The sequence below is a fragment of the Ranitomeya imitator genome, chromosome 6 (genome assembly GCF_032444005.1).
Source record: "Ranitomeya imitator isolate aRanImi1 chromosome 6, aRanImi1.pri, whole genome shotgun sequence".
Lineage (NCBI taxonomy): Eukaryota > Metazoa > Chordata > Amphibia > Anura > Dendrobatidae > Ranitomeya > Ranitomeya imitator.
In genome coordinates, this window is record NC_091287.1 from 97,038,340 (window position 1) to 98,191,772 (window position 1,153,433).

Sequence of the window (1,153,433 nt, forward strand, 5' to 3'; positions counted from 1 at the left end):
GGATGATCCCTCTACATTGTGACATCCCATCGTGTTGTGATGGTGGCTCTGGTTCTCAAAATTATGCCCCAACGGTGGGTCTGATGCTGTAGTCCTGTTCTGACTATTCTTTTGGATCTGTACATATGTACTGATAATGGCTCATAATAATAATGCCGTATTCAAGTAGTAATATTGATTCTATAATAATAAATAATAATAATAATTCTGGTGTATCAATCATATCCTGATTGTGACTCTGATGCTGAATTAATGTCCGGCAGGACCGGCGATAGGGGCAGGCAGACCAGGCAGCTGCCTGGGGCCCCCACTCCTCCAGGGGCCCCCAGCTAGCGGCAAGTCACGCAGCTGCTATGGGGCCCCTGTGAGGCAGCGCCGACTCCCCCGCCGCATTGAACTATACCGGCGTCTGCCGGTACAGTTCAAAGCAATGATGGAGGAGAGAGCATCACCTGACACTCCCTCTCCCATCATTCCTTGCTCTGCCTGACACAGCGGGTGCGCGCGCGCTCACTGTGACCCAGGCAGTGCGGCGGCAGCTGCCGACACAGGAGCAGGGAGCAGCGCGGGCTCGAGGAGAGGTAAGGAGCTTGTTTTTTTTTTGTTTTTTTTTTTTTACTGGACTGTGCGGCCTTTCTTGGGAGGAGAGAGGCGGGGAGGGAAGGGGGGATGTGAGCTGTGCTGTATACTCCTGTGTGCTCTGCTGTATACTACTGTGGGCTCTGCTGTATACTACTGTGGGTTATGCTATATACTACTGTGGGCAGTGCTGTATACTACTGTGGGCTATGCTGTATACTACTGGGCTCTGCTGTATACTACTGTGGGCTCTGCTGTATACTACTGTGGGCTCTGCTGTATACTACTGTGGGCAGTGCTGTATACTACTGTGGGCTCTGCTGTATACTACTGTGGGCTCTCCTGTATACTACTGTGGGCAGTGCTGTATACTACTGTGGGCAGTGCTGTATACTACTGTGGGCTATGCTGTATACTACTGTGGGCTCTGCTGTATACTACTGTGGGCTATGCTGTATACTACTGTGGGCAGTGCTGTATACTACTGTGGGCTCTGCTGTATACTACTGTGGGCAGTGCTGTATACTACTGTGGGCTCTGCTGTATACTACTGTGGGGGGCTGCATTATATTCTATAGGGGGGTTACATTATACTCTGTGGGGGGCTGCATTATACTCTGTGGGGTGGTGGCTGCATTATACTATATGTGGGCTGCATTATACTGTATCGAAGACTATGGGGAATACGTTATACTATATGAAGAACTATGGGGTGCATTATACTATGGGAAGTGAATTGTACTACATGGATGACTATGGCGGTGCATTATACTTTATGGAGCACTATGAGGAGTGTATTATGCTATATGGAGGACTGAGGAGTATATTTTAATATATAGAGGACTATGAGGAGTGTATTATACATTTTACAATATAGAGGACTGTGGTGCACATTATAATATATGGAGGAGTATGGGGTGTATTTTACCAAACAAGCAAAATGCAGCATATTCATTGGGTGATTGGATTGTTTATGCCGGAAAAAAAATCCTTGTTCTCAGCAGCACATCGCCGCTGTAAACAGTAGATGTACTGCTGATAACATGATACTGTATGGTGATCTGTTAGTGATGGTTCTGTCCCCATCATTCTTTCTCAGACGGTGGAAAGAGGCCGGGAAACAAGCGTCCAACGACTTCAGTATTGTCGATCACACTCGTTTAGCGGCCTGAGATCAGTGCATGTAAGTACAACCGAAATGCTTCTGTGTGATGTGCAATATATTAGCATTTGGGGCCCGTATTTAAACTTTGCCAAGGGCCCCACTTTGCCTAAAACCAGCACTGATGTCCGACTATGGTTCAGGTGTTGTATTCATGTTATCATTTTGATACTGGCACTGTATTCATGTACTAATGTTGGTTCTGTTGCTTTATTCATGCACTGATAATGGGTATTTTAATATAGTCATGTTGGTCCAGATGTTGTATTAATGTACTTATTTTGCTTCAGGTCTTGCACAGTTACAACACACATTAGCCATCATTAGTTTGTCAGAGTTAAAGATTACTACATCTGCATTTTTTGTTAGTAGCATGAAAATTTGTATTTGGTAGGGGGAAGACAAAAAGATGGGAGTCCAACTTTGGTGTGCTGAGTAATCTGTGTATATTTTGTAATTTTGTGAAATAATGCTTGTTCAGACAGACGTATTAAATGTCTGTGTGCTGTTTGTTTGCAATTCCGATAGCATGCAGACAGCACGAGGACTAATGCAACTCAGTGTGGTAATCCACATGAACATTTTAGCACATGGACTGATGGTCTGCCAATAAAAAAAAATCGCAGCATGCACTGCTGTAATCAATGTTACAGAGTAAAAACTTGCCTGTTATAAGTCAATAGTTGCACAAAAAACTATTGCATATGGGTTACCATTCGTATGGCACTCATTAATCTGTAAATTGTTTCTGTAAAATTGTTCCTGGTGAAACTGCATGCCCTGAGGATGTACAAAACCGAAATATGGATGGCACACGGGTATAAAAGTTAGACACATGAAAACTGGACATACAAAATACAAAAATATCAGATTTTCTGGACAACAAACGAATGCGTTATATACACTGGTGTGAACCCGGCCATACTTGTATAACCCTACTATTGTACATTATTAATATTCAAAGGGTTATCATTCTTAGCCTTTATTTTAATTTGTGTAATGGCGACATAATATGGTTTGTCTGCTCTGAAAATAATCAGTATTTTCCTTTCCTTGCATTATTGTCCTAATCAGAGGGGTTTTGTTTTTTAAACATAGACAACGTGGCAGGAAGAACTCTCGAACGATGAACGCTGTCGCCCAAAACATTACAATCTGCTAGGTCCCCCCCACAAGTGTTTCCCCCCCGGGGAGTTAGTACTTTTTTATGGTGCACAGATTGGAAATGTGCCTAACAGAGCTGCAAGTTTAATTCTCAGAGATCATTATGGGCTCAAAGGGAGTGCTGTATAAACAGAATTTTCCGCTGGAGGTGAATGATAAACTGGAAATGAATATTTTTTCTTCCAGCAGATCCTTTTGTGCTTTTTTTGTGAAGGTGAGGTTACAAAGAGTTCAAACCTAATCACTGAGCCCCGTTTATTATATGTCATCCGTGCAGCTATTCTGCAGGTAATGTTTATTTCTAATTGGCTCCTGCTTTTTTGCACACACTGTGCCATTGTGGAAATGTCATGTATAATAGAGATGGCAGACAGTCATTTATAGCACAAAGCGCAATCCTAGGCTCGGCAGTGGATGTGGCCTTTACGGGGCACCACTCGAATTAATCATTCCGGAAGGGAAACAACTGTGGTAGAAGAAAGTTGTGTCGTTGGCTTTCTGGCGAGTTAAGAGATCAAAGCTTCATCCCCCAGTTTGCTTTGTGATCACATATTTGCCTATGGCTGGAAGTAGATGACAGCGAAGTAGGCACCAGGGCAAATATGCCAGCCCCTATCGGCTGGGAATGAAACAGCAGCATATTATAATGTCAAAATATAGGGGGTCTGAAGCTACTAAGAACTGTTCTTAGCCCAGCACAAAACCTTCCCAATCTACAAGATATTTGAATTTGATTCTTGATCCTAATTGAGGACATAATAAAATCATTTACATATAATTTTTATAAGTAATGAAATCTAAGGCTGCCTTTATGCATGAATGATGATGTGATGTGTGTATGTGGACTCATGATTAGATAGGCTTGTCCTTTCATATTAGGACGCTATATGTCACTAACTGTATTCTACACGGAACAAAAATATAAATGCAACACTTTTGTTTTTACTCCCACTCTACATGATCTGAACTCAAAGATCTATGACTTTTTCTATGTATACAAAAGGCCTTTTTCTCTCAAATATTTTTCACAAATTTCTATAAATCTGTGTTAGTGAGCCCTTCTCCTTTGCCGAGATAATCCATCCACCTCACTGGTTTGGCATATCTGATTAGACAGCATGATAATTACACACTTGTGCCATAGGCTACTTTCACACATCAGTTTTTTTTGTTTCAGGCAAAATCTGGTCAATTTTTGAAAAAACGGATCCGTCGCAAATAGTGAAAAACTGATGCGACGGATCCGTTTTTCTACTGGATCCGGTTTTTGTTTTTTAACCCGGGGATAACTTTCTGTTCCGGGGTGGAGGAGAGAGAGAGAGAACGAACACCCCAGAATGGAAATTGTGCATGATTGTATGGAGGATGCATGTAAAACCGAATTCGGAGGGGGGATTCATCATTTCACATGTCCGTTTCATCCGTTTATCGCTGGAACCGTCGCTTGGCATTTTTTTGCTGAATAGAAAAAACGTTCCTATCGTTTTCTCCGGCTGCCGGAAAACTAATTTTAGACAGATCCGGCAAAAAATGGATCAAACGTGTGGCCATCAGGTGCATTCCGGTGCTAATACAACTCTATGAGAAAAAAACGGATCAGTTTTTTTCAAAACTCGCCAGATTGTGCCTGACGGCAAAAACCTGATGTGTGAAAATAGCCTTAGGCTGGCCACAATAACAGGCCACTGTAAAATGTGTAGTTTTACAGTCCCCTCTCCAACGTGCCCGACACCATTGTATGTGAGCATTTGCCCACTCAAGTCAGTTACAACGAACGAACTGCAGTCAGGTGGAGACCCCGATGAGGACACAACCATACAGATGATCTTCCCTGAGATGGTTTCTGACAGTTTGTTAAGACATTCTTTGGTTCTGCAAACTGATTGTTGGAGCAGGTGTCCCAGTGGCTGGTTTCAGACAATCTTGGACGTGAAGGTGCTGGATGTTGAGGTCCTGGGCTGGTGTGGTCACACATGGTCTGCGGTTGTGAGACCGTTTGGATGTACGGTCAAATTCTCTGAAACTCCTTTGGAGATGGTTCATGGTAGAGAAATTAATGTTCTATTGATGGGCAACAGCTCTGGTGGACATTCCTGCAGTCAGCAGGCCAGCTGCTCCCTCCCTCAAAATTTGTGGCATCTGTGGCCACATTTTAGTGGCCTTTTTTATTCTAAGGCACATCTGTAATAATAATCATGCTGTCTAATCATCATCTTGATATGCCACTCCTGTGACATGGATTCTTGGAAAAAGAGAAGTGCTCACTAATACAGATGTAGACAAATTTGTGAACAATATTTGAGAGAAAAGGTCTTTTGTGTATATACAAAAAGTCTTAGAACTTTGAGTTTAGCTCATGAAAAATGGGAGTAAAAAAAGTGTTGCGTTTATATTTTTGTTCAGTGTAGAACCAGGGTTCACTAGGACGTACAATACTCGCTAATAATGGCATAAAAGAAATAACAACCATGTAAACACCGACAAGTGAAGAACAAGTTTATTGATAAACATAAAAAAATGCAGTGAGCCAGCAAATCTAACCAACCAGTGGTCATTGCTTCCCGTACAATATTTATAGATATATTTTAAATTTGCTTCAAGCTTGTTTAACTCTAGAACACAACAAAACCATAATACATTCTGAAAGAAACTGATCACAATACAGCATGGTACATAAACTGTAGCCCACCGGGAGGAAACGTCCCAGAATTTACCTTGATAAATACATAGTTATATACAGTACATTACTAATTCACTTACCATGTAGAATGGCAATGCGATGGCACTGCAGCAGACCTGAGAGCCATTCAATGTGCTAATCGTCTCCTTCAAAAGAGCTCTTAGGCTATTATATGTTGTTGATGGTTCTTTTTATTGCGTTTCAGCCAATTATGTCTTTTCAGCTCGACAGTCAACAAATCAATAGAGCTTTTTTCCACTTGTTCTAAGGATCCCAGTATTACTTTGTGGTACAGTTTTTTACATGTCACTATTTCATAACAGAATTGTGCTTTACATCATGTTTATATGTTCATGGCAACAGATGTTACAATCAAAGCCAAGGCTATACGTCTGTCCAAAACCATTAGTTATGGCATGTTCCTGATATATCATGCAAATAGCATAGGTGCCAGATATTTTTTGGCACCTGATACTTACATTCCTTCTCTTAGTCATGCATTGATTTGTCACATTAAGTTTACTGGCTGCCCTGAGGATTAGATGATAGTGATCTGAGCACCATCACACAGTGTCCTATAGGAAATCTGTGGCCTATTAAGTCTGTACATTATATGTATACGTTATAATGGCCTTTTTATTATCACACAGCACAGTAGGATTTCACTATAGGATCATGTCTATAGTCACTGCAACTGGGGTCAGTGATAGTGAATGTGATTGAGGATAAAACTGGTAGTGAAGATTACAGTTACCCACCACCATACTGCTAATGCATAGGTTGTGCCAATATTAAGAAATGGCAATGTACAAACCTGACATGTTTTTGGGAAAATGCTCAAAAAAATGGAAGGTTCTAAAATAAAATTAACTTGGACTTAGGCAACTGACTCATTTATGACCCTGAGAGATCACGATAAATGATGGAAATATGGAAATATATAATGTATGTAGATAGATAGGAGATAGATTGATAGATACAGTTAGAAGATAATAGATAGATAGATAGATAGCAAAAAGTGTGAACAGCATACAGTACATATAGCAACGTTTCGGTTGCAGGGCCTCTCAGGCATATAATCCCCTCTGTGCAATAGGATATAAATTAGGAAAAAAAGAAGCAGCACTCCAGTATTTTCAAAAATACAGAAGGGACTTTAATAGCCTTGGTGGCGTGGTGACGTTTCGGCTACAATGAGCCTTTTACAAGCCTTGAGAAAGGCTCATTGTAGCCGAAACCTCGCCACGCCACCAAGGCTATTAAAGTCCCTTTTGTATTTTTGAAAATTCTGGAATGCTGCCTCTTTTTTTCTGAATTTAGATACGGTAGATGGATTTATGACAAAACCACAAATTGTGAAATGATTTAGTACATATGGAGAATTTCATATTTAGTTTGTGTCTCATATTTCAAGCCATGCTCTTTTCTGCGTATGTTTACAGATCCAAACATTTCTGTAAATGTATTTTTGTATTACTATACACTGCACAGTCTACGTTACCCTTTTATGTTAGAAAGGTAAAATGTTGTTTATATAGGTAGACACATATAAATAACTTGTACGTACTGTAGGCATATTTTTAAAAAAAAAATCAGGTTTCATACCGGAATAATCAGAGTCTTTTAGGAAATTTTGTTTTGATAGGTTATTTAACCTCTTCTTTAACAATCTACGCAGAAGTTTAATGGCGTTATCCAGGTTGTCAGATTGTGAAAAAAATGTATATGGGCACTGGTAAACTAAATTATAGCCGTAGTGAAGGTATATTACCTGCAAAATTCTCTATATTTTTTATCAATTAATTTTATTTTTATAGAACCACATGCAGCAACTCTTCTTCATGAACTTCCGGCTTGTGGACATGTTGGAGCGCCAGCTGTGAGCTCTGAACTAAGTTTCCCATAATTCCTCATCTCAGCTATCCGCTACTCAGCACTTTTTGTCCAGCGCACCTTCGCACCTTGGAGAGCCTGCCTTGGTATCCCGTACACACATTTCTTCTCTAGATGCGCAGTGTGGACAGAGTGCTCGCTCTGGCTTAAGTAGATGTTTTCATTAGTAATTACACATGTATTGGGGGTAGAATAGATCACAGGTCTGATGTATGGCATGTAATATAGAGACCCATGGCTGTTACAGCTGATTGTCAAAGGTTTCTGAAGCTGTAATTCCTTGTAAATGGTTATTGATAACTATCTTGTTGTGGTTGTGTTGTATGACCCAAGTGCTTATCCAAGTCACCCTGTAGCTGAAATCTGACTATTCACAAAGAGCTACGAGATCAGAGGAGCAGAAATATGGAGCCTTTTTCTTGTGAACATTCTGTTGAATACAATAAAACTTATTCACTAATACTGTCCTTACTTAACCAGGATAAAACTAGACCAGGCAGGCAGAAGTTATATTAAATTACTCACAGTGGTGCCCATTGTATGGTAAATGTGGCTCATCTTGTTCAAAATGTTGTCTCCTCCATGCCACCTCTTGTGCTGGAGAACATCATAGCAGTATTTTGAACCCAGATAAAGTCCCAAATCTGGTGCATTTTTGTATTATCTCACACTTTTTTTTTACATCTGCGTAATGAGAATATGTGTCTGAATTACTACATAAATTTAGTGCACACCATGTATGCCACGTTTTTGGAACCAAAAGATTGTGTAAAAATTCCAGTGTATGTTGCTTAGTTAGTTCCCCCAATATGTCCACGATAAAATAATATCCCCCCTCCTTCCCTCTGATTGTCTTAGATGGTAGGTGGGAATTTTGTTATTATTTTTCCAGGTAAAACTTATTTTCTGGTAAACAAATTTTGATCTTTTCTTAAACCCACAAAATGTTAGTCTGTTATTCCCCTATTTCCACTACTAGAAAAATAACACAAGAAGCATCCTAAAGATCATGCAATTGCAGTTTTGGGAAATAAAAAAGCAAATTACATTAAAAATACCGTATGTTTCCAACTATAAGACGCACTTTTTCCCCAAAAAAATTGTGAGGAAAATGGGAGGTGCGTCTTAAAGTTGGAATGCAGGCTTATCGGCAGTGTGGCGGTGGCAGAGGTGCGGGGATGATGAGCCGCGGTGAGCGGTATGGCATGAGCAGGGTCCCTTCCACAGGTGAGGTGATGCCACGGCCCGGTATTCAAGGCAAGCAGCAGAGCTGGGTGAGTCACGACTTTCTCGGTGGTGGCGGCCATCTTCCTGAGGCTGCGCGTGTGCAGATTGAGTTTTCTGCTTCCTGGGGCTTCAGGAAAATGGCCGCGGGAGGCCGCGCGTGCTCAGATTGAGATCGCGGTGGCCCTTTTCCTGAAGCCGAGTTCGTAGATTGAGATCTCGGCTTCAGGAAAATGGCCGCCACGATCTCCATCTGTGCACGCGCGGCCTCACGCTGCCATTTTCCTGAAGCCCTGGGAAGCAGAGTACTCAATCTGTGCACACGCGGCCTCTGGAAGATGGCCGCCGCCACAGAGAAACTGGTGATTAACACAGCTCTGCTGCTCACCTTGGATACCGGGCCGAGGCATCACCTCACCTGAGGAAGTGACCGCACATCTGCAGCTGCCACAGCACTGCCACAACCAACTCCATGGACTCCAGGCCATGGCGTCGCCCACTCAAGCAGGAAGGGACCCTGCTCAGCTGCACACCATACCACCCACCACGCCTCAGCATCACCGCACATCTGCTGACACTATGCCTCCTGTGACCCTGCTCTGCCACCGCCTGCCCTCAGGTAAGATATCTTAAATTCGGACAATAAGACGGACCCCCATCTTATAAAAAATCTTTTTTTCTGCAATTTTCACCCCAAATTTGGGGTGCGTCTTATGGTGCGGTGTGTCTTATAGTCCGAAAAATACGGTAATTTTTTTGATGGAGATTGTGGGATGTAATATCCTAAAAGATAATTACTGATTGAGGTGCCTCTGACCTGAGACTTTAAGGGGTTTTCTCATCTCCAAGATCCTATCTCAATATGTAGTAGGTGTAATAATATTATTAGCAAATAGCACCAATTATAAATCTTGTATAGTTCTGATTTGCTATGCCTCTGTCCTCATGGGCAGGCATTGCAGGACCTTAGGTATCCATGGTTACAACCACTAGCAATAAGCTGTCACTATATCAGTGGTTGTAACCATGGATAACTAAGGTCCTGCAATGCCTGCACATAAGGAAAGAGACATAGCGAATCAGAAAACCTATACTACATTTCTAATTGGAGGTATTTACTAATATTATTATTATTATTACACCTACTACATATTGGGATAGGCTATTGAAGATGGGAATAGCCCTTTAAACTTTTGTCTAGAAGATTAAGCTACCTGTTAGTTGAATGTCTTTCCAGAGCATGTACGGTAATGTTTCTGTATTCCATACCAAAAATATATACATATAAAAAAAATTATAAAGGGAATATATATGAAGCAATTTTATTGTCAAATTTTTTCTCATCTATAAATGCAAATATCTCACTATAACATTGATGCTTTTGGATGCTTTTCAAGTAATAAAAACTAATTCTATAGGTGTGTATTACAATGTATAACGTATTTGTGCCCCTTTTATATTGTGAATTGTTAATTAACTTAAAGAGGTTGCCCACTACTTTTACATTGATGACCTTTTTGCCGATCAGCTGTTATTGGTGGCGGCCAGAAGTAATCAGTTGCCGAGCTGCTCCTCCTTCTCATAGTGGCCGGCCCTGGTAATGCACATCCCCCTCCTATTCAAATCCAAAGGCGGCAGATGGGCAGTACTCCACCACCGACACCGATAACAGCTGATCGGCGGGGATGCGGGTGTCAGACCCTGTATAAATACAGAAAATCAATAGGCTCCATAGAATATGGGACTTAACTGTGGAGATCACATTGTTGAAAATTTTTCATATTGAATTTTACTTGTTTGTCATTGGTTTGAGTAAAGCAATAATTGAAACTGATAATAAAAGGCTCTTTTTTTCTGCCTTTTGGAAAATGTTATTGGAAGCTTTAATTCTAACAAAGTCCTCCTACAAAGAACAAACACAGTATGTGCTATAAGGCTGCATGTAACAATAATTACCGATTTCGGTATATCAGATAGCTAAATCTTTTCAATACAGAATATCTCTTTGTACAAAACAGTAAACAAAACTATATCAAAATAATATGAAGTGCAACTATATGCAAAACGCTGCATACAAAACAGTTCTGAATTTCACCTGTGCAGATAATTTAAGCATTCATATATCTATATAAATATATCTAAAATGTGATGAAGCAGGAAACATTACACGTTCTTTTATTCTAAGCTTTTCAATATTGCTAAGCCTGTACTAGATCATGGAAATTGCGGCCATGTTCTAGGGATGGCTTAATAAATAAGTCCCAGCTTTTGCTATACTACCATCCTCAGAATCATCAGTAAAATTATATTTCTATAATGGCGGTTGAATGTCATTCAATAGATAAAGGCGTATAAGAACACCACATCTGTTCTGATGATGCCTATTACTACCTTAAACAGTTACAGTTCTGCCCCACCTGCTGATTTTATCATTTTAACCATTTGGCAAAAAGACCTTTGTTTTGATTGAATGGTGGGTTCTAAAAGCATCTAAGATGTTTGCTTTTGACTACCAAGAATGCAAATTTCTCTCTGACTCTTGCTACCATAGGCTCATTAAATCTTCAGGACATCATAGTATAGAAAGAACTGACGCATAATACTCTGCATGTACATCATCAGTGTCTCAAAGTGATCTGTAAATCTTATAACAGGTCTTAATTGGTGTCCTCAACATTGAGATTTCCCATTAGTTGCGTATCGACATCACCTTCGACTGCACTGTCCTCAGCTTGCTTTCTACCACTTACAACCCCATCAGATGACTCTTCTTCCATAGTCTTAGTCCCATCAGATTCTTCATTCTTTATGCTTTCAGTTGATCCTTCCACTAATGGAGAAGGATTCTCTTTAGGCAATAATGGGGTTTCTTCAATCGCCTCATTATTTTGTTGGGTTATTACATCCTCCTGAAGACCATCAGTCTTTTGTAAGATATTGCCATCTAACTGGTGGTTCCCATGTATGTCTTCTGCATCATCAGCTTTTGTCTGCTCTTCGTTTCTCTTGTTTCGATCGGACTCATTGTCTTTAAAATTAACTTTTCCTTTTGCTTTCTTTGAATACTTGCTGCGTTTTTCATCTTTGGAAAACCTCAAGTGGAACTGAAATGGGCAAGCAGAAGCATAAACATTAATGGATTAAATGCCCCGTATTATATTAGGACTACAATTTGTATTGAAAGAACTTAACTTCAATTTTCATCTGTGATAAGCTACTAATGAAAGAAATTATGGTATATCATGATCTCTACTCTATGGTTATGCCATGTATGGTAACACTGTCTGTCAATCTTGGCTGGATCTAATCTCACTGTGCCAAGAGACATACTAGACGCTGGCTGTGCATTTCAATTAACAATACGACTCTTTGAAGATAGATCAAATTTGCTGTATGGATGGTGGAATTATAGAAACCAGAGATCAAGGAGTAGCGCTAATGAAAAGTGATCATCTCCATCACCAAGCCTTGGAGGAACAAGAATTAGCTTATTAAAACTAGATAGTGTTTTATCTCACTTTTAACGTTGACACTTTGACTAATGTAAATAACCCCAAAAAGATAAAACGTAAAACCAAGTGAATCTATGATGTGTTCAGAAATAGGTAATATACATGAATAAGTCTATGCAGCTTGAATTTCACACAAGGCTTTTGTGCTAGTTTAATGTTCTGCATATATTTCATGGAAAGGCAGGAACATGAATGCAATTTGCAAACCAAATGAATACCTCTTTAGTAGGAATAAATAAAAGCACAAGTTTTAGCTTCTCATATAAACAATTTGATGAGCAGTTAAAGGAATAGGCCACTTTGAAAGAAACAAATGATGGTTCCCTGTGTTCTTATTAAAAACATGAGAAACTAAAATACTCTTATTTCTGTCCAAAGATGTCCCGATAAAATCCTTAGTCCTGGCAGCTCCACTCCAGGCCCTGTGCGTGACACAAGAGATGATTGATGTGTTATAAGCTGAAATTTTTAGCACATTTTTTATACTGAAAAAGGCCCTTCAGCATATACTCAAGTGAGGGTCCACAAGATGGAGGGGGAGCAGCAGGTCACAGGCGGCAGGAGCCGGCGGCTGCGGCTAAAGCCTGTGCCCGCTGCTAAAGAAAAATGAATATCCACTGCGCTGGCAGTGAATATTCATCTCTTTTTAATATCGGGCACAGTAGTTGCAGCTGCTGGCTTCCTGCAGTGGCTTAGCGATCACGTGTGCCAGCTACTTAAGGGAGTGAATATTCACTGCCCACCACTCCCATGGGCGTGGAGGGCAGTGAATATTCATTCCCTTTAGTAGAGGGCACCCGTGAAAGTCTGGTTGCTGCAGGAATCCGGCAGCTACTACTACTGTGCTCACTAATAAAGAGCAATAAATACTCACTGCCCTCCACGCACATAGTCCTGCTGTGGAGAGTGGCGAATATTCCGGCAGCTGTGCTCTGCTTGTAGGCAGTGCATGACGTCCCTGCCATGTCCTGCTTACAAACAAATATACAGCAACTGCTGGCACCAGAACAAGATGCAGCGAGGGAGCGAAGGAAGGTAAGTAGGATGGTTTAATTTTTTGTAAGTTTTTCTGATGGGGGGCCATGTAAACCAGGATAGGTATGAGGATGCCATGCATACAAGGATAGGGATGAGGAGCCATGCATACCAGCATAGGGATGAGGAGGCCATGCGTAGTAAGATGGGGATGAGGAGGCCATGCATACCAGGATAGGGATAAGGAGGCCATGCCTACAAGGATGGGGATGAGGAGGCAATGCATACAAGGATAGGGATGAGGAGGCCATGTATACAAAGATGGGGATGAGGAGGCCATGCATACCAGGATAGGGATAAGGAGGCCATGCCTACAAGGATGGGGATGAGGAGGCAATGCATACAAGGATAAGGATGAGGAGGCCATGCATACCAGGATAGGGATGAGGAGGCCATGTATACAAAGATGGGGATGAGGAGGCCATGCATACCAGGATAGGGATGAGGAGGCCATGTATACAAAGATGGGGATGAGGAGGCCATGTATACAAGGATAGAGATGAGGGGACAATATGCACCCGGCTTATATTCGAGTCAATACGTTTTCCCAGTTTTTTGTGGTAAAATTAGGTGCTTCTGCTTATAATCAGGTCGGCTTATACTCAAGTATATATGGTAATGAATTTAATTATTCACTTTGACACAAAGTAACACCTAGCTTCAAGTGATTCATACAGAATAGAAACTACAATACTTTATATTAACAGTGCAGCTACATGTTCATCTCCAGGTATAAAAAGGCAGAATTTGTTCTTGTAGGTGCCATTATACATCTATATAAATACCTTTGGACAGTGGTTGCCTATATTTCAGAATATTAACAATATCTGATAATTCTGTTGTATTTCAATGTGAGATTAAAGGAAATAAAAGCACAGTTTGGGATTTTTGCTATACAGTGTAATTTTGCTATTTTTTTTTAACTCCATGTTTGCACATGACAAAAGAAACTCTAAAAATTAGGAAGCTAAATGATTAAAGGGAGTCTGTCAGCAGGTTTTCTGAGAGCACAATGATGTAGGTAAAGAGATCATAAATCCAACGATGTATCACTTAGATTACTGGGTGCAGCAGTTATGATACAATCAGAGTTCTTAGGTGCAGCATGAAGCAAAAATCAGAAGGATAACCCTGCTCACTCCAGGCTCTCTATGTACATTGTCTATTGACAGTGAGCTGCTCATCACAGGAGAAGCGGAATAAAGGTACCTTCACACATAACGATATTGTTAACGATATCGTTGCTTTTTGTGACGTAGCAACGATATCGTTAATGAAATCGTTATGTGTGACAGCGACCAACGATCAGGCCCCTGCTGGAAGATCGTTGGTCGCTGAATAAAGTCCAGAACTTTATTTCGTCGCTGGACTCCTGCTGACATAGCTGGATCGGCGTGTGTGACACTGATCCAGCGATGTCTTCACTGGTAACCAGGGTAAACATCGGGTAACTAAGCGCAGGGCCGCGCTTAGTAACCCGATGTTTACCCTGGTTACCATCCTAAAAGTAAAAAAAAACAAACACTACATACTTACCTACAGCCATCTGTCCTCCAGCGCTGTGCTCTGCACTCCTCCTGTACTGGCTGTGAGCGTCGGTCAGCCGGAAAGCAGAGCGGTGACGTCACCGCTTTGCTTTCCGGCCGCTGTGCTCACAGACAGTACAGGAGGAGTACAGAGAAGCACAGCGCCGGGGACAGACAGCGGTAGGTAAGTATGTAGTGTTTTTTTTTTTTTACTTTTACGCTGGTAACCAGGGTAAACATCGGGTTACTAAGCGCGGCTCTGCGCTTAGTAACCCGATGTTTACCCTGGTTACCGGGGACCTCGGGATCGTTGGTCGCTGGAGAGCTGTCTGTGTGACAGCTCTCCAGCGACCAAACAGCGACGCTGCAGCGATCCGGATCGTTGTCGGTATCGCTGCAGCGTCGCTTAATGTGAAGGGGCCTTAAGTCTAGTTAGCGCGTGCCAGCTAGTCACAGCAATGATAATGGCCTAGTGATAAAACTTTAACCCATTACTTGCCAAATTAGCAATTTTTTTTTTTCAATGACAGATTTTTAATGATGTGGGTCCTAATGAATCAGAAACATAATTTGCAAAATTTTTACAAGTACGGATTTTTCAGAGAAGGGCATCCCAATATTCAATTAAAAATGACAATTACATGATTTCCTATTTTGAAACATTCATTTTACAAACACAACACAAAAAATTGGACCTGATTATAAAAATTATAAAATCTTAGTTGCTAGAAGCTAAAGATTAGGCGTCCCAAAAAAAGAACATTGGTAGATAATGGGTTAATTGTAAGTAAGCAACAGCACACAGCTTTATAAGTGACAAATCATTGAAATCTGTGTTTTAGCACCTACCTGATGCTGTCCTCAGATTACATAGAAAAAATATGCTGACAGATTCTATTTAACCCCTTCATGACCTTGGGATTTTTCGTTTTTCCGTGTTCGTTTTTCACTCCCCTCCTTCCCAGAGCCATAACTTTTTTATTTTTCCGTCAATTTGGCCATGTGAGGGCTTATTTTTTGCGGGACGAGTTGTACTTTTGAACGACAACATTAGTTTTAGCATGTCGTATACTAGAAAGCGGGGAAAAAAATTCCAAGTGCGGTGAAATTGCAAAAAAAGTGCAGTCCCACACTTGTTTCTTGTTTGGCTTTTTTGCTAGGTTCAATAAATGCTAAAAGTGACCTGATATTATGATTCTCCAGGTCATTACGAGTTCATAGACACCTAACATGACTAGGTTATTTTTTACCTAAGTGGTGAAAAAAAATTCCAAACTTTGCTAAAAATAAAAATTGCGCCATTTTCCGATACTCGTAGGGTCTCCATTTTTCATGATCTGGGGTCGGTTGAGGGCTTATTTTTTGCGTGCCGAGATGACGTTTTTAATGATAGCATTTTGGTGCAGATACGTTCCTTTGATTGCACGTTATTGCATTTTAATGCAATGTCGCGGCGACCAAAAAACCGTAATTCTGGCGTTTCAAATTTTTTTCTCGCTACGGCGTTTAGCGATCAGGTTAAAGCTTTTCTTTAATTGATAGATCGGGCGACTCTGAACACGGCAATACCAAATATGTGTAGATTTGATTTTTTTATTGATTTATTTTGATTGGGGCAAAAGGGGGGTGATTTAAACTTTTATATTTTTTTTAATTTTTTTCACATTTTTTTTACTTTTTTTTTTTTACTTTTGCCATGCTTCAATAGCCTCCATGGGAGGCTAGAAGCAGGCACAGCACGATCGCCTCTGCTACATAGCAGCGATCTGATGTTCGCTGCTATGTAGCAGAAAATCAGGTGTGCTGTGAGTGCCGACCACAGGGTGGCGCTCACAGCTACCGGCGATCAGTAACCATAGAGGTCTCAAGGACCTCTATGGTTACAATGTACAAGCATCGCCGACCTCCGATCATGTGACGGGGGTCGGCGATGCCGTCATTTCCGGCCGCCCGGCCGGATGCAGTAGTTAAATGCCGCTGTCTGCGTTTGACAGCGGCATTTAACTAGTTAATAGGTGTGGGCAGATCGCGATTCTGCCCGCGCCTATTGCGGGCACATGTCAGCTGTTCAAAACAGCTGACATGTCCCGGCTTTGATGCGGGCTCACCGCCGGAGCCCGCATCAAAGAGGGGCTTCTGACCTCGGACGTACTATCCCGTCCGAGGTCAGAAAGGGGTTAAACAAAGTTGTACCTAAAACTATAGTGCTAATAGGTAGCTATTCCCTTCTATTTTGTTCCTATCAACATATTTTTATGTAAACAAAACAGGTTTTCACATGAACACCAACCAGAAAAGATCATTTAGACATCATAGAAGTGGCTTCTATTTGGGTGATACGCAGTTTTCTTCTACTACGAGTATGTATTTTCTTATCTGTATGACCATCACATAATACAACCAGCACGCAACAGCCCCTGAAGAATGACATGCAAAGTGATCCACAGCATTCCCCAGCAAAATCAGCGGTTACAGGGGATGTCCGGAGCAGGACCTGTAGGGAATGAAATCTAAAAAATGGTTCTTTGGCAAGACCACCACTCTATGTCAGAAGTGATAACAATATACAGGAAATTAATAATATTCGAGTGACTTTATTAGATGTAGCTGTATATCATAGAAAACAAACTTCTAGGTTCGCTTCCTTTTCATTGCAGGTGTAACACCGACCTCACAGCTCTGCAATGTAGACTGCAAAACCATCTTAAAGGAGGTGTTTCTAGTGAACATCAGCTCCTACGCAGTGGCGTAAGAAGGGGGGTGCGGGCCACCCCGGGCGGCACAATGCGGGGGGTGGGTCACCGGGCCGCGGCCAGCGCTGCAGCTGTTTAACGCTATTGACGTGCGGGCCCGCGCCCGCACGTCAATAGTTAACAACAGCCGCCAGCTAATTGGAGGCTGGCAGCCAAAGTCGGCCGCAGCGCACACGTCGCCGGCGTCTGACGTCATTGTCAGTTGCCGGCGAGTGTGCGCTGCTGGAGGGAGCTCGCCGCCTGGAGCGCTGGTCAGGTGAGGAGACTCTGTTTGTTTTTTTTGTTTTGTTTTTTTGATAAGCTAACGGTGGACACACTGGGGCAATGCTGGAGACACTGGGGCAATGCTGGAGACACTGGGGAAGATTGCTGGACACACTGGGGCAATGCTGGAGACACTGGGGCAGATTGCTGGAGACACTGGGGCAGATTGCTGGAGACACTGGGGCAATGCTGGAGACACTGGGGCAATGCTGGAGACACTGGGGCAGATTTCTGGACACACTAGGTCAATGCTGGAGACACTGGGGCAATGCTGGAGACACTGGGGCAATGCTGGAGACACTGGGGCAGATTGCTGGACACACTGGGGCAATGCTGGAGACACTGGGGCAGATTGCTGGACACACTGGGGGCAATGCTGGAGGACACACTGGGGCAATGCTGGAGACACTGGGGCAGATTGCTGGACACACTGGGGGCAATGCTGGAGACACTGGGGCAGATTGCTGGAGACACTGGGGCAATGCTGGAGACACTGGGGCAGATTGCTGGAGACACTGGGGCAATGCTGGAGACACTGGGGCAATGCTGGAGACACTGGGGCAATGCTGGAGACACTGGGGCAGATTGCTGGACACACTGGGGCAATGCTGGAGACACTGGGGCAGATTGCTGGACACGCTGGGGGTAATATGCTGGAGACACTGGGGCAGATTGCTGGACACACTGGGGCAATGCTGGATACTCTGGGGCAATATGCTGGACATACTGGGGCAGATTGTTGAACACACTGGTGGGAAATGCTGGATACACTGGGGCAATGCTGGATACACTGGGGCAATGCTGGAAACACTGGGGCAATGCTGGACACACTGTGGGCAATGCAGGACAATTGGACATACTGGGGCAGATTGCTGGACACACTGGTGGTAATGTGCTGGACACACTGGGACAATGCTGGACATACTGGGGCAGATTGCTGGACACACTGGTGGTAATATGCTGGACACACTTGGGCAGATTGCTGGACACACTGGGGCAGATTGCTGGACACACTGGGGCAGATTGCTGGACACACTGTCTGGGGGCAATGCTGGACACACTGGGGGCAATATGCTGGAGTCAGACACTGGGGCAGATTGCTGGAGACACTGTCTGGGGGCAATGCTGGACACTGGGGCAATATGCTGGACATACTGGGGCAGATTGCTGGACACACTGGGGGTAATATGCTACACACAGTGGGTAATATGCTGGACACACTGGGGCATATTGCGGTACACACTGGGGGCAGGACTGGAGGCATGGGCAGAATGTAGACACGGGGCATGATTGGAGACATGGGGCAGAATGAAAGACATGGGGCAGGATTGGATCATGGGGCAGGATGGATACGATGGAGACAGATGGGGCAGGATGGGGAGATCATATGGTGTAGAATGGATACTCATGAGTGCAGGATGGGAGAACATATGGCTGGAGCCAGGAATGAGACACACGGGGCCAGGGTGGGGAATATTATTACCATAGGGGCTAATTAAGGGATATTATTACTGCAGTGATGTATTTATTTTATTTTTTGAGTATACTGTTTTAAATGGGGGGGCGGTCCTGTTACTGTGCAGAGTGACACTATATCGCCTTTTTTTCTCCATGTGGTGTAATGTAGAAGTTGTGAAAAATTAAGTAATGTGTTCTGCAAGCAGAGCTCGAGATAACTGTGTTATTTCCTGCAGAGACAAGTCCTGGCTGGAAGAAATGATGGCGGTCTGTGCTGGATGAAAGATGAAGGACTTCACCTAGAGACGTCACTGGTGAGTCAGTGTTACCTATACACTGACACTATACACTGTATACTATATACAGAGGTCCTGTGTACAATGTCACCAGTGATCACTGTATAACCTCTACACAGACACTGCATACTAAGTACAGATCTCCTGTGAATACTGACACTTATAGTGATAGTATTGTGTTTTGTTTTGTTTTTTTTTAATTACTGATGAGTATTGTAGTATTCAGTCACTATGTGGTGGTAATATGTGGTCTGGAAATGGTGTTGTGGTATTTGTCCCTTGAATGTGGTATATGGTCACCAAGCGGTGGTAATATGTGGTCTTGACATGGTGCGGTGGTATTTGTTCCTTGTATGTGATATTATTGGTCAAAATATACCTAAATTGTATTGCAGATTTTAACAAATATTTAATAGGTTACAGTAGAGTAGGGCCTGGCCATTTTTCTGGAATAATCTGGTTCGGGTATAACATGACCCCCGTCACATGACCTCCGTCACATGACCCCGTCACATGACCCCCGTCACATGACCTAAATCAAGATCACGATGATATTAATAAGGAAGAGTTCCTCATTGAGAGAAAAAGGCTTAAAAGTTTTCTTTATGTTGCTGTTACACAAGACAAAAAAGAGACATGGAAGGAGGACAGTCCGCTTGAACTGTTGCAGTTTATTGTAAAATACAGTCTAGAGAACTCAGTTCCAAATATTGTCATACTCCTTCACATTTTTCTTACTATTGCTGTAAGTGTTGCTACTTGTGAGAGGAGTTTTTCCAAGTTAAAGCTGATTAAAAATTACCTAAGATCCACAATGAGCGCCATGCGTTTAGGAAATATGGCCATTCTGTCTATTGAACATCAGCTGAGTGAAGAAATAGACTTTGATGATGTTGTCAACGATTTTGCAAACAGAAAGGCAAGAAAAGTAAAATTCTACAACATTTGAAATCAACTTTACTCCCAAAGTGACAATTTAAAGTTTCAGTTAAACAATAAAGAGTTTTGTTTCTGTACGTGTTGTCCTGACTATTTTTGGTAACCTTTGTGTGTATTGAGCCGGGAGGGAGGGGCGCCAAACTCGGGAACAGCCCCGGGCGGCAAAAGCTCTAGCTACGCCCTTGCTCCTACGCACAGTATGATCCCCCAACTCATCGTTCCCTGTTCCCATGATGCTCTGCACACTATGTGCACTGATGCTGCACTCAGCAGATGCGATGTAATGACATGACTGCGACAACACTCAGATGCACATGCTGAATGGTGGAGCTGGGAGCTGACGACTCCCTGTTACATCATTGAATTCAACCTTATTTGCATACTGAGGACGAAGATATCATTGATATTGACACACCAAGGGAGAGGCATTTCAGGATTGCCACTATTAGTTCATCGCATCATACATCAAATCTGCACCATTTAAACTTAATGCAGCTGCATAGAAATAAAACGCTTGATGCCAAGCTCTTCTATAAAAAGATCTCAGCAGTCTAACATAAAGCCATTATCCAAACTAAACAAATCCTTTATGGAGCAAAGGTGCTCTGGAATATTGCTTTATTTTTCACTTCTACATTATTTTACAGATCTATGGTTCTTATGTTGTTGTTTTTTCTGAGCATGTGAAAATTTCCTTTTATAAAACTGTAAACTTCTGTAAACTGGAAGCTAAAAATGGCATGGTTTCCCAGCACACTATTTTCAAGAACTGACTGTGCACTTCTATGCAATATAACCCACTACTTGACATATGTCATTGTAACAGGATAATCAATGTTAGGGCTCTTTAGCAGAAGCATAGGTGCCAGGCTCATTCACATAGAGGGGTTCACCTGGACCAACTACCGCTATTAACTGTACTCACATGCACCCATGGTCTCCCTTCCCTACCACTCTACATTCTGCAGTTCGCAAGTTGCTTTAGACCTGGAGCTTACAGAATGGCAGGAGCATGCCCAGAAAGTCAGGATCCCAGCACAGGTGGAGTGTGTTGTGAATTCTGTGGCTGAATTCACTCCTGTGGTCACAAGTGGTACTGCAGCTTCTGAGCTTCCTCCCTCAGGTGTTCTGGTGAGCTCGTTAACTGCTTCATTACTTAACTCCGCCTGATGCTGCTATCCTTGCTCCTTGTCAATGTTTCAGTGTTGGATCTGAGCTTCTCCTGATTGTTCCTGTGACCTGCTGCTCTGTATAGCTAAGTGCCTTTTGCTTTTTTGTTGCTTTTTTTCTGTCCAGCTTGTCTTTTGTTTTGCTGGAAGCTCTGAGACGCAAAGGGTGTACCGCCGTGCCGTTAGTTCGGCACGGTGGGTTTTTTTTGCCCCCTTTGCGTGGTTTTGCTTTAGGGTTTTTTGTAGACTGCAAAATTCGCTTTACTGTCCTCGCTCTGTCCTAGAATATCGGGCCCCACTTTGCTGAATCTATTTCATCCCTACGTTTTGTCTTTTCATCTTACTCACAGTCATTATATGTGGGGGGCTGCCTTTTCCTTTGGGGAATTTCTCTGGGGCAAGTCAGGCCTATTTTTCTATCTTCAGGCTAGCTAGTTTCTTAGGCTGTGCCGAGTTGCCTAGGTAGTTGTTAGGCGCAATCCACAGCCGCTTTTAGTTGTGTTTAGGATAGGATCAGGTGTGCAGTCTACAGAGTTTCCACGTCTCAGAGCTCGTTCTTGTATTTTTGGGTATTTGTCAGATCACTGTGTGCGCTCTGATCGCTAAGCACACTGTGTTTCTGGATTGCCTTCATAACACCTGTCATTAGCAAACCTAACAGTACAAGGAGCCCAACTAATGATTCTCAATAGAGGGAAAGAAAAAGTTCTGACATCATTTTTTTTTTTTTTTCTGCTCTGTGTTCACTTTTTTTTTTCCCCTAGACATTTGGGTGATTCTGGACACAGGTGTGGACATGGATATTCAGGGTCTGTGCTCTTCAATGAATAATCTCGTTATAAATGTACAAAAAATTCAAGATACTATTGATCAGAAATCTATGTTAGAACCAAGAATTCCTATTCCTGATTTGTTTTTTGGAGATAGAACTAAGTTTCTAAGTTTCAAAAATAATTGTAAGCTATTTCTGGCCTTGAAACCTCATTCTTCTGGTAATCCTATTCAACAGGTTTTGATTATTATTTCTTTTTTGCGCGGCGACCCTCAAGACTGGGCATTTTCTCTTGCGCCAGGAGACCCTGCATTGAGTAGTGTCGATGCGTTTTTCCTGGTGCTCGGATTGCTGTACGATGAGCCTAATTCAGTGGATCAGGCTGAGAAAAATTTGCTGGCTTTGTGCCAGGGTCAGGATGATATAGAAGTATATTGTCAGAAATGTAGGAAATGGTCAGTACTCACTCAGTGGAATGAATCTGCGCTGGCAGCTTTGTTCAGAAAGGGTCTCTCTGAGGCTCTTAAGGATGTCATGGTGGGATTTCCTATGCCTGCTGGTTTGAATGAGTCTTTGTCTTTGGCCATTCAGATCGGTCGACGCTTGCGCGAGCGTAAATCTGTGCACCATTTGGCGGTACTGCCTGAGGTTAAACCTGAGCCTATGCAGTGCGATAGGACTATGACTAGAGTTGAACGGCAGGAATACAGACGTCTGAATGGTCTGTGTTTCTACTGTGGTGATTCCACTCATGCTATTTCTGATTGTCCTAAGCGCACTAAGCGGTCCGCTAGGTCTGCCGTCATTGGTACTGTACAGTCCAAATTCCTTCTGTCCATTACCTTGATATGCTCTTTGTCGTCGTTTTCTGTCATGGCGTTTGTGGATTCGGGCGCTGCCCTGAATCTGATGGATTTGGATTATGCTAAACGTTGTGGGTTTTTCTTGGAGCCTTTGCGGTGTTCTATTCCATTGAGAGGAATTGATGCTACACCTTTGGCCAAGAATAAACCTCAATACTGGGCCCAGCTGACCATGTGCATGGCTCCTGCACATCAGGAAGTTATTCGCTTTCTGGTGTTGCATAATCTGCATGATGTGGTCGTGTTGGGGTTGCCATGGCTACAAACCCATAATCCAGTATTGGATTGCAATTCCATGTCGGTATCCAGCTGGGGTTGTCAGGGGGTACATGGTGATGTTCCATTTTTGTCGATTTCGTCATCCACCCCTTCTGAGGTCCCAGAGTTCTTGTCTGATTATCAGGATGTATTTGAAGAGCCCAAGTCCGATGCTCTACCTCCGCATAGGGATTGTGATTGTGCTATCAATTTGATTCCTGGTAGTAAATTCCCTAAAGGTTGATTATTTAATTTATCCGTGCCCGAACACGCCGCTATGCGCAGTTATGTGAAGGAATCCCTGGAGAAGGGACATATTCGCCCATCGTCATCACCACTGGGAGCAGGGTTCTTCTTTGTAGCCAAGAAGGATGGTTCGCTGAGACCGTGTATTGATTACCGCCTTCTTAATAAGATCACTGTTAAATTTCAGTATCCCTTGCCATTGTTATCTGACTTGTTTGCTCGGATTAAGGGGGCTAGTTGGTTCACTAAGATAGATCTTCGTGGTGCGTATAATCTGGTGAGAATCAGGCAAGGAGATGAATGGAAAACTGCATTCAATACGCCCGAGGGTCATTTTGAGTATCTAGTGATGCCGTTCGGACTTGCCAATGCTCCATCTGTGTTTCAGTCTTTTATGCATGACATCTTCCGTGAGTATCTGGATGAATTCCTGATTGTTTACTTGGATGACATTTTGATCTTCTCAGATGATTGGGAGTCTCATGTGAAGCAGGTCAGAATGGTTTTTCAGGTCCTGCGTGCTAACTCTTTGTTTGTGAAGGGATCTAAGTGTCTCTTCGGTGTGCAGAAAGTTTCATTTTTAGGGTTCATCTTTACCCCTTCTACTATCGAGATGGATCCAGTTAAGGTCCAAGCCATCCAGGATTGGATTCAGCCGACATCTCTGAAAAGTCTGCAAAAGTTCCTGGGCTTTGCTAATTTTTATCGTCGCTTCATCTGTAATTTTTCTAGCATTGCCAAACCATTGACCGATTTGACCAAGAAGGGTGCTGATTTGGTTAATTGGTCTTCTGCTGCTGTGGAAGCTTTTCAGGAGTTGAAGCGTCGTTTTTGTTCTGCCCCTGTGTTGTGTCAGCCAGATGTTTCTCTTCCGTTCCAGGTCGAGGTTGATGCTTCTGAGATTGGAGCAGGGGCGGTTTTGTCACAGAGAGGTTCTGATTGCTCAGTGATGAAACCATGTGCTTTCTTTTCCAGGAAGTTTTCGCCCGCTGAGCGTAATTATGATGTGGGCAATCGAGAGTTGCTGGCCATGAAGTGGGCATTCGAGGAGTGGCGTCATTGGCTTGAAGGAGCTAAGCATCGCGTGGTGGTATTGACTGATCATAAGAACTTGACTTATCTCGAGTCTGCCAAGTGCTTGAATCCTAGACAGGCCCGTTGGTCGTTATTTTTTGCCCGCTTCGACTTTGTGATTTCGTACCTTCCGGGCTCTAAAAATGTGAAGGCGGATGCTCTGTCTAGGAGTTTTGTGCCCGACTCTCCGGGTTTATCTGAGCCAGTGGGTATCCTCAAGGAAGGAGTCATTGTGTCTGCCATCTCCCCTGATTTGCGGCGGGTGCTGCAAAAATTTCAGGCGAATAAACCTGATCGTTGTCCAGCAGAGAAACTGTTCGTCCCTGATAGGTGGACTAATAAACTTATCTCTGAACTTCATTGTTCGGTGTTGGCTGGTCATCCTGGAATCTTTGGTACCAGAGAGTTAGTGGCTAGATCCTTCTGGTGGCCATCTCTGTCACGGGATGTACGTACTTTTGTGCAGTCCTGTGGGATTTGTGCTAGGGCTAAGCCCTGCTGTTCTCGTGCCAGTGGGTTGCTTTTGCCCTTGCCGGTCCCAAAGAGGCCTTGGACACATATTTAGATGGATTTCATTTCTGACCTTCCCGTTTCTCAAAAGATGTCAGTCATTTGGGTGGTCTGTGATCGCTTTTTTAAAATGGTCCATCTGGTGCCCTTGGCTAAATTGCCTTCCTCCTCTGATTTGGTACCTTTGTTCTTTCAGCATGTGGTTCGGTTGCATGGCATTCCTGAGAATATTGTTTCTGACAGAGGTTCCCAGTTTGTTTCAAGGTTTTGGCGAGCCTTTTGTGGTAGGATGGGCATTGACCTATCCTTTTCCTCGGCTTTCCATCCTCAGACTAATGGCCAGACCGAACGAACCAATCAGACCTTGGAAACATATCTGAGATGTTTTGTTTCTGCAGACCAGGATGATTGGGTGTCCTTTTTGCCGTTGGCTGAGTTCGCCCTTAATAATCGGGCCAGCTCGGCTACCTTGGTTTCTTTATTTTTTTTGCAATTCTGGGTTCCATCCTCGTTTCTCTTCAGGACAGGTTGAGTCTTCGGACTGTCCTGGTGTGGATTCTGTGGTGGATAGGTTGCAGCAGATCTGGACTCAGGTAGTGGACAATTTGATCTTGTCCCAGGAGAAAGCTCAACTTTTCGCTAATCGCAGACGCCGTGTGGGTCCCCGACTTCGTGTTGGGGATCTGGTTTGGTTATCTTCTCGTCATATTCCTATGAAGGTTTCCTCTCCTAAATTTAAACCTCGTTTTATTGGTCCGTATAGGATTTCTGAGGTTCTCAATCCTGTGTCTTTTCGTTTGACCCTCCCAGACTCCTTTTCCATACATAATGTATTCCATAGGTCGTTGTTGCGGAGATACGTGGCACCTATGGTTCCATCTGTTGAGCCTCCTGCCCCGGTTTTGGTGGAGGGGGAATTGGAGTATATTGTGGAGAAGATTTTGGATTCTCGTGTTTCTAGACGGAAACTCCAGTATCTGGTTAAATGGAAGGGTTATGCTCAGGAAGATAATTCCTGGGTTTTTGCCTCTGATGTTCATGCTTCCGATCTTGTTCGTGCCTTTCATGCGGCTCATCCTGGTCGGCCTGGGGGCTCTGGTGAGGGTTCGGTGACCCCTCCTCAAGGGGGGGGTACTGTTGTGAATTCTGTGGCTGAATTCACTCCTGTGGTCACAAGTGGTACTGCAGCTTCTGAGCTTCCTCCCTCAGGTGTTCTGGTGAGCTCGTTAACTGCTTCATTACTTAACTCCGCCTGATGCTGCTATCCTTGCTCCTTGTCAATGTTTCAGTGTTGGATCTGAGCTTCTCCTGATTGTTCCTGTGACCTGCTGCTCTGTATAGCTAAGTGCCTTTTGCTTTTTTGTTGCTTTTTTTCTGTCCAGCTTGTCTTTTGTTTTGCTGGAAGCTCTGAGACGCAAAGGGTGTACCGCCGTGCCGTTAGTTCGGCACGGTGGGTTTTTTTTGCCCCCTTTGCGTGGTTTTGCTTTAGGGTTTTCTGTAGACTGCAAAGTTCGCTTTACTGTCCTCGCTCTGTCCTAGAATATCGGGCCCCACTTTGCTGAATCTATTTCATCCCTACGTTTTGTCTTTTCATCTTACTCACAGTCATTATATGTGGGGGGCTGCCTTTTCCTTTGGGGAATTTCTCTGGGGCAAGTCAGGCCTATTTTTCTATCTTCAGGCTAGCTAGTTTCTTAGGCTGTGCCGAGTTGCCTAGGTAGTTGTTAGGCGCAATCCACAGCCGCTTTTAGTTGTGTTTAGGATAGGATCAGGTGTGCAGTCTACAGAGTTTCCACGTCTCAGAGCTCGTTCTTGTATTTTTGGGTATTTGTCAGATCACTGTGTGCGCTCTGATCGCTAAGCACACTGTGTTTCTGGATTGCCTTCATAACACCTGTCATTAGCAAACCTAACAGGAGTGATGATGTCACTGTGTCACTCAGTTTGTGATTGTACCGTGGAACGCTGACTGTGCCGATGCACTATCCAGGAACCAGAGTTAGATGAATATACAGTATTTATTTTCTTCAGTTAGTACTTCCATGGGCTGTGGGGTTATTATATTTTATGGAGAGGACTGTAGGGGTCATTTTACTATGTGGAGTGGTATGAGAGCACCATAGTGTGTGGGGGCAGTGGGGTCCATCATCCTGTGTATGAAGGGTGTTGAAGGGAAAAACTTACTGTATGGGGGGCTCTGCAGACGACTTCATTCAATGTGGGAGCCTTCAAAAGGTGTGTGTGGAGTATTTGTAGGCTTGTCATACTATGTGTGAGACACTGTAGGGGCATCATACTCTGTAGGGAGGGATGTGGGGACATCATAATATGAAGGAGCTGTGAGGCATCATACTGTGTGAGGAGTACTGTGAGGAGAGTGTCTGGAGGTCTGTGGGGCCATCACACTATGTGGGTGTTGTGGAGGCCATCATACTAAGTGTAGGGGTGATGTTGGCGCCACAATACTAAGTGGAGAAGGCTGTAGGGCCATCATCATACTGCATGGTGAGAGCTGTGTGTGGATGGCTGTTGGGACCATCATACTATATGGTAGTCTATGAGGGCCATAAATCTGTGTTGGGGCATCATACTGCATGAGGGAAAAGTGAAGGCCATCATTTTGTGTAAGTATGTAGGGTGCTGTGGGGACATCATACTGTGTGGGGTCATTTTACCTGGAAGGGCTGTGGGTGCTATCATACTGTGTGTTTAGATTGGAGGCCATCATACTGTGTGGGGCTGTCATACCACGGGGGAGACTGTGGGAGCCCTCATACAGTACTATGTGGGGATGGCTGTGAGGGCATCATGCAGTATGAGGAGGTCATCATACTGTGTGGAGATGGCTGAGGGGTGAGACTGTGGGGGCCATCATACTTAGGGACATAATACGGATAGTGTGTGGAGAAACTGTAACGGGCATCATACTGCAATGCAGACAACGCCCACATGTGTTGTGGCTGTATAACAGCCGTGAGACATGCAGCCATTGGGACGCGAACATATTATTCAAGCACTCCCAAGATACTCGGATAGCACCGAGTATGCTCGGATATCACCTTCTCCGAGCACGTTCGCTAATCACTAGTATCTACCACTATACGACGACATATGGTTTTGAGTGTTGGTCGTTTATAGTCATTTACACTTAAGTAACAGCATGGTCAGCCGCTGAGGTTACTTTTTCTCCACTATCATCAGGCTACACTAGCACAGTTGTAAATATGGCTACCTAGATTAGGGGCCGACTTAGATGTGTTTTGACAACCCTGTGCTGAATCCCTCATTACATCTTCACGTTGGTGTATGTGGAACAGGAACTTTTGACTTCCTTGTACACCAAGACGCGAGTGTCACTGCTACCCTAATATCTCTTAAAGCTATTCCATATCTATGAAAATATTAACTGGTATCTGTTATGCTATGGTACACCTTCTTATATTCGCACAATGTCCTAAATTAACTTCTATTACCTTTGGTTCCTTCTTCTTGTTCTTATGGGGCAGTGTTGGTCTCTGCATGAACACAATTTGCTTGGTAGTCACATTGCCATCCCTGGAAAAAGAGATTAATGAATGAATAAAATGTTTTATCAGTCACCACAATGCAAATGTCACCCAGCCGTTTGCCATTAACCATATGTCATGAATTTCCATTTATATTAAACTCATACTATGCAGAAATGGTGACAACTGGGATTGAGATAATCCTCCAGAAGGTTACAAGTGGAACACAATTTATTTCCAAAATGTGTGCACAGATGTATGAATCCCTAGCTATCTATGCCAGGATCCCATTATGTAACAGGTTACCCTTGAAGGAAATCGTAATGAGCATAACCTATTCCTCTGACTGCCATGTCAAGTATTACTCAAATATATAAATGAAATTTGAAGTAAGAAGTACCATCTTATTTCCTACTCTGACATTGTAATTTATAGATCACCTCTCATATGTCAAACCAACACATCATACTTGTCTACAGCCTAAAGCAGGAAGCACAATGCAAAACTAGAAGACCAAACACGACACACACATAGTTTTTTTTTTTGCATAACTGACCATGTACCTCTCCTTAGAAGGTGTGGGGATAGAGTTCAAATGCTCAAAAAAAAGATTTGATGTGGATTTCTATATCTAATACTTCAAGACCTAATGGCCTCAATGTGGAGCATATAATGAATTGTATCCTATAATGAAGTATTTGCTTACTCCTATCCAGGGACGGACTAGCCATCTGGCTATTGTGGCAAATGCCAGAAGTGCCTGTCTGATCGTGGGCTGCCTTGTTAGCAGAATTGGTGTTCTCAAGACACCCAAACTGCTAAGAGTTGTGACGGAGCACAAAGTTGCAGACTCTGTCACTTACCCCAGCAGGCCACGGGTATCATTAGAAATATTGTTCTTGTAGTAAATCTTGCTGTTACGATTCACACCGTGACCATCACCCCTACGTCACGGATCAAGGTGACTTTAGGCCAACAGACAGCTATCACATGTGCAGGGGGGCTTATCTTAGTTATCCCTCCACTGCTACAAGGTGATGAAAAAACACACACAAGGCTATTGACCTCTTAGTTTACAGCAGGGGCTTATTTTAGGTATCCCACTGCTCTTCAATATACCACGAACTGCAGGGATTTTATGTATATTCCGCTTTACAGTTCCGCTTGAAAACTTGCAGCTCTCTGGCACCCCCCTCACCCTCAGGTCAGACTAGGTACTGCACCTAGGATAATTAGTCGCCAGAAAGGCTGCCTGCTATGTACTGGCTATTGGGCACGCTGCAGCGAGGCAATATAAATACTCCCACTCAGGCAGGAACAATAATTATCAACGCTGCAGTCGCTACAACGACTCCCAAAGGCACAGCACACGGTATGCTGCCACCAGCTTCGATTAAACGGGTCCGAAGCTAACCCAAAACAGTAGCGTAATTCCCTTCAGAAGACTTAGGGTACGTTTTAGAGCAGGAAGAACAAAACTAGTAATTTATATATTTTACTCCAAAAGTTTAAGGCAGTGTTTATAAAAAGGCATATAAAGATGTTACAAAAGAGACAATTGAAATATGTACAAAGTAATTATAAAATAAAGGGATTAAATGAGAAAAGGTAAAATTCACATGTTCTCAGGTCATTTCAGGCAAAACCATGCTGATAGGCAGTGCTCCCAAATACCCCAATGCATAGTACAGCTTTTCAGGCAAAAAACTCAGACTAAACTCGGACTGAAGGCTGGGTTAAGGGTAGAGACTTTTAAACCCCAGCCTCGTGACCTCACAAAAGGGCTGGTTAATAATATTCAATGAGGTCAGAGATCTTTACGTTCTCAGACCCTGGAGACAAAGAAATTCCTGACTGAGAAGGGAGGGACCGCAGGTGGCTTTGCAGGATTGGTCACCTGCAGTTTAAAGCCACACCCTGCTGACACACAAGCTTCAGGTTACCCAGTGTCTGCCACAGGGCTGGTTTGTTGTATTCAGGGGGGGGGGAAGAGAGGGGGGTTTTACAGCTGCCATATGTTTTTCAGGACCATGGTTAGAAGTGCAAAAATCCCTCAGCACGCCCACCCTATATGTGCTGGCAGGGTAACTAAAACTTATATTATACATTTTCCTCACACTTGCTTTCCTCTGTCCAGAGTAAGATTCATAGTAATATATTCCATTTGGTGTTTGGGGACGTGGACAGCATGGGCCTGTGTGATTTAAAATGCCAGGGCTGAATTTCAGCCCCAGTCCATGCCTGCCCCTATCCCTCCAGTTACCTCTATCCCTCTAGTTAACCTTATTCTTCTAGTGTCCCTACTTGGAATTGTGTTTTAACATCACATACAGGTGCTTCTCACAAAATTAGAAAATCATCAAAAAGTTAATTTATTTCTGTTCTTTAAAACAAAAAGTGAAATTCACATATTAGATATAGTCATTAAAACAGAGTGATCTATTTCAAGTGTTTATTTCTGTTGATGTTGATGATTATGACTTAGAGCCAATGAACACCCAACAATCATTATCTCAGTGTGAGGAGATCCACAAGGATGCTGTTGGAGTCATTGCTTCAAGAGCCACCACACGTACAGTACAGAGCAAAGGTTTGGACACACCTTCTCATTTAAAGATTTTTCTGTATTTTTATGCCTATGAAAACTGTAAATTCACACTGAAGGCATCAAAACTATAAATTAACACATGTGTGATTATATACTTAACAAAAAAGTGTGAAACAACTGAAAATATGTCTTATATTCTAGGTTCTTCAAAGTAGCCACCTTTTGCTTTGATGACTGCTTTGCACATTCTTGGCATTCTCTTGATGAGCTTCTAGTCCCCGGAAATGGTTTTCACTTCACAGGTGTGCCCTATCAGGTTTAATAAGTGGGATTTGTTGCCTTACAAATGGGGTTGAGACCATCAGTTGTGTTGTGCAGAAGTCTGGTGGATACACAGCTGATAGTCCTACTGAATCGACTGTTAGAATTTGTATTATGGCAAGAAAAAAGCAGCTAAGTAAAGAAAAACAAGTGGCCATCATTACTGTAAGAAATGAAGGTCAGTCAGTCCGAAAAATTGGGAAAACTTTGAAAGTGTCACCAAGTGCAGTTGCAAAAACCATCAAGTGCTACAAAGAAACTGGCTCACATGCAGACCACCTCAGGAAAGGAAGACCAAGAGTCACCTCTGCTTCTGAGGATAAGTTTATCACCAGTCACCAGCCTCAGAAATCGCAGGTTAACAGCAGCTCAGATTAGAGACCAGGTCAATGCCACACAGAGTTCTAGCAGCAGACACATCTCTACAACAACTGTTAGGCCAGGGTCACACTAGCGTATTGCATCCGATGCGAGAGCATCGGATGCAATATGCTAATGACACTCAGCTCCTGCTCGCAGCAGAGCAGGAGCCGAGTGTCATGCGTCTGTGCTCCGATTCTCTCGCACAGGGAGGATCGGAGCACAGCTGCGGAGGAGGCGGAGAAATGAATTTCTCCATCTCCTCCATTGCTGGGGTCCACTTATACCGCACATCACTCGGATGATATCCGAGTGGTGTGTGCTGTCTCACTCGCACCCATAGGCTTATATGGGTGCGAGTGAGCCGAGAGTTTTCCTCGGTCCGAGACAATCGCAGCATTGCACTTGGCCGTATTACGGTCTAGTGTGACCCCGGCCTTAAGAGGAGACTTTGTGCAGCAGGCCTTCATGGTAAAATAGCTGCTAGGAAACCACTGCTAAGGACAGGAAACAAGCAGAAGAGACTTGTTTGGGCTAGAGAACACAAGGAATGGACATTAGACCAGTGGAAATCTGTGCTTTGGTCTGATGAGTCCAAATGTGAGATCTTTGGTTCCAACCACAGTGTCTTTGTACGACATAGAAAAGGTGAACGGAAGGACTCTACATGCCTGGTTCCCACCGTGAAGCATGTGTGATGGTGTGGGAGTGCTTTGCTGGTGACACTGTTGGGGATTTATTCAAAATTGAAGGCATACTGAACCAGCATGGCTGCCACAGCATCTTGCAGCAGCATGCTATTCCATCTGGTTTGCGTTTAGTTGGACCATCATTTTTTTTCCAACAGGACAATGACCCAAAACACACCTCCAGGCTGTGTAAGGGGTATTTGACCAAGAAGGAGAGTGATGGGGTGCTACGCCAGATGACCTGGCCTCCACAGTCACCAGATCTGAACCCAATCGAGCTGGTTTGGGGTGAGCTGGACCGCAGAGTGAAGGCAAAAGGGCCAACAAGTGCTAAGCATCTCTGGGAACTCCTTTAAGATTGTTGGAAGACTATTTCCGGTGACTACCTCATGAAGATCATCAAGAGAATGCCAAGAGTGTGCAAAATATTTAGAACTGATAGTCCTCAGTGATTGATACCTTTTAATGGCTAACTGAAAAGATGATAACAAATTGCAAGCTTTCGTGACTACACAGGTCTCTTCATCTGGCAAAGACTAAAAACAAATTCTGAAGAATCACATATTTATGCACAACATAGCACAGAGGAAAAAAAAGGGGGGGGGGGGAAACCATGGATAAGACAGGTGACATGAAGCAGAATTACCATGAGTGATAAACAATTATGTTTCTGTGCTATGTTGTGCATAAATATGTGATTCTTCAGAATTTGTTTTTAGTCTTTGCCTGATGAAGAGACCTGTGTAGTCTCGAAAGCTTGCAATTTGTTACAATCTTTTCAGTTAGCCATTAAAAGGTATCAACCACTGAGGACTCTCAATTCTAAATATTTTTCTATCTACTGGCTAACACGGTACCAAGATATTTATCTTTCCTGTATCAAGAGTGTGCAAAGAAGTCATCAAAGCAAAAGGTGGTTACTTTGAAGAACCTAAAATATAAGACATATTTTCAGTTGTTTCACACTTTTTTGTTAAGTATATAATTTCACATGTGTTAATTCATAGTTTAGATGCCTTCAGTGTGAATTTACAATTTTCATAGTCATGAAAATACAGAAAAATCTTTAAATGAGAAGGTGTCCAAACTGTTGCTCTGTACTGTAGATTTTTCCAGGACATGGGCTACAAGTGTCTCATTCCTTGTGTCAAGACATTGATGACCAATAGACAACACCAGAAGCGTCTCACCTGGGCAAAGGAGAAAAAGAACTGAACTGTTGCTCAGTGGTCCAAGGTGTTGTTTTCAGATGAAAGTAAATTTTGCATTTCATTTGGAAATCAAGGTCCCAGAGTCTGGAGTAAGAGTGGAGAGTCACACAATCCAAGCTGCTTGAGGTCTAGTGTGAAGTTTCCGCAATCAGTGATGGTTTGGGGAGCCATGTCATCTGCTGGTGTAGATCCACTGTGTTTTATCATGACCAAAGTCAGTGCAGTTGTCTACCAGGAAATTTTAGAGCACTTCATACTCCCCTCTGCCGACAAGCTTTTTGGAGATGGAAATTTCATTCTCCAGCAGGACTTGGCACCTGTCCACACTGACATAAGTACCAATACCGGGTTTAAAAGCAACAGTATCACTGTGCTTGATTGGCTAGCAAACTCGCCTGACCTTAACGCCATAGAGAATCTATAGGGTATTGTCAAGATTGTCAACAGGTGCCATTAGGTGACACCATTCACCTCTCATGTCTCCCCTTTTCCCCATAGTTTGTAAGCTTGCGAGCAGGGCCCTATTCCTCCTGGTATCTGTTTTGAACTGTATTTCTGTTATGCTGTAATGTCTATTGTCTGTACAAGTCCCCTCTATAATTTGTAAAGCGCTGCGGAATATGTTGGCGCTATATAAATAAAAATTATTATTATTATTATTATTACTACAGGTAATGAGTGGAGGACAGAGGACCCTCTTAAAGAAGAAGTTACAGGTCTGTGAGAACCAGAAAACTTTTTTTTCCCACTGAAGATCACTCTGCTTGTAATGACTCTATATAATACATCAGTTTCACTTTTTGTATTGAAGAACTGAAATAAATTAACTTTTTGGTGATATTCTAATTTTGTGAGGAGCACCTGTATTGTGATGACTCATCTTATACAAGGAATGTTATTCTTTGAAGAGTTACTGCCTTCTCAATAAAATATTCTATAGAACATGTTGTATCTATGGCCACATCACCCTGAATATGCCCGATCTCATCAGAGCTTGGAAGTGAAGCAGCATTGCACCTGGTTAGTGCAAGAATGGGAGACCGCATGTGAATACCAACAGCTGTTTGGGATGTATGCCACCATTTCCACTTTTGGCTATTAGAATTAATCCCTTTATGCTTAGTTTCTCTAAGTACTCTGTGCCCTTTATGGATTGTGAGTGGAGTGCTGTGTCTTTAATAAGATTGAGCCTTCCTCACATATTCTTTTATCTCAGTTGTACCATCTCTAGCTTCTGGGGGGTTTCCTGGGATTTTGCTGGGTAATTCCTATATTTGCCTTGCAGCTTGGGATCTTTCCTGCCTATCTATAGGGTGGTGCTGTTATTGTCAGTACATTTGCCCTTTAGCAAGATGGCATTTTCAACACTGTCCTATGTGCAGCAATGCATCTGGTTTCCTTCATACACTATTATGTCAATTCACATTCTTTCATACTATTGAATAAGTGCGGACATGTGCACAGCCCTCACTAACCTTTTCCAAGATGGTGCCAGTTACTTCAATTGTCACTGTGCATATGTGAAATCACATTGCATGCCTGCCTTTTGTTCTGACATGTGTCTTTTATTATATAGATGATCCTGTGACTTACAGGGTGAGACATCTGAGCTATATTTAATTATTATATTTTCACCTTGTATTTGCCTGCATAATAGAGCACTCTTGCACTTTACCTTTACAATGTGATACTATAATACCTTCACTTACAGTTATTTTTAATGTACCATATGCACATGATCAAATATCTGTATATTCACCTTTTATATGTATTTTTATAATATTGTATAATCACCTTCCTAATCACTTTGCCTTTAAATATATGGTATTTGCATCCTATCACTGCTTGAGAAAGGTTTATATATCAGAACCAAAACACTGCCGCTGTCATTATGGGCTAATAATTTTTACTTGGTGTGCTGCCTCCATATGTTACTATATACTAAAGCTGGTGTTGGTACATTTCTACTGACTCTAAAGCGCTGAATATATATATGTTTTCCCACCTACAAGGAATGGAGAGGTCTGTCATTTTTATTAAATGTGAGAGACAGAATCTAAGGCTGGTGTGACACTTGCAAGCAGGGCCGGCGTCAGCACCCGGTGCACCTGGGCAAATGCCGGGGCCCTGGGAAGAGAGGGGGGCCCACTCACGCTATCATAGATACAGCTGGGAGAGCAGAGCAGGAGAACATGCTCTCTCCGCCCACAAAGTCACACTGGCTGAGTTCTCTTAACCCCTATGTGCCAGCTCTGACACAAGCATCTTCTCACTCAGTCAGTGCAGCCAGGCAGGCACACATAGGGGTTAAGAGAACGCAGCCAGTGTGACATTGTGGGTGGAGAGAGCCCCTGGCTGGCTGCAGTGCTGCTGAATTTATTATCAGGCAGATTCCGGAGGAGCTCCTACCAGTGCCTGAGTGAGTGCAAACTAAAGTATCCAGCAGTGGTTGGACTTGTGGCTCAGTCTGCTGCTGTCTGTCTCCGCTGCCTAAAAATGTGGGTGATGTCTGGAGGAGGAGATGGTGGAGAGCAGCCTGCAACCTGCAGCCGCCCAGCTCACCCAGAACCCCAGAATACATGCATTCCTCACCAACCTGCACCAGTGGGGTAGGAAGCAGCTTAACCCCTTCCCATCTGTATGAAGGTTATTGCTGAACCTTAAAGATAACAATCCGACCCGCATAAATGGGGTTAACCAGATGCCAGGAGGAAGGGGAGCTGCTGCCATGGATAAAACTGAGCTGTGGGCTGTATGTTGGGGCCCTGTGGCCCCAGGCTGGTGACTGGAGGGACTCTGCCCAGTGCTGGCATGTGGGTGATTTCTGCGTCTCAACTTCTCTCCTCCAGGTCACACTGTGCAGTCACAGCAACATTGGTTGTGTCTGTCCAGGTCCCAGCAGCTGCCACTGCTCCCACCAAGGACATGGCATCACTTAACCCTTCCCCTGCGGCCACCGGCAACAAATCCACATTATTCCTTGATTAAATCAGGTTCCAACCCAATAGAGGAGCAGACATTTCCTGCTGCCATTAGGGTCCGGGAGGGGGTGACATTGGCTGCCCTGCTACTCTGTAGTGGGGGGTGACAAGTGTAACATGGGGTAACGATGACAGAGAAATGCACAGGATAATAGTGAGAGCGACAGAGGGCAGTGTATGGTATGGAGCAGTCAGGGGGTGGGCTGCAGGATCCCCCCATACTGTACATGACTGCTCGGGACAGGGAGGCGTTTAATGAGCTTCTAATGACAGGGCACTAATTGGGTCATTAGGGTTTGTGGAAAGGATTCAGTATCAGGTCCCTCATTAATGCCCGAGCCGCCTGTTACTTTGTAGCACAGATCTGTTGGGGCCGCAAAACCAAACAATGTTGTTTATGTAGAAAAGTCTTTGTTTCATAGAAAAACTCAAAACAGAAAAGCACCTCTCCTGTATATATACAATGCACAGCACCTTTCCTCCTGTATATATACACTGCACAGCACCTCTCCTGTATATATACACTGCACAGCACCTTTCCTCCTGTATATATACACTGCACAGCACATCTCCTGTATATATACACTGCACAGCACCTCTCCTGTATATATACACTGCAGAATTTACAATAGCTGTCACTCATGTAAGAAGTGAAATCTGGCATTGTACTATACATTTCTCTGCCGTATCTGGGCATCATAAATCGGGGTATGTGTTAAAGGGGGGGGGGGGGCCCACTGAGACTCTTTCGCCCAGGGCCCTCAAAAACCTGGAGCCTGCCCTGCTTGCAAGTGCAATGCGAGAAACTCGCACGAGTCTCTCGCCTCAATAGCTGGCACTGCCGCCGACACTCGGGACCGGAGTATTCAGCTTCATAGAAATACATGCAGCCACACACTCTGGTCCCAAGTGCCAGCGGCAGTGCCGGGTATTGAGGCGAGAGACTCGCGCGAGTTTCTCGCATTACAGTTACAAGTATGACACCGGCCTAAAAATAGAAACCAGAAAATCACACAATATGATTTTTAAATGATTAAATTGCATTTTATTGCATGAAATAAGTATTTGACAACTTGCCAACCAGCAAGAATTCTGGCTCTCACAGACCTGTTAGTTTTTCTTTAAGAAGCCCATCTGCTCTCATTACCTGTATTAATTGCACCTGTTTGAACGTGTTACCTGTATAAAAGACACCTGTCCACACACTCCAACCTCTCCACCATGTCCAAGACCAAGGAGCTGTCTAAGGACATAAGGGACAAAATTATAGACCCGCGCAAGGCTGGGATGGGCTACAATAGACAATTATTAGAAAACTAGATGGTAGCCCGATTCTAATGCATCGGGTATTTTAGAATATGTATGTAATTTATTGATGAAGATTTTAGAATAATACATTGAATACACAGGATTGGACTGCGCCTGTCGCTGATTGTTTGTGGCCGGCCACGTAGTATATAGCACAGCCACGTAGTATATAACAGCCCACGTAGTAAATAGCACAGCCACGTAGTATATTGCACAGCCACGTAGTATATAGCACAGTCATGTAGTATATAGCACAGCCACATAGTATATAGCACAGCCCACGGAGTATATAGCCCAGCCCACGGAGTATAAAGCACAGCCCATGGAGTATATTGCACAGCCCACATAGTATATTGCACAGCCCGCGTAGTATATTGCACAGCCCGCGCAGTAGCACACACGCAGTATATAACACAGGCTACATAGTGCATAACACAGGCCACATAGTGTATAACACAGGCCACGCAGTATATTGCACAGCCCGCGTACTATATTGCACAGCCCGCGCAGTACATTGCACAGCCCGCGCAGTACATTGCACAGCCCGCGCAGTACATTGCACAGCCCGCGCAGTACATTGCACAGCCCGCGCAGTACATTGCACAGCCCGCGCAGTACATTGCACAGCCCGCGCAGTACATTGCACAGCCCGCGCAGTACATTGCACAGCCCGCGCAGTACATTGCACAGCCCGCGCAGTACATTGCACAGCCCACGTAGTATATTGCACAGCCCACGTAGTATACAGCACAGCCCACGCAGTATATTGCACAGCCCATGCAGTATATTGCCCAGCTCACGTAGTATATTGCCCAGCCCACGTAATATATTGCACAGCCCACGTAGTATATAACACAGCCCACGTAATATATTGAAAAGCCCACGCACTATATAGCAATGTGGGCACCATATCCCTGTTAAAAAAAAGAATTAAAATAAAAAATAGTTATATACTCACCCTCCGTTGGCCCCCGGATTGAAGCGGTTACCGACATTCCTCGCGCGCTCCGGTCTGAAGAGTGCATTGCGGTCTTGCGAGATGATGACGTAGCGGTCTCGCGAGACCGCTACATCATCATCTCGCGAGACCGCAATGCATGGAGCGGTAACCGGGGCGTCGCGAGGAGCGGGAAAGGCCTGTTCCTGATCCGGGGGGCCGACGGACGGTGAGTATATAACTATTTTTTATTTTTTCATTATTTTTAACATTAGATCTTTTTAATATTGATGCTGCATAGGCAGCATGAATAGTAAAAAGTTGGTCACACAGGGTTAATAGCAGCGTTAACTGAGTGCGTAACACCGCGGTCAATGCTGCCATTAACCCTGTGTGAGCGCTGACTGGAGGGGATTATGGAGCGGGCACTGACTGCGGGGAGGAAGGAGCGGCCATCTTGCCGCCGGACTGCGCCCGTCACTGATTGGTTGTGGCTGTTTTGCCAAGACCAATCAGCGACTTGGATTTCCATGACAGACAGAGGCCGCGACCAATGAATATCCATGACAGACAGACAGAAAGACAGACAGAAAGACAGCCAGACAGACAGACGGAAGTGACCCTTAGACAATTATATAGTAGATGGAAGAAACACAAGATGACTGTCAATCTTCCTCAGTCTGGGGGCTCCATGCAAGATGTCACCTAGTGGGGTAAGGATGATTCTGAGAAAGGTCAGGAATCAGCCCAGAACTACATGGGAGGACCTGGACAATGACCTGATGAGACCTGGGGCCACAGTCGCCAACTTTACCATTAGTAGCACACTACACTAACATGGATTAAAATCCTGCAGGGCATGCAAGGTCCCCCTGATCATGCCAGCACATCTCCAGACCCATTTGAAGTTCGCCAATGACCATCTGGATGATTCAGAGGAGGCATGGGAGAAGGTCTTGTGGTCAGATGAGACCAAAATAGAACTTTTTGGAATCAACTCCACTCACCGTGTTTGGAGGAAAAAGAAGAATGAGTCCAACCCCAAGAACACCATCCAAACTGTGAAGCATGATGGGGAAAAAATAATACTTTGGGGGTGCTTTTCTGCAAAGGAGACAGGATGACTGCACTGTATTGGAGGGAGGATGGATGGGGCATGTATTGCAAGATTTTGTCCAACAACCTCCTTCCCTCAGTTAGAACATTGAAGATGGGTTGTGGCTGGGTCTTCCAGCATGACAATGACACAAAACACACAGCCAGGGCAACTAAGGAGTGGTCAGTAAGAAGCATTTCAAGGTCCTGCCAGGACCTTGTCAGTCTCCAGACCTGAACCCAATAGAAAATCTTTGTAGGGAGCTGAAACTCAATGTTTCCCAGTGACAGCCCCCAAACCTGAAAGGTCTGTATGGAGGAGTGGACCAAAATTCCTGCTGCAAGTGTGTGCAAACTTGGTCAAGAACTAAAGGAAACATCGGACCTCTGTAATTGCAAACACAGGTTTCTGTACCAAATATTAAGTTTTGATTTCCAATTGTATCAAATACTTATTTCATGCAATAAAATGCAAATTAATTATGCAAAAATCATACAATGTGATTTGGGGGATTTTTTTTTAAGAGTCTGTCTCTCACAGTTGAAGTGTACATGCGATAGAAATTACAAACCTCTGCAAAATTGGCAGTGTATCAAATATATATATATATATATATATATATATATATATATATATATATATATATATATATATATATATATACAGTGGGGCAAAAAAGTATTTAGTCAGTCAGCAATAGTGCAAGTTCCACCACTTAAAAAGATGAGAGGCGTCTGTAATTTACATCATAGGTAGACCTCAACTATGGGAGACAAACTGAGAAAAAAAAATCCAGAAAATCACATTGTCTGTTTTTTTAACATTTTATTTGCATATTATGGTGGAAAATAAGTATTTGGTCAGAAACAAACAATCAAGATTTCTGGCTCTCACAGACCTGTAACTTCTTCTTTAAGAGTCTCCTCTTTCCTCCACTCATTACCTGTAGTAATGGCACCTGTTTAAACTTGTTATCAGTATAAAAAGACACCTGTGCACACCCTCAAACAGTCTGACTCCAAACTCCACTATGGTGAAGACCAAAGAGCTGTCAAAGGACACCAGAAACAAAATTGTAGCCCTGCACCAGGCTGGGAAGACTGAATCTGCAATAGCCAACCAGCTTGGAGTGAAGAAATCAACAGTGGGAGTAATAATTAGAAAATGGAAGACATACAAGACCACTGATAATCTCCCTCGATCTGGGGCTCCACGCAAAATCCCACCCCGTGGGGTCAGAATGATCACAAGAACGGTGAGCAAAAATCCCAGAACCACGCGGGGGGACCTAGTGAATGAACTGCAGAGAGCTGGGACCAATGTAACAAGGCCTACCATAAGTAACACACTACGCCACCATGGACTCAGATCCTGCAGTGCCAGACGTGTCCCACTGCTTAAGCCAGTACATGTCCGGGCCCGTCTGAAGTTTGCTAGAGAGCATTTGGATGATCCAGAGGAGTTTTGGGAGAATGTCCTATGGTCTGATGAAACCAAACTGGAACTGTTTGGTAGAAACACAACTTGTCGTGTTTGGAGGAAAAAGAATACTGAGTTGCATCCATCAAACACCATACCTACTGTAAAGCATGGTGGTGGAAACATCATGCTTTGGGGCTGTTTCTCTGCAAAGGGGCCAGGACGACTGATCCGGGTACATGAAAGAATGAATGGGGCCATGTATCGTGAGATTTTGAGTGCAAACCTCCTTCCATCAGCAAGGGCATTGAAGATGAAACGTGGCTGGGTCTTTCAACATGACAATGATCCAAAGCACACCGCCAGGGCAACGAAGGAGTGGCTTCGTAAGAAGCATTTCAAGGTCCTGGAGTGGCCTAGCCAGTCTCCAGATCTCAACCCTATAGAAAACCTTTGGAGGGAGTTGAAAGTCCGTGTTGCCAAGCGAAAAACCAAAAACATCACTGCTCTAGAGGAGATCTGCATGGAGGAATGGGCCAACATACCAACAACAGTGTGTGGCAACCTTGTGAAGACTTACAGAAAACGTTTGACCTCTGTCATTGCCAACAAAGGATATATTACAAAGTATTGAGATGAAATTTTGTTTCTGACCAAATACTTATTTTCCACCATAATATGCAAATAAAATGTTAAAAAAACAGACAATGTGATTTTCTAGATTTTTTTTTCTCAGTTTGTCTCCCATAGTTGAGGTCTACCTATGATGTAAATTACAGACGCCTCTCATCTTTTTAAGTGGTGGAACTTGCACTATTGCTGACTGACTAAATACTTTTTTGCCCCACTGTATATATATATATATATATATATATATATATATACACACAGCTCAGGCAAAAATTAAGAGACCACTGCAAAATGTTCAGTTTGTCTGATTTTTCTCTTTATAGGTATATTTTTGAGTAAAATGTAAATTGGTCTTTTATTCTATAAACTACTGACAACATGTCTCCGAATTTCCAAGCAATAAATTTTGTATTTTTTTTCTGAAAAGGAGAAATGGTCAAAATTAAAAAAACAGGGCTTTCAGACCTCAAATAATGCAAAGAAAACAAGTTCATAATCATTTAGAAACAACAATACTAATGTTTTAACTCAGGAAGAGTTTAGAAATCAATATTTTGTGGAATAACCATGATTTTTAATCACAGTTTTCATGCGTCTTGGCATGCTTTCCACCAGTCTTGCTCTTGGCGCAAAAATGTAAGCAGTTCTTCTTTGTTTGATGGCTTGTGACTATCCATCATCCTCTTGATTACATTCCAGAGGTTTTCAATGAGATTCAGGTATGGAGATTGGGCTGCCCATTACAGAGTTTTGATTTGGTGGTCTCTTAATTTTTGCCAGAACTGTATATATACACACAAAAGTGGGGAGGCTGCTCTAAAAGCGATCAGCCATAGATAACTGTGTGTTACTTTCTGGAGAGAAGTCATGGCTGGAAAAAGTTATGGCGGTCTGAGCTTGATGAAGAAGGAAAGCGCACATAAACAACTTGAACTGTAGACGTCACTAGTAGTCACTGTATTAACAGTGCACTTTTTACAGTGCACTTTGCTCAGTAACAATATGGTGATATTATTACTACTTGGACTATTATTTAGAAGAATTACCATATATACTCGAGTATAAGCCGAGATTTTCAGCCCAGTTTTTTAGGCTGAAAGTGCCCCTCTCGGCTTATACTCGGGTCATTGTCCCAGGGGGTCGGAGGGGAGCGGCAGCTGTCACATCATACTCACCCCCTCCTGATGCGGTCTCTGCACGAGTGGAGGCGTGTCCATATTCATTACTTTAATGAGCGGTACCACGTGATCGCTGAACACAGGTACAAGCTGCCAGCGCCAGGGAGACCATCAGGGAAACAGGGACTTGCAGAGACCATGCCGGAAGGAGGTGAGTATGACAGGGGAGTGTGTGCCATGCGATATTCACCTGTCCCTGTTCCACCACCGCGCTGTCATCCGCGTCCTCTCGCTGTGACATTCAGGTCAGAGGTCGTGATGACGTATTTAGTGCGCGCCCTCGGCCTGAACAGTCACTGCAGAGACCCAGAAGACAGTGGCGCGCGGCGGTGGAATGGGGACAGGTGAATATCGCAAGTGCCAGGGGCTTGAGCCATTGGCGACAGCGGCACCTGGCCCCCATAGCACGCCGGTGTCCCCATCTGCTAAGGACATAGGCACCTTGCTCCCAGCGACGAGAGAGGAGTATGTCATTTTTTTATTTTTAATCGCAGCAGCATATGGGGCATATTATTCTATGGAGCATCTTATGGGGCCATCAACCTTTATGGAGCATTTTATGGGGCATATTATTCTATGGAGCATCTTATGGGGCCATCAACCTTTATGGAGCATTTTATGGGGCATATTATTCTATGGAGCATCTTATGGGGCCATCAACCTTTATGGAGCAGCTTATGGGGCATATTATTCTATGGAGCACCTTATGGGGCCATCAACCTTTATGGAGCATTATATGAGGCATATTATTCTATGGAGGTATTCTTATGGGGCCATCATTAACCTATTATGCAGTATTATATGGGGCATATTTTAATATGGAGCATCTAATGGGGCCATTATTAACCTTTGTGCAGCATTATATGGGGCATATTTTTGTATGGAGCATCTTATGGGGCCTATCATGAACTTTATGGAGCATTATATGGGGCATATTTTGTATGGAGCATCTTATGGGGCCCATCATGAACTGTATGGAGCATTAGATGGGGTTCCTGATTCAATATGGATATAAAAAAACATTTAACCTACTGATGCCTCAATTAATTTTACTTTTATTCATATCTATTTTTATTTTTGAAATTTACCAGTAGCTGCTGCATTTCCCACCCTAGGCTTATACTTGATTCAATAAGTTTTCCCAGTTTTTTGTGGCAAAATTAGGGGTCTCGGCTTATACTGGGGTCGGCTTATACTCGAGTATATATGGTACTTAGAAAATAATCTTTTCTGTGAGATTCATATATTTTATCTGTATTCTCTATTTTTTCTATGGAGGGGGTTGAACACACGTCTTTATGGGATTTAGAACCGTACAGGGGCCCATATATCTAAACAACATATTGGAGAGGGGGTCATGTCCAAAATTTGCCCTGAGCCCCAAAGGACGCTTAATGGCATTATGTTAGCACTGATAACGATAGTAAACTGGGTCCCTATTTTCTATGATTCTGGGCCTATATCTAGTACATCCCAGGAGGATCACAGTATATGTGATTTGACTGGAAGCTGTTCCAGCTGGGTATGCAATGTGTGGACCTCTTTGCCTTAAAACATCCTCTCTCTCTCTCATTATTCTGGCATTTGGCAAATAATAATCATGATAATCCTACTTCACCTAAAACTGGAAAGGTTTCTTCTGATTTCATGTCAGATATTGAGAAAACATGTATATGTGTCTTTTTATATAGTGTACGTAAACTTCTAGTTTCAACTGTATATACATACACTTATATATACATATGGTACATACATATACACAGATACACACTTTTTTGGGAGCTACTTTTTGCCTGCGTTATACACAGTTATTACACTGCATCTGCTTCATTCTACCGTATTTATGTTACACAAATAATTGTGTCAATTCCGTTATCGCTTATAATTACTCTGACATTGCAATGAAATATATTAGCTGTATGCAAAATATCTACACTTATTCTTCTTATTAATAATAATAATAATAATAATAATAATAATAATAATAGCAGTGAACATTTAAAGGGGTTGATCCTTTTTCAGAAAACTTTTGCAGACTGGCTCATTTAGTTATAAAAAAAACAAATCCTGCTTTACTTAGCCTACCTGGGTCCAATGCTGTGTCTCTGATGCCACTCTGGTGCTTGTGTATAGGCTGCTGTGGTGGCGTCACGTCAACATTGCTTCAGCCAATCATTGACCTCAGAGGCCCTGCCAAAGTAATTGTCTGCAGCGCTGTCGATGTAACGTCAAGTTTACAGTGAAACAACAGAGACAGGGGTATCATCAGAGACACAGCATGGGGACCTGGGCAGGGTAAGTAAAGATTTTTTTTTTTCACAAAGAACTGAGCTGGCAGGGAGAAGCTTTCTGAAATGAGAAAACTCGTTTAATAAAATACTACAAAACATATGGAAGTGAAAATTTTCCTAAGGGCAGTTTGACATATCCAACATTCACAATCTGCGTACGGAGCACAATGTCGGGTCCAGATACGGTCCTGCTGACCCAAACTGAACAGCCTAATAAGCAGCCACGAGACTTGCGGCCAGTTTGGACATTGAGGTCTGTATTCGGAGCAGGAATATCAGACGTGTGAGACTTACCTGAGAACCTCTTACCTATCACATAAAGCAAATATAAAGATAGCATATTCACAAATGTTTATCTTACAATCTAGATCAATTCTAATTATTCCGCAGGGGGGAAAACTAATTCACCAATGGCTTGATATCCATACGAAACAAAAAAAATCAAAGAAATGAGCCAGAACATAAGTTGGTATATGTGCAATTTGTAGGAGCACATTCACACTGTAGCCATGTAACAGACCATGTAGTAAGTAAATAGTAATAGTACATGTAAATAACATAGGTTAACACTATTTTGATAAAAAAAGCGTAAAAGCCATGGCACCGCAACAAGGTGTACCCCAATCTGGATGGTCCTCTAGTATTAAAACCTCACCTTTTTTCAGCCAACCTCAATATAGATGGATGGCGTTTACACTTCTTCAATCAAAATAGTGTTATCTAAGCACTATAAGTTATTTACATCTACTATTATTATTTACTCATTACAGGATGTGTGTGTGTATATATATATATATATATATATATATATACACACAGGGTGGGCCATTTATATGGATACACCTAAATAAAATGGGAATGGTTGGTGATATCAACTTCCAGTTTGTGGTACATTAGTATATGGGAGGGGGAAAACTTTTCAAGATGGGTGGTGACCATGGTGGCCATTTTAGAGTCGGTAATTTTGGATCCAACTTTATTTTTTCCAATGGGTAGAGGGTCATGTGACATCAAACTTATTGAGAATTTCACAAGAAAAACAATGGTGTGCTTGGTTTTAACATAACTTCATTCTTTCATGAGTTATTTACAAGTTTATGACCGCTTATAAAATGTGTTCAAAGTGCTGCCCATTGTATTGGATTGTCAATGCAACCCTCTTCCCCCACTCTTGACACACTGATAGCAACACCGTAGAAGAAATGCTAGCACAGGCTTCCGGTATCCGTTGTTTCAGATGCTGCACATCTCGTATCTTCACAGCCTAGACAATTGCCTTCGAATGACCCCAAAAATAAAAGTCTAAGGGGGTCAGATCGGGAGACCTTGGTGGCCATTTAACTGGCCCACAACGACCAATCCACTTTCCAGGAAACTGTTCATGTAGGAATGCTCGGACCTGACACTCATAATATAATTTTGTTTTCATGTTAGGTTTTGTCTGTTAAATGGCCACAGTGTGCACGTGCTCCTACACGCTACATGTATACTAACTTGTGTTCCGGCTCATTTCTTTGGGTTCTTGTACTTTGTACAGACAAGGGCATGACTCTCCCTTTTTGAGATAAGCATTTAACCTATATAGCTTCCCATGAAATGTCTGAACAGTGGGGCCTGGGTCATGCTCTGCCTTCATCTATACTTACATTTTTTAAATCAAAATAGTGTTAATTAAGTACTCTATGTTATTTGCATGAACTATTACTATTTACATACTACACAGTATATGCTCATTTTACTTTTATATTATGTTTTGTCTATATAAAGAAAATGTTCATATGTGCATTAAAGCATGTTTCTATTAAAGGGTGTTGTCTGATATAATTAAAATGACACAGACAATACTACGCCTGGCTATGGGCTGTGTCTGTTCCTGAAGCTCAGTTTCCATCAAGTGAATGGGGCACAGCCTATATACAGGATGGTGCTGTTGGGGCACTGACTGTTTTTTTGTATTCTCATAAACCCCTTTATAATTGATGTCTAGTTTTAAGGGTTGAACAAATAGTGATTAGAACAAAGCCTAAAAAACAATTATGTTCATGATTTTGTGTTTCTTGCAAAATACATTCACATTTACAGCAATTCAAAGTTTCCAATACAATGTCATTACTACGACTACATCAAGAACACAATGCAAAAAAGAAGTAGAATTTTTCAGAAAAGGTAATATCTCAATACATAGCTTTAGCTGTCTGTTTGTAAAATGGTTAAATGTGAGTTTCAATTACTTTTTTTAAATAATTTTAGACCTTTCTAATTTCATGCTGGATTTTCCTTCATTATTTGTACCCAGTGGGCTAAAGCAAAATCTGCAGTTTTACAATAAATGCCTACTGATACTAAATGAGGACAATATTCTTCTCTTATTTTAGCTGAATGGAATGGATGTCTAGCAGCATCTCTCTGTCCCTGCTTGGATGCTTAGAAGATGGAAATGAAAAGCTTAAAAATGGTAGAAAGTCGTTGTCATATGATAATGCTGATATGTTGCCTTCACTGATGTCACAATGTCATGATAAGTGATTGAGGCAGCAAAGTTTTATTCTGAAGGGTTATTCTCAACATAGATCATCAGGAGCACACCTGCTTGTCTGTCTTTCGCCTTCCTGATTGCCGGGAGGCCGATGTTCCTGATGATTGACAGTTCTCTGATGATTGTGCGTTCTCCAATGCGGTGAGCAGAAGTAGCTTGCCTCTGCAGCATTGAAGAAGCAAAGTGGTCCTGAAGGTGGCTGGATCTGACAATTTCAGATGAGTTCCTTACGTAGGAAACAATCTACTGATAAGAAACTGCAGAGGTGGCAGGTAACCTAGGCAATCAGTAGTAAACTATAAAAGTCAAAACCGCCACCTTAGGATTTTTAATAATTGGTAATTTGCAAAGTTTATTGTTTTTACAAGCACTTTGCAATTTTAACTATTTCCAATAATCCTATAAGAGCATGGCACTATTGGCCCAGGGGAAGCATGGGCTTTGAAATATAATCATGTAGCATATCTTTTTTATATCAATTCAGATGAGTTGCTTAAGCCAGGTGTCACCATTACAACAATAAACTAATAGTTAGATAAATGTTACAAAATAATCTATTATTAATTCAACTTGATACAGTGCTCAGCATAAATGAGTACACCTCTTTTAAAAAGTAAGATTTTAATCAATATCTCACTGAACAAAAAGAACAATTTCCAAATTTTTGACGAGATTGAGTTTTATAGAATACTAGCTGGTGGCCCGATTCTAACGCATCGGGTATTCTAGAATATGCATGTCCACGTAGTATATCGCACAGCCCACGTAGTATATTGCCCAGCCACGTAGTATATTGCCCAACCATGTAGTATATTGCCCAGCCACGTAGTATATTGCCCAGTGATGTAGTATATTGCCCAGCCACATAGTATATTGCCCAGTCACGTAGTATATTGCCCAGTGACGTAGCATATTGCCCAGCCACATAGTATATTGCCCAGCCACGTAGTACTTTGCCCAGTCACGTAGTATATTGCCCAGTCACGTAGTATATTGCCCAGTGACGTAGCATATTGCCCAGCCACATAGTATATTGCCCAGTCACGCAGTACATTGCCCAGTCACGTAGTACTTTGCCCAGTCAAGTAGTATTTTGCCCAGTCACGTAGTATATTGCCCAGCCACGTAGTATATTGCCCAGTCATGTAGTATATTGCACAGCGGCGTAGTATACAGCACAGAGCCACGTAGTATACAGCATAGACACGTAGTATACTGCCCAGTCACGTAGTATATTGGCCAGTCACGTAGTATATTGGCTAGTCACGTAGTATATTGCCCAGCCACGTATTATATTGCCCAGCCACGTATGTAACAGGTTAAAAAAACAAAAAATAAACATATACTCACCATCCGAGGGCCCCTTGTAGTCCTGGAGCTTGTGTGCGGTGCACGCGGCAGCTTCCGGTCCCAGGGTTGGTATGAGCGTAAGACCTGTGATGACGTCGCGGTCACATGACCGTGACATCATGGAAGGTCCTTCTCGCATACCATCCTTGGCCCCCGGAACCTGCTGCTTGCACTGCCGAGGAGAGGACGCGATGGCGGAGGGTGAAAATAACCTTTTTTTTTTAATTATTATGATTTGTAACATTAGATCTTTTTACTATTGATGCTGCATACACATCATCAATAGTAAAAAGTTGGTCACACAAGGTCAATAGCTGCGTTAATGGAGTGCGTTACACCGCAGTCCATTAACACTGGCATTAACCCTGTGTGAGGGCTGACTGGAGGGGAGTATGGCGCGGGCACTGACTGCGGGGAGGAAGGAGCGGCCATTTTCCCGTCGGATTGTGCCGGTCGCTGATTGGTCGTGGCTGTTTTGCCGCGACCAATCAGCGACTTGGATTTCCATGACAGACAGAGGCCGCGACCAAAGAATATCCGTGACAGACAGACAGACGGAAGTGTCCCTTAGTCCAAGAGAAGATGAACAGCGCTCCAGTCGGGTGTCGTAATTTCAAACGAACTTTATTAAGCCATGAACATGCGACGTTTCGACCAGTACCCTGGTCTTTTTCAAGCACTATTTGGTATATCCAGGCTGGTTCCCTGGACAAAGAATGAGCGCCCCCTGAGTGAGTGCTGTCAGCCCTACCTTTTTTCTACTATAGGAAGTGACCCTTAGACAATTATATAGTACATTTGTTTCACTGATAACATGAAAATAACTTTCCTTACAAAATCTTTAGTTTTACTCAAATTGGCTTATGCAAATATGAATACACTCCACATCAAAAACTACTTTTGATTTGCTGATTAAAGATATTTGGAATGACACATTTCTTTATTGTTTTCTATTATCGTAGAACCCCTTTAAGTGCAGGGTTCTGTTACTAACCCTCATTTTGTTAACGTTTTATAACAAGCCCCGAGGACGCGTTCACACAATCAGTATTTGATCAGTATGTTACATCAGTATTTGTACTCTACTCTCCTATAAGAGTTAATGCTATCCAAAGGAAGTGTCTTGATTTGTCCATAGGAGAGTGAAGCCAGTGCTGACTAGCTGCAGGAGTAGCATGACATAACAATGTCACGCGATCCTCGAGAGAGCCAGTGCTGACACCACTGCAGTACTGGCACCGGAGGTGAATATAAGGCCATGTTCATATGTTCAGTATTTGGTCAGTATTTTACATCAGAATGTGTAAGCCAAAACCAGGAGTGGAACAATCAGAGGAAAAGTATAATAGAAACATATGCACCACTTCTGCATTCATCACCCACTCCTGGTTTTGGCTTACAAATAGTGATGTGAAATAGTGACCAAAATACTACTGTGTGAACGTGGCCTAAAGCCCCCGTCACACAAAGCGAGATCGCTAGCGAGATCGCTGCTGAGTCACAAGTTTTCTGACGCAACAGCGACCTCAGTAGCGATCTCGCTATGTGTGACACGTAGCAGCGACCAGGCCCCTGCTGTGAGATCGCTGGTCGTGTCGGAATGGCCTGGACCTTTTTTTGGTCGTTGAGGTCCCGCTGGGTAGCACACATCGCTGTGTTTGACACCTTATCAACGACCTCATGACAGGACGTCCCTCATTGAGGTCTGTTAATCGTCATGAAATAGCTGCCATGTGACATCGTTGTACAGGTCGCTACAGGTCGCCGCATCGCTGCTGCGTCGTTGGGGAGATCTCACAGTTTGACATCTCACCAGCGACCACATAGCGACGCAGCAACGATCCCTGACAGGTCGTATCGTTGTCGGGATCGCTGTAGCATCGCTAAGTGTGACGGGGCCTTTACACTGATGACATTTCAGCTGTCTTCCACGTTAATCAAGATTATCTCAAGATAATGTCTTTAATTTAGATGTTTTCGTGTACAGTATACACGCTGCTACAAAAATAAGATAATGTTCCCTTTTCACATTTTAGAGTACCAGCACGATGAAAAATATCCTGACAATTATTCCTTCCACTTATAGACGATGGACTTCAATTTACCACGTGCTCAAGCTGCCTACGGATGTTCCTGCAAGCTGACAACTCACAAATGAGTTTAATATGACCTCTGTCTACCAACAGCAAATTATTCACATAAATCTGGAACTGTAATAAAATGCGTCATCTTTATTCAGCAAGGATTATTTTTCTTACAGATTTAGTCATGAAAAATATGTATTAAATGAATTTAGTTTCTACAAGAACAATATCCTGGCAGTGAAAATCTAAAACTGTCTTAGGTGTCCATACTTGTTCTTGTCATCAATGACACTTTATAGCAGAGAGATAACAATGTAAACCTGTTCAATGATCGGTCCAAATGTATCCATTACATTGGGATGACATGGGCATTAAAAAGGTTGTCAGTTCTAAAATGACAAGTCTGCAATCACTCTATGTGACGGCAGATTTGTGAATTCTCACATAGCACGCACTGTGCGCTTTGATGATTCCCTTGTGTCAGCGCCAGGAACGGCAAACTTACAAAAAGAGAACAGAGGGCACCACTGTATATACATTCGGTATCACCTGTAGCATGCCATAGGAACATATGAAGAGCAAAAGAGAAAGAACATGCTACACAAAAAGGATCACCATAATGAGATACTCAGAAGAATTTTATTAATGTAAACTACCAACAAAAGTTAAAAAAAATTAAACGTCACACATGTGACTAAACACATGCCAACCAAATGAGGGTGACGGGCCCTGTCACATAGTACACATGTAATATACTTGCCTAATAGTAGTTAACATAATCAATTATAATTGCTGTCAGCTTTATCATGGCTTGTTATCAAGAATATAGGGGTCCCCACAATGTTTTTTAATTATTTAAACAAAAAATGTAAAAAACGGCGTGAGGTCCCCCCATTTTTGACAACCAGCCAAGCTAAGGAAGACTGCTGGGGGGGCTGGTATTTTCAGGCTGGTGAGGGGCTATGGATTTTGCCCCCACCCTAGTCTACAAATAGCAGCTTTCCACGGCTCTTCCTACTTGCCCTGTGGTGGTGTGGTGGCAAGTGGGGTTCATATTTGTGGGGTTGATGTCCGCTTTGCATTTTTAGGTGACATCAAGCCGAGCAGTTAGTAATGGAGAGCCTCTCAATTGCTAACCCCATAGTCATATTGTCAATAAAAAAAAATCCAGAATAAAGTCCTTTGTATTTTCTGGTGACATCGAGCCCAGCTTTTACTAAACCCATAGTCATATCGTCAATAAAAAACACCCAGTCCTTTATTTGAAATAAAAACACACACCATTTTACAAATGTATTTAAAAATAACAAACACAATTATACTCACCTTACATCCATTCCATTGAAGCCCTGGTTTCCTGTAAAAAAAAGAAAAAAAAAACCCAACAATATACCTCACCTGACATACTCTCAAATGCCGTTATCCACATCTGCGATATTTGGTTTTCAACCTGAACAGTGCTAAGATAGGACCATCCAGGCTGAAAAGCATGGGAAAATGAGCTACTGCAAGCACAGAGTTAGTAATTAACGGTGACATCATCAAGGTTACCACAGGCCACTGAGGCTGCGTTCCCAGCTCACATCAGCTGAACTGCGGTGATGTCAGTGAGATCACCCTTAGCACATTTAGAAAAAGTCTTGTGATACAGCGCGGTGCTGTGTGAGTTCACTGCAGTCCACTGTAAGAAATTTCTCATGGTGATGTCATGATTTGGATGGCGGGTGATCCGAGACCAGGCGCTCCTTCCCTGTCCATAACGCTAGGGGGTACCCTAGCTCTCCCTGTTCCCCGGGTTACTTCTGAAGGTGAAGATGCCAGGGCCACATACCTTGCCTCTGGCCGTTCCCTTCCCCCACTCAGGGAAGATGGGAGCTACTGTGCACCGCAGTACACCAACCAGATGAACAAGGCAACACGAACAGGGGCAACAGAAAAATAAAAGGCATACAAATATTCACTCACATATAACAGAGGAATGCACCGGGGGGGGTGGAGGATGGAGAAAAACCAAGGTAGGAAAAAGAAAGGAAATAGTGATGAACGAATATATTCGGTACTCGAGATTTCCCGAGCACGCTCGGGTGTCCTCCGAGTATTTGTAAGTGCTCGGAGATTTACCATATATACTCGAGTCTAAGCCGACCCGAGTATAAGCCGAGACCCCTAATTTTGCCACAAAAAAACTTGGAAAACTTAATGAGTCGAGTATAAGCCTAGGGTGGAAAATGCAGCAGCTACCGGTAAATGAAAGAAAAAGCGCGCGATCTGCGCTATTACCCTTGTCATCGGTGGGGGCGGCCATCTTCCTGAGGCCACGCGTGCGCAGATGGAGTGCTCTGCTGCACGGGGCTTCAGGAAAATGGCCGCGGGATGCTGCGCATGCGCAGATAGAGATCGCGGCGGCCATTTTCCTGAAGCCGAGATGCGCTTTTTCTTCACCTGCGCGCAGTGGATTCGGCACGGACATGCGCACACCACTACGCCACCAACGGAAAGCTGGGGAAGAAACAGCGATGTCACCACGCCCACCTGACCTGACCAGCCTGATTGACAGGCGAAAACAGCGACTTTGGTAATGTATTTCGCAGCATAGGTGGGGAATCAGGGTACACTACATACACTATTGTAACGCACAGCGCAGGCCCTATTTAACAGTATTTTTATAGCAATCTGAAAAATCGGGGTGACAGGTTCCCTTTAATCCTTTAAGAACCAGGGAATTTTACAGTTTTGCCCTTTGGGGTTTTTTCCCCTCACCTTCTTCTAAGAGCTTAACTTTTTTCTTGTTTCAATTGATGTAGTTTTGAATGACACCATTCATTTTGACATACAATGTACTAAAAAGGGGGAAAAAATTCTAATTGGAAGTATGGCAGCAGGGAGAAGATGAAGTCTTATTTTTGCAGCAGCTGTACGCTTCCAGTCATTGAGGTGGTGCAGGTGACTATAAACAGCCACCACTCACCATATTGTCAGTATGCTGTAATCACTGTTCCTGCTCTTTGAATAAAATCCCAGTTTGTAAACACATGATGCAGAGCAGGATATTAGTCAAGAAGCGTCGGGCATTGGGGACATCATTATATGGCACTTACTAATATTTAGAGAGGAGCCGTCACCAGGGAAAAAGTGGCCAGCTTTTGTTCAGATTTTATTCCCACTGTGCCCAGGAGTATTCCATTTTTCTTAAATCCGTCATATAATTTTGTCACTTTTTTTTTAGTGCTACTTTTTATGGTCTTTACCAAGAGGGCATTGCTCAGAAGATAATAATGCACAGCAGCCTAAATTCATCCCCTCCTCCCACTCAGATAATCCTGTGTGCAATACTTCCTTGGTAAAAACCAGAGAAAATAGCATTGAATTGAAAGTTCTATATGTCTGAAACCAAATGATATTTGAAATAAAAAATGTAATATTCTGCACAGCAGCGGGAATAAAATTTGAGCAAAGAATGGACACTTGTAGCTTGGTGACAGGTCCTCTTTACATATCACAGGTTGACTTCTATTGTCACAAAATGAAGTCGCAAACATATCTGTTAAACAAAGATAAAGTGGACAACCCCTTTAATCCTTTACATTTTTCCTTATAACTAAAATACTCCATGCCCTTGACAAATGCTCATTCTTGGGCTTTCTATGAACCGATGCTTAGAAGTGAACTGCATATTTCAAATGAGGTCACATTAATTCTTAATAAAATGGTAGTGTTATGTCTCGGACTGTAACTCATTGCAAGTGTAGTCACCGCTTATGGAAAGACGGTGAGGCAGGGTAGTCAAACGTTCCGGGATCAGATACCAAGAGAGTACGTAGTAAACAAAAGGGAAAGACAAAGGTAAAGTTAGGTCACAGTCCGAGGTCAGAATACAAGGATAATAGCGGATCAGAGCAAAGGGGTTGAGGAAACAAATTGTCAGAACGACGTCCAAAGTCAGGCAGCAATAGATCAATAAACAGATCACAGAATTACCAGGCAAACAGCACCACTGAGCGAATGCTACGATTGGTATAGAACTGGGTCTGAGAGCTCATCTAAACAGCAAGGTAATCATGTAGAAAAAGGGAGCACCTGCAAGAAGCTCAGCACCTCTCAGTCTCGGATTAGACGGTTGAGCTGTCAATCAATGTACAGACAGCTCAGAACACACCTGCACTGGATTGGACAACTGAGCTGTCTATGAACACACTGACAGCTCAGAACGCCAATGCACCCAATTGGATGACTGAGCTGTCACTCACTGTGGCCATGACACACTGAGTGGAGGAATTGTGACAGCAAACTGTTATTTCATCAATGGTCTACGAGAACACCAAAAAAGAGAGGATACACACTGCTTAATGGAGCTTTTCTTCTTGCTGCCTAACGTAAGACTTTAAAAAGATGTGTGTATGAAATACATATTTCAAGGTGCACATGTTGATACGTACCTACTGGTTTTAACAATAGGTGTTGAAAGGACACAAGTCAGTTGCCATCCATACACGGCCAGGGAGCTTAGGAGAGGCATATAGTCTGTGTGCACGTCAAATCCCTAGAAAAGAAATAAAACAGAAATAAAACAAATCTATAAAAAGAGTAAGAATAAGATGTTCCAACTGTAATACAAACATGTTCATACACAATTACATAACTACAAAATCTCTTTTATTAACATTCCATATCACACAATCCATCACAATTTTTCACAAATGTTTTTTCTTTCCTTTTTTAATCTAATTTCTGATGCTTAAAGGGGTCTAAAATGACAAGTTTGCAGTCACACTATTCTCTGTGGTCCGCACTGGGAACTGCCGATCACGTAGCCACAAGTATGCAATATGCATACCCCCGGCCAGAATCTGACTAGAGTGTGTCTGACATGATCTAAACAAGGGCATTGCGCAAGGCTGGAAACAGTCTAGTCAGGTTCTGGCGGGAAGGATGCATATTGCATACTTGCGATCACGTGACCGCGGTTACCAGTGCTGACAATGGAGAATCCTCACAGTGCGCAATTTGAGGATTCACAAGTCTGCAGTCATATAGTGCGACTGCAGACTTGTCATTTTATTTTAGACAACCTCTTTAAGTATTTCATCCTTAGACTGTCAGATCAGACCATCCGCCAATGTTTTTCATAAATATCTTTTTTTTATTATTGTTATTATTATCATTAGTATTTTTGGTGTTTAATTATTTCTAGGTACCGTATTTAGATTTGTTTTTATGCTATTTGGGCTTGAAAACATAATGTGAACATTTTATTGATACTTTTAACAATAAGTATACTGTTTATGGGGACCATATTGGTCTTAAATTCTGAGATTTTATGAATATTTCTGGAAATATACCAGGATGGTTAAAATTAATTGAGTTCCTTGTTGCATTTCTGCAACCAAACACAAATCAACATGTCTAATGCACTTAGTGGTTTCTTTATTATAAAATGATAATTTATCTTTTACAAAGATATCTCCTTATGCTACCACTGTATCATTAGATCACTGATCAATAAGGATTTCTAGTCATTTTATTACTTCTATGCTGTATTTTTCACCAGTTTTTTCCATTTCTCATTTACAGTTGAACCAGAGTAGTGGGTAGAGACTAGATGCTATGATGCATCTTATATATAATATACTTGGGAGAATTTTGCTATTTTGTCTTTATTTACTACATGTTTAGGAGCAGCAGAAGCAGTAGGAAGTATTTTACTTGACAATACTAAGCAATGTAACTGTGAATCCAGATTTGTGGTGAGATAAACAGCTATTATAAAGTAGCAGCACAGGTGTACTGAGCTCAGTGACTGGCTGCAGAGCTGTCAACATCACATTAGCACTGCTGTCAAAAATAGACGCTGGGGCAGTGCTAGACCTAGGCAGGGAACCTGGGGACACAGGTTTTCTGAAGAGGGAAAACCCCTATTTTCCATATTCACACATATTATGGCCACTTTCAGACAAAATTAATTTACCTATCAATTTATGTACTGCATGATTGAAAACAAAGATCCTTGAGGATGCAAAATTGAGACTCATGCCTACTACCACCTTTTTTTCGTATTGCAATTTCATATATGACAGAATCGACTAGTTCTATACTTTGCAGCCGCTAATTAAGTAATCATGTTAGTGATTAAAGTCTCCAGATCTATACTTGCCAACAGTCTGGAAGCACAGGGGTGTGGTTTGTTCAATAAAAGCCAAAAGAGGCATCATTAGTAGTTAGAGTTGAACACATGTGGTACAGGGGCTTGCAAATATGATTTAAAGGGAAACTGTCATGTGAAAAAAAGCTATTAACCTGCAGATATAGGGTTAATCTGCAGGTTAATATTGTCCTGAACTTGCCCGGCACTTAGACCCCCACTGCCATGAGGAAATGAACTTTAGTTCACCCAGTAGCATTCTGGTTTCAGTCATAGGGTTGGCGCCGCCGCAGGTTCAGTCACCGCTCGGTGTATTGAGAGTGGCGGAGGTGAAACTGACAGCCGGCCCTAATGTTGAGTGATCGGTCAGCCAGTGTTGGGGAGTGTGGTTACCGCCACTATTCTCTACACAGAGCAGTGACTGAGTCCATGCCAGAGCCACACCAATGTCTTAAACTGGAATGCTACCAGGAGGGATAAAGTTGATTTCCTCCCATCAGTGAGGCTCCAAGTGCTGGTGCCAGGCAGGTTCAGAATGCTATCAACCAGCAGATTAACCCCATAGCTGAGGTTAATAGCGTTTATTCACGTGACAGATTCCCTTTAAGGATACTAATCAATCTAGGCAAAAAGTATATACTTTGTTATGACTAATAAAGAGTGTGAGGGGGTAATAGGACTTTTTTTTGGGGGGGCACCATTTACCACCCACACTGGCCCCTCTCTAGGCAAATATTTTTATATCAGTTATGTCTGTATGGTTTCTTTATAGTGGCTATAATTGTGGTAGAAGAAGGAAATTATATAAATAAAGTAAAAAAAAGAATAAATCACCAACATCCTCTCATCCTATTCTCTTAACCTCCTGGCTCCAGCAGTCAGACACCACTGCTGCTGCTGCTCTTTCATATGGTGGACTACACTTTTCTCATACCCCAAGATCGGACAACAGAGCAGCTGGAGGCGTTGGTCTGCTCCTATCATCCAAATGTACCTTCCAAGTTATCCCCAAAGTACCCTCACTTGTATTCCTTTCCTTTGAGGTCCATGCTCCCAGACTCTACATCCCCGTTTCCATGCGAGTGGTGGTGGTGTATCGTCCTCCCAGCCCCTCTGATCAGTTCCTGGATTACATTGCCACCTGGCTTCCACACTTTCTCTCCTGTGACACCCCCACCCTCATCATGGGTGATTTCAGCATCCCCATTGCTTCTCCCCTCTCCCCATCTGCTTCTCACCTTTTATCTCTAACCTCCTCTTTCGGCCTCTCGCAGCATACTAACTCTCCAACGCATGAAGATGGAAACTCCCTCGACTTGGTCTTCTCCCGGCTTTGCTCAGTGGATGATTTCACAAACTCCCCTCTCCCGCTCTCTGATCACAACCTTCTTTCATTCTCTATCAAGAACTGCCATTCCGCTCAGGTCACCCCCACTTTCCACACTTATAGAAACATACAGGCCATTAACAACCAGAAACTTATGAAGAACTTGCAGTCCTCATTGGCCCCAATCTCCTCCATCTCATGTCCTGATTCTGCTCTGAAGCATTACAATGAAACCCTGCAAAGTGCTCTGGATGAAGCTGCTCCTCCTATACATAGAACAACTCAGCACAGATGGCAACAACCGTGGCACACGCTGCAAACACGTTTCCTGCAGCAGTGCTCCAGGTGCGCCGAACGTCTGTGGAGAAAATCTAATCTACCTGAAGATTTCATCCATTATAAGTTCATGCTAAAAACATACATCTCTGCCCTTCACCTCTCCAAACAAACCTATTTCAACACCCTCATCACCTCACTGTCCAATAACCCTAAACGTCTCTTTGACACTTTCCAGTCCCTACTCAACCCAAGAGTGCAGGCCCCAACCACAGATCTCTGCACTGACGATCTGGCCAATTACTTCAATTAAAAAATTGACCACATTCGTCAGGAAATTATCTCCCAATCCCTTCATACCATGCACTGTCCTCCCTCCCCCACTGCATCTGGTTCACTCTCTGACTTTGAACCAGTTACAGAAGAAGTAGTAATCAGGCTCCTTGGATCTTCTCACGCAACCACTTGCACCAGTGACCCCATTCCGTCACATCTCCTCCAGTCCCTTTCCCTGGCTGTCACCTCTCACCTAACAAAAATATTCAACCTTTCTCTCACTTCCGGTATTTTTCCCTCCTCATTTAAGCATGCCATCATACATCCATTACTTAAAAAACCATCCCTCGATGAAAACTGTGCCGCTAATTATAGACCTGTCTCTAATCTTCCCTTCATCTCTAAACTCCTCGAACGTCTGGTCCACTCCCGTCTTACCCGCTATCTCTCAGATAACTCTCTTCTCGACCCTCTTCAATCTGGTTTCCGCTCTTTACACTCTACTGAAACTGCCCTCACCAAAGTCTCTAATGATCTAATAACAGCTAAATCTAATGGTCACTACTCCATGCTACTTCTCTTGGATCTCTCCACAGCATTCGACACTGTGGATCATCAGCTCCTCCTCACTATGCTCTGCTCCATCGGCCTCAAGGACACCGTTCTGTCCTGGTTCTCCTCCTATCTTTCTGACTGATCCTTCACTCTATCTTTTGCTGGTTCCTCCTCCTCTCACCTTCCATTTACTGTAGGGGTTTCTCAAGGATCAGTCCTAGGCCCCCTCCTCATCTCTTTGTATACCACCCCTATTGGACAATCAGTAGATTTGGTTTCCAGTACCATCTCTATGCTGACAACACCAAATTACACACTTCTTCTCCTGATATCATGCCGACCTTTTTAGAAAACACCAGTAATTGTCTTACCGCTGTCTCTAACATCAAGTCCTCCCTCTATCTGAAGCTGAACCTGTCAAAAACTGAACTTCTCGTGTTTTCTCCCTCTACTAACCTACCTTTGCCTGACATTGCCATCTCCGTGTGCGGTTCCACCATTACTCCAAAGCAACATGTCCGCTGCCTTGGGGTCATACTTGATTCCGAGCTTTCATTCACTCCCCACATCCGATCACTGGCTCGCTCTTCTTATCTGCATCTCAAAAACATTTCTAGAATTCACCCTTTTCTTACTTTCGACTCTGCAAAAACTCTTACTGTTTCACTTATTCATTCTCATCTGGACTATTGTAACTCTCTACTAATTGGCCTCCTTCTTACCAAACTCTCCCCGCTCCAATCTGTCCTGAATGCTGCTGCCAGGATCATATTCCTCACCAACCGTTACACCGATGCCTCTACTTTTTGCCAGTCATTACACTGGCTACCCATCCACTCCAGAATCCAGTACAAAACTAGTACCCTCATCCACAAAGCACTCCATGGCTCAGCACCACCCTACATCTCCTCTCTGGTCTCAGTCTACCACCCTTCCCGTGCCCTCCGCTCTGCTAATGACCTCTGGTTAGCATCCTCAATAATCAGAACCTCCCACTCCCGTCTCCAAGACCTTACACGTGCTGCGCCGATTCTTTGGAATGCACTACCCAGGTTAACATGATTAATCCCCAATCCCCACAGTTTTAAGCGTGCCCTAAAACCTCATTTGTTCAGATCGGCCTACCGCCTCAACGTATTAACCTAACTATCCCTGTGTGGCCCATTAAAAAAAAAACAACTTAAACCATAATAGGGTTCCTTGTATCATGTTCTCATACACTTTATGCAGTTATTAGCCCTCTGTGTCTGTACTGCAACATACTTAGACAGTTAACTGGTTCATGCAGCTTTAAATGAACACCCGAGCCTTACACTATGGCTGGTCCGAATGACTAAAGCAATTGCTACTATCCACCTCTCGTGTCTCCCCTTTTCCTCATAGTTTGTAAGCTTGCGAGCAGGGCCCTCATTCCTCCTGGTATCTGTTTTGAACTGTGATTTCTGTTATGCTGTAATGTCTATTGTCTGTACAAGTCCCCTCTATAATTTGTAAAGCGCTGCGGAATATGTTGGCGCTATATAAATAAAATTATTATTTTTATGAACATCCAATTTTTCAAACCATTGCCATGACAGTGGTTCCCACTGATCCTGCAATGATGATGTCACATCCATCTATTACGAAGCTTTAGCAGTCATGCTGACATGTGACTATTAAGGAGAATAATTGGTTGCACCAGTCACGAGACTGATCGACATGATATCACCACAACATGGCTGGTAGGGAGTAGGACCACTGTATGACCATTTTTGGGAATTCACAGGCAGAAGAGGGCCGCTATGCAGTTGAACAACTCATCATATTGCACCCCATTACACGTGTGTGACAAAATCTTCATGGTGCTTTGGAGGTGGAATTGGCCCTCTTACCTCTACACTGGTTGTCCCAATGTCGACCTGAGATGAATACTCATAATATGGTGTAATTAGGAGACTAGTGCCAGCTGGCTCCTATATGTGGTGGAGATGTATGAACACTAATAAATGGGGAACCAATCAGATCCCAGCTTTCAATATTTTAAAGTTTTCTTGGGGAATAAATGCTACAATCTGGTTGATTGCAATAAGCAACTGATCCACTTTTTCCTCCGTGGAGAAGGAAGAAGTATATTTTTAGATTAACACGGCACAAAGAACAACACTGACAATTATACTAAGGCACATCAGCGGGAATAATAACAATGAATACATGGAAAGAACAGAAGTCTTTTAGAAATTTGCAATACGAGGCTGTGTTAAAAAAAAACCTGTTATTTCAGGAAAAAGAGCAAAGAAGCTGATGCTTTAGTGTGTTTCACACAAAAATAAATCTCTGAATCATAGCGCAGAATCAGCAGAACACGGCTTTATCAGAGATGCAGGTGAATTTCACCCACATGGTGTCACACCCACACATTATATATAGAAATCTTGCCGTAATGGTGACCACAGTTATCCAAACAATCACAACATTTAGGTTGTATGTGGTATATAATTTAACTGTATGATTGCATCTATTGTGGGAGCCCCCCGCTGATGACTCTGATTGCTCTTTCAAATCTTATTTATAGTGTTGGACAAGTCAGCGGTGACAAAACGCAAGTAAAGAAAAGGTTTAAATGAGTCATATGGTAGCATGTTATTATCTTTTGACACTACAAGGGAGGTAAAAGCTTGTTGCAAAATTATAAAGTCTGTGGTCGTTGGGTGACCCATGTCACGATTCTGAACTTGTTAGTGTAACAAATTATCAACGTGCCTCTAGCCATGGGCAACTTCATGACTTCCTGTGAGGCTTACACCTTCCTCCACATATACCATATATGTGTTGCTCGTTGACAGATTAAGAACCGCTGGGACAAGGGAAATAGCTTTCTGTATTTCCTCCCACACAATGTTGGAATAAGGACAAGTGCGAATGTTTTCATGTCTTACATCTTTTATGTTTTTCCTCCAAATAATAATGTAGATAAGCGACACATGAGCACAGGTTCTAAAGACGATCTCTCTATTCCGCAATGCTGTAACAGGATGAGCCTATTTACACTGCAGTGTTGTATATTATACATGTTAAATGCATTTATTATAGTTAACATTATTTTACAAAAAGGTTTGTTTGTTTTTTTATGTGCAACTGGTCATTTCACTCATTTACATTTATGAAATTCCCTAAAGGGGTCATCCAGAACTATATTATTTTTTTTTTTACTGGTTAGAACCAAGTTGGCCACTACCTGCCTGTCCTGCCTAGTGCCGTTCTCTGCTAGCACAGTGCAATTACTGACTCCCGCTGGTGATTCTGTAGCTTCCGCTGACGTCTCAACAGAGCAGCGGCTGCTCATCTGCTCTGTTCTGTCAAAGGGGCATGACTGCTGATGTCATGCTGATTGACAGTGTCCTCCCTGATACATAACTGCGGGAAGCCAGATGTCAAACAGCATGACGTCAGCAGTCACATACTATCAATGGAGCAGCTCGGAAGAATAGCTGCTCTGTTGCTGTGGAGCAGCTGAATTGCTGACAGGAGCGGTCAGTGACCCCTCTGAGCTGGCGCCAGGTAGAACATGAAGGTAGTTGCTAACTAGTTAGTAACTACCTGCTGTTAGTTTTTTTGGCTCAAAGTAAGAAAAAATATAGTCCTGAATAATAAAGGAACAATAGAAAATACCGTATTTTAGATAGTTAGTTAGGGAAGGATAGGGAATTTTTAATTCCAGTATATAAGGAAATAGTTTAGATTATGTAACTAAATAGAAGCCAGAGCTGATATGTCACTCTCCACAAGAAACCTTACCCCTTAGACCTCAGTCCAGAGCCTCTCACCTAGCCAAATTAGTTCTCATGCTTCGCACTGACGAGGGCCAACAGCCCGAAACACCGTGTCTGCGAATTGAGATACTGATTTGGCTTTTATCCTAAGTCATATTGCACGACTCGTTAAAGGGTTGATTGTGACTTGTAGGATCGCTACTTCCAACAGGTGGCGCTATAGAGTTCAAGTCCTCTTTTTCTCTGAAGAGGCTATTTGCATATTAAATAGGATAGGGATTTAGGAGGAAAACTACTTTGGACTTCAGACCACCCATTTAAGGGTAAAGAGCATACGAAGTGGTGCTGTGTAATATTTTCCATAAGTCTCCAGCATCCTTCTTGGAAGGTCTACATGTAGAATTGCCACTTGGTGTAAAGCTGGCCTTTACACATGAGATCTGTCATCAGCAGACAGCCATCTCTAGCAACTCTCCCATTCACATGAACGCTTGGCTTGTCCGAGCAGTCATTTTTTGAACAGAGAGAGAGGAGAAAGCTGCTGTCTGATTCCCATGGCATTGGCTTATCACCATTGAAAAAATAGGGATCGGACATTGATATTATAACTGTCTGACCCTTCTCTCCCCATAACATCTGTCAGGAGTGAGTCGTAGGGTCTCATGATAGGACTGTCCTGCTGAAATCGGCATTTTTGGCCAACTTTCATCTCATATATATGTAATGAATATAGAGTTTGGTGTACTGAGAGGCACAGCAACATTCCCTTACGGTCTTCGTCCACTGTTCTTGATTTTTTGTATTCTTTTATAGATAACTAAATTACACAATAAGCAGATAAAATGAATATAAAATAAAATGAAGACAGTTACTTGGAAACATGATGTCTAAATGAATTTAATGAATATGTAGATAACCAATGAAAGACAGTTTGGAAGTACTTAAATTCAGCTGAATACAGTGCACAAAACATATTAAAAGAAAAAAAAAAGATATTACTTGCAACTGAAAACTGCCCGCATGACAGAAAAAATACAATGCGACATGATAATAGAAGTCACGGGGCCAAGCTGGAAATAGTGGGGGCTGACATTTTTATGGTTAACATGTGATAAAGGTGAAGAGCTCTTCCTTAGTAGCAACCGCCACAGTTATTTGCACTGACCTGTTATTTGTGCAGAGTCTGACAGGAAATGGTTATATATAGGAGAGCTATTATATCCTGTCTGTTATATGCTGAAGCGAAGCGATCTCTAAACCTGTCAGCGCTCCACTGTCTGTAAACAGCTGTCTGGAGATGAAGCTCTGCAATCTTGCCTAACATAGGTTCCTCCAAGTTCAGAACTGCTCTACGGAAAATGTTCCTCAGATAAACTGAAGGGTTTATTTTCTTACCCTTACTTTTTCTAAAATAAAATATATACATTCAGGATTATCCATCTTAATGTTGGCAATAAGATATCTGGCTTTCTCACCCAAGTTGGTTGTGGCTTGTAAGGCCTACAAAGTTTTTCTACATACTGAGAACACAGACTTGACAGTATCAGCAACACTGTACCTATGATAAATGACTATCATACTTTACAAATAAACATTTGTCACTGTGTATAGGTCCTTATAAAGCAAGTATCATCATATAGGGTGCCATGGCCAATAATATTTAACTTGTAAGCCCAGGTATACACTCTGTAGAAAGCTGTGGCACTGGCAGAGATGGACTATATAGATTACATGTTATATGGTGATTACAGACAGCACAAGACCACCACAGGGCATTGCTATTAACATTTTGCCTAGTGCCCCTGGTCTTCAGGGGTAATTTCTCTTTAAGGTATATAAATAATATTATATAAATTATGAGGGGGGAATATGGTCTTTAAAAGTGGTATTTCGGTAAATTCTCTACATTAATTGAGTCAAAATATTCCTTTTAAAATTCTACAAAACATGAGGTGTGTTCACTTCAGGATTTGACATGTTTGTTCTAGTAAATACTTCTATTCCACAGTCTATTTTCAGAACTGTGAAATGAGATGTTCCTCCTATTTTCACTAGAAATGTATAAATAAACATTATATCCGAATAAAAAGCTTACAAAGCATCTTCTTAGATCTGGATATCAGCAAAGCTTTCTATTTTGTAGCTTTGGATCATATGCATTTAACACTACAAAAATGGGGTTTTGTATCTCCCTTTTTTACAATGGCATTCGGACTTAGACACATCCCCTCTGCCACATGGGGCTCTCGTCCCAATCCCTGCAAATAAACAGAGGCACAATGCAAGTATGTCACCTCTCACCCATTCTATTTGTCCTTGTCATTGAGCTGCTCACCACACTCCTTAGAGCAGATCCAAATATAAAGAGAATTGAGGTAGCCAAAGTACATCATAAACTAAATCTCTTCTCAAACTACATATATAACACTTACCTTCTTCATCAGCCGATGTCACATTTTTCCCCCCATCTTGAGCCTTACAATAAGCCCAGCTAAAAATGTAGCTCTCATCACCTCCCTTCACCAAAACGAATTATCCCTCTTGAAATATAATTATCCTTGTAAATGGGCCACCTCCCATCTGATTTAGGAATAAATGAACACTGTCTTACAGTAACTTGTTCCCTGATGATTACCACCCGACTGTCAGCTCCCTTAATGTACACCTGGAGGTTCTTAATATTCTGGTTTGGTTGTATTACTACAATGAAAATGTCATGGCGTCATGGCTCGGTTTAACGATCCAGTGACCTGTTGCTTTGTAGTTGATTCTTCTGTTTGCTGGGCTATTGTCCTTTTCTTCCCAGTCCAAGTGCTGATTGTTCCTATTGCTTTCATTCTCCCATCTTGGCTTACTCCTCTACAGGTGGATTTGTGCTAAGGAGTTCCAGCTCTTCAGTTGCAGGATTTTCCCTGCTAGGTAATGTATTCCTGCTGAGTGTCTGTTTATCTACCTTTCCAGCACCTTTTCCACAGTTAGCGTTCCGGGAGGTTATTCTTGTTTCATTTATTTTTGGTTCTCCTTAATTTCCCCTCTCTTCCCTTTATGAATGTGCTTTAAGTTTTCTCACACTGGGTCTTAGTTTCCACCTGCACAATTTCCTCTCCCCTTATTAGCAGTGTGTAGTGTCCTCCCCTTCTGGTTGCTCAGTTGGTATGAGAAACCCCTCTATGGCCTTTTTTAAGGAGTTAGGCTCGAGGTGGTGTTTGTAGTTGTGCGGCTATGGATTGTATAGCCTGTACAGGGACTAGTGGGGTGTGGGTGCGGCTTCTCTCTGTAATAGGTTTTCTTTATTCCTTACCCGTGTGTTAATATGTCACATTCATAACACATGGTTTCTGAAATGTCAACACTTACTTAGGATTCTTCCAGTGTCTGTCCTGATATATATCCCTTCACAATCGCCATGTGAAAGTTCTTTTTTTTAAATTTGGAGACACTCTCGACAGAGAATATCCAGGTATACCTTATAAACACCAAACTTATTGGGTGGACTTGGACTTTACAGAAATACCAAGTGGCAGCAATAGCCCAGCTAACTCTCCAACTCTCCTTCACTCAAGCAACATGACTATACTTGGGGTATTTCTAAAAATCATATATATATATATATATATATATATATATATATATATATATATATATATATATATATACACACTGTATATACAGTATCCCCTGGATGTACCATTATCTGTTGGTCTGAGGCTAAATTAAATATTATCCTACATATTCCTCACCAACATCTGGAAAAATAACGACTTTCTTTTCTTTTTTTTCCAGTGGTGGCACCGGAATGACTTCTTTAAATTATATCTTAATCTATCAAAGAATTGTGAATAACCACAATCCCAACTTTGCACACATCTCATGATATCCCTATTCCTAACTCCGAAATCTTCTGCTTTTTTTCCACAGAAGCATTGTGTTTCCATTTGTGTGTGAAGGGGGGCTGACCTTCAGAAATTTACTTTCTTTGAACAAATATGCATTTCCAACCCTCATACCTCAGGTCTTATTTCACTTCTGAATAAACTAAGGATCCACATTTAACACATAAATATGTGTCCATGGGAGCAGGATCTGATGAGGAACAGGAATCCTTTGTAGTGGGCAAAAACATGGCTGACAATATTTAAATGTTTGATCAATGTTACCTTACTGGCGTCAACCTACACAGTCTTAAAGAGGTGATACTTGGTACCTAACAGAATCATGCACTGTGTACTTGGCTACCGCTTTCCTTGTCTCAGATGTTGCTTGGAACCAGTGATATGCTTCATATGTAAATAACCAGATTCTTGGCCAGAATTTATGATATAATTCAAACTCTCATTAATGCTCTATGACGCCGTGATCCCTGGCTTGCCCTCCTACATCACAATGTACCAGAACTCACTTGTATGCAATTTCAACTTCTTACCTTTCTATTTCTGACTGCAAAACTGCACATTTATGGAAGAAAATATCTGTTCCACTACAAGTTGTCCATAATGGATGGATGTCTGATTAATGGAAAATTGTTAAGCATTTTACTAGATGAATAAGATAAATTTTCTAAATCTGGGCAGCATGGGTAGAGTATGCTAATCCTGTTCGCCCATCTTCCAAGTTGGCGTGATACAACTCAATATCTACGGTATTTATATTTTGCATTTAAGCTGCATTATGATGATGTTTACCCTGGTTACCAGCGTAAACGTTAAAAAAACAAACACTACATACTTACCTTCAGCTGTCTGTCCTCCGGCGCTCTGCTTTCCTCTGCACTGTCAGCGCCGGTCAGCCGGAAAGCAGAGTGGTGACGTCACTGCTCTGCTTTCCGGCTGGCTGGCGCTGACACAGGATGCAGGAGGAGTGCAGAGAAGCACAGCGCCGGGGACAGACAGCTGAAGGTAAGTATGTACTGTTTGTTTTTTTAATGTTTACACTGGTAACCAGGGTAAACATCGGGTTACTAAGCGCGGCCCTGCGCTTAGTAACCCGATGTTTACCCTGGTTACCAGTGAAGACATCGCTGGATCGGTGTCACACACGCCGATCCAGCGATGTCAGCGGGAGATCCAGCGACGAAATAAAGTTCTGAACTTTCCTCAGCGACCACCGATCTCCCAGCAGGGGCCTGATCGTTGGTCGCTGTCACACATAACGATTTCCTTAACGATATAGTTGCTACGTCACAAAAAGCAACGATATCGTTAACGATATCGTTATGTGTGACGGTACTCCTTTCTTAATCCCCCCCCCCCGCTTCTGCTTTATTTTGTACTATATCTCTTCACATATGTCCAATCCTGTGTACTTGGAGTCCTTCAAGGAATCCGATTTTACATTGGTTTTTGTTTTTCCCTGTTGTATAATATATTGCTTTATTTTCCCATTTCAAAACCAATTTCTACCACTCCATGAGTTGTAAGAGACAATCGGGGGAGGACACTGACAGAAGATGGTCCATGTGCAAAACCGTATATGGGCATCTGTGCAATTTGCACGAATGGGGGTGTCCACCCCTGTAGATGATGCATCAATCTAACCATGCATGCTGTCATGCTCTACAACTATGGTTAATTCCACGTCATTTTACATGTACTTTTTATAAAAGCAATAAAACATTTGAAATGTAAATGTATAAATAAACTGCCAACTGGGTGTTGTCAGTTGAGTCTTCCACGTCTCACTGTAGAGAAACACACCTTTCACAGGTTGAATGGTAACACCCAGTTGTCAATATATTCGTATATTCCTAGGAAGAATAATAGAGGAACGGCACAATGCAGAATTTTGTAAAACATGACCCAAAATTGTTATTTTATGGGGAATACGAGCATTTACTACAATAGACATGTCATGGGAGCTAGCGGTACGTTTTAAGACGGTGCCTTATAGTTTGCAGAATGCTTATTTACCAGTAATATACACTGATGCACAAACACATCTGTTACCAAGAATAAGGAAATGGCGTGTCAAAACAGATTTTCAGAATGTGATTTGAAATAGGCAGCTGAAATGACAAAAAGCAATAGACGCGTCGCCCGAGCTCTTCCTTACAGCAGTCAATTATAGAATGCAGAGACTGTGGTGTGTGATCAGACGTGCACAGCACTACCTTACAGGAAATGTAGCAGGTGCCTTGTTCGCCTCATCGCAGCCTCACTTGCTTTCTTTCTCATCAAACCACAATTACCACCTCTACAGACTGAGATGCAGGATGAGGGTTTTTAATGTTCATTTTCTTTACAATATTCAGACTGTTAATACGTTGAACAGAGGAAGAGTTAACACTTGTTAACTCGTAATGTAGGTATAGGTTTACTAAGAATTCTCTATAAGTACATCAGCTATCTTGAGGTTACATTTGACGCAGATTTTTCCATCACTCCCTATATCCAGTCACTCACTTGCTCATGTCATCTACATGTTGTGTCATAAAAACATCTCCAGAATCTGCCCTTTTATTACTTTTGAAACTGCAAAAATTCTTAGGCCCGATTTATCTAGACTGGCGAGAATAATAACAGCCTTGATGAAGGGGTGTGTTGGAGTTAGAAGCTCCTGATTCATTAAGAGGCACACACCGCTTAATGAATCATGATCATCTGTAAACTGGGATGCACGTCCATAATGACTCACTACAAATCTTACACCAGTATGGGACGGGAGTAAGATTTCTGGCATAAGGAATGCCACAGCTCGCCATGATCTTCTATGAACGCAGGCCACAGCTCCACTCCACCCACGGCTGACAAAGGCACTTGACGATTGACTAGATGTTGTGAATTCTGTGGCCAAGCTCCCTCCTGTGGTCGTGAGTGGTACTGCGGCTGGTTCTGTCTATAAGCTTCCTTTGGTGGATGAGAGTGGTACTGCGGCTTCTGAGTTTCCTTCCTCAGGTGATGAGGTTAAGTCGTTAGGTGCTGCTCTATTTAACTCCACCTGGTGCTTTGATCCTGGCCTCCAATCAATGTTCTAGTATTGGTCTTGCTTCCTCCTGGATCGTTCCTGTGGCCTCTCTATCCTGCATAAGCTAAGTTCTGCTTGTGTTATTTTTGTTTGCTATATTTTCTGTCCAGCTTGCTATATTGGTTTTTCTTGCTTGCTGGAAGCTCTGAGACGCAGAGGGAGCACCTCCGTACCGTTAGTCGGTGCGGAGGGTCTTTTTGACCCTCTGCGTGGTTGTTTGTAGGTTTTTGTGTTGACCGCAAAGCTATCTTTCCTATCCTCGGTCTATTCAGTAAGTCGGGCCTCACTTTGCTAAATCTATTTCATCTCTGTGTTTGTATTTCATCTTTACTCACAGTCATTATATGTGGGGGGCTGCCTTTTCCTTTGGGGAATTTCTCTGAGGCAAAGTAGGCTTATTTTTCTATCTTCAGGGCTAGTTAGTTTCTCAGGCTGTGCCGAGTTGCATAGGGAGCGTTAGGCGCAATCCACGGCTACCTCTAGTGTGGTGTGATAGGATTAGGGATTGCGGTCAGCAGAGTTTCCACGTCTCAGAGCTCGTCCTATGTTTTTGTTAAATGTCAGGTCACCTTGTGTGCTCTGAACTTCAAGGTCCATTGTGGTTCTGAATTACCTGTTTATAACACTAGATCAGTCATGTGTGGGGAAAGATATGGGTTCGGCAAGCAACAAAAATGCAATATGCAGAAAAGATTTCTATTACACTTTTTTGTACGGTCACTGCAGAATACATGTAAAAAAGTTACATTTTCATTTTTCCACACATGGGAACATGGCCTAAGGCAATGTTTCCCAAACTCCAGTTCTCATGACCCCTCAACAAATCATGTTTTCCAGATTTCCTTAGCATTGCACAGGTGAGAGAAACTGTGGCGGATTCTGATGCCTTAATAAAAGTGATGAGCGAACGTGCTCGTTTATGGTGTTACCCAAGCATGCTAAGGTGCTAACCGAGTGTCTTTGGCGTGCTTGAAAAATATACTTGAGTCCCTGTGGTTGAATGTCGACAGCCACAACACATGCACGGATTACCTGTTTGTTAACAACACCTTATCCACGCACGTTCCCTCATCACTACATAATAATAATTTGATCACCTGTGCAATACTAAGGAAATACTGAAAACATGGAGTGTTAGGGGCCGTGAGGACTGGAGTTTGGGAATTACTGACCAAAGGTGTGACATGCGGGAAACGGCCACGTGTAAGTTTATATCACAATTAGTTAAAGAATTAAAATGGATCTTTCTGCAGAATATGAAAAAGGACATTTTTAAACTTGGCTCCGAAAGTTAAATGACTATATACTTTAGATGTTGATCGCTGAATTTATCATTAAATTTTGTACGTTGTGAAAATTTGTTTGCAATTTATTAAAATAATCCCTCCTCAAATTAAAGTTACGGTACATATTATTAACAGGGTTTTTATGGATATTCTCTGAGCATTTTACAGTTGGACCTTGGGGTGAATATGATAGGTTGACCACTCCTGGAACGTTTGTCAACTGTCTGGAATGTTTTTTCACATTCCGGTTTTTACATTGGTGATGTCTTTCCTATATGGCATTGAGTTTAACCCCTTAGTGACAAAGCCAATTTGGTACTTAATGGCCGAGCCAATTTTTACAATTCTGACCACTGTCACTTTATGAGATTATAGCTCTGGAACGCTTCAACGGATCCCACTGACTATGAGAATGTTTTTTCATGGCATATTGTACTTCATGTTAGTGGCAACATTTCTTCAATATGACGTGTTTATTTATGAAAAAAAACTGAACTTTGGCAAAAATGTTGAAAATTTTGCAATTTTCAAACTTTTAATGTTTGTGCCCTTAAATCAGAGTCATATCGCACAAAATAGTTAAGAAATAACATTTCTCACATGTCTACTTTACATCAGCACAATTTTGGAAACATAATTTTTTTGTTAGGATGTTATAAGGGTTAAAAGTTAACTATCGATTTCTCATTTTTCCAACAAAATTTACAAAACCATTTTTTTTAGGGACCACCGCACATTTGAAGTGAGTTTGGGGAGTCAATATAATAGAAAATATGCCAAAGTGACACCACTCTAAAGACTGAACCCCTCAAGGTATGCAAAATCACATTCAAGAAATGTATTAACCCTTCATGTGCTTCACGAAAACTAAATCAATATGGAAGGAAAAAATGAACATTTTAATTTTTAAACTTTTTTTTTACTTTGGAACCAATTTTTTTTTCATTTTTACAAGGGTACCAGGAGAAAACGAACCACAAAAATTGTTGTGCAATTTCTCCTGAGTACGCCAATACCCTGGATGTGGTGGAAAGCCACTGCCATGGCAAGGCTCAGAAGGGAGGGAGCACCATTTAACTTTTTGAATGCAAAATTGGCTGGAATCAATGGTGGGTGCTATGCCGCATTTGGAGACCCCCTGATGTACCTAAACAATGGAAATTCCCCAATTCTAACTCCAACCCTAACACAGCCCTAATCCCAACCCTAACCCCAACACACCCCTAACCCTAATCACAACCCTAACCACAACCCTAATCACAACACCACAACCCTAACACCCCAACACAACTCTAACCCCAACCCTAACCCTAGCTCTATCCACAACCCTAACCCCAACCTTAACACTAGCCCAACTCTAACCCTACCCTAACCCTAGCCCCTAGGGCCTATCACAGTCATCAACATTAACCAATAGGAAAAATCTATTGTTGCCGAGCGTCGGCCAGCAGATCTCGGCGGGTGCACTGTGCATGCGCCAGCCATTTTCTTCCCGGAAGAACACGTCAAGGGCCGTAAGACATCGCAGGTACTGGGGACCCCATTTATCTCTCCTCTGGTGTGCTAGATCATATCAGAGGAGAGAGAAATAAATAGGAAAACTGCCCTTTTTTTGCGGTCACCGCTATTCCGTGAATAACGTTGATTGCAACACTGGGATCGGTAAAAACCGACCGGAATCATGTTCACCGGGGTCTCAGTTAACCCTGGTAGCTCAGACCCTGGAGATTTTCAGACACTGGGGGTGATTTCCACTTATTTCTCAGCGCCATTACAAAGCGGCGCTGAGGCATAAGTACCCTTAACTGCTGCCATTACAAGGCGCATCAGCGGTCGTTAAGGGGTTAAACACGTCTGAATGCACCAGCAAACTGCCCAAACTTCTGCTTTTATAAAGTTGGTTACACTTGGTGATGAACAATTACTCAAGGGCATTTGAATAGCACTAGCAGCACCTGTCTGCTACTTACTGTCTTATTTCCTATTGAAGTAGTAAAGATGGACTTCATTTTTCATACACTGATTCTGCATTTTGACCACTTTTTGTTAAATGAATAACACCATTATGTAATTTCTCGCACAGTGTTGTTCATCTGAGGTTGTATTTACCCAAATTTTAAAACCGTCTACGGGCCAGATGCATTTTTATTTATTATGTCCAGAAATGTAAAAGCACAGCATTCACAGTGTACTTAGTTTTTTTAATGACTATATATAGAGCATAATTTGAAAAAAAAAATACTCTTAGTAAAACAATAAAATAAAACACTATTAGAATAAATAAGGATGATTATTTTTTTCTAACCCTGTAGCTATCAGAAATTAACAGACAGCAGAAATTGCAGAACTTCTTGTTATGTAGACCAGACCACATCATAATGAAATGAAACTGCACTTATCTAATTGATTAAGATATTTTTCATGCTTTTAGGTTGTGACCTACATTCCAATTAATAATGTACATGCAAATTCACTGCTTAATGAAAACATTACGTGAGGTTACACTGAAGCACTAATTTGTAGTGCATGCCATTGACTTTTCATGTCACCACGTTGAAAAAGACCACAAAAGAACTGCTGGAATTTCAGCATTAGTAGGACGTAGTTTAGAACTTATATGGGAAGATTTTCCTGCCTTCTGTCTTTTTTCAATACTGCACACTAGTCATCCAAAACGTTCTCTTTTTTTCAGTTTTCTCAGAGTATGTGCACATGATCAGGTATTGGGAGTGCTTTGGACACAGAGCATGTCTGCTGTATCCAAAGCGCTGACGGCTATTGGACGCAGGTGAATCCACATGTGCTCATTGAACCGTGCGGATTCACCACATCCAATATATTGTACAGGTGAAATTTATCTTGCGGAGGCTCACGTCTCCACAAGATAAATAGACATACTGCAGTCTGGAGAGATGCACCTCATGTCCGTCTCCGCAGGGAAGCCACGGACGACTCTGGACACATAGTGTGCATGGGATTTCTCATCCAACTGAACGCTGCAGGTTGGACGCTGCACAAGTACATAGCGTCCAACCTGCAGCGTTTACTGATCATGTGCACCCGTACTCTTCTAATTTTCTCAGATATCTATCCTACTCTTCTTCCATTCCCTCAGCATTTAAACTGCTGAGCCTTCTCCCCATCTTGTTATCATGATTACGGTGATTAGTTCAAAGGGCTCCACATATTCTGGGTTTATCAGGCTCACAATTTATTCTTTCAATGGATTTTTTTTTCGACTATTACAACACTTTGCTCCTTTTATTGTTGCTTATATGTACTCATTTGGTTGCAGATACATTTTTACTGGATTCAAGAATGGCCATTCAGCCTACTTATTTTACTTACTTATGTAGTGCAAGAAATTGAAAAATAATCTGCAACCCCTGAACATCATTTAGTATTTATATTTGTGCTATGTGAAGGCATTTCTCAATTGTTACATTCATTCATAGGTGTACTTTAATGACACTGCAAGATGCTTGAATTTTGGATAACAGAGGGTTAGTAATTAGTGAGAGGCTCAAGGAGGAGCTTCAGCTATAGTAGGGTCTGTTGAGGCCTGGTACATCAGAGTGCCTGTAGTTACAACACAGGTGAACATTATCCAGAAAGAAAGAGTCAGTCAACCGAAAATCCTACACAAAAGTGGCAGAAGCATTATCCTAGAAGTGAGAATTTAGTTGGGAACCAAGGCGATGCAGAGCTTTTAGAAATCCTGAAACTGCTGTGGGTTAGACAAAGTCGCCTGTATGTATACAGTACAGTGGTGGCAGAACAGTGCCAACCTACTATGGAAAATTTAGAGAAGTCATTCTATTTCTTGCCTCATGGGAACATCTGGAAAGTTAAGTTGCTAAAATGGATTCATATGAATGAGATCCTCTTGGAGAAGAGATGTACACTACTGCCATGTATAACCATCTACGGCCATGTATAACCATCTGTATGAAAACTATTTCAAAACCAAGTGTGAATACCATCCAATCTGATGTCAGTCGTCTATTATGTTCTCTCAAGTTTTTCTACTTCAGTAATAGACGTTCTGTTATTAACTGTCATGACCTCTCCTGCTTCCCTGTCCATCGCCTCCACTACACTACATGACAAGCCATTGACACCGGCCTCCAAGGCAGCAGTATTGTTAGTGGGAGGAAAGACATTGTGAGTCACTGTATAACATGTTTCACTGGTAATGTATTTCCAAATTCCACTCGGCCAAATGAAAACCTGACAATAGCGCAGTTTACTTCCACAACACTTTACAGATATCATCATCACTGTCCTCAAGTTCTAAGTTGTCTATCACTTTGTTTTTGCTGTATGGGAGAAAACGAGAGCACCCAGAGGAAACCAACGCAACCATGGGGAGAACATGCAAACTCCTTGCAGATATTGTCCAGCATTGTAAAACAACAGAGCTGATAAGCACTGAGACATTTTTTTTCAAATAAAGTTATTTTATGTAATTTCAGCCTTGCAAATGTTTCTGACTGCTGTGCTTGCCAACAAGGGTTTTGCCACCAAATATTAAGTCTTGTTTGCCAGAGGGATCAAATAATAATTTCTCACTGCAAGATGCAAATAAATTTATATAAGTCATACAATGTGGTTTTCTAGATTTTATTTTTGATACTCTATTTCTCAATGTTAAAATTAACCTACCCTTAAAGGGGACCTGTCACCCCCAAAATCGAAGGTGAGCTAAGCCCACCAGCATGAGGGGCTTATCCTGCGCAGTGCAGTACTTTGCTTTGCCCTCAACAGGGCAGACAAAGTATGCCTGCGCGGGAGCAGCAGCGTGAAGACAAGAAGAGGACGTCATCATAAGAAGATCGGAGGCCCCGGCCTGGACCGGACCGGGACCGCCCCTGGGTGAGTATAATCTAACCTCTTTTTCTCATCTTTCAGGATACATCGGAGGCTTATATACAGCATTACAGAATGCTGTAGATAAGCCCCTGATGCTGGTGAGCTTAGCTCACCTTCGATTTTGGGGGTGACAGGTTCCCTTTAAAATTATAGACTGTTCATGTCTTTGTCAGTGGGAAAACTTACAAAATCAGCAAGGGATCAAATACTTATTTCCCCCGCTGTAGATAATTACTTTATATTAGACAGAAAATATACTCGGTCATTGGAGAACAGAAACTAACCTCAATGATGGTGCACTGCTCCACAACAATGGCATCGTAACGTTTTACAGTCTTTGGATCTTGCTCTGGAAAGTCTTCAAAAATAAATATGCCATCTGTAAACTCTGATGAAATATCTGTGGAGTGAACAAAAACTATTTTCAGATAAATGGTTACATGCTCAGAACATCATCCATAGTTATTAATTTTTGTAAGTGCATGATTTTCCTCAATTTATTTATCCTGTATTGGGTATGCTCAATGCTTGTTCATCATCATAAACACCTCTATACAATAAGAATGCTTTAATATCACAAGTCCAAAAATTATTATTTTAAATTGATTTGTAAGTGCACATATCACTTGGTTGATTTTACAGCTATAACATGAGCTTCACAAATTTTTTACAGGTCACTTGGTCATGAGTGTAGTTCAATTAATTTCAATGGTTCTGAGCTGCAATAATGTAAATTAATATTAAATGTAAATTTAGTGGAAAATCTTAAAGGGAACCTGTCAGCAGGTTTTTGCTATGAAATCTGAAAGCACCATGATGTCGGGGCAAAGTCCATGGTTCCAGAGATGTGTCACTTACTAGGCTGCATTTTGCTGTTTTAATAAAATCAGTGTTTTAATCAGCAGATTATCACTACAGGACAAGCTGCCACATGTCTCCTAGTCCGACCTCGCTCCAGCACTGATTAGCAGCTTTCTGTTAATATACATTGCATGCAAAAGCTGCCAATCAGTGCTGTGGGCAGGGTTATAGAGAGCTCAACATTCTGAGCTCTGTTAGATTTGCAGCTGAGAAAACTGCGATTCTATCTCAACTGCTGCATCCAGTAAACTAAGTGATTTACAGCTGGATTCAGGATATCTGTCCCATAATATGCTACTGTCAGAATGCACAGCAAAAAAAGTGTGGATAGATTCACTTTAACCACTTAAAGACTTGTCATTATTTTTTTACTATTTTATTTCTATTGCTCCCCTGAGTAGTTTTTTTTTTGTTTGGTTTTGTTTATGTTTTTTTTTTAATTCTTCATACGATTCTAGAAATATAAACCTTTTTGTTTAGTGTACTCAATATGCAAATTTTTATGGTCTTTGTACTTCTCACAGGGTAATTATGCCTAGCAGCCTAAAGGTACCTTCACACAACGATTTCGTTAACGATATCGTTGCAACGTCACACTTTTTGTGACGTAGCAACGATCCCGCTAACGATATCTTTATGTGTGACAGCGACCAACGATCAGGCCCCTGCTGGGAGATCGTTGGTCGTTGGGGAATGATCAGGACCTTTTTTTGGTCGCTGATCACCCGCTGTCATCGCTGGATCGGCGTGTGTGACGCCGATCTAGCAATGTGTTCACCTGTAACCAGGGTAAACATCAGGTTACTAAGTGCAGGGCCGCGCTTGGTAACCCGATATTTACCCTGGTTACCATTGTAAAAGTAAAAAAAAACAAAAAACCACTATATACTCACATTCCGATGTCTGTCACGTCCCCCGCCGTCAGCTTCCCTGTGCACTGACTGTCAGCGCCGGCTGTAAAGCAGAGCACAGCGGTGATGTCACCGCTGTGCTCTGCTTTATGGCCGGCGCCGACACAGTCAGTGCGGGAAGCTGACAGCGGGGGACGTGACGGACATCGGAATATATGTAGTGTTTTTTTTTTTTTTTACTTTTACAATGGTAACCAGGGTAAATATCGGGTTACTAAGCGCGGCCCTGCGCTTAGTAACCCGATATTTACCCTGGTTACCCGGGGACTTCAGCATCATTGAAGACAGTTTCAATGATGCCGAAGTCTTTCCCCAGATCGTTGGTCGCTGGAGAGAGCTGTCTGTGTGACAGCTCCCCAGCGACCACACAACGACTTACCAACGATCACGGCCAGGTCGTATCGCTGGTCGTGATCATTGGTAAGTCGTTTAGTGTAACGGTACCTTAAAGATGTCACCAGAATCCTATGAGCAATAGATAAAGACCATCAAATCTTGACTATTGGGGGATTTAAAATGAGGCTCATATCTATTTAAAAAAAAAAAAAAAAAGAATGCTCAGCAACCGCAGGAATAAAATAAAAGCAAAAACTGGCCACTTTTGACTTGTTGACAGGTGTTCGTTAACCATGGGGGGACATAGTATGTATGGAGCTCTTACTTAAAGGGGTTGACCGGTCTAAAATGACAAGTCTGCTGTCACTCTAGGTCTATATGACTAAGGAAATCTAAAAAGCAGGAAAAACAATATGTCAATCTGAACAGAGAATGCAGCAGGTGTCAAATATAGGGTGACCATATGTGTATAATCACTTTTCAGTCTCAAGTTTATAAAGTTGCTCTGTCTTCACAGAAAAAGTCCCATTACAGGGCAGTCGTCTTCTGTAACTAGGGAAAGCATATATTATAGTGAAACGTATCCTGAAGACCATCTCTTTGAGACTACATCTATGTAGACTAGATCTTTGTGACAGATTTTCCATCATGCACCATGCATACTGACGATCTTCATTCCGAGATCTTAAACCTTAAGAAGTCAATTGTTGCTGCAATTTTGGGATATTTAACTGTATATATTAAAATGAAACCGATACATCAGTGATGAACCTTCTTTTAGTACAATTTGCATTTTTTAAGGGATAGAAATGGGATTTATTTTATTTTTTTTACTATTAAGAGTTATAGTTTGCATAACTAAACAGCCAAGTAAACACCATCTAATATACTACATCTCTTTATACCGAAACATACAAAATGACTTGAATAGTGTACTTATTAAATAACTTATTGCAAGTAAACCCATACATAATAAAAATGACTAAACCTAAAATATTTCCAGTATTCAGGGATTAAAACATGTAATGTTTACCCTACATCATTCTAGACATAAAAGACAATACTGCACCACCATCATGAAAAATAAAAATTCAAATTAAACTTTAACAACATTATAAAGCAAAAAATGCAAATGACTGCATATTTTATAGTTCAAAATAATACAGATACATAATTTCAGCACTTAAAAATGGCAAATACTCCCGGGGTCCTTAAACTCGCATAAGAATAGACTTGGCTAATGATGCAGATTTATTACTGAAAGTAACAAAATGGAAAACCTCAGTAATAGCTGTGAATGCCAGAAAGCAGTGGCGGATGTACAGTGAATTTATGTGGCTTGGAATGTCATGATTTACATTATATTAATATCTACCATGAAGGCCATTGCATGAGTTCTTTGTGAGCTGCTCCAGAAATTAATCTTCATGTGCAAGTGTATAATCTGTAGTGAGTGACATTAATTTCCTCAAATTACCAAGATAATTGGGCTTTAGAGATTTTTATTGGACAGCCGGACCTACTATTCTAAGTGCAATGATTATAATTTGCACCGTTCGCCCTTTCAATGAGCAGCATGACTCCCAATCAATAAATCGAGCATAAGGCCATGTTCACAAGGAAGTAGTTTGATCAGAATTTTCCATCAGTATTTCTAAGACAAAATCAGGAGTGGAACAAATGTGAAGCATACGGTCTAGATCTAGTGAAGTAATTATCCCCCTCTACTCCTCTTTGGTCAGATCTTATCTGGAATACTGTGTCCAGTTCTGGGCGTCGCATTTTAAAAAAGACATCGAAAAACTCGAGCAAGTTCATAGAAGAGCTACTACGATGGTGAGCGGACTGCAAACCATGTCCTATGAGGAAAGGTTAAAGGATCTGGGAATGTTTAGTTTGCAAAAAAGAAGGCTGAGAGGAGACTTAATAGCTGTCTACAAATATCTGAAGGGATGTCACAGTGTAGAGGGATCATCATTATTCTTATTTGCACATGGAAACACGAGAAGCAATGGAATGAAACTGAAAAGGAGAAGATACAGATTAGATATTAGAAAAAAAGTTTTGACAGTGAGGGTGATCAATGAGTGGAACAGGCTGCCACTAGAGGTGGTGAAGGTGGTTAGTTCTCCTTCAACAGAAGTCTTCAGACATCTGTCTGAGATGGTTTAGTGAATCCTGTATTGAGCAGGGGGTTGGACTCGGTGATCCTGGAGGTGTCTCCAAACTCTAACATTTTATGATTCTATGAAATACAGAAAAGTATAACAGAAACACTAACTTTTTTGCAGTTTTTAATTGACCCCTGATGTTGGCTTGAAAGTATTGATGGAAAATACAGATCAAACACTGACATGTTAATGTGGCCTTATGCTGTGCTATGGCTAACAAGTATCAGACAGATCTGAAATTTAAAGTGATACTCCATGCAAAACCTCAAATTGCGTCTTGTGGTTTCAAACCTGTCCAAAGGCTCCGATACACATAAATCTAAAGTTTGGCAAACCCACCCATATTAGTGGATTTTATGAGAGGCTAATGTACATGGGGTTCTCTCGATTCTCCCGATAGATAATATCTGGGTGGAGAAGGATCTAGCCATTGGAATTTCAAAGGTTCATACTCCTGTTTGGCGGTCAGACAAGCAGCTGTAAGAGGAATCAGGCTGCAACTCTCACGTACAAACCACTTGACTGAGCTGACTATTCCTGTGTATGGAAGAGTCAGGAGATATAACTGTAGGCCAAACAATCTTTCAGTCAACAGCTGTCTAATATGCGAGGGGGGCTTCAGTCTTATTTTGAATATAAAGGTAGCTGACTACTAAGTACCAACCTATGATCAACCTATGATACTACATAAGAGATATTCCTTCAGGTAGACCAACTCACAAACTAGTGTTGGGTGTATTTTTTTGCTGACTTCAGGGTGGCTAAGGTTTTAGCTGAGGTCTCAGCACTGTATATATCCAAAAAGTTGGACTCAAGTTCGGAAAGTATTTAGGATAAGGGTGTGGAATCTTACATTGCAGGACATGAGCTCAATTTTCTTTTTTTTTTTTGCTTGTATCAGAAAAAGCCACGTAAAAAAAATGTGTGTGTGTTTAAAGCTTTTTTTATGTGTGCTTTTTGTTATTCAATAACTAAATTTGGAGCTTTCTTTTCAACCTCAAGAATTAATTATGTGAGAACGTAGTCTTATGGCTATGTAAAGGCAGCCCTTAAGGGAAACCATGCCTATAGTTGTTTCTTCTTCCACACTGAAAAAAACCCATGTGACTCAGTGCTCCGCCTTGTAATTTAAAAAAGCAGCATTGTTAAATTCTCCTCTTTTAGAAAAAAAAAGTTGATGGTTGTAAAATAAAGTATTGGTTATTGGTAGTCACAGACTACAGTTGATGTAGAGCCATTTCTTGCCCACAGGTTTGATGACAATGTAGCAGTGTCCAAACCATGACATCAGAGAACAGGAGCATTTTATGGGCAATTTTCTGCTTCAGAAAGGAGCTTGTACTTGCTATAAAAGAGTCAATTCATTGAAGATATATAGTGTGCACATGAAAGCTATAAGGGTTACCGTACACGTGCAACTCAAAACTAAAGCACAAAGACATGAAAACCTTGAGGTCACTATAAGTATGTATGTATCACTTCTTCATTCCACTTGTAGAAAGCAGGGTGACCAATAGCATGCCGATGCGGTGGGATGAAAGGAAGCAGAAAATAAAAAAAATCTGAATTAAGGTATTGTCGTCTTTAAAAAAGGGTCTTTTCATATTATATTTAATACATCCACTTCCACTGGTGTACAGCAATGATGAAGATGAAACTAGTACATCAATATGAGATACAGAGAACATGGCTACACGGAGTATGCAAATAAATGAATTTACAGAGGACTTGTCACCTCCTGCCCTCGGAGTTAGTATATGCTTTTATATACATGAACTAGCAATTCTGCAGCCTCCTTTCTGTCCATTCTGCATGGTGATGTGCTGTTACTCTGATGTGACTTTTGTAAATACATAAAAAAAACAAATGATTGTTACTATTCCACTTATCAATTTGTGTGTGTCCTCACACAGGTGGATTTTGCCACAGATTTCACCCACTGCAATGGATTTTGATGCAGATTGTCAATCTAGTTTCACAGCTTTCATTCACATGTCTTTGTTTTTTTGCCAACTAAATGTTTGCAAAAAGAATAAAAAATATATATCAGCTTTTGAATCAAATCACATATGAAAGTCACCCATAGAAATCTACATAAGTCATCCAAGTGCTGTCCACGTTGTACTGCTTTGCATTTGCAAAAAATGGACTGGTATTCATCAGTCTTCTACATCAGTTTTTCATTATCTTTTGACCGAAGTCAGTTTTTATCAGAAGTGTCTCATTAGTTTTTCTCATAAGCAAACAAAACCTGATGTAGGTTTCTCAGGCTTCTACTAGCAAACAGTCAATGATGATGACATCAGAGAGACAGACATTTTTTTCCATTTTTGTTGTATCTGCAATTCGGAACAAAATCAGACTTATCTCCATACTGATTTTGCTTCATGTACATTTGGTCCACAATCAAAATGGTATGCGAATAGCAGCATAAACTATAAGGTTTAGTAATTCTATCTGTGAAACACATGAACAGAACATACAGTGCATGAGAAAATAAGTTGTGTGAAAGGTAATTAAGGCCAAGTTCAGACTAAAGCTAAACTTTGCGGAATAGCACTCATCCGTAAACAGACAGGTACAGGCGCTGTCTACTATTCACATCCACTAATCTGGACCAGTCTACCTCATGCCGTAATTTTTTTTCACATAACCTGAGGTCGTGGTGGAAAACAACCATGTGCATTAGCACAGGTGAATATTGGTCTCTGTCTTCATACAGTAGGGAACCACTCTAAATGTCTTCATATGAAATAAGACTCATAATGATGTACACTAGGGCACCAGAAAGCAATATGGGAGTCATTAAAGGTTCCAACATCTTGACATTGTGCAGAGCAGCAATATATTTGTGTGAATCAGCCCTTAGGGGAAAAAAAAGGAGAGAAGTGCCTGGTATGGTATGTTATGGAGGGTGGGGGATAAGGGGTGCTCACCTAATGGAGCTGTGAAAGCCACAACTCCAATAAAAGACTTTTGATTTTTTATTAGATTATAACTTGCCAAACTCTCCCATTTTAGTGGGACCGCTTGATGATTCAGTGCGTATGGGGGCCTCCCAACAGATGATGTTGGACAGAGTTTTCATTCAAACTCCTGATCCTTTAGTTTACAAGGGAAATAACATGCCATTAGAGTTATGTGGCAGCAATTTTCTCCCCTCTCCCCATTGATGACATGAATATTCAAGCCAAGTTTCATGTACATGTGGGAGTCATAAGAAGCATCTTTTGGCTGATTGTGGTCTAAGGTATATGGGCTTAGGTCCATATGCGTGCCACATTTTGGCTCCATACAACTCATGTGTTGTAGCGAATTAACTCAGTTTATTGGTTTAGACAAATTCCAGCTGTTAATGGACTTTAAAAAATTGTCTCATTAGAAGTAATAGTTGATTGGTTTACATTGTCTATCACTGTGCAATAATCTGATTGGCAAATATGACTATTTACAACATATATATTAATTATCATTGTTTCCATTCATCTATATGCAGCAATAGAAATCTCTCTGCAGAAATATTAATTGAAATGAAACAAATATGGGTTCTGATAATATTTGAGTTACGGTACTTAAGTTACTTAATTACTAAAAATATAAGAGTTTAGGAGAAAGTCACCCACTAGATCAATGAATGAGTGAAATCTATAGTGATATCTGGAGAGTGATGGGCTCCACATTTCTTTCTTTCAAAGCAGACACCAGTAATACTTGGGATCTTGTGGACTTCATCATCTTCCAGAGCGAAAGCACAGAGCAGCAGGCGCACAATGGAGGCTCATTAAAAACATGTCAGACAAACAAGCCAGCAGCAGCTCGGGACGTCTCTCATACTGTTCATCTGCTGTCCACACCTGCCTTCTCCATGCATCTCTGTTACTACTTCCTTGGGTGATGGAGCTTAAAAATGAAATCTCTATCTGACATATTTTTTTCCTAAATTGGTCCAACGCCACTAAATTTTTTATTAAGGTAAAGATGCTGCCCTACTGTGCAGAAAAAGCTGTTTTCACTGGTGTCCATAAATATTTAATGCTTTTCTGTTGGCTAAATGCCACTTTAATGTTCTGCATTTTGATTTACAGGGGGAGTACAAATTCACATTTACTGGCTACTAAACACCAGACGTCTTGTCTTTGAAATAAGTGGAAAGTACTAAGCACATGAAGGACAAAGAAAATGCCTGCCGTAACCCAAAGCCAGCATTTGCTAAAGTGCATTCGTTCAGTTTGCACCTCGTTGAACAGGGAAGCGTCCTAAGATCATCCCCACACTTTCAGTATCGTATTTTCATATAACATCTACTTATAGCACATTTGTACTCATTAACACAGTGAAAGCTTTTCATAACAACTAAAAAGGAGTTATCAATTTTAAAACTTCATTTTTGAAATATGAAAAGGAGTTGTCACTCACCTTCTCCGGATCCAGTGTTGTCTATCGGCCACTGCTTAGGTCTTTGTTGATGACCTGCAGGGGTTATGTGAGGTCTACATCTGACTCCTTTAGTCAATCACTGGGGCTCAGTGGCTAAAAAGAGACTCCCCTATTTTTGACATTTGGGGAAAATTGGATAAAAACAAATGAGAAAATACCTTGTAGTAAGTAAATAAGTAAATATTAATAGTATATATAAATAACATAGGGTACTTTGTTGACATTTTCATCAGAAGAGCGTAAAAGCTATCCCACCGTGACAAGATGCACCCAATTAGGGAGGTCCCTAACTCTTGTAATTTACCTCGCAAAATGCCAGCAGAGCTCAAAATCAACAGGATCCAGACTGTTTTACACCTGCCCATGGTCCTGCTCTGCCCCCATCTAATTTGAGTCCTGCTGGCATGTAGTGAGGTGATCTACAAGTTAAGGATCATCTAATTGGGTACACCTTGTTGCGGTGGGATGACTTTTACACTCTTTTGATCAAAATAGCGGCAACGAAATAAGTACCCTATGTTATTTACATGTACTATTACTATTTACTTATTTACCTACTGCAGTATCTGCTCATTTGTTTTTATGCTAAGTTCTGCCTGTTAAATGACCACAGTGTGAATTTGCAACTACACGTTGCAATTTATCAACATGTGTTTTGGCCCGTTTCTTCGGTTTTACTTAGATAAAATTATTATGTTAGGTATAAGTGTTCAGGGTTTGATAACTTTGCACTCAGATTTGAAGAAGGCAACTTTCCTGTCAAGCATGGACGGTACATTTCGGTTTACCATAATTTCAAGTATTACCATAGGTTTGAAAGTATGCTGATACCTTTGCCCTACCAACCCACCTGACTTTGTGCATAGAAAGATGAAACTACAAATAATTACTGTTGGTCCCAAGCTCAAAACCCTCTGATTACAGTATGACTCCCACAGAAGCTATATAGCATACTACGGAGAAGCGTCTCTCCGAGCCACACGTCAGGTTGGGTAGCAGATTACAGGCATAGGTACACTGTAAAAAATTTTCATTGGGTTGTTTTTTTTTTAATAATGATGTTAACAAGGTTTCATATGAGTCATGCTAATTTAATAAACTTAAGGCCCCAAAACACATTAGACTAAAGATATTGGAGAGATCGGGTGACAGTCTAATTTGCATGGAGGCCTCCTGAAACTATTCCGACATTTAATTTTGGTGGAGAGAAGGATCCAACACATTGGAATTTAAACAGCTGATGCTTCCCTTTCTCTGGATAACAGCAGGTGCCCGGACTCTGTCAGAGGCTCTCTCATAGATGATAAAGAAGAGCTTGGCCGAGAGATCATGTGTCCAGAAAGAAAGCTGTCGACAAAACTATCATTTGGCTAAGAGCTATCTAATGTGTGAGGGAAGCTTTATAGTTTCCTAATTTATAGGTCATTATCATAATTGTGGCTAGGACGTTTCAGAATTGGAATTGACTTCTACTTTTGAAGGAATCAGGAATATGCCCCCAAAGTCCAACAGCTTGTCACTTAATTTCACAACACTCGGCTCAGTATCCAAGTATCAAGGAGTCCTTCCAGTGGTTGAGTGAGTAAAATTGTAGACATAGCAATTTACAAATCTCTTATATTTCTATTGCAAGTGGGGTGTAAAGACAAAAATATCACTATATTTCGACTTATGTCATTTACACTGAGCAAATCAAGTAATTTAGATTTTATTATTGAATTAAATGTAGATTTACAACTCCAGTGAACAATATTCAAACAAAACCCCAGCCAGCATTATACTATTAATACTGCACTACAAATTGTTTTATTGAAGCAAATAAATGGCCTACAGAACGTTTTTAGCTGTCCAATACCAGTACTGACAGGGTTACAAGAATTTCTTTGAAAGCTTTGGTTGTGGGTCAGCTTTAGCTTGATGCTTTATGGACACTGGACATGCATTGAGGCAAATCTTGAGATTGCTGAAGGAGCAGGTGTAGCGAGAAGTGAAAAGAAGCATAGGTCAATATTTAATAAGGCAAGCGTCTAGCCTCAGTGACTGTCTACTGCTCAGTCTGGCAATGGATTGAGGTTAGTGGTTCCTGAAGGCAGGAGACTTGGCGCTTATGCACAGTTCTTGAAGTGTAAATTGTCTTTTACAATGGTACAAGGTACTTATTATTATAAGCCATATAAGTGGTTCTCAAACTGCGAGGGGAGCCTCTGCGACACCCAACTGTTTTGATGCAGTACAGCCTGCCACCCATTCTTACCATATTCAGAAGAACTGTTCCCTTATCTTTATGGCAAAACCCTTCAGTAACGGCAGAAGGAATCAAGAACATATTGATTTATTCAGATTATTGGTCTAGAAACTGGAAGTTACTAAATATTTCAATCTTTTATAGGGCAAAAAAGAAAGATATTGAAGAAGAAAACTATGAGCACAGATGGCTACTGAGTATTCCGAGGCAGTGGGCCCACTGGTTAGGCTGTATTGAGACAACGGATTGTTTGGTGACATTCTAGCATAAAACTTTTTCAAGGACCTGAGTTATATCCACAAGTCACTACGTACAGTTATCCTTGCTTGCTTTTTATTTATGAAACTTTCATTAATATCTTTAATATCATTTCACATAGTTATACCTCGTATGTAGTTGGTTTATTGAAAGGTACAGCTTGTTTTTATTTTTAAAGGTGTATAATGCTTATATACAGAAAAAAACCTCTTATAGGCTAAAGGGAAATTTCTAAACCTGATATAGGGGGATGTACTTTAATACAGTAGTGAACTGAAATGTGACTTGCCAAAGGAGTGACCAAAAGTGGCAAGAAAAACGTAAATTGGCAAAACTTCACAATTATTTTGCAGCTTTATTTTTATTTCAATTTTGTAGCAAATAATAAACATCCCATATACTAGTATTAGGGGGTTGTTTCTTTAGTAATGGAAAAAAAATTAAGGTGAAACAACTACTTGTAGTCATGTGACTAGTAGCCCAAACAACGTTTTATGACCAACCTAGAAAACAGAGTAGAAATAAATGGGTTTTAGTTTAAGATATCTGTATACCAGAATGAAAAGAAAGTTTTTATTTTCTAGGAAATAACTAATAATAATTCTCTACATTTTAGGCTTCATAGAATCATCCATACATAACAAAGAGACCCTTATCAGTGTGGTGTAGAAATGCAAAACTCTATTCATGTTCACGTGACACAATACACTACAGCTGTATGCTTTACTGCCCCAGGAAATTCACTCTTCTTAGGGAGATCACACGAACGAAAGGTAATCAAGCATACACCTAGTGACCTCGATTTCAATAATGTATTTCTTTTAGCAGTTCTATGATCTAAACAGCTAACATAGTGGGATGCCCATTGTGCCAGCAATCGCATGTCTAAAATGCGTGTGTTTTGTTACACAAAATATGAAGATAACACGACCAACCCGCACTCACCGATGCTGGTTCCACTAATGAGAAAATGAAGCTATAAGGTTGTCACATCATCTAGGGAAATATTGAAGTGTTTTTTTTCTATGTAAGATCAAGTCAGACCCTTGTCAAATCTCTCTTTCTGTACCCTAATTATTCTCATCTGGCTCAGGTCCTGTTGGGTGTTAACTGTAACCTTGCCGAGTGATGGCACAGCAATTACACACAGGAGGTACAGGCTGAACACTAGATTGGCAGATACAACAATGGCACAGTTATATTTAAATTTAACTAAAATAAAGTTTGGGTGCAGAACTGGTCACCAATACGGCACAGTGAATACCGTATTTTTCGTATTCTAAGATGCACGGGACCATAAGACGCACCCCAAACTTTCAAAAGGAAAATAGGGAAAAAAATTAATGTGTCAAATGGGGGGTCCGTCTTACAGTCCAAATTCAGCTTACCGGGGGGATCAGCAGCACTGGTGGAGCATGGTCACAGGGGGTGTTTGGTGGTCCAGTGATATGTCTCCCATCCTAGACTGGTGCGGCAGGTTCAGCAGAGTTCTGTGGTGCGGGGCTGCGCCAGCATTTTGCGAAAGCCCGGAGGCCGGCCCTGCACATCCATTGCTGCGATACCAAGCTGGTTCAGCAATGTTCTGTTGTGCGGGGGGGGGGCTCCGCTGTCATTTTGTGAAAGCCTGGAGGCCCCCGCACATCCTGCGATGCGGTGGCCTCCGGGAATATGGCAGCCAGGGGTGGTGCATGCTCAGACTGAGATCTCAGCAACAAGATTTCATCTCGAGATCTCGGCACCGATCTTAGTTACGGCAGTGTCTTTATTCACTGAATACATATTTTACACAAGAATTCCAAATTTTGAGAATGATTGATCAGTTCTGGCAGAGAAAGAAGCAGGTTTATCCAATAAGATATATTGAAAAGTTGCTTATCTTCATGTATACTATTGATTTATTAAATAAAAATTAAAACTGTGAGAAAATGCACATGGACACCTCTCCGTTCATTCTCGGGATATATGTGATGACCTCGAAAGGGTTAGAACTCGGTTTCCTACATATACAGTCATACACTGATGGACACGGACAGAAAAGCGCTCTTGTGCAAAAACACTATATTTCAGCTCTTTGCAGCCTAAGAGCTCCTAAAAATGCAAAATTGCTTTGGAGGTAGAAATGGACCGCTCTTACCTCCTGGGCCCCTGTGCGGCTGCAAAGCTAGCATTAATGATATGTCCGCCCCTGCAGTCATAGCCAAAAGTTTTGAGACTGACACAAATTTTGTTTCTTACATAGTTTTCTGTTTCAGTATTTTAGATATTTTAGTCAGATGTTTCTACAGTAACTGAAGTACAGTACATTTATAAGCATTTCTTAAGTTATGAAATTTTCATAGTCAAATGGAAAGACTCAATATTACAGTATTGACCCTTATTTTTTAAGACTATTGCAATTTGCCCAGGCTGCTGGATATCATCTTCTGGGCTAAATCCTGACTTATGACAACCCAATCTTGCCTAATCAGTGCTTGGCATTTATTAAGATTTTTGTATTTTTGTGTGTTCTCCAGCTTTTTGATGACTGACACAGGTTCTCAATGGGATAAAAATTTGGCCATAGACCCAAAATGAATAAAGAAAACAGACAACACATGGAAACCACCTCTGTGTCATCTGCGTGCTTGGAATTTTTTACTATTTAATGAACAGAAGTATTTTTTTGTTGCATATTAGAAAGAACATTGACATACTTATAGTTAAAAGGACACACAGACCAAACACTGATGACAATCTAATCCAGCACCCTGTTGGATATCGGTTCGATTATTTCTTCGTGTATGAGAAACATCACTGAGATCTGGTTGGAGCCTTTTTCAGGGTTATCTAATTCCTTCATTTGTAAATTTGCTACCCTGCACCTAAATAACTTGACTGAGGCTAACGGTCTTGCTTGCCCTCGTCAGGCATTTAGCACCCAGAATATTTCCGCCAGTACCCACCACCACCACCTACACACCTGGACTAAACGCCAACAAACTCTTTCCTCATATGACTCCATAGACTATTTGTGGAGGAGTCCAATCTTATTATGGAATCCATTAACCAACAAAGCGAATATATATCCTATTGTACAAAAGTAATGAAGTCATACAATATTTCTACGGCCTCATTACATCTAATTTCCTGTTTCAGATATAATCTTTAAACGTACATGGCTGAAACATCTGACTAATTCATTACTGAAATCTCATTTATTTCCTGATATTAGTCATAACAACATTATTGAACTGCTTACAGAGCAGAGAAGAATGCTCAGCGGTGTATTATTTCACGTTATTGTTACTGAAAAGCCCGAGATGGATATCGGAAATGTGCCGTATCGCAGCTGTCCCACCACATTCAGACAATCTAATCAAAATTAATTTATGACTGAAGATTCTGATTTTGGTGGACACATTACGGTGAAGTCATAACTCATTTTATAAAGAGACTTCAACAAGAATTATTACATTATGCTGGATTACTTTGTGTAATTCACTCAACAAGTGGATATTATTTATTTTAGGTACTAAGAATAGGACCTGTAAGTTCAGAGGTCACGACACTCTTTTCTCTGCACAGCGCCATTCCACAATTCTCATTTTAATTCGGTTGTGCTGAAATTTTCTGAGCAATGCCTGGTCGAGAGCAGCACTGTCCAGAGAAAATCGCAAAAGAAAGGTGTCATTATTCTAGTCTATTCTATACTTATTCTATGTTTAAAAATGTGATTGACAATTTTGGAACATTTTTTGATGCGTGATGTTGCACATCAGGTCACGTTTTTTTCCAATAAGCCATTTTCAGTGAAACCAAGTCTCCTTGTCAGATAAATCACAAAAATCATAAAAATGCCTGGTACCAGTGGCGTAACTACAAAGTGAGGGGCCCCGATGCGAACTTTCCAATGGGGCCCCCCCGCGCCAAAATATTTCCCACCGAAATTCACATTTTCCCTATTCATTTCGCACACTATAGTTGTGTTGCAATGTTGTGTAGTCTGACCTAATACTGCCCTGTACTCGCTGAGAAAAATGATTTTATAACTAACATGTCCCTATAGTAATATGTCCTCCCTCGCTCTAATTCCAAGCGCACTCCCGGCGTTTGAAATCTGTGTGCTGTTTCTGACGCTGCAGTGCGTCATTTCCAGACCTGTGCAGTGTGGGGGTGTATTGGGTGTACTGGTCGGCTCCGGAGCATACGCACTGCACATTCTGATGCTGGCGAGTACACGCAATACTCCCCCACAGTGCACATGCTGGGCTCTGCCCACAGCCGTGTACAGCCCGTACACACACGGCTTCGCTCCGAGAACCCGTACACACACGGCTCTGCTCCGTACACCTTGTACACACGTGGCTCTGCTCCGTACACCTTGTACACATGCGGCTCCGCTCCGTACACCTTGTACACACGCGGCTCCGCTCCCTACACGTTGCACACACGGCTTCGCTCCGAGAACTCCGTACACCTTGTACACACGCGGCTCTGCTCCGTACACCTTGTACACACGCGGCTCCGCTCCTTACACCTTGTACACACGCGGCTCCGCTCCTTACACCTTGTACACACGCGGCTCCGCTCCTTACACCTCGTCCACACGCGGCTCCGCCCCGTACACCTCGCACACATGCTTCTCCGCTTCGTCCGCCCCGTCCACACGTGGCTCCGCTCCATACACCCCATACATACATGAATCCGCTCCTCTTTCACCCTCGGCTCAGCTTTGTACACCTCGTACACACCTGACTCCGCTCCGTACACCTTGCTCCACTACACACATACACGGCTCCGCTCTGTACACCTTGTACACACACACACACACACGGCTCTGTTACATAAACTTCCCCTCTTTCAGCACCATGACAATCAAGCACAGCAGAGTCCTGCATAGTGCATACACTGAGGCCACTGATCATGACTCCTCCCCTCCTGAGATCTCATCACAGGTCCTGTGCGCATAGAACAGGTAGGTGTGTGTTTGTGTGTGTGTGTGTGTTTGTGTGTGTGTGTGTCAGGTGTAAGCAGCACATCACTCACCAGCTGCTGCCTTCCATCTCTCCAGCTTCAGTCAGTGACACGCACAGCTCTTCTGCTAGGTCACATGTCCTTCACGGACACGCCCACTCGCCGCACACTGCTGAAAGTCTGGGGAAGCTGTGGGCGTGGCCAGCAGGATGCGTGCGTGACTTGTCTCCTTTGTTTCCCTTGCTACTTGTTTGCTGGACTGGGCGGGCCCTGAAAACACTGCGGGCCCCGTCGCAGTCGCGACCCCTGCGACCGCAATTGTTACGCCCCTGCCTGGTACAAGTCATGTACAAGTCATGAAAGACAGGTTTTTTGGTGAACTAGGAATCTGGCATATTTAGCTTGATAAATATGTCCCATTATGTTACGCTGGCTGAGACTAAATTCCCACTCTGAGCAGCACATTCGATTTCATCCCAAAAATGGTTGATTAGACTAAATTTACAAGACTGGATGGGAAAATACATCAGTCTGAATTCAGTGAATGTCCATGGGACCTATTGGTTATAGCAATGTGTTGCTGGAACATGTAATTTGCAGACACTCATTAATACTATTGATTACATTTCATCAATGATCCCTAGTATGTAAAGTAACCTATACTTTGCATATTTGTTTTCCTATAGAGCATTACCTTCAGAAATAAGAGCTAAAGGGAAACTAACACGGGCCGACCTGTGGCACAAAACAACTGCCAATCAATTGTTTATTATGCTGATCAATAGTTGTTTACTAGCCTGTTTACATATACCCGCACTACTTCAAAAGTGTAGTGAACGATCTATAATAGATTGTTCAGTGTGCATAGTTATTATTATTTATTATTATAGCGCCATTTATTCCATGGCGCTTTACATGTGAGGAGAGGTATACATAATAAAAACAAGTACAATAATCTTAAACAATACAAGTCACAACTGGTTCAGTAGGAGAGAGGACCCTGCCCGCGAGGGCTCATAATCTACAAGGGAGGGGTGAGGATACAGTAGGTGAGTGTAAAGCTGCTTGTGCAGCGGCTTGGTCTATCAGTGGTTACTGTAGGTTGTTGGCTTGTCGGAAGAGGTGAGTCTTCAGGTTCGTTTTCAAGGTTTCGATGGTAGACAAGAGTCTGATATGTTGCGGTAGAGGGTTCCAGAGTAGGCGGGATGCACGAGAGAAATCTTGTGCGCGATTGTGGGAAGAGGAGATAAGAGGGGAGTAGAGAAGGAGATCTTGTGAGGATCGGAGGTTGCGTGCAGGAAAGTACCGGGAGACGAGGTCACAGATGTATGGAGGAGACAGGTTGTGGATGGCTTTGTATGTCATGGTTAACATAGTAACATAGTAACATAGTAACATAGTTAGTAAGGCCGAAAAAAGACATTTGTCCATCCAGTTCAGCCTATATTCCATCATAATAAATCCCCAGATCTACGTCCTTCTACAGAACCTAATAATTGTATGATACAATATTGTTCTGCTCCAGGAAGACATCCAGGCCTCTCTTGAACCCCTCGACTGAGTTCGCCATCACCACCTCCTCAGGCAAGCAATTCCAGATTCTCACTGCCCTAACAGTAAAGAATCCTCTTCTATGTTGGTGGAAAAACCTTCTCTCCTCCAGACGCAAAGAATGCCCCCTTGTGCCCGTCACCTTCCTTGGTATAAACAGATCCTCAGCGAGATATTTGTATTGTCCCCTTATATACTTATACATGGTTATTAGATCGCCCCTCAGTCGTCTTTTTTCTAGACTAAATAATCCTAATTTCGCTAATCTATCTGGGTATTGTAGTTCTCCCATCCCCTTTATTAATTTTGTTGCCCTCCTTTGTACTCTCTCTAGTTCCATTATATCCTTCCTGAGCACCGGTGCCCAAAACTGGACACAGTACTCCATGTGCGGTCTAACTAGGGATTTGTACAGAGGCAGTATAATGCTCTCATCATGTGTATCCAGACCTCTTTTAATGCACCCCATGATCCTGTTTGCCTTGGCAGCTGCTGCCTGGCACTGGCTGCTCCAGGTAAGTTTATCATTAACTAGGATCCCCAAGTCCTTCTCCCTGTCAGATTTACCCAGTGGTTTCCCGTTCAGTGTGTAATGGTGATATTGATTCCCTCTTCACATGTGTATAACCTTACATTTATCATTGTTAAACCTCATCTGCCACCTTTCAGCCCAAGTTTCCAACTTATCCAGATCCATCTGTAGCAGAATACTATCTTCTCTTGTATTAACTGCTTTACATAGTTTTGTATCATCTGCAAATATCGATATTTTACTGTAAACCTTCTACTGGTTAGGGTTTTGTACTGGAGTCTCTGGGCAATGGAGAGCCAGTGAAGGGATTGACAGAGGGGAGAGGCCGGGGAATAGCGGGGGGACAGGTGGATTAGTCGGGCAGCAGAGTTTAGAAGAGATTGGAGGGGTGCGAGAGTGTTCGAGGGGAGGCCACAGAGCAGGAGGTTACAGTAGTTACGGCAGGAGATGATGAGGGCGTGGACTAGGGTCTTTGCAGATTCTTGGTTTAGGAATGCACGGATCCGTGAAACATTTTTGAGTTGAAGGCGGCAGGAAGTGGAAAGGGCTTGGATATGTGGTTTGAAGGAGAGATCAGTGTCAAGGATTACCCCGAGGCAGTGAGCTTGTGGGACTGGGGAGAGTGGGCAGCCGTTTACTGTGATGGATAGGTCTGTTGAGGGTGTCGCGTGACATTGGGGGAAAGATGATGAATTCTGTTTTGCCCATGTTAAGTTTTAGAAATCTAGCGGAGAAGAAGGATGAAATAGCGGACATTGAGGGATTCTGGTTGGTAGGGTGGTAGTTGTCATTTTTCTGTTTACACACGATGATGTGCTGTCAAACACTATTTTTTTGTGCAGTACAAAAGATCGTTTCATTCAATGAACGAGCATTTTGCTCGTTCATCAGGTGTTTGGCAAGCTGTTTAAACTGCAAGATCATCAAGCGTTCTTAGCAATGCTCATTCACAATAATCATCATGACATGAAAATAGACCTTAAAGAAGCACTGCAATCAAAGTTTTATCCTCTTAATGTATTGCAGTCATCACATTATATAGCACTGTGTACTTGCAATTGCTCATTTTGCCTTTCTACCAAAATAGATCTTCTGTTTTCTCTGCTCTATGTAGAAACAGGAAGTTTCTTGTCCTTGCATTTATCATTCCCCTCTTCAACTCCTGATCCAGCTACTCCTTTCTCCCTGCTGCGGGGATTTTTGCCGTGACTTATGACTCATATGAGGAAAATTGACCTCCTGCTCCTACATAGAGCTTAGAAGGATTCAGCTAGTCAGTTTTTAATTATGTGATGTCATAGAACTGAGAATAATTAGCTGGGTAGAAAGGCAAAATGAGCAATGGTAAATTCACAGTAAACATAAGGATGAATGACCTTGGGGAGATCAAAACATCCAACACCGTGGAGACACCATCACGTGTTTCTCAACGCAGTGATGCAGAACACTGCCCCCATCCCTTATGGGAAATATGCAAATGCATGTAGAAAATCAGCGGAGACACCATGACGTGTTTCTCAATGCAGGCAATAAATAGCCAGGTGTAGGCACTGCTCCTAATAGCCAGTTTCCTACTCCACACTGATGAGTGGCAAATACCCCGAAACAGCTGTCTGTGGATGGATACCATGTTTTGGCATAGGTGGTGAAAGACCTGGCTATTTATTGCTTGCGTTGAGAAATACGTGATGGTGTCTCCGCGGCTTTTCTACATGCATTTGCATATTTCCCATAAAGAATGGGGGCAGTCTTCTGGATCACTGCATTGAGAAACACGTGATGGTGTCTCCGCGGTGTTTGATGTTTTGATCTCCCCGAGGTCATTCATCCTTATGTTTATAGTCCTTTTACTAGACACTGCTCCTAATAGCCAGTTTCCTACTCCACACTGATGAGGGGCAAATACCCCGAAACAGCTGTCTGTGGATGGATACCATGTTTTGGCATAGGTGGTTTTCCTTTTTGGATGCTGCCCATCCCGTGGTTGTTCCTTCCCGGTGAAAGACCTGGCTATTTATTGCTTGCGTTGAGAAACACGTGATGGTGTCTCCGTGGATTTTCTACATGCATTTGCATATTTTCCATAAGGGATGGGGCCAGTGTTCGGGATCACTGCGTTGAGAAACACGTGATGGTGTCTCCGCGGTGTTGGATGTTTTGATCTCCCCGAGGTCATTCATCCTTATGTTTATAGTCATTTTACTAGGCACTGCTCCTAATAGCTAGTTTCCTACTCCACACTGATGAGGGGCAAATACCCCGAAACAGCTGTCTGTGGATGGATACCATGTTTTGGCATAGTTGGTTTTCCTTTTTGGATGCTGCCCTTCCTGTGGTTGTTCCTTCCCGGTGAAAGACCTGGCTATTTATTGTTTGCGTTGAGAAACACGTGATGGTGTGTCCGCGGTTTTTCTACAGGTAAATACACAGTGCTATATAATATGATTGCAATATATCAATAGGATAAAAACGTAGACAAGAGTGCTTCTTTAAGTCACTTCGATTAGAGCCAGTGTTCCCAATCAATGATCCCAAAATATGTCGTGAACATATAACCAACAACTATACACAATAGATGAACAGATTGATCCCCGTGATGGATCAAATATGTGTAAACTTTTGTGAAATTAGCAGTTCCAAGCAAATTTGAACACTTTCTGATTTAATTAAAAACGAAAATGCATGGTCGCCATTTTGGTGAACCATTTATAGCAAGCAAATGGCGAAATAGACAAAATAAAAAAACTAAGCCTCACTGCTAAAGTTTCTTGTTACCCTGCAGCTCGCCATCCAATCCTCTTCTTTTTGACGTCACGGGCTGCATCTCTGGCTTCTTCACTTTAGACCAAGACGTCTGGCCACCATCAGGACTTGGGAATCACTGTGATTCATAGGTTTGCAGCGACCTTACAAAGACCAATGACCAGGATGGAAGTCCTGGCTCACAGTAAAGAGGGCAGATATGCGGCGTGCGAGTGCAGAAGAAGACCTGATGGCTGTCACTAAGCAGCTGGGATGTCTGTTAAAAGTGAGCCGTAAGGTATTAGCTTCTTTTTATTTGCTTATTTTTTTTTCATCTTATATCTTTTATGCCCTAAGATCTGGGGAGACTCACAACATAATAAGGAACATTCACAGCTAATCGAATTTTTGGAGAAAATTAATCAAAGCAAGTAAGCTTGAATCCCAAACGATCCACTTATCACTACTATACATCAAAACCAGTAGGAACCTCCATTTGATTGTATCCTGTCACATTCCGTAGGAATCATGTAATTTTCATTTACCTCTGTGTGAAACAAATTTGCAATGCGCTACGTGTGGCACGTGGCATTTTTATGCCAGGTTTGACACATTCACATCCAAGTTTTTATTTTCTTATATCCTAAATAAAGCAAAGCCTTCCAGCAGCAAAAGTATTTTCCTCGTGTAAACATTCAATATAGATCATGATCAGACATGACTGTCTCGCACTCCACGCTTTGATAATCTTAGAGGAAAATAATAATCTTTGCGGGGTAAATTTTTACTGGGGTGTTGTCGCTCGGATACTATATTTAATGTACCATGTAAAACCTGTCAGCAGCTTTACAAGCAAACACATGCTGCTTTCTCTGTCACAATCCCAAAATCAATTTTCAAGCTGTGAGGTGTAATGGTGCCATAACTCTGTCATACCAGCTCAGTTTTCTAACACTTATTACAGCCAATAATTTTTACTCGTATCTCCAATCTTATTTCACCCATGGTGGCTCGACCCCTCTGCCATGAAACATGGGGCGTCTGAATTCAAGGTCTCTGTATATATCGACAGTATAACACTTATTTCAGTTGTGGGCAACGAATGGGTTAACAGGATGATCTTACATAATATGATTGTTTAGGCCCAACACAATACCATAATCACACTAATGATAAAAAGAATAGAAAATGCTTGATCATGAGTTATTTTGTAGATGAGCAGCTGCACGGAAACAGAGAATTCCCATTCTGACAACTAATTTTCTTCAAAAGAAAAAATACATTTTGGATGTGTCTTCAGTAAAAAAAAAAAGGCAGAGTTATAGTAATTGTATTATATTTAAAAAAAACTTAATATATTAAAATTCCAAAAATAAATACAAAATATTGAATAAAAATAGAAAAAAAATCTACGCATAAATATAAAAAAAATGTACAAATGCTCTGAAACTAGCCAAAACCTTATTACTTAGAATAAAATATTGGGAGACGATATGGAAAATAAAAAAGTCACCAAAGGACACACACATGTACGTAGGAATATTAAATCTTAGTCATCGTGATTCGTGACGAGTCAGACACAAACTGGAGTCACCCCGCTGTGAATATTTTGCCCATAAAGGAGGCAAATTACATTCTCCCACTGCCTGTCTATTTATCTTCTTCATATCCATATGGGAAAATTATAATCAGAACAGGCAGCCTGTTATGAGCAGATTTCGTTAACAGAGCTATGTATCAATCAGCAGGAACAGTCATCAACAGGCTACAAGGAAGATGTCATCTGATGTTACGGAAACAAACTGTGGAAGAAACGATCAGTGACACAAACTGTCTAGAAAATAAAGAACTATAGTGGAAAACACAGGATATGATCACATCACAGAATGTCCTTCCTTTTCATTAAATGATCAGAAATGATTAAAAATAAGTAAAAACATACTTGGCATCATTTACTTTCAATCTGTTGCAATTACAAGCGCATGATCTTCATTGTCATCAGTTTCTAGAATCCGATTATGGGATGACAGAAGATAAAAATGAATGAAGTAGATTACATTAGTTGTCATCAATGTAGGGCATAATAATTAAAGTAAAATGTTTAACCAAAAAAGGTTGCAAACTTAAGTTCATCAAGAAATAGCGGACAATTCTTCATCTGTATTGATCCATATACCATCCTTATACGGGGTTTTTTTTTTTTACATCAGTGGGAAATAACACACTAGACCAAAGACAGTTTCCTAAGTTAATAATGGCAATGTATCAGGAAAAATCAGATGCTATCAGGGCTATGGAGTCAGAAAGCCAAGCCACCGACTCCTACCATGACTCCTTTAATTTTCCTGACTTCCGACTCAGACTCCACAGCACTGCCTCACTATTGAGCTGTACATAAAGTGAAGCACAGATTCATCTCAACTACAAGCCGAGATCAGGAACAGAACAGACATTTATAGGAAATGTCATAACTTTACCAAATTCTTATGAAAAAAATTACAGCACATCCTGCACTGAACGACTGATCCCAATTTATTATATATTTTAGGAGTTGGACCATTTCATACTGACTCTAACTCTGCCTCCACTACAATGGACACAGACTCCGACTCCACAGCCCCGGATGCCATACGGTTGATCTGTATGTGATCCCGTCTTTTTGCCCACCCATACACTTGAATAGATGAGTTTCATCTGAAATGTGGAAGAGAATAGCAAATGCTGTGATTTTTTTCATGTGGACATTCGGCCTGAGTGGGAAAAAAAACTCAGAAGGTAAATACAATCATGTGAAAGTAGACTTATGCCAAGTTCATATGGACTTATGAAAAAAAAAATGGTTTTTCATCTGGATTTTCATCCATATTGTCATTGGTTTTCCATTCATATGCCAGCCGGGTGTCTTTGTTATGTCTATTTCTGACAGTTAAAAAATGACAAAAATTTAAAAATATACAAGGCCAAATACAGTTTCCTGTGTTAAAGGGGCTATCTGGAACTTTGCTCATTTTTTTGTTTGTTGCTAAGAACCTACCAGCATGTAGATGCTAATCTGCCTGCTCTACCCAGTGACGGTCACAGAGCGCTCCAGCAGGCGATTCCTCCTCTTCTGGTGACGTCACGTTGACAGAACAGCTACTTCTCTTTCACTTTGCTCTGTTGATGGGGCGTCCCTGCTGACATAATGCTGATTTACAGCTGGTTCCCAGCTGCCTAACTTCAAGGAGCCAGCTATCAATCATCATGATGTTGGCAGTGACGCCTCACCGACAGAGCAGATTAGAAGAGAAAGAGCTGCTCTGCTAATGTGAGGTCAAAGAAAGCAGAAGAATCGTCTGAGCCAGAACAGATTGTCGTCAGGCAGAACAGGCTGGTAATTAACAACTGCCGGTAAGTTTTTAACCCCATAAGAAAAAATAACTAAAGACCAGGATAAGCCTTTTAATAATTGCAATGAGTCCACAAAAAAAGCAGATGCTATGTAGATGATCGTTTTTTTGTGCACACCCACACACTTGAATAGGCAAGTCTCATCTGACATCCTCTTTACACACAGACACTCAATCTATTTGTAAAAACTGTCATCTAGACAATATTTTCAATGACAATGGTCAGTGTCATGTCTTTACGTGCGTAAAGCAGCCACAGTTTATACTCTGGGAAATAATTGGCAAATGTAAAATTCCATACCATTTAGCATTCCGAGATAAAAGACAGCATTCACTAGTGAGCATCCTTTTCTGAAATGATCTGTCATATATTCCAACCAGTTTGCTTCCAGACCAATGATGGCATTTCTTTCCCTTGTGATCTTCATGGGGATTTTTACTGTGTAATATTTTCGATACCTTTGTTGTGTCTTCGGTTTGTTAAAAAGAGCCAAAATCTCAGATTCTGAAAAAAAAGATGACAATTTAATTTCATATAGACAACTCAAAATTATTAGTGCAGCTTCCATACACGCACTCCAACCATGCTACAACACAAAAAGGGGCAAACTACCCTGTCTAGTCTGTAGGTTGGGCAGTTTAGTAAGGCTAAATCCCCTTGAATTGCTTACCGATAGAGGTTTCCAAAGCTTCTCCTATCAAACAGTTTGCGATGGCATCCAAGTGCTGTCAGATTATTCATGGAATTCAGGCTTTTGGCGAGTTTGATCAAAGACTCGGGTCAATATCGGTCATGTCTCCATGATTTTTGTGCAGACCACTTAGTCCATAACAATACACAGACATGTGAGCGGCCCCATAGACTCTAATAGGTGTGAGTTTTATCCGTAAAAAACACAGAACTCATATGAGAAAAACTTATTTCGGAATGAGCCCTAAATCTGTTTTCACATGTCCAATAATCAAGGCTTAAGTACAGACCGTGATGTACAGATTGGCCATGGAGCTCCTGACCTGAACTCAACAGCCCCAGACATTGCGGTTTGTTCTCAGACAGTGAATGCTGTAGGGCAGCATGAATCACTTAACAGGTCCCCCTTAAGGATTTCATTGGTATGCAGATTTATAAGTACTGCACACTACTTTGTATCTATTTTATGAATACCTGTAGTTTTTTGTATAAATTTTACAGCTGTACTTCATATAAGGCTAGGCTCACATTTATACAGTGCATTCTAGACATATACACTGGAATTGCAAAAAACTGTATTCAGACACATATGACAAAGTATCTATACAATAAAATGGCCAAGATGTAATAAACTTTCTTAAGTTTTCTGTTGTATTGAATATTTTAGGACATACAAAAAAGTAATAAAAGCAATACCTTTGAATATGTCTAAAACTTATACATTTCCTGTCTGTGCCTTGAAAAACTAGGTGAGAAAATAATGTAGAAAAAAAGTATTTAGACAGACATAGTTTGATATATGGTGCACTCTTTTTTGACATATAATACATTATATGATTATGTACAAATGTGGACTTAGCCTAAGATGTATTTTTTTAAAATACTCATTTGATGATTTTGTGGTATTTTACGACATTGTATGTGGATTATTTTTCAAACGTTTTCAGGAGCTTTCTCCATAGCAACCTTTCTTTCTTACATTACTCAGTCGTTCATCACTAAACTTCCCTGACCCTGTACTTAGGACATACAAAGGGCAAGAAGGCTTGGAAGGACTTCTGCCATTATCTTATGAATTACACACGTGGTCAATATTGTTGTTAACTGCCGTTTAATGACAGAAAAACCCACAATGGTAACAGAAATAACTTGAATCTGACAAAATTAATAATAAATAAAAGATCTATGAAAATGAACCAATGAAAGTCAGACATTGCTTTTCAACCATGCTTCCACAGAATTAAAAAAATAAAAATAAAACTCATGAAATAGGCCTAGACAGAAATGATGGTACCTGTTATGGCTGGCAATCAGGCAACACAGCGTGCAGTAATCAGCGCACATACAGAGATCTGGCAATAACCAAAAACAATAGGACGAGCTCTGAGACGTGGAATCTCTGTAGACTGCAGTACCTGATCTATCCTCACACAACTATAAGCAGCAGTGGATTGCGCCTAACACTACCTATGCAACTCGGCACTGCCTGAGGAGCTGACTAGCCTGAAGATAGAAATACAAGCCTGACTTACCTCAGAGAAATACCCCAAAGGAATAGGCAGCCCCCCACATATAATGACTGTTAGCAAGATGAAAAGACAAACGTAGGAATGAAATAGATTCAGCAAAGTGAGGCCCGATATTCTAGACAGAGCGAGGATAGCAAAGAGAACTATGCAGTCTACAAAAAACCCTAAAACGAAAACCACGCAAAGGGGCAAAAAGACCCACCGTGCCGAACTAACAGCACGGCGGTGCACCCCTTTGCTTCTCAGAGCTTCCAGCAAAAGTTAATAGCAAGCTGGACAGAAAAAACAGAAAACAAACTAGAAGCACTTATCTAGCAGAGCAGCAGGCCCAAGGAAAGATGCAGTAGCTCAGATCCAACACTGGAACATTGACAAGGAGCAAGGAAGACAGACTCAGGTGGAGCTAAATAGCAAGGCAGCCAACGAGCTCACCAAAACACCTGAGGGAGGAAGCCCAGAGACTGCAATACCACTTGTGACCACAGAAGTGAACTCAGCCACAGAATTCACAACAGTACCCCCCCCTTGAGGAGGGGTCACCGAACCCTCACCAGAACCCCCAGGCCGACCAGGATGAGCCACATGAAAGGCACGAACAAGATCTGGGGCATGGACATCAGAGGCAAAAACCCAGGAATTATCTTCCTGAGCATAACCCTTCCATTTGACCAGATACTGGAGTTTCCGTCTAGAGACACGAGAATCTAAAATCTTCTCCACAATATACTCCAATTCCCCCTCCACCAAAACAGGGGCAGGAGGCTCCACAGATGGAACCATAGGTGCCACGTATCTCCTCAACAACGACCTATGGAATACATTATGTATGGAAAAGGAGTCTGGAAGGGTCAGACGAAAAGACACCGGATTGAGAATCTCAGAAATCCTATACGGACCAATAAAACGAGGCTTAAATTTAGGAGAGGAAACCTTCATAGGAATATGACGAGAAGATAACCAAACCAGATCCCCAACACGAAGTCGGGGTCCCACACGGCGTCTGCGATTAGCGAAAAGCTGAGCCTTCTCCTGGGACAAGGTCAAATTGTCCACTACCTGAGTCCAGATCTGCTGCAACCTGTCCACCACAGAATCCACACCAGGACAGTCCGAAGACTCAACCTGTCCTGAAGAGAAACGAGGATGGAACCCAGAATTGCAGAAAAATGGAGAGACCAAGGTAGCCGAGCTGGCCCGATTATTAAGGGCGAACTCAGCCAACGGCAAAAATGACACCCAATCATCCTGGTCAGCGGAAACAAAACATCTCAGATATGTTTCCAAGGTCTGATTGGTTCGTTTGGTCTGGCCATTAGTCTGAGGATGGAAGGCCGAGGAGAAAGATAGGTCAATGCCCATCCTACCACAAAAGGCTCGCCAGAACCTCGAGACAAACTGGGAACCTCTGTCAGAAACAATATTCTCAGGAATGCCATGTAAACGAACCACATGCTGGAAGAACAAAGGCACCAAATCAGAGGAGGAAGGCAATTTAACCAAGGGCACCAGATGGACCATTTTAGAAAAGCGAACACAGACCACCCAAATGACCGACATTTTTTGAGAAACGGGAAGGTCAGAAATTAAATCCATCGAAATATGTGTCCAAGGCCTCTTCGGGACCGGCAAGGGCAAAAGCAACCCACTGGCACGTGAACAGCAGGGCTTAGCCCTAGCACAAATTCCACAGGACTGCACAAAAGCACGCACATCCCGTGACAGAGATGGCCACCAGAAGGATCTAGCAACCAACTCCCTGGTACCAAAGATTCCTGGATGACCGGCCAGCACCGAACAATGAAGTTCAGAGATAACTTTACTAGTCCACCTATCAGGGACGAACAGTTTCTCGGCCGGACAACGATCAGGTTTATTAGCCTGAAATTTCTGCAACACTCTCCGCAAATCAGGGGAGATGGCAGACACAATGACTCCTTCCTTGAGGATACTCGCCGGCTCAGATAACCCCGGAGAGTCGGGCACAAAACTCCTAGACAGAGCATCCGCCTTCACATTCTTAGAGCCCGGAAGGTATGAAATCACAAAATCAAAACGAGCAAAAAATAACGACCAACGGGCCTGTCTAGGATTCAAGCGCTTGGCAGACTCAAGATAAGTAAGGTTCTTATGATCAGTCAATACCACCACGCGATGCTTAGCACCCTCAAGCCAATGACGCCACTCCTCGAATGCCCACTTCATGGCCAGCAACTCTCGGTTGCCCACATCATAATTACGCTCAGCAGCAGAAAATTTCCTGGAAAAGAAAGCACATGGTTTGAACACTGAGCAACCAGAACCTCTCTGTGACAAAACCGCCCCTGCACCAATCTCAGAAGCATCAACCTCGACCTGGAACGGAAGAGAAACATCAGGTTGACAACACAGGGGCACAGCAAAAACGACGCTTCAACTCCTGAAAAGCTTCCACGGCAGCAGAAGACCAATTAACCAAATCAGCACCCTTCTTGGTCAAATCGGTCAATGGTCTGGCAATGCTAGAAAAATTACAGATGAAGCGACGATAAAAATTAGCAAAGCCCAGGAATTTCTGCAGACTTTTTAGAGTTGTCGGCTGAGTCCAATCCTGGATGGCCTGAACCTTAACCGGATCCATCTCGATAGTAGAAGGGGAAAAGATGAACCCCAAAAATGAAACTTTCTGCACACCGAAGAGACACTTTGATCCCTTCACGAACAAGGAATTAGCACGCAGTACCTGGAAAACCATTCTGACTTGCTTCACATGAGACTCCCAATCATCTGAGAAGATCAAAATGTCATCCAAGTAAACAATCAAGAATTTATCCAGATACTCACGAAAAATGTCATGCATAAAAGACTGAAAAACAGATGGAGCATTGGCAAGTCCGAACGGCATCACCAGATACTCAAAATGACCCTCGGGCGTATTAAATGCCGTTTTCCATTCATCTCCCTGCCTGATTCTCACCAGATTATACGCACCACGAAGATCAATCTTAGTAAACCAACTAGCCCCCTTAATCCGAGCAAACAAGTCAGAAATCAATGGCAAGGGATACTGAAACTTAACAGTGATCTTATTAAGAAGGCGGTAATCAATACACGGTCTTAGCGAACCATCCTTCTTGGCTACAAAAAAGAACCCTGCTCCCAATGGTGACGACGATGGGCGAATATGTCCCTTCTCCAGGGACTCCTTCACATAACTGCGCATAGCGGTGTGTTCAGGTACGGACAAATTAAATAAACGACCCTTAGGGAATTTACTACCAGGAATCAAATCGATAGCACAATCACAATTCCTATGCGGAGGTAGGGCATCAGACTTGGACTCTTCAAATACATCCTGAAAGTCAGACAAGAACTCTGGGATGTCAGAAGGAATGGATGACGAAATAGACAAAAATGGAACATCACCATGTACTCCCTGACAACCCCAGCTGGTTACCGACATAGAGTTCCAATCCAATACTGGATTATGGGTTTGTAGCCATGGCAACCCCAACACGACCACATCATGCAAATTATGCAGTACCAGAAAGCGAATAACTTCCTGATGTGCAGGAGCCATGCACATGGTCAGCTGGGCCCAGTACTGAGGCTTATTCTTGGCCAAAGGTGTAGCATCAATTCCTCTCAACGGAATAGGACACCGCAAAGGCTCCAAGAAAAATCCACAACGTTTAGCATAATCCAAATCCATCAGATTCAGGGCAGCGCCTGAATCCACAAACGCCATGACAGAATACGAAGACAAAGAGCACATTAAGGTAATGGACAAAAGGAATTTGGACTGTACAGTACCAATAACGGCAGAGCTATCGAACCGCCTAGTGCGTTTAGGACAATTAGAAATAGCATGAGTAGAATCACCACAATAGAAACACAGTCTGTTCAGACGTCTGTGTTCTTGCCGTTCTACTTTAGTCATAGTCCTGTCGCACTGCATAGGCTCAGGTTTACTCTCAGACAATACCGCCAGATGGTGCACAGATTTACGCTCGCGCAAGCGACGACCGATCTGAATGGCCAAGGACATAGACTCATTCAAACCAGCAGGCATAGGAAATCCCACCATTACATCCTTAAGAGCTTCAGAGAGACCCTTTCTGAACAAAGCCGCTAGTGCAGATTCATTCCACAGAGTAAGTACTGACCACTTCCTAAATTTCTGACAATATACTTCTACATCATCCTGACCCTGGCATAAAGCCAGCAGATTTTTCTCAGCCTGATCCACTGAATTAGGCTCATCGTAAAGCAATCCCAGCGCCTGGAAAAATGCATCAACATTACTCAATGCAGAATCTCCTGGTGCAAGAGAAAACGCCCAGTCCTGTGGGTCGCCGCGCAAAAAAGAAATAATAATCAAAACCTGTTGAATAGGATTACCAGAAGAATGAGGTTTCAAGGCCAAAAATAGCTTACAATTATTTCTGAAGCTCAGGAACTTAGTTCTGTCACCAAAAAACAAATCAGGAATCGGAATTCTTGGTTCTAGCATCGATTTCTGATCAATAGTATCTTGAATCTTTTGTACATTTACAACGAGATTATCCATTGAGGAGCACAGAGCCTGAATATCCATGTCCACAGCTGTGTCCTGAAGCACTCTAATGTCTAGGGGAAAAAAAAGACTGAAGACAGAGCTAAGAAAAAAAAATGATGTCAGGATTTCTTTTTTCCCTCTATTGGGAATCATTGGTGTGGCTCCTTGTACTGTTATGGCTGGCAATCAGGCAACACAGCGTGCAGTAATCAGCGCAAATACAGAGATCTGGCAATAACCAAAAACAATAGGATGAGCTCTGAGACGTGGAATCTCTGTAGACTGCAGTACCTGATCTATCCTCACACAACTATAAGCAGCAGTGGATTGCGCCTATCACTACCTATGCAACTCGGCACTGCCTGAGGAGCTGACTAGCCTGAAGATAGAAATACAAGCCTGACTTACCTCAGAGAAATACCCCAAAGGAATAGGCAGCCCCCCACATATAATGACTGTTAGCAAGATGAAAAGACAAACGTAGGAATGAAATAGATTCAGCAAAGTGAGGCCCGATATTCTAGACAGAGCGAGGATAGCAAAGAGAACTATGCAGTCTACAAAAAACCCTAAAACGAAAACCACGCAAAGGGGCAAAAAGACCCACCGTGCCGAACTAACAGCACGGCGGTGCACCCCTTTGCTTCTCAGAGCTTCCAGCAAAAGTTAATAGCAAGCTGGACAGAAAAAACAGAAAACAAACTAGAAGCACTTATCTAGCAGAGCAGCAGGCCCAAGGAAAGATGCAGTAGCTCAGATCCAACACTGGAACATTGACAAGGAGCAAGGAAGACAGACTCAGGTGGAGCTAAATAGCAAGGCAGCCAACGAGCTCACCAAAACACCTGAGGGAGGAAGCCCAGAGACTGCAATACCACTTGTGACCACAGAAGTGAACTCAGCCACAGAATTCACAACAGGTACCTGTATCTTAATATTTTGTTGTGCAACCTTTTGAGGCAATCACTGCAATCAAATGATTACTGTATCTGTCAATCAGACATCTGCACCTCTCGACAGGTATTTTGGCCAATCCTCAAGAGCAAACTGCTCCAGTTGTCTCTTCCAGACGGCATGTTTCAGCTCTTTCCAAAGATGCTCAGTAGGTCAGGGCTCATAGAAGGCCACTTCAGAATAGTCCAATGTTTTCCTATTAGCCATTCTAGGGTGTTTTAGCTGTGTGTTTTGGGTCATTAACCTGCTGCAAGACCCATGACCTGCGACGGAGACCAAGCTTTCTGTCACTGGGCAGCACATTTCTCTCTAGAATCCCTTGATAGTCTTGAGATTGCATTGTAACCTGCACAGATTCTAGACACCCTGTGCCAGATGCAGCAAAGCAGCCCCAGAAAATAACAGAGCCTCCTCCAGTAGGGACAGTGTTCTTTTCTTGATATGCTTCATTTTTCCATCTGTGAACATAGAGCTGATGTGCCTTGCCAAAAAGTTCAATTTTTGTCTCATTTGTTCATAGGACATCATCTCATTGTCCCAGAAGCTGTGTGGCTTGTCAACATGTAGTTTGGCAAATTCCAGTCTGGCTTTTTAATGATTTTTTTCAACAATGGTGTCCTCCTTGGTCGCTCCCATGAAGTCCACTTTGGCTCATACAATGATGGATGGTGCGATCTGACACTGATGTTCCTTGAGCTTGAAGGTTAATATGTTTAGAAGTTTTTCTGGGCTCCTTTGTTACCATTCGTATTATCTGTCTCTTTGATTTGTCATCAATTTTCCTCCTGTGGCCACGTCCTGGGAGGTTGGCTACCTTCCCATGGATCTTACATGTTTGAATAATATGTGCAACTGTATTCACAGGAACATCAAGCTGCTTGGAGATGGTCTTATAACTTTTACTTTTAACATGTTTGTCTATAATGTTCTTTCTAATCTCTTGGGACAACTCTTTCCTTTGCTTCCTCTAGTCCATGTCGAGTGTGATACACACCATGTCACCAAACAGCATAGTGAGTATCTGTAGCCCTATATACAGGCCCACTCACTGATTTCAAGATTGTAGACACCTGTGATGCTAGTTAGTAGACACACCTTGATTTAACATGTCCCTTTTGTCACATTATTTTCAGGGGCAGAGGTGAATCTAGTGGGGCAGCCGAAGTATGTGCCCGAGTGCAGCCGGCAGGGGGCGCAGTCGGGCCGCCTAATGCGGCGGTCCGCAGTGTCTCCCTGGCGGCTGCATTCTGCCGCCCCCCGGACTGATAGTCGGCTGTTCTCTGTGCTGACTGTGAAGCTGACACAGACAGCAGCGCCGCTGCATGACATAATCATTCAGCGGCTGGCTGTGCCAGAGAGAGGAAGGCGACGGTGAAGCTGCAGCAGAGCGGTGAGTGTGTGTGTAAATGATGGGGCAGATGGGGAGAAGGCAATGATGGGGGGATGGAGAGAGCCATGATGGGGATGATGGGGAGGAGGAAATGATGTAAGTGGTGGAATGGGCAATGATGGGGATGGTGTTGTAGGAGGAAATGATGGATGTGGTGGAAAGGGCTATGATGGGGATGATGGGGAGGAGGAGAAGATGGAGGTGGTGGAATGGGAAATGATGGGGTGGTGGGGAGGAGGAAAAGATGGAGGTGGTGGAATGGGCAATGATGGGGTGGTGGGGGAGAAGGCAATGAATGGGGGTAGTGCAGGAGAAGGCTGTGATGGAGATGGTGAAAGGGCAATGATGGGGATGATGGAGAGGGCAATGATGGGGTGGTAGGGGAGAAAGCAATGATGGAGGTGGTGGAAAGGGCAATGATGTGGTGGTGGGTGGAAAATGCAATGATGATGGTGGTGGAAAGGGCAATAATGGGGGGTGGAGGAAATGATGGAGGTGGTGGAAAGAACAATGATGGGGTAGTGGGGAGAATGCAATGATGGTGGTGGTGGAAAGGGCAATAATGGGGTGGTGGGGAGGAAATGATGGAGGTGGTTTAATGAGCAATGATGGGAGTGGTGGGGGAAAAGACAATGATGGGGGTGGTGGGGTAGGAGGAAATGATGGAGGTGGTGGAATGGGTAAAGATATAGGGTGGTAAGGGAGAAAGAAATGATAGTGGTGGTGAAGAGGGCAATGATGGGGTGGGGGAAAGGACAATAATGGGATGCGGGGGGAGGAGGAAAATGAGGGGTGTGGGAGATTGGGATGGGAGGAAGGGGGACTTATAAAGGACTTAGGAACTGGGGGAGGGAGAGGAAGACACTATTATCGCTTATTATGTCTAACACAGTCTCTTAGTATAGAGTGTACGTACTTATTATGTATAGAGCCACCATTAGTTCCATAGTAGTGGGGGTCATATTTTGTGCAGACAATATAGTGAGGGGCAATTTTTTATTCAGGAGCATTATAATGACACTTCTATCTTTAAGGGCATCATGTAGAGATTTTCTGCAAAAGAGCAGAGAAGATGGAAGTCTGCAGAGACAAGCTGTGGATGAGAAAATTCATCATGGGGTCTGGACAAGATGAAGAAAAGAAGCAGAACGACTCCATAGACAACATCTATAAGGTACCTGGATGTAAATGTTATTTGTGATACTAACTAATTCTCATGTTTTTATTTATGTTAGGAGCATTAAAGGGGTTGTCCAGGTTTGTAATGAGTCGGCAGTCATTCTTTGTGACTGCAGACATCTGACTCTCACAGTGCGCACTGCACGCTGTCAGGATTCTCTCATGCTGGCGATTTACATACATGCGATCACGTGCTGACTAGACATATGTGGCCTCACTCAATGAAAATGAACTGAGTGAGGCCAGGCACATCTAGTCGGAATGTGGCCAGAGGTATATAAATCGCATGCTTGTGCTGACATGACTGTCCACCGGCAAGGGAGAATCCTAAAAGTGTGCAGTGCATGCGTTGTGAGAATTCAGAAGCCTGCAATGTCAGGATTCAGTTCTGCACGTTCCAGTAGTCGTCACATGGACACTTCACTCATATGCGACTTTCATACTCGTGGTCCTGTGACAACGAGCTCCGCTTCCTGCTTCTCTCAGTTTTTCACTGAACATTGACAGCATTAGGGAGAGGAGCTCGTCGGTACATGACGAAGTGTGTAAATCGCATATGTCCTCGGGGTTTGCGCCAAACTGAATTCTTGCCCCAGGTGCCAGAAAACCTAGATACACCTCTGTTCAGGGGTACCATCATTTCTGTCCTGGCCTATTTCATTAGTTTTATTTTTTTTTTTAATTCTGTGAAAGCATGGTTGAAAAGCAATGTCTGACTTTCATTTGTTCATTTACATGGATCTTTTATTTATTATTTCTTTTGTGAGATTTAAATTATTTCTGTGACCATTGTGGTTTTTCTGTCATTTAATGAGGGGTACCAACAGTTTTGACCACGTGTATATTTGAATAGACAAACTCTTGGAGGAGAATCCCTTTAACTGGAACAGTGATGGTCTCCTAATGGTGCTTCTTATATCATTTTGCAATAGACAGCATTACACTACCACTGAGATTCATTCCTAATCATACAGAAAACATAAAGCTGTAAAAATGACTACAAAACAAATATGAATAGCAGATATTTTCTAGCATTACCGATTTTCAATTTATACATTGCAGCGATTCACTCTCTCTAGCAGCGGGTTAGGTTCAGCACAGACACTTAGTCTCTAGTTCACACAGGAAGATTTATTAAAGTTCATAGTCTTCCAGAATAAAGAAAAACAAACATTCTTTTCTTTGGCATAAAGACCAGCAAAGGAAAGACAAAATTGTCCACATCATAGAATGGACTCACCCGGTCAGAGTAACATCCAGACTCTCACTTCAGAAAGAGGTCTTTCTGCCTTTCACTCACAGACCCAGACTGAGGCAACTGCTTTAAATAGGCTGCTCAAAGCCTGGAAGTGCAGATATCGGTACAGCAAGTCCCACCCAGCTTTGCTGGCCGTTCCTATACACCAGACCCAATATCCGGGTTCATTAAAACCCTCTGAGCACTATCTGTGCTGGAGTCTGCTTTTCGAAGCTTCACGTCACTGAGGCTATCCACCTTGGTGACACACATCTCTTGTCCAAAACCTGTCCAGCTGACAGTTTACAACACTGATTTAAAGCATAACTGACATTTTAGTTTTGATTTCATAAATCAATAGTACACATGAAAATAAGCAACTTTGTAATATATCTTATCAGAAAAAAATTGCTTCTTTCTCTGCAAATATTGATGTCATTATCCAAATTTGCAATTCTGAGGTAAAATCTGTATTCAGTGAAGACTTTTCCATTACTGAGATAGGAGTTGGTGGCTGCTCCTGGTGAGAGTCTGTGTAAGTAAGGGGAGGGCGCAGCTCTGCCTCGAGCTCCTCCATCCTCCCATACACATAGAATATTATCTGTAGCAGCCGTCATCTCCTATCTCAGTAATGGGAAAGTCTTCACTGAATACAGATTTTCACTCAGATTTGATATTTTTGATAATGACTGATGAATTTTGTCAGATAAAGAAGCAGAATTCTCTGATAACATATAGTACAAAGCTGCTTATTTTCATGTGTACTACTGATTTATGAAATAAAACCTTTCAGCAATACATCTCAGCGGTGGGGGACACAAGCAGATGAGAGTACAGTATACGAGAACAGTACATAATCCAATATTCGAGCTATCAAAAGCTAAGATCTAGTTAAATGTTTATAAAAAGACTACATTAATAAGCTTAGAAGCCATGACTCCACTTCTGTAATCTTTTATCACATTTACACTGTATTTTGTATGGCTGTGTAATATTTACTGTTTTATAGTGGTTAAAGTATTACCTAATTTTTATTGTCTAAAGTCTAAGTATTTAGCCTATTGCCTAAACGTATGTTTTTCCAGACCCTGTTGTGACATTCAAGTATTCTATAATAATATATAAATAATCACAAAAAAGCATGTTCGCCATAAAGAAGTTTCTCTTTGTTTTATAATAATGGTTTTCTGTTGTGCCAATTTCACTAGCATATCTCAAAAGAAACGTTCAGTAGGGCGTTCCAGTAAATACAAGAAAGAAGTAAAATTTAGTACGGTATTTTCCCTAAAGTGTCTTTATTTCAAGGCTGTGTTTTATTGTAATGTTTTTTTGTCCCTTTGCATTCCTTTGTTGTGTTGTTTTGTGATGATGTTACAATGGCCGTGTTTTCATTTATAAGCTTTCTTATACTGTAGTGTCACAATGGACTATGGGGCTGATTCACCACGCAGTTTCTGGCTCGAAATGTTGCAAAACACCAAATTCCCCACACCAAAAAAATTGCTACTTTTGGGATTTTTACAACTGCCCCTGCCAGCTCAGCCAACGTTACGAAAAGTGTGAGGTGCTCGAGTGGGACTAGGTGTGGCCAAGCACGCCTGACAAATTCATCATAATTTCCATAAGTGGCATACATTATGGCGGAACTGGAAGCCAGTCTCTGCCTGGCGTATATTACTGCTCAGGGTGCACGATAATTGATAGATATGTCTTAATGAATTTGATGCATTTAATGGTGCATTATATACTGCATGAGTATAGCGAATGGGTGTACCTAGGAAGGCTCGTTCCATCATAATACTGCAGTGTAAACAGGTTGCTAATAAAAAAAAGCAAAGTAAAACGCTCGTTCGTCAGGAATATTTTTAGGCTTGCTTAAAAATAATCATTTTTGGCAAAGCGCTACTGAGAACAATAACAGCCTGTGCACACTGAATCTGTTACAGATGGTTACCTGGGCATCATTTGACACAGTCTACCTGTGCAAACAGGCTTATAAATGACTATGGTAACTATTTACAAATCTGCGATTGTTTAGCCACTTGACTTTTTATTTTTTTCTGGCACCTTATCAAAAAAATCACGGACAGACAATATCTTTTTACAGCCGCATTGGAAAATCATTATGATTATAAGTGGTACATATCTACAGCCCGTAATTCTGATATGGAGACATCAGATGCATTCTCTGTGACCTGTACAATTATAATATTTACAATAAAAATTAATCTCTATAAGTTTCTTCAGCTTAACAAAAAATCACGAGTGCCTTAAATTGTTTTTACTGACAGGGCAAAAAAGTGTTCAATTTTCTGGAATTTCTGGATGTTCGCAAGCCAGGACTAAACAGAACCTAACTCCAGTCCTCCATTTATTAAGAATAGCATACAAAATGCCAGTATTAATGACTTGGCGCCTATGTATTTAGTTATGTACTTTGTTCTGTTGTAATGGCGTCACAATAGTTACTGTCTTCATGATTAAGCAATGTTTTATCGTGAGGATACCAATCACCAGTCTTCAGAATTATTCAGTCATGTTACATTTATATGCTGAGCTCTGTTTTAGTGGTGTTTGTCTTTATACTTGGGATGTGCGTGATGTCTTCTATGTTACTGTGGTAATGTTACAGTAGCATTTGACTTTAGTTCTAGGCTGTGTTCTGTTGTCAGAAAGTCACAATACACTGTGCCTAGATTTATAGGCTGTTTTCTATTGTGATGTCACAGTAGCATGCATTTTATTTATAAAGATGAGTTCTGAGTTCATCATTTTACAATAGATTGTATCTTTACTCTCGTCTTAATTCCAAAACATTGTGTTTTATTATCATGATGTCACAATCCGGCTTTCATTTTTTTCTAGGCGGCATTCAATTGTGGTGATGTTGTAAAAGCAATTACTGTATCTTTACTTACAAACTATCTTCTATTTTAAGAGTTGTGCTAGCTCTGTGCAAACACTGCAGCAACGCATAATATCAAAGAGAATTAAGCCCCCCATACACATTAGACTAACACTGACCACACCTGCCAATATTAACAAGTTCAGCATACACTATATTGTCTATGGGGCGTTGGTCATCTGATTTTTGGCGGAAGGTATCGATCAGGGATGTTTGATTTCCAGAGATAAGCCGCCGGCAAAGATGTCTGCTTGCCTCCTTCCAAAAAGAGTACAGCATCACTCGGCTGTATGTACCCTTCTGTTTATGAAAGAGATAGCTCAGATAGCTGTCAGTCAAATGAACAATGCTTCAGCCGACAGCCATCTGATCTGTATCTGGGAATTTAGACTTCAGAGCCAACAAAAAGGTGAACTCCGCTATTGGTATTAAAGAGGCACTGACTAGCTGAATCCTTCTAAGCTCTATGTAGAAATAGGAGGTCAATTAACCCTGTATGAGTCATAAGTCACTGCAAAAGTATCTGGTGGGGGTGATTAGCTGGGCCAGGGGTTAAAGAAGGGAATGATAAATGCAAAAACAAGAGACTTTCTGTTTCTACATAGAGCAGAGAAAAGAGAAGCTGCGTAGAAAGGTAAAATGTGCAATTGTAAGTACACAGTGCTATATAATATGATGACTGTAATATAGTAAGATGATTAAAACTTTGATGGAAGTGCTTCTTTATCCACTTTACGACCAATGACGAGAACAGCACAGCACATCATGAGCGGGTGTCAGTTTGTACATCATGACGTGCTATGTCTGTCATGATTAAAAACTGTCACTGTAAGTAAACACCCAGTGACAGTTTTGTGACGACAGTTGTCATTGACCCATGCCATCGGTCCCTGCACTCAGATGGCTCTGATCGGTCAGTCAATCTGAAAAACATAAAAGCAGCAAAACATAAAAAGTAAAGTAAAACATGACAGCAGTAATATAATTCCAATATAAATCTGTTATCTGTCATGATTTATTATGGGATTTGTGGCAGCTCTGGTGCTGCTGTAATTTAAATGTTGTTTTTTTCCTTTTGGTCAACAAGAGTTAATGTCAGTCTCTTGCTGGCAGCTTCTTTTAGCCTGGTCAGCTAATGTTGGTTGGTGATCAGTCCCACCCACTTTAAATAGTCACATTACCCATCAGCTGATTGTCAGTAATACAGTTATTCTACGCAGGCCAGCTTGGAGTGAGGAGCTCTCTTGTGTCGGTGGTGTTGGTGCTGATGTGGGAGATCAGATTCCTGGTGCTGTTTTCTATGCTGCTTTGGAACTTAGCGGCAGAGCATGAAGCAGAGTATTTATACCTTTATCTTTGTCTGTCCCATGTTTGTCACTTACCATGTGTTTTTACCATCTGCAATGGCGAGGCTAGCATCCTTGCCAGCCAGTGCACTAGCCAGGGTATATTTAGGTGACAATCAGGGAGTAGGCACATGACGACAGTGAGGGGGAAGGACTCACAAAAGGTGTTAGGGGACCTTAGGGTCAGGCACATGTTGGTATAAGGAGGTGTCCCATCTCTAACTCCTTACTGTTAGGGCCTTCCTCTACCTTTTCCATCCTGTTGTATTTATATGCTGTGTCATCCACCGGACGTATCTGTGTCCAAGCGTGACAGTATCGCCATAATCGCTCTGACCAGAAGAATAAAGTCATCTAATCACTAAGGCTATGTGCACACATTGCGGATTTTACTGCAGATCCGCAGCAGCTTTCCATGAGTTTACAGTACAATGTAAACCTATGGAAAACGCAATCCGCAGTGCCCATGCTGCGGAAAAAAAAGCGTAAAAATGCTGCGGGTTACATGCAGCATGTCAATTCTTTGTGCGGATTCCACTGCGGTTTACACTTGCTCCTCTATAGGAATCCGCAGGTATAAAACCGCAGGTGGAATCCGCACAAATTCCGCATAAAAACCGCGGTAAATCTGCAGGTAAAACACAGTGCCTTTTGCCTGCGGATTTCGTAAATCTGCTGCGGAAAAATCCGCAGCCCTAAAAAATACATGTGCACATAGCCTAATACTGCACAAGAAACGTCGTAAAAAAACAAATAAAGCAAATTCTTCACCTGCTGTTGATTTGTTCATTCTGCCTCCCAAAGATTGCAGTAAAGCTCGGTGCACATTTATCCTGTGCTCTACACTGAGCTCTTACACTGGGGTTTTCATGTAAATCTCTGAAATATGTAATTCAGACAGAAACTCCAGCAAAAGATTCCCTACAATGAGGCAGAGGGAGACACTTTAGATGTACTATGATCCGGCAATGTCTGTCTTTCTAAGCATGCATAAAAACCCCCCACAGTTTTGTGCACCTCTTAAAAGCTGGATAATGCCAATCAGAAGCCACACAGAGTCCAGAGTAACTCTACTGCTCATTTTGAGTGAATGGATCACTCAGGTTTTCATCCAAATCACGTATTTTGTAGATTTAGATGGCAACCCTGAAGTAAGTGCTAATCGTAGAACATAAGATAAATGTGATCCAAATTGTTCTGTAACCCAAAATGCCACCAATAAAAGCTTCTACTCAACCCACAAAAATCGTCACTCAGGTTTGTCATCTGTTACAGAAATATATGGGGCTTCCACATTACTGGTAACACAAAGGCTCTGGAAAAGTGATGCGGCTCCAAACCCAAAGAAATCCAGCAAAATCTGCGCTCCTAAATCCACATGTTCCTAATTCACAGTTAACGTCCACATGTTTGCCATTACTGTAGTGAGGAGAGCTGGGCATAATGTACTGGGAATTACAAAGTACTGGGCACTACAATGACATATAGGCATTTTCACTAAGCAACATTCATTGCTCGCAACATCATCTCTACACCTGTAGATAAATTCCCATAGGAGTGTAATTTCCAAATTTGGGTCAATTGAGGGTGCTCTTCTAGCACTCAGGGGCTCTGTATATAGAGTTCACAAAATATTCTACAAAATTTGTTCTCCAAGAGTCAAATAGCATTCCGTCCCTCCCGAGACTTGCCATGTGGACAAATAGTACTGTACAGCCACATATGGGGTATTGCCATGTTCACAAACAATTGTGTAACAAATTATGTGGTCATTTTTACCTTTTGTAAAAATGTAAAATCTGGGGCTAAAACATCATTACAGTGGTAAAAGTTTGTGAAATGGGGTCACTTATGAAGGGTCCTGCTGCCCTGACGCCTCAGGGTCTCTGCCAAAGTGAAATGGCACTCACAAATCATTCCAGCAAAATATGTACTCTAATATGGCGCTCCTTCCCTTCTGAGATTTGCACTGTGTCTAAAAAGTAGTTAATGACCACATATGGGGTACTTTTGTACTCAGCAGACATTGTGCAACAAATTTTGTGATCCTTTTTCTCCTATATTAGCCCTTTTGAATATTAAAAACTTGGGGCTAAAACAACATTTTAGTCCAAAAATGTGACTCCGTTTTCTACGCTCAATGTTGTGCAATTCTATCAAATACCTGTGGGATTAAAATGCTCACTGCACCCCTAGAGAAATTCTTCAAGAGGTGTAGTTTCCAAAATGGGTTCAGTTGTGGGGGGTTTCCACTGTTTAGGCACATCAGGGGCTCTGCACATGCGACATGGCATTCACAACGTATTCCAGACAATTTTGCATTCCAAAAGTCAAATGACGTTCCTTCCCTTCAGAGCCCTGCGTGTGCCCAAACAGTAATTTTCACATATGGGGTATCAGTGTACTCAGAGAAATTGCAAAACATACCGTATATACTCGAGTATAAGCTGAGATTTTCAGCCCAAATTTTTGGGCTGAAAGTGCCCCTCTCGGCTTATACTCGAGTCATGGTCAGCAGCAGGGTCGGCGGGTGAGGGGAAGAGAGGACTGTCACATACTCACCTGCTCCTGGCGCTGTCCCTGCCTGTCCCATGGTCTTCGGGTGCCGCAGCTCTTCCTCTGTTCAGCGGTCACGTGGTACCGCTCATTAAAGTAATGAATATGGACTCCACTCCCATAGGGGTGGAGCCGCATATTCATTCCTGTAATGAGTGGTACCAGTGACCGCTGACAGAGGAAGAAGCTGCAGTGCCCGGAGACCATCTGTCCGGAAGAAGGAGCCGGGACTGCGCCAGAGCAGGTAAGTATTTCATATTTACCTGTCTGCGTTCCACCCACCAGGCGCCACTCCGTCTTCCCGTCCTCTTGCTGTAAATGTTCAGGTCGGAGGGCGCTATGACGTATTAGTGATTAGTGTGTGCGCCGCCTCTGCCTGAACAGTCAGTGCGGAGAGACTGGATGCTGAGGAGCAATAATGAACGGTATGGAGCATTATATGGGGCATAGTTTTATTTGGAGCATCTATGGGGCCATAATGAACTGTATGGAGCATAATATGGGGCCATAAAGAACTGCATGGAGCATTATATGGGGCATCTATAGGGCTATAATGAACTGCATGGAGCATTATATGGGGCATCTATGGGGCCATAATGAACTGCATGGAGCATTATATGGGGCATCTATGGGGCCATAATGAACTGCATGGAGCATTATATGGGCCATCTATGGGGCCATAATGAACTGCATGGAGCATTATATGGGGCCATAAAGAACTGCATGGAGCATTATATGGGGCATCTATGGGGCCATAATGAACTGTATGGAGCATTATATGGGGCATCTATGGGGCCATAAAGAACTGTATGGAGCATTATATAGAGCATCTATGGGGCCATAAAGAACTGCATGGAACATTATATGGGGCATCTTATGGGGCCATAAAGAACTGCATGGAGCATTATATGGGGCTCCTGATTTAATATGGATATTCAAAAATACTCAACCTACTGATGTCTCAATTAATTTTACTCCTATTGGTATCTATTTTTATTTTTGGCATTTACCGGTGGCTGCTGCATTTTCCACCCTAGGCTTATACTCGAGTCAATAAGTTTTCCCAGTTTATTTTTGTTGCAAAATTAAGGGGGTCGGGTTATACTCGAGTATATACGGTATATTGAGGTCTATTTTCTCCTGTTATCCTTGTGAAAATGCAAAACTTGTGCCTAAAGTAATATTTTTGTGGGAAAAAATAAAATGTTAATTTTTTCTTCCACATTGCTTTAGTCCCTGTGAAGCACCTGAAGGATTAATAAACTTCTTGAATGTGGTTCTGAGCACTTTGAGGGGTGCAATTTTTAGAATGGGGTCACTTTTGGGTATTTTCATATAGGCCCCCAAAGTCACTTCAAATGTGATGTGATCCCGAAAAAAATGGCTTTGTAAATTTGTTGGAAAAATGATACATACATGCTAGCCACCTTAGGGAGAGACCCAAGTTGGGATAAATGTAGCGGGACGAAAGAGACCGAAAAGCCCTCTACTTAATGGAAATACATAGTGGATGCTTTCCTGAAACGGAAAGTACTTGCGAGCAGCATAATACAAAGAATAGCAGGTTTACCCAGAATCCTTTGCAGTAGGCAGAGCTATGCAAATCATCTCTTTCCACCCCTGTCTAATCCACAGCGCTTGGAACCGCCAAGCGTGCAATGCTGCGGATTAGTTTCTAAATTTACACAGCCAACCAATTCCTACCTGTGGACACGTGTTTCGGGCTTTAGGCCCTCATCAGCACAGGGCTGGAATTGGTTGGCTGTATGGAGTGGGGCTCGGTGAGCAAGCGATACATACATGCTAGCCACCTTAGGGAGAGACCCAAGTTGGGCTAAATGTAGCGGGACGAAAGAGACCGAAAAGCCCTCTACTTAATGGAAATACATAGTGGATGCTTTCCTGAAACGGAAAGTACTTGCAAGCAGCATAATACAAAGAATAGCAGGTTTACCCAGAATCCTTTGCAGTAGGCAGAGCTATGCAAATCATCTCTTTCCACCCCTGTCTAATCCACAGCGCTGGAAAAATGAGAAATTGATTATAAATTTTTAACCCTTCTAACTTCCTAACAAAAAAAATTATGTTTAAAAAATGGCGCTGATGTAGGGTAGACTTGGGGGAAATGGTATTTATAGTAACTATTTTATGTGGTATAACTATCTGGTTAACCCCTTTCTGACATCGGGCGTAATAGTACACTGATGTCGGACTCCCCCTATCTCAGCGCCGGAGTCTGCACCTTTCCGGGCACATGACAGCTGATCTGTACAGCTGACATGTGCCCGCAACAGCCGTGGATGGATACGCGATCCACCCACGGCGGTTAACTAGATACATGCCACTGTCAATCTCTGTCAATCTCTGACAGCGACATCTAACTCGCGCTTACCGGAAGCGCGTTGTAAATCCTGCTCATCGGTCACCCAGTCACATGATCACGGGTCACCGATGTGTTGGCATGACAACCAGAGGTCTCCAGCAGATCTCTATGGTTGTCGTTACCAGATTGCTATGAGCGCCGCCCCGTGGTCGGCGCTCATAGCACGTGAGCATTTCTGCTACACACCGGCAATCTGATCATGGCCAGTGTGTAGCAGAGGAGATCAGAGTACCGCAGCTTCTAGTCTCCCATGGAGACTATTGAAGCATGCAAAAGGTAAAAAAAAAAATTTTTTTAACAATATTAAAAAATAAAAAATATATAAAAGTTGAAATCACCGCTTTTTGCCCCATTCAAAATAAAACAATAAAAAAATCAAATATACACATATTTGGTATTGTCGTGTTCAGAATCACCCGATCTATCATTATAAAAAAGAATTAACCAGATCGTTAAACGGCGTAATGAAAAAAATTCGAAACGCCTGAATTGCGTTTTTTGTTGCCGCTATATTGCAATAAAATGCAATAACAGGCGATCAAAAGATCGTATCTACACCAAAATGTTAGAATTAAAAACATAAGCTCGATGTGCAAAAAATAAGCCCTCACCCAGTCCCAGATCACAAAAAGTGGAGAAGCTACAGGTCTCGAAAAATGGCGCCTTTATTTTTTTTTTTACCAAAGTTTGCATTTTTTTCCACCACTCAAATTAAAAAAGCCTAGACATGTTTGCAACTTCACCGCACTTGGATTTTTTTTCCTGTTTTCCAGTACACGATATGAATGGGGTTGTTCAAAATTACAACCTGTCCTGCAAAAAACAAGCCCTCACATGGCCATTTTGACGAAAAAATAAAAAAGTTATGGCTCTGGGAAGAAGGGGAGCAAAAAATGAAAAAGCAAAAATGGAAATTCCTCTGGTCGTGAAGAGGTTAAAGGGAATAAAAATTCAAAGTTTGAAAATCATAAAAAGTTCAACTTTTTGCTAAATTTTTTATATTTTCATAATTAAATGCAAATCATATCGAACGAAATTTACCACTAACATAAAGTACAATATGTCAGGAAAAAATAATCTTAGAATCACTGGAATACATTGAAGCGTTCCAGAGTTATTAACTGATAAAGTGACACTCGTCTGATTTTTAAAAAATGAGGCTCAGTCATTAACGTACAAAGTGGCTCGGTCCTTAAAAGGTTAATTTCAAGAGCTGAGTTCACCTTTACGTTTGCTCTGGAGCCTAAAGGGAGTGCTTCTTTAAAAGTTTCTAATGCAAAATAACTTGTGCGTAAACTGTAAAATGGTGTTCAAAAGTGAAATTTTGATTTAACCGTATTCATAGTTTTATTCTATTTTATTGCCAGAGACTTCATCTGATTTTGTGTGCATCTGTTTAGGGACTTGGCCATATGCAAGCGATCACCCATTATACGGTCCTCCAAACCATGTGTACCACTGCACGTACTGGAATGTCCAGACAGCAGCTTTTAGTATCGTAGACATGGTCGCCCTCCCCTTGTTTGAAGTACCATACCATTATCACTTACATATATTCAATATGACCGGTATCTTTTCTTGTTGACTAACTACAAAATAAAGTAAGAAACTGACAATTTCTACTACAAAATCTAACCATTAGGATATATAGAAACAACATGAAATTTATACACACTACCAGGTTTTCTCCTGCCTTAGGCTGCTTTCACACATCAGGCTTTTTGTTTCAGGCACAATCCGGCAATTTAAAAAAAAAAACGGATCCATTTTTTTTTAACGCTGGATCAGTTTTTTTCCCAGAGAGTTGTATTAACGCCGGATTGTGCCTGATGGCCACACGCTTCATCCGTTTTTTTTGCCAGATCCGTCCAAATAGTCTTTTCCGGCGGACGGACAAAACGTCCACTGCAACATTTTTTTGTCCGGCGGAAAAAAACGCACAGTGATGGAATCAGGCAAAAACAGATGAAACGGAGGTGTGAAAGAAGAATCCGGCGTCCTGATCAGGTTTTCACAGTATTTTCCATGCAAATCATTGAGATTTTCCATTTCTCTCTCTCACTCGCTCTCTCTCTCTCCCTCCCCTCCCGGAACCAGGAACACAAAAAATGCATGCGCATTAAGGAAGACCGGATCCGGCTAAAAAAATGGTGCATCAGTTTTTTTGCAAAAAAAGTCAGATCCGTTTTTTACAACATTAGCCGGATTTAGCCTGACACAAAAAAACCTGATGTGTGAAAGTAACCTTAGGCTACATGATTTAAGTACACTTGTTGCACACGGTCTATTTCAATAGGAGCTGACAACAGTGTCTGGAATTTATAAGCTGCACAGTTGTAAACTGTATCAGGACATACGTATATGTCACAACAATTTATTTTCATGATCAGCTTGCACTTGAACAGAACTAAATAGCACTTAGAAAGTACAAAATCTGATCTATTACTTACAAACAGTGTGAACATACAGTACAGACCAAAAGTTTGGACACACCTTCTCATTTAAAGATTTTTCTGTATTTTCATGACTATGAAAATTGTACATTCACACTGAAGGCATCAAAACTATGAATTAACACATGTGGAATTATATACTTAACAAAAAAGTGTGAAACAACTGAAATTATGTCTTATATTCTAGGTTCTTCAAAGTAGCCACCTTTTGCTTTGATGACTGCTTTGCACATTCTTGGCATTCTCTTGATGAGCTTCAAGAGGTAGTCACCGGGAATGGTCTTCCAACAATCTTGAAGGAGTTCCCAGAGATGCTTAGCACTTGTTGGCCCTTTTGTGTTCACTCTGCGGTCCAGCTCATCCCAAACCACCTCGACTGGGTTCAGGTCTGGTGACTGTGGAGGCCAGGTAATCTGGCGTAGCACCCCATCACTCTCCTTCTTGGTCAAATAGCCCTTGCACAGCCTGGATGTGTGTTTGGGGTCATTGTCCTGTTGAAAAATACATGATGGTCCAACTAAACGCAAACCGGATGGAATGCCTTGCCGCTGCAAGATGCTGTGGTAGCCATGCTGGTTTAGTATGCCTTCAATTTTGAATAAATCCCCAACAGTGTCACCAGCAAAGCACCCCCACACCATCACACCTCCTCCTCCATGCTTGACAGTTGGAACCAGGCATGTAGAGTCCATCCGTTCACCTTTTCTGCGTCGCACAAAGACAAGGTGGTTGGAACCAAAGATCTCAAATTTGGACTCATCAGACCAAAGCACAGATTTCCACTGGTCCAATGTCCATTCCTTGTGTTCTTTAGCCCAAACAAATCTCTCCTGCTTGTTGCCTGTCTTTAGCAGTGGTTTCCTAGCAGCTATTTTACCATGAAGGCCTGCTGCACAAAGTCTCCTCTTAACAGTTGTTGTAGAGATGTGTCTGCTGCTAGAACTCTGTGTGGCATTGACCTGGTCTCTAATATGAGCTGCTGTTAACCTGCGATTTCTGAGGCTGGTGACTCAGATAAACTTATTCTCAGAAGCAGAGGTGACTCTTGGTCTTCCTTTCTTGGGGCGGTCCTCATGTGAGCCAGTTTCTTTGTAGTGCTTGATGGTTTTTGCCACTGCACTTGGGGACACTTTCAAAGTTTTCCCAATTTTTCGGACTGACTGACCTTTAGTTCTTAAAGTAATGATGGCTACTCGTTTTTCTTTACTTAGCTGCTTTTTTCTTGCCATAATACAAATTCTAACAGTCTATTCAGTAGGACTATCAGCTGTGTATCCACCAGACTTCTGCACAACACAACTGATGGTCCCAACCCCATTTATAAGGCAAGAAAACCCACTTATTAAACCTGATGGTGACTACCTCTTGAAACTCATCAAGAGAATGCCAGGAGTGTGCAAAGCAGTCATCAAAGCAAAAGGTGGCTACTTTGAAGAACCTAGAATATAAGACATATTTTCAGTTGTTTCACACTTTTTTGTTAAGTATATAATTCCACATGTGTTAATTCATAGTTTTGATGCCTTCAGTGTGAATGTACAATTTTCATAGTCATGAAAATACAGAAAAATCTTTAAATGAGGTGTGTCCAAACTTTTGGTCTGTACTGTATGTTGAAAAACTAAATGTGCACATAAAAATTTGCAGGTGATAAACGATAGAACTGTAATTGATTTTGTTTAGGGGAAGTGACTCCGCATCTTGTAAGTAGGGTCTGCCTACCAGTGACTTCCCACAGTGCTACCTAAATTATGACATCATGCTACATGGGATCTAACGACACTTGGCATGATATGTTATCTTATGTTATAATGTTATAATGGTGCCACAGTAACTAGCCTTTCAATTCAAGTGTGGTCAAGATTCATTTTACGGGTGTAGGCCTGTACATAAATATTGTGGCCCAGTCAGAGATACTTATTGGAGCATTGCCCACTCGAACATGCCTTGTCAAACTCTTTAGCTCTGTCCCCAGGGTTTGTATAAATGTTTTTTATTTCCGATTTCCCATCTATTCTGTCATCTGGATTTATTTTTCCTCTCTGGCGTAGAAATGAAATGAGCAAAAGAAAGTTTGCTATGGGATTGTTCACATTCATATGGTTCATCAGTGACGGCGCCAGACCATTTCTGAGAGCCAGATCAGATAACACTACATGCAGTGTTTTATTATCCAACTCACTAGTTTGTTTTTTTACAGTTGTAACAACAAAACAAAAACAAAATTGGATAAATCTAACAATAATAATAATAAAAATAATAACAAAAACAATGATAAATATAACCCTAATGTAATCTAAGTTTAACCCCAGTCAACACAATACAATGGCACCTAGGATTATGTCAAGCAATAGCTCGTCAGAAACTATCAGGCTACACCTACATAGTGCCACCTTCTAAGATATATACTCCTTATTACTAATCATCAAATTGCTCTGCTGTAAAGAGGCGTCACTGTGCTGTATGGCTTTATGATCCCCTTCACAACATGCAACGTTCATGTACGGTACAAGTCAGAAGTGGGTGTATGGAGAGGTGTCACTGGATGAGCTTGGTCCATACCCAGCAGGTCATGCCCCTGCCTTTAACAATGCGCCATCATGGGGGCGCATCATTCCATGCTCCAGTGGGCACACTTGTGACGTGATCATGGGTCGCCGATGGGTTGCTATGCCGCCGAGAGTCTGTTGAAGATCTCCCTGCTTGTCCTTACGGAGAATTTTGAAACCAAGCCTGTGGACTGACTTCAAAAGAGACCAAGACTTCTTCTATATAGAGTGGTGCTGTAGCATCCCTGTATATAGCACAAGCGATCAGACGATTGCAGCTTCAAGTCCCGCAAGGGGACTAACAAGAACAGTGAAAGGTAAGAAAAAGTTTTAAAAAATATGAAAAAAATAAATAAAATTTCAAATCACTCCCTTTTGCCCCAATAATAAAAAAAAAATACAAACCAGTAAACAAAAAAACTCAAGAATGTGAAAATTAAAAATGCTGCAACAAAATGTCACATCTATCCCAAAGTGAAAAATGATGAAACGTGGGTGGTGGAAAGCCACAGGGCACCACGCTTTGAATTAGGAACCACCCTGGTAAGATAAGAAAAGTCGATTATTCAACACACAATGCGTTTCAGTGACAATATGCCCCCTTCATCAGGTTGTTACATAATATGTACCATGCTTAGTGCTTTAAATAGAGAGACACTGATGTGATTGGTTGATAATTAATTGCATACAGGCTTTTTAAAATTATGAATAAAATTTACAAAATGTACAAAACAATTATTCTTTTTTCGCTGTGTCAGGGCACCTGAGCAGGATGCCATGAGCAGACGGAAGGTGCTGCAGTGCTTCAGAACCACCGTGATTCACTGCTTAGCATCAGCGTTGTGCCGGGCAACTACCAGAGTCGAGTTGAACACCCCTCTTCTCCTGCATAAGTGTTGTGAAATTCTTCACATGGAGCGCCCTCTCTTTTGGTTTATTTTCACATCTATCCCAAAATGATATCAACAAATTGTTATCTTGCCCCCACAAAAAATAATTCATCGAACAGCTCCATCAACTCAAAAAGTTACTGATCTCGGAAAATATCAACACACCTTCTTTTATTGCAAATTCAGATTTTTTTTTCACCACTAAAATAATAAAAATAACTGGACATTTTGAGCATCGACGTAATCGTACTGATGAGCGGAGTCATACCACAAATGTACACACAAAAAACAATGTAAGAATTGTTTTTTTTTCCGCAATTTCTCTCCACTTGAATTTTTTTTCCAGTTTTGAGTACATTATATAATAAAAAGAATGGAGTCATTCAAGAGTACAAATTGTCCCACAATAAAACAAGCCATGTTATGTCTATGTGGACAGAATAATAAAAGAGTTATGTTTCTGAGAAGAAGGGTAGAATAAAACGAAAACGTAAAGAAGGAAATTGACCACGTCGTGAAGGGGCTGAAGAAACCATGCTTCATGTTGGCCCATACTACCTCTAAACCTTTCTTTTGTGAAACTAATGAGCATTTGATTATAACTGGCAAGGTACCAAACTGGATGATTATGTTCTTAGTTTTACAGCATTTCTACTTTACTTTTAAGTTAGCTTTTACTCTACGACACAGCTGCATTTTATACTTACTTCTACTGCTGCAATTATCAGGCATTGTAGACTCTGGCGTAATCTTATCCTGAATGAACACATCCTCATTAGAGACACTGAAGTTGAGTTCTTCTAATTGATCTACGTCATCCAGAGGAGACGACTTTGCTTTTTGCGGCTCGATAACTTCCAGACCTTCCACTGTTTTTGACTGTTCAGCATTTTCTCTACTCTTTGCCGGTGAAGTGCTTCCATTAGTGCATTCTGACTTCTTGTCCGCTGAAGTATGATCCTCGGCATCGCTGCTTGCTTTATTGATAGCTGTGAATTCTGGAGAGCTTGTTTGACTCAGGCTATCAGACAGGCTGTATGGCAGGTCCTTCGGAATGTAGTATCCCTGTACTATTCCAGCAAACTTTGATCCTTGACTCGCGGCATCCTCAATCTGAAAATAAAAGGCACACATTTACTATGGAGCAGTGAATTCTCAGAAAACTAAGTACTTGAATTGCAGGTTATTTATAAAAGAAATTATTATATGTGGCACAATCAATGTTAAAGCACTGGAGGGTAATAGAGTTTCCTAATAATATGCCGCAGAATAAAGAAAAGCAATAACGACCTGAAAACAATCAATAATGGCTTCAGTGTAACTAATCTAAGGGCAATGCAGAATAGTCTTTTTATACAAGGGCATAAATACCACAACTACACTATTCTAAAATGCTTCAAAACTTTTGAAAATTTTTCCAGGAAATAGAACAACTCCTTAAAGAAAAATAGTTTACCAAATCGGTACTCACTTGAGAGTCCTTTTGCAAAGTTTTTTAAGGGAGAACTCAAAGATTTTGTGACGTTTTTCATTTTTTCAGGGGGATTTGGAGAGTTTCCGCTCAGTTTCTGCCCTAAAACTCCTGAAACAACTCAGTGTGCACATACCCTTAGGACACCCCTATGGTTTCATTAAGACACTGTCAAAGCTGCAATGTCTCCCTAAATGAAGCCATTTCTCGAAAAAGTTGCCGGCCTTTATCCTGAAGCACCTTTCCTGTAGGTTTTGCTGTCATTCCTATGCTGGCTACACCAGAATCATCTTTTTTCCTTTAGTTAAACTGTAACTAGAGAGTGGTTTCTACCTAATGAACATGCTACGGTACTTCTTTTAACTGCTCAACAGTTTCCAAACCTTAAAGCATTTAAAAGAAGTAAGAGAAGACTGAACATGCATAGTAATGTTGTTTTTATATCACTGCATTATGTTCATTATTTGCAGCGGTGTTGATCCGCTTTTAAAGTGGAATCCACCTGGGAAAGCGGCCATGTGAACCTACCCTTGTAATGCTGAATTTAGCAAAAGTAGAAGGCTACACAGGTAAAACCAGTGATAATGCTCTTCTGACTAAATTATGAAAAATTTACTACTATATTGCTGAAATAGATAGGCTAAAATGTTGGCATTACACATTCCTCTTGTAGACCACATTTACACAGTGTCATAAAGCCATAGTTTTGACATCCATTGGAGCTATAACACCCATATGAACCAGCATGGCTAAACATTACCATCTGGTAATAAGGTTTGACTGGTGCAAAATGAGCAAAGAATCTAATCCTATGAAATTGATTATTAAAAATGTGTTTAATTGGACCCAACAGCTCACCTAAAAATGTGCCTACAGGTAACTAATTTATAGACACCACGCCACCCTCCTCATAAGCAGGGCTGGTTTTAGGCAAAGTGGGGCCCTAGGCAAAAGTTTAAAATGGGGCCCCAAATGCTACCAAATTGCACCATCACACAGAAACATTTCGGTTGCAGTTACATGCGCCGATTTCAGGCAACTAAACGAGTGTGATTAACAATATTGAAGTCATTCGCCGCTTGTTTCCAGCCACTTTACACCGGCTGAGGAATAATGATGGGGACAGAATAATCACTAGTAGATCAATCTGTCCACATACAGTACCATCTTAGCAGCATATATGCAGTTTTCACCGGATGATGTGCTGCTGAGAACAATGATTTTTGTTGCGGCATAACCGATCCAATCACTCGATGAATATCTTGCATTTTGCACTCCCCCTATATTGCATATACACAGATACACACATATTATACGCACAGACATACACATATACTGTACATGCATACACATAGATACACACACACACTGTACATACACAGATGCACATACATACATCCACAAGCATATACATACACACATACTAATCTTGTAGATCAGGTGATCAGATGAGCCCTGGAGGAGGTCAGTTCAGTTGGAGAGGGCTGCAGAACTCACTGTGGGGGATGGGACACAGAGCAGACAGGACTGATATCAGTCCCCAGAGGCTGCCGTGCTGTCCCGTGCAGTGAGCTCCTCTTACATCTCTTCACAGTGAGGAGATGCCGCAGCCTGCTGAGAACAGAAGGGAGGGAGCAGATATACAACTTAAGTCCTGCTCTTCCTCCACTACTGTCCCTGACTTCCTGTGTGTTGTGCGGCGGGGCCCCTGACTGTAGGCGAGTACTCACCAGTCATCTGTTGTGAATTCTGTGGCTGAATTCACTCCTGTGGTCACAAGTGGTACTGCAGCTTCTGAGCTTCCTCCCTCGGGTGTTCTGGTGAGCTCGTTAACTGCTTCATTACTTAACTCCGCCTGATGCTGCTATCCTTGCTCCTTGTCAATGTTTCAGTGTTGGATCTGAGCTTCTCCTGATTGTTCCTGTGACCTGCTGCTCTGTATAGCTAAGTGCTTTTTGCTTTTTTGTTGCTTTTTTTCTGTCCAGCTTGTCTTTTGTTTTGCTGGAAGCTCTGAGACGCAAAGGGTGTACCGCCGTGCCGTTAGTTCGGCACGGTGGGTTTTTTTTTGCCCCCTTTGCGTGGTTTTGCTTTAGGGTTTTTTGTAGACTGCAAAGTTCACTTTACTGTCCTCGCTCTGTCCTAGAATATCGGGCCCCACTTTGCTGAATCTATTTCATCCCTACGTTTTGTCTTTTCATCTTACTCACAGTCATTATATGTGGGGGGCTGCCTTTTCCTTTGGGGAATTTCTCTGGGGCAAGTCAGGCCTATTTTTCTATCTTCAGGCTAGCTAGTTTTTTAGGCTGTGCCGAGTTGCCTAGGTAGTTGTTAGGCGCAATCCACAGCCGCTTTTAGTTGTGTTTAGGATAGGATCAGGTGTGCAGTCTACAGAGGTTCCACGTCTCAGAGCTCGTTCTTGTATTTTTGGGTATTTGTCAGATCACTGTGTGCGCTCTGATCGCTAAGCACACTGTGTTTCTGGATTGCCTTCATAACACCTGTCATTAGCAAACATAACAGTACAAGGAGCCCAAACTAATGATTCTCAATAGAGGGAAAGAAAAAGTTCTGACATCATTTTTTTTTTTTTCTCTGCTCTGTGTTCACTTTTTTTTTCCCCTAGACATTTGGGTGATTCTGGACACAGGTGTGGACATGGATATTCAGGGTCTGTGCTCTTCAATGGATAATCTCGTTATAAATGTACAAAAAATTCAAGATACTATTGATCAGAAATCTATGTTAGAACCAAGAATTCCTATTCCTGATTTGTTTTTTGGAGATAGAACTAAGTTTCTAAGTTTCAAAAATAATTGTAAGCTATTTCTGGTCTTGAAACCTCATTCTTCTGGTAATCCTATTCAACAGGTTTTGATTATTATTTCTTTTTTGCGCGGCGACCCTCAAGACTGGGCATTTTCTCTTGCGCCAGGAGACCCTGCATTGAGTAGTGTCGATGCATTTTTCCTGGCGCTCGGATTGCTGTACGATGAGCCTAATTCAGTGGATCAGGCTGAGAAAAATTTGCTGGCTTTGTGCCAGGGTCAGGATGATATAGAAGTATATTGTCAGAAATTTAGGAAATGGTCAGTACTCACTCAGTGGAATGAATCTGCGCTGGCAGCATTGTTCAGAAAGGGTCTCTCTGAGGCTCTTAAGGATGTCATGGTGGGATTTCCTATGCCTGCTGGTTTGAATGAGTCTTTGTCTTTGGCCATTCAGATCGGTCGACGCTTGCGCGAGCGTAAATCTGTGCACCATTTGGCGATACTGCCTGAGGTTAAACCTGAGCCTATGCAGTGCGATAGGACTATGACTAGAGTTGAACGGCAGGAATACAGACGTCTGAATGGTCTGTGTTTCTACTGTGGTGATTCCACTCATGCTATTTCTGATTGTCCTAAGCGCACTAAGCGGTCCGCTAGGTCTGCCGTCATTGGTACTGTACAGTCCAAATTCCTTCTGTCCATTACCTTGATATGCTCTTTGTCGTCGTTTTCTGTCATGGCGTTTGTGGATTCGGGCGCTGCCCTGAATCTGATGGATTTGGATTATGCTAAACGTTGTGGGTTTTTCTTGGAGCCTTTGCGGTGTCCTATTCCATTGAGAGGAATTGATGCTACACCTTTGGCCAAGAATAAACCTCAATACTGGGCCCAGCTGACCATGTGCATGGCTCCTGCACATCAGGAAGTTATTCGCTTTCTGGTGTTGCATAATCTGCATGATGTGGTCGTGTTGGGGTTGCCATGGCTACAAACCCATAATCCAGTATTGGATTGGAATTCCATGTCGGTATCCAGCTGGGGTTGTCAGGGGGTACATGGTGATGTTCCATTTTTGTCGATTTCGTCATCCACCCCTTCTGAGGTCCCAGAGTTCTTGTCTGATTATCAGGATGTATTTGAAGAGCCCAAGTCCGATGCTCTACCTCCGCATAGGGATTGTGATTGTGCTATCAATTTGATTCCTGGTAGTAAATTCCCTAAAGGTCGATTATTTAATTTATCCGTGCCCGAACACGCCGCTATGCGCAGTTATGTGAAGGAATCCCTGGAGAAGGGACATATTCGCCCATCGTCATCACCACTGGGAGCAGGGTTCTTCTTTGTAGCCAAGAAGGATGGTTCGCTGAGACCGTGTATTGATTACCGCCTTCTTAATAAGATCACTGTTAAATTTCAGTATCCCTTGCCATTGTTATCTGACTTGTTTGCTCGGATTAAGGGGGCTAGTTGGTTCACTAAGATAGATCTTCGTGGTGCGTATAATCTGGTGAGAATCAGGCAAGGAGATGAATGGAAAACTGCATTCAATACGCCCGAGGGTCATTTTGAGTATCTAGTGATGCCGTTCGGACTTGCCAATGCTCCATCTGTGTTTCAGTCTTTTATGCATGACATCTTCCGTGAGTATCTGGATAAATTCCTGATTGTTTACTTGGATGACATTTTGATCTTCTCAGATGATTGGGAGTCTCATGTGAAGCAGGTCAGAATGGTTTTTCAGGTCCTGCGTGCTAACTCTTTGTTTGTGAAGGGATCAAAGTGTCTCTTCGGTGTGCAGAAAGTTTCATTTTTGGGGTTCATCTTTACCCCTTCTACTATCGAGATGGATCCAGTTAAGGTCCAAGCCATCCAGGATTGGATTCAGCCGACATCTCTGAAAAGTCTGCAAAAGTTCCTGGGCTTTGCTAATTTTTATCGTCGCTTCATCTGTAATTTTTCTAGCATTGCCAAACCATTGACCGATTTGACCAAGAAGGGTGCTGATTTGGTTAATTGGTCTTCTGCTGCTGTGGAAGCTTTTCAGGAGTTGAAGCGTCGTTTTTGTTCTGCCCCTGTGTTGTGTCAGCCAGATGTTTCTCTTCCGTTCCAGGTCGAGGTTGATGCTTCTGAGATTGGAGCAGGGGCGGTTTTGTCACAGAGAGGTTCTGATTGCTCAGTGATGAAACCATGTGCTTTCTTTTCCAGGAAGTTTTCGCCCGCTGAGCGTAATTATGATGTGGGCAATCGAGAGTTGCTGGCCATGAAGTGGGCATTCGAGGAGTGGCGTCATTGGCTTGAAGGAGCTAAGCATCGCATGGTGGTATTGACTGATCATAAGAACTTGACTTATCTCGAGTCTGCCAAGCGCTTGAATCCTAGACAGGCCCGTTGGTCGTTATTTTTTGCCCGCTTCGACTTTGTGATTTCGTACCTTCCGGGCTCTAAAAATGTGAAGGCGGATGCTCTGTCTAGGAGTTTTGTGGCCGACTCTCCGGGTTTATCTGAGCCAGCGGGTATCCTCAAGGAAGGAGTCATTGTGTCTGCCATCTCCCCTGATTTGCGGCGGGTGCTGCAAAAATTTCAGGCGAATAAACCTGATCGTTGTCCAGCAGAGAAACTGTTCGTCCCTGATAGGTGGACTAATAAACTTATCTCTGAACTTCATTGTTCGGTGTTGGCTGGTCATCCTGGAATCTTTGGTACCAGAGAGTTAGTGGCTAGATCCTTCTGGTGGCCATCTCTGTCACGGGATGTACGTACTTTTGTGCAGTCCTGTGGGATTTGTGCTAGGGCTAAGCCCTGCTGTTCTCGTGCCAGTGGGTTGCTTTTGCCCTTGCCGGTCCCAAAGAGGCCTTGGACACATATTTCGATGGATTTCATTTCTGACCTTCCCATTTCTCAAAAGATGTCAGTCATTTGGGTGGTCTGTGATCGCTTTTCTAAAATGGTCCATCTGGTGCCCTTGGCTAAATTGCCTTCCTCCTCTGATTTGGTACCTTTGTTCTTTCAGCATGTGGTTCGGTTGCATGGCATTCCTGAGAATATTGTTTCTGACAGAGGTCCCCAGTTTGTTTCAAGGTTTTGGCGAGCCTTTTGTGGTAGGATGGGCATTGACCTATCCTTTTCCTCGGCTTTCCATCCTCAGACTAATGGCCAGACCGAACGAACCAATCAGACCTTGGAAACATATCTGAGATGTTTTGTTTCTGCAGACCAGGATGATTGGGTGTCCTTTTTGCCGTTGGCTGAGTTCGCCCTTAATAATCGGGCCAGCTCGGCTACCTTGGTTTCTCCATTTTTTTGCAATTCTGGGTTCCATCCTCGTTTCTCTTCAGGACAGGTTGAGTCTTCGGACTGTCCTGGTGTGGATTCTGTGGTGGATAGGTTGCAGCAGATCTGGACTCAGGTAGTGGACAATTTGATCTTGTCCCAGGAGAAAGCTCAACTTTTCGCTAATCGCAGACGCCGTGTGGGTCCCCGACTTCGTGTTGGGGATCTGGTTTGGTTATCTTCTCGTCATATTCCTATGAAGGTTTCCTCTCCTAAATTTAAACCTCGTTTTATTGGTCCGTATAGGATTTCTGAGGTTCTCAATCCTGTGTCTTTTCGTTTGACCCTCCCAGACTCCTTTTCCATACATAATGTATTCCATAGGTCGTTGTTGCGGAGATACGTGGCTTCATTACTTAACTCCGCCTGATGCTGCTATCCTTGCTCCTTGTCAATGTTTCAGTGTTGGATCTGAGCTTCTCCTGATTGTTCCTGTGACCTGCTGCTCTGTATAGCTAAGTGCTTTTTGCTTTTTTGTTGCTTTTTTTCTGTCCAGCTTGTCTTTTGTTTTGCTGGAAGCTCTGAGACGCAAAGGGTGTACCGCCGTGCCGTTAGTTCGGCACGGTGGGTTTTTTTTTGCCCCCTTTGCGTGGTTTTGCTTTAGGGTTTTTTGTAGACTGCAAAGTTTGCTTTACTGTCCTCGCTCTGTCCTAGAATATCGGGCCCCACTTTGCTGAATCTATTTCATCCCTACGTTTTGTCTTTTCATCTTACTCACAGTCATTATATGTGGGGGGCTGCCTTTTCCTTTGGGGAATTTCTCTGGGGCAAGTCAGGCCTATTTTTCTATCTTCAGGCTAGCTAGTTTCTTAGGCTGTGCCGAGTTGCCTAGGTAGTTGTTAGGCGCAATCCACAGCCGCTTTTAGTTGTGTTTAGGATAGGATCAGGTGTGCAGTCTACAGAGTTTCCACGTCTCAGAGCTCGTCCTTGTATTTTTGGGTATTTGTCAGATCACTGTGTGCGCTCTGATCGCTAAGCACACTGTGTTTCTGGATTGCCTTCATAACACCTGTCATTAGCAAACATAACAGTCTTCATTGGGATGCGCCATGCAGGAGAACAGAGAGACAGCAGCCAATGAGCGCTCTCCTCAGTCTGGTTAGGAAAGCGTTCATTGGCCAGCATCTCTCCCTGCATGACACGCCCCCCTTTTGAATTCCTGCACTCTGCGCGCCGCTCTCTCCCTGGCACTGGGTGTTAGCAGGATTACAGGAGGGCGTGAGAGGGGCCCGATGCTACATGATATGGGGCCTGCCTGCAGAGACCACCCTCCACCTCTCGGCCCCAGAGCAGTGGCACCAGCGGTATGTCCGCCCCTGGCTGGGGGCCCTTAGGGCAGTGGGGGCCCTAGGCAGCTGCGTAGTCTGCCTGCCCCTAACGCCGACCCTGCTCGTAAGGTGCAGAATGGCATAGATCAGATTTTCCACTGTGCTCTCTGTATGACAGGTATAGTTTGAACCAAGAAAAAGTGGCTCTAGTACTTGGGAAAGACAGAAAAGGGGAATCAAAAGCACGGCACTAGGTATGTTGTCTATGAATTAGTTATCTATAGGAAAAAAAATGTTAAACTGGTCTGGTAAGTCATTTTAAAGAAGCATTCCCACAAAATGTTTTTAAGAAATCTGTGATAGGGGAGCATGTAATGCAGTGTGAGTGTATTAATATACTCACCTACTACCGCTTTCTCCGAGATCCGGTGACGTTTCGCTCCTCTTCTGAGTGACGTCACCGCATTTTAGACTCTCTGTCTCACTCTCTGTTCGGGAGGCAGAAGTCTTTCTTACAATGTAAGTTTATGGAACCTCGTTCTGACACTGCATAGTCTTACATTGTTAAAGCCACCTCTGGGTCACACAGAGTCTGCAGAGCGGTGACGTCACTTAAAAGAGGAGCAGAATGACACTGGATCCAAGGTGGAAGTAGGTGAGAATAGTAACACACTCATGCTACACTACATGCACAAATACAGTACACAAGTAAAAACAATCTTTTGTGATTGCTTTTTCAAGTTGTTAAGACTGAAGAGTATAATGCAGGACTATGTGGGATAAACAGAGACAGACAGTGGATAGTGAAAATATTCACCCTGTTGGCATTTTACGTGTTTTGCTACCTCACAGACTGGAGTTTCACTCTTGTTTTTTCAGAGTTTGCATCAGTTCATGTAAAAACTTGCCTACAACTATGAACATTTGGTTTTCCTTTTTACTGTGAAGCAAACAACAAATAGGACAAAATAACTAAAAACTTCAGTGTGCCTAACTATTCAGCCCCTAAAGTCAGTACTTTGTAGAGCCTCTTTTTCGTTTTGGAGAAGTCTCTATGAGCTTTCCACATATTGTCACTGGGATTTTTGCCCATTCCTCAAGGCAAAACTGTTCCAGCTCCTTCAAGTTAGATGGTTTCCTCTGGTGAACAGCAATCTTCAAGTCATTCCACAGATTCTCAATTGGATTGACTAGGGCACTTCAAAATATGTACAGTGCCTACAAGTAGTATTCAACCCCCTGCAGATTTAGCAGGTTTACACATTTGGAATTAACTTGGCATTGTGACATTTGGACTGTAGATCAGCCTGGAAGTGTGAAATGCACTGCAGCAAAAAAGAATGTTATTTCTTTGTTTGTTTGTTTTTTAAATTGTGAAAAGTCTTTTCAGAGGGTCATTTATTATTCAACCCCTCAACCCACCAGAATTCTGTTTGGTTCCCCTAAAGTATTAAGAAGTAGTTCAGGCACAAAGAACAATGAGCTTCACATGTTTGGATTAATTATCTCTTCTTCCAGCCTTTTCTGACTATTTAAGACCCTCCCCAAACTTGTGAACAGCACTCATACATGGTCAACATGAGAAAGACAAAGGAGCATTCCAAGGCCATCAGAGACAAGATCGTGGAGGGTCACAAGGCTGGCAAGGGGTACAAAACCCTTTCCAAGGAGTTGGGCCTACCTGTCTCCACTGTTGGGAGCATCATCCGGAAGTGGAAGGCTTATGGAACTACTGTTAGCCTTCCACGGCCTGGACAGCCTTTGAAAGTTTCCTCCCGTGCCGAGGCCAGGCTTGTCCGAAGAGTCAAGGCTAACCCAAGGACAACAAGGAAGGAGCTCCGGGAAGATCTCATGGCAGTGGGGACATTGGTTTCAGTCAATACCATAAGTAACGTACCCCACCGCAATGGTCTCCATTCCAGACGAGCCCGTAAGGTACCTTTACTTTCAAAGCGTCATGTCAAGGCTCGTCTACAGTTTGCTCATGATCACTTGGAGGACTCTGAGACTGACTGGTTCCAGGTTCTCTGGTCTGATGAGACCAAGATCGAGATCTTTGGTGCCAACCACACATGTGACGTTTGGAGACTGGATGGCACTGCATACGACCCCAAGAATACCATCCCTACAGTCAAGCATGGTGGTGGCTGCATCATGCTGTGGGGCTGTTTCTCAGCCAAGGGGCCTGTCCATCTGGTCCGAATCCATGGGAAGATGGATAGCACGGCCTACCAGGAGATTTTGGCCAAGAACTGTTATGCTGTGCTATCAGGCAACACAGTGTGCAGTAATCAGCGCATATACAGTGATATGGCAATAACCCAAAAACAATAGAACAAGCTCTGAGACGTGGAATCTCTGCAGACTGCAATACCTGAACCTATCCTCACACAACTAAAAGCAGCAGTGGATTGCGCCTAACACTACCTATGCAACTCGGCACTGCCTGAGGAGCTGACTAGCCTGAAGATAGAAATACAAGCCTGACTTGCCTCAGAGAAATACCCCAAAGGAATAGGCAGCCCCCCACATATAATGACTGTTAGCAAGATGAAAAGACAAAACGTAGGAATGAAATAGATTCAGCAAAGTGAGGCCCGATATTCTAGACAGAGCGAGGATAGCAAAGAGAACTATGCAGTCTACAAAAAACCCTAAAGCAGAACCACGCAAAGGGGACAAAAAGACCCACCGTGCCGAACTAACGGCACGGCGGTGCACCCTTTGCGTCTCAGAGCTTCCAGCAAAAGAGAATAGCACAGCTGGACAGAAAAAACGGAAACAAAAACAAAGTAACACTTATCTAGCAGAGCAGCAGGCCACAGGAAAGATGCAGTAGCTCAGATCCAACACTGGAACATTGACAAGGAGCAAGGAAGACAGACTCAGGTGGAGTTAAATAGCAAGGCAACCAACGAGCTCACCAAAACACCTGAGGGAGGAAGCCCAGAGGCTGCAATACCACTTGTGACCACAGGAGTGAATTCAGCCACAGAATTCACAACAGTACCCCCCCCCCTTGAGGAGGGGTCACTGAACCCTCACCAGAACCCCCAGGCCGACCAGGATGAGCCACATGAAAGGCACGAACAAGATCTGGGGCATGGACATCAGAGGCAAAAACCCAGGAATTATCCTCCTGAGCATAACCCTTCCATTTGACCAGATACTGGAGTTTCCATCTAGAGACACGAGAATCCAAAATTTTCTCCACAATATACTCCAATTCCCCCTCCACCAAAACAGGGGCAGGAGGCTCCACAGATGGAACCATAGGTGCCACGTATCTTCTCAACAACGACCTATGGAATAGATTATGTATGGAAAAGGAGTCTGGGAGGGTCAGACGAAAAGACACCGGATTGAGAATCTCAGAAATCCTATACGGACCAATAAAACGAGGTTTAAATTTAGGAGAGGAAACCTTCATAGGAATATGACGAGAAGATAACCAAACCAGATCCCCAACACGAAGTCGGGGACCCACACGGCGTCTACGATTAGCGAAAAGCTGAGCCTTCTCCTGGGACAAGGTCAAATTGTCCACTACCTGAGTCCAGATCTGCTGCAACCTGTCCACCACAGAATCCACACCAGGACAGTCCGAAGACTCAACCTGTCCTGAAGAGAAACGAGGATGGAACCCAGAATTGCAGAAAAATGGAGAGACCAAGGTAGCCGAGCTGGCCCGATTATTAAGGGCGAACTCAGCCAACGGCAAAAATGACACCCAATCATCCTGGTCAGCAGAAACAAAACATCTCAGATATGTTTCCAAGGTCTGATTAGTTCGTTCGGTCTGGCCATTAGTCTGAGGATGGAAGGCCGAGGAAAAAGATAGGTCAATGCCCATCCTACCACAAAAGGCTCGCCAGAACCTCGAGACAAACTGGGAACCTCTGTCAGAAACAATATTCTCAGGAATGCCATGCAAACGAACCACATGCTGGAAGAACAAAGGCACCAAATCAGAGGAGGAAGGCAATTTAACCAAGGGCACCAGATGGACCATTTTAGAAAAGCGATCACAGACCACCCAAATGACCGACATCTTTTGAGAAACGGGAAGGTCAGAAATGAAATCCATCGAAATATGTGTCCAAGGCCTCTTCGGGACCGGCAAGGGCAAAAGCAACCCACTGGCACGTGAACAGCAGGGCTTAGCCCTAGCACAAATCCCACAGGACTGCACAAAAGCACGCACATCCCGTGACAGAGATGGCCACCAGAAGGATCTAGCCACTAACTCTCTGGTACCAAAGATTCCTGGATGACCAGCCAGCACCGAACAATGAAGTTCAGAGATAACTTTACTAGTCCACCTATCAGGGACAAACAGTTTCTCGGCCGGACAACGATCAGGTTTATTAGCCTGAAATTTCTGCAACACTCTCCGCAAATCAGGAGAGATGGCAGACACAATGACTCCTTCCTTGAGGATACTCGCCGGCTCAGATAACCCCGGAGAGTCGGGCACAAAACTCCTAGACAGAGCATCCGCCTTCACATTTTTAGAGCCCGGAAGGTACGAAATCACAAAATCAAAATGAGCAAAAAATAACGACCAACGGGCCTGTCTAGGATTCAAGCGCTTGGCAGACTCGAGATAAGTAAGATTCTTATGATCAGTCAATACCACCACGCGATGCTTAGCTCCCTCAAGCCAATGACGCCACTCCTCGAATGCCCACTTCATGGCCAGCAACTCTCGATTGCCCACATCATAATTACGCTCAGCAGCAGAAAATTTCCTGGAAAAGAAAGCACATGGTTTCAACACTGAGCAATCAGAACCTCTCTGTGACAAAACCGCCCCTGCTCCAATCTCAGAAGCATCAACCTCGACCTGGAACGGAAGAGAAACATCTGGCTGACACAACACAGGGGCACAGCAAAAACGACGCTTCAACTCCTGAAAAGCTTCCACGACAGCAGAAGACCAATTAACCAAATCAGCACCCTTCTTGGTCAAATCGGTCAATGGTCTGGCAATGCTAGAAAAATTACAGATGAAGCGACGATAAAAATTAGCAAAGCCCAGGAATTTCTGCAGACTTTTCAGAGATGTTGGCTGAGTCCAATCCTGGATGGCCTGGACCTTAACCAGATCCATCTCAATAGTAGAAGGGGAAAAGATGAACCCCAAAAATGAAACTTTCTGCACACCGAAGAGACACTTTGATCCCTTCACGAACAAGGAATTAGCACGCAGTACCTGGAAAACCATTCTGACTTGCTTCACATGAGACTCCCAATCATCAGAGAAGATCAAAATGTCATCCAAGTAAACATTCAGGAATTTATCCAGATACTCACGGAAAATGTCATGCATAAAAGACTGAAAAACAGATGGAGCATTGGCAAGTCCGAACGGCATCACCAGATACTCAAAATGACCCTCGGGCGTATTAAATGCCGTTTTCCATTCATCTCCCTGCCTGATTCTCACCAGATTATACGCACCACGAAGATCAATCTTAGTAAACCAACTAGCCCCCTTAATCCGAGCAAACAAGTCAGATATCAATGGCAAGGGATACTGAAACTTAACAGTGATCTTATTAAGAAGGCGATAATCAATACACGGTCTTAGCGAACCATCCTTTTTGGCTACAAAAAAGAACCCTGCTCCCAATGGTGATGACGATGGGCGAATATGTCCCTTCTCCAGGGATTCTTTCACATAACTGCGCATAGCGGTGTGTTCAGGCACGGACAAATTAAATAAACGACCCTTAGGGAATTTACTACCAGGAATCAAATTGATAGCACAATCACAATTCCTATGCGGAGGTAGGGCATCAGACTTGGGCTCTTCAAATACATCCTGAAAGTCAGACAAGAACTCTAGGATGTCAGAAGGAATGGATGACGAAATAGACAAAAATGGAACATCACCATGTACTCCCTGACAACCCCAGCTGGTTACCGACATAGAGTTCCAATCTAATACTGGATTATGGGTTTGTAGCCATGGCAACCCCAACACGACCACATCATGCAGATTATGCAGTACCAGAAAGCGAATAACTTCCTGATGTGCAGGAGCCATGCACATGGTCAGCTGGGCCCAGTACTGAGGCTTATTCATGGCCAAAGGTGTAGCATCAATTCCTCTCAACGGAATAGGACACCGCAAAGGCTCCAAGAAAAATCCACAACGTTTAGCATAATCCAAATCCATCAGATTCAGGGCAGCGCCTGAATCCACAAACGCCATGACAGAATACGATGACAAAGAGCATATCAAGGTAATGGACAGAAGGAATTTGGACTGTACAGTACCAATGACGGCAGAGCTATCGAACCGCCTAGTGCGCTTAGGACAATTAGAAATAGCATGAGTGGAATCACCACAGTAGAAACACAGCCTGTTCAGACGTCTGTGTTCTTGCCGTTCAACTTTAGTCATAGTCCTGTCGCACTGCATAGGCTCAGGTTTACTCTCAGACAATACCGCCAGATGGTGCACAGATTTACGCTCGCGCAAGCGACGACCGATCTGAATGGCCAAGGACATAGATTCATTCAAACCAGCAGGCATAGGAAATCCCACCATGACATCCTTAAGAGCTTCAGAGAGACCCTTTCTGAACCAAGCCGCCAGTGCAGATTCATTCCACAGAGTGAGTACTGACCACTTTTTAAATTTCTGACAATATACTTCTACATCATCCTGACCCTGGCATAAAGCCAGCAAATTTTTCTCAGCCTGATCCACTGAATTAGGCTCATCGTAAAGCAATCCAAGCGCCTGGAAAAACGCATCAACATTACTCAATGCAGGGTCTCCTGGCGCAAGAGAAAACGCCCAGTCCTGTGGGTCGCCGCGCAAAAAAGAAATAATAATCAAAACCTGTTGAATAGGATTACCAGAAGAATGAGGTTTCAAGGCCAGAAATAGCTTACAATTATTTTTGAAGCTCAGGAACTTAGTTCTGTCACCAAAAAACAAATCAGGAATAGGAATTCTTGGTTCTAGCATAGATTTCTGATCAATTGTATCTTGAATCTTTTGTACATTTATAACGAGATTATCCATTGAGGAGCACAGAGCCTGAATATCCATGTCCACAGCTGTGTCCTGAAGCACTCTAATGTCTAGGGGAAAAAAAAAAAAAAAAACTGAAGACAGAGCTGAGGAAAAAAAAAATGATGTCAGGACTTCTTTTTTCCCTCTATTGAGAATCATTGGTTGGGCTCCTTGTACTGTTATGCTGTGCTATCAGGCAACACAGTGTGCAGTAATCAGCGCACATACAGTGATATGGCAATAACCAAAAAACAATAGAACAAGCTCTGAGACGTGGAATCTCTGCAGACTGCAATACCTGAACCTATCCTCACACAACTAAAAGCAGCAGTGGATTGCGCCTAACACTACCTATGCAACTCGGCACTGCCTGAGGAGCTGACTAGCCTGAAGATAGAAATACAAGCCTGACTTGCCTCAGAGAAATACCCCAAAGGAATAGGCAGCCCCCCACATATAATGACTGTTAGCAAGATGAAAAGACAAAACGTAGGAATGAAATAGATTCAGCAAAGTGAGGCCCGATATTCTAGACAGAGCGAGGATAGCAAAGAGAACTATGCAGTCTACAAAAAACCCTAAAGCAGAACCACGCAAAGGGGGGCAAAAAGACCCACCGTGCCGAACTAACGGCACGGCGGTGCACCCTTTGCGTCTCAGAGCTTCCAGCAAAAGAGAATAGCACAGCTGGACAGAAAAAACGGAAACAAAAACAAAGTAACACTTATCTAGCAGAGCAGCAGGCCACAGGAAAGATGCAGTAGCTCAGATCCAACACTGGAACATTGACAAGGAGCAAGGAAGACAGACTCAGGTGGAGTTAAATAGCAAGGCAGCCAACGAGCTCGCCAAAACACCTGAGGGAGGAAGCCCAGAGGCTGCAATACCACTTGTGACCACAGGAGTGAATTCAGCCACAGAATTCACAACAAAGAACCTCCGCTCCTCCATCAAGGATCTTAAGATGGGTCGTCATTTCATCTTCCAACAAGACAACGACCCAAAGCACACAGCCAAGAAAACCAAGGCCTGGTTCAAGAGGCAAAAAATCAAGGTGTTGCAGTGGCCTAGTCAGTCTCCTGACCTTAACCCAATTGAAAACTTGTGGAAGAGCTCAAGATTAAAGTCCACATGAGACAACCAAAGAACCTAGATAACTTGGAGAAGATCTGCATGGAGGAGTGGGCCAAGATAACTCCAGAGACCTGTGCCAGCCTGATCAGGTCTTATAAAAGACGATTATTAGCTGTAATTGCAAACAAAGGTTATTCCACAAAATATTAAACCTAGGGGTTGAATAATAATTGACCCACACTTTTATGTTTAAAATTTATAAAAATTTAACTGAGCAACAAAACTTTTTGGTTTGTAAGATTTATGCATCTGTTAATAAATGCTGCTCTTGTTTGAAGGCTAACTTATTTGCATCTTATTATACCTGCTAAATCTGCAGGGGGTTGAATACTACTTGTAGGCACTGTACATGTTTCCCCCTTAAACCACTCGAGTGTTGCTTTAATATGCTTTGGGTCATTGTCTTGTTGGAATGTGAACCTCCGTCCCAGTCTCAAATCACTGACAGACTGAAACAGATTTTAACCAAGAATATCCCTGTATTTTGCCCCATCCATCTTCCCCTTGACTCAGTCCATTTTCCCTCTCCGTGCTGCAGAAAAACAGTTCCATAGAATGATGCTGCCAATACCGGGTTTCACTGTGTGCAGTAGCTTAGCTACTGGGGGGGTAGAGGGGGCCATCGCCCCAGGCCCTGTCACATGAAGGGGCCCACTGGGAGCCGGCACTGCCACTTCCGTGATGAGGCACAATACAGCACAGGAGGAGAGCAGTATAATGCCTGCTCCCCTGCCTGACTGAGATTCTGCACGCTGGTCGGACAGTGGCCAGTTGCAAATCTCCCTCCTGCACTGTATTGTGCTGACCGACCTCCACCCAGGCTGCAGGTTTCTTCCCTCGTGTGCACGCTGGGACTGGCTCAGGGCAGCACGCTGGGTCCTAGTGCCCACCTGCATTTCACTCACTCAGATACTTCCTGGTCCTGCTGCAAACGTCATTGGTAAGTGGGGATAAAATGCATTAAATTGATCGGCATGTCAGTCACTGGGGGGGTAAATGTGAGAGGATGGGGGTGTTGTGGGGGCCTAGGTGGGGGAGGGGGACAGGGCACTGGGGGGGGTGAATGTGAGAAGATAAGGGTATTGTGAGGTCTGAGGTGGGTGAGGGGCAACAACACAGAGGGCTGAATATTATATGGTTTTGTTAAGAGACTATATGCACTCCATCACATGTAATAGTTGTTCTCTGGGTAGGGTAAGCTGGGTAAGCCATGAGCTGCATCATATTTAAAGCATCACTGCAGCATTTTTTTTTATTTCACCGCTGGAGTGAAGCTTTAGGTTATGTGCACACATAGGGTTCTCCCGCGGGTTCTCCCGCAGCGGATTTGATAAATCTGCAGGGCAAAACCGCTGCGGTTATCCCTGCAGATTTATCGCGGTTTGTCTTGCGGTCTCCACTGCGGGTTTACTCCTACTATTGATGCTGCTTATGCAGCAATATGTAGCATCAACAGTAATGTTAAAAATAATTAAAAAAAAGGTTATATACTCACCCTCTGACGTCCCGATTTCCTCGGTGCTGCACGCGGCGGTCCGGTTCTAAAGATGCTATGCGAGAAGGACCTTCGTGACGTCACGGTCATGTGACCGCGACATCTTCACAGGCCCTGCTCGCACAGCAAACCTGAGACCGGACAGCCGCATGCAGCGCTGAGAGTTGAGTATATCATTATTTTTTATTTTAATTCTTTTTATTTAACACAAATATGGTTCCCGGGGCCTGGAGGAGAGTCTCCTCTCCTCCACCCCAGGTACCATCCGCACATGATCCGCATTACTTCCCGCATGGTGGGCATAGCCCCATGCCGGAAGTAAGCGGATCAATGCATTCCTATGTGTGCAGAATCGCCACGATTCTGCACAAAGAAGTGACATGCTGCGGAATGTAAACCGCTGCGTTCCCGTGCGGTTTTGTCCACAGCATGTGCACAGCGTTTTCGGTTTCCCATAGGTTTACATTGAACTGTAAACTCATGGGAAACTGCTGCGGATCCGCAGCTGCAGACACGCTGCGGATTCGCAGCAAAATCCGCACCGTGTGCACATAGCCTTAAGGCTATGTGCACACATTGCGGATCCGCAGCGGATTTCCATCAGGCTTACAGTACCATGTAAACCTATGGAAAACAAAATCCGCAGTGCACATGGTGCGAAAAATACCGTGCGGAAACGCTGCGTTGTATTTTTCGCAGCATATCAATTCTGCAGGTGTAAAAACGCAGGCGAAATCTGATCAAAATCCGCAGTAAATCTGCTGGGAATCCGCAGGTAAAATGCAGAGTTTTTTTTACCTGCGGATTTTGCAGAATCCGAACGGAAAAGTCCGCAAGGTTATCTGCCACGTGTGCACATACCCTAAGGGCAGTCCCACACATCCAGATAATTCCGGTACCGGAAAAATCGGTACCGGAATTATCCGTGTCCGTGTGCCCGTGCGTTTCTGTGGCACATCAGTGTGACACACGTGCGGCCCGTGTGCCGACTGGGTACCACATGCACAGTGCAGGAGACAGCGCTACAGATAAGCGCTGTCCCCCCCCACGTGGTGCTGAAGCCGCCATTCATATCTTCTCTGCAGCAGCTTTTGCTGTAGAGAAGATATGAATAATCCTTTTTTTTTTTTTTTGTTTGTTGTGTTTCTCGTGTCCTGGCCGCACCTTCTACTGTATGAGCGGTCACGTGGGGCCGCCGATTACAGTCATGAATATGCGGCTCCACGTCCCATAGGGGTGGAGCTGCATATTCATTACTGTAAATGGATCTTTATGTTAAACACGAGAAACAAACAAAAAAAAAGGATTATTCATATCTTCTCTACAGCAAACGCTGCTGCAGAGAAGATATGAATGGCAGCTTCAGCACCATGTGGGGGGGACAGCGCTTACTGTAGCGCTGTCTCCTGCACGGCACATGGACTGCACACGGACAACGTCCGTGTGCGGTACGTGTTTTACACGGACCCATTGACTTTAATGGGTCCGTGTAATCTGTGCGCTCCCACGAACACTGACATGTCTCCGTGTTTGGCACACGGAGACACGGTCCGCAAAAAATCAATGACATCTGCACAGATGCATTGATTTGAATGTGTCTACCTGTGTCAGTGGCTCTGGTACGTGAGGAAACTGTCACCTCACGTACTGGAGCCACTGACATGTGAAACCGGCCTAAGAGGTGAAGTTACAGCTGCTGTGACAAACCGTACCAGCGCTGCCCCCTATGCTTCAGTGAGGAATGAAGTTAATTTCCTCCTAGCATCGTGACTCTCAGTGCAGGCGACGCACGATGTTAGAACACTATTCACTATTATACTGTGTTTTGTATAGGGGAGCTTTAGGGGCATTATACTGTGTATAGGTGAGCTGAGGGCCCATCATACTGTGTACAGGGGAGCAGTATTGACATCATACTGTGTATAGGGGAGCAGTGGGCTGATCATACTATGTATAGGGGAACTGTGGGCCCATCATACTGTGTATAGGGGAGCAGTGGGGACATCATACTGTGTATAGGGAGCTGTGGAATCATCATATTGTGTATAGGGGAGCTGTAGGGGCATTATACTGTGTATAGGAAAGCTGTGGGCCCACCATACTGTGTATAGTCAAGCTGTACACGGAGGCGACTTAGGGGACATTATTAAATGTTAAGTGGGCACTTAAATATTATTGTTATTGGGGCACTCAGAGCAATGAGACCATCAAAATTTCATATGTGGTATTATTACTTTTTAGGGACAAAATGTGGAGGGCACTAGCACAGGGCATTAGTGTTTTCTAGGGGTGAATTTTATTATCTAGAAACCACAAAGGAGTCATTATTACTATGTAAGGGGCTCAGTGGTGGCATTATTATGTGGGGTGGCACCATCATTGTACTACACAGCAGGTGCAGTAATAGGGACACATACGGCAGCAGCGAATCAGTATTGGGGTATCAGGTGCAGTAATAAGGACACATACGGCAGCAGCGGCTCAGTATTGTGGTATCAGCAGAATGATTACCTTGTGCAGGTTGGGAATAGATATGGACGGTGCTGGAAATGTGAGACGTATATAGTTATTAAGGTTGAAGGAAGACTAAATGTCCATCTAGTTCAACCCATAGCCTAACCTAACATGCCCTAACATGTTGATAAAGAGGAAGGCAAAAAAAACCCATGTGGCAAAGAGTAAGCTCCACATTGGGGAAAAAAATTCCTTCCCGACTCCACATACGGCAATCAGACTAGTTCCCTGGATCAACGCCCTATCAAGGAATCTAGTGTATATACCCTGTAACATTATACTTTTCCAGAAAGGTATCCAGTCCCCTCTTAAATTTAATGAATCACTCATTACAACATCATACGGCAGAGAGTTCCATAGTCTCACTGCTCTTACAGTAAAGAATCCGTGTCTGTTATTACGCTTAAACCTTTTTTCCTCCAAACGCAGAGGATGCCCCCTTGTCCCTCTTTCAGGTCTATGATTAAAAAGATCATCAGAAAGGTCTTTGTACTGTCCCCTCATATATTTATACATTAAAATAAGATCACCCCTTAGTCTTCGTTTTTCCAAACTAAATAGCCCCAAGTGTAATAACCTATCTTGGTATTGCAGACCCCCCAGTCCTCTAATAACCTTGGTCGCTCTTCTCTGCACCCGCTCCAGTTCAGCTATGTCTTTCTTAAACACCGGAGACCAGAACTGTGCACAGTATTCTAAGTGTGGTCGAACTAGTGACTTGTATAGAGGTAAAATTATGTTCTCCTCATGAGCATCTATGCCTCTTTTAATGCATCCCATTATTTTATTTGTCTTTGTAGCAGCTGCCTGACACTGGCCCCTGAATATGAGTTTGTCATCCACCCATACACCCAGGTCTTTTTCATTGACGGTTTTGCCCAGAGTTTTAGAATTAAGCACATAATTATACATCTTATTACTTCTACCCAAGTGCATGACCTTACATTTATCCCCATTAAAGCTCATTTGCCATTTATCAGCCCAAGCTTCTAGTTTACATAAATCATCCTGTAATATAAAATTGTCCTCCTCTGTATTAATTACCCTGCAGAGTTTAGTGTCATCTGCAAATATTGAAATTCTACTCTGAATGCCCCCTACAAGGTCATTAATAAATATGTTAAAAAGAAGAGGGCCCAATACTGACCCCTGTGGTACCCCACTGCTAACCGCTACCCAGTCTGAGTGTGCTCCAATAATAACCACCCTTTGTTTCCTATCCCTGAGCCAGCTCTCAACCCACTTGCACATATTTTCCCCTATCCCCATTATTCTCATTTTATGTATCAACCTTTTGTGTGGCACCGTATCAAAAGATTTTGAAAAGTCCATATACACTACATCCACTGGGTTCCCTTGGTCCAATCCTGAACTTATGATGTGTCTTTGTTGTAATCTCTGCAGACAAGTCCTGGCTGGAGAAGTTCTTACGTTGCTCTGGGCCAGATGGAAAAGCTGGGAAAAAGTGAACAACTCCATAAGAAAGACCATCAGCGGTAAGTCACCATCTAAAACTGTCCAGTGATCTTTTATATGGTCTACAGGACTGGTATCTCCCACTGTATGGTCTCTATATAGGAATGTCAGTGTTCGTTTTTGTCTATAGATGTTTTTTCAGTTAGAGTGCGGTCATCTGCTGATGTTCCCCTATGCTCATAATTAGGGTGCACCACGTGGCTGTAGTCAGGGGTACCTGGTTAGGGGTCCACTCAGATTTTTCGCCCCCCCTAAGCTAAAACCCTAGCTACGCCTCTGACTGTGGGGATGGTGTTCTTGGGGTGATGAGCTGTGTTGGTGTGGCACCAGACATAGCATTTACCTTGGAGGCCAAAAAGTTCAATTTTGGTCTAATCTGACCAGAACATTTTCCTCCATACATTTGGGGAGTCTCCCACATGTAATTTGGCAAACTCAAAACAAGCCTTACAATTTTTGTGCATAAGTAAAGGCTTTTTTTCTGCATACTCTTCCATAAAAGCACACGTTTATGGAGTCTACGGTTTATTGTGGTCATATGGACAGATACTTTAGTCTCTGCTTGGGAACTGTGCAGCTCCTTCAGGGTCACCTTTAGTCTCTATGCTGCCTCTATGATTAATGCCCTCCTTGCCTGGGCTGAAAGTTTTGTTGGGCGGCCTTCTCTTGGCAGATTTGTTGTGGCACCATGTTCTTTCCATTTGATGATAATCTGAAGGTGTTGCGGGGGATCAGCAGAGATTGGGATTTTTTTTTTTTATAACCCAACTCTGACTTGTACTTCTCAACAACTTTGTCCCTGACTTGTTTGGAGATCTCCTTGGTCTTCATGGTGTTTGGTTAGTGGTGCCTCTTGCTTAATGGTGTTGCAGCCTCTGTGGCCTTTCAGAAATGTTGTGTGTATACTGACAGACCATGGGACACTTAGATGTTGGACTTCCTTTCACTAAACATGTAACTTATAAAGGCAATTGCTTGCATCAGAAATTTTTAGGGGCTTCATAGCAAAAGGGGTGAATACATATGCACATGCCAATTTTTAGTTATTTGACCCCATAAATTTAATTTATGCTTATATTTTTCTCATTTCACTAACTTAGGCTATTTAGTGTTGATGTATCACTCAGAAATCGGATTACAAAAATAATTAAACACAGATTGTAATGTAAAAAAATAGGTAAAAAGCCAAGGTGGGTGAATACTTTTGCAAGCCACTGTACATGCAAAAATCAGTGTACATATCTGATGATCTAAAATTAGTTTTGCTTACACAATACTTGAAAAAGAAAAAAATACAAATTCCATGCACAGAGAATAATATGAATTGTAAGAAACGGATACAAAAATTTGAAGCAGATATAGATATTATAGTTAGTGGAGGTTAACATTATAAAACACAGAAATAAGAGAAGGCAGAAAACCAAACCTAAAAGACGTACTGCGCCTAGAATGCTGCATGGAGTAGCAGATACAAAGTCACTTCCCTTATGAGCCGAATACTGTAATAAAATAAACTACTGATATCTCTTCATACATGCGCTACAGGCTCCTGTCCTGCCTCAGGGAACAACATATGTTTCCAAGCATTTTAATTACCTTGGTTTTAAATAGCAAAGTTTATAATAATTAGGTTAAAGTGCCTTAGGTCTATGAATATTTTATTTCAACATCAATTAAATGACTTTGTATTTACATATATTTTAATAAAGGATTGAAAATTCCATTGTAAAATATTCTTACTTTTAGGAAAAAGAAAAATGTAATGTGATCATTGGGAGTTTATCCTTAAGATACCCATAGAATAACATACAACAAATATGTCAATAGACTCTCAGACATGTGGAATTACTTGTAGTCTGATAAACGTAATAGAGAATTTCTTTGGAAGGAAAATTGAAAACAAATGTGTATGATAGATGCGGTTTTTAAAAATAAAAATGTATAAGTGCTACATTTAGGACTAAATTATTCTCAGATGCTAGATATTAGCTGTGGCTAGATATTCTACTAAAGGAATATGAATTTTTATTACAATAGCGATGGCCAACTGGTAGACCAAACCATGAAGAGGCCATCACATCAGTCCTACTCCCGGGATTATGATGTAGGGAGGCATAACGTACGGTAGCCGGTCCTTCTAGCCTTCATTCCAAGTACACTATCAGCTCAGCGTTACATTGATTTGGTCGTGGAACCAGTGGTACGGCCCTTTCTCCAAAGTGTCAAAGTGACGTTTTTCAACATGACAGCCCTAGACCACATGTTGCTCGTGCTACAGTGAGCAGCCTGCGTGGCCTAAACGTGCTACTATGATCTGCAAAGTCTCCGTACTTGTCTTTAAGGGCTCTTTTCCATTTGCGAGAAACACGTCCGTGTCTCGCATGTGAAAAACAAGCTCTGGCACCGGCATTCCAGAGCAGAGCGTGCGGCCGCATAGCAATACATGGAGCTGCATGCTCCGCTCCAAAGTGCTGGCGCCAGAGCTTGGTTTTCACATGCGAGATACGGACGTGTTTCTCGCAAATGGAAAAGAGCCCTAATAGAGCACATTTGGGGCGTCTTTGTGCAGCAATTGTATAGGGAGCTGCCAGCAGCGGATCTTGATGATTTGCCCATGTGCCATCAGTGTGGCAGAACATTCCTCATACAACCATTAATAACCTCGCTGACAGCAGTCAAGGAGTGTACCATAAGTGTGTGTATTTCTACATGTGGCACTTATAGTGAATACTAAATAAACCGAGATGTTTTGAAAATTGTATTTATATATTTTTATCATTTGCACATTGTTAACAGGTCTATTTAACAGGTCTATCCATCCTGTGGTTTCCAGAACTCCACAACTTTTCCGTTTTTGTGTTGTAATTTCAATGTGAGGCGTCTAGATATATTTATGTCGTCAAAGTCTAGGACATAGAAATGCTGAAAGTATCTAACTGCTTTTATTTAATATTTATTTCTAAATAGTAATCCCCATGCGGGAGACCAATGTGATGTCCCAATGCAAAGGCCAAAATACACCAGACACCAGTCCTGCTTGTTTTAATGTTAAACTCCCTGCCATTGAGAGAGAACAGTGACGTAATAAGTAGGGAGTTTCTATGTATGACATATCAGACAATACAATTAAGTTATCAGTTAATGATAAGGTTAGCTCGTCTAAGGGTACCGTCACACAGTGGCATTTTGATCGCTACGACGGCACGATTCGTGACGCTCCAGCAGCGTAACAATATCGCTCCAGCGTCGTAGACTGCTGTCACACTTTGCAATGTACGACGCTGGAGCGATAATTTCATGACGTATGTGCGATGTAGAAGCCGTTGGTTACTACGCGCACATCGTATGCGATATATGTTACACCATGCGATCATGCCGCCACAGCGGGACATTAGACGACGAAAGAAAGTTTCAAATGATCTGCTACAACGTACGATTCTCAGCGGGGTCCCTGATCGCAGGAGCGTGTCAGACACTGCGATATCGTAACTATATCGCTCGAACGTCACAAATCGTGCCGTCGTAGCGATCAAAATTGCACTGTGTGACGGTACCCTAAAATTAGACAGATCCTATCAGATATTGATAGGATGGAATCTTGCCTCATTCATCCTCTGATATTCAAAAATTGGCTTAGAGGGGGCTTTATATTTCAACAGAAATAGGTAAAATTACAAAGTGGTTGTAAACATGAGCATCTTTTCAATGTAGTTGTTATTACTAATCCCAGGTTACCAGCCACATCTGCAGTCTATCAGTGGTGGCTAATCTCCAAGGAAAGGGGCGCAACCTCTGTTCTACTGAACTTGTGATCACCATTCTGAAGCAGGCCAGATTGTTGGATCCGGCTGGATTCAGTGCCATGGTGCTCCTTCGATAATTGCAGCATCAAGAGTTCAGGCCAATGGCTCCACCATGCTGGTCCAAACTGTCAGTCAATATTAGACAACTCCTTTAAGCCACTATCAAATACATATGTTGGATCTTTAGAGATATAATTTGTTACCTTCATTTAGAATCCTATTCCACGTTCCTCTCTTAATATTGTTTATTTGTAGCAATATTTTATGTAGCAATATTTAAGAGCTCTTTTCCATTTGCGAGAAACACGTCCGTGTCTCGCATGTGAAAAACAAGCTCTGGCACCGGCATTCCAGAGCAGAGCGTGCGGCCGCATAGCAATACATGGAGCTGCATGCTCCGCTCCAAAGTGCTGGCGCCAGAGCTTGGTTTTCACATGCGAGATACGGACGTGTTTCTCGCAAATGGAAAAGAGCCCTAATAGAGCACATTTGGGGCGTCTTTGTGCAGCAATTGTATAGGGAGCTGCCAGCAGCGGATCTTGATGATTTGCCCATGTGCCATCAGTGTGGCAGAACATTCCTCATACAACCATTAATAACCTCGCTGACAGCAGTCAAGGAGTGTACCATAAGTGTGTGTATTTCTACATGTGGCACTTATACTGAATACTAAATAAACCGAGATGTTTTGAAAATTGTATTTATATATTTTTATCATTTGCACATTGTTAACAGGTCTATTTAACAGGTCTATCCATCCTGTGGTTTCCAGAACTCCACAACTTTTCCGTTTTTGTGTTGTAATTTCAATGTGAGGCGTCTAGATATATTTATGTCGTCAAAGTCTAGGACATAGAAATGCTGAAAGTATCTAACTGCTTTTTTTTAATATTTATTTCTAAATAGTAATCCCCATGCGGGAGACCAATGTGATGTCCCAATGCAAAGGCCAAAATACACCAGACACCAGTCCTGCTTGTTTTAATGTTAAACTCCCTGCCATTGAGAGAGAACAGTGACGTAATAAGTAGGGAGTTTCTATGTATGACATATCAGACAATACAATTAAGTTATCAGTTAATGATAAGGTTAGCTCGTCTAAGGGTACCGTCACACAGTGGCATTTTGATCGCTACGACGGCACGATTCGTGACGCTCCAGCAGCGTAACAATATTGCTCCAGCGTCGTAGATTGCTGTCACACTTTGCAATGTACGACGCTGGAGCGATAATTTCATGACGTATGTGCGATGTAGAAGCCGTTGGTTACTATGCGCACATCGTATGCGATATATGTTACACCATGCGATCATGCCGCCACAGCGGGACATTAGACAACGAAAGAAAGTTTCAAACGATCTGCTACGACGTACGATTCTCAGCGGGGTCCCTGATCGCAGGAGCGTGTCAGACACTGCGATATCGTAACTATATCGCTCGAACGTCACGAATCGTGCCGTTGTAGCGATCAAAATTGCACTGTGTGACGGTACCCTAAAATTAGACAGATCCTATCAGATATTGATAGGATGGAATCTTGCCTCATTCATCCTCTGATATTCAAAAATTGGCTTAGAGGGGGGTTTATATTTCAACAGAAATAGGTAAAATTACAAAGTGGTTGTAAACATGAGCATCTTTTCAATGTAGTTGTTATTACTAATCCCAGGTTACCAGCCACATCTGCAGTCTATCAGTGGTGGCTAATCTCCAAGCAAAGGGGCGCAACCTCTGTTCTACTGAACTTGTGATCACCATTCTGAAGCAGGCCAGATTGTTGGATCCGGCTGGATTCAGTGCCATGGTGCTCCTTCGATAATTGCAGCATCAAGAGTTCAGGCCAATGGCTCCACCATGCTGGTCCAAACTGTCAGTCAATATTAGACAACTCCTTTAAGCCACTATCAAATACATATGTTGGATCTTTAGAGATATAATTTGTTACCTTCATTTAGAATCCTATTCCACGTTCCTCTCTTAATATTGTTTATTTGTAGCAATATTTTGGCTTAAAATGATAAACAAACCTAACACAACTGCGTACATCGAAAATAGAAAAAATGCTCAGTCATGGGGTAAAGTGTCTATCCATGACATGTTGCTGTGGTAAAAAAAAAAACCCACACAATTTTTTTCTTTTATATATTAAATTAAATAATCTATATATTTAATTATCAAAATCGCATAAATACCGTATGTGTACTGAATAAATGAAATGATATGCAATAGTGATTTCAAATCTGAGATGAACAGAAATCAGTCATTTTCAGCATTAGGTTTTTCAGAAGCGCACAGTAACCACAGTAAAATCTAATAAGAAAATGCGTACAATGTAATACATTTATCCCATCAGCCTAGTTAGGAGCTTCTCGTTCATCTTCATTATCTCAAAGTCAAATGACTCTAATCTTTGCCAAGGCAAACACAGAGCTGATTCAGGAGATAAATTAATCAGAGTTGGATGATCACCGCTGGTCATGTGTTTTGTTTTATGGGATCAGCAGAGCACCACATCCAGTGCACTCCTTGCTGACATGCCATGGTTATAAGAAAGTTCTGACATTAACTCCAAAAATGGCATTATTCCTCTAGTTCAAACCGTAACCTGACAAAAATACTAACGGCAGTATTTTATTTGCGTTAACATGTTGGTTTGAGCATACTTACCAATACAACGCATCTATTCCAGATTTCAGAATATGGATTTTTCCTATTTTGCTTTAAATAGTATAATGTTTTAAGACACTGGACACTATGGCACCGATTCATCAAGACCAGCAATGTTCACGCCGTTCTTGATGGATTTTGCATTTAAAAAGTCAAATGGCGATCCTTCCCTTCCGAACCCTACCATGGCCCAAACAGTAGTTTTCCCACACATATGGGGTATCGACGTACTCAGGAGAAATTGCACAACAATTTTGGGGTCCATTTTCTCCTTTTACCCTTATGAAAATAAAAAAATTGAGGATAAAAGAACATTTTTGTGGAAAAAATGTTAATTTTTATTTTCACGGCACAACATTATAAATTTCTGTGAAGCACCTGGGGGTTCAAGCTGCTCACCACACAGCTATATAAGTTCCTTGAGGGGTTTAGTTTCCAAAATGGTGTCACTTGTGGGAGGGGTTTCCACTGTTTAGGCACATCAGGGGCTCTCCAAACGCAACATGAAGTCTGCTCTTGATTCCAACCAATTTTGCATTTAAAAAGTCAAGAAGTGCTCCTACCCTTCCGAGCCCTGTGCCGAAACAGTTTTTTCCCCCCACATATGGGGTATCGGCATGCTCAGGAGAAAATGCACAACACATTTTGGGGTCGGTTTTCTCCTGCTACCCTTCTAAAAATAAAAAAAATTGTGTCTAAAGTAAAATTTTTGTGAAAAAAATTTAAATGCTAATTTTTTTGATCACATTGCTTCAGTTTCAGTCAGGCACCTGAAGAGGTAATAAACTTTGGGGTATTTTCTGTCATATAGGCCCATCAAAGTCACTTATAATGACTAAAAAACATGGTTTTGCAAATTTTGTTGGAAAAATGAGAAATCACTGATAAGCTTTTAACCCTTCTAACCTCCTAACAAAAAAATTATGCTTCAAAAATTGTGCTGATCTAAAGGAGACATGTGGGAAATGTTATTCATTAATTAACTATTTTGAGTGACACATCTCACAGATTTAAGGGCATAAACATTTTCAACATTTTTACCACATTTCTGTTTGTTTTTTCACAAATAAACACGTTATATAGAACAAATTTTATCACTATCATGAAGTAAGATATGTCATGAAAATACCATCTCAAACTCAGTGGGATCCATTGAAGCGTTCCCGAGTTATTACCACATAAAGTGACACTGGTCAGATTTGTAAAATTCAGCTTATTGAGGAAGGTGAAAACAGGCTTGGAGCAAACAGACACAGGATACAGACACCTTGGGGGTCGATTTTGTCTTTTACTTAAATCAGGTATTTTCGACTAAGAATAATTTTTGCAATTGGATTTCTTTAAAATTTGGCACCATTTGATTTTTACACCAGAAAAAAATATTTGCATCATTTGCTGGCTGCAAAATAAGATTACGGTAACTAAGAATCCTTTAACGAGCTAGTTCTGACAACAGTGTTTTAATGAGCTCCGATTAGCTAATTTATTACCACAGATGTCAAATGAGATATTAACTTTCATTTGATCATAAATCAGTTTGAATGGGCTGACTGACATGATCTTAGCTAACTCATTCAGCAGCCAGCAATAGACAATGGGACACAGAAGCAAGGCAAATGGTACACAATTTTTAACGAAACCCAGTTGTAAAAAATATTTTCAGCCCAAAATACATGAATGTCAGCAAAATAAATATATAAATAAAATTACCACCAAATCAGAAGTACCTTTATGGTACACAATTTCTTAAAACATATTGTAAGCTCAATATTAGAACAGGATCTATCTTCCACGGCTCTTCACTGGTTCTCCCTTGGCTTCATGACAACAGCCAAGATCTATAGCATTAACAGAGATAGTTGATTTATTTTCTTAGCTATCATTAACATTCTCATAGATAATGAACAGAAGCAAAGTGGCATAAGTACCCCATTCTCAGGATTGGTCGGATCCCAGCACTCTATCTTTGTTAGTGCCATAGACTTGACACATGTAAGACCAGCTGCCCCATTCCACACCTACTGGCCACAGTCTAATGGCCTAGAATAAGCAACAGTCAGCATGGGACATAAATCCCATTCTAGTAGTGATTTGATCTAACAATTATCAACTAACCAGTGGATAGGTGATAATTTTTCCTACTTTGAGTGACCCTTTAGCACTACGGCACAGTTATGTTCTTTAAATGTTCCTTGTCATTTCAACAAATGTTGAATAAATCAATAGAACAAGTGAATATAACAAAAGTTTGCAATATATGTAAATCAGAGAACTGTGCTTCCTTCTCTCCTTATGAACAGCCTCTTCTCATATGCCCTGCCTCCTAAACTTATCATTCACTATGGAAAAAAACAACAAATTAGTCTTGGTTAAAGCAAGACAGACTGCCAGAACAGTGATACTACTATACCCAATGGAGAAGGAAGGAGCAGGAGAAAACAGGGAGATCAAGCTTCAGATTTAAGCAAATACATGTCAAGTTGCTGCTGGAATCACAGCCACACAGCTCAGTGATACTGTAAAACATACATGCTTTTGCCTGTTTGGTCTTTACAGTGCAAAGAAAGAAGTGTAAGAATTAAAATTAATCTTTCTTTGTATTGTGTATGAAACACAACATAGCAGTAATTCTCTATCCTCTAGGTCATAGGCAATTTGACATTAGAAATAGTGGGGGGGGAGTGAAAACACAGAATACTAGTCATATATTACCCAGAAATAGTGCTAGGGTGCACACGATCAGTAAATGCTGATACTTGTGCAACGTCCAACCGCTGCAAAACCTGATACCTGCGCTTTTGGTGTGTTTTTTCACCACCCATTATTTTAAACGGGTGAAAGATGCTGAGAAAACGCTCAAAGAAGTGACATGTTTCATTGTGCAAGAAAAACAAAAAAACAAGCAAAGCACAAAATACTGAGGACAAAAAAAACAAGGCGTGTGTAGATTTCTGAAATGTCATATACTTTGCTGGTACTGTAAAACACAGCTGAAAATTAGTATAAAAAACGCATAAAAAACACTGAAAAAACACCAAGTGTGAACATAGCCTAAACGTTTTAATAATTTGCATTTTAGGAATGTGCATTTCGTTACTTCTACATCTATGAAAAGGTTCTCAGTTATCTGGTTAACAACAATGAGCCACTAATACAACAATGGTAATCACAGAAATAAAGACTGTCACACAAAAATTCTCATGTGTTGAGCAATACATTGTTAATAAGACACTAGACATTTTGCAGCCGCCTATTACATGATAGATATGTCCTTGATGGAATATGATTAACTGAAACAAAGAAAAAAATCACTTGATGAAAAACTCGGGGAGCGCAATAGAGATAATGTGACAGATCATTTTACTTCAAGTGCTTGCTAGACACCGTCTCTCACATTGAACATGTGCATTGTGACAATTCAGTGGTAATGAAAGTTTAAGAACTGTAATCAATTCAATACAGATGCTTGGAACAAGGCAGTATACAGTGAAGCAGAAGTGCTCTATTTCTGCCTATTATTCAGTGAACAGTTTACAGGATCCCTCACTAAAGGTATAAGACATATGACTCACACGTACTAAAAGTAAATTATGGTGACCAACGATGAAGAATCAACAGAAAACAACAGGAAAACCCCAAGATAGGTGGTTCTCAGGTAAGTCAGGGTTAATATGGCTACATGGGTAGTCGCTTTAAAGGGACTCTGTCACCTGAAGTTGGCGGGCTCTCTGTCCGGTCCGATGGGCTGTGTTTTCTCTCCTTTCATTCACCCCTTCCTTTCCCGCTGGCCACAGTATTATCTTGAATATGAGTCTGTTTCCTCCGTAGTTCACGCGTGCGCAATGCAATCTTGCCATTTGCCCAACTGCGGGCAAAGCCAAAAAGCATTAGTGCGCATGCGCAGCCTCACTATGTCCCGGAACACAGCAAAATACTTCCGGGACATATAGTCCGGTTCACTATGTATTAATTTAGGCCTTCGCCGGATTTTTTTGGAGAGTCTGAAAACTATACATTTTTGGAAAGGTTATAGTATAAGCAATACGAAAAACAATGTTTCCATTTGCCCCGAGTCCCACGTGACCGCCATATTGGATTTGACAAAATGGCTGACGTAAAACCAATTTTCGTTAATATCTCAGCTTATAAATAACATAAAAATAAAATTTGACAGCTAAACATACATTTTAGGGCTAAGAAATGCAATATTACTAGTTGCAGATGTGTTTTAGATATTTACTACAGCAGTTTTTTATAATTAATTAGTATTGACATAATAATACATAATGACAGGAATCACATGTTTTTTTTTTCTTTTATTACAGGAGTTGAACATGACAGACAAACCACAAGCTACTGAAGTCACTTGTGAAGGTGAGGCACCTATCAACTGGAAGCTATGTATGCTCTGTCAGTCTTCCAATGGCAATGAGAAGTTGGTGCAAAATCCTCGGATACAGTCTTACCAGCGCGTTTTGGACATAGTAGCAGAGAGGGCAAGTTTACAAGATGGCAACTATGTTGATATCCATCGACGGATTAGCAACAGGAAAGACACAATCGCTACACATCAGGCAGTCTACCATCGAAGTTGTTACACAAATGCAATTAACAACGACCAAATACAACGAGCCCGGGACCGTTATGCACATGCATTAGCTACTGGTAGCCACATTACCAAGAAACGAGGATTAAAAAGAGGACGTGCTGAAATGGACGAATCAGGTTCATTAACATCTGACTCTTCATCACCATTCACGAGGTCACATACATGGCCACTGGATAAGGAAAAATGTTTCTTTTGTCAGAACGATGAGAATGAGAAGCTTTATAATGTGAGGACAGTCAACGCAGGGAAATCGTTGAAACAAGCTATTGAAACATCAGATAATTTAACACTGAAAACAAGACTGAACACATGCATTGCACCAGGGGATGCACATTCTATTGACGTCCGGTACCACAAAAGCTGTTGGACAAAGCATGTTTTTCATGGACAACGAGAACGTAGTACCAACAGAACAGACCACAAAGAACCCTTATTACAACGTGCAAGTCTGCTAGAGTTGATAAACCTAGTGGATATTCAAACACAGAACCAATCATATCTATCTATACAAGATATCGAAACCACTTATTTGAATATGCTTGGTATAGAAGGCGTGGAAAATCACAAACCTACATTCACTAGAAAGTGGCTCAAAGAAATTATAATGAATGCCTTGCCACATCTGAAATCCTGTCTTTCAAAAAACAGAAGGGAATCAGCAGTTCTTTATTCACCAGAAGCCTGTGAGGAAATCATGGTTAATTCTGCAATGGAATGTCGTAGTGATGATGCAGACAACATGCAGACAATCTACAAAGCAGCACAGTTAATTAGGAAAAGCATTGCTAATTTTACAACGGAAGTCAATGATAAAAACACCATAACGGTCACTAGTGACATAAACGACGTTCCAGCAGAATTATATTCCACTATCCGTTGGATCATAACAGGGCCGATTGACAGCCTTGAAACTCAAAGAAGGACCAAAATTGTTGACCGAGCAGCACTCACTATGAGTCAGAACATCATGTATGAATTCAAATCAAAACGCCAGGTCAACTACAAGCCAAAAACCGAATCATCAGTATTCAGACAACCCAACGCACGAGAAAACCCACAGGTCCTGGGGCTAGCTCTGACTGTTCATCACACAACTCGCGATAAGAAATTAATGAATCTTCTTAGTTCACATGGGTTTTGTGTTCCCTATGGCCGTACCCTACGAATGGAAACTGCTTTGGCTAATGCTGTTGTAGAAAACACCCGAGAGTTAAAAGGTCTTTACGTGCCACCATTCTTGAAGAAGGGTACCTTTGTGTTCTTTGCAGTTGATAACACAGACTTTGCAGAGGATACCCCTGATGGGAAAGGAACCACACATGGAACTATTACTGCTGTATATCAGCAAGTAGATGCTGTTGGAGAACCAGTTGCACCACCCTTGAAGATAACAGATGCCCACACTTTATCTGTCACTCCATACCATGTACATATGTTGCACTGTGACAAGCCAAAAGTACAACATACCCAAAGATCAGAACACTTTGTCACAAACAAGGAAATATCAGGTTCTTCCCAACTTTCACAATTTGGATGGATTGTTGCTACTGCTGTATCCAGAATGCAGCAACTAGAGAAAGCATCGAGCAAAATTCCTGGATGGTCAGGATACAACTCACTGTTGTCCGAAAGCAAGCGATTTACCAACGTTGGAGCCTTACCACTGCTACCAGAGCTAGCACACGAGTGGTCAACCTTGCTGACTGTGATCATGCAAGCAAGTGAACTGAGGAAGTTGACTGTTGGTGAAGATCATCCCACTGTTATTTCATTTGATATGGCTCTGTATGAGAAGGTTGTCCAACTTCTAGATGCAAGACCTGATCTGAAACGCACCGTTGTTCCACGACTGGGAGAGCTACATGTTGTAATGGCTGCCCTGCGCGCTCTGGGTACCTCTACGGAGAACTCGGGTATTGATGATGCATGGATAGAAGGTGATGTGTATGGGTCTGCAACAACAAGGCAAATACTGAAATGTACCCATTACAAGCGTGCTCTTCGTGCTCACACATATACATATGTTGCTCTGTATGAACTGTTGCTGGACGAGTTCTTCATTGATAATCCAGAACTAAAACAGGTGTGTTTGATGGCAACAGAGGGAATTGAAGCTGCCTGTTCTGAGGAAAACAAGAACACAAAAAGTAAGTCAGTGAAACAAGCAAGCACTACCCTACTAGAGGCCTTGACCACTGCTGACATAATCACAGTCTTTCAAACATGGGTGAAACAGAGATCCAAAAATGCAATGTTCAAGTCAATGATGAACTACCTACAGCGAGTGGAAACAATCCTTTTATTTGTTGCTGCAACCAGGAATGCAGACCTTGAGCTTCATCTTCAAGCCGGAGAGCAGCTCAGCAAGCTCTTCTTTGCATTTGACCGGATGAAATACAAGCGATTGTGGCCAAGGTATATCACGGACATGCATGACCTTAAAATAAATCACCCTCAAACATGGGAAGAAATTAAAGCGGGTAACATTTCAGTCACGAAAAGTGCTATCCCATTTGTATCCATTGGGGCGGACCATGCATGCGAGCATCTGAACAAGCTGATGAAAATCCATGCTGGCATAGTCGGCATCTCGAACAATGCCAATGCTCGTCAGAGATTCTTCATGGCCACACCTGAACTCTCCCGAGTTGTCAAAGAATATACCAGACAGTTTGATTTAGAACGTGACAAAACCAGAGAGCATCACGATCTTGGGCCAAGTGCAGTCAAGAAGTGTCATCATGTTATTGACAAGATTAAGGAAGCAATTTTGAAACATGGCAACCCATTTGCTGTTGTAGGTGACAAGTTGCACAATGTAATCACCCATGCCTACATCCCTGATGAGTATGTAAAAATGATCCTGAATGCAGATGAGACAGGTCAAAAGCTGTATGAAGACTATGTGTTGGCGCGAATCAATGGGGATGTTAGCCTATGGGCACCAGTAAAGAAGGAGAACAACAGGATGTTCATGTCGGCAAACAAGAAAACCACAGTAAAACTCCGAGACAAGACTGTTGATCTTAAGGAGACCAAGGACTTGTATGGAAGAATGATGGTTTTGGCAAGGTCCAACAGAGACATAAACCAGAAAGTGGCCATTGGGAACTACGAATTCACTCTGACCCCAAGAGCCTTTTTTGCTCCAGATGGTACAATGTTACCATGCCATGACAAATCGAAACTGATCAGTCTCCTTAACAAGTTGGTTATAGTAGAAACTCCACAGAAAGATCTGCAGCCAGAAGATAGGATGGACACAAGATCAGATGATCCAAGTCGCAAGATAGCCCTGGTAGATGGAATGGTTCTTCTGCAAAAGATGGCCAAGAAACCGGCAACACTAGTGACAGTCAAAGATCTCAGTTACTGCTTCAATGACAGGCTTATGTCTCTCACAGAAAATTACGATGAAATAATCCTTGTGTTTGATACGTATAGGGAAAATTCTCTCAAGGATGCTACCAGGGATAAAAGAAGAAAAGGAAAGGCACCAATTCAGTACCAGGTCAGAGATGAAACAAACATTAATCATATTCCAATGAACAGGTTCCTTTCACATGACAAGACAAAGGCTGACCTGACCAACTATCTTGCTGCAAAGACTCTAGAGTTCAACAGTTCATCACAAAAACTGGTCATCACTTGTTCTTCAGGGTGTACCAGGAGCAACAAAAACTTAGTTTTCGACGACAACAATCACGAAGAAGCAGACACACTGTTGATCTACCAAGCTGTCTTGGCAACACAACGAAACCCACCGGATGCAAGGATGGTTTTCTTCTCCCCTGATACCGATGTACTGGTGTTGGTCATAGCTAACTATGACCTCATGCTGAAGAATACATCGATTTCAATGGTCTCTGGGATGATCGAGATAGAGCCAATAAGGAGAGTCATAGGGGCAGACAGAGCAAAGGCTTTGACAGCCTTCCATGCATTCACTGGTGCTGACACAACTGGAAGGTTCTCTCGAATTGGCAAAGCAATCTGGCTGCAAGCTTACATGAACGCAACACCAGATGTAATCAGTTCTCTGCAGATGCTTTCGACTGAAAAAGAAGTGAGCAAAACTATGTTGTCAACTCTTGCTACCTTCGTATGTTTTGCTTACTCTCCAAAAGGCATTTTTATTAAGAATATTCCCGAACTGCGATGGCATCTATTTTGCAAGCATATGGTAGAAAGTGACAGGTTACCTCCTACACTCGGAGCTCTAAAACAACATGTCCTCAGAGTCCATATCCAAGCCAGAGTGTGGGGACAAGCTAACATTGCTTTGCAGGATTCTCAGCTGGATCCCGAGAAGAATGGCTATCACAAAGGGTTGGATGGACAGTTGAAACCAACCATGACAGATGTTCTTCCAGCTCCAAAAGCAATAATCGAGATGATTAGTTGTCAATGCAAACATGACTGTTCTTCTTCAAGGTGTTCGTGCCGAAAAAATAACTTATCCTGTACCGATCTTTGTCAGTGTGACAGCGAGTGTATGAATGACGAGGACACTCAGACCAAATATGAAACTGATGATGACAGTGATGGTGGCGATATGTAAAGACACTCTGGTTGTTCAAAAGTTAAAAACATTAACTCTCTGCTTTTCGAGTTCGAAAATTTGTTCAAATATAAACCGATACAATTTGTAGTCGTATATAGAGTATTTATTTGGATACCACTGCATTTCTTAGTACTCAAAATGTATGTTTAGCTGTCAAAATTTAAGTTTTACGTTACTTACAAGCTGAGATATTAACAAAAATCGATGTAAATCAGCCATTTTGTAAAATCCAAGATGGCGGCCACTTAGGACTCGGGGCAAATGGAAACATTGTTTTTCTTATTGCTTATACCATAGCCTTTCCAAAAATGTACATATTTGAAACTCTCCAGAAAATTCCGGCGAAATTACATAGTGAACCGGGCTAATAGTGCGGCTGCGCATGGGCACTAATGCTTTTCGGCTTTGCCTGCAGTTGGGCAAAGCATACTGCGTGTGCGCAAGGCAAGATTGCATTGCGCACGCGTGAACTACGGAGGAAACAGATGATAGAGTCCCTTTCAAATGATATTTTGAAACAGACAGGAAACACAATTACATTCCTCTAGAATTTAATAGTTTGTTTGTCTTAAATTCTATGTCATTTCCCTCAGAAGCATCAGAATATGACCAACATAAAATTGAGAGTATACCTGCTAATATATATATATATATATATATATACACTAGATGGTGGCCCGATTCTAACACATCGGGTATTCTAGAATATGCATATCCACGTAGTATATTGCCCAGCCACGTAGTATATTGCAGTCACATACTATATTACCCAGTCACGTAGTATATTGCCCAGCCTTGTAGTACATTGCTGTTGTGAATTCTGTGGCAGAGCTCCCTCCTGTGGTCACAAGTGGTACTTCGGCTGATTCTCTCTGTGAGCTTCCGTTGGTGGAGGAAAGTGGTACTGCGGCTTCTGAGTTTCCTTCCTCAGGTGATCTGGTGAAGTCGTTAGGTGCTGCTCTATTTAACTCCACCTAGTGCTTTGATCCTGGCCTCCAGTCAATGTTCTAGTATTGGACCTGTTTCCTCCTGGATCGTTCCTGTGGCCTGCTGCTCTGCATAGCTAAGTTCTGCTTTGCTATTTTGTTTGCTGTTTTTTTCTGTCCAGCTTGTCTATTTGTTTTTTCCTGCATGCTGGATGCTCTGGGACGCAGAGGGTGTACCTCCGTGCCGTTAGTTCGGTACGGAGGGTCTTTTTGCCCCCTTTGCGTGGTTTTTGTAGGGTTTTGTGTTGACCGCAAAGTTACCTTTCCTATCCTCGCTCTGTTCAGAAAGTCGGGCCTCACTTTGCTAAATCTATTTCATCTCTACGTTTGTCTTTTCATCTTAACTCACAGTCATTATATGTGGGGGCTGCCTTTTCCTTTGGGGTATTTCTCTGAGGCAAGGTAGGCTTATTTTCTATCTTCAGGCTAGCTAGTTTCTCAGGCTGTGCCGAGTTGCATAGGGAGCGTTAGGCGCAATCCACGGCTGCCTCTAGTGTGGTTGGAGAGGATTAGGGATTGCGGTCAGCAGAGTTCCCATGTCTCAGAGCTCGTTCTATGTTTTTGGGTTATTGTCAGGTCACTGTATGTGCTCTGACCTCTATGTCCATTGTGGTACTGAATTACCTTATCGTAACACATTGCCCAGCCACGTAGTACATTGCCCAGCCACATAGTATATTGCCCAGCCACGTAGTATATTGCCCAGCCACGTAGTATATTGCCCAGCCACGTAGTACATTGCCCAGCCACGTAGTACATTGCTCAGCCACATAGTATATTGCCCAGTCACGTAGTATATTGCCCAGCCGCGTAGTATATTGCCCAGCCGCGTAGTATATTGCCCAGCCGCGTAGTATATTGCCCAGCCGCGTAGTATATTGCCCAGCCACGTAGTATATTGCCCAGCCGCGTAGTATATTGCCCAGCAGCGTAGTATATTGCCCAGTCATGTGGTATATTGACCAGCGGCGTAGTATATTGCCCAGTCACGTAGTATATTGCCCAGTCACGAAGTATATTGCCCAGCAACATAGTATATTGCCCAGCCACGTAGTATATTGCCCAGTCACGTAGTATATTGTCCAGCCACGTAGTATATTGCCCAGCCACGTAGTATATTGCCCAGCGACATAGTATATTGCCCAGCCACGTAGTATATTGCCCAGTCACGTAGTATATTGTCCAGCCACGTAGTATATTGCCCAGCCATGTAGTATATTGCCCAGTCACGTAGTATATTGCCCAGCGACGTAGTATATTGCCCAGCAACGTAGTATATTGCACAGTGACATAGTATATTGCCCAGCGACGTAGTATGTTGCACAGCAACGTAGTATATTGCAGAGCGACGTAGTATATTGCACAGCGACGTAGTATATTGCCCAGTGACGTAGTATATTGCCCAGTGACGTAGTATATTGCCCAGCGACGTAATATATTGCCCAGCGACGTAGTATATTGCCCAGCCATGCAGTATATTGCCCAGCCGCGTAGTATATTGCCCAGCCGCGTAGTATATTGCCCAGCCGCGTAGTATATTGCCCAGCCACGTAGTATATTGCCCAGCCGCGTAGTATATTGCCCAGCAGCGTAGTATATTGCCCAGTCACGTGGTATATTGACCAGCGGCGTAGTATATTGCCCAGTCACGTAGTATATTGCCCAGTCACGAAGTATATTGCCCAGCAACATAGTATATTGCCCAGCCACGTAGTATATTGCCCAGTCACGTAGTATATTGTCCAGCCACGTAGTATATTGCCCAGCCACGTAGTATATTGCCCAGCGACATAGTATATTGCCCAGCCACGTAGTATATTGCCCAGTCACGTAGTATATTGTCCAGCCACGTAGTATATTGCCCAGCCACGTAGTATATTGCCCAGTCACGTAGTATATTGCCCAGCGACGTAGTATATTGCCCAGCAACGTAGTATATTGCACAGTGACATAGTATATTGCCCAGCGACGTAGTATGTTGCACAGCAACGTAGTATATTGCAGAGCGACGTAGTATATTGCCCAGTGACGTAGTATATTGCCCAGTGACGTAGTATATTGCCCAGCGACGTAATATATTGCCCAGCGACGTAGTATATTGCCCAGCCATGCAGTATATTGCCCAGCCACGTAGGTATATTGCCCAGTCACGTAGGTATATAACACTGCCCACGCAGTATTTAGCAGTGTGGGCACCATATCCCTGTTAAAAAAAATAATTAAAACAAAAAATAGTTCTATACTCACCCCTGGGATCCAGCGGAGCTGTGTGATGCGGCCGCCATCTTCCGTTCCCAGGATGCATTGCAAAATTACCCAGATGATTTAGCGGTCTCGGGAGACCGCTAAGTCTTCTGGTTACATTCGCAATCCATTTCTGGGAACGGAAGATGGCGGCCGATGCAAGCGCATCGTCCGACGACGGAGGGTGAGTATAGCAGGTTTTTTGTTTTTTTATTATTTTTAACATTACATCTTTTTACTATTGATGCTGCATAGGCAGCATCAATAGTAAAAACTTGGTCACACAGGGTTAATAGCAGCGGATACGGAGTGCGGTACCCACGGCGTAACGCTGTCCGTTACCGCTGCCATTAACCCTGTGTGAGCGGTGACTGGAGGGAATTATGGAGCGGGCACTGACTGAGGGGATCATGTAGTGGGGAGTATGGAGCGGAGCGACGGGGACACTGACTGCGGGGAGTGTTATGATCTGGTGGCCTAGGAGCAGCATGAGACGTACTCTGGAGAAGGTGGTACCTGTACTGACCGCAAACCCTGAACTTAACAGCGCAACTAGAAGCAGCCGTGGGGAGTACCTAACACTCCCTAGACCCCTCGACACAGCCTGAGAACTAACTTCCCCTAAAGACAGAAACGGGAAAACTATCTTGCCTCAGAGAAAATCCCCAAAGGATAGACAGTCCCCCACAAATATTGACTGTGAGAGGAGAGGGAAATAACATACGCAGAAATGAAATCAGAATTTAGCATAGGAGGCCATTCTAGCTAAAAAGAAAGAATAGGACAGAGTACTATGTGGTCAGTATTAAAACACTAGAAAATATCCACCACAGAAAATACGAATCACCACATCTGACTAAAGACATGGAGGGTATATCTGCATCTCCAGAGACACAGCTTGGCTGCAAAAAATCCTTCACAGACAAAGCTGGACCAGACAAAACATAAAAATGCACAGAACTATAAGGTCCACAGCAGGTGGACAGCGAAAACAAAGCCAGAACTTATCTTTGATGAAAAGCACAGCAAACAGGAGAGACCAGTAAGGGATGTGAATCCTCCAAAAACAATGGACAACTGGCAGGGACTAAAGAGTCCTGCAAAGCTATATACCCCAGTCAGTTTTGCAATTAGCAGATACACCTGTCCAATCCTGCAGTCCAGGCACAACTGCATTACCCTCTACAACCACCGGAGGGAGCCCAAAAGCTGAATTCACAACAGGGGAGCATGGAGCGGGGAGTATGGAGCGGAGCACTGGGGACACTGACTGTGGGGAGTATGGAGCGGGCGCCGGGGACACTGACTGCGGGGATTATGGAGCAGGCGTCGGGCACTGTGACTGTAGGGGAGGGACTAATCGGACTGTGCCCATCGCTGATTGGTCGCGGCAGCCATGACAGGTAGCTGCCGAGACCAATCAGTGATGCGGGATTTCCATTACAGAAGTTGAGGACAGAAAGACGGGAGTACCCCTTAGACAATTATATATATATATATATATATATATATATATACACATGCACCATGTTCCAAATGATTTTGCACATTGGATTTATGTGTCATAAAGATTTAATTGTTTTGTTTTTAAAATAAACTGGTGGATGGTGTCTCAGGGCTCAATGGATCACTGAAATCAATCTTAGATAATTAGTTTTCCAGGTGATTCTAATTAAAGGAAAACTACTTAAAAATGATGTTCCACATTATTAAGCAAGCCAAAGGTTTCAAGTAATATGGGAAAGAAAATAGATCTCTCTGCTGCTGAAAAGCGTTAAATAGTGCAATGCCTGGGACTAGGTATGAAAACAGATATTTCACGAAAACTTAAGAGTGATCATCATACGGTGAAGAGATTTGTGACTGAAACAGAGGCACAGACAGAGTTCATGCAGATAAAGGCACAATGTGGAAGGTTTATGCCAGACAAATTCATTGGATTAAGAGAGCAGCTGCCAAAATACCATTACAAAGCAGCAAACAGCTATTTGAAGCTGCTGGTGCCTCTGGAGTCCTTCAAACCTAAAGGTGTAGGATCCTTCAAAGGCTTGCTGTGGTGCATAAACGTACTATTCTGCCATCCCTAAACAATGTTCACCAGCAGAAACGGTTGCAGTGGGCCCAGACATACATGAAGACTAATTTTCAAACAGTCTTGTTAACTGATGAGTGTCGAGCAACCCTGGATGGCCCAGATGGATGGAGTAGTGGATGGTTGGTGAATGGTCACCATGTTTCAACATTGCTGCTATGTCAGCACAGGGGTGGAGGAGTCATGTTTTGGGCCGGAATCATGGGGAAACAGCTGGTAGGGCCCTTTAAGGTTACTGAAGGTGTGAAAATGACCTCTGCAAAGTATATAGAGTTTCTGACTGACAGCTTTCTTCCATGGTATAAAAAGCAGAAAAGTGCCTTCAGGAGCAAAATCATCTTCATGCATGACAATGCACCATCTCATGCTGCAAAGAATACCTCTGAGTCATTGGCTGCTATGGGCATAAAAGGAGATAAACTCATGGTGAGGCCACCATCTTTCCCTTACCTCAACCCTATAGAGATTCTCTGGAGTATCATCAATCAAAAGATCTATGAGGGTGGGAGGCAGTTCACATCAAAACAGCAGTTCTGGGAGGCTATTCTGACTTCATGCAAAGACATACAAGCAGAAACTCTCCAAAAACTCACAAGTTCAATGGGTGCAAGAATTGTGAAGGTGATCTCAAACATGGGTTCCTATGTTAACATGTAACTTGGCCTATTTGGATGTTATGGAGTGAAATACCGTATATACTCGAGTATAAGCCAACCCGAGTATAAGCCGAAACCCCTAATTTTGCCACAAAAAACTGGGAAAACTTAATGACTCGAGTATAAGCCTAAGGTGGAAAATACAGCAGCTACCGGTAAGTGTCAAAAATAAAAATAGATACCAATAAAAAAAAATTAATTGAGACATCAGTAAGTTAAGTGTTTTTGAATATCCATATTGAATCAGGAGCCCCATATAATGCTCCATACAGTTCATGATGGCCCCCATAAGATGCTCCATACAAAATACACCCCATATAATGCTGCACAAATGCTGATTATGGCCCCATAAGATTCTCCATACAGACATTTGCCCCATATAATGCTCCACAAATGCAGAGCATGACCCCATAAAATGCTCCATACAGTCATTTGCCCCATGTAATGCTCCACAAATGCTGATTACGGCCCCTATATTCACCTGTCCGCCACCAGCCGCCGCTACGTTCCCCGTCCACTGCACTGACTGTTCAGGCAGAGGGCAGCGCGCACTAATCGCTTCACCACGCACTCTGACCTGAGCGTCAGTGCAGAGGATGCAGAAGACGCAGTGGTGCAGGCGGTGGAACTGGGAGCAGGTGAATATCACGCTCTGCTTATACTCATCTGCTCCTGGAGCGGTGTCCCTGCTTCCCCGGCGCCTGCAGCTTCTTCCTGTAGTAAGCGGTCACATGGTACGGCTCATTACAGGAACAAGCTGCCAGCTCCCTATGGGACTGGAGTGGTGGTCCATATTCATTACTGTAATGAGCGGTACCATGTGACCGCTCTCTACAGGAACAAGCCGTCAGTGTCAGGGAACCAGGGACCGCGCTAGGAGCAGGTGAGTATGCTTAGACAGCTGCCACTACACCTCCCATTCTGACCCCTGGGTATGGCTCGAGTATAAGCCAAGAGGGGCAATTTCAGCCTAAAAAAATGGGCTGAAATTCTCGACTTATACTCGAGTATATACGGTAGCTTTTTGTTCAGTGAATGTGACCTCCTAATGCTGCAAATTCCACAAATGAGCATTTTCAGTTCTTTAAAACATCTCAAATGTTTAGAAATTCTACTGTGCCTAATAATTTGGAACAGTGCATTTTGAGTTTTTATTCATTTTGGAGATTATACTGTTATCTTTGGGAGGTTTCTTCAATAAAATTCGATGTATAATCTAACGGGTGATGACTTTTAGTAGACTGACTGTCATTTGCACCGACCATTTAGGAAGAGAAAAATATCATTTGCATAATAATTTGGAACATGGTGTACACACGTATATACAGCACTGTGCAAAAGTGGTAGGTAGGTGTGGAAAATGAAGTTTTACAAGTGTAAATTTGTATCAATTAATTAAATGCAAAGTGAATGTAGAAAAGATAAAACTAAATCAAATCAATATTTGATGTGACCGTCCTTTGTCTTCAAAACAGTAGGAAAGCATCAATTGCTCTAGGTCCTTACACAGTTTTTGTTCCAAACATCTTGGAGAACTCATGTGTCTGATTTTCTGCTAGTTTACTCTGAAGCAGGACAATGACCTCAAACACACGGCCAAAGATATTAAGATTTATCTTCAGTCTGAAGAAAACAAGTATCCTGGAAGTGATGATATGGCCATCACAGAGCCCTAATCTCAACATTATTGAGTCTGTCTGGGTTTACATGAAGAGACAGAAGGATTTGTGCAAATCTACATCCACAGAATATCAGTGGTCAGTTTTCCAAACTGTTTGGAACAATCTCCCTTTTGCACAGTGCTATGACTATATACTGTATATACGCATACATACATAGAGAGAGATACAGAGCATCATGCTTTAATACTACATCTTCATCTGAATGAGTAGCAAGGACAAGCAGGTCCTGAATTCACTACCAATAACTTGTTCCTACCTCCTACACATACACACATTAGAGGTGCGAAGCTTAGGAGACAGGAGCACACCGTTCCTGGCTATAGGTGGTACAAAATAGAAAGCACAGGCTAAGTGTCTCACCACAATAAATAAATAAAATAACATTTCTCAAATATACATACACTACAGTATCTTTCTGCTATTAGTGAAAAAAAAAACTGATGTTTTAACGATGTATCTAAATATGGTACATATGGTAATACATATGTGCAAAACGGAAGCTTATGCTCGGAGAAGTCAAACATAGGAAGGATAGGGCACAAAGGCCATACTGCCTAAACAATGTGCACTTCTTCTGAAATAATAAACATGAAAGTCCTGTCATCACTGTCAAGTTGCTGCATATTTCTGACTCATAAAAACATTATGCTGCATAAAATCCCACCCATGCAAAAACAACATCAACCAGAGAAATGTTTAAGCCAACATCCCATACACCCACTGATCTCTACAGAACCAAGGAAAGACCTCAGAAAAATGAAGGTGTAATGCTAGAGAAAAATGTAAAAAGAATTCTCAACCGATAACATTCCAGGTCTCTTTTTCAGAGATTAAACAGTGTTTTTTTCTTTACAGATGCTGCATTGTTCAATGCACATGTTAAATACTCCACGATGCAGAACAAGATATTGATTCAGAAAGCTTTAACTGGATACTTACAGCACAAGCTATTAAATATTAAATTACAGGTTTCTACATCCATATATCTGGCAGTATGTATGTTGGTATGTGCGTCAATTCAGGTCTCATTGGTTGCTGTAACAGTGTAACTACTCCACTTTTTGTAGCACTTTATTTCCCAACCCTTCTCCCCATAATCTGACTTTCTGACATTGTGACAAAATCATCAGCTAAATTATTTTCTAGAACAATCACTTTTATCTTTCCTGTTTTAACATATCCATGCTGGTTGCAAACACTGTATTATTACACATTATGGCTACATGTCAATATTTGTTGCGCCTCAAGATGATTGTAGCTTCGCATATTGTAATTGTCGATTTCTGTTGTGTTGAAATCTAGGAATGCAGGTAATGTAAAGTAAAAACATGGCTGTAATAGATCTGTAATACTAAATCCATTGATGCCTTTGGTGACGAAATCCACATTGTGGTTCTTCTTTAATCGCCATTTGAAGTTTTCAGCTAATTAGATTTCGGTGCACAGGGGATGGACTGTGCACCGGGTCTTCTCCTCCCTGTCTGTGATTCCCTTGGCCCTGCCTCTGGACTGTGAATCATAGGTCTCTGCTGAGATTTCATATACAGGAGGCCGATCATTCACAGACTGGAGGCAGCCTGAGTAGTTTCGAAGGCTTGCTATTTGTAACCATCATCACAGTTAGTTTCTATCTATTCACTAACACATTACAAGCATTAAGGGTATGTGCCTACAATCAAGAACTGCTGCAGTTTTGACGCTGCCTATTTAGGCAGCGTCAAAACCGAGTGGCCAACAGATACAGCATCGTGGATGGGATTTCTAGAAATCCCATGGCCACTATGCGACTGTGCGCCTGCGGATCACCCTGGGAAACGTAGATGCGGAGCGGGTTTACGAGCCGCAGCAAGTCAACTTCTCTTGCAGAGACGCTAGTCTCCACAACAGAAATTTCAACAACAGAATGTATTTGGATGCAGTAAATCCCCTTGGTTCAGTGAACACATGCAGATTTACCTGTGGGACTAGAACACAGCGGAAATATGCTGGGTCCAAAGGGCTGCTACTACCTGTTCGTGGGAACATAGCCATATTTTTGCAGTATTTTTAGTCTCCAATTGATACTTCAGTTTAGTTGATCGTCAGTGATTTCTGAAGTTTTCAATGCGAAGTGTCCACCAAAGTTTCTACATGATACACCCGTATCACAGCCTCCCAGCAGCACCATCCCTTAGGGTCTGTGCACACAACATTTTTTAATGCGGATTCTGCTTGGAATTCATGTAAAAACTGCTGCAAAGAATGAACATAATGCACAGCAGTATAAAAACGACATGCTGACAACACCAAAGTATGTAGGATATTAAAGTCTGACCTTGACATTACAATATTGCAAAACGATCTGAATAAGATTTGTGAATGGGCAAACACTTGGCAAATGAGATTTAATGTAGATAAATGTAAAGTAATGCACCTAAGACGGAGTAATCCTATTGCTGCATATACATTCAATGGGAGTTAGTTCGGAACTACAGATCAAGAGAAGATTCTGGTTACGAGTATGCTGAGCAGCAGAATTCAATGTCAAGCAGCCACGACAAAAGCAAATAAGATTGTAGGATGTATAAAGAGATAAAATCCTGCAATCCCAACGTATTGTTATCCCTTTATAAATCACTGGTGAGGCCACATCTAGAATATGGGATCCAGTTTTTGGGCTCCACATTTTAAAAAGATATTCAGAAGCTAGAATAAGTTCAATGATGGTAACTAGATTATTGCAAACGATGGAAGGCCTCTCATATGAGGAGAGGTTGGAAAAGTTGGACTAGTGGAAAAGTTTAGCTTAGAAAAAAAGACGCCTAAGAGGTGATCTCATTTAAATGTATAATTATATGTGTGGCCAGTACAAAACACTGGCACTTGACTTGTTCCTTCCAAGGACCGTGCTGAGGACTAGGGGGCAATCATTACGGGTGGAAGAAAGGAGATTCCTGCAGGTAAACATGAAAGGGTTCTTTACAGTTAGAGCAGTCAGACTGTGGAATGCTAATAATGGCAGACACTATAACAGCTTTTTAAAAGGGCTGGAAGATTTCCTTGATACACATAACATTGCTGGTTATAGTTAAATTAGTGACAAAATGTACAATTGGTGGAGAAAGGATGAACTTAATTGACCGAGGCCTCTATTCAACCTACGTAACTATGACATTTGTGTGCACATGTTCTGTCCTTTGTTACTTTTTTATCCGCTTCAGGATTTTTCCTGAACCAGCTTTGCCTAGGAAAACCTTGGAGGGTGCACACATCTTAAAAACGTCATGTGTGCTCACCCACATAAGTCGAAAGTTGTAAAACTTTGCTGCATTAAATGTCTCAACATGCAGCTTTGGGAACTTATACTACTGATTAGCATGAGTGTTATGGCATTATTTCCTGGAAACATGACAGCGCTACATCCTTCATCCCTATATGGGCAAGCTGGAATGAATTACTGAGTAATTTGTTGTGTCAGTAAAAACAACTTAACTGGAAAAGGGATATCCTGAAAATACTAGATGACCCAGAATGGAAAGCATTTACTAAAAAAAAAAAAAAAAAAAAAAAAGTTTTCCGAAAGGTTATGGGAGAAAAGAACTTTTTTTAATTTTCGAAATATTGCATTTTTCATCCTGGGGATCAGTTGAATAGTAAAACTTCTCGTTAGCATTACAGAACAGTGATATTTGTGCCATAGCTGCCTGTCAGAATTAAAACATGTTCATCCTATTTTTAAACACCTGGCATATTCACGGATCAGTTTATAATTGGCTTTGATTCAGTGATAAATTATTGCATTTCACACTCTGTAGGTTATCAAAATGCTGGAACAAAATGAAATATGATAACAAGCAATGTGGATCTCTTATGCAATGTGACCAGTAAATGACAGGTTTACTGCCACTAAAATATGTTTACGCAATATTCTACCATGTAGTTTGCATGTTTTTGTTTCCTATTAACATTCAGAAATACAGATTCTCCCAAAGAAAATTAAAAAATGAAGAAATGAGCCACTCTTTTATGCTGGTCACGACTTTTGTGACATCTGCTTTGTATTGGATGTACTGGGCAAACACCTTTAGATACATAAACCCATAAAGGATAATATAGACTAACACTACACTTGCCTACTCTTCCAGATTGTCACAAAGTCTCTTGAAATAGTGAAGCTCTCCTGTTCTCCTGTCTTTGGTCAGAAATCAGCACAGAGCAGTCCAGAAAAAGGAAGATAAAAGAGTTACATATTCCCTGTCATAACAAGTTACAGATTCGTTAGCTCATGCCGCAGCAGCCAGTTAAAAAAACCTGAAAGTCAAAAGGTGCAAACATTTTAATGAAACCTAAGTGCTATTCTTTTTTTTTATTATTCTTTGTGTCCAAAAGATGCAAAATACTTATTTAACACTTTGTAAAAAATATTTTAAGCCCAAAATATATGTAATTAAATGGAGAAAACAATGACCTGAAAAGTGTCCACATACTACAAGCTGTCCAATTATGTATGCGGTAAGCTCTTCTGTAAACTACAGACATTCAGCATTTTATTATTTAAAGTACTGCTTTAGCAATTTTTTTTGCATCTATAATGTCAACTAACCAGCAGTTTTATGTAATTAGTTTCATCCCAACTTATTTGCACCAATACTTATAAAACGTTTTTGTTATGGGCAGCTGTGCTGTGTTATTCCCATTTTGGCCACAAGTCCAGTACGTTCCGCTGCAGATACAAGGTCAGTTTCTGTCTTGCTTTGAACAACATGATGACATTACCATTTATCAAATCCCTACTGTTAGCAATCCATTCCTGTTGAGCCTGACCATCCTTGCTGAACCTGTATTTTAGTTGATGCTATGAAATAATTAGCTACGATGTAGTGATTTGTGCAGAATCTCCATGAGTTTTCTATGAGTTGCTCCAGTATGTCTTTCATGTCTCATGTTTATAAAAGCTGACAGGCAAAACCTATCACAAGCAGGAGATGAAATACAGATTAAAGGCATATCACCAAGAACACAACAAGATTCTGCAGTGTGAGTTAGGGGACAGAGAAATAAAAGTCAGGACAGAGCAAGCACAGTGTGATGAGTCTCCATGAACTTTGTCTGTGCAAAGTCAGAGGCATTATAAGAACTGAAATCTGCATTAGTAAAACTACGCTAGAAGGAAATAAAGGCTAAATGTGACAGTCAACCCAAAAATGGCACATCAACTAAAACATTTATATAGAAGAAATACAGAGGAGCCTCTACATGATTCTTTATTAATAGCATATGTTGCACTACATAGGCATAATTAAATTTCTGGATACCTAAAATTACTGATATTTAAGTAATTTATGGGATTTAGAGTTTTGTTTTACAAAAACAGAATTCCAATCACTATAAAAGGCAGATTATAAAATGAAAACAACACAATACAACAGAGTTTTGAACATACTCACAGCAAAAATTAATCAAGCTTACATCTACTTGTCTAGACATATAACAGAATGTTGTGCGTCACTACTAACGGTAATATTATCCTATAAAACTCAATATTAGCATAGAAGCAAACTTAAAAATACAGCCATAGTATAATAAAAAGTCTCAATGTCATCAATCTGATACATCTAGAAACTTATTAAAAAGGTCAATCCAGTATGGGTCTCTAGTAGTGATGAGCAAATATACTCGTTACTCGAGATTTCTCAAGCATGCTCGGGGGTCCTCCGAGTACTTTTTAGTGCTCAGAGTTTTAGTTTTTCTTGCCACAGCTGAATGATTTACATCTGTTAGCCAGCTTAAGTACATGTGGGATTCCCTCGCAACCGGGCAACCCCTACATGTACTTATGCTGGCTAACAGATGTAAATCATTCAGCTGCGGCAAGAAAAACTAAAATTCCGAGCACTAAAAAATACTCAGAGGACCCCCTAGCACGCTCGAGAAATCTCGAGTAACGAGTATATTCGCTCATCACTTGTCTCTAGTCTAAAGGGTGATGCTGAGTCACTTTTCATGGACAAGCCATGAGCTGAGATAGTCAAAGTCTGAGGTCAAAAGCCAGGAGTATAAATCATAAACAGAGGGAAGAGACAAAGTCATAGTCAGGTAATGGTCTGAGGTCAAAATACCGGGAACATAGCTGATCAGAGAAAAAGGATTAGACAAATGAATGGTCAGAACAAGGTCCAAGGTCAGGCAGTGAAATAAATCAGTATGCAAGGCACAGGCAAAACAAACCATGCAGAGATGAAGCTATGGCTGGCAGCTATCTGGGACTGTCAGCTCAATTACATAGCTGAGCAATCAAGGGAACAGGGAGCATCTGGTTAGAGCTGAGCACCTCCCGATCTCAGATTGGACAGTCGAGCTGTCAATAAAAACACAGACAGTTCAGCACGCCCCTGCACCAGGTTGGACAACTGAGCTGTCAATCTCTGCACAGACAGCTCAGCACGCCCCTGCACTAGGCTGGATGACTGAGCTGCCAATTACTGTGTCCTAAGATACACTAAGTGGTAGAATAATTGGAAGTATGACATTCTGTTTATGTTGAGTTGAATGACAAATCTATGATGAAGATTGTCTCTCCCCAAAGCAATGTTTCCTAAAAGTTACATTTCTATGGAATTTGACAGAAAAAAGGTATGCCTCCTTTTAAATATATAGGCATATAGAGGTACAAAGGAGGCCATCTATACTAAACCAAACCAAAACAAATATATAAATAAGTTGGAATATTGTGCATTATTGAATATTAATAAAAATACATTTCCAAAATAATCTTTAACCCAGCAGACAGTTGTAGATAAATCCACAGATGGACCTTAAATAAACAACTGTGAGCAATGAGTGCACATTTTATAACTTCCCCATCTCATTAGGAAGCTTCCTGTCTCCTTGCCGTGCTAGGGATGGGAAGTTCCTGCAGCTACTTGCTGCAAATAGTTGGAGTATGGGTGTAACTTAACATAGATTAAGAAAGAGTCAATGAAAAAATATAAATTGACAAAGCTTAAAGTAGATGAGTCCGTAAACTATGCAGTAAGGGCAGCACAGTTTGAGGACATAATCCTCCTATTATACCTAACTAACAAAAAATATCTGCACAATCCTAAATTTAAGGTGAAATCCCTTCTTGGGAAATAGCCAAAGATATCCTTAAGGTACACAAACAAGTAAAAAAAATTGTAGCAGCACTCTAGGGGTCCGAGTAAAAAAACCTTGAGAAAGGCTCCAGTTGGGATGCTGAAATGCTGCACACAGAGGAGATAATAAACTTCTAATATTCCTACATATGACTGATGACAGAACTGCGATCTAAACATTCAATGTAAAAGTGACAATTGTTAAAAATAGCAGGGTTATAGCGGTTATTTCCTTTGGTCACATTCATATATCAATGTTTCACGATCTGGGCATTGACCATTATTTCCGAAGCAGCCACAGGTCTTTAGACCTAAGCTTAACAGCCTCATGTGCATATATGAGAAGGATTAAGGACAGCCCTCCAGTCATCTTATAGTACTCAGTGATAGGATATTGCCCCAGGGACGGACAGAAAATGGTTTGGCTGCAATAATTACCATAGTAGGCAGATTGTTTTTTGATGAGAATAACTTTATTGTAAGCAGCCACAACTACACAAGAGATGATTTTAAAAGGGGCTGGTTCAATTGGAAGTGAACTAGTCATCCAGTCCACTTCATACACTTCTCTGGTCACATACAGGGGTCGAGTGCAGTATTGGAGGTAAAATCTTTGACTTCCTGGATGGAGCAGATACCTGACAGTGAGGGCACCTGATCTAAATAATCTATAATGCTAAGTTATATAACTTACTATGTACAAATCATGGATATTTTGGGAGTGTGTGGTAGGCTTTTAAAGACACTAAGCTAGCACTAGCCTAATCACACTCCTAATAACATGCTACCAATATCACTAAAATACCATTGTCTCCTATAGCCATACTTGCTAAACAATACTTTTATGTACCAAGAAGTATCAAGTGACAAAATGTGGCCATGTACCATGTTAGTTAGCATATCGCCGCTGGCAAAGGGTATCAGACAAAAATTTAATTTTCTACAAATAGTTGACAGAATGAGCCAAGAAAGTGAAACTTGAAGCAATATATCCTGGTTGAATGATAGTACATTATATCTGCCCACAGCAAACGCTTTCTTAAAGTCCAGAGGTTATGATAGACCCTATAAAGCCTATTGGAATAGCGGCTGCAGACGCTCAATGACAGCTTTCCTGCACATTTCTCCCCATGGAGGATGAACGAATATAAAGAGGTGGAAAAGTCCGTCACTGCAGACTACTGATAGCATTCAGAGCACAACAACATTAGTCACACTTCTCTATCCCAATTTCATTTTCTTCTATGTGACCCTTACTATTATTCGACTAGTTGACTTTCTTTTCTGCAGTCAGCCGATATCCAGCAGCTTGTGATTCACATGGAAAAAGGTTTAAATATATGACTAAGACTTTTAGATTAAACTTTAGAGGCTTTAAACCTTACGGAGAGGTATGCTTCATAAAATATGACGCCATACTGTGGATTGTTGTTAGACGTTAGCATTGAAAAAATTCTCATACTAAAATTAGGAAACATTTTAGGAAAAGACCAAGTCCTTTACTGTTCCTTTCGGCGACACTTCTGACAAGGAGTTCCTGGAAACTTAACACAAACATACATGTAGCAAAAGGTTTCATAGGCTATTTTTTTAAAGTCTTATTGGAACTCGGGAGAACTATAATAACTAGCTTCATCAGGGTCATTTGACAATGGTTCCTTTTCCTCTTTTCCCACATGGATTTAAAGGGCCAGCTTCATACAAATTCTGATGCACTGACCAATCAGCTTGTTACTTTACAGCTACATATTCTGGAAGTCAAGATTCATGGTACTTCTAGTATTTCAGCACTGATGATTCTGCTGAAAGCTGAAATCTGCAACAGCAATATCAACATGGGTTTGACAAAAAATCAGTGTCTTTGCACGTGTTTAACCAGAGAATGAATTTATTAGACTTTGAGGTCCATATTAGTCTCAAGCAGATTAATTGCAACAAAATTGTTCTAGGATGTGGACACATCACTTTCATCACCCTACCCTGGGTATGCAGTATATACAGAACGTGCTAATTAGAAATAAAAAAATTACTTTAATAACACTGCTCTATTTTTTTTTTTGCATAATGGTCTTACAGCACTTTAAAGAGTTGGAATTAAATTATTTGGCCCTGTATTTACTATTTTGCTGTTTAGAGATATGTTATCTGTCTGTGATGATTTTGCTGAAAATATCCTTGAATGTTGTGTCAAATAACTGTTAAAAGCAAAATATATATTTTGGCATTATACATCAAAAAAGAGTCAGCACCATATGCTTGACTGAGCATTATACAGAGTGAAAAGATCACAGTGATGAAATCTATGACCCCAGTTCTTCCAGCACCATCTTTATTCAATAAATTCCCAAACTTTTCAATCAAGCAAATCCCTATTTATTGCATTTGTCCATTGTCTAAAGGTATAAATCTCTGAGCAGCAGAAAAAGGCTTTCAGGGCAAGTCTGGCAAAAAGTCCGCGTCCATGGTCTCCACAGATATCAAAATTACATGACTCCACTAAATATTGGGACACATTTTAACATTACTTTGTACGGTCAGAAACTAAAGTCAACAAGTGCAGGTAATTCATGAAAGCATGACAAAAGCAGAGTTAGAGTTCATCAGGAGCAAGTGTCTGACTATAAAGATTAATGTCAAATAGAAATGTAAATTTTTTTCACTATAATCTATATTCTTGTGAGCCCCCCAGTTTTAGTTTGACACATTACCATTTACACAAATGACAGTGACACATATGACACTAGTCTAGAAAATATGCAATGTGTCAAAATTTCCATTTCTGTCATTTCACACGCTGACATATGTAATGCAAGAACTAGCCTGTGGATATTAACTTCCTGATGTCAATTCTGACGAGAAATTCTCCATTTGCATTAGGTTGCCTTATATTGGCTTCTATGGTTCAGGTTTGATTCACTGGATAATTCAGTTAAATCATTTTCCATCTTTGGGTGTATTTTATGAATTCTGTCATTTGGAAGTACAGTAAAATGTGCCACAGGCCACAACAAAAGCCTCTTTGGCCTTTCACCAGCAAACAACAAGAGCCTTACAAGAAGGCAACTAAATGGAAGACATTGGGAGTTTAATTTCCTATATCACCCAAATCATGGCAAATTGTTAAAGGAGCAACTTGAGTAAAAATAATGTGCAGGTGATGGTTTTATGGCTTTTTATTCCATAATTATCACACACTCCAGGAAAAAAAAAAAACTTTGCAAAATTGTGAAATTAAGGGTATTTTGAAATTGTAGGGAAAAAAAAGCCACAAAACCCATTTTATTTATTTTTCTCACTTTACTTTCTATAGCACTTTACAGACATCGTCATGTGACTATATGCTAACTGAAAGAGAGGAGTGTGTGGATCCCGGCGGCTGCTGACAAAGGTTAATCCAGGCCGTGAGTAAAAAAAAATTTCAACCTGTTCCTCCTTCAGGCAGAAAAGTTGCAATAAATTGGAATTGGAATTTTTTTATACTTCCTCCTGGATTAACCTTTATCAGCTGTAACTCCTGGGATCCACCACACTCCTCTCTCCTTTTGGTGTGAGCACAGTGGTTGGAGCAGCAGTCACGATTGGATTACACATCACTCTTTACGTAGTTATGCCATACACAACCTGATCGGGTGAGTGACCAGCCCTCTGACTGATCTTCACCTGTTGCCCACGGAGTTACACAGGGAGCGCCCCTTGTCTTTTAGTTCTCAAGTATATCCTAAGGGAATGATTGGTAGTATAATTACCTAACAAACTACAGTGTGCCCAACAGGCAGCATAAGGTTTACTGACATAAAAGTTTACAATTATAGGGAAGAAATAAGGGTTCTGTCTGGAAAAGAAGCATCAATGCCCAGATTCTCCACTGGACCATACTACTGTAATGTAAACTTGTGTAATGAAGTCTTCTATAAAATGTTTTACTTATATAGGTGAAGGCATACAGCAGTTTGCAATGGCTTTAAGGTCATCATCCCTATTTTTATTTTGTAAGGGCTTGTGCAGATGACCGTATAAATCGGAGGAATGCTATCCGTGGTTTGAAGGACAGCATTTGTACCCATGTAATGAAATGGGGCTGTGCAGCATGAACGATTTGCTTTCAAGAATCGGAAGCCGTTGTGTCTATGGGTCTGAGAAGATGTCAGATGACTGACATAATGGAGAAGGTGAAGAAACTTTTTTTCTCTTCATCTCCAAGAAAATCAGATATCACTCTGATCACACTCTGATCAAACTTTGATCAGAGTGTAATTAGTATAATCGGGTTCTCGTGTACGCACCGAGTATCGTGGGTGCTCGAGTCCCAGCCCTGAATGCTTCACGGCTGTTAGACAGCTAAAAAAACATGTAGGGATTGCCTGCCAAACACGGGCAATTCTGGCATGTTTTCTGGCTATTTAACAGCCATGAAATATGTGGGGCGGGGACTCAAGCACCAGCAATACTCGGTGCGTACACGAACACCCGATGCAAACTCGAGTAGCGAGCACTTTCACTCATCACTACTCTTTTCATTATCCTAAAACAACCCTTAGGTTATGTACAGATGACCGTCTTCTCTCAATTTGAGAAAATTGGTCTGATTATACTAATTACACTCTGATCAGAGTTTGATCAGAGTGTGATCAGATTGATATCTGCTCTTTCGCTCGTCACTAGTGAGGAGGATTAACTAAGCGATAATATGTTATAATCTACACAGTCGGATCTACCAACAACCCTGGGGAAACTTTAACCGAAAATAAAATGATAAGTAATCAGAGATGGGGCAGAGTAACAATGAATTAGGTCTTTCTCTTTTTTTTTATCTATGTAATATTTTTGGCTAATTAGATGCTATGAAAGATGTTTAATATTAGCATTTTTGTATTATATCTAATTATTGTTACATCACTTCTCTATTCCATTTATTGCATTTATCGTCCTTCTTTATACAAAACACTCTACGTTTCCTATTTCTATATTTCCCAAAAAGTGCAAAGACAAGAGATCAAACGTAGTATTTCCGACCCTTTGAACAAGGTGAATTACTACCAATGTCATTTTCTCGCCAGAAGTGCATATAATATTGGAGGGACAGAGGAAAGATATCTTTTTTCTATCTATGGGATTTGATTATCTCCTCCAGTGAGTCAGAGAACAGGGTCCTCCTCTTGGCTACTATATCTCATCTGCTTTCCATTTACAAAAGCACCAGTTATTTCCCATTTCCAGGTATAATTAAAGATGGTAAATGTTACATAATAACATACCAGATGGAGGTAGAGAATGAATGAATGAATGAATGAATGAATGAATGAATGAATGAATGAATAAAAAATGAATTAATGAATCGTCGCCTGCACTGATTAAATGAGCTGCTGGAATTACAGTGAGAGTGAAAAGCTTTTATTTTAAATAAACCATATTAACAGACACATTAGCAAGTCATAATAAAGTGTACCTGTCTCTCAGAATGCCATATGGCACTGACATTTTAATAAGTGGCAAGTTAAATTACATTTTAAATATCACCTTTAGGATAATGTGACTGCCTCCTCATGACAATAATGTAGCAGTCGTAAATATCCATAAAACTAAAATCTTATGTGAATTTTAAATAATATTAAAAACAAATAATAAATAGTAATAATATTAAAGAAGTTTTACAGGGTCAAACGCTTTTTTGGCCCAATGGTCCCACATCAACTTAAGGAATGTTTGTGTAATAGGCTTATATTACTGATCCGGCTCCTGTCCCGTCCTCTGACCTGTGGTCATATCCCCCTAGGAGCACTGTTGTGATCTTGTAACAATGACATCACATCAAACGATCACAAGGTGTGATTTTAGAAGCGATGTCAGCCATTTTGGCCCATTTTGGAGTGGGGTAGTGTGCTGTGTGTAACATTCAAGCGTGGACCAAGCATAATGGAGTCAAACTATGTATGCAGGCAAAAGAGCACAGAATGAGGCGTGATGTCGGGATCAAGCCTCTGGTCACCTGATTATACCCACTTCGCACCTTTAAACCACTGCAATGTGAGCCGCCAACGTACATAGGTGGACACTTTTGAAGTTGAACTGGTAGTTTCAACATGAAGCCAATACTACCGACACACATATATCATCTGAAACAAGAATTTAAAGAAGAAATGCTTTGATTCATTTGCTACATTTTTAGATTGTCTAATCTAAGTATTCGGGGTCTACAAATTAGACAGGATTAGTAAATCTGCCCCAGTGTGTTTTATTTTTATTCTGCAGCTGTAGCTCGAACATTGAAAAATATTGCTAAAAAAAAAAGTCTGGGTACAGCCTCGTCCTAAAGCCTCATTCAGATGTCCTTTTTATGTAAAAGAAATAAAGCACACCATTTGTCATTAATGTGTCCATTTTTGAACCTTAAAGAAGATGTCGACTACTTGGACAACTTCTTCTCATACCCCACGCTTAGCCCCGATAAAATAATATAACCTTTACTCATCTTCCATGTCAGCGCTGTTTCCGCGGTGTTAGCAGTCACTCTAACCGGGCTTTCGTGTGGTGTTGTGACACGTGACGTCGGCACCCGATCAACATTGGCGTCACTGTCCCCACCTTCAGACAAATCGAACATGAAGAGGAAGCCAAGGATCACAGGCAACCCGGACTACCTCTTCATGATCGATTTGTCCGAAGGCAGGGACAGTGATGCCAGCTCAGATTGGGCGCCGGCATCATGTGTCACAACACCGCAGCCCTGGTGAGAGCGACTGCGAACACCACGGGATCGGCGTCAGAACAGAAAGATAGTATAGGTTTTACTATTTTATCGGAGCCAAACATTTTGACTAAGAAAGGGTTATCCTAGTAGTGGACAACCCCTTTAAGTCCATTTTAACCATCAGTTGCATCTGTTATTCTTGCAAGCAGAAAACTAATTTTAAGTCTTTCCTATTCATTAAATAGTGAAAAAACGAAGAGCACTCAGAGGACACCCATAGGGTGAGTTTGATCTGAAAATAAGATAAAAAACAGACATGTTTAATCTTTTTTATGAATAATTAGTCCACAAAAAAACAAACAGGCATGCAAAGAACCCTATAGATTATAATGGCTGTGTGATCTATCTGTGAAAAACACAGACAAAATATGTATGTGAAAAAAGAACCTCAGGATGAGGCCTTATACAGCAATAAAAAGGAATCAAATACATCACTACAATTATTTTGCCGGGCAAGCTTTCCACTGCAAAGATACCAATGAGAGCAGAGCAAGGAAGAGTTCAATATCACAATTCGAAGTAAAAGCTGATAAAAGACAATTTTAGCACAACAAAGATCTATAAAGCAGAATCCATATAATCTGGAATCTTCCCTCTTCGTCACACATCTAGAATTTGTGTATACGACTAATAATATTACAATCAGTCCTGCTGAGACCAGTAGATCCGCCTGCAATATTGTGTCATTTTCCTTAAAGAAGACCTCTGACTGGGGTCTAATGGGCAACATTTCTTCTTGTGGAGGGTACATGTCTGATATGCCAGGGTAGAGAGACTTATGCTTTGCACTGAGGAAGGGTAAAAATCTGAAACATGTGTCTGCAAATTGAGAATTTGATTTGGCATTTATTCTAAACCATGTGGCAAGGCTCATAAATGGGCTGATATTGACTTTAAGGATTGATACTTCTAATGGGTGGTGCTAGAGTTCAAGTCTTTTTCCTCTCTGGTGTCAGGACGTAATCTTTCATTGCATGCACCTTAGCATTTAGTAGTTCAGTTGAGCTCACAGAGTAAGAAGAAATTAATGGGCCGCCAGCCATCAAAATTCAGCTGCCGGCCCAAGCACTGCGATCCCAGGGAAGCTGCCTGGGGACCAGATAAAAGATCATCGAGGCCATAAATGGCTCGCGGACCTGATGTTCCCCACCGCTGCCAAAGAGCTTGAAGAACGACAAGACATAGGGCAGCATTGTTAGACAATTACCTTTCTTTTTTATTATACCCAGAGGAATAAATTAGTTAAAAACACACAAAAATTGTGTAAAAAATGTGCCATACCAGCTTCTACCACACCCAACTTGCCCTAGGAAGAATACCAACAGACAAAACCCAGGGTTGGGAAGAAGCTTGCAGGCGTTGTGCCAGTGTGGGAATCTTCAGAGAGTGTGGGGGTAGTGATCGCTTGTGGAACTACAGGTCTCAGATGGACTGATAGCAACTTCATTGGATGAATATATGGATACAGGAATTGTGACTAAGAGGGAGGAATCTGCATAATGCGGATTCTGCTTTCTAGAATGTTAATGCTCTAAAGTTGTATTTTATCAGCAACGAAAACGCTTTTATAGCTGGAACCTGAGATATAAGGTTGCTATTGTTCTGTGATCTTAAATGTCAGACGACCAATGAAAAAAACATAATTAGCCCTCATAAAACAGGAGAAATTAAAAGGAGTAGAAATTAAAGAAGGTTCTGTGCATCTGCTTGTTCATACTTTGTACACCATGGTTCAGTTGAAGTAGCAGGGTGCAAAGAAAAATCAATCATATGTGTGAATACAGGTAGTTGGAAATAGTAATTTGCCCTCAGCCGCTGAAGCCCAGTTACAGTAAATAACTTCGGCACCGCCAACATTTCCATCAGTATATGGTCAGTTAAATCTGTAATGTGCTGTGAGATTGAAAGTCACTGCTTGTTAGAACTAATAAGATACGGACATTCATGTTAAAGGATAATTCCAATCATGGGCTGCTGCAAGGACAAGGATATTGAATGTGTTTGAAAAATGTCAAGAAATCCTGTTATTAGCATAAACATCCCTACATACACTTACACTAGGAGAGGGGTCAAGGAGCCCTCAAAACGGAAATTCAGTTTTCCTATTTTCAGAGTAACCGAGGCAAAAAGGTGCGTGAAAAGCTACAAAACAGAATATAGGCGCATATTTACAAAATCCACTGGTGTGCATTCCTACGATCTGGTTTCATGGTAGCAGCTGTGTTGGCCCATCCATACATATTCATTCTCATAATTAATGCTGGCTACATCTTTTTATATTTGCATTTGGACTGTTGGAAATATTCCACTATTCGTCCACCAACTTCAACATTATATTATGCTTCCCAGTACTGGCAAGGACGGCTCAGATTCTCAAGCTGGTCATCTATAATAGTTAATTGCCAATTAACCCATTAACATAGGTATTTGATAGGGAATCTGTGGGGATAACATATTTTTCCCCCAATATTTCTTAGTCTCTTTTCATAATATGTTTGAGTATTATGTATGTATGTATATGCACATTCATACAAATTTTCATTTTTTTTTTCATTTATTTGTTCATTTGCTTAAAAGCAAATTTAAGCAACTTCCTAAAAAGTCTGCTTTAAAATGTTTTACCTTTTCCCTGTAGCAATGTGTCTGTAAGTCCTTTATTTAGCTAAGTGATCTGCAATAATGTTACAAATCAGTCTAAACTCCTGCTCCTCACGTTTATCTCTGCTCTCCTCTTCCCTTCTCTCCGTGTTAGAGATAGCAGTTGAGAGGGGAAGGCTGTTGTGCAGAATCTCCAATGTGTAGAGGGAAGAAGAGGGAAATGAAAACAGGCTATAAAAAAGGAAGAAAGCACACAGAGTGACTGTAGACTTATCAATTTGCACCAGACAACCCCTTTAATTATTTTTTTTTTACATATCCAATTTCATAGACAAATGTTTATTTTGCCTGGACAACCCCTTAAGGAGAGTAGGAGGAGTAGAAGAAGCTGCACATAACTAGAGAAAGAAACATAAATTTCTTATACACTTGGACTATTGATATACAAGTGCTTCTCACTAAATTGGAACAGAGTTTGTATGTTCTCCCCGTGTTTGCGTGGATTTCCTTCGGGTACTCCGGTTTCCTCCCACATTCTAAAGACATACTAATAGGGAATTTAGATTGTGACCCCACCGGGGACAGTGATGATAACGTGTGCAAACTGTAAAGCGCTGCTGAATATGATAGCGCTATATAAAAATAAAGATTAATTATTATTTATTTATTAATATAATCAAAAAGTTAATTTATTTCAGTTCTTCAATACAAAAAGTGAAACTCATAGAGAGTCATTACAAACAGAGTGATCTATTTCAAGTATTTATTTCTGTTAATGTTGATGATTATGGATTACAGCCAATGAAAACCCAAAAGTCATTATATCAGTAAATTAGAATAATTATCAAAAAGGCTTCCTAAGTGTTTAAAAAGGTCACTTAGTGTGTTTCAGTAGGCTCCACAATCATGGGGAAGACTGCTGACTTGACAGATGTCCAGAAGGCAGTCATTGACACACTCCACAATGATGGTAAGCCACAAAAGGTCATTGCTAAAGAAGCTGGCAGTTCACAGAGTGCTGTATCCAAGCATATTATTGGAAAGTTGAGTGGAAGGAAAAAGTGTGGCAGAAAAAGGTGCACAATCAACCGGGATAACTGCCGCCTTGAAAGGATTGTTAAGAAAAGGACATTCAAAAATTGAGGGGAGATTCACAAGGAGTGGACTGCTGCTGGAGTCATTGCTTCAAGAGCCACCACACACAATCATATCCAGGACATGGGCTACAAGTGTCGCATTCCTTGTGTCAAGCTACTCATGACCAATAGACAACGACAGAAGCGTCTTACCTGGGCCAAGGAAAAAAGAACTGGACTGTTGCTCAGTGGTCCAAAGTGTTGTTTTCACATGAAAGTAAATTTTGCATTTCATTTGGAAATCAAGGTCCCAGAGTCTGGAGGGAGAGTGGAGAGGCCACAATCCAAGCTACTTAAGGTCTAGTGTGAGGTTTCCACAATCAGTGATGGTTTGGGGAGCCATGTCATCTGCTGGTGTAGGTCCACTGTGTTTTATCAAAACCAAAGTCAGCGCAGCCCAGGAAATTTTAGAGCACTTCATGCTTCCCTCTGCCAACAAGCTTTTTAGAGATGGAAATTTCATTCTCCAGCAGGACTTTGCACCGGTCCACACTGACATAAGTACCAATACCGGGTTTAAATACAACAGTAGCGCTGTGCTTGACTAGCCAACAAACTCACCTGACCTTAACCCCATAGCGAATCTATGGGTTATTGTCAAGAGGAAGATGAGAGACACCAGACTCAACAATGCAGATGAGCTGAAGGCTGCTATCAAAGCAACCTGGGTGTAATGACACACGGTGTGTGTTGTGACGGACACACAGATTGTGTCCAGGGAATGAACGCCAGGGGGAGTGAATGGGGAGACCGCATTAACTAATAGAAGTGTACAGCTGCTGCAGAGAGCGAGCTGCACTAAAAGGATCTGAGACACGTGATCACAGGGGGAGTGGCTGATGAAGGAGCTAAGCTCCATGCAAGGGAGAGAGAGAATGGTCAGACAAGCCAAGAACAATAGCCAGAGGGCAACGCAGTATCCAAGGGCACAGAATAAAGAATTATAGAATTGTCAAATACAAGCCGAAGTCAGAAAAGCCAGACAGGAACGCAGTAACCAAGGGCACAGACAAGGAGAGAAGTCAGAGAACAAGCCAGAGATCAGAACCAGAGAAATAGTAGAGGTACAGAATCAGAGCGCAGACACAAAACGAGGTACAAGCCAGTTCATACACTAGACAAGCACACGGGAACAAACGGTATACACAGGTATAGCAAAGTCAGCTGCTCAGCCGAGGACAAAACTATCACTGACAAACGCCCCACAGGAGAGAGGGTTAATATAACGCTCCCCAAACCAAAGGCGGTCAGCAAAGTTAATTCCATACAGCCCAGGACGGGGAAAAGAATTCCTGTCCAGAGCCAAAACTCTGGGCTTCCATAACACTTTAGCAGTGCCACAGGCTGATCGCCTCCATGCGACGCCGCATTGATGCAGTAATTGATGCAAAAGGAGCCCCCACCAAGTACTGAGTGCATTTACTGAACATACTTTTCAGTAGGCCAACATTTCAGATTTTAAAATCATTTATCAAGCTGGTGTTATAAAGTATTCTAATTTAGTGAGATAATAACTTTTGGGTTTTCATTGGCTGTAAGCCATAATCATCAATATTAACCAAAATAAACACTTGAAATAGATCACGATGTTTGTAATGAATCTATATAATATATGAGTTTCACTTTTTGCATTGAAGAACTGAAATAACAACTTTTTGATGATATTCTAATTTAGTGAGACGCACTTCTATTTAAAGTTTCATCAAACATTAAAAGTGTATATGTCCAACAGATGAAATTCATCATCGATAGCCTGCTGTGGAAAAACAAAAAGTGCACAATTAGGCTAGTACTACACGGCGATACCTCTCGAGCAACCAAGGCTAACTTAGTGCTGCTGCCACACTGCAGCATAATACAAGTGAATGGGGTCACACTGCGACCCCAAGGTTACTGAGACCGCGACAGGCAAGTCGCAAAAAATCCAACAAGATTGGACTTCTTGCGACTTGCTTGTCACAGTCACAGTACTTACAGGTTTGAAATGAAACCTTGTATTGATCGTCAGGGGAGATGTCGATTGGAGATTTCCAATTTCACACTAACGATTACTTTGTTCTCCCAAAGTTAAGCCAATGGCAGAGATGTCTGTTGGTGGCTTTCTCAAATAGAACAATGGAGCGTTCAGCTGAACAATTGCTCCTGTTTACTAGAGAGACTGTTGAGATCACTATTGGATGAAATATTGCCCAAAACCTCATTCGGCCAACAGCAATCTAATGTGTATGGCCAGCTATGGAAAATAATTCTCACTCAAATAAATGACATAAATTGTACTACAGATGCTATGACTACATACTGTGCTATACATCAAAGGCCTAGCATGTACCATACCACAGATTGAGATTTGATACATATTGATATATATTAGATCACTACTGATTCCCTTATAAAATGAAATGGTGGAATCAGCAAGAGGGAACATAACATGTACTCAGGTCTAGAATATCTCCAGCGATGCTGAATATGAAAGTGTGCAATATATTTAACCCCTTAGTGACAGAGCCAATTTGGTACTTAATGACCAGGCCAATTTTTGCAATTCTGACCACTGTCACTTTATGAGGTTATAACTCTGGAACGCTTCAACGGATCCCGCTGATTCTAAGATTGTTTTTTCGTGACATATTGTACTTAATGTTAGTGGTAACATTTCTTCGATATTACTTGCGATTATTTATGAAAAAAACGGAAATATGGCGAAAATTTTTAAAATTTTGCAATTTTCAAACTTTGTATTTTTATGCCCTTAAATCAGAGAGATATGTCACGAAAAATAAATAATAAATAACATTTCCCACATGTCTACTTTACATCAGCACAATTTTGGAAACAAAATTTTTTTTTGTTAGGGAGTTATAAGGGTTAAAAGTTGACCAGCAATTTCTCATTTTTACAACACCATTTTTTTTTAGGGACCAGATCACATTTGAAGTCATTTTGAGGGGTCTATATGATAGAAAATAATGAAGTGTGACACCATTCTAAAAACTACACCCCTCAAGGTTCTCAAAACCACATTCAAGAAGTTTATTAACCCTTTACGTGCTTCACAGGAACTGAAACAATGTGGAAGGAAAAAATGAACATTTAACTTTTTTTTGCAAACATCTTAATTCAGAACCATTTTTTTCATTTTCACAAGTGTAAAAACAGAAATGTAACCATAAATTTTGTTATGCAATTTCTCCTGAATACGCCAATACCCCATATGTGGGGGTAAACCACTGTTAGGGCGCACCGCAGAACTTAGAAGTGAAGGAGCGCCGTTTGACTTTTTCAATGCAGAATTGGCTGGAATTGAGATCGGACGCCATGTCACGTTTAGAGAGCCCCTGATGTGCCTAAACAGTGGAAACTCCTCACAAGTGACACCATTTTGGAAACTAGACCCCTTAAGGAACTTATCTAGATGTGTGGTGAGCACTTTGAACCCCCAAGTGCTTCACAGAAGTTTATAACGTAGAGCCGTGAAAAAATAAATTGCATTTTTTCTACAAAAATGATCTTTTTGCCCACAAATTTTTATTTTCACAAGGGTAACAGGAGAAACTAGACCACTAAAGTTGTTGTGCAATTTCTCCTGAGTACATCGATACCCAATATGTGGGGGTAAACCACTGTTTGGGCGCACCGCAGAGCTTGGAAGAGAAAGAGTGCCGTTTTACTTTTTCAATGTAGAATTGGCTGGAATTGAGATCGGACGCCATGTCGCGTTTGGAGAGCCCCTGATGTGCCTAAACAGTAGAAATCCCCCACAAGTGACCCCATTTTGGAAACTAGACCCCCCATGGAACTTATCTAGATGTGTGGTGAGAACCTTGAATGCCCAAGTGCTTCACAGAAGTTTATAATGCAGAGCCGTGAAAATAAAAAATATTTTTTTTTTCCACAAAAAAGATTTTTTAGCCCCCAAGTTTTTATTTTCACAAGGGTAACAAGAGAAATTGGACCCCAAAAGTTGTTGTGCAATTTGTCCTGAGTATGCTGGTACCCCATATGTGGGGGTAAACCACTGTTTGGGCGCACGGCAGAGCTTGGAAGGAAGGAGCGCCGTTTTGGAATGCAGACTTTGATAGAATGGTCTGCGGGTATTATGTTGCGTTTGCAGAGCCCCTGATGTACCTAACCAGTAGAAACCCTCCACAAGTGACCCCATTTGGAAACTAGACCCCCAAGGAACTTATCTAGATGTGTGGTGAGAACTTTGAATGCCCAAGTGCTTCACAGAAGTTTAGAATGCAGAGTCGTGAAAATAAAAAATATTTTTTTTTTCCACAAAAAAGATATTGTAGCCCCCAAGTTTTTATTTTCACAAGGGTAACAGGAGAAATTGGACTGCAATAGTTGTTGTCCAATTTATCCCGAGTACGCTGATGCGCCATATGTGGGGGTAACCCACTGTTTGGGTGCACGGCAGAGCTCAGAAGGGAGGGAGCACCATTTGACTTTTTGAGCGCAAAATTGGCTGTCGTGTTTGGAGACCCCCTGATGTACCTAAACAGTGGAAACCCCCCAATTCTAGCTCCAACCCTAACCCCAACACACCCCTAACCCTAATCCCAACCTGATCCATAATCCTAATCACTAACCCTAACCATAATCACAACCCTTACCCCAAACAACCCTAATGTCAACGCTAACCATAACCCTAATCAAAACCCTAAATCCAACACACCACTAATCCTAATCTCAACCCTAACCTCAAACCTAACCCTAATCCCAATACACCCCTAATCACAACCCTAACCTTAACCCTAATCCCAAACCTAACCCTAATCCCAAGCGTAACCCTAATGCCAACCCTAACCCTAATACCAACCCTAATCCAAACCCTAACCCTAATCCCAGCTCTAACCCTAACTTTAGCCCCAACCCTAGCCCTAACTTTAGCCCCAACCCTAACCCTAGCCCTAAAGCTACTTTCACACTTGCGTCGTTTGGCATTCCATCGCAATCCGTCGTTTTGGACAAGAAACGGATCCTGCAAATGTGCCCGCAGGATGCGTTTTTTGCCCATAGACTTGTATTGCCGACGGATCGTGACGGATGGCCACACGTCGCGTCCGTCGTGCACTGGATCAGTTGTGTTTTGGCGGAGCGTCGGCACAAAAAAAGTTTAATGAAACGTACCCCTACCCCTAACCCTACCCCTAACCCTAACCCTACCCCTACCCCTAACCCTAATTTTAGCCCCAACTGCTGTTCTCCTGCCGGCCGGCAGATGGAGACAGATGGCGGGCGCACTGGGCATGCGTCCGCCATGTTCTTCTGCCGGCGGCCAGGAGGAGCAGCAAGAGGATCCAGGGACCTAGGTGAGTATGCTAGGGTCCCCGAATCCCCCTATTTCTCTGTCCTCTGATGTGCGATCACATCAGAGGACAGAGAATTACACTTTACTTTTTTTTTTTTTTTGCGGTCGCCGGTAAACAGTTAATTACCGGCGATCGCAAAACAGGGGTCGGTAATACCGACCCCGATCATGCTCTTTGGGGTCTCGGCTACCCCCGGCAGCCGAGACCCCAAAGATTCTCCCGGTGCCGGCCGGCGGGCGCACTGCGCATGCGCCCGCCATTTTGAAGATGGCGGCGCCCACTGGGAGACACGAGGAGCATCGGGGGAGCTAGGTGAGTATTGGGGGGCCACCTGGGACCCCTTTTCTCTGTCCTCCGATGTGCGATCACATCGGAGGACAGAGAAATTAACCCCTTCAAGACCCAGCCTATTTTGACCTTAAAGACCTTGCCGTTTTTTGCAATTCTGACCAGTGTCCCTTTATGAGGTAATAACTCAGGAACGCTTCAACGGATCCTAGCGGTTCTGAGATTGTTTTTTCGTGACATATTGGGCTTCATGTTAGTGGTAAATTTAGGTCAATAAATTCTGCATTTATTTGTGATAAACACGGAAATTTGGCGAAAATTTTGAAAATTTCGCAATTTTCACATTTTGAATTTTTATTCTGTTAAACCAGAGAGATATGTGACACAAAATAGTTAATAAATAACATTTCCCACATGTTTACTTTACATCAGCACAATTTTGGAAACAAAATTTTTTTTTGTTAGGAAGTTATAAGGGTTAAAATTCGACCAGCGATTTGTCATTTTTACAACGAAATTTACAAAACCATTTTTTTTAGGGACCACCTCACATTTGAAGTCAGTTTGAGGGGTCTATTTGGCTGAAAATACCCAAAAGTGACACCATTCTAAAAACTGCACCCCTCAAGGTACTCAAAACCACATTCAAGAAGTTTATTAACCCTTCAGGTGCTTCACAGCAGCAGAAGCAACATGGAAGGAAAAAATGAACATTTAACTTTTTAGTCACAAAAATTATCTTTTAGCAACAATTTTTTTATTTTCCCAATGGTAAAAGGAGAAACTGAACCACGAAAGTTGTTGTCCAATTTGTTCTGAGTACGCTGATACCTCATATGTGGGGGTAAACCACTGTTTTGGCGCACGGCAGGGCTTGGAAGGGAAGGAGCGCCATTTGACTTTTTGAATCAAAAATTGGCTCCACTCTTTAGCGGACACCATGTCACGTTTGGAGAGCCCCCGTGTGCCTAAAAATTGGAGCTCCCCCACAAGTGACCCCATTTTGGAAACTAGACGCCCCAAGGAACTTATCTAGATGCATAGTGAGCACTTTGAACCCCCAGGTGCTTCACAAATTGATCCGTAAAAATGAAAAAGTACTTTTTTTTCACAAAAAAATTCTTTTAGCCTCAATTTTTTCATTTTCACATGGGCAACAGGATAAAATGGATCCTAAAATGTGTTGGGCAATTTCTCCTGAGTACACCAATACCTCACATGTGGAGGTAAACCACTGTTTGGGCACATGGTAAGGCTCGGAAGGGAAGGAGCGCCATTTGACTTTTTGAATGAAAAATTATTTCCATCGTTAGCGGACACCATGTCGCGTTTGGATAGCTCCTGTGTGCCTAAACATTGGCGCTCCCCCACAAGTGACCCAATTTTGGAAACTAGACCCCCCAAGGAACTAATTTAGATGCCTAGTGAGCACTTTAAACCCTCAGGTGCTTCACAAATTGATCTGTAAAAATGAAAAAGTGCTTTTTTTTCACACAAAAATTCTTTTCGCCTCAATTTTTTCATTTTCACATGGGCAGTAGGATAAAATGGATCATAAAATTTGTTGGGCAATTTCTCCTGAGTACGCCGATACCTCATATGTGGGGGTAAACCACTGTTTGGGCACTCGGCAGGGCTCGGAAGAGAAGGCGCGCCATTTGACTTTTTGAATGGAAAATTAGCTCCAATTGTTAGCGGACACCATGTCGCGTTTGGAGAGCCCCTGTGTGCCTAAACATTGGAGCTCCCGCACAAGTGACCCCATTTTGGAAACTAGACCCCCCAGGGAACTTATCTAGATGCATATTGAGCACTTTAAACCCCCAGGTGCTTCACAGAAGTTTATAACGCAGAGCCATGAAAATAAAAAATAATTTTTCTTTCCTCAAAAATGATTTTTTAGCCTGGAATTTCCTATTTTGCCAAGGATAATAGGAGAAATTGGACCCCAAATATTGTTGTCCAGTTTGTCCTGAGTACGCTGATACCCCATATGTGGGGGTAAACCACTGTTTGGGCGCACGGCAGGGCTCGGAAGGGATGGCACGCCATTTGGCTTTTTAAATGGAAAATTAGCTCCAATCATTAGCGGACACCATGTCACGTTTGGAGAGCCCCTGTGTGCCTAAACATTGGAGATCCCCCAGAAATGACACCATTTTAGAAACTAGACCCCCAAAGGAACTAATCTAGATGTGTGGTGAGGACTTTGAACCCCCAAGTGCTTCACAGAAGTTTATAACGCAGAGCCATGAAAATAAAAAAAAAAATTATTTTCTCAAAAATGATCTTTTAGCCTGCAATTTTTTATTTTCCCAAGGGTAACAGGAGAAATTTGACCCCAAAAGTTGTTGTCCAGTTTCTCCTGAGTACGCCGATACCCCATATGTGGGGGTAAATCACTGTTTGGGCACATGCCGGGGCTCGGAAGTGAAGTAGTGACGTTTTGAAATGCAGACTTTGATGGAATGCTCTGTGGGCGTCACGTTGCGTTTGCAGAGCCCCTGATGTGGCTTAACAGTAGAAACCCCCCACAAGTGACCCCATTTTGGAAACTAGACCCCCAAAGGAACTTATCTAGATGTGTGGTGAGCACTTTGAACCCCCAAGTGCTTCATAGAAGTTTATAATGCAGAGCCGTGAAAATAATAAATACGTTTTCTTTCCTCAAAAATAATTATTTAGCCCAGAATTTTTTATTTTCCCAAGGGTAACAGGAGAAATTTGACCCCAATATTTGTTGTCCAGTTTCTCCTGAGTACGGTGATACCCCATATGTGGGGGTAAACTACTGTTTGGGCACATGCCGGGGCTTGGAATTGAAGTAGTGACGTTTTGAAATGCAGACTTTGATGGAATGCTCTGCGGGCGTCACGTTGCGTTTGCAGAGCCCCTGATGTGCCTAAACAGTAGAAACCCCCCACAAGTGACCCCATTTTGGAAACTAGACCCTGAAAGGAACTTATCTAGATATGTGGTGAGCACTTTGAACCCCCAAGTGCTTCATAGAAGTTTATAATGCAGAGCCGTGAAAATAATAAATACGTTTTCTTTCCTCAAAAATAATTATTTAGCCCAGAATTTTTTATTTTCCCAAGGGTAACAGGAGAAATTTGACCCCAATATTTGTTGTCCAGTTTCTCCTGAGTACGGTGATACCCCATATGTGGGGGTAAACTACTGTTTGGGCACATGCCGGGGCTTGGAATTGAAGTAGTGACGTTTTGAAATGCAGACTTTGATGGAATGCTCTGCGGGCGTCACGTTGCGTTTGCAGAGCCCCTGATGTGCCTAAACAGTAGAAACCCCCCACAAGTGACCCCATTTTAGAAACTAGACCCCCCAAGGAACTTATCTAGATATGTGGTGAGCACTTTGAACCCCCAAGTGCTTCACAGACGTTTACAACGCAGAGACGTGAAAATAAAAAATCATTTTTCTTTCCTCAAAAATTATGTTTTAGCAAGCATTTTTTTAGATTCACAAGGGTAACAGGAGAAATTGGACCCCAGTAATTGTTGCGCAGTTTGTCCTGAGTATGCTGGTACCCCATATGTGGGGGTAAACCACTGTTTGGGCACACGTCAGGGCTCGGAAGTGAGGGAGCACCATTTGACTTTTTGAATACGAGATTGGCTGGAATCAATGGTGGCGCCATGTTGCGTTTGGAGACCCCTGATGTGCCTAAACAGTGGTAACCCCTCAATTCTAACTCCAACACTGACCCCCCCACACCCCTAACCCTAATCCCAACTGTAGCCATAACCCTAAACACAACCCTAACCCCAACACACCCCTAACCACAACACTAACCCCAACACACCCCTAACCCTAATCCCAACTGTAGCCATAATCCTAATCACAACCCTAACCCCAACACACCCCTAACCACAACACTAACCCCAACACACCCCTAACCCTAACCACAACCCTAATTCCAACCCTAACCCTAAGGCTATGTGCCCACGTTGCGGATTCGTGTGAGATATTTCCGCACCATTTTTGAAAAATCTGCGGGTAAAAGGCACTGTGTTTTACCTGCGGATTTTCCGCGGATTTCCAGTGTTTTTTGTGCGGATTTCACCTGCGGATTCCTATTGAGGAACAGGTGTAAAACGCTGCGGAATCCGCACAAAGAATTGACATGCTGCGGAAAATACAACGCAGCGTTCCCGCGCGGTATTTTCCGCACCATGGGCACAGCGGATTTGGTTTTTCATATGTTTACATGGTACTGTAAACCTGATGGAACACTGCTGCGAATCCGCAGCCAAATCCGCACCGTGTGCACATAGCCTAATTCTAAAGGTATGTGCACACGCTGCGGAAAACGCTGCGGATCCGCAGCAGTTTCCCATGAGTGTACAGTTCAATGTAAACCTATGGGAAACAAAAATCGCTGTACACATGCTGCGGAAAAACTGCACGGAAACGCAGCGGTTTACATTCCACAGCATGTCACTTCTTTGTGCGGATTCCGCAGCGGTTTTACAACTGCTCCAATAGAAAATCGCAATTGTAAAACCGCAGTGAAATGCGCAGAAAAAAACGCGGTAAATCCGCCATAAATCCGCAGCGGTTTAGCACTGCGGATTTATCAAATCCGCAGCGGAAAAATCCGCAGAGGACCAGAATACGTGTGCACATTCCTAACCCTAACCCTACCCCTAACCCTACCCCTAACCCTAACCCTACCCCTAACCCTAGCCCTAACCCTAGCCCTAACCCTAACCCTACCCCTACCCCTAACCCTAGCCCTACCCCTAACCCTACCCCTAACCCTACCCCTAACCCTAACCCTATTCTAACATTAGTGGAAAAAAAAAAATTTCTTTATTTTTTTATTGTCCCTACCTATGGGGGTGACAAAGGGGGGGGTCATTTATTATTTTTTTTATTTTGATCACTGAGATAGATTATATCTCAGTGATCAAAATGCACTTTGGAACGAATCTGCCGGCCGGCAGATTCGGCGGGCGCACTGCGCATGCGCCCGCCATTTTGGAAGATGGCGGCGCCCGGGAGAAGACGGACGGGACCACGGCTGGATCGGTAAGTATGATAGGGTGGGGGGGGACCACGGGGGGGGGATCGGAGCACGGGGGGGGGGAATCGGAGCGCGGGAGGGGTGGAACGGAGCGCGGGGGGCGTGGAACGGAGCACGGGGGGGCTGGAACGGAGCACGGGGGGGTGGAACGGAGCACGGGGGGGTGGATCGGAGTGCAGGGGGGGTGATTGGAGCACGGGGGGGTGATTGGAGCACGGGGGGAGCGGACACGAGCACGGGGGGGAGCGGAGCACTGGACGGAGGGGAGCCGGAGCAGTGTACCGGCCAGATCGGGGGGGTGGGGGGGCGATCGGAGGGGTGGGGTGGGGGCACACTAGTATTTCCAGCCATGGCCGATGATATTGCAGCATCGGCCATGGCTGGATTGTAATATTTCACCCGTTATAATGGGTGAAATATTACAAATCGCTCTGATTGGCAGTTTCACTTTCAACAGCCAATCAGAGCGATCGTAGCCACGAGGGGGTGAAGCCACCCCCCCTGGGCTAAACTACCACTCCCCCTGTCCCTGCAGATCGGGTGAAATGGGAGTTAACCCTTTCACCCGGTCTGCAGGGACGCGATCTTTCCATGACGCCGCATAGGCGTCATGGGTCGGATTGGCACCGACTTTCATGACGCCTACGTGGCGTCAAAGGTCGGGAAGGGGTTAAAAAGAGATCGCGTTTTTTTTTTTTTGCGATCGCCGGTAAACGGTTAATTACCGGCGATCGCAAATGCGGGGTGGGTTAAAAAACCCCCGAATCATGTTCTCTGGGGTCTCGGCTACCCTCGGCAGCCGAGACCCCGGAGAAAATCGGCCTTCGGGGGGCGCTATGGACTTTTTCCACAGCGCCGTTAATTAACGGCGCTGTGGTTTAAGTACCCTTAGCGGCCGCCGTTAAAAGGCGTATCGGCGGTCGCTAAGGGGTTAAATATTTAAATACATTCTGCTTGTATGTATTCTGCGTTACTGTCATATTTACTGTATGAATACTTTTTCTAAACAACATACTTGATATTGCGTTGATCCAGGGAACTAGTCTGATTGCCGTATGTGGAGTCGGGAAGGAATTTTTTTCCCCAAAGTGGAGCTTACTATTTGCCACATGGTTTTTTTTTTGCCTGGATCAACATGTTAGGGCATGTTAGGTTAGGCTATGGGTTGAACTAGATGGACTCTAAAGTCTTCCTTCTACCTTAATAACTATGTTACTATGTTACTTCTGATTTCTAGAGAAAACACGGGAAAAAAAACCAGGCAAAGATGCTTACCTGTGTAGGTCTCAAATCAAATCAAATGCACTATCATGGTGCAGCGGGCCCGAGTAAAGATGGCGATGGCCTTAATATTAACTAATACCTTACATATTTTGATATGTTCTTGTGCACTTTATTTATTTATACTTTTTGAGGTGCAGTTGGGCCCAGATGGCTTTCTAAATTGTGGACTCAGTTCGCACAGGACGCAGTACAGCTAGCACTGGGCAGCCCACCACAGGGCGATTATTAATAGGCTGTGATCCAGATGCTTTGCATTCTCTGTGTGAACACTGCCACATGCAGATTATCAGTTTGCACTGGTGTGCCAAGCGGTCAATCCCTGATTGTAGGCTGGCTGTCTCATTTGGTATTACCGCACCTGTGTAGTCGCCATCTTTACTTGGGCCCGCTGCACCATGATAGTGCATTTGATTTGAGGCCTAGACAGGTAAGCATCTTTGCCTGGTTTTTTTTTGGCTTTTTCTCTAGAATAGTGGAGGTTTTTTCCTCTTTTTTCCTCCTTTTGGGGTTTTTGCTGTTAAAGTAGGACTGGCAAGTGTGAGGACCCTTGACGTGGGTTGCCAGCTTACGTACTGTGGCCATAATATTAACTTGTACCTTACATATTTTGATATGTTCTTGTGCACTTTATTTATTATTACTTTTTGGGATGCAGTTGGGCACAGATAGCTTTGTAAATTGTGGCCTGTGTTTGCACAGGATGCAGTACAGCTAGCACTGGTCAGCCCTCCACAGGGCGTTTATTAATAGGCTGTGATCCAGATGATTTGCATTCTCTGTGTGAACACTGCCACATGCAGATTATCTGATAGCAGTAATGTGCCAAGCGGCCAATCCCTGATTGTAGGCTGGCTGTCTCATTTGGTATTACCACACCTGTGTAGTCGCCATCTTTACTCGGGCCTGCTGTACCATCATAGTAAGAGGCGGATTATAATGAGGTCAATCTGGGTGGCAGCCCAGGGCCCAGATTGACTGCCGCCATCAGGGCATTACTGCCCTGACTGGAGTATGGGCCTGGTGGGCAGAGGGGGCCCGCATAGGGCCCCGTCTCATCTGCTCACCGGGCCCCTACCGCCGCTGTGGCAGTTTAACGCTATTGATGTGCGGGTGCGCGCCAGCCAATTGGAGACTGGCAGCCGACGTCAGCCGCAGCACGCACGTCGCCGGCATCTGATGTCATTGTCAGTCGCCGGCGAGTGCACGCTGCTAGAGGGAGCTTAGCCGAAGGAGCGAGGACAGGTGAGGAGAACTCGGTTTTTCTGTTTTTTTATTGCGACCGGTAATCCGGGGGGCCTGGGCCAGAATGCTGGACACACTAGGGGCGAGATGCTGGACACACTGGGGGCAATATGCTGGACACACTGGGAGCAATATGCTGGACACACTAGGGGCGAGATGCTGGACACACTGGGGGCAATATGCTGGACACACTGAGGGCAATATGCTGGACACACTGGGAGCAATATGCTGGACACACTGGGGGCAATATGCTGGACACACTGGGGCAGGATGCTGGACACACTGGGGCAGGATGCTGGACACACTGGGGGCAGGTTTCTGGACACACTTGGGCAGAATGCTGGACAAACTGGGGGCAATATGCTGGACATACTGGGGCAATATGCTTTACACACTTTGGGCAGGATGCCGGACACACTGGGGGTAGGATGCTGGACACACTGGGGGCAGAATGCTGGACACACTGGGGCAATATGCTGGACACACTGGGGGCAATATGCTGGAGACACTGGAGCAGATTGCTGGACACACTGGGGGCAATATGCTGGACACATTGGGGGCAGGATGCTGGACACACTGGGGGCAGGATGCTGGACACACTGGAGGCAGAATGCTGGACACACTGGGGGCAGAATGCTGGACACACTGGAGGCAATATGCTGGAGACACTGGGGCAGATTGCTGGACACACTGGGGGCAATATGCTGGACACACTGGGGGCAGGATGCTGGACACACTGGGGGCAGGATGCTGGACACACTAGGGGCAGGATGCTGGACACACTGGGGGCAGGATGCTGGACAAACTGGGGCAATATGCTCAACACACTGGGGCAATATGCTGTAGACACTGGGGCAGATTGCTGGACACACTGGGGGCAATATGCTGGACACACTGGGGCAGGATGCTGGACACACTGGGGGCAGAATGCTGGACACATTGGGGGCAGAATGCTGGACACACTGGGGGCAGGATGCTGGACACACTGGGGCAGGATGCTGGACACACTGGGGGCAGGATGCTGGACACACTGGGGCAGGATGCTGGACACACTGGGGGCAGGATGCTGGACACACTGGGGCAGGACTGGAGACAGATGGGGCAGGATTGGAAACATGGGCAGAATGTAGATACGGGGCATGATTGGTGACACGGGGCAGAATGAAAGACATGGGGCAGGATTGGAGACAGATCGTGCAGGATCATGGGGCAGGATGGATATGATGGAGACTGATGGGGCAGGATGGGGAGATCATATGGGTCAGGATGGGGAGATCATGGGGTTTTTTTTTTTCTTCCTAACTGAAAGGTAAATTGATTAGATCAATGGATGTTTGACAGGTTATAGTTTAAGGCCGGCGTCACACATGCGAGTTTTACGGACGTAAGAGCGCAGAATCTACGTCCGTAAAACTCGCAAAACATACGGCACAATGATTCTCAATGGGTCTAGTCCTATCAGCCGTATATTACGGATCCGTAATATACGTCGTTCTACGGCCGTACAAAATCGCAGCATGCTGCGTTTGTCAGCGTATTGCGCAAAAAATACGCCAATGCAAGTCTATGGGAGAGCGTATAATACGGAATGCATACGGACCATGCGTGTGACTTGCGAGAAATACGCTACTCACTGGCAGATGTCCTGAACTGTCTAAAGCCCTCAATCAGGCAGGTGAGACATGCTAATTAGCTGAAAAAGCCAGACAGTGAACCCGGAAGTCTGCTGCACGCCTCCACGGAGTGAGAGATTGAGCATGGCCAGCATAATTAATGTAGACATGCTGATCATTTTGATACAGGAGAGGCCAGAAATCTGGGACCAAAGAGACCCCAACTATGCGAACAGGGCAGTAAAACAAGCTGCATGGAGGAGCGTGTGTGGCTCCCTCTTCCCCCAGTATGACCAGCAGCCACGTGCGGCCCAGCGACAAATAAGTAAGTACACCCATGTTTGCAATGTAATGTTCTTGCTAAACAGCAGGCCCTTACTACTTTGAATTGCTAAACCTTAATTTATTAATTCTTCCTGAAAGTAATATAAATCCAAGCAGTATATACATGGTGCTGGATATGATAAATGGATTTCATGAAGGTTTAGAACAGGTGTGCCCTTATTAACATTGTTTTCCAGTAATTTGTTTTTCTGGGATAGAGGTTAGCTGACTCTGTCCTTGTGGCCTTGCTTCATAATTGTGTTTTTTTGTTAAATTTCTTGCTTAATGTGAGCCACAAAAGCCTCTTTCTATGCTACCCGTAAATCTGTGTCCTCCATTACACCTTGTGTGAGCACTCTGCATAATGGTCTAAGCAATGTGTGTATTTTTTGTTGTTTCAGTGGATGATGTAACAACAAGGTGGCGGAGTATCCGTGACCAGTATAGGAGGGAGAGGCAGCAGCGGGAGAAAAGTGGAGCCGGGGCCCCTCCTAAAAAAAAAAAATACATTTACTTTGATCGGCTTACGTTTCTCAACCCCAGCATGGACCTCAGGCCGTAAGTAAAAACATCTCAAACTGGGTTAATTTTTTAATGCTGAGAGATAATTCCAAATAACATAGTAACTGTCCAAATTTATCTTTTGCAGAACTCAGTCTAACCTCACTGACAGGGAGACAGGGTCTGACTCAGAACTGGTCATTGACCCAGTTGGAGACGGTGAAGAGGTGGCTGGTCCATCTGCTGCTCCCTCCGGCGCAAGACCTACAGCATCTTCCTCATCTGGCCACCCAGCTCCAGCTGCAGCTGAAGAAAACCAAGAGGCCCCACAGTTCTCTTCTGCAGCAGCAGCACCAGCACCTAGCCAGGATGACCCTGGGAATAGCAGCAGCCCAACTGTTGCCCTGGACCAATCCCCACAGGCTGCAGTCAGACCCCAGCGTGCACGACGCAGGAGAGAGCTTCGCCAAAGCAGGAGAAATGTGGATGCTGGGGTCATGAACTATTTGGCCCGGGTTCGAGAGGATGATGGGGAGGAGGGATTCACACGGAGCCTTGCCCAGTATTTACGCTCCATAGAGCGGGAGTTGAGGCTGCGTTTGAGAGGGTGTTTTCAGATCCTTATTGACGCATGCACCCCCCCAAATAACCCATACAATCTGATGCAGATGATTGAACAGTGGCAGATGTCACCTGATAATATTCTGCGGCCTCAGAGATTACAAGGCCTGCATGCGCAACAAGGATCTGAAGCACCCCCTCTACGTCAGCCAACACCTCCACCCCAACCCACAACTAACCAACAATGGCAACCTCAGCACCATATTGCAGGATATCAGCACCCATCCCAATATGGCCACTTGTCCAGACCCAGTGCTGGAGGCTGGTCCCAACCGGGGTTTGGACAATATGGTCATTTTGGGTTGGGGTATGATTCCCGCACATATGGGCAGCAACATCAGGGTTATCTCCCAAATCCTGGCCCCACTCATCAAAGTGGCCAGCATCAGAGCAGGCAGAATTTCCCGCAGGCCACTATAACATCCGCACAGGCTGCTGGACAATTGGGCCTACAAAGGCCACCTGATGCTGACACAGACCAATCCACTTCTCCACTTCCTACGTACCAGGACTTGTAATTTTGGGTACACCTTTTTTTTTTTTTTCCAAAATTAGGTTTGGATTGGGCTTAAAAAGCAAGCTGTAATGTTTTTATTTTACTTTGTGTTTTGGTTCCCAAAAAAAAATGTTGCACTTTTTTTGGCCAAAGATTTGTTATGCCAAAAAAAAAAAAAAATCTAAAAACAAGTTTAAAAAGTAAATTTGCCGTTACTACCAAAAAAACTATGTATGCACTCTGTTCATTCTTATTACCTCACACACACATGATATGATCATAACCATATGTGAACAAATTAAACACAGCAGACATATTTTCCACATTGGTAATGCCAAAATTTAATCAAATAACAAATTACACATGCAAAATTGCCTAGTCTTGCCAGGGAGTGGCACCCTGAGGACTCACAAAATAATTTGTGAACACATCACGAACTTTTAGTCCAGAAAGGGGACGTCGCGGAGGAGGGACATATGGGGTAGGCCTACTATGATTGTTCATGACGTGATTATGCAAATTAGTAGACGAACAATCATGTATTCGGGTGAAATTATGTAGAATTACACAGGCTTTGATCACTTCATTGATTGAAGCCTCACTCAGCTGAATTGCAGACTGAAGAACCCGCCATTTGGCTACAAGAGTTCCAAAGGCGCACTCAACCAGTCTCCGTGCCCTGGAAAGTCTCAAATTAAACACCCTCCGCCGGTGGTCAAGGTTGCGCCTGGGGTAAGGCCTCATGACGTGCCTCGTCAGTTGGAAGGCCTCATCTCCAACCAAAACAAAAGGCACTGCTTCCGCATTGGAGCCTGGGAGTTGTTGTGGTGGTGGGAGGTTCAACTGGTTGTCACGTAGCCGCCGACCCATTATGGACGAATTGAAGACCCTTGAGTCTCCAGTTCGGCCATAGGCCCCAATGTCTACAATTATAAACCTGTAGTTGCTGTCAGCAACTGCTAACAGAACTACAGAGAAAAACTGCTTATAATTGTAGAATTGGGAACCAGAGTTCGGCGGCTTACGCACCCTGATATGTTTCCCATCCACAGCTCCAATGCAGTTAGGGAAGTCACAATTATTTTGGAAACCAGTGGCGATTTTGACCCAATCCTCCATTTTTGGCTCCGGCATCACAACTTCGTTAAGTTTCAGCCATATTTGGGAACAGGTTGTCCTAACAATGACTGAAATGGTAGAACGCCCAATGAGAAACTCCAGGTGTAGACCCGCATAGGACAAGCCTGTGGAGAGGAAGCTGCAAAACAAGGAAAAAAAACAAAACATGAGGAATATGAAAACAGGAAGAAACACAAGTGTCTATTTAATTTTCGCAGTCATTATTGACTAAGCAAAAAGGGTCATTTCACATTATTACTATACTCTAATATTACCCACATTTTTAGAAATGTGCTTGTGGCTTCATGTCTAAGTAAAGTAACTGAAACATAGTAGGACAAAACACATTGGCAAACATACAAAAATATAAAAGGTCAAAATACATACCGTAAGGTTAGGAGCAGACGCTCCTCAGCAGAGATGGCTTTTCTCATCCAGGTGTCCTGATAGGTGAGGCCAGGACGTAACATCTCCATCAACATGTCAAAAGTCCTGATGGACATGCGAGTATACAGGTAAAATTTGTCTGGATGGGCCCTCAAAGCTGAATAGAGTCTCTGGAAATGTCCTTTACTCTGGCGTTGTGTCAATAGAGGATGCACCCACAATCTTCGTCTCCTCCTTCGCGGATCTGCATTGACCGGATATGGCTGGCCAAAGCGACGAGACAACACCCAGTGAAGCAACACCCGCTGAGTTGTGCTTAAATACACATGGTCAGACATGTTTGTAAGGTCAAAGTAACACAGCCAAAATATGCTAGAGAACATATAGGGCATATGGGAGGGGTACACCTGTTGTCGAGGGCTTAAATAGTGTTGGTAATGATGGTTTAAATGATTTGCAGGCCTGAAAACCGTTAAATGTCCATTTTGTGATGGTGCGTGTCAAAAACGCAATACGGATCACATACGGATTACACACGGACCAGTACATGCGCAAAATACGCGACCACACCTAGGCTACGCAAGAACTACGGAAAGAGATTACGGAGACATTTTGGCGTATTACGCGCGTATTACGGACGTATAATACGTTCCGTAATGTCTTACGCCGAGTGTGACGCCGGCCTTACACAGCAACTATTTTTCTGGAATAATCTGGTTCAGGGATATGACCCCGTCACATGACCGTGGGGGCCACAGTGTCTGAACAGCCCGGGGCCCTGGCTACCCTTAATCCACCCCTGATCATAGTGCATTTGATTTGAGGCCTAGACAGGTAAGCATCTTTGCCTGTTTTTTTTTTTTTTTTTTGGGGGGGGGGGGGGTCTCTAGAATAGTGGAAGTTTTTTCCTCCTTTTGTGGTTTATACTTCTGATTTCTGTACAACATAAGATAAAATTACACAGGAGCTATTTTACAAATTGAAAATTTGTATTTGTAAAGCATAGGAGTTTCTTCCAGTCATAAATCACATGGGATTAGAACAATTTCCTAAACTCCACAGAGATCGCGCTTTGGAAGGCTGTGAACAAAAGCATTAATGACATTATAGAATAGACAGGTGTCAAGACTATAAGATCTGTACATGTAATAGAAAAAGCAACAACAACAACTATGTCTTTAGTTCACCGTAGTATATAATAAATCAGGTTTATGTTTTGCTAATATTTATACGTACCATAAGTATGATTGGCACAGCTTGCTTGACCTGCATTTTTTGCAGCTGGAATAACATTTTATAAATAATTCATTATTGCTTTCCTATATGCTCCTTTGTCCCCTTGCTCTAACTGGAAGAATAATGTGGGAAAAGTCCAATTTCCCGGTTACACAAGAGAATCTGAATTATGAGAAAGCAATATACCAAACACAAGTCAGCAACACATCCAAGAGAGATTAAAGAAAATTCAATATATTTCCATTTACTGTATACAGTATATATAGTAGGCAAGAAAAGAATCAGCTTACTGGATTCCCAGAAACACATATATAGCAAATGGCTAATGTAATAGGTTCAGGGTATATGTATGAGCAGCTAAGTGAAGCCACCTTATGCCAAAAATCGACCATTGAAGCACAAAATGAAATCTTAGTCATGCTTAAAGGGTTATTCCCAATATAGTAAGGTATCCTCTATCTAGAGAATGGGGCTCTGGAACCAAGGAGTTTGGCTCTGCTTCCCTCTTGAATGGAGCGAATGAACAACCACCACTCTGGTTTGGTGACGGTCCCGTCAGTTGGACCTCAAGTGATCAGTAAATTATGCAATATCCTATGGATAGAGAACCATTTAAACATTATGCTTTAGTAACTATCACCAGATGAATATTTTTAAGCCACTAAATGTTCTGACTTGTGAAACAGATTTTTATAGATAGCACACAATTCCTTTATTGCTGTAATGGCCACTTATGGGCCTCCCCTTGACACTTGACTTTCCTGTCCTGGTTAGTCCTTAGAACGCTTCAGTAATTTTGTGCCATTTCATGAGGGCATATACTGTAGCTGTGCCATTACTGGGTAGCATGAATACTTACCAACAGTTACACCACATACTTTGGGATGCAGAAAAACACCTACTTTTTGGAGTGGTTTGGGGGCTGTCATGCACTGTGTAGGTAAGACTAAGTGCAACACAAAGGGATGAGGTAAAGGGAGCCCACACTATAGGGTAGAGGGGAGTGGAGACCCCTAGGCAGATCTAAAGTCCTGCTTATCACCAAGCAGGAACCTAATCGCTGAAGGACGGGATAATTATTAGTCAATCCCCACTACTACTAAAGATAATTGGGATAGACAAACAAGGGGAACACTTATCTTGAGTAGACTCAGATATGTAACACGAATGTCTACCAGCAACACCAAAGAGGAAAATAGCTGACTGCTACAGCTCCAAGCCTCAACAGGGGAAAATGCAAATATCATCAGCGATTCCGAGCAGCAAGCTGGGAGTCTACAAACACCCAGGTCCAGGTGTGTCAATTAGAGCTGGAGAAAGGTTGCCACTGGGTCAAAGAGTCAGAAGGGTTAAGAAGATACCTGCAGAGCCAAATGCAGAGACCTTCTGCAGCCAGGAGTGCAACTGTCTGCAGCTTCCAACATACCCGTGAAACCCAGCATAATCGTGACTAATGTCAAGTATGGTGGTACAGTATATAGCTATAGCATTGGATTAAATGTGTATTGTGGAGCTGGCAGAGTCAAGCATTGCATCTGAAGCCCCTATAATGTGGTTGCCCACCTATGATATAATACATAATGATAAAGTCAGTCTGATTTTACAATACAGTCTAAATAAAAATTATCTGTTCATGTATCAGTTATTAGGATATTACCAAAGTTCTCATTACACTTCCTAACAAGAAATACAGTTTACTCACAGCTGAAACAGCATACATTATCAGCATAAATTATCATATAATCAAGGTCATCTGTGCGTCTATGGACGAGTCTTTTCTCGGTTTCAGTTACAGACGTACATGGCCAACATTGGTCTCGACATACATATGTGAATCATAACGTTACTCAGCCTGTTCTCTTCATAATGCTACGGAAAGGATTAGCTGACCTGTACAGGACATTGCCGCCACACATTACAAATTCACTAAATCACTTTGTCCTTTTGAATGTTCCTCAGTTCCAGCCCAGCATTATCAGCGACCTTTATTTGCCTACAGGAAGCGCCTGCACTCCAGATATATTTAGAATTGAAATCACTATAATTTGATTTAACAAATCTAGAACACACACAAGATAATAGGACAGATACTTTAATGCACAGGTCTAAAGGTACCGTCACACTAGACGATATCGCTAGCGATCCGTGACGTTGCAGCGTCCTCGCTAGCGATATCGTCCAGTGTGACAGGCAGCAGCGATCAGGCCCCTGCTGTGCTGTCGCTGGTCGGGGAAGAAAGTCCAGAACTTTATTTTGTCGCTGGACTCCCCGTAGACATCGCTGAATCGGCGTGTGTGACACCGATTTAGCGATGTCTTAGCTGGTAACCAGGGTAAACATCGGGTAACTAAGCGCAGGGCCGCGCTTAGTAACCCGATGTTTACCCTGGTTACCATCGTTAAAGTAAAAAAAACAACCGCTACATACTTACCTACCGCTGTCTGTCCCCGGCGCTCTGCTTCTCTGGTCTGGCTGTGAGCACAGCGGCCGAAAAGCAGAGCGGTGACATCACCGCTCTGCTTTCCGGCTGCCCGGCGCTCACAGCCAGACCAGAGAAGCAGAGCGCGGTAGGTAAGTATGTAGCGGTTGTTTTTTTTACTTTAACGATGGTAACCAGGGTAAACAACGGGTTACTAAGCGCGGCCCTGCGCTTAGTAACCCGATGTTTACCCTGGTTACCGGGGACATCGGGATCGTTGGTCGCTGGAGAGCTGTCTGTGTGACAGCTCTCCAGCGACCAAACAGCGACGCTGCAGCGATCCGGATCGTTGTCGGTATCGCTGCAGCGTCGCTTAGTGTGACGGTACCTTAAGTGACCCATTCTATGAAATCGATTATTCCTTTCCACAAGACCACAGCTACATCAAACAGCAGAAATAAGATTTACAAGACATATCTAGAAAACAATGGTTTCCCTGGGGTGCGAAGGATTTGACTTGGAGCTAAACTGAATAATGGAGCTAAACTGAATAATGGAGTGTAAGGCTATGTTCACTTGTCTAGTAAAAATCCGTTAGAACGGATCCAGCAGCAATCTGTTGATCAAAAGAAGTTGTGGAGACACAACTTTTGTCCTGCTAAAGAAAAAGATTTTCAACTGGATCTGGTTTTTTTTTAACATTAAAGTCTATGGAACAAGAGATCCATCAAATTGACATCCGTTTTTTTCCCATTTGAAAAGGATCTTTTTTTTTGCTTAAGGATCAGTTTCAAATGGAAGAAAACGGATGGCTATTTAACAAATCTGTTTTTTGCTTTGCACAACTTTTTTTGTTAATGGATTGCTGCTGGATCCATTCTAATGGATGATTACTAGACATGTGAACATAGCCTAAGGGACCTCTGACTTTCACCCTTTAAACTCTACACAAAGATTTGAACTTCACTGTAAAAAGTCATCAGGTTACAGCCACAGGGAAGTTTCAGTGATAAGGATACAAGCAGGGCTGATAATAACAGAAGACAATTCAGAAGTTCCTTTATGGTCTTCCTGAGGCCACGTGTGCGCAGATGGAGTGCTCTGCTGCACGGGGCTTCAAGAAAATGGCCGCGGGATGCCGCGCGTGCGCAGATGGAGATCGCGGCGGCCATTTTCCCAAAGCCGAGTTTGTTTCTCGGCTTCAGGAAAATGGCCGCCCCCACCGATGACAAGGGTAATAGCGCAGATCGCGCGCTTTTTCTTCACCTGCGCGCAGTGGATTCGGCACTTGGACATGCGCACACCACTATGCCACCAACGGAAAGCTGGGGAAGAAACAGCGATGTCACCACGCCCACCTGACCTGACCAGCCTGATTGACAGGCGAAAACGGCGACTTTGGTAATATATTTCGCAGCATAGGTGGGGAATCAGGGTACACTACATACACTATTGTAACGCACAGCGCAGGCCCTATTTAACAGTATTTTTATCTCAATCTGAAAAAACGGGGTGACAGGTTCCCTTTAAGGTTGGCTAGGCATTGGTGGAGCAAGATAAACTAAGGCTACTTTCACTCATCAGGTTTTTTGTTTCAGGCTAAATCCGGCGAATGTTGGAAAAACTGGATCCAGCACAGACTGTGAAAAACTGATGCAACGGATCCGTTTTTTGATGGATCCAGCTAGCCTATCTAGATTATTGGATAAAAAACAAATTGGAGCATGCTCAGTTTAAAAAACCGGATCAGGCCGCAGGATCCGGCTTTTTCTGGATCCGGCATCTTCCGGCTCTCATAGGCTTCCATTCTAGCAAACAGCCGGAAGCGCTGAATCCGGCGCTTCAGGCTTTTTCGCCGGAGACAAAAAACGTTACAGTAGACATTTTTTCCAGACGCCGGAATTGAATGTTTGCTGGATCCAGAAAAAAAAGGCAAGAAACGCTGGGCCATCCGGCGCAATCCGGCGCTAATACAAGTCAATGGGGGGAAAAACGGTTTTGGTTTTTATTTTTTCCGGTTCGGGTTTTTCTCCAAAGAGCCGGATTTAGCCTGAAACAAAAAACCTGATGTGTGAAAGTAGCCTTAGATGCACACTTTTTCCTTGAAAAAAATGGCACACTTGGAACCAGAAGTTCCAGAATTTACACAATGATGATGGCAACGTAACCATGCTAGGAGAGTAGGAAGGAGATGCCCGACAAGAGACCAGCCACCGCAGTGGCTGTGAGTCATCTTGACAACTTGATAACCAATGTAATTTCATATCTGATTATAATCATTTCACTGATGTGTAATTATTTCACTAATTGCTTAAAGTGTGACTCATGTTTGCAGAGAAAAATAAAGAACAGCTTAATAAGCAGCACCATAGGATGTTATCGCTAGTATCAGTCCCATAGGTCCCGGGAGAGATCCAAATATACTAAAAGAAGGCTTCTGATTCCCCATGGCTTCCATACAGTAAATAAACCCTCGCTAAATAAAAAGTCTAAAGGCTGCAGACTTGTAAAATAGTCTTCAATCAGCTGAAAAGGAGCGAAGAATAAACTAATTCTACCTGCAGTCTCGATCAAATATTAAAGGGTGAAACATGATGAGAACATCGGGGATATTTTGCCCACTTTTGAAATGTGGTTGGAAAGTACAAGTGGTTTACCATGCACATAGGTCTAATAATTTAAATAAGACCAAGTTACGCATCATTACTAGATTTGTAAGAATTACATTTACTAAGGCAAAGAAAGTTTCATGAATGGCACAGGTTTTTTAGTTCCAGACTACAAAGAAACCAAACCATGTGTAGTCTGAACTGTATGAATTTTGTGAATCTCATTCAATTATTACAAAAAATTATGTTGTTCCTGTTCTGCTGTATATGTGCACCTCGTGTTGGTAACACACACCCGTGTCATGTTTACATACATAACTGTGTAATAATTTATACTCTTGATGGAATTATAATTATTCTTTCGGCACAGAGATATACAGTATTATGGGAGCTGCTTGTTGTTATGATAGTGAAGCAACTCACTGGGGAAAATAAGTAACAAACTAAACCGCTATTGACCCTGCCAGTTCCTGTACAGACTAGAGATCCTGACCCCACAGTCCCCAGTGATTCCTGCAAGAGCACAAATAGCCCTAACCAAAGACTTTATGATGGCAACTCGGACCTATGCTGCCTGAAAGGCCGTCAAATGCTTCACGTTATTCCTAAAGAACCGGAGAGCAGAGCAGAGTGCAAATTATCAACAGAAGTGAAAGTGTGCAGAAATAGAAAGAGATCCCAGAGTGAGTAAAACAAACCACAAAATGCAAAATAAACGATTAAGTATGTATTGTTAGAGAATATTCTGCCTACTTCCTAAGAAGAAACAGAAGTTAAGTGTAGGGTAAAGAACATGAACACCAGATAAATAAACCCTAGCTGGTCTTTCACTGACTGGCTTAAACTACAGTAATATGACTGGACATCCAAATGAGACAATCACCAGCAGGGTATACCATCAGGAAAAATATATAAAGCTGCACCCAAAAGGTGACAGGGCAGACAAATGAGTAAATGAAAACACCAGTTATCCTAAAAAGACTGAAGCAAGGATAACAGAAACTAAACATTAGGACAAAAGATGTGTTTGCTGTGGCTCGTCGGACAGGGAAGCGGATCACAAAGCACAGGCTTAAGGGTTCAAACTCAGATGCATGACACTCATAGCTATTGCAAATATTACATTAAGCAGTAGTAGTCAGAACACAACAGGTGAGATCAATGTTGGATAGGGGTGGCGAGGGTCCACCAGTAACACTTACTCTGGGAACCTACTGTTCAGGTACATGCAAATTTTACATTTCCCTCATTCCCAGATTTACCTCTGCTTCTATATAATAATAAGCTAGGTACATTGTTGAACAAAATGTTGAGCTTATGCTTTTGTCTGTACATGTTGAATCAAATATTTTGGGCCAACTACTGCTCATGTTTGGGTGTAATTGGCTTTTACCTGCAGAAGGACCCAGCGGGCGATTCACTGATTCTCCTGTGGGCCAGTACGAGCCTGGATGAGATGCTATAATGCAACCATTATTAGGTATCCTACACTCACTCTTGGACCCACTAACCTTCGAAAATCTCAACACAAAATCCATTTTATTGAATGGCTACATATTTTGAGTCTATACAAAGAATTGGAATATACCTGTACAATGGTTGAATATACATGGGATACATAAAATTATCCAAAACTCCAGTTTCAAGCTGTATGTTTTCAAGATCTCAATTGTCTACAACAAACTGAATGAATATAAAAGGCTTTTACCACATTATCCTCAGCAAATTAAGTTTTTACAAATAGCAGAAAACGCAAATGTCAACTACATTATTGTCAAAAAGCAAACAGAATTTATTAGGAAAGATTTTTTTTTAGGTGGGGTGATTTATCCATATTTTTTTCGGTATCACTGGTATTTATAAACATCTTTCTACTTGACAACATTTTCAATGTATAATCCAGGACATTTAAGGCGCAGTCCCAGGAACGTCCAAAAATGCAAGCATAACTCACAAAAAAGATAGTTGTTCTGCCAAAATTAAGGCTATTTGCAAATATGTTTTCCAAAGCTGACATTCCTCTCTCTGCTGACTTTACTTCTATAGAGTCATTATCCTCACAGTAATCAAACCACAGGACACATCTTTATATAGATAGCACAGGATCCATTTACAATAGGTGATGGTCACAGCTCACCTCCTCCCCTCCTCATGTGCAGAAAATAGAATGGAAAAAAAATTACAATTAGAAAATAAAAACAAAGAAAAAAATCAGGGTTTAATTAAATGAATGTGATGCAAGTGACCTATCCACATTATCAGGTATTGGCTTCTTTTCTCGCTTTATACTTTTTCAATAGTACGTGACTCTTGCTAATGAATATTTTAAGTATGTAATAAAAATTACAGCCGTACTATAGTGAATTATATTGTCCATGCAGCACTTCTTATCAAAATCATGATAAACTATTGCTTGCCTGTATATATAAAAATAAATAGAATAGATAAATAAAAGAAAAGGCATACGTAAGCAACAGCAGCTGCACTTTTACCACTTTCTTGCATGTTACTTGGTAACAAGAGATATTAATTATTCTTAATTACCCTTAAAAACTTTTTCATCTACACAAAAGTCAGAATGAGCCTGAGAGCTTTTTGCAACAAAATAATTTCATATAAATGTAAGCAAAACGTCTTCAGAACATCTAATGTACAAAGCTCATGATAATATGAATGACACTCAGGCTTAATGACAAGTGTCACTAAAGATATGCTGTAAACAAATTACACTGAAGCAAATAAGGTTATAGAGTTATTCCCAGAATCATACTATCTTTCACAAAAGCACAGTAAATGCATGTCTATTGTCAAAATAGAGACTATGCTCAACATGAAGTTTCTTTCTTCTACCTTTGTATCTTTTTTATCTGTATCTGCCCCTCTGTGCAGACAGCTTCAAATAGCAGAATGGGAAGTCCTATCCCTACTTGGAATCCTGTACCTATGTATTTCCTAGCTGCACACTGCTTCTTCTCGGTGCTACAGGTCTCCTGCTCCATCTCCTTTGTGCTCCTGAGTAGAGATGAGCGAATATCTTCGGCTCCCTCCTTATTCGGCTGTTCAGTGTCGCAGCTGCATGTGTCGCGGCTATGTGACATTCACAACATATGCATGGATAGCCCAACAAACAGCCCTCCATGCATGTGTTGTGACGGTCACACAGCTGTGACACATGCAGCTGCGGCGCCGAACAGCTGATCAGCAGGAGCGATCTAGGTATCCGGGATCCCGCAGCAGCTTGTTCGGTAAGAGCTATAGCTTGCCGAATAAGGAGGGAGCCGAAGATATTCGCTCATCTCTACTCCTGAGTACCCCCAACTCTGAGTTTTAATTAAGCTCATAAAAGTATACAATTTAACTTATTCTTCTGTCCACTTTCTGCTCCTATACAGTCTCCAGCCTGACCAATTTTATCTTCTGCCACCTACATCAGTATGGCTGGCAGAATATAAAATTGGTAATCATTTGCTGATTCTAGCAGAGGTAGAGTTGTGTTTGTTGCCTGCTGCTCACTGTGAAGATAATCCTCTGTCTTATCAATAGGGAGACATTTGCAGTTTCACATCACTGATCTCTCAGTAGCAGGCAACAAACACTGTCCAACTAATCTCAGCCCCTTGTACACAGAGCCCCCTCTTGCAGTATATTTCTTCTTTCACCTCCTCGATATATGGCCCTCTCCTGCAGTATATCTCTGCACTCAGGCCCCTGTGTATAGCCCATTCTGCAGTACATCCCTCCTCTCAGTTACTAACACACCCGCACAACATGGCTTCCTGGTATGAGCTGTGCACTTCAATTTAGGAGGCTCTGCCCCTTCTCATCACATCATCTCTCACAGTAGACACTTCCAAAAGCACAACAATGCTGGCAGGGTGGCTCAGTGGTTAGCACTGCAGCGCTGGGTTACTGGGTTCGATTCCCATGAAGAACAACATCTGCAAAGAGTTTGTATGTTCTCCCTGTGTTTTCGTGGGTTCACTCTGGGTACTCCGGTTTCCTCCCACAGTCCAAAGATATACTGATGGGGAATTTAGGTTGTGAACCCCAATGGGGACAGCCATGATAATATATGTAAAGCGCTGTGAAATATGATGCGCTAAATAAGGGAGTAAAATAATAATAATAATAATAATAATAAAGAAAGCAAGCTGAGAGAGACTGTGCTGAGCATGATCGACCATGAGTTGGAACTACTAAAGGTACCGTCACACTAAACGATATCACTAGCGATCCGTGACGTTGCAGCGTCCTGGCTAGCGATATCGTTCAGTTTGACACACAGCAGCGATCAGAATCCTGCTGTGATGTCGTTGGTCGCTGCAGAAAGTCCAGCACTTTATTTCGTCGCTGGACTTCCTGCTGACATCGCTGAATCGGCGTGTGTGACGCCGATTCAGCGATGTCTTCGCTGGTAACCAGGGTAAACATCGGGTTACTAAGCGCAGGGCCGCGCTTAGTAACCCGATGTTTACCCTGGTTACCAGCGTAAAAGTAAAAAAAAAAATACACTACATACTTACCTTCCGCTGTCTGTCCCTCGGCGCTCTGCTTCTCTGCCCTGTGTAAGCCCAGCGGCCGGAAAGCAGAGCGGTGACGTCACCGCTGTGCTTTCCGGCCGCTGTGCTTACACAGGGCAGAGAAGCAGAGCGCCGAGGGACAGACAGCGGAAGGTAAGTATGTAGTGTTTTTTTTTTTTTACTTTTACGCTGGTAACCAGGGTAAACATCGGGTTACTAAGCGCGGCCCTGCGCTTAGTAACCCGATGTTTACCCTGGTTACCGGGGACCTCGGGATCGTTGGTCGCTGGAGAGCTGTCTGTTTGACAGCTCTCCAGCGACCAAACAGCGACGCTGCAGCGATCCGGATCGTTGTCGGTATCGCTGCAGCGTCGCTTAGTGTGACCTTAAGAGATGGTTTCAATTGGAAATAAAGCCGTGGGAGGCCATCATTAGAAGGGTGATGTTTTTGTGAATACCTCTTCAAGTTTTACTTATCAATGCAGCAGAATACACTTTAGACAGGGTAACATATAGTAGGGTCAAAATAGAAATAAAATAAATATGATGGGGAACATAGTAGCTCTGATTATAAATATTTTGTGTAAATCAAGGCAAGGAGCCAAAACTGCAAAACAATTACTTATTTGATATCAGAAATATGGATGCATCAATTATGACATGACAAAATTATAGCACTGTGATTTATTAGAGTCCATAACAATCAAATTGTACTATAGGGGATCTCATAAGAATGGCACTGTGACTTATGGGATCACAGAACAATGGCACTGTGACTTATGTGAACACAGAACAATGGCACTGTGACTTATGTGAACACAGAACAATGGCGCTGTGACTTATCGGATCACAGAACAATGGCACTGTGACTTATGTGAACACAGAACAATGGCACTGTGACTTATGGGAACACAGAACAATCGCTCTGTGACTTATGGGATCACAGAACAATGGCACTGAGACTTATGGGATCACAGAAAAATGGCACTGTGACTTATGTGAACACAGAATAATGGCACTGTGACTTATGGGAACACAGAACAATCGCTCTGTGACTTATGTGAACAGAACACAGAACAATGGCACTGTGACTTATGGGAACACAGAACAATGGCACTGTGACTTATGTGAACACAGAACAATGGCACTGTAACTTACCGTATGTGAACACAGAACAATGGCACTGTGACTTATGTGAACACAGAACAATGGCACTGTGACTTATGTGAACACAGAACAATGGCTCTGTGACTTAGGGTACCGTCACACAGTGGCATTTTGATCGCTACGACGGCACGATCCGTGACGCTCCAGCATCGTAGACTGCTGTCACACTTTGCAATGTACGACGCTGGAGCGATAATTGGTTACTATGCGCACATCGTATACAATATCGTGCACACCTTTGTTACACCATGCGATCATGCCGCCACAGGGGACACTAGACGACGAAATAAAGTTTCAAACGATCTGCTACGACGTATGATTCTCAGCGGGGTCCCTGATCGCAGGAGCGTGTCAGACACAGCGAGATCGCTGGAACGTCACGGATATATTGCTGGAACATCACAAATCGTGCTGTCGTAGCGATCAAAATGCCACTGTGTGACGGTACCCTTATGTGAAAACAGAACAATGGCTCTGTGACTTATGGGAACACAGAACAATGGCTCTGTGACTTATGGGAACACAGAACAATGGCTCTGTGACTTATGTGAACACAGAACAATGGCTCTGTGACTTTATGGGAACACAGAACAATGGCTCTGTGACTTATGGGAACACAGAACGATGGCACTGTGACTTATGGGAACACAGAATAATGGCACTGTGACTTATGGGATCACAGAACAATGGCACTGTGACTTATGGGAACACAGAACAATGGCACTGTGACTTATGGGAACACAGAACGATGGCACTGTGACTTATGGGAACACAGAATAATGGCACTGTGACTTATGTAAACACAGAACAATGGCACTGTGACTTATGGGATCACAGAACAATGGCACTGTGACTTATGTAAACACAGAACAATGGCACTGTGACTTATGTGAACACAGAACAATGGCGTTGTGACTTATCGGATCACAGAACAATGGCACTGAGACTTATGTGAACACAGAACTATGGCGCTGTGACTTATCGGATCACAGAACAATGGCACTGTGACTTATGTGAACACAGAACAATGGCACTGTGACTTATGTGAACACAGAACAATGGCGCTGTGACTTATGGGAACACAGAACAATGGCACTGTGACTTATGTGAACACAGAACAATGGCACTGTGACTTATGGGATCACAGAACAATGGCACTGTGACTTATCGGATCACAGAACAATGGCACTGTGACTTATGTGAACACAGAACAATGGCACTGTGACTTATGTGAACACAGAACAATGGCGCTGTGACTTATCGGATCACAGAACAATGGCGCTGTGACTTATCGGATCACAGAACAATGGCATTGTGACTTATGGGATCACAGAACATATCCTGCATTTATCCTAGGGACAGCTGGAGCAGGAAGAGTGGCTGAATATGGTTTTAGGCAGGGTTTAGGACTTTGCAGTTTGTTACTAAATAAATAGTTGGTGGGAAGCTGGCATGCAGAGCAAGGCCAGCAGTGCTGAGGGGGGATACAGCAGCACCGAAAAAGGCAGGAAGAGGCAGTGGGGTGACCAAAGGGAGAAGGCAGGCAACTGTTCCACAGAGCATCAACACTCATGAATTTCTCTGTCAAGGAGTCTGTGTTTTTTTTAATTAAACAGAGGTTTGAGACTAAAAATGGTTATTTGCAACTTGTGCCATGCCAAGATCAGCAGGGACCGTCACCTGAACACTAAGAGCCTAACCACCTCCCGCATAATCAGGCACATGTCATCTAAGTACCCAAGTTGGTGGGCCAAACACCTGGTCCACAATTGGTGCCAGCGGAGACACCACTGCATCTTCCCCTGTGCTAGGTGCTTGCCAATTCCCTGTCCATGACACTGACCCTGCACCTGTCTTTGCACATTCTGAGGCAAAATTATCAGGCACTTCCAAATTCTTGTCCTAGCAAAACGTTCAGATGTCCCAACCCCAGGCCTTGGAAAGAAGAAAGTTCTCAGCCACCCACAGGCCCAAATGCTAAACTGCACATTTCCAGGCTATTTTTCATGGAAATGTTGCCGTTTAGGTTTGTAGACACTGAAGATTTCTGCTGATTCATGGTGGTACTTGGTCACCAACCACCACTATTTCACCACTCGGTCACCAACCATCACTGTCCCCGTCATATACCAGCACGTGTTCAGGAACATCACCCATGCCCTTACCAACGCACTTACTGGGATTGTCCACTTAACGAACAACGCGTGGACAAGCGCTTACATCCTTCATAAATTACACTGAGATTTTTTATAAAAAACATTTCAATTTTGGTTTACTTAAATTGTTATTTTTGTAAACCCTTTTACAATTTTGCCTTATATACAAGTTATTATACAGGATAGACTGTTTCTTCACATTTTTTTCTCTTCGATTGTGAATGTTTCATTGTCAGTCCTTAAAGTGTTGTAAAAGTGTGACACCATTGTTCTCAGCAGTGATCTTGGAGTCAAAGATGCTTCCAGGTGCCTTCCTCATGCTGTTTTCCTTCCATTCAGCACTTTTTCCAACCATTTCAACATTTTCAGCCGTTTCACCCCAGACCTCTTTGTAGGGTCTGCTGAATTTTTTTTGCATTGACTCCCATTATACTTGTTTCTCAAAACAAGCATCTGAGCATTAGGAATTGCTTAGTTCCAGTAACGAGAATATGAGCATTTTAGTGCTCGCTCATTACTAATAAAAATAATAATTTTTATTTATATAGCGCCAACATATTCCGCAGCGCTTTACAAATTATAGAGGGGACTTGTACAGACAATAGACATTACAGCATAACAGAAATACAGTTCAAAACAGATACCAGGAGGAATGAGGGCCCTGCTCGCAAGCTTACAAACTATGGGGAAAAGGGGAGACACGAGAGGTGGATGGTAACAATTGCTATAGTTATTCGGACCAGCCATAGTGTAAGGCTCAGGTGTTCATGTAAAGCTGCATGAACCAGTTAACTGCCTAAGTATGTAGCAGTACAGACACAGAGGGCTATTAACTGCATAAAGTGAATGAGAACATGATGCGAGGAACCTGTTTTTTTTGTTTTTTTTTTTAAATAGGCCACACAGGGATCGTTAGGTTAATGCACTGAGGCGGTTGGCCAGTCTGAACAAATGAGTTTTTAGGGCACGCTTAAAACTGTGGGGATTAGGGATTAATCGTATTAACCTAGGTAGTGCATTCCAAAGAATCGGCGCAGCACGTGTAAAGTCTTGGAGACGGGAGTGGGAGGTTCTGATTATTGAGGATGCTAACCTGAGGTCATTAGCGGAGCGGAGGTCACGGGTAGGGTGGTAGACTGAGACCAGAGAGGGAGATGTAGGGTGGTGCTGAGCCATGGAGTGCTTTGTGGATGAGGGTAGTAGTTTTGTACTGGATTCTGGAGTGGATGGGTAGCCAGTGTAATGACTGGCACAAGGTAGAGGCATCGGTGTAATGGTTGGTGAGGAATATGATCCTGGCAGCAGCATTCAGGACAGATTGGAGCGGGGAAAGTTTGGTAAGCGGGAGGCCGATTAGTAGAGAGTTACAATAGTCCAGACGAGAATGAATAAGTGAAACAGTAAGAGTTTTTGCAGAGTCGAAAGTAAGAAAAGGGCGAATTCTAGAAATGTTTTTGAGATGCAGGTAAGAAGAGCGAGCCAGTGATCGGATGTGGGGGGAGAATGAAAGGTCAGAATCAAGGATGACCCCAAGGCAGCGGGCATGTTGCTTTGGAGTAATGACGAGATTACAGAACAATTGAACTGTGACTTATAGTATGGCAAAACAAGGTCAGCAAAACTTATTAAGATTGCAGTACAATGACTTATAGGATCCTAGAACGATGAAACTATGACTTAAGGTACCGTCTCACAGTGGCACTTTGGTCGCTACGACGGCACGATCCATGGAGCTGGAGCGATAATTTCATGATGTATTTGCGATGTAGAATCAGCAGAGGAGGTGGAGAATATCGTGCACACCTTTGTTACACGATGCGATCATGCCGCCACAGCGGGACACTTGACGACGAAAGAAAGTTTCAAACGATCTGCTACGACGTACGATTCTCAGCGGGGTCCCTGATCGCAGTAGCGTGTCAGACACCGCGAGATCGTAAGTATATCGCTGGAACGTCACGGATCGTGCCGTCGTAGCGACCAAAGTGCCACTGCGTGACGGTACCTTTAGGAGACTGCAGAATAATAGGATTCTGACATATGAAATTCTATAACAATGGCATTAAGATATATGGAATCAGAGATCACTGGCATTCTGATATTCGCAGTTCCAAAAAACTGATACTGTGAGTTATGGAAATAAAAAAAACAACTAATAAAATTATACTGTGACATGAGACCATTGGAAAAAGGTGAAGTGACATACAGTAAGTAACCTAGAGAAATGACACACTAACATATAGGAGCATAGTAAAGCAGTCTAAAAAGCCACAGGCCATTATTCTAACACCAGGACATACGGTAAATCAGCATGGCACAATATGAACACTCTACAATGCTTTTCTAACTGTTTTTATGGGAAGCCACACTTACGCTTTTATACTACATACATAACATTCTGTGATTTTAATACTGTTTCATAGTTCATTAATTCGACATAATATCAGTTATTGTGGGATAAATCAGAAATAAGATTAGAGAAATGAACAGTGAGGACTAAAGCCTGAAGCCCCTCATCTCAATCAGCAAAGAATGGATGCTGTTTGAGGGTACAAGCATTAACGACATTTTAAAAATAATTTTTGTTAGGTTTTCAGACAAAAGAAACTGTATAACCTTAGAACGGTACCCAGCCAAGAACTAAATGTATATAATTACATAAGGAACTGACATGGTTTTAACAATGCAGTTTATTCCCACTGAATTCAGTGATGGCAATGCCACACAAATACTCGAGCTATGGCATAAAAAAAAAAACTAGCCAAAAAAACAAAACTATGTAAACACTTTGTAAACTATGATACCCTTGTAGTGTGGTAATCTTATTTCTGCATAAGAATACACCTGAAGTTCTAACTTTTAAAGGGAATCTGACATCAGGTGTTTGCGCTCATGTGAGAGCAGCATGATGTATGGGCAGAGACCCTGATTTCAGCGATGTATCACTTACTTTACTGGGTACCGCAGTTTTGATTAAAAACGGATATATCTGGTGCAGATCTACCAGTTCTTTGAATGCTGTTTTTTGTATAGTCCTGCCCCCACCGATTGGCAGCTTTTCGTGTACGTGGTGCATAGGCAGAAAGTTGCCAATTAGTGGTGGGGGCGTGGTTGAACTACCTGTCAGCAGGTTTACTAGTCCTCTAGCAATAATCTCCTACTGATAAAACAATGATTTTTATACAAACTACACTAAACAGCCCAGCAAGTGACACATCGCTGAAATCAGGGTCTCTGTATCTACATTACTCTGCTCTCAGATTACATAGCAAAAAAATTGGTGAGATATTTCATTTCAATAAAGGTGATAATGTAAAAACTATAGGAAAAAGAAACATATATCTGCCATATGCTGTGAAGAAAATCCAGTCTTTTTAAATTAAAAATTAAACATGTATTTCATGTTAGTATATTTACTCAAAACCTTCTGTCCTATAAAGCTACAAAACCTAATTTACTTAGTGCCCGGGGGAATTCAGGATAAGCTAAATGTTCAAAGTATGAATGTTTGTGCAATATTGGAGCTTAAGTGGCATCACATACTTCAGAGGCAAAGATATTCCGCTTGAGCCTGTCCTGTATGATTACTGTTAATATTAACTTTGGAGTAAACATTAATTTTTATATTTTTAACTGAATTTTTTTTTTTAAATATATTAATTCAAAAAGTATACTTACTGAATTTTATCACTACGAAATACCTAATATATCGCTTTATGCTAATGTTTCCGAAAAATCACCTTTCGACTTGTCAGTGATTTAAAATACCTGCGTCCCACCTTAGAGAGAAAGAATTGTTCTCTATTCCCCTTCTGCACTCATTTCTATGGATGATGCACACTGGCGCCTGAAGACTAGTGATGAGAGAGCATGCTCGCCACTGCCCAATACTCTATCGAGCATTGTGGTGCTCAGGTACGCTTGTTACTCGGTCAATATTGTGGGTGCTCGAGGGCTATGCGCGAGGCCCTGCCCCACACATTTCACAGCTGTTAGACAGCTAATAAACATGCGGTATTGCCTACCAAGCACAGCAATGCTGTAGCCATGTTGGCTACTGGCATTACTGTGATTGGCTGGCCGCATTGCGTCATCGGGTCTCATATAAGACCCGGTTATGTGATGCTCGGCACACTCTCCTCTGGAAGCAGTTCAGGGAGAGTTGATCTAGGAGGGCGAGCTATTGCAGTCCTTCTACTGCTGCCAAAAAGGAAACAGAGAAGCACATTGCTAAGGAGAGTAAAACTAATCCCAAACTGTTCTTCAACTATATCAATAGTAAAAGAATAAAAACTGAAAATGTAGGCCCCTTAAAAAATAGTGAGGAAAGAATGGTTGTAGATGACGAGGAAAAAGCTAACATATTAAACACCTTCTTCTCCACGGTATTCACGGTGGAAAATGAAATGCTAGGTGAAATCCCAAGAAACAATGAAAACCCTATATTAAGGGTCACCAATCTAACCCAAGAAGAGGTGCGAAATCGGCTAAATAAGATTAAAATAGATAAATCTCCGGGTCCGGATGGCATACACCCACGAGTACTAAGAGAACTAAGTAATGTAATAGATAAACCATTATTTATTTTTAGGGACTCTATAGCGACAGGGTCTGTTCCGCAGGATTGGCGCATAGCAAATGTGGTGCCAATATTCAAAAAGGGCTCTAAAAGTGAACCTGGAAATTATAGGCCAGTAAGTCTAACCTCTATTGTTGGTAAAATATTTGAAGGGTTTCTGAGGGATGTTATTCTGGATTATCTCAATGAGAATAACTGTTTAACTCCATATCAGCATGGGTTTATGAGAAATCTCTCCTGTCAAACCAATCTAATCAGTTTTTATGAAGAGGTAAGCTATAGGCTGGACCACGGTGAGTCATTGGACGTGGTATATCTCGATTTTTCCAAAGCGTTTGATACCGTGCCGCACAAGAGGTTGGTACACAAAATGAGAATGCTTGGTCTGGGGGAAATTGTGTGTAAATGGGTTAGTAACTGGCTTAGTGATAGAAAGCAGAGGGTGGTTATAAATGGTATAGTCTCTAACTGGGTCGCTGTGACCAGTGGGGTACCGCAGGGGTCAGTATTGGGACCTGTTCTCTTCAACATATTCATTAATGATCTGGTAGAAGGTTTACACAGTAAAATATCGATATTTGCAGATGATACAAAACTATGTAAAGCAGTTAATACAAGAGAAGATAGTATTCTGCTACAGATGGATCTGGATAAGTTGGAAACTTGGGCTGAAAGGTGGCAGATGAGGTTTAACAATGATAAATGTAAGGTTATACACATGGGAAGAAGGAATCAATGTCACCATTACACACTGAATGGGAAACCACTGGGTAAATCTGACAGGGAGAAGGACTTGGGGATCCTAGTTAATGATAAACTTACCTGGAGCAGCCAGTGCCAGGCAGCAGCTGCCAAGGCAAACAGGATCATGGGGTGCATTAAAAGAGGTCTGGATACACATGATGAGAGCATTATACTGCCTCTGTACAAATCCCTAGTTAGACCGCACATGGAGTACTGTGTCCAGTTTTGGGCACCGGTGCTCAGGAAGGATATAATGGAACTAGAGAGAATACAAAGGAGGGCAACAAAATTAATAAAGGGGATGGGAGAACTACAATACCCAGATAGATTAGCGAAATTAGGATTATTTAGTCTAGAAAAAAGACGACTGAGGGGCGATCTAATAACCATGTATAAGTATATAAGGGGACAATACAAATATCTCGCTGAGGATCTGTTTATACCAAGGAAGGTGACGGGCACAAGGGGGCATTCTTTGCGTCTGGAGGAGAGAAGGTTTTTCCACCAACATAGAAGAGGATTCTTTACTGTTAGGGCAGTGAGAATCTGGAATTGCTTGCCTGAGGAGGTGGTGATGGCGAACTCAGTCGAGGGGTTCAAGAGAGGCCTGGATGTCTTCCTGGAGCAGAACAATATTGTATCATACAATTAGGTTCTGTAGAAGGACGTAGATCTGGGGATTTATTATGATGGAATATAGGCTGAACTGGATGGACAAATGTCTTTTTTCGGCCTTACTAACTATGTTACTATGTTACTATGTTACTATGTTACATCGCTGCTGTACCATTAAAACAAAAGTCCTTTTCAGGGCTACATACTGTCCTGTTGTGAATTCTGTGGCAGAGCTCCCTCCTGTGGTCACAAGTGGTACTTCGGCTGATTCTCTCTGGGAGCTTCCATTTGTGGAGGAAACTGGTACTGCTGCTTCTGAGTTTCCTCCCTCAGGTGATCTGGTGAGGTCGTTAGGTGCTTCTCTACTTAACCCCACCTAATGCTTTGATTCATGCTTCCTGTCAATGTTCCAGTGTTGGACTTGTGTTTCTCTGGATCATTCCTGTGGCCTGCTGCTCTGCATAGCTAAGTGCTTCTTTGCTATTTGTTGCTGTTTTTTCTGTCCAGCTTGTCTATTTGTTTTGCTGGAAGCTCTGGGACGCAAAGGGTGTACCTCCGTGCCGTTAGTTCGGTACGGAGGGTCTTTTTGCCCCTTTGCGTGGTTTTCTTTAGGGTTTTGTGTAGACCGCAAAGTTATCTTTCCTATCCTTGTTCTGTCTAGAATATCGGGCCTCACTTTGCTGAATCTATTTCATCCCTACGTTTGTCTTTTCATCTTACTCACAGTCATTATATGTGGGGGGCTGCCTTTTCCTTTGGGGTATTTCTCTGAGGCAAGGTAGGCTTATTTTTTCTATCTTCAGGCTAGTTAGTTTCTCAGGCTGTGCCGAGTTGCATAGGGAGCGTTAGGCGCAATCCACGGCTGCCTCTAGTTGTGTTTGGAGAGGATCAGGGATTGCGGTCTGCAGAGTTCCCACGTCTCAGAGCTCGTTCTATTATTTTGGGCTATTGTCAGATCACTGTATGTGCTCTGACCTCCATGTCCATTGTGATACTGAATTGCCTTTCATAACACTGTCCTTTCTCTAGTAAAACCACTGTTACCTGCAGTCAGTGTAGGTGGTGGAGCAGGGATAGCTTTGGATTAGAGGCATATAGGCAGAGTTTAATGCATTACATCCTTTTGCTGCATCCTACAAATATTTTCTTTTCCCTATTAATACTGAAGGGTTTGCAAGCAGTGGCGTAACTACAAAGTTATGGACCCCGGTGCGAACTTTCAAATGGGGCCCCCCCACCATGCCAAAATATTTTCCACCCAAATTCACATTTTCCCTATTAATTAATTCCCTATTAATTAATTCCCTACATGCCCCGGCTGCCCCCCCTAGATACACCATTGCCCTAGATACGCCTCCTTGCCTATTCCACCACTTCCATCATTTCCTCCTCCCCCACCATCCCCATTCTTGTCCATTCCACTACTTCCATCATTTCCTCCTCCACCACCATCCCCATCCTTGCCCATTCCACCACCATCCCCATTCCACCACTTCCATCATTTCCTCCTCCACCACCATCCCCATCCTTGCCCATTCCACCACCATCCCCATTCCACCACTTCCATCATTTCCTCCTCCACCACCATCCCAATCCATGCCCATTCCATCACTTCCATCATTTTCTCCTCCACCACCACCCCCATCCTTGCCCATTCCACCACCATCCCCATCCTTGCCCATTCCACCACTTCCATCATTTCCTCCTCCACCACCATCCCCATCCTTGCCCTCTCCTCCCTCTACACACACACACACACACACACACACCATTTACTTCTCTGCACATTCCCCTGCAGAGCACAACACACACACACACACACACATCACCTCTCCTCACGCTCTGCCGCAGCATCTCATTGCCTTCCTCTGACACAGCCGGCCGCTGGCTGATGACGTCATCCAGCGGCGCTTCTATGTGAGAGGAAGCAGGAAGACAGATCGCTGGGCAGCGGCGCTGCAGGGATTTCTCCCTGCCTGCCGCAGCCACTCTGCAGGGGCTCCCCTTCACCTCTGCTCACATTGGGAGTCGGCGCTCTGCAGCTTCTCTGTGCCGGCTGTCAGCTTGACAGTCGGCGCAGAGAACAGCTGAATCCCAGTGTGGGGGGCGGCAGAATGCAGCCACCGGGGGAGACGCTGTGGACCGCCACATTAGACAGCCCGACTGCGCCCCCCCTGCCGGCTGCGCCCTGCCCCCCCTAGATACGCCTCGGACTGTTGCCGTGCGGGAGGGATCTCCTGCACTGCAACATGGTGTCGGCCGGTGCCTCTGACCTGCCGGGCGGCGGGCCCCTGACCTGCTGGGCCCCGTCGCAGTGGCGACCGCTGCGACCGTGGTAGTTACGCCACTGTTTGCAAGCATATATTATATATCTAATTTAAAATGTGCAAGGTGCGCGGTAAGTGACAGGGAAGTGGACGTGTTACTGATGGTGCACACAGAGGCTGAGGCCACCGGTCTAGGTGAAACTGTGCCTGCTGCGGAAACACAATAAACACGCTCATCCATGAGACCTAGCTTCTTGTCCCATTTTGCAGGGAGGTGTAGGACACAACTCTTGAAGCCAGAAGAGTCTGGAGAACATAATCCTCACCCTCATCTTCCTTCCTCCCCCCATGGCGAGTCCCAGAAGTCAAGTGACCCCACACTAGGATACTTCAAAGAGCTCTTTAAACTTCCATTTATTGATTCAAGCCTCTCACCTTGCACGTTTTAAGAGGGACATGAGGAGATTGTGTGTAGTGATGTCCAAATATTTGATCAGCCACAGTCAAAAAAACACAACGGTGGGAAACGGCAATTCGTGTCTCAAGAGGTAGATGATGAGAGACAATTGCCAAAAAGTGATGTTTAAGGCAACAAGTCAGGAGGACAACAGTGCGGAAATGGAACATGAGGTCAATGACACAACCTGGGAAGGTGCCCTGCAGAGGGAGAACAGCAGCACAGAGGGGGAGGGATCAACAGCACCTCAACAGGAAGGATGAGGCAGTGAGATGGCCAGACAGAGAAGACGAGCATCTATTTCCCAGAACACCCATATGTGGCAATCTCCCAGGCCAAGGGATAGGTCTGTCTGGCACGTTTTTCAAGAAAGTGCGACCGAGAAAACAACAGTCAACCTGTGCTGAACCAAGATCAGCAGGGGCCTGACTACTACCAGCATGACCACCACCAGAATGCCCAGGCATGCCATCAAAACACTCGAGTAGGTGAGCCAGATGCCTGGGTCCCCAGTCCGTGTCTGCGGGTGACCCCACTGCCTCTTCCCCTGTGCTACATGCTTACCAACCCCCTGTCCAGGATGCAGGTGAAAATGCCTCCCTCCCTGCACCTGTTGTTCCACATTCACAAGCTGTCCCTATTCCAGGCCTTGGAGTGCAAACGCAAATACCCAGCCACCAACCCACAGGCTAAAACACTAAAAGGGCATATTTCCAGACTGCATGCCGTGAAAATGTTGCCTTTTAGGCTTGTGGACACTGAAGCTTTCTGCAACCTCATGATGTCGGCCATCTGTACTCGGTCCCCAGCAGACACTATTTCTTCCAGTGTGCCGTCCCTGCCTTACACCAGCACGTGTCCCATAACATCACCCGTGCCCTGACCAACACAATTACTGGGAAGGTCTACTTAACGACCAACACGTGGACAAGTGCTTGTGGCCAGGGATGCTACATTTCCCTGACAACACACTGGGTGAACCTTGTGGAGATCGGAACAGAGTCAGACCCTTAGACAGCACGCTTGCTACTGACGCCAAAGATTTCAGGTCCTAGTTTCAGGGAGTTTCTGACATCTCCTATACCAGTTCCTGTAACACCACCTCCTCTCCATCCTCCATCTCCGAATTGTGATCTCAGATCACGCCATTCATATCAGTCGCAAGCTGGAAGCACTGCTTTTATGAATCAGCAACAGGCTCTGCTCAAATTACGGTATATAATCGAGTATAAGCCGACCCGAGTATAAGCCGACCCCCCTAATTTTGCCACAAAAAACTGGGAAAACTTATTTACTCGAGTATAAGCCTAGGGTGGAAATGCAGCATTTACCGGTGAATTTCAAAAATAAAAATAGATAATTATTTCCCCATAGCTGTGCCATATAGTGCTCTGCACCGTTCATATTTCCCCATAGCTGTGCCCCATATACAGTGCTCTGCACCGTTCATTGTGCCCCATAGCTGTGCCCCATACACAATGCTCTGCACCGTTCATTGTGCCCCATAGCTGTGCCCCGTATACAGTGCTCTGCACCGTTCATTGTGCCCCATAGCTGTGCCCCATATACAGTGCTCTGCACCGTTCATTTTGTCCCATAGCTGTGCCCCATATACAGTGCTCTGCACCGTTCATTGTGCCCCATAGCTGTGCCCCATATACAGTGCTCTGCACCGTTCATTGTGCCCCATATACAGTGCTCTGCACCGTTCATTGTGCCCCATAGCTGTGCCCCATATACAGTGCTCTGCACCGTTCATTGTGCCCCATAGCTGTGCCCCATATACAGTGCTCTGCACCGTTCATTGTGTCCCATAGCTGTGCCCCATATACAGTGCTCTGCACCGTTCATTGTGCCCCATAGATGCTCCACATAAATCTGTGCCGCTGCTGCTGCAATAAAAAAAAAAAAACACATACTCACCTCTCTTGCTTGCAGCTCCCAGCGTCCGGTCCCGGCGCCTCCATCTTCCCGGCGTCTCTCTCTGCTCTGACTGATCAGGCAGAGGGCGCCGCGCACACTATATGCGTCATCGCGCCCTCTGACCTGAACAGTCAGAGCGCAGACGCCGGGAAGATGGAGGCGCCGGGAAGATGGAGCGACGCCCGGCGGCTGGAACGCGGACAGGTGAATATGACATACTTACCTAGTCCCAGCGATCCTCTCTCTCTGCCTGTCACAGCTGGTCTTCGGTGCCGCAGCCTCATTCTCTATCAGCGGTCACCGGCACCGCTGATTAGAGAACTGAATACGCGGCTCCACCCCTATGGGAGGTGGAGCCGCCTATTCATTTTTCTAATGAGCGGTCCCACGTGACCGCTGAAGAGGGGAAGACGCTGCAGCACAGAAGACCAGCTGTGACAGGCAGAGGGAGAGGATCGCTGGGACTAGGTAAGTATACCTCAGCGCCCTCACCCCCTCACCCGCCGACCCTGCCACCCACCTTGACTCGAGTATAAGCCGAGAGGGGCACTTTCAGCCCAAAAATTTGGGCTGAAAATCTCGGCTTATACTCGAGTATATACGGTAACTTGTTTAGATGACAAATTGCACACCGCCACAGAGTTGTGGAAAGGTATAACAGACCAGACAGATCCGTGGCTCTCACTGCTGAAACTACAATCAGGCATGGTCGTGTGTGATAATTGCTGTAACTTGGTGGTGGCTCTGAAGCTTGGCAAGCTCACACACTTATGATGCCTGGCCCATGTACTCAGTATATTGCTCCAGCGGTTTCTGAAAATCTACCCAGATTTGACTGAGCTACTTGTGATAATAGGCCTCATGTGCGCCCATTTCCTCAAGTCAGCTACAGCTGCCACTGATCTGGCAATGCTGCAGCAGCACCTGCAAGTGCCACCTCACCGACTAGTCTGCGACAAGACCACGTGCTGGAACTCCACAAGGGTTGTGAGCTGCAGATCGCAGTAGTTGCATTTCAGCTACAACATGTCCATCGGTATTCCAGTCAGCCTAAAACATAACCGACGAGTGTGCATGGATGCCTAATATTTGTGAGGTTCTAAAAACTTTTATGCCATAATCAGAGTAAAGATCCAGCTTCTGTATCTACTCAAACGCTTGCTGCTCACAATGAAAGAGGAATCTTGTATGTGGTCCAGGTGGAGATTTAGGAAGAAAGTACAAAGGGTGATACTACTCAACCTTATCTCGATTTTCCCTGTGCGGATTGGGTGACAATGAGGAGGCTGAGAAAGAACAGGAGATGGTTGCCTGCACTACAGAGGGTACTACCCATCCCATCTGTTCAGCATGAATGGGCTGAAGAGGAGAAGGAGATTGAGAGTTGTCCTTCTGGTGGGGACAGGGAAGTCTTGCCTGTTGCGAGTTTGACACACATGACTTACCTTATTTCCCGCTGCCTTACCCATGACCCTCATGTTATACACATTTTGGCAACACTGATTACTAGTTGTTCACCCTTCTTGACCTATGCTACAAGGAGAACTTTCCATCTCTTTCCCGCAGCTAGCAAAATGGTACAATACCAAAAGGCTTTGGCCAAACAATTCATACAAAAATGTCCATCTGACAACACTGTAGGCAGAGGTCATAGTTCATTGGGCAACCAAGGACATGTGGGGGAGACACACCAGGTCCAACAGAGGCAGGGGAACTCTTTCAAAAGGTCTTAGACAGTTTTATTGGACTCTACCAGCGCCCAGGCCCTGATGCGTGGGGTAGTCTAACAAGGAGGGAAAGTTTTGGAAGATGGTGAAGGACTACCTAGCTGACCGTACCAGCATCCTCCTTAATTCCCTCACCTACTTTATTCTCACCCATCCCTTGTAGATTGTGAGCCTTCGCGGGCAGGGTCCTCATTCCTCCTGTACCAGTTATGACTTGTATTGTTTAAGATTATTGTACTTGTTTTTATGTATACCCCTCCTCACATGTAAAGCGCCATGGAATAAATGGCGCTATAACAATAAATAATAATAATAATAATTCCTCTGTGCCGTACAACTATTGGGTATCCAAGCTGGACATGTGGCATCAAGTGTATTTCTATGCCTTGGAGGTGCTGGCCTATCTTGCATTTTGTCAGAGCGGGTTTTTAGTTTTTAATAACGGATAGGTGCATCCGCCTGTCAACTGAAAATGCTGATAGGCTAACTCTTATCAAAATGAACAAGGTCTGGATTGGCCTAGACTTCCCAACCCCACTGGATGACAGCAGCGGAACATACAGTAAAGCCTATTCAAATGTTCTTTTTTTTCTGGTGTATTCTCATGCACCTCTTCTCATCTAAAAAAGGTTTCTTCTTCATGGTTTCTTCTTTTTCTTGTCCTCCACCACCATATCAACAGGGTCATCATGTGGCCCTCGCTCCAAATTTTTAAAGGTTCATCATGCAGCTCTAGCTCATAGTTTTTAGAGGGTAAACAGGGGGCCTTTGCTCACAATTTTTAGAGCTTCATTAGTTGGCCCGTACTCATAATTCTTACAGAGTAAACAAGAGACCCTTACTCAATTTTTAGAGGGTCATCAGGTGGACCTCGCTCATAATTTTTAGAGGATCAACAGGCGGTCCTCACTCATAGTTTTTTAGAGTGTCATCATGTGACCCTCACTCTTAATTTTTCCAGGAAGAAAAATTAATTTTTACAGGATGTATATGAAGATTTCATCCCTTGCACTTAACTTTACCAGTCTACAAGTCCCACTCCTTTAAAATGGGAAAACAATGTTTTTTGAGGCCTTCCTTTACGTGTCTTCCAGGGTGTAATGCAGTCCTGCCTTTGCACTAAGTGCATAGGCTTTATGAGTCTAGGAGCCCCACTACCTAACAATTTTAGCAGAATGTGCATGAGGCCCTCCTTTATGTCTAATACAGAAGTCTCTCTTCCTTCTAATTTTTGGCAGTTCTTGTATTATCCACATAGGCTTTGTAAGTTTCAGAATCTCACCTTCATAAAACAAACAGGATGTGTCTGACCATATCACACACCACATGCCCAGTTAAGGAACTAAAATGTTACCGGTGGGTGCAGTTTTATTTCCCCCTCTACTATGCAATCTACAATAGTCATAGGTGAAATAAATACGTTGAGAACGGCCAGGCTATTAAAAGGTGGAGGAGGCGTTTTTTTTCCTCTTTTTAATTTTGCCTTATATGCAATCATTATACAGAAAAGAATGTTTCACCCCTTTTGCGATGAAGCCCCTAAAAATTTGTGGTGCAAGCAAATACCTTCATAATTTACAGGTTTAGTGAAAGGAAGTCCACCTGTGTGTAATCTAAGTGTCACCTGGTCTGTCAATATAAACACACCTTTCCTGAAAGGCCACGGAGGCTGCAACTCTATAAAGCAAGAGGCACCAGAGAAGTACAAGTCAGGGCTAGGTTATAAAACAAATCCCAATCTCTGATGATCCCCCACAGCACCATCAAATCCATTATCATCAAATAGAAAGAACATGGTATCACAACAACAACTAGTGATGAGAGAGTATACTTGTTGCTCGGGTTTTCCCACGCATGCTCGGGTGGTCTCCGAGTATTTGTTAGTGCTCCGAGATTTCGTTTATTTGTTGACGCAGCTGCATGATTTACAGCTGCTAGACAGCTTGAATACATGTTGGGATTCCCTAGCAACCAAGCAACCCCCATATGTACTCAGGCTGGCTAGCAGCCGTAAATCATGCAGCTGCATCAACAAAAACTAAATCTCCGAGCAATCACAAATACTCTGAGACCACCCGAGCACGCTCGGGAAAACCCGAGCAACGAGCATACTCACTCATCACTACCACCGACCAAAACTCTCAGCCCAGACAAGGATTTCAGTAATCAGAGAGGATAAAAATGTACTGTTCTGGCGATAAGTCAGTGTCCAAGTGGTTAGATCCAAACCGAACTATAGTCTATCCTTTAGATAGGTGATAGTGTCTTCCAGCCAGAAAACTCCTTAAATCTCCCTTCACACATCCGTTTTTTGTGTCTGTATGCAGTTAGATTTTTAACAATCACAAATACGGACACACACCCATTGTATTTAATGGTGGTGCGCACATGTCAGGTTTTTCACACAGACCGTGTATCCGTGTGAAAAACCCACAGTCAGTTTTTTTATCAGCAGCACATACAAAATGCATACTCCACACGTGCAAACTGATAACTCACAGATGACATCCGTGTGTCATCAGCGTGACATGCTTAGGAAAATGCGGTACAGTTCGTGCTGTTCCCAGGCACCAACTGCTGGAGGCAGCTCTCATCATTGTAGCTTGGTCTTCCTGAGATTAGCACGACGAGGCGACAATGATGGCAGTTATATTCAGCACCCGTTGTGTACATCCTGTGTAAAATTAAGAATTACATTTAAAAAAAGGTGTGCGCCAGGCTGTTAATAACAGTTCATAGCTGTTTGCTTAGTCTATACAGGTGAATTTACAGAGTACCCCAGAAAAAAAATTACGTAGTGTCCCCTATAAATTCAAACCAACAAATGCTAAACAGACAGCTGTGGGCTGATATTAACCCCTTCAAGACCCAGCCTATTTTGACCTTAAAGACCTTGCCGTTTTTTGCAATTCTGACCAGTGTCCCTTTATGAGGTAATAACTCAGGAACGCTTCAACGGATCCTAGCGGTTCTGAGATTGTTTTTTCGTGACATATTGGGCTTCATGTTAGTGGTAAATTTAGGTCAATAAATTCTGCATTTATTTGTGATAAACACGGAAATTTGGCGAAAATTTTGAAAATTTCGCAATTTTCACATTTTGAATTTTTATTCTGTTAAACCAGAGAGATATGTGACACAAAATAGTTAATAAATAACATTTCCCACATGTTTACTTTACATCAGCACAATTTTGGAAACAAAATTTTTTTTTGTTAGGAAGTTATAAGGGTTAAAATTCGACCAGCGATTTGTCATTTTTACAACGAAATTTACAAAACCATTTTTTTTAGGGACCACCTCACATTTGAAGTCAGTTTGAGGGGTCTATATGGCTGAAAATACCCAAAAGTGACACCATTCTAAAAACTGCACCCCTCAAGGTACTCAAAACCACATTCAAGAAGTTTATTAACCCTTCAGGTGCTTCACAGCAGCAGAAGCAACATGGAAGGAAAAAATGAACATTTAACTTTTTAGTCACAAAAATTATCTTTTAGCAACAATTTTTTTATTTTCCCAATGGTAAAAGGAGAAACTGAACCACGAAAGTTGTTGTCCAATTTGTCCTGAGTACGCTGATACCTCATATGTGGGGGTAAACCACTGTTTTGGCGCATGGCAGGGCTTGGAAGGGAAGGAGCGCCATTTGACTTTTTGAATCCAAAATTGGCTCCACTCTTTAGCGGACACCATGTCACGTTTGGAGAGCCCCCGTGTGCCTAAAAATTGGAGCTCCCCCACAAGTGACCCCATTTTGGAAACTAGACGCCCCAAGGAACTTATCTAGATGCATAGTGAGCACTTTGAACCCCCAGGTGCTTCACAAATTGATCCGTAAAAATGAAAAAGTACTTTTTTTTCACAAAAAAATTCTTTTAGCCTCAATTTTTTCATTTTCACATGGGCAACAGGATAAAATGGATCCTAAAATGAGTTGGGCAATTTCTCCTGAGTACACCAATACCTCACATGTGGAGGTAAACCACTGTTTGGGCACATGGTAAGGCTCGGAAGGGAAGGAGCGCCATTTGACTTTTTGAATGAAAAATTATTTCCATCGTTAGCGGACACCATGTCGCGTTTGGATAGCTCCTGTGTGCCTAAACATTGGCGCTCCCCCACAAGTGACCCCATTTTGGAAACTAGACCCCCCAAGGAACTAATTTAGATGCCTAGTGAGCACTTTAAACCCTCAGGTGCTTCACAAATTGATCTGTAAAAATGAAAAAGTAATTTTTTTTCACAAAAAAATTCTTTTCGCCTCAATTTTTTCATTTTCACATGGGCAGTAGGATAAAATGGATCATAAAATTTGTTGGGCAATTTCTCCCGAGTACGCCGATACCTCATATGTGGGGGTAAACCACTGTTTGGGCACTCGGCAGGGCTCGGAAGAGAAGGCGCGCCATTTGACTTTTTGAATGGAAAATTAGCTCCAATTGTTAGCGGACACCATGTCGCGTTTGGAGAGCCCCTGTGTGCCTAAACATTGGAGCTCCCGCACAAGTGACCCCATTTTGGAAACTAGACCCCCCAAGGAACTTATCTAGATGCATATTGAGCACTTTAAACCCCCAGGTGCTTCACAGAAGTTTATAACGCAGAGCCATGAAAATAAAAAATAATTTTTCTTTCCTCAAAAATGATTTTTTAGCCTGGAATTTCCTATTTTGCCAAGGATAATAGGAGAAATTGGACCCCAAATATTGTTGTCCAGTTTGTCCTGAGTATGCTGATACCCCATATGTGGGGGTAAACCACTGTTTGGGCGCACGGCAGGGCTCGGAAGGGATGGCACGCCATTTGGCTTTTTAAATGGAAAATTAGCTCCAATCATTAGCGGACACCATGTCACGTTTGGAGAGCCCCTGTGTGCCTAAACATTGGAGATCCCCCAGAAATGACACCATTTTAGAAACTAGACCCCCAAAGGAACTAATCTAGATGTGTGGTGAGGACTTTGAACCCCCAAGTGCTTCACAGAAGTTTATAACGCAGAGCCATGAAAATAAAAAAAAAAAATTATTTTCTCAAAAATGATCTTTTAGCCTGCAATTTTTTATTTTCCCAAGGGTAACAGGAGAAATTTGACCCCAAAAGTTGTTGTCCAGTTTCTCCTGAGTACGCTGATACCCCATATGTGGGGGTAAATCACTGTTTGGGCACATGCCGGGGCTCGGAAGTGAAGTAGTGACGTTTTGAAATGCAGACTTTGATGGAATGCTCTGTGGGCGTCACGTTGCGTTTGCAGAGCCCCTGATGTGGCTTAACAGTAGAAACCCCCCACAAGTGACCCCATTTTGGAAACTAGACCCCCAAAGGAACTTATCTAGATGTGTGGTGAGCACTTTGAACCCCCAAGTGCTTCATAGAAGTTTATAATGCAGAGCCGTGAAAATAATAAATACGTTTTCTTTCCTCAAAAATAATTATTTAGCCCAGAATTTTTTAATTTTCCCAAGGGTAACAGGAGAAATTTGACCCCAATATTTGTTGTCCAGTTTCTCCTGAGTACGGTGATACCCCATATGTGGGGGTAAACTACTGTTTGGGCACATGCCGGGGCTTGGAATTGAAGTAGTGACGTTTTGAAATGCAGACTTTGATGGAATGCTCTGCGGGCGTCACGTTGCGTTTGCAGAGCCCCTGATGTGCCTAAACAGTAGAAACCCCCCACAAATGACCCCATTTTGGAAACTAGACCCTGAAAGGAACTTATCTAGATGTGTGGTGAGCACTTTGAACCCCCAAGTGCTTCATAGAAGTTTATAATGCAGAGCCGTGAAAATAATAAATACGTTTTCTTTCCTCAAAAATAATTATTCAGCCCAGAATTTTTTATTTTCCCAAGGGTTACAGGAGAAATTGGACCCCAAAAGTTGTTGTCCAGTTTCTCCTGAGTACGCTGATACCCCATATGTGGGGGTAAACCACTGTTTGGGCACACGTCGGGGCTCAGAAGGGAAGTAGTGACTTTTGAAATGCAGACTTTGATGGAATGGTCTGCGGGTGTCACGTTGCGTTTGCAGAGCCCCTGGTGTGCCTAAACAGTAGAAACCCCCCACAAGTGACCCCATTTTAGAAACTAGACCCCCCAAGGAACTTATCTAGATATGTGGTGAGCACTTTGAACCCCCAAGTGCTTCACAGACGTTTACAACGCAGAGCCGTGAAAATAAAAAATCATTTTTCTTTCCTCAAAAATTATGTTTTAGCAAGCATTTTTTTAGATTCACAAGGGTAACAGGAGAAATTGGACCCCAGTAATTGTTGTGCAGTTTGTCCTGAGTATGCTGGTACCCCATATGTGGGGGTAAACCACTGTTTGGGCACACGTCAGGGCTCGGAAGTGAGGGAGCACCATTTGACTTTTTGAATACGAGATTGGCTGGAATCAATGGTGGCGCCATGTTGCGTTTGGAGACCCCTGATGTGCCTAAACAGTGGTAACCCCTCAATTCTAACTCCAACACTAACCCCAACACACCCCTAACCCTAATCCCAACTGTAGCCATAATCCTAATCACAACCCTAACCCCAACACACCCCTAACCACAACACTAACCCCAACACACCCCTAACCCTAACCACAACCCTAATTCCAACCCTAACCCTAAGGCTATGTGCCCACGTTGCGGATTCGTGTGAGATATTTCCGCACCATTTTTGAAAAATCTGCGGGTAAAAGGCACTGTGTTTTACCTGCGGATTTTCCGCGGATTTCCAGTGTTTTTTGTGCGGATTTCACCTGCGGATTCCTATTGAGGAACAGGTGTAAAACGCTGCGGAATCCGCACAAAGAATTGACATGCTGCGGAAAATACAACGCAGCGTTCCCGCACGGTATTTTCCGCACCATGGGCACAGCGGATTTGGTTTTTCATATGTTTACATGGTACTGTAAACCTGATGGAACACTGCTGCGAATCCGCAGCCAAATCAGCACCGTGTGCACATAGCCTAATTCTAAAGGTATGTGCACACGCTGCGGAAAACGCTGCGGATCCGCAGCAGTTTCCCATGAGTGTACAGTTCAATGTAAACCTATGGGAAACAAAAATCGCTGTACACATGCTGCGGAAAAACTGCACGGAAACGCAGCGGTTTACATTCCGCAGCATGTCACTTCTTTGTGCGGATTCCGCAGCGGTTTTACAACTGCTCCAATAGAAAATCGCAATTGTAAAACCGCAGTGAAATGCGCAGAAAAAAACGCGGTAAATCCGCCATAAATCCGCAGCGGTTTAGCACTGCGGATTTATCAAATCCGCAGCGGAAAAATCCGCAGAGGACCAGAATACGTGTGCACATTCCTAACCCTAACCCTAACCCTAGCCCTAACCCTAGCCCTAACCCTAGCCCTAACCCTACCCCTAACCCTAACCCTACCCCTACCCCTAACCCTACCCCTAACCCTACCCCTAACCCTAACCCTACCCCTAACCCTAACCCTATTCTAACATTAGTGGAAAAAAAAAAATTTCTTTATTTTTTTATTGTCCCTACCTATGGGGGTGACAAAGGGGGGGGGTCATTTATTATTTTTTTTATTTTGATCACTGAGATAGATTATATCTCAGTGATCAAAATGCACTTTGGAACGAATCTGCCGGCCGGCAGATTCGGCGGGCGCACTGCGCATGCGCCCGCCATTTTGGAAGATGGCGGCGCCCGGGAGAAGACGGACGGGACCACGGCTGGATCGGTAAGTATGATAGGGTGGGGGGGACCACGGGGGGGGGGGGGATCGGAGCACGGGGGGGGGATCGGAGCGCGGGAGGGGTGGAACGGAGCGCGGGGGGCGTGGAACGGAGCACGGGGGGGCTGGAATGGAGCACGGGGGGGTGGAACGGAGCACGGGGGGGGGTGGATCGGAGTGCAGGGGGGGTGATTGGAGCACGGGGGGGTGATTGGAGCACGGGGGGAGCGGACACGAGCACGGGGGGGAGCGGAGCACTGGACGGAGGGGAGCCGGAGCAGTGTACCGGCCAGATTGGGGGGGTGGGGGGGCGATCGGAGGGGTGGGGTGGGGGCACACTAGTATTTCCAGCCATGGCCGATGGTATTTCAGCATCGGCCATGGCTGGATTGTAATATTTCACCCGTTATAATGGGTGAAATATTACAAATCGCTCTGATTGGCAGTTTCACTTTCAACAGCCAATCAGAGCGATCGTAGCCACGAGGGGGTGAAGCCACCCCCCCTGGGCTAAACTACCACTCCCCCTGTCCCTGCAGATCGGGTGAAATGGGAGTTAACCCTTTCACCCGGTCTGCAGGGACGCGATCTTTCCATGACGCCGCATAGGCGTCATGGGTCGGATTGGCACCGACTTTCATGACGCCTACGTGGCGTCAAAGGTCGGGAAGGGGTTAATAGCCTGGAAAGGGGCCAGAGATATTGCCCTCCTCCCAGATTACCAATATTAGCCCTCTACCACCCCAGAAAAGACACATCCATAAGATGCGCCATATATATATATGGCGCTTAGCCTTTCTCTTCCCATTTGCTATGTGGTGGTGACAAGTGGGGTATTAGGATTGGGGTTGATGTCAGCTTTGTATTGTCAGCTGACATCAAGTCCAGGGGTTAGTACTGGAGAAGCATCTATAAGATGCCCCTATTACTAACCTCATAGTACATTTTCAAACAAACACAGCAAGAATAAAATAATTTATTTGAAATAAAACTCAACATCCCATTTTACACATTTATTTAAAAATAAAAAAAACAAAGGTATGCTCACCTTTATGCCTAAAATTGAAGCCCATGTCCCCTGTAAAAAAACAAAAATAATAAACAACCATATACCTCACCTGAAGATAATCCATACTGTCCCATGCAGAAATCCATCTCTGCTCCATGTTCTTCTCAAACTGAATGGTGGCATGATCAGGCTGAAAAGCAGGAGACTCTAAGCTGCTGAGAATGCAGCTTCAGTGATGAGGGGTGACATCATAGAGGTTACCACCGGTCACTGAATCTGTGCTACCACGCTCAGTTCACTGTGAGCTGAGACGATGAACTGCGGTGACCTCAATGAGAGCACAGCTAGGGTTTTTCCTCTAGAGGAACCACCAGGATTTGTGAAGGAGGCCTTAAGGATATTTCATCCAGGGCCGATATGCAAGGAAATAGAACACAATTTCAGCAGAAAATATAAAAGAAAGAAGCTGATTTTTTTTTATAATACTAAATATAGTTCACCGCACCAGTTTGAGTCATAACAGCAAGGTAGATAATCACCATGTGTTCCGAATCCTTGAAATGTTTGTCGTTATGTCTAACCCGCAATCTGTTCTGATTAGTATAAGATCAATTTGTATTTCCTCCTTGCATATCTGAGAAGGCACTTAAAGACTGGTATACAAAATAATCCCTGTAGGCTACAAGGATGAAACAAACATTTCCACTGTAAATTAAGACTATCATTACCATTTTTACACTTCATTATGGAAGAGGGCACCTTCTCACAGAGGCACAGTGTACCAATAGCACGTACATTACAAATCTCTCTTGCAAGTCGAAAACACTTTTTTCTTTCCTGAGAAGATTTTCAATGTAAAGCTAAATTATTTTTTGTATAAAGCTTTTCAAATCCAGACAAATCTCTGAGAATAATATGAAATCAACGCAATTTAGCTCCAAGAGGCAGCTTATCAATGTGCGCATTTAACTTGGTTCAAACAGTAGCCAAAATGAAGGTTATTGCAAAATAAAGCTGTGCTGTTTTGTTGTGAAATTGTTCAAGAGCCGAAGCGAGAAGGTCAGACAGCCCCATTTATTCGCATTTTTGTACCTCATGCCTTTGAATCATGCATTTGTATGGCTCCATCCTAAAATAGACATAATTGGACAGCTGAATAACTAAAGAAAAAATCATTTGAAATCCCTTTTTTGATAGAACCGAGATACATGATTACCTCAATCATTGTAAAATGGGCATGCTCTGAATTATCCCAAGCACTATCAAATGAACAAAAAGGCAAAGGAGAACAAGACATGCTATTGTCCATCACCGGTCTCTTATATATGACCAATTTTTCATATTTGCAGAGGAAACTAAATGGCTTAGGGGATCAAAATACTTGTCAAAATCAAGCACTGCATTGCAAAGTGCAAAATGTAATTACCGTATATACTCGAGTATAAGCCAACCCGAGTATAAGCCGACCCCCCCAATTTTGCCACAAAAAAAACTGGGAAAACGTATTGACTCGAGTATAAGCCTAGGGTGGAAAATGCAGCAGCTACCGGTAAATGTCAAAAATAAAAATAGATACCAATAAAAGTAAAATTAATTGAGACATCAGTAGTTTAGGTTAAGTGTTTTTGAATATCCATATTGAATCAGGAGCTCCATATAATGCTCCATACAGTTCATGATGGGCCCCATAAGATGCTCCATACAAAATACGCCCCATATAATGCTCCATATTAAAATATGCCCCATATAATGCTGCACAAAGGTTAATAATGGCCCCATAAGATGCTCCATAGAAACATTTGCCCCATACAATGCTGCATAAAGGTTGATGGCCCCATAAGATGCTCCACACATTATGTCCCATGAGATACTCCACACATTATGCCCCATGAGATGCTCCATACATTATGGCCCCATGAGATGCTCCATACATTGTGGCCCCATGAGATGCTCCATACATTGTGGCCCCATTTGATGCTCCACACATTATGCCCCATGAGATGCTCCATACATTATGGCCCCATGAGATGCTCCATACATTGTGGCCCCATGAGATGCTCCATACATTGTGGCCCCATGAGATGCTCCATACATTGTGGCCTCATACGATGCTCCATACATTGTGGCCCCATGAGATGCTCCATACATTGTGGCCCCATACGAAGCTCCACACATTTGCCCCATTTGCTGTTGCTGCGATTAAAATAAAAAAAAATCACATACTCACCTCTTTTCGCTCAGGCCCCCTGCACTTGCGATAGTCACCTTCCTCGTTCCACCGCTGCACTCTGCTCTGTCTTCCATCCTCTGACTGTTCAGGCAGAGGGCGGCGCGCACACTAATCGCATCATCGCGCCCTCTGACCTGAACAGTGCAGAGGATGGAAGCCAGAGCAGCGCAAAGCGGTGGAACGAGGAAGGTGACTATCGCGCAATGCTTACCTCCCCCTATATACTCACCTGCTCCCAGTGCGATCCCTAGCAGCGTCTCACTGTCAGATGGTCTCTGGGAACCGGCGGCATCTTCCTGTGTTCAGCGGTCACGTACCGCTCATTACAGTAATGAATATGGGTCCATATTCATTCCTTTAATGAGCGGTACAATGTGACCGCTGAACACAGGAAGAGCTGCCCGGAGACCATCGGACATGCAGGGACAGCGCCAGGAGCAGGTGAGTATGTCACCGCGCCGCTCCCCCCCCCCCCCCGCTGACAATGACTCGAGAACAAGCCGAGAGGGTCACTTTCAGCCTTATACTCGAGTATATACGGTACACCAAAAATATGAACCGTGTTCTTCAGAAATTTAGTTAAATAGGGTAGATATTTTTTTGCCTTCACTATGGGGAGCAGGTACAAGCTTATAATCAAACATAGCTTAATGGCTTGGACAAAAGTAAGGAAAAGCTTTACCCAGCAAAATTAAGACCCAAATTAAAAGTTATATACACAGAGTGCATGCATAAGTATTATGGGTCCAGTATGCAATGTAAGAGGGCTCCATAGAATTGTATGTGCCCTCTACTTGTCTATGATTATAGAAAAAGGCTTCTTAAAGGGAACCTGCCATCAGTTTTCATCTCTCTTAACAAAAGCCACCACCTATCTGCTCCTGTATTGCATTCCACAAATGTATATATTGTCTCCTGACTCCTCCTTATAAAACCCCAAAAATACCATTTGATTTGCTCCTGCTCTCTATTTAAATGAGGATGATTAGGTCTGTGCCACCTCTCTGCTCTGAAATACCGTCCTCTATGCCTGATTGATATTGATGATGCATTCGGGTTCATCCACACAGATGCGTCGGCGGTGGGCGTGGACTTGCTATTAGGGTTGAGCGACTTTTAGTTTTTTAGGGTCGAGTCGGGTTTCGCGAAACCCGACTATCTCAAAAGTCGAGTCAAGTAAAATCGGCCGATTATCGTGAAAAGTCGGGGGTCGACCAAAACACGAAACCCAATGCAAGTTAATGGGGGAGTATAGTCGGCAGTGAGTGGAGGCCAGGAAAACACCTACAGTGCCCATTTTAATAGCAAAAACATCCATTCTTGGTACTGAAGCTTGTCAATCTTAATTTACCTATAATAATAGTTAGGCCTTGGACATTGGGGGTCATTTGGCTAAAGTTGTGAGGTGTATGGCTGGGTCAAGTATTTAGTAGGCCCAGGAAACGTGGACCACATCACAGCAGTGGAGCAGGGAGAGTTAAGTATTTCAACTTTGCAAGTGCTGTGATCCTGAGCAAGCAGGGGGGGCCCACTCGTTCGCATTGGCACTGGCACAGGGCCCCTCAAAGTACGGCGGTGTGTTTGCACGGCGGGGGCGCCTCCCACCGGCAGCGACACTTTTGCGTACTATGAGGGGCCCTGTGCCAGTGACGTCGCCAACGAGTATTCCCCCCCACCTGATGAAGGAACCTGCACTTTCATCTGCACCTTCCTCTTTGTCCCCGTGTAAGGTGGTATAGTATGCGGGAAGGGGAACCTCACTTTCAGCAGGGTCAGAATCTGGCTGTGTAGCGTGCAAGGGGAATGTAGCGGTCTGGGTCAATGTACCAGCAGAGTCATCTAGCACTGGCTGGGCAATGGGCAGGATGAGGAGAAAACACAGATATAGTCCCAAATACAAAAGGAGGCTAAAAGCAGTTCAAAATTGGTAACAGGACTAAACAGGCGGCATTGCTTTGTTCAGTGGAGGACAACTGTAATGAGAGGCTAACACAGTGAGTAGGCCCAAATCAGTAAGTAGTCTAAATGCAGTTCAAAATTGGTAACAGTAGTAAACAGGCGGCACTGCTTTGTTCAGTGGAGGAGAACAGCAAGGAGCGGCAGACAACGTTAGTAGGCCCCAACCCAACTAGTAGGCCAAATGCAGTGTAATATTAACAAGCACTTAACGAGAGCCTGAAGATCGAAGTTCAGGACAGGAAACCAGGAGAACAGCAAGGAGCGGCAGACACCGTTAGTAGGCCCCAACCAAACTAGTAGCCCCACTCAATTTGTTCCATTTAACAACTATTTAACAAGAGCCTGAAGATAGAAGCTCAGGAAAGGCAACCAGGAGAACACCTTGGAGCGGCAGACACTGTTAGTAAGCCCCAACCAAACTAGTAGCCCTACTGCAGTTTTAAAATTCTGATAGGCTGAAAACCTGATAATTGCAGGTCATTGTTTTTTAAAGAGGACAGCTGTATTGAGTGGCACAGACAGACACTGCTAGTAGGCCTTATACCACAAAGTTGGCTCGATGCAGGTTTAAAAAAGGTTACATGGGTACACAGGCAGCATTGGTGTGGTCAGTGGAGGACTATTGGAAGGAGGGACCGCAGACAGACTTAGTAGGTCTAAATTAAAAAAAGTAGGGTCTATGCAGTTTCAATTATCTTGCAGGGGTACACAGGCAGCATTGGGGTGGTCAGCGGAGGACTAGTGGAAGGAGGGACCGCAGACAGACTTAGTAGGCCTAAAATAAAAAAAGTTGGCTCAATGCAGTTTCAATTATCTTGCAGGGGTACACAGGCAGCATTGGTGTGGTCAGTGGAGGACTATTGGAAGGAGGGACCGCAGACAGACTTAGCAGGCCTAAAATAAAAAAGTGGGCTCTATGCACTTTTAAATAGGTTCAGGGGTACACAGGCAGCATTGGTTTGGTCAGCGGAGGACAATTGGAAGGAGTGTCTGACACAGTTAGTACTCCAAAAGAATACATAGATGTTAATGTCTCGCAAAAAAATAAAACCAAAAAAAAAAAAAGGGTGGCATACTTAGGTACAGGGGTGGGCTACTCTGCTGACTTTCAGACATTGTTATTTGGCGCAAAGTATTTACTGGTGTAAATGTAGGACAGGGCCACTAAATATTTTAAGTAGCATCATACATGTCAACAAATTGGTATTGTCAGTGTCAGGCATTGAAGGATTTCACCGCATAGACTAAACAGTGGTGGAGCAGTGACAGATAATTTTGCAAGTGGTAGAGCACAGTTTGAGCTGGGGGGTGGGGGGCACTCTCTCGTGCCCGGCGGTACTGACCCAAGGCCCCTCATGTTACAACGGTGTGTCTGACGTTGGGTGCGCGCCACCACCACCAGAGACACTTCATTGTACTATGAGGGACCCGGTGGCAGTGCCGTCGACCAAAAGTGGGCACACCCACCTCTTCAGACAAACGGCACTCTCACGGGTGCTTTCACCAAGTGGCGAGACCACGGCCCCGTGGGGGGAGTCAGCCCATTTAGGGAGGTGTAAACATGTCGTATGCTGGACATACAGCATCTGCAAATGGAGAAATTGGAATACTCAGTAAGACCAGTCCAAAAGCAAGACCTTTTTAAAGGAAAGCTAGGTGTCAGACGGGAAAGGTAGGGCAAAATAATTAGAAATCCATGAGTGGTTCATTTTAATGGAGGTTAGATCATCAACATTTTGAGTAGCCAGACAAGTCCTTTTTTTGGTCAGTATTGAACCAGCAGCACTGAATACTCTTTCTGATAGCACACTAGCTGCTGGGCAAGCGAGCTCCTGCAATGCATATTCGGACAATTCAGGCTAGGTGTCTATTTTGGGTGCCCAGTAATCAAATGAGAATGACGGGTGAGGGAGAACATTGATAGGGGAGGAAAAATAGTTAGTAACCATACTGGACAAATGTTGTCTCCTGTCACTTTGAATTGATGCTGCAGTACCTGTCCTGTCTGCGGTCATTGCGAAATCACTCCACAACCTGGTCAGAAAACCCCTCTGTCCAACTCCACTTCTGATTTGTGCACCTCTAACACCTCTGCCCTGTTGCCCCCTGCAGCTCGTGTGAGAACCATCACCGGCGCTGTGTGCTGGGAATGCCTGAATCAAACGGTCAACAAGAGTTGCTTGTTTCGTTGCCAATATTTGTTCAAGGTTCTCATGTGGCATGATGTTTTGCAGTTTCCCCTTATAGCGTGAATCCAGGAGGCAGGCCAACCAGTAATCGTCATCGGTCATCATTTTTATAATGCGGGGGTCCCTTTTTAGGATACGCAAGGCATAATCCATCATGTGGGCCAATGTTCCAGTTGTCAATTCACTGCTTGTGCTGGGTTGAGGAGCACTTTCGGGCAAATCAACGTCACTTGCCTCCCTCAAAAACCCTGAACCTGGCCTTGCAACGCCACCAGTCTCTATTGCCCCCTGAGAAGCTTCCTCATGCAAAAAATACTCATCCCCATCATCCTCCTCATCCTCCTCCTCTTCGCCTGCCACCTCATCCAGTAGACTTCGCTGACCAGACAATGGCTGACTGTCATCATGGCTTCCCTCATCCTCGGCTGCAGACGTCTGCTCCTTTATGTGCGTCAGCAGAAGCATTAGGGGGATGCTCATGCTTATTATGGCGTTGTCTGCACTAACCAGCCGTGTGCATTCCTCAAAAGGGACTGTACTACAATTACTATCTCCCTACAGTAATCTCAGAAAAGTATGGCAGGCAGCAATAAAAAGGACTGCTGCACACAAAAGTGTGGACAAACAAACAAGATAGCTGTGCAGAAAGGAAGGAGCAACAGGATTTGTGCTTTGAAAAAAGCAGTTGGTTTGCATAGCGGCGTACAAACAGCAATGCAGCTATCAGGGAGCCTTATAAGGCAGCCTAATAAGCTACAGAGCTGATGCACTGAAATCTAGCCTCCACTGTCCCTGCAAGGAAAAGGTGGTGTTGGACAGTGGAAATTGCTACAGCACAAGCGGTTTGGGAGTTTATATTCCCTGCCTAACGCTATCCCTGCTTCTGACGAAGCGGCAGCAACCTCTCCCTATGCTCAGATCAGCAGCAGTAAGATGGCGGTCGGCGTGCACGCCCCTTTATAGCCCCTGTTACCAGGCAAAAAGCAAGCCAATCACTGCCATGCCCTTCTCTAAGATGGTGGGGACCGAGAACTATGTCATCACGCTGCCCACACTCTGCGTCCTCCTTCATTGGCTGAGAAATGGCGCTGAACGCGTCATATGAAACGCGACTTTGGCGCGAAGGTCGTGTACCGCATGGCCGATCCCACGCTGGGATCGGATCGGGTTTCATGAAACCCGACTTCGCCAAAAGTCGGCAACTTATGAAAATGACCGATCCGTTTCGCTCAACCCTACTTGCTATGTCGGACGTCGAATTTCTGTTTTCCGGTTCTCGCCGAGCTGCTGGTATTGGAGCATCAGCCACAAGCCCTGGTGAGTAGTCTGCTATAAAAGGACCTGCTTCTCTATCCTTTGACAATCACACCCCCCAAAGAAGTAAATCTCAAAACATGCATTGGTGCCTGCCTCTCCCACGTTTGCAGCAGGTTGCTCACTCCGCTCCATTAGGTGTCTCTGTTTAGAGAAAAAAAGGGTTACCTTAACTAGAATGTGTATCTTATACTGATTAAACTGGCTATATCAAATATATATCTATATATATAATTGCCTAAGGGTTTTTCCGTCTGTCTGTCTTTCTGTCTGTCCTGGAAATCCCGGCCTCGACCAATCAGAGACCGGAACAGCATTGACGTAGAAATCCCGCGTCTGATTGGTCGAGGCCGCCAGGCCTCGACCAATCAGCAACGGGCACAGCGACGATGATGTCATAATGGTTGCCATGGCGACGATGATGTCATAAAGGTTGCCTCGACCAATCAAAAATAGCATAAAATAGCATAAAAGCCATCCCACCATCAAGGTGACTCTGATCGGGGCGGTCCCACACTGTTTAATATTAAAAACCTTTACCATGTGTCAGAGTTGATCTCAGTGTGTGAATAAGGGCAGACAAAAGGATCGGGTCGCAACCTGTGGACACCTGTCTGGGGAAGCCTTTAAATGTAATTTCCAGCTCAGAAGAGGGAGGTCACATCCTGGCTTGCACAGAATGCAAAAATGCAAAGAAAAAACACTAAAACTGAGCTTGGTTCGAGTTGGTATACATGCAGCACATAAACACATGTTCACATGTTATAGTGGCAATTTTCAGTAACTCTAGATTGTTATGACGAATGATCGGATGAATTGCAAAAGAATACCTCGCCATGGGAATTAGCTTAATCACAAAAACCCTATCCCCACTGAATTTCAACCCTGCCCCAAAATGACCTGCATATAGCATTTCAGTGATAGTCTGTCTGTCTGTCCTGGAAATCCCGCGTCTCTGATTGGTCGAGGCCACCAGGCCTCGACCAATCAGAGACGGGCACAGCATGGCGATGATGATGTCATAAAGGTTGCCTCGACCAATCAGCGACGGGCACAGTCTGCCGCGAATTCTGGACTCATCATTGTCCATATTCTACGGGGCCATGCATATTCTAGAATACCCGATGCGTGTCGGGCCACAATCTAGTATATATTTATGTAATTGCCTAAGGGTTTTTCCGTCTGTCTGTCTGTCTGTCTGTCCTGGAAATCCCGGCTCTCTGATTGGTCGAGGCCGCCAGGCCTCGACCAATCAGAGACCGGCACAGCATCGACGTAGAAATCCCGCGTCTCTGATTGACACTTCTATATTGATCAGTCCTCCTGACACTTCTATATTGATCAGTCCTCCTGACATTTCTATATTGATCAGTCCTCCTGACACTTCTATATTGATCAGTCCTCCTGACACTTCTATATTGATCAGTCCTCCTGACACTTCTATATTGATCAGTCCTCCTGACACTTCTATATTGATCAGTCCTCCTGACACTTCTATATTGATCAGTCCTCCTGACACCTCTATAATTGATCAGTCCTCCTGACACTTCTATATTGATCAGTCCTCCTGACACTTCTATATTGATCAGTCCTCCTGACACTTCTATATTGATCAGTCCTCCTGACACCTCTGTATTGATCAGTCCTCCTGACACTTCTGTATTGATCAGTCCTCCTGACACATCAGTATTGATCAGTCCTCCTGACACTTCTGTATTGATCAGTCCTCCTGACATTCTATATTGATCAGTCCTCCTGACACTTCAATATTGATCAGTCCTCCTGACACTTCTATATTGATCAGTCCTCCTGACACTTCTATATTGATCAGTCCTCCTGATACCTCTATATTGATCAGTCCTCCTGACATTCTATATTGATCAGTCCTCCTGACACTTCTATATTGATCAGTCCTCCTGATACCTCTATATTGATCAGTCCTCCTGACATTCTATATTGATCAGTCCTCCTGACACCTCTATATTGATCAGTCCTCCTGACACTTCTATATTGATCAGTCCTCCTGATACCTCTATATTGATCAGTCCTCCTGACACCTCTATATTGATAAATCCTCCAGACACTTCTATATTGATCAGTCCTCCTGATAACTCTATATTGATCAGTCCTCCTGACACTTCTATATTGATCAGTCCTCCTGACACTTCTATATTGATCAGTCCTCCTGACACTTCTATATTGATCAGTCCTCCTGACACTTCTATATTGATCAGTCCTCCTGATACCTCTATATTGATAAATCCTCCTGACACTTCTATATTGATCAGTCCTCCTGACATTCTATATTGATCAGTCCTCCTGACACCTCTATATTGATCAGTCCTCCTGACACTTCTATATTGATCAGTCCTCCTGACACTTCTATATTGATCAGTCCTCCTGACACCTCTGTATTGATCAGTCCTCCTGACACTTCTGTATTGATCAGTCCTCCTGACACTTCTGTATTGATCAGTCCTCCTGACACTTCTGTATTGATCAGTCCTCCTGACATTCTATATTGATCAGTCCTCCTGACACTTCAATATTGATCAGTCCTCCTGACACTTCTATATTGATCAGTCCTCCTGACACTTCTATATTGATCAGTCCTCCTGACACTTCTATATTGATCAGTCCTCCTGATACCTCTATATTGATCAGTCCTCCTGATACCTCTATATTGATCAGTCCTCCTGACATTCTATATTGATCAGTCCTCCTGATACCTCTATATTGATCAGTCCTCCTGACACTTCTATATTGATCAGTCCTCCGGACACTTCTATATTGATCAGTCCTCCTGATACCTCTGTATTGATCAGTCCTCCTGACACTTCTATATTGATCAGTCCTCCTGACACTTCTATATTGATCAGTCCTCCTGACACTTCTATATTGATCAGTCCTCCTGACACTTCTATATTGATCAGTCCTCCTGATACCTCTATATTGATAAATCCTCCTGACACTTCTATATTGATCAGTCCTCCTGACATTCTATATTGATCAGTCCTCCTGACACCTCTATATTGATCAGTCCTCCTGACACTTCTATATTGATCAGTCCTCCTGACACTTCTATATTGATCAGTCCTCCTGACACCTCTGTATTGATCAGTCCTCCTGACACTTCTGTATTGATCAGTCCTCCTGACACTTCTGTATTGATCAGTCCTCCTGACACTTCTGTATTGATCAGTCCTCCTGACATTCTATATTGATCAGTCCTCCTGACACTTCTATATTGATCAGTCCTCCTGACACTTCTATATTGATCAGTCCTCCTGACACTTCTATATTGATCAGTCCTCCTGACACTTCTATATTGATCAGTCCTCCTGATACCTCTATATTGATAAATCCTCCTGACACTTCTATATTGATCAGTCCTCCTGACATTCTATATTGATCAGTCCTCCTGACACCTCTATATTGATCAGTCCTCCTGACACTTCTATATTGATCAGTCCTCCTGACACTTCTATATTGATCAGTCCTCCTGACACCTCTGTATTGATCAGTCCTCCTGACACTTCTGTATTGATCAGTCCTCCTGACACTTCTGTATTGATCAGTCCTCCTGACACTTCTGTATTGATCAGTCCTCCTGACATTCTATATTGATCAGTCCTCCTGACACTTCTATATTGATCAGTCCTCCTGACACTTCTATATTGATCAGTCCTCCTGACACTTCTATATTGATCAGTCCTCCTGATACCTCTATATTGATCAGTCCTCCTGATACCTCTATATTGATCAGTCCTCCTGACATTCTATATTGATCAGTCCTCCTGACACTTCTATATTGATCAGTCCTCCTGATACCTCTATATTGATCAGTCCTCCTGACATTCTATATTGATCAGTCCTCCTGATACCTCTATATTGATCAGTCCTCCTGACATTCTATATTGATCAGTCCTCCTGATACCTCTATATTGATCAGTCCTCCTGACACTTCTATATTGATCAGTCCTCCTGACACTTCTATATTGATCAGTCCTCCTGATACCTCTATATTGATCAGTCCTCCTGACACTTCTATATTGATCAGTCCTCCGGACACTTCTATATTGATCAGTCCTCCTGATACCTCTGTATTGATCAGTCCTCCTGACACTTCTATATTGATCAGTCCTCCTGACACTTCTATATTGATCAGTCCTCCTGACACTTCTATATTGATCAGTCCTCCTGACACCTCTATATTGATCAGTCCTCCTGACACTTCTATATTGATCAGTCCTCCTGATACCTCTATATTGATCAGTCCTCCTGACACCTCTATATTGATAAATCCTCCAGACACTTCTATATTGATCAGTCCTCCTGATAACTCTATATTGATCAGTCCTCCTGACACTTCTATATTGATCAGTCCTCCTGACACTTCTATATTGATCAGTCCTCCTGACACTTCTATATTGATCAGTCCTCCTGACACTTCTATATTGATCAGTCCTCCTGACACTTCTATATTAATCAGTCCTCCTGACACTTCTATATTGATCAGTCCTCCTGATACCTCTATATTGATCAGTCCTCCTGACACTTCTATATTGATCAGTCCTCCTGACACTTCTATATTGATCAGTCCTCCTGACACTTCTATATTGATCAGTCCTCCTGATACCTCTATATTGATAAATCCTCCTGACATTCTATATTGATCAGTCCTCCTGACACTTCTGTATTGATCATTCCTCCTGACACTTCTATATTGATCAGTCCTCCTGATACCTCTATATTGATCAGTCCTCCTGACACTTCTATATTGATCAGTCCTCCTGACACCTCTATATTGATCAGTCCTCCTGACACTTCTATATTGATCAGTCCTCCTGACATTCTATATTGATCAGTCCTCCTGACACCTCTATATTGATCAGTCCTCCTGACACTTCTATATTGATCAGTCCTCCTGACACTTCTATATTGATCAGTCCTCCTGACACTTCTATATTGATCAGTCCTCCTGACATTCTATATTGATCAGTCCTCCTGACACTTCTATATTGATCAGTCCTCCTGACACTTCTGTATTGATCAGTCCTCCTGACACTTCTATATTGATCAGTCCTCCTGACACCTCTATATTGATCAGTCCTCCTGACACTTCTATATTGATCAGTCCTCCTGATACCTCTATATTGATCAGTCCTCCTGACACTTCTATATTGATCAGTCCTCCTGACACTTCTATATTGATCAGTCCTCCTGACACTTCTATATTGATCAGTCCTCCTGACACTTCTATATTGATCAGTCCTCCTGACACTTCTATATTGATCAGTCCTCCTGATACCTCTATATTGATCAGTCCTCCTGATGCCTCTATATTGATCAGTCCTCCTGACTCTTCTATATTGATCAGTCCTCCTGATACCTCTATATTGATCAGTCCTCCTGATGCCTCTATATTGATCAGTCCTCCTGACTCTTCTATATTGATCAGTCCTCCTGATACCTCTATATTGGTCAGTCCTCCTGACACTTCTGTATTGATCAGTCCTCCTTACACTTCTATATTGATCAGTCCTCCTGATCTATATATATAATTGTCTAAGGGTTTTTCCGTCTGTCTGTCTGGCCTGGCGGCCTCGACCAATCAGAGACGGGCACAGCGACGATGATGTCATAAAGGACGTAGACATCTAGCGTCTCTGATTGGTTGAGGCCGCCAGGCCTCGATTCAGCGACGGGCACACTATCGACGTAGATGTCATAATGGTTGCCATGGTGACGATGATGTCATAAAGGTTGCTTCGACCAATCAGGGACGGGAACAGTCTGCTGACGCGAATTCTGGAATCATCATTGTCCATATACTACGGGGACATGCATATTCTAGAATACCCGATACGTTAGAATCGGGCCACAATCTAGTATATATATATATATATATATATATATATATATCTCCTATATCCCTTCTGCTATCTATTAAGCATCCATACATCCATATGGACACGGACTTAATGATTGTGACTCTGTCGAAACGTAGCACTAAGGTGTCACTGCCCTTTTTATTTTTAGAACATTTATATTTATGTTTCTTTTTTTATGCAAATTGTCATAGTAAGGTTATATATATTTTACATCATTTGCTCTGTTATTTATTTTTTTCAGTTTTTTCATCCACACAGAGCAATGTAATGTCACTCCTGTGCAGCAGCATAGCATGCGTACTTTCGCTGGAACCATAATGGGATCTTTTGTTGCTTTCACGGTGATGTTGTTTGCTCTGCCCACAGTGGGGCAAATAGAGTGCACCTACGTGGGCCAAAGATGCTACTGCACAGGCGCGATTTCGCTATTCTATGTGGATGATGCAGGACGAATCATCCACACAACAATCAGAGCCGGAGGACAGCGATTAGGAGCAGAGAAGAGGCACAGACGTCGCAGTGATGAGGCCCATCGGACTGGACCATCCTCATTTACATGCAGTGCAGGAGCAATTCTAATATTATTTTTGAGGAAATGCAGGGGGAGTCAGGAGACAATGTACACGTTTGTGGAATGTAGTACAGTAGCAGATAAACATGGTTGCATTTGTTCAGAGGCTCAAAAACTGGTGACAGGTTCCCTTTAATTGCACTCCATATGAGATAGAAAACAAATTCTGTGTTGTGCTTTTGAAATTTGTATGTAGGAAAATACCTTGGGACACATAATGGAGTCCAGTGGAGCTTGTGCAGCTGGCTGTGCCAATGTTTAAGACCTTCATGGACATATAATTCTGAATTGTATATAACCTTAAGATTATTATCATACGGTCACAAGTATACATGTAGCAGTTTACATGCCTTAGAAGTTCACATTAATTTACCACTTCCTGAATAGCTCAGTACAAGCTATGTTCCACTTGCACAGCGAATTTAGCTGAGATAAGTGCTGACTGCAATGAGAATATCCTGCTAAAGTTATAACAATGCAGTTCAGCTTTAAAGCTTTAAAAATGTTTTATATATTAATTTTATAGCTGTATTGCCTTTTGCACAATCTAAGGAATACTAGCAGACACAGAAAATTTGAACAAGCTACAACATTTTCATAAATTAACAGTTCTACATTCCCACAAGGGATTTGAAACAAAGCCATCACGATAATTGAGGTGTAGTCTCTCAACTTTAGTTCATGGGGTGTAACAAAAATATTGCATTGACAATTAGGAATTACAGCCAGTTTTGTACATAGCACTTCAATTTTCACAAGCTCAACAGTATTCTGTCAATTATCAATAATAGTTCTTATGATCCATGTGGCCTCTTTCTTAATTATTCCATGAAAAATGACAGAAATAAGGCATCTGGAGTTGATTTTGCTCTCGCTATTAGCAGCTGTATATGAGAACTTTCAACATAAGGTTCAAAGAGATGTCAGTGCAAGTGAAGAAGGCCTTCCGACAACCAATCTACTTTCCAGGAAACGGTTCATGTAGGAATGCTCGGACCTGACTCCCATAATGTGGTGGTGCGCCATCTTGCTGAAAAAACTCAGGGAACGTGCCATCTTCAGTGCATAAAGAGGGCAACACATCATCTTGATGGTCGTCTTGGGCCAGTTGAATGGCCACCAAGGTCTCCTGATCTGACCCCCTTAGACTTTTATCTTTGGGGTCAGCTGAAGTCAATTATCTATGCTGTGAAGATACGAGATGTGTTGCATCTGAAACAACGGATACCGGAAGCCTGTGCTAGCATTTCTCCTGCGGTGTTGCTATCAGTGTGTCAAGAGTGGGAGAAGAGGGTTGCATTGACAATCCAACATAATGGGCAGCACTTTGAACACATTTTAAAGTGGTCATAAACTTGTAAATAACTGATGAAAGAATAAAGTTTTGTTAAAATCAAACACACCATTGTTTTTCTTGTGAAATTCTCAATTAGATTGATGTGTCACATGACCCTCTTCTCATTGGAAAAAATAAAGCTGGATCCAAAATGGCCAACTTCAAAATGGCCACCATGGTCACCACCCATCTTGAAAAGTTCTTCCCCTCCCATATACTAATGTGCCACAAACAGGAAGTTGATATCACCAACCATTCCCATTTTATTTGGATGCATCCATATAAATGGCCCACCCTGTTTAATTACAAAAGTCTACAATCAAAACGCCTTCATGGATGTAAATCCAGAGGGTTTATCTCAACATGTAAGACATTGGTAGCAGTCAAGAACAGAAAGACCAGCATATCTAGAAAAAAATAACCACCCATTTCTGTAACTGGAATTTATGGACAGTTTACAGGGAACCTGTCACCCCCCAGGCTTTTTTAACTAAAAGAGCCACCTTGTGCAGCACTAATACTGCATTCTGCCAAGGTGTCTCTTTCAGTTCGGGTCCCTTCCACCGCTGAAAGAATCGTTTTTATAATTCTTACCTCTAGTTTGTCAGGGGGGCATGTCTTTCCCCCCTGACACAGACGTCTCACAGCCATCAGTCATTTCCTCCTTTCTTCTGGGCACCGCCTCCTCAGCGTTCAGTTATTTGCCTGGCGCCTGCGCTGTAATCTTTTTTCTTGGGCATGCGCATTTAGCGCTGCCCGTCCACTGACATCACATGATGTCTTCCTTCTTCCGCCTGCGTGGGCGAGCAGTCCGAGATCCCGCCCCGCAGTCTCTTCTGATTTATTCACACTGCGGGGCTGGAAATCTTGGGCATGCGCAGTATTTATCTGCGGCTCTCCCCCATCTCACTCAACTGATTGGACAACACTTCACAGTACAGATGGATAATGACAAAAAAAGGAATTTGATTGAGTATATATTTCATTTACTGAAAACTAACAGCCTCATAATGGTTCCATAAGGTTGGGTCCAGAGGTACTTGGACAGTGTCAAAATTTTCTTTAATGTGTTGTCTGACTTCTAAGCAACATCTCAAAGGACATCTCAAGGAGATGGATGCTTTTAAAATGATCAAAATGAGGTGGCTGCGTGCCTCCATCCACTCTAGCTATCTGCACAAAGGCAGGAAGTGACGACGTCCTGAAGAGGTCTATCACTGGTCGCAGCAGTCAGGTGAGTGGAACGGGACTTCATTGCTTCCTGTCCTGGCACATGAGCGGTGACAGTACTGAATCCATTGAGATTAGAGCCAGTGAGTATGACTTTATAGGTGTCAATTCTAGTGATGGAGGTCATCAGGGTAAATAAAACAAATTAAGCGCATCTACCAAAATTAAGGAGAGTCTTGAGCAGATGGTGTATTATTAACATCATTTGATGGAGACATCTTCATGAAAGAAAACTTAGAGCGTTCATCATCACTTCCAGTACTGGTACAGACCACAGGAGATGTCAGGAGTTAGCATCACAGAATCTGCCTCATATTATTATTTCCAATCCTTTTACATTTTTTTGTAGAAGTCTAAAAAATATGTTTCAGAATTAATATTTCATGAGGAAAGTAATCATATACTAAAACTGATACATTAGGAGAGCTAATACATGCTCCTTAAATATATATGTAATTGCAGGAAAAGAAGTAACATCTTACTATACTTTATCCTTCTATATTATTTCAAAACACTCTTTTTTGGTGATTACTTTGTATCTCCATTCATACTGCACCCACACACACAAATGATACACCATTTGAAAGGTAAACTTGCCCCATTCAGCAAGAAAATAGCCAAACAAATAACACATCCACGATGTGATCACAAAATACAGTTTAAACATTAATTTTCATAAACCTGCAGTAACGAAAAAAGACCTGCAGGTGGCACCACACTACCCCAAAGCACACTACCACAAAGCTGCTTACAGCCATCACAAACAAATCCTAACATTTGCCTTGTGGGGCTTTCCAGCTTGCCGAACTCCTTGCCCAGCCGATTTCAGGCACATTGGAGGATTGCACACTTCACTGCAGGCGAGTCACATATGTAAATACATTTGTAAACATGCACTGCCTATTCAATTGCACACTTGCTCCGTTTATACTTCACCAACACACACAAATGATACACCATTTCAAAGGTGAAATTACCTGCAGGTTGCATTTGCCTTGGGGTTTTTCTAGCTTGCCGAAGTGCTTGCCCAGCCTATTTCAGGCAAATTCGAGGATTGCACACTTCACTTCAGGTGAGTCAAATATGCAAACACATTTGTAAACATGCACTGCTTTTTCTGTGATTACTTCGCCCAACACGCACAAATGGTGAGTCACATTTGCAAACTGTAAGGTTTTAGACAATTTGCTATACCTGCTGTTATTTTAACTAGAACCTAGTTTTCCCTATCGGTCATTTTGCTTTCTGTTCTGCTGTATCTACTTTGCCCTTAACCAGCAGGGAGTTCTCAATTTCTATGTTTCCGCCCTGTTTTCTGCCACGTGCCCTTTTAAGCAGCATCAGCTGTTTAATCAGTGCTTCAGAATCAAGTCTGCAGTTTACCTGTCACCTTGCTCCTGGAAGACTTGGACTTATTATCCTAACCACCTTCTACTTCAGATCCTTGGACATGTGTGGACTCAGGAATCCCTCAGCTTACCATTAACATTGACAAGGGAAGTAGAGAGAGAGACTTTAACCTGTTTCTGTGACTAGATTGACTTAAGGTTTATTCCTGCCTGTCTTGTCTCCTGCCTGCAACTGTGTTAACGCTTACTTGTATGAAGTAATACAAGAACAATGACATATAAAGCCCGTCACAATCTGACTCCTCCATACATCTGTGACATGGTCTCCCGTTACCTACCTACACGCAACCTACGATCATCTCATGATCTCCTTCTCTACTCCTCTCTCATCTCTTCCTCACACAACCGCATCCATGACTTCTCCCGTGCTTCCCCTATACTCTGGAACTCTCTACCCCAACACATCAGGCTCTCACCTACCACGGAAACCTTCAAAAGGAACCTGAAGGCCCACCTCTTCTGACAAGCCTACAACCTGCAGTGATCCCCAGTATACGGAACCTGTTGTGAATTCTGTGGCAGAGCTCCCTACTGTGGTCACAAGTGGTACTTCGGCTGATTCTCTCTGGGAGCTTCCGTTTGTGGAGGAAACTGGTACTGCTGCTTCTGAGTTTCCTCCCTCAGGTGATCTGGTGAGGTCGTTAGGTGCTTCTCTACTTAACCCCACCTAATGCTTTGATTCATGCTTCCTGTCAATGTTCCAGTGTTGGACTTGTGTTTCTCTGGATCATTCCTGTGGCCTGCTGCTCTGCATAGCTAAGTGCTTCTTTGCTATTTGTTTTTTCTGTCCAGCTTGTCTATTTGTTTTGCTTGAAGCTCTGGGACGCAAAGGGTGTACCTCCGTGCCGTTAGTTCGGTACGGAGGGTCTTTTTGCCCCTTTGCGTGGTTTTCTTTAGGGTTTTGTGTAGACCGCAAAGTTATCTTTCCTATCCTCGTTCTGTCTAGAATATCGGGCCTCACTTTGCTGAATCTATTTCATCCCTACGTTTGTCTTTTCATCTTACTCACAGTCATTATATGTGGGGGGCTGCCTTTTCCTTTGGGGTATTTCTCTGAGGCAAGGTAGGCTTATTTTTTCTATCTTCAGGCTAGTTAGTTTCTCAGGCTGTGCCGAGTTGCATAGGGAGCGTTAGGCGCAATCCACGGCTGCCTCTAGTTGTGTTTGGAGAGGATCAGGGATTGCGGTCTGCAGAGTTCCCACGTCTCAGAGCTCATTCTATTATTTTGGGTTATTGTCAGATCACTGTATGTGCTCTGACCTCCATGTCCATTGTGATACTGAATTGCCTTTCATAACAGGAACCGCCAGATGACCAGCTCTACCCTCACCTAGTGTATCCTCACCCATCCCCTGTAGACTGTGAGCCCTCACGGGCAGGGTCCTCTCTCCTCCTGTACTTGTGTGTGCCTTGTTTTACTCATGTTTATTGTACCTGTCTATATTTGCCCTGTTCACATGTAAAGCGCCATGGAATAAATGGCGCTATAAAAATTTATAATAATAATAATAATAATAATAATAATAACTACTTAAACAAGCCTGTGTCTTCTGTTTTTCCTGGCACCCAAGCACAAGACTCTATACAGATTGTATTTTATACTTGACACAAACACATTTGTAAATATGCACTGCTATTTCGGTGATTACTTCGCCCCATATACACAAAAAATACACCATTTGAAAGGTACACTCACCCTCTTCAGCAAGAAAAGACACAAACAAACCACACATTCACGATTTGATCAATAAATACAGATTAAAGATTCATTTTCAGAAACCTGAAGAAAACAATAACCTGCAGACTTTGCCCCACACACACATGGTGAGTCTCATATGCAAACACATTTGTAAACATGCACTGCTTTTTCGGTGATTACTTCACTCCACACACACAAATAATACACCATTTGAAAGATAAACTTGCCGCCTTCAGCAAGAAAAGACACAAACAAACCAAACATTCACGATTTGCTCAATAAATCCAATTTAAATATTCATTTTCAGAAACCTGCAGAAAAAAGCAATAACCTGCAGGTGGCACCACAACCGCAAGACCTTTTTTTAGCCTCTACTTATCAAACCAATTTATTGTATTACCAATCTACATATATAAATACCTCTCTGTGTTCATCATCTCATTAAATACATTAACATTTGACCAGTTTGATTTTCCTGAAATTGCCCGCATCCCCGACAACCAATGTGCGAAAATTTCGCACGGCCCAACTAGTTATACTATATTGTAAAATAATGAACGGGCGCTGAGCATATCTGCTTAGCATTATTGGGAGAGTATACTGCTTAAACCAGTCCCTTTGCAAGTGTATTGGTTTCAGGGCAGCGTAGTGGCTCAGTGGTTAGCAATGCTTCTTTACATTACTGGTCCTAGGTTGAAATTCGTCCCATACTCCAAAGACATAATGATAGGAATTGTGAGTCCAATGGGGACAGTGATGATTATTTCTGATGAGTGCTGTGTAATTAGTGGTGCTATATACACAAGTAAACTAAAAAAAAACAAAGAAGAAATAGCCTGTGTGTAAGAAAATTAGAAGCTCCAATTGGGAAGGGACTGCCCAACATGTACATCAATGTAATGAATTCCAATGTAATGAATTAAGGTGCTACTTACCCTCTTTACCAAGTCCGGTATCAGTTTCTGGTCTGCTTGTTGGTCAGAAGACATACAAGGTTCTATTTCCAAGCTGTATTCTTCAGTTGTCTGATCACAAGTTGAGTTTCTGAGAATGGCAAGACAAGCTGCATAAGACACTAATCTCAAGTGAATACTGTTAAATAGGATTTCATTCCAAAAAAGAAATACCCGCCATGAGAAAATCAGTAGTGAGAACTACAAAGTTTGTCGTCTTATGTGCTCTTTATTTACAGATGCATTGCAGCGGCTCCTGACTTTTTTTGGAGGACATTTTTGCAGAAATGAGAACACCAAGTGCAGTCATATTGGTTGTCACTTTTAAACAATCTTCTCAGCAGCTGACGGTAAATTGCTTCTTTATAATTGACAGCGCATGCTGACAGAATGGCAGTTCTAGCTGTTGAGAAGCTAATTCAAAAGTGACAACCAATATGTCCACATGTCCTCTTGTCACTTTCTTTTTTTAATGTCCACGATGAAAAAAGTAAACAACACAGAAAATTTATGAATATGAAAGGAACATTACCAATCCAACCTCTGATTCACCAACTACGTTTCATCGTATAAAAATCAAGACCATAGTCATCTAAACTTGGTTTTTTTTCTTTTCTTATAAACAGTTTTTTTGGGGAATTCATTTTGCGTGGGAACAAAACTCGCACCTAAAAAAAACTGTCAGCAATTCAGGTTTGCTTTCAAATCTCAACCTTGATTTTCCCATAATTTTCTGTATTAATCATGTGTCATTGTTTTTTTTTTTTTCCTGGTAACAAGGCAGAGCACCAGCCATGCACCAGCATAAAGAAAAGTAATTATACAGCATAAAAAAGAAGAAAGAATTAAGTTGAGGACAAACAAAAGAACCCAACACAATGAACATCTCCGGTGAGTCTGCTTTTAATCATGGAAGATTACGCTCTTCTATAATCGCATTATTTGTCTTTGTATGGAGCCTAACAGGAGACTGCGGTGCGGGTTATACGACCGTATGTCCTGCTGAGTCCTCACATTAAATGTAAGAATAATTTTCTATTCATTATGCTACAGGCAGCTTCATTCACTGTACAGGTACTAGAGGCATGCTTAGAGCTCTTCCTGGGGCTCTAATGACCGCTTGGAAAAGATAACCACTACAGAAAAATTTACGCATCAACCTAATTACAGGTATTTAGAAAGAATATTTGTGCGTATAAACGACATAAGCATATCACTAGAAACACAGTTTAGGGAACTATCTGATCAAAACCGTGCTACTAAAGGCATGGTAAAAAATCTGCCATGGTACTATTGATGCAGTTCTACTATTATATTTCATATATGTATCCTATTAAGACAAAACAAAATATGTTGGTACTCCCCAACCACCTCTCAGCCTCCCCATCATAACTACACTGGTTGTAGGTAGTCCTTACGCTGTATGACTTTGGTAGTCAGTACAGGGTAAGGACTACAGCGCACCCATTGAAATGAATGTAATTGCTTCATTCCTCATTGTTGATGATTAGGGCTTCCAACAGCAATGCCCATAATCTGAGGCAGTGGATGGACTACCCTTATACCGACATGTTGTAATGTTATTCAATTAGTCTGCTTCTCACACATTTAGGCTGCGGCCAGGCGGCCATATGTTCTCTTGTGCAAGAGAAGCTGGCCGATTATGCAATGACACTCAGCCCAAACTCTGATCAGAATTCGAGCCGAGTGTGATATTAGTATGATATGATTCTCTCGCATGCAAAAATCGTATCACAAGTGCGGAGAAGATGAAGAACCTATTTTCTCATCGTCTCCATTGTTCGAGTCCCGAATGTCGGACTGCACTCAGATAATATCTGAATACAGTCTGATGTCTCACACAGACTTCTATGGAGCCACTCGGAGCATGCCGAGATTGTTTTCTCATGCTGAATTAGCATTGAAAAAAATAGCAGCTCTGCACTGCCCCATAGAATAACATTGGTCTGAGTATTATCCGATAAAACATAGGACATTACTAGGCATAGTTGTACGTGAATGAGCCCAAAAGGTGTTGACCCAAAGTTGCAAGTATTGAATGGAGCAGAGGTGAGCATACTTGGCCTCCGCTATATTCATTGTTGGGAATTGCCGGAAATAGTCGATCGCTGGACTTTCTCCATAGACAATGAATGGCGCATAGTTCAAACATGCATGTGAATAGTTAACCCTTCTCCAATAAAAGAAGTACATGTTTGTCCCATATCGGGCGCATTCTCTTTCAATTAATGGCATCAGCATTTAAATGGTTCTAAACTGAAGAGATATGACACCCGCACTGCCGTAATTAGTTAGACCCTTGTGACTCAGGGGTATATGCAATGTACCGTATATACATTTTGTCAAAATAAAACATCAATCGCCATGGTTCTAAATGGATAGTTATAGCACCCATGAGACTGTTGCTCATTTCTGCTATCTTGGTGATGCTACGAAGCCCAGCCCATGACGTAGTTTAATAAGAGACCATTAATTTTACTATATGCTCAATTACTAATATACTGCAGTACATAGTACAGGCACTCAAACTATTATAATTTATTTTTAGAGCACCATCGATGGTGCTGTAAAAGAGAAGGGGTTACATACAAAATACAAATATAAATTACGGTGAATAAATTGTGACAGACTGGTACTGAAGGGATAGAGCCATGCACTTGTGAGTTTACATTCTAAGGGATAATGGAGAAAGAGACAATAGCTTAGAGGGGGGTTGCAGCAGCTCTGGTGGTGGTGAGGTAGCAGTGGGGTCATTGCAGGCTGTAAGCTTTCTTGAAGAGATGGGTTCTGTCTGAAGGTTATGAGTATGGCGGATAATCGGATGTGTTTCGGCACCGAATTCCAGAGGATGGGGGATTCATGCGAGAAGATTTGGATGCGATTGGGTGAGGAGCGAATAAGTGTGGAGAAGGAGGTCTTGGGAAGAACAGAGGTTGTGTGATGGAAGATATCAGGAAATTAGTTCGGAGACATATGGAGGAGACAGATTATAGACAGGTTGTAGGTCAGTGTTAGCAATTTGAACCGGATACGTTCAGGAATTGGGAGCCAATGAAGGGATTTCCAGAGGGGAGAAGCAGAGGAGCAGTTAGGAGAAAGGTGGATTAGTCGAGCAGCAGAGTTAATGGCGGACTGGAGAGATGCAAGAGTGTTAGGAAGGAGGATATTGCAGTAGTTGAGATGGGAGATGATGAAGGCATGTACTAACATTTTAGTAGATTCGGGGTTGAGGAAAAGACGAATTCTGGAAATATTTTTTGAGGTGGAGGTGGCAAGATCATGGATGTGCAGTTTGAAGGACAGAACAGAGTTGAGGGTTACTTCGAGGCAGCGTACTTCCGGTACTGCGGAGAGCGGAGAGTGTGGTATCATTAATTGTGACTAATAGATTGGGTGGGGAGGGGGGTAAGTGAGAAGAAGGAAAGATAATGAGTTCAGTTTTGAAGGAAAGAGACAATTTTTTAGTAAAAGAGAGGGTGGTCGACTGTGATGCAGGCAGAGGATAGGAGTATAGAGAATTGTCTGTTAGCTTTGGCTAACAGACATTTTTACTTTTATTATTATTTTACTTTTCTTTTTACTTTCTTAAAGTAATGCCAATCATGACAGTGGTCATGTAAAATAGAGTATTGAAGATGTAGTAATAGTAAGGTAAGATGGGTGTGGGAGACAAATGGAATATGAGATGAGTTCTGAGAATAAGATAGACTAGATGAAGTGTTCAGCCAGTGGGTTTAAAGCATTGGGAAGTCTCTACTGGGAGGAGGTGCAGTATATCTAAAGTAATATTACTATTACAAACAGCGTGTAGTAGTGAAAGGGCTGGATCAATTACTGCTCTCACAAGTCCCTAGAGTTTTTCTTACAATAATTACATTTAACATTTACATAATCAATCTAACCTTCAGCTCCTAAAGGTGGAATCCCCTGTGAGATACTGGAAGTGTTAATTATGTTGCTTTCTCAAGGTGTTATTTTTACATTCCAGCAAGGCAATGAAGAAATACCAGTTATAAAAGTCATGTTGTTCATGGCAGCATAACCTAGCTACGGTAATATATTCTGCCAATCTCACCCATGTTCACCTGTTCTTGCTAATCGGTGTGTAAACACTTAACACTCCGCCAAATCTAAATATTGAGAAAACCATTCATGAAAATAAAGAATCCTGATACAGTCAGCAATGAGAAATCATTGAATTGGCTCCTTACAAGAAGAAACTACACTGGATCTATTCTTCATTCACAGGAGCAAGAGATGGGGACAACACTTGGTAGGGTTAAGAAAGTATGACACATACTGTTCTTCTGATTCATCTCTGAGGAGTCCCATAAAATTGACTTAAAGGCTTTTTCCACCATCAAAAAGTGGTCTCCAAATGATTGCATGCTTGTAAAAATCAAACAAAAAAAATACAGACAATACTCACCCTCCCCTGGTCCAACACCAGCCCCCTACACACACTGCTACTCCATTCTCTATTTTGGCTTATAGTACCGCTTACTATACTAGTAATCACTACTATGCACTTTGATTGACAGCCTGCTCTACACCCACACGCTGTGTAGCAGGCTGCCATTTAAAGTGCCAGGTAGTGATTACAGCGCACTCACTGTATGATCAATTTCGCACCTCTTTTTGGAAAAAAAAGAAAATAATATATTTAGGTTCATTACCAACTACAATAATGTGGCACAGGGTATAAGAACAATCCTAATGGAACTACTTGGGATTGTCCTAATGGAACTGACCCATTGGTGAGATTGTTCCTAGTCTTTATTTATACGGCATTGTGTGTTTTTGTGTCTGTAGCGCTTGGATTAAGTCCAAAAAGCACTTTTTGAATTGGTGGTAATGTTGTTGATATTTTTATATATTCCCTAATTGGGTACTTTTATTAAGTTATTAAAAGTTAAGTTTTATACCCACGTTTGCAGGATTTAACTTTATCTGAGGGAAGTATTAAATGGAGACAGACACTCTGAATATAAAAGTGTGTCACTTACTTGAACTCTTAGGGTTATTCATACTTATGATATTGATGATCTATCCCTATTCAGCTCTGGTGGCAGATGGATGTCAAACAGGGAGTGGAGCCTTTTCCATTCACAGCGTAGTGGCCATTGCTGAGTGCAGCAGTTCAACTTCTCTCCATTTCCATAGAAGCTGAGGTGCAGCTCTCTAACCAGCATGCAGTGGATGTAGTTGTGCTGTTTATGGTTTACATCCTGCCGCCAGGGCTGGAAACAGATGATCGGTATGGGAGCTTGGTGTTGGAGGACCCTTACCAATCTGATAAGGATAGCTCATTAACCTTAGACAAGCCCTTTAGGAGTCTTCTCAATGTTATGTGCAAACTATGAAGTCCTTCTCGCCTATGAACGCGTACTCCGCCGCCATTTCACTTAACTGACAGCTTTCTCTTTATTTACTCTACTAAGGAAAAAGCTGTCGTTCAAAGGATATTGGGTCACCTCGTATTTTTTTTAATTGCTCTTGAGGTTACTATAAAGTAACCATCCCACCCACCCCAGACAAACAAAACTAGAGAACTATTTGGATGATAACTTTGGCCGGTCTGGTGGCGGAGCTCCTATGAACTATGAGCAATCATGAGTCTTTAGATCTGTCAATAAAGGATTTATTTATGCAGAATAAATAAAGTAGAGTACCATGGGAGAGCAGAATGGGCAAAACATAAAAACAAAGCAAGTAAAACACAACAAAGTATAGCATGCACTTTTCCAGGCTTTTATATCGACATGCCCCTAGCACAATTAATTAGCTGGGAAGCTGACAGCCACGCAGTTTTATCTTGTGAGGGAGATTATTGAGTTTGAAAGGTGCAAGATATTATAAGGAGAGTTCTAAATAATGAAATAATGAACAGCGCAGAGTAATCATTACCATGAGCACCGGCAATGATCCAAACGTCTGTTTTATTTCTTTGTTATTACAAATTATAATGGTTTTTGCTAATAACGGAGGTCCAGTTAATTTGCCTTTGTTATTCACATCCACAACTGTTGTACATTCAAGGACAAACATGAATTCAGGACTAGTGATGAGAAAGCGTGCTCGCCACTGCTTAATATTAGCTCAATCATCGGGGTATTCGGGTGCGCAAGTTACTTTATCGAGTATTGCTGTATCCAGAACACTAGCATTACTGATCGTGGGCATGCAGCTTTACAGTCCTTATATAGGTATACTGCTGCTGCATCCTAAAAACAAAAGACCTTTTTTCAGGGCTACATATTATCTTTTCCCTATTAATACCCGAAAGTTTGCAGGCACATATTTTATGCCTAATTTAAAATGTGCAAGGCGTGCGGTAAGGGATGGGGAAGTGTACATGCTGCTGATGGTGCATGCAGAGGCCATGGATGAAGTGAAACGATTATCATTTTTAGAGGGTAATCAGGCTGCCCTTGCTCATAATTTTTAGAGGGTCATCATCAGATCGGCATCCATAATTTTTCCAGGGTGTGTATGAAGCCCTCCTCCATGTTTACAGGATGTGTGTGAGGCCTACCTCTACAATTATCTTGTATACACCCCAGGGGAAATGTTTTTCAGCCCTTGCCCTTAGTGCCTAAGCTTTATCAATCTATGAGTCCCACTCCTTAAAAATGGGGAAAAAAAATTTTCTGAGGCCCTCCTCTATGTGTCTTCCATGTATTGCAGTCCTTCCTCATTTTTGGCAGCTCTTGCACTAAGGCTGGTTTCACATTTGCGTTTAAAAATGCAGCGTTTTAAACGCAAACGCATTTAGTGCAAAAATGCGTTTAAACGCTGCGTTTTTTTAAAAAGAAAGCGTTTTTGCATGTTTTAATACAAACGCGGCGTTTTGACGCGTTTACATGCGTTTTTTCCTACGTTTGCGTTTTTGAAACGCATGATGAGAAGTGTGTGACAGCTGCCAATCATCAAAATCAACAAGAAAACCCACTATAAACAGAAATAGCTAGGGTTAGGGTTAGGATCCCTAGTAACCCTAGGGATCCTAACCCTAACCCTAAGGGATCCTAACCCTAACCCAAACCCAAACGCTAAGGGACCCTAACCCCAACACAAACCCAAACGCTAAGGGATCCTAACCCTAACACAAACCCAAACGCTAAGGGATCCTAACCCTAACCCTAACACAAACCCAAACGCTAAGGGATCCTAACCCTAACACAAACCCAAACGCTAAGGGATCCTAACCCTAACCCTAACAAACCCAAAAGCTAAGGGATCCTAACCCTAACCCTAAGGGATCCTAACCCTAACCCTAACACAAACCCAAACGCTAAGGGATCCTAACCCTAACCCTAAGGGATCCTAACCCTAACCCTAAGGGTTAGGGTTAGGGTTAGGATCCCTTAGGGTTTGGGTTAGGGTTAGGATACCTTAGGGTTTGGGTTAGGGTTAGGATACCTTAAGGTTAGGGTTTGGGTTAGGATCCCTTAGGGTTAGGGTTTGGGTTAGGGTTAGGATCCCTTAGGGTTTGGTTTAGGGTTAGGGTTAGGATCCCTTAGGGTTTGGTTTAGGGTTAGGATCCTTTAGGGTTAGGGTTTGGGTTGGGGGTTGGCTTATCAGTGTGTTTTCTTGTGTTTTTCTATTAAAACGCATGCAAACGCATGTGCTTAAAAACGCATGCGTTTACATAGACATCAATAAGATTTTTTGCCGCGAAAAAACGCATGCTTTTTTTGCAGCAAAAAAAAACGTCATTATACAGGAATGTTTCCTAACATTTTATCCTGTAAAATCCATTTTATCTTCGATTTTGTATATTTTATTGTCAGTCTGTAAAAGTGGAGTAATAGCCTGACAACATTGTTCCCAGCAGCTACCTGGGAGAAAGATGCATCCAAGGGTCTTTCCCATGCTGTTCCCATTTAATTTGAGCATTCCATTGCTCGAATTTCTCATTTACTTCTATCTTAATCAGTACTCAAGTCAAGCCCATTCAAGTGTCCGACCTGCTCGATTAGAGTATTTGAGCATTTTGGTGCACTATCATCACTATTCAGGACATTTCTAAGTTTCAAAGATAATTTAAAGTGAAACTCTGGGCACATTTTCATAATCCAAAAAATAGGGAAGGAATTGACCACACGAAACGTGCGTTGGGGTGGCAGAAGCACCTCCATTAATAATAATAATCTTTATTTATATAGCGCCAACATATTCCGCAGCGCTTTACAGTTTAACAGTTTCAAACACAACAGTCATAGGTAACAATGTTAACAATACAGTAATAAAGCAAAATAAGACAAAATAAGACGACCCTGCTCGTGAGAGCTTACAATCTACAATGAGGTGGGGAGATACAAAGTACAGGTGTGTATTTACAATGATGTATTTACAATGATGGTCCAGCCATCTTCAGGGAGTGGGGGGTAGATGGAGATACTGAATTTGCTACACACACAAACATAAGATGAGTTTGATTAGGGAACATGATCGGCCGCTCTGAACAAAGGAGTTTTGAGTGAGCGCCTAAAACTATGCAAGTTGTGGATGGTCCTAATATCTTGGGGTAGAGCATTCCAGAAGATTGGCGCAGCACGGGAGAAGTCTTGGAGTCGGGAGTGGGAGGTACGGATTAGTGCAGAGGTTAGTCAAAAGTCGTTTGCAGAGCGCAGTAGTCGGTTAGGCCGATGGCTTAATAATAATTTCTCGTTATACTCTTTATGCACACTATTTGGCAGCACTTTACACTACATGCACTTTTGCAATTGAGAAATCAAGTCCATCTATATGTATGTCTGTGTATTGGACATGTTATAGGCATTACTAAGGTATAATATGTAATATATATAGGTATTACTAAGGTATAATACGTAGTATGGTCTCCTGTGACTAACACATGGCATTGCAGCCTCTGACATTCATGCATATTTTAAATAATAAACTAAATAAATATCTACTTTTTTACAGTACATACACTCTGTTTTCTATGGTGAGTTCTCAAATATAATGCTATTAGCTGAAGAGCCCGGCGTTGCCTGGGCATAGTAAATATCTGTGGCTAGTTATAGCACCTCACTTCTCTCATTTTCCCATCACGCCTCTCATTTTCCCCCTCACATCTCTCATTTTCCCCTTCACTCCTCTCATTCCCTCCTAACTCTTGTCATTTCGACCTCACATCTGTCATTTTCCGATCACTCCACTATTTTCCCTCACTCCTCTCATTTTGCACTCACACCTTTTCATTTTCACCTCACACCTCTCTTTTTCACCTCACATCTATCATTTTCCCCTCAGTATATACATGTTTGTCATCTCCCTTATATATAATATACACCTGTATGTCATCTCCTGTATATAGTATATACCTGTATGTCATCTCCTCCTGTATATAGTATATACCTGTATGTCATCTCCCCTGTATATAGTATATACCTGCTGTATGTCATCTCCTTCTGTATATTGTATATACCTATGTGTCATCTCCTCCTGTATATAGTATATACCTGTATGTCCTCTCTTCTGTATATAGTATATACCTGTATGTCATCTCTCCTGTATATAGTATATACCAGTGTGTCATCTCCTCCTGTATATAGTATATACCTGTGTGTCATCTCCCCTGTATATAGTATATGTGTGTGTCATCTCCTCCTGCATATAGTATATACCTGTATGTCATATCCTCCTGTATATAGTATATACCTGTATGTCATCTCCTCCTGTATATAGTATATATCTGTGTGTCATCTCCTCTTGTATATACCTATGTGTCATCTCCTCTTTTATATAGTATATACCTGTATGTCATTTCCTCCTGTATATAGCATATATCTGTGTGTAATCTCCCCTGTACATAGATAGTATGTACCTGTATGTCATCTCCTCCTGTATATAGTATATATGTGTGTGTCATCTCCTCCTGTATTAGACCTCGTTCACACGTTATATGGTCAGTATTTTTACCTCAGTATTTGTAAGCTAAATTGGCAGCCTGATAAATCCCCAGCCAATAGGAAGCCCTCCCCCCTGGCAGTATATATTAGTTCACACATACACATAATAGACAGGTCATGTGACTGACAGCTGCCATATTTCCTATATGGTACATTTGCCGCTCTTGTAGTTTGTCTGTTTATTAATCAGATTTTTATTTTTGAAGGATAATATCAGACTTGTGTGTGTTTTAGGGCGAGTTTCATATGTCAAGTTGTGTGTGTTGAGTTGCGTGTGGCGACATGCATGTAGCGACTTTTGTGAGATGAGTTTTGTGTGGCGAAGTGCGTGTAGCAACGTTTTGTGTGTCAAGTTGCATGTGACAGGTTAGTGTAGCAAGTTGTGTGCAGCAAGTTTTGCGCATGGCGAGTTTTGCGCTTGGCGAGTTTTATGTGTGGTGTGTTTTGAGTATGTGCAAGTTTTGTGTGAGGCAACTTTTGCATGTGTTGCAACTTTTGTGCATGTGGCAATGTTTCCGCGTATGCAAGTTTTGCATGTGGCGAGTTTTCCATGAGGTGAGTTTTGCACGAGTGGCGAGATTTGTATGAGCCTAGTTTTGCATGTGGCGAGTTTTGCATGTGGCGAATTTTGCGCGTGGCGAGTTTTGAGTGGTGACTTTTGTGTTTCGACTTTTATGTAGTGAGGTTGGTGTATGTGTGGTGAAATGTGTGCTGAGGGTGGTATATGTGTTCAAGCACGTGGTAGTGTGTGGCGCATTTTGTGTGTGTGTTCATATCCCCGTGTGTGGTGAGTATCCCATGTCGGGGCCCCACCTTAGCAACTGAACGGTATATACTCTTTGGCGCCATCTGTTATGATCCGGTGACCTTGGAGCCGCATGGAACTTTCTCTGAGTTGGTGGAACCTGTACTGACCGCAAATCCTGAACTTAACACCGCAACTAGAAGTAGCCGTGGGGTGTGCCTAACAAATCCTAGACACCTCGACACAGCCGGAGGACTAAATACCCCTATAGATGGAAATAGGAAATCTACCTTGCCTCAGAGCAGAACCCCAAAGGATAGGCAGCCCCCCACAAATATTGACTGTGAGTAGTAGAGGAAAAGACACACACAGGCAGGAAACAGGATTTAGCAAAAGAGGCCACTCTAGCTAAAATAGGAAAGGATAGGACAGAATACTAAGCGGTCAGTATTAAAACCCTTCCAAAAATATCCACAGCAGAAAATTCAAAAAATTCCACCATCTAACTAAAGATGTGGAGCGTATACTGTATCTGCAACTCCAGAGAATCCAACAAGACTGAAAAAACACTGACACAATCTAGGCTGGACAAGAGAAAACAAATGAATAGCACAGAATTATTAAGCACACAGCATGTGTGCCACAGAAACAAAAACCAGACACTTATCTTTGCTGAATTGGCAGCAAGGCAGGAGGAACCAGACAAAGATCCAAAACCTCCCAGAACCATGGACAACTGGCAAGGACTAATGAATCCTGCACACCTAAATATCCCAGTCAGAACTGCAATCAGCAGATACACCTGGCCAGGACTGCAACTCAAGGACAACTGCATTCCCACCTACAACCACTGGAGGGAACCCAAAAGCAGAATTCACAACAGCCATCGCTCTCATTCTTTAAGTCCCCCTTGTTCACATCTGGCAGCTGCCAATTTGCCTCCAACACTTTTCCTTTCACTTTTTCCCTCTTATGTAGATAGGGACAAAATTGTTTGGTGAATTGGAACACGCGGGGTTAAAATTTTGCCTCACAACATAGCCTATGACGCTCCCGGGGTCCAGACGTGTGACTGTGCAAAATTTTGTGGCTGTAGCTGCGACGGTGCAGATGCCAATCCTGGACATACACACATACATACACATACACACACACACACACAGCTTTATATATTAGATAGAGTTGTGTATATCCCCTTAATCTTAAGAGTATTCTCTGATGTTTTCATAATACTGGGCTGAACAAGAGAAGTTGCCAAAATCTTGCCCCTTTCACAGGTCAACTGGTGCAAAAATCACCAAGCTACGACTTGCCCATTTTGGACACATCATACGAAAAGCGCAATCACTGGAGAACGAAATCATGATTGGAAGAATAGCAGGTATAAGGCGAAGAGGAAGGCCAGCAACCCAATGGCTTGATATAACCATAGTGAACCTATCTAGGCTTGCACAAGGTCACTCTTCCTATGGATAGTTCATCCATGAAGCCGACGACCATTGAATAATATTAAACAAAAAAAAAGGGAAAAAATCCAGCTTCCAAAAATGTTTCCAAATTTATTGAGAATAAAATACAAAGTCCATTTAGATGATTCACATGATAGTGAGTAGCAGGCTACGTGTTTCGAACAATAACATGTTCTTTCTCAAAGCACTATCATGCGAATCATCTGAATGGACTTTGTATTTTATTCTCAATAAATTTGGAAAAAATTTGGGAAGCTGGATTTTTTCCCTTTTTTTCTGTTTATTGTTCCTCGTGATGACTACACGATATCCGTGCTTCCCCACAACACATGCCTAACAGGTGAGCTGTTTTTCCCTCTTTTTTGATTGAATAATATTGACACCATTTCCTTCTCTGCTGCTATTGGATGAAACAGTAATTGACAAACTACCTGCTATTCCCACCCCAGCATTGACTCTACGTGTCAAGCCTAATTCAGACCTCCATTTTTCACATGCATTTTCTATACTTTTTTTTCACAGACAAAACAATCATTATAATCTATGGGGCTGTTTACACGTCTGTTTTTCGCAAACTGAGTGACCCCAAAAAATCATGGACCCATGTCAAATTTTGATCTGAGTTGCGGAAGAAAATCCCCCATACAAGTCTATGGGTCCGTGAAAATCATGAACAGAATACAGAAGCCATGTACTATTATTATTATTATTATTATTTACTCTGTTTTTAACATTGCAATTTGGAGAAGAAGCTTTGCAATTTCTTTTTTTTTCCTGCATTAAAGGGAATTACTGATGGTATAAACTGAAACACTGATCAAACTCTGATGAAAATTGTATCCAAAACACTAATGAAAATCAGACCGTTTTTGCTTAAGAGAAAGATCACGGATGTCTGAATTACTACCTAATACTGTATTATAAAGTAAAGAGGGCCATCCTATATTTTTAGTGCTATCTACATAAGGATCTCAAACAAGGGAGATTTACCATAAAGGTACAGGAGTAAAGGGACAAAGCAGGAAGTGTGTAAAGTGAAGGTACAGCCAATAGCTGTAGAGAGTGCTAACAGAACGGGTGTTGTTTTGGCAACCTCCTTTTAACGGCATATTAACCATCAACAAATTTGTTATTTCCCCTTAGATTAAGAACTTTTAGTGTAAAGAGGACCATAGAAACCAACTAAAGAAGAAGTGAAAAATCCTTTTAGGGAACTGAATGCTTGGTGTCTTAGGCCACATCCAAAAATGTGAATACACAAAAGGTCACCTTAAACCTCTTGTGCATAAACCACAAGTGGGCGATTCTTGTGGGTCTTCTGATGCCTGTTCTGAAATCCAGGTGTCCGGAGACACAGAGATAGTATCCTGGCAGTAGTGGAGTAGAACAGTGGAAGACACAGGAATGTTTGAACTGGAGAAACATTTCTTATGGGAGAAGAGGACTCAAAAACTTGGATTAAATGAATATAGCCTTCATATGTTTGAGATGGTGACTCAAAGGTGTCATTATTACTTTTGGCGAGGGCATCATTACTTTTTAATGGAGCACTAAGAAAGTATTACTATCTAAAGGTGCTCTCAGGGGGCATTATTTTCTTTAAGCGGGCCCTCATTGAATGTTATTGCTGTGCTAAGAGGCACAGTACTTGCCTTTTTCTGGGCACTGGCGACCTGTGCTACGCCGTTGCCTAACAAAAATAGAATAGGAAGCTTGAGATTGTGCCACAAATGCCTGAGGTTGGTGACCCACAAAACTGAAAGGTGCAGTTAAACTCAACTTTTCAAATATTTTATGATTGGCATGTACAAAGTCAATAGCATTGATGTGGATCAGTACATATAATATGTATTATGTTTCATGCACGTTATATGGGCTACTGGCAGTGTAATGATGGTAGATATTTCACATTCTTGCATACTTAAAAAAACTAGTGTGACACATGTCTTCTCCAAATGTACTTTTACAGGGGAACTCTTACAAAATACTGCCCAGATGTCATAGAACTCCTGAATTCTTGCACTTTTTAGGACTTACAGTGTCAAACTCTTGCTGGAGATGATGTTCTACCCTCAAGAGTATGCTTTCTCATATTGTGGTTCTGTTCTAAAATAGAGCCATTTTGGGCTGAAATAGAATCTTAACAACGTGAATTAGGTCTAATTACGCACACCCAAAAACCTGCAGGCAACCTGCTATCTCACCCTTGCAAAAACTTTAAACTTAGTAAAAATGATTTGTTGGCACCTCTTCTCGTAGCTGCAAAACACTTACCGTAAACCCCCTGCACTAGAACCAATCAACGACCCCTAATCACTCAGAATGGATAACTAAAATACATTTGTTATACCGCCTCAAAGAGCTTTCTAGCTGGAAGCCCCACACACATCCAAGTGTCTTCAAAATAAGGTCACTTTAGAAAAAGAACTTTTCTGACCCTCTATCAAAAATGACTCCCTTCACATCATACCCACTGAAAGGTACTCCCGATCCTACACATCTTGTTTTCTCCCCTAACCACTTAATAATGGTCTAATATTTTTTGTTTCATTATCCAACTTTTTACAGCTTACATTAGTGCCGACATGTATAGTATCACAACAATTTCTTATTTGTTTTTGAGTTTTTTACTTACATTTTTTTAAATTATTTTTTGTTACTTTTATATATACTGTTTCTTCCTGATGTGTATGTCAATTACTGTTTGATAAAATAAAGAAATAAAAATAAAAACGTATGATGGAAATATGGGATTTCTTCAATTAAAGTGCTATGTATACATTAAAAAATAAACAAGCAATGGCTACAGTAGAAAAGTGAAGTTTGTGATTTCGCACTTTGTGATCACGTATTTTCTGCTTGAAAAATACAGATATTAGTAGCAGAACTGAGTTTATCTGTATCTCCAGTTTTGCATGGTACTGCAAGTTAACTTAACCCATTATATTGAGTCTGACAACCATTACGATGCATTACTGATACAGCATAGTAATTTCCCAAAGACTAAAATTGTAAATTGAGCTCTGCAACATTTTTATATAGGATAACATCATTTAAGTGAACGAATACAAGTGTATTGCCCGTGTAAGTGCTCGGAGTCAGCAGATGTCCAATGTCATCTTGCTTTATGTGCTGTTAGGGACCAGAGAATTATTCTTTTTTTGATGATCTGAAGAAGACGAGCCACTCTGCACCCATTATTATAAAAATCTATGTTAATATGTGACAAAAGAGCAAAAGGTCTGATGGAAAGGCTGATTCATTACCCTGCTGTAATAAGGCACAACTTTAATGAGTCATTTGCCACCAATACTGCATTGGAAAATGACTTGTTATTTCTGCACACCCTGTCTCTAAGAGTGGATCCCATTTGTCTATAGCTCCTAAATAGACCCTGAGGAAAATAAACTACTTTGCTGATGCATTGTATCTCGGAGACAAGCAATACCCAGGAGGTAAAGAAAAAAATAAGAAATAGATAAACAGAAATAAAACTGAAGCCTAGAGAATCCATACAGAATACTTAAAACAGCTGGGAATGATAAAAACAATGAACAGATGAAATTTGCAGACGCCTGGGAAATTTCAGTCGCTGATAGAAGGGATATATAAAATAACCTAACTGGACATTACGTGCGCCTCCATCTACATCACCTGTTAGGTGCATTCCTTACTACATATTTGGGCTTCAACACGATTATTTGGTTTTATAACCAGCAATACAGTAAGGTTCATATAAATTTGGACAGAGACAACATTTTTCTAATTTTGGTTATAGACATTTGTGTGGTGTGTTGTGGCATTTGTGTGGTGTTGTGCTTGTGAGTGGGTGTATGTGTGCTGTCTGTGTGATGTTTGTATGGTGTTTGTGAAATATTTGTCTGTTGTGTGTGGTGGTGCAACCCCTCTAGCAGTGACTCTTTGGCGCCGTCGCTATAATCTGTCCCTGTCAGTCACAACTGTTGTTTTCCCCTCAGCACTTTTACTTTCACCTTCACATTTGTCCATTATACGTATAGGGCCTAACTTCAGAGGCCCCAATCTCATGACGGGGGACGCTAGCGAGGGGGGCATGCCAAATTTCACCCAAATCGGGCCAGAACTGTTGATTTGTAAAGAGCGGGCTACTACAGATTTTGAGTTTTATATATATATATATATATATATATATATATATATAGACTGGTAATTCTTTTTGCCCTTTTGCATCCTTTTATGCATATACATCTGCTTCTCTTGTGTAGCATATAATGAAGCTCCTTACCCTTGGGTTGGTTATTACATATAATACAGTGGCAGTGTCAGACTGGGGTGCCAAGGGCCCACCAGTAACAATGACTTTGGGGCCCACTTTTCACCTGCATACAAATATTACGCTACCCTCATTCACAAATTTACCTTTATCCCTATATAATAATAGATCTATATAATTATATATATATTAATAAACTAGGTAGTTTGGTTAATGAATGATGAGATGCTGCTTTTTTCTGTAAACAGTAAATCATGTGAATTATGCTAAGTACTTCCCATATAGTGGGGTTGGGGCCCATGTTTACACAGGGGCCCACCGGAGGATTCCGCTGTTCCCCTATGGGCCAGTCTGAGCCTGTACAGTGGGAATAGAAAGTATTCGTACCCCTTTATATTTTTCACTCTTTGTTTCATTACAGTCATTTGGTAAATGCAAAAAAGTTCATTTTTTTTCATTAATGTACACTCTGCACCCCATCTTAACTGATAAAAACAGAAATGTAGTAATTTTGGAAAATGTAATAAAAAAGAAAAACTGAAATATCACATGTCATAAGTATTCAGACCATTGGCTCAGACACTCATATTTAATTCACATGCTGTCCATTTCCTTGTGATCCTCCTTGAGATGGTTCTACTCCTTCATTGGAGTCCAGCTGTGTTTAATAAAATGGATAGGATTTGACTTGAAAAGGCACCTGTCTATATAAGACCTCACAGTGCATGTCAGACCAAATGAGAATAATGAGGTTAAAAGGAACTGGCCAAGGAGCTCAGAGACAGAATTGTGGGAAGGCAGAGATCTGGCCAAGGTTACAACAGAATTTCTGCAGTACTCGAGGTTCCTAAGAGCACAGTGGCCTCCATAATCCTTAAATGGAAGAAGTTTGGGACCACCAGAAGTCTTCCTAGACCTGGCCGTCCAGCTAAACTGATCAATTATGGGGGAAGATCCTTGGTGAGAGAGGTAAAGAAGAAACCCAAGATCATTGTGGATGACCTCCAGAGATGCAGTAGGAAGATGGGAGAAAGTTCCACCAAGTCAACTATCACTGCAGCCCTCCACCAGTCGGGCCTTTATGGCAGAAGCCTCTCCTCAGTGCAAGACATATGAAAGCCAGCATTGAGTTTGCTAAAAAAAAACACATTAAGGACTCCCAGACTATGAGAAATAAGATAGTCCTTTTTGGTGATAATTCTAAGAGGTATGTGTGGAGAAAACCAGGCACTGCTCATCACCTACCCAATACAATCTCAGCAGTGAAATATGGTGGTGGGAGAATCATGCTATGGGGTTGTTTTACAGCTGCAGTGACAGGATGACTGGTGGTCATTGAAGGAAACATGAATGCGGCCAAGTACAGAAATATCCTGGATGAAAATCTCTTCCAGAGTGTTCTGGACCTCAGACTTGGCCGAAGGTTCACCTTCTGACCAAACAATGACCCTAAGCACAAAGCTAAAACAAAGGAGTGGCTTCAGAACAACTCTGTGACCATTCTTGACTGGCCCAGCCAGAGCCCTGACCTAAACCCAATTGAGCATCTCTGGAGAGACCTGAAAATGGCTGTCCACCAATGTTCACCATCCAACCTGATGGTACTGGAGAGGATCTGCAAGGAAGAATGGCAGAGAATCCCCAAATCCAGGTGTGAAAAGCTTGTTGCATCATTCCCAAGAAGACTCATGGCTGTACTAACTCAAAGGGGCTTCTACTCAATACTGAGCAAAGGGTCTGAATACTTATGACCATGTGATATTTCAGTTTTTCTTTTTTAATAAATTTGCAAAAATTGCTACATGTCTGTTTTTTTTCAGTCAAGATGGGGTGCAGAGTGTACATTAATGAGAAAAAAGTGAACTTTTTTGAATTTACTAAATGGGAGCAATGAAACAAAGAGTGAAAAATTTAACGGAGTATGAATACTTTCCGTAGCCACTGTATATTTATATGCCACACATTGCATAAATGCACTCTTTTTTAGATCTTATGTGAATATATGCATAGATGGTCGCTGATTTTGCTATTACAGCCACCATTTGAACACTTTTCTGCTGTGCTGAACTATTGTGCATATTTATGGTGTTTTTTTTGTCTGGGATATACAGCCATGGATGAAAGCAGTGGTACCCTTGAAATTTTTCCAGAAAATTAAGTATTTCTCCCAAAAAATTATTGCAATTGCACATATTTAGTTATACCCATCTTTATTTCCTTTGTGTGCATTGGAGCAACACAAAAAAACAGAAGAAAAGGGGCAAAGTTGACATAATTTCACACTAAACCTCAAAAATGGGCAGGATAAAATTGTTGATGCCTTTCCAAAATTGTGGGTAAACAGCTTCAGTCCGAGCACATGATGCTCATTTAAAGTTGCCTGTAATAAGTAACAGGTGTGGACAATATGAAAATCACACCTGAAACCACATAAAAAGGGGAGAAGTTGACTCAATCTTTGCATTGTGTGTCTGTGTTCCGAAACGCGCGTTGGGGCGGGCACTGGGACCCTCCACCTGCCAGTACTTGCCTGCATACTTTGGGTGATGTATTCCTTATATTGATCTTACTGTGTTCATTATATGTCCATTTTTGCACTTTAGGCTCTATTATGAGCTGGGACGTGAGTGATTCATATGTGTCCTGTTTCTGTATTTATCTATGCAAGAAACTCTATATAGGTTTTTGGATACATCTATGACCCGTTATATTTATTGTTATTTAGTGTGGTTGCCCGGTGCCCCTGTTGTGCTTTGTTTGGTGGCTATCCACTGCTGCCACCGCTTCTGTGCCTTCCACAATAAAGCATTTTATTGAAAGACCATAGGTTATTGTTTGGAATCTTCCCCCTCCCCCCTGTCTGTGTGCCACACTAAGCATGGAGAACAGAAAGAGGAGAAGAGAATTGTCTGAGGACTTGAGAACCAAAATTGCTGAACAATATCAATAATCTCAAAGTTACAAGTCCATCTCCAGAGATCTTAATCTTTCTTTGTCCACGGTGCACAACATAACCAAGAAATTTACAACCCAAGGCACTGTAGTTAATCTCCCTGGACATTTGACGGCAGATAAAAATTGATGAAAAGTTGCAAAGCAGGATAGTCTAGATGGTGGATAAGCAGCCCAAATCAAGTTCCAAAAATATTCAAGCTGCCCTGTAGGCTCAGGGTGCAGCAGTGTCAGCACAAACTATCCGTTGACAATTGAAAGAAATGAAACTCTATGATATGAGACCCAGGAGGACTCCACAGGCTGCCCCGAAGCACAAGCAGTCTGTCTCTATGATGAGGAACATGTTTGTGCTTCATGGCGGCCTGTGGGCATGTCTTTCCTTGGTTTCTCTGGCTTATAGCAGGAAGATAAGACTCTGCCTACAGCCCTGCCCCAGAGCACGGGCAGCTCATTAACTGAAAACTTCTAACACTGATTACACAAGAACCACAAGATGGATTTCTTCACCCCAGGTATCATTTTAATCAGTATAACAGCATCAACCTGACAATGCCTGTAGATTACTTAGCAAAATCCTGCTGACAGGTTCGCTTTAAGAAACACCATAAACTTCTAAACAGTCCCAGATTTAACCCCTTTCTGCCAGCTGATGGAATATGAAATCCGGAGAAACACGGAGTATAACGGGTTAAGAACAAAAATACTTTATTAATAACTCACTAAAGTCACAAATAGTACAAACGTTAAAAACACAGACAGGATGTATGGATGATCCCCAGCACCATCAACCCCCCATATGTACAGAGAAATACTCTAGGGCAATGCACTAACTCTCCATGTCACGAGCACATGCAACAACCAAGTGGTTCTCATAAGCATAATAAATACACCGGAGCAGCGCTTACCAAAAAAGTCTGAAGTGGAATAACAGGGCTAAATGGGCCGGTGGTGCCGGGATGGATCTCACAGACGCCCCAGTCCCAGATTTAACCCCTTTCTGCCAGCTGATGGAATAGTACGTCAGCTGGCAGATCCCCTGCTTTGAGGTGGGCTCCGGCGGTGAGCCCACCTCAAAGCCGTGACATGTCAGCTGTTTTGTACAGCTGACATGTGCGCGCAATGAGCGGGAGCGGAATCGCGATCCGCTCGCGCCCATTAACTAGTTAAATGCCGCCGTCAAGCGCTGACAGTGGAATTTAACTAGCGCTCCCGGCCGTGCGGCCGGAGCTACTCGCACCGCTGACCTCCGTCACATGATCGGGGGTCAGCGGTGCATTGCCATAACAACCAGAGGTCTCCTTGAGACCTCTATGGTTGTTGATGGCCGATTGCTTTGAGCGCCACCCTGTGGTCGGCGTTCAAAGTACACCTGCCTTTCTGCTACATAAAGGTGATCTGTACTTCACCTCTATGTAGCAGAGGCGATCGTATAGTGCATGCCAAAATTAAAAAAGTGTTTAAAAATATAAAAAAATAAAAAATATATAAAAGTTCAAATCACCCCCCTTTCGCCCCAATCAAAATAAAACAATAAAAAAAAAATCTAAAATACATATATTTGGTATCGCCGCGTTCAGAATCGCCCAATCTATCAATAAAAACAAAGGATTAACCTGATCGCTAAATGGTGTAGCGAAAAAAAAATCAAAACGCCAAAATTACGTTTTTTTTTGTCGCCGCAACATTGCATTAAAATGCAATAACGGGCGATCAAAAGAACGTATCTGCACCAAAATGGTATCATTAAAAACGTCAGCTCGGTACTCAAAAAATAAGCCCTCACCCGACCCCAGATCACGAAAATTGGAGACGCTACGGGTATCAGAAAATTGCGCAATTTTTTTTTTTTTTTTAGCAAACTTTGGAATTTTTTTTCACCACTTACATAAAAAATAACCTAGACATGTTAGGTGTCTATGAACTCGTAATGACCTGGAGAATCATAATGGCAGGTCAGTTTTAGCATTTGGTGAACCTAGCAAAAAAGCCAAACAAAAAAACAAGTGTGATATTGCACTTTTTTTGCAATTTCATCACACTTGGAATTTTTTTCCAGTTTTCTGTTAACGGCATGGTAAAACCAATGGTGTCGTTCAAAAGTACATCTCGTCTCGCAAAAAATAAGCCCTCAGGCTGCCGTCACACTAGCAGTATTTGGTCAGTATTTTACATCAGTATTTGTAAGCCAAAAGCAGGAGTGGGTGATAAATACAGAAGTGGTACATATGTTTCTATTATACTTTTCCTCTAATTGTTCCACTCCTGGTTTTGGCTTACAAATACTGATGTAAAATACTGACCAAATACTGCTAGTGTGACGGCAGCCTCACATGGCCATATTGACGGAAAAATAAATAAGTTATGGTTCTGGGAAGGAGGGTAGCGAAAAACGAAAACAGCTCCGGGGGTGAAGGGGTTAAAGTACTCTTTAGCTGCCATTGTATGTTATACTATGTTCACCACATGTCCAGTAATGATTTGTCAGAACGCATTCAGCAGCAGACACAACTTTTTAGTTCATATTTCAAAAACGGATCTCTGCTGGATCCATTTTTATAACATTTAATTCTGTGGAAAACATTAATTAGCCATCCGTTGTCTTCCATTTCTGATGGATCCAGCAAGCGAAAAATGTATCAGTTAGAAATGGGAGAACAATGGATGGCTAATTGACAGGTCCATTGTTCATTGACTTCAATGTTGAAAAAAAAAAAAAAAAAACAGATCCAGCAGACATCAGTTGAGGCTCAAATCTGCACAAATCTCCAGCTCTGTTGAGAATATTGTACCATTTATCCAACCAAAAGAGCCATTTCAATACACTAGTTCAATATTTATCTGAACTACATGTCGATATTTAGCTGCAACTGCTCATCAGCATTGAGATCTATATTTTTACATTTTGATTCCAGGGAGTATCATTGCTCTTAAATGGTCAATATGCACTCTACAAGAGAAACCATGAGACCTGACATGACCATTGTAGGCATAAGCCCCGAGAAAATTATTGTTTGTTAACTGCAAACAACAAAACTTTCTTTAGTATAGTGCGATATTACAGTATCTTGTTTCACGATATTCAGAACTACTGCCATCTACAAGTAATTAGTAATTGTTTCCTGGCGGACGTTACCGATGACATGTGGGTCATAGTCAATCTCATGCTGTGAAGTTGATGGCATGCCCATGGTGTCCTGCTGTTGATAATAATGATGATGATCATCAGCCAAATTAATACTGTGATAAATGTATATGCTATAATACTGAAGGATCTGTGTAACCATATCGACAGAAATTTAGAGATAATTTCTAGTTAGTGTGGGGAGGATGAGGTTAGTTTTGAAGCTCTTGGACCACAGCACAAATATCTATAACAGAACTATTGGTGTTGTCTTATGTATGAGAAACGACTTTCGCATCCCTATATTATTCTTAAGCCATGCTTATAAATCTGTATGCCCCTACATTGTTCTTTAAATAAAATTGCCTGACTACGCACATCTGATCTGAGCACAGGTGCAGACCCATGTCTGTTTCCCTTTGATGTCTATTAAAGCGATTCCTGTACTTCTGTAATTCTGTTAGTTAAATGTGAAAACCCCTATGGTCCCTTTCAAAAGAAGAGAAAGCATGCCTGTTCACCCACTCAGCTACATTCGTGCTAATTTGAATAACAAGCTTTTCATTTTGGAATACTTGCCGTGCCAGGTGTTCAAAATGCCTGGTGGTGCCTAGAGTCTGCCTAATCTACGATGTTACCATCGGTGAATCCCTAATGCCACAAATAAATGCTTATGTGGATACAAAGATAGCATAAAATGTTCTTATTTAGCTGATTATGAAAGCAGCAATCATTAAAATAGGAAAGAGCAACAATACCAAACAACTCAGACAAAAGTGAAGCTGATTCTAGAAGAAAGCAAGTTATAAGAGATACTAGAAGTATTGACCTGTATGTTGTGCCTCCCCAGCTGCTTTTGGAGAGCGCAGTGTATAGGCTACTGACAGTATATAGACTATAAGGACAAATGTATTGGGACAGAGACTCATTACATGCACAGGAGCTTTTATGATATTCTATTCTAAATCAGTAGGGTCCATCCGTTGCAGCTATAACAGCTTCCACTCTTCTAAGAAGGCTTTCTACAAGATTGTGGAGATTGTCTTTCAGATTTTTTGTCTATTCATCCAGAAAAGCAATTGCAAGGTCAGACACCAATGTTGAATGTGAGAGCCTGGACCCCAGTCTCTCTACTAGTTCAACCCAAAGGTGTTTGATGGGGTTGAGGTTAGGGCTCAGTGCAAGACAATCAAGTTCTTCCACACAAACTCCCCCAACCATGAATGTGCAGCGCCCCTGGGTCCTGGTCGTCGCAGTGGTATTGCTTTCATCTCGGGGAGAGTGATGCTATGTTTGGAGGCAAAGAAGGATAACTGCATCCAGGTACCACAAACATGCAACATGTTCACACTCCAGACCAGAAGGGGGAGCTCTAAGCCTGTTTAAGGTGAACTCCCCTATAAGAACATCCTGATCTGGAGGGAAAGGGTTCAGTTCCTGTCCGGGGGACAGAGAGAGAGACACCATATCTGTGAGACCTTTATGTGAAGCCATAGGCAGTAAGGGACTACATCACTGCAGCGCAAGGGAAGGCTACTGATTTCCACCTGGACAAGGGGACTCTGGACTTGCCTCCAAACTGGTCGGACTCTGCCTGCCCTGTGATCTGGTGTCCTGGACTGTGGATGCTGAAGTCTTCAGTAAAGGTAAAGAGACTGCAACCTTGTGTCCTCGTTCTTCTTTGCGCCTCTCACCATACCACCATCTACTCACCGGGAAGCCCTGGGGACATACTTCACCTGTGGGAAGGTATACCATCTAGCTGCCATAACATCACCCCAGTCGACCCCTTAAAGCAGCGTCGGTCACCCTGACCAAATACCACAGGTTGCGTCACGAACACAAACTATATCCCTTTAACCCCTTCATGACCCAGCCTATTTTGACCTTAAAGACCTTGCCGTTTTTTGCAATTCTGACCAGTGTCCCTTTATGAGGTAATAACTCAGGAACGCTTCAATGGATCCTAGCGGTTCTGAGATTGTTTTTTCGTGACATATTGGGCTTCATGTTAGTGGTAAATTTAGGTCAATAAATTCTGTGTTTATTTGTGATAAAAACTGAAATTTGGCGAAAATTTTGAAAATTTCGCAATTTTCACATTTTGAATTTTTATTCTGTTAAACCAGAGAGTTATGTGACACAAAATAGTTAATAAATAACATTTCCCACATGTCTACTTTACATCAGCACAATTTTGGAAACAAAATTTTTTTTTGCTAGGAAGTTATAAGGGTTAAAATTTGACCAGCGATTTCTCATTTTTACAACGGAATTTACAAAACCATTTTTTTTAGGGACCACCTCACATTTGAAGTCAGTTTGAGGGGTCTATATGGCTGAAAATACCCAAAAGTGACACCATTCTAAAAACTGCACCCCTCAAGGTGCACAAAACCACATTCAAGAAGTTTATTAACCCTTCAGGTGCTTCACAGCAGCAGAAGCAAAATGGAAGGAAAAAAAATGAACATTTAACTTTTTAGTCACAAAAATGATTTTTCAGCAACAATTTTTTTATTTTCCCAATGGTAAAAGGAGAAACTGAACCACGAAAGTTGTTGTCCAATTTGTCCTGAGTACGCTGATACCTCATATGTGGGGGTAAACCACTGTTTGGGCGCACGGCAGGGCTTGGAAGGGAAGGAGCGCCATTTGACTTTTTGAATGAAAAATTGGCTGCACTCTTTAGCGGACACCATGTCACGTTTGGAGAGCCCCCGTGTGCCTAAAAATTGGAGCTCCCCCACAAGTGACCCCATTTTGGAAACTAGACGCCCCAAGGAACTTATCTACATGCATAGTGAGCCCTTTAAACCCCCAGGTGCTTCACAAATTGATCCGTAAACATGAAAAAGTCCTTTTTTTCACAAAAAAATTCTTTTACCCTCAATTTTTTCATTTTCACATGGACAACAGGATAAAATGGATCCTAAAATTTGTTGGGCAATTTCTCCTGAGTACATTGATACCTCACATGTGGAGGTAAACCACTGTTTGGGCACATGGTAAGGCTCGGAAGGGAAGGAGCGCCATTTGACTTTTTGAATGAAAAATTATCTCCATCGTTAGCGGACACCATGTCGCATTTGGAGAGACCCTGTGTGCCTAAACATTGGAGCTCTCCCACAAGTGACCCCATTTTGGAAACTGGACCCCCCAAGGAACTTATCTAGATGCCTAGTGAGCACTTTAAACACTCAGGTGCTTCACAAATTGATCCGTAAAAATGAAAAAGTACTTTTTTTTCACAAAAAAATTTATTTTCGCCTCAATTTTTTCATTTTCACATGGGCAATAGGATAAAATGGATCCTAAAATTTGTTGAGCAATTTCTCCCGAGGACGCCAATACCTCATATGTGGGGGTAAACCACTGTTTGGGCACACGGCAGGGCTCGGAAGGGAAGGCGCGCCTTTTGACTTTTTGAATGGAAAATTAGCTCCAATTGTTAGCGGACACCATGTCGCGTTTGGAGAGCCCCTGTGTGCCTATGCATTGGAGCTCCCCCACAAGTGACCCCATTTTGGAAACTAGACCCCCCAAGGAACTTATCTAGATGCATACTGAGCACTTTAAACCCCCAGGTGCTTCACAGAAGTTTATAATGCAGAGCCATGAAAATAAAAAATAATTTTTCTTTTCTCAAAAATGATTTTTTAGCCTGGAATTTCCTATTTTGCCAATGGTAATAGGAGAAATTGGACCACAAATGTTGTTGTCCAGTTTGTCCTGAGTACGCAGATACCCCATATGTGGGGGTAAACCACTGTTTGGGCGCACGGCAGGGCTCAGAAGGGAAGGCACGCCATTTGGCTTTTTAAATGGAAAATTAGCTCCAATCATTAGCGGACACCATGTCGCGTTTGGAGAGCCCCTGTGTGCCTAAACATTGGAGATCCCCCACAAATGACCCCATTTTGGAAACTAGACCCCCAAAGGAACTAATCTAGATGTGTGGTGAGCACTTTGAACCCTCAAGTGCTTCACAGAAGTTTATAACGCAGAGCCATGAAAATTAAAAAAAAAAATTATTTTCTCAAAAATGATTTTTTAGCCCGCTATTTTTTATTTTCCCAAGGGTAACAGGAGAAATTTGACCCCAAAAGTTGTTGTCCAGTTTGTCCTGAGTACGCTGATACCCTATGTGTGGGGGTAAACCACTGTTTGGGCACACGTCGGGGCTCAGAAGGGAAGTAGTGACTTTTGAAATGCAGACTTTGATGGAATGGTCTGCGGGCGTCACGTTGCGTTTGCAGAGCCCCTGGTGTGCCTAAACAGTAGAAACCCCCCACAAATGACCCCATTTTGGAAACTAGACCCCCAAAGGAACTTATCTAGATATGTGGTGAGCACTTTCAACCCCCAAGTGCTTTACAGAAGTTTATAACACAGAGCCGTGAAAATAATAAATAAGTTTTCTTTCCTCAAAAATAATTTTTTAGCCCAGAATTTATCTTCCCAAGGGTTACAGGAGAAATTAGACCACAAAAGTTGTTGTCCAGTTTGTCCTGAGTACGCTGATACCCCATGTGTGGGGGTAAACCACTGTTTGGGCACACGTCGGGGCTCCAAAGGGAAGTAGTGACTTTTGAAATGCAGACTTTGATGGAATGGTCTGCGGACGTCACGTTGCGTTTGCAGAGCCCCTGGTGTGCCTAAACAGTAGAAACCCCCCACAAGTGACCCCATTTTAGAAACTAGACCCCGCAAGGAACTTATCTAGATATGTGGTAAGCACTTTGAACTCCCAAGTGTTTCACAGACGTTTACAACGCAGAGCCGTGAAAATAAAAAATAATTTTTCTTTCCTCAAAAATTATGTTTTAGCAAGCATTTTTTTATTTTCACAAGGGTAACAGGAGAAATTGGACCCCAGTAATTGTTGCGCAGTTTATCCTGAGTATGCTGGTACCCCATATGTGGGGGTAAACCACTGTTTGGGCGCACGCCGGGGCTCGGAATTGAGGGAGCACCATTTGACTTTATGAATACAAGATTGGCTGGAATCAATGGTGGCGCCATGTTGCGTTTGGAGACCCCTGATGTGCCTAAACAGTGGAAACCCCTCAATTCTAACTCCAACACTAACCCCAACACACCCCTAACCCTAATCCCAACTGTAGCCATAACCCTAATCACACCCCTAACCCCAACACACCCCTAACCACAACCCTAACCCCAACACACCCCTAACCCTAATCACAACCCTAACCACAACCCTAATTCCAACCCTAACCCTAAGGCTATGTGCCCACGTTGCGGATTCGTGTGAGATTTTTCAGCATCATTTTTGAATAATCCGCGGGTAAAGGGCACTGCGTTTTACCTGCGGATTTACCGTGGATTTCCAGTGTTTTTTGTGCGGATTTCACCTGTGGATTCCTATTGAGGAACAGGTTTAAAACGCTGCGGAATCCGCACAAAGAATTGACATGCTGCGGAAAATACAACGCAGCATTTCCGCGTGGTATTTTCCGCACCATGGGCACAGCGGATTTGGTTTTCCATATGTTTACATGGAACTGCAAACCTGATGGAACACTGCTGCGAATCCGCAGCGGCCAATCCGCTGCAGATCCGCAGCCAAATCCGCACCGTGTGCACATAGCCTAATTCTAAAGGTATGTGCACACGCTGCGGAAAACGCTGCAGATCTGCAGCAGTTTCCCATGAGGTTACAGTTCAATGTAAACCTATGAGAAACAAATCGCTGTACACATGCTGCGGAAAAACTGCACGGAAACGCAGCGGTTTACATTCCACAGCATGTCACTTCTTTCTGCGGATTCCGCAGCGGTTTTACAACTGCTCCAATAGAAAATCGCAGTTGTAAAACCGCAGTGAAATGCGCAGAAAAACCGTGGTAAATCCGCGATAAATCCACAGCGGTTTAGCACTGCGGATTTATCAAATCCGCAGAGGAACAGAATACGTGTGCACATACCGAAACCCTAACCCTAACCCTAACCCTACCCCTAACCCTACCCCTAACCCTAATCCTACCCCTAACCCTATTCTAACCTTAGTGTAAAAAAAAAAAAAAATTCTTTATTTTTTTATTGTCCCTACCTATGGGGGTGACAAAGGAGGGGGGGGTCATTTACTATTTTTTTTTATTTTGATCACTGAGATATAACCTATCTCAGTGATCAAAACTCACTTTGGAACGAATCTGCCTGCCGGCAGATTCGGCGGGCGCACTGCACATGCGCCCGCCATTTTGGAAGATGGCGGCGCCCAGGAAAGAAGACGGACGGATCCCGGGAGGTAAGTATAAGGGGGGGGGGAGATCAGGGCACGGGGGGAGCGTCGGAGCACGGGGGGGGGGTGGATCGGAGCATGGGGGGGTGGATCGGAACACGGGAGGGTGGATTGGAGCACGGGGTGGGGGATCGCTGTGCAGGGGGGGGAATCGGAGCACGGGGGGGGGATCGCTGTGCGGGGGGTGATCGGAGTGCGGGGGGGTTTGATTGGCGCACGGGGGGTGTGATTGGAGCACGGGGGGAGCGGACAGGAGGACGGGGGAGCGGAGCACAGGACGGGGGAGCGGACCACAGATCGGGGGGCGGGGGGGGCGATCGGTGGGGTGGGGGCACATCAGTGTTTCCAGCCATGGCCGATGATATTGCAGCATCGGCCATGGCTGGATTGTAATATTTCACCAGTTTTTTAGGTGAAATATTACAAATCGCTCTGATTGGCTGTTGAAAGTGAAACTGCCAATCAGAGCGATCGTAGCCACGGGGGGGGGGTGAAGCCACCCCCCCTGGGCTAAACTACCACTCCCCCTGTCCCTGCAGGCCGGGTGAAATTGGAGTTAACCCTTTCACCCGGCCTGCAGGGACGCGATCTTTCTGTGACACAGCATATGCGTCACAGGTCGGATTGGCACCGACTTTCATGACGCATACGCTGTGTCACAGGTCGGGAAGGGGTTAAGGATACTTCCCTTTTACATGGATGTCCTAGGGCCACGGACCGGGTCAGCCACCGTGACATCCCCCTGTGAACCGCTGGACCCAGTACCGGGTACCCCAAGGCCCCATGGGGGCGATCCACATGCATGGACCTAAAGGGTATTTAATTGATCCCCTGTGGGCCAGTCCAAGCCTGGAAGTATTTATTCTCTTCACTGAAACCAATAGGCCTAGACCAATCCCTGAAAAATCCCTGAAAAATAACCCATTGCAGATAACATTCACCTGGCATTCACCAAACCAAGCTTCATCTATCAGACTGTCAGAGTAGTGTGATTTATCACTCCATATAACATATTTCCACTACTCTAAAGTTCAGTGGCAGTGTGCTGTACACCACTATCAGACATTTGGCATTGTGCTTAGTGGTCTAAGGCTTGCATGCAGCTGTTCAGCCATAGAAATCCATTCTATGAAGATTCCATTGAACGTTGTTTCCACTTTTTAACAAAACCACTCACATGTACTCATGGAATATTTAGCTGGGAACAAATTCACAAACTGACTTGTTATAATGGTTACATACTATTATAGTACCACACTCAAATTTAGTGAGGTCTTTAGAATGACTCTTTCTCTCACAAATGTTAGTAAAAACAGACTGTATGGCTAAGGGCTGGATTTTATACACATGTGGAAATGGGATGTTATAAAAACCTGAACTCAACTATTAAGAGGTGTCTTAATAATTTTTCTCTATTTAGTATAGCTTGTACAAGGCAGAGAATGCAGGGCAAGCGTTAGAGGAGCTAAAGCCAGGAATAAAATTAGGCTTGCAAGGGAGACCGAAAGCAATAAAAAGGATTTTGGGGATATGTCAACAGCAAAAGAAAAGTCAAAGATGTTATAGGATGAAAAGGGTGAAGTGGTCAAAAATCATGTTGAGAAGGCCGAACTTTTAAATTCCTATTTTGCATCTGTGTTCTCAAAGAAAACAATGATAATATCAACTAATCATCACGGTGTTATTGAAGGAATAGAAGAATCCACACTATCTATAAACAGAGAGCTAGTGAGGGAACACTTGCATAGTTTACATGAATTTAAATCTCCTGGTCCAGATGAATTACATCCTAGGGCACTGAAAGTTAGCAGAGAAAATTGCAGAACCACTAGTGAGAATCTTTGAAAAATCCTGGAGAACAGAAGTGCCAAAAAATTGGAGAAGGGCAAATGTTGTCCCTATCTTCCAAAAAGAAAAGAAGATGGATCCAGGAAATTAAACAACATGTATGTAAGTAATTGGATAGGAATATAGTAATTAACCAGAGTCAGTATGTGTTTAGCAAACAAGTCATGCCAGACTAATCTAATTTCCTTTTATGATTTAATCACTAACTGGGTGGATCAGAGAAATGTGGTAGATATAGTATATCTCGACTTCTGTAAAGCATTAAATAAAGTATCTCATACTATCCTTATTGAAAAAAATGACCAAGTATGTAATTAACAAGGCTTTGATTAGGTGGATTCACAACTGTTTCAGTGATCATACTAAAAGAGTGGTAATAAATAGTTGCACTTTCAATTGGAAGAGTGTTTCAAGTGGTGTACCACAAGGCTCTGTCATGGCCCCAGTGATCAATATTTTTAGAATCTAGATACAGGAACCGAAGGTAAACTAATCAAATTTGCAAAGCTATGAGGGATAGCTAACACTAGAGAAGACAGAGAAAGGATTCAGAAGGATTCTAGATAAGCAGGAACAATGGGCAGCAACCAGGGCCGGACTGGGACTAAAATTCAGCCCTGGCATTTGAAGTTACACAGGCCCACTTGCCACATGGTGACTGTATATCTTTGTACACTTGTAGGTTACAAGAAGTGAGGGGAGTGTAACACAACTATATAACATATGATTACAGCTGTATCCAGCATTACAGCTCAGTCCTATTTATTGCTTTTAGTTGCAGTACCAAGAAAAGCCGCTACTTTACCTACATAACTGGATCTCGTAGATAATGAAAGGATAGAGATGACCAAAGGCTATGGAACCTCATTCTGATGCTCCATATACTTTGCCTACAGCCACTTTTGGTTCCGCTGCGCAGCACGAGACCCGGTGACTCTGAAGAACGGTGACATCAGTAACGTCACCGCTCTTCAGATATTCCGGATCTTTCGCTGAGCTCTGCGACTGTGAAGAGCGGTATTACTACTACCATCACCGCTCTTCAGAGTCCCTGGGTCTCGCCAGGTCTGGGCTAGTACTGGGGGTGTCTGATAGACACCTCTCCATTACTTACACCAGGGATTGATAGCAGCTGACATTACGCAGCTGACATCAACCCTAAAAATCATTACACATACCAGAATTAAATACTCTGGCGGCTGGGAAAAGCAGTAGAGTTAGCGCTTTTCCTAGGCGCTGGGTGCTAACTACAACTGTCATCATCCTTGCCTGGTCTCCCGGCGAAGCATTTCTGTTGTATTTACATGCGCTCATCTCAGGCCACTAAACAAGTGTGATCGACAATAGTGAAGTCGTTCGCTTGTTTCCTGGCCTCTTTACACCAACTGAGAAAGAATGAAGGGAACAGAACAATCACAATTAGAACAATCTGTCCCCATACAGTATGTTGTTATCAGCAGCACATCTACAATTTACACCAGCGATGTCCTGCTGAGAACAAGGATTTCTGTTCCCACATAAACAATCCAATCACTCGATGAATAGGCAGCATTTTGCTTGTTTAGTATAATGCACCCGATAGTCCTCCATATAATAATAATAATAATTTTTATTTATATAGCGCCAACATATTCCGCAGCGCTTTACAAATTATAGAGGGGACTTGCACAGACAATAGACATTACAGCATAACAGAAATACAGTTCAAAACAGATACCAGGAGGAATGAGGGCCCTGCTTGCAAGCTTACAAACTATGAGGAAAAGGGGAGACACGAGAGGTGGATGGTAACAATTGCTATAGTTCTTCGGACCAGCCATAGTGTAAGGCTCGGGTGTTCATGTAAAGCTGCATGAACCAGTTGACTGCCTAAGTATGTAGCAGTACAGACACAGAGGGCTATTAACTGCATAAAGTGAATGAGAACATAATGCAAGGAACCTGATTATGTTGTGTGTTTTTTTGTTGTTTTGTTTTTGTTTGTTTTTTCTTTTTTTTTTCTTTTTTTTTAATTTTTTTTAATGGGCCACACAGGGATCATTAGGTTAATGCATTGAGGCGGTAAGCCAGTCTGAACAAATGAGTTTTTAGGGCACACTTAAAACTGTGGGGATTAATCGTATTAACCTAGGTAGTGCATTCCAAAGAATCGGCGCAGCACGTGTAAAGTCTTGGAGACGGGAGTGGGAGGTTCTGATTATTGAGGATGCTAACCTGAGGTCATTAGCGGAGCGGAGGGCACGGGTAGGGTGGTAGACTGAGACCAGAGAGGAGATGTAGGGTGGTGCTGAGCCATGGAGTGCTTTGTGGATGAGGGTAGTAGTTTTGTACTGGATTCTGGAGTGGATGGGTAACCAGTGTAATGACTGGCACAAAGTAGAGGCATCGGTGTAACGGTTAGTGAGGAATATGATCCTGGCAGCAGCATTCAGGACAGATTGGAGCGGGGAGAGTTTGGTAAGAGGGAGGCCAATTAGCAGAGAGTTACAATAGTAACGAGAATAGTGACGAGAATGAATAAGTGAAACAGTAAGAGTTTTTGCAGAGTTGAAAGTAAGAAAAGGGCGAATTCTAGAAATGTTTTGAGATGCAGATAAGAAGAGCGAGCCAGTGATCGGATGTGGGGGGTGAATGAAAGGTCAGAATCAAGGATGACCCCCAAGGCAGCGGGCATGTTGCTTTGGAGTAATGGTGGAACCGCACACGGAGATGGCAATGTCAGGCAAAGGTAGGTTAGTAGAGGGAGAGAACACGAGGAGTTCAGTTTTTGACAGGTTTAGTTTCAGATAGAGGGAGGACATGATGTTAGAGACAGCGGTAAGACAATCACTGGTGTTTTCTAATAAGGCAGGCGAGATATCAGGAGCAGAAGTGTATAATTGGGTGTCATCAGCATAGAGATGGTACTGGAAACCAAATCTACTGATTGTTTGTCCAATAGGGGCAGTATACAAAGAGAAAAGGAGGGGGCCTAGGACTGATCCTTGAGGAACCCCAACAGTAAGGGGAAGGTGAGAGGAGGAGGAACCAGCAAAACATACAGTGAAGGATCGGTCAGAGAGATAGGAGGAGAACCAAGAGAGAACTGTATCCTTGAGGCCGATGGAGCGGAGCATAGTGAGGAGGAGCTGATGATCCACAGTATCGAATGCTGCAGAGAGATCCAAGAGAATTAGCATGGAGTAGTGACCATTAGATTTAGCTGTTAGTAGGTCATTAGAGACTTTAGTGAGGGCAGTTTCAGTACAGTAGAGTGTAAAGAGCGGAAGCCAGATTGAAGAGGGTCGAGAAGAGAGTTATCTGAGAGATAGCGGGTAAGACGGGAGTGGACCAGGCGTTCGAGGAGTTTAGAGATGAAGGGAAGATTAGAGACAGGTCTATAATTAGCGGCACAGTTTTATAATGTGCACCTCAGTCCTCCATATAGTATAATACACTCCTCCATATAGTACAATATACTCCTCCTAGTCCTTCATGTAGTATAATACACTCCTCAGTCCTCCATATAGTATAATACACTCCTCAGTCCTCCATATAGTATAATATACTCCTCAGTCCTCCATATATTATCATACACTCCTCATAGTCCTCCATATATTAAAATTTCACTGCAATTCCTCCATATAGTATAATATACTCCTCAGTCCTCCATATAGTAAAATGTACTGCCACAGTCCTCCAAATAGTATAATTCATTCCTCATAATGCTCCATATAGTATAATGCCCCACCATTGTCATCCATGCATCCATGTAGTACAATTTACTTCCCATAGTATAATGCACCCCATAGTTCTTCATATGGTATAATGCATTCCCCATAGTCCTCGATACAGTATAATGCAGCCCACATATAGTATAATGATGCCACCCCAGAGTATAATGCAGCCACCCCACAGAATATATTGTAGCCCCGAGTATAATATAACCCCACAGAGAATATAATGCAGCCCCCTCATATACTGTAGTATAATGCAGCCCCTGCATATATAATATATGGTAGCCCCCTCATAGAGCATAATGCAGCCCCCCATAGAATATAATGTAGCCCCTCCATAGAATACAATGCAGCGCTCCTCATATAGTACAATGCAGCTCCTCATAGAATATAATGTAGCCCCCTCAGGGTATGATGCAATCACCCCCCATAAAATATAATGTAACCCCCAGAGAATGTAATACAGCCCAGCTCCCCATAGAATATAATACAGCCCCCATAAAATAAAATGTAGCCCCCAGAGAATGTAATACAGCCCCCCATAGAATGTAATACAGCCCCCCATAGAATGTAATACAGCCCCCCATAGAATGTAATGCAGCCAGCCCCCATAGAATGTAATGCAGCCAACCCTCCCATAGAATGTATTGCAGCCAACCCTCCCATAGAATGTAATGCAGCCAGCTCCAATAGAATGTAATACAGCCCCCCATAGAATGTAATGCAGCCAGCCCCCATAGAATGTAATGCAGCCAACCCTCCCATAGAATGTATTGCAGCCAATCCCCCCATAGAATGTAATACAGCACAGCCCCCATAGAATGTAATACAGCCCCCTCCCCCCAATAGCCCCACAATCCAGTTATCACTCATTGATATATTTTAAAAAAACCACTCTCCTCATCTCTCCTCGTGCCCCGCGCTGCTCCCGACTCCGGTCTCAGCAGCTGCAGTCTGCCCGCCCGACACACAGCAGGTATGCGATGATATGACGTCATCGCGCACCCGCAGTGTCAGAAGCAGGGCGGGGAATGATAGGAGAGGGAGCGTCAGCAGACGCTCTCTCCTCAGTCATTGCATTCAACTGTACCAGCGTCATAGACGCCGGTATAGTTGAATGTGGCGGTGCTGGCGGGAGGTGTGTCAGTGCTGGGGGGGAGTCGACGCTGGTAAGCGGCCCACTACTGCCACCATCCCTTCTGGCATTTGCCAGAAGTGCCCAATGGCCAGTCCGGCCCTGGCAGCAACTAATAAAATGTTATTTAACACGGAGAAACGCAAGATTCGGTAAGCAAAAAAAATGAAAATTACATCTACAGAATGGGAGGAATAGAATTAAGCAACAGCACATGTGAAAAGATTTGGTTATACTAATGGATCACAGACTGCAAAGAGTCAACAGGATAGGATGTATTAAGAGAAACATAAGAGTCTAGATCACGTGAAGTAGTTATCCCCCTCTACACCTCCTTGGTCATGCCTCATACTGTGTCCAGTTTTCGTCACCACATTTTAAAAAAGACACTGAAAAACTGGAGCAAGAAGAGCTATCAGAATGGTGAGTAGACTGCAAAGTATGTCCTATGAGGAACAGTTACAGGCTTTGTGAATGTTTAGCTTGCAAAAAAGAAGGCTAAGAGGAGACTTGATAGCTGTCTACAAATATCTGAAGGGATGTGACAGTTTAGCGGGATAACCATTATTCTCATTTACAAATAGAAACATGAGAAGCAATTGAATGAAACTGAACGGGAGAAAAAACTGATTAGATATCAGAAAAAAATTTGACAGTAAGGGTGATCAATGAGTGGAACAGGCTACCACGAGAGGTGGTGAGCTCTCCTTCATTGATAGTCTTCAAACAGAGGCTGGACACACATCTGTCTGAGATGGTTTAGTGAATTCTGCACTGAGCAGGGGGTTGGACACGATGACCCTGGAGGTTCCTTCCAACTATAACATTTTATGATTCTATGAAAGGCTAACAATGCTTATAACAGGCAAAAAGACGTAGTACCCCCACTCCAATCCAAACTTCTGACATGTTTCTTAATGCGGTTATCTGGCTAGAAAATAATCTATGTGGTTAGGCAGAAATAGGTCCCAATTCAATTACCTCGAGGCTACATTGTAAATTTTATAACATGGCCTCCTATCTACTATTTACAATGCTGATATTTACTTTTGTAGCAGAGGGGTCTTGCATCCAGGGACTAGGACTAGGTGTGACTGTTGTATGTATTGCTCATATATATCAATACTTCTATGCACATGCATTCACCCTTTTAGCTCATTTTTCTACTCAATCATTGTGCTCAAGATGCTCTTGAACACGATTATGCAATGTTCTTCCTTTGCGTATTTTTCAATGTAAGATCTAGTGAAGTATAACAGTTTTTCCTTCAATTGAGAACAGTGGAGATAACAATGTGAGAATTTGAATTTGTTAAAAAAAAAAATAATCAGGCTTTGAATGAATACCATTCAGCATGGAAATGAACCTTAAATTTAACTCCTTCATGTCACCATTTCCAAATAATCAAGGCAAGATGAGTCAGTTGGTGTGAAACTTACTTAAACAGACCTGTGCAAATTTTTCATCTCATTAGATTCTCACGGTTTTAAAAATCAGTTTGCAGTTCAGCAGTTCAAGATTGCATTAAAAATCAATTTCTTAAAGGGAATCTGTCACACCCCCCCCCCCCCCCCGGGATGTATAAGACCTATTAATATGGGCATACAGGTAATAGAAATGTTACACTAGTCCTACCTCTATGCCTCATATTAATGGTCTTGTTGTTGAGAAATGTTATATTCTTTCTGTATGTTAATGATTTCTTCCAGGCTCTGGGGCGTGAGGTTCCTGGAAGAAATCCCTGCCCCCTGTCTTCATTGTAATACTTACCTCCTCCCATCAGCGTCAGTTGCGACCAAAGAATCCCGCGTCTGTGCCCTGCACTCCCTCAGAAATCCATACCTCATCCTCCCTACTATTGGCACTGTATTTAGGGATCTTCTGCGATAAATTATGATAATGATAATGCTAATGGTCATCTTGCCTCAGATGCTGTTAACATCATTCCATGATGGAGATGGATCATATACTGCTCTATATGTCTTCTGTGCTGCTGCCGAATATGTGCAAAGAAGAGAAAGAAACAAGAACCCCTCCATTTGTGCGTGCTGTGTACAGAAGACATCATGGCAGCTTCTCTCCTACTACTCGATCAGAGAGAACTAAGCTTAGAGGTAGATCCTGAAGAGCAGCAAACTGGTGAAACATGAAAATGCAAGTCAGTTATATAATGGCCAGAAATGGTGTACATACATAGGACAGGATAGTCTGAAAGGTTACCTAAAATGTGTAATGTGACAATGTCTCATGATTAATCAAAAATAGATTGGTTTATGCTACGTTTCATTTTAATAGGAATTTGCATGTAAATTACTAGAAAGTTATTTCACTTTAACACTTCTATGTGCGAATATTAGATTATCTGTTCAGGAGCATCACATTTTATCTTTTCCATTTTTCAGTCTTGAAATATTGAAAAAGTGAATGGCCTCAGAAACTAAAGGATTTTTGAGAATTATATGAGAGGATTGTGCTGATGGAGCTACATTTTTAATGATCCTTTATGTACCCTAAAAATAGTTGCTTCTTGAAGAAAATATCTTTTATTATGTCCTATATGAGCACATCATAAACGGTGATCGCGCATTAAATGAGCTAGAGCAGAGGTCCCCAACCTGTGGCTCAGGAGGCTTGCGGCTGTCTGCCAGCATGGTGCAGTAGCACTAGAGCTAGTAACCAGCTGCGAAGAGCAGGTCTCCAGGTGGTGACTTTTATGAGTAGCCCAGAAGAGCAGATCTTGGCTCAGGGCAAGGGAGGAGACAAATATGGTACACTAGAGATAAGATGATACTGACAGACCAGATACTTGAAGCTGGAGCTGGACGCAACAGTGTGGTGAGTGTGTCCATGAGAATACCAAATGCAGGTAAAGTGGGAACCTTTGGATGAAAATATACTGCCTATATGAGAGGAGAACAAAATGTCATAGTTTCTGTAAGGAATCTTTGGCTATCATCACTCTGGTCCTAGTTGGTTCTATGTGTCACTACTGTGGGGGATGCTGGATGTAGCTCATAACCATTTCTCAGGGTTGAATGTGGCTCTCAAGGTAAAAAAGATTGGAGGAACGCTGAACTAGATGGTAGTTAGAGCAACTACTGCTGTGGCAGATCTGACACAACAAGGTGGACTATTCATCTGGACTGTCGCCACATAATGTTACAGTTCCCATGAAGCAGCCACTGGCAGAGGCAGCTTCTACCACAATTTTAGCTCATTACTAAGGGTCAAAAAAGCCACACCTTCAGCAAAATTGGGTTATTTTGGTAAGACCATCTCTTCAACCTCTGTAATAAAAATCTGCTCTATTTCCCTCCATGTGTGATGTTCCTAAAATATCGTTAGCCATTCACACAGTTGAACACTTGCCATGTAATGGACTCAAATATTTTGACAACCGTTAGGCACTTCTTAACATCCAGAAGTATAATAACATTTCGTTTTTGATTTGCTCTAAGCTTGAAAATGCCATAAAAAGTACACATACTGTCTGTAGGAGATAAACAGGCGCTCTGACCTACTTCTTGATAAGCTACGTTTTACTCATTTTTTCCCAATATTGTGTTATTTCCCATTATGTGGCTATTTTTTTTTATAGAGAAATCAGTTTGTAATGAGGTTTAACAATGATAAATGTAAGGTTATACACATGGGAAGAAGGAATCAATATCACCATTACACACTGAATGGGAAACCACTGGGTAAATCTGACAGGGAGAAGGACTTGGGGATCCTAGTTAATGATAAACTTACCTGGAGCAGCCAGTGCCAGGCAGCAGCTGCCAAGGCAAACAGGATCATGGGGTGCATTAAAAGAGGTCTGGATACACATGATGAGAGCATTATACTGCCTCTGTACAAATCCCCAGTTAGACCGCACATGGAGTACTGTGTCCAGTTTTGGGCACCGGTGCTCATGAAGGATATAATGGAACTAGAGAGAGTACAAAGGAGGGCAACAAAATTAATAAAGGGGATGGGAGAACTACAATACCCAGATAGATTAGCGAAATTAGGATTATTTAGTCTAGAAAAAAGACGACTGAGGGGCGATCTAATAACCATGTATAAGTATATAAGGGGACAATACAAATATCTCGCTGAGGATCTGTTTATACCAAGGAAGGTGACGGGCACAAGGGGGCATTCTTTGCGTCTGGAGGAGAGAAGGTTTTTCCACCAACATAGAAGAGGATTCTTTACTGTTAGGGCAGTGAGAATCTGGAATTGCTTGCCTGAGGAGGTGGTGATGGCGAACTCAGTCGAGGGGTTCAAGAGAGGCCTGGATGTCTTCCTGGAGCAGAACAATATTGTATCATACAATTATTAGGTCCTGTAGAAGGACGTAGATCTGGGGATTTATTATGATGGAATATAGGCTGAACTGGATGGACAAATGTCTTTTTTCGGCCTTACTAACTATGTTACTATGTTACTATGTTACTATATGATGCTCATTTACCATAGGACCTCGGCATGTTCTTGCAGGATCACATTTGGCACCACTTTCACATGTGTAGCGTATATTGTTCTCACTATCACAATGTTCAGATCCTTTGCATACATTGCGGATTTTGTGAAAGTGACGCTACGTTCAATAATTTATTTAGAGTTAATTAAAAGACATTATTAAACACTACATCACGGCTTTCATCTCCTGTTTTTTTATTTCTGCTTCTCAACAATAGCATAATTGTTTGCGGGCCCGGCTGCTGAGAATGATAAATTATCAGTGATTTGCTGAGATTACAAATCCTGCTATGTCAGATGTAAATGTAATCAGAAGATATTTCTATGCCGTATCTCTCCACATTTATGTATGCTTAGCATGCACTATACCAATTACTTACTTACTGTACTTAACAAGAGATAACGTATCTAGTGGTAAATCTTCCCGGTGGGAGATTACTTATCTAATGAAGAATAAAAATGTACTCTTCTGGCTCACAATGATTAGGTAGTCTTAATTACATTACTGAGAGCATTAAAATCGCCCGTGTCCTGGGAGGTAACAAGTACGTCAAGAAAGATCTGATATTATAACATATTAATGATGACTCCAGCCCCTCAATAACATTCAGTTCATTTCATTTCAACATTGTTGTCAGTGTCATCAGGTATAAACTAAAACTGCCGGCAGTGGTTGGTATGATTACACACTACCTCCATGGTAGCCAACCTGAGAGCCTCTAATCACTTTTTTTCATGTACCTCATGTACATGAAACCTCATGTTTCATGTTCATAGGACACGATCCCAAATAAAATCTCGCATAATTCATATATCCCTCTTTACCACACTTCAATATGAATACAGACCACACTACAGACCTCATGAACAAATACAGACTATAAATCAGACCTTTTATACCAACTCCAGAGCAGACCTCCATTTATGCAGGCCCCAAAACTGACTCAAATCTATAAAGATATCAGACCCCAATCTTTAAGGATCCCAGAACAGAGCCACCCCCACCTATACAGACCCCTGACCAGTCTCCTTTCTATACAAAACTTAGATGTTTAGATCACAATCTGTATAGATCCCAGCCCACATCCCTCATTAATACAGTTTTTACACCTGGCTATAGAAATCAGACCATACACAACGATTTATACAGAACCTAGACCATAGACACCCATCTATATAGACTTCAGAATAGACACACTGTCTATGCAGACCCAAGACCAGACACTCCATCTATAAAGACCCAAGACACCGCACCCCCATCTCCAGACCAGACACCTAATTTACACACACCCCAAACCAGACTTTCCAAGAACCAAGGGCTTAGAATTGCTCCCACCTATTTATATTGCACCCAACCACACCACCATATATAGACAGAGTTCAGACCAATGTCCTCATTTATACAGACCGTAGGATACCTCATCAATATAAATTCTAGACAAGACACATTATCTATTCAGACTCCAGCCCAGACTAGCCAATGATACAAACCTTAGACCAGCCCCACCCCTGTCTACACGGAACCCAGGGCACACAGGCCCATCTATACAGAGCCCAGACCAAACCCCTTATTTATACAGAGCTCAGACTAGAAGCCCTATTTATACACACTCCTGACCAGACTCCATGCCACTTTTAACAAAAGACTCTCCCACCAAAAAACACACAAATGAAAAAACGTACTCAGACCAATCATAGTAATCCAGACCAAGCTGATTGTGACAACCCAGAAGTCAGAGAGCATATTACTACCTCTGAGACAGCTATAATATATCCAAGCCGTGTGCCACCTATAATACAGACATCTTGACATTGGGGCATCTACAATCATTTCTCTTGGAAGATTTAATGTTGGAGCCAAATTTACAATAAACTGAACAATAAAAATGTGTCTCCATACTTTCCATCAATTCTATCACAACGTACTGCACAATGGGGGACAGAAATCTGAAACAAAAATCCACAATGACCCTTATGCTGAGGACAAGTCATCTCAAACTGGGCAACAACCAAATGAGTTTTGATGGTACAGTATCTGATTTCCTGCGTCTTATAACATTATCCCATCTTTCACTATATGATACAATCAGTAGATATCATTTACTTTCACAATATTGTGTCTGCCTCTAGTTTTCTGGTTTAGGGTACATAAAACGCATGAATTACTTATGGTTTCTCAAAGGCCAGCATATGCTAAGCTATTACTTTACAGCAAATCATCTCATATTACTAGCATCAGCTGTTCATAAAGCAAAGCTCATCTCAGAGACTGACAATATTGCGCTAAAAACCCCAGACAGTCAATTCTCCCTCGATACAAAGCCATAATATAGTCTGAGGATGTAAACATTTGTTCCAGCAATTCAATTTCCTGGAAGTCTGGCTTGTTAAGCTGTCAATCACTGTAATAAAAGAAAGATAATGGCAAATATGGCTCCATTAACCTGGGCTCCGCTTCACAATATAGTTGAAAAGTAAAAAAAAAAAATAATCTTGGGCTTAAAAGTTCTCTTGGACCTAATATTTCCAGAATGTTTTGCCACCCTCGGTATGCTAAGCATTTAACCATAAGTGTCGGTGTGTCACAGTATTTGGTTTGCGGTATATCTTTTTAACTATTAGTAAATGTTTCCCAATTATTGTGCCTATTTAAACAGAGGGCACAGTACGGGAAAATATGAATTTGCACAATATGTTTTTTTTTTCTGGGGTACAGTGGGGTTGTTATTACTCAGAGGACACAAAGGTGGCTATATATTTTACTTTATTTTTGTTTATTAAAGGGAACCTGTCACCCCCAAAATCCAAGGTGAGCTAAGCCCACCGGCATCAGGGGCTTATCTACAGCATTCTGTAATGCTGCAGATAAGCCTCCGATGTATCCTGAAAGTTGAGAAAAAGAGGTTACATTATACTCACCCAGGGTCGGTCCTGATGTGGTTCTGGTCCGATGGGCGACATGGTCCGGTCCGCGACATGGTCCAGTCCGATGGGTGTCATGATCCGGTCCGGGGCCTCCCATCTTCTTATAATAATGTCCTCTTCTTGTCTTCACGCTGCGGCTCCGGTGCAGGTGTACTTTGTCTGCCCTGTTGAGAGCAGAATAAAAGTCCTGCAGTGCTCAGGTGCCGGGAAAGGTCAGAGAGGCCCGGCAGCTGCGCACTGCAGTACTTTGCTCAGATGTCAACCGGGCAGACAAAGTATGCCTGCGCCGGAGCTGCAGCCTGAAGACAAGAAGAGGAAGTCATCATAAGAAGATGGGAGGCCCCCCGGACCACGACGCTCATCAGACCAGAACAGAACCGGGACCGCCCTTGTGTGAGTATAATTAACCTCTTTTTCTCATCTTTCAGGATACATCGGGGGCTTATCTACAGCATTACAGAATGATGTAGATTAGCCCCTGATGCCGGTGGGCTTAGCTCACCTTGGATTTTGGGGTGACAGGTTCCCTTTAAGGAGGCAAATTGTGATGCAAACTTTTTTAGGGGGCACATTTTAGGGGCATAGTTCATATTCATCGGACACATTTGTGGCACATTGTGAGACACATTTTTATTCAAGGAACCAAGTGCGATATTTTTCTTTCTGGGGCCCATTGTAGGACATATATTTATTAATAGGGTATATTGTGTGTTAATTTGTGTACAGGGGTACAGTATATGGCATATTTTTTACACATGGGTACCATGTGGGTTTTATTCATGGGTACAATGTGTGTGATATTTTTTACTGTGGGCTACAGTATGGGAAATATACAGTACAGTACAAAACAGGGCATTTTATTAAAGTTAAATTTATTCATGGGGCCTAGAGTGGGGCACATATTTATTCGTGGGGTACCATTTGGGTGAATATCTTTATTCAGGGGTTGGGTTTTCAGGATTTATTTTCAGCCAGGGGCACAGTGTTGTACATTTTTTATTTAGGCAGCACAGTGTTGTACATTTTTAATTCTGGCAGCACAGTGTTGTACATTTTTTTCTTCAGGCAGCACAGTGTTGTACATTTTTTTCTTCAGGCAGCACAGTGTTGTAAATTTTTTATTCAGGCAACACAGTGTTGTACATTTTTTATTCAGGCAGCACAGCGTTGTACATTTTTTATACAGAGGGCACTTTATGGGAAAATATTTTTAGGGTTGCAGTGTGATGATGCACTGAAAAAGTGAAGAGCAGAAGATATCTGCACTGCAAACTCTGCAGAGATTAGTCGTATGCAGCAGAAGTCGTTATGATGGTCTGATAAGTAATGTGACTCCAATCAGAAAAACCATCACCAGTAAGGTAACTGAATGCAAAATATTTTTTTGCAGCTGCAAACATAGGTTACCTGGACTGAGGGCTGTATCAGATATCCTACACACCCCGCTGTGCAATACCCTATACCCAGAATGAAAATATAGTCTGCAACAATAAGCACATATATTTTAGAAAATGTTATTTTTATCCATTTTTACCATTTTAGCAAGCTGTATGCGTCCTAGTGCTGGTGAAAACATGAATCAGCTTTCACATAATACTTTTGAATGTGACCCATGACAGCATGAACTACAAACTTTGATACTGTTAATTTGATTCCTCAAGCAAACTCCAACTAGAAACAACATGCTGCTTCTTGTAATTAAGTTTACGCGTCATTTCCTGCTCAGCTGCTTGCAGTTATGGCTGTGAAGCAAATAAACTATTAGCAGCTGGATGTGATACTGGCGGAGATGTGCAGTCATTGTAATGTGGGCATGCTGGAATTCTCGCACTCCTCTAATGCAGGAGAAGAATGGTGCTCAGCATTTGGCTTTCATTTAAAAACAGTTTTCCTCTGCATACTTTAATGTAAAATTCTGATTTATATGCGGCCGAGTTGGAAACCGCAGTCTTCCTGTATTGGTTTGATAGGATGCTCACATGTTTAATGTCTTCATCTAAAGATCAACGAGTTTTACTTATAACTGACTTTCCATGCTCTGATATAATGATTAGTATAAAACAATGAAGGGTATTAAAAGTAACGACAGTGCCAAAAATGAAATAAGCCACAGCTGATCAGATCGTTGCTAAGAGTGGTTGGACAATGATCACCAATGCATCTCATTTGACCTCAGTTAGTGTGTGCCCAACCACATGTTCCAGAAGTTCAACATGCCAAAAACCATTCCACTACTCCGCGGATGATTTCATGGATCTCTGGTGCTTTCTTAGTTTCTGCCTATGGCCCAATTACTTTCTATGGATTAGCTCACATGTGCTATCTTTATTTTGTAATTATTAGTAATAATTATTAGCAATTGCTTTAATTATTATTTTTTACTATTATTTAATTCATTTATTCCACAAATCTGAACAAGATGAAAATTGATAAGGCCGTTCCCTGTCTCCACTAGGGTTCAGAATCTAAGTGCCAAATTAACATATTAGAACGTTTTTAGGAATGTGGGAAAAAATGGAATCATACATGAGGAGAAACACTCGACAGACTGCGGTCTGGGTTCGGATAACCACAATAGTGGTATATTTATCCTGACTTTGCTGGTTCTTTCACATCTAAGGCTATATGTTCACACACAGCTTTTGCTGCTTTTTTTCCCAGCTTTTATTTTTGCAGTAGCAGCAGCCAAAACGTGCTGTCTTGGCAGTAAAAACGCTGGTTTCAAAATGCCAATTTTACGTAATTTTTGTAACAATTTTCTAGGTGTCTTTGTAGCGATTTTGGGGGGGGTTCATATTACATGTGTGCTTTGTCTACAGTCCATGTTTATCTTTCCTACTGTGCAGCGTCATAGGAATCTGACGATATCTGACGATTCCTATGACGCTGCACAGTAGGAAAGAGGCGGCGGGAGATGAGGGAGAGACGCAGAGAAGTAATAATAATTTTTATTTATATAGCGTCAACATATTTCGCAGCACTTTACAATTAAGCGGGGACATGTACAAACAATAAATTCGCTACGAATTAAGACACTTTAAACAGTGACATTAGGAGTGAGGTTCCTGCTCGCAAGCTTACAATCTACAAGGAAATGGGGGGACACAATAGTTGAAAAGTGCTTGCTATTTCAGGTCTGCCAATTTTAATAAATAGGGATTTTCATACAAAGCTGCATGATCCGGTCATCAGCCTGTGTGTTAATGTGCAATAGTCAAGTATCAAGTGCAGTTATCATGTGTATGGAGGGTGTGGAGACAGATGAATAGTAGGGTGCAGATTCACATGCAGATAATATTTGGAAGAAGGGAACAGGGCAAAGTTAGTTTACTGAGTAGTTGATGTGGTAGGCTTGTTTGAAGAGATGGGTTTTCAAAGCGCGCTTGAATAGGTCGGGGCTAGGTATCAGGCTGATCGTCTGAGGAAGTGCATTCTAGAGAGTTGGCGCAGCACGAGAGAAGTCTTGGAATCAGAGGTGTGAGGTTCGGATTACAGGGGATGTTAGTCTTAGGTCATTTGTAGAACGGAGGGCACGTGTAGGGCGATAGCCAGAGATGAGAGAGGAGATATAAGGCGGTGCAGAACTGTGGAGAGCTTTGTGTGTGAGAGAGATGAGTTTATACTGGACCCTGTAGCGAATGGGTAGCCAATGTAATGACTGGCACAAGATGGAGGCATCGGTGATGCGGCTGGACAGAAATAGGACTCTGGCTGCAGCATTCAAGATGGATTGGAGAGGAGAAAGTTTGGTAAGAGGGACACCGATCAGAAGAGAGTTGCAGTAGTCCAGACGGGAATGAATAAGAGTGACAGTAAGAGTCTTAGCAGTTTCAACGGTGCAAAAAGGTCGGATTCTGGAGATGTTTTTAAGATGCAGGTGACAAGAGCGAGTGAGTGATCGGATATAGGGAGTAAAGGAAAGTTCGGTGTCGAATATGACCCCAAGACAGCGGGTATGCTGCTTGGGAGTTATGGTTAAACCCTCCAGGGTAATTTCGATGTTGGGTAGAGTGAGGTTAGTAGAAGGGAGAAACACAAGAAGTTCCGTTTTGGAGAGATTTAGTTTCAGGTAGAGGGAGGACATGATGTTAGAGACAGCAGACAGACAATCCTTAGTATTTTGAATTAGGGTAGGGGTGATATCGGGGAAGAAGTGTATAATTGGGTGTCATCAGCATAGAGATGATACTGGAACCCAAATCTTCTGATTGTTTGTCCAATAGGGGCCATGTAAAGAGGGAAGAGGAGGGGGCCTAGGACCGAGCCTTGCGGAACCCCGATAGTAAGGGGACGAGGAGAGGAAGAGGAGCCGGCAAAAGATACAGTGAAGGAGCGGTCACAGAGGTAGGAGGAGAACCAGGAGAGGGCTGTGTCCTTGAGGCCTATAGAGTGGATCATAGTGAGGAGGAGCTGGTGATCCACAGTGTCAAATGCGGCAGAGAGATCCAGGAGAATCAGCAGAGAGCAATGACCTTTGGATTTAGCTGTTATTAGATCATTAGAGACTTCAGTGAGGACAGTTTCAGTGGAGTGTAAAGAGCGGAAACCAGATTGTAAGGGGTCAAGAAGAGAGTTATCCGGGAGATAGCGGATTAGATGGGAGTGGACCAAGCGTTCCAGGAGTTTAGAGATGAAGGAAAGGTTAGAGACAGGTCTGTAGTTAGCAGGGCAGTTCTGGTCCAGGGATGGCTTTTTAAGGGGTAATTATGGCATGTTTAAATGAGGAGGGAAAATTACCTGAAGAAAGAGAGAGGTTAAATATTTTAGTCAGGTGAGTGGTGACCACTGGTGAGAGAGACTGCAGGATATGTGAAGGAATCGGGTCACTGTTGTAGGTTGTAGGCCGAGCAGAAGTGAGGAGCTTGGAAACTTCTTCTTCTGAAACAGGCTCAAAGATCTCTAGTGAGCTTGAGGTGCGGCAGGGAAGGGGATCCAGGCACTGAGGAGATTGCGCTGAGATATTCTGATGGATGTGGTTGATTTTTTCTAAGAAATAAATGGCCAGATCCTCACCACTGAGGTTGGTGATGGGGGCCTGTACTTTAGGTTTCAGGAGGGAGTTTAAGGTTTCAAAAAGTCATTTTGGGCTGTTGGATAGTGAGGTGATGAGGGTGGTGAAGTAGGATTGTTTGGCCAGATAAAGGGCAGAGTTATAGGTTTTGAGCATGAACTTATAGTGGATGAAGTTTTCTGCTAAGAGAGATTTTCTCCACTGCCGCTCTGCACACCTTGAGCAACGCTGAAGAGAGCGTGTTTGCATAGTGTGCCAGGGCTGCCGTTGTCTGTTTCTGGTCTTTCTGCATGTAGAAGGTGCTGATTCATCTAGGGCATTCTTCAGTGTATTATTGAAGTGTGACAATGCTAAGTCTGGACAGGAGAGGGAGGAGATGGGGCTAGAGATGTGTGGAGATTTTCCACAATCTGTTGGGTATTAATGGTACGTGTATTCCGATAAGGGTGGTAAGTGGGGGTGTCCCGGGTGAGGAGACAATTCTTGACAGAGAAGGAAAGAAGGTTGTGGTCCGAGAGCGGGAGAGGGGAGTTAGTAAAGTTGTGCAGCGAGCTGGGACAGGAGAAAACCAGGTCCAGAGTATTCCCGTCCTCATGCGTAGGAGAATTAGTAAACTGTGAGAGGCCGAATGGAGAAGTTAGTGAAAGAAGATGACAGGCAGATTGGGAGAGGGGATCATTGATGGGGATGTTAAAGTCTCCCATGATGAGGGCGGGGATGTCACAGGATAGAAAGTGAGTAAGCCAGGTGGCAAAGTGGTCTAGAAACTGGTGGGAGCAGCCTGGAGGTCGATAGACAACTGCCACTCGCAAGGAGAAGGGCTTATAGAGTCTGATGGCGTGGACTTCAAAGGAAGGAAATGTGAGTGAGGGAACCGGGGGGATGACCTGGAAAGCACATTGTGATGAAAGGATGAAACCAAAACCTCCACCCTGTCTGTTCTTAGGTCTGGTGGTATGTGAAAATTTCAGCCCACCAATCGAGAGTGCGGCAGCTGTGGTGGTGTCTGAATGCTGGATCCAGGTTTCTGTAATAGCCAGAAGGTTAAGGGAATTAGAGAGGAAAAGATCGTGAATGTAAGTTAGTTTGTTACACACAGACCGTGCATTCCAGAGAGGACAGTGGAAAGCGATTTGAGAAGGTATGCACTGAATGTACCGAGCATGCCCAAGATTCCCAGCCCCCCAGTGTGAATAAATCAGAAGAGACTGCGGGGCTGGATCTCAGGCCTCACGTCCACGCAGGCGCAATAAGAAAGACATCATGTGAAGGGACATGAACTAAAAGAGCCACCTTGGCAGAATGAGGCATTAGTGCTGCATAAGGTGGCTCTTTTAGTTGAAAATGCCTGGGGGGGGTGACAGGTTCCCTTTAAAAAGCCCTGCAGTTGTCAAATTCAGTTCAGGAAAAAAATCCCAAGCATGTGCTGGGCATTTCTGAGTCTCATAGCTTTTGTGGGTACTGTAAAAGGCAGTTTTTAATTTGCATAAAAAAAAACAGAAGACAAAAAGCTGCAGAAACGCACCATGTGCACACAGCATAAAAGCTTGGACAATTCTACATAACAGCAGACATGTTTTCTTGCAGTGCCGACTACAAGGGCTTCATGGCTACTTTTAGCCTCATCAAAAGTTTCTGATGTTTCCATGTCGCTTTGTGAGACTTTAGATGGTTCCTATGGATTCTCAAGAGCATAATCAAAATGCAGGACTCTGCAGTATAACAAGTTTTCTGAATCAGTCTATTAATGTTTTTTGCCGATAACCCGCAATTCAGTCCACCCGAACTCTGTGCTGCCGGTAACACTACAGTTGGCGTCCTTCTCCTGCTGTGAGGCTACCGTCTTCAGTGCAGGAATGAGTATAGGACTTCTCATCGTTCGCTCCTGCACTGAACCCGGTAAACCTGGGGTTGTCCGTACCGCAAAATCGCTAATTAAGCTATTTAAAAAAATGAATCACTTACTGAATATTGCAGCATTTTTGAAACTCTGCAGCAAGTCAATTCTTTCAGGGTTTAGCAGCTTTTTTGCATCATTTTTTACAAATTGAAAGTAATGAGAAACTGCAAACACGATGAAAACATAAAACATCAAATAATATTTTTATTGTGGTTTTGCAGAGTTCTTGGTGAATAATTTTATTAGCATGTACTGTAGGCAAATCACACATGTAATCCGCCTTGAAAATGCAGGAAATTGCTGTGATTTATACTGCCAAGCGTATAGCAGCATTTTTCCTGCCAAGTTTTAGCTGTAGATTAAAAAAAACGCCATATATGAACATACCCTAAATCTTCCTTACAGGAAATGTAAAGTTATGTGTTAGAGTTTGTGCTATATTGCCAGCAACGTTTTTGATTTTCCTGCAAGCTGCAGAACTCGGCTTTGGCTCCAGCTAAGTTCACGCTCCCTCTGTCCATAGCACAGTCAGGAGTCAGGTAGCTCAGTCGGTACGGCATCATGCCGGAGAGTTGTTCTCGCTGTCATGTTAGAATTCCTGCCTACCTGGAGTGAACAAAATGGTCACTGGCGATTTTCTTTTCCTGACTAAGCTAGGTTCACATTGCGTTAATGGGTTAACGCTAGCGGACTCCGTTACATGGTGAAATTGTCGCAATTAACGCCATGCAAAGGATCCGTTAGTGCACCCATTGACGGCAATGTGCTAACGGATCTCTAGCGCATCGCTAGCGCATGCCATTTTTGGCACGCGCTAGCGATGTCCCGTTAGTTTCGGACGGACCGCAGATGCTGCTTGCAACGTCCGAGGTCCGTCCCTCGCTAGCGCAGATCGGGTATCTGCGCTAGTGGGATCGCCAAACGCGATCCCTTTTGGGACATTGCGTTAGCGCAATCCGCTAGCATATGCGCTAAACGGATTATCCTAACGCAATGTGAACCTAGCCTAATAATGGCTCGGCACGGCTGACAACCAACATGAATAAAATAAAACACAATGTTCTTATTCACAAAAAGAAAAAATAAGCGTTCAACAGACCACTAAGTACCGTACCCTCTATTCTAGAGATTTCTGTAGCACAAAGACATAATGGCAATGGTTTATTTATCTACAGAAATTTAGGAGGTTGTCCATTACTCTGACAACCCCTTTTGAACACCTATGTCCTTCCCCGTAAAATAACACTTATGGTTTGTTCACACTGCCGTATAACTCGGACGAGTGCTACCCAATGTTTTATCAGGTAGAACATGGACCAATGTTATGCTATGGGGCAGTGATGATCTACTTTTTTTTCTCATGGCGATTATGCATAAGAAAGTCTATGGGTGCGTGTAAAACATCGGATATCATGGGAGTACAGTCTGATTTACACAAACACAAACAATGGAGAAGATGGAGAAATTAAGTTCTCTGTCTTCTCCGCACTTGTGCTGCGATACTCTCATGTGAGAGAATCAGATCACAGTAAGATGACATTCTTCTCAAACTTGGAGCAGAGCGTCATTAATATAATGGGCCCGATTGTCTAGCAGAGAGGATATAAGATTGTGTGACCCCAGGCTTATACTCACCAGGGTCATAACTATGCCAATCAGCACTGGCTTCACTCTACTCTCCTATAAAAGTTAATGCTATCCAAAGGAAGTGTCATAATTTGTCCATAGGAGAGTGAAGCCAGTGCTGACTGGCTGCAGGAGTAGCATGACATAACAATGTCAAGCGATCCTCGAGAGAGCCAGTGCTGTCACCACTGCAGTGCTGGCACCGGAGGTGAATGTAAGGCCATGTTCATATGTTCAGTATTTGGTCAGTATTTTACATCAGAATGTGTAAGCCAAAACCAGGAGTGGAACAATCAGAGGAAAAGTATAATAGAAACACGTCACCACTTCTGTATTTATCACCCACTCCTGGTTTTGGCTTACAAATACTGATGTATAATATTGACCAAATACTGAACGTGTGAAAGTGACCTAAGTGTTGTTATTTTACTGGGGGGAAACATGAGGATTCAGAAGAGGTTGTCCGAGTAGTGGACAACCCCTTTAAGTATCAGGCGATCCAATTCCAACTAATCAACAGTGCCTGTTAGGCCGGGGTCACACTTGTGAGTGTGATGCGAGAAACTCGCACAAGTCTCTCGCATCAATACTCAGCACTGCCGCCGACTCTCGGGAGCGGAGCATTCTGCTGCATAGAAACACATGCAGCCACACACTCCGGTCGCAGGTGTGACCCCGGCTTTAGTTTGTATTGGGTTTTGTTGGAGTTCCATCATAATGGCCGTCATTTTACAGGTGTATTTATTCTTAACGGATTCTATAACAGAGACTCTTAGCATAGCCTCCAATGCAGATGCGAGCACAGACTCTAATTTAAAGATAAAATTACAGGCACCAAAAAGATTTTACTTGATTTACTGCCTGATATGACTCACAGCCACAATCAGCTGCACAAAACAGAAATAAATCACCCTGTGATTACAGAGCTCCGCTACAGTATGGTCCGAGCAGTTAATAGAAATGGGGCAGTAAGGAGACAAATAATCACATTCCTTTCTATCTCCATAGTTTTCCCATAACCATTTACCACACGGAAAAGAGGGCGAGAATATGCAGCAATATTTTCCAACTGAGGTATATATTTAAAATTGTAGATCACCACAGCTAAATGCTTATGATTGTCTCCATTACTTGTATGAGATATATAGAGCTGATTGACAGAAAATATGGTGGTGTGAATCTACTCTTAGTTTGCTAAAAATGCGGATGCTGAAATTTGCCGGCAGAGTGAGCTGGTCATACAGATTAGACAGCTGTCGGCTGAACGATCATTCAACTGACAGCTACGTCACCTGACTCGCCCATATGCAGGATTGGACGGCTGGCAGTGGCTTATAACCCTTCCAATCCTCCTGCCTCCCAACATAATCTGATAGAGGACAGGCGGGAGGCCTCCGTACACATTTAAAGGTCAGTTGACCCCACAGAAATCAATGGGTTTGGACGACTAAAACCATCATGTATCTGGATCTTACCTGGTAGCAGTTAATCAGTGTGAACACAGACTGCTTAGAATTAATTCTGGTGCCTGTTTATGTCTTCAGGGAAGCGGTAGGGCCTATGAGCTTTCTGACTGATTAATTCACAAGTAGAATACTAATGTACAATACTACTATATACTACTCTGAAAGATTTATTGTAATATAATTAACTTGTGACTGAGGGGATGGAGGGAAAAGCAAAGGAGAATGTCATATCTTAGTGCAACTGTGTCTAATGTTCATTATGATTATATTCACATTGCCCAGCAATTATTAGCAGTGAATGCTAAGTACGTAGCAGGCTTATAAAACTTGTTACCTCATTACTGACTTTGGAGCCAGGAAATAAATTATGTGTTAATCTCCTGATCCATGCCCATGCCCCTGGATGTGATGTTTTCTGCTGACATTGAATTACCGTATTACCAATATTCTACCCTTGTCCTCACCAGGACCCCTCAGCCACTGTTACTCCAGCTTTCAATGTCCACAATCGCCAAAACTATTACTTGTATGTCTAATTAAAGTCTTCTTCTAAGCAGTTGGCACTTACTTTTTGAGTTTTCTTATTGTTTTCTCCCTAAATTACCTATGTACTGACAGTACAGTAGGTCTCAAAGATTTTATCATAACCACTAGTGTAAATTAAAACTGAAATAAGCTGAAAATACTGGGGTTCATTCATGGTGAGATATTGAAAGCATACGCTTTCCCCCCAAAAAAGGAATTTTGACTGAAGCACAAAACATACTCGCATGGATCCAGAAAACAGATCTGGAAGTGCAGGATCAACGCTCTGAAGCATTGGTCTTGTTGCTGGCACTAAAATTAATTCTGGGGGGCTATTCGGTAAGGCTCTGTTCACATCTGCAACGGCAGCTCCATGACAAAACCCAACAGGTCTGATTATCAGTTAATAGGGTGAGTTGGGCACCTTTCCTGCCCATTATCGAAGTAATGCATCACATTTTAAGTTCAAACTCAGGTTTGAGCTCAGCCTTAGTGATGGGGAAACATTATGGGTAACATGCCTTCCTTCATAACACTTTTTACAGAGTAAGTAGTTTAAGGTGAAACTGTCATTACAGTTTCTCTATATAAACCATGTCTACCACCTCGCGCGAGTCTCTCGCCTGCATACCTGGTACTACCGCCAGCACTCGGGACCGAAGTGTTCGGCTGCATCGAAATACATGCAGCCGCACACTTCGGTCCCGAGTGCCGGTGGGAGTGCTGGGTATTAAGGCAAGTTTCTTGCAAGTGTGACCCCGGCCTTAAAGTAGATATCCTGTCTAAAGGCTCTGTTGAAACAATGTTTATATCTTCAGTTCAGTGTATATGCCAAGACAAAAATGGTAAACGGATGCCATATCATGGAATCTGTCACCCATAGACATCCACTATTAAGATGTATCTGTTTGACATATAGGCTTTTTTAATGGACACCATTTTATGGAGAAATGCTATCTACTTCATTATTTTAAATTGTTTTTTTTTGCAGTATATTGACTTCCCTGGCTAACACAGACAGCATATTGACTTTCACATCACTTTTGTGAAGTCCATTTATTGTACACATTTGGAAGGCTTAAAATGTGTACGCTAAGGCTATGTGCACACGTTGCGGATGTACTGCAGATCCGCAGCGTTTTTTACCGATGCAGAAACGCTGCAGATCCGCAAGTAACATAGTAACATAGTTAGTAAGGCCGAAAAAAGACATTTGTCCATCCAGTTCAGCCTATATTCCATCATAATAAATCCCCAGATCTACGTCCTTCTACAGAACCTAATAATTGTATGATACAATATTGTTCTGCTCCAGGAAGACATCCAGGCCTCTCTTGAACCCCTCGACTGAGTTCGCCATCACCACCTCCTCGGGCAAGCAATTCCAGATTCTCACTGCCCTAACAGTAAAGAATCCTCTTCTATGTTGGTGGAAAAACCTTCTACAATGTAAATCAATGAAAAAAAATGCTGTGCTAATGGTGCGGAAAATTCCGCACGGAAAAGATGCGGATAAAAAGAAGGAGCATGTTACTTTTTTTTGTGCGGATCGGCAATGTTTTTGTACCTATTCCATTATAGAAATCCACAGGGGTTAAAACGCATGAAATCCTCACAAAATCTGCAGTAAATGGACAGCAAATTCGCCACAAAATCCGCATAAAAAACGCATCAAATCCACACCTGCGTTTTCTGCCAAGAGATGCAGAATCCGCACAAAAAATGCCAGAGGCAAATCCGCAACGTGTGCACATAGCCTAAATGTGTCTATAGGGTGACACTAGTCTAGAGTAGTCTGCAGTATCATTTTGGCCTCCATTAGACTATTATTACCATATGTACACTTTTAGCATGTACAGTTCTGTTCAAAAGTTTTAGGCAGGTGTGGAAAAATGTTGCAAAATAATACTTACAAAAATAAAAGTGTTTTAGCAAATAAAAAAATGTAACGTGGGTGAACAAAAGAGAAATCTAAATTAAATCAATATTTGGTTTTCCCGCCTTTTTTCCTTCAAAATAGCATCAAAGCATTAATTGTAGATACGCTTGCACATATAGTTTTTGATGCAACTCAGCAGGGACATTTTTTCAAACATCTTGGAGAACCCCAGATCTTCTGTGCATGTAGGCTTATACAAATCTTCCGTCTCTTCATATAATCCCAGACAGACTCGATGATGCCAAGGAAGAACATCACTTTCAAGACTGCTTTTTCTTCTTTAGATTGAGTATAGTTATTGATGACATTGGCTGTATGTTTTAAGTGGTTATCCTGCTGCAAAATACTTTGCAGCCAATCAGACGCTTCCATGATTACATCGCACGATGGATAAATATCTGCCTATATTTCTTAGCATAGAGCATAGTAAGAAATGGGCAACGTTGAGGACTGTAGGCGCAATGGTTGGCAAGTGAAGCTTAGTGCAGCAGATGAAAAACACATCTTATTTCCCTTCAAAATTGGAAGGTGTCCAGCAGTGCCATCAGGTCAGAATTGTCAGCAACCAGTGGGATCAGCGAGACTAAGCTACACTTATCTACAGTTTGGAAAAACTTTCCCAAAAGTGGCCTTCATGGAAGCATTGCAGCCAAAAGCCACACCTTTAACATAGAATCAAGGCAAAGTGACTCAACTATGCACAAACACATAGGAATTGAGGTGCAGAAATATGGCAAAAGGTGCTCTTGACTGATCAGTCAAAATGTGAAATATTTGCTCTAACAGAAGGCAGTTTGCTGATTTCTTGGAGAGAGGTATGATAATTAGGATCTGCAGGCACCAGTGAGGCCTGGTGGTATTTTAGCAAAAGACTTCTTAATATGTTCAAGATTAATGGTGTCCTCAATGCACAGAAGTACAGGCAGATACGTATCAATCATGCAATACAATCAGGGGCGTGTCTGATTGCTTTCACATTTATTATTTAGCAGGACAATGACCCCAAACATACAGTCAATGTCATTAAGAACTATCTTCAGCATTAAGAACAAGGATTCCTCGAAGTGATGATATAGGCCCCACAGATCCCTGATCACAAAGTCATTTTTTTTGCTTTGAATTACATGAATAGACAAAAGGATTTGTGCAAGCCTACATCCACAGAAGATCTGTGGTTAGTTCCCAGAGATGTTTGGAACGACCTGCCTGCAGAATTCATTCAAAAACTGTGAGCAAGTGTACCTAAAGAATTAATACTTTCCAGGCAAAGGGTGGTAACACCAAATATTGATTTGATTTCAAAATTTCTCTTGTTCGTTTACTTTGCATTTTTGTTAATTGATAAAAACAAACGATTAACACTTCCATATTTTTTTAAAACATTTTTATCCTGCAAAAGGTTTTCCAAACCTGCCTAAAACGTTTGCACAGTACTGTACATCGGAAGACTTCAGAGCAAACATGCTAAAAGGACATCACAAATGTGATGTAAACAACTTACATATTGAAATCTACTGTACGTTTCTTCCTGGACAGTTACTGTATGATTATGTGTGTTAGTAGAGATTAAGTAGCATAACTCTTGAATCTACAGGTTTGAATGAAGGTGGGCTTTTATGTCCTTTTATTTATCTTTTCCTAGATGTACATTGATCTTACTTAAAGGGTTACTGCAAGATAGAGTATCGAGATATTTTATTTTCAAATTAAATGTTTCCCACCATCTATATTTCATCATCGTTAAAACCTACGCATTCCAGACATATTCCCACAAATATGTCTGAAACGCGTAACAATTTGAAATGCTAAATGCTCCCTGCATCATGCTGCTTCTGGTATGAAGATGGTGAGAAACGTTTAATCAGAAAATGGCTTGATATTCCATTTTTTATGACTGCATGCCACAAGCTACTATACAACTAAACATTCTCTACATTAAATGCACACTCAGCCATTTCAAGCATACATGTCATGGAAGGCACCACATTATCATGTAAGCAATAGTTAATTACCTTTCTGTTTTCTTTATGAGAACCACACGGAACATCTCCTCCTGAGGAATCCTCTCATTGCCTTCAGTGTACTGAACAAATGGGTGCATGGCCACCACTGTGAAGCCCTGCTGGTATAGGTCTTGTAACTTTTCAGGTAGATCACGCAGGGAGGCAATTTGGACAGCTGATGATCCTGATATTTGGACTGCAAATTAAAAGACAGGGACGTCATAAATATTTAGTCATGTACAGATAATAACACTTCCTTCCCTTTTGAAATAACATAATTGTAGCTATTAAAGGGAACCTGTCACCCCCAAAATCGAAGGTGAGCTAAGCCCACCTGCATCAGGGGCTTATCTACAGCATTCTGTAATGCTGTAGATAAGCCCACGATGTATCCTGAAAGATGAGAAAAAGAGGTTAGATTATACTCTCCCAGGGGCGGTCCCGCTCGATGGGCGTCGGGGTCCGGTCCAGGGCCTCCCAGCTTCATAGGATGACATCCTCTTCTTGTCTTCACGCTGCGGCTCCGGTGCAGGCATACTTTGTCTGCCCTGTTGAGGGCAGAGCAAAATACTGCAGTGCGCAGGTGCCAGAAAAGGTCAGAGAGGCCCGGTGCCTGCGCACAGCAGTACTTTGCTCTGCCCTCAACAGGGTCGCAGCAGGACCGCCCCTGGGTGAGTACAATCTAACCTCTTTTTCTCATCTTTCAGGATACATCGGGGGCTTATCTACAGCATTACAGAATGCTGTAGATCAGAGGTGTCAAACTGCATTCCTCAAGGGCTGAAAACAGGTCATGTTTTCAGGATTTCCTTGTACTGCACAGGTGATAATTTAATCACCTACACACATAATGATTACAGCACCTTGTGCAATGCTAAGTAAATCTTGAAAACACGCATGGTTTGCGGCCCTCGAGGAATGCAGTTTGACACCCCTGCTGTAGATAAGCCCCTGATGCCGGTGGGCTTAGCTCACCTTCGACTTTGGGGGTGTCAGGTTCCCTTTAATGGTCAGTGCAATCTTTAAATTGTTTGCATGCACACTGGGCAAACAGCTACAACTTTTGAAATTTTAGGGCAAAAAAGGATGTTTGCATTTTATTTCCTCACAAATGAGGCATTTTTATTTTGCCATTTTTAACCGAAGATCAATTGCAAATTTTTTTTTGCAGTATTGGACTTTTCAGTTAAACAAAATGTTCAATTCAAGTTACATTTTTTTAATGAACTAAAAATAAATAAATATGTTTTTTGCTCATGTTTAGTTGTATTTGTCTATATTTGCCCCCTTTTCACATGTAAAGCACCATGGAATAAATGGCACTATAAAAATATACAATACTATATATATACGGTAAATTGCACATTTTTCTCTTTTTCCCCTCCATTGTGCGATGGTTATTTTGACAAATTGCATGCAAAACTTAAGTGTCAGGAAAATATAGTGTCGGCCTCTTTTTTTTTCTGCCAATCATCGAACCAACGCAGCACAGGGGATAGTTCTGAAGTGCAGTAAGAACACTGCATTGATGACTGCCTTAAAAAAAGAGTATTGGCACCCATAATAATATATTGGGTGGTGGAAATGTCTGCATATTTTTGAAGACCGAGTGTCCAAAAAAAAATTAAAAAGTCATTTGCATTTTTGATCTGAAGCACAAAATCCAACTCAACCATTCAAATCAATAGGGTTAAAGAAAAGACATACAGCACAGGGTTGCGCTCCATTTTTTGACTATTTGATGGGTAAGTGTAACAGAGCGCTGTCAGTGGAAGGATGGCAGCTACATAAAGGGCTTCTATGGATAGGCTTTGCGTCACCCAAGGTTCCCAGGGGAACTCTTCCCTTCACCATTAAAATCCTATACAGAGACCCAGACTTATGCAGGGCACCCTGGGCTGCATCCATGGAGTGGCTGCTGGCTGGTGAAGCAAGCAGACAGAACAGTGAGGTCAATGTCAGGTCTGAACCAAGTTGTCAAGGTCAGGAACAAAATTGAGAGTTAGTCAGTCAAAACACAGGCAAAGGTCAAAGACAGCAATAAAAAGGCTGAGTCAAAGCAGAGAAGAAGGCGTGAACTAGAAAAAGTGTAACCTATAACTGGCAGCCAAAGACTGACTTCTTGTGGATTAAATAGGGAGGAATCTTGACCATGACTCCGAGCAGAGAGCTAATTATACTGACAACCATACTTCCTGTGTAAAACACAGATAAACTGGAAGAAGGACAATGAGTCCCATTTATCCAAATGCTAAACTGAAACAAGCTACTGTGACAATATCTGTAGTATCAGAATGACACCACATAGCCACAAAGGCACATTCACACAATCAGTATTTGGTCAGCATTTCACATCAGCATTTGTAAGCCAAAACCAGGAGTGGAACAATTAGAGGAAAAGTATAATAGAAACATATGCACCACTTCCACATTTATCACCCACTCCTGGTTTTGGCTTATAAACACTAATGTGAAATACTGACCAAATACTGAATGTGTAAATGTAGCTGCAGTGAGAGCGAGTTCACACACAGATATTACAGCAAGAAGAGTTTGGATTTTTTTTTTGTTGAAAAAACGATGTCACACTATAGTAAAGATAAGCACATCGGCCAAAAATGTATGCAAAACGAATCCAGCACACTGATATAAAATAATCACATTTTTCTAACAACCAAAAAGAAACAGATGTCTGAATGATGTCTGATGCTGTGAGTGACAATTGTATTTCACTCCACCGAGTTTTAGACATCCATGTATTTATTTCCCATTGCCTAAATTGTGATACCATATTTCACATCATTGTATCGAGAATGTCATCAATCAGTCCCTGTCTCCAATAGAATTAAAAAGGCAAGTATTCTGTCTCAGGCACGCACAAGGCAAATTTAGTAAAAAGACAATTTACATAGCAGAATGTTTTACTGTATAAGATGGAATCCACAGAATTGAAAAAAACAAAAGTGGGGTAACACAGATTAATGTCAGGGTGGCACAGAACACTGCAGCTGATGACACCTCAACATTATGAAATCTCAGGAATAATCTACTATAATTGTTATTTCATTACAGTAGACCTGGAAAGAAAAAGTTACAAAATGTTACTATACAGCTAATAAATAAACAATATAAAAAAAAAAAAAAAACACAGTGAGACAGTTACTTCCCGATTTAAAAAGTAGGACATTGTAATCTCGATTGACTCGCTAAATGGAAACAGACTCTACTCTTATCTTCCATTAATAGAGCTGGTAAAATCCACTGAGAATTGTACAATCCACCCATAAACATTCTTTTAAAGAAACAAATTCTCCAATGAATTCTCTCATCTCGTCGTACCGAATCCAAGTATGACAAGAGGTTCATGTCCCACTTGTGCAACATCTTTGTTTTCTGGGAAACTGTTCATTGCTCTATTTATAATGTGCATCTAATGACCTTTATTTTTTCCCTTCAACGATTTCTCCTCTCACATAGCCTTTAGATTGAATATGAAACCTCACCTAGAACACTCAGAGATGATCTGTCTGCTCTCATGATGTGTCTGGTTTAGTAAATAGATGCTTTTCACACAAAATGGTCTGGAGTATCTTTTCTTATAACTGTGTTGTGCTGTTTCTTTGTTATTCCTTCAAGAAATTTATGAGTAAATTGACAGCTGGATGTTACTAGGTAGGAGTGTGTGCCTACATGGTCTGACACTGTCAGTTTAGGGACACACTTCTTTGACAAGAGGGATGGTAACTCCCAGTTGTCAGTTTATTCATACATTTTATTTCATCCCAGTTTGCTGCATATACCGCTGTTTACCCATCAATTGTTTAACGTGACCATTGTGAGTCTTGTGAAATGCTAAATACATCTAAAATGGGCGCGTGAGCCTCAAAGATGGGCAACAAAAGGTCACTGCCTAAATTGTTCACAACTTTGTGGAACATAAGAAAAAGCTCAAGGTGTGTGACATAAATCAATTTCTCAATCCAAATTTTATTTTATTTGCTTACAGATTGGTACAGGGCATTTTGCTATCCCAAGAATTTGGCATAAACTGACTATTCAATCATTCAATCAATTTCTAATTCTACATGGTGGACCCTTTCAATCATTGAACTGGCAATAAGGCACTTCCTGTCATGTATCCTGACATTCCTTCATCCACCGTTCCAGTACGGCACTGCCCTGAGCTCCCTGTACCAACTCCTCCAGACAGAGATCACCCATCTTCAGGAGAAAACAGCAAGTCAGCCACCAAGGAATACGTTGAAGATCCCGATTTCAATTTTTCAGGTGCAGCCAAGGATTGGAAGCCATACTACCATAACTAAAAAGACTTCAATGATCTGATTATAGACCTTGGGCTCATCAAGTCCAAGGCTTAGCTTCTGGAATCAGGGCTCAAGCAATGGAACTTATTAGATGAAAACATCTAAGTCACAGATCAGAGGAGGCATCACCAAACTTTTTCCAGCTTCATCATTCATCAAGATGGACTGTGATTCTGCAACAATGTGGCCGGAGTACTCGAGGCTATAGGAATCACTCGTAACCCTGTTCATGGATAGTTCATGCAGGGGCCTTTTATCTCAATAAATATAAAACTATCCTAGACCATTGTCACAAAATCAAAGTTCATGAGCAATACTGAAAAATATTTAGAATTGAGAGTCCTCAGTGGTTGATACCTTTTAATGGCTAACTGAAAAGATGGTAACAGATTGCAAGCTTTCGAGACTACTTAGGTCTCTTCATCAGGCATAGACTAATACAACATCTGAAGAATCAGATACACAACACAGAACTGTCATTGTGGGAGAATGATAAACAGTTGTGTCCATAAATATTGGAACAGTTCCTGGATAAGGAGTGAATGTTTTGTTGTCCTCTGATTGGGGTCTGGTTTGTGTTGTGATGCCCCATAAGGTCTGAAGTGCAAATTCCTTAATTGATGTAAAAATACATAAATCCATGCAACACATTCATTCCTGCACTAAGTGTGTCAAAGGTCGCCATAAGTTTATACTCCCAGATTCTCCTATCTCTCTGAGATATGAAGTTACCTTTCAATACAAGTAATTTCAGGTCCATGGTGCTATGATCAGGCATACAAAAATGTTTGGCCATGGGTAGATCCAATCTTTTTTCTCTTATTGTATGGCAGTGAGAAGTTATCCTTGTTCTCAGTTTCTGCCCTCTCTCCCCTACAAACAGGCCCCCAGTTGGACATTTAGTACAAATAATTAAGTACATCACATTAGATGTGATGCAGCTGAAGGTACCTGGGATCTTGAAGTTCTGATGTGAATTGGGGATCTTTATCTTGTCCGTGGTCATTATAAATGGACAGGTTTTACATTTTTTCTGGTTGCAGGGAAAGGTTCCTGCAGCTGTTGGAGAGGACAGGGAGCTCTTGACAATGATGCTTCTTAGATTTGGGGGCTGCCTAAAACACAGTAGTGGGGGGTCTGGAAAAATGGATTGTAAGCGGGCATCTTTTTGTTATAAAGGTTGTAATTTCCATGCAGTTCCCCTTAGCACCTCCAGATCTGGATTGTAGGTAACTACTAGAGGTACCCGGTTATTTTCCTCTTTAGCTTTGTAATGTAGCAGGTGATTCCTTGATATTCTGGTGGCTCTTGTGAGCTGGTTTTCAATTGTTATTGGATGGTAGCCCTGATTCAAAAAGGTCTTTCTGAGGCGACCAAGGTGCTCATCCCTATCCATGGGGTTGGAACATATACGATTGTATCTGATGGCTTGGCTGTAGACAATGGAGTTTTTTATGTCTTTTTGATGGAAACTGTTCCATTTAAGGTATGTTGGACGGTCAATTGACTTCTGATTCAGGGATGTTTCTATTTCATTGTTTTGCAGCGTAATGATGGTGTCTAAAAAATTAATTTCAGTACAGGAGTAGTGTTGAGTGTCAAGTTGATGGTGGGATGAAATTGATTAAACTGTTCATGGAACGTTTTTAGCTGTGGCTCAGACTCCGTCCAGATGATTAAAATGTCATCAATGTAGCGGTAGTAGGCCAGAGGCCATGACATGACAGACATGAAATAATTGGTCTTCCTGGATTTCCAGACTTGTGGATTTTGAGAAGCATGTAGAACGTCCCTGTTCTTTGACTTTCTGGTATCAGGTCATCGGCACTTGTGGATTCGTCAGGCAGACAAGATATCAACTTGTTTAGTTCCTTGTAATAGTCCTGTGTAGGATCTGACTCTAATTTTTTGTTGGTTTTCAGAGACTGTATGGCATTTCTCTCCTGGGCATTGATGTTGGATGCTTGTCTCCTGTTTGTGTCTATGATAGTGGATTTTATCAAATGTCTGAAGGAGTCTATATATTTATCCAAATGAGGGTTGCATCCAGGTGGAGGTGTCCAGTCTGACCTCTTCTTGGCTGTTAGGATCCCTTTTCCCTCAGTCGGAGTGCTTTCTGAATCTTCTGTATCACTTAAATATTCCCTCAGGCGCAGTCTCCTGAAATAATGTTCCATATCACTGCAGAGTTCATTTTTATCCAGGGCCTTAGTAGGACAAAATGAGAGTCCTCTGGAAAGCACGGCCAGCACCACTTTGTTGGGTTTATAATCTGAGAGATTAATGACACAGTTAGATGTTTTTGTGTCTGGAATGGAGTGGTTGTCCAAGTTGACAGGTTTTGGCTTTGTTTTGTATCTGTTTGTACAGAGTCCTGAATTCAGGAATGTGCTGGAAGAACACGTGGGATCCATGGAGGCAGCACCACACTTGACAAAGGATCTGCTGCAAAAATCTCACTACCAGCTAACAGAGGGAACCTTCAGAGGTCTTGTGAAGTCCATGCAGGTGGTTTCAGCATCATGGATGATCTATCGTGTATACAGCATAAAATATATTTACATTTCAGTGTAGGTGCATGAATCTGGGGATAAAAAAATGTTTGCAATTGGGTTCTTACTAAAAAAGTTGCATCCTTTGGCTTTTACAGACCTGTTATATCCAGGCACATTCAACATGGATGTGGTCTGTGGTCATAAATTAGCTGAGAGGAGGTCAGAAAAAACTGATGGAATTAACTCCCTGTCAGACTGTAAGGTATCGTGCACACGACTGTGTATATCAGAAGATTGCTATCCTCGGTTTTGCTTGATAGCACTTGTGTCCATGTTATTCTATGGGTCTGTGCACGTCTGATTTTTTCCTCAGGACGAGTGTTCTGAGGAAAAAAAAAAAGCAGTGACATTTCCAATTTTGATCTGAGTGTCAGTTCAAAATTGGCAATGCAAGTCTATGGGTCTGTGAAAAACATCAGACGGCACTCCACTCAAGTGAAATTTTCACGGGCCCACTGAATGAAGAAAGTGAAGAAACTTTTTTTTTCTTTCCACCTCCGAGAAAAACGGATCCCACTCCGATCAAAATCTGATCAGAGTCTGATCTGCAAAATCGGACAGTTTTTCTCCGATGGAGAGAAAAACAGTCATGTGCATCTGCCCTTAGAATGCGGTGACGGACAAATTCTCAGTTAACTCATTAAGCAGACAGCAATAGACAGCGCAAACTAGAGGCTAAACAAGGCAAATGGTGCAACATTTTTAAAGAAACTGGATTGCAAAAAAAATTGCATAAGCCCCAGATACATGCACTTAAAGGGAACCTGTCACCCCCAAAATCGAAGATGAGCTAAGCCCGCCGGCATAAGGGGCTTATCTAAAGCATTCTGTAATGCTGTAGATAAGCCCCCGATGTATCCTGAAAGATGAGAAAAAGAGGTTAGATTATACTCACCCAGGGGTGGTCCCGCTGCGGTCCAGGTCCGATGAGCGTCGCGGTCCGGGGCCTCCCATCTTCTTACGATGATGTCCTCTTCTTGTATTCACGCTGCGGCTCCGGCGCAGTTGTACTTTGTCTGCCCTGTTGAGGGCAGAGCAAAATACTGCAGTGCGCAGGCGCCGGGAAAGGTCAGAGAGGCCCAGCGCCTGTGCACTGCAGTACTTTGCTCTGCCCACAACAGGGCAGACAAAGTACGCCTGCGCTGGAGCCGCAGTGTGAAGACAAAAAGAGGACGACCTATGAAGATAGGAGGCCCCAGACCACGACGCCCATCGGACAGGACTGCCCCTGGGTGAGTATAATCTAACCTCTTTTTCTCATCTTTCAGGATACATTGGGGGCTTATCTACAGCATTACATAATGCTGTACATAAGCTCCTGATGCCGGTGGGCTTAGCTCATCTTCAATTTTGGGGGCGACAGGTTCCCTTTAAGTAAAAAAAATACAACCAAAGGCGGACAGCTCCTTTAGTTACTGAGTTATTGATATTTTACTCATTTATAACTAAGAGATTTCCTTGACGTTTCTATTTCCAGAATAAATGAAACCCAGATATAGTGTTACAGTACGAGTGCATGTTCTCATCACTGACCATAAATGGTAAAGTAAACCTGAGTAGTAAACGTACTTGGATACAAAGATTTCATTGAAGTCTGAGTGTTTTATTGAGCGTAATCCCCATATTAGCAGTTCTGGCATTGTACAACACTGAGTGCACAGAGGAGAAATCAGACTGAACAGCCGAACTCCAGAGTTAATACTTGGACACCTTCCCACAAATTTACAGAAACTGACCACGATAACAAAGTTTAGCTAAAACTTTTAAACTTTTCCCCCAAATAATGGAAGAGATATTTATACCAAGTGTTATGATATTGAAATGATTTCTGGGCATAAAGTGACATCTTCACAGCTGAATCAGACATGATTTCTACAGCCGTCAATCAAATGATTGATCCATATGTCTCCAAACAGAACTGGTAACATAGCGTTGAACGGCATTTAGTAACCCTGAATGTAAAAAAGGAAAAACATTTTGAGTAGCTCCTGCTAGAAAACAGGTAAATCTGCTTACATGTCATACTGGACAGACTGGATCAGTGGTAAGCACTGTTTCCATGCAGCACTGCACACATGGAAATCTATCTGGTTTAAAAAGTGGCACAAGTTTTCAGCATGTTTTTTTGTTTCTGGTTATTTTAGCTTTATCAACCAGTATCAGTTGTGCCTTTTGGGTGCTGATTTCGTCTGCCAGGAAATGGTTCAGTCACAGCATTGTGCTTCCGTAATAATCGAAAGCCACAGCACAGGTGTAACAGAGCCTAAGGCCGTATTCACACATTGTGGTTTTATAAAATTCCATTCACACAGTTAATAGATTCTTTGGGAATGCTGTTATTTGGCTTAGAATACATTCTCACCACAAAGAAGCGACTATAATCACAGCTTTTCCATGCGCAAAAGTTCTAAGAAAACATTCCGATTACTGTTTTTTTTCTTCTGAGCTGCAATTCCAGTTTCATATATAATCACAGCAAGAAAGAAAATTTTCAGATGATCACTGTTCTACAAATACTTGAATGTTGTATGCTCTCCAACTGTTCACAGAGGACAAATATTTGCTTCACATCTGAGTAGTAGAAGGCTCTATTGTAGATTTACAAAAATATCAGTAAAAACAGTGCAAAAGGCCGTGCTACTAACCAGCCAGGCAAAACTGACAGCTGGGGGCTGCAACTCTCAGCTGTCAACTTTAGCAAGACTGGTTATCAAGATTAGAGGGATCCCCTGTTTTCTTAATTATTTCAATAATTTAAAAAACTGACATGGGGTCCCCCCCATTTTTGATAAATCGGCCAAGCTAAAGCAGATAGCTGGGGGCTGGTATTCTCAGGATGGTAAGGGGCCATGGATATTGCCCCCCCCCAGCCTAAAAATAGCAGCCAGCAGCTGCCTCAGAAAAAGCGCATCTATTAGATGTGCCAATTCTGGCATTTTGCCCCGCTCTTCCAACTTGTTCTGTGTTGGTGGCAAGTGGGGTTCATGTGGGGTTAATGTAATCTTTGTACTGTCCTGTGACATCAAGCCCACGGGTTAGTGATGGAGAGGCGTCTATATTACTTCAAAATATATATAATTAATATAGAATACAAAGGTGACATCAACCCCACAAATATGAACCCCACTTGCCACCGCCAAAGGGCAAGTGGGAAGATACAATTGATGCGCCTTTTCTGGGGTGGATGTGGGCTACTATTTTTAGGCTGGGGAGCCAATATTGATGGCCCCTTACCAGCCTAAGAATACCAGCCCCCAGCTGTCTACTTTTGCTTGGCTGGTTATCAAAAATTGGGGGGACCCAGGGCAGTTTTTTAAATTGTTTATTTAAATAATTAAAAATACTGTGTGTGGACTCCTTTATTCTTGCTGAATCAGCTGTCAGTTTTGCCTGGCTGATTATCAAAAATACAGGGGAACCCCACATTATTTTTATTTTATTTATATATAGCGCAGCCACTGCCATCCCATTAGCCACCGCCTGCTCTCGCTATTATCAGTTGAATCTCTCAACATTGCCCCGCTAGTGCTGACCGCTGCACGAGCAGGGAATGATGTTGTGAGCTGTCTGCAGCACCCAGTGCCGGGGAACAGCACAAACAGTACCACAGATTTCCAGGTGCCGGTACATGTTGCCACACATATTAAACACACATACACATAGACACTGATATCTCTGGTACTGTTTTTTCTAGTACCGGAAATGTCAGGACATGTGAAAGAACCCTGAGGGAGAGTCATCATCCCCCCCCCCATATTTCAGTGTAAATGAAATGAAATCTCAAATAAAGGTGCATGTTATATTTACAGAATAATTTTGATATTTTTTAATTTTCAACCACTAATAGCAATTTAAAAAAAAATGTGGGGAGTTTAGCGAGAGAAGGTGTGGCAAACCAACATGTGAAAAAATTACAATATTGTAAGCCAGAAAACTGGGGCACATTGTGGTTTAATTTCATCCCAATTTCTGGATCACAAACAGTCCAAACATACTTTAAATTTATTAAGAGGTATACATCTCTTAAAGGGGATCTGTAATCTAAGAGCACCATGTAGTAAGGGCAGATACCCTGATTCCAATGATAAGTCACTGACTTGGCTCTGTTTTGTTTTAATAACATCAGTGTTTTATCAGCAAGAGATTATCACTAAATGACTAGGTTTCCTGTGCCACCAAGTTAACCTGCTCTATGTATCCTTGCCCATACCTCTGATTAGCAGCTTTCTGCCAATGTACAGTGTACACAGAAATCTGCCGGCAAGGTTATAAAGAGCTCAGTATTCAGAGCACTACTAAGTCTGCAGCAGAGAAAACAATGATCGCATCAAAACATTGTAGAAGGATCATCTCTATTCTCATTTGCACAAGGAAAGACTAGAAGCAATGGGATGAAACTGAATGGGAGGAGACACAGATTAGATATTAGAAAAAACTTTTTGACAGTTACGGTTATCAATGAGTGGAACAGGCTAAAACGAGACGTGGTGAGTTCTCCTTCAATGGAAGTCTTCAAACAGAGGCTGGACAGACATCTGTCCGGGATGATTTAGTGAATCCTGCTTTGAGCACGGGGTTGGACTAGATGACCCAGGAGGTCCCTTCCAACTGTAGCATTCTAGGATTCTGTGAAAAATACACCAGTCCGACCAGCAAGTAATACAAAGCTGGAATCAAAGTCTCTGCCCCCACATCATGCTGCCATCAGATTACATAGCAAAATTCTTGTGACAGATTCCTTTTAAGAAACCCGGCGCACCCTACTCCAGTGGACTATAGCAGACCAGTTTATGACTGGCAAATGAAACATCAGTCTTAATAAATTCAAGTTTTTGATTTTAGTACATTTCTGCTCACAATCAGCTAAAGGAAACATTTTTGTTTGGAGTCATAGGGTACCGTCACACAGTGGCATTTTGATCGCTACGACGGCACAATTCGTGACGTTCCAGCGATATAGTTACAATCTCGCAGTGTCTGACACGCTCCTGCGATCAGGGACCCCGCTGAGAATCGTACGTCGTAGCAGATCGTTTGAAACTTTCTTTCGTCGTCTAGTGTCCTATTGTGGCGGCATGATCGCATGGTGTAACAAAGGTGTGCACGATATTGTATACGATGTGCGCATAGTAACCAACGGCTTCTACATCGCACATACGTCATGAAATTATCGCTCCAGCGTCGTACATTGCAAAGTGTGACAGCAGTCTACGACGGTGGAGCGATATTGCTACGATGCTGGAGCGTCACGGATCGTGCCGTCGTAGCGATCAAAATGCCACTGTGTGACGGTACCCTTAGAGGCCAAAAACTTGTACTGAGACGGTTGAACGCTCTTTAACTAATCAGAAACAAATTTCCAAGTTTTGGATGTAAACAAGAAAGTTTCCATCTACTGACATCAAACATTGATCTTGAAAATGCTGAGGAAATACAACACAAAAGAGAGAAAAAAATATGCACAACTGTTCACTATATAATAAATAAGCATTAGTTAAAGAACAATCCCAGTATTACATTTTAGTATTTTATGGAGTTATACTGTCGCAGAAAATGGTCATCCTGCAGTCTGCGGCTACCCCTGTACACAACTGAACTGCAAGCAAGTTCCTGTTACAAAAAATGTTCATCCTGCAGTCTGTAGTTACCCCTGTACACACCTGCACTGTAAGCAAGTTCCTGTTACAGAAAATGTTCATCCTGCAGTCTGTGGTTACCCCTGTACACAACTGCACTGCAAGCAAGTTCCTGTTACAAAAAATGTTCATCCTGCAGTAGGTAGTTACCCCTGTACACACCTGCACTGTAAGCAAATTCCTGTTCCAGAAAATGTTCATCCTGCAGTCTGTGGTTACCCCTGTACACACCTGCACTGCAAGCAAGTTAACAAATCAGGCTGATCTGGATACACATGATGTAATAACTAAGATAGAGTAGGCGGTGTGTTTTAATCAAAATAAAAACAGTAATGTAAAAGGTAAAAAGAGATGCCGCAGGCAACAGCTAAAGCTCATGCCTGACCTGCTGTAATGTCAACCTCTTTCTTATAGCCCATTTTATTAGCAGAGAGAATCACAGATATAAGAGGTAAAACAACTTACTCTTACTTCCAGAAAGGTTAAACTAACTAATGTCAACTACAAATAATTGAGCCAGCGGTTCTGAATATTTCATGTAGTTTCCCTTGATTTCATGGATTTAATGACAACATCTGTGACTGTTTTTCATCCTGCAATTGAAGATTTTTTTAATGCAAAAGTCACAACTGCCAAATGTCTCTCCTTATTTCTTGTGTTGTCATTGATGATCCAAACGATCTGTGCTAAATAATTCATTAGCTGATACCTTGCCACGAGCGCTGGAAATGTAAGCAAGGATAACACGACAAAGTTACCTTTTCTTTTATTCTCACTTAAGGCCAACAACTCGTGAGATTGTTGCAATTCTGCAAATCTGCCTAATTACCTGTCAAATACCCTAAAGAAAGCAAGTATCACAATGCAAGGCGCATTACTGCTTCAGGCAGGTTTTCCATAACTGAATTAATGTAATTCACTTGTTATAAAAATGCAGCAGATATCATAACAAAATTAATTTTCTCTACAGTTACAACAGAGATGGATGTATGTTTTTTTAATGGAAATTTGGGGCAGTTACGTGTCATATATTCACAATGATACACCCACTTATTCTACAGTTCAGAAGCACCTTTGGGGTGTGAAGACTTTCTGACTCAGTTGTGAAAACTTTATATACCTACGGGAATTCAATATTTTTTACTCATTAAAGAATATCTTCCTTCTGTAAAAGGTAAAGTGTTAAATAAAGTTACATTAACTATGTTGCAAATGAAGTCATTCAATTAGCATTACTGAGAAATGCATTTTTTTGTATACCCAAAAGCTGAGAGTCCAAACTTGGTGACTCAGCAGAGAGGTGGATATATGTACTTAGACAGAAATCCTTAGGCTATGTTCACATGTGGTGTTTTTGAAGGTTTTTTTTCCTGTATGAAAGGAAAAAAGGGAAGGGGAAAATATCAGCTCGCCAGTTTGAAGCAGAAGTCCTTGTATGCAAGCTTGCTCAGGAACAAAAGTCTTGATTGACTCAGAATGAAATTCACGCACAGAGGTGCCTGGATCAGAGGCGCTGTCCACAACAGAAAAAAAAGGGGGGGAAGCAAATCTCCAGCGTGAAACTTGGATAAAATTTCAATTTATTTAGACAAATCCATTAAAATCCTTGTTTCATAGTGGTACAGCAAATGATAGAGTACATGATACGACCAACGCGTTTCGACCTGTTAAGGAATACCATGAATAAGACCTTAACAGGTCAAAACGCGACACAACCCAGTCCATCGCCACGAGCCAGTCTATTGACCACGTCCGTAAACTGTGGCTCATGGATTGGATCTGTGAGCACCTCCTCTTTCCTGATGGCATAAGTGGCTCTTTTTTGATTATCCATCTTGACGCACATCATTGTTATGGAGTGATGGCCACATGATATGAAGCCAGGATAGCTAATTAAATAAAAGAGAGGTAGCCAGTGATGCCGTCAGATAAGAGATAGTTCTCACTGCTTCAAGATATTTGGAACAACTTCCCGGCCGAGTTCCTTCAAAAATTGTGTGCAAGTGTAACCAGAAAAAGAACTGATGCTTTGATGGCAAAGTATGGTCACACCTTGATTAATTTGCTTGAGATTTCTCTTTTGTTCATTCACTTTGCATTTTGTTAATTTATAAAAATAAACTATTAACACTTCTATTTTTGAAACGATTCTTACTTTGCTGCAATTTTCCACATCTACCTAAAATTTTTGCACAGTACTGTATATACAGTCTATATTAATAATGGACTCATTCATAATCATATACAATAGTATATGCAAGATAGATCATACTGGCCAGCCGATTCAATTTATGGAGTGATCTAATCGAGCAGTGATTAGGAGATATAGAGCTAAAAATCTGGTCACTGAGCTCCCATATAGTCCTTATAGGTCTGCCGATGAAGAGTTTCACCAACAGAAATGGTTTCTTCAATATTCAAGGGGTTGTCCAATACTCAGATAAACCCTTCTCAATCGCTTTGTCCCCCCTAGTAAAATAATAACACTTATATTCACCTACGGTGCTGGCACCGGTCCAGCGGTGTTGACACTGGCTATCCTTCACTCTCCCCTCCTTCGGACAAATCAAAACACCTGGAGGCAGTGAGAGAGCAGCCGCAGCTCTGGTTTATCATAGGTATCGGTTATGTTCAAAGGAGGGGACAGTGAATCGGATGCTGATTGGCGGCAGGGATCGTGTGACATAACAAGATCACAAGAGCCGCGGGAGAGCCAGTGCCGACACCACTGGAACAGCGCCGACACCGTAGGTAAGTATAGGTGTTATTATGTTATTAGGGGAAGCAGAGTGATTGAGAAGGCGTTGTCCGAGTAGTCAACATCCCCTTTACATTTACTAGACATCTATTATATGCAACCATATCTAATTATGTAATTAAATTATAGCATTATACTATTCTAACAGCCCATTAGCGTGTAATGCAAGTAAGGGTTTATGGCATAGTTAAAGTTAGCCATTTATAACCCACTGGCACTATATAATATGTAATGTTCTTTATCTAAAATGATTAGAAACAGATGCAGAACTTTACAAATAATATGGAGAACTTCAGCAGCTGCTCTTAGAAAAGTTTATTTCTGCCATAAATCATTTTCCGGACCTCTGGCTAATGTGTGTTGGAATTAATAACCCTCATTTTCCTACATGATAAAAACGGTGGAAACGTGAAGGAAGGGGGCGCTATAGTTTTTTCTTCTTCAATGCCAGTTTAGCAACTACATAGCAAGTGCTCCATTTTCTATCGCCGGCAGCAAACTCTTTTAGCTATGTGTGTGAATAATAATTGAGGATTCGTCCCCAGTGGAACATCTTTAGCTGTGTCTATATATCAAGAGGGAGAGTATGTAAATGATGCCGAGTGTGGGCAACAGGGAGAGGAAGAGATGAGACTGGGGAGAGGCAGAGGAATTTACTTATGAAAACTGTTTTATCTCTACACGAACGCCATTGACAGCCGCACTCTTAAGATGTAGCTTTTTTGTATTCTCTTACCACTTTCCCTGGTGACTTCCAAGACATTAATATCTGTAATCTGCATCTTTATCCCTTAGTGAGTTTAATCATGTTACACGATGAAAAATATTGATTTTGCTTTCCTGCGCCCAACTATGACTTCTCTGGGTGATGAACCTCGAAAAGCATTTAATGCGTATGGGCGAGATCTATGGAACTGACAAGTGTTCTCGTGGTTCCGCTCTACTTCCCGCTATAACCATATAATGAGCTATACTCAAACATAAGCACATACTCCCTTCGCCCAGACATCTATCAGCAAACATGCCTGCTGTTTTGGTAATGCTAATTTAATTACGCTAAAATGGGGTGCAGAGAGGGATATTTGACTTTTAGAAAGGCTTTTTAATCATCTCGCTTGGCAGCAGGGGTCATCTGGCAGTGGGAGTAAGAAGATGGAGGGTTTTTCTTTTTCCAAGTGCTTAAATGTCAAATAATGTTGAATTATAACATTTGGAAAACATTCCCGCGCTTCGATTATTTACCTTGCCTTAGTTCACAAAAGTGCAATTTAATGTAACTGATTGAATGAACAAAATAAATAGCAGGTAATACATTATAACGGAAAAAAATACCCTACAAATTCCAATTGGAGTTTGTCCATGATTTACTAGGTGACAACTAGTAAATTTGTGACTAAAAAAGTACTTAAGGAACCAAGTAAGCACAGGTGTGTGTATTGGGGAGCTGGGATGTCATAGTTGAAGCTTAAAGGGTTTGTCCAGCTCAAAACATTTATCTGAAATGTGCTCAAAAGAGCAAGTCATAGGACTTATTAATATACTTCATTCAATGGCGCCTTGATCTCACAATATCAATGTGGTGGCTGCTCCACTTTTAGCTTGCACGCAAGACATGAAAGTGTTTACAGTTACATGTATGAAGGGGGCTGGCTTATTGCAGTAGTTGACCATAGCAGATACTGGTTATTTCAGTGGCTATGCTTGCCCCATAAAGTCACCTTCACACACGTCATTGGTTACTTGCCAACAAAGGAAATGCTCTCCTGTGGAACCTTGGACCGGCGACAATATCAGGAGATTGTTTGTTAACTGCTCTTTGTTAGGCGCCATACAGACCACTGATATTTCCGCGTATGAGAAAATCGAATGTATTATTCTGATCTGAATGTGGTCAGAGTTTTATCAGACTGTGGTATGGGTGTCATACGATTTTCTTGTACGTGGAGAAATTAAAAAAAAAGCAAAACTATTTCTCCACCTTCTGCATTTTGACAGTCCGTGAAAATCGGATCATACTCAGATGTTATCCGGGGACAGTCCTATGTTTTCATGGACCCATTGACTGAAATGCTTATTTTGATTCGACACTGTGCACCTCTTCATGAATCAGAAGCCTCTGACTCCAGCACGTCCCCTCATCAAGACCAACATGAACAACCCGGGTCTTGATGAACCGAGCCCATAGTGTCTAGTCCAACTGTAGTGCTTATGAGGTATATGGCAGACAGTGGCCATGGCCACGGTCTGGATGGATGCTTCGGCCACTTATGCTTATCAGAATAAGGCCTCATTCAGACATCAGGGTGTTTTCACGCACGAGAAAAATTAGTTTCATGAATGATTTTCATCAGATTTTCATTGGACTTTGGTCAGTTTCATCAGTTGTTTTCACTGATGAAAAAAAGTTTCTCCAATCTAGCAGTCCGTGAAAAATGGACAGCACACGCATGGCATCTGGGTCATAGACTTGCATTGCCAATATTGATCTGGCACTCAAAGAAGTATCATACATGGCTCCGTGATTTGGCATGGACCACTTGGTCTGAGGAAAACAATCTGACATATGAAAAGGCAAATAGACTGTCATTGAACAGCTCCATAGACTGTTATAGACACAAGTACTACCTCTAAAAAAAAAAAGAAAAAAAGATAGCACTGGTACTTGAAAAACTAACGTGTGAATGCGCCCACGTTGCGGATTTTGCTGCGGATCGCAGCAGTTTTCCATGAGTTTACAGTACCATGTAAACCTATGGAAAACAAAATCCGCAGTGCACATGCTGCGGAAAAAAAGCGCGGAAACACTGCGTTGTTTATTCCACAGCATGTCAATTCTTTGTGCGGATTCTGCAGCGGTTTACACCTGCTCCATAATAGGAATCTGCAGGTGTAAAGCCGCAGGTGGAATCCGCACAAAAAACGCAGAAAAAACACGGTAAATCCGCGGTAATTCCGCAGGTAATCCGCAGTGCGGATTTCATGCAGAATTACCAAAATCAGTGCGGAAAAATCCGAACAAGATTCCGCAATGTGTGCACATACCCTACAGGTGATTTTTATCATTGGCTATGTTGCCTACAAGGTGTGGTGCTTGGTTTGAGCAGTCATTTTGTGCTGACAGATTTCCTTTAAAGGGATATGTGTGCTGCAAATTAGAAATGGAAGAAGATAAAAGAGTGCACATTAATAGATCCTGCATGTAGAAGTAACAAAACTGTGGTATCTATAGCTGTCCCCGTTCTGTCACCATTCTTCTAACAAATGTGCTGGTAAGGGCACAATTATGTGTGAGTAAGAGGCCCTGTGCCTGACAACGTGCGCTGAATATAAACACAAATGACAATAATGATGATTGCAACAATGTGGTTTCTAAAAAGCTTTTATCCGCACAGCTACCCATTGTGCTAGCATGCGAGCAACCACATGTGGGTTTCTAAGTTGTCTCACTGTTTGATTGCCTTATCTTCTCCTCGGCTGCAGGCCTGGCCATTCGCACGACCAGATACTGTATTGTTTCTAGGAAAGCCAAATTTTTCTTACAAAGCGGATTTTGTGCTCTAATTCGAGACAAACCACTAAATTCTATTCACGTCCAGCTCCTTTCATATTAGCATTACTTATTGCCTACACTCCTGCCAGCATCACCTGTTCTACTAAAAAAGGACAAAAAAACAGAGTTAAATAGAAATTAGATGATGGTGACTCATTGATGTCTATAGGCCCCCATATAAGTTAGCTCAAATTAGGTCGGTAATTCACCAACCGCCCAAAAATACATCTCAGTGGGGCAATATAATCAGCAGAAAAAAGCCAACATGAAAATAAGTTTTGTCAGTCTTATATTTGGTTGGTTTCACTGAAACATATAACAATCAGAATCATTTGTTGTGGCCGAAACATTGGGCATTTCAGGTGAGTTTGCGTGGGTTTCCTCTGGGTTCTCCAGTTTCCTCCTACAGTCCAAAGGCATACTGATAGGGAATTTAGATTGTGAGTCCCAACGGGGATAGCGACGATAATGTGTGCAACCTGTAAAGCGCTGCGGAATATGTTAGCGCTATACAAAAAAAAAAAAAGATTATAGTATATAGCACAGGCCACGTACCAAACAGTATATAACACAGCCCACGCATTATATAACATTGCCCACGTAGTATTGCCCACGTAGTATATAACACTGCCCACGTAGTATATAGCACAGCCCACGCAGTATATAACACAGGCCACGCAGTACATAACACTGCCCACGTAATATATAGCACAGCCCATGCAGTATATAACACAGCCCACATAGTATATAACACAGCCCACGCAGTATCTAACACTGGCCACGTAGTATATAGCAGCCACGCAGTATATAACACAGCCCACGTAGTATATAGCAGTGTGGGCAACATATCCCTGTTAAAAAATAAAATAAAATAAAAAATAGTTCTATACTCACCCGCTGGCGTCCAGCGAAGCTGTATCGATGCGCGCGCGGCTGCCACCAGCTTCCGATCCCAGCGATGCATTGCGAAATTACCCAGATGACCAGTATAATCTAACCTCTTTTTCTCATCTTTCAGGTTACATTGGGGGCTTATCTACAGCATTACAGAGTGCTGTAGATAAGCCCCTGATGCCGGTGGCCTTAGCTCACCTTCGATTTTGGGGGTGACAGGTTCCCTTTAAGTTATTAACAACAAGTCTTGTTCCCCATCTTATCCTACCTACATTTACTGGTATAAGACAGATTATAAACATATGTACATGTAAGAAACTGAAGGAATCTGGATCATAAAAAGCACCATGCACATATATGACACCCCAGGAATTAAGTTGTCACAGTGGTATTGCCTGCCTCCTAGGAGGGTGATGCTATGCCTGGAAATGAGAAGGCAGTGCCCAAGACAGATCATAAAGCATCAAGAACCCAGAATTCAGCGCAGAAAGGAAGGCTTCCAACCCCACCTGGCTAAGGGGATTCCGAACCGCTTCCAGGCTGCCCAGATTTCCAAGATCATCTGTAATCTGTGCCCTGGACTGCAATTTTCACCAGTAAAAGGTAAAGAGACTGCAAATCTTGTGTCCTCCAATTATTCCCTGCACTTCACCATCATCCTTTGCCAACTGCACCGGGAGTCCTGGCGACTAAGCTCTACCTGTGGGGAGCTGTACCAACTCTGATGCAATATCATCATCCCCAGTGGATCTCTTTAAGCAGCGTTGGCCATCCCTGGCCAAGTACCACTGGTGGTGACACAAACACTTATCCCATAAACTCTATTCCCCTTTTTCATATTTTATTGAACGCCCAGGGCCACGGAGGAGGTCACCGCTGCCATGACCTTCCCCTTTAAGAACTGTGTTGGCCCGGTGCCGAGTATCCCAGTTTCAATGGCATCAGATGTCGCTATATACACTGTACTAGATGGTGGCCCGATTCTAACGCATCGGGTATTCTAGAATATGTATGTATGTATATAGCAGCCACATAGTATGGGCAGCACGGTGGCGCAGTGGATAGCACAGCAGCCTTGCAGCGCTGGAGTCCTGGGTTCAAGCCCCACTAAGGACATCTGCAAAGAGTTTGTATGTTCTCTCCGTGTTTGCGTGGGTTTCCTCCGGGTTCTCCGGTTTCCTCCCACATTCCAAAGACATACTGATAGGGAATTTAGATTGTGAGCCCCAACGGGGATAGCGACGATAATGTGTGCAACCTGTGAAGCACTGCGGAATATGTTAGCGCTATATAAAAAAAAAATAAAGATTATAAAAAAAAAGATTATAGTATATAGCACGTACCAAACAGTATACAGTAGATAGGCAGAAGAATGAAAAGTGGAGATTTAGTCATAAAGTTGACCACATTGTGTCAAGAGGTTGAACTGTGCAGCTGCACTGTTTTACTTAATTATTGACAGAAAGCTTCATGAGCACTTTGCCGATCATTAAAGTAGTGATCTCGTGATGTAGCACAGCCGGTTCCCAGGATTTTGGACTATAAGACATAGGCACAAGTGATGAGTGAGTGTGCTCGTTACTCGAGTTTTCCAAGCATGCTCAGGTGTTCTCCGAGTATCTTCTGCTTGCTCATAGATTATGTTTGTGTCTCCGCAGCTGCATCATTTGCAGCTGCTAGACAACCTGAATACATGTGGGGATTCCCTAACAAACAGGCTCTCCCCACATGTGTTCAGGTTGTCTAACAGCTGCAAATCATGCAGCTGCGGAGACAAAAACAATCTACAAGCACGCCCAAGATACTCAGAAATCTCGAGTAACGAGCACACTCGCTCATCACTAATAGGCACTATTTATTAAGATTTGTTTTGCTAAAAAAGCACGTCTTACAGTCCCCCCCAAAATACAGTACATTCAATAAACCCTGCATGCCATTACAGGGTATCTCACAACCCTTTTAAGAATTTTGTACATAAATCAATATGAATTTGTGCAGAACATTACTATCTATAGAATTCTATGCTTTTCTATTTAGATTACAGGATGCAAGACGAGAAAAGCCATGAGCCAGGGTACTTATATAATGACTGCTAAAACATTGTATTATAGATTTAAAAAAAAAAGTAATAAAAGTGGATAGCGTGTCATTTTTGGCTCGGCATGGTTATGGATTTTAAGCTTCAGATGTGAGAGTTTTATGACAGCCACCATTGTGCCACTGAAATATCTGTCCATGTGCCTTTTAATGGCATTTCAAACACTTTGGCTCCTATGGAGAAATTCTGAATGCATACATTGTTACAGCGGTAAAGAAAAGAATTAAAAAGAAAACTTTTATATCCTAAAGGGCATGGGTTTTTAAAGGTCTAAGTGATCAACCTACGGAAATTATTTTGTTGTAAAAATATCTTTCAGACAAGAATTGTTGAGGCTGTAATGATGTGAAATACACAATATTACTGCTTCCTCCCATACAATCAATAAGGGCAGAAATACAGTAATGTTTGACATACAGTACTGTTGAGGGGAGCACTCCATCCATGAAATTACCCATTACACCGTGCCTATTTAAATCCATATGGTGTCCTTATAATGCGTGGGTAAGACAGGTCCTCCATAGGATGCTCGTTTTTAACATTTGGCGTACGACAGGTGGATGTCTGAGACAGAAAATCCCTTTCAAGGGAACACGCAGGTGGCAGAAATCATATGTAAGTATGAAGATAAATAATGTGCATGCTATTTTATAGTTTTTGTTGTAGCTTTTTATTTTTTGTGTTAACACTAGATTTCGGAGCCATATTGGAGTTGCACAAATCCATCAGGCATAGGCTCCATGCCCTACTCACAGACTGGTCTTTACTTCTCCTGTGCATGTAGCTCAATGCTGCTTCATTATTGTAAGCAGGCAATATTACTGAGTAGTAATCACAAAGGTGAATGGTTTTACAGTTTGGGATGCTAAGAGGAGAGAACTATTGATGTGCCAGTCTTATTACTGTGTGGGGAGAACGTTAGGAGCTGGAGATGCCTGGGCAACCCAACGCTGACTTCTGAGGTGGAAGACGAATCTATGACTACAGGGGTGATGATTGCTATGAGAGGGCAGGATTTGTGGCTAGAAAAAGTCTACATGGTGATCTGGGCAGGATGGATAGGAAAAGTGGACAGGTGCAAGCAAAGCAGACGTCATCTGTGAGTCCTTAGATGACTTTTACTGTCTGTAGACCTCATTTATAGCACTATATGGTCACTGAATGGTGGGAGTAATATTGGTCTTAATGTACCGTAGTCTTTTTTTTCTAGTAACTGCATAATAATATTCTTGAGTCACTTTGAACTGGTAATATGTGATCATTGTATGGTGGCATTATTTGGGCACTCTATAGGGATACTTTTGTTAATATTGGTCTTTGTATAGAGATTTTGACTATGATATATTGTGTGGTTAATATAGTATTTACGAATTATTTCAGTCCAGTGTACTGAATGGCAGTAGCAATAAGTGGGGGCGAATTGTCGGAGAACGATCAATAGTGATGGAATACAGCCTCCTCCCCCAGACTAGAGGGTGGAAGATGCACAATGAACCTTATCTATGTGTACAGGGCCCTTATCTTCCCTTAGCTACTGTGCACTAACAGAAAACATATGTCATCAAGTCATCCAGCCACAAATGAAGAGATTTCTGGGTTTATCCTGTGCCAATCTACAGCACAAAGCTAATAAGCAAGCTGCAGGCAACAGGAAATGACAGATTTTTGTGTGTGTCTGTAACTAATGTGAAAATGTAAGTATTTTTTGTATATGCAGTCACACAAAAATACACATATATATATAGATACTAGATGGTGGCCCGATTCTAATGCATCGGGTATTCTAGAATATGCATGTCCAGGTAGTATATTGCACAGCCCACATAGTATATTGCACAGCCACGTAGTATATTGCACAGCCACGTAGTATATTGCACAGCCACGTAGTATATTGCCCAACCACATAGTATATTGCCCAGCCACATAGTATATTGCCCAGCGGTGTAGTATATTGCCCAACCACATAGTATATTTCCCAGCCACGTAGTATATTGCCCAGTCATGTAGTATATTGCCCAGCCACCTAGTATATTGCCCAACCACGTAGTATATTGCCTAGTGACATAGTATATTGCGCAGCCACGTAGTATATTGCCCAACCACGTAGTATATTGCCCAGTGACGTAGTATATTGCCCAGTGACGTAGTATATTGCCTAGTGACGTAGTATACAGCACAGAGATACGTAGTATATTGCACAGCGACGTAGTATACAGCACAGAGCCACGTAGTATATTGCCCAGCCACGTAGTATATCAGCCAGTCACGTAGTATATTGCCCAGTGATGTAGTATACAGCACAGAGCCACGTAGTATATTGGCCAGTCACGTAGTATATTGCCCAGCTAAGCAGTATATTGCCCAGCCAGGTTTGTCACAGGTTAAAAAATAAAAAATAAACATATACTCACCTTTCCGAGGGAGCCTTTGTAGTCCACGGCAGCTTCCGTTCCCAGGGTTGGTATGAGCGCAGGACCTGTGATGACGTCGCGGTCACATGACTGTGACGTCATGGCAGGTCTTTCTAGCGCAGGCGCGCAGGGCCTGTGATGACATCGCGGTTTATTTTTATTATACTCACCCAGGGGGGTCCCGCTGCGGTGGGCGTCGCGGTCCGGTCCGGGGCCTCCCATCTTCTTACGATGACGTCCTCTTCTTGTATTCACGCTGTGGCTCCGGCGCAGGCGTACTTTGTCTGCCCTGGACTTATTTATGTAGGTCTGACTACCCATTTATTTAAAGTCCGTGTGAGGGAACACGTTCTGGGGATACAGGCGGCCAGTGGCCACGTGGATTCCTCCACGTTAAAAACATTGCCTAGGCATTTCAGGGAGTTCCACGGGTGTAATGCATCACTACTGAGGGTTAGAGGAATCGACACTCTAAAAATTAATATCAGGGGTGGACAATTATTGAAAAGGCTTGCGAAATTGGAGACGCAATGGATATGGCGCCTCCAGACTATCCATCCGGAGGGTTTAAATGAAAATATTTCGTTTGCCCCATTTTTGTAGTCCGCCGGTTTCTGTGTGTTTCCCTGTGTGTGCCTCCGCATGCATTTGATTTTATGTGATTTTAATGGGTTTTCTGTTTTCTTTCTTAGTATTGATAGTTGTGGCACGTTAAGGACGCTTGCTTGGCCGCCTACTTGAGAGCAGGATAATCGGCTTGTTGGAAGATATGTGAAGTCTTGAGCAACATATGACCAGGTTGGTCGAAGAAACCTATTGGGACTCTTTATACACATACTACGGATCCACCTGGACTATATTATATATACTATTATTATTACTTTCTCGGACATGTCCCTGTTTCCTGTATATGCATTGGTACATGAGATTGTTATCCTGTATTTAGACCATTTTATTTCGCCCAGTACCATCTATAATTATCTTCATATGTTGAGTCCTAGCAAGTCTTTCCAAACGTTTGTCTGTATAGACATCTAGTATGGTGGTCTGTATTCCGTGCATTTCATTTTCTGATATTTTTCTATTATGTTTTTTTGTGTTTTTTGTTCTTCTGTGCTTTGGTGTATCTCTAATTAGCGGGCTTTGTCGATGATATATACATTGCCACTGATTTTCTGCGATGTGTGGATTGGCGTGATAGCGTATTGTTCCATATAAGTTTTGGGGGTAATCCGCCCCCTGTTATCTTGCCCACATGTATTTTATGACTGCTATGGTTAATATGGCCATTTATCCTTATTCTTATCTTTATTTATTTTCTATGTTTGGCCATATTCTCCGCCCATAGGTGTTATCTTTGGCACCTACTAATATGGCTGAGCTTTCTCCATATAATTTTTGGGGCAATCCGCCCCCTGTTATCTTGCCCACATGTCTTTTATGACTGCTATGGTTATTATGGCCATTTATCCTTATTCTTATTTTTATTTATTTTCTATGTTTGGCCATATTTTCTGCCCATAGGTGTTATCTTTGGCACCTACCAATATGGCTGCGCTTTTTCATCTGCGCATGACCGGCCTTGGTGGTGTGGAGATAGTGTATATATAGGTGCGGCCGCTTTGTTTATGGCTGCACATGCCGGGCTTTAATTGGGTGGCCGTGCTTTTTTTTTTTTTTTTTCCAACATGGCCGCAAGCATTGTTTCCGCATGTCTGGCTCCGGTAACATGGCCGCAGTGCTGAGTAAGGATTTGGCCTACAGTTATATGGCCGCCGGATGCGATGTGCGCAGGCGCGGGCGTACCATGACTACGCAGCCATCTGTAGTCTCCATTCCCTTTGCGCATGTCAGGCTTTAAGAATATGGCCGCAGTGATGGGTATGTGTCAACATCTATATGTCCGTCCGGCGCGATGTGCGCTGTGCGGACGCATCATGATTACATAGCCATTTGCAGTCACTCCCTCTGTCCCCGGTCGCATGACGCTATCTCTTTGGAGATGCATGGGGCCCCATGTGTTCCCTGATGAGTGGCGTTCAGGTGTATTGGGTGCAGAGTGATTAGGCTCTATGTGGTGATTGGTCAGCTTGCTAATTACACCTCCACCAGTGTGTGCTGTCTTTTACTATTTATTGAACCCAGCGCTATGCTTATGTACCCCTTGAGAAAGGCAATAGCCGAAACGCGCGTCGGGGGGACAGGGGTGAGGTGCCAGTCCACGCCGGGATTCTTTCTACACTGACTGGTATGTATATTAGTTTTACTCATTGTGTATGTGCTTTTTTATACAATCCTCTGGACCTGTGTGTTTAATGCAGGTGTTTGAACTTTATTTACTTGCACAGTCACTTTGATTTTTCTGTGATACCTGTCTCGGTTACAATGTGGATATATTTATACTGTAGGCACCTGTCCCCTGCTCATGTAGGTGCGTGCTGAGTACAGCACGGGGATTATTTCCCCCTGCCGTTTTTAAACCTGGAATTATCATTAATAAAGTTTGTTCTACATATTTATCTGGACTTTATGCTGCTTCCTTTCTATTGTTTTTTGTCGATTTGAGTGCAGTGGTCCAATATTTCTTTGGTCCCATTTTTTCTGGATTAAATATACCCTATTTGGGTTCTATTACGATGCTGGTGACCTTACACTGTTCCACCTTAGTGCTCTACCTGTTGAGGGTAGAGCAAAGTACTCCAGTGCGCAGGCGCCGGGCCTCTCTGACCTTTCCCAGCGCCTGCGCACTGCAGTACTTTGCTCTGGGTGAGTATAATCTAACCTCTTTTTCTCATCTTTTAGGTTACATCAGGGGCTTATCTATAGCATTACAGAATGCTGCAGATAAGCCCTGATGCTGGTGGGCTTAGCTCACCTTCGATTTTGGGCGTGACAGGTTCCCTTTAATTTAGTTGTTCTGTGCTTATGGCGAAAGACACTAACAAACGATGAATCTGATGTGAAAGAAGCCTGAATTGGACATTTGTAACAAGGAGCAGCCACCACTTTTGCTGATGGGATGAAAATGCTCTCTCTTCATATATTATCTCACATTATAGTGAAAGGAATGCTCAGTATTAGGAGATATCGACTATTCTGAAACGACAATCTGAAAGCGTTCCTCCATTCTGTCTGATTTAAGGAGATTTCATACCTAGCTTTAGAAGTCTTAAGGGCTATGTATGTAATTACAATTTAATCCATACAAGTGTGCGGCATCTCGGGCTTCCATGCTGTGTATATGAATAGGAGACAACAGCAAAACCTGAAATATTTTTAGCATTTTGATTTGTCTTCTCGTGGTTTTAAATCGCGTCGTCTCCTTTCTTGCCATGATCCACAAGTCAACAATCGCAGCTGCAGATATTCTGAAAAGCATTCAGACCCAGATGCTGCATGGAAGTTAATCTTCCCGGATAAAGAGTGATGTATAGAGGAAGAGAAAAAACATCTTCTGATACAGTTCCAAACTTCACTCCACAATAGCACAACAAGGGAAGGATCTATTATCTCCAACACAAGTAGACGTTAATTTGAAAGCATTTTTTTTTTAAACCGCCTCGGTCGGTAATTGATGATCACTGAGAAGCAGTGTAATTTAGCAACATATGTTCTTTATGGCTGTGCTATTTGGGTATTCATTTAGCGATAGCTAAATAGTGAGAAAAAAGAAACATCACTCCATTGGAATGATAAAAGGGAGCTGGGTAAGACAATCGATGCTAATGAGAGCATCCATGGACCATCACATGTGTTTTATGCTGTCCATCTACGGTATGTGATTTCTATAATAGCATCTATAATTAATCAATCAAGGATTTGTCTATCATTTTTTTACTCATTTACAAACTTTATATGAAACTGCAAAGACGATCCAAGTTTGCATGGTGCCATTACTTTGCTAACTGAATTGTTTATGGGGAAATATGGGTTAAAGAATAATATGTAGGATTGAAAACTCAATGGCAGACAACTAGTGATGCCATTTGTCCAATGATCGAGATTACAGCGCTGCACATTTCTTGCCTTATCACTTGCTTGCCAATCTGTATGGCCTTTAATGGCAGAGACAGCCACAATATGACAGGACATGGCTTGATTTAGTTCATGTAGTTTGTTGCCTGGTTCCACTGCAGGTAGAAGTGATTATACAAATATTGCAAAGGTACAAACAAAGAACAATCAACTGCAATTCTTTAATTACACACATACAATGTGTTCATATAATAAAAATAACACACATTAAAAAATCAAAAAAGTCCTATCTTCCTTCTCTAAGACAGAGAAACCAAGAAGAGATCTGCACAAAAGCTGCCATGAAGAACAAACAGTCTGTCTCTCTCTCTCTCTATAATGAGGAACATGTTTGTGCTTCGGGGCGGCCTGTGATCAGGTCTCTTCTTGGTTTCTCTGACCTAGATCAGGAAAATAAGGCTCTGCCTACAGTTCCGTCCCGGAGCACGGGCATATCATTAACTGAAAACTTTTAACACTCATTACACAAGAACCACAAGACAGATTTCTCCAACCCAGGTATCATTTTAATCAGTTTAACAGCAAGAACATGACAATGCCTGTAGTTTACTTCACAAAATCCTGCTAACATGTTCGCTTTAAATGAAAAAAATTTGTGCCGAAAAGTGAACAACCCTTTATAATCAATTCTGTGACAGTTACACTCAGATAATCTGACAGCTATCTTGCTTTTTATGACAGATTACCAGATCAATCTATATTATCTAGATTATTGTTTAAGTATTAAAGAGAAGCTGTCACGTGGAAAAACACTGTTAACTTGGGCATATCAGGTTAATCTGCAGGTTAATAGCGTCCTGAATATGCCCGAGGCCAGCACTAAGAGCCCTGCTGCCAGGAGGAAATGAACTTTATTCCTTTCAGTAACATTCAGGTTTCAGTCACAGGAGCGGCGCTGCGGTGGGTGCAGTCACTGCTCTGTGTATAGAGAGCACCGGGTGTAACCGGGCCCCCGACTGACACCCGACTCTAATGCTGAACTGCTGTCAGTCAGTGCTTTCAGCGCGCTTACAGCCGCCGTTCTTTATACACAGAGCAGCAGTGGCGGACACAGACAGAAAAGGGCCCCTGTGCAAGAACAATATATGGGCCAAAGAGCTCCTGAAAATGCCAAATTGCACCTGCTTTGGAGACAGAAATGCGCCCCTGTGCGGCCGCACAGGTTGCATCACTGATATGTATGACCCCGCAGAGCAGTCACTGAAACCAGAACGCTACCATTCCATAAAATCCCTTTGCATGCCAAATAATGGTGCAAGTAAATTTTATGCAGCCACTTGTCACACTCATTCTTGCCCGTACAAAGATGTTCATCAGCAAAATACTATCATAGTAACATAGTAACATAGTAACATAGTTAGTAAGGCCGAAAAAACACATTTGTCCATCCAGTTCAGCCTATATTCCATCATAATAAATCCCCAGATCTACGTCCTTCTACAGAACCTAATAATTGTATGATACAATATTGTTCTGCTCCAGGAAGACATCCAGGCCTCTCTTGAACCCCTCGACTGAGTTCGCCATCACCACCTCCTCAGGCAAGCAATTCCAGATTCTCACTGCCCTAACAGTAAAGAATCCTCTTCTATGTTGCTGGAAAAACCTTCTCTCCTCCAGACGCAAAGAATGCCCCCTTGTGCCCGTCACCTTCCTTGGTATAAACAGATCCTCAGCGAGATATTTGTATTGTCCCCTTATATACTTATACATGGTTATTAGATCGCCCCTCAGTCGTCTTTTTTCTAGACTAAATAATCCTAATTTCGCTAATCTATCTGGGTATTGTAGTTCTCCCATCCCCTTTATTAATTTTGTTGCCCTCCTTTGTACTCTCTCTAGTTCCATTATATCCTTCCTGAGCACCGGTGCCCAAAACTGGACACAGTACTCCATGTGCGGTCTAACTAGGGATTTGTACAGAGGCAGTATAATGCTCTCATCATGTGTATCCAGACCTCTTTTAATGCACCCCATGATCCTGTTTGCCTTGGCAGCTGCTGCCTGGCACTGGCTGCTCCAGGTAAGTTTATCATTAACTAGGATCCCCAAGTCCTTCTCCCTGTCAGATTTACCCAGTGGTTTCCCGTTCAGTGTGTAATGGTGATATTGATTCCCTCTTCCCATGTGTATAACCTTACATTTATCATTGTTAAACCTCATCTGCCACCTTTCAGCCCAAGTTTCCAACTTATCCAGATCCATCTGTAGCAGAATACTATCTTCTCTTGTATTAACTGCTTTACATAGTTTTGTATCATCTGCAAATATCGATATTTTACTGTGTAAACCTTCTACCAGATCATTAATGAATATGTTGAAGAGAACAGGTCCCAATACTGACCCCTGCGGTACCCCACTGGTCACAGCGACCCAGTTAGAGACTATACCATTTATAACCACCCTCTGCTTTCTATCACTAAGCCAGTTACTAACCCATTTACACACAATTTCCCCCAGACCAAGCATTCTCATTTTGTGTACCAACCTCTTGTGCGGCACGGTATCAAACGCTTTGGAAAAATCGAGATATACCACGTCCAATGACTCACCGTGGTCCAGTCTATAGCTTACCTCTTCATAAAAACTGATTAGATTGGTTTGACAGGAGCGATTTCTCATAAACCCATGCTGATATGGAGTTAAACAGTTATTCTCATTGAGATAATCCAGAATAACATCCCTCAGAAACCCTTCAAATATTTTACCAACAATAGAGGTTAGACTTACTGGCCTATAATTTCCAGGTTCACTTTTAGAGCCCTTTTTGAATATTGGCACCACATTTGCTATGCGCCAGTCCTGCGGAACAGACCCTGTCGCTATAGAGTCACTAAAAATAAGAAATAATGGTTTATCTATTACATTACTTAGTTCTCTTAGTACTCGTGGGTGTATGCCATCCGGACCCGGAGATTTATCTATTTTAATCTTATTTAGCCGGTTTCGCACCTCTTCTTGGGTTAGATTGGTGACTCTTAATATAGGGTTTTCATTGTTTCTTGGGATTTCACCTAGCATTTCATTTTCCACCGTGAATACCGTGGAGAAGAAGGTGTTTAATATGTTAGCTTTTTCCTCGTCATCTACAACCATTCTTTCCTCACTATTTTTTAAGGGGCCTACATTTTCAGTTTTTATTCTTTTACTATTGATATAGTTGAAGAACAGTTTGGGATTAGTTTTACTCTCCTTAGCAATGTGCTTCTCTGTTTCCTTTTTGGCAGCTTTAATTAGTTTTTTAGATAAAGTATTTTTCTCCCTATAGTTTTTTAGAGCTTCAATGGTGCCATCCTGCTTTAGTAGTGCAAATGCTTTCTTTTTACTGTTAATTGCCTGTCTTACTTCTTTGTTTAGCCACATTGGGTTTTTCCTATTTCTAGTCCTTTTATTCCCACAAGGTATAAACCGCTTACACTGCCTATTTAGGATGTTCTTAAACATTTCCCATTTATTATCTGTATTCTCATTTCTGAGGATATTGTCCCAGTCTACCAGATTAAGGGCATCTCTAAGCTGTTCAAACTTTGCCTTCCTAAAGTTCAATGTTTTTGTGACTCCCTGACAAGTCCCCCTAGTGAAAGACAGGTGAAACTGCACAATATTGTGGTCACTATTTCCTAAATGCCCAACCACCTGCAGATTTGTTATTCTGTCAGGTCTATTAGATAGTATTAGGTCTAAAAGTGCTGCTCCTCTGGTTGGATTCTGCACCAATTGTGAAAGATAATTTTTCTTGGTTATTAGCAGAAACCTGTTGCCTTTATGGGTTTCACAGGTTTCTGTTTCCCAGTTAATATCCGGGTAGTTAAAGTCCCCCATAACCAGGACCTCATTATGGGTTGCAGCTTCATCTATCTGCTTTAGAAGTAGACTTTCCATGCTTTCTGTTATATTTGGGGGTTTGTAACAGACCCCAATGAGAATTTTGTTACCATTTTTCCCTCCATGAATTTCAACCCATATGGACTCGACATCCTCATTCCCTTCGCTAATATCCTCCCTTAAAGTGGACTTTAGACAAGACTTTACATAGAGACAAACCCCTCCTCCTCTCCGATTTTTACGATCCTTTCTAAACAGACTGTAACCCTGTAAGTTAACTGCCCAGTCATAGCTTTCATCTAACCATGTCTCGGTTATTCCCACTATGTCAAAGTTACCTGTAGATATTTCTGCTTCTAGTTCTTCCATCTTGTTTGTCAGGCTTCTGGCGTTTGCGAGCATGCAGTTTAGAGGATTTTGTTTTGTTCCAATCTCCTCACTGTGGATTGTTTTAGAAATGTTCTTACCTCCCTTCTGAGTATGTTTTCCTGGGTCGTCTTTGTTCGAGTCTAATGTTTTTCTTCCCGTCCCCTCTTCTTCTAGTTTAACGCCCTCCTGATGAGTGTAGCGAGTCTTCTGGCGAATGTGTGTTTCCCAGGTTTGTTGAGGTGTAGTCCGTCTCTGGCGAGGAGTCCATCATACCAGTAATTCACACCGTGGTCCAGGAATCCAAATCCTTGTTGTCTGCACCATCGTCTTAGCCAGTTGTTTGCATCAAGGATCCTGTTCCATCTCCTGGTGCCATGCCCATCTACTGGAAGGATAGAAGAAAAAACTACCTGTGCATCCAGTTCCTTTACTTTCTTCCCCAACTCTTCAAAGTCCTTGCAGATTGTCAGTAGGTCCTTCCTTGTCGTGTCATTGGTGCCAACATGTATCAGAAGAAATGGGTGGACGTCCTTGGAGCTGAAGAGCTTTGGTATCCTATCGGTCACATCCTTGATCATCGCACCTGGAAGGCAGCATACTTCTCTTGCAGTTATGTCCGGTCTGCAGATGGCTGCTTCTGTGCCTCTCAGTAGTGAGTCTCCCACCACCACCACTCTTCGTTGCTTCTTGGCTGTACTTTTTGCTGTCACTTGTTGCTGTGTGCCCTTTTCTTTTTTGCTTGCTGGTATTGCTTCATTCTTAGGTGTGCCATCTTCATCCTCTACAAAGATTTGATATCGGTTCTTCAGTTGTGTGGTTGGTGATTTCTCCATGGTCTTCTTGCTTCTTTTGGTCACATGCTTCCACTCATCTGCTTTTGGAGGTTCTCTGACACTTTTTGCACCTTCTGTGACCAGTAGAGATGCTTCTGTTCTGTCTAGGAAGTCTTCATTCTCTTTGATGAGTTTCAAAGTTGCTATTCTTTCTTCCAGACCCCGCACCTTTTCTTCTAAAAGGGCCACTAGTCTACACTTCTGACAGGTGAAATTGGATTCTTCTTCTGGTCGATCTGTGAACATGTAGCACATGCTGCAGCTCACCATGTAGGTTGTCACATCTGCCATGTTGCTCCTAGATCCTGCTGACTTGCTGTGTGTTTTCCTTCTTGTGTAATCTACTCAGCCAAGCTCTCTTGCAATAATGTCCTACAGGCAAAAATTCGCGCGCCGTAAGGCGCGCGGTTTGGTGATGCTTTCGAAGCAGCTGGTCCCGGCTGTACCCAACGATCTTCTAGCTTAGGGAGACTTCGCTTCTCCCAGAAGGCACCTGGAATATGCAAATTAGCCTCCTGAAGCTTGAATCCCTGGTTTGCTGATGCTTTCGAAGCAGCTGGTCCCGGCTGTACCCAACGATCTTCTAGCTTAGGGAGACTTCGCTTCTCCCAGAAGGCACCTGGAATATGCAAATTAGCCTCCTGAAGCTTGAATCCCTGGTTTGCTGATGCTTTCGAAGCAGCTGGTCCCGGCTGTACCCAACGATCTTCTAGCTTAGGGAGACTTCGCTTCTCCCAGAAGGCACCTGGAATATGCAAATTAGCCTCCTGAAGCTTGAATCCCTGGTTTGGTGATGCTTTCGAAGCAGCTGGTCCCGGCTGTACCCAACGATCTTCTAGCTTAGGGAGACTTCGCTTCTCCCAGAAGGCACCTGGAATATGCAAATTAGCCTCCTGAAGCTTGAATCCCTGGTTTGCTGATGCTTTCGAAGCAGCTGGTCCCGGCTGTACCCAACGATCTTCTAGCTTAGGGAGACTTCGCTTCTCCCAGAAGGCACCTGGAATATGCAAATTAGCCTCCTGAAGCTTGAATCCCTGGTTTGGTGATGCTTTCGAAGCAGCTGGTCCCGGCTGTACCCAACGATCTTCTAGCTTAGGGAGACTTCGCTTCTCCCAGAAGGCACCTGGAATATGCAAATTAGCCTCCTGAAGCTTGAATCCCTGGTTTGCTGATGCTTTCGAAGCAGCTGGTCCCGGCTGTACCCAACGATCTTCTAGCTTAGGGAGACTTCGCTTCTCCCAGAAGGCACCTGGAATATGCAAATTAGCCTCCTGAAGCTTGAATCCCTGGTTTGGTGATGCTTTCGAAGCAGCTGGTCCCGGCTGTACCCAACGATCTTCTAGCTTAGGGAGACTTCGCTTCTCCCAGAAGGCACCTGGAATATGCAAATTAGCCTCCTGAAGCTTGAATCCCTGGTTTGCTGATGCTTTCGAAGCAGCTGGTCCCGGCTGTACCCAACGATCTTCTAGCTTAGGGAGACTTCGCTTCTCCCAGAAGGCACCTGGAATATGCAAATTAGCCTCCTGAAGCTTGAATCCCTGGTTTGCTGATGCTTTCGAAGCAGCTGGTCCCGGCTGTACCCAACGATCTTCTAGCTTAGGGAGACTTCGCTTCTCCCAGAAGGCACCTGGAATATGCAAATTAGCCTCCTGAAGCTTGAATCCCTAGTTTGGTGATGCTTTCGAAGCAGCTGGTCCCGGCTGTACCCAACGATCTTCTAGCTTAGGGAGACTTCGCTTCTCCCAGAAGGCACCTGGAATATGCAAATTAGCCTCCTGAAGCTTGAATCCCTGGTTTGCTGATGCTTTCGAAGCAGCTGGTCCCGGCTGTACCCAACGATCTTCTAGCTTAGGGAGACTTCGCTTCTCCCAGAAGGCACCTGGAATATGCAAATTAGCCTCCTGAAGCTTGAATCCCTGGTTTGGTGATGCTTTCGAAGCAGCTGGTCCCGGCTGTACCCAACGATCTTCTAGCTTAGGGAGACTTCGCTTCTCCCAGAAGGCACCTGGAATATGCAAATTAGCCTCCTGAAGCTTGAATCCCTGGTTTGCTGATGCTTTCGAAGCAGCTGGTCCCGGCTGTACCCAACGATCTTCTAGCTTAGGGAGACTTCGCTTCTCCCAGAAGGCACCTGGAATATGCAAATTAGCCTCCTGAAGCTTGAATCCCTGGTTTGCTGATGCTTTCGAAGCAGCTGGTCCCGGCTGTACCCAACGATCTTCTAGCTTAGGGAGACTTCGCTTCTCCCAGAAGGCACCTGGAATATGCAAATTAGCCTCCTGAAGCTTGAATCCCTGGTTTGGTGATGCTTTCGAAGCAGCTGGTCCCGGCTGTACCCAACGATCTTCTAGCTTAGGGAGACTTCGCTTCTCCCAGAAGGCACCTGGAATATGCAAATTAGCCTCCTGAAGCTTGAATCCCTGGTTTGCTGATGCTTTCGAAGCAGCTGGTCCCGGCTGTACCCAACGATCTTCTAGCTTAGGGAGACTTCGCTTCTCCCAGAAGGCACCTGGAATATGCAAATTAGCCTCCTGAAGCTTGAATCCCTGGTTTGGTGATGCTTTCGAAGCAGCTGGTCCCGGCTGTACCCAACGATCTTCTAGCTTAGGGAGACTTCGCTTCTCCCAGAAGGCACCTGGAATATGCAAATTAGCCTCCTGAAGCTTGAATCCCTGGTTTGCTGATGCTTTCGAAGCAGCTGGTCCCGGCTGTACCCAACGATCTTCTAGCTTAGGGAGACTTCGCTTCTCCCAGAAGGCACCTGGAATATGCAAATTAGCCTCCTGAAGCTTGAATCCCTGGTTTGGTGATGCTTTCGAAGCAGCTGGTCCCGGCTGTACCCAACGATCTTCTAGCTTAGGGAGACTTCGCTTCTCCCAGAAGGCACCTGGAATATGCAAATTAGCCTCCTGAAGCTTGAATCCCTGGTTTCTATCAAGACATTAAAAGTATTTTTAAAGAAGTTTGGATTTTAAGAAATTCCAGAACACTGAGTGCCTAATGGAATAGCTTTAATGTAGTCTAATTATGCCAATACATTTCTGTAATGTGGACGGATATTTTACAAACACCATGCAAATATATTCCAAGTCAGTATTAAATCTATGGACCTGTATGACAAGTTCGCACAATGAGTTATCACACAATCTGGACAGTGGATAAACCGCAGAGGAAGGCTTATAAAATCCATCTCTGACATTATAAGTTGGCAGAACGTCCCTGCTGAGAGGCATAAAATCTTACTGCTATGCACGGGATTCTGGTGTTAGATTCACATCATTACATACAGCACAGAAAATGATCCAACCATTGCTGAAAATGGCAATTGTCTAATGTGCAAATAAATCTCCTCTAATGAACACTCATCTCTATTTTCACATCAGCCGTAGAGCTCATTGCTAATTCTATTTAAAAACCCCGAAGCTTTCATCATTGCTCTTAGAAACATATCTTCGGAAGTTATTGCACACAAAACATGGTAAATTTTTCATGTGACGGATATGAATATGAAGCACATATTTCAGGAGTGGAGATGAGAGCGGTATGGGTGACAGTATGACTGAGGATCCGACGCTCTGTTTACCGCAGGGCTTTCATCAATTGCATAAAACTGCTTGTGATTATTCTTTCATTATAGTAACAAGTTAAATAAACTGCAAGTAGAAAACTTACTTCTGAATATCGCTTATACAGTTTAAGTAATGGATTGGTTTGTCACACAGGATCTCATGCAATACAAAATATGGAAGAATGAACCAATAAACCCTTTGAAAACATGGGGTGCAAGAAAACGGGGAAAAGTATACCCAAAGCACATCTCGTAATTTCTGCTAAAGCTGGAGCTTTGGGAATCGCTGTATTGACTCTATGGGTCTGGTTCCCTATCTAGATCCAATGGACATGGCTACCCATTGTACATTGTCCATAGTGGACGTCCGCTTCATGACAAAACCATTTCTAACACTGCATGCGTGCCCAATGAATCGTTGTGCTTCTCTTCTGCTGAGGGCGGCATGTGACCATTGTGACCGTATCAGCATCCATTTTTTATATGGACATGCGATCGGCGCAGCCAATAACTAGCTGCAGTGGTGATTGGCTATCTAGCACTGTAGACGGTGATTGCGTTACATGGCCTTCCACCCCTGAAGGTCACCAACCTGCTATTCAAATTTTTTTGGATAACTTGACACCAAAATCTACAGATGATCTAAATTTTTTATTAGTGATGACAACGTGAAAGGCCACCCCCTAAGATATGCAGAATTAGAGCAGATACTGAATTACACGTACAGGACACTGCAAAGTAGGAATGCTTGCAAATATAATTACGATAATCATTTATTTTTATAAATCCACAAAATACAAAGTGAATAAACTAAAGGAAAATTACATCAAATCTATAATTGTTTTGACCGCCCATTGCCATCAATTCTCATAGGTACACGTGCACACAGTTTTTAAAGGAACTCTGCATCTGCAGGGAAGTTGTTCCAAACATCTTAGAGAACTAACCACAGAGGTTTTATGCGAATCCTTCATGCAATCCCAGACAAACTCAATGATGTTAAAATCAGGGCTCTGAGGTGGCCATATCATCAATCCCAGGACTCTTTGTTCTTCTTTTTGCTGAATATAGATCTTACATCGGCTGTATGTTTGGGACTGTTGTCCTGCTGCGGAATTAGCTTTTGAACCAATCAGATACCCCATGATGGTATTGGAGGATGCACTGGTGGACGCAGACAGAAAAGGGCCCCTGTGCAAGAGCAAAATTGGCCCTTTGCAATCCAATAGCTCATCAAAGTCTATATACTTTGGAGGTGGAAATGGGCCCCCTTTCCTCACGGGCCCCGCGGCTGCACACATTGCACCAATGATTTTTCCGACCCCGGGAGGATGGATAAGTAGTCGTAACTAATTCTCACCATTGAGAAATGGGCAACATAGAAGACTGTGGACGCAGTGGTTGGCCAAGGAAACTTAGTGCAGATAAAAAGATAAAAGACATAAAAGAGAGAGAGAGAGAATTATGCCGTACAGGACAGGAGAAATGGTACCATGCAATGTACATACAGAACTGCTGTGCAAAAATTTCAAGTGTGTGAAAAAATGCAAATTATGAGTGGTTTCAGAAACAGAAGAGATAACAGTTTATTTTATCCAATCACAAAAGCAAAGTGAATGAAAGAAAAAGACCTCTAAACCAAATCAATATTTGGTGTGTCCTCCCTTTACCTTCCAAACAGCATCACAACTATTTATTTTATATGACATATAAACCAACATAACTTTGCCTCTAATTGTTGCATCATATATTTTAGTATTGTCACATATTATATGAGAATTAGGTGTGACCCTTACGGCTTTTCTGGCTCATGGGATGGTTTTACAGATTACTCGATAACACTACAGAGTTTGCAAACCTCACAAGAAAATATTTGGAGAGCACTTTAAATGCCAGACCTGACTCTAAACAAAAAATGAAGTCCTCCACAAGAGCAATTTGGGTTTTATTGTGTTAGATAAGATTATGCAAGTTTCCCTTAGTTTATTTTAACATCCAGTATTTCTTATGGAAATTCCCATGCAAGTCACATTTCTGAGATGACAGTAATGCAATAAATCAGTTGCAGATGTGTTTAATGCACAACAAAATGTACATTTTTACGTCTACAGGGACTTTTTAAAGAACGAGCTATCGTTACATTTCATCTGTAGCGTTGTCAGGAAAAATATTATTTTACCAGCACAATTGAAGTTCAATAGTCTAAGCGGACTTTTTTGTATTTCCTTTAATACAGACATGATTGCCTTGTGTTTGTTCTCTTCAACAGACGGAAGCCCCAGTCATTAGAATTGCTGAACATGTGAAGTCTTGGATGTCTCCATCCTAGGCTCTTGCCATCAGCACTGCTGCGTCTGCTAGATCTCTGCTGCGTCTGCTAGGTTGGCTTGGTTCTGATCATCAGATTGATGTGTTGGCTTGTTTCTGTCGATCAGGCTGCTGCTTTGGCTTGGGCCTGTCCATCATATCAGCACTTTCCTCTTTGCACATTTCAGTACACAATTAGTCCTACATATGAAATTGTGATGTTGTCTTGGGAGTTGCTGTCAGATGGTTGTGGATTAAGCAGAATATATTAATCCTATTTATATATGTAGGATAAATGCAAATTTTGGAAAGTCTAAAAATATTTTACCCTCGTTTAAATGAAATATATTTAAAGGGAATTTATCACTAATGTTGCTTCTAATAATGTAAATTAGACACATTACTGATAACCCTTTCTTATAAATTTACGCTTTATTTTATTTTCCTCATGATTACAGGGTTAGTCACCTTGACTGGTCATCTGTTAAGGAAGCTATTCCTTTTTTTTTTTTTTTTTGCTAAAATCACACTGAAATAATGCTATAGAATAGGGGGTGACTTGCTGATCGCTAGGGGTCTGACTATTGGGACTACTATAGATCCCAAGATCGTAGCGAACTTGTCTCTGCAGTCCAATCTTGAATTGAGCAGAACTGCTCACGCTTGGACTCCACTCCATTTATTGTGAATAAGACTGTCATAATTAGCAGAGTGCTGTGCTCAGTTGCCTCCGGTAGTCCAATAAACAATGAATGGAGCGAAGGTGAGCATGTGCACTTCTGCTCCATTCACAATATGGCTGCAGAGCCCTATTCTTGCAGTTCTTGGGATTGTGGGCCCAGAGGTCAGACCACCAGAGGTCAGAACGTTATAACCTATCCAAGTGATAGGGGATAATTAGTGATGGCCAGCTCTGCAAGAGAGTACTTCCATCTGGCAGCCGCCACTGCCGACACCAATAACAGCTGTTTGGCGTAGGATTACAGCTACATACAAAAGAAGGCCTAAACGGTGGCGCTTCCCACACCAATACACCATCCAAGCAGAAAAAAGGGGAGCATATGCCAATAATACAATTTCAATCACTTTATTAATAATAGTACACAAGAAGAGAAATGTCAACAAATTAAAAAATGGAGATTCAAATGCACAATACAACTGCCCCGCCAGGTAGTAACCCCTATGTACAAGGTAAATGTCTCCACAAATTGCCAGCCATATGGCTCAAATATCACGAATAGGGTTATAGTTCATATTGCGGTATATGGTGACCATATTACTTGGGAACACATGTATCCCATACCTTAAGGGAGCCTATCCCAGCCTACAACCTTTCATTTAAATATCCTCCCAAAGAGCCACTAAGAACATCACCAATAATGTTTCAACTGAAAAGGAGACTAAAGATTTATGCAGACGTTATAATGCACAAAAGATGGCTATATATATATATATATATATATATATATATATATATACATCTCCTCAATTAAAGGTTCCACTTTGTTGCTATTTCATATCATATAAGGTGTCAGTATTCAGAGTATGTGACGTAAATATCGTCTATTAAGTAAAGTGCATAGTGCTTAATCAAAATCTCATATAAGACATCATATATTGCACATGTGCTCAAATCAATAAAATCAGAGTCTCCAATATAGCAATTATAGCAATAGTCACACCTAAGAGCAGGAGATCAGTTTAAATTTGCATAAATAAAAGGGGTGTACGACCTGGTTAGGCAGCGTGGATCCCCGACGCGCGCTTCGCATTTAGCTTCTTCCTGGGGGGGGGGGGGGGGTTCCATTTTCTATTGTTTGGTGTAGGAGTTGGGTGCTGGGCCCCGGCCAATCAGACATTGATGACCTATCTTAAGGACAGGTCATCAATGTAAAAGTAGTGGACAGCCTCTGTAAGGTTGAGTTTGTCTTTTATTTGATAAAAGAACTGGAGCTGATCTGGCACTGTGAATGAGCTGTGGGGTTCTGTTCTGTAAGCATGTGTTTTCCAGTGTGAATAAAAACAAAAACATTTATTGAAACATTCAAATTAAAATACAGGACATCCTGGGGATAGTAGCAAAAGACAATGCGTTTGAACTAGCATTGTGACCAGTTCATATTCATGGCATTTTAAATAGTAACATAGTAACATAGTTAGTAAGGCCGAAAAAAGACATTTGTCCATCCAGTTCAGCCTATATTCCATCATAATAAATCCCCAGATCTACGTCCTTCTACAGAACCTAATAATTGTATAATACAATATTGTTCTGCTCCAGGAAGACATCCAGGCCTCTCTTGAACCCCTCGACTGAGTTCGCCATCACCACCTCCTCAGGCAAGCAATTCCAGATTCTCACTGCCCTAACAGTAAAGAATCCTCTTCTATGTTGGTGGAAAAACCTTTTATCCTTCAGACGCAAAGAATGCCCCCTTGTGCCCGTCACCTTCCTTGGTATAAACAGATCCTCAGCGAGATATTTGTATTGTCCCCTTATATACTTATACATGGTTATTAGATATCCCCTCAGTCGTCTTTTTTCTAGACTAAATAATCCTAATTTCGCTAATCTATCTGGGTATTGTAGTTCTCCCATCCCATTTATTAATTTTGTTGCCCTCCTTTGTACTCTCTCTAGTTTCATTATATCCTTCCTGAGCACCGGTGTCCAAAACTGGACACAGTACTCCATGTGCGGTCTAACTAGGGATTTGTACAGAGGCAGTATAATGCTCTCATCATGTGTATCCAGACCTCTCTAAATGCACCCCATGATCCTGTTTGCCTTGGCAGCTGCTGCCTGGCACTGGCTGCTCCAGGTAAGTTTATCATTAACTAGGATCCCCAAGTCAGTGGTTTCCCGTTCAGTGTGTAATGGTGATATTGATTCCTTCTTCCCATGTGTATAACCTTACATTTATCATTGTTAAACCTCATCTGCCTCATTTTACAAGTGCTATATTTTTGCTAACTTTCCAAATCCATCCATTTCTTCCCAACTGGGAATTTCTCATCCGAGCACTTCCCATGGATCTCACCAAGAATTTGGGAGGTGAGCTGAAAACATGCATTATTATATATGTTTTGCTATGTACAATATCTACATCAAGCTGCTGATGTAACTGGTAACAGACAATTGGTGGGACTGCCAGGTGTCAGACCCCCACTTATCTGATATTGATGACTTATCATAAGGATTGGTCGTCAATGTCCTTGTCATGGAAAATATCTTAAATTATTTAAGAATTACAGCCATTTTCATGGGTCTGACGGTAAATAAACAAATTGACTGCCAAGCTGTTTCCAGGCCTGGTGTGGCTCGGGGCAGCTAGTGTTCCATCTACTCAAGCAGAGCTACTGAGCTTATTGATTGGCTGCAGCACTGTTGACATGATTTTAGTGCTGCAGACACCAGGATCAGCAGCAGAGACTCAGAGCTGGAATCGAGGGGGCAGGGTTGTGAGCACATTTTCTTTTCATTTTTTTTTTAATAAAACACAAACTGCACCAGGTGACTGGTGTTTTATGAAACCAGAAAACCCCTTTAACGTCATAAGCATACCATACCATATCATCTGACATCTGGTAAAGGCAGTGTTATTACATGGGCATATATGGCTGCCAACTGAACCAAGTTATTGGTTTAATAATGTAACCATGGAAAAGTAGCAGGATGATGTTTATAAAGGTTCATGCAAATGCTAGAGATAGATAATGACTATTAATCAGTAAAAAAAAAACAATCTAATAGCTTCTTAAGTTAAAATAAATAGTCAGAATCATCACCACGCAGCATTCTGGTAGAATTAACTGTTTCACTTGGAAAACATGGCAAGTTCGCAACCATTATTTTCATCACCACACCATCGAGGATAAGAGGAATGAACGGACAGTGAGCATATTACATGCTATTAGGATTTGGCATGCCACAGTGCTTTATTTTATAACTAATGGTCCTGACATAAATACAGATGTAGTAATCCTTAACTGCCACAATACTTTATTAACATAGCCATATATCATGTCATCTGACGAGTTATGGATTGCTACACATGCACAGGATCAGAACCATGAACAGTACAGAAATACATTACCAGAATCACCAACAGTATATGAATATAGCACTAAAACCACCAATAGTACAGGAATATATCACCAGAACCACATGAATACAGCACCAGAACTATCATCAGTACATGAATACAGCACCAGAACCACCATCATTACATAAATACAATACCAGAACCATAATTAGCACATGAATACACAGCATTACAGCCACAATCAGTACAGTAATACAAAACATGAACCACCATGAGTTACATAAATACAGCACCAAAACCACTATCATTACAAGAATATTTAACCACCATCAGTACATAAATACAGCTTCACAATTACCATTAGTAGAGGAATAAATAACCAGAACCATTGTCGGTACAAAAATACATAACCAGAACCATCATCAATAGAGGAATACATAACCAGAACAACTATCAGTACAGGAATGCATCACCAGAACCACCATCAGTACAGGAATACAGTATCACAACAACTATCTATACATGAATACAACAGAACAGTGATTAATGCATGAGTACAGCATCACAGTCACCATTGGTACAGGAATATATCAATAGAACCACCATGAGTACATTAATTCAGCACAAAAACCTCCAGAATTACAGGAATACATCACTGTAGTCAACCACAGTATACAAATACAGCATCACAACTGATATCTGTACATGAATACAACACCAGAACCAACATTAGAATACATCAGCAAAACCTGGCATCACTACAGGAATACAGCACCAAAAAAACTACAGCAGTACAGAAATACATCACATTACCAGACCCACCATCAGTATATGAATATAGCACCCGACCTACCATCATCACAGAAATAATTCATCAGCACCACCATCAGTACAGAAATAGTTCAACAGAACCACCATCAGTACAGAAATAAGTTCAACAGAACCACCATCAGTACAGAAATAATACAACAGAACCACCATCAGTACAAAAATACATTACCAGAACCACAATTAGTAGAGAAATACATTACCAGAACCACCATCAGTACATAATTATCACCAGAACCACCATCAGTACAGAACTACATCACCAGAACCACAAAGAGTACATGAATACATCACCAGAACCGTGTGCCTTCTTTTCACACTCGCTCCCCCTGTGCATACTGTCCCCTACATAACATGCCCTCACACTATCCCCTCTCTATATTGCCCCAATACTATCCAGTCTCTTTACTGTACCCCCTTAATCTTCTCACTATACTTTCACTTCGCATCCCCCTACTCACCCCATATTCTCCTTCTCCTTATACTGCCTACTCATACACTCCCCCTTCTCTCCTCTCCATAAAGTCTCTTCACATATTTCCTCCTCCTTTTCCCATGCTGTCTCTTGCTATTCTTGCCTTGCTGCTGACAACATCCTAAGGCTAGGTTCACACTAGCGTTGCGCCGCCCTGCGTCGGCGACGCAACGCGCGACGCACGTAAAAACGCGCGCAAACGCGTGCGTCGTTTTTGACGAAAATCGGACGCACAGAAAATGCTACAATGTAGCGTTTTCTTGCGTCCGACGCTAGCGTCGGAAACGACGCACGTGGCGAAAAACGCCACCAAAACAACGCACGCGTCCCCTATGTTAAACATAGGGGCGCGTCGCCGCTGCGTCGCTGCTGCGTCGCCGGCGCAACAGCGACGCACATTGGCGGAACGCCAATGTGAACGTAGCCTAAGTGACCTGATCAGGCTGCTGACGTCGCCTTGACCTGTAAGTGCAGGAAGTCCATGCTTTAATTTTACTTGCACCTGAAAGACGTGAGTGCAATTAAATGCCGCCTGCCAGCTCAGAGAACAGCCAGATTTCAATAAAGGGGGAGTGGGCGCAAAATTCAGGCATCTGGGAGACACCTTGGATCACCACATCAAGTGGCCCACTGGTCCCATCTGCCTGTTGCACCTGGGGCAAATGTCCCACCTGCTTTTCCCCCTAGCTACTCCACTGAGCTGTTGTATACTACCACAAAGTTTCAATGGCAGAGTCATCTGAACTCATCAATACCAACAAACAAGCAACAACGGAAAATTTCTGAAGTAAAGACCTGGTTAGGAATCTCAAGGGAGGTGATGTCCATGGGTTTTAGACTCCAGGCTGTAAGTAACAGCAAGATATTTGCATCCAAGTTCTAACTAGGGTAAGTGCACACATCAGGATTTCTGGCAGAAATTTTCCTGACAAAAACCGGACATTTCTGCCAAAAATCCGCATGCATTTTTTGTGCGTTTTTATTGCGTTTTTGATGGGGTTTTTTTGTGTTTTTTCCAAATGTATAGAATAGCGGGGAAAACGCGAAAAAAACTGCAAAATTAATGAACATGCTGCTTTTTTTACCGCGATGCGTTTTTTTCGCGGAAAAAAACGCATCATGTGCACAAAAATTGCAGAATGCATTCTAAATGATAGGATGCATATTGCATGCGTTTTTAATGAGTTTTTATAGCGTTTTTATCGCGAAAAAACCTGAACGTGTGCACATACCCTAATACTTGTATTTACAATCATGTTATTTTGTTGTCTTTCTATTGAATCTGTGAAAATCCCCTAAACAGTTAATTTAATATTTATGTAACCCCCTTTAAATTATAGCTTGATCACCCACACAGTACAAAAGAATGGGCATACTTAAAATGACATACTTTTTCCTTAACAGGAAAGAACAGCACAGCTTGCATTAATCAACTGCAAGTGTGAACAGAGGTTTAGTGATTGGCTCCCTACAGGTAGTAAATCTATTTTTTTAGTGATTGGCTTCTTACAGGTGCTAAATCTATTTCATTCTGTTCTGATACAGAAAAAAATAACAGCACAAAATATTGGTGTATAAAACACATACTCCCATGAAAACATCACACGGAAATACAGAATAATAGGTGTTAGCAATTTCTTCTCCAACATAGTAATTATGATAATGCAGTCATCATAAAATGTAGCAGTAATTTGGCATCTCATTTGCTTTTATAATGACTTCATTTTAACAGTTCATATTTCAATGTAATGCTTTAATGATTCACAGTTAAATAAGATTCAAAAGCAAGAAACATAGTACAACAATGTCAAGTCATCAATTAAAGGGTTACTTCCATCTTAAGAATTTATGGTATATCCACAGGATATGCCATAATTTATTGATGGGAATGGCAACCGGTTTATAGAGACTGTCAGAATTGCAAATAGTCACTTGAACCTTAATGTTGACTACTAATTGGTGAGAGTCTCCGAGGTGAGAATTCTATGACTACGCAATTAATTCAAACAATATGAATGTAGTGAGTAACCAAACATTTTTCATTTAATTATCTATGTTGAGGGCAAAGCAAATTCCTGCAGTGCGCCGATGCCGGGCCTCTCTAACCTTTCCTTGCACCTGCGCACTGCAGTACTTTGCTCTGCCCTCAACAGGGCAGACAAAGTACACCTGCGCAGGAGCGCGATGCCGGGGAGTCATGAAGCAAACAGGAGGGCGGCATCGCAAGAAGATGGGAGGCGCCGGACCAGGACCTGCGACACCCATAGGCCTCGACTGCCCTCTGGTGAGTATAATAAGTTATTTTTCTTCTCTTGCAGGTCGGATTGGGGGCTTATCTACAGCATTATAGAATGCTGTAGATAAGCCCTGAAAGGCAGTGGCCATAGCCCGTATCGGCCAAACCTGGCGACAGGTTCCCTTTAAGACAAACAAAATTGGAAAATAGAATTAATTCTGTCCAGAAGCGCTGCCCTTATTCTCCTATCTTGATCCTTAGTCCAAGGTGATAATTACAGCCAAGTATAAACAGCTGTAATAAGCAGAAGTTTACACAATTTATAATAGTGAAATGAAACATTTTACCGTTTTGAAAAGATTCACACAGGAAATGGCATGAAAAAAATATCCTGTTCATAACCAGCCTGATCGCTTTTCAGCTGATGCCGTCCCATTTCCCTTACAATCTTAATCTGACATTGTCACAACACACTAATCTTTTACAAAGTCTGAAGAATGTTTCCTTCCTACGCTAGTCTGCAGCTCGCAGGATGCACTGTTTTTAGCACGTTCTATGTCTGGCCATTATCTGAATAAGCTGTGCCTGTCTGGATAGATGAAATATAGCTGACAACATGATAATTGCATTTTAATGAAGCTGAACAAATCTATTGAAAACGTGCACAGGACAGAACTGGACAAATGGACAAATGTGACTTGGCCTATATAAAAAAAATAGACTTGCATTCAATCTTGTGAGAATGGTTTCATGGATTTATAAGCCTCCATACATACTGTACAAACCACATTAAAAACTACTAAAACAAATCCATTATATGAGATAGAAAAGCATTAAGCTACTTACCGGTAGCAGCGTTTTTCGGAGGCCCATAACAGCACCACGAGAGAGGGGATCTGCCCCTTAGGAACAGGAAACCCACAGATACAAAAGGGCGGCACCTCTCCCACGTATCAGTTGTATTACAGAGCCTGAGAGGACTACCGCAGTTAATGACAAGCATACACAAACATTATAGACAATTAAATACAATATCTTTAATAAAGTAACAATCCAGATATCACACGTGAGACACTGTTTTTTTTCTTTTATTTTTACATTCTAAGGAAGTGCAACCCCCACGTGAATAGGGAGGGAACTAAGGGTGCCATCATGGGCTTCCGAAAAACACCGCTACGGGAAAGTAGCTTAATGCTTTATTTGGACTCCCATGGCAGCACCACGAGAGATTTACAGAGATGTAAGCCATTTTAGGGAGGGACCACAGCCTGCAGCACCCTTAACCCGAAGGTGAGATCTGAGGAGAACCCCAAGTCCAACCGATAGTGTTTGAAAAAGGTGGAAGGGGATGACCATGTGGCCGCCTTACATATCTGGTCGATTGACACTCCAGATCTCCAGATCTTTCCAGCCAGGATGATGCCATGGCTCGGGTGGAATGCGCCCTCAGATTCTGTGGCGCCGGACCCCACCTGCTGTGTAAGCCAGAGATATAGCCTCCCTAATCCATTTAGCTAGTGTGTATTTTGACGCTCTAACCCCTTTCCTAGGACCTTGGAAAGATAGGAATAGTGCATTATCTTTCTTCCAATCACTAGTAACTGAAATATATTGTAAAATGCATCTCCTGACATCTAATGTATGGAGTTCATTCTCTTTAGGGTTAGAAGGATTAGGGATAAAAGAAGGTAAAACTATCTCCTGTGACCTGTGAAATTGCAATGCTACCTTTGGTAAGTAAGCTGGGTCTGGCCTGAGGATAACTCTATCCTGTAAGAATTCCGTATACGGGGGAAGTCTGGAAAGCGCCTGGATGTCCCCTATTCTGCGAGCTGATGTTATAGCTATCAGAAAAGCTGTTTTGAGAGATAACATTTTGATAGAGGCTTCATGTAAGGGTTCGAAGGGGTCTTTTGTTAGAGAAGAAAGGACTAGATTTAAGTCCCACGGTACCATTTTATTTTTACGTAACGGTCTAGCTCTACCGACTGCCTTAATGAACCTCGACACCCAATAATTATTGGCAATATTACACGAGAAAACGGCACCAAGTGCTGACACCTGTACTCTCAGTGTGCTCGTAGAGAGATTTAACTTTAACCCCTTCTGCAGAAATTCTAATATTTGGCATATCGGTACCCCTTCTTTGATGTTAAAATTTGAGAAAGTCAGGAACTTTCTCCAGGTTCTAGAGTAGATTTTTGTTGTTATCTGCTTTCTACTTTTTAAAAGGGCATCTACCAAATTTGGGGAGAAGCCTTTGTCTTTTAATACCGCTCAAACTCCAAGCCGTTAAATGGAGTCCCTTCACTTGTGGATGGAATACCGACCCCTGGAAAAGTAAATTCGGAATGTCTGGTAGCACCCAGGGATCGCCTACCGACATTGTCCTGAACTATGCTAACCAGGTTCTCCTGGGCCAGAAAGGAGCAATCAGAATGACCTTCGCACGATCTTCTCTGATTTTCCTCACCACTAGAGGCAACAGGTTCAATGGTGGGAAGGCGTAGGCCAGAGTAAAATCCCATTTTATGAGAAATGCATCCACTGCCAGCAGATTTTCTCTGGGATTCAGAGAACAAAAGTTTTTTACTTTTTTGTTGTCTCTTGTCACAAATAGGTCCACCACTGGCCGACCCCATAGGCAGACAATCTGATTGAAGACGTCTCCATTTAGAGACCATTCCCCTTGTCATAGTATATTGCGGCTGAGAAAGTCCGCTTTTATATTTTCCTTCCCTCTGATGTGGAGAGCAGTCAAAGATTGAAAATTCGGTTCTGCTATCTGGAACAGGCGATCTGTGACCTGCATCAGAGTCTCGGAACGTATTCCACCTTGATGATTTATATAGGCGACTGAGACCTGGTTGTCCGAGAGGATCCTGATGTGGTGGCCCTGGAGATACATGAGGAGTTTTTTAACTGCCAACTCAATCGCCAATAATTCCCTCTGATTGGATGAAGACGTTGTATATGGTTCCCATTGTCCCTGAACCACCATGTCATTCATATGAGCCCCCCACCCTGAGGGGCTAGCATCCGTAGTTATCACCCGGGATATATCTATTATCCTGGGAACCCCTGTCGATAAATTATCCCTATCCAGCCACCACTTTAGGGATTCAAGAGTTGCCGGTTTCAGGGTTATATTTTCTCCTAATACACCCCTCAAGATTCTGTCATTAATCAAAACATCTTTCTGAAGGGGTCTAGTATGGAATTGGGCCCATCTGACCGCTGGGATGCATGATGTGAGGGACCCTAGCAGGGACATAGCTTGTCGAAGGGTCATAGAGGGTGTATTGATTGCCTTTAATACCTGATGCTGAATTTGATCTAATTTATTTACTAGTAGGAGACACTGTTGTGTAGATGAATCTAATAATAACCCTAAAAACTTTTAAATTTTTAGGGGCTGCAACCGGGATTTCTCATAATTATCCAGCCGAGGTGTTCCAATTTAACTTTAGTTACCTCTAATTGTGACAAACAGTGTTCCATTGAGTTCCCTGCTATGAGGAAATCATCAAGGTAGGGAACAATAAGAATATTAGATTCCCGCAAATGTGCCATAACCTCCGCAATTATTTTTGTAAATACTCTAGGGGCAGAAGTTATACCGAAAGGAAGTGCTCTGTACTGAAAATGGTGAACTACTCCCCTCATTAATACTGCTACCCTCAGGAATTGCTGGAAATCTTCATGAATGGGCACATGATAATAGGCATCTTTTAAATCCACTACTACCATAAAACAATTTTTGAACAGCATTTTTATTGTTGAGTTGATAGACTCCACTTTAAAGGTATGTTTAGCCAGGTAACTATTAAGATGTCTAAGATTTATAATGGTCCTATAAGTCTTATCGGGATTCTGAATAAGAAACAGGGGAGAAAAAAATCCCTTTCCTCTATCAGACTTTGGAACCTCTATAAGTACATTTTTAGAACAAAGAGACCACACCTCTTCTTCTAAAGCTGATTGTTCCAGTGGAGAAGAACGTAAAGGAGTTAATTTAAAATTATCCCGTGGGGTACAGATAAACTCAACCATGAGACCCCGAGAAATAGTGTTTGTGATCTCTAACCATTCTGAATAGAAATGCAATAGTCTACCCCCCACTGGGATTCCTAGTCATTTGTCTTCCTTCTTTCTCTCCTTTGAGGAACGACGGAACAAATATCCTGTACCTTTTCTGCGTCTATCATCCCATCTAGACCAATCTTACAGGTGAAAAGGCACGCTTCCTTCCCTGACCAAATCTCTTCTTATTGAAGGGACGACAATAGGACCCAAATAGATTAGGGAACTTCTTTTTGTCGTCTCCTGCTTTCTCCAGGAGTTCATCCAAGGTGGCACCAAATAAATATTCCCCTTTGCACGGAATGACACAAAGCTTTGATCTCGTTTGTATATCACCTGGCCAGCATTTTAACCACAGGGATCTCCTAGCTGCATTAGAGAGCCCTGCTGCTCTAGCAGCCATTTTAACAGAGTCAATGGAAGCGTCCGACAAGAAGGCAGCCGCTTCCTGAATCACCGGTAAAGCAGTTAGAATAGAGTCCCTCGAAGCTCCCTCTTTCAACTGGGTCTCTAACTGATCCAGCCAAACCATCATTGATCTGGCTGCACAGGTTGAAGTTACCGCAGGTCTTAAGGAACCAGCAGCCATTTCCCAGGTACCTTTTAGAAAAGTGTTCGCCTTCCTGTCAAGGGGTCCTTAAGGGTTCCCATATCCTCAAAGGGAAAAGAGGCCCGTTTTGCGACTTTGGCTATTGCCGCATCTAACTTAGGGGCTTTTTCCCAATTGATGACTGCCAGGTCATCAAAGGGATACCTGAGTTTTGTGCTGGTGGTAGGGAACCTTTTTTCTCTGGCTTCTTCCACTCCTTATTAATAAGTTCTTGAATTTTTTCATTTAGCGGAAAAACTCTACGTTTCTTTTGCTCCAATCCACTAAACATAATTTCCTCCTTGGATAGTTGGGGTTTGGGTTCTGTTATGCCCATTGTTCCTCTGACCGCTTTAACTAACTTATCTATCCTCTCAAGGGGTAGACAAAAGCGAGCGGTGTCTTCATCTGAGGAAGAGGACGATGCCGCTGAACCGCAGGAAACTTCATCCCTATCATCATCTGCTGAAGAATCGGAGAACAATGGAGCTTTATATTTAGAGCTTCCCACTTGAGATAGGCACTTTATGGATTGTTTGACTTCCATCCTGACCATCTCCTTCAGGCTTGCGGCCATAGTAAGGGATTCTTCCGCTACCTGAGGGGGCAAGTAAGGCAATCTAATCTATGTAGAAATAGTGCTCTCACCCTCTCCCCCAACCTGAGACCTCCTGAGTCTGCTGGATACAGGGGGCACATAGTTTTTTAGGGCACGAATCAGGTAAGGGAATCCCGCAGATGGCGCATTCTCTGTGTTTTGCCTTACTGATGCATTTCTTCCCATACAATAAAATATATGAGGGGGAATCACGTCACTGGGTGAACTTTCACGGAGATCACTTACCAGCAGCTACCCAAAGAAAGATACCGGAATATGAGGGGGATTCTTCCTGGCTGATGCTCCAGACCCTTGTCTGGAGGAGCTTTTGCGGCCAGATTAATTACTCCTTCTGTCACGTTCCTTTTCTTTGGGCTTCTGAGACACCTCTTCCAGCAGCTGAGGCTGCTGATCATGCTCACTCTCCATGCTCACAATATATGGCCAGAGGCAAGGAACCCAGATCTGGAGCTCTTCATATAACCCCTCCTCCGGTCAGCAGATATGCCAAGCGCTCCCCTGATTTGCTGCCTGCCTCCTCCCAGGTGCAGGAGGTCATCTCCGGGGTCTGACTGCAAGCGGCGTGCATTTGCCGGTGGGTGCCCCCATCTTGGATGCACCACGCATGCGTGGGACCCCGAAACCTGGAAGTCACTGCTGGCTCCGACCCCAACATCACCCGGCTCCCAGCGCTTCCTGTTGGCGCTCAGAGCAGCGTGGGACGCCCGGCTAACCCGAAGGACACCGGGTGGTGCCACCAAATGTCATTGACATATGTCAATGACATACTTACCTAGCGCTGGTCTCGGAGACAGGACACCACCGGCAACCGCTCCCAGCCGAAAATGTCACCGCCGTGCAGCCCTGCCAGGACCACCGTGACATCTCCAGGATCTCCGCACCGGCCGAGGTAGGAGACCCCCCGCTACCTGAGTTGGCCGGCCGGCCTGGGATCCTTTTGTAAAATCTGTAGGATCCAGTCCCTTTAGGAACAGGAAACCAACTGATACGTGGGAGAGGTGCCGCCCTTTTGTATCTGTGGGTTTCCTGTTCCTAAGGGGCGGATCCCCTCTCTCGTGGTGCTGTCATGGGAGTCCGAATAAATTTGAGCTGCTCATTGGTGATGGACAACTTCCGGTAGTAGTTCTTCCTCATCATTTATTATTATAAGGATAGAACAAAAGCAAATTTCTATACACAACCAAAAACGCCTATAGCATCAACCAAAAACGCCAATAGCATGGTGGGCCTTTCCTGAATGTATAAAACTGAAGCAAAGATCAATTTAAAGGCAAACTCTCACGTTGAAAATAATATCTGATCTGTAGGCAGGATGCTATAGAGCAGGGGGACGGATCAGATTAACACATATTTTTCAGGGGAAAGTTCTAGCAAAACTTGTATTTTATTCTTTGAAATCTCTGGTATTGGTATTTATATGAGGCCAGTGGGTGGTCCTATTCAGTAATTGACAAGCTTCTCTGTATGATTGTGCAACCAAAGATAGCTGTCAATCACAGAGTAGGACCGCCCACTGAACTCTTATGTATAGGAACACCAGAGATTTCAATAAATAAAATACAAGTTTGGGTATGAACACAATATCTATTTGAGATGGATTCCGCCTGGAAGCCACCTGAAAAACGTGTTGCAAAAAATTGACATAATGCACATTCTTGTAGAAACGACATTGCTGTGCACATGTTCAAACTTTTCTAATTCTAATTTTAACTGCTTCAAAGTCTTCTAAACTAAGCCAACCACTCTTTAGAGGTGAAAGTAGATTGAGAACATGCCGGCTGTGGAGAAGCTGCAAAAAAACAACATTTCACAATATTTAATAAGAGTAAAACTACCTTTACTTAAGCAGCCTGATGGATGGTGTGGGAGGAAACTTTATAACCTAGACCTGGTAAGTTACTAATGTCATAAAATGAGTTTCCAAGAATTAAATTATTTCATCATGACGTCGTCCATGCAGCTTGTCAAGAAAGACCAGTGGCAGCAGTAGAGAGGCAGCGGTGAGTGATTAAAGCTCAGTTTACCACTTACTAACCTCCACAAGCCTATGTAGTAAAACATATATGGTATATGGTAATTCTTGGAAAGCCCTGTTACATTTTTTTTCAGTTTCTAACTCAGTCTTGGTAACTCAACCATTTCCTGTTGTCTGCTGTAAAAAAAAAGTAAAATCAAGCATGTTTCAATGTGCAAACCTTTCTTCCCTCAGTAGTTATTGCGCTATTGCATGTATTTAGCACCTTGTTCCTGTGAAATATGAACGTATGCTCACTTGCTCAGCCTATCTGAGTGTTCACCGGAGATAAGAATTGCTTTATAGAAACATCCTATTAAAATTAACCTTACAACTGATACATGCTGCCAATCCGCTGCGGCGTTTCCGAAAAAAACATGCTTTAATAGGCGCCGGGGACTGAGACCACACTATTGACTAGTAAGATAGGCGGGTCCCAAGTATCTTTCCTCTCCACCCATTGCCCTGGATTGACAGGTCTCTGCCTATATGCACAGAGACCTGTCAATCCAGGACACGACCAATGGGAAATTATTAAAGTATGTTTTTCTTTGAAACAACACAGAAGCGTGTCAGGGTCAGATATACCTGGCTGAGTTAATAAAGCCAGCGCTTGATTGGGCAGCAATCGGGCGGCACAATGCTGGGGGCGGCCGGCGCTGCAGGAGAAGAAGATAAAAAAAAAAAAAAGACGCCCCTTTAAATCTTCGGGCGGCGCCGTCCGCCACCACGACCAGGGCCAGCTCCCCCCACCCCCGGGTCCCGCCCCCGCCCCCCGCTCTAATACTCACCTCTCCTGGTTCCTGCGGCTTCAGCGTCCTCTGACTCTGCGACGTCTCAGAGCAGAGGGCGCGATGACGTCACTACTGTGCGCGCCGCTCTGCCTCTCTGTCCTGAGCGTCGCAGAGCCGGAGAGACGCTGACTGCACCGGACCTGCGCTGCGAACGGGAGAGGTGAGGATTTTACTTTTTTTTTTTTTTTCTTTATGTCTGACTGTCTGGGGCTGGGGCAATGCTGGAGACCATGGGGCAGATTGCTGGACACACTGGGGCAGTACTGGAGACCATGGGGCAGAATGCTGGACACACTGGGGCAATACAGGAGACCATGGGGCAGATTGCTGGACACACTGGGGCAATACAGGAGACTATGGGGCAGATTGCTGGACACACTGGGGCAATACAGGAGACCATGGGGCAGATTGCTGGACACACTGGGGCAATACAGGAGACCATGGGGCAGATTGCTGGACACACTGGGGCAATACAGGAGACTATGGGGCAGATTGCTGGACACACTGGGGCAATACTGGAGACCATGGGGCAGAATGCTGGACACACTGGGGCAATACTGGAGACCATGGGGCAGAATGCTGGACACACTGGGGCAATACTGGAGACCATGGGGCAGAATGCTGGACACACTGGGGCAATACTGGAGACCATGGGGCAGAATGCTGGACATACTGGGGCAATACTGGAGACCATGGGGCAGATTGCTGGACACACCGGGGCAATACTGGAGACCATGGGGCAGAATGCTGGACACACTGGGGCAATACAGGAGACCATGGGGCAGATTGCTGGACACACTGGGGCAATACTGGAGACCATGGGGCAGAATGCTGGACACACTGGGGCAGTACAGGAGACTATGGGGCAGAATGCTGGACACACTGAATACTGGAGACCATGGGGCAGATTTCAGGACACATTGAGGCAATGCTGGAGACCCTGGGGCAGACTTCTGGACATACTGGGGCAATACTGGAGACCATGGGGCAGATTGCTGGACACACCGGGGCAATACTGGAGACCATGGGGCAGAATGCTGGACACACTGGGGCAATACAGGAGACCATGGGGCAGATTGCTGGACACACTGGGGCAATACTGGAGACCCTGGGGCAGATTGCTGGACACACTGGGGCAATACTGGAGACCCTGGGGCAGATTTCTGGACACATTGAGGCAATGCTGGAGACCCTGGGGCAGACTTCTGGACACACTGGGGCAATGCTGGACACTGGGGCAGATTGCTGGACACACTGGGGGTAATATACTGGACACACTGGGGCAATGCTGGACACTGGGGGTAATATGCTGGACACACTGGGGCAGACTGCTGGACACACTGGGGAAAGGCTGGACACTGGGGCAGATTGCTGGACACACTGGGGGTAATATGCTGGACATACTGGGGCAGATTGCTGGACACACTGGGGGTAATATGCTGGACACACTGGGGCAGATTGCTGGACAACATGGGGGTAATATGCTGGACACACTGGGGCAGATTGCTGGACAACATGGGGGTAATATGCTGGACACACTGGGGGCAGGACTTGAGGCATGGGCAGAATGTGGATACGGGGCATGATTGGAGACACGGGGCAGGATTGGATCATGGGGCAGGATGGATACGATGGAGGCTGGTGGGGCAGGATGGGGAGATCATATGGGGTAGAATGGATACTCATGAGGGCAGGATACGACAACATATGGCTGGAGCCAGGAATGAGATAAACGGGGCCAGGGTGGGGAATATTATTACCATAGGGGATAATTAAGGGATATTGTTACTGCAGTGATGTATTTATTTTATTTTTTGAGTATACTGTTTTAAATGGGGGGGCGGTCCTGTTACTGTGCAGAGTGACACTATATCACCTTTTTTTCTTCATGTGGTGTAATGTAGAAGTTGTGAAAAATTAAGTAATGTGTTCTGCAAGCGGAGCTCGAGATAACTGTGTTATTTCCTGCAGAAACGAGTCCTGGCTGGAAGGAATGATGGCGGTCTGTGCTGGATGAAAGATGAAGGACTTCACCTAGAGACGTCACTGGTGAGTCAGTGTTACCTATACACTGACACTATACACTGTATACTATATAGAGGTCCTGTGTATAATGTCACCAGTGATCTCTGTATTACCTCTACACAGACACTGCATACTAAGTACAGATCTCCTGTGAATACTGGCACTTATGGTGATAGTATTGTGGTTTTTTTTTTTATTACTGATCAGTATTGTAGTATTCAGTCACTATGTGGTGGTAATATTTGGTCTGGAAATGGTGCGGTGGTATTTGTCCCTTGTACGTAGTATTATTCGGTCACTATGTGGCCTGGTCATGGTGTGGTGGTATTAAGTCACAGGTGTGGCATGTGGGGGTGACACCATTAGGCCCAGTTTAAGTTCTACAAAACAGGAAAACCATTTTTGGTAACCTTTGTGTGTATTGAGCTGAGGTAGGGGGGGTATGGGGGGGGGGCGCCAAACTCGGGATCAGCCCCGGGCGGCAAAAGCTCTAGCTACGCCTCTGCCGACCATGCTGCTGTCAATATAGACAGCAACATAAAGGAGCATCGCACAGGGAGTGAGCTCCCTGTCTGCTCCCATCATGGCATCCATGGTGACTCCTGGCCGCTAGATGGCCGTGGGGACCTTCAGGTTCCTAAAGGGAAGGTGGCCTTTGAGCGCCTGCTACTTCCCTGCCTGACAGATGCTGATCTGATGCTCTGCACTGCAAAAGAATTGCAAAGTATCAGATCAGTGATCTGTCTGTATAAGGATGATGTTCCATCCTGGGACACTGTAAAAGAGTTTTAAAAAATAGTTATTAAAAAGTGTAAAAATATTTTCTTAAAAATCCCAAAATAAAGAACAAGAAAAAATATTATTCCAAAAAATACATTTATATATGTAAAAAAACTGTGATTTATCATCATACCACAAAACATAAAGTGCAATACAACGCAATCAAAGCGCCGCCCCCTTTGTATGCGCAGTGATTCCGGATGTGTTCATTGAACAAATCCGGAATCACCACATAGTATTCATAAACTGTGTTATTTATCTTGCAGAGATAGATCGTCTCCGCAAGATAAATAGACATGCTGCGGTCTGGAAAGACGCGCCGCATGTCCGGTTACGCAGGGAGGCCGGATGCGGCCCTGCGCGCATAGTGGAGATGGGATTTCATAAAATACCCTCCACTATGCTGTAACATATGGACGCTGCGGATTGGACGCTGCAGCTCTACACAACATCCAATCTGCAGCGAATACTGAAGGTTTCCTGACTGTGGAAACATACCCTAAAGAAAGTTTTTGTGAAAAAAAGTTAAATGTTTAGTTTTTCCTTCCACATTCCATTAATTCCTGTGAAGCACCTGAAGAGTTAATACACTTCTTGAATGTGGTTTTGAGCACCTTGAGGAGAGCAGTTTTTATAATGGGGTCACTTTTCGGCATTTTCTGTCATATAGACCTCTCAAAGTCACTTCAAATGTGAGATGGTTCCTAAAAAAATGGTTTGGCAAATTTTGTTACAAAAATGAGAACTCGCTGGTTAATTTTTAACTCTTATAACATCCTAACAAAAAAATATGTTATAAAAATTGTGCTGAGGTAAAGTAGACATGTAGGAAATGTTATTTATTAACTATTTTTTGCGACATGACAAAATCAAAATCAGTTCCAGAGTTATGACCTTATAAAGTGACAGTGGTCAGAACTGAAAAAAATGGTCAGGAAAGTGAAAGCGGGCTTCGCGGTGAAGGGGTAAAAATTCACACATCACTGTATTCGATGACAGCATTATATATATTATCTTCCCTACGCAGCCTTGGGTGGATTTGAAAAATAAAGGAAACCAGACAATGTGCTTTCGGAACTGTTAGTTTACTTTATACGCTCTTGGCAAGTGCATTTTTAACCTATAGCATTACATATGTGTAGAAATATCATGTTCACGGCATCCCAATAAGTGTCTCCATGTGCTGACACTTCCAAATTAGAAGCAGATGCTCACGAGCCGAACATACGCAGCAGAACTTTATAAACTGATGTTTTGAAACGTGGGTAAAAGTTTAATTCCAAAGCTGTCTCTAAGGCCGGCGTCACACTAGCGAGTTTTACTGACGTATGAGAGGCGCAGAAAATATGGATTGCACACGGTACAATGATTCTCTATGGCCCAGCTCCTATCTGTCGTATTTTACGTATCCGTATTATACGGTCTTGTACGGCCGTAGAAAATCGTAGCATGCTGCATTTGTCAGCGTATTGCGCAAAAACTCCACCAATGAAAGTCAATGGGGGCGAGAAAAATACGGATTACACACGGACCAGCAGTGTGACTTGCGAGAAATATGCAGCGGTGTTCTATAGAAAAGCCGGCAATTCAGTGCGGTGTACAGTAAAATCACACTGACAGGTTAGAATAGAATAGCTATAATAAATGTCTACACATAGTATAGGTGTATATATATATATATATATATATATATATATATATATATATATATATATATATATATATATATATATATATATGAGTGAGACACGCTTATATATATATATATATATATATATATATATGTATTTATATTTCAGACAACGCTAGATAGCAGAGAAGCCGGTAATTCAATTGCTGGCTTTTCCTATCTCCTTCCCAAACCCGACATGGATGAACTCATATGAACTCGAGCGTGGGAAAATATTATGAAAAGTTCCCAGGTTCGAGTTTATATGAGTTCATCCAGCAGAGGGCGCATCACCGCGACTCGAGGTAACTACAGTACATTCCCCTGCATTCCATTCATTCACCAAGTTTTACAGTCAGGTGCACAGCTGCATTAGCAGAGCTCCTGGGTGTAAAATGATTTACCCCTTCAGATGGATTTACAGCGTGGGACAAGACTGTAACGACGGAAGGTATGGAATATTGTTGTTTGTTTTTTTTAACTTTGTTTCAGGTGACAAGGGTCTTCAGGTGGATTAAGAGTATAATAAAATATTAAAACACCATGTGTCTTTATTTCATTAAAATACTTTTTAATAATGTGTGTGTTTTATTAACCATTTCGTACTATTGGATTAATAATGGATAGGTGTCTTATTGCCGCCTCTCCATTATTAATCTGGCTTAATGTCACCTTACTATAGCAAGGTGACATTAATCCTTCATTACCCCATATCCCACCGCAACACGGGAGTGGGAAGAGAGTGGCCAAGTGCCAGAATAGGTGCATCTTACAGATGTGCCTTTTATGGGGTTGCTGGGGGCCGATGTTTTTAGCCAGGGGGGGAGCAATAACCATGGTCCCTCTCTAGGCTATTAATATCTGCCCTCAGTCACTGGCTTTCCCACTTTGGCGGAGAAAATTGCACGGGAGCCCACGCAAATTTTTTCCGGGATTTAACCCTTTAATTTAATAGCCAGAGCTCCAAAATTTGACACAAAGACACTTCTTACATTACTAAAGAGGAATATGTAATAAAAGAAGGGATATGAGATGGTTTACTGTATGTAAACCATATCTCATATCTAGGGTTGAGCGAAATGGGTCGGCCACTTTCAGAAGTCGCTGACTTTTGGCAAAGTCGGGTTTCATGAAACCCGACCCGACCCCTGTGTGGGGTCGGCCATGAAGTCGGCTATCTTCTGAATGTGGTATCGGAATTCCGATCCCGATTTCCGATATGTTTGCAATATCGGAAATCGGTATCGGAATCCATATTTAATGTAAAATAAAGAATTAAAATAAAAAATATCGCTATACTTACCCTCTGACGCGCCCTGGTACTAACCGGGAACCTTCCTTCCATCGAATCAGCGCTTGCAGGACCTTGCGGTGACGTCGCGGCTTGTGATTGGTCGCGCGGCCGCCCATGTGACCGCTCGCGCGACCAATCACAAGCCACGACGTCACGCAAGGTCCTGCAAGCGCTGATTCTTAGGAAGGAAGGCTGCCGGAAAGAAGCAGGGCGCATCCGAGGGTGAGTATATACCTAATAGGAATATACTCACCCTCGGACGCGCCCTGCTTTCTCCGGCAGCCTTCCTTCCTAAGAATCAGCGCTTGCAGGACCTTGCGTGACATCGCGGTGACGTCGCGGCTTGTGATTGGTCGCGCGAGCGGTCACATGGGCGGCCGCGCGACCAATCACAAGCCGCGACGTCACCGCGATGTCACCGCAAGGTCCTGGAAGCGCTGATTCGAAGGAAGGAAGGTTCCCGGTTAGTACCAGGGCGCGTCAGAGGGTAAGTATAGCGATATTTTTTATTTTAATTCTTTATTTTACACTTAAATATGGATCCCAGGGCCTGAAGGAAAGTTTCCGCTCCTTCAGACCCTGGGAACCATTGGAAACCCAATGCACTGTATTGGGTTTCGTGTTTCGGCCGACCCCGACATTTTTATAGGATCGGCCGATTTCACTAGACCCGACTTTTGAAAAAGTCGGGTTTCGTGAAACCCGACCCAATCCTATAAAAGTAAAGGTCGCTCAACCCTACTCATATCCTGTCGGGTTTGTGAAGAAGATAGGAAAAGCCGGCAATTGAATTACCGGCTTTTCTGCTATCTAGCGCTGAATTAAATATAAATATATATATATATATATATATATATATATATATATATATATATATATATGTGTCTCACTGACATATACAGTCTATATACCGTATATACTCGAGTATAAGCCGAGATTTTCAGCCCAAATTTTTGGGCTGAAAGTGCCCCTCTCGGCTTATACTCGAGTCACGGTGGGTGGCAGGGTTGGCGGGTGAGGGGGAGAGGGCGCTGAGGCATACTTACCTAGTCCCGGCGATCCTGGTGCTCCCCCTGCCGTCCCACGGTCTTCGGTGCTGCAGCTCTTCCCCTCTTCAGTGGTCACGTGGGACCGCTCATTAGAAAAATGAATATGGACTCCACTCCCATAGGGGTGGAGCCGCATATTCATTTCTCTAATCAGCGGTAACGGTGACCGCTGATAGAGGAAGAGGCTGCGGCACCGAAGACCAGCTGTCCGGGGGAAGGAGCGGGACGCCAGGAGCAGGTAAGTATCGCATATTCACCTATCCCCGTTCCACACGCCGGGCATCGCTTCATCTTCCCGGCGCCGCTCCATCTTCCCGGCGTCTCTCCGCTCTGACTGTGCAGGTCAGAGGGCGCGATGACGCATATAGTGTGCGCGCCGCCCTCTGCCTGATCATTCAGTGCGGAGAGACGCCGGGACCGGACGCTGGGAGCTGCAAGCAAGAGAGGTAAGTATGGCATTTTTTTTTTTATTGCAGCAGCAGCAGCAGCAATGGCAGAGCTTTCTATGGTACATCAATGGGGCAATAATGAACGGTGCAGAGCACTATATGGCACAGCTATGGGACAATAATGAACGGTGCAGAGCACTATATGGCACAGCTATGGGACAAAAATGAACGGTGCAGAGCACTATATGGCACAGCTATGGGGTAATAATGAACGGTGCAGAGCACTATATGGCACAGCTATGGGACAATAATGAACGGTGCAGAGCACTATATGGCACAGCTATGGGACAATAATGAACGGTGCAGAGCGCTATATGGCACAGCTATGGGACAAAAATGAATGGTGCAGAGCACTATATGGCACAGCTATGGGGCAATAATGAACGGTGCAGAGCACTATATGGCACAGCTATGGGGCAATAATGAACGGTGCAGAGCACTATATGTACAGCTATGGGGCAATAATGAACGGTGCAGAGCATTGTATATGGGGCACAGCTTTATATGGAGCATCTATGGGGCAATATTGAACTGTATGGAACATTGTATGGGGCTCCTGATTCAATATGGATATTCAAAAACACTTAACCTACTGATGTCTCAATTAATTTTACTTTTATTGGTATCTATTTTTATTTTTGACATTAACCGGTAGCTGCTCCATTTTCCACCCTAGGCTTATACTCGAGTCAATAAGTTTTTCCAGTTTTTTGTGGCAAAATTAGGGGGGGTCGGCTTATACTCGGGTCGGCTTATACTCGAATATATATATATATATATATATATATATATATATATATATAGACTGTACATATGTTTTTAAGAATATTTGAGCCGATGGATCCATCATATGTCCATTTTGCAAGCCTGCGAGAAAAAAATCGCCGTACGGAAGCCATACGGATGCCATACGGATGACACACGGATAAATTTGTGCGTAAAAATCGCATCCTCGCATTGAATACGGAACAGTGTTTTGGGACAATTACTGCGTATTACGGCCGTAAAAAACGGACCGTATATACTTACGCCTAGTGTGACGCCAGCCTAAACGTAGAATAATTTCTTGTCAAAGTTTACAACAATGAGCTTAAAGCAGATAGTACGAAAATTCGAAGTCCGCTAACTAGAAAAAAAAAGTGCTGTGAATATAATATCAAAATCATTAAATCTGTCCGGCTGTCTTTTATTCATGACATGCACTCAAAAAAGTGATTTTGGCTACTAAAAGCATAAATTTTTCTGCGACAAACTTTTTGATGCAAAATAAGGACGTGTAAGGAGAAAAATGAATAAAAATAAGCCTTTATTGGAGAAAGCATGTCAGGAAATCGTACTGCCAGTACACACAAAATCTGCCCTTTCCATTGTACACAATTTCAATAGTGCTGTCATTTCTGCAAAATATCTATGTACCATTAGAGAAATTGCCCAGTTTATGTCATTAAGTGCACTTTGGCATCAGCAATGCCAAGATATGTGATTCTTGGGCTATTTGCCCCAAGAGTTTTGCTAGTTTGCTTGATTACACATCATTTTGACAATGTTTAAAGGAAAAATTCTATTTATCATTCTCTTGACAATATGTAGCATGCCCGTGTGGACAAAGAGCACATTATACTCCATGAATTGTAAAAAATTACTTGTATGGTTCTCGGATTAGTAAGATTTAATGACTTTATTCCCTGCTGCTATAGATAATGATCAGAAAAAGGGAAAGCCTGTGAATGATCCAAAGTATTTTAAAAGTTGGATACTAATAGAATAATTCTAAAAGTTATGCTATTGTACATAGTTTAGAATTATGGACCTAAGTTAAAGGGTTATTCCAAACATCACAAGCTATGCCTCATCTCTAGAATAAAGGATAACTTGCTGATAGCTTATGATCTGAGTGCAGGGATCCTGAGATAGGGGCTCTAGAACCCCTCAAGAATTAAGGGGAGAATTAAGCTTATCGGAGTCAATGACCAGTTGAGGGGTAGAATTAGGCTGTGTGCACATGTTGTGGATTTTTTGTGTTATTTTCGCATTTTTCGCTATAAAACGCATAAAAAACGCATACATTATGCATCCCATCATTTAGAATGCATTTCGCAATTTTTGTGCACATGATGCGTTTTTTTCCGCGAAAAAACGCATCGCGATAAAAAAATGCAGCATGTTTATTAATTTTGCAGATTTTTTGCGGATTTCCCACTATAACATTGCATTGGGAAATCTCTGGAAAAAAAACAAAAAATCCGCAAAAAAACCCGAGCAAAAAGTGCAAAAAAAAACGCATGTGGATTTCTTGCAGAAGATGTCCGGTTTTGCTCAGGAAATTTCTGCAAGAAATCCTGAACATGTGCACATAGCCTTACAGTTTATCTTATGAGCAACGTCATCAACAAGCAGTAGACTGAAAATCTGAGAAAGAACCTGGGCTGTGGTGATTAGCATCCTAAGGACATTATCTAGATCATACAAATGGCATGTAATATAATACTGTAATTCACCACTCTCAGCATATCACTAAGTATCTTAAGTCATTTCCTGCACAAGAAATAAAATAGGACAATTGCTATATGAGTCACTGGGCAAAGCAGCCAAGTACTGTACCTATTACACTAATGACCATAAGAAAGACAGAATACCATATAAACATTTATGCAGCAAAAAAACAAGTTGTTGACAATGGAAAACTGCTGCTCCATCAGACAGACATAAAAAACAACGATGCCAGATGCCTCTGATGTCTGTGGACTTGGTTAGAAAAGAAATGAAACATCAAGTGAATCCTCTGTTTATTCTGGAAGTCATTGCTAAAAGTAGACAGACAAACAAGGGTCTACACAATATCCTTATGGTTGATTGTGACTTGTAGGTTCGCTACTTCCAACAGGTGGCGCTATAGAGTTCAAGTCCTCTTTTTCTCTGAAGAGGCAATTTGCATATCCTTAGGAAGACACAGACTAAAAACACCTATAAAAACAAGGCAAATCTACTGTGCCACCTGAAAGCATTCACAGGGGAAGAACCAAATATTGTAAATCGAATGTGTTTATCTCATATGTGTTTTTGACTAAGGGTTGTTCAACTGTTTTTATAAGAGTTTTCCAGTTACATGGTTACATGCTGTGTAACGGAGAGTTTTGCAATTTTCTAAAAAAAAAAAAAATTGTAGTTTCAAATCATCACGAAGATTTTGGTTTGCCAGCAGAGAATGGGTACCTTTTCTTCACCATCTAGAGGTCAAAACCAAAATATATCTTAGGGTACATTCCAAAAGGCATTTCCACTGCAGACTTCCCACAGTGGAAACGCTTCAGTGGGACGCAAAGTACAATGCAGATCAGAACATCAGAACGGGAATGATGATCTTTTTTTTTTTGTATTGTGAGCTGTTTCTTTAAGATGGGCCCATCAAAGACATCTGCCACCCACATTCTAGTAGATTGCCCTTTGCTGTTATAGTTTCTGCCTTCCTTTTTGAGACAACTTTCAAAAGAGATAAATAATGGCTATGGTTTGTTGTAGCTTAGTTTTATAATGCATTATACTGTTTTTTTTTCTGTGACATACAGTGGATGTGAAAAGCCTACACACCCCTGTTAAAATGCCAGGATTTTGTCATGTAAACAAATCATACCAAGATGAGTCATTTTCAGAACTTTTTCCACCTTTAACTCCTTTCCCACCTTAGACGTATAGTTACTAGTGTTGAGCGATACCGTCCGATACTTGAAAGTATCGGTATCGGATAGTATCGGCCGATACCCGAAAAGTATCGGATATCGCCGATACCGATATCCGATACTAATACAAGTCAATGGGACACCAAGTATCGGAAGGTATCCTGATGGTTCCCAGGGTCTTAAGGAGAGAAAACTCTCCTTCAGGCCCTGGGATCCATATTAATGTGTAAAATAAAGAATTAAAATAAAAAATATTGATATATTCACCTCTCCGGCGGCCCCTGGACATCACCGCGGGTAACCGGCAGGCTTTGTTTAAAATGAGCGCGTTTAGGACCTGAGGAATGACGTCGCGGCTTCTGATTGGTCGCGTGCCGCCCATGTGACCACCACGCGACCAATCAGAAGCCGCGACGTCATTCCTCAGGTCCTAAATTCCTAGAATCAGGAGTTTAGTGCCTGAGAATGACGTCGCGGCTTCTGATTGGTCGCGTGGCGGTCACATGGGCGGCACGCGACCAATCAGAAGCCGCGACGTCATTCCTCAGGTCCTAAACGCGCTCATTCTAGGAATTTAGGACCTGAGGAATGACGTCGCGGCTTCTGATTGGTCGCGTGGCGGTCACATGGGCGGCACGCGACCAATCAGAAGCCGCGACGTCATTCCTCAGGTCCTAAACGCGCTCATTTTAAACAAAGCCTGCCGGTTACCCGCGGTGATGTCCAGGGGCCGCCGGAGAGGTGAATATATCAATATTTTTTATTTTAATTCTTCGGCCGATACCCGATACTTGCGGTATCGGAATGCTCAACACTAATAGTTACATCTAAGGTGGGTTCCCACTCTTTCCTGCAGTCTCCGTCGGTGAGCCCGCAACTTTTCCAGCACATAATAGCTGATCTAATCAGCTGGCATGTGCCCCTAACAGCCACAGGTGGAATTGTGATCCATCCGTGGCCGTTAGCATGTTAAATGCTGCTGACAATCTCTTGCAACGGCATTTAATATGCTCACGCTGGAAGCGCGTCATTCTATACCGGCCCTTGTCACATGACCGCCACATGCTTTTGGCAGGCTCCATGTAGGTTTTAGCAAAACCTTTTGATTATTGAATGTTTTTTTTTTGGAAGAAAAGGCTTCCATCTTGCCACCAACCCCACAGGCCAGACATATGAATAATATGGGGGATTGTTGTCACGAGCAGTACACAACCAACACTTGCCAGAAATTCCTGCATCTGCTTTAATGTTGATGTAGGCCTCTTGAAAGCATCCAGGACTAATTTTCCTTTTTGTCCTTTCAAATTTTTAGGAGTGTCGAGTTTAAATTTACCTCATGGTATACCTATTGGATTGTAAATGTTTTTTTACCCTTCTTCTGACTGATAACTTTCAACAATGAGATCCCTTTGCTGTGTTGCAAGCTGTTTACAGACCATGGCTTTTGCTGTAAAATGTAACTAAGAATATGTCAGGAAAATCCAACCAGAACAGCTAAACTGTATAATTAATCGGAACAACTGTGAATGATGGCAGGTATGTACTGACTACTATTTAACTGGATATTAAATGTGATTGGCTAATTCTGAAAACAACCACATCTCCAAATATGAGAGGGTATTCACACTTATGGAACCACATTATTTTAGTTTTGTTATTTTTATTTCCCCCTGAAAATGATTTAACTTCATTTCTCAATGGTTTTGTACAGATTATGTGTGACATTTAAGGTGGAAAATTTTCTGAAATGATTCTTTTTGGTATGATTTTTTTAAATGACAAAATCCTGACATTTTAACAGTGAGTGTGCAGACTTTTTATATCCACTCATAAAGTAAAGCTAATCTGATTGTAGATGGTTATAAATATGTGTTTGACCAAAGTGTTAAGGTACCATCACACATAACGATTTCGTTAACGATATCATTGCTTTTTGTGCCGTAGCAACGATATCGTTAACGAAATCGTTATGTGTGACAGCGACCAACGATCAGGCCCCTGCTGGGAGATCGTTGGTCGCTGGGAATGATCAGGACCTTTTTTTTAGTCGCTGATCACCCGCTGTCATCGCTGAATCGGCGTTTGTGACGCCGATCCAGCGATGTGTTCACTGGTAACCAGGGTAAATATCGGGTTACTAAGCGCAGGGCCGCGCTTAGTAACCCGATATTTACCCTGGTTACCATTGTAAAAGTAAAAAAAAAACACTACATACTTACATTCCGGTGTCTGTCACGTCCCCCGCCTTCAGCTTCCTGCACTGACTGTGAGCGCCGGCCGTAAAGCACAGCGCTGTGCTCTGCTTTACGGCCGGCACTGACACAGACAGTGCGGGAAGCTGACGCCGGGGGACGTGACAGACACCGAAATGTGAGTATGTACTGGTTTTTTTTTTTACATTTACAATGGTAACCAGGGTAAACATCAGGTTACTAAGCGTGGCCCTGCGCTTAGTAACCCGATGTTACCCTGGTTACCCGGGGACTTTGGCATCGTTGGTCGCTGGAGAGCTGTCTGTGTGACAGCTCCCCAGCGACCACACAACGACTTACCAACGATCACGGCCAGGTCGTATCGCTGGTCGTGATCGTTGGTAAATCGTTTAGTGTAACGGTACCTTTAGAGTATGTGTACACATACAGGACCCTCTGTTTTCTATTAGGGATCCTTACATACTTGAACCATACATTGGCACTCCTGGATTCTGCAACAGTCGGTACACATGCTGACTTTTCCATTAAAATTAATTGTGGAAAACCCGCAACATCCCAAAAAATCTGAGTTATTTTAAAATTTGCACCATAGCTCAATTTCTGTACTGAAGATTTTTCCAGCTTGTGGTTGAGAAATGTTCAAATCACATTCATTTAGCTGTTAATATATTTTACTGTGAATTTTCTTTCTGAAAATCTGGACATAAAATCTGTAGTAAATCCAGCATATGAGAATGGGAAATGCTGGGAATTTCCACATCCCAAACTGAAAGCATTTTGAAATTTTAGGAACAGCAACATAAGACAAGTTCAAACCAAACAAAAAAATTTTTTTTACTGCTATTTTGTTTAAAAATACCTACCTCAATTAGACAGATAAAGTAGCTGCTATATAAGACTCCTTTATTTTTATTAAACAGTGCTATCTTACCTTGGGTGATTGTTGTAAAATCCACATAACGGTATTCATAAGACACATCTATCTTTGTCTCAACATGTGGCCGCTTCAGCGTTGAATATATGTTTCCAGGCCTTTTCTCATCAAATTTCTCAAACTTGTTTAATCCACAGCCCATTGTAACAGGTGCTGAAAAGAGAAATGTTTCCATTAATTAAAGCAGTTTACTAGTAACTTTCATCATTTACGTCAATAAAACTAAATTAAGAATTCTTCCTACCCGCTTGCTTATTTGAAAACAATGGTCACAACCACAATTCGTGACAAAAAAATAAAAACTGGAAGTGAAAACTAGCTCTTACAAATTGCCCAGAGCAATACTTGGGAGGAACAAGCGTACAATGAAGGAACTCCACTTGAGGTTTCATTTCTTAGACCACATTTACGAAAAGGAATTTTTAATAAAATGGAACAAAAGGGAGCTAAAACACTGAGCAATAGAGGGTTTGTCTTCTGCTTGTATATTGATGACCTAGTCATAGGTCAGAAATATAAAATGGTGGGGTCCAACACTCAACACCCCCACCGATTAGCTTTTATCATCTCCAGGGTGGACGGATGCAAGCAGTATACAGATCTTGAATTGATTGCCTATTCTAACGATAGGTCTTAATATAAAAGCAATAGGCATACATTTTGGTAGTATATTGATTTTAACTCAGCTTTCCAAGAAACAGATATACCATAACTAAATAACCAACTGTAACAACTCTGCTGGCATCACGGCATGGCCTCTCATCTCTCACACTATCTTACCCACTGCTCCAGGTCATGATGTGGCTTCTGTTTCTTGCCAGCTCCATATTCTGTGCCTCTGCTCTCTGCATGCTTCCTGGCTGTGTGTATAGGGGGGCGGCGCCTGAACTCTCTGGTTCTTATAGGAATCAGGTGCACCTGTCTAATCTGTTCCTGACCAATTACCAAGAGGCCTCCAGTATTTAGTGCAGCTCCACCCAGTGGACTGGGCCTGTGCAATGTGTAAACTCAACTAGTGTTTAGCTTCTGAGTTGCCAGGCCTTGCTCTGTGTTACTCCCTCTCTTGAGGCTTTTCTCCTTGCCTTGCTTTGATCTTGTTGTTCGCCCTCCAGGAGGCAGAATATCCTGGTCCCTGTGTCTTTGTTCTTGTGCCTTGTCTTGTTCCATTGCCTTGTCTGAACTTTGTCCTACCTCTGTCTCCTTGTCTGTGGCTTCTCTCCTTGCTGTGTCTTTCCTTGTGTCCTCTCTGTTTGCTTGTGCTCCGCACTCTTGCGGCTCTTGTGGCTTTGCCTGTGCTCCGCTCTCTTGCAGCTTTGCCTCTGCTCTGCACCTCTGCTCTTGCTACTGCAGAGATCTCTTGCTGCAGCTCCTCTCCGCATTCCTTGTGGTTCCGCTCTGCTTAGCTTCTGCTGCTACAGTAACCTCTTGCTGCAGCTCCTCTCCGCATTCCTTGCCGTTCCGCTCTGCTTAGCTTTTGCTGCGCTATCTCTTGCTGCTCTACCGCTCCTATCCGCAGCCTTGCGGTTCTCTTCCTGTGTGAACAGGTCCCAACCTGTTTCTTCATACTCCTTTCCTTCTGGCTTGTTTCCGTACCTACATCTCCTGTGTGAACAGGTCCCAACTTGTTCCTTCACACTCCATTCCTTCCTGCTTGTTTTCTTACCTCCACCTCCTGTGTGAACAGGTCCCTACCTGTTCCTTCATACTACATATCCGTACCTGCACCTCCTGTGTGAACAGCTCCCTACCTGTTCCTTCATACTACATATCCGTACCTGCACCTCCTGTGTAAACAGGTCCCTACCTGTTCCTTCATACACCACATCAACCTGCCCTGTGTCTCTGCCATTCCTGCCAGCCCTGTGTCTCTGCCGTTCCTGCCAGCCCTGTGTCTCTGCCGTTCCTGCCAGCCCTGTGTCTCTGCCGTTCCTGCCAGCCCTGTGTCTCTGCCGTTCCTGCCATCCCTGTGTCTCTGCCGTTCCTGCCAGCCCTGTGTCTCTGCCATTCCTGCCAGCCCTGTGTCTCTGCCGTTCCTGCCAGCCCTGTGTCTCTGCCGTTCCTGCCAGCCCTGTGTCTCTGCCAGCCCTGTGTCTCAGCCGTGCCAGCCTACTCATCTGAGTTTCATCCGTGCTCATCTGCGAGTCCTGCCTGATGCCCTCACCTGTCCTAGTGTTCCTGTTCTCTAAGTGGGATCAGCAGCCACAGCCAGACACCACCATGGAGTAGCACCTGGCAGCTGCCTGCCGCACAAGCCTGACCTCACCATCAGAGGCTCCAGTGAAAACCAAGCCAGCTGTCATAGTTATGCCCCTTCCAGGGTAGTCTGGTTTGTGGCACAGTGGGGCCACAAACCCCCCGAGCTCACGCCCATCAGTCAGGGCGTGAGTGTGACACCAACTTTAGCAACTTAAAGTCCAATAAGAACAAGTTATTGCCTATACAGAGGATAGGTGATAATGTTCCGATCAGTAAGTTTCCCTGCTGCGACCTGCACTGATCAGCACAACAGGGAACTTTTATCGCTTCTACAAATTGTATCAGCAGGTTGGATACTCAACACTTCATTCATTCTCTACAGAGATTTGGTAAAAGGCCAAGCACAACTCGGCAGCCCCAAAAGAAATAAACATAGCAGCGGTCGAGCATGTGCACAAAGGGTCCCATTCTGCCGATCGGTAAGGGACTCAGTGGACTGACACTGACTGATCAACAAGTGATCACCTATCACATGGATAGTTCACAACTTGTTTTCATTGCAAATCCCCTATAATTAAAGAAACATGCTTAAACAGATCGTCTCATAAATTATCTACAAGATAAATGGCAATTGTATAACTGTTAAAACCCCCACAAAACCCAAAAAGAGGAACCCAAAGTCCCATTTGTGAATGAAGGTTAGCAAGCATGTGCAAGAACTGTTCCATTTACTGGTTGTAGGAGTGGTGGTCACACATGCTCACTAACACACAGGGGACCACTGTACTTGTGATTGCTGGGTGTCCCAACTGCAAGCATGCCAGTGGTCAAACCTTTATCACACACTTTTTCTATAGGACAAACCTTTTAAATGTACTGAATAAAACTCCTTTTGGTGCGGCTTGTGGACCCACAAAGTAGTAAATAAGCATCCAAACTGGTGGTTGAAGCTAAAGATGCTATTATTATATGAGTCGTATAATACATTTTGAACCTAACAGTTTGCTTAGTCCAGGGATGAAACATTGTACTGCTCATAAAATATAAGCATCTACAAGAACTTTGATATGAATGTTTCTTTACTACTTCATAGGTCCAGAACAAAGCCAAGCGAGACGCCTTGTTTCCATTAAGCACATTTCAACAAAGTAATTCAAGAACAACTTGGATGGAGTTCTGTTGTTTAGTAGCTTGGAGACCCTTTATACTTATCCAAGGACCAAGAAGTGCACCATGGAGTTGGGCCCACTGCTTGCATAACACGCTCAGAAAGAACACAATTACTGTAATATTTTTTTAGACTGAACATGAATAACTGAGATAGTTCCCTTTGGACCCCCCACCCTTTTTTTTACAATAAACTGTGGGTCCTGTTTTCTAGTAACTCAATGAAGTGGAAAAGTCAAAAATTATAATAATTATACAAATGTTATGTTATCACCTTATTTCAATAATAAATATTATTTAACACTATTAATCACACAGCTTCAGTTGCAGCCACATTGAGATAGCTTGAGAAATCCATAAATAACTAGTGTTATCAAATAATTGGCCAAGAAACAAGGATACTGAAAAGAGAATTCCTCCAATAATCAAAATTTTCTAATAAAGTAATTGAATATTAGAACATTAGAACAACACGTTAAAAAACCCTCTTCAGAAGTCCAGCGCTCCTGACTTTCAACTTTGCTGGGGGTATGAAACACTTCTGAGGCTATGTGCACACGTTCAGGATTTCTTGCAGAAATTTCCTGAGAAAAACCTGAAATTTTCTGCAAGAAATCTGCATGCGTTTTTGCGCGTTTTTTTGCGCATTTTTAATGCGGGTTTTTTTGCGGATTTTTCCGCACAGTTCCCAATGCATTGTATAGTGGGAAATCCGCAAAAAATCCGCAAAATTAATGAACATGCTGCGTTTTTTACCGCGATGCGTTTTTTTTGTGGAAAAAAATGCATCATATGCACAAAAATTGCGGAATTCTTTCTAAATGATGGGATGCATAATGTATGCCGTTTTCTTGCAGTTTTATAGCGTTCTTATAGCGAAAAAACGCAAAAAAAAGCGAAAGATCAGCAACGTGTGCACACAGCCTGAAGATTGAGAGCCATCGTTGTGTCACTTGTCCAAATTGAAACCAGTTGGATCCAGTGATCCGGCCAGCATCAGAGCATTGTGGGCGAGCTCTAAGGCCGGCGTCACACTTGCGAGTTTTACGGACGTAAGAGCGCAGAAACTACGTCCGTAAAACTCGCATAACATACGGCACAATGATTCTCAATGGGTCTAGTCCTATCAGCCGTATATTACGGACACATATATGTATATATATTAATATTTATTCCAGCGCTATACAGCTTGAAAGCCGGTAATTCAATTACCAGCTTTTTCTTTCTCCTTCCTAAACCCGACATGATTTGAGACATGGTTTACATACAGTAAACCATGTCTTCTCTCAATTTTTTTGGCAGATTCCACACTACTAATGTCAGTAGTGTGTATCTGCAAAATTTGGCCGTTCTATCTACTAAATTAAAGGGTTAAATGGCGAAAAAAATTGGCGTGGGCTCCCGTGCAATTTTCTCCGCCAGAGTAGTAAAGCCAGTGACTGATGGCAGATATTAATAGCCTGGAGAGGGTCCACGGGTATTGCCCCCCCCCCGGCTAAAAACACCTGCCCCCAGCCACCCCAGAAAAGGCACATCTGGAAGATGCGCCTATTCTGGCACTTGGCCACTCTCTTCCCATTCCCGTGTAGCGGTGGGATATGGGGTAATGAAGGGTTAATGCCACCTTGCTATTGTAAGGTGACATTAAGCCTAATTAATAATGGAGAGGCGTCAATTATGACACCTATCCATTATTAATCCAATTGTAGTAAAGGGTTAAATAAAACACAAACACATTATTTAAAATTATTTTAATGAAATAAAAACAATGGTTGTTGGAGTATTTTATTCTACGCCCAATCCAGTCACTGAAGACCCTCGTTCTGTAAAAAAAAACACATAATAAACCAACAATATCCTTACCCTCCGCAGATCTGTAACGTCCAACGATGTAAATCCATCTGAAGGGGTTAAAATAATTTGCAGACACGAGCTTTGCTAATGCAATGATGCTCATGGCTGCAAAAACCCCGGAAAATGAAGGTAAAGTAGGTCAATGACCTATATTTACCTTCATTTGCGGTGAGGCGCCCTCTGCTGGATGTTTCTAGATCGTGGGAACTTTCCTAAAAAGCTCCCAGGCTCGAGTTCATATGAGGACAACCAGCAGAGGGCGCCTCTTATGAACTCGAGCCTGTGTGTGACGCCGGCCTAACGCATAAAGTCTGCAAATGGTGTGCATGTAGGTAACAGCCACTGAAAAGATTGGCAGGTGGCCAGTAAGGTAAGCAATAGACTGTATACTGTTTACCTACAGTAAATGTCTTATGACCTGGGGACCATATTTCCAATAGTGACAACTAAACGATGTAGCTACTGAAAAGACAAAAGCAGCACAGAACTACACAGAAGGGAGTGGTGTAACCAATGTAATGTTATTTAGTTTGGAAACTGAGAACCACACCTAGGAGATCCCAGAAGTGAGAGAAACATGATGAAAGTGTAACAAATATTTTTATTAACAAACTTACAGTTTTTGGGTGAAATACCTCATAATGAAGTGTTAGAAGATGGCGATGGTTAAGCTACGCGTCAGTATTGGCTGCAGTAATAATACAACAGCTCCAGCTAATTATAAACAGCGTGCAATCTACATGATGTGAATAATAGCAGTTCCAAATGCTTTAATTATTTAGACTTTCACTCACCTCCTACATAGAATTCCCTTCACCAAAAATATCTGTAATCTTTTTTTTTTTTTTTTTTACAAACCACATTATTGATCTGATACTTACTAAGGAGCCAACCATTTCATAACATTGACTATTTGGCTGCCTAACGCTCCACTGTGCCGTGTTAAAACACAAAATTTTTGAAATGTTTGTAGTTATTCAATGAATCAGTCATTATTAGGCATACTAGTTACGGGTTGTACAAAACGTGAAACTCAAGTAGCTTAAAAATATATATAACATGTATACAATGTGGGTGACAGACCAAGCTAAAAATTCACCATAATTCCAGCTTAATACTTACCAACAGACAGCATGTCTTACATGGCTTGCATAGAAACTAAAAACCGGAGGGACAAAAAGCGCAATAGGGGCTTATCCGGATATAAAGTAGGGAGAATGTAGACAATCGTGCTCACCTGGTCAGGTTACTCGATCATAGCTACTAAAAAAAACTTTGGCTGCAGATCCAAGGCATTAGAAACATTTCAAAAACTGGAATCGAATGGGTTAAACTGCGCTGCCAACGGAAGGATGATGAGACAGGAATCCAAGTGTGCGGTTTAATAGTCAACGCATTTCTACTAATTTGTAGATTGTCATAATGAAGAAGTTTGAAACTTAATAAACCGTACACTTGGATTCCTGTCTCCTCATAATCCTTCAGTGTAATCTAACCCATTTGATTCAATTTTTTTCATGGCGTGCATATACACATTAGTTATGCATTTTAGAAATTTTTGTTTTCGACTTGCTCAACAAAGAGACAAAGCTCATCATGATATTGTTGTAATTGGGTGTGCAAAGAGATGCAACATTGTATGCCAAAAGCAGGCTCAAATTTGATGAGCAAAGTAAGCTAACTAATTGGCAGTGCAAGCTTAGATAAGACAGTCTAAAAAGCATTACATTTTTCAAACAGCATACTTTATTAAATTTGTGGTATTGTAAGACTGTCTAGTCTACGTTTACATTGTTAGCTTACAGTTTTAGTAAGTCTCCTCCACTGTCTGTTAGGATATGAAACCAAAATGTCATGCTCCCCAATCACAAAATGGGAGATTGCAAATTAATCTGATACGCAATCATGAGTCTCTCCTATAGCAGAACTTCTTGGGATCACTTAATGGGACCACCAAAGACTGCCGAGTGATGAACTTTGCTGTCTCTAACATTTCCATAAGGAATGAAAGGAGCAAATGTGCGTATGCTAGACTCCTACTTCAGTTAGACTAAGCTCCCCAGAGCCTCTTTCTCGAGATTGGTAGGGGTCCCAACTGTCTGACCCCCAGCAATCAGGAAGTTATCCCTTATCTTATAGATAGAGGATAACTTCTCAAATTAGTATAGTTTTGTAATTTTGTATAAATGTTGATGTATATAAAAATGAATTAAAAAACTGATATTCGAATGACGGGGGGAGTGAAAATCATTTGTTTTTATTCTGGATGAAAATTGGATAACTTTTGATAAAATCATCTGAACATGACATTAGGCTGCATAGGGACACACCCCTTTGACATAAGGAATAACATCGTCATGTTGTCAAATTATTTGTAAAGTTCGAGAAGTTACAGAAGAATGGCACAATGAAAAATGCTAAGCAACGATGCTTCAGAATTGTTATTTCATGAGTAGTACAAGCAGTTACTATAACAGACATGTCTTAAAGGTTTATTAACAAAAATTAAAGTTATCCCCAATCCCTCAGTGCCTGATTGCTGGGATGCCAAACTACCCTTAGATAGGTCAGCCTTAAACATCAAGAACAGAGCTATGCTCCATCTTGAATAGCGCAGAGTTGCCAATGCTTGACCTCCCCTTCATTCATTACCTGTGGGATTGCCGGAGGACGCAGAGAGGTGTACTCGGCTATTTCCCGCAGTCACATTGACAATGAATTGAGCAGAAGCCGATCATGCTCACTTTCAATTAATTCAGGATGGTTTATAGAACCCCGCTCTTGGAGTTCCAGTTTCCCAGTCTCAAGATTTCTGGAGGTCCAAATGGTCAGACCTCCAGTGATAAGATATTATGATATCCCTTATGCTATGGATAGTGTATAACAAAGTATTGGGAATAACCCCATAACAACTACTGGGGAAAGGTTTTTACTGTTCTTTAAATGCAAGTTTACATCTTACATCTCACTTCAGCCGTGTCATTTTCTGCCAATTTTACAAGAAAACAGTGAAAATCAACTTCAAAAACACTCAAAATTACTGCAAAACTTCCAAAACATGAGTATTACTATTCTGAGACGGTATTATGAAATTGAGGGATGTAACTGTATAAAAATTCAGAAAAACATGTAATATAATATACCATTGGCCAACCAAGACGTTTTCCACTGGAACTAGGTTTGTATGAAAAGAATAACGAACCATTGTGTTTTGTATTCAATGTGTCTGTGAGACAGAGAATACACTTTCAAGCAGAAATTGAAAAAACTAGATGGCATTTTCTTGCCGAATTTGGGACCAGTGGAAACCCATCATAATGCAGAGCCTTTCAATTCACGAAGACCTAACACAACTCAGAGGAAAGCTGCCTATGTGTTGATGACTATGGATGCTTCTGTCTGTCATGCAAGGAGCGTGTCAGATATGGCCGCAGCAGGCTAGAGATGAGAGAAAAAAGGAAAAGGGAGGGAGACTCATTTCAGTTGGGAACATTGTAATTTGCAGTCGCTGAAAATCAGTGAAACTGTTAAAATAATCACAGCTAGAGCTTGCTCCGCATGTTCTCTCGCACTGCTTCAGTATTTTTAGCAAAAGAAGAAAAAAACATCCTGAAAGCAGTGATTTCCTTCCAAATAAGCATTTCAAATGAAGACGCATGAGGTGCTTAATAAATGCAATGGTGAGACAATATCGGGTAGTACATTCATTTTACGTCTCTACTAATGATATCACAAGATGTGATGGCTGCTGCATCCACTAATAAACTCACTAGAAGGTGGTCACATCTCAATTATCATCTTACTATCCAAAGCCTAAACCGACAGCTTTAATTTTCTAAAGAAAACAAACCTAAGTATGCCAAACATAACACAATAGCAAATAACATATCACTGTGCACAAATATAACTCTTAAACATATAGAAGCCAACCAAAAATCAATGGCTTTACTTGAAAGGGAATCTGGCACCAGGTTTTCCCAATATAAACTAATGCTGTCGCCTTTAACTGGATGTTGGTGGTCTGCGGTTTGCATCTCCTCTGTCAGTAGATACCGTCCTCCTGCCTTGATTGATGTGGATGACGGTGTTTCGTCATCCACAGATCACTTCAAACCTTACGCCAGCACAGTTGAAGTGAAGGCGCAATTGTCCTACCTAATAAGGTGGAACAAAGTTCTGTAATTCACCAACTTTCCTTACAATAGGTGAATAGGTGTATTACAGGACTATGCCTTTAATACGGCAGCACAAAGTGCCACTGCATAGGCGCGAGATTTTCAGGGATCTATGGATGACGTAGGACAAAGCATCCACATCAATCAAGACAGGAGGACAGCGATTCTGCTGATAGAGGAGGCTCAGACCTCGGACTACCAGCACCCATCAGACCAAACCTTGCTCAATAGCATATGGCATGGGAGATTTATAAAAGGTATTTTTTGCAATATGGAGGGGACATTGAAGGCTTATAAACAGGTTGATGGTAATAGATCAATTAAAGAGGTGGATCTCTTGAATCTAACTCTTAGGCTTTGTGCACACGTTGCAGATTTAGATGCGGATCCGCAGCGTTTTTGGCAGCACGGATTCGCATCAAATCCGCAGTGTAGTGCACAGCCAATGTTAATCTATGGGAAATGGAGATTAGTTGTGCACATGTTGCACATGTTTATTTTTCCGCAGCATGTCAAATGTTTTTGCGGATCTGCAGCGTTTCTGCACCCATTGAGTTCCATTGAGTCAGGCACATCCGCAGCAAAACAGCAGATGTAAAAAAGATCTGCGGATTTGCAGCGGATGTACCTTCGAGAAACACTGCAGATCGGGAGGAGGGAAGTGTGTGGACCTAGCCATGTGCATGTATGTGTGTGCGGGGCTCCATGTATGTGTGTGCGGGGTTCTACGTGTATGCGTGTGATGGTGTCTGCGTGAATCTGTGTCTGTGTGCGGGGCTGTGTGTGTGTGTGTCTGTGTGGTCCCATCCAGATATGCCTGCTAGAGTGGCACCATTAGCCAATGATAGGAAAGTAGTCCCATCATCCGGCTAATGTATTGAATGTTAAAAAGCCATCGATCATCTGCAAATAAAATTAAAATAATATTCAAACAATATACTCCCTGTTTCCGACGTAATCAAATAAATAACGAGTGTGCCGCGACGATCTCCTGTGAAGGGCTGTCACATCAGCAGATGCGACCGCTCTCCAGGGGCTCTGGTGATAAAATGACAGAGATAATCCTCCGCACTGTATCACTCTGCCACCGACAGGTCACCTGAGTTCACCTGTCACTTGCGGCACTAGAGCGTGAGAATTTTCTTACGGCTGTAGTGCCGTATAGTGAACTCCGATGACACACTGCGGGAGGGTGTATCATCATCTGATGTGACCACTCTATAGGGGAGATAGTCATGGGACATTCGTTATTAAAGAGGGACTACATCTGAACAGGGAGTATTTGTGTTAGTTTTTTTATTTTATTTTTTGCAGGTGATTGATGGCTTCGATTGGATTAGGCGTGGAATAAAAATTATGAAAAAATGTGTGGTGTTTTATTTCATTAAAATACTTTTTTCTGGCTCTGTTTTTTTTAACCCATTAACTGTAGAATTAATAATGGAGAGGTGTCTTATTGATGCCTCTCCATTATTAACCAGGCTTAATGTTACCTTACAATAAAAGTTGACATTAACTCCTTATTACCCCATATGCCTCATATGCCACAGCTACAGGGCAGTGGGAAGAGAGAGGCTAAGTGCCAGAATTGGCACATCGTACAGATGCGCCAATTGTGGGGTGTCTAGGTGCTGGTATTTTTAGCCGGGGGGGGGGGGCAATAACCATGGCCCCTTTCTAGGCTATGCATATCAGCCCGCAGCTGCCTGCATAGCCTTTCTGGCTATAAATTATAGGGGGACCCCACATCATTTTTTTGGGGGGTCTCCATATTTTATTAGCCAGTAAAGGCTAAATATACAGCTGCGGGCTGATATTCATAGCCTGGGAAGCTCCATGGGTATTAACCCCTTCCAGGCTAGAAATATTGTCCCCCGGCAGTCTACTTTCCCTCTCTGGCACAGAAAATTGTGCGGGTGCCCACAACGTTTTTTTTAAATTAAAGATATTGCATGCAGATTTTGTGTGTGTGTGTGTCTTAAACTATTTATGTACCATTTTATCTATCTACATCTGTTTATCTATCTATCTGTCTGTGTAGACACTATTCTTTCATGGAGTATGTAAAATAAGAGGTTGGACAAAGAAATGGCATCACAAATCTTTTTTTTTTTTAAATAATAGATCTTTATTTAGGTTACAAAAACGGATACAAATCCGCATGAAAAAAAACGCATTAAATCCGCATAAAAAACGCACAGATTTTTACCTGCGTTTTCTGCCAAGAGGTGCAGATTCTGTGCAGAAAATTCTGCAGGCAAATCTGCAACTTGTGCACATACACTTAGAAGATAGCAACAATTTATATTATTCTATTATCTCTAAAGTTTCCTTAAATATTATGGACTTTGTAATGTGGAAAAATTATTTTACATATGTTAGTGGTTACTGTTAGTTAATATACCATCATTGCAGTAAGTTTCCATATACAATCTTCATTCCTTCATTAATTTTTAACCCCTTAGCGACCGCCGATACGCCTTTTAACGGCGGCCGCTAAGGGTACTTAAACCACAGCGCCGTTAATTAACGGCGCTGTGGAAAAAGTCCATAGCGCCCCCCAGAGGCCGATTTTCTCCGGGGTCTCGGCTGCCGAGGGTAGCCGAGACCCCAGAGAACATGATTCGGGGGGTTTTTAACCCACCCCGCATTTGCGATCGCCGGTAATTAACCGTTTACCGGCGATCGCAAAAAATAAAAATAAAAAAAATAAAAAGCGATCTCTTTTTAATTTCTCTGTCCTCCGATGTGATCGCACATCGGAGGACAGAGAAAAGGGGTCCCAGGTGGCCCCCCAATACTCACCTAGCTCCCCCGATGCTCCTCGTGTCTCCCGGTGGGCGCCGCCATCTTCAAAATGGCGGGCGCATGCGCAGTGCGCCCGCCGGCCGGCACCGGGAGGATCTTTGGGGTCTCGGCTGCCGGGGGTAGCCGAGACCCCAAAGAGCACGATCGGGGTCGGTATTACCGACCCCTGTTTTGCGATCGCCGGTAATTAACTGTTTACCGGCGACCGCAAAAAAAACCAAAAAACAGTAAAGTGTAATTCTCTGTCCTCTGATGTGATCGCACATCAGAGGACAGAGAAATAGGGGGATTCGGGGACCCTAGCATACTCACCTAGGTCCCTGGATCCTCTTGCTGCTCCTCCTGGCCGCCGGCAGCAGAACATGGCGGACGCATGCCCAGTGCGCCCGCCATCTGTCTCCATCTGCCGGCCGGCAGGAGAACAGCAGTTGGGGCTAAAATTAGGGGTAGGGTTAGGGTTAGGGGTAGGGTTAGGTTAGGGGTAGGGTTAGGGTTAGGGGTAGGGTTAGGTTAGGGTTAGGGGTAGGGTTAGGTTAGGGTTAGGGGTAGGGTTAGGGTTAGGTTAGGGTTAGGTTAGGGGTAGGGTTAGGGTTAGGTTAGGGGTAGGGTTAGGGATAGGGTTAGGGGTAGGGTTAGGGTTTGGTTAGGGTTAGGTTAGGGGTAGGGTTAGGGGTAGGGTTAGGTTAGGGGTAGGGGTAGGGTTAGGTTAGGGGTAGGGCTAGGGTTGGGGCTAAATTTAGGGTTAGGGTTGGGGCTAAATTCAGGGTTAGGGTTGGGGCTAAACTTAGGGTTAGGCTTCTTTCACACTTGCGTCGGTACGGGGCCGTCGCAATGCGTCGGCCCGACATACCGACGCACGTTGTGAAAATCGTGCACAACGTGGGCAGCAGCTGTAGTTTTTCAACACATCCGCTGCCCAATCTATGTCCTGGGGAGGAGGGGGCGGAGTTACGGCCACGCATGCGCGGTCAGAAATGGCGGATGCGACGTACAAAAAAACGTTTCATTGAACGTTTTTTTGTGCCGACGCTCCGCCAAAACACAACTGATCCAGTGCACGACGGACGCGACGTGTGGCCATCCGTCACGATCCGTCGGCAATACAAGTCTATGGGCAAAAAACGCATCCTGCGGGCACATTTGCAGGATCCGTTTCTTGTCCAAAACGACGGATTGCGACGGAATGCCAAACGACGCAAGTGTGAAAGTAGCCCTAGGGCTAGGGTTAGGGTTGGGGCTAAAGTTAGGGCTGGGGTTGGGGCTAAAGTTAGGGTTAGAGCTGGGATTAGGGTTAGGGTTTGGATTAGGGTTGGTATTAGGGTTAGGGTTGGCATTAGGGTTACGCTTGGGATTAGGGTTAGGTTTGGGATTAGGGTTAAGGTTAGGGTTGTGATTAGGGGTGTATTGGGATTAGGGTTAGGTTTGAGGTTAGGGTTGAGATTAGGATTAGGGGTGTGTTGGATTTAGGGTTTTGATTAGGGTTATGGTTAGGGTTGACATTAGGGTTGTTTTGGGGTAAGGGTTGTGATTATGGTTAGGGTTAGTGATTAGGATTATGGATGAGGTTGGGATTAGGGTTAGGGGTGTGTTGGGGTTAGGGTTGGAGCTAGAATTGGGGGGTTTCCACTGTTTAGGTACATCAGGGGGTCTCCAAACACGACAGTCAATTTTGCGCTCAAAAAGTCAAATGGTGCTCCCTCCCTTCTGAGCTCTGCCGTGCGCCCAAACAGTGGGTTACCCCCACATATGGGGCATCAGCGTACTCGGGATAAATTGGACAACAACTTCTGGGGTCCAATTTCTCTTGTTACCCTTGTGAAAATAAAAACTTGGGGGCTACAAAATCTTTTTTGTGAAAAAAAAAATATTTTTTATTTTCACGACTCTGCATTCTAAACTTCTGTGAAGCACTTGGGCATTCAAAGTTCTCACCACACATCTAGATAAGTTCCTTGGGGGGTCTAGTTTCCAAAATGGGGTTACTTGTGGGGGGTTACTACAGTTTAGGTACATCAGGGGCTCTGCAATCGCAACATAATGCCCACAGACCATTCTATCAAAGTCTGCATTCCAAAAAGGCGCTCCTTCCCTTCCGAGCTCTGCCGTGCGCCCAAACAGTGGTTTACCGCCACATATGGCGCATCAGCGTACTCGGGATAAATTGGACAACAACTATTGCAGTCCAATTTCTCCTGTTACCCTTGTGAAAATAAAAACTTTGGGGCTACAATATCTTTTTTGTGGAAAAAAAAATATTTTTTATTTTCACGACTCTGCATTCTAAACTTCTGTGAAGCACTTGGGCATTCAAAGTTCTCACCACACATCTAGATAAGTTCCTTGGGGGGTCTAGTTTCCAAAATGGGGTCACTTGTGGAGGGTTTCTACTGGTTAGGTACATCAGGGGCTCTGCAAACGCAACATAATACCCGCAGACGATTCTATCAAAGTCTGCATTCCAAAACAGCGCTCCTTCCTTCCGAGCTCTGCCGTGCGCCCAAACAGTGGTTTACCCCCACATATGGGGTACCAGCATACTCAGGACAAATTGGACAACAACTTTTGGGGTCCAGTTTCTCTTGTTACCCTTGTGAAAATAAAAATTTGGTGGCTAAAAAATCTTTTTTGTGGAAAAAAAAATTTTTTTTTATTTTCACGGCTCTGCATTATAAACTTCTGTGAAGCACTTGGGCATTCAAGGTTCTCACCACACATCTAGATAAGTTCCATGGGGGGTCTAGTTTCCAAAATGGGGTCACTTGTGGGGGATTTCTACTGTTTAGGCACATCAGGGGCTCTCCAAACGCGACATGGCGTCCGATCTCAATTCCAGCCAATTCTACATTGAAAAAGTAAAACGGCACTCTTTCTCTTCCAAGCTCTGCGGTGCGCCCAAACAGTGGTTTACCCCCACATATTGGGTATCGACGTACTCAGGAGAAATTGCACAACAACTTTTGTGGTCTAATTTCTCCTGTTACCCTTGTGAAAATAAAAATTTGTGGGCAAAAAGATCATTTTTGTAGAAAAAATGCAATTTTTTTTTTTCACGGCTCTACGTTATAAACTTCTGTGAAGCACATGGGGGTTCAAAGTGCTCGCCACACATCTAGATAAGTTCCTTAAGGGGTCTAGTTTCCAAAATGGTGTCACTTGTGGGGGGTTTCCACTGTTTAGGCACATCAGGGGCTCTCCAAACGCGACATGGCGTCCAATCTCTATTCCAGCCAATTCTACATTGAAAAAGTAAAACGGCACTCCTTCTCTTCCAAGCTCTGCGGTGCGCCCTAACAGTTGTTTACCCCCACATATTGGGTATCAGCGTACTCAGGAGAAATTGCACAACAACTTTTGTGGTCTAATTTCTCCTGTTACCCTTGTGAAAATAAGAATTTGTGGGCAAAAAGATCATTTTTGTGTAAACAAAAGCGATTTTTCATTTTCACGGCTCTACGTTATAAACTTCTGTGAAGCACTTGGGGGTTCAAAGTGCTCACCACACATCTAGATAAGTTCCTTAAGGGGTCTAGTTTCCAAAATGGTGTCACTTGTGGGGAGTTTTCACTGTTTAGGCACATCAGGGGCTCTCTAAATGTGACATGGTGTCCGATCTCAATTCCAGCCAATTCTGCATTGAAAAAGTCAAACGGCGCTCCTTCACTTCTAAGTTCTGCGGTGCGCCCTAACAGTGGTTTACCCCCACATATGGGGTATTGGCGTATTCAGGAGAAATTGCATAACAAAATTTATGGTTACATTTCTGTTTTTACACTTGTGAAAATAAAAAAAATGGTTCTGAATTAAGATGTTTGCAAAAAAAAGGTAAATGTTCATTTTTTCCTTCCACATTGTTTCAGTTCCTGTGAAGCACGTAAAGGGTTAATAAACTTCTTGAATGTGGTTTTGAGAACCTTGAGGGGTATAGTTTTTAGAATGGTGTCACACTTCATTATTTGCTATCATATAGACCCCTCAAAATGACTTCAAATGTGATGTGGTCCCTAAAAAAAAATGGTGTTGTAAAAATGAGAAATTGCTGGTCAACTTTTAACCCTTATAACTCCCTAACAAAAAAAAATTTTGTTTCCAAAATTGTGCTGATGTAAAGTAGACATGTGGGAAATGTTATTTATTAACTATTTTTTATGACATATCTCTCTGATTTAAGGGCATAAAAATACAAAGTTTGAAAATTGCTAAATTTTAAAAATTTTCGCCATATTTCCGTTTTTTTCATAAATAATCGCAAGTAATATCGAAGAAATGTTACCACTAACATGAAGTACAATATGTCACGAAAAAACAATCTCAGAATCAGCGGGATCCGTTGAAGCGTTCCAGAGTTATAACCTCATAAAGTGACAGTGGTCAGAATTGCAAAAATTGGCCTAGTCATTAAGTACCAAATTGGCTCTGTCACTAAGGGGTTAAAGCCCCTAAGAAGCAGTTTGAATTTTGATCCAAACTTCAGACTTTTTTCTTGTGGTAGTAGCTACCTCAGTAATTTAGGCTGGATTTGAGGTCTGTAGGTATCCAGGGTGCCACTACATTAGCTGTATATGAACACATCTAGGTTACACTTATTTCTCATTCACTGGCTCTACTCTGCTCTCCCTGAGACTGTATGTTTTTGTCCTCTAAAGTAAACATCTGTGTACAACACCCTCCTCCTACATGCTGCTATCTCTGAGGCCGGCGTCACACTGGCGTTATAAACGGCTGAGTGCAATGCAATGCTGCGATTGTCTCGGACCGAGGAAAACTCTCGGCTCACTCGCACCCATATAAGCCTATGGGTGCGAGTGAGACAGTGCACACCACTCGGATATCATCCGAGTGATGTGCGCTATAAGCGGACCCCAGCAATGGAGGAGATGGAGAAATTTATTTCTCCGCCTCCTCCGCAGCTGTGCTCTGATCCTCCCTGAGCGAGAGAATCGGAGCACAGACGCATGACACTCGGCTCCTGCTCTGCTGCGAGCAGGAGCCGAGTGTCATTAGCATATCGCATCCGATTATCTTGCATCGGATGCGATACGCCAGTGTGACGCCGGCCTAACACTCAAAGAAGGGAGGATAGAGCAGAGAGCGCGGTTAGGCTCTGATGGATCTACATCAGTTTATCAATCCACTCAGCCAAATAAAGGACTTACAGACATGCCGCAACAGCAAAATGGCAGAAATGTTTAATGAAGACAAAGGCTACATTCCCACAATCAGCTTTTGATGAGCTTTTGAGGTTGAAGATTTTCTGCATAATTTCTGCACCTATAGTTATTATTATAGTATTATAGTTATAGTCAATAAAGTGAGTGATAAAACATAACAGAATTATCTAAAACTTGTTCCACTTTCCAGGAACTTTAAGATGCTGCGTAGTTTTGCAGCATCAAAAACGCACCAAAAAATCACCTTAGGAATACAGCCTAAAAATGTCTTTACTTTGAGCTCAAGAAGAAGAACAATTACAATAAAAAATATATTCCTGCATATATCTGACCTCTAAACAAAAAATGTAGTCAGCAATGGCGATGAGCTATGTACAGCCCAGCCAATATTATATAGATGAGGAGCAATTATATTTTGTTATGATTAACATATTGGCCATACAGAGCAAACACAAGAACACTTTCCTGTAAACCATCTCCAGCACCTTTTGTGCCAAGTTTTTAAACCACAAGTTTTTGCTCTACACCTATTCCCTGAGCTGTATTATTACATAATTTGGCATAGAATGCACATTTATTGGAAACACAAAGTTTTTATGTCAGAAGTTCAAATAAAACTTGGGTGTGCACTTTCTTTATATATATGATGCACTATAGAAAAAAAGTCCTCACTTGATGATGTATTGATGTATGAAAGATAACAGGTAATAATTCTATAATCATAATAATAATAATTTTATTTATATAGCACCAACATATTCCGCAGCGCTTTACAAATTATAGAGGGGACTTGTACAGACAATAGACATTACAGCATAACAGAAATCACAGTTCAAAATAAATACCAAGAGGAATGAGGGCACTGCTCGCAAGCTTACACACTATGAGGAAAAGGGGAGACACGAGAGGTGGATCCTCTTTAATCCTTTTTTAATCCAAAAGTGAACCAGTCCCCATAAAAATACACACACTCTACATGCACCATGTTATAGAGCAGAGGGACCTGAGCAGAATGATAGCTTTGTGAGAAAACATTTAATACAACCAGTGTTTAAATCAAATAAACCTCTGCTGTTTCTGGGACTTTTGGTCCAGTGGGCGGTCCTAACAGTGATTGACAGTGATCTTTCTATAGAGAAAGTTGTCAGTCACTGATAGGATAGCCTACTGGACCGGAAATCCAAGAAAGAGCAAAAGTTATAAGATTAAAACATGGATTATTCTGAAACTATATATATATATACGGCCCCTTGCTCTATAACATAATGCATGCAGAATGAACTGCATTTTCATGGGGACGGGTTGCCTTTAAATTGAGTTCTCTTCTTTGAGAAAATCTTAGTCCCCGACTTCTGTTTTTAACAAAAAAATGTGCTTACTCACAGTGTTCGGGTCCACTCTCTGGCACTGCTGCCAATGTCCGGTATTTGCTGTGGCACTCATGTCAAATCGACAGCCAATCAGTGAGCTCAGCAGCTCTCCGTAAAGTTACTTATATTTTGATCAGGCATGTTACCCTGGTATAGAAGAGTGACCATATGGACCCTGGTGTTGAGGAGTAACCACCTCAACAATTGGCCAATGGTTTGAAGAGATGTTCATCACAGTATGGAACCCTGTTATGGAGGGGTAACCATCTCAGGTATAGCCAGATGGTGTGGAGGGTTGACTATCATAGCATAGCCCCCTGGTCTCCAGAAGCATTGATAACTTACAGTCATGGCCAAAAGTATTGACACCCCTGCAATTCTGTCAGATAATACTCATTTTCTTCCTGAAAATGATTGCAAACACAAATTATTTGGTATTATTATCTTCATTTAATTTATCTTAAATGAAAAAACACAAAGAATTGTCCTAAAGCCAAATTGGATATAATTCCACACCAAACATAAAAAAAGGGGTGGACAAAAGTATTGGCACTGTTCGAAAAATCATGTGATGCTTCTCTAATTTGTGTAATTAACACCACCTGTAACTTACCTGTGGCACCTAACAGGTGTTGGCAATAACTAAATCACTCTTGCATCCAGTTGACATGGATTAAAGTTGACTCAACCTCTGTCCTGTGTCCTTGTGTGTACCACATTGAGCATGGAGAAAAGAAAGAAGACCAAAGAACTGTCTGAGGACTTGAGAAACCAAATTGTGAGGAAGCATGAGCAATCTCAAGGCTACAAGTCCATCTCCAAAGACCTGAATGTTCCTGTGTCTACCGTGCGCAGTGTCATAAAAAAGTTTAAAGCCCATGGCACTGTGGCTAACCTCCCTAGATGTGGACGGAAAAGAAAAATTGACAAGAGATTTCAACGCAAGATTGTGCGGATGTTGGATAAAGAACCTCGACTAACATCCAAACAAGTTCAAGCTGCCCTGCAGTCCGAGGGTACAAAGTGTCAACCCATACTATCCGTCAGCGTCTGAATGAAAAGGGACTGTATGGTAGGAGACCCAGGAAGATCCCACTTCTTAGCCCGAGACATAAAAAAGCCAGGCTGGAGTTTGCCAAAACTTACATGAAAAAGCCTAAAACGTTTTGGAAGAATGTTCTCTGGTCAGATGAGACAAAAGTAGAGCTTTTTGGGCAAAGGCATCAACATAGAGTTTACAGGAGTACAAAAATGGCATTCAAAGAAAAGAACACGGTCCCTACAGTCAAACATGGCGGAGGTTCCCTGATGTTTTGGGGTTGCTTTGCTGCCTCTGGCACTGGACTGCCTGACCATGTGCATGGCATTATGAAGTCTGAAGACTACCAACAAATTTTGCAGCATAATGTAGGGCCCAGTGTGAGAAAGCTGGGTCTCCCTCAGAGGTCATGGGTCTTCCAGCAGGACAATGACCCAAAGCACACTTCAAAAAGCACTAGAAAATGGTTTGAGAGAAAGCACTGGAGACTTCTAAGGTGGCCAGCAATGAGTCTAGACCTGAATCCCATAGAACACCTGTGGAGAGATCTAAAAATGGCAGTTTGGAGAAGGCACCCTTTAAAGGGACACTGTCACCTGAATTTGGAGGGCACAATCTTCAGCCATGGAGGCGGGGTTTTTGGGTGTTTGATTCACCCTTTCGTTACCTGCTGACTGCATGCTGGCTGCAATATTGGATTGAAGTTCATTCTCTGTCCTCCGTAGTACATGCCTGCACAAGGCAATCTTGCACAGCGCAGGCGTGTACTATGGAGGACAGAGAATGAACTTCAATCCAATATTGGAGCCAGCATGCAGCCTGCGGGTAAGGAAAGGGTGAATCAAACACCCAAAAACCCCGCCTCCATGGCTGAAGATTGTTCCCTCCAAATTCAGGTGACAGTGTCCCTTTAAATATCAGGGACCTGGAGCAGTTTGCCAAAGAAGAATGGTCTAAAATTCCAGCAGAGCATTGTAAGAAACTCATTGATGGTTACCGGAAGCGGTTGGTCGCAGTTATTTTGGCTAAAGGTTGTGCAACCAAGTATTAGGCTGAGGGTGCCAATACGTTTGTCTGGCCCATTTTTGGAATTTTGTGTGAAATGATCAATGTTTTGCTTTTTGCTTCATTCTTTTTTGTGTTTTTTTCATTTAAGACAAATTAAATGAAGATAATACCAAATAATTTGTGTTTGCAATCATATTAAGGAAGAAAATGAGTATTATCCGACAGAATTGCAGGGATGTCAATACTGTTGGCCATGACTGTATAAGACTCAGTTGGGATAAAATCCCTAGGGTCATGGCAATTATATTTTTGCAGAGTCATGTGAGCTCTGTTTTTTTGCGGGATGAGTTGACGTTTTTATTAGTACCATTTTCGGGCACATGACATTTTTTGATCGCTTTTTATTCCGATTTTTGGGAGGCAGAAGGAACAAAAACCAGCAATTCCTGAATTTCTTTTAGGGGGGGCGCTTATACCGTTCCACGTGTGGTAAAATTGATAAAGCAGCTTTATTCTTCGGGTTAGTACTATTACAGTGATACCTCATTTATATCATTTTTTTATGTTTTGGCGCTTTTACACAGTAAACGAGGGAGATCCAGCTCCAGGAAAGAGAAATAGTATCTGATAAAATCCAAAATAGCTTTATTGTCATGAAAAAATTTAAAATGTGGACTCCAATGACAAGTGGTATAACAAAGGAATCACATAGCAGCTCTCACTGCACTAAACGTGTTTCGAACACAGCTGTGTTCTTAGTCCTCAGTAAGGACTACCGAGGACTAAGAACACAGCTGTGTTCGAAACACGTTCAGTGCAGTGAGAGCTGCTATGTGATTCCTTTGTTATACCACTTGTCATTGGAGTCCACATTTTAAATTTTTTCATGACAATAAAGATATTTTGTATTTTATCAGAGACTATTTCTCTTTCCTGGAGCTGGATCTCCCTCGTTTCTTTTGTATCCATGACATTGTTGGCTGCACGCTTGATCCTTGCTCGGATTTCTTCTTGGAATTTGGACTCCATTTGGGTGAGCTGAAGATTTTTTCCCTTTTTTACATATTCTGCTTTTACACAATAACAACTATTTTATATAAAAAATAATTGTTTTTGCATCGCTTTATTCTGAGAGCTGTAACTTTTTTATTTTTCTGCTGATGATGCTGTATGGCGGCTTTTTTTTTGCGGGACAAGATGACGTTTTCAGCGGTACCATGTTTATTTATATCCGTCTTTTTGATCGCGTGTTATTCCACTTTTTGTTTGCCGGTATGATGATAAAGCGTTGTTTTTTGCCTAGTTTTTTATTTATTTTTTGGCGGTGTTCACTGAAGGAGTTAACTAGTGGGATACTTTTATAGAGCGGGTCGTTACGGACGTGGCGATACCAAATATGTGTACTTTTATGTTGTTGTTTTTTATTTACATAAATAAATGGATTTATCGGGAAATATATATTTTTTTTATACATTCTATTTTTTATTTTTTTTTTACTTTCTAACATTGTCCCAAGGTGGGACATCACTATATTAGATCACTTTGCATAGCACTGTGTCAGATCAGCGATCTGACAGGTAGTGCAGGAGTCTTTCCGGCGCCTGCTCTGAAGAGGCGCCGGCAAGCCACCTCACTTCAGGACCCGGAAGGACCCCCGCGGCCATCTTGGATCCGGGGACTCCTTCCAGGACACCGGAACGCTATCGCATTGCGTTTTTCCGGTGGGAGAGTGCAGGGAGCCCCGTCCCTGCGCGATGCCGCTCTGTGTCGCTGTCACTACTGACAACGGCATCAGAGGGGTTAAATGCCCACGATCGGTGCTAGCGCCGATCGTGGGCATTGCTGCGAGGCGTCAGCTGTCATATACAGCTGACATTCGCACGCGATCGCCCTCGGCGCTCAGCGTGAGGCCGCGCGATCGTGCCGCCGTACTAGTACAGCGGTTTGCGGGAACTCAGTTCCCGCAGAGCAGTACTAGTACGGCGCATGTCGGGAATGGGTTAAGAAATTATTACTGCAAAAACAAAAGGATAACTCTTGGAACAGTGGGCTTAGCTGCTGTACATAATATTGTTTTCTAGGAACAAAAACTGTGAATTGGTAAATTATTACAGCTGGCTACAATACATGCAGTATTTTAGTTTTTTGAGACATGATAGATGTCATTATACAGGTATTCACACTGTGGCTACCCCTTTATTATGGTTTAATTTCCGCATTCCCCATAATGGGATCCTCATTGCAGGATGTTTAGTGACTGTAGTTTTGCTTTAGTTACCGTATTATCGATCATAATTTGGTAGAGTTGCATTGAAAAATTAATCTGTCGGAGCTCTTGTATGCACAGTCTTTCCATAGCATGCAGCACTAGTTGATGACTTTATTAGATATGATTGATGGCGGTCGAGTCCATTTAAGGTATAAAATGGCCTCACTGGTGGCGGTTTAGGAGTCAGGTGGAAGTTGCAGACAAGTTAAGGTGGACTCATTTTAACTAATAGAGGATGTAAAACCTCATGGTGGTGAGCAGGCTCAGCTTTGGTGGCCAGCCTCAAGAACGTTGTAATGGTAACATCAATCAGGGGCGGGCACGATGGTTAAGCACAGGAGTGATGATAATAGGGTCATCGGTGCCCTGAAAGTTTACTGGCTCTGCATGAATGGCCCCCAGTGCGTGCCGCCCCTATATGGCTGTCTGTCCTGATGCTGTATGTCAGTCAGCTGGGGATATCGCAGTACTTGTGAATCCCAATGTATTAGCACTTCACCTGACTCCTGCTGTCATTGATTTTGTTTTTGACAACCAAAATAATGTGTTTTGTGTATTTATTCCAGTGCTTAGGTTTACTGTAGTTATGGTTGTTGTAAGGTGGAGTGAGGGCCCGTCCCATATCCAAATGTCATGACTAATTTATATCAAGGTGAAAAAAAACACATTATGGTGAAACCCCATTATGTTTGTTAGCTCATAACATGAAGTTAATGTCAATCTATACAATGCCAACCACTTAGGTAGCTGAATATACATACTAAACATATTGTGAGCAAACGACGTATGTCACACCCATGTTTTTGGATATTTTTCCATCCCTCTGCATTCTTTTTGAAAATAAGCAAGGACAAACTCTTTCTAATGTGATGTTCGAGGTGAGCTTCATACACAAATCGGATGCCTCCTGACTTTTACTCTGCTCCCCTCTTACAGAACATGCTCTTGAATCCAACTCCTTAGGGTATGTGCACACGTCAGGATTTCTTGCAGAAATTTTCCTGACAAAAACCGGACATTTCTGCCAGAAATCCGCATGCGTTTTTACCGCGATTTTGACGCGTTTTTGACGCGTTTTTTGTGCGTTTTTTCCCAAATGCATGGAATTGCGGGGAAAAAGCAGAAAATCCGCAAAAATAATGAACATGCTCATTTTTTACCGCAATGTGTTTTTTTCGCGGAAAAAAACGCATCCATGTGCACATAACATGCAGAATGCATTCTAAATGATAGAATGCATAATGTATGCGTTTTTAATGAGTTTTTATAGCGTTTTTACCGCGAAAAACCACGAAAAAACCTGAACGTGTGCCTCACTGTGAATTTTGAGGGGAGTGAGAATGGTTGCAGGCATGGTAAGGTGTGCTACTGAAATTAGAGAAACTTGCCACTTTGTCCTAGGTAGGATTCATTATTGCACCAACCATAGTAGTGAGGGATAATGTTGTACCCTGTTAGGCAGGATACAAATAAGCTGGTCATGCACATCAGATAGCTGGTTAGCTGGTGTAGTAGACAACTATCTGACCTTCCTCTCTCTCCGCCATTTATATGAAAACTTGTCTGCATTCATGTCTTCTGTATTTGGAGAGTGGAGTAATGGTGCTTTCACATTGCGTTCAGGCACCCGTTCAGTGGCCCAATCAAGGCTTATATCTGAACTATCCACAAAAAGGGATTCCAGCATATGCTCCAACAGGGCCATAGACTACAATGGTGCCAGCAAACCCAGTTTACTATGTCTGACGGTGATTTCACATTGCATTTAGGAACCCATTCAGTGGCTCTGTTGGGGTTTACATCCGAAACCCACACAAAATGGCCATAGATTATAATGGTGCCGGCAGAGCGAATGTGGATACCACTGTAGTGGCAATATAACAATGGGGAATTATTAGGATTAATAATAGCTATTTCTTTATTTGATAATATCTCTATACTTCCTACACTATAAAAACTTTTGAAAAAAATTTACTTTTTTTTTTCAGAACATTTAACTTTAATGTCAATGTAGCAAGGAAAAAATAACACGGCACTGATACCTTACACTTCCCCAAAACGCCTACTGCTATGTGCCGCTGCACAGTCCGTGAGACACCAAAACGGACATTCGGGTGCACCAAAATGAGTCAAGTACGAACATCCATAAGCAGAAAAAATAGAAGTGCACTCACCAGTCCTGTGAATTGCGAGTCTTTATTGAAAATACATGCAGGTAAATTTAAGGGAGAACGTGGAATGGACGGACGACGGACGTAGAAGTGCAGCAGCACGAAACGGCTGTCGTCCGTCCATTCCACGTTCTCCCTTAAATTTACCTGCATGTATTTTCAATAAAGGCTCGCAATTCACAGGACTGGTGAGTGCACTTCTATTTTTTCTGCTTATGGATTTAACTTTAATGCTTTTTTTCATCCTTCAAACATACAAAAAAACATACCTTTTTCCCAAATTACAGGTTATCAAACTTAGACTTTTATGTTTTTGAATTACAAGAAGAAAGCTTAGGAAAGATCTTATTATAATTTAAAAATATAGGAATGGGGTGTACATAGATCTTTCCAATGACCTTTCTACACCCAGGCCTGTAACCATGACAAGGTGGCACCCTCTATGTTTTGAGAAAATAAAGTTTCTCTATCAGATATGGGGATTCTTTACGGTAAGAGTAGTGAGACTTTGAAACTCTTTGTTACATGGTGTTGTGAATTGGGAAGGAATTCATCTTCTAACGTGCAGCAACTAGGAATTTCCTGTAGATATAACCTGTGTCTTTCCTCAACGTTATATTTTTTCTGATTTACTTCTGTCGATATAGTTTTTATGTGATGCATTATGCACTACACTCTAACATATTTGAAAGCGGTAAAGATTAAAAGCTTTTGATATTTTCTCAAAGATGAAATGAAAATTAAAACCAGCAAGCCGAATCTTAATGAGAACGAGCGGATATTCCTGCATCACCTTTAAACCTTTAATGGGATCATCAAGAAAAGTAGAGTAGCAGCCATTTCTCATTTAAATATACTGTATAACATTCATCTTTTCCTAATTAAGATCTTTAACCCACTTTCATACATGAATTCTAAAATGCTCAGCCACTAAATTAAATGTTAGGATCAAAGGGAAAGAAATTCATAGCCTTGTGTTATTTAAAGTATTTTTTTTTATTGCGAGTTTCACCTTTACCCAAATCTCCTCCCGACATTCTCCCTGGTCATTTTGTGGCACCATCTGCTCATCTCAAATTTTACTGACTAGTGTCTTATTGATTCAGGACTCTGAACACAATGGGTTGGATATCTCGTTGCACCAAAAGCACCCAATTAACAGAATCACAACCTGGGGAATGCCTTGGGAAATTATACGGAGTACTCTTGTGAAGTCACATTATTACTTGTGATTTCCTAATGCATCAATATACAATGCTCTGAGTGGCAGAAAAGGGCCCCTGTGCAAGAACAGTGTATTTGCCCTTTGCAGCCCAATAGGCATGTCTATGACTGAAGCTGCTTGCTGTTTTGGAGGTAGAAGTGGGCCCCTTTACTTATTGGGCCCCTTTAATCCTTGTGTCCCTGTGCAGAGGCACAGGTTGAACCAATGATATGTCCACCCCTGAAATATGTTCTAGTAGCACTTACACCTCTCGCGATACTGTTCCACTGTCTGGTTGGAGGAAGAAAATTCAGCTAAGAAGATCATGCAATAAACCAAGCAACAAGATCCACCTTAGGCATCCTTCACAAGTCCGTGTCTCTAGTAAATGTGTCATCCATTTTTTTCACGGATCCAACGTAAAAATAATAACCCATGAGGCTGCTCACATGTCCCTGTGTTTACACGGATCATGTATCTGTGCAAACCATAAGGAGACATGTCCGTTTTTTACTGGCAGCACGGATGGCAAGGACCAATACAAGTCTACGGCCTGTTAAAAACATATACAGCACACGGAGGGCATCTGTGTGCTGTACGTGTTTAACATTGAAAAGTATAGGAGAAGCTTTGTCACTTATTTATTTCTTTAGCCATCCGTGAAAAACACTGATAACACACAAATGGTAAAAACGGACACACGAATGTCACACAGATGTAAAACAATGATGACATTAGTAACATTTTTTCACATATGCATTTTATTTGGAAGTGTGAAGGAGGCCTTGGGTTAAGTTCCAACAATGAGTTTTAAATGAGTTTTGAGGCTACGTATTTTAGTCTCGCTCTGCAAAAACACATTGTCTTATAGTTCCGGCAAAGAGGATGGGATGTATAGAAATGTCATGCCAACTTCTTTTGTTTTTAGGCTGGTTTCACATTTGCGTTGGGCAGAGCTGCAGAGGGCTGCGTACGTCCTCCGTTAAGCCCCACCCACTGTCGCAGGAAGAGGTGTGGCAGTGGGCAGGGTTTAACGGAGGAAGTACGCAGCCCTCTGCAGCTCTGCCCAACGCAAATGTGAAACCAGCCTAACTCAGCATAAACTGTCCTACAGTGCGTGATTTATAGTCACAACATGTTAATTTTTCTTGTAGATTGTGAGCCCCCGGGGGCAGGGTCCTCTCTCCTCCTGTAACAGTCATGACTTGCATTGTTTAAGATTACTGTACTTGTTTTTATTATGTATATCCCTCCTCACATGTAAAGCGCCATGGAATAAATGGTGCTATAATAATAAATAATAATAATAATTTTTTTTGTGGGTACGCAGAGTTTTATGTGCGGATTTCCCCCATAGAATTATGTTACAAGGGGAAAATCCTCAGGAAAAAAATGTATATGCGTTTTTAGTGCGTTTCCACTGAACAAACACACTAAAAAAGAATGTAGTCTGTACCTGGCTGTATCAATAAAGTTGTCAAAGTCAAATTCCAGGAAGTATGAAAAGCAAAGCAGCTTTATTTAAAACTTAAAATACTAAAACCAGACAAAAATCCAAGCGCCAAAGACACAATAAAAACACCGAAAAAGCTAATTAATAAAATAGGTGCTGTGCGGTAGTGACTCGTGTCACAGGTAGGGGTCGCTGTGTGTTCTCCCCAAGATGTGCATGGAGACGGATGAAGTCCATAGGTGTGCATGGCAGTCACGGATTTCCGGTCTGGGTTTTCCATGTGGCTGAAAGTCACAGGTTTGTTTGTTAAAAGCCCTGTAGTAAATGGTATGGGTGTGTCAGGTGTCACGTGCAACCTTAGTGTCAGTCTGTTGTGCGCTGATGTGCAGAGCAGAGGCCTGCAGAGAGCGCTGGCTATGTGTGAAGCAGCGCAGGCCAGTGGAGCCAGCAGCTATGGCAGCTGAATAGCCTGGCACCCGCAGCGTACACAGCGCTGCAAGTCGTCCATGGTAACTGGTATCGGATGTGGACAATCCTGTGCCCGAAGGTGTGCTGGAGGTAGATGCCCTGTGTCCGAAAGAGGACTGGCATGTGTAACGATTGCACACAGGTGGCTATAGTGCCCGGCTGCTATCCGGAGGATATCCTGGGCTGTGTACGGCTGTGTGAGTAAAGAGTCTGTGAAACAGCAGTGCAGGACACTCACTGGAACTAGTCAGAGGAGGACTGGCGTGTGTAGTGACTGCAACATGTGAAGCTTTGTTTGGAGACTGTAATATGGCGTGCGGTCGCCCCCACGGATACTGGACAAGGAAAGGTTTGGCATGTTTAGGGACTGCATTCTAAAAGCCATATGATGTGTAGTGCTATGATACGGGCACGAGACGAGATGCAACTGTTTGTATTGAACTTTGATGACGTGCACTATAAAATGCTATGCACCTTTGTGTGTGAAGTAACACAGTAAAGAGACTTTTGTGTTTGAACTTTGTGGGTCACTGCTTCTTCACTGCATACGGTGCTACCACAGCATTACAGTGCATAAAATCTGACAGATCAAAACCTCAGTAACTACTCATTGTGGGAACATAGCCTTAAATGCCTGTTATATAACATATTGAGACAAAATATAATTATATCTGTACTATCCTGTTGTTCTCTAATTGAATTGTGCAGTATGTTCACACAGAGCATAAAACACAGATATTCTATATATGCCAGGTAAAAGGATTACTACTTGATGGTTAGTCACTCACCATTCCTTGTATTCAGGTCTCAGATTGCTTAGACATAAAAAGCGCAATGTGCAACGAATGAGATAAGGAATTTCTTTCCTTTATAACTTTGATTTCTATGGACGATATAGTAAATACCATGCAAATCCTTATCCATTCTACCTTTATCAGAGGTTTTAAAATGTCAATCCCTGATGGAACCAGATTGAACTAATGTCATTTACGGATCTGTAAAAATGTAAATCCCAAAGAACATTTAAAGCACAAGAAAAAAAAAATACCTTGCAATAAATGTTGGAATTTTGAATGAGTATGTTAAAAGATAAAAATGAATAAAGAACATTGAATATAGAAGCGGAATTATGTAAAAAATGAAATACATTTACATAGGGCAGTGCTGAATCTGTCATTTAAAGGAGATTACCCATCACTTCCATTTAAGCATAATGATAAACTTTAAATATCTGATCCAGGGACGGACTGTGTGGGAAACATTAGGCCAGGGGTGTCAAACTGCATTCCTTGAGGGCCGCAAACCATGCGTGTTTTCAAGATTTCCTTAGCTTTGCACAAGGTGCTGTAATCATTATGTGTGTAGGTGATTAAATTATCACCTGTGCAGTACAAGGAAATCCTGAAAACATGACCTGTTTGCAGCCCTTGAGGATTGCAGTTTGACACCCCTGCATTAGGCCATCTACAAAGCAAGGTGCAAATTGTGTTCCAATCAGGTGAAAACCAGCACAGTCCCTCTGTTCTAGTCAATTAAGGAGATCCCAAGTTTCTAACCCCCCACTTATTACATATTTAAGGCATTCCTTATACATTAATGTAGTCAGTGCTGGAAAAGCGACTTTAACCCCTTAAGGACCCGGTGATTTTTTATTTTTGCACTATTGTTCTTTCTTCCCATACTTCCATAACTTTATCTTTATTTCATTATTATTCTACACTTTACTGAAATATGGAGAAAAAAAATCCAAGTACAGTGAAATGGGGGAAAAAATTAACAACTCCGGCATTGATTTTATTCTTACAGAATTTTCAGTATGTACTAAAAATGACCTGGCAACATGATTCTTGAGGTCAGTATGACTGAAAAACATACTTTTTTATATTCTAGTGGTTAAAATAAAAAAAAAAATCAGAACTTTGGAAAAATATAGGTTTTTTTAGCCACTTTCAGAGACCAGTAACTTTTTTATTTTTCTATTGATGGAGCTTCATGAAGGCTTTTTTTTGCAAATCAAGCTGTAGTTTTCATTGATATTTTTTGGCGTACATATGATATATTGATCGTTCTTAACCCCTTAGTGACAGAGCCAATTTGGATCTTAATGACCCAGCCAATTTTTACAATTCTGACCACTGTCACTTTATGAGGTTATAACTCTGGAACGCTTTAACGGATCCTGCTAAATCTGAGATTTTTTTTTCGTGACATATTGTACTTCATGTTAGTGGTAACATTTATTTGATATTACTTGCGATTATTTATGAAAAAAACGGAAATATGGCGAAAATTTTTAAAATTTTGCAATTTTCAAACTTTGTATTATTATGCCCTTAAATCAGAGAGATATGTCACAAAAAATAGTTAATAAATAACATTTCCCACATGTCTTCTATATATCAGCACAATTTTGGAAACAAAATTTTTGTTAGGGAGTTATAAGGGTTAAAAGTTGACCAACAATTTCTCATTTTTACAACACCATTTTTTTTTAGGGACCACATCACATTTGAAGTCATTTTGAGGGGTCTATATGATAGAAAATAACCAAGTGTGACACCATTCTAAAAACTTCACCCCTCAAGGTTCTCAAAATCACATTCAAGAAGATTATTAACCCTGTATGTGCTTCATAGGAACTGAAACAATGTGGAAGGAAAAAATGAACATTTAACTTTTTTTGCAAACATTTTACTTCAGAACCATTATTTTTATTTTCACAAGTGTAAAAACAGAAATTAAACCATAAATTTTATTGTGCAACTTCTCCTGAATACGCCGATACCCCATATGTGGGGGTAAACCACTGTTTGGGCGCACCGCAGAGCTTGGAAGAGAAGGAGTGCCGTTTTACTTTTTCAATGTAGAATTGGCTGGAATTGAGATCGGACGCCATGTCGCGTTTCGAGAGCCCCTGATGTGCCTAAACAGTAGAACCCCCCCCCACAAGTGACCCCATTTTGGAAACTATACCCCCCAAGGAACTTATCTAGATGTGTGGTGAGAACTTTGAATGCCCAAGTGCTTCACAGAAGTTTAGAATGCCGAGTCGTGAAAATAAAAAATATTTTTTTTACACAAAAAAGATTTTTTTAGCCCCCAAGTTTTTATTTTCACAAGGTTAACAGGAGAAATTGGACCCCAAAAGTTGTTGTCCAATTTATCCCGAGTACGCTGATGCCCCATATGTGGGGGTAAACCACTGTTTGGGCGCACGGCAGAGCTCAGTAGGGAGGGAGCACCATTTGACTTTTTGAGCGCAAAATTAGCTGTCGTGTTTGGAGACCCCCTGATGTACCTAAACAGTGGAAACCCCCCCAATTTTAACTCCAACCCTAATCCCAACACACCCCTAACCCTAATCCCAACCCGATCCATAATCCTAATCACAACCCTAACGATAATCACAACCCTTACCCCAAAACAACCCTAATGTCAACCCTAACCATAACCATAATCAAAACCCTAAATCCAACACACCCCTAATCCTAATCTCAACCCTAATCCCAAACCTAACCCTAATCCCAAGCATAACCCTAATGCCAATCCTAACCCTAATACCAACCCTAATCCAAACCCTAACCCTAATCCAAACTCTAACCCTAACTTTAGCCGCATCCCTAGCCCTAACTTTAGCCCCAACCCTAACCCTAAGGCTACTTTCAGACTTGCATGGTGTGGCATCCATCACAATCCGTCGTTTTGGACAAAAAACGGATCCTGGAAATGTGCCCGCAGGATGCATTTTTTGCCCATAGACTTGTATTGCCGAAGGATCGCGACAGATGGCCACACGTCGCGTCCGTCGTGCACTGGATCAGTTGTGTTTTGGCGGACCGTCAGCACAAAAAAAGTTCAAATTTTTTTTTGTACGTCACGTCTGCCATTTCCGACCGCGCATGCGTGGCAGTAACTCCGTCCCCTCCTCCCCAGGACATATACTGGGCAGCGGATGCGTTGAAAAACTGCATCCGCTGCCCACGTTGTGCACAATTTTCACGTGCGTCGGTACGTCGGGACGACGCAAGTGTGAAAGAAGCCTAACCCTAAATTTACCCCCAACCCTAACCCTATATTTAGCCCCAACCCTAACACTAAATTTAGCCCCAACCCTAACCTTAAATTTAGCCCCAACCCTAACCTTAAATTTAGCCCCAACCCTAACCCTAAATTTAGCCCCAACCCTAACCCTAAATTTAGCCCCAACTACTCCACCTGCTGGCCGGCAGAATATGGCGGGCGCACTGCGCATGCGCCCGCCATTTTTTTTCCGGATAAAGAAGCTGGCGGCAGGAGGACCCAGGGACACCGGTAAGTATAGCAGAGTCCCCGAATCCCCCTATTTCTCTGTCCTCTGATGTGCGATCACATTAGAGGACAAAGAATGAAAGATCGCTTTTTTTTTTTTGCGATCGCCGGTAAACAGTTAATTACCGGCGATCGCAAAACAGGGGGGTCGGTAAAAACTTACCCTGATCATGTTCTTTGGGGTCTCGGCTACCCCCTGCAGCCAAGACCCCAAAGATTTTCCGGGTGCCGGCCGGCGGGCGCACTGCGTATGCGCCCACCATTTTTTGGCCATAACAAGATGGCGGTGCTCATCGGGAGCCACGAGGAGCACCGGGGGAGACAGGTGAGTATCGGGGGCTATTGGGGACCCCATTTCTCTGTCCTCTGATGTGCAATCGCATCGGAGGACAGAGAAATTAAATGGGAAATCGATTTTTGTTTTTTTTTGCGATCACCGGTAAACGGTTAATTACCGGCGATCGCAACCCGGGGTTGGTAAAAAAAAAACCGAATCATGTTCTCTGGGGTCTCAGCTACCCCCGGCAACCTAGATCCCAGAGAAAATCCGACTCTGGGGGGCGCTATTCACTTTTTCCACAGCGCCGTTAATTAACGGCGCTGTGGTTTAAGTACCCTTAACTACTGCTGTTAAAAGGCGTATCGGCGGTCGTTAAGGGGTTAAAGCATATAGGGAGTGGGTGGAGAAGTTCACTCCAAAAAATGGCAATTCAGGTGTTTTGATTTTTTTAATTTTAATCCTCACCTCATCCTCAGTGTGTCAAAAGTGGGAGAAGAGGGTTGCATTGACAATCTAACACAATGGGCAGCACTTTGAACACATTTTGTAAGTGGTCATAAACTTGTAAATAATTCATGAAAGAATAAAGTTACGTTAAAACCAAGCACACCATTGTTTTTCTTGTGAGAGTCTCAATACGTTTGATGTGTCACATGACCCTATTCCCATTGAAAAAAATTGTTGGATCCAAAATGTCCAACTTCAAAATGGCCACCATGGTCACCACCCATCTTGAAAAGTTATTCCCCTCCCATATACTAATGTGCCACAAACAGGAAGTTGATATCACCAATCATTCCCATTTAATTTAGGTGTATCCATATAAATGGCCCTCCCTGTATATTTTTTTATAGACATATAACATTTATCCATGACACATGCCACAGATCAAAACAATATAACTTGACATCAACAATAAATACTATGTGAGACAAAAAGACACCTTAAGCTATAGTTTGCTGATTTTTCCCAATGATCAGTCAGTGTGTCTATACAATGCACATCTGTATTATGGAAGAGACAGCCCAATGGGATTATTTGTCAAGGACTCAATGGATCCACAACAGAAGTATTACTTTGGGTGAGACATTCTGAAGACATGAAGATCCTTGAAGATGTTCCCCAGTATGGACTTGAAAGTTCTACAACTGAAAAATTGCAGATACACACTTTGTCTTTAATAATGGATCTAAAAAATACAATAATAAAAGCCCTACTGTTCACAGAGTGGCCTCCTAAATTCCAGTTTTGCCTATGGATAAGTATGAAAGGAATTGTAAACCTGCATTAGAGAGAGTTCTTTTGTGGACTAATCTGTTTTATTAGCTCAGTCCAAAGGTCACTACTAGTTTTATGACAGAGTGAATCCACTGATGTTTTTACATGTTATGCTGATATATTCTTTATTATTCCCTTTTTGTTTTCACTGGTATGCCAGTGAAATATGAGTCCTTGTAGTAGGAATGTTGAGATAAGAAGCACTTCAAGAGACCCCCACCAGTTCACAAAGTCAGACCCCTAACAATTCCCAAAGTCTCTTAACATAATCCTATAGAAAAATATTTAGAATTGAGAGTCCTCAGTGGTTGATACCTTTTTAATGGCTAACTGAAAAGATGGTAACAAATTGCAAGCTTTTGAGACTACACAGGTCTCTTCATCAGGCAAAGACTAAAACAAATTCTGAAGAATCACATATTTATGCACAACATAGCACAGAAAAAAAAAGGAAAAACCATGGATAAGACAGGTGACATGAAGCAGAATTACCATGGGTGATAAACAGTTATGTCCATAAATATTGGGCCAATTCTTAGATAAGGATTGTTTTATTGTCCTGTGATTAGGGTCTCTGTTGTGATGACCCCTCATAGTCTGAGGGACAAGTTCCTTAGTTGATGTAAAAAGACATAAATCCATGCGACACATTCATTCCTGCATTAAGGGTATGTTTCCACGTTCAGGAAACGCTGCGTTTTTGACGCTGCGTTCAGACGCAGCGTCAAAAACGCAGCGTCCAGATGTTACAGCATAGTGGAGGGGATTTAATGAAATCCTGTCTCCACTATGCATTAAAAGACGCATGCGGCAGACCCACGGAAACGGACATGCGGCGCGTCTTTTAAGAACGCAGAATGTCCTTACATTGCTGAAACAACGCAAGGACAACGCAGGTGACCTGCCAGTGACCTCAGGTGCAGATTTGGTCAGGATTTTACCTGCATAAAATCCTGACCAAATCCAATGCAATCCTGAACGTGGACACATACCCTAAGACTGTCAAAGGTCGTCATCAGTTTATATTCCCAGACTCTTCTGTCTCTCTGAGATTTGAAGCTACCTTTAACACAAGTAACTTCATGTCCATAATGTTATGATTTGGGAGACAAAAATGTATTGCCACAGGTAGATCCATTCTTTTTTTCTCTTATTGTGTGGCGGTGAGAGTTCATCCTTGTTCTCAGTTTCTGCCCTGTCTCCCCCACATACAGACCCCCAGTTGGACATTTAGTACAAATAATTAGGTACACCACATTAGAAGTGACGCAGCTGAAAGTACCTGGTATCTTGTAGTCCTGATGTGAATTGGGGATCTTTATCTTGTCCGTGGTCATTATAAATGGACAGGTTTTACATTTTTTCTGATTGCAAGGAAAGGTACCTGCAGCTGTTGGAGAGGACAGGGAGCTCTTGACAATGATGCTTCTTAGATTTGGGGGCTGCCTAAAACACAGTAGTGGGGGGTCTGGAAAAATGGATTGTAAGCAGGCATCTTTTTGCAGTAAAGGTTGTAATTTCCGTGCAGCTCCCCTTAGCACCTCCAGATTTGGACTGTAGGTAACTACTAGAGGTTATTTTCTTCTTTAGCTTTGTAATGTAGCAGGTGATTCCTTGATATTCTGGTGGCTCTTGTAATCTGGTTTTCAATTGTTCTTGGATGGTAGCCCTGATTCAAAAAGATCTTTCTGAGGCGACCAAGGTGTTCATCCCTATCCATTGGGTTGGAACATATACGATTGAATCTGATGGCTTGGCTGTGGACAATAGAGTTTTTTATGTGTTTTGGATGGAAACTGTCCCATTTAAGGTATGTTGGACGGTCGACTGGCTTCTGATACAGGGATGCCTCTATTTTATTGTTCTGCAGCTTAATGGTGGTGTCCAAAAAGTTAATTTCAGTACAGGAGTAGTTGAGTGTCAAGTTGATGGTAGGATGAAATTGATTAAACTGTTCATGGAACGTCATTAGCTGTGGCTCAGACTCCGTCCAGATGATTAAAATGTCATCAATGTAGCGCTAGTACGCCAGGTAGTGTCGAAAGCTTGCAATTTGTTACCATATTTTCAGTTAGCCATTAAAAGGTATCAACTACTGAGGACTCTCAATTCTAAATATTTTTCTAGCTACTGGCTAACACGGTACCAAGATATACCATATATACTCGAGTATAAGCCGAGATTTTCAGCCCATTTTTTTGGGCTGAAAGTCCCCCTCTCGGCTTATACTCGAGTCATACCCGGGGGTCGGCAGAGAAGGGGGAGTGGGGGCTGTCTAGTTATACTTACCTACTCCCAGCGCGGTCCCTGCAGTCCCTGCTTCTTCCAGCGCTGCATCTTTTTCCTGTATTGAGCGGTCACATGGTACCGCTCATTACAGAAATGAATATGCAGCTCCACCTCCCATAGAGGTGGAGCCGCAAATTCATGACTGAAAATGAGCGGTAACTGTGACCGCTCAATACAGCAAGAAGATGCAGCGCCGGGAGAAGCAGGGACTGCAGGGAACGCGCCGGGAGAAGGTAAGTATACGGGGAGGGGAGCTGTTGTGAATTCTGTTGTCAGGCTCCCTCCTGTGGTCATGAATGGTACTTCGGCTGGTTCTGTCCATGGACTTCCTCTGGTGGGTGTTTCTGAGTTTCCTTCCTCAGGTGACGAGGTTAATTCGTTAGCTGGCTGCTCTATTTAACTCCACTTAGATCTTTGCTCCATGCCACCTGTCAATGTTCCAGTATTGGTCTAGTTCACTCCTGGATCGTTCTTGTGACCTGTCTTCCCTGCAGAAGCTAAGTTCCAGCTTGTATTTCTTTGGTTTGCTATTTTTCTGTCCAGCTCGCTATTTTTATTGTTGTCTTGCTTGCTGGAAGCTCTGGGACGCAGAGGGAGCGCCTCCGCACCGTGAGTCGGTGCGGAGGGTCTTTTTGCGCCCTCTGCATGGTCTTTTTGTAGGTTTTTGTGCTGACCGCAAAGTAACCTTTCCTATCCTCGGTCTATTCAGTAAGTCGGGCCTCACTTTGCTAAATCTATTTCATCTCTGTGTTTGTATTTTCATCTTTACTCACAGTCATTATATGTGGGGGGCTGCCTTTTCCTTTGGGGAATTTCTCTGAGGCAAGGTAGGCTTTATTTTTCTTTCTTCAGGGCTAGCTAGCTCCTTAGGCTGTGCCGAGTTGCATAGGGAGCGTTAGGCGCAATCCACGACTATTTCTAGTGTGTTTGATAGGATTAGGGATTGCGGTCAGCAGAGTTCCCACGTCCCAGAGCTCGTCCTTTATTATCAGAAACTATCAGGTCATTCCGTGTGCTCTTAACCACCAGGTCCATTATTGTCCTGACCACCAGGTCATAACAGGGAGCGCTGCGCGATATTTACCTGCTCCTCGCTCTGGTGCTGCTCTGTCTCTAGCGTCCTCTGGCAGTGACGCTCAGGTTAGAGGGCGCGGTGACGTAGTCAGTGCGCGCCCTCTGCTGAGCGTCAGTGCTGGAGACGGAGTCGCACGAGGAGCAGGTAAATATTGAAAGCGCCGGCGTCCTGAGCAAGAGAGGTGAGTATGTGATTTTTTTTTTATTGCAGCAGCATTCCATATGGCACAGCTTGATAAGGAGCATCTATGGGGCCATAATGAATGGTGCAGAGCATTCTATATGGGGCACAGCTTTATAATGAGCATCTATGGGGCCATAATGAACGGTGCAGAGCATTCTATATGGCACAGCTTTATAAGGAGCATCTATGGGGCCATTGTTATGATACGGTGGTCTAGGAGCAACATGGAACGAGCTCTGAAGGAAGTGGTAACTGTACTGACCGCAGTCCCTAAGCTCAACACAACACTAGAAGTAGCCGTGGAATGCTCCTAACTCTCCCTAGGCATCTCGTCACAGCCTAAGAGCTAACTACCCCTAAAGAAAGAAGCAGGAAAGCTATCTTGCCTCAGAGAAAATCCCCAAAGGACAGATTAGCCCCCACAAATAATGACTGTGAGTGGAGAGGAAAAGACATACACAGAATGAAACCAGGATGAGCACAGGAGGCCAGTCTAGCTAAATAGATAGGACAGGATGGAATACTGTGCAGTCAGTATAAAACACTACAAAAATCCATGCAGAGTTTACAAAAAATCTCCACACCTGACTAAAGGTGTGGAGGGCAAATCTGCCTCCCAGAGCTTCCAGCAAGACAGAATTAATTCACACTGATAAGCTGGACAAACATAGAAAGCACAGAATGGATAAGTCCACAATCTATGGACAGAAAAGAGCAAGCAAAAACTTAGCTTTGCTGAACTGGTCAGGATAACAGGGAACTCCAAAGAGATGTGAATCCAACCAGGAACCATTTACAAGTGGCACTGGCTGAAGAAAGACCCAGGCCTAAATAGCCGAGCAGAAGAGACGATAAGTGGAGGCAGCTGATGACAGCTAACTCCAAGGAGCAGCCATACCACTAGAAACCACAAGCGGGAGCCCAAGAGCAGAACTCACAAAAGTGCCACTTACAACCACCGGAGGGAGCCCAAGAGCGGAATTCACAACAGCTCTCTCTCTCTCTTTTGTTCCAGATGTTACTAGCTTCTCATCCCCCAGTATGTTTTGGCTAGGACGCACCCGTGTGACGGGAAGGCTTGGAGGTCTTCCGGGACCCTAGAGACGCCCCTCTCCCAATGTTGCCCCCTATGTCTGCTTAGGAAATTTAAGGTAGTCAGCCAACCTATAATTAACTGTCCTGCGGAGTTCGAAGTAAGGCCTGAAGTCAGTTACTCCCACGGTGTTCCGGCCACCGGCTACACGCCTCAGTAGGATGTTGCCTTGGTCTCACGGCACGACTCCTACTGGTACTCCTTTTTGCTTGATCTCGTTTACACTGTTCCACAATATCCTTCCCTTCTTATCTCTTTCTTAGTATGCCGCCGCAGGAGGTGCAGGTGCGGCTCCGTAACGTTCTGTTCTGTTCGCTAGGCACCTGCCAGGTTCCCACGCCTGACAGGGACCCCCCTGTGTCTTCTCCCCGCAACACCCCCTGCCACGGGATGTTGCCTGAATCCAACCCAGTCAGCTTCTGACTAACTTCCTGCCCAGCCCCTAGTTTTACCAGTGTGAGGAGTGGCCCAATAAATAAAGCATTTTTCTCCCCCTAGTGGCCGGAGTGTGAAGTGTAATGTATTCTGGTGATACCTGGTCAGGAGAATTCCTTCAGTGCCATCAGACGTACCATCACTCCCCTTAGTGGCAGAGTGTCATACTGCAACGACCAGATCTCTGGGGCGCTGCACAAGCAACCGGGATAAGCACAGCCTTGAAAGGATTGTTAAGAAAAGGCAATTCAAAAATTTGGGGGAGATTCACAAGGAGTGGACTGCTGCTGGAGTCATTGCTTCAAGAGCCACCACACACAGACGTATTCCGGACATGGACTACAAGTGTCTCACTCCTTGTGTCAAGCCACTCATGACCAACAGACAACGCCAGAAGGGTTTTGCCTGGGCCAAGGAGAAAAAGAACTGGACTGTTGCTCAGTGGTCCAAGGTGTTGTTTTCAGATGAAAGTAAATGTTGCATTTCATTTGGAAATCAAGGTCCCAGAATCTGGAGGAAGAGTGGAGAGGCCACAATCCAAGCTGCTTGAGGTCTAGTGTGATGTTTCCACAATCAGTGATGGTTTGGGGAGCCATATCATCAGCTGGTATAGGTCAACTGTGTTTTATCAAGACCAAAGTTAGCTCAGCTGTCTACCAGGAAATTTTAGAGCACTTCATGCTTCCATATGCTGACAAGCTTCTTGGAGATGGAAATTTCATTCTACAGCAGAACTTGGCACCTGTCCACACTGCTAAAAGTACCAATACTTGGTTTAAAAGCAAAAGTATTACTGTGCTTGATTGGCCAGCAAACTCAACTGACCTTAACCACATTGAGAATCTATGGGGTATTGTCAAGAGGAAGATGAGAGCCATCAGAACCAACAATGCAGATGAGCTAAAGGCTGCTATCAAAACAACCTGGGCTTCCTTAACACCTCAGCAGTGCCACAGGCTGATCACCTCCATGCCACGCCGTATTGATGCAGTAACTAATGCAAAAGTAGCCCCGACCAAGTATTGGGTCCATTTACTGAACATACATTTCAGTAGGCCAACATTTCGGATCTTAAAATAATTTTTAAAGCTGGTATTAAAAAAGTATTCTCTTTTAGTGAGATAATGATTTTTGGGTTTTCATTGGCTGTAAGCCATAATCATCAACAATAACAGAAATAAACACTTGAAATATATCACTGTTTGTAATGATGCTATATAACATATGAGTTTCGCTTTTTGTATTGAAGAACTGAAATAAATTAACTTTTTGATGATATTCTAATTTTGTGAGAAGCACTTGTATATTTCTAAAGGTGCCATTGACATGAAATTCTTTCCAGATTTTTGTAACAACCGATTCAATCTACACAGGCAAATAAAATCAAACCATAGAAGTCTATAAATTAAGTTATGTGTAATAATGAGAAATTACACAGGGAAAAAGTATTGAACACATGAAAATGATTTAGATGTGAGAGTCCTCAGTGGTTGATACCTTTTAATGGCTAACTGAAAAGATGGTAACAAGTTGCAAGATTTCGAGACTACACAGGTCTCATCATCAGGCAAAGACTAAAGCAAGTTCTTAAGAATCACATACAATACTTATATACAACACAGCACAGAGAGAAAGAAGGCAATAGATAAGACTTGCCTGATGAAGAGTCCTGTGTAGTCTTGAAAGCTTGCAACTTGCTACCATCTTTTCAGTTAGCCATTAAAAGGTATCAACCACTGAGGACTCTCACGTCTAAATAATTTTCTATCTACTGGCTAACACGGTACAAAGTTATACTGTATATCTTTCCTGAACACTTGTAGAAAAAGAGAGATGCAAAAAGCCATGGAAAGTCATGACTCCAGCTTGGGATATATAAATCTTGCCACTTAGTGAAAATTAATATCAGCTGGTTCAATTGATGGCCTATAAAAAGGTGTCTCATTACCAAGGTGCCATACAAGAAACATCTCACGATGCATAAAACAAGTGAGCTGTCTCAAGACCATCACAACCTTATTGTTGCAAAACATACTAATGGCATTGGTTACAGAAGAATTCCTAAATTACTGAAGGTTCCATTGAGCACTGTTGGGGCTATAATCCAGAAGTGGAAACAACATCATTTCACAATAAACCTGCCACGACTAGGTGCTCTCTGCAAAATTTCAGACAGAGGAATGAAAATAATTATCAGAAGAGTTGTCCAAAAGACAAGAACAACCTGTGGAGAGCTACAAAACCTGAGAGCTAGAAAAACCTGGAATATGCAGGTACAATTGTTTAAAAGAAAACTATAAGTAACCTCCATGGCCTATATGCACGCTCAACAAGCAAGACTCCATTGCTGAACAAAAATAATGTTCAGTATTTGGTCAGTATTCTACATAAGTATTTGTAAGCAAAATTCAAGACTGAAACAATCAGAGGAAAAATATAATAGAAACGTGCACCACTTTAGCATGTTTCACCCACTCCTGGTACAAATACTGATGTAATATACTGGCCAAATACTGAACATGTGAACAAGTCCATGAAATACTAGGAGAATATAGTCTGGTCAGATGAGATCAAAATTGAATTCTTTGGATATCAGAATAAACACCATGTTTGACAGCCAAAAGGCACTGCATATCACCCCAAAAACTTGCCATTTTTTAATGGAAATGTTCTAATTTCTTCCTGAGTTCACACATTTCTATGGTGAAACATAATTTATATCATACCATATTTTTTTACATTCCACACTGTCGTCACAGTGAAATTATCCTGCCACAAATTACTTCTGCTGGAAGATATTCACCTGTTCTGATTGCGAGATTTCAAAATCAGCATCAAAATATCCTTCAAATTCTATCTGATTACTTTTTAATGAGTTTTTGAACCACCAACACACAACAGCATGAAGTCCCAGCAAATGCCCAAGATGGTGCAAATTACAGAGATTAGAGCAGCTTCCTGGGCCTACTACTCCCACTAGTGGCTCCTTGGTTTTTTGGCACACCCTCACAGCGAGGAAGTAACGACAAGCTTAGGAAGCTGACAGGCCAGTGATCTACGAGGCCAGGTGACTCGATTGTCCCAACCTGGATTCTCTAAATGTCTTTGAGTTCAGTGATGGTAAATGAAGCAGATCTGTATTTCTTCAGTTGGAGCCATGATGCCATGGCTACTGTTATGTGGAGTCTCTCTAAACACAGGCAGATCCTCCTTTTTATAGGTCACAATTTCTCATTCAGCCACTCATCTACAGGCTACGGTGAAGGTGGAAGGAGTCCATTCCTCACTGCTGGAGTGTTCAAACAACATTAATAGATTGTCCATCATATTTGCAGAGCACCAATGAGCCTTTGTTTCTCAAGGACAGCAGAACAATATTAGAACTGCAACACTAGGACAGATACTATAGCTAATCAGCAGCTAGTCAACAAATGACAGCCATTGAACATTAATTCAATTGACAATAAGAATCAACATTCATTCTCACATGAACTCTAGCTCATGTCCCTGGGCCTACTAAAATAATAAGTCTGGATAATTCAGAATAAATGCTGTGTGGACAGTTTTGGCCACGAGGTTCTTCATCTTCTTCCCATCACAAAACTTGGGAAGTGAGCTAATCTGACAGATGGCATAATTAGTAAAATTATGTATTTTGGCTTGGGGTACCTTCTAACACTTTCTACCTGGCTCTTTATAGCCACAGACCATTTTGATCAAATTAAGTAATTTTGACGTGAAGTATAAAACTGGAGATTGTCTTTCAATGCTAGATTATGTGGTAATTTTTCAAATCTTATTGTTTGTAGCTGATATTAACAAATAATATTTTTGGGTCTTGGACTCAGTAATTCCACAATGTAATGTTTGGTATCTGGAGAACTAGGAGATAGCCATAATTACTCAGTCACCAAAGAGTAAAAATTGGGAAACAAGAAAATCTTCCTATTCTTTTATGTAATAAATGAAAAAAAAAGACTAAGCATCACAAGCAAGACTGCATTTACAGTGGCCAATTATATCAGGAATGGGTCTTTCTACAGCATGGTAGGCTCTTGGAAACACTTCGACAATGAATTTCCTATTGGTATCAGATTATCTTGAATATGCTGCTATAACTTTTTTCACTGCACATAAAAAATACAACGTGCCACACATTTCCATATCACTGCAAATAGTGATGGGCGGACCTGTGGATATTCAGGTCCATTGGCTTTGGCCGAACGTAAAAAAAAAAGGTTCAGGTACCAGATAGATACCCAAACTCGAACCCCGTTATAAAGAAAGGGGGCCTGAACATCCGGCATTTGCCATGTTGTGATCTATATGACAGAGGAAGAAATACCGGCTCTAAACAGTTGTACATTCATTACCGCTGGTCAGAGCGCTGCAGTTCCCTTGCTGTCACACAGATGACAGAGTGTGAGCCAGCAGCTGTGACTAGCGGTAAAAAAGATACTCTCATCTTCATATGCCTGGTTTCGCTGATAGCAAGTGAGAGCAGGCATACGATGATGAGAATATTTTCCAGCAAGCGCCTGTGCAATAAATAAAATTTAAAAAATGGCGTGGGGTCTTGATAACAAGCACAGGAAAAGTTGACAGGTGCGGGCTGCCAGCGTTATCTTGGCTGTTATCAAAAATAGAGGGATCCCCATGCTGTCTTTTTTTCATTAAATAATTTAAAAAACTGCATGGAGTCCCCCCATTTTTGACAACCAGTGAAGCTAAAGCAGACAGCTGGGGGCTGGTATACTCAGGCTGGGAAGAGGCCATGGATATTGGTCCTCCCAAGCCTAAAAATAGCAGCCTCCAGCCGCCCTAGAAAGGGCGCATCTATTATATGCGCCAATTTTGGCACTTTGCCCGGCACTTACCCTGGTGCGGTGGCAAGTGGGGTAATAGTTGTAGGGTTATTGTCAGCTGTTTTACAGACGCTGACATCAAGCCCACATGTTAGTAATGGAGAGGTCTCTATCAGATTCCCCCATTAGTAACCCCATAGTCAAATGTAATAAAGACAGCGACAGAGTAAAATCCTTTAGTTTAAACACACAGACTCCTTTATTTGAAATTACCTCTCCATCCTCTTTTAGCCATTTATTTACCAAAAATTAAAATAAAAAATCAAAGTTATACTCACCTTTCAGCCGCTGTCACACTTGTAAGTGCAATGCGAGAAACTCGCGCGAGTCTCTCGTATCAATTTCCAGCACTCCGGTCATCACTCGGGACAGGAGTGTACGGCTGCATGTATTTCTATGCAGCTGAACGCTCCGGTCCGAATCGTCGGCAGCAGTGCCCGGAATTGATGCGAGTTTCTCGCATTGCATTCGCAAGTGTGACCTCGGCCTTCTGACGATAATCCATGAATGGCCATATTCCACGACGATCTGGATGGTTTGGAGAGCAGTCACATCAATGATGCGACCACTCTCCATGCTAGTCAGAACACACTGAGCAGATCGTGAGACTCTCTGCCTGTTACCGGCGGTAACCTTAATGAGGCATCTATATGGCATATACTGTATGTACTCGTGTATAAGCCGAGATTTTCAGCACAGATTTTTTGTGCTGAAAATGCCCCCCTCGGCATATACACGAGTCAATTGTCCGAAATGCTGGCGGGGGAGTGGCGTAGCAGCAGCAGGAGCCGGCGGCTGTGGCGCAGTGACAGCTACAGCTGCAGCCGCCGGCTAACAGAAGACATCATACTCACCCTCCACTGCTGCATCTCCATCCCTGCATCTCCGTTGTCCCAGCGCCTGCAGTTCTCCTCTCCTGTGCTGAGCAGTCACATGGTACCGTTAATTAAGGTAATGAATATGGACGCATCTCCACTCCCATAGTCGTGAAGCGCATATTCATTACCTTAATGAGCGGTACCACGTGACCGCTGAGCAGAGGAGAGGAGAGCCGCTGGCGCCGGGACAAGAGATGCAGGGATGTAGATGCAGGCGCGAGGAGGGTGAGTATGACGGGGGCAATGTGAGCCATGCGTACAGCCAGGGGTAGGGGGGAGCCGAGCCATGCGGGATGGGGAGACGAGCTATGTGGACTGGGGGAGCTGAGCAATGCAGGACTCGGTGAGCCATGCATACAACAGGGGGAGCCACACATACCAGGACAGGATAGGGGGAGCAACATACCAGGACAGGACGAGGGGAGCCACATACCAGGACAGGACAGGGGGAGCCACATACCAGGACAGGACGAGGGGAGCCACATACCAGGACAGGACAGGGGAGCCACATACCAGGACAGCACAGGGGGAGCCAAATACGTGGTAAGGTATAATTGTGTGGGGCCATAAACTTGCTAAATGAGGTTTTAGTCTTTACTGTAAAATACCTTTTTAATTTTTTACAGGGGGAGCCACATACCAGGACAGGACAGGAGGAGCTACATACCAGGACAGGACAAGGGGGAACTACATACCAGGACAGGACAGGGGGAGCCACATACCAGGACAGGACAGGGGGAGCCACATACCAGGACAGGACAGAGAGAGCCACGCATAGCAGGACCGGACAGAGGGAGCCACGCATAGCAGGACAGGGATGAGGGGGACAATGCATACCCGGCTTATACTCAAGTCAATAAGCTTACCTAGTTTTCCGTGGCAAATTATGTGCCTCGGCTTATGCTCGGGTCGGCTTATACTTGAGTACATACGGTAAGTCAAACCAACATCAAATACAGAATAAAGCTTTAAAGGAAATGGGTCATCAAGAACAAACTACTGTGTAAATCAGGCTTTTATGTTAAAAGTATGTTTAAACATTTTTGGTAATTTTTTTTCTTTATTCTTCATATCACAATCTGTATTCAAGGGTTTGTCCATTACTCGATAACACCTTCTTAAATACTATAAGACCCCAGATAAATAACAAAAACACATACTCACCTCCCAGACCGACATCGTTCCAGCAAAGTCAGAATTGTTTTTTTCTTAAAGGGCTTATCCGATACTGGACAACCTCTTTTCAAATGTTAAAATGCCCCAGAAATACTAATAAAACACACATCCTCATCTCCCCCACACCAGCGCTGTCTGTCTTGGCGGCTATGTATACAATAAACTTGGCACTCAAAACGGTAGTAAGGTGAAGTTAATCAGCTTTATTGCAAGTCCCAGATACAGTTTCGACAGTTAAACGTTTTCGGTCCCACCGGACCTTCTTCAGAACAATTTCCAATTTATCTGATGCAAAATACCAACAAAGGCATATAGAACAATATTTTAGTTTCTGTCTGGTTACACAATATCACATATTAAGTGCAAAAATTAACAAAAGATATGTCTACAAAAGAAAGCAACAAAAAAAATAATAAAACAAGGGCAGAAAAATATCAAACAAATTTCAAAACCAAGTATATACAAAATATACGATAATTAAGCGGATGCTACCGCAGCCTACGATTAACTCCAAGGACTAAACATTTAATGGAGATCTGACTCAGAAAAATTGGATATAGTATACTATGCTATAAAGAGCCCCTATGAGAAAAGGATATATGTTCATAGGTGAGGGGTGGAGCTCCCACGTGGATCAGAAATGAAGTGACGATATTTATTCATCTTTATAGCCTGATAAACTTAGTGCATGGTATAACGTGCCTAGGGAGATAAAGCATATAGGGTGTTGAAATCTAAACACAGACTTGAACCCAAAGTAAGACGGTTCTGTGCAGACATTTTGAGTTTAGTCCTCAGGGAGAATTTCTTTCTTTTTCAAGACACGTTTTATGTCCAGCGACAAGGGACCGCTATGGGCTCTAACGTAGCGCCGCCTTATGCAGTAGCCTACATGGCGGCCTTTGAGGAAGATTTCATATTTAATCATTCCCTTTTTCAACAACATTCTAGGATATGGCGGAGGTTCATAGATGATATTTTTTGCATATGGGAAGGCCCCCTTGAATCACTCCTTCTCTTTGATTCTCACATTAATAATATATGGCCGGAACTTAAATTCACCTTACAATACAGTGTCGACAACATCAGTTACCTTGACACTAGAGTTTGTAAAAACACGGATGGCAGGCTTTCCATTGACCTACATACCAAACCTACCGACAGAAACAGTCCTCTTCAGTACACTAGCTTTCATCCTACGGCAATAAAAAAATCTATCCCAATATCTCAATTTCAGAGGGTTAAAAGGATAGTTACTGATAATGACATTAGAAACCAAAGACTGAACGAAATGGAGGAGAAATTCTCCAATAGGGGTTATCCCAAGAGCCTTTTAGCACAAGCCAAACACTCATCCCCTAAGCCCAAAAATTCGGTCCCACGAATTCCATTCGTGAATACATACCATCCATTCTCAAGACGGGTTCAGGCCTCAATCCACCGTCATTGGAACATCCTAAGCAAGAGCTATCCTAGAGTTCCAGAATTTCAGCAACCTTTCCTGTCTTGTTACCGGCGCCCAACCAACATTAAGGACAAGTTGGTGAGGGCTGATGTAGGTTCCGACGTTCGAGTACCTAGACAGACTTTTCTACGCACTCAAAAACAGGGAACTTTTCCCTGCTTAAACTGTCTGCAGTGTAATAATGTCCAGAAGGGAGACAAGGTCTTCCACCCGCACACTGGAAAAGGCATTCCTATACGTGGCTTCTTCACTTGTGATTCCTCGTATGTAATCTACATCATTAAGTGCCCCTGCGGCCTGGCATACGTTGGAGAAACTACTCAAGCCATACGTGATCGTGTATCACAACATAAGTCGAACATACGGTGTAACAGGGACCATCTTCCCCTCCCACACCATTTCCGTACTACGGGCCATAGCGTTGCCCAACTACGCTATCAGGTATTGGAACATGTCGACCAAGGGAGAAGGGGACAGAGCAGGACAAGGCTGCTCAAGAAACGTGAGGCCTATTGGATTTTCACTTTACAGACTTTAGAACCGAAAGGCCTTAATAGAGATTTTGATACATCTAGTTTCCTCTAAGCTGTACCCTTGTATTATGCTTGAACATGTGGTTGACATTTGCTCAATAAGATATGTCAGTATTAATCATGTTTTCTTTATCTTTTTAGAATCGCTAAAACCTCTTCCCTCTTTATGCTTCCCTCGTGGCACCCTGCACTCTTCACGGTATAGTATATAGTGTATAGGATGCCACTCAGTACACTATTACTGAAGGTTTCTACCCTCAACCTCCTGCTCACAGCTTCATAGCACGCTCATATAGCTCCTTCTTTCTTTATATTGCGCTCCAGCGCGCTACACAGACAGCAGACACTTATATAACTCTCCTGCGTCTCATTTTTAGAGCATATTACAACGCTCCAGCGTTTCGCTTTATAGCACTATCTAACGTCACATTTTAGAGCAAATTACAACGCTAGAACGTCCCGTTTTTTCTGTGATGACGTGTGGCACCATGTGACCCGTCAGACTGCACTTAAACCCGGAAGTAATACCCAGGCATTCAGTGCGTCCCTCTCTGGCGATCCGGTGCCACGCATATCTGAGCTCCTCACCCTGGTAAGTCGGGCTGGTCCCCACATGCAGCGTCCTTAGATAGCGGTCTGATTAGACACGGTGGTCAGGCATTTATCTTATTGTGTGCTTCCTTATCACGCAGATTATGGGCCACAGACTCCATTAGCGACTTAGTTCGCCTAGAGCCCTTTCGTTTTCTCATTTATTGGTAAGCCCCCTGTCAACCCTCTCTTAAGGACATTTATCCCACATGCTGCATTATTTTCACCACCACTCACATTCTCCCTCTGGTAATTTTTTACTTTTTACAGCATTACTCCACAGTTTCGCGTAAGAAGGTGATTTTTCCTTCCACACGTTGTAACCAGCTTAACCAGGTGATTCATTTTTCATTTTACACTTCATTTTTTATTTATTTTTATTCATTTTTTACCATTCATCATGGCTCTTCATCCTCACTACACACTTTAATCCACAGCTTCAATCTTACCTCATACCATTTAGCACCACTACCAGGTACTCTTGTTCTATTTTCCATATATAGGTTAAGTCTGTGTTTAGATTTCAACACCCTATATGCTTTATCTCCCTAGGCACGTTATACCATGCACTAAGTTTATCAGGCTATAAAGATGAATAAATATCGTCACTTCATTTCTGATCCACGTGGGAGCTCCACCCCTCACCTATGAACATATATCCTTTTCTCATAGGGGCTCTTTATAGCATAGTATACTATATCCAATTTTTCTGAGTCAGATCTCCATTAAATGTTTAGTCCTTGGAGTTAATCGTAGGCTGCGGTAGCATCCGCTTAATTATCGTATATTTTGTATATACTTGGTTTTGAAATTTGTTTGATATTTTTCTGCCCTTGTTTTATTATTTTTTTTGTTGCTTTCTTTTGTAGACATATCTTTTGTTAATTTTTGCACTTAATATGTGATATTGTGTAACCAGACAGAAACTAAAATATTGTTCTATATGCCTTTGTTGGTATTTTGCATCAGATAAATTGGAAATTGTTCTGAAGAAGGTCCGGTGGGACCGAAAACGTTTAACTGTCGAAACTGTATCTGGGACTTGCAATAAAGCTGATTAACTTCACCTTACTACCGTTTTGAGTGCCAAGTTTATTGTATACATTGACTGACGGGTTGGAGACCCTACTTGAGCACCATCTCTCACCAACTAGCAGAGTGCCGTGTTTTGTTTATTATTTGGCGGCTATGTGTCACTGTTATGTCTGGTGCGCACTGCAGGCTATCAGTGAGTGCTGATGGTTTGCAGCCTTCACATTTCCGTCAAACAGAAGTAGTGAACAATCTATTTAAAAAAATTAGATTTGTGATGTGACACGCTGTACCCCCATTGATCAGCTGTTTTCAGTAAACAGTTGCAGAGTCTAACAGAACCGCTACATCAACTTGGAATAACTCATCAATATAAAAGTTCTCTCTCCATAATCAATATTCATTCAGGTCTATGAACCAGAATCATTATGGATCCAACCTCATGGAGAGTTTGTACGTTAGTCTGGCAACAGTCACAAACTTACTAACAAAACTTGACTCCTTGTTGTCGTACCTTGCAATAAAAAGCAGAAAATTACTAGCAGCACAAAAGTCCAACCAATGTAAGATGCAAAAGTGCCTCAATAAGGGTCCCGCTTATTTGTCCTCTACTTTCTGTGGCTGTTAAACATGTGTGTCAAGCGGATGCCGACATTCATGGTGTATGACCAAGATTGGGGAGTCTGTCAGCCCAAACTGCCAGTATAAACTAAGCACATAGTGTTGCAGGGAACATAGGCCCTATAAACTAACAAAGTAAACTTTTCATACTTTGAGCTTCGTTTGGAAGCTGCCCATTCTCTATAGTTGAAGGCATAAAAACAAAGGAAAATTCGTCAGCAAAGACACGTCAGGAAAAAGACCATCGGCTTTTACCTGGAAAGGCTTTGCCTAAGAAAACCTCAGCAGGTCCGCCAGCATCATAAAGATGTCATATGGTGTCAATGATGTCAATAGTCTCTATTCTGCAGAAACTGAAGTTTAGTCAAATATGCTAAGTAGGATGCTCAGTGCACCCTGGGTGTGACCAAGAGGCTCCGTGCACCATACTGGCTGGTTTTGCACCAGCATCCCTCACTGTCGATTAACAGTATTGGCTTCTCTGGAGTGAGCGCTGTTTGCAGAGCAAGTTAAGCAAGCCAGTTGCGTCAGTCACCAACGAGGGAGGTGGGGCATGCAATAACAGCGGACGGAACGGTGTACGGAGCATCTTGGCCACACCCAGGGTACCCTGAGCTACGTGCTCCATTTATAGATATGTACTCTATGGCCCTATGTTTACATACAATATACTAGTAAATTTAAACATAATGTTAATTATTTAATTTCTATGAATAAGGTAAAAAAAAGGAACAGATTATTCTTTCTCAAAATGTTGCTGTCCTGTCTTTTTAAGATACCATAGAGGGACAGCTGCACACTTTTCATCCGTCCCCTATGGGCAAACCCCCAGATAACGTTCCGTTCTCACATTTTCACTTTGACAAGCTATTTTAGCTGAAAATTATAATTTTTGGGCACTTTATTGTAGGAAAAACAAACAAACTGCTATTTATGCTAATTAGATTACAGGTCAGCTCCTCCCAAGGTAAGATCCCTGTGGTTTTCTGTTTAGACTGGGTAATTAGCATAATTTGCATATCAATGCTGGCAATACACAGACAGCTTTTTATCTCATCCTTTTGTGGTTTTGACTAGATAAAAGGGTCTCTGGCAAAGACAATCAAGCAAAAGACAAAAAATGTATATTATGCATAATGCTTACCGCCTGTCATAGAAATACTGCTGGACTGACACAACATAGCCCCTTCCCCAGGGAACAATGAAAAGAAAATATGGGTAAAGGCTAAGCAGTCACAACGATGTCACACACATAAATATCTGAGCAATAGGTCATTCAATAAACACAGGTTCATTAAATGCAACTTGAAGATTTACAAAGAAAATGACAGAATAGTGTGAAAAGGCATTTTATGGCTTCACATAAATAAGGCTCAATCAAGCGAGCACATGTGGTGCTAAAATGCAATCCATAAAGCTGATCTCGAAGATCGTGGGTGTGGATTATTTAATTACGCGCACTCATCAAGCAGCTCAATGGACAGACTATATATGTTACCAAGTGATGCATGTGTCTGTTCACATTAGTGTTCTAGTTCTGTTACAAATGAAATCTGAATAGTACTAGTGGATCTGTAACACAATCATAAGCATCATCCACACGTTGTCCTAACAGGGAAAACCTGCATGCAATTAGGACACTGACTACAACATAGGATGCTTTAACTCAGATATTTAGAAAAAAAAATCTGATCTGTAGTTGTTCACTTTTTTTTTTTTTATAAATCTGAGAGAATCATAATATAGGGCATGAAACACTTATTCCAGGGACGTGTCACTTTTTAGGCTGTGTGTAGTAGTTTCAATAAGAACAGTGTTTTAGCAGCAGTCAGGAAATGATCACTAGCACGACTACAGCTCATGTGACCAGCAGTCCGGCTAATCTGTGTAACCCTGCTCCCACCACTGATTAGCAGCTTGCTGACAATGCACAGTGTGCACAGGTAGTTGCCAGTCAGCAAAAAGAGCTTGCTAGGGTATGTTCACACTAGGCGTTTTTTTTTCTGCAGCAAAACCTGAATAAGCTGCAGAAAAAAGCATGTTTTCCTTGGTTTTCCTTGCGTTTTTGAAGCGTTTTTTGTTCATTTTTTGAGGCAGTTTTCGCATGCTATGTTTGTCTTATCTGCATGCTGATAAAGTTTAGTGTTGAAAAAAAGGCCTAATAAATAGAATCTGTTTATGACACAAAAAGCAACAAAACATGATACCTATGTTTTTGGTGCATTTTTTCACCACCCAAGTCAATGGGTGAAAAACACCAATAAAATGCTGAAAATGCGCTGAAAGAAGTAACATGGTCTATGTGCAAAAAAACATGCAAAGCACAAGATACTGATCACACAAAATACTGATGACAAAAAAACTGTGTGTGAATGAGATTTCTGAAATTTCATAGGCTTTGCTTGTACTGTAAAATGTAGCTGAAAATTTGCATTAAAAAATGCAGCAAAAACGCTCAGTGTGAACTTAGAATGCAGGAAAAGGGTGCAATATAATCATGGTGGCAGTTTAAGGGGTGCCTAGGTTGGTTGACAGATTCCCTATAATCTTAATAATTAGGAGCCAATTTTTTTGCCAACTTCAACATTTGGAAAAAAAAATTAAATAGGTCTTCTATAAAAAAGTAAATATCACTGAACTGATAAATGATGCAGGATAAAAAAAACAAACAAGATTCTATTTTGGAAAGTGCACTGTTTGAAGGTTATAAATGTACAACTCCTCCCTTGGTCTCCCTTCTCCCTGAGCCCGTAACTTGAACAGGTGCCTTTGTGGAAAAAATAGTGCATATAAGTGCATGTATAAGTAGAGTTTATGGATGGAGGATAGCATCGTCATGTCACAGCCTACCCACACGTGAGAAAGAAGTGAGAGGATCTGATGGGCACATCAGCACTTATCCACAACAATGACCCATTATGGTGATTTACAGCACATTGTGCCGTCTGTGTATTGTTCACCTAAGTACACTAACAGAAAACGTTTTAATATTTGTACTGTAAAATAAATTACCATATTTTTCGGATTATAAGGCGCACCTGGGTTTTAGAAGAAGAAATTAGAAAAAAAATAATGAAGAAAAAAATGTGGTCTATGCTGTACTAATATCCCCTATCTTGGAATATATGGTCCTCTCATCCCCATCCCGGTATGCATGTCCCCCTCATCCCCATCCTGGTATGCATGGCCTCCTGATCCCTAACCTGGTATGCATGACCCCCATCCCCATCCTGGTATGCATGGCCCCCATATCCCTATCCTGGTATGCATGTTCCCCTCATCCCCATCCTGGTATGCATGGCCCCATCCCCATCCTGGTATGAATGGCCCCCTCATCCCTATCCTGGTATGCATAGCCCCCTCCTCCCTATCCTAGTATGCATGGCCCCCATATCCCTTTCCTGGTATGCATGCCCCCCTCATCCCTATCCTGGTATGCAAAGCCCCCTCATCCCTATCCTGGTATGCATGGCCCCCATCCTCATCCTGGTATGCATGGCCCCCATATCCCTATCCTGGTACGCATGTGCCCCTCATCCCTATCCTCTTATGCATGGCCACCTCAACCCTATTCTGGTATGTGTGTCCACCTCAACCCTATCCTGGCATGCATGCCCCCTTATCCACATCCTGGTATGCATGGCCCCCTTATCTCTAGCCTGGTATGCATAACTCCATCCCATCCACATCCTGGTATGTATGGCCCCCATCAAAAAAAACCCATAAACCATTATACTTACATTCCTGCGCTCCCTTGCAGTGTTTTGTTCCGATGCCAGTAGCTGATTTACGCTTGTAAGCAGCGCATGGCAATGACACCATGCGCTGCTTACAATACGAGGACAGCTTCCAGAATACTCACTGCTCTCCACGCCGGTACTATACGAGTGGAGAGCAGTGAATATGCATTGCTCTTTAAGAGCGGGCACATTGTTAGCTGCAGCCACCTGCTTCCTGCAGCCATCGGGCGTTCACGTGTGTACTAAGGGGAATGAATATTCACGGCATTCCACCCCTATGGGAGTGGAGAACAGTGAATATTCATTCCATTAAGTACACACATGAAAGCACGGCAGCTTAAAGAGAAATGAATATTCCCTACTTTCCACTCCCATGAGCATGGAATGCAGTGAACATTAATTTCTCTTTAGCAGCGGGCACAGTAGTTAGCCTATATAAGGTGTGCTTAATTATTAGGCAACTTCCTTTCCTTTGGCAAAATGGGTCAGAAGAGAGATTTGACGGGCTCTAAAAAGTCCAAAATTGTGAGATGTCTTGCAGAGGGATGCAGCAGTCTTGAAATTACCAAACTTTTGAAGCGTGATCACCGAACAATCAAGCGTTTCATGGCAAAGGGTTGCAAGAAGCGTGTTGGGCAAAAAAGGCGCACAATAACTGCCCATGAATTGAGGAAAATCAAGCGTGAAGCTGCCAAGATGCCATTTGCCACCAGTTTTGCCATATTTCAAAGCTGCAACGTTACTGGAGAAACAAAAAGCACAAGGTATGCGATACTCAGGTACATGGCCAAGGTAAGGAAGGCTGAACAACGACCACCTTTGAACAAGAAACATATGATGAAACATCAAGACTGGGCCAAGAAATATCTTAAGACTGACTTTTCAAAGGTTTTTTGGACTGATGAAATGAGAGTGACTCTTGATGGGCCAGATGGATGGGCCAGAGGCTGGATCAGTAAAGGGCAGAGAGCTCCACTCCGACTCAGACGGCAGCAAGGTGGAGGTGGGGTACTGATATGAGCTGGTATCATCAAAGATGAACTTGTGGGATTTTTTTGGGTTGAGGATGGAGTGATGCTCAACTCTCAGACCTACTGCCAGTTTCTGGAAGACAACTTCTTCAAGCAGTGGTACAGGAAGAAATCGGTATCGTTCAAGAAAAACATGATTTTCATGCAGGACAATGCTCCATCACATGCCTCCAACTACTCCACAGCGTGAGACCAGTAAAGGTCTCAAAGAAGAAAAAATAATGACACGGCTCGCTTGTTCACCTGATCTGAACCCCATGGAGAACCTGTGGTCCCTCATAAAATGTGAGATCTACAGGGAGGGAAAACAGTCCACCTCTCGGAACAGTGTCTGGGAGGCTGTGGTGGCTGCTGCAGGCAATGTTGATTGTAAACAGATCATGCAACTGACAGAATCTATGGATGGAAGGCTGTGTGTTGAGTGTCATCATAAAGAAAGATGGTTATATTGGTTACTAATTTTTGGGGGTTTTATTTTTGCATGTCAGAAATGTTTATTTCTAAATTTTGTGCAGTGATATTCGTTTACCTGGTGAAAATAAACAAGTGAGATGGGAATATATTTGGTTTTTATTAAGTTGCCTAATAATTTTGCACAGTTATAGTTACCTGCACAAACAGATATCCTCCTAAGATAGCCAAATCTAAAAAAAAAAAAACACTCCAACTTCCAAAAATATTAAGCTTTGATATTTATGAGTCTTTTGGGTTGATTGAGAACATCAGAGTTGTTTATCAATAATAAAAATAATTCTCTAAAATACAACTTGCCTAATAATTCTGCACACAGTGTACACTGATGGTAAAATGGACACACGGACCGTACATTGATGGTAAAAATGGACATACGGACCGTACACTGATGGTAAAAACAGACACACGGACCATACACTGATGCTAAAAACAGACACACGGACCATACACTGATGGTAAATACGGTCACACAGACCATACACTGATGGTAAAAACAGAGATACAGACCGTACACTGATGGTAAAAACGGACATATGAACTGCATAATGATGGTAAAAATGGACACATGGGCCGTACACTGATGGTTAAAACACAGACGGATCGTACACTGATGGCAAAAACAGACATATGGCCCGTACACTGTTGGTAAAAACGGACACACAGACAATATACTGATGATAAAAACGGACATATGGACTGTACGCTGATGGTAAAAACAGACACATGGACCATACAACGATGACAAACTGATCCAAAACGCTGATGACACCGGGACCATTTTTTCATGTATGTGCTTAAACACAAACATGTGAATTAAGCTAGTGCTTAAGTTTGTGCTGTACTCTCCCTGCATGGATAACTGCTTTAGGCTAGGTTCACACTTAGCGTGTTCTTTGTCAAACACTATGACAAGATGGAGGATTTTGTGGATTTAGTCCGCACTGTCGATAATGATAAAAATCAAGGTGCCCAAATAAATAAAAGTGGTTTAATTCAATGCGTTTCAAGGTTCAAATGACCTCTTCCTCAGGACATAACAACAAGTGCCTTTTTATCATAACCAGCAGCGTGGACTAAATCCACAAAATCCTCTATCTTGTCATATTGATACGGTCTCTTGCGGACCCGTGGATCTGCTGCAGCTGGAATCCTCATTGAGATCTATATGCCTTACCAATAGCTCTATCAGGTTAGTGCAATGTGAATTGAATGAAATTTGTGTCCATTGGATAAGACCCTATTGCACTGATCTCACCTACAGTTTATTCCTTTGTCAAACACTGTCAGGATTTCTGTCGACATCCGTGATAATCTAGATTCTGAAGGAATGACCTCAACATATCCCAAACGCAGCCATTCACCTAAATGAAGCCAATGGAATCCCCTTCATCCTTCCATTACTTATCGTTTTCTGACAAGCAGAGAATGTAGCAAACCAAATGTGGTCTGCCACGCTATAAAAAGACAAGTACTGTCAGGCTCAACAGTGACTGCACTGGCTGTGAAAGGCTCCATCGGGGCTATTTTGAAGATTGCACCAGAAATCCCGATGTAGTGCTTGACGGAGTGCACTCTGCAAGTGTGAACCTAGCCTAAAACTGTTTTACGTGTACGGAGAGTATAACACATGCATTGCGCTGGGAACGCACGGTATGTACAAGATTTCAGTGCCTATTATAGGATGGTGGCACTGAATATCAAGGCCAAAGGGCAGGTGTTAGGTGCGGTGTTGCAGTAGCTGGAACTGCTTTTGGGGTACTTGCAAGACTAGATGAGACTGGCCTACTGGGCGCTGCACTCATTTAGAATGTATATTCCTTTTGACAAACTCCCTTAACCTGTGTCTTTGCAGAAACTTACTACAAAATTGGGCGCCTTTGGGTATTTTTTGGGTGCATTGGTGACCACTTCAGAAGTCATCAGAATCACCGGTCATAGTGTCTACATTACAATGATAGTAGAGGCCCTTTTACAAATGTGTTGTCTTGTGCCCCCAAACTACTTTTCCCAGCATTCCTCACTGCTGAGTAATTAATTGGGCAACTCTTAATACAGTCTACATAAAACGATGTATACTCACAGGTATTGCTTCATCTTTTATATATTCACCCTATTTGTATATTGAAAGCCTATTTTTTTATCTATTTTGATAACTATTATTATTTTTATTATTACCGTTTGGCTAATTCAAGAAGCAAATGATGTCATTCTCTGTACAAGAAGCAAATTGGATTTGCGGTCTCCTCATTAAGCAGAATTAAAGCTATTACACATAAGGAAGGGGTGGTTTGCCAATAAGTAAATGTAATGTGCGGCATTATTCTTATTCCTGGAAGTTCTCTTCCTTCTCTTTTTTTTCTACTTTAGTCTAATTTCACTCCTGTTATGTTATATTTCTACAATGAGAAATTTTCTTGAACTTTCCAAACGAATAATTAGGACAATAAGAATAGGGAAGAACAATGACACCCGTTCCATTTCTGCGCGCTATGTACACAATGGCATCGCAGCTGTTTTTATTGACATATGAAGGGTAAAACTTGGCGAGTATTTCTCTCCATCCATAGCAAGATAATACCTCAAATAATCGCCAGACTAAATATGTCACACTGGTTTCCTTTCTCAGCCACTTTCTGTGTGAGGAACATTGAAAGAGGGCAATTATTTTCTCATTCGTGCTGTAGGATTTAAGCATTAAGTGGCTGGGGTCACACAGTAGTCGGACATTTTAAAAGGATGGATTTTTCTATTTCATGCAAAGATGAAAGAGTAATAGCGCTGCATTATATAGCTTTGGAGAAGATCCCACAATAGTGCTGAGGCCAATCTGAGCTTATGCAGGTGTCTCGGCTGCAAGAAATGCTGTGCTGGTGAATGTAAATCCAGCCACATCCTGAAAGTGTAGCCTGCAATGTGGGCTCTGCAGGGAACAAACACTCTGATTAGCATATTTATGAGGTTGGCTATATCACCGGAGGGGGAAAAATCCTAATACTAAATACTCTATAGGACATCAAAACTTTCAGAAAATTGTGTATTTGCAGCCTGATTTTACATGAGTGCCAACTGCTGGGTCTCACAGCGCTGTAATTCTGTGCGGACCTTAACCCTTTGCCTGACGCCATGTGTTCGGTAGATAGAAGAATTTGCCATTTCAGTCTCTGAGGATAAATCGTTCTTTGAGCTTTGATATTATTTCTTTTATGAATTAATAACACAGCCCCGCTCATAACAATTCTAATAGTTTAATGATTAGAGAAAACAAACAGTGCTACAGTACTTTATTCTTTCATTTCGTATGTATAGGCTGCTTTTCTCTTTGTTGTGTTTTTTTTAACAATATCCTATAGTAGCTGTGATAATATCTTAGCCATAAAATTTATTTAGTGTTGGTTTGTTCATATGTAGCAACAATTGTGACAATCTGACTGTTAAAGGAGATTTCCAGCCAATAAAGAAAATGTTAAGCGTTCTTTAAACAGTTCCCGGCTGGAAGTGGTGAAAAAATTTACATCACCTCCTGGATCGGAGCCACTCGTTTGTACTCAATGCTGTATTCTCTGATGGTCTACTGTGAGCAACCCTTTTACATTTACTTATATATACCCTATAACCCCTGATGTGCCGATCCACTGGTCACCATTTTATCCCAGGCCCCTGCCGTTGTGTTTTCAGTCCTGTGCGCAACATACATCAGTGTTTCCAGGGATTCAAGCTTCAAGGGATTCAGGGACCAGGGATTCAAGCTTCAGGAGGCTAATTTGCATATTCCAGGTGCCTTCTGGGAGAAGCGAAGTCTCCCTAAGCTAGAAGATCGTTGGGTACAGCCGGGACCAGCTGCTTCGAAAGCATCACCAAACCAGGGATTCAAGCTTCAGGAGGCTAATTTGCATATTCCAGGTGCCTTCTGGGAGAAGCGAAGTCTCCCTAAGCTAGAAGATCGTTGGGTACAGCCGGGACCAGCTGCTTCGAAAGCATCACCAAACCAGGGATTCAAGCTTCAGGAGGCTAATTTGCATATTCCAGGTGCCTTCTGGGAGAAGCGAAGTCTCCCTAAGCTAGAAGATCGTTGGGTACAGCCGGGACCAGCTGCTTCGAAAGCATCACCAAATTTTTGCCTGTAGGACATTATTGCAAGAGAGCTTGGCTGAGTAGATTACACAAGAAGGAAAACACACAGCAAGTCAGCAGGATCTAGGAGCAACATGGCAGATGTGACAACCTACATGGTGAGCTGCAGCATGTGCTACATGTTCACAGATCGACCAGAAGAAGAATCCAATTTCACCTGTCAGAAGTGTAGACTAGTGGCCCTTTTAGAAGAAAAGGTGCGGGGTCTGGAAGAAAGAATAGCAACTTTGAAACTCATCAAAGAGAATGAAGACTTTCTAGACAGAACAGAAGCATCTCTACTGGTCACAGAAGGTGCAAAAAGTGTCAGAGAACCTCCAAAAGCAGATGAGTGGAAGCATGTGACCAAAAGAAGCAAGAAGACCATGGAGAAATCACCAACCACACAACTGAAGAACCGATATCAAATCTTTGTAGAGGATGAAGATGGCACACCTAAGAATGAAGCAATACCAGCAAGCAAAAAAGAAAAGGGCACACAGCAACAAGTGACAGCAAAAAGTACAGCCAAGAAGCAACGAAGAGTGGTGGTGGTGGGAGACTCACTACTGAGAGGCACCGAAGCAGCCATCTGCAGACCGGACATAACTGCAAGAGAAGTATGCTGCCTTCCAGGTGCGATGATCAAGGATGTGACCGATAGGATACCAAAGCTCTTCAGCTCCAAGGACGTCCACCCATTTCTTCTGATACATGTTGGCACCAATGACACGGCAAGGAAGGACCTACCGACAATCTGCAAGGACTTTGAAGAGTTGGGGAAGAAAGTAAAGGAACTGGATGCACAGGTAGTTTTTTCTTCTATCCTTCCAGTAGACGGGCATGGCACCAGGAGATGGAACAGGATCCTTGATGCAAACAACTGGCTAAGACGATGGTGCAGACAACAAGGATTTGGATTCCTGGACCACGGTGTGAATTACTGGTATGATGGACTCCTCGCCAGAGACGGACTACACCTCAACAAACCTGGGAAACACACATTCGCCAGAAGACTCGCTACACTCATCAGGAGGGCGTTAAACTAGAAGAAGAGGGGACGGGAAGAAAAACATTAGACTCGAACAAAGACGACCCAGGAAAACATACTCAGAAGGGAGGTAAGAACATTTCTAAAACAATCCACAGTGAGGAGATTGGAACAAAACAAAATCCTCTAAACTGCATGCTCGCAAACGCCAGAAGCCTGACAAACAAGATGGAAGAACTAGAAGCAGAAATATCTACAGGTAACTTTGACATAGTGGGAATAACCGAGACATGGTTAGATGAAAGCTATGACTGGGCAGTTAACTTACAGGGTTACAGTCTGTTTAGAAAGGATCGTAAAAATCGGAGAGGAGGAGGGGTTTGTCTCTATGTAAAGTCTTGTCTAAAGTCCACTTTAAGGGAGGATATTAGCGAAGGGAATGAGGATGTCGAGTCCATATGGGTTGAAATTCATGGAGGGAAAAATGGTAACAAAATTCTCATTGGGGTCTGTTACAAACCCCCAAATATAACAGAAAGCATGGAAAGTCTACTTCTAAAGCAGATAGATGAAGCTGCAACCCATAATGAGGTCCTGGTTATGGGGGACTTTAACTACCCGGATATTAACTGGGAAACAGAAACCTGTGAAACCCATAAAGGCAACAGGTTTCTGCTAATAACCAAGAAAAATTATCTTTCACAATTGGTGCAGAATCCAACCAGAGGAGCAGCACTTTTAGACCTAATACTATCTAATAGACCTGACAGAATAACAAATCTGCAGGTGGTTGGGCATTTAGGAAATAGCGACCACAATATTGTGCAGTTTCACCTGTCTTTCACTAGGGGGACTTGTCAGGGAGTCACAAAAACATTGAACTTTAGGAAGGCAAAGTTTGAACAGCTTAGAGATGCCCTTAATCTGGTAGACTGGGACAATATCCTCAGAAATGAGAATACAGATAATAAATGGGAAATGTTTAAGAACATCCTAAATAGGCAGTGTAAGCGGTTTATACCTTGTGGGAATAAAAGGACTAGAAATAGGAAAAACCCAATGTGGCTAAACAAAGAAGTAAGACAGGCAATTAACAGTAAAAAGAAAGCATTTGCACTACTAAAGCAGGATGGCACCATTGAAGCTCTAAAAAACTATAGGGAGAAAAATACTTTATCTAAAAAACTAATTAAAGCTGCCAAAAAGGAAACAGAGAAGCACATTGCTAAGGAGAGTAAAACTAATCCCAAACTGTTCTTCAACTATATCAATAGTAAAAGAATAAAAACTGAAAATGTAGGCCCCTTAAAAAATAGTGAGGAAAGAATGGTTGTAGATGACGAGGAAAAAGCTAACATATTAAACACCTTCTTCTCCACGGTATTCACGGTGGAAAATGAAATGCTAGGTGAAATCCCAAGAAACAATGAAAACCCTATATTAAGGGTCACCAATCTAACCCAAGAAGAGGTGCGAAACCGGCTAAATAAGATTAAAATAGATAAATCTCCGGGTCCGGATGGCATACACCCACGAGTACTAAGAGAACTAAGTAATGTAATAGATAAACCATTATTTCTTATTTTTAGTGACTCTATAGCGACAGGGTCTGTTCCGCAGGACTGGCGCATAGCAAATGTGGTGCCAATATTCAAAAAGGGCTCTAAAAGTGAACCTGGAAATTATAGGCCAGTAAGTCTAACCTCTATTGTTGGTAAAATATTTGAAGGGTTTCTGAGGGATGTTATTCTGGATTATCTCAATGAGAATAACTGTTTAACTCCATATCAGCATGGGTTTATGAGAAATCGCTCCTGTCAAACCAATCTAATTAGTTTTTATGAAGAGGTAAGCTATAGACTGGACCACGGTGAGTCATTGGACGTGGTATATCTCGATTTTTCCAAAGCGTTTGATACCGTGCCGCACAAGAGGTTGGTACACAAAATGAGAATGCTTGGTCTGGGGGAAAATGTGTGTAAATGGGTTAGTAACTGGCTTAGTGATAGAAAGCAGAGGGTGGTTATAAATGGTATAGTCTCTAACTGGGTCGCTGTGACCAGTGGGGTACCGCAGGGGTCAGTATTGGGACCTGTTCTCTTCAACATATTCATTAATGATCTGGTAGAAGGTTTACACAGTAAAATATCGATATTTGCAGATGATACAAAACTATGTAAAGCAGTTAATACAAGAGAAGATAGTATTCTGCTACAGATGGATCTGGATAAGTTGGAAACTTGGGCTGAAAGGTGGCAGATGAGGTTTAACAATGATAAATGTAAGGTTATACACATGGGAAGAGGGAATCAATATCACCATTACACACTGAACGGGAAACCACTGGGTAAATCTGACAGGGAGAAGGACTTGGGGATCCTAGTTAATGATAAACTTACCTGGAGCAGCCAGTGCCAGGCAGCAGCTGCCAAGGCAAACAGGATCATGGGGTGCATTAAAAGAGGTCTGGATACACATGATGAGAGCATTATACTGCCTCTGTACAAATCCCTAGTTAGACCGCACATGGAGTACTGTGTCCAGTTTTGGGCACCGGTGCTCAGGAAGGATATAATGGAACTAGAGAGAGTACAAAGGAGGGCAACAAAATTAATAAAGGGGATGGGAGAACTACAATACCCAGATAGATTAGCGAAATTAGGATTATTTAGTCTAGAAAAAAGACGACTGAGGGGCGATCTAATAACCATGTATAAGTATATAAGGGGACAATACAAATATCTCGCTGAGGATCTGTTTATACCAAGGAAGGTGACGGGCACAAGGGGGCATTCTTTGCGTCTGGAGGAGAGAAGGTTTTTCCACCAACATAGAAGAGGATTCTTTACTGTTAGGGCAGTGAGAATCTGGAATTGCTTGCCTGAGGAGGTGGTGATGGCGAACTCAGTCGAGGGGTTCAAGAGAGGCCTGGATGTCTTCCTGGAGCAGAACAATATTGTATCATACAATTATTAGGTTCTGTAGAAGGACGTAGATCTGGGTATTTATTATGATGGAATATAGGCTGAACTGGATGGACAAATGTCTTTTTTCGGCCTTACTAACTATGTTACTATGTTACTATGTTACTATGTTACTATGTTTCCTGGATCACTAATAGTGACAAGCGAGCGTTCTCGGATAACGTGTTATCCGTGCATGCTGGTGTCTTAATCGAGCGTCTTCGGCGTGCTCGAAAAAAATGCTTGAGTCGACGAGGCTCCATGTCTTGCAGCTGTTTGACAGCCGCAACACATGCAGCGATTGCCTAACACCCAATCAACGCATGTGTTGCAGCTGTCAAACAGCCACGAGACAAGCGGTAGCAACTCGAGCATGTTTTTTGAGCATGCATAAAATACTATATTAGGACACGAGCGTGCTCACTCATCACTAATCAGTATGTGACCAAAGCAGTGTATGTCAAATGCTATCATTGACTGTTTATTTCAATAGCTAAGTCAGCTCTCTGCTTCAATGCATACAGAGCGCAGGAGACAAGTTTAGCCATTGAAATTAGCAGTCAGCCAGTCCCCTTCATTTACTCCTATGGCCTTCTGCCGACAAGTCTGGGAAGTGCAGCGGCATTGACCAGGGACCTGAGCGGTGACCAATGGATCGGGAAACAAAACAGGAATATCTTAGGAAGCTATCTTACTATTTATTTATTTTACTCACTTATATAGCGCCATTAATTCAACAGCACTTTATACACATTATAATCACTGTCCCCATTGGGGCTCACAATATAGATCCCTATCAGTATGTCTTTGACATGTGGGAGGAAATGGGAGAACCCGGTGGAAACCCACGCAAACATGGGGAGAACATATAAAATCCTTGCACATGTTGTCATAGGTGGGACTTGAACCCAGAACTGCAAGGCAGTTGTATATGGCAATTGTGTTGCCTGCAACTTGCACATTTCGAAAACAGATATTACTGTGTGTCGCAGTACAACATAGGTCGAAACATAACACTATAGGAAATCATTATATCTAATATTGCAACATTTCACTGCAATTTCAGTGTCGTGCAACACGTCCCTGAGCAGCCTTGGGCTGTCGTCACACTAGCAGTATGTGGTCAGTATTTTACATCAGTATTTGTAAGCCAAAACCAGGAGTGGAACAATTAGAGAAAAAGTATAATAGAAACACATCACCACTTCTGCATTTATCACCCACTCCTGGTTTTGGCTTACAAATACTGATGTAAAATACTGACCAAATACTGCTAGTGTGATGGCAGCCTTAGTCTAATCCTTCATTGGTTGATAATGAGACTTATGAAAACTCTTCCTAACAAGACAGGCAGTATGAGTCAGCTCCAGCGTGACAACTGCAAGATTACTAATTTAGTTTTTTTTTATACAGATAGCGAATTGAAAAAAAATAACATTGTCAATTAAAAAAAATACTGGCAACATAAAAACATTTTTTTACTTAAACAATTGCTCATTTTCTGATGACACATTCCCTTTAAGGCCCCTTCACACTGGCGTATAATACGGGCGTATAACACGGCCGAGTGCTCTCCGATGTTTTAATGGATAGCACTCGATCCAATGTTTTACTATAGGACAGAAAAAAAACAAAAAGAAAAACCAAAGAGGCCCTTATCAAGTAAACAAAGCTAGAAAAATAAACAAAAAAATCTTTTTATTTATCTAATAGTTAGAATATTAGGAATAAATAGACAACACGGATAAACATATACATACAATGACTGAGGTCAAGTGTTTAGGAAATGGGCTCTCTAGTCCCTTATGAAGCACTATTTTAATCCCTACCTGTGCGTGGAGTTTGACACCCTAAGGTCAATGATATGGGCCCCTGCTCAATGTGGACTGACCCTAGAGGTCCTTATAGGAAACTAATCCTAATCAAGCAACCAAACATGTCACATCATGAATCTAACATATAAAAACCCCAATATACAGCTCTGGCAAAAATTAAGAGACCACCACATCAAAACCCTGTCATGGGCAGCCCAATCTCCAGACCTGAACCCCATTTAAAACTTCTGGAATGTAATCAAGAGGATGATGGATAGTCACAGTATATAAATTGTGTAAATGATGATTAGTAAAACAGGAATGCCCTGAAGCAATTTCTCAAAATACTCAAGATACAACAATCTTAACCATGCTCAATTTGAAAGTCAGAAAAAGTATTATTATTGATAAATCCCTCTATCACACAATGGCCATATAAACTCTTTATAGGAAATTATATCCCTGAATATCAGTTGATGCACAGTGACATTAATATATTGAATAAGGTATCCACTTATCTGCGTACTGCATGAGAAGCAAGTCCCGATGTGTTTCCCCCTCTCCATTCTACGGGTTCATCAGGGGGTAGTGGTGAGATGTGCCATTAGATGCGCCAATTCTGGAGCTTTGCCGGGTTCTTCCCACTTGCCCTGTAGCGGTGGCAAGTGGGGTAATGGGGGGTTAATGTCACCTTCCTATTGCAAGGTGAAATTAAACCCGGCTTAGAAATGGAGAGGTGTCAATAAGACACCTCTACATTACTAATACTATAGTTAGTAAAGGGATAAATAAACACCACACAGTAAGAATAAAGTATTTTAATGAAATCATACACCACACAGTTTTGCCATCTTTATTGTACTGGTAATCCAAGCAACGCCCTCGATCTCCTGTAAAAAAAATAAAAATAATAAACCAACAATATACCTGTCTGGCGTACAGTCAGTCCCACGCCGTAATCCATATCTAGGGGATAGACAGTTTACAACCGGGAGAGGTGCTAATGCAACCGTGTCGGCTGTAAACTACTGGGGAATGACTGATACGCAGCGGGCGCAGGGTCAGTATCTAGCCGGCATGAACTTCTGTGACCTCAGGACCATGGGAGAATGCAAGTGATAAGGTCACTGTGACAGAGCTTGAACCCTCTTGTGCCCGCTGCATTCTCCCCTGGTCGCGCTGCTTGCCGGCTGAGCAGGGGAGAATGAATGACAGCCACGTTCAGCACCAGATGCTGGAGAACAGCGCTTACAGTAGCGCTACTTCCCCGGCGGCTGTCCGTGTGGTACTGATGCAGCACACGGGTGGCACACGGTTGTACACAAACAGACACTGATATCACCGATACCGTTTTTTTCGTTACCGGAAATATCAGGACATGTGAAACCGGCCCTATAAGGCAGTGCAGATCTGTGATTATGTTCTCATCTGATCATGTGCATCCATACAAGTCTATGGGTGCCTGTGAAACAGAGACAATGAAGAGGATGGAGAAATTAAGTTCTCCGTCTTCTCCACATTTGTGCTGCAATTCTCCCATGATAGAGAATCAGATCACTCTCAGCGTTTAAGCAGAGTGTCATTCGCATAATCGGCCCGATTCTCTCGCATGAGAATATACGCCAGTGTGAGCGAGCCATAAAGGGACGTCAGACAGGTCAGCTGTTTGGCTCAGGCAGTTGCCTACCGGGCCTTACATGTGGTGTTTAATATTTTCTGCAATAATGTCCATGTATAAATGGTAATTTTGGTGATGGTTTATTCAATCGATTTCTTTACTTGCATAGTTTATTTTTCCAAAATTGGTCATTGTTATTATTATGAGAGTACAATAATAATCATAATGGGAGCCCCAGTATGCCCAATACCGGATCTGAAAAATGTCCCTTTTTACAACATGTCTCTGCATATCAATAAGATGCTTGGACAAACATTAAGATAATTGTCAAGACATCCATATGAATGGACAGAAAAGACTAATATCAAACGTAACTATTATAGGATTGGCTTATGAATACTCATAGAGCAATTATCACTTTCCTAACCCCACATAACAGGGGTGTAAAGATCCAAAACATAATCTTTAAAAAATGTAATGTAGGTGATAAAACTCTTTTAAATATAAAGTCACATTTATGCCTCAAAAATAAGTATTTGGGGAACTAGATTTACAGCAATTTCCTCTTACATCTCTGTCACCAAAATTTCCCAATTATTCATAAGCAAAGCAGTCATAGGAAAAAATAAGACAATGAAGGTTACAAGTTGGAACTTTTATTTTTCAGTAGGGCTGTATAGGAGAACAATACATATGAAAAATTTAATATTATGGAAACATAGTAAAAAATAACTAACAGGCAACAGCTGTGTTGTCTAATATGCAAAATGTGAAAAGCAGAACAAAGGTGGGACTGCAACAGTGTGATCTGTGGTCCTGTGCTGGGGGAACACTGCAAATCATATTGTTTTTATTATGTATACCCCTCCTCACATGTAAAGCGCCATGGAATAAATGGCGCTATAGTAATAAATGATAATAATAATATCACTATCAGTATTGTAAGATGTCATTTTAACAGGCACATACGGTATAGGCTCTGCTCACTTTATGTTACTTTATTTTTAACAGATTGAATTGAAAAGCAAAACGGAAGATGATGGATGCTTTCTGTTTGAATACTTTTTTGCACGCCCCACTATTCAGTTTTTGAATTTCCACAAAAATTTTAAATAACCAATAAATTTCGTTCAACTTCACATCTGTGTTGCACTTGTTGTTGATTCTTTACCAAAAATTTACATTTGGTATCTTTATGTTTGAAGCATGATATGTGGGAAAAGGTTGAAAAGTTCCACCAGGGGACCAAATACTTTTGCAAGGCACTGTATATATATATATTTTTTTTCTAGACTATATATATATATATATATATATATATATATATATATATATATAGTCTAGAAAAAAGAAGGCAGCACTCCAATAGAAAAAATAAGGGTGATTCATTGGCCCATGTGCGACGTTTCAGTCCAGGGTGTGGACCTTTCTCAAGCCTGGACTGGTATATACCTGGAAGGATTCTTTGCACCCATTGTCTTCTTTTGGTGCTGCTTTTTGTTTTCTTTATATATATATATATATATATATATATATATATATACATATATACATATATACACACTAGCTGAAGAGCCCGGCGTTGCCTGGGCATAGTAAATATCTGTGGTTAGTTATGGCATCTCACTTCTCTTATTTTCCCATCACGCCTCTCATTTTCCCCCTCACATCTTTCATTTTCTCCCTCACACCTCTCATTTTCCCCCTCACTCTTCTTATATTCCCCCCTCACTCCTCCCATTCCCCCCTAACACTTGTCATTTCGACCTCACATCTGTCATTTTGCGATCACTCCACTATTTTCCCCTCACTCCTCTCATTTTGCACTCACACCTTTTCATTTTCACCTCACAACCCTCATTTTCACCTCACACCTCTCATTTTCCCCTCAGTATATACATGTTTGTCATCTCCCTTATATAATATACATCTGTATGTCATCTCCTGTATATAGTATATACCTGCATGTCATCTCCCCTGTAAATAGTATATACCTGCTGTATGTCATCTCCTCCTGTATATTGTATATATGTATGTGTCATCTCCTCCTGTATATAGTATATACCTGTATGTCATCTCTTCTGCATATACTATATACCTGTATGTCATCTCCTATATATAGTATATACCTGTATGTCATCTCCCCTGTATATAGTATATACCAGTGTGTCATCTCCTCCTGTATATAGTATATACCTGTATGTCATCTCTTCTGCATATACTATATACCTGTATATCATCTCCTCCTATATATAGTATATACCTGTATGTCATCTCCTGTATATAGTATATACCTGCTGTATGTCATCTCCTCTATATACCTATGTGTCATCTCCTCTTTTATATAGTATAAACCTGTATGTCATCTCCTCCTGTATATAGTATATACGTGTGTCATCTCCTCCTGAATATAGTATATACCTGTAAGTCATCTCCTCCTGTATATAGTATATACCTGTGTGTCACCTGCTCCTGTATATAGTATATACCTGTGTCATCTCCTCCTGTATATAGTATGTACCTGTATGTCATCTCCTCCTTTATATAGTATATACGTGTGTCATCTCCTCCTGTATATAGTATATACCTATGTGTCATCTGCTCCTGTATATAGTATACATCTGTGTGTCATCTCCTCCTGTATATAGTATATACGTGTGTCATCTCCCCTATGTATAGTATATACCTGTGTGTCATCTCCTCCTGTATATAGTATATACCTGTATGTCATCTCCTCCTGTATATAGTATATACCTGTGTCATCTCCCCTATCTATATATATAATTGTCTAAGGGTTTTTCCATCTGTCTGTCTTTCTGTCTGTCTGTCTGTCTGTCTTGGAAATCCCGCGTCTCTGATTGGTCGAGGCCACCAGGCCTCGACCAATCAGTGACGGGCACAGCGACGATGATGTCATAAAGGACGTAGACATCCCGCGTCTGATTGGTCGAGGCCCCCAGGCCTCGACCAATCAGCAACAGGCACAGTATCGACGTAGATGTCATAATGGTTGCCATGGCGACGATGATGTCATAAAGGTTGCCTCGACCAATCAGCAACAGGCACAGTCTGCCGCGAATTCTGGAATCATCATTGTCCATATACTACGGGGACATGCATATTCTAGAATACCCGATGCGTTAGAATCGGGCCACAATCTAGTATATAGTATATATGTGTATGCCATCTCCCCTGTATATAGTATATACCTGTGTGTCATCTCCCCTGTATATAGTATGTACCTGTATGTCATCTCCCCTTTATATAGTATATACCAGTGTGTCATCTCCTGCTGTATATAGTATATACCTGTATGTCATCTCCTCCTGTATGTCATCTCCCCTTTATATAGTATATACCAGTGTGTCATCTCCTCCTGTATATAGTATATACCTGTATGTCATCTCCTCCTGTATATAGTATATAGCTGTGTGTCATCTCCTCCTGTATATAGTATATACCTGTGTGTCATCTCCTCTTGTATATAGTATATACCTGTGTGTCATCTCTCCTGTATATAGTATATATCTGTGTGTCATCTCCTCCTGTATATAGTATATATCTGTGTGTCATCTCCTCCTGTATTAGACCGCGTTCACATGTTATTTGGTCAGTATTTTAACCTCAGTATTTGTGAGCTAAATTGGCAGCCTGATAAATCCCTAGCCAACAGGAAGCCCTCCCCCCTGGCAGTATATATTAGCTCACACATACACATAATAGACAGGTCATGTGACTGACAGCTGCCATATTTCCTAAATGGTACATTTGTTGCTCTTGTAGTGTGTCTGCTTATTAATCAGATTTTTATTTTTGAAGGATAATACCAGACTTGTTTGTGTTTTAGGGCGAGTTTCATGTGTCAAGTTGTGTGTGTTGAGTTGCATGTGGCGACATGCATGTAGCGACTTTTGTGAGATGAGTTTTGTGTGGCGACATGCGTGTAGCAACTTTTTGTGTGTCGAGTTGCATGTGACAGGTTAGTGTAGCAAGTTGTGTGCAGCAAGTTTTGCGCATGACAAGTTTTGCGCGTGGCGAGTTTTATGTGTGGTGCTTTTTGAGTATGTGCAAGTTTTGTGTGAGGCAACGTTTGCATGTGTTGCAACTTTTGTGCATGTGGCAATTTTTCCGCGTGTGCAAGTTTTGCGTGTGGCGAGTTTTCCATGAGGTGAGTTTTGCACGTGTGGCGAGTTTTGCGTGAGCCTAGTTTTGCATGTGGCGAGTTTTGCGCGTGGCGAGTTTTGAGCAGCGACTTTTGTGTTTCGACTTTTATGTGGCGAAGTTGGTGTATGTGTGGTGAAATGTGTGCCGAGGGTGGTATATGTGTTCAAGCACGTGGTAGTGTGTGGCGCATTTTGCGTCATATCCCCATGTTTGTGTTCATATCCCCATGTGTGGTGAGTATCCCATGTCGGGGCCCCACCTTAGCAACTGTACGGTATATACTCTTTGGCGCCATCGCTCTCATTCTTTAAGTCCCCCTGGTTCACATCTGGCAGCTGTCAATTTGCCTCCAACACTTTTCCATTCACTTTTTCCCCCTTATGTAGATAGGGGCAAAATTGTTTGTTGAATTGAAAAGCGCGGGGTTAAAATTTCGCCTCACAACATAGCCTATGACGCTCTCGGGGTCCCGACGTGTGACTGTGCAAAATTTTGTGGCTTTAGCTGCGACGGTGCAGATGCCAATCCTGGAGATACACACATACACACACACATTCAGCCTTATATATTAGATATATATTTATACAGTTTTGCTCAAAGGTTTACATACCCCGGCAGAAGTTTTGCTTTCTTGGCCTTTTTACTGAGAATATGAATGATAACATCAAAACTTTTTCTCCACTCTTGGTTATTGGTTGGGTGAAGCCATTTATTGTCAAACTACTATGTTTTCTCTTTTTTAAATCATAATGACAACCCAATGACCCTGATCGAAAGTTCACATACCCTGGTGATTTTGGCCTGATAGCATGCACAGAAGTTGACACAAATGGGTTTGACTGGCTACTAAAGGTAACATCCTCACCTGTGACCTGTTTGCATTGAAATACTACAAATCAGCTACACATTTGTCTATTGGTGGTTGTTTAACAGCCTGTTTTCAAACTTCGCAGGTAGACCATCATAATTCATGGCAGCACATGTCCTGTTTAAAAAGACAATATGTTTTAAGCACACTTAAAAATCATTTCACCCAAGAAAAAAGCATTTGGCTTGTTCATAAGTTAATTGAAAGCCTGTTTATAGTGGTCAGTTATTGGAAACAAGTGTCCTTATGACCATCCATTCACTATAATCGGCCAGTTTAAATATACATTCAGCTTGGGAAACATCCCAGGGTATAGGCCTACTTCATTCTTCACTATCCATGGTCATCAACTTTGGATGCCAGATATAGAAATATATGTTGTCTCATCAAAATCAATTCAAGTACATCACTATGACTTCAAAAGATTGGACAATGGTGACATATTCTTCCATTTTGTCTACATGGAGACAATCCCGTTAATATTTGTTTAAAAGTTTCAAAGAAGCGAGTGACAGAAAATACTTTCCAAACTGAAGTCCAAGTGTGTTAGCAAATTGTACATTTTGATGTTGGCGGTCTATTATTTTTTACTAGATTGTGGCCCGATTCTAACGCATCGGGTATTCTAGAATATGCATGTCCCCGTAGTATATGGACAATGATGATTCCAGAATTCGCGGCAGACTGTGCCCGTCGCTGATTGGTCGAGGCAACCTTTATGACATCATCGTCGCCATGGCAACCATTATGACATCTACGTCGATACTGTGCCCGTCGCTGAATCAGAAACGTGGGATTTTTACGTCCTTTATGACATCATCGTCGCTGTGCCCGTTGCTGATTGGTCGAGGCCTGGCGGCCTTGACCAATCAGAGACGCGGGATATCTACGTCCTTTATGACATCATCGTCGCTGTGCCCGTCGCTGATTGGTCGAGGCCTGGCGGCCTTGACCAATCAGAGACGCGGGATTTCTACGTCGATGCTGTGCCCGTCGCTGATTGGTCGAGGCCTGGCGGCCTCGACCAATCAGAGACGCGGGATTCCCAGGACAGACAGACAGACAGAAAGACAGACAGACAGACAGACAGACAGAAAGACAGACGGAAAAACCCTTAGACAATTATATATATAGATTTTCTAATTTTGGAGAACTCTTTAAAGTTTTATTACTGTACTCAAGGGTTTCAAAATCTTCTTTGACAGGAGTCTTTACAGCCAGAACGTAATGTTTCTAGGTTTGAACTACAGTTTATGCCAAAATTAAAAAAATAATTTTCTCAATTTACCTCTAAGCGTTTGTCCCTTGAAGTCAGTAGACAATTAAGATAAGGCCAATATAAGTTATGCTAAACGACTTTTGTGAAAACAGCATCCTGAGCTAGGGGTCACATTACCATTACGAAGCAATGTGCAGAGTAGATCATAAAGTTCCTTCAATGTCGCAGCACAAGCAAACTAAAATACTTCATAGTCTTTACTGGAAAAGTAAAAACCTACTGCCAAATCTTGTCCAATGTTGAAAGACATCGCCCTGAAATTTCTGGGGTTAACTCTGTAAAGAATGAACACTGAATGAAAAATTATTTTCTGCACAGCCCAAGTACTGAGGAAAAAAAGAGGTTGTACTGAAAAATAGATTAAACCGTTGCTAAACAAAAAGTTCTGCATTGTATAATAAATCATACTCTGAGCATAAGGAGTGGATTACAGAAAGTCCTTCTGGGGATCCTAGAATAGCAATTAAACAGACGGAATTTTTAAGATTGAGGTGGGTGGCCTTGTCACAGTTAGTAAGACTTGCCATGCATAACACATTTAGCGAAAAACGCCATTTGCTTTCATGGTAGCGGGCGGCCCACCTGTTTCTTTGTTTCTTCTGCACCTGAGTAATTTTTGTCCTTTTGAACCTGAAGCAAATGAGAATTGTTGCATAGAAAAGCAGCATTTCCAAATTGTCTGAACCTCAGTAGGGTTTTAACAAATGTGCTACCTGCTACGACGTGAAGGACAGCTGCACATCTTGTGACGGCAAGCGTCGTGTTGATATGCCTGAGACTTATGCTTTGTAGTGGTTTGTAACAGTAGAGGCTGCATGCAGATCCTGAAAAGAGGCACATGTGGAAATGGTAAAAATATGATTTCATCAATATCTCTGGACAAGCTGAGTTTATTGATGAGAGCTTTTGGTGTTTCTAGAAATCTGCTGCAGAGAAACACCAATGGTGATTTAGATTACGGTATTTAGATTAAAAGCAAGTCAATTCAGTTTCAGGCTATGTTTATGTAGGAGATGGACATATTGCCCTGGTACCCGTTGAAGGCACGCGTATTGATGTATTGTGCAATGTTTGTTGTGACATGCATTATTAGTGATTATATTTTGCCTGACAGTAGGAAAAATTAAGAGGTAATGTTTGGGACTAGTCCAGAGTGGGAGAGGCTAAAGCGTAAGGACAGAGACAGGTTCCTGGCAGGAAGTCAGATAGGGCTCAGCCTGCAGTAGAAGCAGACCTACGGTCTTACTAGACACAAGATCCATACGACGTTGGTGTCTCTGCTGTGTGTGGAGACAGAGACTGTGGATAGCGAGATCGGGAGTAGAGGCGAGGAAAAACAACAGAAAGACAGTGTTATGCACTGGAGACTAGGCCTGTGACAGAACGCCTAGCAGTATGGCTCTGAGTAGGCAAGTCGAAGCGGTAAAGAGCCAGGATGGAACAGGAAATGCGAGTATACCATGGGCAATAGTTCAGAGGTAAAGAAGTTACCATAAATAACGGCTGTAGCGGCAAACTAGTTCCCCTAAGGGAAAGGGGGACATGGACCCACAGGCTGAGGACAGGACTCTCACTTACTGGACTGTAGTACTGTGCTGAGTTGTGGTGAAGGCAGAGGATTTGAGGACAAAAATAAGCAAGCCTGGAAGAAGTAGAGAGAATGTGTTTGAAGATGCTCCATGTTGTAAAGGAAACATTTGTGAATGTATGCTTCCACTATCTACTGTACATAATCCCCACCAAGTTGATGTTCAGTAAAAGACAGTTTATGTTTGGTTGGTGATCTCTCTCATTGACCTTTTACACCATCTGGTTCTGGCCAGCCGATGCTATCGGCATCATGCAGCCTGCAGGACCCTCATCTTCATGTAGGATGCCGGGCATGGAAGAAGAGTACCTAGCCCATGGCTACGTAGAAAAACATGAAGTCACGCTCGGATCAGGATAGCCGACGGCCCTTCAGAGCATTGTGATGCAATTGTCGCCCATGTTATAAGGCCATCTTCTGACCGCACCCAAAAACTGACAATTTTTCACATGAATTTCATCTGATATTGAAATTTTTGTCAGCCTCATTAGCCAGCAATAATTACAAGCGCAATATCTGCATGGAGTCTGCATGTTTTTAGTAAAAGAATTTAATTCCGTTGTCTGGATGCTACTTTAATAAATAAACTCTTCACGCCAAACCGACTTGTCAATGGCTCTGTTCACAATAACCAGTAGATGCAAACTTTGTTTTCCATTTTGCATCTCTTGTTGTTCCACTTTCAAAGGATCCGTTTTTACTAGAAGTGTTTCTGAACACCTACAGTGTGCATGGCCATACGTTGTGCTTAAAAATGGATCTGTTAACTGATTACATACATGGTGACCATCTGTTTATAATCTGTTTCCCACAGACTTCTAAAACATTTCTGTTCCATTTCTGTCATATGGATCCGTATTAGATCATCTTATCTCCAGTTTTTGTCCTCTCAAAAATTATCTAAAAACGTTAATAACTACTGTATATGTGAACACAGCCATAAAGGAACAATCATACATTACGCGCCCACTTAGAAGATGATTGTCACGCCCTACAGACGTGTGGACCCACTGGACTGCAACTACCTGTTCCTGGCTCTGGCGGAGACTAGCGAGCTCCCTCTGAACATCGAACCTGGCATCAGCGGGGTCCATGGCCTGGGCATAATCTGTCACGCCCTACAGACGTGTCTATCGGGTGGACCCACTGGACCGCAAATACAGCGGTTACTGATACCAGGAAGGGAGAACCAGACCAGGAAAGCAGGTTCAAACGCTTTATTGTACAGTAATACAAACACTAGGGGAGACACCCCAAAGGAAGGCCACAGGGCCACAACACCAGAAAGCCTCTAAGGAGACCAAGGCTTGGAGTGACCCCTATACAGGGATTTCCCCTAGACCACCAATAGAGGGTCCGATGAGGCAGACACCTGTGTTAAACCGACCTAGGAGGTAGAAAGAAATGAATAAACAAAACAGGGCTGAATGTGGAACTTGGAAGCAGGAAGAAGACTGCAGGGAACCACACAGGATACTGGACTCAGGATGCTGTGGAGACCAGACTCGATCCTAGGGAAAAAAGGAACACAGAGTAAGACAGGCAAATTGGACTGATAAGCCAAGCAGGATAAGACCTGAAGCAGCAACTTCAGGATAATAGAAGTTGCCCAGGCGGCGTCCAGGAGTGACTGAGATCCTTATATACCTCCAGCCTCCAGGTGATAGGCCAGGAGGAGGGGCAGTGAGTAGGGAGGGGCTGACCCTTTAAGAAGCCAGAGAGCTAGCCTGCCTGCCCCCTATGCACTCCCTAGGAGAGGGAGAGAAAGGAGGAAGTGCAGCAGACATGGGAGCAAGGACCCGGGCAGCATGTCTGCAGGGACGGACCCCGGAGCGCCAGCGGACGACCGGAGCGTGACCCTGCTGGCTAAGGACAGGACCAGAAGAGGTAAGAGCAGGCGGGGAAGAGAAAGAAGGCGCCCCGGACTGCGAGGTGGTGACAATGATCATAAATGGTGAAAAATGTGTGTGTGTTCGCTATACAGCTCCCATATGTAGAGCATTGTGGGATGTGATGACATGCCTTACAGCCAAATGAAAAAGAAGGCACAATGTTGTGTATTACGTATCTTGTCCCAACATTCAGCTGAAAACTTGAGGGGTTGTCCAGAGAAGGAAAAAGAAAATTAAAAATTGATTCTCAACTCACAGTTCGGCGCCTCTTCTGCATAGTCAGTGCTGCATCCCCTTAGAGTCTGCCTTCAACAAGGTCTGGCTGAGGTATTGCATGAGCGTTGCAGTCAATCAGAGGCAACTGATAAGCTGCAGCATTCACATTTCATCTGACTGGAATAAACGCTGCATTAGGTCTCATTCACACGTTCATTTTTCTCGTACAAATGCTATCCTTGCTTTTCACGAATAGCACTCGTACCTTTAATAGTGAATGGGGAAAAAAATGACATCTGAATGAGGCCTAACTTAGTCGACACCGCCAAATATTGATCCCAGTAGACTGACCCAGCACTGACTACAGAAGAGTAGTGATAGTTAAGAAAGGAATATTAGATTTTTAAATTGTTTCCATCACTTTGAACCCATTAATAAGGGGTTGTCCAGGAAACTTCTGCAACTCCCCACACCTTATTTTAACTGTGACAGTGGCAGAATTTTGGAACTCCCTATAACTGTGACTGTGGTAAACCCTTGCAAGCCCGCTCATCCCCTACATCCTTATAATAGCAGTGACAGCAGTGTATTCATAAAGTTAAATAGTGGCATTCATACGGAATCATGGCTCAGTCTGGACCCACTTAAAGGAAAGCTGTCATGATCTTCATGCTGCCTGAACCATGGAGACCAGCTGTGCTATTGCAGTCATGTATGTTTAATACAGAACATATTTTGAAATGCTGTCTGAAGACAAGGTGTCTCTTACTGTAGCAGACCGTCACAACCCCCATCCTCTATATTAGCAGTGACAACGGCAGCATCTTGCAACTTCCTAACAACAGCGATGACAGCGGCATATTCATCAGTTAAACAGTGGCGTTCATATGGAAAGACAGCTCACAGACAACCGCTATACAAGATGACTTCTATACAAGATAATGGAAAGAAGCTGCAACTCTGCTTCTGAAGAAGTAAAGTTTCCAGCACGTGTGCGAAGAACGGCAACTGTGGTCACCGCTGATAACAAGCTCTCGAGGGCAGGAAACAGTAGGAGGAGGCAGAATATGCGCAGTGCCTGTATCACACAAAAAGTTTATCCTCTTGTTTTGAATTTAACCTAAATCGGTATTTTACGCAACACCATAATAATATGCATGAGACTTTTTTAAAGCATTCTCTATACACACATTATTATGTTCTCTGGTCAGGGGCATAAATTCGGGAGATTTCCTCATTTATATCTGACAAACATCTCCAAAAGATGACAGTGCATAACACCTCTATGTTAAAAGAAAGTTTTTTATCGCATGATTATGAAACAATTAGGTCTTTATAGCTTAAAAAAAGATATATCAATATATAGCAGTCTAAAAAACTACACATTTTCTTTTGGCTTTGCTTGGGTGTGGGAGTCTGTGGATCCCATGGACATGGACAATTTCTTAATACATACAGCAAGCACATACAGTGCCTTGCGAAAGTATTCAGCTCCCTGGAACTTTTCAACCTTTTCCCACATATCATGCTTCAAACATAAAGATACCAAATGTACCGTAAATTTTTGGTGAAGAATCAACAACAAGTGGAACACAATTGTGAAGTTGATCGAAATTTATTGGTTATTTTACATTTTTGGGGAAATTCAAAAACTGAAAAGTGGAGCGTGCAATATTATTCGGCTCCTTTACTTTCAGTGTGCAAACTCATTCCAGAAGTTCATTGTGGATCTCTGAATGATCCAATGTTGTCCTAAATGCCTAATGATGATAAATATAATCCACCTGTGTGTAATCAGTCTCTATAAATGCACCTGCTCTGTGATAGTCTCAGGGTTCTGTTTGAAGCGCAGAGAGCATCATGAAGACCAAGGAACACAACAGGCAGGTCCATGATACTGTTGTGGAGAAGTTTAAAGTCGGATTTGGATACAAAATGATTTCCAAAACTTTAAATATCCCAAGGAGCACTGTACAAGCGATCATATTGAAATGGAAGTAGTATGATACCACTGCAAATCTACCAAGACCCGGCGGTCCCTCTAAACTATCATCTCAAACAAGGAGAAGACTGATCAGAGATGCAGCCAAGAGGCCCATGATCACTCTGGATGAGCTGAGGTGGGACAGCCTGTCCATAGGACAACAATCAGTCTCACACTGCACAAATCTGGCCTTTATGGAAGAGTGGCAAGAAGAAAGCCATTTCTCAAAGATATCCATAAAAAATGTCATTTAAAGTTTGCAACAAGCCACCTGGGAGACACACCAAACATGTGGAAGAAGTTACTCTGGTCAGATGAAACCAAAATAATACTCAACCTCTCCAAAACTGAACTTCTTCTGCTCCCACCATCTACTAACCTCCCTAAATCTGACATTTCCCTCTCCGTGGGTGGCACCATAATAACACCCCGGCAGCAGGCGCGCTGTCTGGGTGTTATATTTCACTCCGATCTCTCCTTCACCTCCCATATACAATCTCTTGCCCGCTCGTGCCGCTTACACCTAAAGAACATCTCTAGAATCCGCCCTTTTCTCACCATGGAGACAGCTAAAACCCTCACTGTCGCCCTGATCCACTCCCGCCTGGACTACTGTAATGCTCTATTAATTGGCCTCCCCCTCACTCGACTTTCCCCTCTCCAGTCCATCCTTAATGCAGCAGCCAGGGTCGTCCATCTGGCTAATCGTTACTCGGACGCGTCCGCTCTTCGCCAGTCGTTACACTGGCTACTCATTCATTACAGGATACAATTCAAAGTACTTGTTCTCACCCACAAATCTCTCCACAGTGCGGCACCCCCTTACATCTCCTCCCTCATTTCTGTCTATCAGCCTAACAGACCACTGCGCTCTGCAAATGACTTTCGATTAACCTCTGCAGTAATCCGTACCTCCCACTCCTGACTCCAAGACTTCTCCCGTGCTGCGCGAATCCTCTGGAATGCTCTACCCCAAGATATTAGGACCATCCATAATTTGCATAGTTTTAGGCGCAAAACACATTTGTTCAGAGCGGCCTATCACGTTCACTAATCAAAGTTATGTTATGTTTGTGTGTGTGTAGCCCATTCACTATCCCCATCTATTCCCCAACCCCTGAAGATGGCTGGACCATGATTGTAAATACATCATTGTAAATACACACCTGTACTTTGCATCTCCCCTTCCTCATTGTAGATTGTAAGCTCTCACGAGCAGGGTCGTCTTATTTTGCTTTAATTATTGTATTGTTAAAGTTGTTACTTATGACTTTTGTGTTTGAAACTGTTAAACTGTAAAGCGCTGCGGAATATGTTGGCGCTATATAAATAAAGATTATTATTATTATTATTATTAAAATAAAACTTTTTGGCAACAATGCCAAACGATATGTTTGGCGTAAAGGCAACACAGCTCATCACCCTGAACACACCATCCCCACTGTCAAACATGGTGGTAGCATCATGGTTTGGGCCTGCTTTTCTTCAGCAGGGATAGGGAAGATGGTTAAAATTGATGGGAAGATGGATGGAGCCAAATACAGGACCATTCTTGATGAAAACCTATTTGAGTCTGCAAAAGATCTGAGACTGGGACAGAGATTTGTCTTCCAACAAGACAATGATCCCAAAGATAAAGCAAAATCTACAATGGAATGGTTCACAAATAAACGTATCCAGATGTTAGAATGGCCAAGTCAAAGTCCAGACCTCAATCCAATGAGAATCTGTGGAAAGAGCTGAAAACTGCTGTTCACAAATTATCTCCATCAAACCTCATTGAGCTCGAGCTGTTTGCCAAGGAAGAATGGGCAAGAATGTCAGTCTCTCGATGTACAAAATTGATAGAGACATACCCCAAGCGACTTGCAGCTGTAATCGCAGCAAAAGGTGGCGCAACAAAGTATTAAGTTAAAGGGGCCGAATAATATTGCACGCCCCACTTTTTAGCTTTTGAATTTCCAAAAAATGTTTAAATAACCAATACATTTCATTCAACTTCACAATTATGTTCCACTTGTTGTTGATTCTTCACCAAAAATTTACATTTGGTACCTTTATGTTTGAAGTATCATATGTGGGAAAAGGTTGAAAAGTTCCAGGGAGCCGAATACTTTCACAAGGCACTGTATTAATGCAGTTTTACACAATTATTTTTCACTCCACATTTTTTCCCGACTGACTTAGAAAATAAAAGCTGAAGTGTCATTGTTTCTAAGGGGGAAAACAAGACACTTTTTCTGAGATGGCTTCAATATATGAGGCCCAATACATTCAATGTGAGGGCCCATTCACACTACGTTCTTCCCACACTCAATGGTCCTGTCCAGGCTTACTGCTGAACGCCTCCGCAAAACAGGATTTGGACGTATGTGCAGATGGCCCCATTGACTAGAGTGGTGCCAATAGAGTCACCGTGTGCTCTTTTGTGCATCATTTTCAGGCGTACATGGCTACTGGAGGTGGCCACTCAGATATAGTAGGTGTATATGCTCGAAAATGATGCACATCAATGGCCCCTTTGGTGAATATGCCCGAATACCATTTTGCGGGGGATTCGGACATAAGCCCTGACAGGACCACTGAATATAGGACAAAGCGTAGTGTGAATGCACCCTTAATATTGCAAAAATGTAACAGTTTCTCAAATATCTGTCATAGTTCCAAAAATAAGCCAAATAAGGTACACATTATCCCATCCTTTGCTATTATGCAAGTGGGCGTAGCTCTGCCTAAAAACGGCCAGGGCTGCAATTATAGATTTCTATACAATATAAAAATATAGCTTGTCTAGCAGAAATAAGGATGAAAGAAGGATGAAATAATAAAAGACCAAGTCTCAGCAAGTAGAAAACCTTTCTGGATCTGAGCGGTTAGTTTTTAATAAGACGTATACTAAGTAGGTTCTTTTGACGTGACCTATTTTTCGCAAACTATAGCTGACTCTCACTTATAATCTTGTTGTCCATAACGTACTGGTGAATTATGTCTCCAAGCAACTATCCAAAATGTCAGCACTGAAGATATGTAATTTGGACTTGATACTTGACTCAGACTTGAATAAAAAGCCACTAAATATACATTATGCCAGCCCTGACTTCTCAAATCTGTAATCTGATGTCACTGGTAATATTCATATTTCTAGTGTATAGGTGCACTGACATAGCACCTGTGGCATATAACTCACCAACAACAACAGCATAATGATGGCCTAACAAAAGGACACAGTAGGTTTAAAGAACTATAAGAAATAAGAAAAATAATGTGGGAGTTATACATTTTTAAGATTAACATATTTTCTATATCCCACATGAGGATATATTTGGGTAATTGCCACGTTTATGCATGCAAAGTGGGCACAGGAAAAGTAAGAACAGCTTGCTGCCAACTCGTACATTGCTTTGATACCATCCAATTAACTAAGCGTGGATGAAAACATCTAGCATGTAAAGTACACTAAATCCTTTAGTTCTTCAATAGGGATTCCAACAGTTTTAGAAGAAAAAAAAGCTAAACTTTTATACAATTATATATAGCCTTACTGTTATTATATTCGGATTTTTTGACCGTACAATGCCGGAGATCACATTAGTGATCTCATTGACAAAATACAGAGACAACTCAGAAGATTTAGTAATGAAACATGGGAGTAGAAGGTAAAACAGTTCAACAAAAGTCAATGAAGAAATCTGACATTTACGGTTGGTTAGACATCAAGTCAATTCTAGACCCACTCACTTCAAACATGCTAAAAAATGGAAGCACTCCATGTTTACTTCTATGTGATCTTATAAATGTCAGACAATGTACTTTTAGATATCAAGAAAATTCAGATTGTTTATCGGATGTTCTAAAGACTCCCATGCACACTAGACGTCAGTTGGCCAGAAGATAGTTTGGCTGATAGCTATCTCCCCCGACTCCTCCATGTTCAGTAAGGGTACCGTCACACAGTGGCATTTTGATCGCTACGACGGCACGATTCGTGACGCTCCAACATCGTAACAATATCGCTCCAGCGTCGTAGACTGCTGTCACACTTTGCAATGTACGACACTGGAGCGATAATTTCATGACGTATGTGCGATGTAGAAGCCATTGGTTACTATGCGCACATCGTATACAATATCGTGCACACCTTTGTTACACCATGCGATCATGCCGCCACAGCGGGACACTAGACGACGAAAGAAAGTTTCAAACGATCTGCTACGACGTACGATTCTCAGCGGGGTCCCTGATCGCAGGAGCGTGTCAGACACAGCGAGATCGCTGGAACGTCATGGATATATCGCTCGAACGTCACGAATCGTGCCGTCGTAGCGATCAAAATGCCACTGTGTGACGGTACCCTAACACTTGGTTCGGATAAGCATTCCTGGCCTTTCTATGAGACAGCCTATGTTGAAATATAATATGCAAATTGCCTCTTCTGAGAAAAAGAGGACTTAAACTCTATAGCGCCACCTGTTGGAAGTAGCGATCCTACAAGTCACAATCAACTCTTTAACGAGTCATGCAATATGACTTAGGATAAAAGCCAAATTAGTATCTCAATTCGCAGACACGGTGTTTCGGGCTGTTGGCCCTCGTCAGTGCGAAGCATGAGAACTGATTTGGCTAGATGAGAGGCTCTGGACTGTGGTCTAAGGGGTATCGTTTCTCCTTATGGAGAGTGACATACCATCTCTGGCTTGTCAAGGTAAGGAGGCTTATTTGCCGTACAATGCTCCTCTGGGAAATATAATATGCAAATTGCCTCTTCTGAGAAAAAGAGGAGTTAAACTCTATAGCGCCACCTGTTCCCCACCCCCCCCACACCTACCCCCGAGACCCCATACATTAGATTTATTATGCAGGACCTTTCTTCGTTATATACAATTGGGATCTTTTCCACCAACATTGTAAATTAGGTTCTAAGACTTTCTGCACTAACGACTCCATAATTTCCTCAAATACAGAATGCAATTTTAACATGGGCATCAATTAGTAAAGATAGATATAAAAGTCACCTCCATACATAGTAATATTTGATTTATTAAAAGAACCAAACAAAAGCAAGCCACATATAAAGTTCCTACCCTAACGGTGACTGTAAACCTTCTCAACACTCTTGACATCACCGTTTTAGTAAATACTTGAAATGATCAAGAATAAATTGATCATGAGTTGATTATGAATAAATTGACAACGGGTGTTACCAGTTTGGGACACGTCCTTAAATATTCTGACACTGTCCAATCAGTGCTGACTGTACAGACACACCTCTTTGACAAGGGGAATGAACATACCCAGTTGTTAAGTTAAAGAAAGCTAAAAACCTATATCATTTTGTTTAGCACTGCAATTGTACAGATATAAATCACCCTGCCAGGTCATTTTACCGCATAACGAATGTAAAAATGAAATAAAACAATGCTTTTTTTCAGCATTTCACTTCACTTGGATTTTTTTTTACAGTTCTTCAGTACACTCTATAGTAAAAAAAAATGTATGATGTAATTCAAAAGTACAACTTGTTCAACAAAAAATAAGCCCTCATACAGATCTGTTGACAGAAAAATAAAAAAAAATAAGTTGTATCTCTTGGAACTAGAGGAAGAAAAATTGAAAGTTTAAAAATGAAAATTGTCTGCACCCTTAAAGAAGACCTGTCACTTGCTCCAAAAAAAGTACCGTAAATACCTTGTAATAATTCCTGAGCTACCCTGATTTTACTGCTCCTTTCCATTTTGCACTGCATCATTCCATTGCAGAGATGTTCAAATTTCTTACTTTGTGAGCGCAGAATGTGAAATCTCTGCTTTGCCGTCCAACTGGATGTTTTTTCAGTCTTCTCTGCAGGGGTGCACTTTCAGTCCACTCCCAGATGCTGACAAACACAGATTCGCAGCTTATCTAGCAATAGCAGATGCTGCTGATCTGTGACTGGCAGCATTTGGGAGGAATTAAAGTTCACGCCCCCCCCCCCCCCAAAGAAGACTCGGGAATAAGTCAACTGAACTACAAGCCGAAATTTCACATATTGCACTCAACAAGAAACGTGAATATCTTTGCAATGCAGTGACGCAGTATACAAAATTGGAAAGAACGGCAGAATCAGAGGTTCTCAGGGATTTTTTATATGTATTTAACTCAATAAATTTATCAAGTCACAGGTGTTCATTAAGGGGCTAAAAACAAAACAAAAAAGAATATATTCCATTCTTGATGTTCTGGAGCACTGCTTCAGAAAGCTGTGAGCAGTGAAGCACTGGTGAGTAAATAGGGTACAATGGTGTGCACTCAGTCAATTTAGAACGAGGTGCTGGTGCCACGGACTATGAAAGTCCAATCAATCAATTGAATTAGAAGACACCGCACACTCTAATGGTTAAGTATGTAAAAATCAGGGTACATTTTATTAACATGTCACTATCTTGATCGCTTGTATACTTGTTCTTTGCTCCCATGTTTAATAAAATTTACCCTGATTTTGCATACTTAACCATTAGAGTGTGCGGTGTCTTATAATTCAAAGCACTGGTGAGTGACATTATCACAGAGTATGTACCCACGATCCGGATCTGAGTTCACATCGCTGCCGTCTATTGAACGCAGGTGAATCCGCATGTGTTCACTGAACCGTGTGGATTCACAGAGTTCAGTAAATTCTATAGGTGAAATTTCTCTTCCGGAGACAAGAGTCTCCACAAGAAAAATTGACATCCTGTAGTCTGGAGAGACGCACCGCATGTCCGTCTCCACAGGTGAGCTGCGGCGTTTGTGGACGCATAGTGGACATGGAATTTCTTGAAATCCCATCCACTATGATGTAACGGCTGGCCTCTGCGGGTCGGACATTGGACTGCGCCCAACCCCCAGCATCTACTGATTGTAGGCACACACCCTTATGCTGGCCCTTTGATACTTAAAGGGATTCTGTCAGCAGAATTCCCCCCAAAACTATTTACCGTATATGCACATGTAGTACTTTCAAAGACAAGTCCAGCAATACCTTTACATGGCTAGTCCTTTCTTCCATTACTGAGATATCAGAGTTTGAATTGATATGCAAATGAGGCAGAAGAACTATTTATAAGCCTCTGTCACTCCAGCTCTCTTCCTTGACTGACGCCGCATCCTATTGCTTGACTGACAACCTCTATGTTTTGTGACTTCAGATAAAATGTGCCACCAGTTATGCAGGAGGAGGCGATGCTGAGTGGGGAATAACGCTGAAGTGACAGAGGCTGCTCTATAATCTCATTTGCATATTAATTCTGTCAGGGAATATTATTTCTCAGGACTTTCTTAATCACACAAGGTCACGAGTACCACCCACTGTGATGCTTGGAGTGAACATCTCTCTGCTGCACCCTATCGTCCGGACAATTACATGATTGGCCGATGGTCTATGGAGAAAGCCGCAGGCTGTTCACACTACTAGGCCACTTATCGGAAAACTAACAGTGAGCGTTTGGTATATACACCTCCGGATTCCAACATGTAATATGTGTATATACCCCGTACACAGCTAACTCCACGAAAACCCCAGACTACTCGCCGCCACCACCAATCCGTTTCGGTCGATTGGACACCAATTACGATAGCTTATGGCTTTGAGGTGAAGTTTACAGAACAGAAGGAACAGAACTATTACATGTTATATTTAATCCACAGGGAGGCACGGTTTATGAAAAATATACAAAAGATTTTACAAGGGGGACAAAACAATACAGCACATACAATTACAGAAAATAAAAGGGATTAACAGGAGAACTTAATACACAGGATCACAAAGATGATTCAGTTTAGCTGAAAAAGAGCGCTTTGCTGGGAGCCGTCAATAAATGGGATTCATGCATACATGGGTGTGTAAAGGTACTGTCACACTAGACGATATCGCTAGCGATCCGTGACGTTGCAGCGTCCTCGCTAGCGATATCGTCCAGTGTGACAGGCAGCAGCGATCAGGCCCCTGCTGGGAGATCGCTGGTCGGGGAAGAAAGTCCAGAACTTTATTTCGTCGCTGGACTCCCCGTAGACATCGCTGAATCGGCGTGTGTGACACCGATTCAGCGATGTCTTTGCTGGTAACCAGGGTAAACATCGGGTAACTAAGCGCAGGGCCGCGCTTAGTAACCCGATGTTTACCCTGGTTACCATCCTAAAAGTAAAAAAACAAACACTACATATTTACCTACCGCTCTCTGTCCTCCAGCGCTGTGCTCTGCACTCCTCCTGCTCTGGCTGTGAGCGTCGGTCAGCCGGAAAGCAGAGCGGTGACGTCACCGCTCTGCTTTCTGGCTGCCCGGCGCTCACAGCCAGACCAGAGAAGCAGAGCGCCGAGGACAGACAGCGGAAGGTAAGTATGTAGCGTTTGTTTTTTTACTTTTTAGGATGGTAACCAGGGTAAACATCGGGTTACTAAGCGCGGCCCTGCGCTTAGTTACCCGATGTTTACCCTGGTTACCGGGGACCTCGGGATCGTTGGTCGCTGGAGAGCTGTCTGTGTGACAGCTCTCCAGCGACCAAACAGCGACGCTGCAGCGATCCGGATCGTTGTCGGTATCGCTGCAGCGTCGCTATGTGTGACGGTACCTTTACTCTCTACTAGAACACAGATCATAATTCGGCTTGATCTTTTATCAGACCCTGAGTCCCACACACACACACACACACACACCCCCTTGTGAAGACATCACATAGACCAGGTTGTGGGCTGGTCTCAGCCCTTCATGATTTTTAGAAATCCCTACTTATGCAATAACGCCTCATAGGATGACTGCAGAAGTTTGAGACTGGTGTCATCTTTTGCATCAGTATTTCATCTATGCTTAGAGACCAAAGATGGCCTAGCTGCTGGCTGCTATATGGCCCCTATGGCTTGGGGGCCTTTTGGCAGGGGTTATAGTAACAAGAAAATATCTATATTTTTGCCTAGTTAGCCCGATGCTGAAAATGTACGTCTCATTAATATCGCATGTATAGAAATTCCAAGATTCCATGTTTTCTTATGGAGACACACTGTCTGAGCTGGCTTATTGTAACTGCAGTGACAATGGCTATTTCTAAAGGGTGTGAGATCTTCCTTTAATCCGCTCAAAACCTAATAAGCCTTTTCCGGTCTCTGTCTATGGACAATAAACATCATCTTCAGTCACCTGCATAAAGAGGACTCCTTGCATTTTAATTAAGATGGCTGACATCTCTTCGTGCACTGCACATTTTACATAACGGCAGATTTGAGTGCTAGCTCTTATTTCCTTATTGCAAAAAGGAGAGGGATATGAGAGACCTCAAGGATTTTTTTTTATATTTTCTATGACAAATTCAAACATTTAAATCTCAGTAACAGAGGAATGGACTGGCCATGTAAAGGTATTACTGAACTTGTCTTTGAAAGAGCAACATGTGCATATAAATAGTCTGGTGGTGAAATCCTGCAGACATCAGCACAATATCGGACTAACAATTTCCACATATCTAAAGTCAACGTGAGTTACAGTGGGAAAAATAAGTATTTGATACACTACAGATTATGCAAGTTTTCCCACCTACAAATATGGAGAGATCTGTAATTTTTATCTTAGGAACCATTCAACTGTGAGACAGAATCAAAAAATAAAAAAACAGAAAATCACATTGTATTATTTTTAAATAATTATTGCACGAAGTAAGTATTTGATCACCTACCAATTCTCAATCTCACAGACCTGTTAGTTTTTCTTAGAGAAGCCCTCCCATTCTGCACTCATTAATTGCATTAATTGTATTAATTGCACCTATTTGAACGTGTTACCTAAATAAAAGACACCTGTCCACACACTCTCTCAATCAATCACACTCCAACTTCTCCACCATGGCCAAGACCAAAGAGCTGTGTAAGGACACCAGGGACAAAATTGTAGACCTGAACAAGGCTGGGATGGGCTACAGGACAACAGGCAAACAGCTTGGTGAGAAAGCAACAACTGTTGGCGCAATTATTACAAAATGGCAGAAACACAAGATGACTGTCAATCTTCTTTGGTCTGGGGCTCCATGCAACAGCTCGCCTTGCGGGGGTAAGGATTATTCTGAGAAAGGTCAGGAATCAGCCCAGAGCTACAAGGGAGGATCTGATCAAAAGAGCTGACCTAAAGAGCAATAGGATCACAGTCTCAAACATTCCTGTTTGTAACACACTATGCTGTCAAAATACTGCAAGGCATGCAAGGTCCCCCTGCTCACAACAGCACATGTCCAGGCCCATTTAAGTTCATCAATGACCATCTGGATGGACCAGAAGAGGCATGCGAGAAGGTCATGTGGTCAGATGAGACCAAAATAGAACTTTTTGGCAGAGGCATATCTAGGGGGGAGGCAGCCGGGGCATGTGCCCCGGGTGCAGCCGGCAGGAGGGCACAGTCAGGCCACCTAATGCGGCGGTCCGCAGTCTCCCCCGGCGGCTGCATTTTGCCATGCCCCAGACTGGGAGTCGGCTGTTCTGTGTTGGCTGTCAAGCTGACAGCCAACACAGAGAAGCTGCAGCGTGCCGGCTCCCAGTGTTCAATTGTACTCACATCTTACAGACACGAGTACAATTGAAGCTATGACGGTAGGGACTAGAATGGAGTTGATTTTTTTAACCGATGATGTCACCGAAAGGGGCAGGGCCTCCTTCAATCCAGTGAAAGCCGATACTAGGAAGCTGCGTTTTGCTGAGGCTGCTGAGGAAGAGAAGTGGGAAATGAGGGGCTGCATCATGGAGCCATCGGAGGAGAGGACCGAGGGGCTGCACCATGGAGCTGTGTGAGGAGAGGACTGAGGGGCTGCACCATGGACGCTTGTACAAATGGGAATGAAGACCCAGGACTCAGTGTGAGTACTCCGAGGATGAATTTTGGAAAGGGGTTGATGTTACTTGAGTGGGTCTGCATAGGGAAGATTATGATGAGGGGCTGTGTGAGGAATGAGGGGTGATGAGGGGATGTGTGGAGAATTGGGTGATGGGCTGTGTGGAGAAGGGGTGATGGGATGATGAAGGGCTGTGTGGGGAGTGGGGGACGATGAGGAGCTATGTGGGGAATTGGGGGATGATTAGCGGCTATGTGGCGATTTGGGAGATGATGAGCGGCTGTGTGGGGAATTGGGGGGTGATGAGGGGCTGTGTGGGGAATTGGATGATGAGGGGCTGTGTGAAGGGGTGAAAGGTGAGATGATGTGGGGCTGTGTGGGGAGTTTGGGATAATGAGGGGCTGTGTGGGGAATTGGGGGGTGATGAGGGGCTGTGTGGAGAAGGGGTGGTGTGGGGGTGATGAGGGGCTGTGTGGGGAATTTGTGTGGAGAAGGGGGAATGATGAGGGGATGTGTGAGGAATGGTGGGTGTGATGAGTGGCTGTGTGGGGAATGGTGGATGATGAGGGGCTGTGTGGGGAATGGAGGGATGAGGAGGGGCTGTGTAGGGAATGGGGGGATGATGAGGGGCAGTGTGGAGAATGGGGGATGATGAGGGGCTGTGTGGGGAATGGAGGGATGATGAGGGGCTGTGTAAGGAATGGGGGGATGATGAGGGGCTGTGTGGCGAATAGGGGGATGATGAGGGGCTGTGTGGAGAATGGGGGAATGAAAACGGGCTGTGTGGGGAATGGGGAGATGATAACGGGCTGTGTGGGGAATGATGAGGGGATGTGATGAATGGGGGACGATGAGGGGTTGTGTGGGAAATGGGGGGAATTAATGTGTGTGGAGAGATTTGGAGTGGGGATGGGGGATTTAATGTGTGTGGGGAGATTTGGAGTAGGGATGGGGGATTTAAAGTGGGAGATTTGAGGACACAAAATGAGGAGCAAAGGGGGACATGCACGGCATGTATGAGGAAACAGCACAGGAGAATGGGGAGCATGTATGAGGAAATAGTATGGGGGACACAGACACAGTACTGTGCAGACACAGTATGGTGAGTGGGGATGGGTACAGACAGTATGGGGAGCGAACAGGGGAATGTATGCGGACACAGTATGAGTAGTGATATGAAAAATGTATGTGGACAGAGTAACGGGAGTGAGGGTGACAGGATGTGTGCAGACAAAGTGGGGGTATGTGTGAGGGGTATGTGTGAGCATTCAGTATAGAAAGTGAGGGGGTAAGTATACGAGGAGACAGTATGGTGAAAGGGGGGATGTGAGAGGAGACAGTATAAGGAGGGAGGGGAATAGTGTGAGGAGACAGAATGGGGGGAGAAGAGTGAGTGGGCACAGAATAGAAACTGAGTAGTGGGGGCGTAGCATGGGGAGAAAGTGTAAGGGTACAGCCAGGCGGGGATAGTATACCAAGGAGGGGGAGTATGATGCCAGAATACAGTATAGAGACTGGGCCCTATAGGGAGGACACAGTGTGAAAGGACAGTGTGTAGAGGGGGCCAGTATGGAAAGGAAAGGTCAGTGTAAAGAGCATGTACCATAAGAGGGGCAATGTGGGAGTCATACTTTGTGTAGACAATATATTGAGGGGCAATTTTTCATTCAGGAGCATTATAATGACACTTCTATCTCTAAGGGCAACATGTGGAGATTTTCTGCAAAAGAGCGGAGAAGATGGAAGTCTGCAGAGACGGCTGTGGATGAGAAAACTCATCATGGGCTCTGGACAAGATGAAGAAAAGAAGCAGAATGACTCCAGAGACGACATCTATAAGGTACCTGGATGTAAATGTTATTTGTGATACTGACTAATTCTCATCTTTTTATTTGTTAGGAGCATTAAAGGGGTTGTCCAGGTTTGTGATGAGTCTGCAGTCATTCTATGTGATTGCAGACTTCTAAATTCTCACCGTGCACACTGCACGCTGTTAGGATTCTCTTGTGCTGGCGATTTACATACATGCAGTCGTGCGCTGGCTAGACATGTGTGGCCTCACTCAATGAAAATGAACAGAGTGAGGTCAGACAAGCCTAGTCAGAACGTGGTCAGAAGTAGACAAATCACATGCTTGTGCTGACATGACTGTCCACCGGCAAGGGAGAATCCTAAAAGTGTGCAGTGCATTAGTTGTGAGAATTCAGAAGCTGCGATGTCAGGATTCAGCTCTGCAGGTTCCAGTAGTCATCACATGGACACTTCACTCATATGCAATTTTCATACTTATGGTCCTGTCACAACGAGCTTCTCTTCCTGCTTCTCCAAGTTTTTCACTGATCATTGAGAGCATTAGGGAGAGCGGCTCGTCAGTACATGACTAAGGCTACTTTCACACATCAGTTTTCTGCCGTTGAGAGAGAGAGAGGGCGCCAAACTGAATTCTTGCCCCGGATGCTAGAAAACCTAGATACACCTTTGCTTTTTGGTATCAACTCCACTTGCTGTATTTTGAGGAAGAAGGATGAGTACAATCCGAAGAACACCGTTACAACTGTGAAGCATGGCGGGGGAAACACCATACTTTGGGGGTGCTTTTCTGCAAAGGGGACATAACAACAGCACAGTATTGAAGGGATGATGCATGGGGTCAAGCATCGCGAGATTTTGGCCAACAACTTTCTTCCCTCAGTAAGAGCATTGAAGATGGATTGTGGCTGGGTAAGAAGCATTTCAAGGTCCTGGAGTGTCTCTAGACCTGAACCCAATAGAAAATCTTTGGAGGGAGCTGAAGCTCAATGTTGTCAAGTGACAACCTGGAAACCTGAAAGACCTTGAGCAGATCTGTATGGAGGAGTGGACAAACATCGTTGCTGCTGAATGTGCAAACTTGGTCAAGAACTACAGGAAACAACTGACCTCTATAATTGCGAACAATGGTTTCTGTACCAAATATTAAGTTATTTTTTTATATTGCATCAAATATGGTACTTATTTCATGCAATACATTCAAATTAGTTATGTAAATACATACATACAATGTGACTTTCTGGATTTATTTTTAGATTTTGTCTCACACAGTTGAAGTGTACCTACGATAAAAATTACAGACCTCTCCATTCTTTGTAGGAGGGAAAACTTGCAAAATCGGCAGTGTATCAAATACTTATTTTCCCCATTGTATAGCACCAGACCGCTGCAATCACATTGGCAGCATCTTGCGATTTCTAGGTCTAACATAAATCTCTGCTGTATCTTTACTTTCCTAACAGAACTGTTAAACTCATTTGATAAATCCCCTTGGCTTTGGGAATATTTTACTGACTATTATGCAAGTGATAAAGTATTGTGTAGAATTCTTGCTATCACTAGGGTGATTTTCAGTACTCCACTGACAGTACATAATAGTAAAAAGTCTGGCAATGATGCATATGGAAAAAAGTGACATTCTTAGGCTTCTTTCACACTTCCGTCTTCCAATTTTGCACAGGATCCGTCAAGACGCTGAAATGACGGGTCCTGTGCAGATTGTGGAAAATGTGTGCACTGGGCCCGTCTTACTGATGGACCCGTCGAGCCTATGGGCACCAGTTGTGTATGCGTCTTCGCAGCGGTTTTCTGCATACACAACACAAACCAGGTTAAAAAAAATAAAAAATCACAGTATACAAACAAAAAAAGAGAAAAAAGCAAGCCGCACAGCCCAGAATCAAGAGACCGGCCTCCAGCACAGGATCCGCAATGCAAAAGGGACGTCCGACAGGAACTGGAGGTGCTCGCGTGAAAAAACAGGCATGTAGCATATAGAGCAAAAGAAGCAACGCGGTAGCACTCACCAGTATAAGTGATTCAAATGTCCTTTATTGTGATAAACGAAGAGGCATCTTCACGGCACGAGGGAGGGAGTGGAGAGGAGTGCGGTCGACGGGACGACGGCCGTTTCGCGGTACAACAGAACGCTTCTACGGGAAGAGTTCTGTTTTAACGCGAAACGGCCGTCGTCCCGTCGACCGCACTCCTCTCCACTCCCTCCCTCGTGCCGTGAAGATGCCTCTTCGTTTATCACAATAAAGGACATTTGAATCACTTATACTGGTGAGTGCTGCCGCGTTGCTTCTTTTGCTCTATAAAAAAAATCACAGTATTCTCACCTACCGGCATCCCGCGCAGCAATGCTCACGGCAGCTAGCGTTCCTAGTAATACAATGCGAAATCTCGAGAGAAGTCACGGTCTCACGAGACCGCGACTTCTCACTAGATTTCTCAATGTATTACTAGGAACGCTAGCTGCCGGGAGCATCGGTGACGCTGTGCGGGACGTCGGTAGGTGAGAATATTGCAATTTTTTTAATTATTATTATTTTTAACATTATATCTTGTTACTATTGATGCTGCATAGGCAGCATCAATAGTAAAAAGAGAAAGAGTGAGCGAGAGAGAATTTCCCTGACGGGAAATTCTTCCACGCATGCTCAGTTTGAAAAGGCGGGACACGTCGCTGGATTCCTGCTTTTCACAGTCAGTGAAGCATCGCTGACCGCCGATTTTCCGACGTGAAGAAAAACGTTCCTCTGAAAGTTTTCTCTGCCCGACGGACCTTTTTTTACGCAGGATCCAGTGCAAGACGGATGAAACGGATGGCCATCCGTCACAATCTGTCGCTAATACAAGTCTATGAGAAAATGCAGGATCCTGCATTCTCAAAAATCGACGGATTGTGATGGGAGCTGAAAGACGGAAGTGTGAAAGAGGCCTTACAGATAAACCGCCTTTCTTATAAATGCTTTGGGAAGTTAGTTGATGGGACACTATCATGCACGGCGGTATGATGCCGACAAGGAAGAATGCGGAAAGTTTTCTGTTTAGAATTGTTATACAGTAATTTTCAAGAAGTAGATGAAAGTAAATTACAGTCTGTACTTCTGCATCACTTTATGCATGAAATAAAACACTTGTACTGGAAAATCCCTTAAACACAACTCCCAGCATTATACAGGAGAGGGATACATGATATAATTCAGTTATACTGTGTTCCGTTACAGTCAGCGGAGTGTGGTTTATGAGAACTGGATATCAAAGCCACACTTTAACATTTCAGTATTATCAGCATCTAAGTGAATGTTGGATATAGTTACCATTAAGGCTCTGTCAAACTTGCTCTAAACACGCACCATCTGAAATTTGTACACCATTCATTAACACATGTTACCTATACTTACTGATTGGACCCCCACAGCCTCACCAATCATAGTGAGCACATTTGGGTGTTCATCACACGTGCATTCCCAGACATTACTGCCAAAAACTCCTACACGCCTTGACTGTGCAAGTGTCACCTATTTTACAGATATTTTATGGCTATCACACATGGCAATTTGACATTGACTTGTACTGGATTTCAACTATTGCGAAAAGTTACACTGAGGACATCTGACGGTGGCCACACACTCTGTACATGGAGCTCAGTACACTATATAGTAGTTAATCTGGGGTGTTGTACATCAGTTCCTATTAAAGTGAAAAGGAGCTGAGCTGCAGTACCCAAGAACAGCCACCACAAAGTGTATGGAGTTGTGCGTCTCTGGCTCTGTTCACTGTGCACATCCAGGCCCTGCAAACAGATCCAGGTTGTCATCGGTTTACGCCGACAGACAGGAGCCAGAAGACCGCAGTGTCTGATTTCTCCTACTCCTGCACTGATAAGAAACACATCACCTTCATATTAAACGGTGTAAAGGTACCGTCACACTAGACGATATCGCTAGCGATCCGTGACGTTGCAGCGTCCTCGCTAGCGATATCGTCCAGTGTGACAGGCAGCAGCGATCAGGCCCCAGCTGTGATGTCGCTGGTCGGGGAAGAAAGTCCAGAACTTTATTTGGTCGCTGGACTCCCCGCAGACATCGCTGAATCGGCGTGTGTGACACCGATTCAGCGATGTTTTCACTGGTAACCAGGGTAAACATCGGGTAACTAAGCGCAGGGCCGCGCTTAGTAACCCGATGTTTACCCTGGTTACCATCCTAAAAGTAAAAAAAAACAAACACTACATACTTACCTACAGCCGTCTGTCCTCCAGCGCTGTGCTCTGCACTCCTCCTGCTCTGGCTGTGAGCGTCGGTCAGCCGGAAAGCAGAGCGGTGACGTCACCGCTCTGCTTTCCGGCCGCTGTGCTCACAGCCAGTACAGGAGGAGTGCAGAGCACAGCGCTGGAGGACAGACGGCTGTAGGTAAGTATGTAGTGTTTGTTTTTTTTTACTTTTAGGATGGTAACCAGGGTAAACATCGGGTTACTAAGCGCGGCCCTGCGCTTAGTTACCCGATGTTTACCCTGGTTACCAGCATCGTTGGTCGCTGGAGAGCTGTCTGTGTGACAGCTCTCCAGCGACCAAACAGCGACGCTGCAGCGATCTGGATCGTTGTCGGTATCGCTGCAGCGTCGCTAAGTGTGACGGTACCTTAAGTTTGTTTTAGCAGTGCAGGGGTTAATCTGCTCAGTTGAGAGCACTTGGAAGCTTTCCTGCATTAAGGCTCTCAGCTGTTCACTGTTAGCCACTCCCATCTCCTATATAAACTGGGTCCTTGCTAGCACTCATTGTCAGAGTAGCTTTTGCTGCATGGCTGGAGGTTGTTGGTGGTGGCTATTGGAGAAGGCTTTTTTGGATTTATCTGTGACTGTTGCTAGGTTTTGAGTGTGTGATAATTCCCTTTCTTCTCCTACTTAGGTTTAAACCCATCCTCCACTCACCAGTGTTTACCTCTGTTGTTTGAGTATATTTGTATGTTTGGTATTTTTCGGTATCCCTGTTCATATTACCTTGTTAGTCTGATTAGCGTATTACAGTACACTACTACTCCCCTCTTCCCTGGGTGGGGGAAGGGTACAGACTGTGGCTGAAATGAGGAGCTAAGACAAGATACGTGGCCCCAGCGATTTCACCATCAGAAGTAATCCGAGAAACGGTGCACCCCTAGCATTAGGGACAAGGAAGGAGCCCCTGGTGCCGGGACACCAGACAACAGAGTCGTTACATGAGTGGTGGTTTTCCACCAATCCGATAACGATGGCTTATCTAACAATATCAAAGTCTTGGAAAACCCCTTTAATTCAAGTCAGACACCAAATCTGTGGCTGGATTGCACAACAAAAAATGCTTGGTGGACCCTGCATGCACTACCTGGTGCCTTAAAGGGAGTTTCTTAGGGCAAAATCTCTTTAAAAAACTCCCTTAAAAGGACCATAAACCTTAAAGGGGTCATATAAAATTACAATTAAGTATTTTTCCCCAGGAATATCTCCACTCCTGTATCTAGTACTGCAGCTCATTCCTAGTCAAGTAAGTGGGTTGAACTGCAGTAAAAGACATAGTCTGTTTCTGGAAAAAAAAAAGTGACTGTTTTCTAATATTGTACAAAGTATCTCATACGAACTATGAAATATTTAGTAATTAATGTATGCTAGCATGGAGGATCTTATGAAGACTATCTCCAATCCAGGCTCAGACTGGCCCACAGGAGAACAGGAGAATCCTACGGTCGGCCCATATGCAGCAGTGGGCCACCATCCTCTTATATTAGCAGTACTTGGCACGATAAAATTAAGTCACTATGTATAGACAAAGGTAGCATCTTTTTTATTCATCAATCAACCCATTTTATTGCTTTAGAATTTTGTGAATGAGGTAAGTCATATGTGCATGTAGCTGAAAAGTGGGGCCCTGGAGTTGATGTTACTGGTAGGTGGTGGCACGAGATTCTGACATTGCTGGATTCCATGGCTCCAGTGCATGTCATAGTAACATAGTAACATAGTAACATAGTTAGTAAGGCCGAAAAAAGACATTTGTCCATCCAGTTCAGCCTATATTCCATCATAATAAATCCCCAGATCTACGTCCTTCTACAGAACCTAATAATTGTATGATACAATATTGTTCTGCTCCAGGAAGACATCCAGGCCTCTCTTGAACCCCTCGACTGAGTTCGCCATCACCACCTCCTCAGGCAAGCAATTCCAGATTCTCACTGCCCTAACAGTAAAGAATCCTCTTCTATGTTGGTGGAAAAACCTTCTCTCCTCCAGACGCAAAGAATGCCCCCTTGTGCCCGTCACCTTCCTTGGTATAAACAGATCCTCAGCGAGATATTTGTATTGTCCCCTTATATACTTATACATGGTTATTAGATCGCCCCTCAGTCGTTCTAATAACCATGTATAAGTATATAAGGGGACAATACAAATATCTAGCTGAGGATCTGTTTATACCAAGGAAGGTGACGGGCACAAGGGGGCATTCTTTGCGTCTGGAGGAGAGAAGGTTTTTCCACCAACATAGTACAGGCATCAATTCATATAAATCGCTCATAGTTTCCAATTAAAAAGTATAAAGTAGTTGGCAGTATGGTGGCTCAGTGGTTAGCACTGCTGATTTGCAGCACTGGGGTTCTGGGTTCAAATACCACCAATGACAACATGTTATGTTAGGCTATGGGTTGAACTAGATAGACAAAGTCTTCCTTCAACCTTAATAACTATGTTACTATCTGCAAGGAGTTTGGATGTTCTCCCCGTGTTTGCGTGGGGTTCTTCGGTATCTTAAAACTCTGTCCACATATTGTAGATATAGTTTAGTATTAACAAGAACCTTGAGAAGACAATAGAATCAGTTGCAGGAATATATTGTACATGGACATAACTAGTAGATGTCCATTCACGTCACACAAAGTGGACAACTGAACATCCATCTGCATCAGCTAAGATAATCAAGTGGATTTGTGGTTTTGCCATTTTTGGCCTGGCAAGAAAAGCCTTGATTTTCATGCACAATTTTTGCATGAAAAAAGCATCAACCAGCAATGTGAAAACAATGCCACAAGAACAAATCAAAATAGTGAATTTCATGCTTTTCTATTTTATCACAGTTAATATTTCGCCCTATTGTTTTAAAACACAATGGGTAAGACACTGAAATACTTGTTAAGGCTCTGTGCACACGTTGCGGAATAGGCTTAAGAATTTCTGGTGCGGATTCTGCCTCTCCTGGCAGAAAACGCACCTGCGGATTTGACGCGTTTTTTGTTCGATTCCGCAGCGTTTTGTGTGCGTCGTTTTTGCTGCAGTTTTCTTGCAGATTTGCTGCGTTTTTTACCCCTGCGGTTTTCTATAATGGAATGGGTACAAAAACGCTGCAGATTCACAAAAAAGAAGTGACATGCTACTTCTTTTAAACCACAGCGTTTCCGCAGCGGGTTTTCCGCAAAGTGTGCACATCATTTTTTTTTCTCATTGATTTACATTGTACTGTAAATCAATTGCGGATCTGCAGCGTTTCTACACCGCAAAAAACGCTGCGGATCCGCAGAGAATCCGCAACGTGTGCACATACCCTTGTGTTTTGGGTATTTATTATTGGTTAGGAAACTGTTCATTACCATGAGCTGCAATCATTCTCTACAGATTTCACGACACTGGCAATAGTGTCATGTGCAAAACTGTGCATGTGCAAAACTGTGCATTTTTACATCCAGAAAAAAATGAAAATTTTTCATCCATATTTTCACCTGTATGCCATCCGTGTGTCAGAGCTTTTCAGGCAATCAGCATGTCCCTTTGTCCATCCATATGGCATCCATGTTTTTACAAGAATAAATTAATAAATAATAAAGTGAAAAACAATTTCCCATCTTCATGATTGTAATGTATCCATAAAAAACGCATGACATATGGATGAGAACCCAGTATGTCATCTATATTTTTTTACTTATAGTTGGCGAGTTTGATCTAGAATACAGATCACAGTAGCGCATGTTGCGATTTTTTACGCAGACCATCGATCAGCGTGTAAAAACGTTCATGTGAACTATCACATTGACTTGCATTAGTCGGTGTTCAGATTGTATGTTATATATTGTGTATATGGAAAGCACACAGAAGTTTGACAGGTTCATCTGAACGAGCCCTAAAACTGTCCGATTTACATCTGAAGCTGAAAAAAGAACGCCAAGACTTTTGCTTTCATTCTGATGACATCACAAAAGTTTTCAAAAAATGGTTACATGAGCAGAATAAATGTTTTTTATCAATAGGTAATTGACTTTTTTTTGTCTTTTGCTTAGATAAGTGCCGCAATAGACAAGGCGATTATGTTAAATATAGACTAAATTTGTGCAATCAATTCAACGCAACTTGATCATTTTAAGCAATAAATAGTAGAGAACAGTAATTTCTGACTTCCCCTCATAAATACGGGTTACATAGTCAAATTCTGGGGGCTTATTTTATAGCAGGTTTATGGGCCTTTTCCCCCCATCTTGAAATTCCTGTGAGCAATCCTGCATCAATACCTTCTGACATACCAGCAAGAAATCCCTGTACTAATGGACAGTCAATAAAAGTGACATAACTGATGTATGAATTATTAATCTACATGTCTCCTGCTTTTATTAAAAAATTCTAATAAAATTCCATTTATGTTGCTGTAATATGTGCCCCCTCCTCTCCACATCACACTACCTGGTGGCATGGCTGTCTCCTTGTTGCAGCCCCCACCACAAAAAATGTCATAAACACAACTCACATCCATCAATACCAAGTGACCAGTGATGTGAAGAATGCCAGTGGTCCCTGTCCTCGTAATGTGAACACGTAACCGCTCCGAGGACACCTGTTAATTAAATATCTGTCCCCAGCTGCTCCAAGGATCTCCAAGCTGTGCCCCTACAATCCAACGACTCCTGACGATCAGAGGCATTATGGAAAGTAATGACTGACTATACACGATGTTATTCCTGATGAACTTCTATAAGCTTATTTATTAATGTCTATTTATTTTAATTATTTTAGTGGTACGTAAGATTTCATACAGGTGAATGAGCAGTAGGATCAGGACCCAAAGTACTGTCCACAAGATCACAACTCATCTGACCAAATACACGGAATAGATCAAAAAAATACAGCTGCCGCTAAAGCTTCAGGACTCACATACAGGGTCAAGTAGAACTCAGTTGCCTTTATAAACAGTGTGATCTTAACATCAATAAAGAATTCATAGTAAAACCCATAATGAGGAATGAAGAACCCATAGTGAACCCCTAAAGTAAGTCAAAGCCGGAACTCCATAGCAATCCAAAGGTAAAATAAAGTCTGAATTCAGAGAGACCCCCATGTAAATCAAAGTTGTGATCCTAATGTAAAAAGAAGTATAAATATAAAGATAGACAGTCAGACATCGTATTGACCCCCAGTGTAAAATAAATGACACCCAATTTGAAATAAAGTCAGATCCCCATAGTGATCTCAGAGTTAAATGAAGTCGGACCTCATAGAGACCCCAATATGAAATGAATGACCCCTATACATAAAAGTCAAAACTCAGATAGCGCCCCGATGTAAATGAATGACACCAATGTAAAATGAAGTCAGACGCCATAGTGACCCCAATATAAATCTAAATGATAAAACCATTGGGATTCAAATGTAAAAAGAAGTCAGAATTTATAGTGACCCTTGTATGTGAAATAAATGTTAAATGAAAATGTATAATAATAATAATAATAATAATAAATGAATGACCCCCGATATGAAATTACGCCCAAACTCAGAGTGAGCACAAATGTGAATTGAATGACACCAATGGAACATGTCAGACCCCATAATGGCGCCAATGTTAATCGAATGACCCCCACTATAAAGTCCTAGTAACCTCCCAAATGTAACTAATGGCCCCAGTGTAAAATGAATTCATACCCCATAATTACCCCCAATATAAAATGAACAACCCCCAATATAAAATGAATGTCTCTCAATGTAAAATGTAGTCAGACCCCAGTAGTGACCTCTGTATACAACAAAGTCTGCCCCCTTAGTTACCCCCATGGAAGTCAAAGGCAACCCCCACAGTAACCCTCTTAACCAAACGTCAGAACCCACAGTGACTCCAATGTAAAAGACCCCATAATAAACTGCACCATGACAGAGCGACCTAGTGACCCCTCAAACAGAACACTCCCCCCAGAGTAGTCGGAGAGCACAGTGACCCCCACATTAATGATAGAGCCTATGGCGATGCATCATGTTCAGGACCCCACAATGGCACTCATGCCTTCCAGAACGACCCCTAACATTGCACACTGACTCCCCGCTGTTACCTGAGTGTCGGCTCCGCTCTCCGCACAGACCACAGCCTCAGTCTCTCCGGCAGCCGGCAGGCACAGTCACATAGCAGGGGGCACCGGAAAGTTTTGGGGTCCGCAGCGCTGAGTGTCGGGAGGGGACGGAGCTCCGGGCACAGGCTTCAGCCGCTGCTGCTAGTCTGCTCTTCCTTCAGCGCTGAACTCATGAAAAAAAAATATGTTGCTTTGCATGTTCAGTTCAACCACATCCTCTGCTGCCCGGGCTGTGCCCACTCCAGAGACTGGCAGAGCCGCCCTGCACCGAGCACCGAGGACGAGCGGACACAGCACCGCCAAATTATAGCAGCAGAGAGCAGGCAGCGAGAAGGAGCAGCCGGTACTGACGGTGCACGGAGCAGCCGGTACTGACGGTGCACGGAGCAGCCGGTACTGACGGTGCACGGAGCAGCCGGTACTGACGGTGCACGGAGCAGCCGGTACTGACGGTGCACGGAGCAGCCGGTACTGACGGTGCACGGAGCAGCCGGTACTGACGGTGCACGGAGCAGCCGGTACTGACGGTGCACGGAGCAGCCGGTACTGACGGTGCACGGAGCAGCCGGTACTGACGGTGCACGGAGCAGCCGGTACTGACGGTGCACGGAGCAGCCGGTACTGACGGTGCACGGAGCAGCCGGTACTGACGGTGAACGGAGCAGCCGGTACTGACGGTGCACGGAGCAGCCGGTACTGACGGTGCACGGAGCAGCCGGTACTGACGGTGCACGGAGCAGCCGGTACTGACAGTGAACGGAGCAGCCGGTACTGACGGTGCACGGAGCAGCCGGTACTGACGGTGAACGGAGCAGCCGGTACTCAGAGTGCACGGAGCAGCCGGTACTCACAGAACAGCCGGTACTGACGGTACACGGAGCAGCCGGTACTGACGGTGCACGGAGCAGCCGGTACTGACAGTGCACGGAGCAGCCGGTTCTGAGCTGTGCACGGCAGTCCCCACAGGCTGCTGCTCCCCTCTCCTCCAGGAAATCCTCTGGTGTCACTCTCTGGCGCCCCCTCCCTCCTCACTGCTGCTCCTCTCACTGGTCTCCACAGGCTCCTGCTCATATCAGTACGTGGTCCGGACCCCCATCATGAGCTAAACCAAGGGGGCTTCTGTTCCTGGAAATACAAACATAGTTTGGCAACTTGCTGATATTCTCTGTGCTTTTACACCTCATGATTTCATGACCTCTGCTTGCTGTGAGCAGTGTCAGCCTGAAGAACATTGGGCCCACCAGGGGATATGATTCTGAGGGCCCACCAGGGGATATGATTCTGAGGGCCCACCAGGGGATATGATTCTGAGGGCCCACCAGGGGATATGATTCTGAGGGCCCACCAGGGGATATGTTTCTGAGGGCCCACCAGGAGATATGATTCTGAGGGCCCACCAGGGGATATGATTCTGAGGGCCCACCAGGGGATATGATTCTGAGGGCCCACCAGGGGATATGATTCTGAGGGCCCACCAGGGGATATGATTCTGAGGGCCCACCAGGGGATATGTTTCTGAGGGCCCACCAGGGGATATGATTCTGAGGGCCCACCAGGGGATATGATTCTGAGGGCCCACCAGGGGATATGTTTCTGAGGGCCCACCAGGGGATATGTTTCTGAGGGCCCACCAGGGGATATGATTCTGAGGGCCCACCAGGGGATATGATTCTGAGGGCCCACCAGGGGATATGATTCTGAGGGCCCACCAGGGGATATGATTCTGAGGGCCCACCAGGGGATATGATTCTGAGGGCCCACCAGGGGATATGATTCTGAGGGCCCACCAGGGGATATGATTCTGAGGGCCCACCAGGGGATATGATTCTGAGGGCCCACCTTTCTACTCCATTCAAGAGCCTCATAACAGCTGCAAGGTTTGCACTATGAACTCTCCTGAAGAAGAAGCTGGGGCCCATCGGAGGACTCTCTGGTGGGCCAGTACAATCCTGGCTGTGAATGAATGGTGACATTATTGTTTGCATCCAGCAGACCGACCGCATGCTTTTATTATAATAGTATCTAAGGCCGGTTTCACACGTCAGTGGCTCCGGTACGTGAGGTGACAGTTTCCTCACGTACCGGAGACACTGACACACGTAGACACAGTGAAATCAATGCATCTGTGCAGATGTCATTGATTTTTTGCGGACCGTGTCTCCATGTGCCAAACACGGAGACATGTCAGTGTTCGTGGGAGCGCACGGATTACACAGACCCATTAAAGTGAATGGGTCCATGTAAAACACGTACCGCACACAGACGTTGTCCGTGTGCAGTCCGTGTGCCGTGCAGGAGACAGCGCTACTATAAGCGCTGTCCCCCCCACTGGTGCTGAAGCCGCGATTCATATCTTCCCTGCAGCAGCGTTTGCTGTAGAGAAGATATGAATAATCGTGTTTAAAATAAAGATCCATGATCCACACTGATGTGCCACAGAAACGCATCGGCACACGGACAAGGATAATTCCGGTACCGATTTTTCCGGTACCGGAATTATCTGGACGTGTGAGACTGCCCTAATACAGGCAATCATGGAGGAAAATGATTTTGAGGGTTTTTCTTTGGATTAAGGGCATTAAAGGAAACTTGTCATGTCCCCAAATGCTATTAACCTTCAACTATAGGGTTAATCTGCTGGCTAATAGCATTCCAATGTTGTCTGGCTGTCTTATTGACAGTCTGGGAGAAAATGGGCTTTATTCCACCCAGGAGCCGCTGGACTTCATTTATATCCGGCAGGCACCGGAGCTCCCGTGATGATCGCGGCTCGGTCCTGGGGGCCGCATGTATGTCCTCAGACGGCCGTTCTATTGAATTGTATTGCGGCGCAGGCACCAGCTCTCTGCTCCGCAATACCAATGCGAGTCACCTGCCAATCAGTGATTGGAAGCTGACATCGGCAGGCTGGCACGGGCAGCGTGTGACATCACTGCCATGCGCCGCCCAGGCTGCGGAGGAGTGGAGGACGCTGTATGCCGAGGGAGCGGAGGTCAGATGAGAAGGATTTTTTAATGTGTATGTGATGCATGGCAGAATTGGGTAGAATGCAAACCTGCAAGGGTGCTCGCCCCTCTGTACCTGTCTGTCAGTATTAGGCTGTGTACACACGTTGCGTTTTTTTTCGCTATAAAAACGCATACATTAAGCATCCCATCATTTAGAATGCATTCTGCAATTTTTGTGCACATGATGCGTTTTTTTCCGCAAAAAATGCATTGCGGTAAAAAACGCATCATGTTCATTAATTTTGCGGATTTTTCGCGTTTTTCCCGCTATTTAATGCATTGGGAAGCTCTGGATAAAACGCGTCAAAAACGCAGGAAAAAAAAAAACGCGTAAAACGTGGATTTCTTGCAGAAAATGTCCGGTTTTGCTCAGGAAATTTCTGCAAGAAATCCTGAACGTGTGCACATAGCCTTAGTTTGTGCATTGTAATTTGTATTTGTGTTTTGTATGTTACCCATCTCATGTACAGCAGCATGGAATCAATGGTGCTCTATAAATAATAATAATAATTACTACAAGATGGGGAACATGATAGGCACATTACTATAAGATGGGGACCAGAATGGTCACATTACTACAAGATGGGGACGAGGATGAGTGCATTACCATAAAATGTGGACATTACTACAAGGTGGGGACCAGAATTGGAGGCATTACTATAAGATAAGGCCCAGGATGAGTGCATTACTACAAAATGGGGACATTACTACAAGATAGGGACCAGAATTGGAGGCATTACTATAAGATAAGGACCAGGATGAGTGCATTACTACAAAATGGGGACATTACTACCAGGATGGGGACATTACTACAAGATAGGGACCAGAATTGGAGGCATTACTATAAGATAAGGACCAGGATGAGTGCATTACTACAAAATGGGGACATTACTACCAGGATGGGGACATTACTACAAGATAAGGACCAGAATTGGAGGCATTGCTATAAGATAAGGACCAGGATGAGTGCATTACTATAAAATGGGGACATTACTACAAGGTGGGGACCCGAATTGGAGGCATTACTATAAGATAAGGACCAGGATGAGTGCATTACTATAAAATGGGGACATTACTACCAGGATGGGGACATTACTACAAGATAGGGACCAGAATTGGAGGCATTACTATAAGATAAGGACCAGGATGAGTGCATTACTACAAAATGGGGACATTACTACCAGGATAGGGACATTACTACAAGATAGGGACCTGAATTGGAGGCATTGCTATAAGATAAGGACCAGGATGAGTGCATTATTATAAAATGGGGACATTACTACAAGGTGGGGACCAGAATTCGAGGCATTAGTATAAGATAAGGACCAGGATGAGTGTATTACTATAAAATGGGGACATTACTACAAGGTGGGGACCAGAATTGGAGGCATTACTATAAGATAAGGACCAGGATGAGTGCATTGCTATAAAACGGGGACATTACTACAAGGTGGGGACCAGAATTGGAGGCATTACTATAAGATAAGGACCAGGATGAGTGCATTGCTATAAAATGGGGACATTACTACAAGGTGGGGACCAGAATTGGAGGCATTACTATAAGATAAGGACCAGGATGAGTGCATTACTATAAAATGGGGACATTACTACAAGATAGGGACCAGAATTGGAGGCATTACTATAAGATAAGGACCAGGATGAGTGCATTACTACAAAATGGGGACATTACTACCAGGATGGGGACATTACTACAAAATAAGGACCAGAATTGGAGGCATTGCTATAAGATAAGGACTAGGATGAGTGCATTACTATAAAATGGGGACATTACTACAAGGTGGGGACCAGAATTCGAGGCATTACTATAAGATAAGGATCAGGATGAGTGCATTACTATAAAATGGGGACATTACTGCAAGGTGGGGACCAGAATTGGAGGCATTACTATAAGATAAGGACCAGGATGAGTGCATTGCTATAAAATGGGGACATTACTACAAGGTGGGGACCAGAATTGGAGGCATTACTATAAGATAAGGACCAGGATGAGTGCATTGCTATAAAATGGGGACATTACTACAAGGTGGGGACCAGAATTGGAGGCATTACTATAAGATAAGGACCAGGATGAGTGCATTACTATAAAATGGGGACATTACTACCAGGATGGGGACATTACTACAAGATAGGGACCAGAATTGGAGGCATTACTATAAGATAAGGACCAGGATGAGTGCATTACTACAAAATGGGGACATTACTACCAGGATGGGGACATTACTACAAGATAGGGACCAGAATTGGAGGCATTACTATTAGATAAGGACCAGGATGAGTGCATTACTATAAAATGGGGACATTACTACCAGGATGGGGACATTACTACAAGATAGGGACCAGAATTGGAGGCATTACTATAAGATAAGGACCAGGATGAGTGCATTACTATAAAATGGGGACATTACTACCAGGATAGGGACATTACTACAAGATAGGGACCAGAATTGGAGGCATTACTATTAGATAAGGACCAGGATGAGTGCATTACTATAAAATGGGGACATTACTACCAGGATGGGGACATTACTACAAGATAGGGACCAGAATTGGAGGCATTACTATAAGATAAGGACCAGGATGAGTGCATTACTATAAAATGGGGACATTACTACCAGGATGGGGACATTACTACAAGATAGGGACCAGAATTGGAGGCATTACTATTAGATAAGGGCCAGGATGAGTGCATTACTATAAAATGGGGACATTACTACCAGGATGGGGACATTACTACAAGATAGGGACCAGAATTAGAGGAATTACTATAATGTGGGGACCAGGATGGGCACATTACTATAAAATGGGGACATTACTACCAGGATGGGGACATTACTACAAGATAGGGACCAGAATTGGAGGCATTACTATTAGATAAGGACCAGGATGAGTGCATTACTATAAAATGGGGACATTACCACCAGGATGGGGACATTACTACAAGATAGGAACCAGAATTGGAGGCATTACTATAAGGTAGGGACCAGGATGGGCACATTACTATAAGATGCTGACCAGGAAAATTTAATCTTATCCTGCAAAGAATGCGGCCCTCCAAATGTACATTTTTTTCTATGTGCGGCCGAAATATCCTGCCGAGTTTGAGACCCTTGTCCTAAATCATAATTATATCTCAAGGGTAGAGATGAGCAAAAAACTTCTCACTACCCTGATCCTGCGTCCATGTCATACTCTGGGGCAGCCAGATCACCACAGTGCGAACTTCCCCAGCTGACACTCGAATGCATGGTACAGAGGTGGTGTCAAACTATGCGGTGGCAACTTTGACCTTGATGCCCAATACTAGTGAGGTTGTTTAAAAGGAATCTGTCAGCAGGTGTTTGGTATAGAATACTGTATGAGAGCAGCATAACATAGGGCTAGAAAGTCTGATTCCAGGGATGTGTCACTTACTAGGCTGCTTGGTGTGGTTTTTATAGAATACCTGTGTTGTCTAATGTAGATATAGCAGAGCTAAGTCTTCTGCACTGTGTATAACCCCCCACACCCCTGACTGGCAGCTACCTGTGCACACTGTGCATTGTCAGCAAGCTGCTAATCAGTAGTGGGGGCGGGGTTACACAGATTAGCTGGACAGGTGGTCGTGTGAGCTGTAGTCCTATAGTTTTAATCTCCTGCAGATAAAACACAGTTTGCATTAAAGCTACAACACACAGCCTAATCAGTGACACATCCCTGGAATCAGGGTTTCATGTCCTATATTATGCTACTCCCAGATTAAAAAGCAAAAACTTGCTGACAGATTCCCTTCAAATAAATTATTGAATAGTCAGGTGATAGTGTGAGGAGTGTGGCATTGGCTAACCAGGTGGCTATAGGTTTAGATGGTAATGCTGCCACTTATAATTCTATGGATGGTAACAGTAATGAGCACCAATGCTTCAGATGGTGGAGTTGGTCCGGCTGTCCACCTGGCAATACTACTACTCCATTAAAAAACGTTAGCCTGAGGTCTTCGTTGTTGTAGGTAGATAGTCCTCATCTCCCAACTCTGAGGAAAGTGTTTTGCAACATTATCATCTCCAGGAGGCTCTGAAGAAGTAGAAGAGGGCGAGATGAATGATTGTAGGGGGTGAGGAGGTTGCTCTATCATTTTGGTTTGGATAGACAGGCATGGTCAGGCTGCATTCCGAGAGCAGAGGAAGATAACAGTATGGTCTCTCCCGACAGCCGGACCAGTGTGTCCCCTACCTGGGGGGAGGGTACATCATAAATTACGGCACTTGGTCCTGGTCCCCTTGGCTTTAACATCACACTATTGTAAATGTGTAAATGTATCTGTTCAAAGTGGACCGTTTTTGCTTTTATTTTATTCCTGCTGCTCCACATTGTATGACATTGTGTTTTTTGTTGTTGTTTTAATTCCACCTTACAGCCCCAGAGATATGAGCATTTTTATTTAGCATGTCCAATATGCTAATTTTTATGGTCTTTACTAAGAGGGCCGTTGCTCACAGGATTTTTTGGAGGAATAGCTTTAGGCTACTCTGCAGAAATACCCTGCGAACGATGCCCACCTGGTAAAGACTATAGACTATAGCATATTGGATGCGCTAAATACTACATGTCTCTGGAACTGTATAGTGGGTATAAAAAAAAAAGAATACTTGTGTGAGAAGCGAGAATATTGTAGGAGAAATAATGGTTCACTTTTAACCTGGTGGCAATTTCTCTTTAAAGTTTCTGCAATCTGCCGACAGATAAACTCGGTGTCTCTGGGGATAAAACAGAAGCAGTTTATTACTCAGTGAGTGATAGGTAGTAAACATGTAAAAAAATGTATATGCAGTACAGACCAAAAGTTTGGACACTCCTTCTCATTTAAAGATTGTTTCTGTATTTTCATGACTATAAAAATTGTACATTCACACTGAAGGCATCAAAACTATGAATTAACACATGTGGAATTATATACTTAACAAAAAAGTGTGAAACAACTGAAATTATGTCTTATATTCTAGGTTCTTCAAAGTAGCCACCTTTTGCTTTGATGACTGCTTTGCACACTCTTGGCATTCTCTTGATGAGCTTCAAGAGGTAGTCACCAGAAATGGTTTTCACTTCACAGGTGTGTCCTGTCAGGTTTAATAAGTGGGATTTCTTGCCTTATAAATGGGGTTGGGACCATCAGTTGTGTTGAGCAGAAGTCTGGTGGATACACTGCTCATAGTCCTACTGAATAGACTGTTAGAATTTGTATTATGGCAAGAAAAAAGCAACTAAGTAAAGAAAAACGAGTGGCCATCATTACTTTAAGAAATGAAGGTCAGTCAGTCCGAAAAATTGGGAAAACTTTGAAAGTGTCCCCAAGTGCAGTGGCAAAAAACCATCAAGTGCTACAAAGAAACAGGCTCACATGAGGACCGCCCCAGGAAAGGAAGACCAAGAGTCACCTCTGCTTCTGAGGATAAGTTTATCCGAGTCACCAGCCTCAGAAATCGCAGGTTAACAGCAGCTCAGATTAGAGACCAGGTCAATGCCACACAGAGTTCTAGCAGCAGACACATCTCTACAACTGTTAAGAGGAGACTTTGTGGAGCAGGCCTTCATGGTAAAATAGCTGCTAGGAAACCACTGCTAAGGACAGGCATCAAGCAGAAGAGACTTGTTTGGGCTAAAGAACACAAGGAATGGACATTAGACCAATGGAAATATGTGCTTTGGTCTGATGAGTTCAAATTTGAGATCTTTGGTACCAACCATCGTGTCTTTGTGCGACGCAGAAAAGGTGAATGGATGGACTCTACATGCCTGGTTCCCACCATGAAGCATGGAGGAGCAGGTGTGATGTGTGGGGGTGCTTTGCTGGTGACACCAGCAAAATTGAAGGCAAAATTGAAGGCATACTGAACCAGCATGGCTACCACAGCATCTTGCAGCGGCATGCTATTCCATCTGGTTTGTGTTTAGTTGGACCATCATTTATTTTTCAACAAGACAATGACCCTAAACAAACCTGCAGGCTGTGTAAGGGCTATTTGACCAAGAAGGAGAGTGATGGGGTGCTACGCCAGATGACCTGGCCTCCGCAGTCACCAGACCTATAATAATAATAATTTATTTATGTAGCGCCAACATATTCCGCAGCACTTTACAATTAGCGGGGACATGTACAGACAATAAATTCAATACAAGTTAAGACAATTTAAACAGTGACATTAGGGGTGAGGTCCCTGCTCGCAAGCTTACAATCTACAAGGAAATAACTTAACCCAACCTGAACCCAATAGAGATGGTTTGGGGTGAGCTGGACCGCAGAGTGAAGGCAAAAGGGCCAACAAGTGATAAACATCTCTGGGAACTTCTTCAAGATTGTTGGAAGACCATTTCCGGTGACTACCTCTTGAAGCTCATCAAGAGAATGCCAAGAGTGTGCAAAGCAGTCATCAAAGCTACTTTTAAGAACCTAGAATATAAGACATATTTTCAGTTGTTTCACACTTTTTTGTTAAGTATATAGTTCCACATGTGTTAATTCATAGTTTTGATGCCTTCGGTGTGAATTTACAATTTTCATAGTCATGAAAATACAGAAAAATCTTTAAATGAGAAGGTGTGTCCAAACTTTTGGTCTGTACTGTATTTATATATATATTTACAGGTGCTTCTTACAAAATTAGAATATCATCAAAAAGTTAATTTATTGCAGTTCTTCAATACAAAAAGTGAAACTCATATATAGAGTCATTACAAACAGAGTGATCTATTTCAAGTGTTTTTTCTGTTAATGTTGATGATTATGGCTTACAGCCAATGAAAACTCAAAAGTCATTATCTCAGTAAATTAGAATTCTTTATAACACCAGCTCGAAAATGATTTTAAAATGCGAAATGTTGGCCTACTGAAATGTATATTCAGTAAATGCACGCAATACTTGGTCAGGGCTCATTTGGCATCAATTACTGCATCAATGCTTCGTGGCATGGAGGTGATCAGCCTGTGGCACTGCTGAGATGGAAGCCCAGGTTGCTTTGATAGCAGCTTTCAGCTCGTCTGCATTATTGGGTCTGGTGTCTCTCATCTTCCTCTTGACAATATCCAATAGATTCTCTATGGGGTTAAGGTCAGGAAAGTTTGCTGGGCAATCAAGCACAGTGATACTGTTGTTTTAAAACCAGGTATTGGTACTTTTGGCAGTGTGGACAGGTGCCAAGTCCTGCTGGAGAATGAAATTTCCATCTCCAAAAAGCTTGCCAGCACAGAGAAGCATAAAGTGCTCTAAAATTTCCTGGTAGATGGCTGTGCTGAGTTTGGTCTTGATACAACACAGTGGACCTACAACAGCAGATGACATGGCTCCCCAAACCATTACTGATTGTGGATACTTCGCACTAGATCTCAAACAGCGTGGATTGTGGGCCTCTCCACTCTTCCTCCAGACTCTGGAACCTTGGTTTCCAAATTAAATGCAAAATTTGCTTTCCTTGTGGAGTGTGTCAATGACTGCCTTCTGGACATCTGTCAAATCAGCAGCCTTCCCCATGCTTGTGAAGCCTACTGAAACAGACTAAGGGACCTTTTTGAACACTTAGGAAGCCTTTGCAGGTTACATAGTTATTAAGGTTGAAGGAAGACTAAATGTCCATCTAGTTCAACCCATAGCCTAACCTAACATGCCCTAACATGTTGATCCAGAGGAAGGCAAAAAAAACCCATGTGGCAAAGAGTAAGCTCCACATTGGGGGAAAAATTCCTTCCCGACTCCACATACAGCAATCAGACTAGTTCCCTAGATTAACACCCTATCATGGAATCTAGTGTTTATACCCTGTAACATTATACTTTTCCAGAAAGATATCCAGTCCCCTCTTAAATTTAAGTAATGAATCACTCATTACCACATCATGCGGCAGAGAGTTCCATAGTCTCACTGCTCTTCCAGTAAAGAATCCGCGTCTGTTATTATGCTTAAACCTTTTTTCCTCCAAACGTAGAGGTCGCCCCCTTGTCCCTGTTTCAGGTCTATGATTAAAAAGATCATCAGAAAGGTCTTTGTACTGTCCCCTCATATATTTATACATTAAAATAAGATCACCCCTTAGTCTTCGTTTTTCCAAACTAAATAGCCCCAAGTGTAATAACCTATCTTGGTATTACAGACCCCCCAGTCCTCTAATAACCTTGGTCGCTCTTCTCTGCACCCGCTCTAGTTCAGCTATGTCTTTCTTATACACCGGAGACCAGAACTGTGCACAGTATTCTAAGTGTGGTCGAACTAGTGACTTGTATAGAGGTAAAATTATGTTCTCCTCATGAGCATATATGCCTCTTTTAATGCATACCATTATTTTATTTGCCTTAGTAGCAGCTGCCTGACACTGGCCACTGAATATGAGTTTGTCATCCACCCATACACCCAGGTCTTTTACATTGACGGTTTTGCCCAGAGTTTTAGAATGAAGCACATAATTATACATCTTATTACTTCTACCCAAGTGCATGACCTTACATTTATCCCCATTAAAGCTCATTTGCCAGTTATTAGCCCAAGCTTCTAGTTTACATAAATCATCCTGTAATATAAAATTGTCCTCCTCTGTATTGATTACCCTGCAGAGTTTAGTGTCATCTGCAAATATTGAAATTCTACTCTGAATGCCCCCTACAAGGTTATTAATAAATATGTTAAAAAGAAGAGGGCCCAATACTGACCCCTGTGGTACCCCACTGCTAACCGCTACCCAGTCCGAGTGTGCTCCATTAATAACCACCCTGTTTCCTATCCCTGAGCCAGCTCTCAACCCACTTACACATATTTTCTCCTATCCCCATTATTCTCATTTTATGTATCAACCTTCTGTGTGGCACCATATCAAAAGCTTTTGAAAAGTCCATATACACTACATCCACTGGGTTCCCTTGGTCCAATCCGGAACTTACCTCTTCATAGAAACTGATCAAATTAGTCTGACATGAACGTTCCCTAGTAAACCCGTGCTGATACTGGGTCATGAGGTTATTCCTCTTCAGATACTCCAGTATAGCATCCCTTAGAATGCCCTCCAGGATTTTACCCACAGTAGAGGTTAAGCTTACTGGCCTATAATTTCCGAGTTCAGTTTTTGTCCCCTTTTTGAATATTGGCACCACATTTGCTATACGCCAGTCCTGTGGAACAGACCCTGTTATTATGATTAAATATAATGATTAAAAATAATGGTCTATCAATGACTGTACTTAATTCCTGCAGTACTCGAGGGTGTATCCCATCCGGGCCCGGAGATTTGTAAATTTTAGTGATTTTTAGACGCCGCCGCACTTCCTGCTGGGTTAAGCAGGTGACATTTAATTGGGAATTTTTATCACTAGTCATTTTGTCTGCCATGGGATTTTCTTGTGTAAATACTGATGAAAAAAAGTCATTTAGCATATTGGCTTTTTCCTCATCCTCATCCACCATTTCACCCAGACTATTTTTAAGGGGGCCAACACTATCATTTTTTAGTATCTTACTATTTATGTAGTTAAAGAATATTTTAGGATTATTTTTACTCTCTCTGGCAATGAGTCTCTCTGTCTCAATCTTTGCTGCCTTGATTTGCTTTTTACAGAATTTATTTAATTTTTTGTATTTATTTAATGCCTCCTCACTACCTACTTCCTTTAATTCTCTAAATGCTTTCTTTTTGTCACTTATTGCGCCCCTTACAGCTCTATTTAGCCATATTGGTTTCCTCCTATTTCTAGTATGTTTATTCCCATACGGTATATACTGTGCACAGGTCCTATCCAGGATGCTAATAAACGTCTCCCATTTTCTTTGTGTATTTTTGTGTCTCAGGATATCGTCCCAGTTAATTGCACCAAGATCCTCTCTCATCCGTTGGAAATTTGCCCTCCTGAAGTTTAGTGTCCTTATAACCCCTCTATTACACATCTTTTTAAAGGATACATGAAAACTTATTATTTTGTGATCACTATTTCCCAAATGACCCCCAACCCTTTATATTTGATATGCGGTCTGGCCTGTTGGTTAATATTAGGTCTAGCAGTGCCCCCCTTCTTGTTGGGTCCTGAACCAGTTGTGAAAGGTAATTGTCTATCACAGCTGTCAAAAACCGATTACCTTTGCTGTAACTGCAGGTTTCTGTTTCCCAATCTATTTCAGGGTAGTTGAAGTCTCCCATAATAATGACTTCTCCTTGAGTCGCAGCTTCATCTATTTGCTTTACGAGGATATTCTCCATTGCTTCCATTATTTTTGGAGATTTATAACAAACCCTTATCAGTAATTTATTATTTTTTCCCCTCCCCTTATCTCCACCCACAGGGATTCTACATTTTCATTAAATTCACCTATATTATCACGCAGGATGGGTTTTAAGGACGATTTTACATATAGACATACCCTCCCCCTCGCTTATCTGTACGGTCATTTCTGAACAGGCTATAGCCCTGCAAGTTAACAGCCCAGTCATGGCTCTCATCCAGCCATGTTTCAGATATCCCCACCATGTCATAATTATGCTCCAACAACATTAGTTCTAATTCGTCCATTTTGTTGGCGAGGCTTCTGGCATTAGTATACATGCACTTGATGTTCCTCTCTGTACCTCTATTTCTTAAATTATTAACTGTTCTAACCCCACCCCCCATGCCACCGCCACCCCCAACTTCCTTATTTGTGTCCAGGTCTCTATCTGCACTATCTTCCCCTCCTATAAAATGAATACCCTCCCCCCAATTCCTAGTTTAAAGGGAACCTGTCACCCCGAAAATCACGGGTGAGGTAAGCCCACCAGCATCAAGGGCTTATCTACAGCATTCTGTAATACTGTAGATAAGCCCCCGATGTTACCTGAAAGAGGAGAAAAAGACGTTATATTATACTCACCCAGGGGCGGTCCCGCTGCTGGTCAGGTCGGATGGGCGTCTCCGGTCCGCTGCGGCGCCTCCCATCTTCATTACAAGACGTCCTCTTCTGATCTTCAGCCACGGCTCCGGCGCAGGCGTACTTTGCTCTGCCCTGTTGAGGGCAGACAAAGTACTGCAGTGCGGAGGCGCCGGGCCTCTGACCTTTCCGCCGCCTGCGCACTGCAGTACTATCCTCTGCCCTCAAGAGGGCAGAGCAAAGTACGCCTGCGCCGGAGCCGTGGCTGAAGATCAGAAGAGGACGTCTTGTAATGAAGATGGGAGGCGCCGCAGCGGACCGGAGACACCCATCCGACCTGACCAGCAGCGGGACCGCCCCTGGGTGAGTATAATATAACGTCTTTTTCTCCTCTTTCAGGTAACATCGGGGGCTTATCTACAGCATTACAGAATGCTGTAGATAAGCCCCTGATGCCGGTGGGCTTACCTCACCCGCGATTTTCGGGGTGACAGGTTCTCTTTAAACACTCCTCCAACCTTCTAGCCATTTTCTCCCCCAGCACAGCTGCACCTTCCCCATTGAGGTGCAGCCTGTCCCTAGCGTAGAGCCTGTAGCCAACTGAGAAGTCGGCCCAGTTCTGCAGGAACCCAAACCCCTCCTTCCTACACCAATTCTTAAGCCACTTATTAACCTCCCTAATCTCCCATTGCCTCTCTGGCGTGGCACGTGGTACAGGCAGTATTTCGGAAAATACCACGTTGGAGGTCCTTGCTTTCAGCTTGCGGCCTAATTCCCTGAAATCATCTTTAAGGACCTTCCACCTAACTCTAACTTTGTCATTTGTGCCAATGTGCACCATGACCGCTGGGTCCTCACCAGCCCCTCCCAGTAATCTGTCCACCCGATCAGCGATGTGTTGGACTCGAGCGCCAGGTAGGCAGCACACCGTTCGACGATCCCTGTCTTTGTGACAGATTGCCCTATCTGTTCCCCTAATAATTGAGTCGCCCACTACCAGCACCTGTCTGCCCTGCCCTGCCCTGCCCTGCTCTCCTATTTCCCTCCTTACTGGAGCAGTCACTCCTCCGGCTTTCAGAGGACATGCCTGGCTGCAGCAGTACTACCGCTGTACTGACACCCCCTTGTTATGTAGGCAATCCAGTGACACAGTGTGCCAGCAATCAGAGCACATACAGTGATCTGACAATAACCCAAAAAATAATAGAACGAGCTCTGAGACGTGGAATCTCTGTAGACCGCAATACCTGAACCTATCCTAAACACAACTAAAGGCAGCTGTGGATTGCGCCTGACACTACCTATGCAACTCGGCACAGCCTGAGGAGCTGACTAGCCTGAAGATAGAAAAACAAGCCTGACTTGCCTCAGAGAAATACCCCAAAGGAAAAGGCAGCCCCCCACATATAATGACTGTTAGCAAGATGAAAAGACAAACGTAGGGATGAAATAGATTCAGCAAAGTGAGGCCCGATATTCTAGATAGAGCGAGGATAGCAAAGAGAACTTTGCAGTCTACAAAAAACCCTAAAGCAAAAAACCACGCAAAGGGGGCAAAAAGACCCACCGTGCCGAACTAACGGCACGGCGGTACACCCTTTGCGTCTCAGAGCTTCCAGCAAAATGAATTGACAAGCTGGACAGAAAAAGTAGCAACAAAAGCAAAGAAGCACTTATCTAAGCAGAGCAGCAGGCCACAGGAAAGATCCAGAAGCTCAGATCCAACACTGGAACATTGACAAGGAGCAAGGAAGACAGAATCAGGTGGAGTTAAATAACAAAGCAGCCAACGAGCTCACCAGAACACCTGAGGGAGGAAGCTCAGAAGCTGCAGTACCACTTGTGACCACAGGAGTGAATTCAGCCACATAATTCACAACAGTACCCCCCCCTTGAGGAGGGGTCACCGAACCCTCACCAGAGCCCCCAGGCCGACCAGGATGAGCCACATGAAAGGCACGAACAAGATCTGGAGCATGGACATCAGAGGCAAAAACCCAGGAATTATCTTCCTGAGCATAACCCTTCCATTTAACCAGATACTGGAGTTTCCGTCTAGAAACACGAGAATCCAAAATTTTCTCCACAATATACTCCAATTCCCCCTCCATCAAAACCGGGGCAGGAGGCTCAACAGATGGAACCATAGGTGCCACGTATCTCCGCAACAACGACCTATGGAATACATTATGTATGGAAAAGGAGTCTGGGAGGGTCAGACGAAAAGACACAGGATTGAGAATCTCAGAAATCCTATACGGACCAATAAAACGAGGTTTAAATTTAGGAGAGGAAACCTTCATAGGAATATGACGAGAAGATAACCAAACCAGATCCCCAACACGAAGTCGGGGACCCACACGGCATCTGCGATTAGCGAAAAGTTGAGCCTTCTCCTGGGACAAGGTCAAATTGTCCACTACCTGAGTCCAGATCTGCTGCAACCTGTCCACCACAGAATCCACACCAGGACAGTCCGAAGACTCAACCTGTCCTGAAGAGAAACGAGGATGGAACCCAGAATTGCAGAAAAATGGAGAGACCAAGGTAGCCGAGCTGGCCCGATTATTAAGGGCGAACTCAGCCAACGGCAAAAAGGACACCCAATCATCCTGGTCAGCAGAAACAAAACATCTCAGATATGTTTCCAAGGTCTGATTGGTTCGTTCGGTCTGTCCATTAGTCTGAGGATGGAAAGCAGAGGAAAAAGAGGTCAATGCCCATCCTACCACAAAAGGCTCGCCAAAACCTTGAAACAAACTGGGAACCTCTGTCAGAAACAATATTCTCAGGAATGCCATGCAAACGAACCACATGCTGGAAGAACAAAGGCACCAAATCAGAGGATTAAGGCAATTTAACCAAGGGCACCAGATGGACCATTTTAGAAAAGCGATCACAGACCACCCAAATGACTGACATCTTTTGAGAAACGGGAAGGTCAGAAATGAAATCCATCGAAATATGTGTCCAAGGCCTCTTTGGGACCGGCAAGGGCAAAAGCAACCCACTGGCACGTGAACAGCAGGGCTTAGCCCTAGCACAGGACTGCACAAAAGTACGTACATCCCGTGACAGAGATGGCCACCAGAAGGATCTAGCCACTAACTCTCTGGTACCAAAGATTCCAGGATGACCAGCCAACACCGAACAATGAAGTTCAGAGATAACTTTACTAGTCCACCTATCAGGGACGAACAGTTTCTCCGCCGGACAACGATCAGGTTTATTCGCCTGAAATTTTTGCAACACTCGCCGCAAATCAGGGGAGATGGCAGACACAATGACTCCTTCCTTGAGGATACTCGCCGGCTCAGATGAACCCGGAGAGTCGGGCACAAAACTCCTAGACAGAGCATCCGCCTTCACATTTTTAGAGCCCGGAAGGTACGAAATCACAAAATCGAAGCGGGCAAAAAATAACGACCAACGGGCCTGTCTAGGATTCAAGCGCTTGGCAGACTCGAGATAAGTAAGGTTCTTATGATCAGTCAATACCACCACGCGATGCTTAGCTCCTTCAAGCCAATGACGCCATTCCTCGAATGCCCACTTCATGGCCAGCAACTCTCGGTTGCCCACATCATAATTACGCTCAGCAGCCGAAAACTTCCTGGAAAAGAAAGCACATGGTTTCAACACTGAGCAACCAGAACCTCTCTGTGACAAAACCGCCCCTGCTCCAATCTCAGAAGCATCAACCTCGACCTGGAACGGAAGAGAAACATCAGGTTGACACAACACAGGGGCAGAACAAAAACGATGCTTCAACTCCTGAAAAGCTTCCACAGCAGCAGAAGACCAATTAACCAAATCAGCACCCTTCTTGGTCAAATCGGTCAATGGTTTGGCAATGCTAGAAAAATTACAGATGAAGCGACGATAAAAATTAGCAAAGCCCAGGAATTTTTGCAGACTTTTCAGAGATGTCGACTGAGTCCAATCCTGGATGGCTTGGACCTTAACCGGATCCATCTCGATAGTAGAAGGGGAAAAGATGAACCCCAAAAATGAAACTTTCTGCACACCGAAGAGACACTTTGATCCCTTCACAAACAAAAAATTAGCACGCAGGACCTGGAAAACCATTCTGACCTGCTTCACATGAGAGTCCCAATCATCCGAGAAGATCAAAATGTCATCCAAGTAAACAATCAGGAATTTATCCAGATACTCACGGAAGATGTCATGCATAAAAGACTGAAACACAGATGGAGCATTGGCAAGTCCGAACGGCATCACTAGATACTCAAAATGACCCTCGGGCGTATTAAATGCAGTTTTTGCATTCATCTCCTTGCCTGATTCTCACCAGATTATACGCACCACGAAGATCTATCTTAGTGAACCAAGTAGCCCCCTTAATCCGAGCAAACAAGTCAGATAACAATGGCAAGGGATACTGAAATTTAACAGTGATCTTATTAAGAAGGCGGTAATCAATACACGGTCTCAGCGAACCATCCTTCTTGGCTACAAAAAAGAACCCTGCTCCCAGTGGTGATGACGATGGGCGAATATGTCCCTTCTCCAGGGATTCCTTCACATAACTGCGCATAGCGGCGTGTTCAGGCACGGATAAATTAAATAATCGACCTTTAGGGAATTTACTACCAGGAATCAAATTGATAGCACAATCACAATCCCTATGCGGAGGTAGGGCATCGGACTTGGGCTCTTCAAATACATCCTGATAATCAGACAAGAACTCTGGGACCTCAGAAGGAGTGGATGACGAAATAGACAAAAATGGAACATCACCATGTACCCCCTGACAACCCCAGCTGGATACCGACATAGAGTTCCAATCCAATACTGGATTATGGGTTTGCAGCCATGGCAACCCCAACACGACCACATCATGCAGATTATGTAGCACCAGAAAGCGAATAACTTCCTGATGTGCAGGAGCCATGCACATGGTCAGCTGGGTCCAGTACTGAGGTTTATTCTTGGCCAAAGGTGTAGCATCAATTCCTCTCAACGGAATAGGACACCGCAAAGGCTCCAAGAAAAACCCACAACGTTTAGCATAATCCAAATCCATCAGATTCAGGGCAGTGCCTGAATCCACAAACGCCATGACAGAATACGATGACAAAGAGCATATCAAGGTAATGGACAGAAGGAATTTGGACTGTACAGTACCAATGACGGCAGACCTATCGAACCGCTTAGTGCGCTTAGGACAATCAGAAATAGCATGAGTGGAATCACCACAGTAGAAACACAAACCATTCAGACGTCTGTGTTCTTGCCGTTCAACTCTGGTCATAGTCCTATCGCACTGCATAGGCTCAGGTTTAATCTTAGACAATACCGCCAAATGGTGCACAGATTTACGCTCGCGCAAGCGTCGACCGATCTGAATGGCCAAAGACATAGACTCATTCAAACCAGCAGGCATAGGAAAACCCACCATGACATCCTTAAGAGCCTCAGAGAGACCCTTTCTGAACAAAGCTGCCAGCGCAGATTCATTCCACAGAGTGAGTACCGACCACTTCCTAAATTTCTGACAATATACTTCTATATCATCCTGACCCTGGCACAAAGCCAGCAAATTTTTCTCAGCCTGATCCACTGAATTAGGCTCATCGTAAAGCAATCCGAGCGCCAGGAAAAACGCATTGACATTACTCAATGCAGGGTCTCCTGGCGCAAGAGAAAATGCCCAGTCCTGAGGGTCGCCGCGCAAAAAAGAAATAATAATCAAAACCTGTTGAATAGGATTACCAGAAGAATGAGGTTTCAAGGCCAGAAATAGCTTACAATTATTTTTGAAATTAAGAAACTTAGTTCTATCACCAAAAAACAAATCAGGAATAGGAATTCTTGGTTCTAACATAGATTTCTGATCAATAGTATCTTGAATCCTTTGTACATTTGTAACGAGATTATCCATTGAAGAGCACAGACCCTGAATATCCATGTCCACACCTGTGTCCTGAAACACCCAAATGTCTAGGGGAAAAAAAAGACTGAACACAGAGCTGAGAAAAAAAAATGATGTCAGAACTTCTTTTTTCCCTCTATTGAGAATCATTAGGTTTGGGCTCCTTGTACTGTTATGTAGGCAATCCAGTGACACAGTGTGCCAGCAATCAGAGCACATACAGTGATCTGACAATAACCCAAAAAACAATAGAACGAGCTCTGAGACGTGGAATCTCTGTAGACCGCAATACCTGAACCTATCCTAAACACAACTAAAGGCAGCTGTGGATTGCGCCTGACACTACCTATGCAACTCGGCACAGCCTGAGGAGCTGACTAGCCTGAAGATAGAAAAACAAGCCTGACTTGCCTCAGAGAAATACCCCAAAGGAAAAGGCAGCCCCCCACATATAATGACTGTTAGCAAGATGAAAAGACAAACGTAGGGATGAAATAGATTCAGCAAAGTGAGGCCCGATATTCTAGATAGAACGAGGATAGCAAAGAGAACTTTGCAGTCTACAAAAAACCCTAAAGCAAAAAACCACGCAAAGGGGGCAAAAAGACCCACCGTGCCGAACTAACGGCACGGCGGTACACCCTTTGCGTCTCAGAGCTTCCAGCAAAACGAATAGACAAGCTGGACAGAAAAAGTAGCAACAAAAGCAAAGAAGCACTTATCTAAGCAGAGCAGCAGGCCACAGGAAAGATCCAGAAGCTCAGATCCAACACTGGAACATTGACAAGGAGCAAGGAAGACAGAATCAGGTGGAGTTAAATAACAAAGCAGCCAACGAGCTCACCAGAACACCTGAGGGAGGAAGCTCAGAAGCTGCAGTACCACTTGTGACCACAGGAGTGAATTCAGCCACAGAATTCACAACACCCCCTCAACTGCCAACTTAGCAAACTTATTGGGGTGTTCCAGATCTGGACTAGCCTACCTGGCACTCTTCCCTCTACCCCGCTTCCTAACAGTCACCCAGCTTGCTACTTCATCGTCCTGCAGCTCCATCCTACTATTCCCCGCCTCATCTATCCCATTGAGCGTCTGCTCAGTGAGCAGAAGACTCTTCCCCATATTGTCGATGGATCTCAGTGTTGCCAGCTACACATTTAGATTCAGAATCTGGGTTTCCAAATGCATAACGTGCTCACATCTCGCACAGCAGTATGCACCCTCGATCGGCTGCTCAAGGACTGCATACATGTGGCAAGATGTGCACTGGATGGCATTAACAACAATGGAGCACATTTCCTAATGGGGATTGCACCAGACAGAAAAGTTTTAAATAATAAAAAAAAAATACAAAGTATTAATAAAAAACAGACAGCAATTCAGTAATTCCTCGGAAACTCCCTGACTCCAAAGTCACTGAATCACAAGTCACACTTACCGCCGTTCACACTTACACTCAGCTCACACTCAGCTCGCTCACACTCGCTATGCTGAAGATTTATAGATTTTTTTTTCTCTAGTTCCCTTAACAGCAATCCACCTTGCTGTTCAAATGCACTTCCAAAAAAAGGTGTTTTTGTTATTAATTCTAATTTATTGAGATAATGACTTTTGAGTTTTCATTGGCTATAAGCTAGAATCATCAACAGTAACAGAAAAACAGAAATAAACACTTGAAATAGATCACTTTGTAATGACTCTATATAATGAGTTTCACTTTTTGTATTAAAGAATTGAATAAATTAACTTTTTGATGATATTCTAATTTTGTGAGAAGCACATATATATATATATATTATATAAATATATATATTTTTTAAGATCCTAAATTAGGCTATTAGCTAAGGTGCATATACCGAAATGTATAAAGCATGGATCTATTGTGTACCTTTACGTGGGACAATACCAAAAAAGGCTCAGTGCACAGTGGAATATAGAAGCATGTGGACCTAAAATTAAAATTAAAACATGAAAAGTTGTCGACAGAGGTGAAATGCAGCAAAAATGACCAAAAAATGGCACCAAAGCTAAGCTGGGTCAATGGAAGATAATATGAAAGTGTATTGGTAAACGTAAGGTGTGTGTACGCTACAGCGGCATGTAAAAGATTTAGCACCCCTGGTGAAAATTACTGTTATTGTGAACAGTTAAGCAAGTTGAAATGATCAAATGATCTCTAAAAGGCCTAAAGTTAAGGATGACACATTTCCTTTGTATTTTAGGCAAATATATATACTAGATGGTGGACCGATTCTAATTCATCAGGTATTCTAGAATATGTATGTAGTTTATTTATGAAGTTTTCAGAATAATGCAATGTATACACAGGATTCGGCCGGCCGGGCGCGACCAATTAGCGAAGCCAGGGCCGGCTCCAGGTTTTTGAGGGCCCTGGGCGAAAGAGTCTCAGTGGGCCCTCCTCTTTAACACATACCATGATTCATGATGCACAGATACAGCAGAGAAATATAGCACAGCCAAGTAGCGTATAACACAGCCCATGTAGTATATAACACAGCCCACGTACTATATAGAACAGCCACGTAGTATATTGCCCAGCCACGTAGTATATAGCACAGACACGTAGTATATTGCCCAGCCACGTAGTATATAGCACAGACACATAGTATATTGCCCAGCCACGTAGTATATAGCACAGACACGTAGTATATAGCACAGACACGTAGTAGATTGCCCAGCCACGTAGTATATTGCCCAGCCACGTAATATATTGCACAGCCACGTAGTTTATAGCACAGAGACGTAGTATATAACACTGCCCATGCAGTATATAACACAGGCCACGTAGTATATAGCAATGTGGGCACCATATCCCTGTTAAAAAAGAATTAAAATAAAAAATAGTTATACACTCACCCTCCGTCGGCACCTCGAATCCAGCCCAGGCATTTACTGATGCTCCTCGCGACGCTCCGGTCTCAAGAGTGCATTGCGGTCTTGCGAGATGATGACGTAGCGGTCTCGCGAGACCGCTACATCATCATCATCCCGCGAAACCGCAATGCATGGACCATTCACCGGAGTGTTGCGAGGAGCGGGAAAGGCCTGGGTTGGATCCAGGGGGCTGACGTAGGGTGAGTATATAATGATTTTTTTTTTTTTTTTATTATTTTTAAAATTAGATCTTTTTACCATGCATAGGCAGCATCAATAGTAAAAAGTTGCTCACACAGGGTTAATATCAGCGTTTACGGAGTGCGTTACACCATGGCATAACGTGGTGTAGCGCAGCCATTAACCCTGTGTGAGCGCTGACTGGAGGAGAGTATGGAGCGGGCACTGACGGCAGAGGAGTAGGGAGCGGCCATTTCGCCGCCGGACTGTGCCCGTCGCTGATTGGTCGTGGCCATTTTGCCACGACCAATCAGCGACTTGGGATTTCCATGACAGAAAGACAGACAAACAGACAGACAAACAGACGGAAGTGACCCTTAAACAATTATATAGTACATATATACTGTATATACACTGCTCAAAAAAAATAAAGGGAACACTAAAATACCACATCCTAGATATCTCTGAATGAAATATTTAAGTTGCAAATTTTTATAAATTGCATAGTGGAATGTGTTCAGAATAATGAAACATAACAATCATCAATGTAAATCAAAATGAATATCCCATGGAGGTCTGGATTTGGAATGATACTCAAAATCAAAGTGGAAAATCAAATTACGGGCTGATCCAACTTCAGTGGAAATGCCTCATGACAAGGAAAAGATGCTCAGTATTGTGTGTGGCCTCCACGTGCCTGTATGACCTCCCTACTGTACAACGCCTGGGCTTGCTCCTGATGAGGCAGCGGATGGTCTCCGGAGGGATCTCCACCTGACCTGGACTAAAGCATCCGCTAACTCCTGGACAGTCTGTGGTGCAAGCGATGGAGCGAGACATGATGTCCCAGATGTGCTCAATTGGATTCAGGTCTGGGAAACGGGCGGGCCAGTCCATAGCTTCAATGCCTTCATCTTGCAGAAACTCCTGACACACTTCAGCCACATGAGGTCTGGCATTGTCCTACATTAGGAGCTGTGAGGCCCTCCAAAGATATGCCACCCTACACCATTACTGGCCCACTGCCAAACCAGTCATGCTGAAGGATGTTGCAGGCAGCAGATCGCTCTCCACGGCATCTCCAGACTCTGTCATGTCTGTCACATGTGCTCAGTGTGAACCTGCTTTCATCTGTGAAGAGCACAGGGTGCCAGTGGCGAATTTACCAATCCTGGAGTTATGTGGCAAATGCCAAGCATCCTGCACGGTGTTGGACTGTGAGCACAACCCCCATCTGTGGACGTCGGGCACTCAGACCATCCTCATGGAGTCAGTTTCTAACCATTTGTGTAGACACATGCACACTTGTGGCCTGCTGGAGGTCATTTTGCAGGGCTCTGGCAGTGCTCCTCCTGTTCCTCCTTGCACAAAGGCTGAGATAGCAGTCCTGCTGCTGGGTTGTTGCCCTCCTACAGCCCCCTCCACATCTCCTGGTTTACTGTCCTGTCTCCTGGTAGCGCCTCCAGGTTCTGGACACTACGCTGACAGACAAAGCAAGCCTTCTTGCCCCAGCTTGCATTGATGTGCCATCCTGGATGAGCTGCACTACCTGAGCCACTTGTGTGGGTTGTAGAGTCCGTCTCATGCTACCACGAGTGTGAAAGCACAACCAACATTCAAAAGTGACCAAAACATCAGCCAGAAAGCATTGGTACTGAGAAGTGGTCTGTGGTCCCCACCTGCAGAACCACTCCTTTATTGAGGGTGTCTTGATAATTGCCAATAATTTCCATCTGTTGTCTATTCCATTTGCACAACAGCATGTGAAATTGATTGTCAAACAGTGTTGCTTCCTGAGTGGACAGTTTGAGTTCACAGAAGTTTGTTTTACTTGGATTTAAATTCTGTTGTTTAAGTGTTCCCTTTATTTTTTTGAACAGTATATATATATACAGTTAGGGCCAGAAATATTTGGACAGTGACACAATTTTCGCGAGTTGGGCTCTGCATGCCACATTGGATTTGAAATGAAACCTCTACAACAGAATTCAAGTGCAGATTGTAACGTTTAATTTGAAGGGTTGAACAAAAATATCTGATAGAAAATGTAGGAATTGTACACATTTCTTTACAAACACTCCACATTTTAGGAGGTCAAAAGTAATTGGACAAATAAACATAACCCAAACAAAATATTTTTATTTTCAATATTTTGTTGCAAATCCTTTGGAGGCAATCACTGCCTTAAGTCTGGAACCCATGGACATCACCAAACGCTGGGTTTCCTCCTTCTTAATGCTTTGCCAGGCCTTTACAGCCGCAGCCTTCAGGTCTTGCTTGTTTGTGGGTCTTTCCGTCTTAAGTCTGGATTTGAGCAAGTGAAATGCATGCTCAATTGGGTTTAGATCTGGAGATTGACTTGGCCATTGCAGAATGTGCCACTTTTTGGCACTCATGAACTCCTGGGTAGCTTTGGCTGTATGCTTGGGGTCATTGTCCATCTGTACTATGAAGCGCCGTCCAATCAACTTTGCAGCATTTGGCTGAATCTGGGCTGAAAGTATATCCCGGTACACTTCAGAATTCATCCGGCTACTCTTGTCTGCTCTTATGTCATCAATAAACACAAGTGACCCAGTGCCATTGAAAGCCATGCATGCCCATGCCATCACGTTGCCTCCACCATGTTTTACAGAGGATGTGGTGTGCCTTGGATCATGTGCCGTTCCCTTTCTTCTCCAAACTTTTTTCTTCCCATCATTCTGGTACAGGTTGATCTTTGTCTCATCTGTCCATAGAATACTTTTCCAGAACTGAGCTGGCTTCTTGAGGTGTTTTTCTGCAAATTTAACTCTGGCCTGTCTATTTTTGGTATTGATGAATGGTTTGCATCTAGATGTGAACCCTTTGTATTTACTGTCATGGAGTCTTCTCTTTACTGTTGACTTAGAGACAGATACACCTACTTCACTGAGAGTGTTCTGGACTTCAGTTGATGTTGTGAACGGGTTCTTCTTCACCAAATTAAGTATGCGGCGATCATCCACCACTGTTGTCATCCGTGGACACCCAGGCCTTTTTGAGTTCCCAAGCTCACCAGTCAATTCCTTTTTTCTCAGAATGTACCCAACTGTTGATTTTGCTACTCCAAGCATGTCTGCTATCTCTCTGATGGATTTTTTTTTTTTTCAGCCTCAGGATGTTCTGCTTCACCTCAATTGAGAGTTCCTTTGACCGCATGTTGTCTGCTCACAGCAACAGCTTCCAAATGCAAAACCACACACCTGGAATCCAGCCCTGACCTTTTAACTACTTCATTGATTACAGGTTAACGAGGGAGACGCCTTCAGAGTTAATTGCAGCCCTTAGAGTCCATTGTCCAATTACTTTTGGTCCCTTGAAAAAGAGGACGCTATGCATTACAGAGCTATGATTCCTAAACCCTTTCTCCAATTTGGATGTGGAAACTATCATATTGCAGCTGGGAGTGTGCACTTTCAGCCCATATTATATATATAATTGTATTTCTGAACATGTTTTTGTAAACAGCTAAAATAACAAAACTTGTGTCACTGTCCAAATATTTCTGGCCCTAACTGTGTATATATATATATATATATATATATATATATATATACTATATAATTGTCTAAGGGTCACTTCCGTCTGTCTGTCTGTCTTTCTGTCACAGATATTCATTGGTCGTGGCCTCTGTCTGTCATGGAATCCATGTCGCTGATTGGTCGTGGCAAAACGCCCACGACCATTGCCACGACCAATCAGGGACGGCCGCAGTCCAGCGGCAATATGGCCACTCTTTCCTCTCTGCAGTCAGTCAGTGCCCGCTCCATACTCCCCTCCAGTCAGCCCTCACACAGGGTTAATGCCAGCGTTACCAGACCGCGGTGTAGCGCACTCCGTTTACGCAGCTATTAACCCTGTGTGACCAACTTTTTACTATTGATGCTGCGTATGCAGCATCAATAGTAAAACGATCCTATGTTAAAAATAATAATAATAAAAAAAAAACCTTATTCTCACCCTCCGCCGTCGCGTCCTCTCCTTGGCACTGCAAGCGGCAGGTTCCGCTTCCGAAGATGCTATGGGAGAAGGACGTCATCACAGGTCCTGTGCTCATACCAATCCTGGGACCGGAAGCTGCAGCGTACACCGTACACAAGCGCCGGAACTACAATGGGCTCTTCGGATGGTGAGTATATGTTTATTTTTTATTTTTTAACCTGTTACATACGTGACTGGGCAATACACTACGTAGCTGGGCAATATACTACGTGTCTGTGCTGTATACTACGTGACTGGGCAATATACTATGTGGCTCTTTGCTGTATACTACGTGGCTGTGCAATACACTACGTCGCTGTGCAATATACTACGTGACTGGGCAATATACTACGTCACTGGGCAATATACTACGTGACTGGGCAATATACTACGTGGCTCTGCAATATACTACGTGACTGGGCAATATACTACGTGGCTGGGCAATATAGTACGTGGCTGGGCAATATAGTACGTGACTGGGCAATATACTACTTATCTGTGCTATACACTACGTGGCTGGCCAATATACTACGTGACTGGGCAATATACTACGTGGCTGGGTAATATACTACGTGGCTGGGCAATATACTACGTGACTGGGCAATATACTACGTGTCTGTGCTATACACTACGTGGCTGGGCAATATACTATGTGGCTGGGCAATATACTACGTGACTGGGCAATATACTATGTGTCTGTGCTATACACTACGTGGCTGGGCAATATACTACGTGGCTGGGCAATATACTATGTGGCTGGGCAATATACTATGTCACTGGGCAATATAGTACGTGGCTGGGCAATATAGTACGTGGCTGGGCAATATAATACGTGGCTGGGCAATATTCTACGTGGCTGGGTAATATACTACGTGGCTGGTCAATATACTACTTGATTGGGCAATATACTACGTGATTGGGCAATATACTACGTGGCTCTGCAATATACTACGTGACTGGGCAATATACTACGTGGCTGGGCAATATAGTACGTGGCTGGGCAACATAGTACATGGCTGGGCAATATAGTACATGGCTAGGCAATATACTACGTGACTGGGCAATATACTACATGGACATGCATATTCTAGAATACCCGATGCGTTAGAATCGGGCCACCATCTAGTATATATATATATTCTCCTTTAACATTTTAAAAAGTACAAAAAGGAAAATGGGCCAATGCAAAAGTTTGGGCATTCTGGATAAAGTGGTGGTGCGTCTTATAGTTCACTTTTATGGTAGCTTACCGCGGGGTGGCTGCTGGGGAGTACTTGACACTGAAATCAGCTAGTGGGTCTACCCCCAATCAAAATTGGAAGAGCAAACTTAAGATTGTCACCCAGAGGGTGGAAAAGTAGAAGGGTTTGTCTTTGACCCTGAGAAAATGGCTAAGCCTGCTTAAAACTTACCAGCTCCCTTTGTTATTTTTCCTGGCCTGTTTTTGCATTTTTCAAAAATCTCTCTAGACTAGCGTTTACAACCTGTTTTACTCTGCTGATGTGAAGTAATAGATTAGGAGAGATGTTGCATATTGCATGGGGGGAATGGTGAACCATGTGATCTTTCTTATGAACACTTTTATTAGGATCAATATTGCAAATCTCTGAAAATAGAGGGTGCTTCTATGGGTAATCTTCTGCAATGGATGTTTTTTGAATGGGAAAATGGGTAGAAGTGAAGGACATGGACATCTTCTAGATTAAGCTACCCCAGTTTTGTGAATAATCCATCGGTGGGGTCTAGGCATGTGGGAGAACAGAATACTATCAAGTGAACTCCTTGCAAGGTTTTGTTGACCCATTTACAAAAGCCACTTGTTCTTTGGGATTGCTCAAGTCGGTATATGGGGATGATTTAAGACTTTTAAATTCCATATGGATCAACTTAAAGTTTTAAAATTTGGCTTGGCATTGCTTCCATGGAAAACTGTATAAAAGGGGCAACTCTGAAGAACAGGGTTGTCTCAGAGGGGAGTGTGGCAATATGCTGGAAAGCATGACGCACTTACTGCTTCATTGTCCTTTTAATACAAGGATCTACAAGAGATTGGATGCTTCCAGTGTTCATCATGGGCTGGCAGGCCATCCATATGTCATGCTTCTGGATTTGAACCCTTGATTCTGTGTTCTGTGGTCGGCATCTCGTTCTGCTGAGCCACAACTGATACACCATTTCTAGGGGGGTTTTAGTTCTGTTATTTTTGTTTCCATCGGTTTTGGGCGACATGTGTTTTTCATTTACTCTGTTTGTCTGTCCTATCACTTTTCGACTGCAGCTTTAAATATATTCTCCTACTGTTGTTTCCTGCTGCTGATACACTTTGTTGGATTCATTCACTGTGCTGTACTTTATGTTAGTTGTTGTTGCTTTGTGTGTAATTCCTTTTATCCTTAAAATGGTTTTCCCATGAACAAAGTTAATTTTAAAGTTGATTTTCATCAATACATCTTGGAATAATAATAATTTCCACAATTGGATGTGTTTAAATAAAATGATCCTGTGCTGAGGTAATCTTATAAATGTGCCCCTGCTGTGTACTGTGTAATGTCTGTGTCTGACCGTGCAGGGACATGGACGTCAATAGTTAACAGCCGCTGCCAGCCAGTCGGAGGCTGGCAGCTGACTTGAGCGGCCGCAGTGCGCACTTCGCCGGCATCTTACGTCATTGTCAGCTGCCGGCGAGTGCGTACTTCATCTGCATGAAGGGAGTGAGCTTCGCCCGCCGCAGGAGCACGGCCTGGTAAGAACTTGTGTTGTTTTTTTTTTTTGAGAGCGGTGATCCAGGGGGCCCTGGGGCAGAATACTGGACACAGGGGCAGTATGCTGGACACGCTGGGGCAGAATGCTGGACAGGGGCAGTATGCTGGACACAGGGGCAGAATGCTGGACACAGGGGCAGACAGACACGGGGGCAGAATGCTGGGCACGGGCAGAATGCTGGACACAGAGGCAGACTGAGACACAGGCAGAATGCTGGACACAGGGGCAGACTGAGACACAGGCAGAATGCTGGACACAGGGGTAGAATGCTGGACACAGGGGCAGAATTCTGGACATGGGGGCAGAATGCTGGACACAGGGGCAGACTGAGACACCGGGGCAGAATGCTGGACATAGGGCAGAATGCTGGACACGGGCAGACTGAGACATGGGGCAGAATGCTGGACACGGGGCAGAATGCTGAACACAGGGGCAGAATGCTGGACACGAGGGGCAGAATGCTGGACACAGGGGCAGACTGAGACACAGGGGCAGAATGCTGGACACAGGGCAGAATGCTGGACACAGAGCAGAATGCTGGACACGGGCAGAATGCTGAACACAGGGGCAGAATGCTGAACACAGGGGCAGAATGCTGGACACATGGGCAGAATGCTGGACACAGGGGCAAGGGCAAAATGCTGGACACAGGGGCAGAATACTGGACACGGGCAGAATGCTGGACACAGGCTGACTGACACGGGAGCAGAATGCTGGACACGGGGCAGAATGCTGGACACAGGGGCAGACTGAGACACGGGGGCAAAATGCTGAACACGGGGCAGAATGCTGGACACGGGCAGAATGCTGGACACGGGCAGAATGCTGGTCACAGGGGCAGAATGCTGGACACAGGGGCAGAATGCTGGACATGGCGGCAGAATGCTGGATACCGGGGCAGAATGCTGGACACAGAGGCAGACAGACACGGGGGCAGAATGCTGGACACGGGGCAGAATGCTGGACACAGGGGCAGAATGCTGGACACAGGGGCAGACTGAGACACGGGGGCAGAATGCTGGACATGGGCAGAATGCTGGACACAGGGGCAGACTGAGACATGGGCAGAATGCTGGACACGGGCAGAATGCTGGACATGGGGGCAGAATGCTGGACATGGGGGCAGAATGCTGGACACAGCGGCAGACAGACACGGGGGCAGAATGCTGGACACAGGGGCAGAATGCTGGACACGGGCAGACAGACACGGGCAGAATGCTGGACATGGGCAGAATGCTGGACACAGGGGCAGACTGAGACACAGGCAGAATGCTGGACACAGGGGCAGACTGAGACACAGGCAGAATGCTGGACACAGGGGCAGAATGCTGGACACAGGGGCAGACTGAGACACGGGGCAGGATGCTGGACATAGGGCAGAATGCTGGACACAGGGGCATACTGAGACATGGGGGCAGAATGCTGGACACAGGGCAGAATGCTGGACACAGGGCAGAATGCTGGACACGGGCAGAATGCTGAACACAGGGGCAGAATGCTGAACACAGGGGCAGAATGCTGGACACATGGGCAGAATGCTGGACACAGGGGCAGAATGCTGGACACAGGGGCAAAATGCTGGACACAGGGGCAGAATGCTGGACACGGGGGCGGAATGCTGGACACGGGCAGAATGCTGGACACGGCTGACTGACACGGGAGCAGAATGCTGGACACGGGGCAGAATGCTGGACACAGGGGCAGACTGAGACATGGGGGCAGAATGCTGAACACAGGGGCAGAATGCTGGACACGGGCAGAATGCTGGACACAGGGGCAGAATGCTGGTCACAGGGGCAGAATGCTGAACACGGGCAGAATGCTGGACATGGGGGCAGAATGCTGGATACCGGGGCAGAATGCTGGACTTTGTGTTAGTTGTTGTTGCTTTGTGTGTAATTCCTTTTATCCTTAAAATGGTTTTCCCATGAACAAAGTTAATTTTAAAGTTGATTTTCATCAATACATCTTGGAATAATAATAATTTCCACAATTGGAATGCTGGACACGGGCAGAATGCTGGACATGGGGGCAGAATGCTGGATACCGGGGCAGAATGCTGGACACAAAGGCAGACAGACACGGGGGCAGAATGCTGGACACGGGGCAGAATGCTGGACACAGGGGCAGAATGCTGGACACAGGGGCAGACTGAGACACGGGGGCAGAATGCTGGACATGGGCAGAATGCTGGACACAGGGGCAGACTGAGACATGGGCAGAATGCTGGACACGGGCAGAATGCTGGACATGGGGGCAGAATGCTGGACACAGCGGCAGACAGACACAGGGGCAGAATGCTGGACACAGGGGCAGAATGCTGGACACGGGTAGACAGACACGGGCAGAATGCTGGACATGGGCAGAATGCTGGACACAGGGGCAGACTGAGACACAGGCAGAATGCTGGACACAGGGGCAGACTGAGACACAGGCAGAATGCTGGACACGGGCAGAATTCTGGACATGGAGGCAGAATGCTGGACACAGGGGCAGACTGAGACACGGGGCAGGATGCTGGACATAGGGCAGAATGCTGGACACAGGGGCAGACTGAGACATGGGGCAGAATGCTGGACACAGGGGCAGAATGCTGAACACAGGGGTAGAATGCTGGACACGAGGGGCAGAATGCTGGACACAGGGGCAGACTGAGACACGGGCAGAATGCTGGACAAGGGGCAGAATGCTGGACACGGGCAGAATGCTGAACACAGGGGCAGAATGCTGGACACAGGGGCAAACTGTGAGACCCGGGGGCAGAATGCTGGACACAGGGGCAGACTGTGATACATGGGGGCAGAATGCTGGGCACAGGGGCAGAATGCTGCACATTGGGGCAGAATGCGAGACACGGGGCAGAATGGAGATACGGGGCATGATTGGAGACACGGCGCAGGATGAAAGACATGGGGCATGACTGGAGACAGATGGGGCAGGATTGGAGACAGATGGGGCAGAATGGAGACACAGGGGGCATGATTGGAAACAAGTGGCAGGATTGCAGACATGGGGGCATGATTGGAGACATAGGGGGCAGAATGGAGACACAGGGCAGGATGAAAAGACATGGGGCATGATTGGAGACACTGGGGGCAGAATTGGAGACAGATGGAGCAGGATTGGAGACAGATGGGGCAGAATGGAGACAGGGGGCATGATTGGAGGCAAGTGGCAGGATTGCAGACTTGGGGGCATGATTGGAGACATAGGGGGCAGAATGGAGACACAGGGCAGGATGAAAGACATGGGGCATGATTGGAGACATAGGGGGCAGAATGGAGACACAGGGCAGGATGAAAGACATGGGGCATGATTGGAGACACTGGGGGCAGAATTGGAGACAGATGGGGCAGGATTGGAGACAGATCGTGCAGGATCATGGGGCAGGATGTATATGATGGAGACAGATGGGGCAGGATGGGGAGATCATATGGGGCAGAATGGATACTCATGAGGGCAGGATGGGAGAATATATGGCTGACGCCAGGAATGAGACACACGGTGGCCAGGATGGGGAATATTTATTACCATAGGGACTAATTTAGGGATATTATTACTGCAGTGATGTATTTATTTTATTTTTGAAGAGACTGTTTTAAATGAGGGGGCGGTCCTGTTACTGTGTAGAGTGACCCTATATCGCCTCTTTTTCTTCATGTGGTGTAATGTTGAAGTTGGGAAAAATTAAGTAATGTGTTCTGCAAGCGGAGCTCGAGATAACTGTGTTATTTCCTGCAGAGACGAGTCCTGGCTGGAATAAGTGATGGCGGTCTGTGCTGGATGAAAGATGAAGGACTTCACCTAGAGACGTCACTGGTGAGTCAGTGTGTTACCTATACACTGACACTATACACTGTATACTATATACAGAGGTCCTGTGTATAAATTCACTAGTGATCACTGTATTTTCTGTACACAGACACTGCATACTAAGTACAGATCTCCTGTGTATAATGGCACTGATGGTGATAGTATGGTGCTTTTTTTATTACTGATCAGAATTGTAGTATTCAGTCACTATGTGGTGGTAATATGTGGTCTGGTCATCGTGTAGCGGCATTTGTTCCTTGTATGTGATATTATCGGTCATTTTAAAAATTGAAAACTAAATAAAAATATACCTAAATTGTATTGCATATTTTAACAAATATTTAATAGGTTAGAGAAGAGTATCTACCGTGTTATGGTGGCGGCTTAAAAAATCTTTTGGCCAAAACAAAAGCTGCTGGCTATACGTGTGATCTGGTGATGGGAACTATTAATGTGTGATAGGTGAGAAGTGGAGTTTTTCCAAGAGAGAGCGGTGGGACTGTGGACAGTTCAAGGGGTGGAGCTTGGAGGTGGGGCAGGGGTGGAGCGTGGGCGGAGTCTCAAGGGGGCCCTGAAAATGTTGCCAGTATGGGGCCCCGAAATTTCTAGTGGCAGCCCTGGGGACAGGCCAGGGTCAGAGAAGGGGTTTTCCTAGTCTAAACAGGGACCTGTCAGGTTCAGGTATTTGTCTTCCTGGTTTGTACGTTATCTGTGTGAATGTGCTTTGGCAGTCATAACCTTATCACCAGTACACTACATTTGTGGTGTGTCAAGAAGTTATCATATACACTATGGCCGCGCATTTGGGAACCTTCTCTTTGGAAGTGGCAGACATCAAGCAGCTTGCATTTTCCACCGCTCCGCAGGTTATACTCCACTCTAATCAGTCAACTGAACCTAAGGTAAAATTACAGGACTGTTTCAGCGGAGACTGAAGTAAGTTTTCCATCTTTTTTGCTTCATGTAAATTACGGTATATTTTTGCCTCCGTCCAACCTCGTTTGGGGGAGAGAGTCAACGAATGGGAATTGTTTTGTCTTTGCTTCATGGAGACCCTCATGCTTTGGCATTTTCTTCGCCTGAGGATTCTTCAGTGTTTTTCCTCCATTGACGCTTTTTTCTCTGATCTAAGACTCATTTATGCTGAATAAATGATCCGTAGGTTGGTTTACTCTCAGTTCAGACACTTGGCAGTGGAGACCTCCTGGAATTACCCAACTCTCTGTAGTCAGTTCTGCTAGGGTCTCTCTAGTAAAATATGTGATATGATGGTTTACAGTCCTTCTCCATTGTCCCCAGATGAGGCCATATCTCTGGTGGTGCGCCTGGACCGACATCTTAGGGATAAGGCCACATTTGAGACTGTTTCTGTGTTTACTCCCTCTCATGCTACTGAGGCATGGTGAACCTCTCATCCTATTGAGGCAGGTGAACCCATGGAAATTAGGGCCAGGAGAGAGTCCAAGGAGGGAGTTATACAAGAAATACCTGCACGCTTCTGTTTATACTGCCGTCAAACGGGTCACATAATGATTCAGTGTTTCAAATACAATACACTTTTTAAAGGTAAAGAGGATAAAAAAAATTAGGATTTATGGACTCTGATTCTAGCAGTTTGAAGTTATCTCTCATGCACACTGTTTGTTTTTTACAAATATCTTTGGTTACCAAATCTAGAGTTATTGTTACCTCTGCATTTGTTGATTCAGGTTCTGCCTTAGATTTATTTGATAGAGATTTTGCTATCACATGTGGGTAAACAGTGTCAACTCTCGGTCATCCTATTTAGGTATAAGCAATTGATAATTATCACCATACCCAAAGTCATGTCACTTCCAAGGTTGAGAATGTGTGCATGAGTCTATGTCTTTCATGGTCTACTCTTCGTTACTTGCTAAAGTTGTGTTGGGTATGCCTTCGTTGGTGAAACACAATCCTTTCATTAATTGGGAGAGTCATGAAGCTAATTATTGGAAGCATTTTTGTTTTTTCAATTGTTTGTCCCTAAATCTCCAGCATCCTTGAGATATCTTCTTCCAGATTTTATTCAGGATTTTGAGAATGTTTCTTTTGAGACTGAATGTGAAGTTATTCCCCCGCATAGGTCATATGATTGCGCTACTGAATTTATCCCAGGGGTCAAATTGCCTAAATCTCATCTGTTTAATCTCTCTCTTCTGGATACAGATGCCCTGAAAGACTACATTCAAAAGCGTCTCTCCAAGGGTCACAAAAGACCTTCCAGCTCAACAGTCGCTATGGGATTTTTCTTTGTTAAGAAAAAAGATGGAGATTTCCGTCCTTGTTTGAATTGAATTTGAGAGAGATTAATAAGATTACTGTACATAACCCATACCCATTACCTCTTATTCCTGACCTGTTTATTCAACTAGTGGGGGTCAATTTTTTCTTATACTGAATCTGAGACGGACACATAACCTTACACGTGCTGCCAAGGTGATCAGTGGACGGTCTGCCTTCAATACTCCTGAGAGTCACTTTGAGGATTTGGTGATGCCATTCGATTTGACCAATGCTCCTGCTGTATTTTAGAACTTCATAAATTATAATTTTTCATCTTTGATGGGTAGACTAGGCAGGTCTGCCCCTGCCTAGTCTGAACAGGGACCCGTAAGGCTCAGGTATTTGTCTTCCTGGTTTGTACGTTACCTGTGTGAATGTTTTTTGGCAGTCATAAGACCATAGTGGACTTATGTGGCAATATTTGGCTAGCCAAGATAGAGGCACTTTATGCTTAGTTTAGCAGTGAGGTACCATGAAAACAAAGCATCCTGTTCTATAGGGATATAAGACCCATATACACACGTGGTCAAAATTGTTGGCACCCCTCGTTTAATGACAGAAAAACCCACAATGGTCACAGAAATAACTTGAATCTGACAAAAGTAATAATGAATAAAAAATCTATGACAACTAACAAATATGTCAGACATTGCTTTTCAACCATGCTTCCACAGAATTTTAAAAAAATAAACCTCATGAAATAGGCCTGGACAGAAATGATGGTACCCTTAACTTAATATTTTGTTGCACAAACTTTTGAGGCAATCAGTGCAATCAAACGATTCCTGTAACTGTCAAAGAGACTTCTGCACCTAATGACAGGTATTTTTTGCCCACTCCTCAAGAGCAAACTGCTCCAGTTGTCTCATGTTTGAAGGTTACCTTTTCCAGACGGCATGTTTTAGCTCTTTCCAAAGATGCTCAATAGGATTTAGGTCAGGTATCATAGAAGGCCACTTCAGAATAGTCCAATGTTTTCCTCTTAGCCATCATTAGGTGTTTTTAGCTGTGTGTTTTGGGTTATTATCCTGTTGCAAGACCAATGACCTGCGACTGAGACCAAGCTTTCTGACACTGGGCAGCACATTTCTCTCTAGAATCCCTTGATAATCTTGAGACTTCATTGTACCCTGCACAGCTTCTAGACACCCTGTGCCAGATGCAGCAAAGCAGCCCCAGAACATAACAGAGCCTCCTCCATGTTTCACAGTAGGGACTGTGTTCTTTTCTTGATATGATTCATTTTTCCGTTCCATTTTTGTCTCATCTGTCCATGGGACATTCTCCCAGAAGCTTTGTGGCTTGTCAACATTGTGATGCAGTGACCCCTGTTACGGATAGGGGGCGCTGCATGGTCTCCTCAGAATACGAACGGAGATGTATTGAGGCCATGGGAATGCATGGCAGGCCCAGGTATAACTATGATGGTGAGACAATGTCCGGCATTATTGTAAATGGCCGATATGTGTCACAGAGGAGAACCTCTGCGCTGTAAGCCGATAATGTTGCTCTGGGACCTGTAGTCCTACGAGCCTTGTGTTTGTGTTGTTTTAAAGGGAGGGGTACCAACAATTTTGACCATGTGTGTACAGGTCCTTCTCAAAAAATTAGCATATAGTGTTAAATTTCATTATTTACCATAATGTAATGATTACAATTAAACTTTCATATATTATATATTCATTATCCACCAACTGAAATTTGTCAGGTCTTTTATTGTTTTAATACTGATGATTTTGGCATACAACTCCTGATAACCCAAAAAACCTGTCTCAATAAATTAGCATATTTCACCCATCCAATCAAATAAAAGTGTTTTTTAATAACAAACAAAAAAAACATCAAATAATAATGTTCAGTTATGCACTCAATACTTGGTCGAGAATCCTTTGGCAGAAATGACTGCTTCAATGCGGCGTGGCATGGAGGCAATCAGCCTGTGACACTGCTGAGATGTTATGGAGGCCCAGGATGCTTCAATAGCGGCCTTAAGCTCATCCAGAGTGTTGGGTCTTGCGTCTCTCAACTTTCTCTTCACAATATCCCACAGATTCTCTATGGGGTTCAGGTCAGGAGAGTTGGCAGGCCAATTGAGCACAGTAATACCATGGTCAGTAAACCATTTACCAGTGGTTTTGGCACTGTGAGCAGGTGCCAGGTCGTGCTGAAAAATGAAATCTTCATCTCCATAAAGCATTTCAGCCGATGGAAGCATGAAGTGCTCCAAAATCTCCTGATAGCTAGCTGCATTGACCCTGCCCTTGATGAAACACAGTGGACCAACACCAGCAGCTGACATGGCACCCCACACCATCACTGACTGTGGGTACTTGACACTGGACTTCAGGCATTTTGGCATTTCCTTCTCCCCAGTCTTCCTCCAGACTCTGGCACCTTGATTTTCGAATGACATGCAAAATTTGCTTTCATCAGAAAAAAGTACTTGGGACCACTTGGCAACAGTCCAGTGCTGCTTCTCTGTAGCCCAGGTCAGGCGCCTCTGCCGCTGTTTATGGTTCAAAAGTGGCTTTACCTGGGGAATGCGGCACCTGTAGCCCATTTCCTGCACACGCCTGTGCACGGTGGCTCTGGATGTTTCCACACCAGACTCAGTCCACTGCTTCCTCAGGTTCCCCAAGGTCTGGAATCGGTCCTTCTCCACAATCTTCCTCAGGGTCCGGTCTCCTCTTCTCGTTGTACAGCGTATTCTGCCACATTGTTTCCTTCCAACAGACTTACCATTGAGGTGCCTTGATACAGCACTCTGGGAACAGCCTATTTGTTGAGAAATTTCTTTCTGGGTCTTACTCTCTTGCTTGAGGGTGTCAATGATGGCCTTCTTGACATCTGTCAGGTCGCTAGTCTTACCCATGATGGGGGTTTTGAGTAATGAACCAGGCAGGGAGTTTATAAAAGCCCCAGGTATCTTTTGCATGTGTTTAGAGTTAATTAGTTGATTCAGAAGATTAGGGTAATAGGTCATTTAGAGAACCTTTTCTTGATATGCTAATTTATTGAGACAGGTTTTTTGGGTTATCAGGAGTTGTATGCCAAAATCATCAGTATTAAAACAATAAAAGACCTGACAAATTTCAGTTGGTGGATAATGAATCTATAATATATGAAAGTTTAATTGTAATCATTACATTATGGTAAATAATGAAATTTAACACTATATGCTAATTATTTGAGAAGGACCTGTATATGGGTCTTATATCCCTATAGAACAGGATGCTTTGTTTTGGTGGTACCTCACCGCTAAACTAAGCATAAAGTGCCTCTATCTTGTTTAGCCACGTGTGTATGTATCTGTAATGACACTTTGATTTATGGAATTGCATATATGTCAAAGTAATATTATAGAATTAGAATGAATTCTGAAAATTCTAATTAATTATACTAATTCCCTGTGTGGTATTGTGACACCCCAGGTTCCTGGTTGTCACAGTGGCATTGCTTTCCTCATGGGGAGAGTGATGTCACACTTGGAAATGAGGAAGGATCTTTATCAGGTACACACATGCATGAACATGTTCACACTCCAGGCCAGAAAGGGGGGCTCTGATCCAGCTTGTGGGTGGCTCCCCTATACCTATTCTGGTCTGGAGGGAAAGTCAGCAACTCTGAGAGTTAGTTCCTGTAAGAGAGACAGAGGAGAAGGAAGCAGAGGGGTTGTGCAGCCACGAGAAAGTGCTGCAGCTCCTGGAAAGAAAGAGAGGAGAAAGCCAATTTGTAGAGAGCGTGTAGGAGAAGTGAAGCACAAGAGACTGAGAGCTGGGGAGGACAGATGCGACTGGGCTACCTCCCTACAGAGCGCATACACCGGTAGCCAGAAGGCCAAGGTTGTGAGGAACTCCACGGCTCACAGCAGAAACCAGAAGGACAGATGGCTTATATATCACCTGTCCACCCTGACACCTAGAGACACAGTGGTGCATAGAGCCCAGGTTGTGATAGAGACCCTGTAAAATGGATCGAGCCACCTGTCATATGGGTTAGTGTCCTACCTTTAAGGAGGACAGAGAGAACAGTGAGGACCTTGACAGAAGCCACAGGCAGCAAGGGACTACACCACAGCGCTAGGAGGAAGGCTTCTAACTCCACCTGGTAAAGGGGAATCTGAACTCGCTTCCAAGCTGGCCGGACCCTGCCTGTACCTGTGATCTGGTGCCCCGGACTGTGGCTGCCTGTAGTCTTCAGTAAAGAGACTGCAAACCTGTGTCCTCTGTTTCTTTCTACACTAACCAACATCTCCATCTATACACCAGGAGCCCTGGGGACTCAGCTTCACCTGTGGGAAACCACACCATTACTGCTGCCATAACATCACCCCAGAGGACCCCTTTAAGCAGCGTCAGTGACCTCTGACCAAGAACCACAGATGGTGTCACAAACATAAACTTTATTCATAACTCCTTTAAATACTTTTCCCTTAGCATGGGCGCCCAGGGCCATGGACCGGGTCACCACCGCCATGACACATCCTTTTACCGGACCCGGGACCAAGTACCCCATGGCCCTGGCGGGCGTTCCAATATCACCTCTTCCATATCTACTGTCTATGCTCAACAGTATAAATGACCGGGAAGCATAGCAGAAAGTGACAAGTAATTACAACATCATGTCTATATGACATCCAAAGCAGAAAAGAGCAGAGGATGCCGGCATAGTGTAACTAGAAGGTAAATGGCTGAGTCCCATAGTAATCTTTTCAATCGTTAAACAATAATTTCTTACCACTCATAATTCATTTAAACCCCAGACAAAACCGCTTATATTTTTTCCATTAAAAAGTTATCCACTACTTTGTAAAAGGTTATTAATGGGCCTTACCTACTGGATCCCCAAGGCTACTCCGTTTTGCTAACAATGTTACTTTTGGTTTTCTGGCAGGGTTTATCAGGTGATCGCTGCAGCCAGTCAGCTGCCTCTGATTGGCTGCAATGGCCATATTCCCTTTGAATCAGAAGAAAAAGCCAGGAGTCTGGTTGGCTAAAGGGTTTATTTTTATATCTAATTATTATAGGCCTGAAATAATTAATATAGTGCTTTGTTTTTCTAGAAATTAAAATTAAGGTATGTGTCCTTTGCCATAACAAGTCTGCCTGTTCCTGGAAACCTGACTAGGGTCGTCACCCAGCAATGGCAAATGAGTTTACTTACAGTATGCAGTGAAGGTGAAAAGCAAGTATTAGTATTACATTCATATATCAGATTTTCTCATCAGTGTGCTATTTGTAAAATGAACAATTACAACGGCACTCTGGGCACACTAAGGTTATGTGAACATTGAATACGTGAATAGTTGCGTATAATAAAGACATGAATCAAACTTTCAGTTTTAGAACATTGCTTATATTGTATCTTCACACACTGACACAGACGAGAATTTCATCAATTTCAAATGTAATAAATTATTATTTATTCCACGGCGCTTTACATGTGAAAATAGGGTATACATAATAAAAACAAGTACAATAATTATGAACAATGCAAGTCACCGACTGGCACAGGAGGAGAGAGGACCCTGTCCGTGGGATCTCACAGTCTACAAGAGCTGGGTGAGGATACAGAAGGTGAGGATACAGTTGGTCATGCAGCAGTATGGTGGAACGAGGGTTACGGCAGGTTGTAGGCTTGTCGGAAGAGGTAGGTCTTCAGGTTCCATTTGAAGATTTCCACGGCAAGTGAGAGTCTGATATATTGGGGTAGAGAGTTACAGAGTAGGAGGAATGCAAAAGAGAAATGTTATGTACGATTGTCGGAAGAGGGGAGTAGAGAAGGAGGTCTTGTAAGGTTCCGAGCTTGCATGCAGGTAAGTACCGGGAGACTAGGTCAGAGATGTATGGTGGAGAAACAGAAACAACTCCATGGATAGAAAAATGTTAAGAATTTAACAAAAACCTGCAATAGGTCCAACAATCTCAATTCAAATAATGTGCTTTAGTTTAGTGAAGTGTAAACCATACGGTTATGCGAGATAACTTTCACCCATTGAGGAAAACGAAAAACCTGCATGCACAGGGAGAGCTAGACCATGGAAGCAGTAATTGGCATGTGGACACATCTGTGAGATTCCTGGATGAACCTTTTTCTCAAGCATGTGTCAACGACATGACCAAAAGTTAAATGTCCAATATATACAGATAAGGACTGACTGACAACATAGTGATATATTTCAATGCAACCCTTTATATCCTATTTATACAGTTATATAAAGAATCCTTATCAAAATATATATAGACGATTGTAAAAAAACATCAACGATCACAAACCAAACAAACAGTAGTGTAAATAACTGTAGTGTAACTGGTTGCTTATAAAAGTACAAAATCCATATAAGCTTACTTTAAGCCCTTCACAACATACCTATTTTCATAGAATCATAGAGAATTCTAGAATGTTAGAGTTGGAAGGGACCTCAAGGGTTATCGTGTCCAACCCACTTCTCAATGCAGGATTCACTAAACCATCTCAGGCTGGTTTCACATTTGCGTTTAAATCCGCAGCGTTTTAAACGCATCTGCAAGTGGTGAAAAAAAACGCATGTAAACGCATACAAACGCTGCGTTTTTTAGACGCATGCGTTGTCGCATGTGGTTAAAAAAATGCCGGGTTTGTACGCGTTTACATGCGTTTTTTTCCTGCGTTTGCACTTTTGGTACGCATGATGAGAAATTTCACAAGCTGGTTTTTGTTCATTCTGCTTCACAAAAATCGGAATAAAAAGCAATCAAAAATGTCACGTGCCAGAAAATGTTACCAATAAAAATGTCCCGCAAAAAACAAAACCTCACATGACTCTGTGGACCAAAATATGGAAAAATTGTAGCTCTCAAAATGTGGTAACGCAAAAAATATTTTTTGGAATAAAAAGCGTTTTTCAGTGTGTGACAGCTGCCAATCATAAAAATCCACTAGAAAACCCCTTACAAATAGAAATCAAACCCCCCTTCATCAACTCCTTAGTTAGGGAAAAATTAAAAAAATGTTTTTATTTCCATTTTCCCATTAGGGTTAGGGTTAGGATCCCTTTGGGGTTAGGGTTAGGATCCCTTTATCACCTTGATGGTGGGGGGTGGCTTATCAGTGTCTAGACTTGTTTTTCTCTATGGAAATGCATGCGTTCAAAAACGCATGTGTTAAAAACGCATGCGTTTACATAGACAGCAATAGTTTTTTTTACGCAATCGAACGCATGCGTTTTTTGCGGCAAAAAAACGCCTCTAGAAATTACATTTTGCATTTCCGCGCCAAGACGCAAGCATCGAAACGACGCATGCGTCGTCAAACACGGCAAAGCGCATACAAAAAAAACGCATGCGTTTTTAATGTTAAATATAGTTACAAACGCAGCGGCAAAAAATGCAAATGTGAAACCAGCCTCAGACAGATGTCTGTCCAGCCTCTGTTTGAAGACTTCCATTGAAAGAGAACTCACCACCTTTCATAAGAGCCTATTCCACTCACTGGTCACTCTCAAAAAGTTTTTTCTAACATCTAATCTGTGTCTTCTCCCTTTCCATTTTTGCATTTTCATTATTTCCTATCCCTTTTCTAATAGCCATAAGTTTTTTCATTTTCCGTCGACATAGCAATAGGAGAGCTGTTTTTTTTGTGAAACGAGTTGTACTTTTGAATGACACCATTCATTTTTTCATGTGGTGTACTAGAAAATGGTTAAAAAAAAACAAGCTTAGCAAAATTGTAAAGAAAAAATTGGAATTTCATTTTTTTTAAAGAGTTCACTATACAGTAAAAATTAATTATTTTTGTTTAGCTTTTTTTATCATTTACGCACTTAACGATCAGTTTAATTAATTTTACATTTTGATAGATGAAAAACTTTTACAGGTGTAGTGATACCACATCATTATTTTTTAAATGGGGGCATAGTGGGTGATTTGAACTTTTGTTTATATAGGTTTTTTATTTTTTCCATATGTTTAAAAACATTTTTTCACTTTTACTGTATTTGTTAGTCCCAGTAGGAGACTTGAACGTGTGATCATCTGATCACTTGTGCTATATACAGCAATATGACAGACTAGAAGATGGCAACTCGGACCTATAACTGCCTAAAAGGCCGATGAGTGCTTCACGTTCCGCCTAAAGAACTGGAGGGCAGAGCAGTGTGTGAATTACCTACAGTAGAAGTGTGCTGAACAAAAGAAAGATCCCAGAGTGAGCAAAGTATATAATAAAATACCAAACAAAGAATAAAGCAAGTACTGATAGAAAATATACTGCCTACTTAATAAAGATTAACAGAAGATAGGTGCAAGGTATAGCACAAAAAAAAAAATGAAAACCGTTAGCTGGAATTTCACAAACTGTCTCTAAACATTAACAGAAAGTCAAAACATTTAAATGAATCTGTAACCAGCTGGGGAACAAAATATAAAGCTGTACCCGATTGGTGATGGTGATTGGACAGACAACTGAAATACCTGTTATACTAAACCAGTGTTTCTCAATTCCAGTCCTCAAGATCTACCAACAGGTCAAGTTTTCAGGATAACCTTAGTATTGCACAGGTGATAATTTCATCACCTGCTCAAGCATTAATTCCATCACCTATGCAATACTAGGGAAATCCTAAAAACATGATGTGTTGGTGGGTCTAAACAGACTGCAGCCAGAAAAACAGAACTAAAACACCATGGGAAAAGGTGTATCTACAGTCGTTCGACAGATAGAAAAGCTGACAACCAAACACAAGATCAAACCCAGGAGCTTGACAGGGGCCACCTGAAAGTCAAAAGAGATGTCGCTTGCACATGTTTTATTTTGGACTGTTGATCACATTATCCTCTCCTCCCTGAGATAAGCCACTTAAAGAGTAAACAATGAAGGACAGCATCCAATCCAGGTGAAAGTGTTCAAAAATGGATTCCTTTATTTGCCAAAGTGCAACGTTTCAACCCACATGGGTCTTTGTCAAGCAGTGGGTGGTTTTCTCAGAGAACACAAGAGCACTCAGCCGAACGAGTGCTCCTCTGTATAGGACAATTGACTGAGATGGCTTTCAGTTGAAGGATCAGGTGAAGCATGTCACAGCCGACAGCCATCTATTGTGTATGGCCGCCAATAGTGGTTGGGCATATCTGCGAATGTCAAGGTAACCCATTTTTCATGGAAACATACACAGAGTACAATTGTCAGAAAGTTTCTCCATATTGGCTGAGCTGCACTTTCCCATACAGTATATCCAAAACTGCTGTTAATTTTATTTCTTTTCTAAATGAAAAGTCAAGCATCTTTCTAAATAGTCAATAAAATACCATAATTCGCGCTGGTGTAACCAAAAATGTATGCCAAACTAAATACACCGATATAGTTCGGTAAAGTCCACTTAATAGTGTATATCACCCCTGTTGTCGAGCATGTGATAAAATCCTTGATCTTAAAATTTGTGTCCCCCTTGTCAATACTGGTTAATTTGTGCGTATTAGTTTGCTTGCACATACTGCACTTATGGCATGGAAAAAAAACTTTTAGTATATTATTAAAAAAGGTGGTTGGTGCAGGGGGGGGACGACTTATTTTGAATAGTAGGGGCAGCTCTCCGACACCACACTTGGAAGACTTTATTCATCGGACTCACTACAGCTCAGAAGACTTTAGAACATTTGGAATCCATCGATCTGTATGCTGCATCGCCGGCAAGCAAGGTATTGACCCCTTTATACCTATTTGATTTTGTACATTTGAGCCACTGCTGTCTGTGCTCTGGACATAGCAGCAGGAAGTTTGTTTGTCCAGTTACCCTATAGACCTCTCTGGCGGACTTTACCGAACTATATCGGTGTATTTAGTTTGGCATACGTTTTTGGTTACACCAGTGCGAATTATGGTATTTTATTGACTTTCTATCCCTCACAATATTGTGATTGTTTATTCGCTGCAGGTAATCACATTTTAGACACCTAGCGCCGCTTTTCCTTTTATCGTTTATCTTTCTAAATAGTCTTCATTAAAAATGTTCTACCATTTTGCATCTGTGTAGCCTGTGTAAGACCAGACACAATTGCTGCTGTGGATTTTAGTGACATTAACTTCAGAAAATCCAGTATGTGTGAAATTTACCTACAATTTCCGAACAATTAAAATATCTACACATTCATGCCATGTTTCATAGGTAATCTGCAATGATCACATGCCATAGGCAATCTAATTTTCAATGCCAGTGAAATATAATTTTGTCAAATCTTCTTTTCATTAATTTAGTTAATTTTAGGAACAATACTGATTTAATCGAAATAATTAATGCCGCCTCACATTTTAGCCACTAATTAATGATTCTAAAAACAGCAACATTTTAATTATAGCTCAAACAAATTAGTCAGAGAAGAAAATGGAATGAAAATTAGAATTTTATTACATGTGGATTAAAAATTACATGCATGACCTTCACGATTATACAGTTTTTTATGCGTCATAGATAGCAAGAAAAAAAATCATGTTTTTTTCCCCTTTTGGGGGAGGGGGTGTTTATTAGTGTGCATGTCATATCTATTTTTTTTGCTTTTAAACAGTACATGCTTGAGCCATTATGCTCTGTCAGCTTCCTTTTTATTGCCATATGCAGTAAATCTATTCCCACCAATCGGTTAATACCACAGGGAGCCAGAAATCTGGAAAAACACATATCAAGTTACAGATTTCCTATGTCAAAAAAGGGATCACCCTGGGAAAATCCCAAGCATCATCCATATTAATCATCTCATATAGAGGTTGTACATACTGCTCCCATGTCAAGGTCATACAAAAGAGAAATGTATCACGATGCAGATGCAGGAAAATGCTTGAGGTGGTCTAGGATGATGGTCTAATACTATATATATCTCCATTAGGTCACACAGGGATTTTGGCGGTGGTTTTGTTTAAAGCCAAATATTAGCGGTGTGAATAGAAAAATAAGATTAAGCATCTGTTATCTAGGTCACACTAGTGAACTGTATAACAATGATTCAAACATGGTTTTGTGTTATATGAATGTTACATGTGCTGTGTAAGGGCAGGCCTACCCATCCATATGTATTTTTGCAGTGTCTTTACAGTTGATCATGATCATTGTATGATATGTACAAGCAATGTGAAGGCAGGTGGGGTCTCTGGTCAGCAGTCAGGAATGGACACTATAGTAAGGTGGTTGCTTAGCTCCTATTTTTGTAGTATTAGGGGATGGAGAGTTGAAGTTGCGGTTCATCAAAGTTCCATGACACTTGTGATCAAATGTTTCCATCTACTGAACAAGCTAAGTAAGGTGGAACTGGGAGATGGAGGAAGCAGTTCTGGGGGGAGGAATTTGAAGAGATCACCGGGTCAGGTGATAACTATAGCGCAAACCCTATTAACGACACGCACACTTTAGTGCTGAGAGAAGCTTTCAGTGGTAGCAGTGGCTGGTGTATTGGCCTCAAGTACGCCGAGCAGTGGAAGAAATTTGCTGACGATGTTGACAGTGTGAACCAAACCCCCAGAACAAGGGACCACTATCCAAGTGATCTGAACACCTGCGCCACTAGACGATTTGGTGGTCAACTGCCTGATTGGTTTGTTTCATAGTAGCTATGAATACTGCTTGGTAATGACTGATCACTTCACCAAGTTCGTAGCAGTGACTCCAACCAAGAATCAGATGGCTGATGCGGAGGCCAGGGCTATATGTTGGGATTTTACTTGCGTGTATGGATTCCTGAAGAGAATACACTCAGACCAGGAAGTGTCTTTCCAAGGTAGATGATGGAAGAATTACACCTACTCTACGGCATTGATAAGTCCAGAACAACAATAACATCCACATGGGAATGGAGCATATGAACACTTCAAAAGAACATTGCTGCAAATGGTCTGAAAGGCAGTTGACACCAACCAGTGAGCGAGTAAGGGCATGTGAATTGTGGAACGCAGAGTGACCAAGGAGTGGCTGAGAACCGAGACCAGCGGGACATCGTGAGTTAAGCAACAAAATCCAGACTACGTCGGTCGGGATCCGAAGCCCAAACTGAGCCGGTCAAGCCGTGATGTCTGAACGCGGCAGGTCAAGCACCGAAGGTCAAACTCTGATCATTGTACAGAACCGGACGTCTGCCGTGGTGACCAGGAGATGTGAGTGAACCAGACTGGTACTTCCTGTATAGACATGTTACAGGGTGTGGGCCGGGGCCGTGCAAATGAAAGGGACCAAAGCTGGTCAGCGTGAGGAGCACACAGAGTATTAAGTGATTGGTTACTAGAGACTTCTAGAAGACTGACTCCCGATAGTGCCAGTATAATAGTCAAAGCCGCTTGAAAGACTATTGTAGTGATGGGTCTATCGCTGCGAGTGCTGCCTGTTAAAGTTAAAGCAGAAAGACATTAAAGCCATTATAGCTAGATAGAATAGAGCATAAGGTATTGAAACTGTAGAATTCTTGGTATTGTCATTATTACTGCTAATATTGTGTGACTTGATACCCTGTACCTAAACAACTGACTGTTTCTGTAATTAACACCTTAATTTCTGTGTTAGGAAAATAAATACCGTATTTTTCGGTGTATAAGATGACTGGGCGTATAAGACGACCCCCAACTTTTCGGGGGCCATCTTAAACATCTGGTGTTGTCTTATACGGCATGTGCAGGGAGCGGTCCCAGATGGTTCCCAGGGTCTGGAGGAGAGGAGACTCTCCTTCAGGCCCTGAGATCCATATTCATGTAAAAAAAAAGAATAAATATAAAAAATATGGATATACTTACCTTCCGACGGCCTCCCTGCTCACAGCTGTGCATGCGGCAGCTTCCATTCCCAGGGATGCAATACGAGCCGCGAAGGACCTTTGTGACGTCGCTGTCTGTGTAATCACAGCTTGTTCTCAAGCACAGGAACATTTTTTTTAACACATCCAATTGTAGAAATTATTTTTATTCCAACATCTATTGATGTAAAATGTAATTTGTTGCACAACCCCTTTAACGCTTCACCATTACTTTAACCCCCAAATTTCTGTAAAGTGTATGATATACTACATGAGAATGTCATATTCAGCAGAGACCTCTGCTGGTATTATGGGTCACATTTTAGTACACATGGCATTTCCTGCTTTCATAGATTTCTGTCCTAGAAATAGTTAAGCTTCCCTGCGGAGTAGTAGTAAGCAGGAGGTGAGGGTATTGTTTGAGCAGTTTTCTTGTAGTGAGCAGATATAGACATGCTCTGAATGTGTCTGAGAGGAAATACATTTATTTGTGCTCAGTGGGACAGGAATCCAGAGGTTTTCTTGCTTTTCTACGGCTGCAAAGGTTTAATGCAAATGAACCCATGTCTGACAGGAAACTGATTAAAAATCATGTGTCAGGCAGGGCCGCCATCAGGGCATTACAGCGATGACTGGCGTATTGGGCCCGGTGGGCAGAGGGGGCCCGCATTGGGGCCCGGTGGGCAGAGGGGGCCCGCATCAGGAACCATCTCATCAGCTCACCAGGCCCCCCTGCAGGCGCTGCGGCACACTATCGACGTGCGGGCCCGTGCCCGCACGTCAATAGTTAACAGCCGCCGCCAGCCAGTCGGAGGCTGGCAGCTGACTTGAGCGGCCGCAGTGCGCAGTCGCACTTCGCCGGCCTCTGACATCATTGTCAGCCGCCGGCGAGACTGCGTCCTTCACCTGTGTGGAGGAAGTGAGCTTCGCCTGCCGCAGGAGCATGGCCAGGTAAGAACTCGTGGTTTTTTTTTTTCGAGAGCGGTGATCCGGGGTGGGGGGCCCGGGGCAGAATGCTGGACACAGGGGCAGAAGGCTGGACACAGGGGCAGAAGGCTGGACACAGGGGCAGAACGCTGGACACAGGGGCAGAAGGCTGGACACAGGGGCAGAAGGCTGGACACAGGGGCAGAAGGCTGGACACAGGGGCAGAAGGCTGGACACAGGGGCAGAAGGCTGGACACAGGGGCAGAACGCTGGACACAGGGGCAGAACGCTGGACAAAGGGGCATTATGCTTGACACGCTGGGGCAGAGATGCTGGACACAGGGGCAGAATGCTGGACAAAGGGGCAGAAACCTGGACACAGGGGCAGAATGCTGGACACGGGCAGAATGCTGGACACGGGCAGAGATGCTGGACAGCGGCATTGTGCTGGACACAGGGGCATTGTGCTAGACACAGGGGCATTGTGCTAGACACAGGGGCAGTATGCTGGACACGGGCAGAGATGCTGGACAGGGGCATTGTGCTAGACACAGGGGCATTGTGCTAGACACGGGCATTGTGCTAGACACGGGCAGAATGCTGGACACGGGCAGAGATGCTGGACACAGGGGCATTGTGCTAGACACAGGGGCATTGTGCTAGACACAGGGGCAGAGATGCTGGACACGGGGAGAGATGCTGGTCACAGGGGCAGAGATGCTGGACACAGGGGCAGAATGCTGGACAAAGGGGCAGAATGCTGGACAAAGGGGCAGAATGCTGGACAAAGGGGCAGAATGCTGGACAAAGGGGCAGAGATGCTGGACAAAGGGGCAGAGATGCTGGACACAGGGGCAGAGATGCTGGACACAGGGGCAGTATGCTGGACACAGGGGCAGTATGCTGGACACGGGCAGAAAGCTGGACAAAGGGGCAGACATGCTGGACAAAGGGGCAGAATGCTGAACACAGGGGCAGAAAGCTGGACACGGGCATTATGCTGGACACGCTGGGGCAGAGATGCTGGACAAAGGTGCAGAAAGCTGGACACAGGGGCATTATGCTGGACACAGGGGCAGAATGCTGGACACAGGGGCAGAATGCTGGACACAGGGGCAGAATGGAGATACGGGGTATGATTGGAGACACGGGGCAGGATGAAAGCCATGGGGGCATGACTGGAGACACGGGGCAGGATGAAAGCCATGGGGGCATGACTGGAGACAGATGGAGCAGGATTGGACACAGATGGGGCAGAATGGAGACACAGGAGGCATGATTGGAGACAAGTGGCAGGATTGCAGACATGGGGGCATGATTGGAGACACTGGGGGCAGAATTGGAGACTGATCGTGCAGGATCATGGGGCAGGATGGATACGATGGAGACAGATGGGTCAGGATGGATACTCATGAGGGCAGGATGGGAGAACATATGGCTGACGCCAGGAATGAGACACCATGGCCAGGATGGGGAATATTACCATAGGGACTAATTTAGGGATATTATTACTGCAGTGACGTATTTATTTTATTTTTTTAGGATACTGTTTTAAATGAGGGGGCGGTCCTGTTACTGTGCAGAGTGATACTATGTCGCCTCTTTTTCTTCATGTGGTGTAATATAGAAGTTGGGAAAAATTAAGTAATGTGTTCTACAAGCGGAGCTCGAGATAACGGTGTTTCCTGCTGAGACGAGTCCTGGCTGGATGAAGTGATGGCTGTCTGTGCTGGATGAAAGATGAAGGATTTCACCTAGAGACGTCACTGGTGAGTCAGTGTTACCTATACACTGACACTATATACTGTATACTATATACAGAGCTCCTGTATATGTCACCAGTGATCACTGTATTATCTGTACACAGACACTGCATACTAAGTACAGATCTCCTGTGAATACAGGCACTTATGGTGATAGTATGGTGCTTTTTTTTTTTTAATTAATGATCAGAATTGTAGTATTCAGTCACTATGTGGTGGTAATATGTGGTCTGGTCATGGTGCGGTGGTAATATGTAGTCTGGTCATGGGGTGGTGGTATTTGTTCCTTGTATGTGATATTATTCGGTCACTGGTGGTAATATGTGGTCTGGACATGGTGTTGCGTTACTTGTTCCTTGTATGTGATATTATTGGTAATTTTAAAATTGAAAAATAAATCTTTATTTTTATATAGCGCTAACATATTCCGCAGCGCTTTACAGTTTTGCACACATCATAAATAAAAATATACCTAAATTGTATTGCATATTTTAACAAATATTTAATAGGTTACAGTAGAGTAGGGCCCGGCCAAAAGTGTCTGCCGTGTTATGGTGGCGGCTTAAAAAATCTTTTGGCCAAAACAAAAGCTGCCGGCTATATGTGTGATCTGGTGATGGGAACTGTTAATGTGTGATAGGTGAGAAGTGGAGTTTTTCCAAGAGAGAGCAGTGAGACTGTGGACAGTTTGAGGGGTGGAGCGTGGAGGCGGGGCTGGGGTGGAGCCTGGGCGGAGTCTCAAGGGGGCCCTGAAAATTTTGCCAGTATGGGGCCCCGAAATTTCTAGTGGCAGCCCTGGCCACACGTCCAATATCGGAATCAAAAAAGGCAGCAAATTGGTCCCGCATGTGGCCAACGTCAGCAGTTGACCGCAGCGGGTGATGCTGGTAATCTGGCAATGGGTTTGCAACTGATTCATCCAGTTCAATGTTGGGTCGCTCCTTAGCCATTATGTACTGTAATTGTGGAGAACCACACAGGCTATGACCACCTCATTGACTGTCTCCATTTTTAGATTAATGGCTGTTGAAAGAATGCGCCATTTTGAGACTAGAATCACAAAGGTACACTCCAATGTTCTTCTGGCCCTGGTCATTCTGTAGTTATAGATCCTTTTAGTGTGGTTCAAGTCCCAACTGGAATATGGCTTCAGTAGGTTTTCACACATCTGAAAGGCCTCATCCCCAACCTTAACAAATGGCATTGGTGGGCCTTGAGTGTTAGGGAGAAGTCGTGGCAGAGGAAAATTAAAATTTTTGCCATACACACGTCGGCCCATATCAGAGTTCTTGAAAGTCTAGGAGTCGTTGCCACGGCCAAAAGCTCCAATGTCCACGGCGATGAAGTGACAGTCCGCATCTGCTATTGCCATGAGCACAACAGAAAATTATTTCTTGTAATTAAAGTACTCTGATCCCGTTCTGGCGGGTTTGATAATGCGTATGTGCTTTCCATCCACCGCACCCAAACAGTTGGGGAAATCACACACACTCCAGAATTTCTCTGCAATTTCCATCCACATTTCCTCGGTGGGTATGGGTATAAATTCATCCCGGAGAACATTCCACAAAGCCCAGCAGGTGTCCGCAACTATTGCGGACAGAGTGGAAATTCCAAGCTGGTACTGAAAGTGGAGGGATAAGCTCTCTCCGGTTGCCAGAAATCTGAAATAAAATAAAAAAATTAAATTACAATCAATTCCATTTATGGTGGTGTTCTGCTAAAGACATAAAGGAAAATACAAATAATACATGGCAGACCAACAATAATTATAACTGGTATTTGTTTAGAATTATTACGTACCTCAGTGTGACCAGGAGAACTTCCTCTGCAGGAATCGCTCTACGGAGCTGGGTGTCCTGTCTCCGGATGGCTCCTTGGACACGACCAAGCAAATCCCGAAAAGAGTCTTGAGACATCTGAGTATATTCCGGGAATTTGTCCGGGTTGGCATTAAACTTGCCATATAGCGTGTGATAGGCTCCAAGGCTCTCCCGAAGTTCAATAATGGGGTGTCTCCAAAAACCCGACGCCGTGTCCTTCTCTGTTTTTCTCGATTTATTTGCTGTTCCCAATCAAACGCACAAGCAAGAAACAGCTTGATGCCCAAATCCAGGTTGAAAAGCTCTCCATGCGAAGATCCATCATGACACAGGATACAGTAGCAAACTGTTAAGATTCCTGCAGTCCAAGGGTCTATATATAGATATCCAATAATACATGCCCACTGTAGTCCCATTGGCGTTTTCTGGTTATCTAGATTTTTCTCCAGTTAAATTTTCAACCATGCGCACAGAAACGCAAACGCATGCAAAACGCTTGGAAAAGCGTGAAAACGCAGCGTTTTTTTAACCACATGTGTTATCTTATGCGTCTAAAAAACGCTGCGTTTGTACGCGCTTCCATGCGGTTTTTCCTGCATTTGCGGTTGCGAATTAAACTCTGCGGATTCTAACGCAAATGTGAAACTAGCCTTACTTATTTAAGAGATGGTTATGAATCTAATAATTATGTATGGTGTATTAATGATTGTTCCAACAAACAAATTGGCTTTTGAATCTTTTTTTATATATGCAAAAGCCAAATACTTATTTGCAAAAACCATATTTACATCATATGGCTTTTGTGGCCATTTAAATTTGGCCTAACAGAAATAAAAATTATTAATATACTATCACAGCAGAATAACAAATATGTTTAAACCAACAACATTTTTAACCACAAAACTTAAAGGTTCTGATAAGTTGGTAGAGGTGATGGCAGCAGTTCAGATTCTTCGTCTTGCGGCCTTTGTTGCCTCAATTTTCCTTCACCCTGTGTGGGTAATCTCTGTTGCCCATGCTTTAAATATTGGCCATGCTCGTATTGGCCACATGAATTTAGATTATGGGCCTCATGAGGATGATAGTAGCCACGTGACTCATACCCCCCAATATGGCCATGTCGTCCAAACCCAGGTTGGGACCAGCCTCCAACACTGGGTCTGTGCAAGTGTCCAAATTGGAAAGGTTGCTGGTAGGATGGCATTTGGATAGGTGGTTGCATTGGTTGGTTTTGGCCGTAAAATACGGCCGAGAAATATACGGCTAATGGAAGCTGCCCCATAGAGAAACATTGGTCCATGTGCAATGCGTTGTTTTTGTGCCTCTCGCTCGTCCGTATTCCTCTCTAGTGTGACCCCGGCCTTACACATAACTAATTTAGTTATACTTTACTATTACTAACATCCATGCTCATGTGAGGACACCAAGACATTTTGATTTAAACTTGGAAAAAAAAAAAAAAAAAATCACAGAAATAAATGGGTTTCATATCCTCGTTCCTGCTTTTTTTTTTCTCTCTAAAAACGCTGCAAAAATTTATGGCAACTGTTTTCCTGCTTTTTTGCACTTATTCATTGCTTTCTATGAGTGAAAAATATTGTACAGACGCAGAAAGAAGTGACATGCTGCAGTTTAAAAAAAAAAAGTCAGGGAACAAAAAAAAAAACAAGCATGTACATGAGAATTCTGAAACCTCATAGCTGTTGCTGGTAATATAAAAAGCACCTTTTAATTTGCATAAAAAATGTAGCAAAAAATGCAACGTGTGGATATAGCCTTACTGGTTACAGCAGTCAGCGACACTTCTAATTGGTAAGGTGTCATCCAGACAGTGAGCTAAAACAGGACATCATTGATGACATCACAACACCAGGAAGATCTGTGATTCCTATCTGTTGGGTCCTTTTATATACTACTTGGGTAATAATAACTGTATAACAAATGTCCAAAACCAATCATTTATCAGTCTTTAGCCCTTAGACTGAATGTCTTTTTCTCTGTACCCATGCATTGTGCACAGTGCTGGTAGGGAACCATCACAGGTTGATATCAGATTCTCTTTAGAATATCACATGAGATGAATTAAAATTAAATCGATTCTAAGATTGGATAACAGAATGAACATATGGCAGCCATAATGTGAGACAGTTTCCTTTCACTCATGAATCAATAGTCTTGGCAGAATACAGGTTCCTTGGTAGTGTTTTGTATCACCTTTTTGCCCTGATTTTTGCACAGCGATCCTGGTAAATATGATCATACTGACTTTTTTGTATCCAATATTTGGGGATTAACTATCTAAGATATTTTGTGTCGAAGTGTGACCGGGTATAGCTGGCAGCAGATTGGTAGGGTATTTGTTGTGTCCTGTATTTATTCATTTATACTTCTTGTCTGGTCAAGTCATCTGTTATGAGGTGCTTATATATTTGTTTCTTTGCCTGGGGGGAATCTATGGCTTATCTGCCAGTTTTGGGGCTTTAAATATTCCTGTCTTGTTGTACTTTGTATTGGTATTTATAATAAATAATATTTTTTGCGGTTGATCCCATTGGTATGCATATATTTTTCTTTTCTTTATATGCACTGTCTTCATATATGCATATGGTTGATCCCCGAGTTATTTATGTGGTGCTATTCTTTTTTTATTAGCATATTGGTGGTAAGTCCCTTGGTTTGCGGGTTTACGCTACAATGTTCTTTCCTTCAATAAGAAACCCTAATAACTAGAAAATGCTGCATTAAGGAACATTTTGCCACATGAAAACTCATGATGCTGGTGTATAAATGAGGAAATAGACTGTGGAAAACTAAACAGGAAGCAATATAAAATCCTAGCTGTCTAACTGTTGACTTATATTTAGAAAGACTGAAAGGGGTTTTCTCGCTTCAGTTTTGGATTCCTATAAAAAGTCCCTCGGTTGCCACTGCTGTAATAATGTCCTCCAAATACCTTGTCCTGATTTTTCTCGTCCCTCTTATCTAATTCGGCTTGCAGAAATCCATGTACACGCTTACGAACAACCCCATTCAGACATATAGAAGTGATTTTGTGTAGTAGGCATTGCTAGGTAGGATAGATTAGAAGGGCTCCCTATATCTTCAAAGTTGTGAAGGCCCTGGGGTACAGATACCTTGTGTTCTTCTTGTAATCCAGCCCTAAATGCACGTTTGATAGAGACTTTATATTTTCTATTATCATATTAATTCGTAAACTGACGTAAGTGAATTAATTTCAGAGAGTTTCTACATTACCAAGACAATCACATTTATTAGTTCTGTACAGAAGAACCGAGACGCCTGAAATTCAAGATAAGATGTGCTGATGGCGTTCAGATCTTTACAAATAGCTTCCAGGTACTTCAATAACTTATCCAATTTCATGCCCTCTACTGAGATAATGCCTTGCCCTCATATCTACAAACTGTCACATTAATCTCTTTGTATACATTTCTTCAGCATAACTTGGTGATCAGAAAATGAGTGAAAATATGAGATAAATTTGAGCTCATGGTCAGCTGCAGCTCCTACATGTATGGGAACAACATATGAGTATATGAGGCCCACCAGGGCCTTTGATGTCAAAGTAGAGTGTGCCTGGATGTCTACAAAATAAAACAAGATTTTATTACTATTTTCAAATGCCAAAATAAACTGAAAACAGGAAATAAAGAGGTGTGCTTTAAAAAATTCAGTTCATCAAAGCTGTAAATCGGGCAGACAAATTGCTGGAGTTTAAAAGAGCTAGGACACGGGTCAGGAGCCATGCAATTTTCAGTAAATTCACAACTTCACAAAGACTCTACAGTCAGGTAACACGAGTCATATCTTATTATCAGCAGTCTAACGGGTATTACAGAGTAAAGGTTATTCTTCAATTCAATTTTCCAATATATTTTCTGCTTTTCAAAATCTCAGTTTCCTGTCATTCAATAGGGACTTTCATTGTTTACTCCCAGAGAATAAAAATCTGTCCTGGTCATGTGATGGACATATAGGTGCATGGCTCATTACAAGACGTCTCTACTGCACAAGCTGTACCTACCACTAATCTGTCCTGCTCATGTGATGGACACATACAGGTGCTGCTTACAAAATTAGAATATCATCAAAAAGATTAGTAACATTGTTAGTAAGTAAGGCCGAAAAAAGACATTTGTCCATCCAGTTCAGCCTATATTCCATCATAATAAATCCCCAGATCTACGTCCTACAGAACCTAATAATTGTATGATACAATATTGTTCTGCTCCAGGAAGACATCCAGGCCTCTCTTGAACCCCTTGACTGAGTTCGCCATCACCACCTCCTCAGGCAAGCAATTCCAGATTCTCACTGCCCTAACAGTAAAGAATCCTCTTCTATGTTTGTTGAAAAACCTTCTCTCCTCCAGATGCACAGAATGCCTCAGACTTTTTTCTAGACTAAATAATCCTAATTTCGCTAATCTATCTGGGTATTGTAGTTCTCCCATCCCCTTTATTAATTTTATAGTAACAATTACTTATTTCAGTTCTTCAATACAAAAAGTGAAACTCATATTAGTTAGTCATTACAAACAGAGTGATTTATTTCAAGTGTTTATTTCTGTTAATGTTGATGATTATGGCTTACAGCCAAAGAAAACTCCAAAGTCATTATCTCATTAAATTAGAATACTTTATAACACCAGCTTGAAAAATGATTTTAAAATCTGAAATGTTGATCTACTGAAATGTATGTTCAGTAAATGCACTCAATACTTTGTGAGGACTTGTTTTGCATCGATTACTGCATCAATGAGGCGTGGCATGGAGGCGATCAGCCTGTGGCACTGCTGAGGTGTTATGGAAGCCCAGGTTGCTTTGATAGCAGCCTTCAGCTCATCTACATTGTTGGGTCTGGTGTCATCTTCCTCCTGACAATACCCCATAGATTCTCTATGGGATTAAGGCAGGTGGGTTTTCTGGCTAATCAAGCACAGTGATGTTTTTAAACCAGGTATTGGTACTTTTGGCAGTGTGGACAGGTGCCAAGTCCTGCTGGAGAATGACATTTCCATCTCCAAAAAGCTTGTTGGCAGAGGGAAGCATGAAGTGCTCTAAAATTTCCTGGTAGATGGCAGCGCTGACTTTGGCACCAGCAGATGACGTGGCTCCCTAAACCATCACTGATTGTGAAAACTTCACACTAGACCTCAAGCTGCTTGGATTGTGTGCCTCTCTACTTTTCCTCCAGACTCTGGGACTTGTGGAGTATGTCAATGACTGCCTTCTGGACATCTGTCAAGTCATCAGTCTTCTCCATGATTGTGGAGTCTACTTAGACTAGGGGACCTTTTAAAACACTATGGAAGCCTTCTCAGGTGTTTTTTGTTAATTTTTCTAATTTACTGATATAATGACTTGTGGGTTTTAATTGACTAAGTCATAATCATCAACATTAACAGAAATAAACACTTGAAATAGATCACAGTTTGTAATGACTCTATATAATATATGAGTTTCACTTTTTGTATCGAAGCACTGAAATAAATTAACTTTTTGATGATAATCTAATTTTGTGAGAAGCACCTGTAGGTGCATGGCTCGTTACAAGATATCTCTTCTATAAAAACTATGCCCCTAATCTTACCTGGTCACGTGATGGACACACAGGTGCACGGCTCGTTACATGGCACAATTCTAATGCACATACATTTCTAGTATTCTGTCCTGGTTATGTAATGGACACATGTGCATGGTTGCATAACAGACAGTTTAAATGGGCTCTCTTCCAACTGTCCATAGTGCTGACAAAGATCAGGGCAGTTGATCTGTAAAGATGATAAAGTTCTCCTCCTAGTCACTATGACTAAAGGTACCTTCACACATAACGATTTCGTTAACGATATCGTTGCAACATCACGCTTTTTGTGAAGTAGCAACGATCCCGCTAACGATCTCCTTATGTGTGACAGCGACCAACGATCAGGCCCCTGCTGGGAGATCGTTGGTGAATCACCCCGCTGTCATCGCTAGATCGGCGTGTGTGACGCCGATCTAGCGATGTGTTCACCTGTAACCAGGGTAAACATCGGGTTAATAAGTGCAGGGCCGCGCTTAGTAACCTGATATTTACCCTGGTTACCATTATAAAAGTAAAAAAAACTAAAACAGTACACTCACATTCCGATGTCTGTCACGTCCCCCGCCGTCAGCTTCCCTGCACAGACTGTCAGTGCCGGCCGTAAAGCAGAGCACAGCGGTGACGTCAACGCTGTGCTCCGCTTTACGGCCGGCACTGACACAGTCAGTGCGGGAAGCTGACGGCGGGGGACGTGACAGACATCGGAATGTGAGTATGTAGTGTTTTTTTTTTTTTTACTTTTACAATGGTAACCAGGGTAAATATCAGGTTACTAAGCGCGGCCCTGCACTTGGTAACCCGATGTTTACCCTGGTTACCCGGGGACATCGGCATCGTTGAAGACCGTTTCAACTATGCCGAAGTCTTTCCCCTGATCGTTGGTCGCTGGAGAGAGCTGTCTGTGTGACAGCTCCCCAGCGACCACACAACGACTTACCAACGATCACGGCCAGGTCGTATCGCTGGTCGTGATCGTTGGTAAGTCGTTTAGTGTAACGGTACCTTAACAGTCTTTTTGACTTTGCAGTGAAATTGGGAATGAGCTAAAGCAAAACCAAAAAGAGGGGACCGAGGACTAAATCATTAGGCAAGAAAGTAGTTAATATAATCCAGTGTCAAGTCCAAGTAGAAATGAGGCCTAATTAAGATGTCCATTTTTTTTCCAGCTATAGTGTTTTCACTTCAGATTTTCATTACTGTATTTGATCTGTTCTTAAAAAAATTGCAAATCTTCTCCTACTCATTACTATGTTAAAAATAGAAGGCACACGAAGGGTATGTTTGTGCTGTGTGATTTTCACAGCCCAATAAACTTGTACAGTTAAATTTGAGCCATGACTTGAATCGAAACCGGCCACGTCTCCATGAAAAACACCAATATGTGAACAGCACTATAGATTATAATATTATGTGTTCTATTAAAAACAAGTGAATGAGGCCTAAAGGTCAGACAACAGAGTTGTAGATAATGAGCCAAGTCAGGTATCAGAAATAGGAAACAGAAGTTGCACCAGGAGCAGATTATAAATGCAAAACCTACAGCAATATAAATAAGAAAATGATGGGAAGCCATCATGCTGCCCAGCGCAAGGAGTCAAAAGGTGGAGAGAGCAACACCCAACAGGAGAGAACTTTAATAAATACAACACCAAAAAAGTTGGGACTACAGTATGTAAAATGTGATGAAAAATAAGAATGCAATGATTTGGAAATCTGTTATTGCCATTTTTTATTCATAACAGAACAAAGAGAAGATTACACTGTGAACATTAGACATCTTTCCATTTGTAAAAATGAACTCATTTAGTATCCCTATTCCGGAGCTCATGCACAATTGAATCATGCCCATTCTTAATATAGTGCAGCTTGAGGGCCTATAGATCACAAATTTCCAATATGCACGTTGGCCTTTTCCCATTTACACATGGATTTCAATAGAATCTGAGAATTTTTGGATGATATTATGCGCTGTAGCTGGTGGGATATTCAAACTCTCTGCAATTTTTTATTGAGTAACATTTTTCTCAAATTGCTCCACAATGTTTAGACACAGTGGTTCACAAGGTGAATCTCTGACCATCTTTGCTTCTGAGAGACTCTGCCTCTCTAACAATCTTTTTCTACAGTCATGTGACAATTGAAAATTGACCTTCAAGCTATTTTTAATTGATACTGCTTCTCTATTCTTTTTTAACCCTGTTCCAACTATTTTGAGATTTATTGCTGTCATCAATTTCTAAATTAGTTAATATTTTCAAATGATATGGAATATTTTCTAACTTTCACCTTTTGATTTGTTTTTTTTTATGTTCTGAATAAAGTATGGCTGTAAGAGATTTCCAAATCATAAAATTTTTGTATTCTTTACACTTTACACAGCATCCAAGTTTTTGGGGAAATGGAGTTGTAGAATGATGAGTTGGGTGGTAAGCAAGTGAACTAGCAATAGCGGCGCCTTCTCTCGCTGAGTTATTGTGGAGGCACCTGCCAGTGGAGGCAGACATTGCAGTAATGTGGCCAGGTGCTTATGTAGTACTTTTACAGTTGTTATCTAAATGGTGCACCAATGATTACAGACCATGCAAAGGATTAAAGAACACACTGCTGACCTGAGTCTGGTGAATGGTGAAAAGTTAAAGTATATGACTACAAAATTCCCCTGCAAAGAAAAAGTATGCACTTGGCCTAACAGTTACTTTCAAGCCAATTTAAGTCTAGCCATAGGATGACTTAAAATCAAATGTGACTCGCTGCTCACATCAAAACTGAAGTCATGTTTTTTTTTAACTTATTCTATATGGGGAAAAAATGCATACAAATCTAATTAGTTTAAAGTTGTTGTTACATTATTATTGCACTATAATTTGCTGTATAGCCTGTCTTATGCTACACTCACACAGAGCAGCGCTTCTACCGCATTGGCGGAGAAAAATCAGAATAATTGCACAGTATTATCAGTAGCAAGTTCAAAAATATCTCATCTGTTGGATAAATATTGCAAGCGGACTTGTGTTCCAGTTTACGATCACAGTCAAATCCATATCTTTAAAAAAAAGTCTGAAGTGTGAGTAAAAATTAACTTATTGCACCTCAGGCCAGGTTCACATCATGTTTTAGACACCCGTCGGAGGCTCTGATGGGGCTTCTGTCTCAAGTTCTGAAAAACGCAATTCAGATGTATATGTCCACAGAGCCACACACTTTTATGAAGCAGATAAAGTTACTTTGTGCTCTGACTTAATTTTTGTCAATGCCCGCCTTCTTAATGTAGGCATAAAAAGTCACTACCGAAAAGGAGTTCAGTGGCTCTGTGTACTTCAGTAAAATCAATGGTCCCATCAGTGGATACAGTTTTTCAGGAATTCAGACAGAAGCCCTGATGAAGCCACTGATGTACAGCTAAACGTGACGTAAACCCAATAGCACATAACCACAGGCATAAGAAAAGCCCAGAATACCAAGAGTATATTAAACCAAACAATCTTTATTATTTAGATTAAAAAAAAACAAGGATAAGAGGATATGAGCAGCACATCCGTCCAACAATAACTGACTAAGGGCGCTTAGACGTAAGAAACGCATCAGATTTTATATATACCGTAATTTTTTGGATTCCATGTTTTTCATGAATCTTGAATAAGGAAATGAAATAATTTTTACTTATTGTTGGACAGATGTGCCATTCATTTCCTCTTATCCTTGCATCTTTGGCAGAACTTCACCAGCAGAACCAGCACTCGACACAAAGATCTCAACCCTCTACATTGGATGACACCACAATCCCCCCTTCTATTAAAAAAACAATAAAATAGGGATTTTTGTGTACTCACACTAAAATCCTTTTCTCCGAGCAACTCATTGGGGGACACAGGACCATGGGTGTATGCTGCTGCCACTAGGAGGCTGACACTAAGTGAATACAAAAAAGGGTTAGCTCCTCCTCTGCAGTATACACCACCCACTAGCTCCGGATAGAACCAGTTCAGTAACAAAGCAGTCGGAGATTAACAAAAATTAACACTCATCATAGGCAACAGGCCAAAAGGGTGGGTGCTGTGTCACCCAATGAGTGGCTCGGAGAAAAGGATTTTATGGTGAGTACACAAAAATCCCTATTTCTCCTTCACCACATTAGGGGACACAGGATTGTGGGACGTCCCAAAGCAGTCCCTGGGTGGGAAATAACATAAGAGTAAACTCACGACACCTGCTGACTAAAGATGTGCTACCGCTGCCTGCAAGGTATGTCTACCCAGGCTCGCATCTGCTGATGCCAGAGTATGGACATTATAGTGCTTTGAGAAAGTGTGCAGGCTAGACCAGGTCGTTGCTTCGCAAACCTGCTCCACAGACGCTTGATGCCTAATGGCCCACGGAGCACCTACCGACCGAATGGAGTTTGCCTTGATCCCCGCTGGAATCGGCTTTCCACTGATGCGGTAAGCTTCTTGAATAGCCGACCGAATCCTTCTGGCTACTGTCAACTTAGAAGCAGCCAATCCCTTCCAGTGTCCCACCAGGAGCACGAACAGGGCATCTGTCTGGCGTACAGACGCCATCCTAGATATGTACTTCCTAAGAGCCCTCACAAGATCCAAGGAGTGAACAGCCTTCTCCACGCGGTGAACTGGAGCAGGACAAAATGAGGGAAGCGCAATATCCTCGTTATTGTGAAAAGACACCACCTTAGGAAGGAAAGACAGGGATGGTCTGAGGACCACCTTGTCATGGTGAAAAACCAGAAAGGGAGCTCGATAGGAAAGAGCAGCCAACTCCGAGACTCTTCTGATTGAAGTAATCACGACAAGGAAGGCAACCGTCCATGAAAGGAGAGATAGGGAGATGTCCTTCAATGGCTCGAAGGGAGACTCTTGCAGGACACCTAGTACCATATTACGGTCCCAAGCATCTAGAGGCGCTCTATAGGGAGGTACCACGTGGGAGACTGAAATAACGTTCTCACCTGGGGTTTGGAAGTGATCTTACGCTGGAACAGGAAGGACAAGGCCGAGACCTGCCCTTTGAGGGAGCTCGGCACTAGACCCAAGTCCAGACCGGACTGAAGAAATTCCAAAATGGTGGGAATGCTGAAAATGAGCGGAGTACGACCTCTGATTCTGCACCATTGGAAGATCTTCCAGATCCAATATAGATACGCACCGACACCCGCTTTTGAGCATTGATCATGGTGTAAACTACCTTGCGAGAAAAATCAGTTTGGGTCAGAATGCAGGATTCAATGGCCAAGCAGTCAAACACAGGGCCCCCGAGTTCCGGTGGTAAATCGGACCCTAAGAAAGCAGATCTGGTTGATCTGGAAGTCGCAAAGGAACGTCTGCGACCAGTTTGACCAGCTCCGCGTACCACACTCGGCGTGACCAGTCCGGAGCAATGAGAATCACCGGTACCCTTTACGCTTTGATCTTCCTGATGACCTTTGGAAGCAAGGGTAAGGGGGGTACAGATAAGGAAAACGGAAGTGACTCCAGGGAAGGACCAGCACATCCACCCCGATGGCTTTCAGATCCCGGGATCGGGCACAAACTTGGGTACCTTGGCATTGAACCAAGAAGCTATCGTCTACGTCCGGAGTCCCCCAGCAAAGGCAGATCTGCTGGAAAATTTTCTGATGGAGAGACCACTCTCCCGAGGCCAGGCCTTGAAAATTGAGGTAATCCACTGCCCAATTTTCCACTCCTGGAATGTGAACAGCCGATATGACCGAGTGGTTCCTATCGGACCAGCCAAGGATGTGTACCATCTCGCGCATTGTAGCATTGCTGTGAATGCCCCCATGATGATTGATATAGGCCACAGCTGTGGCATTGTCCCACTGGATACAGATGGGGTGGCCTGCTAGCAGATGATGAAACCGCTGCAGGGAGCCAAATCACTCAGATCTCCAGGGCATTGATGGGAAGATGAGACTCCTGAAGAGACCAACTCCCCTGTGCAGTGGGATGATGAAAAACCACTCCCCAGCTGAGGAGGCTGGCATCAGTAGTGACCACCAGCCAATGGACCAGGAGAAAGGACTTCCCTTGGAGGAGGGAGGACCGGAGCATCCACCACTGGATTGTCTGCTTGACCTGAGGGTCAGCAGACATGAAGGATTGAGGGAAAAAGGACTCGTCCCATGCGTCCAGAAGTTTGAGTTGTACGGGATGAAGTTGCAATTGTGCAAACAGAATTGCTTTCATTGCGGCTACCATCTTTCCGAGAATCCTCATGCCGAAATTGATGGAACAAGAGATTATTGACAGATCACCCAAACCCCCTGCTGAAGGGCTAGAACCTTGTCCTGAGGGAGAATCTCTAACCCTCGGGAAGTGTCCAGGATCATGCCCAGGGAGGAAATCTGCTGATCTGGAACAGGAGACTTGTTCAAGTTGATTAACCAGCCTAGCCGAGAAAGGGTATCCAAAGAAATGCAGACGCATTCCTCCCAGGTTTGGAAAAATGGCCCTTTGATCAGTAAGTCGTCCAGATAAGGTAAGACGTCTAAACCCCTGAGAGTGTAGAATGGCCATGACAGCCGCCATGACCTTTGTGAATACACTGGGGGTGGTGGCAAGGCTGAAGGGTAAGGCTGTGAACTGAAAATGTTCTCCGTGAACAGCAAAGAAAACTTTGGTGTGGGGAAAATTGGGATGTGAAGATAAGCATCTCTAATGTCGATGGAGGCTAGGAACTCCCCTTGTTCCATCGAGATGACGGAACGGAGGGACATCCTGAAATGCTGGACTCTGATGAATTTGTTTAGAAGTTCTAAGTCCAGGATGGGTCTGACTGTACCATCCATCTTTGGTACCGTGAACAGATTTGAATAGAACACTTGGAGCCTTTCGTTGTCTGGAACTGGGGTAATGACCCCGTCTCAGTGGAGTGACTCGATGGCTTGGTTAAAGGCCCAAGCCTACATTCCCGTTTTGGGGGGGAAGGGAAGCAAAGAATCGGGTTGGAGGGGGGAAAGAAAAATTCTTTTTTGTACCCGAAGGACACCAGATCTCTGACCCACTCGTCGTGAATGACAGCGAGCCAGACATGGTGAAACAGGAGTAGGTGGCCACCTTCTCTGCTGGTGTCGTCCGAGCAATGTTGCGAGTCATTTAGTCGAGGATCTGAGGGGTTTGGATCCCCTAGATCTGGACTGCTTGGGGCGGCCATTACACGAGTGGTTGAGTTTGTGCGAGGTCTGTGGACTCTTGTCCCTGTGACCACGGTGCCCCGAACCGGGGGAACTAGCCATCGAGGACCACCTGTAATTGCTGCAAAAGCACCGAAAACATGTCTGCAGCTGACGGCAGATAGGGCACCTGATTCTCTGCTGGGGTAGTTTACTTTTCCCACCTGTAGCGTCCAAAATCAGTTGGTCTATCTTTTCTCCGAATTAGCGACCGGCCGCTGAGATAGGGAAGGGATGTTAAGGACTTTTTGGATGCAGAGTTCGCTCGCCAGTTCTTCAGGCATAGTGCCCTTCTAATAGCTATTGCATTTGAAGCTGTAAGTGCAGAACAATTAGCCGCGTCCAGGGAAGCATTTACTAAATAGTCACCGGCCAAAGAAATTTGATTGGCCAACTCCGCTATCTCAGGGGGAAGATCACTCTTCTGTGTGGCCTTATGCAGGGAATCTGGCCAGTAAGCCACGGCTTTGGCTACCCTAGTCGCTGCAAAGCCACATGCTTCGAAAACCGAATGAGCGAGGCTGTCAATCAGGCGATCTGTGGTATCTTTAATGGAAGATCCATCCAGTAGGGACAGCAGAGTCTTGGAGGATAAACGCGATACGGGAGGATCCACTGGAGGCGATTCCGTCAATTGTTTGCGGAGGTTGGGTGAGAAGGGATATCTGGTCTCCAAAGATCTCTGACCTGCAAAGCGTTTGTCTGGGCGCTCCCTATGTCACCGGACTATGTCCGGGAACTCAGGGCAATTGGCAAACACCCTATGAGGACGTTTAGTCTTTTTAAAAGACACTTTGTTATCCACGTGAGAAGTAGCAGGCTCTTCGTCGACCTACAGTGACTGGTTGAAAGCGTTAATAAGACTATCCACGATAGCCTGATAACCTGGGGACTCTAGGTCAAGAGCACCATCCGACTCAGATTCGGAGTCATGCTCACTGTACGCCCCTCGCCCCTGGAGAGGGAGAGCGAGATGCGGAGTTAACAGACACCGAAGCGCCAGAGGGCCTGGGGGACGAGCTATGTACTCGTTTCCTTGATGCCTGTTTGTGTCTTAAGTGAGGATGGCCCCTGCAGGCTGATGGCTCCCCTGATGTACGGAAATTCTCTGAGACGGGTACATGGAGGTCACATTGCATGCTCCCGTCTGTTGCTGGTGCGGGGAGATCGGTGCCCTGAAGGGAACAGTCGCCCTTAAAATAGCTCAGGCCTGGCATCCCACGTCACAGGAGAGGATACGGGGAGGCATTCACCGTGCTCGCCTGTTTGGGGGAGATCGGCCTCTTGGAAAAGGGTCTGCCATCCCGGACTTCCTCATGGAAAAAAAGGTTTAAACAAAAAAAAAAAAAATTTTAAAGATAAAAATAAAATAAAAAAGTATGGTATGAATAGCAGACTCCACTGTGCCTCCTACAGACACTAAGCATGTACTGGTTCTATCCGAAACCAGTGGGTGCTGTACACTGCAGAGGAGGAGCTAACCCTGTTTTGTATTCACTTAGTGTCAGCCTCCTAGTGGCAGCAGCATACACCCACGGTCCTGTGTCCCCCAATGTGGCAAAGGAGAAACTAAGTGCTGCTAATTATACATGGTGATATATAGCATGCCTTTACACCAGCTAGATACAGAGCCCAGTAGGGCTAATATGAGTATAAAGTAACACCTTGTAATACAGTCACTTAAACTATACATCTATACAGACCAAGTCCACATAACGTAATTAGTGACCAGGTAGTGGTATAAAAGTGACAGTGCAAATATGGTGTACCTATAAGATTAAGGTTATAGTAGATGAGGCACTTACATGTAATGCTGCTGGTTAGGGGACTTCCTCACCACCCCAACCTGTGTTTCGCCCTTTCAATCGGGGGGGGGGGGGGGGGGGGGGCGGGTGTGTATGGATTTAAATAAATGGAACAGCCACAGAAATTTCTGCATATCTACAACAGACGCATGTCTTTCTTATTGAATATCACATATAGTGCATATTTGGTGATGTTCTATCCCCTTTAATTAGATTATAATTAGATTATACTTCTTACAAAAATATATATTAGGTTAAGTGACTGGTGAGAGGATGACAACTCTTTTAAAGAAGAAATTTATTACTTGGAAATGTGGTGCTGTAAATACCATGCCACAGATGTTTCATCTTAAGGCAGTAATGTTTTTCACAGTAATTTCCCAATTAAACAACTCTTCTTGAGTTAACTGATAAAAGGAAAGAAAAGTCCTGAACTTCACACAAATGACTCAGTACCGCATGAAAAGCAGAAGTGCAGTATCATTTCACTGTAAAATGAGTCACGTTGACAGGTACGTGGTTAATTTTGTTTTTTAACAAAACTCTCTATCGTCTCACATACAGCAGCTAATTAGGCATTTGCTTTATAAGAGTCACATGATGCTTTCTGTTCCTTTCAGTTCATTTTCAGAAACCTTCTTGGCTACAACTAATGTCTTTAATTCTCCTGTGTATTATTCATTCATTGAAAGGTGTTGTCAACCTGCGAGGACAATGGTTTCGACCCAACTACATGCCTTTAAGCAACAAAAAACATCCCCAGAGATGGACAACCCCTTTATTACTGCAGCGATTATTACTCAGGGAGATTATCTAGTATAAGGACAATTTTAAGGTCAGGGCTGTAAGGCTACATACCAATGATGAGGAATAGCAGCATCTCTGATACAGAAATTGACATGCTGCGGCTCATAAATCCGTGCTGTGGGCGAGTTTACGCATTATATTATATAGAAGCACAGTGGCCGTGGGATTTCTATAAATCCCATCTACTGTGCTTGTAATATAGACCGCAGCGTTTTGGACGCAGCACAAATGCGCTGCATCCATTATGCTGCTATTCCTGATCATGGGCAGGCAGCCTAAAGGGACATATCTAATACAAAATTGCAGTGGGGACACGCCATACGATAGCCACGTTTTACAGCACTTGTAATAAAACTGAAAAGTAAATAGACTTAAACTTGATTTTTTTACATCACTAATAAGTGACCTTGCACGTGTACTTCTCATGGAGTAACTTTACATGTGACACAGCAGTGACATTTTCTGTACATGTGAAAGGAACATTGCATGATTGACAATTCCTTAAAGGAGTTTTCACAAGATCAATATTCAGGAGAGCACTCCATCCGAACTTCCTGACACAAAGGGGATGGGTAAGGTCGCACCTGAATGATTGATACTTCGGGTGGGTGGCATGATTGAGCTGCTAATCTGAATTACTCACACTTCAATGCTGCAAGCAGAAGCAGCTTTGCCTCTCTAGCATGGAAAGCGCAGAGGCACTGAAGATGGGCGGATGCAGCAACCTCTCCTGCTTCAAGGCAGCCTTTGCCTAATCTATGGCAAAGAATTTTCTATCACCCTCCTTTCATGGAGAGTGGCCACTTCCAATAGACTCAAGGAAGTAGCCAGTAACTTAGGCAATGATTAATACACTATAGAATTAACTCCTTCACAACATGACGTACATTTACGTCATGTTGTGTCCCTGTCTTTGATGTGGGCTCACGCTGAGCCAGCATCTTTCTTCGCGCTTGACAGCTGATTTAAACACCCATCATGTGCCTTGAGCAGCCGTGGTCGGAGATAACAGCTGCAGGCCGCTGCTGTCAACCTGTTAAATCCTGATATTAATATCTGACAGCAGCATTTAACGGGGGCACACTTCATTCCAAGCTCCTATCGGCCAGCCTGTGACATGATCATAGAGTGCAGCTGGGTTGCCATGACAGGCGGGGTCTGCTGATGACCCTCATGCCTGTCATTACGATCCTCCTGTGAAAGTATAGACTGTGATTTCTGCCATACATAGCAGTGTCAATGCACTGCTATGTATAGCACAAGCGATTGGTTGATTGCAGCTTCAAGTCCCCTAAGGGGATTAACAAATACAGTAAAAAGTTTTTAAGAATATGAAAAAAGTGCAAATTTCAAAACAACCCCCTTTTGTCCCATGTAAAATAAATATATATATTTGGTTTTGCTGTGTTCAGACAGTTTAATTGATCAAAATATAAAATAAATTAATCCGATTGGTAAACAGTGTAACAAAAAAAAATTGAAGCACAAGACTTACAGTTTTTTGACCGCCACAACATTGCAATAAAATACAATAAGAGACAATAAAAAATTATTTCTACCCCAAAATGAGATCAGTAAAAACATCTGCTCTGGGCATAAAAAACTAGGAGTTAGTCATACCGGTAATGGTATTTCCAGGAGTCCATCATGACAGCACCACAGGAGGTTGCTCTTCATATCCTTGATAGGGACAGGAACACAGAAGAGGTTAAATAGCCCCTCCCAACCTCCACCCCTCAGTGATTTTACAAAGTACCACATCAGGATGGATACAACACAATTTTATTGAACTTCCTCTCTACATGTTCGTATCACATATTAGACAAGAGTTCAAGGGGGGGCAAATAATGGGTGCTGTCATGATGGACTCCTGGAAATACCATTACCGGTATGACTAACTCCTAGTTTCCAGGTCGTCCACATGACAGCACCACAGGAGAAATACCAAATAACTCCTATTAGGGCGGGATTACAGCTTGGAGGACTTTTCTCCCAAAGCTAGTCTGCTGCTTTGAGAGAACGTCCAGCTTGTAGTGCTTGCAAAAGGTATTTGAGCTAGACCAAGTTGCCGCCCGGCAAATTTGATCCATGGATGCACCCGCACTCTCTGCCCATGAAGCAGATACTGCTCTCAGTGAGTGGGCTTTTAGGTGATCTGGAGGAGATTCACCGGCTGAAATATACGCAGCGCAAATGGTAGATTTGATCCATCTAGCCAGAGTCGCTTTTGAGGCTTTTTTGCCTCTATTCTTCCCAGACATCTGGATAAAGAGATTTGAGTCAATTCTCCAGCTGTCTGTAAGTTTTAGATACTGCAATACTGTTCTCTTAACATCCAGGGAATGAAGAGAACGTTCTTTTTCGTTATTGTAGTTCTGGCAGAACGTGGGCAAAACTATTTCCTGGTTTCTGTGAAAGTCCGTCACAACTTTTGGAAGAAATGAAGGATCCAACTTTAAAACGATGCAATCTTCCTGTATCTTTAAGTATGGATCTGTTATGGACAGGGCTTGAATTTCGCCTATTCGCCTTGCTGTCGTTATTGCGACGAGGAAAACAGTCTTGAATGTCACAGATTTTAGGTCTGCCTGATCAAGTGGCTCGTACGGAGCTTTCCGTAGCTCATTTAGCACCAAAGTGAGGTTCCATGAGGGTACTGAGCTTCGTATTGTTGGTCTAAGACGTTGTGTAGCTTTGATGAATCTCATTATCCAGGGATGATTCGCTAGTGGATAGTCATAAAAGGCAGTTAAAGCTGAGATTTGTACCTTTAGCGTACTAGGTCTCAAGCCCATATCAAAACCTGTTTGGAGAAAATTTTGTATTTGAGGAATATCTGGTTGTTGGAGAATGGATATTGGAGTATTGGTCTGTGCACAAAATTTCTTCCAAATCTTCTGGTATATAGCCGAGGTCACCGGCTTTCTACTTTTTTTCATAGTTGAGATAACTGACTCAGACAGTCCCTTTGATCTCAAGATCTCCCTTTCAAGATCCATGCTGAGAGTTGTAGCATCTTTAGATTTTGATGGACCAATGGTCCCTGTATTAGAAGATCCCGTCTCAGTGGTAGTAACACTGGGTCCTCCACCGCCATCCACTTCAGCAGAGGAAACCAGCTCCTCTTGGGCCAATATGGCACTATTAGGATCACTACCGCTAGACTTTCCTGGATTTTCCTCAGAACTCTGGGAATTAGGGCTAGTGGCGGGAACGCGTATGCGAGTTCCATGTCCCAATGTTGAGCCAATGCATCTATGCCAGTTGGATTGTCTCTTGGATTTAGCGAAAAGAATTCTTTCGTTTTTGTATTGCTCCTTGAGGCGAATAAATCTATTTGTGGGGTGCCCCACTGTTGGATTAACTGAGTAAAGATTTCTTCATTTAGAGACCATTCTAACGGCTGTACCTTCTCTCTGCTGAGAAAGTCCGCTATTTGGTTCTGTGAACCTTTTAGGTGTACTGCCGTGATGGACTTTACGGTATTTTCCGCCCAGGAGAATATTTCTTCTGCTAGTGCCTGAAGTGGACGGTGCCTTGGTCCTCCTTGATGTAGGAGAAAAGCTACCGTGGTCGAGTTGTCTGAGAAGACTCGGATGTGGTGTCCCTGAAGCTCGTGTTGGCACCTTTTTAGTGCTTCCCAGACCGCTCTGAGTTCCCTGTAGTTGGAGGAACTGTCGCGTATCAATGGTGGCCATGTCCCCTGAAGGTATCGACCTTCTATGTGGGCTCCCCAGCCCCTTGAGCTTGCATCGGTGGTTATATTTATGCATGGAGATATTTTCCATGGTTTTCCTCTTTTGAGGTTTTTTATGTTGATCCACCATGAGAGGGACTGCTTTACCCTGCTGGGTAACCACATCCTGTTATCTAGTGAATCTTTTCTTCCGTTCCATACCGAAAGAACTTCCTTTTGAAGCGTTCTGGAGTGAAACTGGCTCCACTGTACACTGGGAATGCATGAGGTCATGAGACCTAGAATCCTCATTGCTTTCCTGATGGAGATGTATTTCTGTTTTTTTATTGATTGAAGTTCTTTTTTTATTGACCGTTGTTTTTGGTCTGGCAGGAAGGAGTATTCTAGTTCGGAATTTAGTAGTACCCCTAGAAATATCTTCTGCGTCTCTGGTTCGAGACTCGATTTTTTTGTATTTATTACCCACCCCAGACGTTTCAGGAGTGACGTGGTAATTCCTAAGGATTCTTCCATCTGTTGGGATGAATCTGCGATCAGCAACAGATCGTCCAGATATGGTGCGATGAGAACTTCCTTCTCTCAAGTAGGCCATGACCTCCGTCATGAGCTTCGTAAATATCCTTGGGGCAGAGGAGAGACCAAATGGTAGGCACTGAAACTGGAAATGAAGTATTTTCTTGTGGTTTCTTATTGCGAACCTGAGGAATTTTTGATCTGAGGGATGGATGGGAACATGATAGTAAGCATGTTTGAGATCTAGCGTGCACATTACAGAGTTCTTTTTTATTAGCGGTGTAATTGATTTGAGAGATTCCATCTTGAAGCGTTTGTACGCCACCCATTTGTTTAATGGTTTTAAGTTTATTATTGTTCGGTAATCTCCGTTTGGTTTTCTTATGGAGAACAGACTGGAGTAATGCCCCTGAAAATGTTGATGATGGGGTACCGGTATTATGACGTTTAATTCTAAGAGTTCCTGTATGTCTGTTATCAGCCTTTGATGTACTGCCGATGACTCTGTTACGCAGAATCTCTTGGGGGGTAGATGAGTAAACTCTATCCTGTAACCTTGTGCCACTGTCTGTAGAATCCACTGATTCTGAGTTATGTTCTGCCATCCTTCTTGGAAGTATTGTAGTCTCCCTCCTATATTGTTGGCGTCATTGTTTGCTGGGTCCTGTTGATTGGTCTCGAAAGGAACCTCTTCCTCTGCCTCCTTTAGGGTAGCTCCACCTACCGGACTTCCCCTTGCCTCTGTAGTCCTGTCTTGGGTGGGAGCGAGTTTTTCGGAAGAATTGCGGTTTCTTTGGCTTCTCCTCAGGGAAACCTTTCTTCTTATCAGATGCTTTTTCAAGTAGCTCGTCAAGGACTGGACCAAAGACGTGAGAACCTGAGAATGGAATCGAACACAGCTTGTTCTTGGATTGGGTATCTCCCGTCCACGATCTCAGCCATAAGGCCCTTCTTGCTGCGTTTGACAGTGCATTATTCCGGGCAGCAAAGCGTACTCTCCAGCTCGTCCACCCAAAGACTCATGGACCTTGCTACAGAGGTAGCCGCTATATTCGTCTTCATAATGGCGGCTGACGATTCCCAGGCTTTCTTAAGAAGATCTTCTGACCTCTTATCCATTGGGTCTTTTAACCCTGACGAGTCCTCAAAGGGAATAGCCGTTTTCCTTGTGACTTTGGCCACAGGAATGTCGATCTTTGGAACCGACTCCCAGACTTTAGTCTCTTCTGGGTCAAAGGGAAGACGGTATTTGAAGTCTCTCGGGACTACTAATTTTTTCCCCACATCTTCCCACTCTTCCATTATCATTGCAGTTATGTGATTGTTGACCGGGAAAACTCTATTCCTGCGAGTTCTCAGGCCCCCAAACATCTCGTCTTGAACTGATAAAGGCTCAGACGAGTCTTCTATTTTCATAGTGCTTCTTACTGCTTTTAGCAGTATATCCGTATTTTCGGATGAGAACAAGTATTTCTTCCGTTCTTCCGGAAGCACAGTTAATGTATTGTCCTCTTCGTCCGAGCCCGGATCGGAATAACCGGAGACCTCTCCTTCCTCGGAACTCACATCCATATCCCATCTAGGCCTTTTAGGCCGCGGAGATTGGGGTGGCATCATAGTAGACACTGTAGCTTGGACTTCGTCTCTAATCATAGATTTAATATTATCTAACAGCGAAGCCTGCTCGTCTTTGAGAAGTTTAGCGATGCATTTTTCGCATAATTTCTTGTTATAGCCCTCTGGGAGTTTGGTGGTGCACAGTGGGCATCTAATAGTCCTTTTTTTAGTAGTTGACCTCTCGGGAATGTCCTTATCCTGAAATGTAAAGGAGATCCCTGTAGGTACAGAACTAACTTTTTGGAATGCATCCCGTACCACATACTACTCACATGGTCCGTGTGCAGCTCTAAGGATTGGACGTCTGGGCGAGTAGCACCTTCCATGTTACTGGGTCAAGTGTGCTGTCAGATGTCAGTCATTAAGTAGCAATCTTACCCGGCTTCAAGACATCTGATTCGTCCTCCTTCCGAGCTCAGCTGCTGGCCTCCACGGTGATTTCAGGTTCCCAGCTGTACTGCGCATGCGTCATCTGGAACACATGCAGACCAGCCTGGGACCTGGAAACCGGCGCATAATCTCAGCCATTGCGCTCTGATCTCCCCCTGCAGCTCCCAGGCGCCCCGGAAACAACCGGCGCCGCCGACCCCCGGAATCCGGCCACGCCCCCCGGAAGTTGTCACCCCCGGCTGGAGCGCCGGACCGGAAGTTAGGGGAGCGACGCCAGCACCGGCCGCACGTGGAGCCTGAGGGAGCGCCGGACACCGCCGCCGCAGCCGCTGCCTCAGCGCCCCCTTTGATGAGGGGATGAGGCAGCGCATGGGAGCAGACAGCTCGACCTAGTCGCAGAGGGACCTCCAGCGGTATCGTGCGACTTCAGGAGTCGCCAGACTCTCACGGCCAGAGCCCCCTCCAGGAGGATGGACCGCACTCCGGAGCTCCTGCTCCAAGACCTGACCTCGGATCAGGTAAAGAGAAAACCTAATCTTCTGGAGAACTCTCTCCTGCGTCTGTCCCTGATAGGGACAGGAAAAACACTGAGGGGTGGAGGTTGGGAGGGGCTATTTAACCTCTTCTGTGTTCCTGTCCCTATCAAGGATATGAAGAGCAACCTCCTGTGGTGCTGTCATGTGGACGACCTGGAAATAAGCTGTCACGCAGTGTCATATCCAGAAAAATGAAGACACTACGGGTCTTGCACAATGTCGACGAAAGCAAATAATTGTTTTCATACAAATTTCCTAATTTTATTTCACCACTTAAATAAGAAAAAAACCCGATACATTTAGTACCTGCATACGCATACTGACCTGGAGAATCATACTGCCAGGTTAGTTTTACAACATAGTGAACATGGTAAATAAAAAAATCCATAAAACAACTGTCGATTTGCACTTTGTTTTGGAGTTTTTCCAGTACACTATATGGTAAAATGTATGGTGTCATTCAAAAGTACAACTCGTCCTGCAAAAAAGCAAGTGCGCACATGGATATAATGACAGAAAAAAAAAAAGACGTCATCTCCGGTCCTTCGCGCAATGCATCCTTGGAAACGGAGGCCGCCGCTTGCACTGCTAAGAGCCGGGGGCCGTCAGAAGGTAAGTATATCCATATTTATTTTTTTTTTACATGAATATGGATCTCAGGGCCTGAAGGAGAGTCTCCTCTCCTCCAGACCCTGGGAACCATCCGGACCGCACACGCCGTATAAGACGACACAAGGCGTATAAGATGACCCCCGTCTTATACGGCGGGTATATCCCAAATTCCATATTTTATATGGAAAAGTTGTAGGTCGTCTTATACGCCCAGTCGTCTTATACACTCGAAGTTACGGTATATTTTATTCACAACAGAACATGGAACATATACAGTGCCTTGCGAAAGTATTCGGCTCCCTGGAACTTTGCAACCTTTCCCCACATAGCATGCTTCAAACATAAAGATACCAAATGTAAATTCTTGGTGAAGAATCAACAAGTGGAACAATTGTGAAGTTGAACAAAATTTATCGCTTATTTTAAATTTTTGTGGAAATTCAAAAACTTAAAAGTGGGGCGTGCAATATTATTCGGCCCCTTTAACTTAATACTTTGTTGCGCCACCTTTTGCTGCAAGTCGCTTGGGGTATGTCTCTATCAGTTTTGTACATCGAGAGACTGAAATTCTTGCCCATTCTTCCTTTGCAAACAGCTTGAGCTCAGTGAGGTTTGATGGAGATCGTTTATGAACAGCAGTTTTCAGCTCTTTCCACAGATTTTCAATTGGATTGAGGTCTAGACTTTGACTTGGCCATTCTAACACCTGGATACGTTTATTTGTGAACCATTCCATTGTAGATTTTGCTTTATGTTTGGGATCATTGTTTTGTTGGAAGACAAGTCTCCGTCCCAGTCTCAGGTTTTTTGCAGACTCCAACATGTTTTCTTCAAGAATGGTCCTGTATTTGGCTCCATCCAACTTCCCATCAATTTTAACAATCTTCCCTGTCCCTGCTGAAGAAAAGCAGGCCCAAACCATGATGATGCCACCACCATGTTTGACAGTCGGGATAGTGTGTTCAGGGTGATGAGCTGTGTTGCCTTTACGCCAAACATCGTTTGGCATTGTTGCCAAAAAGTTCGATTTTGGTTTCATCTGACCAGAGCACCTTCTTCCACAGGTTTGGTGTGTCTCCCAAGTGGCTTGTTGCAAACTTTAACCAACACTTTTTATGGATATCTTTGAGAAATTACTTTCTTCCTGCCACTTCCGTAAAGGCCAGATTTGTGCAGTGTACGACTTATTGTTGTTCTATTTGACAGACTATCCCACCTCAGCTATAGATCTCTGCAGTTCATCCAGAGTGATCATGGACCTCTTGGCTGCATCTCTGATCAGTCTTCTTGTTTGAGATGAAAGTATAGAGCAGCGTTTCCCAAACTCCAGTTCTCACAGACCCCACGGGTCATGTTTTCAGGATTTCCTTAGTATTGCGCAAGTAGTGGAAGTATCATCAAAGCATCGGGAATTGTCTCACCTGTGCAACACTATGGAAATCCTGAAAACATGACCCGTGGGGTCTGTGAGGACTGGAGTTTGAGAAATACTGGCTTAGAGGGACGACCGGGTCTTGGTAGATTCGCAGTGGTATGATACTCCTTCCATTTCAATATGATCGCTTGCACAGTTGCTCCTTGGGATATGTAAAGTTTTAGAAATCATTTTGTATCCAATACCGGCTTTAAACATCTCCACAACAGTATCACGGGCCTACCAGTTGTGTTCCTTGGTCTTCATGATGCTCTCTGTGCTTCAAACAGAACCCTGAGACTATCACGGAGCAGGTACATTTATACGGAGACTTGATTACACACAGGTGGATTATATTTATCATTATTAGGCATTTAGGACAACATTGGATCATTCAGAGATCCACAATGAATATCTGTAGTGAGTTTTCTGCACTGAAAGTAAAGGGGCCGAATAATATTGCACACCCCACTTTTCAGTTTTTGAATTTCCCAAAAAATGTAAAATAAGCAATAAATTTCGTTCAACTTCATAATTGTTTTCCACTTGTTGTTGATTCTTCACCAAAAATTTACATTTGGTATCTTTATGTTTGAAGCATGATATGTGGGAAAAAGTTGAAAAGTTCCAGGGAGCCAAATACTTTCGCAAGGCACTGTATTAGTAGTTGAAAGTTAAACATTTTATTATTTCATTGTAAAAAAAGAATTTAGAAATTGATGGCAGCAACACATCTTAAAAAAGTTTGAACAGGGTTAACAAGAGGTTTAAAAAGTGATAATACTAATGTCACATGACTGTATAAAAAGAAAATGTTCCAGAGGCAGAGTTTCTCAGATCTAAAGATGGTCAGAGGTTCACCAATCTATCAACAACTGCATCTAAAAAATGTAGAACAATTTCATAAAAATGTTCAACATAAAATTGCAAATACTTTGAATATCCTACAATCTACAGTACAAAATGTCATTAAAAAAACTCTGCAGAAATCCATGTGCACAAGGCAGATAGTCAATATTGAGAAACCCATAGATTTTCAATTGGATTCAGTTCAGGGGTCTGGGCGGGCCATTCCAAAACTTTGACCTTCTGGCAAAACCATTATTTTGTTAATTTGGTGGTATGCTTATGGTTTTTTATGTGCCAAAAGGTGAATGTCTTCTTTATCTTTGTAGCTGAGCCCTTAAAGTTTGATGCAAAAGTGACTGATAAATGGAATTATAATTCATTCCACCTTGACAAAAGCCACAGTTTTTAGTTGCCAAAATACAGCCAGAAGCATAAGGCTACCTCGTCCATGCTTCACTGTGGGTATTATGTTCTTTTGTTGATGTGCAGTGTTGGCTTTGCACCAACCATACCTTCTGGAATTGTGGCCACAAAGTTCAACCTAAATCTCATCAGATAGTAACAAGTTTTCTCACATACTTTTTGCAAACTTTATGTAAATTTTGGGGGAAAAAACAGCAGAGCTTGGATATTTTTCTTTGTAAGAAAAGCTTTCTGTTTGTCCACTTAACACATAGGCCAGACATATGAAGAATATAGGAGATTGTTGTGAAACACAGTACATAACCAGTACTTGCCAGAAATTACTGAAGCTCATTTAATGTAGCTTTATACCTCTTGGACCAATGTTCTTTGCATTATTTTGTTGAAAGACATTCAGTTCTAGATAATGTCAATGTTGTCCAAAATTTAAGCGACTTCTTGATGACAGTCTTCACAGTGTTCCTTCGTCTATCGAATGCATTAAACTATTTGATACCCTTCTCTTGACTGAACAAGATTTCTTTGCCACAAGATCCCTTTGCGGTGCTGTAACCTGTTCCCAGACTATGGATTTTGCTGTAAAATGAAACTAAGAAAATGTTAGGAAAATCCTACTAGAATAGCTAAACTTTTTAGGGGGTTAATGAGATTCACTGTAAGTGATAGCAGCTGTGTACTTACTACTATTTAACATGACCTTAAATGTGATTGTTTAATTCTGAACACATCCACATCCCCATTTATAAGAGGGTGTTCACACGTATGCAACCATATTATGTTATTGATCTCTCAAAATTATTTCAATTTATTTCTCAATGAATTTGTACAGATTATGAGGGACATTAAAGGTGGAAAAAGTTCTGAAATGATTCTTCTTGATATGATTTCATTTAAAAAAACGTGACATTTTAACAGGGGTGTGAGACTTTTTGTAATCACATTATGAACAACCATTTACTTAAGATTCTGCTGCTGTATCTAGAAATCTTATGCTCAATTTACATCTCTAGCAGTCACTGGAAACAGCAAAAAGCAGTAAGCAAATCAGGCTGAAAGTTTGCTGGTGTAGGCGGGTTGGAGGGGAAGGGAGTCGTGTCGCAGAATATTTCCTCATTTTCTTTCTATACAGACCCTCAACCCCGATAATGAAATGCGTATATACACACACACACACACACACAAGAGTCATGGCCTAAAGTGTTGGCATACTTGAAACTGTTCCAGAAAATGAAGTATTTATCCCGGAAAATTATTGCAATTACTAATGTTTTGTTATGCACATGTTTATTTCCTTTGTGTGTATTGGAACAACACAAAAATGGGTATTATTACCTACCGATAATTCGGTTTCCAGGAGTCCATCCTGACAGCACATTGGAGGACGTCCTCCTCCTCCTTGCAGGGACAGGAAACACAACACGAGAGGTTAAAAGGTCCCACTCCACCCCCTTTTCCTCAGTGTTTTGACAAGTACCACACCATGGATAGATATAACGGTGCTGTCAGGATGGACTCCTGGAAACCGAATTATCGGTAGGTAATAATACCCATTTTCCAGGACGTCCCCCTGACAGCACATTGGAGAATACCAAAGAAAACTACGTTTAGGGTGGGACAACTGCTTGGAGAACTTTCCTTCCATAAGACGTCTGCTGAGCTGCTACTACGTCTAGCTTATAGTGCTTACAAAACGTGTTTACTCTGGCCCAAGTTGCTGCCTTGCAAATCTGATCTAGTGACGCTCCTGCTCGCTCAGCCCATGATGCTGAAACAGCCCTAGTAGAGTGAGCTTTAATCCCTGTTGGGCACGCTATCCCTTCTGATGCGTAGGCTTTTGAAATTATAGTAGTAATCCATCTAGCTATAGACGCCTTGGAAGCTTTTTTACCTTTATTCTTACCTCCAAATAGGATAAAAGGATTAGAATCCTTCCTCCAGGAGCTAGTGGCCTCTAGATAGTTTAATACTGCCTGCCTAACATCCAGGGAGTGTAAAGCCTGTTCTTTTTCATTAGAAGGGTTCTCACAAAAGGAAGGTAAAATTATTTCCTGATCTCGATTTTTTGCTGAAGCTATTTTTGGGATAAAAGCTGGGTCTAATTTTAGGATTATATGATCCTCTCTGACTTGAAGATATGGATCCTTAATTGATAGAGCCTGAATTTCCCCTACGCGTTTAGCTGTTGTAATCGCTACTAGGAAGGCCGTCTTCCAGGTACGAACTGAAATAGGCATGTCCTCCTCTAGAGAATAGGGATCTTTACATAGAGCCCTAAGGACTAAATTTAAGTCCCATGTGGGAGCTAGCTGTCTCAGGGTAGGCCGTAATCTTTGGATAGCCCTCACAAATCTGATTATCCAGGGGTGGGAAGCTAATGGATAATCCAGAAAAGTACTAAGGGCCGAGATCTGGACTTTAATTGTACCTGGCCTGAGCCCCAAGTCAAAGCCTGCCTGTAAGAATTTTAAAACTCTAGGAACATCCAAGACCCCCGGAATCACAGCTGACCCGCCACTTCCCATACAAAATTTTTTCCAGATTTTGTGGTAGATGGCTGAGGTGACAGGCTTCCTACTAGCCTGGATGGTTGTAATTACTTCATCTGAAAGACCTCTGGATTTCAAGATGTCCCTCTCAGGATCCATGCTGATAGATGCAGTCTCTCCGGGTTTTGGTGTAAAACAGGCCCTTGATGAATTATATCCTTCCATAACGGGAGCATGATAGGGTCTCCCGTTGCCATGGCCCCCAACAATGGGAACCAACTTCTCTTTGGCCAGAATGGTACAATTGTCAGCACTGTTGCCTGGTCTTCCTGAATCTTCCTGAGCACTATTGGAATAAGTGCTATTGGTGGAAATGCGTAAGACAGAGGTTCGCTCCATGCTTGACTTAAGGCGTCGACTGCTTCCGGCATGTCTAGAGGGTTGAGGGAATAAAATCTGGGAACCTTTGAATTTTTCCTTGTGGCGAATAAATCTATCCTGGGCGTTCCCCAACGGTGGCAAAGAATTTGGAACATTTCTTGACTTAGTTCCCATTCGGTTGGAGAAACTTTCTTTCTGCTTAGATAGTCGGCTAGTATGTTCTGTGACCCTTCTAGATGCACTGCTGTTATAGATAAGACAACGTCTTCTGCCCAGGCAAATATTCTCTGCGCTAGACCTTGAAGCGCTTTGTGTTTGGAACCTCCTTGATGCCTCAAAAAGGATACCGCTGTTACATTGTCGGATAGGATTTTTACATGTTTGTCCTTTAGGCATGAACGGTTTCTTCTGAGAGCTTCCCAGACTGCGTATAATTCTCTGTAATTTGACGACATCTGACTGATCTCCTCGGGCCACTTGTCCTGAAAGAATTTTCCTTCCAGGTGCGCTCCCCATCCCCACTGACTTGCATCTGTGGTGATTATCACACAAGGGGTTGATATCCAAAGGATGCCCTTTTTTAGATTGTAGTCCTGGATCCACCATCGTAGTGATCTTCTTGTCTTCATTGATAGCTCTAGCCTCTTGTCTAATGTGGAACGACGTCGATCCCATACCATGAGTATCTGTTCTTGTAAAGGCCTTGAGTGAGCCTGAGCCCATCTGACACACGGAATGCATGCTGTCATCTTCCCCAGGACTTTCATAGCTGCTCTTATCGTCACTGGACTTCTTTGGAATTCTAAGATCATCTTTTTTAATGAGGTTCGTTTGTCCCTTGGTAAGAAGGACTGCCTGGTTGTAGAATCCAAGAGTACTCCTAGAAATATCTTCTGGGATTCTGGCTTTAAATGTGACTTTTTCCTGTTGACGACCCATCCTATTTCCTCTAATACTGCTATGACCCGATCTCTGTGTTGTAGCAGAATGGCCCTTGATCGTGCCACAACCAGAAAATCGTCCAAGTATGGAATTATTGTTATTCCTTGGTTTCTTAAGAAAGCCACCACCTCTGCTACCAATTTGGTGAAAATTCTTGGGGCGGATGCTAGACCGAAAGGGAGGCATTGAAATTGGAAGTGGCAGGTCATGTCCGAGAGACTTACCGAGAATCTCAGAAGCTCCTGAGAAGAGAGATGTATCGGGACCTGATAATACGCACTCTTCAGATCGAGAGTGCACATTACCGAATCTTTGTTTATAAGATGAATGATGGACCTGATCGACTCCATTCTGAACCGTTTGTATTTGACGAAAACGTTCAGAGGTTTTAAATTTATTATTGTACGGGATTCCCCTGACGGTTTTGGAATAGAAAAAAGAGAGGAATAGTGACCTGCACCTATTTCTGGAGTAGGAACCCGAACTATAACCCCGGAGTCGAACAGTTTTTGTAGGTCTAGAAACATAGGGGAATCTTTGGCTAACATTGTTGGTAAGATACACCTTTGAGGTACGCGGGATATTAACTCTATTCTGTAACCTTCTGAGATTATCTTGAGGACATAATCGTTGTCTGAGATCTGACTCCATTGTTTGAGGAAGAAACTTAATCTCCCGCCTATTCCTATGGCGTCATTGTTTCCTTGGTCTATAGCCAGAACCGAACAAGGAATTCCTACCCCTTCTATTCTGAGCGTAGGAACTCCTAAAGGATCCTCTACCTGATCTCCATTGTTCTCTATACTCTGGAAATCTGCGGGGGGGAGGGGGAGGGGGGAGAGGCCTCCTCCGAAAGGGCTGAAACTTCTTGGGTTTATCCTCGGGAAACCCTCTTTTACTATCAGCTGCTGACTCTAGGATGTCATCTAAAGCCTGACCAAATATTCTGGAACCTGAAAATGGAATGGCGCATAATTTATTTTTGGATGCATTATCCCCCGACCAAGATCTAAGCCAAATAGCCCTTCGTGTTGCATTGGACAAGGAGCTATTTCTAGCCGCAAATCTCACAGATTCAGCTGATGTATCTGCCATAAAGGCCGTGGCTGACTTAATGATAGGCAGAGAAGCAATTATATCCGCCCGTGAAGTCTTATTAATTAAATGTTCTTCCAGCTGTTCCATCCACAGGAACATGGATCTCGCTACAGAAGTAGCTGCAATGTTAGTTTTTATTAAAGCTGCTGAAGTCTCCCAGGCTCGACGTAAAAGGATATCCGCCTTGCGATCCATTGCATCCTTAAGACTAGATGAATCTTCGAAAGGTATGGATGTTTTCTTTGCCACCTTGGCTAAAGGGACATCTACCTTTGGAATCTCTTCCCATGTCTTGATCTCTTCTGAATCAAACGGAAGACGGTTTTTAAACTCTCTGGACATCACCAATCTTCGCTCCGCATCTTTCCATTCTTGTGAGATCATCTTACGTATGTGTTCACTCACCGGGAACACCGTCCGTTCCTGATATGTGAGCCCTCCGAACATCTGATCTTGTCTAGACCTCGGCTGGGGGTCTTCTTTCACCTGCATAGTACGTCTGACCGCCTGGACCAGTTCTTCTGTTTCTTCGACTGGAAAGTAGTACCTTTTCCCTTCTTGTTCTTCTACTGGCAGTTCTCCTTCTTCTTGATCAGAACCTCTATATTCTGATTCCGCCTCCGACGAACCATCCTGAACCTCCTGTTCTGGATCTTTCCTTGGTCTTTTACGAGCCGGGCCCGGACTGTACACTTCCCGTTGTGACATTGAAGCTAAGGAATTCTGGACCTCCTCCCGGATTATATTCCTCATTTCGGACAACATTGATGGTTGTTCTTCTCTGACAATTTTCTTAATACAAGAGCTGCACAGATCCTTCTTGTATGTTTCTGACAGTTTTGTGTTACAAAGAGAGCACCTCTTAGATTTAGTCAATACCTTGCCAGACTTTTTAGACTGAGGGAGGGGAGCTTGACTGGCCTCTTTATCCTAAATGTAATAATAAGGACAAGAATGGCTCAGTATGTGCAGGCGTATATTTGAGTACTCTGCGCATTGCGCACTTACCCCCATTTCCTCATTCCTGTTCTCCATATCTTCTGTGGAGAAATGCCACTATAAGTAAGTGATCCTTATGGTAACAGATGTAAAAAAGGGATATAGCAGCGACTGCTGCACTCACCCTTAGACTCCGGCATGTCTGCAGCAATCTGGTCGTACGGACCTTACTGTGTCCTGTAGCCAATTTCTCCAGGGATGCCCTCTAGCGCTTCTTACCACTAGAGGAAGCACTGGAAACATCTGCGAGAGCCCCTCTTTGCGCTCTTAAGCCTGCTCATTTCCGCGTTCCACCAGGTGGAACGCACGCCGAGATGGCCCCGACCCCGGATGTGAAGTCACCTTACCTGCGCCTGACACCGGAAGTATCGCGCCTGTCTTATTAGTCCTATTTCCGCGTTCCACACAGTGGAACGCACGCTCTAGCGGCGCCTCTTCTCCTGGCGCCCGAACCGAGAGCCCCCCACCGGGAGGAAGCGGTTCGACCCAGGAGCTCATCCGCTCTACTGGTCTTTATGGCAGAGGGACTCCCCACCGGGAAGTTTCTGCCTGGGGCTTAGTGGAGCGGGGGAAGGATATTGGCGTTAGCCGCACGATCCCCCGAGCCTCCGGACTGGTGAGTCTTCACGCTAGTATAGCGCTCCTTCTCTCGTGTGTCCCTCCATGCAGGGACAGGAAAAACACTGAGGAAAAGGGGGTGGAGTGGGACCTTTTAACCTCTCGTGTTGTGTTTCCTGTCCCTGCAAGGAGGAGGAGGACGTCCTCCAATGTGCTGTCAGGGGGACGTCCTGGAAAACAAAACTGAGAAAAAAAAGGCAATTTGAACATAATTTCACACAAAACCACCAAAATGGGCAGGACAAAATTGTTGTCACCTTTCCTAAATTGTGGGTAAACAACTTTGTTTCAAGCACGTAATGCTCATTCAAACTTACCCGCGGCAAGAAACAGGTGTGGGCAATAGGAAAATCACACCTACAACCAGATAAAAAGGGGAGAAGTTGACAAAACTTTTGCATTGTGTGTCAGTGTGTGCTACACTAAGCATGGAGAACAGAAAAAGAACTGTCTGAGGACTTGAGAACCAAAATTGTTCAAGAATATCAACAATCTCAAGGTTACAAGTCCATCTCCAGAGAACTTGATGTTCCTTTGTCCACAGCGCACAACATAATCAAGATGATTACCACCCACGGCACTGTAGCTCACCTCCCTGGATGTGGACGGCAGAAGAAGATTGATCAAAGGTTGCAACGCAGGTAATTCCGGATGGTGGATAAGCAGCCCCAATCAAGTTCCAAAGAAATTCAAGCTGTTCTGCATGCTCGGGGTGCATCAGTGTCAGCTAAAAAAAAATCTGTCGACATTTGAATGAAATGAAACGCTATGGCAGGAGACGCAGGAGGACCCCACTGCTGACAGAGACAAAAAAAAAAAAAAAAAGCTAGACTGCAGTTTGCCACAATCCTTCTGGGAAAGCGTCTTCTGGACAGATGAGACCAAGATAGAGCTTTTTAGTAAAGCACAGACTATATTATACATATTATTATTCATACATACACATATATAGTCTATATACATATGCATATATTCTATATCAATAAGAAAAGGAAAAAACAGCTTACCTATAGCAGCTTGTGGAAGCACGGAACCAGTGTAGTCTCACGTGCAAGCAATTCGAAAAAAGGAAATGCTCCAGCTTCCAAAAATGTATTAGATTATTTGTTAAAAATGAGTCATGATCAAAGCAGTTCACATGAACAATAGTAGCAGCAAGGTGTTTCGAACACAAGAAAGTGTTCTTTCTCAAAGCTACATGTCAAGATGACTTATCTGATTTATATACTAAGCCAACCAATAAAAACAGACAATTAGAGACATGTGATCACATACATTAACCCCTTTCTGTCATCGGACGCACTATCCCGGACGGGATAGTACGTCATACGCGATCAGCCGCACTCATGGGGGGAGCGCAGCTAATCGCGGCTGGGTGTCAGCTGATTGGCCACGGGGTCCTTCCGGGTCCTGCAGGAAGGTGGCTTGCGAGCGCCTGCTGAGAACAGATGCTGAGAAGCCTCCTACACAGCCTGTCAGATCGCTGATCTGACACAGCGCTCTGCAAAGTGTCAGATCAGCGATCTGACTTTATAAAGTGATGTCCCACCCTGGGACAGGGTAAAAAAAAAATTTAACGTGTAGAATATTTAAAAAAAAATTCCTAAATAAAAAACTAAATATTTTTCCCCAAAATTACATTTCTTTATGTAAATAAAAAAAAACAACACAAAAGTACACATATTTAGTATCGCTGCGTCCGTAACGACCTGGCCTATAAAACTGTCCCACTAGTTAACACCTTCAAATGAACACCATAAAAATAAAAAACAAGGAGGCAAAAAACATTGCTTTATCATCATACCGCGGAACAAAAAGTGGAATAACACGCAACCAAAAAGACGGATATAAATACACATGGTACCGCTGAAAACATCTTCTTGTCCCGCAAAAAATGAGCCGCCATATAGCTTCATCAGCAAAAGAATTAAAAAGTTATAGCCCTCAGAATAAAGCGATGCAAAAATTATTATTTTTTTATATAAAATAGTTTTTATTGTGTAAAAGCGGCAAAACATAAAAAATTAAATAAATGAGGCATCGCTGTAATAGTACTGACCCGAAGAATAAAATTGCCTTATCAATTTTACTACATGCGGAATGATATAAAAGCCCCCCTCCCCCCCCCCCAAATAAAATTCATGAATTGCTGGTTTTTGTACATTCTGCCTCCCAAAAATCGTAATAAAAAGTGATCAAAAAATGTCATGTGCCCGAAAATGGTACCATTAAAAACATCAACTCGTCCAGCAAAAAACAAGACCTTACATGACTCTTTGGGCCAAAATATGGAAAATTATAGCTCAAAATTTTTTTTGCAATAAAAAGCGTCCTTTCGTGTGTGACAGCTGCCAAACAAAAACCCACTATAAATAGTAAATCAAACTCCCCTTTATCACCCCCTTAGTTAAGGAAAAATAATAAAATAAAAAAAGGATTTGTTTTTATTTTCCCATTAGGGTTGGGGCTAAAGTTAAGGTTGGGGTTTGGATTACGTTTACGGTTGAGATTAACCCCTTTCTGACCTCAGACGGGATAGTACGTCCAAGGTCAGATCCCCTGCTTTGATGCAGGGCTCCGCGGTGAGCCCGCATCAAAGCCGAGACATGTCAGCTGTTTTGAACAGCTGACATGTGCCCGTAATAGGCGCGGGCAGAATCGCGATCTGCCCGCACCTATTAACTAGTTAAATGCCGCTGTCAAACGCAGACAGCGGCATTTAACTACCGCTTCCGGCCGGGCGGCCGAAAATGACGTCATCGCCGACCCCCGTCACATGATCGGGGGTCGGCGATGCGTCAGCATAGCAACCATAGAGGTCCTTGAGACCTCTATGGTTACTGATCGCCGGCAGCTGTGAGCGCCACCCTGTGGCCGGCGCTCACAGCACACCTCCATTTCTGCTACATAGCAGCGATCAGCAGATCGCTGCTATGTAGCAGAGCCGATCGTGCTGTGCCTGCTTCTAGCCTCCCATGGAGGCTATTGAAGCATGGCAAAAGTAAAAAAAAAAAGTAAAAAAAAATGTGAAAAAAATAAAAATATAAAAGTTTAAATCACCCCCCTTTCGCCCCAATCAAAATAAATCAACAAAAAAATCAACTCTACACATATTTGGTATCGCCGCGCTCAGAATCGCCCGATCAATTAAAAAAAAGCATTAACCTGATCGCTAAACGGCGTAGCGAGAAAAAAAATTCGAAACCCCAGAATTACGTTTTTTAGGTCGCCGCGACATTGCATTAAAATGCAATAACGGGCGATCAAAAGAACGTATCTGCACCAAAATGCTATCATTAAAAACGTCATCTCAGCACGCAAAAAATAAGCCCTCAACTGACCCCAGATCACGAAAAATGGAGACGCTACGAGTATCGGAAAATGGCGCAATTTATTTTTTTTTTTCAGCAAAGTTTGGAATTTTTTTTCACCACTTAGATAAAAAATAACCTAGTCATGTTAGGTGTCTATGAACTCGTACTGACCTGGAGAATCATAATGGCAGGTCAGTTTTAGCATTTAGTGAACCTAGCAAAAAAGCCAAACAAAAAACAAGTGTGGGATTGCACTTTTTTTGCAATTTCACCGCACTTGGAATTTTTTTCCCGTTTTCTAGTACACGACATGCTAAAACCAATGATGTCGTTCAAAAGTACAACTCGTCCCGCGAAAAATAAGCCCTCACATGGCCAAATTGATGAAAAAATAAAAAAAGTTATGGCTCTGGGAATGAGGGGAGTGAAAAACGAACACGGAAAAACGAAAAATCTCAAGGTCACGAAGGGGTTAAGGTTAGGGTTGGGATTAGAGTTAGAAGTATGTTGGAGTTAGGGGTGTGGTTACGGTTGGGATGAGGGTTAGGGGCATAGTTAGGATTAGGGGTGTGTTCGGGATAGGGTTGTAGTTAGAATTGGGTGGGTTTACACTGTTTAGGCACATCAGAGGCTCTTGAAATGCAACATGGCATCTGATCTCAATTCCAGCCAATTCTGCGTTGAAAAAGTAAAACGGTGCTCCTTCCCTTCCGAGTTCTGCCGTGCGCCCAAACAGTGGTTTGCCCCCACATATGGGGTATCGGCGTACTCAGGGCAAATTGTACAACAACTTTTGGGGTCCAATTTCTCCTGTTACCCTTGGGAAAATAAAAATTTGGATCTGAAGTAATTTTTTTGTGAAAAAAGTTAAATGTTCATTTTTTTTAAACATTCCAAAAACTCCTGAAGCACCTGAAGGGTAAATAAACTTCTTGAATGTGGATTGAGCACCTTGAGGGGTGCAGTTTTTAGAATAGTGACTTCTAATGTGATGTGGTCCCTAAGAAAAAAAAAATGGTGTTGTAAAAATTAGATATCGCTGGTCAACTTTTAACCCTTATAACTTCCTAACAAAAAAATGTTGGTCCCAAAATTGTGCTGATGTAAAGTAGACATGTGGGAAATGTTACTTATTAAGTATTTTGTGTGACATATCTCTGTAATTTAAGGGCATGAAAATTCCAAGTTGGAAAATTGAGAAATTTTCAAAATCTTTACCAAATTTCCGTTTTTTTTTCCACAAACGCAAGTAATATAGAAGATATTTTACCACTAACATGAACAATATGTCCTGAAAAAACAATGTCAATCACTGGGATGCATGGAAGCGTTCCAGAGTTATAACCTTATAAAGGGACAGTGGTCAGAATTGTAAAAATTGGCCCAGTCATTCTTGTGCAAACCACCCTTGGGAGTTAAGGGGTTAAAAACCATATTAATGAAAAATGTCGTTATATACATAATTACAAAGTCAAAAAAATAAAAAACAAAAAGGTATACACTAATAATGATACATAATTTCTCTACAATCGTTAAGCCCCATAGGAAAGCAGGTTCCAAGACACAGGATCCAATACGCCTCTCGCGTCAGCAATGATCTCTTTTCTACGGGGCATTTTGACATGTAGCTTTGAGAAAGAACATGTTGCTGCTACTATTGTTCATGTGAACTGCTTTGACCATGACTAACATAATTAATAAATTTTGGATCATTTTTGGAAGCTGGAGCATTTCTTTCTAATATATTCTATATACATACACAAACTGTATTTTTCGCATGTTTTTACCCCCAAACTTGGGAGGAAAATGGGAGGTGCTTCTTTTAGTCCGAATGCAGGCTTACCGGGGAGTTGAGGCACTGATGGAGCAGAGTCCCTCCCTGCCGGCGTCGGCAGAAGTGTGGCTGTGCTGTGGGCCCGGTGTCGGCGGTGAGCAGAGCTGAGTGCATCATAGCTTTCCAGGCGTCCACTTTCCTGCAACTTTGGGCCGCCAGAGGCTTCCTGTTACCCCGGATCCACTGCCGCCGGCCCCCAGGTAAGATACCCTAAATTTGGACTATAAGATGGACCCCAATCTTCTAAAAATCTTTTTTTTTTCTATTTTCCACCCCAAAGTTTGCGGTGCGTTTTATAGTCCAAAAAATACAGTATATACTGTATACACACGCACATATACACGTACACACATGACATAATTAGGCTGAACTTCTTGTGAAAAAAAGGGGGAAAACCATTAGAATAAATAAACGTGAAAAAGAACAAAAATTTAGAACTCTTAAAACCGTATCTACACAGAAAAATAAAACAAAACCTGCCTGAAGCAGTTAGTACTGTGTAAACAGTCACAGATATAATAGTCAATTACCAATGGATGTACTTCTGCTGCCATCCTGTGGTAGTTTTAAAAATTACATTTAAACCAAGCAGATATATAGTAATTTTCTGTAAAGTATTCTGTAATACTATAGAAAACTACAGCTTTCTAAAGAAAATTTGATCCAGACTTCTTTTAGAAGTAAACAGTACACAAGAATACCATGAATTTAGATAAGGCTTTAAAATAATAAATGCAAACTTGTAAGCATGCCAGGGTGGGCAATTCATTTTCCTAGGGCTACATGAGAGGCCTTGACTGATATGGAGAGCCAAACAAACAATATGCTGAAATTCTGCTGAATATAAATATTAACTTGCATATTAATTGTATTGCTTAATATTGAGCAGAATAAAGTATGTTACACTGAGGCTGTGTGCCCACGTTGCGTTTCTGCAGCGTTTTTTGCCGCAGCGGAAACGCTAAAAATGCATTCCCTCGCAATCCTATGGAATTCTGCAGTTGCTGTGCCCATGCTGTGGATTACTTGAAGAATCCATGGACTTTTGGATATTTTTTGCCAACGCCCTAGAAATATTTGTAACCGACCTCCCACTCTGATGTCATTTATTAGGCTTCCCTGAACCAGGACCCGGGAAAATGGAGTCTATCTTTTCCACCTTTGGAATAATACCATCTCCCAGTTTTCCCCTTACCTCTGTAGTCTGTTTTCTGACTGGGTCAGGACCTACGAAAGGGCTGGTATTTTTTTTTTGTATTTTCCTCAGGGAACCCTTTCTTTTTGTCTGAGGCTTTTTCTAAAATGTCATCTAGAATTGGCCCAAACACTTTACCCCTGAGAAAGGGATCCCACAAAGTTTGTTCTTTGATTGAATATCCCCTGACCAAGTTTTAAGCCAGATAGTTCTTCTGGCTGCACTGGACGACTCACTTCTGGCGGCAAATCGCACCGACTCCGCTGAAGCGTCCGCCATGAATCCTGTTGCGAGCTTTAGTAATGGCAAGGACTTGAGAATGACATTTCTAGAGGTTTTAGCCTTAAGATGTTCCTCCAAATCGTCCATCCATAGATGCATGGACCGGGCAACAGAGGTTACTGCTATATTTGCCCGTATTATTGCTGCTGAGGATTCCCAAGTTGTCCTAAGCAGCCAATCCGCCTTGCGATCCATTGGTTCCTTCAACGCAGAGGAGTCCTCAAATGAAATTGCCATCTTCTTTACAGCTTTAGCCAATGGCACATCTATTTTGGGAACTTCATCCCACACTTTTATATCCTCTGGATTCAAGGGCAAACTGAGTTTAAAGTCTCTTGGCACCACTAGCTTCTCCGCTTCCTGCCACTCTTCCAATATCATGGAGCGGATGGGATTATTCACCGGAAAAACTCTAGTAACATGGGCATGTAGGTCACTAAACATCCTGGATCGAGGTTTCCTCCGGGGTGTCCTGTAACTGCATGGTGTTACGAACTGCCTGCAGGAGCTCATCCGTATCGGTAGCTGAGAAAAGATATTTCCTCTTCCTATAGAGTCTTCTGTTTCTTCTTGATCTTAGTCTCCGGAATCTTCTTTATCAGAAGGGCTGGACTCCCTCGGCCTCTTCCGCGATGTCTGTGGTTCTGTCTGGCTGGTCTGGGGAAGATTTAGAGTTGAGATGCAAGCCTGAACCTCCTGACGTATCATTGCTCTCATGTGGGTCAATAATGAAGTCTGCTCCTCGCCTACCATTTTAGACATGCATGACTTGCAATGCGGCTTTTCTTTTCAGGTGCAGAGGTGGGAGGCTCTCCCTATAACACACAGAGATCCAGTATTACCTTTGAGTAAATAAGGAATCAAAAAGTGGCATTGTGGTATGGCTTAGAGCAGCTACTCACGTGCCCCTGTGTCTGTCCTGGGCCCTCAGGTCTGCCTGTATCTTCCATCAGGCAGGTATACTAACCGGGTGCTCCCTATCAGGATGGCCGGCTGCATATGCAGCCCTATTACCCCCTTTTATAAGTTTTGTTACCTGGTTGATCCTGCCCTCAAAGCGTCCATGCGGTGTGACGATGCTGAAAAGCCTCTCCTGAAGCTGGCGCTGCCGCTGGAATCTGCCCGACGGGAGACGCTGAGTGCCCCGTTGACCGGAAGTGACGCGGCCGGAAGGGCCGCGGCCGCCTGGCTAGGAGATGCGGCCGCCGTGATCCAGGAAGCGGCCGCTACACATCCAGCAGCTGGCGCCGGGACCGAGAGCCCCCGGCGTGGAGGAAGCGGACCCGACCCCAGGAGCAGCGCTACACTGGGGAGGCTGAGGGACCCCCCATTGCAGGTATCAGCCACAGATATCTTGCGGTGGGGAAGGGAAAGGCTGGGCCCCCAGATCACCACCATCTGCACAGCACCGTCAGAGGACCTGCTTGCCGTTCCCATCTACAGTGGGACAGGAAAAACACTGGTGAGTGGTAAGCGGAGGGTCCTTTTAACCGCCTGTTGTTCCTGTCCCACTGAGGGTACAAAGGATGTCCTCCAATGGTGCTGTCAGGTGGTGAACTGGAAATATGAAGTCTCAGTGCGTCCAATGTCAGAAGGAGTACAGAAAAAAAAAATGATAAGCCATAATTGCCGTATAAAGGACAGAACCACTTGACTGTGTATAGGCGCATTTTTTTTTATTATAGACGCCAACTACAATAACTGGTATTAGGAACAGTCTTGTTTTTGAATCTCTTTATTAATTTTAAATTGTAGACATAGATAAAAAGAGTAAAATATTAAAGTAGAAAGAAACTGAATTGCTGAGCAAGTACTTTGATATTACATACTGGGAAATATGCAAAACCACGTTTAACTTGAAGCGGTATAACATCATTTAAAAGGAGAGGTATAGTTACGTTATCCCCCTCCCCCCAAACAGCTTATCAATATTTTCCTGCTTAAAATACTGTGTGTGATGTACTTATTCTTGACATACAAAAGAGTCTGGGGGGAAAAAATAGGATTCCTAGTAGAAAAAAAAAACAACCAAACAACAAAAAAAAACATTTAAAAATATTTTAATAACTGTTTGCAGTAGCATCATGAAACACTCATGTACTGAGGGCATCTTCCATATTCCTCTCCTCAATACATGTAAAGTGGGGTTTCATGATAGTCACCATTATAAAACCTAAAGCTACTATTCTGTGGATCACTGTAGCCTATGAAACGCCAGAAATTGGCTCTGGATTAAATTGTGCAACACCTTCGTTCTGGCAGCACAACCACCAAATATTGTGGGATTAAATTTGCATAATTTAAAAGGCATTTAACAAAATTATTTCCTTCAAGAGGTGTCAGGAAAGATGGTCTAGGACTAAAAGCTGGTGAATGTTAGATGAGGAGGGTCGCGCACAGCATTTGGATAGTGCTCGGCTGAGGCTGCTGTGCCTGTCAGCATGGGGCTGTACCATGGTCACACTGGTTGCATGTGACACTCTACCCTTAGATCCATCACAGCTTTAGCACCATGCTCTCACATGGTCCCCTGCTGAGAAGCCTGTGCTAAGCAAGTTTCACAAGTCCTCATGTACTCAGCATAGAGACTATAACAAAGTAAAGTAAAAGCCACATCCACATCTACGGTCGTGTGCACGAGACATGAGGAAGCAAATCTTGATATTAAAGGGAGTGTCCCCACCAAACTCAAATTAAACCACTTATAATTGATAAAAAGATAAATCCCCTATATAAATGTGTGACCGTTTCACAGCTTTCACCAATTTTGTTCTATGTAAAATTAGTTTTATTATTATAGTTGTACATGAAGGGTCCTCGTTCAGTGGACTATCTGCCCCCGCAATCATAATCCTCCACACCTCCCCTTGTGTCAATTGAAAGTGCTTATTTTGGAGCACTGCCTGAACCGAATCCCTAACTCCTTACACACCGACAATGCAGGAACCAAGATCACACGCAGTGTCAGTGCAGGGGCTCTCTGACCCCCTTTTCTCCTGTCTGCAGCTAGCAGCACACAAAATCATACAATAGTGGACGACCGACGCTCATGTAGAGTCACGGCATGCAGGGCTGGTATTCGACTCGGAAGCGCTTTCTATCAAACATTAGACGTACGGAGTATTGTAATTGAGGGGCGGAAAGGTGCACTGAGCCCTTGGCCATACCAAGAGTGCGCCGAAGACCCCTCAGTTACAAACGCAATAAAACATTTTATACAAAACAAAATTAGTGTACCAGGTCCCAATATAAAACTATAAGTGGCTTATTTTGAATTTTGGGGGTGAAAGCCTTTCTGTCGGTTGATCCTTAAAGAGAAGTCGTCATCATGATCATTAAGTTAAAAGGTATGGGCAGAATGGCTGTGTCATACTGATTTAATACATACCTTTCAACGAAGCACCGAGGAAACTGAAATTTATCATGATGATTTAACGAAAACCACGCTGCAGATTTTTAAACTAAAGGTATGTATTAAATCAGCATGCCACAGCCATTCTGCCCATACCTTTAGTTTAACATGGATGATCCTGATGACAGGTTTTCTTTAAGGGAATATGACAGATCCCTATCTCAATAGAATGTATATTTCTTTAAAGGCGACGTCCAGAATGGGCAGAAAAAAAATAAATCTGCATTTCATGAGTTTCGTATAGTATTATTCACTTCTATGGAGATCAGATGCAATTGCAGATCCAGCCACTGGACAAAGATGGTATGGATTAAGGGAAATATAATCTCTCGATCTCAAACTTGTTTTTCTGGTCCTGATCAACAACTTCATTGGGAGTGCAAAATTCTGTTAATGTAGTAGTTGCTTATCTAAGCACAGGAATACAATGGGAGTTTTAACTACAGCCTTTTTGGTTATAAAAAATTTTTTTTAAAAAAACCTACATAATTCCTGGTAAAAGAAGAAATCTGTACCAACAGTAAAACAAGTGTAACAGATTTAGAAAGGGTTAAATATTCGCCCAGTCATCCAATCTGCTGACTGGATATTTCTCATGTGGCAACCACAAGGCAAAACAAGGCCAGAAAAAGGCCTTACAGGTCTCCTGACAGGTCTGCCTTAGGAAATTCTTCTATACACCATGAAACGATCAATCATTCTAAAGCACCTTTCTTAGGACACTGCAAAAGATTTAAGTGTAAGTTGACATCTGGAAGTTATTAATCCTTTTGTCAAAGAGGTGTCTCCATACACAGTCTGTGGCACTGGACGGTGTGACCATATGTAAGGACCCCCTTGGTAACACCCAATTAGCAATTAGTGCATACATTTCTAGGAGGAACAGAGGAATAGCACAGTGCACAGGTTTTGGGAATGATGCTCCAGATTACGGAAAATAAAAGTATTTCCTAAGGCAGATCGGTCAGGAGAAATGACAGCAAATTGTTAAGTACTTTTCATTTACTTTGAAATAAAGCCAATGCCTCATACCCATCAGTAGTGCAATGTAACCTGAGATTGGGTACCGACATGGCACCGGTCAGATATATACACACCTGGGAATACAATAGGGGAAGGTGCAATACCACACCAGACTAAAACCAAGTGCACAAGAATAGGGCCTGCCGTGTCAGGAAAATAAGTGAAGCAACATTAGGAAAAACACAAGGGTTTTTTTTTCTCAAAATAAAAAAAAAAAAACACCTTTAAAATCAATACTTTGTGCAGGCATTTTTAAGTGCAAAGTACTAAATATGTCACCTTTGCTGTTCCTATGGGATTGTAAATTACAGCATAATGCAAAAAAATATATACAATTCAAAAGCTCCATTTGGAGGGGGAAAAAGAAAACATTTTTGTAGACCAAGTGAGAAAAGTGGTAACTAACAACAAAACGTGAGACTATAAAATGAGAGTTTTAGGTGCAATATCAAGCTTATTACATACAAAGTGGACAGATATGTGGATATTGATACAGTGACCAAACCAAAAATACTGTATAACTAGTGATCAACATTACTCAAGTGTCTACAAAACTGTAAATTACAAAATAGTGAAAAAAATATATATAAAATTTGAAAATAGCAGTTTGGTGGGAAAAAAGCAAACATTTTTCTAGACCAAGTGAGAAAAGTGAACTCAGGCTGTGGTGACTAACAACTAAATGTGAGACATTAAAATGAGAGTTTTAGGTGCAATATCAAGTGTAACATACAAAGTGGACAGATACGTGGTTGTAGTTTCAACCATCAAACCAAAAACATAACTAGTGATTAACACTGGTGGCTCGAATGTAACATTTCTATAAATGCCAACTGTATGGAAAATAGTGCAAACAGCAAACAAACGCGTACAGGGTAACTAGGCTGCGTAGACGGCCTGCCAACTCAAGTACAATATGTACATTTAAGTAACTATATAAAACTTAACAACCGTATTAAACACACAAACATTAACAGGATAACGCAGTAACCCTCCAGCACAAGACTTAAACGCCAGCTTTGTCAAATGTCGGCTTCATAAAAGGCCTGCTTCTTCTAAACTGATGCATTCGTCTGTCCTTAAAAAGAAAAACGAAAAAAAAAATGGATGAAACAATTTTGTATGATAAAAAAATTAAATGAAATAATTTAGTTCACACTTTTTGAAAACATTAAAGTGAATCTGTCAGCAGGTTTTGCTATGTAATCTGAGAGCAGCACGATATAGGGGCAGAGGTCCGGGTTCCACTGAAGTGTTACTTACTAAACTACTTGGTGCAGTTTTGATGGAAACCCTGCTTTCTCTGTTGTAATTGTAGCAGCGCTCAGAATACGGAGCTGTGTATAACCCCGCCCACACCTTATTGGCAGCTTCCTGTGTACACAATGCATAGCCAGCAAGCAGCCAATAAGTGGTGGGGGCGAGGTTACTCAGATTGACCCGACTGGCCTGCACGTGAGACCTAGTCCTGTAGTGATCATCTAATGATAAAACATTGAGGGCCCAATACATCAAGACTTGTGATGTTCACCTTAGTCTTGATGAAGGGGCATGCTGGAGTTAGACGCTCCCGATTCATAAATCTAGATTTGTGCCATAACAAATGCCACTACTCATCATGAGTTGGATGAGCCGTAGTCCTCACGCCCCAACTGTGCCCCAGCTCCACCCATTTTGTTGGAGCTGAGAGAAACGGAGGTCCTCATAGCTGTATGACCGCTTGTTTCTCACAGTTGCAGTTTTGAAGGACACCATTTTACCATTCAATGTATTGCAAAATGGGAAAAAAATGTAATTCCACTAAGGTTTTGCTTTTACAGTGTACATTCTGTGGTAAATGTTACTCTGAATCATAATTTACTACATTTGGGAGGGGGGGTGGGGATTTATGATGCCATTTTCCAAGTCCCATAACATTTTTATTTTTCCATTGATTGAGGTGGGTGACTTGTTTATTTTGTGAGATAAGCGGACTTTTACCGATACCATTTTTGACTATATATGGATTTTTGATCTTTTTTATTGCATTTTTGCTTTTTTTTTAAATTTTGATCAGACTTATGAACCTTGAGATCACAAATATGCTTAATTTCTTTACTTTGAATGGGGGTAAAAAAAGCGATTTATAGTTTTACATTTTAAAAAATTTTTATTTAATTTTATTATTATCATCTACGTAATATAGTCAGTGTTTAGAGTGGAAAGAGCCAAGTTCCTGAGCCCCATAAACACGCATGTGTACAGTGGGGAAAATAAGTATTTAATACACTTCTGATTTTGCATGTTTTCCCATGTACTAAGAATGGAGAGGTCAGTAATGTTTATCGTAGGTACTCCTCAATTATGAAAGACAGAATCTAAGAATAAAAACCAGAAAATCATATTGCATGATTTTTACATAACTAACACCAACCAGACTAACAAGGTAATACGAACAGGGATAAAGGAAAATACCAATCATACAAATATACACACAAACGACAGACGTAAACACCGGAGGAGTGGAGGATGGGGTTAAATCAAAGTAGGAGAACAAAGGGAATTATTACACACTCAAAACCTAGCAACAGTCACAGATAAATTTTCCAAACGCCTTCTCCAATAACAACCACCACCAACCTCTAGCCGTGCAGCATAAGCCAATTCCGACAATGAGTGCTAGCCAGGACCCAGATTATATAACAATATGGGAGTGGCTAACAGTACATAGCTGAGCTTTAACGCAAGAAAGCTTCTAGGAGCTTTCAACTGAGCAGATTAACTCCTGCACTGCTAAAAGAAATTAACACTTTAATATAAAGGTGAAGTGCTTCTAATCAGTGCAGGAGTAAAAAAAAAAATCAGACGCTGCGGTCTTCGGGCTCCTTTGTCATGGTACACCAGTGAATTTTATTGCAAGAAGTAAGTACTTCATAAAATAGAAAAGCAGTACTTTATATTTTGTACAGAAACCTTTGTTTGCAATTACAGAGGTCAGACGTTTCTTGTAGTGGCAGTAGGGATTTTGGACCTCTCATCTCTATACAGTTCTTCTCCAGATCATTCAGTTTTGGGGGCTGTCACTGGGCAACATTGTCAGCTCCCTCCAAAGATATTATATTGAGTTCAGGTCTGGAGACTGGCTAAGTCACTCCAGGATCTCCAAACGCTTGTGTTTCAGGTCACTGTCATCCTAGAAGACCCAGCCACGACACATCTTCAATGCTCTTACATAGGGAAGGAGGTTGTTGGCAAAAATCACACATGACCCCATCCATCCTCCCTTAAATATGGTGCAGTCGTACTGATCCCTTTGCAGAAAATCACCCCCACAGTATGAGGTTTCTCCCACCATGCTTCTCGGTTGGGACGGTGCTCTTGGGATTGTACTAATCCTTTTTCCTCCTAACGGTATGTTTCCACGGTCAGAAATGGCTCACTATTTGCTCAGGATTTGACGCAGGTAAAATCAGCACCAAGTCTGCATCTGAGGTCACTGTCAGGTCACCTGCGTTTTTTCATGCGGATTGGTGTGTGTTTTTGTAAGCTAAAGATATACAAAAAAAAAAAAAAAGAATTGCGAGGTAATTTCCTTGTCCGACCTCTTTTACATACTCCATTGAAGAATAATGTTTACACACAGACAAGATGGATCCATCTATAGATAATAGATAGATCTATAGATAAATAGATGATAGATAATAGGTAGAGATATATATATATATTTATTTATTATCAATAGATAATACCAAGCCCAATGTTTAGTAATAAACATAATAAAATGGTACATAAAGAGTTAGGCCAGGATCACACGTGAGAAACTCGGACGAGTCTCGCATCTTAATACCCGGCACTGCCGCCGACACTCGGGAGCAGAGCGTACAGCTGCATGTATTTCTATGCAGCCGCACGCTCCGCTCTGAGTGACGGCGGCAGTGCTGGGTATTAAGATGCGAGACTCGTCCGAGTTTCTCGCATGTGTGATTCTGGCATTAAATAAAGACACACAAGAAATCTGTGTTAGGCCGGGGTCACACTTGCAAGAAACTCGCATGAGTCTTGCACCTCAATACCCGGCACTGCCGCCGGCACTCAGGACCAGAGTGTGCGGCTGCATGTATTTCTATGCAGCTGAAAGCTCCGGTCCGAGTTCCGGCGGCAGTGCCAGGTATTGAGGTGCGAGACTCGTGCGAGTTTCTCGGTAGTGTGACCCTGGCCTTAAATGCAGTATGTTTAATTTTTTTTTTAAATTAAAAAAAAAAAAACATGGCGTGGGCTCCCATGCTATTTTCTGCGCCAGAGAGGGAAAGCCAGCGACTAGGGACCAATGTTTATAGCATGGGAAGGGGTTAATACCGATGGAGCTTCCCAGTCTATGAATATCAGCCCACAGCTGATTTATTCCATACCGCCATTTATTCCATAGCGCTTTACATGTGAGAAGGGGTATACATAAAAAAACAAGTACAATAATCTTGAACAATACAAGTCACGACTGGTACATGAGGAGAGAGGACCCTGCCCGCGAGGGCTAACAATCTACAATGGATGGGTGAGGATACAGTAGGCGAGGGTAGAGCTGGTTGTGCAGCCGTTTGGTCTATCGGTAATTACTGCAGGTTGTAGGCTTGTCGGAAGAGGTAGGTCCTTTATGAAGGTTTCCACAGTAGGCGAGAGTCTGATATGTTGGGGCAGAGAGTTTCAGAGTATGGGGGATGCGCGGGAGAAATCTTGTATGCGATTGAGGGAAGAGGAGATAAGAGGGGAATATAGAAGATCTTCTGAGGATTGCAGGTAAGTACCGGGAGACAAGGTCACAGATGTATGGAGGAGAAAGGTTGTGGATGGCTTTGTATGCCATGGTTAGGGTTTTGAACTGGAGTCTTTGGGTAATGGGGAGCCAGTGCAGGGATTGAGAGGGGAGAGGCTGAGGAATAGCGGGGAGACAGGTGGATTAGTCGGGCAGCAGAGTTTAGAATAGATTTGAAAGGGTGCGAGAGCGTTAGAGGGGAGGCCACAGAGTAGGTTGCAGTAGTCAAGGCGGGAGATGAGGGCATGGCCTAGGGTTTTCGGAGATTCTAGGAATGAGGAATGTAAGGATCCGGGAAATATTTTTGAGTTGAAGTCGGCAGGAAGTGGAAAGGGCTTGGATATGTGGTTTACCCCCCCCTCCCCAAAAAAAATTAACGTGGGGTACCCCTATAATTTATAGCCAGAAAGGCTACTCAGATATACGATATTCATAGCCTAGGAAGGGACCATGGATATTGACCCCCCCCCCCCCCCGTAAGATGCGCCATTTCCGGCACTTAGCCTCTCTCTTCCCACTGCCCTGTAGCGGTGGCATATGGGGTAATAAGGGGGTAATGTCACCTTTGTAAGGTGACATTAAGCCGGCTTAGTAATGGAGAGGCATCAATAAGATATCTACCATTTCTAATCCTACAGTTGGTAAAGTGTTAATAAAACACACACATGCAGAATGAAGTATTTTAATGAAATAAAGCATCACACTATTTTGCCATCTTTATTACACTGGTAATCCAAGCGAAGCCATCGATCTTCTGAAAAATAAATAAACCAACAGTATACTCTCTGGTCCGATGCAGTCCTTAATAACGAGTGTCCCACTACGAGTCCAGCTCTGCTACATCTGGATGCCTGACATGCAGACATAGCAGAGCTTGTAGATGACCACCGGAGATACCGTATATACTCGAGTATAAGCCGAGATTTTCAGCCCATTTTTTGGGGCTGAAAGTCCCCCTCTTGGCTTATACTCGAGTCATACCCGGGGGTCGGCAGGGGAGGGGGCGCTGGGGCCGTCTAGTTATACTTACCTGCTCCCGGCGCGGTCCCTGCTTCTTCCAGCGCTGCATCTTCTTCCTGTATTGAGCGGTCACATGGCACCGTTCATATACAGTAATGAATATGTGGCTCCACCCCCCATAGAGGTGGAGCCGCATATTCATTACTGTATATGAGCGGTGACGCTGCCCGCTCAATACAGGAATAAGATGCAGCGCCGGGGAAGAAGCAGGGACGCAGCGCCAGGACCAGGTGAGTATATGGGGAGGGGGAGCGCTGCGCGATAGTCACCTGCTCCTCGGTCCGGGTGTCGCTCTGTCTTCAGCAGTGACGCTCAGGTGAGAGGGTGCGGTGACGTAGCCAGTGCGCGCCCTCTGCTGAGCGTCAGTGCCGAAGACGGAGCCGCACGAGGAGCAGGTGACAGTGCCGGGGTCCTGAGCGAAGACAGGTGAGTATGTGATTTTTTTTTTTTTATGGCAGCCACAGCATATGGGGCAAGTGACTGTGCAGAGCATCTTATGGGGCCATAACACTTGTGCAGCACTATATGGGGCAAGTAGCTGTGCAGAGCATCTTATGGGGCCATACTTGTGCAGCATTATATGGGGCAAGTAGCTGTGCAGAGCATCTTATGGGGCCATACTTGTGCAGCATTATATGGGGCAAATAGCTGTGCGGAGCATCTTATGGGGCCATACTTGTGCAGCATTATATGGGGCAAGTAGCTGTGCAGAGCATCTTATGGGGCCATACTTGTGCAGCATTATATGGGGCAAATAGCTGTGCAGAGTATCTTATGGGGCCATACTTGTGCAGCATTATAAGGGGCAAGTGGCTGTGCGGAGCATCTGTATGGAGCCATAACGCTTGTGCAGCACTATATGGGGCAAGTGGCTGTACGGAGCACTATAATGGGGCCATAACACTTGTGCAGCATTATATGGGGCAAGTAGCTGTGCGGAACATCTGTATGGGGCCATAACACTTGTGCAGCACTATATGGGGCAAATATCTCTATGGAGCATCTTATGGGGCCCTTATTACCCTTTATGCAGCATTATATGGGACATATTTTAATATGGAGCATTATATGGGGCTCCTGATTCAATATGGACATTCAAAAACACTCAACCTTCTGATGTCTCAATTAATTTTACTTTTATTGGTATCTATTTTTACTTTTGAAATTTACCGGTAGCTGCTGCATTTTCCACCCTAGGCTTATACTCGAGTCATTAAGTTTTCCCAGTTTTTTGTGGCAAAATTAGGGGGGGTCGGCTTATACTCTAGTATATACGCTAACTCTCCGGCGATCATCTACACTCTAGCTCTCGCGGTCAGCTGACCGTGAGAAAACCCCTCCACTATGCTGTAACATCGGGACGCTGCGTGTTTGATGCTGTGGCTGTAACCAGCGTCAAACACGCAGCGTTTCCTGACCTTGGAAACATACCCTAACACGGCAAGAGAAGTAGATACCAAAAAGTTTTATTTCGGTCTCTTCTGACCACATGACCTTCTCCCCCATGCCTCCTCTGGATCATCCAGATGGTCATTAGCGAGCTTTAAACAGGCTTGGACATGTGCTGTAAGCAGCGGCAACTTGTGTGCCCTGTAAGATTTTAATCCATGACGGCGTAGTGTGTTACTAATGGTAATGTTTGAGACTGTGGTCCCAGCTCTCTTTGGGTCAATTTCCAGGTCATCCCATATAGTTCTGGGCTGATTACGGACCTTTCTCAAAATCATCCTTACCCCATGAGGTGTGATCTTGCTTGGAGCCTCAGACCGAGGAAGACTGACAGTCATCTTGTGTTTCTTTCATTTTCTAATAATTGTGCCAACAATTGTTGCCTTCTCACCAAGCTGCTTGCCTATTGTAATGTAGCCCATCCTAGTGTTGTGCAGGTCTACAATTTTGTGCCTGGTTTCCTTACACAGCTCTTTGGTCGTGGCCATGGTAGAGAGGTTGGAGTGTGTGGACAGTTGTTTTATAAAGGTAACAAGATCAAACAGGTGCAATTAATACAGGTAATGAGTGCAGAGCAGGAGGGCTTATTAGGGTATGTGTCCATGTTCAGGAAACGCTGCGTGTTTGACGCTGCATAGAGAGGCAACGTCAAACACACAGCGTCCAGATGTTACAGCATAGTGGAGGGGATTTAATGAAATCCCGTCTCCACTATGCGTGGTAACACGCACCCGGCGGCCCTGCGACTCCGGACATGCGGCGCGTCTTTTAAGATCGCAGCATGTCCGTATACCTTGCGGCGACGCTGCGTCACCGCAAGGTATAACACAGGGCCCTATGGTGGGGTGCGATGATCGCGGATGTGTGCTATGAACACATCCGGCATCATCGCGTCACAGAAGGGGGCGGAGCTTAGCGCAGAGCGGGTTTGCCGCTCCGACCAAACCGCCGGCCATCCTGAAGGTGGACACGTACCCTTAAAGAAAAACTAACAGGTATGAGAGCCAGAATTCTTGCTGGTTGGTAGATGATCAAATACTTACACACTTGGTCAAAATTGTTGGTACCCCTCATTTAATGACAGAAAAACCCACAATGGTCACAGAAATAACTTGAATCTGACAAAAGCAATAAAATAAAAAAAAATCTATGAAAATGGACAAATTAAAGTCAGACATTGCTTTTCAACAATGTTGCCACAGATTTTTTTTTTTTTTTAAATAAAACTCATGAAATAGGCCTGGACAGAAATTATGGTACCCCTGAAAATAATGTGACAAAAGGGACATGTTAACCCCTTAGTGACAGAGCCAATTTGGTACTTAATGACCAGGCCAATTTTTGCAATTCTGACCACTCACTTTATGAGGTTATAACTCTGGAACGCTTCAACGGATCCCGCTGATTCTGAGATTGTTTTTTCGTGACATATTGTACTTCATGTTAGTGGTAACATTTCTTCGATATTACTTGCGATTATTTATGAAAAAACGGAAATATGGCGAAAATTTTTAAAATTTTGCAGTTTTCAAACTTTGTATTTTTATGCCCTTAAATCAGAGAGATATGTCATAAAAAATAGTTAATAAATAACATTTCCCACATGTCTACTTTACATCAGCACAATTTTGGAAACAATTTTTTTTTGTTAGGGAGTTATAAGGGTTAAAAGTTGACCAGCAATTTCTCATTTTTACAACACCATTTTTTTTTAGGGACCACATCACATTTGAAGTCATTTTGAGGGGTCTATATGATAGAAAATAATGAAGTGTGACACCATTCTAAAAACTACACCCCTCAAGGTGCTCAAAACCACATTCAAGAAGTTTATTAACCCTTTACGTGCTTCACAGGAACTGAAACAATGTGGAAGGAAAAAATGAACATTTAACTTTTTTTTGCAAACATCTTAATTCAGAACCATTTTTTTTATTTTCACAAGTGTAAAAACAGAAATGTAACCATAAATTTTGTTATGCAATTTCTCCTGAATACGCCAATACCCCATATGTGGGGGTAAACCACTGTTAGGGCGCACCGCAGAACTTAGAAGTGAAGGAGCGCCGTTTGACTTTTTCAATGCAGAATTGGCTGGAATTGAGATCGGACACCATGTCACATTTAGAGAGCCCCTGATGTGCCTAAACAGTGGAAACTCCCCACAAGTGACACCATTTTGGAAACTAGACCCCTTAAGGAACTTATCTAGATGTGTGGTGAGCACTTTGAACCCCCATGTGCTTCACAGAAGTTTATAACGTAGAGCCGTGAAAATAAAAAATCGCTTTTGTTTACACAAAAATGATCTTTTTGCCCACAAATTCTTATTTTCACAAGGGTAACAGGAGAAATTAGACCACAAAAGTTGTTGTGCAATTTCTCCTGAGTACGCTGATACCCAATATGTGGGGGTAAACAACTGTTAGGGCGCACCGCAGAGCTTGGAAGAGAAGGAGTGCCGTTTTACTTTTTCAATGTAGAATTGGCTGGAATTGAGATTGGACGCCATGTCGCGTTTGGAGAGCCCCTGATGTGCCTAAACAGTGGAAACCCCCCACAAGTGACACCATTTTGGAAACTAGACCCCTTAAGGAACTTATCTAGATGTGTGGCGAGCACTTTGAACCCCCATGTGCTTCACAGAAGTTTATAACGTAGAGCCGTGAAAAAAAAAAATTGCATTTTTTCTACAAAAATGATCTTTTTGCCCACAAATTTTTATTTTCACAAGGGTAACAGGAGAAATTAGACCACAAAAGTTGTTGTGCAATTTCTCCTGAGTACGTCGATACCCAATATGTGGGGGTAAACCACTGTTTGGGCGCACCGCAGAGCTTGGAAGAGGAGTGCCGTTTTACTTTTTCAATGTAGAATTGGCTGGAATTGAGATCGGACGCCATGTCGCGTTTGGAGAGCCCCTGATGTGCCTAAACAGTAGAAATCCCCCACAAGTGACCCCATTTTGGAAACTAGACCCCCCATGGAACTTATCTAGATGTGTGGTGAGAACCTTGAATGCCCAAGTGCTTCACAGAAGTTTAGAATGCAGAGTCGTGAAAATAAAAAATATTTTTTTTTCCACAAAAAAGATATTGTAGCCCCCAAGTTTTTATTTTCACAAGGGTAACAGGAGAAATTGGACTGCAATAGTTGTTGTCCAATTTATCCCGAGTACGCTGATGCGCCATATGTGGCGGTAAACCACTGTTTGGGCGCACGGCAGAGCTCGGAAGGGAAGGAGCGCCTTTTTGGAATGCAGACTTTGATAGAATGGTCTGTGGGCATTATGTTGCGATTGCAGAGCCCCTGATGTACCTAAACTGTAGTAACCCCCCACAAGTGACCCCATTTTGGAAACTAGACCCCCCCAAGGAACTTATCTAGATGTGTGGTGAGAACTTTGAATGCCCAAGTGCTTCACAGAAGTTTAGAATGCAGAGTCGTGAAAATAAAAAATATTTTTTTTTCACAAAAAAGATTTTGTAGCCCCCAAGTTTTTATTTTCACAAGGGTAACAAGAGAAATTGGACCACAGAAGTTGTTGTCCAATTTATCCCGAGTACGCTGATGCCCCATATGTGGGGGTAACCCACTGTTTGGGCGCACGGCAGAGCTCAGAAGGGAGGGAGCACCATTTGACTTTTTGAGCGCAAAATTGGCTGTCGTGTTTGGAGACCCCCTGATGTACCTAAACAGTGGAAACCCCCCAATTCTAGCTCCAACCCTAACCCCAACACACCCCTAACCCTAATCCCAACCTCATCCATAATCCTAATCACTAACCCTAATCACAACCCTTACCCCAAAACAACCCTAATGTCAACCCTAACCATAACCCTAATCAAAACTCTAAATCCAACGCACCCCTAATCCTAATCTCAACCCTAACCTCAAACCTAACCCTAATCCCAATACACCCCTAATCACAACCCTAACCTTAACCCTAATCCCAAACCTAACCCTAATCCCAAGCGTAACCCTAATGCCAACCCTAACCCTAATACGAACCCTAATCCAAACCCTAACCCTAATCCCAGCTCTAACCCTAACTTTAGCCCCAACCCTAGCCCTAACTTTAGCCCCAACCCTAACCCTAGGGCTACTTTCACACTTGCGTCGTTTGGCATTCCGTCGCAATCCGTCGTTTTGGACAAGAAACGGATCCTGCAAATGTGCCCGCAGGCTGCGTTTTTTGCCCATAGACTTGTATTGCCGACGGATCGTGACGGATGGCCACACGTCGCGTCCGTCGTGCACTGGATCAGTTGTGTTTTGGCGGAGCGTCGGCACAAAAAAACGTTCAATGAAACGTTTTTTTGTACGTCGCATATGCCATTTCTGACCGCGCATGCGTGGCCGTAACTCCGCCCCCTCCTCCCCAGGACATAGATTGGGCAGCGGATGTGTTGAAAAACTACAGCTGCTGCCCACGTTGTGCACAATTTTCACAACGTGCGTCGGTATGTCGGGCCGACGCATTGCGACGGCCCCGTACCGACGTAAGTGTGAAAGAAGCCTAACCCTAAGTTTAGCCCCAACCCTAACCCTAAATTTAGCCCCAACCCTAACCCTAAATTTAGCCCCAACCCTAACCCTAAATTTAGCCCCAACCCTAGCCCTACCCCTAACCTAACCCTACCCCTAACCTAACCCTACCCCTAACCTAACCCTAACCCTACCCCTAACCTAACCCTAACCTAACCCTACCCCTACCCCTAACCTAACCCTAACCCTACCCCTACCCCTAACCTAACCCTACCCCTAACCTAACCCTACCCCTACCCCTAACCTAACCCTACCCCTAACCTAACCCTACCCCTAATTTTAGCCCCAACTGCTGTTCTCCTGCCGGCCGGCAGATGGAGACAGATGGCGGGCGCACTGGGCATGCGTCCGCCATGTTCTGCTGCCGGCGGCCAGGAGGAGCAGCAAGAGGATCCAGGGACCTAGGTGAGTATGCTAGGGTCCCCGAATCCCCCTATTTCTCTGTCCTCTGATGTGCGATCACATCAGAGGACAGAGAATTACACTTTACTTTTTTTTTTTTTGCGGTCGCCGGTAAACAGTTAATTACCGGCGATCGCAAAACAGGGGTCGGTAATACCGACCCCGATCGTGCTCTTTGGGGTCTCGGCTACCCCCGGCAGCCGAGACCCCAAAGATTCTCCCGGTGCCGGCCGGCGGGCGCACTGCGCATGCGCCCGCCATTTTGAAGATGGCGGCGCCCACCGGGAGACACGAGGAGCATCGGGGGAGCTAGGTGAGTATTGGGGGGCCTCCTGGGACCCCTTTTCTCTGTCCTCCGATGTGCGATCACATCGGAGGACAGAGAAATTAAAAAGAGATCGCTTTTTTTTTTTTTTTTGCGATCGCCGGTAAACGGTTAATTACCGGCGATCGCAAATGCGGGGTGGGTTAAAAAGCCCCCGAATCATGTTCTCTGGGGTCTCGGCTACCCTCGGCAGCCGAGACCCCGGAGAAAATCGGCCTCTGGGGGGCGCTATGGACTTTTTCCACAGCGCCGTTAATTAACGGCGCTGTGGTTTAAGTACCCTTAGCGGCCGCCGTTAAAAGGCGTATCGGCGGTCGCTAAGGGGTTAAATCAAGGTGTGACAACTATCTAGCATCACAGGTGTCTACAATCTTGGAATCAGTGAGAGTGTTTGTGTATATAGGGCTACAGATACTCGCTGTGCTGTTTGGTAACATGGTGTGTATCACACTCAACATGGACCAGAGGAAGCAAAGGAAAGTTGTCTCAGGAGATTAGAAAGAAAATTATAGACAAACATGTTAAAGGTAAAAGTTATGAGACCATCTCCAAGCAGCTTGATGTTCCTGTGACTACAGTTGCACATATTATTCAGAAATTTAAGATCCATGGGACTGTAGCCAACCTCCCTGGACGCGGCTGCATGAGGAAAATTGATGACAAATCAAAGAGACCGATAATACAAATGGTAACAAAGGAGCCCAGAAAAACTTCTAAACAGATTAAAGGTGAACTTCAAGCTCAAAGAACATCAGTGTCAGATCGCACCATCTGTCGCTGTATGAGCCAAAGTGGACTTCATGGGAGAGGAAAAAGGAAGACTCCATTGTTGAAAAAAAAAAAAATCATAAAAAAGCCAGACTTGAATTTGCCCAACTAGATGTTGCCAAGCCATAAAGCTTTGGGAAAAATGTCCTATGGACAGATGAGACAAAAATGGAACTTTTTGGCAAGGCACACCAGCTCTATGTTCACAGACGGAAAAATGAAGCATATCAAGAAAAGAACACTGTCCCTACTGTGAAACATGGAGGAGGCTCTTATGTTCTGTGGGTACTTTGCTGCATCTGGCACAGGGTGTCTGAGCAGGGTACAATGAAATCTCAAGACTATCAAGGGATTCTAGAGAAATGTGCTGCCCAGTGTAACAGGATAAGGACCCAAAACACAGCTAAAAACACCCAAGAATGGTTAAGAGGAAATCACTGGACTATTCTGAAGTGGCCATCTATGATACCTGACCTAAATCCTATTGAGCATCTTTGGAAAGAGCTGAAACATGCAGTCTGGAAATGGCAACCTTCAAACACTAGACAACTGGAGCAGTTTGCGCTTGAGCAGTGGGGCAAAGTACCTGTCGAGAGGTGCCTGTCGAGAGGTGCAGAAGTCTCTGACAGTTACAGGAATCGTTTGATTGCAGTGATTGCCTCAAAAGGTTGTGCAACAAAATATTAAGTTAAGAGTACCATCATTTCTGTGCAGGCCTATTTCATGAGGGTTTTTTAAAAAAAAAAATTTTTATTTTTTGGAAACATGGTTGAAAAGCAATGTCTGACTTTCATTTGTCCATTTTCATATTTTTTATTTATTACTTTTGTCAGATTCAAGTTATTTCTGTGACCGTTGTGGGTTTTTCTGTCATTAATCGAGGGGTACCAACAATTTTGACCACATGTGTATTTCATGCAATAAAATGCAAATTATTTAAAAATCATAACATGATTTTTTTTTTTATTTTCTCTCACACAGTTGAAGTGTACCTACGATAAAAATTGCAAACCTCTCCATTCTTTGTAGGTGGGAAAACTTGCAAAATCAGCAGTGTATCAAATACTTATTTTCCCTGCTACATGTGATATTGTTGTCAAGGAGTTTTTCCTCTTCTTCCAAGAGCTGTAACTTTATTTTTTCATAAACATGGCCATAAGAGGGCTTGCTTGCGGGACTAGTAGTTTTGGATGTGAAACCTGGACAATAAAAAAACAAGCCAGAAGAATCAACGCCTTAAAAATTTGGCGCAGGAGAAGGAAGTTATCAACGCTATTGATGGCAAGAAGATCAATCTTGGAACAAATGAAGTCAGATATGTCACTCGAAACAAGGATCACCAGTCTATGACTTGCGTACTTTGACCACATCATACGAAGAGAGGAATCACTGGAGAAGGACATCATGGTCGGAAGAATAGAAGAAACAAGGCAAAGAAAGACCAGCAACCCAAAAACTTGATACAATCAAAATAATGGTGGAGAAGACCCTTATGGACCTATCTTGGCTTATACAAGATCAATCTTATACAGATCGTTCATCCATAACATCACAATGCCTCAAGAGCAAGCCGAAGGCCATATACTGTATATACTCGAGTATAAGCTGAGAATTTCAGCCCATTTTTTAGGCTGAAATTGCCCCTCGGCTTACACTCGAGTAATTCCCAGGGGTCGGCAGGGAAGGGGGAGCGGCAGCTGTGTAATACTACTCACCTGCTCCTTGCGCGGTCCCTGCAGTCCCTGGTTCCCAGGCGCCGGCAGCTTCTTCCTGTAATGAGCGGTCACATGGTACCGCTCATTACAGTAATGAATATGGACCAGACTCCACTCCCATAGGGGTGGAGCCGCATATTCATTACTGTAATGAGCGGTACCATGTAACCGCTCACTACAGTAAGAAGCTGTCAGCATCGGGAAAGTGACGTGCAGGGCCCACACCAGGAGCAGGTGAGTATAACGCAGTGCGCGATATTCACCTGTTCCCCCCCCCCCGTTCCACCGCCGCTCCGTCTTCCTCTGCAGTGACGCTCAGGTCAGAGGGCACGATGACGCGATTAGTGCGCGTCGCCCTCTGCCTGAACAGTCAGTGCAGAGGACGGGGAAGACAGCGGCGCCCATCAGTGGAACGGGGAGCATGTGAATATAGCAAGTGCCAGGGCCTGAGAGGTGATTTTTTTTTTTTTTTTTTAATTGCAGCAACAGCATATGGGGCAAATATCTGTATGGAGCATCTTATGGGGCCATGTTCAGCATTATTTGGGGCAAATATCTATATGGGGCCATGTGCAGCATTATATGGGGCAAATATCTGTATGGTGCAGCATTATATGGGGAAAATATCTGTATGGAGCATTTTATGGGGCCATAATCAGCATTTGTGGAGCATTATATGAGGCAAATGTCTATACGAAGCATCTTATGGGGCTACAATCAGCATTTGTGGAGCATTATATAGGGCAAATGTCTGTATGGAGCATCTTATGGGGCCATAATCAACATTTGTGCAGCATTGTATTGGGCATATTTTAATATGGAGCATCTTATGGGGCCCATCATAAACTGTATGGAGAATTATATGGGGCGCGTTTTGTATGGAGCATCTTATGGGGCCATCATGAACTGTATGGAGCATTATATGGGGCTCCTGATTCAATATGGATATTCAAAAACACTTAACCTACTGATGTCGCAATTCATTTTACTTTTATTGGTATTTATTTTTATTTTTGAAATTTACCAGTAGCTGCTGCATTTTCCACCCTAGGCTTATACTCAAGTCATTAAGTTTTCCCAGTTTTTTGTGGCAAAATTAGGGGTCTCGGCTTATACTCGGGTCGGCTTATACTCGAGTATATACAGTAATAATAAAATACTGAGTTTACCATTCAATATAGTGAAAAACCAGAACAAAAGAATTGGTTTGTGTGTCATTTTCTGTGACCTGTAATGCGATTTTTCAGTTGATAGGACTGAACGCTTGTATCCCTTAGTTTGCGATACATACAAAGTTTTGATTGCTATTGTAATTTTTTCCCTCTTTACAGGATTTATTTTATGGGTTAATTGTGTATATTGATAGTTTGTACTTTTACTGATGCAACGATGCCAAAATTGATCAATTCACTTTTTAAAATATATTTTTTAATGGGGGGGGATTAAAAATTTAGTTTTTTAAAACTTAATTTTTAGATTCATTTAGGGCACCTTTACCTGCAATTATACAGAAAATTATATTATCTCATTAAGCCAACTCATGGGGCTTTAAAACAGCACTAAGATGTCAGCTATGCAAACTTTCAGCAGGGCCCAATCAATCCGAGTTCACAGGGTGCGACACATGCACTTGTAGTCTCGTCATTTGTTAAAAGCAATGATGTGTGCAAGTCCAATCGCTGTTGTTACATGTAACGCAGCCAGCATCTCAGGTTTGGTGTGAGCTCGGTTCTTGAGCCTGCACAATACATAGGTACCAGATATGTGATGTATTAGTACATCCAACATTGAGAAACGGTTAGAAATTACATCATGGTGACTGATTCCAGCACTGAAGTCACTTTCTGTGGTATAGAAAGCACAGTTGAGCTGTGTGTTTTAGTGATGAGTGGGGTGGTAATTATCAGAGCCCCAGACCTCCACTACATATCTGAGACAGATGCCTTTCCAGCCGTGAGATTGCTTGAGGACAGAAGAGATGGAAAAAAAAAAAAAGGGATTAAGACGTAGGAACACAATTTCCCACTACAGCAATGCCATACATGTGGGTGCTGCCAACTGCGATTCAGTCACACTGTGGGACTCAGGAGGGGGCACAGAGGTCACTGGATTGTATTTTGGGGAGGGAGCCATGTCACTTTTCAGGCTGTATGAGCTATTTGCGATGTGGCATCTCCCATATTTCCATTGACAGATGACAAACTTAAGTAAAGGCTTGTTTCTTTCGTGGGACAAGTTGAAGTTTTTGATAGGCTGGGGTACCTAGCATTGTATGCTCACCTTAATTAGAAGGTTCAGTTCATATTAATCCTGAGCTCTACACTGAAATTAGATGGTTTATGTCTTTTCTTTTTTGGTGGGGCTGGGGGGTGGGTTGGCGCAGGTTGGGTGTGAGATGGGTGGGGGTTGGCAGTGTGATTTAGGAGGGCATGCTTGGTATCTTGTAAAAGGAAATGGAGAAATCATCAAAAAACTTTTCCCACATCTGTCCAATCTATCCAGGCCTATCAAGAGAACAATAGAGCGCTCACCCACTCATTGCAATCCTCCAGCTCTATTATGAGGACTCTCCAGCAGTGTAGTGGACGGAGATTACCGTGTTCTCTTCAGGAAGATTCTCAGATTATAATATTAAGTATCTAATTATTAATTGCTTAGCATTGCCGAAACTGTCAAAAGGTCTCAGAAAAATAAAGCTTCCATGAACGTTGATTTAAAAGAACAAAAAAAAAACAAAAAAAAAAAAAACCACCCTTTCCAACAGAAAGACGTTTTGGTCTTATCTCATTAATAGGATACGTCAAACTTGACAAAATGTGCTCCCATCTCTGGAACCTGCACTTATCTCTAGGGTCAAGGGTCCCCTAACCAGCTTAGTTAGGTGACCAACACATCCAGACAGAGAATAAATGGAGAATGCACAGGTTCCTCCATTTTATTAAATGGGAATTGCAAAGCAAGCCTGCTTTCTTGTTTCCGCAACCAGATACACACTATTCTCCTGTCTGCAGCCTACGCCCACCTTACCAGGCAGTAAGGGCGAACCTTGTTCTAGAGATAGGTCCAGGTCCTAACATTGGGACCTGCATTAATCAAACATTTAAAGCATATCCGTGCCATAAATATCTGAGCAGACAACTTTTAGGCTGTGTGCACACGTTCAGGATATTTCACGTATATTCGCTATAAAAACGCGATAAAACCGTGAAAATAACGCATCCATTAAGCATCCTATAGTTAGAATACAATCCACAATTTTTGTGCAATGTTGCTTTTTTTCTGCAAAAAAAACGCATTGTGGAAAAAATGCAGAATGTTCATTAATTTTGCAGATTTTTCGCTGTTTTCCCTCAAATTAAACTGGAAGTGCATTAGGGGAGAGTCTAAGCACTCAGCAAAATATGGTACATAGGTTAAACATGGTGTGAACCAAGCCCACCCAGATCTGCTCTTCATCAATCTGTGTTCACTGCCAAGAACTCCCTTACTGGTGCTCAAAAAACAAAATTCAAGAATTTCAAGCAAGTAATACACTGCAACTCCCCCGCTGCTCAGGTTTTCGCCATCACTTTCAACAGAATGTTGTCCTGCTCATCACCTGCCTCTGTGGCCAAGCAGTGGCCTCAGCTATCAGGCGACTATATGAAAGATCAAATCGTGTCTGGTCCCAGCAGAGACCTCTAGAGCAGCAGGGCTGGGAGTTCAGAGACACAAGTCACACTTTATGCTAATAATAATAATAATAAAAATGTTGGTTGATTCTCTATACCTTTAAGTAATCATCTTGTGGAAACATAAATCTTGGACGCCTCCCATCTCCATGGATAAGACATGATAAAATGGTCTGAATGCTTCTGTCCACTTTCTGGAATGGCATAAATAGAAAAAAAAATAGAAAAACAAATCCAATGTGACATAAGCTAGACCACTCCAGATAAAGGTTACCTGTGAGAGAGATAATATATATACATGTGTGTGCGAATAACCAGAGTCAGCAGACTGACTTACTGCAAGAATGCCCTTGTGGGCTCCAGCCTCACTCAAGGGCGTCCATAGCGCAGACCTTGGTACCTGGGCCAAACTACATCAGGCAACACCCCACTCAATCCCCGGCATCTGGATTTTAATGGTATCTGCATCTTCAGGATCCAGATACTGTTAAATGAAATAGGAGGAGAGTGCGGATAACTCCCTCCTCCGGCATTCAGTCTGTACGTCAGAACACTGAAGGCTCGTTGACATCACTAGATTTCGCTTGCCACACCAACCCTCAGACTACACGCTGCAAAGACCAGAGAAGCGCACTGGGGGAATGTGGCGTTTTTTTTTTTTTGTTTTTATCATCATCAGTCATAACCCCATACCACATATAAAGGTAGCTGTGGAGACCATCATAATGCATATAGGGGAGCTGTGGTGGCCATCATACTCTATACAGAGGGCCATCATCCATATCTAAAATAGATAACTGAACCCCCAAGGGCATGAAGACCCTAAGAATATTTATTGAACTTTGTGTTGGAATGACTGGATTTTATTTATTTAATTCCAATAAAGCATAGAGAGGCAGGGTCGCTGCTTCAGGAGGCCGGCGGCAGAAGGAGTGGGAACATGTGCAGGCCCTAGACTGGGAGGAAGGGGTGTCCTGGCGCTGCAGTCCTTGTGCTCTCCTAAGATGCTGCGCTGAGCAGAGCTGTGGGACTATTCCACACTATAATTAAGAACATGACAGTTTGAAATACCCAAGACTACGTACATTCCCAGAAATCGTGCCTTCTCTTAATGTTTCTCTTTCAATTCTTGAATTGAAAACCCCTTCACAACATGCGCCGTACTAGTACGGCGCATGTCGGGTCTCCCCCTTTGATGTGGGCTCCGGCATTGAGCCCACATCAAAGTCGAGACATGTCAGCTGTTTTGTACAGCTGACATGTGGGTGCCATAGCGGCAGGTGGAATCGCGATCCACCTGCCGCTATTGACTAGTTAAATGCCGTTGTCAAATGGGGCATTTAACTAGCGCTTCCAGCCATCGGGCCGGAAATGCACGCACCGGTGACCCCCGTCACGTCATCGGGGTTCAGCGATGCTTCGGCATGACAACCTGAGGTCACCTTGAGACCTCTATGGTTGTTCGTGCAGGCTTGCTGTGAGCGCCACCCTGTGGTTGGCGCTCATAGCAAGCCTGTAATTCAGCTACGATCTGATGATCGCTCCTATGTAGCAGAGCCGATCAGGCTATGCCAGCTTCTAGCGCTACTGAAGCATGGCAAAAGTTAAAAAAAAAGTTTTAAATAACATGAAAAAAAAAATGTAAAAGTTTAAATCACCCCCCTTTCGCCCCATTCAAAATAAAACAATAAAAAAAAAACAAAACCTACACATATTTGGTATCGCCGTGTTCAAAATTGCCCGATCTATCAATTAAAAAAGGATTAACCTGATCGCTTAACGGCGTAGCGAGAAATTCAAAACGCCAGAATTACGTTTTTTGGTCGCCGCGACATTGAATTAAAATGCTATAACGGGCGATCAAAAGAACATATCTGCACCAAAATGTTATCATTAAAAACGCCAGCTCGGCACGCAAAAAATAAGCCCTCATCCAACCTGAGATCCCAAAAAATGAAAACGCTACGGGTATGGGAAAATGGCACAATTTTTATTTATTTATTTTTTTTAAATAGCAAAGTTTGGAATTTTTTTTCACCACTTAAGATAAAAAAAATAACCTAGACATGTTTGGTGTCTATGAACTAATGACCTGGAGAATCATAATGACAGGTCAGTTTTAGCATTTAATGAACCTAGCAAAAAAGCCAAACAAAAAACAAGTGGGGGATTGCACTTTTTTTTGCAATTTCACATAACTTGGAATTTTTTTCCCGTTTTCTAGTACTTGACATGGTAAAACCAATGGTGACATTCAAAAGTACAACTCGTCCTGCAAAAAATAAGCCCTCACATGGCAATATTGACGGAAAAATAAAAAAAGTTATGGCTCTGGGAAGGAGGGGAGCGAGAAACAAAAAAGAGCTGCGTTTTGAAGGGGTTATCATTAATTTAATAAACCATTGTTTTAACTCCATAATGCAATATGAAAAGCATAACACATTAGGCATTCACATTAGTCAGGTTTCCAGGAAACCGGAGATCGCCTTGTCGTTGGCTGCTAGGCATGAATGAATTGACCAAATTACGTGACAAGTATCTGCATTTTTCTTGCTATCAAGAGCAGTAATCCTAATCATATTTACATGCTTTAGCGCTACAGAGTGCAACTTTATTTGAGATTATATATAGATAGATAGATACACACACATATGGCTGCTCTTCGTTTGCACCTGTTCACACCAGTTTTCAGTTTTGGAAGTGCCAGTCAGTTTTTTGTTAATCATACTGTAGATGTCTGGGGGAATTTACAGTAAGGGTATCATACTGTATGTGGGGGGTGGTATTGTGAAAGCCGTATTGTAGATGAAAAAACTTGAGCTGCTTTTCTGGGCAAATATGAATAATTACTTGTAACTTCGATAAATAATTGATATTTGACTATTGAGGTTCAATATCCAGCACCCTGTAATATTATTATTTATGTAGCACCATTGATTCCATGGTGCTGTACATGAGAGTAAAGGTATGTGCACACGTCTTCTGGAGGACTGCGGATTTTTCCGCAGCGGATTTGGAAAAACCGCAGTGCAAAACCTCTGCGGTTTTTCCTGCGGATTCATCGCGGTTTCTACTGCGAATTCCGCTGCGGCTTTACACCTGCAGTTTTCATTGGAGCAGGTGTAAAACCGCAGCGGAATCCGCACACATGCTGCGGAAAAAAACGCACGGAAACGCAGTGGTTTACAATCCGCAGCATGTCACTTCTTTAGTGCGCTTTCCGCAGTGGATTTACAACTGCCCTTATGGAAAACTGCAGTTGTAAATCCGCAGTGGAAACCGCATGAAAACCGCGGCAAATTCACGATAAATCAAATCTGCTGGAATCCACTGCGGAAAAATCCGCAGTGGACCCGGACTACGTGTGCACATAGCCTTAAGGAGCTACACTGAACAGCTTTCTACAATGTGTCACTTTATCATTAAATGTTTGGCCCCGATAGAATAATTTAAAAAAAAAAAACAAGCAAAAAAACAAAAACACAGCTACAGCCCTGACTTCCTCTTCATGTTCAATTTGTGTGAAGGAGACCGTGACTCTAGCGCTGATTGGGTGCGGGGCATCACGTGTCACACCAACTGCAAGAGACTCCCGTAACTGCGAGTGCAGACACCGCGGGAATGGCGCCTGCACGGGACAAGAGTATAGGACTTTTTTATTTTATCGCTCCCAAACATTTCGAATAAGAAAGGGGTTGTCCTAGTAGTAGACAACCCTTTTAATGATAATGCTTTTGCACAAGGGAAAGGTGGGCCCTCAGATTAAATTGCTCTGGTGGGCCCAATGTTCCCCAGTCCAACACTGGGCATAAAAGACAGTCTGCATCTCCTAACAAAGTGACATCAACAGGAAGGTGCGAATCTATTGTAAATGAGATGCTAAAACAAAACGCAACAGCACTGTGCAGGGGTGATCGAGTCTGCAAATGAGATTATTTTATACCGTATTACTTCTATACTTTGCTTCATGTTCTTGGCACACATTAAAGTTCACTTTAGGTCTCCAGTTGTGCAGATATACTATTCAGTAGGAGGACCCCTCTCTCTCCTGGGCCTAAAAAATTAAATGAGTTTACCCCACGAACAAAATTATTTTCAAAATTTATTTTAATCAAAGCAGGTTAAAATGACCAGACACAAAGCTGATTCCCACCAATTTCTTTGAAAAGGGGTTGACCCATGACTTAGGAGTTCGTTTAAGGGTTGACATTGACTTGTAGGATTGCTACCTTCCAATAGGTGGCATTAGAGTTCTAGTTCTCTTCCTCTCTGAAGAGACAATCTGCATAATTAGCATATTTCCCAGAGGTGCATTGCGGCTTTAAGTCTCCTCATCTCGGCAAGGAGAAACAATACTTCTTGGATATCGGTCGGACGCCTCTCACTCAGCCAAACCAGATCTCCACTTTGCACTGACGAGAGGCAGTACCCCGATACACTGTCTGCAAATTGAGATTCTTGTTTGGCTATTATCCTAAGTCATGTGACAAGGCTCGTTATAGGGTCAGCATTGGCTTGTAGGATTGCTACCTCCAATAGGTGGCACTACAGTTCTAGTTCTCTTCCTCTCTGAAGAGACAATTTGCATAATTAGCATGCGGTGTACTGTGTAATGGCTGTGTCTGACCGTACAGGAACATGATCTGATCATATCACATCTCCTGGGCAGGGGAAGGAAAGGAACGTACATACATTATAGCATGGGATTGCGCCGATTCTTTTTGTGAGATAAAGCTTTTCTCTGCCTATTTTTAAAAGAAAAGTTTTACCTAAAATAATTATTTTCAATCCCATGCTGTGCTATCTGTACACTCCTTTCCTTCCTCCCCTGCCCAGGAGCTCTGGTATGATCAGATCATGTCCCTGTACGGTCAGACACGGCCATTACACAGTACACAGCAGGGGCACATTTATAAGATTATCTCAGCACAGGAACATTTTATTTACACACATCCAATTGTGCAAATTATTATTCCAAGATATATATTAAAATCACCTTTCTTCATGAGACAACTCCTTTAAGAGAAAGTGGTGAGAATCCGCTTTGTGTCAGGTCATTTTAATCTGTTTTGAATAAGTGCGAGGAGTGCAGTAAAGAGTTAGTGAAAGAGGTTATCTACTACTCTAAGTTACTGTTCATGCTATAATGCATAAGGATAATACCCCAAAATCTCTCTTTTCTGACAATTTTCGAGAATTATGCCATTCTGCTTCCCTCCCTGTTCCCTGGCACCAACTCTGCTCTCACAGCCATCTTCAGCATCCTTTGCTCCCTAATGACTACACTTCTCATAAGCCCTAGTACTGGGCAGCAAGACAGCAGTGAGCACAGACTAACTCCACCTAAACACCCACCTGCTATCCTGTCCAGAACACTGCTGCAGTCACTTATAGTGTGAACAGAAGTAATACAAAGCACCAGAACACAAACCCTGGTGAAAAAGTAACCCCCTCTAACTAATCATGTTCTACTGTAATAGGAAAGATGGGGAGAGAGGTGCACGAACACACATTTTGTAAAAGGTGTGTTGCATGATGTACCGTACATATTACACAGGAAATAAAACCGGCTGTGCATGTACCTATACAGTACTGCGTCAGTTATAGGCAGGGGTGGGAGAATGCTTTAAAAGTGACAATGAGAAATCCATACCAATAGTGGAGGTACCCATTTTTTGCCATCAAAACATCACTTTTTGTAGGTACACTTGTATGGCCCTTCTATGCAGCTAGGTCAAATGAAAGTTACAAAGTAGTTGCCCGTGCCCTTTAAACCCCCTACCCAAACATGGGCCATTTTCATTTTTCCCTTTTTCCAAGAGCCATAACTTATTTTCCTGTCCATGTAGACATATGGTGGCTTATTGTTTTGCAGGACGAGTTGTACTTTTGAAAAACAAAATTCATTCTACTAAACAGTGCACCGGAAAACGGGAAATTAATTCCTAGTGTGGTGAAACTGGGCAAAAACTTATTTATTTTCTTTTGGGGGGGGAAGAGACATTTTTTTCTCGGTAAACAAAATAAAATTTAAGGTGTGTGGCAACAATGACATGGTATATGATTCTCCTCGTCAAGTATGTTTATAGCGGTCCCAAACTTGTCTAGTTATTTCATTATGTTAGTGGTGAAGAAAAAAAAGAACAATTTTGTATAAAAAAAAAAAGTATATATTTTGATTTATGAAAGAAAAAGGGAGTTGAGTCGAACAGCCCAGAAAGCCCTGACAGGAGGTGCTCTGTCCCTGGTCTTATAAGCTTCCAAGGGGACAGAACTAATTCAGAGTAATTGTTGTCTTAAAGAGAAACCTTGCCTATATCCTTCCGGAATTGCAATCCAACAATCAGAAAGTCTGAATAGAACAGTCACTGACAAGCAGTAACACACAGTCCTGACCAAATCCAAAAGACCACTCTGCTAGATGAGAGGGGGAAGTAAAGAAGGAAAATAGTACAATATCCTCATTAAGTTGAAGGGAAGAAATCATCTTGGGAAAGGTACTGGATGCAAAACCTCCATGTTGAGAACAAAAACTGAAGGCTAGGATAAACCCGTCAATTCAGATGGAAGTGACTGTCACTAGAAAAGCTGTTTTAGGCCATGTTCACACAGTGCGTTTTTTACTGCGGAACCGCAGCGTTTTTGCCGCTGCGGTTCCGCAGCTGTTTTCCATGCAGGGTACAGTACAATGTACCCTATGGAAAACAGGAACCGCTGTGCACATGATCCTGAATTTCAAAAAAAAAAAAAGCCGCGCTGAATAGCTGCGGGAAAAAAGAAGGAGCATGTCACTTCTTTTTTCGGAGCCGCAGCGGTTCTGCACCCATAGACCTCCATTGTGAGGTCAAACCCGCAGTAAAACCCGCTGATCAAAAATATATCTGCGGGTTTTATTGCGGTTTGTGGTGCCGAACCGCTGCAGCAGGAAGTGCGGGGAAGCGGGCGGAAGTGCGTGGGCGGAGTGTGGCTGCCCCGATCCCACCCCCCCATGCTACGATGCCGCCCCCCCCCCCCCCCCCCCCCCGTGCCCTAATCTCCCCCCCTTATACTTACCCGGCCTCCCGGCCGTCTTCTCCCTGGGCGCCGCCATCTTGCAAAATGGCGGGCGCATGCGCAGTGCGCCCGCCGAATCTGCCGGCCGGCAGATTCGTTCCAAAGTGCATTTTGATCACTGAGATATAACCTATCTCAGTGATCAAAATAAAAAAATAGTAAATGACACCCCCCCCTTTGTCACCCCCATAGGTAGGGACATTAAAAAAAATTAAGAATTTTTTTTTTTTTCCACTAAGGTTAGAATAGGGTTAGGGTTAGGGGTAGGGTTAGGGGTAGGGTTAGGGTATTTTCAGCCATTTTAACCCTAAAAAAACTTCCTAGAAAACACACAGACTCTGCATAGAAAACTGCATAAAAAAAAGGATCAAAAAACGCATCAAAAAAGCACAAAAAAAAGAACCAAAAAAAGGACCTGCGTTTTCTGCCAAGAGCTGCGGTTTCAGTCCTGAAAAAAAAAGGATGGAAATCAGGAACGTGTGAACATACCCTTAACCCTTCCAGCCTCAAGCCTGTTTTCACCTTCACGACCAGGCAACACGTTACAATTCTGACCACTGTCACTTTATGTGGTAAAAACTCTGGAACACTTCCAACAGATCCCACTGATTCGGAGACTGTTTTTTGATCCATGATTGATCCACCACCATGCCTAACGGTTGGCGAGATATTCTTTTCCTGAAATTCGGTGCTTTTTTCTCCACATATATTTGATCATTGTGGCCAAAGAGTAGGAATCTCTGAACAGTAGAACAATGTACCACAACTCCAGAGGCTGCTAAATCTTTCTGAAAGTCTTTTGCAGTCAATCGGGGAATCTTATTTGCCCTCTTGAGCATCCTACGAGCAGCCCTCACTGAATTTTTGCTTGGTCTTGCAGACCCTATCTTGACCTCCACTGTTCCTGATAAGTTATTTTAGTTACATTTCAAAAAGTGGATAGGGCAACTTGAAAACGCTTTGCCATCTTCTTATGGCCTTCGCTTTTGTGGGCCTCCACCATTTTCCTTTTCAGAGTGTTAGGCAGCTGCTTAACTCCTTCATCCCCAAGAGCCTGTGCGAGAGAAAATAATTCGTTTTGTCTGTATATGAGTATATGGTATCAATTTCGTCCTATGTAATGGTCATCAGGGAATAGTGATGGGGAGGAAGTTTCATATTTCTATTCATGCCCGTAAGCTTACTATTGGTTCATAGGTGACAGGGAACTTTTCCATTGTTTGTGACCCTATTTAAAGTGCCACATGTGTTAACAAAGCAGAAGTTTTATCTAGTACACCCACCATACATGGTTGTGCCGAAATGATTTTGAGATCGCGAAAACATTTTAACACCTTAATGACTAAAGCCAATTTTGACTTTAAACCCTTTCCGACATTGGGCGCAAAAGTACGCCGATGACTGACTCCCTCCCTTTGATGTGGGCTCCGGCGCTGAGTCCACATCTTTTCCGGCACATGTCAGCTGTTTTGAACAACTGACATGTGCCTCTAACAGCCGCGGATGAAATTGCAATCCACCTGCGGCTGTTAACTAGTTAAATGCCGCTGTCAATTTCTGACAGTGGCATTTAACACGCGCTTCTAGCACGCGTGAAATCCCGCCCATCGGCACCCGTCACATGACCATGGGTCGTCGATGGGCTGGCATGACAACCAGAGGTCTCCAGCAGACCTCTATGGTTGTCACTGCCAGAATGCTATGAGCGCCGCTCGAGAGTCGGCGCTCATAGCAAGTGAGCAATTCTGCTACATACAGGCGATCAGATCATCACCTGTATGTAGCACAGCCGATTGGGTTATGTCAGCTTCTAGTTTCCCATGGAGACTATTGAAGCATACAAAAGTAAGAAAGCAGGATGCTGCAAAGGAGTGCCGGGAAGTTAAGAGTAATGGTTTGTTTGTTTTTCTTTTAAATGTTTTCTGATGGGGCCATGCATACCGGGATGGGGGCCAATCATACCAAGATGCTATGGGTGTGGAATGCAGTGAATATTCACTTCTCTTTAGCAGCAGGCACAGGAGTTAGCCGCAGCCTCCTTCCTCTGCCGATGCTACTCCCCCACCTACCCACCACAGCCGTCCGGTACATCTGGACTATAAGACGCACCTATTATCCTCCACATTTTTGGAGGAAAAAAAAAAATATTATATATATATATATATATATATATATATATATATATATATATATATATATATATATATATATATATATATATATATATATATATTGTAAAATACGGTATATAGTTTTAATTTTTGGCGCTTCTACACAATGAAAGCTATTTTTGAGAAAAAAAATATTTTTGCAACTCTTTATTCTGAGAGCTATAACTTTTTACATTTTTGGATGATGGAGTCGAATGGCTGCTTGTTTTTTTGAGGGACAAGAGGAGACATTTTCAGCAATACCATTTTTATTTATATTCCTTTTTTTGATCGTGATTTATTCCACTTTTTGTTCGGGAATATGATAAAGCAAAGTTTTTTGCCTTGTCTAATTATTTAATTTTTACGATGTTCACTCAAGGGGTTAACTAGTGGGGCACTTTTATAGGTCGGGTCACTCCAGAGATGGCAATACCAAATATTTGTAATTTTGTTTATTTTTTCATAATATTTATTTATGGGCACAATACATAAAAAAAAAATACTTCTACAATTTTTTTTGTTAATTAGTCCCACTATAGGACTTTCACTTTCTGCAGTCCGATCGCAGTTATATGGTACTAGATGGTGGCCCGATTCTAACGCATCAGGTATTCTAGAATATGCATGTCCACGTAGTATATTGCCCAGTGACGTAGTATATTGCCCAGTCACTTAGTATATTGCCCAGTCACTTAGTATATTGCCCAGTCACTTAGTATATTGCCCAGTCACTTAGTATATTGCCCAGTCACTTAGTATATAGCCCAGTCACTTAGTATATAGCCCAGTCACTTAGTATATTGCCCAGTCACTTAGTATATTGCCCAGTCACTTAGTATATTGCCCAGTCACTTAGTATATTGCCCAGTCACTTAGTATATTACTAGTATATTACCTTCCGGAGCCCCCGGATCCAAGCGAAGCGGTTACCGACACTCCGGTCTCAAGAGTGCATTGCGATCTGGCGAGATGGTGACGTAGCGGTCTCGCGAGACCGCTACGTCATCTCGCGAGATCGCAGCATGGACCGGTTACCGGAGCGTCACGAGCGGAAAAGGCCTGTTGTGGATCCGAGGGGCCGACGGACGATGAGTATAACATGATTTTTTATTTATTTTTTTATTATTTTTAACATTAGATGTTTTTACTATTGGTGCCGCATAGCTAGCATCAATAGTAAAATGTTGGTCACACAGGGTTAATAGCAGCATTAACTGAGTGCGTTACACCACGGCATAGCGCGGTCGGTTAACACTGCCATTAACCCGGTGTGAGCGCTGACTGGAGGGGAGTACGGAGCGGGCACTGATTGCAGGGAGGAAGGAGCGGTCATGTTGCCGCTGGACTGCGCCCGTCGCTGATTGGTCGTGGGCGTTTTGCCACGACCAATCAGCGACTTCGATTCCATGACAGACAGAGGCCGCGACCAATGAATATCCGGACAGACAGAAAGACGGAAGTGACCCTTAGACAATTATATAGTAGATCGCAATACAGAAGCATGGCTATACCTTCTAACTTGTCAGTGCTGCACATGATCTAACTAACTTGCTAGTGCCTGGTGACCTGAATGTTTAATGACATTGAGACACCATGGCAAGGATCGGCACCCCGCAATGACTTCCCGGGATCTTCAATCCAAGGAGAGAGGGGCTGTCTTTCCTTTGCCTGCTTGCTAAATGCTGCGATCGCAATATTTAGACGGTTAAAGTTCCAGGAGCGGTGCCTGCACAAGCCCTGGCACTGAGAACTGGGCGACAGCCTCTGCGGGAGCAAAATCGTGAGGATGTATCCATGCGTCCAAGGTCGTTAAGTACCAGGCGACTTGGACATACGGATACATCCAAAGTCGTAAAAGGGATAAACATGAAGCTTTGCATGCGGACCAGGTGCGGATGAAGGAAGACATAACACAGATTGTAGCCAGCAGAGCCTCACCTGCTCTGCGTTGTTTGGGTAACAATGAGGAGGCGGACGCCGAGGAGGAACAGGATTTAGTGCCTAGCACTACAGTGGCTAGTAGCCACACAACCTTCGTCCCATCTCTCCTATGTGGATTGGAATGAGGAGAAAGAGGGGGGAGGAGGAGATAAGAGTCATCATCATGGTGGAGACAGGGAAGTATTGGCTGTATGGAACTTGGCACAGGCGGCCAACTTTATGTACCGCTGCCTTTCCCATGACCCGCACAGTCATCTTCGCAAAAAAAATTAAGTACTGGTTGTTCACCCTGCTAGACCCATGGTACAAGGAGAACTTTGCATTTCTATTTCCTTAGGTGGAGAGATGTTCTAAATTGGTGCTATACCAGAAGGCCATTGTGGAAAATACCGTATTTTTCAGACTATAAGACACACCTAGGCTAGAGGAAATCAGAAAAAAAAATGAAGCAAAAAATGTGATCAATTCTGTACTAAATATCCCCTACACGGGTATATACGGTCCCCTCTTTCCCATTCTGGTAGGCATGTCCCCCGTATCCCTAGCCTGGTAGGCATGGCCCCATCATCCCGATCCTGGTAAAAATGGTCCCTTAATCCTGGTATGCAGGGCCCCCCTATTTCCATCCTGGTATGATTGGCCCTCATCCCGGTATACAGGGTTTCCATTTTTGTACTAGTATGATTGGCCCTCATCCCACAATGCAGGGGCCCCCCATCTGTGTCCTGGTATGCAAGGTCCCATCCTTGTCCTGGTATGATTGACCTACATTCTCATCCTAGTATGCAGAACCTCATCAGAAAAACATTAAACAAAAAAAAACAAAAAAACATTACACTTACCTTTCTCTGCTCCCTCGCAGCGTCTTGTTCCGATGCCAGCAGCTGCTTTATGCTTGTAAGCAGCGCATGGCAGTGACATCATGAGCTGCTTACAAGCTGAAGGACAGCTGTCCGAATACTCACTGCTCCCCACGCCGGGTCTATGTGCGTGGAGGGAAGCGAGTATTCATCCCTCTTCAGTAGTGCGCACAGTGTTATGAAAATGAACAAAGCCTGGATTAGCCCACACTTTTCCACACCACCAAATGACGGCAACATGCAAAAAGTGTTTGTAATATTCAATATTTTAATGAGGCCCGCCAGTTGTTGACTTTCATAGGTCTATGGATGACCCAACTCCTATTCTATATCTGGTTCTGCACTTTCTGCAAAGCCTTTATGACTGACTGAGTACATCAACTACATTTTCAAAATATTTTCAGTAAAAAAAAGTTATGGATTTAATGGCTCATGCAGACAGTTTAACACGGTTATTGTTGCATTATGGTGGTATGTAAAGCATACAAAAAGCATGGAAAAAGTTCAGGATTGGATTACTCATCCATACAGCATTACATGCTTTACGCCACATTTTTTGTGGTAGATTACAGTAGAAAAAAAGTTACACAATACTAAAAATAAAAGGTACAAAAATGTTGCTGGTTACATTTCTCAGCCATACAGTATTATGTGTTCTTGGATACATTTCATTGGTATATAACCCTACAAAAACTTTCAAAATGTTAGCGTTATTATATTGATCACCTATAGACTATTCCGTAGTCTGGCGTACATTTCGTTGCTATACAAGCCTCGAAAATGAATGTTCAAAATGTTATTATATTGCTCACCCATAGGGTATTCTGTGGCTGGATTACATTTTGTTGATATATAACTCTCAAAAAACTTGTTCCAAATTATCAGTATCATATTGCTCATCTATAGGGTATGACATCTCCGTGGGTACAGTTACTTGATTTAAAAAGCCTCAAAAAACGTGTTCAAAATGTTATCGGTATTACATTGCTCACCAATAGACTACTCCATGGTCTTGAATACATTTTGTTGGTATACAGGCCTCAAAAAAAAAAAAGTCTAAAAAAATGTAGGCTGTGTGCACATGTTGCAGATTTGGAGCGTTTTTCTGCACGGATTTGTGACAAAACCTGATGCCAGCAAAGTGAATGAGAAATCTTAAGTGACATTACCTTGTTGAGTATTTTTGAAGTGCAGAAAATAATCTGTCGCATGTCAATTCTCTGTGCGTATTTCACCATTGACTTCAATCAATCAAAAACGCAGGCAAAACCACACCAAAAACGCGGGTTTTGCTGGCCAAGAGATGTAGAAATAGTGCTGAAACTTTACTCTACGTGTGCACATACCCATAGACTATTCCGTGGTCTGGAGGACATTTCTTTGGTATATAACTCTCAAAAGTGCACAGCCTATGAACAGAATATGTATGAGGCCCTCCTTTATATCTAATAAAGGGTGTATCAGAGTCCCTCTGAGTCCCTAATCTTTGACAGTCCTTGCTTCCTTCATAAATTCAACTGAAATTTCCTCTTTTTTTTTTAATTCAAAAAAATCAATGTTGGTCTACTTAAATTATATGGTTTTTAAATTTTGCAATATATACAAGTCATTACAACACAGGAAAAAAAATGTTTTAACTTTTTTTTTTTTTAAATTAAAATGCAATTTGTTGGTTTGGAAAGTTTTATCGTCACTCCAAGCGGAGTAAGGCCTCTTTCACAAGGCAGTGTCTCCGGTACGTGTACTGACAGTTTTCTCACATACCGGAGACACTGACACACGTAGACCCATTCAAATGAATGGGTCTATGCACATGTCTCCGTGTTTTCATGGACCGTGTGTCCGTGTTGAAAACACTGAGACATGTCGTTTTTCTCCGGCAGCACGTACCACACTACGGACAGCACACGTGCACACGGAGAATAGTGTGCACTCTCCTCTGTGTGCACGTACCGCCCGCAGGAGAGACAGCGCTACACTAAGCGCTGTCCCCCATATGTATGCGCATATTCCTCACTGTAATGAGCGGTCCCACGTGACGGGGGGATGGGAGGCGGGAGCTCACCAGCCAACTTTATTTTTAACAAAAACTTGATCTTTCATCTCTTCTCTCCTGTGACGGAGAAGAGATGAATGCCGGCTTCAGCACCACACAGGGGGGACAGCGCTTAGTGTAGCGCTGTCTCTCCTGCACGGTCCGTGTGGTCCTCAGGCGGCACACAGATGCCGCACGTGTTCCACACTGATGTGCTACGTGAGCACACGGACACTGATAATTCCGGTACCGATTTCTCCGGTACCGGAATTATCTGGACATCTGAAAGAGGCCTAAAAGTGTAATGCCATTGTTCTCAGCAGCGATCTGTCAGTCAGAGATGCTTACAGTCATCTTCCCCATGCAGTTCTCCTTCTATTCAGCACTTGTCCCATTCATTTTCACTAATCCTCAGATCTCTTTGCAGGGTCTGCCGGAAAAAGGCTCAGCTTTCCCTTTGAGTCCCATTATACTTGTTACTCAAAACGAGCGTGCAAGTATTAGGAATTGCTCGGTTCGAGCAACGAGCATTTTAGTGCTCGCTGATCCCTAATCAGGACAAGATATGAAGCTCTACACTTTCAGACCACAGGCTAAACAGATCTGAATTCAAGATTTTAAAATTGACACTGTTCATGTAGTGATTTTTTTGAAGTATGATCCTTTTAGCTCCCAACCTGAATTTTGGTACAAATGTGGCTAAAAGTATAGGAGGCACGTGTTAATTTTTTTTTTTTAATTTAATTATAACATTGTTTTTTGGAAATGCTTTTCAAAATTTTCAGTTGGCGTCCGCATGGGTAAAATATTAGCGATTGACAGCGGCTATTCGGGGCACATGACACATGATAAGATCAGCTGTAATGTGCAGGGAAAGATGCGGACTCCACGCCAGAGCCCGTATCAATGCCAGGGACTAGTGATGAGCAAATAGTATTGTTGCTCGGGTCTACCCGAGCATGCTCTGGTGATCTCCGAGTTTTTCTTAGTGCTCAGAGATTAGTTTTCGTTGCCTCAGCTGCATGATTTACGGCTGCTGGACAGCCTGAATACATGTGGGAATTCCCTAACAAACAAGTATTCCTCACATGTATTCATCCTGTCTAGCACAGCTGTACCTCATGCAGCTGAGGCGACGAAAACTTAATCTCTGAGCACTAAGAAATACTCGGAGATCACCAGAGCATGCTCAGGGAGACCCGAGCAACAATGCTATTCGATCATCACTAGGAGGGACACTCTCTTGGACGTTCCTATACGTCCAAGGTCCTGAAATGGTTGGGAGGCTCTTTCACCAAATGTTTCATGTTGAACTGGACACAATGTAATAGTGGCTGCAGAGCGGACTAAAAATGTTTGTTTTTATTTATTTTGCTTTTGCCCATTTGGCACCTAATGAGTTAATATCAACTAGGACTTCACAAAAGTTATCAGACTTTTTTTTTATTGCGGCTTGTACTTCTCCCTGCATTATGCAGACCAATCATAAGCAGGCAGCAATACACCAGAAAAAGAACACCCCCCCACCATAGGTCAGGTGTGTGTGAGATGTAAAAGAACACCCCCTCACCATAGGTCAGGTGTGTGTGAGATGTAAAAGAACACCCCCCCACCATAGGTCAGGTTTCTCAGTGTGTGTGAGATGTAAGAATACAGAACTGTTCTCTTGGTCTAACCTCTTCTGCATGATTAGAAAGTGATAGAACGCCTGTTAGATAAGGTCCAAGTGGGGGGGGAGCTGTGCAGCCAAGTTTAGCCATGTCGAATTGGAAACTCCTATCAGCTCTACGGTACTGCTCCTCCCTCCACATCCCCAGAATTAAATTTATGTGATTATATAAAAAACCTTTAGGCTATGTGCACACGTAGGAAATGTGGTGCAGAATTTTCTGCACTAAATCTGCATCTGCAGATTTGATGCAGTTTCTGTGCAGTTTCTGTGCAGTTTCTATGCAGTTTCTGCGCAGTTTCTATGCAGTTTCTGTGCAGTTTCTGTGCAGTTTTTGTGCAGTTTCTGTGCAGTTTCTGTGCAGTTTCTATGCAGTTTCTGTGCAGATTCTGTGCAGATTCTATGCAGTTTCTGTGCAGTTTCTGTGCAGTACAATGTAAATCAATGAGAAAAGAAAAAAGCTGTGCACATGGTGCAGAAAAATCTGCGCAGAAACGCTGCAGAACTGCTCAAAAGAAGCGACGTGCACTTCTTTGAAATCTGCAGCGTTTCTGCGCAGATTTTTCTGCATCATGTGCACAGCTTTTTTCTTTTCTCATTGATTTACATTGTACTGTAAATCACAGTGCAGTTCTGCAGCGTTTCTGCAGCAGAAAAATCTGCTGCAGTTCTGCACCAATTCTGCATCGTGTGCACATACCCTTACTGAAAGAATCTTTTGCGGGTCATTTAAAACACTCATTTTACATACTTTACCACGGCCAAGTGCAACTGTAGTGCATAAGTTGTCTCGGATACGAGAATCTAAAAGTGGATATTTAAACATAAACCTTAAAAACCTGCAGGCATGTTTATGACTTAGAATTTATCAACTCTGCGGGAATACTCAATGTTACCTTTTGTGGACTTGTTGACACAGGAGACAAGTTTTGCTCTGGGATATAGGTTTCTGGGAGCAACATTTCATTGCTATTGCTAGCCATCTCCGTTTCGATACCATGGTGGTAATTCCATGAGAAAGCCTGTCAAATCAATTACAAGAAAAAATGTCAGTTCTGAAAAAGAAAAACAAATAAAAATCACAGCACGCAAAGCATCTGTTACATGTCATACTAGAAAACCCCAGAGCAATTAACTTAATCCTATGCCTCTCCAGCTGTTGCAAAACCACACTTGTAAAGCATGACCAGAGATTGCTGGCGCAGATGATCATACTGTACACAAGCCATTTGGGAAGTTACTGCCCATCTTTCCACTAATCTTAGTGCTACTGGGGCATCCACTGATCCAGAGAACAGAGTTCTGGGGCAAAGGAGGAGCATGCACACCACTGCTCTATTCATGGTCTATGGGACTGTCAAATTCCAGAGTACAGCGCTCCACTAACTCCAGCAGTCTCAATGAATGGAGAGATGGTGCGAGTGCTTGCCATCCATTTAGGCTATGTGCCCACGTTGCAGAATGTAAGCAGTATTTTCCTCATCAAAACCAGGCTCCCTTGACAGGAAATCCGCTCGCATTTTTCTAGTGGTTTTATTGCATTATTGCGGTGGAAAAACGCAACGTAGGCCCATAGCCTTAGTGCTCTGCCCAAACCAGTTTTCAAGACCATTATGCAAAGAGGATAACTTATCAACTTGGGTCAACCCCTTTAAGTTAGTTGTAGAAGAGATTGAGTTTATTTTCCTAGAAACGTTCAGTTCTGCTATAACACTATAGTAGCAACACACGTATGTTCCACTTATTCACCTGAGGATAAACCATGCTCCTCTGATCATCATTGGGCCACTGTGGTGGAACCTAAAAATTAAAGAGCTTTTCAAAACTGGTAGAAGAGAGTCAAAAAATTACAAAGTCTATAAAAATAGACACGTTACCTGGTAGTATCCCGGTTGCTGACAACCCAGGGGAATCTGATGATACATGACCGGTGTCGTGCTTGAGTAAGGCAAAGTCTGAAACAAACTATCGTTACTAGCAATTCACAAGACAATCTATAGAAAAACACATCGAGCCTGTTTCTGTATCGCATGTGCATTTTTTTTAGGGTTTTATTCAGATTTTAATTTGCGCCTAATTTAACCCCTTCATGACCCAGCCTATTTTGACCTTAATGACCTGGCCATTTTTTACAATTCTGACCAGTGTTCCTTTATGAGGTAATAACTCAGGAACGCTTCAACGGATCCTAGCGGTTCTGAGACTGTTTTCTCGTGATTTATTGGGCTTCATGTTCGTGGGAAATGTAGGTCAATACATTTTGGAGAAAATTTCGCAATTTTCAAATTTTGATTCTGTTGAACTTGAGAGTTATGTGACAAAATAATTATTAAATAACATTTCCCATATGTTTACTTTACATCAGCACAAATTTGGAAACAAATTTTTTTTTTTGGTTAGGAAGTTATAAGTGTTAAAAGTTGACCAGTGATTTCTCATTTTTACAATAACATTTCCGAAACCATTTTTTTAAAGGACCACCTCACATTTGACGTCAGTTTGAGGGGTCTGTATGACTGAAAATATCCAAAAGTGGCACCATTCTAAAAACTGCACCACTCACGCTGATCAAAACCACATTCAACAAGTTTATTAACCCTTCAGGTGTTTCACAGCAGCAAAAGCAACATGGAAGGAAAAAGTGAACATTTAACTTTTAAGTCACAAACTTGATCCTTTAGCAACTATTTTTTTTTTTTTAATTTTCCCAAAGGTAAAAGGAGAAAGTGGACCCCAAAAGTTGCTGTCCAATTTGTCCTGAGTACACTGAAACCTCACATGTGGGGGGTAAACCACTATGTGGGCACGCGGTAGCCACTATGTGGGCACGCGGTAGGGCTTGGAAGGGAAGGAGAGCCATTTGACTTTTTAAATGGAAAATTCGCTCCAATTGTTAGCGGACACCATGTAGCGTTTGGAGAACACTTTGAACCCCCAGGTGCTTCACAAATTGATCCATAAAAATTAAAAAGTTTATTTTCCCCCTAACAAAAATTTTCTTTTAGCCTCAATTTTTTCATTTTCACATGGGCAACAGGATAAAATGGATCCTATAATTTGTTGGGCAATTTCTCCTTTGTACACCGATATCTCACACGTGGGGGTAAACCACTGTTTGGGTGCATGGCAAGGCTCGGATGGGAAGGAGCGCCATTTGACTTTTTGAATGGAAAATCAGCTCCAATGGTTAGCGTACACATGTCAGGTTTGGGAGAGCCCCTGTGTGCCTAAACATTGGAGCTCCCCCACAAGTGACACCATTTTGGAACCTAGACCCGCCCCCCCCCAAAGGAACTTATCTTGATGTGTGGTGAGCACTTTGAACCCCCAAATGCTTCACAGAAGTTTATAACGCAGAGCCGTGAAAAAAAATATATCTTTTTTTTTTTCAAAAATGATTTTTAGCCCACAATTTTTTATTTTCACAAGGGTAACACGAGAAATTGGACCCCAAAAGTTGTTGTCCACTGTTTGGGCACACATCGGGGCTCGGAAGGGAAGTACCGTATTTTCTGGTGTATAAGACGACTAAACATGGAATTTGGGATATACCCGCCGTATAAGGCTAGTTTCACATTTGCGTTTAAAACGCATCCGCAAGTGGTGGAAAAAACGAATATAAATGCGTACAAACGCAGTGTTTTTTAGACGCATGCGTTGTTGCATGCGGTTAAAACGCCGCGTTTGTACGCATTTACATGCGTTTGCATTTTTTGGTGCGTATGATGAGAAATTTCACAAGAGAAAAATCAAGATAACCAGACACCGCCAATGGGACTACAGAGGGCGTGTATTATGACGAAAAGCGGAACAGTATAATGGCCCCCCAAAAGAAATTCATGAATAGTTGGTTTTTGTTCATTCTGCTTCACAAAAATCGGAATAAAAAGCGATCAAAAATGTCACGTGCCCGAAAATGTTACCAATAAAAATGTCAACTCGTCCCGCAAAAAACAAGACCTCACATGACTGTGGACCAAAATATGGAAAAATTGCAGCTCTCAAAATGTGGTAACGCACAAAATATTTTTTGAAATAAAAAGCATCTTTTAGTGTGTGACATCTGCCAATCATAAAAATCCACTAGAAAACCCCCTATAAATAGAAATCAAACCCCCTTCATCAACTCCTTAGTTAGGGAAAAATTAAAAAAATGTATTTATTTCCATTTTCCCATTAGGGCTAGGGCTAGGGTTTGGATCCCTTTATCACCTTGATGGTGGGGGGTGGCTTATCAGTGTCTAGACTTGTTTTTCTCTATTGAAACGCATGCGTTTAAAAACGCAACCAAACGCATGTACTTAACCCCTTTCTGCCATTGGACGTACTATTCCGTCCATGTGGGGTGGGCCTTAATTCCCAAGGACGGAATAGTACGTCCAGCGCGATCGGCCGCGCTCACGGGGGGAGCGCGGCCGAGTGTCAGCTGCTTATCGCAGCTGACATCCGGCACTATGTGCCAGGAGCGGTCACGGACAGCCCCCGGCACATTAACCCCCGGCACACCGCGATCAAACATGATCGCGATGTGCCGGCGGTGCAGGGAAGCATCTCGCAGGGAGGGGGCTCCCTGCGGGCTTCCCTGAGACCCCCGGAGCAACGCGATGTGATCGCGTTGCTCCGGGGTCTCCTACCTTCCTCCCTGCAGCAAGTCCCGGATCCAAGATGGCCGCGGATCCAGGTCCTGCTGGGAGGGAGGTGCCTTACCAAGTGCCTGCTCAGAGCAGGCACTTGGTAACGCTGCAGCGCTGTTTGACAGATCGGTGATCTGACAGAGTGCTGTGCAAACTGTCAGATCACCGTTGAAGCGTTCCAGAATTATAACCTCATAAAGGGACAGTGGTCAGAATTGTAAAAATTGGCCCGGTCCGTAACGTGCAAACCACCCTTGGGGGTAAAGGGGTTAAAAACGCATGCGTTTACTTAGACAGCAATGCATTTTTTTTTTATGCAAACCTTGCGCAATCGAACGCATGCGTTTCCTGGCGGCAAATAGACGCCTCTATAATTACTACATGTTGCATTTCCGCGCCAAGACGCAAGCAACGAAACGGCGCATGCGTCGTCAAACGCGGTAAAACGCGAACAAAAAAACGCATGCGTTTTTAATGTTAAATATAGGAAAACACGACGCATGCGTTTATAAGCCTAAGACGGGGGGTCATCTTATACGCGGCGCATCTTTATAGACCGCAGCTTGTCTATTTACGATGCGGAGATGCTTCATCCCCGCAGCGTAAATTTCCCATTGACTATTAAGATGCGGTAAAACCGCATCTAATTATTAGTCACATGCATAATAACTGCAGAAACACAGCTTACTACGCATGCGAACTTATTTAAATAATCTCTCACCTTGTGACCGCCGGAAGTCCACGTCCACTGCAGTTCTCGTGATGATTGAGCTCACCGCGAGAACTGCCATGCACGTGAAAGCCAGAGTTACCTCCGGACACAAGGCTGGTTCTCATGGTCAGCTGAACAGCTGATTGTGGGAACTGCAGTGCAGGTGACCGCCAGAGAGTTATCTCCAGCGGTCATCTACAAGCTCTGCTACATCTGGATGTCAGGCACCCAGACGTACCAGAGCTGGACTCGTCATGGGACACTCGTTATTAAGGACTACGTCGGAACAGGGAGTATTTGTTTTGGTTTATTATTTTATTTTTTTTTGCAAGAGATCGAGGGATTTGGGGAATTAGCAGATCAATAAAGATGGGAAAACTGTGTGGTGTTTTATTTCATTAAAATACTTTATTCTAGTTGTGTCTTTATTTAACCTGTAACAACTATAGGATTGGTAATGGATAGCTGTCTTATAGACGCCTGTCCATTAAGTCGGGCTTGATGTCACCTTTTACAATACCAATGTGACACTAACCCCTAAACTTTTACTCCACTTGCCACCGCTACAGGGCAAGTGGGAAGAGCTAGGCTAAGTGCCAGAATAGGTGCATCTTGAAGATGCACAATTTCTGGGGCAGCTGTGAGGTGGTGTTTATAGGCGGGAGGGGGGACAATATCCATGGTCCCTTCCTAGGCTATTAACCCCTTTACCCTGTTTTCATCTTCCTGACCAGGCAATTTATTTCAATTCTGACCACTGTCAAATTATTTTTGCGGAATCGCTGCAATTCCGCAGCCATTGGATTGCATTGAAATGCTCACCTTACGCATGTGGCTATGCCCACCATGCGTAAAGTGAGTGCTTTATGTGCGGATGGTATCCAGGGTTTAAAGGAGAGGAGACTCTCCTTCAGGCCCAGGGTACAATATTCCTAATAACGCTTGCAAAACGCTTGTGTTTTGCGGGAAAACGCATGCCTTTTACCCGCGGCAGGGAGTTGCAGAAATGCTGCAGACATTTCCACAGCATTTCTGCAACGTGGACATATAGCCATAAGGGTTAAACGTTAACCAGCGATTTCTCATTTGTACAACAAAATTTGCAAAACTTTTTTTTTAGGGACCACTTCACACTTGAAGTGACTTTGAGGGGTCTATATGACATAAAATGCCCAAAAGTTACACCATTCTAAAAACTGCACCCCTCAAGGTACTCAAAACCACGTTCAAGAGGTTTACTAACCCTTCTGGTGCTTCACAGGAATTTTTGTAATGTTTAAAAAAAACAAATGAACATTTTACTTTTGTCACAAAAAATGTACTTCAGATACAATTTGTTTTATTTTCCCCAAGGGTAACAGAAGAAGTTGGACCCCAAATGTTGTGCAATTTGTCCGAAGTACGCCGATACCCCATATGTGGGGGTAAACCACTGTTTGGGTGCACGGAAGAGCTCAGAAGGTAAGGAGCGCAGTTTGACTTTTCAATGCAAAATTAACTGGAATTGAGATCGGACACCATGTCGTGTTTGGAGAGTCCCTATTGTGCCTAAACAGTGGAAACCCCCCACAAGTGACACCATTTTGGAAAGCAGGCCCCCTAAGGAATTTATCTAGTCGGTCCGAGTGCTGGCGGCAGCGCCAGGTGTTGATGTGAGACACTCGTGCGAGTTTCTCGAATCACACTCGCAAGTGTGACACCGGCCCATCACGTACTTACGGATGTGACACAAGATTCAACATATGTAAGATAGTACACATGGGTACTAAGCTGCGTTCCCGCAGTTATTACGCATGTGACTATTAGATGAGGTTTTACCGCACGTAATGATCGTCTATGGGAAATTTACGCTGCGGGGACTGAGCGTCTCCGTATTGTAAATAGACATGCTGCAGTTTGGAAATACGCACCGCATGTCCGTTTACGCAGGTCTGCCGCCTGCGTCTTTGAACGTATAGTGGAGATGGAATTTCTTGAAATCCTATCCACCAAGCTGCAACATCTGGCTGCTGCGGGTTGGATGCTGCAGACGTACGCAGCGTCCAACCTGCAGAGTTTACTGACTGTGTGCACGTACCCTATCTGCAAAAAGGAAATCACTTTTTTTCCTTCCCAGAAGCAAACTTTCAATAAGCTTTATTTCAAGTGACAAGAAAAATGAATATAATGAAAAAAATGCATCAAAAACGCAGGTGACCTTGCCAGTGACCTCAGATGCAGATTTCACCTGCGTCAAATCCTGACCATGGAAACCTACCCTAAGCCATCTTATATGTGTGTCTAAAGTTTTCAGCCTCATCTAGACCTCCTGCTAATGTACAAAATTAAAGGCTAGGTAGTTTTTTTGCATTTGTGGATTACAGTTTGGCTTGTAGAGCTTGCACATAACACACTACAGCACAGGCTGCTTACAGCTCGTTTAGTCAGATGACCTCTACAGCTAATCTCAAACCTCTCTTGTACATAATCTAAGCTCAAAATGTATTTGCTTTAACCCCTTAATGACCGCCAATACGTCTTTTAACTGACCTGAGATATAAGAGAATAGCCTCCCCATACAGATGACAATCCAGCATCTGTCGGTTGTACACTATAGCTGACAACTTGCTGTACCAGCCACGATCAGTATTTGCACCAACTAAATCTGTTTAACCCCTTAGATGCTGCTGTCAATAGTGACTACATCATTATAAATGGTTAACAGAGTGTGGGGGCTTCTTCTTTGTCACAATTGGTGCCCTCAGATCATGATTGTGCGGTCCTGATGTTTGCCATGGCAATTCATGACCAAATAGTGGCCTTAGAGTCTGACGGCTGTTGTAATCTGTTTAGAAGTTAGCAACATTTAGGTGGTAAAAATACACATTTTCATTTCTGTCATACCACTTTGCATTAATTCCTGTAAAGCACCTGAAGGGTTAATAAACTACCTGACAGCAGTTTTCAATATGTTTAGGGGTGCTGTTTTTAAAATGGTATCACGTTTGTGGGTTTCCCAATATATGGGACCCCTAAAGTCACTTCAAACATGGATAAGTCCCTAAAAAAATAAATTTTGTAAATTTCTTTGAAAAAATGAAAAATTGCTGCTACATTTTTAAACCTCCTAAAATGCTAACAAAATAAAATAACATTTTACAAATGGTGCTGATGTAAAGCAGACATGTGGGAAATGTTATTTATTAATGGTTTGCTGTGGTATGACTATCTGGATTAAAGGGATAATCATTCAAATTTAGAAAATTGCTAATTTTTTAACATTTTTCTCAAATTTTTGATATTTTTTATAAATAAACACAAAAAATGTTGAACAAAATTTACCATTATCATAAAGTATAATGTGTCACGAAAAACCAATCTCAAAATCACTGGGATTTGTAGAAGCGTTGCAGAGTTATTACCACATAAAGTGACCCTGGTCAGATTTCAAAAATTTGGCTCGGTCACTAAGGGGTTAAATTTCTTTATTATTGATTTAAATCAATTAGTTTTATATTATCTACTACCTTTCTATTGTTCATAAACAAAACAAAATGCACATTTTACCCTGTACCCATACTTGTATCATAATGTTGATACTTCCAGGTAATCCCTGGCCATGTTTTGTAATACTCATAAAAGTCCAGATATACAAGAGAACACAATTTTATTATAAAAGTTCACTTCTCAGTTTGGAAAAGTGAATTCGAAACGCTCCCATGGCTTGGCTGGTCTCCAAGGAAAATAAAAGTATCAGCCACCGAAAATCAGTAGGCCAGATCCTTCTTTTCATTGCCACCATTTGTTGGAAGGAGCTGGAAACCCTTTTTATACATATTAGACCCTCAATATAACCCTCAAGTATCCAGCATGTTTGACAGATTTTGCTCTAATGTTTATAGAGGTCTTAAAGTGAATCAGTCACTCCCTGGAATGTTTTTAAACTATTACTATGGGCATACAGATGATAGAAACAGTCCTACCTATATGCTTCATACCTGTAAGCCTCATAGATGGTCCGATTGTTGCTATGAAATAGACTTTTAATCTTTTATTTTAATTAGTTCTTCCAGGCTCCGGAGAGAGCGGTGCCTGGAAGAAAACTCTGCCTCCGTTTTTTTGCGTACCATCCCTCTCCCATGCACGCCATGTGACACTCTGTTGTGGCACCGGAATCCCATGCCAGGGCCCTGCACTCACGTGATTATGTGTACCTTTTTTGACCTGCTATGGGCCAGTGTCTTCACCGTTCTTCTGCGCAGGCGCGTCACTGCTACTTCAGTAGCCCATAGCAGGGCAATAAAGGTACACATAATCGCCACAATGGCACATCACATGGCAGAGGAGGCAGAGTTTTCTTCCAGGCATGGCACGCCCCGGAACCTGGAAGAACTAATTAACATAAATGATTAAAAATCTATTTCTCAGCAACAAGACCTCAGCTATAAGGCATACAGGTAGGACTATTTTTTTTTTTTTAAATTCGTTTATTAACCATAATGTTGAGAAAACAACAACACAATATACAAATTTATACTCCTTAGTATTACATTCAATATGGAGTACATACATTGTATACATAACTGAATATCACAATGTGCGTTTAACATATCCTTTACTCCATTCAAACCGAGGTAGGACTATTTTAACAATTTTATTACCTGTATGCCCATAGTAATAGCTTAAAAGTGTCCCAGGGGGTGACAAATTCCCTTTAATCATCTCCAATTAGTCAAGCAGAATCTCTCCCCAGTAACATGCAGAGTCAACAAATAGCATGAAAACTATACCAGGAAGGCCTTGTACTACCTGCAGCTATTTTTTAAGTCCTTTGTGATGTAAAATATGTTACCTGAACATACTGGGCCACTGGACTGAAAACCGGTGGCTGTTGAACATATGGCTCAGGAACATTAGTGTTCCACATGTTGGGATAGTGAGGCATAGGATTGCTAATAACTACAGGTCTGGGCTGTATGTAGGTGCCTGCAAGTATAGAGAAATCAAACAATTAATTGCCTTCTCATTGAACCAACAGACAACAAAACAAGTAAAATATACGTACACATATTCTGCTTCCGTATAGCCGGTCCAAGCTTCAGCTTCTTCCCATGGAAGCAGATCTGGGTCTAAAGTTAAAACAGTCATTGCTTAAAATGTGTTGCGGAAGTATACACAGACGTGCTGTCCATAATAAACACTTAAGGGTCCATTTACATGGACTGACCGGTGGCATAATGAGATCACCGATCGGTGGCGGTTTAAATGCCCGTTTACACAAATCCCATACGTCTGGAAAAAGTGAGAACTGTTGTGCTCTTACTTCCTTTGGAAGTATGCGATTTGTCTGAAGGCGGGGACAGTAAAGCCAGCTGTCCTCAGGGATCACATGATCCCAAGGAGAGCCAGTGCCGTCACCGCTGGAATAGCGCCAGCACCAGGGGCGAGTACAGGTGTTATTTTAAAAGGGAGAAAAAGTGATTGAGAAAGGGTTGTCGGAGAAGTGGAAAACTCCTTTAAGTTAAGCATCCTCCTTTGATTAAGGGGGAATAATGGGATACAATGGCAGCCAGGAGGCGGCTGAATGCCCTTGATGCAATCATATTGGTTTATAGTGCTCCAGTGAAGGCAGAGCTTCAAAGGAGAGCAATTTACATTATATACTGTGGTATTGCAGCATTTATATAAGCAATCAGACGATCACAGGTTTAAGTCTCCTAAAAGGACTATAAAGTTACAAAAAATTAAAGGAAACGTCAAATGCCCCCACACCCCCATAATCTCTTTATTGAAGCATATATCCACTTTAGGTTAGTGATTGCTGAATAACCATAAATCAATTTTAAAACTGTCCTCGCGATATGCTAATTAGCGGGTGACTGATCACGGGATGTCGATTTTAACAGACCATTTCTCCCACTAATCAGGTTATAACATCCCTGAGGGTGTGAGTGACATGATCTGCAAAAACGAGATGACCACTAGCTCTTTGCGAATCTTGTGCATGCAAGCAACGTACTGCCCACCTGGCCATGTGCAGTGCACCGCTGAATCTGGGGAGAGTGAACCTGGCTTCACTGCCCATGGCCAGGGAGGAAGAACACAAGATCCAATATTGATATGGTTTTTTTTTTATTTATTTATTTGTTTTAAACAGCTGTATAGGTCCAGACAGACATTTCTCCAGTTGTATCTGGAATGAGGGCAGGCAGGGAAGCTTACAGATGAACTACTGTATCTCAGACACAAACTATGGTTAAGTGTACTTACATCTACTATCTTCTGAACATCAACATCATCGTAAAACGACACAAAACCATATCTTAAAAAACAAAACAAAAAAAACACAACACACAAATCAAGTAAAAATTAAGTACACAGAAAGCAAAAAGACAATCCCATGTCAAGATTGAGATACAGATGGCACCCTGCTCAAAAGTAACACTAATATATATATACACACACATTATATATACACATGTGCATCAGATCTTGAAAGCATACATAATAAAAAGTTAGCTAAACACAAAACGGGACTGACATCTCCGGTCCTTCGCGCAATGCATCCTTGGGAACGGAGGCCGCCACTTGAACCGCTGAGAGCCGGGGGCCGTCGGAAGGCAAGTATAGCCATATTTTTTAGAATTTTTTTTTTTTACATGAATATGGATCCCAGGGCCTGAAGGAGAGTCTCCTTCTCCTCCAGACCCTGGGAACCATACGGACCGCACACGCCGTATAAGACGACACCCGGCGTATAAGATGTCTTATAAGGCGACTATATCCCAAACTCCATATTTTATATAGAAAAGTTGGGGGTCGTCTTATACGCCCAGTCGTCTTATACACCCGAAAATGCGGTAGGTTAAATTTGGTTACAGCTTCCCTTGAAAGAATGAACCCCTTCCTCACTTGACCTGCACCCTACTGAGAACTTGTCAGCCCTTCTTAAATGGGAGATTTATGGTGAAGGAAACCACCACCTCTCTGAACAGTGTCTGGGAGGCTTTGGTAGGTGCTGCCCAGAAAGTTATCAACAGATTTAAGAAACCGACAGACTCCATGGATGGCAGGATATGGCTGTCATTGGTCACTGAAATTTTCTTTTAAGTGTCAGAAATATATTTTTATACATTTTGAGTGGTTTATTATTCTCCCTTTAACGGATGAAAAACAAAAAGACAGATGGGAAAATTTAAAATTTTCATTTCGTTGCATAATAAAATTCTGCACATTTAGATATTATCCTAAGAGACAAAATCCAATTACTACTTTCTTAAATATTTAGGGTTCCAGTTTATCAACATTTTCAATTGACCCAACAGAAGTAGAGTTGTTCAATCATACATTTAATCAACAAAAACGCAAAATTGCCTAATACTCGTGTGCAGTTTGTGTGCTGCAGTTTCTCCTTCCACATATTCCTCTGACCTGACCAAGTTGGTGCTATCCCAACACTATCCAGCAGTCAGTTATGTTACAGACTTGACCAAACAAATTTCTTGGATTTAGAAAATACCCCAAAAAAACTGACTTAAAACCCATACATCAATGAGAATCAGATCCAGCACATCAAATATTCTCATTTTTTTTACATAAGAAAATAATGACTTGTTTATTTGGCATACACGAAAGAACAAAAATTGAGTATTTTACAATTTGAGTTTTATGGATGGCTGTTTCCAAGAGTCCCCTAACATTAGTCATTACATAAACAGCACATGGATGCAACACGTATGAAAGCCATGTGCTTTAATTTCAAATTTACATTTGAATAGAACAAAATTGATCTTTTTTTGTGTGGATCGACAAGTGAAAAGATCCATGGACTAATACTGGTGCTTGTTCAATTCCTTAAAAATAAACAAATAGAACATATATGTGAAATTTGAACATGTGAATGGAGATTTGAAATTGGAGAAACTAACAAGAAAAGATTTTAAAAAAATAAATAAATAAAAGTAGCACCTACTAAGTAGGACCAATCAGTCCTTGCTACACATCATTTTAAATAAACTCACCCCTTTGATACACCACTCCGGTCTGTAATTATTTTTACTTCTTTCACAGCTCCAAATCTAGAAAAGTGTTCTTTAATTTCAATTTCATCCATCTACAAATAAAAACAAGTAATAAACCTATAAAGTATGTGTTGTGCAAGTGGTAGTATTTATTATGCATTTTTTATATAGCGCTATCCTATTCCACACATTACTATTGCTGTCCGCATTGGGGATCACAATCTGAATTCACTGTCAGTATGTCTTTGGAGAGTGGGAGGAAAACAGAGCACGTCAAAGAAACCGATGCAAACACGGGGAGAACATACAAACTCTTTACAGATGTCCTTGATGGGATTGGAACCCAGGACTCCAGCGCTGCAAAGCAACAGTGGTAACAGACATTAGTGCAAACCACATCCCTAAACGCATGAATATGGTGCACCATAACAAGCAATAGAAACCAATGCACTGAAACACAGGATATAAGAAGTAATGTTAAACCTGGCAAATAAAATAAATATTAAAAAGTGAGTCTCAGCTGGAAAAAAAAAAAAAAGACTACTGGCACCTTAGGAACAGGGCTGTGGAGTCAGTAAGCCAAACAGCCGCCGACTCAATTTCCCTGAATTCTGAATCCACCGATCACTACTGAGTATGTACATAAAGTGCAGCACACATTCATCTCAACAAAAGCCGAGATTGTTAGATCAGGAACAGAACAGACATTTATAGGACATTTCATAACTTTACTAAATTCTTCTGAAAAAATATTCAGCACATCCTGCATTGAAAAAGTGTTGTTTCCACGGTCAGGTTTGGCTCAGTATTTGACGCAGGTGAAATCTGCATCTGAGGTCACTGGCAGGTCACCTGCGTTTTTTTATTACATGCGGGTTTTTTTGTCACTTGAAATAAAGCTTATTGAAAGTTGGCTTCTGGGGGAAAAAAAGTGATTTCCTTTTTGCAGATAGGGTATGTGCACACAGTCAGTAAATGCTGCAGGTTAGACGCTGCGTACATCTGCACAACCCGCAGCAGCCAGATGTTACAGCATAGTGGAGGGGATTTCAAGAAATCCCATCTCCACTATGCATTCAAAAACGGACATGCGGTGCTTCTTTCCAGACCGCAGCATGTCTATTTATAATACAGTGACGCTCAGTCCCCGCAGCGTACATTTCCCATAGACTACCATTACATGCGGTAAAATCGCATCTAATTATTAGTTACATGTGTAATAACTGCGGGAACGCAGTCCGTGGGTATTTCCCCCTTCCCGGGCTATATGGGTATGTGCACACGTAGATGGTGGGAACAGAAGTAGTTCAGTGTTGGAGAGGTCGAGTTTCAGATAGAGGGCGGACATGTCGGAGACTGCGGACAGTCACTGGCATTCTGTAGTACAGAAGAGTAAAGTCAGGGGATGACGTATATAGTTGTGGGTCATCGGCATAAAGATGGTACTGAAAGCCAAATCTGCTGATGGTCTGTTCAATTGGGGCCGTGTAGAGAGAGAAGAGAAGGGGGCCAAGGACTGAGCCCTGAGGTACCCCGACAGTGAGAGGAAGAGGAGATGAAGTGGAGCCAACAAACGATACACTGAAGGAGCGGTCCGAAAGATAGGAGGAGAACCAGGAGAGAGCAGTGTCCTCAATGCCTATTGACTGGAGCCTAGAGTGTAGGAGATGGTGGTCAACAGCTTTAAAAGCTACAGAGAGGTAGAAAAGAATGAGCAGAGAGTGGTCACCGTTACACTTTGCTGTCAGGTGGTCATTGGTCCCTTTGATGACTGCAGTTTCTGTCGAGTGTAGGGGGAGGAAGCCGGACTGTGAAGGGTCTAGGAGGGAGTGAGTGGAGAGGTAACTGGTAAGGCGGGAGCAGACCAGGCGCTCCAAGAGTTTAGAGATGAAGGGGAGGTTGGAGACTGGTCTGTAGTTATTTGTGCAGGATGGATCAAGTGAGGGTTTCTTTAGTAGTAGAGTAATGATAGAGTGTTTGAAGGAGGATGGGAAGTTGCCCGAGGAGAGGGAGAAGAGGAGAGGAGCCTGGAGACTTCTTTTTCTGTGATGGGATCAAATGTGGAGAGTGAGCCAGGGGAAATGCAGGACTGTTTTACTCTGTGTTTGGAGGTTCTAAGGGTGAGGGGAGCTACTTGGTTAAGGGTGTTTCTAAAAGCGTCATTGTAGTGATGTACAGCCAGATCAGGACAGGAAAAAGAGGAGATTGGGGACAGTGATGAGTGTAAGGAGTCTGAAAGTGTATGAGAGTTAATGGCGTGTAGATTTCTGAATGTGTGGTAGGTAGGAGTGTGCTGGGGTGGGCCAGGAATTGTGAGCGTGAAGGAGAGAATGTTGTGGTCAGAGACGGAAAGCGGCGAGTTATCTAGGTAGGAGATTGCACAGAGCCGGACAAAGACCAGGTCAAGGGTGTTACCATCTTTGTGTGTTTCAGAGCTTGAGAGCTGTGAGAGGCCGAGAGAAGTGGTTAGTGATAGAAGCTGGGAGGCAGATGTGGAAGTGGGGCTGTTTATAGGGATGTTAAAGTCTCCCAGGATAAGGGTTGGGAGCTCTGAGGACATGAAGTACAGCAGCCAGGCTGAGAAGTGGTCAAGGAACTGGGTGGGTAAGCCTGTGGGCCGATATATGACCGCCACTCTGAGGGAGAGGGGACGAAAGAGCCCGATTGGGTGGACCTCAAAGTAAGGGAATGAGAGTGATGGAACTGGGGGGAGGGATGACGTGGAAGGTGCGTTGTGGGGATAGGAGTATGCCGACTCCACCACCATATCTGTTTGTGGGTCTCGGAGAACGGGAGAATTGTAGGCCACCATGGGAAATGGCAGCAGGGGAGAAAGCGTCAGAATCCTGAGTCCAGGTTTCAATAAGGGCCAACAGATTCAGAGAGTTGTTCAGAAAATAATTGTGCAAAAAAGAAAGTTTGTTACATACAGACCATGGATTCCAAAGGGCACAATTAAAAGAAGGGTATGAAGGAGTGCAAGTAATAAGATTAGTGTGGTTGTAATATGAGGTAGGATAGGGGTTGAGGTTGGGGGATGGTGGACCAGGGTTGGGGGAGATATCCCCCGAGATCAGAAGGAGTAGGAGGATAAAGAGCAAGTAGTTTAGTTTTTTTGTTCAGTATGTTTGGGCAAGATGGGTTGAGGTTTTCCAGGAAGGTGAGAAGCGCATGGGAGGGGGAAGGAGAGAGGAGCTGATGTATAAGGCTATGTGCACACATTGCGGATTAGGCTTAGGAATTTCTGGTGCGGATTCTGCCTCTCCTGGCAGAAAACGCACCTGCGGTTCCGCAGCATTTTTTGTGTGTTTTTGCTGTGGTTTTTACCCCTGCAGTTTTCTAGAATGGAATGGGTATAAAAACGCTGCACATTCACAAAAAAGTAGTAACATGCTACTTCTTTTAAACCGCAGCGTATTTTCTGCAAAGTGTGCACAACATTTTTTTTTCTCATTGATTTACAATGTACTGTAAATCAATTGCGGATCTGCAGCGTTTCTGCACCTCAAAAACGCTGCAGATCCGCAGAGAATCCGCAACGTGTGCACATACCCTAAGAGTCGTGATGGAGGGGGGATGGAGCGGTGAATGTGGATGGCAAGGGAACATAGGAGGAAAGGAATAAAGCACATGGATAGAAGGGAGAGCAGAGTGTGGGTTACCTGACTCCTGCCCTGACTAACTGCCATGGAATCACTGCTTTATCTCAATGCTTTGCTTCTGGGATGCTCGCGTGCACCCCCACATGCGTGCACCCCTAAGGATGTTTCTAAATTTATAGTCCAGAATGCTGGATCAGAAGAGATGGATTGTGGGAGCAGATTAGGGATAATTTGGCAGCTGAGGCCAGCACACCAGAGGGTCGTTACATGATCAAAGACATTGGGGCTGTCTACATCTATATGCTATAACACCTTCCACCAGATAATATCTAGTGACCAGAGTCATGGATATACATCAAACAGTGAGTAAAACGTACAACGCAACAAATGAATACCATTCATTAAGCAGGCACATTAAAATATGTTGCTAGATGGTAAAGTGCCAGATGACAGACAGCAAGCAGAGGTGGGAGGTAGTACCATTAGAGTCTATTTCAGCAGATGCGACAGCAAGCAGAGGTGGGAAGTTATACTGGTGTGCTAAAGAAATAAACTCCCTAATCCACCTAGCCAAAGTACTCTGACACCCCAAGACCCTTCCTGGCCCCCCTGGAAGGCCACAAGCAAGGCATTATCCTTCTTCTAAAGATTAGTGACCGAAAGAGTATCTAACAGCACCTCCTAATGTCTAGAGTATGAAGCTTCTTTTCTTTCTGATTAGTAGGATTTGGGGAGGAAGGAAGGGAGAATTCTTGTGACCTGTGGCATCTGGAGAATACTTTGGGCAAGCAAGTGGGATCTGGCCTAAGCACCACCCGGTTATCCAGGAACTATGTATTTGGAGGGAGTCTAGAAAGAGCCTGGATATCACTCACCCTCCACACCGATGTTAATGCTGAGATAATGGGCTCAAATGGGGGCTCAGTCATAGCTGTGAGAACGAAGTTCAAGTCCCACGGCATAATCCTTTCTTTAAGAATGGGCATAGATCTACTTGATGCTTTAATAAATCTGGCCACCCAGTAATTACCTGCTATGTCACAGCTAAATAAGGTCCCCAGGGCTGACACTTGGACCTTAAGGATACTTGTGGAAAGACCAATCTCCAGACACTTTTGAAGGAATTCCAGAATTTGACATATTGGCACCCCCTCCTCAGCTCTGAATTCTGAGGTAGCTAGGAATTTTCTCCAGATCCTGGCATAGATTCTGGTCAGAATTACCATTTTACTCTTTAGGAGATTGGCTATCAAATTGAGGGAAAATCCCTTATCCTTCAGCAACGACCTCTCAAATTCCGTGCTGTCAAGTGAAGCCCAGCCACTTGTGAATGGTAGACTGGTCCCCGGGAGAGGAGATCCAGATGCTCCGGCAGCACCCACGGGTCAGAGACAGACATGATCCTTAGCCACGAGAACCACGCCCTCCTAGGTCAAAAAGTAGCAATCACTAATTCTTGCCCTGTCCTCCCTGATCTTCCTTACCGCTAGAGGTAAAAGGACCAAGGTGGAAAGGCATAACCCAGGTTGAAGTCCCACTTTATTAAGAAGGCATCTACCACCAGTGGCTTCTCTCTGGGGCTGAGAGAACAGAACCGCCTCACTTTTCTGTTCCTCCTGGTGGCAAAGAGGGCTACGTCTGGCTAACTCCACATCGCACAATCTGGTTGAAGACTGCACTTTTCAGCGTCCATTCTCCCTGCCTTAGTTGGTTGCAGCTCAAAATGTATGCACTAATGTTGTCCTTTCTTCTTATGTGCAGTGCCGTCAAATATAGAAAATGCTCCTCTGTTATTTGAAACAGCCGCTCTGTCACTTCCATTAGGGGTCTGGACAAAGTTCCCCCCTGGTGGTTGATGTAGGCCACAGCAACCGGATTGTCGGAGAGGATCCGTAAGTGATGACCCTGTAGGTGTATAAGGAGCCCCTTAACTGCCAGTTCTACTGCCATCAGCACCTTCAGGTTAGATGAACTCTCTAACTGTTGCTCCCTTAGCCCCTGGACTACGACCTCCCCCATATGTGCCCCCCAACCTGTGGGGCTAATATCTGTGGTGATCACCCGGATTATGTGATTTTCAAAGTGAACCCCCCTGGACAGGTTATCCCGGTCTAACCACCACCTCAGGGAACGTATAGAAGAAGGGGACAAGGTCACCAGTCCCTGTAGGTATCGCCTAAGGGCCCTATCATTAACCAACACGTCCCATTGTAAGGTTCTTGTATGGAACTGCGCCCATCGGACCACTGGGATGCAGGAGGTTAGCAAACCCAACAGGGACATAGCCCGCCTAAGGGATATAGTGGGATGGTTTGCTGCTCTTAATACTTGGTGCCGAAGGTGAAACAATTTATCAGGCGGCACATGACACTCCTGCCTCCCCAGAAACTGCTGCACCTTTAGGCTATGTGCACACGTTCAGGATTTCTCGCAGAAAATTCCTGAGGAAAAAAACGGACATTTTCTGCAAGAAATCCGCAAGAAAACTGCATGCATTTTTGACGCGGTTTTTTCCAGACACTTCCCAATGCATTTTGTAGTAGGAAATCTGCAAAAAAAACGCAAAATTAATGAACATGCTGCGGTTTTTTTACCGTGATGTGTTTTTTTTTCACAGAAAAAAACGCATCATGTGCACAAAACATGCGGAATTCATTCTCAATGATGGGATGCTTATTGTATGCGTTTTTTTGCGGTTTTATCGGTAAAAATCGCGAAAAAAAACACGAAAAAAAACGCAACGTGTGCACACAGCCTTAAAGGGCCACTGTGACCCCTCCCTGCCTATGAATCCCAGACCCGCGTTGTGCATAATGCATAACACACTGCGGGGCTGGGATTACCAAGGTGGGTGGCCGCACAGGCGCAGTCTGCAAGCCTGGCTGTGACGTGAGATGGCCAAAGCTTACTGCGGCGCCCGGAGCCACTGAAGATTTGAGTGACAGCAGTGTGGCGGTTCAAGCAGGGGGGTGAAGACCTGCCTCCCTGGCGAAAGACAGGTATTATGGAGAAGTTATAAAACGCTTTATTTTGGGAATACATGCACCAAAAACTAAAAGAGCCACCTTGTTAGAATGCAGCATTGTCTTCTGCAATGTCTCTTGTTTAACTGCCACTAGATCACCAGGGTGAACGTGCTTTGTACTGTTATAGGCCGGTGAAGTTTGGTCAAAGGGGGCTGTGATGGCACTAGTCTATTTTTACAAATGGTAGCCCCTTCATTGGTGAAACCACATCCTTGTTGGCAAACACTTCATAAAATTTACTATAAATTTTAACTATGATGGTGGTGGTTTGATCTAAATCCTTGTAGCTTTTATTTTCTATGGGTTTATAGCCCCTCCTCTGATGACTCCATGACATCTCAGTTTCATCCAACCATGAAAAGTGGCCACTTGAATGTGTGGGTGAAACTTGAGTTACTACATAGTGTTATTCACTATATAAGACAAGAGAAACACGACTAAGACAGATGCCAAAACTGGGGTACCTGTACATGTACAGTATGCTGATACCTGCATAATTGGGGACGCCCATGCAGTGTAGGTAATCTCCCACGGGTTCTCTGTCTTGGTGTTGCCTCTCTCATATCCCAGACAGATGATGTTTAAAAGCCTCTACCTATACAGTATGTAATTCCTACAAAAACCACGGAAGTAATGCCATAGTAGAAGATTAAAATGTCATCTTACTACATATATGCGTAAAATACAAATATCAGACAAAAAGGAAGGGGGGGGGGAGAGAAGGGGGGGGAAGCAACACAAAAATAGCCACAGTACCAAAATATAATGCACTACAAAGTGCTAAAAAGATGTTTAAATAGTATACACCAAATGCTTTTCCTGCTCACTCCAATAGTCTCAGTATTAAGTTCCAAATACTCGGTACATAGTAACAATAAATGCAATTTATAATAAGTAATGTATAATAATAATAAATATTATATCATATACCCAGATGAAACAAAATACTGAGTTGCACTACAATCCTATACCATAAAACTGCACAACAATCCTAACGCATATAAAGTTATGTGGCCAAAAACAAAGATTCTTAATACATAATAAACAAAAGTGCTAAATATCAGGGAAAAGGTTTCCATATAAAAAAACAGTAATTAGACCTACTGGTAATTGAATTTCCAGGAATCCATCCTGACAGCACACTGGAGGACGTCCTTCTTATCCTTGATGGGACAGGAACACGAGAGGTTAAAAGGACCCTCCCCCTACCACCCTTCAGTGCTTTTCCAAAGTAACACATCTGGATGGATGCAAAAAAACACAGGTTTAGTCCAACAAAATAATCAATCATACAAATGTTACATCACATGAGTATAAAGATCATACTTTTGGGAGGGAACTAATAGTGCTGTCAGGATGGATTCCTGGAAATACAATTACCAGTAGGTCTAATTACTGTTTTCCAGTTCACCACTTGACAGCACACTGGAGAAATACCAAAGGAGAATGGTATTTAGGGAGGGACCACTGCTTGCAGTACCTTTCTACCGAAAGCCAACTGTGGTGACACTACATCTAATTTATAGTGTTTAGAGAAAGTACTAAGGCTAGACCATGATGCAGCTCTGCAGATCTGATCTGCCGTCGCCCCCCCTTTCTCCGCCCATGACGTGGCCATGGCCCTAGATGAATGGGCTTTAATGTTAACCGGGGAATCTTGTCCTCTAGCTTTATAAGCTAAACTGATTGTGGACTTTATCCACCGTGCGATAGACGCTTTAGACGCTTTTCTACCTTTATTCGGACCCCTGAACTGGACGAACAAATTGTTGTCCCGTCTCCAGGGTCTGGATAAATTGAGGTACCTGAGCACCGAGTCTCTTACGTCTAAGTTGTGGTAAAAACTCTCATTCTGATTTTTAGGGAACTGGCAAAATGATGGTAAGACAATCTCTTGATTCATATTGGAATCTGACACAACTTTAGGGAGAAACGCCGGATCGAGTCTGAGTACTAATTTGTCCTCGAATATCTGCAAATATGGATTCTGCACCGACAGCCTGTAGTTCCCCCAATCTTTTTGCCGATGTGATCGCAACTAAAAATGCAGTTTTAAGGGAGAGTTTATCAATTTCTATATCTCCTGTTACATCCCACGCCTGTTCACATAGGAAATTTAGGACCAAGTTCAGATCCCACGGTGGGACTGACTTTTTAATCAATGGTTTTAATCTCTGGACTGCTTTAGAGAATCTACTAATCCAGGGATGGGCAGACAGGGAAGAATCAAAGAATACACTCAGGGCCGCTATCTGGACCCTTAATGTACTTGGTCTAAGACCTTTTTGAAACCCTGACTGCAGAAAGTCAAGAATCTTGGGGATGTTTGGATGGTCAGTGTCAACTGTCGTCTCTCCGCAAAACCCACAGAATCGCTTCCATATCTTGGTATAGATAGCCGATGTCACCGGCTTCCGGCTGGCTTGAAGGGTAGAAATGACATCATCCGAAAGCCCTTTTGCTCTTAAGACCTTCCGTTCAGGATCCAGGCCGCCAGCTGAAGTGCTCCCGGATTCTGGTGTAGAACTGGACCTTGCAGAAGAAGATCCTCTCTTTCTGGTAACAGGAGGGGTTCTTCCACTGACCGTTTCCTTAGCAATGGAAACTGTTGTGAATTCTATGGCAGAGCTCCCTCCTGTGGTCACAAGTGGTACTTCGGCTGGTTCTCTCTGTGAGCTTCCGTTGGTGGAGGAAAGTGGTACTGCGGCTTCTGAGTTTCCTTCCTCAGGTGATGTGGTGAGGTCGTTAGGTGCTGCTCTATTTAACTCCACCTAGTGCTTTGATCCTTGCCTCCAGTACTGTTATGAAAGATAATTCAGTACCACAATGGACATAGAGGTCAGCGCACATACAGTGACCTGGCAATAACCCAAAAAACAAGAACGAGCTCTGAGACGTGGGAACTCTTGACCGCAATCCCTAATCCTCTCCAACACACTAAAGACAGTCGTGGATTGCGCCTAACGCTCCCTATGCAACTCGGCACGGCCTGAGAAACTAGCTACCCTGAAGATAGAAAATAAGCCTACCTTGCCTCAGAGAAATACCCCAAAGGAAAAGGCAGCCCCCACATATAATGACTGAGTTAAGATGAAAAGACAAACGTAGAGATGAAATAGATTTAGCAAAGTGAGGCCCAACTTTCTGAACAGAGCGAGGATAGGAAAGGTAACTTTGCGGTCAACACAAAACCCTACAAAAACCACGCAAAGGGGGCAAAAAGACCATCCGTACCGAACTAACGGCACGGAGGTACACCCTTTTCGTCCCAGAGCTTCCAGCAAGCAGAAAAAAACAAATTGACAAGCTGGACAGAAAAAAACAGCAAACAAATAGCAAAGAGGAACTTAGCTATGCAGAGCAGCAGGCCACAGGAACGATCCAGGAGGAAACAGGTCCAATACTAGAACATTGACTGGAGGCCAGGATCAAAGCACTAGGTGGAGTTAAATAGAGCAGCACCTAACGACCTCACCACATCACCTGAGGAAGGAAACTCAGAAGCCGCAGTACCACTTTCCTCCACCAACGGAAGCTCACAGAGAGAACCAGCCGAAGTACCACTTGTGACCACAGGAGGGAGCTCTGCCACAGAATTCACAACAGGAAACCAACTCCGTTTCGGCCAGTGAGGAGCTATGAGTATGACTTTGGCCCCGTCCTCGCAGATCTTTCTGAGTGCCCTCGGGATCATTGCTAGAGGAGGGAATGCATACAGAAACCCGTGGTTCCAGGGTTGTGAGAAGGCATCGATCGCGGCTGGACTCTCCCAAGGGTTTAGGGAATAGAAGATCTTGAGCTTCGCGTTTCCTCTTGTAGCAAATAGGTCCACCATCGGTCTTCCCCAACGTTGACACAGATCCTTGAACACCTCGCTGTTCAGTTCCCACTCCGTGGGGGATACGCTTTTCCTGCTGAGGAAATCTGCCAACTGGTTCTTGGAGCCCTCCAGGTGGATCGCCGAGATGGACAGAACCGACCTTTCTGCCCACTGGAATATGTGTTCCGCCAGGTTTTGTAATGCCAGATGTCTTGGACCGCCTTGATGCCGCAGGAAGGCTACCGTTGTCGTGTTGTCTGAGAAGACCTTCACGTGTTTGTTCTGCAGCAGATGCTGTGCTGCCGTCAAGACTTCCCAAACCGCCTGTAGCTCTCTGTGGTTTGATGACTGGTTGCTGTCTTCTTTTCCCCAGCGACCTTGAAAATATCTTCCCAGTACATGACCTCCCCAACCGAGCTGACTGGCATCTGTTGTAACTGATATGCTTGGTGTCTGAAGCCATGGCACCCCCAGTCGGAGGTTTCTGGAAAGAGTCCACCACACCAGAGATCTTTTGACTTGCGGAGTAAGGCTCAGGGTTCGGTTCAGTGAGTTCTGTCTTCTGTTCCAGGTCCTCAGAACTCCCCTCTGAAGCTGTCGAGAATGAAACTGGCTCCATCTCACGCAGGGAATACAGGCCGTCATGAGACCTAGTATTTTCATCCCGTCTCTGATCGTATGTTGACCCCAAGAAAAGTGACGGATCTTCTGTATTATGCCCTTTAGTCTGTCTTCTGGAAGAAATGACATTCTTGCTTGTGAATCGAGCATGACTCCCAAGAATTTTATTCTGGGTTTTGGGATTAGATCCGACTTCTCCCAATTTATAATCCATCCCAGATTCGGTAATGTTGAGATGAGAGACTGACAATTGACCCTGAGCTGGACTTCTGAGTCTGCTGCTATTAAGAAGTCGTCTAAATAGGGAACCACCATTATATCATGATTACTCAGGAAAGCGACCACTTCAACCATAAGTTTTGTAAAAACCCTGGGAGCGGAAGTCAGGCCGAAGGGGAGACAGCGGAATTGGAAATGGAAGATCTTTCCTTCCAAGCTTACCGCGAACCGCAGGAACCTCTGATGATTTTGATAAATGGGTACATGGTAATATGCACTCTTTAAGTCCAGTGTGCACATCACCATGTCTTTCCCCAATAGAGGGATGGTAGACCGAATTGACTCCATCTTGAACCTTTTGTAAAGGACCCAATTGTTCAGATGTTTTAAATTTATAATCGTTCTCGATTCTCCTGATGGTTTTGTTATCGAGAAGAGATTGGAGTAGTGACCCCTGTACTCTTCCTGAAGGGGTACCGGAACGATAGCCGCCATTTTTAACAGGTCTTGAATGTCTGACCACATGGGGGATGACAGTTTTAAATGAGAGCTGGATACCAGGAATCTTTCGGGAGGAAGGGATGTGAATTCTATTTTGTATCCCTGGGATACTGTTTGTAAGACCCATGGACTTGATGTGATCCCCCTCCAACCTCCCAGAAATCCTGTCAGACGACCCCCCACTCTGATGGCGTCATTTTCTGCGGTAACTGGACCCCGGTCCAGAGTAGCTTGTTTCTTTATTTTTAGGCCTGTTATCCCCCCGTTTTTGGTAGCTCCATCTACCCGGTTTTCCTTTACCCCTATAATCGGGTTTTTGATTATAGCGGGGCCTCCGAAAGGGCTGGAATTTTTTAGGTTTCTCTTCCGGAAAACCTTTCTTGACATCTGCAGCTTTCTCTAAGATATCGTCGAGGACCGGTCCGAAGACCTTGCCCCCGGAAAAGGGTATAGAACACAATTTATTCTTAGAATGCATGTCCCCTGACCAACTCTTAAGCCAGATGGCTCTACGGGCTGCATTCGATAGAGACTGACCCCTAGCTGCGAACCTAACCGATTCTGCAGATGCGTCTGCCAAGAAGGTAGTTGCTAGTTTTAGCAAGGGAAGGGATTTTAGAATAGTATCTCTGGGAGTTTTAGCTATCAATTGATCTTTAAGATCATCTAGCCAAAGGTCCATGGAGCGGGCTACTGATGTCGCTGCAATATTAGCTCCAATAATTGCCGAGGAACTTTCCCAGGCCCTTTTTAGAAGGCCATCTGCTTTTCTGTCCACGGGTTCTTTCAAATTGGACGAATCTTCAAACGGGATCGCCGTCCTCTTGGAGACTTTAGCCAAGGGTATGTCAATTTTTGGTACATCGACCCACTCCTTAACTTCCTCTGGGTGGAACGGCAAGCGAAGTCTGAAGTCCTTAGGGATAGTCAGTCTCTTTTCGGCTTCCTCCCATTCCTCCAGAATCATAGATCTGATATGGGAGTTAACAGGGAAGACTTTAGATGTCTGTGAGCGCAAGCCCCCAAACATTTTGTCCTGAACGGAGCAAGATGGCTGCGGCTCCTCAATCTGCATGGTGTGCCGTACTGCTTCCAACAGTTCTCCAGTGTCCGCAGCAGAGAACATATCTTCTCCCTTTCTCCGGGGGATCTCTACTCTCATCTTCCTCCTCTACCTCTGACCCACAGGATGATGAGTCTATGGAAGAGTACTCGACCCTCGGTCTTTTCCTCGGCCTCTCCGAGGGTGAAGGTGAGCCTTGAGGGAGTACCAGACTTGAGACTGAAGCCTGCACTTCCTCCCTTATCATGGCTCTCATATTAGACATAAGAGACGCCTGTTCCTCTCCTATGACTTTGCAGGTGCATGCTTCACATAGGGTTTTCTGCCATGAATCCTTTAGCTTAACCGCACAGATAGGACACTTCTTATTCCTACTGGGTTTCTTTACCGATTTCTCAGATAGGGAGGCTGCCTATAGAGAAATTTATAATAAATATATATATATATATATATATATATATATATATATATATATATATATATATATATATATATATATATAACACTAGCATTCTTTTTTTTTTAAGGCCTCTACTTACTAGCGCTGCTGACTCCTGACACTCTGCTCTAGCTGCGTCCTCCACGATGCTCTAGAGATCACTACTGCCCCTGCACATACCTTTTATTCTGTTCCTCACTTCAAAATGCACGCTCCAGCGTTCTCCACCGCTCTTTCCTCTGCACTTCCTGTAGCAGAGACGCCGTCCATCCCCCTCAGCCGCAAACCGGAAGTGACGTGCGGCCGGAAAGAGAGGAAGGTGCGGCGTTGAACTGGTTCCCCCAGCGGCCGCATGGAGACGCCGACGCCAGCAGAGGCCGCCGCTGAGCCGCACACACCAGGGGACGGACGGAGGGATCGAGAGCCCCCGCCAGGAGGAAGCGATCCCCAACCCAGGAGCAGCGCTACACTGGTAGGCTGAGGGACCCTTCGGGCGGGTGTCAGCCAACGGGTGTCTCAGGAGGGAAGGGAGAGGCTGAGCCCCCCCGATCCACATCCCCCCGCACAGAACGGCAGATCCTCTCGTCCGTTCCTATCCCTGATGGGACAGGAAAAACACTGAAGGGTGGTAGGGGGAGGGTCCTTTTAACATCTCGTGTTCCTGTCCCATCAAGGATAAGAAGGACGTCCTCCAGTGTGCTGTCAGGTAGTGAACTGGAAAATATATTCAAATAAATGCCCATAATACTGAGGTAGCAAAGGAAAGTGCCATGTGCCAGAATATAGCAGCTAAATGGTTAATGCAAAAGTGCATTGTGCTATCCAGAATGGAACTTCAAGTTAATGCCCACACTGCTGAAGTAACAAAGAAAAGTGCCATGTGCCAAGATGTAATAGCAGCCAAGTGATAAGTGCATAAGTGCACCGTGCAGTCAGGAGTTAAAAAGAGCTTAGAAATGAAAATACATAACCTGTGTACGCGGCTCTGAACCCGCAAAACCCGACGCACGTTTCGCGTATAGCTTCTTCGTTGGGGAAAGTGATATATTACAACTTAACTATCCACGCCGAGTGGACTATATAAAAAAAAAAAAAAAAAAAGGGAAGAGGTGTACACCTAGAACTTAAGAAGACGGGAGGGTAAGTACGGGTGCTGTCATGGACTCCGAAAAACGTTAATTAATCTTACCGATAATTGTATTTCCAGGAATCCATCCTGACAGCACCATGGAGGACATCCTTCTTATCCGCAGTGGGACAGGAAACACAAGAGTTAAAAGGACCCTCCCCCTTCCACCCTTCAGTGATTTTCCAAAGTAACACATCTGGATGGATGCAAACAGAAAATTTAAATTTTGAACATAAGATTAACACGAATGTTACTTCACATAAGTATAACACATTTACATTAGGGAGGGAACTATCCGTGCTGTCAGGATGGATTCCTGGAAAAACAATTATCTGTAAGATTAATTACCGTTTTCCAGGTCACTACCTGACAGCACCATGGAGAAGTACCAAAGGAGCCTTCCTGGTTCTAGGGTGGGACTACCGCTTGAAGCACCTTCCTGCCAAATGCTAACTGAGAAGAGACTACGTCTAACTTGTAGTGTTTCGAAAAGGTGCTAATATTAGACCAAGATGCTGCTTTGCAAATCTGATCTACCGAGGCCCCCCCTTTTCTGCCCAAGACGCGGCCATAGCCCTAGATGAGGGAGCTTTAAGGCTATCCGGAGGATCTTTTCCCTGCGCCTGATAGGCTATGGTAATAGTGGATCTAATCCATCTGGCAATAGTGGATTTTGATGCTTTCTTCCCCTTATTAGGACCCCCGTACAAGACAAAGATTATTATCCTGTCTCCAGGCCCTAGTCACGTCCAAGTATTTAAGTACCGTCTCCCTGACATCTAAGTTATGGAAGAAAGATTCTTTTTGATTTTTAGGGAACTGGCAAAAAGACGGAAGAACCACTTCTTGGTTAATATTTGATACTGAAGCTACCTTGGGAAGAAACCCTGGGTCAAGCCTTAAAACCAACCTATCATCAAATATCTGTAGATAAGGGTTCTGGATGGATAGGGCCTGAAGTTCCCCCAATCTCTTGGCTGATGTAATGGCCACAAAAAAAAACTGCTTTTAGGGAAAGATTAGCAATATTTATCTCCTTCTCTATATCAAAGGGCTCTTTACACAATACATTAAGGACTAAATTAAGGTCCCAGGGAGGGACAGTCTTCCTGATTAGGGGTCTCAGCCTCGTGACCGCTCTAGAAAACAGAGCGATCCAAGGGTGGACAGCAAGGGAAGAGTCATAAAAAACGCTGAGGGCTGCTATCTGAACCTTCAAAGTACTCAGTCTGAGCACCTTCTTGAATCCCTGTTGTAGGAAATCAAGAATCCTGGGTATGTTAGGGTGATCAACATCGATTGTTGTGTCTCCACAAAAACTGCAGAATTTCTTCCAGATTTTGAGGTATATTGTTGAAGTCAACGGCTTCCTACTTGCTTGTAGAATGGAAATCACTCCTTCTGAAAGGCCTCTTGCCCTTAGGATCTGCCGCTCAGGATCCACGCTGCAAACCGCAGCTTCTCTGGGCTTTGATGAAGGATCGGACCCTGAGAAAGTAAGTCCCTCCTGATTGGAAGATGGTAAGGACTGTCCACTGCCAGCTTCTTTAGAAGGGGAAACCAGCTCCTTCCTGCCCAAAAAGGGACCACCAAGATCACTCGAGCTCTGTCCTCGCAAATCTTCCTGCGTACCCTTGGTACGAATGCCAGAGGGGGAAAAGCATATGGCAGACCCGAGCTCCAAGACAGAGAGCGCATCTACCCCTGCCGGATTCTCCTGAGGATTTAGTGAGAAAAAGGTTCTTATTTTTGCATTTCTTCTGGTTGCGAATAGATCCACAGTCGGGGTTCCCCAGCGCTGACACAGGGTATCGAAAATTTTGCTGTTTAGTGGGTGATAGTTTTTCCCTGCTCAGAAAATCCGCAACCTGGTTCCTTGAGCCTTCTAAGTGAACTGCTGAAATCGAAAGTACCGATCTCTCTGCCCATGCGAAAATCTGATCCGACAGATGTTGTAGCTTCGGATGCCTCGGGCCCCCCTGATGGCGAAGGAAAGCTACCGCTGTCATGTTGTCCGATAAGACCTTTAGATGTTTGTTCTTTAATAGGGTCCGGGCTGAACACAAAACCTTCCAAACCGCCTGTAGCTCTCTGTGGTTTGAGGAATTGTTGCTCTCTTCTGAATTCCATTGTCCCTGGTAGTATCTTCCGAGTACCTGGCCGCCCCAACCTTGTTGACTTGCGTCCGTGGTTACCGTGACTGCTGGGGTCTGGATCCATGGGACCCCTACCTGAAGGTTCTCCGACACCGTCCACCATCGCAGGGATTTCCTGACCTGATAGGATAGGACGAACTGTTTGTCCAACGAAGACTGTCTTCTGTCCCATGTTGTGAGAACCGCTCTCTGTAATTGACGGGAATGGAATTGGCTCCAGCTGACGCATGGGATACAGGCTGTCATTAGGCCTAGGATTTTCATCGCGTCTCTTATTGTTACCCGAGTTCTTGCAAACTGTCGTACCCAGTTTATCAGGTCTGACCGCCTTCTGTCCGGAAGAAAAGATTTCCTGATCTTCGAGTCTAGTATTACACCTAGAAACTGTCTCTTTGATCTTGGGGTTAAGTGTGATTTTTCCCAGTTCAACACCCATCCTAGTTTCTGCAGTGTGGAGATCACCAACTGAGAATCGATCTTGAGTTGCCCCACCAAGTCTGCCACTAACAGGAAATCGTCCAGATAGGGTATTATAATGATATCTCGCTCCCTTAGATAAGATACAATCTCTATGATGAGTTTTGTAAAAACTCTTGGAGCCGACGCCAGTCCGAATGGAAGGCAACGAAATGGATAGTGGAAGATTGAACCCTCCTTCTCCATCGCAAATCTTAGGTACTTTTGATCGTGTGAAAAAATTGGAACGTGATAATATGCACTTTTTAGATCCAAAGTGCACACTACCACATCTTTTCCTAACAGGGGAATTGTGGAGCGAATGGACTCCATCTTGAATCTCTTGTACGACAGCCGTCTGTTTAGTGGCTTGAGATTTATAATGGTTCGGGATTCTCCTGACGGTTTTATTATAGAAAAGAGACCCGAGTAGTGACCTGTTCCTATTTGGTGAGGAGGTACGGGAGATATTGCCTCCATACGGAGGAGATCCTGTATGTCTGACCACATTGGTGAGACTGAAGAGAGATGGGCGTTGGAAACGAAATATCTTTCTGGGGGAAGAGAGTCGAACTCTAACCTGTACCCCTGAGATATAACCTGAAGGACCCACGGATTTGAAGTAATTTTTCTCCACTCCCCCAGGTAATTCAACAACCGGCCCCCTATCCTGGTGGCGTCATTTCCTCCAGAACTCAGACCTAGGATTTGAGGGACCTGGATCTCTATTTCGGTTCCTATTTTCTCCCCCTTTCTGATAACTCCATCTCCCTTGCTTACCCTTACCCCTATAGTCTGATCTCTGACTGTAATAGGGTCTACGAAAGGGCTGGAATTTTTTCTTTTTCTCTTCTGGAAACCCCTTCTTTTCATCAGAAGCCTTTTCCAGAATGTCATCTAATACGGGCCCAAAAACTCGGCCCCCTGAAAAGGGAATGGAACATAATTTGTTATTAGAAGGAACATCTCCCGACCAGTTTTTTAACCATATGGCCCTACGGGCTGCATTAGATAGTGATTGCCCCCTAGCTGTGAACCTGACAGATTCAGCCGTTTCTGCAAGAAAACCCGTAGCTAGTTTAAGTAAAGGGATAGCATTGATAATAGTCTCCCTAGAAGTCTTGGCTGACAACTGATCTTTTAAATCATCGACCCACAGATGCATTGCTCTCGCCACAGATGTCGCCGCTATATTTGTGCGGATCACTGCGGCCGAACTTTCCCAAGCCTTCTTAAGGAGACCATCTGCCTTTCTGTCCATAGGTTCCTTTAACCCCTTTCTGCCATTAGACGTACTATTGCGTCCATGTGGGGTGGGCTTTACTTCCCAAGGACGCAATAGTACGTCATATGCGATCGGCAGCGCTCACGGGGGGAGCGCCGCCGATCGCGGCCGGGTGTCAGCTGTTTATCGCAGCTGACATCCGGCACTATGTGCCAGGAGCGGTCACGGACCGCCCCCGGCACATTAACCCCCGGCACACCGCGATCAAAGATGATCGCGATGTGCCGGCGGTACAGGGAAGCACCGCGCAGGGAGGGGGCTCCCTGCGGGCTTCCCTGAGCCCCCCGCAGCAACGCGATGTGATCGCGTTGCTGCGAGGGTCTCACCTCCCTTCCTGCTCCCTCCAGCCCCGGATCCAAGATGGCCGCGGATCCGGGTCCTGCAGGGAGGGAGGTGGCTTCACAGAGCCTGCTCAGAGCAGGCACTGTGAAGGCTGCAGCGCTGCATGTCAGATCAGTGATCTGACAGAGTGCTGTGCAAACTGTCAGATCACTGATCTGTGATGTCCCCCCCTGGGACAAAGTAAAAAAGTAAAAAAAAAAAATTTCAAATGTGTAAAAAAAAATAAAAAAAAATATTCCAAAATAATGAAAAAAAAAATAAAAATATTATTCCCATAAATACATTTCTTTATCTAAATAAAAAAAAAAAAACAATAAAAGTACACATATTTAGTATCGCCGCGTCCGTAACGGCCCGACCTATAAAACTGGCCCACTAGTTAACCCCTTCAGTAAACACCGTAAGAGAAAAAAAAAAAAAAACGAGGCAAAAAACAATGCTTTATTATCATACCGCCGAACAAAAAGTGGAATAACACGCGATCAAAAAGACAGATATAACTAACCATGGTACCGCTGAAAACGTCATCTTGTCCCGCAAAAAACGAGCCGCCATATAGCATCATCAGCAAAAAAATAAAAAAGTTATAGTCCTGAGAATAAAGCGATGCAAAAATAATTATTTTTTCTATAAAATAGTTTTTATCGTATAAAAGCGCCAAAACATAAAAAAATGATATAAATGAGGTGTCGCTGTAATCGTACTGACCCGAAGAATAAAACTCTTCATCAATTTTACCAAACGCGGAACGGTATAAACGCCTCCCCCAAAAGAAATTCATGAATAGCTGGTTTTTGGTCATTCTGCCTCACAAAAATCGGAATAAAAAGCGATCAAAAAATGTCACGTGCCCGAAAATGTTACCAATAAAAACATCAACTCGTCCCGCAAAAAACAAGACCTCAGATGACTCTGTGGACCAAAATATAGAAAAATTATAGCTCTCAAAATGTGGTAACGCAAAAAATATTTTTTGCAATAAAAAGCGTCTTTCAGTGTGTGACGGCTGCCAATCATAAAAATCCGCTAAAAAACCCGCTATAAAAGTAAATCAAACCCCCCTTCATCACCCCCTTAGTTAGGGAAAAATTAAAAAAATGTATTTATTTCCATTTTCCCATTAGGGCTAGGGTTAGAGTTAGGGCTAGGGGTTAGGGCTAGGGTTAGGGCTAGGGTTAGGGCTAGGGTTAGCGTTAGGGCTAGGGTTAGGGCTAGGGTTAGGGCTACAGTTTGGGTTGGGGCTAAAGTTACAGTTAGGGTTTAGATTACATTTACGGTTGGGAATAGGATTGGGATTAGGGTTAGGGGTGTGTCAGGGTTAGAGGTGTGGTTAGGGTTACTGTTGGGATTAGGGTTAGGGATGTGTTTGGATTAGGGTTTCAGTTATAATTGGGGGGTTTCCACTGTTTAGGCACATCAGGGGCTCTCCAAACGCGACATGGCGTCCGATCTCAATTCCAGCCAATTCTGCGTTGAAAAAGTAAAACAGTGCTTCTTCCCTTCCGAGCTCTCCCGTGTACCCAAACAGGGGTTTACCCCAACATATGGGGTATCAGCGTACTCAGGACAAATAGGACAACAACTTTTGGGGTCCAATTTCTCCTGCTACCCTTGGGAAAATACAAAACTCGGGGCTAAAACATATTTTTTGTGGGAAAAAAAAAGATTTTTTATTTTCACGGCTCTGCGTTATAAACTGTAGTGAAACACTTGGGGGTTCAAAGTTCTCACAACACATCTAGATTAGTTCCCTGGGGGGTCTAGTTTCCAATATGGGGTCACTTGTGGGGGGTTTCTACTGTTTAGGTACATTAGGGGTTCTGCAAACGCAATGTGACGTCTGCAGACCATTCCATCTAAGTCTGCATTCCAAATGGCGCTCCTTCCCTTCCGAGCTCTGCCATGCGCTCAAACGTTGGTTTCCCCCAACATACGGGGTATCAGCGTACTCAGGACAAATTGGACAACAACTTTTGGGGTCGAATTTCTCCTGTTACCCTCGGGAAAATACAAAACTGGGGGCTAAAAAATATTTTTTGTGGGAAAAAATTTTTGTTTTATTTTTACGGCTCTCCATTATAAACTTCTGTGAAGCCCTTGGTGGGTCAAAGCGCTCAGCACACATCTAGATAAGTTCCTAAGGGGGTCTACTTTCCAAAATGGTGTCACTTGTGGGGGGTTTCTACTGTTTAGGTACATTAGGGGCTCTGCAAACGCAATGTGACACCTGCAGACCATTCCATCTAAGTCTGCATTCAAATGGCACCCCTTCCCTTCTGAGCCCTCCCATGTGCCCAAACAGTGGTTCCCCCCACATATGGTGTATCATCGCACTCAGGACAAATTGGGCAACAAATTTTGGGGTCCAATTTCTCCTGTTACCCTCAGGAAAATACAAAACTGGGGGCTAAAAAAATAATTTTTGTGGGAAAAAAAATTTTGTTTTATTTTTACGGCTCTGCATTATAAACTTCTGTGAAGCACTTGGTGGGTCAAAGTGCTCACCACACCTCTAGATAAGTTCCTTAGGGGGTCTACTTTCCAAAATGGTGTCACTTGTGGGGGGTTTCAATGTTTAGCCACATCAGGGGCTCTCCAAACGAAACATGGCGTCCCATCTCAATTCCAGTCAATTTTGCATTGAAAAGTCAAATGGCACTCCTTCGCTTCCGAGCTCTGCCATGCGCCCAAACAGTGGTTTACCCCCACATGTGGGGTATTGGCATACTCAGGACAAATTGTACAACAATGTTTGGGTTCCATTTTCTCCTGTTACCCTTGGTAAAATAAAACAAATTGGAGCTGAATTAAATTTTTTGTGAAAAAAAGTTAAATGTTCATTTTTATTTAAACATTCAAAAAATTCCTGTGAAGCACCAGAAGGGTTAATAAACTTCTTGAATATGGTTTTGAGCACCTTGAGGGGTGTAGTTTTTAGAATGGTGTCACACTTGGGTATTTTCTATCATATAGACCCCTCAAAATGACTTCAAATGAGATGTGGTCCCTAAAATAAAATGGTGTTGTAGAAATGAGAAATTGCTGGTCAACTTTTAACCCTTATAACTCCCTAACAAAAAAAAATGTTGGTTCCAAAATTGTGCTGATGTAAAGTAGACATGTGGGAAATGTTACTTATTAAGTATTTTGTGTGACATATCTCTGTGATTTAATTGCATAAAAATTCAAAGTTGGAAAATTGCGAAATTTTCATAATTTTCGCCAAATTTCCGTTTTTTTCACAAATAAACGCAGGTACTATCAAATAATTTTTACCATTGTCATGAAGTACAATGTGTCACGAGAAAACAATGTCAGAATCACCAGGATCCATTGAAGCGTTCCAGAGTTATAACCTCATAAAGGGACAGTGGTCAGAATTGTAAAAATTGGCCCGGTCATTAACGTGCAAACCACCCTTGGGGGTAAAGGGGTTAAATTTGAGGAGTCCTCGAATGGTATGGCAGTTCTTTTAGACATCTTCGCTAGTGGGATGTCAATTTTCGGTATATCTTCCTAGTCTTTGACCTCCTCATGGTCAAAGGGAAGACGGAGTCTTAAGTCTCTCGGGATCGATATCCTCTTCTCTGCCTCCTCCCACTCTTCCAAAATCATTGAGCTGCGGGAAGAGGTGAAGAAGGGGTCAATGGCTGCAACCTATGAGCAAAGCCGAGACTGAACTCGGACTCACCGAATGTGGGCATTAACCGGAAAGACCTTTGAAGTCTGCGAACGCAGCCCCCCGAACATCTAGTCTTGGATGGACTGAGAGGTCGAAGGTTCTTCAACCTGCATAGTTTGTCTGACCGCACCCAGCAGCTCGTCGATATCGTTGGAAGAGAACAAATACTTTTTCCCCTTATGAGGAGGGTCTCTACACACTTCCTCCTCTTCCTCCATATCAGATTCGGATGGACTGTCTTCAGATGACGAATCTGACTCCCTCTGCCCTTTCCTAGACATGGGAGGATCCTGGAACTCGGACTGGATTGACTGGGAGGCAGATAAGTTAGATATTGAAGCCTGCACTTCTTCTCTAACCATGGCTCTCATGCTTGTTATTAGGGAGGCCTGTTCCTCTCCTACAATACGAGCGGTGCAGGACTCGCAAAGAGGCTTCTGCCATGAGACATTAAGCTTTGCGGCACAGATAGGACACCTTTTAGTCCTGCCCGTCTTCTTATCCCCAGATGAAGGACGCCCCTGGAATTGACAAAGGGACCACTAATAGTACCTTTAATAAGGCTATAGGGAGCACACCATCTAGTGGGGACTCACATGTGTCAGGGAATCCTGCTTCCCCGGGACCACCGCGCTGACAGCAGGTATAACGCTTGGTTCCATCACTCAGCTGCTGCGGTGCCTAGTGCACGCTACCTAGCCCCCACATACCTTAAATCCTTTTGCTTGTGTCCCAGCACTCCCACAGGAGCGACGAGGATGACCACCCCTTGCTGCCGACCGTGACCCGGAAGTGACGCGGCAGCGGTGAACCGGACGTCCATTGCGCCGATGCTTGCCACCGAAGAACACGTGGTGTCCGGCGTTCTCAACAGCGTTCTGCTGTACCTGCCTCCTCCTGGCACCGAAAACGTCTGCGAAGGGATCCCCCTTGCAGAGATCACCTGCAGGTACGCTGGGCTTGTCATCTGAGGTCGAGAGCCCCCCCCAGGGGGAAGCGACCTCCTCACCAGGAGCAGCGCTGCACTGGTGTCGCTGAGGGACCCGATTACTTGGGTGTCGGCGATACAGAGAAAATCCCGTGGGAAGGAAGAGGCCGAGCCCCCCCGATCCACACGCTCTGTAGGGACAGCGAATCTCTCGTCGTTCCTATCCACAGTGGGACAGGAAAAAACACTGAAGGGTGGAAGGGGGAGGGTCCTTTTAACTCTCGTGTTTCCTGTCCCACTGCGGATAAGAAGGACGTCCTCCATGGTGCTGTTAGGTGGTGACCTGGAAAACACCGTTAACCGGTGAGTAACTAAAACGATCGGTCGTCCATGACAGCACCACGGAGAGAATTACAGAGAGTAACTAACTAGGGAGGGACTACAGCTTGCAGCACCCTTACACCAAAAGAGAGGTCCGAGGAAGCACCCAGGTTTAATCTATAATGGTTATAGAAAGTGTTTGGAGAAGACCAAGTAGCAGCCTTACATATTTGGTCGATCGACACCTCTAACCTCTCCGCCCACGAAGCAGCCATAGCTCTAGTGGAATGCGCTCTTAGACCTTCAGGCGCAGGCTTGCCCTTTGAGATGTATGCCAGCGAGATAGCCTCCCTGATCCACCTAGCTAGCGTAGATTTTGATACTCTATGACCTTTCCTGCTACCCAGATAGATAATGCCCTATTCGTGTCCTATCTTCCAAGGATCAGTCACTGCTAGATACTCTAGGATACATCTTCTTACATCTAGAGTGTGTAATTTCCTTTCTTTATCATTAGTAGGATTAGGGAGGAAAAATGGAAGAACTATCTCCTGTGTTCTATGGAATCTAGACACTACTTTAGGAAGATATGCTGGATCAGGGGAAGTATCACTATCATCTCTAAGTTGCATGTAAGGGGGAAGCCTGGATAACACCTGGATGTCGCCTACCCTACGAGCTGACGTTAGGGCCACCAGGAAGGCTACTTTAAGAGACATTTTTTTAATTGAAGCCGAAGAAATTGGCTCAAATGGAGCTTCTGTCATGGCCGTGAGGACTAAGTTTAAGTCCCACGGCATGACCCTATTCTTCACTATTTGCCTAGACCTTTTTGCCGCCTTAATGAATCTACTGATCCAATAATTTTCAGAAATGTTGCAGCCAAAGAGGGGCCCTAAGGCTGACCTCTACTTTAAGAGTATTTGGGGATAACCCCATATCCAACCCCTTTTGCAAAAACTCCAATATCTGGTCTATTGGTGTTGAATGACCAGCTACTACCCCCGAGTTTTGAAGAAATCTTTTCCAGATCCGGACGTAAATTTGTGGTGGTGATTATTTTCCTGCTTTTAAGCAGCGTGTTAATCAGGCCCGGCGAGAAACCTCTCTCAACAGCAACCGCTCAAAATCCACGCCGTCAGATGAAAGCCAACTGCCCGAGGTTGGTAGACTGGGCCCTGGGATAGGAGATCTGGAACGTCTGGTAAGACCCATGGGTCGGATATCGACATGGTCCTGAGGCATTAAAACCACGTCCTTCTGGGCCAAAAGGGGGCAATTACTATAACTCTGGCCTTGTCCTTCCTGATTTTCCTCACCACCAGAGGAAGTAGAGACAGGGGAGGAAAGGCGTAAGCTAGCCTGAAGTTCCAGTCTATGAGGAGGGTGTCTAGTGACAGAGGATTTTTTCTGGGGTTCAGAGAGCAGAATTGTGTCACTTTACTGTTTTCTTTTGTGGCAAAAAGATCTACCTCCGGTTGACCCCATCTTTCCACAATGAGATTGAAGATAGTGTCGTTTAGGGACCATTCTCCCTGCCTCAAAGTGTTGCGGCTTAAGTAATCCGCCATAGTATTTTCTGCTCCCCTTATGTGAAGAGCTGTCAACGAGAGAAAGTGCTGCTCTGCTAGCTGGAATAGACGATTTGCCACGTTCATCAGGGATTTGGAACGGGTTCTGCCTTGATGATTGAAATATGCCACGGTGACCCGATTGTTGGAGGATATCCGCACGTGGTGGCCCTGTAGACAGACAAGGAGTTTTTTAACTGCCTGCTCCACCGCCATTAACTCCTTCAAATTAGAGGACATTTCCGTTTGAAGCTGGTCCCAAAGTCCCTGAACTATAATCTCACCCATGTGAGCCCCCCAACCAGAAGGGCTAGAGTCTGTGGTGATTACACGGGTTACGTTGTATTTCCAGGGAACCCCTGTGGATAGATTATTTTGGTCTAGCCACCATTCGAGGGATACAATAGTATTTTGGGACAAGGTCAGCTGGCTCTCTAGGTGACCCCCCCAAAAAAAAAAATTTTTTGTTGTAATAACACCTCACTCTGAAGTATCCTTGTATGATACTGGGCCCATCGGACCGCTGGAATGCAGGAAGAGAGAGGGCCTAGCAGAGACTTTGCTCTTCTAAGGGACATGGTGGGGTTTTTGGAGGCGTTTAGCACTTGAAGGTGCAGGCGATCTATTTTTTCATGAGGCAAACGGCATTCCTGATTCTGGCAATCCAAGGTCAGGCCTTTTTGACATTTAGTAACCATCCTAGACGCTCCAGGGCAGATATTACTTTTTGTAGTTGGTCTAAACAGTGCTCCCGTTTTACCCACTATGAGGAGATCGTCCAGGTAGAGGATTATCAGAATGTCAGACTCATGTAGGTGGGCCATTACCTCAGCCATGACCTTAGTAAATTCACGGGGGGGACCGATATACCAAAGGGGAGGGCCCTATACTGGAAATGTCTGACCACCCCATCTAACCGGACCGCTACCCTCAGGAATCTTTGGTGTCCTGAATAAATTGGAATATGGTAATCGGCATCCTTTAAATCCAAAACCACTATAAAACAGTTTTTAAACAGTAGTTTTATTGCGGTATTAACGGTCTCCATTTTAAACGGTTGTATGGTAAGAAAATTGTTAAGAGCCCTAAGGTTGATAATAGTTCTGAAGGAGCCGTCTGGTTTACGTATCAGGAATAGAGGAGAGTAGAATCCTCTACCCAGTTCTCCTTCCGGAACCTCTGATAGGACTTTCTTACTGAGCAGGTCGTGAATTTCCGTTTCCAGGGCCATCTGTTCTGCTGCAGAGGACCTGAGCGGGGTAACCCTGAAGAAATTATGAGGGATAGAGAAGGACTCTAGCCGTAGACCCGTAGCCATTATCAAAATCCAATTGCTACTGGAAATTTTGGACCAAGCTGGGTAGAAGGCAGATAGTCTACCTCCCACCGGGGAGACTAGTCATTGGGGTGGCTTTTTGATCTCACAGGATGGCTCCTGACGTCCCCCACCTCCAAACATGAATCCAGTACCTCTTTTCTTTTTATTGTACCGTTTTATGATTAAAGCTGTGAACTAGGAGTCAGGAATGCTTCCAGGGGTGATCCCCATGATGTTCCGGTGTCATTTGAGCAGTGTTTCCATCATTTTCAGACGTTTTTAGACCTTAAAAGTACCCCCAGGGGGGATCGCGGTAAAAATACTCGGGTCTCCCATAGACTTACATTGGGCTCGTTGTTCTGGCCGAGAACCCGAGTATTCCAATCTGCTCGACCCGAGCTATTTAGCTATAAATAGTTTGGATGTTAAAACCCTGCTGACAGATTCCCTTTAACTACATAGTATCAACCTCAAAATGGCAACAGCTATAACCCATGGTACGATGAGAAAAATGCAGGGTTGTTGAGTCAGTAAGCCAATATTCCAACTCCTTAAAGGGAATCTGTCACCTCAAAATTCACCTATAAGCTGCGGCCACCAGCATAAGGGGCTTATCTACAGCATTCTGTAATGCTGTAGATAAGCCCCCAATGTATCCTGAATGATGAGAAATTGAGGTTATATTATACATACCCAAGGGAGGTCCCATTGTGGTCCGGTCTGATGGGTGTCGCAGTCCGGTCCAGCGCCTCCCATCTTCATAAGATGATGTCTTCTCCTTTTCTTCCTGCCGCGGCTCCGGCGTACTTTGTCTTCCCTGTTGAGGGAAGAGCAAAGTACTGCAGTGCGCAGGCGCCGGGCCTCGCTGACATTTCCCAGCACCTGCGCACTGCAGTTCTTAGCTCTGCCCTCAACAGGGCAGACAAAGTACGCCTGCGCCGGAGCGTGAAGACAAGAAGAGGACGTCATCGTATGAAGATGGGAGGCCCCGGACCGGACCGCAATGCCCATTGAACCGGGACCGCCCCTGGGTGAGTATAATATAACATGATTTTCTTAACTTGCAGGTTACATCGGGGGCTTATCTACAGCATTACAGAACTCTGTAGATAAGCCCCTGATACCAGTGGCCGCAGCTTATAGGCGAATTTTGGGGTGACAGATTCCCTTTAATAAATGAAAAGCCAGTAATACTATATTTTCTGTATAGAAAATTATAATATCACTAAAGTTGAACACTGACTGCCTGAATGAGATAGATAGCACTACTGTCCACAGCTACTGTCCACAGCTACAAGTCACTGAGTGACAAAATTATTTCAGAAGTGATTTAGACAGACACGATCTCACAAACTCATCACACCGATATGACAGCAGACAGAACAAGGAGTACAGAAAAAAGCAGGGAGAACAGTTATTACCAATTCTTATCAGTATGCAGGGCTGCAGCTTCACATCTAATGTGTCTGGATCTTCTGAGTTCCCGCTGTTGGCCGTCTGCTTGGTTCCTCAAATCACTGTGCAGGCTGCTATCAAAACACTGCATGATTTTGCGATATGCTGCAAGTCTCAGAAATCATACTGCTGGAGCCACTTGGACCATGTCAGAGCGGCCAAGATTCAAAAGTCATTGACACCTTGCGGTACAGATATTTATTGGTAATTTTTTTTTTATTCATGTACTGTACAAAAATATGATCAAGCGAGGAACCAGGGCTGTGGAGTCGGAGATGCAGTCATTGTCCATTTTGGTGGAGTCAGAATAAAATGGACGGACTTTAAAATATATAATAAATTGGACACAGTAGTACAATGCAGGATGAGCTGTAAATGTTTTCATAAGAATTTGTGAAAGTTATGAAATGTTCTATGAATGTCTGTTCTGTTCCTGATCTAAGGATCTCGGCTTTTAGTGGAGATGAATCTGCGCTGCACATTATGTACATTTTCAGTACTGACCACTGCTGTAGAGTCAGAGTCAGGGAAATTGAAGAGTCGGAGGTTTAGATTATCAACTCCTCAGCTCTGAGGAACAGCAAGAGACATCTCCCACCCCCCCACCCCCCAAAAAAAAAAAACCAACTGCTCAGGGTTAGGAAACTGCATTAGAAATAAACATTAGAAATAAAGTGACCAATCAGTTAAAACCAGTTTGATAACTTGGCCAAAGATAGGAACTCATCAGAAAAATAAAAGCTACAGCACATACCTTAACGTCGATTCCTCCAACAAAAACAGTGTTTGGAATTATTTTACCCTCAGGCAACACATAACCCTGGTTTGCGGTCTGATTCTCTTCAGGGGAACTTTGGCATCCAGATGAAGACTAAAAATAAAATAAATGTAGGCACAAACTATTACCGCAATGATAGATATACCAATGACTACTATCCTATCTAATGGGTGGGAAATATCTAAGGGTTATTTTCATTTATAATAATAATAATCTTTAATTTTATATAGCGCTATCTTATTCCACAGAGCTTTACAGTCTGCACACATCGTCATCGCTGTCCCCAATGAGGCTCACAATCTAAATTCCCTATCAGTATGTCTTTGGAATGTCGGAGGAATGTCGGAGGAAACCGGAGTACGCGGAAGAAAACCAAGCAAACACAGGGAGAACATACAAACTCCTTGCATGCTTGATGTTGTCCTTGGTGGGATTTGAACCCAGGACTCCAGCGCTGCAAGGCTGCAGTGCTAACCATTGAGCCACCATGCTGCCCATAGTGACTGCACAACGCTGGGATTCATCATCACTTTATCATCCTTCGAATTAAATGCTTCAACGCTGATTTAGCACTGCGTTTCTTCAGCAACATAATTAATCCGTGCACAGTGGTGCCCCAACCACCTGTCTGTGCAGGGAACCTCAGCATAGTCCTGTTCATGCAGGAGACTAGGGCTATGCTGCAGTTTTCTGCACAGTCACGTGCATTTACACTAGCCAATTACTGTGATGAATTTCATAGGAACACTTTGTTTCCAGATATTTGGTCGGTGTAAACAAGCTGCTCATCACCCAATAAAGAGCAAAATGATTGTTTGCCTCGTGAAAGGTTTGCTTAGAAAGTGAACTTAGAAAAAAACATTAAAACAAGGCATGTGCTACTGAGAACAGTGGTAGTCAATGTGTGCAATTTATTACTGATCGTTCGGTGCATATTGGAAACGTGGTTGGACTGTAAGCAGGCCATTAAATTACACGAAAATGGCAAAAGTAGTCAATCATCGATTGTTTAATGTCTGCCATCATCCAGTCTAAAGGTACCTTCACACATAACGATATTGTTAACGATATTGTTGCTATTTGTGACGTAGCAACGATATCGTTAATGAAATCGTTCTGTGTGACAGCGACCAACGATCAGGCCCCTGCTGGGAGATCGTTGGTCGCTGAATAAAGTCCAGAACTTTATTTCGTCGCTGGACTCCCTGGAGACATCGCTGGATCGGCGTGTGTGACACCGATCCAGCGATGTCTTCACTTGGAACCAGGGTAAACATCGGGTAACTAAGCGCAGGGCCGCGCTTAGTAACCCGATGTTTACCCTGGATACCATGCTAAAAGTTAAAAAAAACAAACACTACATACTTAACTAACGCTGTCTGTCCTCCAGCGCTGTGCTCTGCTCTCCTCCTGTACTGGCTGGGAGCCGGAAAGCAGAGCGGTGACGTCACCGCTCTGCTTTCCGGCTCACAGACAGTACAGGAGGAGAGCAGAGAAGCAGAGCGCAGCGCTGGAGGACAGACAGCGGTAGGTAAGTATCTAGTGTTTGTTTTTTTTAACTTTTAGCATGGTATCCAGGGTAAACATCGGGTTACTAAGCGCGGCCCTGCGCTTAGTTACCCGATGTTTACCCTGGTTACCGGCATCGTTGGTCGCTGGAGAGCGGTCTGTGTGACAGCTCTCCAGCGACCAAACAGCGACGCTGCAGCGATCCGGATCGTTGTCGGTATCGCTGCAGCGTCGCTTAATGTGAAGGGGCCTTAAATGAGTGCTTAGAAGGGCACAAATCACTAAATTAGAGGGATAGCCACATGATCAGTGTGAGTGATACTGATCAGGAAGCTACTTATTATAAATGCCACATTCTAGTGAAAAGTGACATGCCATCCCCTTTCAGCATTGTGTAATACAGTGGTATGTAAGAGTTTGGTTACCCCTGGTCAAAATTACCATTATTGTGAACAGCTAAGCAAGCTGAAAATGAAATGATCTATAAAAGGCCTAAAGTTAAAGATTACACATTTGCTTTTTATTTTAAGCAAAAGAAACATATCGTATTTTTTGGACTGTGAGACGCACCAACCATAAGAACCACCTATGTTTTAGAGGAGGAAAAGAAAAAAAATTGAAGCAAAAAATGTGAATTCTGTACTATTATTCCCTATCCTGGTATGTACAGCTCTGGCAAAAATTAAGAGACCACCGCAAAATTTTAAGTTCTTTTATTCTATAAACTACTGACAACATGTCTCCGAAGTTCCAAGCAATATATTTTGTATTTATTTTCTGAAAATGAGAAATGGTCAAAATAACAAAAAAATGCATTGCTTTCAGACCACAAATAATGCAAAGCAAACACGTTCATAATCATTTAGAAACAACAATACTAATATTTTAACACAGGAAGAGTTCAGAAATCAATGTTTTGTGGAATAACCATGATTTTTAATCACCGCTTTCATGTGTCTTGGCATGCTTTCCTCCAGTCTTTCACACTGCTTTTAGATGACCTTCTGCCACTTCTGGTACAAAAATTTAAGCAGTTCTTTGTTTGATGGCTTGTGACTATCCATCTTCCTCTTGATTACATTCCAGAGGTTTTCAATGGGGTTCAGGTCTGGAGATTGGGATGCCCATGACAGGGATTTGATGTGGTGATCCTTCATCCACACCTTGATTGACCTAGCTGTGTGACATGGCGCATTGTCCTGCTGGAAAAAAACAGTCCTCAGAGTTGGGGGAACATTGCCTGAGCAGAAAGAATCAACTGTTTTTCCTGGATAACCTTATATGCGGATTGATTCATACGCTCTTTGCAAAAATTATCCTGCCCAATATTCCATCCTTGCTGAAGCATCCCCAGATCATCACCGATCCTCCACCAAATTTCAGTGGGTGCAAAACACTGTGGCTTGTAGACCTCTTAAGGTCTCCATCTAACCATTAGACAACCAGGTGTTGATCTGGGGATGCTTCTGCAAGGCTGAAATTGGGCAGGTTAATGTTTACTAAGGACGTATGAATCCAGCCGCATACAAGGTTATCCTGGAAAAACAGTTGATTCCTTCTGCTCATGCAATGTTCCCCAACTCTGAGGACTGTTTTTACCAGCAGGACAATGCGCCATGCCACACAGGTAGATAAGTCAAGAGTCAAGGTGTGGATGAAGGACCACCACATCAAAACGCTGTCATGGGCAGCCGAATCTCCAGACCTGAACCCCATTGAAAACCTCTGGAATATAATGGCATAAGGTCACCCAAAAGCAGTGTGAAAGACTGGTGGAAAGCATGCCAAGACGCATGAAAGCTGTGATTAAAAAATCATGGTTATTCCACAAAATATGGATTTCTGAACTCTTCCAGAGTTAAAACATTAATATTGTTTTTAAATGATTATGAACTTTTTTTTGCATTATCTGAGATTTGCAAAAAATGCATTTTTTTAGTTATTTGACCATTCCTAATTTTCAGAAAATAAATACAAAATGTATTGCTTGGAACTTTGGAGGCATGCTGTCAGTAGTTTATAGAAAAGAAAAATTTACATTTTACGCAAAAATGTACATATAAAGAGAAAAATCAGACAAACTGAACATTTTGCAGTGGTCTTTTAATTTTTGCCAGAGCTGTATATGGCCCCCTCATCCCTATCCAGGCATGCATGGCCCCCACATCCCTATCCGGGCATGCATGGCCCCCCTCATCCCTATCCTGGTATGCATGTTCCCCTCATCCCTATCCTGGTATGCATGTTCCCCTCATCCCTATCCTGGTATGCATGATCCCCCTCATCCCTATCCTGGTATGCATGGCCCCCTCATCCCTATCCTGGTATGCATGGCCCCCCTCATCCCTATCCTGGTATACATGACCCTCCTCATCCCTATCCTATCCTGGTATGCATGACACCCATCCCCCATCTTGGAATGTATGGCACCCTCATCTCTATCCTGGTATGCATGCTCCCCTCATCTCTATCCTGGTATGCATGACCTCCCTCATCCCTATCCTGGTATGCATGGCCCCCTCATCCCTATCCTGGTATGCATGGCCCCCTCATCCCTGCTGTATAAGCTAGAGAGATAGCCTCCCTAATCCATGCTAGCGTGCATTTTGATCATCTAAGCCCTTTCCTAGAAACTTGGAAGGACAAAAATAATGCATTACCTTTTTTCCAAGGATTAGTAGCCGAGATATATTCTAGTAGGCATCTTCCAACGTCTAACGTATGAAGCTTCTCTTTAGGGTTAGAAGGGTTAGGGAGAAAAGAGGGTAGGATTATCTCTTGTGACCTGTGAAAGTGGGATGCTACTTTGGGTAAGTAAGCTGGGTCCGGCTTTAGGACTACCCTGTCCTGCAAGAACTCTGTACAAGGGGGAAGTCTGGAAAGCACCTGAATATCCCCTACTCCAAGAGCAGATGTTATTACTATCAAGAATGCTGTTTTAAAGGATAGCATCTTAATCGAGGCTGACTCCAGGGGTTCAAATGGGCCACTGTCAAAGCTGAAAGGACTGGGTTCAGATCCCATGGCATGCTTCTATTCTTGTGTATGGGCCTAGCTCTCCCAGCTGCCTTAATAAATCTAGAAATCCAATAGATATTGGCAATATTACGGGAAAACAGGGCCCCCAGGGCTGAGAACTGTAGTTTTAGTGTACTCGTGGAAAGACCTAATTCCAAACCCTCCTGAAGAAACTTGTCTGGTGGTAGATGACACTGTTGGGCTTCAGAACCTAACAGTAGACCTAGAAATTTCTTGACCCTTAAAGGCTGTAATCGGGATTTTTCATAATTTATTATCCAGCCTAAGTGCTCTAGCCTGGCCCTAGCTCTTTCTATTTGAGACAGGCAATGATCTACTGAATTACCCACTATCGGGAAGTCATCCAAGTAGGGAACAATAGGAATATTCAACTCCCACAGATAAGCCATAACTTCAGCTACTAATTTTGTGAATACCCGAGGAGCAGCAGATAAAGTGAAGGGAAGTGCTTTAAACTGAAAATGGCGGACTACCCCTCCCATGGAAACCGCCACCCTCAGGAATTGCTGGAAATCTATATGGATGGGTACATGATAGTACGAGTCTCTCAAATCCATGACTGCCATGAAACAGTTTTCAAACAACATCTTTATTGATGAACTGATTGATTCCATCTTAAAGGTTCGATTGACTAGAAACTCATTTAGGGAACAAAGATTAATAATGGTTCTAAATGATCTATCTGATTTCTGAATGAGGAAAAGAGGAGAGTAGAATCCTCTACCTCACTCGGATTCCGGAACCTCCACCAGGACATTCTTAAGGTATAAATTCAAAACCTCTGTTTCTAATGCCGTCTGTTCAAAAGGGGAAGAGCGCAAGGGAGTTAACTGAAAGCTATTACGCGGAATACAACTGAAGTTAAGCTTGAGTCCATTAGCCATTATGCTCCTCAAGTAGTCACTATTTGTGATCTCTAAACATGCTGGAAGGAAGGCTGACAATCTCCACCCCACGGGAATTGCTAGTCATTGGGCAGGTTTCTTACGCTCTCTTGAAGAACGCCTGAACATAAAGCCCATACCTCTCCTTCGTTTATCTTCCCATCCGAAACGGTCTCTAGTGGGTGATAATATAAGTCTTCTTCCCTGACCAAACTTGTTTCTATTGAAAGGACGTCGGCAGGACGTGGACGATAAATTTGGGAACATATCCCCTGCCTTATCCAGCAACTCATTCAGGGTTGGACCAAATAGATACCGTACTCCCCTTTGCGCAGGATAGCAGAGCTTTGACCTTGTTTGGATGTCCCCTGGCCAGCATTTAAGCGACAAGGCTCTGCGGGCAGTGTTTGAAAGTCCTGCTGCTGTGGCCGCCATTCTAACAGAATCCATTGAGGCATTGGATAGGAAAGCTGCGGCTTCCTTAATTACTGACAGGCCACCCAGAATTGTATCTCTAGCAGCCCCTTCCTTTAACTGAGCCTCCAAATGGTCCAGCCAGACCATCATGGATCTGGCCGTACAAGTTGCTGCTACCGCTGGTCTTAGGGAACCGGCCGTCATGTCTCAGGTACCCTTAAGGAAGGTACCTGCCTTCCTGTCTAGGGGATCTTTAAGGGTCCCCATATCTTCAAAAGGTACCGAGGCTCTTTTTGATGCTTTGGCTACTGCCGAATCTAACTTAGGGGCTTTGTCCTAGGTATTGACAGCCGGATCCTCGAAGGGGGTATCTACACTTAAGAGCTGGTGGTAAAGAGCCCCTCTTCTCTGGCTTTTTCCATTCACGGCAAATTAGCTCCTGGATCTTTTCATTTAATGGGAAAGACCTTCGCTTCCTCTGATCCAGCCCACTAAACATGACCTTAAGCATGGATAGCTGAGGTTTGGGTTCCGCTATGCTTATGGTTCCCCTGACCGTTTTCACTAGTTTATCTACTCGGTCTAAGGGCAAGCAAAAGCGAGCAGAGTCTTCCTCCGATGATGAGAGAACTGAATCGGAGAGACCCTCATCTTTCTCCCCTTCCGCCGAAGAATCTGAGTCCAAAAGGGCTTTGTATCTTGAGCTCTTTGCTTGAGACCAGGACTTCAGGGATTCCCTTACTTCTGCCCTGACTACATCTTTCAGGCTTGCAGTAACATTAGGTGATTCTTCTGCTACCTGGAGCAGGATAGTAAAAGCAATAGTCTATCTAAACCTAATGCCACTCCACCCCTTCACGAGACCTCACCGTCTGCTGGATACAGGGGGTACATAACTTTTCGGGCACGAATCTGGTAAAGGGACTCCACAGAGGGCACATTCCTTATGTCTAGCCTTACCCATGCACTTCATCCCCTAAACAAAAATATAAGGGGGAACCGTGTCACTGAGTGAACATTCACGTAGATCATTTACCAGTGCCTGCAGCGAATAGATACCGGACTATGAGGGGGGGTTTTCACAGTCGATGCTCCTGACCTGTCTGGAGGAGCTCTTACGACTGGACTGGTCACTCCGTCTGTAACGCTCCTTATCCTTAGGCTTCCTCACATCCTCCAGCAGCTGAGGCTGCTGCTCGTAATCACTCTCCATTATGCACAGAAAAGGAGGACAGAAGCATGGGTCCTTCCCTGGAGCCTGCTTATATCCCCTCTTCCGGTCAGCAGATCAGCCTCCCCCTCCCCCGCTTGGCTCTCTGCCCCCACAGGTGAAGCCAGAGGGACGTGTGTCCAGCGTCCTATTCCGGTGGGCGCCGCCATCTTGGATTGCCACACATGTGCAGCAACCATGGTGATCCGGAAGCGCACGCCGGCTCCGCCTCCGAGGTCACCGCGGCCCATCAATGCTTTCTCAATGTGTTCAGAGCAGCGCGGGCCACCCGGCCTACTAGCGGCGCCCCGGACAGCACCCACCATTACACCCCCGACTCTGCACGCATCACCGCCGGCACCAGTCCACACACCGCCAGAGCAAAAGATCCCGGGGGAATACTTACCCGGCGCTGGCTTCCCTGGAGATGGACATTCTCCGGACTCCGCTCTCTGCTGCGAACAACACTGCCGTGCAGCCCAGCAAGGACCACCGTGGCGTCTCCAGGAACTCTGCAACGGCCGAGGTAGGAGACCCCCCCACTACCTGAGTCGGCCGGCCTGGATCCATGAGACTCTTCTTCTGTAGGATCCAGTCCCACAGGAACAGGAAACCAATTGATGCGTGGGAGAGGTGCCACCCTTTTTGTATCTGTTGGCTTCCTGCTCCTGTAGGGCGGATCCCCTCTCTTGTGGTGCTGTCATGGGAGTCCGAATTAAGAATCCATTTAGTTTGTCTGAGGATTCCATTTTGAGTATATGGTATCCATTTTGTCCTATGTACTGGTCATCAGGTAACGCTGATGGGTAGGGAAGTTTCACATTTCTATTCACTCCCCTAAGGTTATTATTAGTGCATAGCTTAGAGGGCACTTTTCCTTTGTTTGTGACCCTATTTAAAGTGCGACATGTGTTAATAAAGCAGAAGCCTTATCTAGTTCACCTTAGTGACAGAGCCAATTTTGACTATAATGACCAAGCCAAATTTTACAATTCAGTGTCACTTTATGCGGAAATAACTGAAACGCTTCAGAGATCCCACAGATATGGAGGCTGTTTTTTCGTGGCATATTGTACTTCATGATAGTGGTAAAATTTCTTTTGATTATGACTTGCATTTATGAAGAAAAAGGAAATTTGACAAAAACTCGTCTTTAATTTTTGTACCATTAACCTCCAGAACTTTTTTCGGTTTTGCGTTTTCGTTTTTTGCTCCTTCCCAGAGTCATAACTTTTTTATATACTACCGTCAATATGGCCATGTGAGAGCTTGTTTTTGCGGGACGAGTTGTACTTTTGAACGACACCACTGGTTTTACCAGGTCTTGTACTAGAAAACGGGAAAAAAATTCCAAGTGCGGTTAAATTGCAAATAAAAGTGTAATCCCACACTTGTATTTTTGTTTGGCTTTTTTGCTAGGTTCACTAAATGCTAAAACTGACCTGCCATTATGATTCACCAGATCATTACAAGTTCATAGACACCAAACATGTCTAGGTTATTTCTCATCCAAGTGGTGAAAAAAAACCTCCAAACTTTGCAAAAAAAATAAATAAAAATTGTGCAAATTTCCGAGACCAGTAGCGTCTCCATTTTTCGGGATCTCGGGTCAGGCAAGGGCTTATTTTTTGCATGTTGAGCTAACGCCATTTTGGTGCAGATACGTTCTTTTGATCGCCCGTTTTTGCATTTAATGCAATGTCGCAGCAACCAAAAAAATTAATTCTGGCGTTAATTTTTTTTCTCACTACGTCGTTTAGCGATCAGGTTAATCGTTTTTTTTCACTGATAGATCGGGCGATTCTGAACTCAGCAATACCAATTATGTGTAGACTTGATTTTCTTAATTGTTTTATTTTGAATGGGGCGAAAGGGGGGTGATTTGAACTATCATTTTTTTTTCCGTATTTTTAAAAACTTATTTTTTTTAACTTTTGACATGCTTCAATAGCCTCCATGGGAGGCTAGAAGCGGGCATAGCCTGATCGGCTCTACTACATAGGAGTGATGCTCAGATCGCCCCTATGTATATGAATTACAGAACTGCTATGAGCGCCGACCACAGGGTGGCGCTCACAGCAATCTGGCATCAACAACAATAGAGGTCTCCAAGAGACCTGTGGATGTCATGCTGACGCACCGCTGACCCCCGATTACGTGACGAGGGTCAGCGGTGCGCGCATTTCCGGCCCGATGGCCGGAAGCACTTGTTAAATGCCCCTGTCAGAGTTTGACAGCGGCATTTAACTAGTTAATAGGAGCAGGGGGATCGTGATTCCGCCTGTGCCTATTGCGGGCACATGTCAGCTGTTCAAAACAGGAGAAAATGGATCCCAAAATTTGTTCTGCAATTTATCTTGGATACACTATTTGTGGGGGAAATCTACTGTTTGGGCACACAGCAGGGCTCGGAAGGGAAGGAGCTCCATTTCACTTTTTGAATGTAAAATTTGCTGGAATAATTTGTGGATGCCATGTCACGTTTGGAGAGCCCCTGATGTGTCTAAGTAGTGAAAACTCCCCATATGTGACCCCATTTTGGAAACAACACCCCTAAAGGATTTTACCCAGGGGAATGGTGAGCATTTTGAACCCACAGGTACAACACAGAATTTGATAACATTAGGTTGTCACATTGAATATGTCATCATTAGTGTTGAGCACAAGTGCTCACTACTCCAGTTTGCATCAGGTACTTGAGTATGCACCAAATATCACGGGTGCTCGATTGACATGTTTGAGATCCTGCCCCGCATGTTTTGCGGCTGATAAGACACCAAAAACCACATGCGGGGATCCGCAATACTTTATGTATACCCAAGCTCCCAATGCAAACTCGAGTAGCGAGCACTTGTGGTCAACACTAGCCGTCATTTATTTATTAAAGAAAAAAAAAATTCTAACGCCAACCCTAACCCCAATTACAAAGAATTGAAAAAATATAAAAAGGATTTTATAATTTTTTATCTAAAGGGGGGGGAACAAAAGGGGGATTTGATTTACTTTTTGTTTTTTACTTTGATCACTGTGATCGGGTCTATCTCATTGATCAAAAGGAACCAATAGGAAAAATGTCCTATTGTTTCCTGTTGCCAGGTGCCGGCCAGCAGATCTTGGTGGGCGCATGTGCTCTCCATTTTTTTTCTCCTGGAAAATGACACCAGGCTTGGGGACAGATCAGGAGGGCCCGGGGATGGCGCAGGTACCGGGGGGAACCCATTTCACACTCTTCTGACGTGACATGAATATCATGTCAGAAGATAGAAAAATCACTAACATTGGGCATTTTTTTTTTCTTCTTTTTTTGTGATCAGGGACCGGAAAATCCTGCCCTGGTCATGTTCTCTGGGAAGACCCCGGAGATTTTGCGACTCTGTGGGGGTGGAGAGGAGAAAACTACAGCCTTATTCCAGATTGCCGTTTTAAAACTGCAATGAGGGAATAAGTACCCTTAGCAGCCACCATTTTAATGCGTATCAGCGGCCGTTAATATTCCTTGAGAATGTGACCTGTTTTTGCCGTCTATAACACTATTCAATCCATGCTGACAAAGCTATACTGTATAATACATACCCTGTTCACTATCAGAAATGACCACCTCCAACTGTCAAGGTCTATTTCTTCATTTACACTGCAAAGTTCTGAAAAATTTGCTACAGAACAGTTAATTTCCGTGGAATGCAAGCATTTAGTAAAGCATGCAAGACAGGAGTACATGCAGATACAGATACTCTTCAAGGGGCTTGTCCAGTCTTATGACCGATCCTGGAATAAGTCATTAAATGGATGCGGTCAGCAGTTTTGCCCAATAAGACATACGGCCATCACCTTTCAGGGCTAATATAGAGCATTCTATAATGCTGTATATCTGCCCCCTACCAGACCTGCAAGAGAAGAAAAATAACTTATTATACTCACCTGTGGGGTGATCTGGTCTGAGGGGTGTCGCCCTTCTTGGTCCGGCACCTCTATCTTCTTACGATCCCCGTCCTCCTGTTTGCTTCATGTGGATGACGAGTCCCTTAGTCATCCACACAGTGTGCTCGGCAGAGCGCTTGTGTGCAGGCGTACTTCTATGCCTTGTCGAGGGCAGAGCAAAGTACTGCAATGAGCATGCCCGAGGCTCTTTGACCTTTCCCAGCACCTGCACACCACAGTACTTTGCTCTGCCTTCAACAGGGCATAGAAGTACGCCTGCGCAGGAGTGCGGTGCAGAGGAGATGTGTCATCCACAGAAAGCAAGGAGGGCGGCATCGCAAAAGGGAGACATCGGACCAGGCCCAGGGACACCCATTGGACCGGTCCGCCCCGCAGGCGAGTATAATAAAAGTTATTTTTCTTCTCTTACACGTCTGGTTGGGGCAGATATACAGAATATATAGATATATACAGTACAGACCAAAAGTTTGGACACCTTCTCATTTAAAGATTTTTCTGTATATTCATGACTATGAAAATTGCACATTCACACTGAAGGCATCAAAACTATGAATTAACCCATGTGGAATTATATACTTAACAAAAAAGTGTGAAACAACTGAAATTATGTCATATTCTAGATTCTTCAAAGTAGCCACCTTTTGCTTTGATGACTGCTTTGCACACTCTTGGCAAATGTACAATTTTCAGTCATGAAAATACAGAAAAATCTTTAAATGAGGTGTGTCCAAACTTTTGGTCTGTACTGTGTGTGTATATATATATATATATATATATATATATATATATATATATATAATAGAATGCCGTTTATCGGCCCAGAAAGGTGATTGCCTTATCTCATCGGCCAATCCTGGTGACAGGCTCCCTTTAACCCCCCATTAAAACTATGGCCATTTTCTGTCTTTTTCCTCCCTTTTTGCAAGAGTCAAGGACTTGTTTCGTGGGATGAGTTGTACTTTTGAATGACAATTTATTTTATCATGTGTTGTACTGGAAAGTGGGAAAAAAAGATTCCAAGTGCATTGAAATTGCAAAAAAGGGCGATTGCATAATTTTTTTTTTTTTTTTTTTGGGGGGGGGGCTTATTTATCATATTCATTAAATGGTAAAACTGACCTGTCGATATGATCCTCCAGGTCAGTATGAGTACGCCGATACCAAACATGTGTAATTTTTTTTATTTACAGTAAGTGGTGAAAAAAAAATTGGCAATGTCTAAGGACACTTTTTTTTCTGTCACCATTTCCCAAGATCCGTTTTCATTTTTCAGATATGGAGCTGTGTGAAGGCTTATTTTTTCATGCCGAGCTGACACATTTACTGATACCATTTTGGGGTAGATACAATGTTTTGATCACAACCTATGGTATTTTATGGAGATGTTGTGGCAGGCAAAAAACTGTCATTTTGATTTTTTTTACTTGTTACGCAGTTTACCAATTGAAACTATTTCATATTTTGATAGATCAGGTTTTTATGAACACAGCCATACCAAATATGTCCCCTTCGAAGCTGCGATTGTACAATTGCTTGCGATGCAGTGCTATGTATAGCAAAAATCATAATCTCCTATGAACGCCAGCCTCGGGCCGGCATTCACTAGATGATCGTAATGACAGGCACGGGGGTCATAAGCAAACACTGGGCTACCATGACAACCCACCAGCACCTCGCAATCACGTCACGGGTGCGTCAATGAGAGTGTGCAACGAAGCACACCACTGCCCACGTGTTTAAATGCCGCTGTCAAGATTGTCAGTGGCAGTTAACGGCTGCAGGCGGAGTTCCAATTCACTCGTGGCTGTTAGAGGCACATGACATCTGATTGAATGAAGTCATGCGTGGGGAAAGATACGGGCTCAGCATGTCAAAGGCAGGGACACGACTTAATGTACAAGTACATCAAAGGTCATGAAGGGGTTAAAGAACTGAAAGGCTGTGCAGAATAAAATAATGAGATCTGCCTCAAATGGTGGGGCAATGCAGAACTCAAAGATTGCAGGAGTTCATCATACATCACTGGTATAAACAGACTGACTGGCAGCCGTTAACGGGACTGTCAGCACAACATTCATCTACAGCTTTCCACCTGCCTGTCACCCATCTATCTCCGCCCTTCTCTGGTTCCATGATGCCAGAGCTGGGGATCAAATACAGGAGGTGGAGAAAGATGGAAGCCAGGCAGGTGGGAAGGAGTATACAGATGATTGGCCTCCCAGGGAACCAGTGCTTGGTTTGAACAATCATTTTGTCCCTTTGCTGACCCCTAGGCTTTACAGACCAGTCCTAACTGCCCAGTTACAGGTTCAGACCAAGGGAAACACACAGCTCTGTGATAAACCGCTCAGCTTGCAGAGGCGGCCATTGTTCTCAGCAGCCCAATATGACACAGGGCGATGTGCTGCCGAGAATACTGGTTTTGTTGTCCCGCACAAAAGATCGTTGTGCTCGGTCGTATAACCACGATTCCCTTCTTGTCAGACAATCCCCTCTTAGTCCCTGTCACCAGACCCCGAACCACACGATCGGGCTGACCTCAGACACCTCCCGCCATTAGAGTCTCCCACATACACAGGCCGAGGCCTGACTGCCGCCCCTGTGAGGTGTGCTGGCCTCTACCACAGCATGGCGCGGCCGGTGACGACCAGAAGTGTACGGCGGGCAGGGATACGGCAAAGACGACACGTAGGTGTATGGCGGCAATGTGCCCGGGACCCCAACAGCCCCCTACTCACCATCCTGTCAACCCGCAACACGAACACTAAAAACTTTAAAATCAGGAACTCGTGACAAACTAGTGCCCGCGGCGTTGGGCGTGTCCTATTTATAGCCTTCCCCGGAGCAGCGCATTCGCGCCACGGAGGGGGGAGAGGAGGGGCGCTGCCTCGGGCACAACTACATGGCTGGTACACTTGGAAAGCAGGGAGCCGTGGCCAAAACATTTTACTTTATTTGAAACGAACTATAACGTGAGCAGCGCCGCCGTAACTGGTACGTGACCACCTTCTACTACCCCCCCCCCCTCTATGGGATGGGCCATGAGAAAAGCCGCGCAGTTTGTCTAGTGTACCTGCGCCACAGTTTATTCTGTAAAATAGTTCGTCTGTGAGAAATACTGTAGGTATCAAGGCGCGTAGTAGTCTGAGGGCAGTGTGTACTGTGTAGACTCAGGCTGCAGGGGTCACTGTGGGGTCACATGCACCCTGAAGGGGTCACTGTGGGGTCACATGCACCCTGCAGCCTCTGCTGTCCCGCCATGTCACAGGTGGGGAGACACATGTCTGTAGTGAGCACCATGGAAGTAGCAGGCCTTCTAACCAGGGGCTGACCGCAAAAAGAAGGCTGGGAGGCGTTTATTGGGGTTCTGGAATATACAAGCTATGAAAGGAAATGAGAAAAAAGACGATGATAAATAATCTCCCTCTGGGCTTTTGGTGCAGCAGAGATGTGACCGCTGCAGCCAGTCACTATCTTTGTTACTGGTGGTATAGTACACCACATGACTCTGAGGGCGGCCATGGGCTGCAGCGATCACCTGGATCTGCTGCTCTGTAGAGTCTGTACTTATTTCCTGATTTTACTAGCGGGGTGTTTGAGCTGCGGCAGATTGGTTCCTATGACCTCCTGTCTGCTGAGCTGCGTGATTTTCAGGGGTCTAGTGTGTGATTGGTGGGGTCTTAGGATCCAGAATGCCCAGCAATCTGTAGGCAACTGCTAACTAGTAAAAATCAGGATGAAGCTTTACTTTTTAAACTAAAGTCACATTATTCTGTCTAGTCTGCAGTCACACATGGGGGCCATAATGTGGTTTGCAGCTGACCGTAACATAAAGCATTACTGTTGTAAGTTTTATTTCATAAAACACATGAAAATAAGGCACTTTGTAATATATCTTAGGCCGGTTTCACACGTCCAGATATTTCCGGTACCGGAAATGTCCGTGTACTCACGTGGTACATCTGTGTGGCACACGTGCGGCAGCCGTGTGCCGCATCAGGACCACACGGACGGCGCCGGGAAGCAGCGCTACAGTAAGCGCTGTTCCCCTGCGCGTGGTGCTGACGCTGGCTGTCAACCCTTCTCCCCTGCTCGGCCGAATGCAGTGCGAGAAGGGGTGAAAGAAAAACCGACGTGGGGTCCCCCCCTATATTTTCCAACCAACCCGGCAAAACTCACAGGTGTAGGCTTTTATTCTCCGGCTGGTAAGGGGCTATGGCCCCCCCCCCAGCCTAAGAACAGCAGCCCGCAGCTGCCCAGAAAAGGCCGAGCAGGGGAGAGTGGATGACAGCTGGCTTCAGCACCACGAAGGGGAACAGCGCTTACAGTAGCGCTGTTTCTCCCGCGGCCGTCCGTGCGCACGGTGAAGAGTGCACACTGTTCTCTGTGTGCACGTGTGTGGGACGTATTGCTGTACATGCTGCCGATAAAAAACGGACATGTCTCCATGTTTTGCACACAGTCTGTGAAAACACGCAGACATCTGCTTAGACCCATTAATTTGAATGGGTCTACGTGTGTCAGTGCCTCCGGTACGTGAGAAAACTGTCACTACATGTACAGGAGGCGCTGACGTGTGAAATCGGCCTTAGGAAGATCTGCTTTTTTCTTCCAGGATTGATCAGTCATTATAAAACATCTCAATTTTGAGGTAAAATCTGTATTCTTTGCTGTTGAGAGTGTAAGCAGGGCACTGAGGCTGGAGGGGATCTCTGCAGCCCACTGTTGGGTCACAATCCCAGCCAGCTTTAGGGTATGTGCACACGTTAAGTATTTGGTGCAGAAATGTCAGCATCTCTTGGCAGGAAAGATGCAGCGTAAAATTTTAGTTGCAAATTTCATCCCCACTTATTAGTATGAAAGAATTGACATGATGTAGATTAAAAGGGACTCTGTCACCTGAATTTGGCGGGCTCTCTGTCCGGTCTAATGGGTGGTGTTTTCTCTCCTTTCATTCACCCCTTCCTTTTCCCGCTGGCCGCAGTATTATCTTGAATATGAGTCTTTCCTCCGTAGTTCACGCGTGCGCAATGCAATCTTGCCTTGCGCACGCACAGTATGCTTTGCCCAACTGCGGGCAAAGCCGAAAAGCATTAGTGCGCATGCGCAGCCGCACTATGTCCCGGAACACAGCAAAATAATTCCGGGACATAGTGCGGCTGCGCATGAGCACTAATGCTTTTCGGCTTTGCCCACAGTTGGGCACAACATACTGCGCGTGCACAAGGCAAGATTGCATTGCGCACGCGTGAACTACGGAGGAAACAGACTCATATTCAAGATAATACTGCGGCCAGCGGGAAAGGAAGGGGTGAATGAAAGAGAAAACACCGCCCATCGGACCGGACAGAGAGCCCGCCAAATTCAGGTGACAGAGTCCCTTTAAATCTCCACAGCTTCTTACAGCAGCACCGGAGAACGAGTGTTTTGAAACCATCAGCAGACCAACGCCTCTGTTCCCAAACTGTCAATCAAGCAGGATGCGGGAGGCTGAGGAGCAGCACACTACTGAAGAGAAGACAGCCATGCCTATGTGGTGAAACAGCTATTCATCACTTGGTCCTTAAATAGGTTTTTCGACCCTAAAGCAATGTTTTGCAGCCGGTTTTTACAGTCTGTATGTACATCACAATGTCCATAGTTTTTATATAACGCTGCTGAGCTTGGATTAGGAGATCCCCAAGCTTCTTTTTTCCATCTGTATAGTTTACTTTCTGGAGAACAGTTTCCCATCTGCTTCTCCCACCAAATCCATACTGCATGGTATCACTTACTCCATCCGATCATTATCCTCAGTGATCTCAGAGACCACCCACTATTCCCAGTCTCTTTATGGCCATCTTTAGACTGCTGTGCTGCCCTCCTGTTTTTGAAAAACAGGTGAACAAGTTTGCGATTTGCTTCTTGTACATTGTTCAATAACATGTGGCCAGAACTCAGCTGGTGTGGCAGATCTGGAAAGGGACAATTGCATAGCTCAGGAAGCACCAGGGAATGCAATTTATTTATTATGCTTACTTATATAGCCATCATCATACACATACTGGTGTATGGGGCCCCCATCTTTTTGCTTCTGCTCACCGGGCCCCAGAGGCAAGATGCAGCTGATTCAGAAACTGAATGTTAAAGGGAACCCGTCACCCCCAAAATTGATGGTGAGGTAAGTTCACAGTCATCAGGGGCTTATCTACAGCATTCTGTAATGCTGTAGTTAAGCCGCCGATGTTACCTGAAAGAGGAGAAAAAGAGGTTAGATTATACTCACCCAGGGGCGGTCCCGCTGCGGTCTGGTCAAATGGGTGTCTCAGGTCCACTCCGGCGCCTCCTATCTTCATTCCATAACGTCCTCTTCTGGTCTTCACGCCGCGGCTCCGGTGCAGGCGTACTTTGTCTGCCCTGTTGAGGGCAGAGGAAAGTACTGCGGTGCGCAGGCGCCGGAAAGGTCAGAGAGGCCCGGCGCCTGCGCACTGCAGTACGTCGCTCTGCCCTCAACAGGGCAGACAAAGTACGCCTGCGCCAGAGCCACGGCGTGAAGACCAGAAGAGCAAGTTCTTTCTGTCGTAACTGACAATGCTTCAAATATGATAAGTACTATGAAGCTAATGAATGAGAGTAATGGTGGTGACCAGCAGCTAGAAGAACATTCTGGGTCCACAGACACAGAAATGTTTGAAATAGAGGAACACAGTATTGTAACTGAGGAGCAAACTGAAGTTGCTTCAGATGAACAGCAACATGATAGTTTAGATGATCTTGTTGAAACTGTGTCAATACGTTCTTTCATTCTTCACATGCGCTGTGTTGTGCATACGCTACTGCTGGCTATAAGAGACAGTCTGCAAGAAGGACATGCTGCTGCACTGAGTGGCAAGGTGAGAAAATTGGCTACTGTTGCCAGAACCCCTAAAGTTGACTCAATTTTGAAGAGACGTGCTGGAAAAGGGGCAATTATTGATCAAGCCACACGATGGGGCAGTACTTAATGATTCAGCACTTGGTTGAACTGAAAACCTTTCTTGTAGACATGGCTAACCCTCAACTGACGCTAAATGAAAGTCAGTGGAATCAGGTGACTGAGCTGGAAAAATTGCTAGAGCACCCATTTACAGTGACTAAAAAATTACAAGCAGAGGACTTAACTCCAGGTATTTTCTTAAAGGAGTGGAAGATGTTTCGCCTGTCCCAAAGAGGAGGGTTAATTGCAAGTGGCATTGCTACATCAATGAAAGAGAGAGAGGAGCTACTATTACAAAATAACATTCTTTTGGCAGCTGTTTATGTAGACCCAATGCATCGGATTCTTCTAGATGATCAACAGCTAACTAAAGGAAAAGAAGCTCTGTTTGAAATAGCAGTAAGGATGAAAGGGTTGCAGAACAGTCAGGAGGAACAAGAAGAATTTGGTCGTCCTGCCACATCTTCACCCTCCTCAACTGATGAAGAATTTAATTTCGAAAAATATTTGGATCACAAGGACCGTGCAAAGCGTTCCCGCATAGAAGAGTCATCCCCATCAAAGAACACAGCCAGTACATTTCAGCAGAATTTTTCATGTGCACTAAAAGAAATTGAGAAATTTGACCGTTCATCAAAAATAAGTGTCTGGCTGCGGCTGCTGATTCCACTTGGGAAACAGGAACACTAGAACAGGTGCGAGTGATAGGCAGGATTGGCAGATAAGCACTGCTGAATCTTGGACGAGTAGGCAAGCAGGCACGGCTGAGCCACAGGGCAAGCAGGCACAGCTGAGACACAGGGCAAGCAATCAAAAAGATGGATATAAATAAACATTGTACCGCCGAAAACGTCATCTTGTCCCGCAAAAAAACGAGCTACCATACAGCGTCCGTGAAAACATAAAAAAGTTATATCCCTCAGAATAAAGCAATGCAAAAATAATAATTTTTTATATAAAATAGTTTTTATTGTATAAAAGCGCCAAAACATATAAAAATATAAATGAGGTATCACTGTAATCGTACTGACTCAAAGAATAAAACAGCCTTATCAATTTTACCAAACGCAAAATGGTATAAACGCCACCCCCCCCAAAAAAAAAGAAATTCATGAATTGCTGTTTTTTGTTCATTCTGCCTTGCAAAAATCGCAATAAAAAGCGATCAAAAACTGTCATGTGCCCGAAAATGATACCAATAAAAAGTCAACTCATCCTGCAAAAAACAAGACCTCACATGACTCTGTGGGCCAAAATCCAAAATATGGAAAAGTTATAGCTCTCAAAATGTGGTGATGCAGAAAATAATTTTTGCAATAAAAAGCATATTTTAGTGTGTGACAGCTGCCAAACAAAAACCCGCTATAAATAGTAAATCAAACCCCCCTTTATTATCCCCTTAGTTAGGGAAAAATAATAAAATTTAAAAAAGTGTTTATTTCCATTTTCCCATTAGGGTTAGGATTGGGGCTAAAGTTAGGGTTAGGGTTTGGATTACGTTTACGGTTGGGATTAGGGGTGTGTTGGGATTAGGCTTAAGGTACCGTTACACTAAACGACTTACCAACGATCCCGACCAGCGATACGACCTGGCCGTGATCATTGATAAGTCGTTGTGTGGTCGCTGGGGAGCTGTCACACAGACAGCTCTCTCCAGCGACCAACGATCAGGGGAACGACTTCGGCATCGTTGAAACTCTCTTCAACGATGCCGAAGTCCCCGGGTAACGAGGGTAAACATCGGGTTACTAAGTGCAGGGCCGCGCTTAGTAACCCGATATTTACCCTGGTTACCATTGTAAAAAAAAAAAAACACTACATACTCACGTTCCGATGTCTGTCACGTACCCCGCCGGCGTCCACAGGGTTAAAACTGCTTTTGGCAAGAGCGCTGCTAATGCACGCGCTGCTGCCCAGAGCTTCCCGCACTGACTGACTCTGTCAGCGCCGGCTGTAAAGCAGAGCACAGCGGGTCACCGCTGTGCTCTGCTTTACGGCCGGCGCTGACAGTCAGTGCAGGGAAGCTGACGGCGGGGGACGTGACAGACATCGGAATGTGAGTATGTACTGGTTTTTTTTTTTTAACTCTTCCAATGGTAACCAGGGTAAATATCGGGTTACTAAGCGCGGCCCTGCGCTTAGTAACCCGATATTTACCCTGGTTACAAGAGAATACATCGCTGGATCGGCGTCATACACGCCGATCCAGCGATGACAGCGGGTGATCAGCGACCAAAAAAAGGTCCTGCTCATTCCCCAACGACCAACGATCTCCCAGCAGGGGCCTGATCGTTGGTCGCTGTCACACATAACGAGATCGTTAGCGGGATCGTTGCTACGTCACAAAAAGCGTGATGTTGCAACGATATCATTAACGAAATCGTTATGTGTGAAGGTACCTTTAGGTATGTGTTGGGGTTATGGTTGGAGTTAGAATTGGGAGGTTTCCACTGTTTAGGCACACCAGGGGCTCTGCAAACGCAACATGACGTCTGATCTCAATCCATACAATTCTGCATTGAAAAAGTAAAACGGTGATCATTCCTGTTATGGCTGGCAATCAGGCAACACAGCGTGCAGTAATCAGCGCACATACAGAGATCTGGCAATAACCAAAAACAATAAGACGAGCTCTGAGACGTGGAATCTCTGTAGACTGCAGTACCTAATCTATCCTCACACAACTATAAGCAGCAGTGGATTGCGCCTAACAACTACCTATGCAACTCGGCACTGCCTGAGGAGCTGACTAGCCTGAAGATAGAAATACAAGCCTGACTTACCTCAGAGAAATACCCCAAAGGAATAGGCAGCCCCCCACATATAATGACTGTTAGCAAGATGAAAAGACAAACGTAGGAATGAAATAGATTCAGCAAAGTGAGGCCCGATATTCTAGACAGAGCGAGGATAGCAAAGAGAACTATGCAGTCTACAAAAAACCCTAAAACGAAAACCACGCAAAGGGGCAAAAAGACCCACCGTGCCGAACTAACAGCACGGCGGTGCACCCCTCTGCTTCTCAGAGCTTCCAGCAAAAGACAATAGCAAGCTGGACAGAAAAAACAGAAAACAAACTAGAAGCACTTATCTAGCAGAGCAGCAGGCCCAAGGAAAGACGCAGTAGCTCAGATCCAACACTGGAACATTGACAAGGAGCAAGGAAGACAGACTCAGGTGGAGCTAAATAGCAAGGCAGCCAACGAGCTCACCAAAACACCTGAGGGAGGAAGCCCAGAGACTGCAATACCACTTGTGACCACAGAAGTGAACTCAGCCACAGAATTCACAACACATTCCCTTCCAAGCTCTGCCCTGCGCCCAAACAGTGGTTTACCCCCACATATGGGGTATCAGCGTACTCAGAACAAATTGGACAATAACTTTTGGGGTCCAATTTCTCCTGTTACCCTTGGGAAAATACAAAACTGGGGGCTAAAAAATCATTTTTGTGGGAAAAAAAGTTTTATTTTCACTGCTCTGCATTATAAACTTTAGTAAAACACTTGGGGTTCAACGTGATCACCACAATCTAGATAAGTTCCTTGGGGGGTCTAGTTTCCAATATGGGGTCACTTGTGGGGGGTTTCTATTGTTTAGGTACATCAGGGGCTCTGCAAATGCAACATGACGCCCACAGACCATTCCATCAAAGTCTGCATTCCAAAACGCCACTTTTTCCCTTCTGAGCTCTGCCATGCGCCCAAACAGTAGTTTTTCCCACATATGGGGTATCAGCATACTCAGGACAAATTGGACAACAACTTTTGGGGTCCAATTTCTCCTGTTACCCTTGGGAAAATACAAAGCTGGGGGTTAAAAAAAAATTTTTGTGGAAAAAGATTTTTTATTTTTATGGCTCTACATTATAAACTTCTGTGAAGCACTTGGGGGTTCAAAGTGCTCACTACACATCTAGATAACTTCCTTAGGGGGTCTATTTTCCAAAATGGTGTCACTTTTGGGGGGTTTCTACTGTTTAGGCACATCAGGGGCTCTCCAAACACGACATGTCGTCCTATCTCAATTCCAGCTTATTTTGCATTGAAAAGTCAAATGGCGCCCCTTCCCTTACGAGCTCTGCCATGCGCCCAAACAGTGGTTTACCCCCACATATGGGGTATCGGCTTACTCAGGATAAATTGTACAACAACTTTTGGGGTTCAATTTCTCCTGTTACCCTTAGTAAAATGAAACAAATTGGATCAGAACTATTTTTTTTGTGAAAAAAAGTTAAATGTTCATTTTTATTTAAACATTCCAAAAATTCCTGTGAAAGACCTGAAGGGTTAATAAACTTCTTGAATGTGGTTTTGAGCACCTTGATGGGTGTAGTTTTTAGAATGGTGTCAAGTTTGGGTATTTTCTGTCATGTACACCCCTCAAAGTGAATTTAAATGTGAGATGGTCCCTAATAAAATGGTTTTGTAAATTTTGTTGTAAAAATGAGAAACTGCTGGTCAAATTTTAACGTTTATAACTCCCTAGCAAACAAATATTTGGGTTCCAAAATTGTGCTGATGTAAAGTAGACATGTGGGAAATGTTATTTATTAAGTATTTTGTGTGACATATCTCTGTGATTTAAGGGCATGAAAATTCAAAGTTGGAAATTTGCGAAATTTTTGCCAAATATCTGTTTTTTTCACAAATAAACTCAAGTAATGTCAAGGAAATTTTACCACTAACATGAAGCACAATATGTCACGAGAAAACCGTGTCAGAATCACCAGGATCCGTTGAAGCGTTCCAGAGGTATAACCTCATAAAGGGACAGTGGTCAGAATTGTAAAAATTGGCCCGTGATTAACATGCAAACCACCCTTGGGAGTAAAGGGTTTAAAATGGAATTCAAGAGACGTTTTTTTTTTTTTAAACTGTAAAACTCCTTTGGCGCTTCCAACCTCCGCTGTTTCACTGCAGCTCACACTGTCAGATCAGTCGAGGAGGATTTAGGGCGCTTTTATATTGCGGCATTTTCCGCGACAGCAGTATCGGAGGATGTCTCCCCGCCCTAATAGGGGACAGGAAATCAAGAGGTTAAATACCCCTTCCCTTCCTGCAACCACCAGTGTTTTTCCTGTCCCCTATGGGGCATGAAGAGGTTTCTGATAGTGTTGCCATGGCCGGCGATCGGGAGTGTTGCTACCTGCATGTGTCGGGCAGTCAAGGTTGGGGGCTCCGCTCTCCTCCTCCTGTGACTGCTCCCATCTCTCTGCGTCCTCCGCGTGACTTGGGACCCCTATCTCGCCCTTCCTGCGCCTCCTTGGGGGGGTAAAGTAGGGTGGTGAAGTACACCGGGGTCCTCCTGTAGCTCCCCGGCTTTCTCCTCCCTCCTCGTTGCTACACGGAGGCCACGCATGCTCGCGCGCACCGGAAGTGACGCGCCCGAACTTCCTGTTTCGTCCCTATGCGCTGGAGCACATGCGCGTGCCGGCTGGCGTCCTGAACCTGCAGCAGCCATGACGGGCGTTGCATGCATCACTCCCTATGGACCAGGGTGGATTGATTTAAATCACGCCGATTTAAATCACGATTTAAATCAAAAGATTTTTTTCTATTTAAATCGGATCGATTTAAATCATGATTTTAATCATGATTTAAATCACTGATTTAAATCAAAAGGTTTTTTTTAATATAAATCACGATTAAAATGAGAAGTGAGAGCAGTGCGCATGTGCGCCCATAGTTACACGGACGAAACTAGGGGCAACGATCTAACGCCAGGGTGAGGGGGGGACCCCAAAGTAAGTAAAAATCTTTTTTGTTTTACTATATGGCAATAGGTAGGTGTTTAAAAGCAGCATGTCTTAATTGTATAAACTATTAATAGCCTCCACATTTTGTTCATACTGCCCCTTTAATTCCACACTTCTAGTTTGGTTTCACTTTTGGTTTAGTTTCTTTTTCCATTCAGTTGACATGCCCAAACTTGTTGGATAGTCAGCAGTACTTGGCTGTAGTAACAATCAAATTTCATAAGTGATCTGTGTGAGCCATGGCAGGTCGTAAGAGAGACCCTATTTGGGTTCATTTTGTTGAGATGCCAGCAGCAGATCTTGGAAAGAAAGGTGCAAGAGCAAAGTGCAAATACTGTCAAAAGGATATCCAAGGACTTGTTTGCCGTTTGAAATCACATTATGAAAACTGCAACCAGAAGGGAAATGAAGATGTTGATAGTGATACAACTAATGTCAATGAACCCCCACAGCTTCTTATGCACCAGGAGCCTAGTACTAGTAAGTCTGGCAATTACAACCTATTTTTTTAACAGACATTTTACTGGGATGGTTAAAGTCTATGAAAAGAGAAATTTCTAGCACTAGTAGTTCTGGAGTATAGAATTTAAATTTATGTTAAGGCAATATTTCACAGAAAATTAACGCTAAAGGACATGTGCACCTTTATTTTTTTAAGGTGCACATGTCCTCCCCCCCCCCGCAGCGCTCTTACCTCCGATCCCCGCAGCGCTGAGATCCGTGGCTTCGTTTTGACCGTCCGCCTCCCGTCCTCCGGTTGCGGCCTACTCGCAGTGATCCAGCGGCGTGACGTCAGCGGGCCGCACGCTCCATTGAAATGAATGGAGGCGCGCTCGCGGACGGGCAGAACGAAGCCACTGATCCCCCGCAGCGCTGACATCGGAGGTAAGAGAGCTGCGGGGGGAGGACATGTGCACACTGCACCTTAAAAAATAAAGGTGCACATGTCCTTTAAGTAAAAATAAAGTGTGTATACGCTTATTTTTTTTTTTATTGTAGGCTGCAATTCACTTTTGAAGTCTGCCAAATTGACCATTTTTAAAAAAAAAACATTTTTAAAACTTTTGTGACATAATTTTTTTCAGTTGCTCTGATATTAGTTACCAGTATTACAGCAACTTCACCGGAAAACTTGAGTAGCATAACTTTTGAGACAGCCCTTATAGGACGAGGACCATTACATTGTTCAAAAAGTTTGTTTCAAAATATTTTCGTTATATTTCTTCAAATACGCAGTCGATTTATATTTTTAATTTCTGTGCTTTCAGGGTCAAATATGGCTTGTGCTGCACGTGACAATCAATATCTGGGTACAACTTCAACAAAGCAGCCCAAAAAAAAACTTTGCGTGCAAAATGTAGAAAAATTCATCTTAAAGACTACGACGAGCCAGAAAGAACATTTTGATGAATTAATTGCTAAATTCATATTTGCAACCAATTCTTCTTTCCGACTAGTTGAGCACCCATTGTTTGTACAAATGATCGAAGGAATTAGACCAGGCTACAAACCACCAAGTAGATTTGATATCTCAGGAAAACATCTTCAGGCTGTATACGACATAGAAAGAGCGGCTTGTACAAAATATTTGAAAGACAAGGTTGTTAACATGAGCTTGGATGGTTGGAGCAACATCCACAACGACCCCATAATTTGCACTTGTGTCACAACAGAAGATGGTGAAACTTACCTTACAGACACAATCGACACATCTGGAAATTCACATACTGCTGAATATTTACTTGAAATTGCTAAGAACTCAATTCACCAATGCCAAGAACAGTTTGGATGTAAAGTAAGGAGCTTAGTTACTGATAACGCAAGCAATGTGGCAAAAATGCGAGCGGAACTGGCACATGAGGATGACACAAATGTCATTACATACGGTTGTTCTGCCCATTTGTTGCATCTTTTGGCAAAAGACCTGCATATTTCGGGTGTCAAGGAACATGTTGTAGAAATTGTTAAATATTTCCGCAATAATCATTTTGCACATGCAACCTACAAGGAAATGGGAGGACTGAAGTTGGTTCTACCACAAGATGTTAGATGGAATACCTTGGCTGACTGCTTGGAAATGTTTATTAACAACTGGTCAAAATTACTGTCCATTTGCGAAACACATCGGGATAAAATTGATGCTAATATACGAAGCAAAGTATTAAATCTTGGTGTGAAGAGAAATGCCGAGGACCTTTTGGAAAGGTTAAAGCCAATATCGATTGCGTTGGATAAAATGCAGAAAGATACTGCAACCATAGCTGATGCCACAGAAGTTTGGAAAGATTTAGAAGGTTCTCTAGATCGCTTGAACCTCTCAAACAATGTAAAGGTTGCAATACAGCACCGCAAGGACCAAGCATTAAAAGAAGAACACTATTTAGCCAATATCTTGCATCCCATCTACAGAGGGAAAAAATTATCTGAGGCGGAAATCAACTCTGCAATGGAGTAGCTCGCCAATACTAACCATGACATTGTGGCAACTGTGCTGAAATTGAAGTGTGAATCTGCACCATTTCAAAAATACATGTTTGCAGATAACGTCGTTAATGAACTAAAACCACTGGACTGGTGGAAGTCGCAATCACTTGTTCTTCCAGCAAAGATAATAAATCTAGCTACTCAGCTACTGACTGCATCGGCTTCATCCCCAGGAGTAGAGAGATTGTTTTCTTCATTTGGTTTTGTGCACACAACAGTCCGAAACCGCTTAGGAACTGCTAAAGCAGGACAACTGGTTTTCCTATTAAAAGTCCTAAATAAACAGTAGGCTTAAAGGACTGATGTATTCACTGAAGATGTTTGCTTACTTCAAACGTTAGAGATAGGCTATTGTTAAAAAGTACTTACTCTCTGTAGTTCAATTCTGAGTGTTTAATAGTGCAAATAAAAATTAGGTTTCATAATCAACTGTTTTAATATTTTTATTTGTGTAAAACAATTAGATTTGCAAAAAGACAAAGTTTTGCTTGTGTACAACTTGATTAAAAAATCTGATTTAAATCAAATGATTTAAATCAAAAAAATCTGATTTAAATCAAAAAAATCTGATTTTTTTTATTTTTTTTTAAAAATCAAGATTTTTATCCACCCTGCTATGGACCCTAGGGAGGAGGAGAAGCACTAAACTCGCCTTTAAGTGCCTCTTGCCTTTAATTGTTAGAATTACTAGAATCTGTTGATGCAGTAGTCTTAGTGTCTCCGCTTCAAGGAGACCATACTTCTTATCATGTATGTTCTCAATATTCAGTCACAACATGTTATTTGGTACGTGAGAGATTAAAGGTCAGTATGACCCTGGGTGATGGTGGGGGCTACATGAATTGAGTTGCATTTATTGTAAATGGTATAAAATATTGCTTCTTACTCTTTTACTTCAGATAAAAGTGACTCGCTCACAGGATATGTGTGAGGTGTCTTTTTGTCTCCAAGCGCGCTTGTAAAATGACGGGCGTAACTCCACAATTTGGCCCTCACTGGTGATCTGTCAGCTGACGTTGGTCAGAACGAAAAACAGCTATAACAATACTATTTATTCCTGGTCGGGGGAAAGCCTCCAGGTAAGACCCATTTGTCCATGTCCCCTCTGTGACTGGTGACTGACTGACCATATGGATGGCGACAAACCCCTGCACTCTGCTTCTGCAGAGCCCAGCGTTCACCCTCCTACTGTAAGTAGTGGATGAAGTCCCTTGCTGTCCAGTTAATTATAAAGTGACTTAGTTCACCTTTCTCTTTTTAGGGAGACAAGGTCCCTGCCCCTAAAAAGGATAAGATGCCCAGCCGCAAGTGTGGTGCATTTGCGCCCAAGCTTCCCTCCACTTATCAGAAAAAGCTCTGCCAACCATACACGGATGAAGTGCTGCATAATGAACAGCCCTCTCTTCTGGACAGCATCAGAACCCTCATCAGACAGGAGGTCCAGTCCTCTATGGTAGCCCTTTCCCAGGCCCCGACACCACAGCCCCCTCCTCCTAAGAAAAGGAAGTTGGCTCCTGTGGATTCTGACTCAGGCGAGATCCGTACCTCGGGTTCGGAGGACATTTGGGAGAATGAGGGTTCTACTTCCACCCCCAGATCAGGTAATAAAAAATATCTTTTTTCTTCCGAAGATATGGAAGAGCTAATTTCCATGGTGAGGGGCACCATGGGGGTAGAGGAGGTAGCGAGCCACTCCGCTCAGGATGATATGTTTGGGGGGTTAAAGCCCAGGACCCTGAAGGGGTTCCCTATACATGAAAACATTGAAAATCTTGTCCTTCATGAGTGGGGCCTACCTGAGAAAGGTTTGAGTGTCCTGTCAGAATTAAAGAATCGTTTCCCTCTTGATTGGGACTGTTCTTTATGTTAAATACCTAAAGTAGATGTACAGGTGTCCAAGGTAGCCAAAAAGACGGCTCTTCCCTTTGAGGATTCCTTTCAGCTCAAAGATTCTATGGATCGGAAAATCGAGAGCTTGTTGAGGAAATCCTGGGACACATCCACTAATCTACTGAAAACAAATGTAGCCTCAACATGTGTTGCCAGATCCCTATTTCTCTGGCTACGTACTTTAGAGAATCACCTTTCTCAAGGGACATCAAGGGAAGAGATACTAAACTCTCTACCACTTCTTCAGAAGGCAACAGGGTTCCTTGTGGATGCTTCCGCTGAGTCTGTACGGGTAGCCGCTAGGTCTGCAGTTCTGTCCAATTCAGCTAGGAGAGCTCTATGGCTTAAATCCAGGGGAGGTGACATTACCTCCAAGTCCAAACTGTGTGGTATTCCTTTTCAGGGACATTATATGTTTGGGCCAGCCCTTGATGAGATCTTAGACAAGGCTACAGATAAAAAGAAAGCTCTTCAGGAGGAGCAGTGAAGCTCTAGGAAATGCTTTTTTCGTCCCTCCCGTGAGCAAGCTCCCCAGAGAGATTACAGGGGTAAAGGTAAAACAGGTCGGTGGAGCTACCTCAAAGGGGGTAAAACCAGGAACATCCTTGTCCCCCAACACCAGCAGACCCCTGAGAAGCAATGACTGCTCTCCGGTCGGGGGCCGACTCTTGGGCTTTCTCTCCCAATGGCAGGCCATCACCACAAATCAGTGGGTCCTGCGTACCATACAGGAAGGCCTGAGGTTAGAATTCGAGAGTCCTCCTCCTCATCGTTTAACAATGACCTCCCTACAGTCTCCACACCTTTGAGAATCCCTGATTTCAGATTTTCACGGTCTGCTTCAGGCAGGAGTAATCTCCCGGGTATCATATCAGGAAATGGGAGAGGGTCACTATTCTCACTTATTTTTGGTAAAAAAAAGCCCTCTGGGAAACACTGTATCATCATAAACCTGAAACCCCTAAATCAGGTGATCAAGTATCGAAGATTCAAAATGGAATCAATCAGATCAGCAATCCCGATTATTGGTCAGGACTGGGTAATGGCTACTGTAGATCTGAGGGACGCATATTATCATGTGTCGATACATCCTGACCACAGGAAGTTCCTCAGATTTGCAGTGGCCCAAGACCATCGAGTCAGCCATTATCAATTCAATGTCCTTCCATTCGGAGTCTCGTCAGCTCCACGGGTCTTTACCAAGATCATGTCAGAAGCAGTGATCTTCATCCGACAACAGGGGATCTGTATCATCCTGTATCTGGGCAATTTTCTTATTGTCACTCCATCCATTCCTCGTCTGAATCTGGATGTGACGAAGGTCCTGGATATCCTGAGATCCCTGGGTGGATTCCAAACTTTGAGAAGTCAGATCTCCAAAAAATTCTTAGGAGTTCTTCTGGACTCAGGAGAAAGAATGTCCTTCTTTCCCAGGGACCGTCAACTCGATCTTATCCACAGGATTTCCTGATTCAGGAATCAGAGGACCCCGACCTTAAGAGACTCGATGTCAATCCTGGGCTCATTTACGTCATGCATCCAAGCAGTCTCCTGGGCCCAGGCCCACACAAGAGTCCTTCAGTCCCACATCCTGATGCATTCGAAAGGACGCCAGAATGCATTAACCAGGAGGATTCCTCTCCCGAGGGAGTCATCTGGGATTAACTTCCTCTGAAGGTGCTCACAACGGATGCAAGCAAGAGAGGCTGGGGCGCAATAGTAGAAGGTTCCCACTTCCAGGGGTTGTGGCCCCCAAACAACAGGTCCAGCTCCTCAAATCTGAGGGAACTAAAAGCGGTGGAGGAGGCGCTAAAAGCCGCATCTATCCTCATCCAAGGTCACTATGTACGTGTAATGTCCGACAACACGACTACAGTGGCCTAACTCTGACACCAGGGAGGCACGAAATACACCAGCCTGAAATTAACCGCTGCAAGGATTTTTTCCTGAGCAGAAAAACACCTATCCATCATGGCAGTGCACATAAAGGGATCAGACAATGCCCAGGCAGATTTCCTCAGCAGGAGAGACTTCCATCCTGGAGAATGGTCTCTAAACCAAGAGTTATTGCTATCCCTGGTCCAGAGGTGGAGAAGTCCCAACATGGATCTGTTTGCCAACAGTCAGAACACGAAGTCAAGCACTTTCTTCTCCCTCAACCCCTCAAGCGAAGCGCAAGGACTGGATGCCTTCTCCCATCCTTGGAAGTTTGCTCTGGCATACGCCTTCCCGCCAATTCCTATGTTACTAAGAACACTACAAAAGATCCGGGCAGACCGACTCACAACGATTCTGGTAGCACCGATGTGGCCAGGAAGAAGCTGGTACGGCGCATTGACAGACATGTCTCTAGAAGGCCCGATACTTCTGCCCCAGATAGTCGACCTTCTTCAGCAGGGACCTCTGCTACACCCTGACTTACACAGGTTGAAACTGGCGGCCTGGTTACTGAGGCCGAGATTCTGAGAGCCAGAGGTCTCTCAAATGACGTAATTCAGACCCTACAAAAAAGTAGGAAATCAATAACCAACGCCATCTATGGCAAGGTTTGGAAAAAAATTTAATCCTGGTGTTTCCTAAACAAACCCGATCCGTTCCACCCCAATATTGCGCAAATCTTAGAATTTCTCCAGAAGGGACTGGATCTAGGACTCTCACCTTGTACCCTAAAGGTTCAGGTGTCGACACTCAGTTCCTTCTTTAATCAGGATTTAGAAAGCCACCGTTGGGTTAGACGTTTCATGACATCTGCAACTAGGATTCGCCCTAGGCTCCATGTAAAGACCCCTCCATGGGATTTGAACCTTGTCCTAAATAGTCTGACTGGGGACACCTTTGAACCCTTAGCAACCATCAGCTTAAAAAAATCCTGACCCTTAAGACTATCTTCCTGGTAGCAATCACTACCGCAAAGCGTATAGGAGAGCTGCAGGCCTTGTCAGTACAGGAGCCATACTTAACCATAACCATGGATAGCATAATCCTCAAGCTAGACCCTTCCTTTATGCCTAAGGTGGTCTCGGATTTCCACAGAAGTCAGGATATTGTTCTACCCTCATTCTGTCCAAATCCTTCTAATCCGAAGGAAGAAGCCTTTCACACCCTGGATGTCTGCAGGGTGGTCCTTTTCTACCTCCAACAGACGGAAAGTTGGAGGATAGACCAAAACCTATTCGTCCAGTTGACAGAACGGAATAAAGGCAAAAAAGCAGCTAAAAGTACGATCGCTAACTGGATCAAACAGGCCATTTGTCTTGAATATTCACCCCAGAAGCGTGCGCCCCGGCATCGCTGAAAGCCCACTTCACCCGTTCAGTTTCGGCTTCCTGGGCAGAGAGAGGGAATGCATCATCTGAACAGATATGCAGAGCCGCCACCTGGTCGTCAGTCCATACATTCACCAGGCACTACAGACTAAATTTCAATAGGGACCTATCGTTTGGCAGATGCGTTCTGCAGGCAGTTGTCCCTCCCTAAGAAATTAGCTGTTGGCATTACTCCGATACTGCTGTCGTGGAAGGTGACTGGAGAAAATAAAATTAGACTTACCAGTAATTCGGTTTCTAGGAACCTTCCACGACAGCACTAATTTCCCTCCCTATCTGATATTCTTATTGGATGATTCCTGCACTTAAGTGATAACTATACATGCTACTGTGTCCAGAAAAAAACACTGGTGGTTGCAGGAAGGGGGAGGGGTATTTAACCTCTTTGCTTCCTGTCCCCTATTAGGGCGGAGAGACATCCTCCGATACTGCTGTCGTGGAAGGTTCCTAGAATCCGAATTACCGGTAAGTCTAATTCTATTTTTACATTAGTATGAAATTACCAGGAGAGGATCCAAAGCACATAAGAGGTGACTGTGATTGCTATTATTTTCTTCTGATTTTTCCCCTCTGGTTTTAGCTTACAAATACTGATGTAAATGTCTGCCAAATACTCACTGTGTGAATGAGGCAAGGAGAAGAGAAAGTGACAGCTGCAGATTTCAAAAACTCAGTACATTTCAAATTCTTGAGTGTTAACAAAGGCCCAGGGGCATGAGATTTCCATACATGTAAGAAGCAAAAACATGCAATATACACAGTTGTCTGAAACACATTTGCATAATTTTTAAAATATTTTTTAGAGATGAAGTTGCGACCTCCATTCTCCATTTTTGCACAATAACGTTTGGACTTTAATAGAATATTCTGATGCTGATTTTTTTGCTTCTGCCGACCTCTCGCCCATTTTGAGCCTTTTTGACTATATACATGTCATACATGTCATCCACTTTGCTCGAACTGTAATACGCTGTAATGTGGGGGGTTTTTTTTGCATGAAAATATGCAGCAGAACATGGCCTAAATGAGCGTGTCACACTCAGAATTGAGTTGCAGATAAGGAAATGCATAATAAAAAGAAGTCATCGTATGCTGCCATCTTTCCTGGGGAGGGTGAGGAAAGGACGGGTTTATGAAACCGGAAAACTCCTTTGACGCTTTCAACCTCCGCGTCTTCCATTGCAGTTCACACTGTCAGATCTGTCAGTGAAGATTTAGGACGCTTTTTTTACATGGCGATCAGTATTTATCAGACGCCAGGAGAGGATCCAAAACACAGAAGAGGTGACAGTGATTACGCTACTTTTTTGTCTGTGTTTGCTCCCCTCTGGTTTGTAGCTTACAAATACTGCCCCAAATATTCACTGTGTGAATGAGGCGAGGAAGCTGCTGGTAATCCTGTAATATACTGTCAGTCCTTACTCCGAGGATGAGTACACGCTTGGTTACTGCGGCCGGCAGGTGTCCAGACGTACAACTCAGTGATGTGTGATGGATCCTAACTCCCAAACATGAATCGGACATAAGCACAAAATAAATACACAAACCATTGCAATTAGGTGTCAAACGTTCTCAACTTTATTTCAATTCACATGACACTGAAAATGGCACAACCCCTGACTCACGAAGAGTCACCCACCCCCAGCACTGAAAAGAGGAAAACCCCCTGTGGAGGAAACCTCTAGGGAACCATGGCTGGAGGATCGCCCTTCCCTAGGGCTTAGAGAGATAGTGCCGATATAATAGATGGAATGGCAGAAGTTTACAATTTGTACATTTTACGAGATTTACAGAGAACGACATAACAAATATAGAAGATGAATGTGATAAACCGGATGTGGGAGAGATCCGGCTGCGATGTCTGGCACCGCATTGGCTGCTAGAATGAATTTGGCTGATCCGAATGCCCAGGTGGATGTACAGGATAATTTCTCACTTACAGATTCAGGTCCAAGTCTCAAGAAATTGGACACTTGGTTAAAAGGATTGTTCATTATGGACAACCCCTAATCAGATAAATATCCCAACCCCCTTCCTCCTCACCCTCCCAATTTACCCCCCTCAACCATTAAAGTCATAGATCCGTCCATGAACTCCCAAAGGAGAGCAGCTCTTATAGAGGGTAACAGAAGGGGATCCTGTGCTGGGGACCCCCTTCTGTTACCTTCCTGTTGTGAGTTCTGTTTTTGGGCTCCCTCTGGTGGTTGCTGATGGTACTGGGTGACTTGTCTTTCCTGGGTTTCTGGGTTCCACCTGTTCCATCAGCATATGGGAGTTTCCTATTTAACCTGGCTTTGCTGGCATTTCCTCGCCGGTTATCAATGTATCCAGTGTGTCTTGTTACCTCTGCTCCCTGCTCCTAGAACCTTCTGGTCAAGCTAAGTTTGGATTTTCCTGTTTTGGTGTTTTGCTTTATTTGGTTTTTAGTCCAGCCTGCAGATATGTGATTCTTGCTGCTGGTTGCTCTAGTGGGCTGAAATTGCTCCTCATGTACCATGAGTTGGCACATGAGTTCAAGTAATTTCAGGATGGTTTTTTGAAGGGTTTTTCGCTGACCGCGCAGTTCACTTTTGTATCCTCTGCTATCTAGCTTTAGCGGGCCTCATTTTGCTGAAACTGTTTTCATACTGCGTATGTGCTTTCCTCTCATTTCACCGTCATTATATGTGGGGGGCTGCTATTTCTGTGGGGGATTTCTCTGGAGGCAAGAGAGGTCTGTGTTTCTTCTAATAGGGGAAGTTAGATCTTCGGCTGGAGCGAGACGTCTAGGATCATCGTAGGCACGTTCCCCGGCTACTTTTATTTGTGTGTTAGGTTCAGGGTCGCGGTCAGCTCAGGTTCCATCGCCCTAGAGCTTGTTTGTATCTGTGCTTGTCCTTTAGTGATCCCCTGCCATTGGGATCATGACACCTTCCCATGCCCTGGAGGTGTCTAAAGCAGACAACCCCTTTCCCAACTAGAACCTCCAAATTACACCAAGACGGGCACATTACGTGGGGTGATCAAGCTCAACGTCCTCAGGCGCATCAGTAATGGCGCTGATCGTGGCAGTGCACCCTTCTTTCATGGAATCTTCTTTGACACTTGTTTATGACCTCATAACAGTAGTCATGGCTACTGCAGGGGCTATTACTGAGGCAGGGTCCAAGTATTAACCCTTTAATCATTGGTTATTCACTTTCATTATGGAGGCAAATAACTGCACTTGCTACCAAGCAGGCGCCTGGACACCTGCCAGCCGCAGTAACCAAGTGTGCACTATGGCTTCCCTTAGGCACATAAGAAATAAAGATTACAGATTAAATGTGCAAGTTTTGCACTTTTTATATGCAGAGATTAGGCTTATAAGTAGCACTTTACAAAGAAGATAATTAAGCGGAAATTACTTGTAAAATAATATAGGGAACTGCATTTCAAAAATTTTCCCAATGTACATTCTACATAGTTATATAGGTTGAAAAAAGACCTAGGACCATAGTTTGAATTTTATCTTCAAAGTTATACATTTTTTATTGCCATTTATTTATAACTCACAATGTCATGTTTTATTAAAAACATATCCAGACCTTGTATAAATGCTGATATAGTGCCTGCCATTACTAACTCTTGTGGTCGGGAATTCCACATTCTGACTGTAAAGAACCCTTTCCTACTTAACTGACGGAACTGAGTTTTCTCCACGTGTTACAAATGTTCCATAAACTTTGTAAGGTTCTGGAAAGTGATAAGTCATGTGCCAGTACTATGCATTGGCTATATCTGTAGCTTTACTTATAAATGAGCTCTTGTAATAATCTTGTTTCCACCTTTGAACTGACTCTAAATTCCAAATTTCTTTTTAAAAATGTGGAGCCCAGATTGGATCCCATATCCAAGATGTGGACTTACAAGGAATTTATAGATAGGAAATAATACATTTAGATCAAAGAATGAAGGACCAGGGAACTGCGCAATCTTTGCCAACGAGAAAAATCAAGATGCAGGAACTTCTGGTTGCTTGAAGGTAAAATTTTATTCAAACTGATATAAAACAAACAAAAACTATATACACAACGCGTTTTGGCAGCCTTTTTCAAGTCTTTTTTTCTCCTTTAGGGACTTTATCACTGTTCACATATGGATCACAGGATTTTAGCTTTCTTTATACACCCTAAAATAGTGTTTGCTTTTGCATCTGCTTCCTGACAGAGTACTACTGCTCAGCTTACTTGTAACCAGAATACACAAGTCCTTCTCCTGTTCTATTAACTCTGATATATTTACATTTAATCTATATGCACCGTTACGATTACTCCCATTGCGGTGCATTACTACATTTATTAACATTAGACTTCATCTGCCATGTGTTTGCTATTGCAGGAATCTTTTCCAGATTCTTTTGTAACATTATAATGTCAAAGGTTAATAATCAGCATATGCAGTTTGGAGGGTGACTTGATCCATTGCAACAGGTAGGGATATCGAGCCGTTTTTTGGATAACAAATTTAAAAAAAAAAAAGTATTACTAGAATTGAATAAAAACAGAACATTTTGGAAAATGTCTCACACTTTTTCTATAGTACTGGGAATGTTTTGTTTTTATTAACCCCTTTATCCCATATGACGTACTATCCCGTCGAGGTGACCTGGGACTTAATTCCCAGTGATGGGATAGTACGTCATAGTGGATCGGTCGCGCTTCCAGGGGGAGCACGGCCGGGTGTCAATCGCAGTTGACATCCGGCACTATGTGCCAGGAGCTGTCAAGGACCGCTCTCGGCACATTAACCCCCGGCACACTGCGATCAAAGATGATCGCAGCATTTCGGCAGCACAGGGAAGCATCGCGAAGGGAGGGGGCTCCCTGCGTGCTTCCCTGAGACCCTCGGAGCAACGCAATGTGATCGCGTTGCTCCGAGGGTCTCGTACCTCCTCCTCCCTGCAGGCCCGGATCCAAAATGGCTGTGTGGGGCCTTCTGAGTCCTGCAGGTAGGTGGCTTTCAAGCGCCTGCTTAGAGCAGGCGCCGCCTCCCTGCACTGCCTGTCAGATCGCTGATCTGACACAGTGCATTGCAAAGTGTCAGATCAGCGATCTGATAATATATAGCAGTGTTCCCCAACTCCGGTCATCAAGAGCCACCAACAGGTCTTGTTTTCAGGATTTCCTTAGTATTGCACAGGCGATAATTGCATCACCTGGACAGGCAAGCATTCAATCACCTGTGCAATACTAAGGAAATCCTGAAAACAAGACCTGTTGGTGGCTCTTGAGGACCAGAGTTAGGGAGCACTGATATATAGTAATGTCCCCCCCTGGGGCAATGTATAAAAGTTAAAAATATATATATATATATATATATATTTGCATGTGTAAAAAAAAAAAGAGAAAAAAATCCTAAATAAAGAATATATATATATATATATATATATATATATATATATATATTTATTATTCCAATAAATACTGTATTTTCTGGCGTATAAGACTACTTTCTAACCCTTGAAAATTTTCTCAAAAGTCAGGTATCGTCTTATACGCCAGGTGTCGTCTTATAGGGCAGGTGCAGAGTACTCTGCGGTCGCCGCATATTGTGGGGGGAGCGACCCCAATGACAAGGAGAGGGGGCACCTCACCGGGAAGGTGTAAGTGAAGCAGAGGCAGAGAAGGAGATAATAGGATACAAGGGCGAGCCAGATGAGTGAAAGAGGAGTGTTTTTCTAGGCTCTCTCTCTTATTTGCATAACCCTGGCATCCCAGACGCTGACAGTTTGCTTCACTTACACCTTCCTGGTGAGGCGCTCCCTTACCTCGTCATCGGGACCATTCCCCCACTATATACTTCGACCGCAGATTGCTCCGCACCCACGCTATAAGACGACACCCGGCATATAAGACAACCCCCGACTTTTGAGAAGATTTTATATTTTAACTGGAAAAGTTGGGGGTCGTCTTATACACCCAGTTGTCTTATACGCCAGAAAATACAGTACATTTCTTTATCAAAATAAAAAAAACAATAAAAGAACATATATTTAGTATTGCCACGTCCGTAACGACCCGACCTATAAAACTTTCCCACTAGTTAACCCCTTCAGTGAACACCGTTAAAAAAAGAGGCAAAAAACTACGCTTTATTATTATTCCACCAAACAAAAAGTGGAATAACACGCAATCAAAAAGACGGATATAAATAACCATGGTACGGCTGAAGATGTCATCTTTTCCCGCAAAAACGAGTCGCCATACAGCATCATCAACGAAAAAATAAAAAAAGTCATAGTCCTCAGAATAAAGCGATGCAAAAATAATTACTTTTTATATAAAATAGTTTTTATCGTATAAAAGCGCCAAAACATAAAAAATGATATAAATGAGGTATCGCTGTAATCGTTCTGCGTTCTGGCCCAAAGAATAAAACTGCTTTACCAATATTATCAAACGTGGAACGGTATAAGCGCCCCCCCAAAAGAAATTCATGAATAGCTGGTTTTTGTTCATTGTACTGTTATGACCTGGTGGTCAGGACAATAATGGACCTGGTGGTTAAGAGCATACGGAATGACCTGATAGTTTCTGATAATAAGGACGAGCTCTGGGACGTGGGAACTCTGCTGACCGCAATCCCTAATCCTATCAAACACACTAGAAATAGCCGTGGATTGCGCCTAACGCTCCCTATGCAACTCGGCACAGCCTGAGGAACTAGCTAGCCCTGAAGATAGAAAAATAAAGCCTACCTTGCCTCAGAGAAATTCCCCAAAGGAAAAGGCAGCCCCCCACATATAATGACTGTGAGTAAAGATGAAAATACAAACACAGAGATTAAATAGATTTAGCAAAGTGAGGCCCGACTCACTGAACAGACCGAGGATAGGAAGGTTATTTTGCGGTCAGCACAAAAACCTACAAAAAGACCACGCAGAGGGCGCAAAAAAGACCCTCCGCACCGACTCACGGTGCGGAGGCGCTCCCTCTGCGTCCCAGAGCTTCCAGCAAGCAAGACAACAATAAAAATAGCGAGCTGGACAGAAAAATAGCAAACCAAAGAAATACAAGCTGGAACTTAGCTTCTGCTGGGAAGACAGGTCACAAGAACGATCCAGGAGTGAACTAGACCAATACTGGAACATTGACAGGTGGCATAGAGCAAAGATCTAAGTGGAGTTAAATAGAGCAGCCAGCTAACGAATTAACCTCGTCACCTGAGGAAGGAAACTCAGAAACACCCACCAGAGGAAGTCCATGGACAGAACCAGCCGAAGTACCATTCATGACCACAGGAGGGAGCCCGACAACAGAATTCACAACAGTACCCCCCCTTGAGGAGGGGTCACCGAAACCTCACCAGAGCCCCCAGGCCAACCAGGATGAGCCAAATGAAAGGCACGAACCAGATCGGCAGCATGAACATCAGAGGCAAAAACCCAGGAATTATCTTCCTGACCATAACCCTTCCACTTGACCAGGTACTGGAGTTTCCGTCTCAAAACACGAGAATCTAAAATCTTCTCCACCACATACTCCAACTCCCCCTCAACCAACACCGGGGCAGGAGGATCAACGGATGAAACCACAGGCGCCACGTATCTCCGCAATAACGACCTATGGAACACATTATGGATGGCAAAAGAAGCAGGAAGGGCCAAACGAAATGACACAGGATTGATAACCTCAGAAATCTTATACGGACCAATGAAACGAGGCTTAAACTTAGGAGAGGAAACCTTCATAGGAACATAACGAGACGACAACCAAACCAAATCCCCAACACGAAGTCGGGGACCCACACAGCGCCGGCGGTTAGCGAAACGTTGAGCCTTCTCCTGGGACAATGTAAAATTGTCCACCACATGAGTCCAAATCTGCTGCAACCTATCCACCACAGTATCTACACCAGGACAGTCCGAATACTCAACCTGCCCTGAAGAGAAACGAGGATGGAAACCAGAATTGCAGAAAAACGGCGAAACCAAAGTAGCCGAGCTGGCCCGATTATTAAGGGCGAACTCAGCCAACGGCAAAAAGGACACCCAATCATCCTGATCAGCAGAAACAAAACATCTCAGATATGTTTCCAAAGTTTGATTAGTTTGTTCGGTTTGGCCATTTGTCTGAGGATGGAAAGCCGAGGAGAAAGACAAATCAATGCCTATCCTAGCACAAAAGGATCGCCAAAACCTCGAAACAAACTGGGAACCTCTGTCAGAAACTATGTTCTCCGGGATACCATGTAAACGAACCACATGCTGGAAAAATAATGGCACCAAATCGGAGGAGGAAGGCAATTTAGACAAAGGTACTAAATGGACCATCTTAGAAAAGCGATCACAAACCACCTAAATGACCGACATCTTTTGAGAGACGGGGAGATCCGAAATAAAATTCATACAAATATGCGTCCAGGGCCTCTTCGGGACCGGCAAGGGTAAAAGCAACCCACTGGCATGAGAACAGCAGGGCTTAGCCCGAGCACAAGTCCCACAGGACTGCACAAAAGAACGCACATCCCGTGACAAAGACGGCCACCAGAAGGATCTAGCCACCAAATCTCTGGTACCAAAGATTCCAGGATGCCCAGCCAACACTGAACAATGAATCTCAGAGATAACTCTACTAGTCCATCTATCAGGGACAAACAGTTTCTCCGCTGGGCAACGGTCAGGTCTATCAGCCTGAAATTTTTACAGCACCCGCCGCAAATCAGGGGAGATGGCAGACAAAATTACCCCCTCTTTGAGAATACCCGCCGGCTCAGGAACACCTGGAGAGTCAGGCACAAAACTCCTTGACAGGGCATCAGCCTTCACATTCTTAGAGCCCGGAAGGTACGAAACCACAAAATCAAAACGGGAGAAAAATAACGACCATCGAGCCGGTCTCAGATTCAACCGTTTGGCAGACTCAAGATAAGTCAAATTCTTGTGATCTGTCAAGACCACCACGCGATGCTTGGCTCCTTCCAGCCAATGACGCCACTCCTCGAATGCCCACTTCATGGCCAACAACTCACGATTACCAACATCATAGTTACGCTCAGCAGGCGAAAACTTTCTAGAAAAGAAAGCACATGGCTTCATCACCGAGCCATCAGAACTTTTTTGTGACAAAACAGCCCCTGCTCCAATCTCAGAAGCCTCAACCTGAAACGGAAGCGAAACATCTGGCTGGCACAACACAGGGGCAGAAGAAAAACGACGCTTCAACTCCTGAAAAGCCTCTACAGCTGCAGAAGACCAATTGACTACATCAGCACCCTTCTTGGTCAAATCAGTCAACGGTTTAGCAACAGTAGAAAAATTAGCGATGAAGCGCCGATAAAAATTAGCAAAGCCCAGGAACTTTTGCAGGCTCTTCACAGATGTCGGCTGAGTCCAATCGTAAATGGCCTGGACTTTAACAGGGTCCATCTCGATAGTAGAAGGGGAAAAAATGAACCCCAAAAATGAAACCTTCTGAACTCCAAAGAGACACTTTGACCCCTTCACAAACAAGGAATTCGCACGAAGGACCTGGAACACCATTCTGACCTGCTTCACATGAGACTCCCAATCATCCGAAAAGACCAAAATATCATCCAAATACACAATCAGGAATTTATCCAGGTACTCTCGGAAGATATCATGCATAAAGGACTGAAATACGGATGGAGCATTGGAAAGCCCGAATGGCATAACCAGGTACTCAAAATGGCCCTCGGGCGTATTAAATGCTGTTTTCCATTCATCGCCTTGTTTAATACGCACAAGATTATACGCCCCTCGAAGATCTATCTTGGTGAACCAACTAGCCCCTTTAATATGAGCAAACAAATCAGACAGCAACGGCAAAGGATACTGAAATTTGACTGTAATTTTATTAAGAAGGCGGTAATCAATACAAGGTCTCAAAGAACCATCCTTCTTGGCCAAAAAAAAGAACCTTGCTCGTAACGGTGATGACGACGGGCGAATATGGCCTTTCTCCAAGGATTCCTTTATATAACTCCGCATAGCGGCGTGTTCTGGCACAGATAAATTGAACAATCGGCCCTTAGGAAACTTACTACCAGGAATCAAATTAATTGCACAATCGCAATCCCTATGAGGAGGTAGGGCACTGGCTTTGGGCTCATCAAATACATCCCGATAATCCGACAAAAACTCTGGAACTTCAGAAGGAGTGGAAGACGAAATAGACAAAAATGGAACATCACCATGTACCCCCTGGCAACCCCAGCTGGACACAGACATAGATTTCCAGTCCAATACTGGATTATGAACCTGTAGCCATGGCAACCCCAAAACGACCACATCATGTAGATTATGCAACACCAGAAAGCGGATATCCTCCTGATGTGCAGGAGCCATGCACATGGTCAATTGGGTCCAGTACTGAGGCTTATTCTTGGCCAAAGGCGTAGCATCAATTCCTCTCAATGGAATAGGATACTGCAAGGGCTCCAAGAAAAAACCACAGCGCCTAGCATACTCCAAGTCCATGAAATTCAGGGCAGCGCCTGAATGCACAAATGCCATAACAGAATAGGATGACAAAGAGCAAATCAGAGTAACAGACAATAGAAATTTAGACTGTACCGTACCAATGGTGGCAGACCTAGCGAACCGCTTAGTGCGCTTAGGACAATCTGAGATAGCATGAGTGGAATCACCACAGTAAAAACATAGCCCATTCCGACGTCTGTGTTCTTGCCGTTCAGCTCTGGTCAAAGTCCTATCACATTGCATAGGCTCAGGCCCATGCTCAGATAGTACCGCCAAATGGTGCACAGCTTTACGCTCACGCAAGCGTCGATCGATCTGAATGGCCAGGGACATAGACTCATTCAGACCAGCAGGCATGGGAAACCCCACCATGACATCCTTAAGGGCTTCAGAGAGACCCTTTCTGAAGATTGCTGCCAGGGCAAATTCATTCCACTGAGTGAGCACAGACCACTTTCTAAACTTCTGACAATATATCTCCGCTTCATCCTGACCCTGACACAGAGCCAGCAAGATTTTCTCTGCCTGAACCACTGAATTAGGTTAGTCATAAAGCAATCCAAGCGCCAGGAAAAACGCATCAACATCACGCAATGCCGGATCTCCTGGCGCAAGGGAAAGTGCCCAGTCTTGAGGGTCACCACGTAACAAAGAAATAATGATCTTTACTTGTTGAACAGGGTCATCTGAGGAGCGAGGTTTCAAGGCAAGAAACAATTTACAATTATTTTTGAAATTCAAGAACTTAGATCTATCACCAAAAAACAAATCAGGAATTGGAATCCTAGGCTCTGACATCGGATTCTGAACCACAAAATCTTGAATGTTTTGTACCCTTGTAGTGAGATTATCTATCCAAGAGGACAGACCTTGAATGTCCATGTTTACACCAGTGTCCTGAACCACCCAGAGGTAAAGGGAAGAAAGAGACAAAACACACTGCAAAGAAAAAAAAAATGGTCTCAGAACTTCTCTTATCCCTCTATTGAGATGCATTAGTACTTTGGGCCACCTGTACTGTTATGACCTGGTGGTCAGGACAATAATGGACCTGGTGGTTAAGAGCACACGGAATGGCCTGATAGTTTCTGATAATAAAGGACGAGCTCTGGGACGTGGGAACTCTGCTGACCGCAATCCCTAATCCTATCAAACACACTAGAAATAGCCGTGGATTGCGCCTAACGCTCCCTATGCAACTCGGCACAGCCTAAGGAACTAGCTAGCCCTGAAGATAGAAAAATAAAGCCTACCTTGCCTCAGAGAAATTCCCCAAAGGAAAAGGCAGCCCCCCACATATGACTGTGAGTAAAGATGAAAATACAAACACAGAGATGAAATAGATTTAGCAAAGTGAGGCCCGACTCACTGAACAGACCGAGGATAGGAAAGGTTACTTTGCGGTCAGCACAAAAACCTACAAAAAGACCACGCAGAGGGCGCAAAAAAGACCCTCCGCACCGACTCACGGTGCGGAGGCGCTCCCTCTGCGTCCCAGAGCTTCCAGCAAGCAAGACAACAATAAAAATAGCGAGCTGGACGGAAAAATAGCAATCCAAAGAAATACAAGCTGGAACTTAGCTTCTGCTGGGAAGACAGGTCACAAGAACGATCCAGGAGTGAACTAGACCAATACTGGAACATTGACAGGTGGCATAGAGCAAAGATCTAAGTGGAGTTAAATAGAGCAGCCAGCTAACGAATTAACCTCGTCACCTGAGGAAGGAAACTCAGAAACACCCACCAGAGGAAGTCCATGGACAGAACCAGCCGAAGTACCATTCATGACCACAGGAGGGAGCCCGACAACAGAATTCACAACATTGTACCTCACAAAAATCAGAATAAAAAGCGATCAAAAAATGTCACGTGCCCGAATCTTGTCCAGCAAAAAACAAGACCTCACATGACTCTGTGGACCAAAATATAGAAAAATTATAGCTCTCAAAATGTGGAGATGCAAAAACTATTTTTTGCAATAAAAAGCGTCTTTTAGTGTGTGACAGCTGCCAATCATAAAAATCCGCTAAAAAACCCGCTATAAAAGTAAATCACCCCTTAGTTAGGGAAAAATAATAAAATGTTAAAATGTATTTATTTCCATTTTCCCATTAGGGTTACCGTTGGGGCTAAAGTTAGGGTTAGGGTTGGAGCAAAAGTTAGGGTTGGGGCTAAAGTTAGGGTTAGGGCTACAGTTAGGGTTGGGGCTAAAGTTAGGGTTAAAACTAAAGTTAGGGTTGGGGCTAAAGTTAGGGTTAGGGCTACAGTTAGGGTTAGAGTTGGGGCTAAAGTTAAGGTTGGGGCTAAAGTTGGGGTTTGGATTACATTTACGGTTGGGATTGGGGTTAGGGGTGTGGTTAGGGTTATGGTTGGGATTAGGGTTAGGGGTGTGTTTGGGTTAGGGTTTCAGTTAGAATTGGAGCATTTCCACTGTTTCGGCACATCAGGGGCTCTCCAAACGCGACATGGCATCCGATCTCAATTCCAGCCAATTCTGCGTTGAAAAAGTAAAACAGTGCTCCTTCTCTTCCGAGCTCTCCTGTGCGCCCAAACAGGGGTTTACCCCAACATATGGGGTATTAGCGTACTCAGGACAAATTGGACAACAACTTTTGGGGTCCAATTTCTCCTGGTACCCTTGGGAAAATACAAGACCGGGGGCTAAAAAATAATTTTTGTGGAAAAAAAAAAAGATATTTTTTATTTTCATGGCGCTGCGTTATAAACTGTAGTGAAACACTTGGGGGTTCAAAGTTCTCGCAACACATCTAGATAAGTTCCTTGGGGGGTCTAGGTTCCAATATGGGGTCACTTGTAGGGGGTTTCTACTGTTCAGGTACATCAGGGGCTCTGCAAACGCAATGTGACGCCTGCAGACCATTCCATCTAAGTCTGCATTCCAAATGGCGCTCCTTCCCTTCCGAGCCCTCCCATGCGCCCAAACGGTGGTTCCCCCCCACATGTGAGGTACCAGCGTACTCAGGACAAATCGGACAACAACTTTTGGGGTCCAATTCTTCTGTTACCCTTGGGAAAATACAAAACTGGGGGCTAAAAAATAATTTGTGTGGAAAAAAAGATTTTTTATTTTCACGGCTCTGCGTTATAAACTGTAGTGAAACACTTGGGGGTTCAAAGTTCTCACAACACATCTAGATATGTTCCTTGGGGGGTCTTCTTTCCAAAATGGTTTCACTTGTGGGGGTTTCAGTGTTTAGGCACATCAGATGCTCTCCAAACGCGACATGGTGTCCTATCTCAATTCCAGTCAATTTTGCATTGAAAAGTCAAACGGCGCTGTTCCTTTCTGAGCTCTGCCATGCGCCCAAACAGTGGGTTACTCCCACATATGGGGTATCAGCGTACTCAGGACACATTTTACAACAACTTTTGGGGTCCAATTTCTTCGGTTACCCTTGGGAAAATAAAAAATTGGGTGTGAAAAGATCATTTTTGTGAAAAAATTATTTTTTATTTTTACATCTTTACATTATAAACTTCTGTGAAGCACTTGGTGGGTCAAAGTGCTCACCACACATCTAGATAAGTTCCTTAGAGGGTCTACTTTCCAAAATGGTGTCAGGGGGATTTCAATGTTTAGGCACATCAGGGACTCTCCAAATGCGACATGGCGTCCCATCTCGATTCCAGTCAATTTTGCATTGAAAAGTTAAATGGCGCTCCTTCCCTTCCGAGCTCTGCCATGTGCCCAAACAGTGGTTTACCCCCACATATGGGGTATCCGCATACTCGGGACAAATTTACAACAGCTGTTGGGGTCCAATTTCTCCTGTTACCCTTGGTAAAATAAAACAAAATGAAGCTGAAGTCAATTTTTTTGTGAAAAAGTTAAATGTTCATTTTTATTTAAACATTCCAAAAATTCCTGTGAAACACCTGAAGGGTTAATAAACTTCTTGAATGTGGTTTTGAGCACCTTGAGATGTGCAGGTTTAGAATGGTGTCACACTTGGGTATTTTCTATCATTTAGATAATCAAAGTGATTTCAAATGTGATGTAGTCCCTAAAAAAAAATGGTGGTGTAAAAATGAGAAATTTCTGGTCAACTTTTAACCCTTATAACTCCCTAACAAAAAAAATATTTTAGTTCCAAAATTGTGCTGATGTAAAGTAGACATGTGGGAAATGTTACTTATTAAGTATTTTGTGTGACATATCTCTGTGATTTAAGGGTATAAAAATTCAAATTTGGAAAACTGCCAAATTTTCTAAATTTTTCCAAATTTCCGTTTTTTTTCACAAATAAACGCAGGTAATATCAAAGAAATTTTACCACTATCATGAAGTACAATATGTCACGAGAAAACAGAGTCAGAATCATCAGGATCCGTTGAAGCGTTCCAGAGTTATAACCTCATAAAGGGACAGTGCTCAGAATTGTAAAAATTGGCCCGGTCATTAACGTGCAAACCACACCCTTGGGGGTTAAGGGGTTAAATTCTACTTAAAAAAAGGTTTGACATTTTTCATTTAAAAAATGGATGGACATTCCCTATCTTTTCCTATTGCTACCACCAAGTAGGAGTGGTTTTTCATCCGGGCTGAGGATTTGTTTGTTTAATGTGGGTGCGATGGATCACTCTCTTATTTATTGCCTTGATCCATTACTTTTAGTTTCAGAACAGCTGGAAAGTTAAAATAATTTTTACTTAAAGGGAATCTGTCAGCAGTTTTTTACTATTTTATCTGAGAGCAATGCCGCAGAGAGGAAAAAGCTGACCCCGTCCACTCCATAGTTAACCCTGCCCACACCAGGCTCTTCTGCACATAGCAATAGACAGTGAGGTGCTTATCATAGAAGGTGGTGAAGTTGGACCAGGGCTCACAAGATCAGCTAATCACGGCAATGTTAGGCTATGTTCACACTAGGCATTTTTGGGGCATTTTTTGCAGGTTTTGCTTATTTTTTCTTACGTTTCTTGCTCGTTTTTCCTGCGTTTTTGTCATGCTACATTTATCTCTTCTGCATGCTGATAAAGTTTAGTGAACAAAAAGAATCAAAACACAAAGTACTGCTGACAAAAAAACAATATGTGTGCATGCGATTCTGAAATCCCGTAGACTTTGCTGGTACTGTAAAATGCAACTGAAAATTTGCATAAAAAATACATTTTAAAAAATGCTGAAACAACTCCTAGTGTGAATTTAGCCTTAGGCCTCTTTCACACTTCTGTTTTTACAATCTGCACAGGATCCATCAAAATGTTGAAAAGACAGATCCTGTGCAGATTGTAAAAAACGGGTGCACTGGGTCCGTTTTTCTGACGGACCAGTCGAGGCTATATGCACCTGTTGTGTATGCGTCTTTGCTGCGAAAATGCATGCACAACACAACCCATGTTAAAAATATTTTTTTTAAAAATCGTGATATTCTCACCTTCCTGGCGTCACCCGTAGCCTTCCCGCAGCCTTCCCTATGCTCGCGATGCTGCCGGCAGCTGCCGTTCCAGTAATGCCTTGCGAGCAATGACCTGTGATGACATAGCGGTCTCGCGAGACCGCTACGTTATCGGGTCATTTCGCAAAGCATCACTGGGAACGGCAGCTGCCGGTGAGCATCGGGAAGGCTGCAGGTGAGGTCGGAAGGAGAGAATATCACGATTTTATTTTATTTATTATTTTTAACATTATATCTTTTTACTATTGATGCTGCATAGGCAGCATCAATAGTAAAAAGAGAGAGCGAGAGAGAATTTCCCTGACGGGAAATTCTTCCGCGCATGCTCTGTTTCAAAAGACTGCATCTGTCGCTGGATTCCTGCTTTTGACAGCGATAGATCCTGCGTCCATAGGCTTCCATTATAGCCAACGACGGACAGCGCGGGATCCGTCGCTGAGCGATTTTCTGACGTACAGAAAAAACGTTCCTCTCTGCGTTGTCTCCGCTTGACGGACAGTAATTTTACGACGGATCCAGTGCAGGATGAATGAAACAGACGGCCATCCGTCACAATCTGTCGCTAATACAAATCTATGAGAAAAAAACGAATCCAGCAGAAACATTTGCTGGATCCATTTTTTTCACAAAACGATGCATTGTGACGGAAACAGAAAGACTGAAGTGTGAACTTAGCCTTAATCACAAGGTGATTAAAGCTGCAGTCTAAGGCTTTCACACTTGCGTCGGTACAGGTCCGTCGCTATGCGTCGGGCCGACGTACCGACGCACGTTGTGAAATTTCTGCACGACGTCGGCATCGGATGCAGTTTTTCGACGCATCCGCTGCCCATTCTGCAATCCGGGGAGGAGGGGGCAGAGTTTCGGCCGCGCATGCGCGGTAGAAAATGGCGGACGCGACGGACAAAAAAAGTTCACTTGAACGTTTTTTTTGTGACGACGGTCTGCCAAAACACAACGGATCCGTCACACGACTGATGCGACGTGTGGCCATCTGTCGCGATCCGTCGCTAATACAAGTCTATGGGTAAAAAAACGCATCCTGCGAGCACATTTGCAGGATCCGTTTTTTGCCCAAAACGACGGATTGCGACAGATCTGAAAAGACAGAAGTGTGAAAGAGGCCTAATTAAGCAAACAGCCAGATATGTTCAGTGTTTTAACCCTTACCTTACGGTGTCCTCGGATTACATAGCAAAAACCTGCTGACAGATTCCCTTTGATGCTTACATCTCTGCCACTTACTGCAGGCCACACTGCCTAGAAGGACTATTAACCCCTTTCTGCCATTAGACGTACTATTCCGTCCATGTGGGGTGGGCCCTACTTCCCAAGGACGGAATAGTACGTCATAGGCGATCGGCCGCGCTCACGGGGGGAGCGCGGCCGATCGCGGCCGAGTGTCAGCTGCTTATCGCAGCTGACATCCGGCACTATGTGCCAGGAGCAGTCACGGACCGCCCCCGGCATATTAACCCCCGGCACACCGCGATCAAACATGATCGCGATGTGCCGGTGGTACAGGGAAGCATCGCGCAGGGAGGGGGCTCTGTTGTGAATTTTGTGGCTGAATTCACTCCTGTGGTCACAAGTGGTACTGCAGCTTCTGAGCTTCCTCCCTCAGGTGTTCTGGTGAGCTCGTTGGCTGCTTGGTTATTTAACTCCACCTGATTCTGTCTTCCTTGCTCCTTGTCAATGTTCCAGTGTTGGATCTGAGCTTCTGGATCTTTCCTGTGGCCTGCTGCTCTGCTTAGATAAGTGCTTTTTGCTTTTGTTGCTACTTTTTCTGTCCAGCTTGTCATTTCCTTTTGCTGGAAGCTCTGAGACGCAAAGGGTGTACCGCCGTGCCGTTAGTTCGGCACGGTGGGTCTTTTTGCCCCCTTTGCGTGGTTTTTTGCTTTAGGGTTTTTTGTAGACTGCAAAGTTCTCTTTGCTATCCTCGCTCTATCTAGAATATCGGGCCTCACTTTGCTGAATCTATTTCATCCCTACGTTTGTCTTTTCATCTTGCTAACAGTCATTATATGTGGGGGGCTGCCTTTTCCTTTGGGGTATTTCTCTGAGGCAAGTCAGGCTTGTTTTTCTATCTTCAGGCTAGTCAGCTCCTCAGGCTGTGCCGAGTTGCATAGGTAGTGTCAGGCGCAATCCACAGCTGCCTTTAGTTGTGTATAGGTTAGGTTCAGGTATTGCGGTCTACAGAGATTCCACGTCTCAGAGCTCGTTCTATTGTTTTTGGGTTATTGTCAGATCACTGTATGTGCTCTGATTGCTGGCACACTGTGTCACTGGATTGCCTACATAACAGGGCTCCCTGCGGGCTTCCCTGAGACCCCCGCAGCAACACGATGTGATCGCGTTGCTCCGGGGGTCTCCTACCTTCCTCCCTGCAGCAAGTCCCGGATCCAAGATGGCCACAGATCCGGGTCCTGCAGGGAGGGAGGTGGCTGACCAAGTGCCTGCTCAGAGCAGGCACTTGGTAACGCTGCAGCGCTCTTTGACAGATTGGTGATCTGTCAGAGTGCTGTGCAAACTGGCAGATCACCGATCTGTACTGTCCCCCCCTGGGACAAAGTAGAAAAGTAAAAAAAATTTTTTACAAGTGTGTGTAAAAAAAAAAAAAAAATAAAAAAAAAAAACCTAAATAATGAAAAAATATATATATTATTCCCATAAATACATTTCTTTATCTAAATAAAAAAACAAAACAATAAAAGTACACACATTTAGTATCGCCGCGTCCGTAACGACCCGACCTATAAAACTGTCCCACTAGTTAACCCCTTCAGTAAACACCGTAAGAAAAAAAAAAAAGAGACAAAAAACGCTTTATTATCATACCGCCGAACAAAAAGTGGAATAACACGTGATCAAAAAGACGAATATAAATAACCATGGTACCGCTGAAAGCGTCATCTTGTCCCGCAAAAAACGAGCAGCGATACAGGAACATCAGCAAAAAAATAAAAAAGTTGTCCTCAGAATAAAGCGATGCAAAAATAATTATTTTTTCTATAAAATAGTTTTTATCGTATAAAAGCGCCAAAACATAAAAAAAATGATATAAATGAGGTGTCGCTGTAATCGTACTTTTCAAAAACCTGACCTGCACATCCAAACGTAGACTCAGTGTGAACAGGTGCTGAACCTAGAGTCGCCAACTCGTATATAGTTAAGTAAATAAGGCAGCACACTGCAGCGCTAGAACATACAAACTTGAAAAACGAAATTTGAACTGCATTACTGCACTAGAAATATGAAAAATGAGAGCTTTTAGCGCATAAAAATGGCCAATTTTATGTGTACCTGGTAGCCTCTTTACGGCATTTCTCTTATACCAGGTCCTACGCTTGCCTTACCTCGCTGAGAATAAACGTTTCCATGGGTACATGTGAAAACCTCTTACTAGACTAAAATTCTCTCTCTCTGTGGAGGGGTATTGGACCTGCTGTAATTAAAACACCTGTAGGCTAGGAGGCGGAGTGCACGATCAGAAGGCTAGAGAATACATTTCAAAAACCTGACCTGCACATCCAAACATAGACTCAGTGTGAACAGGTGCTGAACCTAGAGTCGCCAACTCGTATATAGTTAAGTAAATAAGGCAGCACACTGTAGCGCTAGAACATACAAACTTGAAAAACAAAATTTGAACTGCATTACTGCACTAGAAATATGAAAAATGAGAGCTTTTAGCGCATAAAAATGGCCAATTTTATGTGTACCTGGTAGAGAGAGAGAATTTTAGTCTAGTAAGAGGTTTTCACATGTACCCATTCAGATGGAGACGTTTATTCTCAGCGAGGTAAGGCAAGCGTAGGACCTGGTATATGAGAGATGCCGTAAAGAGGCTACCAGGTACACATAAAATTGGCCATTTTTATGCGCTAAAAGCTCTCATTTTTCATATTTCTAGTGCAGTAATGCAGTTCAAATTTCGTTTTTCAAGTTTGTATGTTCTAGCGCTGCAGTGTGCTGCCTTATTTACTTAACTATATACGAGATGGCGACTCTAGGTTCAGCACCTGTTCACACTGAGTCTATGTTTGGATGTGCAGGTCAGGTTTTTGAAATGTATTCTCTAGCCTTCTGATCGTGCACTCCACATCCTAGCCTACAGGTGTTTTAATTACAGCTGGTCCAATACCCCTCCACAGAGAGAGAGAATTTTAGTCTAGTAAGAGGTTTTCACATGTACCCATTCAGATGGAGACGTTTATTCTCAGCGAGGTAAGGCAAGCGTAGGACCTGGTATAAGAGAGATGCCGGAAAGAGGCTACCAGGTACACATAAAATTGGCCATTTTTATGCGCTAAAAGCTCTCATTTTTCATATTTCTAGTGCAGTAATGCAGTTCAAATTTCATTTTTCAAGTTTGTATGTTCTAGCGCTGCAGTGTGCTGCCTTATTTACTTAACTATATACGAGTTGGCGACTCTAGGTTCAGCACCTGTTCACACTGAGTCTATGTTTGGATGTGCAGGTCAGGTTTTTGAAATGTATTCTCTAGCCTTCTGATCGTGCACTCCGCCTCCTAGCCTACAGGTGTTTTAATTACAGCAGGTCCAATACCTGTTATGATTAGGTAATTCAGAACCACAATGGACCTTGAAGTTCAGAGCACACAAAGTGACCTGACAATAACCAAAAGACATAGGACAAGCTCTGAGACGTGGGAACTCTGCTGACCGCAATCCCTAATCCTATCCAACCACACTAGAGGCAGCCGTGGATTGCGCCTAAAGCTCCCTATGCAACTCGGCACAGCCTGAGAAACCAGCTAGGCCTAAGATAGAAAAACAAGCCTACCTTGCCTCAGAGAAATACCCCAAAGGAAAAGGCAGCCCCCCACATATAATGACTGTGAGTAGAGATGAAAATACAAACGCAGAGATGAAATAGATTTAGCAAAGTGAGGCCCAACTTACTGAACAGACCGAAGATAGGAAAGATAACTTTGCGGTCAACACAAAACCCTACAAACAACCACGCAGAGGGGCAAAAAGACCCTCCGCACCGACTAACGGTACGGAGGTGCTCCCTCTGCGTCCCAGAGCTTCCAGCAAGCAAGAAAAACCAATTAAGCAAGCTGGACAGAAAAAATAGCAAAACAAAAATAACACAAGCAAAACTTAGCTTATGCAGAGCAGACGGCCACAGGAACGATCCAGGAGGAAGCGAGACCAATACTAGAACATTGACTGGAGGCCAGGAGCAAAGCACTAGGTGGAGTTAAATAGAGCAGCACCTGACGACTTCACCACATCACCTGAGGAAGGAAACTCAGAAGCCGCAGTACCACTCGTGACCACAGAAGGGAGCCCTGCCACAGAATTCACAACAAATACCCCTCCACAGAGAGAGAGAATTTTAGTCTAGTAAGAGGTTTTCACATGTACCCATTCAGATGGAGACGTTTATTCTCAGCGAGGTAAGGCAAGCGTAGGACCTGGTATAAGAGAGATGCCGTAAAGAGGCTACCAGGTACACATAAAATTGGCCATTTTTATGCGCTAAAAGTTCTCATTTTTCATATTTCTAGTGCAGTAATGCAGTTCAAATTTCGTTTTTCAAGTTTGTATGTTCTAGCGCTGCAGTGTGCTGCCTTATTTACTTACCGTAGCTGTAATCGTACTGACCCGAAGAATAAAACTGCTTTTATCAATTTTACCAAACGCGGAACGGTACAAAACGCCTCCCCCAAAAGAAATTCATGAAAAGCTGGTTTTTGGTAATTCTGCCTCACAAAAATCGGAATAAAAAGCGAGCAAAAAATGTCACGTGCCCGAAAATGTTACCAATAAAAACGTCAACTCGTTCCGCAAAAAACAAGACCTCACATGACTCTGTGGACTCAAATATGGAAAAATTATGGCTCTCAAAATGTGGTAACGCAAAAAATATTTTTTGCAATAAAAAGCGTCTTTCAGTGTGTGACGGCTGCCAATCATAAAAATCCGCTAAATAACCCGCTATAAAAGTAAATCAAACCCCCCTTCATCACCACCTTAGTTAGGGAAAAATAAAAAAATTTAAAAAATTTATTTATTTCCATTTTCCCATTAGGGCTAGGGTTAGGGTTAGGGCTAGTGTTAGGGCTAGTGTTAGGGCTAGTGTTAGGGCTAGGGCTAGTGTTAGGGCTAGTGTTAGGGTTAGGGCTAAGGCTACGGTTAGGGTTAAGGCTACGGTTAGGGTTAAGGCTACGGTTAGGGTTAAGGCTACGGTTAGGGTTAAGGCTACAGTTGGGTTAAGGCTACAGTTGGGGGTTAAGGCTACAGTTAGGGTTGGGGCTAAAGTTAGAGTTAGGGTTTGGATTACATTTGCGGTTGGGAATAGGGTTGGGATTAGGGTTAGGGGTGTGTCTGGTTTAGAGGTGTGGTTAGGGTTACCGTTGGAATTAGGGTTAGGGGTGTGTTTGGATTAGGGTTTCAGTTATAATTGAGGGGTTTCCACTGTTTAGACACTTCAGGGGCTCTCCAAACGCGACATGGCGTCCGATCTAAATTCCAGCCAATTCTGCGTTGAAAAAGTAAAACAGTGCTCCTTCTCTTCCGAGCTCTCCCGTGTGCCCAAACAGGAGTTTACCCCAACATATGGGGTATCAGCGTACTCAGGACAAATTGGACAACAACTTTTGGGGTCCAATTTCTCCTGTTACCCTTGGGAAAATACAAAACTGGGGGCTAAAAATAATTTTTGTGGGAAAAAAAAGATTTTTTATTTTCACGGCTCTGCGTTATAAACTGTAGTGAGACACTTGGGGGCTCAAAGTTCTCACAACACATCTAGATAAGTTCGTGGGGGGGTCTAGTTTCCAATATGGGGTCACTTGTGGGGGGTTTCTTTTGTTTAGGTACATTAGGGGCTCTGCAAATGCAATGTGACGCCTGCAGACCATTCCATCTAAGTCTGCATTCCAAATGGCGCTCCTTCCCTTCCAAGCCCTCCCATGCGCCCAAACGGTGGTTCCCCCCCCCACATCAGCGCACTCAGGACAAAATGCACAACAACTTTTGGGGTCCAATTTCTCCTGTTACCCTCGGGAAAATACAAAACTGGGGGCTAAAAAATAATTTTTGTGGGAAAAAAATTTTGTTTTATTTTTACGGCTCTGCATTATAAGCTTCTGTGAAGCTCTTGGTGGGTCAAAGTGCTCACCACACATCCAGATAAGTTCCTTAGGGGGTCTACTTTCCAAAATGGTGTCACTTGTGGGGGGTTTCAATGTTTAGGCACATCAGTGGCTCTCCAAACGCAACATGGCGTCTCATCTCAATTCCTGTGAATTTTGCATTGAAAAGTCAAACGGCGCTCCTTCCCTTCCGAGCTCTCCCATGTGCCCAAACAGTGGTTTACCCCCACATATGGGGTATCAGCGTACTCTGGACAAATTGTACAACAACTTTCTGGTTCCAATTTCTTCTCTTACCATTGGGAAAATACAAAATTGGGGGCGAAAAGATAATTTTTGTGAAAAAAAGTTAAATGTTCATTTTTATTTAAACATTCCAAAAATTCCTGTGAAACACCTGAAGGGTTAATAAACTTTTTGAATGTGGTTTTGAGAACCTTCAGGGGTGCAGTTTTTAGAATGACTTCAAATGAGATGTGGTCCCTAAAATAAAATGGTGTTGTAAAAATGAGAAATTGCTGGTCAAATTTTAACCCTTATAACTCCCTAACAAAAAAAAATTTGGTTCCAAAATTGTGCTGATGTAAAGTCGACATGTGGGAAATGTTACTTATTAAGTATTTTGTGTGACATATCTCTGTGATTTAATTGCATAAAAATTCAAAGTTGGAAAATTGCGAAATTTTCAAAATGTTTGCCATATTTCCATTTTTTTCACAAATAAACGCAGGTAATATCAAAGAAATTTTACCACTATCATGAAGTACAATATGTCACGAGAAAAGAATGTCAGATTCACCGGGATCTGTTGAAGCGTTCCAGAGTTATAACCTCATAAAGGGACAGTGGTCAGAATTGTAAAAATTGGCCCGGTCCATAACGTGCAAACCACCCTCGGGGGTAAAGGGGTTAAAGAAGTTTTCAACTACTTGGACAACTTCTTCTCATACTCCACGGTTAGCATGATAAAGCCTATACTCCTCCCGTGCCGGCACCGTTCCTGCGGTGTCGACAGTCACTCTCCCTTGTGCGGTGTTGTGACACATGACGTCGGACCCCAATCAGCGCTGGCATCACGGTCTCCATCTTTGGACCTTTGAATATGAAAAAGGTAATGAGGGATGACATAAATGTACTGAGGAACTCTATATAACAAAATATAAGCAAAAAAAATGGGAAGAATGGCGGGCACATCTATTCTTAGACATATTGTTACCATTCTTTTAGAAAAGATGGAGTCTAAAGACCTCTAGAATGAGCTCAGCGAATCCAAACAGTGAGGAGGTAAGACCATATGTGGCCCAAGGACAGAAAAAGAGAGACTCCCTAAAGTAAGGCTATGTTCACATGTCCAGTATCACCAGTTAGAGCGGATCCAGCAGCAATCCATTAATAAGTGGTGCTGACACAACTGTTTTGACCTGCTAAAAAAAAAACTGGTTTCAATTGAATCCAATTTTTTAACAATGAAGTCTATGGAAAACTGACTAAACAGTCCGGCTCCTGTGCACCGATGTCTCATCAGCAGAAAACGTCACATGATGATTAGAGAGGAACATCAAAGTGGATTCCTTCACCAAAGATATCAATGTGATCAGAGTTAGGGCGCCATTACAGCCATTGCATTACTTGTAGTGATGAGTGAATATACTCGTTACTCGAGATTTCTCGAGCACGCTCGGGGGTCCTCCGAGTATTTTTTAGTGCTCGGAGATTTAGTTTTTCTTGCCTTATCTGAATGATTTACATCTGTTAGCCAGCATAAGTACATGTGGGGATTCCCTAGCAACCAGGCAACCCCCACATGTACCCTACTTTTCCGACCATAAGACGCACTTTTTTTTCCTCCAAATTTGGGAGGAAAGTGTGGGTGCATCTTATGGTCGGAATGTAGCACGTGGGGAGGGGGCAGCAGCTAGTGGGATCGCACTGTGATCTCACTTGCAGGAGTCAGAAAAATGTCCTGCTGCCAATCCAGGCTGGGGAAACCACATGGTCCCGATGATTAATGTGCAGTGAATATTCATTAGCCGCTTCCCCGCCCACCTGTCAGCTGAGCAGGGAGCAGCACATGAATACTCCTTCACTGAAACACACATGGTTTCCCCAGTGCTGGATTCCTGCAGCAGCTGGGGAGATCTGTGTGTCTGGTAGAGGAGGAGGCAGCAGCAGGGGCCAGTGGAGACAGCTGCATACCTGCCTGGCTGTGCTGGATGCTGAGGCATAAGGACCTGTGTGATGTCATGAAGAGGGCAGACTGGAGCATGACATGACGGCACAGAGCCCTTCCTCTTCTGATGTCATCACAGGTCCTTCAGACTCCCCACCAGAATCTGCTGGCTTCCTCTTATGACCTGTGCTGTGGAAAGGCAAGGAGGGAGGGCTCTGTGTGTGCAGTCATGGGATGCTCCAGCTTTTCACCTCACCACAGTGGCTGGCTGCCAGAATTAAAAGGTTAGTCTTTACAACACACAATAAAGCACTCTGACACTCCTGTGATGAACTATAACTCCCAGCATGCCATAGGATCTGCAGGACATGCTGGGAGTTATAGTTCTCCCAATGGGATCTTAAAGCAGAACTCCAGTGTTATTTTTCAGTTCTGGAGTGGTGCTTTAAATATAAGCCCTGTGCCCCCATTCTTATACTCGCCCTCCAGTGTCTTCATATAGTACTTTACAGACACCACACTGATCCCGCAGCACCGTCTTCTACCCGCAGCTTCCAACATAATAACATATTATTATATATAATAACACCACATATAAGAGCATGTTATTAAATTTTACCACATTTTTTTTTGCTTCAAATATTTTTTTCCCTATTTTCCATCTCTAAAACCTGGGTGCGTCTTATAGTCCAGTGCGTCTTATAGTCCGAAAAATACGGTACTTATGCTGGCTAACAGATGTAAATCATTCAGCTGCGGCAAGAAAAACTAAATCTCCGAGCACTAAAAAATACTCAGAGGACCCCCGAGCGTGCTCAAGAAGTCTCGAGTAACGAGTGTATTCGCTCATCACTAATTACTTGCTGACAGGTTCTCTTTAAGGCACATTCATCCTGGCTGACCACAGCCGTTAAAGGGAGTTTTCACCCAGAAGGAAACTTTCAGCAAGCAGTACAGCTTACGGAATACAGTTAGGGCCAGAAATATTTGGACAGTGACACAATTTTCGCGAGTTGGGCTCTGCATGCCACCACATTGGATTTGAAATGAAACCTCTACAACAGAATTTAAGTGCAGATTGTAACGTTTAATTTGAAGGTTTGAACAAAAATATCTGATAGAAAATGTAGGAATTGTACACATTTCTTTACAAACACTCCACATTTTAGGAGGTCAAAAGTAATTGGACAAATAAACATAACCCAAACAAAATATTTTTATTTTCAATATTTTGTTGCAAATCCTTTGGAGGCAATCACTGCCTTAAGTCTGGAACCCATGGACATCACCAAACGCTGGGTTTCCTCCTTCTTAATGCTTTGCCAGGCCTTTACAGCCGCAGCCTTCAGGTCTTGCTTGTTTGTGGGTCTTTCCGTCTTAAGTCTGGATTTCAGCAAGTGAAATGCATGCTCAATTGGGTTTAGATCTGGAGATTGACTTGGCCATTGCAGAATGTTCCACTTTTTGGCACTCATGAACTCCTGGGTAGCTTTGGCTGTATGCTTGGGGTCATTGTCCATCTGTACTATGAAGCGCCGTCCAATCAACTTTGCAGCATTTTGCTGAATCTGGGCTGAAAGTATATCCCGGTACACTTCAGAATTCATCCGGCTACTCTTGTCTGCTCTTATGTCATCAATAAACACAAGTGACCCAGTGCCATTGAAAGTCATGCATGCCCATGCCATCACGTTGCCTCCACCATGTTTTACAGAGGATGTGGTGTGCCTTGGATCATGTGCCGTTCCCTTTCTTCTCCAAACTTTTTTCTTCCCATCATTCTGGTACAGGTTGATCTTTGTCTCATCTGTCCATAGAATACTTTTCCAGAACTGAGCTGGCTTCTTGAGGTGTTTTTCTGCAAATTTAACTCTGGCCTGTCTATTTTTGTTATTGATGAATGGTTTGCATCTAGATGTGAACCCTTTGTATTTACTGTCATGGAGTCTTCTCTTTACTGTTGACTTAGAGACAGATACACCTACTTCACTGAGAGTGTTCTGGACTTCAGTTGATGTTGTGAATGGGTTCTTCTTCACCAAATTAAGTATGCGGCGATCATCCACCACTGTTGTCATCCGTGGATGCCCAGGCCTTTTTGAGTTCCCAAGCTCACCAGTCAATTCCTTTTTTCTCAGAATGTACCCAACTGTTGATTTTGCTACTCCAAGCATGTCTGCTATCTCTCTGATGGATTTTTTCTTTTTTTTTCAGCCTCAGGATGTTCTGCTTCACCTCAATTGAGAGTTCCTTTGACCGCATGTTGTCTGCTCACAGCAACAGCTTCCAAATGCAAAACCACACACCTGGAATCCACCCCTGACCTTTTAACTACTTCATTGATTACAGGTTAACGAGGGAGACGCCTTCAGAGTTAATTGCAGCCCTTAGAGTCCATTGTCCAATTACTTTTGGTCCCTTGAAAAAGAGGACGCTATGCATTACAGAGCTATGATTCCTAAACCCTTTCTCCGATTTGGATGTGGAAACTATCATATTGCAGCTGGGAGTGTGCACTTTCAGCCCATATTATATATATAATTGTATTTCTGAACATGTTTTTGTAAACAGCTAAAATAACAAAACTTGTGTCACTGTCCAAATATTTCTGGCCCTAACTGTAAGTGGCAGTGCGCAGTATATACAATGTCAGGATTCGGCTCTGCTTGTCAATTGTGACGTCACTGCAGGAATGTGATTTGTGCTACATGGTGGTCATGTTCTGACCAGATTGTCATCTGCTTTACTCAGCAGAACATTGAGAGAAGATATTGAGGATCTATTCAGTACGAACTTGCAAATGTGGAAATCACATTCTAGCAGTTACATGACAAAGCGGTGGATGCTGTTTTAACGGCTGCAGTCTGCCAGTGTACATGCACCTTTCTACTGTCCAAGATAATTGTTGAATTCAGTATCTAGTAGAGATGACAGCCCATAATCTTCTGTGTATACTGGTAATGATATGGCACGGGTATGTGCACACGATCAGTATGTGCTGCAGACATTTCTGCCCCAAAAAACATGTTGCTTGGCAGGAAAATCGCCTTGATATTGCTTCTGTTTTTTATAAGAATTTTTTCCATTCTTTAGAATAGGTGAAAAATGCTGTAAATATGCTGAAAGAATAGTCGCTGCAGACATGAAACTGCTTCAAATCTGCAAGGAAAAAATAAGCTGCTTTTCCATGAGATTTCAGACATCTCATTCACTTCTCTGGCACTATCAAACATAGCCTTTATGGGATCACGGAGTTCTTTATTACAAATATGTCCATCCCTCCACTTGAAAGAAATTAACATTTTCCTGGAGGGAAATTTATATTCTACATTATGTCAATTCAGTTTTGTCTGTCGATGATAAAGTGCAGTTTACAGTGATTTTTATTTGAAAAATGCAAAAATATACCCAAATGAGCTATAACCCACAGGTGCACAAAAATATTTCACATTCACCACCTACCGGGTGGGCCTGCGTGCTCTCAATTGCCAGGGCTGAGTTTCCGTTCCAGTCCGGCCCTGTCTACCAGGATTGCAGTGCCGCAACCCCAGCCCTACATTCTACAACGTCTCATTATACAGGGAGTGTTGGGTGGGCTTCCAATCTTCTCAGGTACAATTCTGAGCGCCCTCATCTGAGCTTAACCTATCCCTTATATATAGTTTCTAACCTGATCCCACCTATAATTTTCCTATCGAAAATGACCCCCTAAGAAAAGTGTTCAACTTCTCCTTCCAAACTTTTATGGCAGAACCAAGCAGTCTGCAGCTTAGGCCTCTTTCACACTTCAGTCTTTTGGCGTCAGTCACTACCGACATAGTGACGGATTGACGGATCCGTCACAATTGTTGCGAAAACGGTTCTAACGGATCCGTTTTTTTGACGGATCCGTTACTTGGGGGTTGTCTGGGAGAAGTATCTACTTTTTGGAGCATGCGCAATTGAAAAAACGGATTGGGGCGACGGATCCGCCGAAAAAACGGTTGCGGCGGATCCGTCGCCCATAGGCGCCCATTCTATGGAATGGCGGACGCGACGGATCCGTCGCGATCCGCCATTTCGGCGTTGACAAAAAACGTTCCAATGTCCGTCTATTTTCAGAAAACGTCCGCCAAATTTCGACGGATCCGTCGCATGGCGGATGGAACGGACGACCATCCGTCACAATCCGTCACTAATGCAAGTCTATGGGAAAATAACGGATCCGTCAAAAAAAATGACGGATCCGTTATTTGAGGAAAATGGCGGTTTTAGACTGACGCCAAAAGACTGAAGTGTGAAAGAGGCCTTAAGCAAATTTTCCCCCGTCAGCACCATCTTGAGAAACTACTCACTATCCCTGTCACTTGTAAGGCTTCTGGTGCTGATTTCTCCCGTCACCACTAATCGCTTCAGTACAGAATGCATATGCGGAGTCTGACCTTCTGCCCACCTGCTACCTTGTCGGACCCCTCAACTATCACAGAAGACTAGTGTTTTTGAATACTGGGTCATTTTTTATTACAATACACCATTGAATGTCCAGATTTACTTGGATTTCCATAATAACGCACTATTTTCTTACATTTTTACCTTTATCTATGAGCATAAAATGAAGAGAAATAAAGCACTATTAAAAAAATAAACACATAAATGGTCGACAAACTTTAAGGTATATTTTTTTTATTGCCCAGAACACACCATTAAATGTTCTAGTGTAATAATGCTGACCGACCTATGCACTCTCTATACACTAATCAAAATATGGCTATGATATAAGGTAAAAACTATTATTTGCAAACTATTGTGTATGTAAAAATCTTTGAAGTTGCAATGAAGCAATTGATCAGCAGAGGGCAGTTTCTTCCTGCTGTGATATTCGTACTGCTCAAAACTGAAGCTTCAAATGTGCATTCATTATTTGCAGATGACTATATGCACATTCTCAACTACATTTTTTTTCAATATTTTTTACATTTTGCATTATGTCTTATAACAGCAATTTAATAATATTTTCTTTAAAATGGGTTTCCCACTTTCTGTATTTTTCAAAAAATATAGTGTTTGTGTGTATATATATATTTGGTATTGGCATGATGACAAGTTGAAGAAAATGCGGTACTCACCCCTTTGCAGTGATGTCATGGTCTTTATTAACCCCTTAGTGACAGAGCCAATTTGGTACTTAATGACCGAGCCAATTTTTACAATTCTGACCACTGTCACTTTATGAGGTTATAACTCTGGAACGCTTCAATGGATCCCGCTGATTGTTTTTTCGTGACATATTGTACTTCATGTTAGTAGTAACATTTCTTCAATATTACTTGCGATTATTTATGAAAAAAACGGAAATATGGCGAAAATGTTTAAAATTTTGCAATTTTCAAACTTTTTATTTTTATGCCCTTAAATCAGAGAGATATGTCACGAAAAATAGTTAATAAATAACATTTCCCACATGTCTACTTTACATCAGCACAATTTTGGAAACAAATTTTTTTTTTGTTAGGGAGTTTTAAGGGTTAAAAGTTGACCAGCAATTTCTCATTTTTACAACACCATTTTTTTTTAGGGACCACATCACATTTGAAGTAATTTTGAGGGGTCTATATGATAGAAAATAACGAAGTGTGACACCATTCTAAAAACTACACCCCTCAAGGTTCTCAAAACCACATTCAAGAAGTTTATTAACCCTTTACATGCTTCACAGGAACTGAAACAATGTGGAAGGAAAAAATGAACATTTAACTTTTTTTTGCAAACATTTTAATTCAAAACCATTTTTTTATTTTCACAAGTGTAAAAACAGAAATGTAACCATAAATTTTGTTATGCAATTTCTCCTGAATACGCCAATACCCCATATTTGGGGGTAAACCACTGTTTGGGCGCACCGCAGAACTTGGAAGTGAAGGAGCGCCGTTTGACTTTTTCAATGCAGAATTGGCTGGAATTGAGATCGGACGCCATGTCGCGTTTGGAGAGCCCCTGATGTGCCTAAACAGTGGAAAGTCCCCACAAGTGACACCATTTTGTAAACTAGACCCCTTAAGGAACTTATCTAGATGTGTGGTGAGCACTTTGAACCCCCAAGTGCTTCACGGAAGTTTATAACGTAGAGCCGTGAAAATAAAAAATCGCTTTTGTTTACACAAAAATGATCTTTTTGCCCCCAAATTTTTATTTTCACAAGGGTAACAGGAGAAATTAGACCACAAAAGTTGTGCGATTTCTCCTGAGTACGTCGATACCCAATATGTGGGGGTAAACCACTGTTTGGGCGCACCGCAGAGCTTGGAAGAGAAGGAGTGCCGTTTTACTTTTTCAATGTAGAATTGTCTGAAATTAAGATCGGACGCCATGTCGCGTTTGGAGAGCCCCTGATGTGCCTAAACAGTAGAAATCTCCCACAAGTGACCCCATTTTGGAAACTAGACCCCCCCATGGAACTTATCTAGATGTGTGGTGAAAACTTTGAATGCCCAAGTGCTTCACAGAAGTTTAGAATGCAGAGTCGTGAAAATAAAAATAAAAAATTTTTCCACAAAAAAGATATTGTAGCCCCCAAGTTTTTATTTTCACAAGCGTAACAGGAGAAATTGGACTGCAATAGTTGTTGTCCAATTTATCCCGAGTACGCTGATGTGCCATATGTGGGGGTAAACCACTGTTTGGGCGCACGGCAGAGCTCGGAAGGGAAGGAGCACCGTTTTGGAATGCAGATTTTGATAGAATGGTCTGTGGGCGTTATGTTGCGATTGCAGAGCCCCTGATGTACCTAAACAGTAGTAACCCCCCCACAAGTGACCCCATTTTGGAAACTAGACCCCCCAAGGAACTTATCTAGATGTGTGGTGAGAGCTTTGAATGCCCAAGTGCTTCACAGAAGTTTATAATGCAGAGTCATAAAAATAAAAAAATAAAAATTTTTCCACAAAAAAGATTTTGTAGCCCCCAAGTTTTTATTTTCACAAGGGTAACAGGAGAAATTGGACCCCAGAAGTTGTCCAATTTATCCCGAGTACGCTGATGCCCCATATGTTGGGGTAACCCACTGTTTGGGCGCACGGCAGAGCTCAGAAGGGAGGGAGCACCATTTGACTTTTTGAGCGCAAAATTGGCTGTCGTGTTTGGAGACCCCTGATGTACCTAAACAGTGGAAACCCCCCAATTCTAGCTCCAACCCTAACCCCAACACACCCCTAAGCCTAATCCCAACCTGATCCATAATCCTAATCACTAACCCTAACGATAATCACAACCCTTACCCCAAAACAACCCTAATGTCAACCCTAACCATAACCCTAATCAAAACCCTAAATCCAACACACCCCTAATCCTAATCTCAACCCTAACCTCAAACCTAACCCTAATCCCAATACACCCTGTTATGGACGTGGTGGTTAGGAGCACCTGGAACGACCTGATGGTTAAACTAACACAGAACAAGCTCTGGGAAGTGGGAGCTCTGCTGACCGCAACCCCTAATCCTATCACACACACTAGAAATAGATGTGGAGCGTACCTAGCTCGGCCTAGACGCCTCTTCACCGCCTAAGAGCTAACTAGCTCTAGAGATAGAAAATAAAGCCTACCTTGCCTCAGAGAAATTCCCCAAAGGAAAAGGCAGCCCCCCACATATATTGACTGTGAGTTAAGATGAAAGTCACAAACACAGGAATGAAACAAGTTTCAGCAAAGGGAGGCCAGACTAACTAAACAGACTGAGGATAGGAAAGGTATCTTTGCGGTCAGCACAAAAAACTACAAAAGACCACGCAGAGTGTGCAAAAAGACCTCCGCACCGACTCACGGTGCGGAGGTGCCACTCTGCATCCCAGAGCTTCCAGCTAGCAAGGCAAAATCATGATAGCAAGCTGGACAAGAAAACAAAGAACAAATAATAAACTAGCAGGGACTTAGCTTCTGCTGGAGTAGACAGGTCACCCGAAAGATCCAAGAGCGAACTGAACCAGTACAAGAACATTGACAGCTGGCATGGAGTAACGATCTGATTGGAGTTAAATAGAGCAGCCAGCCAAAGAATAAACTACGTCACCTGTGGAAGGAACCTCAGAAGCAGCAGCTCCACTCACAGCCACCAGAGGGAGTCCATGGACAGAACTCGCCGAAGTACCATTCATGAGGAGGGAGTTCGATAACAGAATTCACAACAACACCCCTAATCACAACCCTAACCTTAACCCTAATCCCAAGCGTAACCCTAATGCCAACCATAACCCTAATATCAACCCTAATCCAAACCCTAACCCTAATCCCAACTCTAACCCTAACCTTAGCCCCAACCCTAGCCCTAACTTTAGCCCCAACCCTAACCCTAAATTTAGCCCTAACCCTAAATTTAGCCCTAGCCCTAACCCTAACCCTAATTTTAGCCCCAACTGCTCTTCTCCTGCCGGCCGGCAGATGGAGACAGATGGCGGGCGCACTGCGCATGCACCCGCCATTTTATTTTCCCCAGAAGATGCCAGCGGCCAGGAGGAGCAGCAGGAGGACCCAGGGACACCGGTAAGTATAATGGGGTCCCCAAATCCCCCTATTTCTCTGTCCTCTGATGTGCGATCAGACAGAGAATTACTTTCCTTTTTTTTTTTTTTGCGGTCGCCGGTAAACAGTTAATTACCGGCGATCGCAAAACAGGGGTCGGTAAAACCGTCCCCGATCATGCTCTTTGGGGTCTCGGCTACCCCCGGTAGCCAAGACCCCAAAGATTGTCCCGGGGCCGGCCGGCGGGTGCACTGCGCATGCGCCCGCCATTTTGAAGATGGAGGCGCCCATCGGGAGCCACGAGGAGCACCGGGGGAGACAGGTGAGTATCGGGGGGCGATCGGGGACCCCTTTTCTCTGTCCTCTGATGTGCGATCACATCGGAGGACAGAGAAATTAAAAAAATCACGTTTTTGTTTTTTTTTTTGCGATCGCCGGTAAACGGTTAATTACCGGCGATCGCAAAAGCGGGGTCGGTAAAAAAAAACCCCGAATCATGTTCTCTGGGCTCTCGGCTACCCCCGGCAGCCGAGACCCCGGAGAAAATCCAACTCTGGGGGGCGCTATTTACTTTTTCCACAGCACCGTTAATTAACGGCGCTGTTTTTTAAGTACCCTTAGCGGCCGCCGTTAAAAGGCGTATCGGCAGTCGCTAAGGGGTTAAACCATTGAAGGTTTCAACAAACAGAATCCATGGGAGAATTCAATGGTTTAATAAAGACCACAACATCACTGCAAAGGGGTGAGTGCCGCTTTTTCTTCAAGTTTTCATCGTTTGCTTACTGCTGTCAAAATGCTGAGCACCTAATTCCCGTGACTTCATGGAGCTGCACGCCGGTTAAAAGATGGATCTGTTATACTAAAGTGCAATCTGCCCTGGTGCCGTTCATTCATTTTTCTTTTGTGGACATTGGCATGATGACATCGAACCACAGAATAAAGATATCATGCCAATTATACTGAATATTGATTGGTTAAGAAAAAATAGAATTGTCTGGGGTTTTTTTTTGCTATTTTTGCCTCTCAAAAAGTCACATGTACAACAAAATGCCAACAATAAAAGCTACAGCTTGTCCCACATAAAAACAGGACGTTTTACGACTGTCCTGATGGAAAACTGTGAGACTTTTGGCTTGCAGAATATGGCGACTCTGAAACAAATAACTTTTCATAGAGCGTAATATTTGGACATAAGTAAAAGAAAAATATATGAAACTATATGAATTTGGTATTGCCATAGGCGTATTGACTCACAGAATAAAGTTAACTTTATGTATGCAGCATGGCGAATAGTGTAAAATTGATAATGCAAAAACAAAAATCAATTGCAGAAGTGCCGTTTTGTTAATAAAAGTTTAAGTCCTATGATCCCCAAAATGATGCCACTGAGAAATGCAATTTGTCTAAAAAAAAAAACAAAAAAAAAAAAACAGCCACATGCTCTCATATGACTATGTTGCCAAGTAATAATGTTATGGTTCCTGTAATGCAAAAATAGAAAATTGAAAAATTAATGTTGTAGCGTAAAGGCAAAAATTGGCTAACATACCAAAGGGTTAAAGATCTATAATACAAACTATACATTTTACTGGCACAATCCTGTGGTACAAAAGTGTCATGATCCAGGTCGGGGTTTGCTTCTTACTTCTCTTTCCCCGGCCTGGTCATGGAGGGGTTAACCTTTCCTGCCTCTCTTTGGTTCTTGGGTGGCTATTTATTGGTGCTATTTCTGGTAGCCTTTGTCAGTGATAGGTTCTGGTCCTTGGCTAGAGCAGCTGATCCGTATACCTTAGTGATCCTTCTGCCTCTGACTTCCCGTGTGTGTGTTTGACCTGTTCCCTATCCCTGACTCAGTGTACGTTTGGTGATTTCCCTACAGTGTATGGCTTGGCTTGAACTCTGAACTCCGCCTTCGGTTTTTCTGTCTCTGGTACTGCATTCCCCAACTGGCTTTTGACCCTCTGGCTCCTACCTTGACTTCTCTTTCCGTCTCACGTTTTGAATACCACGCTCCCGTCTGGCTCTGACTTTTGGCTCGTTTCTGACCTCGTGCTTTGCTGTGACCTCTGGTACTTCATCTCCCTGTTTGTTGCTGACTTCGACCTGTCTGACTCCTCCGCTGCCTCCTGGTGGTGGCCTGCACTCTGGGCCGACGTCAGCACCCGGCGTACCCGGGCAAGTGCCGGGGCCCTGGCGAGACAGGGGGGCCCACGCAGCTGACTCGGCAGGGGAGGGGGAGTGGCCTGGGGGCTGTCTAATTATACTTACCTACCTACTCCCGGCAGCTGGTGCTGTCCCTGCAGGTCCCCGGCTCCCCAGCTTCTTCCTGTACTGAGCGGTCACATGGTACCGCTCATTACAGTAATGAATATGCGGCTCCACCTCCCATAAGGGTGGAGCCGCATATTCATTACTGTAATGAGCAGTAACGGTGACTGCTCAATACAGGAAGAAGCTGCCGGCTCCGGGAAGCAGGGACTGCACCGCGCCAGGAGCAGGTGAGTATAACTGGGAGCGCTGCGCGATATTCACCTTTCCTCGTTCCAGCCGCCGCTCCGTCGTCAGCGTCTTCTGCAGTGACACTGTGGTCAGAGGGCGCGGTGACGTGGTTAGTGCGTTCTCTCTGCTTGAACGTCAGTGCAGAAGACGCTGAAGAAGATGGAGCGGCGGCTGGAATGAGGAAAGGTGAATATTGAAAGTGCCAGGGTCCTGAGCAACGGAGAGGTATGTTTTTTGTTTTTTTTTTATCGCAGCAACAGCAAATGGGGCAAGTGTCTGTATGGAGCATTGTTTCCTTTCGTGAACAGCAATCTTCAAGTCTGACCAGAGATTCCCAATTGGATTAAGGTCTGGGCTTTGCTAAGGCCACTCAAACATTTACATGTTTCCCCATAAACTACTCGAGTATTGCTTTAGCAGTATGTTGTGAATTCAGCTTTTGGGCTCCCTCCAGTGGTTGTAGAGGGTAATGCAGTTGTGCCTGGACTGCAGGAGTGGACAGGTGTATCTACTAATTGCAAAACTGACTGGGGTATATAGCTTTGCAGGATCCTTTAGTCAGTGCCAGTTGTCCATTGTTCTGGAAGGATTCACTTCCCTGCTGGTCTCTCCGGTTTGCTGTGCTTTTCTACAAAGATAAGTCCTGGCTTTGTTTTTGGTGTCCACCTGCAGTGGACTTTATAGTTCTGTGCTTTTTCATGTTTTTGTCTTGTCCAGCTTAGTCTGTGAAGGATTTTTTGCAGCCTAGCTATTTCTCTGGAGATGCAGATATACCCCCCATGTCTTTAGTCAGATGTGGTGATCCGTATTTTCTGCGGTGGATATTTTCTAGTGTTTTTATACTGACCACATAGTACTCTGTTCTATTCTTTCTTTTTAGCTAGTATGGCCTCCTATGCTAAAATCTGACTTCATATCTGCGTATGTTATTTCCCTCTCCTCTCACAGTCAATATTTGTGGGGGGCTATCTATCCTTTGGGGATTTTCTGAGGCAAGATAGGTTTCCTGTTTCTGTCTTTAGGGGTAGTTAGATCTTAGGCTGTGCCGAGGGGTCTAGGGAGTGTTAGGTACCCCCCACGGCTACTTCTAGTTGCGCTGCTAGGTTCAGGGTTTGCGGTCAGTACAGGGACCACCTTCTCCAGAGTCCGTCTCATGCTGCTCCTAGGCCACCAGATCATAACAGCAGTATGCTTTGAGTCATTGTCTTGTTAGAAGCTCAACCTCTGTCCCAGTTTCAATGACAGACTGAAACAGGTTTTGCTTGACAATATCCCTGTATTTTGCACCATCCATCTTCCTTTCGACTCAGACCATTTTCCCTGTCGCCGAAAAACATTTCCCACAGCATGATGCTGCCGCCACCATGTTTCACTGTGGGGATGGTGTTTGTGGGGTTATTGAGTTGTGGTGATTTGGCGCCAGACATAGCGTTTACCTTGGTGGCCAACAAGTTCAATTTTGGATTTATCTGCCCACAACATCTTCCTCCATACATTTGGGGAGTCACCCACATGTCTTTTGGCAAACTAAAAAGAGCCTTACAATTTTTGTGTATAAGTAAAGGCTTTTTTCTGTTCACTCTACCATAAAGGCCACCTTTTTGAAGTGTACAGCTTAATGTGGTCATATGGACAGATATTCCAACTCTTCAGTTCCTTCAGGGTTACCTTTGGTCTCTGTGCTGCCTCTCTGATTAATGCGTGGGTGGCACTCTCTTGGCAGGTTTGTTGTGGTACCATGTTCTTTCCATTTGATGATAATGGATTTGATGGTGCTCCAGGGGATCATCAGAGACTGGGATATTTTTTTATGACCCAACCTTGACTTGTACTTCTCAACAACTGTATCTGCTGAATGCAACTCCCATCATTGTCTCCTGGTCGCTCTTAGTGCAAACAGGTGACAATGATGAGAGTTGCCCTCAGCTACCGGCCTGCACTTGGGAACAGCGCAAACTGTACTGCTTTTCCCAGGCGCCGGTATGTGTCACATGGACGGCACACAGATGTAACACATGGACACACTGCAAGTAATGGTAAACTGACTGAACAGCGAACTAGTCTGAACTGATGCATAACCAAAAAACAACTTCCATAGCAAATAGATGAATAGCTGCACTCAATTGTACTAAAGCAAGGAAATGTGTGATACATGAAATGTGACTAGCATAATGGCTCGTGAAATCTATGAAAAACCCAGAGGTAAGTGTTCACACTAGGCAGTAAGGTCAGGGACCCATCCGATTCATGAGATTACCTTGATGTTTGGTGGATGGGCTCACATTTTTGGCCAAATGTTGTGCTAAGCATCTCATGTGTTTTTTCATAGATTTCACAAGCCATTATGCTATTCACATTTCATGTATCGCACATTTTCTTGCTTTAGTACAATTGAGTGCAGCCAATTCATCTATTTGCTACATGGACACACTGATACATAGACAACAAACACAGATACACGGATCTCACATACGTACACAAGGACATGGACCACGTATCTCGCCAGTACTGGTTTTTCTTGTACAGGAATCACCAGGACGTGTGAAGGCGGCCTTATGGTGTAGCTTCTAAAGCTGCCATACTAAAGGAAACCTGTCACATCCTTTTTCAATATTAAACTGCCCCAATGTCTTGATAGTGACACTTTGTATCCTTATGTGATTGTATCACATACCTTCTCTTTCAGTTATAGGGGTAGCACTTTGAACCCTTCCAGTCATGGTCCTCTTCAAATTATTCACTTCTATCACAGCCTGATTGATTGCCTGGATGGCGTCATGGCAGTCACCCAGTGAATTTTGCACTTGCGCACTGACTCAGGTCCCCGTGTGTGGGCACTGAATCTCGGTACCTGTTAAATATTAATTATCGTAATTGAATTATTCTTATTCTGTACTGAGCACATTGCTTATTGCTGACACTATCAAAAGCTATTTATGTGTATGTAGCTCAGAGTATAAGTTAACACCATATACAGGGAACATGTGACCTGTGTTGGACATATATAAACGTCTCTTAGGAGGGTGTGGGGGCTTTTTGTCACGTGGGACGGTCACCTCTCTTCCTACACATCATTCTCCATGGACAACAGATGAAGAAGCAACAGCTGATATCGGTAGCCATGATGACCTTCAAACTTCACACAGACAAACGGTTTTACCATTCAGGACCTTGGTAAAGATGAGTAACAAGACAAGCGCTGATATCTACACATGGACAATCTACTTTTATGTTTTCTGCAATTTGTTTTTTCTGTGGACAATTCAATAAACCACTATACTTTTCATCAGAATACCATGACATTTTTCTTTTAAGAATAACGCACCTGGTTAAGTCTTGATTAGATATTTTTGCGGAATAACCATTTTTAACAGTACCTGAGCTGTTGGGTAAGACTGGCTGGTCGATTTTTTCACATGCACTATTTGAACTTTACTTGTAGCCTTGAGGTTCATCTATAATATTGACAAGCCCTGCATGGTCTTTACCCCAGTTTACAGGTTTATTCCTTGAGGTCCTCTTTTTTTCCCCCCTTTATACATACATATGTGAGGGTACTGGGAATGCTCTCATGTTATAGATAGCCTGCCATGCCAGATTTTTTGCATCATTTGCTATCAGACCTGTCCAATAGTTGTGGTGTTATTTTCTGTATATTTCATGTGATTTTTCATATATTTGTGTGCCTTGTTTATGCTATATAATTAATAAAGAGTTATATTTTTACAGCAATTTTTCAGGCATTTATTATTATATATTTACTAGTTATTATTGGGAATGTAAAGCTCCAAGGTTTTTTCTCTGTTTTCCAACTTTAATATATAGCAGAGTATGGAGAAAATTCCTCACCTTCTATACAAAACCTTTCTCTAACAAGGTTCCAATTAAAGCTATCTTAGAATTTCTACAAAAGGGCCATGAGCTCGGTCTATCAGTCAAGACCTTAAAGGGCCACTGTCACCCCCTCCAGCCGTTATAAACTAAAAGAGCCACCTTGTGCAGCAGTAATGCTGCATTCTAACAAGGTGGCTCTTTTAGTTTTTGATGCATGTATTCCCAAAATATAGTGTTTTCTAACTTCTCCAAAATACCTGTCTTTATACAGGGAGGCAGGTCCTCACCCCCCTGCTTGAACCGCCACACTGCCGTCACTCAAATCTTCAGGGGGGCCGGGCGCCGCCCCCTCCGCGCTTTTTTCGCATGAAATCCAGTGCCTGCGCTGTGTAGTACTGTCTCATGCAGGCGCAGTAAGCTCTGGCCATCTGACGTCACAGCCAGGCTTGCAGACTGCGCCTGTGCGGCCACCCACCTTGGTAATCCCAGCCCCGCAGTGTGTTATGCATTATGCACAGTGCGGGGCTGGGATTCCTGGGCATGCGCACTGCATATGTCAGCGGGGGACCTGGGTGAGTGGCTGACACACGCAGTGCGCATGCCCAGGAATCCCAGCCCTGCACTGTGCATAATGCATAACACACTGCGGGGCATGGATTACCAAGGTGGGTGGCCGCACTGGCCGCACAGGTGCAGTCTGCAAGCCTGGCTGGGACGTCAGATGGCCAGAGCTTACTGCGCCTGCATGAGACAGTACTACACAGCGCAGGCGCCGGATTTCATGCGAAAACAGCGCGGAGGGGACGGCGCCCGGCCCCCCTGAAGATTTGAGTGACGGCAGTGTGACGTTTCAAGCAGGGGGGTGAGGACCTGCCTCCCTGGATAAAGACAGGTATTTTGGAGAAGTTATAAAACGCTATATTTTGGGAATAAATGCACCAAAAACTAAGAGCCACCTTGTTAGAATGCAGCATTACTGCTGTACAAGGTGGCTCTTTTAGTTTATAACGGCTGGAGGGGTTGACATTGGCCCTTTAAGAGTTCAGGTGTCTGCTTTAGGAGCCCTTTATAGTGCTAGCATAGCTGGTGACAGGTGGATAGCAAGATTTATTAGAGCATGTGAAAGGTGTACACCAGTACATATTCCACGTTTACCGCCCTGGGACTTGAATTTAGTCCTAGATGCTTTAACTGAACCTCCTTTTGAGCCCTTACATTCTATTTCTCTGAAAAATATCACATATAAGGTAGCCTTATTGATAGCCTTAAAGTCTGCCAGAAGAATAGGAGACATCCAGGCCCTCTCCATAGACCCTCTGTTCTTAATCACATACCAGGACAAGATCGTTCTCAAACCAGATCCATCATATCTCCCTAAAGTAGCAACACACTACCATAGATCTCAAGAGATTTTTCTGCCTTCCTTTTATGACAATCCATCAAATCCAGAGGAAGAGAAGCTACATATGTTGGATGTGAAAAGAGCAGTTTTAAAGTATATAGAGAGAACCTAGTCCTGGAGACAGAGTAGGACTCTGTATCTTTTCAGGGTCACTATCAGGATTCCCTGACCGCTGCCACCAATTTGTCACGATTCACACCGTGACCGTCACCCCTGCGTCACGGGTTGGGGTGACTTTAGGCCAACAGACGGCTATCACATGTGCAGGGGGGCTTATCTTAGTTATCCCTCCACTGCTAACAATGTGATGAGAAAACACACACAAGGCTATTGACCTCTTAGTTTACAGCAGGGGCTTATTCTAGGTATCCCACTGCTTTTTAATATACCACAAACTGCAGGGATTTATGTATATCCCGCTTACAGTTCCACTTAACACTTGCAGCTCTCTGGCGCCCCCCTTACTCTCAGGTCAGATTAGGTACTGCACCCTGGGTAATTAGTCGCCAGAAAGGCTGCCTGCTATGTACTGGCTATTGGGCACGCTGCAGCGACGCGATAACTACTCCCACTCAGGCAGGAACAATAATTATCAACGCCGCAGCCGCTACAGCATCACTCAACAGTCTGCACACTATCGCTGCCACCAGCTTCGATTAAACGGGTCCGAAGCTAACCCAACAGTAGCAGTAGCGTATTTCCCTTCAGAAGACTTAGGGTACGGTTTAGAACAGGAGAACGAACTAATATTAAATATTATATCCCATAAAAATTAGGCAGTGCTTTATCAAAAATATTTTATAAAGATGTTACAAATGAGACAATTGCAAATATGTACAAGGGTAATTATGAAATAAACAGGGATTAAATGAGAAAATGTAACACTCACATGTTCAAAGCATGGCAGGCACCCAGGCTAGTGCAGTTTTCCATACGTCCCAGTTCATGGGATGTGCTCAGCTCTTCCAGGGAAAAAAAAACAAGAAGAGAGCTGGGGATGTGTGCAGACAGTTATAGCCAAGCCTGTAACATCCCAGAAAGGGGTTGGATCACCTCGTCCCTCCTACCTCTTCAGTTAACTCATTTTATTCTAATCTATATCTAATTTCGATAACTCCGCTACAAAACATGTCATAGTCCTAACAAACCCATCATTCATCTCAGATTAACGTGGGCATTCTAATGAGATGCAAAAATGCAGCTAGGGCATATAATAGAATAGGCCGTGTCTATATCTTCTGGATCAAAAGTAGAAATAGCTATGGAGGATATCCACTAAATAAAACATAACTTTTAATATGTACATAAATAAAAACCTCGGATCCTAACAAACACATATATAGACATTACACAATGTGCTCAAGTGAAACAGTGCTCAAGATAAAAAATTGGAGCGGTCTTACCAATTAGACGGACATATAAATATCCCCTCACGTTTCTGTAGGGGGAGTGGTTCCAATAGTAAGCATCAGACTGAAGGGTAGGGAAGAAATGTGTCGTTACTGTCCTCCCTGTAAACCCCCCAAGAGCTCCTGTCCTGACAAGGACAGGCCCCAAGTAAGTCCTGCTATGGACACCCACCAACCAGAAAAAAGCCAAATAAATACAATGTCTCTTTATCTCCCAACGCGTTTCAACTCCACTGGGGGAGAATCATCAGGGGAGTTCTATTCAAATACAAAAACGGTGACCAGTGGGTCTGTTAGATAGTCCAAAAAGAAGGTTCTGTCATATGGAATCCGTGCAGGTCCATATAAAGTCCGTGCAGATGAAGGTCCCGCAGTGGCAGGGAATCCTAATACACAGTCCCCATATACCGACTGTGTCCGCAGACTGGAGTAAGTCACTTACTCCGTGCAGGTCCATATAAAGTCCGTGCAGATGAAGGTCCCGCAGTGGCAGGGAATCCTAATACACAGTCCCCATATACCGACTGTGTCCGCAGACTGGAGTAAGTCACTTACTCCAGTCTGCGGACACAGTCGGTATATGGGGACTGTGTATTAGGATTCCCTGCCACTGCGGGACCTTCATCTGCACGGACTTTATATGGACCTGCACGGATTCCATATGACAGAACCTTCTTTTTGGACTATCTAACAGACCCACTGGTCACCGTTTTTGTATTTGAATAGAACTCCCCTGATGATTCTCCCCCAGTGGAGTTGAAACGCGTTGGGAGATAAAGAGACATTGTATTTATTTGGCTTTTTTCTGGTTGGTGGGTGTCCATAGCAGGACTTACTTGGGGCCTGTCCTTGTCAGGACAGGAGCTCTTGGGGGGTTTACAGGGAGGACAGTAACGACACATTTCTTCCCTACCCTTCAGTCTGATGCTTACTATTGGAACCACTCCCCCTACAGAAACGTGAGGGGATATTTATATGTCCGTCTAATTGGTAAGACCGCTCCAATTTTTTATCTTGAGCACTGTTTCACTTGAGCACATTGTGTAATGTCTATATATGTGTTTGTTAGGATCCGAGGTTTTTATTTATGTACATATTAAAAGTTATGTTTTATTTAGTGGATATCCTCCATAGCTATTTCTACATTCTAATGAGATCAAATATGTCCTATCTGGGATACATATTTACAGAGAAATCCCTACTTCTTTACCAGATGGAGTTAGAAGCCCGAGTTTCAAGGGATGGGTAGATACACCGAGTGGGAATACGAATATATATTTTCGTGTTCTTAACGTAAACATTGTGCATAATATCGTACAAAAACCAAACAAAGAATCTTTCATGAATTTTGGAGCCATTTTTCCAGTTCCAGCTGGAGGAAGATTCTAACCTGGTCGTAAATACCTTTCGGCCATAAAACTCCCCCCAGTACATTGGCAAAGCAGCTCTTGGCTGAGTGAAAGGGAAGGGGGGGGGGCTTTTTAGCCCCCAGCCTGCTGCAAGAGAAACTACTTATATGATATTTCATACCATATCGTGACAGTCACCGAAAAGGCCACGGGGTCACAAAGGCTACTTTGTCTCGCTGGACCAGAGATGCTATTGTGACGCCCAAGAGACCGGGATACCCAGCACCGGACCAATGGGGTCTGTCTCTTGAGGGGGATGTCACGGGTGGCTTGACCCGGTGCTGTGGCCTCAGGCAATGCACAGTGTAAGGGGTATCGTGAGGGGACAGGCACTTACTTGATCAGCAGCAGGTTCTCCCAGCGGTGACGATCCCGATCCTGGATAGATGGCTATTGTCCAAATGAAAGACTGAGGCACTGAAACGTTTAACCAGTTTACTTTAACATAAAAGGATTTACAACCAGTCCTGTCACCGGAGTCTGTATGGGAACCCTGAGTTACTTTGACCCTGCCGGGGTCTTCGCCTCTTATTGTGCGCAATTTCTGTGTGGCCCTGCTGCTGTATGTGAACTGGCTGCCGGCCCAATCTGTCCCCTCCGGGCCCCGGTTCGACGGGCAACCCGAGTCCTTTTATCGGCTTACCCCCTCCAGGAGTACCGCTGAACTCTGTGTCTGTTGCTGCGTCCGGCCCTAGTGAAGCTGATATCACCTCACGTTTTTCCGGTTGCTGTATTATATATCATGAATACAGCCACGGATCCGGTATCCGTCTTTGCGCCTGTTCTGGGTAGTGATTAATGCTACCCGGTTCTCACAATGTCCTTTTTCTCTGTCCCTTTTCTCCTCAGGCCGGTGATTTGGGCCTGGAAACCGTCATAGGGCTGTTAGAAATTCAGCTGTATGACCTCTCACTATCAGCTCCTTGGCCCAACTGCCATTTCTTCTCTCAGACCAGAATGGATCAAGGGGAGTCTCTGGAGCTCCCCCTTCTGGCCGGAGGTGGTAGTGCAGTCTTGCTAATTTAGTATTTGTATTTACTGTCAGGAACTATTTTTGTGGCAAATACCCCTAGGGGTGCCACATTCCCCCTTAGTTAAGAACAGTACTCCGGGACTGTGGGACGATAACATTTTGAAATAACAATTAATATGTACAGAGTCTTAAAAATGAAAAGTTACAAAAACCACTCAAGGAAACAAAAATAGAGTTCTGTAAAAAGTCACTTCAAATAGCGTCCATTAATACAGTCCTATCCTTGAAGGTACTAGGAAAGGCACTGCACTTTGTGTCCAGGAATTTAGTTCCATTTTTCCAACGAAGTTGTCAATATAAAGTCTAAAGAAAGTTCAAAAAGAGCAAAAAGCAAAGTTCAAAAAGCAGTCTTTCAGGAGCTTTGATTTAGTGCCTCCGGGCTGATAACAAGTTCAAGAATATGCAAGAAGTTCATACAGACAAGTCTCTGTAGGTACTGGGCTTAAACGTTGCAGACTGATAACAATGACTATACTACATTTTCTGTTTAACTATATACGGCATAACATATATACAATTCACATTATGAGATTTATAGTTGGTAATCTGCATACCTGGCCGGTAATTGACCCTGGGTACTATGCCGTGATCTACGTAATAACGGTATCTCTTCATGTGGAGTACTACTGTCTACTGCGGATGTAGTATCTGCCCGCTCTGCTAAAGATAATTCCATAACTATGGAGTTGGCAAGTCCACCGTGAATGGGATTACTCTGATCAGGAATCTGTTCTTCCTGGCCTGGAAACCTCCTGTAGTACGGGGTCAGCCTCTTCCTGTCTTGGGACTTCTGGTATTGGGTTCGGTGTTGGGTAAAAGGCCACCATGGGAACCACTACTGCACCATGGTATGTTAGTAGGGTTTTGGGAAAGTCTCCTATACAGGTGTGATACATTTCCTCTTCTTTTTCCTTTACTGGTTGAACCTGTATGGGTTGAATAACTTCTGATTCTGGCTGGACAACTTCTGGCTCTTTCAATGCTTCCGGACACAATTTAAGATTGTCTCTTGACACTAATACAGATGTTAAGCCTCCGTTTTTGCTAATGAGACACATTTTAGGATTATCCATTCTTGTTGGTAAAACTGTGTAGGGTACGGCTTCCCACTGATTGTCTAGTTTATTGGTTCGACGGTTTCTCTTGAGCACTTGATCACCCGGTCTTAATGGGGTCGCTAGAGCATTCTGGTTGAAAGTTCGCTCTTGTCTTTCTCTAGTTTGCTGAAGGCTTCTTTCCACACTCTCTTGCACTTGGCGATACTGCTTTTGCCGTATGATATCCCAATTGGAGTCTTGAACTTCTGCGTCTGGTTTCAGAATTCCCATTTCTAGATCGATTGGTAATTGGCCGGGTCTTGCACGCATAAGATAAGCTGGGGTGCAGTTGGTGGAGCTCACCGGGACATGATTATACAGATCCACCAAGTCAGGCAATTTCTCTGGCCATTGATTCCTTTCTGTCTCAGGTAAAGTCTTTAGTAGGTCTATTACAATATGGTTCATCTTCTCGCATAAGCCGTTTGTTTGTGGATGATAGGCCGTCGTCCTGATCTTTTTGCAACCATACATATTACAGAATTCTCTGAAGATCTCTGATTCAAAGGCTGTACCTTGGTCGGTGAGAACCTGTTCCGGATATCCATGGGGTCTACAAAAGTACGTTTGGAACGCTTTGGCTGCTGTTTTTGCTGTCAGATCTTTTACGGGTACTACTACCAAGAAGCGTGAATAATGGTCCACGATGGTCAAGGCATAGACATAGCCGGACCGGCTTGGTATTAACTTCACGTGGTCTATGGCTACAAGTTCAAGTGGTTGTTTGGTGATTATGGGCTGCAGTGGTGCTCTTTGGTTCTTTTGATCGTTTCTTCTGAGGTTGCACGGGCCACAATTTCTGCACCACTGTTCGATTGATTTTCTCATCCCGACCCAATAAAATCTTTCTCTTAGAAGTACTTCTAACTTTTTCCAACCGAAGTGACCAGCACCATTATGGTAAGCTTCGAGGACCATCTTCACATCTTGTTTAGGCACGATAATCTGCCAAACCAATTCATGTGTTTTCGGATTGGTGTACCTTCTACAGAGCTTCCCTTGATACAGGAACATTTTGCCTCTCTCTCTTTCCAGAGTTGATGCGTCTCTTCTGGGGCATCCTCATCGGGATATGCACTTTGCTCAGTTAACAGTTCCTTCACCAACTTCACAGCCAGATTGCTGTCTTGGGTGTCAGCCCATCTATGGTGTGCTAACGGATTAAAATTCACCTCTTGTTGTTTCTGATAGGTACTTGACTGATGATGTTTCGCCTTGGGATGATGGAAGGCTGGTAGTTCAATTTCTTCAAGCTCCCCCGTTTCTTCTTCTACATCTCTCAAGTGTGGCATCCGGGATAGGGCATCGGCATTTCCATTCTTGCGACCTGCTCGATACTTGATTATGAAGTTGTAATTAGATAACCGGGCTATCCATCGCTGTTCTAACGCACCTAATTTGGCTGTGTCCAGGTGGGTCAACGGATTGTTGTCAGTATAGACAATAAATTCTGCAGCGGCCAGATAGTGTTTGAAACGTTCAGTCACAGCCCAAACTACTGCCAGTAGTTCCAATTTGAAGGAGCTGTAATTTTCTGAATTTCTTTCAGTAGGCCGGAGCTTTCTACTTGCAAAGGCGATGACTTTCTCCCGACCTTCTTGCTTTTGTGACAGCACCGCTCCTAGTCCCACATTACTGGCATCGGTGTAGAGGATGAAAGGTTGATGGTAATCTGGGTATGCCAGAACCTCTTCTCCGGTTAGTGCCTTCTTTAGTTGTTCAAAGGAGTCTTCCCTTTCATCGTTCCACTGAAAAGGAGGGTTTCGGTTTGAAGGTTTCTTCGTCTGCCCTACCAAGGTGTCTTGCAAGGGTGCTGCCAACTTGGTAAATCCTTTTATAAATCTGCGATAGTAACCCACCAATCCCAGGAATTGTCTCACTACTTTTGCGCTGGTAGGTCTTGGCCAATCCCTTATGGCGCTTATTTTCTCGGGATCTGGTGCTACTCCCTCCGAACTCACGATGTGTCCCAGGTACTGTACCTTTGGCTTGAGAAGGTGACATTTGGATGGCTTGACTTTCATGCCATACCTGGATAAGGCTTCGAACACTTCTGCCAGGTCTATTAAGTGTTGTTCGTAAGTCTTTGAGTAGACGATCACATCATCTAGGTACAGGAGGACGGTCTCGAAGTTCTTGTGTCCGAGGCAGCATTCCATCAGCCGCTGGAAGGTACCGGATGCGTTGCAGAGTCCGAACGGCATGCGATTAAATTCACATAGACCCATTGGTGTGGTGAATGCCGTCTTTTCCTTATCTCTCTCAGCCACAGGGACTTGCCAATACCCGCTTGTTAAGTCTAAGGTGGAAAAATAATTAGCAGATTTCAAAGCAGTTAAGGACTCTTCTATCCTAGGCAAGGGGTAGGTGTCTTTATGGGTGATGTTATTAATCTTCCGGTAGTCTACGCACATTCTCATGGTTCTGTCCTTTTTTTTGACAATCACTAGAGGGGCCGCCCAGGGGCCACAGCTGTCTCTTATTACCCCGGCCTGTTTCATTTCCCTCAGCATATCTTTTGCACATTGATAGTGAGCGGGCGGTATGGGTCTATATCTTTCTTTTATTGGGGGATGGTCACCTGTGGGGATTGTGTGTTCTACCCCTTCTATCCGTCCGAAGTCCAATGGGTGTTTACTGAAGACTTGTTCATATTCCGTCACTAGCCTATACACCCCTTGTTTTTGATGGGTAGGTGTTGAATTTATGCCCACGTGTAGCTGTTGGCACCAATCCTCCATTTCTCCATCTGAGCCATTGCCTTCCACCTGACAGGTTGGTTCTAAGGGCTCAATGGTTGTGATGGCATTGTTGTCAACAGTATATAGCTTTGCCATTGTAGCATACCTTGGCAAAGTGACCTCTTCCTCTCCACAGTTCAAAAGTCGTACTGGCACTCGTCCCCGGTGTACCTCGACTATCCCTCGTGCTGTGAGTATAGTGGGCCTGCTGTCGGTGTACACTGGTTCTATTAAGGCTTGATAATCTCGTCCCTTAGTACCAATGGCTGCTCTACACCATACCAGCATTTCTGTTTTTGGTGGGATTACAATAGACGTTGAATCACTTACCCTCACACTGCCGATTTCTCCACCTGCAACTTCTACCTGTTGCCTTAACATCAATACTTTTATTTCCCTCCGGAGAACTCTCTGCTGGCAGGATTGGGCAGTTTCAGCAATTTGCTGTAAGACAGAAATGACTTCGGAAAAGCAGTTCTCTAACACATTCATTCCTATCAATACAGTTGGTTCACAGTTCCGTCCGTCAACATCAACAACAATTATACCCTGTTTCTTCAATTCTACTTTACCAATCTTTATGGTCATCTCCCTGAATCCTAGTTTCGGTACCAACTTACCATTACTGGCCCATATATCTAGTTCAACATCAGAGGGCCCTTTATCAATATCTGCATCAGCCCAGTACCTCTTATAAAGGATATACGGTATAGATGAAATCTGGGAACCTGTGTCCAGCAAAGCGTTGAGGGGCATTCCCTCAAGCACGATAGGGATAATGGGTCGTCCTCCGATGTACCTGTCGTGCCAGGGTGTTGGGCCTTGAAAGTTCATTCCTGCGAAGCCCAGGGGATTCCCGTTTAAATCACAATCTCGTGCAAAGTGGCCTGGCTGCTGGCAACGGCGGCAAATGGGCTGTCCATCCGGTTGGTAGCGGTCGCGGGGTCGTCCTCTCCATGTCGGGTATCTCCGGGGTCTCATCCATGGAACACCTTCTCTACGGTTTGACAACTCCATCTTGGGTCCTCTCATCTCCTGCATGGTTTTAGCCATTGAAGCAACAACATCAGTTAAAGAGTCAAGCTTTTGTTGAAGAGCCTCATTAGTACTGGGCCCCAGGGGCTTAGCAATGGCCCCGGACATAGCTGATGTCACTGGTACTCCATGTTGTTGAGGAGCCTCTGCCATGAGTTGCGCAGGCTCCTGATCCCGAGGTGCCTCTGCCAGCTGGAGACGTAAAACGCTCTCCTTTAATTGGGCAAATGTCAATTCAGGGTTCTTAAAAACAAGCATGCTCACATGCCCCCGGTGAGAAGGGGTGTAGAGTCCCTCAATAAATTGATCTCTTAGCAGTTTATCCGCTCCGGTGTTAAAAATGGGTTCAGCCAGTGTAAGTGATTTAAGGGCTTCCTGCAGGTTTAAGGCAAAGTCTCTCACGCCCTCATTAACTTTTTGTTTGCAATTAAAGAATCGTACTTTAGCTTTGCTGCTGGCAGTGGTTTCAAATGTAGCTTTTAATCCAGCAAATATGCGTTCAACAGTGCCTTTTACATCAGCTGCCCATGCTGTGACTTCTCGCTTAGAATGGCCACTTAACTGCATCATCAGGAGACTAACACGCTGAACTTCACCCACGGGGAACATGTCAAAATGGGCCAGCATCTTTTCTCTGAAATCGTCAAGGGTATTAGGCTCACCTTCATACATTGGAAGCCATGGGCCACCCGGGGTATATGGCATCAGCACCAGCATGATGGGCGCCACTCCTTGCACCGCTGCGCTACCGGACTCTCTATCGACACTCTGTCTTTCAGCTGCATTAGCGTCGCCGGGTGCTGCGGCGTCTCCGTGCTGCGACATACTGTGCCCCCTTAGTTAATCCGGACCCTTCAGGTCCTCCGCTTCCGTCGGGATAGTGTAGATTCATTCCGCTGTGCAGCAGGATCGATTTTCCCCTTGCTCTGATGTCAGAGCGCTCAGCTTGGTGCCGCCCACAATGACACGCCCCCTGCTGCTCCCACCCACCGCGCTCTGTAATGGCGGATTCTGAAGTTTTTCAGTTAGACTGGGGCTCAGGTGATGGCGTAGCTCAATTAACAGTCTCGTGCCTAACGGTTATGAAGTGCTTACCTCAGGGGATGGCGGCCATCTTTACTCCATTATAACCAATGGGGAAAAGTCACTTTCAATAGTTTTCAATGGGGAATGGATTTTTCTTTAATAAAGTCAATTTTCAAGATTTTTCATCCAAGTTTTCACAGTTTTGGGCTCCAATCACGGCACACAATACCCGGTATACGGGCTGGCTAGATCCTGTTCGTGACGCCAATTGTGACGCCCAAGAGACCGGGATACCCAGCACCGGACCAATGGGGTCTGTCTCTTGAGGGGGATGTCACGGGTGGCTTGACCCGGTGCTGTGGCCTCAGGCAATGCACAGTGTAAGGGATATCGTGAGGGGACAGGCACTTACTTGATCAGCAGCAGGTTCTCCCAGCGGTGACGATCCCGGATAGATGGCTATTGTCCAAATGAAAGACTGAGGCACTGAAACGTTTAACCAGTTTACTTTAACATAAAAGGATTTACAACCAGTCCTGTCACCGGAGTCTGTATGGGAACTCTGAGTTACTTTGACCCTGCCGGGGTCTTCGCCTCTTATTGTGCGCAATTTCTGTGTGGCCCTGCTGCTGTATGTGAACTGGCTGCCGGCCCAATCTGTCCCCTCCGGGCCCCGGTTCGACGGGCAACCCGAGTCCTTTTATCGGCTTACCCCCTCCAGGAGTACCGCTGAACTCTGTGTCTGTTGCTGCGTCCGGCCCTAGTGAAGCTGATATCACCTCACGTTTTTCCGGTTGCTGTATTATATATCATGAATACAGCCACGGATCCGGTATCCGTCTTTGCGCCTGTTCTGGGTAGTGATTAATGCTACCCGGTTCTCACAATGTCCTCTTTCTCTGTCCCTTTTCTCCTCAGGCCGGTGATTTGGGCCTGGAAACCGTCATAGGGCTGTTAGAAATTCAGCTGTATGACCTCTCACTATCAGCTCCTTGGCCCAACTGCCATTTCTTCTATCAGACCAGAATGGATCAAGGGGAGTCTCTGGAGCTCCCCCTTCTGGCCGGAGGTGGTAGTGCAGTCTTGCTAATTTAGTATTTGTATTTACTGTCAGTAACTATTTTTGTGGCAAATACCCCTAGGGGTGCCACATTATCTATCTAGCCTACCTAACAAAAGGCAAAGATCCTCCACAAGGAGTAAAATGCACATTCAGCTCGGGCCGTATCATCCTCTTGGGCGGAGAATAAAGATATCTCCATCGAGCTTATATGTAAGGCCGCAACCTGGTCGTCACCTTAAACATTTTATAGACATTATAGGCTTGATCTATCTTCTACATCTGACTTGGCATTTGGGAGAGCTGTCCTCAGCACGGTGATCCCACCCAGCTGAAGGTTCTCTGTAAATCTCTCATTGTGGGTGCTGCCGTGGCGAAGGGTAAAAAGCCGGATTACTTACCGGTAATGCCCTTTTAATGAGCCACGACAGCACCCTGTCACTTCCCACCCTAGTTAGTTATGTATAGTTATTTATACAAAATATTCTCATGGGTGAATATAAATGAGATGAAATATACAAACAAATTACGGACATATATACTAATTCAACAACGGTGGTTCCTCTCGTACTCTGAAAAACAACTGAGGAGAGGGGGACCGCCTTTTTTATCTCTGTAGGTTTCCTGTTCCTATGGGCGGGTCCCTCTCTCATTGTGGGTGCTGTCGTGGCTCATTAAAAGAGCATTACCGGTAAGTAATCGGGCTTCTTGTGGTCATGGGTAATTTACTTTCCCTCATCCATTATTTTGTTAATTTATGTATTTGTTTGCTAATAGTATAATGCTCCTTTACCAAAATGTTGTCCATGTCCTACTGCCAATTATTTTATTATCTTTTCTAAACCCATTTTCCTTTTGTCCTTTTAAATACCCCTTTGTTTTCTTGAATATAATTAAATAAAAATTACAAAATCCATTAATGTTTGAGACTTTAGTGGAGCAATAGACAAGGTAGCCTAGACTTTTCACAAGTAGTTCAAAGGTTCACTGTATCCTGTAATTTGTTTTGCTGCTCTACTATTATGCTTCTCCACAATGCCTGCCCAAAATTAGCCTACCAGTAATTACATCTTCTGATCCTAATTTCAGCCCCTCCTCCAGTTATGCTTTCGAGCTTTAACCCCTTCCCGACCTGTGACACAGCGTATGCGTCATGAAAGTCGGTGCCAATCCGACCTGTGACGCATATGCTGTGTCACAGAAAGATCGCGTCCCTGCAGATCGGGTGAAAGGGTTAACTCCCATTTCACCCGATCTGCAGGGACAGGGGGAGTGGTAGTTTAGCCCGGGGGGGTGGCTTCACCCCCTCGTGGCTACGATCGCTCTGATTGGCAGTTTCACTTTCAACAGCCAATCAGAGCGATTTGTAATATTTCACCCATTATAACGGGTGAAATATTACAATCCAGCCATGGCCGATGCTGAAATATCATCGGCCATGGCTGGAAATACTAGTGTGCCCCCACCCCACCCCACCGATCGCCCCCCCAGCCCCCCGATCTGGCCGGTACACTGCTCCGGCTCCCCTCCATCCAGTGCTCCGCTCCCCCGTGCTCCAATCACCCCCCCCTGCATTCAGATCCACCCCCCCCTGCATTCAGATCCACCCCCCCGTGCTCCGTTCCACCCCCCCATGCTCCGTTCCAGCCCCCCCGTGCTCCGTTCCACGCCCCCTGTGCTCCGTTCCACGCCTGCCGCGCTCCGATTCCCCCCCCGTGCTCCGATCCCCCCCCGTGCTCCGTTCCCCCCCCCCCCGTGCTCCGATCCCCCCCCCCCGTGGTCCCCCACCACCCCATCATACTTACCGATCCAGCCGGGGTCCCGTCCGTCTTCTCCCTGGGCGCCGCCATCTTCCAAAATGGCGGGCGCATGCGCAGTGTGCCCGCCGAATCTGCCGGCCGGCAGATTCGTTCCAAAGTGCATTTTGATCACTGAGATAGATTATATCTCAGTGATCAAAATAAAAAAAATAATACATGACCCCCCCCCCCCTTTGTCACCCCCATAGGTAGGGACAAAAAAAAAATAAAGAAAATTTTTTTTTTTCCACTAATGTTAGAATAGGGTTAGGGTTAGGGCTAGGGTTAGGGTTAGGGGTAGGGTTAGGGGTAGGGCTAGGGTTAGGGCTAGGGTTAGGGTTAGGGGTAGGGCTAGGGTTAGGGCTAGGGTTAGGGTTTCGGTATGTGCACACGTATTCTGGTCCTCTGCGGATTTTTCCGCTGCGGATTTGATAAATCCGCAGTGCTAAACCGCTGCGCATTTATGGCGGATTTACCGCGTTTTTTTCTGCGCATTTCACTGCGGTTTTACAATTGCGATTTTCTATTTGAGCAGTTGTAAAACCGCTGCAGAATCCGCACAAAGAAGTGACATGCTGCGGAATGTAAACCGCTGCGTTTCCGTGCAGTTTTTCCACAGCATGTGTACAGCGATTTTTGTTTCCCGTAGGTTTACATTGAACTGTAAACTCATGGGAAACTGCTGCGGATCCGCAGCGTTTTCCGCAGCGTGTGCACATTCCTTTAGAATTAGGCTATGTTCACACGGTGCGGATTTGGCTGCGGATTGGCCGCTGCGGATTCGCAGCAGTATTCCATCAGGTTTACAGTACCATGTAAAGATATGAAAAACCAAATCCGCTGTGCCCATGGTGCAGAAAATACCGCGCGGAAACGCTGCGTTGTATTTTCCGCAGCATGTCAATTCTTTGTGCGGATTCCGCGGCTTTTTACACCTGTTCCTCAATAGGAATCCGCAGGTGAAATCTGCACAAAAAACACTGGAAATCCGCGGAAAATCCGCAGGTAAAACGCAGTGCCTTTTACCCGCGGATTTTTCAAAAATGGTGCGGAAATATCTCACACGAATCCGCAACGTGGGCACATAGCCTTAGGGTTAGGGTTGGAATTAGGGTTGTGGTTAGGGTTGTGATTAGGGTTATGGCTACAGTTGGGATTAGGGTTAGGGGTGTGGGGGGGTTAGTGTTGGAGGTAGAATTGAGGGGTTACCACTGTTTAGGCACATCAGGGGTCTCCAAACGCAACATGGCGCCACCATTGATTCCAGCCAATCTCGTATTCAAAAAGTCAAATGGTGCTCCCTCACTTCCGAGCCCTGAAGTGTGCCCAAACAGTGGTTTACCCCCACATATGGGGTATCAGTGTACTCAGGATAAACTGCGCAACAATTACTGGGGTCCAATTTCTCCTGTTACCCTTGTGAATCTAAAAAAATGCTTGCTAAAACATCATTTTTGAGGAAAGAAAAATGATTTTTTATTTTCACGGCTCTGCGTTGTAAACGTCTGTGAAGCACTTGGGGGTTCAAAGTGCTCACCACATATCTAGATAAGTTCCTTGGGGGGTCTAGTTTCTAAAATGGGGTCACTTGTGGGGGGTTTCTACTGTTTAGGCACACCAGGGGCTCTGCAAACGCAATGTGACGCCCGCAGACCATTCCATCAAAGTCTGCATTTCAAAAGTCACTACTTCCCTTCTGAGCCCCGACGTGTGCCCAAACAGTGGTTTACCCCCACACATGGGGTATCAGCGTACTCAGGAGAAACTGGACAACAACTTTTGGGGTCCAATTTCTCCTGTAACCCTTGGGAAAATAAAAAATTCTGGGCTAAATAATTATTTTTGAGGAAAGAAAACGTATTTATTATTTTCACGGCTCTGCATTATAAACTTCTATGAAGCACTTGGGGGTTCAAAGTGCTCACCACACATCTAGATAAGTTCCTTTCGGGGTCTAGTTTCCAAAATGGGGTCACTTGTGGGGGGTTTCTACTGTTTAGGCACATCAGGGGCTCTGCAAACGCAACGTGACGCCCGCAGAGCATTCCATCAAAGTCTGCATTTCAAAACGTCACTACTTCAATTCCGAGCCCCGGCATGTGCCCAAACAGTAGTTTACCCCCACATATGGGGTATCACCGTACTCAGGAGAAACTGGACAACAAATATTGGGGTCAAATTTCTCCTGTTACCCTTGGGAAAATTAAAAAATTCTGGGCTAAATAATTATTTTTGAGGAAAGAAAACGTATTTATTATTTTCACGGCTCTGCATTATAAACTTCTATGAAGCACTTGGGGGTTCAAAGTGCTCACCACACATCTAGATAAGTTCCTTTCGGGGTCTAGTTTCCAAAATGGGGTCACTTGTGGGGGGTTTCTACTGTTAAGCCACATCAGGGGCTCTGCAAACGCAACGTGACGCCCACAGAGCATTCCATCAAAGTCTGCATTTCAAAATGTCACTACTTCACTTACGAGCCCCGGCATGTGCCCAAACAGTGGTTTAACCCCACATATGGGGTATCAGCGTACTCAGGAGAAACTGGACAACAACTTTTGGGGTCAAATTTCTCCTGTTACCCTTTGTAAAATAAAAAATTGCAGGCTAAAAGATCATTTTTGAGAAAATAATTTTTTTTTTTTATTTTCATGGCTCTGCGTTATAAACTTCTGTGAAGCACTTGGGGGTTCAAAGTGCTCACCACACATCTAGATTAGTTCCTTTGGGGGTCTAGTTTCCAAAATTGGGGTCATTTCTGGGGTATCTCCAATGTTTGGGCACACAGGGGCTCTCCAAACGTGACATGGTGTCCGCTAATGATTGGAGCTAATTTTCCATTTAAAAAGCCAAATGGCGTGCCATCCCTTCCGAGCCCTGCCGTGCGCCCAAACAGTGGTTTACCCCCACATATGGGGTATCAGCGTACTCAGGACAAACTGGACAACAATATTTGGGGTCCAATTTCTCCTATTATCCTTGGCAAAATAGGAAATTCCAGGCTAAAAAATCATTTTTGAGGAAAGAAAAATTATTTTTTATTTTCATGGCTCTGCGTTATAAACTTCTGTGAAGCACCTGGGGGTTTAAAGTGCTCAATATGCATCTAGATAAGTTCCTTGGGGGGTCTAGTTTCCAAAATGGGGTCACTTGTGGGGGAGCTCCAATGCATAGGCACACAGGGGCTCTCCAAACGCGACATGGTGTCCGCTAACAATTGGAGCTAATTTTCCATTCAAAAAGTCAAATGGCGCGCCTTCCCTTCCGAGCCCTGCCGTGTGCCCAAACAGTGGTTTACCCCCACATATGAGGTATCGGCGTACTCGGGAGAAATTGCCCAACAAGTTTTATGATCCATTTTATCCTGTTGCCCATGTGAAAATGAAAAAATTGAGGCGAAAAGAATTTTTTTGTGAAAAAAAAAGTACTTTTTCATTTTTACGGATCAATTTGTGAAGCACCTGGGGGTTCAAAGTGCTCACTATGCATCTAGATAAGTTCCTTGGGGCGTCTAGTTTCCAAAATGGGGTCACTTGTGGGGGAGCTCCAATTTTTAGGCACACGGGGGCTCTCCAAACGTGACATGGTGTCCGCTAAAGAGTGGAGCCAATTTTTGATTCAAAAAGTCAAATGGCGCTCCTTCCCTTCCAAGCCCTGCCGTGCGCCCAAACAGTGGTTTACCCCCACATATGAGGTATCAGCGTACTCAGGACAAATTGCACAACAACTTTCGTGGTTCAGTTTCTCCTTTTACCATTGGGAAAATAAAAAAATTGTTGCTAAAAGATAATTTATGTGACTAAAAAGTTAAATGTTCATTTTTTCCTTCCATGTTGCTTTTGCTACTGTGAAGCACCTAAAGGGTTAATAAACTTCTTGAATGTGGTTTTGAGTACCTTGAGGGGTGCAGTTTTTAGAATGGTGTCACTTTTGGGTATTTTCAGCCATATAGACCCCTCAAACTGACTTCAAATGTGAGGTGGTCCCTAAAAAAAATGGTTTTGTAAATTTCGTTGTAAAAATGACAAATCGCTGGTCAAATTTTAACCCTTATAACTTCCTAACAAAAAAAAATTTTGTTTCCAAAATTGTGCTGATGTAAAGTAAACATGTGGGAAATGTTATTTATTAACTATTTTGTGTCACATATCTCTCTGGTTTAACAGAATAAAAATTCAAAATGTGAAAATTGCGAAATTTTCAAAATTTTCGCCAAATTTCCGTTTTTATCACAAATAAACGCAGAATTTATTGACCTAAATTTACCACTAACATGAAGCCCAATATGTCACAAAAAAACAATCTCAGAACCGCTAGGATCCGTTGAAGCGTTCCTGAGTTATTACCTCATAAAGGGACACTGGTCAGAATTGCAAAAAACGGCAAGGTCTTTAAGGTCAAAATAGGCTGGGTCATGAAGGGGTTAACCCTTCCGTGCCAGAACCTGTTTTCACCTTCATGACCAGGCCAAATTTTACAATTCTGACCAATGTCACTTTATGAGGCTGTAACTCTGGAACGCTTCAACGGATTCCACTGATTCTGAGACGGTTCTTTCAGCACAGAGCGCATGATAAATTTGAGCTGAGTCTAAGGCCTCCTTCACACGTCCTGATGATTCTTGTACTGGTGAGGTCCATGGTATGTGTCTGTATGCCATTTGTATGTACGTATGTGACATCCATTTGACATCCGTGTATTAGTTTGCTGTCCATGTGTTACATCCGTGTGGCGCCCGTCTGCCGTCTGTATGTCTGGGAAAGCAATACAGTTAGCTGTTCCCAGGCGCCGGGTGCTGTAGGCAGCTCTCGCCATTGTTGCCCGATCTCCCTGAGATTAGCGCAACCAGGCAACAATGATAGGAGTTGTATTCATCACCCTCTGTGTACATCCTGTGTGAAACTAAGAATTAAATTAAAATCGTAGGCTCCCATGTAGTTTACATAACCAGCAGAGGGAAAGCTCACAGCTGGGTGCCTAATGTTGATAATCTGGGAAAGAGGACAATATCCCAAATGTTTCCCATGCTATTAAAAACAACTCACAGCTTTTTGCTTAGCCTTTACTAATGAAAAAAATGACATGGTCACTCTTGGGGAGCACTTTCTTGGGGAGCACTTTCAGTAACCTGTGGTGATGTCATAAAAGTTACCACCACTGTGTTTCCCACTGTCAGTTCACTGTGAGTGACCAGATCAACTGCACTGACCTTAATGAGATCTCACCTAACACTGAGAGAAAATTCTCACGGTGCTAGTGGTGACTTCATGAAGGTTACCACAGTTCATCAGCCAGCTCATAGTGAACTGAGCCTGGGAACCGCAGGTTAGTGACTAGTGGTAACCTCTCACATTACCACTCGTCTCTGAAGCTGCACCCATAGCTCAGCTCAGTTTCTCCTGGATGTCAAGGTGTCGCATCATGTCACTGTTCATCAAGACATCCAGATGTAGCAGAGATGGATTATGGCGTGGGACAAATGGATTATCTTCTCGTCGGATAGTTGAGTGTGAGGATCTGAGGTTGTGGGTTATACAAATCACCTAATCAGGTTAATGAAGCAATTAGTTTTTATTCCATACTTCCAGGGTTGTACTACAATAAATCTAGGAAACAAAATAGAAAACTGGAGTATCGGGTGATATAGGATAAAATCAAGTATAAACTTCATTCAACATCATATAGAAAAATAAAGTGCATATCTGTAACATAGCACCATGACAATACAGAATATCCAAAGTTACCTAAGAAAAAAAGGTTAAAATGTCACTAGAAATAACAGAGAAAATACAAGTAATCAGCCATAAGCCGCATGGTGATCCCAAACCAATGGAGGCATAAGAATATAGTAGCCAATAGCTCAATAGTGAATAATGCCAGAGAGCATGGCTTACCAGCGGTTTACGTAGTGACCCTGAACCAAGGACCAGATGACGGTCCTCCGGGGTCTGTCATTCAGTCCATGGTCACTACTTAAACCACTGAGGCAGCTGAGGGCTGATGTTGGTAGCCAGGGGGGAATATTTCTGGCCCCTTCCCAGGCTATTAATGTTAACCCACAGCTGTTGGTTTGAATTTATAGGGCGACTCGGAGTCATTTTTTTTCTGGGGTCCCCAGTAAACTCACTAGTAAAGGTTAAGCAAACAGATATGAGCTGTTTTTAATAGCCTGGAAACTTTTTGGGATATTATCCCTTTTCCCAAATCATTAACATGCTGGTTATGAAAATTACGCGGGAGCCTACACAATTTATTTTATTTAATTCTTAATTTTACACATTATCTACACAGTGGGTGCTATTTAATATAACTCCCATCATTGTCGCCTAGTTGCACTGATCTCAGGGAGACCAGGAGACAATGATGAGAGCTGCCATCAGCAGCTGGTTCCTGGGATCAGTGTGAACTGAACAGCTTTTTCTCTTGCACTGGTATGTGTCACGCTGATGATACTAGATTTATATTGTTTTTTTTCTGTTTGGCTGTTGTCACACATTAAAAGACACTTTTTATACAAAAAAAAAGTTTTTGCCAGGGTTGTGGAGTTGGTAAGCCACAGTTGCGACTCCGACTCAGACTCCTGGATTTTATCACGTTCCGACTCCGGCTCCGACTCCGGCTCCTTCATAAATGGCCAATTCGTAACAATAAATTTACTGTTGTCAAGTATTAACATCGTGCTTATTCAGTTTCTCACCATCATATAAGTAATCAGACCATTTAGAACAAAAACTATATTTATTAGAATACAATTAGAATATAGCAAATAACTTTTATAAACTTTTCTAAACTCTTGTAAGTCAATATGCAATAAACACTGTTATGCAATTAATAAGAAGAAATCTATAAATTTGTCCTCAGAAAAAGTATTGCCTCTGTCAGATCCTCCTTCATGGATACCCTCAAATCTGATCTAATTATTTTGAGAGCAGAGAACAACCTCTCTACACTAAGGCCGGCTTCACACTCAGCGTATGAAAATACGGTCCGTATATTACGGCCGTAATACGCTGAAAAGTCCCGAAAATAGTGGTCCGTAGCTCCTCCGTAGGCAGGGTGTGTCAGCGTTTTTTGCGCATGGCATCCTCCGTATGTAATCCGTATGGCATCCGTACTGCGTGGTTTTCTCGCAGGCTTGCAAAACCAACATATCGCTATAGAAGTGATCCATGTGTCCCAAAAAGAAAAAAAAATATATATATACTGATCAGTATATCAGTATATCTGCCGTATTTTACTGATCAGTATTATACGGCTTTCTACGGCCGTACAAAATCGCAGCATGCTGCGTTTGTCACCGTACTGCGCAAGAAATACGCCAATGAAAGTCTATGGAAGCGTGAAAAATACGGATTACACACGGACAAGCAGTGTGACTTGCGAGAAATACGCAGCGCTGTTAGCGGTATAATACTGATCAGTAAAATACGGCAGATAGGAGCAGGGGCATAGAGAATAATTGTGCCGTATTTTTTGCGAGTTTTACGGACGTAGTTTCTGCGCTCTTACGTCCGTAAAACTCGCAAGTGTGAAGCCGGCCTAACTTGGGTTGGTGACAAAGCAGTAACCACTCGGGCAACATCTCTGACAATGTCAGGGTCAGGATACAGAGGAATCGCTTGTTGCACTGTTATTTTTGATAAACGGTCACATTTCTCAATTTCTTTTAATGCACATGAAAAATTCTGCTGAAATGTACTGGCTGTGTTCTTTGATGGGGATGACTCTTCTATGCGGGAATGCTTTGCACGGTCCTTGTGATCCAAATATTTTTCGACATTAAATTCTGTTATTCCTCATGTACTCACAGTTAACTGATGCAAAGTTTGTTGAAAGGATAATACTTCTTACAGTCTTCCTATTCTGAGTAGCAGCTGTGAGATGCTTGGAAGACGCACACCAAACATCTAGTCTAGAGGAGGAGCTTTACTACTAAGAATTTGCAACACATTTTCACTTTGTTTCATACATTGTAAGTAGGGGGGTTGGGGCAGCATGAGGTTAACCAAGTATAAGATTAGATAAGGGCAGTGGAGAACAGTGACACACAAGAAGTAAAGGTACCTTCACACTCAGCGACGCTGGAGCGATACCGACAATGATGTCGATCGCTGCAGCATCGCTGTTTGGTCGCTGGAGAGCTGTCACACAGACAGCTCTCCAACGACCAACGATGCCGGTAACCAGGGTAAACATCGGGTTACTAAGCGCTTAGTAACCCGATGTTTACCCTGGTTACCATCGTAAAAGTAAAAAAAACAAACACTACATACTTACATTCCGCTGTCTGTCCCTGGCGCTGTGCTTTCCTGCACTGACTGTGAGCAGGTATTTATGTTTATAGTGGGTTTTCTAGTTGATTTTGATGATTGGCAGCTGTCACACACTTTTCATCATGCGTTTCAAAAACGCAAATGCAGGAAAAAACGCGTCAAAACACGTTTAAACGCAAAAACGCATGCGTCTAAAAAGCGCTGCGTTTAAAAGCGTTTAAACGCGTTTTTGCACCAAATGCGTTTGCGTTTAAAACGCTGCGTTTTAAAACGCAAGTGTGAAACCAGCCTAAGACTCACCAGCCTATAGTTCCCTGGGTCCACCTTCCCCTTTTTGAAGATAGGAACAACATTTGCTCTTCTCCAGTCTTCTGGGACTTCTCCTGTTCTCCAAAAATTTTCAAAGATTATGGAGAGTGGTTGAAAAATTTCTTCTGCCATCTCCTTCAGTACTCTGGGGTGTAATTCATCTGGACTTGGCGACTTGAATTAATTTGTTAGCTAAGTGTTTCTTCACTATCTTTCTGTTTATAGATATCCTGGATCCGTCTATTCCTTTAATAGGACAGTGAAGATCAGTTGATGTTACATTTCCTTTCTGAGAGAAATCAGATGCAAAATAGGAATTTTAAAAGTTCGGCCTTCTCAACATCCTTTCTTGCCATTTCATCATTTTCATCCTGTAAAAATCCTACAGCATCTTTGACTTTTCTTTTACTTTTGACATATCCCCAAAATCCTTTTTTATTGCTTTTGATGTCTCTTAAAAGGCTTAATTCATTGTCAGATTTAACTAATCTGATTCGTGCCCTGCAGGTTCTGCAGACAGCATTATATTCTTCTTTAGATATGCCTCCCTCTTTCCATTTGATAAACATTTCTTTCTTCCTTTTTAGCATGTGTTTAAGTTCTGTGTTCATCCATCCTGGTTTCCTTAAATGCTTTGTATTATTCCCTTTTTTTGGAATTGTTAACAATTGTGCTTTGGGATTCTAATTTTTCAAGATTTCCCAACCTTCCTGGACATTTTTGTCCTTGAGGGTATCCAGCCATTGGATCCCTCCGATTCTCTTTCTGGGTCCCTTAAAGTCTGCCTTTCTGAAATCTATCCTTGAAGTCTGAGTCTTCACAGGTTTTCCTCCTCTAGTTATCCTAAATTCTGAAATAGCATGGTCGCTACATCCTAGGGTTCCAGCCACTCTTACCTCCTCAAGCATTTCCTCCCTGTTTATAAGGATTAGATCCAAGATAGCAGATCCCCTTGTTTTCTCCCCTACTTTTTGGAAGATAAAGTTGTCAGCAAGAGAGGATAAGAATTTGCTTGACCTGTAAATTTTGCCTGAGATTCCCAACAAATGTCTTGATAGTTGAAATCTCCCATGACTATGTTATATTTTTGGGAGAACTTGGACATTTGACCATCTGGAATGATTCACTGGATCCTGCTGATTCTGAGATTTTTTGGGAACATATTTTCCTTCATGATATTTGAGTGACGCCACACTGCCGTCACTCAAATCTTCAGGGGCGCCGCCCCCTCCGCGCTGTTTTCCCATGAAATCTGGCGCCTGCGCTGTTTAGTACTGGCTGGTGCAGGTGCAGTGAGCTCTGGCCGTCTGACGTCACATCCAGTCTTGCAGACTGCGCCTGCACCAGCCAGTACTACACAGCGCAGGCGCCGGATTTCATGGGAAAACAGCACGGAGGGGGCGGTGCCCGGCGCCCCTGAAGATTTGAGTAATGGCAGTGTGGCATTTCAAGCAGGGGGTTAAGACCTGCCTCCCTGTCTAAAGACAGGTATTTTGGAGAAGTTATAAAACGCTTTATTTTGGGAATAAATGCACCAAAAACTAAAAGAGCCGCCTTGTTAGAATGCAGCATTACTGCTGCACAAGGTGGCTCTTTTAGTTTATAACGGCTGGAGGGGGTGACAGAGGCCCTTTAATGAACAATGAACTTATCTAGATGTGTGGTGAGCACCTTATGCTTCTCATAAGTTTATAACATTGAGCAGTGAAATAAAAAATACATTTTTTTTTCCACAAAAATCATATTTTAGCTCCAAATGTTTTATTTTAACAAGGGTAACAAAAGAAAATGGACCGCAAACATTGTTTTGCAATTTTTCCTGAGTACACCGATACTGCATCAGCATGTATCAGCAGAGTCCTTGTTTTCAAAAGTGCACAAAACTGTGGCAGACTGTGCTTTTATGCACGCCTAAAAAGACAGACACCGCCAGATCATAAGCCAGACAGTGTCCACAGTGCCTCCATGTGCCTCCTTATAGAGAATCTTCCGCTGGGGATTCTGTCTGAATCACGTATTTCAGAGATGTACACAGAAACTCTGGTGTACAATTGTTATTTGAAAATGGAGAAACATAGGGGATTGACAAGGGGTTGTCCACTATTTGTGGTAACCACTTTCAGAGTGAACAATTCAACCAGAAAAATAAAGCATATTATTCTTACAAATCTGCACCAGGTACAGAGAGTTAACAAGGAATATAATTTTGTCGCGCACCTTGCTGAATCCATACACAAATAATTCAGGCTGTAATTAGGGTAAGTACTAGTATGGCTGAACCTAAAAAAGAGTCCTGTAAGAGTACACATGGTAAGCTACTTTTAGCAGCCCTGATTACTGAACCCCTTCAGTTTGGACACCATACATATTTAGCTAAAAGCTACCTTAGACACATAGATTTCTGTCTGTTAATAATTTTAGAAAACATGGGACTGAAATAGCCTTTAGAACATGCAGTAAAAATACATATATAAAAGACTTACAAGGACTTATTTTAGTTATTTGGTTTATGGTTTGCTGTTATACACAGAAAAAAACTTTTATATAGCTCTGTTAAATATAGATGTAGGCACATGTGGTTTTAGTTATGCCAATTGAAAAGAGTCGTGGAAAACAGACAGAATCCACCTCTCTCACCGTGAAAAGCATATTTATTGACACATCACCGACACGTTCAGAATGTGACAGACTTCCTGGAATAACACACAATCCACCATAAACACAATGTTATGAGAAAATATTCAACTAGGTGAACACTAGAACTAAAACCATAAAATTGTAGCCTTACAGGGAACTTACAGGACTGGCAGTTTTATGTCTTTGTAGATTTTGGAAATACCCTCCAGGGACAATGACAAGCATGACAGATACATTTCATAAAGACTAACCTCACTCGCATAACCACTTTTGTGTAGCCTAATAATACAGACCTTGCAACATATGTTAGTATGTTGTTTGTTCCAGCTTTCTATTCTGCGTCTTTTGATGTCATACTGCCCAGCTGTCTTTTACCGAGAAAAACTCCTCCTTGTTGAAAATGTTTAATAGTTATCATTTTTAAAAAATGGTTTTCTGTGTGGTAGAGGTTGGATGTAATGGTTGCAGAACACTGGGGTCAATTAATCAAAGTATTTTCTCCAGAAAACTGTCGTAAAAGCTTTGAAAAGTCACAAAATTGTTGTGCAAGGAAGAGTATCTTAAAAATTTGCTGACTTTCAGCGTTTTCATGCCACTTTAAATCAGCTCCTCCTAAGTGGGTTGAGTCCTTCAAATACATTGAATGACCAGTGTTTTGGAAGACAAAAATGCTATTCTAGACTATGACTGGAGTAGTATTTCTGGCACGCCGCTCACCACCTAGAAGAGGAGCCAAATTCATTAAGTGGTGTGCGCCTCTTATTGAATTCAGCACCATCTACTTCAGCAAGACCGGCATAGAGTGAGTGTGTATTACTCCAGTCTTGATCAATCTGCTCCATAAGGGATCTTGTTCATATTTAACAATCAGCCATATAAGTAAAAATTATTGTGTAGGTCCTCTTCATACCTCCAAAAAAGCTTACTTCATGAAGCAAGGACACCACAAGAAATTTAAATTGTCATATCTCCACCAGGACCTGCTCTTGCGACGTTTGCCTCTGTCGTTGGTCACTGCCGTATTCATCCTGTGGGCAGCCCCGGTGATAGAAGAGACATTGGAGCCTGAAGCTCTGGATGGCACAGGCTCTGTCCAGCCACTGCTATTAGGGTGGCTGAGACCTGCAGTGCCATCCAGTCTGGCAGTATGGGTGTGTGTGCTGTCCAGCTGGAGTAATAAGCTCCGTCTTCAGTCAATTGGAAAGCATCACACCCTACTAAAGCTTACTGCTAGTAGCTGCCAGGTATAGCTTTGTGCTCCTCTGGATAAGTCTGTGTGTTCAACAACAAATACGGATTTGCGCTGGAGGAGTATAGTAAAGAAGACACCTGTAGATATTGGAAGGAAAAAACTATTTATAAATATTCCACCTGTAGCGTCACTATTGTTAATGTGGACGCAGAGAAAATATATATATATATATATATATATATATATATATATATATATATATAAGTGATGCAGTGACCAATGTTGCAGCCAGGGGGCGCTGCATGTGCACTTCGGGATGCACTTGGAGACATAATTGTGTTGAAGGACATGTGGTGATGTCACGCTCACCTGACTGTCCATATGACAGGTACCTGGCTGTGGTTACACCTATGAAAAGTAGGTGTGTGTAGCACATGGAGGGAGTGTTTTGGGAGACTGCAACTGTGGACAGACTTCCATGTGTCCTGGCTGGACACTACAGACTGGCCTGTGTGCTGTAAGTCTTGGACGGTCGGTGTTGGAGGCTCCAAGGAGGGAGTTGCCCTGGAAGCACCTAGCGACCGTAGACCTGGACGGTCTGTATTGATGACCTGGGTCTGACATGAAGTCAGCCTGAGCAATGGACTTCTGAAAGGTAACCCCGGATGGGGAGAATTGTAATATACAACAGAGAAGCCTTTCGGCTGCATGAATGGACCGGGGGTCGTGATAAGTTCATGAAATGTAACGCAAACAATGGACTGTACGTCATGTGGTTTATGATATGTAATAAACCAAATAAGACTGTTATGTGTGAGATATCGTGCCTGAAGTGTTTATCCTGCTGCTAAGCGAGTGTTCCCCAACACACTCAGGTAGCGTAATCTTACAATATATATATATAGAAACCCTACTAAGGCTTACTGCTAGTAGCTGCCAGATATAGCTTTGTGCTCCTCTGGGTAAGTCTGTGTGTTCTTCTCCTATGTATCGTAGTGTATATGTTTACTGTTTTTGCCTCTGCTTGCATTTGGATGTTTCTTTTGCCTGACGATTTTGTACCTTCTCCGTCTCTTGGTTTTGACCCAACTACCAGAACATTCTCTTGCCATGTTTCGCTCCTCCAGACAGCAGCCCTTCCATGAAAGCAATTCAGTGAACCCCGTTGTAAGAACAGATCCTTGTACGGGAGTTAAAGGGTGAATGCAGGGGTTCTTCTAGTAAAGGGTTTCTCTGGTAACTGCCAGAGGGTGTTGCACCAAGCCTATCCAAGTAAAGGTACCGTCACATTAAGCGACGCTGCAGCGATATAGGCAACGATGCCGATCACTGCAGTGTCGCTGTTTAGGTCGCTAGGAGACGTCAAACACCGGCAACAGCAGAACGATGCAGGAGCGATCCAGTGACGTACTTATCGTTCTCGCTGGTTGTTGCTCCATGAAAAAACATTGCATGCATCATTGCTTTTGCTGTCAAACATGACGAATCACGCCGACCTGACGACCAAATAAAGTTCCGGACTTTCAGCTCCGACCAGCGATGTCACAGCGGGATCCGGATTGCTGCTGCGTGTCAAACACGAGATCGCTATCCAGGACGCTACAACGTCTCGGATCGTTGTCGTTCTCGTTGGAAAGTTGTTCAGTGTGAAGGTACCTTTAGTCTTTTTGAGATTGTGGCCTCTGGAAGACATTACATGAAGGTGTCCTGTTTCATCTGACTCCCGAACATTAGCAGCACATTCTTTAAGTCCTAAAGTTTTAAGTTGAGTCATCCATGGTTAGTCCTTTCCCGCACATCGCACAGATATTCAAATTTAGTTTCATAGGCAAGAAAAAGGAGAGCTCGTTCCATGTTCTAAGAAAAGTAAACCAAGCAGTCTATAAGGAAAGGCTGTACTAACAAGCAGGCTGTTGTGCACAAGGAGAAGAACCTGTAATTAGTTAATATCAGTATATGTACCCCTAGTGCTCATATCCCAAACACGTTTGTTAAAAATTTATGGGATAGAGAGGACAAGAACTTAAAGACCTTTTCCAATGACTTCCAGACTCAACATTCATAGGAACTCGTTCTTGATTATAACCATGCCGAGCAATCAGCCAACAACAAGCAATCACTTGTTGGGCGATCGCAACCTTTATCCAGTCACAAAATCATTAATTGCAGGCAGCATGTTCCCTCGCATAAAGGCAAGTGTGGCCATCAATAACACAAGTTTTAAATGGATGATCCATCATGGAATCATTCATCGGTCCCACGCGGTTTGTAAGTTACTGAAGTTTGATCTGTGTACATGGAGCTGAACCATACCCTGAACAACTCACTATATTGCTGATCATTGTGTATTTCAGACTAAATCGTCTGCACTGGAAGGAGAAGTGAACAAGATGAAGTGATTCTACTGCACAGTAGTATTGTGTTACCTACAACAACTTTAATTGTATCATTCTGCAAACAGAGCGTCTAGCCAGCGTTCAAGCTGTCATGTAGCCAAAGAATTACTACCACACTACAGAGATATAAATATCTGCTGCTTCTCCAGCTGTAATTGTGTGGCATTAAACAATGCAGTATGTATGTGTGTATGTATGCATGTGTATATACATGTGTAATAGAGAAATTCCATTCTACTTTTCATTACTAAGCACTTTATATCATTTCATATTTCTTTAACTATAAGTTACAGTTGTGTAAATGTCCCAGAATTTATACAACAAAAACTCTGTTAGGGAAAAAAGCTGACATATAACTCTGCTTAATCCCTCTCTGCACTACAACATATACATTACACAGCTCTGGCAAAAATTAAGAGACCACTGCAAAATTTTCAGGTTCTCTGATTTTTCTCTTTATAGGTATATTTTTGAGTAAAATGTAAATTGTTCTTTTAGTCTATAAACTTCTGACAACATGCCTCTGAATTTCCAAGCAATACATTTTGTATTTTTGTTTCGGAAAAGGAGAAATGGTCAAAATGAAAAACAAAACAGTGCTTTCAGATCTCAAATAATGCAAAGAAAACAGGTTCATATCATTTACAAACAACAATACTAATGTTTTAACTCGGGAAGAGTTCAGAAATCAATCTTTTGTGGAATAACCATGATTTTTATCCCCATCTTTCATGCATCTTGGCAAAAAATATTTTTCATTTTAATGAAACTTTAAAGTGAAACTGTCACCATGAACATGCAGTCCAATCTGCAGGCACCATGTTATAGAGCAGATTGTTATGCAGTTTTGTGTGAAAAGATTCAGTATAATCTGTGATTTAATCATCTGCTGTTTCTGGGTTATTTCAGTCCAGTGGGCAGTCCCATCAGTGACTGACAGTTTTCTTTGTAAAAATGTGCATATAAAGATAACTGTCAAGCACTGATAGAACCGCCCACTGGACTGAAAATCCCAGAAACAGCAGAGCTTAACCGCTTCATGACCCAGCCTATTTTGACCTTAAAGACCTTGCCGTTTTTTGCAATTCTGACCAGTGTCCCTTTATGAGGTAATAACTCAGGAACGCTTCAATGGATCCTAGTGGTTCTGAGATTGTTTTTTCGTGACATATTGGGCTTCGTGTTAGTGGTAAATTTAGGTCAATAAATTCTGTGTTTATTTGTGATAAAAACGGAAATTTGGCGAAAATTTTGCAATTTTCACATTTTGAATTTTTATTCTGTTAAACAAGAGAGTTATGTGACACAAAATAGTTAATAAATAACATTTCCCACACGTCTACTTTACATCAGCACAATTTTGGAAACAAATTTTTTTTTTGCTAGGAAGTTATAAGGGTTAACCCCTTTCTGCCATTAGACGTACTATTGCGTCCATGTGGGGTGGGCTTTACTTCCCAAGGACGCAATAGTACGTCCTATGCGATCGGCAGCACTCACGGGGGGAGCGCCGCCGATCGCGGCCGGGTGTCAGCTATTTATCGCAGCTGACATCCGGCACTATGTGCCAGGAGCAGTCACGGACCGCCCCCGGCACATTAACCCCCGGCACACCGCGATCAAAGATGATCGCGATGTGCCGGCGGTACAGGGAAGCACCGTGCAGGGAGGGGGCTCCCTGCGGGCTTCCCTGAGCCCCCCGCAGCAACGCGATGTGATCGCGTTGCTGCGAGGGTCTCACCTCCCTCCCTGCTCCCTCCAGCCCCGGATCCAAGATGGCCGCGGATCCGGGTCCTGCAGGGAGGGAGGTGGCTTCACAGAGCCTGCTCAGAGCAGGCACTGTGAAGGCTGCAGCGCTGCATGTCAGATCAGTGATCTGACAGAGTGCTGTGCAAACTGTCAGATCACTGATCTGTGATGTCCCCCCCTGGGACAAAGTAAAAAAGTAAAAAAAAAAAATTTCAAATGTGTAAAAAAAAAATAAAAAAAAAAATTCCAAAATAATGAAAAAAAAAATAAAAATATTATTCCCATAAATACATTTCTTTATCTAAATAAAAAAAAAAACAATAAAAGTACACATATTTAGTATCGCCGCGTCCGTAACGGCCCGACCTATAAAACTGGCCCACTAGTTAACCCCTTCAGTAAACACCGTAAGAAAAAAAAAAAAAAACGAGGCAAAAAACAACGCTTTATTATCATACCGCCGAACAAAAAGTGGAATAACACGCGATCAAAAAGACAGATATAACTAACCATGGTACCGCTGAAAACGTCATCTTGTCCCGCAAAAAACGAGCCGCCATACAGCATCATCAGCAAAAAAATAAAAAAGTTATAGTCCTGAGAATAAAGCGATGCAAAAATAATTATTTTTTCTATAAAATAGTTTTTATCGTATAAAAGCGCCAAAACATAAAAAAATGATATAAATGAGGTGTCGCTGTAATCGTACTGACCCGAAGAATAAAACTGCTTCATCAATTTTACCAAACGCGGAACGGTATAAACGCCTCCCCCAAAAGAAATTCATGAATAGCTGGTTTTTGGTCATTCTGCCTCACAAAAATCGGAATAAAAAGCGATCAAAAAATGTCACGTGCCCGAAAATGTTACCAATAAAAACATCAACTCGTCCCGCAAAAAACAAGACCTCACATGACTCTGTGGACCAAAATATAGAAAAATTATAGCTCTCAAAATGTGGTAACGCAAAAAATATTTTTTGCAATAAAAAGCGTCTTTCCGTGTGTGACGGCTGCCAATCATAAAAATCCGCTAAAAAACCCGCTATAAAAGTAAATCAAACCCCCCTTCATCACCACCTTAGTTAGGGAAAAATTAAAAAAATGTATTTATTTCCATTTTCCCATTAGGGCTAGGGTTAGGGCTAGGGTTAGGGCTAGGGTTAGGGCTAGGGTTAGGGTTAGGGCTAGGGCTAGGGTTAGGGCTAGGGTTAGGGCTAGGGTTAGGGCTAGGGTTAGGGCTAGGGTTAGGATTAGGGTTAGGGCTAGGGCTACAGTTTGGGTTGGGGCTAAAGTTACAGTTAGGGTTTTGATTACATTTACAGTTGGGATTAGGGTTAGGGGTGTGTCAGGGTTAGAGGTGTGGTTAGGGTTACTGTTGGGATTAGGGTTAGGGATGTGTTTGGATTAGGGTTTCAGTTATAATTGGGGGGTTTCCACTGTTTAGGCACATCAGGGGCTCTCCAAACGCGACATGGCGTCCGATCTCAATTCCAGCCAATTCTGCGTTGAAAAAGTAAAACAGTGCTTCTTCCCTTCCGAGCTCTCCCGTGTGCCCAAACAGGGGTTGACCCCAACATATGGGGTATCAGCGTACTCAGGACAAATAGGACAACAACTTTTGGGGTCCAATTTCTCCTGCTACCCTTGGGAAAATACAAAACTCTGGGCTAAAACATATTTTTTGTGGGAAAAAAAAAGATTTTTTATTTTCACGGCTCTGCGTTATAAACTGTAGTGAAACACTTGGGGGTTCAAAGTTCTCACAACACATCTAGATTAGTTCCCTGGGGGGTCTAGTTTCCAATATGGGGTCACTTGTGGGGGGTTTCTACTGTTTAGGTACATTAGGGGTTCTGCAAACGCAATGTGACGTCTGCAGACCATTCCATCTAAGTCTGCATTCCAAATGGCGCTCCTTCCCTTCCGAGCTCTGCCATGCGCTCAAACGGTGGTTTCCCCCAACATACGGGGTATCAGCGTACTCAGGACAAATTGGACAACAACTTTTGGGGTCGAATTTCTCCTCTTACCCTCGGGAAAATACAAAACTGGGGGCTAAAAAATAATTTTGGGGGGAAAGATTTTTTTTTTTAATTTTCACGGCTCTGCGTTACAAACTGTAGTGAAACACTTGGGGGTTCAAAGCTATCACAACACATCTAGATGAGTTCCTTAGGGGGTCTAGTTTCCAAAATGGTGTCACTTGTGGGAGGTTTCTACTGTTTAGGTACATTAGGGGCTCTGCAAATGCAATGTGACACCTGCAGACCATTCCATCTAAGTCCTCATTCCAAATGGAGCTCCTTCCCTTCCGAGCCCTCCCATGCGCCCAAACAGTGGTTCCCCCCCACATATGGGGTATCAGCGCACTCAGGACAAATTGGACAACAAATTGTGGGGTCGAATTTCTCCTGTTACCCTCGGGAAAATACAAAACTGGGGGCTAAAAAATAATTTTTGTGGGAAAAAATTTTTGTTTTATTTTTACGGCTCTCCATTATAAACTTCTGTGAAGCCCTTGGTGGGTCAAAGCGCTCAGCACACATCTAGATAAGTTCCTAAGGGGGTCTACTTTCCAAAATGGTGTCACTTGTGGGGGGTTTCTACTGTTTAGGTACATTAGGGGCTCTGCAAACGCAATGTGACACCTGCAGACCATTCCATCTAAGTCTGCATTCAAATGGCACTCCTTCCATTCTGAGCCCTCCCATGTGCCCAAACAGTGGTTCCCCCCACATATGGTGTATCATCGCACTCAGGACAAATTGGGCAACAAATTTTGGGGTCCAATTTCTCCTGTTACCCTCAGGAAAATACAAAACTGGGGGCTAAAAAAATAATTTTTGTGGGAAAAAAATTTTGTTTTATTTTTACGGCTCTGCATTATAAACTTCTGTGAAGCACTTGGTGGGTCAAAGTGCTCACCACACCTCTAGATAAGTTCCTTAGGGGGTCTACTTTCCAAAATGGTGTCATTTGTGGGGGGTTTCAATGTTTAGGCACATCAGTGGCTCTTCAAACGCAACATGGCGTCCCATCTCAATTCCTGTCAATTTTGCTTTGAAAAGTCAAACGGCGCTCCTTCCCTTCCGAGCTCTCCCATCCACCCAAACAGTGGTTTACCCCCACATATGGGGTATCAGCGTACTCAGGACAAATTGTACAACAACTTTTGGGGTCCAATTTCTTCTCTTACCCTTGGGAAAATAAAAAATTGGGGGCAAAAAGATAATTTTTGTGAAAAAATATGATTTTTTATTTTTACGGTTCTACATTATAAACTTCTGTGAAGCACTTGGTGGGTCAAAGTGCTCACCACACCTCTAGATAAGTTCCTTAGGGGGTCTACTTTCCAAAATGGTGTCACTTGTGGGGGGTTTCAATGTTTAGGCACATCAGTGGCTCTTCAAACGCAACATGACGTCCCATCTCAATTCCTGTCAATTTTGCATTGAAAAGTCAAACGGCGCTCCTTCCCTTCCGAGCTCTCCCATCCGCCTGAACAGTGGTTTACCCCCACATATGGGCTATCAGCGTACTCAGGACAAATTGTACAACAACTTTTGGGGTCCAATTTCTTCTCTTACCCTTGGGAAAATAAAAAATTGGGGGCGAAAAGATAATTTTTGTGAAAAAATATGATTTTTTATTTTTACGGTTCTACATTATAAACTTCTGTGAAGCACTTGTTGGATCAAAGTGCTCACCACACCTCTAGATAAGTTCCTTAGGGGGTCTACTTTCCAAAATGGTGTCACTTGTGGGGGGTTTCAATGTTTAGCCACATCAGGGGCTCTCCAAACGAAACATGGCGTCCCATCTCAATTCCAGTCAATTTTGCATTGAAAAGTCAAATGGCACTCCTTCGCTTTCGAGCTCTGCCATGCGCCCAAACAGTGGTTTACCCCCACATGTGGGGTATTGGCATACTCAGGACAAATTGTACAACAATGTTTGGGGTCCATTTTCTCCTGTTACCATTGGTAAAATAAAACAAATTGGAGCTGAATTAAATTTTTTGTGGAAAAAAGTTAAATGTTCATTTTTATTTAAACATTCAAAAAATTCCTGTGAAGCACCAGAAGGGTTAATAAACTTCTTGAATATGGTTTTGAGCACCTTGAGGGGTGCAGTTTTTAGAATGGTGTCACACTTGGGTATTTTCTATCATATAGACCCCTCAAAATGACTTCAAATGAGATGTGGTCCCTAAAATAAAATGGTGTTGTAGAAATGAGAAATTGCTGGTCAACTTTTAACCCTTATAACTCCCTAACAAAAAAAAATTTTGGTTCCAAAATTGTGCTGATGTAAAGTAGACATGTGGGAAATGTTACTTATTAAGTATTTTGTGTGACATATCTCTGTGATTTAATTGCATAAAAATTCAAAGTTGGAAAATTGCGAAATTTTCATAATTTTCGCCAAATTTCCGTTTTTTTCACAAATAAACGCAGGTACTATCAAATAATTTTTACCATTGTCATGAAGTACAATATGTCACGAGAAAACAATGTCAGAATCACCAGGATCCATTGAAGCGTTCCAGAGTTATAACCTCATAAAGGGACAGTGGTCAGAATTGTAAAAATTGGCCCGGTCATTAACGTGCAAACCACCCTTGGGGGTAAAGGGGTTAAAATTTGACCAGCGATTTCTCATTTTTACAACGAAATTTACAAAACCATTTTTTTGAGGGACCACCTCACATTTGAAGTCAGTTTGAGGGGTCTATATGGCTGAGAATACCCAAAAGTGACACCATTCTAAAAACTGCACCTCTCAAGGTGCACAAAACCACATTCAAGAAGTTTATTAACCCTTCAGGTGCTTCACAGCAGCAGAAGCAACATGGAAGGAAAAAATGAACATTTAACTTTTTAGTCACAAAAATGATTTTTCAGCAACAATTTTTTTATTTTCCCAATAGTAAAAGGAGAAACTGAACAACGAAAGTTGTTGTCCAATTTGTCCTGAGTACACTGATACCGCATATGTGGGTGTAAACCACTGTTTGGGCGCACGGCAGGGCTTGGAAGGGAAGGAGCGCCATTTGACTTTTTGAATGAAAAATTGGCTGCACTCTTTAGCGGACACCATGTCACGTTTGGAGAGACCCTGTGTGCCTAAACATTGGAGCTCCCCCACAAGTGACCCCATTTTGGAAACTAGACGCCCCAAGGAACTTATCTAGATGCATAGTGAGCCCTTTAAACCCCCAGGTGCTTCACAAATTGATCCGTAAAAATGAAAAAGTACTTTTTTTTCACAAAAATTTTCTTTTCGCCTCAATTTTTTCATTTTCACATGGGTAATAGGATAAAGTGGATCCCAAAATTTGTTGAGCAATTTCTCCCGAGTACGCCGATACCTCATATGTGGGGGTAAACCACTGTTTGGGCACACGGCAGGGCTCGGAAGGGAAGGCGCGCCTTTTGACTTTTTGAATGGAAAATTAGCTCCAATTGTTAGTGGACACCATGTCGCGTTTGGAGAGCCCCTGTGTGCCTAAACATTGGAGCTCCCCCACAAGTGACCCCATTTTGGAAACTAGACCCCCCAAGGAACTTATCTAGATGTGAGGTGAGCACTTTGAACCCCCAAGTGCTTCACAGAAGTTTATAACGCAGAGCCATGAAAATAAAATAAAAAAATTCTTTTCTCAAAAATGATTTTTTAGCCCGCAATTTTTTATTTTCCCAAGGTTAACAGGAGAAATTTGACCCCAAAAGTTGTTGTCCAGTTTCTCCTGAGTACGCTGATACCCCATATGTGGGGGTAAACCACTGTTTAGGCACATGCTGGGGCTCGGAAGTGAAGTAGTGACGTTTTGAAATGCAGACTTTGATGGAATGCTCTGCGGGCGTCACGTTGCGTTTGCAGAGCCCCTGATGTGGCTAAACAGTAGAAACCCCCCACAAGTGACCCCATTTTGGAAACTAGACCCCCCAAGGAACTTATCTAGATGTGAGGTGAGCACTTTGAACCCCCAAGTGCTTCACAGAAGTTTATAACGCAGAGCCGTGAAAATAATAAATACGTTTTCTTTCCTCAAAAATAATTTTTTAGCCCAGAATTTTTTATTTTCCCAAGGGTTACAGGAGAAATTGGACCCCAAAAGTTGTTGTCCAGTTTCTCCTGAGTACGCTGATACCCCATGTGTGGGGGTAAACCACTGTTTGGGCACACGTCGGGGCTCAGAAGGGAAGTAGTGACTTTTGAAATGCAGACTTTGATGGAATGGTCTGCGGACGTCTTGTTGCGTTTGCAGAGCCCCTGGTGTGCCTAAACAGTAGAAACCCCATTTTGGAAATTAGACCCCCAAAGGAACATATCTAGATATGTGGTGAGCACTTTCAACCCCCAAGTGCTTTACAGAAGTTTATAACGCAGAGCCGTGAAAATAATAAATACATTTTCTTTCCTCAAAAATAATTTTTTAGCCCAGAATTTTTTATTTTCCCAAGGGTTACAGGAGAAATTGGACCCCAAAAGTTGTTGTCCAGTTTCTCCTGAGTACGCTGATACCCCATGAGTGGGGGTAAACCACTGTTTGGGCACACGTCGGGGCTCAGAAGGGAAGTAGTGACTTTTGAAATGCAGACTTTGATGGAATAGTCTGCGGACGTCTTGTTGCGTTTGCAGAGCCCCTGGTGTGCCTAAACAGTAGAAACCCCCCACAAGTGACCCCATTTTGGAAACTAGACCCCCCAAGGAACTTATCTAGATATGTGGTGAGCACTTTGAACCCCCAAGTGCTTCACAGACGTTTGCAACGCAGAGCCGTGAAAATAAAAAATCATTTTTCTTTCCTCAAAAATGATGTTTTAGCAAGCAATTTTTTATTTTCACAAGGGTAACAGGAGAAATTTGACCCCAATAATTGTTGGGCAGTTTGTCCTGAGTATGCTGGTACCCCATATGTGGGGGTAAACCACTGTTTGGGCGCACGTCGGGGCTCGGAAGTGAGGGAGCACCATTTGACCTTTTGAATACAAGATTGGCTGGAATCAATGGTGGCGCCATGTTGCGTTTGGAGACCCCCTGATGTGCCTAAACAGTGGAAACCCCTCAATTCTAACTCCAACACACCCCTAACCCTTATCCCATCTGTAGCCGTAACCCTAATCACAACCCTAACCCCAACACACCCCTAACCACAACCCTAACCCCAACACACCCCTAACCCTAACCACAACCCTAATTCCAACCCTAACCCTAAGGCTATGTGCCAACGTTGCGGATTCGTATGAAATTTTTCAGCACCATTTTTGAAAAATCCGCGGGTAAAAGGCACTGCGTTTTACCTGCGGATTTACCGCGGATTGCCAGTGTTTTTTGTACGGATTTCACCTGCGGATTCCTATTGAGGAACAGGTGTAAAACGCTGCGGAATCCGCACAAAGAATTGACATGCTGCGGAAAATACAACGCAGCGTTTCCGCGTGGTATTTTCCGCACCATGGGCACAGCGGATTTGGTTTTCCATATGTTTACATGGTACTGTAAACCTGATGGAACACTGCTGCGGATCCGCAGCCAAATCCGCACCGTGTGCACATAGCCTAATTCTAAAGGTATGTGCACACGCTGCGGAAAACGCTGCGGATCCGCAGCAGTTTCCCATGAGTTTACAGTTCAATGTAAACCTATGGGAAACAAAAATCGCTGTACACATGCTGCAGAAAAACTGCACGGAAATGCAGCGGTTTACATTCCGCAGCATGTCACTTCTTTCTGCGGATTCCGCAGCGGTTTTACAACTGCTCCAATAGAAAATCGCAGTTGTAAAACCGCAGTGAAATGCGCAGAAAAACCGCGGTAAATCTGCGATAAATCCACAGCGGTTTAGCACTGCGGATTTATCAAATCCTCTGCGGAAAAATCCGCAGAGGACCAGAATGCGTGTGCACATTCCTAACCCTACCCCTAACCCTACCCCTAACCCTAACCCTAGTTCTTACCCCAACATTAGTGGAACAAAAAAAAAATTCTTTATTTTTTTTTATTGTCCCTACCTATGGGGGTGACAAAGGGGGGGGGGGAGTCATTTACTTTTTTTTTTATTTTGATCACTGAGATAGGTTATATCTCAGTGATCAAAACTCACTTTGGAACGAATCTGCCGGCCGGCAGATTCGGCGGGCGCACTGCATATGCGCCCGCCATTTTGGAAGATGGCGGCGCCCAGGAAAGAAGACGGACGGACGCCAGGAGGCTAGGTAAGTATAAGGGGGGGAGATCAGGGCACGGGGGGGCGTCGGAGCACGGGGAGGTGGATTGGAGCACGGGGGGGTGGATCGGAACACGGGGTGGGGGATTGGAGCACGGGGTGGGGGATCGCTGTGCGGGGGGGTGGATCGGAACACGGGGTGGGGGATTGGAGCACGGGGTGGGGGATCGCTGTGCGGGGGGGTGGATCGGAGCACGGGGGGATCGCTGTGCGGGGGGGGATCGGAGTGCGGGGGGTTTGATTGGAGCACGGGGGGTGTGATTGGAGCACGGGGGGAGCGGACAGGAGGACGGGGGAGCGGAGCACAGGACGGAGGGGAGTGGACCACAGATGGGGGGGCGATCGGTGGGGTGGGTGCACATAAGTGTTTCCAGCCATGGCCGATGATATTGCAGCATCGGCCATGGCTGGATTGTAATATTTCACCAGTTTTTTAGGTGAAATATTACAAATCGCTCTGATTGGCAGTTTCACTTTCAACAGCCAATCAGAGCGATCGTAGCCACGGGGGGGGGGGTGAAGCCACCCCCCCTGGGCTAAACTACCACTCCCCATGTCCCTGCAGGCCAGGCGAAATGGGAGTTAACCCTTTCACCCGATCTGCAGGGACGCGATCTTTCTGTGACACAGCATATGCGTCACAGGTCGGATTGGCACCGACTTTCATGACGCATACGCTGTGTCACAGGTCGGGAAGGGGTTAAAATGACGATAACACTGGTTGTGGTCAGACCACCGTATGTTCTCTAATGAGAGAGAATCCGGCCCATTATGGTAATAACATTCGGCTCAAACTCTGTCAGAGTGTCATCTGAGTGTGATCTGATTCTCTCACATGAGAGAATCGCAGCACAAGTGCGAAGAAGACGGAAAACTTAATTTCTCCATTGTATCTGTGTGCGTACATCGACTGTATTCAGATGTCATCCGAGTGTAGTCCAATGTTTTACACGCACCATAGACTTGTATGGGTGTATGTGATTAGATGCACTTACCGCATGCAGTGATTGTTTTCTCATGCCGAATTGGCATGAGAAAATAATTGTAGATCTGCAGCGCCTTGTAGTATAACATTGGGCCGAGTGCCATCTCATAAAACATAGGATATCACTTGGCCATGTTATATGCTAGTGTGAGCGAACCGTTTTTTCACAAAACTACATATCAATCTACTGCACTCCCCCTGCTCTATAACATGATGCCTGTGAATTGGACTGTATTTTCATGGTGACAGGTTCCCTGTAATGAGATCACAAAGATTCCTATGTCAGGCCATTCAGGCTTTCACCTTGGAAATTGCCTCTTATGGTGGACCCTAACATTTTTTTTTAGTATTTAATGAAAAATGGGTTCATACATTTTCTCTATTATAATTATTTTACTGTAGTTGCAGTTAAATTGCAGTAAAAAATACATTTAGGACATGTTCCAATGTACAGTAAACACTACATTTTATTTTCCTGCTGTTTTTTTATGTGAAAAATCTGCTACATTTAAATTCTACTTTTCACTTGTCACATGAATGAAGAATAACACGATCTTTGGTCATTATATGACTCTTATCCTGTATTTTTCAACAGTTTACCCCTTTGCAGGTTTTTTATCCAAATTCAGTTGTCTCTGATCTATTGGGTGAAGACTAGCAGCTATGATGTCTCCTATAAACTGTACACACAGAGACATGAGTGATTTCTTTCTCTGTAGCAGAGATACAGAAGCAGTAGCATATAGGGTAGTATACAGAAGTATTGAGTTATATGTTATGAATCCAGCGTTGAATAGAAATAAAGCAGCACGATCTGCCTGTGTCTCTGCCTTGTTTCTCACTGTGCTGATTGCTCTTCTCCCCCCCTCTCCATATAGTTTTAATACCAGCAATAACATGATGATTTGATGAGCTGGCAGTGTGTCCTGCTTCAACCAAGATGTATTTCACATGTTTTTTTCACAGCAGATAAGTTGAGAAGGCAAAGGGAGAATAATATGTGGCTTATAATTGGAGAAAAATGTTATTTATCTGAAAAGATATATTTCAGAGTTTTTATATTCATTTGTACTACTTATGCAAAGTTTGTTGAAGCGACAATGACTATTTACCAGATCAAGCAAAGTGGATTTGAATTTCTGAAAACTTATGCCCGCTGTGCCTTTTGAAATGCTGAAGAACTGCGTGTGTTTTCCCCATAGACTTCTATAGTGAACCTGAAAAAACATGTAATATTACAATTTATGTGAAAAAAAAACATTGCATCAAATCCACACACAAAGCACATAAAAAAAGATTAAACACATCATAGAAGGCAACATAAATGCTGTAACCACAGATTGCTATTGCTTATTTTTATATTGACACCTGAGGAAAACTTGGAAAAACACAGCTTAAAAACCTGCATGTATGCATATGGGAACATGGCCTTATTATATATAGTGTTTTGAAGAAGAAAGGGGGAAGGGTACAGCACTCCCCATCCCACTAGAATGTAACCGTACAGTGAGGGAACGTTCACACGTTGAGTATTTGGTGAATTTTTTACCTCAGTATTTGTAAGCCAAAACCAGGAGTGGGTGATAAATACAGAAATGGTGACGTGTTTCTATTATACTTTTCCTCTGATTGTTCCTCTCCTGATTTTGGCTTACAAATACTGAGGTAAAATGCTGACCAAATACTGATCATGTGAACGTGGCCTTAAATAGAGTCTGTCAACCCCAAAACTCAATTTAAACTGAGTACATACTCTCGTGGGGGACTCGGCCTCTCTAAAAATCATACCAAATCTGTCTTTCAGTTGTTTTTACCCGCTTCGCTTGCCAAGCAGTTTCAGTAAGCCATTCACACCCTGAATTTGGATGCCTCCGCCTTCCTTTCTGGTGATGCATAAGCCGGCGTTCTTTCAGGGAAAAGCTCCCATATGTATGTTTGTTGATTGACAGTATTGGTTTGCCCAGAGTCAGCGCTATCTCTGTAGACAGGTTGTGCCTGCGCTCAGGGCAGGTGCAGACAGCCGTTTTCTCTCCATCCGAGCAAAAAATAAGACGTGTGTACAAGCCCATAGAATAACATGGGTACGAGGTCTAACTGTCAAAACTACGGAGAGCATTTGTCCGAATTATATGGTTGCGTGCACGAGCCCTCAGAGTTCTTAGATTGGAGTGTGTCTGCAGACAACTCTTGCTTCTCTGCTGCAGCCGCTCAATTACAATGTGTAGTGATCAGAGCAGAGAGAGCTGTGTGCACTTGCTCCGATCCAGGAACTCCGACAGTGAGTGAAGACACCAGATTTCTTCTCAGACAGCACTGTCTTGTCCACCACCAGAGAACGAGTCGGGGATCCAAATTTGGGGATGGAATGATGCATTGAAACTGGTCAGCCATGCAGAAGGCGTACCGAGAATCCTAAATAGCAACTTGGTAATAAGTGATTTTCGAAAGGTATGGTGTGCTGCCTTCCTGGCGCTCGAGTCCGACACATTGCTGATCAGGTGGACAGATTATTGGGAGGGGCTGGAGAGGACCCAGCGGTCATGGTGCACATTGGCACAAATGACAAAGTTAGAGGTAAGTGGAAGGTCCTTAAAGATGATTTCAGGGAATTAGGCCGCAAGCTGAAAGCAAGGACCTCCAACGTGGTATTTTCCGAAATACTGCCTGTACCACGTGCCACGCCAGAGAGGCAATGGGAGATTAGGGAGGTTAATAAGTGTGACGTCAGAGCAAGACGACAAGAGAGTGGACCCTCTGGGTCACGGTACTGACGCACCCGGGGGCGAGCGAACCCTGGGATGAAAACCCCTATACAGGGATAGTTGGGAGCAAGCCCGAGGGGGAAAAGTACCGTAACAGCTGGTGCCAAGAGGGACAGCTCTAAAGAGAGACAGGAGAGGGAGGATGGAAGAAGACAAACTGAACAGTGGGAAAATGGAAGCGGGAAAAAACAAGGAACGGATAACAGGAGGCAGGACAAAAACAATGGAGAAAAACAGGGGGTAAATAAGAGAAAAAGCCTGCAAGAGCAGACCAGGCAGGAACGGAAGGAAACCGAACCAAACGGGACCAGAACAGTGTACTAACTGCACACAATAATCAGGCGCCTCCATTAAGGAGGAGATGCCTGATATAGCCAGAGAAAGTACCTGATAGGAGGACCAGAAGCGCGGAAGGGGTTAAGAGGAAGAAGGAGCGCGCGCCCGCGTCCTAAGGTGCATGTGTGGAGCAGGCACAGGACGGGAGAAGGAGGAAGCGCGGACACCACGCCGGAACCCCCGAGCAGCAGGAGGAGGAACCGGGGAACCGGCGTAATGCTGAGAACGGCAAGCGGAGATGCCACGAGAGGAGCCGGCAGGAGCAGCGGCCGCAGCGCCAGGGAGAGCCGGTATGACAATAAGTGGCTCAAGAATTGGTGTAGGAAGGAGGGGTTTGTGTTCCTGCAGAACTGGGCCGACTTCTCAGTTGGCTACAGGCTCTACGCTAGGGACGGGCTGCACCTCAATGGGGAGGGTGCAGCTGTGTTGGGGGAGAAAATGGCTAGAGGGTTGGAGGAGTGTTTAAACTAGGAATTGGGGGGGAGGGTATTCATTTTATAGGAGGGGAAGATAGTGCAGATAGAGACCTGGGCACAAATAAGGAAGTTGGGGGTAGCGGTGGCATGGGGGGTGGGGTTAGAACAGTTAATAATTTAAGAAAGAATAGAGGTGCAGAGAGATACATAAAATGTATGTATACTAATGCCAGAAGCCTTGCCAACAAAATGGACGAATTAGAACTAATGTTGTTGGAGCATAATTATGACATGGTGGGGATATCTGAAACATGGCTGGATGAGAGCCATGACTGGGCTGTTAACTTGCAGGGCTATAGCCTGTTCAGAAATGACCGTACAGATAAGCGAGGGGGTGGGGTGTGTCTATATGTAAAATCGTCCTTAAAACCCATCCTGCGTGATAATATAGGTGAATTTAATGAAAATGTAGAATCCCTGTGGGTGGAGATAAGGGGAGGGGGAAAAAATAATAAATTTCTGATAGGGGTTTGTTATAAATCTCCAAAAATAATGGAAGCAATGGAGAATATCCTCGTAAAGCAAATAGATGAAGCTGCGACTCAAGGAGAAGTCATTATTATGGGGGACTTCAACTACCCTGAAATTGATTGGGGAATAGAAACCTGCAGTTCCAGCAAAGGTAATCGGTTTTTGACAACTATGAGAGACAATTACCTTTCACAACTGGTTCAGGACCCAACAAGAAGGGGGGCACTGCTAGACCTAATATTAACCAACAGGCCAGACCGCATATCAAATATAAGGGTTGGGGGTCACTTGGGTAATAGCGATCACAAAATAATAAGTTTTCATGTATCCTTTAAAAAGATGTGTAATAGAGGGGTTACAAGGACACTAAACTTCAGGAGGGCAAATTTCCAACGGATGAGAGAGGATCTTGGTGCAATTAATTGGGACGATATCCTGAGACACAAAAATACACAAAGAAATTGGGAGACATTTATATATGGGAATAAACATACTAGAAATAGGAGGAAACCAATATGGCTAAATAGAGCTGTAAGGGGCGCAATAAGTGACAAAAAGAAAGCATTTAGAGAATTAAAGGAAGTAGGAAGTGAGGAGGCATTAAATAAATACAGAAAATTAAATAAATTCTGTAAAAAGCGAATCAAGGCAGCAAAGATTGAGACAGAGAGACTCATTGCCAGAGAGAGTAAAAATAATCCTAAAATATTCTTTAACTACATAAATAGTAAGAAACTAAAAAATGATAGTGTTGGCCCCCTTAAAAATAGTCTGGGTGAAATGGTGGATGAGGATGAGGAAAAAGCCAATATGCTAAATGACTTTTTTCATCAGTATTTACACAAGAAAATCCCATGGCAGACAAAATGACTAGTGATAAAAATTCCCCATTAAATGTCACCTGCTTAACCCAGCAGGAAGTGCGGTGGCGTCTAAAAATCACTAAAATTGACAAATCTCCGGGCCCGGATGGGATACACCCTCGAGTACTGCAGGAATTAAGTACAGTCATTGATAGACCATTATTTTTAATCTTTAAAGACTCCATATTAACAGGGTCTATACCACAGGACTGGCGTATAGCAAATGTGGTGCCAATATTCAAAAAGGGGACAAAAACTGAACTCGGAAATTATAGGCCACAGTAAGCTTAACCTCTACTGTGGGTAAAATCCTGGAGGGCATTCTAAGGGATTCTATACTGGAGTATCTGAAGAGGAATAACCTCATGACCCAGTATCAGCACGGGTTTACTAGGGACCGTTCATGTCAGACTAATTTGATCAGTTTCTATGAAGAGGTAAGTTCCGGATTGGACCAAGGGAACCCAGTGGATGTAGTGTATATGGACTTTTCAAAAGCTTTTGATACGGTGCCACACAAAAGGTTGATACATAAAATGAGAATAATGGGGATAGGGGAAAATATGTGCAAGTGGGTTGAGAGCTGGCTCAGGGATAGGACACAAAGGGTGTTTATTAATGGAGCACACTCGGACTGGGTAGCGGTTAGCAGTGGGGTACCACAGGGGTCAGTATTGGGCCCTCTTCTTTTTAACATATTTATTAATGACCTTGTAGGGGGCATTCAGAGTAGAATTTCAATATTTGCAGATGACACTAAACTCTGCATGGTAATCAATACAGAGGAGGACAATTTTATATTACAGGATGATTTATGTAAACTAGAAGCTTGGGCTGATAAATGGCAAATGAGCTTTAATGGGGATAAATGTAAGGTCATGCACTTGGGTAGAAGAAATAAGATGTATAATTATGTGCTTAATTCTAAAACTCTGGGCAAAACCGTCAATGAAAAAGACCTGGGTGTATGGGTGGATGACAAACTCATATTCAGTGGCCAGTGTCAGGCAGCTGCTTCAAAGACAAATAAAATAATGGGATGCATTAAAAGAGGCATAGATGCTCATGAGGAGAACATAATTTTACCTCTATACAAGTCACTAGTTCGACCACACTTAGAATACTGTGCACAGTTCTGGTCTCCGGTGTATAAGAAAGACATAGCTGAACTAGAGCGGGTGCAGAGAAGAGCAACCAAGGTTATTAGAGGACTGGGGGGGTCTGCAATACCAAGATAGGTTATTACACTTGGGGCTCTTTAGTTTGGAAAAACGAAGACTAAGGGGTGATCTTATGTTAATGTATAAATATATGAGGGGACAATACAAGGACCTTTCTGATGATCTTTTTAATCATAGACCTGAAACCGGGACTAGGGGGCATCCTCTGCGTTTGGAGGAAAAAAGGTTTAAGCATAATAACAGACGTGGATTCTTTACTGTAAGAGCAGTGAGACTATGGAACTCTCTGCCGTATGACGTTGTAATGAGTGATTCATTACTTAAATTTAAGAGGGGACTGGATACCTTTCTTGAAAAGTACAGGGTATATACACTAGATTCCTTGATAGGGCGTTGATCCAGGGAACTAGTCTGATTGCCGTATGTGGAGTCGGGAAGGAATTTTTTTCCCCAATGTGGTGCTTACTCTTTGCCACATGGGTTTTTTTTGCCTTCCTCTGGATCAACATGTAAGGGCATGTTAGGTTAGGCTATGGGTTGAACTAGATGGACTTATAGTCTTCCTTCAACCTTAATAACTATGTAACTATGATTTGTATAGGGGCTAAGTCCTCTATATGACTGTGATTAGTTTAAATTGTGTTTTGAGGGTGACGGATAACCTTTAAGATTTTTTCTTAAAGCCTCGTAATTTGACAGGCCAATTGTATGTTAATGTGACAAAGAATAATAATGAAGTCAATGCTCTCAATAAAGTGGTGCTACAGACTGTTAACTGTTACAGTGCTACACTAAGCAAACAAACATAAACCGTATCCTAAGTGCCATATGAATCATTGTAGACAGCACACCACACCATAGATTTAAAACCCAGATTACTGTATATACATTCCCAAGTCTCAGTTTGCTATTTGATTTGTAAAACTAGTTCAACAGACCTGTATAAAATAGAGGCCACAATGCCTGACTACAATAACATTGTAGCACTGTCGTCGCTGCATCCTGCCTCCCTCCTCCGGCAGAGACACTAGCATACTCACTGCTTCTCTTCTGCTCTTCAGTCAGTCCAGTCTTCACCTGCCAGTGCTCATCTCTATGTCAGCCGCTCCAGTAAGAATCTGTTGTTCCCTTGTTCCTTCAGTGCCTGCTTGCATCTACATTACCTTCCTTCTGGCCGTCCCAGTTACCCGTCTCTAGGGGGTCAGCTGCCATCATCCCAAGGCCAGTCCTGGAGTAGGACCTGGTCCACCTCCTTACTCCTTCCTCAGATCATGGGATCATTACCCGCCGCCGTGTGTCCGAGGTCAGATTTGGTGAGGCATCTAGTCACACCCATCCAGGCTTTCCTTGGTCCGTGGCACAGTGGTTCCTCCACCCAGCCAGTTACAAACATTTTGCAAGAAGATCAGAAACCAACCAATGCAAGATGTGAAAAGAGAAACTAGTTATTGCAATGTTCCAAAGTACCCTGTCCCAGGGACTATAGCACCTATTCATACTTTGTGCTGCCGTATGGAGCAGTGTGCAGCACTGAATTCTGCTGTTATTATTCTTTCCTATGGGAAATACCTCGGAGTACACAAAAACTGAAACAAAACCCTTGTTTTTGGTTTTGCTTCAGTTATTTGTACACAGCACATTTGGGGGTGCTGCTGCCCCCTTGTGTGGTACACTTTACTCACTCAGATTTATACAGGTAGGTATTAAACACAGACACAGGACTGACTGCTCTGCCTCCATTATTTCGAGGTCTGTTGGCATATAGTGTAGTGATTTACTAGAGGTAAACTATGTTTTTAGTATGTGTTAACTTACTGCAGTGTTTCTACATATTACTTTTTGTTCTAGGTTATATTAGTGGCCACAGTGTGAATGTGCACCTATACATTACACTTATACTAACAAGTGTGTATTATATTTTTACAAAATGCTATAGAAAGTACATGAGTGCCCCATAAAATTCTCTTGATGCCCTTTATAGCTCCATACAACTGAAAAAGTTTGAGCCATAAGGCATAATTTACAAATTGCAGATTTGATCAGTCTTTTATCACAATGTACATCTACTACAATACAGTAATACAAAGTTGGATTCCGTAGCACAGAAACATGTAAACCTTTTGATTTTCGTTAATAGCTGACCCAGTCTGTGATTTTTATTCTGCACAGCTTCATTAATAAATCAGAATTGTTTCAAGGAAAGTTAAGTAAAATGCAGAGCAGCGCTGCAGAATTCTTAGGCTACGTTCACACTAGCGTTCTGCTAGTGTGCGTCGCCTTAGCGTCGGGCGACGCAGCGGCGACGCACGCATCATGCGCCCCTATGTTTAACATGGGGGACGCATGCGTTTTTGTGTGTTGCGTTTTGCAACACTTGCGTCTTTTTTGCCGCTAGCGTCGGACCAAGAAAACGCAACAAGTTGCATTTTTCTTGCGTCCGATTTTCGGCAAAAAACGACGCACTCGTCGCAAAAAGCAGCGTTTTTGCGTGCGTTTTGCCGTGTTTTTCTGTGCGTCGTGCGTTGCGTCGACGACGCAGCGGCGCGCAACGCTAGTCTGAACGTAGCCTTACTGTTACCTCCACTGCTTTTATTAACTTTCTACGCCATGTGCTAGCGACTCTTGCAGGCATTATGTGCCCTTACGTTTGTTCTCTTAGTAATACACATTTATGTACTAGCAGTTTTCTCATTTTCATTATCCTTTTATTTGCTCCCAGGGATCTGTGCTAGGAAATTTGTGACTTTATGTGCTCACTCATCAAATTCATTAGAAAAAAAGGCATCACATCAAATGTTCTAATTATGCAAATCACCCTACCCAGTTTGTATAACGCCGTCCCTGCTATGGGAATTCCAGATACTCATGTTTATACATTTCCAGATTTTTGCTTTTTAAAAACATGTCTAAACAATGTTGATATATAAAATGCATAAATAAGTTTGTTAACTAACTGAACTACTATTCTAAATGTGCCAAACTGGCGAGCAGGTTACTAGAGAGCTAACAATGCCTGGCTACTGCGTAATAGGTCTCTCTGCAATACAAGATCCTTTTAACAAAACATACGCTGTATGACAAGGAATAAAGTGAACATAAATGATATGGTATAATCAATAACTCTTTGCATAACATTTTGAGTGGAAATTCTTTTTACCAAAAGCAAACATAAAAGCCAATGAGATTTTGGTTGGTCATTATTGTAGGGTTCTCTATCCCCAGTTATACCCCACCAGCTTACAAACAACATACGAGGTTAAATATTAAAGCAACAAAAGTCATTGAATTTGTATTGTTAGATGTGTTTCTGCATTGTGATATTACGGTGGGATGGCTTTTACGCTCTTTTGATCAAAATAGTGTCAACTACGTACCCCATGTTATTTACATGTACTAATACTATTTACTTACCTACTGAAGTGTATTTGCTTATTTTGTTTTTATCCTAGGTTCAGTGAAATAGCCATAATGTGAATCTACACCTACACATTGCACTTATACCAACATATGTTCCGGCTCATTTCTTGGGTTTTGCTTTAGTTTTTTGTACTTTTGAACATACAAAGGCGTCAATCCCCCTTTTTGAGCTGTGCATCTTGTCTATATAGCTTTTCAAGGTCAGGTGCAAAACTAGTCAGGCCCCCGCCTAATTTGAGGTCTGCTGACACAGAGATTAGCTACAATTGTTAGGGACCATTCTGATTTTGAGCAAAATAGTTTCAACTAAGTACCCTATGCTATTTAGTTGGATTATTTATTTATTTACTGCAGGGCGTTTCCTCAATTTGTTTTTATCCAAGGTTCTATTGTGATATCTTTGTCATTTTAAGAATGGCTACATCTGTAGGGTGAGACATTTGTCAATAAGAACTGCACCCCCAGCTTTACTTTAGCACATGCTTCCTGAGACTGGACTCAATGGGACCAACACAGACCAACTGTGAAGAATATTGGAGATATAATTCCATGTCAATCATTTGTATCCCTTTTGCCATGGAATTATAAATATCCCTCCAGTATGCAGTTATAAGAACACCAAGCAGCAGGGGGGAGAAGTCAAATGGCTGTGAGTGACAGAACTCCCACTCCCACCAACTAGCTAAAATCCAGCTCCTACTGGAAGGCCCCCTGTGGATTCAAACCATGCGGGCTGCTTTTTTCAGACAATTATGATTTCATAAGGGGAATACGGGCTTATCCTATGTCCTGGCCACACACTGGTTATATTTTTTAGATCCCCAGAACATGGTGAGCGCCCGGCTGGGTCTCGAACCATCCTAGCCTCACAAGGTGGGAAGATACCTAGAACAGCCAGTAGAAGCCAGATTTTGGTCTAGACGTGTAGCAGGAGTCCGGCCGGATCCGATAGCGCCAGAACTTTCGCTTTAGTGCCGTCCAGAACGGAGTTATGATCATTCATAGGTTTTGGGGGTTTGAAGCTACAGAGGCAAGGACAGGGGATTTAGCCTAAGCCCAGAGGGCAGGAGGGGAGTGACTCAGAGAGGTTAAATGTTCCTACAAAGCTCAGCCTAGTGCTTTTTCTCTGGGGAGGTGTGACAACATATCATGTGAGGAGAAGAGTCCAGGAACAGAGGGGTCCGCAAGACTCCCATGTGGCAGCCCCCCTCCCCCGCAAGCCAGGCCTTTCATCTACTGGTAACTGACCCATGTATTCTGCTTACATCTTTTGTCCTATCACTAATGTATTTGCAAATCTGACCATTATATACGGTATGTATCACCATTGTGTATATAGTGCATTGTCTAGTGTGCCCTCAAGGCAATTAAATATATAATTTAACCCTGGGCTGCTCTTTTATCTTGATCCAAGAACCCAAATGTCTGTTTCTCGGTTTAATGTTCCATGCTACTGGGGTTGGTTTATGGTACAATATAATCCTGTTAACGGACCAGGCATATATCGAACGAGGAACTAGTGGCAGTCCTACTGGGCTGATAAAGTTTTGATTCACTGGGGCTAGTCAAAGGGGCCTCTCAGCCTGTGAGATTTGTGGGCGAGTGTGGTGCCATGTCTGTGACTGCATGGGCCGCATCCTCTCACTCCCCGTGCCTCCATGGGCCTGTGTGGACAGAGGGTGTCTGTGTAAAACTGTGCCAAACTGACCTTACATGTCCCCAGGGACTACAAGGGGGGAGACCTTACCATGCGATCCTACTGAGGTAATATTAAAGTCAGGCGGGGTGGCAAGGTGCGGATCCTTCACATGTGGTTGCAGCAGAGGGATTCTGCGTGATCTCTCTGGTGTCATCCATTATGTCAACCATAACAGAATTTGCAGAAATGGCTTAGGATGGTTTCACACTTGCGTTTTGATCTGCAGCGTTTTAAACGCAAACGTATTTAAACGCATTTGGTGCAAAAACGCGTTTAAACGCAGCGTTTTTTAGGCGCATGCGTTTTTGCATGTTTTAACGCAAACACGGCGTTTTGATGCGTTTACAAGCGTTTATTCCTGCGTTTGCGTTTTTGAAACGCATGATGAGAAGTGTGTGACAGCTGCCAATCATCAAATCAACTAGAAAACCCACTATAAACAGAAATACCTAGGGTTAGGGTTAGGATCCCTAGTAACCCTAGGGATCCTAACCCTAACCCTAAAACACAAACTCTAACCCAAACTCTAACCCTAACACAAACTCTAACACAAACCCTAACCCTAAAACACAAACTCTAACCCTAACCCTAAAACACAAACTCTAACACAAACTCTAACCCTAACACAAACTCTAACCCTAACCCTAAACACAAACTCTAACCCTAAAACACAAACTCTAACACAAACTCTAACCCAAACTCTAACCCTAACACAAACTCTAACACAAACTCTAACCCTAACCCTAAAACACAAACTCTAACCCTAAAACACAAACTCTTACCCTAACCCAAACCCTAACCCAAACCCTAACCCAAACCCTAACACAAACCCTAACACAAACCCTAACACAAACCCTAACACAAACCCTAACACAAACCCTAACACAAACTCTAACACAAACTCTAACACAAACTCTAACACAAACTCTAACACAAACCCTAACACAAACTCTAACCCTAGCCCTAACCCTAGGGATCCTAACCCTTAGGGTTAGGATCCCTAGGTTTAGGGTTTGTGTTAGGGTTTGGGTTAGAGTTTGGGTTAGGGTTTGTGTTAGGGTTAGGGTTTGTGTTAGAGTTTGTGTTAGAGTTTGTGTTAGAGTTTGGGTTAGGGTTTGGGTTAGGGTTAGAGTTTGGGTTAGGGTGTTTTCTTGTGTTTTTCTATAAAAACGCATGCATTTAAAAACGCATGCAAACGCATTTGCTTAAAAACGCATGCGTTTACATAGACATCAATACATTTTTTTGCCGCGAAAAAACGCATGTGTTTTTTTTGCGGCAAAAAGACGCTGCAAAAATTACTACATGTTGCATTTCTGCAACACAACGCATGCAGAGAAAAAACGCATGTGTTGCAAAAACGCGTCAAAATGCATGCAAAAAAAGCACGCGTTTTTAATGTTAAATATAGGGAAAAAACGCAGGCGTTTTTTACCACAAAAACGCAAAAAATAAATGCAAATGTGAAACCAGCCTTACATTGCAAGTCTAGTCATGCATGTGTCTTCACTCATCTGTGCCTGTTCCATATTTGTATCTCAATGTACATGAATTCTCACATGCATTATTCATGAACTTTATGGGAAGCTGTGTGTCTCACCGTAGGATGCACACTTTATGGTCATGTGCACATGCTACAGTATGCTATCCCTTATGGATTGTTGGGAATCAACTGCTATGGTCGCCACTGTCCTTAAAATGAAAGAGCTACATGACTTTATTGCACAGAGTCACTCTCGGTCATCTAGGGTCGAAGGGACTACAATACCACTATATTCACTAAAATGGAGCTATGTTACCATTTTCTGCACAGTGGATGACCAAAGTGCTACTGGAATACAGAAATGTCTAAAATGTAAATACACCTTTGGGCTGGGTTTACATTTATATAGTGCTTTACACTAATGTGTCTAACGAAAAAATAGACACCCCTGTAATGGAGGACATGCGAAGTCTGCATTTTATATCTCAGGGATTTAGAAGGAAGCCTTGACGTATCCACGTAGAGCACTGTATAAATGTGAACTGACCCTTAGATAGCTGTCAGTTTGGCAGAAGTTCAGCCAGTAGCGATCTCTCACCCCTTACTTAGCTGCAAAACTAAAAAAAATAGGAGAATAGTCGGACAAGAACAGTCAGGACGCCTCCATAAGTATCAGATATATCAATCTCACTAAAATCGTTAGTTTTGATCTAATGGATATGAGGGCCTTAAAGGATCTCTGATACTCTGTCGTCCTTGTCAGTGGAGATTCCGCAGACTGGACTTCAATGTTATGTTATGGCTTCCTATTGGAAATAGCAATAATTATGCCAACACTTCTTTAAAGAGAACCTGTCATCTGGAATAACTTGGTAGACTTTCTAAAGAAGCGATCTAAATAGGTAAATATGGTTATCTTTATTCATCACATTTAGATAAGTAAATGCACTACTAGATATCAGTATATTCTGCTCTGACATGACACAGCCCTGGGATCCTTTATCTGTGGTTTTGTATTACAGCCCAATTTGATGTTTCAGGTATGGATGTGGTTATTTCACATTGGATTCGTAGAATTAAAGACAATATGTACTAGATATCATTTTTGGCTAATCTCCCCACATGATTTGAGCAAAATCAAGCAGCTGTTGGCACACATTAATAGCATGTAGAGGAGATTTTTACACCATGTGTGGCCGATATAGCAGATGCACTCTTGTATACCAAAAAAATCATACAAATAATTTACTGAAATTACTATTGTTTTTTTAGGGACAAGTATTGCCATATTTTTACTGGTTTACGCCTGGATAGTATTTATTTGAAGTTATTGAATATTGTAATCTGCTACATTATTTAGCACTGTAACAATGTATATCTTATTATATCTACAATGGAAATCAAATTTGAGATAGTCCCTGTGCAAATACTTAAATCTGGGGACAAATCAACACGCAAACCTGCAAGTAACAGATGCAGATGGTGCAGCCAATTTCAAGACCTGTTAGCAGCGAAAATAATGCTATCTCTGATGTATACATCTTCCCTCCTCAAATCGTCCAGCCCATGCATAATGTTAGACTTATACAAATAGACGAGAAGATAAACTTTTCCATAAGTGGAATCGTTTCTACTCTCTCCCACATTAAGACACCTTTAATGATACATACTATAGCAGTGATCATGGACAGATGTTGATACATTCAAGATATAAGCTTTTAGTATTGAATGTCTGAATAATGGATTCATCACACATCAGAGACAGAGGCTGAACAGAGGGTAATAAAAAGTGTAAGCCAAGAGACATAAAATATGAATTCCAGAAGTACCTATAGTGAGCATTTGCATCTGTATAAATCTATTCTGCTATGACATGGTAACAATAATATTTGAGTGTTAGTTTAAGGTAGCTTGTGCTGTGGAGCCAGGGGCCCAGACGTTGAACCGTTGATATTTTCTGCATTTGTTTGGTAAGAAATGTGGAGAAGAATTCATTGGAAAAGCAGCAGAAAACAGAAGAGTCTCCAGCAGCACATTCTTTAGTCTGAACGGTCTGGTAAGCTGCACCACCAATACCTCTGCTTATTTCATCAGACACTGTATTCCAGAACAAAAGATTTCAACTCCTGTATCTGAATTTAAAAAAAGGCCTAAATGGCTAATGCACAAGTCTCAGCTTTAATGTTGGGCTCAGGTTCGGACTGGCCGATTAGGGAACAAGCTAATCCACCATTAGGCCACTGTACTAGCCAGTTTATTATATAGAAGCATAAGTGAGTTTGTGAATAAGGGTCAGGCTATATTTGTGTCATGTCAAAAGATAGAAACAGAGCGGAAGCTTTGTGCCAATAAAAACACTGAATGTTATTAATAGCACAATAAAAATTCTAATAAAGTCCAATAACAATCAGTGGAGATACATGAGACAGAATATACTGTCTGCTAAGGAAGATACATACAAAACACCTATCAAAAATCAAATGATCCCAAGTACTTGCAAGTGAAGCCCAGTAGAAATCAATGAGGCATGAATAATAAACAATTATATATGCAATAAGACCATAGGTATGTCATAATCAAAAATGCCTAAGATATATGGGCTAAATAAATATGCCTGAAGAGCAACCGCATGTCTTATGCCACAAGATTAATAAAGGATACAAAGCGATAAATAATCAAATGTATGTTGGCAGACAAAAAAGCCTAACATAGGAAATAAAAGAGCCCTAGAGATCCTTTAAGTGGTATTGCTGTATATATCCATATAATGGCCACAAGGTGCATGTAGTGCTAAAGTGCAAGTCATAGGGAAAGGTAGGGATGTATTTACCTGAAGAAGCAGAGCAGTAGATGGACCCTTAGGGTCCATTTGCTCTAATTTGGAAGTGCCTCAGATATAGGCTATTGTTTTGGGTATATATTTGTGTCATGTGTTTGGGTTGGAACCTTTGAGCTTGTGCTTTGTGATCGGCTTCTCTTTTTGCTGAGCCACAGCAGATGCACTTTTTCTCTGGGTGTTTAGGTTCTGTTATCCTTGCTTCAGTCTTTTTTGGGTACCAGACGTTTTATTTTACTCATTTGTCTGCCCGATCACCTATCGGTTTAGGCTTTATATACTTCTCTCCCACGCTGGTATTTCCTGCTGGTAATAAGTTGGATGTCCACCCATACAGCTGTAGTTTAAGCCAATCAGTGAAAGACCAGCTAGGGTTTATGTATTTGCTGTTTGTTATTTACCCTGCACCTATCTTCTGCTTCTTTTTAGGAAGTAGGCGGCATATTCTTTAGCAGTACGTACTTAATCTTTTATTTTTTATTTTGTTTTGTTTTACTCACTCTGGGATCTTTCTATTTCAGCACACTTTCCCTACTGTAGGTAATTTTCACTCTGCTCTGCCCTCAGGTTCTTTAGCAGGAACATGAAGCACCAAATGGCCTTTCAGGCAGCATAGGTCAGAGTTGCCATAGTCTAGTCTGTGGTTAGAGCTATCTCTGCTCTCGCAGGAACCACTAGGGACTGCAAGGTCAGGATCTCCTAGCATGGAGAGCCTGTGTGTTGTGACTGTCACACAGCCATGACACATGCAGCTGTGGCGCCAAACAGCTGATCATCTAGAGTGCTCCAGGTATCCGGGTTCCAGATGCAGCTTCTTCGGTAAGCGCTATAGCTTGCCGAATAAGGAGACGATGTTCTCTCATCTCTAATCAAATCTGTTTTCATCCAGTCACTAAGTATGCAAAATCTAAACAAAATCCCTTATGCAATCCTCCCTTCTCTTATTGTTGGGCCATCTTTACCTGTTTAAGAAGTGGATAATGAGGTAGAAAAAACTGTGTAAAAGCCAAAATAGCTAGCAATGCAAACAATGTCTATCTTTTAGGCTATGTGCACATGTCAGGATTTCTTGCAGAAATTTCCTGAACAAAACCGGACATTTTCTGCAAGAAATCCGCATACGTTTTTTGCGTGGGTTTTTTTTTGCTGATTTTTTTTCCGGAAGTTCCCAATGCAATAATATAGTGGGAAAGCCTCAAAAAATCTGCAAAATTAGTGAACATGCTGCGTTTTTTTTACCGCAATGAGTTTTTTTTTCGCGGAAAAAAACACAATATATGCACAAAAATTGCGGAATACATTATAAATGATGGGATGCATATGTATGCATTTTATAAGCATTTTTATCATGTTTTTATAGCGAGAAGACGTGAAAAAAAAGCAAAAATCCTGAACGCAGGCACACAGCCTTAGGGTTTCTATTAATATCAGTTTAGTACGGCATAAATCCTCTAAATAATGGTGAATCAGATACTATAAAAATGTGTATTATATGTATTAATAGTTCACCATGAGCCACAACGCTGCAAAAAAAAGAAAACTGCTTTGCCTGTATATAAATGTTCTTTAGTAACCTTTCTCCGGAGATTTCCTCTGCACCTAAACACTTTTTTAGCCATTTGAGAATTTTCCAGTGGCTAGGATTAGGAAGATAAATGCGCTGTATTAGCTTCCTCTTGAGCTTCTAGACTTAACAAGATTTATTTCAGCAGTTCAAAAACACCCAAAGATTGGCAATAGTTTCAGGACCCACTGAAGCTATAATAAAAGTCATTATTCTTTGTTAGCATAAAGGGCAATAATTAAACAGTCAACCCAGCTCTAAAACACCTATTTATTCCATGACAAAGCAATATAAAATGTAAAGCATTTCTGTCTGCAAGTTTATGGGATACATTCTGAATATTTTAAAGTGAATCTATAATTTTATTGTGTTACATGTGATTTTATTGTCATCAGCTCTGATCAGATACAGTGGGGGAAATAAGTATTTGATCTCTTGCTGATTTTGTAAGTTTGCCCACTGACAAAGACATAAACAGTCTATAATTTTAAGGGTAGATTAATTTTAACATTGAGAGATAGAATACCAAAAATAAAATCCAGAAAATCACATTGTATAAATTATATAAATTTATTTGCATTTTGCAGTGAGAAATAAGTATTTGATCCCTCTGTCTAACAAGACTTAATACTTGGTGGCAAGCCCCTTGTTGGCAAGCCCAGCAGTCAGATGTTTTTTTGTAGTTGATGATGAGATTTGTGCACGTCGGGAGGAATTTTAGTCCACTCCTTTTTGCAGATCATCTCTAAACATCATTAAGATTTTGAGGCTGTCGCTTGGCAATTCAGAGCCTTAACTCCCTCCACAAGTTTTCTAGGTGCATAAGGCTAATGGCACCTTACCCCACCCCAGTAAAGAATTGGGTCAGAGAGTATAGTAATAAGACCTCTAACACCCCCCACCCACCCCCGGATGGGTCAGGTAACAAGCTCTGACAACCACTTCCACTAGAATTGTAACCAAAAAACACAACCAAAAATTAAACAAAAGGGTATTTTAGGGGTGTGGTTTAATGTGGGGAGTAATTTCTCAGATATAGGAATCACTCATTGTTTACATTTTCACATGGACAAATAGTGATATTCATCCATGACATCCTATATTTTAAATGTGAAACCCAAGGATAGTTATATAAACTAAAGTACCGTATATACTCGAGTATAAGCCGAGATTTTCAGCCCATTTTTTGGGGCTGAAAGTCCCCCTCTCGGCTTATACTCGAGTCATACCCAGGGGTCGGCAGGGGAGGGGGAGCGGGGACTGTCTAATCATAGTCACCTCCTGGCGCGGTCCCTGCAGGTCCCTGCTTCCTGGCACTGGCAGCTTCCTCCTGTCCTGAGCGGTCACATCGTACCGCTCATTACAGTAATGAATATGTGGCTCCACCTCCCATAGGGGTGGAGCCGCATATTCACTGCTGTAATGAGCGGTAACGGTGACCGCTCAGTACAGGAAGAAGCTGCCGGTGCCGAGGAAGCAGGGACCGCGCCAGGAGTAGGTGAGTATAATGGGGAGGGGGAGCGCTGCGCGATATTCACCTGCTCCTCGTTCCAGCCGCCGCTGCGTCTTCTGCAGTGACACTCAGGTCAGAGGGCGCGGTGACGTGGTTAGTGCGCGCCCTCTGTCTGAACGTCAGTGCAGAAGACGTTGAAGATGGAGCGGCGCCAGAACGAAGTCAGGTGAATATTGAAAGTGCCGGGGGCCTGAGCGACGGAGAGGTGAGTGTGATTTTTTTTTATCGCAGCAACAGCAAATGGGGCAAGTCTCTATATGGAGCATCATACGGGGCCATAACGTTTGTGCAGCACTATATGGGGCAAGTGTCTGTATGGGGCCATAACATTTGTGCAGTACTATATGGGGCAAGTGTCTGTATGGGGCCATAACGTTTGTGCAGCACTATATGGGGCAAGTGTCTGTATGGGGCCATAACATTTGTGCAGCACTATATGGGGCCATAATGTTTGTGCAGCACTATATGGGGCCATAACGTTTGTGCAGCACTATATGGGGCCATAACGTTTGTGCAGCACTATATGGGGCCATAACGTTTGTGCAGCACTATATGGGGCCATAACGTTTGTGCAGCACTATATGGGGCCATAACGTTTGTGCAGCACTATATGGGGCCATAACGTTTGTGCAGCACTATATGGGGCCATAACGTTTGTGCAGCACTATATGGGGCCATAATGTTTGTGCAGCATTATATGGGGCAAGTGTCTGTATGGGGCCATAATGTTTGCTGTTTGCAGCGCTATATGGGGCAAGTGTCTGTATGGAGCATCTTGTGGGGCCATAACGTTTGTGCAGCACTATATGGCGCAAATATCTTTATGGAGCATCTTATGGGGCCATAATCAACATTTGTGCAGCATTATATTGGGCAAATGTGTCTATGGAGCATCTTATAGGGCCATTATTAACCTTTATGCAAGATTATATGGGGCATATTTTAATATGGAACATCTTATGGGGCCATCATAAACTTTATGGAGCATTGTATGGGGCTCCTAATTCAATATGGATATTCAAAAACACTTAACCTACTGATGTCTCAATTAATTTTACTTTTATTGGTATCTATTTTTTACTTTTGACATTTACCAGTAGCTGCTGCATTTCCCACCCTAGGCTTATACTCGAGTCATTAAGCTTTCCCAGTTTTTTTGTGGCAAAATTAGGGGGGTCGGCTTATACTTGGGACGGCTTATACTCGAGTATATACGGTAAGTATACTGGGGGTCGTTCGGTTTCAATTAAGATGTCCAGAACTTGACAGGTACCCTAATGGAAACCAAACAGACCCCATTATAGATAAAGGGTTACATCTGATGGTGTTTGCATCCATCATGTGACAAATACAGTTGGCAACAAAACGATGTTAGTACTGGTGCCGTTTTAATGTACTGATGATGGTTTTGGTGATGAACTTATTACCAGAACCATCATCAGTGCATGAATACTGCACAAGAACCATCATTAGTACATTAATACGACACTAAAACAAAGATTTGTATAGCGATTAATTGTATTGTCAGATCAACCCCATACATTTGTATCGCATGAACCTACAACTCTGCCCCTTTTTCAATGTTTTTGGCTGCTGGTGGGTTTTCTTTTTTTTGTTCAGCATTTTTTTACAGATCTAGTTCAGACTTTTTCAGCAATTCAGCAATGACGGCATTCAACAGTTTTTCATTCAACATTACTGGTAAAATCCTTAAAAAGACCCGCTGACTTCCGGGTGTCTTTTTAGCCATCCTATTGACTTGGCGTCTTTGAAATCAGAATTGATTGATGCTCAAAAGACTGAACACATTAACAGCCATGTTTACACAGAAATGCAGGCGCTTAGTTAGCTCTTTTTCTGAAAACTGTGTGTGCACATACCCTAAGGCAGGGGTGGGGAACCTGCAGGCCATGGGCCGTGATGCCCCTTTCTCAGACCCCTGGGCAGATTCTTGGGGACAGCAGTGCTCGGGCCAGGGTTTACAGTGCCCAGGCTGGCGGCTGGCAAAACTTGAATTGCTCCTGATACCATACCTCCCAACTTTTGAAGATGAGAAACAGGGACAAAGTTTGCGGCGTGCGGCGCGGCAATTTTTAGGCCACGCCTCTGACCACACCCATTCATAACTAGTCACACCCATATCCACGTCCCAACCACACCCATTTAGCACTGCTGATCACACTGTTTCATAAAAAATAATTATAAACAAAAAAATAGGGCCACACAGTGCTCCATACTGTATAATGGCCACACATGATGCTCCATACTGTATAATGACTGCACATGATGCTCCATACTGTATAATGGCCGCACATGATGCTCCATACTGTATAATGGCCACAAATGATGCTCCATACTGTATAATGACTGCACATGATGCTCCATACTGTATAATGACTACACATGATGATCCATACTGTATAATGACTACACATGATGCTCTATACTGTTTAATGACCGCACATGATGCTCCATACTGTATAATGGCCGCGCATGATGCTCCATACTGTATAATGGCCACACATGATGCTCCATACTGTATAGTGACCGCACATGATGCTCCATATTGTATAATGGCCACACATGATGCTCCATACTGTATAATGGCCACACATGATGCTCCATACTGTATAATGGCCACACATGATGCTCCATACTGTATAATGACCGCACATGATGCTCCATACTGTATAATGACTGCACATGATGCTCCATACTGTATAATGGCCCCACATGATGCTCCATACTGTTTAATGACCGCACATGATGCTCCATACTGTATAATGGCCACACATGATGCTCCATACTGTATAATGACTGCACATGATGCTCCATACTGTATAATGGCCCCACATGATGCTCCATACTGTATAATGACCGCACATGATGCTCCATACTGTATAATGGCCACACATGATGCTCCATACTGTATAATGGCCACACATGATGCTCCATACCGTACAATGGCCCCACATGATGCTCCATACTGTATAATGACCACACATGATGCCTCATACTGTATATTGGCCGCACATGATACTGCGTACCGGATAATGGCCACACATAGCTACTCCTACACACGCGCTCCGTACACTTTGCACACATGGCTCCGCTCCGTACACATGTGCTCTGCTCCATACACCTTGTACACACGTGGCTCCACTCCGTACACCTTGCACACGTTAAGCTCCGCTCCATACACCTCATACAAACACGGCTCCGCTCCGTACACCTCGTACACATTCAGCTCCGCTCCATACACCTCGTACACATTCAGCTCCGCTCCATACACCTCATACACCTCATACTCACACGGCTCTGCTCCGTACACCTCGTACACATTCAGCTCCGCTCCATACACTTTGTACACATTTAGCTCCGCTCCATACACCTCATACACACACGGCTCCGCTCCATACACCTCGTACACATTCAGCTCCGCTCCATACACCTCATACACACACGGCTCCGCTCCATACACCTCATACACACACGGCTCCGCTCCATACACCTCATAAACACACAGCTCCGCTCCATACACCTCGTACACATTTAGCTCCGCTCCATACACCTCATACACACACGGCTCCGCTCCATACACCTCATAAACACACAGCTCCGCTCCATACACCTCGTACAAATTCAGCTCCGCTGCATACACCTTGTACACATTTAGCTCTGCTCCATACACCTCATAAACACACAGCTCGCTCCGTACACCTCGTACACATTCAGCTCCACTCCATACACCTCGTACACATTCAGCTCCGCTCCATACACCTCGTACACATTTAGCTCTGCTCCATACACCTCATACACACACGGCTCCGCTCCGTACACCTCGTACACACATGGCTCTGCTACATCCACACTGTAAACACCTCCTGACCCCACACATAACAGGCAGCTTACTTACCTCATCCATCAGCACCATGGCAAGGAAGTTGGCAACCAGCACAGCTGAGTCCTGCAAAACACGGAGGTCCCAATCATGTGACCCTGACTCCTCCCCTCCTGTGACCTCATCACAGGTCGTGTGCGCACAGAGCAGCCAATATGTGGTGTGCTGTGCTCAGGCTGCTCTGCGGGTGCGGGGATGAGGCTGACCGCCTGATATTGCAGCACACCTCCCAACCACTGCGGGACAACTAATGTCCCGCCTGGGATCACGAGGCTGACTATCAAAATCAGGACAGTCCCGCTAGATCCGGGACGGTTGGGAGGTATGCTGATACTGTGAACATGTTCACGGAGCTTTCACTACTGAATGCTGCTGCATGTGCAATGAAGGGCAGTGCCAGTGTCAGGATATACTATCTGGAAGCAGAGTCAGCACATTCTGAGCTCCAGTCCCATAGCCGAAACGACAACAGCGGCAGCCTCAGGTCCTGCTGTGATGGATATGCCCCCAGCATCTCCTGTGATGTGCATGTTGCAGACCCAGTATCTCCTGTGATGTATAATTCCCTAGTGTCTCCTGTAATGTATATGCCCCCAGTATCTCCTGTGTTGTATATGCCCCCAGCATCTCCTGTGTTGTATATGCCCCAATGTCTCCTGTGATGTGTATGCCCCAATGTCTCCTGTGATGTGTATGCCCCAGCGTCTCCTGTGATTTGTATGCCCCAGCGTCTCCTGTGATTTGTATGCCCCAGCGTCTCCTGTGATGTGTATGCCCCCAGCGTCTCCTGTGATGTATATGCCCCCAGCGTCTCCTGTGATGTATATGTCCCAACCCCAGTGTATCCTATGTGATGCATATACTCATCTCTGGGAATCTCCTGTGTAATGTATATGCTCTAGCCCCAATGTCTTCTGTGTGATGTATATTCTCCAGCACCAGCGTCTCCTATATGATGAATATGCTATATCCCAAGTGTCTCCTATGTGATTTATATAGAGGACTTTGGTGTCTCCTATGTGATGTATATACCTAAGATCCCCCCTTCTTGAGTTCTATATATGTAACGTGATCAGTGATGAATTTCCCACTGTGAGGAGACATGTAGTGTAATCTACATCTGTGTTCAGAACTTACTACTGTGAGTTCTTTTAAAAATTAATTAATTGTAAGGAGTCGACTGCATTACAGACTGATGCAAACCTTGGAATGCAGTTGTGAGTAACAACATCATCATTATCACCTAACATCATACTGTACATTGCACCAAAGATAAGCAGTTCAAGCCATCACATTAAAGGTAAGTTAATTCAATGTTTGACCAAATATAGCAGGACAAATTTCAAGTTAACTTGACTAATAAGCACAAAAGAGATGAAAATAAAGCTGGGATAGCATGACAGTCATACAATTTAATCATATGCAATTTGGCTGTTGCAGATCAAAGTCAGCAATGTGGAGAAAAGCTTGGTGAATTGATCTGCTTGTCTATATAACATAACATAGAATCATTATACGTTTGATGTAATATGATTATAAATATGATTCAACATGGAATAGCAGAGCCGTATGGACTGGACGGCACCTGGAACAAAGACTAACAGCTGGAAAGCCAGAATATCACTTTAGGCATGGTATGGCAGAGCTGACTATTCTAGACAGCACCTTAGTTGTGCAGTGGCAGAACTGAGAATGCAGGGTGGCACCTTGGTTGTGCCATAGCATAGTGGAGAAAGTAGGATGGCACCTTGGTCGTGCAGTGGCATAGCTGACAATGCAGGATGGCACCTTGGTCCTGCAGTGGGGTAGCTAAGAATGCAGGATGGCACCTTGGTAATGCAGTGGCAGAGCTGAGAATGCAGGATGGCACCTTGGTCGTGCAGTGGCAGAGCTGAGAATGCAGGGTGGCACCTTGGTTGTGCAGTGGCAGAGCTGAGAATGCAGGATGGCATCTTGGTCATGCAGTGGTAGAGCTGAGAATGCAGGATGGCACCTTGGTCCTGCAGTGACAGAGCTGAGAATGCAAGATGGCACCTTGGTGCTGCAGTGACAGCTCAGAATGCAGGATGGCACCTTGGTCGTGCACTGGCAGAGCTGAGAATGCAGGATGGCATCTTGGTTGTGCAGTGGCAGAGCTGAGAATGCAAGATGGCACCTTGGTCCTGCAGTGGGGTAGCTGAGAATGCAGGATGGCACCTTGGTTGTGCAGTGGCAGAGCTGAGAATGCAGGATGGCATCTTGGTCATGCAGTGGCAGAGCTGAGAATGCAGGATGGCACCTGGGTCGTGCAGTGGCGGAGCTGAGAATGCAAGATGGCACCTTGGTCCTGCAGTGACAGAGCTGAGAATGCAAGATGGCACCTTGGTCCTGCAGTGACAGCTCAGAATGCAGGATGGCACCTTGGTCGTGCACTGGCAGAGCTGAGAATGCAGGATGGCATCTTGGTTGTGCAGTGGCAGAGCTGAGAATGCAAGATGGCACCTTGGTCCTGCAGTGGGGTAGCTGAGAATGCAGGATGGCACCTTGGTTGTGCAGTGGCAGAGCTGAGAATGCAGGATGGCATCTTGGTCATGCAGTGGCAGAGCTGAGAATGCAGGATGGCACCTGGGTCGTGCAGTGGCGGAGCTGAGAATGCAAGATGGCACCTTGGTCCTGCAGTGACAGAGCTCAGAATGCAGGATGGCACCTTGGTCGTGCAGTGGCAGAGCTGAGAATGCAGGATGGCACCTTGGTTGTGCAGTGGCAGAGCTGAGAATGCAAGATGGCACCTTGGTCGTGCAGTGGCAGAGCTGAGAATGCAGGATGGTACCTTGGTTGTGCAGTGGCAGAGCTGAGAATGCAGGATGGCATCTTGGTCATGCAGTGGCAGAGCTGAGAATGCAGGATGGCACCTGGGTCGTGCAGTGGCGGAGCTCAGAATGCAGGATGGCACCTTGGTCCTGCAGTGACAGAGCTCAGAATGCAGGATGGCACCTTGGTCCTGCAGTGACAGAGCTGAGAATGCAGGATGGCACCTTGGTTGTGCAGTGGCAGAGCTGAGAATGCAGGATGGCACCTTGGTTGTGCAGTGGCGGAGCTGAGAATGCAGGATGGCACCTTGGTCCTGCAGTGACAGACCTGTGAATGCAGGATGGCACCTTGGTCCTGCAGTGACAGACCTGTGAATGCAGGATGGCACCTTGGTCCTGCAGTGACAGACCTGTGAATGCAGGATGGCACCTTGGTCGTGCAGTGGCAGAGCTGAGAATGCAAGATGGCACCTTGGTCCTGCAGTGACAGAGCTGAGAATACAAGATGGCACCTTGGTCCTGCAGTGGCGGAGCTGAGAATGCAGGATGGGCGCAGTGACAGAGCTGAACAGTTTGTAGATCATGGCATGACAAAGCTGGCTATGTTGACAGACCCTTGGAAGAGTAGAGTCATGTATGCAGTCTTGGAATAGCACAGATGAGTATGTGGACAGGTACCTTGGAAAGCAGAGCCAAGTGAGTTTGTCAGAAGGCTGTACAGCAAAGCACAGCGGTAAAGCAGAGCTGTTCTTTTTATGTGGCACACTGTAGAATATGAGGTGCAGAGCTTGGCCATATAACTGAGGCTGGGATAGTAACTACCTGAATACTCAGCAGTGCTCACTGTATTACCATAGTAGCCTGATGTGAGAGCAGCGGGAGCAGGCCGCCCGGGAAGAACCACGCACAGACCGGAGATGGAGCTGAGACAGGTGAGTAACAACAAAAAAGTGTTAATAAATCATTTCCTTCTACAGATGGAGTAGAAACCTGACCTTCAAAGAGAGATTTCATACTCAACTTCATCTTGTTGCATAGTGCGTGTATAGTGTTGAAAATAGATGACTCTGTACCAGTCTACACGGGAAAGCTGAAGCGGGCTGCGGGAAACAAGAGATATCAGACAGTGCCTATAGTAATTAGTATGAAAAGTGCAGTTTTTCCTTCTTCCTATTATATAGACCTTATGTAAATGCCACTTTCTCATTATACAGTCTCAATATATATATTAAAATGAAATTATTGAACATTGTATATACATGCTGTTCTGCTGGTGCTGACTTCTATAATCACCCATTGTTGTATAGTTTCTTTGTTAAGGAATATCTCATTTACAGTACTGGAGCCCCACCTACAAGCAAAGCAAGAATACATGACGGCATCCAGACTGAACTGTTTATTCTGCTTACAAGCCTCCCACTCACTATTTACATTGGCTAAGTATGCTGAAGATTTTTTTTATACATGAGTACAAATGTAATACATTTGCAAACCAAGTCACAGGGATAGGTACAGTGCTCTACATAAGGTTTACCAAACAATTATGTAGGGTCCACAATAACAATTTCATTTTTTTCTGGCACTGTAATGGTATATTTTGACTTAATCGTCAATTACAACAGTTAACAAGAACTGTCATTGGTGCACACATGCTGTAGAATCAGTAATGCTAAATACTTTTAATATTTATTAACTAGTAATAGTGATACATTTAATGAAATGAAAAAACACTTTAACAAACAATCTTGAAGTACGCCATGGCTTTATAGATGCTTGTAGATTATCATGAAACTTTAACATTATTATTAAAAGATTAAAAAAAATAATTTGGACTTTTAGGAACCCATGTGCTCAATCTCATTAAAGAGGATTTGTTGCCAGATTTCACAATACAAACTTCATACATTATTGAATAGATCTTGTAGACTTGATGAGGATGGTGTACTTACTGTACTTAATCCATGTCAGCCATGTGGCTGTATCATTTTTTTATACTTTAACCTTAGCTTCCATCTACCCAGCCTTATTAGCAGTTTCTGAGACTCCCTCCTATAGCCTTATTGACAGCTCCTCAGTGTGCTCCTCCCTGCTGCTGAAATCTCACACTGCTCAGCACAAGCTGCAGATGGCAGTCAGGCTGAGTATACTTGGACTCAGGAGTTATGTTGCTCTACAGTTGGATTCATAAAATGCTCATTTTATTAATATTGGGATTACATAGTGACTTTGTATCTATTTAGAATGGAACTACTGTACATCATCTTGAAGAGATCTGTTAAATTAAGTATGCAGTGTGTACTGTGAAATCCGATGGCTGATCTTCTTTAAGCTGTCAGCTGTCAGGTTCACTATGAAGTAAACCTGTTACATTTAGGCTAGGGCTACATAGCTTGTGTCACATGACACTGAAATCCCAGTGACACATTGCAACATTGGATGTAATGATTTCTTACGGTGTTGCATTGCATCTGCCACACAGAGTTGCATGTTTCCAAATGTGTTGGATTTTCGTTGCGCATTGCGAGGTGTACACAGCACACTTGCCACCGACTTCAGTACAAGTTCCACATGACATTTGACTTGTGTCTAACTTATGTACTACTTGGCTGTTTTACTTTCAGCAAAATCAGACCCCCAAAATAGTCACTCCGCTCTGCTCACCATGCGTTTTTTCCTCATGTCTGGCCATCCTGCTGAGGCTGCTTTATGCAGCATTGTTGCACCTACATGTGGCTGCCATCTAGCCTTAGGGGGGCATGGTTGGTCTCTACGTGAATTTAATCCTGCTGTGTCCTGCAGAGATTAGCTTCCCCTGTCTATCCCATGCTCCTGTGCTAGCAGGGTCTATATCTATTTCCTAGCTACTTTGCTAGTGTCCTGTTTGTTTCTCCATTATTGACCCCTCTTGCCTGCCCATCCTGTTTGTTCTCTCCTTTCCTTACCCCAGCGATTCCTACTGAACCTGTGCTGCCTGCCCTGACATCGGGCCGTCTGACTTTGCTTTATCTTTTTCCTCTTGTACCATGCCTTTGACCCTCTGGTCAGCTGCTGCAGACCCGGGGATTTCCCTGGAGTAGTACCCGGCAACTACCTGTGGCCAAGCCTAACCTCACCATCAGAGGGTCTAGTGAACACCAGGTAGTCACTTAGTCACGTCCCACCAGGGTAAGCCCGGTCCATGGCGCAGTTCTTACACATCCACCAGCGTTACATTTGCCCTCCACTGTAACAGTATGTTTGGACCATGGAATCTGCTGACAAGTCATGACCCAGGGATCCCAAGATGACAGCACAAGTGTTGTACAATGAGGTCCGCTCTCAGTGTGAGCCTTAGGACCAGCTGATGCAGGCGATTAATGTGATGGCAGCTCAGCTGCAGGATTTGTCCTCTAATGAGATAGGTCCATCTTCCTCAGCATTAACATCGTCTCCAGAGGAGAACCTGGACTTCCGGTGTCTAGTGGAACAGCTAAGCTTCAACTTTTACTTCCATCCTATTTTGATGGAGATTGTAAGAAAAATTTTGGCTTCATTGACCAGTGTCAGATCCGGTCTCTGCAGGAATTAAACCCTGCTGTGTCCTGCAAAGATGAACTTCCCCAGCCTATCTCATGCTCCTGTACTAGCAGGGTCTATATCAGGCAGCTCTATCTACTGCTCCCTGCCCGAAAGTTGTTTCTTAGCTGCTTCATCTGCTAGTGTCCGGTTTGTGCATCTGCTTGTATTTATTCTCCGTTATTGACCCCGCTTGCCTACCCGTCCTATCTTGCCTCTCCTCTCCTGACCCCGACTATTCCTACTGATCCTATGCTCCTGCCCTGACCCCGGTCTGTCTATCCACTTTGTCTTTGCTCTCCCGTACCGCACCTCTGACCCTCAGGTCAGCTGCTGCAGACCCGGGGACTGCCCTGTAGTGGTACCTAGTGACTTTCTGTGGCCACGCCTGTCCTCACCACCAGAGACACCAGTGAACACCAGATAATTGTTTAGCCACATCCTTCCAGGGTGAGCCCTGCTGGTGGCGCATTGGGTCCACATCCACCAGAGTTACATGCGCCTGCCACCGTAAAACCTGTTATTATCACAATGCTTCACTTTTCATTGTCATGCATACTATTAATCTTTTTTTTACATGATAATATTTTCTGTTTTTAACTTTAGACTTGTGAAATTTGTATGTCTCATCCATAACAAGTATAAAATGTGTGGTAATAACTAATTGTATGTAATATGCGCTGCCAGTAATATCAGAAATGTGCAAATAAAGTAAGGTGCATCAAATATTTATTCCAGAACAATGTATTTCGAGAACAACGTTTCTCTTCATCAAGTTCCTTAAATTCCAAAAAGGAAAAAAAAACTGATATTTGTTGCTATCTTTCCCAATCAGAATGCAATAAAAATCGATCCAAATGTCATGTGTACCTCAAAATGATATCGATTGAATTTTTAAAAAATTAATTTTCAGACAGCTCCATCTACAAAAAGGTAAAACATTTTTACGAGTCTCACAAACTTAGAACGCATACAATGATTTTTTTTTTTCAAATTTCAGATTTCTTTTAATCACTAAGATATAAAGAAAATTATCAATTTGATATCGCCACAATTGTACTGACCTGAAGAATCTTGTTACCAATTAATTTTTACCACAGAGTGAATGTCGTAACAGAACCCGAAAAACAATAGCGGATATGTTTTTTTCTGTCATAATTTCACCCCAGTTAATTTTTTTTTTTTTTCATTTTTCAGTACATTATATGGCATGGTGAAATACAACTTGTCCCATGTAAAACAAGCCATCATATCTTACGTTTAGTGGAAAAATAAAAAAAGTTATAGCTCTTGAAAGAAGCAGCAGAAGAAAATGAAAGAGAGAGAATGAAAAATTGCTCAGTCATGAATGGATGAGAACAAACATTAGTCAGAGTACCTTAGGCTACTTTCACACTAGCGTCGGAATCTCCCCGTCATAATGCGTCGGGCCGAGATTCCGACGCTAGCGTTTGACGCACTGCACAACGGGTGCAGCGGTGGATGCATTTCTCCGGCGCATCCGCTGCCCCATTGTGAGGTGCGGGGAGGTGGGGGCGGAGTTCCGGCCGTGCATGTGCGGTCGGAAAAAGCGGTCCGTCAGGAGTAAAAAACGTTTTTTGCTCCCGGCGGTCCGCCACAACACGGCGCAACCGTCGCACGACGGTTGCGACGTGTGGCAAAGCGTCGCAATGCGTCGCTAATGTTAATCTATGGGGCAAAAACGCATCCTGCAAACAACTTTGCAGGATGCGTTTTTTGCCATAAACGACGCATTGCGACACCTGGCATAAAACGCCAGTGTGAAAGTAGCCTTAGAATCATTGTAGGTATGGGAACAAATGGATTATGAAAACTTTCTTCATAGCATGAAGTCATACAGTGCCTTGAAGAAGTATTAATTCCACAGGAACATTTCAATTATTTTGCATTACATTCACAAACTTACTGTAAATATTTTTTATTGGGCTTTTATGTGATATACCATCACAAAGTAGCAAGTATTTGTGAAGTGTAAAGAAAATGATACATGGTTTCTAAATATTTTAAACATATAAATGTGAAAATTGTGATGTGCATTTGTATGCAGCCACCTGTAGTCTGATATCCCTAAATAAAATTCTGAGTTACAAATTGCCTCTATAAACCACATAATTAGTGATGTCCACCTGTGTGTTATTTATTCTCAGTATAACTACTGCTATTCTGTGAAGGCCTCAAAGGTTTGTGTCAGAACATTAGGGATCAAACAGAATCATGAAAACCAAGCAACACACTGGACAGGTGAGGCATAAAGTTTTGAAGAAGAATAAATCAAGGTCCGGTTATAAAAAAAATATCCCTAGCTCTGAACATCTCAAGGAACACTGATTAAAAAGGTTGTCCATTACTTTAGCATTAATGATCTATCCTTAGCATAGGTCATCAATATCTGATCGGTCTGGGTCCGACTCTTGGCACCACCGCTGATCAGCTGTTATCTGTGTCTGTGCCGGCGGTCGCCAACCACAACTACTCACTTGCGGAGCTGGCTGTCTTCTGATTGTGGCCAAGGCTTGGTATTATACATCTGCCTCCTATTCAAATCAATAGGAGGTGGATGTGTAGTACCCTGTGTGAGGGCCACTTGTTGCAGACCTCTTTAGTCCGTTTCCTACTTTTATACAAGAGCCTTGTGTCTTTTGTATTCAGCGTCTCTGTGTCCCGGTCTTCAGTCTTCTCTCATGTAGTTTGTTGTGTAGGATATATACTATTTTAGGGAACCTGCCCCATCATAGAGATTGGCCCCATAACACTTAGGGTAAGTTCACACAGGGCGTTTTTGCTGCGTTTTTTTATGCTAATTTTCAGCTGCTTTTTACAGTACCAGCAAAGAATATGAGATTTCAGAAATCTCATGCTCACACATTTTTTTTTTGTGAGATCAGTATTTTGTGCTTTGCTGCGTTTTTTGGACTTGGAGCATGTCACTTCTTTCAGCGTTTTCCAGCGTTTTTTCCACATTGACTTGAATGAATGGTGAAAAAACGCTGCAAATACGTAGGTTGACTTTTCTTGCAACATATTTGCTGTAGAAAAGTCAAGGACAGCCGGATGTGACCTCACACTCGGCTCTGCTACCTCTAGATGGCAGGCTTCATGGTGCATCCATACAGCCTGTCATCCAGCAGAGCGGACCCGAACCCCATTCACTTGAATGGGGGGCCCGACAATACAGTGCTTGACACGCTGTCAGTGCATGACAGCGCGGCAAATACCGCTTCTGGTCGGGGGGAAATCATCCCCGCCGGTCAGAGAGCCGCGGTTCCCACGCTGTCAGAAGAGAGCAGGAGCGCACAGCTGTGATCAGAGGTATCAACCTTACCTCCGGTCACTGGTGTCAGCTGATGGGACTACTGATCCCATCATCTGACACCTGCTACCGCTAATTACAGTGCTGCTCTTGCGCTATAAATAAATAATTTTTTTTTAAAACCACGTGGGTTCCCCCTATTTTTGATAACCAGCCAGACAAAACTCACAGCTGGGGACTGCAACCCCCTGCTGTCAGCTTCATCAAGGCTAGCTATCAAGAATAGAGGGGTCCCTATGCTTTTTTTGTAATTATTTAAATAAATAATTTTAAAAAAGTCATGGGGTCCCCCCCATTTTTGACAACCAGCCTTGCAAAGCTCACAGCTGGGGGCTGGTATTCTCAGGCTGGTAAGGGGCCATTGATATAGGCCCCCCCAACCAAAAAATAGCAGCGTGCAGTTGCCCAGAAAAGCCACATCTATTAGATATGCCAATTCTGGTGCTTTGCTCTGCTCTTCCCACTTGCCCTGTAGCGGTGGCAAGTGGGGTAATGAGGGGTTAAGCCGGCTTAGTATTGTGGAGGTGTCAATAAGACACCTATCCATTACTAATCCTATAGTAGTTAAAGGGTTAAATAAACACACACACAGTAGAAAAAAGCCTTTTAATGAAATAAAACACCAAAGAGTTTTACCATCTTTTTTAGTCTGACATTCCAAGCGAAGCCCTCAATTTTCTGAAATAAAAATAATAAACCAACACAAATACTCCCTGATCCGATGCAGTCCAATATAACGAGTGTCCCATGCAGTATCTGGGAGAGATAAAGCTTACAACAGGGGAGATAAAGCTTACAACTGGAAGCGCTGCTAATGTTTGCCCCCCCGCTCAAACATATGCAATATGGCGGGGGTCTCATGTCCACATAGACCTAATTTACCTTATACACTTGTAAACAAGGGTCATTGGAAGGTCAAGTTTTGTTTCTATTTATGGTAAAGTGGCTTAAACCAGTTTTATCTGGTTTTTGTGCGCTCATTTTTCCTGTATTATGATTGGCTTAGGCCGTTTTGGCGGTATTTTTTAGGATTGATAAGCCAGGTTCCTGTCACTCAGCTGTCGCTTGAAGAGAGAAGAGCCCACCCGCCCTCTCGTTATGTTAGCACTTTGACTGTCGTTCGGTTTTATTTGTGGGGTAAAAATCACCCTTCCTTGGGTGGATTTGGCTACTGGATGAGTTTGGTTATGGACGTTTTAACTTATGAAATTTATTTATTGGTATTTATTCAAGTTGTATGTTACCCAAAATAAAACCTCACGGCCATATTTTATTCCACCAATAATTGTGTCTTGTCATTTTATTTATTAATGGGTCTTATGGGTACATGTGACCGCTCCCGGCTGTAAGCTACTGAGGAATTATTATTATTTATTTATATAGCACCATTGAATCCATGGTGCTGTACATGAGAAGAGGTTACATACAAATTACAGATATAACTTACAGTAAACAAGGTAACAATGACAGACTGGTACAGAGGGACGAGGACCCTGCCCTTGCGGGCTTACATTCTACAGGATGGTGGGGATGAAGACAATAGGTTGAGGGTTGTAGGAGCTCCAGTGTTGGTGAGGCAGCATCTCCGATAGTGATGAGGAGGCAGCGGGGTCAGTGCAGGCTGTAAGCTTTCCTGAAGAGGTGGGTTTTCAGGTTCCGTCTGAAGGATCCGAATGTGGTTGATAGTTGGACGTGTTGGGGCAAAGAATTCCAGAGGATGGGGGATATTCTGGAGAAGTCTTGGAGGCGGTTGGATGAGGAGCGATTAAGTGTGGAGGAGAGAAGGAGGTCTTGGGAGGACCGAAAATTATGTGAGGGAAGATATCAAGAGATTAGTACAGAGATATATGGAGGGGACAGGTTATGGATGGCTTTGTAGGTCAGTATTAGTAATTTGAACTGGATACGCTGAAGGAATGGGAGCCAGTAAAGAGATTTGCAGAGGAGGAAGCAGAGGAGTAGCGAGGAGAGAGATGAATTAGTCCGATGGGCGGTGTTTCGTCTTCTTTTCTCCACCCCATCCTTCCCCGCTGTCTGCAATATTTTTATGAATTTGAGTACGTGTCCTCCATAGTTCGCGTGTGTAGTACAGGGCCAGATTCAGGTCAGGCAGCACTCACTTGCTCTAGCCATTGTCATCTCCTTAGAGACTTTTGTGTTAGTTGCATAGTTTGGGGGATAATTGCTGAAACCAGTTAACCCCGTATTGATTATATGTTTTTAAGAATTTTTAATTCTACTGATGAATTGTTTAAAATGGTGAATCTTGCTGCATTTGTGCCACTACCTTGGTGTTTTTGGTTCTACACGTTAGACAAACACGTTCTGTCACTTAAAGGGTTGGTCTGAAGCACAAATTAATTTTCATCGTAAATTTCTATCTATGTAATACCAAAATCTAATCTATTTTCTATGTTAAAAAAAAATTCACTAGCTTTCCCTCACAACACTATCGAACTGCTATATTTTTTTTTACTACTTCCTATTTTGATTACACTTCTTTAGAGATTCCCAGTGCTTGCAGCTATAAACTAAATAAATACACTGCTCATAAAAATAAAGGGAAAACTAAAATATCACATCCTAAATATCACTGAATAAAATATTCCAGTTGTAAATCTTCATTCATTACATAGTGGAATGTGTTGAGAACAATAAAACCTAAAATTTATCAACGTTAATCACAACTAATATCCCACAGAGGTCTGGAGTTGGAATGATGCTCAAAATCAAAGTGCAAAATGAAGTTATAGGCTGATCCAACTTCAGTGGAAATGCCTCAAGACAAGGATATAATGCTTAGTAGTGTGTGTGGCTCCCACGTGCCTGTATGACCTCCGTACAACGCCCGGGCATGCTCCTGATGAGGTGGCGGATGGTCTCCTGAGGGATCTCCTCCCAGACCTGAACTAAAGCATCCGCCAACTCCTGGACAGTCTGTGGTGCAACGTGACATTGGTGGATGATGTGAGACATGATGTCCCAGATGTGTTCAATCGGATTCAGGTCTGGGGAACAGGCGGGCCAGTCCATAGCTTCAATTCCTTCATCTTGCAGGAACTGCTGACACACTCCAGCCACATGAGGTCTGGCATTGTCCTGCATTAGAAGGAACCTAGGGCCAACGGCACCAGCATATGGTCTCACAAGGGGTCTGAGAATCTCATCTCGGTACTTAATGGCAGTCAGGCTACCTCTGGCGAGCACATGGAGGGCTGTGTGACCCTCCAAAGAAATGCCACCCCACACCATTACTGACCCACTTCCAAACCGATCATGCTGAAAGATGTTGCATGCAGTAGATTGCTCTCCACGGCGTCTCCAGACTCTGTCACATGTGCTCAGTGTGAACCTGCTTTCATCTGTGAAGAGCACAGAGCGCCAGTGGCGAATTTGCCAATCCTGGTGTTCTGTGGCAAATGCCAAGCATCCTGTTGGGCTGTGAGCACAACCCCCATCTGTGGACGTCAGGCACTCAGACCATCCTCATGGAGTCGGTTTCTAAACATTTGTGCAGACACATGCACACTGGAGGTGGCGCTGTTATACTGATTAAAATGATACCTGGGTTGATGAAATTCATCTTGTGGTCGTTGTTTAATCTTTATTTGCAGTTTTCAGTTAATAAGATTCTCGTGCTTCGGGGCGGGGTTGTAGATAGGTCATCAATGCTAAAATAGTGGACAACCTCTTTAAGCCATCATCTTAAAATAGGAGTATTGCACAACTGTAAACCTACCAAGACATGGCTGTCCACCTAACCTGACATCTCAAGCAAAGAGAACACTAATTAGAGAAGCAGCTAACAAGTCCATGGTCGCTCTGGAGGAGCTGCAGAGATCCACAACTCAGGTGGGAGAATCTGTCCACAGGACACCTATTAGTCGTACATTGCACAAATCTGGCCTTTATGGGTGAGTGGCAAGAACAAAGCCATTTTTTAAAGCAAGCCATAAGAAGTCCTATTTGCAAAAAGTCATGTAGTAGACGCAGCTTGAATGTGGAAGAAGGTGCTCTGGTCATATGATATCAAAGTAGATGTTTTGGGGCTAAAAGCAAAAAGGTATGTGTGGAAAAAAAATGAAAAGTTCACGTCACTCTGAAAATACCATCCCCACTGTCACACATGGTGGTGGCAGCATCATTCTGTGGTGATGCTTTTCTTCAGCAGGGACAGTGAAGCTGATCAGAATTGATGGGAATATAGATGGAGCTAAATACAGGGAGATCCTGAAGAAAACCTGTTAGAGGCTATAAAAGACTGGGTTGTAGATTCTCTTTACAGCAGGACAACCATCCTAAACATACTGCCAGAGTTACAATGGAATGATTTAGATGCAATCATATTCATGTGTTTAAATGGCCCAGTCACAGTCCAGACCTAAATTTAATTGAGAATCTGTGGCAAGACTTGAAAATTGCTATTCACAGACGCCTCTATCCAATCTCACTGAGCTAAAGCTGTTTTGCAAAGAAAAAAGAAATATTTAAAGTAATTAGAAAACCATGTATCATTTCCATGAACACGTTGAGTATTTGGTGAGTTTTTTACCTCAGTATTTAACGAAAACCTGGAATGGGTGAGAAATGCTGATGACGTATTTCTATGATACTTTTCCTCTGCCTATTGCACTCCTGGTTTTGGCTTACAAATACTTATGTAAAAAAACTCAATAAATACTCAACACATGCACATAGCCTTAAACTTAAAAATACTTCCTACTTAGTTTTCGTATGTCACATAAAACCACAATAAAATGCATTTAAATTGGTGGGTGTAACATGAAAAAATGTGGAAAAGTTCACGGAGTTTGAATACACATGCTCCATGCTTCTACGCAACCTGGCACTAACTACATTAACGAGCAGAAAAATAACAATGTTTAGAACTTTTGACTTTCTGGCTCCATAGCTCACCATTTACTACTGCTTCTAATGTGAGACTACCATCATTTTATAGACAATTATCTTGGCTATCTCATACATAAATTTGACCTGCAACTATTTGGCATATGATTAGTTATGCAGATTTGTATTTTTATTATTTTCTTAGTATTTTGTAAATCCACCTTTGGCTTTCAACTCTGCCTGAATCTTTCTGGACATACTCTCCATCAGATTCAAGCATGTCTCAACCGAAATCTGATCCCAGGTTTCTTCTACATGTTCTTAAAGTTGGTGCATGTTGGAAAGTGTAATCATTAAAAATAGGCTAAAAAATTAGGAATATAGGAATAGTGAAATTGGTTCATCATATAAAAAAGGTAAAAAAATAAGAAACATTTTTTTTTTAGAAAAGAAAATAGCCTACTTTTAACACACCGTATAATGCTAATTTCAAAGACATTAAGAAAATATTTTAGAAACTAGATGGTAGCCCGATTCTAACGCATCGGGTATTCTAGAATATGTATGTAGTTTATTTATGAAGATTTTAGAATAATACATTGGATACACAGGATTCAGCCGGACTGCGCCTGTTGCTGATTGTTCGCGGCCGGCTACGTAATATATAGCACAGCCACGTAGTATATAACAGCCCACGTACTAAATAGCACAGCCACGTAGTATATTGCACAGCCACGTAGTATATAGCACAGCCACGTAGTATATAGCACAGCCACGGAGTATATAGCACAGCCCATGGAGTATATAGCACAGCCACATAGTATATAACACAGCCCACAAAGTATATAGCACAGCCACGTAGTATATAGCACAGCCCACGGAGTGTATAACAGCCCACATAGCATATAACACAGCCACGTAGTATATAACAGCCCACGTAGCATATAACACAGCTCACGTAGTATATAACAGCCCACGCATGCAGCATATAACACAGGCCACGTAGTGTATAACACAGGCCACGTAGTGTATAACACAGGCCACGTAGTGTATAACACAGGCCACATAGTGTATAACACAGCCCACGTAGTATATAGCACAGCCCACATAGTATATTGCACAGCCCACGTAGTATATTGCACAGCCTACGTAGTATATTGCACAGCCCACGTAGTATATTGCACAGCCCACGTAGTATATACAATGTGGGCATCATAAAAAAAGAATTAAAATAAAAAATAGTTATATACTCACCTTCCGTTGGCCCCCGGATCCAGGCGAAGCGTTTACCGACGCTCCTCGCGCACTCCGGTCTCAAGAGTGCATTGCGGTCTCACGAGATGATGATGTAGCGGTCTCGCGGTCTGGCAGCTGACACACTAAAAGACACTTTTAATTGCAAAAAATAGTTTTTGAATCATCACATTGAGAGCTATAATTTTTCCATATTTTGGCCCACTGAGTCATGTGAGGTCTTGATTTTTGCGAGATGAGTTGATTTTTTTACTGGTATCATTTTTGGGCATATTAGTTTTTTGATTGCTTTTTATTACGATTTTTGGGAGGCAGAATGAACAAAATTCTTTTTTTTGGGGGGGAGCTTTTACACCGTTCCGCTTGTGGTAAAATTGATCAAGAAATTTTATTCTTTGGGTCAGTACGATTACAGCGATACCTCATTTATAACATTTTTTTATGTTTTGGCGCTTTTTCACAATAAATACTATTTTACAGAAAAAATAATTATTTTTGCATCGCTTTATTCTGAGAGCTATAACTTTTTATTTTTCTGCTCATGGAGCTGTATGGTGGCTTGTTTTTTGCTTAAATAGATAATGTTTTCAGCGGTACAATTTTTATTTACATCCGTCTTTTTGATTGCGTTTTATTGCACTTTTTGTTCGGTGGTATGATGATGAACCATTGTTTTTTGCCTTGTTTTTTAATTTTTTTATGGTGTTCACTCAATCACTCAAGGGCTTAAATAGTGGGACATTTTTATAGAGCAGGTTGTTCATATGTGGTGAAACCAAATATGTGTACTTTTATTGTTTTTTTTATTTACATAAATAAATAGATTTATTGGAAAAATATTTTTTTTATTTATTTGGGGATTTAAAAAAATATATATTTTTACACATTCTAATTTTTTAACTTTATAACATTGTCCCAGGTTGGGACATCACTATATTACATCAGATCGCTGATCTGACACTTTGCACAGCACAGTGTCAGATCAGCAATCTGACAAGCAGTGAAGGAGGCTTGCCGGCGCCTGTTCTCAATAGGCGCTTGCAAGCCACCTTACTGCAGGACCCGGAAGGACCCCGTGGCCATCTTGGGGTCAGGGGTCTCCATGGAAACCATGAGAATAACGCAATCAAATTGCGTTCTGATGGAAGCGTGCAGGGAGCCCCTGTCCTTGCGCAATGCCCCTCTATGTCGCTGTCGGCATCAGAGGGGTTAAATGCCTGCGATCGGTGCTAGCACTGATCGTGGGCATTGCTGCGGTGTGTCAGCTGTCACATACATCTGACACCCGCACGCGATCATCGCGGCGCTCACTGTGAGACCGCGGTGATCACGGTGCCGTACTAGTACTGCTGCTAGCATAAATGCAGTTCCCGCAGTGCAGTACTAGAATGGCGCATGTCACGAAGGGTTTAATGTTCAACTCACAAAAACACAGCACACGATATCCTCCGGATCGCAGCTGGGAACCATATTGTCACGCCGTAAGCGGCGTTAAAGGGGCCAGAGGGCGTACTGGGACCCGCACCTGTCCCTACCACTTTAATGGGGCCCTGGCTTTCCCTTATCTCGGGGGTACTTATGATGGTTAGGAGGCCCGAGCCGCCAGCGTCTCCCTGTCTCCTGTGCAGGCCTTATAAGTGGCCCCCTCTCCCCCCCAGGGAGGAGGACTGCACCAGTGTATAAACACAACAATAAACAGGGTATACAGACAAGATAACTAAAAGTCTCAAACTCAACAATTGCTCACACAACCACAGAGGGTACACATAGAAGGGAAGAGAAGGAGAAAACTAGGAAGGAAAGCAGGATTAACAAGCAACCAAAACAACAGACACCAATCTCTGTAATAAACCTCCAAGCTCCAAATATCACTCTCCTTCAACCTCCAAGCCAGGCAGCAGAACTGATCACTGACACTAGCTGTAGTCAAGGCTGGGTCTATACAGAGGAGGAAATTACAAAAATCCACTTCAGCTGAGAGACCAAGCTCACAGCAACTTAGCAAATAAGGTTAACTCCTGCACTGCTGGCACAAAGCAGCCAGGTCAAAATACAGGAGAAGAGCTTCTGTTCACTGTGTGTGAACGAGGCCCAGAGCGCTGCGGTTCTCTGGAACCTCTCTGTCGCGGTAGCCCCGTGACACATATCCTCTGCATTGTAGCCAATACACATGCCAGTCCACCTCCGTGACCAGTTGACATGGGCGACTGCACTGCCGTGACAAAAGTCTCTTTAATGTTCAACTCACAGCAATACACAGTACACAATATCCTCCGGATCGCAACCAGGGACCATATCCTCCAGTCTGCAGCTGATAAACATGCCAGTCCACCTCCGAGACCAGTTGCCATGGGCTACTGCACTGCTGTGTACTCTGTGGGTGCCAGGCCTTTCAGCTGCCTTGGCTCCGCTTGCCTGTGTTGCCTCACACAGGTGGAGCTCTGCAGTGCCTTCTGCTCTGAACTCCTCCAAACACCAGACTGACACTGACTCTGAACCTGACACACCCGAACCCTTCACTGCACGATTTTTAACGACTCTGTGGCCTTGGGCCACATGGAAAACTCAGGCTGGGAATGAAAAGGACTGCACCACTACCGTCCTGTAGTCTGTTTCAAAACACAAAGCCCAGGGTTTCTTAAATCTGCCTTGGACAAATAGTGTGCCCAAGAGTAACACTTACCTTTTTTCCGCATTGCAATCACAGCTACTGCAATGCACTTCCATGGCCTCAATATGCTTCCGTGCATTTCCTGGAGGAACATACAGTGATCTCCTACATATAACACCAGTCACTGCCTCACAGCCCTTATGGTGAAAAGAAAAAATCTACAATGCTACCCAATAATCATCTTATAGATACATTTATAAATTGTGACACCCCTCATGTGGTATACTGTGTAGAATTTGTGAGGATGTGGACTGTCTTACCCAGTCCCTACCCTGAAGACAACCACCGTATGCATATGTGTAATGTGAACAGTGTTATGCATTTTATGCATTTAATGTGTACGTGTACAATCACTATGTGAGATGTTATGGTATTGTGTAGAATAGTGGGGCCAGGGAAGCCAGAGGTTGTTACCAGCAGCAGCAATGTCATTTGAAGAAGCAGTAGATGGAAGGAAGCTTGACTAGAGGCTGGTAGCTCAATAATCACGCAAGGAAAGGAAAGCAAGGCCAGGTTTAAATAGGGTGTTCAATCAGGATGGAGCTGATCAGAAACTCAGGGTGGTGACCAACAGGAACTCAGGGTGGAGACTATCAGCAACAACATAGGTACAAGTATTGGGTTAGCACAGAACTGTCCAGCGAGCTGAATAACTTAGAGGGAAGAGCTGCCGTCTGGTGCACAGAAGCTGCTGGGTTTGAATCCTGACACAGTTGATGGTTCAATAACATGGCCATCATCAATGGCATAGAGCCGACATTGGAAGTACCAGTAGGTGCAATGTTGGTAAGGGGTTAAAGCACCACTCTGGCTTTTTGTATTTCACTACAGGAGTGGTATGACTAATGTCTGTTGCCTTACTCTGGTAATATACTAAGGCTACTTTCACACTAGCGTCTTGTGACGGACGTCGCAATGCGTCGTTTTGGAGAAAAAACGCATCCTGCAAAGTTGCCCGCAGGATGCATTTTTTCTCCATATACTTGCATTAGTGACGCATTGTGACTTTTTGCCACACGTTGCATCCATTGTGCGACGGATGCGTCGTGTTTTTGGCGGCCGCGACGCACAAAAAACGTTCAATGCAACGTTTTTTTGTGCGTCGGGTCCGCCATTTTCGACCGCACATGCGCGGGCGAAACTCCGCCCCCTCCTCCCCGGTACTCACAATGGGCAGCGGATGCGTTGTAAAACTGCCGACGGTTTGCAACGGCCCGTACTGACGGACTAGTGTGAAAGTAGCCTTACCGGCTGCCATCTCCTGCTATTCTCGTTGCTGCTCCAGTCCCCTTCCACCATCTTGTGACCGCAGCTCCTGACTGATCGGATGTCAGAGGTAATTGTTACAACCTCTCAATGTAATTTCTATGAGAACCTTGTTCTGGCTCTCATAGACTTACATTAAAAGTGACTTCTGGTCCAGCAAACACTGGAACATCAGGCCACAACTAGCAGAAGACAACCAAGGGGAGCCGAGAAAAAAGAAGATGGCGGCTGGTAAGTATTTTACTGCTTGAAGAGAACGTACATTTTTTACACCACTCTGGTGGTGAAATTAAAACAAACCCCGGAGTGGTGCATTATGTAGGGTTTTTATTCATGCTTATGCTTTTGCTGTTCACTACTTTCAAGATTAACCTCTTAGTATATTTTTGGAGTGTGAGAGGAAACCCATGCAGACATAGGACAACACACAAAGTCCAGGAAGATGTCATCTTTGGTCAAAAGCTTTGTAAGCCGAAACGCGCATCGGGGAGGGCGCACAGTGGCACAATCCGTCCACTGGATCAGGTATACATACTTGTTGTTACGTAAGGAATATTACTTTACATGTATACATTGGACTCTCTTTTTAACTCTTCATTAGGCCTATCGGGAATGTGTAATATATTTGGGCTATATGATATAATTACATACTACATGCCCTATTAGCTTGTGCGCCCATACCTTGCATGTGCATGTTTATGTTGGTTCCTTCCCCCGTTTCCATGTACCCCTATTGTACAATAAAGACTTTTTGTATTTTTTGATAAAACACTACTTTTGGAATTTTTGATCGTTTATTTTCTTTAGTTGGTTCTGAGTTGTTCAGCGATTTTTCCATTGTATCCAGGAAAATTTGGTGACCACGTAAAATTTACATCTATGTTGATGAATTTTGTTAAATGGGCCAGTGTGGTTACGCTTTTTCCATGAGGCTTTTATCATCAGATACGAATGAAAATCCCATCAGTTCTTACCTCTAAGACACCATTCTCCCCATGTAATGATAACTAAGCAGGAATTAGGATGGTGAATTGTATCACAATAAGGTGTATAGAGCTTGTGTGAATACATTGTATTGTATGGATGACATACATATTCCTGATAAATGAAGTAGCAACTAATAGTTTCGTCCATCTCACAACTCAACCAGTTGTACCACAGAATGGACAACAGTCATATAGTAAAGTCTATAATATTGTATCCATTCAAAGAAGCTATTGTGTATGTATAATGAAGAAACAATAATTTAGATAGAAGTCAGATTAGATCCGTTTATTGGGTATGACCCGCTGAGAAGTAGCGATAACAGAATTGCATCCATGCATGAAATACAGGTATTGTATAATAGATTATAGTTCAGTCTGGTCACTCATCTGGGGAAGCCGGCGTGAGACTCATATTTCATCTAAATTGAAGAACATGCTTATTTATTTGTGGTTTAATGACTTTTCCACCAAGGAGAGAACAGTAAAGCATGCAGTAATATACAGAAAGAATTGCCTAGCAACTATCCAGGCAAACAGACATCAATCGAAAATCAGCTACATCTTTTACCCCTGAAGATTTGCTGCAGGATGACCTCCCCACCTGGACCTGTCCTTGTAGACGTTCCCACGCTGCAATATAATGCATGAGTGTTAAGACCTGTCAGTCTAATGCAGGAAACTAATACTTTTCTCTAAAATATTTTCAATATAAGCAAAAAAAAAAAGTCGTGCAGAATTTAGAATATTGCAGGGTCAGCTCAGGACCACCCGAGGCCCATCTATCACGCTTCATGAACTACTATGCATGCACAGAGATTCCAATGACTCCAGGGTCCTCTTATAATTAGGAAATTTAGTCTATCTACTGTCACCTGTATGTGAAAGCTTCCGTGGCAGAATGAAGCAAATGAGATTAAAGCAAATAAACAGTGACATAATGATGCTGTGTTCCAGCCTCACCACAAATCCTACTCCAGTGCCCTCTGGGGTAAGATCTGTGGCATTGCAAATGTCACCAGTCGTCATAAATGTAAAGAGCAGTGGTTACTATACCCCCATCTCTACCCATTTTTTCTAAAATATTTGACTCATACTTTCCCTTTTTTACGGGCCACTTTTCTTGAGCTTCATTATCATCACAGACAGGATAACAATGAAAGATAACGCCTTTATAAACATTAGATAACACAAGATTCACACTAGGCCATGGTCACAGCTCACCGCCCCCCCTGCCTTCACAATGTCCTTTGTATACATAAATACATATATATTTTTAGCTAAAAACATTTTTGCTAAAGGTTTTCATGAAACTTTTTGGATTGGTACAGTATCTATGACAATACGTAAGCAGACTGCAGAATGTAGAAAAGTAGATGACCTTGATAGGTCTGGTGAGTTTAATACTTATACTTACTAGACCTCTTACGGTTATCTAATTTTCTACTAGGCGGACACTCTGTCACACGTGCACTTTATTAATATATATGTAATATTCCATTGTCTTCAATAGTCACTTATAGGGAGATTTATTGCTCTTTGTCATGTATGTACACTGTCATATTAGTACACTAACGTGTACTGTTTTGATTGTCATGTTATTTTGTCCACCATCCATGTACATCGCTAGCTATATTTTGTATCTTCTTTGGACCTTTTTATCATGTTTTCACCTATTACTATATACTTGTCATTTTATGGGCTTTTTATGATGAGTTTTGTTTCAGTTAAGTTTATTTTATATCAGTACAGTCACGTATTGTAGGCTTGTACTATATGCTGTTTAGTGGCTGTATCATATTCCTTACTTTGCGTATAGTGGCCCTTTAGCTAGCTGACAAGTTTTGTAGGTTGTTTTTGAGTTCTCAAAGCTTTTACGTCAGAATTCTGGTATGAAAGCTTTGATGAATCAGAACCTACATGTTTAGCCTTTCTTATAATACTTGATGTGCAACTAACTGATAGGTTGAGCCTAATAGGGTTGAGGCAGTTCCAGTCTTGTCCAGTCCTGGTAGGTGACTACCTACACAAAAAAATGCGCAATCATCACGAAAATACCTTTTAGGACTTGTATGAAAATGAGGAAAACGTAAGGCAAAATGTGAAATATTATGAGGAACTCTCCTATACTGCTTCTTCCACATAAGGACAACCAATGAAATAGACCAATGTGTCTTCTTGTATCATATATTAAGTGTATTTGCATGATAACTAATAAATGCCCAGTTTTGTGAAAACGTTTGCTATAAACATGATGAACATGCCCTTACAAATGTATATTTTTTATATTTGTAAATGTTGCTATCCATAAAGCTCCATGAGCAAAATAAAAAAAGGAAAGGTTATATCAGGTAAAATGCTCAAGTAGAAAATGTAGAAGGTGGAACATTATTCTTTACAATATTGCACAAAGCCTGGCCGCCATGGGATTCATGGAGCTTGGAAGATTACAGGTCTAGTGATATCTCCAATAGATAGGCTGAGAACTTTCTGTAGGATAATTAACATCTACCTCCAAAGTGATTTCTTTATAGAAAATCTTGTAAATGAATGCTGCACCTGAACTATAAGCTATGAGAAAAAATAATGTCCCATGATCACCATAGCCGCATAGTGTGTACTTGTATTTGTAGAAGGTTGTAATCTAATGGACCAAGAAAATCTGCTCAGCTGTGAACTTTACATGCATAAAGACAAATTCGGGGTATGAAATTGCAAAATCTGGATGACTTTTGTATGATTTGATGTTTGCTTCAGTTTTTCCACAGATTCCTCTATTTCATTCCACACACCTAAATTAACACTAACATATGTAGACCCCAGAATCTGCATGTGTAAATTTTGAACTCCATTGCAGACATGGACAGATGTACAGCGCTACAGAATAAGATGGAGAAACAACACAGAAATATTAGAAATGACAGCAAAACAAATACATTTTTTTAGACTTTTAGTTTTGCTAAATCAGGTACATTTTTTATTTTTATTCCCAAGCAATACAGAATGAGGGATGGTCACCAGCTGAGCTCAAGCCTGAGCCTGTCCCTGCACTCTCCTAACGCCCTATGCGGGTCCTTTCCCCCGCCGCCGTCAGGATACCTCGTCCCTAGTTGTCACCTACAACTGCCCTGCTGCCCTGGCTAGTGCACTGGCTGGCAAGGAGCACTAGCCTCACCTCTTGAGGTAATAAACACAGGTGGAAGTGACAGACACCAAATGGACAAGGTAACAAAAATTTCACACTTAGCTTTTTCTGCTGCAAAGTACCGCACAGAAGAGAATAAAGGCACCAGATCAGCAAACTCAGCAGAAGCACCACCGCACCCAGAGAGCTCCTTACTAGTGATGAGCGAGTGTACTCGTTTCTCGGGTTTTCCCGAGCACGCCTGGGCGGTCTCCGAGTATTTGTTAGTGTTCGGAGATTTAGTTTTCATCATGACAGCTGAATTATTTACAGCTACTAGCCAGCTTAATTACATGTGGGGATTCCCTAGCAACTAGGCAACCCCCATATGTACTCAGCCTGGCTAGTAGCTGTACTACCCTGTTTACCCTGGTTACCTTTGTAAAAGTAAAAAAAAAAAAAACACTACATACTTACATTCTGGTGTCTGTCACATCCCTCGCACTCAGCTTCCCGCACTGACTGTGAGCGCCGGCCGTAAAGCACAGCGGTGATGTCACCGCTGTGCTATGCTTTACGGCCGGCGCTCACACAGTCAGTGCGGGAAGCTGACGGCGAGGGACGTGACAGACACCGGAATGTAAGTATGTAGTGGTTTTTTTTTTTACTTTTACAAAGGTAACCAGGGTAAACATCGGGTTACTAAGCGCGGCCCTGCGCTTAGTAACCCGATGTTTACCATGGTTACAAGTGAGCACATCGCTGGATCGGCGTCACACACACCAATCCAGCGATGACAGCGGGTGATCCAGCGACGAAATAAAGTTCTGGCCTTCTAGCTCCGACCAGCGATGGCACAGCAGGATCTAGATCGCTGCTGCGTGTCAAACACAACGATATCGCTATCCAGGACGCTGCAACGTCACGGATCGCTATCGTTATCGTTGTAATGTTGTTCAGTGTGAAGGTACCTGTAGAATAAGGTCTTCTTTACACACACTATATTTCAGAATTTTTAAACTATCAATTTTTTTTACAAGCTTTTCTGCTGCCATTTTTTTAATTTTGTAACATTTAAAACATGCTTTTAAACACCATACCCCACGTGTGCTGTGTTTTGGAAATAAATATCATGAATCACCAAAACAAACCAAGTATTTGAAGACTTTTCAATAATTTTCTATCCAGCCACTGCCTTTATTACCTAAAAACCACCAGCATAATTTTTTGCCAGCATTTTTTTTTTCTGGCTTGTAAAAAAATAGCAAAAACACAGCCATGATCCAACAAAGCATAAATATTGTGTTTCTTCCGCTGCTTTTTTTTATGCACAAAATTTGTGTATCAAAATATAACTTCTCACTGTGTGTTTAACTCCTTTCCTTCGCAGTCAATTTTAGTTCCTGCGTTTTCGGGTTTTCTTACCTTTCTTCCAAGAGCCGTAACTCTTATTTTTCCATCTACATAGATATTTAAGTTGTAGTTTTGAATTACAAAATTTGTTTTAACAATCAATGTACTGAAAAATGGGAAATAAATTCCAAATATGGTGAAATTGTTAAAAACATGCAATTCCACCTTGTTTTTTTGGGGTTTTGTTTTTACGGTGTACATTCTGTTGTAATAATTACTTTGAATCATTATTCTACAGGTCGGTACGATTACCAAAATGATAAAGATATTTTCATTTAAAGTGGAAAATCTAAAATTTCCCTTCCAAAATTGTTGGCTTCTGGCGCCATTTTCCAAAGCTGTAATATTTTTATTCTATCATCGATTGAGCTGAGTGAAATCTTGTTTTTTGGCATGACGAGCTGGCGGCTTTATCGACACCAATTTGAGGTAGATACGTTTTTATCTGTTTTCTTTGCATTTTCTGTTCCTTTTTAAATGTGAGGTAACCAAAAAACTACTAGTGGTTTGATTTTTTTTCTCATTTTGGTGTTTACTAAATAGATTAATGAATTTTATATTTTCATAGATGGGACTTTTATGAATGCATCGTTTCCAAATACCGTATGTTTATTTTTGTTTTATTGGGATAAAAGAGAAGTTATTCTAATGTTTATCTTATGTTGATTTTTTATAATTTTAAAAACTTTTTTTTATTTTTTACTTCATTTATTTTAGTCACCTTAGGGGACTTTAACCTGTAATCATCAGATCGATTGTTCTCTATGCTGCAATACCATAATATTGTAGAAATTGGGAAAATCACAGTCTTCATTGAAGCTCAGTTGTAGCTTCAGAGGAGTACCAAGATGGCAGTGACAAGGGCCTTCAGAAGGCCACATGCTGTAATACTAACCAGTCGGTTCCTTCGTGATCTCCTCATGGGGCACCCATGGCAGCTGGCAGGTGTTCCATTTAAACACCCTTTGTCAGATATTGACAGGAGTGTTTAAATGGTGAACAGCCATGTGTGGAGCTAAGCTTCGGTGGTGGCTGGTAGAGATAGATGCCAGCTACTTAATGTAGCTGGCATCACCTACATGTGGCAAGAGCTCAGCTCCTGATCCCCACCCCAGGCACACACATTCACCCCTGCAGTCACTTGTAGGTGATATTGCACTAATGGGTTAAACACACTCTTTTCTATGTGAAGAAAAGAAAGATAAAAACATGAGCAAATACCCTGCAGTAAATAAATACATAGCAATAGTGCATGAATAATATAGGGTGCTTAGTTAGCATAATTTTGAGAAAAAAAATACGTAAAATTCATACCACCACGTCACGGTGACCCTATTTGGGATTGTCCTAACCTCTAGTATTGAAAACCTTACCATTTGTCAGGTGACGTACATGTGGATAAGGGCTGAGAAAGATTGAGACCCGGCTAATGGACATGCATAGACTTCTGTGTGAAGGCTGAAAAAAAGCACGTGAAAAGAGCAGATCCATTTGTAAGTACAGAATAAAAGCTTTTCTCTACAAAAAAATGTAATAATGCAAAAATGCTGCTTCAAACCTTCACGAAAAATGCATGAAGTAAACTGAAAAGCGCAAAAAAAAAAAAATTACTGCGAAAATGTGTTCAAGAAGATTGCTATTGCATTTTTGGTGCAGACACCAGTAGAAAAACTGGAATAAAAATCAGCAGAAAAAAACGCAGCCTTAGCACCGCCTATGAAGTTTTCACAAGTAATTTCCTCCTATACATACACCTTTTTCCTGCTGAGAATCTTATGGGGAAACCCACCTGTCTCGTGCTATCGCATGCAATACGGAGCCACAGTATAGAAGCCGACTGATACGGACACATTGCAGTTCTGTAGCATAGGAAACTGTAAATGGTCCTGTAAAAGATTAATAGCTGCTGCTGTAAAAAAAAACAGATTGTACATGGACAGCACAAGGATGACAAGTGAGAAAAAAGTTGTCTCTGTTTTCTGGATGACATTCTGAGCGTTTTTTTCTACTGTAGTGTAAGCCTACCCTCGCAGAGTAGAAATTCCCAGCCGTAACTCACCATGCTTACTCCACATGCATTTCATTAGAACATGGAGATACTAACCTCTGAAAGATCCATAATATAGAACATGATGTATTTATTAGTTTGTTTCACTCGACTCTGGCTAATAGAATATTTTATTACACCATGAATATGTAATTCCCACAAGAAGGAGCAGAAAATGAGAAGCCGCCAGGCATTCTGCGTGGATTTCTCCACTCTACTCGCAATCATATTTCTGTTTGCATTGCTCCGTTGATGGAGTGCAGTGAACTCACTTTGCGCTGTCATTACATTGTTTGCGTTCCACACTGAGCTCTAGCTGGTTTCCTGCATGTGTTAACAGGATATCCCCTCTGCTTCTGTTGGTGCCATCTCTGTCTATTTACATGGATTTACCACATTTCCTTCCATACGATTCTTGAAGCACTAATAATGGGTTTGGTGCTTCCTCAGCATTTCTGCTTGTTCTTGAAAGATGTTGGTTAAGATTTATGGCTGGATCTGTAGTCAGGACTTTCATATCTATTTATATATGAGCCACCGGAAGATGCGTGTACACACCCTAACATTGTACACATTCCAAGGCAGGCAGCGTTGTGTGGAGCATGCATAGACGGTGCGTTACCATTCCTGGTGAAGGAGTGTCTTCTCAGGACGTGAGATTTCAGACTGAACCACAGTCAGATCACTTCACTGGACCATTAATGTTTTGGTGAGATGAGCATGGAAAACTTGCAAGTCTGCTTTTAGACAAATTAGGGGTTTATAGCCGTAAAAATAAAAATCTAATACTTTGTTATCAAAATTTAGAGAGAGCCCCCTGGCCCATAAAACTGGGCCAACGTATAGTTGCACTGCAGGTTTAAGCAGGTGGCTAGTATGTTAGTGACCCCCAGTTACAGACTGCTGGGGTGCAGGAGCAAAGGCAAAAGTGTTTTTCACTACTTCCAAAAGGTCCGTCCCTGCTCCCGCTAATCCACCTCGTGTTTCCATGATAACTGGGCGTGCAGCTCTGATTTAATGTTCCCAGGTCTTTAGGTTTAGGAGTATTTAGGCAGCATGAGGATATCGAGGATGTCACAGGGGTTAGCCACTTGACTGATAGCTCTGCTGTTGCTTGGCTTTGCCGCAGCTAGATAAGGGTGCCTGCTGAACAACACTGCTCTGCTGTTTCAAGGAGAAACACATTCAGGGTATGTGCACACGTTGCGGAAAGGTGTGCGGATTTTTCCGCACTGAGTTTGGTAAATCCACACTGTGAATTTACTGCGGAATTACCGCGGATTTACCCCAGTTTTTCCACGGTTTTTGTGCGGATTTCACCTGTGGTTTTACACCTGCGGATTCCTATTGAGGAGCAGGTGTAAACTGCAGCGGAATCTGCACAAAGAATTGACATGATGCGGAATAAACAACTCAGCATTTCCGCAAGTTTTTTTCCACAGCATGTGCACTGCGGATTTTGTTTTCCATAGGTTTACATGATACTGTAAACTCATGGAAAACTGCTGCAAATCCGCAGTGGCCAAGCCGCTGCGGATCCGCAGCAAAATCCGCAACGTATGCACATAGCCTCACATGACTCTGATCATCTAGGTGCATAACTGCGGTTTCAGCTTTGCTTTTCCATGGTGCTGTTCACACATTTGACACTGCTATATCATTCGGCTGTGCTGCACATTCAGCTTTGCTGACACTGCTCAGCTGTTCAAAGGTGCTGTCCACACATTCGGTTCTGCTCATCTAGGTGCCAGACTAAGGATATGTGCACGCGTTGCAGATTTTCTTGTGGAATTTTCTGTGCAGATTCTTCCCTCTCTTGCCAGAAAACGCAGGTGTGGATTTGATGCGTTTTTGATGCGTTTTATCTTGCAGATTTGTATGCGTTTTTGAAAGCTAAATAAAGATCTATTATTGAACAACAAAAAAGAATTATGATGCCATTTCTTGTCCAACCTCTTCATTTACATACTCCATTGAAGAATAATGTTTACATGCACAGATAGATAAATAGATCAATAGATAGATACTGTAGATAGATCTATAGATAGACAGATAGATAATACCAAGCCCGATGTTTAGTAATAAACATAATAAAATGGTACATAAACGAAGACTCACACACACAAAATCTGCGTTGGCCAGGGTCACACTAGTGAGAAACTTACATGAGTCTCGCACTTCAATACCCAGCACTGCCGCCGGCACTGGGACTGGAGCGTTCAGCTGCATAGAAATACATGCAGCCGCACACTCCGGTCCCGAGTGCCGGTTTCAGTGCCGGGTATTGAGGTGCGAGACTCAGGCGAGTTTCTCGCAAGTGTGACCCTGGCCTTAAAAGCAATATCTGTTTAATTTAAAAAAATGGAGAAAAAAATTGCGTGGGTTCCCGCACAATTTTCAAGTCCGGAGTGGGAAAGCCAGCTACTGGCGGCTGATGTTTATAGCCTGGGAAGAGGTTAATACCCATGGAGCTTCCCATGCTATGATTATCAGCCTGCAGCTGTATATTTGGCCTTTACTGGCTATTAAAATAAGGGGACACCCCCAAAAAATGATGTGGGGGTCCCCCTATAATTTATAGCCAGAAAGGGTATGCAGACAGCTGCGGGCTGATATTCATAGCCTAGAGAGGGACCATGCATATTGGCCCCCCTGGCTACAAATACCAGCACCCAGCCGCCCCAAAAATGGCGCATCTGTAGGATGCACCAAATCCGACACTTAGCCTCTCTCTTCCCACTGCCCTGTAGCGGTGGCATATGGGGTAATAAGGGGTTAGTGCCACCTTTGATTGTAAGGTGCTATTAAGCCCGGTTAGTAATGGAGAGGCATCAATAAGACACCTATGCATTACTAATCCTATAGTAGTTAAAGAGTTAAAAAAAAAGACACAGCCAGGAAAAAGTATTTTAATATGCTTAATTTCACCATACTTACAACCAGCATTGATCACCTGCAAAAAAAAAAAAAAAAATAAACCAACCGTATACTCCCTGTCCGACGCAGTCCAATAACGAGTGTCCCACGAAGATCTCCCCTATAGAACAGTGAGATCCGGTGATGTCACTGCTCTACAGGGCCTGCTGTGACACACTAACAGGAAACAATGGCTCCTGCAGTGTTATCACTGAGGGTTCAATGAGTTCATTGCTCTCACTTTACGGCACTGCTGCATGAGAATTTTGCCACACAGCTTTGCCTCAAGTGACAGTATAAACTATACTGTACTTACAGCAGCGGAGGGAAACAGTGCGGAAGGATACCTTCCATCATTGTATCCCGGAGCTCCTGCCAATGTGACAGCTCTCCAAGGGAGATCGTCGTGGGACACTCGTGACACACGCGGATCAGAAGTATACTGTTGGGTTATTATTTTTCTTTTTCTTACAGGTGATCTATGTCTTCAGGGATTAGCTGTGTGGTGAGTATGTACTGTGTGATGTATGTACAGTATGTTTATATGTGTGTATGTTTTTTCTTTTTTTAACAATTGAACACATATACTGTCCCATCATCTGGCTAGCTGTCACTGTAACAGGCATGACCGGATGGGACTAGTAGTACCATCGGACAATGCCTGCCTACAGACAGCACCACACACACACAGCCCTGCGCACACACACACACAAACACACACAGTCCTGCAGACCCCTGCACACAGACCCCCGCACAGACCCGCAGACCCCCGCACAGCCCGGCACAGACCCGCAGACCCCCCACAGCCCTGCAGACCCCCACACAGCCTGGCACAGCCCCACAAACCCCACAAACCCCCACACAGCCTGGCACAGACCTGCAGACACACATAGATACACACAGACACGCACATCTTCTCCCCACACTCACAGTTCCCGCCCACACTCTGCCCACACACTCTTCCCCCTCCCGATATGCAGCGTTTCTCGCAGGCAAATCTGCAGATCTTTTACATCTGCGGGTTTGCTGCAGATTGGCCTGACACAATGGAAGTCAATGGGTGCAGGTCCGCAAAAAGAATTGACATGGTCCTTTTTTGAATCTGCGGCGTTTTCCGTGCGGATTTTTCCACACCATTAGCACAGCATTTTTTCCCCATTGATTTATATTGTACTGTAAATCACCTGCGTATCTGCAGCGTTTCTGCGCTGAAAAAAACGCTGCGGATCCACAGCAAATCTGCAAGGTGTGTACATACCCTTAGCTTTGCTCTTACATGATTCTGTTCACACGTTCGACACTGCTATATCCATTCGACTGTGCTGCACTTTCAGCTCTGCTGACACTGCTCAGCTGTTCAAGGGTGCTGTCCACACATCCGAATCTGCTCAACTAAGAGTCTGACTGCTTCCTTAGCTTGCTGTTCCAGGGTGCTGTTCACACATTTGGCCTGCTACATCCAGGTGCCTAACTAAGCACTGCTATTCCAAGATGTCTGTCCGATCTAGATCCCGTCAAGGATATCCATTTCTTTTTGTCTATCTACAGTGGGTACGGAAATTATTCAGACCCTGTTAGGGCTAGCGGAATCCACCGAGTAAATATAGATGTTTTATTGTAATTGATGCGTTCGCAGCCCGGGGTCCACCGTGCAGGAGAACCTGCTGCTAGCAATGGCGGCACTATATGGCGGTATGAACTAGCTCTGTTATTTCACAGAGTAGCCGTGAAAGCAAAGCACTGCGCCCTGTTAGACTTCACAGAGGCACAGGTTAACTGCCCAACAGAGAGCAGTCAGTGGTCATGCATGCACACAAAACTCCTCACCGGAGGTGCCAGCATTCTAGGGGCTTATTTCAGCCAGGTCTCTGAATACATACAAACACACAATCTCCTCACCGGAGGTGCCAGCATTCTAGGGGCTTATTTCAGCCGGGTCCCTGAACACAATCTTACATGACCACACTGGCGCAAAGCACATAACTTAGAAAGATACTAGAGCCTTAAATAGTTGCAGCAAGAACAGGACCTTCCTAGAAGGACCAATGAGAGGCTGCTACAGAGCCTGAGCACCTACAGGACTGTTGTGAATTCTGTGGCTGAATTCACTCCTGTGGTCACAAGTGGTACTGCAGCTTCTGAGCTTCCTCCCTCAGGTGTTCTGGTGAGCTCGTTAACTGCTTCATTACTTAACTCCGCCTGATGCTGCTATCCTTGCTCCTTGTCAATGTTTCAGTGTTGGATCTTAGCTTCTCCTGATTGTTCCTGTGACCTGCTGCTCTGTATAGCTAAGTGCCTTTTGCTTTTTTGTTGCTTTTTTTCTGTCCAGCTTGTCTTTTGTTTTGCTGGAAGCTCTGAGACGCAAAGGGTGTACCGCCGTGCCGTTAGTTCGGCACGGTGGGTTTTTTTTTGCCCCCTTTGCGTGGTTTTGCTTTAGGGTTTTTTGTAGACTGCAAAGTTCGCTTTACTGTCCTCGCTCTGTCCTAGAATATCGGGCCCCACTTTGCTGAATCTATTTCATCCCTACGTTTTGTCTTTTCATCTTACTCACAGTCATTATATGTGGGGGGCTGCCTTTTCCTTTGGGGAATTTCTCTGGGGCAAGTCAGGCCTATTTTTCTATCTTCAGGCTAGCTAGTTTCTTAGGCTGTGCCTAGTTGCCTAGGTAGTTGTTAGGCGCAATCCACAGCCGCTTTTAGTTGTGTTTAGGATAGGATCAGGTGTGCAGTCTACAGAGTTTCCACGTCTCAGAGCTCGTTCTTGTATTTTTGGGTATTTGTCAGATCACTGTGTGCGCTCTGATCGCTAAGCACACTGTGTTTCTGGATTGCCTTCATAACACCTGTCATTAGCAAACATAACAGTACAAGGAGCCCAAACTAATGATTCTCAATAGAGGGAAAGAAAAAGTTCTGACATCATTTTTTTTTTTTTTTCTGCTCTGTGTTCACTTTTTTTTTTTCCTCTAGACATTTGGGTGATTCTGGACACAGGTGTGGACATGGATATTCAGGGTCTGTGCTCTTCAATGGATAATCTCGTTATAAATGTACAAAAAATTCAAGATACTATTGATCAGAAATCTATGTTAGAACCAAGAATTCCTATTCCTGATTTGTTTTTTGTAGATAGAACTAAGTTTCTACGTTTCAAAAATAATTGTAAGCTTTTTCTGGCCTTGAAACCTCATTCTTCTGGTAATCCTATTCAACAGGTTTTGATTATTATTTCTTTTTTGCGCGGCGACCCTCAAGACTGGGCATTTTCTCTTGCGCCAGGAGACCCTGCATTGAGTAGTGTCGATGCGTTTTTCCTGGCGCCCGGATTGCTGTACGATGAGCCTAATTCAGTGGATCAGGCTGAGAAAAATTTGCTGGCTTTGTGCCAGGGTCAGGATGATATAGAAGTATATTGTCAGAAATTTAGGAAATGGTCAGTACTCACTCAGTGGAATGAATCTGCGCTGGCAGCTTTGTTCAGAAAGGGTCTCTCTGAGGCTCTTAAGGATGTCATGGTGGGATTTCCTATGCCTGCTGGTTTGAATGAGTCTTTGTCTTTGGCCATTCAGATCGGTCGACGCTTGCGCGAGCGTAAATCTGTGCACCATTTGGCGGTACTGCCTGAGGTTAAACCTGAGCCTATGCAGTGCGATAGGACTATGACTAGAGTTGAACGGCAGGAATACAGACGTCTGAATGGTCTGTGTTTCTACTGTGGTGATTCCACTCATGCTATTTCTGATTGTCCTAAGCGCACTAAGCGGTCCGCTAGGTCTGCCGTCATTGGTACTGTACAGTCCAAATTCCTTCTGTCCATTACCTTGATATGCTCTTTGTCGTCGTTTTCTGTCATGGCATTTGTGGATTCGGGCGCTGCCCTGAATCTGATGGATTTGGATTATGCTAAACGTTGTGGGTTTTTCTTGGAGCCTTTGCGGTGTCCTATTCCATTGAGAGGAATTGATGCTACACCTTTGGCCAAGAATAAACCTCAATACTGGGCCCAGCTGACCATGTGCATGGCTCCTGCACATCAGGAAGTTATTCGCTTTCTGGTGTTGCATAATCTGCATGATGTGGTCGTGTTGGGGTTGCCATGGCTACAAACTCATAATCCAGTATTGGATTGGAATTCCATGTCGGTATCCAGCTGGGGTTGTCAGGGGGTACATGGTGATGTTCCATTTTTGTCGATTTCGTCATCCACCCCTTCTGAGGTCCCAGAGTTCTTGTCTGATTATCAGGATGTATTTGAAGAGCCCAAGTCCGATGCTCTACCTCCGCATAGGGATTGTGATTGTGCTATCAATTTGATTCCTGGTAGTAAATTCCCTAAAGGTCGATTATTTAATTTATCCGTGCCCGAACACGCCGCTATGCGCAGTTATGTGAAGGAATCCCTGGAGAAGGGACATATTCGCCCATCGTCATCACCACTGGGAGCAGGGTTCTTCTTTGTAGCCAAGAAGGATGGTTCGCTGAGACCGTGTATTGATTACCGCCTTCTTAATAAGATCACTGTTAAATTTCAGTATCCCTTGCCATTGTCATCTGACTTGTTTGCTCGGATTAAGGGGGCTAGTTGGTTCACTAAGATAGATCTTCGTGGTGCGTATAATCTGGTGAGAATCAGGCAAGGAGATGAATGGAAAACTGCATTCAATACGCCCGAGGGTCATTTTGAGTATCTAGTGATGCCGTTCGGACTTGCCAATGCTCCATCTGTGTTTCAGTCTTTTATGCATGACATCTTCCGTGAGTATCTGGATAAATTCCTGATTGTTTACTTGGATGACATTTTGATCTTCTCAGATGATTGGGAGTCTCATGTGAAGCAGGTCAGAATGGTTTTTCAGGTCCTGCGTGCTAACTCTTTGTTTGTGAAGGGATCAAAGTGTCTCTTCGGTGTGCAGAAAGTTTCATTTTTGGGGTTCATCTTTACCCCTTCTACTATCGAGATGGATCCAGTTAAGGTCCAAGCCATCCAGGATTGGATTCAGCCGACATCTCTGAAAAGTCTGCAAAAGTTCCTGGGCTTTGCTAATTTTTATCGTCGCTTCATCTGTAATTTTTCTAGCATTGCCAAACCATTGACCGATTTGACCAAGAAGGGTGCTGATTTGGTTAATTGGTCTTCTGCTGCTGTGGAAGCTTTTCAGGAGTTGAAGCGTCGTTTTTGTTCTGCCCCTGTGTTGTGTCAGCCAGATGTTTCTCTTCCGTTCCAGGTCGAGGTTGATGCTTCTGAGATTGGAGCAGGGGCGGTTTTGTCACAGAGAGGTTCTGATTGCTCAGTGATGAAACCATGTGCTTTCTTTTCCAGGAAGTTTTCGCCCGCTGAGCGTAATTATGATGTGGGCAATCGAGAGTTGCTGGCCATGAAGTGGGCATTCGAGGAGTGGCGTCATTGGCTTGAAGGAGCTAAGCATCGCGTGGTGGTATTGACTGATCATAAGAACTTGACTTATCTCGAGTCTGCCAAGCGCTTGAATCCTAGACAGGCCCGTTGGTCATTATTTTTTGCCCGCTTCGACTTTGTGATTTCGTACCTTCCGGGCTCTAAAAATGTGAAGGCGGATGCTCTGTCTAGGAGTTTTGTGCCCGACTCTCCGGGTTTATCTGAGCCAGCGGGTATCCTCAAGGAAGGAGTCATTGTGTCTGCCATCTCCCCTGATTTGCGGCGGGTGCTGCAAAAATTTCAGGCGAATAAACCTGATCGTTGTCCAGCAGAGAAACTGTTCGTCCCTGATAGGTGGACTAATAAACTTATCTCTGAACTTCATTGTTCGGTGTTGGCTGGTCATCCTGGAATCTTTGGTACCAGAGAGTTAGTGGCTAGATCCTTCTGGTGGCCATCTCTGTCATGGGATGTACGTACTTTTGTGCAGTCCTGTGGGATTTGTGCTAGGGCTAAGCCCTGCTGTTCTCGTGCCAGTGGGTTGCTTTTGCCCTTGCCGGTCCCAAAGAGGCCTTGGACACATATTTCGATGGATTTCATTTCTGACCTTCCCGTTTCTCAAAAGATGTCAGTCATTTGGGTGGTCTGTGATCGCTTTTCTAAAATGGTCCATCTGGTGCCCTTGGCTAAATTGCCTTCCTCCTCTGATTTGGTACCTTTGTTCTTTCAGCATGTGGTTCGGTTGCATGGCATTCCTGAGAATATTGTTTCTGACAGAGGTTCCCAGTTTGTTTCAAGGTTTTGGCGAGCCTTTTGTGGTAGGATGGGCATTGACCTATCCTTTTCCTCGGCTTTCCATCCTCAGACTAATGGCCAGACCGAACGAACCAATCAGACCTTGGAAACATATCTGAGATGTTTTGTTTCTGCAGACCAGGATGATTGGGTGTCCTTTTTGCCGTTGGCTGAGTTCGCCCTTAATAATCGGGCCAGCTCGGCTACCTTGGTTTCTCCATTTTTTTGCAATTCTGGGTTCCATCCTCGTTTCTCTTCAGGACAGGTTGAGTCTTCGGACTGTCCTGGTGTGGATTCTGTGGTGGATAGGTTGCAGCAGATCTGGACTCAGGTAGTGGACAATTTGATCTTGTCCCAGGAGAAAGCTCAACTTTTCGCTAATCGCAGACGCCGTGTGGGTCCCCGACTTCGTGTTGGGGATCTGGTTTGGTTATCTTCTCGTCATATTCCTATGAAGGTTTCCTCTCCTAAATTTAAACCTCGTTTTATTGGTCCGTATAGGATTTCTGAGGTTCTCAATCCTGTGTCTTTTCGTTTGACCCTCCCAGACTCCTTTTCCATACATAATGTATTCCATAGGTCGTTGTTGCGGAGATACGTGGCACCTATGGTTCCATCTGTTGAGCCTCCTGCCCCGGTTTTGGTGGAGGGGGAATTGGAGTATATTGTGGAGAAGATTTTGGATTCTCGTGTTTCTAGACGGAAACTCCAGTATCTGGTTAAATGGAAGGGTTATGCTCAGGAAGATAATTCCTGGGTTTTTGCCTCTGATGTTCATGCTTCCGATCTTGTTCGTGCCTTTCATGCGGCTCATCCTGGTCGGCCTGGGGGCTCTGGTGAGGGTTCGGTGACCCCTCCTCAAGGGGGGGGTACTGTTGTGAATTCTGTGGCTGAATTCACTCCTGTGGTCTCAAGTGGTACTGCAGCTTCTGAGCTTCCTCCCTCAGGTGTTCTGGTGAGCTCGTTAACTGCTTCATTACTTAACTCCGCCTGATGCTGCTATCCTTGCTCCTTGTCAATGTTTCAGTGTTGGACCTTAGCTTCTCCTGATTGTTCCTGTGACCTGCTGCTCTGTATAGCTAAGTGCCTTTTGCTTTTTTGTTGCTTTTTTTCTGTCCAGCTTGTCTTTTGTTTTGCTGGAAGCTCTGAGACGCAAAGGGTGTACCGCCGTGCCGTTAGTTCGGCACGGTGGGTTTTTTTTTGCCCCCTTTGCGTGGTTTTGCTTTAGGGTTTTTTGTAGACTGCAAAGTTCGCTTTACTGTCCTCGCTCTGTCCTAGAATATCGGGCCCCACTTTGCTGAATCTATTTCATCCCTACGTTTTGTCTTTTCATCTTACTCACAGTCATTATATGTGGGGGGCTGCCTTTTCCTTCTATCTTCAGGCTAGCTAGTTTCTTAGGCTGTGCCGAGTTGCCTAGGTAGTTGTTAGGCGCAATCCACAGCCGCTTTTAGTTGTGTTTAGGATAGGATCAGGTGTGCAGTCTACAGAGTTTCCACGTCTCAGAGCTCGTTCTTGTATTTTTGGGTATTTGTCAGATCACTGTGTGCGCTCTGATCGCTAAGCACACTGTGTTTCTGGATTGCCTTCATAACACCTGTCATTAGCAAACATAACACAGGACCTATGGATTTAGCTGCAGTATCTGAACATGTGACCCTCGATCTCTACTGAGAGATCTTACTCTGGGCATTCTCAGAACGAGAAAAGCAGGACTTAGTTCTAGAAGCGTCTGCTTGCCGCTGCCCAGCACTGGCTTCAATGGCAGAAGCAGGAAAAGCAGCAGTAACTCTTTGTACAGAGTCAGACTGAGCGAGATGCTGGGACTGACGCCTCCGCAGAGCAGGCTCCACTGCGGCAGGAGAAGAATGGTAGACTGCATCAGAGATGACCCGAGATTCTCCCTGTGCAGAGGCGGGAACTCGACCCCTAACAGACCCTCTTAAATTTTTCACTCTTTATTTCCTTGCAGCTATTTGGTAAATTCAAAAAAGTTCATTTTTTTCACATTAATGTACACTCTGCACCCCATCTTGACTGAAAAAAAAAACAGAAATGTAAAACTTTTTGCAAATTTAATAAAAAAGAAAAACTGAAATATCGCATGGTCATAAGTATTCAGACCCTTTGCTCAGACATATAAGTCACATGCTGTCAACCTTGAGATGGTTCTACTCCTTCATTGGAGTCCAGCTGTGTTTAATTAAACTGATAGGACTTGATTTGGAAAGGCACACAACTGTCTATATAAGACCTAACAGCTCACAGTGCATGTCAGACCAAATGAGAATCATGAGGTCAAAGGTTCTGGCCAAGGAGCTCAGAGACAGAATTGTGGCAAGTCACAGATCTGGCCATAGTTACAAAAGAATTTCTGCAGTACTCAAGGTTCCCAAGAGCACAGTGGCCTCCATAATCCTTAAATGGAAGAAGTTTGGGACCACCAGAAGTCTTCCTAGACCTGGCCATCCAGCCAAACTGAGCAATCGTCAGAGAAGAGCCTTGGTGAGAGAGGTAAAGAAGAACCGCAGATCACTGTGGCTGAGCTCCCGAGATGCAGTAGGGAGATGGGAGAAAGTTCCACAAAGTCAACTATCACAGCAGCCCTCCACCAGTCAGGCCTTTATGGCAGAGTGGCTGGACGGAAGCTTCTCCTCAGTGCAAGACATATGAAAACCTGCATAGAGTTTGCTAAAAAAAACACATGAAGGACTCCCAGACTATGAGAAATAAGATTCTCTGCTCTGATGAGACGAAGATAGACCTTTTTGGTGATAATTCTAAGCGGTATGTGTGGACAAAACCAGGCACTGTTCATCACCTGCCCAATACAATCCCAGCAGTGAAACATGGTGGTGGCAGCATCATGCTATGGGGGTGTTTTTCAGCTTCCGGGGTTAGGATGACTGGTTGCCATTGAAGGAAACATGAATGCGGCCAAGTGCAGAGATACCCTGGATGAAAACCTCTTCCAGAGTGCTCTGGACCTCACATTTCACCAAATGTTAACCTTCCAACAAGACAATGACACTAAGCACACATCTGAAATAACAAATGAGTGGTTTCAGAACAACTCTGTGACCATTCTTGACTGGCCCAGCTACAGTCCTGACCTAAACCCAATTGAGCATCTCTGGAGAGACCTGAAAATGGCTGTCCACCAATGTTCACCATCCAACCTGAAGAAACTAGGGAGGATCTGCAAGGAAGAATGGCAGAGAATCCCTAAATCCAGGTGTGAAAACTTGTTGCATCATTCTCAAGAAGACTCATGGCTGTACTAGCTCAAAGGGGTGCTGCTACTCAATACTGAGCAAAGGGTCTGAATACTTATGACCATGTGATATTTCAGTTTTTGTTTTTTAATAAATATGCAAAAAATTCTACATTTCTGTTTTTTTTCAGTCAAGATGGGGTGCAGAGTGTACATTAATGAGAAAAAAATGAACTTTTTTGAATTTAGTAAATGGCTGTAATGAAACAAAGAGTGAAAAATTTAAAGGGGTCTGAATACTTTCTGTACCCACTATATACAGTATATTGTAAGATTGTAGTAGCATTGTACGTAGTGAAGAGGCAGTGACCCACAAAGTTCCAACACAAAAGTCTCTTTAATGTGTTTCCTCACAGCATTAAAGTCCAGTTCACACAAATGCATATAACTTCAGTGTATATTATCAGTGTTCAGCTCACACCAGTTCATAGCAATACATATCATATGGCTTTAGATTTACTGTCCCTAAACAGGTCCGACTTCCCTTGTTCAGTTTCGCTGGGCGACAGCACGCCATATTACAGTCTTCATATACACAGCCTCATATGTTGCAGACACTACACACGCCAGCCCCTTCCAACTAGTTTCTGTGGGTGTCCTTCATCACTGTATCACAGTCTCTTACAGTCTCTTTACTCACACAGCCGTACACAGCCCAGGATATCCTCTGGATAGCAGCTGGGCACCATATCTACCTGTTTGCAATCGTTACACATGCTAGTCCTCTTTCGGGCACAGGACATCCACCTCTGGGCACAGGACTGTCCACATCCGTCTCTTTTGGGCACAGGACATCCACCTCCGGGCACAGGACTGTCCACATCTGTCTCCTTCGGGCACAGGACATCCACCTACGGGCACAGGACTGTCCACATCCGAGACCAGTACCATGGACGACTTGCATCACTGTATACGCTGCGGGTGTCAGGCTATTCAGCTGCCCTGGGTGCTGGCTCTGCTGGCCTGTGCCTCCATGCACTCCTACCTTTGACATGAGTCACTGCCTCACAATATATGTATATATATATATATATATATATCATCAATGTCTGATAGATGCGTGTACAACCTCTTGGACCGCAACTAATTTTTGAGTGGGGGTCTCGCAAAAATACCATCTTGATCAGTGCTGTAAATGGAGAGATGCCCATGCAGGAGTGGTTCTCAATATTCACTTTTTCAGGAGTTCTGAAAGCAACCAAACATGTTTCGTTCTGTTGGTGTTGACCCTCTGTGTCAAGGGTCGGCCTTACCCTGGAGGGGCGTAACTAAGTGATACTGGGTATTCACAAGAGCCTCCGGTGGAGAGGATAGACTTTGTTGCAGGTAGTTGCCAGGTACCACTCCAGTGCAGTCTGCGAATCTGCAGCTGCTGACCAGAGGGTGAGAGGCATGGGTACCAGGTACATGTGAAAGGAAGCAAAGAAGTGGTTAGACAATCCAGGGTTAGTGCAGGCAGCCCGAGTTCAATGAGTTTAGTTGGAATCAGGATAAACTGGTAGGCAAGAAGGGTCAGAAAACAGGAGAGGCAGTACCTTACAGAAATCTAGAAAGAGACTGAACTAGAACCTTAAGGTACCGTCACACATAGCGACGCTGCAGCGATACCGACAACGATCCGGATCGCTGCAGCGTCGCTGTTTGGTCGCTGGAGAGCTGTCACACAGACAGCTCTCCAGCGACCAACGATCCCGAGGTCCCCGGTAACCAGGGTAAACATCGGGTAACTAAGCGCAGGGCCGCGCTTAGTAACCCGATGTTTACCCTGGTTACCATCCTAAAAAGTAAAAAAACAAACGCTACATACTTACCTACCGCTGTCTGTCCTCGGCGCTCTGCTTCTCTGGTCTGGCTGTGAGCGCCGGGCAGCCAGAAAGCAGAGCGGTGACGTCACCGCTCTGCTTTCCGGCTGACCGACGCTCACAGCCAGAGCAGGAGGAGAGCAGAGCACAGCGCTGGAGGACAGACGGCTGTAGGTAAGTATGTACTGTTTGTTTTTTTACTTTTAGGATGGTAACCAGGGTAAACATCGGGTTACTAAGCGCGGCCCTGCGCTTAGTTACCCGATGTTTACCCTGGTTACCAGCAAAGACATCGCTGAATCGGTGTCACACACGCCGATTCAGCGATGTCTACGGGGAGTCCAGCGACGAAATAAAGTTCTGGACTTTCTTCCCCGACCAGCGATCTCCCAGCAGGGGCCTGATCGGTGCTGCCTGTCACACTGGACGATATCGCTAGCGAGGACGCTGCAACGTCACGGATCGCTAGCGATATCGTCTAGTGTGACAGTACCTTTAGATCAGGAGAGGAATCATTGGAGGAGCTACCTAATAAAAAACCCCTGCTGCCTGGGGATAACCCAGAAAATGTCACGTCTGCAGGACACAATGGGGTTAAATGCCTGCAGGAAGCCATGTGGAGGCTTAACACAAGAAGGAAGATGGAGAAGTGTTGGAAATGCTAAAAGAGGCAGGTTAGCGAAGCACCCTGCAACTGAGGAGAGCAGACCGACGCTTAGCACCCATGCGAGTCACCGGTGTGACAATTACCCTATGAAATGCACCAAGACAGTACACAAACCAATGTTAGCCTATGTGTTATTGTACATGGGCTATTTTCCACAAGGAACTCGGTCCAAGTGGAAAGAAATCACATTATACACCAGTTGATTTATGGACCAGACTAGCACAGGTACATAGAACCACAACTCGTCTATTACACGAACGAGCACACATAGAAAGTCACATGGACAGTTTTTGGACGTATCTGTTCCACAAAGTTCTGTGCTCATTTGAACTTTTAGCCTAATACTGGAAATGTAAAATAGGGCCCCTTGTGATCTTGTGTTTCCCAAAATTACAGATCAGCATTCACGATTCAAGATTTTCTTAGTGCTGGGTGTGCTCTGTCACCATTAGATCTGATAAACACAAGGCTGACGTCTTTTCTAAGTAATGTGGCTAAAACTAGTCTAATGTACAAGGACTGTTTCACTGCAAACAAAATTATATATTTTACATCAGAGGTGTAGCCAGGGTTTTGGTTCAGGGGGGGCGAAACTTCGGAGTGGGCCCCTAACCAGGTAACCCTGAATACAACTGGGTGACGCACCCTAATAGTGGAGAAGAACCTCAGCAGATGATAGCAATGTTGCTGAAGATAATCTCTATATAAAGACTAATATTGATATTACCGCCATATAGTCAGAGGTACATACCAGTCCTATGGAACATATAGAGATTACAGCACAGTTACAGATGGTGACTTACCGCTGATGTTCTTTCTGATGGAATCGTTCACTTTTCCTGTCTTTTCCATCTGGCCCAGACCGACATGGCAACTTCTTCCAGCCATGACTCGGCTTTAAAAAATACAACAAAGACACGTTTCACTTCTCATATTCCAGCCCCATCACCATCTATTCCCAACCTGCACAAACTCCTCATCCATACCAAATGGCCACACATTCATGCCACCACTTGGTATCCTCCCGAAAGACATATGTCTCCTCCCACCAGCCCAGGAACAGATTGACATACGATGTGGCACAGGGGCTCCCCATCGCAGTGCCCCTGAGCTGGTGGTAGTGTCTACCGTTAAAAATAAAAGCATTGTGGGAAAGGATAAATGCAAGGAGAGATGACACAAATTCACTATGTTCCTTGCAGACTATAGACCTTTGTTTCAAGAAATGATTCACGCCCCTTATACCCTTATCATGTGGTATGTTACTATAAAGGGCTTCCACGTCTATTGATGCCAACCATGCTTTAATTTCAACATGCAGACCCACAAGCTTCTGCAATAAATCTGCTGTATCTCTCAGATAGGAGGGGATAGACGTCACAAAGGGGCGTAGAATATCATCTATATAGATACCACAATTTTGGGTTAGTGAATCAACGCCCGAAATGATTGGTCGTCCTTTCAAAGGTTGTAGACCCTTATGTTTTTTTGGCAATGTGTAAAATTTTGCCTTCATAGGAAAAGGTGGTAATAGAAAGTCATTCGCTTTTAGAAATTAAGTCATTTGTCAAGGCCCCATCAAGAAGTTGTTTCAATTCATTTTTGTACAGATCAGTTGGATCAGATTTTAATACTTCATAGACACTTATATCATGAAGAATAGTATAGCACATTTTACAATACTCAGGGTGATCCATAATCACCAAATTACCACCTTTATCAGATGGCTTAATGACCAACTGATCATTCTTTCTCAGTATTTCCAAGGTTTCTCTTTCCTTTTCTGTCAAATTTATGTTCTAAATTTAAAGTGGACCCCTTGATCTTCTTTAGATCCCTCTCTACTAGCTGGAGAAATATGTCAATATTGTTTGTGTCTCCCTGTGGTGCCATTTTAGCACTTTTATTTTTAAAAGTTGTAAAGGGACCCTTACCATTCTCCAATTCTTGTGCATTTTCACTGAGAAGACCAAATAAAGCCTGATATCCTTCCATATCCTCCTCCTGTAAGCCTTGCCTTTGACATTCTTCTCGATTGTTATATTTAAAGAATTTCTTCCATTAAAATTTTCTACCGAAGAGGTTCAAATCCTTGACCCACTCAAAGCAATTAAAGTTATTTGTTGGTACAAAATTAAGACCTTTATGTAGTACACTATACTCATCCCTAGAAAGAAGATGTGAGGACAAGTTGATAATCTGTCCGCGGTCTAATTTTATTTGGTTCTTAGAAAGTAACCCGTCCTTGCACCCTGCTCTAAAAAAGAGGAGGAAGAAGAGGAGGGTGCAGATGAGGGGGGACAGACACTTATGTAGCCGAGGGCATTGCTACTGGTGTCCTTCTCAATTCCCCTTCCTTTTCTGTAACCCCCCTCCTTCCTCTCCCTCCAAATCTCCCCCTTGTGCCCTGCCATCTTCGTTTTGATGGTGCACCTCTGAAGAATCGTACTTCTCTAAAGGATGTATCAGTTCTTTCTGTATCAGATGTCTCTAGATCTGAAGATGACGCCTCTGACACTGTCTCTCCTTGAAAATTATAAGCTTGATTTTCTCCAAAATTTTTAAGATCTTTATGAAACTATGATTGTTTCCTTTCTTTTATGAGCGCTTGATATTTCTCTACTGAAGTTTGTAGAAGTCCCTGTCTCCTATTAAAATCTGGATCTGATTTTGATTTCAGGGCACGTTCAATTAGTTTATTCAAATTCGCTCCTGCCTTTTCTAGTAGTTTCTTCTCCTAAGTTAATAATAATTGGATAAATCTAAAAGAGGAAACAATTGATTCCTTCAGCCATAGATTTAAAGGGAACCTGTCACCCCGTTTTTTCAGATTGAGATATAAATACTGTTAAATAGGGCCTGCGCTGTGCGTTACAATAGTGTATGTAGTGTACCCTGATTCCCCACCTATGCTGCGAAATACATTACCAAAGTCGCCGTTTTCACCTGTCAATCAGGCTGGTCTGGTCAGGTGGGCGTGGTGACGTCGCTCTTTTCTTCCCCAGCTTTCCGTTGGTGGCGTAGTGGTGTGCGCATGTCGCAGTGACGAATCCACTGCGCGCACGTGAAGAAGCGATCTGCGCTATTACCCCCTGTCATCGGTGGGGGCGGCCATCTTCCTGGGGCCGCGTGTGCGCAGATGGAGTGCTCTGCTGCACGGGGCTTCAGGAAAATTGCCGCGGGATGCCGCGCGTGCGCAGAAGAGATCGCGGCGGCCATTTTCCCAAAGCCGAGATGCAAACTCCGCCTCCTAGCCCACAGGTGTTTTAATTACAGCAGGTCCAGTACCCCTCCACAGAGAGAGAGAATTTTAGTCTAGGAAGAGGTTTTTACATGTACCCATTCAGATGGAGACGTTTATTCTCAGCGAGGTAAGGCAAGTTTAGGACCTGGTATAAGAGAGATGCCGTAAAGGGGCTACCAGGTACACATAAAATTGGCCATTTTTATGCGCTAAAAGCTCTCATTTTTCATATTTCTAGTGCAGTAATGCAGTTCAAATTTCATATTTCAAGTTTACATGTTTTAGCGCTGCAGTGTGCTGCCTTATTTACTTATTCAACACCAGGCAGTCCCACCAACAGCTGTTACTGGAAAACAGAGGCTAATGTAAAGTATTCGGAGGAGGCCGCAGCACCTTGAATGGGCCTGTGGTGTTCAGCTCTGTTCAATAAATACATCCGGCAGGCATTGGAGCTTATAACAACTGATCGATTGGGGTGCCAGGTGTTGGACCCCCATTGATCTATTATTCATTGGCGTATCCTAAAGATAGATAATCGATATTATATGTGTGGACATACAATTTAAGCAATAATTTATTTGGTCATGTGAAATAAAGATTGCTTGGTCACAAGTAATGCCTGTGAAGGAATTTAATGTTAGTTCATGCAAATTTGTCAGCTGAGACTGGAAATCGCATGTGAGGTGTTGATAAAACACCCATCCATACACCTTACTGGAGAGCTACATTGTGCTCAGGTCATTCACCCCCACGGCTCTGATGTCCAGGCTGATAGAACACTTTTGACCTTATCTTATGCGTGTAAGCAATTATTCCTAGCATTAATGCTACTTTGCGGGTTTTTTCTTGTATATAATTAGTGAAGGGTTATTCTACACAACATGATAATTAATTATTGGTGTGACAGAATCCTTCTCGTGTTATTCGATCGCCCTCCTCCCTGTTTGTCTTCTGTATCCTCATTATTATTTTGTTTATTAAAGGGAACCTGTCACCTGAATTTGGCGGGACTGGTTTTGGGTCATATGGGCGGAGTTTTCGGGTGTCTGATTCACCCTTTCCTTACCCGCTGGCTGCATGCTGGCTGCAATATTGGATTGAAGTTCATTCTCTGTCCTCCATAGTACACGCCTGCACAAAGCAATCTTGCCTTGTGCAGGCATGTACTATGGAGGACAGAGAATGAACTTAAATCCAATATTGCAGCCAGCGGGTAAGGAAAGGGTGAATCAAACACCTGAAAACTCCGCCCATATGACCCAAAACCAGTCCCGCCAAATTCAGGTGACAGAGTTCCTTTAAATATAAATGATTAAAACAAATCTCACAAACAATCCCCAAAACGTGAGTCATGTGCGGCTCCTAAAGAAAACAGACTGTAATGAGACAGCGTGCGGAGGCCAACCTGCACGCCACGTGTGTGACTGTCACAGGACGGAGCAGCCCTGGCCTTAAGCATCTGCACAGTGTCTAATGGGTGTAGCGAATCCTAAATTGCAAGTGACTCGCAGCCAAATCGCACCCTTAGGCCTCATTCAGACAGCTGTTTCTTTCTTGTACGTGGAAAATAATGGACAAATCGGTTTCATCACTGCTTTGGATCAGATTTTCGTTATTGGTATGGATCGGGTGTCAATTTTCTCCCTCAGTGTTTTATCATATGCAAAAATAAATAAAAAAAGCAATGGAAGTTTCTCAAGCTTCTCCTATCAGTCAGTAAAAAGCTGTAGGAAGCAACTAGGAGGCCATCAGTGAGCTGTGAAATTTTGATCCAGGACTTGGGTCAAAATCGGACACATCTGTTTTTATTTGTGGATACTCGGTGCCCACAAAACAGGGACACGTGACCATCCCCATAAGCTATAATGGGCACCTGTTGTATGAGTGATAACCGGGACAGGTCCAGACAGGGCATAAAAAATCGTCCGATTATCATCCGAGTTTCATAGACTGTAATATATCATCATTATCATTTATTACAGTCTATAAAACTATTCACATATTTGTTTTTTCTTGTGGGCCGTGCAGAATGCCGAGTCATGTCCGATATTGATAAATATTAGCAATCAGCGGGTTGGTGAAAGAATATCAGACGCCACTTGGACGCCTTCCTGTGTTGTGCGTTTTTCAGAGGCCGCTACATAGGAGAAAGTGGGAACTTTTATTAAGTTCACATTGCGATAGTGCAATCCGTTTAGCGCATACGCTAACGGATTGCGCTAACGCAATGTCCAAAAAGGGATTGTGTTCGGCAATCCTGCTAGCGCAGATGCCCGATCTGCGCTAGCGAGGAACGGACCCTGAACGCTGCAAGCAGTGTTCGCGGTCCGTCAGAAAATAACGGGACATCACAGACGCATGCCAAAAATGGCATACGTTAGTGATGCGTTAGCACATTGCAGTCAATGGGTGCGCTAACAGATCCGTTACATAGCATTAATTGCGACAATTGCGCCATGTAACGGAGTCCGTTAGCGGACACCCACTAACGCAAAGTGAACCTAGCCTTAATCTCATCCGAAAAAAGCTCGGAGGACACTGATGAAAAGCTGCACAGCACTGATTACATGAGGATCACTGTGAAGAGGCCTCAGTCACACGCCGGACTCGCACCTATTCTCCTTACGCTGCTCGCACGGCCGAGGAGTTTTGCAGCTTTTTACGTCTGTGTGAGATTTGTTCTCCTACATAAAATAATGTACATGATGGAATCGTCTCCGTTAACCTCAGACGCCGCCATGTTCTGTGCGGGATCTTTTTTTACGCACCCATAGACTTGCGTTTTTTTCACACGTTCAGTATTTGGTCAGTATTTTACCTCAGTATTTGGTCAGTATTTTACATCAGTATTTGTAAGGCAAAACCAGGAGTGGGTGATAAATACAGAAGTGGTGATGGGTTTCTATTATACTTTTCCTCTAATTGTTCCACTCCTGGTTTTGGCTTACAAATACTGAGGTAAAATACTGACCAAGTACTGCCAGTGTGACTGTAGCCTAAAACGTAGCCATGTCTGGCTGTAGGGACTTCCACTGGTCATGTAACCCTCATGTGTCATTAGGGGCTTCCGAAGTCACTGGCCCAGCAGGAGGTAGTGTGTATCGCATGTAGTCCCGACAGTGGGGGAGGAGCTGACTACGACCCTCACTCTCCTCTTCTCGGAGATGCAGAAATCACCCAGTAACATCGCCGCGGCCGCAGGTGGGCGGGGCTTAGAACTGACAGGTGGGCGTGGTCAGCGAGCTCACGGGTCTGGTCAGAAACCAATTGTCGGCGGAGTGTCGGATTGATTGGCAGGGGAGGCCCCGCCCCCCACGGGTGTTGTGGTTTCACCCCGGCAGTGCAGAGGCTGCTCAGGGTGCCGGTGATAGCGGATGCAGCTGCCGTCGGGGAGTGCAGAAATCGGGGTGAGTGCTGATGAGTGGCGGCGCTGCTGTGCCCGCTGCATGGATGTGGAGCAGCCGCCGCACACCCGCATGTGCCAGTCCTGTGTCGTGCAGCTCAGCACACGTTGTGTGACCACGGGCAGGATTACATGCGGGGTGACAGCGGTGCGGGCTAGTGACACCTCCGTGCGGCGACCGGCAGCATATGCTGCACACAAAGCCTGGACTGCTGTCATACAGACGGGCGGTACAGGAGCCGCCTGCCACTGATGTGTGCGCCCTACAGCCGGGATGTGTGATGGCAGCGGATGCATTGTGTCCCGTGTGTGATGTATTGTGTGTGTCATGCATTATGTGTGTGATGTGATGTATTATGTAATGTGAGGGTGTCCTCTGTGTAATGTATTGATGTGTGTGATCTGTCACTTCTTCATGTGATGTATTGTGGTATGTATGTATATGATGTATTCTTTGTGTGATGTATTCTATTTTGTGTGTATGTCTTCCCTTCCTGTGATGTGTAGTTTATTGTATGTGTTATGTATTTTGAATTCTCTTATGTATTTTAGACCTTGCTTAGTGTATGCTGTGCATGTGTGATGTGTTGTGCTGTGTCTTTGTCGTGCTTTGTATCTGTGTCGTGTGTCTTTGCTGTGTTGTTGTCGTCCCTTGTGTTGTTGTTGTCCCGTGCGTCGGTGTCATCCCGTCTATATGTGCTGTGTCTTTGTCGTCCCTTGTGTCTTTGCTGTGCTGTGTATCTGTTCTGTGTCTTTGTCGTCTTCTGTGTCTTTGCAGTGCCGTGTGTCTTTGTCGTGCTTTGTATCTGTGTCTTTTGTCTTTGCTGTGCCGTGCTGTGTGTCTTTGTCGTGCTGTGTGTCTGTTCTGTGTGTTTGTCGTGCTGTGTGTCTTTGCCGTGCTGTGTATCTGTTGTGTGTCTTTGCCGTGCTGTGTGTCAGTGCCGTGCCGTGTGTCTTTGCCGTGCTGTGTATCTGTTCTGTATCTTTGTCGTCTTCTGTGTCTTTGCAGTGCCGTGTGTCTTTGTCGTGCTTTGTATCTGTGTCTTTTGTCTTTGCTGTGCCGTGCTGTGTGTCTTTGTCGTGCTGTGTGTCTGTTCTGTGTGTTTGTCGTGCTGTGTGTCTTTGCCGTGCTGTGTATCTGTTGTGTGTCTTTGCCGTGCTGTGTGTCAGTGCCGTGCCGTGTGTCTTTGCCGTGCTGTGTATCTGTTCTGTGTCTTTGCCGTGCCGTGCCGAGTGTCTTTGCCGTGTTGTGTGTCAGTGTCGTGTGTCTTTGTCGTGCTGTGTGTCTTCGTCGTACTGTGTATCTGTTCTGTGTCTTTGCCGTGCCGTGTGTCAGTGCCGTGTGTCTTTGTCGTGCCGTGTGTCTTTGTCTTTGCCGTGTGTCTGTTCTGTGTCTTTGCCGTGCCGTGTGTCTTTGCCGTGCCGTGTGTCTTTGCCGTGCCGTCCATACAGAAGTGACACCTGGTCTTCATGTGTGAGGTGGTGATTTGTGACCTGTGTCCTCTGCCTGTATTGGCTGTACATGTGCCGTGTGTGACAGCTGTGGTCTCCCATGTCATGTCCATTTGTCACATCCCCGGGCAGACGTCCGCCTCCGTTCTTGAAGACATTAGTCCTGAATTGTACAGAGCCCCTCCATAACAACAAACCATATGGGAGGTCACATTGTAGCCGCAGTCACAGTATCACAATATTTGCATTTTTTGTGTTAGTGCTATGAAACCATTTACACCATGATGCATTACGTGCCCGGCGTTATCGTTCAGTGAAGGCCCGGTTAAGCTTTTGCAATTATTGACACAGTGATTTCATTATTTTAGGTAACCAATGCTGAGGACTGGATTCAATGGTATCTTATATATTAAGGCATTACAGTTGATGAAAGGGACTGGGCTGTGGGCGCTCGGCCATTACCTTGGTCTGCGCTGATTCTGAAGAAGAAGAGAGAAGAAGTAAGAGTCGTAACAAGCAAAGGCTCTGCTGCTGCCAGCCTCATGGCAGAGCCAGGTGGGGGTGGTGGATGTGCTGGCGAGGGTAGCGTGCCCTTGCCGTTAGAGTCTGCAAACGGTAAATTACCTTTAACTGCTAGCAATGGCGACAGAGGAAGTGGTGAGAGTAATGGAGGAAAGTGCAAAATTGCGAATACTTCTAGCAGCGGTGTGTCCAATGGAGATTGTGCCCGCACAGATGGCAAAGATGACAGTGGACCTGCACAGCCTGAGAGCCCTGGCATCGACAAGGTGGACAAGCAAGGATTGCCCCGGAGGAGCAGTATCATCAAGGTGAGAGGGTCTCTGTTCTGCCTGTGATTTGTTGGTTGTCACCAGTCACCGGCTGATGTCCTTTTTTTGCTCCTGGTTATGGGGAAGCGTGTACAGTGTGTGCTGTGTAACATCATTAGTAATGTGCTGCGAGGACCGATCTCCGGCTCTCTGGGTGATTATAGATGAGTCTGCCTTTGGTGTTCGCTCGTCCTTGCATGTAATTTACAGATGTGGCTGCACCAAATGTGCCAAACTAACACATGGACAGCAGAACATTACTGCGATTGTTGGAACACCCGCACTCCCATACAATGTAAGAGGCGCCTGTGCTGTGCAGACTGCGTAGGAGCGCTGCGCTTATGCACTGCGCGCCTGCTTGATCACTCTATATGGTGATGGCCATATTGTGGGCTAAATCAATTTGGGAATTTATCAATTCATTATGATTGGGGCGTCCTATGGCGATCTTAAAAACCTTCCAGAGGAGGAGGCCTCAGGCATTCTGGGTCTAGATTTTGGATGTTATTGTAATATTCTTAAAGGGTCTAGATTTTGGATGTTACTGTAATATTCTTAAAGGGTATCTGACAGGTCCTCCGAACCACCAGCATTTTGCTATTCCTTTATAAACACCCTGCCTAGCAAGCACCTTAGCGGATCGTTAGAAAAAGCGTTTCTAGAGTCCATTTTTAATATGCAAATGAATCGTTTGACTAGTCAATGGGGCGTTTTGTTTCTCCAGATTAGTCGTTCCACGCAGCATGTTACCGCGCCCAGTGGGTGTCATAACATGATTTTCAAGAACCCGCATCACCGCCAACTCTCTGCAAAACTCGCACGTGCGCGTAACTTTCATACACCTCATTGCGCCTCTGAACCCAGGTGTACAGTTTCTGCTTCAGAGGCGCAATTATGAATGCAGAGAACAAGCCTGATGTCAGCTGAAGAGCCAAAGATCGAGCCCCCCGGACCTGTGCATTGTGCCGCTGAAGACATACTATGACACCCACAGGGGCCTTAAGGTACCTTCACACATAACGATATTGTTCACGATATCGTTGCTTTTTGTGACGTAGCAACGATATCGTTAATAAAATCGTTATGTGTGACAGCGACCAACGATCAGGCCCCTGCTGGGAGAGCGTTGGTCGCTGAATAAAGTCCAGAACTTTATTTGGTCGCTGGATCTCCCGCAGACATCGCTGAATCGGCGTGTGTGACACCGATCCAGCGATGTCTTCACTGGTAACCAGGGTAAACATCGGGTAACTAAGCGCAGGGCCGCGCTTAGTAACCCGATGTTTACCCTGGTTACCATCCTAAAAGTAAAAAAAAACAAACACTACATACTTACCTACAGCCGTCTGTCCTCCAGCGCTGTGCTCTGCACTCCTCCTGTACTGTCTGTGTGAGCACAGTTGCCGGAAAGCAGAGCGGTGACGTCACCGCTCTGCTTTCCGGCTGACCGACGCTCACAGACAGTACAGGAGGAGTGCAGAGGACAGACAGCGGTAGGTAAGTATGTACTGTTTGTTTTTTTTTACTTTTAGGATGGTAACCAGGGTAAACATCGGGTTACTAAGCGCGGCCCTGCGCTTAGTTACCCGATCTTTACCCTGGTTACCGGCATCGTTGGTCGCTGGAGAGCGGTCTGTGTGACAGCTCTCGAGCGACCAAACAGCGACGCTGCAGCGATCCGGATCGTTGTCGGTATCGCTGCAGCGTCGCTTAATGTGAAGGGGCCTTAATAACATGCTGAGTGGGATGACTAGTCTGGGCAAACAAACGCCCAATCGACTGGTCAAATGATTAATTTGCATATAAAAACGGACTTTAGAAATACTTTTCTTAAGGATTTGTTAATGCGTCAAATACCATAAGGGCTGGTTAGGCAGGGTGTTTAGAAAGGAATAGAGAAATGTTGATTTCATTTAGGCCGCCATCACACATTCAGTATTTGGTCAGTATTTTACCTCAGTATTTGTAAGCCAAAACCAGGAGTGGGTGATAAATACAGAAGTGGTGACGTGTTTCTATTATACTTTTTCTCTGATTGTTCCACTCCTGGTTTTGGCTTATAAATACTGAGGGTAAAAATTCCGCAAATATTCAGCGCGTGAAGGATGCATTCAAGTCTCACATGGCCATCTAGAATCAGTAGTTGAGGGAGCACAATAAGGGTTTTAGGGTAGCAGTAGGAACGTATAACCGTTGGACCATTATGTAATTACTTTCCAGATACCGGCTCCATTTCTGTGTTACAATAGTCTAGATTTTCAAGATCTCTGCCTATTGCATGTTGTCTGCCTGTAACTCCGGACAGTCTGGAAGAAGGTTCTTCTCAGTGATTACCAGTATCCTAGTTGAAGGCCCTGATTAGCATTATGGTACGTACTCCATAAACCAGTGGCAGCCATGTTCTCCATAGATTGGGGAACCTGTATACAGGTAATACATGCATGCCAATGGGGGCAGCAGATATGACGTGAACACTGTTGTATGACTTTGCAGCTGCAGGCTTTGCAGTATAGCATGTACGTCTGTGTATGTACTATATGACCCCAGAAAAACTCGCGCTGCCTTGAGCGTGCCACGGAACTGCGAAGCTTCCCTTAAACCGCACCTGTCAGAAATAGTTGTCTTTTCTCAATGCCACGAGAAATGTTTACTGGTGTGTGGCATTGGGTTTATCTCCTGACACTTGTTCCTACGGTCACCCCTCATCTTGCATGATCAGGAAAGTTGCTCATCTTCTTGAGCTGGTGGAGCTTTACTGTAAGCAGTTTCAGTTTTAACACTAATTTCTCTCCTCCCACCCACCGTTCCTATGGTGTTTGTGAAAGTTGCTTAGTGTAAATGTGTTTGTGATTAGTACGTAGGAATGGGTGTGATCGTCAGCCCACCGGATCTCACTAGAGGAACTGAGTGTTAGACGCTGGTGCCTACAACTCCAGGCTGAACGTCACTTCGTTTCTTCTAGTAGTTGCGATTTTGAGTAATATTGTGATTGTTTCAGTCCCCTAAAATCTCATGTACACTACATTTTGAGTTAATACATCTATATGTATAAATTAGATATGTCTTTACATATTACTATGGGGCTCTGGATATTACTATAAAGGCTCGTGCCCACTGCCGATTTTCTTGGACAAGTGCTATTCGTGGTTTTCATGGATAGCACTCATGCTTCTGATAGTCTAAGGGGCTATCAGATCAAAATCACCGATGCAAGTCTATGGTCCGTGAAAAAAATTGGACTGTGCTCAGATGACGATTATCATGGACAGACAGTTTGGAGAAGATGGAGAAACTTTTTTTTTTTGTCCTCCACATCAGATAAAAAATGATGCCACTCTGATCAATGTCTGATCATAATAATCAAACTTTCCCAGATGTGGAGAAAACTGTCGTGTGACTGAAACCTGATGGACCCCATTGTAAGACTTTATAAAGAGTATGGAGAAGTCTTTGGGGGTCTGCCACTATTTGTTGCTTTCTGTTCTAAAACTGATTGTTGTGTTATAATGTAAATCATGACCCCCAAAGTGATAAAACCCTAATAGTTACAATTGATATGGGTGTATTTAAAAAAGGCAAAGCCACTAATGGTTCACCTTGGGTTGAGTAAATCTAGGCACCCCTTCTTGCTTTGGGCCGTACACAGTTGTAAGTGTAGCCAGTGTTTTGCTAACAGACTCATGGCTGTTCTTTTTCTATTGTTTTAAGAAGTCAACAGAATCAATAAAACATAAAAACATATATAATATGTGTGTGTATAATATAATATATTTATTAGATGGTGGCCCGATTCTAACGCATCAGGTATTCTAGAATATGCATGTATGTATATAGCAGCTACATAGTATATAGCACAGGCCACGTAGTATATAGGAGTACTACGTGGCCTGTGGTATATACCATGTGGCTGCTATATACATACATGCATATTGTAGAATACCCAATGCGTTAATATAGGCCGCGCAGTATTTAACACAGCCCACGTAGTATATAACACAGCCCACGTAGTATATAACCCAGCCCACACAGTATATAGCAGCCACGTAGTATGTAACGTAGTATGTAACACTGGCCACGTAATATAGCACAGCCCACATAGTATCTAACAGTGGCCACGTAGTATATAGCACGCAGTATAGAACACAGCCACGTAGTATATAACACTGCTCACGTAGTATATAGCAGCCATGTAGTATATAATGACACAGCCCACATAGTATCTAACACTGGCCAGGTAGTATGTAGCAGCCACGTAGTATTCAGCAGTGTGGGCACCATATCCGTGTTAAAAAAAATAAATAATTAAAATAAAAAATAGTTATATACTCACCCTCCGGCGGGATCCAGCATAGATCCAGCAAACCTCTGGCGATGCGCGCGCGGCAGCCGCCATGTTCCGTTCCCAGGATGCATTGCGAAATTACCCAGATCATTTAGCGGTCTCGCGAGACCGCTGTCTTCTGGGTAATCTCGCAATGCATCTATAGGAACGGAAGCTGGCGGCAGATGCGAGCACATCGTTGGACTACGGAAGGTGAGAATAGCAGGGGGTTTTTTTATTATTATTTTTATCATTAGATCTTTTTACTATTGATGCTGCATAGGCAGCATCAATAGTAAAAACTTGGTCACACAGGGTTAATAGCGGCGATAACGGAGTGAGTTACCCGCGGCATAAAGCGGTCCATTTCCACTGGCATTAACCCTGTGTGAGCGGTGACTGGAGGGGAGTATGCGGGCACTGGGCACTGACTGCAGGGGAGTAGGGAGGGACTAATCGGACTGTGGCTGTCGCTGATTGGTCGCGGCAGCCATGACAGGCAGCTAACGAGACCAATCAGCGACTTGCATTTCCATGACAGACAGAGGCCGCAACCAATGAATATCCGATTGATTAGGGGTCAGTGTTGTATTTGGGTACGATTTGCTTCGCAGTTGTTTTCTTCCTCACCTCTGCCTCCTAGTGGCTAGTAGGTCTCTGAGAGTTTTGCGATTCCTAGTCATTGGAGAACAGAGAATTGGTGCTATGTGCTTAAAATCACCCTCTCGGCATGGATTCTTTGTGCGGCTTGCAGCTTCCCTAGCCGGTCAGCGGCAAAGTTGGCGAAGCTGTCCCCTGTACTGTTGGTCTGCTGGCTCAACATTTGCTTGGCCAAAGTGACCAACTTTGTCGATGGCGACACTGTGTCCTTTTTTTTATGACCATTCTTCATCCGACGTGGTAAATAAGCTGTGTTGGGGGTTGAGGGTGCAGGGTCTTCAATAGACCCCTCATTAGCCTCCACCCGGCTTGGTTCATGTCCCAGCAGGTTGTCACCGGTCGGGGTGGACTGATCATCATGGCGATTTTGCTGCAGGAACAGAAAATTTAGAAGTAAATAAGTGGAGGAACTAGTAGTACAGGATAGGATTTTTTTTAATTCAACCGTATGAGCACTGAGTGGGGTCAAAAAGTTAAGGATTGCACTTATCTGAAGTGGAAGGGATAACTTGGATAAAATGCAGCATAATAAAAGAGGAAAAAACTTAGTTACTATTTTCTACTCGACTATGGCATGAGAGACCAAGTTTTAAAGCTTTTTACAGGGAAGCAAGCAAAGAAGGTACTTACATCTCCAACAGGGGTGTCAGTCGTGATCACAGGGTCTTCATCCAGGGTCTGCCGCATTGAAGATGCCATTGTACGTGGGAGCTCCTGGTCACGGGTGAAGCCAAGTAAGTCAAAGTACCATAACGATGGCACATAAACCTCGTCTGTGGCGGCACCAGACTTCTTTGACCTCACCACCTTGTTGAGCTCCTTTTTATAAACTGTTCTTAGACCCTGGATCTTTTTTCGGACTACACTTTCATCCACCTTCTCGCTGGGGTTATGCTGCTGAAACAGAGCAACAAGTTTGGCAAAAGCCTCCCTCTTCTTGTTTCTGTTGCTGTACTCAGCGGATTTAATCTGCCAAAGGCAGGGCAGGGATCTATACATCTCAATCAATTCCCGAACAAACTCCTCGGTATTGAAAGACATCTGAAAGAAAGAATAGCATACAGTGAGCATATATGGAAAATTTTAAACAACATTTTGAATTTCAAAAGAGTTATGTATGAGCCACACTACTGTGAATGTAAAATAGAGAACAATTCGCCTGGACTGCTAATAATCTCAGCCAGTCTGCAGTCCCTCCTTCCAATAGTCCTCCACTGACCACACCAGTGCAGGCTGTGTACCCCTGCCATGCAAATGGAACCGGCATAGAGCCAAATTTATTATTTAAAAAATAAGGCCTAGTAACCCTATCTTGTGCCCACGAGACTACTTAAAATGGCTCCATGTGCTAAAATATATATACACAGATACCAACAAAGCACTCCCTCCCTCCTTCCAGAGCAAAAATATAAGAATAATAGGTGCCAAGGGAATGGAAAGGGAATGGAAACGCATTTGAGACCCCAAACGATACCTACCGTGCACAAAGTATAGATATCCGAAGAACCGTTGAAGAATAGAAACGAATAGAAGTCGCAGGACGGAGAACTCTACAACGATCTGCAATCCACCACCACGCGCTAGAAGTCGCAGGCCGGAGAACTCTACAACGATCTGCAATCCACCACCACGCGCTCAGGAACAAAGGACGGAAGAGCTATCGTGTCGCCTCATATGGCTAGGCCGCCGACCAATCAGAACGCAGTAGCGACCACGAATTAACTGAATGGGGGCGGAAAAGGCAACACAAAGGCACGCCTGTGTGACTACAACGTCACACAAGACGTCCCTCATCGAGGTCTGTATCGTTATCATAGCAGCCATGTGACAGGGTCACAACGACCAACGATGTCGTTGTACAGGTCGCTACAGGTCGCCGCATCGCTGCTGCGTCGTTGGGAAGATCGCTCTGTTTGACATCTCACCAGCGATCTCATAGCGACGCAGCAACGATCCCGGACAGGTCGTATCGTTGTCGTGATCGCTGCTGCGTCGTTCAGTGTGACGCGGCCTTTAGAAACAGAGAACTGGATCTTACTTCATGTACTTTTCTGGTTTCTTTCATAGAAACCAAGAGAACAGCATTCATGTTGGCCTGGCCGAACATGTGCCTTGATCTGTATGGAGATCATAGAATGATAAGTGAAAAGAGCCGGACAGGAAAGATCAAAACTCTTCCCCAAAGAGAATACGCCTGCATGTACAAAAAACAAAACCAATTCGGCTTCATTCATGGGTCCATTTTGTTCTTTGGTGACCTTCCTGTAAAACAACTGATCATTTTATTCCTTTTTTTTATTATGACGCCGCACTGGTCTTTTTCCACTCCAATCTCTGACCGGCTTCTTGGGGAATCACAACCCAGACCTAGAAACTTACACTAAGGTCTATCCAATGTTTCCTCTCTGTGCACCCACTGAAGGGTGGAATGCCCAAAATGTTGCCATTCTCTTCTATATCTGGTGAATATTGGACGTGAGAAACTATGAATCACGAATTGTGAATTCTGTTGTGCTGTTCTTCACAAAGTTCAATTAATTATTATTACTGTCCTTTATCCCATTTGCATTATTTTTTTGTCACCAGTGTAACACCCGATGTAAAAAGTAAAAAATTTCCAAGCATCTCCTAAACATTAGACTGCAAGAAAAGGACCGCACTCGGATGACACACTGATGACATCCTTGCTATCTGTGCCATCTGCTGTGGAGTCGGAGTCGGTGTCATGGACATTGAGGAGTCCGAGGTTTGGCTTACTGACTCCACAGCCCTGTATGCGAGGCCCTTGTCCCCTGACTTTGCATGTGGGTTTCTGGTCCAGGGGGTCAGAGATGGTTAATTGGGGCTTTTTACTTGTTAGAGAAGGCTACTATAGACTGCATTCTTGTGTGCTTTTATTTTGTGGCACTTGTTCATATTTTTTTTTTTTTTTTTATAACTCTGGGATCAAGCACACTACCTGGACTCTTAGAACATTTACCTATTTTAATTTGTGGACAAAACGGATAGAACATGTACTATTTAAACAGTCGTGTGCATGAGGTCCTAACTATATATTGTGTTTTCATTATTTACTGTAGTCTTAAAATGTTCAAAACACCCATTTATGTGACTGAATTTCAAAAGAATAATTCTAGTGAACTTAAATGAGGGACGTTCTGCTAATGAATGATGTCTGGCAGTAAAGCTGACCGTAAACATGATTTATTTATCTGCAAATCTGGCCAATTTGGAAAGGAGCTGCCAAGTATCTGCAGTCTATGGACTATCCGAGATATTGGATTATTTGCAAATCCTTACAAAATTGGCTGGATGTATCACTTACTATAATGTAGTGTTTTATTGCAGAAGCTACATGAAGCAGCGAAGTTAGTGCACAGTGATGTGAACAAGTGATGATGAGCAAACGTGCTCAGTTAAGGTGTTATCTGAGCATGCTTGGGTGCTAACCGAGTGTCTTGGGCGCTTGAAAAAGATGTTCAAGACCCTGCGACTGTTCGTCGGCCACAATACATGCAGGGATTGCCTGTTTGTTAGGTAGTCCGTGCATGTGTTGTGGCTGTCGTACGTCCGTGAGACATGCAGCTGCGGGGTCTCGAACATATTTTTCAAGTAAATTGATCAAAATTTTTTTTTTGTGTCCTGCTCCAATAATAAATAGTGTGTGTGTGTGTGTGTGTGTGTGTGGTTGACCAACAATTTTTAGGGTACAGTCAGACGGCCTTATAAATCGGAAAGAGGTTGGAACGCGGTGCATGGACTGGCCGGCTGCACTCCTGGCCCGAGCATGAGACCTGCATAGAAAAACATCACGCTGTTACGCTCGGGTCGGAGATCAACTGGCCCGTCCGTGCAGTGCATTCCGATTTTATGCGGCCGTCTGTTTGCACCCTTAGGCCGATTTATTAAATTTAAAGACTGGAAATGTTACAAATTGTGCTCCCAATCTAATAGTCCTAATTAAAATCCCCAGTGTTCCCAGTGATTTGTGAGGGTCCGCACTCGGTAGAATGGGCTGTATTTTTCCATCGGCCTGGTGCCTACTCTTTGCATTTCCTGTTTCCGAAGGACAATGTTTCGCATTGGGAACATGTAAAGATAGAGTATTACAGTGTATCACAGAAATCCAACACAGCCAGGGTAAACTAAAAATAATGAAACCTGCCGAAGCTAAAAGAAGTTTGGAGTCAGATTTTTGGCTCTCTCCTCCATAAACCTGTCATGGCATAAAGGCGGAAACAAACCGTGTACAGATTGTGGAATGTGCGTCTTGTTGTGTCCCAAAGAAGTATGAAATGACACGTTTCTCCATTTAAAGGCTGCTCCTACGTGGCTAGTTTGTTTCTGTTCCTTTAATCCTGATGCTCCCAAATATTGTATTGTTTTTTTTTTTTTTTTTTTTTAATCTGCCATACGGTCCCAGAGATGTGGGCCTTTTTATCTAGTAGTAATTTGTATGCAGTTTCCAAGGGGACGTGGCTCAGACTTCTGGGGGCGTTACCATGTGAGCCATGGCATATAAACAAGTACTAAGCAAAAAAGCCCATATCTCTGGAACTGTATGGAGGATAAAAAGAAACAAACCAAAAAAAAAAAGGAATACTATAGGGAGCCACGAGAATAAAATAAAAATTGGCCACTTTTGCCCTTGTGACTGGTCCCCTTTTAAAGGGAATCTGTCACCTCATTTTGCCGCTATAAACTGCGGCCACCGCCATCAGGGGCTTATATACAGCATTCTGTAATGCTATAGATAAGCCCCCGATGTATCCTGAAAGATAAGAAAAACAGGTTATATTATACTCACCCAGGGGCGGTCCTGCTGAGGTCCGGGTCTGGTGGGTGTCACAGGTCCAGGTTCATCTTCTTGCGATGTCGTCATCCTCCTTGCTTCTGTCGCAGCTCCTGCGCAGGTGTAATTCTCTGACTTGTTGAGGGCAGAGCAAAGTACTGCAGTGCGCAGGAGCCGGGCCTCTCTGACCTTTCCTGGCGCCTGTGCACTGCAGTACTTTGCTCTGCCCTCAACAGGTCAGAGAATTACGCCTGCGCAGGAGCCGTGGCAGAAGCAAGGAAGAAGACAACATCGTATGAAGATGGACCAGGACCTGCGACGCCCATCGGACCCGGACCGCCCCTGGGTGAGTATAATCTAACCTGTTTTTCTTATCTTTCAGGATACATCGGGGGCTTATCTACAGCATTATAGAATGCTGTAGATAAGCCCCTGATGGCGGTGGCCGCAGTTTATAGTGGCAAAATGAGGTGACAGATTCCCTTTAAGTAAACCGTTTTTCCTTTAGAAGGTATTACCTGGCATACTGTAGATTTTGGTAAAAACTCCTTAAGTCATAAACCATTTTATCATTCATTTTTTAAAGCTTTGCCCATGAAGCTCGTTTCTAGGAAGCACGTTTTGCTTTCTCTGGTGATATGTAGGCCTTGGATTATATGGAATGTATGTATCGTGTGTGTATCGTTGGTGTGTGCATGTACTTTGTGTATCGTGTGTATGTATCGTGTGTATCGTGTGTATGTATCGTGTGCTTGTATAACCTAAGAACGCCTCCTCAGGAGCTACCTGAACCATGAAACTAATTAGAATTAATTGTGGCCAGATATATAAATGTCAATCGAACAATCCAAAAATATAGGTACCTCTAGTTTTCTGGACCAGCACATTGCCCACCCGGCCCCTGGGGGCCAGTTCAGTTCTACATTGCTTTGTTTTTAGTTCTATGCTTGTTTGTAGAATGTTACACAGAAGATTTTTCCATTATCTTCTCTCTGTGATTTGATTTTGCCCAGGATTAGAGGCTGGTCACTCCTATGATCCATGATTGGCTAAGTTTTGGGTCTCAACATGGGACTTATCAATTCCTTAATTTATCTGTGAGTGTTGTCGCTCCCTTTAGAAGCTCGGTGGTCTTGTAATAATTGTACATGGTGCTTCCAGAAATTCCATATTCGTCACTTAGGTGAATTAATCAGCAAGCCACAAGTTTAGGCGCTTACAGTATCTGGACCTGGTGCTCCCAGGCATGAAAATCATTATCATAACTCTACTTTGTGGACTTGCTATGTTAGTAATTATCACATATAATTGAGTATTTATCATTTATTGTTGTTTTTTTTTTTTTTTAATCAGAAGCCATTTTCCCCATTTGCTTCATAGTAAATGAAACCGCTCATATTTTTAATATTGTACTATGTTCAGCAACATGGAAATATTTTGGCTGAGAAATGGTTTACTTGCCACTTGTGCCCCTGAGCCTTCCGCTTCTTGTCCATATTCCAAGTCAGAAGCAGACAGGTTTTACCTGGTTGAATAGAAGCAAATGAATTCCTGCTTTGTACTTCTCTTTACCTTCACTAATTACTTGCTTGTGCTCATCTGTAGATCACTTCCTTCTCTTTTCTTAAAGGGAACCTGTCAGCGGGTTTTTGCTATGTAATCCGAGAGCAGCATGATGTGGGGGCAGAGAGGAAAATTCCAGCAATGTGTCACTTGCTGGGATGCTTGGTGCAGTTTGGATAAAATCCCTGTCTTCTCTGCTGTAGATTAGCGGTGCTCAGAATGCCGAGTTTTGTATAATCCTGCCCACAGACCTGATTGGCAGCTTTCTGTATACATTGTTAGTAAGCTGCCAATCCGTCCAATAGGTGGTGGGGGCGTGGCTACTTAGATTGGTCTCACTGCCTGGCACAAGACACCTAGCCCTGCAGTGATAATCTCCTGCTGATAAAACACTGATTGTATTGAAACTACAGAAAGCTGCTGAGCAAGTAACATATCCCTGAACTCAGCATCTCAGCCCCTACATCATGCTGCTCTGAGTACAAAGTAAAAGCTGCTGACGGATTCCCTTTAAAATTATAATAAGGACATGAATGTATGCTGCTCCTCTCATACTGGGGCCAATGAGTTTCTGCAGCTATTAAGCTTCATCTGCTGACATTTATAAGTGCGCTTGCTCTATCACAGTGAGGGACATGTTTGCTCAGAATCAAAGATGTCACATGCTAATGTGTTCTTCATTTTTCAGATCTGTCATAAAGCCTCATTCTCAGTCCACAAGGGCACCTTATTATTAAGCGAGGAAGCATGGCCTAATGCTTTTAGACACGGGTTTGAAATAAAAACCTTGGAAAGATGGCCGCTGTCTATATTAGGACAGGGGTATTGACTTTGGGGGTCCTTTCAAGGAGCCTGGATGAAGAATCGATCATCTGGTGAACTCAAATAGACATCGGGGGAGATTTCTCAAGGAAATTGCACCAGGATTCTTATCCGTTTTAGACCGTTTCTGCGTCTTGTCCATAAAGAGGGTTGGGCACCCTGAAAATGGGGTGTGATACTGTGCACCAAAATTGCTGTGCAGGTTTGTATCACCGCTATGATAAATCTGGCCACAGAAATAGACAACACCAAAAGGAACCAAAACCTTCACAAAAAGGACCAACAACTATATATAAAAGATACAAACTTTATTGAGTATACATAAAACAACGTAAAAGCAGGGCAGTAGCCACCAGTGCAGCAGCAAAGGTGGGACTCACTCGGGGGCAACCTCGATACTAACAGCATACATGAAAGTAATAATAAATGATAAGGAAGTCTCCAAACAGTCCCCCCTGGACGAAGCATTTCATTGCGAAACGCGCGTCGGGTGTGGTGGGTCCCCGGGTGCTCCTCCATGGTAACTATACCTTCGACTTACACTATGGCTACATGTATTGTGTTTTCATGATTTAATTATATATCTTTTTGCTTACGTTAGCTTTCACTAGTATCCTATCTTGTACCTATTATTGTACATTATTAATGCACTTAATATCTGTATGATTATTCAGATTGTATTTATAGTTATTCTCTATACCGTTTGGAGACTTCCTTATCATTTATTATTTATTATTATTTTCATGTATGCTGTTAGTATCGAGGTTGCCCCTGAGTGAGTCCCACCTTTGCTGCTGCACTGGTGGCTACTTCCCTGCTTTTACGTTGTTTTATGTATACTCAATAAAGTTTGTATCTTTTATATATAGTTGTTGGTCCTTTTTGTGAAGGTTTTGGTTCCTTTTGGTGTTGTCTATTTTGTTCCTTCATGGCCCATTTAGGGATATTATTTGGTGTTTTTTGGCCACAGAAATAACCTAGGTATGCCCTGCACACAATCATTTGCCCACCACTGTATCCCCTATAGAGTGATGGTGTAGCTTTTGGTTTCTCTTAAAAAAATAATAAACCTCCATTTCTGCCCTAAAAACGGGAATAACACCCTTTTTGCACATACACAATAAGCGGTCATTGTTTTGTACCCCTATAGATAATATTGCCCCATTTTCTCCAGAAAACTATACTTTGCATACTCTTCCTATCCAATACAACCGCAAATATTTTTGGTAATCCCAAAAATCCCTTTAAACCCTGGGTATACGGTAGTACAATCTTAAGTGTATTATGCCTGAGGGCAGCCGATGTGGCGGTGACGATGTCTACCTGTGGATCGGTATGGTTTTCAAACTCATTTAAGGTCACATAGTTCCGGTAAATTATTGATGCCACACGGTAAAGTTTGCTGCCGCTAACAATCAGATTTCTTATTACTTCTGACTATCTGGAGACTGCACCTCCTGGTGTGGTGTTGGCGTCTGCTTCATTGTGCGTACCCAGCAGAATATTGCGTATATTCTGAATATAAATGATTCTGGGACCAAAACGTGTGAGATTGTGCCAGAATGGTAGTGCAGATTTCCACCTCTCCTGCACCAGATTGGGGCACAAATTTCCCATTCATCTGAATAGGGTTTGGAGAAATCCACTCCACCTGCCCTAGTAACGTCTCATTTACATACGTGTAATAAATTTTTGTTAGTTGTTGAAATTTATGCAACAAATCTGCTGCTTGTGAATATACCCTAATAGCAAACAGTAATTTGCAGTTAAGCACATTGCAAATACAGAGGTAGACCTGAGGTCAACGAAATTTCTTCATTATCAGTCATTCATCATGAGCTGTGTGCCGTTTTTTAGAAATATGAAGCCTTGCATTAAATGAATGTCCTTACATTGTGCCAAACAGCATTAATAAATCTCCCTAACTGAATTTTAATAATTTAGTGTTGGACGTTTACTTTGCAGATGAGACAGGAAAACGTTAGGCCGTTTCAGACAGGGTTATGTAACAGCTTCTGTTTAATTTTAGGAAGTAAGAGGATCGGGTACAGCAAGCACTGCAGATCACTATAGGAGTATGGTGATCGAGGAATGACCATGGGACACACACATATAGAACATTCGGACCTCTATAGCCATCAATAGGCACAACGACAGCTTTTGGCCCAAATCCTTCAGGCGCCTTTGCTTCTAATGTGTCATTATTGAGTTTTATTAAGGGGTTATCCAGGGGATAAACCTTTTTTTTTGACTGATACAAAAATTAAAAATGGTAATATTCTTCCCAACCAATCTCTTACCACTCTCTTTCTGATGCTTATCCGGTGGCCTCTGGTCTTCTCTTCCTGGTCCTCCCTTCCAATCACTGGCCGAACCTTACCAGGAATTTTTGGCCATTTTCAACACGGGAAAATAAAATGGAGACCAATGGGTTCCGGTAAATGTCGAAACCGGAGAATTTTTCAGGGTGCGAATCACTAATTTTTCTTATCTGTCTCAGACATTTTAAAAATTTATTTTAATCCACAGGACAACCTCATTAGATCAACACCTTGTTAATTTGAAGCTGACCCTGCCGAGGCCACAGGTCTGGTTTCAGAACCCCCTGTCTATAACAACTGAGGAGCTGCAGCCATATTTTCTGACCCTTTTTTATCTCTATGGCACTGTTGGAAATGGCCAAGTACAGTGCTCAGCTATTTCCGGCAGTCCTGTAGGGAGTGGATGGAGCAGCAGTCAATTATACATACTGTCCAACCATTGAAACGAAGACTGAAGTCCCCCCCGTACTGGCAATTGATGAGGGTCTTAACAGTTAGACAAGTTCTGATCAAGTAGTATTGCCTATCCTGAGGACTAGTGAGAACTTCTTCGTACCAAAATGCCCCTTAAAGTGGCCCTCACTGATCCGAAATGTTGTGTAAGTCATGAATTTGCATGTTCCTAGTTTACCAGACAGGTATCAGTTCTGTACATGAAGACGCACAAGTGGGTTTGGCCTTTTTAAGACTGCGTTTGAAGTCTTTCTGATAAACTACAATTCTCAGTATTGCTGACTCTTCGTCATCGTCAGCCACTTCCGTAACCTCTTGAGGAGTGTGGCTTCAAGCAAAAAAAAAAAAAAAAACGTTCTCGTTCTGTTCCTTCTAGGGGAGTGACTTGATCATATTTACAGAAAGCAGAGATATAGAGGTGACGTGAAAATGTATCGTCTCATAAAATTACTTAAAAAGCATAAAGGAAACCTGTAGAGCTGCAAGTATGAAAACCACCTGAGAAAAGGAAAACCTATATCAACCAGACTCAATGGCCCAAAGAAATCTGGTGCAATTTACTTTTTTTTTTTTTGTCACAAACCAATTTAGACAAATTTTTATGCCTCACTACATTTTTCAAAAGTTTGGTTTGAGGACTCAAAATATTTGGCAGTTTTGCCGTGCACCAGGTTTACGGTGCAAATGAACAATCTAAGTATTATTATGATCGAAAAATAAATTCCAGGAAGATGAACCACTAAAAATTTGGCACATTTTCAGATTGCCTGGACTAGGTTTAAGGTGTCTTATCAGACTTCTGTAGAACTTATGGGCCAAAGTGTCTTCCTTCCAATACAGATTAGAAACAGAAAGTGGAGCTTGGATTAGTTGCTCTGTGTAACGAGACCATCTTTCTATTAAAGGGCGATCAAAATGGGCTGATTTTCTGCACAAATCCCACACTGAGAATTTGCTGTGCAGTGTACTGTAAGTCTAAGAACCTTTGGGAAATTGCATATACCAACCGAAATAGCTATACTGATTTTCGGACATCCAGAGAAGCTGGTCAGGCACCAGTCCCAGCATATGGCGGTATAAAAAACCTTAAGAACCCTCGCTTTAGAGCAGTATGCCGTGTATGACATTTATACGTGTTGTTCACATTGGGGCAGCACGGTGGCTCAGCTGGTAACACTGCAGCTTTGCAGCGCTGGAGTCCTGGGTTCAAATCCCACCCTGGACAACATCTGCAAAGATATAAATATACAAAAATATACAAAAAAGGTTGCACTCTATCGTGCAAAAGCATGTCTAATATGAAATATATGAAATATGAATAGCAAAATGGCTTTTGAACATTAGGAAAATATTTAAGAGACGCTTTGCACAGAATTTGATATAATCAAATAGTGTGAGCCCATCAACCAATCGTCAAGGTGGTCTCATAAAACTGATGGGTCCCTGATCTCCCTGTCCAAATGTGAACACTTACCGAAGGCCAATGTCTGTATGCCTGGGTGAATGTGGACACCTCTGTTCATATTATGAAATATATGAAATATGAATAGCAAAATGGCTTTTGAACATTAAAAGCGTCTCTTAAATATTTTCCTAATGTTCAAAAGCCATTTTGCTATTCATATTTCATATATTTCATATTAGACATGCTTTTGCACGATAGAGTGCAACCTTTTTTGTATATTTATGTATGGAGGTAGCTGCTCCTGGTATGCACCTATTCACACTAGTTTGGATGTGCGAGTCTTTTTTCTGTAATTTCTATGTTAGCTGACTGACTGCGCACTCCTCCCATCACCATGTGGTTTTTAATTGCATCTCATCACACTTGGTCCCGGTCAACCCATATGTAGGCTTTGCTGAACAGAGGTGTCCACATTCACCCAGGCATACAGACATTGGCCTTCGGTAAGTGTTCACATTTGGACAGGGAGATCAGGGACCCATCAGTTTTATGAGACCACCTTGACGATTGGTTGATGGGCTCACACTATTTGATTATATCAAATTCTGTGCAAAGCGTCTCTTAAATATTTTCCTAATGTTCAAAAGCCATTTTGCTATTCATATTTCATATATTTCATATTAGACATGCTTTTGCACGATAGAGTGCAACCTTTTTTGTATATTTATGTATGGAGGTAGCTGCTCCTGGTATGCACCTATTCACACTAGTTTGGATGTGCGAGTCTTTTTTCTGTCATTAACATCTGCAAAGAGTTTGTATGTTCTCACCGTGTTTGCGTGGGTTTTCTCCGGGTTCTCTGGTTTCCTCCCACATTCCAAAGACATACTGATAGGGAATTTAGATTGTGAGCCCCATCGGGGACAGCGATGATAATGTGTGCAAACTGTAAAGCGGAATATGATAGCGCTATATAAAAATAAAGATTATTATTTATTCACATTAGAAATCCAAATCGTGCAGCCAAGAAAAAAAAGTCGAGTTGACCCTGTTGAAGTGCAGTTGCGTGAAACGGCCATCGTTCTCAGTTCCTCCCCTGCCCACCCCGTCTTTCCCTCTGCTAGTCTCTGTTCCAATGAATTGGAAATAAAGGACTTTTTGAATCGCATACCTGGTGAGTGCCACTTTTTTTTTTTTTTCCTTCTTGGATGCACGTACTGATTTTTTGGCTTGCTATTGATTTTCAAATCCTATCATCAGACAGCTCTTTCCGCTTCTTTCTCCCCACATAGTGCAATCTGCAGGGTTTTTTTTTGCAATAAATCTGGCTTGTGTAAAGGGTTGTCCACTAGTAATGGACCCAACGGCGAAAAATAAAATTGATACTCTCCTCCTGGACCTTCATCCTTACTCCGTATTCATCGCTGCCTCCCTCACCAGTCTCCTGCTGGTACAACCCCTGGCAAAAATTATGGAATCACCGGCCTTGGAGGATGTCCATTCAGTTGTTTATTTTCGTGGAAAAAAAGCAGATCACAGACCTGGCACAAAACTAAAGTAATTTCAAATGGCAACTTTCTGGCTTTAAGAAACACTAAAAGAAATCAAGAGCAAAAAATGTGGTAGTCAGTAATGATTACTATTTTAACCAAACATAGGGAAAAATTATGGAATCACTCAATTCTGAGGAAAAAATTATGGAATCATGAAAAACAAACAAACAAAATAACAATCTGGCTTTTATAACAGCTTGCAGTCTCTGAGGCATGGACTTACTGAGTGTCACACAGGACTCTTCATCAGTCTGGCTCCAACCTTCTCTGATTGCTGCTGCCAGATCAGCTTTGCAGGTTGGAGCCTTGTCATGGACCATTTTTATCAACTGCCACCAAAGATTTTCAATTGGATTGAGATCCGGACTATTTGCAGGCCATGGCATTGACCTTATGTGTCTTTTTTCAAGGAATGTTTTCACAGTTTTTGCTATATGACAGGATGCATTATCATCTTGAAAAATGATTTCATCATCCCCAAACATCCTTTCAATTGATGGGATAAGAAAAGTGTCCAAAATATCAACATAAACTTGTGCATTTATTGAAGATGTAATGACAGCTATCTCCCCAGTGCCTTTGCCTGACCTGCAGCCCCATACCATCAATGACTGTGGAAATGTGCATGTTCTCTTCAGGCAGTCATCTTTATAAATCTCATTAGAACGGCACCAAACAAAAGTTCCAGCATCATCACCTTGTCCAATGCAGATTCGCGATTAATCACTGAATATGACTTTCATCCAGTCATCCACAGTCCAAGATTGCTTTTCCTTATCCCATTGTAAACTTGTTTTTTTCTGTTTAGGTGTTAATGATGGCTTTTGTTTAGCTTTTCTGTATGTAAATCCCATTTCCTTTTGGCAGTTTCTTAAGGTACCTTCACACAGAGCAACTTTCCAACAATCACGACCAGCGATACGACCTGGCCGTGATCGTTGGTAAGTCGTTGTGTGGTCGCTGGAGAGCTGTCACACAGACAGCTCTCCAGCGACCAACGATGCCGAAGTCCCCGGGTAACCAGGGTAAACATCGGGTTACTAAGCGCCGGCCGTAAAGCAGAGCACAGCGGTGACGTCACCGCTGTGCTTTACGGCCGGCGCTCACAGTCAGTGTGGGAAGCTGACGGTGGGGACGTGACAGACACCAGAATGTGAGTATGTAGTGTTTTTTTTTTTTTTTTACATTTACAATGGTAACCAGGGTAAACATTGGGTTACTAAGCACGGCCCTGCGCTTAGTAACCCGATGTTTACCCTGGTTACAAGTGAACACATCGCTGGATTGGCGTCACACACGCCGATCCAGCGATGACAGCGGGTGATCCAGCGATGAAATAAAGTCCTGGACTTTCTGCTCCGACCAGCGATGTCACAGCAGGATCCTGATCGCTGCTGCGTGTCAAACACAACAAGATCGCTATCCAGGACGCTGCAACGTCACGGATCGCTATCGTTATTGTTCAAAAGTTGCTCAGTGTGAAGGTACCTTTACAGTTCGGTCACAGACGTTGACTCCAGTTTCCACCCATTCATCCCTCATTTGTTTTGTTGTGCATTTCCTATTTTGGAGACATATTGCTTTAAGTTTCCTGTCTTGACGCTTTGATGTCTTCCTTGGTCTACCAGTATGTTTGCTTTTAACAACCTTCCCATGCTGTTTGTATTTGGGCTAGATTTTAGACACAGCTGACTGTGAACAACCAACATCTTTTGCAACATTGTGTGATGATTTACCCTCTTTTAAGAGTTTGAAAATCCTCTGCTTTGTTTCTATTGACATCTTGAAGTGTTGGAGCCATGATTCATGTCAGTCCATTTGGTGCAACAGCTCTCCAAGGTGTGATCATTCCTTTTTAGATGCAGACTAACGAGCAGATCTAATTTGATGCAGGTGTTATTTTTGGGTATCAAAATTTACAGGGTAATTCCATAATTTTTTCTTCAGAATTGAGTGATTCCATAATTTTTTCCCTATGCTTTGTTAAAAACGTAACCATTACTGACTACCACATTTTTTGTTCTTGATTTCTTTTAGTGTTTCTTAAAGCCAGAAAGTTGCCATTTGAAATTACTTTACTTTTGTGCCATTTCTGTGATCTGTTTTTCTTCTACAAAATTAAACAACTGAATGAACATCCTCCAACGCCTGTGATTCCATAATTTTTGCCAGGGGTTGTATTATCGAACACATGATGTCACTCGAGTGCTGCAGTCAATCAGTGGCCGTTGATCGGCTACAGAATTCACATTCTGTCAGAGCCAGCTCCTTCCACTCAGACAAAATGTTTGGGAAACTGATCCGATAGGCAGAGCTAAGTACACAGGAGCGGTGCTGATCTAGGAGAAAAGTATTATTTTTTTCCTGAGTCCATTTTCAAGAGGTTGTTCGGTAGTGGATAACCCATTTTAAGTATATGTGAAGCAGTTAATTTGGGTCAGGAGACCCACAGTCAGTCCGTTCATTGCAGTCCACACTTGGATGGTGAAACGGTGTGTAAATTCAGCCTAAAACCGTTTTCAAACAAAAGACTCCTACCACACCCAGTAAGGTAAATTTCTAGCAGAGTCTAAGGGTATGTGCACACGTCAGGATTTCTTGCAGAAATTTTCCTGACAAAAACCGGACATTTCTGCCAGAAATCCGCATGCGTTTTACCGCGTTTTTGACGCGTTTTTGGTGCGTTTTTCCCAAATGCATAGAATTGCGGGAAAAACACAGAAAATCCCCAAAAATAATGAACATGCTCATTTTTTTACCGCGATGCTTTTTTTTCGCGGAAAAAAATGCATCCATGTGCACTAAACATGCAGAATGCATTCTAAATGATAGAATGCATAATGTATGCGTTTTTAATGAGTTTTTATAGCGTTTTTAGCGCGAAAAAAACACGAAAACCTGAACGTGTGCACATAGCCTAAGATAAAGAATACAAGGCTGAAATAACATTACCATTGTCTGATACATGCTGCCCCTGGTTAGTGCAACTTGAATCTAATGGCATCATCCCTTTAAAGAGAACCTCTCACCAGTTTGATCATGTTAAGATGGGGACATCCTGCAATAGTCACTACAGAGCTGAGTAAAATGTTTTTTTTGTTTTTGTTTTTTTTAATTTCTCATTTGCATCCACTTTAAAGTCTAGGTTATAATTTATTATAGTTTAACTGATATTTGTCTCTGAGGGTTTGTACATCTTCCCCTACATGAGAATAACCAATCATAAGCAATCAGCATCATCCAGGGGAGATGAGCACAAACCCTCATCTTCTCATTGATCTCTGCAGCAGCTGTGTAGAGGTACAGCAGAGCTAAGTTATGAATCATTAGAAACACTACCAGATCTCATCTTATGGCAGTCACTGTAGTGGGAGAGTGACAGCACAGTGAGATGACCCCATACTGCTACATGGTAGCTGCAGAGTTACTTACCATTTAAAAACCCCTTTTATATGTCATCTCACAGTACTTCTCACAGTACTTTCATTGCTCACCCTTCCACCACACTTACTGAAATGATAATAACCACTCCTCTGCTGTCTCTACCCAGTGGCTGCAGAGATGAGTGAGGAGAGGGCGTGTTCTTTGCTCCCCTGCATGACCTTGCCTACTAATGATTGGTCAACTTCACACAGTGGAAGAAGTACACACCTCCAGAGACATATCTATGGTAAAACCAAGTTGAACTATAACATACATTATAACTTAAACTTTACAAGCTAATATATTTGCAAATGAGAGGAGAAATTAATAAGATAAAGACTGAATTTTATTTTGCTGCGACTTTATGATTTGGCCAGTTTAACATGCTCAAACTAGTGAGAGATCCTCTGAAGTCCTTTTTGTCCTGCAGTAAACAGACTGGCAAACCACTTCTCCGTGCAGTATATTTACTCTACATTTAGATTTGTATTTTTTTCCCAAATAGTCATTAATTAGATTTTCTTCATTAATTTTTTTTTTTTTACTAAATACTGCCGCGATACTTGTGCCTGGCAGCCTGTACTTTGGTTTATGCACCAGTGAATCCTCTTTAAATGTCCCATAGGGGATGTAATTGAATGATACAAAGCAGCTACTGACATATGAGATGGATTAAATTATTTTAGCTGATGTTTCAAAGCTTTGCAAAATACACACTGAATTTGTCTCAGAAGATGGATGAAGTTGCTTGTCTTCTGTGAAATTAGATTGCAAGTAAATGTGAGTGCTACTAATCACTGAGTTGTAAGATTCCTCCTGGATGACAGCAGAAGTGATCTGTTTCTTTAGTGATGAGAGAATATTTTTCTATAGGAACGGTCTGAAACTTAAAACACAAATCAAAGATCTAAAAATTTAAATCTTGTACGTTATGCTCCAGATTTAATCCTGCTCTTCACTTTAGATAGCAGAACGATGACTATTTTGCCCAACTCCCCAATAAGAAGAGGAGAGCCTATACTAGATTTCTGTCGGCCACTTATCTCTTATAGAACAAAATGAACCAACGGTCTGAATTCAGAAGTTCGGAGTCCTTAACTCCCCATACACATTAGACTGTCGTCTTGAGTCTGTTTATATGGCTTAGTTTGGCCAACATTAGTGTACTGTATATGGAGGCCTTCACACACACACCTAAAGCTTCCCTGGACCCTGGGCAGAAATGTCAACACGAGAAGACACTTGTGGTGTCTACTTGTCATCTCTATTCAGCCGCAGGGGGGGGGTCTCACTGCTTATAGAATAGCAACTTTATAAAGTTTTTAAGACCATATTATATAGTGTGTCTTTAATTTTATATGGCAGTGAGAGCAATAAAAAGGTAGGGGCTTATTTTCAAAATCAACTTTTAGGAAGGGCTTTACTATAAATGCAATGTGTGGGAGAGAGGAGATCCTTTATAGATTATTTTTTTTTATAGGTGATGGGGACTTAGTACTTGTTGAGAAGGGATATACAGCTCTGGCAAAAATTACGAGACCACTGCAAAATTTTCAGTTTCTGATTTTTCTCTTTATAGGTATATTTTGAGTTCCGAAATCAATATTTTTGTGGAATAACCATGATGTTTAATCACAGCTTTCATGCATCTTGGCATGCTTTCCAACAGTCTTTCATACTGCTTTTGGGTGACCTTATGCCACTGCTGGTACAAAAATTTAAGCAGTTCTTCTTTGTTTGATGTCTTGTGACTATCCATCTTCCTCTCGATTACATTCCAGAGGTTTTCAATGGGGTTCAGGTCTGGAGATGGGCTGGCAATGACAGGGATTTGATGTGGTGGTCCTTCATCCACACCTTGGTTGACCTAGCTGTGCGGCATGGCGCATTGTCCTGCTGGAAAAACCAGTCCTCAGAGTTGGGGAACACTTCCTGAGCATAAGGAATCAACTGTTTTTCCAAGATAACCTTGTATGCGGCTTGATTCATATGTCTTTCGCAAAGATTAACCTGCCCAATTCCAGCCTTGCTGAAGCATCCCCAGATCATCACCGATCCTCCACCAAATTTCACAGTGGGTGCAAGAAGACACTGTGACTTTTACGCCTCTCCAGGTCTCTGTCTAACCATTAGATGACCAGGTGTTGGGTAAAGCTGAAAATTAGACTCATCAGAGAAGATTACATCTATGGTCCAATCCCTATGGTCTTTGGCAAACTTCAGCCTGGCCCTCCTTTGCTTCTCATTGATGAAAGGCATTTTTCTAGCTTTACATGACTTGAGTCCAGCCTCTAGGAGCCTGTTAGGAACTGTTCTTGCCGTGCACTTCACCCCAGCTGCCATTTGCCATTTCTTTTGTAGGTCACTTGATGTCATCCTGCGGTTGCTGAGTGACATTCGAATAAGATGACGGTCATCCCGGTCAGTCGAGAGTCGTTTTTGCCCTCTGCTGGTCTGTAGCTTTGTTGTCCCCAATGTCTGCCGCTTTACCTCGTTGTAATGGACTGCCGTCTTAGAAATGTTAAGGATGGAGGCAACATGACGCTCACTGTATCCTTCTGCTAGTAAAGACAGAATTGAGCCCTTCTTTTCCTCACTCAAGACTTTTCAATTCCTTTGGCATGGTTAAAAGTTATTCTTTCTTTCCTATTACTTTTGGGATATTACTAGCACTTGTTTTGCCATCCAGCTTGTCCTATTGCAAGAGGATTGTGAACACCAGAGCAGTGTTTTTTGTTATACTTTCCTTCCTTAAATAAAGGCCCCGTCACACATAGCGACGCTTAAGCGATCCCGACAACGATACGACCTGTCAGGGATCGTTGCTGCGTTGCTATGTGGTCGCTGGTGAGATATCACACAGTGCGATCTCCCCAACGACGCAGCAGCGATGCGGCGAACTGTAGCGACCTGTAGCGACCTGTAGAACGATGCTATTTCATGATGATTCAATGGGACGTCCTGTCAACGAGGTCGTTGGTAAGGTGTCAAACACAGCGATGTGTGTTACCCAGCGGGACCTCAACGATCAAAAAATGGTCCAGGCCATTCCGACACGACCAGCGATCTCACAGCAGGGGCCTGATCGCTGCTACGTGTCACACATAGCGAGATCGCTACTGAGATCGCTGTTGCGTCACAAAACTTGTGACTCAGCATCGATCTCGCTAGCGATCTCGCTATGTGTGACGGGGGCTTAAGATTTGGTTCAGGTGATCACCTAATCAGAAGCACATTAAGTATAATGAGGAGTAATCTGGTTGGAATTCAACTGACACTGGAATGGAATGGCTGTCAGACATGTAAAGAAGCTAATTTTTATAAAACTGTGCAATGATCTCTTAATGTTGCCAGAGCTGTATTTTATTGAGTTTTTGTTGTGGAGCGTGGAATTGTAAAAAAAAAATGTATGTGTGGGGGATCCTTAATAACTACAATTCATCTGTATGGAGGAGGAGGCTTTGATGTTGTTGCTATGTGTAAAGTGAGGAGGGAACTATTCATTCATAGATTTGTGTTGGAGAAGACAATTTGGCTACACAGGTCTTTTCAACTTTAGCAGTTTTCCTGTGGAAAACAGCATAATATAAGATTTAAAAGTAATAGACACCACTATACTTCCACAACTCTCTTGCTCTGTCCTTTGCTCTGTGCAACCTAAAAATCTTGGGAAGTCTACCAAATAGAATGTGACCTCTGCAACATGGGAATAGATGTCATCACAGGAGGTCAGGTTATGCAGAAACGATCATGGGACAAGGCAAGAGAATCAATGAAGTACTTTGTGAGCAGTTTTTGTTTTTTGAGAGAGACTTATGGATTTTTCTGCCGGTTAACCATGGATCTAGAGTAAAATCTGCATATTTTTGCTAGATGCTGCTTTGCATATAATGAGAAAACCATATGTACCTGTTTCAATTGAATTTCCATTTTAAAATAAAAATTTAAACCACATCGTATTTTCTTTTCCATACTTCGGATTTGTGCCATTGACACCGAGCGTGTTATTGATAAAACCTGCACGACCTACTATTAATGCATCCTGGCAATAGATTTACCTAGCTGATGGATGATTTGGTGTGATTTTCATAAAATTATACTCTTTCCAGACTCTTTTTTTTTTATTTTAATAGGCTTTTATTACACATTTATGACCTCAGATGAAAATGTAGAAATTAATTACTGTACATGTAGCTGTGATCTGCAGTAATTGAATGAATTAATTGCCTTGGTTTGTTATATAGGGCAGAATGTTAATTGCTGTATAAAATACATTGATGACACCAAGTTCTCGCCATCATCTGTCTATTGACTAAATTGCATGATGAAATGAAAAACTACTAATGTCAAATGATCATTGACATTTACAGCATACAGGAGACCTGCGCTTCAGCTATGCTGAGGGCATACTTCCATCAGCACGTGGATTCGGTGACCTGGAAGGGTTTGTAGACCCGGAGTGCACAGAGGAGTTTTTTTTTTTTTTTTTTTTTTAAGCTGATCCGCTTCTAAAAACCTTTGAAAATAATTGCTTAAAAATCACTTAAAAGATTTTTCCTAATTATTCCTATTAGGCCGGGGTCACACTTGCGAGCGCAATGCAAGAAACTCTCACGAGTCTCTCACATCAATACTCAGCACTGCTGCCGGCACTTGGGACCGGAGTGTGCGCCTCATGTATTTCTGAGCAGCTTAACGCTCCGCTCCCGAGTGCCGGCGGCAGTGCTGGGTATTGATGCGAGAGATTTGTGCGAATTTCTTCCATTGCACTCACAAGTGTGACCCTGGCCTTAGAAACACACTTCAGTCTTTTCAGCATTTTTCCACTTAAGGTTTTGAAAAACCCCTGGTGAAGTAAAAAAAACAAACAAAAATGAACAAAAAAAGAAAGTTCAGGTAATTTCGTTTTTAAGGCATTCACTCCAAATTTGGCACTGTCCAATCAAAATACTTTAATAACCTGTTCAAAAAGCTTCAAAACTGCTTAAGGAAACTTTAACCTACACCAAAATAACTATGCTATATGCACACTGAGTCATATTGCTGAGTTTTTGGAGTGAAAGTTCACACTGAGCCTTTTTGCAGAGTAATTTTTTTATTTATTTTTATAGAAAATTGAGCAGAACTTCCACGTTTTATGAAGAGTTTTTGCTCCGAAAACTCTGCAAAAAAAGACTCCGTGTGGACATAGCCACAGATTGTGTGCATACAAAGTGCTTTGTGGAAACTGAGGGGAAAGTCCCAAATCCTCAAAAAGTTAGAGTTTCTGCTCTAAAACCTCCTAAGAAATGCACCATGTGCACATAGCCACTGAGCAGAAAGTTAGTTTCTGCTCTAAAACTTAAAAAATGCACCATCTATATATATAATTGTCTAAGGGTTTTTCCGTCTGTCTGTCTGTCTGTCTGTCTGTCTGTCTGTCTCTGACCTGGAAATCCCGGCTCTCTGATTGGTTGAGGCCGCCAGGCCTCGACCAATCAGCAACAGGCACAGCGACGATGATGTCATAATGGTTGCCATGGCGACGATGATGTCATAAAGGTTGCCTCGATCAATCAGCAACGGGCACAGCGACGATGTCATAATGGTTGCCATGGCGACGATGATGTCATAAAGGTTGCCTCGACCAATCAGCGACGGGCACAGTCTGCTGCGAATTCTGGAATCATCATTGTCCATATACTACGGGGACATGCATATTCTAGAATACCCGATGCGTTAGAATCGGGCCACAATCTAGTGTGCACATAACCACTGAGCAGAAAGTTAGTTTCTGCTCTAAAACCTCCTAAAAATACACCATGTGCACATAGCCACTGAGTAGAAAGTTAGTTTCTGCTCTAAAACTTAAAAAATGCACCATGTGCACATAGCCACTGAGCAGAAAGTGTTTCTGCTCTAAAACTTCCTAAAAATACACCATGCGCACATAGCCACTAAGCAGAAAGTTAGTTTCTGCTCTAAAGCCTCCTAAAAAAAAATACACCATGTGCACATAACCACTGAGTTATTTTGCCCTCCACGTGCACATGCCCTAATAAGTGATGCATGTAGTAGTTTCCTATTTGCATAGCTGTATTTCATAAACATTTCATATTCCATCACTATAATTATAGTTCTTCTTTGAGACTATTATTTTGATGTCGCTTCTTGGAGGTCATTTCCCCATTCACAATAGCTTTTTGTTTGCCGGTACAATTCATGTAATTTTTGCAGGGGGAATTCTGTGTTTGTAGCATTACAGCATCGCCATGCTGCCTCTCCTGGAATATGAGAGGTTAAATCTGCTAGAAATTCTGATCCTTGTGACTTCTTGGTGCAATGGATTCCCCACCAATGTCCTGTGTCCCCATGTAACTCGTCTTGTGTAGTCGACTGCGAACTCTTCCGGTTCACTATTTGGAGATTAATTGGTTCTTTGCAGGGTTACACGCTGTCTTCCCGGAGGGAGACTGATAAATGACATCAGTGCAGACAAATACGCCATTTTTCAATCAAGGGATGGGAATATCAAGTATTTTACACTGCATTAGTCAAAACTGTCTTGTCTCTATCCTCTCGTGTGACATTACAAAATGCAGCAATGTTGACACAATCTGAAGTATTTTGGCAAGTAACAGTTCGTACAATAACACAATGAGTTTTTAGCAAAGTGTTGGAATATTGTTCCATGTCTTATCACAAATGGTAAAGGATAGAATAACACAGCTGCAAAACCGAAAACAACAAAGGCTTTTCTGATTTATAAGTTAACGGGTTATTCCCAAAATAATAAGTTATCCCCTATCCATGGGAAACTTACTGTTCTCTTGGGGTGTTACTACTGGGATCCTTTGCAATCTGGAGTTCGGGCTCTGGTACCTGGGAACTTGGGTTCTGCCAAGACGCATCTTGAATGGAGCAGAGGTGTGCATTCATTTTCTATGGGACAGACAGTGAAAGCTGGGCACATTCGAACAAAGTATAGTTGGATTAGGCCTTTGGTAGAACCTGTAGATCAGCGCGAAACAGCTGTCGTCGTTCACCTGCTCACCTCCCGTCCACCTGCACTCCCTCGGACCGCAAGGCTGTATTTGTTCATGTTTTGAATAAAGAATTGGACCAAAGATGGGTGAGTGCTGCCGCATTTTCTGTTCTGATCTACATGTTTGCATCTATCTTCCATGCGAGCACCCCCTATACTGAAGTCAGTCCGTCACCACTCACTGCTGCTGATCTGCCGGAAGAAGGAAGGCTGTGCAGCTCACTTTTTCCTTTGTTTTTAGAACCTACCTTTGGGCCTGGATTTTTCTGTCATGATGGGCATTTAGTAGCAGCACTTATCATTCCCTTCTTGTCGTGGTCTTTTCTGTAGCACTCAGTCTATCTCCAGGTGTCAGGCAAGTACCACTGGGCTTGTAAAGATTCGCTGTGGACTCTTTACTACAGGGGTGGGCAGCCTCAGGCCCCAGGGCCATTTTCGGCCCTTGATGACCTTTTATCAGGCCCCTGGGCAGATTCTCAGGGATGGCATTCTTGGGTGGGGAGGTGTATTTTGATTACAACCAGCTCATTAATTTCTTCTTGCTCTGTTAGCACACACACACATTGTTCACTACTGAACACTGAAGGGCATGCAATGGAAGATTACGTCCTGACACCAGTGCCAGAGTCAGGTTGCACTTTGTGGGCGTAATTTGTTCTGCCCCCGCAGGATGGTATAAATATCCAAAAGGCCCTTGGCAGAAAAAAGATTTCTCACCCCTGCTGATGCAACGTGAATAAATAGAAGATGTCCACTCTACTACAAAGGTTCAGTTAGATAATTCCCATTTGGTGTAAGGTAATAGTGATCAGAACTTAATATCACTGTCAATTACTGCCCCTGATCCCCTTTTGCTGATCGCTAAGGAGCTAGTCTCCCGTTAATATATACATTATATAATATTCACCCATCTCTGACTTAATCTCCCATAACTTCCCTTCGTAATCTCATGTCCTTACAAGATCTATTTCTTTGCTCCCATCTGCTCCTCACACAATTGTCTCCAAAATTTCTCCCATGCATCCTCATTGTTTTGGAACTCACTACCCCAATTGGTCAAACTTTCTTTCACCTTCAAGAGCAACCTTGAAATCCATCTCTCGAAGAAAGCCTCTGGCCAACAATAGCCTGGATACTGCTACACTACCTTGTGAGCAGCTTCTATTCCCTTCTACTTTCTCCTACCCCATTCACTTGAAGATTGTAAAGTTCCCCCATACACATTAGACTATTGTCAGCCGAACCCGCTCATTTTGATGGGTTTGGCCAACAGTCTCGTGTATGGAGGGGCCTTCCAAAAGATGTTGGTGGAGCTAAGGATTCGGCATGTTAGATTTTGGACTACTGATCCTTTTTTTTTTTTTTTTTCTCCCAAGAGATAAGAAACTCTCAAAGATGTCTGTCAGCAGCTTTCTACCAGAGAAGACAGGAGAACCTAGTATAGGAGAGTTGGGGCCGATACTGCCGGACAAATGATCGGACAAACAATTGTTTGCCTGACAGCCATCTATGATATATTAGAGGCTTTAAGCCTTTTACCTGCTAAGACATTTTCACTTGCTCTGTAGTTGTATAAAATACTATGAGTAGTATCTGTTAATTTATGCCTTTGATTCCTGTGGTGCTGAAAAAAGGAAATTGTGAAATTTTTCACCGGAAAAGTGTAATTGGCTTGTGGGATGATTCACTGACTCACAAGATGAGCTCTGAAGATGTATACAGAGACGCTACTGAAAAACGTTGCCATATTTTTGTATGCTAACAAATTTTGGCTTGATTTTTAGAAACTTTCTTGTTCCAGTTAACGAAAACTATTGGAAAGTAAATGAAAAAGCAGACTTACTAATGAATGAAATTGTTGCTCCTTTGATAACTGCCACTCTCATTTTACAAGCTTACGACAACACTTCATAAAAGAGAGATTGGGTGAATGCGTGCTTGTATCCATATACAAACATTTTAAAGGTGTTTTCTGAGATTCTATAAAATGAGAGCTGGGATGGTGTAAAATACCACAAGAACTGATACAGGAATGTTCAATTACTTGTCGCTCCAGATTGGACGCTCCAGTGTTCCACATAATTTTTGTGATTATGGCCTGTTATTTACAGGGCTGTGGAGTCGGTATAAAATGGACCGACTCCGACTCCCAAAATATACGATACATTGGGTACAATAGTTCAGTGCCGGATGAGCTGTAAATGTTTTCATAACAATTTGGGAAAGTTATGAAATGTCCTATAAATGTCTGTTCTGTTCCTGATCGAAGGATCTAGGCTTTAGTTGAGATGAATCTGTGCTGCACTTTATGTACATGCTCAGTAGTGACCACTGCTGTGGAGTTGGAGTCAGGGAAATTTAAAGGGAACCTGTCACCCCCAAAATCGAGGGTGAGGTAACCCCACCGGCATCAGGGGCTTATCTACAACATTCTGGAATGCTGTAGATAAGCCCCCAATGTATTCTAAAAGATGAGAAAAAGACATTAGATTATACTATCCCAGGGGCGGTCCCGCTGCGGTCCGGTCCGATGGGTAACGCGGTCCGGTCCGGCGCCTCCTATCTTCATCCGATGACATCCTCTTCTGGTCTTCACACTGCGGCTCCAGCGCAGCCGTACTTTGTCTGCCCTGTTGCAGTGCGCAAGTGCCAGGCCTCTCTGACCTTTCCCGGTGCCTGCGCACTGCAGTACTTTGCGCTGCCCTCAACAGGGCAGACAAAGTGCGCCGGAGCCGTAGTGTGAAGACCAGAAGAGGACGTCATCTGATGAAGATAGGAGGTGCCGGACTGGACCGCGACACCCACCGGATCGGACCGCCCGCCCAGGTGAGTATAATCTAACCTCTTTTTCTCATCTTGTAGGATACATCGGGGGCTTATCTACAGAATTCCAGAAGGTTGTAGATAAGCCCCTAATGCCGGTGGGCTTAGCTCATCTTGGATTTTGGGGGTGACGGGTTCCCTTTAAGTGTCTGAGTCGGAGGTTTGGCTTAAGTTACTGTCTCACTCAGCGACGCTGCAGCGATATAGACAACGAGCTGACCTAAACTAGATCGCTGGAGCGTCGCTGTTTGTCGCTGTAGAGCCGTCAAACACAGCAACTCCAGAGCGATCCAGTGACGTAACGGCGACTCACTTCTCGTTCTCGCTGGTTGTTAGCTCCATGTCAAACAGCCGGAGTGTACCGATCCGACACACATCTAGGGGCCCTATGCTCATTGCTGGCGTCGTTGCTTTTGATGTCAAACATGACGATACACGCCGACCTGGCGACAAAATAAAGTTCTGGACTTCTAGCTCCGACCAGCGATGGCACAGCGGGATCCAGATCGCTGCTGCCTATCAAACACAACGAGATCGCTGCAATGTCACGGATTGTTGTCGTTCTCTTTGCAAAGTTGCTGAGTGTGACGGTACCCTTACTGACTCCACAGCCTTGTTATCCGTGTGATTGCTGTAGATCAGGGGTCCCCAATCTGTAGCTCGGGAGCCACATGTGGCTCGCGGTCCCATGAATTGTGGCTCGCGACTGTCTGCCAGCTTGGTGCATTAGCTGCGGGTTTAGCAAACAGATATGAGGAGAAAATCTAAAAATGATGAATTTTGTGTGTAACCCTGAACAGAAGAGCTGATCTGATGCACATTTACTGGTTTTAGGGGTTTTAGAGATAATTTAAGTATGGGACGCTGGAGACAGGATGATAGCACCTGTCGGATAAGGTGCCTGAAGCTAAATGTGACAGTATGTTGAGAGTGCTGGATGGGAGAATACTGAATGGGAGTATTGTGGGGACCGCTGGATCTTGTTATACTGCTTCGGGGTGATATCTGTGGAAAAGCTTTGGTTATCATTATACCCATAATGGGAGCTCTGGTTGCCACTACTGTGAGGGAGCAATATGTGGCTCGCGACGCTCTCACAGAGCGGAATGTGGCTCTCTAGGTCAGAAAGGTTGGGGACCACTGCTGTAGATAATCACTGATCTCAGAATCATATGGCACGATGCCACCTTGGCCAATCATTTGCTGGAGCAGTCACATTGGTAGATAAGACATAAGGGCAGCAGCAACAACTCAAAGAAATACTAAACACAGAAAATAAAAAAAATACATAATTTCCTTTTTTAGTCTCCTCCTTTTCTGTATGTCTCAGAAGACCATCTATGTCCCACCTACTGTCCTGTGTGCTGTCCTAATACAACTAGATGCAGCAGAAGATTTTATTCTGTGAACTGTTTGTAAGAGGCTTAAAGGAATATTCCCATCTCCAAGATCCTATCCTAATATGTAGTAGGTATAATAATAATATTAGCAAACACCTCCAATTAGAAATGTAGTATAGTTTTTCTGATTCACTATGTCTCTTTCCTCATATGCAGGACCTCGTATATTGAGTGCTAGTTAGCTAGTTGCTACTGGTCGTACCTGTGGATACCTAAAGTCCTGCAATGCTTGTGCATGAGGAAAGAGACATAGCGAATCAGAAAAATTATACTACATTTCTTGGATCTAGGATTTTGGAGATGGGAATAACCCTTTAAGGCTATGTTCACATTTGCGTTGTGGGGTGCTGCGTCGGCGATGCAACGCACAATGCAAACCAAAACGCTTGCAAAACGCGTTGTTTTGTGACGCATGCGTCCTTTTTTGGCATGATTTTGGACGCAAAAAAATGCAACTTGCTGCGTCCTCTGCGCTCTGATGCGTGCGCCAAAAAAAACGCAATGCAACGCATGTCCATGCACCCCCATGTTAAATATAGGGGCGCCTGTCGCATGTGTCGCCGCGGCTGCACCCGACGCAGCCCGGCAGAACGCAAATGTGAACGTAGCCTAACCCCTTTCCAACATTGGGTGTAATTGTATGCAGATGTCTGACTCCCCCTGTTTGGTGCTGGCTCCGGCACTAAGCTCGTACCTTTCCAAGCACATGTCATCTGATATATACAGCTGACATGTTCCTGCAACAGCCGTGGGTGGAATCGAGATCCACCCGCAGCTGTTAACTAGTTAAATGCTGCTGTCAATCTCTGACAGCAGCATTTAACTCGCACTTCTGGGAAGTGCGCCGAAAATCCTGCCTATCATGTGATCGCGGGTCATCGATGGGTTGACTTGATAACCAGAGGTCTCCAGCAGACCTCTATCGTTGTCATAGCCAGATTGCTATGAGCGCCGCCCGGTGGTCGCCACTCATAGCAAGTGAGCATTTCTGCAACATAGAGGTGATCTGATCATCGCCTGTTATGCAGCAGAGCCAATCAAAGTTCTGCAGCTTCTAGTCTCCCATGGAGACTATTGCTGCATGCAAAAAGTAAAAAATTAAGTTTTAAAAAAAAAATATTAAAAATAAAAAAAACATAATCACCCCCCTTTCGCCCCATTCAAAATAAAATGATAAAAAAAAAATCAAACATACACATATTTGGTGTCGCCGTGTTCAGAATCGCCCAATGTATCAATGTAAAAAAAGAATTAACCCAATCGCTAAACGGCCTAATGAGAAACTGTGTAACTGGGGAGGGGTGTGGGCTGTATTTTTTTGTCTATTTCATTCAGCATTTTTAACAAGTAATAGCTTCTTTAGTTGTTTTCTACCAGTATCTCCCTTTTGGTTTGCATTTTTTTTTTTTTTCGGAATTTTTAAGAACCCGTTTAAATATGTTGATGTATCTATTGATGTAAATGATCATTTTGATCTCCAAGGCGAAGATTTATTAACAACAATGGAAATCTGTAGCAGTTGGAGTAATATAATAGATCCTAGCTTTATACGGTGTTTCATGGATCTCATATATCGTAACCATAGCCAATTATTACCTAGAATATTCCGCCCAAAAATGGAAACCCTTGAAGTAGAATGTTTAACAGCAGAACAAGCAACTTGTGGTCCATAATAGAAACTCAGAGACTCATTGAGCTGTTGGTTACATGGGCCTTTAGGTCCTTTCAGATATGGGACTTGGCCTAGAATGAAAACTGCTGTCAGCCACTAATCCAGTTTTGCACTAGTTTTGATTAATCTCCCCAGTAAGTAGTGCAGGAAGTGTTTCCATGGGGACATGGGCCGAGCTGATAACCTTTCTACCCATAAAAAGGCCTATTTTACATTGTTCACATCTTGTTTTCAGTCACGTCTGAGGTATATTCGGGGAGTAGTCTTCTGTGTAGCATAGGGTGGGATCGCTTAATAGAAAGAAAACCCATGTGTATTTGCACTTGTCAGTAAACTTAAGAATACACCTTGGAGACGATTCATCAAGACCAGTGTTGTTCACGCCGGTCTTGGTGAGGAGATGTGCTGATGTCAGACATTCTTGACTTGTGAGTCAGGAGGGCCGGATGAGTGGCGTTCACCTCTGTGCCCCCCCCATCACAAATCCTACCACTGCTGGAGTAATATTTTTGGCTTGGTGAACACCGACACTCGTCATGAATTTGATTCGCGTGGGTCATCATGCACCCGTCCTTACCCAGCTCTGCCCATTTCGGCGGAGCTGAAAGAAACTGGCACCAAGATGCCAGAAGTCGCAAATTGTAGGCACAGTTAAGAATTTTGCACATTTTCAAAGCTTTTACATCAGAATTCAGACATGAAATCTGTGATGAGTTGGCCCATTTTCTTCGGTACCCTTTTTGCAGTGAGGAGTTAGTTTTCTTTGATGTAGATAGGGGTGTAACTATAGTGGGTGCAGATGTTGCAGTTACACCTGGGCCCTGGAGCTTAAGGGGACTCAAAGGGTCACTTTGGTCCATGTGTGAAGACAAGTTTTATTACAGGCCTGTGAAAATTTGGGGCCTTATTGGAGATTTTGCATTAACGTCTATGAGCTTTAAAGAGGACCTGTCACCACTGAGCATGATAAACTGGCCACACCATGGAATAGTGTTGGAACTTTACGGCTTCCAAGGAGGTTCCAATAGAAGATGCATATATTATATTCTGCCAACACTATGGCGGTCGTTACCATTGTTGCCGTGCATTATTTAGGCTTTGGAAAGAGCATATTTTCAATTAATACGTGTGGGTTTCTTCTGGGTGCTTCAGTTTTGTCCTCCACTGAAAACCTATAATGGTAGGTTAAAAGGGCTGTCCGCTTTATTATTACGCCCACAGGGACGTGATAACATTGAACGAGGGCTGTGCAACTAACGCCCTATTAACTAGTCAAAGCTCTCATGAACATAGGAAACGGGGACATTATAAATGCTTTTTTATACCTTGTTTTCACTCACTAACCTGATACAGGGCTGGTTAGGCAGGGAATTTAGTCCTACATAGGTGAATGCTGCTGGGTTGGAGGGCATGGGGGGCCTGATAGGTTCCCTTTAAAAGGCCTTTCTTCTTAAAATCCTTTCTCATGCACACACACAATGCTCACTATGTGTAGTACACCTGAAGAACAATGGCAGGACGGCTCAGCTGGTGCAAAAGCGGCCCAAAACTTACAATGCAAAAATAAAATATGCCAATTTCCGCAGGATCCTATGGATGTGCTGAGTCTGAAATCACTGAAGCGGCAGTTTTCTCACTGAGACGTCTTCTAAACGATGAGGCCAAGTTGTGTGATTTCCTTATAAATCACCAGATAGTAAAAGGAAAAAAATGTAGGAATAGGTAATTGAAAGCATTAATCTTGTGGAATACACGGCCTTTGTTGCTGCTGGCTGTAGCTGTAGCATGCAGATAAATTACTGTAAGATTCTCCAGGCGGGCATTGATCCTGTGCATTTATTGCGACTTTACAATGCGTAATAAGCAAGTGCCATGCTCTAAGCGGAGCGCCAGTTGTCTTCAGGTTATGCTCCTTTCTTTCAGCACATCTTCATTTAATTTATGACTCCCCCCAAAGCATCGGAGAGCACTAAAGGTTGACTATTGTAACGGGCTACAATTCACATCCCGTAAAATAAGAAATGATTTCTTCTTTTCAAGTGATACAATGTTTTTTATACAGCCAGGGTGCATTGGAATGTGGTTGTTTATATCTTGGGCCTATAGTAGGCATATAGATATAAACATTAGGAGCAGGTAGACCCCTCCAGATGCCAATTTGTTCTTTGCTGACTGGCAATAGCATCTTTGTGTAGTTGCACACGCTGCAGGAGTTGTGCAGCTTTAGGCTATGTGCACACGTTGCGGATTTTGCTGCGGATCTGCAGCGGATTTGACACTGTGGACAGTGTACAGTACCATGTAAACATATGGAAAACATAATCCTCCGTGCACATGCTGCGGAAAAAAAGTGCGGAAACACTGCGTTGTATTTTCCGCAGCATGTCAATTCTTTGTGCGGATTCCGCAGCGGTTTACACCTGCTCCTCAATAGGAATACGCAGGTGTAAAGCCGCAGGTGGAATCTACACAAAAACCGTGGCAAATCCGCGGGTAATCCACAGTGCGGTTTACCTGCGGATTTTGCAAAAACAGTGCGGAAAAATCCGCACCCCATTCTGCAACGTGTCCACATAGCCTTATGGAGTCGAACCATAAAAAATACATTTAAAAATCAGCATGCCAAGAAACAATGCTGAGAATGGTATTTCTTAAAATCTAGTGTACCCTTTAGGCTTAATGGTAAGATAATAAATTAGCAAAAATTACCGTATATACTCGAGTATAAGCCGACCCCCCTACTTTTGCCGCAAAAAACTGGGAAAACTTATTGACTCGAGTATAAGCCTAGGGTAGGAAATGCAGCAGCTACCGGTGAATTTCAAAAATAAAAATAGATGCTCCATACCGTTCATTACTGCCCCATAAGATGCTCTGTATAAAGCTGTGCCACATATAATGCTCCATATTGTTCATTATTGCCCCATAGAAGCTCCATATAAAGCTGTGCCACATATATGCTCTGCACCGTTCATTATTGCCCCATAGATGTGCCATACAAAGCTGTGCCATATAGTGCTCTGCACCGTTCATCATTGCCCCATAGATGTGCCATATAGTGCTCTGCACCGTTCATTATTGCCCCATAGATGCTCCTTATAAAGCTTTGCCATATAGTGCTCTGCACCGTTCATTTGTGCCCCATAGATGCTCCTTATAAAGCTGTGCTACCGGTATATATAATGCTGCCTGCGGCTGCTGCAATAAAAAAAAAAATGCCATACTCACCTCTCTTGCTTGCAGCTCCCGGCGTCTCGTCCCGACGTCTCTCCGCTCTGACTGTTCAGGCAGAGGGCGGCGCGCACACTATATGCGTCATCTGACTTGCACAGTCAGTGCGGAGAGACGCCGGGAAGATGGAGCGGCGCCCGGCGTGTGGAGCGGGGATAGGTGAATATGCGATACTTACCTGCTCCCGGCGTCCCGCTCCTTCCCCCGGACAGCTGGTCTCCGGGTGCCGCAGCCTCTTCCTCTATCAGCGGTCACTGTTACCGCTGATTAGAGAAATGAATATGCGGCTCCACCCCTATGGGAGTGGAGTCCATATTCATTTCTCTAATGAGCGGTCCCACGTGACCGCTGAACAGGGGAAGAACTGCGGCACCCGAAGACCGTGGGACTGCAGGGACAGCGCCAGGATCGCCGGGACTAGGCGAGTATGCCTCAGCCCTCTCTCCCCCTCACCCGCCGACCCCACCGCCGACCGTGACCCGAGTATAAGCCGAGAGGGGCACTTTCAGCCCAAAAATTTGGGCTGAAAATCTCGGCTCATACTCGAGTATATACGGTAAGTATACAAACCCCCTGTATGTGCAGGTACCATTTCTGGGATATTAATGGTAAAGAAGCCAAAAAGTTAGGTTTGCAAAGTCATATGGATTAGGGTATGTTCACACGACATTTTTGCCACCCGTCAGTAGATCTGTGGGGGCTCCCTTCTGAAGCCCTGAAAAAGGGTATTCGGAGGCCAACTGACCCTATATCATGCCTACATTGAACCCCCATTATGGCTATAATGAATAATATAATAGAAGCCGCCGAGCTACAACCCGACACTCTAGATACAATATTATGGATTCTCCCAACCCAGCGCAAACATATTTCAAATCCCATAATAAAACATTCTCTCGCAATCTGGGACTCTCACAAATACTCCTCACAATTAATCTCACCTTTCTTGCCCCTCGCCCCAATTTGGAGCAACGCACTATTTCCCCCAGGTATGGGTCCCCTCAGATACTTCCATAAGTGGGTTGAAGCGGGGATAACTAAAGTCCACCATCTCTTTAATGTAGACGGGATTATCCCATTCCCAGCCCTTAGAGAAAAATACGGTTTCCCCCCGGAGAAATATTTCGATATTTGCAACTTAAGAACTTTGTTAGCTCTTAAAAATTCTGTTCCTCCATACTCCTTCACTCCATTTGAACAAAGATGCTGTCAAAACCCCCATGCCTCAGGTACTATATCTCTCCTCTACTCACAAATCAACTCCCCCCTCACATAGGAATTGTTTAAAATACACTTCTCGCTGGGAGATCGACATTGGGTCTACCCTGACTGACTGACCGGTCACCTGACCATGACGTCATCGAAGGTCCTTCACTCACCGCATTCTTAGGAACGGAGGGAGACGTTAGCAGCGCTGTGAGCCAGGGGCCGTCCCAGGGTGAGTATATCCATGTTTTTTATTTGTATTCTTTATTTTTTACATGAATATGGATCCCAGGGCCTGAAGGAGAGTCTCCTCTCCTCCAGACCCTGGGAACCACACGCCAACATCCAGGATCGTTCCCTGCACACGCTGTACCCGGCGTATAAGACGACCCCCGACTTTTGGGACAATTTTTAGGGGTCAAAAAGTCGTCTTAGGGTATGTGTCCACGTTCAGGATTGCATCAGGATTTGGTCAGGATTTTTCATCAGTATTTGTAAGCCAAAACCAGGAGTGGGTGATAAATGCAAAAGTGGAGCATGTGTTTCTATTATACTTTTCCTCTAATTGTTCCACTCCTGGTTTTGGCTTCCAAATACTGATATAAAATCCTGACCAAATCCTGATGCAATCCTGAACGTGGACACATACCCTTATATGCTGGAAAATACGGTACCTCTCTGTGTTCATCATCTCATTAAATACATTAACATTTGACCAGCTTGATTTTTCTGAAATTGCCTGCACCCCGGACAACCAATGTGCGAAAATTTTGCACGGGCCAACTAGTACTGAACAATTGATATTAAGGAATATTGAGTCGTGCGCTTTCCTAGCATTGTATATTTATTTTTGTATTACTTAAGAATTATATTTTTCTCTAATGTTTAGAAAATGAAATCCATCTGCGAAAATCAGCACAAATGTCCTGTTCTTGTGTTTTGTATTGAGAAGTAGCTTGTAGTTGCTTTCCTGTAGCCACCCGCACTGAATTATCCATATTAAGAGAACTGCGTGTTTTATTTGGCCCAGCTATACAGTCTCTCCGTCATTAAAAATGGTTGTTCAGGAAAAAAAGTTTTGCAAGAGCTTTGATCTATGAAAAAAAATAAACTTTTTGATTCTTAGGTAACAGGAACGCTGTTTATGATTGTTTGCAATGGGCAGGTGACAAGTAGCGCAATACTGACCTGACCGCTGCAGCCAGTCACAGTCCGCAGTGGTCCTGTTACTTGAGAAATGATGACATCTCCTATTCCTGTGTCAGCCTGCGCTGGATCCAGATAGGTATCAGTGAGTATTAATTAATTTTAATTTTTTTACAGATTTAGGCTGATGGGGAAACTTTTTTTTTTTTCTTCCCCCGCTGGCCAACCCCTTTACAATGTAGCAATTATCACCTATTTAAATATATTTCTATAAGCATTTACTGAAAATGTCAAGATTATTTTATGTCCCTTCTTAGCACAAACATGTTGTCAGGCACTTGGTAAAACTGATATTACGTGTTTGGATTGCGGCATCCTCTCCTTTCTTCCCTCATTATCAGTCTGAACATTACATCTTGCCTTAATACCGTCCAACAAGTCCTATTTTTCAAAAGAGGCTCCCTGAGGTGCAGCTGAAAATGTTATCCTCTTTCTGCTGTCTGCCTGAAAATAGTTACGGTAAGTCATCTCCGTGAAAATTGTGTAAGCCCCCTGCAATGTCAAAGCCAGCAAGAAATGAGCTTCCCATGCGCTGGTCTGTGTGTTGTATATTTCTGGGTTATGCGATCATTCATTTTCTGAATGCTGATGATGGTTTAAGGGGTTAACCAGGTCAAACTGATAACCATTTCCTAGGGGCTGTTACATTCTTTTCTTCCACATGATATCAGGATAACATTGTATATTTACCAGTATGAAAGTTGTGTCTGAAGCTCTCTGTCAGGGTTATCAAATTGTTTTTTTATTTTTATATTGAGGGGGGGGGGGGGGGGGGGGAAAGGAGTTGAAAAATTCACAAACAGCCATCATTTTTTATAGACTCAATAGAAAGCTATAGCCATAAATTATTAAGAGTTATCCACTACTCAATCACCATATTGCCCCACTTAAAATAATGACAGCCTCTTCTCTCCTCCGGTGCCGACACCGTTCCGTCAATGTCCGCTCCAAGTCTCCCCGCCCTTGCTTTATGTTATGTCACGTGAGCCCTGTAGCCAATCAGCAGCTGTCAATTAACCTCTTCACACTCATTTCTTTCAGACATAACTGACGACATAACTGAAGTCAGAAGGAGATCGGAGAGCAGTAGCGGCTCTCCCTTCTTCCGTATGTCATGTTCGTCAGAAAGAGGTGAATCATTAGCTGCTTTGACTGTGCACTATAAAATGGTGATAATTACAGTTATATATTAATCTGTACAAGTTTCTCCAGCTTTAAAAAAAAAAAAAAAATGAACGGACTCGTAACATTTTTTTTTTTTTACGGACAGGGGAAAACACTGCCCTGTTTGTACAGACTGTTCAGGAGTTTCTGGGTGGTTGCGATTTATTTTTGTTTGTTAAGCAGTAGATCTAGTTTGCATATTTATTATATGATCCTCTGTCATTGACCCTGACATCTATACTATAACCATAGAGAGTTAAACTGTATTAACAGTTCCCTCAATAGGACTCCCAGAACCAGGATTATTAAATGGTATACTGTGACTGGCATCCAGCTTAAATGGATTTGTAGGAGGAGCATTGTCTGATCTGCTCGTTGCCCTAAACCAATCAGCATTGCCAAGAACATTGCTAGTGATGCTGATTGGCTGAGAGCAGATGACAGGCCAGGCGAAAACAACTCTAAACTGACGTGTTCCTTTCAGTTGAATGATATACTTAGTGTTTGACTCACTAAATCCCATTTCTGTGCAATGTATAGTAGGTGCTCTTTGAACTTATAGGGGTTTTCTGCTTTTTTAAAATGACCTATTGGAATCTGTAGAGTTTGACTATCAAAACCCTACCAATCAGCTGTTGAAGGTGACATGGCGTTCCATGTTTCTCACAGCACAGTTCTGCACTTTTAGTAGTGTGCCTGGTACCGCAGCTAAGTTGCATTCAGTTGAATGTGGCAAATCTCAACAGCACCTTCTAGATAGTTGATCATTAGTTGGATATCATACGATTTATCAACAATTTCATAGATAAAAAATAATCAATATTTGAATTTTGCATTCCAAATGCATTTTTGCACCTTTTTAAAGCAGCAAAAATTATAGAAAAATTACTATTACACATTTTGTAATGTAATACAATAGTTGTGCAAACTGGCATGCATGTTGTATGCTATTATTATTTTATCTACCATTGATCTGCTAAAACTCTGGTTGCTACTGATACTTCTCATTCTTAGGCCACGTTCACTTAGTAATTTGTCATTAATATTTGTAAGCCAAACCCCAGAATGGATCAAAAATGCAAAAGAGGAAGTGTTTCCATTATATGTGTTCTTTGATTGTTGCATTCCTGGTTTTGGCTTACAAATTCTTCTGGAAAATACCGATGTGTCCTGAGATCTCCACCAGTCCGCTTGCAATTAAAACGGCACTCAACGATAAAAGAAAAATGATGTAGGTTCCTTAGGAACTTTTTAAAAATGGCCATGGTGGAAGATTTTGGCTTTCAAGCAAAACTGTTTTTACTGTCATCCCCCACTTCAAAAATGTTCAGGGTATGATATTGTCATTCCTCAGACTACGAGCAGTTATGCCACCTATATTTTGTGCAGAAAGTATAATGAAAAAGGTTTAATTAACGTTGTTGAAGATGTCTGTTGATCCAATACGTTGTATGTGTTGTTTTCAGCAGAGCAACCATCAAGGACAGTGTCTTGGTTATGCCTAGAAGACTCTTCACCGTATATCTAATGGTTCTGTTTTGTTTTTTATTTTTGGACAAGAATAGTAAGTGATGTCTCTTGAACCAAAGCAGTGAAGATAAACTATGGTCAGAAAAGAAAAGCTCGTCAAATTTATTGGCTCCAGTAATCTTTTTTTTCTTCTCAATAAGGAGGTAATTAAGGGAGTAGCTTGATATATTCTGGCCTACCTTTCATCTTGTGACAGTGACTTGTCCTCACTTTGATGTCAAATTAAAGGATAATACAGTAGAATATTAGTCTAAGTACCTGTGCTACTTTTTTTTTGGACCTCAGCCTGTAATGGATCAATGAAAAACCTGAAATAGAAATTTGTTTTGGAGCAGAACAGAACTATACAATCCTCCAGAAAGAATCTGAGAAGGGTATGAAGTTTTTGGTATCTTCATCTTAGTCATTGCTAGTCTTTGTTTAGCTCAATAGAAAAATGTAATACTTTTTTCTTTTTATTCTATGGAGAATTATGATTCCAGTTTAATATAGCCTGTTCTCTGCTGATGCACATGGTTCTGCCTATGGGTGGCGAAATGAGCAACTTGCTTTTTGAAGAACTAAAAAAAAAAAAACCCTACTTTTTTCTTCATCCCAGGCCCTCAATAAAGAACAAAAATGTCTTCTTTTCATTGACTTGTGAAATTGGGAATAATTCTGCTGGTCACTTTGACCATGCGGTTTGATCTGCATGCTTTAGAGTAGAGGAAACTAGAAAGTGGCAGTAAAGTAAAAGATTCAATATCAGTCTTAATTTCCCGATTGAAATCCCTCCATTCTCTGGGCTTATGAATCCAGTGGGTGTTCCTGCATAGTGATTGGCGTTTATTACTACTCATTAGTTCTTTAGCAGAATGAAACAGACTAGCTGGCAAGTGTCACCTAAAAGCGTTCGCTGTCCTTCAGACTGCGTTCACATGAAGCGGTTACGTTGCGGCTGTGGTTTTTATATTGTTCCTTTACACAATTGCTTAATATTGCAGGTGTTCTGCCTCCAAAATTAATTGATTGTGGAGTGGAAAGACTGCAGTGTCACAATACTGTTGCAATTTTAAAGGTACAGCATAACTGCTGTGTGTGAACACAGCCTTAGTGTCTGATCCTTCAACGAGTCTTGCAACATGTCCGGAGATAAATGTCAAGCCATAAACTCCTCTACATGCAGCCTGTAAAAGGGTCGGACATTGACTTATAGGGTAGCTATTAGTGATGAGCGAGCGTGCTCGGATAAGGTGTTGTTCGAGCATGCTTGGGTGCTAACCGAGTGAGTTTGGTGTGCCCGAATAATATGTTGGAGTCCCCGCACCTGTATGTCTCGTGGCTGTTCGACAGGGACTCAAACGTATTTTTCAAGCACGCTGAAGACACTCGGATAACACCCGAGCCTGCTCGGATAACACCTTACCTGAGCTCGTTCTCTCATCACTAGTAGCTACTTCTCTTCTATGGACTACGGAGAGAGTTCGCTCATCACTTGTAGCTACTTCTCTTCTATGGACTACGGAGAGAGTTCACTCATCACTAGTAGCTACTTCTCTTCTATGGACTACGGAGAGAGTTCGCTCATCACTTGTAGCTACTTCTCTTCTATGGACTACGGAGAGAGTTCACTCATCACTAGTAGCTACTTCTCTTCTATGGACTACGGAGAGAGTTCGCTCATCACTTGTAGCTACTTCTCTTCTATGGACTACAGAGAGAGTTCACTCATCACTAGTAGCTACTTCTCTTCTATGGACTACGGAGAGAGTTCACTCATCACTAGTAGCTACTTCTCTTCTATGGACTACGGAGAGAGTTCACTCATCACTTGTAGCTACTTCTCTTCTATGGACTACGGAGAGAGTTCGCTCATCACTAGTAGCTACTTCTCTTCTATGGACTACGGAGAGAGTTCACTCATCACTTGTAGCTACTTCTCTTCTATGGACTACGGAGAGAGTTCGCTCATCACTAGTAGCTGCTTCTCTTCTATGGACTACGGAGAGAGTTCGCTCATCACTAGTAGCTACTTCTCTTCTATGGACTACGGAGAGAGTTTGCTCATCACTAGTAGCTACTTCTCTTCTATGGACTACGGAGAGTTCACTCATCACTAGTAGCTACTTCTCTTCTATGGACTACGGAGAGAGTTCACTCATCACTAGTAGCTACTTCTCTCATATGGACTACGGAGAGAGTTCACTCATCACTGGTAGCTACTTCTCTTCTATGGACTACGGAGAGAGTTCGCTCATCACTAGTAGCTACCTCTCTTCTATGGACTACGGAGAGAGTTCACTCATCACTAGTAGCTACTTCTCTCATATGGACTACGGAGAGAGTTTCTTTAATTGTGCAAGTAGGTCTAACGTTTATACCAATTCATGGAGCATTGTCTTTAAGACTCTTTACTCATCTGGTCTCTCTGAGGAGGGACAGTATTTCTTCCATGCTGCTCTATGTAAAACATATAATTTTTTCATCCACTATATTCATATGGCTTAATGCATTTCCCACCTATTCACAGGGACTGTTGAGACCTTCGCAATCCTGAGAATGAGGGTCCCTCATTCAGTGTGTGGATGGATTCTCAGAAGCAAATGGAATGGAGGTCACATGTGCAAACTATGGCACTCATGGAGTGACTGTCTTTATTAACACAACTTTAGGCTCTCTGTTATCGGGGATCAGTAGGGATGCCACTAGAAGCACGCGGCAATCATACATCACCAGTCATCTGGATAGGCAAAAAGAGACTTTAGTGTAAAATACATTCCACGCTATGAATCTTTTCTCATAAGACTCTATAAATCAATCCACTGAGCTCCTCCTGCCCTGTATGGTGATGGCCATGTTGGATGTAACGGCCTACATGTAACGTGCTCTTACAGGATCTGATTCATAAAGTAAACGAGATTTCTCTGCTTATCAGTTTTGAGTTACATGACTTTTTCTTTCCCCTTCTTGTCCAATGCTGAATTCACAGTTTATTGGTCTGTTGTGGAGCTCAGATGGCAATCACAGGTCTGGGAGCTAAATGGAACTAAACCGTTGTCTGCTTGTAAAGACAAACAGCAGAGTTCTGAAATAATCTGTGCATTAATGGATGAAATAACTAAAATATGATTCAAAACAGATTCTCAGCTTTTTCATGTTGAATTACCCCGTGAAGTGTTATTAATCATAATTACATTTTAAGCCTGATATAAAATGAAGTCACTGACTAGCACAAACTAGGGACAGATTAGAAGCATTCTGTCTCATGCTGTCATTTCTAAACATGTTGCAATGATTTGATCGTTTTTTTTTCCCTTTGCCTGAAGTAAATTTACAGTATTTATTCTTTTAAAGAGGTTGTCTTCTTAACTGCTGTCGTCCCCTGTGTAAAATAAAACAATCTCCTGCTCTCCTCCTGCCCTGGTGATGCTGTAGCGATGTGGGCACAGAGTCTTGCGATACTTGCGTGATATTATGTCACATAAGCGCTGCAGCCATTGAGGGGCTATGTCACTCAGACATCTGGGTTTCCTTCATGTAAGAGAGAACAATGCAGCTCACTAGCGGCCGTGGCTTGTCTGCAGCGCCAAGATTGCAACCGTTATAATGCAGGAGGAGATTATAAGGGTTTTTTATTTTATGTGAGGGACTACAACATTTAAGAATGGGTTGTCCAAGTAGAGGACAACCACCTTAAACTTCTTTATTGTATAATGAAACCTAAATCACGAGGTGCCCCCTAATAAATAATAGCCGACATTGGTCCCATAGGTTTACTGGTTAAAACTTAGAATGTATCTTTACCGTATATACTCAAGTATAAGCAGACCTGAGTATAAGCCGAAGCACCTAATTTTGCCACGATAAACTGGGAAAGCTTATTGACTCGAGTATAAGCCTGGTATGCATGGCTCCCCATCCGTGTCCTTAAATGCATGGCTCCCCATCTGTGTCCTTGTATGCATGGCTCCCCATCTGTGTCCTTGTATGCATGGCTCCCCATCTGTGTCCTTGTATGCATGGCTCCCCATCCGTGTTCTTGTATGCATGGCTCCCCATCCGTGTCCTTGTATGCATGGCTCCCCATCCGTGTCCTTGTATGTATGGCTCCCCATCCGTGTCCTTGTATGCATGGCTCCCCATCCGTGTCCTTGTCTGCATGGCTCCCCATCCGTGTCCTTTCATGCATGGCTCCCCATCAGTGTCCTTGTATGCATCCGTGTCCTTGTATGCATGGCTTCGCATCCGTGTCCTTGTATGCATGGCTTCACATCCGTGTCCTTGTATGCATGGCTTCACATCCGTGTCCTTGTATGCATGGCTTCACATCCCTGTCCTTGTTTGCATGGCTCCACATCCCTGTCCTTGTATGCATGGCTCCCCATCCTTGTATGCATGGCTCCCTGTCTCCGTCCTTGTATGCATGGCTCCCTGTCCTTGTATGCATGGCTCGCCATCCTTGTATGCATAGCTCCCCGTCTCCGTCCATGTATGCATGGCTCCCCGTCCCTGTCCTTGTATGCACGGCTCCCGGTCCCTGTATGCATGGCTCCTTACCCCTGTCCTTGTATGCATGGCTTCTTATCCCCTATCCTTGTATGTATGGGTCCTATAAAAAAAAAACACATCCTACTTACCTTTCCTGCATGCCCTAGCTGCATCTCGTTCTGTGCCAGCAGCTCTTTCGGCTGAGCGATCACATGTCGCCGCTCATTAAAGTAACGAATATTTACTCCACACCTATGAAAGTGGAGAGAGGTGAATATTCATTACCTTAATGAGCGAGGGACACGCGATCGCTTGGTCGGAAAAGTGGCATCGGAAGGAGATGCAGCGAGGGCACGCAGGGAAGGTAAGTAGGATGTGTGCTGGAAGCCGGCAGCTGTAACTACTGTGCGCGCTATACGAGAAATGAATATTCACTGCCAGCGCAATGAATATTAATTTCTCTTTAGCAGCGAGGACAGTTAGTTACAGCCGCAGCCACCGGCTCCTGCCTCTGTGACCCGCTGCTCCTTCGATCCCCCTGCCCCGCCGTCTTTCTGGAACAATGACTCGTGTATAAGCAGAGGGGAACGTTTTCAGCACAAAAAAATGTGCTGAAAAACTCTGCTTATACACGAGTATATACGGTACTACCTAAATCAAAGAGATTAATCATAAGCCAAGTTCTATCAGAAAATGGCCACCTGCAGGATCTTGCTAGCAGGGCTGTGGAGTTGGTGTCCATTTTGGTGGAGTCATAGTTTAAAACGAACAGACTTCTAAAATATATAATAAATTGGGTATGGTAGTATAATGCAGGATGTGCTGTATGTGATGTGTTTCCATAATAATTTGGGGAAGTTATAAAATGTCCTATAAACATCTGGTCTGTTCCTGGTGTATGGATCTCAGCTTTTAGTTGAGATGAATCTGTGCTGCACTTTATGTATATGGTCAGTAGTGACCAGTGCTGTGGAGTCGGAGTCAGGGAATTTGAGGAGTCAGGCTATGTGCACACCCATGCCCCCTGAGGAAGGAAGTTTTTATACTTCCGAAACGCGCGTCGGGGAGGGAGGGAATACGTATGTGAACCTGCTATACTACAAGGTATGTTACCGGAGACTTGGCCACTGTGCAATATGGGTACTGTTTACTCTTTGCTATAAATATTTATTGTCTCTTTGTATTGGTTTACATGCTTCTCTGCCAGTGCTCTATTTGTGGGAGTGTCCGTCACTCTTTCCCTATGTGTGCTATCTATGGATCCTTTTTTATATGATTAATAAACTTTTGCAGTTATTACTATTGTCAGTTTCTGGACATTTGTACACTGATTTATTTTTGTGGTGTTCTCTCTATGGACTTCAGTGTGTCCGTGCACGTCCTGCAATATACTATGGGTTATGTCCATTATTATATGGTATACTAACATGATGTCCCATAGTTTTTTGTGGTTTCTTGCTTATTATGTGCACACGTTGCGGATTGGTGTGCTGATTTTTCCGCACTGTTTTTGCAAAATCCGCAGGTAAACCACACTGCAGATTTGCCGCGGATTTACCACAGTTTTTGTGCAGATTCCACTTGCGGTTTTACACCTGAGGATTCCTAATGAGGAGCAGGTGTAAACCGCTGCGGAATCCGCACAAAGAATTGCCAGGCTGCGGAAAAAACACCGCTGCGTTTCCACTCGTTTTTTTCTGCATCTTGTGCACTGCGGATTTTGTTTTCCATACGTTTACATGGTACTGTACACTCCTGGAAAACTGCTGCAAATCCACAGCGTCAAATCTGCAACGTGTGCACATAGCCTCAGAGGTTTGGCATTCCAACTCCACAGCCCTGCTTATTAGTGAAGTTGATACTTATATATCTCATAATGCTCTGCTCATATCATGCAAATACAGGACAGGGAATGGCCCAGACACTTGCAGCAATCATGCACTATATAGAAAAAAATTGTTTTTGCATACATTTTGGGAGGGGGTGGGGTATATGCAGGCATATAGATGGCACCTTTTCTCTGCTGTATTGAACAGTGTGGTGGATGACGTTTTCAGTACGGAGGCACCCTGTAAATAAATGAATGCAGTGCTGACAATATTTGTGGAATGTAGGGAGCCTATGGTGTATGGGGTTTATGGTCCAATTGGGGTGATCTAAGCCTGATATAAGGTGGAATTGGGTCATTTTTTTGTATCTCAATATCCAATATGGTTTTGCCCATCCATGACTTTATTAATGTGTTTCTTGAAATAAAATGTAAAGCCTTACACAATTTTGCACAATAATATGAATCCTTATTGTGGGGATGGCTACTTTTACCATACTTTAAGTTTCTGTTTTATATTATTATCCTAATTGATACAGGGGATGCAGTTCCAGGATGGTTCAAGAATGTGCATTAGGTAATTTTCTTCTGTTTGGGAGTTATAGACTCATAAGACAAAGTTACACAATGTCCATAAAATGGAAAAAGTGTTCAACACTGCTCACTTTATTTTTATACTGACAGAGATTCAGCCAGGAACTAGAAGCAAACGGTGGTGCTCAGTAGGTAGTTAAATCAAATAACAAAAATAAAAAATTAGAAGAAAATGCAGCACTCGCCACACTCCATGAAAAAAAAATAACCTTATTTTAGTTAGAAAGAGTGCATGTCGGATGACGGACATTTCACATTCATTTATGCTTGCTTTAGCCCTAGAGGAAGAACGAATGAGTGCGAAACGGCCTTTGCTTGGTCATTTACCCTATTCCCCTCTCTCATGGGTATGATCTGTTTCTAAATAAAAGATTTGTTCATGAAGTTTGGTCAGTGCTATATTTTTTTCTTATTTTCTATTTTAAAGGGCCACTGTCACCCCCCTCCAGCCGTTATAAACTAAAAGAGCCACCTTGTGCAGCAGTAATGCTGCATTCTAACAAGGTGGCTCTTTTAGTTTTAGGTTCAAGTATACCCCAAATAAAGAGTTTTTATACTTAGCCACAATTCCTGTCTCTAGCCAGGGAGGCGGGTCCTCACTCCCCAGCTCTAACCGCTCCCCTGCCGTTACTCAACTCTTCCTGCGCATTCTGCGCCGCCCCCTCAGCGCTGTGTACGTTTCAAAACCGGCGCCTGCACAGTGTACTGCTGTGCTGCGCAGACGCAGTAAGCTCTGGCCGTCTGACGTCCCAGCCAGGCTTGCAGACTGCGCCTGCGCGGGCATTGCGGCCAGCCACCTTTGGAATCCCCGCCCCGCACTGTGCATAATAAAAGCTTTATTTGGGGTATACTTGAACCTAAAACTAAAAGAGCCACCTTGTTAGAATGCAGCATTACTGCTGCACAAGGTGGCTCTTTTAGTTTATAACGGCTGGAGGGGGTGACAGTGGCCCTTTAAGTGACAGTGTGTCTAGGATTTGTCATGACGGAGAATATTATCATGTTATTCATGACCCTGTTGCTCTTACCAGTGTTTAAGCTTTGGATGTGGGCTATATTGTGCGGGAGATCACTTTACCAGACAAGGTTACTAGCGCAAAAAACCCTGTAGATATTTCCTCCCTTGGTTCTGGGCCAGTAGCAATGATGGCTCATTTTTCTTTACAGGATGAAACCGTTTTTCTATGACGTAGACGATAAGTATTGTGTAAAATAGATGTCCGTCCGTCACATCTTCATTTCTAGGTTACCTGAAAAAACAAATGAAAAGGAAATGCTTTCTAGCTACCATATACATAGAACTGCTAGAAGTCCATGGGAATATCCAGGATGACCGTTTCGCCTTTTTTTGCCAAGGGGAAATTCTACATTGCGGTTCTCCAGTCTATTCTGTGCCACAATTCTTACATTTGACGGCTACAGTAACAGTGATCAGACATTTTCAGATGCTATTTTTCTTCTTGACACTTTTATTCCCAAGCAGAATAACCCTACATTGTTAACCCTTAGAGGGCGACTGCAGAACGCTGTGAATTGGGCCGGTGCCTCAGGCTGAAAAATGGAACATGTCTGCCACTGCATTAGCACCTTTGGTATTATAGTCACTTCTGTACAGCCAATTAGTGAATGTTTGAATGCCTTCTAGTGCTTTACATAGTGGTCTTCTTACACTGTCCTACTGCTCTTAATAGATTGGAATTGAAGTGCATTCACAGCATGCCATAAATCACTATCCTAGTGTTATTTATGCTGCATCCTTTCCCATTTCTGCCACTATGTGCATGTTCCATGCCATTGTATATATTTTATTACATTACATCCCCTGTGATTATGGCCAAAATTGAGGTAGAATGAGAAATAACTTCGCTGGTGAGGACTCAAATGAACATTTAAAATGTCTTCCTATCCAATTTACTGATTACATTGACATTTACATTAATCTCTTTAGAAAACAGCATAGGAGTATCACTTGTCATTGGGCTTGACATGAAGTTAAGTAGCTCCAAAAAGATCATGTGAAAAGTATCTAAACAAACAAATGTCACCAGATTTAACCATATAAACTGTATACGGTACTTTATTAATTAGATCTTAAACCTGATGAGGCTGTTGTGCTTATTTGTCAGTGTTACAATGGCTGTATGCATTTTTATTTATTTTTTTCAATTTTCCCTTTTCTTATTAAAATTAGCATTTTATGTCGTAAAATAGTAATTTTAATATCCGTATTATATAGCAATTCCATGTAAGTTTATCAGCCTCATCTGGTCAAATAGGTCTATTTAATAATGTTTGTGTTATGAAATCTGGGGATCACAGCCAAAATCCTACAAAAAAAAACCCCCAAATAAGCCTGACCTAATGTAATCACTGTTGACACAGGACATTCAAAGCTGGTCTCCTATAGGAGGATCCTGCTAAAAGGAACTGTAGATGTCCGCTCCAGGAATATATGAATAGCCCATGTTGCGTTTTCAGGAGCCCACGGCTCGGCAGTCTCACTGCTTCCTGCATCCAGCGATCTGGCCAGTGCAGCACTTGCCAAGCTCTATAGTAAAGCCCTTGTAAGCGCTGCACTCCTTGCTTTGTAGACCGGCCACAACTTATAGACTGGTGGTGGTTTTTAATCTCGTCAACAAAAAATTCCTCTATTCTTGAGAGCAGGTAGGATTTTTTATAACACGTTAATTGCAAAATTCCTTTGTTTTAGAAATTCTGCAATTTTTCACATTTATGATAAGACCGCTCCTTTTAAAGGGTTTTTTTATTTCTGATACAGAAATGGCATGTAGCCGAGAGAGAGCCAATGAGGAAGGAAAAAAGTGAACTGATGTTTTATCTTCTTTTATTCCAGGGGTCAATGGGGGGTCCCCGTAGTCATACTCCCGCCAGTCACAGTCTGAGTCCAGACGAGCATAAAAAAAAAATGTTAAATTTCATCCAGGAAAAAAAAATGGTGATTTTTTTTTTTTTTTCTCGTCTGGATTGTCTTCCACACGGCATCTGTTTTTATACGTTAGCGGCTATTAAAATTTACAAGAGCAAAAATAGTTTCCTGTGTTAAAGAATTGCAATGTATCTGTAAAAATCGCATGCATTACAGTTGATCTGTATGATTTTTCTGCGTACACATAGGTTTGGATAGGTGTCATGCATCTGAGGTTGAACCCCTGAGCTTGTGCTTTGTGGTTGGCTTCTCTATCCACCGAGCCGCAGCAGAAACACCTTTTCTCCAGGTGTTTAGTTTCTGTTATCCTTGTTCCAGTCTTTTTAGGTGTTTTCATTTACTCATTTGTCTGCCCTATCACCTTTCGAGTGCGGCGTTGTATACTTTTTTCCTGATGGCATTTCCTTCTGGTGATAGTCTCATTTGGATGTCCAGCCAAACTGCTGGAGTTTAAGCCAGTCAGCGAAAGACCAGCTAGGTCTCTGTTGTTTATGTTCTTTACCCTGCACCTAACTTCTGTTTCTTTGTAGGAAGTAAGTAGCATGTTCTCTAGCAGTACATTCTTAATCCTTTATTTTCTATTTTGTGGATGGTTTTACTCACTCTGAGATCTTTCTATTTCAGCACACTTTCCCTTGTGTAGGTAGTTTGCACTCTGCTCTGCCCTCTGGTTCTTTAGGAAGAAAGTCAAGGTTTCATCAGCCTTTCAGGCGGCATAGATCAGAGTTGCCATAGTCTAGTCTTTGGTTTGGGCTATCTCCGCTCACGCAGGAACCACTAGGGACTGCGGGGTCAGAATCTCTATTCTGTACAGGAACCGGCGGGGTCAATTTTTAGAATGTTACCTATTTACCCGAGTGAGTTCCTTCATTATCCTAACAATAGGCAAGTCTCATCTGAAGTCCAAAGAGACAAATGCATACTGTGATTATTTTCACATGGATATTCGGTGTGTGATTTTAATAAATGTCATCTGAACATCCCAGTGGCATAACATTGGTCCTAGTGCTGTCACTTTTTTTCACACAAAAAATACGGTCATGTGAACATGACCACAAGGTGATGGCATATCACTTTATGAAATGTGAACATCGTTAATAGAATTTTTAAAAAAATTGCTGCTGGAAGCCTGTGCCTGGAATATGATGCCAATCACACAGTTCTGTTTTAACCAATTTAATTAAAAAAATACTATGTTGCATGTAATTATTTTAAAATCATCCTTCCTAGAAAATGAATGTTGTGCTCATCACTGAACTGCAAGATGGTTAATAGTCTGTATTACCACACATACAAGCGAAACACCGCATGCCCACGGTGACTAAATCCTGCTTGCGCTGACAGCTTGTTCCCCTGTGACATAGGCAGTGCCCGCTGGCGGCTATGGCTAAATAATACTGCTTGTCACTTTGTGCTTGTGACTCTTTGCACATGGAATTTTAATGATTGAGTTTGGAGGACAATCTATATTATGTGTGTTTGCTGCATCATCAAACTTGCTTTACCGTGTGGAGATGTGAGTGGAAGTGACATGCCGCATTACTCTGTGCTTCAAATGATCTGTTGGTTTGGTCCTGTGATTGGACGCATTTGTCTAGAAATACTAATTTACTGGGATACTTGCTTTCTGATAAATACCGCTATTATTTCAGAGCCTAAAGTCCTTCTAGTATTGTCTGACATTGGGGCCGTATTTTGTATGCAGTATAGGTCCTGTATTAATTGTCACTGTCCTTTTTCCCTTCTTGCCATCCTGTGAAAAGATCTCTCGGGCTTTGAAGTCTAGCCGATGAACCTGTAGGATAATTGCTCCTGCCTTACGCTTTGTATGGAGAGCGCATTCTGTCTTGTTGGCCTGTCTTTGTAATTAGAACAGACTTCCAACAAATTACCAACCGCCACTTAAAGAGAAACTTCAATTTTAATTTGCTAAAAGCGCTTAGTAAATATAACATCTAAGACAGTCCAAAGGTGTTAATGAGTTAAAATGTTTGAAATGGTATCTTGCATTATTAACTGGTCTTTACTAGTGATGAGCGAATATACTCGTTACTTGAGATTTCCCGAGCACGCTTGGGTGTCATCCGAGTATTTTTTAGTGCTCGGAAATTTAGTTTTCATCGCCGCAGCTGGATGATTTACAGCTATTAGCCAGGCTAAGTGCATGTGGGGGTTGCCTGGTTGCTAGGGAATCCCCACATGTAATGAAGCAGGCTAATGGCTGTAAATCATCCAGCTGCGGCGAAGAAAACTAAATCTCCGAGCACTAAAAAATACTCAGAGGACACCGGAGCGTGCTCGGGAAATCTCGAGTAACGAGTACACTTGCTCATCACTAGTCTTTACTGGATTTATTCATGTTTGGAATATAATGATTTATCTTCCACCATGTTGAATTAGAAAAAATAAACATCCACTGCAACTAGCACTTGTATGTATTTGATATACCGTATATACTCGAGTATAAGCTGACACCCCTAATTTTGCCACAAAAAACTGGAAAAACTTATTGACTCGAGTATAAGCCTAGGATGGAAAATGCAGCAGCTACTGGTGAATTTCAAAAATAAAAATAGATGCTCCATACCGTTCATTATGGCCCCATAGATGCTCCATATAAAGCTGTGCCACATATAATGCTCTGCACCGTTCAGTATGGCCCCATAGATGCTCCACATAAAGCTGTGCCATATATAATGCTCTGCACCGTTCAGTATGGCCCCATAGATGCTCCATATAAAGCTGTGCCACATATAATGCTCTGCACCGTTCATTATGGCCCCATAGATGCTCCATATAAAGCTGTGCCATATATAATGCTCTGCACCTTTCATTATGGCCCCATAGATGCTCCATATAAATCTGTGCAATATATAATGCTGCTGCTGCAATAAAAAAAAAAAAAATGACATACTCCCCTCTCTTGCTTGCAGCTCCTCAGCGTCCCGTCTCGGCGTCTCTCTGCACTGACTGTTCACAGTCACTGCAAGAGGACGAGAGGACAGAGCGGCGCCCGGCGGGTGGAACGTGGACAGGTAAATATGACATACTTCCCTGCTCCCGGCGTCCCTGGCTCCTTATCCCGGACAGCTGGTCTCTGGGTGCCGCAGCCTCTTCCTCTGTCAGCGGTCACCGTTACCGCTCATTAGAGAAATGAATATGCGGCTCCACCCCTATGGGAGTGGAGTCCATATTCATAACTTTAATGAGCGGTACCACATGACCACTGAACAGGGGAAGAGCTGCAGCACCGAAGACCGTGGGACGGGCAGGGGGAGCGCCAGGAGCGTCGGGACTAGGGGAGTATGCGACACGCTCTCTCCCACTCACCCGCCGACCCCACCACCGACCGTGACTCGAGCATAAGCCTCGAGAGGGGCACTTTCAGCCCAAAAATTTGGGCTGAAAATCTCGGCTTATACTCGAGTATATACGGTACATAACCAAATTAGATGGTGTGCCCTTAATAAAACAGGTGACTGAACGTTGTATATCTTGCAAGATCAGACATTTTTGGAAAATAGGTGTGAATAGTTTTCTGCCCAATAATGACAAAAGAATTTTCGGAGTGATACCTTTATTGCAGCAGCTTTCCATGCGTTTACAGTACAATTTAAACCTATGGAAAACGCAATCCGCAGTGCACATACTGTGGAAAAAAACGTGCGGAAACGCTGCGGGTTACATTCCGCAGCATGTTAATTTTGTGCGGATTCCGCAGTGGTTTACACCTGCTCCATGGTAAATCAACAGGTAAAACGCAGTGCCTTTTACCTGCGGATTTCTTAAATCCGCTGCGGAAAAATCCGCAGAGCTCAAAACTACATGTGCACATACCCTTAGGGTTTGTCCTCCTCTCTTTTGGTTGCTCTGTTTGGTTCCTCCATTGCAGATTCCTTTATAGAAGCTAAATAAAATAAAACAGCATTGTTTGCGAAGTAGCTGCTATGACCTTGAGCTAACCTAGACCATCTACTGATCATCTATCTCCAGTTCACAGTTGCCACTTAGTAGTTAGAAAGACAAGGTGGACAGCAGTGTGAGCAGCTTCTTCTTACTTAAGCAGACCTTGTATCTCAAGTATTTCACTCCATAACATTTTAAATTGCAGCACCAAAAAGGAAAAGCCGTGGAATTATGGAAATCACAGGATATGCAAATGATGAAAAAATATAAACAAATTTTTCAAATTTTGATTCAGTCAGTATTGAGTATGAGTGCTATGCACAGAAATACAAGAAATAAACGCACTTACCCATGTTGGCTGTTAGTCATTAATGTTTGTCTGTAGAATGTTCTGCCACACTGAATGCACTTGGGCAAATCATCAAGATCCTCTGCTGGCATCTCCCAGTCTCCAGTATTAGATCAGATAGACAAGGTGGACAGCAGAGTGAGCCTCTTCTTACCTCAGCACCCCTGGTATCTCCAGTATTAGATCAGATAGATCAGATAGACAGGGTGGACAGCAGTGTGAGCCTCTTCTTACCTCAGCACTCGTGGTATCTCCAGTATTAGATCAGATAGACAAGGAGGACAGCAGTGTGAGCAGCCTCTTCTTACCTCAGCACCTCTGGTATCTTTAGTATTATTAGCTGGACAATGTGTTCTGTAGTGTGAGTGGCTTCTTCTTACCTAAGCCCCCCTGATAAGTTTAGTATTAGATCAGAAAGATTGGGTGGACAGCAATGTGAGCAACCTCTTCTAGTCTCAGCACCCCTGGTATCTTCAGCATTGGATCTAACAAGGTAGAGATCCGTGTGAGCAGTCTCTTCTTACCTCACCACTCCATGAAACTCCAGTATATGATTATGATATCCAATAGATGGTGGCCCGATTCTAACGCATCGGGTATCCTAGAATATGCATGTCCACGTAGTATATTGCCCAGCCATGTAGTATATTGCCCAGCCACGTAGTATATTTCCCAGCCACGTAGTATATTGCCCAGCACAGAGCCACGTAGTATATTGCCCAGTCACGTAGTATATTGCCCAGTCACGTAGTATATTGCCCAGCCACGTAGTATATTGCCCAGCCACGTAGTATATTGCCCAGCCACGTAGTATATTGCCCAGCCACGTAGTATATTGCCCAGCCACGTAGTATATTGCCCAGCCACGTAGTATATTGCCCAGCCCCGTAGTATATAGCCCAGCCCCGTAGTATATAGCCCAGCCCCGTAGTATATAGCCCAGCCCCGTAGTATATAGCCCAGCCCCGTAGTATATAGCCCAGCCCCGTAGTATATAGCCCAGCCACATAGTATATTGCCCAGCCACGTAGTATATTGCCCAGCCACGTAGTATATTGCCCAGCACAGAGGCACGTAGTATAGAGACTTAAAAAACAAAACAAAAAACATATACTCACCTATAGCCCATTGAAGTCCTGCTATACTTACCCTCCGCCGCCTTTCTCGCTCCTCTCCAGGCTCCCGGGATCGCTCCATTGCAAGCAGAAGCTTGCGGTCCCGTCCCAGGGCTGGTGTGAGCAGGACCTATGATGACGTCGCGGTCACATGACCGACTGTGACGTCAGCGGAACCTGCCGCTTGCAATGGAGCGGTGCCGGGAGCGTGGAGAGGAGCGAGAAAGGCGGCGGAGGGTGAGTATAGCAGGTTTTTTTTTTTTTTAATTATTTTTAACATGACATATTTTTACTATTAATGCCGCATAGGCAGCATCAATAGTAAAAGATTGGGGACACAGGGTTAATAGCGGCGGTAACGGAATGCGTTACCGCCGGCATTAACCCTGTGTTAGCGGTGACCGGAGCGGAGCGCCGGGGACACAGTGCGGGGAGCGGAGCGCCGGGGACACAGTGCGGGGAGCGGAGCGCCGGGGACACAGTGCGGGGAGCGGAGCGCCGGGGACACAGTGCGGGGAGCGGAGCGCCGGGGACACAGACTACGGGGAGCGGAGCGCCGGGGACAGTGACTGCAGGGAGCGGGCGTCGGCCACTGACTGCGGGGAGTATGGAGCGGCCATTTTCTTCTGGACTGTGCCCGTCGCTGATTGGTCGTGGCTGTTTTGCGGCGACCAATCAGCGACTTGGATTCCCATGATAGACAGAGGCCAGGACCAATGAATATCAGTGACAGGACAGACAGACAGACTTAAGTACCCCTTAGACAATTATGTATATAGATTGGGAGCACATCTTCCTACATATGTGCAGAAGACAAAGATGAAAAAGCATCCCTTCATAGTGTAGAGGTTTTAGGCAACCAAAGTAACAGTAAATTGAAGTGCTCAGCTTGGTGATATGTGTTTAGAAAAGGCACACCTCTATCTGAAAGTTCTTAAGATGTAAACCAGCTGCTGCTCCTGGTGCCAGTTATGCACAATGACCATTGAAGTATAACAATTATGGAGATTTGTGTCTCCTCTGTTTTCCACTGTGACTTTTGGTGTGGCTTAATTCAAAAGCTATAGGGTTAATTTTAGTCTCGTATTGATCACTCCTTCCTGAGAACCCCGACTGGGACTGTCAGCTATTTAAACACCTGAAGCTCTATCTTCCACTGGCAGTAAATAGGTCTACTTATCTGGTTTATAGACCTGTTCTGTGCTCCTGTTGTATTGTCCTGATTTATCCCATTCTCAGACCTTGGCTTGTATTTAGACCATCTGCTTGCTATCTGTTTTTATTTGTCACATTACCGCTTTGTATTGAACCCACGTAACGACCCTTCTTGCCACCAGCTTGCTCCACCAGGCTGCAGTAGACTCTATGGCCCTAGTACAGTGGTCCATGTGTAAATCCAGATACCAGTAAAAGGAGTTAAAGGGAGAGGGCTGGGGCAACCCCTGGGGTATGATAAATGGAGTGGCTTGCATTAAGCCTGTCTGTGGAAGATCTATTAGCTGCCAGGTGACCACAAATAGTCCTATTGTGACACGCCGTGAATGCAGTACAGTATATCCAAAAAACAAGATGCTACCAGGCACTACAGGAAAGAACGGTAGCTTATAGGCAGATAGACATTATGTATACTTGATGTTACGCGTTTCAACACCGAACAAGCATTCAGTGCTGAAACACTGAAAAATCTACAGTGGCGGCAAAAAAAATCTTTACACTTACGCAGCAAAAAAAAAACTTTACATATAAAATCCTCATCATAATTTCACTTTTTAAAAGTGTACACAATGGGGGAGATAATTAAAAACTGTCTAATATTAAAGCGGGCTTTGTTGCAAATATCAACCAATTAACGCTCAGTTTCCACTTCTCTGGTAAAGAGAAAGCTGCACTCTGATTGGTTGTTATGTGCAGTTCAGCCAGTTTTGCTATTAGGCAGTCTTTTATTATCTCCATCAGTTTTTTTATTATCTCCCACAATGGGTCGAAAGAAGCTTAAAATGGAAGAGAAATCCCGTGCCTTGACTCTGCTCGAGAAGGGGGATTCTGTGATTGCTGAGATCTGGGAGTGTCAAGAGAAGCAATTTATCAACTGAAGCGGTCGGCGATATCATTGCCTCCTGGGATGGTACCGCAGAGGAAGTCAGGCTCTGGCGCACCTAAGAAGACTTCACCAAGGACTGATAAGCTTCTGAAGCATGAAGTGATGTCACATCCTTCTATAACTGCCGTTGAACTAAAAAAACAAGTACCCTATGCTCCTCCAGAACATTGCAACTAGGACAATTCGTCACCGCCTGCAGAAGGACCTGGGTCTACCAAGTTGCCGTGCCGCAAAGAAGCCCCTGCTCACAGCAGCAATGAAGAAGAAAAGACTTTCCTTTTGTAAGAAATATCAAGATTGGACATCTGAAGAGTGGAAGAAAGTGATGTTTAGTGATGAGAGCACTTTCAGGCTGGTCAGGGGAGGCTCAAAGGACACGAGACATGACCCAGCAACATCAACAATCTAAAGGAGGTGCTGAAGACACTGTGGGTAAACATGGACTCCACATACTTAGCCAGCCTTGCTGAATCCATGCCTAAACGACTGCAGATGGTGATAAAATGTAAGGGTGACATGACAAAATACTAATTGTAATAAAATATCCACAATAAAACACTTGAATATTAAGATTTTGTGGTTTCATTGAACTTGTAAAGATTTTTTTTGCCGACACTGTATATCTCTCTCCATAAACTGACAGCCTTTCCAGCAGCGCTCAGTGGTTCTTTGTTTTTTCTCTTTGCTCTAACATTCAAAGAGAACCCCTTTAAAACCATAATTCCTCCTACATACATTAATTCAAGCATAGCCAATTCAGGGAAAAGCTATTGAATGTGCATTTTTTTTTTTAATGAGCATCAGGTGTTTCCAATTTGACGTGAGCTGCTCTAGGTAGTCACACAATGTATTACCCCAAAACACAGCATAACTCTGCATTTATTAAGCCAATGTAAAAAAGGAGAGTGTATTACTTTACTTTATTTAATCTTTGGCAAATCTGTAAAAATAAGTAAATTGTTTATTAAAGAAATGTTACAGATTGTAGTAGTGAAATACACATCTTCATTATAGGAGGGGCGGCATGGTGGCTCAGTGGTTAGCACTGCAGCGCTGGGGTCAAATCCCACCAAGGACAACATCTGCAAGGAGTTTGTATGTTCTCCCTGTATATGTGTGGGTTTCCTCTGGTGGTTCGGTTTCCTCCCACACTCCATAGAGAATTTAGATAGGTGACCCCATCGGGGACAGTGATAATGTATGTAAAGCGGTGCGGAATAAGATATATAAGCAATCTTATGCATTATAAAATACACTGAAAGGTATAGGGTAGTTGGACATTGCTAAACTTAAAAGGAATCTGTCACCACATTTGACCTATCTAAACTATTAATATGGGCATACACGTTTGCCTCATATCAGATGTCTTGTTGTTAAGAAATTATCTTTTATCACTTTATATAAATGACCTCTTCCACACTCTAAGAGAATGCTGCCTGGAAGATAACTCTGCCTCCAGAGCTTATTTTACATGAAGTGGAGTTACCCCTGTGTGATGTGTAATGCCCGCTCTCTGCTCTCTGGATCTCACTGCAGAGCTGTGTGTGAATATACCTGACACATCTGCAGGTTCCAGCTCACAGGCAGACAGGGCTGCAATATTGTTACAATACAGCAGAGCTGAGAGAGAAGCAAAAAAAATTTGTTTGCAAAAACACAACTTTAATTTCTCCTGTTTTGTATTAGTTCCAGGCACCATCCTCCCCAGGTTTAGACTGTTTATTAATGGTGACAGATTCCTTTTAACTTTGCAGGTCCCTTCCTGAGCAGTTCATCACCAGCGCTAAAGATTGTATGTTACTCCTCAGGGCCACTCGGAGGTTGCGCCTAAAGTAGCTGCCAACCTTTCACACCTGCAATAGCCCTGTACAGTCAAGGGGACCTTTTGTGATCATTGTATTGAGTATTACAGTACATCCATTTTATCATAGGTGTTAATAGCTCCTAACATGCGCCCAGTTTTCAGTTTCATTGCGTAAGTTAGCATATGTTCACACTTACGGTATTTTATGGAGCAGAACTTAAGCAAAATCTCTCCAAATTCTCTTCTTGATACTGATGATGTATTCATAGAAGTACCCCTTTAAATTTTTTGTGGCCCTTGAGATTGGTTCAGTATGTCATTGTGGTCCTTGCACCCCTGTTATAGGAATAGGGTTCCAGATTGCCATATTTTGCCAAAAAGAAAGTGTAATGGGACTGCTTCTTTAAAGAAATAGTGTACTTTACAAGCAAGAACTTTCACTTTAAAGAAGCATTTTTATTACATTTTTTATTGGCTAAACCTGTGTGGATGTATATGTAATATAGTATAGGTGCAGTAATATACTCTCCGATCACTGTCTCACCTGGTTTCCTGCACCTCCAATCTTCTGGGTCACGTTACTGCTATCCTGACTTGCCGGATCACACTACTCTCTATGGGTACCGGGCAGGATGGCAATCTGTTAGTATATTAATGCACCTACACTAAATATTCAGTCAGAGGTTTAGCCAATACAAATTTTCATAGAAGTGCTTCTTTAAGAACGACTCGCATAAACTAGCAGTAACAGCATGATCACGGTGCACAATGAACTGTACTCTGCATGAATTAATTTCAGCATTACACAGTTCAATATTAACAGACCAACTATAATTTGTCACAGGTTAACTTCACCCTGTACCATGCAGTGAACTAGTTGTTCTTTCTTTGTACACAAAATAATGGTTTCTCCCCCAACCCACTTTCCAATAAAGGCACCATTTGTTCTTTTCCCACCATTCTCAGCCAGTCCACATGCTTACATGACTGGAACACCTTGGCCCCCTTTCAGGCTACAGGGTAGCAAATTTTCCACAGTGTAGTAGTCGCTTGCTTTGAGGACTGGCTCTTTTACACAGCCTACTTTTGATCTCACTATCACTTCCCACATCTTGGAAGCCCACTTGTCCTAGTGATCAGTTTCTCTCAGGACTGAATTTGTGACAAACCGCACACAGTCTCTCAGCGTTGGCCTCATTCAGGGATGAAATCCCACACAGATCTACAATATGGAGAACACTTTCCTCAGCCAACTGCCTCGCCGCTGTGGTAATACTCAAACCTGCAGTACATTTGGCGTTCGTAAACTGAGGCAATGGTCTCAAGGCCACCCATGCTAACTATGAACTGGCCCAGACTTTGTTTGTGTAGGTCCATGACAGGTTGCTGAACAGCTAATTTGATGGGTCATGGCATAGCACAGCATGAACACCACACATAAGTAACTTACGGAAAAGACCACAACATTGCCATCTCTTCTTCAACTAAAGAAGTCCATAAACATTTCCGGTATATTCCCTCTGTAATCTCCCATTTCCTCTTGTGTGTCTCTCAATCAAGGCCTGAGTTGAAGCCTGCTGCAAGTACCAGCATTATTGTCAGACTTTGGTGGCTCTCCGTTTTTTTGGGCCGTTTTATGCCTCCAACTAACTTGTCGGGAGTGCTTATCTTTACCAGATGATGTATTTGCAGGATTTTGTTATATCATTTGCTGCTTGGACTTTTTAATGTGTTTTCAATAAAGAAGATTTTCATGCAAGAGAAATCCTGTGCAGGAGCACACTTCGTTCTCGGAGACTCACACTGTCTCCCTTCCTGCTAGCAGCGTCTTTTATATGGCTTCTAGTGGTACCTGCTACAGCAGTTAATATTGCCAATAGGCTGTTTTACATTGGCTCACACACAAATACTATCAAAGGCTGAAACAAGGCAATCACTTTTATTTGTATAGGGTGTTAAAGCTTCCCTCCGTCCAATTCCCGCTTACAAATCTACATCTACACTCATATGAGAAGAAATGTTAGTTACTGCTTATCAGGGTGGATAAAAATCAATGTTTTTTTTTTAAAAATCAAAAAAATCGGATTTTTTTTATTTAAATCGGATTTTTTTTATTTAAATCGGATTTTTTTCAATAAACTGCTTTTTGAGGAAAATATTTTACCATCCAAAGGTTCTTCCATCATGAGATAAAGCTGAGTTGTTTAACTCAGAATAAAGGCTGTATATGTGTAACATTCACAATGCCATGCTCTTCCAGAGGTTTCTGTAGGATTAGTGGGCAGTTTCTCTCCTATATTATCACAGACGCTCGCTTTACTTGCGCAGTTCTCAAAACTGAATTTGACTCCGCAGAGGTCCCAGCCTCTTCTTCACGGCAAAAATGTTACAACATGAACAGAGTTGAGAAAAAGACCTTAATCCTATTGTTCTACAAACCTATGAATACAGAATCAACCCCTTCAGTGCCAAGTCCAAGAAGTTAGACAATATGTTTCTGATTGTTTGGAGTGGAATAGATCTGCACAACACAAGAAGAATGTGAATCTAAAGGTACCGTCACACTGAGCGACGCTGCAGCGATACCGACAACGATCCGGATCGCTGCAGCGTCGCTGTTTGGTCGCTGGAGAGCTGTCACACAGACAGCTCTCCATCGACCAACGATGCCGGTAACCAGGGTAAACATCGGGTTACTAAGCGCAGGGCCGCGCTTAGTAACCCGATGTTTACCCTGGTTACCAGTGAAGACATCGCTGGATCGGTGTCACACACGCCGATCCAGCGATGTCAGCGGGAAGTTCAGCGACGAAATAAAGTGCTGGACTTTCCTCAGCGACCAACGATCTCCCAGCAGGGACCTGATCGTTGGTCGCTGTCACACAGAACGATTTCCTTAACGATATCGTTGCTACGTCACAAAAAGCAACGATATCGTTAACTATATCGTTCAGTGTGACGGTACCTTAAGTGTGAGGAGGACGAAGGGCAAGCAGACAAGAAAATGAAAGTGAAACTTTGAGCACAATACTGCAGCATAGCCACAGACAGACAAGTCTGGATCTGTTTGTATGTACGATCTGAGGTTTATTACATTCTTTCCTTACAATGGCAGCAGGCCGTAAGAGACCCAGTTTGGGAATATTTTAATGAAGCTCCTTCGCCTATCGGTAAGGCAGGCATGCGTGCAAAATGCAAACGATGCAACAAAGAGATGCAAGGCCTGGTGGCGCGAATGAGGCAACATCATGAGAAGTGAGGTGATGAAGATGACTCATCTTCATAGGTATTCATAGGTTTGTAGAACAATAGGATTAAGGTCTTTTTCTCAACTCTGTTCATGTTGTAACATTTTTGCCGTGAAGAAGAGGCTGGGACCTCTGTGGAGTCAAATTCAGTTAGGTAGAAACTTTGATTTAAATAATAATAATATAATAATAATTTTTATTTATATAGCGCCAACATATTCCGCAGCGCTTTACAAATTATAGAGGGGACTTGCACAGACAATAGACATTACAGCATAACAGAAATACAGTTCAAAACAGATACCAGGAGGAGTGAGGGCCCTGCTCGCAAGCTTACAAACTATGAGGAAAAGGGGAGACACGAGAGGTGGATGGTAACAAATGCTATAGTTATTCGGACCAGCCATAGTGTTCATGTAAAGCTGCATGAACCAGTTAACTGCCTAAGTATGTAACAGTACAGACACAGAGGGCTATTAACTGCATAAAGTGTATGAGAACATTTTTTTTTTTTTTTTTAAATAGGCCACACAGGGATCCTTACATTAATGCATTGAGGCGGTAGGCCAGTCTGAACAAATTAGTTTTTAGGGCACGCTTAAAACTGTCGGGATTGGGGATTAATCGCATTAACCTAGGTAGTGCATTCCAAAGAATCGGCGCAGCACGTGTAAATCACTGATTTAAATCAAGCCTTACTGACTAGTGATTTAAATCATGATTTAAATCGTGATTTCAATCAGTTAGATTTAAATCAAATCCACCCTGCTGCTTATTAATATTCCCATGATCTAAGGCAGTGGTCTTCAACCTTTCTGACCTTGAGAGCAACATTCAGCTCTGAGAGCGAGTCGCGAGCCACATCCAGCTCCCGTCCCCTTACAGTATGGCAACCAGAGCCCCCATTACGGTTATAATGATCACCAAAGATTTTCCACAGAACTCACCCCAAAGCAATATACCCCGAGCCAGGGATTCCCACAATACCCCCATTCACTATTCTCCCATCAAGTATTCCCAACACACTGCCTGATTCAGCTTCAAGCAGCTCCTCTTACCAGTAGCATCATCTTGTCTTCAGCCTACCATACTTACATTATCTCTAAACCCCAAAGACCAGTATATGTGCATGCAGATCTGCTCTTCTGTGCAGGGCCACTCACAAAATTCACCATTTTGAGACGTGATCTTCATACCGGGGTGCTAGACAGGAAGTTAATGCACGGAGCTGGCAGACCACCATGAGCCACATGTTTCTAATGAGCTACAGGTTTGGGACCCCTGATCTAAGGTGTTAACCCTATATTCTCCTATCATGCATTTTACTAGTATATTTTCTCAGGTTCACCACAAGTCAGCCTATACTTCTATATATAAGATAGACGTTGATTGGTCTTCTGGCATTTGTTTAACGTCCTTCATTCAAGACTTTATCGACCATAGATTGCTTCTGTTTAGGACTTTTTTTTAATTATCATCATTATTGTTTTGCTTTTTTACACACAATTTTGCTTTGAGAATTCATTGTGCCTGGCATGGATCTTATTGTTTGACCTTGCATTCTGCCTTTTCTCCCTTTAAATCACAATTGAGAAAAATGCAGAGATCCTATAGTTAGTGGTCCATGACTGCAGCAGAAAAATAAGCTGTGTTGTAGTCAATTATGTGTTTGATACAATCAGCTTGTGTCCTTGACTACTGGGATCAACAACCCCCATTCAAAGAGATGCACTGTCAAAACTACTTTGACCTTGAGGTTAAGCATATCTCATTGAGGGAATGTGCTTTTACGCATTTGTGTTTTTTTTTATTATACTTGTTTTATTTTTTTTTAGTTTCTTAGCAGGCAAACATATTTTTTTCCATGACCATGTGTTGGATAAATCACAGCTGGAAAATATGAATTAAGTCTAAAGAGCCAACTAAAACAGCAATATCTGAAGGTAACACCATATCTTGACAATATAGACAAAACTTGGCAACAGAATTAAAATCTCTTACATCCGACAGGACACAACTCTCTAGGCACCCCTTACTAGGAGTCATTTCCCTATGTATGTTTGTGTGTGTGTATATATACAGTGGGGAAAATAAATATTTGATACACTGCTGATTTTGCATGTTTTCCCACTTACAAAGAATGGAGAGGGCTATAATTTTTATCACCGTGTGGTCAATCGGCACTCGGCTGCACACGGAGGTAGGTACAGTGTCTCTTCAGATCTTTAGCTGGTGGCCCGATTCTAAAGCATTGGGTATTCTAGAATATGCATGTCCACGTAGTATATTGCACAGCCACGAAGTATATTTCCCATCGACGTAGTAATTGCCCCGCCACGTAGTATATTGCCCCAGCCACGTAGTATATTGCCCCAGCCACGTAGTATATTGCCCCAGCCACGTAGTATATTGCCCCAGCCACGTAGTATATTGCCCCAGCCACGTAGTATATTGCCCCAGCCACGTAGTATATTGCCCCAGCCACGTAGTATATTGCCCCAGCCACGTAGTATATTGCCCAGCCACGTAGTATATTGCCCAGCCACGTAGTATATTGCCCAGCCACGTAGTATATTGCCCAGCCACGTAGTATATTGCCCAGCCACGTAGTTTATTGCCCAGTTACGTAGTATATTGCCCATTTACGTAGTATACAGCACAGAGCCACGTAGTATATTGCACAGCGACGTAGTATATTGTCCAGCCACGTAGTATATTGCCCAGCCTTGTAGTATACAGCACAGAGGCACGTAGGATATTGCGCAGTGACGTACTATATTACCCAGCCACGTATGTCACAGGTTAAAAAAATAAAAAATAAACATACTCACCTAACGATCCGAGGGCGCCTTGTAGTTGAACATACTCACCATTCTTGTCGCTGCTCCTCAGCGTCCTGTCTCTCCGCTTCCTGGGATCCAACTGCGCTGTGCAGATGGGCGCGCGGCTGCCGCCATCTTGCGTTCCCAGGATGCTTTGCAAAATTACCCATATGGCTTAGCGGTCTCACGAGACCGCTAGGTCTTATGGGTAATTTCGCAAAGCATCGGTGGGAAAGGAAGATGGCGGCAGGCGCCAGCGGCTCAGCGGACAACGGAGGGTTTTTTTGTTTTTGTACTATTTTTAACATTACTTTCTTTTACTATTGATGCCGCATAGGCAGCATCAATAGTAAAAGGTTGGGGACACCCAGGGTGCGTTACCGCCGGCATTAACCCTGTGTTAGCGGTGACCGGAGGGGAGTATGGAGCGGGCGCTGGGGACACTGACTGCGGGGAGTAAGCAGCGGAGCGCCGGGGACACTGACTGCGGGGAGCGGAGCGCCGGGGACACTGACTGCGGGGAGCGGAGCGCCGGGGACACCGACTGCGGAGAGCGGAGCGCCGGGGACACCGACTGCGGGGAGCGGAGCGCCGGGGACACTGACTGCGGGGAGCGGAGCGCCGGGGACACTGACTGCGGGGAGCGGAGCGCCGGGGACACTGACTGCGGGGAGCGGAGCGCCGGGGACACTGACTGCGGGGAGCGGGCGCCGGGCACTGACTGCGGGGAGTATGGAGCTGCCATTTTCTTCCGGACTGTGCCCGTCGCTGATTGGTCGTGGCTGTTTTGCGGCGACCAATCAGCGACTTGGATTTCCATTATAGACAGAGGCCACGACCAATGAATATCCATGACAGAAGGACAGACAGACGGAAGTACCCCTTAGACAATTATGTATATGGATGTGACATAAACCAATGTGAAGTGAAAATAAACACAGCCCTTCGAGCAAAACAGGAAACCAAAACAAAATTGTATACAGTCTCTGCAGGGATCTGCTCGCTCAGGATATAACAACTAAGTTCAGTATAGTTTAAGACACAACCATTTCTCTGGAGCTGACCCACTGAACACCTCAGAAGGCTGACTATTTAAACACCACACCATAGGGTGGAGATAAGGTGAACAACCTCCCACCCAACCTGTTTTTCCACAAAAACCCAACCCTTAAAATGGTCGATTAACCCCTCTCAGCACATAGTGTGCTGGATCACACATCTGGGTTTCAAATCACAGAAGCTTTTTGGTATCAACTCCACTCACCGTTTTTTGAGGAAGAAGGATGAGTGTAACCCCCAAAACACCGTCTCAACTGTGAAGCATGGGGGGGAAACATCATACTTTGGGGTGCTTTAATACAAAGGGGACAAGATGACTGCACGTATTGAAGGGAGGATGGATGGGGTCATATATCGCAAGATTTTGGCCAACAACCTCCTTCCCTCAGTAGGAGCATTGAAGATGGGTCGTGGCTGGGTCTTCCAGCATGACAGTGACCCAAACACTGCCAAGGCAACTAAGGAGTAGCTCCATAAGAAGCATTTCAGGGTCCTGGAGTGGCCTAGTCAGTCTACAAACCTGAACTCAATAGAAAATCTTTGGAGGGAGCTGAAACTCAATGTTGCCCACCAACGGCCCCAAAACCTAAAAGATCTGTAGAAGATCTATATGGAGGAGTGGGCCAAAATCCCTGCTACAGTGTGTGCAAACTTGGTCAAGAACTACAGGAAATGTCTGACCTCTCTAATTGCAAACAAAGGTTTCTGTACCAAATATTAAGTACTATTTTTCTATTGTATCAAATACTTATTTCATGCAATAACATGCAAATTAATTATGTGAAAATCATACAACTTGATATTTTTAATTTTTTTTTTTTAGATTCTGTATCTCACATTTGAAGTGTACCTACAATAAAAATTACAGACCCCTCCATTCTTTGTAGGTGGGAAAACTTCATATACTTATTTTCCCCTCTGTGTATATGCAGAAATTACCTGTTATCTGTTTATTTTGTATTGATAGTTTAGCACAATGTATAATTATCCTGCCCCTGCTGTTTATAGAGATCTGCTCTCCGTGTACTGACTTTCCAATGATGATTTATGTAGGGAAGCCATTATAAGAAGGCAGAGCTACAGGAGGAGGGAAAGGGCTTCAGTCTGAACCAATCGTGAGGCAGTAGGTGTGTCTCAGACTACCTCGGACTCACTGTAGGCATTGCAGCTAAACTTTAGTCACATGTCACATCTTTTTTCTAATAGTCGCTTTTAGGGGAACCTGTCCGGTCTCCCATGCTCTTTAACCCAGCATAATTCACCTGTGTATTATTATACGCCCTACCTAATCAGCCCTGTATAGCCTAATTCAGTTATATGCTTTAAAAAAGCATTTATAATGTTTCAGTTTCTTATGCTAATAAGGCCTTTGACTAGTCAATGGGACAGTAGCTGCCTCAGACTAGTCGGCCTTCTTTTCATGTTATCACTGTGGGTGTGATAACATAATTTGCAGGAGCCGGCCTCATCGCCAACTCATGCAAATCTAGCACATGCGTGCTGCTCATTTTGGCAGCGTCAATGAGTTTCTGAAGTTGGGTGTACACTTCTCAGCTTGAGAGACGCACTGCGCATGACCGGAGGCTGTCTTCTGAACTTCCGGTCATGCGCAGTGCATCTCTCAAGCCAGGAACCGTACACCTGGCTTTAGAGACGCATTGACGCTGCCAAAATGCACTAGATTTCCACCAGCTGATGATGAGGCCTGATTACAGATATGACCTGATTGTATAACAGTTGTGGTGCATTCCAGTACTGTCTGGGAATCGGTGGTGGACCCAACTCAGGAACTCCTAATGATTGAGATGCATGTTGAATGAAAAACCCTCATGTGCTCTTCCATCTCTGCACAGTCCTTAGGATGTCCTTCCAGATGTCTCTAGTTCAGCACATGGCGGCTACTACCAAAGATCATATTGAGGAATTCCCCTGGGTCTCCAACTATACAGCTATAATTATAATTTGGCCACAATAAGACTCATTAGTTAATGATCCAAATTTTGGATGCCCAAATTGATGTTTAAAACGCCATTTCCCTGATCTTCTTTTGTACTAATAAGACTTGATTTTGAAAGAGATTTGGGCATATAATTTCTTCTTTACCTTATGCTCCTTGTTGCTTAGAGTTTTTATGATTGGAAATGATCCCTTGTCCTGGAGTTCGTAAGGGGAAGTAATTTAATACAACAATTTCTGGCTTCAATTTACTCTTGTCCTTTATCTTTAGTGTGGAAAACAAAATATGGGCAGAGATGCAAGGCTTGGATATGGCTATTGTTTTGTTGTTCTTGGTACAATTCGTAACAGCTGTAGTTTATAGGATGCCAAAGTTGTGGTCTCTGTCCTCTAAAGACCTGCGTTACCCAGGACTGACCCTTATTTCCTATTTATGTTTGCGTCCCTATAAGTAAGGGAAGCAGTTGGAAACCTCGTTATTTCGATTGCTACAATTATGACAATAGTAGTACAGTGGCTTTATTATCCCCAATATACAAAATGAAGATCTTATTGTACAAGAAACTTGTGAAAAGTTACCAATAGCATAAAGCCAGTTAGTTAAGAACAATCTACCGTATTTATCTTGTTTAATTTTAACCTCTTAAATGTAAAATCCTAACCATATACAAAGCATTTCTCTTATCTGTAACTTTCACTGTATGTACCGAAGGTCACGTGGGAGGTGATCATGAAGGCTACTGGACTAACCCTTCTTCATGTGCTCTTGTTTCATAGTGTTTTTTTGGGGTCTGTTCACAAGGGTCAGATACACTGCTGATTTTCAGTCTGGATTTTCTAGACAGGAAATCAGCTGAGTATTGCGGTACCAGCCTTGTGGATAAGATTTTTGCAAAATCTGTTAAATCAGCAGCATTTCCTCAGCAACATTTACTGCAAAACTCTGCATTCAAATCTGTTCTGCATAAGTGTACCAATGAAATATAATCATATGCAGCAGCTTAAAAAATAGCAATAAATAATCTGAATGGATGCAGGGGGTGCACAGATTTCTGCACTCCCCATTTAGGTGAATGCCACAGGTGCAGACATGTTTGCATCATTGAATCTACCCTAATGCTTCAGACCCAGAATACTGATAAACAGATTGTATAGTCCTTCTCTGAACTTTATTTTGGTAAATTAAAAGGTAATTATAGTGGCTTGCAAAAGTATTCACCCTTCCCCCACCTCATCAGCATTTATCGGATTTTGCTGCCTCACAACCTGGAATTTTCCTGTTTTTTTGAGGGTTTGCATCAGTACATGTAAAGAACATGCCTACAACTATGAACATTTGTTTTTCTTTTTACTGTGAAGCAAGCAAAAAATGGGACAAAATAACTGAAAACTTCAGTGTGTATAACTACTCACCCCCCCCTAAAGTCAGTGCTTTGTAGAGCCTCCTTTTGTGGCAATTATATCTGCAAGTCACTTTGGATAAGTCTCTATGGCTTCCTCTGGTGAACATCAATCTTCACGTTTGACCACAGATTCTCAATTGGATTAAGGTCTGGGCTTTGACTAGGCCACTCCAAAACATTTACACTGTTCCCTTAAACCACTTGTGCATTTCTTTAGCAGTATGCTTTGGGTCATTGTTTTGTTGGAAGGTGAACCTTCGTCCCAGTCTCAAATCACTGACAGACTGAAACAGGTTTTGCTAAAAAATATCTCTGTATTTCGCACCATCCATCTTCCCCTCAATTTGGACCATTTTCCCTGTCCCTGCTGCCAAAAAACCTAATGTTTGCACCATCATGCTTCACCGTGGGGATGGTGTTCTTGGGGTGATGAGCTGTGTTGGTTCAAGTTTAATCTCATCTGAGCACAGCACCTTCCTCCATACATTTGGGGAGTCTCCCACATGTCTTTTCACAAACTCAAATTGAGACTTACATTTTTGTGCGTAAGTAAAGACTTTTTTATGTCAGTTCCTTCCATAAAGGCCACCTCTATGGAGTGTACTGCTTATTATGGTCATATGGACTGAAACTCCAGTCTCTGCTTGGGAACTCTGCATCTCCTCCAGGATTACCTCTCTTGGCAGGTTTGTTGTGGCACCATATTCTTTCCATTTGATGATAATGGATTTCATAGTGCTCCGGAGGATCATCAGAGGTTGGGATATTGAGAAGTACAAGTCAGGGTTGGGTTATAAAACAATAACTTTGTACCTGACTTGTTTGGAGATCTCCTTGTTCTTCATGGTGTTGCTTGATTAGTGGTGCCTCTTGTTAATGGTGTTGCAGCATCTGTGGCCTTTCAGAAAAGGTGTGAATATACTGACAGACCATGGGACACTTAGATTGCACACAGGTTGCATTTGACATTTTTAGAGTCTTTATTACAAAAGGGGTGAATACATGGGCGAACCCACCGTGGGGCGTGGGGGCAGCTGTCCCCGCAGAAGCAGGGGCACACAATGAAAGAACACCTCCTGGCCGGGGGCACGGTAGTGGAGAGCAGCCGGCCAGACACAGCTGATAGCACGGCGGGCGGGACTCACTGCAGAGCAGGGTGACACCTCGTGGCGTTGCTATGGCACCTGGTGGCACGCTGGGATTGGATCCGGCCGGGGTTCAGACAAGGTTCAGAGGCGTGTCATGTACACTGTGCTAGAAAGCACGCCTCTGAGCCCTGTCTGAACCCTCCGGATCTGGGGCAGAGGCTGAGAAGACAGGCGGCGGCCGCCATTACAGTGTGCCACAGGCCAACACCAGCCCACAGCCCACAGGCCAGTCTGAGTCCCAGACTGAGACTCCCACTCTCCAGTACTGGTGCCCTGCGGTAAGTGGTGTCCATGTCCATGAAAAAAAAAAAAAGGGGTTCTATACAATTAGGTAAAACAATACTTTATTAATCAATAATTACAAATACAACACTATGGTAACAATCCATTATGTGTGCATTATGGCAGCAAAATGCAAAGTTTAAAGCAAGTTAACGTCTAATATAGTCAATTGCCAAAGTACACACAGCATCCGGGATCAAACATCTACCATCAACTTACAGAAGTTACCCAAACATCAGTATGTATATTACAGGTAGAAAATAATGAATCTGTCAAATATGCTCAATGCTCACCCATGATGTATTGCTATGCCACGGAGTCAGGCCCAATCCCAATGTGCGTTTTGTGTTTAGCTTTATCAAATATGGATATAATGGATTGTTACCATAGTGATGTTTTGACTTAATTGTAATGACAATTATGCCTGGGGGCCCATGCTTTTTTACCTGGGTCAATTGTCCTTTTTTGTCTATATTAATTGTATTTATAATTATTGATTAACAAAGTATTGTTTTTTTTTTTACCTACGGTAATTGTATAGAACTCCTATTTTTTGGGGGGGGGTTTGTACATACATACTGCTGCAGAGTGCTGTTAGTGGCCATCTTGGTCTGCAGCAGCGCAATGCTCATGTGATAATGAATTGATCTATTCTCTCATGCAAAGAAAGATCCAATATGTGATGTCTGCATGGAGTGTAATTAAATACCTGAGTGCCGCTGTACTGTGTTAGGGTATGTTTCCATGCTGCGTACTTGCAGCGCTTTGGACACAGCGGAAACCCCGCTCCGCCCAAAGCGCCGCCCCCTGTTGTACTTGCGTTATAAAATTTCACAACCTGATCGACCATGGCTCCCCCCCCCTAGTTTTGATCCTTGGTACGCCCATGGGTGAATACATATGCACATGCCAATTTGTTAGTTATTTGATCCCATAAATTTTTATTTATGCCTATATTTTTTTCAGTTCACCGACTTAGACTATTTAGTGCTGATGCATCACACACAAATCGGATTACAAAAATAGTTCACCACAGATTGTAATGCAACAAAATAGGTAAAAAGTCAAGGGGGTGAATACTTTCGCAAGCCATTGTATATATCACCGATCCACAGAGTAGGTGATAGATGTCTGTTCGCTGTCAGCCCCACTGAAGTGAGGAAGAGTTTTATTGGAAGAAGCCGTAAAGCGTTTAACAGTTTCCGTCCGCACCATAACCGCTGAATGGGGCGGCGGGACGGATGTTTGACCGCTGCTCCGTTCCAACCCCGCAATGCTATCTTGCTGTGAATAGAATGGCGGCTTATGGTGCAGCTGAACACTGCTGAAAAGACCTAGGACTTGTCCTCCTTCAAAGATTATTGTTCCAGAGGCTTAATGAGGCAATAAAGCAAAGTGAGGTATTACTCCCGGCATCTAGTGCTGCCTAATGTTCCTTTTCCGGTGATTCCATACAGGGTGTAGTGGTGACACCACGTTGACAGCGCTGCAACCAATCGCTGATTTCATTGTCCCTGCCAATATAGACTGCACAAATCTCTGAGCTCAACGATGGGCTGCAGCGGCGTCAATGTGTTGTCTTCACTGCAGCCAATACGCAGATGAAGAGTTGACTGTATGTATTTTTTATTGGTTACTTGCAGTTTTTATGTCCTCCATTGTTAATTTCCTTTACTTTTCTTCTGCTATTTTTCTGATCACTATTATAGATGCTGTTCTTCTTCTGGTTCACTACAAATATGTGCTGTGCGGACCTTTACTTCTACTTGGTTAATGTGCATGTAGGATTTATTGTTTATAAATTTGCTCGTCCCCGATCTTCTAAACATTTTTATGTCTGTGTGTGTTTTTCAATGGATTTTATTTTGTTTATTAATAAGGGATATATTTTTACCATGCTGGTATTTGGCTTGGGAACTTTTGTTTTTATGTTGATTATAGGTCGGTCACTAGTACATGCTAGGTATACTCTATATGGAGTGTAAATGTAGTAAAACTGCGGAGTGGTGTTTTTGTGTGGTTTATTTGCTTTCTATAAAAAGCTGCAAAAGTCAGACAGGAAATGAGAAACAAGAACTATTTTCAGGTCAAACTATGCAGTTAAAACACGTGAATGGTACATTGTATTTTTGTTGCTGAAATGTATAGGCACTTGCATTGTTGGGGTCCATTTTTGAGTAATACTGTACTAGAACTACTTTATTTACAGTGTATGTCTGTATTGCCTTGTGGTAGGTTTCCTTCCTGTATTTCTGAAATAGGTTTTGACAAAATTTGGGCATCTGGTCTTTTTGGCATCTGGTCTCTTTGAGCATTTGATCTTTGGGCATCTTTGTCTTTCTTTTCAAATGTCTCCAAGGTACTGCATAGGCAGCATCAATAGTAAAAAAAAAGTTGGTCACACAGGGTTAATAGCAGCGGTTATGGAGTGTGTTACCCGCGGCATAACGCGGTCCGTTACTGCCGGCATGAACCCTGTGTGAGTGGTGACTGGAGGGGAGTATGCGGGCGTCGGGCACTGACTGAGGGGAGTAAGGAATGGCCATTTTCTTCCGGACTCTGCCCATCGCTGATTGGTCGTGGCTGTTTTGCCGCGACCAATCAGCGACTTGGATTTCCATGACAGACAGAGGCCGCGACCAATAAATATCCGTGACAGAAAGAAGGAAAGACAGAAAGACTGAAGTGACCCATAGACAATTATATAGTAGATACTATAGTAATACAGTTTATCTTCTGAGTGCAGGCTGAGGTCCTCTAAAGGGGCCAAAAATTGAAAATAAAAGTTTAAATTATGCACTTGTTCCCTTTTCAAAAATAAAGAAATGTACAGTAAATAAAAAAACAGAAAAACAAGCCTCAAACGATCCAAACAAAGGTACCGTATTTATTATTTACAAAGTTCAGAAACTTGGTATCTTTATATATACATATTGATCGGGAGAATCCTATTGCTAGGTCATTTTTACCGAACTATAAATGTTGTAAAAGCAAAATCAAAAACAAAGGCAAAAGTTTTTTTTTTTTATCACCATTTAACCCCTTTCTGCCATTAGACGTACTATTGCGTCCATGTGGGGTGGGCTTTACTTCCCAAGGACGCAATAGTACGTCATATGCGATCGGCAGCGCTCACGGGGGGAGCGCCGCCGATCGCGGCCGGGTGTCAGCTGTTTATCGCAGCTGACATCCGGCACTATGTGCCAGGAGCGGTCACGGACCGCCCCCGGCACATTAACCCCCGGCACACCGCGATCAAAGATGATCGCGATGTGCCGGCGGTACAGGGAAGCACCGCGCAGGGAGGGGGCTCCCTGCGGGCTTCCCTGAGCCCCCCGCAGCAACGCGATGTGATCGCGTTGCTGCGAGGGTCTCACCTCCCTCCCTGCTCCCTCCAGCCCCGGATCCAAGATGGCCGCGGATCCGGGTCCTGCAGGGAGGGAGGTGGCTTCACAGAGCCTGCTCAGAGCAGGCACTGTGAAGGCTGCAGTGCTGCATGTCAGATCAGTGATCTGACAGAGTGCTGTGCAAACTGTCAGATCACTGATCTGTGATGTCCCCCCCTGGGACAAAGTAAAAAAGTAAAAAAAAAAAATTTCAAATGTGTAAAAAAAATAAAAAAAAATATTCCAAAATAATGAAAAAAAAAAAAAATATTATTCCCATAAATACATTTCTTTATCTAAATAAAAAAAAAAAAAAATAAAAGTACACATATTTAGTATCGCCGCGTCCGTAACGGCCCGACCTATAAAACTGGCCCACTAGTTAACCCCTTCAGTAAACACCGTAAGAAAAAAAAAAAAAACGAGGCAAAAAACAACGCTTTATTATCATACCGCCGAACAAAAAGTGGAATAACACGCGATCAAAAAGACAGATATAACTAACCATGGTACCGCTGAAAACGTCATCTTGTCCCGCAAAAAACGAGCCGCCATACAGCATCATCAGCAAAAAAATAAAAAAGTTATAGTCCTGAGAATAAAGTGATGCAAAAATAATTATTTTTTCTATAAAATAGTTTTTATCGTATAAAAGCGCCAAAACATAAAAAAATGATATAAATGAGGTATCGCTGTAATCGTACTGACCCGAAGAATAAAACTGCTTCATCAATTTTACCAAACGCGGAACGGTATAAACGCCTCCCCCAAAAGAAATTCATGAATAGCTGGTTTTTGGTCATTCTGCCTCACAAAAATCGGAATAAAAAGCGATCAAAAAATGTCACGTGCCCGAAAATGTTACCAATAAAAACATCAACTCGTCCCGCAAAAAACAAGACCTCACATGACTCTGTGGACCAAAATATAGAAAAATTATAGCTCTCAAAATGTGGTAACGCAAAAAATATTTTTTGCAATAAAAAGCGTCTTTCAGTGTGTGACGGCTGCCAATCATAAAAATCCGCTAAAAAACCCGCTATAAAAGTAAATCAAACCCCCCTTCATCACCCCCTTAGTTAGGGAAAAATTTAAAAAATGTATTTATTTCCATTTTCCCATTAGGGTTAGAGTTAGGGCTAGGGTTAGGGCTAGGGTTAGGGCTAGGGTTAGGGCTAGGGTTAGGGCTAGGGTTAGGTTTAGGGTTAGGGCTAGGGTTAGGTTTAGGGTTAGGGTTAGGGCTAGGGTTAGGGCTAGGGTTAGGGTTAGGGCTAGGGTTAGGGTTAGGGCTAGGGTTAGGGTTAGGGCTAGGGTTAGGGCTAGGGTTAGGGCTAGGGTTAGGGCTAGGGTTAGGGCTAGGGTTAGGGTTAGGTCTAGGGCTAGGGCTAGGGTTAGGGTTAGGGCTAGGGTTAGGATTAGGGTTAGGGCTAAAGTTACAGTTAGGGTTTAGATTACATTTACGGTTGGGAATAGGGTTGGGATTAGGGTTAGGGGTGTGTCAGGGTTAGAGGTGTGGTTAGGGTTACTGTTGGGATTAGGGTTAGGGATGTGTTTGGATTAGGGTTTCAGTTATAATTGGGGGGTTTCCACTGTTTAGGCACATCAGGGGCTCTCCAAACGCGACATGGCGTCCGATCTCAATTCCAGCCAGTTCTGCGTTGAAAAAGTAAAACAGTGCTTCTTCCCTTCCGAGCTCTCCCGTGTGCCCAAACAGGGGTTTACCCCAACATATGGGGTATCAGCGTACTCAGGACAAATAGGACAACAACTTTTGGGGTCCAATTTCTCCTGCTACCCTTGGGAAAATACAAAACTCGGGGCTAAAACATATTTTTTGTGGGAAAAAAAAAGATTTTTTATTTTCACGGCTCTGCGTTATAAACTGTAGTGAAACACTTGGGGGTTCAAAGTTCTCACAACACATCTAGATTAGTTCCCTGGGGGGTCTAGTTTCCAATATGGGGTCACTTGTGGGGGGTTTCTACTGTTTAGGTACATTAGGGGTTCTGCAAACGCAATGTGACGTCTGCAGACCATTCCATCTAAGTCCTCATTCCAAATGGCGCTCCTTCCCTTCCGAGCTCTGCCATGCGCTCAAACGGTGGTTTCCCCCAACATACGGGGTATCAGCGTACTCAGGACAAATTGGACAACAACTTTTGGGGTCGAATTTCTCCTCTTACCCTCGGGAAAATACAAAACTGGGGGCTAAAAAATAATTTTGGGGGGAAAGATTTTTTTTTTTTAATTTTCACGGCTCTGCGTTACAAACTGTAGTGAAACACTTGGGGGTTCAAAGCTATCACAACACATCTAGATAAGTTCCTTAGGGGGTCTAGTTTCCAAAATGGTGTCACTTGTGGGAGGTTTCTACTGTTTAGGTACATTAGGGGCTCTGCAAATGCAATGTGACACCTGCAGACCATTCCATCTAAGTCTGCATTCAAATGGCACTCCTTCCCTTCTGAGCCCTCCCATGTGCCCAAACAGTGGTTCCCCCCACATATGGTGTATCATCGCACTCAGGACAAATTGGGCAACAAATTTTGGGGTCCAATTTCTCCTGTTACCCTCAGGAAAATACAAAACTGGGGGCTAAAAAAATAATTTTTGTGGGAAAAAAATTTTGTTTTATTTTTACGGCTCTGCATTATAAACTTCTGTGAAGCACTTGGTGGGTCAAAGTGCTCACCACACCTCTAGATAAGTTCCTTAGGGGGTCTACTTTCCAAAATGGTGTCACTTGTGGGGGGTTTCAATGTTTAGGCACATCAGTGGCTCTTCAAACGCAACATGGCGTCCCATCTCAATTCCTGTCAATTTTGCTTTGAAAAGTCAAACGGCGCTCCTTCCCTTCCGAGCTCTCCCATCCACCCAAACAGTGATTTACCCCCACATATGGGGTATCAGCGTACTCAGGACAAATTGTACAACAACTTTTGGGGTCCAATTTCTTCTCTTACCCTTGGGAAAATAAAAAATTGGGGGCAAAAAGATAATTTTTGTGAAAAAATATGATTTTTTATTTTTACGGTTCTACATTATAAACTTCTGTGAAGCACTTGGTGGGTCAAAGTGCTCACCACACCTCTAGATAAGTTCCTTAGGGGGTCTACTTTCCAAAATGGTGTCACTTGTGGGGGGTTTCAATGTTTAGGCACATCAGTGGCTCTTCAAACGCAACATGAGGTCCCATCTCAATTCCTGTCAATTTTGCATTGAAAAGTCAAACGGCGCTCCTTCCCTTCCGAGCTCTCCCATCCGCCCAAACAGTGGTTTACCCCCACATATGGGCTATCAGCGTACTCAGGACAAATTGTACAACAACTTTTGGGGTCCAATTTCTTCTCTTACCCTTGGGAAAATAAAAAATTGGGGGCGAAAAGATAATTTTTGTGAAAAAATATGATTTTTTATTTTTACGGTTCTACATTATAAACTTCTGTGAAGCACTTGTTGGGTCAAAGTGCTCACCACACCTCTAGATAAGTTCCTTAGGGGGTCTACTTTCCAAAATGGTGTCACTTGTGGGGGGTTTCAATGTTTAGCCACATCAGGGGCTCTCCAAACGAAACATGGCGTCCCATCTCAATTCCAGTCAATTTTGCATTGAAAGTCAAATGGCACTCCTTCGCTTCCGAGCTCTGCCATGCGCCCAAACAGTGGTTTACCCCCACATGTGGGGTATTGGCATACTTAGGACAAATTGTACAACAATGTTTGGGGTCCATTTTCTCCTGTTACCCTTGGTAAAATAAAACAAATTGGAGCTGAATTAAATTTTTTGTGAAAAAAAGTTAAATGTTCATTTTTATTTAAACATTCACAAAATTCCTGTGAAGCACCAGAAGGGTTAATAAACTTCTTGAATATGGTTTTGAGCACCTTGAGGGGTGTAGTTTTTAGAATGGTGTCACACTTGGGTATTTTCTATCATATAGACCCCTCAAAATGACTTCAAATGAGATGTGGTCCCTAAAATAAAATGGTGTTGTAGAAATGAGAAATTGCTGGTCAACTTTTAACCCTTATAACTCCCTAACAAAAAAAAATTTTGTTTCCAAAATTGTGCTGATGTAAAGTAGACATGTGGGAAATGTTACTTATTAAGTATTTTGTGTGACATATCTCTGTGATTTAATTGCATAAAAATTCAAAGTTGGAAAATTGCGAAATTTTCATAATTTTCGCCAAATTTCCGTTTTTTTCACAAATAAACGCAGGTACTATCAAATAATTTTTACCATTGTCATGAAGTACAATGTGTCACGAGAAAACAATGTCAGAATCACCAGGATCCATTGAAGCGTTCCAGAGTTATAACCTCATAAAGGGACAGTGGTCTGAATTGTAAAAATTGGCCCGGTCATTAACGTGCAAACCACCCTTGGGGGTAAAGGGGTTAACCCAAGTTGGATTTTTTTTTTTTTTCCAGTACGGCTATAACGATAGAAAAATTAAAAAAATGTTATGGCTCTTGGAAGAAAGGGGGAGGCTAAAGAGGGTAAACCAAAAAATGACTGGGTCCTTAAAGGATGAATATAAACAAGAATATTTCCATTCACTGCCACAATCGGAGGTTTTGAAAATGTTGCAAAAAGAGAGATTTGGTATATTGGAATGCCTCATTATGTAATGATTTATTTCCGTAAGACTGGAATTCTTCTAGTAAAAAAAGTTAATTTCAGCCATGCAGCCAAATCCTTAACATTTAATTATGCAGGAACCAGAGCTTAGTCTCATGCATATTGAATTATAACAAATCCTAGTGGGGTCTTCTTCGATTCAGACATTTATTACATTAGTTTGACATGAAAGGAGATTTCTTGTACATAGAATGGGATATTCACCCTTTTTTTTTTTTTACACCATAATCAGACTTTTGGACTTGTGAGCTTGTGGGATCACAGCTTCATCTGCTATGAGATTTCCAAAAATGATCGAATATAGCTCTTGACTTTCTTTGGGCTAATCTTCCACCTCCTCTGCCCCCCAAAAAAACAAACAAAACAAAAAAAACGTAAATGGACTAGTGATCATGTGCTCATGTATGTGCACTACTGCTCCATCACAGAGGAAGAGGACGCATCCCTTTCCCCTCCTGCACCCACTGTCAAATAATCCAGGGGCAAGTACCGCTTCTTTTCTTGAAGCAACTCTGCTTGCTCAGAGGCCGGCAAGCTAAAGGTGTAAAACAGCCAGAAGATATTCTGTCATCAGTCGCTGCCGACGCGGCGTTTGTTCAGGCAAAGAGCTGCAGGAGAGCACAGCTCAGGGGCGGACTGGCCATCGGGCAATTCTGGCAAATGTCAGAAGGGCCTGCCTGGTTGTGGGCTGCCTTGTCTGCTACATTGTTAACAGAATCGGTGTTCTCAAAACTCCCATACTGTTAAGAGTTGTGATGGAGCACAAAGTCGCTGACTCCGTCACTTACTCCAGCAGGCCACGGGTGTCTTTAGAAATATTGGTCTTGTAGTAAATCTTCCTTTCCTCCATCCAGGGTAATATTAGTAATATATTCTATCTGGTTTATGGGGACAGGGACACCATGGGCCTGTGTGATTTCAAATGCCAGGGCTGAATATCAGTCCCAGTCCCTACCTGGCACAGCTAGATATGGATTGCACATGATTCAATACTGTGTTGATGAGCTGCAGTGATCTCAGTCTTTGCCTATGCAGAGCACAGAGTTTAAGATGAGTTGTTCATTGGCTACTGGACTCTGCATAGGCAGTGACCGAGATGACTGCTTCTGATTAACACAGTATTGAATCATGTGCACTCCATATGTGCTCTCAGTGTAACAAAGTGATCTTCAACATCTTGCAAAGCACAGCGGCCAATGACCAACTCTTCTTGGCCTCTGAGCTCTGCATAGGCAACAACCAAGATGCCACAGAATTGCATCATGTGCATTGCACTGCGCTCTCCTGCAGTTTTCTGTGTCTCCTCTCATTTGTAATTTATGAAAGGAGAGACTGGAACTTTGTGGGATTCCTGTACCAAAATAAAAAAAAAAATAATATTAATGTAATATATATTAAGCTTCTATACATTTTTTTCTTCAATCCTAACTAGGGATAGATTTATAGTTGGGTTTCTGGTTATGTTTAGAGATGGTGCATAAGGTTGACAAGGATTAGGTTTTGGGATAAGATAATGGTGTCTAAGGGGTGACATTTCTCCTTGTAGAGAGTGATATATCAAGTCTGGCATGTCAGAGTGAGGAGACATATGTATAAGCCATGCATTCTCCTCTGGGAAATTAATTATGCAAATTGTCTCTACAGAGTGGAAGAAGATTTGAACTCTAGCGCCATCTATTGGAAGCCGCGATCCTAAAAGTCAGTATTGACCCATCAATGAGCCTCGCAATATGACTTGGGATAAACGCCAAACCAGAATAGGTTGCTTTCAATAGGTGGCGCTAGAGTTCATCTTCTTCCTCTCTGAAGAGACAGTTTGCATATTTAGTTTCCCAGAGGAGCGTGCATGGCTTTTAAGTCTCCTCACTCTGACATGCCATGCTTGATATATCACTCTTCACAAAGAGAAACCTTTTCTCTTAGACCCCAGTCCAGGGATAGGGTAATAAAATAGTTGAAAAATGTAAATATATAGTAAAAAAAATAAAATGTTTAATGCTTTTTTTATTTACTTTTTTGGATTTTAGAAGAAGCTGAAAAAAGTAGAGGAACAGAGGACAAATTATTATGACATCAGTATTTTCTTAAAATACATGTGCTTGGGGAATAAGGAGTCCGATACTGGACTTCTGGAAGGAAATCAAGTAATGCTAACAGTCCAAAGGTTTCGGGGACGTACAATACTTACCTTGCCTTGGGTACTGTTAAGGCTACTTTCACACTTCCATCTTTTGTCCTCCGTCGCAATCCGTCATTATGGGCAAAAAACGGATCCTGCAAATGTGCTCGCAGACTGCGTTTTTTGCCCATAGACTTGTATCAGCAACGAATCGCGACGAATGGGCACACGCCGCATCCGTTGTGCGACGAATCCGTCATGTTTTGGCGGACGCGATGCACAAAAAAAGTTCAATGTAATGGTTTTTTGTGCGACGTCTCCGCCATTTCCGACCGCGCATGCGCGGCCGGAACTCCGCCCCCTCCTCCCCGCTCATCACAATGGGCAGCGGATGCGTTGTAAAACTGCATCCGCTGCCCACGTTGTGCTAAATTTAGCACAACGTCTGTCGGGCCGACAGTTTGCGACGGCCCCGTACCGACGGAAGTGTGAAAGTAGCCTTAGGTACGCCACTAATCCTGAGAAAGTCTTTTAGTTTTTCCCCGCACAGACGTCTGAAAGTGAAAGGTAGTGAAGGGGCCATTGTGATCCTGAGAATGTCACTGTGTGCAATGCCTTCACAGTGCACGTTGTGACCTTAAGACGCGGCAAAGTACGTCCTGAGGTCACAGCGTGCGCCACAATGGCATCAGGTACAGTAACATCAGTGACCTAATTAAGGAGGCTGAAGAGGGTCCACTCAAGTAAAGGACAAATAAAAGGTGCGGGAGACTGTATGGTGAGCTGTTGGGACGGTGCTATTTTAGTAACACTTCTGGCCTTTTACGCGTCAGCAAAGTTGCATCTGCAGCTGGCCGCCTTTTTTGCTGAGTTTGCACACTGCGATTTGCAAATAATACACATTTTGGAGAATAGGATTTTTGTAGAATTCATTGAGAATTCAATTCCACTCAAATAAACTTCTTCATTTCTTGTGGCCATTGCCTGGCAACCTTTTTCAGGACCCCAAACCCTTATGCGTAGAGCCACAAAACCTACTTTTGTAAACCGGTGCAAAAATATATCAAATATCAGCTCTAAACAAATGCACTAAATGTTCCTAGTGGTTTCTTACTACTAACATTTTTAAATATTCGATCTTTCTGGGTCAAAACCAGCTTTGTAAGACACAACGAAGTTCCAGGGTTTATATGGCATCAACATTTATATTTAGTATTTGACATTAAGGGGAATCTGTCAGTACGGTTTTGCCACGTAATCTGAGGACAGCACGATGTAGGGGATAATACACAGAATTCGACGATGTGCCACATGTATGGCTGTGTTGTGGTGTTTTCTAAAGGTGCCGTCACATTAAGCGACGCTGCAGCGATATAGACAACGATGTCGATCGCTGCAGCGTCGCTGTTTGGTCGCTGGAGAGTTGTCACACAGACAGCTCTCCAGCGACCAACGATCCCGAAGTCCCCGGGTAACCAGGGTAAACATCGGGTTACTAAGCGCAGGGCCGCGCTTAGTAACCCGATGTTTACCCTGGTTACCAGTGTAAATGTAAAAAAAAAACCACTACACACTTACATTCCCGGTGTCTGGTCACGTCCCTTCAGCTTCCCGCACTGACTGAGCGCCGGCTGTAAAGCACAGCGGTGACGTCACCGCTGTGCTTTGCTTTACGGTCGGCCGGTCAGTGCGGGAAGCTGAAGGCGAGGGACATGACCAGACACCGGGAATGTAAGTATGTAGTGTTTTTTTTGTTGTTGTACTTTTACAATGGTAACCAGGGTAAACATCGGGTTACTAAGCGCGGCCCTGCGCTTAGTAACCCGATGTTTACCCTGGTTACCAGTGAACACATCGCTGGATCGGCGTCACACACACCGATTCAGCGATGTCAGCGGGAGATCAGCGACGAAATAAAGTTCTGATCTTTTCCCAGCGACCAATGATCTCCCAGCAGGGGCCTGATCGTTGGTCGCTGTCACACATAACGATTTCGTTAACGATATCGTTGCTACGTCACAAAAAGCAACGATATCGTTAACAATATCGTTATGTGTGACGGTACCTTAAGACTGAAGGTTTAATTATCTGTCGACTATCATTGCTGTGACTAGCTGGCATGCTGTTCCAAGTCTGACTCCGCCCCCTCCTGTGATAAGCAGCTTACTGTCTACAGAGTATCTACACAGAGAGCCTGGTGTGGGCGGTGGGCAGCTTTCTCAGCTCTGCTGTATTGCTAAATCTAATAACTTTTGATTGTATACCATTAATCTAAGTTCTACATTGTTAGAATCAGCTTCTCTTAGCCTACATCGTGCTGCTCTCAGATGAGGTAGCAGATTCCATTTAAAGAGGTTCTGTGCAGTACAAATCTTAAAGGTAACCTTGTCAGCACAAAATGACTGTTTAAACTAATGACAGGATCTGGGTGAATTCTTGTCATAGCCAACCTGTTCAGTGCACCTACAGTACCTACCTACTTGTTTTCCATCTGTCTCTACCCCACATTCTTGCTTCATTGACAAGAGGAACAAGAGAAGGACAGAAATAGAAAGTAGATGGAAATGTCCACCGAACTATTTGGTCATACCAAGGGTGCATCCAACATGTGTGCTTTGTTTGATCAGTCATGCTGACAGATTCCCTTTAAAGTGCATCACATTGTGTGATTTTACATTAAACAGGTTGCATAAGTCTGAATAAGTAGAGTATAAAATACGCCCTCTGTATGTTATATCTGCCAGCTTGTCTAGACAGAGGGAGATGACAGCATAACAGTGAATCTCTAGCCACAAATATAAATGACAGCAGATGGGACTGAGGAAAGCGAGGCAAAGCAATCACTGTCAGTAAATTGGGAGGAAAGGGGGGAAATAATGAAGGCTGGAAATTAAGGAGAGTAATTCGTAATGAAACCTTCTTTACAAATCTTAAAGAGTAACAGTTTATCTCTGTCCAGAGATTAAAACTAATGGAGGAACATGCTCAGTGGAGATAGGGTGGGTTAGTTCTTAAAGGAATGACCTATTTGATTAAATCAGTTTTTATGTTAAATGTATTTTTTTTTTTTTTTTAAATATGACAATTTTTTTATTTATTTTTTTGCATGATGCAAACTGTATTAAAAGAAAAAATTAGAACGACACTTCCATTTTTCAGACTGCCTATGGAGCTTTTTTTAGACTGTTGCATGCTTTTGCTTCAGGAAACAACACATGTACATAGCCAGAATGGTTGGATCATGACTGTCTTTTGTATTGAAGTTGTGAGGATCTGAGGTTGTTGATTATGATAATTACCTAGGCAGGTAAACAATGCAACTATTTTTTATTTCTTACATCCATGGGCTTACAGCAATTCCGGGTAGATGGTCACACTGCAGTGTCCCATCCTGGGGCTGATAGTTCCACTGCCACATGCCACGCGATACCCACTGTCTCCCACCAGTATAGTATGTAATACAGAGGCGTAGCTAGAGCTTTTGCTGCCCGGGGCTGTTCCCGAGCTTGGCGCCCCCCCCCACCAGCAGGAATAAGACCTCAGATGGAGAAGTTAAATTGTTTCGCCGGTGAATGTTACGATCACATGATCGGGACTGCCAAAAAAACAAGTTCTGCTTACCTGACCGCGCTCCTGCTCTCTCCACGCAGCTGAAACGTGCACTCGCCGGCGACTGACAATGATGTCAGACGCCGGCGACATGCACACTGGGACTAGTTAAATAAATAGGGCAGCACACTGCAGCGCCAAAACATGCAAACTTGAAAAAACGAAATTTGAACTGCATTACTGCACTAGAAATATGAAAAATGAGAGCTTTTAGCGCACAAAAATGGCCAATTTTATGTGTACCTCGTAGCCACGTTAAGGCATCTCTCTTATACGAGGTCCTACGTTTGACCTACCTCACTGAGAATAAACGTCTCCATCTGAATGGGTACATGTAGAAACCTCTTCTTGGACTCAAATTCTCTCTCTATGTGGAGGGGTACTGGACCTACTATAATTAAAACACCTGAAGCTAAGAGGCGGGGAGTGCACGATCAGAAGGCTAGAGAATACATTTCAAAAACCTGACCTGCACATCCAAACATAGACTGAGTGTGAACAGGTGCTGAACCCAGAGTCGCCAACTCGTATATAGTTAAATAAATAGGGCAGCACACTGCAGCGCCAAAACATGCAAACTTGAAATGCACACTGGGACTGACGTCATCTGCCAGCCTCAGATTGGCTGGCGGCTGTTAACTATTGACGTGCGGGCGCGTCAATAGCGTTAAACAGCTGCAGCGCCGGCCACGGCCCGGTGCCCACCCCCAGGGCTGGCTCCAGGTTTTTGAGGGCCCCGGGCAAAAGAGTCTCAGTGGGTCCCCCCTTTAACACATACCACGATTCATGATGCCCAGATACGGCAGAGAAATCTAGGTATAGTACAATGCCAGATTTCACTTCTAACATGAGTGACAGCTATTGCAAATTCTACAGTGTATATATACAGGATAGGAGGAGTGGTACTGTGCATTGTATATATACAGGGGAGTGATGGTACTGTGCAGTGTATGTATACAGGGGAGTGATGGTACTGTGCAGTGTATATATACAGGGGAGTGATGGTACTGTGCATTGTATATATAAAGGGGAGTGATGGTACTGTGCAGTGTATGTATACAGGTCAGGAGGAGCGGTACTGTGCAGTGTATATATACAGGACAGGAGGAGCGGTACTGTGCAGTGTATATATACAGGACAGGAGGAGTGGTACTGTGCAGTGTATATATACAGGAGGAGCGGTACTGTGCGGTGTATATATATAGGACAGGAGGAGCGGTACTGTGCAGTGTATATATACAGGACAGGAGGAGTGGTACTGTGCAGTGTATATATACAGGAGGAGCGGTACTGTGCGGTGTATATATATAGGACAGGAGGAGCGGTTCTGTGCAGTGTATATATACAGGACAGGAGGAGTGGTACTGTGCAGTGTATATATACAGGACAGGAGGAGTGGTACTGTGCAGTGTATATATACAGGACAGCAGGAGTGGTACTGTGCAGTGTATATATACAGGACAGCAGGAGTGGTACTGTGCAGTGTATATATACAGGACAGGAGGAGCGGTACTGTGCAGTGTATATATACAGGACAGGAGGAGCGGTACTGTGCAGTGTATATATACAGGAGGAGTGGTACTCTGCGGTGTATATATACAGGACAGGAGGAGCGGTACTGTGCAGTGTATATATACAGGAGGAGTGGTACTGTGCGGTGTATATATACAGGACAGGAGGAGTGGTACTGTGCAGTGTATATATACAGGAGGAGTGGTACTGTGCGGTGTATATATACAGGACAGGAGGAGTGGTACTGTGTGGTGTATATATACAGGGGAGGGGTACTGTGCGGAGTATATATAGAGGGGAGTGGTACTGTGCAGTGTATATATACAGGAGGAGTGATGGTACTGTGCATTGTATATATACAGGGGAGTGATGGTACTGTGCAGTGTATATATACAGGACAGGATGAGCGGTACTGTGCAGTGTATATATACAGGACAGGAGGAGCAGTACTGTCCAGTGTATATATACAGGACAGGAGGAGTGGTACTGTGCGGTGTATATATACAGGACAGGAGGAGCGGTGCTGTGCAGTGTATATATACAGGACAGGAGGAGCAGTACTGTGCAGTGTATATATACAGGATAGGAGGAGCGGTACTGTGCAGTGTATATATACAGGGCAGAGGTACTGTGCAGTGTATATATACAGGACAGGAGGAGCAGTACTGTGCAGTGTATATATACAGGGCAGAGGTACTGTGCAGTGTATATATACAGGACAGGAGGAGCAGTACTGTGCAGTGTATATATACAGGGCAGTGGTACTGTGCAGTGTATATATACAGGATATAGGGCACCAGCGCACTACCAATACTGTATATCAAATAAAGAGGGGTGCAGCAAAGTGGTAATGTAATGACAATGAAGAAAATATATATATACAGGGCAGTGGTGCTGTGCAGTGTATATAGACAGGAGCAGTGGTACAGTGCAGTGTATATATACAGGGCAGTGGTGCTGTGCAGTGTATATATACAGGAGCAGTGGTACAGTGCAGTGTATATATACAGGGCAGTGGTACTGTGCAGTGTATATATACAGGAGCAGTGGTACTGTGCAGTGTATATATACAGGGGAGAGGTACTGTGCAGTGTATATATACAGGAGGAGTGGTACTGTGCAGTGTATATATACAGGGGAGAGGTACTGTGCAGTGTATATATACAGGAGGAGTGGTACTGTGCAGTGTATATATACAGGGCAGGAGGAGAAGTACTGTGCAGTGTATATATACAGGAGCAGTGGTACTGTGCAGTGTATATATACAGGGGAGAGGTACTGTGCAGTGTATATATACAGGGCAGTGGTACTGTGCAGTGCATATATACAGGGCAGGAGGAGAAGTACTGTGCAGTGTATATATACAGGGCAGTGGTACTGTGCAGTGTATATATTTCAACAGCCGCCCAGCCCAGGCCCCCAGCACCTGTCCTGTATATATATTATATATACTGTCATGCAGGCTGTACAGATACAGTATATACATATACAGGACAGGTGCTGGGGGCCTGGGCGGCTGCTGAAGTATATAATATACAGTATATCAGCTGTGGCCGCCCCAGGTCACCCAGACTGTCAGAATACAGCGATACATCGCACTCACTCAGGGCACCAAGGAGCTCCTCCGGAATCTGCCTGTCCTGATAAGTTCAGCAGCCAGCGAGGGGCGGGCGGGAGAGCAGAGCAGGAGAATGTGCTCTCTCCGCCCACAAACAATGTCACGCTGGCTGCGTTCTCAACCCCTATGTGCCTGCACTGCCTAGCCCTGCACTGACTGAGAAGATGCTTGTGCCAGCAGGGCTAGATGCCCACCCCCCGCATTGTGCCGCCCGGGGCGGCCCGCCCCCCCCTTCATACGCCACTGATGTAATAACAGTCCACGCTCCATACCATAACCATAACACGTCTCTTGCTCCAGCTGGCAACAACATTAAGTAAAGGGAACCTGTCACCCCCCACCCCCACCCCCAGGGCGTATTAAAGTAAAAGAGCCACCTTCAGCAGCACTAAGGCTGCATTCTGTGAAGGTGATTCTTATGTTTATTATCCCTAGGAATGCTGAAATAATGACTTTTATACATTTTCTGCCATACCTCTATTGCGTCAGGGAGGTGTGATTTCTCCCCCTGACTCCTCCACCTCGCAGCCGTCCATCATCCAGCTCTGTCCTCCGTGCGCCGCCTCTTCTCTTTCTTGTGACGTCACCGGCACCTGCACTCTGCAAAAACTGTAATCAGTGCTCGGGCATGCGCCGTGTGTGCGGCCCGTGAACTTACATCAGGTGCCTGCGTGTAGCGGAGGCCCCATATCCCACCCCGCAGTGTGTTATGATGTATTCACACTCCGGGGCTGGGAACCTGACACCTGCGCAGTGGAGCAGATCACCGTGCTCCTCGATACAAGTGCTGAAGTCTCGTGAGATTTCACAAATCTTGCGAGACATCGGCACTATCTTGAATGGAGCAACATGACTGGGGGAAATTTATAAAAGTCATTATTTCAGCGTTCCCAGGGATAATAAACATATGAGAGTTACCTTTACAGAATGCAGCCTTAGTGCTGCTGAAGGTGGCTATTTTACGTTATTAGGCCCTGGGGGGTGACAGGTTCCCTTTAAGATAGTTCCTCACAATCAGAGATTATTGCGACTGTAGCACATGCATCACGCTTCAACCGGCAACCGATCTCCAATAGAGATGACCGAATATGTTCGGAAAACGATCCGAATTTGGCATATTTGTTAGTTTCGTACCATATTCGATCCAAATTTATGTTTGATGATCGTTTCCGAACATACAGTTAGGGCCAGAAATATTTGGACAGTGACACAAGTTTTGTTATTTTAGCTGTTTACAAAAACATGTTCAGAAATACAATTATATATATGATATGGGCTGAAAGTGCACACTCCCAGCTGCAATATGATAGTTTCCACATCCAAATCGGAGAAAGGGTTTAGGAATCATAGCTCTGTAATGCATAGCGTCCTCTTTTTCAAGGGACCAAAAGTAATTGGACAATGGACTCTAAGGGCTGCAATTAACTCTGAAGGCGTCTCCCTCGTTAACCTGTAATCAATTAAGTAGTTAAAAGGTCAGGGGTGGATTCCAGGTGTGTGGTTTTGCATTTGGAAGCTGTTGCTGTGAGCAGACAACATGCGGTCAAAGGAACTCTCAATTGAGGTGAAGCAGAACATCCTGAGGCTGAAAAAAAAAGAAAAAATCCATCAGAGAGATAGCAGACATGCTTGGAGTAGCAAAATCAACAGTTGGGTACATTCTGAGAAAAAAGGAATTGACTGGTGAGCTTGGGAACTCAAAAAGGCCTGGGCGTCCACGGATGACAACAGTGGTGGATGATCGCCACATACTTAATTTGGTGAAGAAGAACCCGTTCACAACATCAACTGAAGTCCAGAACACTCTCAGTGAAGTAGGTGTATCTGTCTCTAAGTCAACAGAGAAGAGAAGACTCCATGACAGTAAATACAAAGGGTTCACATCTAGATGCAAACCATTCATCAATACCAAAAATAGACAGGCCAGAGTTAAATTTGCAGAAAAACACATCAAGAAGCCAGCTCAGTTCTGGAAAAGTATTCTATGGACAGATGAGACAAAGATCAACCTGTACCAGAATGATGGGAAGAAAAAAGTTTGGAGAAGAAAGGGAACGGCACATGATCCAAGGCACACCACATCCTCTGTAAAACATGGTGGAGGCAACGTGATGGCATGGGCATGCATGGCTTTCAATGGCACTGGGTCACTTGTGTTTATTGATGACATAAGAGCAGACAAGAGTAGCCGGATGAATTCTGAAGTGTACCGGGATATACTTTCAGCCCAGATTCAGCCAAATGCTGCAAAGTTGATTGGACGGCGCTTCATAGTACAGATGGACAATGACCCCAAGCATACAGCCAAAGCTACCCAGGAGTTCATGAGTGCCAAAAAGTGGCACATTCTGCAATGGCCAAGTCAATCTCCAGATCTAAACCCAATTGAGCATGCATTTCACTTGCTCAAATCCAGACTTAAGACGGAAAGACCCACAAACAAGCAAGACCTGAAGGCTGCGGCTGTAAAGGCCTGGCAAAGCATTAAGAAGGAGGAAACCCAGCGTTTGGTGATGTCCATGGGTTCCAGACTTAAGGCAGTGATTGCCTCCAAAGGATTTGCAACAAAATATTGAAAATAAAAATATTTTGTTTGGGTTATGTTTATTTGTCCAATTACTTTTGACCTCCTAAAATGTGGAGTGTTTGTAAAGAAATGTGTACAATTCCTACATTTTCTATCAGATATTTTTGTTCAACCCTTCAAATTAAACGTTACAATCTGCACTTGAATTCTGTTGTAGAGGTTTCATTTCAAATCCAATGTGGTGGCATGCAGAGCCCAACTCGCGAAAATTGTGTCACTGTCCAAATATTTCTGGCCCTAACTGTATTCGCTCATCTGTACTCCCATTGACTCCAATGGCGTTTGGCTATGTTTGGCAAATATTGCAAATGCGGTGATCGTAATCCGAACCGAACATTGAATTATTCACTCATCTCTAATCTCCAATCTCCATAGGCCATTCCGACAGGGGCATCAACAGATCCTCGGTGTCACTTCATCAACTCCTTCACTAAACATACAGCTTATTGTTCTCCCAGCCACTAGTCCCATTGTGTGGATGGGGACTGTCAGCTTCCTAAGCTTGTCACTACCTCTTCTCTGTGGGTTCCCGCCAAAAGCGGGGTACCACTGGTGGGTTTAGTCAGCCCTGGGAGCCCCAAAGTCGCAGCTGCTGTTCTAATCCCATTGAGCAAGCAGAAAAGTGAGACTTTGTAATTTTCACCATCTTGTGTACTTGCTGGGACTGTACTATATGTTAATGTCTGTTGGTGGTTCAATAAAGTATTACTACATTGTTTTACTCTCACCCTGTGTTGTCTGAGTGGCAGTCTGCCCACAGGAAAGGAGTGTGGGCGTTCAGTGGGATGAGCCCCGATCCATGCCAGCGTTCTAAAGACAGCCAGGCCAGCGTAGGAGAGCACCCACTGACCCTCCTGTCTCCACAGAATGCCCATGTGAAAAGGTCAGTGTGAAGAGAGGAGGACCAGGGCCAGCTGTGACATGGCCAATTGTGATTGGTGTTTCCGGCATTGTCTGTGGGGTATACAGGTGTTACTTGTCATTGTAATCATGTCTCTACTAAAAAAAAAAGCTCAAGTAACCAGTGTAAAAAATGCAAGATTACTAATGTTATCTTCTTAATAAAGATTGTGATATGAAAAAATGCATAACATTTTTTTATTTAAAACACATAGCATGTAAATTCATTTAAATAATACAGTGTGTCCGTAAAGTTAAGGTACCGTCACACTCAGCAACTTTGCAAAGAGAACGACAACAATCCGTGATGTTGCAGCGTCCTGGATAGCGATCTCGTTGTGTTTGACACGCAGCAGCGATCTGGATCCCGCTGTGCCATCGCTGGTCGGAGCTAGAAGTCCAGAACTTTATTTCGTCGCCAGGTCGGCGTGTATCGTCATGTTTGACATCAAAAGCAACGATGCCAGCAACGAGCATAGAGCCCCTAGATGTGTGTCGGATCGGTACACTCCGGCTGTTTGACATGGAGCTAACAACCAGCGAGAACGAGAAGTGAGTCGCCGTTACGTCACTGGATCGCTCCTGCATCGTTCTGGAGTTGCTGTGTTTGACGTCTCTACAGCGACCTAAACAGCGACGCTGCAGCGATCTAGTTTAGGTCGGCTCGTTGTCTATATCTCTGCAGCGTCGCTGAGTGTGACGTTACCTTTAGGATGCACTGTAGACCAGTCACAGGTCAAAGTTTACATTTTGGTGCCTTTCTCTGGCCCAATCATATCAGACCTGTTCATAAGGAGAGATAACAAGAAACAAACAAACAACACAAACTCATTTAAGCTGAGATTAACCCCTGATAAACTGAACTCTGATTAATACACTGCCAGGTCTGTGACATCATGCAACCACAAGCTTATGCCAGCTGTGGGTGTGGCAAGAACTTCACTATCTTTGGGATGTGTGTAGGGCAACAAATGGAGCCCACATCGAACTGTGTCTATGTGGTATGAAACTGGGAGAGTTTTTCTTTTATTTGGAGCAGATTTCACATTTCTATCGTTTTTTGTTGCTTTCCAGTGACTGGTCAAAAGTGCACCATGACTTTATGGACACATTGTAGTTCATTCTCAGATGATAGCTTCCCTTTAAGGCAAACAGCAGATGCAGAGAAAATAAACCTAAATCCTGTGGCTGCACACCAGAACAGTGCACAGTATTGCCAAAGTCACACACCACTTCTTTGTTTATCATAGTGGAATAGATTTTCCCTCTTCCATGGGATTGCATACCTGCCATCTCAGCAAATAAATGTGCTGGCACACTTTCAATGATTGTTGCGCTAGAGAAAAAAGGATTCAAGATGGTGCAGTACACTAACGCAAAGTGTAAAAAAGAGTCCTTCTGCATTACTGTATAATGGAACCTTCTCAAATATGTAATTGGATGGAGGAGAAGCGTGCATTGAATTCTGCCGTGCGAAGACCAAATGTTCCTTACCATTCCTTGTAAGAATAGGTGGTGACTTTAGAGATACTATGGCGGTGGATTGGTCTTTAATGAAGCCACGGGATTTCTGTTTCCTTTACCCTTGAAGCTGTGGATTCTCCTTTCTTACTGGCATTGCCACAATGTGACTCAGATTTCCAAGGCCACTGTTCACACCTTGAATGTGTCCTGTTTACCTTTTATTTCATATGCCACATGCTGACACTCCACCAGCACTCTTCCAGTCCAGTCGTGAAGCTGAGATCACACAACCTGCTACAAATGTCTATAGAGCTGCCATTATTGGTCACGGATTATATTGAAGGACATTGTGTGACCTTTGGTTGTAATGATGTCGGGAGAGGCTCCCACTTGATGATCCTGGAGTCTTATATACTGGGGTTTGTGATTAAGAGATCAAATAAGGCCTTGGCATTTGATCTCTTCTTCACATCTGATTTATATATTACTGTATTTATAAAAATTTGTATTTGTCATTTTTTAAGTTTGAACCTCACAGCAGATTTTAGACCCCAAACTACATAAATGATGTTAAAGTCCCTGTAATGTTGACGATTTCCACACCTTTGTTTTAGAAGTCCATTCATCAATCTTATAGAAATCCATTGGCACATTTTTACTAAAATGAAATCTGCACTTACAGTTCTCTCATCGCTCATCCTCTTTTTCCACGATAAATTGTTGTGTGGCATGTGCTGTTAATTAGAGCCCAATGGGCAATCTGTTTCAGTAGATTTCTAAATCCACAGCAAGTTAATTCTCTGTGAGTTTTCGTTATGCATTTCACCCTTTCCAATTCATAGGGTAAATTCCTTGTATAACTTGCAATAAAATCTACATGTAAAACATGCAGCGATTTTGGTTTCAGAAAATCTGCAAAAAACCTTTAGGCTTTTATCTTAGAGGTCCAAAAACTCTAGAAGTTGTTCAAAAATGACATTTTTGGTTGTAAATGTAAACATTTTGCTTTGGATATTCTGCTACAAGCTTGAGGAAAAAGTCTATTGCTGTCTCCCCTCCACTGCCATCGTTTGTTGGAACACAACGTTCAGTTGAACATAGTTTACAGCTGTCTTCATACAAATCATACAGCAACTTCTATTGGCACAGTGGGAAAGAGCACTGAGCTCTGCGTCTAACTATAAATGTGTAATTATTTTAGCAGAAGCTAAATTTATTTTATATTTGCTATATTAAGCTTTCACGATCAGGCCTCTACCAGTTGCACAGCTGCTAAATCTGGTGGGAATCCAGACAAGTGTTTTGTCAGTCTCCTGTTTTCGTTTCGGGTAATTGGGCACCCTGTCTAAACTTTGCTCTTACGATTTGCAGTATTTATAGGCGGGCATGTTTTGAAAATATGTCACAAAATAATTAGTTGTAAAATTCAATTGGTCTAAACCCTGAGCTTGCGGCTGAGAAGCACAAAACTGGTAATTTTTTGCGAAGTAACTTCCGTTATTGTTGTAATAGTGGCTTTTGTCTTTCAGAAAACTGTTAAATCTTGGAGAATGCGAACAGATGCCTTATAACTTTGGGCTAAAACATTTTTTTTTAATCCACTTTTTTTTATTGAGCATATTAGTTTGGAATTAAAGGTAATTTCATCCTAAATGTGTAGCGTGAAGAGAAAAATTCTGCCGAAACTTTTCAAAGTTCCTTGTCCAAGAAACCATGTCTGTTGAGGAATGATCATCATATGTGGCAACAGTTCTTCAGAGCAGTGGCTCAGCTTTTCAATTTTCAATGAACATGGTCCTGCAATTGGTCCAAAAGAAGTTGTGCTATAAATGAAAATTATCATCTGTACCCGAGATGGGTGATAACTTGATGATTGCTTAGGTCCCACCAGTGGAACCTCACAAATTCCGAGAAAGAGCCTCTGGAGTACCCACTTTGTTTGAAGCGATGGTCTCAGATCTACAGGCACCCCAGAACCTGCTACTCTGGATTGTTGTGTTTCCCAATGGGGGGGTGACAAGCAATCAGTAAGTTTCACCTTTTCGGTGGGTGGGCAATAACTTGTATTTAAGGCGCAACCCTTCTAGGCAGAAATATTGAGGCATTATGGCTTGGTAAGGTAATGTTATAAGTTGAGTTATTGTATATAGTTACAGTTAACAGTGGTGCTCATCCCACCCTATGTCATTGCCAGTAAGTAGTTATAGATATGATTGAGTGATCAGCACGTCATTGCAGTACTGTACAATATTATTTGTCCCACTGAAATGTCTTCCCTTAAAAAATTTTTTTACCATTATTATTCTTTCGTATATATCTGTTTTGCTCTATTAAGAGTTGTTAGAAATAAGGTTTTCAGATTGGAACTGATGCTACTGACCTCCCATCAAACAGCTGACTATACAGCGGCTAGATGAGTCAACACCTTTGAAATATAGTGCTGGAGAAGGATGTCCTCAATACCATGGATGGCAAGAAGAACAAACAAATCAATTTTGGAGCAAATCAAGCCAGAAATGTTACTCAAACAAGGATCACCAAGTTACGACTTGTCTACTTTGGACACATCATACGAAGAGATCAATCTCTCTAGAAGGACATCATGGTCTGAAGAATAGAAGGATCAACTATCAAGATAACGGTGGAGAAGACCCTGGTAGACCTATCTAGGCTTGCACAATCTCCATCTTCGAACAGAGCATTCATCCATCAAGTTGCCATGCCTCGAGATCAAGCCGAAGGCCGTTAAATGACAATTCACTGGCTATGATAATTTAGGTTTTTGGCATCCAGTATGATCAGCCTTGTTCACTAGTCTGTGACTGATGGGGTAAAGGCTAAACTTGCAACCTAGTCTGATTTTCAAAACTATCAACTCTTAAAGGGGATGACAAGTTTAAAATTAAAAGTCTGTTGGCCGACCCACTGGACAGGTTCTAACTGCAAGTATGCAGCGAATATTCAGAGTACAGTATATGCGCTGGGAGCATTGACAAGTCTGCAGCCACACAGAGTGACTGCAGAATTTAGACCAGACAAACACCTTTAATAAGCATGATCTGAAATATAATAGAGATTGGGAGATTGAGTCTACAGACTTTATTGTGTTTTTTATATTTTTTGGTTCAAAGTAATGTTGTATTAGTTTGTTTTTCTGTTGACAAGAAGATACTGTTATAAGTTCCCTTTGTGTTAGAGCTTAGAGACTTCTTGGTGTTCTCATTTTCTCTTGACATGAGTCATACATGAGTGCGGCTTTCACAAGGTGGGGAGGAAGTGGAGAAAGTTGCCGGAAAGGGAGTGCTACTAGCAGTGAGTAGCATGCACACAATATATACTCCCTTACCAACTGTTTAGAGCAGGGGGTTATATATGTGTAGTGAGTAGAACCTTCTCAGCCAAGGCAATTTCCTCATCGTCTTCTTCACTAAATCTTGTCAAACACAACTGTAAAGTATTGTACTGAAATTACAGAACGGTACTGAAGTGTATTCGAGAAACTAAAAGCAAATCATTATAATTAAAGAAATCACCTATTGCGAGAACTGATTTTTCATAGAAGGGTAACTCACACAGACCAATTCTGTCAAATATATATTAAAATAACACTATTACATTTATAATTCTTAAATCAGTGTATAGTTGAATTATGGAGCATATTTCTTTATTATGACTTTACTATACAGAATATCAACAATTTTTGGACCCTTGTACCCAGCCAGTTACCATACATATCATTCAGTGATATCAATCGGACTTGGTCACATTTTTTTAAAACATTTTACATTTTTTACTGAATAATGTTTGATGGAATAGCTTCGTGAAGAGCAAATTTATTATATTTAATGAGAACTTTTCAGTCCGATTTTGTAAAATAAAGACATGGTTGTAATGGTGCAGTAATACAGATTAAATTGATACCTATTGTAAAAAAAAATCTGCTTTGTGGTTCTTTTTTAATCACCATTTTAAGTTTTCTTCTGATTAGATTTCGGTTGCTCATGGGCCGGACAGTGCATCGAGTCTTCTCCTCCCTCTTTGTGATGCCCCGGCCCCTCTGCCTGGCTCTGGTCTTTAAATGGCAGGTCACTGAGGTTTCACACAGAGGAGGCTGGTTATTCACAAACTAGAGACCAGAAGACACAAAAAGAGCACAGCGAGGTCAAAAATACTCTGTTGTAAAGAAGTCACAGTAAATGAGCACGTGCTAGTCAAAAAATGAAAAAAATACAGGGTATTTAGTTAATACGTTTTTTTGCCAAAAAATGTATATTAAGCTGCTCCACCAATCGCCAAGGTATACCCATAATAGAGCAGTCCTATCTAATGTATATAATCCCTATCTGATGTATTTAAAAACCTGATCATCTGTATAGTACCTGTATAAGCAGGGTTCAGAGAGGGAATATCCATGTGGACATGCAGGATGGAACAGCTTTAGTGCAAATGGCCCACAGAGGAGTGGTGGACTCCCTAGTCTTGTAGAAACAGAACAATTTTTGGTTCTAAACTAGAGACCAGGTAGAGTAGCTGGGAATCACGCACAGGGAGGAGAAGATCTGTGTACAGTCCGGCCCCTGAGCACCGAAAACTGATTAGAAGAAAACTTCAAATGGTGATTTAAAGAAGAACCACAAAGCGGATTTCTTCACCAAAGGTATCAATGTAATCAGCATTTCAGCACCATTGCAACCACGTCTTTACTTTACAAAATCGTGCTGACAGGTTCTCTTTAATTTAATTTAATATTTTGCTATGGTGCATTTTCCATCCATAGTAACAATTGGATACTTCCTAAATGATTTTAAGATAATAAATAATAGATTGGTCACAGTCTAATGGTGCTCAATGTCAGGTAGCTGCTACAAGTTGTAATTATGTAATCATGCCATGGTCATAGCCGCTGCACATGTCCACAGAAGAACGCATACATGGATCCCTATATCACTAAGGGTGTGACCACAAACAAATGAATTGGCCTCACCATGGTACAATATAAAATCATGTTTATTAAGGTAATTAAAACAACATATATAAATAACAAACAAGGGTACTGGACCCACAAAAGGAGGGACTTTCTACCATAGGTAACCCACAAATTTTGTGCTGACTATCACAGCAAATGAAGATGATATCTCACAGAGATGACGTGCCTATATATGTTTCGTGGTTAGTTATGCACATGTCCACCTGGCTGTAAGTATACATGAGACTAGATAGCTAGATAGCTCCTGAAGAAGCGGTGTGAAACGCACGTCGGGGCAGAGGGATGCTGAGGTTTACCCCTCAGTGACTGACTAACAGGTATTTCTCTTCCATATTATTCGGATGTCTATGCCTTTCCATGGGGGTGCATGGCTTACCTGGGACACTAGGCGTATAAGCGTTTAGCTATCTAGTCTCATGTATACTTACAGCCAGGTGGACATGTGCATAACTAACCACGAAACATATATAGGCACGTCATCTCTGTGAGATATCATCTTCATTTACTGTGATAGTCAGCACAAAATTTGTGGGTTACCTATGGTAGAAAAGTCCCTCCTTTTGTGGTTCCAGTACCCTTGTTTGTTATTTATATATGTTGTTTTAATTACCTTAATAAACATGATTTTATATTGTACCATGGTGAGGCCAATTCATTTGTTTGTTGTCACACCCTTAGTGATATAGTTTATGTGTATGGTACAGTGTCCCCTATTTTTTGATGGACATTTAGGAATACTATAGAGCAAATTTTGTGAATACATACATGAATCCCAATAGCATGCATGCATTCCTCTACCAAATACACATCCTATAGCTGTGGTCCACGATGTTGGATTTTGACACCTCAGTTGCTATGTAGAATATATTACATGTGAGCCAATGGGTTGCCCTATTTAAACCTTTTTTGTTGCTGTTGGAGAACCCCCTTTAATTGGCTCTAAAGAAATGTATTTAATGTTCAATAGCTTGCTTATTGGTGAAAATGACCCCAAATTCCGTTCTAGTTTATTTTCAAAATTTCCACAGAAATTGTACTATGTTTTTATTACATGTTGACTTTTTTATTGTGATGTGTAAATCTCCCAAAATTAATATAAAAAGCATCTTTTATGGTTATTAATAGTTAATATAGTTCAGCACTAATTTTAGTTTAGCAGTCTCCCTACATTACAGGCGAGGTCTATGAATGGATGTCTAAAATGAGTTGCAGTGACCTTTGATGTTCTTATTTCCTTGCTCGCTTGTGTGATAAATAACCCCCATTATGGTCTATAGCAAAAGAAGGGGAAAGTCATGGGATTGACCATGGTTGCTGGGCCAGAGATTAATCTAGCGTAAATAAATGAGAACAGTTATATCCGTGCTGGCTGCTGCGAGAGTAACTTCATGTGGAACGTTTGTCTAGCAACAGATAACTTTACTTCGAGTAGATATGGAAGGTAAATGCTTCAGATCATTCCCAGGCCGATGTGAAGACAAATGTAATGTGATAAAATATCCTAGGACTTTAATTCTGACAGCGACGAGGACTTTAAGTATCAGTGGACCTCAATGGCGGCCGTGCCTGATATCTGTGGCCATGCCTGTATTTGTGATTTTTCATTATCCATCAACTCCCCCCTCTCCCCCAATGATCCTATGATTGGTGCTTTGTAACCCCAGAACCTTAACTTAAATGGAGCGGAGGTGCACACATACTCAGCCTGTGCCCCACTCATTGTCAATGGGGCTGCTAGAACAGCTGTACTCGGCCGTAACCAGCATTACAGGGAATCTGTCAACAGGTTTTTACTATGTTAACCAAGAGCAGCATGTATGAAGAGTCTGAGAAACTGGCTCCAGTGTTTGTTGTAGTTCCTTTGAAATCATTGTTTTATCAGCAGGAAATTATCCCTAGAAGACTAGCTGCCTTGTGCCTCCTAGTCAACAGCTCTATGTAACCCCAGCACTGATTAGCAGCTTTCTGTCAATATTTACAGTGTACACAGTGGTGTGGGTGGGATTTGCAGGGTTCAGGGTTCAACATTCTAAGCTCTGCTAGATCTGCAGCCGAGAAAACTGCATTTCTATCACAACTGCTCTACTGAGTAAAATAAGTGATTTATAGCTGGATTCAGGGTCTCTACCACTACATTATGCCGCTGTTAGATGGGGTTGCAAAAACACTGTAACAGATTCCCTTTAAGGCTATGTGCACACGTGTATTGGTCCACTGCGTTTTTTTCTGCAGCGGATTTGATAAATCTGCAGGGCAAAAACGCTGTGTTTTTGCTGCAGATTTATCGTGGATTTACCACGGTTTTTCTGCGGATTTCACTGCGGTTTTACAACTGCGGTTTTTTATAGGAGCAGCTGTAAACCCACTGTGGAATCTGCAGAAAGAAGTGACATTCTGCAGAATGTAAACTGCTGCGTTTTTGCGCCTTTTTTTCCGCAGCATGTGCACAGCGTTTCTTGTTTTCCATAGGTTTACATTGTACTGTAACCTCATGGGAAACTGCTGCGGATCCGCAGCGTTTTCTGCATCGTGTGCACATACCCTTACAGTTGTTCAAACTGATTTTTGTTGGTCTTTCCACAATATAATGATGCATGAACTGTTTTTGCAAGTGAATCCTGTTGCCTAAAAGGGTACTCCCATCTTATGACTTATGCCCATCACTTATGCCCATCAGGGCAGCACGAAGGCTCAGTGGTTAGTACTGCAGCCTTGCAGCGCTGGGGTCATGGGTTCAAATCCCGCCAAGGACAACATCTGCAAGGAGTTTGTATGTTCTCCGGTTTCTTCCCACACTCCAAAAACATACTCGTAGGGATCTAGATTGTGTGCCCCAATGGGGACAGTGATGATTATGTCTGTAAAGCGCTACAAAATAAGATAGCGCTCGCTATATAAGCAATGCATAATAAATAAAATTAATATATGCCATACAAGTCCAAGATTATTTTGTCATACAGTGAAAACTTTTTGGTTTGATTTTGTAAAAGTGCCTTAAAAATGACACACTATGGGGCTGGTTTTCTGAACGAAGATGGTCAGTATTTATAGTATGTAATGGAAATTAAAGTATTGTTCAGTTAAAGGGTTGATCTTCGCAATGAGGTGTTGATTTTTGGAGGTTTTCTGGGATGTCACGTTTTACTTTAAAATAACTGTCATTATGGTAAACCTACATGAATATTTTGTGTGATGGAATATAATAACTCAGGAACCTTCATTCCCTGTGAAGACCAGGGCCATAGTTATAGCCGGGGCTGTGGAGTCGGAGTCTGTATAAAATGGACCGACTCTGACAATACATAATAAATTGGGCGCAGTAGTTCAATGCAGTTTGTGGGGAATATTTTTTTTCATAAGAATTTGGGAAAGTTATAAAATATCCTATAAATGTCTGTCCTATTCCTGATCTAAGGTTTAGACTTTTAGCTGTTATGAATCTGTGCTGCAGCTTATGTTCATTATCAGTAGTGAAGCTCCTCCTCTACAGATAAGTGGAAAAAATAAAAAACACAGGGAAGGAAAGCCTACATTCATCTCAGAACTTCTGGAGTGAACAGGAAAGCAGGATTAAGGAAGGTAAGTACTTCTTAAAGGGAACCTGTCACCCCCAAAATCGATGGTGAGGTAAGCTCACCATCATCAGGGGCTTATCTACAGCATTCTGTAATGCAGTAGATAAGCCCCCGATGTTACCTAAAAGAGGAGATAAAGAGTTTAGATTATACTCACCCAGGGGCGGTCCCGCTGCGGTCCGGGTCCGATGGGTGTCTCCGGTCCGGGGCCTCCCATCTTCTTATGATGACATCCTCTTCTGGTCTTCACGCCGCGGCTGCGGCGCAGGCATACTTTGTCTGCCCTTTTGTGGGCAGAGCAAAGTACTGCAGTGTGAAGGCCCTGGGTCTCTTTGACCTGTCCCGGTGCCTGAGCACTGCAGTACTTTGCTCTGCCCTCAACAGGGCAGACAAAGTACGCCTGTGCCGCAGCTGCGTCGTGAAGACCAGACGAGGATGTCATGGAATGAAGATGGGAGGCGCCGGAGCGGACCTGAGACACCCATCGGACCCGAACCGCAGCGGGACCGCCCCTGGGTGAGTATAATCTAACTTCTTTTTCTCCTCTTTTAGGTAACATCGGGGGCTTATCTACTGCATTACAGAATGCTGTAGATAAGCCCCTGATGACGGTGAGCTTACCTCACCATCGATTTTGGGGGTGACAGGTTTTCTTTAAAGCATTTCAAAACTTTCAATAAACTGTGCATAAATCAATAGTCCAGTATATGTTGTCTCTGTATGCTTGATGTTTTAGTTTGTTTTTCCTCTTGGCTCATGTTTGGAGAAATTAACTGCTCTGATGACTTATACACTCTATACATAGAATATAAGGGGAAAAACTGTTTTCTAACATCTCAAATTTGGAAATGCATTAACAGGATCAATGAGGACATACGTGTGTGTGTGTTCTGGACTATGATTCAGCACAAACATGCTCCCTCCTCCCCTCTTCATAGACTGTGAAGAAATATAATGTGAAGCATTTAGTGAGCTGAACTCTGAGACAATCTTGTTCAGAGTAAAGCTAACAACTTATTTTACAAATTTTATACTTATCATCTGTCCCATTGATTTATGCAAAGATTTTTTTTATTTCTAAACTAAATTATACAGTGCATGATTCCCTATTCTTGCAAGAATTACAATATACCTTACTTTTTTTTACAGGACTGAATTATTTTGAAAGCGAATTTACATGCCGTATATACTCGTGTGTAAGCCGAGATTTTCAGCACATTTTTTGTGTGCTGAAAACGCCCCCCTCGGCTTATACACGAGTCATGGTCCAGAAAGCCAGCGGGGGAGCGGGGAGCCAGCGGCTGTAGCAGTGACAGCTGCATCCGCCAGCTTCCAGAAGACAAAAATACTCGCCCTCTGTCGCTGCATCTCCATCCCTGCATCTCTGTCCCGGCGCCAGCAGATCTTTCCTGTTCCTGTGCTCAGCGGTCACGTGGTACCATTCATTAAGGTAATGAATATGTACGCATCTCCACGCCCATAGGCGTGGAGCGCATATTCATGACCTTAATGAGCGGTACCACGTGACCACTCGGCACTGGAAGAAGCTGCCGTGCCAGGACAATGTAGATGCAGGGGCGTTCAACGACGGCGCGAGGAGTGTGAATATGATGGGGAGGACGGGGAGCCCAGCCATGCATACAAGATGGGACAGGGGAGCCATGCATACAATGATGGGATGGGGGAGCCATGCATGCAACAGGAGGAGCCACACAGGACAGGATGGGGGAAACCACGCATGCCGGGATAGGAATGAGGGGACAATACCTACCCGGCTTATACTCGAGTCAATAAGCTTACCCAGTTTCCGTGGCAAAATTAGGTGCCTCGGCTTATACTCGGGTCAGCTTATACTCAAGTATATACGGTAATAACAAAATGTCTAAGAAGCATCTTATAAAGTCAACTGTATTTGAGCATTTCAGAGTGACTCAAGATAAAAAAACATTTTGTGTGTCACCGTATAAGTGACCCAGATGAAAACAAATGCTGTGATGCCAAAATCAGTGCATACTCAGGCAGTGGTAAAAATGCTCCTTCAAGAGCTTTCAATCTAAAAAGACATTTACAACGCTGCCACCCAGAAGTTTACAAAGCTGTGATTGAAAAAGAGCACAACCGCACCAAGAAACCAGAGACCAGCACTTCCCACCAGGCAAAGGAGGAGGAAAGAGTGTCTCAAACATCAGTTACAAGACATTTTGAAAGTGACAGTTATTGTAACAATGACAGCACCTCTTTAATGATTGAGCGATTTCTTGAACTGAAACCCCTCCTTATAGATATGGTAACACTACATAAAGGTCAATGGACACAGGTGGCTGTATTGAAGGATTTGCTTCATCACCCATTTACAGTGACTAAAAAGTTACAAGCTGAGGATTTAACTCCTGGCATTTTTATGAAGGAGTTGAAGAACTTGTTGTTTTACCTGTCCCAAAGAGGATTAATCGCAGATGGCATTACTGCTTCAGTGAAACTGATAGGCTATGTGCACACGATGCGGATTCTGCTGCGGATCCGCAGCGTTTCCGCAGCTGCGAGTCCGTAGCAGTTTCCCATGAGTTTACATTACAATGTAAACCTATGGGAAACAGAAAACGCTGTGCCCATGCTGCGGAAAAAAACGCGCGGAAACGCAGTGGTTTACATTCCGCAGCATGTCACTTCTTTCTGCGGATTCTGCAGCGGTTTTACACCTGCTCCAAAAGAAAGCCGCAGTGAAATCCGCACAAAAACAGCGGTAAATCCGCGATAAATCGGCAGCAAAAACGCAGCGTTTTTGCCCTGCAGATTTATCAAATCCGCTGCAGAAAAATCTGCAGAGGACCATTCTACGTGTGCACATACCCATAGAGACACTGCTATTAGAAAATAAAATTCTTCTGGTTTTTGTGGACTTGAGTCATCGTATATTGCTGGATGATCAACAGCTTACTAAAGGAAAAGAAGCTTTGATTGAAGTAGCAGTTAGGATGAGTGGGCTACAGGACAGCCAAGAGCAAGAGAACTCGGGTCTGCCAGTGATGTTGCTGCGGATTCTTCATCCTCATCAGATGAGGAGTTTTAATTTCTAAAAGTATTTGGACGACATCTAGCAGGCAAAGCGTTGCTGCAGGGAAAAAAGTTCCAATCAAATAGAAAACAGCTGACAAGAAAAAATTGAAGTACTGATGTCCCACCAACTAAAAAATATATATGTATTGATTAAACATGTATTTGTACAACAGACATAATCACATAAATTATTCTTATAAGTTATTATAGCGCCATTTATTCCATGGCGCTTTACAGCGGGGTATACATAATGAAAACAAGTACAGTAATCTTGAACAATACAAGTCACGACTGGTACTGAAGAGCCCAGCGTTGCCTGGGCATAGTAAATATCTGAGGTTAGTTATAATAATAATCTTTATATAGCGCCAACATATTCCGCAGCGCAGTTATAGCACCTCACGTCTCTTATTTTCCCATCACGCCTCTCATTTTCCCCCTCCCATCTTTCATTTCCCCCCTCACATCTCTCATTTTCTCCCTCACACCTCTCATTTTCCCCCTTACTCCTCTTATTTTCCCCCTTACTCCTCTCATTCCCACTTGTCATTTCAACCTCACATCTGTCATTTTCCGATCACTCCACTATTTTCCCCTCACTCCTCTCATTTTGCACTCACACCTTTTCACCTCACACCTCTCATCTTCACCTCACACCTCTCATTTTCCCCTCAGTATATACATGTTTGTCATCTCCCTTATATGTAGTATACACCTGTATGTCATCTCCTGTATATAGTATATACCTGTATGTCATCTCCTCTGTATATATTATATACCTGCTGTATGTTATCTCCTCCTGTATATAGTATATACATGTGTCATCTCCTCCTGTATATAGTATATACCTGTATGTCATCTCTTCTGTATATAGTATATACCTGTATGTCATCTCCCCTGCAAATAGTACATAACTGCTGTATGTCATCTCCTTCTGTATTATGTATATATAATACCAGACCTGTGTGTGTTTTAGGGCGAGTTTCATGTGACAAGTTGTGTGTGTTGAGTTGCGTGTGGCGACATGCATGTAGTGACTTTTTGTGTGTTGAGTTGCGTGTGACCGGTTAGTGTAGCAAGTTGTGTGCAGCAAGTTTTGCGCATGGCGAGTTTTGCGCGTGGCGAGTTTTATGTGTGGTGCGTTTTGAGTATGTGCAAGTTTTGTGTGAGGCAACTTTTGCATGTGTTGCAACTTTTGTGCATGTGGCAATTTTTCCGCGTGTGCAAGTTTTGCGTGAGCCGAGTTTTGCATGTGGAGAATTTTGCACGTGGTGAGTTTTTAGTGGTGACTTTTGTGTGTCGACTTTTATGTGGTGAGGTTGGTGTATGTGTGGTGAAATGTGTGCTGAGGGTGGTATATGTGTTCAAGCACGTAGTAGTGTGTGGCGCATTTTGTGTGTGTTCATATCCCCGTGTGTGGTGAGTATCCTATGTTAGGGCCCCACCTTAGCAACTGTACGGTATATACTCTTTGGCGCCATCGCTCTCATTCTTTAAGTCCCCCTTGTTCACATCTGGCAGCTGTCAATTTGCCTCCAACACTTTTAATTTAACTTTTTCCCCATTATGTAGATAGGGGCAAAATTGTTTGGTGAATTGGAACGCGCGGGGTTAAAATTTCACCTCACAACATAGCCTATGACGCTTTCGGGGTCCAGACATGTGACTGCAAAATTTTGTGGCTGTAGCTGCCACAGTGCAGATGCCAATCCCGGACACACAGACCAGACACACACAGACACAGACAGACACACACACAAACACACTCACACATTCAGCTTTATATATTAGATTAGAACCCTACTAGAGACATATAAAGCAGCCGGATCAGGGAGAAAGTGGCACAAGTGTTCTGGTTATAGCAGCACAAATATAGTAAAGTGCTTAGTGCTAAATATAAGTGAGAATAAGTAAAGTAGATCTCATTGTTTCATTATAGCAATGCCATATGGCATGTGAAGACTCTGGGTCTGATATCCTCCATAGTCTAATGATGCTTACCCATTTACCGTTACTTCAGAACCCGCGCCACTCCGCCACTGATGCATGTTTCGCTTATCTTTTTCAAGGTGCGGTAGTGTCTCGTGTCTCACCTGAGTATAAATACCATTCCAGGTGTCCTCCATATCGGTGCACGTATCCGGTAATGTGCGCCGAATGTTGCATCTCTTCCGGCAAGGTGAACGACGCTGCGGGTCAAAGCGACCATAGCGCTGATGTCACTGACCCGCACACGTCACCACCCAGCGCCTTTGGCAATGCTCCGGACCACTGCAAACTGGGTCATGTACACAAGGAACACCCGATAAGGCAAGTGAGATGATCATTTCCCATATGCCAATCACAACATAAAATCATATAATAAATCGTGTACCATGCTAAATAGTGATAAAACTTCAATCTAATATTCTCATATCTAATCAAATCAGTTGTAATAAGTGACAAAAGAACCTTTATATACCAACCAAAAATAAGTGCCACATATAACTAGAACTAAAACTAATATACTGTATGTGGTGTATACAGATAAATAATCATGGAACAATTATACCCGTGAGTACACATAATCAACAATACATATAGCAATAAATACTATAATGAAGCCGAATAATTATATACATACACATACAAAAATTGAATGTGTATGCATAAACACACCAAAATACCAAATAAACAAAAAAAAGCACAAAAGAAAAATACAGTAACAATTATGTCATGATGGTTCCTTCTGACAATTGAAGAGAAATAGAGGACAATTCCCATTTAATTAATAAATTTATATTTTTTTTAATTTGTGGGACATCAGTACTCCAATTTTTTCTGGTTAGTTGTATTTTGTAGTGTCCTATTTCAATGTTGTGCCGAAGATTTGGCCACTTGGCTTCTGGTCTATCTGGCTCTTGTTTATTGATGGTTCCATATTTGGTCTATGTTTGTCCCATAGAAAACAGATTGACCATATTTCAGCAAAATTTTTCACTTGCTCTCAAAGAAGTAGAGGAGTTCAATCGTTCATCAAAACTGACTGTGCACGAGGCAATTCCTTTATACCCTGAAATTGTTAGAGATGTTGCCCATGTGGTTACTGCTTTGCCACCAACCCAAGTTAGTGTAGAGAGGTTGTTCTCTAGCCATAAAATAATTAGGTCAGATTTGAGGTCATCGATGAAGGAGGATCTGATGGAGGTGATACAAATTCATAGACTGCACAAATGTTATTCAGTGAGTTTTTGTTGAAAACGGTTTTTTTCCAATTACTGCAGAGTCTATAATAAATTGTAAATATGCAAAAGTTGTTTTGTTCTAAAGTTGTATTCCAATAAATATATTTTATGTTCTATTTAAATGGTTTGATTATTGTATCATAATAAAGATTAAAAGCCTGATGTTACCATTTTACTACAGTAAATGTATCACTTAAACATGAGCCCTGTATGAGGGAGTCGGTGTCATGGAAATTGAGGAGTCGGAGGTTTGGTTTACCGACTCCACAGCCCTGGTTATAGCAGCTTGTACCTCCATTATGAAGTCTCTTTGGGTAGGGGCATCGCCGTGTATAGAAAGACCGTGGAGGGGTTCATGCGGTTGTGATAATTTCATTCCTTGCCTGATCAAGAAGTGATGGCATACCCTAGTGATACATTATTAAGTCTAATGGTGGGAAAGCACCACTTACCCTAACACCCACCCATCCACAGACACAAGCTGCGTTAGGTCAGCCTACTAACCAGGGCTGTGGAGTCGGTAAGCCTTAGCTACTGTCCTATGACCTAATGCATATGTCCTTTTTGCTAATTGGAGCTGATTCTATCGGAGAAACATCAGGAACGTTTGCTAAAGGCAGCCCGGTGGCTCAGTGGTTAGTACTGCAGCCTTGCAGCGCTGGAGTCCTGGGATCAAATCCCACCCAGGACAACATCTGGAAGGAGTTTGTATGTTCTCCCCGTGTTTGCGTGGGTTTCCTCCGGGTTGTCCGGTTTCCTCCCACATTCCAAAGACATACTGATAGGGAATTTAGATTGTGAGCCCCATCGGGGACAGCGATAATGTTTGTAAAGTGATACGGAATATGTTAGTGCTATATAAAAATAAAGATTATTATTATTGAAGATTAAAGGAAGGCTAAGAGCTCGGCCACATTTTTAATCTTCTATCCTCTACTGGATGGAAGTTGCTTTGCGTTTATAGGAGGAAGTTTGCATAATTTATTTCCCCCTTGTGCTCTTTACTGTTTTGTCTTATTTTACGGATTACCTGCAGTTTGCTTTGAGTAAACTACTAGCAAGGAGCATCTTTGTGATCATACAGTTGTCTGACATTGCTACTGAAAAGGGGTCCCCCAGCAAATTTTTTTTGCCTAGGGGCCCCACAAATCTTGATTTGGCCTCACCAATCATTGTATTCTGTAATGCACAGGTTTACTTACATGGCTTCATTAATTGCAAGTTATTCCTCTGGCAAATATGCTGCTATTCTGTATTATTAATTGTATTGATTTGTGCTTTGCAAACCCTTCTCAGTGTATCAAAATGCTCTAGGTTCATTAGCTCCTAGTGGAAAATTACCTGGAGCCATTTTTATTTTCAGAACTTCATTATAACATAACTTTCTACATGTGGTTCCTATTACGGTACTTATTTAGTTTACCTTGTAATTGGAAGATTTAGCATGTACAGAAATTTATTTAAGTCATGGTGGTATATCACTTTTGCATTATGAAGCCTCTCTAAGGGTATGTTGACACATGGCGTTTCTGCAGCAGTTTTTCCCACATGCTTTCTGTGCAGAAAAAAATGAGATATCTAAAATTTTATTCTCACGCGGCAATTCTTTTCTTGCGTTTTTGTGCTGCTGAGCGGGTTTTAACATCTGCAGCATGTCAATTCTTTCAGCGGTTTTGCAGCGTTTTTGTCGTATTCAAATAGATTGGAAAAAAATGTACTAGAATGCACAAAAAATGCATAAAAAGTGCGTATTGTATGTAGCATTTTTCCTGACAAACACCGGGGTTTGGTGCACAAAAATACAAAGCAAAAATGCTACATATGAACATACCCTAGAATAAGTTAGATTTAACCACGATGCAATGCCAAAGAAAATCTAGTGGTTCTACTGGGTATGTCTGCTCTGGTTAATGTTTGCATTCCCCAAAAAATAATCCTGGTGCATGTTTTTTGGATTTCTGAATTGTGCAGTTTCTTTTTTATTATTTCTGCAATTGCATGAATGAGGCCGGCGTCACACTAGCGAGTTTTACGGACCTATGAGAGGCGCAGAAAATACGGATTGCACACGGTACAATGACTCTCTATGACCCAGCTCCTATCTGCCGTATTTTACGGATCCATATTATGCGGTCTTGTACGGCCGTAAAAAAAGGCAGCATGCTGAGTTTGTGACCGTATTGTGCAAAAAAACGCCAATGAAAGTCTATGGGAGCGCAAAAAATACAGATTACACACGAACCAGCAGTGTGACTTGCGAGAAATACGCAGCGGTGTTCTATAGAAAAGCCAGCAATTCAGCGCGGTGTATATTATTCCTCTTTAGTAATGTAAGAAGTGTCTTTGTGTCAAATTGGGGGCTCTAGCTATTAAATTAAAGGGTTAAATCGCGGAAAAAATTGCTCCCACGCAATTTTCTTCGCCAGAGTGGGAAAGCCAGTGACTGAGGGCAGATATTAATAGCCTAGAGAAGGTCCACGGTTATTGCCCCCCCCCCCAGCTAAGAACATCTGCCCCCAGCCACCCCAGAAAAAGCACATCTGTAAGATGCGCCTATTCTTGCAGTTGGCCACTCTCTACCCACTCCCGTGTAGCGGTGGGATATGGGGTAATGAAGGGTTAATGTCACCTTGCTATTGTAAGGTGACATTAAGCCAGGTTAATAATGGAGAGACGTCAATAAGACACCTATCCATTATTAATCCAATAGTACGAAATGGTTAATAAAACACGCATTATTAAAAAGTATTTTAATGAAATAAAGACACATGGTGAACTTATATTTATGAGTTCATCCAGCAGAGGGCGCATCACCGCGATTCGAGGTAACTACAGCACATTCCCTTGCATACGCAGCATCAATAGTAAAAAGTTGGTCACACAGGGTTAATAGCAGCGGTTAAGGAGTGCGGTACCTGCGGCCCGTTACCGCTGGTATTAACCCTGTGTGAGCGGTGAGTGGAGGGGAGTATGCGGGCACCGGGCACTGACTGCAGGGAAGTAGGGAGGGACTAATCGGACTGTGCCCGTCGCTGATTGGTCGCGGCAGCCATGACAGGCAGCTGGCGAGACCAATCAGCGATGCGGGATTTCCGTGACGGAAGTTGCCGACAGACGTTAGTACCCCTTAGACAATTATATATATATATATATATATATATATATATATATATATATATATGTGTGTGTATATATATATATATCTCACTGATATATATACACTGTATGTATGTTTTCACGAATATTTGAAAATGGATCCATTGTATGTCCGTTTTGCCGGCGAGAAAATCTCGCAGTACGGATGCCATACGGATTACATACGGAGGATGACGTGCAAAATACGCTGCCACACCCTGCCTACGGATGACATACGGATCACTATTTTGGGAACATTTCTGCGTATTACGGCCGTAAAAAAACGGACCGTATTTTCGTACACCTAGTGTGACGCCGGCCTTAATTGACAACTGGGAGTTCACTTTGAGACTGTTGAGAAACACCCTATTGACACACTGTAGGCACTGATTGGACAATATTCAGCGACATGCTTTGTTGGTGAAATGGATGGTGTGGTAGAACGCCTCACTCGTGTATACACGGTGGTAGACATGGGAACACTGTCTATTTCATATCTTCACTGATCTATTATATATGCAGCATAAACCATAGTGAGGTCAAAATAAACCCGGCCCTTTTGGGGAAAATACAGGAAAATAAAACAAAGAGCTAGCAGCACAATCCTTGTGGTAGCGGGGATCTGCCCACACACGATTCAGGTTATCCCAAGCACAAACACTTCTCTGGAGTTAGCCTCTTCAGACACCCTTAACACTGAACACCTCAGGACACCTTCTATTTAAACCCCAAAATACACCCTGGGATGGAGATAAGGTGTACAACCTCTCACACACTTTATGGTTGTCCACAAAAACCCAGCCCATAAAATGACCGTTTACCCTCTTTCAATACATAGTGTGCTGGAGCAGAGTTCTGGGTTTCAAACCATTGAAGCCAAAAGCCTCAGTGAAACGTATCTACCCTCTAGTACTTTGCCCGTGACTTTGTCACAATGGTTATACCCATATGTGTATTTGTGATCTAGCAGGGTTATATTATGTTAAAAAAGGTTAAATTACAGCATATTTGATAAAATAATTCAGAACATTCGATAGTCATGGAAGTCTTTCTTTACATGCGGCTGGTACATGACCACTGTAATCGGTCAGTAATCCCTGCTATCCTGTGTCACATTGGTATCACTGCCCATCGTGCCAATATGTCTATTGGTTCTGACTGCATCTTTGTAAAGAAAGAACTAGAATCTGTGTCTTAAAGGGGTGTTCTCAAGTTTGAAAGTAATCTCCTATCCAAAGGATAAGTGATAACTTTGCGATCACTGTGGTTCCAAATGCCGTTTCCCTCATCAATGTTGTGAACCAGGTCTCTGAAGAGCCCAGACTGAATGTAGTGGAGGCCAGTCATGTCCTCTATGTCTATTCATTCTCATAGGAGCACCAAAGATCAGCCGATAGCAGTGCTTATAGCAATTTCCAACACTCCCATTCAGAATGAAAGGAGCGTTAGTACTCATGATTGACCTCCACTCCATTCAGCCCTGGTTCTTGGGATCGGTGGGGGCCGCAACAGTCGAACCCCCATAGATTGGAAAGTAACTGTTAAACTTGAGAATAACTCTTTAAGTGATGGATAGCCAGGGGGAAAGAAGAGGAGATTATTTTTCGTTTTGTTATTTTGTCACCTTTGTTTTTTCCTAAGGTTGGGTTGCCTCTTTAACGTATTCATTTTTGGATGGCGTAAAAATCCCCTCTCTGTATAGAAGCCCTCAGACAGCACGTTGTGATATTTCTATCAGCTATGTTAGGTTACAAGCTGAATCTACTGCATTTACATTCTTCAGATGTGCAGTTTCTGTAGCATACAGAGGTTGGTTGGAGTTCTCAACCATCCTAGAATTTTAGCCTTAATATGTGACTTCAGAAGCTCTGCAGAGTCCCGGGCAGCAAACATGTAATGTTGGTTTAGATCCAATTCACAGCATGGTTACTTGGCAGAGATGGAAATGAAAATGTTTCACGCATCATTTAACAAGATCTTTATATGGCATTTTTTTGCGTCATCTGCTGTCTTTATTGGATTAGATTATGGTCAATGATTGTACCTACGTAAATGGAGAAAAATATCTGAATGTGAACCTGAAATATGGACGACTTACCCGAGAAGTGTCATTTAAATGAAATTTATTCTAATTATTGATGGTTTGAAGTAGTAAATGGGTTTTGTAATATTTCATCAGTAGCTGTAATCTTCCAAATGGCTTATGCCCTGTCTGTGATCATTACTACAGGAACCAAGGATATAAAGCAGTACATTGCTAAATCCTACACGATAACGTAAAGTGGGGGCGTCATTGATTCCTCCTGTGTACAAACAGTATTTAGGACCTTTGCTTTCCTAGATCCGTCCCTATGTTTAATGGTTTTAGGTCATATTTGTAATGGTCTTCAGTAATTTTATAGTGTGAATTGATTAACTTTACTAGTCCCTGGTGTAGTCCCTGTAACCCCCACTGACGGCGATATCCTGGAAGTTGAGAATCTCCTAAGATTTTGAAACTGAAGCCTCATCTTATGACCTGCCTTGTTGTGAGTAACCAGAGAGGAGGTAACTTGTGTTAATGAAATGCTAATTCCAAATATTGTTCCTGGTCAGTCTGTGGAAGTCCTAATTCGCTGTGGGTACGGCCATGTTTCCAATTGAAATACTTCCCATTCGCTAGGCTCTGAACCATTTCTGTGACCAGATTTAATGTTTCTTTTGTTTATCCTTTTAATTTTATGTAATTGTGTATGCTGTATGAATGATTTGTAAAATCTCTCGTATAGTTTTATAAACACTGCCTATCTTTCTGGATTAAATATAAAATGTAATAGTTGTGTTCCTCTTGCTCTGTAAATCTCACACCGAAACCATATGATATCTGTGACGAGTGTTCAATCGGCCTGCAAAATGATTGGTGGTCGCAGCTATAATCTTTCTTGGGCTATTGTGGAGTTTGCAGTGACTGTACCGAGATAAATATATACCATGCGCTGGAATGGTTTGTAAATATACAATACACTCACTGAGATCCCCAATATCTGGCCTAGTAGTGGAAACAGCCACGGCCTCCTCCATAGTCTGTCAATTGTGTAATTGTCCTGACAATAGGGGGCAGTAGAGGGCTGTTTGTGACAAAAAGGGAACAGCAGGTGGATCAGAGCGAACCACCTCACCACCTGTGATCTTCAACAGTGATAACTGTTAAAGCAGTGGGGGTCTTGTCGCTAGGATGCCAACTAATGTTTCAATTAGTGGATTTACCAAATTCTCCCCTCATGCTCCATGTCTGTAGGAGAGCAGAGGATAGATTTGTAGAGCATTTAGCCATTTTCGCCATTGCCATAAAACTTTGAATAGAGCAGGAGTAGAGAAATGAGAACCAGGGGATAATGGGGAGATATACTGTAGGCCTCTTGGTTCTGGTACCAGTTAGGGTCCCAGAGACAGGGCTCACTCCATTCTAACGATTCTCACATATTCAATGGATAGGTGATCATTTTTGAAAACTGCTCTTTTTAAAATGTTAAAGGTCACCATTTCCTAAATAAGACATATCATGTAACAGGTGTATAATTAAAGACACTAATCTGCAAGTCCAGTATACCATGTGCTATTAACTACATGGCCTCTCTGGACCAGCTGGTAATGAAAAAAAAGATTAATAGTTTAAAAGTAATGGTGGAAGAAGAGGCAAGGTCTTGAAGAATCCATTGGATTAAGTGAATTTTCCTCTAATAACCTATAGTTTTAGATTTCATTATATAAAAGTAATTCAAAATTGCCTATCCGCTGAAGGAAAGGGTTATACTTGTATGCTATTATCGTAATATTTTCCATTGCGATTTTACTTGTACACAGAGATCATACATTACCTGTTTCACACCATCTATCAGACCATTATTTAACTGGAGATTCTGGTGGCCCCACAGTAATGTGGGTGCATTACATCCGTCCCTGCGCTACAACCCCGAAAATCTAAATCCCATCAATATTGGATTGATATAAAACCCCAATATTCATTTCGGGACAATGGAGACACCACGACTGGGACCTTCTCATCGGGATATTTTGATGGGAGGAAGCTTATCCTGAAGGACACAGTTCTCCTCCCTGGCACAGAGGAGCCCCAACTTCTTGAATATGTAAATTTTAGACTCTGTCTTATCCCCACAGTAGATATCTTGTTTTAATCACCTGTTCCTGTCAGGGAGTCCCGGCTTCAAAGAGTGTTTTTACTCCCTAGCTATAACTAATTTACTCTCTTCGCCAATATGTCCACTGTGTAATTCTACTTCCAAGAGTTTGAGTGTCAGCCCCTATTCCTTCTGTCTGATCGTTTTGAATTTTTTTTCTATGACAATCACCTATTCAGTGGATAGGTATTTTTGGAGATCAGAATACCTATTTAGGATCCATACTTGAGCTTCGCTAAGGCATTCATGTACCCTTAACAAGTAAAAAATTGCTTAATATTTTGCAAGTAATATACCGTAACTATAATTGCATCATGAAGTTAATAAAATGTTTGTCTAAGCAAGGAACCGCAGAGGTGGGTGATAAAGTTTTTTATATGGCTTGTTCTTGTCCTGATTTTCTTCTCTTATACAGCTCTAGCGAAAATTAAGAGACCACTGCAAAATTTTCAGTTTGTCTGATTTTTTTCTTTCTAAGTATATTTTTGAGTAAAATGCAAATTGTTGTTTTATTCTATAAACTACTGACAACATGTCTCCGAATTTCCCAGCGATACATTTTGTATTTATTTTCTGAATATGAGAAATGGTCAAAATAACAAAAAAAAAGCATTGCTTGCAGACCTCAAATAATGCAAAAAAACAAGTTCATAATCATTTAAAAACAGCAATACTAATGTTTTAAATCCGGAAGAGTTAAGAAAAATATTTTGTGGAATAACCATGGTTTTTAATCACAGCTGTCATGCGTCTTGGCATGCTTTCCACCAGTCTTTCACACTGCTTTTGGATGAGAATGTAACCGATTTTTTTTTTTACATTTTTTTTTATATATGTATGTATATATACTCAGGCAAAAGTTGAGACCACTGCAAAATGTTCAGTTTGTCTGATTTTTCTCTTTATAGGTATATTTTTGAGTAAAATGTAAATTGTTAATTTATTCTATAAACTTCTGACATGTCTCTGAATTTCCAAGCTATAATTTTTTTTTCTGAAAAGGAGAAATGGTCAAAATTTTTAAAAACCCCCAGTGCTTTCAGACCTCAAATAATGCAAAGAAAACAGGTTCATAATCATTTAAAAACAGCAATACTAATGTTTTAACTCCGGAAGAGTTCAGAAATCAATATTTTGTGGAATAACCATGATTTTTAATCACAGCTTTCATACGTCTTGGCATGCTTTCCACCAGTCTTTCACACTGCTTTTGGGTGACCTTATGCCACTCTTGGTACAAAAATGTAAGCCGTTCTTTGTTTGATGGCTTGTGACTATCCATCTTCCTCTTGATTACATTCCAGAGGTTTTCAATGGGGTTCAGGTCTGGAGATTGGGCTGGCCATGACAGGGATTTGATGTGGTGGTCCTTCATCCACACCTTGGTTGACTTAGCTGTGCGGCATGGCGCATTGTCCTGCTGGAAAAACCAGTCCTCAGAGTTGGGGAACACTTCCTGAGCATAAGGAATCAACTGTTTTTCCAGGATAACCTTGTATGCAGCTTGATTCATACGTCCTTCACAAAGAACAACCTGCCCAATTCCAGCCTTGCTGAGGCATCCCCAGATCATCACCAATCCTCCACCAAATGTCATAGTGGGTGCAAGACACTGCTGCTTGTACCGCTCTCCAGGTCTCTGTCTAACCCTTAAGACGACCAGATGTTTGGCAAAGCTGAAAATTAGACTCATCAGAGAAGATTACCTCTATGGTCCAATCCTTATGTTCTTTGCAAACTTCAGCCTGGCTCTCCTTTGCTTCTCATTGATAAAAGGCTTTTTTCTAGCTTTACATGACTTGAGTCCTGCCTCTAGGAGCTTGTTACAAACTGTTCTTGCATGCACTTCACCCCAGCTGCCATTTGCCATTCCTTTTGTGGGTCACTTGATGTCATACCTGCGGTTGCTGAGTGACATTCGAATAAGATGACGGTCATCCCAGTCAGTGGAGAGTCGTTTTTGCCCTCTGCTGGTCTGTAGCTTTGTTGTCCCCAATGTCTGCCGCTTGACCTCGTTGTAATGGAGTGCCGTCTTAGAAATGTTAAGGATGGAGGCAACACGACGCTCACTGTATCCTTCTGCTAGTAAAGCCAGAATTGAGCCCTTCTTTTCCTCCTCCTTTTCTTTTCAACTCCTTTGGCATGGTTAAAAGTTATTTTTGTTATTCCTATTACTTTTGGGATATTACTAGCACTAGTTTTGCCATCCAGCTTGTCCTATTGCAAGAGGATTGCGAACACCACAGCAGGTTTTTTTTTTTTTCAAACTTTCCTTCCTTTAAATAAGATTTGGTTCAGTTGATCGCCTAATCAGAAGCACATTAAGTAGAATGAGGTGTACTCTGGTTGGAATTCAACTGACACTGGAATGGAATGGCTGTCAGACATGTAGAGAAGGTGATTTTTATAAAACTGTGCAGTGGTCTCTTAATTTTTGCCAGAGCTGGGTATGGTTCTTGCTCTTTGTATATACTCTTATGAGAAGCAACAGGAGGCCACAGAAAACTGTATTTTTGTATAGTCCTAATAACATAAGCAGAAGACTGCAAATTATCTGAAATGTGTCAGGTCGTCACTTTCAATTTAAAATTCCTGAGGATCTGGAGTTTGTAGGTCTCTTTGCTGTTTTGACTTCACAAGTCACACTGTGCAACTGGAAAATAATAAACCAGCATCAGACTTACTTTTGGAATTGCAGTATTCTGAATGTATTTTGAGAACCTGTAGGTGTTAAATAAAAGACTGCCACAGAGACACAGATTGTTAGTTCAGTAGAGCGAAGCTTCCTCAGAGCAAAAATGAACAAACTAGATAAATCAATGTTAAGCATTGACATATTAGAGCTAAGGATTCTCCAACTCTCATCAGAAGCCTTGTTTAGCTACCTCCATGTGTCCTTCTGAATGAACACCATTTTATTATTTGTTTGTTCCAAAATGAAAGCTGTTAAGGTCACAAGAAGACTTTTGTATGATCATTTATTACGGTAATAGATAAGGTTACATAACTGTACCATAAGATCAAAATCATCGAACCACCACTTACTACACAGACTGTCTATTCAATCCACAATAATATTTTGGATCTTACCCACAATGATAACCGCTTTTCTGTACCGCTTACTCTTTTATATATTTTTATCTACAAAATGTTCTTTTGCTTCTAACCCATCTTTGGTTTGGCTAAAGGGAATCTGTCAGCAGATTTTTGTGATGTGATCTGAGGACAACATGGAGTAGGGGGTTAACACTAAATTTTTTGTTGACGCTGTGGTTCAGAGGTGGACTTTCAATACCACATCTTTTGGTCTTGTTTGGAGATCATTGTTTTTTGGGAGAATGTGAGAGCATTAATACGCAGGGTTCGTTTTGTGGAGGTTGGGTTGGATCCAGCTGTCTACCTACTAAACGTCTCTCCCAGAAGGATGGGGAAGAGCCCGGCTACTCCACCTTCTTACCTCAGCAAGGTGTTTGAGAGCCCTTCACTGGAAGCAGACCTCTCCTACTTCTCATCAACATTCACTGAACAGAATTGCTGGCATTCATAGGATGGAATATATGACGATCTTGATAGGGGCAAGAGTGGACAGATTCAACGCAGTTTGGGCCCCTTGGAATACTGGTCTCAGAATAGCGGTTATGTCTCTTCTCTCTTCCTAATTCTATCGGCCCTGTGCTCCCCCCCCATCCTACCTTGTGTCAGTCTTGGCTTTATATGTGTAGTTAATTAATTAAATATTATCTAGTAGACTGATACACTGAGCTAGTTTACAGTGGTGCAAAGTAGAACTTTATTAGAAAGCTTAGTTGAATTTTAGTATTTACTGTATCAATCTACATTTTGATTTCTCACCACTGGGAAGAGCAATCCCTAATATTTCAATTTACTTTCTTTTGTCTTTGAAGCTCCTTTTAAATTTGTTCAAATTGTTCTTTGGAAAATATTTCTGAATTTGTTTGAATTCTTATTTTCAATTGTTACATTTTGAAAAATGTAATACAAATTTACAGTTTAACTTCTGTGTGCTGTTTAGTTACACTGAAGGTCTTATTAACTGGTGGTTATCATTGTCTGGATTACAGCAGCTATGGCAGTGTGTGCATGCTTGTCTGACTCCACCCCTTCCTGTGATAAGCAGCTCACTATCTATAGACTATGAACTTACAGAGCCTGGTGAGGCTTTGCTAAATCTAAAAACTGTCTCAGAACGGCTACACCAAGTAAATGAAGGGATACATCGTTGGATTTGGGGTCTCTTTCCATAAACCTTTCATTTATTCACTGAAATCATTACTGTTTGCATGCGTGAGTTCAGTGGGCGGTCCTACTCAGTGATCGATTACTATGCATGTAAGGCAGCGTTCATTCACTGAGTAGGACCGCCCACTGGACTTGTATGCGTTGAACCACCAAGTTATATTAAATGTTTTCCCAAACAGTTTCTACTTCTCTATGCCATGCAGTCTACAGATTGGACTGCACATACAATGCGACAGATTCCCATTAAGCATATGTGTCCAACTTTTCTTATATGTAGAATATATTTTTATTTGTGGCACGTCTCAACAAAACTTGCCTACATCAAGTGGTATGTAGATACATTCTATCCCCTGGTTATCAAGTGCTGCATAAATTATTGGTATTGTAAAAATAAAAATAATTATGTGTCTAAAAGAAATGATTACTTTGATTGGTCTACTATATCAACAGTTAAAATACCCCTCTCTTATTACATTACTTGAGAGCCATGTGTCTGTTTGATATATCAGCCCTGAGCAACAAAATGTAATTAGGCCGACTAAATCTGGGTTCACACGGGGACGTTGAGTGTGGAGAAGATAGGATTACATCCACAAAATCACACGAAGACTTACGATTCAGGGCAAATGTACAGAACATATTGGTGCAATGGCTGTGGGTTTTTTTTTTTTTCAATTATTTTGTTTGTTTATGGCTCCCAGTAAATGTTACATTTAGTACTTTTATCACTATTATGGATAAAATACTTTTTGTTTTGCTATTTTATACCTCCCCTTCCCTTTTTTTTTTCTGTACCCTTCCCCCTCGTTTTTCCTTTTTGTTTCCCTGGTTGGGAATGTTCTCTTTGTATTACTTTTTTCTGATTTAATAAAAATTTGGATGTTTAAAAAAAAAAAAAAAAAAATACTTTTGTTGCGTTGAAGGGATTATCGCCATAAGACAACCCCTTTTTTAAAAAAAGTTCTTTGCAGCAAATAACTGATCTGCAAAGTTCTTCTCTGGTGATCAGCTGTTATTGTCATGGAAAGAGTGTCCAGCCATAGATTCCTCCCTCTGAGGTTCATAATTCCTTATTGGTTATAGGGACAGGCATTTTTCTTTTTTGGAGCAAGAACATCTTTGAAAGTACCGTAGTTGTACAGCCCAGGCTCAGATTGCTGCCTGCGATAGTAAGATCCTACTACTGAGAACACCTTTAGTCACCTATTAGCGTACTGAGGAACCTCAATGCAAATGTGTGCGTTCTCTGTGACTTGTAGTGCACATGGGCATCCATTGGCTGACGTCCTCCAGAAACGATTCCAAATCAAATGGCTTCCAATGTAAAGATGGCCATACACATTAGATGGCTGTCAGCCAAATGATACTTACTGCGATTGTTTGGCCAACGGCCTTCTCAGCCGACTCACCCATGCACATGGCCGAGTGAGTGTTCACTATGAGAAAGCTATTGACTGTCGTGTCGGACGGGGCTAATCTATGGGAGAACAATGTCCAAAATTGGACATGCGCTATCGACATCTCCACCGACCATCAGTCAGCCGGTACCCACATTCAGATCAGCATTAGTGATGAGCGAGTATACTCGTTGCTCGGGTGGTCTCCGAGTATTTTTGACTGCTCGGAGGTTTAGTTTTCCTTGCCGCAGCTGCATGATTTGCGGCTAATAGACATCTTGATTACATGTGAGGATTCCCTAGCAACCAGGCAACTCCCACATGTACTCAGGCTGACTAGTAGCTGTAAATCATGCAGCTGCATCAACAAAAACTAAACCTCCGAGCAGTCACAAATACTCGGAGACCACCCGAGCGTGCTTGGGAAAACCCGAGCAACGAGTACACTCGCTCATCACTAATCAGCATTGACCATCAACTGAATTGATATCGGCCGGTCTGTTTGACGTTTATCTAATGTGTGTTTGGGCTTTAAGGGTGGGGAAGTCCACATAACCGAATAGGTTAGGCACACTAAACACTTCTCTTTTTCACTGTAATGCAGAGTGAGTGGAGATATGCAGAAGAGGCCACTTTTATGCCCGAAACACAAAACGTTTTATTTTACTTATTTATTTTTTTACACTCACTTGGGGAACAAACAGTCAAACCCCACAAATCGGACATTTTATGAGATTTCTGATTAAGAAAAAAAGATTAAGGATTTTTCATTATTTGTAGAAAAGTAAAGCAAAAGTGGTAATGTTTTAAAACCAGAAAAGCATTGCTTATCGATCTTATACCCTTCTGCTCTAATGCTATCGCACCGCTGCTCCTCATCAGTTTGTTACAGGACTGCATTAATAACACATAAGACCACTGCAGCCAATCACTCCGCTATCGTGTTCCATCTATCTTAGTATCAATACTGAAATAAGTTATTGACTGCAGCGTCACATGTTGCGATGGGACATAATTTCTTTGTCCTAGTAAATAAAGACAGACAGGGAGCCCCAGAGAGCTGGTGCTGAAGTAACCGGGTATTTAACAGGTAGCTCTTGTTTTTTTTTCTTTGCTATTTTCAAGCGTTACCTGCCTTTGTCCCAATTTCCCATGAGAAGAGACCACACTTTATAGGTCCAGCATAAGTCATGGATGGAAGCAAATATAGTGTACACTAAGATTGCCATTTGTATCAGTACCTACAGCAAGAGGCGGTCAGATCAAATCCTGCACACGAGATGTTTGAGCTAAATGATGGCACGACAACAGCAGCGCTCTTCAAGAGCCAGGAGACTGTGCTGTGGAATGAATGTTTGTGGAAAAGAAAGCTAGTGATTTTTATTTGTATTGTGCCCTTTCCTGGATACGACCAGTTCAAGGCTGGACGTCATGTCTGAATCTCATGTACATTTCTGCTATTTTTTTGCACAGCATTAATCATTTACTGTGCAGTGTTTTTCTTTGGAGGCTTAATCTGTTTGTAAATAATCCAAAAAACTCCGAAAAAGGAGTCCACGTTCTGCATTTGCATAGAAAATGTTGATTTACATGCCAAAAGAATAAGAGTCTTGGGAAGTGAATATGCGAGAAGTTGTTTTAACATGGCAGTGGGGTATATTACTACGAGTGATGAGCGAATGTGCTCGTTACTCAAGTTTTCGGACCATGCTTAGGTGTTCTCTGAGTATCTTGGGCGCGCTCGTAGATTGTGTTCCCGCAGCTGCATGATTTCCAGCTGTTAGACAGCCTGAACACATGTGGGGAGTGCCTGTTTGTTAGGAATTTCCCACGTGTATTCATGCTGTCTAGCAGCCGCAAATCATACAGCTGCAGGGACTCAAACATAATCTACGAGCACACCCAAACTACTTGGAGAACACCCGAACATACTCGGAAAATTCGAGTAATGAGCACACTCACTAATTACTACCCTTCGATATGGAATTATATTGATGTTTCCTCACATGGACTTCAAGTTTTGTTTATCATTTAATACTTCCTATTTTTATTAGAACTATCACCATCCTGTCCTCTCACTGCTAAAGGCAGAATATTATAGGCACAGGTCCGAGGCGCTATTATCCCAATAGTACAATATATATATATATTTTATAGTACAATTTGGCTAGTATGTTCGCAGTGGTTTTGAAGCCTTTGTTTGAACATTACATCAGCCATTCTTCCACATTTGACAGCAAGAACAACACCGCATTCACTTTTAGTTTTGCTGTCAAAATGGCAGATACTGCGGCGGAACTTGAAGGTCGGTGGGATTTGTCAGGCATCCTTGGATTCGTTGTGAGATGGATCTGGCAAAACTTTGTAAAATGTAAAAGTCCTCCAGCCATATTCCAAATAAAAATAATTGTTCCAGTATAATAAAGTATGCAAGACAATTAATCGGTATACATGAATAAGGACTGAGTGACAGTCCGTAACACTAGGAAATTACAGTTAATACTTTGGATGTCATTTTTTAAATTTTGATAGATTAAAGCTTACAATTTTTATCTGAAATATGCCTGGAGGACTTTTTACTTGGATCTTTATTGCACCATATTGGGCAGGAGTGGTTTCTTCTATGCCAAGGAGTGTTACGGCCTTACATAGGGTGAGCTGGTCCTCCTGTTACGTTACTACCGTACTTTGTTGTGACTTGTATTATAAATAGGCGTTATGGTAGAGTAGTCTGGAGTGTTCATGAAGGGAACATGTCTCCTCCTCCTCCTCCTCGCTCACCAATGACTGACTACTGACTCTTTTTTTTAAATTTTTTAAAGAAACTACGGTATTTATATCTTGTTCTGTATACACTTACTAGACCTATCACCATGTCAAAAGTGGCATGTTTTGCTCTTCTTTTGTTCCTGAAGCTCCCTTGAAATATTCTTTTTTTTAAATTATTTATTTTTATATACTACCGAAGGGTCCCAAAGATATGGGCCTTTCTATTTAGTGCTAACTTTTACGGTCTTTACCAAAAGGGTGTTTTTCATAGGGTAATTATTGATCAGTGCTCTCTTTGTAAATACCATACAAATTAGTGCTAAAAAAAGACCACATCTCTGGTACTGTCTGGTGAATTTAAGTTATAAAAGTGGATCATTTAGTGGAGAAACTATAATAAAATAACAGGATAAACTGAAGCCTCCTGACTTGGTGATAGGTCATCTTTACATTAGACATGGAATATGGATCTCTGGCCCATCCGATGCAGGTAATTGTGATTGTTTACATAAACTATATTTAACCCCTTAGTGACAGAGCCAATTTGGTACTTAATGACCGAGCCAATTTTTGCAATTCTGACCACTGTCATTTTATGAGGTTATAACTCTGGAACGCTTCAACGGATCCCGCTGATTCTGAGACTGTTTTTTCGTGACATATTGTACTTCATGTTAGTGGTAACATTTCTTCGATATTACTTGCGATTATTTAGGAAAAAAACGGAAATATGGTGAAAATTTTTAAAATTTTGCAATTTTCAAACTTTGTATTTTTATGCCCTTAAATCAGAGAGATATGTCATGAAAAATAGTTAATAAATAACATTTCCCACATGTCTACTTTACATCAGCACAATTTTGGAAACAAAATTTTTTTTTGTTAGGGAGTTATAAGGGTTAAAAGTTGACCAGCAATTTCTCATTTTTACAACACCATTTTTTTTTTAGGGACCACATCACATTTGAAGTCATTTTGAGGGGTCTATATGATAGAAAATAATGAAATGTGACACCATTCTAAAAACTACACCCCTCAAGGTTCTCAAAACCACATTCAAGAAGTTTATTAACCCTTTACGTGCTTCACAGGAACTGAAACAATGTGGAAGGAAAAAATGAACATTTAACTTTTTTTTGCAAACATCTTAATTCAGAACCATGTTTTTTATTTTCACAAGTGTAAAAACAGAAATGTAACCATAAATTTTGTTATGCAATTTCTCCTGAGTACGTCGATACCCAATATGTGGGGGTAAACCACTTTTTGGGCGCACCGCAGAGCTTGGAAGAGAAGGAGTGCCGTTTTACTTTTTCAATGTGGAATTGGCTGGAATTGAGATTGGACGCCATGTCGCGTTTGGAGAGCCCCTGATGTGCCTTAACAGTGGAAACCCCCCAAAAGTGACACCATTTTGGAAACTAGACCCCTTAAGGAACTTATCTAGATGTGTGGTGAGCACTTTGAACCCCCATGTGCTTCACAGAAGTTTATAACGTAGAGCCGTGAAAAAAAAAATCGCATTTTTTCTACAAAAATGATCTTTTTGCCCACAAATTTTTATTTTCACAAGGGTAACAGGAGAAATTAGACCACTAAAGTTGTTGTGCAATTTCTCCTGAGTACGTTGATACCCAATATGTGGGGGTAAACCACTGTTTGGGTGCACCGCAGAGCTTGGAAGAGAAAGAGTGCCGTTTTACTTTTTCAATGTAGAATTGGCTGGAATTGAGATCGGACGCCATGTCGCGTTTGGAGAGCCCCTGATGTGCCTAAACAGTAGAAATTCCCCACAAGTGACCCCATTTTGGAAACTAGACCCCCCATGGAACTTATCTAGATGTGTGGTGAGAACTTTGAATGCCCAAGTGCTTCACAGAAGTTTATAATGCAGAGTCGTGAAAATAAAAAATATTTTTTTTTTCCACAAAAAAGATTTTTTAGCCCCCAAGTTTTTATTTTCACAAGGGTAACAGGAGAAATTGGACTGCAATAGTTGTTGTCCAATTTATCCCGAGTACGTTGATGCGCCATATGTGGGGGTAAACCACTGTTTGGGCGCACGGCAGAGCTCGGAAGGGAAGGAGCGCCTTTTTGGAATGCAGACTTTGATAGAATGGTCTGTGGGCATTATGTTGCGATTGCAGAGCCCCTGATGTACCTAAACTGTAGTAACCCCCCACAAGTGACCCCATTTTGGAAACTAGACCCCCCAAGGAACTTATCTAGATGTGTGGTGAGAACTTTGAATGCCCAAGTGCTTCACAGAAGTTTATAATGCAGAGTCATAAAAAAAAAATATATATATATATTTTTCCACAAAAAGGATTTTGTAGTCCCCAAGTTTTTATTTTCACAAGGGTAACGGGATAAATTGGACAACAACTTCTGGGGTCCAATTTCTCCTGAGTATGCTGATGCCCCATATGTGGGGGTAACCCACTGTTTGAGCACACGGCAGAGCTCAGAAGGGAGGGAGCACCATTTGACTTTTTGAGCGCAAAATTGGCTATCGTGTTTGGAGACCCCCTGATGTACCTAAACAGTGGAAACCCCCCAATTCTAGCTCCAACCCTAACCCCAACACACCCCTAACCCTAATCCCAACCTGATCCATAATCCTAATCACAACCCTAACGATAATCACAACCCTTACCCCAAAACAACCCTAATGTCCTAAATCCAACACACCCCTAATCCTAATCTCAACCCTAACCCTAATCCCAATACACCCCTAATCACAACCCTAACCTTAACCCTAATCCCAAACCTAACCCTAATCCCAAGCGTAACCCTAATGCCAACCCTAACCCTAATACCAACCCTAATCCAAACCCTAACCCTAATCCCAACTCTAACCCTAACTTTAGCCCCAACCCTAGCCCTAACTTTAGCCCCAACCCTAACCCTAGCCCTAAGGCTACTTTCACACTTGCGTTGTTTGGCATCCGTCGCAATCCGTCGTTTTGGACAAGAAACGGATCCTGCAAATGTGCCCGCAGGATGCGTTTTTTGCCCATAGACTTGTATTGCCGACGGATCGTGACGGATGGCCACACGTCGCGTCCGTCGTGCACTGGATCAGTGTTTTGGCGGACCGTCAGCACAAAAAAAGTTCAATGTAACTTTTTTTGTACGTCGCATCCGCCATTTCTGACCGCGCATGCGTGGCCGTAACTCCGCCCCCTCCTCCCCAGGACATAGATTGGGCAGCGGATGCGTTGAAAAACTTCATCCGCTGCCCACGTTGTGCACAATTTTCACAACGTGCGTCGGTATGTCGGGCCGATGCATTGCGACGGCCCCGTACCGACGTAAGTGTGAAAGAAGCCTAACCCTAAATTTAGCGCCAACCCTAACCCTAAATTTACTGCCAACCCTAACTCTAAATATAGCCCCAACCCTAACCCTAAATTTAGCCCCAACCCTAACCCTAAATTTAGCCCTAACCCTAATCCTAGCCCTAACCCTACCCCTAGCCCTAACCCTAGCCCTACCCCTAGCCCTAACCCTACCCCTAGTCCTAACCCTACCCCTAACCCTACCCCTAACCCTAATTTTAGCCCCAACTGCTCTTCTCCTGCCATCCGGCAGATGGAGACAGATGGCGGGCGCACTGCGCATGCGCCCGCCATTTTCTTTTGCCGGCGGCCAGGAGGAGCAGCAGGAGGACCCAGGGACACAGGTGAGTATGGCAGGGTCCCCGAATCCCCCTATTTCTCTGTCCTCTGATGTGCGATCACATCAGAGGACAGAGAATTACACTTTGACTTTTTTTTTTTTTGCGGTCGCCGGTAAACAGTTAATTACCGGCGATCGCAAAGACAGGGGTCGCTAAAACCGACCCCGATCATGCTCTTTGGGGTCTCGGCTACCCCCGGCAGCCGAGACCCCAAAGATTCTCACGGGGCCGGCCGGCGGGCGCACTGCGCATGCGCCCGCCATTTTGAAGATGGAGGCGCCCACCGGGAGACACGAGGAGCATCGGGGGAGATAGGTGAGTATTGGGGGGCTACCTGGGACCCCTTTTCTCTGTCCTCCGATGTGCGATCACATCGGAGGACAGAGAAATTAAAAAGAGATCACGTTTTTTGTTTTTTTTTGCGATCGCCGGTAAACGGTTAATTACCGGCGATCGCAAATGCGGGGTGGGTTAAAAACCCCCCGAATCATGTTCTCTGGGGTCTTGGCTACCCTCGGCAGCCGAGACCCCGGAGAAAATCCGACTCAGGGGGGCGCTATTTACTTTTTCCACAGCGCCGTTAATTAACGGCGCTGTGGTTTAAGTACCCTTAGCGGCCGCCGTTAAAAGGCGTATCGGCGGTCGCTAAGGGGTTAAGGTTCCATTTTTCCTTAATTAACGGGGTTGTCCGGAACTTTAACATTGATGTCCTTAGGATAGGCCACCAATGTCTGATCGGTTGGGGTTCGACAACTGGTATCCCTGCCAATCAGTTGTTCCTGATGTTGGCGGCTACAAGAACTACTGTTATGGAGCTGCACAACACATATCCACTGATGGAATAGTGGCTGCGGCTGGGAACTGCATATCCACCCCCTATTGATTTGGATAGGTGGCGAATGTGTAGTACCCAGGCATGGCCACTATGTAGTTTACGGACCTGTGCTGTACATCTCCATAACTGAGCAGTTCCTGCCAATTCTGGAAACAACTAATTGCCGGGGGTGCTGTATGTTGCACCTCCACCGATTCGACATTGCTGACCTATCCTAAAGATAGGCCATCAATATAAATGTCCTGGACAACCCAATCAATGTTTTTTAAAATGTAAAAAAATCTTAGAGGGTGTAAAAAAAATGTTCCCTTTATAGAGAACTTCTACTGTATTTACTAAAGTGAGAACCTAGCATGGCGATCACACAAGTGCATGGCATGGTTGTTTTTTTTTTTTTATTAGACCGTTATGGGAGTTATTTCTTGTAATGAGCCATGCCATGCATCTATGTGATCCTCACATGACCAAGACCTTGAATGTGAATAGTGAAGGTTCTTATTGTTTGGTAGCAAGCAAGGAAAGCTTAGGAATCAGTTCATTGTGGAAAATATTACATTTCACTGTGGGCTTTGTTAGCTGAAATTATAAAACCTTCTATAAATATAAGAAAATTTAATTAAAAAGGTCTTCAGAAACGGCATCGTGTATAGGTGCTCTGCTTGTAGCTAAATGCTGGTTGACCACTATAAAGAGACCATTCTGGTTGGAGCACTTTGTATTCTTGCTGTGATATTATGTGATTGTGAGGAATACTTCTTAAATTTTTCCCATCCAATTTACTATTTCCATTGTTCAGTTACTGTCGTAATCTTTCACAGTTACATAATACACTGTCTACTAGGCTGCATGTAATTTACAGTTTACTACGTCAAGTATTTCGCTTTCAACATAAAAACCACAGGATACACTTTGCAGGGGTTTAGATTTCGGTTACAGGGAGAGGACAAAATGTGCTGGGTTAGTGCTGTTCTAGGAAGAAGAAAACTATTATATACACACTAGATGGTGGCCCGATTCTAACACATCAGGTATTCTAGAATATGTATGTAGTTTATTTATGAAGATTTTAGAATAATACATTGAATACACAGGATTCGGCCAGCCGCGGCCAATTAGCAAAGCGTGGTTCAAATCCCGCGCCAATTCGCGGCCGGACTGCGCCTGTTGCTGATTGTTTGCGGCCGGCCACATAGTATATAGCACAGCCATGTAGTATATAGCACAGCCACGTAGTATATAGCACAGCCACGTAGTATATAACACAGCCATGGAGTGTATAGCACAGCCACCTAGTATATAACAGGCCACGTAGTATATAACAGCCACGTAGTATATAGCACAGCCACGGAGTGTATAGCGCAGCCACGGAGTGTATAGCGCAGCCACGGAGTGTATAGCGCAGCCACGGAGTGTATAGCGCAGCCCACAGAGTGTATAGCACAGCCCACGGAGTGTATAGCACAGCCCACGGAGTGTATAGCACAGCCCACGGAGTGTATAGCACAGCCCACGGAGTGTATAGCACAGCCCACGGAGTGTATAGCACAGCCCACGGAGTGTATAGCACAGCCCACGGAGTGTATAGCACAGCCCACGGAGTGTATAGCACAGCCCACATAGCATATAACACAGCTCATGTAGTATATAAGAGCCCACGCACGTAGTGTATAACACAGGCCACGTAGTGTATAGCACAGCCCACGCCCACGAAGTATATAGCACAGCCCGCGCAGTTTACTGCACAGCCCGCGCAGTACATTGCACAGCCCGCGCAGTACATTGCACAGCCCGCGCAGTACATTGCACAGCCCGCGCAGTACATTGCAATGTGGGCATCATATCCCTGTTAAAAAAAAGAATTAAAATAACAAATAGTTATATACTCACCTTCCGTCGGCCCCCGGATCCAAGCGAAGCGTTTACCGATGCTCCTCGCGCGCTCCGGTCTCAAGAGTGCATTGCGGTCTCGCGAGATGATGACGTCGCAGTCTCTTGAGACAGCTACATCATCATCTCGTGAGACCGCAATGCATGGACCGGCCACCGGAGCGTCGCGAGGAGCGGGAAAGGCCTGGGCTGGATCCGGAAGGTGAGTATATAATGATTTTTAAAATTATTTTTAACATTAAATCCCGTGCCAATGACGCTGATTGGTCGTGCCGGCTGGGCGCGAGCAATCAGCAAAGCGGGATTTAAATCCCGCGCCAATGTCTGGGGGGTAGTATAGAGGGGGCACTGACTGCAGGGGAGTAGGGAGCGGCTGGACTGTGCCCGTCGCTCCCAAGAGTGCACTGCGGTCTCGCGAGATGTTGACTTGCGGTCTCGCGAGGCCGCTACGTCTTCATCTCGCGAGACCGCAATGCATGGACCGGTCACCGATCTCTTTAAAATATACTGAATGCTGGTTGTTTCGGGACCTTTCACACCATTTGTAATGTGTTTAGCTGGCATCATCATGGAATAGTGGCTGCAGATATTTTAATTTCTCCTTTGTGTTGTAGAGATATTAGCTTATAATATTTAGCTTATAATTTACAATAAATGCATGGGGATGTAACTAGAGAATTGTTTCTAGGTTTATGTACTTTTTTTGACCTGTAAGACATTCACCAATCATTAAACAGTCAGCAACGTACAGGGGCTAAAAAAAGAACATAACCCCCAATAGCTTAGAGCAGGTTTCTCAGTGTGAGACATGTAAGTCAGCTCTTCAATGAGAACAGTGAGTAGAGCTATGTGTGATTACAAAGTGCTGGAAATAGATCAGAGATTACAATCGCCTTTCAGTTTTTTGTCTCAGGGCAGTCAGTGTGGAGGAAACGGAAACGCAGCACATCTGAGTTTTGTCACATTATAAGGGCTCGCTCACACTAGCATATAAATCAGACTTGTGTAATCTGATTAAAAAAATTGGATTGCTCTCAGACCAATGTTATTCCATGGGCAGTGCAGATCTTAGTATTTTTTCTCCCCTGTGTTCGGCATGAGAAAAAAATTGCAGCATGTTGCGATTTTACTCCGAAATTGGTAAAGTGTGAGAAAAAAAAATCACACTCCATACAGACAATCAGTATGGTATCCGATTTTTATAGATACATTACAATTCTGTGGCATCGGAAACTGCAAATGATAAAAGATTAATAGTGGCTGAATAAAAAAAAAACAAAAAACGATACAGATTGCACATGGACAGCAGACGGATGACAAGTGAGAAATAATCGTCCCACTCGCCTGGATGAGAACACAGACTTATATATGCTCTGGCAAAAGTTAAGAGACCACCGGCAAAACGTTCAGTTTTTTGTCTGATTTTTCTCTTTATGGGTATATTTTTAAGTAAAATGTCAGAAGTTTATAGAATAAATTAACAATTTACAACATGTCTCTGAATTTCCAAGCAATGCATTTTGTTTTTTTTCTGAAAAGGAGAAATGGTCAAAATTAAATAAAAACAAAAAACAAAAAAAACCAAGTGCTTTCAGATCTCAAATAATGCAAAGAAAACAAGTTCAGAATCATTTAGAAACAACAATACTAATGTTTTATCTTAGGAAGAGTTCAGAAATCAATATTTTGTGGAATAACCATGATTTTTAGTCACAGCTTTCATGCGTCTTGGCATGCTTTCCACCAGTCTTTCACACTGCTTCTGGCACAAAAATGTAAGCAGTTCTTTGTTTGATGGCTTGTGACTATCCATCATCCTCTTGATTACATTCCAGAGGTTTTCAATGGGGCACAGGTCTGGCTGGAGATTGGGCTGGGCATGACAGGGTTTTGATGTGGTGGTCTCTGAAAAAAGCAGATGTGGTATCTCAAAAAGCAGCACAAAAAATAATAGGGTGCAATCGCTCTCCAGGCATGTACCAAACCTTTGCAATAAATATAAAAAAATGATGAAGGCAGCATGCCAGTGTGTCAGCAACCACTCTCTGTAGCATACAGTTGACAGTGTTCCACATTTTGGGACTATTGACACAGACCGCCTTAACGGGGTATTTTAATTTTTTTTTTTTAAACTGGATAACACTTTGAAATATGACTTTAAAACCATGATCTTCGAACATGACACTTTCGGATGTAAACAATGCTCCTTTTGAGCTGAGCCTAATGTCATAAGCGTTTGATATGTGTGTTCATATGAAAACTATTCAATCATTTCCTTATATATTGTGTGCCATGTTCAATAATTTTTCTATTGCGGAGTCAAAAAGTATTCTTATACCACATATTTATTGGTTTAGTGGAAAGGATTTTTAAAGCAGTGTCCTCATTCTGCATTATAAGCCTTTTATTCTGCTTGTTGCCTTACTATCCATAATTACTGCTCATAAACATGTGGGAAGCCGTCAAGAGCGTTCAAACTGGTTGTAGTTTCTGTAGCGTTTATTAGGGGTGTTGGCAATCACTTATCCTAGATGGATACAATTCTACCCAGCAAACTAACTATACTGTATCCTATCTATAAACAAATCTGTATTCTGCATTTGTACAGTACCCAGAGGGCACCTGCTCCTCTCCGCTACCCTCCATTATGATAAATCAGTCAAATAGCTCTTCAAAATATAGATTTAACAGGCGTCAGCGCATTTAATGACTTATGAATAATTTGTATTTAGTTTTCGTAGATTAATTCACAGTATTGAGAATTCATGTTCCAAATAATAGCTGACGGCATTGCTGTCACTTGCAAAATATCTTTTTCAGGTGCAATGCCTCTGAGATCTATCAGAAGATTTGGAGTGTATAATGCATTGCTGTTTTATTATACTACTGTACTCATGTAGATTTTCAGGGTTTTTTTGTGTCATATGAGATTTTCCATCAAACTGTTAGCATGAAATATTTATTGAATATGACACACATGGCTAATTCCTGGGAGTCCAGCACTATATTCCTGGAAATATGTGTGCCCTTGTGCCTTTTACTTAAGAAAATGTGCCCACTTGTTGGGTCTTGAGTTCACTTAAGGGCAGGTGCATATGAATGTATTTTCGGTCCATATGTGATCTGACAGAATACCTGATCACACTCAGACCAATGTTAGTCTATGGGGCCATGAACATATCTGATTTTTTCTTTGGTCTGATACTGCATGCTTAAATTTGCTGCATGCTCAAATGTGATCCAATATTCTGATTATACTCGGCCATGCAAGTCAGTGAGTGGTGGGAAACATAGGACTGCACACGGATGACATTGGAGTACAATCCAATTTCCATTACCTCACACAATGAGGAAAAGGGAGAAATGTTGTCCTCCATCTTCTCTTCATCCAAGGGAATCGGATCAAACTATGCTCACACTCTGATCAAACGCCGATCAGAGAGTCTTTTGTTCTCTTGGATGAGAAAACACATGGTCATGTGGACCTGCCCTAAGGCTCATGCAAAGGAACGCATATGAGTATGTATTATGGAGCTTGACAGCCTTCATGTTCTGCTGGAGCTCGGACGCTGTATGTAAACGTGTTAGTGTTGTATACCTGTGTATAAAATTAGTACCATTCTGCTGACTACCAGATGTGTACATGAGGGCTTGCCAAGAGTGACCACATATGATTGACCACCTCTTGACTGGTGACATGGGAGAGGTATCTGTTGGTAGTGGCTTACAGATGTTAAGTCCTTATTTGTAGGGATAGTGCCTCTGCTGAGACAGATGATATTACTGATTGTACCCGGCTCCAGTTACGAAACGCACAGTGTACAGTAAGGAAGATCTGGTACCACTGCTGGAATTTTAGTTTCCGTTGTAATCTGATGACCTTCCTATATATGTATATACACATGTACTCCTCACTTTTGATAAAACGTTCTGTGTAATGTGCATATGAATAAAAATAAGATACTGCCACGCATCCTTCAAATTCCTATTTGCTTTTCCAGTGCCGAGAACTTGATCTTCTCCAGTCTTTTCTTGGTAATAACTTGCTGCACTCAGAAAGTGTCCCCGGCAGCCTACCAATGCCCACCATGGTGTCATGCCATAAATATCAACGTGGTCTCTGCCGTTGCCGGCCATGATAGCGATGCCCCCTGTAAAGTATTAAAAGACTGGCCATCCTAATATATGTTTGTATGTAAGCTTAGTCTACAGTGATGGTAATTTTGCTGAGATTGAACCCTATCTTCGCTCTTGTAAATTGACGGATGAATTGTTGGATGGTTAGCTGGGCAATCATAGATGTACTATTAATACAGCTTAATACAGTGTGTCCATAAAGTCATGGTGCACTTTTGACCAGTCACTGGAAAGCAACAAAAAAAAAGATAGAAATGTGAAATCTGCAACAAATAAAAACTCTCCCAGTTTCATACCTATTCAGTACAGTTCAATGTGGCCTCCATTTATTGCCGTACACACATCCAAACGATAGTGAAGTTCGTGCCACTTACGGGTAAGGACGTCTGGTGTAACAGAGTGAATAATGTCTGTGACTCTCTGTTTTAAGTGATTAATGTTGTTGATACATTCAGTGTACACATATTGCTTCACATAACCCCAAAAGTGAAAGTCTAAGGGTGTCAGATCTGGGGATCGTGGTGGCCATAGCTTGACAGAACCCCTGCCTATCCACTGCCAGGGAAATGTTCTATCCAGAAACTAACGATCAATGGTGTTGTAGTATGGAGGAGCACCGTCCTGTTGAAAGATGACACCTTCTGGAAATTGTAGCACTGCATACAATTCCAACATGCCAAGATACGTATTTGCCGTCACAGACCGCTCCGTGAAAAAAAAAATGGGCCTATCACCTTATCATGCATCAGGCCACACTACACGTTCACTTTAGGGGTGTTATGTTCATACTCAACCTATGCATGAGGATGCTCAGCAGCCCGTAATTTGGGCGTTATGGCAATGGACATGTACACAGATATGGAAGGTCGCCTCATCGCTAAACACAATCTTCTGCAAAAATCCAGCCACAGAACACACTGAACTTTCCTCTGTACCTTCCACATCTCGACTGGCATGAAAAACCACACTGCTGGCATAAGCTTGTGGTTGCATGATGTCACAGACCTGGCAGTGTATTAATCAGAGTTCAGTTTATCAGGGGTTAATCTGACTGGGGGCTCAGCAACAGCTTAAATGAGTTTGTGTTGTTTGATTGGTTCCTGTTATCTCTCCTCATGAACAGGTCTGATATGATTGGGCCATAGAAAGGGCGCCAAAATGTAAACTATAAATAGATTCCTGTTACTGGTCAAAAGTGCACCGTGACTTTACGGACACACTGTAGTTAGTGTAAGACTACGCGTTTATCCTCAGCTTTTTCCTTTTGGGATAGTTCAGCTTCCTTACTACAAACGGGTTAAGCACAGAATTAGAAGACAAATGCTGGCCATATGCAGAGCTGATGTTACGGCTCACAGGCATTCAGCCCCACATGCGTAGTGCTGCAGTATGAGTCTGCTGTCGCGAGGATTCATTAGTGAGGAGCAGAGAAAGCTTCATGTTGGGTCCAGATCCCATCAGAACGGTACTGGAGGTTAGTTTCCCTCCTAGCATCAGGCAGTAGAGCTGTGAGATAATCATTGTGCGTTTAGTCCAAGTGCGTAGCGTAACACGGCACGAGGATATGAGCATCCCGCCATCTGGCTCTTAGAAAGAATGTTATTGTAAATATTGGAATCGCTTTTTGTTCAGGATATTTGCAATTTGAAACATGACAAGCATTTTGCTCAGTGCGAGGTTCATCTTAATCATAGGCAGAAATTGCTATTACCATGTCATTAAGACAAGGTTTTAGGTAAAGAAAGATTTCTATTATTTCTTTATTTATTATTTTGTGACTCGCTGATCATCATTGGGCACAAACCTACAAACAATGAATGACCCTCGTTCTGTCTGACCAGGCTTACACATGTTGTAGGATTGGCCACTCGTTTCAATGGTTGGCATTCAAAAATATATGGCGATCTGCAGATTCTCCCACAGATTTTGCCTGTACCAGGGGCTGCAATGGTCAGCTTATCATTTTGGGAAACTTTATATTAAACAATGACTTGTGGAGAATTAGTCAGGCTTATCCTATTGATGATTTGTCCTCATGAAGATTGGTGTGGGTCTAACATTTTGCACCCCCACGTTCTGATGTTTTTGCTCTGGCAGTGTCAGCCGGATGTAAACCGTGGACAGCCAGAACAGGCACAGCTTCATCATTCTTGTGTAATGAGTGTTGCCTAGAAAAGCAGATTAGGTCCTATTGACATCAATAGGTTATCAATATTCTAAGTCTGGAAAAAACATTTAAGACTCATTTAAAATTTATGCTAATGTAAAATCTCCCTCAAAATCTTAGTAAATTCTGTACATTTCATGTAATTTCATGTCCTTTTGTTCATGGGCTTCATAGTGTCCTAATGAGCTTTCGCACAGTAACATGGCTCAGTGGCACTGCTGGGAATTTGTAGTGAACAATGCTTTGCCCATATGTCCTTAATTCAGATTGAGTTAGGCACTAGCCATTACAACATTACATTCAATCTACTTGATTATAGGAATTATCATATGGACTGAAGAGACTAGTCCAGCCCCGGGTGGCTTTACTCTGCACTGCTCTAGTTGATCAACAAGTTTCCTACATGTGCGTACTTGTGGACAGAGCTGCCAATCAACTAGAGTGATGTAGGGTGAGGTTGGCTCTTTAAAATATGTTATCTCTGAAACATCGGAGCGTTTCAGAAAAAAACATACCTGGTTATATTTCTCCAGCCAAACTTTTATTCATACCACCTTGGTTTGGACAGCATAAATCAAGTGACAGATTCCTTTTCAGTATTTATTGGTATTCTAAGGGATAGGAGAAGTTAGAGTATACTCTGTAGGTGCTACTATGTATAGGGAACATAATACCTTATTTACATGTATTTTCAGTTTGCATTTTGTATACAGTGTATACTAGGAAGAATCTCCCAACATATGTCTTTAAAAAGAGACCATGACTGAGACCTAGTAGTGGCATTTGTCACTCACTCATACACTATATTAGACTCTCTATCATATTCATCATATGCTTTTTTTAACAGCTTTTTAAGACAGATACAGCTGTTAGGCATCTGCCACAGACATCCCTCACCCATAAGGAATAATGACATTTATTGAATACTAGATGGTGGCCAGATTCTAACGCATCGGGTATTCTAGACTATGTATGTATGTATGTGGCGCTTAGCACAGCCACGTAGTATATATAGCACAGCCACGTAGTATATAGGACAGCCACATAGTATATAGGACAGCCACGTAGTATATAGGACAGTCACGTAGTATATAGGACAGCCACGTAGCATATAGGACAGCCACGTAGCATATAGGACAGCCACGTAGCATATAACACAGCCACGTAGCATATAACACAGCCCACACAGTATATAACACAGGCCACGTAGTATATAACACAGGCCACGTAGTATATAACACAGGCCACGTAGTGTATAACACAGCCCACGCAGTATATAACACAGTGTGGGCACCATATCCCTGTTAAAAAAAAAAAAAAATTAAAATAAAATAAAAAATAGTTATATACTCACCCTCTGGCATCCCTCGAAGCCATCCACGCGAGACCACTAAGTCATCTAGGTAATTTCGCAATGCATCACTGGGAACGGAAGCTGGCGGCAGCATCGTGTGCATCGGTGGACGTCGCAAGGTGAGAATAGCACATTTTTTAAAATTATTTTTAACATTATATCTTTTTACTATTGATGCTGCATAGGCAGGGGGCACTGAGAGTAGGGAGGAGGCACTGACTGGAGGAGAGTAGGGAGGGGCCAATCCGCGGCCGGACTACACCTGTCGCTAATTGGTCAAGGCCGGCCAGGCACGACCAATCAGCGACGCGGGATTTCCGTTACGGAAGTTAGTTACAGACAAACAGATGGTAGTACCCCTTAGACAATTATATATATATAGACTAGATAGTGGCCCGACGTAACGCAGTCCATTAGCGCTGCTATTAACCCTGTGTGAGCGCTGACTGGAGGGGAGTACGGAGCGGGCACTGACTGCGGGGAGAAAGGAGCGGCTATGTTATCGCCGGACTGCGCCCGTCGCTGATTGGTCGTGGCAGTGGTCGTGGGCGTTTTGCCACGACCAATCAGCGACTTGGATTTCATGACAGACAGAGGCCGCCACCAATGAATATCCGTGACAAAGTCAGAAGGACAGACAGAAAGACGGAAGTGACCCTTAGACAATTATATAGTAGATGTCATGAAAAGCTTATATCATACCTACTAGTTTAGCGGATGTCCTAGATGGATGCTGTACAGTAGGAAAATAAAAGGGTGCACCAGCATCCAAGGGACTTTATTAGCACCAGCATACGTGTGTGCGTGTGTATGTATGTACAGTGTGTGTATATATATATATATATATATATATATATATATACACAATGTATGTGTGTGTGTGTGTATATAGTGAAAAAAAAATATACAGACACGCACACACGCACACACACACGCACACACACACACACACACACACACGCACCTTAAAGATACTTCCTCCTCACCCCCAATGGGAGAGGTCTTTGTTGTCCTTTCTCATTCTCTGGTCCTCTACCAGAGGCCTGGGATTTTGAGATTTCTGCGCAGGAGCTTAGCTGTTCCCAGCATTGTGCTTTTATGGACATATGGACAGAGAGCACAGATGTTGCTCCTGGGATCTGTTGTAGCCATTCTTCCAACTTAGGGGTCACTGCTCCAAGTGCTCCTATCGCGCGTGCACGCACACACGCACACACGCACACACGCACACACGCACACACGCACGCACACACGCACACACGCACACACGCACACACGCACACACTGGCTGTAATAAAGATGCAGATTATTGGATGCTGGTGATTCCTTTTCATTTTCTTGTGCATTAGACCTTTTCAGGTCTGAGGGCCATATGTCATACTGAATCACGCCCAAGGGCCGCAATAAAACCTAGAGGGCTATTATCATGAGACATTTCCGGCATATCAAAATTATATACAACATATGTTTGATAGAGAAGAGTCCAGAAAGTGAAACATTCTCTTATGGGAATAAGTGGGGCACCCTTTACCCACAATTGGCAATTAGGAGAGCAGAAGGACATGTGTGAATGTGGCTCTCACAAATATAAACTTAAATGTCATCAGCTACAATATATAAAGCCACAAGTATAGATTGACACCTGTAACTTGTAATCTTTCTGAAGTTATAAAGAGGGGTCAAAGGACCCCATTTTCCTAAAATTTATGGATGACACAGAAATGCAGCGTCGGACTGGAGCACCTTGGGCCCACCAGAGAAAATCATTCTTGGGGCCCACAATGTAGCTACATAGACATAAATACAAGACCACCAATTATGCGGTAAAATACGCTAATATCAGGGTATAATATAAGGTAGTACACGTCTTAATGATATAGCACGGATTGAGGTAGCCACCCTCATAGAATATAATGTAGCCACCCTCATAGAATATATTGTAGCCTCCCTCATAGGGTATAATGCATTCCCCTTCATAGAGTATAATGCAGCCCCCTCATAGTGTTTAATGTAGCCCAGTCATAGGGTATAATGCAGCCCCCGTAGAATATTATGCAGCCCCCTTATAAGGTATAATGTAGCCTTCCCCATATGATATAATGCAGCTCCCCTAATATAGCATAATATAGCCCCCCATAGAGTATAATGCTGCACCCTCATAGCGTATAGTGCAGCTCCCCTTATAGGGTACAATTCAGCCCTCTCATAGGGTATAATGCAGCCCTCTCATAGGGTATAATATAATATAGCCCCCTCATAGGGTATAATGCAGCCCTCTCATAAGGTATAATATAATATAGTCCCCTCATAGGGTATAATGCAGCCCCCGTCCGTAGAATATAATCCAGCTCCACAGTATTAAGGCCACCAGTACGAACTTCCTGACATATATGAAAACAAAACAAAACCACCATACTCTCCTCTCCTTCTCATTTCCCTGCTGATCCCGGCTCTGATCCGGTCTCAGCAGCTGCACTGTCATTTGCGCAGAACACAACATGGCACGCGATGACGTGACGTAATCACGTACCGGCTGTGTCAGAGGCAGAGGGGAATGAGGGGGAGGGAGCTTCATGTGACGCTTTCTCCTCCATTATTGCTTTCAACTGTATCGGCATCTATGATACTGATACAGTTGAATGCAGCGTGTACTGGGGTACAGCAGCGGTGGAGCAGTGGGTGGCAGGGGGCAGAAGCTGACTACTGTGGCTAAAACCTGTGCCCACTGCTAAAGAGAAATAAATATTCACTGCTCCCCACACCCATGGTCGCCCCCGTGCTGCAAGTTGTGCACTTTCTACGTCTTATTACCTCGATCTGTTGTTTACAGACATGCGGATGCAGCAGCGCAGAGAATGAGGACTCAGTGGTAACTTAACCAACAGATATTTATTTGATTTACATGAATATATGTGGTGCCTATGGCACAATATCAAAGGGTAAAGCCAGCAATGCTCACTCGGATCTGGTTACTTTGTTCTTCAGTCGGATCTGCTCACTTGGTTCCTCACTTGGATTTGGTTACTCTTTTCCGGTCACTTGGTTATGGTCACTCAGTTCCTCACTCTCAATGGTGGCTACAAGCCAACTCCGCTGCATAGGACTTCCATCTCAACACAGGTCCAGGACTCCTCCTCTTCTCTGCTCTCCAAATCTTTTATAATTAATAACTGAGCCACTGCTGTCATCTGACCTGGTGTCTCCTCCAGTGTCTTCCCCCACAAGAACCATGTTCTTCGTTCTGCAGTTCCTGATGATGCAGTTCTTGCTACTTTCTCTTGTGGTACCCACTTGCCGACGCTCTATTAGGGTTCAAACTGTAGAAATCTCTAGTGTGTTCATCTCCTTACACTGTGATGCCTTTTTCTCTCTTTATTGAAATCCTTGGGATTTAATAGTCTAGCTGTTTATGCCTGTTTTTTTTCTTGAAGTAAACTAACAGAAAGATGGAGGCAAAAAGTTGACTATTTTACCACTAATGGGCGCATTGTACATGTTCTGTACTTCTGGAGCTTTTCTCAGTGTATACACTAAATTTAAATTAAAAGAAGAAATGTTGTAATTGGGACCTGACCTGTAAAAACAGAGGAATTATAGATTTTCTGGTAACATATCCTTGAAGGTAGCCTATTTTCTTGTCATATGAGATCAATTATGTCCGTAGATGGTACAATTTTTTTTACATACAAATATTACTTTTATTAGTTATTATGTAGCAGAATTTCTTTCAGTGTAAAAGGCTGTATGACCTACATAGAAGCCATAAATCAGTCTGTGACAGTCTGCCCTATCATATGTGTGCTTCCTCTTAGTTATGTGCAGATTATCTTTCCATGGAGCATAGCATGGCAGCCAAATGTGCGGACCAGAGACCTGTCATAATGAAATAACTTGGAACAAGCGACGCTATTTTCTTATCATGTCTCTGCTGACATTGCCATCTAAAGCATTGATGGCTTATAGGTGTCTCTAGTTTCGAATGAATGTGCCAAATTGAGGTCTAAAAGTAGCATCAAAGTATTCAGCATCTCTCACTTGTGTAATGTTGCAAGTACTTGGCTGATAGAGGCAGCACATCCAGCTCATTGTATCTGGCCTTTATGACTCCCCAAATGTCACGAACTCTCACGAGGTTGGAACAATCAAGAGCAGGTGAACGTCACAGGTCTTTGGAGATATGGAGTTACTCAAAAACTGTGTTAGAATTTTGCGGGGAACTTTTAACCATAAATGTTAGTTCTGTGTAGAAGCACTTACAGATCTAGGTGGGAAGGTGTACGTTCTTCTAAGGGTTCTTTCTGTTGTCCTTGTCCTTTTTTAACTTTCTAGTTGGCTCAGAATTAGCTTATGAAGCCCAGTCACAGCACACTGTGTTAATACTAAATCTCCTGGCTCCAACCTAGGCCGACAGCTGCAGCCTCCAAGTGTATTTTCAATGTATTCTGAAATATTACATGCCATACTTTGGTTTGATGAACTTTGTTGTGGTCTCCTAAGTGTCTGCGACCAGATTTAGAAAAGCCACCTCAGCTAAAACCCGCATTTGATTGAAAGCATAATTTGCTGTGATCTGTACATTTGTATCTTTGGTTACATGTATTTTACTGTTGCTAAATAGTTTCATAAATTACGATTTGTTCTGGGAAATGTTCTGATTAAAGGGAACTGTCTAATCGCAACCCTTTCAAGTGTGACTTGACTTCGCTGTGGGTCAGGTTATTCAGACTATCAGCAATCGGCATATTATGTTGTAATATTTTGTTGTGGTAAGATGTTCCCAGCTGTTCATGTAATGGCGTTTTATATGGAGGCCATTTTTGTTGGTTCATAAAAGGGTGACCGAAAGGACCTCTCCATATTCCCTTATGGGTTAAAGGGTCAGGGGTTGCCCGGATGTGACAATCACTTTAAAAGCAAGGGTCATCTGAGAGAATCTGGCCGATTATGATAATTGCACTATGATCAGATTGTGATCAGAGTTTGATCAGAGGTTTGATCATACATCATAGAGCAGTTCGATTTTCAGAACTGTGGAGAAAGAGGGGGAAAAAAGGTTTTTCATTCAGTTTGTCATCTGAGTGCAGTCTGTTTTCCACGAACCCAGAGACGTGAATGGCTGAGTGCCATAAAATTATAATTATCAGAGGCTACTTGTGCATACTTCTTATTCCGAGGAAAAAAATCAGATATGTGGACTGCCTCATTGAATAATATTGGGACGAGTGCGACTTTCAAAACCACGGATATGCCCTCGTTTGATTATTACGGTCGTGTGCACGAGCGCTAAGGCTTAAAAATACTAATGCAAAGCACCTATTACACACATGCTGATTGCTATATTTGTTCCGTATGTTAAGTGCTGGAGAGGTTTTTTTTAAAGGGGTGTTTCCCTGATTAGACTTTTATGGTATATCCTGTCAAAATATGGGTTCCACCACTGGGACGTGAATCTGTTTCACAGTGGTGTGGGTGAAGAGGTGGCGATCCTTAAATGTGCCAAAATGTCTAGCACAGGAAATCTTCTTTTAAGGCAAACATATGTAGGAAGTTCTCCGCTATTGGAGATGTAGCTTATTTTATTTAATTAAATATTATATGTGGATAAATTAAATCTGTAAAATATCTTAAGTTCTCTATCCAGTGTCTTTTTAAACGGTTTTCCTGTCTAAAGTTTTTTCAACTCATTGGCCTTATTCTGCTTGACCCGCTTCAGCACCGACTTTCCCGTTTGCAGATGACGGTGGTGGTGGGGATGTCATGACCCACTACAGCCAATGTAGTGTGGGCTGCAGATGTGGGCTGCTGGTCAATAAACCCAATGATTGGCTGCAGCAGTCTCATGTGCTGTAGTCGTGAAGGTACCGATGAAGCCTGTAAACAATCATTGGGAGCAACAGCGGAGAGTCTGTGCTGAAGCAGGGAAGACTGTAAGTACCACTGTTTTATCAACTGGAAACTGGAAAACCCCGTCAAAAATAGTACTTTTACTTTGACTCATTATGCCTTTGCAGTAATCTATTAATTTGAGGAATTTTTGTGTTAAGCATATTTTGAAGTAGCCGCAGAGAGCAGATTCTTAGAAGAAATAAAAGTAATTTCTATCTTGCAAACTTTTTGGTTTCATTATTTATGTTGTTTTTTTTTATTTTTGTGAGTAATTTTTTTTTATAACTTTCATTTCTAGGACGGCACAAAGCAGAAGCGAGAGCGAAAGAAGACCGTATCATTCAGCAGTATGCCAGCCGAGAAAAAGATCAGCAGCGCGAGTGATTGCATCAATTCAATGGTTGAAGGATCAGAACTGAAAAAAGTCCGGTCCAACTCCAGGATCTATCACAGATACTTTCTTTTAGATGCAGATATGCAGTCTTTGAGGTGGGAGCCTTCGAAGAAAGATTCCGAAAAGGCAAAAATAGACATTAAATCTGTAAAAGAGGTCCGAACTGGAAAAAATACAGATATTTTTCGTAGCAATGGAATTTATGACCAGATTTCAGAAGACTGTGCTTTTTCTATAATATATGGCGATAATTATGAATCCTTAGATCTTGTTGCAAACTCTGCTGATGTTGCCAATATTTGGGTAACTGGTTTACGATATTTAATTTCATACGGGAAGCACACTCTTGACATGATTGAAAGTTTCCAGGATAACATGCGGATGTCATGGCTTTCTCAAATGTTCAGGGAAGTAGATGAGGAGAATGCGGGACAGGTACCTCTATGTAAAGCTGTGCAATTTATAAAGAGATTAAACCCAGGTCTTAAAAGCAGCAAAATTGAATTAAAATTCAAAGAGTTGCAGAAATCGAAAGATAAAAGTCACACTGATGTAACCCAAGATGAGTTTATTGAAGTTTTCCATGAACTTTGCACTAGACCAGAGATTTACTTTTTGCTAGTGCAGTTCTCCAGCAATAAGGAATATTTGGACACAAAGGACCTCATGATGTTTTTGGAAGCTGAGCAAGGTATTGCACAGGTAACAGAAGAAATCAGCCTTGACATTATCAAGAAGTATGAACCATCTAAAGGCAAGGAGAAAGGTTGCCTCTCGCTGGATGGCTTTACAAATTATCTTATGTCTCCAGATAGTTGTATTTTCGATCCAGAACACAAAAAAGTTTGCCAAGATATGACACAGCCTTTATCTCACTATTATATAAATTCATCCCATAATACATATTTAATAGAAGATCAATTTAGGGGTCCTTCAGATATTACTGGGTATATTCGTGCTCTCAAAATGGGGTGCAGAAGTGTAGAACTAGATGTCTGGGATGGTCCAGATAATGAACCTGTCATTTACACTGGCCATACAATGACAACACAGATTGTTTTTCGCAGTGTGATTGACATCATTAACAAATATGTCTTCCATGCATCGGAGTTCCCATTGATTCTTTGCTTGGAAAACCATTGCTCCGTCAAGCAGCAGAAAGTCATGGTTCAACACATGAAAAAAATCCTAGGAGATAAACTTTATACCACTCCACCAAATGCAGAAGATGCCTATCTTCCATCTCCTGAGATTTTAAAAGGCAAAATATTAATAAAGACTAAAAAACTCCCCTCTGAGTGCTCGGGGTTTGAAGGCGATGTTACGGATGAAGATGAAGGAGTTGAAATGTCGCAAAGGGTAGAGAAAGGAGAAGAGCAGCAAAATATAGTACCTGTGAAGCGAATACAGCTTTGCAAAGAGCTCTCGGACCTTGTTAGCCTTTGTAAATCCGTTCAGTTCACAGATTTCCAAACATCGTTCCAGAACCAGAAATATTGGGAAGTGTGCTCCTTCAATGAAGTGGCCGCTGGCAAATATGCAATTGACAGTCCTGGTGATTTTGTTAATTATAACAAAAAGTTTCTGTCTCGGATATTCCCAAGCCCAATGAGAATAGACTCCAGCAATATGAACCCGCAAGATTATTGGAAATGTGGTTGCCAAATAGTTGCTATGAACTTTCAGACTCCAGGTCTAATGATGGATCTTAACATTGGCTGGTTTCGACAGAATGGAAACTGTGGATTTGTTCTACGACCGGCCATAATGCGTGAGGAGGTCTCTTTTTTTAGTGCAAACACAAAAGATTCTGTGCCTGGAGTTTCTCCTCAGCTTCTTCATATTAAAATAATAAGTGGTCAGAATTTTCCAAAACCTAAAGGGTCAGGAGCTAAAGGAGATGTTGTGGATCCCTATGTCTATGTGGAAATTCATGGAATACCTGCAGACTGCGCAGAGCAGAGGACAAAAACCGTTCATCAGAATGGAGACAATCCAATATTCGATGAAAGCTTTGAGTTTCAGGTTAATCTTCCAGAACTAACAATGGTTCGCTTTGTGGTGCTTGATGATGACTATATTGGAGATGAGTTTATCGGACAGTATACCATCCCATTTGAGTGTCTACAACCTGGCTACAGACATATTCCTCTACAATCTTTAACTGGAGATGTTTTGGCTCATGCCTCTTTATTTGTCCATGTAGCTATTACAAATCGCAGGGGTGGAGGCAAACCTCATAAACGCGGTCTGTCCGTTAGGAAAGCGAAGAAGTCAAGAGATTATGCATCAATGCGGACATTACTGATAAAGTCCATTGATGAAATCTTCAAAAATGCCATTCAGCCTATAAGAGACGCCACAGACCTACGTGAAAACATGCAGGTAAGAAAAGCATTAAGGTAAGAAACTAAGCTTACCTCCTGAGGATGTGTATATATATATTAATACAATATATTTTTCAATCCATCTTCCTTCATTTTAAATATTACGTTTCTTTTATTTTTTTCATAAAAGAAACTTTTTGAAGGAGTTGTCTGTAATTAACCCTTGGACATACGGTAAATTTCCAAATTAGGTGGAAAAATGTATTCCACTTAATGTATGATATGGACGGACATCTGTCTGAATGTCATCTAAAAAAATGTCTGTCTGGCTGTGGCTTCCAACATTTCAAATGTGGGCATCTGAAATTTAGAGGGGGTTCTCATATTAAACAGCACCTTTAATTTAACTCCTTTGACACAACTTGCAGGTTATGGAGGTATTGGTGATAGTCATGTTTTGGTCTTTGTGCTTGAGGGGTCACTGCCATATAAAATACTTTGAAAACAAAATGAAAACAAGATGGGGGCCTGTTAAAGGTTTTGTAGCATTCAAAACTTTAGACACTCTATGGCTCTGAGGGTCTGTTTAGTCATTGAGTACTCTTCCTTATGCTTAGTCCCCTTTCTGCAATCTCCACCATCCTTCCATAGACCTAAAGCAGCATGTATCAACTTTGAATATCAATCCTCTACAGAGCAGCATAAAAAAAGACTTTTCCCACCATTGCCATATCTAAAACATTTTGCCAGACCTGGGGTTTTGCCTTGCAATTATTCCAGGGCATATACATTTTTCCATCATAGTCCAATAGATTTGGGTTGAAATAATTTATTTGAATAAATTGTGTCCGTCAAGTAGAGGCCACTCTGTTGGATTGGTGCCTGTAGTCTGGTCACAAGCTAAACTTTCTAGTTTATGTGAGGGCAGGCAGACATTCTTCATATTCTGAACAGTCTGCCTCTCGTGACAGGTTCTCCTTCATACTCACTGCAGCAGTTTCATTACTGGTGGCTGGAACGTAGTTCTGTTCGTCCCGAAATGCTAACATGTGGTTTAAACAAATATTTAAGGATCCTGTTTTAATTCAAAGGTTTAATGTTTTGCTTTGTTTGAAAGAGGCGGACATTATTTTACTTTTGACATGTGAAAGATCATCTGACTTGAGTGCACACGCTTCACTGCACTTCCCTGGAGTTATCCAAAAACAAGCACACACTATAGAGAAATGTAGAAAAAGCTCCAAGGTCCTAGAGACTTAGAAGAAAAAGGAGAAAATCCCAGTTCCTAAAATTTATTTCCCAGTTCATACAAAAAAAAACCTGCGAGCGTTCGAAACGCGTTGCCCTTAACTTGCGTAGATTCATGTTTTAAATTTTGGAAATACATCTCTCTTGCAAGTGCACGTGTGGTCTTAATCCTGCATGCCTAGGACTGACAAGGTGAGCTCTTTTTCTGGAGATTTAGAAACCTTATGATGACTGTTCTGCTACTTTAGAGTACTGGATTTACTGGTTTACGTGAGAATTAAAAGAATACATTTGTTATCAGATATGACCCCAGCAATTGTACTAGGCACTAAGGTACCAAGTAGAGATGTCTGTGCTGTTGATTGAGGTTTGATAAAATAGGCTTTGCCTTAAACTAAAAGGATTGTCTACCGATTGAACAAGCCCTTCTGAATCCTTATGTTTCCCCCCTGTAAAATAATATCACTTATATTTACCTCTGCTTCCTGTGGTGTTAGGGTAGGTGCACACGGGATGGATGTTGCGTGCTTGTGTAATGTCCAACTCACATAGTCCAGATGTTACAGCATGGTGGATGGGATTTCAAGAAGTCCCATGTCCCACTATGCGTGCACTGACGCTCGCAGTTCACCTGTGGAGACAGACATGCGGTTCGTCTCTCCAGACCGCAGCATGTCAATTTATCTAGCAGACATGTGCTGTGTTCAAAGCGCTGCTGATTCCTGAACATGTGCGCCTACCCTTACAGCGGTGTTGGCACTAACTCTCCCAGGGATTGTGTGACATTATGTCAGACAATCCCTGCCACCATTCATCAGTGACTTCTGTATTCTCTTCTTTGGACGAATCATGACATCCAGAGAGGAAGTGAGCGAGCAGCAGCAGCTCTTACTTTTTCTAGATGTCAAGTCTGTAGGAGCGATAAGTGAAATCAGCGCTTATTGGCGATAGGGATCATGGGATTGTTGTTCCAGGGAGAGCCAATGGCAAAATCGCTGGAATCGTCCCAGCAGCAGAGGTGAGTATAAGGGTTATTATTTTACAGGGGTGAAACATAAGGATTCTCAAACGTTTGTCCAAATAGTGGACAAGCCCTTAAAAGTTACTCTTCTATAGTAAATGGATAGTCATTTCTCTCTATTAGCGTAGATAATATTTTATAGTTCTGCCATTATTAGGCACAGCTGCAAAACTTATGAAAAAATTGAAATATTGTTAGTAATCAAGCACTGTCTAAACAATAAGCCAGTTTTGGGTGGCCGTTGACATATTAGCATTAACATTATGTAGAAGGTTTACTTTACAGGTTATCAATGCAATTTTTGACAATTATGTCTGAGATTTATTACTGTGGTGTGTGAACAATGAATAAAATGTAAGCAGTAGTCACCACTGATTTATTATGTTGCCTGATAACTTTCTATCGCAGGGCTTTTGGCCAAAAGTATTTTAGTTACATTTTATGATCCTACATGGGTATCCAAAAGGGATGTATTAAGAGTCAGGAAAAGCATCAAAATTGTATATTGTAAGGTAAGTATATGCATTGGGCCAAAGTTTCGTTATGCACCCAGAATAGCTCTTAAGTTCACCTTCAAAACGGCCACCATCTTCAGACTATTCTAGGTCCTGATTATCTGCTACCGTTTATTAAATAATACTCCTTAAACATTTGCATAATTTTTGTCTTTTAAGGAGAATCTGTTACTTTTTTAATTTGTAATCCTTGTCAGCTTATCATACATGACTTTAAAATTGTACTATTCACTTTGATGTAACAGGGTGGATGTTCACACCTCTTAATTAATTTATTGCATCTTCTCAGTGGTGTATGCCTCCATGCAACTTGCCAGCAATTCAACTGGACTGCAGAAAGGACTAGAGTAGTATTTCCGCATAAGAAACTCTTGACACTTTTGCTTAATTTTATGGTCCAGCATAGCCATACCTTGGATCTTCCCCAGCTGCACCCGTTTTGACAGTGCTACTTCAAAGGGCAAAAGTCCCAATATTGTTGCACAACCTCACATTGCACAAAAATGTCAACTTTTCAAAGTGTTTTACACAAGTTTCCTGGTATAAAAGCATTGATTAATACGCGCCAAAGTATTACGTCATTTGCAATAAACATATGAGCGTCTAACATCATCTCACAAATGATCAATACCGAGATTATAACCAAGTCAATACTGGATATTTAAAGGCCACATAAACAATAGATATCTGTCAACTTAACGACGGTTTGGCCAATCATTCATCCTGCTCCTATCTCTCCCTACTTCTCCATACAAGAAAGCCTCATTATGCCGAAGGCTGCTGTGTTCTCTACAAGAAAGCTGCTGCCAGACTCATCTAGTGACTGCTTATCTCAGCAAGAACAAAAGTCACAGGTTAGACTGGAGGCCAAGTCCACCAATATCGTCTGGCCAGTGGGGGGCCATTGGACGTACCTCCATTTGCCCCTCTTTATTTTTTCTACTTTGTGTGCCAATCTTATGTTCTTTCAGATTGATGTTGATAAACACATGATTTTAAATAAGTTTTTTTAGTCAATATATTATATACTGTACTTCGAGCCTTTTCATAAACCACATACTACTGTTAAAAGAGTTTATCCAGAAATTCACTGACTGTGGTGGACAAACAATAACTAAAATATAACCTTTAATAATATAGATAAAAATGAATAATTTTATGGCCACCAAAAATTGTGTACAGTCTATCCACTTTTTAATTTTCAATAGTGGATATTGCTGAATAACCAGACACTGGTACAACACGGAATGGGTTCAACCATCCCAGAAGAGGGAAATGAGCAATGTTTGTTAATATTGCACTAGGGCCCTTTTAATGAGATCCTAAATTCAGTATTGCTCTAAAGCCCTTAACCCACACCTCAAATTTCCCACTAACAACACTGTCTACAATAATCATGCTGGACACACTCATATTATAGCCAACTATGCTCCGTTATATGTGGTAGCACAAAATATTATATCAATAATAGCATCCTGATGTGTCCAGTAAATACTGGCCGAAATGCGTTGGGGCGACGCTATCACACTGCCTAGGTCACACACGGTGATCTGGCATGATTCATATTGACGCTGGTCTCAGCATGATTATTGGAGACAGCGTTGTTAGGGAGTGTAAGGGACACGTTTATGGGGAAAGGGAATGAACTACACTTAACCCCATTTACTTCCACCTAGATATGAATGATAGGAGCAGGGATACTTTTATAGTTGTGTGCTTGCTGTCCTTTGCAATCTCATTATAAGAGCAGCATATGCACAGAAGGAATGTTGTGCAAAGCGAATTTAGCCTCATTCCTCTGATAGTAGTGTGTTTTGAGCCTTTTTTTCTAAGTGTCTAGTTTTTGACACTGGTTGTTTAAAACCGGGCACTATATGGCGATATATCATGCGCAATATAAAATGTGGTGATTTATAAGGTCTGACTCTTTCTATTGGGCTAGTGTGCAATTGATCTAGTATTCCTAGCTGGGGTAGTTGATATATTAACCCAGCGAAGGCTAGATCTGATGCAATTCTATCTATGCCTACTCCTTGTTGAGAAATTTGAGGTGTGGGTTGTTAGGCGTCAAGTTCCAGCCACTGGACAGGGGGAATCTCGAGCCATGTCCGCTGCGGTCTCCCATTCTTCTCCAGCCGCAGTGGAGCCTGCTCAGCAGAGACGTCTGTCCCAGCGCCTGCCCAGGACAGATACTGCACATTTGGTTACTGCTGCCCTTCCCGGTTCAGCCATTATAACTAGTGCTGTCCGACGGCGAGCAGGCGCTCCTGGGACTAAGTCCTGCTTTTCCCCTCCTGAGCATGTCCAGGGGAAGACCTCTCTTTGGAGGTTGGGGGTCACACGCTCAGGTCCTGTAGCAGCTCCTATTGGTCCACTAGGAAGGTCCTGAACTGCTACAGCTATAAAAGCTGTACCATGCGCTAGTATCATTTGTGTTTGGCAGTTGCCAGTGGATACTCTGCCACACTGTATATAAGTGGTGTGAGTCTGTTGAGCTTCGGGGCTGTACACCCAGGCAGGCAGCTAGCGTCAGTGGGGGCAAATAGCCTTGGCTTAGCATGTGGTTCCTTCATGTGTGCGGTTAGCACAGAAGAGTTCCAGAGCAAACAACTTTTAGTTAGGGTTTTAGTCCCTGTGTGCAATGGGATTCCGTGAGGCAACAGAGCTCGCTTTAATTTCACACGGGGTGAAGTTTAACCCACGTGTGAGCTCAGTGTCCATCCGCCTTTACATGCAGCAGGTATCTCTGCACAGTGGACACCGGACTGCGAACGCACCTCGTATCGATCACCCTATTACTTGGTGCGTTCCGCTAGCCCTAACATGGGTTAAGGGCTTTAGTGCAATACTGAATTTAAGATCTCATTAAAGGGCCCTAGTGCAATATTAACAAACATTGCTCATTTCTCTGTTCTGGGATGGTTGAACCCATTCCGTGTTGTACCAGTGTTTGGTTATTTATCAATATCCACTCTTGAAAATTAGAGTGTATAGACTGTACACAGTTTTTGGTGGCCATAAAATTATTGATTTTTATCTATATTATTAAAGATTCTATTTTAGTTATTGTTTGTCCACCACAGTCAGTGAATTTTTGGTATTTTGGTGGCTTTATATTGGTTTGTGAGGGGACAGTTTCAGTGATATTCTTAGAGTTTATCCAGGACTACGTTTTTAGGCCCACCTAAATGACCACCGACCTGCTTTTGTGCCTGGCTCCAATCTTTGTCGGCACAGAGTGGTCGCAGACCGTAGCTGCCGGCAATTCAGTGGCTTCCGCTGACATCACGTTAGTAGCGGCTTGTCTTCCGCTCTGCTCTGTTGATGGGGCGTGACTTGCGACATTCTGATTAATAGCTGGCTCCCCACTGCATAAGGCTAGGTTCATATTGCGTTAATGTTACCGCGCTAACGGACAGCGTTGCACGGCGAAATTAACGCCGTGCAACGGGTCCGTTAGCGCGCCCATTAACAGCAATGGGGACGCGCATCACTAGCGCGTGCCATTTTCGGCACGCGCTAGCGATGTGCCGGTGTTTTGTGGCACGCCGCGGACGCTGCAAGCAGCGTCCGCGGTGCGCCCGAGGTCCGTTCCCCGCTCTCGCAGATCAGAGATCTGCGAGAGTGGGGACGTTTAACGCGACCCCATAAAACAACATTGCGTTAGTACAATCCGTTTAGCGCCTAGCGCTAGCAGATTGCGCTAACGTAATATGAACCTAGCCTAACTGCGGGGAGCCTGCTGTCAATCAGCATGGCGTCGGCAGCACGCCCTGTCGACAGAGCAGCCTGGAAGAGAAACGGCTGCTTTGTTAATGTTGAGCAGCTGAATCAAAGGCAGTAGCGGTCAGTGATAGCACTGTGCCACATCGGGTATATCAGGCAATTAGTTAGCAACTACCTGCCGGTTAGTTTATAGACCCATAGTAAAAAAATAATAATTCTGCATAAATCCTTTAAAGGGACTCTGTCACCTGAATTTGGAGGGAACAATTTTCAGCCATAGAGGCGGGGTTTTCGGCTTTTTGATTCACCCTTTCCTTACCCGCTGGCTGCATGCTGGCTGCAATATTGGATTGAAGTTCATTCTCTGTCCTCTGCCTTGTGCAGGCATGCACTACAATCTTGCCTTGCGCAGGCATGTACTACGGAGGACAGAGAATGAACTTCAATCCAATATTGCAGCCAGCATGCAGCCAGCGGGTGAGGAAAGGGTGAATCAAACACCCGAAAACCCCGCCCCTATGGCTGAAAATTGTTCCCTCCAAATTCAGGTGACAGAGTCCCTTTAAATACAGAAAAGAAGGACCTCTCCCCAACCACTCTGTGTATTACAGCTGAGGAGTGACATTAATAAGTTTTTTTTTGTTTGTTTGTTTTCCTCTTCTGTTCTGACAGCCATACTTCCCTGGCCATTTTCAATTAGGAATTCTTTATGGATAGTTAAATCCAAATGCCTTTCCATATAAGTATATAAGTAAGGCTGTAATGTAGAAGTTTTATTCTCAAGGCCTACATTTGCCAGCTCTTCACTAAAACGACATGGTTATATGTGATACTTTTGTATTTCACAATACTATTTATTTGTTTTTGTTTTTTCAAGCAACAAGTTACCATAATGTTGTATTCACAATATAACAAATGCTAGGCCAATGTAATGTCAAAAAGTGGGATGCCACAATCAGTCAAGAAAAGAAACAAAACACTATAGGCATAATAGCAATTAGGGTAGCAAAACAACAATAGAAAGACATTCCTAGATGTGTCATGTGTCTTGATATAGATATATAAATGTATAGGTACCGTCACACTAGACGATATCGCTAGCGATCCGTGACGTTGCAGCGTCCTCGCTAGCGATATCGTCCAGTGTGACAGGCAGCAGCGATCAGGCCCCTGCTGTGATATCGCTGGTCGGGGCAGAAAGTCCAGAACTTTGTTTCGTCGCTGGACTCCCCGCAGACATCGCTGAATCGGCGTGTGTGACACCGATTCAGCGATGTCTTCGCTGGTAACCAGGGTAAACATCGGGTTACTAAGCGCAGGGCCGCTCTTAGTAACCTGATGTTTACCCTAGTTACCATCGTTAAAGTAAAAAAAACAACCGCTACATACTTACCTACTGCTGTCTGTCCTCGGCGCTGTGCTTCTCTGCTCTGGCTGTGAGCACAGCGGCCGGAAAGCAGAGCGGTGATGTCACCGCTCTGCTTTCCAGCTGCCCGGCGCTCACAGCCAGAGCAGAGAAGCAGAGCGCCGAGGACAGACAGCGGTAGGTAAGTATGTAGCGGTTGTTTTTTTTTACTTTAACGATGGTAACCAGGGTAAACATCGGGTTACTAAGCGCGGCCCTGCGCTTAGTAACCCGATGTTTACCCTGGTTACCGGCATCATTGGTCGCTGGAGAGCTGTCTGTGTGACAGCTCTCCAGCGACCAAACAGCGACGCTGCAGCGATCCGGATCGTTGTCGGTATCGCTGCAGCGTCGCTTAGTGTGACGGTACCTTATTACTTCCTTCTTATCAAGGGATACTTGACTCAGTAAGAAACAGAGACCGAACCAAGGAATGGTAAAACAAACATTTTGGTCAGTTGACTTATTCATCTGAAATAGGCGAAGGTGGAACACTGAACAATGATCAGAACTAAACAAAAAGAAGGGAAAAAGCATATAAACACATCAAGAGAAAGGGGAAAAAACGAAATGATAATTGAAAAAGCAATCTGACAAGAGTTGAGGACTTTTGGCGAAAATCAGTCAACTGCAGCTAACATAGAAAAAACTCAGAAAAAATACATACCATGAGATACGGCCTTCCCAAAACCCTGTCTGATGACAAATGCACACTTAGCAGGATGCAGCAGGCTCCCACTAATAAAGGCTAGGAGCAGCACAGGTGCAAACTACTTGATAAAAACAACCACCCCAACCAAACATTGCAGGGGTTGGCTGTCTAGCAGAAAAAATGCACATTGATATAACTCACATAGGACACCAGTCACACTGATAGGTGCGGTGCACAGTGTCTGTATGCAACCTATTGATGACGCCCCTTGTATTAACAGGCGGGCTGCCCAGCACTATAAAATGCAGCGCACAGTGAAAGACGCCCCAGAAAAACCTAGCCAATATAGCCTTTATCAGTGGAGGCCTGCTGCATCCTCCTAAGTGTGCATTTGTCATCAGACAGGGTTTTGGGAAGGCCGTATCTCATGGTATGAAAATCAGTCAACTGCCATCTCGTTTGCTCCATGCAATCTCAAGCTTGGGGAGAACAACCAGGGTGACAAACGCTGTTCACCAGGTGTTCTTGAGGATATATTTCTTATGACTCCAAATCTTCAGCTGAAGAAAGCAGACTCCAAAGTCTCATGGTAAGAAAATGCTCATTCCATGAAGACCATGTCTGATCAAAACAGTACTCCTGATTCTTTAACAAAAAAGCTATTTTTTTTGCTTACTATTACCCAGGAGATTTTCAATTTAGGCCGAATTCCAGAAAGAATTGTGATCCTGTCTGCCAAAAAATGCATGGTATATTTGGTATTAAAAATGTCAGGTATTTACCTTCTCACCTGAGCCTGCCATGGCGATTTTCTTTTAATTTAACTCTGTAATAGAGAATATTAAATTAATATTCCTGGATGCAGAAGTATCTAGGTTTTTAGGCACTTCATTACTGGAGGTAATCTTCGACATCAGAATTGTCTGTGAACATGTGAGTAATTTTCTTTGAAGAGATGTTGCTTCTGCCATGTCCTGTCTCTTCCACTTCTGCTCCGCTCCCAAATGATCTTCCCTCCCAAATCATCTTCTCATTTATGTACAAAGGTTTCCCCATAGGGAGTAACAAGTGAACATACAATTTATGTTGCACATTTTTAGAATAGCTCAAGATGTGAGAAAGATGGCAATCTACAAAATGTCCCAGTCCGGAAATGTTCAAAGATGAGACAAACAATTTGTATTGTAACTCTTATTTTTTAATAAAATGCAGAAGTTTCCTTCAATGAAGTCCATACAGTAAATGACAGCAATTTTTTTTAAAGATTGGTGTCTATAGACGAGACTACCTCTGATGGACACATCTCACATCCCGATGATCCATAGATGGAAAGATATACAGGTGCTTCTCACAAAATTATAATATCATCAAAAAGTTTAATTTATTTCAGTTCTTCAATACAAAAAGTGAAACTCATATATTATATAGAGTCATTACAAACAGTGCGATCTATTTCAAGTGTTTATTTCTGTTAATGTTGATGATTATGGCTTACAGCCAATGAAAACCCAAAAGTCATTATCTCAGTAAATTAGAATACTTTATAACACAGATTGAAAAATGATTTTAAAATCCAAAATGTTGGTCTACTGAAATGTATGTTCAATAAATGCACTCAATATTTGGTCAGGGCTCCTTTTGCATCAATTACTACATCAATGCGGCGTGGCATGGAGGCGATAAGCCTGTGGCACTGCTGAGGTGCTATGGAAGCCCAGGTTGCTTTGATAGCAGCCTTCAGCTCATCTGCATTGTTCGGTCTGATGTCTCTCATCTTCCTCTTGACAATACCCCATAGGTTCTCTATGGGGTTAAGGTCAGGTGAGTTTGCTGGCCAATGAAGAAGAGTGATACTATTGTTTTTAAACCAGGTATTGGTACTTTTGGCAGTGTGGACAGGTGCCAAGTCCTGCGGGAGAATGAAATTTCCATCTCCAAAAAGCTGGTTGGCAGAGGGAACCATGAAGCGCTCTAAAAGTTACTGGTAGACGGCTGTGCTGTCTTTGGTTTTGATAAAACACGGTGGATCTACACCAGCAGATGACATGGCTCCCCAAACCATCACTGATTGTGGAAACTTCACACCTCTTCCTTCAGACCTTGGGACCTTGATTTCCAAATGAAATGCAAAATTTACTTTTTTGTGGAGTGTGTCAATGACTGCCTTCTGGACATCTGTCAAGTCAGCAGCCTTCCCCATGATTGTGGAGCCTACTAAAACAGACTAAGGGACCTTTTTTAAAAGCTTAGGAAGCCTTTGTAGGTGTGTTTTGTTAATTATTCTAATTTACTGAGATAATCATTGTAATCCATAATCCTCAACATTAGCAGAATTAAACACTTGAAATAGATCACTCTGCTTGTAATGACTCTATATAATATGAGTTTCCCTTTTTGTATTGAAGAACTGAAATAAATTAACTTTTTGATGATATTCTAATTTTGTGAGAAGCACCTGTATATGGCTACTGTTCCTTCCAACTCATTTTCTCTTTGTCACGTTCGCTCTTAAACTTATTTTGTTCTAGGAATATTTTTTATTAATTAAACTTTTTTAATAACTTGGGTCTCTTGAGTATAGTGATTAATGGTACCACAATCCCAAAAACTGCTTTTTGCACACCTTAAGGAACAATTTAACATGTACAGTAGGTAGTAGTCTAGTTATAGTGAAGATATTTATTTTGTTTGGCCAATGAACTGGAAAAGTAAACCTTTTTTGGAAGAGAAATGTGTTTGGACCAGTTATCATCAACCTTCCCCAACTCTTCATAGTCCTACAATAGAAGTAGAAAGCTTCTCTTACCAGGACAAAGTGATTCTATGTAGACCACAGAACATTTAAAAATATATGTTCATAGATGTATAACAAAGCGGCTGGTCTCCATGATTCGGGGCTCCGCTTCTCCGTGATGCTGAGGAATGGCGTCGTAAGGCCAACGTAGTCCCCGCAAGAGGATTTCCATCATGTGGGGAAGCCTTATCTTATCAGAGCCTCATCAGTGGTCAGAGTTCTTGCCAAAAAGTGAAAAAAGTACTTTAATTTCTCTCCTGATCAGCGAATATAATTAAAATTGGCACAAAAAAGTGAACTCCACTGTTAAATCAGAGATTGTACTTTAGAGCAGGGGTGTCAAACTGCATTCCTCGAGGGCTGCAAACAGGTCATGTTTTCAGGATTTCCTTGTACTGCACAGGTGATAATTTAATCACCAACTCATTATTTGTGTAGGTGATTAAATTATCACCTGTGCAGTACAAGGAAATCTTAAAACATGACCTGTTTGCAGCCCTCGAGGAATGCAGTTTGACACCCCTGCTTTAGAGGGAATGTTCTGTACAGCATATGATCATATCTTTCTCTGTGCCTCATCACCAACTGATGGACACCTCACTATTAGAGAAGCACTTCACTACTCCTGCCATCGGTGCATGCTCATTGTACTTGGTGCTTAGGTTCCTTTCACCACTTGTGGGCATCTTCATGGCTTATGGCTGAAAACCAATTGAGTTTTTGCTTTTAATGCTGTATTATAAATTTTCTATTATTGTATTGATTGGTATTTGTATACCTCCTATATCTTTGTATGATCAATGGTTTTCTATCATTGACCCTTTCTGCATTCCACAACTAAATTGTCCTTCAAAGTTTATTTCTTGTTGTGATCTCATGTACGTTAATGCTTTTCCCCATCAACCTTTATAAGTCTAATTGACTTCTGCTCCATTTCTCCAAGAGCAACTCTATTGCCAATTAGTTAAACATTTCGTTTTAGATGTCCTAGAGGCAGTCATGTTCTCAAAATAGAGCAGCTTGTTTGTGTTTGGCCGGCACAGTTCGCTGTTGAGACACTGCTGCATTAAATGAGTATTGAGTCTACAATCCAATTTAGGATATCAGATTAGTCCCCTTGGACATAGTAGCTTGTCAGTGATTATTGACTTTTCATTGTTAAGCTGCTACTCCTCTTCCAGGAGAATGGTATAATATGACTTGTTGGCAGCACCCAACTGTCCTGGAGCCTATGGGTAATTTGAAGGTTTGTAATGGTAGATAATAACGGCTATGCGTGTGTGTGTATATACTATACATACTACTGTACTATATATTATACAATATAGTACTCTATAATACACAATTTAGTGCCTATATTATACTACTGTAACATACTACATATAGATTAAATACTACTGTACTATACATACTATTATGTATAAAATACTACTGTACTAAATATTTTTTCTTTGCATACTATGTACAGTGCCTTGCGAAAGTATTCGGCCCCCTGGAACTTTTCAACCTTTTCCCACATATCATGCTTTAAACATAAAGATACCAAAGGTAAATTTTTGGTGAAGAATCAACAACACGTGGAACACAATTGTGAAGGTGAACAAAATTTATTGGGTTATTTAAAATTTTTGTGGAAATTAAAAAATTGAAAAGTCTGGCGTGCAATATTATTTGCCCCCTTTAACTTAATACTTTGTTGCACCAGCTTTTGCTGCTATTACAGCTGCGAGTCGCTTGGGGTATGTCTCTATCAGTTTTGTACATCGAGGGACTGAAATTCTTGCCCATTCTTCCTTGGCAAACAGCTCGAGTTCAGTGATATATTAAGAAAAAAGGAGCGCACTCAGCTATCTTAGGTTGGTGCTGGCTGTACTTGGGAAAAACCCAACAACAAGTCCAATATAGACGTATATAGACACACGCCCACAGAAGCAGGATGACCTGACACCACAACAATAGGAGCCCTTAAAGGGACCACACTTCTTATTTTTCACACTATCTAGAAAACACAGTTTGAGAAAGACCCGAGGCAGGGTCGAAACGTTACTACTTCGTTTATACTCCCTGCTGTGTGTGTGTGTGTATATATATATGAAAATTTTGTCTCAACACATGTGAATAAATACATCACATTTTTGCAAAGATATACCATAAGAGTGCGGCTGATTTTTCTATATTGAGCTCGAGCTCAGTGAGATTTGATGGAGATCGTTTGTGAACAGCAGTTTTCAGCTCTTTCCACAGATTCTCGATTGGATTGTGATCTGGACTTTGACTTGGCCATTCTAACACTTGGATACATTTATTTGTGAACCATTCCATTGTAGATTTTAGATTTTAGATTGTAGATTTTACTTTGTTTGGGATCATTGTCTTGATGGAAGACAAATTTTCATCCCAGTCTCAGGTCTTTTCCAGACTCCAACAGGTTTTCTTCAAGAATGGTCCTGTATTTGTCTCCATACATCTTCCCATCAATTTTAACCATCTTCCCTGTCCCTGCTGAAGAAAAGCAGGCCTAAACCATGAATGCTGCCACCACCATGTTTGACAGTGGGGGATGGTGTGTTCAGGGTGATGAGCTGTGTTGCCTTTACTCAAACATCGTTTGGCATTGTTGCCAAAAAGTTTGATTTCATCTGACCAGAGCACCTTGTTCCACGTGTTTGGTGTGTCTCCCAGGTGGCTTGTTGCAAACTTTAAACAACATTTTTATGGATATCGTTGAGAAAATGGCTTTCTTCTTGCCACTCTTCCATAAAGGCCAGATTTGTGTAGTGTACGACTGATTGTTGTCCTGTGGACAGACTGTCCCACCTCAGCTGTAGATCTCTGCAGTTTATCCAGAGTGATCATAGGCCTCTTGGCTGCATCTCTGATCAACCTTCTCCTTGTTTGAGATGAAAGTTTGGAGGGATGGCTGGGTCTTGGTAGATTTGCAGTGGTATGATACTCCTTACATTTCAATATGATCGGCTTGCACAGTGCTCCTTGGGATGTTTAAAGTTTTAGAAATCATTTTGTATCCAAATCCGGCTTTAAACTTCTCCACAACAGTATCACGGACCTGCCTGTTGTGTTCCTTGGTCTTCATGATGCTCTCTGTGCTTCAAACAGAACCCTAAGGCTATGTGCACACATTGCGGATTAACCTCTGGAATATTTTTTGCGGATTCTGCATCTATTGGCAGAAAACGCAGTTGCGGATTTGATGCTTTTTTATGCGGATTTTGTGCGGATTTGCTGCAGATTTTGTGCAGATTTTTTAAGTTTTTACCCCTGCGGATTTCTATAATGGAATGGGTACTAAAACGCTGCAGATCCGCACAAAAGAAGTGACATGCTACTTCTTTCAATCCACAGCGTTTCCGCCCGGAGTTTTCGGCACCATTAGCACAGCATTTTTTTTGTTCATTGATTTACATTGTACTGTAAATCACTTGCGGATCTTCAGCGTTTTTGTACGGTAAAAAACTGCGGATCCGCAGGAAATCCGCAACGTGTGCACATAGCCTGAGACTATCACAGAGCAGGTGCATTTATACGGAGACTTGATTACACACAGGTGGATTACCGTATATTAATCATCATTAGGCATTTAGGACAACATTGGATCATTCAGAGATCCACAATGAACTTCTGGAGTGAGTTTGCTGCACTGAAAGTAAAGGGGCCGAATAATATTGCACGCCCCACTTTTCAGTTTTTGAATTTCCACAAAAATTTAAAATAACCAATAAATTTAGTTCAACTTCACAATTGTGTTCCACTAGATTCTTCACCAAAAATTTACATTTGGTATCTTTGTTTGAAGCATGATATGTGGGAAAAGGTTGAAAAGTTCCAAGGGGCCGAATACTTTCGCAAGGCACTGTATATGTGTATTATACATAATACTGTACCATATACATTATAGCACAGTATAGTCTATATAGTACTATATAATATACAATATGCATATATTATAAATCCTATACCATAAATACTACTCTTCATTATTTGTATATGTTGTGTGTGTGTATATGTGTGTGTGTGTGTGTGTGTATGTACATATATGTATATATGTACAGTACAGACCAAAAGTTTGGACCCACCCTCTCATTTAAAGATTTTTCTGTGTTTTCATGACTATGAAAATTGTAAATTCTCACTGAAGGCATCAAAACTATGAATTAACACATGTGGAATTATATACTTAGCAAAAAAGTGTGAAACAACAAATTATGTCTTATATTCTAGGTTCATCACAGTAGCCACCTTTTGCTTTGATGACTGCTTTGCACACTCTTGACATTCTCTTCATGAGCTTCAAGAGGTAGTCAACGGGAATGGTTTTCAATTCACAGGTGTGCCCTGTCAGGTTTAATAAGTGGGATTTCTTGCCTTATAAATGGGGTTGGGACCATCAGTTGTGTTGTGCACAAGTCTGGTGGATACACAGCTGATAGTCCTACTGAATAGACTGTTAGCTGCTTTTTTTCTTGCTATAATACAAATTCTAAGTAAAGAAAAACGAGTGGCCATCATTACTTTAAGAAATGAAGGTCAGTCAGTCCGAAAAATTGGGCAAATTTTGAAAGTGTCCCCAAGTGCAGTGGCAAAAACCATAAAGCGCTCCAAAGAAACTGGCTCACATGAGGACCGACCCAGGAAAGGAAGATCAAGAGTCACCTCTGCTTCTGAGAATAAGTTTATCCCAGTCACCAGCCTCAGAAATCACAGGATAACCGCAGATCAGATTAGAGACCAGGTCAATGCCACACAGAGTTCTAGCAGCAGACACATCTCTACAACAACTGTTAAGAGTAGACTTTGTGCAGCAGGCCTTCATGGTAAAATAGCTGCTAGGAAACCACTGCTAAGGACAGGAAACAAGCAAAAGAGACTTGTTTGGGCTAAAGAACACAAGGAATGGATATTAGACGAGTGGAAATCTGTGCTTTGGTCTGATGAGTCCAAATTTGAGACCTTTGGATCCAACCACTGTGTCTTTGTGCGACACAGAAAAGGTGAACGGATGGACTCTACGTGCCTGGTTCCCATGGAGGAGGAGGTGTGATGGTGTGGGGGTGCTTAGCTGGTGACACTGTTGGGGATTTATTCAAAATTGAAGGCATACTGAACCAGCATGGCTACCACAGCATCTTGCAGCGGCATGCTATTCCATCCGGTTTGTGTTTAGTTGGACCATCATTTATTTTTGAACAGGACAATGACCCCAAACACACCTCCAGGCTGTGTAAGGGCTAATTTGACCAAGAAGAAGAGTGATGAGGTGCTACGCTAGATGATCTGGCTTCCACGGTCACCAGACCTGAACCCAATCGAGATGGTTTGGGGTGAGCTGGATCGCAGAGTGAAGGCAAAACAAGTGCTAAGCATCTCTGGGAACTCCTTCAAGATTATTGGAAGACCATTCCCGGTGACTACCTCTTGAAGCTCATCAAGAGAATGCCAAGAGTGTGCAAAGCAGCCATCAAAGCAAAAGGTGGCTACTTTGAAGAACCTAGAATATAAGAAATAATTTCAGTTGTTTCACACTTTTTTGTTAAGTATATAAATAATTCCACATGTGTTAATTCATAGTTTTGATGCCTTCAGTGTGAATGTACAATTTTCATAGTCATGAAAATACAGAAACATATTTAAATGAGACTGTGTGTCCAAACTTTTGGTCTGTACTGTATGTGTGTATGTATATGTATATATGTATATATGTGTATATATATATATATATATATATATATATATATATATATATATATATATATATATATATATATATATATATATATATATTTTATTGTGAGGTATTGACACACTCATGTTTCTGGCAGTAAATCACCTGCTGGTTTATTATGGACAGCATAGACCATAGCAGGGTTCAGCAAAATAAACAGAGCCTTTCTGGCATAACAGTAAAACAAAAAAGATAACATACGACAATATCCACCTGTCTGAGGGATTCACCTGCTCAGACCACCAGGTGTATTCTGCTCGTCGTTTGGAGACTTGCTCTTTCCAAAAACCACAACACACACTGACTCTCAAGTCAAGCTATTTAAGCCAGACCATGTGATGATCACCTGCCAGTGACGGTTTTGCAGGTGGCGATATGGTGGGCACCCTTCCACCCACTCTATGGATGCCCACATAAAACAAGCCCATGTCTTCAACTTTAATTTATCCCTCCCAACACATCGTGTGCTGGATGATCATTTATGTATGTGTGTTTATGTATGGTGTAGTTGTAAGGGAGACTTACTAGGCTAGTTGTGTGAGATGGGCGGGACAAACTAGCCACACATCCACACTCCCATCCAGGGAAGTGGTTAAGGGTATATAATGTGACCAGGGTGTGGGTCACATGTTCATGTTTTGGTCTTGGAGTGTGGACCTGAATAGTCTATGCTGGAAGGTCCTGGAAGCCTGTGTTTGAAGTCCTGGAGTATAGGATTCCTGAAGAGCACATGGCAGGGCTCTGGACCTAGCAAGACTGCGGTTTCGCGCTGTGCTTGCGCTTCCACGGGTCAGTGGGTGAAACGGCTCACAAGAGCTCCGCCTCCACTCCTCACTCCCCCGGCCATGGAATTTTAATATGAAGACGATATAAAGTTGGGAATTTTAGATCGGCGAGTGCCTTCTCTTTCTTCTCGCATATGGTCATGGACTTTTGTGTGTTTTCAGAAGAGCACCTGTGATCTCGATGTGCGGCTGATACCAGGAAAATTATTTATTAACACCTGTGCCCGAAATGTTGGCGTTCGAATATATATATATATATATATATATATATATATATATATATATATATATATATATATATATATATATATATATATATATATAAGCAAAAAAAGAAAAGCAGCACAAAAAATATGGAAAAAATCGTGGACTTTATTGCCTGAGCGGCGTGGCAATGTTTCGGATACAAGATCCTTTTTCAAGCCAGGAAAAAGGATCTTGTATCCGAAACATTGCCACGCCGTTCAGGCAATAAAGTCCACGTTTTTTCCATATTTTTTGTGCTGCTTTTCTTTTTTTGCTTATATTGTTAGAAGGCATTGGACTACTGGCTGGGAAAGCTCTGCACTCCACAAGGTATTTTGTAGATGCTGTTCCAATTTTATATATATATATATATATATATATATATATATATATATATATATATATATATATATATATATATATATATGTATGTATATGTGTATATGTGTATATGTGTATATGTGTATATATATATATATATATATATATATATATATATATATATATATATATATATATATATATATATATATATATATATATATTATACCAGATGGTGGCCCGATTCTAACGCATCGGGTATTCTAGAATATGCATGTCCACGTAGTATATTGCCCAGTGACGTAGTATATTGCCCAGCTACGTAGTATATTGCCCAGCTACGTAGTATATTGCCCAGTGACGTAGTATATTGCCCAGTGACGTAGTATATTGCCCAGTCACGTAGTATATTGCCCAACCACGTAGTATATTGCCCAGCCACGTAGTATATTGCCCAGCAATGTAGTATATTGCCCAGCCACGTAGTATATTGCCCAGTGACGTAGTATATTGCCCAGCACAGAGCCATATAGTATAGAGACTTAAAAACAAACAAACAAAAAACATATACTCACCTATAGCCCGTTGAAGTCCTGCTATACTCACCATCCGCCGCCTTTCTCGCTCCTCTCCACGCTCCCGAGACCACTCCATTGCAAGCGGCAGCTTGCGGTCCCGTCCCAGGGCTGGTGTGAGCAGGACCTATGATGACGTCGCGGTCACATGACCGTGACGTCACGGCAGGTCCTTGTCGCACACCAGCCCTGAGACTGGAGCGGAAGCTGCCGCTTGCAATGGAGCGGTCCCCGGAGCATGCAGAGGAGCGAGAAAGGCGGCGGAGGGTGAGTATAGCAGGTTTTTTGTTTGTTTGGTTTTTTTTGTTATTTTTAACATGACATATTTTTACTATTGATGCTGCATAGGCAGCATCAATAGTAAATAGTTGGGGACACACAGGGTTAATAGCAGCAGTAACGGAGTGCTTTACACCGCGGGCCGTTACCACTGCCATTAACCCTGTGTGAGTGGTGAGTGGAGGGGATTCTGGAGCGGGCGCCGGGCAGTGAGTGCAGGGGAGTAGGGGAGGGACTAATCGGACTGTGGCCGTCGCTGATTGGTCGCGGCAGCCATGACAGGCAGCTGCCGAGACCAGTCAGCGAACGAATGACCGTGACAGAAGGACAGACAGACGAAAGTGACCCTTAGACAATTATAGCGCAAGAGAGGAATGATGATGATAGGACCAATCAGAGAAGTGTCACCTTGTCACGGTTGATGGGCTCACATGAGTTGGCCAATTTATGAGCTAAAAACCTTAACTTTTGTAAGTAATTTAAAAAAAAAATGTTTTTTTACTTTTTATTACAGTTTACTCAGCAGTTATGATAGATTCTGTGTTCACATATATATATTGGTCTCTACAGAGTGCTGCTGCCTTCCACCTTTTTGCAAGTTATATAATAAATACTGTTGCACTATAGATGTACTATGCATACTGATATATAAAAAAATACAATTGTACAATATATGTGCTATATACAGTGGGGCAAAAAAGTATTTAGTCAATCAGCAATAGTGCAAGTTCCACCACTTAAAAAGATGAGGCGTCTGTAATTTACATCATAGGTAGACCTCAACTATGGGAGACAAACTGAGAAAAAAAAATCCAGAAAATCACATTGTCTGTTTTTTTAACATTTTATTTGCATATTATGGTGGAAAATAAGTATTTGGTCAGAAACAAAATTTCATCTCAATACTTTGTAATATATCCTTTGTTGGCAATGACAGAGGTCAAACGTTTTCTGTAAGTCTTCACAAGGTTGCCACACACTGTTGTTGGTATGTTGGCCCATTCCTCCATTCAGATCTCCTCTAGAGCAGTGATGTTTTTGGCTTTTCTCTTGGCAACACGGACTTTCAACTCCCTCCAAAGGTTTTCTATAGGGTTGAGATCTGGAGACTGGCTAGGCCACTCCAGGACCTTGAAATGCTTCTTACGAAGCCACTCCTTCGTTGCCCTGGCGGTGTGCTTTGGATCATTGTCATGTTGAAAGACCCAGCCACGTTTCATCTTCAATGCCCTTGCTGATGGAAGGAGGTTTGCACTCAAAATCTCACGATACATGGCCCCATTCATTCTTTCATGTACCCGGATCAGTCGTCCTGGCCCCTTTGCAGAGAAACAGCCCCAAAGCATGATGTTTCCACCACCATGCTTTACAGTAGGTATGGTGTTTGATGGATGCAACTCAGTATTCTTTTTCCTCCAAACACGACAAGTTGTGTTTCTACCAAACAGTTCCAGTTTGGTTTCATCAGACCATAGGACATTCTCCCAAAACTCCTCTGGATCATCCAAATGCTCTCTAGCAAACTTCAGACGGGCCCGGACATGTACTGGCTTAAGCAGTGGGACACGTCTGGCACTGCAGGAACTGAGTCCATGGTGGCGTAGTGTGTTACTTATCGTAGGCCTTGTTACATTGGTCCCAGCTCTCTGCAGTTCATTCACTAGGTCCCCCCGCGTGGTTCTGGGATTTTTGCTCACCGTTCTTGTGATCATTCTGACCCCACGGGGTGGGATTTTGCGTGGAGCCCCAGATCGAGGGAGATTATCAGTGGTCTTGTATGTCTTCCATTTTCTAATTATTCCTCCCACTGTTGATTTCTTCACTCCAAGCTGGTTGGCTATTGCAGATTCAGTCTTCCCAGCCTGGTGCAGGGCTACAATTTTGTTTCTGGTGTCCTTTGACAGCTCTTTGGTCTTCACCATAGTGGAGTTTGGAGTCAGACTGTTTGAGGGTGTGCACAGTTGTCTTTTTATACTGATAACAAGTTTAAACAGGTTCCATTACTACAGGTAATGAGTGAAGGAAAGAGGAGACTCTTAAAGAAGAAGTTACAGGTCTGTGAAAGCCAGAAATCTTGATTGTTTGTTTCTGACCAAATACTTATTTTCCACCATAATATGCAAAAAAAATGATAAAAAAACAGACAATGTGATTTTCTGGATTTTTTTTTCTCAGTTTGTCTCCCATAGTTGAGGTCTACCTATGATGTAAATTACAGACGTCTCTCATCTTTTTAAGTGGTGGAACTTGCACTATTGCTGACTGACTAAATACTTTTTTGCCCCACTGTATATAGCTAACATACTAATATATAAAATAAATTCTACTGTACTATATATGTAATGTACATACTACTATATTACATATATTATACATACTACTCTACTATATACAGTACAGACCAAAAGTTTGGACACACCTTCTCATTTAAAGATTTTACTGTATTTTCATGACTATGAAAATTGTACATTCACACTGAAGGCATCAAAACTATGAATTAACACATGTGGAATTATATGCTTAACAAAAAAGTTTGAAACAACTGAAATTATGTCTTATATTCTAGGTTCTTCAAAGTAGTCACCTTTTGCTTTGATGACTGCTTTACACACTCTTGGCATTCTCTTGATGTGCTTCAAGAGGTAGTCACCGGGAGTGGTCTTCCAAGAATCTTGAAGGCATTCCCAGAGATGCTTAGCACTTGTTGGCCCTTTTGCCTTCACTCTGCGTTCCAGCTCACCCCAAACCATCTTTATTGGGTTCAGGTCTGGTGACTGTGGAGGCCAGGTCATCTGGCGTACCACCCCATCACTCTCCTTGGTCAAATAGCCATTACACAGCCTGGAGGTGTGTTTGGGGTCATTGTCCTGTTCAAAAATAAATGATGGTCCAACTAAACTCCAGCCGGATAGAATAGCATGCCGCTGCAAGATGCTGTGGTAGCCATGCTGATTCAGTATGCCTTCAATTTTGAATAAATCCCCAACAGTGTCACCAGCAAAGCACCCCCAAACCATCACACCTCCTCCTCCATGCTTCACGGTGGGAACCAGGCATGTAGAGTCCATCCGTTCACCTATTCTGCGTCACACAAAGACACGGTGGTTGGAACCAAAGATCTGAAATTTGGACTCATCATACCAAAGCACAGATTTCCACTGGTCTAATGTCCATTCCTGTGTTCTTTAGCCCAAACAAGTCTCTTTTGCTTGTTGCCATGAAGGCCTGCTGCACAAAGTCTCCTCTTAACAGTTGTTGTAGAGATGTGTCTGCTGCTAGAACTCTGTGTTGCATTGACCTGGTCTCTAATCTGAGCTGCTGTTTACCTGCAATTTCCGAGGCTGGTGACTCGGATAAACTTGCCCTCAGAAGCAGAGGTGACTCTTGGTCTTCCTTTCCTGGGGCGGTCCTCATGTGAGCTAGTTTCTTTGTAGCGCTTGATGATTTTTGCCACTGCACTTGGGGACACTTTCAAAGTTTTCCCAATTTCTCGGACAGACTGACCTTCATTTCTTAAAGTAATGATGGCCACTCGATTTTCTTTACTTAGCTGCTTTTTTCTTGCCATAATACAAATTCTAACAGTCTATTCAGTGTTGTGAATTCTGTGGTCAAGCTCCCTCCTGTGGTCATGAGTGGTACTTCGGCTGGTTCTGTCTATGAGCTTCCTCTGGTAGATGTGAGTGGGGCTGCGGCTTCTGAGTTTCCTTCCTCAGGTGACGAGGTTAAGTCGTTAGGTGCTGCTCTATTTAACTCCACCTAGTTCTTTGTTCCTGGCCTCCAGTCAATGTTCCAGTATTGGTCTTGCTTTCTCCTGGATCGTTCTTATGGCCTGTCTGCCCTGCATAAGCTAAGTTTTGCTTGTGTTACTTTTGTTTGCTATATTTTCTGTCCAGCTTGCTATATTGGTTTTTCTTGCTTGCTGGAAGCTCTGAGACGCAGAGGGAGCACCTCCGTACCGTTAGTCGGTGCGGAGGGTCTTTTTGCCCCTCTGCGTGGTTGTTTGTAGGTTTTTGTGTTGACTGCAAAGCTATCTTTCCTATCCTCGGTCTATTCAGTAAGTCGGGCCTCGCTTTGCTAAAGTCTATTTCATCTCTGTGTTTGTATTTTCATCTTAACTCACAGTCATTATATGTGGGGGGGCTGCCTTTTCCTTTGGGGAATTTCTCTGAGGCAAGGTAGGCTTATTTTTCTATCTTCAGGGCTAGTTAGTTTCTCAGGCTGTGCCGAGTTGCATAGGGAGCGTTAGGCGCAATCCACGGCTACCTCTAGTGTGGTATGATAGGATTAGGGATTGCGGTCAGCAGAGTTCCCACGTCTCAGAGCTCGTCCTATGTTAGTAACTATCAGGTTACTTTGTATGCTCTTAACCTCTAGGTCCATTGTGGATCTGAATCACCTGTTCATAACAATTCAGTAGGACTATCAGCTGTGTATCCACCAGACTTCTGCTCAACACAACTGATGGTCCCAACACCATTTATAAGGCAAGAAATCCAACTTATTAAACCTGACAGGACACACCTGTGAAATGAAAACCATTCCCGGTGACTACCTCTTAAAGCTCATCAAGAGAATGCCAAGAGTGTGCAAAAAGTAATCAAAGCAAAAGGTGGCTACTTTGAAGACCCTAGAATATAAGACATAATTTCAGTAATAATTCCACATGTGTTTATTCATAGTTTTGATGCCTTCAGTGTGAATGTACAATTTTCATAGTCATGAAAATATAGAAAAATCTTTAAATGAGGTGTGTCCAAGCTTTTGGTCTGTACTGTATGTACTATACATACTAATATATATATAATTACTGTTCTACTATATATGTATTATACACACTATTCCATTATTTTATATGTATGTATAAAAGATAGAAGCAGCCCCAGCATAGCAGGATGCCAAGCGTACATACCAACCTTTTAATATACGGTAGTTCCCCTAAAGTAGAGGCAGAACACCATATGATGATGAAAAAAATAGTGCTATTTAGTAGCCCATTATGGTGACATTTCGGTTAGAAAATGAGGACCTTTCAGGCTTCCAAGATTGTGAATGTTCTCATTTTTTAATGGAAACATCACCATTATGGGCTATTAAATAGCACTATTTTTCCATCATTGTATCATGTGCAGCCTGTATTTTTCTGAAATGTGTGTGTGTGTGTGTGTGTGTGTGTGTGTGTGTGTGTGTGTGTGTGTGTATATATATATATACATATATATACACTAGCTATTGAACCCGTTCTACGCCCGGGTGGCGAGCATTCATATTGTGTGTATGTGTATATATGTATGTATGTATGTATATATATATATGTATATATATATTAATTGTAATCTCGTACAACTGTACTATACATGTGGTGCATATACTGCTGTACTATATATACACTATATACCGTACTAATCACGTCTTTTTTTTTGTTCTCTTTTTATATACACAGAATGCTGTTGTTTCCTTTAAAGAGCTGTGTGGACTTTCGCCTGTAGCTAATCTTATGCAGTGCATCATGGCTCTGTCAACCCGCCTCGCTGGACCTGACAACACCCCAGTAGTTGTCATGAATCTCACAGATCAGTATCCCACCATGGAGCTACAAGGCACGGTTCCAGAGGTCATGAAAAGGATTTTAACTGCTTATGACTCTGTGAGTATTTCTGTCATAATTATTGTAGATACTGAAAGAATATAAAGCACTGACGGTGAATTGATTCTGTTTTATATCCCGAGCGTTAGGCCTCAGAGATGGCTAGATGTTCTCAGTGCAATAATAAAACCCTTTGAGGATCATGGGGCCTTATTGTACCTCTGTATACCTTTGTCATATGACGTTTTTCTCTCCGATACACCACCCGGTCCTGAGAATGAGCAGACCTCCCCACTGGTTTGTCTCTGCATCCCCTTCACTCTTTTCTCACATATAGTGATCTTCTCTGGCCAACCTCTGTTGGGTGCCTTACTCGTTAGCATAAGTGGGGATCCCAGAGGTCAGTGCTGTAATCTTGACCAGACATGTGATCTGATGCTCCTTTGGTTCCTACAATGTTATTAACCCTTTCCCAGTTAAGAAAAAGGTACATATCATATCGGGTGCCAGTGTTTGGGGCAGGCCCAGGAATTGAGAACCAACCTTACTAGTTGTTTTACTTGTAGTTAGCTCTATTGGTGGCTTTCTATTTAAGTGCCTCTGTCAGTCATTGACATGCACTGGCTTCCTTGCGCTTGTGTGCGGTACAGGCGGCAGCTTCCGGTCCCAGGGTTGGATGAGCGCAGGACCTGTGATGACGTTGTGTTTTTTTTTCATTATTTTTAACATTAGATCTTTTTACTATTGAGGCTGCATAGGCAGCATCAATAGTAAAAAAGTTGGTCACACAGGGTTAATAGCAGCGTTAATGGAGTGTGTTACACCGCGGTCCATTTGCGCTGCCATTAACCCTCTGTGAGCGCTGACTGGAGGGGAGTATGGAGCTGGCACTGACTGCGGGAGGAAGGAGCGGCCATGTTGCCGCCGGACTGCGCCCGTCGCTGATTGGTCGTGGCAATGGTCGTGGGCGTTTTGCCACAACCAATCAGCGACTTGGATGCCATGACAGACAGAGGCCGCGACCAATGAATATCCATGACAGACAGAAGGAAAGACAGAAGTGACCGTTAGACAGTTATAGAGTAGATGATGCATCTCCTTTAAATTACATCTTGAACACTCCTAATATCACTCAAACTACAAATGGCTGCAGCAATGGTAACACAGTCCAATGATGGGGCCCAGTTGCTGCGGATGTTGGCACACTTGCAGAAACCGTTGGTGCACTTAATACAATGAGAACAAAATCCCCTCTACATCTTGTCCTATTGGTGGAGTAGGTGCTGGGGTATTGAACCACAAGTGACAGCAATGCTCCCTCATATATAGCTTTAAAGGGGATATCCTGGACTTTGTAAAAAACAAAAATTGTGCCTAAGCACTGACAGGCAGGTAGTTGCTACTTACCTGCCTGTTGTGCTCAGTGCTGTTCTTCCCTGGCACAAAGCGATCTCAGACCGCTCCTGCCAGCTATTCAACTACCTCTGCTGACGTCACGTCGACAGGGCAGTGGCTTCTTTTTTTTGCACTACTCTGTTGATTTCTGATGTCATTCTCATTGACAGACGGCTCCCAGAGTCAGACAGTTGGGATCTGGCTGTCAAGCAGCATGACGTCTGAAGTCCTGCCCTGTCAACAGAGCAGAGCGTAGAAAAAGCATTGTTCTGTTGACATCACGTCAGCAGACGCAGCTGAATTGCCAGCAGGAGTGGTCTGAGACCGCTCTGTCCTGGGGAAGAACGGCACTGGGCACAACACGCAGATAGGTAGCAACTACCTGTCTGCCAGTGCTTAGGTACAATTTTTTTTTTTTTTTTTTATTACAAAGTCCCAGATGTCCCATTTTAACATACTTCCCAACAGTGGAGCAATAAGTCCCAGCAGTAGTTGCTCCTTGATGTAGCTGTTCAGCAATGACACAGGGTTCCAGCCTAGAGCTTCAGGGTTCAGGGACTTTGTAATTGCGGTAATGGCAGGCAGGATTCTTCCTCTATATGGGAAGCCAGGTGGGGCTGGGCTACTCCAGCAATCTGGCTGGTGTGTAGCTGTGGTGCAGCTCCAGGGCTTACTGTCCTCTAACATGGAGCTGCAGAACTGTCCAGCTTGGTCAGCCAGTGCTGTCCTCTACTACCGCTCCTCTTCCACATGACCAAGGCAATGCAGCTGAGGAGAAATTAATGTCTCTTGGTGAGAAACACTGTCTGCACCTGTCAGCCTCAGTTTCTGTACACCATTCTCCCCCTACAGGGGTTACATTTGTACAAGAGTGCATACAGAGCTAGCTGTCAATCACTGATGGGACCGCTCACCAGTAAGAGTAGAGGCTTAAATGATTAAAACATAGATTACATTACGCTGAATCTTTTCTCACGAGACTATATATCAATCCGTTCAGCTCCCCTCCCCCTCCCCCCCCCCTTCCCGCTCTATAACATGGCGCCTGTAGATTGGACTGCATTTTCATAGTGATGGACTCCATGCATCAGCAGAAAATAAAAATTTGAAGGTCTTGGAAATTAGCAAGACAATCATAATTTTAACTTTTTTCACAATTTTTTTTCTTCACCACTTAAATACAAAACCACATTTTGTTTAATCGCCAAAATTTGTGTTACTAGGTCATATTTATTACTGACCAGTGAACATTGTAAAAACGAAAACCTGAAAAACTTTAGTGACATTTTTTTTGTCACCATTTCACCACTGTTCTATGATGGATTTTTAGCTGACCCATTCCGCAGCCACCAATAGAAGTCAAACTTTATGAAACCCAATTTGCAAGAAGATTCTTTAGCTCAGAATACAAGCATTTAAGAAAAAAACAAAATTGCCCCCTAAGGTGTTCATATTCTTCAAAGGAACTTTTGGGTCGAAGCCATTGTAATATTGCTGGGTACTGTCAGATGACAGGACTTACAAGACATTTCTTTGAAGATCTTCGGACTCTTTTTTATACATCCCATAATCCTACAGTACATGAACTAACACTTTTGAGAGTTTGCAAATATTGAAATTTAGGCGGCAAAGAACCTGGTTACTTTCGGCTCGGTTCAAACCTGCGTTAAGTTTTCAATCAAGTTTTTTTTATAATTTTTGCCCGCTAAACTAACGCTATCTGCGGTATTATTCTTGTTGCGATACCAGAACCAAAATTCTATCACTCCGCTCCTACTCGTCCCTATTCCTGTTTAAGAGAATAACAGAGAGGAGGGGTTTTGGATACGTTCTTTTATCCATCTGATGAGTGCATACGTTGGAGCTTAAGGAAAGGAAGTGCTAGCACACAGTGTCGGCAGACATCTACAGCAAAATTATCGCTCACTCCAAATGAGTGTATGGCAAGAAAGGGTGCGACGTCTGTACTCAAGCAGTCCATAGCCAATGCACATGTGAATACTTTATACCTTATGTTTAAGGCACAACCCTTGATTATTTCTTTGGTCAACCTCATTGTAGTGATCTACATAAATATTGTTAAAATAGGGGTGTTTCGTCTGCTTACTTGCTGGGGGGCTGCGAGCTCCTTCTTGGTTTACAGTTCAGATCTGCGACCTAACAGCTTTCACCTCTGCAGTATCTGAGGAGCAATGTGCCACTGAAACTGGTCGGGGTTGCGAGTCAACAGAGCTCTTCAGCGTTCCGACCACCTTCAGAGCATTAGAATGAGCTCGCAGGCGCTGCTCATGTTTGACCAATACCGATGGACTGCAGAGGTGGCTGTTAACCTAGGAACGAAGCAGTTTTCTTGAAAACTCATAATGAGGAAATTGCAAAGTTGCTTGTTTTTACAACTACTTTGCAATTTCACTCATGAAAGAACATGAGAATAACCCTTTAATGGAAACTTTGCAATAGCTGTCAGAGCTAAATAGAGCAGGCTGGCTGCAGAGATACCATCATCAAATTCAGATTAAGGTCTGTAAATGGGTTCCGTTATTTAAGAACAGGCAATCTGTAGGATGCTGCCAAGAGACGTCTGCATTCCCATGGCTATCCGCCTCTATTTTCAGACGTATGGGAGCTAGTCGATCAAGAATTGCTTTCTATTTAATTCCCTAATAGTTTATGCAATCGTAATGACTCTGTTCAAATTTTACTTACATTACCTACCGTATGTTTGTTTTTTGTTTTTTTTACGCTTATTGTTCCAGCACTAGCATTTTTCGCTGGTGAGATGTAAAAACGCAGCCCTCACTTAAAAAGTTTGGATCTGGAAGGGTTGTCATGTTAATATTTGAAAACCAATGTTGACTCCTTTATTTTATTGTATGACTGACATAAGGTCAGCAGTGAGAATGTTGGAAGCGCAGAGACCTTTGTTTGAATAGTTTTCATGGTGTTTACTTAAGAGACCAAAGAGTGTAGCGTGTAATAAGAGTGCAGACGAAAATGTACCATACTTACCTGTATAAAGTTCCGTTTTCTTAATTTAGTGCATAAAGGGATATGTGCTAAAGTCCCCTATATGCGGTGAACAGCTGTCGGCTGAACGATGGCTCAGTTGATCACTCGTCCGACAGCTATCTTGCCCCATTCTTCCATACTCACAAGCTCTCCTGTGTTCTTAATGAGAGAGCCGCTGCGAGATATCTCTGGTGGCATATCTCCAGAGAACAAAAAGATTGGCAGTCCAAAATCACACATGCTGGATGCTTATTTCCTTGATATCATCTCTCTTGGGCCCCCATACACATTAGGCCGTTGACTGAACTCATTGATATAGGCGGGTACAGCCGACATTAGTCTGTGTATTGGGGCCTTAAGATCACATCTCTAATGGAAGGCCCATTAGGAGCTTTTTTTGCAGATTGCATCCCATTTGACACTTTTATTTTTTTGGCAAGATTATGGACACCTTGGCTCATCCCGAGCTGGCTTTAGTATAAGTCAACGGGGTTGTACAGACTCTGAATTACAGATGTATGACTTTCTTCTTTAAGCCGTTGTGATTGAACATCACTCTCTTCTATGCCTTTTGAACTCCAAACATTAAAGTATATCAATACAGCACAGCCTTATATGGTGTACTGAATAAGATTTCTGGTTTATTAATGCAGGTGCAAGCGCTTACATAGTCACCCACAGGCAAAGGAAAGTTCCCTCCATGATATGTAGCCAATAGGACCTTTAGGGGTGTGAATAGAAATGTGAAACTTCCCCGCCCATCAGTGTTACTTGATCACCATGACGCAGGTGATATAAGACAAGATGGCTATCACAGACAGAAAATGGAGTATGTTCTCTCACATCGTACTGAAGCCAATAACAAAATGGTGATCACTGCGTGAGAGAACCATTGATGTGACTACACACTTGATCGTTTCAGTGGATGGATTTGCAGTGATCTGTCTTGAGTGAGATTATATAACTTGTATCAATTTTTGGCAGCAAAATGAGCTATTGACTTCACTTCAAGCTACTCTTCACAAAACCTTTGAAATCTCGTCAATTTCTTTAGATTTATTTAGCTTTTCCTTGTTGCCAATCTGGACCCCCATAGGCATAAATTGGGGTTATTATGTGTACTGAATTGAAAGCGAGCTTCTAATACAAAATGCACAATGTTACTTATGTAAAACTTAAAAGGATAGAAGTGATCCTGCTCCAAGACAAATTCTCTTCTGTGCAAAAACCCATTAATCTTTATTCTCTAATCTTTTTCAAACAAAAAAAAATTATATAATCCCAGTGGGGTGAGCTTGCCAGAATTCAGAAATGATTTGTACTTCTAGATGTTGGGTACATATTGTTTCAGTCTTGTAGCAAATTATCATACAGAGTGATTGAGTGATCTGCTTTTCTCTGTGGATCATGTTTGATTGTTAAATTGTACATATATAAAAAAGTAATAATCTTTATTTTATGCAATCTAGTCCTGAGCATTCCTGAGCAAAAAGTAGTTTTCCTTTTTTAATGCTATTTAGCTATTAGAGAACATTTATTAGTATTGTTTATCATATTTCATACCTATAGATGAAGGGTGGGCCATTACCGTAATTTTCCCAAATTGTTGCATGAGAGACAGTGAGAGTTGTAGAGGGCTGAACTAAATTTTACTCAATACTACTATTGGTATATTATTAATATTTTTTTATCACTCAATATTGACTAGCTGCTATTGCTAATACATGTTACAATATTGTTTTTTGTAACATGTATAGTGTTGAAAAAATATTCACACGATTTTTCACATTACACCAGCAAACTTAAATGTATGTTATTTAGATTTTATGTTATACTAGATGGAGGCCCGATGCCATCGCATCGGGAGGGCGGTAATGTCACAATGGGGCTGGCTTTGCAGCGTTGAGAATCTCTCTCTCCCCATGTGCTCACCCACCTATCCACTCTCTCTTTCCCCACGTGCTTACTTCTCCAGTCTGTGCTCTCTCCTTTGACCTGTCTACCCCATGTGCTATCCCCCTTGTCTGCTGTCTCTCTATTTCCTGTGCTGTGTTCTCCCCTCATGTGCTGTCCCGTTTGAGCTGTCTCCCCCTGTGCCCTGTCTCTCTCACCCCTGTACGCTTTCTCTCTCCCCCATCTGCTGTCTTCTCGTCTCATGTCATCTCTTCTTTGACCTGTGTACCCCATGTGCTCTCTTACATGGTCAGACACAGACAATTTTTAAAATGAACTTTCGTTTGTGGGAAAACCCCTTTAATGTGACCGGCTTCCTCTGCCTGTAGACACGTCGCGCATCTGCCGCCGGGAATAGCCGAATAATTCACTGCGCCTGCGTGGAATTCGCCCAGGTGCAGTAAATCAGACCGCCGCCATCTTTGTGCAGACAGATAGCAGCGGTCACATTAAAATTGTGCATGCGCTCCTCCTGTTCAAAGATGGCGGCAGTCAGTGAATAATTCGGCTGATCGCGGCGGTGTGTTTGCGACGGTGTTCCGCTGGTGGTACAGCGCAAGAGGCTGCACGCGGTGTATACAGTGTGTGTGTGGTGCGTACGGCATATATAGTGTGAGTGCTTGCATGTGTGTTGCGTACGACGTATACAGTTCTACTTCGGTCTCATCTGACCAGAGAACCTTACTCCACATGCTATTTATGCCCCTACATGGATTTTTGAAAACTGCAAATGGGAATTCTTTTGGTTTTATTTCAACAATGGCTTTCTTCTTGCCACTCTTCCATAAAGCCCAGATTTCTGAAGTGTACAACTAACCGATGTCCTGTGAACAGATTCTCCCACTTGAGCTGTTGACCTCTGCAGCTCCTCCAGAGTGACCATGGGCCTCATGGCTTCTTCTCTAATTAGTGCTCTCCTTGCTTGTGTGGCACCCCTAGGGGTATTTGCCACAAAAATAGTTACTGACAGTAAATACAAATACTAAAATAGCAAGACTGCACTACCACCTCCGGCCAGAAGGGGGAGCTCCAGAGACTCCCCTTGATCCATTCTGGTCTGAGAGAAGAAATGGCAGTTGGGCTAAGGAGCTGAAAGTGAGAGGTCATACAGCTGAATTTCTAACAGTCCTGTGACTGTTTCCAGGCCTAAATCACCGGCCTGAGGAGAAAAGGGACAGAGAAAAAGGACATTGTGAGAACCGGGTAGCATTAATCACTACCCAGAACAGGCGCAAAGACGGATACCGGATCCGTGGCTGTATTCATTATATATAATACAGCAACCGGAAAAACGTGAGGTGATATCAGCTTCACTAGGGCCGGACACAGCAACAGACACAGAGTTCAGCGGTACTCCCGGAGGGGGTAAGCTGATAAAAGGACTCGGGTTGCCCGTCGAACCAGGACCCGGAGGGGACAGATTGGGCCGGCAGCCAGTTCACATACAGCAGCAGGGCCACACAGAAATTGCGTACAATAAGAGGCGAAGACCCCGGCAGGGTCAAAGTAACTCAGAGTTCCCATACAGACTCCGGTGACAGGACTGGTTGTAAATCCCTTTATGTTAAAGTAAACTGGTTAAACGTTTCAGTGCCTCAGTCTTTCATTTGGACAATAGCCAATATCCAGGATCGGGATCATCGCCGCTGGGAGAACCTGCTGCTGATCAAGTAAGTGCCTGCTCCCTCACGATACCCCTTACACTGTGCATTGCCTGAGGCTACAGCACCGGGTCAAGCCACCCGTGATATCCCCCTTAAGAGACAGACCCCATTGGTCCGGTGCTGGGTATCCCGGTCTCCTGGGCATCACAATTGGGATGTCCGTTTCGGTGGATGACCATTTTTTGGTGGGTTTGCAGTTGGGCCATACTCCGTCCATTTTTGGATGATGGATTGAACTGTGCTCTGTGAGATGTTCAGATATTGGGCTATTTTTTTTTATAATATATCCGTGCTTTACTATTCTTTATAACTTTCCCTGACCTATCTGGTGTGTTGCTTGGTTTTCACAATGCTGTTTGATTCTTTATATTGTCTAACAAACCTCTGAGGTCTTCACAGAACAGATCTAGTTATGCTGAGAAGAAATTACACACAGGTGAACTCAATTTACTAATTATGTGACGTCTAGAGGTAATTGGTCACACAGAATTTAATTAAGGAGTATCGGACTACAGGGGACTGAATATAAATGCACATTCCAATTTTCAGATTTCTATTTTTAAAACCATTAGAAAACCATGTATCTTTATGTATCACATAAAATACCAATAACATACATTTAAGTTTGTTGGTGTAACATGAAAAAATGTGGAAAAGTTCATGGGATATGAATACTATTTCAAGGCAATGTTTATTATTCAACCTTTTGAAGGGGTTGTCCACTGCGCGGACAACCACGTTTTAAACACTCTATTTCCCCTTTTAAAATAAAATCACCCTATGTTCACCTCTGTTAGTGGCCCTTGTCCCCTAAGGCTTGTGTGACATTGTTATGCCGTGTGAGCCCTGGAGCCTATCAGCGGGTACTAATGAGCTGCAAATCTCACACCTCCCCTGGATGTCCAAGGTTTGCTTGAAGGAAGTGAGAACATGGCAACTCAATTTCGGCCACAGATTGGCCTCAGGGCTCATCTGGTATAACAATATGCAAATTGCCTCTTCTGAGAAAAAGAGGACTTAAACTCTATAGCGCCACCTGTTGGAAGTAGCGATCCTATAAGTCACAATCAACCCTTTAACGAGTCATACAATATGACTTAGGATAAAAGCCAAATCAATATCTCAATTCGCAGACACGGTGTTTCGGGCTGTTGGCCCTCGTCAGTGCGAAGCATGAGAACTGATTTGGCTATTTGAGAGGCTCTGGACTGGGGTCTAAGGGGTATCGTTTCTCCTTATGGAGAGTGACATACCATCTCTGGCTTGTCAAGGTATAACAATGTCACTCAAGCCTCAGTGACATGGTGTTGATGCTTGAAGTTAATATAGGGTGTTTTTCTTTTGCAAGGCGGGAATATAGTATTTAAGTAAGGGTTGTACAAGTAGTGGACAACCACTTTAATTATATATAATATGAATAGATGTTCATTGATTAACAGCTCACCTACCCCTATACAATATGATGACCCAACAGTTCCCCAAACAGCATGATCCCTCTAGTCACACCCACCTAGTATGATACTTCCACAGTCCCCCACCGCACAGTATGTTACCCCCCTGCCTCCCTACATAATATGCCACCACAACTGACCAAGCAGTATGATGCTCCCACAGTCCGAACACGCATTGATACTCACGCAGCCCCCACACACAGTACGATTTGTCAACACTGCCCTCCCAATAGTCAGTATATTCCCAAGAGCACCCCCATTCAAATGATGTACTCACTGACCTGCCCAAATGCACAGTATAATGACCCCACAGCCACCATAACATGATTTTCCCTTTGCCCCAACCACACAGTATGATGCATCTCTCAGCCGCAAACCCAATATAATGGCCCAACAGCCTCCTCCACACACAGTATGATGCACCCACAGTCCCGCAACACACACACTGTATGATATCCACACAGCCCACATACAGAATATTGCCCCCACAAATCCATATAGAAAATCATGCCTTTCACCGTTTGCACCACTGCTAGTATGATGACCCCAGAGCCCCCTCACATACACAGAATGAAACTCTTGCAGCCTCACGCACAGTAGGATACCCTCACTATCCCCACACACAATATGATTCCTCCACTGTCCCCACACAGTAGGATTCCCCCACACATTTTATGATGCTCATACAGCCCCCCACGCACACAGTATTAGAGTCTCCACACCCTTCCCAACACGCAGTATGATATCCCCACTGGTACCCCTACACATAGCATGATGCCTTCACAGCCCCCCAAACACACACACATTATGATGATCCCACTCCCCCACACGCTATATAATATCCCCCCCGCACACAGTATAATTTTTCCATAGCCGCAACCACACAGTATAATGTTCCTCACAGCCACACACACAGTACGATGTTCCTCACAGCCACACACACAGTATGATATCCCTACATTATCTCCCCCTTCATCATGATGTTCCCACAGCTCCCCATAAAGTATGATGTCCCCACAACTCCGCCCTACAGAATCATGCCCCCACAGAATCATGGCCACCAAAGTCTCCCCTCCCACTCAGCGTTATGACCCCCTTCCCCTCCATGCTTGGTACAGTAAATCTTTATTTCTAGCCCCTTGGCTGTCCTAGTCCACAGCCCATACAGGAACAAACAAAGGGCTGGATGTGGCCCACAGGATGCATTTTTCCCAGATCTGCATTAGATAATCTGACTTTTGGGAAAAGTTAAAACGAAGAGTATACGTTTTGAGGACACAAGCACAATGTTCTATCTCTTTTGCTATCTATGCGTTTTTCATTCTCCATTTAAGAAATATGTAGAATTGTGCGGCTCTTGTTTTGTTCTGTGAGCTCCGTTGAAGCTCCGCACCCTGTATATACGGTAGTTATTTCTTCAGTATGCAGGATAGGTGCTGACTGAAAAATCAACGAGGAACCCACTGGTGCTTAAAATGTCTGTTTCTTCATGTCTAACACAGTTGTATAGTATGGCACTCCATATGTTCTCTGCAACTACTCATCTTACACATGCCGGTCAGAAAAAATGAGGGACGGAGTTTCCCCAAGATAGTGATCAGTAGAGGTTCCAGGGTTCGGACATGTATCACTTCTCCTGTGAAGGGGTGATGCAGATCATCAGTAGAAAGATCTTTCATCTAAATGTGTCCTCAGAAAATGACATACTGTTTAAATTGAGTTTTAGTGGTAACATCTGGCCACTATTATTGTTATTAAACGGATACTTTTTATTCTGTACAGATCACTTTTCAGCAATAATTTCATTATTATCACAGGCCACATTATAATGTAGCACTTATATACAGGTAACGCAGAATCCACTGGAGATTCAGAATCGGTGATGGCCACAGCTTACCAATGTTTCTCTGTACAATCACCTCTGCATTAGAGAAGTAAGAGATAAAAAGGGAATGTCAACTCATCCTGTATAGCTGGCATGCATAGCAAGGTTCAGTCTCTTCTCAAATCCAAAAAAATAGAAAAGCCAGCATCCGTAATGCAGTATAATCAGTATATACTTTATTTAACTGGGAGTTAAAAAAGCATCATATGAAAAAGTTATGACCAAGGACTATACTGGCCTGAAACACATAATAGTGTAACTTTTATATGTGGTACTTTTTTTCCATGGACTATGTTTCTTAATGGAAGATAAAAGGAACCTGTCATTAGAATTGTCCCATACGAGGTAAGGCCAGTACCTTTCAGCCCTGATATCAGCATTCTAATATGCTGTACATATGCCCCCAAACTGCTCCGGACAGCACAGCCATCCTCCTCCTTGCTTCATGTGGATCACGCGTTCTATGTTATCCACACAGTGTCTCCGGCATCGCGCTCTTTCGCAGGCTTACTAATAATAATCTTTATATAACGCCAACATATTCCGCAGCGCTTTACAGTTTAACAGTTTCAAACGCAAATCATAAGTAACAATGTTAACAATACAATAATTAAAGCAAAATAAGATGCCCCTACTCTTGAGAGCTTACAATCTACAATGAGGTGGGGGAGATACAAGGTAAAGGTGTGTATTTACAATGATGGTCCAGCCATCTTAAGGGAGTGGGGGATAGAAGGAGATAGTGAATGGGCTACACACGCGCCCTTACACATAAAATGACTTTGATTTCGTGATAGGCTCTGAACAAATATGTTTTGAGGGTGCACCTAAAACTATGCAAATTGTGGATGGTCCTAATTTCTTGGGGTAGAGCATTCCAGAGGATTGGTGCAGTGCTGGAGAAGTCTTGGAGACGGAAGTGTGAGGTACGGATTAGTGCAGAGGTTAGTCGAAAGTCATTTGCAGAGCGCAGCGGTCTGTTAGGCCGACAGACAGAAATAAGGGAAGAGATGTAAGGGGGTGCCGCACTGTGGAGAGCTTTCTAGGTGAGAACAAATACTTTGACTTGGATCCTATAATGAATGGGTAAGCCAGGCTTCCTTTTCTCTGCCCTCCCTTGCAAGAAGAAGAGAGGTGCCGAACATGCACAACAAAACCCATCGGAACCGACTATCCCAAAGGTGAGCATTATAAAAGGGCCATATATACAGCATATCCTTATCTTGTATGGGAAAAACCTGGTGATTCTTTCCGTTTAAATAAAGTATATTCTGATTTTACTGCATTCCAGATGCTGGCTTTTCTATGTTTTGGATCTGCATGATAAAACTCCTATAGAAGTAAATCAACTTCTGGCTTAGGCCGGGATCACACATATGCGAGATACGGCCGAGTCTCGCAGGTGAAAACCCAGCTCTGGCGCTGGCATTTCGGAGCGGAGCGTGCAGCTCCATGTATTGCTGTGCGGCTGCACGCTCCGCTCTGGAGTGCCGGCGCCAGAGCTGGGTTTTCACCTGCGAGACTCGGCCGTATCTCGCATATGTGTGATCCCGGCCTGATGCTGATTATGCTCCATGTGACTGTTGTAAAGCAAATCACTACATTCTGTTAAAAGCACTTAGGCAAGGTGGTGGCCCATAATCATATGAAGAAAAGAAACAAAATCTACAAGAATATGTAACAGTATCTAGTTTTAGTTCTTAAAATCTACCAATAGAATTACCTGGCTTTGCCAAATTAAGGGCAGAGTGGTCCAGTCATTTGGCTGTACATTAAGAACAGACCATAGAAACTCATTTGTATGTACATATAAAAATGTAGGTGTAAGTTCCCTTCAGGTGTTTTTTCAGAAATCCCAGTTTTGATAATTGGAATAGTCGTAAAACATTTAGCACCAAATCTGCAGTGTATAAATGTACCCTTCCAAATATGTTGTTGATTCCAATTCTAGGGGGAACAGCTTTTTGTAAGATACAGTATTGGGAAGGATATTTGATACTTGCTTATATCCTTAATAATCATTTAGTGTTTGCTGTTTGTTTTCTGATAAGAATAGAGAAACTACTTGAGACAATAGCCAAGATATGAAGAATAATGAAGAATAGAAAATTCACAGCTGATGAAATGAGGAAAAGTTGAGTTGTTTGTGAATATATGACCTTTTTTGTGTGAAGCGTTAATTGCTCTTATGCACAAAACTCATGGACCATAACAATAAAACATGTAGATTTCCCTCTGTGGGTGTCCTGTGGTATCTGGAGCCAAGTTGTTAATAGCAAATCCTTTCAATGGTCACAAAATGTTTCCAACCTTTTCCTGAAAAATTGCTAAAAAGTATTAGCTGTTAGGTGTGCTTTTTGTCTAACTATCTGTCTACTGCCTGTTGTAAAGAGACATCCATATGTAACGCAGTGATGTGGAGATGGATTAGAAGATATGGAAGACATGAAACAATCATAAATGAGTAGTTTCACATCGGGGTCTGCATTCTTTTAAACCTTGAATGAGTAAAGGAGGCCCAGTGCAGAAAGTAAATCCTGCACGTATAGTGCAGGTAGAATGCTCAGGAAGAGGAACAACCTAGTCAAATGACAAGTAACAATTCATGAGAGTCAAGGCAGTTACTGGACAAATAAAACACAATATGACTTCCCATAGATGCTTGATCAGATTGAGATCTTGGAAATTTGGAGGCCAAGTCAATACCTTTTGTGTGAACAACAATGGTTAAGAAGGTGGTAGCATCCACATAAATACCAGGACCCAAAACTTGACTTTTTCTAAAGTGCTAATAGGTAAGCAATGCGCATGTACCATATGATCCACATGATGTAAAAGAAAACATCAGACCAGGTTGCCTTATTCTATTCATGATCCAGATCTGATGCTTATGTGCATATTGAAGCTGCTTCCAACAATGGACAGTGATCAGCAAGGCAGAAAGCTGCAGTGAAGAAATACAAGCCAGCTCACCCGTGATGCACAAACCAAACTTCAGGAGCACGGACCCGCTGTGTCCAGGCGTATAAAGTCCAAAACAAGAAGAGAATGTCCAGCTTCACTGAATCCGTAAAAAAGAGTTTTCTTTATTCACAAACTTTAAGCATAGAGGATACAGACTTCAGCACGAACCATATGGGTAAGAATCTCAACGCGTTTCTGGAGACTAAGCTCCCTTAATCATGACCATGGTACTTTAGTCCGGCCGTCTGTTATGACCTATCTGAGATCATTCTGATTTTATACTTGTATTGGTGTCCGTTTTCCATTGGGTGGTTCCCCCATGGGGTATGTTTTGGTGTAATATTGATGTAGCCTTTTTAAATTTGTTTGTTATTCATCTTTGATAAAATTGAATTTGTATTTTACCTATGGTTGGCTTCTTCGAGAGGATGGTAGAATTAAACCGTCTCTTGTTGATTTTCGATGGAAAGCATAAGCACGGGTTTCTGGTTGGTCTGCACCTATACAAACTTATGGCTTGTGCAGACGACTGTAGTTTCAGTCTGAGTGCGTTCTGTCAAAACATCGGATTGCATTCGTACCATTGTTATTCGTTGAGGCAGTGCACATGTCTGATTCTTTTCTTGGACAGAAGTGGTCCAAGGAAAAAAGTGCAGCATGAACGATTTGCCTCCGATAAGATGGCACTCACTCTTTTGTGTCTGTGGGTCCGGAAAAACATCAGACTGCATTCAGATGACATTCGATATAGAACCTTTTGTAAAAATTCTTGACATCTGATAAAAATGTATCCCTCTCTAATTTGAGACTGATCAGAGTGTGATTAGCATAATCGGACCGTTTTTCTCAGATGGAGAACATATGGTCGTCTGCACTTGCCCTTATACACAGTAGTCTCTATTGCATTTCACCGGTCAGGGGTCTTAATGGCTGATTAGTATCTGCCTGTCTATATCTCTGTCTGATATACCGCGCTATTCATTGTTACTGCTCAGTGCTTTTAATACTTTATGGTAGAGCAGTGAGCATCTACTAACAAGGCAGAGATCAATAATAACCTCATTACAGATTGGCTGCGGTTTTGCTTCAGACAGGCTAAGTCAATTTATAATGAAGTATAATTGACCTCTCCTACCTTGTTAAAGGAAAGAACAAAATTAGAGCGGATTAAAAACAGAACTGTTGGGTGTTACTTGATGTGTTCAACAAATATCTGTCAGTACCGTGAACTTTGGAGTCAGCTTGGAAATTTTCAACTTTGTTTCTGCCACATATTATCAAATGGGCAACGAGAAACGAGAAGTATTTTGAAGCCAAGAATCTAAATATTCAATTTTTTTTTTATTAGTCTTAGAATTAGATTAACAGTATTCAGAATATAAAGGCATATAAAAATGATAGACAAATCTGATTTACTGTCAGACAGATGGGATGATGAGACTAGCTGACAAACTATAACAACGAGTAGAAGAAATTTGTGTTCCTATGAGCTGGTGTAATTGTTAAAGTGTGTCCAGAGAATAGGCTACACAACTGTGATCAAAATTTGGAACTTGTGATTCTGCTGTAAGTTAGGTTGTGAAGAAGTCTTGTTAAGACCACTCATGCGAAAGGGTAGCTCTTCATGACTTAGAGGTTTATTTTATGACTTATTTACTGCTGTGGTTTACATCTACTGTTGAGACCAGGGCCCTGAGATTAGCTGAGAATGGAAAAAGTGGGTGCCATGCGTGACAGTCTCCATACTCATGTACAGCGCTTCTGAAAATTGTCAAGCATGCAAGCAGAGACAATGGAAATGCCAATGAACTGGAAATCAATGTCACAAAACGTATTAGGGCTCGTTCCCATGATGAGCTTTTGGTGAGTTTTTGATGATGCAGATTTTCTGCACCCATTAAATGAAATGAGTTACTTGCATTTTTTTTCATAAATTCTCAGCTTCAAAAACTCATTTTTACATAGGGATATTTACATAGGAAAGGCAATCCCCTTTAGGCCGCAGGCACACGTTGAGTATTTGAGTTTTTTACTTCAGTATTTGTAAGCAAAATCAGGAGTGGAACAATCAGAGGAAAAGTATAATAGAAACCCATCACCACTTCTGTATTTATCACCCACTCCTGGTTTTTGCTTACAGATACTGAGATAAAAAACTGACCAAATACTTAACGTGTGCACGTGGCCTAAAAGTGGAAAGATTGTAGAAGTTCTGTAAACCTTTCTAGAACAGCTCATTCTTGAGACTAAATGCTAAATAAACTCCTGTGAGGTCATAAATAATTTTGAATTGAAGGATATAAATGTTTGATTTTTTTTTTGCCTCTTTGGAAACCTTAGTGTAGAACATACACAGAAAAAACTATGTTTTAACTGGATTCATTAAAGCACCAGTCCAGCGTTTTGTTTTTTTTATTGCCACGCTGGAGTGGTGTTACTAATGTAATGCATTTAGTCTTATACCTACCAGCTGCCGTGTTCTTCTGTTATCGGCAGTGCTCTAGTTGGTTTCCAGCCATTTGCGATCTCCCGGATTTCTCTTGGTTTGCTGGGCGAACAGAGGTCACTTTTCAGTGTAAGTCAATGAGAGCCTCATTCTGGCCCTCAGATTTACATAGAGATCTTGTGACCGGTCATTCTGACTTCAGTCAGTCAGAAGATTCAGTTACAAGACAGCGGCGCAGGTCCGGAGAGCCGCCAGGAAGAGGTGAAGATGGTGAGTATGAAGCTAAGTCCAGGGAACTTAGATTAGTGTCACTACTCCACCACACCACTGAAATAAAAAAATTAAAAAAACCACTGGAGCTGTGTTTTAAGCTGTTCTAGCATAAATATGTATAATGTTTATGTCTTATTTTATGATGCTTAATATTTGTAAAAAATGTTTGTCATTTTAGTGCTTTGTTACTGTGATTTTTTTTTTTTTTAGCCCAAAAGGGAGGCTTCGTTTTGATATCTTTTATATTTCTCTATTATTCTAATGTAAGGTACCTTGTTTCTAGTAAAATAAGCCAGGGTCTTATATTATTTTTTGCTCTGAAAGATGGGTTATGGCTAATTTTCAGGGGATGTCTTTTTTTTCCCCCATGAAAAACAATCCACATTTATTCTTGATAAGAAAAAAAAAATCAACAAATCAATCAAAGGTCTTTAAGCAGACTTAACCTTAGACTAGATATGCTGGGGGTCTCTAAAATAGTACTGAGAAATTATCCAGTTTTTCCCCTTTCCTCCTAATGCCGACCCTGCAGAACAGCCTGTCTCCTCTTTAGTTTCTCTAGACTCCTGCCGTTAAAGGACTTCTGATTACATCATGTTCACATAACTGTGATGTCACCAAAGGTCCTTTAGCAGTTTTAGCCTCGGAATAGACATGCTGACTGCCTCTAAGAAAGTGATGGTCCTGGGCAATTGACCGGTTTGCCTCCCCCGGGTCCCCCCTGCAATGTTGGTCCTGACTGTAGCTAGGGCTTATTTGTGGAGTGAGGCTTATATTTCAAGCATGCTCCAAAAATCCTGTAAAATCATGCTAGGGCTTATCTTTGGGATTGATCTGATTTTCGGGGGAATTTACCGTACATTGATCTAATAATGCATAGGCAGTTGTTAAGGTAGATGTAAATATGGGAATTTTGGTTAGAGATAAATAGGATTTTTTAATAGACCTAGACTTTCTGTATCTACAAGTGATGGGCATGGTGGCGCAATCAAAATGCAGTCCGCATTGACTGCCGCATATGAAGGGTTAAACAGCAGAGGTTGCTCCGATCACCCCTGTTTGGGTTGAGCTGCTGCTTGGTATTGTTACTATTGCCCCCCTCCTGATTGCACATGTAAAGTAGGTGTGGGACGTATTTATTAGGCTATGTTCACATTAGCGTTGTGCGGGGCAGCGTCGGCGACGCAACGCAAAATGCATGCACAACGCATCTTTTTGTGACGCATGCGTTCATTTTTGCATGATTTTTGGCGCAGAAAAAACTGCATCATGCAGCGTCCTCTGCGCCCTGACAGTTGCGCCAAAATGACGCATGCGTCACAAAACGCAAGACAACACATGTCCATGCGCCCCCCATGATAAATATAGGGGCGCATGACGCATCCGTCGCCGCGGCTGTGCCCGACGCTGCCCCGCACAATGCTAATGTGAACGTAGCCTTAGCTGTAAGCTGGTTAAAGGAGACTTTTGTGGCAGGAGATGGCAGGAGCTGTATGTGCTGATTTTCCAAGGATTTTAACATGTTCAATTCTAATGCTGAAATCTGCAGTGAAAAATTTGCAGCATAAATTGAATTGCTGTGGATGTAAAATCTAAACAAGCGGGTTGATTTCTCTCCAGATTTTGGATATTATTTTTTACCCAGTAAGTGGATGATTTATGTTTTCAGCTCTGAAAATTCATAGTGCATCCACCCCATGTGACAAAACCCCAGAGTCTTTTCTGCTATCGATCAATATCAATAAAGCCAAATGTCATCTATTGTGATTCAGTGTTACAGAAGAATCATTTTGGTGGTGATGGGGGTTGGGGAGTGTGAATATTTCTCTGCTCTGTATTTTTCTGTGATGAGCTTTAGTTCCTATGATTTGCTTTGTTTTTTGAATGAGTAAGATTTTTTTTTCAGTGAAAAATATGAATAGAAATGTTTTTATAATTTTTCTCAGTAATTACAGATTTATTAACATTCTGTATTGCTTATTTATACCAGATCCAAAGAGTGGAATTTGATTTTCCTGTTATCACATAACTATTTTTTTATAGTGTATTTACATATTTGAGGATTACAGCAGTTTTTTCCTTTGATACTGGCAGTATAGTCAGCAAATATAAAATGGAAACCTATTTAACTCCATTGCCATTTTTGCTGTTTGCTACTTATTTTCTGGTTCCCTTTATTAATTAACTCATTTATTTATTTATTGCAATATAGAAAATAATTACGTGGCGTTAGTTTCTTTTGAAGTGTTGTTTTTACAGATCCATTTTCTGTGCTCTTTTGAGTGCACAGCAGTTTGCTGATGTAAAAGGACTGGGAGCTTAATTGACTTTTTTCTACTTTAAAGGAGACTTCTTTTCATGACAACCTCTTTTTCAAACTGAGCCAGGTTGCAACGATATTCAAACCATACCAACATAGTATTAATAATCAGCCTGTCCACCGTTTTCTGATCGAGTAATAGCGGGAAGTTCTGAAACCTCATACTCAGACTAGCTCCTAAAAAAGTGTTTATACCCTCTAGCTATCGGTTTGCTCATTTGGCTGACAGCTATTTCTCTCCCCTCCCTATAACACATGAACTCTGAGTTTTCTTGTTTTCTCTATGGGGAGAGTAGAGTAAGCAGCTGTCGGACTCATATGGCGGCGGCCATCTGCCTTGAGAATAAAAGGATCAGATGAAAAATCAAACACCCAATCCTTAACCTCCATTGACATAATTGGTAGGGCGCTATAAACATTACATGCTCAGCTGATCCCGTTGAAATTGGAGGGTTCAGCTGACTTTTATGTAACATGTATGGTGGCCTTGAAACGTACCGGTCAACAGTATCTGACTGGAATAAGATTTGTGGTGCACGTGAAGACATACGCCACTTTGATCCTTGTCTAATTCGTTAAGAGGCATGCACCTCTTAATCAGGCCCCTCACACTCCACCACTTCATCAAGGTTGGCTTGTCTCATGCCAGTCTTGATGAATCTGGGCCATTGCTTAAAATCTAGCTGGGGAGCAATGAAATGGTCATCCGGTCCACTGGCTTCTCCCTGCCCTGTTCAAATTTGATGACGGGTATCTCCCATTACATAAATCTAGCTGGGCAGGGCAGGGAGAGGTTGGTGGGTAACCTTATATGACTGTTCTACCTTAGATAGTTATGAGGATGATCGATTCATGTTTCTTGTGATTTGTCTTTCGAGCAAAATAAAACCAACATTAGAGCTATCACCAGCACCTTATAATATTTGTCTGTTTCCAAGAGTTTTCTGTGCTGCATGAAATAGGAGTCGAAAAATATGCAACAGCTAAAATGATATTCTAGATTATGTAACCGAAAGTGGAGCTTTACCTTTACTTAATGCCTTTTGCACCCAAGGAGAGCGATACATCATTATTTTTTATCTCCAGATATGTACATGATTTCTTCTACTCTCATTACTGTTGTGGCCGGATAGAATGTGAATTTGTGGAAGTGAAAATGTTTTTCAGTTAAATGTCTCATCAAATGGAAAATCTGGAAAATCTCTTTTTCTTGGAGTGTTTTGTGATTTCGCAATTGTCAGACAATGACAGACAATGCTTTCATCTTTCATTTTAACCCCTTCGCGACATGCGCCGTACTAGTACTGCGCTGCCGACACTGCATTAGTGCCAGCAGCAGTACTAGTACGGCGCACCGATCACCGCGGTCTCGCGCTGAGCGCCGCGGTGATCGGGTGCGGGTGTCAGCTGTATACGACAGCTGACACCCCGCAGCAATGCCCACGATCGGCGCTATCGCCGATCGCGGGCATTTAACCCCTCTGATGCCGCTGTCAGTAGTGACAGCGGCATAGAGGGGGATCGCGCAGGGACGGTGGCTCCCTGCGCTCTCCCACCGGAGCAACGCAATGAGATCGCGTTGCTCCGGTGACCCGGAAGGAGTCCCCAGATCCAAGATGGCCGCCGGACTCCTTCCGGGTCATGAAGTGACCTGGCTAGCCGGCGCCTGCTGAGAGCAGGCGCTGGAGAGCCAGCTAAGCTGCCTGTCAGATCGTTGATCTGACAGTGTGCTATGCACAGTGTCAGATCAACGATCTGATCTAATACAGAGATGTCCCACCCTGGGACAATGTTAGAAAGTAAAAAAAAAAAAAAATAGAATGTGTAAAAAAAAATTAAAAAAAATCCCCAAATAAAAAAAAAAAAAACATTTCCCAATAAATCCATTTATTTATGTAAAAAAAAAAAAAAAAACAATAAATGTACACATATTTGGTATCGCAGCGTCCGTAATGACCCGCACTATAAAACTATCCCACTAGTTAACCCCTTCAGTGAACACCGCAAAAAAAAAAAAAAACAAGGCAAAAAACAACGCTTTATTATCATACAGGCGAACAAAAAGTGGAATAACACGCGATCAAAACGACGGATATAAATAACCATGGTACCGCTGAAAACGTCATCTTGTCCCGCAAAAAAAAAGCCGCCATACAGCATCATCAGCAGAAAAATAAAAAAGTTATAGCTCTCAGAATAATGCGATGCAAAAACAATTATTTTTTTATATAAAATAGTTTTTATTGTGTAAAAGCGCCAAAACATAAAAAAATTACATAAATGAGGTATCGCTGTAATCGTACTGACCCGAAGAATAAAACTGCTTTATCCATTTTACCACACGTGGAACGGTATAAACGCCCCCCCCTAAAAGAAATTCAGGAATTGCTGGTTTTTGTTCATTCCGCCTCCCAAAAATCGGAATAAAAAGCGATCAAAAAATGTCATCTGCCCGAAAATGTTACCAATAAAAACGTCAACTCGTCCCGCAAAAAACAAGACCTCATATGACTCTGTGGGCCAAAATATGGATAAATTATAGCTCTCAAAATGTGGTGATGCAAAAACTATTTTTTGCAATAAAAAGCGTCTTTTAGTGTGTGACAGCTGCCAATCATAAAAATCCGCCAAAAAAACGCTATAAAAGTAAATCAAACCCCCCTTCATCACCCCCTTAGTTAGGGAAAAATAATAAAATGTAAAAAAATGTATTTATTTCCATTTTCCCATTAGTGCTAGGGTTAGGGCTAGGGTTAGGGCTAGGGATAGGGTTGGGGTTAGGGTTTCAGTTATAATTGGGGGTTTCCACTGTTTAGGCACATCAGGGGGCGTCCGATCTCAATTCCAGCCAATTCTGCTTTGAAAAAGTAAAACAGTGCTCCTTCACTTCCGAGTTCTCCTGTGTGCCCAAACAGTGGTTCCCCCCAACATATGGGGTATCAGCGTTCTCAGGACAAGTTGAACAACAACTTTTGGGGTCCAATTTGTCCTGTTACCCTTGGGAAAATAAAAACATAGGGGATAAAATATCATTTTCGTGGAAAAAAAAATATTTTTTATTTTCACGGCTCTGCATTATAAACTGTAGTGAAACACTTGTTGGTTCAAAGCTCTCACAACACATCTAGATAAGTTCCTTTGGGGGTCTAGTTTCCAATATGGGGTCACTTGTGGGGGGTTTCTACTGTTTAGGTACATCAGGGGCTCTGCAAATGCAACATGACGCCTGCAGACCAATCCATCTAAGTCTGCATTTCAAATGGCGCTCCTTCCCTTCCGAGCTCTGCCGTGCACCCAAACAGTGGTTCCCCCCAACATATGGGGTATCAGCGTTCTCAGGACAAGTTGGACAACAACTTTTGGGGTCCAATTTGTCCTGTTACCCTTGGGAAAATAAAAACATAGGGGGATAAAATATCATTTTCGTGGAAAAAAAAATATTTTTTATTTTCACGGCTCTGCATTATAAACTGTAGTGAAACACTTGTTGGTTCAAAGCTCTCACAACACATCTAGATAAGTTCCTTGGGGGGTCTAGTTTCCAATATGGGGTCACTTGTGGTGGGTTTCTACTGTTTAGGTACATCAGGGGCTCTGCAAATGCAACATGACACCTGCAGTCCATTCCATCTAAGTCTGCATTTCAAACGGTGCTCCTTCCCTTCTGAGCTCTGCCATGCACTCAAACGGTGGTTCCCCCCCACATGTGGGGTATCAGCGTACTCAGGACAAATTGGACAATAACATTTGTGGTCCAATTTCTCCTGTTACCCTTGGGAAAAAAAAAATTGCGGGCTAAAACCTCATTTTGTGGAAAGAAAAAATGATTTTTGAATTTTCACAATGCTACATTCTAAACTCTAGTGAAACAATTGGGGGTTAAAAGTGCTCCCCACACATCTAGATAAGTTCCTTAGGGGGTCTTCTTTCCAAAATGGGGTCACTTGTGGGGGGTTTCCACTGTTAAGGCACGTCAGGGGCTCTCCAAATGCGACATGGCGTCCGATCTCAATTCCAGACAATTTTGCATTGAAAAGTCAAATGGCACTCCTTCCCTTCCGAGCTCTGCCATGCGCTCAAACAGTGGTTTATCCCCATATATGAAGTATCGACGTACTCAGGACAAATTGCACAACAACTTTTGGGGTCCAATTTATCCTTTTACCCTTGGGAAAATAAAAAATTTGGGGCAAAAAGATCATTTTTTGTGAAAATTAATAAAAAAATTTTTTTTACGGCTATACATTATAAACTTCTGTGAAGCACTTGGAGGTTCAAAGTGCTCACCACACATCTAGATTAGTTCCTTAGGGGGTCTACTTTCCAAAATGGTGTCACTTGTGGGGGTTTCCACTGTTTAGGCACATCAGGGGCTCTCCAATCGTGACATGGGCTCCGATCTCAATTCCAGCAAATCTTGCATTGAAAAGTCAAATGGCGCTCCTTCCCTTCCGAGCTCTGCCATGTGCCCAAACAGTGGTTTACCCCCACATATGGGGTATCGGCGTACTCAGGACAAATTGTACAACGACTTTTGTGGTCCAATTTCTCCTGTTACCCTTGGTAAAATGAAACAAATTGGACCTGAAGTAAAAATTTTGTGAAAAAAAAGTTAAATGTTCAATTTTTTTAAACATTCAAAAAATTCCTGTGAAGCACCTGAAGGGTTAATAAACTTTTTGAATGTGGTTTTGAGTACCTTGAGGGGTGCAGTTTTTAGAATGGTGTCACTTTTGGGCATTTTCTGTCATATAGACCCCTCAAAGTCACTTCAAGTGTGAGGTGGTCCGTAAAAAAATCGTTTTGCAAATTTTGTTGCAAAAATGAGAAATCGCTGGTCAACTTTTAACCCTTATAACGTCCTAACAAAAAAAAATTATGGTTCTAAAATTGTGCTGATGTAAAGCAGACATGTGGGAAATGTTTATTAACTACCGGTATATTATGTGATATAACTCTCTAATTTAAGGGCATAAAAACTAAGAGTTTGAAAATTGCTAAATTTTCATAATTTCCGACAAATTTTTGTTTTTTTCACAAATAAATGCAAGTCATATCGAAGAAGTTTTACCACTATCATGAAGTACAATATGTCACGAGAAAACAGTGTCAGAATCACCAGGATCCGTTGAAGCGTTTCAGAGTTATGACCTCATAAAGTGACAGTGGTCAGAATTGTAAAAATTGGCCCTGTCACTTAGGTGAAAACAGGCTTTGGGGTGAAGGGGTTAAATGAAACTGTAAGTTCTCCCCAAAAACTGATTGTATTGGACAGTTTCTTCTCATCATGGAGCCTAAAAGCAAGACAAATAATTCAGTAAATGAGAAGATACACAAATCTATCTATGTGCCCCTATGGCCAGCTAGAATTGGTGTATGGGATAAATACAGCCATGTATGGGACAATGGTACAGAAGGGTGTGTGCACACAGTGGGTCCGCTACAAAAAAAAGTTTTGAAAAATCACTTAAAACCGCTAGGAAGACTCCTCCTATTCGTTTCTATTGTAAGACCACTTTACTGCTCATACATTCAGTGTTTTAGTAGTTTTTTTTTATTAATTTTTTTTTTATTTAAAACCTAACTAAAAAAAAAGAAAACATGTCAGTATTTTGAAGCAGTTCGTCATGAAACTAGCTCAAAATTAGCCAGTGTTCAATAAAAAAGCTGCAAAAAAAACACTTAAGGAACTTCAACATTTCTTCAAAACTGCTTCAGAAAAATAAAAACTCCTCCAAAAACATTACATATTAAGAGTTTTCAAAAATGGTTTCCATTAGAAAACTCGTATTTGAGCACCTCAAAAAAACTATCTGTATATTCTCAAGAGCATTTTTTCAGCTAGTGGTTTTATGTTCGTTTTGGAATACTAAGCAGAAGAGGCTCAAGGTGGTAGGATCTTCACTGGACCGGCCGCCATATACTACTGACAAGTAGACTGAACCACGATCCCGTGAATCTCTTTGCTCAATCCTACTTAGAAGCAGTTTCTGGAATGAAATAATTTCTTAAGCAAATTTAGTTTTCTTTTTAGTTTCTTACAGACATTTTATGAGTGTACAGTTTTAGAGTTAACTGTGTAAAGCAGAAGAACATGACTGCGTGAGGAGACCCATGGAGTAATTACTTAAATTATGCAATGAAGATGATAGGCCTTCAGAGAAAAATCTAACAGACTGTTCTGGTTTTCAGTGATTAAGCCTCGCAGGGAGCAAAATATTGTCCGGTATTGAACTTGTAAAACAGAGCTTGGATTTATCAGATGTGCACTTCTCAACCCATCATCATTCAATCATTCTCTGGAAAACTAGGCCAGGCCCTGCATAGCATGTACCTAAGCTATAAAGCCTTGTTCTTGTTGAGTCAATTTCAGAGATCTCACATAATCGGTACATGACAATAGCAAGTCCACAGATCTAAATATCCCATGATGGTGTCAACTGTGCAAATGAGGAATTTCTTATTTAACCGAGTCAATGTGGTTAACCATACACCCACATAACCTTACAAGTGTAAGTGGGATGTGAAAGTCCTAACAGTTTGCATCATGGAGTGAAATATGAGTTTTAATAGTCTGAAAAGAAAATGTGTTTACAGCTTATCTTCTGTACAATGTGATAGCGAAGAGCAACTACCTCATCTAGCCTTCTTTCTGAGTGTTTGACAATGTACACCAGCTTTCAAGGTTGCAGCGTGGGCACAGCAAAAGCTTTTTCTACTTTTTTATTATTATTATTGGTCTTGTGTTAAAAAGCTGTTTTGACTGATTTGAAGTAATGTTAATGGCAGATATATTGTTTTCATATGGCAGCCATATATGAAGCTATACATTAATCCATAGGAAATGATTGTTGATCTTCTTTGCCCTCCTTTTCATTCGTCTTCGTTTTGTTCTTTTCCTTTTCTTGTTTCTTTTTCTTCTTTTTTTTTTGTAATTTTGATACCTAAAGAATAAACAATTCCTGTTGCTGGCTATTTTGCTTTGTCATTTGTTATAGGCAATGTACAACGATACACAAAGGCAACAATTCATCAAGACCATCGGTTTTCAAGCCGATCTTGTAAGGTTGAGTGGTGGAGCCGGACACTGATTCATTAAGTGTGATATTTTAGAATGTTTGTCTTTATTTGTTTCTCTTTTCTTTATTTTAGAGCTTGTCTGAAAATCTGATGTAGTTTCAGGTCAAATTTATACTTCCAAGCACCACTGTACCTTTATACTGATTGACACATCATTTTTCTTACATAAAACTCCCATATAGAAATAGGTTAAAACGATGGTCTGAGCATGCAGCCACCGCTCCGGTCTAATGCATTCTGTTTTTACATTATTCCTTTGTGTAAAACCTTCCCCATTTCCACTTTGAAATAGACAATTTCCCAGTCTTGGATGCAATGTTAGAACGGCTCTCGGCTTTCTTGATAACTGTAATATTTTGTCAGGTCTTTTCCAAGCTCTCGGTGTGCCAGCATGCAACCAATTCGGTATGACAGTATTAAATTAACTGAAAAATATAGTAGTGATTGAGTATGCTGTTTTGGCATAGGAATGTATATATTTCTACACAGAATTTGTGTAATGGGTTACGTTGTATGATTGAAAACTGTGGTTTCAAAAAAGACAGTTATGGATTCTGTTTTAATGAAGTGTCTTTTAGGCTTGTGGAGCTAGAGTGATAATTGATATGACGATACTATTTCACTTGGGAAATGACTTCCCCATAGGTCACTGGCACAGTCAATTATTACAATAGGCTGCCCTGGGAAACCCGGCATAGCAAAAATGGCCGTCGGTTTATAGCTGTGCACCTCAACAGGTGTCCCCATCTTCTTCTACCCAAATGAATTATGCATTTGGATGTTGGCTGTAAGGCTTTTGTTTGTGCTGTGTTTTTTAATGTCAATTTTAAGCTGCATTTACAGTACCAGCAAAGGCTACGAGATTTCAGCATCTCATACACACACATTGGTTTTTTTTTCCTCACTAATTTGCAAATTGCAGCATGTCACTTCTTTCAGCATTTTTGCAGCATTTTTTTCACCCATAGAATAAGTGCAAAAACACAGGTATCAGATTTTGCCGCGTTTTTGGTGAAAAAACCTAAGCAAGTTGCATCACATTTTTAGGGGGCACTAAACTTTATCAACATGCACAAGAGACAGTAAAAACGCAGCGAAAGCTCAGCAAAACCTGCTTTTTGTAAGCTACTTCTTTACTTCCAAGAGAGCAAATTTTGCCTGCAGAGAAAAACGCTGCAAAAACACAAAGTGTGACATTGCTTAAGTTTTGTGGAATATCTCTGATCAGAAACGTGTTCTTCCACAACATACAGTTAGGTCCAGAATCTTTGTGATTTGGACTCTGCATGCCTCTATTTTTTTGAATTAAAATGAATCAGCTGAGATGCAATTGAAGCGTATACTTTCAGGTTTAATCCCTTTATCCCTCAAGCCTGTTTTCACCTTCATGACCAAGACAAATTATACATTTCTGACCAGTGTCACTTTATGGCATAATAACTCTGGAACACTTTAACAAATCCCAGTGATTCTGAGAATATTTTTTTGTAACCTATTGTACTTCATGATAGTGGTAAAAATTGTTAGATACGGCTTGCATTTATTTGTGAAAAAATCAGAAATTTGGCCAGAATTTAGCAATTTTAAAAATTAAAATTTTAATGCCCTTAAACCTGAGAGTCATATCGCACAAAATAGTTAATAAATAGCATTTTCCGACATGTCTACTTTACATCAGCACAATTTTGAAAGCATACGGTAATTTTTTTTGTTATTATGTTAGGCCACATTCACACGTTCAGTATTTGGTCCGAATTTTACCTCCGTATTTGTAAGTCGGTAATCTATTCACCGCCGGTCACAGCTGCTGGCTCACATGCTGTCATACGTGTAGCAGCGTGGGAACCACAGCGCTGTGATCGGCGGTAACCTGTAAAATTACGCTGATCAGAACCCGTATTTCTCTTATGACCGCACGGAAAACACCGGATGTTCGAGCCTCCCATTCATTTGAATGGAGTGCGGGTTTGAGTTCTGGTACCCAAACCAATTTTTTTTTTTTTTATGTTTGGCCAGACCCGGACATCCACGGTTCCGCCCATCACTATTCTTTATTAATTCAATCAACAGAGAGAACAAGTGTTTGTTTATAGAGGAAATAAGTTCAGTAGGGGACATCCTTTTTTTTTTTTTTTGTAGGGTATTTTTTAATATTTCATGAAATACTCTGAACAAAAGGTGTCCTTATTTTAGTGTGACTGTTGACAGATTGGTTCCATTTCCTTGAATAAGGCTAAAATGCACTGAGCTGCAATACCAGACACAGTCACTACCAATTGTGCGGCGCTGTGTCTGGCATTGCAGATCAGAGCACTTTAGGTTTATTCAAGTAAATGGGAGCGAACTGCTGTACCAGGCACAGTCACCATAAGAAATACCGTACTATGCCTGGTGAGCAATGAAGGAAAGATTGAGTGAGGGCTGTTCATGTTGCAGACCCGAACCCCCCATTAATATTTTTCATCTATAATAAGGGCCATTTTCTGGCTACTTTACGTACAGGTGACTCTTTAGTGTTTGTGTTTGTTTTATATTGTACAAGATATTATATGAAAGAGCAAATAAGGAAACGTGCGACAGAAACCAGCAACCAGCCATTAAAACGAGCGAACATTTAAAAATCTCTTGGCTTACTATGAATGTGAAGTATGCTGGTTTTATAAAGCCAGGCGCACAAGTCTGTGCAGGTAGTCATGTAGCAATTATTGAATTATAAGCTAATTTAAACAAAATTAACCTTCCCACTGGTCTGTCCTATGTAAAGCAAATTCTGTGTTATATTTCGGACCATATTTGTCCTTGAGGAAAGGTGCCCATACACCTTAGATGGTTGTCGTCTGAATGCTTATTCAGCCAACAACTACTGTATATCTCCAGACTCCCCCCATATATATGAATGTTGAGCTTAAATGAGCACTTATGCTTTAAATGGGGAGAGTGGAGTAGGCCGTAAGACCCATCTGACAGTGCCTTGTCTTCCTGGAGAACAAGAGGATTAGGTGTTTGAAATCGGGAAGAGTCAGGTGGCCCCGATATATTGAGTGGTCAGTTGGTCCCACCAACTTCTGTGGGTTCTGTCCTCTAATGTGTGAACATGCCTGAAGTATACAATCCAAGATAGTCATGGATTAAAGCAAATAGTCATCCCCAAATAACGATTAAAGTAGCTGTACAGTGATATTAGGAACTTAACCCTATACAAATCATACTAGCACTGTGCATTTTAATGGTTAACGTGCCTGAAAAAAATCACTTTTAATTCACTTTTAATCCAAATGCAAAATAGGGGCTTTGGTACACCCTTAGTGTGTCCATAGGCTCAGTAGACCATTACAACCCCTCATTTTGCATTTTTTTTGCTTTTTTTTCTCACTTGCCCAATGTGAGTGCTGCTCAAACTAAGCAATCATGTCTGCGCATGAGCACTGACACTGCCTGAGCCCGGCTGCATGCACACAGCGTGCGTGGGCGCATTCTCCTCCCATGCTCCTCTCTGAGGCAACACAGTCACAACACTTTCAGATGGGGTATCAATGTACAAGTGGTGGTAGCAGAGAGGAGCCATGGAGATCACGCCTATCCACCCTGTGTGTGCATCGGTAGGCTCATGCGGTGTCAGTGTGCATCTGCAGACACACAGGCTGAGTTCAGGCAACGTTCAAAGAGAATGCTGTCAATCAAATGCAGAGAAAGTCCCTAAATTGGAAATTAAGGGGGCGTAACAGTTTTCTGAACCCTTGATCATGAACTGGTGTACCAAAACCACCTGATTTGCGAATGAATTAACATAAGTTTCTCAGGCTAATTACCACTAAAATGTACAGTGCTATATAGAGCCACTATATCAATGTACAGCTAGATTAACAAGCATACGACATCTAAAGGGGAACGGTCAGCGATCCTGACATGTCTGTTTTAGTAAATACATTAATTCCCCATAAAACAACAATTTCTGAGAATCTTTTATTCATAATAAATGTACAATTGCGCTCATTCCTCCTGAATATTTACCAATAAATTGACAACTGAGCGTTACCATTCCCATTGTCAAAGGGGTGTGTCCCTATACCGTGCGACAGTGTCAGCACTGATTGGACAGTATATAGTGACGCACCCTATGCTAATAGTAGCCAGTCATTAATTTATTCTGAAATTTCTAAAAGAAATATCCGAGGAATCTATGTAGCATTATGAGAAGTTATTCTCCAGAATGGTCACGTGATAGAGAATGTGAGCATTTACTATAGCCGGCATTTTAGAAGAGGTGACAGATCCTCTTTAAGAACAGGATCGAGACAACAAACTGCTATTTAAAACTATTCCACTTGTGATCATTTTAAGAAAGCTATTTATTATTCATAAAGAGGCTAAAATTAAGCCTCCCCCGTTGCCTTTGTTGCTACGGAATAATCCCCACTAAATACCTTTCCATCGTGTACGCGCATGTATGTGGTGTATGTTTGTATTCTTTATAAGTGACATTATGTAACGCTTAATCCACAGATAATCCAAAGCAGCAAGGCTCTAATTGAGAGCGCGGATGTTGTTTATGAGAAGATCGTGCAGTGCCAGAAGACTGGTGAGTGAAATTACTGGATTACACCGACTTTTACTGCGTTAGTTATTGATTGTTATAATGTTGTTACAAAAACCACGCACAAGGCCTCCTTCGGTCCTCCATGACCTTTCCCTGATCTTTACCTATTTTCATCAGCATTTTGGATCCTATTTTCATCAGTGTTTGGTTGGATTGTGTCACTTCAACAAAAAACGGACTGAGGTTTATAAAGCTTCTCCTATTTTCGCAGACTTTTAGAAATAACAGGTGCTGTCATTACACCTGTTAGTATTAGGCTATGTGCACACGTTCAGGATTTCTTGTAGAAATTTCCTGAGCAAAACCGGACATTTTCTGCAAGAAATCCGCATGCGTTTTTTGTACTTTTTTTCACGTTTTTTTTCTGGAGCTCCCTAATGCATTAAATAGCGGGAAAAACGCAAAAAATCCGCAAAATTAAAGAACATGATGCGTTTTTTACCGTGCTGTGTTTTTTTTTTTTTGCGGAAAAAAACGCATCATGTGCACAAAAATTGCGGAATGCAATCTAAATGATGGGATGCATAATGAATGCATTTTGAGGGTATGTGCACACGTTCAGGTTTTTTGCGTTTTTTTTGTTTTTTCGCGATAAAAACGCGATAAAACAGCATAGAAACTGCAGACATATGCATCCTATCATTTAGAATGCATTCTGCAATTTTTGTGCACATGATGCGTTTTTTTCCACGAAAAAATGCATCGCGGTAAAATAAGCAACATGTTCATTAATTTTGGAGTTTTTTCACGTTTTTCCCGCTTTTCTAGGCATTTGGAAAAAATGCAAGAAAAAACGCATCAAAAACGCGCAAAAAAACACATAAAAAATGTGCAAAAAAAGGCATGCGGATTTCTGGCAGAAATGTAAGGTTTTTGTCAGGAAAATTTCTGCCAGAAATCCTGACATGTGCACATAACCGTAATGCATTTTTATAGCATTTTTATAGCGAAAAAAACGCAATATGTGCACACAGCCTAAATGATGGGCTCGCTGGAGTTGGATGTGTCAAATTTAATAAGAGACTAATGCCAATTAATAAATTCAGCGCATCTTCTCAGTGGTGTGTGTCCCTGACTGGAGTAGCATTTGTGGCATAGAAAACGATGCCATTTTGCAGAATTTGATGGTTGTGCATAGACACGGCCCATTCTACCCTAGCTCCTACCGCAAACATTTTGCGTCTCTTCAAAGAGTTTTATGCCTTATATTAGACCAAAACACTTTAAATCTTTTCAGCTCATCTCAACTGATGCGTTAAAAAAATGAACAGGTTTTCTAGGATTGAATAAGGCTAGTTTCACATTTGCGTTACAATCCGCAGCCTTTAATCCGCATCCGCAAGTGCTGGAAAAAACACATAGAAAAGCGTACAAATGCAGCATTTTTTTACGCATGCGGGAACGCATGCAGTTAAAAAAAAACGCCGCGGTTAAAAAAATGACGCGTTTATATGCTTTTCTATGCGTTTTTGTCTGCGTTTGCGTTTTTTGTGCACATGGTGACAAATTTTACAGGAGAAAAATCTAGATAGCCAGACACCGCCAATGGGACTACATAGGGCGTGTATTATGGGATATCTATATATAGACCCTAGGACTGCTGAAATCTTAACAGTGTGCTACTGTATCCTGTGTCATGATGGATCTTTGCATGGAGAGCTTTTATTTCAACCTGGATTTAAGCATCAAGCTGTTTCTTGCCTGTGCGTTTATCAAGCTGTTTCTTGCCTGTGCGTTTGCTTGGGAGCAAGACAGAAATCGCGAAAGATGGAGAAGGAGACGGCGTAGGCGTTTTTGGAGACACCCCATTATCGAACTACGTGAGAGACGTGGGGCCTATCACACGCTGTATGGCGAGCCTAATGAGAACCCTGACAAATTCCCGGAATACACAAGGATGTCGCAAGACTCGTTCCGGGATTTGCTTGCTCGTGTTCAAGGAGCCATACGGAGACAGGACACCCAGCTCTGTAGAGCGATTCCACCCAAGGAACGTCTGCTGGTTACATTAAGGTACATAAGAAATGTAAACCAATGCCAGTGCTAATTTCGGGTGTTCTGACATGTGTTTTTTTTGTTTGGTATTTTCCTTGATGTCTTTAGCATAACCACACCATAAATAGAATAGATTGTAATTTTTCTATATTATTTATTTTCTTCCAGATTTCTGGCAACCGGAGAGTTTATCATCCCTCCATTTCCAATACCGGCTTGGAATATCCACCCTGTTGGGAATAGTTGCGGACACCTGCCAGGCTTTGTGGAATGTACTCCGGGATGAGTTTATACCCCTACCCACCTTGAACATGTGGATTGGAATTGCGGAAAAATTCTGTAGTGTGTGTGATTTCCCCAACTGTTTGGGAGCTGTGGATGGAAAGTACATCCGCATTATCAAACCTGCCAGAACAGGATCGGAGTTTTTCAACTATAAATAATATTTTTATGTTGTGCTCATGGCAATAGCTGATGCGAACTGTCGCTTCATCGCCGTGGGCATTGGAGCTTTTGGCCGTGGCAACGATTCCCAGACTTTCAAGAACTCGGATATGGGCCGCCGTGTGTATGGCAAAAATTTTAATTTTCCATGGCCACAACCTCTCCCCAACACTCAAGGTCCACCGATGCCATGTTTTGTGGTTGGGGATGAGGCCTTTCAGATGTGCGAAAACCTACTGAAGCCATATTCCAGGCGTGACTTGAACCACACTAAAAGGATCTACAACTACTGACTGACCAGGGCACGAAGAACTGTTGAGTGTACCTTTGGAATTCTAGTCTCAAAATGGCGCATTCTTGCATCAGCCATAAATCTAAAAATGGATACAGTCAATGAGGTGGTCAAAGCCTGTGTGGTTCTGCACTATTACATTATGGCTAAGGAGCGGCCCAACATTGAACTGGATGAACCAGTTGCACACCCACTGCCCGATTACCAGCATCACCCGCTGCCGTCAACAGCTGAAGTTGGCCACATGCGGGACCTATTTGCTGCCTTTTTTTATTCGGATATTGGACGTGTGTCATGGCAGGACAATGTTGTTTAAATGTCCTGTTGTTATTTTATCTGTACCAGTTATTTTCTTCCATGTTACTAATGTTTCTCGTTAATAAACTTTTTTTGGTGTCTTGACCGTGTCTCATATGTATTTCCTCTATAAACCGAGGTTGTCCTCACACTAGCAGTATTTGGTCTGTATTTATTATCAGTATTTGTAATCCAAAGCCAGGAGTGGGTGATAAAGGCTGAGGTGCTAGATATGCAAATATTATACTTTTCCTCTAATTGTTCCACTCCTTGTTTTGGTTACAAATACTAATATAAAATACTGACCACATACTGCTAGTGTGACGGCAGCCATGTTGTTTTAGTGATAAGGTTGTTGACGTCATTGCGTCCTGATTCTGTTCTGCTATGCAGTATCCATTGGACACAGACTGAAGAGACAATGGCTGTCATACAAAAAAAACCTATACTCATCAAGTCATGTGTCAGAAATAATGAATTCATGATGCACATATAACAGCCTCATGAATTAACTATTTCTGACACATGTGCAGGTGAGCATAGATATGCCGTGTATGACCGCCATCGTCCCTTCAGTTTGTGTGAAATAGATTATGTACACAGAAGAGAAAAAGGAGACTATACAATGCACTTCTCACCAGGTCAGGCGTCCCAACTAATGAGTTTTTGGACACCTGACCTGTAGAGTATAGTTTTGCATTGTATTGCCACCATTTTCTCTTCAGTCTGCAACACTAGTCACAGACTAAGCAGAATGAGAGATTAAGGAGAAAATACAAGTATAAATCTTTTGGTCCACCTCATAGCTCTATACTAAAGACACACAAAGTCTTGTACTTGCTAACTACTGGAGCTATGATGTGATGATGTGGCCAAAAAATAGTGTGCGGCGCAGTGTTTTATTTGGCGCACGGCGTGTGTTGCCGGCGGCGAAAGACACAATAAACCAAACATAATTGGGGCAAAAAACTTATTTTTTAAGAACCAAAATATTTATTTAACTGCGCCTGCTTGGGGTAGAGTCATGGAAACCGGGGGTGTGAAGCAGTGAGGCCTGGCTAAGTGTGGACGACGCAGGGGTGGCAGGAGAAGGGGCAATGAAACTTGTGGGGTCTGGTAGTTCGGGGATAGGGCTTGACACATGAGAGGCCTGAGACGCACTGGAAGGGTGAGACAAACCTGACATAACAGACACACATGGAGGTGAGGGGGAAGGAATACTAAGAGTCCATTTTTTTTCTCCCTTTCTGGGATCGCCGGGTTCTGGTAAGCCTCGGTGGGCTCATATGTCGCGGCATGGTCGTGGTTGATGACCCGTCAGGGTCCGGCTGCACTGTGCCAGAGTCCATAGTGCTCGTAGAGCGTGCAGCCATGCCAGAGTCCATAGTACTTGTAGAGCGTGCAGCCATGCCAGAGTCCATAGTGCTCGAAGAGCGGGCAGCCATGCCAGAGTCCATAGTGCTCGAAGAGCGGGCAGCCATGCCAGAGTCCATAGCGCTTGTAGAGCGGAAGGCCATGCCAGGGTCCTGCTGCTGCATCGTGGTGGAGGCGGTATTGATGGCCATGCCAGGGTCCTGTTTCTGCATCGTGGTGTCAGTGGAGGAGGTCCAAGCAGGAGCAGCGGTTGTCATGGTGGTGGCGGTGGGCTGCCCTACAGCACTCGGCATGGTGGTGGTGCTGTACTGGTGTCTGGCAGTGCTAGGAATAGAGGTGGCCGTGCAGTGGTATGCAGCAGAGGTCGGCATTGAGGTTAATTGTGACAGTGAGGGCACAGGTGGATATGCTGACACTGTCTGCTGAAATATTAAATACAGTCTAGAGAAAAAAATTTTTTGCAAAAAAGGTCAAAAAGCAATGCTGACAACACACTACCACTTCAATGAAGTGTAGAAACAACGTTACAAGCAAATATTAAAACATAATGAATTTTATTAAATATGATTTTAAAATGATGTTATAAAATACCAAATCAAGCTACTAGAGCCACACAAAAAGAAGAACACACTGAAGAGGAGACCTATAGACAATGCCAAAAAATGTGTTTATATTACAGGTATGATAAAGAATTGTGCCAAAAATTCATGGAACACCCGTACGCACCTATGCATGAATAAATGGACAGCCTAAAGTGATAAATAATGATGACAATGCACCCTCTGTGTAATTAATGCTGAAAATAATAACAGCTAGCAAAGTGCTTATGAAAGTGCCTAGTGCTTTGTGCAAACAGAAAGCTGCATATATATATATATAAACAGAGGGTGCTACGAATAATAATAATCACATATAAAACTGTGAGGTTACAAAATCATGTGCGCACATATGAAGAAATGATCAGCCTGACACATCAAATCTCTACAGATGAAAAGTTACACAATGAAGCGCCCTCCATTTAGTAGGTGACACACCATGATCAAACTACTAACTCAAAAAAGATGTATATAATGAACTGGAAAGTGCTAGCATGAAGTGCTTAGTGCTTTGTGCAAAAAAAAGTGTAGCACATTTATGCTGGTACAAAGAGTATGAGTGATCCTAATGTCTGCAAATACCGGTATAAGAATCTTTACACAAGTGTGTCAAATATGACAAAGACCGCGGATGTGGCCATTAAAAGGAGGACTGGAGCAAAAGGACATGATCATACCTGAATGTAAGTAAGTATAAGAGGTCCCAATCTGCACGTGTGTTCTCACCCCGACAGCGCCGTTTCGCTAAATGCTTCCTTTATGGGGGCGTAGCTTTACGTGGTAAAAGGAGGTGTATAAATACCGGAGGTGAAGTGAAACTGCAAATTTCATTGGTGGGCAGAAGTGGGCGCTTCTCCGCTAGTAATTGTCTAGCCATGCAGTGAAAAAATGACTTCCGGCCTCCGCGCTGGAACGCAGGCTGAGACGCATGAAGGACCATCTGCGCAGGACCGGAAGTCAAGGCTGACTCATAGAGCAGAAGCGCACCTCCCTTCAATGAAGACTACGGAACAGAAGAAAAATAAGGGGACTAATTAATGCGAATAAAGAAAATGTGACCTGCTACTAATAATGTGTAAATAAATAAGGGATGTGTAAAGTGACATAAATAAAGGGACTACTTAGTACGAATAAGAAAACGTGACTTGATACTAATAAATGTGTAAATCAATACTGAAATATATTGAGGTGACATATTAATACAATACAATAGTATAAATGACCTAATAATACACTAATATAGAAACACCCAGGATAGTTATGGACATAGATTGTGCACACTTGTACATACTTTCATATCCATACATATTAGTATATGGATAAAAACACATACACTAAATGCTGAGAATAATTAAATAAATAATAAAATAATGAGAAAATATACGAAAATAATAATGAATAATAAATAATAGAATATGTAATAATAATAATAATAATAGTGATAATAATGTAATACATACAGAAATATGAAAAATATGAAATTATACAAACAAATAGAGAAATAGACTAAAGTATAATGAAAGAAAATAAAAAATAACAAAATAAAATAACAAAATCTTCAGGATATAGATAATGTTCCGTTTTCTTCAAAAAAACGCATGATGGAAAAATGCTACTGCGTGAACCAAAAAAGCCTCCAATATAGACACTAAATAAAAATAGAAATGAAAAATATGAGAAAACACACGAATAAAACCATGTAAAAACATATAAAAACAGGATGCCTGTAAATAGTTAAATAGGATAAGGAACATAACTGAGTGGGAAAGACTCATTTATATTAGACAAAAGCACTGAAACCTAAATTTTCGCTTAAGCCTTGGGGAGTTATGGTACCCAATCTATAGATCCATCGGTTCTCCAATTGGGCCAAGAATTTACCCAGATCTCCACCTCTTATTCCCAAGAGAATCAGTTGGTTAAAGAAATGATGTGCTGGCCTCTAGAGGTCGACTTTTACTTAGTCAAGGCTTTTGGTGACCTCCTGGATACGTGTATTCATGTGGCTAAGGGAAATATCCATTCGGTCACCCAAAGCCTTGAGTCCTTCGTGAAAAACCGAGCTCAAGTGCAAAAGCTCGGGCATGAGGGACCTGTCCGATGCTCTCTGCCGCTGCCGGGAGGAACCCAAAGAAAAGGGGGCAGAGGACTGGGAAAGGGGAACACCTGATGGACCAGCTTCCTGGTCTCCAGGTAGTGTGGCAGGCCCACTTGCTGCAGCGCTGCTGGATGGCTGGGACGGGTCCGTGGCTGTCTGATGAAGGACTGCTCCAGAACCTGGGCCAACAGTACTGCTCCATGTGCTGTGAAAAAAGAAAAAAAACATTAATACCAAATATTAACCAGACGCCATCTCCTGTGGAATAGAAACATACAGATTATGGCAATACAACACAACCAAATGCACGAGATATATACTTACGTTCTCTGGGCAAGTACCGGTCTTAAAAATGCCAGAATGCGATGGTATTTGTACTTTCGGATCCTTGCTCCTGAACCACTGGGAACACGGCTCTCTTGACGCAGGTCCTTGTTGAAGCGGTCCTTAATCGAACGCCAACGTGTTTTGACTTCCTGTACTGTTGAAAAAACAAAAAATTATGGTTACACAATGTACTTTTGGCCGTGCTCACACAACTGTGTGAGAACAGTTGTGTGAGCACGGCTAAGGTCACTGCTGCTTCACTCTGCATTGCAATACTTACAAAATGCACTTCGGACCTGAGTCGGGGCGTTGTCCCAGCCATCCCACATCGCTTTGGCCACCTCATTCCATAGGCGCCGAATCGTCACATTGTCCGAGTGCTGTGGAACCCGGGTGTCCCACAATGGGACTCGCTCTTGGACCAGGGAGATGTGGAGGTCATTTTCTATTAAATCTTCATCCCGTTCTGGAACCTAAAAAATAAATAAAGACATTAATGTTGGAAACATTAACATAAGGAAAAGAAAGAAAACAGAGGACGAGAAATGGCATGAATAAGGAAAGTCCAGATACAAAAGGAGTGCAGAAGACAAATGTAAAAAAAGAGTAAAGTAAAGAAAGGAAGATTCAAGAATACTAAAGTGAGGATACAGTAAACAGTCAGCATTGTATATGTACACGCTGCCGCCTTGCCACCCGGCTGCCTTTGCCGCAGTAGAAGAAGAACTCTTAACAAAAGGAAAAAAAAATTGTCATATGTGTAGATGTGACAGTGAATACTTACCAATCTGACGAGGTGAGTACTCACTTCACTGACATGTTCGGCTTCAGAAAGCCCAGGACGTTGCCCCTCATCAGAAGAAGACATTCTGATGCATGCAGAAAGAAAGAAATGGAAGATATTAGGACATGTAGAGATAGAAAATAGAAAATACATGCATTGGCTTTGATATACTCACATTGTTTAGAGACTTTTTTTCCTCCAAGTTGCTTTCCTCTGTGTGGTCTGCTTCCCAGTCTGCTGTGTAGTGACCTGGCAATGCCCACTCCCTCCCTTTATCCCCTTGTATGTGGGGGGTGACTAATCAGTGTCTAGACATGTTTTTCTCTGGTTCAACGCATGCGTTCACGAATGCAAGCAAACGCATGTGCTTGCGGCAACATGTGTTCACATAGACAGCAATGCGTTTTTTTAGCGCATTTGTGCCACTAACAACCGCATATGTTTCTAGGCGGCTAATTGACGCCTACAAAATTACTACATGTAGCGTTCACCGCGCCAAACCGCAGACGACGAAACGACGCATGCGTCATCAAACGCAATCAAGCGCAGACACTTGCGTTTATAATGTTAAATATAGGAATACACAATGCATGCGGATTACTGCAGATGAAACGCTGCGGACACAACCGCAAATGTGAAACCGGCCTTAGTGTCTCCAAATCTGCATTGTGGTTTCTGTTGATTGATCCATCCTTGTACTGCAGATACCAACGAAGCCCTTATGGCCCCCATTACACATACAGTGGGGTTTGTCAGGATTCCGCCATAACGGGAGTAGCGCTGCATGCTTTTCTCTTCCTGCTGTCAGAGGCTCCAAGAGGAGCAACCAAACCTAATCTGAACAGGGCTCTAGTAATAATGATAGAATGTGCCCACGCTTCGTTGTATAATACTTTTTGTAATGATCTGCTGCCGTCTTTGGAAGACATAAGGACCTTCTCTATGAAGCCGTGCAGAAAAATATTTGCAATTTTACTTGTATTTAGCACTTCATCATATTATTTGTTTGTTTGCAAGTAAAGAACATGGCTTTTTAGAAACTGTGAGCCACTGGCAAACACTAAATGATGGACACCATTAGGAAATCGATGAACACCATTCTAAGTCCTGAGTCTTTCAGCGCTGTTGGAGCCATACATGTCACAGATCAGTCACAGTTTGAACTCGGTGTTTTGCTCCTAAAGCAAAATAGAAAAACTGAATTCCTAGATAATGGGACAGTGTAATTGTAAGTGATCAACCTAGATCCTCGGGTCTAATGTAACATGTGGCCACCATTATGTCTGCACAATCAGGAAAGGTTGTCAAATACTGTAGCTACTTAAGATCAGTTAGTGGGAAATCTGATTAATCACCTAAATATTTGTTGCAGAACTAGTTGTTAGAATTACCGTAGCTAGAAATCAATGACCTAATTGACCATCTTTCTCTTTCTTTCTCTTTATTCTTCTAGTTTTGTTTCTTGGAACTTGTGTTTACATGAATAATATGAAGGAAAGGAGCTATTATTATTATTATTATTATTTATTGTTATAGCGCCATTTATTCCATGGTGCTTTACATGTAAGGATTGTTATACATAATAAAATCAAGTACAATAATCTTGAACAATACAAGTCATAACTGGTACAGGAGGAGAGAGGACCCTGCCCGCGAAGGCTCACAATCTACAAGGGATGGGAGGGAATACAGTAGGCGAGGGTAGAGCTGGTCATGCAGCGGTTTGGTTGATCGGTGGTTACTGCAGGTTATAGGCTTGTCGGAAATTGGATAAAAACATTGGTATCCCTCAGTAATGAAGGAATATTAAATCTTTTTTGATAATCGCTTCATCAGTTCTTCATAGGCAAAGGGAAAATTAAGTTGTATTTTCCCTGCAGACGCTCACTTCCATTCATCGGGGCGGTACAGTCATTGCTCCCTACACTGTGAGTGCATTGTAATCATTCCTCTGTCACATTGATTGACATCCAGCTCTGCAGTATATGTGCAGTGTATGTGTGCAGAATCGACTGTCAGTGTGGTGTGGAGTGAGTACAGCATCACCGCTTCCTGCAGCCTCTTGCTTCCAGTTATCAGGGTGGTTGAGAGAGCGGTGATGCTGTATTCAGTTTTCATCAGTTCAAGTTCATGTAAAGAACAGGCCTACACCTGTGAACATTTGGTTTTCTTTTTATTGTGAAGCTAACAATAGGATAAAAAACTGAAAATTTCAGTGTGCATAACTATTCACCCCAATAAAGTCAGTACTTTGTAGATCCTCCTTTTGCAGCAGTTACAGCTGCAAATCACTTTGGATAAGTGTCTATGAGCTTTCCACATCTTGCCACTGTGATTTTTCCCCATTACTCAAGGCAAAACTGCTCCAGCTCAAGTTAGATGGCTTCCTCTGGTGAACAGCAATCTTCAAGTCTGATCACAGATACTGTACTCAATTGAATTAAGGTTTTGATTAGTCCACTCCAAAACATTTACACATTTCCCCTTAAACCACTTGAGTGTTGCTTTAGCAGTATGCTTTGGGTCATTGTCTTGTTGAACGGTGAACCTCCGTCCCAGTCTGAAATTACTGACCAAGTGAAACAGGTTTTTCTCAAGAACATCTCTGTAGTTCGCATCATCCTTGACTTGGAACATTTGACCTCACCTTCTCCTGCGGTCTCTGGCCTCACCTTCTCCTGCTGTCTCTGGCCTTACCTCCTGCTGTCTCTGACCTCACCTTCTCCTGCTGTCTCTGGCCTTACCTCCTGCTGTCTCTGACCTCACCTTCTCCTGCTGTCTCTGACCTCACCTGCTCCTGCTGTCTCTGACCTCACCTGCTCCTGCTGCTTCTGACCTCACCTGCTCTTACTGTCTCACCACATGTTTTCACACCAGAGCTGAATTGTTAATACAAAAGGCATCATAACTGAATGAAGACTTACCGTATTTTTCAGACTATAAGACACACTTTTTTCCTCCCAAAGTGTGCAGGAAACGGGGGGGGAGTGTGACTTATAGTCCGGATGTATTGGTTCTGGCTGAGGTGGGGGAGCGATATTAGAGGAGCAGCGGGTCACAGAGGCATTATTAGCCGGCGGCTTCGGCTAACTCCTGTGCCCGCTGCTAAAGAGAAATGAATATACAATGCATTCCATGCCCATGGACATGGAGGGCAATGAATTTTCATTTTATGCTGGCTTCCTGGTGTGATTGATTGTCCCCATCCCGTTGCTGACATGATTGGCCCCCATCCAGTTCCTGGTTTACATGGCCCCATCAGAAAAGATTTTAAAAAAAGACAAACATTACACTTACCTACACGGCGCTCCCTCGCAGCGTCCTGCTTCGGTGCCAGCAGCTGCTTAATGCTTGTAAGCAGCGCATGGCGGGGATGTCATGCGCTACTCACAAACAAAGCCAAGCTGCTGGAATACTCACCAGGACGGTTCAGCGCAGAGAGCTGTGAGTATCCATTCCTCTTCAGTAGCACGCACTGTCAGCCGCCTGCTTCCTGCCTCTGCGGTTGGTCACATGTGCCGATACTTAAGGAGAAATTAATTTCTCTTAAGTATCGGCACACGTGACCGCCGACAGGATCCAGAAGCAGGCGGCTGACAATGCGTGCTACTGAAGAGGAATGGATACCCACAGCTCTCTGCGCTGAACGGTCCCGGTGAGTGTTCCGGCAGCTGGGCTTTGTTTGTGAGAAGCGAATGACATCCCCATCATGTGCTGCTTACAAGCATTAATCAGCTGCTGGCACCGAAGCAGGACGCTGCAACTGCAAGGGAGTGGAGGATTGTAAGAGTAATGTTTTTTTTTTTTTTAAAGGGACTCTGTCACCCCAATTTTCACCTATAAACTTCGGGCACCGCCATTCTGTAATGCTGTAGATAAGCCCCCGATGTAACCTGCAAGATAAGAAAAACAGATTATATTATACTCACCCAGGTGCGGTCCGGGTCCGATGGGCGTCGCGATCCGGGTCTGGCGCCTCCCATCTCCATACGATGATGTCCTCTTCTTTGCTTCCTACCGCAGCTCCTGCGCAGGCGTTCTTTATCTGCCCTGTTGAGGGCAGCGTAAAGTACTGTAGTGTGCAGGCGCCGGGAAAGGTCAGAGAGGCCCGGCGCCTGCGCACTGCAGTACTTTGCTCTGCCCTCAAGAGGGCAGATAAAGTATGCCTGCGCAGGAGCTGCGGCAGGAAGCAAAGAAGAGGACTTCATTGTATGAAGATGGAAGGAGCCGGACCCGGATCGCGATGCCCATCGGACCGGGACCGCCCCTGGGTGAATATGATATAACCTGTTTTTCTTATCTTGCAGGTTACATCGGGAGCTTATCTACAGTATTGCAGAATGCTGTAGATAAGCCCCTGATGGCAGTGGCCACATCATATAGGCGAAAATTGGGGTGACAGATTCCCTTTAATCTTTTCTGATGGGGCCATGTATACCAGGAACTGGATGGGGCCAATCAATGATTCATACCAGGAACTGGATGGGGCCAATCAATCAATCATACCTGGAACTGGATGGGGGCCAAAAAATCATACCAGGAACGGGATGGTGGCCAATCAATCAATCCTACTGGCAACTGGATGGGGGCCAATCAATCAAGCATACCAGGAACTGGATGGGGGCCAATCAATGAATCATACCAGGAACTGGATGGGGCAAATCAGTCATATCAGAATAAGAATGTGACCATGCATACCAGGACTGGGATGGGGCCATGCATACCAGAATAAGGATGGGGCCATGCATACCAGGATGGGGATGAGTGTCATGCATACCAGGATAGGGATGAGGTGACCATTGACCACATGTTTTGCTTCAGTTTTTTTTTCCTAATTTCCACCTCTAAAACCTAGGTGCGTCTCATGGTCAGTGATTCTTATAGTCCGAAAAAATACGGTACACTGCCAGTTGTCAAGACATTGCACAGTCATTAATGTATCAGTATAACGTCTCTCCTCCAATCATTGGGTGCTGAGAGACACATAGCATGTCAGATGCCACAATGGAGAGGTGACTCCACAATGCCCAGAGTTTCCCATACACCGGTCCTATTGTAATTAACTTTTTTTAACAGAATAATTTGCAGCTATATACCAGTATTAGACCTGCAGGACTGCTTTTGGTAGAACTCTGTTTTATTATATTCGCTATGTACACATTGGTTCTACAGTGCCGTCTGTGTGTCATTACATATTTATCTTTAATGTGCTGTTTTGCTTTTATCAGGAGAATTTAACATGGCTTTAAGAATCAGTTCTATGTGTTTTCTAACTCTGCTCTTGGAAATTGGTTTGATATTAGAATTGAAGTTGGCAAATGATAGGGGCGATTAGAGCTGGAATAAATACGCCTTTGGGAACCATAATATTATACTGAAACGAGCATTGAGAATAATTGTAGCTGTGGCTGATTGATGGAGGATAATAAAGATTACAGATAAATTGCACCGTGGAATCGCCCTTCTTCCAAGGAAAGGAGAAGTGAAAAATGCTATGTGTCCTCACTTGATAGTTCAGTGAAAATTCAGTGTAGCACCTCTGATAATCCTACTGCGCCTCCGCGAATCCTGCTGTCCCTCTGCTAATTCTGTGCACCCCTGCTGTTCCCGCAGGTCCCTGTGCTGTTCCCGCAGGCCCCTGTGCTGTTCCCAGAAAAACAATTGGAGTACTCAGTCCAAAATTTGTAAAAACGTATACAATACTTTATTACATCAATAATTAGTACAATAATAACAAGAATTCACATATATAGGGTAAGGGTAGTCACAGGTGTACCAGCAAATAGTATCAAAACATAAAGTGCATAGTGCCCATAGTTTCAACGGGAAGCTTTCCCCACCAGCATGTACAAGCTAACATCAGGGGTTCTTGCAGAGTTGCGGCATAATAATATGTAACAGAGTTATAGTACTCATTTGGGGAGCTTACCCATAATGTAATAAGGAGCCGGACCCGTGTCACGCCGCCACCAACGCGCGTTTCACTGCTCTTTTTCAAGGTGCGGTAGACTAGTGTGTGAGGGCCGAGATTAAACTCCCATAAGCGCCGGAAACTGTATAGTCGGCACATGTCTCCTGACCTGCATGCCGTAGTGAGCATCACTTCCGGCGGGCGGAACAACACTGCGTGTCAGCATCCATGTCGATTTGACGTCATTGGAACGCATGTGTCATCCCTATTCGCCATCAGCGATGCTCAGGGCCGTGCCACAGAGGACATGCGCACTACAGGATCCACTATAGAGATAGAAAATACTGGGGCAAGTATCGGATATAAGGGACAGAAAGATATTACCGCATATAGATGCATATTAACAGTGATTATACAATATTTATAATAAATACAAGATACAAAACAACAAAATTATGTGTATAATAATATATTAATTAATATCAAAAGACCGTGAACGTGAATAATAATAATGACGCAATATAAATGTTATTAATAATTAATAACAAAGAATAAATAAAAATAAATAATAATAATTCTACTAAAATCGTGACATTATAATATAACGTGATAGGGTCCAGCCTGTCCTCCATATTTCCAATTCATGCTGTCAGAATATTGTTTCCAGCATAACTATACGGTCCAGGTGGTTATGCAATTCACACATCAAGGGAGTAATAGATATAAACAGAACAAGACTGAAAATAAAAAACAGAAATTAATATCAAAAACATAACATACATAATCCACAAAACACACACAGAATTAAAAACCAAGACTGGGATATCGCACATTAAACTTACAAAAATGAACCAAAGCTCACCTGTTCATTCAGGCCTGCCGGTGTCACGGTATTTAATACCGTAATCCACCGGCATTCCCTTTGAGCCAACAAGCCCTTAGTGTCACCACCCCTGGTGCCCACACGAATTCTGTCGATCCCCCAAGCTTTGAAGCCATCTGGATTGCTGTTATGTTTGAGACGAAAGTGCTTCGGAATTGGTTGCATTGTAGCCACATCCTCCATGTCATGTGCGGCCTTTATATCCCTTACGTGTTCGCGTATGCGAACACGCAATTCTCTAGATGTAAGGCCTACGTACACCAAATTACAGGGACACACCACGTAGTACACCACATTAGTAGCGCTACAGGTAATGTGATCCCTTATAGTGTACTCTTTCTGGCCGTCTGATGACATGAAGGATGTGGCACGTCTCAAATTTTTACAGGCTAGGCATCCGCCACATGGGTAGAAGCCCGTCCTAGGATTACCAACTCCAAAAATATTGGATCTCTTCTGTACATAGTGGCTTTCTACAACAATATCTTTAAGGTTTCTACTCCTTCGTGCGGTCATCAGAGGTCTTTGTGGTAGGCATCCCCGAAGGATAGGGTCAGTTTTTAATACCGACCAGTGACGGTTCAGTATGGACCTCATAGCATCCCACCTATGATTAAATGTAGAGATGAATCTAAGATCTCCCTCACTTTTAGATTTTTCTCTCCCTTTTCTCTGTGCCAATAGCTCGTTCCTCTGTACTCCCTTTGCTCTCAAATATCCCCTCCTAACATTCCTTTTACTGTAGCCCCTTTGGGCAAATCTCTCCCCAAGGTCCACTGCCTGCTCCTCAAAGGCTGAATCCGTAGTGCATATCCTCCTGGCTCTTAGGAATTGCCCTACTGGTATGGATCTGATTGTGGAACGCGGGTGTGACAAGGACGCATGCAAGAGGGCATTCACGGAAGTCTCCTTCCGATATAAATCGGTATGGATCAAACCATTAGGTTGAACTTTCAGTGTAACATCCAAAAATGTGATTTCATGCTGGTTAAATACGTAGGTGAGATAGATGTTGGAGCTGTTTTGGTTCAGACCTGACATAAATCTCTGCAGATCTACTATGAGGCCCTGCCAGATGAACAGGACATCGTCGATGTACCTGTACCATCCCATGATCTGGGGGGCGGCATGTGCGCCATCCAAGAAAATCTCACTCTCCCAGAATCCCAAAAACAAATTAGCATAGGATGGTGCACAGGCTGCCCCCATGGCAGTCCCCTGTTTCTGCAGAAAAAAACGATCTTTGAAAGTAAAAAAATTATGAGTCAGGACGAACTCCAACAGCTCCAACACCAACTCACGTACGTCAGCATCCAAATTGCTATTTTCCAGGAAGAATCTGGATGCCCTCAAGCCGTCCTCGTGGCGGATGCTGGTGTAAAGTGATTCCACATCCGCCGTAACAAGTACCATATCCGCGTCCACAAACAGACCATCCAGGCGTCTCAGGATGTCATTAGTGTCCCTGACATAGGAGGGAAGCGTCTCCACCTGTGGATGTAAATAATATTCAATAAATTTACAGATTGGGTCACACAACCCCCCCATGCCAGAGACATAAGGACGACAAGGAGGATTGACTGGATCTTTGTGGACCTTGGGGAGGATATAGAACGTAGGGATTATCTGAGTAGTAACCAATAGGCCACCCAGCACTTTTTTAGTAATAATCCCCCTTTCATAAGCAATCTCCAAAATATTATTCAGCTGAGTCTGAAATTTAGATAGGGGACTGTGAGGCAGCTGCATATATGTTTCCTTGTTCTTAAGCTGCCGCATAGCCTCCCTCTCGTATTTCTCAACCGGCCAGATCACCACATTGCCCCCCTTGTCAGCAGGTTTAATCTGCACTTCATCCCATTTTCTAATCTCCTCCAAGGCTTGTCTCTGTATTGGGCTTAAATTATCCCTATTCTTATAGTTGTTAATAGCCCTAAAGTCTTCCATGACTAGGCGGGTAAAAATATCCACCTGTGGGCATAGTGACAAGGGTGGGAAATGTGGTGCATCTAGCCGAGATGGGGGGCATAGGTGTACTCACCGAATCAGAATTTGCCTCATTTTCAAGCTCTTCCAATATACGTAAGGTTTCTGCCTCAGCATTCTCCATCTCATGGCTGGGTGAGAGTCGTGCGTGTAATCTTTTAAGGATGATCTTACGAGAAAATAGGTGCAAATCTTTTATTGCTATAAAAAAGTCAAAGTTATTAAACGGTGAGAAAGATAGACCCAACTCAAGGACACGTTTCTGTGGTTCTGAAAAGACATGTGAGGAGAGATTAATTACCTCAAGTGTGTTAGGTCGGGCCTTTTTATCACTCTTAGGTGACACCATGTTTTAACATTTGTTGCTAAATCATCCCCCTTTCCATCGACCATCCTTCATAACGTCTCTTCTATCTCCAAAGGATCTAACATTCTCCATAGTATACCCTGTATCTTCAGCCGAAGATACTGATGATATCGAGGTAGATCTATCCCTTGAGGGTGCCCTATTGCCCACAGGATGACGGCCCCGCCACCTATTGACCTGATTCTGTTGTCGATCAGCCAGATCACGCTGATATTTTTTAGTTTTCCTCTGAACAATCTCTGTCTCCCATTTCTTTAGAAGTATGTCCAGCTCTGTCTTAAATTTTGTTATCGTCTCTACAGTTAATTGTTTATTAATCTCATCCTGTATAGCCCCAATTTCCACTTTACCCAAAAACATAGACCAATAAATACATGTGGGGTACCACCAGAAAGATATCATATAACCAAAAAAGGGGGAAGTACCAGCCAAATATAAAACGAAGATTATTTTATTGATAACAAAATTTTAAAATACATACAATATAAGAATAGAAAAAATGATGAACAGATGGGGACAAGGCAGAGTAGCCCCAAAGCAATCCATATATAGGTTTAAACAATCACATGTAGGTACAAAAAAAGTTCATGCATCAGCAGGCGCAGGATGGGTAGTAGATATAAACACAATGAGGTAGTACAAATCTATGTGCAAGTGTTTATATAGCTCCTAAAGATAAAATATATAAGTGGCTAGTCCTGTAAAAAATGTGGTTTGTAAAAAATTGATATGTATGCTGAAAAAACAGCTATACAAAATGGCTAGTAAAGTGACAGTGCAGAGGACGGCTAGACAAACCATATAGTAATAGGTATAATTAAAGTGTGTAGTGCACAATGGCATAGGACCACATAAATGTGCGGACCAGAAAAATAGCAATTCAGAACAGCTAAAGAAGTAATAAACACACCAATACAGGAACTATCAATAATACCCTAAAATTGGGGGCTAATAGATAAGTAATATAGTGCGGCTGGATAGCAAATACAATGCTAAGTGCATAGAAGATACCGGCGTGTATCCAAATACAGAGTCTAGACCGCACTATTGAAGGGAGAAAGGGAGAGGAGCTGTAGATAAGAAACACCATACAAGTACCTGCTGGAGGGAGGATTGCTGTGAGGAGGAAAACCCCGACGCGCGTTTCGCAACGTAGCTTCTTCCTGGGGGTCGTGGTAGTAAGAGGGGGCACAGTGAGAACCTTATATATGCGGCGTTTAAACTCGGCGCTGGCGTCCATCAGGCTCAATCCAGGAAGCGGCAGATCCGGCGTCCCACGTCACCAAGTCCCGCCCCACTCTGACGCGTCAGAGAGGTGGGGATCAGGATGACGCGAAGGGACACGTTACTACGGCAACCCAGGACAGTCGACGGGCGCAAGCGCACCACGCTGCAGAAAGGAAGCACCACGGAGGAGCTAAGTAGGGGAATAGAAAGACTATGCTAGACACTAACATTCTCCATAGTATACCCTGTATCTTCAGCCGACGATACTGATGATATCGAGGTAGATCTACCCCTTGAGGGTGCCCTATTGCCCACAGGATGACGGCCCCGCCACCTATTGACCTGATTCTGTTGTCGATCAGCCAGATCATGCTGATATTTTTTAGTTTTCCTCTGAACAATCTCTGTCTCCCATTTCTTTAGAAGTATGTTCAGCTCTGTCTTAAATTTTGTTATCGTCTCTACAGTTAATTGTTTATTAATCTCATCCTGTATAGCCCCAATTTCCACATCCAGTTCATTAAGTTGTTTCTCATTTGATTTATATAATAATTCCATAAACTTCTTGGAGCATGTAGGGGCCACGTCTTCCCATTGTGCCACGAAATCGGTGTCACTCACAATAAACGAGGGAAATACCTGGATCTGTAGACCCCTTGGTATAAGACCGCATGTTAAATATCTCTGCAGGAATGCCTTATTCCACATAATCGTGTGCGCTTATTTAAATATTCTTTATATTTCATAGTAAGTATGGCAACATCACCAGTCTTGGATTCCAAACCACTACCTGAACCCTCATTAAACACTTTATCAAGCTCTGTCAGCCACGCCGGAAGTGATGCTCACTACGGCATGCAGGTCAGGAGACATGCGCCGACTATACAGTTTCCGGCGCTTATGGGTATTTAATCTCGGCCCTCACACACTAGTCTACCGCACCTTGAAAAAGAGCAGCGAAACGCGCGTCGGTGGCGGCGTGACACGGGTCCGGCTCCTTATTACATTATGGGTAAGCTCCCCAAATGAGTACTATAACTCTGTTACATATTATTATGCCGCAACTCTGCAAGAACCCCTGATGTTAGCTTGTACATGCTGGTGGGGAAAGCTTCCTGGTGAAACTATGGGCACTATGCACTTTATGTTTTGATACTATTTGCTGGTACACCTGTGACTACCCTTACCCTATATATGTGAATTCTTGTTATTATTGTACTAATTATTGATGTAATAAAGTATTGTATACATTTTTACAAATTTTGGACTGAGTACTCCAATTGTTTTTCTGGATATATATTGTTGTTAGGAGTGTCCATCTGATAATATATTGCCTATGACATAAGGGCTGTACAGACGCAACTCATGGGCTGTAGAATATATAGAGTGTTCTATTTGGTTTGGCTTTATACCCTGTGCTGTTCCCGCAGGCCCCTGTGCTGTTCCCGCAGGCCCCTGTGCTGTTCCCGCAGGCCCCTGTGCTGTTCCCGCAGGCCCCTGTGCTGTTCCCGCAGGCCCCTGTGCTGTTCCCGCTGCCCCTGTGCTGCTCCTGCCACCCTTGTGCTAATCTTGTGGTCGCTCTGCTAGTCTTGCAGCACCTCTGCGTGTGGATTTTCAGCTATAGAACATGTGTGTGGATGTTTATTTGTTTGAGCTGGACAAGGAGAAGAATACATTTTCTGACTATATAGTCTTTTTTGGGGCAAAGGTTAAGGCCCCTTTAGAATAGCTGATTGGCTATTTGGAAGCTTATCAGCTGTTTACACAGAATGATCGTTAACACTATTATTCTGTGGCCATAAAATATCATGTTATTGGCAACACATCACCTGTTTACATGGGATGATGTGCTGCCGGTACAGATGATTCTGACACCTGCTTAACAATAATTGCACTCGAGGAAAGAGTGTTCTACTCATTCATCGGTGACTGACAATTATTTATAGACCAGACGATTTTGGGGAGCAAGCAGTCCTACAAACGCTGGTTCTCCAATGATTGACCTGTTAAAATGAGCCATAAGTTACAATGATCTGGCTGGTCCAAAGTTTATGTTGAATCGGTTTTTATTAAGTTTTGAACAATAAACAAATAACAATGGGTCATGCAGGACCAGCAAATTATAAGAATGAGACAGGGTAACATCGTATATTAATTCTCAACACCTGAATCATCCAAAAAACTGGGGATAGGGGAAAGGGAAAGGCAAAGAGGGGAGGGGGAGAGAAGAAGAAAAGGAGTGCCACATTTATAAGACGCAAGCCATAGCTCTGGAACAAATTTTCTGCAAGTTGTCAGAATCTTTAAATTCTTCCCATGGAATTTCAGCCGAAGACCCCGATTTCAGGAAAGTTTTCTTATCACATAAAGAAATTACATTTTCTGCTGCCTTTCCAACACTGATGGAGTGATGGAGGACTGCCAGTGGCGTGGAATAGATGTTCTGGCAACTGTAATGTTCATGTTCTCAATGGGAGGAGCAGATAAAGCCACTGCCAGACAACTTTACTGGTGGCCCATATCCAATAGAACAGAAGGGTTAGGCATTCATATTTCAACTGTCCAACTTATCTGTCGGGGAAGAATCAGGAATCCCCTATACACATTAGATTGTCCCCCAATCCTGCTGATATCAGTGGGTTCCCCCATTGTCTGGCTGCGGGTCTCTTGACCCAAACTCAATAGATTTATAGGCATATATGAGGCTGTTGAGCTTGCATTGTGAGATCCGCAACAGGTCTGTCTTGGGATGTGTTGAACAGACAGCTGAATTTGGCCTTGAATCACAAAAGATTCTCACATCTTGTGCCTTTTTGGTTTTTTATTGACTTTCGAATATAATTATCTAAAGTGATTATTTTGTGTAAAAGGCAAAAATAGTTGGGATAAATAAAGTAATAATTGTGGATTGCCCCCTAATTTTTTTTTATAATAGTAGCACAATGCAAAACAGATGTTGTCATAAAAAGGCTAACAACATCAACCGATCTAGGGGTTGTTCTTATAGGTTCCAGATGCCACTACTTAATAGAAAAAAACAATCTATGCCAGTTAGTGTATATAATAAATGGTTACTGAACTAAGATTACAGGAGGGATGTTCCTGTCATTCATGGCACAGGTTAATTGATTTGACATTTGCACACGCCCGGTAGTACATGATGACTTACAAACAGTTCATTTCTTTCTAAGCCATGGTGAGGAAATAACCCAAAGAGACCCCTCTTGAGAGCTTGTAAACCTAGTAGTTTTCTTCACTGCGGGTCCCTTTTTGATCCTTAGTAGAACTGCTCAGGAACCATGCTGCTGTTATAAACAGGGTCACACCACACCGCTGATCTATAAATCTACACGACAAAGAAGCCGCTGCAGAACATGATGATACAGCTGTGGAAAAGGCCTGGGCATGTATTTTTTTTATTTATTTTATTAACAGTTTTATTGTGGCTTTTTTTTTCCTTTTATTATTATAATGCACTATTCAATAATGATTTTGTATGACTATACTTGAATGAATTTTCATCTTCCGACAGATGTCCTTGACTTATCCCTCTGTATAGTCATGCAGTGGAACACATGACCTAAAAGCTTTGGTTTACTTTCTTTTCATTTATCTTTTTAATATATGTGTGATGGTCTCGTATCGAACAAATTGTGTATACGGTACCATCCCAACAGAGGCCAAAAAAGGCATTCTTGGGCTCCAGGTAAATGGGAGCTTTTGGATACATTTGACGTATTTGCCCGATTCTTCATATTATCAGTAGTGATGAGCGAATATACTCGTTACTTGAGATTTCTCGAGCATGCTCAAGAGTCCTCTGAGTATTTTTTAGTGCTCGGAGATTTAGTTTTTCTTGCAGCAGCTGAATGCTTTACATCTGTTAGCCAGCATAATAATAATAATATTTATTTTTTATATAGCGCTAACATATTCCGCAGCGCTTTACAGTTGGCACACATTATTATCGCTGTCCCCGTTGGGGCTCACAATCTAAATTCCCTATCAGTATGTCTTTGGAATGTGGGAGGAAACCGGAGAACCCGGAGGAAACCCACGCAAACACTGAGAGAACATACAAACTCTTTGCAGATGTTGTCCTTGGTGGGGTTTGAACCCAGGACTCCAGCGCTGCAAGGCTGCTGTGCTATCCACTGCGCCACCGTGCTGCCCTTAAGTACACCATAAGTACATGTGGGGATTCCCTAGCAACCAGGCAACCCCCACATGTACTTATGCTGGCTATCAGATGTAAATCATTCAGCTGCGGCAAGAAAAACTAAATCTCCGAACACTAAAAAATACTCGGTGGACCCCCGAGCGTGCTCGGAAAATCTCGAGTAACGAGTATATTTACTCATCACTAATTATCAGCTTTGCCTCTAGACTCCCTTTGGCTTCATTCAGTCAATTCAGTCATTCAGTCAATGATTTTTCACATACACAAAAAAAACAGTCTGAGTGTCTTTAGAGTATCATCGGTGTTTGGTCAGAATCATTTTTTTCCATCAGTGTTTCATCAGTGATTTTCATGTATAAAAAAAATGTATGAATTGCAAAGCTTCTCTTATCTGTAACCATGTTAATTGTGGAGAGCACACATCTTGTACACTGATGCCATACGTGTGCTGTCAGTCATTTTGACCGACCCATAGACTTTTATTGGTAATTTTGAGCCATGACTTCAATCAAAACAGACAAGTCTCCTTGATTTCTTTTGCAGACACATAGAACATCATATTGTAAACTTTTAATGAGTACGTGTTCTTTCTGTGAAAACCATAGATGGGAAAATGGACATCTGAATGAGGCCTTCACTTATTTCTCTGCTCTCTTATCCAGCTACTTACAAATTTTTGAAATCTGACCAGTGTGACTTTATGTGGTAATAACTCTGCAACGCTTCAACAAATCCCAGTGATTTTGAGATTGTTTTTTCATGACACATTATACTTTATGATAATGGTAAATTTAGGTCAATATGTTTTGTGTTTAATTATAAAAAATATCAATACTTTGAGAAAAATTTAAAAAAATTAGAACTTTTCAAAATTTGAATGATTATTATTATTTAATGCAGATGGTCATACCACAGCAAACCATTAGTAAATAACATTTCCCTCATGTCGGCTTTACAGCAGCACCATTTGTAAAATGTCCTTTTATTTTGTTAGCATTTTAGGAGGTTTAAAAATGTAGCAGCAATTTTTCATTTTTTCTAGGAAATTTACAACATTTATTTTTTTAGGGAACTATCCATGTTTGAAGTGCCTTTAGGGGTCTCATACATTGGGAAACCCCCAAAAGTAATACCATTTTAAAAACGGCACCCCCTGACTTATTGAAAACTGCTGTCAGGTAGTTTGTTAACCCTTCAGGTGCTTTTCAGGAATTAATGCAAAGTGGTATGACAGAAATGAAAATGTGTATTTTTACCACCTAAATGTCAGTAACTTGTGAACAGATTACCGTATATACTCGAGTATAAGCCGAGATTTTCAGCCCAAATTTTTGGGCTGAAAGTGCCCCCCTCGGCTTATACTCGAGTCACGGTAGCGGTGGGGTCGGCGGGTGAGGGGCTGAGGGCGCTGAGGTATACTTACCTAGTCCCAGCGATCCACGCGCTGTCCCTGCCGTCCCACGGGCTTCGGCGCTGCAGCTTCTTCCTCTCTTCAGCGGTCACGTGGGACCGCTCATTACAGAAATGAATAAGCGGCTCCACCTCCCATAGGGGCGGAGCCGCTTATTCATTTCTCTAATCAGCGGTGCCGGTGACCGCTGATAGAGAAAGAAGCTGCGGCACCGAAGACAGGAGGGGACAGCGCGAGGATCGCCAGGACTAGGTGAGTATGTTATATTCACCTGTCCTCGTTCCAGCCGCCGGGCGCCGATCCATCTTCCCGGCCGGCGCCTCCATCTTCCCGGCGTCTCTGCTCTCTGACTGTTCAGGCAGAGGGCGCGATGACGCATATAGTGTGCGCGGCGCCCTCTGCCTGATCAGTCAGAGCAGAGACGCCGGGAAGATGGAGGCGCCGGAACGAGACGCCGGGAGCTGCAATCAAGGGAGGTGAGTATGTGTTTTTTTTTCTTTATTGCGGCAGCGGCGGCACAAATTTATGTGGAACATCTATGGGGCACAGTGAACGGTGCAGAGCACCGTATATGGCACAGCACAGCTATGGGGCACAGTGAACGGTGCAGAGCACCGTATATGGCACAGCTATGGGGCACAGTGAACGGTGCAGAGCACCGTATATGGCACATCTATGGGGCACAGTGAACGGTGCAGAGCACCGTATATGGCACATCTATGGGGCACAGTGAACGGTGCAGAGCACCGTATATGGCACATCTATGGGGCACAGTGAACGGTGCAGAGCACCGTATATGGCACAGCACAGCTATGGGGCACAGTGAACGGTGCAGAGCACCGTATATGGCACAGCACAGCTATGGGGCACAGTGAACGGTGCAGAGCACCGTATATGGCACAGCACAGCTATGGGGCACAGTGAACGGTGCAGAGCACCGTATATGGCACAGCACAGCTATGGGGCACAGTGAACGGTGCAGAGCACCGTATATGGCACAGCACAGCTATGGGGCACAGTGAACGGTGCAGAGCACCGTATATGGCACAGCACAGCTATGGGGCACAGTGAACGGTGCAGAGCACCGTATATGGCACAGCACAGCTATGTATGGGGCACAGTGAACGGTGCAGAGCACCGTATATGGCACAGCACAGCTATGGGGCACAGTGAACGGTGCAGAGCACCGTATATGGCACAGCACAGCTATGGGGCACAGTGAACGGTGCAGAGCACCGTATATGGCACATCTATGGGGCACAATGAACGGTGCAGAGCACCGTATATGGCACAGCTAGGGGGCACAATGAACGGTGCAGAGCACTATATGGTTCACACCTATGGGGAAATATGAACGGTGCAGAGCACTATATGGCACAGCTATGGGGAAATAATGATCTATTTTTATTTTTGAAATTCACCGGTAAATGCTGCATTTCCACCCTAGGCTTATACTCGAGTCAATAAGTTTTCCCAGTTTTTTGTGGCAAAATTAGGGGGGTCGGCTTATACTCGGGTCGGCTTATACTCGAGTATATACGGTACTATAGCCATCAGACTCTAAGGCCGCTATTTGGTTGTGAATTGCCATCGCAAACATCAAGACCATACAATCATGATCTGAGGGCACCAATTGGGATAAAGAGGGAGCCCCCACACTCTGTTAACCATTTATAATGATGTAGTCACTATTGACAGCAGCATGTAAGGGGTTAAACAGATATGGAGGGTGCAAACACTGATCGTGGCTGATGCAGCAAGTTGTCAGCTATAGTGTATAACCAACAGCCACTGGATTGTCACCTGTATGGGGATACTATTCTCTTATATCTCAGGTCAGTTAAAAGGCATATTGGCTGTCATTAAGGGGTTAAAACCTATGGACACTTTGACATTCCAAAAATTATTTTTATATATGTTACTGGTTATCTTAATAAAATTCTACTAAGCACTCATTTACACTGGCAGATGGCTACCGTTGAATGACTTTAGATCGGCTACATAGTAGTCTATCGGTGGGTGGTCTTTTAACCCCTTTAATCCACAGCCCTTTTTCGTTTTTGCGTTTGTTTTCCACTCCCCTTCTTCCCAGAGCCATAACTTTTTTATTTTTCTGTCAATATGACCATGTGAGGGCTTATTTTTTTGCGGGACAATTCCACAACTGTTTTTTTTTTTTTATTTTTTTTTTTACCATGTTCACCAAATGCTAAAACTGACCTGCCATTGTGATTCTCCAGGTCATTACGAGTTTGTATATAGCAAACATTTATAGATTTTTTTTTTTTATTATTTAAATGGAAAATATAAAATCCAACGTGTTAAAAAAAATGAAAAAAATTCTGTCATTTTTGAGACCTGTAGTGTCTCCATTTTTCATGATTTAGGGCTGGATGAGGGCTTATTTTTTTGCGTGCCGAGCTGACATTTTTAATGATACCATTTTGGTGTGGATATGATCTTTTGATCTCCCCTGTTGCAGCGACAAAAAAACCCTTAATTCTTTGTATATATATATATATATATATATATATATATATATATATATATATATATATATATATATATATATATATATATATACATATATATACACAGACACACACAGCACATACTGTACATACATACTGTGTATTCTATATAATATATATTGTGTGTGTGTATATATATATATTACTGTGTGTGTATATATATATATATATATATATATATATATAATGTATACACACATGTCCTGTTTACACAAGATGATGTGCTGCTGAGGACAGTGTTTTTGGAGGTGTTATTGGAACCCGCTCGTGTGCTATTAGAGTATATTCATCGTGCTCGAATACTATGTTCGAGTCAACCTGGCCACATGTCTCTCAGCTGCAACACATGCAGGGATTGCCTAACAAACAGGTACATTTTTGTATTGTATGGTATGTTAATGGTGTGCACACGTGCAGTTTTGCATTTATGGGAATGGCTCTGGTTGCACAGGTGTCACACTGTAGTGAATGGGATTGTGCAAAATCGCACCCTACGGAACGTGACATAAGACATTTGTATGGATGGTTTGTGTTCCCCATTGACTTGGCGGAATATCGCACCACCTAAATAAAACATCATATAAAAGCTGTGATAACTCCTTTCCCAAGGGATATTTCCTTAGAATTGTGTATTTTCTAATGCCTCACTGCATTGTGGATAATACTATTTCACTTTGGTTAAACTGCAGATTGTTCCAGACTGAGCATATTAAAACCAGCGCTTCCAGGGGAAATCCTTGATAAATAATTAATTCATTATTTTTTTTATGCAGACTACTTAAAAAATCCTGTTGCATAACGGTTGTGCACATAACCCTATTGAAATGTATAGACAGTTATTGCTATTTCATTTCTGAAAGTCCATCCTGGATTAGCATGATAGGTGGACCACGCCATGTCTGCTGTAGTACAGACACAGAGGGCTTTATTATGCGCCTATTTCTTATTTTGTAACATAAGTGATCGTATCCTTGGCCCACATGTCTAAAAGCACAACATAAGGTTATTCTTCAGCTTGCAGCTGTACCACATTTAAGGATCTTGCTTAAACACGTGCCGCACATTACGTGCAGGCCGCATATCTGATCTGGCAACATTTGTTGAGACCCAAAACATGGAAAAGGAAGCGAGAAGGCCAGCAGCTGAATACTTGGTGCTGCTCATTAAAATATTTCTCTGTCTGGTAAACTTCAGCATGCAGCTACAAATTGCTGAGAAGCCTTGCATATTGTATTAGAAAAGATAAAGGATAGGGTTAGAAAAAAGCAAAACAAAATAATGAACGTAAAGTCAACCCTTTTCAATATTCAGAGTATAGACTGCAAAAAAATAACATTGGTAAAAAATGCCATCTGCTGCTTAACTGCCTATCGCAGCTGACATCCGGCACTTTGTGCCAGGAGCGGTCACGGACCGCCCCCGGCACATTAACCCCTGGCACACCGCGATCAAACATGATCGCGATGTGCCGGCGGTGCAGGGAAGCACCGCGCAGGGAGGGGGCTCCCTGCGGGCTTCCCTGAGCCCCCCGCAGCAACGCGATGTGATCGCGTTGCTGCGAGGGTCTCACCTCCCTCCCTGCTCCCTCCAGCCCCGGATCCAAGATGGCCGCGGATCCGGGTCCTGCAAGGAGGGAGGTGGCTTCACAGAGCCTGCTCAGAGCAGGCACTGTGAAGGCTGCAGCGCTGCATGTCAGATCAGTGATCTGACAGAGTGCTGTGCAAACTGTCAGATCACTGATCTGTGATGTCCCCCCCTGGGACAAAGTAAAAAAGTTAAAAAAAAATTTCTAAATGTGTAAAAAAAAAATAAAAAAAAATATTCCAAAATAATGAAAAAAATATATATATATTATTCCCATAAATACATTTCTTCATCTAAATAAAAAAAAACCCAATAAAAGTACACATATTTAGTATCGCCGCGTCCGTAACGACCCGACCTATAAAACTGTCCCATTAGTTAACCCCTTCAGTAAACACCGTAAGAAAAAAAAAAAAAAAAAACGAGGCAAAAAACAACGCTTTATTACCATACCGCCGAACAAAAAGTGGAATAACACGCGATCAAAAGGACAGATATAAACAACCATGGTACCGCTGAAAGCGTCATATTGTCCCGCAAAAAACGAGCCGCCATACAGCATCATCAGCAAAAAAATAAAAAAGTTATAGTCCTGAGAATAAAGCGATGCAAAAATAATTATTTTTTCTGTAAAATAGTTTTTATCGTATAAAAGCGCCAAACCATAAAAAAATGATATAAATGAGGTATCGCTGTAATCGTACTGACCCGAAGAATAAAACTGATTTATCAATTTTACCAAACGCGGAACGATATAAACGCCTCCCCCAATAGAAATTCATGAATAGCTGGTTTTTGGTCATTCTTCTTCACAAAAATCGGAATAAAAAGCGATCAAAAAATGTCACGTGCCCGAAAATGTTTTCAGTAAAAACGTCAACTCGTCCCGCAAAAAACAAGACCTCACATGACTCTGTGGACCAAAATATGGAAAAATTATAGCTCTCAAAATGTGGTATTGCAAAAAATATTTTTTGCAATAAAAAGCGTCTTTCAGTGTGTGACGGCTGCCAATCATAAAAATCCGCTAAAAAACTCGCTATAAAAGTAAATCAAACCCCCCTTCATCACCCCCTTAGTTAGGGAAAAATTTAAAAAATGTATTTATTTCCATTTTCCCATTAGGGCTAGGGTTAGGGCTAGGATTAGGGCTAGGGTTAGGGCTAGGGTTAGGGTTGGGGCTACAGTTAGGGTTGGGGCTAAAGTTAGGGTTAGGGTTTAGATTACATTTACAGTTGGGAATAGGGTTGGGATTAGGGTTAGGGGTGTGTCAGGGTTAGAGGTGTGGTTAGGGTTACCGTTGGAATTAGGGTTAGGGGTGTGTTTAGATTAGGGTTTCAGTTATAATTGGGGGGTTTCCACTGTTTCGGCACATCAGGGGCTCTCCAAACACGACATGGCGTCCGATCTCAATTCCAGCCAATTCTGCGTTGAAAAAGTAAAACAGTGCTCCTTCCCTTCCGAGCTCTCCCGTGTGCCCAAACAGGGGTTTACCCTCACATATGGGGTATCAGCGTACTCAGGACAAATTGGACAACAACTTTTGTGGACCAATTTCTCCTGTTACCCTTGGGAAAATACAAAACTGGGGGCTAAAAATAATTTTTGTGGGAAAACAAAAAGATTTTTTATTTTCACGGCTCTGCGTTATAAACTGTAGTGAAACACTTGGGGGTTCAAAGTTCTCACAACACATCTAGATAAGTTCATTGAGGGGTCTAGTTTCCAATATGGGGTCCCTTGTGGGGGGTTTCTACTGTTTAGGTACATTAGGGGCTCTGCAAACGCAATGTGACGCCTGCAGACCAATCCATCTAAGTCTGCATTCCAAATGATGCTACATCCCTTCCGAGCCCTCCCATGCGCCCAAATGGTGGTTCCCCCCCACATATCAGGTATCCGCGTACTCAGGACAAATTGGACAACAACTTTTGGGGTCCAATTTCTCCTGTTACCCTAGGGAAAATACAAAACTGGGGGCTAAAAAATAATTTTTGTGGGAAAAAAATTTTGTTTTATTTTTATGGCTCTGCATTATAAACTTCTGTGAAGCCCTTGGTGGGTCAAAGTGCTCACCACACATCCAGATAAGTTCCTTAGGGGGTCTACTTTCCAAAATGGTGTCACTTGTGGGGGGTTTCAATGTTTAGGCACATCAGTGGCTCTCCAAACGCAACATGGCGTCCCATCTCAATTCCTGTCAATTTTGCATTGAAAAGTCAAACGGCGTTCCTTCCCTTCCGAGCTCTCCCATGCGCCCAAACAGTGGTTTACTGCCACATATGGGGTATCAGCGTACTCAGGACAAATTGGACAACAACTTTTGAGGTCCAATTTCTTCTCTTACCCTTGGAAAAATAAAAAATTGGGGGCAAAAATATAATTTTTGTGAAAAAATATGATTTTTTATTTTTACGGTTCTGCATTATAAACTTCTGTGAAGCACTTGGTGGGTCAAAGTGCTCACCACACATCCAGATAAGTTCCTTAGGGGTCTACTTTCCAAAATGGTGTCACTTGTGGGGGGTTTCAATGTTTAGGCACATCAGGGGCTCTCCAAACGCAACATGGCGTCCCATCTCTATTCCTGTCAATTTTGCATTGAAAAGTCAAACGGCGCTCCTTCCCTTCTGAGCTCTCCCATGCGCCCAAACAGTGGTTTACTGCCACATATGGGGTATCAGCGTACTCAGGACAAATTGGACAACAACTTTTGGGGTCCATTTTCTCCTGTTACCCTTGGTAAAATAAAACAAATTGGAGCTGAAGTAAATTTTTTGTGTAAAAAAGTTACATGTTCATTTTTATTTAAACATTCAAAAAATTCCTATTAAACACCTGAAGGGTTAATAAACTTCTTGAATGTGGTTTTGAGCACCTTGAGGGGTGCAGTTTTTAGAATGGTGTCACACTTGGGCATTTTCTATCATATAGACCCCTCAAAATGACTTCAAATGAGACGTGGTCCCTAAAAAAAAATGGTGTTGTAAAAATGAGAAATTGCTGGTCAACTTTTAACCCTTATAACTCCCTAACAAAAAAAAAATTTGGTTCCAAAATTATGCTGATGTAAAGGAGACATGTGGGAAATGTTACTTATTAAGTATTTTGTGTGACATATCTCTGTGATTTAATTGCATAAAAATTCAAAGTTTGAAAATTGCGAAATTTTCGCCAAATTTCCGTTTTTTTCACAAATAAACGCAGGTACTATCAAAGAAATTTTACCACTATCATGAAGTACAATATGTCACGAGAAAACAATGTCAGAATCACCAGGATCCGTTGAAGCGTTTCGGAGTTATAACCTCATAAAGGGACAGTGGTCAGAATTGTAAAAATTGGCCTGGTCATTGACGTGCAAACCACCCTTGGGGGTAAAGGGGTTAAGATGATGAAATCTGACTTAAGCCAAGTGAAAAGAATAGATTAATGAACTATGTATATACAGTCATCGCCGATAGTACCGGTACCATTGAAATTACTCCAGAAAATGAAGTATTTCTCCCAGAACAATACACAAAGGAAATAAATGTGTATAACAAAACATGTGGAACTGCAATCATTTTCTGGGAGAACGACTTAATTTTCAATAGTGCCAATACTTTCGGCCATGACTGAATGTGATGTAATGAGATTTAGAGGGAGTTGGTTATAGAGTCAGGAACCTTTCCTACTAGTTGCACTGCATTAGTTGATACCTTGTATTAGCAAACTTACAAATGGAAAGCTGATGAGACTATTTATGGCTCTTCATCAGGCTCATAACATTCATCATAACTCAAAATCTGAAGACGTATGTATCTATCCTTGTTATGAATTTTTTTTGAGAAATCCAGAATTTAAGTTTTAGCCACAAATGCCGCTGGGTCGGCCCCGCACTTACAACTCTCCTGCCTCTACTCCTTATTCTGGTCTTTTACTGACAGGTAACTCTTGTCTCTTGTGACCTAACTCCATGCCTGAGATTTTGCACAGGCTCTGTCATTGCCTGGATCTTCTCCTAAGGAGGGTGGTTCATGCATAGTAACTCCTGGTGACGTTGCAAGAACTAGAAAATCAATCAGCGCATGTGAAGCCCCCTCTGAGGGGACTACAATGGGCATTGATGGTGCCTGCACAAATTCTCGGGCCTCATGGGCAGGTCACTGAGACAAGAGTGAACGGTCAGTCAAAGACTGAATGGAGAGAGAAGCAGGAGAGCTGAAAGTGCAGTGACCGCCTCCCTGCACTGGATTTCTCTAAAACTCCTACAGGAAATTCTGCAAACACGATAAGGATTTGATAAGATTCAAAGGACCACATCATTAGTTAAGTCTGTAATATCCAAGGGACTCATTCCCTTTAAAGAGTCTCTCAACTTTTTTTATATGTTTAATCATTGATCAATCTTGCAAAATTATAAAGCTTTGTAATATACCCCATTACCATATCTTGATTTTGTTTTTTCTTTAAATTTCATGCTCAAAAAGTGCCAGTTCTACTTCACTTAAATTCACTGTATCGAACTTCAGGTCTAGCAAATATCCATACACCGGTGTCCACTTCCCTGCTCCCCTATTTTACACTGGGAGAAAGTTTGGAACTAGAGTCTGGCCATTGGAAAAGGAGTTGAGGAGCACACACTGGAGTACAGATATTTGCTAGGCTTGCAGTTCAAGCTACCTAATGTTAGTGCATGACCAAAACAGTTGAAATGTATAACCTATTAAAGAGGATTGAAGCTTGAGTATCGGATAAAGCAGAGACACTCATCTGTAGACAGCTGGTTCTGAGTTATTGCCCCTCACCATTGCAGAGCAGGTTACTATGTGGCTGGAGGAGAGGAAATTTCATTGTGGTTCTTTGAATATCTCTGGTTTGGTGGAAGTTAGGGAAAGGTGGGTGATTTTTGTGACGTCTCCTGTCAGCCCAGTGCCAAGCAGCCATCCTGTAATTACCTGTGGCGTTAAAGCCAACTTCTACCCCCATAATAAATGTGGGGTGGCTCAGTAGTTAGCACTGCAGCCTTGCAGCGTTGGGGTCCTGGGTTTAAATCCCACCAAGGAAAACATCTGCAAGGAGTTTGTATGTTCTCCTGTTTGCGTGGTTTTCCTCTGGGTTTTCAGTTTTCCCCACACTCCAATGACATACTTATAGGACATTTAGATTGTGAGCTGCAGAATATAAGCTATGCATAATAAATAAAGAACAATGCATGCCTAATGTATAGTCACTGTAACTAATGAAATTGATGTTCATTTATATTCATGTCCAAAATGGCCATTGCGGAGACATGAGAACCATGCCTCCAATCCTATTCCATTGATGTGGGATGGACCAGTGAAGAAGACAACAGTGCTGTGTCCATCAGAGGGCCAGGTGTGATTCAGACAGGCCTCTGCAGTGGCCGTTTTGAACATGAAGAGAACCATCAAACTAAAAAAACTTCAGTCTGCTTTTTTTTTTAAATAACATTCCGGCATACCATGATGAGCTATAATTATGGTGGCTACTGGACTATGTAGTTTTACAAGACCAGGGGAAATCACAGGTTGCATAAGTCCAAAGTATTATCGTTTGTGTTTTCAAAACCACCTGAAACCTTTCAATAGCTAGAAAAAAACAATGTACAGTTAAGTCCATATATATTTGGACAGAGACATTTTTCTAATTTTGGTTATAGACATTACCACAATGAATTCTAAACAAAACAATTCAAATGCAGTTGAAGTTCAGGCTTTCAGCTTTCATTTGAGGGTATCCACGTTAAAATTGGATGAAGGGTTTAGGAGTTTCAGCTCCGTAACATGTGCCACCCTGTTTTTAAAGGGACCAAAAGTAATTGGAAAATTGACTCCAAGGCTATTTCATGGACAGTTGTGGGCAATCCCTTTGTTATGTCATTCTCAATTAAGCAGATAAAAGGCCTGGAGTTGATTTGAGGTGTGGTGCTTACATTTGGAAGGTTTTGCTGTGTAGTAAACATGTGGTCAAAGGAGCTCTCCATGCAGGTGAAACAAGCCATCCTTAAGCTGCGAAAACAGAAAAAACCCATCCGAGAAATTGATACAATATTAGGCGTGGCAAAATGTACAGTTTGGTACATCCTGAGAAAGAAAGCAAGCACTGGTGAACTCATCAATGCAAAAAGACCTGGGCGCCCGCGGAAGACAGCAGTGGTGGATGATCGCAGAATAATCTCCATGGTGAAAAGAAACCCCTTCATAACAGCCAACCAAGTGAACAACACTCTCCAGGAGGTAGGCGTATCAATATCCAAATGTACCATAAAGAGAAGACTGCATGAAAGTAAATACAGAGGGTTCACTGCACGGTGCAAGCCACTCATAAGCATCAAGAAGAAAAAGGCTAGACTGGACTTTGCTAAAAAAAAAAAGCATCTAAAAAAGCCAGCACAGTTCTGGAAGAACATTCTTTGGACAGATGAAACCAAGATCAACCTCTACCAGAATGATGGAAAGAGGAAAGTATGGCGAAGGCGTGGTACAGCTCATGATCCAAAGCATACCACATCATCTGTAAAACACGGCGGAGGCAGTGTGATGGCTGGGGCATGTAAGGCTGCCAGTGGCACTGGGTCACTAGTGTTTATTGATGATGTGACACAGGACAGAAGCAGCCGAATGAATTCTGAGGTATTCAGAGACATACTGTGTGCTCAGATCCAGCCAAATGCAGCAAAACTGATTGGTCGTCGTTTCATGCTACAGATGGACAATGACCCAAAACATAAAGCCAAAGCAACCCAGGAGTTTATTAAAGCAAAGAAGTGGAATATTCTTGAATGGCCAAGTCAGTCACCTGATCTCAACCCAATTGAGCATGCATTTCACTTGTTAAAGACTAAACTTCAGACAGAAAGGCCCACAAACAAACAGCAACTGAAAACCACCGCAGTGAAGGCCTGGCAGAGCATCAAAAAGGAGGAAACACAGCGTCTGGTGATGTCCATGAGTTCAAGACTTCAGGCAGTCATTGCCAACAAAGGGTTTTAAACCAAGTACTAGAAATGAACATTTTATTTAAAATTATTTAATCTGTCCAATTACTTTGGTCCCTTTAAAACAGGGTGGCACATGTTAAGGAGCTGAAACTCCTAAACCCTTCATCCAATTTTAATGTGGATACAGTCAAATGAAAGCTGAAAGTCTGAACTTCAATTGCATCTGTATTGTTTTGTTTAAAATTCATTGTGGTAATGTCTATAACCAAAATTAGAAAAATGTTGTCTCTGTCCAAATATATATGGACTTAACTGTATATAATATAAAAAACCTGTATATAATATATATTGTAACAATACTTACTCTTTAATCTATTTAATTATTTTGCCGTTTCTTCCCAATGGGCCTAATGTTATCTAATAGTACAGGAATATCACAGAGCCATGTCATCCAGGAATGGATATTATTTATTTGATGGCTAAAAAATACACCATAGCAGTGGGGACCAACAGAAAACCGTATAACTTTCTATTGCAATACATTTATTTTCACATTTTCCGCAATTGAAAATAATATAGCATATAGTAGTTTCAGACTTCCATCAGATTGTAAGTGTATTTGCTGCTAGAATCATGACACTATAAGATGAATAGATAGAGATCTATACAGATAAGATGTCATATAGGGATACGTCAGTTTTTCCATTGCATAGTGTTCACTAGAAAATCTATAACCCGCACCGCAGGAGTTTGTGGTGGAAGAAAAAAAAATTCAATATTGTATTTCCTACTCGTATGGTCACACCATTCACGTGTCAATACGGCCATTTTCACGTGCTTTTTCTCCCTCTCGAACATTAATAAATTCAATCTGGCCTCTTTGCTCTCTTAAAAGATTTTCCTTTTCCAATCTGCTTCCAGTCTTTTTAATTCTTAAAATCTTCTCGGTTTCTTAATGAATTTCAGATTAGACAAAAGCGGATGACCATAAAAAGGAAGAAAACAGAAGATTAAATTAACGATGCATGGAAAAACTCTAGTCGTCTCACATGCATTTTTTCGAATCTCTTTTCAGCCATGGATTTCCACGAGAATCTGAACTCCATCGGGGCAAAGGAAGGTTTAAAAGAGAGGAAGATGCTAAAGGCCATTGAGAGCTTTACTTGGAACATAACTATATTGAAGGTAGATATTAGCTGTGTTTCTTCTGTGTTATTTCATTTCTGCTCACAATGTTCCCCTCACGTTTCATCTCCGCCTAACCATATGGTCCTGAACTGTTCTCAGTTGGGCAGATTACTTCTGTCTTCTTTTTCTTCCCCAACAGCTTTGTTCATAATATAGTACAAAAAAAATCTCAGCACACTCTTAAGTTGAATATAAAACTTCTATTGGGGCTATGTGCACACGTTGTGGATTTTGCTGCGGATCAGCAAAATCCGTAGTGCACATGCTGCGGAAAAAAACGCACAGAAACGCAGCGGTGTTTTTTCTGCAGCATGTCAATTCTTTGTGCGGATTCCGCAGTGGTTTACACCTGCTCCTCAATAGGAATCCGCAGGTGTAAAATCACAGCAATGCGGTTTACCCGCGGATTTTGCTAAAACAGTGCTGATTAATCCGCACACCAATCTGCAACGTGTGCACATAGCCTAAAGGGAATCGGTCACCAGGTTTTCGCTATATTATCTGAGGGGGCATCATGTAGGAGGTGAGACCGTGATTCCAGACATGTATCACTCACTGGGCTGCTTTCTGTCAGTTTGCTACAATCACTGTTTTATCTACTGCAGATCTAGCAGTCCTCTGACGACTGCTGAGCCCTGTATATCCCCACCCACATCACTGATTGGCAGCTTCCTCTCTACACAGAAAACTGCCAATCAGTGGTGGGGGCGGGGTTACACAGATCAGGCGGACTACATGGCGCTAGACAACTAGTCTTCTGGTGAAAAATAAACAAATTTTATTGCAAGTACAACAAGCAGCTCAGTAAATGACACATTGTTGGAATCGTAGTCTCTGCCCTTACACTATGCTGCTCTCAGATTTAATAGCAAAAACCTACTGACAGATTTCAATTGAAACTACACTTTTCTTTGTCTTTATTTCATAAATCTGTAGTACAAGTGAAGAAAAGAAACTTTGAAATATATTTTGTTATAGAAGATTGCCAACTTATTAATAACTTTTTGTTCCCAAACACTTGTCTCAAAAGCTTGTCAAATGTCTTTTTTTTATCAGATATTTTTATTGAACATTAAGGATAATACATAGAATGCATTACTGTACACAGTGAACATATATATTTTTACTTTTTGAGAAACATTTTAACCCCAAACCAAACACCCACCCCCTTTCCCCCCCACCCTTTAGAGACCTGACGTGAGCCGCCCCAGTTTGCTACATCATACATAGACAAAAAAAAAAAAGGAAAAGGAAGATGGCATATCGACAGTGCCCCCAAGAGGACAAAAGTCCCAACAACACGAACAAGGTCCCTTAAATCAAATTGACTTAAGCCAAGGATTCCACAACCTGTGGAAGAGCTCCATCTTCTTTCTCTTAAAGTAGATACTCTTCTCCAAAGCAATAATATGATCCACCTGCATCAGAAAGTCTCTTCTTGTTGGTGGCTCTTCCCTAATCCAGAACTTGGCGATCAATTTTCGCGCAATAAATAGCAATCTAGCAATAACCATTTTATACAGATTGTCAGTTACAATCTCTTCTACGTAACCTAGAACACATACCAAAGGATCTTGCGGTATAGAACAATTATATGACAGTCCCACTTTGTTCAGCACCACAATCCAAAAGGAGGACAGCCTGGGGCATTGCCACATCATATGGAGGATACCTGCCTCGGACTGCGAGCACCTAGGGCATTCTGAATTGGGTCTCAGACCAGCCTTGAATAACATGTCCGGAGTTCTGTAAGCCCTATGGATAACAAATAGTTGTGACAACCTCCCAGGCTCACTCATTGAGATTTTGGGTACGTATTCCAATATTGAGTCCCAACGATCATTGTCAATCACCCCCAGGTCATTTTCCCATTTCGCTCTGGCTCTAATAGGGTGCCCCTCTAAGAAAGAGAATAGAAGGAATTCATATATTCTCGAGATTGCCCCCTCGTGCCTCCCCCCATAAGCATAAAATCCAGCATGAGGTCTACCTGAATCTCCACAGGCCCTCTCTTACACTGTGCCTGAAACGCATGAGAGATGCGGCTATACTGATACACCTCAGAGTTTGGCAGTAGAAATTCTTCCTGCAGTACCTCGAAATTCTTAATTCTGCCCCGATATAAAATTTGTCCCATCCGAGAAATGCCAGCCTCCTTCCAAACAAGGAATCCCGGCATCTGTCTGAATTCTTGTAGAAAACAGTTATTCCAGATGGGTGAGAACCTAGTAAGTGCCCTCACTCCCCTAATTCCCTTTACTTTGTCCCAGACCTTATGAATAAGCCTAATAGTGCAGAATTTAGAACCTTTCTCCCAGAAATGTCCACCCTCCAGACCCTCACTCAATACCTTCAACCCAATCAATGTCTTCAGGCTACAGGGTGTCCGCGCTTCACCAGACTCCTCACCCCATCCCCTAAAATGCTGACACTGTGATGCCAAAAAGTATAACCAAGGATTAGGAAGCGCCAACCCACCCTCCGTCTTTAGCCTTTGTAGAATTTCCTGTTTAAATCTGGGACTTTTTCCTCCCCAGATCAACTCACCAAACAAGGATCTGATCCTACGAAATCTATTCTGCGATATCCAGATAGGGGAGTTGTGTAACACATAAAGAAGTTGCGGCATCACAATTATCTCTATAAGATTTACCCTACCGATTACCGATAAGTGTAGCTTTTTCCACGCCTGGATTTTAGTGTGTATTTTCCGCAAAAGTGGTGCCAAGTTCAGTTCCTCAAAGCTAGTCAAAGGGAGAGTAATCTGGATCCCCAAATATTTAAATTTATCGACTAACCTCAGCTTTGTAGAAGAATGTCTTATTTCACTATCTCCATAATCCCCATCTATCAACATCATATTAGATTTGTCCCAATTGATCCTTAGGCCCGAATAACTCCCAAATTCCTCAATGATGGCCTCTGCCCTAACCAGGGTCCCCTCAGAGTCCTCCAAGAAAAGCAAAATATCATCAGCATACAACGCTACTTTTTCTTCTGAGTCCCCATACATAAAACCTCTCACCTCCTGGGACCCTCTTATTTTGGCAGAAAGGGGCTCCACCGCCAAGGCAAAAAGCAGCGGGGACAAAGGACAGCCCTGTCTAGTTCCCCTAGACAAAGAAAAGGTCTCAGAGGGAGCATTATTAACTCTAATTTTGGCCAGTGGAGAAGAGTACAACAGCCGCACCCATGAGATGAATTTAGGTCCAAACCCCAATCGTTCCAGCACCGACCACAGGTAGCCCCACTCCACGCAATCGAAAGCCTTATGGGCGTCCAAGGATACCACAACCCTTTTACCGACATTGTCGGAAGGAATTTGCAAATTTAAAAACAACCTTCTCAGATTGAGTGCCGTTGACTTATTGGGCATAAAGCCTGACTGATCCGGGTGAACTAATTTGTCAATCACCCGAGTCAGCCTATTTGCCAAGGCTCTTGCCAAAATCTATGTCAGCTGTTAGAAGTGATATTGGTCTATAGGATTCTGGTAGCTGAAAGTCCTTGTCGGCTTTAGGGATGACCACAATAGCCTCTCTCATTGACAAAGGTAACTCCCCTCTTTCCAACGAACTATTGTACACCCCCGCCAATTTGGTCAACAAAGTTTCTTTTAAAATCTTATAGACCTCAGCTGGAATACCGCCCGCCCCCGGAGCCTTACCCCCAGGAACGCCCGCCAAAGCAGCCCCCAATTCTTCCTCCCCAATCGGCTCCTCCAACAATTCACATTCCTCTCTGCTCAGCCTAGGCAAATCAATCCTCTCCAAGTACCTGGTCATGTCCTCTGATCCCTTCCCCACACTAGAAGTATATAACTTCCCATAGAATTTTCTAAACGCTTCCAAAATTTGCTCCCCTCGAGTAACCAGAGTCCCATCCTCAGTTTTTATGGAGTAGACATGTGAGGAACCTCTCTGTGCGGAAGCCACTACCGAAAAAATGCCCCAGCTTTTCACCTTCTGAATAAAAAGTTTCTTTTTGAAAAGCCCGCAACCTCTATGCCTTTCTCAAATATAGCTGATTAACCTCCTGCTGAGCCAGCCTCATAGGGCTCTGAGACTCCTTAGTGCGTTGGGCACCCAGTGCCACCTCAGCTGCCTTCAGTTCCTTCAAGACAGCTTGATCCTGTGCTCTAGTCTTCGTCTTATGTCTTGAGATGTCTCGGAACAAAATTCCCCTTAAATACGCTTTCATAGTGTCCCATACTACATGGCGTTCAGCACTACCTTCATTGATCTTAAAAAACTCCTCAATCTCTGCCCCCACCCTTTCCATGTCCAAAAGTTGTAGCCAGGAGGGGTGAATTTTCCAACCCATCCTCCCCGATCCAGCCTGATCTGACAATTTCAGAGAAACCTGAATTGGGCTATGATCTGATAAAATCCTAGGACTATATTCCACCCCGCTTAGCAACTCGTTCATCTCATCATTACCCAAGGCGACATCAATTCGTGACATAGAGCCGTATGTAGTCGAGTAACAGGAGTAAGAGTATGTGTTAACATTGCGAACCCGCCACAAGTCAATCCATCCTATTTCTCTAAGATTGTTTCCAAAAGGAGTGTCATTCCCATCTCTGCGCAACAATGCGTGATTACTCTTGTCCCAGTGGTCATCAGCTATATTGTTCACATCTCCCACCACAAGAAGGGGAACCCCATCCCATCCTCTCGTAGACTCCAATATTTCCTGAATTGTCCTACCAGAGTATGGCGGGAGTATATATACTGAAACAATGCAGATCAAATGATTGAAGATTTTACACACTAAAAAAATATATTGACCGTCCTTGTCAATTTTAACCTCAATTTCTTCAAATGGGGTATTCGTATGAATTAAAACTGACACCCCCTTGCATAATTAGAGAACGTCGAGTGATACGCCTTGCGCACCCATCGCTTCTGTAGCATATCGACTTTTTCCTCCACTAAATGGGTTTCTTGCAGGCATATCACCGAGGGCCTCTGTTTCAATAAGTACTGAAATATTGCTGCACGCTTAGTAGCGTCCGCTAGCCCCCTGACATTCCAACTTATAATATTAACATTCCCTCCCATTTCCTTAAAGAAAGATAATAAGTGAGTACAGTCTCCCCCATTACCCAGCCTCCCACCCCCACACAACCATTCCATCTTCCCCCATCTGAAACTCAATAGAATTCAAATGAAACGAACTTTCTTTCTCTGTATGAGAACTGAGAGCACTTAATAACAACCTAGAACTATACCCTTCACCGTCTGTCTCTCCCCCTCCCACCGCGACCAGTATGAACTATTCATTGCGCCGCCGAACACAATACTTTGACTTTTGGGTGCATTCTGCCTGATAACACAAAGCACATTCAAAGATCAATAAGAGGTAAAACCAGTAAAATGACGAATCCTCAGTATCAGTCTCATCGGTTCCGCTCTGTGCCAATTTTCTTGGCATTAGTATCCAGCCAATGGGTTGCCTCCTCCGGACTTTGGAAAAAATGAACACGATTCAGCGCCACCACCCTGAGCTTAGCCGGGTAGAGCATCGAATATTTCAAGTCCAGTTCTCAGAGCCGACGCTTGACTTCACCAAACTTCATTCTGAGTTTTTGCACCGATGCCGAATAATCTGGATAAATGGAGATCCGATTTCCGTTTATACTTATTCCATCGCTGATCCTAGCCTTCCTTAGTAGGGTTTATCGATCCCGGTAGTTCAAAATTTTTGCCAGTATAGCATGAGGGGCAGAGCCGGGTGGCAGGGGCCGAGTGGGGACTCTGAGCCCTCTCCACTGCGAAGTAGTTGGTAAGGTCTTCGCCGCCCACCGAATTTTTAAGCCATGCCTCCATGTATTCAGTGGGATTATTCCCCTCCACCTTCTCCGGCACCCCAATTATTCTTAAATTGTTCCTTCGGGAACGGTTTTCCAAGTCATCTGTTTTAAATTCCAATTCTGCAATACGTTGAATATATTTCTTTTCTCTTTTTAGCAGTTCGTTTGTCTGATCCTCCACACTGCCCACACGTTCCTCCACCACCTCCACTCTTTTCTCCACCTTACGCATAGCAGAGTTAAGGGACTTCATTTCAACTTTTAAGTCATCCACCCTTAAGTTTAGTGCGGCCAAGGCAGATTTGCAGTATATAACAGAAAAAATGTCCTGCAATATTGGTTCCCCCGTGTTTGATTGCTCCACATCATCAGAATCATTAGCCTGCACTGGGCTAGCAGCAGGTGTCATATTGTCAGTACTGTGCACTTCCTGCTCCCTCCCTGGGGAACGCTGCTCCTCCACCTCGCTGAGATTGTCCTCCTCTCCTCTGCCTCTGCGGGACTTCCTTCTCTCCAGGCCCCTCGGCATCCAGCAGCAGGGCACCCCCCTCCTCAGTGCGGGCGAATCACTCCAGCCGGGCTATTACCTCCAGCCTCCAGCAGTATGAAGCGCTGGCTCTGGCTGCCTCCTCCTCTGCCACGGCGCCATCTTGGATTTTCGCGCCCACCGCAGGCGCCGAGTGTTTACGGCGTGGCATCGCCGCTCCTCACCACTCACTATTCCCGGTGCTCTCCTACGTTCGCTGGGGTCCTGCGGTCCTGCACTGCCCGGTTTCTGCGTTCGGCGGCACCTTCAAGGGTAAGTATTAAGAGCGGTGCAGGGAGAGAGACCCGACACACGTCCGCTCACATAGCTCGCTAGGCCACGCCCCCTGTCAAATATGTCTAAGTGAACAAATAACACCTGTTGCCTTATTAGTGTATGTGCACACGCTGCAGAATGGTGTGCTGATTTTTCCGCACTGATTTTGGTAAATCTGCAGGAAAACCGCTCTACGGATTTACCACGGTTTTTCCACGTTTTTTGTGTGGATTCCACCTGCACATTCCTATTGAGGAGCAGGTGTAAAGCGCTGCGGAATCCGCACAAAGAATTGACATGCTGTGGAATAAACAACGCTGAGTTTCCGCGTGTTTTTTTCAACTGTGGTTTTTTGGGCACCTTGGATTTTGTTTTCCATAGGTTTAGATGGTACTGTAAACTCATGCAAAACTGCTGTGGACCTGCAACATCAAATCTGCTGCGGATCCGCAGCGTGTGCACGTACCCTAAGTCTATGGAGATGGGTGGTGTGGAGAAACTGGAGGTTGTGCTGCTCCCAAATGGCTTGAGGAGCACATCCCTTTTTACATCAATAAAGAAATGTGCGCCCCAAACCAATTGGGGGCATCACAACCGTGGACCAGACCTCAATCAACGAACAATAAATCTTTCCCACTTCTTATCTGTGAACCCCGCCAATATTTACGGCAATTGCTGTTTCTCCCCTTCCCATTTTGATAGTTCTGCTGTGCGTCACTTGTCTAATTTACTGCACTATTCAATGTTCTGTTGTCTATAAATATGTGGCTTGTCGAATTTTGTGTTATACAGAGCCTGATGAAGAGGCCTGAGTAGTGTCGAAAGCTTATAATTTACCATCTTTTCAGTTAGCCATTAAAAAGGTAACAACCAATCAGGACTCTCAAATTTTAATATTTTTCTATCTACTTGCTAACATGGTGCAAAGCTATATTTTTCCAGATGGAAAATTTTCTAAAAATGCATGACAAGTCACATAATGGACAAAAATATAGTAATTCCTCTTGTTCATACACATAACATCTTATTCTTAAAAAAAATTCTTAAAATAAAGATACACCTTAATTTTACTGATAAAACTAAGCGTTCAGTTGCTTTGCTTGGCTAAACAGCTGAGTAAAACCAATAGGGTATGGTTAGAGAATGCCGTAATGGTTCAAGATTGTATAATCTACCAGATTACATTTTGTGCAATTATCCTTCGTTATCCGCCTGGGAAAAGATTTTGAAAACCACTTAGACTGTTCTAAAATGCAGATCCATTTGTGACTTACAGTCAAAGTGTGTAGTAGATTTGCTTTTGTTAACAGTCTAAAATCGGCCAGTGTACATGGGCCTTAAAGGGGTATTTTGCAGATTATAAAACGCACCCTAAATTTTGAGGAGAAAAATAGGGGAAAATAAACTTTTTTTTTAACAAAATGGTGGTGCTTCTTATAATCCATGCAACGTATTGCTTACCGGGCGTGGTGAAGCGGGGTCCCAGGGTCGCTGCTGGAGGAGGCAAGAGTGGACCGTTGCTGCAGGTGTTCCGATGTGCGCCACTGCTGGTGTTCAGTGGTGCAGGGGCTCTGCCAACATTTTGTGAAAACCAGAGCCCCCGCAGATACATGGGTTACTATGCGGTGGACTCCAGGAAAATGGCTGCCGGGGGCGGCACATGCGCAGATGGAGATCTCGGCACTAAGATCTTGTGAGATGATATCTCAGTTCTGAGATCTTATCTCCCGAGATAGTAAGCCATGTAAGTGCGGGGGCTCTGGGCTTTCACAAAATGTCGTCAGAACCCCCGCACCACCGAACACTGGCAGCGGCGCACATCCGAACACCCCCTCATGCCAGCCGGTAGCAACGCTCCACTCTTGCCTCCTCCAGCAGGGACCCTGCGCCACTGCGGCCGGTAAGGTATATCCGCATTATAAGACGCACCCCCATTTTCCCCCAAAATTTTGGGGAAAAAGTGTTTCTTATAATCTGACAAATATTGTAATTTACTGGGGCCAAACATACAGATTGAGAAGAGGTTGTCCGAGTGGTGCACAGCCCCTTTAAGCTTGCATTGTATATTATACCCTATTGCATACCTTTTTGCATTACATATCATGCAGTTGATGGAGGTCAGAGCATTGCAGTTTATGCTCTTGCTCCCCATTGCAAGATCTAATAAACCACTGCAGCATCTTGGCAATACATCTGAATTAGATTCATTGTGGTTGAACAGTGACCTTTATCTGATCTTATTTTGCTTGCTGATAATAACAAGAATTCAGTTCATTTTTGCCCTCCAGCAGTCACACATCATTGTTATCAGCTCAGACATTTAGAGCCAGTATCAGGCATGACTGAAGAGATAAATACATGGCAAATTCAGGACATACTGATGCACAGATATGATGTCCCGCATTTTAAAATGACCCTGGATTCACATGTCTACTAGTATTTCCTAATATTTTCTGTAAATTTCTGTGCCAATCTCTGCTGCCATCACAAGATTTATTCTCTCAGGTGACCTGATGATCATACTATGTTTTAAATTGGATTGCCTACATTTGTTTTTTTTTTTTACATTTTATTAGATTATTGTGGTAGCCCAGTATTGTTGTTTGTATTTTTTGTTTCTTTTTCCTGCATTTGGACAACACTTGTTTTATGTATGAAAACATTCTGATGTGAGTAATGATTAACATGGGAGATATACAGAATAGACGCAGGTCCATTTTCATTGCAACATTATCGTGAACAAGTGCTTTTTTTTTTTTTTTTTTTTTTTTTAGGCTCCTGATCACCCAACAAATGAGTAACAAAACCCTTGTTCATCGATTGAAATGTTATTTTGGTTTGCATAGAAGGTCATTGTTCTCAGCAGCCCAACATCCTGTGTAAACAGGACTTGTGCTGCCAAGAACAATTCTAGCCTCCGCTACTACAGATCATTCAGTGCGTATCTGAAATGGGACCTGGCTGTGTAACGAGGCAATTAAAGGGATGATCCAGTAATAGGGCAACCCCTTCTCATTCTGAGTGTTTGCACCGTAAAAATAAAAGACCTATACTCACCTCCCGTGTCGGCACTCACGTTCCCAAGGCTCGATTGAGATTATGTAACTTGAGCCCTGCATCGGAGGTGAGAATAAATGTTTTTATTTTAACGAGGGGGAAACACTCAGATTGTGAAGGGGTTATCCTAGTAGTGGACAACTACTTTAGGTTACCTCTGACTGGCAAACATGTTGCCGATCAGATGTCTTTTAACTCTGCTCCTCGTGTAGTGTAAATAGAACCTTCGCATGTTGAGAGGACAATCCACCCTGGTAGATTATAATTTTAAATTTTCCTAAATGAAGTAGCTTTTAAAAATATCCTACAATTTTATGCAGTGGGCGTGAAGATCTCTGTTTCTCGGTATTAATAGACTACAAACAAATTTGGTGTAAAATGATCCTGCAGTCATATTATCCATTTGCTGTCCTCTGTTTCTGGATAATCTACTGAATACTTAATAGTTTTTCGTAAGAAGCAGGACATACAGAGGTTATTGTATGATCAGACTACGCAGTTTGTAGTCTGCTACCGTGGAAAAACATTGGTGCCTATTTTACTACAATGACTTAAACAGGTTGTCAACTGTTCAGATAACCCCTTCTCAATCAGCAATTTTGCCCTGAGTAAAACACTTTATACTTGCCTCCAGTGCGATTCCAGCGATGTTGGCACTGGCTCTCCTAGGGCTTGCATCACATTATGTCATGTGAGCCCTGTAGCCAATCAGTGCTGGCTTCACTCTCCCCACCTTCGGACAAATCCGGCATCAACAGGAAGTCAGAGCTGGGACTGGCCGCTCACTTCCTCTTGATGTTTAATGTATGCGAAAACAGGGAGAGAGAAGGCAACGTTGTTTGGCTTGTGTAACGTGACATAATTTGACGGAGACCGGAGGGGAGTATAAGTGTTGCTATTTTACTCGGGGCAAATATGCTGATTGAGAAGGGGTAGTCCTAGTAGTGGACAACCCCTTTAACGCACTTTGTATAACAACAACTATAATTATCATTTTATTTATATGGCACCAACATATTCCGCAGCTCTTTACAATTGCGCTGGGACATATACAGACACAAAAAAAAAATTACAAAGTAACTCTTATAGGAGGAGTGAGGACCCCACTTGAAAACTTACAATTTATAAATAAATAGGGGAGACACAATAGGGCAAGCGTGTTTTTCCTCTTTTAAGTAGAACTATTTTAGGTTTACTTGTCATCTTATGGAAGGACATAGGAAGACAAGTGTCAATCACGGGCTGGATGATCGCCTTCAGCTCATGAATATTAAGGACTTGATGGTCGTCCTTTCTATTGAGAGGAGTGAATTGCAGCAAATCTATTAAAAATTACACAATTACGAGACAGACTTACATCTATATATATAATTGCCTAAGGGTTTTTCCGTCTGTCTGTCTGTCTGTCCTGGAAATCCCGCGTCTCTGATTGGTCGAGGCTGCCAGGCCTCGACCAATCAGCGACCGGCACAGCGACGATGATGTCATAAAGGACGTAGACATCCCGCGTCTCTGATTGGTCGAGGCTGCCAGGCCTCGACCAATCAGCAACAGGCAGAGCGACGATGATGTCATAAAGGATGTAGAAATCCCACGTTTCTGATTCAGCGACGGGCACAGTATCGACGTAGATGTCATAATGGTTGCCATGGCGACGATGATGTCATAAAGGTTGCCTCGACCAATCAGCGACGGGCACAGTCTGCCGCGAATTCTGGAATCATCAATGTCCATATACTACGGGGACATGCATATTCTAGAATACCCGATGCGTTAGAATCGGGCCACAGTCTAGTACAGAATATAAGAAGCATGGGCACATTTCATCAAAAGAAGAACACAAACATAGCCAGCAATACCCCCAGGGTCGCTGTATAGTGAAATGTCAATTGTTTGGCTTCACCATGTTTGTTTTAAATTAACTAGATCTCTGTTTCCAGCTTAATTAAAGTTTTGGCAACCTCACTCGTGGATACCAAAGCATGGCGCCGATACTGTAGTGTATCTCTGCAGGTTAACATGGTACATGATAAGTAGGAGGAGGTCAGTGTATGCGCCCTGCAAAGCCAACTCTTATGTCATGCCGTGCAGTACAAGCACAGTAATTATGTTTATAATAAAAGTCTGATTATAGCTCGTGTAATTAAGTATAGAACTGGTGGAGGATATCAAAATGAACTCTTTGGAATAATGCACATTCGGGATGCTGCAAACCCATGTAATAAAGATGGAGGCAACACAGGTGCCAAATGCTGATGAAACAATAACTCACAGCCTGCCAATTCATGGAAGGATGATTGCTTAGTAATAAAATGTCACACAAAATAGAATTGTATAGGGCGCTGATCACACACAGGTAAGCCTACCTGGCTTATAGCTTATTAGTGATGCCCAGATTAGGCGGGCTGCCCAGCACTATCGAAGTGCACCCCAGGGTACAGCTAAGCCCATCAATGTTGGCCTTGTAACTAGGGTGTCTGTCCTCATGGGGTGCACTTAGATTTTTAGACTCTAGAGTATGGCACCAATGCCCATGTAGTGTTTTGTACAATCACAGAACACGTAGGTATTGCAGACATCAAAGTGGTAGAAAGGCAAAGGTTCCGTTGATTGCTCTAATACAAAATTACTTGGCACCGCCAGCATCCATGCCAGGCTTCAAGCCACACCACTAAAATATGGCTGTGTTACTGTGGTGTCATACTATCATAGTAGTTTAGGCTAATATATGCAGTCACTTTAGAACACTATTGGAAACATGGAAGTGGTTTGTATGGGATATCATCTTTCTATGTTGTTCACATATTGAGTAGTAGGATTATGTCCATTGTTTCTTGTGTTGTCTTATTATCTCGTCTTGTCTACCATTATAATAGAGATGGTCTCAGTCTTGACAGGATTGTTAATGTGGGTCGTATACTTTCATAGCTTTAGGGTTGAAATAAGACACAATTCCATCAAGTTCAGCCCTTAAATTAACACTTAGCTTCAAAGGAAGGACAAAACCCCACAAGGCGAATGCTAATTGCCCCATATTAGGACCTTGTACTGTCCTGTCATATATTTGTACATTGTAATAAGATCGCCCTTAAGCCTTCATTTTTACAAAACTGGATAGCCCTACATTTGTTACCCTGTCTTAGTACTGCAGTTCACCCATTCCCTTAATAACCTTGGTTGCTCTTCTCTGCACCCGCTCTAGCTCGGTTATGTCTTTTTATGCACCGGAGGCTAAAACTGTACACAGTTTTCTAAGTATTGCCGCACTAGTGACTTTTATAGAGGCAAAGCTATGTTCCTGTCATGAGCATCTATGCAATTTGTTATGCTTCCATGATTTGCCTTTATAGCAGCTGCCTGGCACTAGTCACTAAAGTCGCTCAGCTATCTATGACTGTTATATGTGTTCTCCATTCGCTGAAGCCAGAGAGGTTTGCCTATATATTTCTGCAGCCGTAAGGCTTTGTTCACTTATACTTCAGACACAGAGCTATTTTGCCCTCAGAACGAAGGACAGCTTGGCAGAACTTGTGTCGTCATTGTCCACTGTGTGAACAGAATTCTAGGCATTCTGCAATATATTTCTCTATATAAAGTAGGTGTAAGATGCTGGAGTAATGGGACAAACAAGACAAAATAATTGAGCCACTGTGGTTTAGTTGATTTAGTAGATGTGGTTGTTATAGATGGTTTTCTAGAAGGTACTTTGGAAAATAAATTACTGTATGAAAAATTAGTATATGGTGCTCTGTAAAATGCATAAATAATTGCTAGCGCTTTGAAGTATTATTTTAGATCTTGCTATGCTTCAAAAGACATGATTAACTGCAAAATGTAGTATCTTAGGTGCCATTTCCATTTTCTCCATGTGATATTGTTACATGTTCTGTCTAGCGTGAAAATTGCAAAAGCTTAGGCTGCACAAATATAGAAAGAGCTGACCTCCGTCTGCAGTCTCATATATTCCGCTGAAAAGTATCGGTACTCGATCAGCTTAGACCTTTCTAGAACATAGTTATCTTTCTTCTCCAAGAAATCAAATCAACATAATGTCCTGTCTAGTATGGTGCGTCTTGGGTAATAAACATGTTACAATGGTTATCTTAAATTCACTGATTTATTCCAACAATGGAGACAGGTTTCTGGTTACAGCCTGTCCAAGAATATAAAATGTCTTACAATCTAAAGGTACCGTCACACTCAGCGACGCTGCAGCGATACCGACAACGATGTCGATCGCTGCACCGTCGCTGTTTGGTCGCTGGAGAGCTGTCACACAGACAGCTCTCCAGCGACCAACGATGCCGGTAACCAGGGTAAACATCGGGTTACTAAGCGCAGGGCCGCACTTAGTAACCCGATGTTTAACCTGGTTACCATCGTAAAAGTAAAAAAAACAAACACTACATACTTGCCTTCCGCTGTCTGTCCCCGGCGCTGTGCTTTCCTGCACAGACTGTGAGCACAGCGGCCGGAAAGCAGAGCGGTGACGTCACCGCTGTAATCTTACCGGCTGGCCGGCGCTCACAGTGCAGAGAAGCACAGCGGGGGACAAACAGCGGAAGGTAAGTATGCAGTGTTTGTTTTTTTACTTTTACGCTGGTAACCAGGGTAAACATCGGGTTACTAAGCGCGGCCCTGCGCTTAGTAACCCGATGTTTACCCTGGTTACCAGTGAAGACATCGCTGAATCGGCGTCACACACGCCGATTCAGCGATGTCTGCAGGGAGTTCAGCGACGAAATAAAGTTCTGGACTTTCTGCAGCGACCAGCGACATCACAGCAGGATCCAGATCGCTGCAGCGTGTCAAACTGAACGATATCGCTAGCCAGGATGCTGCAACGTCACGGATCGCTAGCGATATCGTTCAGTGTGACGATACCTTAAGTCACAACAATTGATGTTAAAAGGTCGTTAGAGAGGTGTAAGCAGCATAATGTTAATGGTAGCCACAGCTCCATATCATATATCTGACTATGGCTATTTGTAGAAAAATGCTAAATTCTGAACAACCCCTTTAAAAACAATGTATCATCTGTCCATCCGGTAGTTTCCTGAGAGCAGGGACTTCAGTCTGCGCAGTGTGGCTTCCTCAGCATTGTACTGAGTTTCCCAGAACATTAGATATGTGTCCTTCTCATTCCCCTTTGCTTCTAACTTGACTCTCCCTATAGACTGTCCTAAGATAAATGGAGTGGAGGTCCAGCATAAAAGGCATCTGTGTTGCCCTAAAGATCCAGCATACAGTAGGTGTTTGTGTAGGTTTCCCTAAAAGTTAATTTCACCAATACTATTGGTGCCTAAATGGTGATTTGCGGGCCTCTAATCAAAGTATCTGTGCTAAAAAATGGCTATTCGTAGGATAGGTCATCAGTATGAGATTAGTGGGGGCCCCATATCCCACAAAATCTGCAAAAATCCAATCTGATACAGTGGGGTAAAAAGTATTTAGTCAGCCACCAGTTGTGCAAGTTCTCCCAGTTAAAAAAAAGATGAGCGAGGCCTGTAATTGACATCATAGGTAGACTACAACTATGTCAAAACTAGAGTCAAAATGAGAAAACAAATCCAGAAAATCACCTTGTCTGATTTGGCAACATTTATTTTGCAAATTTTGGTGGAAAATACAGGTCCTTCTCAAAAAATTAGCATATAGTGTTAAATTTGATTATTTACCATAATGTAATGATTACAATTAAACTTTCATATATTATAGATTCATTATCCACCAACTGAAATTTGTCAGGTCTTTTATTGTTTTAATACTGATGATTTTGGCATACAACTCCTGATAACCCAAAAAACCTGTCTCAATAAATTAGCATATCAAGAAAAGGTTCTCTAAACGACCTATTACCCTAATCTTCTGAATCAACTAATTAACTCTAAACACATGCAAAAGATACCTGAGGCTTTTATAAACTCCCTGCCTGGTTCATTACTCAAAACCCCCATCATGGGTAAGACTAGCGACCTGACAGATGTCAAGAAGGCCATCATTGACACCCTCAAGCAAGAGGGTAAGACCCAGAAAGAAATTTCTCAACAAATAGGCTGTTCCCAGAGTGCTGTATCAAGGCACCTCAATGGTAAGTCTGTTGGAAGGAAACAATGTGGCAGAAAACGCTGTACAACGAGAAGAGGAGACCGGACCCTGAGGAAGATTGTGGAGAAGGACCGATTCCAGACCTTGGGGAACCTGAGGAAGCAGTGGACTGAGTCTGGTGTGGAAACATCCAGAGCCACCGTGCACAGGCGTGTGCAGGAAATGGGCTACAGGTGCCGCATTCCCCAGGTAAAGCCACTTTTGAGCTACAGAGAAGCAGCACTGGACTGTTGCTAAGTGGTCCCAAGTACTTTTTTCTGATGAAAGCAAATTTTGCATGTCATTCGGAAATCAAGGTACCAGAGTCTGGAGGAAGACTGGGGAGAAGGAAATGCCAAAATGCCTGAAGTCCAGTGTCAAGTACCCACAGTCAGTGATGGTGTGGGGTGCCATGTCAGCTGCTGGTGTTGGTCCACTGTGTTTCATCAAGGGCAGGGTCAATGCAGCTAGCTATCAGGAGATTTTGGAGCACTTCATGCTTCCATCGGCTGAAATGCTTTATGGAGATGAAGATTTCATTTTTCAGCACGATCTGGCACCTGCTCACAGTGCCAAAACCACTGGTAAATGGTTTACTGACCATGGTATTACTGTGCTCAATTGGCCTGCCAACTCTCCTGACCTGAACCCCATAGAGAATCTGTGGGATATTGTGAAGAGAAAGTTGAGAGACGCAAGACCCAACACTCTGGATGAGCTTAAGGCCGCTATTGAAGCATCCTGGACCTCCATAACATCTCAGCAGTGTCACAGGCTGATTGCCTCCATGCCACGCCGCATTGAAGCAGTCATTTCTGCCAAAGGATTCCCGACCAAGTATTGAGTGCATAACTGAACATTATTATTTGTTGGTTTTTTTGTTTGTTATTAAAAAACACTTTTATTTGATTGGATGGGTGAAATATGCTAATTTATTGAGACAGGTTTTTTGGGTTATCAGGAGTTGTATGCCAAAATCATCAGTATTAAAACAATAAAAGACCTGACAAGTTTCAGTTGGTGGATAATGAATCTATAATATATGAAAGTTTAATTGTAATCATTACATTATGGTAAATAATGAAATTTAACACTATATGCTAATTTTTTGAGAAGGACCTGTAAGTATTCACTGAATATTTGCATTGTGTGTCGGCGTGTGCCACACTAAGCATGGAGAACAGAAAGAGGAAAAGGGGACTTGAGAACCAAAATTGTTGAAAAATATCAGCAATCTCAATGTTACAAGTCCATCTCCAGAGATTTTGATGTTCTTTTGTCCACGGTGAGCAACATAATCAAGAAGTTTAGAATCCATGGCGCTGTAGAAGGCAGAGAAAACTTGGTAAAAGGTTTCAATGCAGGATAGTCTGGATAGTGAATAAGCAGCCCCATCAAGTTCCAAAGAAATGCAAGCTCAGGGTACATCAGTGTCAACGCAACCTGTCGACATTTGAATGAAATGAAACGCTATGGTAAAAGATCCAGGAGGACCCCATTGCTAACACAGAGACATAAATAAGATAGACTATAGTTTGCCAAAATGTACGTGAGTAGGCAAAAATCTTTCTGGGAAAGCGTCTTGTGGACAGATGAGACGAAGATATAGCTGTTTGGCAAAGCACATCATTCTACTGTTTGCCAAAAATAGAATGAGGCCTACAAAGAAAAGAACACAGTACCTGCAGTCAAATATGGTGGAGGTTCAAAGATGTTTTGGGGTTGCTTTGCTGTCTTGGGCACTGGGTAACTTGTCCTTGTGCAAGTCATCATGAAATCTAAAGATTACCAATAGATTTTGGGTTGTATTGTAGTGCCCAGTTTCAGAAAGTTGGGTTTGCATCCTATGTCATTGCTCTTCCAGCAGGACCAAGACCCCAAACATTTCAAGAAGCACCCAGAAATGGAACGAAACAAAGGGCTGGAGAGTTCTGAAGTGATCAGCAATGAGTCCGGATCTAAATCCCATTGAGCCCCTGTGGAGAGATCTTAAAATTACTGTTGGGAGAAGGCGCCTTCAAATAAGAGAGACCTGGAGCAGTTTGCAAAAGAAGAGTGGTCCAAAATTCCAATTGCTGATGGTTATAGGAAGCAATTGATTGCCGTTATTTATTCCAAAGGGTGTATAGCCAAATATTAAGCTTAGTGCAAACAATTTTGTCAACCTATTTTTGTTTTGTTTTTTTGTAAAATTGTGTTCAATTTGCCCTGTGTCACCTAAACACCACATCTATGTCCCTAACTATGGAAAAAAGGACTATTTTTAACGGATTGGTGAGTTCCGCTCTTTTCTGCCCTCATAACTGAAGATTGCCCTTATCTATGAAGCAGAGCACTGCTATATTCCATTATACCTATTAGTGCTCATATAAGGCTTTACATAATTGATGTTTGGTGCTGAGTAACCTTTTCTGGATTATTTTCAAACGTCTATCTCCTTTTCCTTTAGATTTTGAAAGGTAAGAATATGCTTATTTTTATCCATATGAAGCATAAATACAGGGGATTTCCAAAAAGTTGCAAAATACTTTAACACTAGATCTTGCTTTTTTTCTAATTTTTTTTTGCGAACAAACCATATATGACCATAAGAGCTTAAAGGTGTTGTCCAGGCTTGTGAATCCTCGCAGCACGTTGTTTGGGGGCCTGTCAGGATTCTCCGATGCAGGACCTAGGAACAGATAGGTGCGTGACCGCAAGTATGTGAATTACGAAACATTTGGTTACGTGCCAACAAGACATACTCGACCTTCCTCAATACAAGTGAATTGAGCGAGGCCTGACCAGTCTGGTCAGTATGTGGCCGGAAGTATGCAAATTACATACTTTTGATCACATGGCCACTCGCTCCCAGCCCCAGAATCCGAGAATCATTTGGACAAGTATCTGAGGGCTTGCCACCATGGAAAAAACTTAGCTTTCTTTCAGTACCAGCAAAGTGTATGAGATTTCTGAAATCTCATGCAATACGCTGCTTATCTTTTTGTTGGAGATTTAAACTTTCAAATCTGTAGCATGTCCATTCTCTCCATGTTTGTCACCCATTGGCGAAAAAAATGCAAGTAGAAAGCCATCAAAAACACATGTAAAACCGTGATTATTTTACACCGCATTTTGCCTTCCAACCGTCTGCCAAAATCTGCTGCAAATACTAAATGTGTCCATACTTTTTTCCACCCTTTTTAAGAACACACCTCTCGACAATTTTGCATAATCACCTTAAAGAAGTTTTACTGTACTAGTAATAGGTTCACACACAGTGTTCTCTACTACATACAGCATTGATTTTTCCATTCCCATTGTAAAATCCAAAAACAGGATTTGAATGGCATCCCCAACAGAGCATGGACAGTGCCATTCTTGGTCTGCCATGCTTTTGTATGTGTCTGAAAAAGATGAATACTGCCAGAACGGAGGTGAGACAGCGTCCAAAGTTAGTCAGCCTCATAATAGTGAATGGCTGTCAGGGTTTCTGTTCTTTAGGCACTATGACAGAAATCCCAACACTGTGTTCCTTATAGAGCACTGTATGTGTGTGTGAACCTAGCCTAAGGTTGATGGCTTAAGTTCTAGTTATACTTGCTATATATTGACTTTGCTGGAGGAGGGTGCTTTTTGCTTCTGTTGCTGTTGGTTCTTATGGGATGTTTTCCTAGACTAAAAGGCAGAAAAATCCAGTAGCTCCAGTAGCATGGAAATATTAACTAAGAACTCTTACCATCTGATTATTTACTGGCCAGGTGTGTAATAAACCTAAAAGCATATGCATTTCTTCATATTGTAAATCCCATAGATGTTGTTCTAGCTGTCTCTTTTCTAATACTGAAATTAAGTGTGTAAGGTCCATTTTGGTTGAAAATGAGAAAGTCGAAAAAGATCCAATGTTATCATAGCTGGTCTGCTTTGCTTATTGATATTTGTGATGAGTTCTTCAGAAAGTCATTGTTAAGGTTTACAGTATAAATATTTTTTGGTGAATTTAATCTATTCCAGATCATATCTCTACTTTTGTAGATCATGACTAAGTAACTTGGGCCTACTGTTGTTCTGAAGCTTGGTCTTATTGGCGGACGTCAACATTGTGGGCAAAATAGTTAAAAGATGTAGCCATTGCTATTTAGGTGAAACCTAAAATAGAAACAAAATTAGCAAAAACCCTGCTGTAAGTAAAAAGTAATAGTACATATCGATAACATAGGGAATTTAGTAAAAACTGTTTGATTTTAAAAAAGCGTAAAAGCCACAACAAGGTGTATCTAAAAACAAACATTAAAACCTAACCATATGTTATTTAACACATGGTAAGGTTTTAATATTAGAGATGGCATAGGACTGTCCCGATTTGGATATACCTTGTCGTGGTGGGATGGCTTTTTACGCTTTTTCAAATACAGTGTTTACGAAGTACCCTATGTAATTTATATGTACTGTTACTTTTTACTTACTGCAGGGTTTTTGCTCTTTGTTTCTATTTTAGGTTTTGTCTTTTCATTAGCAAGTGTGAACATGCAAACTTATACTCGGGCTCTTTTTTTGGGGGGTGGGGGGCTCTTTAAGATGAATATTTGTATAATTGCCATTGAATTTCTAGGCGATAACATACTTTGAGCATTCAGTTTATGCGAAATGTTAACCTTGCGTCTTTTTTTTTTTTTTTCCTACAGGGACAAGCAGATCTTCTCAAATATGCCAAAACAGAAACCTTGGAGAACCTAAAACAAATTCATTATGCTGCTGTATCATGTGGACTCAACAAGTCAACGGCTGAAGTGTCCAAACCCAGAAGAAGCCTGGAGGCCATTCCAGAGAAAGCAGGAGATGAAACGGGTGATTGAAAAGCAAACCACGGACCTCCGTTCTTGTTGGATTTTTTAAATCTAAGACCAATGTAGCTGCACAAGGTGTTTGCTTTGCACTTCCAAGAGAAAACACAGATTTTATTTTTCATTCTTTCTGAAGCACAACTGGAGATTGACCAGTCTACTATCTGTGAAAGTACAGTAAAATGTATCTGGTAAATGAAGGAAATTGACAAGCAGATTTCTATTGTTACTGCTAGCCAAAAGTGAAAGCGTGGAAGAAGATGTCTTTATTAGAATAGAATTGAGTGGTGAGGTGCGTGCTGCTTAAAGACGCATAGCAGTGTTTTTTAATTTAGATTTTAATAGCTCTATTTAAATAAAAGAGAAATCCTCACATTTCATAAACCGTGTGCTTATTGTAACATATGGAGTGCGCAAAGGACTGAAATGCGTTGCACTGAAGAGTGAATCTACAGACATGGCTAGTCGTTTGTTGTGTTCTGTTTGAGCCATATTGTATATAAATAAAAAAACAGAGAATGCAATAAAACAATGGGCGCTAGATGTTTGTGCACCCTAGGTGGAAAACCTAAAGATGTGCAATTCACTTTATACACCGCATAGCATAGATCTTATTGCCACAAAGTTTTAGAAATGTTAATATCTAATGTAAAAGTGACCAAATCGAAGACAAATTGTAAATATATATCGCCTTTTTTATTTTGTGATGTGTTCACATTAAAAAAAAAAGTTTTATTATCTTGATTGTCATGAATTTTAACAAATGTTACAATTCTGATTTTAATTTAAAGAAAGAATGAGAAATGGCTTTAGTGGAATGTTTGTTAGACTGGGTGACTATTGAAATTGCACATTTATTATTCAAAAGGTAACAGGGATTCCGCTGTATTTAAAATATACACATTATTTTCTGCCTAAACTTTTTTTTTTTTTTTTTTTTTAATAAAGTCACAACTCATAACGCAATAAACGGTGAATGACCAGCAGTGCGTTATTTTATTTTATACCATTTTCTGGGTTAAAGGGGGGCTAAGTAAGCAGTTTGCTATTCACTTATCGTAACAAAAAACCTGAGCATGAACAAGTGAGGCTCAAAAAAGTGAAAAAAAAAACAAAATGTCCCTTAAGAGTATTCATTTTGTTAAAAAAAAATTAATTGAAAATATTATATAAATATGGTACACTCCTATATACTAAAATTGCAACAACAATAAGGAAAAGTCATGGAATTATGGAAATCACAGGACCAGTACACATGTTCACCCCTTCACGACATGCGCTGTACAAGTATGGCGCATGTTGTGTCCCTCCCTTTGATGTGGGCCCTGACGCTGTTTTGAACAGCTGACATTTGCCTCTAACAGCCGCTGGTGGAATAGCAATCCACACAGTTTGTGAGAAATCTCTGTACCACTTGTTCCACAAATAAATCAATGTAACACCAAGCTGTCAGTGTACCTGGAATGTAGACTTGAGGGGTCTGGCTACTGTACATTATGCCACCTCACACGATAATCCCAGGCGTCTTGTCCGATTTGGTGCATGCTGATCCATTCTGTACTAAAGTGTCATCACCAACCATCATGAGACATTTGCATGACATTGGGCTATGAGCCAGATGTCTATATAGGGGAGTTGTATTGAACTCACACCACCATTCTCAAAGGCTGTCATGGTCCAGAGCAAGACAGCAATGGGGGCTGGAATGGAGGTCTATCCTCTTCAGCAATGTGTCCACGTTTTGTCTTGGATGCACTGATAGCCAGAGCTTGGTCTAGAGACTAATTGGTCTGAGCAAGTCCAAGGAGAGGCCTTAATGAGGGAATATGAAAGTGTCACAGGAGCAGTTTTTCAACATGACAATGCCATGCTGCTTGCCTGCTATCCTGCATGGCCTAAATTTACAAAAAACTTGTTTGGCATTGAGCACATCTGAGATATCATCAGTTGGAAATTGAAAAGGAAGCTGCCAGCGGTAGATATTGATGATTTATAGGCACAAGTGTATTCAGCGTGGTAGAGTATTCATCAAACAACCATTAATACAGTGGCATGTAAAAGTTTGGGCACCCCTGGTAAAAAAAAAATACTGTTATCGTGAACAGTTAAGTTGAAGATGAAATTATCTCTAAAAGGCCTAAAGTTAAAGATGACACATTTCCTTTGTATTCTGATATATATATATATATATGTATATATATATATATATATATATATATATATATATATATATATATATATATATATATTTATTTCTATCTTTTGCATTTTAAAAATGATTATAAAAGGAAAATGGTCTGATGCAAAAATTTGGGCACCCTGCATGGTTAGCACCCCTTTTTGCAAGTGTTACAGTTTGTAAACACTTTTTGTAGCCAGCCAATAGTCTTTCAATTCTTGTTTGAGGGATTTTCATTCATTCTTGTTGAAAAATTCTTCCAGTTCCGTGAGATTCCTGGGTCGTCTTGCATACACTGCTTTTTTTTTTTTTTTAGGTCTAGTCACAGATTTTCAATGATGTTCAGATCCGGGGACTGTAAGGGCCATTTAAAACCTTCAACTTGCACTGCTTTGTGAATAGCCATTATTTTTCATTTTCAGAGTGCTAGGCAGCTACTTAGAAGAACCCATGGCTGCTATTTTGTGGCACAAGATTAGAGGAGGCTGGGTTTTTATAAATTTGCATCAACTGAACTTTCCTAACGATGGTAGTGAATGAGCCATAACCCTAACAGGCTAATTAAGGTCTGAAACCTTGGTTAAAGTTATCAGAGTGCATAAATCTCCAAGGGTGCTCAAATATTTGTATTGGCTCATTTTCCTTTTTGTAATTTTTAAAATGTAAAAGATGAAAATATGTTTATCTTTTTTGCCTAAAATCCAAATGAAATGTGTTATCTTTAACTTTAGGCCTTATAGAGATCATTTCATCTTCGACTTGTTTAACAGCAGTAATTAGCAGTAATTTTGACCAGGGGTGCCCAAACTTTTACATGCCACTGTAACCTCAAGTCAAGGTGTATAAGTAAATATAAGGCTGCACGTGACACTCAGACTGGTACTGAATAAAATGAGATCTTTTGAAAAATGTGGGTTTTCATCATCTCCATATCAATAACATGCCTATCCATCCTGTGATATCCATAATTGCATGACTTTTCCGTCTTGCTGTTTCAATTCCAATGTTGATGAGTGTAGTTATTACAACCTAGAAGATAAATAATGCGTAGAAACACTTAAATAGTGACACACATAAAACATAGGATACCATGTTAATAAATAAATAAAAGCGATCTCGCCTTGACAAGGACTAACCAATCAGAATGGTCGTTAGCTCTAGTATCCTAGCTTGCTGTGTTCCGGCAGGCCTCAAAATAGACAGGGGGGACGAGAGCAGGTCTTGCCTGTCGAAAGCCCAGTAAATAAGCTGCAGCTAGGACTGATCAGTCATTTTTAAAATTCTCAATTCACAGTTAACATCTATACTCAGTGAAGAGTTTTACATTACTGAGAGAGGAGATGGCAGTTGGTGCTGATAAAATTCTATAGAAAGAGGAGGAGCTACATTAAAAGAGTCCATTTAAAAGTATTGTGGTCATAACAGAATGTGCCAGTCAAGATAAATGTGTCGGCACAATCTATACATAGTCACACAAATTAACAAAATGAGAAGGGAAAGATCCAGGACTTACATGTATTGCGGTTTGTAGACCGCGTTTTATTCTACCTATGGTAATCTGCAAATTACTTTCTTTAAAAATGATGTCTTACTCTAACGTTTCATTCACTAGGTGCCCACCCTTCTGTGTAACTGTATCTAGTTATATATTTTATTCCATTATATAACTCCATTCATTCTATAGCACTTTATAGTTTGCGCACATTATCATCACTGTCCCCATTGGGGCTCACAATCTAAATTCCCGATCAGTATGTCTTTGGGGTGTGGGAGGAAACCCGGAGGAAACCCACGCAAACACGGGGAGAACATATAAACTCCTTGCAGATATTGTCCTTGGTGGGATTTGAATCCAGGACCCCAGCGTAGAAAAGCAACAGTGCTAACCACTGAGCCATTGCTGAGGTTCACTTCCTCTTATTTTGTGTAATCCGCCTTACCAGGAGAGTCGTAGACATTCCTGCTCTCTTCTATGTCAAACTGTGTACAGACCTAACTTAGAGGCAAGTTTTTTTTCAGTTGAGGACAGGAAAGCCATTGGACAAAGGTAGGCAATGTACAGGAAACAAAACTCCTGCACCAGTCATGTCGGCAGAATGCTGATGTAGTAGAAAAGCATTCAAAAGAAGAGCTGGAAAGTCACAGATCATTTTTTTATATTGTGTACTTGGCTTTTGGTATCTGTGCAATCTAGGATTAACCTGTCTACCTATAGATTAAAGGCAGATCATCAAACAAGGCAAAAGTCATGCACCCTAAAACATCTGTGCAACTTGTCTATAACGTGTACCAAATTTATCATTCACAATGAAGCACTATGATAAATTTGGTGCATTTGAAAGGGGTTGTCCGGTCTAAAATGACAAGTCTGCAGTCACTCTGTGACTGTAGACTTGTGAATCCTCACAGCGCAAGCACTGTGTGCCATGAGGATTCTCTTGTGACAGCATCGGGAATGGCAGTCACGTGATTATGCGATATGCATCCTCCCGGCCAAAATCCAACTAGACTGTTTATAGCACACTAAGTGCAGGTGTATTTTGCAAGGCTGAAAACAGTCTAATTAGAATATGGCCGGGAGTATGCATATCACATACCTGCAGTTATGGGACTGCTGTTTCCGGCTCTGACACTTTAGAATCTTCACAGCGCATAGTGTGTGCTATGTGAGGGCTCACAAGTCTGCAGTCACATATAGTGACTCTATATTTGTCGGTTTAGACAGGACAACCCCTTTAAGACTGGCTAGTCTAGGGCTAGGCTGTCCAACTATGCCATTGAATAAGTAAATCTGCGCCTTTATTTTTAAACAATTTATTAGACTGTTATTGATATGTGTAATACAGTAAGTGCCATACCTAGGATTCTATGAGTGGTAGTTGTTCAAATATCGCAGTATGTTTAAAGCGGTTATGCCAAGTTTAGAAGTCTGAAAAAATTATAAAAGATTTGGCATTCTTGTATGAAGCATCAAGTTTAGAAGTTACCCCTATGTAAGATAAGTGATAACTTCTCGACTGCTGTGCCACCAGCTGATCCCAAGTACACTTCCCCCTGGTGGTTTATCACGTAGACCTCTGCTCCATTCATTCTTAAGAGTGTCAAAGCCCAACTGAACACATCTCTATCGTCGATGGTCCCATTAAGAACCAGTGGATCAAGGGTGCACATTTTCGATTACCGCTCCAGGCTCATGGGGCACTTCAGAGCTCCAGGTCTCAGGATTGGTCTGGGTCTCAGTGGTTGGACCTCCAGCATTCAGGAAGTTACCCCCTAACCCGTGGTACAAACGTGAAACAACCAATGTCATATGGTAATCATTCTGCCTCATTATAGGTGTCTGAAATTCTCTATGTAAAGGGAGGCTGACATGTCCAGAAACCTTTTTTACACCGTTGCAAGAGTAGGAATATTCACCTTACTAATGACTACCTTAGTTCCCCAACAAAAGCATCAGCTCCCATGCTTCACTTACTTTCTGCAAATCTGTATTCCTGCTTTCTTCTAGCAGGAAGTTACCGTTTGGCTATGGTTTCTGCTTAGCGGTATAAGATTTCAGCAGCAGGAATGAGGACCATTGCAGTAGTTGTCAGTTAGGCAGCGATTGTTTAGATTATAAATACATTTAGACTCAAGCGCTTTCCCTTCCTTGATAGGCTCAAGCATTTAGGAAGGATATATCATCCTGAGGGTGGATTTGCTTATTCTTCTGCAGAGGATGGAGTAGTGTCCAAAGAATCAATTTCTGTATAGGACATTGTGTTAAGGCTACCATACAAATTGGATAAGTTATCTGCTTAAGTTTGATTTGGCCAACAGCTACCTATCATGACTACCCGATACACAGGAATGCTTGGATTGAGAGCAATGCTTCAAGACTTCTCTGGCATCGGCTTATGTCAGGGGAGAACACTCGGGATTGACCATTTGAAATCCATTGTTCTGGGCCCTTTTCACCCCCAGCATCATCCATCGGGGAGGAATCGAGAGGCCCTCCCATTCACGTGTGTGCATGCCTTAATTTATGGGCATGCAGGTTATTGCTATTAAAGGAAATAAATCAGCAGATTTTTGCTATGTAATTTGAAGACATCATGAGGTAGGTGCTGAGACAGTGATTTCAGTGATATGTCACTTATTAGACTGTGTGCTGTTTCAATACAATGCTTTATCAGCAGTAGATTATCATAGCTGGACTAGCTGCCCGCATGCCTCCTGGTCCAACCACACTCCCAGCACTCATTAGCAGCTTACTGTCAATCTGCAATGTACACAGAAAGCTACCAATCAGTGCTGTGGGCAGGGTTAGCTTTGTGAGCTCTGCTACATGCTGCACCTGAAAACTCTGATCGTGTCACAACTGTTGCACCCAGTAAACTGACACATCAGGGTCTCTTTTCCTATATTATGCTGCTTGCAGTTGAGGTAGCAAAATCTGGTGACCGATTCCCTTTAAGCAGTTCTTCAACAATAATTCCACGTCTTGCTTGCCTTTCCAGCTGTCTACAGTAGGCCAGGATTCACATAATGCATTTCCTAATTTGCAAGCAGTGGTTAAGGTAGTTTTGTGACACATCATTAGTATGCTACAGCTAAGAGTACTGAATAGTAAATAATGAATAAATACAAAAACCAAGTTCAATGGAAATGTTAATCTTTTTAATTTAAAAGTCATCAATTAATCTTAGCAGCAGATTAGTCATGTTCTGCAGTTAACGCTGTGTGGGTTTGACTGATAAAGATGTATTATCACATTTTTCTTTTAAATGCAACATCAGAGTAAATTCGCCAGTTCTAATTTTCATATGTTGCCGTTTTTAACCGTTTTATCTCCGAAGATGGCTTGCACGTTAATGACCAGGTCAATTTTACAATTCTGACCACTGTCAATTTATGAGGTAATTGCTCTGGAACGCTTCACTGGACCCCAGTGATTCTGAGACTGTTTTTTCATGACATTATGTACTTCATTATAGTGGTACAATTTCTTCAATATGACTTGCGGTTTTTTTGTGTAAAAAATGGAAATTTGAGGAAAATTTTAAAAATTTCACATTTTTCAAACTTTGAATTTCCATGCCCTTAAATCACAGAGATGTCACACAAAATAGTTAATAAATAATATTTCTCACATGTCTACTTTACATCAGCACAATTTTAGAACAATTTTTTTTATGGTAGAAAGCTATAAGGGTTAAAAGCTGACCAGCGATTTTTCATTTTTCCAACAAAATTTACAAAACCATTTTTCAGGGACCACCTCACATTTGAAGTCATTTTGAGGGCTGAGGGGTCTATATGATAGAATAGAAAATACCCAAAAGTGAAACCATTCTAGAAACTGGACCCCTCAAGGTGCTCAAAACCACAATCGAGAAGATTATTAGCCCTTCAGGTGCTTCACAAGAATTTTTCGAATGTGGAAAAAACATTAACATTTAACTTTTTTCCACAAATTTTTTTTATTCAGATCCATTTTTTTTTTCATTTTTACAAGAGTAACAGAAAAATGCACCCCAAAATTTGTTGTGTAATTACTACTGAGTATGCTGATAACATATATGAGGGAGAAAACCACTGTTTGGTTGCAGAGCTTAGAAGGGAAGGAGCGCAATTTGGCTTTTTGAATGCAAATTTGTTGGAGCACTTGGCAGATGCCATGTCACATTTGGAGAGCCTCTGATGTGAAAGTGAAAATCCCCCACAAGTGACTCCACTTTGGAAACTACACCCCTCAGGGAACTGATCTAGATGTGTGCTGAGTACATTGAACCCTCAGGTGCTTCACAGAAGTTTATAACGTTGAGCCGTTAAAATAATAAAATCACATTTTCCTCCCAAAAATGTTATTTTGGCCCCAAATTTTGCATTTTCATAAGAGGAACAGAAGAAATTGCACCGTACAATTTGTTGTGCAATTTCTCCAGAGTACGCGGATACCCCATATGTGGGGGAATATTACTTTTGAGGCAGAGTGCAAAGCTCAGAAGGGAAGAGGCACCATATATTCAGATTTTGCTGGAATGGTTTGAGGGTGCCATGTCACATTGGCAGAGCCCCTGAGGTGCCAGAACAGGAACCCCCTATATGTGAAGTAATTTTACAAACCACACTCCCCAATTAATTCATCTAGGGGTACAGTGATCATATTGACACCACATGTGCCTCACAGAATTTTATACCATTGAGCAGTGAAGAATAAATCACATTTTTACCACTAAAATGTTGTTTAAGCCCCAAGTTCTTAATTTCTCTAAGGGCTCATAGGAATTTTTTTTTTAACAAACTGAGATCCATTTAGCTGAGTGCGCCAATACCATACATGTAAATGGGCAATATTTTTCAGGCACAGTGCAAAGCTCAGAAGGCAAGGAGCGCCAGATTTTACTGTTAATGTTTGCAGGTGCCATGACCCACTGAGAGAACCCATAAGCTGCCAGAACAGCAGAACTCCCCATACGTGACCCCATTTCACAAACTACACCTCTCAGTAAATTCATCTAGGGGTACAGTGAACATCATATTGACACCATGGCTGTGTCTCAAAATTTTATACCATTGGACATTGAAAAAAACCTAAATTTTTACCACCAAAATTTTGTTTTAGCCCCAGATTTTACATTTTCACACAAGAAGATTTTCCTAGAACAGTTTGCGGACTCCATATAGAGAGCCCCCAGTTGCTAGAAGAGCAGAATCCCCCCTCAAATTACCCAATTTTGAAAATGATACCCCTTTGGGAATTTATCTACAGGTATAGTGCCTATTCAGCAATGAATGCTGCCGAGTGAAAATTGCACACTGCCTTTGTAGCGACCAATGTGTTGCAGTCACCTATACTTTAAGCCCACCCCGTGCTTCTGAAGGCATGCACCCATAAGTTAGGCGGGCTCTCATCGCTAGAAATATCAAACATATGAAAGCTATATGTGGTTTAGGTACACTGTGGGGCTCAGAAGGGAGGAGGGCATTTGGATTTTGGAGCAGAGAATTTGCTTAATTTCTTTTGGCGGGTGAGGACCCATGTAGCTTTTCCAGAGCCTTTGTGCTACCAGTAATGTGGAAGCCCCTATATTTCCGTTAGCAGATGACAGACCTGAGTGGAGACCTTTTTTGTGGATTGAGTTGAAGTGTTTATTGGGAATATTTTACATAATGTTTGGGATCACATTTATCTGGCGCTCTACGCTGAGCGCTTACTTTGGGGTTTCCATCTAAATCTCTGAGTGATGTGATTCAGATGATACCCCCCAAGGGCTCCATTCACAATAATGAGGCATCAGAGTTACTCTGGACTCCATTTGGCCTCTGTTCAGCAGTGTCCTTCTTTTCAGAAGTGCACAAAACTGTGGCCGATGGCACTTTTATGCAATCCTATGCACCACCAGATCACAGGTCAGACGTAGTGATGAGCGAGTATACTCGTTGCTCAGGTTTTCCCAAGCACGCTCAGGTGATCTCTGAGTATTTGTTAGTGTTCGTGTTCGGAGATTAAGTTTTCATCGCCTCAGCTGCATGATTTACAGCTATTAGCCAGGCTGAGTACATGTGGGGGTTGCCTGGTTGCTAGGGAATCCCCACATGTAATCAAGCAGGCTAATAGCTGTAAATCATGCTGTTGCAAGGAAAACTAAATCTCCAAACACTAACAAATACTCAGAGGACACCCGAGCGTTTTCCCGAGCAACGAGTACCCTTGCTCATCACTAGTCAGACGGCATCCACAGTGCTTCCATCTGCCTCATTATACGTATACTTCCGCCAGAGGTTCTGTCTAAATCACGTATTTCACAGATTTACATGGAAACCCTTGTGTAAGTGCTCGGCACAGAGCGCAGGATAAATGTGCGCCGAGCCTTACTGCGATCTTTCAGAGGCAGAATGAAAAAACCAGCAAGTGGAGAATTGGTTTTATCAATTTTTTACTCCGTTATTTATGCGGTATAAGTGATTATGCGATTTTATTCTTTGGGTCGGTGCGATTACAGCAGTACCAGATTTATATTTTGTTTTTATGTTTGGCTGCTGTCACACACTAAAACAAGCTTTTTATTGCAAAAAATAGTTTTTGCATCCCCATATTTGGAGAGCTATAATTTTTACATATTTTGGCCCACGGAGTCATGCTATTTTTTTGTGGGACGAGTTGACGTTTTTATTGGTACCATTTTCAGACACATGACATTTTTTTATCGCTTTCTATTCAGATTTTTCGGAGGCAGAATGAACAAAAACCAGCAATTCAGGAATTTTTTTTTTGGCTTATCAATTTTACCCCACACGGGGAAATGACACAAGGCCGTTTTATTCTTCTGGTCAGTATGATTACAGCAAATCCACTTTTATATCTTTTTTTATGTTTTGACACTTTTACACCATAAAAACTATTTTATAGAAAAAATGATTATTTTTGCATTGCTTTATTCTGAGAGCTATAACTTTTATTTTTCCGCTGATGGATCTGTATGATGGCTTATTTTTTGCTGGACAAGATGACGTTTTCAGTGATACCATGTTTATCTATTTCTGTCTTTTTTATCGTGTTTTATTTTACATGCACTGCGCATAATCAAGCAACTTTCCTAGCTCTGGTGACCCTGATGTTGTCATCATGGCAACGATCGGGACCCCGTGTCACGCCGAGGGCAGAGGGGCTGTCATCTCTCTGCCGGCTCCCAGAATGCTGCGATCAGGTTCTATTGCAGCATTAAGGGGGTTAAAGTGTGGGACCACTCCTGGCACTTATTGCTGGGTGTCAGCTGTCAGAATCAGCTGACACCAGGCGGTGATCGCGTATGCCTAGCCTGTGTGCGCGCACGATCACCATGCAGTGATAACACGTCCCACGTCAATAAGGCCCAGGGTGTGTGGGTTTTTAGTTATTCTTTGTATATAGAATTGATACTAGGCTCTCCTACTTTATTTGTTAATATAAAGTCAATAAAAACTGAGCAGAACTAGATATGAGTGAACCCGAACATGTGGTCCAAAGTTTTGATTCGTACCAGACAATTAGTTTTTGCTACAAAATGCCAGACAAGGTCTTCTCCTGGAAGGAGAAGGACAGAGGGAGAAGATGAAGAGTTCGGGTGCCCATTGTTTTCAATTGGATTTGGGTTCTGATTCAAGTTTGGGTACAGTTCTGCTACCTGAATTGATCTTTAGAATAAAATTTGGTTGGGTACTGGAACCCAAACTTCCATGGGTCCATTCATCCCTAAACAGAACTACATGTTCAAAAATAAATATCCGAATTGTTAGTTACTTGTTTCCATTAACGAAATACAGTGGTGTGAAAAAGTGTTTGCCCCTCCTGATTTCCTATGCTTTAACATGTTTGTCATACTTAAATGTTTCAGATCACCAAACAAATTTAAATATTAGACAAAGATAACACAAGTAATCACAAAATGATTATTAAGGGAAAAAATCCAAACCTACAGGGCCCAGTGTGAAAAAGTGATTGCTTCCCCCATTAAAACGTGAATTAACTGTTTTATCACAGTTTTGGATGCTGAGTTCAAATTCCCTAGACCCACGCAGTCCTGATTACTGCCACACCTGTTCTCAATCAAGAAATCACTCAAATAGGACCTGCCTGACAAAGTGAAGTAGGCCAAATAATCTGGAAAGCTAGACATCATGCCACCATCCAAAGAAATTCTGGAACACATGAGAAACAAAGTAATTGAGATTTATCTGTCTGGAAAAGGTTTTAAAGCCATTTCTAAAGCTTTGGAACTCTATCAAACCACACTGAGAGCCATTATCTGCAAATGGCAAAAAACATGGAAGAGTGGTGAACCTTCCCAGGAGTGGCCTTCTGACCAAAATTTCCCCAAGAGGGCAGCAACGACTCATCCAAGAGGTCACAAAAGATCTACAACAACATCTCAAGAACTGCAGCCCTCACTTGCCTCCGTTAAGGTCAGTGTTCATGACTCCACCATAAGAAAGAGACTGGATAATAATGGCCTGCATGGCAGAGTTCCATGATGAAAACCACTGCTGAGCAATAAAGCTGAGTAGTGATGAGCAAATAGCATTGTTGCTCGGGTCTCCCCGAGCATGCTTGGGCTTGGATGATCTCTGAGTATTTTGTAGTGCTCGGACATTTAGTTTTCCTCGCATCAGCTGCATGATTAATGGCTGCAAGACAGGCTGAATCCATGTGAGGAATGCCTGTTTGTTAGGAATTCCCACATGTATTCAGGCTGTCCAGCAGCATTAAATTATGCAGCTGAGGTGACGAAAACTAAATGTCCGAGCACTACAAAATACTTAGAGATCACCTGAGCAACAATGCTATTCACTCATCACTAAAGCTGAGCATAAAGGTTTGTCTCAGTTTTAGAAAACATCTTAATAATGCCCAAGACTTGTGGGAGAAGACTGACGAGACAAAAGTTGAACTTTTTGGAAGGTGTATGTCCCATTACATCTGGCATAGAAATAACACAGCATTTCAGAAAATGAGAATCATACCAACAGTAAAATATGGTAGTGGTAGTGTGATGGTCTGGGGCTGTTTTGCTGCCAGAACAGACCAAAAGAACCAAAAAAACCTACCCCTAAAATCATAAATCTTTATTTAATAATCCCGTATAGTACCAAAAATCACAAAGTCAGATAAAAAACATCCCTATAGGAACTCAACTACCAGAGATCAGGGATACAGCCTATGTATGAAGTCACATCTGCAGAAGCATTATTCTGATACCAAAAAAAAAACACAAATGTAGAAAAAATGAAAAAAATGCCAAAAATAATAATAAAAAATTATCAAAAATGAAACGATCAAAAATTTTGAAAAAAGAGAAAAAGAATCTTGCTGGATACACTATGCCTCTCCTAGCCCTAATAGGCCCTGGAAACTGATATCCTTCCTGACAGCGGAGGTTGGCACCCTACATATGCGATGTGGCGCCCCCGCTCCACGGCGGCTGTCCCTTCTATCCCTGGGTGATCCCTAATAATCTAATGATCACAGACAAAAACATATATATATGGATCAATATCGATCCATAATCAATTATATTAGCACTCCTCTATATATTTCTCAAACGTGGCTACCAATATTTTATCCACCAGTAGTCACTCAGAGACTGAAATATCTATGGTTTAGACTGTAGAGTGTGACTAGATATGACCATCCACCCGGGAGCTAGCCAAATTCTAAGCTGCCTCATACAGCTATTGTAAACCAAGTGCTCTGACTATTATTAGCTGCACTAACTCCAGGCTGCCGTTATTAGAAGTACAGGTAGATGTAAATATGGCTGTACTAAATCTAAGCTGCCTTGATGAATTACATAAATCAGTTGAATATATATTCACAAGTACAGGTAAATGTAAATATGGCTGCACTAAATCTAAGCTGCCTTGATAAGTTGTATAAATCAGTTGAATATATATTCACAGCTCCACAGTTTATCAGGAAAATATACCTTAGTAAAGTGCTTAATTTGCTGGATACAAAACATATAATATCAAAACCATAGCTCATAAAAATCACTTAGCTCCTTGCTCCTAGGCATTCCCTTCAGGCAGCCATGTAAATACATTGGCTCACGCTGTCCCGACGCGTTTCTCCCCCGTACTCTCATCTAAGGGGGTTCATCAGGGGCCCTTAAGATTATTTGTCCTTAATAGGCCATAGAGCTATAGACAGACATCATAGTCCTGTCTGACAAAGCCTGTATTGCTGCTTCAAGATCTGGAAGACTTGCTGTGGTAAATGGAACCATGAATTCTGCTGTCTACCATAAAATCCTGAAGGGGAATGTCCAACCATCTGTTCCTGACCTCAAACGGAGGCCCACTTGGGTTATGAAGCAGGACAAAAAGCCAAAATACAACAGCAAGTCCAACTTTGAATGGCTTAAGAAAAACAAAATTAAGACTTTGGAGTGGCCTAGTCAAAGCCTGACCTTAATTCGGTTCAGATCCTGTTGCATGACCTTAAAAAGGTGAATCATGCTATGAAACCCTCCAATATGGCTGAATTACAACAATTCTGCACAGATGAGTGGGACAAAATTTGATTCTGTCTTTAAAAGCACATCATGGCTGATTTTGTAGAAACTTGTAATTTTGTCTTGAAAAAGGACTATTATGGCCAAAACGTTGCTTTTCGATCTACCTCACGTGTTACCACTGCCATTTGTTATTAAAGACAGAATAAAAGTTATATTTAATCCCTATGAGAAGTTTCTGGTTATTTGGATATTTTGGATTTTGAAGCTGAATAGAAAGAAATACACTCCGTTCAGGAGAACTGACGGCCAGTAAAAGGATTGCGATGTGATGCGATCCTCGCGCAAGTAATACAGCCAGCTGACTGCGCCCTTAGGGCTCATTTCCACTTGCGAGATAAACGTCCATGTCTCGCATGTGAAAACCAAGCTGTGCATAGCAACACATGGAGCCGCACGCTCCGCTCCCAAGTGCCGGCACCACAGCTTGGTTTTCACATGCGAGACACGGACGTTTATCTCGCAAGTGGAAATGAGCCCTTACAATGTAAACAGCAGAAGATTTGTGGCATGGAATCTGCACTACAAATCCTGAATGTGTGAACATGACCTAAAAAGTGCCTTGAGACTGGTTCTAAATGATTTGACTATTTCTATTTTTGAGTCTTTGCCATATGAGAAATACTGTAGTAGCCTGGGAAGTGGAAGTTATTTTGGACATTTACCAGATCCCCAGCATTCAGTTAGTTTCTCTTTAAAGTTAATATATAATGCAATCTCAGCACAAGAAATGGGGTTCACGAACGCTCCATCCCTGACCTCTATTCTTTGACACTGTAATTAACATATCAAGTTTTACTTCAGTAATGACGTCATCCAATCCAATGAATTATCTATGCACCAGTTTTGCTTAGAAATACTGAAATGGCAATTATTTTGTGTAAATAAGTTGACCTAGTTTTGTGTGGTTGTCAGTAGTTTTCTACAATTTACACAGTAAATGTTTCCATAAATGTAAAAATGCTGCACAATATCTTCATTGTGGTTTTGCATGAATAATAATAATAATAATCTTTATTTATATAGCGCCAACATATTCCGCAGCGCTTTTCAGTTTAAAGAATCAGATTTAAAGAATCAGATGCAGAGTTTTCCATTCAAATCTAATAAGCGAACACCTTGACATCACGCAAAATCAGTAATGGACGGAGCCTGCCGGACAAGTATAAACTCTGCAGCATGTCCTAAAATCAGAGCATATATTTATACAAAGCCTGAATACAATTTAAAAGAATTTCATTAACTTTTTCTGCATTTTAAATGTGTAACTATTATACAATCTGTGTATTCTGAAAACAGCTCAACATACCAGATATGGGATCATACTAAAAGTGTAAGCGTAACCAATAAAACCATATAAAGAAATAAATACACAATAATTGCATAAATATCTTTTTAGGAGGTAGAATAATAAGCCTCTTCCTTCTTTATTAATCTACCGTATTTTCCAGAGTGATAAAGAAGCAGGGTCTAGTAGAAGTGTCAATTCTAAAAATCTATACTGGCCCTCTAGGCCACGTTCACACGTTCGGTATTTGTAAGCCAAAACCAGGAGTGGGTGAAGAATACAGAAGTAGTGACGTGTTTCTATTATAACTTTCCTCTGATTGTTCCACTCCTGGTTTTGGCTTACAAATACTGATGTAAAATATTGACCAAATACTGCTAGTGTGAACGTGGCCTAAGAATCTTGCTGACTGGCCTAGTATATAAATGCAAACCAGAATCTTTATTTGCAGACAGGTGTTTCACGGTTTTTGCCTCTTACAAACCATGTCAAAGGCCTCTCAATCTGCTAATTTATTTTTGTGGTCTGCATTAATGAAGGGCAAAACCCCTGATACATGCTTCTGCAGAAGGAGATTTTGGTTTGAACATCAAATGGTTGTTCTGTCTCAAGCTAAAAGTCTGCAGTCCCGCTATGTGACTGCAGACTTGTGGATCATCACACTGTGCACACTGTGCATTGTGAAGATTCTCTGGTGCCATCGCCAGTTTGTGATATGTATATTCCCGGGCCACAATCCAACTAGACTTGTCCAGCCTCGCTCAATATACTTGCGTTGAATGAGACCTCACCCATCTAGTAAGATTGTGGCTCGAAACATTTGGAGCGCCCCCAGACGCAGGGCCGAGGATTACTCAGTACCGGTCCTCTCTGTCTAGCTCTAGGGTTGTCACGGTGGATGGACCCGGTCCGTGACCCTGCTAAAGAGCGTCCAATGAAAGGGTGATGAAAGTTGGCCAAGGTTTCGTGACGCCACCTGTGGTATTCGGTCAGGATGACCGACGCTGCTTGGGGTCCACTGGGGTGGTGTTATGGCAGCTAGATAGTATACCTTCCCACAAGTGAAGTATATCCCCAGGGCTTCCCAGTAGTGTAGATGGTAATGATGTGAGGCGCGGGTAATAACGAGGACACAGGGTTGCAGTCTCTTTACCTTTTACTGGAGACTTTGGGATCCGCAATCCAGAGCACTGCCAACAGGGCTGTCTGAGACCGGCCGGTCCGAAGGCACATCCAGAGTTCCCTTTGCAGGTGGAAATCAGTGCCTACCAACTAGTGCCTGTGTGTTGTAGTTCTTCCTTGCTGAGCATTCGGGATAGTCCTCACAACTTTCGTATTCGTTCTTTCTCTCTCTCTCCGTCCCCCAAGTTTATCTGGATAGGACGCGGCTCGGAGCTATTCTGGGACCCTAGAGACGCCCCTCTCCACGTTTGCCCCTATGTCTTCTTAGCTGATGTATGGTAGACAGCCAACCTATAATCAACTGTCCTGCTGCTGTTTGAAGTAATGCTTGAAGTCAGTTAGTTCCTCGGCGCTCCGGCCACCGGCTACGCGCCTCAGTAGGATGTTGCCGATCTCGGGGCACGACTCCTGCTGGCTCTCCTTTGTGCTGTGATCTCGTTTCTCACTTTTCCACAATATCCTTCGCTTCGTCTCCTTTCTTAGGATGCCGCCGCAAGGTAGTGCAGGCGCAGCTCCGTCACTTTCTATCCGTTCTACTAGGTACCTGCCAGGAACCCACCCCTGACAGGTCCTCCCTGGAGCTCTCCCAGGCTGCGTTCTGAGCTAACTTCCTATCCAACCCCCAGTTTTGCCAGAGTGTGAGGAGTGGCCAAATACATAGTGCCTTTTGCTCCCCCTGGTGGCCAGAGTGTGAAGTGTAATGTATGACTGTGATACCTGGTCAAGTGAACTCCTTTAGTGCAATCAGACATAACATCACTCCCCTTAGTGGCAGAGCGACATTACTGCAACGACCAGGACTCTGGGGCGCTGCACATTCATATTGCATACTTGTGGCCACATGACTGTCCGCTCCTTCCTTCAAAGAATCCATAGAGTGACTTCAGACTTGTAGTTTTAAACTGAACAACTCCTGTAAATCCTAATTCATGTGATAAGGCTCTTAGGGTTGACATTGACTGATAGTATTGCCACTTCTAATAGGTGGCATTAGAGGCCCTACTTTATTTCTCTGTAAAGTGACTATTTGCATATTTAATTTACCAGGAGAGCATTTCATGGCCTGAAAAACCATAGCCTACAAACACCAACTTGGCGCTCTATACAAGTAGAAACTTTATGGCCTAGGCTTTCGAAGCGATTGACGTGTTTTATAAATCTAACCAACATAGTTTTAAATTCCCTAATTTCCATCTTGGGAGCTGCCACAAGAGGGAGCTCTGCGTGTGACTTTACACAATGCCCCACAGTGCCTCTGACTATGAGCCCATTGCAGTCATTGAGAGTTACGACACTAGGTTTGACAAGTATTAGAAAAAGTATATCTTATGGTATCCTCTCTATGCATTTGTTCACTACCGAATGGTGAGAGAAAAATGAATATTGGATTACTTAATATTGTCAATTAACTTTTGAGAAGAAATTGCAGGTGAAAAGTTCAATGTATTATTGCACATTGAGATCTGATAATATAGTCATATATGCGGGATCACACTGTGTGATGCTACAGTTCTGCGGCCAGAGAAGATCAACTGAATTAAATCAAGAATATGGATTACTGCACTTATACACAGAGGCCAGCTGAATTTGGTTTACTTCCCATAGAATAGAAAAATGAGGAGACAACTCAAGTCATCTATGGAAATATATTCAAATCACTCGTGGAGACGTTACAAGTAATTCTTTTTCTCTTATTCAAACCATTGACGCATATCGTAAGGTCAGACTTTGTGGCTGGCTGAAAGCAGCTCTATTACCATTAGATAAATATTTTTGTGTATAAATTCATACTTCATGAGCTTTCATATTGAGGAGATACAAAATACCCCTTTACATGCTCCAGTTACATACAGCCTATGAGCCAAAGACATCCAATGGAAGTCACCCAGGAGCCACTTTACTTATGTACTCCCCTGGAAGAACGATGGTCCTAGAGGGTATGATAGGGGCTCTTGCAGCTGGCCGCACTGGTACAGAAGCTGTACCGTGTGCTCAGCATGACAGATACATCCAGGGCCGCCATCAGGGCATTACAGGCATCACTGCCGTATGGGGCCCGGTGATGAGGAGCAAAAAGGGGGGCCCGAGCGAGCACGCTGGCAGCCGGTCCGGTCCGCGCTCTGCTCGGGCCCACCCTGACATTTTTATTCAGGCTGCGGCTGCAGTGCCACTGTGCTGTGCCTGCTGTCTCTAAATGAGCCTTGTACCTTTAAGGCGGCGGTGATTCATGGGCCCGCCCGCCGCAAGTTAGTGATGTCACACGCTGCCCTGCTCCACTTCCTCATTCCGGGACCAGAGCAGAGCAGCGTGCGGCGGCACACCACGTGGACGGCGGAGGCCGAGGGAGCAGAGAAGAGGCAGCGGGGGACCACCAGACGACGAGGGATCCGGCGGAGGAGAAGAGGCAGGCGGCAGCGGGGGACCGGTCACCGGCAGAGGAGAAGAGGGCAGAGGCAAGCGCCGGCGGCAGCGGGGCCCGGGGGACCGGCAGAGCAGAGGAGAAGAGGCAAGCACCGGCGGCAGCGGGGCCCGGGGGACCGGCAGAGCAGAGGAGAAGAGGCAAGCACCGGCGGCAGCGGGGCCCGGGGGACCGGCAGAGCAGAGGAGAAGAGGCAAGCACCGGCAGCAGCGGGGCCCGGGGGACCGGCAGAGCAGAGGAGAAGAGGCAAGCGCCGGCGGCAGCGGGGCCCGGGGGACCTGTCAGTGGGGCAGAAATGCTGGACACAGTGGGGCAGAAATGCTGGACACAGTGGGGCAGAAATGCTGGACACAGTGGGGCAGAAATGCTGGACTCAGTGGGGCAGAAATGCTGGACTCAGTGGACAGTGGGGCAGAAATGCTGGACACAGTGGGGCAGAAATGCTGGACACAGTGGGGCAGAAATGCTGGACTCAGTGGGGCAGAAATGCTGGGCACAGTGGGGCAGAAATGCTGGACACAGTGGGGCAGAAATGCTGGACACAGTGACAGGGGCAGAATGCTGGACACAGTGACAGGGGCAGAATGCTGGACACAGTGACAGGGGTAGAATGCTGGACACAGTGACAGGGGCAGAATGCTGGACACAGGGGCAGACTGTGAGACCCGGGGGCAGAATGCTGGACATTCGGGCAGAATGCTGGAAATTGGGGCAGAATGCGAGACACGGGGCAGAATGGAGATACAGGGCATGATTGGAGACACGGGGCAGGATGAAAGACATGGGGGCATGACTGGAGACAGATGGGGGAGGATTGGAGACAGATGGGGCAGAATGGAGACACAGGGGGCATGATTGGAGACAAGTGGCTGGATTTCAGACATGGGGGCATGGTTGGAGACATAGGGGGCAGAATGGAGACATGGGGCATGATTGGAGACAGATCGTGCAGGATCATGGGGCAGGATGGATATGATGCAGAAAGATGGGGCAGGATGGAGAGATCACATGGGGCGATCATATGGGGCAGGATGGGGAGATCATATGGGGCAGAATGGATACTCATGAGGGCAGGATGGGAGAACATGTGGCTGACGCCAGGTATGAGACACACGGTGGCCAGGCTGGGGGATATTATTACCATAGGGGCTAATTTAGGGATATTATTACTGCAGTGATGTATTTATTTTATTTTTTGAGGACACGGTTTTAAATGGGGGGGCGGTCCTGTTACTGTGTAGAGTGACACTATGTCGCCTCTTTTTCTTCATGTGGTGTAATGTAGAAGGTGGGAAAAATTAAGTAATGTATTCTACAAGCGGAGCTCGAGATAACTGTGTTATTTCCTGCAGAGAGAAGTCCTGGCTGGATTAAATGATGGCGGTCTGTGCTGGATGAAAGATGAAGGACTTCACCTAGAGACGTCACTGGTGAGTCAGTGTGTTACCTATACACTGACACTATACACTGTATACTGTATACAGAGCTCCTGTGTATAATTTCATCATTGATCACTGTATTATCTGTACACAGACACTGCATACTAAGTACAGATCTCCTGTGTATAATGGCACTTATGGTGATAGTATGGTGCTTTTTTTAAATTACTGATCAGAATTGTAGTATTTAGTCACTATGTGGTGGTAATATGTGGTCTGGACATGGTGTTGCGGTATTTGTTCCTTGTATGTGATATTATCCGATCACTGTGGTGGTAATATGTCATCTGGTTATGGTGTAGCGGTATTTGTTCCTTGTATGTGATATTATTGGTCATTTTAAAAATTGAAAAATAAATAAAAATATACCTAAATTGTATTGCATATTTTAACAAATATTTAATAGGTTACAGTAGAGTAGGGCCCGGCCAAAAGTGTCTACCATGTTATGGTGGCGGCTTAAAAAATCTTTTGGCCAAAACAAAAGCTGCTGGCTATATTTATGATCTGGTGATGGGAACTGTTGATGTGTGATAGGTGAGAAGTGGAGTTTTTCCAAGAGAGAGCGGTGGGTCTGTGGACAGTTCGAGGGGTGGAGCGTGGAGGCGGGGCTGGGGTGGAGCCTGGGCGGAGTCTCAAGGGGGCCCCGAAAATTTTGCCAGTATGGGGCCCCAAAATTTCTAGTGGCAGCCCTGGATACATCTGTCATAGGCCACAAAATGACGATGAGGAGTGGACACAGACAGAAGGCCGCCCCTGTGCAAGAACAATATATTGGCTCTTTCAGTCTAATAGCTTATCATAATGACGAATTCCATGTACTTTAGAGGTGGAAGTGGGGCACTTTACCCCTTGGTCCCCTGTGTATATGTATAAGTTGCACAAATGGTTTGTCCATCCATACTCATGATGGTTACAAATGTCTAAGGCCTCATTCAGATCCATCTTTTTTTCACATTTATGTTCTAGCTGTGATTTTCACAGTTAGAACATTGCACCCATTCAAGTTTATGCTGCTATTCACGTCTGTGTTATTTTGTGGACTGTGTGTCCACCAAAAAAAAATCACAAAAACGTGTCCATTTTTTATCTGAATCATTGATCAAAATTACCCATACAGGCCCATGGGTTCATGAAAATCATGGATGACATTAGTGCGTTGTCCTTGAAAAGCAATGCAATGAATACAAGAAGCTTTGTAATTTATTTAATTTTTCATACGTGAAAATCACTGATGATAAATATTGACACTGGCCTAACACTGATGAAGCTCAGATCCTAAACCCTGAGAACACGAGGACCATTTTTTGCTGACGTGAAAATCACTGACATCTCAATGAGGCCTAATGGAGCTAAGGGGTTAAGGGTTATTATTATTATTATTAGTAAAACTTATTACCTATCTACAGAATAAGTGATCATGTGTTGGTCATTGGGAACGTCAGTAATCCCTGAATGTGTCTCTGAAGTTTCCCATAGGCAGTATATATATAAATATACTTACGATGCCTACGATGCTAGCGCTCCATTCCCCTGGGGTATTTTAGAACCGTGCTCTCTGGACACCGAGAGGACAACTACATTGACTTCAAAAAGTCTCATGCTTATGACTTCAGAGCAACTGCACGCTACCAACAAAATTAATGAAATGATATGAATCGTTGGCAGGCTAATCCATTTCATCTCTCACAGATCGCGAATGACGATACTCCACCATATGCTTTCACTTGTGCATGCCTGAAATTTCTTAATACGTCAGAAAGAGAGTCAACATTGTACGCACGCCATGAAATGATACACAGTAATTTGTCGAGCGACAAACAAAACTCTCCTGTGCCAGCGATTCACGCAGAAGGTTTATACTAATAAGCGGCAATTGCTGAGCCCTACATAGGCACAGAACATAAAATTGTACATAACTGTGCTCAGTGGAAAACTACATGTATTATACTGGTAGATATTTATAAAAGAGCAAATTATATTACTCACATATGCCTTAGAGTATATTTTTAGAACTAAGAGGATTCAAGACAAACTTGTAAACGCAAAGGAAATATATTGCGGCACATAGTAATCGTCCTCCTTTAGATGCATCCAATGTTCTGAACTCAGTCCAAATATACATTCAATTCTTCAATTATAGAAGAGAATCAGTGACATAATAGTTGCTTACATTATGGTTGTCCAGGAAAGCTTAGAGGACTATCCACACTGGCCATGATGTGCAGAGTCATTTGGTGCCACAAAACATCTTCATTTACAACAATGTTGTGACCAAACACCAAAAAATCTAGTCATGTCACTTTGTGGCATTATAGGAGAGAAAACAAAATAATAACTCTACACTCTGATTATAAAACTACTTTTATTTATTATTTTTATTTATTTATATAGCACCATTAATTCCATGGTGCTGTACATGAGAAGGGGTTACGTACAGAGTTATAGCTATCGTTTACAGTAAACAAATTTACAAATTGTCCTTGCGGGCTTACATTCTATCGGATAATGGTGAAGAGACAGAAGGTCGGGACGAGGCAGCTCTGGTGGTGGTGAGGCGACAGCTCTGGTGGTGGTGAGGCGGCAGCTCTGGTGGTATTTATCATAGCAATAGCTTGTTTCTCCTCTTCTGGATGGCTGTGGCTTGAAGATTGGGGGTGGGACCTTTCCTCTTTTTCATTAGTCTCTAGCCCCATTTCATCAAAGCAATTTTGCCAGAATTATGAAGTAAATTTCTTTTTTAAAAGTTGGAAAATGTTGTTGTAACTCCAAGTTGCGCCTAAATACAACAATTTTTGATATTTTCACTCCAGTTTCCCCCAGAACTTCCAAAATGGACTGAGCTGGGGCGGGATGAGTTGCAGCTGGGGCGGAATGAGTTGCAGCTGGGGTATGATGCCGCAGCTTGTCTAATTCATTACACCAGAAATCATACTCCCGTCAGTGACTGGAGGAGTAGGGTTTCTGGCGTGTCTCATGAAGGTGCACGCCACTCGACAGATGCTCCAGATTCATGAAGAGGCATGGGCCTATTCATGAATCAAGAGTGTCCGACTCCACCCAAATTCCAAAAATTGAAAACATTACGGGTCTCGGAATATTGCGACAAAAACAAAAAAAATTTTTGTAGAGGTTTCAGAATTTTTTTTCACCACATAAATTAAAAAAAAATGCATGTTTTGTATCTGTGTACTCGTACTGGCCTGGAGAAAGACATTGCCAAGTCAGTTTTACCATATAGTGAACATGATAAATAAAAAAAACAGTTGTGGAATTGCTCTTTTTTTTTGCAATTTCAACGGATTTGAAATTTCTTCCCTTTTTCCAGTACACTATATGGTAAAATGAATGGTGTCGTTAAAAAGCACAACTCTTCCTGCAGAAAACAAGGGTATATGGCCAGAAAAATAAAAAAAAAGTTATGGCTATTGGAAGAAGGGGAGGAAAAAAAAAAATGAGAAAATTGCCGGGTATTGAAGGGGGTAAAATTATTGCACCATACATAAATATATGATGTATATATAAAAAATATATACATGTATGTCAATAAAGCTATGAGCCACACAATCATCCATAATGCTCCACCACGGATTGCAAGATGACATTCTGATGACAGATGGCAGCGGCGCCATATTCAAGCTCCTTATAATCAAATTCCAGGACTAAGTTCCAGGTGAGCAATTACTAAGCTGTATGTACTGTAACTCTAGCAAGGCACCAGCCATATTTCCGGCCTGGAAGCAGAAACAACAGAAAAATGGCAAATCATCTCAATTTTTCAATGTGTGTTAGTAGTTATAACAAGTGTAATCCAAACCATGCTTAAATAGTTTATACATTTGTCATGACTATGGTAATGTTAGTGATGCCACAGCAGTCAAACTTATTTTACGAATACGTTTGTAAGGTTATTCGGAGGACAAATGGTAAAACCTACCGGTAAGCTGATTATACTAAATCTAGTTACTGTAATGTAAGTGATAATATTAATCCGGTCAGAATAGGATAAGTATGTCATGTCATCAATTAATATGCTCTCTGGTACTGTCCCGCTATGACAATTCAATTACAACCATGGATTAATCTATGGATCATATTGTCAAACTGTAGCAACAAATTCAGATCATCAGGTCAACGTTGATCCTTTCCCGATATGCCCAATTGCTGTTTTTGCTTCCCCCCACTTTCGTCTACAAGCCATAATGTTTTATTTTTCTATCCATATAGACATATTGGGACTTGTTTTTCATGGGATAACCTGTACTATTGAATGACATTATTAATTTTACTACATTGTATACTAAAAAATTATTTAAAAAATCCAATTGCGGTGAAATTGCAACCTGCCCTCCTCCCACGCAATTATGACATTGTGTTTTGGGAATTGGCGTACATTGTGGTGTATTAATGACTGGGCAACATGACTGTCCATCTACTATATAATTGTCTAAGGGGTACTTCCGTCTGTCTGTCTTTCTGTCTGTCTGTCTTTCTGTCTGTCTGTCACGGATATTCATTGGTCGCGGCCTCTGTCTGTCATGGAAATCCAGTCCGGCGGCAAAATTGACGCTCCTTACTCCCCGCAGTCAGTGCCCGCTCCATAATCCCCTCCAGTCAGTGCTCACACAGGGTTAATGGCAGAGTTAACGGACCGCGGTGTAACGCACTCGGTTAACGCTGCTATTAACCCTGTGTGACCAACTTTTTTTACTATTGATGCTGCCTATGCAGCATCAATAGTAAAAAGATCTAATGTTAAAAGTAATAAAAAATAGTTATATACTCACCGTCCGTCAGCCCCCCGGATCAGGAACAGGCCTTTCCCGCTCCTCGTGACGCCCCAGTGACCGCTCCATGCATTACGGTCTCGCGAGATGATGATGTACCGGTCTCGCGAGACCGCTACATCATCATCTCGCGAGACCGCAATGCACTCTTGCGACCGGAGCGCGCGAAGAGCGTCGGTAACCGCTTCGATCCGGGGGCCAACAGAAGGTGAGTATATAACTATTTTTTATTTTAATTCTTTTTTTTTTAACAGGGATATGATGTCCACATGGCTATATACTGCGTAGGCTGTGCAATATATTACATGGGCTGTGTTATATACTACAAGGGCTGGGCAATGTACTACGTGGGTTGTGAAATATACTGCGTGGGCTGTGCTATATACTACATGGGCTGTGCTATATACTACGTGGGTTGTGCAATATACTGCGTGGGCTGTGTAATATACTGCGTGGGCTGTGCAATGTACTGTGCGGGCTGTGCAATATATTACGCAGGCTGTGCAATATATTACGCGGGCTGTGCAATATATTACGCGGGCTGTGCAATATATTACGCGGGCTGTGCAATATACTACGCGGGCTGTGCAATATACTACGCGGGCTGTTGCAATATACTACGCGGGCTGTGGCAATATACTACGCGAGCTGTGCAATATACTACGCGGGCTGTGCAATATACTACGCGGGCTGTTGCAATATACTGCGTGGGCTGTGCTATATACTACATGGGCTGTGCTATATACTACGTGGGTTGTGCAATATACTGCGTGGGCTGTGTAATATACTGCGTGGGCTGTGCAATGTACTGCGCGGGCTGTGCAATATATTACGCGGGCTGTGCAATATATTACGCGGGCTGTGCAATATATTACGCGGGCTGTGCAATATATTACGCGGGCTGTGCAATATACTACGCGGGCTGTGCAATATACTACGCGGGCTGTTGCAATATACTACGCGGGCTGTGCCAATATACTACGCGAGCTGTGCAATATACTACGCGGGCTGTGCAATATACTACACGGGCTGTTGCAATATACTACGCGGGCTGTGGCAATATACTACGCGAGCTGTGCAATATACTACGCGTGCTGTGTAATATACTGCGTGGGCTATGCAATATACTGCGTGGGCTGTGCTATATACTACGTGGGCTGTGCAATGTACTACGTGGGCTGTGCAATGTACTACGTGGACTGTGCAATGTACTACGTGGGCTGTGCAATGTACTACGTGGGCTGTGCAATGTACTACGTGGGCTGTGCAATGTACTACGTGGGCTGTGCAATGTACTACGTATCCTGTGCAATGTACTACGTAGGCTGTGCAATATACTGCAGGGGCTGTGCAATATACTGCGCGGGCTGTGCAATATACTGCGTGGGCTGTGCTATATACTGCGTGGGCTGTGCTATATACTGCGTGGGCTGTGCTATATACTGCGTGGGCTGTGCAATGCACTACGTGGGCTGTGCAATGTACTATGTGGGCTGTACAATGTACTACGTGGCCTGTGTTATATACTACGTGGCCTGTGTTTACACTATGTGGCCTGTGTTATATACTGCGTGCGTGGTACTGCGCGGGCTATAAACAAGAAAGGAGAAGCAGCGTCAAGCTATATAATAGGGACCACCACTCATATAATAGAAATGTAATTTTATTTGTCAACCAAAAAGAACACACAAACACTAACAATTAAAATCATTTAAAACCTCGACTCCAATGAGTCCTGGGTACCAACAAAGGAACCACCACCCCTGGACATGGTGAATAAAATAAATGTACAGATGATAGGCACACTATGCAAAATACAATTATATAGCTTATGTGGTAGTGGATACAACTAGTACACAGATATGTTGATCCCAAACACTTGTAGAAGCATGGCACAGCTCGCTTATAACAAGAATGTACATATGGTAAAAATACTAATATATAAATACTGCGCGGGCTGTGCAATATATTATGCGGGCTGTGCAATATACTACGCAGGCTGTGCAATATACTACATGGGCTGTGCAATATACTGTGTGGGCTGTGCTATATAGTCCGTGGGCTGTGCTATATACTCCGTGGGCTGTGCTATATACTACATGGCTGTGCTATATACTACGTGGCTGTGCAATATACTATGTGGCTGTGCTATTTACTACGTGGGCTGCTATATACTACGTGGCTGTGCTATATAATACATGGCCGGCCGCGAACAATCAGCGACAGGCGCAGTCCGGCTCCTGTGTATTCAATGTATTCTAAAATCTTCATAAATAAACTACATACATATTCTAGAATATCCGATGCGTTAGAATCGGGCTACCATCTCGTGTCAGTATAATTGTGATTACCGTGATAGCAAATCTGTCCAGATTTTTTATTGTTTTAGTGGTGAAAAATAAAATCGGAAATCTATAAAAATATATATTTTTTTTATTGTGTCCCAATTTTGCAAGACTAGTAATGTTTTCATTGTTTCCAGTTGATAGAGCTGTGTAATAGGTTGTTTTTTTTGTGTAATGAGCCAGCAATTTTTATTAATACAATTTTAATCGTTATATTGCATTATTATTCTTATGATTATATTTTGATAGATCAGACTTTTTTGGAAACCGTGACACCACAGATGAGCATTTTTTTAAAATTTTAATATCTTCATTTTTAGTGGGGGGAGAAGGGTGTGGTTCAAATTTGTATTTTTTTTATGCTTTTATGCTTTTTTTATATTTATACATATTCAAAAAGTTATAAAAAGAAGCTTTACTATATATACAGTGGGTATGGAAAGTATTCAGACACCTTTAAATTTTTCACTCTTTGTTTCATTGCAGCCATTTGGTAAATTCAAAAAAGTTCATTTTTTTTCTAATTAATGTACAATCTGCATCCCATCTTGACCTAAAAAAGCATAATATGGAGAAAGCAGAGTCAACAATGTACCAAAAAAATATAATTTTTCTTTATTAAAGAACAAATAAATGACCATTCTAGATCATTGTGGTGCAGTGACCCACGTTGCAGCCAGGGGGCGCTGTGTGTGCGCTTCAAGATGCGCTTGGAGGCTTAAATGTGATCAGAAAAAGTCCAGCAGGAGTGTAAATGGCCGGTGTGTGTGTTGCAGAGGAAGACACTCTGCACTGTCAGTCTGAAGTTAAGTTGGTGTGCTGGGACCTGTAGTCCCACAAGTAATTGTGTAATTCAAATGGGAGACTGGCAGGGCTAGTTATGAGAGATCGGAGGTTCAAACTAGCCACACACCCCCACACTCCCACCCAGGGGAGTGGTTACACCTAGATAATGTGACCAGGGTGTGGGTCACATGGGTTCAGAGTGTATGGATCTGTTTGGTCCATGTGCAAGGTCCTGGACAGTCGGTGTTGGAAGCTCCTGTGAGTGGAGTCTTCCTGGAAGCACCTGAGATGGTAGACCTAGTGGACGGTCAGTGTTGGAGTCTCCTGGCATTGGAGAAGTCCTGGAAGCACTGAAGAGTGAGTCCTGCAATAGCGCATGGAAAGGCTGCATCTACAGAGCCTGAGACGGTTTCTTTGTTGGGGAAGCTACAGTTACTACTGTGGGTCTGGACTATCCGAGGTGCCCTGGTCCCAAGGACGGTGATCCCAGTGAGGCAGTTTCCCTGTGAACCAGCACTGGCAGGAGTCAGTGTGTGGAGCCTGAGCTCCTGAGAGGTAACCCCTGGTATGGGGAAAAACCTGTAATATATGGCAGAGATGTATTTGCCATTGGAACAGACTGTCGGTGGTTAATATGTTCCATTGATACATACAATGAACTGTAATGAACTGTGTGCTAACACATGACAGTTGCTGAACTGTGCAGTCACCTGGTGACTGGAGAGATAAGGCGTGACTATTGAATGCTTTGTAAAGCCACACGTGTTAAAGTAACAGACTATGTGTAAGCTGGTGACGTGTAACCTGGCTTACGGTGCGGTATATGACGCTTTAATAAACCGGAATGGACTTAATTTGTGTGAGATATCGTGCCTGTATCTTGCAAGATAGCATAGGGGGTGGCAGGACTTATTGTCTCCCTTTCTGAGCACGTAGGCACTTATCTCTTGATACAAGCAGGTCCCCTGATGATTGGCTTGGAGGAAACGCGTCGGGACTGACCACAGGGAGAGTGCAGGGCATGTTGATACAGGGGTAGATGTGGACTGCCCTTGTAAGGGCAGGAGCTTTGGGGATAGCTTACTGGTAGCCCCATAGGGAATGACAGGGTATTGTCTCCTCTCATCTGATTCCGGATTATTCCCTGACCAGAGGTTTTCCGGTGCTCCTGCTTATGCATCTTGGAATTGGTGAGATCGTTCCTTTTCCATTGTATTTTAACAATTATTAGTGACACCGTCCTATAGGTGCCACATTTGCCATCTAGTGATAATTGTTTTACATGCAACCAACTGTATGAAGATTTGTTCTGCTTCTCATATGAATATGTCTTTTGCAGTTATTTTTGAACCATACTTTGGTCTGCTTCTTTTCCGCAAGTGCCACTGCAGGCGGATTTTTTGAATCCTAACGGGGGTCTCTTGGGTTTCATAGTTGAGACCTCACCCCATGTTTTTTATAACACTTTGGGTGACTTTTTTTGACTTTTATCTATTTATAAATGATTAAAAGTTATGTTTTATTTTCCACTTACATTTTCCAGAGAGCACCAAGAATGGCAGGTTCGACATTGGCACCCTGTGCTCTACACAGATGAGAGCAGGTTCAGCCTCAGCACATGTGGCAGATGTGACAGAGTCTGGAGATGCTGGGGAGAATTTTCTACTTCCTGCAACATCCTCCAGCAAGACTGGTTTGGCAGTGGGTCAGTAATGATGTGGAGAAGCATTTATTTGAAGGACCGCATAGCCCTCCATGTGCTAGCCAGAGGTACCGCAACTGCCATTAGGTAATGGAATGAGATACTCAGGTGCATTGTTAGACCATATGCAGGTGCAATGGGCCCTGGGTTCTTTCTGATGCTTGACAATGCTATGCCTCATGTGGCTGAAGTGTGTCAGCAGTTGCTGCATGATGAAGGCATCTATGCTATCGACTGGCCTGCCCATTTCCTAGACCTGAATCCAATCAACACCTGGGAAATCATGTCTCGTTCCATCCACCAAGACCACGTTGCACGACACACTGTCCAGTAGTTGGCTGATGCTTTAATCCAGGTCTGGTAGGAGATTTCTCAGGCGAACATCCGCCACCTCATCAGGAGCATGCTCTGGTGTTGTAAGGGAAACATACAAGCACATGGAAGCCACACACACTACTGAGCATCATTTCCTTGTCTTGAGGCATTTCCACTGAAGTTGGATCAGCCTGTAATTTGATTTTCCAATTTGATTTTGAGTAACATTCCAAATCCAGACCTCCATGGGATATTAGTTGTGATTTACATTGATAATTGTTATGTTTTATTGTTCTCAATGCATTCCACTATGTAATGAATAAAGATTTGCAACTTAATTTGCATTTAATTCAGTGATATCTAGGATGTGGTATTTTAGTGTTCCCTTTATTCTTTTGAGCAGTGTAGATGAGTCGCCTGCCAGGGCCGTGGGGTACCCAGTACCGGGTCCGATGTTTTCAGGGTGATGTCATGGGGGCGACCCGGTCTGTGGCCCTTGGCACCCATGTGAAAGGGAAATTGAATAAAGTTTATGTTCGTGATGCCACCTGTGGTATTCGGTCAGTGGGGACCGACGCTGCTTAGAGTGGTCCACTGGGGTGATGTTATGGAAGCTAGATGGTATAACTTCCCACAGGTGAAGTATGTCCCTAGGACTCCCGGTGTGTAGATGGAAGATGGTGAATGGTGCAGTAAAGAACAAGGACACAGGTTTGCAGTCACTTTACCTGGTTTACTGAAGACTTCAGGCAGCCACAGTCCAGGGCACCAGATCACAGGTACAGGCAGGGTCTGGCCGGCTTGGAAGCGAATCCAGAGTTCCCCTTTACCAGGTGGAGTTAAATGCCTTCCTCTAGCGTGGTGGTGTTGTAGTCCCTTACTGTCTATGGCTTCTGATAAGGTCCTCACAGTTCTTCTCTTTCCCCCCGTATAGGATAGGACATAAACCCGTATGACAGGTGATTTGAGCCTTTTTACAGGGTCTCTATCATGACCCGGGCTCTATGTGTCACTGTGCCTCCTGGATATTAGGGAGGACAGGTAACTTGCAGTTCAGCTGTCCTGCCGATCTCTGCTGTAAGTCATAGAGTCCCTTACAACCTCGGTATTCTGGCTACCGGTTATCTGCGCTTCAGAGGGAGGCAGCTGGTCTCCCCTGATATCATTGTCCTGTGCTTCGCTCTCTTACACGCTCACTGAACGATGTTCTTTCTTTCTGTAATGTCTCTGTCCAGGAGCTGCAGCACTTTCTCGTGGCTGCACGGCTCTTCATATGTTCTTCCTGCCTCAGACTGCTCCAGTCTGCTCTCTGGCACTATCTGACTAACTTTTCCTCCAAACCACAATATATATAAGGGAGTCACCTAGGAATAGGATCAAAAGCTCCCCCTTGTGGCCTGGAGTGTGAACATGTTGCATTGTGATTACCTGATAAAGAGATATCCTTCATCGCTTCCAAGCGTAACATCACTCTCCCCATGAGGAAAGCAATGTCACTGTGACGACCAGGACCCTGGGGCATCACATATATACTCCAGAACTTGGCATAAGGTATAGCTCGTATTTAGATGTAGAAAACTATTTGCTTGATTAATTTTTTTTTGCAATCCATGCAAATTTTCATTAACAATGGCATACAATGCCAGTTTTCATGGGAACCTGTCAGCTGATTCAAGCCGGTTTGTCATGAGAAAAAAAATTTGCAGCATGCTGCGAGTGACTGCAAATCGGATCACAGGCACCCAAATAAGTCTATGTGTGCGTGTAAAACATTGGAATAATCTTTATTTTTATATAGCGCTAACATATTCTGCAGCGCTTTACAGTTTGCACACTTTATCATCGCTGTCCCCGATGGGGCTCACAATCTAAATTCCCTATCAGTATGTCTTTGGAATGTGGGAGGAAACTGGAGTACACGGAGGAAACCCACACAAACACAGGGAGAACATACAAACTCCTTGCAGATGTTGTCCTTGGTGGGATTTGAACCCAGAACTCCACTGAGCCACCGTGCTGCCCGGAGTTCGCCATCCTCTCCACACCTGTGCTGTGATTCCTTTCTTGAACTGTTTTGGCGACTTTTGGGGCCAAAAATGTTGGAGTTCTCAAAAACACCACAGGGATGGACGGAAGTGAAGTTGTGCCAAATTTAGTGACTTTTTAAAAAGTCGCAATTGATGAATCAGGATAAAACATCTGAAATCTGCTAGATTCCACCCACAAAGCGGAAAACCAAAATAAACAGGCGAGGATACTGTATATAAAATAGACGTCACAAAAGGTGCCAATAGAATTTTTAATTGGGTGCAAACAAAAAAGGCCAAAACACACAAATCTAGATAATAAGCAGATGCAAAGGCAATGATGAATTAGGGCCTATATGATGTTTATTGTGGACTATTTTCTATATATTATGCAAATTCAGTGCTGAATCTATTGGGCTGAACTTTGTGTGTAGCATTTATTTGTCTTCTGTTTCCTTTTCTGTAGATGGTTACAGAATCTTCAACAAAGAGTAAATTAAAAGCAGACTGTGCTTGTGGTTTTCTACCCTTTCACTATGCATATTTCCTGACAGTCCTGAAAAACTAAATTTGAGATGATTTTCTCTGGGCAGAAATCCAAAATATGGTCTTACGCCTATACATTTATTAGACAGACAAATAGCCTAGTTTGTGAACACAGAACATTTTCATTTATCCACGTGTTTTCCACTTCCACAAAACTCTTTAATCTTACTGATCGCCCAGGGCTACTTTGGAACATTGAATATAATTAGGGTTGAGAAACAAGACATAGCAGGAAGAACCTGCCCAAACAGTTTATCAAGTGGTTTGATATACAAACTTCTTGAATGATATTCTAGGCTTTGGTCTTTTTTCTCAGGTATGTTTGTTTCATTGTATGGCAGATTCATGAAGTGCTCAAGAATTAAGATCTACATTTACTGAGCATTTTCTTGCTACCTAGCTCACAATACATGGATATGTCTAATGTATACACTTAAACAGTAGATGTATGCTTCAAATGCTGGCATCTGTCATTATGTGAATCCATTGTACCAAAGAACATATGTTTAATAATTATACAGTGGGGCAAAAAAGTATTTAGTCAGTCAGCAATAGTGCAAGTTCCACCACTTAAAAAGATGAGAGGCGTCTGTAATTTACATCATAGGTAGACCTCAACTATGGGAGACAAACTGAGAAAAAAAAATCCAGAAAATCACATTGTCTGTTTTTTTAACAATTTATTTGCATATTATGGTGGAAAATAAGTATTTGGTCAGAAACAAACAATCAAGATTTCTGGCTCTCACAGACCTGTAACTTCTTCTTTAAGAGTCTCCTCTTTCCTCCACTCATTACCTGTAGTAATGGCACCTGTTTAAACTTGTTATCAGTATAAAAAGACACCTGTGCACACCCTCAAACAGTCTGACTCCAAACTCCACTATGGTGAAGACCAAAGAGCTGTCAAAGGACACCAGAAACAAAATTGTAGCCCTGCACCAGGCTGGGAAGACTGAATCTGCAATAGCCAACCAGCTTGGAGTGAAGAAATCAACAGTGGGAGCAATAATTAGAAAATGGAAGACATACAAGACCACTGATAATCTCCCTCGATCTGGGGCTCCACGCAAAATCCCACCCCGTGGGGTCAGAATGATCACAAGAACGGTGAGCAAAAATCCCAGAACCACGCGGGGGGACCTAGTGAATGAACTGCAGAGAGCTGGGACCAATGTAACAAGGCCTACAATAAGTAACACACTACGCCACCATGGACTCAGATCCTGCAGTGCCAGACGTGTCCCACTGCTTAAGCCAGTACATGTCCGGGCCCGTCTGAAGTTTGCTAGAGAGCATTTGGATGATCCAGAGGAGTTTTGGGAGAATATCCTATGGTCTGATGAAACCAAACTGGAACTGTTTGGTAGAAACACAACTTGTCGTGTTTGGAGGAAAAAGAATACTGAGTTGCATCCATCAAACACCATACCTACTGTAGAGCATGGTGGTGGAAACATCATGCTTTGGGGCTGTTTCTCTGCAAAGGGGCCAGGACGACTGATCCGGGTACATGAAAGAATGAATGGGGCCATGTATCGTGAGATTTTGAGTGCAAACCTCCTTCCATCAGCAAGGGCATTGAAGATGAAACGTGGCTGGGTCTTTCAACATGACAATGATCCAAAGCACACCACCAGGGCAACGAAGGAGTGGCTTCGTAAGAAGCATTTCAAGGTCCTGGAGTGGCCTAGCCAGTCTCCAGATCTCAACCCTATAGAAAACCTTTGGAGGGAGTTGAAAGTCTGTGTTGCCAAGTGAAAAGCCAAAAACATCACTGCTCTAGAGGAGATGTGCATGGAGGAATGGGCCAACATACCAACAAGAGTGTGTGGCAAACTTGTGAAGACTTACAGAAAACGTTTGACCTCTGTCATTGCCAACAAAGGATATATTACAAAGTATTGAGATGAAATTTTGTTTCTGACCAAATACTTATTTTCCACCATAATATGCAAATAAAATGTTAAAAAAACAGACAATGTGATTTTCTGGATTTTTTTTTCTCAGTTTGTCTCGCATAGTTGAGGTCTACCTATGATGTAAATTACAGACGCCTCTCATCTTTTTAAGTGGTGGAACTTGCACTATTGCTGACTGACTAAATACTTTTTTGCCCCACTGTATATCTACTAGATGGCAGCCCGATTCTAAAGAATCGGGAGTCTAGAATCCATATATACTTTATTTATTCAAATGTAAGAATAATACAATTAATAAATAATAGTAAGAAAGAACAAAAATAATAGGCAGTATATGGAGAAAACACCAAACAAAAGTTCAAAATTGGTGTGAAAATGTCACTGAACCACTTCACAACTAAATATATATAGTTTTGGTAAATGGTATTATCATTTTTTTGACGAAATTCGGCAGGAGCTTGAAGAGCAACGTCACTGGGCCCGCCTCCACGCAGTAGAAACTTGCTGTGAGGTAAAAATTCAAAAATCACACCAAAATGGCGGGCGGAGTGTGTCACAGTACGGCACATTTCTGATTGGTCGCTCGCAGCAGGCGGCAACCAATCAGACACTGGACACTGTTGACGTCACTTATCTCCGGACATTAGCTCCGGACATTAGCTCCGGACATTAGCTCCGGACAAAGCCACGGAAGTTGGCACAAATTGCAGGAAGTAGTATTCTAGGCAATTATATATTAGATACACCACTGTTAAATGCCAGCTTTTTGTCAAGTGAAAAAAAATACTAAGAAGAGTCACTTCAGAACTTTTAAATAAGGCCGGAGACACAACGTATAAAAAAATTGCTCGGATTTTGTCTGCCGAGAATTGCACAAATGTTCTCTGTATGGTGATCTGTATGTAATCCGTTTTCAATGCGAGGATGCGATTTTCTCACATCTAAGGAAGGATCCGTATGGCATCCGTATGTCGTGATTTTGTCGCACACTTGCAAAATGAGCAAATGATGGATCCATCACCTGAAAATCATTAGAAATTAATGTAGGACCCTATTTATTGGCTCAATAACAAGTCCCCTCCTCGTAACTTTGCATGACAGTGTTTGCTGGTGTATTATTCTAGCTGACTTGTCTGCAACATGTCATATAGTCCTTATATGTCCTTGTAGATTGTGAGCCCTCGCGGGCAGGATCCTCTCTTCTCCTGTACCAGTCGTGAGCCGTGAAACAACAAGACTGGCTGCGTATTGCCCGTGGGTTTAAGGAGACGTGCCAGTTTCCGAACTGTATTGGAGCCCTGGATGGAAAGCACATCCGTATACGTAAGCCACCCAACTCTGGCTCCCAATATTATAATTATAAAGAATATTTTTCTGTAGCGCTGTTGGCCCTGGTCGACAGCGCATACATGGTTCGAATTGTTGATATTGGGGCCTATGGTAGAACAGGAGACTCCCAAGTGTTCCATTCTTCCATTATGGGTCATCGTATGCGCAATAATCAGTTGGACCTCCCACCCCCCATGTCAGCTACCAGGATCTAATCTCGAAGCTGTCCCTTATGTCATTGTTGGTGATGAGGCTTTTCAATTAACCAGGAACGTCATGAGGCCCTATCCGTGTAGAACTCTGGACCACCGGCGTCGAATCTTTAATTTCCACCTATCCCGTGCACGATGTCTGGTGGAGTGTGCCTTTGGCATTCTGTGTGCCAAATGGCATGTTCTGCAGTCTGCTATTCATCTAAGTGAAGAAAATGTGAATCAAGTTATCAAAGCATGTGTTGTACTTCACAACTTCACAAGAATTCTCGACTGTAGGTGCAAATGCTGGTGATGATGTGGAGGATGCAAATAATGTCCTGACAACTTCACATGGACATCATCCACATCGTCCGCCCTCTGGAATTAAAGTGCGGGGTGTCTTTACTAATTATTTTGTTTCACCGGAGGGATATACTCCGTGGCAAGATAATGCAGTGTTTATGTTATAATTTTTTTTTGTTATGTGTGTGAAGTAAAATGCTGTTAATTTTTCAAAAGTGTGATGTGTTTTTCAAAAGGTGAGCACAAAATTATCATAAAAACATCATCTATATAGAGGAAACAAAGAAACACACACATTTAAATACGGTACCTCAGTTTACTTACATAATGTTTGTATGCAAAAATAACCATATTCACATCATATGGCAGTTATGGCCACTATTACCTGCCCTCGAACAATTAAACAAATATATATACATAAAATAACAGCCTAAAAAAATAAAAAATTACAAATTTGTAAATTTGAGTGTTTTGGCTACTTTGTGTGGCTAATTGACCATGAGCCTGAATGGTGCCTGAGGCTGCATGGTGGAGCATGGAAGGGACTGGGTGTGGAACATGTTGGTACTGAGCACTTTGGTATTGATGAACATAATAATCCTGTGTATTGGCAGTACCCATTAGAGGATACCTCCCAGAATGTCCATGTCGACCATACCCATGTAGTGGCCACTCTCCTACACTGGGTATGGTCAAGTTGCCATACTGGTGAGGTGCATGAAATGGCTATGTTGTGGTCGGTGTTGTATTGGGCCTTCAGGTATTTGTGGTGAAGGACTTCGTGTAGGAGGGGTTCACTCTCAGATCTTGTGTTCTCCTCTGGTAGTCCAGGAATTTGGAGAAGGTTTTGCTGTGAAAGCTGCCATCTTTCAAGGTAAGCCAAGATTGGAACGGGGTTATTGGGTGGGGTGCATGCATCTATAACTATTTGGAGTGCACCTCTGGCCCACAGCCTCACTTCTCGAGGGATTGGGCAGAGATAGTGTGCCAAACTCCGTGAATAGGCCTCTTCTCCGTCATCATTGGCACTGCAGGACAGCTAGTTCAATACCCCAGTATCCACTTGCCGTTTGGTCTCAGTGGTGGCAAGCTCCCTCCTGCGGTGGCCAAAGCGTGAGACTACTGCAGGCTATGGTGAGGTATCAATCGGGAGAGTTGGGCTGCTACTCTGTCCACGGTCCTCCTCCTCTTGAGTTGGCTCCTGTCCCGCAGAAAGGCGTGCTGGTGGTGGTGGTTGGTGACTTATTGACGATTGGGAAGATGGTCCAGCCTGTTCTTCCCCTTCACCAACTGGGTTGACGTGGACCTCCGAGTCTGAGCCAGTCTCCTGCTCAGTTATGTTTGATTCTGTTCTGTTTTTCATGAAAATGTGTGGTGAATCATGCACTTATGGACGGAGATCTAGAACTGGAGTGAGAAAATTTAAGTGATCATAGTATATATATTTTCGCTTTTTGTGTCCCTCTGAACCACTCCTGGCCCGATTCTGATGCTCTCTGTGGAACTGGTAACGGCAGCTCCGCCACCGTCTCATGACATCAGATACTGCAAAGTAACCCAACAAATGTTTGACATTAGGATCACAGTGTAAGTATAGGTAAATGTAGGTTAAAGCCTAATGTGGCATGCTACTTGACAATTGTAAACTTGAAAATAGCCAGGCTAGCAAGAATAACATCACTAATGATGATGTTTTGGTCATTGGTTGCTTCATTTTAAACAATTCAAGTTTTTAGATATTTAGGGTAGTACTTACTCATTTCATGCTGCACCTCAGATGTACTTTCTTCATAGGCAGAAAACATTTGCCGGCAGATATGCTTCCATGAGGCGTCCTTGCGGGCATGGTCGGCATAATGTGCATCACGTACATTCCAAATTTTGGAACTCTCCTGCACCAGAACGATCAAAATCTCGACATTAATTTGCCTTGCCATCTTGCTGTACTCCGTGGAGGCGTGATAGTGGCTTGTTATTGAACTTCCCAGGCTAATTAGCATGCCAAAGTTTCCTGAATAATGGCTGAGGCAATTTACTGTCACCTGGCCAATGCCTGAGTAATTCTCGCATGGTCCTTGTGCTATGCGATTATTTTCTCACACCCATACACTTGCATTGGCAAGACTCGGCCAAGATACGCAGACAATCGCAGCATGCTGCGATTTCACTCGCAAGCATATTACGGCCGAGAAAGAAACGGATGATGGGAGCTGCCCCATAGATTAACATTGGTCCGAGTGCTATACGATTTTTTATAGCATAGCACTCATCCGTATTATACGGTAGTGTAACTCCGGCCTAATGAAAAGCTCCAAATATCACTCAATTTAACATCAAAACCTTCAGAACTATGCTTAAAACTGAAGATGAAGGAGTATCACCTTTCAGCATGACAGCAAAAACCTAAGCATACTTCCATATCAAAATAATGGCTTCCTCAGAATAAGATCAAAGTTTTGGAATGACCCTACCAGAGCCCAGGCTTGAATCGAATTGAAAATCTGTGGGTGACCTGAAGAGGACGCTGTACACAGAAGATGACCTCAGAATCTTATTTACCTTACTGGCTTATGGGGCCTGATCAGCAGAGGGACTAGGCACTGCTCCTAATAGCCAGATTCCTACTCCACACTGATGAGGGGCAAACACCCCGAAACAGCTGTCTGTGGATGGATACCATGCTTGGCATAGGTGGCTTTCCTTCATAGGATGCTGCCCTTCCCGTGGTTGTTCCTTCCCGGGGAAAGGCCTGGCTATTCACTGCTTGCGTCGAGAAACACGTGATGGTGTCTCCGCAGCTTCTTTACCTGCATCTGCATATTTCCCATAAGGGATGGGGGCAGTGTTCTGGAATCACTGCGTTGAGAAACACGTGATGGTGTCTCCGCAGTGTTGGATGTTTTGGTCTCCCCGAGGCCAATCATCTGTGCCTTTATAGCCTTTTTACTAGGCACTGCTCCTAATAGCCAGATTCCTACTCCACACTGATGAGGGGCAAACACCCCGAAACAGCTGTCTGTGGATGGATACCATGCTTGGCATAGGTGGCTTTCCTTCATAGGATGCTGCCCTTCCCGTGGTTGTTCCTTCCCGGGGAAAGGCCTGGCTATTCACTGCTTGCGTCGAGAAACACGTGATGGTGTCTCCGCAGCTTCTTTACCTGCATCTGCATATTTCCCATAAGGGATGGGGGCAGTGTTCTGGAATCACTGCGTTGAGAAACACGTGATGGTGTCTCCGCAGTGTTGGATGTTTTGGTCTCCCCGAGGCCAATCATCTGTGCCTTTATAGCCTTTTTACTAGGCACTGCTCCTAATAGCCAGATTCCTACTCCACACTGATGAGGGGCAAACACCCCGAAACAGCTGTCTGTGGATGGATACCATGCTTGGCATAGGTGGCTTTCCTTCATAGGATGCTGCCCTTCCCGTGGTTGTTCCTTCCCGGGGAAAGGCCTGGCTATTCACTGCTTGCGTCGAGAAACACGTGATGGTGTCTCCGCAGCTTCTTTACCTGCATCTGCATATTTCCCATAAGGGATGGGGGCAGTGTTCTGG

The 1,153,433-nt window shown here is 42.9% G+C and overlaps 3 protein-coding genes and 3 long non-coding RNA genes across 7 annotated transcripts; 5 read left to right on the forward strand and 1 right to left on the reverse strand.

Annotated features, from left to right (window-relative positions):
* Positions 1 to 10,008: 10,008 nt before the first annotated feature.
* Positions 10,009 to 495,189, reverse strand: RFTN1 (raftlin, lipid raft linker 1). Its single transcript, XM_069729954.1, has 10 exons — positions 494,186 to 495,189; positions 392,031 to 392,186; positions 323,105 to 323,291; positions 265,767 to 265,875; positions 128,952 to 129,357; positions 101,950 to 102,153; positions 77,547 to 77,662; positions 56,259 to 56,362; positions 28,851 to 28,932; positions 10,009 to 11,806 (listed from the first exon to the last, which is right to left on the reverse strand). Exons 2-10 carry the CDS (start codon positions 392,173 to 392,175, stop codon positions 11,360 to 11,362), a joined length of 1,800 nt encoding a protein of 599 aa, XP_069586055.1. The 5' UTR covers positions 392,176 to 392,186; positions 494,186 to 495,189; the 3' UTR covers positions 10,009 to 11,359.
* LOC138642054 (uncharacterized) lies at positions 440,374 to 441,903 on the forward strand. The gene is made up of 2 exons (XR_011313990.1): positions 440,374 to 440,440; positions 441,385 to 441,903. It is a non-coding gene; the product is annotated as an uncharacterized lncRNA (long non-coding RNA).
* On the forward strand, positions 440,763 to 441,221 carry LOC138642055 (uncharacterized). Its single transcript, XR_011313991.1, has 3 exons — positions 440,763 to 440,833; positions 440,934 to 440,999; positions 441,103 to 441,221. It is a non-coding gene; the product is annotated as an uncharacterized lncRNA (long non-coding RNA).
* A 195,433-nt stretch (positions 495,190 to 690,622) lies between the features above and the next one.
* Positions 690,623 to 693,290, forward strand: LOC138642057 (uncharacterized). Its single transcript, XM_069729955.1, has 2 exons — positions 690,623 to 690,878; positions 691,667 to 693,290. The coding sequence occupies exons 1-2, from the start codon at positions 690,638 to 690,640 to the stop codon at positions 692,851 to 692,853; spliced, it is 1,428 nt and encodes a 475-aa protein (XP_069586056.1). The 5' UTR covers positions 690,623 to 690,637; the 3' UTR covers positions 692,854 to 693,290.
* Positions 693,291 to 849,068: 155,778 nt separating this feature from the next.
* On the forward strand, positions 849,069 to 1,114,048 carry PLCL2 (phospholipase C like 2). Of its 2 annotated transcripts, none has more exons than XM_069729956.1 (7): positions 849,069 to 849,174; positions 850,991 to 851,452; positions 997,720 to 1,000,200; positions 1,024,893 to 1,025,096; positions 1,055,980 to 1,056,055; positions 1,092,382 to 1,092,491; positions 1,112,920 to 1,114,048. In XM_069729956.1, exons 2-7 carry the CDS (start codon positions 851,165 to 851,167, stop codon positions 1,113,088 to 1,113,090), a joined length of 3,330 nt encoding a protein of 1,109 aa, XP_069586057.1. In that variant the 5' UTR covers positions 849,069 to 849,174; positions 850,991 to 851,164; the 3' UTR covers positions 1,113,091 to 1,114,048. The 2 variants fall into 2 exon arrangements, with proteins under 2 accessions (XP_069586057.1, XP_069586058.1); XM_069729957.1 differs by lacking the exon at positions 1,112,920 to 1,114,048 and adding an exon at positions 1,110,120 to 1,112,912.
* LOC138643586 (uncharacterized) lies at positions 1,056,602 to 1,059,206 on the forward strand. Its single transcript, XR_011314197.1, has 2 exons — positions 1,056,602 to 1,058,086; positions 1,058,237 to 1,059,206. It is a non-coding gene; the product is annotated as an uncharacterized lncRNA (long non-coding RNA).
* Positions 1,114,049 to 1,153,433: the final 39,385 nt, after the last annotated feature.

Bases quoted from the DNA above. Each gene is read 5' to 3' on its own strand.
- PLCL2 (XM_069729956.1), top strand. From the start codon at position 851,165: ATGGCAGAGCCAGGTGGGGGTGGTGGATGTGCTGGCGAGGGTAGCGTG. The intron at 1,000,201-1,024,892 runs GTAAGAAAAGCA...TTATATACACAG, and splicing joins ACCTACGTGAAAACATGCAG to AATGCTGTTGTTTCCTTTAA. The intron at 1,025,097-1,055,979 runs GTGAGTATTTCT...CTTAATCCACAG, and splicing joins TTTTAACTGCTTATGACTCT to ATAATCCAAAGCAGCAAGGC.
- RFTN1 (XM_069729954.1), bottom strand. From the start codon at position 392,175: ATGGGCTGTGGATTAAACAAGTTTGAGAAATTTGATGAGAAAAGGCCT. The intron at 265,876-323,104 runs GTAATTAACTAT...TGCCATTCTCAG, and splicing joins CTCATAAAGAAAACAGAAAG to AAACTCAACTTGTGATCAGA. The intron at 129,358-265,766 runs GTAAGTAGCACC...TTTTATTTTCAG, and splicing joins TACCGGACTTGGTAAAGAGG to ATTGAGGATGCCGCGAGTCA.
- LOC138642057 (XM_069729955.1), top strand. From the start codon at position 690,638: ATGGCAGGTCGTAAGAGAGACCCTATTTGGGTTCATTTTGTTGAGATG. The intron at 690,879-691,666 runs GTAAGTCTGGCA...CTGTGCTTTCAG, and splicing joins GCACCAGGAGCCTAGTACTA to GGTCAAATATGGCTTGTGCT.